Source organism: Chrysemys picta, chromosome 2 (genome assembly GCF_011386835.1).
Source record: "Chrysemys picta bellii isolate R12L10 chromosome 2, ASM1138683v2, whole genome shotgun sequence".
Classification (NCBI taxonomy): Eukaryota; Metazoa; Chordata; order Testudines; family Emydidae; genus Chrysemys; species Chrysemys picta.
Window position 1 is genome coordinate 80,973,855 of NC_088792.1, and position 956,925 is coordinate 81,930,779.

General features: G+C 42.9%; 10 protein-coding genes, 4 long non-coding RNA genes and 1 pseudogene across 35 annotated transcripts; 11 read left to right on the plus strand and 4 right to left on the minus strand.

Annotated features, from left to right (window-relative positions):
- The first annotated feature begins 16,505 nt into the window (after positions 1 to 16,505).
- Positions 16,506 to 20,608, plus strand: LOC135981376 (uncharacterized). The gene is made up of 2 exons (XM_065583604.1): positions 16,506 to 18,801; positions 19,984 to 20,608. The coding sequence occupies exons 1-2, from the start codon at positions 18,306 to 18,308 to the stop codon at positions 20,511 to 20,513; spliced, it is 1,026 nt and encodes a 341-aa protein (XP_065439676.1). The 5' UTR covers positions 16,506 to 18,305; the 3' UTR covers positions 20,514 to 20,608.
- Positions 20,609 to 27,822: 7,214 nt separating this feature from the next.
- LOC101939949 (collagen alpha-6(VI) chain-like) lies at positions 27,823 to 109,445 on the plus strand (annotated as a pseudogene).
- Positions 109,446 to 118,307: 8,862 nt separating this feature from the next.
- LOC135981196 (collagen alpha-6(VI) chain-like) lies at positions 118,308 to 135,593 on the plus strand. Its single transcript, XM_065582447.1, has 3 exons — positions 118,308 to 118,518; positions 134,037 to 134,594; positions 135,050 to 135,593. The coding sequence occupies exons 1-3, from the start codon at positions 118,308 to 118,310 to the stop codon at positions 135,544 to 135,546; spliced, it is 1,266 nt and encodes a 421-aa protein (XP_065438519.1). The 3' UTR covers positions 135,547 to 135,593.
- A 6,990-nt stretch (positions 135,594 to 142,583) lies between these two features.
- LOC112061707 (collagen alpha-4(VI) chain-like) lies at positions 142,584 to 186,159 on the plus strand. Its single transcript, XM_065582448.1, has 24 exons — positions 142,584 to 142,945; positions 145,389 to 145,467; positions 147,502 to 147,647; positions 147,738 to 147,830; positions 150,338 to 150,391; positions 153,128 to 153,199; positions 153,707 to 153,733; positions 156,842 to 156,886; positions 156,974 to 157,027; positions 157,315 to 157,377; positions 159,354 to 159,419; positions 160,757 to 160,810; positions 161,778 to 161,813; positions 171,058 to 171,120; positions 171,305 to 171,367; positions 172,274 to 172,336; positions 173,552 to 173,614; positions 174,348 to 174,398; positions 178,147 to 178,182; positions 178,299 to 178,361; positions 178,739 to 178,801; positions 182,278 to 182,313; positions 183,546 to 183,582; positions 186,140 to 186,159. The coding sequence occupies exons 1-24, from the start codon at positions 142,640 to 142,642 to the stop codon at positions 186,157 to 186,159; spliced, it is 1,653 nt and encodes a 550-aa protein (XP_065438520.1). The 5' UTR covers positions 142,584 to 142,639.
- A 75-nt stretch (positions 186,160 to 186,234) lies between these two features.
- Positions 186,235 to 221,792, plus strand: LOC135981374 (collagen alpha-6(VI) chain-like). The gene is made up of 6 exons (XM_065583602.1): positions 186,235 to 186,740; positions 205,640 to 205,730; positions 206,383 to 207,054; positions 215,413 to 215,506; positions 215,741 to 216,003; positions 218,107 to 221,792. The coding sequence occupies exons 1-6, from the start codon at positions 186,297 to 186,299 to the stop codon at positions 218,277 to 218,279; spliced, it is 1,737 nt and encodes a 578-aa protein (XP_065439674.1). The 5' UTR covers positions 186,235 to 186,296; the 3' UTR covers positions 218,280 to 221,792.
- A 78,704-nt stretch (positions 221,793 to 300,496) lies between these two features.
- LOC101953593 (collagen alpha-6(VI) chain-like) lies at positions 300,497 to 569,384 on the plus strand. Of its 8 annotated transcripts, none has more exons than XM_065583594.1 (39): positions 308,493 to 308,781; positions 317,852 to 318,049; positions 323,068 to 323,163; positions 325,028 to 325,636; positions 326,218 to 326,823; positions 328,839 to 329,399; positions 330,733 to 331,293; positions 333,501 to 334,076; positions 336,930 to 337,496; positions 340,432 to 340,781; positions 340,885 to 340,963; positions 341,955 to 342,100; positions 342,653 to 342,745; positions 349,447 to 349,500; positions 351,772 to 351,843; positions 351,942 to 351,968; positions 354,671 to 354,715; positions 354,802 to 354,855; positions 358,123 to 358,185; positions 362,242 to 362,307; positions 364,012 to 364,065; positions 365,281 to 365,316; positions 367,025 to 367,087; positions 369,588 to 369,650; positions 371,441 to 371,503; positions 372,664 to 372,726; positions 372,928 to 372,978; positions 374,580 to 374,615; positions 377,665 to 377,727; positions 383,648 to 383,710; positions 384,853 to 384,888; positions 384,994 to 385,030; positions 386,352 to 386,363; positions 390,220 to 390,713; positions 398,687 to 398,783; positions 400,888 to 401,559; positions 403,271 to 403,346; positions 404,128 to 404,169; positions 565,290 to 569,384. In XM_065583594.1, exons 3-39 carry the CDS (start codon positions 323,097 to 323,099, stop codon positions 565,477 to 565,479), a joined length of 6,807 nt encoding a protein of 2,268 aa, XP_065439666.1. In that variant the 5' UTR covers positions 308,493 to 308,781; positions 317,852 to 318,049; positions 323,068 to 323,096; the 3' UTR covers positions 565,480 to 569,384. The 8 variants fall into 8 exon arrangements, with proteins under 8 accessions (XP_065439668.1, XP_065439666.1, XP_065439667.1 ...); XM_065583592.1 differs by lacking the exon at positions 308,493 to 308,781 and adding an exon at positions 308,788 to 309,082; XM_065583598.1 differs by lacking the exons at positions 308,493 to 308,781; positions 317,852 to 318,049 and adding an exon at positions 308,788 to 309,082 and having other exon boundaries at positions 565,290 to 565,464; positions 567,189 to 569,384.
- On the plus strand, positions 314,579 to 317,217 carry LOC135981377 (SRRM2 protein homolog rsr-2-like). Its single transcript, XM_065583605.1, has 2 exons — positions 314,579 to 315,651; positions 316,593 to 317,217. The coding sequence occupies exons 1-2, from the start codon at positions 315,261 to 315,263 to the stop codon at positions 317,120 to 317,122; spliced, it is 921 nt and encodes a 306-aa protein (XP_065439677.1). The 5' UTR covers positions 314,579 to 315,260; the 3' UTR covers positions 317,123 to 317,217.
- On the minus strand, positions 395,893 to 398,645 carry LOC135981375 (uncharacterized). The gene is made up of 2 exons (XM_065583603.1): positions 397,363 to 398,645; positions 395,893 to 396,535 (listed from the first exon to the last, which is right to left on the minus strand). Exons 1-2 carry the CDS (start codon positions 397,898 to 397,900, stop codon positions 396,033 to 396,035), a joined length of 1,041 nt encoding a protein of 346 aa, XP_065439675.1. The 5' UTR covers positions 397,901 to 398,645; the 3' UTR covers positions 395,893 to 396,032.
- On the plus strand, positions 452,469 to 750,667 carry LOC101953884 (collagen alpha-6(VI) chain). 2 transcript variants are annotated; one of them, XM_065583599.1, is made up of 36 exons: positions 653,693 to 653,865; positions 662,708 to 662,803; positions 664,525 to 665,130; positions 665,720 to 666,334; positions 669,680 to 670,240; positions 672,849 to 673,406; positions 675,634 to 676,209; positions 679,458 to 680,024; positions 684,151 to 684,500; positions 684,604 to 684,682; positions 685,686 to 685,831; positions 686,387 to 686,479; positions 689,188 to 689,241; positions 695,309 to 695,380; positions 695,479 to 695,505; positions 697,681 to 697,725; positions 697,812 to 697,865; positions 703,181 to 703,243; positions 708,857 to 708,922; positions 710,602 to 710,655; positions 711,866 to 711,901; positions 713,779 to 713,841; positions 716,695 to 716,757; positions 718,822 to 718,884; positions 720,089 to 720,151; positions 720,353 to 720,403; positions 721,996 to 722,031; positions 724,985 to 725,047; positions 730,880 to 730,942; positions 732,079 to 732,114; positions 732,220 to 732,256; positions 738,156 to 738,649; positions 741,534 to 741,630; positions 745,191 to 745,862; positions 747,561 to 747,654; positions 748,430 to 750,667. In XM_065583599.1, the coding sequence occupies exons 2-36, from the start codon at positions 662,737 to 662,739 to the stop codon at positions 748,647 to 748,649; spliced, it is 6,804 nt and encodes a 2,267-aa protein (XP_065439671.1). In that variant the 5' UTR covers positions 653,693 to 653,865; positions 662,708 to 662,736; the 3' UTR covers positions 748,650 to 750,667. The 2 variants fall into 2 exon arrangements, with proteins under 2 accessions (XP_065439672.1, XP_065439671.1); XM_065583600.1 differs by lacking the exons at positions 653,693 to 653,865; positions 662,708 to 662,803; positions 664,525 to 665,130; ... (31 more) ...; positions 747,561 to 747,654; positions 748,430 to 750,667 and adding exons at positions 452,469 to 452,614; positions 462,338 to 462,433; positions 464,485 to 465,093; ... (26 more) ...; positions 525,165 to 525,200; positions 525,306 to 525,428.
- Positions 570,035 to 572,118, minus strand: LOC135981379 (uncharacterized). Its single transcript, XR_010598370.1, has 2 exons — positions 571,859 to 572,118; positions 570,035 to 570,651 (listed from the first exon to the last, which is right to left on the minus strand). It is a non-coding gene; the product is annotated as an uncharacterized LOC135981379 (long non-coding RNA).
- Positions 611,107 to 615,347, plus strand: LOC135981378 (uncharacterized). The gene is made up of 4 exons (XR_010598369.1): positions 611,107 to 611,135; positions 614,058 to 614,102; positions 614,190 to 614,243; positions 615,304 to 615,347. It is a non-coding gene; the product is annotated as an uncharacterized LOC135981378 (long non-coding RNA).
- LOC135981380 (uncharacterized) lies at positions 650,050 to 651,409 on the minus strand. Its single transcript, XR_010598372.1, has 3 exons — positions 651,299 to 651,409; positions 650,535 to 650,632; positions 650,050 to 650,142 (listed from the first exon to the last, which is right to left on the minus strand). It is a non-coding gene; the product is annotated as an uncharacterized LOC135981380 (long non-coding RNA).
- A 516-nt stretch (positions 750,668 to 751,183) lies between the features above and the next one.
- PIK3R4 (phosphoinositide-3-kinase regulatory subunit 4) lies at positions 751,184 to 784,096 on the minus strand. The gene is made up of 20 exons (XM_005278661.5): positions 783,966 to 784,096; positions 781,973 to 782,745; positions 780,468 to 780,601; positions 779,746 to 780,328; positions 775,714 to 775,848; positions 772,812 to 773,033; positions 771,584 to 771,757; positions 770,380 to 770,525; positions 768,841 to 769,044; positions 767,696 to 767,897; positions 765,424 to 765,617; positions 764,026 to 764,236; positions 759,974 to 760,139; positions 758,964 to 759,128; positions 757,562 to 757,773; positions 756,846 to 756,977; positions 755,324 to 755,424; positions 753,655 to 753,743; positions 753,010 to 753,118; positions 751,184 to 751,798 (listed from the first exon to the last, which is right to left on the minus strand). Exons 2-20 carry the CDS (start codon positions 782,700 to 782,702, stop codon positions 751,628 to 751,630), a joined length of 4,080 nt encoding a protein of 1,359 aa, XP_005278718.1. The 5' UTR covers positions 782,703 to 782,745; positions 783,966 to 784,096; the 3' UTR covers positions 751,184 to 751,627.
- A 137-nt stretch (positions 784,097 to 784,233) lies between these two features.
- Positions 784,234 to 805,874, plus strand: LOC103306323 (uncharacterized). Of its 5 annotated transcripts, XR_010598366.1 has the most exons (5): positions 784,234 to 784,527; positions 784,952 to 785,233; positions 790,111 to 790,229; positions 791,756 to 791,818; positions 795,047 to 795,962. It is a non-coding gene; the product is annotated as an uncharacterized LOC103306323 (long non-coding RNA). The 5 variants fall into 5 exon arrangements; XR_010598367.1 differs by lacking the exons at positions 791,756 to 791,818; positions 795,047 to 795,962 and adding an exon at positions 802,512 to 805,874; XR_006172441.2 differs by having other exon boundaries at positions 790,111 to 791,818.
- A 17,367-nt stretch (positions 805,875 to 823,241) lies between these two features.
- ATP2C1 (ATPase secretory pathway Ca2+ transporting 1) lies at positions 823,242 to 949,587 on the plus strand. Of its 10 annotated transcripts, XM_065583608.1 has the most exons (30): positions 859,015 to 859,155; positions 859,670 to 859,817; positions 873,217 to 873,862; positions 874,457 to 874,680; positions 881,981 to 882,091; positions 885,813 to 885,929; positions 889,800 to 889,889; positions 894,627 to 894,662; positions 896,680 to 896,741; positions 897,438 to 897,546; positions 904,675 to 904,830; positions 906,981 to 907,049; positions 910,060 to 910,135; positions 910,738 to 910,804; positions 912,135 to 912,259; positions 913,963 to 914,060; positions 916,718 to 916,813; positions 916,907 to 916,996; positions 919,263 to 919,367; positions 922,314 to 922,470; positions 926,749 to 926,919; positions 928,229 to 928,326; positions 928,850 to 928,900; positions 930,146 to 930,312; positions 932,448 to 932,516; positions 934,074 to 934,190; positions 935,623 to 935,770; positions 940,258 to 940,353; positions 947,628 to 947,769; positions 948,751 to 949,587. In XM_065583608.1, the coding sequence occupies exons 4-30, from the start codon at positions 874,645 to 874,647 to the stop codon at positions 948,879 to 948,881; spliced, it is 2,790 nt and encodes a 929-aa protein (XP_065439680.1). In that variant the 5' UTR covers positions 859,015 to 859,155; positions 859,670 to 859,817; positions 873,217 to 873,862; positions 874,457 to 874,644; the 3' UTR covers positions 948,882 to 949,587. The 10 variants fall into 10 exon arrangements, with proteins under 10 accessions (XP_065439679.1, XP_065439683.1, XP_042697292.2 ...); XM_065583609.1 differs by lacking the exon at positions 874,457 to 874,680; XM_008171425.4 differs by lacking the exons at positions 873,217 to 873,862; positions 874,457 to 874,680 and having other exon boundaries at positions 858,913 to 859,155.
- The last annotated feature ends 7,338 nt before the right edge of the window (positions 949,588 to 956,925 follow it).

The window sequence follows — 956,925 nt, forward strand, 5'->3', positions numbered from 1 at the left end:
TTTGTTACAGACAATAATGAGCAACAGTTGCATTTTGTTTATACATAGGCCATCTTGATATCTCATTTCCTCACTTGTTTTGACTCTTGCCAACATACAATATTTTCTATACCTTATCTACACAAGGTCTTCTACACCTTATCTATACCAGGTCATAATGACTTCTTACACAGTTCTTTCTCACCCGTCTCACACAATCCTCGCTTCTACAAATCTCGCGTTATCAGGGTTACAGTTAGCCTGACTCTTGCTAACGAACTGTCATGTATTGCATCCCCTTCCTGTCAGTTCTTTCTCTGCTTCCACACTATGATGCCTACAAAAAATCAGCCAGTGAATGATGGTTTGTGCCCCAGTTGGGGATATCGGATTTCATTTAGTTAAAATAAATTAAGAATAAAAAACTAACAAAATACTTGTTGTGCAACAGCTCGCTTAAATACCTGTGATAGTTACCCTTGTCCTTCCTCTCTTGCTTTTGATTGTCATACTTGCAGTTACATCTTGTCTCAAAGTCATGTGTGTGTGTGTGTGTGTGTGTACTGTGCCTAGTATAATGGGGTCATTTGGGGCCTGGAGAAAATATTTCAATAGAGATAACAACAAAGAACTCACTACTAATATAGAGATTAAATGGTTGCTCCCAGTGTCAATTAATTTTTAGACGTTTTAATGCTGTTAGCCAAAAGGAAATGTTTTCACAGTCTCAGATAGCCATGCTGTTCACATTTGAACAACAAAGTAGGCAGGATCTTTCTACAAAATAAACTCATTAGCAAATATTTTGCTGTGGAGATAGAACAGCTGCTGTGGTCAGAAACTTAAAAGCCTGGAAGTGATTGTACTCTAACCATTAAATTGAGAACTTCTGCCTGTGCAGGGGAGTCAGGGAACACAGTTTCCTTCAACATCATAGCTTATGGGAAGTTCTGCTCTCCCTGTCATCCCCCAGTTCCTATTCCTGAAATTGATACTTAATTGGTTACCCTAGCAGAAGCTGCTGCATATAAATGAGCAGTGTGTCAGAGGGCACTTTCATAGAAGGAAAAGAAAGCTCAGTATCGGGTCACAAAAAGCAGAACTACTGGTGCAATGGGTCACTTGTCACTGTAAGTCCATAGCTCTTGAGGCTTCAAAGGCTATTTTATATCAGTTCTTCTGTCGTGCTCATCGCTATAGTATCTAAGTGCCTTCCAGTAGTGTATAGCACAACTTGACTGACATCTGTGCCATGTTGTTTGTTTTCTCATTCTCTCCTCAGTGGTAGAAGTGTGTGCAGGGAGTGTCTTGTTTTGGTAGGGTTTGGTTTGTTTGTTTTAACATACATGTTGCTATGTGTTTGTTAGAGAAGGCAAGGGCAAAGATAAGGGTCTTGCACTTGGAGCAGAAGTGGTGAGATCTGTGAGGTCCTTAGTTCCTGTGAGAGTTCATTCCACTGTCTCAGACCAGCCACTGAGAAAGTTCTGTCTCCTGCACAGATGAACTTTACCCACAATCCACTTTAGTTATCTAAAGTGTGAGAAGAGGTAGTTTTGCAGAATGAAAGTTAAATTTTGTCCTCTGTTTTATCTGTGTGGTTCGCATTGGTTTCAAATTTGGTGGTTTAGCTTAATGTGCATAAAAACTAAGAAAACATGTGAAAGTACATAAAACATGCACAAACAAGGTAGATGAACAAAATGTCATCCAAAAAACCCTCAAGTCTGTTTAGCCTTATCTATAAAGCAACTTGAGCATTTGTGTTGAGTTGTTCAATTCTTAGAATTACTATAAACTTTGAGATATTTTCTCTAGTTCAAGTAATTGTGGGTGGTCTGAGCTATTGGACTAATGGTGGTCACCATTAAACTCACGCATTCCCATTCCAATCAGTGCAATTGCATGGGTGTAAATGAGGACAGAATTTGGCCTTGGAGAGTAAAGCTGTAAGACGTATGTAAAACCTGTTGCTAAGTGAGATTTCGGATTCTGTTGTATTAATGGCATCAGAGAACATCAAGTTTGAAAATTACACAGCTCCACCCAGGTGCTTGATTTACTTTGGAAGCCTAAATAGACTTTTTTATTTAAATATTTTCTTAGGTGCTGTTTGTCCGAACTTCGGAAGTGAATGGCTTTGATTGCTTCACCCCTCCATGCAGAAGGGAAGGTAGGGCTGTAGGAGTGTCTCAGAGCTGCTATGTAAGAAGAACCACCTGCAGTCTGAAGTGGCGCCAGTGCCCTCTACCATTTACCTCCCAAACATAAAGAGAGATCATATCAGCTTTGCTAAATTGTCACCAAAGTTTGCCAACCCCAAATAAAAATGACTAGCTCAGCCTGTTGGATCCAGAAAACTTTAGTGAGGATTTTGCAAGGCTGCAGTTAGTCATCCATACTCTTCATGTCACTGCTGCCTGGCGAGGAGAAAAGGGGAGGCAGGGGAAGTGCTGGCGGTTGTGGGAGAGTTGCTGGCTGGTGGGGATACAGGAAGGAGATGGGGAGAAGGTGCTGGAGCTGCCTCAGAATGCACAATGCTCCTCATACAGGGGCTGGTTTCCGTGTTTTGGATCAATGGAAAGAGTCCCATTGATTTCAGCAGGCTGTGGATTAGGCTCCTATAGCAGTTCTGAGATCCTCGTACAGCCCACTTCCAGTATTCCCAATTCTAGCTATGTTTTGAGAGTCTCTCAATATTTGGTTTGGCTAATGGTTCTGATGAATTTCTGATTTACAGAACTGCCAGCCTTTGTGGGTCAAAAGTCATGAGTCAAGCTCCAAAAATTGTGAGGTTCTTTTTTTAATTGTGTGTTGGCTTTCCAATATTGGAACAGTGGGAGTGAACTTTTCTCCACGGCCATGAGGGCTAGAAACTCAGCTTTATTTTTTTAAGTGAGATTCTCATGCAATCATTTGATTACGTGATTAAAGCAGCTGCAGCTGGGACTTTAAGTCAAACAATAAATATTGTGAGACACACATTAATACAGCATTGCCAATTCTTGTGATTTCACCATGAGTAATATGATTTTTGGCTGTGGCTGGAGCCAGTCTCAATATGACAGGAGAAGGGGCAGCTTTCATGGAGTTTCCAGCTGGCTCAGGGGCAAAAACCCCTGTGATTGGCTGCCCTCCCCCAATCAGGGCTAGCACAGGAGGCTGGCAGAGCTGTCTTCCCTATCCTGGAGAGTAGACAGGAGATTTTTGGGGAGGGAAGCAGAAGAGGGAGCAGCTGATGATATTCTCATTGGGGTGGCCTGGGAGGAAGAGGGAACTGCTGGAGGTGCCCACCCTCCCCCCAGGATTGGGAAGCAGAGAAGGGGACCCTGCAGCAGCTGCACCACCCCCCTGCCTTGGAGAGGGACACGATGAACCACTAGAGGGACAAGAGATACATTGGGAGGGGCAAGGGGTAGATGTTGAGTTGGGGACCTAAAGTTGATGTAGGGGTTGCGGTTAGTATAATTAGTTGAGGGATGGACAGATGTGGGGCAGGGAACAGAGAAGAAAAATCAATGAGAAAATTGGTTTTGGGGGAAGAAACTAGAATCTCCGGACCATCAGGCAGTAACCAAAGCTTCGCATCAAAGGCCAATATCACCTTATGTGCTATGTTTGGGAGAGCTGGGATCACTATCTGTCACACAGAGTGATTCACAAGTCAAAAGACAGACCAAACAACACAACCTAATTTTTAAAAGAAGTCATGATTTTGGGCCTTGTTTAGAGTTGCCAACCCTCCAGGACTGTCCTGGAGTCTCCCAGAATTAAAGATTAATCATGTGATGAAACCTCCAGGAATACAGCCAGCCAAAATTGGCAACCCTAGCCTTGTTGGAATTAATTTTCCTAATAATTTTACTAAGGTTTACCATGACTCAGATTCCACACAAGCATTCCTTTGTTAGTCAAAGGCCACATGGTGTTGGTTACATCCAAAATATCAGCTTAAATATTTACACCCTTATATGCTATATCTATAGCAACAATACAGTTATAAGCATTGGCCAACAAACTTACAACAGGATCAGGAGGTGCCTTCCCATCATGGCATGACTTCAGAGCAGGTAAGAAAAGGCCTGACAAAGAATGGCTAGGATACCTTCCATTTTACACACTATAACAAACACGTGATGTCACTGCTGGTTATTGGACCTTATTTAAAGCCAGCTGAATCACTTTAGGGCTGCTCTCTTCAAGGTTTGTTTTTTTCCTTATCTCACTTTGCCATATTTCCCCCTAACTACTAGGCTAAGCATTTCTCTATAATAAATTAAACAAACAACCATATAACCAATTATTTACTGCACCTGGTGCCCAATTAACCATGTTTTCTCTATTTGTATTACTTCAGCTCAAACCTTCAATAAGATAATGCTGCTTTTCCAAAGAGTCACTATACGTTTAACACAAATAACCCTCCTTTCTCATGATTTCTTTTTGCTCACATGCTTTGGGCCTATTGCTCATGCTAATATCCAAACTCAATTTAAAACCATCGTTCACTCAGGCCTAACATGGGTCTATATTCCTACAGGCCCAGCTAATGATATTTTGGAGTCTAACTCTTGACTTTTTGAACTTTTGGGGTTGACAATACTGATAACATCACTCAAGTTAGCAACAGTGGATTTCTGCCTTCAGACCAGTGACATTTTGTCCTAATCCAAAATGGCCACCAACTCCAGTTGCTATCAGTGGGACTGACTGCCCTCAGCATGGTGGCTGCCATTTCCCTAAAGTCTTTACACATCAAAGCGATGCTGCCCCCATTAAAGATGGTCACAATCTCTGATTGTTTCCTAGGGGACTGAAGCCAGGTTCCCACAGGGAAGTCACGGTGACTCCTTAGTCACTATGTGGGGAACAGGCAGGGGACAAGAGAACATGAACAAGCTGGAAATGAGATTGTGGTGGTGGTGGCCATAGGTGAGTGTTAAGAAACTGTACAGGAAACTGAGGAGTCTGAGGGAGCAAGAGTAAGGCTAAGGAGATGCAGGAATATGTTTGGAATATGTGGAGACTGAGGGGGTGCAGAGGAGTGTAGAGAGCAGGCAGCAGATTGAAAGTGGGTTCAAGGCACTGAGGCAGATTGAGGGGGACCCAGCAGAGCATGAGGTCAGGCTAAAAGGTTCAGAGGTATGTGGGGGCAGGAGGAGCCTGAAGGGGGGGCAGGAGAAAGTGGCATGGCAGAGAAGGAGAATATGATGGGTAGGAGACTGAGAGGGGAAAGAGAAGAAATTAGTAGGTGTAGGGTATAGGTGGTGGACAGGAGACTGAGTGAAAGGTGAGCGTGAGTGAAGTGGCTGGCTATCCTGTCTAGTTAAGGAGGGAGACTGGCCTCCCAATTGTACCATATTTCATTGTAATTTTTGCCATGGGGTATTTAAGGCTCATGGTTGTGCTGCTACACCTAGGCTAGTGGTGTTCTGCGGCTGGTACAACAGTCAGCAGAAGCTAGTGAGAGAACAAGAGAAGACACCACCAAGCAGCACACGTCCTTGGATATGTGTGTGTGGTGAAATCACCACGAAGAGGACTCAGGCACATGCTGGCAGCACCTCTTCTCCTTGGGCGTGTGAGAGGAGCCGCTACGAGCCACTATCTGCTGCCGGCCCGTAGCCGGAGGCAAGAGGAACAGCAGAGCTGGGAGCACTCTGTGGAGCTGCCCTCCACAACCGCTGTCACTGCCTGAGGCAAGTCCACAGGCTGAGAGGAGGAGCAAGGAAGCCTGAAGAGGAACTGAGCTACCACTGCCTTTACTGTTGCTGCTGCTCCCTGGAGCATTTACAGGTAGTTTCCTGGCTCTTTTGGGGTTGGGAATGGAGAGCAAAAGTAAGGGAGTGGGGGAGAACAGGAGGCAACAACGGGCAGCAAGGGGAATAAAGGGGAAAATAGGACTGAGGAGGGGGGGCGGGGGGCAAAGGATACTGTTTGTGAGAAGGACATGGATAGAGCAAAGGGGCTCTTTGGTTGTGAATTGTGCCATAACTGATGGATTACAATGGTTCTTAAGTATAAAACATGTTTTGGGGGATGTTTTTTCACTGTTTGAGTCCAAATAAGCCAGTTTTGCAATTTAATTCAGCTATTGAGAAAAGAGCCCTAAAAATCAGGTTTTATGGTTAAAAGCCATTATAATCCGTCACTTGCAGCACAGCGGGCAAAAAAGCCCAGGTGTTTCACACATTGGTCATTTGTCATGTATTTTGACGGCTTGTGCCACATATTGGTGGGTGAGAGGTTTGCTTGCAGCCCTGGTCCTCCCTTTTTTGCATGACAGGGAAAAACTTCAGGAGGAGCTCAGAGGTGATAGTAGGGAACAACCTGCGCTCTGAGGCAGTTCCCAAGAGTGGTTGACACAGGGCTGCTCCAGGCTTCACTGCTCCCTGAGGCCTCCAAGCAGCCCTTGAGAGAGATGCACTGGATTTACCTCAAAGCAGCAAACAATACTGTTGGGAGATTAGCAATGAGAACCCTTCCCACACCAACCTCAGTGAACACTGAGAGAGCAGTAGGCTCTGAAGGACCAAAATAATTTCCTAATGCAAAATAGAGTTTAATAAAAAAAAAAATTTTGTGGGGAAAATGTAATTTAAATGACTGTATGGGAAGTTCTAAACAAAAGGACACTTTCCATTTAATTTTGAATTGAATTTTTTGTTATATTCAAACATGTTGGTTATTATTTGTGTTTTCCCCTCTTTGTCCCCTTTTCATTTTTGCCACTGAATGTAACAGAATGAATAATTTCCAGCGTGTGTATTCCCCACTTTTTTTCCTCCCGACTCTGTAAGTTTTCAAAATTTCTCCCAGCTTTGAAAAAGTTAAGAGTGGCAAAAGGAAAAATAAAACACTGTAAATCTGCCCCTCTGTAACATCTCCAAATGTCCTTACGTTTTAGTGGGAAAAGGAAAAAGAAAAAAAGAGAGGAAAAAAATTAACTAAGTAAAACAAACCTGTAGACAACATTCATTCATTTGATTGCATTCAGTGGCAAAAAAGAAGAAGGGCTGGAAAAGTGTGTGTGGGGAGTAAACATTTAAAATTTTCATATTAAAAACTAAATCAAAAACAAAATTTCTGACGTGAATCAAAACAGAAAATTCAATTAGAATCTAAACAAAACAAAAATTTTGATCTGAACCATTTTGAAAATTTCTCACAAAAGATTTAAAATAAAAAGTTTGTTTGAATTTTTTTACCACAGGAAGAACAGGGGTTTCTACCAGTTCCAGCTCAGTCCCCTTCCGTCCAAGTGCTGGTTACCTCTTCACCAGCATCATGCCCCTGCAAAGTGACAATTTCAAGTTATGGCAGCACAATTTGTTATTAAAAAAATAAAATAATCAAAAGAAAAATATCCAGAAGGTCCTACAATCCCATGACAGACTGCCTTAGCAGTAGGCTTGGCAGAATTTGATTTTCATTTTTTTTATAATTTTGACTTTCAGTGTTTATTTTTAAGTATTTGTTGATGTTTATCTATTTAAATATTCACAGTTGCACAAATACAGTAAAAGCTTTGTTATCCGGCATGTTGGGGGAATAGAGGGTGCCGGTTAGTCAAAAATTCCGGTTAACTATGAGTTATACTTACCAATGGGATACCAATTTTCAAAGAATTAGAATACAATAAAATGAATAAAGTATAAAATAGTATACAGGTACTCACCAATCCGGTAGTAGTACTGCACTGCAGAGTGGTTGGTTTCTTGAAGCACTTAGGTGTATACAGGTAAAGTTTGCTATACAGTAGGTTATCGTGTGACACTACATATCACTATGGGCAGCGCATGGCGTGCACCCACATCACTAAAAATACACTTAACACTAAAACTCTACTGAACATAATTTAATCTTTCTTTGGTGATTCAGAAGGCACTTCAGGATCTTGCAGTGCCTCAGGATCATCATTATCAACATCAATTATCATTGTAGGTGTAGAAGGTTGGATTGAATCTGTAATGACCCTATGACACACCCTGGAAGCTGCTGTTTTGAATAAATCCCTGATATCAGCTTGCCTACTTGTCTTCTGCCTCTTTTGCATAGAAGCAGAGTGCAGAATGGGCAATTGCATAACCTCCTGGGCAGTGTACTAGTTACTAGACTGAAGATTTGTATTAGTAGATGTCAGAAATGCCGGTTAATAGAGCTTTCTTATGGATAAAGTGCCAGTTAAGACAGCTTTTACTGTATATGGCTTCTAAGCATTTTTTTTAATGTGTATTGATTGAAATTTTCAGTTGCAGAAAATTAGGGGGGAGGGTCAGACAATTATTTAATGACAGTACATGTTGAAAAAAGTAAAACTTTATAACAGTTAAAATGCAATTTTTCAACACCATACATCAAAATATACAAAGTAAATAACCTTAAATCAAACTCTAAGTTCCCAAGCAGCATTTTTTCTTACTTTGCCTATCTGTGCATTTTGATTATTATCAGTGGAAATATTTTTTTGGGGTTTGTGTGTGTGCGTGCGATAAAATCAATGTTGAACAACAGCTACTGATTAAAAAAATCTCCTCTTTCCAAGCCTACTTATCAGCTTAGGGCACATTCACTTTCAAATAAACGTCTAATTTTGGCTTTTGTTATCCACTGTTGGCAACTAGTGTGTCACACTCTTCATCATAGATCTCCTCCTCCTCCTCCTAAATTCCAGCTTAGGTTTGGGGCACCAGAAGTATGTTGTAGCAGGGCAGTGTAGCTTACACTGCTGCTGCCCTTAGTGAACCTGTTTTGTGAATAAATGACTTCAGTCTCCCAGGGCTGCCAATTCCATACCTTTCAATAGCACTCAATTTAAAAATGCCATGCATGGGATGCAACTGTAAAGTATACTGCATTATCTATCTGTCTACCCACTTTTTAAATGGCCATTTCCTCACTCTATATGTGGGAAACTTTCTCTTTAAAATTATTATTACTAGAATACACAATAGATCATGGCTATCAGTTTCCGACAAATTTCTGTGGTCCAGCAGGATATACTGTTGTTTGTATAAGTTACAAATAAAAGCTGGAAGAAAGCTGGAAAGTGCTTTCCAGCTAATTATCCCTTTGTGAGCAGTCCAAAAAATGAGTGAGTCAGTTGGGGCAGAAAATTCACTTGGTACATCATTAAGCCTGTGTTTCTGCATCTTTGCAGCATTACTCCCTAAAGAGGGATGAGGGTCACCTCATTATCCTGGCAGTAAAAAGAACTTGTGATAAGAAGCATGGGAAGGGATTAATATAGATAAATTAAGAAAACATCAGCACCCTTTCTAAGAGCTGCTGAGAAAAAAACCTGCTACTCAGCCCTCAGCTGCAGCATTTACAGGAATGACTGATGCTCAAAATGAAAATCAGGTTAGTAAGAAACCCAGGAGAGTAATGAAGACCTGAGCTTCACCCTCACAGCTGCTGCTGCTGCTGCTGTTGCTGCTGCTGTTGCTGCTGCTGGAAGTGAACACTGAAGACCAACCTTCTTCACTGTGTGAGGAGAGGGGAGGAGATTATTTCTGGTGGTTTGGAAGCTTTTGAAATATACATATTTTAATTGTCATCTTGGGAGGGCTTTTTTGGCAAACTACTGACAGCAATGCTTTTAAAAGGGGTTCAGTCTTTCCTGAGCCACTTTGGAGGGTCTAAAGTTTTGAGCTGATAAACATCTTCCCTTTATGTGGTAAGTATCACAAGCTGTCTTCTGAGTTACAAGGAAAGCTACAAAATTACATTTCACTCTGTGGCAAGTTTTGCATTTAAATATACTGTTAGTCTGAAATTTTCACTCTGAAGTTTTGGTTATATACAGATTTTTCTCTAAAATCTCTTGAACTTTGATTTGTATATAGATCTATCAGTATAATCTTTTTCTCTCTCCCCTTATTTATATCATCATATATAGCTAATGTGTGTATATATATTTCAGTTTAACTTTTTAACTCTGAATTTCCTGAGTATGCAATGCTTTTTCGACTCTTAAATTACTGATACATTTGCGCAACCCTAATGGCAGATAAATGTTTTACTTTTTTTTTTTTTTTTGTGCACAACTATAGTAAAGGGGAAGGATGGTCCAGTGGCTGGGGCACTAGTGTAAGATGTAGGAGACCCTGCTTCAATTCCCTTTTCTGCCATTGACCTCCTGTGTGACCTTGGGCAAGTCACTTAGCCACTCTGTGTCTTGACATCCCCATGTGTAAAACTGGAATGATAACACTTCCTCAGAGGAGTCTCGTGGGGATAAATACATTCAAGACGGTGACATGTTTTGAGGTTTACAGATAAAAAGGGCTGTATAAGAAATAGGCATTATTATTATTAACACTCCATAAGGCATCCACTTCTTTCTCCATCAGATACTCATAAGCCATATGTGCTTCTTTAAACATACTCACACTCTTAACACAAAAATCAGCCTCTGCGATGGTAAGGTGGAATGATGTTACATGTATAGGCTGTATGAAAGTCAGATGTGCCAGTTTCTTGATACAAAAGTGTATGAGGTTGAAACTAAGATTTTGTGGCAGAGCACAAGTTTGCTAAAATTGGGGTACAAATGGCTTTTCAGTATTTGCTAGAGCTGGAAGTGAAAGAGTTATTGATGATGTTGAAGGGTATGAGAAAGTGGCAATGAATGCCAGAGGCTTTTCCCGTCATATCTTATTTCAATTATTTTAAAATTTTGGGTGAGTCTGACGTGTCCTGCTGCAATCTTAACTATGATGAAAGTTTCTGCTTGTGTTAATGTATTGTATATAAATCTATACATATACACACTGTACTTTTTGTATATTAAAAGATGCTGGTTTGCAAATGAAGGTATTCCATCCTTTGAAAATCTAATATTCCCAAAATAATTTCATTCTTATTCTGACCTGGATAGTACACAAAACTCCAGCATTTATTATTTTTTAATATTTTATTTCTACAAATCAGTTTAACATACAGATTCTGAAGAGTTCCCTGGGTTTGTCTTATTTATAATCACATTTTTTTCTATTTATGTTTTGACTTGAAGATATTGAGGCATGGTAGTAATTTATATTTGAGAAATTATTGCACTAGAACAGCGGTGGGCAAGCTGTGGCCCGCACACAGCGCGTCAGGGTAATCTGCTGGCGGGCCATGAGACAGTTTGTTTACATCGACCATCCACAGGCACGGTTGCCTGCAGCTCCCAGTGGCCACCGTTCACCATTCCCAGCCAGTGGGAAATGCGGGCAGCCGTGCCTGCGGACGGTCGATGTAAACAAACTATCTGGCAGCCCACCAGCAAATTACCCTGATGGGCCGCGTGTGGGCTGTAGGTTGCCCACTACTGTACTACAAATATATGCATCTAAAGGAAGGATTTTTTAACCTCCTCCAGTAAATGGATATATTAACCTGATGACTTTAAAGGCAGGGATTACTAGGTTCCTCAAAAATGCAATAACACTTGATATTAAAAAGTGACAAGTGTGTTTTGCTTTTCAGGTCTTGCTAGGTCAGTGGTTCTCAACCTTTCCAGACTACCGTATCCCTTTCAGGAGTCTGATTTGTTTTCCATGTTTCACCTCACTTTAAAACTACTTGCCTACAAAATCAGACATGAAAATACAAAAGGGTCTCAGCACACTTACTGAAATTGTAGTTTGTACTGACTTTGCTAGTGTTTATGTAGCCTGTTGTAAAACTAGGCAAATATCTAGATGAGTTGATGTACTTCCTGGAAGACCTCTGTGTATCCCCAGGGGTTGAAAACCACTGCTCTAGGTGATCCTAAAATTGCCGTGTTTACAAAGAGCTAGACTTTGTCCAGGACTGCATAACCACTCAGGGGAACACGATCTCCCTTATGCCTCTGTCTGGATCTGGGCATGGAAGGGGAAAGTGATAATGTGCTTGGTTTGCTCTCCCAGAGTTAGATGTGTGTAGAGAGCAGAAAGAAATACAGGCACGTTGGTGTGCCAGGCCAGGAGTATAATTTACCCGTGATTGTAGCTGAGTGGTAAAAAGCAGAATCCCCAATAGTATTGTTCAAGCATTTTGAAATAGTATTGAACATTTGCTATAACATTACATTGCCATCATCATTCAGTATAAAATGTAGTATTAGAAATTAACGATCAGCCCCCTTTCCTCCATTGCATTATCCCCTCTTCCCACTACCTGCCAGAAGCTCCTCCTTGGGTGTATTGCAAAGAATGGGCTCCGCAGGGGCTCACAGGGAGGGAGGTCCCTTTCAGGAGAAGGAGGGACCCATATTAGTGGCGTTGTTGCATACCTCTAGAGAAAATGCAGAAGTTTCCCAGAGGGGCAATTTCCTTCCATCACTTTCCTTGCCTCATCCACCTGGAGGCTTTTACTGCTCCAACTCCCCTTCCTGGAAACTTTTTCTACCCCTACCCTTCCATTGTCTTCCCGTTGAAAAAGTCTGCCATTACATCTGCCCCCAAAACCTAGGTCACCAAAGGTAGGCCCCAGGCAAGGTGCACTATGTGAGACTACATTGTTTGCACATTCCTAGGAGGAGCAGTTCTGCTCTCCTCCTGTGCAACTGCTTTCCCAGTAGGTATCTATGATTATAGTAACAGTTTCTTGAAACAGCGTTTACTTCCACTTCCTGCTTGAACCCCTGTGGTGAATGGTTTGTTGGTTAGTTGGCATGTTTATGTTTTGTTTCTTGTAGAGAAATGGCAGCCAATGGCAGCCTGGTTCCTGCAGAAGGAACGTTGCCACGGGGTGGAGGGCTGCCAGAGAAGCAGGACCAAGAAGCCACCCCTCTGTGGGATGGGAAGCTTACTTTTCCCTGTAGTTCAGGAGACTCTATGGGGCTGAGAGGCAGCACCCTTCCCTTCTTGATGGCTCTCCCGATCCCTCCAAGTGAGGGGACAATTCAAAGGTAACCTCCTTAGTTGAAGTTGAAATTTATTGGCCCCCCTCTCTCCCTTCACATGAGCATTTCTGGGGAATGTACACTTTGGCTCTTTGAGTGTAGATTTCCTGATGTGATAGACACAAGTAAAACCCTTGTCCTTACGGCTTTATCAATCTGTCGGTTGGCTCTCCCGTTTACTTGTGAATTTTATTTAATTTCTCCTGCTTCTCCTTGTGGAAACCATCAACAATCAGCAGAGTTATGTTATGGGGAGCAGAATTTAGCACTCTATAATGGAGATTGCTGCAGCAGATTGGCTACTCCCATTATGGGGTAGAATATCTCTTTTGCCTGATGTGACCTTAAATTAAAATATTTTCAACAGCAGAATCCATAATTGTGCCATGTGGAATGTGCCCTACTTAAGCCGTTCACAGACTCCTTTTTTTTTTTAGGAGCTCCATTAACTGTTTTATGAAGCATTTGCAGTACTATTTTTATACTGCAACAATGTTAAATCATAACTGTCCCAGAACCACAAAGCAGAAGTGATGGGAATGTATCCACCTATGATGCTATATTCCTGAATTCGGTACAATATTTTTTAACAGGAAAAGGCAGCGCATGGAGTTGGGGGAAACATTTCATAGATTGTTTTTCTTGGAGTTTTCCTGTAAAAAATATGAAACAGGCTTTGGCTAGTCACTTCCATTTTCAAAGAAATCTGAGTAATGTTTGGCAACAACATTTTAATTAAACAAGCCTTCACATCTGTCATAGTATCACACTTTGAAATTCATGATCAGTTTACTCTACAGCAAGATGTTTTGCATAGTTTCAAAATATCACATATATATAGATATAAAAAAAATCTGGATCATGGACCTATTTTCCCATATTTTGAAACTATGCATAACATCTTGCTGTAGAGTAAACTGATCAAAAATATTTAAAGAAATGGTATTCTATTATTAACAGTGCGATTAATTGCGATAAATTTTTTTAATCACCGTCAGGAGCAAGTTCAGGTAACTAGAATTTAATTAGGGCTGTCAAGTGATTAAAAAAATTAATCATGCAATTAATTGCACTGTTAAACAATAATAGAATACCATTTCTTTAAATATTTTTGGATGTTTTCTACATTTTCAAATATATTGATTTCAGTTACAATACAGAATACAAAGTGTACAGCACTCACTTTGTATTTATTTTTTATTACAAGTATTTGCACTGTAAAAACCCCCAAAATAAATAGTATTTTTCAGTTCACCTAATACAAGTCCTGTAGTGCAATCTCTTTATCATGAAAGTTGAACTTAGAAATGTTGAATTATGTAAAAAAAACTGCATTCAAAAATAAAACGTAAAATTTTAGAGCCTGCAAGTCTATTCAGTCCTACTTCTAGTTCAGCCAATTGCTCAGACAAACAAGTTTGTTTACATTTGCAGGAGATAATGCTCTCCGATTCTTGTTTACAATGTAACCTGAAATTTCGAACAGGTGTTCCCATGGTACTGTTGTAGTCGGCATCGCAAGATATTTATGTGCCAGATGTACTAAAGATTCATATGTCCCTTCATGTATCAACCAACATTCCATGCATCCATGCTGATGATGCATCCATGCTGATGATGGGTTCTGCTCGATAACGATCCAATGATTATCTGAGTCAGATGCCACCAGCAGAAGGTTGATTTTCTTTTTTGGTGGTTCGGGTTCTGTAGTTTCTGCATCGGAGTGTTGTTCTTTTAAGACTTCTGAAAGCATGCTCCACACCTCGTCCCTCTCAGATTTTGGAAGGCACTTCAGATTCTTAAACCTTGGGTCGAGTGCTGTAGCCATCTTTAGAAATCTCACATTGGTACTTTCTTTGCATTTTGTCAAATCTGCAGTGAAAGTGTTCTTAAAACGAAAAACATGTGCTGCCATGAAATATATGGCAGAATGGAGGCAAAATAGAGCAGGGGACATAGAATTGTACCCCAAGGAGTTCAGTCACAAATTTTAATTAACACATTTTTTTTTTAAACGAGAGTCATCAGCATGGAAACATGTCCTCTGCAATGGTGGCCAAAGCATGAAGGGCTATATGAATGTTTGGCATATCTGGCATGTAAACACCCTGCAGTGCCGGCTAGAAAAGTGCCATGCAAATGCCTGTTCTCACTTTCTGGTGACATTGTAAATAAGAAGTGGGCAGCATTATCTCCTGGAAATGTAAACAAACTTGTTTGTCTTAGTGATTGGCTGAACAAGAAGTAGGACTGAGTGAAGTTTTACATTGTTTTCTTTTTGAGTGCAGTTATGTTACAAAAAAAAATCTACATTTGTAAGTTGCACTTTCACAGCAAAGAGATTGCACAACAGCTGGGGTGGCGAACCTGAGCCTGAGAAGGAGCCAGAATTTACCAATGTACATTGCCAAAGAGCCACAGTAATATGTCAGCAGCCCCGCATCAGATCCCCTCCCCCGCTCTCCCAGTGCCTCCCACCCACTGGCAGCCCGGCCAATCAGCGCCTCCCAGGGCCAGTGCAAGGAAGTTTCACGCCCTAGGTGGAAGTTTCGCCCAGGCGAAACTTCCACCTTGCGCCACCTCCCCACCCAGCTAACCCCGCCACCCGCGCCCCCCCACCAGAAGAGAACACCCCGCCCCCGTGGCAGCTAACCCTGCCCGCCACCCGGGGAGCCCGCTCCACCGCAGCAGCTATCCCTCTCTGCAGCTAACCACACCCGCCACCCCCCCGCCCCTCCCCTCTGTGGTAGCTAACCCCGCCCGGGGATCCCCCCCCCACGGAAGCTAACCCCCCCCCCCCGTGAGCCCGCCCCAGCACACCTCCGCTCTGCCTCCTCTGCTGAACACGCTGGCCCTGCTCTAATTCTCCTCCCCTCCCAGGCTTGTGGCGCCGATTGGAGGAGAATTAGAGTGGGGCCTGTGTGCTCAGAGGAGGAGGCAGAGTGGAGGTGATCTGGGGCGGAGAGCGGTTCCCCTATGTGCCCCCAGGGCCGGTGCAACCACTTAGGCGACCAAGGCGGTCGCCTAGGGTGCTAGGATTTGGGGGGGTGCCATTTTCTTCGGCAGCAACCGTGGCGGCCGGATCTTCGGCCGCCCCAGTCGCCGCTGGCATTTAGGCGGAGGGAGCTGAGGCAGTGGAGCGTGGGGAGGGTCGCCTGCAGCAAGGGGGGGGGGTGGCACGCAGAGGAACTCCCCGCCCCAGCTCACCCCTGCCCCGCCTCCTCCCCGAGCACGCCGTGGCTGCTTCACTTCTCCCACCTCCCAGGCTTGCGGCGCCGACGGGGCAGGGGTGAGCTGGGGTGGGGGGGCGCCTCAGGGCGGGAGGTAGGAAGCTACTTCAGGGCAGGGGCTCAGGGACAGGGCGCAAGGTGGAAGTTTTGCCTAGGGCGCGAAACATCCTTCCACCGGCCCTGTGTGCGGCCCTCCCCGCGCCCCCTCACCCCAGCTCACCTCCACTCCACCTCTTCGCCTGAGTGAGCTTTTAGGCACCCTCAACCAGTAGGCGCCATAGGCGGCTGCCTAGTTCACCTAGTGGTTGCACCAGGCCTGGTGCCTCCCCCACCCCACCCCCAGAGCTGGAGGCTCTGGGGGTGGGGTGGGGGAGGAGCAAGGGCATAGCAGGCTCAGGGGAGGGGGCGGGAAGGGGTGGAGTGGGGGCAGGGCCTGTGACAGAGCCAGGGGTTGAGCAGTGAGCAGCCCCCCGGCACATTGGAAAGGTGGCATCTGTAACTCCAGCCCCGGAGTTGGTGCCTATACAAGGAGCCGCATATTAACTTCTGAAGAGCCACAGGTTGGCCACCCCTACACTACAGTATTTGTATTAGGTGAATTGAAAAATACTGTTTCTTTTGTTTATCATTTTTACAGTGCAAATATTTATAATAAAAAATAATCTACACTTTGATTTCAATTACAACACAGAATACAATATATATGAAAATGTAGAAAAACATCCAAAATATTTAATAAATTTCAATTGATATTCTATTGCTTAACAGTGTGATTAAAACTGCGATTAATCTTTTTAATCACGATTAATATTTTTGAGTTGATCGCATGAGTTAACTGCGATTAATCGACAGCCCTAAATTTAATACAATAAAACTGACGCTGGATTTGTAAAATGTCTCACAAATCACAAGATTGAAAAAAGTTATATCTAGCTTGCCTCCTATCCTGAAGCCTTTTCTTCTTATAAATGCAATCGGACGGTATTTGCATGTGCTGTGAAAATTTATATTGTCTGTCAAGCAGTAGATTCTGTCTGCTTTCCAAATGATTAGTATTCCATTTGCTATATTTTTCTACAGCCAAACATAGTTTTCAAGCCACTGACTGTGTGTAATTGGACTACATTTTTTCAGGTGTTACTTGCGACTGTTCTGATTATTTAAAGAAAGATGATAAAGTCAGAAAACAAAGAGTGGACTCTAAACTATGCTGGATAGTGTCGTTTTGATTGACCTTCATAGAATTGGCTTTGTCACACAGATTCCAAGCCTGAATTCATCTCTAGGATACTGATGCAGAGCCCTGCAATGGGACTAAGAAGGGAGGCAATGTGATTCCTCTTCCCTGGGGCTTCAAAGAGCTGATTAGTCCCCCAATACAGTTTAGGGAAGCCCTTAGTATTGGCTTAACTTGAACCCAGCTGACCATGGTCTGTATGGGTCTTCTGGCAGCTAGGAAATAGCTGTCAATAAGACTCTGTCTGCCACACATCCACCCAACCCCAAAATGCCCTGATACACTCCCTATGCTGGGGACTAACGTAACAGGGATGGGGGCATGCAGAGCTTGCTGAACCAACTCTCCGACTGTCAGAGAGGCTCCGTGAACCGAGCATATTCTTTGAGGGTCGTTACAGATGTTTTGCTTAGAGGTGTGGCCACAGGAGCAACTGTTCATTCTGTCATTGCCTCAGCCTGTTGGCCATTTGTCAGGGCTCCTTCTCTTGTACTGCCCTGCTCCTCATCTTGAGGCTGTCTGCTGGGCCCCATTCTCCAATGGGCAGGAAGGACGAGGATTTGTGTTAGGGCTGTTAAGTGTGTGGCAGTTGCAGGTATAGATCACAGTGGAGTTTTTTGGGTGTGCATAATGCAACTTCCCTTTACAGATCAGTTTATTCTATGGACTCAGTTCTGATTTTTCTTGCGAATTATACCTATAGGTCACGCACAGTTCGAGTCTAGGCTGAGGCACACGAACAAAGTCCACGACTGCAGAGTATTACAGAGATAGCAAGTTTATTACACTCGAGCGTGGTGCCCCCGCTGCTAATCAGGAGGGGGACCCAGATAGTCGGTTACACAAAGATTATATACCTTTTAGCAGTGCATGCTACCCTCGTGCATCGTAACTTTTGGCCAATGAATAAGTCGTTTACTTGTCTCTCACCTATCCTAACTAAGCATCTCCCTCGTGCTGGCTAGTGTTACAAGCCCCCGAGCTCATGCACAAGCCCCCTCTCCTCCTCCTCCTCCAGGCCATATTCTCTGAATTAGCTGGCATTCCTTCCTTTTCTAAAAGACGAAATGCTAAAACTTTTGAAAAAATCTCCAAGGGCATGATGGAGACAGGTCACAATAGGGACTCAGATCAGTGCCGCGTGAAAGTCAAGGAGCTTAGACAAGCCTATCAAAAAACAAAGGAGGCAAACGGTCGCTCTGGGTCAGAGCCACGGACATGCCGCTTCTACGCCGAGCTGCATGCAATTCTAGGGGGCGCCGCCACCACTACCCCACCTGTGACCGTGGATTCCGGGTCGGGGATAATCTCATCAGCTACACTTGAGGATTCTGCGGATGGGGAAGAGGAGGAGGAGGACGAGCTTGCAGAGAGCACCCAGCACTCCGTTCTCCCCAACAGCCAGGATCTTTTTCTCAGCCTGACTGAAGTACCCTCCCAACCCAGTATCCAAGACCACGACCCCATGGAGGGGACCTCAGGTGAGTTTACCTTTTAAAATATAAAACTTGTTTTAAAAGCAAGCGTTTTTTAATGATTACTTTGCCTTGAGGACTTGGGATGCATTCGCGGCCAGTACAGCTACTGGAAAAGTCTGTTAACGTGTCTGGGGATGGAGCGGAAATCCTCCAGGGACATCTCCATGAAGCTCTCCTGGAGGTACCCCAAAAGCCTTGCCACAAGGTTTCTGGGCAGTGCAGCCTTATTCCGTCCTCCATGGTAGGACACTTGACCACTCCATGCTTGCAGCAAGTAATCTGGTATCATTGCCTGACAAAGCTTGGCAGCGTATGGTCCCGGTGTTTGCTGGCATTCAAGCAACATCCGTTCTTTATCTTGCTGTGTAATCCTCAGAAGAGTGATATCGCTCATGGTAACCTGGTTGAAATACGGGAACTTAATTAAGGGGACAGAGGTGGCCGTTCCTACTGGGCTGTTTGCCTGTGGCTGAAAAGAAATCCTTCCCTGCAGTTAGCCAAGCGCAGGGGGGGTGGAATTGGCCCTGAGATTTTCGCGTTTGGCTAGCAGGGATCTTCCCTGTTACCAGCCACGCGGTGGGGGGAGGGGTACAGCGATCATCCCAGAGAATTCATGGTGGGAGGGGGGGCGGGGGGGTTAGTTTGGTTCCTGCAGGGATCTTCCCTGATACCAGCCATGCGGTGCGGGGAGGGGTACAGTGATCATCCCAGAGAATTCATGGCGGGAGGGGAGGGCGGGGGGGTTAGTTTGGTTCCTGCAGGGATCTTCCCTGATACCAGACACGCGGTGGGGGGAGGGATAAAGCAATCATCCAGAGAATTGGATGGGGGGTGGTGGTTAGTTTGTTTTCTCCTGCTGCTGAATGTTAACAGGAAAACCGCAGCACTCAACGGGCTTTACTTGGTATGTGGGAAAGGAGGGCGCAGAAGCCGAAAGACAATGGCTTACCGTGGCCGCATGCAAGCCGAATTCTGTTGCCCGGACCTGTGATCTCTAGCAGCAAAGCCACAGGCACTCAATATTAAGAGGCAAAATGCGACCTTGCACAGAAATCACATGTGCTATGTAATGTGAATAGTGTTGGTCACCGTGAAAGAGTATAAGCATTTTGCGGATATAGTATAAGCATTGTTCTGCAAAATGTATCTTTTTAAAAAATTCTCTCTTTTTTTCCCTCCCTACAGCAGCTGCAAATTCTTCAAGCCTCCCTCCTCCGTCCCAAAGGCTATCACAGATAAGGCGTCGGAAAAAGAAGACGCGAGACGAGATGTTTGCAGAAATCATGGAATCCACCCACAGTGACAGAGCTCATCTGAATGAGTGGAAGGACACGGTTTCAAAGTATAGGAAAGAAGCCAGTGAACGTGAGGACAGGAGGGACCAACGTGAGGACAGGAGGGACCAACGTGAGGAGAGGAGAGATGCTCGAGATGAGAGGTGGCGGCAGGAAGATCAGAGGAGGCAGGATGCAACGCTGGGGCTGCTGCGTGAGCAAACAGACATGCTCCAGCGTCTGGTGGAGCTTCAGGAACGGCAGCAGGAAAACAGAGTGCCGCTACAGCCCCTGTATAACCCCCCTCCTCCCTCCCCATGTTCCATATCCTCCTCACCAAGACGTGTAAGAACATGGGGGAGGGAGGCTCCGTACACCTTCCCATTCCACCCCAGTGGACAGCCCAAGCAAAAGGCTGTCATTTTTTTAACCTTTTTTTAGTGGCCTTTTCCTTCCCACCGATCCTCCTCCCAAACCCCACCCGGGTTCCCTCCCTCTTTTTATAATCTATTAATAAAGAATAAATGATTTTTAAACGATAGTGACTTTATTGGGTTTGAAAGCAAGCTGGGGGAAGGGGGAGGGTGGGTTCCTTATAGAGAATGAGTCAATAAAGGGGGCGGGTTTTCATGAAGGAGAAACAAACAGATATTTCACACTGTAGCCTGGCCAGTCATGAAACTGGTTTTCAAAGCTTCTCTGATGCACAGCGCTTCCTGGTGTGCTCTTCTAATCGCCCTGGTTTCTGGCTGCGTGTAATCAGCAGCCAGGCGATTTGCCTAAGCCTCCCACCCCACCATAAAAGTCTCCCCCTTACTTTCACAGAGATTGTGGAGCACACAGCAAGCAGAAATAACAATGGGGAGATTGGTTTGGCTGAGGTCTGAGCGAGTCAGTAACGATCGCCAGCGATCTTTTAAATGGCCAAATGCACATTCTACCACCATTTTGCACTTGCTCAGCCTGTAGTTGAACAGCTCCTGACTCCTGTCCAGGCTGCCTGTGTATGGCTTCATGAGCCATGGCATTAAGGGGTAGGCTGGGTCCCCAAGAATAACTATTGGCATTTCAACATCCCCAACGGTTATTTTCTGGTCCGGAAAGTAAGTCCCTTGCTGCAGCCCTTTAAAAAGAGTAGTGTTCCTGAAGATGCGAGCGTCATGAACCCTTCCCGGCCAGCCCACGTTGATGTTGGTGAAACGTCCCTTGTGATCCACAAGTGCTTGAAGCACCATTGAAAAGTACCCCTTGCGATTTATGTACTGGGTACCCTGGTGCTCCAGTGCCAAGATAGGGATGTGGGTTCCATCTATCGCCCCACCACAGTTAGGGAATCCCATTGCAGCAAAGCCATCCACTATGACCTGCACATTTCCCAGAGTCACTACCTTTCGTAGCAGCACCTGAGTGATTGCTTTGGCTACTTGCATCACAGCAGCCCCCACAGTAGATTTGCCCACTCCAAATTGATTCCCTACTGACCGGTAGCTGTCTGGCATTGCAAGCTTCCACAGGGCTATCGCCACGCGCTTCTCAACTGTGAGGGCTGCTCTCATCCTGGTATTCTGGCGTTTCAGGGCAGGGGACAGCAAGTCACAAAGTTCCATGAAAGTGCCCTTACGCATGCGAAAGTTCCGCAGCCACTGGGAATCATCGCACACCTGCAATACTATGCGGTCCCACCAGTCTGTGCTTGTTTCCCTTGCCCAGAATTGGCGTTCCATGGATAGAACCTGCCCCATTAACAACATGATCTCCAAAGCACCGAGGCCCGTGGTGTGACAGATTTCTGTGTCCGTGTCCGTGTCCATGTCCTCATCACGCTTGTTGCTGCGCTGCCGCCGCCGCTGCCTCCTCGCCTCATTTTTCTGGTCCTGGCTCAGCATAAACTCCACGAGAACGCGCGACGTGTTTACAATGTTCATGACTGCTGTCTTGAGCTGAGTGGGCTCCATGCTTGCCGTGGTATGGAGTCTGCAGTGTTCACACAAGAAAAAAGGCGCGAAATGGTTGTCTGCCGTCCGTTGCTTTCATGCAGGGAGGGAGGGAGGGGTGAGGCTGTACCCAGAACCACCCGCGACAATGTTTTTTGTCCCATCAGGCACTGGGATCTCAGCCCAGAATTCCAATGGGCGCAGAAGACTGCAGGATAGCTATGGGATAGCTACCCACAGTGCAACGCTCCAGAAATCGACGCTAGCCCCGGTACTTGGACGCACACCGCCGAATTAATGTGCTTAGTGTGGCCGCATACATTTGACTTTATACAATCTGTTTCCCAAATTCGAATTATATAAATTCGGATTAATCTCGTAGTGTAGACATACCCAAAGATGCAGGTCACACGTCACTGACAGTAGGCCAGCCTTATGTGGCTTGTCCCGCTCCCTCCACTATCCTCCAGTGGAGTGGAGGAACTTGAAGGGTGCAGACTGACATTCGATTCCAGTGCTTGTGGAAAGGAGGTGGGGGATGCAGATCATCCAGGCAAGGAATCTGCACCAACTGCATTTCCCAGCACCCCAGGAGCTCCCTGCATCACAAGGCAGAGAGCTTTTCTGTTAGGGATGATGGTTCCAAAACAAAGCAGATTCCCTGTGAGAGTGGCTGCAACTGGTGTACAGGTGATGTAGCTTTTAGTCTGCGGTAGTTGCTGCAAAGTGGTTCATAACCAATCTATGATCTGGGCAGAGGATTCCGTCTCCCATATGCTTCCTCTAGAGGGTAGTCCATTTACTCCCAACTGTGCAGTGGGTCCAGGATTTGGACATATATGCAGATTGTCATAGTAAGAGTAGCCACAGCAGACATTGATTAATACAGGAATAAGCTACAAACAAAACAAGCTGGCTTCCATCTGTTGTGGGACCAACTTGCAGGGACTTTCAGTACAGCACAGAGACATCTAGTGGGCAAATAACATACCTACAAGTAAATATCATGACACAGAAGTTAGTACTTCCATAGACAAGTCACTCAGCAACAAGTTGTTACGGACTCACAGGACTCATACTCTCTCTTGGCTCTGAACAGTCTCTGGGAGAAACCCCCCTTCAGTGCGACAGTCCTTTTCAGGAGTCCACTGTTTCTCGGGGGTTAAGCTGTAAGCTCCACCGCCTCCTGGGACCACACCTCTCTGAGCCTTCAGCACACCTGTCTCTCGCCATGGGCCCCCTCAGGGAGTCCACTCGCTCTGGATCCCTGGGGCCTCCACATCCAGTGGGAATAATGCAACCCTGATCTCTAGACTGCAGTGACTCTCAGCCAGCGTAAAACAGAAGGGTTTATTGAGCATCTGTAAAAAGCATAAGAGGCTCTCCGGGCTCTCGGGCCTAACATCCCTCAGTAAAGTACATCTAGGTCTCATGTCACAATGGCATGCAGAGAGCCATTTCATTGTACAGCTACCACTCTAAATCTTTATTCTCGTTTAGCTGTTTTTTTATTTGTTTAAATATTATGTTTTAATAACTATACAGAAGGGGCACATAAAAACACCCGTAAAACATGAACTCTTAGGAGTTTCTTTATATTAAACCTGAAATGCAGAGAAAATATGTAGTTGGAAGGGACAGTGGTAGCATTTTAAGCTGCCTTTCATCATTGCAGAGAGCCTGATGTGCAATAATAGTCATTATTATTTGTAGTGATCTTTAGTATTGCAGTGGTATTCAATTACATTATAAGGCAATGTCCAAATCTTGGCAGGCCAACAGATTCTCTCTATGGCTAAAGGGCTCTTCAGGGTTTGCTCTCTAGTAAAAGCCCAGCAATTACTGATTCCATATGAGGAGAGATTACTAAGATTGGGGCTTTTCAGCTTGGAAAAGAGACGGCTCAGGGGAGATATGATTGAGGTCTATAAAATCATGACTGGAGTAGAGAAAGTAGATAAGGAGGTGTTGTTTACTACTTCTCATAACAGAAGAACTAGGGGTCACCAAATAAAGTTAATAGACAGCAGGTTTAAAACAATTAAAAGGAAGTATTTCTTCACACAAATGCACAGTCAACCTGTGGAACTCCTTGCCAGAGGATGTTGTGAAGGCCAAGACCATAACAGGGTTCAAAAAGAAACTAGATAAATTCATGGAGGATAGGTCCAGCAATGGCTATTAACCAGGATGGGCAGGAATGGTGTTCCTAGGCTCTGATTGCCAGAAGCTTGGAATGAGCAAGAGGGGATGGATCACTTGATGATTACCTGTTCTGTTAATTCCCTCTGGGGCACCTGACACTGGCCACTGTTGGAAGACAGGATACTGGGCTAGATGGACCTTTGGTCTGACCCAGTGGGGCCATTCTTATGTTCTTATGCTTTATGTTGCACAGGCACCTGATTAAGCGCCTGATTGAAAGTGTACCCCTTTAAACTGAAATGTATCAACACAGCATAGCTCCAGCATAGCTCCATGTAAATGAAAAAGATTCTAAATGAAATACAGGTGAAGTCCATTTATCCAAATGACTTGGGGGATATCTGATACCTTTGGGCATTGGATTAAGGGAAATGCTATTTTTAGCTGTAGTTTCACAGTGAAATTTCATTCAGTCACTGGACCATGATGACAGACTGCGTTTGGAGTTGAAGTTCTGTACACAGCTGAACTGGAAATGTTTGATACTCACTCAAATAACCCAAAATCCTGATGATCTGAATCAGCGGTGTGTCCCCATGCTCATTTGGGTCATTAGGATTTTCAGTTCCCTGGAGCTGGGGAGGGAAAGGGGCCAAAGCCATGAATGAGGGTCTTCTGTTTGGCCCACTGGGCACCAGCTGTTCCTTCCTGCTCCCCCACTGGTGGCTCTGCAAAGGCAGCTCCACAAACTAGCTCACAAGCGCGCCCCAGGCTTCCAGCAGCTCTGGCCCTTGCATTGCCCTGCCAGGCCGGCCCCTTTCCCTCCCAGGCTGCAGAGTGTCCTCCAAACCAGCAGGTGCTGGGCTCGGGCAGGGCACTGGGAGGCAGGTCAGCATGGGGGATGCTGCAGCTGGACTGGGCAGCGGCTGGAGCTGCTGGGACCCTGCTGCCCAGGGCAGAGCTGGAGCCAGGTAGTAGGGGCATCCTAACATTAGAGCTCCCATCAGGGGAGCAGGATGGAACAGCTGATGCCCAGTGGGCCAGCGGGAAGGCCCCTCATAGGCCAGATCTGGGCCCCTAGGCAGGCCACCGATTGAAGAACACAGCAGTATTTCCTAATGACCCTCATCAAGGGTTAGGGCCCCCATTGTACTAGGCACTGTCCCCTACCCCAGAGAGGTTGCAATCTAGCAGTTAGAAAGTATGGGACAGGCGAATAAACTGACAAATGGGAGGGGCAGTGAGAGAAGGAAAAAACTAACAGTAGAGCCAAGGCCAATGGAGCTGCAGAGTTGGCGCGCGAGGTGGGGGGCAGCACGCGGAGCTTCCCTGATCACCCCTGCGCCAAGCGGGCCGCAGGGACATGCCAGCCACTTCCAGGAGCTGCGCAGAGCCAGGTCAGGCAGGGAGCCTGCCTTAGTCCTGCTGCACTGCCGACTGGGACTATTATGCCGACCAGAGCTGCCAGGGTCCCCCTTTCAACCAGGTGTTCCAGTCAAAAAACCAGATGCCTGGCAACCCTAAGCCAGGCACATTTGCATAACTCAGTGTGGTCTCGGTAACAGCTGTTTGCCAGCCTAATCAGTCCCAGGTGGCAATGGTTTGTAGGCTTGTATCTTTTAAAAAATAGGTTTCAAGGAGGAATCTCAGTGAGAATAAGGTGATGGCTTGTGAATGTTGTCAGAAGGTTCTTCCCCAGGCACATGGGATGGCATGGGAAAAAGCAGGAAGGCGCTTCTCTGACAAGCAGATAAATGAATGCTCAAGGGTATCACTGGCAGAGCGAAGGTGAGGGTCAGGGCCATAATAAGAAACTAGATTTGAAAGGTAAGGGGGCCGCTGATTCAGTGGAGAAGGGGAATCCAGTGGAGGGGGTACAAAAGGGGAAATGATGTCATCAAAATCACCTTGGAAACATTTTAAATAGCTATGAAGTGGGAAGGTTGGAGGCATCAGTTGCCACACAGGTGAGATTACAATAATTAATGTCTGCTTTTATGGTGTAGTGGGGGCAGTCACCCTACTCTGATTCAGAAAAGGTTAAATGCAAGCCCTTTGGAGAGGACTGGGGACTGGGAGCCAATCAGGAAAAGGCTGGGAGGGCAGCCAATCAGGGCCACCCTGAGCCCTATAAAAGGGCTACAGCCTTGGAGAGAGATGGATTTGGTGGCTGGATAGCGAAAAGGGTACCCTTGGACAGCACAGTGCTGAGGAAGGGCAGAAAAGAAGGAGCTGGGGGGAGCTCCAGCCTGGCAAACCTCCAGGCAGAGGGCCCTTGCTGTCAGGACCGGAGGAGGTATTAGGGGCTGTGGGGAGGCAGCCAGGGAAGGAAGAGGCAGCAGGTCCAACCCCCCTGGCTGATGATGAGTGGCCACTCAGACTAACAGTTTGCCCCTGAGGGAAGGGGCTAGATGAAGACTGGCAGTGGGTCATTGAGGCGAGGTGGGCTTAGGGGGATTGGGGTTCCCCGGGGAGGGGAAGGACCCCGAGTGTGTGGGCACTGCTGAGGGGGCAGTACCCCAGGAGAAGGGACACTATGGGCTGGGAGGGACACAGCGCCCTGAATTACAGTCGTGGAGATTGATAATGATAAGACAAAAAGCGACAGCAGGAGGTGATCTGATGCTGGAATGAGCTAATTCCTGAGGTAACCAGCAGGAGGCGCCGCTGGTGAGTGTATGCCATATTACACATGGATAAAGAAGACGACAATGTATCGTTTACCATTTTCCTGTTATCTATAGCGCTTTAGGTTCTTATAACAGCATATTGGGATTGGACTACATCTTTCCCAACCCTATAAGTTTCCTTATACTAGTGCATTATGCAGTCATGTTCCAGGGCCCTTGTGATACTTGATATATGGGATTTTTATTTTATTTTTTCCAGAATTAAAGCTTGGAACGTTCATTCATAATATGAGATGATGCTGCTGACTTTGTTCCTCTTCCCTTATTGGGAGTCAAACTTCAGTAACTCAGACACCTGGTATTTCAGTATCCTTTGTATTCTGTTGTATTATGTGATGTTTTTTCTTTTAAAATACAATATTTAGTCCCCAGTTTTTCCCAATAAAAATTGAGGTGAAGCCTGAGACTCTTGAGTCAGGATCTCTATACCTTATGAGATTTTGTATAATAGACTGAAACTGTGTTTGGATAATGGAGATGGACATTAGATTTACATATTAGGTTGATCAGTGTTATCGTAAACCTTGACAGACTTATATAGATTAGGGCCAAATTCAGAGGTGAAAATGCAGATAGCGTATAAATGAAAGCCCACACATGTAATTTAGTTATTTTCAAGTGGGTACCTGGGATTTAATTACTCAGTGTGTGCAAAAGGAGGATCCATTCTGCTCCCTACTCACATGAGTTCTGTTGGGGTCACTGGGGATTCTATATGTAAATTCTGCAGAACTGGGTCCTTAGTATAAATCCCAGGCACAGCGAGAGCTAAATTGTGGCATTGTATGTGGTGTAAGTTAGGGCAGAATTTGGCCGTGGAAGGGGCCAGATCAATGTGACTGATAGGGTAGACGTGTTGCATAATTTAGAAAAGTTGTCAGTAGGAAAGTTGCTCAGGAGGAAAGTGAGGCCCAATGCTGCACGTTCTTCTGAGAAAAACTGAGGGCTTTCAACTCCTATTGACTTCAGTGGAGGTTAAGGATGATTAGCAACTTGCTGGAGGCAACCAGCACTTGTGACAGGCAGGTAACTAAGCACAGAGGAATCAAGGCAGAAAGAAAAAGCAACTTTTGCCACTTTGTGGAATAGAACACAATGAGACTCTGAAGAGGGTTGCACCACTTAGTCCACAGTTGCCATAGGATTCCATATGGGAGAGAATATTCATTCTCAGGAACGTGACAAATGTCCTCTACTGTGGTGTAGGTGTAAATTAAAGTAGGAGGAAGGGTGCTTTATTTTTAACCCTTCTGTTAGTCACTTAAGGCTGTCTGGATCACTGACATACCCTTGAGATCTACTGTGTTAAGGTAAAATATGACTGTGCCAGTGAAGAGTACAGGGATGAGAGGAGAAGGTGACATTTCCCCCCATCCAAACTGGAGTAAGCATGTAAAACTGCGGCTCCTCTTCTCTCACCCCAATACCTTGACTCCTCCATAAGAGGTAGTCATAAGTAGTTGTCTCAGCTCTTCTTAGCTAGTAGCACTGGGGAGTTGGGGGCCAAAGGATAAGGATCTGCCTAAATGTGGATTTTGGGCTCCACCTCCATCCCAGCCCTCTGCAGTAGAGTTAGTATGGAGATTCTTTTTGCAGTGCACAATTCCTTGTAATTCCCTGAGCCTAAGTGGTTCAGGGGACTTTGCATGGATCCTCCACACTAAGGGTGAACTACACTGTGCCATGTGCTGAACTGAATGTTAGCAAAAATAAACCAGAGTGCATTGTGCCTGTAGTCACCACCCCCATAGTCACAAACATGTGAAAGAAGTTAGCACTTAGAGATATTTCTCTAACTGGAAACACTAGATAACGTGTGTCCTATTCAGTAGAAATTAAAAAATATATATTTTAAACCCTCAAAAAGGAAGCAGGCATCCAATCCTGAGAAGCACTGAATAGCTACATCTCCTGGGAAGTCCTAGGGACCAAACAGATGCTGAGCACCTGTAACTTCCTATCTTTGTAATCTTTCATGATAATAAAATAAGCTTAAAATATAAGAGAGAATTCTTGGGCTTAGAAGGATATTTTTCAGCTTTTGGACATTTTATTTCTGGATATCTCTGGATAAATTCTTCTGTGAAGCATTGCTTGTATCATCAGAGTATTGTGGAGATAAAGGTAAGAAATATGTAATAACATTTAACTTTCTGATTTTTGCAGCCTCTAACATCTGCAGATATTGTCCTTTTGGTTGACAGCTCTAATAGCCTGGGAAACAAGGCGTTCCCCTCTATGAAGTCTTTTATTAGCAAAATGATCAGTCATTTAACAGCGACTCCTAACCAATACCGTATCGCACTTGCCCAGTACAGTGATGATTTGCACGTTGAATTTCAGCTGGACGTCTATAAAGCAAAGAACCCAATGCTGAATTATGTAAAAAAAAATGTTGTATTCAAGGGTGGTTCAGTAAAAACTGGCAATGCCCCTTCGAAAAGTTCACAGGACCTTTTTCAAAGGACCAGTTAGTGGAAGAGACAAAGAACGAATTCTGGTAGTCTTGACTTCAGGGGCATCAGAGGATGCTGTAGTAGAGCCTGCCACGATCTTGAAAAGTGATGGGGTAAAAAATCATAGCCATGGGGACTCAGGATGTTTCTCCTCAAGAATTGCAGTCAATGGCTACATCTCAATTTTCTTATAAGTTTCGCACAGTGACGGGATTCTCAGTATGTCTTCTCAAAACCTGACCAAGATCATCGAGGATGTTATTCAAACAGATATTAATGGCATAATACCAACAGATATAACAGTTCCTGAGAGAGACGGTAAGGAATTCAAGGCTATGAAAAAATTGTGATCATATTGGTTGGAAGAAGTAATTCAGTGTTAGAAAGAAAGACACCTTGAACAAGACACCTTGAACATTTTGGGCTAAATTTTCAAAATATTAAATGACATGCATATTTTAAAACAATGAAGAGAACAGACATGTCCGTGACCAGGTACCTGTGTATACAGAGAGGCATGTAATCCTGACTTTTTGAAAACCAGTGCCTATCTGATCATGACTTTATGCATGACTAACTCCGGACTCCACAAAAGTGAATGGAGAGTGGGTGGAGTGAAGCTGTAACTATTCTTGCAGATTTGGTAATTTTCAAGAGAAAATAGCTCTTGTTGTTGGTTTATGCCCTGAACAACTAATTAATGGCATTTTCCTTTGGGCTTCCTCTGATGTGGGTGGTATTGACCACTGCTGGAGACAGGATGCTGGAGTTAGGTAGGCTGCTAATTTGATTCAGTATGGCAATTTCTGTGTTTCTAGATAAATCTGAATGAGGGAAACTATTTTAGAAGAGTGTTCCATGGATTGGCCAAGAAATAGACAATTAATATTGTGTTCTTTTCCTCTCTCTTCCCACTGCAGTTTGTAAGAGTGATTCCGTTGCTGATATTGTGTTCATAGTAGATGAGGGTGTTTCAAAACCAAAAGCTGAAGATATTAAAAAGTTCCTGCAAGATACAGTTTCCTTTCTTGATGTGAGGAAGGATTGTACAAAGATTGGCCTAGTGACATACAGCAGTGAGTCACATGTTTTATCTTTATTAAGCGAAGAAACAAACAAAACTGCTATTCTGCAGAAAATACAGGACTTTTCTCCAAGGGAAGGGAAGGCCAACACCGGTGCTGCCATTAATGCTACAAGGCAAAGAGTCTTCTCTGGAAGCAGAAGGGCCCAAGGGATAGAGCAAATAGCCATTCTGATCACCCACAGACCCTCTGAAGACAACGTAAGTGAGGCAGCTCATGGTCTTTGGAGAGCTGGCGTGACAGTATTCACCATAGGCACTGAAAATGCTGATTACACCCAGTTAACCCAGATAGCATCATATCCTCAACAGCAATATGTTACTAAGCTGACGGCATTTTCTGACCTGCCAAAAGAAGCCAAAACTTTACAAAAGAAACTCTTAAATCAAATTCAGGACAAGCTGTATGTCCAGTCTGAAAGAAAAGAACTACTTAAAGCAGGTAAACCTTTCCCAGTAATCATATTTCTATCTTTTCTCTAGGTGGAAGATTTTTAAGTAGAGATGGTCCTGAACCAAAACCTGGATCCAACCCCCCATGAACTTTTGATCTAGTTCCAAACTTTAGCCTTTGAGGAAGTGCAGTTCCGAAGCTGAATCTGGATCCAAACTGTAGCTCGGACCCATCGTTTTAACATATTGACTGGTTCATATTATTTTATTGAATTCATGCAAAGATCCTGCATCACGGTCTCCTAGTGGAGCAATTGATGTCTTTATGGAGTCCTCTTGGTGTCAGTGGGACTCTGCATAGGTGTAAAGGAGGGTCCATGATAACAGAGCCCCGTATAGGATTGGGGCCTAAGTTATTTTCATTGGGTTAGCAAGGCAGGCTTTTTTTTCTTTTTCTTCTCTCCCCCCCACTCCCCTTAGTCCAAGCAAGCACATCCTGGACAAGCAAGTTTTTACAGCTCCAACCCCACAGAGTTTTGTCATCATACTGGTTGAAAAGCAGAGGCTGTGTACCTGGGGTTCCCTTCATCCCCTCCCCACCCATGAAGAAAACTACAGATGCCCTGAATGGGGTTAGAGAGCTCACCTGGATAAACATGTGGCTCCAGGCTCTTGTACCCAGGAAGAATCCAAGCTAAACATCAACCTCCTGACACTGTGGGCAGCGCCTGAGGCTTAAAAAAGATTCCTGCCGCTCATCTGTACCCTGCATTGTCAAGTCACATCTAACATGGCTACAGTACACTATATATAAAAAAACAGGAATAGGGAGGTCCACCTTCCTTTGCACAGAAGCAGTCGGTCTCTGCAGTTGTTGGCCAGAAGAGTAGGTGAGCTTAGGGCCCTTAAGGTGGACCCTCCTACACAGTCTTCCAAAAGGATAAGGTTTCTTTGAGGTTACACCCCGTATTCATTCCAAATGTTCTCTCTGAATATCATTTAAATCAGATCATATACCTAGCTATCTTCCACCCAAAACACTATGCCACCAAAAAAGACAGGGAGCACCATTCTCTGGATGTTATTGAGCCTGAGCATTCTACCTGCAGATGACAGAACTCTTCAGGGAATCTCCTAATCTATTTTTCTCCTTTGCTTCCCCTTTCACACATTTGAGATTTTCTAAATGGATTTCAAGTTGCATCAAGCTGTGAGTTGACGGTGACCCCTCCCACACAAGGTGTTCAGGTTACATCAGTGGCTTTGCTTCATGGAGTTCCCCTTCTGGAGATCTGTAGAGTGGCAACATGGAGCTCTATGCAGTTTTACTAGGCATTATGCCCTAGAATGAGTTTCTTCAGCAGATGTATCCTTTCAGATTGCAGGATCACACTGCCAAACACCTCAGGGTTCCCTGCACCCTCCTCATTGACTACTGCTTGTGAGCCACCTTGCATGGAACACACCAAGGGACTGTCATTTGAAGAAATTCTGGTTACTTACCTTACAGTAACTGGTGTTCTTCAAGATGTGTGGTCCCGATCTGTATTCCACTTCCCACCCTCCTTCCACTCTCCTTGTGATCCCTTCCTTGGGTTATTCATGGTAGAAAAGGAACAGAAGAGGTGGTCAGTCCATGTGGTCCCTTATGCCCTCGACTTGGAACACAAGGAGGTAATGGGCAGAGATTCAGACCAAGAGACACTGCTGTTGAAAAATCTTCTGGTCTTAGGCACATGGAGTGCATGTGCACCTTGAGTGGCATACAGATAGGGATCACATAACCTGAACTCCAGTTATCATAAGATAAATAACCAGCAATTCTCAGACATTGTTACTTTACATTGAGGTTACAGCCACTTTGCACCATAATAACCTCACTCTCTGGCAGATTTTCGGCCGCTGTGGAACTCCACCTGGGTTTGTGTCATTGTATAAATACTGGTTGACTCTGGGCACTAATTACAAGTCTATATGCTTTGATGCTTCTCTCAGTGTTTCTCGCTTTACATTTTCTTCTCACACTAATGCTGTATACAATTTATTTTTCCATGTAGGATGTGTGGACACAGAGGAAGCTGATATTTATGTCCTCATTGATGGCTCAACAAGCATTGATGCTGCTCCCTTCGGAGACATCAAAAATTTTTTGAAGGAAGTGATTAAGATGTTTAACATAGGGCCGAATAAAGTTCGCTTTGGAGCTGTGCAGTTCTCAAATGAGACAAGACTGGAGTTTGAAATTGATGAATACAGCAAAACAAATGATTTAGAGATGGCCTTTGACAACATTAGGCAAATATATGGGGATACCTGTATTGGAGAAGCTTTGACTTTCATGCAGCCACTGTTTAAAAAGGCAAGGGAGCAGAGAGCTGGCAGGGTGCCTTGTTACCTCATTGTCCTAACAGATGGGGAGTCACATGACAGTGTGAAGGAGCCTGCTGAGAGACTGAGGAATGAGAAGGTTAATATTTATGCCATTGGTGTAAAAGGTGCAAATGAATCACAGCTCCATGAGATTGCAGGGTCAAAGAGCAGGACTTTCTTTGTGCAAGAGTTTGACTTCTTGAAAAACATAAAAAATGAAATTGTTCAAAAGATCTGTTCTGGAGAAGGTAAGGGAAAATTTTGATTTTTGCCCTTTGAACTCAGAGCGCTAATTGAATGCGGAGCGTCCTCTTGTATAACAAACAATTTTAAGTTTAAAACATGATAATCCTATTACTCCAGCCTGAATAACTGAAATGTATAAATATACTCTGGGCACATTTTGAACTGAGATGGCTGACTGCAAGCCAATTATAAATAATGCAGTTTTCTTTCTTTTTAAAAAAAATCTATGATGTGTATGTTCAACATATGCTTTAAAAAAGCAAGGGTATTTTTATTTGGTTTTAGTCAATGCATCAAAGCACTCCTTTTCCTGCCTCCTTTCCCCCTCCCCCCCCAGCTCTGCAACAAACAAGGTGGCTTCTCAACTGAAGAGGGTAGTCCTACATCAAGTAGTGTGTTTTCCAACTTATCATGTTGTGTTGCTATTGTCCCAGTGTAAATACCTGTGTCATGAATTGTTCAGGTGCCCACAGAGCACTAACCCTACCATCAGGCTGCAGTCAGGCAGGGTGGCATTTAAGATCATTGTCTTTGTAAGACTGTGATGCTCAGTAGCCTTCAAACCCCTCCCCCCCCACACGCAAAGAATAAAAGGAAAACAAATGCAAGCTACATTCTCTAGCAGTGAGCTATGTCAAGTTGGTGTTTGTGATTAACAGATACATTATTAGAATGCTAGTGTCATATGCTTATACACCGCTGTAAACCTCTGAATCTTTTGTGCCTGTATTGATTTATGGGACACTGAATCTTTTTCTGTTCAGAAATGGAAGTGGCTCAGATAACCCACCACAAGCTATATCTCTCCTGTGTGTGTAAATGCATGTGCCTAGCAAACCTCTCCTTAGTAACCCTACTAAACTTATAACAGTGCTGTCCAGTGTCAAGCAACTCATGTGACACTCACACAAGCAGCTGCCCTGTCATACCTGCGCTCAGCCCATCCGGATCCTCATGCACCCAGTTAGGCTGCAGGGACAGCTCTGCAGTTGATTCTCCTGGAAGCTGCTGTGACACTCGGGTGACCTCTCTGCCTCACTTCTAGCTGCTCCCTAGTAGATTCTAATGCATAGCAGCAACCGGAGGAGGGGGCAGTAGCAGCATGTGAGGGAGGGCCCAATATTGGCCCCAGGCTCCCCGACTCAGCTATTCTCCAGACAGCACCCCGCATCCATCCACCTACCTCACTATTCCCACACTTACCCAGCACAGCCAGAAATCTTAGCACCCACCCTCTATCCCAGACCATCCTGCCCCAGTTAAGTCTATTAACTTATTTTTAATGTACAGGGCTATACTAATATAAATCTGTTTTCTTCTATAGCCTGCAAAGAAATGACAGCTGACATCATGTTTCTAGTGGACAGTTCTGGAAGCATAGGACCAGATAACTTTTTGAAAATGAAAAACTTTATGAGAGAACTGGTGAACAAATCTGACATCAGTGCAAACCGAGTGCAGGTTGGGGTCGTCCAGTTCAGTGGCAAACAACACGAAGAGTTCCAGCTTGACCGATACTCTTCAAAAAGTGACATTTTCAGTGCTATTGATAATATGTTTCCTATAGGGGAAAATACACTAACAGGAAGCGCATTGACATTTGTGTCTGATTATTTCAAGCCTCTCAAAGGTGCACGTCCGGCTGTCAAAAAGTTTCTTATCCTGATTACAGATGGGGAAGCACAGGATGAAGTAAAAAGTCCAGCAACAGCCTTACGTGATCAAGGTGTTATTATCTACTCTGTTGGGGTGTTTAATGCAAATAAACCTCAGCTGGAAGAGATTAGTGGGAAGCCTGAGCTGGTTTTTTACGTCGAGGAGTTTGATATTCTGAAGCACATAGAAGATGAGATCATCTTTGGAATATGCAGGCCTCATGAGGGTAAGTAAGTACTGCAGTTTTCAATAACTCATGTCAGTCTGTGACTGTGTAGGAATTTTGCTCTGTCCAGATAGTTGAGTATTGTAATAAAGTAAATAAACAGGCGTGCTTTCTCCTTGCAATGCCATCTTCTCCAGGAAATGCCTACAGGGATGAAAAGTGTGTGAGAAAATGAAGGTAGAATTTGGCTCACGGTACCAGGGGCCTGTCCTACTAGCTTTCAAAGATGCTATATTCTCTCAAACAAATAATATAAATTTCATAATATTTTAAAAGTACAATATGTATGCTAATGTGTGTAAGAAAAGACTAAATCTCACTTCTTCTAAGGCTCCACTGTGGTGCTCTGGCAGTGTAAAACATCCTTGGGGACTGATTCTTGTTTACACTAATGGCCTCGTTCTGCCCTCATTTACAAGGGGTCATAGAAATTGTACACATGTAAATGCGGGCAGAAATGGGCTCTATAGGTTGTATTTACCCGATAGACTTTAGTAGTAGTTATTTACACAGGAACCCTGAATGACCTAGATAGATAGGTACACACACACACACATGCGCGCACAGAGTCTGGCCCCTATCTGTGTTGCCAGCAATACAGCACCGGAAACTAGTTTTGTTGGAACCGTATTTACAAGTTTCAATTTGGGTTCCAGATGTGGTTCAAACCCAATGTAGCCAAGGCTTTTTAAGAAAATGTATTGACAGAAGCATTTAAATAGGTGCAAAAGAGGCATAAAATTGTGTACAGATGAAGATGGTAGTCACCATATTTGGGGGGCCCAGTCCAGGAACTAAGGCCTCTCCACCTTCCACTCCAAGTGCAAGGTGTTTTCCTTTGACCTTGCCTGATCTACATAAATATATGGGGAGTGGGGTGACATTCAAAACAACTCACTACACACACTTTTGCCCCTGGGGAGAAGATGAGAGGAAACACACACTGCTTAATACATGGCTGGATGGCACACAGGTATATTAAGGTGATGATTTCAGTATAAGAACCTATGTAGAATAACCATCTGTGCAAACACTTCCCTGCAGAGACTGCTATCCAAACATTGCACAGCTTGCTGTTGCATAAGAACCTGAAAAATGGAATAGCCCAGGGCCAGGTTATACCTGGCTCCATACATGGTTGCGCAATAAGGCTGGGGAGAGCACAAGGAGTCTCCTTCCTCTTTGCACACTGCATGTGCCATTTCAGGGGCTTACGGGACTGAGATCTGTGTCTCTCTTGCACTCATTTATCCAATTGCAGAAAACACATTTTTGCTGTTGCAAAGTGAGAACAGATCAAACCTGCCACTGTGTTATGCCCTGAAATGTAAATATTTTGTTCCAGGTTTAGGAGCTACAATGTCCTCCTTAGTAAACTGTTAATCAGGTATTGACTTCCCATCTCCTCGTCATAAACGTTGATCTTTAGTTTAGGAGTAGTTTTAATGGGTTTCACAAAAGTCCCGTTCAGCCCTTGTTGGTCACTGCAACAGAGGGCCTTGGGGGCTGTGCAGGGATGGCAAGGCTTCAGTCTCCAAACTGAACATCTTTCTTTCACAAAGAAGAAAATTTTGCAATAGATCCAAAGCACAACATAAATTCTGCTATCATTGATGCCTGGTGGGTCTCCATGCATTTCAGTGTGGTTGCATAGATGCAAATGGCAGCAGAATTTGGCTCATTTCCATTATTAGACAGTACCTAAAACTGTGTATGATGACTCTGTAAAACAAGGATCACAGAAATTTGACTTAACTCCAAAAATGAAAATCTTAAAATATGTTTTTTGGGGGGGGAACAAAAGCTTTTAATTGGTGTTTGTATTCTATTAGAATACAGATTCATAGATTTTTTTAAAAAAATTTTATTTTTTAGGCCAGAAGAGGCCATTATGATCATGTAGCCTGATCCCATTCTGTGTTACTATTCATTTCTTTCTCCTCGTCCCTCTGGATTTTAGATTAAGTTGAAACTCTCAGTTATTTTAGGATTAGTGGTTAGGCCCTTCTGTTGTGGACTGATGGATTTTCCCAAAACATGCCTAACATAGGATGTTCAGTTGTGTTACTGCCTCCAAAAAGTGATCCAAATTCACAAGCTTTGCTTGAATACAAGGGGACTAGTAAGAAAGATTCAGTAAGAGTCTGTACTTACTTACGTGTTTGGGTTTTTTGTTTTGTCATTTGTTCTTTTACAGAATGCAAAAGGATAGAAAGATTAGATGTTGTGTTTGTGATAGATGAATCTGGGAGCATAAGTCCCTTACAGTACCAGGCCATGCAAGACTTCATGATTGATTTGGTGAAAAAATCTGATGTTGCTCCAGATAGAGTTCAGTTTGGAGCTGTAAAATATTCTGATGAACCGGAAACGTTTTTCTACCTTAATACGTTCACAACAAAATCCAAGATTGTTGAGGCTATCCAGAATGATAGCACTATAGGAGGTTCAACGTACACAGCCAAGGCAGTTGGCTATTCGGAAGCTCTGTTTGCTCAGGAGCATGGCGGCCGCAAAAGCAAGGGGGTTCCACAGATTCTTATAGTGATAACAGACGGTGACTCCCGTGATGCAGAACAGCTCAATGACACAGCCAAGAGATTAAGAGACAAGGGAATTATTATCTATGCTGTTGGGATAAAAGGAGCAAAACCTGATGAGCTTTTGGCCATGGCTGGATCAGAAGACAAATATTACTACGTGGATACATTTGAAGGACTCAAAAACACATCTGTAGCAATATTAGAAAAAATATGTGATGATTCAAAACCAGGTAAGTGTTTGTTTTACTAGTCTATACCATTTAAAGTTTCCTCATCATTTTATTTAAAAAATTGGCAAAGATGGGGAGACACATCTCTAACATTTCAAAGCAACGTGTATGGCTTCATTTGTTTATCTAGCTTCCTGTGTTGTTGTTTTGTTTTGTTTTTCTCTTTAGCAAGCCAAACTATAGGCAAAAAGTGAAGTTGCTTAAAGCTTATCCTTGATCCTACAACTGAGGATTTTCATTGCTTAAATGGTTGATATTATTGTTAGTCTGTGCAGGTTCAAAACTTCCATAAAGGTGAAATTAGGGCACTAACCTTTCACTTTAAGAGGCCTGAGTTCAGGTTTCACTTTGATTAGACTAGTTGTTGTGGGGATAGGCATTTATCTACATTACAAAAGCACCACATGATTTGGCCTGGTTGATGAGCTCTGCTGAGGAAATAGGTGAGAACAGGCAGCTGGGGACTATTGCAAGTGCCAATCAAAATGCAGTGGCAATTATGAGGAAACTTACACCATGCAAACTGCACAGTGGCATCCTGTAGTCCAGTGGTGGGCAACCTGCAGCCTCTCAGGGTAATCTGCTGGCAGGCCGCGAGACTGTGTGTTTACACTGATCGTCCACAGGGACAGCTGCCCGCAGCTCCCAGTGGCTGCAGTTCACCATTCCCGCCAATGGCAGATGCAGGACGCGGAGGCCAACACATCCCTGTGGCCCGTGGCTTTCTGCAGCTCCCATTGTTTGGGAACAGCCAACCACAGCCACTGGGAGCTGCAGACGGTCGATGTAAACAAACTGTCTCGCGGCCCACCAGCGGATTACCCTAACAGGCCACAGGTTGCCCACCAGTGCTCTAGTCCCATACAGCTACACATAGGTTTACACTTCCAAACCCCTGTGCTGTATAAAAAGACACATTTGAATGACCAACCAGTCAGATTCATCCTCATTTGCCTGTCCATGCTCCTGTCTATTTGCCCACAGGCCATAGGAGGGATCACAGAGATCTTTGCACCCCAGAGTAGTCACTTGCATCTAGGCAAAGAGACTGTAAAATGCTACTCCTACTAGTGAGGAAATCCAGTTTGGTAGGGTTTTATGCCCACTTTATGCTTGTGTACTGCAGCGTGTAATGTGGAAGACAGTGGAGAATCAGGCCGCACAATTTCTATTTTTCCTTATGCCCTTCTCTGTCCCTTGTTAAAAATCAGTACTTTAGGTGCACTTTCTAGGTTGCTGGTCTGTGCAGCTAGTTGAATGATTTGTTGCAAATAAATTGTCAAATTTGGTCCTTTTTAGTGTTTGAAACTGTTTGCAAATAAATCCAGATTTCTAGCATATAATCCTAAATGTTCACTGAATAGCCTCTGGCACTGGAACAGGATGGTTGGCTTCATGTGCTGGATAGCCTGGGGCTAAGCCAGCCCTGATTGCACGATGAACCACACCTGGGTTGAATCAGGAGCTGGCAGGATAAAAAGAGCAGGAAGGTTCAGGAGGGTGGGAGAGAAAGTTGCAAATAGTTTTATAGATTACAGGAGCCCTTTTCTGCCATCTGTGTAAAGGCCCTCAGTCAACAGGGAAAAAAGCTGAAGTTGGAGGAAAGTCTCTAGGCAGTGAGGTCTGGGAGAGACCCTGAACAAGAAGGAAAGAGACTGTAAAGGCCAGCTGGGATGAAGACTGTGAGTTTGTGTTTTGTGTGTTAATCTGGAGAGGGACCTTGAACTGCCTGGGGCCTACAGGGCCAGTATGTGTCAGAGGACTCAATCCCCCCAAGACATCCTGTTTATTATTGGAACCCCTTCTGAACTATGAGTTCTAAAGGGCCCTGAAAGGGGGATAACAGAGCCAGGGTGCTGCAGAATGATCTCTGGCTGCAAGGGGGTTGCCTGGGGGGGCAGTAAGAAGCCCCTGTGCTACAGTGACCCTATGGACTTTTTGCTAACTGGTCACTTCTTTTCTATTCATTATTTGCACTGTTAGTTGGCCAATGTAAATCACATGATGTTTCTGTTCCCCAATTGGATGAGTGTAACTCTTTTTTTTTTTTTTTTTTTTTTTAACAGGTGAATAAAGAATAACAAGTAATAATGTATTTCTGGTATAAATTTGCTGATGAGCATTCAAATTAAAATTTGTGGCACTCCTGTGACTCCCTCAGTTTTCTCACTTGTCCGGAAGCTGTCGGAATACTTGAAAACCATGAATAACATGATTCCATGGATGCCATCAATGTGAATGTATTTATTCACAAGAATACTTACAAATTGCTGTTTGTATTGACCAGTTCCCTGGGTCAGAGTGGACTGTAATCAACCTCCCCTCCTGGGGCTACTGGAGTGCTATTGTCCACCAAACTTTATTGGGGGGGCTTCCATGCTAGCATCCAGTTGTTGCACAGACTGCTTTCCCTGTTGTGAGAATTAGGCTGCCCCACATGCCCTGTTTTTATGTATGCTGAATACAGGGGAGCTTGGAGGTAGTTCCAGAAGCAGAAACCATCCAAAGTATTGGGAAAGGGACAGGCATATAGGCAATGTCCTTTGCCTGAATCTCTGCTCTTCCCCACAGGTTCTGTGTGAGCCTGTAATAGCCCACTGTTGCTCCAGTCTCAAAAACCTCACCCCATGGAGCTCTGCTCCCACAGTGAGGAACAGAAATCCCCATCCCATGCCGGATCCAACCAGGAGATGCCTGGGAACATGAGCTCATAGCCACATCTCCCTGACCACTTAGAAAAACAGCAGGAGGCACTTTGGAGTGTTCTTAAAGTCTCTGGAGCTGGAGCTTTTCTCCTTCCTCCAGCAGCAGAGCAGGGAAGAGGTGGGAAGTGCCTTCACTCACCCACAGTCGGTGTCCTCATGTTATCAGAAGTTTTGTCCTCTAAAATACAAACTCTGATCTGCCTTTACATTTACTGATTGCCCAACTGATTTGCTCTTTGTCCTAATCTCCTTCCATCTCTCTTCAACTACCACACTCATCCTGCTGTAGGATGTCAGCCTGCCTCCATCCCCCTTTCCTTCTTTTTCCTTCTGAGCTTTCCTCTTCCCCTCCCCATCTTTCCCTCTCCAAACTCCCTCATGCTCATTCTCTCCCCAAAGTTATCTTAAAAAACCCCAAATAGGATTGTGAGTATTTACATGTAATAAAAATGTACATGAAGTGAATCAACAGGATATGTGCAGAACCACCAAAGCAATCAGAGTCTTGTACTTGTAAGCTTTGTTCTGCTTTCACCTTCCTCACTTCCTTTGTATTTTTCTGCACTTGTTTTGTCCTGTCTCTGTTTAGACTGAAAACTTTGAGGGCAAGGATCCTGGCTTTTATTTGTCTGTGAAGAGCCCAGCACATTATGAGCACTATATAAATAATAAGCTAATTTTCCTTTTTTCCATTTCAGAGTGTGAAATTCAAGTAGATCTTGTTTTCTTGATTGATGGTTCCAATACTATATACCAAGATGACTTCACCACAATGAAGAATTTCTTGAAAGATATAATAGATCAGATTGATTATGATGACAATGTTCAAATTGGCATTGCCCAGTACAGTGACAGGTATAAAAGAGAATTCAGCCTGGGTGCTTATCAGAACAAGTCAGAACTGAAGAGTCAAATTCAGAACATTAAGCAGATGACAGGAACTAGTACTTTAATTGGAGCTGCACTTAGGAAGGTGAAGGAATTCTTTGCACCAGCACGCAGCAGAAGAGTAACAAGAAACGTCCAACCAGTTTTGCTGGTAGTCACTGATGGGGACTCGCATGATGATGTTGCTGAACCAGCAGAAGATCTGAGAAGGGAAGGTGTTCATATATATGCTATAGGAGTTGGGAAAATTGATCACTTGCAGCTCACGCAAATAGCTGGCGTCCCGGAAAGGAAGTACACTGTTAATGATTTCAATGAACTGAAGATTATTAAAAAAAGACTAGTTGGTGACCTATGCAAACGTGATGTTCCTACAAGTAAGTATAAATGGATATTTATTGAACCCCCTTCACATTTCAGTCCTGACTTCTTGCCTCTGTCCCACCTCTAGAGGTATCTTTCTTCAAATGTGTATTGTTGTTGACCATCACTGAGGACTAATAAAAGTAACTTGAAAATTCAAACCTGGCAGCATTTATAAATTACTCTGGTCAAAATTACTGATTGGAACATGCAGGAAAAATGCTTTGTTTACATAAATGGCTGCACCTGTTTTGCTCCTACTTTCAAAATAAACTAGGGGGTCGCACACTTTGTTGCTTCCGTAGGTTAAGCTCATTGCACGCACCGGGGGCTCCTTGCATTCATCTGTTCCTTCCCACAAACTGTGTGTGCTGCACTAGGGTTACTATCTGTCTGGGTTTCCCCGGACATGTCCGGCTTTTTTAGCTTTAAATGGCCGTCCGGGGGGGGGGATTTCTAATGTCTGGGATTTCCCCCTTCCCCTCATGCAGAGTACCGTGCTGCTGATTGGATGGCTGTGCCTGATTGAAAGCCGTTCGCAGCCACTGAGGCCTGTAGCAGCCAGAGTCCCTCCCCCTCCCCCGCTCCCTCCTCCCCCGCAGAGCAGCGCCTTATTTGTTTGGCTGCACGTGGAGCCTGCAGCTCTCCCTCGGCCTGGTGGGGGGGCAGGCAAGGGACAGGGGGAGTTAGATTGGTCGGGGGTTTGGGGGAGGGGCTGTCAGGAGAAGGGGGTATAGAGAGCGGTTGGGGCAGTCAGGGGACAGGGAGCAGGGAGACTTAGATAGGGGGTGGGGTCCTGGGGGCAGTTAGGGTGGGGGGGACAGGTAGGGGGATTCTGAGGGGGCGGGGCTAGGGCGGCACCCCATGTCCTCGTTTTTGATTGTTGAAATATGGTAACCCTATGTGTGCTCTTCTCCCATCCCCTTCTATTTCAGGGATTCTCTGCAACCTGATCCTCATGGCAGGGGCTCTGTCGCCCCCACATGCAACTTCTGCCCCCCCCCCAGCTTCCTCTTCTCCCCTCACCGTTCTTTTCTTTCAGTCTGAGAGAGAAGTAATTAGAGACTTGGTTGAAGCTGCCTTCTTAGCAGATGCCAGTTCAAAAGTTATTGTATTTCATCCAAACAGACCGAGGACTGCCATCAAGTTGACTGTAGGTTCCTCGCTATGCCCAGCGAATAGAAATTCACCTTTGGGCTGAGTCAAAGCATGCTGGGATAGCTCCATGCTCCGAAGCCTTAACAAGCTCCCTGGTGGCCACTCCTCCTTTCTTGTACTGAGCAGATCTTGGCAGAAGGCAGAATCTGGCCAACTAACACCTCCACTGCCTTGAAAACAGCTTCTGATCCTTTACAATCACTTTCCTTCAGATTATATTCCTTTATGTCAAGGTTCCCCCCACACCCACCCCTGTGCTTTTTCCCTTTGCTTGTAGGGTAGCTAGATTCCTGTGCTATTCTGATTTTTAGCCTGCAAGTCATTGACTCAGAGGAGCCTCCTTTTTACTTTCCCATTGAAGAAAGGAGTTTATTTTCCTTTGCCTCACCTGATATTTTACTCTTCACTTCCTTTTTTGGGCTGTGTGACAATGCGGTTCTGGCGGAACCTAACTGAGAGTGCCAACTCAGGACAAATTGCTCAAACAGGGCAGTTACAGCCCAAGGCTGGGGGTTTTCCACCTCTAAGGCAAACCAAACCAGTCAGACTAAGAGGACTTCGGTCTCACCCCACTGGCTAACTGCAAGTCTCACAAGCAATTTCCTTTGACACTCCAGTTTCCCAGTATCACCACCAGTGCTGCTCGTTATGGGGACAAATGGTTATGAAAACCAATACCCAAATAAAAGAAAAAAGGTTCTCCTGATCCCAAAGGACCAAGCCCCAGACCCAGGTCAATATAAAAATCAGATCTTACCCACAAATCACGCTGTTGCTAATCCTTTAGAATCTAAAATCTAAAGGTTTATTCATAAAAGGAAAACGATAGAGAAGAAAATTAGAATTGGCTAAATGGAATCAATTACATACAGTAATGGCAAAGTTCTTGGTTCAGGTTTGTAGCAGTGATGGAATAAACTGCAGGTTCAAATCAAGTCTCTGGAATACATCCCCCGTTGGGATGGGTCCTCAGTCCTTTGTTCAGAGCTTCAGTTTGTAGCAAAGTTCCTCCAGAGATAAGAAGCAGGATTGAAGACAAGATGGAGATGAGGCATCAGCCATATATAGTCTTTTCCAGGTATAAGAACACCTCTTTGTTCTTACTGTGGAAAATTACAGCAAAATGGAGTCTGGAGTCACATGGGCAAGTTCCTGCATACTTTGCTGAGTCTGAAGGCATATTTGCCTTCTCTCAATGAGTCCATTGTATAGCTGATGGTCCTTAATTGGCCATCAAGCAGGCTAGGCAGAGCTAATCTCAGCTTGTCTGGGATGTCACCCAGAAGCATAGCATAAGTTTGCCATACAGACAGTATAGAGCCAATATTCATAATTTCAACTACAAAACTGATACACACATATAGACAGCATAATCATAACCAGTAAACCATAACCTTGTCTTAGACACCCCATTTGACCCCCTTTATACAAGATTTGCGTGCCACTACAGGACCTTGGTTGCAACAATGATCTATATGGTCCCAGTTTATGTCAATAACGTCACAGGCTGGCAATTTCTCTGCCCTCACAGCCATTGTCAGAGCACTGAGCTGCTCTCTCCTTTCTTTCACTAGAGCCTGGTCCTAGAGCTTGAGATTAGTGAAAACAAATCTTCTCCGGCTTGGGGAAGAGTGTCACTTGCTTCCTTTTCCCTGTCTGCCTTTGTCCTCTTTCTCTGGTGTAGGGGTGCAGCTGCTCTAACACTGTCATGTAGTAGCATTGCCAGTAGCAAGAACATAGGAAGATGTAATTGGTGGCAAAAGTAACGAGTGATTTGGTCACAAGGTGAAGACCTACCATAATTTATTCTTTTTAAAAAATATATATCAATTTGAATATTTGATTTTAACCTTTTCAGTTGAATCATATTTTATTCACACATTGCAAATTCTTTACTTTCTTCCTACTTCATAGCTTTAAATTCCTAAAGTGGATATTTTATACTTATTTCTCAAATTAGTTTCCTAACTATTGGAATTTGAGCTTTTACACAGACTTTTTTCAATTGAGAGATTTCACTCTTAAAATACTCATTTATGCAGAAAATGATAATTCCAGTTCCCCATTAACCCTTACTGTGAGAACGACACAAACTAGATGCGCTATATTTACAACACCACAATCTTGGATATATTGAACTTCCATAAGTCAAGAAACTGACATGCTTTGCCCAGGCTGTACTCCTCCATCAGCGGTTGCAGTTGGGAGCCATTGGGACTTGTGTTCTTTATGTGGTCTCGAAAAATCTCTTCGATCCTTAAGCTCATATTTAGTAATTAACCTTAGGATATTTTTTTAACAAATGGGCCATTTGTATAAATAAAAGTTCATAACTGTTAATGTACTGAAAGTCTAAACTTCTCAGTGTTAATGCAGAAGCTGCTTTGCTCTGAAATGACAGACTGTCACAAAGTATTTCATAAAACTACAAGCACTCATGCATATATTTAAAAGAGTAGCCTCATTGTCTATTCAGATGAGTAAAGTTAGATACCTGCTTAGATGCCTGCACAATTAGGGCTTTAATTTTCAATACTTTTCTTTTGCCTATAGCAGTTTTGTAAAACTCAAATAAAATACCCCACCAGTACCGGCATTTAAAAAAGGAGCATTTATAATGAAGTGCATTATAAATATTCTTCTAAAGTTGCAATAGCACAAAATTTCAAATTAATTTTATAAAGGCTTAAAATAAATCAATATTTTTTAAAAAAAGTTAAGTCACTTAAAATCATGATTTAAATCACTTTGATTTAAGGTGTTCCACCCTATTTGTTAGTATTGACCTACATGTGAAACAGAATTGTCAGTATGTCAGGTGTATTGAATAGACTATTAGTACAGAATCATTAACTCTTAAAGTACCTTCCAACACAGTGCACTATTAAAAAAAAAAAAAAAAAGTTTGTCTGTTTAACTATTGTTGGGGATGGGAAATAATATGAAACTGAGCCAAGTTCTGCTCCCATTGAAGTAAACAGCAAAACTCACATTGACATCAATGAGAGTAAAATTTGTTAAATAGTTCAAATGAAAAAATAATTGTAACTTCAAAATACTTTTTCAGTTAATTACAATTACTGTTTGAAAGTATTTCCCTTTTCTTTTCAGCAGAAGTACATCTATTGAGGCAAGTTCATCCCTGGAATAACCCTACTGGTGTAAAAGATTAATTAAGGGTGAATTTGGCTCAGATATGGATTAAAGACATTAAGGACCTCGCTATACATATTCTATCCACCAGCTATTGTCTTGTTTTCCTGTCCGTATCTGACTGATTTCTACAATTACCATGATTCTTTAGCTTAAACTCTGTCCCCCTCTTTCTCTCTGTTCCTCCACCTAAATTTGTTTGTGCATTAATTTGTGATATTTTGTTTATTCTTCCCTACTATAGCTTGTTTTGTGGATATTGTTATGGGATTTGATATCTCTTCACAAAAGAGAGATGACAGTTTATTCCATGGACAGTACCAGCTGAAAGCATATCTTCCTGACATTCTAAAAGCCCTCACATCCCTAAGCAGTCTGAGTTGCAATGTGGGGACAAAGACACAGAGCAGCGTGGCAGTTTACCTGAACAACACCGTTACACCCGTGTCTTCAAAGTTCCAATTTGACAGTGAGAAAATATGGATCAGCCTGAGAGAGATCCTGATCGACAAACCATCTCGTCTTAATGTCAACTTCCTGGAGTCACTCTGGAAAACGTTTCCTAGCAAAGCTGATGATAAAAATCGAAGGAAGGTAACCTAGTCTCTTACACTGAGACTTTGGTCCAAAAATAAGTTCTTTTGTTTTAATTCTGCTTTTGACTTCCTGTGACTTCAAACTTTCTATCTTTCTTTAGGTTTTACTGGTATTTTCAGATGGTTTGGATGAAGATGTAGAAGAACTAGAACAAAAGTCAGAAGAACTTAAAAAAAAAGGTATCTTAAAGCGGACAAATATTTATATTAAATTACTCAACCCAAAGCTCTTTAGCTGAAGAAAGGCAGGTGAAAAAGGGACAGAAGAAAAACTAATGCCTTCCCTTTTAGCAGCCAGGATATGGAGATAGTGAGAGCCACTAATTCAGAGTGTTATGTCCTAACATTGCTTTTTGTTTGCCTTGTCATGAAGCTTCCATGCATGATGATGTGGTGTGATAACCCACAATCACCACCAAGTGGTACAAGGTCATGAAATAAATATAGGAAAAGCACCAAATTTGCTCAGCACCTGTCACTGGGAACAGATTTTCAAAAGGGCTGAGCGTCTCAGATTGTGGTGCTGATGGCTTGATTCTCAAAAGTGTTCACATGGACACAATGTGCTGAGCTTTTGTGAAAATCTGGCCACTTATTTTGGTGCATATACGGGAGCTGAGTTTTTTTTAAATATCTAGTCCTAAATGTGGGTGCTGAGCTCTTTTGGAAATTCTGGCCATAAAGTTGGGATAATTGTTTTCAGTCTATTGTATTCCATTTTTGGATTTACCTCAGTGGATGATCTAGCCCAATGTGTGTGTGTTTTCTTCAGCTTTAAACTCAATTTCAGTACAAGGCAGTGTTATTTTGAAAATTAAAAACTTGCTTTCAGGTGAAAGGATAAACTATTCTGGAAATAATTGTGCTGACAGCCACAGCGGTCACATGTTCTTTGATGCTCAAGCTTCACTCAGAGAATTCATTCCACGGTTGCTACTGATTCCGGATTGCCGCTGGCCCATTTATTTTCTATAAATTAATTATGGACTCTTAAAAACAAAATGTGAAGATAAATCATGATTTTCATCCTTTAATCTATAATCTTTATTTTTACCCATATAATAATCTGAATTCCTACACACAAGGATCCCATCAACTAAATAATTGTCTAAAATTTTCATTTGGATAAATGTTTTATGTTTTGCTCATTTATGGTCAATGTTTTAAACAGGATTGGATGCATTGATGACTGTTGTTCTGGAAGGAGCCTCTAAATTTGATGAGCTTCAGTTCATTGAGTTTGGAAAGGGATTCGACTACATGACTCAATTAACTATTGGCATGAGCAATATCGCCAAAGCACTGTCCAAGTATGTGGTAAGTCATTCAGAGAAGCTCCAGTGTGTCTAATTAGAGTTTTGATGAAGGCCCTAGTCATTTTCTTAAAGAACTGAACAAGGCTCACAACTGAACTGAGAAGAGTACAATAGTCATGGAGGGCAAGATTCTCTGGTATGCTCGGGCTGCTTTGTACCACCACTGGTGGCCTAGAGTCAACTTGCTCAGTCCACTGAAGTTTCCCATTGTGTGAGAGAATCTTCTCATGGTACTGGAGCAGCCCGCTTAGCTTGGCAGCTGTTGGTGCAAGGAGTGTGGCTGGGGAAGGGGCCAGGAGGAAGGAGTGAGGCTGCTCTAATTTAGCCTGGGACCAGCCCTGGTTGCCAGATAGCCCCAGGATCAGGGTGCTGCAAAGGCCTGCTGCACTGGGTGCTGCTCGGCCACAGCTGAGGATCTAGCCTGTAGAATACAAGGCACAATCCTGCTCCTCCTGAATTCAATGCAAAACTCTCAATGTCTTAAATGTGCTCAGGATCAGGGAAGTGTGAATGAAAAATGAAGTTTCACAGGTTGTTTCTTCCTCTTTTCAAGACTAACGTTGCTGAAAGGACGTGCTGTGCTGTTTTTTGCAAGTGCATTGGGGAGGAAGGTGGAATTGGACCCCGAGGGAATGAAGGAAATGAAGTAAGAATGTTTTTGTGATACTTCATCTGCATTGTAATTATACAGGGGCCAGCCAAGTCCAGGAAAATGGAAGTGTTGGAGCTTTATAGGAAGACTGTTTTATTGCCTTTGGTGTATCTATTCTCAGGGCTTGTCTACACTTAAAATCCTGCAGCTCTGGTGCTCCAGTATAGATACTGCCTATTCTGACAGGAGGGATTATGCCATCGGTGTAGGTAATCCATTCCCCGAGAGGCAGTAGCTAGGTAGACCAAACAACATGATCTATTAAAAAAAATCAAAATAAACTCCAAAGTTGAATTGGCTCCTAAGGCATTATAAAAAAATCTGAGATGAACAAACACAAAATACTCACAGCATAAATAGACCCTGTGTATACCACTGACTGGCACAACCATGCTGAAAAAATATACTCTAGTACAGGGGTGGGCAAACTGTGGACTGAGCTATTTTAAGCTGGCTCGCGAGCCACACCATGTGGCTCTGCCTGCTCCAGTGGGGCGCTGGGTCGGGGGCCGCACCACACGGCTCCCAGAAGCCACAGCATGGCCCCACTCCAGTTCCTATGCGCTCCAATGGGAGCTGCAGGGGCAGAGTGCAGAGCTTCCTGGCCACACCTCTGCATTGGAGCTGAAGAAGGGACATGCCACTGCTTCTGGGAGCCACTTGAGGTAAGCACTGCTCAGAGCCTGCACCCCCAAGCCTCTCCCTGCACCCCAACCCTCTGCCCCAGTTGTGATTCCCCTCCCACTCTCCAAACCCCTCAATCCCAGCCCAGAGCACCCTCCTACAACTCAGAACTCACATCCCCTCCTGCACCTAGGGTGACCAGACAGCAAATGTGAAAAATCGGGACAGGGGGTGGGGGGTAATAGGAGCGTATATAAGAAAAAGACCCAAAAATCAGGACTGTCCCTATAAAATCAGGACATCTGGTCACCCTACCTGTACCACAACCCCAATTTTGTGAGCATTCATGGCCCGCCATATAATTTCTATTCCCCGATGTGGCCCTGGGCCCAAAAAGCTCTATTAAGTCTAGCTGTATAAAATCAAACCGGTTGTAAAGCCTAAAGAAGATAGTGATTTTTCTCCTGTTGCTTTATTTGACTTTTTAAAAATTTGTCATTTGAAAAAAACCTGTCCAGATTCCACACTGCTCTACAGCCAAAATGCTTCTGAAATAAATGTAGTCAAACTTTACTAATTCAGGGTCACTGAGAATGAAAATGATGCTTAAAATTGTTGATTGGCTCTAGTTTTCAAGATATGCTATTGGGTCAGTATATATGACTCTTAACTTGGGAATGGTGGAGGATAAGTGAGTTATAAAGGGAAGGGATCTCAATTTAAACCAGAAATGACTAAAATACATCTTTGACTGGATCTATGAATAAATCTATGACTGGGTTTGGACAATACTTGCTTTTTAGGCAAAACATCGAAGACAAGTCTTAAAGCTGTTTTACTGCATAATGGCAATGTTTTGCCATCAATTCCAGTTGGTCATGCAGTCCATATGAAGGAAACCTATGACAACATGAAACAACTTTTGAGGTGCATAAACCACGACCAACATAAGTGGCAGCTTTGTGGCGATTTGAAGGTTGTTGCTCTCTTGCTTGGTCTGCAGACTGGATACACAAAGTACTGCTGTTTTCTCTGCGAATGGGATAGTTGTGCAAGAGATTCCCACTACATCAAGAAAGATTGGCCACTCCGACAGTCATTGGAGCCGGGGAGGAAAAGTGTTCAGCATCCACCACTTGTTGAATCAAGGAAGACTTTGTTACCACCCTTACACATCAAGCTGGGTCTGTTGAAGAACTTTGTCAAGGCCATTGACAAAACACAAGCAGCTTTCAAGTACCTCCATGGAAAATTTCCAAGGTTAAGTGAAGCTGAGATAAAGGAAGGTGTCTTTGTTGGTCCTCAGATTCGTGAACTTCTTCGAGATGATGCATTTGACCATGCACTGCGTGGCAAGGAAAAGACGGCATGGAAAGCCTTCCAGTTAGTGGCAATACATTTTCTCGGAAACAACAAGGCAGACAACTACAGGTTGTTGGTGGAAAACCTCCTCAAGGCATACAAAAGCCTTGGTTGCAACATATCACTAAAGATACATTTTTTTAACTCTCATCTAGATTTTTTTTTTCCACCGAACTGCAGAGCAGTGAGCGACGAGCACGGCAAGTGATTTCACCAGGACATTGCAACAATGGAGAAACGCTATCAGGGCAAATGGAGCCCATCAATGCTTGCAGACTATTGCTGGACAGTGACAGGAGATGCTCCATTTAATGAATACAAGAGACAAGCCAAGAAGCGCCGAGTAGACACTGAATAGGACTAAACTATGTACATAATAGTTTTGTGCCTTTTTGTTTCATAATAAATTTTATTTATATAACCCTTTTGCTGATTTTTAAAGTGTTACATAAACAGGACAGGTGAAATATTATCATGTAAAGCAACCACAAACACATGAAAAGACCTAGGTTTACAATTTATGATTAAAACTCTATCTACACAATATACATAGACATAAAATGTAAAAACTTAAATATCTTAGAAACAGTAGCCAATCAGTTGTTTTAATTGTCATATTTGAATTCAGCACATCAAAATACATAATAAATAGCACATTTTATCTCTGAAGCAGACGACTTCTCAAAAATTGTAGACCAGTGTAATGTTTAGGGATAGCTCAGTGGTTTGAGCATTGACCTGTTAAATCCAAGGTTGTAAGTTCAATTCTTGAGGGCAAAGATCTGGGGCAAAAATCTGTCCAGGGATTGGTCCTGCTTTGAGCAGGGGGTTGGACTAATGATCTCCTGAGGTCCCTTCCAACCCTGATATTCAATGACTCTCTTTTAGATGATTCTTTTATAATTCCTAAAACAGTGGTTCTCAAACTTTTTTTTCTTTTTGTGCACCACTTGAAAATTGCTGGGGGTCTCAGCAGACCACTTAATGATCTTTCCAAATGTTCTTTGTACCGTGATATAACTATTGTAAAGCGCTTTGGATAAAAGCTCTATATTTAAAAATTCTTTATCGTTTTTTGTTCTACAAATAAAAGTACACAACTCATATTTTAATATCAGTAGTCTTACCTTTCTAATGCAATTGATGTTTCCTCTCTCCTTCGCCGTGGCAGCCCCCAAGTTGGGGCTGGGCAGGAGGGGGGGGGGGGTCTCCCCTGCTGCGGCAGCCCCCAAGTTGGGGAAAGTTGCCTTTTTCGCAGGCCACCGCAGCCTTGCATGTCCCAAATTACCCCCACCCCCTCTTCGCACCCCACTGCCTCCTACCCCCTATTCCCTCCCCAAGGCCACCACCTCCACTAATTAGGTGGGTGGCTCTTCATTCTCTTGTGTGCGGCTGCCCAGCACACACCTTAGAGAGAACTCTCCACGGACCACCTGAATGGAGCTCATGGATCACTGATGTTCCATGAGAGAATCTCTGTCCTAAAAAGTTGAGATATTAAGAAATTAAAAGGATTCCTCCCTGCAGGTTATCCATTTATTCTGCTTTGCTGAACCCATTTCTCCATTTTTTTTTTAAGAGTGCTTTGAATACAGTTGACAAAGGAATGAAATGTGCAATGTACAAAATAAAACTGCCTTTGGCAAAATTTTAGCCATTCCTAAATAAAGTACTGTGTCAGGACAATCCTTAATAGTTTCACCTTTTTAAGCGAAGAGAATTTTAGTATTAATCTTTAGTTTTTCCGTCTGAATTTCAGGGACCTAAAGGTATAAAAGGCACTCGAGGACACTTAGGAGAAGAGGGAGAGCCGGTAAGTTATAACGTTTGATTACATTTTACTAAGAAAAAAATACTTCAAAACTAAGTGCCCATAAAGACTTTTTTTTTGGGGGGGGGGTAAGTATTTAAAAAATGTAATAACCTGATGGGGAAGGGGGGATTTCCTAATCTTGATACCAAAGAAATCATTCTGATAAAATAAAATGGTCATAGCTTTTTTTTAAAAAAACTGTCAAGATTCAGCACTTTGTCAATGTTTAATACTCTAGAATTGTAGGTAATTTAGAGTTCCTTCTCTTTTTTAATTTCTAAAAGAACTTGGGGATCTCTTGGAGAAACTTTTACATAAATTGTTAATTAAAATCCTGTTGGTCTACATGAGAATTCTAGGCTTACATTTTTTCCAAATATTAAGAAATTAAAATAATTCCTTCCTTGGTTCCTGCCTCAGTGCAGGGGCTGGACTTCTTGACTTCTCAAAGTACCTTCCAGGCCTAAATTTCTAAGATTCAATAAACAAAGGGAAAAAAGAAACTTAATTTTCAGCAAGTATGCAGGCAAGTATTTGCATGTGAACCAGGGCCGGCTCTGGCTTTTTTGCTGCCCCAGGCAAAAAAGCCTCCCGCCGTCCCCGGACCCCCCGGCGGGGAGCACGGCAGGGGAGGGCGGCGAGCCCGCCGCGGCTCCGCTCTCCCCAGCCGTCCGGAGCACCCCCCCCCTCCAGGTGCGCCCAAAGCACGTGCTTGGTCGGCTGGTGCCTGGAGCCGGCCCTCATGTGAACTAAATACTTACATGCAAAGTATGTGTACAAACTGGTGCACATACATTCCTATATAGGTGCCTATTTAGTTCGGAACTTATCTAGCCGTGTGTGTAAATAATATCCCCAATAGTATGCAAAGTAGGCACGGATTTGCATGCACATTCACTATTGGACTATGTAATCTTTGCTGTCTGCAAGCTGCTGAGACTGAGTACATGGCACAAGAAAGACATTAGGAAACTAATGTGCACCACTCCATTTATAAATCATTGGGTTTCATGCCTTCTGTGTTTCCATATACATGGCTTGATTCATCATTCGATTACTCCAGTGTGTAACCCATGGAGTTACATGGGTGTAAAACTGAGTAACCTGGTGGTGATTCAGGCCCAATAAAAGGAAACAGTATGTTCAGTTCTGACTATTTGTTTCAGATTAAGAAACACAACAGATAGGACGGATTATATTTCTGCTTTTTTCCACTCCCTTAAATAATACCTGTTAATGGTGTGGCTCCTGGGTTACTGCTTGTAGCGGAATGTACTTGGGTGCACTCAGACAGAAAATAACAGCACAGCGCATGAATGTAGTCTGACAAGTAAAACAAATCTAATTTGGAGTCACGATACTATGGAGCAGATTCACGGCCCCACTTGCTTTGCACTGCTCAGGTGGGGCAAAGGGAGTAGACTCTGCCCTCATCTCCCCTTGGAGAGTCCCATGAGGGTGTAGAGCCAGCATGGCTCCTGCACCACACCAGACTCCTGTGTAACTGAGAGCAGAATTCGGCCTTTGGATTGTGCTCACTGAAAAAAAACATGGATTGATTATTTTTCTTGCCCACTGAGCCTAGGCCTTCATTGCAGCAACACCCTCTTCCTCCTCTGGCCCTCCCCTCCCGCCGCACCGTCTCTTCTCTTCCCACCCACCACCCTCCCAGCAGGAACTCTCTAATAGAGTAGTATTAAGAGCAGAATGAAGGAAAGTGCCCCACTGCTATCTGTAATGGAGGTGAGCAACAATAATTGTCTATTTGCTTTTTCAATTCAGAACTTTCTTTTGCATTATGCAAAGTGATTACACTTGGTATGAAACTCTTATATAACGATCAGAAGCTTGTAATGTTTTGTAAGCACTCTGGAGCGAAACTACAGCAGTTTTAACTGCACAAGCACTTAGCTCAATCTGAGTCTGCTCAGGCTTCTGAAACATGTAGTTTATGCGGGGGCTTTCTCAGAGATTTACCATATTCATTAACATACACGCTCCCTTTCTAGTATTACATCTCATGAATATAGTCATCCCCTGATCAAACACGTGATCACTCTCCTTACAAACTTCATATTTCATTTACTAGGCAGGATATACTGAGATGTGTTTTTCATTCTCTCTCTTTCAGGGTTCAAGAGGACTGCGTGGAACAAGGGGAGAGCAAGGGAATAAGGGATGTGATGGTAGTAGAGGTCCTAAAGTAAGAATCTACTGACTTTACTTTAGCTCAGCAAAATGTCTTTGCATTTATTTTTTGTTTACCTCATTCAAACAAATATTTGTTGTAATTCTTTTCAGGGATTCCAAGGAATATCTGGTGAAAAGGTACAGTACTGATGCACTTATTTTCTGAAAAACTTTGTGTTGATTTGACTACAAATCAGGTGAGATGGCTGAAAGCATAAATAAGAAATAAAAGTGCATTAAAGGAGGAGGGAGAAGAGAAAAGGTATACCCTCACCTTCATATAGACACATTGTCTTAATTCATCTTCCCGTGTAAGTATCCTTAAGTTTGAAGATCTTTGGGATGAGCCTGATGCTGTTCAAAAGCTCAATCCTGTGGTCTTTACCCAGGAGTAGTTTTGTTGACTCTCAAGAGAATAGAATCCGATGCTAAGTGATTCTTGGATTTATCACACTGCAAATTATTTTTGTTTAATTCAGGGTTTAAGGATTAACTTTTGCTTTCTGCAGGAAGATTGTAAAAACTTACTGTGACCCCTGGTGCCTAGGCAGCCCTCACTGGAAATGCCAAGGTCAGGGCAGGCTGCAAAAAGGAGAGCAGATTCTCCCAAAGACTGGTCGTTAACACTGAAATAAACTCACCAACCAGTCACAAACTGTGCTTCTGATCTTCCCCCACTGGTTATCAAGAAGCAAAAAAAAAAAAAAAAAAAAGAAAGAAATCACACAGCCCCTTTATTGCATTCCAGTTCTCTGGCTCCCAGTCAGCACCTAGGTCCAGTCCAGTGAGTTATTTTAAAACTCTGGTCACATATACAAAATGTTCCTCTGACCCCAAAGGGCCAACCATGTTACTGGGTCAGGTATAGGTTTGGATCTTACCCTAAATACCATGCTGCCAGGCAGTCTTTTAGTGTGTCAAACTAAAGATTTATTACAAAGAGAAAAGAACAAGAAGAGAGTTGTAAAATGGTGAAGCAATCAAATACATACAGAGACTTCAACGTCCATATATTGGGTTCTTAGCAGTATTGGTAAGTTTGCTGTCTTGAAAGTCCCTCTGGAACACATCCACAGCTTGGATGGGTCATTCAGTCCTTTGTTCAGAGCCTCAGTTATAGAAAAGTTACTGCAGAGACCAGAAGCAAGATTGAAGACAAGAAGCAGGATTGAAGACAAAATGGAGATGATGATGCAGCCAGCTGCCTTTTAAATTTCTTTAGCCATGTGGCTTGTACTACTTTTGTTCCAAACACAAGTTGTCCAGCACAGGCCATGGAAAAACCTTAGTTCTGTCCATAGGCATGCCCCTATAGGCCTTGCTAAGTCATAAGGTGTCTTCCCTGGTTCCTTTCAGTGGGTTCATTGTACAGTCAATGGACGTTGATGGGCCATCAAACAGGCTAGGCAGTGCTGATGCCAATCTGTCTCGGGTGTCACCCATAAAAACAGCACAAGTTTGGAAATAGAGATGCCTTCATATCTATATAACTCACAATACAAAGGTGATACAAACATATAAATAAGATTATTATACTTGGCAAATTGTAACGCATTTGCAGAAACCTCACATGTCATGTCTGGTCAGATTCATTGTATTTTATAATATTGGTGTCAACAATATCATAGTGTCCCACATAATCCATACAGCGTCTCACTTGCATTGAATTATAGAAATATTCACGTTACTGAAAATATAATTTGACGTGACTATTGCCACATGGAGCCAGTACCCTATTAGCAATTATGCAGGGCCATTATGTATTGCTTTTGTTTAAGACACCAGTTTTACAGTCAAGAAAAAACAAGTCATTAAAAACAAAATACATGTCCCTGTTAAGGCTTCCATGTGACATAAAGAAAAAGAAATGTACTGGAATGACATAAAAGTTGAGTATCATTTTGACTTTCAGCTTATATTTATCTTACTGGTCTTTTTATTGGTAAATACTGTTCATGTTGGTCTCTTCCTCCTCATTCATTGTAGTGGTCACTTTAACTTTGGAAGTCTATCTGGACCCTTAAAGTTGACCAATAGCCTGGAGCATCAAAGGAAAATAAATGTGCAGATGTACTATTTTACAGCCTCATTCTGCTCCTGTTCAAGTCCATGACAGCCAGGGGACGTCAGTGAGTGTACTACTGGGGTTTTAATCCCTTTTAGCCTGTTTTGAGGGTTGGACATGGTGTCTATTCTACTGTTGTACTTAGGGCAGATGTGAGAAATGAGATATTAAGCATTAATTTGTATATTTTTAAAATCTGGATGGCTTTGGCTTCCATGGTCAGCTATGGGAGTTCACATGGACACCATCTTTGCTGGACTGAGAGCACATAGTGGTTATTTAGATCACTGGGTCTTATATAATCCCTATCACTTTTGCTACCTCAGGGAGATGACGGGGACAACGGGATTGATGGAATTAATGGAGAGCAGGTAAATAGTTTTGCTTCTCATTTTCTGTTGACATCAATGAATGTTTTTTAAAATATGAAAACATTACTACTTTTTTTTTTTCATTAAGGGATCACTTGGGTATCCAGGAAAGATGGGAGAAAAGGGTGACCCAGGCTACATGGTAATGATTTTTATTATCTTATTTGGGCAGATTTGAATTTGAGAGCAATCAGATAGGTATCTCATGAGGCTGTCCCAGTGAAAAAAACTTTAACTAAATACCTGGAGAGGGGAATGGTTTGATACATCAGTAAATTTGTGGTATTTCAGCTTATTAGAACTGGCATCAGAACACTAGTCATAATTTGTGTTGCATTAGAAATGGGGTGATCCATCTCTGCATAATCTCTAAGGTATTGTTTTGCTTGAAAATGTCCATTGTAAAGTTGTTCCATACAAAATGTTTCTACTTCAGAGGTGTTAGAACAAATGTAGAATCTGAAAATGTCGACACCAAAAAGCTCCCCTTTAGGGCCAGAATTGATCTATATTTAGTGGCAAAAACTCCATTAATGCAGAGTTAAGGTTATTTGGTGGTATGTCGTCCCTTGCAGAGTGTTGAGCTGAGCAAAACTCAAACGTCTGAAAAGAGGGAAATGCAGAGTTGAGGTTGCATGGGCAACCTTATTCAGCATTGTGCCCCATAACAAACACCACTTCATTCTGCCAGCCTGATAGTCCACCTCCTTTTACAACCCATACACTCTCATTTAACTCTGCATTAATGGAGTTTTTTGCTATTTAATTTCCTAGTTTTTTTTTAATCAGGAAAAATGTCAGTAGTCATTTGGGCAGTTGTACATACCAGGTCCTGCAATCAGTCGGCAATCCTCATGCCATGATGTACTCCTTGCTCTACAACAAACTCCTGCAACCTCGTGATCCAGGTATGTTGGCAACCCTGGCAGTGCACATAGTGGTCAAGGTACCTGTGCTGTGAGTTTCAAACCTCTGCACTGTCTGTCTTTGAAAACCCCATGGTATTCTGCCCTAAGATCAGGAAGTGGCCACTGGCACCCCCACTGGCAAGTGAAATGCAGACTTTTTTTTTTTTCCCAAGCAACAATCCAAGGTTTGGCTACCACCCATCCTCATTACCCAACCCATCTGCAAATGCAACCTCTTCCTCTCCCTCCCACCTCACCTACACAGTCCTCTGCTTCCATCTTCTCCCCATCCAATATAACACAAATTTTGGTTAGACCGACTGCTGATTATCCTGTTGTGTTCACAGTAAGCCTTCCCATAAAATAAAGTCCTGTATTATAACAGAGAACTTGTAGCAAGCAACATGAGTTATTTAATTCTTTATTGCACAGCTGTACAAAGGTTCAGACTAGAAATATCAGTGATGGGGTGTTCACCAGGGCAGTGGCATTGGCACATTCCCTCAAACTACTCAGGCATCCATAAAATGGCTGCATAGAAACCCTCTCACAGTTTTTTCGTTATTGGCTGTAATCCTGCCATACTGCATGTCTGGAAGCAAAGAAGTGAATGTGTTCTTAAATACCATTCACAATTTGGGTCCCCCAAAGACTTAATGGGAGCCATGCACTACCTTGGGTAAAAAATGACCAATGGAGACCATTTTGACCTGCATCACTGCAATAGTTTGATCTCTAGCTCTGCATAAAAACAACCCACCTAGAAACTTTGGAAAAATGGCTGTTTTCCTCAGGGCATATACCTCTAGAACCCCAGGCTCAAATGACCCCAAATGTGGGTCACTCCCACAAGTTCTAGCAAATTGCAAGAATATCCATGCGAACATTCAGACTTCAGAGCACTTAGACGCCTCAGCTTTAAACTAGGGTAGTGGGATGATGGCAGGAAAGGGGTCCCCTGCACATCCCTCTGCAGCGTAGGAGGCTCTGAAAGGTGTGAAGTGGCTCAGTCCTGTCAGTGTAAAGCTCTCGGCTAGACGAGAACACCCCATGGAGGTGAGTGCCACCTGAAACAGCTGTGTGTGTCAATGGCTCCATTCACCGTAGTGGGTGTTCCCATCCCGCTCCTGAGTGCTTTCCAGCCTGTGATATGCATGAAGTAGACTTGTTCTCAGCTTCCCAATCAAAGGGGCAGGACTTCCCCAGATACTGGTTCATGTGGGGTGCAGGAAAGAGGACTCATTCACTTCTAAAAGGGCAACCCCCCCTCCCAAACCTGGCTTACATGATGCTGGGGGGAGGGAAGATCCAACCCTCATAGATTAGTACAGGGCCCTCAGATCCTGGCACACATGGAGGGAGCAGCAAGAGGGGCTCAGGCACCCAGAGGGGCATGGCATCTAAATCCCAGATCATAAGAGGAGGGGCTTAGATCTCCCCTAGAGGGGTAAGAGCCCTCTAACCCTTGGCATACAGATAGGGGGAGAATGTGGGGCTGATAAGTGCCACTGCTCCTCTTGTCCCCTAGATCCTGCCACACACCCTCACATCCCCCTTCCTAGTGCCTGATCCCTTCACTCCCCCCAAGCCTCCCTCAGCTGAGACCCCAGCCTCTCTCCCCCGCATTCCAGTTTATCCTCCTCCCCATAACACCCCTCCCTTGCTGCAGCCCCAAACTCCTCACCCGCTAATCTCCCACTGTTCTGCCCCCTGCTTTCCCCCTCACTGCCCAGGAAGTCTTCACGTGTCTGATTTTTCTCCCAAAGACTTTGGGCAGGGGAGTGTGGGGGGATGGTGTGCAGTGGCAGAGCTGGGGCTCAAGGGGTTGGGTGCATTGGGTGAGCTGTGGAGTACACAGGGGTTGGGTGCCGTGGTAAAGCTGGGGCTGCAGGAGAGTCGGGGTGCTCTGGCATAGCTGGGGCTTGGCATGCCTTCCTCACCTGAGTCTCCAACATCCCCTGCCTGCCCTACCATCCACCCCTCATTGCAGCCCCAAACCCCTATTCTTCCTCTTCTCCACTCCTAATACACTTCCACACCCAGGACCAGATGACTGGAGGGTAGCTAATGCAAGGCCGATTTTATTTATTTATTTTTAAGAAAGGCTCCAGAGGCGATGCTGGCAATTACAGGCCAGCAAGCCTAACTTCAGTACCAGGCAACTTGGTTGAAACTATAGTAAAGAACAGAATGATCAGGCACCTAGATGGACATGATTTGTTGTACAACGTGGCTTTTGTAAAAGGAAATAAAAAATACTTTTCAAAGCAGGCAAAGCCTGTCACAGGGCTGAGAAATAGAACCCTCAGCTGCAACTGGCTCAGGTGCCTACACAGCTGAGCTGCACCCGCTACTACAGAGCGTACACTGATTGATGTGGCCAGGTTTCCATTTCTCACTATGCAGGATTTGGGCTAATGGAGCTATGTAAACTTATAAACCAATGGCTGTGGCCCCAGTTCAATCCCTTCTTACATGGGGTTCTCTACAAGCAGGTTCCTCTGGAATTGAATGTTAGTCTGCTGAAACCAATGTCAAGATTTGATCAGTTCAATATAGTTTCACCTCAGGCTGGTTCTGAGAGTTCACTATGATTAACTGAAGCGGGTACTCACTGTTTTTAGGGAAACTGATAATGTGCAGAGCATACAGTTATTCATCATAACCACCTTGCAAAGTGCTGATTTTTACAGCCTTCTAAATGCAGTTTTATTTATTTATTGATTGAGCACCTCACTGTGTGTGACATTGTGCTAAACACAAGCTTGATAAATCTTCCACTGGCTGGAGTGGATCTCACACTTAGACTAATTAACTGAAAAGCAAAAGCATTTAATGGTATAAAATGTTGGGGTGGGGAGGAGAAAGGGGGCTTGTGTAACTCAGTGAACATAATTATAAAAGCAAAACTGGGTTTAAAAAAAAACAGATTCTGTACTGTGCTTGTTGAGGAACAGATTCTGCTCCTCTTAAATTAATTACTTTACTCTGCAAGTGACTCCAATGGGATTAATTGGATTAAGGTACAACTCACGGTGAATAAAGTATGGCAATATCTGGTCCATGACATGTACTTACTCTGAGGGCACTTGCTAAATTATTAGTGTTACTACCAAGGGATCTCACAATACTGGGTGTTTGGGCAACAAAATGGCAGATGAAATTCAAGACTGATATGCACAAAGTAATGCACATTGTAAAAAAATAATTGCAACTACACATATCACCCTGGGTAGTTATCTGAAAACTTCAGCTCATTGTGCAGCAGTGGTCAAAAAGGCTATCAGGAAAGGTTTAAAAAAAAAAGTCTGAAAAGATCATAATGCCATTATATAAACCTGTGGTGCACCTTCCTCCCTTGAATCCTATGTCCAGTTCTGGTCACCCCTTCTCAAAAAGGATAGAGTGGAGCTGGAAAAGATTCAGAGAAGGGCAACAAAGATGATTAAAGGTATGGAATGGCCTTCATATGAGGAGAGACCAAAGGGTACGTCTTCAATACCCGCCAGATGGGCGGGTAGTGATTGATCTATTGGGGATCGATTTTATCGCATCTAGTGTAGACACGATAAATCGATCCCCGATTGCTCTGCCGTCGACTCCGGAATTCCACCGCGGTGAGAGGCGGAAGCGGAGTCAACGGGGTAGCGGCGGCAGTCGATCCTGCACCGTGAGGATGCGAGGTAAGCCGAACTAAGATGCATCGACTTCAGCTACGCTATTCTCATAGCTGAAGTTGTGTATCTTCAGTGGATTTTCCTCCCCCGTCCTCGGAGGTGTTCCGAATCAACTCCACAGTCTGGAACTGTATTTTGTGAAGTCCGGTGACTTGATAATCGATTAAACAAAATCCTGGATGCAAACAACCCTGAACCTGGGGAGTTTCAAAATCTGTTTTAAAATGCTGGGACTTGTTCCTGTCTCTTGTTTTGTTAACATCAGCAGGAAAATGATTGTTCAGATTCTCACTCAGCCATTTTATGATTTCAGGGCAGTCCAGGGCCAAGAGGACTCCCTGGTGAGCGTGGTGAGAGGGGCTTACGAGGAGATCATGTAAGTTTTCCTAGGTGCAAATCTATTCTATATTACACATGTATGACTCTGTGGGGTTCACCCAGAGCAGTAAGGGAGGGAGGGGTTGTGTCACCCTGGGTGCTTCTGTGCTGTGCAGCTTTGGCTCAAAGCCCTGGCACCAGCAGCCTGCTCACAACACAATGGCCTCACCCTGGCTGCCACCAGCCTGGTTACTCTTTGCAGTGTGACGCCAACAGCCCTTCCAGTCCTGAGTCTCCCCAAAACCATCTCCCCTGCAGTGTCCAGATCTTCTCACTGGATTCTCACACAACTATCAGGTTTGCTGCCTCCAAAGAGCAGAACACATATGAGCCTGGTAGTTTGGCTGAGGGATTTTAACCTTCAGTTTAATACAGAGCGCTGAGATGGTTTTGTAATAAAACAAGAATAAGTTGATTAACAAAGAACAGAGCTTTAAGTGATAATAAGTAAGACTAGAAGAGACAAGTTTAGTGACAAATCAAACAAAACAAAACCTGCTTTCTAATGACTACAACTTAATTTCAGCAAGTTGCAATCATTGTTTAAGCAGGTTTCTCACCTGTAGTCAGTTTCCAGCTACTCTTTCCTCCTGGGCGAAGAGGTTCCACTTTTCATGCTGCTCCCCCTTGTCTCCTAGGTGATGGATACCCCAAAGTCTTTAGCAGTTGCTTATATCCTCAAAGTTTATCTTTGTTTTCAAAGTCAGGAAGCCCAAATGATCTTCCTGTGATACTTCAGGCAAATGATTAGCCCGTTGTTCTTGGTCACACCTGTCTTGATTTGCAACTGAGCCCAAGAGGAATTGGTCATTCTTCTTTGTCTGGAAAAAACCTGTTTTGCCTTGTTCGTCTGTTGACCGATTCTAAAATATAATATCAGAGAGTATCTATAATTTCACATACAGTGTTATTACTTACATTTCACAGTGGTATTAATCATCAGTGTGGTGTTTTCAAATGATATGTTACAAGACACTTTTTAGACAAATATTGTGTGTGAGGTGCAGAGAGCTGGCCAGGCCAATTGACTCCTAGTCCTATACCACAGGGCCCCTTGGCATTGGGGTGCTCTTAGGATCACAACATTAAGGATGTGAATCTAATCTCAGAACCTCACTTATGGTGCACAAGAAAGTGAATAAACTTGCATGGAGTAAAAGCATCTGTTCAGATCTGCATGGGAATATGATATTCTTTCAAAGGTATGTTAGGACAGACGTGCGTGACTATTGTACTGTAATCCCAACGATGAGGATAATAGATCACATAAACCTAGCAGATCTTAGCCTTTCACAATAATTATTTTCACATTCCTTATCTGAGACTAGTACATCTGGGACATTTCATGAGCCCAAGATATCCCATATGCTATACTTTCTGGAACAAAAAATGCACATGATCCTCCTTAAATGCCTAATCTCAACACCATGAATTTGTCTATATGTGGCTATGCAGATCTGTCAGTTGCCTGAGAGACCTACAAGAAAAATCCAGTACTATGGGACATCCTGTGGCTTTATGATACTCTCTTTGTGGGGATTTTGTATCCATTCACTAGTGAATGAATTATGCTTATTCCTACACCAGTATGGAATTGTATTGCCCTAGGTAAAGATACCATGATGATAAGCAGTGTATAAAGGTAATCTTTGTCAGACATGACATAGGGCTAAATCCTGCAGTCTTTTCCATTCTTCTTTCAGGGCCCAGTGCTGAAAGGTGCTGAGCATCCACTATGAGATATGACGTGCTGTCAATTCCCATTGAGAGTAAATGGGAGTGGGGCGCACTTACCTCTATTCCTCCTGCGTGCTGGTACTTTTTTGAATCAGGACCATTGTAGGATTTAGCCTTTGGATGGTGATCTTGTACTGTTGAATGATTACTTATAAAACAGAAGAAAAATGTACAGCTCAGGATGAGGTTTGTTTTTTAAATAAACCAGAATATTCCTCTGTTTCAGAACATAATATTTAGGAGAACATTGATGAATGGAAATTACATAATGTGTGAAAAGGGACTGCAGTGTTTTCTTATGTTTATGGTAGCGTGCCTCTCAGGGAATTGAAAGAGTTCTCACTCCACTCCTTGAGTGGCATACCCTGAGGGCGTGACCTGTCATAGTCCACAGGCCAGCTTGTGAGAGTCTGACTTCACTGAAAGGTGTGTCATATATCAGGAAATGCTACAACCCTAGCTGCTAATCATTGTTGTACTTATTGGTCAGGTATAGCATTGCTGGGCTAGGTGAAAATTAGAAATGTAACCATCACAAATAGAATATGAGAAATGGAGGGGAAATATTACAAATACATTGTATTTCCTGTTTGTTCATATCTTGAATTAGCTCCCGGACTCTGCGGATTCATCTGAAGATAATGTATTTCTCATATAATTCCAATCAGTTGTTTGTCATTGTTATAATTATTACTATTCGTTTATAGTAGCACCCACAATTTGCTAAGGACTTCTCTGACATTCTAATAGAGGTTGTCCCTGCTCCAAGGAGCTCACAGTCAAAGGCTAGAGGCAGACTGGCAGGCAGAAGTTAGGGGAATGGGAAAGGAAACAACGAACAGTGATGTCTTTAAATTCAAGTCAGTTAGATGCACTGTAAACAGCTTGGCAAAAGTGGGACTTTAAGGGGGAAAGAGGAACAAGGTAGAAGGCTTGCCAATGGTCTCATGGAGGTTGCATAGGGGCTTCCTGGAAAAAGGCGCTGAGGTGGTTGTGTGAGAAGCTGACAGATGAGCAAACAAGTGGGATAGGGGTGAGGGCAGGACACATTGACAAGCTTGAATAAATATGGAGATGCAGAATTCTAGGATGCCAAAGTGGATGGGGAGCCAGTGAGGGGAGTGACCTCATCAAATCAGTAGGGAAAGAAGATGCATTCTGTCTGGTGTGACCAGGAGCGGCTCCAGGCACCAGCACGCCAAGCACGTGCCTGGGGCGGCAAGCCCTGGGGGCGGCCTGCTGTTCGCCACGAGGATGGTAGTCAGGCTGCCTTCGGCGGCATGCCTGCGAGAGGTCCGTCGGTCCCGTGGTTTCAGCGGCAATTCGGCAGCAGGTACGCTGAAGCCGCGGGACCGGGGACCTCCCGCAGGCATGCCGCCGAAGGCAGCCTGCCTACCGTGCTTGGGGCGGCAAAATACATAGAGCCACCCCTGGGTGTGATGAGGGCCTGACCGAGCAACATCGCTGTGGAAATCACTATAAAAGGACAGATGTTGTAGTTGGTGAGGAGGAGAAAACACCAGGAGATGGCGGCAGGGCTGCCCTGTACTTCCAGTGTGTTCAAAGAGCTCAGTGTCACCTGTGACATTTCTAATACTTGAGTTTTTTTAGTTTTTTCATGTTTTTTTAAGGGTGCCCTTGTGGTTAAAGTTTGCCCCACCACCAAGACTAAGGCTACATCTACACTACGGGGGGGGGGGGTCGATTTAAGATACGCAAATTCAGCTACGCGAATAGCATAGCTGAATTCGACGTATCGCAGCCGACTTACCCCGCTGTAGGGACGGCGGCAAAATCGACCTCTGCGGCTTCCCGTCGACGGCGCTTACTCCCACCTCCGCTGGTGGAGTAAGAGTGTCGATTTGGGGATCGATTGTCGCGTCCCAACGGGACGCGACAATCTATCCCCGAGAGGTCGATTTCTACCCGCCGATTCAGGCGGGTAGTGTAGACCCAGCCTCAGTGCCATATGCTCCCTTCGAGCTGCAGTGCCCACAAAGGACTTCCACTGAATCAAGTGGGAATTCTGTCTAGTCCTGAGAGTAGAATAATGATTCTTAATGTCCCTTTTGTCTACCCAGCGTATCCTAGATTCTGTGAAGTGTCACAACACTGTGATTTCATAAAAACAACAACTACAAATATTTTATCAATATTGTGTAAAGTCTGATATGTCTAACAAAGATTAATAGCCTAACAAACGGTTAACTCCAGCCGCGTTTTCCCATTCTTTTTTCAGGGCCCCATGCCGCAAGGTGCTGAGCATCTACTGTGAGATATTAAGTGCCATCAGCTCCCATGGGAAATAAATGTACTTAACTTTGTGTCTTTGTTTAGGGTAACCCTGGATTGGACAATGACATAAAAGGGTCGAAAGGTTCAAAAGGAGAACAGGGAAGACAGGTAACTATTTAGAAATATGTGACTTTGCTTACTGTACATTGTTTCAAATACTAACCTACAATCCTTTAAAATATAGCTCTATAGAGCAAATTAAAATTAATCCATTGATAACCAAGGCTGTTAAAAATAGTATGACAATTCTATCGTTCCTAATTTTATACCACACAATACATCAGAAATCAACAAGATGACATTCAATAAAGACAAGTGCAAAGTACCACACTTAGGAAGGAGAAGTCAAATGCACCACTATAAAATAGGGAATAACTAGCTAGGTAGTAGCACTGCTGAACAGGTTCTGGGGTTATAGTGGATCACAAATTGAACATGAATCAATAACATGATGCAGCTGCAAAAAAGGCTAATATTCTGGGATGTATTTACAGGAGAGTTGTATGTAAGTCACTGGAGGTAATTGTTCCTTTCTACTCAGCCTTGGCGAGGCCTCAACTCAAGTACTCTGTTCCTTTCTAGGTAGAAAGATATGGATGAATTGGAGGGAGTCCAGATGAGGGCAACAAAAATGATGAAAGGTTCCGAAAACCTGACCTACAAGGAAAGGTTAAACAACCTGGGCATATTTAGTCTTGAGAAAAGAAGACTGAGGGAGAGACCTGATAAGTCTTCAAATATGTTAAGGGCTGTTGTAAACAGGATGACCATCAGTTGTTCTCCAGGTCCACTGAAGATAGGACACAAAATAATGGGCTTAATCTGTAGCAAGGGAGGTTTAGGTGGGATCTCAGGAAAAACTTTGCAACTGTAAAGGCAGCTAAGCTCTGGCATAGGCTTCCAAGGGAGGTTGTGGAATCTGCATCACTGGAGGCTACTTGTCATGGATGGTCTAAGTTTACTTTGTCCTGCCTCAGCACAGGGGGCTGGATTTGATGATCTGCTGAAGTCGCTTCCAGTCCTACATTTCTATGGTTCTCTGATTCTAGCCTTATGGGTGATTTGAGATCCATGAATCTGCACTCTGCAGTCCAGCTTTGGAAGTGGTCTTACATTTTTTAAAGAGATGAAAAATAACTAAGGTGTGGATATATGATGAATAATCGTACCTACTGTCATCTGTGGCATACCTATTATTATTATTATTATTGTTTTTAAAACATTTCTTGTAGTAAATTAATGAACTTCCACAGAAAATCTTCCAAAGTGTGTGTGCGGGGAAAGTACTTAGAACTATTTATGGGCCCAATATTACACAGTGCCCAGCACCCCCCAGAAGGTGCCAATCCCCCCTGAACTTCAATTGATTTCACTATAGAGCAGTTATGGAGCACCAGTACAAGACTTGGATTATCTGCACAGTATGCAGGAGATCAGTGTTGATACACAAAACAGAATGGTAACTATAATGACAAACATGCAGCACCTTCCAGACAAATATAATTTGAGGGCAACATCAGTGATTATTTTGATGGCACTACTTTATGAAATGTACCGTAACACAATGGCATTTCTTTGACAATGTTGCATAGTTGTGCAATTAAAATACTATGTTTCTGTTCTTAATTCTGACAGGGGTAAGCAGTTGCAGATGTTGTGTGCCCAAGTGTTATGAAAAGAATTTTTTCCCATTGGTTTGCATGTCCATTGTTCATGACTAGATGGCTTAATAATCTGGAAAAATATAAAACGTTTGGAATTTGAGTGACAATTGAGATAACCTGAAATTAAATTTCTCTTTTCCAGGGTGAAAGAGGACCAATGGGCTCACCAGGGTCACCAGGCTCTCAGAGAACCACAGTAAGAACCCATATAGACAAGGAGACTAAATATGCAAAGGAAATGCTTGTAATTAATCCAAGGTAGAAAGAATGATCTCAGAGTCCATAAATTTAACCTTGATCGATCGATCGCTCGGTCAGCCTCCATTCACTGCAGGAAGATGAGATAAATAAATCTCTGATAGATTGCCCTGAAAAAATTAACACTAGCAAGAGCCTCTGATTCCAGGCAAACTCTTTCCTCCTGAATAGGGCTATCCAACACAACTGACTGACTATCAGAGACAAAATAGCTTCCTCATTTCTTTCAAATTTGGAACCTACTGCAATACTGCCCAGTTTCTGTCCCCCAATGCTTGCTGATGACTTCACTTCTCTGCTTCCAAAGAAAAAGAAATTCTGCAAAGATAAGGATTTGCATTAACGTACTCTTTCTTCTGGTGTGGCAGTGTAGCAGGATCACCAGGCTCCTACCTCTATCCCTGTCTACAAACTACTCAGAGATCCTTGTGCTGGTTCAACACCTTGTGCAGTTTATTTACAAATGGATTCCCACCACCTTCATAATACATACAGCTCTTGTAACAAGCAGGGCAGCACAATCTCTCTCTCTGCTTGCTTCCCCCTTTCCGCTTCCTTTCTGTACCTATTTGTGGGCTCTGCCTAAGGGCTTAATTAGCCTTTCTGCCCTTCCCCACCCACAAATTAGGCACAGCTGTGCTTAATCAGCTCCATTCTGCCTTGCTTGTGTAACCCTTCTGCCCATCTAAGTTGGCAGCAACAAGGGCCGGGTTCTGTATCTAGGGGTTCCGTTTCAATAACGCAATGCAAAACCGTCTCGAGCCCCCACCCAGTGACCTGGGACAATTACATACCACCCCCTGGGCGCCTCTAGGAGGCAATACTTCCCCTCTCGCAAGCACGGAGTCTGAGTTTAACAGAAAATGTTTAATAACATGAGGTAAACGACATCAGCATTAAATTGGAAAAACAACACAAACAGGCTTCATGAGCAAAAAACCCACCCCAGCAAATTGGGCTGTGTCCTTTCCCTTTGGTTCTTGAAACCAGCAACCCAAGAATCACCAAGGTCCCAAAAGTCCAACAACCCCCCAAAGTCTCTGTCCCTGGTCAGTGCAGCCCCAGAGTTCAAGCGGGGGGGGGGGGGGGAGGAGGCACGCAGGGTGTTAAGGGGCACCTTACGTGATCCGAGGCAGACTGGCTGCCTCTCCGTGGGGTTCCGCCGCAGCCTTCTCCACGAGCCGCTCCACTCCACTCCACCAGCTGTCCCATGAGCCGCTCCCGCCGTCCACGAACTGCTCTGGCAGCTGCTCCGCTCTGCTCACCGACCTGTGAGCCGCTCAGCTCTGCTCCACTTCAGCTGTTCCTTGGGCCGCTCCCACAAGGCTCTGCTCTGCTCGCTGCTTCTCCAGCCGCTCCGCCCTGCTCACCGACCTGTGAGTCGCTCAGCTCCACTCTACTAGCTGCTCCGCCAGCCACTTAGCAATATAGCTTCAGGCTCCCCCACTAGTTAACACAGTCTCAGTGATCTCAGTTCTTAATAACTTTAGCTCTTTTGTGATTTCAGCTCTTAGCGTATAGTAGGGGAGCCCCAGTGCTAGTGCACCATTGGCCCAAAGTGAATTCAGCTCAGCAGTCTGTAACTAGACTCCTAATGGAATCAAAGTTAGCTCTGACATTCAACAGTGGAGAGAGGAGGTAGTGCAATTGGTGTTTCAAACCCTCAAAGAGGGCCCATACCATCAGATATAAATACCTAACCCCATCCTCTCTCAATTCACTGGGTTTTGTAACCCATGCCCCTTGTCAAGCAAGTGCTACTTAGGTAATGGTGAAGGACTCACTCAGTCCTTCTTTCATACAACAGTTCCACTGGCCTTGATTCACAGAATCAGGTAACAAAACTTTATTCTTCCTGCCCCAATAACAGAGAAACTGGGGATCCCACACCAGCCAAAGTAACCACTTTGAGTTGCTGTTGTTTCATGCCAGGCGAGTGGGTGTGCCTATGCAAACCAGATCAGCCCCTGGAGTTCTTTTCCACACTCGCCATAATTCACCACCAGATGTCAGGGTAGAGCTCATCCTGACTCTGCTTACACTTGATTGGAGCTGCTGTGAACAGAGTGCTGACTCTGCCTTTCTTGCCTAGCACTCTGTCATAGACAGTTACCAATAAGAACAGACTAAAGAGGTGGGAACCTTTCTCTCTGCTTGGTGGGAAATGTCTTTAAGCTCTACTGCCAAAACCAATGTTATAAACACATCTGTTTTGCCAGGGTGGACAGGGCATGAATGTTTTAGTCCTTCTCTTGGCACAGCAGGACTGAAGCGTGTGAGCAGTAAGCAAAAGTGATAGCAAAGTAATATCCTGACACATCCATAATAACTTTCGCATTTGCTTTGCTCTCAATCACTGTTCTAGCATGTACAGTAACTTGAGCACGTAGTAAAGCATTGTGTGAACATCAAATTATCTGGAAAAAAAATTGACAGTTGCCACAGCTTCTCTACTGTTTGCCATTTAGTTGAGAGATATAACTAGGGTCTAACAGATGTCTAACAAACATCTATCTTGTCTTGTGTCAGGGAGCAAAAGGTCGAAGAGGAACACCAGGTCCACAGGTAGGTTTCCTTAATTTCCCATATCTACAGTAGAACTAACATGGGAGCTTTCCTGCCTTCTAAAATATTTGCAGAGAGAGTCCAATATTTATCTTAAATTTGTTATAGCATATAACATAAAGGACAAATCCTGCTTGCCTTACTCATGCAATTAATCTCAGTTTGTTCAGTGGTACTACTTGTGGGTCCTAGTTCAGCAATGTGTATGCTGCACAAGTCCCATTGAAGAACTAGTCCCATTCATGAGAACCCATGCTGAAAGCCCATGCTGTTGCCTCAGTGTAATCCATAGTCGTCTGTGTGGGTTTAAAAAAAAAAAAAAAAAAGGCCCAAAATGGCTGGGAACTTCAAGACTGAATGGTAACAGACTGCCAATCCCAGTGATGATTGAACCTGGTGCTAGTATAAACAAAAGGAGCTTTCAGCCATACCTGTACTTGTTTTCATCTCTTCACACTGAGTGTACAGACATTCTAGGCTTCAGAGTGACACACAAGAGTGACAGTCGTGGAATGTCATTGTACTGAGTAAGCCTGTGCTGAGATACTTTGCTGAATAGACTTGGACTATTGAATCTAGGCTTGCAAGTATGAGGTGAGCGGGATCGGGCCCTCATACTATAACGAGCACCATAAAAATCCAAATTGTACAAAATATGGCACAGTAGAGAATTAATAGTGAAAGATCATGGATGCATAATCTTTTATTTGAAGGACATTGTCAAGTCAAACTTGAATCTAAATGAGATCTTGTGACAAGAAGATTTTACAAAACCTGAGAGCAATAAAAAAGTTTCCATAATTTTCCATCGCAACAAAAATAATCATTTCCCTGCAGTGGTTTCAGTTCAATCAGCACTGAGACACTAAAAGTGAAACTGAGATTTTTGTTGTCAAAGGCAGAGAAATGAAAAACTGAAAATAAACCAGAATAAATATTTTCAGTTTTAATCATCTGAGATATTAGAAGTGTGTTTGTTTCAAAAAGATTTTTAACCTGGTAACATTCCTTTACAAAATACTTTTTGCTCTTTAAACAAAGATCAAGACACATTATGTTGCACAGTACCTAGTACTGGATTGCATTGTATAGGCACTGCCCCATGTTAGAAGCAGTATGGTATAGAAGCCAGAAGACATGCACATTCTGCTTGCTTCTTTGAGGTCTATAGATGTGGTAGCCTCACCGAGTCCTTGGGCTGAGGTGAGTGCAGAGTTGTAATTGTGATGTGCCCCTAAAGGGTAAAACGTGGGCAGGAGGCTCCTTGCACTCTCCCTCAGTTATGCACAATTGTATGGCAAGGTACTGTCCAACTGCTAAACTGAAAAACCATGTCTCAAAAACCATGTTTCAGGCATTTTGTCTTATAACAGCTGCCTTGGTTATAAGCTCAGCCTGCTTTGTGGCAATAAATGAGCTTCACTTAATTTCTGGATTTTAAAAACAATTTTTTAAATCCATGCGTTGCAACGACCAACTTTATCAGCATATCCTACCATATTTTTAATAGTCTGTGAAGACACTATGCTAAAAAAATTAATTTGATCTAAATGCTGACTCTTTAGAGAAACGTCACTTAATGAAAAGAAAAAAGGAGTTCAAATGCCAAATAAATGGTATTAGAAATTGAAAATATCATACTGTTCTCCAGGCAGATCAGTCACTGTTATGATCACTTGAAAAAATTGTTACAAGATTCTGTCTCTTAATACAGGGGGAGAAAGGAGCTCCTGGTTTGACGGGCTTTCCAGGAGAACCAGGATTTCCAGGATCCCAGGTGAATATTAACATTCATCTAGGTCAGGAGTTCTCAAACTTCATTGCACTGTGAGCCACCCCCTTCTGACAACAAAAATTACTACACGACCCTAGGAGGGGGGATTGAAGCCTGAGCCCACATGAGCCCCACTGCCCTAGGTGTGGGGGCCAATGCCAAAGCCTGGTGGGGGCAAAACTGAAGCCCTTGGACTTCTGCCCTAGGCGGGGGGCCTATAACCTGGGCCCTGCCACCCAGGGCTGCAGTCCTCAGGCTTTGGCTTTGACCCCGGGTGGTGGGCTTTGGGCTTTGGCCCTGGGCAATGGGGCTTTGGCCCCAGGCCCCGGCAAGTCTAATACCAGCCCTGGTGACCCCAGGCCTAGTCTTCACTTACCGGCTGGTCCGGCGGCACGCCATCGATGTTCTGTGATCGATTTATCGCGTCTGGTTAAGACGCGATAAATCGATCCCGGATCGATCCCGGAAGTGCTCACAGTCGGCGCCGGTACTCCAGCTCGCCGAGAGGAGTACGCGGCGTCGACGGGGGGAGACTTCCTGCCGCGTCTGGACCGCGGTAAGTCCGGACTAAGGTACTTCGAATTCAGCTACGTTATTAACGTAGCTGAATTTGCGTACCTTAGTCCGAAGTCCGGACTAAGTGGGGACCAGGCCCCAGAGTTTGAGAACCGCTGATCTAGGTATTTTCGAGAAGGAGGACTTGAAATACAAAGGAGAAATGAAATAGTCTATGTCCAAAAATCATATAACCCAGTGTCCATACTCACACAAAGCTTAGTCCTGCCTTGAGTGCAGGGAACTGGACTAAATAACCTCTCGCGGTCCCTACCAGTTCTATGATTCTCTAAAGCACAGTCAACATGTGAGTGAATATATTGTTGGTGGCTGTGAAGCACTGGCAGCATTGGTTTGAGTTGGGCATAGGATAGTAAGGCAGACACAGTGCAAACTTCCCCGCACAGCTCTGCCTTTCGTGGCTTGCAACACCTCTGATGTTCCAGTCCTGCCCTTCTGTTGAGCAAATACTGCCCAAGTATGCCTCCTATCTCGATCTGGACTTCTGACCACAGTTTTCTGTGGCCCAGATTGGAAGCCTCTTCCTCATGTTGATGAGTAATCCAGTGAAATAGCTTGTGGAACCAGAGTGAGTAAGGGATTCACAATCTGGCCCCGTGTGATTTTAGACATGTTTTAGATCCCTGTATTGTAAATATGGATATAGATTCATTCTTGGAGGCTGCAAATTGAAGAAACTATATTGGGGATTTCCTTGAAGCTAACACCTGGGGGGGCGGCCGCACCAGAGGGCCATCCCATGGGTGCAAATCCACATCCTTCTCAGCAAGCCTCTCGCATCCTGTGGCAAGGCTACGACTCACCAGCGCAGTGCCTCCTGCTGGTTGTCCAGGGAATTAGCTTTTCCAGCTTTGGAGCGCCCTCTGCCAGCCGCTATCCCACGTGCCTCAGGCCCCCATGTCCCTCCTGGTGTCCCTTTACCTTGGGTGCTGCTCCCTGGCAGTACCCCCAGTCTCTGGGTCTCTCCATCCCAGGGAACCCCCAACCATCTATCTCCACCTTGCCTCAGGGGCTACTGCCAATCACCATCTATCCCCCGCTCACTGGGACGGACTGCAGTCTGTGAACCACTCATTATCAGCAAGGGGGGATTTGGACCTGCTGCCTTTGCCTACCCCTGGGCTGCCCCTCTGCAACCCCAGAACCTGCTTCAGGCCTTCAGCAAGGCCTGCAGGCTGTGGGGTTTTCCAGCCTGGAGCTCCCCAGCTTCTCTAGCCTTTCCCCAGCCCTGCTCCACTCCAGGTACCCTGCTGAGCTCCCAAGCAGCCAGGCCCATCTCTCTCCACAGCTAGAGAGGCTGCCTGAGCTCCTGGCCCACAGACTTTTATAGGGCCAGCTGTGGCCTGATTTGGGTGTGGCCCCAGCTGTGGCTGCCTTCCCCATCAGCCTAGTCTTTGGCTCACAGCCCCCGCCCTCTCCCAGGTCTGACTGTAACCCTTTCAGGGCCGGAGCAGGTGACCACCCCGCTACACATCCCCTCCAAATTGCCCCATCTTCTGACTGCCAGATGCTGGGACTGGATGTCAGGGGATGGATCACTTGATCTTTGCCTTGTTCTGCTCATTCCCTTTGGGGCGTCTGGTATTGGCCACTGTTGGACGACAGAATACTGGGCTGGATGGACCATTGGTCTGACCCAGCATGGCCCTTCTTATGTTCTTGCGTGCACCTGGACCTCTTCAGCAGAAAGGAACTGGGGGCAGCTGAACTCCTGTTCTTGGCTGACTGTCTGCTATGGGAACCCAGTGTCTGTAGCTGTGTGTGCTAGAACTCACTGATTACTTTTTCTTTACATTTTTAATGCTTTGTGTTTTGCATTGGTGGGGGGTCCTGGTGCCATCAGAGACCTTTGCTGACATCTTAGCAGCCTCCCTTGAGTGTATCTTACCATCTGGACAGGATTCCTCCCATCCTTCCCCCTACAGATCTCCCTAGTCCTCCCTGCTCCATCTCCCCCCCTCCCCCAGCCCCACCTATGCAGCTGGAGAGTAGCTGTGCCCCTGAATCTTTGTTTCCCCGTATGTAAAATGGGGAGAATACCCATCACATAGTGATGATATAAGGATGTATCAGGTGTTGTTTTAAGAGCACTTTCAAGACATAACACCTATATAAAGGGCTACGTGGTGTTATTTCTTAAGACAGGGTATTTAATATTTCTGTTTGTAATATATGCATTTGTGTATTAACTGGATTTTCTGTCATCTAACATACCTTCTAGGGACAAAAAGGAATTAAAGGTGTGAAAGGAGAGAAAGGAAGTGAAGGAAATAAAGGTCTTCAGGTAAAAATATTGTGTGAAGTTCACTTAGTGTTCTACTCACTGTGTGTGTAACCAGTGGGAGACTTCATTTTTACTGCTGTTTTACTGCATTCTTTGTTTCAAAATTCCTGTGCAGTGTATCATGATACCCTGTCAGAGAGAAATGTATTCGTAAGGGGCTAAAGGAATTTTAAACATCTCAGAGCAATGCTAAACTGTTTTACATTCTAAGAAAAAAAATCTGCAATAGCTATATAACAATTTGTTTATATTCTAACATGACCCACCAGTTTATTTAAGGGTACAGGAGCGTGTGTATGTGTGTTTGCATAAATATTGCAAAACATAGATTAAAATAATGGTTTTAAGCTTGTAAAATGAACTACTCAAGAGTTAGAAAATAACACAACTTTTGCTTTATGATAGTGTTTAATTAAATGACATACAGCTTCCTGAGTCTCATAGTTGTAGCTGGTACCTTGACAGTCACAGAAACTGCACCACTGAGTCTGAACCACGGTACAGCCACCGAATCTGGACCTATCTATTAGATAATTTAACAAGAAAGCTATCCAAATCTTCTTCCTGCTCTCCATTTGGCAAGCGGAGCAATTATCAGTTTGATTTTTCTAGGCTGGGTTTTTCAAACGTTGAGGGGGAAATTCCCATTGAAATCAATGGGATGAGATGTAGGCCAGTGCTGAGTCCTTTTAAAATCTCACCTAACATTTATATTTGCTTATTTGCCGTACTTGCCTTTCTCTTGGCAGTACTGTCTAAAAGAAATGGCTGATGATTCTGTTGCTCTCTTTGCTTTTTTGTATTTGGCACTTTGCATCTTAACTGTGCAGCTATATTTTGCATGTTTCCAAAGTATTTACAGTCAATTTACCATACAGAGAGGCTAGATCCCTAATTTCTTCCAGGATAGTCTTTATTTCTGACAAGTTGCCACCTTTCTTGTGACCAGAGTCTCTGGAAAACCATTGCACTGAAAGAGCTAGACACACCGAGTTTCAACAATAGAAGAAACTGTATTAGGGAGTTTCCTGAAGCTAACAATGGGTCTTCTCCTGATTCTCTCGTGTAAACTTCCTTCAAGCCATATATGTTGTTTGGGTAGATTTGTGTTCGGAAGATGTGGCCACTGTGACAAAATAAAAAAGTGAGACAAAATTCTGCTTCTGTTTATGATGGGAGTGGGGAACTCCCATTGAAATCAATATGATCCATATAAACCTGATACAAAGCAGTGGAGATTGTATCCATGTAACTAAAGACCGAATTAGGCCTTTTTGTTTATATATGACTAATATGGAGACACTGTGGATGAGAAGCCAGTAGTAACTTTGTCTGGATTATTTTTTTATGAACGAAGAATAGGTTTTAAGTCTACAGTATAATCACTTTATAGACAGGTCTCTATTTGTCTGGAATTGAGAAAGCAACGTTTGATGGATACTGAAAAAATGTTCTATACCAGTCAAACTAGTGAATGGCCTTCATCTTGTACAATGTTGCTGCCATGCTGGTAGGAAAATAAACGTTTGGTCTAGACTTGAAGCAATGAATCTAAGCATTATTGATGTTGACTGCTTTTGCTGCCTGCCAGATGTCTACGGGAAAAACACAGGTGGCACAGTTGAGACTAGATTCTTGTCATTCTACATGAAGTGCTAATGTGGTGGTGTTTGTTGAAGCTGAGCCATTGAACATCATTATATGGTTGTTACAAGTTGCAAAAAGAAGCAAAGTGATTTGTTTGGGTTTTTTTCCAAATTCTCACTAGATATCTTATGTTCATTTAATTTCAGTGTGAACTGGGAGCTGCGGGTCCAAAAGGGAGTCCTGGCAGTCCTGGGATGAGAGGAAATAAAGTAGGTTTCATTCCTTTAACTACTGTTGTTGTTTTAAACGTTAATTTGTTTGTTCCCACCTGAAGATCTTGCCTTTGAGCCTGCTCCTGAAAAAATCATTCAGGCAAAAGTCAATGGCAGTTTTTTTTTTTTTTTTTTTTTTTTTTTTTTTTTAATGACTATAGGTCTTAGATCTGAGTGGCAGCTGTATGCACAGTCCAAGGGCAGTGCATAATCATAAGTATGGCTACGTTTCAGTCATGGGTATTTTTAGTAAAAGTCATGGACAGGTCATGGGCAGTAAACAAAAATTCACAGCCCGTGACCTGTCCATGACTTTTACTATACACTCCTAACTAAAACTTGCTCCGGGGGTGCCCTGGCGCTCTGGGGGGCGGGCTGGGGAGTCTGGGGGTGCTGGGATGGGGGTGGCCCGGCTCCCCCGCTGGAGCTGTGGGGGACATGGGTGGTGGTGGTGGCACACGGCCCAGGACCGCTGCTGGTGTTGTGGGAGGTGGAGGCGCACAGCCCGGGACCCCCATTAGTGCTGGGGGGGAAAGAGGGGAGGCGGGCAGCGGTGCGTGGCCTGTGATCCCCACTGGCACTGGAGGAGAGGGTTGGCCACGCTGTAGGCTCCCTGCCTGGCTCTGACAGGCAGCTCCCTGCAACTCGTAGGGGGAGGGGCGGCCAGGCAGGCTCTATGCGCTGCTCCCGCCACAAGCGCTAGCTCCACAGCTCCCATTGGCTGGGAACCACAGCCAATGGGAGCTGCTGGGGCAGTGCCTGCGGGCATGGGCAGCATGTGGAGCCCCCATGTCCCTCTGCCTAGAAGCTGCAGGGACATGCTGGTGAGAGCCAGGGAGCCCCCCCACGCCGAAGTAAGCACCACCCCACATCCCAACCCCCTGCCCCAGCCTGAGCCCCTTCCCACACACCCCTGAGCCAGCTGCACTGTCTACTGCAGAAGTCACAGAGGTCACAGAAAGTCATGGTATCTGACTTCCGTGATCTCCATGACAGACATGCAGCCTTAATCGTAAGTAATTAAGTGAGATTTACTGTTTATCTTTATTAAACCTTTGGATTGTAGCTTCTACAGTATTCTTAAAATCAGCTGGATAGAAAGCTTAATCAGGCTCTGTGGGTTTAAAAGATATTACTTACAAGTCTCAGCTCATATTAATTGCATTTAACAGGGAGAATATGGTGATCCTGGAGAGAAAGGACAGAGAGGGCCACCAGGTCAACGGGGAATTCAGGTTTGTGTTTTATTCTCTCCATGGGCAGTGTGTGGCCAAAAGCTAGTTCTTAATTTATAAATTGCCAATCCTGTCGCTTCTCTCTGTCCTCCTCATATTTGGGTTGCTACATAGACACTTAGAATTAATATAGACATTAATAGCTGGAGTAAAGCACTGACGGAAAAAACAGATGATTTAAATATAATGCTCTATTTACAGGGAGACAATGGTGCTGATAGATATGGTGAACCAGGAAAGAAAGGAGCAAAGGTAAATATGAAAAAGGAAAAAGAAATGGAAACTCTTAACTTGTTTTTACATTATTTTAGTGAGAGCGAAAACTGCAGGGGAAAAAAAAAAGTTGTTCCATTATCATTTCTGACTGTAAATCCTGCAATCTGGTCCACAGAAGCAGACTTCTGCACCCATTGACTTCGCAGGGGCTCCGTAAAAATCCACCGTACAGATCATATTGTAAGATTAGGGCCATAGGTTGTAAAGTCATTGGGTGAGGTGGGGGGGGATTGTTGTTTTTATTTGTCTATCAATTGCCATGTGTGCCTATGGCAACGTATAAACATTAGAAAATAAGTTATAAACTCTTAAAATTAGAGTAAAAGATAAAAATATAATAGTAATAATAACCCTAATTATTTATTGGAGCATTCTTTTAATATTGTTGTTGTTATTGTAACAATATTTTAATGCTGTCCACACTCAGGAAGATATTGTTCCTGCCCTGAAGGGCTTCCAGTCTAAAAAGACAAGCAACACCTGAAGGGTGCAGGAGAGGGATAGAATCAGATTATATGTCCTTCCATAGATATATTTTATATAGCTTAGATACATCTTACAGTTAAATAAGTTCACATTTACATATATCATTATTTACAAACCTTCTTTTGAAATGAGAGAAAAAATTCTGCCGCACTAAAACTAATCAGAGAATAGTTCTGATTTATTCCAAGAAATGCTTCCAGTCCCCTCTACTCTGAACTGTGAGGTCTAATATTTTGATATATCTAATCTTTCTGTCATAGCCACAGATGCCAGACAGCCTAGCCAGTGCCCGTTCACTGTACAGTTTCTGTCTGTGTTTAGGAAAAACTAGTAAAGTTATCCTGGAGTATTTCATCTTTACATAGTCACTTCCTTTTAATTTATCAATGCAATTAGGAGCACATGACTAGCCCAGTAAAGTACAGTGCTTCTTTATATATATTTTAAATGATATACGTCTGAATAAAATAAAGGAGAACAAAACGCTTTTGTCCTGGGTAACTACTGCCAGACTCCCTGAACTTCTCCATCCATGTCTTTTAACCCTATTAATGCAAACCTCACCTTAAACTCCCTTCTTCTGGCAAGCCTATCCTACTTTAGTAACATGCTGTCACACCCCTACTGTGCCTCTTGCCATTCCCCCTCCCCAAATACTTCATGTGTTCTAAGGACTTAATCCAGAAAGGTGCTCCCATTGGGAATTTAGGGTAACCAGCACATAGCAGGATTGGGCTCTAAACTTCCTGGTCTGCAGATGTATTTTGGGTGCAATCCAACTCCCATTAAAATCAACGGCTGTCTTTTCATTGACTCAAACAGGAGTTGGATCTGGCCCTTTATGCATCAATTGTATCATTCCGCTTAAATTATAAGCTTCTTGCATCAGGGCAGTGTCGTCTTCTGCATTTTGTACAATCCATGTTAGCACCTCAAAAAATAATAGATAGCAACAATAATACTGTTTTCCAGCACATTGCCAGTTTCACTGCTTATTATTTATTGGGTTATGTGTCTGATTCTGAAAAGTCAAATATAGTAGAAAAAACTGAGTAGAAATATCAATGTGATGATGATTTTATCTTATTTACTGTAAATAACAGGGACAAAAAGGATTCACCGGAGATATTGGACAGAAGGTATCGTACTTCACATTAATGTTGTAGCTTTCTGATCAATAGACTTGAGTCTCCCCTCCATTACACCACTTTTGCACCAACAGAACTCTGCTGCAGTTAACAATTATATTGGCATAAAATCAAGATAAAAGAGTGGAGACTTTAAGGATGGAAATAAGTTTCAATGGTAGAATAAAAGAAACATTCTTGATGTTTCATGGGAAGAAAGTTCTGATTTATCTGTCAACATCTGAAATTCTTTGATACTAAAGGGTTAAAAAAATTCTTGTCTGCTCACCTTACTGCTTGGAAATTTTAAACAGTTTTTTAAATGTTATCAATTTTAATTAGTGTGTCATTTCTAAGATTGTTGGTGAAGTCAAATCTGACATTTAGAGATGTGCTTAAACCACAAGTTGAGGACTTCAATAGCTCAGACATAGGTCAGGGGTTTGTTACAGGAGTGGGTGGGTGAGATTCTGTGGCCTGCGTTGTGCAGGAGGTCAGACTAGAAGATCATAATGGTCCCTTCTGACTTTAAAGTCTATGAGCCTCTGGGACATGATTCTCTAAATATAGGAATAGCTATGTGTTGTGCCTGCTGGTTTAGGAGTCTGTGTCCCACTTCTTCCTGTCAGTAACGTGGAGCAGGTAACAGATAGTGTCAGCGGTTACAAAGCACAGTTATCCAAAGTGCCAGAAAAAATCCCCAGATAATATCTTGCACAGCCTTAGTCACACTTCTGCATTTTGTCTTGTAGTGTTGTATATGAAGCTGTGTGTGATATACATAGTCTATTAAAGCTATGTGTATGAAAAATACACTATTAACTAGACTTTTGTGCTGTGCATTACATATGAAGTATGACATCAATGTGTTGCGTAAGTGATGGTGAAAATATGCTGATATCTACATATAGACCAACTAAATTCATTGCCTCATCTCCTGAATTACACAAACATTATTTTTCAACCTGTAATTTATAGTAGTACATGGCTGATTAAATTATCAAAATTACACATTTTGGGGAGAAATTACCCATTTTGACATATTAAAAGGCTCCAGTTTTTTTAAACGTCAGCCCTAAAAGCAAGTCTGACATGCTCATCCTTAACTATTAGCAGTTGTTTGCAATTGTAAAACCAAACACCAAAAGTCATGTACTGCTGATGTAGCTTCTTTGAGGGAGAATATATAAAACCAGAAAGAATACATGGGGAACCTGTAGGCCTAACTAGTCACTTTAAGGTAAAAAGACAAGTTGTTTCTTCCATTCTTTTGTTTTCACTGCAGAATGTGTTTCTGTTGATATTTTAATTGCTCTAGAGTTGAATCAGGGTGAGGAAAGATGACTTTATGCCACCTTTCTACTCTTCTGATCAGTTGTGTCCGAAGGTACCTAGGAGCAGGCTAAGGGCTACTCTAACGTCTCAATCCTTCTCCCGTTGACTTCAGTGGTGCCAGATTGTTTTATCCTCTGCTGCACTGACAGGAATAATCTCCTCCGACAGAGATCACCAGAACATGACCATACTCCACCATACATCTTGCGCTCCCCTGACAAACACCCTGTCCTGAGGGAAGTAGCTGATATATTGCCAGTTACTTCCACTTTATACCACCAGGGGACTCTCCTGCACTAGGGTTATTGTCCAACAGCCCTATTAGGATAGCTCTCCAGCCAGTTGGTTCTCTTTTGAGCTGCTCAAAGTAGCCAGAGAGGGCTGAGTGTCTGGTGCTGGGAGTCTAAATGTAGTAAGGAGATATTTGGTCCACACCAATAATCTTGCACAACTGGGAATTAACACAGTAAAATATTCAGCACGGTGTGCTGTACTTTATAAACTTTCTCACAGGTAGATGCCAAAATAAACCTGGCACAAAGAGCATTTTGATATCTTCTTTTTAATTTTAGCAGTGCAAAACAGTTTTCAGTGGAAGGACCAATGAAAAATAATGTTAAAAAAGATAAAAAGTTCTTACATCTCCTCTATGACTCTTATACAGTAATAATATGCAACGTTGATCAGTTGCTTCATTTAATTAAAACTTGTGGAAGCAGAGAAAGAACTGACAGGAAGGGGATGCAATGCATGACCGTTCTTTCTCTGCTTCCACAACCTTAACTAAAATAAAGATGGTATTGGGACAACATCCAATTAAATTATAGAAGGGCCTGAGCTGAAAAATTCAAAACAGGATCTCAGGTTTTGGTTCAGCCCATAGTAGAGATAGAGACCAGCTGTGAAATTTGGATCCTTATCTGCGTTTGCATTGTGAACTTGTCTCCTCAAAGTTCAGACATGTTTCAGATCCAGACTTTTGTTTGGGTCCATCTCTAAAAAAATCAATATATTTCCAAAGCAATTAGGTTAGGGACAAATCACCCCTTGCATTGCTGCGGGCACAGAGGCTGTGACCACAGCCAGACCAACAAGGTTTCACTGCACAGGGGCTGTGACAGGATCTGAGCAGTGTATGCTGAGGTCTGCATCCCAATACTGAGAAGTCCCTAATAAGTTCTCAAGCAGCAATTTTCTTACTTTGCCTATCTGTAAATTTCTGTTATTGATGGAAATATGTTTTTAGTCAGTTTGTGTATGTACAGAGAAATTAACATTTACCAACATTTACGTATATAAATCGAATCCTTCCAAGTTATGGAGCTGGTATTTGGGGTGAAGGTAGGCTGGGGGGGGGAGGGCACAGAGGGTCTGCGTTTAGGACCATTATATGTTAACAAAAACCATCAGCAGTAGAGTGTTAGCATATTAAATAGACAAACACTTCCATATGGAAAGAATAAGAACTTAAATATTCCCCATTGACTCAGCAAAATGTGTATTTTCTGAAAGAATTATTTTGGCGGGGGGGGGGGGGGGAGAGACCACACACAGTGCTACTTGTGTATATTTTTGTATATTCCTATTTCATATCAGTCTTTGCGCTCTGAAAAGCGAGATGTATGAATGGAGGAATAAACAGCAAGAACCATTCCTTGAGTTATTCACACTTTTGTTTTAATGAATATCCATTTTCACATTTTAATTTTGCTGTATCCAATTAATTAGGGTGAAATTGGAGAAACAGGATTTCCAGGAGAACTTGGACCAATAGGAATCAAAGGACAAAGGGCAAGCACCTTTTTATGAATATTGATTTGTCTTGAGATTGGCTTGTTGTTAATGCAGAAATCACATGTAATTTTTCCTGCCCAGGTGATAGAAATCTGTTTTAAATGGATATCTTTTAACATGCTGAATTTATGTGTATTACATCTGTTGTAAGCACAATAGTCCAGATCCCGCACTCAGTTGCAGTTGCTTTGTACACCACTAGCAAGTCTAAAACTGGTGTAGCCGGCTATGGAAGATCAACCTAGTGCAAGAGGCGGCCTCCAGTGGCCTATAGCTGGATGACATGTCTGTCTCTTCTTACCAGTGTAATGGGCCACTACCTTACAATATGTGCTAACTACTTATGCTGAACAATCTGTTCCACCATGCAATTTCTGTGACACTGAGAGTAGCTTTCCCAGACCTGAAGAAGAGCTCTGTGTGGCTTGAAAGCCCGTCTCTCTCACCAAGAGAAGTTGGTCCAGTAAAAGATATTACCTCGCCCACCTTCTCTGTCTTTGGACATAGAACTAGATAAATTCATGGAGCATAAGTCTATCAATGGCTATTAGCCAGGATTGGCAGGAATTATGTCTCTAGCCTCCGTTTGCCAGAAGCTGGGAATGGGAGATGGGATGAATCACTTGATAATTACCTGTTCTGTTCATTCCCTCTGGGGCACCTGGCATTGGCCACTGCCAGAAGTCCCAATACTGGGCTAGATGGACCATTGGCCTGACCCAGTGTAGCCGTTTTCTTGTTCTTATGACCAATGGCAACCTGAATAATTTACACTGGAAGACTGGTGTAGCACAGAGCTGGCTCTAAATCAGGGAAACACAACGTCTAATTATTTTATAGAAATCCTGTGGAGGGCTGATGTTATGGGGAAGTTGGTGAAGTGGGCGGGGGCATATTTTGTTGCTGTTTTTACTGGCTGAAACATTAACATTTCTTATTGTATTATGCTCCTTTTCAATAGTAAGTTTAATTTTTTCAGGGTTGCTAGAGCTTATATAAGTGATTTTTATATTTTAAATTGTAATTATAAATGAGTTACTTCAGAGTTACTAGTTTGAAAGAATCTGATAGATGGCTAAGTCTTCTTCATTTAATAGGCCAACATAAACAAAACACTTCTTTTGGGGCAATTGTTTCCTATTTAACTGTGTTTTCAGCTCCTCTGACAAAGGAAGGGCAAAGTTGTAGTAGTAGTTTTGTATTATAAGTTAGCCATGCAAATTGCTAACCTTTTTCAACTCTTGTTTTTGTAGTTATCACACTATGACTTGTTTTTTTTCCTCACTTCAGGCTGATCTTGCTCCCTCTGAAATCAGAGACTTTTGCCTTTAACTTCAATGGGAGCTGGATTGGGTCCTCGTCGTCGTCGTCGTCTTTTTTTTTTTTTTTTTTTTGTACATGTAAAATGTTATTGGTTAGATATTACACGTGACATGGTGCCCATTATCCATTAATTTCTAACACAGGGTAAATTTTTCAAAAGCACCTTAGTGATTTAGGAACCTCAGTTCCATTGAAAGTGAGTGAAACCTTATACCCCCAAAGAACTTAGAGCCTTATGACAATTTTGCCAACAGACGTTAATAAACCAGGAGAGGCAGCATGCCATTGGGGTTATAAATGTATACGTTGTGCTACGGTAGTTTAATTGGTAGCACTCTCACTTCTGGACCAGAAGAAGCTTTTCTGAAATACAGTCAGTTCCCTTGCCAAGGGTCAGGTCCTTGGTCATGCTAAGGTCACTGTCCGCTGCTGGAGCTATGCAATATGACCTTAAAATGGTATTACAATGGTGTGCCAGCATGGGAGGAGAACCTTGGACCAACATAGCTAAGAACATAAGAATGGCCATACTGGGTCAGACCAAAGGTCCATCCAGCCCAGCATCCTCTCTACCGACAGTGGCCAATGCCAGGTGCCCCAGAGGGGGTGAATCTAACAGGCAATGATCAAGTGATCTCTCTCCTGCCATCCATCTCCACCCTCTGACAAACAGAGGCTAGAGACACCATTCCTTACCCATTCTGGCTAATAGCCATTAATGGACTTAACCTCTATGAATTTATCTAGTTCTCTTTTAAATCCTGTTGTAGTCCTAGCCTTCACAACCTCCTTAGGCAAGGAGTTCCACAGGTTGACCGTGCGCTGTATGAAGAAGAACTTCCTTTTATTTGTTTTAAACCTGCTGCCCATTAATTTCATTTGGTGGCTCCTAGTTCTTATATTATGGGAACAAGTAAATAACTTTTTCCTTATTCACTTTCTCCAAACCACTCATGATTTTATATACCTCTATCATATCCCCCCTTAGTCTCCACCTCTTTTTCCAAGCTGAAAAGTCCTTGCCTCTTTAATCTGTCCTCATATGGGACCCGTTCCAAAGCCCTAATCATTTTAGTTCCTCTTTTCTGAACTTTTTTTTAATGCCAGTATATCTTTTTTGAGATGAGACGACCACATCTGTACGCAGTATTTAAGATGTGGGCGTACCATGGATTTATAGAAGGGAAATCCATCTTATTCTCTATCCCTTTTTTAATGATTCCTAACATCCTGTTTGCTTTTTTGACTGTCACTGCACACTGCGTGGATGTCTTCAGAGAACTATCCACGATAACTCCAAGATCTGTTTCCTGATTAGTTGTAGCTAAATTAGCCCCCATCATATTGTATGTATAGTTGGGGTTATTTTTTCAAATGTGCATTACTTAACATTTATCCACATTAAATTTCATTTGCCATTTTATTGCCTAATCACTTCGTTTTGTGAGATCTTTTTGAAGTTCTTCAGTCTGCTTTGGTCTTAACTATCTTGAGCAGTTTAGTATCGTCTGCAAACTTTGCCACCTCACTGTTTGCCCCTTTCTCCAGATCATTTATGAATAAGTTGAATAGGATTGGTCCTAGGACTGATCCTTGGGGAACACCACTAGTTACCCCTCTCCATTCTGAAAATTTACCATTTATTCCTGCCCTTTGTTCCCTGTCTTTTTAACCAGTTCTCAATCCATGAAAAGATCTTCCTTCTTATCCGATGACAACTTAATTTACGTAAGAGCCTTTGGTGAGGGACCTTTCTGGAAATCTAAGTACACTATGTCCACCTGATCCCTCTTGTCCACATGTTTGTTGACCCCTTCAAAGAACTCTAATAGATTAGTAAGACATGATTTCCCTTTACAGAAACCATATTGACTTTTACCCAACAAGTTATGTTCTTCTATGTGTCTGACAATTTTATTCTTTACTATTGTTTCAACTAATTTGCCTGGTACTGACATTAGACTTACCGATCTGTAATTGCTGGGATCACCTCTAGAGCCCTTCTAAAATATTGGCGTTACATTAGCTATCTTAAAGTCACTGGCTACAGAAGCCGATTTAAAGGACAGGTTACAAACCATAGTTAATAATTCCACAATTTCACATTTGAGTTCTTTCAGAACTCTTGGGTGAATGCCATCTGGTCCTGGGGACTTATTACTGTTAAGTTTATCAATTAATTCCAAAACCACCTTTAGTGACACTTCAATCTGTGACAGTTCCTCAGATTTGTCACCTACAAAGGACAGGTCAGGTTTGGGAATCTCCCTATCATCCTCAGCCGTGAAGATTGAAGCAAAGAATTCATTTAGTTTCTCTGCAATGACTTTATTGTCTTTAAGTGCTCCTTTTGTATCTCGATTGTCCAGGGGCCCCACTGGTTGTTTAGCAGGTTTCCTGCTTCTGATGTAATTAAAAAACATTTTGTTATTATCTTTTGAGTTTTTAGCTAACTGTTCTTCAAACTCCTTTTTGGAATTTCTTATTACATTTTTACACTTAATTTGGCAGTGTTTATGCTCCTTTCTATTTACCTCAGTAGGATTTGACTTCCACTTTTTAGAAGATGCCTTTTTATCTCTCTCTGCTTCTTTTACATGGTTGTTAAGCCACGGTGGCTCTTTTTATTTAGTTCTTTTACAGCGTTTTTTAATTTGGGGTATACATTTAAGTTGGGCCTCTATTATGGTGTCTTTGAAATCCCTGAAAGCTGCATGGACACTTTTTACTCTAGTCACTGTACCTTTTTAATTTCTGTTTAACTAACCTCCTCATTTTTGCATACTTCCCCTTTCTGAAATTAAATGCCATGGTATTGGGCTGTTAAGGTGTTCTTCCCACCACAGGAAGGTTAAATGTTATTATATTATGGTCACTATTTCCAAGCGGTCCTGTTATAGTGGCCTCTTGGATCAGATTCTGCGCTCCACTCAGGACTAAATCAAGAATTGCCTCTTCCCTTGTGGGTTCCTGTACCAGCTGCTCCAAGAAGCGGTCATTTAAAGTATCGAGAAAATTTGTCTCTGCATTTCTTCCTGAGGTGACATGTACCCAGTCAATATGGGGATAATTGAAATCCCCCACTATTATTGAGTTTTTTATTTTGATACCCTCTCTAATGTCCCGTAGCATTTCATCATCACTATCACTGTCCTGGTCAGGTGGTCGATAAGAATATAACTGTAGGGATCTATAGTATTAGAACATGGAATTACTATCCATAGAGATTCTATGGAACATGTGGATTCATTTAAGATTTTTACTTCATTTGATTCTACATTTTCTTTCACATATAATGCCACTCCTTCCTCCCCTCCCCCAACCTGCTCTGTCCTTCCGATATATTTCGTACCCCAGAATGATTTTGTCCCATTGATTGATTGTCCCCACTCCACCAGGTTTCTGTGATGTCTATTATATCAATATCCTCCTTTAACACAAGGCATTCTAGTTCACCCATCTTATTATTTAGACTTCTGGCATTTCTGTACAAGCACTTGAAAAACGTGTCACTGTTTATTTGTCTGCCCTTTTCTGATGTCAGATTCTTTTTTTATTTGACTGTTTCTCGTCTGATCTGGCCCATACTTTATCCTCTTCCATCCTCTCCTCCTGACTAGAACCTAGAGAATCTCTATCAATAGACTCTCCTCTAAGAGAAGTCTCTGTCCGATCCACGTGCTCTGCTGCAGCAATCGGCTTTCCCCCGTCTCTTAGTTTAAAAGCTGCTTTGCAACCTTTTCAATGTTAAGTGCCAGCAATTTGGATCCACCTTGGTTTAGATGGAGCCCATCCTTCCTGTATAGGCTCCCCCTATCCCCAAAGTTTCCCCAGTTCCTAATAAATCTGAACCCCTCCTCTCTACACCATCGTCTCAGCCACACATTGAGACTCTGAAGCTGGCTTTACTTCCGCTGCACTCGCCCCCCTGGTGCAGAGGTTGTGTCAGGGATGGTTGAAATTGTTTAGGGGTGCATAGCTAGGGATCAAGGGAGTGGGACACTTATGTAGCACTTCCTATCCAAGGATATCAAAGCACTTTACAAATCTGAATGAATTTAGCCTCAGTGTCTTTGTGAGGTGCAGGCAGGCAAGTGTTGTTGTTCCCATTTTACCATGAGGAAACTGAGTCACAGAGAAGTTAAGTGACTTTCCCAAGGTTACACAAAGAGTCCACAGTAGAGGTGGGAGTAGAATCCCTGTCTCCTGAGTCACTGTGGAGGAAGCATTGCTAGCATTCAGCTGAACCACCCAAAGAGAAAGCAGTAGTATGCTGCCATCCTATTTTTTTTTCTTTTAAAAATGGTTATATGTGAAAATACATAGGGCCTGATTCTCTTCTCACCCAGCTATAAATCAGGAGTATATCCATTGAATTGAATGGAGTTAAACTGGTGTAAAACTGGCATTAATGAAATGGAGAACTGGGCCCTAGAGTAGAGAAGTATGCAATACTATCATAACTGCTGTATATACCATTTGTAGATTGTCTGCCTGTCTAATTTATGCCAATGTTTCCAGGGTCCTCCAGGTCCTCCTGGTCCAGAGGGATTTCCAGGGGACAAGGGATTTCCAGGACCCAGGGTATGAATTGACCACGTAAAGTGTATGTAATTTTATTTGCATGAAAAGGTACTCCCTTTAAATTTGAAGGTGAGGAGAAGTGATTTTTTTCCTGTCTCGGGCTACAGTATGTTTTCAATAGTCTAAATCATTAAGACACTCACATTTTGGGGTGCCGGAGGTAGGTATATTGTAATCTGCTTGGTGATGTCACTTAGAAAATGCTAATTCTGTATTTTCACCAGCAATATGACAATAGGTTTGTGTGTTTGTTTGTATATCAAATTATGTTACAGTATTTGAACTAAAATTCTAAGGGTCAGATTTTAGGGAAAAAAAAAGACCCAAAGTCTATGCATGTAACTGTGTGTCTAAATTCTCACTCTACTGCAACTGAGAGCACAAATTGGGTATTTGCATGTGCAAATCACTATTTAGATGCCCAAATCTAATTTTTGCATGCAAATCTAGACAACTCTTTAAATGCCTAATTGTACTTAAAATGTAGCTGCAACCTTTTCATTTGGACCTTGGGCCTCGCCTGAAAACTGGCAATTAAAGAACAACACATGTGTCGCAATATTTTTTAAAAATTAGGAACGTATATCTGGCTTTTGGAATTTTTTCTAGCCATGTCTGAAGTTTGCAGCTTACCACTGTTTTCTGATAGTTTTGTAATATCAGGCTGGAATTAAAAGATCCCAATAAAAGTGAGCTGAGATTTCACTCATCTCAGAAATTGAATCTGGTCTCCACTCAAATCTAATTTTTGTTTGTAATCAGTACTTGGGCATAAGCAGCAGTAATGTCACACAAAGATATATTGGACTGATGCTTAGGGGCAGCAACATTACACCTGATTTTCAAAGGTGCTAAGAACTTGGATTCCCATATATATTAATTATTAATTCTTCTATCTCTCCCCAAAGCCCATTAAAATAAAATAACTCTGTTTCTGTTTGGGTATCATGATCCCACCATTCTGGAACTTCAATTGCCACCACAGCACAATACATATTAAATGAAAAGAGAGAAAATATAGCAGAACTTGATTGTACTATATGATTGTCTCGTTGTACAAGACATTCTTGCAATTTAATAATTATAATTATCCAGGCAGTTGATAGCTTTAAATGATCTAGTAATCTACAATCTTGTTCTTATAGGGCGCTAAAGGAACAATGGGACTGCACCCTTTTCCCGTATGTATCTCTGGCATGTTTCTATATTCAGTATACATTTAGAAATAAACCACTTCATCAGCTAAGAATTCCTTTCTTTCTCCTTGTTTTGTTTCTGTTCTGCAGCCATGTGAAGTCATTGACTATGTGCGCAGACACAGTCGTAAGTACATCATTTTGCTTTATAAAATTGTATCACCCAAAGGGTCAGCACTTGAAGTGATATTTTAGGGAAAGAAAATCAAGTTCTAGCGACCACTTCTTTTTCAGTTTACAGACTTAAAGGCCATTTACATGCAAAAGAGAGAGTAATTGCTTGACAAGTAAAGAGCCTTCATTTCAGAGAGAGTATTTTTAGCTCACAGTAGATCCTTTTTATGATGCTGTTTTAGCTGTGTTTGTACCATGCACTAAGTGAATCAGTAAATGTCTATTGATTCTAGTAATCAGTCGGTAATTCTGCATGATCATTTCTAACATGCTTCTCTGATTTCCTTTGAAAGTTCACAAATTACAAAACAAACAAAAACCCCTCTTTTGAAATATGACTATTTTAAATGGCAATAGCTGTTATAGGGATCCGTGTTCCCTTTGTTGTGTATAAAGTAGCCTTCATGGAAATTAGGTGCTTGGGGCACTTGGAAAGGACTAGTGTCCATATGAATAATGAAGATGCCCCAAGTGTCCTTAAGGGAAGATCAGTAAGTAAATTACATTATTTTATGTAAATCAATCTTAAATACAGATTATGGACCCTTACTCATGTGACTAATCTTGATCCACAGTGAAAGTTCAGCTGAGCTGGGCTAAGCAGAGAATATTTATTTGAGAAAACATTAGAATGTTTCAGTCCAGTGTCTCGAACCATGGAATTTTCTAAAACAAATTCAGGAGTCTGGATAATTTGCTGAGTTATATCTATTTCTCTAAATTCTGTTAGAAACCAGGGACCATAGACATCCACAATAAGAACATGCAATGCAAATTAAGGGACAGAAACTGAACTCCTTGTTCACTTAACAACTTCCATTGAAACCAATGAGTGTTTTGCATGCACAGGGAATGCTGTAAAATTATAGGTGTGCAATCCATGACACTACAAAAACAACAAGGGAGTCTGGTGGCGACTTAAAGACTAACAGATTTATTTGGACATAAGCTTTTGTGGGTCAAAAACCCACTTCTTCAGATGCGTGGAGTGAAAATTACAGATAGAGGCATAAATATATATTAGCACGTGAAGAGAAGGAAGTTAACTTGCAAGTGGAGAACCGATGTTGAAGGTCAATTTAGTCAGGGTGGATGTGGTCCACTCCCAATAATTGATGAGGAGGTGTCAATACCAAGAGAGGGAAAATTGCTTTTGTAGTGAGCCAGTCACTCCCAGTCCCTATTCCCATGACATTACATGTTTTCTTTTTTTTAAAGAGATTTTAGGATTTATTTTAAAACATGCTATATAATATTTTTTCCCTTTTTTTGTTTAGCTTGTTGGCAGGGTGAGTATTGTTTATTATTATATTGTTGTAACTAAAATCTTAATGTATCAATGTGTCTGGGAAGATGGTTTAGGTAAAGACCTCACTTTTGATCTGGAGTTTCACTTCTTTAAGTTCCCCACCTGCTGATAGATCAGCCACTGTTTGTCTCTGCTTAACTAAGCAAAACAACTGTAGTTCTGCAATTCTGTAAAGAGAGCATGCCCCTCATTCCCTGCCCATCATATCACTACTTCTTAATTTGTCAGACTTCTCTTCCAATAGGCACCCGTCCCTTTCTGCTTTATTTCCTCATTGATAGCTTGCCCCTGAGCATGCTCTACTGATGCACATTTTAAAATAAATATTCACCCTGCTTTACCTCTTTTTGAGAACTTCAGGTCAGCTAGTTCTGGCTATGTGAATCCCCATTACCTAATATTGTATCTGCAGAGTTCAGTGACTAGATAAGACAACGTAAACTAGAGTTCAGTTGATCCCTATCTTGCTTTTCAGCTACAGCTAGAAAAAAACAAGAAACTAACACTTAGCTCCTGGCCCTGTGTCCTTCTGAGTTATTCTAGTTCCTTTGTGACCTGATTTTAAGAGGTTCTGAACATCTGCATTTCCATTCAATGCAGTGGGAGATGTGGATGATCAGCACCTCTGAAATTTAGGCCATTACCGTAAAGATACTTATGGTGCATCTCTCTGGATTACTTGCCTTTTAACCACTAAAACTGCAAATTATGTCACTTACCCTGCAGCCCTCACATGAGTAACTTTTGTGCAGAGATAAAATAAAGGTTTTACCTCTATGGCTCTTTGAGATTTACTCACGTTTGTGGGAATTACAGGATGATTTGGCCTTAAAACGTCATTCGTCCTCCTCAATATCTGATGAAGTACCTAGCAGCTGAGGCAACTTTGCAAATAAATATACTTTGAGGGGAGATCCCTTGGGAAAACCTACCCTGTTTTCTTCTCCTCTCACTCTCAAAAGTTCTCATTGACCTTCTCAGAGTGCTACTTTTATACTCTCAATTTTCAAGACCCTGCACTGAGTCCTCCACTGTGGGATAAAGAGGATTGGACATGTGATCAGAAAGGGGCCATCAGTGCTTCTCTTTAACTCATCAGAGTGATTGTTGTGTGTTGTGATTGCTGCATCCACAGCAGGAATGAGAAACCAGTATTCTTCCTTTAATTAAGAATTTCTTCACATTGAGTGTCAGCCTTGACAACTATTCACACTTACACGTTTGCTGTCGTCACAGTCTGCATTTTCAGATGTACTGAAGTTGGTAGGATCATGCACTGAAGCAAAAAGAAGGATATATTCTTCTTTTAGTTTAATTTCCACAAATCTTTTAAGTTTACGGTCCAGCCCATCACTGATTCCCATTGTATGAATATTTTCAGCTTATATTCTCATGGCCTTTTCTTGTATGTTTCTGATTTGCTTCTTGGTGTATTAGCATCCTCAATCCCTTGCATCATTTGTCTTTGATATTGGTAAAGCCCCCATAGAGCTAATCTCCTGGAATGTTACTATTACCAATTCCAAAGCATTCCTGGGACTGGAGAAGGGGTCCTGTCCTACTAAGTTTGGTCAGTTAGACTGTTGAAAGCATATGATGAGAAACTTTGCTTGAATTTGATATAGTTTAAGTGAGGCAGCAGTAGCATTTGAACTTTATTTTCTTGTGACCGTTTCTGATTTTTATGCCTCATTTCTTGTATTCACTTAAAATCTCTCTTTGTAGTTAATAAACTTGTTTTATTGTTTTATTTAATCCTGTGTTTTAAATGCCATTTGGGATGGCAAGTTAAGTGCATATTATTTCTATTAAAGCAATAATAGACTTTAAAAGTTTAATACATAAACTTCTATTGTGCAGGAGGGGGCTGGGCAATACAGGACATACATTTCCAGGAAAAAAAAGTCTAGGACTGGGGGTGTTTGGGGATCACCCTGCAGTATAACTAAGGCTGGTAAGAGCCAAGGTGTGGCTGGCTGCAACACACACAGACATAGCTGGTTGTCTTACATATGACACTCCTGTTAATATATCCCAGAATATTAGCCTTTTTTGCAACTGCATCACATTGTTGACTCATTCAATTTGTGATCCACTATCACCCCCATATCCTTTTCAGTAGTACCACCTCTGAGCCAATGATTTCCCATTTTGTAACTGTGCATTTTATTTATTCTAAGCGTAGTACTTTGCACTTGTCTTTAGTGTATTTCATCTTGTTGATTTCAGACCAATTCTCCAATTTCTCAAGGTCATTTTGAATTCTAATCCTGTCCTCCAAAGTGCTTGCAACCCCTCCCAGCTTGGTGTCATCTGCAAATTTTATAAGTATAACCTTCACTCCATTGTCCAAGTCATTTAATGAAAATGTTGAATAGTGCTGGACCTAGGTCAGACCTCTGCATGACCCCACTAGATAAGTCTCCCCACTTTGACGGTGGACCATAGACTCTATTCAAAGACCAGTTATCATTCAACTAGTTGGGTACCCACCTTTTAATAATTTTATTTAAATCCTATTTCCCTAGCTTGTTTATGAGAATGTCATGTGGGACTGTGTCAAAAGCCCTACTAAAATCAAGATCCATCTCGTTTACTGCTTCCGGCCTATCCATTAGTCCAGTAACCCTGTCAAATAAGATTAGGTCAGTTAGGCATGATTTGTTCTTGACAAATCTATGTTGGCTATGATTTATAATCCTGTAATCCTCTAGGTGCTTACAAATTGATTGTTTTATAATTTGTTCCAGTATCTTTCCTGATATTGAAATTAGGTCTATAATTCCCTGGGTCCTCTTTGTTCCCCTTTTTAATAAGTGCAATATTTGCCCTTCTCTGGCCCTCTGGGACCTCACCCAACTTCCATGAGTTCTTAAAGATAATCACTAATGGTTCCAAGATGCCTTCAGCCTACTTCTTTAAGTACCAGAGGGTGAATTTTATCAGGTCCTGATGACTCGAATACATTTTACTTATCTAAATATTCTTTAACTTGTTCTTCGCCCTATTTTGGCTTGTGTTCCTTCCCCCTTGTTGTTAATATTAATTGTGTTAAGTATCTGGTCAGTTTACCTTTTTAGAGAAGACTGAAGCAAAACAGGCCTTCTTGATGCCATCCAGTTACTAGCTATTTTTCACAGCTAACTAAAGGACCTACACTTTCCTTCATCTTTCTTTTCTCCTAATGTATTTTTAGAATCGCTTGTTATTGCCTTTTATGTCCCTTGTACATTTTGTGCCAGAGCCTTTCTGATTTTGTCCCTACGTGCTTGTGCTATTCTTTTGTATTCATCCTTAGTACTTTGTCCATGTTTCCACTCTTTGTAGGATTCCTTTTTGATTGTCAGGTTATTAAAGAGCTCCTCATGGAGCCATATTGTCCTCTTATTATTCTCCCCATCTTTCCTTTGCATCAAGATAGTTTGCTGTTGCGCCTTCAATACCGTCTCTTTGAGAAACTTCTGCTTCACACCGCTCATGTAAACTCCTTTAGCCCTTAGATTTTCTTCCCACGGGACCTTACCTACCAGTTATCTTAATTTGTTAAAGTCAGTTTGGTGTTCCTCTTTTCTCAGAGTTTTCTTTTATAACAACCTTTGGGTACCATCGTGGTCGTCTTTATGGCGTACCATGAGTTTAGATTACCATTTCCTTTCCATTCACTAGCTTTATTTTCAGCTGTCTTGTGCCTCTACTACCATTTGGAGTCACTAAACACATTGAAATGTATCTAAACATAGAAATACCCCCTGCTTTTCCACAGCTTAGTGTTGCATTTAAGTAAAGTGCAATAGACATGGTAGGCTGCATTGTGCCTGATGAGCATGGAGCTGGGGCCAGTACAGAACCACATTACCACAGAGAGAGCTCCAGGCGTGATTGTGCCTCAGGAAACGCAATCCCTCCTGGACCTTCCAGACAGGAAGGGAAGTGCTCCATAATCCCCCTCTGCACCCAGCCAGTTTTGCAGACCTGCATGTGGCATGGAAGGGGGCAAGACTATGACTTTGGCTTCTCCCTGCCTTCGCCTCCCTTCCCCCCTACTCGAAGGAGTACAGGGACTGCAGTTGTGTCCAGCACCTGCACTCCTCAGTGCCGTGTCTGAAAAAGTCTCATTGCATTCCTGAACTATGCCCCAGCATGACTTGCCCTTGTATCAATTTCTATAGAGTGAGTCCCTAGATAGCAGGCAGCATTGTATCAGGCTATCTAGGGAAAGCAAAATTAAGTAGTTATTAATCACTTTTTAAAATAGCTTGCATTTTTTATCCTGTGTGATTTGTATAACAACTGTTTTTTATTGTCTAGAAAAACCAGAATGCCCAGTATATCCAACGGAACTAGTGTTTGCTTTGGACATATCCCAGGATGTGTCATCCCAGTTATTTGAAAGAATGAGAGAGATTGTAATATCAGTAGTGAATGCCACCAAAATTAGAGACAGCAACTGTCCAGTGGGAGCTAGAGTCGCTGTTGTGTCCTACAATTCCAACACTCATTATCTGATCCGCTTCTCCGAGTTCTACAACAAGAATCAGCTCCTCAAAAAACTTAATAATCTGACTTATGAGAGATCCTCAAGCGAACGGGATATTGCCAGAGCAATGGGATTCGTTGCCAGGAATGTTTTCAAGCGAACTCGCCAAGGTCCTAATGTGAGAAAAGTAGCAGTGTTTTTCAGCAATGGGCCGTCCTCAGATGAATTTTCTATTAACACAGCAGTTCTGGAGTACACTGCATTTGATATTGTTCCAGTAGTTATCGCTTTTAATGATGTTCCCCTCCTCAGTCGTGCTTTTGCGGTAAGACATCCACTAACGTTTTCTTGTTGATGTTCAGTAACAAGACGTTGTATTTCACAGCCTTCAAAACACAGTGGGCCACATTCATCCTTTGGTGTAACTCCATTATCTTCAGTGGAGTTACACCCAAGACAGATGTGGCCCATTGTATTGGTTATTTGTGATTATATCTGGGGTCAAATCCTGCAACACTTACATGAATAGTCCTTATTAATGCTAGTGATTCCATTCAAGTCAGTAGAACTACTTGTATAAGGATTATGCATCTGATGAACATTGTAGGACTTGGTGCTTAATCAGAGTATTTAATACATTCAAGAAAACCTGGCCTGATTCTCCACTGCCTTACACCTTACATTGTCTGTCATTTACCCCTGTGGTAAGTGAGTGCAGACTAGCAGTAAAACAGTACCAAACCCGAACAGTGGTATTTTCCACTCACTCTGCCTGAGGGGTAAATGACTACACAAGGGGCAAGGCAGTGGAGAATCAAACCCAATGTGTTTGAAAACTGTAGAGTTCACTACCAAAGCAATGTGGTTGTGGGACTATTAGCATTTGTGACAAGGAAATCCTTTAAATAACAGTGGTAGAGAGAGCAGGGCATCTTATGAAGAAAAACAGCCAGATTCTTAATTATCTGGTGTCTTGCAGAGGTATCACTGATTACATAATCTAAAGATAACAGGGTTGCATAGTTGTAGCTGAGGGAATAATTCAGCCTGCAGAACCGTTATTAGCATTGACGGTGTGTGAAATGGGAACAACCCAAGTTGACTGTCAATAGCTAAGCTGAGTTGGTGAGGAGTAAGACAAAGTATTTTCTTGCAAACTGTGCAGATTTGGTATGGAAATCACGGCGGCCCACTGAATATAGAGACCCACACTTCAGTCATTGTTGGGGTAGCAGAGCAATTTCTGAGCTGGATTTAGCAACAGCAACAAATCAAAGAGCAGATCTATGCAATGTGGCTAAGTTGCATAGCTGTAGGAACAGTATGTTTGGATTTCTATATATATATTTTTTTTTATTTTAACAGTCAGTGCAACTTTAATGTTTCTCTAACACAGTTTGGCGCATCTAATGTTACATACAGTTCCTGTTCAGCTAACTTGTTCTGTGATGACCTTTCCAGTTACCACAGTACGATTATAGGATAACACTGTCTTAGGCCAAATGCTGATCACATGAGCAAGATGAGCAGGACTCGAACCCTTACAGCACTCATTACTCAGTGTCTAAAAGTGTGTTCTGTGCATAGTAGTGCTGCAGGACGTTTTCTGAAGATTGTTCTTTTGCAGCATTTTTTGCTGGAAAGGAGAAAATCAGTTGGAATTTTACAGCTTAAACATTCTTTACAATACAGCATGTTGTCATGGATTTCCTTGGGAACTCTGTAATCTCTTTCAAGGAGAAAGACTAGAAGCTAAACAAAGATCTAGTTGAAGACACTATTAAGAGAAATCAGTTTAACAAAGGGATGTGGAGTAGGACGGCCCCCACTCAGGGAGCCCTTCTGCAGCACCCTGCTGCAGCTACCTCAGTTTCTCCTTGGACTCCATTTGTGCATAGGAACATTCTCTCAGCAGCAAATTCAAACCCTTTATATTAATAAAAGGGTCACAGTCCACAGATCCCTCATAGTAAAACAGTTCTTCTCAAACCCCCAAAGTTAAACAAGGTTACAACACAGCAACTCGTCAATCCCATGCAAAGGTCACCGTTCCCTAGTCACCCAGCCAAGAGTCACTAACCACTCTGTGCCAGTTCCTTTAGCCCCTGTTCCAGGGCATCTACCTGAGTGTTCCAAGACCCGCAACTCTTTTCCCATAGCCCCAAGGCAGGTCTCCTGGGACAGAACTCTCCAGTGTTCCACTGAGCCAGGCTTCCCTTCTGAGAGTCCTACCCCTGCTCAGGGAACATCCCTCCAGGACAGCTCCTTTGTTTTGGGCTCTGCTTCCTGCAGCCCTCCACTCAGGCTTGCTGCAAGGGGGCTTCCCCTTGTGTTCTACTCTCACAGGCCTCTCTGCCTGTGACCTCTACCCCTGGGATCCACCCTCCAGCATCAACCCTTCTTGCTTTGGGCTCAGCTTCTCCCAACCAGCAGGTTTTTCCCCTTCTTCACAGGGGCTTCTGCATGAGCTCTCCTTTAGCGCCACAGGATTCCCCAGCTCTGCCCCTTTTCCCCTCTCCCTTTACATAATAACTCCTAGCTTGTGTTACATTACATCAGTGGAAAGAGAACCATTTCAGAATAGAATAAGATGCCTGGTGTCACTGATTCCCAGTTTCAGCCTGCAGTCCTTGACCCCCTCCATTGAAGTCAATGGGAATTCTGTTCAAGCAGACACTGAAGGACAGGGCCCATCACTTTGTAAGGAGTAGCTAGTGTTTGGAAACACTAAATGTAGCATTTTTGTTTTGAGAATTATTCTCAATCTGTACTTCTGCTTGGAAAAACTAGAGTGCCTTGTTTTTGGACACGCATTTAAAGTCTCACCGGTTTTCTACTGAACTAACTGTGTGTCAAATGAAATGCTCCAAATCACACAAGCTGGCTGACTCTGAGATTTGGAACACTCCAGCCCCTAATAGAGGGCAAAACTTCAGTGTGGAGGTGCCAAGTCAGAGCCCAGCGCAAAGACAGCCAGAACCCAAGTTCATTGCTGAAGGGTAGTTGAGAAATTGGAGGTTTCTGTGGAGGTTTTCAGGGTCACTGAAGTTAGTCACGCTGGAGAATGTACAAAATTGCTGTTGGTTGTGGGTGGCTTAGGGGTTGAATGTCTGACACTTAGGAATGAATGTAATTCTCTCTGAATGCCTGCCGTGAACACAATTCTACAGTATTCAAAGAAACTGTTTTAAGGTAAAACTCACCACTTGCCTTCTGCACTAAATCTTTTTATTATTGTTCTGTCTAGATGGACGATACTGGATTCTTCCAGGTAATAAATATTAATCAAGAGGATGACTATGAGCCATTCTTGGAAACATTTCAGCGCTGCACTCTTTGTTATGGTAAGATCCATCTGTATTAGAGAAAAAACACTATTTAGTGCTGCCTGGCAAAAAGCATGAGAGAGACTGGCAAAAGCATTTAGACAGACATTGGTGTTTCAAATAACCACAGCTGAATTTTCTGGCTTTATTTCTTCTTCACAAGTTAACCCCTAAAAGGAGGGAACTTTCCAATGAGTAGCATGTTGATCATGATTTACAACCAACTGCTTATCTCCACTATCTGTGCTGCCAAGTTTTTCTTAGGAGGAAATGTACTCGAATGCATAAAAATGAGGGCTGTCGATTAATCGCAGTTAACTCATGTAATTAACTCAAACAAATTAATCGCGATTAATCACAACAATAGAATACCAATTGAAATTCATTAAATATTTTGGATGTTTTTCTACATTTTTAAATATTTGATTTCAATTTACAGTACAGAAGATGGTGTATAGTGCTCACTTTATATTATTATTACAAATATTTGCACTGTAAAAATGATAAGAAATAGTATTTCTCAATTCACCTCATACAAGTACTATAGTGTAATCTCTATTGCAAAAGTACAACTTACAAAATGTAGATTTTTTTTTGTTACATAACTGCACTAAAAAACAAAACAATGTAAAAGGAGAGAATGCTGCCCTCTTCTTATTTACAATGTCACCTGAAAGTGAGAACAGATGTTCGCATGTCACTGTTGTAGGTGGCATTGCAAGGTATTCACGTGCCAGATATGCTAAACATTCGTATGCACCTTCATGCTTTGGCCACCATTTTAGAAGACATGTTTCCATACTGATGATATACCATACCATGCTGATGATGGGTTCTGCTCAATAACAATCCAAAACAGTGCGGGCCATGCATGTTCATTTTCTATTATCTGAGTCAGATGCCACCAGCAGAAGGTTGATTTTCTTTTTTGGTGGTTCGAGTTCTGTAGTTTCCACATCGAAGTGTTGCTCTTTTAAGACATCTGAAAGCATGCTCCATACCTTGTTCCTCTCAGATTTTGGAAGGCACTTCAGATTCTTAAACCTTGGGTCGAGTGCTGTAGCTATCTTTAGAAATCTCACATTGGTACCTTCTTTGCGTTTTGTGAAATCTGCAGTGAAAGTGTTCTTAAAATGAATAACATGTGCTGGGTCATCATCCAAGACTGCTATTACATGAAATACATAGCAGAATGTGGGTAAAACAGAGCAGGAGACATACAGTCCCCCCCTCCCCCAAGAAGTTCAGTCACAAATTTAATTAACAAAATTGTTTTTTTAAACGAGCGTCATCAGCATGGAAGCATGTCCTCTGGAATGGTGGCCGAAGCATGAAGGTGCATAAAAATGTTTAGCATATCTGGCACGTAAATACCTTGCAACACCAGCTACAACAGTGCCATGAGAACGCATGTTCTCACTTTCAGTTGATATTGTAAATAAGAAGAGGGCAGCATTCTCTCCTGTAAATGTAAACAAACTTGTTTGTCTTAGCGATTGTCTGAACAAGAAGTAGGACTGAGTGGACTTGTAGGCTCTGAAGTTTTACATTTGTTTTTGAGTGCAGTTATGTAACCAAAAAATCTACATTTGTAAGTTGCACTTTAATAACAGAGATTGTACTACAGTACTTGAATGAGGTAAACTGAAAAATACTATTTCATTTATCATTTTTACAGTGCAAATATTTGTAATCAACAATAATATACACGGATTTAAAATATAACACAAAATACAATATATGAAAATGTAGAAAAACATCCACAATATTTAATAAATTTCAATTGATATTCTATTGTTTAACAGTGCGACTAAAACTGCGATTAATCGCAATTAATTTTTTTGGAGGCCACCGCATGAGTTAACTCTGATTAATCAACAATCCTAGTAATAAGGGCTACTCTTGTGAGGAGCGGATTATTTCACAGGATCAGTCCCTTAGCTTTCTGATTTTAATTATACATAACTTTCACAGATGTAGAAGATGGTTGTTAATACTTTAAGTTTAGGCTCTTTAATCCTCTCCGGAACTGAGAGTTTCGATGCCGTTTCTTTTGTCACACTTTCAGTTTCTTAAAGAAAGAAGTACAAACTAATTTTCCGTTTATTTGCAGACAAATGTAAACCAGATGAGTTTTGTGAACGCCGCAGATTCCGATCACCACCGGTATATGTGGATGCTGCTTTCATTTTGGATAGCTCACAGAAAATGAGTAGTGCCGAATTTGAGAACGTGAAAAACTTCTTGAGCAGAGTACTTGATAACTTTGACATTTCCTCTGAGCCAGAGACTTCTTCCACAGGTGATAGGGTGGCTGTGGTGAGCCATGCTCCCCCAGGTTTCAAACCTCAAAAGGGGCAGAACCCTGTAAAGAAAGAATTTGACTTCTTCACCTACAAGAAGAGACAGTTAATGAAAAGACATATCCAAGAATCTGTTCGACAGCTGAATGGAGCAGCTGCTCTTGGCCATGCCATACAGTGGACAATTGATAATGTTTTCTTAACTGCACCCCACTCCAGACAACACAAGGCTATTATTGTTATATCTGCTGGAGAAACAAGTCAGTGGGACAAAGACACATTAAAGGAGGCATCTCTGAGAGCCAAGTGCCAAGGATATGCTCTGTTTGTAATTTCATTAGGACATGTATATAACGACAAGGAATTGGAAGAGATGGCTAGTATTCCCCTGGAACATCATTTGATTCAGCTGGGCAGAGTTCACAAGCCTGAACTTGAATACGTAGTGAGGTTTATGAAACCATTTGTGCATCTCCTCAGGCGTAAGTTATTATATTAATGCTGTTTCATTGTTCTTCAGTGACTGTCCAGCAACTCATGAAAGAGGTTAGGTTGATAACCTTGGACATTAGTCTTCCGTAGATTCACAAATGTGTTTTAGCCTGGAGTTTTCAATGCAGGTTTCCCATTCCAAAGTCCCTTAGTTCTGTCCTTAGTAGATCAAGTTAAATACTTAAGGGGTAAAAGAGTGGTTTAAGTCCATGCTTGATAGTCTTATTAGACAGCCCTAGGAACGAACAACACCGGTGATCTCAATAGGTTTTATGATGGGAAATCTCTCTACTAGGAATTGAACTAAGGCCACCAACCTTATTTCACATAGACCACCTAAGATGCCACTTTAGGTCACTTCTAGCTTCTGCCACAGATTGGATCAATGATCTAGGCTGAGGGCTTGATACCCATTATCAGTTCCCTGGGCCTTCCATTTATTCAATAAACAGAAAAAATGCTGACCTAGTAGTAGATCAACACAGTGATATGTCAGAAAGGTTGTTGTGTTCTTGGATCACTTGACTACACATCAGAAGAACCTGCAGATGGGGGATGTATTTAGTACAATCTATGCTGCTTACACATCGCAGCAGCCCTTGCAGACTCATTGATGGAATGATACTGGAGGAGACTACAGAGCATAATTGGACTATCATCCTGACATCCTCACCTTAACATAGACACATTTGAATTATTTTTAGATCCCTAGGCAAAAGTAAGTCTTTGAGAAGGACTGAATTGTAAGGGAGAGAGAACAAATGTACTATAAACTAATTATAGCTTGTAATAGCCTTATGGTGTGAATGTGTCTAAAAAATGGTGCCTATGCATAAAGAAACAGAAGGTATTTAAAATGAGTTTGCCAATAGGCCTGTTCTCTTCTCTTATCGAACCAGTGAACTATAAGAAATGTTGTAATTTAATGTACCAACATTACTTTTAAAGCTTAAGCATACTAGAGAGTTGCACACTTGTTATTTCTGTAGGCCAAGCACATTACCCACACCAGGAGCTTCTTGCATTCCTCTACCCTCCACACAGAATCCCTATGTGCCACCATCCCATTTCCTATTTCAGAAACTCCCTGCAATCCCCCTCCTTTATACGAGGAGCTCTCATCTCAGGGGCTGCATGTGCCCCCATGCCACTGTTCTGATTCTACTTCTCTCTCTCTCTCTCTCTCTCTCTCTCTCGTCAGCATTTTAAAACTGTATTGGGAGGATGGGCGGAGCTGAGATGGGGGGAGGGGGTGTTGTTATAATAGAAACATTAATGGCAGCCATCAAGTAGTTCTTTGATTTGTACACAATTACAGAGGTGCTTGAAGCTGCTAGGTCTACAATCAGATGCCAGGGGCTACACACGTCCGTCCCCCCCCCCCACCCCTTTCAGATTTTTCCCCCTTCCAATTTTCACCAAAATCAGTAGGATTCTGCCCATTGAAGCCTAGATAAATCCATGGAGGATAGGTCCATCAATGGCTATTAGCCAGGATGAGCAGGGATGGTGTCCCTAGCCTCTGTTTGCCAGAGGCTGGGAGTGGGCTGCAGGGAATGGATCACTGGGTGATTGCTCTATTCATTCCCTCTGGGGAGCCTGGCGTTGACCACTGTTGGAAGACAGGATACTGGGCTAGATGGACCTATGGTCTGACCCGGTATGGCTGTTCTTATGAACATAAGAATGGCCATACCGGGTCAGACTAAAGGTCCATCTAGCCCAGTATCCTGTCTACCGACAGTGGCCAATGCCAGGTGCCCCAGAGGGAGCGGACCAACAGGCAATGATCAAGTGATCTCTCTCCTGCCATCCCTCTCCACCCTCTGACAGACAGAGGCTAGGGACACCATTCTTTACCCATCCTGGCTAATAGCCATTAATGGACTTAACCTCCATGAATTTATCCAGTTCTCTTTTAAACACTGTTATAGTCCTAGCCTTCACAACCTCCTCAGGAAAGGAGTTCCACAAGTTGACTGTGCTCTGCGTGAAGAAGAACTTCCTTGTATTTGTTTTAAACCTGCTGCCTATGAATTTCATTTGGTGACCCATAGTTCTTGTATTATGGGAATAAGTACATAACTTTTCCTTATCCACTTTTTCCACATCACTCTTGATTTTATATACCTCTATCATATCCCCCCTTAGTCTCCTCTTTTCCAAGCTGAAGAGTCTTAGCCTCTTTAATCTCTCCTCATATGGGACCTGTTCCAAACCCCTAATCATTTTAGTTGCCCTTTTCTGAACCTTTTCCAGTGCCATTATATCTTTTTTTAGATGAGGAGACCACGTCTGTACGCAGTATTTGAGATGTGGGCGTACCATCGATTTATATAAGGGCAATAATATATTCAGTCTTATTCTCTATCCCCTTTTTAATGATCCTTAACATCCTGTTTGCTTTTTTGACCGCCTCTGCACACTGCGCAGACATCTTCAGAGAACTATCCACAGCGACTCCAAGATCTTTTTCCTGACTTGTTGTAGCTAAATTAGCCCCCATCATATTGTATGTATAGTTGGGGTTATTTTTTCCAATGTGCATACTTTATATTGATCCACATTAAATTTCATTTGCCATTTTGTTGCCCAATCACTTAGTTTTGTGAGATCTTTTTGAAGTTCATCACAGTCTGCTTTGGTCTTAACTATCTTGAGCAGTTTAGTATCATCTGCAAACTTTGCCACCTCACTGTTTACCCCTTTCTCCTGATCTTTTATAAATAAGTTGAATAGGATTGGTCTGAGGACTGACCCTTGGGGAACACCACTAGTTACCCCTCTCCATTCTGAGAATTTACCATTAATTCCTACCCTTTGTTCCCGGTCTTTTAACCAGTTCTCAGTCTGTGAAAGGACCTTCCCTTTTATCCCACGACAACTTACTTTACTTAAGAGCCTTTGGTGAGGGACCTTGTCAAAGGCTTTCTGGAAATCAAAGTACACTGTGTCCACTGGGTCCCCCTTGTCCACATGTTTGTTGACCCCTTATGTTCTTATGTCTAGACCATTCTCTGAGATTTTATAATCACTTGACTGTGACATCCAAAAGTTATTGTGTTCCATCCAAACAGAAATACATCAAGCTGAGTATAAGCCCTTGCAAGCTCTGCCAGTAATTTGTCTTACTGCTTTCAGTATTTAGTACAACCCTGCTGGGTGAATGAAGATACGTGGGGGCAGAAGAGGAAAAGTTGAGTGAAAACTGTTTCAAATTGCATTGAGTTGGTACATTTTGTTACTATGTCTTGTTTTCTTGACAGGTGCAAGGAACAAATATCCACCAGTAGAGCTCAAGAGAATTTGTACCAGAGCTCGCTCTCAGAAACCAGAATATGCACTAAGGGGCCAACCACATGTGTGAGTCCAGACACTTATTTTATTATGACTTGTTGTTACATATGGGTAAATTGATGAGAGCGCCTAGTTCTCCTGGGTAGGGATTCCTATCAAAGGCCCTGAACCTGCAAACGCTCACAGATGTGCTTCACTTTATGCACGTGAGTAGTTGTGTTGGGCAGTAATTTCATGTTCTGCCATCAAAATTATCAGTCGTTTAAAACAAAATTGAAAATTATAGAATTGCAACAAAGATTTAAAAACGTTTTCATTAAAACCAGATACAAAATTCTCCTCCTGCCTGATTTCTGGTTGTCCTGCAGAGCTCATTTGTGCAAAGCACCACCTGCCCCAACACCAGTGGTTGATTGTTTTGGTGGTACGTATTGTTCCAGATCTTAGGGCTTGTCCACATGAATGTTTAGTTTGCAGCAGGCTGTGGTGTAAATCTGACCTTCACTAGCCCGCTATTCACTGACTGTGTAGACCTTGCTGATGCACACTAACAGTTCCTTAGCGTGCTTTTAGCTACTCTCTAAGTGCACTAGCGAACTGTTAGTGCACAGCAGCAGGGTCTACACAGATACCTACTGCAGGGCAGGGTAGATTCACACCCCAGCTTGCTACAAATGGTGAAGATGAGCCTTATTGAAATCTGAATATCTCTTCCCTGAGATGTTCAAGTCTTAACTCAACCTAAGGAAAAGGGCAGACATTGAAACAGAGGAAGTTAGCTAATACCAGCTATTTTTGAGTCGTCCTGCCAGGCCAAAATGTTTCCTGTTTTTTTATCCCCAGAGCTATCATAGATGACAGTTGGTCAGGAGGTGATGCCATAGCTGATGCTGAATACGCTGTTTCTGGGCATGCAACACTAATGTTCCAGGATGACGTAAGCAATGGTCCTCTAAACACCAACGGTTTTGCCAGCAGTACACATCAATCCTTGGTAACTACCGACATAATGGAGAATGCTACCAAAACACACGGAAGGAAAGATAACGTGAGTTATGTCTGATGTAAGGAAAGGAAGGGGAATGTCTGCTTAAACCTCACTGAGCAGGATGGACAATTTAACCTTTGGAACCCTATGGATGACTTCACACTTCCTTAGAAAATTGAGCTGAGGGAAAGGAGCCAAATATACCAGCTCTTCTCTGTCTCCTCCTCCTCTTCCTGTCATCAACCTAACCTCTTCTCTGCCCTCTGTAGACTCACTGATTCAGCACCAGCATGACAGGAAAAGGGCTCCTACACAAGCAGGCAGAATTTCCTGTTGCCACTTACCTTCTCCGTCAGTTAGCCGCCAAGCACAGAGCTGTTTCAAGGCTCCAGGCCCATTCTAAGCTACCTTTAGCTACACATGATCCTCTTAGTCGCCCTCCTGTGGCTGTTTCCCAACATGAGGTGGGACAGCCTCTTATGTGGTTCGACCATGGCCTCCTCTTACCCCAAACCCAAATATTCTCACTGAAACAAGCACTCTCAGTAAAATCTTAAGACCTGGTCCACCTGAACTGTTGTGACCCTTCAAAATGAACTAATATTAAGGATGTGAACACGATCGTGTTCAAATAATACTAAGCAAGAATGCCTAGGCTCATGTATTATAAACACAATTAGGATTTTGGTTGGATCTGCAGCCACTACAGTTTACTGGTCATCAGCACATTCTGTTCTCAGAATGCTGTGAAGGGAGCTGCATACAAAGGCTCATGGATAAATATCATGGCAGTTAGAAGAAGTGGAAATAAAAATATTCTTGTAAAATATCTAGCAAATTGAAAAGCAAATGGCTAGCATTCACTACTGCTTTCCAGCTCCCTTCACTACAATGCTTAGCACTTACACAGCACGTGTCATCTGCGGACCTAAAATGCTCTATAGGAGCAAAGACTGTGATCTCCTGTTAATGGATGGGGAAACAGAAGCCCAAAGAGGTTAAGGCTCCCACTTGGCTGCCTGAAGTTAAGCACATAAATAAGTGACCTAATTTTCAGAGGTACTGCGCAGCCACTGCTCTGATTGACGTGTTTCTGAAATATTTTTGTTTCCTTTATGGCCCTTGCATATCCTTTGAAAATAGCTGTAGAGATTTCCGTGGAGTGTAGTGTCAGGTACTGTTGTGATGGGGATTGAATGGATGCTCATTTGCAACTGCATCTCTACTATGTAGCACACATGCATCATCTTTCTCTGAACATATTAGTTTTATAGACTCCTTTGTTGTGTAGCGCTTGTTCACATCCTCAGACATCTCCTCCTCCCCTATCCCCATGATGGATATAGTCCATTGGTTTTGTTCTCAGAGGTGGAAAGCCTACCCATAATTACACTGCTTCCGCAGTTGGCAGAAATGTGGATGTAGTTTGGGGACTGGGGGGATTGGGCTAAGTCTGAGGGAGAAGTGAGGGCACTAATAGAGCCACTGCATCTGGCCATCTTGCCGCTCCTCCTGGCAGATGAAAGACTGGCTTCATCAGCTGGCTAGAGACTTCTTCCCATCCTGGCCCTTTTTGAGAGGCGCCATAGCACGTGCTCAGGCTGTGGCAAGAGCCAAGATTTGGCCATCACTCACTGTTTTGAAAAGATATACTCTACCTTAATACAATGCTTATAGGAAAAAGAGAAAAGCAACGGTATTGAAAACAAGGCTTTTTAATCCTCTGTATGGACAGTCTCATCCTAAAGAGAAGGCCCTTTTTGTTTTTGTTTTATAGATGGCTGGAACCAAAACGTTTTAAACAATGAAATGGTTAAATATGGCACTGGGCTGAAGAAACTAACTATGCTGCATGGTTCTGACCTATAAAAATTCCCATTGCTGCCTCCTACAATGGTTTATTGGTGGAAATCATGGAAGAAATGTGGACATGATCTGTGAGATACAGAATCATTTTATTCCTTTAAGAAATGGACAAGACTGTATTTTAAAAAACTTGAATATCTCTATCCCTATGCACATAGGGTCTGCTCCTGTATAGTACTGAATGTGCTCAACTCCCATTCACTTCAGAGGGAGGTGAGGACACTTGGAAATTAACAGGGTCAGGCCCTTAAGGAACTGTCTAGTCTCCAGGTCAGTTGTGCTTTGTTGGAGTTGGCTGGCAAGACGTGAGGCATGAATGTGTGTAACACTCTCCTCTTTCAATGAGTAAACTGCAGTGCAAATTCTTTTCAGTGAAACTTTACTTTCCATAGTCCTTCTACAGGTGTAAGTTGCATTGTCTAAAGATAGGAAGAAGGCTTATTAGTCACTGCTGTGCTTTTCCAGATAGAGTAACTATGCAATTGGTGACTGAATTACTTCTTTTAGATCAAGGAGAACTCTAAAAGAACAGTGTGTCTTTAACATGGAGCATCTCGTCTGCCTTAAAACAAAACAAAACACCAAAGTCATAAGCATAGGGCTTGTAAAAAATACTTTCCAATGTACGTGTTTTTTCCATCAAAAAATGTTGAGTCCATGGAATTGAAGCATTCTACAGGAATGTCTCTATTCCATCATAAGTTTTGATGAAAACCAAGCAGATTGGCTCCCGACGGTCTGGCCAGTGTGCCAGTCTAGAAGTTTTCAAAAAGTCTATTCCACAGAAAACTTTGTATTTCCAACTGCTTGTTCTAATTTGGAACAACAAAAAAATTCAGAATTGCAGGTTTCGTGGGACAGAACTTGTACAACTCTACTTGTCTTCATAGTTACATGGACCCTATTCAATTTTACAGTCTCAATATTAAAAAGTGGCTAAATGGAATTTAGTTTCATATGCCACAATATATCAAGTTTCAGACTGATGTGATGTCAAATAGTCACCAAAAATATTGCAACATCCAGGTTTGTTGTACATTTACAAAGCTTCATTTCAGTGTTAGTACACAAATATTTAAAAATGGACAGCATACGTATACAGTAGCTCATTGCATTTTAACTGGTACGTTAAGTACTTTGAGCAGTTAGTGAGCCCATCAATCTTTCCTTCCCATATTACTGTAGAGTTGTTAGTTTCTCTTGGAGTAAACTCTTGAACCTAGAATTATGTTGTGCCAATTGTGGAAAAGAAGAGAGATTGGTTATATGTATTTTTTTCTGTGTATCTTTATTCCAAAAAGGAAAATTTAAACAAAATTACTACTGAAGTCTCTGGGGGTATAAACCACTGGCTTTTGTGGGATCAGGCTTTGAATATCAGTGCACTCCAAGGAACAAAAGTCCCATTTCTCAAACTCTTATGACCCAGCCTAGGTGACTCTTCACAGTAGTAAGCATGCCTGATAGTCATTGTTCAAAGCTTCAGACCCCAAATTCTTTCAAATAAAAATGTTCACAATTTAGACCAGTTTTTTGGTCTAGAGAGTAGTATAAGAAAATATTTTATTTTTCTGACTTTTAAGAAGACACCTGAGAATTACATTTTTTGTGGGAAAAAGATACTGCTGAGTGAGTGAGTGCACAAATAACAGTACCTTGATATTAGGAATTGAAAAGAGATTTGCTGAAATTGTCAGTGTTGTCTGCCAACACAAATCTGTTGAGGATCTGAATTTGGCTCACCACTATGTCCCTCCAACTAGCACTGTTGAAGTTAACAAAACTTCTCATAAAAGTATGAAACACATAATTTGGGGCTACAGTACAAAATACTATGCATTATTTCTGAGAGCCACGTGCACATATTGAATTGTATACAGGGTTCAGATCTGGTTAATGGTTTCACCCTTCTAGTTTTGAAGTTGCCATGCTTGTCTCAGTTTTTTTTTTAAATGTATCTGTAACCTCTAATTGGTGAAAGACATTTAAAAACTGTGTGGGGACAGTTGTAAAATGTACTCTCTGTTACGATGCTGGCATCATACTGAGCTTTTTAATGCAGTTTATGCAACATGTCATGGTACCAATTAAACAGTCTACCTGAAAATTCAGGTGGTGTCTTGTTTCATGTGATCATACTAGCTAAAACTAATACTCAGTGCTATTCCCATCAAATCTTCTGTGTTAAGAACAAGAGAAGATGCAGTGATCATGATGGCAACAAGGAGTCTGGTGGCACCTTAAAGACCTAACAGATTTATTTGTTAGTCTTTAAGGTGCCACCAGACTCCTTGTTGTTTTTGTAGATACAGACTAACACGGCTACCCCCCTAATACTTGATCATGATGGGAGAGCCTTGTTTCTTTACAAGTCATTACTTACATACAAGAGACAAAATTGTCTGCTCATGATGTACCTAAAAACTCCCTGCTGCCTGGATATAAAATCATCTCTGTTTTGTGCAAGAAAAAGACATGTATAATGGAATAAGAAAACATTACCCATCACTCAGTCTGTGCTTTACACGTTCATTAGAGCAGGAGAGAGTGGGGGGGAGTAGCAAGAAGTGCTTTAAAAGTATTTTTCCCCCTGCACAATACCATTGGGCTGTCAATCCTCTCTTATACAACATGCTCAAATAAATATGACATTGGCCTGCAAGTGTGACACAGTAAGGCAGAAGCCTGGCAGGTTTCAAGGTTCAGCACACCATAGACGTAAAGGGACAACAGATATTGCAGACAAAAGCTACTGTACAAGTAAGCTCCAATGGAGTTTATTCTCTAGTATTAACTGTATATTTATCAGAGTATACATGGACATTAGTGCAACAAATTCTTTCACTCTTCTTCCAGACTCAATGTAAAAAAAGTCAGACTTCATAAATACTGTCTATGTAAGGGTCAGCAGCTTTCATTATGTTTATAATCTGCAACATGAGATTTCATAAACTATTTTCTTATAGGTTCCTGAAGAATAGTATGGTTACCACGAGGCTAAATACATTTTCTTCATAAACTGCTTCTGCTTGTTACTTTCAGAAAGTGTTACAGAAACCAAGCAGCTGTAATAAAATAATTCAAAGGGTCTTTAAACAAGCTGTAATAACCATAGTGATTGATGTATGGTCACTTTCATAGTCTTCAAAATCAGTAATAATGCTATTCTTTGTTACAAATATATACATACTATATATTAGTGCAACTTTTACTTCCACACTTTAACAATTCCATCCTCTTGATGCAGTTACTATAATCCCTTGAGTAGTCTGGAAAGTAGCAATATCTGATGATATCATGGTGTCCGACTGGTAGAGACTCTGGTCCGCGATGAGGGGTCTCATCTGTGGGGCCCATCTTCTGCTTATTTTGAATTTCCTGTTTGAGAGTGGAAGTATTAAAATAAAACAAGTCTCCAAAATTACATAAATTTAAAAGATGATGTTTCATACTCTGGCAAACTAGAACGACCATTAAAAAAATCAACATAAGTTGTCTTTTGCCAGAAGTTCTCCTCCTATTACTGAAGAGGGTGGAGGTAAGAGCCCTTTTCATTCAAAATCTAGCTTCTTGAGTCTGCACTGGAGTCATAATTCTGTATTAGTGATAAGGACATAACACTGGTGTGCCAAATTCAATATTACAACTTCAGTAAAAGAAAAGCTAAAAAGAGAAAATGTATGCTTAGTCATCCTCATGGAAAAATCCTATAGAAAAGATTAGTTCATCTAGAATGTTTAAACTAACAGTTCTGTAGCAGGGATATCATTTATCTTAAACTTTATAGAAAGGATATATTAAAATTCTACAGATTTTTATAATAATCTCCAGGGAATCCAACCAGTTTTGTCCCAATGGTATAGCACTTTTTTCCAAAAGGGAAAACTTTCTCAAAATTCACTTACAGGGATGAAATTCTACAAAAAAAAAAAAAAAAAAAAAAAAAAAATTCGCAACTGATTTTACATATTAAGGAAATATGTAAAAATGCCTCCTTAGTAGAAGTTTCTGAAATAGCATTTATTCAGTTATTTAAATATGGCTTTGTAATGTTTTTTATTATCAGTAAAGCTGCAAGTGCCAGAGGTCACTTTGAGGGACACATTAATCGCAGCAGAATTCTGAAATGAAAACTTTCCTGTACTTTTCTGATGTGGTTTAAGTTGTGCTCCAACTGTTTTTAATTATCCCATAAGGAATAAATAGTGTACTTACAGCATTGCATAAATAACTGATACAGTACTCAACTTCTAACTGCAGGACAAATCCCACACTACCTGGGTAACAGCCTGCAGTGGAAATGCCTCCGTGACCAGCAAGCCAAAATATTAATTGTTAAATCTCTAAGTTTCAGGATCACAAAAGTCATCCCAAGATATCAGGTGGCATTGTTTGTCAAAAGCAAGCACTTTTTGTTTTTAAACATTATTACTGCCTCTAAAATGTAACTCGCTGAGAGACTGAAATCCTCGATCCAGAGAAGAGGTAAGGCACAGGTGCTAGCAATGAAAGCTTCCCTACTGTGATACTGGTGTAACTGAACTCTGGCCTGGAGCGGTCATAGAAACAAAACCAAAAGAGAACAGGATACCTGAACCACCTCTGTGCATTCAATTATCTTCCTGTTGTAGGATACAGATGAGTAAGTAGCATTTCGTACATTGTTGCAGTATCTCTCAGGGTAAGCCATTTCCCAAAACCTAAGAGAGAGAGGAAAAAACAAACAAAACCAAAACACACACAACCCAAAAAATCCAAACAAACATGATGATCAATGCTTAACGCTGCTCAATACAATTGTGTAAGAGCCTTCTTGCCCTTAAGGTAAAATTCAGTTAGCCCAGACTTTACAGAAACTGAATGGAAGAGTTTTAGGTTATAAATATGGAAAATCAAAGTTCATATCACATTTGCTCATAGGGCATCACTAACTGCTGCTTCCAGCACAGCATATCAAACACTTACAAAAGGTGGGTATTATTTCAGTTTTGCAGATGGGAAAAGTGGGATGTGGGAAGTTAAAAACACTGGCCTGAAATAACAGGCAGCAGCAATGAGGACTAGAACAGAGAGCACAGATCTCTTGACTCCATGGAAAAAGCTAACGTTCAACTGCACAAACGTCTAACCTTGCACTAGGAGGGGGTGCTTTAGTAGTAGTGGTACCTGCCAGACTGCCGGTCCTGAGTAGAAGGGCCTAGAGGTGCAATGGGGTCAGAGGGGAAGTAAGTGACCCAGGGAAGGCTGAAGGCAAGGAGAGAGAAGGAGGGCTGAGAGGCTGCTGTTAGAGGGTCCCTGGGTCGGGACCCAGAGTAGCGGGCAGCCCTGGGTCCCCCCCGTCCCTCTTCTCCCTTGTGCTGCACCGGGCCGTGGAGCAGTGGCCAAGTCAGGCTGCAGCCTGCCCCCTGACGTAAGAGGGGCTAGACTTGGGGGTTGTGGCAGGCCGCTGAGGCCAGTGTAAAGACTCCTGTTTCCTCACCTCCCACCCCCGGAAAGGGGTGTGGAGGGACTAAGGGGCACTGCCGGAGGGCAGTGGTCCAGAAGAGGATGCCACAAGGCAGAGAGCGACGCGGGTCCACATGCCAAACGAGGGCGAGACAATGGATGGGACACCACCAGGAGGGGGCGCTCCACTGGACAGAGCTAATTCCTGAGACAACCAGTAGGAGGCGCCGGAGGTCAGTCCCAACCCCGTCACACTCCATATTAAGGTATATTTTCCCTATTTAATACTAACTGCTAAACACAGTAGTGGGTTTACTCTGTAAAGGGAAAGTGCAATAGAACAGAGGTATTGTGATCACAGAAACAACATTTAAAGGTCATTAAGTTATGAACAGACCCAAACACAACACTACGAATTTGCTATTTTGGGAAAGATCTTTACAGTTAAATCACAGCACAGATGGTTGCTTAGTTTGTTTTGTGAGAAAACTAGGGTGACCAAGCATACCAGTGGGTGAATTAAATATCATTAACTCCTCCTCTACAATAGAAAGCTGCAAGGGGAATCAGCAACATACCCTACTCCAAACTACCTGGTCCAATTCCCTGATACCAAGGTCACTTCACAAACGCACTACAGCTACACAAAGGGGTCCAACCCTAGCTACTGAATCTAAAGTTTAATAAGGAAGAAATATCTAAGCCCTTAACTAAAAAATCCAGACAATTAAAATCAATAAATTCCTTGGAGCCTGCAGTTGCCTTATATTGTATCTTTCATTTCTGCAGGATCCTAGACCTTTTTGGAAAGTTGATTTCATTTTGACAGCAAAACATGATTAATTTTCCCAACATGAGCACATGCTGAAAAACTACAGAAACAAAAGGTAGGAACCAAACAGACAGGCAAAAATACCGAAGTGCTGTTTGGAGGCTGAGAAAATTCTAAAGAGAACTATAAATCACAGTAATGGGAAAGGAAAAAGGAAGCCAGACCTGTAATTCTGAAAGAGGAGGTGCGCTGCTGGCCCACAAAGTGAAGCGCCTGTCTCTGGTTTCCATATCCCACATGGAGACTTCATTATTGCCTTGAACAGCTACAGGAGACATTGCCAACACGGGTACAACTAAACCAGATGGCTTGGCTTTCTATTGACAGAGGCTAAGTGTATAATTCATGGTATAACAAGATACCTTTAATAGATTTGATGCTAATGTTATAGTTAATATTAAATATTGGGATAAATTTAATGTTAATAAGTACACATCCCTCGGCTCGCGCTGCTTCCCGCAGCCTCCATTGGCCTAGAACGGCAAACCGGGGGCAGTGGGAGCCGTGATTGGCCGAACCTGTGGACGCAACAAGTAAACAAACCGGCCCGGCCTGCCAGGGGGCTTACCCTGGCAGTCCGCATTCCAAAGGTTGCCGATCCCTGACTTACATTATGGAAGGAATGTGCATTTTTCCCAGGATATGTGCAGTGTATATTGTAGAAGGGGTAAAAGAAATGCAAACATACCATGCTACTTAATTAAAATCCTATTAAGGCTCCAAAGAAAGCCACAATAGGTTGGGTTTTCTTTTTCAGATCACTGTGTGTTTTGGAAGCAGGAGCTGAAAGAAAAAAGTAATCAAAACTCTGGTGAAAGTTGATTGTGTCCCTTTTAAGACCGAGTCTCTGAGCTGCTGATGGCTTTGGATCCAAAAGCAAACCAAAAAGCGTCTGTGTTAATGCAAATGACCTAACTCATGGAGAAAGGAGAGATCTGCCCATACATGACAGCACAAAGGAGCTGCAGATAAAGGACATACCTGGTCAGCAAGCAAACTACCTGAAACCAAAATCAAATTATAACCCTCCAGAGAAAGGTGGAAAAAGGAGTCAAACCTAAGAATAAGGAAGGGACAGGTTAACCCCAAGTAGAAAAATGCAGTGTGCAGTGCTGAAATCTGAAGACAGGTACAAAAGGTGTCTGCTTATATGCATGACACCCCTACCAAAACCCCAAGAATATAATTCATGGTATAACAAGATACCTTTGGGATAAATTTAATGTTAATAAGTACACCTGTAACAATGTACAGTGTGTATAAATTTGAGGGGAAAAAAACCCTTTAAGGTCACATGGTAATGATGCTTCTCAGCTATTACCTGTAAATAAACTTAAAGCTTCGCACAGCAGAAAAAACATTATAAACTTGGTCAGCTGTAAAAGAAGGGAAACTGAGGTACACCACCTCATTAATTTAATGACTGAACAGTGGGATAATTTCCCCTAAACCCTTAAAAGGTAGAAGCCATTGAAACCTGGCCTGCCTATAAAAGAAAAACACATATACACCCCAAAAGGGGTAGAAACAATCTATTTTAATAAATACATTCTAAATCAAAGCATTATGTATTTTATAATTATGATTTAATATGCCCTGCTAGCCACCCTTTTTGATTTCAAGGCAGGAATAGACCAGAATAGTTCTTATGGCTGATTATGGTCACCATTTGTTTTAGGATAAGATTTCATCATAGTATTTGCTATAAGGTCTTGCTTCTTGAATGCATTGCAAATTAAGTTTTGTGTTCCTTGTCTGCACTGCAAACTAAGTTGTGTAAGGTTCTTATGTAATCCTGTTAGTAACCATATAATCCTTTCCAAAATGTTATCCTGTCTGAAAGTCTCTGTAAAATTGTTTGGTGCGAGTGAGGAATGTGTGCATAGTTAAAAATAAGTGAAAAGCCCATCACAAATGTCCAGATGGTCAAGAAAAAGTGAGAGACTTGGAAACACCAGGAGACAATCAGAAAACATCCGTTGTATCCGATGCTAAACATGTTAGCAGCATTGACGACCTCAGAGGTGAGACAGGCACCCCCGAAGGCGAGACAACAAATAGGAGATAACGATGGGAAGACCAACAATAACCATCAAATGAGAACAGCAGAAACCCCCAAGATTAACACCACTTAAGGACTAACGATTACAGAATGACACTGCAAAATCCATAGACTAAAGTGGGAATTTAAAAGTATAAAGCCGGGGTTCTTTGCCATAGACCTCTGGGTTCAGTCCTGCAAAGCCTTGGAGCATCTGATTGCGACCAACAGAACCCAGCTCCTCACTCGTGCTCAATCTAACTGGCCATTAGATTGACTTGAGCTATGACAGACTGGTAACTATAAAACCATCTGCAGGACCTGTGTGTGTGAGATTGATTGTATATGCTAACTGTAGGGTGACCAGCTGTCCCAATTTTAGCAGTCCTGATTTTGGGGTCTTTTTCTTATATAGGATCCTATTACCCCCCCATAGCCCCTGTCCTGATTTTTCACATTTGCTAACTGTTATATTTTCAATAAACGTGTTGTATTGCCTTTCCCCCAAAAAAGATCCCATGTGCTTTTTCTAAGCATAACATCTGGTTCCCATATCCCACATAAAGACTTCATTATTGCCTTGAACAGGAATGACATTGCCAACACAGTTACAACTTATTTGGGCATAAGCTTTCATGGGTAAAAAAAAATCACTTCTTCCATGCATCTGAAGTGAGGTTTTTTACCCATAAAAGTTTATGCCCAAATAAATCTGTTAGTCTTTAAGGTGCCACCGGACTCCTTGTTGTTTTTGTGGATACAGACTAACACGGCTACCCCCTGATACTTGACACCATGTCATATACATGTCAGACTTTCCCCACACAGCCCTTTAATGTTAGTATATGAGAAATTAATACAAAAATTAGTAAATAGACTTTTAATTTGGTGCATTTGACAGAGGCAGTGTGGAATCACGTGAATCTCCTGGGTTTTTTTTAAAGAAGGAAAAACATATGTCAAACTGTCAAGGAAAACAATTTATGGCTATCATTAAAAAAGTATTGCAAGTGATACTGAGGGAGTTAAAACTGGAAAGATAAAACAAAAATGTTTAAATGACTTTGAGGTTATGCACGATAGAGTCCTGCCAAAAAAAAAAAATTCAGCTAATATTTTCCTTTGATGGATATTCGGTTTAGTGTTTCTTGCACAGATAATGTAGGCCCTAGTGCTGCAGTGCAAACACCTGTGTTTAACTTTATGCATGTGAATAAACCTATTGAGTTCAGTGGGACAGCTCAAATGCATAAAATTAAGCAGATGCATGTTTGCACGATTGGATCACAGATTTTAGCTGCGATTACAGATTTCAAATATCTTTCAAGCACTATATGTAAGTGTAGCAATATACACACATTTAGTTTTGACACTTATTAGCAATGTGAAATTTTAAATAACGCATCAAAAGCTAAACTGATTTATTTTTACTTGAACATTCAAAAAATATACTTAAAACTCAGTGTTATAAAGTATCCAAATCCTCCCCAGTGAGTCACCATCTTTTGACATATTTCTTCTGAATTCCATTCACATGGAGATGTGTTGCTTCTAGCAGGAGACAGCTATGAGATTTAATTATTCAAGAGCAAGTCTAACCTATAATCATTTACCTACTGTGTGAAATAACCAGTCATAAACGCCCTATAATAAATACCATTAAGGCCCCTTAAGCACAGATTTCATTGCAGGATCAAAGCCTAAATCTGCACTTCAATGGCAGAAGTTATTGACATCAGGGCGCAGAGGGGCTAGACTTAAAATGACCATGTTTGATACATCAGTATGATTCTGCCACTAAGAGAAAAATAGTCCCAAATGTACCAGTGCTACAGTATATCCTCTCTGATCCACTCAGTAACATTGAAGCAGTCTGTTACAAGGTTATTATTAATTTATGAAGCAGCATTTGCTATTTTCAAACTAATATGCAACATATCAAAAAAATTGCAACTCAAATAGCACAAGACAATTAACAAAATTAAAAACAAAAAACCTATGAAATTAATAGCATTTCATCACCTGGTGATCTATAGGAGCTACAGTGTCAGTAAGTAATCAATATCTCAATTCATCTAACTGCTTGCATTTTCCATTTTAAAAGGATGTTAGCAACTTGAATTTCATATTTGTAGGGAAAAATTGCATCTACTATGATTACAAGCAGCAGTTCAAGTTAAAAGTTTTAATAATTGTTCGTTTAATTTGTGTATTTGAGAGCACTATACAATCAGTATGACCTCAACTCTACAATTGTTTGCACCAGCAGGGCTGGCTCCAGGCACCAGCCGAGCAAGCTTGTGCTTGGGGCGGCAGATTCTAAGGGGCGACATTCCCACGGTCACCCTTTTTTTTTTTTTTGGTTCACCGCTCCGGGTGCCCTGTAGGGGGCAGCGGCATGGAGGAGGGGAGTGTCCTGCTGGGAGTGGGCTGCGCGCTCCGTCTGCCCCAGCTGGTGCCAGGTCTAGAGCAAGCCCGGGAGCCCACGTCCTTCCCTCCCCGCCAACCTTCAATTCACCTGCAGGTGGGAGTGGCGTGGAGCCCTCCCAGCAGGCGGCGAGGTGGGAGGGGCCAAGTGATGAGTGCCCTGGCTGAAGGAAGCCCTGGCCACCCCGCTTCTCTCTCTCTCTCTCCCCCGCTCCCTACCTCTCCCTCCCCTCCCCCCGCTAGCCGGTGCACGCACTCCACTGTCCGGGGCACGTCTGCAGCGCAGGGAGTCCCGTTGGCCAGAGTGCAGCCGCCGCCCGCCCAGAGGCTTGCCAGCACATCCGGGGGAGGCAGCCGCGAGCCGCCAAGTAAGTGGCACTGAAAGTTTGCCCCCTGTTTCTTTTTTTTCTTTTTTTTTTTTTGCTTCACCGCTCTGGCCGCCCTGCACAGTTTTTAAATTTTTTTTTTTTTGCTTGGGGTGGCAAAAAAGCCAGAGCTGGCCCTGTGCACCAGGCCAGACCGCTGCAATGGTGTGGAACACCACAGAAGATCACTGATTGCACTGCACTGGCTGCATCTTTGCTTCCATGCAGATACACAATCAGCTGCAGGACTACAGTCATATCTATTTGGGTGACATTTCTTAGCTGCATAGACTAGAATGGACCATTGTGATCAGCTAGTCTGACCTCTTGAATAGCACAGGCCATAGCACAGAACTTCCCCCAATTAATTTCAAGCACATATCTTTTAGGAAAACGTTGTCTGGATTGTATTGTTTACGCTGACCATTGCCCTTCCACCTAGTTGCAACAAATTAAAAAGTCTCTCTCCTGTAAGTGGCTATGGTTAGCTCCCTCCCTGCTCAGAGAAGTGTATGTCTCCTTGTCCGTTGCCCCACCCCCCACCGAGATACTCCAGCCCCCTCCCCCAGTCATGCTTGCCCCATCTGCCCCAATCATTGTTCCATGGAGGTGAGCCAGTAGTTGAGAGACAATCAAAATCGAGGAGTCCAGACTGTGGTCTGGATGCACCTTTCCTGAGCAGGGCAGTTGTCTAGGATGCATCATAACAGGCTGCCCTCAAGCATGTTTAGACTTTAGTTCAGCACTAGCTAGAGGCTGGCACACTTCATTGCTTCTGTACGCCAACCTGATTGGGTTCCTTGAATCCCTCCATTCTCCCCCACAAGCTCTCAGTGCTATTCCTCTCTATTTCTAACCTCTTGCAAACCCCCCGCCCCAAATCAGGGACTCTGTGTCCTCTTATTTACCCCATTCACCATGTCAGGGGCTCTGTATCTCTCCCATGTCCCTCACCCTAGGGGCTCTGTATAGGTCCTGCAGGTCCCTCTCCTCCCATATTGTTGTCCTCCCATCACTCCATTTCCCCCTATTCCAGGGGCTACCCCTCCATCACATGCCACTGTGCCTCATTCTTCCCCAGGCCAGGTACACGGTGTGTCTCCCATTCTTCCTCCCTATGCCAGGGCCTCCGTGTGCCTCAACATTTCCCCACCGCCTGTTCTTATTTCTTGGCTTTCTACCTGGGAAACAACTCACTCAGGCTGCCCACATTGCAAACACCATTGAGACCCCGGGCAGAGGGGGAAAGCCGTTCAGTTGATTGCAGGGGCCTCACTCAGCTGAGCCAAAAATGGAGCTCGGAATTGGATGGGGCACCTCCCCCTGCCCCAGAGACAACCTCGGCTGATATTGGTAAAGGAAACGTCCCCCAGCAGCGCTGCTGGCACCAGGGCCGGCTCCACGGTTTTGGCCGCCCCAAGCAGCCAAAAAAAACCAAAAACAAAGCTGCGATCGCGAGCTGCGGTGACAATTCGGCGGGAGGTCCTTCGCTCTGAGCCAGAATAAGGGACCATCCGCCGAATTGCCACCGAATACCTGGACATGCCGCCCCTCTCAGAGTGGCCGCCCCAAGCACCTGCTTGACAAGCTGGTGCCTGGAGCCGGCCCTGGCTGGCACAGGGCAGGTTTCTTGTGCTTGGCACAACTCACCACAGGAACGGCTGGTAAAAACTGTTAGGGGAGAAGGGGGGGCGGGGACCAAAGCTCTGAAAACCCCTTAGGCAGCAACGCGCAGGTTAAGAACCATGGCCAAGCTCAGATCTCTCTCACTCCCTGCAAAAGACTCTTCCACCCTCAGGCGACAGGGAACTGCCAGAGGCAGTTTCTAAGCAGCCTTTTATAAGACAAACGGAACAACCACAGACCAGCTGCCGAGCGAGCCACCACCTTGTTCTCCTTGGGGAACGTATCAGCCTCAATCTATTAGTAAGTTCTAGTTCTGAACATATTTTGTTGTTTTCATCTCTACAGTGGTTAAAAAGGAACCTAAACCTCCCTTTAAGGTAGTTTTCCCACAAGTGAAAGGCTTTACAAAGAGATGTTTAGAATCCAGATGTCATCACCCATTAAAATAAAATAGGTGACATTTAAGGAGTAAGTTTACTTAAACTCTGAACCCCAAATTTAAAAATATTTTAATTTGCACTGGGTGAAAGAAACTTTAAATTTGGGGGAAAGACAGAGTTTCCAAATGACTCTCCCATAAACGTATGTTTAAACTATTTGGTGGTGACAGCAACTAGACCTAAACTGGTATAAGCTTAGCGGGTGATCTCATGCAGGTCCCCACATCTGTACCCTAAAGTTCAGATTGGGGGGTGCAACCTATGACAGCTCCTAGCTTGTGCAGTGGAAGCTAGAGTCTGTTAGGGGAGGGAAAATTGTGGGAAGGAAAGGCCCAGCTTGAGTCTTCTCCAGCTAGAGATATCTAGTCACAAATCTCTAATCTGTGTTTGAGATTTCAAACCTCAACCACATTCCACTCAGAAAAGCAAGCCAAGATGAGATAAATGTTTGTGACAAATAATTATTAATCATGTTTCATTACCCTCAGATTTGCATTAATATTTCAGCACTCACTGCAGAAGCATAAATAAACTCCCTTGTAAAAACAAAACAAAAACCTCCTATAGAAACCCTGCCAGCTCCTAGCACAGATCATGGCCATGAATATATTTCTTCTTGGAACTTTAAAAAGCCTGTATACATGGATTTTATTTCACACTATGGGCTCATTTGATCTGATAAACTCAGAGGCTTCCTGTGCTTTGCAGCTCTAATCCTTTGGGGGACCCTTAGCTTAAATTACAGAGGAGACTAATTCTAATATACTCTGCTTACATTGCCACCTTCAACAAAGGCAAAACAAATAATCTCCTGCTAGCACCAAATCAAACCACATTCTGGCATTGGAAGAATTCTTTGTGGTGCCTTGAAGTTTGCCACACTTCAAGGAATATTGCACACATTATTATTATTCGTGGTAGTAATATTACAGTAACATCTAGATGTACCAACTGAGATTGGAGCCCTGTTGTGCTAGGCACAGTAGAAACATAAGGTAAGAGACACAACCTGTGCCCTGAGGAGTTTACAATTTATATAGACAAAGGGTGAGAGAGAAATAAAGTCACTTCTCCACTTCTTGTCATACTGAAGGTGACATGGCAGGTCAGTGCCAGAGCCAGGAACAGAACCAGATCTCCTGGGTCCTAGTGCAATACCTTATCCACTAGATCATGGTGGAATTTCACCAGAGGTAGGGAAATAGTCCCAACCTTCTTTCCAGTTGCTAGAATTCTAAAATGGGCTTCCTAAGAGCTCCTTCCAGCCAATCACTGGAGCAGGGCCAACTTGCAATTATCCTAAACAGAGCTCAAGTAAGGGAAGGAGAACTCCTATGTGAAAAAACACAGGTTTCCTCAACCATGGGTCAAATTTAAAACACCGTAAAGTGCATATTGCTTATTCCCCTCTGTATTTAGACTAAAATTCATCCCCTTCTGGTTTTGCTTAGCATATGATTATGGCAATATTAGGGACCAGTTCTTCCTGATATGATCCTGAGCTTCACTGGGGAGGGAGAAGTGGTGACTTGCTTGAGTGGTGTTATCAAGATGCACCAAGCCTTTGAAATACAAAAGTCTACCAGGCACGGGGGAGGGGCATACCATAGCATACATAGCAGAGGGGCATTGCTGGCACATGATGGCATATATCACATTGGTAGATGAGCAGGTGAATGAGCCCTTGATGGTGTGGCTGATGTGGTTGGGTCCTATGATGGTGTCCCTTGAATAGATATGCGGACAGAGTTGGCAACGGGGTTTGTTACATGGGTTGGTTCCTGGGTTAGTGTTTCTGTGGTGTATAGTTGTTAGTGAGTATTTGCTTCAGGTTGGGGGGGGGGGGCTGTCTGTAAGCGAGGACTGGCCTAACTCCCAAGGTCTGTGAGAGTGAGGGATCATCCATCAGTATAGGTTGTAGATCCTTGATGATGCGCTGGAGAGGTTTTAGTTAGGGGCTGTAGATGATGGCTAGTGGCGTCCTGTTACTTTCTTTCTTGGACCTGTCCTGTAGTAGGTGACTTCTGGGTCCTTTCTGGCTAGCAATGCCCCCCTGCCATGTACATTGGCCAAACTGGACAGTCTCTACACAAAAGAATAAATGGACATAAATCAGACCTCAAGAATTGTAACATTCAAAACAAGTAGGAGAGCACTTCAGTCTCCCTGGACACTCAATAACAGACTTAAAAGTTGCCATTCTTCAACAAAAATAACTTCAAAAACAGACTTCAATGAGAAACTGCAGAACTGGAATTAATTTGCAAACTTGACACCATCAAATTAGGCCTGAATAAAGACTGGGAGTGGCTGGGTCACTACAAAAAATAATTTCCCCTCTGTTGATATTCACCCTTCTTGTCAACTGCTGGGAATGGGCCACATCCACCCTAATTGAATTGGTCTTGTTAGCACTGACCTCCACTTGGTAAGGCAATTCCCATCTTTTCATGTGCTGTATATTTATACCTGCTTACTGTATTTTTCACTCCATGCATCTGATGAAGTGGGTTATATACCATGAAAGCTTATGCCCAGATAAATTTGGTAGTCTCTAAGGTGCCATAAGGACTTCACATTGTTTTTACTGATACAGACTAACACGGCTACTCCTCTGAAATCTGTCACAATTTACTAAGACTCAATTCTATTTAAACCATGTTTCATTGACACCTTTATCCTGGCGTGTACTGTGTAAGAAGAGCTCTTCACTGTGTGAGATCAAACCTCCTTAAACAGTTGTTTTGAGGTTTGGTTTGTTCCTGATGTTCCTAGAGTGTTTTCTGTGGTCAAGTTTTTGCATTATTTAGTGCGATGTGATCTTCAAGTGGCTTGTGAGGAGGCATCCACTGGTCACGTCTCCCTGGCTGAGGGGGAAAGAAAAGCAGAATTCTTCAGTTGCTAAGTCCCAGGGGGAGCCAGGGTAGGCTAGGGAAAGAGCACCGCGCTGGCTCCTGTTACATAAATTTAGATGGAACATATGGGCCCCAAAGAGTCAAAGATGTTAACGTAACCCTGCAACTGTCCAACATTAAAATGTGTTAAACAAGGTTACAGAGACTTTGGTCTCCTTTGTACCCTGGAAAATACATCATTAAACAACCTTTTAAACCTTTTATTAAAGACACAGAAAGGAAGGAAGAACAGTTAAAACATTTGGAATGTAAAATATTAAGTAAGGCTTTCCTTTTAACAACCTCTCTTGTTTCCTTTAGCTGCAGAGAGTCTTTAGAAGGAAAAACCCCTCATCGATGGTATTACAGATGGTGATAACTGTCCTTTTGGGGAAAAGAGAAGTTAGTTGAGTTGGGCAGGAGCTGTCATTGCTGTTGTTGTTAAACTCTGATCCCGTTTCCTAGAAGACAAAACAAAACAAAACAAACACACAAATGGTGAAAGAAAAGAAGAAAAAGACAGAAGATGTAGCTTCTGTTTCTGGCGTTGACTTTCGCTTGCAACCTTACTGCTGGAAAAACACAGGCCCGGCACACAGTCTCATCAGCCACTGCGAGACCTGGCAAAATTGTATTGGCATCGGGCTGTTTAGGGCACTGCATTTAACTGCCTCCCTGCCCACAAGCGTACAGCAGTGTTGTAAAATATGTGGTCTTGGGCAGCTAAGCCAGACTCTTTTTAAACAGCAGGAAAAAGGAGAGGGATAGGAAAAAGGAAATAAGACAGGGAAGGAAAAGGATGCATGAGGGGAGAGAGACAAAGTCTTACATCCCAAATGGTGCTTTGGATTTAACTGGTGGAGGTGGTGGTGTTATCTGGATTTCTCTCTCTGGTCCAGTCTGCTCAGGACATCTCTCAGGATTAGGATGAAGAAGGCACAATGGTGTGATGGTGGATCCCGGGGTCCCAGGAGATGGTGCAGGTGGCAGTTATGATGGTTAAGTTTGCTCCGTCCCCTTCTTTCACTCAGCCAGCATAGCTGTAGCCAGATTTCCCCCAAAAAGTGTCTCCTTTTTTTAAAACAACAAGGAGTCTGGTGGCACCTTAAAGACTAACAGATTTATTTGGGCATAAGCTTTCATGGGTTAAAAACCTCACTTCTTTGGATGCATCCTTTTTAAAGGATCCCAAAAGGGAGAGAGGGACACCAGTTTTGGTTCATTGGTTTCCAGTCTCAAACTGTTCTTGTTTACTCGGCATGCTCTTAACACAGTGTTTGAATTATATTGATAGGCCTGTTTGTTTGGACTAATTCAGTCTTTCTGTCTTTTTTTTTTTTTTTTTTTTTTTTGCACTGTTTCCCATGAACATTTGTTGTTATAGATTACTGTGACTTTTTTTTTGGAACTTTCACTTTTTCATTTGAGGTCATGATTGGGATAAATTTGTAGGCCCAGTTATTACAACACTTCCTACAGTCCTCCTACTGCTGCAGCTACTCCTCGCCCATGCCTGCCCTAGCCCCTACCCCCAATCCTAGCCATACTGAGCTCTTTCCTCTTCCCTCCATTTATGTTGCACTCAATAGAGAAAGCCGCACTTCTTGAAGGTGAGGAATCAGCTTCACAGTCTCCTGTAGTACCACTGGTAAGTAGAGAAAGGGAGAATAGAAAGCTTAACACCCTTTAACTGTATCCAAAACAAACCCCTCAGCCAGCAGCCAGATCCCCACCAATAGCTCCAAAACCTGCCCCCCACTCCATCCAGAACCAGTAACAACATGACCCATACACTTAGCACTCTCCACTATTCTTTGCTTCCCTTTTACAGCACCATTTATACCCCACAAGCAGCACCAGCAGCATCCAAAAGTCATGCATAGTTTCTTGCCAAGACCTCAATCCCACAATCCTTTATAGCCACAAAGGATTATGGGATTTGGCAAGAAGCTGCAGGTAGTTTTGGAGTTCTAGGTGGGGAAAAAGTTGAGAGCCTCTCTTCTAAATGAAGCAGAAGGCACATATAATTGTGACGGGATCGGTCACAGAGATCCCCTTCGGACTGTTACCTGATGTGCTGAAATTACCTCTGAGCCTGTTTTCCCTGCCAGCCTTGGACTCCAGAACCCTGCCTTGTTGAGCCAGACACTTTAGCCTGGTGCAACACAGACCGAGGGTCTTGGCCATGTCCCAAAGCTGCAGATTTTAACTAAAAACATCTTGGCAGGTTACCTGTCTCCAGCAACCAGACACCCAGCTCCCAATGGGATCCAAAACCCGAATAAATCCGATTTACTCTGTATAAAGCTTATACAGGGTAAATTCATAAATTGTTCGCCCTCTATATCACTCATAGATGTGCACAGCTGCTTGCTACCGTAAGTATTAATCACTTACTCTGGGTTTATTAATAAACAAAAGTGATTTTATTAAGTGTAAAAAGTAGGGTTTACGTGGTTTCAAGTAATAACAGACAGAACAAAGTAAGTCACCAAGCAAAATAAAGCAAAAACGCACAAGTCTAAGTCTAATACATTAAGAAACTGATTACTGGTAATATCTCACCCTCAGAGATGTTCCAATAAGCTTCTTTCACAGACTAGAATCCTTCCTAGTCTGGGCCCAATCCTTTCCTCTGGAACAGTGTGGGGTCCCAGGCGGAGCGGATAAAGCACACGACCAATGTGGTTGCAAGCTGAATCCGAATCCTGTTTATTGCAAGCTTTCTTTTATAGTTTTTCTCTACATTACATAACACAATTAGGCTATAATCACACATCTACGGATTGGACAAGAAGGAGAATCATGTGTTTATCACATGTATAGCCCCACACCGATTGGTTCAACAGTTCCTTACATAAGGCCATGATTTATTACCTTGTTTACCTCATCTTATATAATTCCTAGACCACCAGGGGGCCTTACATAAGGCCATGATCATCTTATATAATCCTAGACCACCAGGGGGTCTTACATAAGGCCATGATCATCTTATATAATCCTAGACCACCAGGGGGCCTTACATAAGGCCATGATTTGTTTACCTGGCAAGTGTCCCATCGTGACCCTTACCTCCTCATGGAACTTTCCATTAGGTTGGTGTAGGGATGATACATCCCCACACCTCCCCCCTTTTTCTTAAATAAGGCCTATAGGAGGGTCCAACTAACATTAGGACAATTACTAGCCACCTGACTACTTTTTTTGAACCTATAAAACTGACGACAGGTGACATTTAACAACTGGGAAATATATGGAGAACTATTAAAAAACATAATATTACATAAATACCCACGAAAACCATTGGGGATCCGATGGGGTGGCCATGAACAAGCAAAAAGGGCTTTTTGGCCAGTTTGGTTTGCCCAGGTGACCCAAACATTTTGTTGTGGGTTAACAAAAGGTACAGAGTTTGGACATACAAAGACCCCTGCTCCTATAATAAGGAGTCCGAACAAACAGAAGCACAGCATTATCAGGTGTCTAGGTTGTAGCAAACAACAAGTGCAAGTCCGGTGCCGCGGGGTCGTCATTTGGCTTCTGCATGGTGGCATGGTGTTCGGGTAGCATGTGCCGGAGGGATCTTATCCGGTGGTTTTTTCCTATATGTCCTTTTAAAGTTAGATAAGCCTGGCTCCGCCATTCTTTTTAACCTATTCTGCAACTGCTCACCCTGCCCCGGGAACTCCGCCCGGAACTCTGGGGTACAAACATCATTGGTGACAGGAAAGCCGGGCTGGTTCAGGGCTCGCAATGTGTGGGACTGCGGGGGATGGCTCTTACCGGCCAAATGGGACAACTGATTCAGCATGTCCTGTAGCTGAAGGCCCTGTTTGTACATTCCCGCGTTTCTGCCCCCATTTCAACAAACGGGACAACGCGTCAGAGGGAAGCTTCTCTCCCCGCTTTTTAGCGATGCGTAATAAAAAATCATGCACCGTCTCCTCCTCTGCAGACAAAGCAGAGCCCATTTTATTAAATGCAGCCGCTCACCTGTGAGCTCACGAACGTCTCTCTCGGACGACCAGGAGCCGGTATCCTCCGGTACCTCCTGCCGCGGCTGCCACCTCCGCCTTTTCTCACCGAACGCTTCAGTCGGCTGTGAGCTCACGAACGTCTCTCTTGGACGACCAGGAGCCGGAATCCTCCGGTACCTCCTGCCTCGGCTGCCACCTCCGCCTTTTCTCACCGAACGCTTCAGTCGGCTGTGAGCTCATGAACGTCTCTCTCGGACGACCAGGAGCCGGTATCCTCCGGTACCTCCTGCCTCGGCTGCCACCTCCGCCTTTTCTCACCGAACGCTTCAGTCGGCTGTGAGCTCACGAACGTCTCTCTCGGACGGCCAGGAGCCGGTATCCTCCGGTACCTCCTGCCGGGGCTGCCACCTCCGCCTTTTCTCACCGAACGCTTCAGTCGGCTGCCTCGATGTCCAAGCCGAATCACGTCGGGGTCACCATTTGTGGGGTTCCATATGGAGCAGATAAAGCACACGACCAATGTGGTTGCAAGCTGAATCCGAATCCTGTTTATTGCAAGCTTTCTTTTATAGTTTTTCTCTACATTACATAACACAATTAGGCTATAATCACACATCTACGGATTGGACAAGAAGGAGAATCATGTGTTTATCACATGTATAGCCCCACACCAATTGGTTCAACCGTTCCTTACATAAGGCCATGATTTATTACCTTGTTTACCTCATCTTATATAATTCCTAGACCACCAGGGGGCCTTACATAAGGCCATAATCATCTTATATAATCCTAGACCACCAGGGGGTCTTACATAAGGCCATGATCATCTTATATAATCCTAGACCACCAGGGGGCCTTACATAAGGCCATGATTTGTTTACCTGGCAAGTGTCCCATCGTGACCCTTACCTCCTCATGGAACTTTCCATTAGGTTGGTGTAGGGATGATACATCCCCACAGAACAGTCCTTGTTAGTTCCAGCAGACATCTCAGGTGGTGATCAGGGGCTTTCCCATGACTGGCAGCCCTCTTTGTCCTGCTCCACCCTCTTTTATAGCTTTGGCACAGGGTGGGAATCATTTGTTTGTGCTTGTCCCCACCCCCGCCTCATCACTGGAAAAGTACAAGGATTAAGATGGATTCCAGTATCAAGTGACATGGTCATATGTCACTGTAAGACTCCTAGTCTCCATTCTTCCTGGGTTGCCCCCCACCCACACACACAGAAAAGCATGCAGGTAAATAAACCATTTACAACCAATTGTCCTAGTCAATGGGAGCCATCAAGATTCTAAACCACCATTAATGGCCCACCCTTTGCATAGTTACAATAGGACCTCAAAGTTATACTTCATATTTCTAGCTTCAGATACAAGAATGATACATGCATACAAATAGGAAGAACATATTCAGTAAGTTATAACCTTTGTTATGATACCTTACAAGAGATCTTTTGCATAAAGCATATTCCAGTTACATCATATTCACACTCATAAGCATATTTCCATAAAACATACAGAGTGCAACATCACAATAATATTTAGCAAGAACTCAGGAGTAGAATGGTGTGAATAAATATTTTTTTTTGGCTAGATGGCAGTTCCAAAAAATTTAAAAAAATAATTTTGGGTCAAACAAAATGTTTTGTTTGATCTGAAATGAGAAGTTTGGTTTTGACTTAAAACTGGTTTTAAGATTTTTAATTGCATTTTTTATAAATAATATCAAAGGAAATCAAATCAAATCAAAGTTGTTTCAAATCAAAACATTTCATTTAAAAACGTTGAAACAAAATGTTTCATTTTAGGGGGGATTTTTTTGTTTTGGTTTGTTTTTTGTCCGAAACAATTTAAATTTGACATGAATTTGCAAAATGTTTCAGTCAAACTAAATCTGCATTTCCTCTCTTACCCCGCAAAAAAAGTTCTGATAGAAAAATTTCACCCCATTCATGTCAGGAGACAAGAATGTCAGGAGGGAAGGCCCAGCACTTTGATTAGCTGCATGAGCACTACATTACAGTTATGTTGGTACAACATACATCTCTCAGGGGTGTGATTAAACCATCCCTGAGCAACATAAGTTGCACCAATCTAAGCACCGGTGTGGACATCGCTATGTCGTCAGGAGAGCTTCTCCCGCTGACATAGCTACTGCCTCTTGCGGAGGTGCTCTTACTATGCTGATGGGAAAGCTCTCTCGCATCGGCATAGAGTGTCTTCACCAGATGCTTCTAGTGTAGATTAGCCCTGAGTCTGCTCAGGCATCTAAAACAGCAAATTCACAGTGTGTGCATGCTCAGCATGTATTAGCATAGAATAACATGATACCTACAGGATGCTTACAGAGCATATTCCATCTAATGTACTATAGCATCTGTGACATTGTCTAATTAAAATAAGAACATAAGACTGGGCATGCTGGGTCAGACCAAAGGTCCATCCAGCCCAGTATCCTGTCTACCGACAGTGACCAATGCCAGGTGTCTCAGAGGTAGTGAACCTAAAAAGTAATGATCAAGTGATCTCTCTCCTGCCATCCATCTCCACCCTCTGACAAACAGAGGCGAGGGACACCATTCCTTACCCATCCTGGCTAATAGCCATTAATGGAATTAACCTCCATGAATTTATCTAGTTCTCTTTTAAACCCTGTTAAATTCCTAGCCTTACAACCTCAGGCAAGGAGTTCCATAGCTTAACTGTACGTTGTATGAAGAAGAACTTCCTTTTATTTGTTTTAAACCTGCTGCCCATTAATTTCTTTTGGTGGCCCCTAGTTCTTATATTATGGGAACAAGTAAATAACTTTTCCTTATTCACTTTCTCTACACCACTCATGATTTTATATACCTCTCTCAAATCCCCCCTTAGTCTCCTCTTTTCCAAGCTGAAAAGTCCTAGCCTCTTTAATCTCTTCTCATATGGGACCCATTCCAAACCCCAAATCATTTTAGTTGCCCTTCTCTGAACCTTTTCTAATGCCAGTATATCTTTTTTGAGATGAGGAGACCACATCTGTATGCAGCATTCAAGATGTGGGCGTACCATGGATTTATATAAGGGCAATAAGATATTCTCCGTCTTATTCTCCATCCCTTTTTTAATGATTCCTAACATTGTTTGCTTTTTTGACTGCTGCTGCACACTGCGTGGACGTCTTCAAAGAACTATCCACAATGACTCCAAGATCTCTTTCCTGATTAGTTGTAATTAAATTAGACCCCATCATATTGTATGTATAGTTGGGGTTATTTTTTCCAATGTGCATTGCTATACGTTTTTTCCAATGTGCATTGCTATACACATTAAATTTCATTTGCCATTTTGTTGCACAATCTCTTAGTTTTGTGAGATCTTTTTGAAGTTCTTCACAGTCTGCTTTGGTCTTAACTATCTTGAGCAGTTTAGTATAATCTACAAACTTTGCCACCTCACTGTTTACCCCTTTCTCCAAGTCATTTATGAATAAGTTGAAATATACCCATGCAAATCATTATTTCTACCACTGTTGTATAATTGCAACAAATGCAACACATGGCCAGAAAGGGTTGAACAGTTTGCAGGCCAACTAACTCAAAGCCAACCGTTAGAGGCATGTTAGAAAGTATGCGGATGGTAATTAGGGCCATTCGATGTTAGATTGGCTAGAACTTTGAAATGCAAACATGTATTTGTTAGAGAATTAGAAGTGATACTAATTGCATGTATCTTAGGTGCTAGCCATGTAAACAGACAGTTTCTATCTGTCGCTATAACTATTAATTCAGAGATCAAAAGGGAATATTAACATTTAGATGACTCTTGGGTGAAATAATGGCATTGTCTATATGTCAGTTTGTGATAGACTGCCTAATTGATAAATTGCCCTATGTTAATTTGTGTAACTAATTACTGGTGGGGTTTAGGAAACAGAAGGTTACATCAAAAGCCTATTGTTTACCCAGGACTGCATGGTCAAGTGAATGCTAGAAAACTGCATAAAAGACCGTTGGGTCCCAATCCTTTTTATCCCAGATCTGCTTAAGCTTCATCAGGGGAAGTTTGAGTCACAAAATTGAGATCCCAGTTCTGACTGGACCATCCTGAAATATAAACATTGGACTATAACCTATGGACTATTTCTGAAAGAACTGTTTGCAACTACAAAGCTCACCATCTCTGCTATGAATCTGATCTCAGAAACTGTACTCATGTCTGTATGTATATTGATCTTTTAACCATATTCTCTCTCTTTTGATTTTAAATAATTTTTAATTTAGTTAATCAGAATTGGCTGTAAGCATGTATTTTGGTAAGATCTGGAATATTCATTAACCTGGGAGATAATGTGTCTGATCCTTTGGGATTGGTAGAACATTTTTTTATATGATGAAATAAGATTTTCATTAATCCTCATCATATCTGTGAGTGACCCAGGATTGTATGAAGATCCTGACAGAAAAAGCCTGGAAGAATTGTGCTCACAGAGGGGGCTGTCTTTTAAGAAAAAAGCCCCAGAGAAAGAACTGAAAAATCTGTTAATGACTAGTGGTCAGGAAGGGTAACTAACCATCAGGAACAAAGAGCAGTCCCCCACTCTGAATTGCCTATAATTTAATGCTAGTCTATTTGAGATCCTAAACATACGCACATTTTCAGCACTGTTGGTACAGTCCAGAACAATGTGTGACTGTAGTGCAAGGCTCTTCTAAAGGAGATAGATTAAGGCTCTGATTTTGGATCCCCAAGTCTGAGCATGAGCAGATGAGTTTGTCAAAAAAATGAAGTACTCATTTTAGGGCCACATTACTGACCTTATCCAGAGCGGCTGTGGATCAAGGGCAGTGTATAAACCTTACGGTGCCGCATTCTGAGATGGGGGAAGGAGACTGTGTAACAAGATGTGGTTACATATTTATACATCAGTGGAGTTCAAACTCAGTATCTTCAGAACCAGAACATAAATCCTTACTATTTAGACTTTAACAGTAACTGTTAGCTGTTAGTAAACAGCAGCCTTTTATTTTCCTTGAGGTCTGCTATGGAAGACACAATTTTCTGTGTAGTTTTCAGTCTGAGTGGTTGGCAAATACATTCAGGAGGAGATTCAGAATTTTGTTTTCTCTTTTCTTTTCTTTCCCAGGCAATAAGAATACGAAAGCCGACATTATTTTGCTGGTCGACAGCTCTGAGAGTATCCGCCCTGTTGATTTTCAGAAGATGAAGGATTTCATGCAGCTGATTGTGAACAGGTCTGATATTGGGGCTGATAAAGTTCAGATTGGGTTGTTGCAGTTCAGTTCAGAGCCCCAAGAGGAGTTCCAGCTCAACCGATACGGCAGCAAGGCTGACCTAAGGAGAGCCATTTCGGGGATCAGGCAGATTAAATCCGGAACGATGACCGGGAAAGCCCTAACTTTTGCCTCCTCTTACTTTGATGGACCCAAAGGAGGGCGACCCAGAGTAAAACAGTATCTCATAGTGATCACAGATGGGGAGGCCCAAGGTATTGTGAGAGAGCCTGCTGAGACCATTAGGAACAAAGGTATCACCATCTATGCAATTGGTGTTCTCTATGCAAACAACTCCCAACTTGTGGACATTGCCGGCAGTCAAGACAAAGTGTTCTTCGAGGATAACTTTGATTCCCTTACCTTTCTGGAAAAGGAGATTCTCTTTGAAATTTGCAATCCGGGGGATTGTAAGTGATAGTAGTAACCTGTTGGGTCTTTCTAATTCTTCTTTATTTTGTTGTGTTTACTATTAATCCTTTATAAGGTTTGATTCCTCCCCACCCACATATTTCTAGTAGAGATCTTCAGCTTTTCTTCCATTGTGATATTAAGGAACGATAGTAAAGTGAAATGCAATAGCAGAAAATAAGATCACTCTCTTTACAGACCAGAATCTCATGCTTTTCCTCAGGAGCCGTATTTTATTTCCTTTCAGGCAGGTGTATATTTTTCTTTTGGACAAAAAGAAATGCCCACAGCCCTCCTTTTTTGTTTTTCTTTGTATCTTGCTTTTCGGAATGTCCCTGCACTTTCTGGTTTCAGTTAGCAGTTGGATCGAAAGAACTACTCTGGGAGGGAGCAAGGAGGAGAGAGACCTGATCATAACATTACAGCTTTGTTTCCTTTGTTTTGTTAACAACAGCATGCAAAAGGACTGAAGTTGCAGACATCATATTTGTGGTGCATGGATCAAGAAGCATCACAGACTTGCAGTTCCAGGGCATTCAGAGGATCCTGGAGGCTGTGGTGAATGACTCAGTGGTTGGAAAAGACAATGTTCAGTTTGGGGCTGTGGTCTATAGCACTAATCCTCAGGATCATTTCTCACTGAATATGTACTCGGCTAAATCGCAGGTCAGAGAAGCAATCTCTAACTTGACAACTATGCCAGGGCTAACCTTCACAGCAAGGGCTTTGAACTTTGCCAGGGAGAGATTTGGTATGGCTTATGGTGGTCGTACATCATCTCTTAGTGTCACCCGGATTCTTGTGCTTATTACTGATCAGCCAACTTCACCCTCGGATAGACCCAACCTTCCAGCAGCAGCAAAATCTTTGAAGCAAGATGGTATCAATGTCTTTGCTGTTGGAGTGGATGAAGCCAGTAGAACAGAGCTTGAAGAAATTGTGGGAGAGTGAGAGAGATTGTGCAGAGCTATAATGAACTGCAAAGCTTACACGAAAACCTCACTCATACAGTATGTGATGAGGCAAAGCCAGGTAAGTGAGACCTTTAAATTTAGTTGTTGTTTTTTTTCTTATATGTTTTCTGCCATTTATCCAGATTATCTAGGTTGTCACAGGCAATGTCAGTCACAGGCAATATCCATTTTTAAAATGTTCTATTGAGACAAGGTTAAGGGGTGGTTGGAAATAGCGTAGAGACAATTTCCAGTATGGACAGCAGCACATGTCAAAATGAGATCCCCTCACCATCATTTTCTTATGCACTTTTCCAGCAAAGCACGTTCTTTACTTTAAGCACATGATTAATCCCTTGATGTTTATGGGAACATTCATGTGCTTCAAGTGTTTTTGCTGGATCAGGGCTTTTGTTTCCCTTTTGTCTCATACCAGCGTCCCCCCTTTCCTCCTCCTTCTCCTCCTGCCAGCAGTTCTGTGTGCTCTCCATCCCCCTTCTCTCTATACCAGCACCCCCCATGTCCCTCTCCCCATGCCAGGGATTCTGTGTATCCCTGTATTCTCCCTTCACCCCATGCCAGGGCCCCCCTTTCTCCCTCCCCATGCCAGGCGTCCTATGTGCACCCCCATGCCCTCTCCCTGCATTATTTCTTATTTATTTGTCACAGACAGACAGAGGTATGCCATGAAAGTGAGGTAAAGGGCCTCATTTCACTCAGCCAATAAAAATGTATAAAGCATAAAAACCCTTGTACTTGCAGAGATAAGGTAAGCACCAATTGCCTGGGTTAGCTTAAACTTCCCTTATAGGCACCTTACTCCATAATTGTCCTATATAAGGCTTCCTTGAAATGAACGATCTGGTCCCAATTGTTCTTAGTTACCCTTGGTCTGAACCATTGAGAGGAAGATTGTCACTGAAATCTGTGAATTGGAAGATCGTCCTAGCCAGGTAAGTCATAGAAATCTTTTATTGTGTATATCTATCTACAGATTCACTGTGTCCCACACTCGGGTGCAGACTAACTCATAAGAAACACAAAGCTCCTATTTTCATGCAAGAGTTGGAAATTTTGTTCCATGGGAAATTCTTTTTTTTTTTTTTAAATCATTCAGTTTTGGAATGAAAAGTAAAAGTTTTAGAAACTTCCTGTGGAAGGGAAAATCTGAAACAAAAATTCTTTAGGAATGATTGAAACGTTTCGTTTAGAAAACTTTTGAAATGAAATAGAGCCCATGCTCTCACGCTCACAACTCAGCCATGGCTTTCAGAGCTTCTAGACTCCCAGCTCCTTGTCAGGCCTAGAAGACTGACACAGAATCAGGCACCTTGCTCTGAGCACCACAGCTGATTTGGGAGACTTGCAGCTTGGAGGCTGGGTCAGTGGGGCATGACCAGTGCATCCACAACTATGCAGACAGTGGCTAAAGCAGGGGTGTGCAAACTACGGCCCGCTGGCCAGAACCGGCCCATCAGGGCTTTGGATCCGGCCAACAAGATTGCCAGCCCCGTGGCGCCATGGCTAAGGCAGGGTCCCTGCCTGACCTGGCTCCACGCCGCTCCCAGAAGCGGCCAGCATCACGTCCCTGCGGCCCCTGGGGCGGGAGGAGGCAGAGGGCTCCATGCGCTGTCATCGTCTGCAGGCACCGCCCCCCGCAGCTCCCATTGGCTGGGAACGGGGAACCACAGCCAATGAGAGCTTCAGGGGAGGTACCCACAGGTGAGGGCAGCACGCGAAGCCCTGCCCCTTTCCTCCAGGGACGTGGTGCCAGACGCTTCTGGGAGTGGTGCTTCCAGGAGCAGCGCATCCGGGACGCTGCCTTAACACCGCTGTGCGCCACTGCCACCCCAGAGCCACTCAAGGTAAGTGGCGTTGGACCGGAGCCTGCACCCCGAACCCCTCCTGCACCCTGAACCCCAACCCCCTGCCTTGTACCCCTCCTGCACCCAAACCCCCTGCCCTGAACCCCCTCTTGCACCCTGCACCCCTCCTGCACCCCAACCCCCTGCCCTGAGCCCCCTCCCACACCTCCTCCCACACACCACACTCCCTCCCACACCCGAACCCCCTGCCCCAGTCCTATATTCATGCCCCTGCATGCAATTTCCCCACCCAGATGTGGCCCTCGGGCCAAAAATTTTGCCCACCCCTGGGCTAAAGCCTTGCATGATGTGGGGTGCGCAAGGACAATACCTAGATGCTTAACAGATCGGTGCTGAAATAAAAGCTGCCCCCACCAGAGTCTAATATTACTGCTGTGGAAATGGAGCATGTTCACATCAGGGAGATAATGTCTAATGCAGCAGCACCTCCTGGTGTTCCTTCACCAGAGAGCAGTGAGCTTCACCAGCAGAGAGCCACATAGTAAATACATTATAAAAATGCAAACTCTCTTAGGGCAGGTCTACACTAACCCCCCAATTCGAACTAAGGTACGCAACTTCAGCTACGTGAATAACGTAGCTGAAGTTCGAAGTACCTTAGTTCGAACTTACCTCGGTCCAGACGCGGCAGGCAGGCTCCCCCGTCGACTTCGCGGTACTCCTCTCGCCGAGCTGGAGTACCGCAGTCGACGGCGAGCACTTCCGGGTTCGACTTATCTCGTCCAGACAAGACGCGATAAGTCGAACCCAGAAATTCGATTTGCTTGCCGCCGAACTACCGGGTAGTGTAGACCTACCCTTAGAGGCGAGAGAGAAGAAAATATTTGATCTCACTGTTTTGTGACAACAGCAACAACAAAAAACCAACCCAAACACACCAACCAAACAACCACCCCAAAACAATTTGAGATATTTGTGTCATATAGCAGCTACCTGTTTCTATTTGATAAGCTAATTTTATCTTGACCTCTGTCATCTTCTATTTTCCCTGATCTTTTTTCCTTTAAATCTTTTTTGCTGACATAAATCTATTTTTTTCTCCACACTCAGACTGACCAAAACCTTGCATTTCTACTCTTTTGCAATATTTTTTTGTATATAAACATACTGAGGGCACTCATGCTACGGTGATAGGGGGTCAAGATAGAAATCTGGATGCATGAACAGATAGGTTAAAAAAACTATTTCACAAAGCATTTTTACATGCAAATGAATACCTCTACATGTGCTGCAGATTCACATATGCATTTTGCAGCACAATATGGATAATGATTTTTGAAAATGTACATAATGCAGTGCTAAATTAACCTTTGGTATAGAGAATTCAGTTACACCAGGTATAGTTAATTCAGTTACACCAGGGATGAATCTAGCCCACAGTTACAGCTATAAAATGTGTGTGTTCTGTGAGTGTATGTGAGATATAGACACACATGTATAAAATTATTCTACAGACACATTAATATCTATGTATATATTTAATTGAACTGGGAAAAGGTGACACAGGTAGCAACACTTCTAACAATTTTGCCCTTAATCTTTCTGTGCCTCCGTTCTCCGTGTGTAAAACGGAGGTAATAGTATCACCTCCCACCTCAAGGGTGTTGTAAAGATAATTTCATTAATGTTTGTAAAGCACTAAGATACTATCATAAGTGCATTATAGAAATGCCCATGAGGAAATTAATAATGCTCCGTGCAGTGCAGGGTTTGGATGGAGTGCAGTAAATAAGACCTGGGGGCACACAATTAAATGATGAGGATAAAAAGAAATATTCAATAACTTCCCACCTAGTGAGTACCATCCGTTGTGTGTACTGAATGAGGCATGGGTCCTGTGGAAAAAATAGCATGTGATCATGTAATTATCATGCATCATAATGCATATGCACAAGAGGGCTGAATTAAGGTTGCACAGGCAACCTTTGTTCTGGCATTTCCACACTTTTGAGTGCTTCACTTGCACTCGAGTGAACCTTATCGTAAGTTTCTTCTGATGTAATATATACTATATTTGAATGTGTGTTTGTGTCTTTTTCTTCTTTTCTCATATATATTTGAATATATATGAAAAATAAGAAAAGAAAATGGATATATTCTCTGTCTGTCTGAGTTAACCATAAATATATGTAAACAAAACAATGCAACGTAATACTTATGTTCTCAATTATTGGTACAGCAAATAGAGGAAAGGCACAGGTTACCAGATTTCCTTTCTCGATACTATGGTTCTATTTCTCTATACTGCTCTGACAGCAGAATAGTGTTAAGAGGAGCTGAGCACCATGGAGGCAGCCTTGTCTATACACAACAGTTATGTTGCTTTAACTATTCTGGTATTGTTTAAAGTGGTATAACCCTCCTGGTGTGGATGCAGTTATACTGCTGGCCTTGTCTACAATAGAAAGAGTTTGCTGATTTAGCTATACTGGCATAGCTGTACCCATAAACCCTCCTAATGTAGATTCAGCTTACACTGACAAAAGACTTATTTTGCCAGTATAATTTATACCAGTTCCTAGAATGAAATAAGTTATTCCGGCAAAAGGCCTTTTTTGCCAGTATAACTGTGTCTATAGATGGACACAGCTATGCGGGTATAAGTTTTAAATGTAGACCAGGCCATATAAAGGTGCTTATTCTGGTATAGCTTATTCCCACGTGAGAAGGGGGATAAGGAGGATAAGCTATAGCTGTTTAAGGCACCTTTATACTGGTATAGTTGTGCCCACATTAGGAGTTTGACTGGCATAGCTAGTTCGGTAAAAAAATCCAACCCTTGACCCTCTTCATTATGCTGATAAAAAATTGTGTGTAGGCCAGGCCTTAGGAACCTCATCAGGAAGGAAGGGGTAGCTAAAATACTCCACTGTGCTTCACATTGTCACTTACTGTTAGTGGGCACTTTGGGAGCTACTTTTCACTTCAGTCATGAAAATTCAGTCTTCATGTCTTCATTGAATGAATTCAGTCAAGCCACTTTACCTCTCCGTACTGTTTCCCTACCAGTAAAATACTTGTCAACCTCTCATGAGTCTGGTGAAGATTAACTGATGTCTGTAACATGCCTTGCCATCCTTGGACCCAAGTACAAAGATGCCCTCAGATACATGTGCTCAGTTTCCGTGGACTTCCCATTGACATCAACAAGCGCTGCCTGGGCATGGTGTAAATTGTTATTGAAATACATTGGGCTATGCTAGTTTACACCAACTGAGGATCTGCCCCCTGAATTCTTTTCAAGTAGTGTGGTCCAAGTTCAGGTCAGGCCTCAGAAAAAAGCTCCTGATGAAAACATGCATCCTGTATTCTAGGAAGGACCACATACTAGAATCAGACACGTGACCTGTTCATGGAAACATTTGATCAGAAACATTTTATGGAAGTACAAAATCACAGTTCTATGGCCTTGTGCTGATCTCTGGCACACAAGTGTACTGTAAATCTAGCGTTCTTCATTGATATTGGGACTGTAATTCCAGAATCTGAGTTAGTGTGTGTGTATTTAGCTGTTTTGGAGAAAGTTGTTTTTTCATTGCCAGAAAAACAAATGCAGCAGTAAATTATGTCACAGAGAAAGAGTTTTACAGGCTTGAGTGCTGGTGCTATTTCCTAGCTTTTAAAACTCTGTGATTCAGCATGTGTAGCCAAAAGATTGTAATTCAGCTTAGTAACAAATAGTTTCCTCCAGAGGGCATTTTGTACTGTAAAAGGAAGTACTGAACTTTAACAGTTAAAAGGATGATAGCCAAGTGGCGTGAAATCACCAGAAGCCTGCAATCTATTTTGTTAACTATAGGCTATGTGCACCTCAGTATTATGAGAGTGAGGAAGTTAGTATCAATGACGAGGCAACAGTTTGCTGGAGCATCTATGCCAGTATAATTGACTTACTTTTTAAAGTGACAAGTGACACAGCACAAACTCAACTTTCTGGTGCCTGGCTTTCTGTATCGGTGATGAGTAAAGACTAGCTGAATGCCTCAACCCAAACATTCTTAATTTCTATTCTATTCTCTGTACTCTGACATCCCCAACCACCTCATTATCCCATCTCCGCAGTTTCTTTCACAAATGAGTGAAAGTGTAGGAGAAAAGGGAACGTGAAGGAGCAGAGAAAGGATTAAATGGAACAATTATAGTTAATGACTTTAGCCATCAGGATGCATTCATAGCAAACTAGGCAACTGCATTGTCCTCTAAAAACATTTCAGAGAGTCACAATTGGAGAGGAAACAAAAGAAATAGGGTGTTTTGTTTTAAAGATATAATTGCATCAGGCAGAAATTGTTGACAAGTGGGCTACAGTGGAAACTTAACTACAGGTGGATAGTGTGGTCAGGAGAGACAGAACAAACTTCAATATAGGGATCAAGGGATTAACAAGATACAAAGAACAATACGTCAGGTGGTATGGCTGGGAAAAAGTAGCCAGATCACAAAATATTGGCCATTTTTTATCACACTTTGTAGGAACTCTTCCATAACCAGTATATGCCATACTTTACAGTACTAATCACTCACCTTCGAGATGTATTTCCCATGTCCTCCCTTCCCTCTTCCTCTCCCACCTTCTGAGTGTTTCTCTTACTCACTGTTTGATGTCTAATGTATAATTCGATTCTGTGAATAATTACTGCCAACCACATTGCATTGGAGCCAATTGCACTACTCACAGCAGGAAGCCCAACGCTCAGTGGTAAGTGTTTGCAGGATCAGGCCCTTAAATTCTAATCTTTTGGGAGCTGAGACAATCTCTATCATTTGTTCTGTTAAGTGCCCCTCATGTTTAGGGTACTAAATACTTAATAGTGATGATCAATCCATTTTTTTAGCTATGCTTTTGGTGACGCAAAAGTTACATCCAGTTAGAGGTGTGTGTGTGTGTGTGTGTGTGTGTGTGTGTGTGTGTGTGTGAGATAGTTTCTCTCTCTCTCTCTCTCTATGTGCAGTAATATAAGCCAGCTCCTCAGCTGGGATAAATTGACATAGCCCCGTGCAAGTCAATGGAGTGACACCAATTTACACCAGTTGAAGATCTGGCTCTCTAATTCTTCTAATTTTAAATTGAGCATGTTTTGTCACTGGTGCAGATAGAAAACAAGATCATAAAATAGTGCTTGGATTTGATGACTGATTTTCTTCCTTGCCCCCTTCTCAGATTGCAACATAGATGTTTCTGTAGGAATTGATATTTCGAGGCGCATGAAGTTTATATCTGCACTGAACGAGAAGCAGAAACTGCAAAAGTACCTGCCCAAACTTCTGCACCGAATGGAGTCCTTGACTAAAATCAGTTGTACTGTTGAGTCTCAAATCAACACCAGGTTCAAGTACCAAGTGTTTACACAGAACGGCCAGTCCTTGTTTGACTCCGATTTTGAAGCCTATGACGAAGAGATCCTCCAGAAATTCTTAGTTGTTCAGACCATTGTAGACACCTATCTGAATGCAGACTTCTTACAGTCATTTTGGGAGAAATCCCTCAGACTGGCCTCTGCTAAAGTGAAGGTAAATAAAACGGAATAAATTATATTGTTTCAAAGTATATTAAGTCTAGTGCTGGTGAACATTGCATGGGAAATAAAGACTTCATGAATGTTCTTGTAGATAAATCCTTGGATTCATTTTGACAGCATTCATGGCCCCTTGCTGCAAACAATTGTGTAAGTGAATTTTTGTTCCTGGAATTCAAATACTTGGGCAAATCCATATGCTCACAAGTATTTACATGGGAAATTTTCACATGTCCATCTTGGAAGCAGTTAGTAGGTTAAGGAGCAGAACAGTATTCTGTAATAGATGGCTAATCACACAACCCGAGTAGTAATGACTCAAAGCAAACATCATCGCAAATGTTTCATGGCAGAAACATATTCACAGAAATCACTCATTAAATAATTTCAAATAACAAATGAGTAAAGTCGAGGTCTGTCCGTGGATAATTTACGAACAGAGAAAAGTGGCTATATTTGTAGACTAACATGTCCACTGCAAATAGTTCATCCAGGTTGAAATGAGACCAAGAGAAAGCAAAGATCTAAAGGGCTGATCCAATCCCTATTGAAGTCAAAGGGAACCTTTCCATTGACTTGAATAGAAATTAGACACCTCTTAGGATTTCAGATTCAGTGCCTTTTATGTTTTTTTCTGATAAAAAACCAGTTCTGGAAAGACTTTTTACATACTAAGGCACTGATTCAGAAAAACATCCCTCTAAGATATAAACTGTATCTTCCAGAGAGAGCTTATTTTAATTCTTACAAAGTATTGGTAGTTTAGAATGGTCTTAATTTAGAGTGCTCACTGAAAAGTGTATTCTCACTTCCATTCTGAGGAGCAGACACAAATCCCCTTGCTGGCAGGTAAGAATATAAACTCCATATTCAGCATTTGTAGAATTCTTTCTTCTCAACATAGGTACATGGAGTGGTGCATATCTAATGTTTTTTTTTCTTTTCTTTTTCTGTTAAAATCTGTAAAGTGCAGGTCTTCTCTGAATGATGACTATAAAATGGCATCATGAGGGCCCACTTGTAATGCATCTCAATGATTTCTGAACAAATTTGCTCAGTTTACATATAAAAATGTTATTTTTCTAACTGCCAACTCTACTAATGCAATGTGGAATCTGAGAGTTGAGATGAGTTCTTCCCTCCTAATGCATCATCACTAGTAACAAAGATTCTGCAGATCTAATGCTGCTCTTAGCTACATCTGTACAATTCCACTGCCATCACCATTCTAGGAATTGGAAGGTAGCTCAAACTTCATACCCATTTAATTCTTGGCCACACTGCTGAGATAGCCTGTTATTACCCTTTGTTCTGGCACTTGTGTGCGTGATGTAAACATCTGACTAGTTACTTAGAACAGGACTGAGATCATGAATTCATTTTTCATAGGTCACTGAACAGCAACACATTTTTGCTCATCAGTTGGATGAGACACAAAGATTCTGGTTCTTTGTGGTTTGCCGTTCATCTGTTGTTGGTTGTTATGTTTGAGTATGGAATGCTGAACCCAATCTTGAAGCCATTAACTGAACAAGACTCGGATTTATTCCAATCAAAAACTGATCCCACCATGCTTAGAGTGGGAACAGAAAGGTACTTTCCAACACTTCGTGATCGATTATTTGCACAGCAGAGGCTCAATTTGCCACTGCATCTGAGCTCCACTAGGGCAGATGGGGGGACCTAATCTAACTTATGCCACTGGAGACTTTATACCACTGGAGGATGGGGTAGTGAAGCTTTGCTTCACCATACCCCCTGTCTTGGTGTCAACATGCCCCCTCTCTCCTCCTACCCTGGGGCTGTGGAGTGGCTGGCACAGGAGCTGACTTAGCCGCATATGCCAGCCTTACACCAGTGGAGAGTTCCCGTGTGCTAGGGGAATTCTCTGCTGTCCACCTATGGCTGAATCAAGCATCAAGTGGGCAGAATGGACCAGGGAACCCAGCCCAGCATTGTTATGTTGTTAGTCTGACAGTTCCAGTCCTGGACTGCCATCATCCAAAGGAAAAACACTGCTTGCTCTAAATTCTCTCAGTTACACCAGGGTCAATCTGGAGAACTCCACTGACTTCAGTGAAAGTCCTTCAACTTGTAAACAAGAATAGAATTGGCCCCTAGCCCAGCACACCTGGGTACTTAGCTGAACTGGTTGTACTAATAAAAGTTGCAGTCTACAAGGTAAATCCTTCCAAATGGAGCCACTGTCAAACTAGAGATATTTTGGGGCTTAATTACCACGACTCTGTCCTTTTAAAGCTACATTGTCACCAATTTTCAATACTAAATTGTAATTTTTAAGTTAACCTGGAATATAAACTCATCAAGGATTGCACAGCACTTTGAGAACTACCAGGGAAAGCGGTGGGTGGTATTATTATGGTTGTTTTTTCATATTTTCTGCAGACCACCTTGGTAATTCAGTGTTTTGTTCATAGGTTCTCTTAGTGTTTACAGATGGGCTGGATGATACTATAGAAATGCTCAGAACAACAGCAGACTCCCTTCGCATTAAAGGTATGGCCTGTTATGACAGTCCAGCATTGCATTGCACCAGGAGATAAAACTACAATGCGAAAAGAGCCTCACAAGCATTGAGTCTCAGAGCCTGGGTCAACTGACTCAGGCCCACATAATGGGGCCAAAAATAGCAGTGTAGACGTTCTCGCTTAGGCTCTGAGACCCACACCTTTTGCTGGGTTTCAGAGGCTGAGCTCCAGCCCAAAAGGAAATGTTTACATTGCTATTTTTACCTCTGCAAGCTTGAGTAAGTCAACCTGGACTCTGAGATTTGCTGCCGTGGGTTTTTTGGTTTATTTTGCAATGTAGACATACCCAAAGAGTGCTACATTCCTCTCCCACTGCAGACCTTCCACATACTCATGCTGATCTGCCCGAGAATTCTTGGTAAGCATCCTCCCTTCTCTGGGTGAGCCAGGGCTCTCAATTCCCTGAATGATTCATAGACTTTACCTCTCCCAGTATGATCATGAGGGTTTCCGCCACCAGCTCCATTTTCACTCTAGGATAATAATTGTTAGAGAGCTTATTCCTTCACTCTCCCACTTCCCTGGTCCTTCTCGCATGAACAGAGAGCAACAATACCCGAAGTCTGAAGGTGCAAACAATTCAATGTTTATTGGGATGAACTTCCAGCAAGCTTAAGTCCAAGTCCCTTTTTCCTTATTTTCGAATCCCAACTTACTTCCGGTTTGCCCCTAATTTATATAGTAATATTCACAGCTATACCTTAACCAATCATTCTACTGAAATTTACCTAACCAATCCTAACATATTGTAACACGATTAGCTAACCAATTATATCCCACCACCTTAATTAGTTTACACCCAGCAAAATTAATTATACAGCAGACAGAAACAATCACAGAACCAGACAGAGACCGTGCAAATAAACATAGCAAAGTGGGAACTATAATGCCAAAACAATACAGAAGTGAGGATTTTACAACTACATCTATACAGACATAAGGGTTTCCCAGCTGTGTCTATTGATAAGTGAGTTCTTACCAGACAGAAAACTATGAAACTAAATTTCCTTTTACATCTTCTAGGCTTTTCCCTTTCTCTGGAGGTGATAGATCAGATCACCTTCCTAACAGCCCCAGATTGCCTTATTTCAATATGGCTAGTTTGGAATGTGAGAATGTGACCGCACGCTTCCCAGTTTATGGCTGCCTCTTAGCCAAAGGTATTGGCCTAAGAACAGGGCCTCAGACTGTCACAGTGAGAGAAGGCCCTTACACAGATTCTTTCTTTCATACCTCTATAAGTAGCTAAATGATAAACATAGACCTAAATTCTTAAAGTATAGGCCTTTACAGACAGGCTTGAATATCTATATCCTAACAATAATCCTTTTATTAAACCAAGAGGGCTGACTGTTTTTGTTTCTGCCACTTTTAGTGTGATTTAAATGTCCAGATTCCTCTATTTTCCTTTCTAAGTCTAAGAGCAGAGACTGTATGATGATCTCCCACCTTGCTGTAATAGCAAGGAGTAGATGTAAGCACAGAGTAAATAGATGGCTGCCTAAGACACTGCATTTCAGGAGGCAACATAACTTTGGAAGGAATTTTACTCCAGAAAGTAGCTGTCTGATCTCAAAAATATTCACCAACTGAAAAGTTGACATTTTTCATTGCAGGTCAGATGAAACCTTTTGAAAAGTTTCATTTTGGTTTCGACCTTCTTTCTTTTTTAATCTTCAGTTAGCTCAAATTTTGGAACAAAAAGTCATTATGAACAGGAAAAGCAGCATTTTTCATTTTGAAAATATCAAAATGAAACTGACATTTTCAAAATCCTTTCCTCGACATGTTTTTGAGTCGGTAAATTTGTCGAACCCAACCCTGTTCTGCAAATGGTTTCGGTTTTGACGAATCCACATTTTTTTGACAAAACAGATTAATTGAAAAATTCCTGACCAGCTCTATTTATGGGTCACTTCAAAAACCAAATCATTTACGGTCATTATTCTAATTATTAAAGCAGATCAGATAAACAACAGTTTTAACATATTTCTTTTTAAAGGCCTTGATGCGCTTTTAATGGTTGGCCTGGAAAATATGCAGGATTTGAACGAACTTCAGGAAATAGGGTTTGGCAGAGGATTTGGATACAAGCAACCTCTGAGCATTGGATTTCCAGAACTTCCAAACATCTTACGGAAAGAACTTGTAAGTCCCTTTGTGACATGAACAAAGACAAAACCCATCACATTTTGACAATCTGATAGATAAGCTAGTATATCACGAATTATTTTGCAGGACATGGTTGCTGAAAGAAAATGCTGCAATGTTCTTGCTAAGTGTGTTGGCGAACATGGTTTTCGTGGTGTAACTGGACCTCCTGGGAGGAAGGTAAGTGTACAAAAGTGTCTACTGGTTAGTTATTTTGTTTTGCCAGTCTTTTTTTAAAGTAGTTCAGTGCTACACACATAAAACACCTGCAAATCTTGCCAGTACAACAGGAAACAAAAGCTTGATCATTTCTCTAGTGTAAATTTTATTCTAGTATAAGTTTTTCTTATACAAATATAGACCAGTAAAACACACAGAAAAACAGGTGGCCTTGGTGACTTTTGACACTAATGACCATTGGACACATTCCTTGGGCCAATTCAGTAATCGGAAATAACCCTGTCCCTTCCTCACTTGACCATGACAATTATGGCTAATTGCCTTTGGTAGCTTACTGCTGCTGTATTAGCAATTTGAACGCTAGCTGCCTTCCCACCAGCCACCAACATCACCCCTCTCTTGTGCTTTCTCGTTCTTCTTTCTCATCCCACCTCTGCATCCATGTGCAGGAATTGCCACACCTGGCATCGTACTGTCCTTCCAAAACTCCCTGTTTAAAAAAATCTTGTTACTCACGTTGCTTTCTCGGATATTTTCCTGAAATCCATCAGATCGGGTTATGGGGGGCTCTATTGGTTGAAGTTTTCCCACTTGGAATGGTGCTATAACATGGAGCATGCCAGCTACCCCACACAGATACTGGTTTATAGAACAAACTGTAGCCATTTTTCTTGTATAATATTTAATAATAATACTTTGAGTTGCTATAGTGCCATTTATTTGAGACTTGTTATTAATTAAATAAATAAATTAAGCTTTGCTTTGTAACACCCCTATATTGTTGTTCTAACCATTTTACATATGAGTAAACTGAGGCCCAGAGAATAAGTTCCAGATATTTCAGCTCTGGCCTCCTTTCTTTTTCTTGTCACAGAGCATGGCAGGATCTGGCCCTCTCCATTCTATCTGCTTCTTTAATAAAACGCAGAGTGAAAAATATGTCTCACTTAGAAGAGAGACAAAAAATTGATTATAATATACTATTGCTGAATGAATATGGACTGGAGAGGAGGGAGGGGGAAGTATTTGCAAACATTGATTCAAACAAGGACCATGAATTATCTTTGACATTCACAACCCTTTTCTTTCATTCTAGGCTAACATTCATAGCATCATTCTTTTAGTTACAAGTATATTCTTAGAAACCAAAGACTTTTGTGCAAATCTGTGCACTGGTCAAGCGGTTTGATCTGGATTTGTTTTCCCTTTTGCTGTTTATAAAAAATTGTCATCCACTCAGCAAGGCGAAACTTTATCATGTGATTAGAGTGAATTGTCTGACATCACAAATAATGAATAGTTGAAGCAAATAATTTGTAAATAACCCATATGTTGGAACATGCTCCTGTATAATGGTCAAACAATTTCCAGTAGCAGACAAAATTAGCCTGTTCGTGGATAATTTGCCATCCAAAGAGGCTTAATTAACTATTTCCTATAAAGAAGTCATCATCTTGACAGTGTAGACTTTGTAGGAAGGAAAGGAAAGACAGGTGTAAAAACCACTCTTTTATGGCAAACAGACAGGGTTTCTGAAAGACAGTTTCTCGGGTTATTTTTAATAGTCACAGAAAATTTAAACACCCTCTTCAGATATCTGTTCACTTATCATATCCCCTCTTAGTCCTCACTTAGGCAATATGTATATACGCAGTTCTTATTTTTCCTCATAAATCACTCCTGTCAGCTCCTTGCTTATTTTTGCTGCTCTTCTATGAATCCCTCCATTTTGTCAATTTCTTTCTAGCAATATGGTGCCCAAATGATAAAAGCAATATGCAAGACACAGTTTCAGCAGGCCTGTGTAGACATTCCTTGTCCTGTGACATGTAGCCTTTGAAACTGCAGCCGACAATCATTCAAGCAAACTTTGGTGCTGTATTATATTGAGAATTCATGACTAATTGCCTGTCCACTGCCATTCCTAGTTCTTTTTCAACATTTTGGTTTTCCAGGCTTCTCCTGCACACTGAATGTTGGCATTTTGGGTTATTTTTCCCAAGAGACGATGAGTTTTTCATCATTCCAAATCAAATATAAATTGAGTCTTTGCATATATCTTTAATATCTCTAGGTCTCTTTGTAATATATTATTTCTCTGTTCTCAATAGTATTTAACTCCTTACAATATAGTACCCTCTGTGAACTTTGTTAGCATGCTTATTATTTCCTATTCCAGATGATTAATGAAGATATTGAATAAAATGAAACCTACCATTGACCTCTCTGGTGACAACCAGAAAACACACCAAAGGCTTATCCTGAAACTGTATACTGAACACTGTTCTAATTATTATTTCTCAAGTTTAAATGACTTTTAGTAGTGGAAATGTCCAAGATGCAGCTTTTTTTCTCCCCTTTATAATTGACTCTGGTTTGAAAGGTATGTTTTCTATCTGCACATGCAGAGTTCTGCAGCCACCCTCCTGTAATCAAATGTGAAGGAGCACTCTGTTGAGGAAAAGGAAATCTGAGACAGTTTTATCTTATTCATTTGTTTCTTTCAGGGAGGTGTAGGCTTCAGGGGATCTCCTGGCCACCCTGGTGAGGAAGGTGGAATTGTAAGTAAACATTTTGCCTGCCTTCATTTTAAGGGGGATGTTGGGAACCCCCCACAGACCTTGGAAAATGTACCACCACTGCTTGTACACAGAAAGGGGATTGCCTACGACTTCTACTGCACGTAGTTTTTGGTGAATGTAGCACCAAATGATTTGCCAACATCACAGAGTGGCTGTTGTGGAACTCGGAGTAGAACTCAGATCTCCTGATTTACAGTCATGTGCCTCTCACACAAGCCCTCTTGTCCCTCTCAGCATAAGCCAGCATATCATAAGAAAAGCCAATCATAAGTATAGCAGCATAAGATTATTATTTTTGGTGCATTTACTAATGGCTTTGCAATGAGTTATTTATTACTGCTGTAGACTTCAGCATAACACACACAAGGCTGGAAATGTTCTCCCCCCCCCCAACCTTTTAAAATCATAAATTCTGTCGAGACATCACCCAGAGAAGGCCAACAAAAATTAATTTCTTTACCAGTATAAACACAGAACTAGTTTTATAATGTTGCAGCCCTGTCACTTGGACATAAAGACTTTTATTGATGGCAGGAAGGCTGCACACCAAAAACCCATTCTGAGATAACTATATAGAAGCATGCAAGCCCCATTGGAGTAATTTCTGCTCTCGGCGTGTGCTTGGCTAGCTTGATCTTGCCACTGGAGATGCTGTCTGGGGCTGGCCAGAAGACAGCCCGGGTGGAGCCGGCAGTGAAAGAGAATGCCTCCGAACTGGGATTGTGGAGAAAGCACTCTCTGTTGCTGTGCCCTCCAACCCCAGAGGCCATGACTCACGTTAAGCAGCAGATAGATGGAAGAAATCAACTTTCCCAAATTTCAGGTCACCTCCATCCCTGCCCAGAAGGGGGAGAGAAAAAGGAGAACCATCGATTCCCCATTGTCTTGTGGATGCTATAACCTAAAAGCAACTCCCATGCCCCCACTTTCCCCTATTAGCTGCTAAGCCCTCCAGCTTTTCCTGACTTCAATATAAAAATCTGCAGCACACTGAGAATTTGAGGAAGCCAAAACAATTGAATGTAATAAAATAACGAACACAAGGTATACTGTGCTGATTATACTGTATTGGACTGAGGTGGGTGGTGCATTGAGGAAGGGAGAACTTGAAGGGCAGTACCACATAACTACAGGCTCCCTGCTTTATTATTCCATGATACCCAGCTCAAAATTTAGGTGTAATGTGTCAAATAGGACACGGGGCTATGCGTAAGGCCCAGAATGCAGCTGCATTATTGCCCTTGCACTTGTTGTGGAAAATAGACCACACGGTTGATTTTGGATCAGACAGCCTGAGGCTCCTTTATTGATCAATTAAACATGCATGCATGGGGGAGTCAACTAAGGCAGCTGAACACCCGCCTGACAGATAAAATACGAGAGCTTATATAGGATAAAACCACAATTAGTAATACATACTTTCTTATCAACATTATTGCCATATTTGAAATACAATATCCTTAAAAGGGAATATAGCATAATAAGCTTTCCTGTTATTCTTAGTTTGCCCTTTGTGGTTACATGCTTCCCTAAAAACTAACAGTGGGCAGTTATGAATCACCAGCCTTGTGATTACAGGTAGTTCCTCTTCTGTACTTTTCCTTCACCCTGCTTTCAAAAATCCCCTTTTCTTCAAAAACCCTCTTTCTTTCTGTTAACTTGACTAATGTTCAGGCCCAAGCCAAAATATAGGCCTACCTGATCCAATCTAAGTTTAGGCCCAGAAATCTTTCTACAACACACTTTTATATAGTGTTGTGCCACTATATCACTATTTTATACTTGGAACCAGATTCTGATCCCATTTGCACTAGTGTAAATCTGGAGTAATTACACTGGTAGAGAAGAGGGTCCAGGGATTGCACAAGAGGTACAAGGCTCCTTGTGCCTTCCTCCTCCCTTATATGTCTTTGCAACTGTCTCTCACAATCAGACCCAAAATGATCTCTCTCTCTCTCACACCCTGAATTTGATTTTTTATTAATACAATATTCTAAAGAGTCTTGGTGGAAGATTTTGCTACTGTCTTTGGCGGCTGCTCCTGGCTGCTCCTGAAGTTGTCTCCATTTTTTTCAAAGATTGCGGATGTGATCTCTCAGACAAGATTGTTGCTAAAGATTCTTCCACCTTGTATTTAGTTGTGACACTCTGAGTTTCTTTCCCAGACCTGAAGAAGAGCTCTGTGTAAGCTTAAAAGCTTGTCTCTTTCACCAACAGAAGTTGGTCCAATACAAGATATTATCTCACTCACCTAGTCTCTCTAATATCCTGGGCCCAACACGGCTACAACAACACTGCAATCAAAATATCTGTGTCTTTTCAGTCTACATGTCATCCCTAAGAGACCCGTAGAATAATCCTTCCAGGATTAGATGTCCATATGAGAGGAAAGGGGTATTCAGTTCAGGACAAGTTATAAAAAGAATCAATCTTCCAATATCAAGATTTCAGAGTCAGGAAGTTTTTTCTGTGTGGTGGTGTGGGGACAAAACATAACATGACAGTAAATGCTTAGAACAGTGATACAGCCCAAACTTTGCAGGGACTGACTCAAAGCCCTTTGGCTTCCCATTGACTTCAGTGGGCCCTAGTCAGGTCCCTAATGCAGTGGATGGTGATAGTTAAAGAACCCTGGCTTGCTTTAACTGTAGATTTTTAAATAACCAGTGACCAATTTTTAATGCATGAATTTTAACACTCTGCCTTGCTTTGTAGGGGGAGAGAGGTCGAATGGGCTTCAATGGAACTCAAGGAGAAGGAGGATGCCCAGGCATTAGAGGTCCTAAGGCAAGTGTTAGAAGCATTATTTACCCCCCCCCTTTTATTTTTACTTTCCATATATCTATTTTGCACCTAGAAGAATTCCCTTCTGTGCATTCTTTAAGGACTTGTGGACGGCTATGCCCTGTTTTCAGAATACCAGAGTGACCCTCTAGCTTCTGGGTGTGCTGGGCTTGTATCTAGTCTTAGTGGCTCTGGCCAGGACAAGAGCATTGCAATGGTGGTTGGAGAGTCTGCTGATTCAGCAGTTCTCCAATGAATTTCCCACCTGCGGAGCTGCTACAGAGCCCTAGTGAGGAGTTAAAGTTGAACCAACCTGATTGCTAGGACAGGAACAGAAATGTCAATCTGCCCTGGGGCACCAAGGAGCTTTCATGGTGTAGATTCTGAAACTCGATCCCTCTTTGGCATCAATTCAGCAAGCTGCTTCTTGCTCCTGCACCAGCTCTAGAAAACACTTCTGCTGCTTTTTGGTATAGTTTAAATTTTAACACAACTTATTTTTAATTTCAGGGAGCAAGAGGCTATCGAGGAAGCCGGGTATGTGTTCTTTCTCTAGTTTCTTCCAGCAAAACCGCTCTTGGTTATACACAGTCCTGTCATCTTTACTTCATGAGGTAGGATGAAAGTATGAAAGCTAGCTAAAGACCAAGGCAAAGGGTATCAAAAATTGAGTTTAAAAACATTGTGTGGATATATAATGTATGCTGGGTTGGGAACTGCTCCTAGACTATTAAGAGACAATGGACATGTGATTCATTTGAACTGAACGACTGCAGAAATTTGACCTAAATTGCTCACAGTGAAAAAGTCAGCACTAGTTACCAATAAAAAGCAACAAAGAGTCCTGTGGCACCTTATAGACTAACAGAGGTATTGGAATATAAGCTTTCGTGGGTGAATACCCACTTCGTCAGACGCATGTGATGAAGTGGGTATTCACCCATGAAAGCTTAAGCTCCAGTACGTCTGTTAGTCCATAAGGTGCCACAGGACTCTTTGTTGCTTTTTACAGATCCAGACTAACATGGCTACCCCTCTGATACTAGTTACCAATGTAACACTATTGGGGGCACAAGAGAGGGTTGCCAGAACTTCCCCTAGCTCTGGTTAGCTGGTTCTAGGAGGTAATGCAAAGGTGCCAGGAGTGGGTAAGTCTGTTTCCTGAATTCCTTTACCTCTCTCTTTTTCTAAAGATCTAAAACCCATGACAGTAAAAGAAGAGTCAATTCAGCCTTGATGATTGATTTAAAAACCATTGCTCATTTTGGCTCAAATAAATTGAAATCTAAGGTGGGATTTTCAGAAGAGCCTAGTGGAGTTACGTATCCAAATCACACTGAAATTCAATGATAGTAGAGTGCCTAATTGCCTTAGGAAAATGTCAGCCTTAATGTGTGCTCCGTAGACAAAGTGCAGTCTAAAAACTAGTGCAGTCCTTGAATCAAAGCCCACCCTGTTGATATACAAAGACTACTTCACCTTTTTGGGCTACCATTACGCAACTTCATTTGGAGAGCATATATCTTTCATTGCTAACATTATCTTCTGGAAAAAGAAGAACAGGAGTACTTGTGGCACCTTAGAGACTAACAAATTTATTAGAGCATAAGCTTTCGTGGACTACAGCCCACTTCTTCGGATGCATATAGAATGGACTTTCATGAGGTTGATGGATTTCCATTCCATACGGCTAAATGCAGTGCCTTGCATAATGACAGGTTTCAGAGTATCTTCTGGGATGTGCATCTTCAACTCAGCCATAACACATGCTTCAGTCACTCTGCTCATTGTGTCCACTTAAGTTATTTAAAAATGAAACTCTCCACTCCAAAGAAAGGATTCAATACTGGTAACTCAGTAAGCTCAAGAGAATCAGAACTTTGGTCTCATGCAAGCCATTTAGAGACAGTTATTCAGAAACAGCTGTACTTAGTATATGATACTATAAACTTGGGCTCAGATCTGTTAACACGGGAAAGAAAAATAAAAAAAATGCAAAAACAAAAGTGGTGATCTCTTAGGATGTGGTTGTGGAATATTTATACAGTAAACACTGATTTGTGAACTAATAGATTTGGAACAGTCTACTTTTTTCTCCTTCACTAACTAATGCAATTTGCCTCATAAGCATGTAATATATAGTGTTAATTACTGCCAAGACCAAGCTAACAACCATTTACGAAGATATTAAAGCTATCAGATTATGAGTCCCATTGACTTCAGTGGTCTTTAGAAGAGGCCCTTAAAGTCACTTTCAAGGTATTTGTGTATTACCCATTTCAATTCTCAAGGTAACAAAACAATGTATGGTCCCTTTTCATCTCTTTCTTTATTCCAACTGAGCATCAGAGTAAATTCCTTCTTTTTGTAAAGGGTAAACAAAAGGAAAAGACGAGCACTCCAAGTACCATTTAGTTTTCAATTAAAAGAAAACTATTTGGGCAATTCTAAAACATTTCAGGAGTTCCCTCACTGAAGTAAATTTCTTGTAGATGTAAATCTTCAGGACAATTACATTCAAAAGTCACATTCTTCATCTGAACAGCAAATTCACATTACAAGCTTCTGAGATTTGGGTTGCTATTTTATAAGACATTATCTTCCAGAAATGGCTGATATTTTTTCTGATTTTTTTAGTGATAAGATCTCAGCTGCAATACAAAAAGGTGACTGTAGATGGTGTAATGTATTAGTCCTACCACTTCTGTAAAAAAAAACCCAAAACAAAACCCAAAAACCTGGTTGAAGAATTTCAGTTATGAAGGACTGAATGGACTACTTTCAGATCCCATTAACCCTTTTTCTAGATCAACCAGAGAAATCATTGGCTTTCCCCTGGAGCTGACTAGGTCACCCTCTCAGAGCTCTTAGCTCTTGCTACCTGGGAAAGGAGTAATCAAAAGCAGGTGTCTCAACACTAATTACGCACCCATCAGATTGGCTCTAAGAATGTTTGGATAAATGACATCTTTAACACAACATGGAGGTATTCACAGTTTTGAGTGAAGCTGGTTTAGAGTCAAAGTATCAAAATCCACCCTGATGCCAATAAGCACAATTCTATTAAAACAATCCATTAAAATAATGGTTCTGTGCCTTTATTTGTCCCAAAGTCTACAAAACTCTTACATAGTTACTTCTACTTCCAGTAAAGCGATGTTTTTCTAAGAGAGATGCTCTAGGAATTATTTTTGGGAAGTTTCCTAGTCTGTGTTATACAGGAGGTCAGCCTAGGTTCTTTCTGGCCTTTGAATCCATAAATCTATGAATTATTACCAGCTGTTAAGTATAACAACCACAATATAAAATGCCCTAAAAGAACCCAGTACACTGTAAATAAGTAAAATAATTGAGCACCAAAAATACAAGAGAACCTAAATGCTAGATCAAATGCGAACTGATTATATCCTGGAAGCTGAGAGATTTTAAGGATGCTGCCGATGGTAAAGGAGATGTGAAAAAATGACTGATGGCAAAGTAAAGAGAGTTCTTATTCTTGAAGTTCATATTTTTAATAACTATTATTCTTACTTTTGAAAGTATTCAAAAGCATGTTAGGTGTTTTGCTGTACATATAGAAAGACAGATTCCTTGCCCCAAAATGCTCACTAGTGTGCTAATGTGGATTTTTATTTCTACCAACAGGGTGAAGACGGTGAAAATGGAATTGATGGGATTGATGGAGCAGAGGTAACCTTTATTCACATGTACTGAATTAAATTAATGAGGTTCACCTGAAAGAAAGAATATTATTTATTTGTATTTGTATTTTTCTAGGGAAAACAAGGATCTCCTGGATCTTCTGGAGAAAAAGGCAGCGCAGGAAGACGGGTAAAGTGTATTTAGCCCTGATGGAAGCTTCTGTCACCTTTCCGACTTTACTGCCAAACTGCAACCTCTGTGACCTCTTAACAGCTGCACATTCTCGAATTATTTGATATAAACTGGGTAGATATATTTAAAGTGTAAAAGCCGGATTCTCAGCTGGTGTAAATCAGCATAGCTCCATTGACTTAATAGAGTTATGCAAATTTATGGCAGTGAGGATCTGGCCCTAAAGCTCTAACGATGACATTAATACAGTATTCTAATTGTATGTGCTTTCTTCATGACTTAAGGGTAGAAAAGGACCTAGAGGAGAACTGGGTGAGCGTGGAGAGCCTGGTCTAAGAGGAAACCATGTAAGTAAAGTCTATGGTATCTTTTAACTTTTGACAGACTGAAAAGACTTTCAGTGAAGTGAATAGCAATAGAGCTTTTAATCTTCATCTTTGAGTCCAGATTTGTCATATAATGTCCAGATTTTGTGATGAAGTTGCCTCAAATGTCAATTTTGTTGTAATGTTTGAGGGCATCCTAATAATCCTGGACCATGCACTACCCTGCCGAGGAAATCGGGAATAGAACTGGTCAGGAATTTTTATGATTAAATGGCTTCTGGTTGGAAAATGCCAGTTTGATAAAACTGAACCATTTTGTGGAAATGTATCAGTTTCTCAGGTCTAGAGTGGAATTTCTGGTCAAAGAGAGAAATCCCCATGCCAGAATTTCCAACAGACCTGTGGTTAGGGAACTCAGTTGGGATGCGGAAGACGCAGGTTTAGTTCCTTGCTATAACTCAGACAGAGCAGGGACTTCTGGCTATTCCAGGGAGGGAGGGAGGGTCTCTCTTTCTCTCTCCGATGGGATTTTTACTGGATGGGAAAACTATTTCCTGCCTGTCTCTGAAAGGGAATTTTGAGTCTCTCATTAATGGCTGGAGGTTTGGCACCTGAAATCTATGGATGTCCCAAGATACATACCCATCTTAATAATACCAGAGAGGGGCAGCAGCACAGGCCTCACTGCTTCCTTATCCATGGTAACACAGCCCCTTCTGGAACCATTCTGGCATGCAGTCCCTACTGCTGGCTGAACTGAACCCCATCCTCTAAAAAGATTTGCAGCCATCTGGAGGAGTTACTGCTGATTCCATTAGAAGAAACTTGGGGGCTGATGTCTGGTTGGAAATGGACAACGATGGAGAGAGCAGCTGCTTTTTGACTCCACCCCTCCTTGTGATGAACTGCAGAGCCCTAATCTTATGGCGGGGCTTCAGCAGCGTCTGAGGACTAGAAGTTAGAATGCAGAGGAGGCTCTGCTCTCTCCACACCATTGGTTAAGGACCTTTTCAGGTGCATTTTGCAGCCCTTTTCTCCAAATAGCAAAGGGTATCATGTGGCTCCTGCTAGTTTCTAATGCTCAGTTAACACTGTCAGGTGTCCTAGTAACAATCAGGTGTCCTGGCCCCATTGAAGCAAATAAGAATTTAGCCATTGTCATGAGTTCAGTGGGTCAGGATTTCATCCCTGAGTCCAACTGCATTGTATTCAAAGAGGACAATATCCATGTATAATTCAATTAATTTCAGGATAAAATCTTGCTGAAGATCACTGATTATGTTCTTACCAGCACATGTAAACCCCTGCTTTTGCATGGGTTTAGCTGTTGGGCCAGTTAATCCACCATCTGAGCAGTCTCCCATATGGTAACCAATGAAACTGTTGCATCCAAATTAGCTGTAGGGAAATGGTAAGATTGGTTGAGTTACCTCTTATATCACAATGGTCTGGAACTCTTGGCATGTCATAGACACTGAGCTACTGTAGCTATACACTGCACAGGTGTTGTTTGTAAAGGCACAATGGCTGAAAACTTACCACACAATTTGTAACAGACCATAAATCCCAGTGATGAATGAACATGGTGATATTCTTAACAAAAAAGAGCTCTCAGCCATGCACGTAGCTATTTCCATCACTTCCCACTGACTCAATAGGCATTTTAGGCTTCAGAGTGAGACACAGAGTGACAATCCTGGAATCTTATTATATAAACCCTGGGTAATTATACCTAAACAGACAAATCAACCATTTAATTACAAGCTTGAATTCATTGCCCATCCAGATACTTTCTTTTCATCTCTTTGGGCAAAGAGCTCTTAGTTTCTGATTGTGGAACTGCATCTGCAGAGGCCTCTTGCCACCATCATCTTCTGAATTCATCCTTTTTATTATTATTATTATTACTCTGCTCCTATTTCCATATCCTGCCTTTGCAGCTACACTAGCAAAGAAGAAATTACCAAAAATGGTTAACGTCGTCTTGACTTTTTCAGGGGGATCCTGGAATTAACAATAATGTCTCTGGTCCAGAGGGTGAAAAAGGAAAGCCAGGGCAGCAGGTAAACACAGCTGTGCACTGTTAAGGGCTAACAGGGCTATGTGGGGAGGAAAATGGTGTGTTTCTTAGAGGGTTGAGTTCTATCAGTTTTTGGGGGTGAGCTGCTATTTAATTTTATATTTTGCTTTATAACCTGCGTCTGCAGCACGTAAGGCTTTGGAGAGGTGTGCCCCTTTTTTCTTATTGTATCAATCCATAGAAATGCCATGCTGTGCCTACAGCTGGTAATATTTTTGTGCTTGCCGATGGATGTCGAATGCAGTTTGACCAGAAGGAAGATCATTTGTAATTTGTTACCTGGATTTAGCATGAATATATTTCTACAGAAGACTTCTCAGGGTGGATTGAGACCACCAACTTCATTTCTCATAGGCCTCTAATCAGTGAAATACCACATTGCTTAGAAAAAAAATAAATCCAGCATTCTGAATACCAAAAACATCCTTGTCAGCTTGCAAAAAATTATTTATTCCTTAAGAGTAGACTGAACTCCTTTCTGACCTGTCTCTTCAGATTTGGATACATGCTTACAAAATGTCTTCTGAATCCTTTCTGGTTAAATTAGATTTGCTGTAAGTGGATGGGGCAGGAACTTGAAACTTAGTATATGTGTGTACAGTGGAGCTGATCCTGGTCGGCAGTGATGCAGTACAAATAAAATAACCAAAGGAGCTCTGCCCATATTTCCTCGTTTCTTGATTTCCAAGTTGTAAGGAAGGGTTTATCTACATTCTACTCAAATACCAAAGTTAGAGTACAGTGGGTATAGGCATATCCATATGAAATCTGGTCACATCTCAAAAACTCCTTTGTCTACAGGAAGCTGATTGACTGACTGTGTAAAAATATATCTAGGTTCTAATCCAAATACCATTAAAGTCAATGGAAATCCCCCTGTTAACTTCAGTGGGTTTTGGATCAGGCCCCAGACCTTAAGAAGTTGCCCTTTTTGCATAATTGCTTTTCAGAGAAAAGCTGGACTTTAATGAATTTCTGGCAACAAAAGTCACTGCTTTCTGATTAATCTTTCCTCAGAATCCCCACCATCTGCTTTCTTTGGAAGACAGAGACAGAAAAAAGATCCCACAAAAGCCTTTATCTAATCTCAGATGGTTATGGTTGAAGGGTTGGAACCCAAAAGCAGACCAGTTCCTTCTGGCTAGATACTTTTAATTAAACACACTTCTCACAGAACTAGGTCTAACACATGCTGTGGTTCGAATGATTACAATGCAATTAGAAGAAAACATTTTCCAGGAAAAATATCAAAGAAGGGCTATAAAAAGAAACACGTGTACTTGATATCTTTTAAAAAAAGGCTGACTTTTCGTTTTGCAGGGAGAACCGGGAACAGATGGAGTGCCAGGAGAGTCGGGTGCAGAGGGCACTGATGTAAGAGCAGTTATCCTTATGGAAGTAGCTGATCTATAGCTGAGGATGCAATGATGTTCCCATTTATAAGTCCAATTTTGCTCCCCACTTTTTTATCCCCACAAAAAATCTACACCAAAGGTATATTGGCCTCAAGTTTGGAAGGGTCGGTCTGTGATGGAGATAACTGTTTTCTACCAAATTTTAAATATATCATACAAGGAATTTCTGATTTATGACCACCCTTGAGCCTTGTGCTCAGTGGGGACCTTGGACCCTCCATGAGCCTTAGAAACTTGGGAAAGTCACCAAAGACAAGCCTAATCCCTCCTTGCCAACCCATAAGCCTTAGTAAGCTTCTTACTCCCCCCACAAGCCTATATAAGCTCACTGGGTGCTGACTAGCCTATTTTGACTCATTGGAGTCAGAGGAGCCTATTAAGGCTGAGGGGATATTTGCTGAACCTCCTTCGTCTCCAAGGAAATGAAGGCAATGGCCCTGCTAATGCTCAGGAATGGGCTGCTTACTGGTCCCTCCTATCCTGGACTTGGGTTAGCTCCCAAAAGGCCTCCATGATGTTTAACAGTGTCACTATGGTCATGAAGGAAGCTAGGGAGAGCAGAGTACTTAGGGGAGTAACACAGTCCCCACTGCCTAACATGCATGGAACCAGGACTCTCCTTCTGCTGACCTTAGCAGTGGGGATGGGGAATGGGAAAGTCATCCTGGAGAAGGCAGTTTAGATACCTTCCTTCTGAATTTCCTACCATTCTAATGACTGTATTTTGATAAATGTAATACTCTTGTAAAGTTTCTACTCTTAATTTACTGATACGAACACTCAACCTCAATTTCACCTTGACCAAGGTATTTTGTCTGGGAATAGCCATTTCCTCCCCATTAATGTACCATGTTTGGCTCCAGGGCCATTATTTTTCATTTACTGGTCATAGTTCTGGATAAATTGCACTTGTCTTTCCCTCTTAGGGTGCAGGAGGTCGGCAAGGCCCCCAGGGATTAAAGGTCAGTGATGATTACTAGTATATGCTGTGTGTACATAGCTCTCTCTCAAGTCTGAGCTTTTGCCTGTCTTAGAGGGGATATTTTCAGTGTGATCACAGAAACTGAACACAAGTATTTAAGAATCAGGAAGTCCATTGCAAGCCTACTCAGCCTTTAGGTCCCAGGAAACACCCGACCAGAGGTCTTTTTGATTTGGAGGGGCCAAAAATGTAAAGGAGAATCTTAGCTTTCCCTGAAATAAAAGTCTGTTTCTAGCTCATTTTTTTGCGACGGTAGCCTTGTCAAACTGACATCAGCTGAGGTAAGTCAATCACTTAGGTTATAAGGAATGAGCAGCTGGGCTCATTCCTGCAACACAAGGCTGAGGGACCTGATGATTTTCTCTCCAGTCCTTACCTGGGAAAACACAGACTTCTACGTAAAATGACCTCATTAAATGTGGGGTATGTCCAAAGAATCCTTACGCCAGCCCTGTGTATAGCGATGTGATAACAGAGAACTGGGATTGGTCATGTTTGGTGTAAAGCAACAAAATGCCATCTTGCAGGCTTGCTTAACAAAGGTTTCAGAATCAAACCAGAAGGTAGATGTCCAAATTTCCCACTGGGATATGCAAGTGGAACTTCCATTTGAACTGATGAAATTTGCATATGGATAGCCAAAGTCAGAATTTTGCCTCTGGTGCTAAGCCAAGGGACTCGTGCCATTGCTATCAGATAATGGGGCTATAATCACTGCTAGATAAGAATGTGAGAATTGTCTAGCCTCTAAGGCTTACACATATTTTTCAACCATTTAAAAATTAAAAAGTTAGTGAAGGGCAAGAGCTGACCACTGAGAAGAAGGGAGGCAGGCTGGTGCAGATCCACTATATTAAGCCTCCTTAAAACCAACACAAAACTCGGCTGAAGGTTTGTAAATATCTGCACTACAGTTGACAAGGCAAGACAGAGGTCAATGATTCCTTCAAGCCTTCTACGTCTGCCAGGTGTATGTGTGTGTGTGTGTGTGTGTGTGTGTGTGTGTGTGTGTGTGTGTGTATGCGTACACACACACACACAACCAGAGCTCCCTCTTCTTCCACTACAGGGATACCAACAATGAGACCTGATTGGAAATTTTCCAAATTTTGTTGCAAAATGGCAATGAGTCAAACCTGAGAAGTTTTGTGACAACACTTTAGGTTAAATGAAGTTTCATTGAGTCACAAGCACAGTTCCAACAGAACCCTGTTATTTCCTTGCCAGCTCACCTAGTGGGCTGTTGGGGACAGTCTGCCCCGGGCCAGGGACCCCAAGGCTTCCCAGCTCCCAGTATCAGAATGTGGAGCCTGGAAACCCTGGGAGCCTTGGTTCTGACTATGGCTTGTCTTCTAGCTCTGTGGCCTGGAAGTCCTGAAAATAGACTCATAGACTTTAAGGTCAGAAGGGACCATTATGATCATCTAGTCTGACCTCCCGCATGATGCAGGCCACAAAAGCTGACCCACCCCCTTTCCCTTGACTCAGCTGTTGAAGTCCCCAAATCCTGTGATTTAAAGACTTCAAGTCACAGAGAATCCTCCAGCTAGCGACCCCCGCCCCATGCTGCGGAGGAAGGCGAAAAACCTCCAGGGCCTCTGCCAATCTACCCTGGAGGAAAATTCCTTCCCGACCCCAAATATGGCGATCAGTAGAACCCCGAGCATGCAGCAAGATTCTCCAGCCAGACCCTCATTGACCATTGATACTATTTACCAGCGATGGCACGCTGTTGATTAATTGACTAAAATCACGTTATCCCATCAAACCATTCCCTCCATAAACTTATCTAGCTTACTCTTAAAGCCAGAGAGGTCTCAGATCTCAGGACATCCAGACTCTCTCCTGCTGAGCTGGGAGCCTGAAAGCCCTGCGAGCCCTGGCTCCGAGCTTAGTGTGGGTTCCAGGTTCCTGCCACTGGAACCAGGAGTGTAGCAGCCCAGGGAGCCTTGTGAGCCCCAGCTCAAGCCCTGGCTCTCAGGGTCTAGGTGCCTGGCATTGCATCAGGGAGCCTGGAAGCAGTAAGAGGCCTGACTCGAGTTGTGGCTCTCAGGGTTCCAGACTCCCAGCCACAGAGCAAGACACCTGGGCCAGCTGGTTCCCCAGGCTGCCTGACTCTCGGGTCAGCTTGCTGCCCAAGCTGCGGAAGTTGGGCAGACAGCTGGCCTGGGAGTTTGGAATCCTGCTGGGCCCTGTGGTCTGCCCTGGAGCTGGGGGACAGTGGAATCTGGGGAGCATATTTGATTTTGGAAAGACTCTGTTTCCAAAATGGAGAAGTTTGGACTCTCCAGTTTGCAGGAAATTTTGAAATGGCAGAATTTCCCCATGAACTGGGAATTCCAAATTTCATCCAGCTCTAGCACCAGCAACACATGAACTGCTTCTGGTGCTCACAAAAATAACACACAGGATTGTAGTCGGCCCAGGAAGAGAAATTCCAAGTGCTGGAACGATGATGGTCTTGATTAGGGTTAGTAGATATGCATCTGAGACACAGAAATATAGGATGGGAATGGACCACCTGGGTCACTGAGTCCAGTCCACTGCTATCACAGGTGACCCATCATACAATCCCATTTGTAAATTTATCAAGCTTCATCTTAAAGCTAGGTAGGTTGGTTGACCCCACTACTTCTATTGGAAGATTGTTCCAGAACCTCATTCCTCTGATGGTTAGAAACCTTTTTCTGATTTCCAGCCTAAATTGATTCAGGGCAAGTTTATAATAATTTATTCTTCAAACTGGTTGTTAGTTTTTAAGGCAGCTTCATTTAAAACTAACAAACAAACAAAAGAATCCCCTGACCCCAAAACCAACAGCTATGTTCTGATTGCAAACAGACCTAGCAAATCAGCTCCAAGATATTAAAATATAGAATTCTGTGAATTACAACAGAAAGAGAATTCCAGAACTAGTGGAATTGATGGGAAAAATTAACTTCCAAACTATTGGGCCCAGACATGTTACAGGAATAGATTGAACACAATTGTACCACAGTAATTACTACTGATTGGAGGTGCCGGGAAAGAACCGCACTGTTTAACCCCTGCAATGCAACAAAGAAGAGAAACACTGTAGAGAGGTTTAACTGATGAAGATGTTTCTGTCTCCATTTTATCGCTGGTTAAGTTTTAGGTAGTGTACCGGAAAAAGAATTGTTTGTCTCAGGAGTCACTTCAACAATGCAGTTACCAAAGAAAATCTAAAAGCAGATGGATCCAATAATGAGCTGGCAAAAGTAAGATAACATTGAAGAAATTCAAGACGGTTCTGTGATTTTTAAAAGCAGGGAAACAAATCCTCTCCCTTGTACCTTAAGAAAATATGGCGGGCCTGTGATGATGTTTATAAACCAGGACTTTGCTTATTCTGCTTGCGTGTTATATCCCTTTACCCTACCCGTCTTCTGTCTTGTCTGCTTAGGTTTTATGTTCTTAAGGGCAGACATCATATTACTCTGTAGAGCACCTAGCACAGTAAGGTCCCGTTCTTGGTTGACCTCTAGGTGCTCCGTCAGTACAAATAATGATGTTGGTGATGTATGATCACTTGGAAAAATATAGTGTCTCAATAAGCATGTCTTGATGTTTCTGATTCTTCATATGTTTTGGATAATAATTTTTCTGATTTTTCATTTCTCCTTTTACTAGTCTGCATCTTTCTCTAGATCTCATCAAGCAATTTCCCAGAGCTGTTCACTTGTTTGTCTTAACAAAAATTAAATGTAGAGAAGCTTTGCGCTTTTGCCTCTGGCTCTATGGTACTATCTTCAGGCTAAGATTGTGCCTTTAGGGCCCTGCCCTACACTGCGGGAGAGAGCAGAGCTCCACCACCTTATTGAATACATGATGCTATACATGGCTGTATCTCTTACAAAATGGTAAGAGCCAGGTTCTTTCCTGATTTACTCTCTGGGCAATCCCCTTCATTCCAATTCATGCAGCTGTGGTTCCAGTGATTGGGAACTGCCTGGGGGTGGGTTTGGTATGCGGGGGCAGTTAGCACACTTCCAGCCGCTGGGCTCAAATAGCAATTGTGGTACAGCTGTTCCACAGCACTGTAGCTTTTCTTCAGGTTGTGTGTGAGTGTGTGTGTGGAGTTAGCCCCTCAAAAATCCATTGCAGTTCACCTGGAAATAGCTGCTGAGTTGTACATGAGTTTGTCACATTTTCCCCCATGTGCACATGATATGCACTGAAATGCTTACTTGCTTCTTATTCTGGCAGCAATTCCATTAGGGAGCATGATAAAGGACTAACGGCTGCAGGGTTTCTCCAACACAAGGAAAAGAATGCTATGAATAAATGTAAATGGACTGCCAAGCACAAAGAGAAACTTAATAAACAACAATAGCATCCAAAATTGAATAAAACATTAATTTACGCAAACAAAATGTAGGCTACAGAAGAGTCTCTTCAATGGCATATCACTTTCTTCAGCCAACCAGTCTTTGAATAGATATACAGTCCTATTGAGTTTTTGTCCTTCTGCACTTCCCAGTAGCTTATGGGGTCTCTTTGTTGGTGGAGATGGATCTCACGCTCTGCATTGATCTTTGGCTTGCTATGACCTATTGGGAGGCATCACGAGTTTGTGACATCCGGGGCTGTCTGATTCAAATTCAGTATCCAATGGAAAATGACAGCTACAGTCTGGTCTCCAGTGAAGCCCTCAGATAGTGCCTTTGTCACATTCACAACATGCATTGTGAGTTTATATCTAAATACGAAACCTCTGCCTCATTGGCTCCCTGGCCAGGGACCTCAGAGCTGGAATCCGTTATAAGCATTTTGACCTTTTATGCTGTGTGGCAATGGTCCCCAAGAGACTGTATGCCAACTGAGGGTAGCCAGAGTGCAGCATCCCTCACCCTCAGCCTGTACCCCCTACAGGGTAGGTTGGAGGGAGTGGCACAGGAACGGATTATGGGAGCTGATGTATGCCAGGGATCCAATTCCAGATCCAGCCACTGTCCAGCCCTTTTTCACTACCAGGGCTGAATCTGATCCTATGTGTTTGTGACAGTTCTTGGGGCACCCAGAACGGTGAGACACCTTGATAGCCCTCGCCTCTGGCATGAGGGAGTCTTTCTTGTGCCTGGCTGGATGTCAGCTCTGTAACACCACCAGCCCTTCAGCCACTTGAGAGCTATCCTCTGGGCTATGACAGCTCTGTCTGCACTTTGTAGGTTAAAAGTAAGTGCACCCCAGTCCCTAAGTCCCTTTGAATCGTTCCCCTGGATATCCAGCCTCTGACACTAGCTACTCACAGAAATCCCAGATCTTCTGCTCCCAAAGGCAGTGTCCCCAGTTTACCAGTGTTACCTTAAATTACAGCTCCTGTAAACTACACAGTACTTTTGAGCACTTATAATGAAACAAAAATAGGTCTATTTAAGAAAGGTAAAGACTTAACTAGAAATGAGAGACAGTGATGGAAATGGCTACAATACAAAACAAAATCATAAAATGCAAACCTGACTCTTCCCTTATTAATTGTTACCTTTCCTATCCCCTGCCCCGTCTCCCAAAGTTCAATCTGTTGCAGAGCGGGCTGGTTCCACAAAAAGCAGGCCCCAAACATTCACGAAAACATCCCAGCTCCACATGGGTGAATGGATAAAGACTGCTTCTCCCTCCCGTGTTACACTGAAAACAGCCTTTTGATTCTATTCACAGACAGGGCAAAGCCATGTCTTGTTATAATATATTTTTTTTTACCGTTAAGTGGTTTTGATGCTTAGCCTCTGATGATTTCACATTGCAAGTCTTAGTGTTGCGAAAGGCTAAACAATAGAGCTTTGCATTACATCACCAGCTAAACAGGATGGGATGACAGTCCCAATGGGGCCATCACTCAGCCACATTATCCCCTGGTGACCAACTTTTGCTCCAAGTCTCTAAAGCATATTTTCAATATAAATACAGTATTCCTTAAATATTACCCGTACACACATCTTGCAATGATTATAAATCTTGAAAAGTTACAAACCATCTGTATCAGAGGGGTAGCCGTGTTAGTCTGGATCTGTAAAAAGCACCATATAGACTTGACTTAGACATATTGGAGCATAAGCTTTCATGGGTGAATACCCACTTCGTCAGACACGTGTAGTGAAAGCCTTCTGTAGATACCTTACATGTTATGCTTTATGGATAAATATCCTGTAAGATGTGCTTGGTGTAGTGAGTTTGTCAGCTCTGAGGTGAGAGTTGTTTGCTAAGAACAGGGGACTCTTTGCCAAGGGGTCTTTGTGCCACAGTATTCCCTTTTTTTCATTTTCAGGGTCAATTTTTTGCTCTACATTACTCTTTTTTTTTCTCCTGGATTCTGGGGTCCCCTATCTTTTCCGGCTTCTAAGCCCTTTTCCCTTGTTGTGTTTAAGGCTCCTCTCTCTCTGTCTTTCATGACCTTTCCACTGTACCTACTGATATGGTCACTTACCTACCTACAATGCATCCTGAGGCTGCTCACTTAATCAGTTCTACCTTTCATTGCTGTCACTGGTCTTTGCTACTGCTCCTGCCACCACCCCTCATCTGAGTTCGTTCATTTGCATTTTCTATTTCCATCCATCTTGTCTGCCTACCCGCTTAGACTACGTCTACACTGATTGCCACATGGGCAGATATACCTGAGCTAGCTTTGATCTGAATAAGATGGGCAGCAGTACAGGCTGTACAAACCCACTCAGGATCCTGGGATGTACTTGAGTGGCTAGCCCATGCCACTGCGGCTTCACTGCTATTGTTCAAGCTAGGGCAGGTATGTCTACTTGTAGGGTGGGGGTGGTGTCACTGCAGAAATCTAAGTGATTTAGGACTGCATCTTGCTCTAGGGCTTCAGCCAAAAAGTAGTAATTGATGATCTGTGAGATTAACAGGACAGTTTTAAGACCATTACACATCACAGCTCTGGAGAATGTTGGGGCGGGGAGTCAGGGGAGTTGTCATTTGTCTGGCTGTACTATGTGGTATGTGGTGCTAGTAAGCAATGGAGTTCTGAGGTGGTTGTCAGAGAAAATGTTGACCTTCCTTCATAAAATCATTGGGTGCAGAAACGGACAAGTCCTTTTAGGGCAGTGGTCATCTCTTCAGAAAGTCAGGGGGCAAAGCTGGGCTCACAACTGAAAACTTTCCACACAAATTACAATGGCATAAATTCCTCTTAATTATTTACATCCCAGCTTTTCAAAATAGAATAGCCATCTGTGTGAATTAATGGGCATTCAGGGCTAAGGCCTCTGCCCGGACTCAGCTTCCAGCAACAGTGGAGATGCTCCTTGCTCGCCATTGCAACTGTAGGGTAGCAGCAGCCCTCTGACTGCTGCTCTCCTCCGCAGCAGGTTTGGTGCTGGTTCTATGTAGTCATAGATCCACTGGCCTCGTCTCACCCCAGACACCATCTATGTGCCGGGATGCAGAGCACACAGCTCCACCGCACACTAGTGCTGGGGGCCCACATGCTGTCCTCCCTACACAGCAAGCAGAACTGCCTGGCCTCCTCTGCATCTAGTGTCTTCAGCAGCCCTTCTTTAGACCACAGGATCTGGCTCCTACTAGATCAGGCAGCCTGGAGGATTTTGTGTTTAAAACAAACAAAAAACCAATGCCGTTCAAATGAAGACAGATATTAGTGTTTTGTGATCAGGGCTGACAAAGAACTTCTGATGTCTTTTAATTGCACAGAGAGGGCCAAAACTCACTAATGTCCATGCAGTTTTACTATTTTTAATGGCTTATAGAAGGTGCTAACCTGACAACACTAGAGTTAAAGTGGTACAAAAAAAATAAAGTACTTTGCCATGCAGCAGCAACATGGCACTTTTTTTTTTCTATTTTCTGAAAAGGAAAATGTTTTGGAGTTTCACCTCCAATCAGCTTCTGTGTTCCATGAAAACAAAAAAGGCAGACTTTAAATACTCTGTGACAATGACTTTTTGATTACAAGAAGTACAAAAGGCAGCCATTCTGAGACAGGGGTAACCACTGGGCAGAAAGACTGCTAGAGCCTAGGAGAAGTGTGTATTGTACACATGAACAACACTACTAGTTTTAGGTAGGGTTGCAAAGGAAAAGAGAAAGTGGTAAGGAAGAAAAGAGAAATAAAGAAAAAAGGGAAACACATAAGAAAAAGAGAGAATTATCTCTGGGCCTGATCCAAAGCCCATTGAAGTCAGAGAAAGCCTCCCATTGATTTCAATGGGTTTTGGGTCCAACTCCAATGTGCCTTTTCTCATACAAGGCAGCCTTGTATGAGAAAATCACATATACTGCAAAATATAGAGGGACATACATTTTTCTACAGCTGGCATTGTAACAGATGTCCAATGTTGCAGTATCTTAACTTTGGCTACCACTAGGTTTGTTCAAATCCATGTGTGTTTTTTCTTTTTCTTTTCATTTGATTTCTGTCCCAGTTCAATCATAGTACGAAGAGGGTAGAATTCTTCAGAACTGCGGAATATAGTGTTTTAAATCCAATTTTCCCCATGGCTTTGTTTTTTGGAATTGCCTGAGTTCCAAAGAATCCTTGGACATATGTTTATAATTTCCCCAATGAAAGAACATCCCCAGTGTTCCCCAGAACTGCTTAGAGCTAATTCATACATTTGACTCAGTCCAACAGAGACAATATGAAGAGATCTTTCTCACGGATGTCAGTTGAACTGACTCATGTGCAGATGACAGCTTTGTGTGAGTGATACTCCGCTGCTGATCTTAAAAACTAACAACTTAATTTTTCCACAAAGATTTGGGGTGCAGTTTTCTGAGCAGCTGGAATTAAAATGGGAGGCATATATCGGTGTCCACCTCTGGGAAAACTCTCAGTGCTGGGCTAGATTATGAGCAGTCTGATATAGGTGTGCATGTGGAGAGGGAAGAAGGCTCAAGAAACTCTCCACTCCCACCACCCTTGTCGCCTCTATACTGTGGCTAGTTATAATTCTTGCACTGACTGAGTGGGCTGCACTAGATTAGTGCTGACATTGACACTGTTGAAATGAATTCATCACCATGTGAAGCAAATACAACTAGCCTTTCCCACTCCCTTTCCTCCATCCATCTCAGACCCCCAAACAGCTGATGTTTCTTCAGTGGTGGTTGATGCTTGCAAATCACTGTAGCCTTCTGAAAACGTCAGTAATATTGCTTGATCAGTTTATTTGTAGATGTAAACGTGTCATGAAGTAAAGTGATTTTTTTTCCTCACTTTCTGGCAGGGTGGGCAAGGAGATCGTGGTGAACCCGGTTATCCAGGAGATCCTGGCCTACAAGGATCACAGGTAGCAGAAAGAAAGGCTGAGTTATTTTACATGACATGTATGGAGAAAGCATGCCGTTAGGTTCAATTTTCTATTTTCCTTTTGGAATATTTTGTTCACACCAATTTCAAATATCCTGGGTGAAATTCTGCCCTGGCACATTAACAACATTATACATTTTTTTAAAATGTCCTTTATCTACCAGGGTCTAAGAGGACCACAAGGGGTCAGAGGCCCTCCAGGACCACAAGGAATACCAGGCCCTCAGGTTAGTTTTAAAGAATATATCCTTATTTTGCACCTTTTGCTTGTCAACTTCTCGACAGTGTGGTTTTTCAAAATTATATTTGGACCTTTGTAAATAAGGTCTATGTAAGTGGAGGATTTTTTTGCTATAACACCTAGTAATGAACATTCAAATGAGAGCGTTACACTAGTCATTTTAGACCATGGTGCCAAAATAATGGACTTGAAAAGCAAATGTTGGTTTGTAAATCAGGAGAGAAGAGAAACTTTGTGTTACTGAGCTCTTTCATGGTTACAGTGAAAACACTTACGTCCAGATTCTGCTCTCCATTATACTGGTGTATACTGGAGTAACTCCATTGCTTGCTCTGGGCATACACCAGTGTAACTAAAGGCAGAATCTGACCCTTAGTTAGTAAGAGTTTTCATTTGGGAGTGGCTATAGGGACTTGCCCATGAGATTCAAGCCTGAAATCTGGTGAAAGACTAGGGGCTATTAGATGCCGTGGGCTGAATTCTGTTCTCGCTTACACTGGTGTAACACCGTTGACTTCAACAGTGTTACTGTGGAGTTACACCAGTGAAACTCAGTCAGGATCTGGAGCAATATATCAAGATTTAGGCATAAACTTCAATTGTGTGATGAGACTCGTGCTTTCAGTTCCAGTTACTTTGTGGATGTATAGCCTCTATGATGCTTTAACAAATAATATCTTAGGAGTATTGGAAATCTCAAAGTGTTTACATGGAAAAGAGAAAAGAATTTGCATGGTTGTCTTTTGCACATCACTATTACTGTGGTTCCTGAAAGCTTTGAAAAATGCCACTAGATGGGCCAAATGTAATGAATACTTCTAGAGCCATTCCAAGCTCTGGTGAACATTAGCTTTTCTCTAATGCACCCTTTAATTTGTGTTTCTGATTGTAGGTTAATCCAGGAGCACCAGGTGCAGCAGGCTCTCCTGGGAATCCAGGGCCTAGAGGACCAAAGGTAAGCATTTTAAGAAATACATTGCACTTCTGCAGCACCTTTCATTCAGTGATCTCATTGAACTTACAAACACAAAACCCCTCTGATAAAGGTAAGTATTATTATAGTTTACATATGGATAAATATGGGCAGCGAAGCTTAGGCCTAGTGTATTTAGGCACTTAACTTTCTGATTTCAATGGGAGTTAGGTACCTAAATGTCTTTGAGGATCAGGGCCTAAGTGACTTATTCTAGGTTCCCCAATCAGTGGCAGAGCCACAGTAGGATGATACATGTGGAACCTGACTTCCCATTTCTTGTTCTAATTACTAGATACCTTGGTTCCCATCCTGGCCTGGGTCACTCACAAAAAGCTCCTGCGTGCTGGGGTGCAGGTGTAACCCATAGATGAGTGTGTTACAGTTCCCCCTCTGTGCCCAATCAAGCAAGACAGTGGCCATCACATTGGAATCCACCAAGCATGCGTACTGTGGGGATGATTAGGTCAAGCGGATATTAGACCAAATGGGTTGAAATCCACATTTTTGATCTGATATCACATTAGGAGGTTTTGATTTATGATTTGTTTCTTTGTAAGACTTTTTAGTTCCTCCTTTTCTTTCATTGAATTACCTGTGGTAGTATCTTTGATATGTAGTCTAAATCTATTAAAGAAAAGCAACTGTATCATTTATACATGGTGTTTCATCCAAGGATTTCAAAGTGCTTTACCAGTATTACTTAACTCAGCCTCTCAACTTCTCTGAAGTAGGTACTGTTAAACTCAATGTGTACAGAGGTAGACTAAGGTAAAGATAGTGGAAGTGAGAAGACCAAAGCTGGGAATAAAACCTAGAAATTTTAACTCCCTGTCTCCAGCCTGTAGCCACCAGATAATGCTGCTTCCTACTGGAATAAGTCACCATCTAAGAAGTGCTGTGCCACACTCAGTCTCCTCAGTTTGGTAACAATGGGAATTTTGCCAGAGTAAGGCCTGTGGGATTTGGCTGCACGTGTGCACACAGCATTGCCTTCCAGTTACTATGAGACGAAGCCCCTGTAAAAGCTTTGAGTCTGGTCTGCAATTGAACTTTTATGACTTGCATCTTTTAATCTGCAGAAAATGCAAGCACAACTCTTACCTCAGTGACCGAACCCCTTGTACTAAAAACAAAATGCTCCCTGGTAAGCCAAATATAAAAAGTGTAATATCTTTTGTATTTAAATTATAATAGGGTGAACCTGGAGATCCTGGTGAGACGGGTCTGCTGGGACCCACTGGCCCAAGAGGCACGCCTGTAAGTTTTGCTCTTCCGATTCGGGTTCTCTGTGTTAACTGCTGGGAGTTGTGAGGCCTTGCAGTTCATCTCATTTTCTTTTTCATTCTATTTTTGTCCATTTGGGATATTTTCAAATCTTTTTGCTCAGTTTTCAGTCTTCACACTAACATCACCGCCCTCTTGGCTGTGTTATGCTGGAGGTCGGACTAGATGATCATCAGTGGTGTGTTCTGGTCTTAGTGTCTATATATCTTTAGTTTGTTGCAAGGAAGACACTTGTGCTTTTTCAGCCACCCATCAGACAGAAGAGCAGAACAACTTATTCTCACCTTCAAGTCACTATCTTACAATCATATTTATTTGTTATGGAGTCCAGGCAAATGAATATACCAGTCAGGATGCCGTCTCCATACAGGACCCATCCTCTTCTCCTTTCAAGAGCTCCAGGGGAAATTTCTTTCGTCATGGATTGGAGAGAAGAATTTTGCCCTCGGACCCCTGGAGGAAGAGAGAAAATATAAGTGAGGTGCCCTGTAGATTGGAGAAGAGGATATTGGCTTTAGGCTGTATCCTCTCTTGATGGCTTTTGCCATAGCTGCTAGACTGTGTCTGTGACACCCTCCGCTACATAATCAGCCATAGCTGCTAAGGGGCCAAAATCATGAGCGCTCCTTTAGGCCAGTGGAGTATTGAATGTACAGCTAATTCTACATTTGAAACTAACTGACAGTATCTTTTCCAACCCATGCAGGGCCCAGATGGCAATGATGGCTATGGTCCTGCAGGACGCAAAGGAGCAAAGGTGAGATCAAGCAGAGGTCTCAGTCATGGAATGTCACGCCTAATAAGATACCAGTCAGATTTGTTTGTCGTGACCAAGGAAATTTCAGACACTGTCAGAGTCCCTCCCCAGAATGTGAGAGGCTAATCCCATCCCTGGTTGTGTGTACCTGTGTATCAGGCTTTCTGAATTTGGAGCTGCAGTAGTGGTAGTGACCTCCAGTTCTGGCTCAGTGGCTCCTGGGACATTGCCCGGGTGCAGACACCATTCACAGACTCCAGCAGTCAGTAAGGGTTGGAAGGAGAGCTGTCTCTCAGCCCCAAGTAAGTGGTGGCATGTATCTGTGTCCCTGCAGGAGGAGTCCTGGGAGGGAACTGTTGCTCAAAGAGGTACCATTCCTTCCTTGTTGTGGAGGTAAAGTGGGGGATTCAGTTTATTGTACTGACTTTGGGGATACAGCTTATTTCCCCTCCCCCGAGTGCACCCAACCAGCTACTCTAGCTGATATGTGGAGGGCAGAGCCAAAGGTCTTCCCATTTCCTGCCCCATCCAACCGATTTGTTCATTGAGGGAAGTACTGGTCAAGCTGCTTCCCTGTCTGTGGTGGCTGGAGAGCAGTAGCTATCTGAGGAGCCATTACTTGGTTGAGCAAGGGTATCCGAGCAGAGAGGGAGTGGGAACTTGCATCCCCATGCGCTTATGCTCAGCAAGGAAGAGTAGGGACCATCTAGCCCTAAGTTAATATTTATTTACAAAAATAATTAAATAATCTCTTCTAAAAATATAGAAACCAGTTACAATAAAAGATCCAAAGTAAAGGCCAGGTCCAAAGTTGGTATAATTCTGTGCAGCTCCATTGGAATCAATGGATAACTCCTCTGCGCTAAGAACAGGAGTACTTGTGGCACCTTACAAACTAACAAATGAATTAGAGCATAAGCTTACGTGGACTACAGCCCATTTCTTTGGATGCATATATGCCACAAGTACTCCTGTTCTTTTTGCGGATACAGACTAACACGGCTGCTACTCTGAATCCTCTGCACTAGTTGAGGATCTGGCCCTCTAATCTGTGAACTTTTCCCCAGATATTTGTATTTAGTTGTTGTTTTTTTGTTTTGTTTTGGGTATGGACACAGGAAGGGGGAAATTTGAGCAAAAACAGCTTGTGATGCTCTCGCTCAATTCCCTTTCCTGAGTAAACAGAGATAGCATTGATTTGCTAACAAAAAATGTGTAACACATTGCAAGGAACCACTTGAAAAATAATCCAACCATAAAATTTTACAACAATAATAATTCAAAAATCCCATAATATTCATCCCAATCATTTTGAATATTTATCACTCGGAATAAAGAGAAAACCCTGCATACAACAAATGATCATAAAAGATTTCTGGACACCATCCACTGAAAACTGGATTTAAGAAATAAGAGAGTCTATCAACAGACAATACTATAAAAATCTTTTCCAAAAATAAATCTGAGGGGAATAGATGAGTGTCAATCTCAGAACTTGCTCCACTGCATCTGCTGTCTTCTGTGTAAAAATTTTCTCTAGTTAATCCCCAACAACTGTTCTATTTAAAGGTCATAAGCAAAAAAGAGACAAAAGGAAGGACAAATGGAAGGAAGTTTTTCAAAAATATAGAAAGAACCTGCAAGCATACCCACGTTAGCTGTTAATATTGATATTTACCTGTTTTTACCAGACTGCTGCAGTTAGCCTGAGCTCTCTTAAGGGTGATAATGGCAGCTTCAATAGAAATTGCTCCCTGGATGTTCTGAATACATTTCTATTGGTTAAATCACTTAACCCCTTGATAGCTACCTTGGGCCTTGTCTATATGAGAATCTCTCTTATTGAACTTAAATCTGTTTTAGAAAGATTTAAACTGGTTCAAAACCTTATGTGGACATGCTTATTGCAATTTAGCTTCAGTCAGTAATATAGCAACCTGCTTGGAGGGAGGAGCACAGTTTGCAGGAGGGAAAGTTTGGAGGAGGCACTGGAAGTCAGTTGCTGTGCTCATGGCTAGAATTCTAGCTGCAGTTGCAATATCACTGTAAACAGTTCTCTTAATAAAGAGCCAGTGTAGTTTTTACAAGCATGGAATCCTTTCATGTTATGACCCAGCATGCTGTACATGAAACAAGGAATAGAGGAATTGCCAGACTGGATCAGACCCAAGGTCCATCTAGTCCAATGTCCTATCCCTGACTGTGACCAGCACCAAATGCTCCATAGGAAAGTTTTTCCAAATTTTCTCAAACTGGGGGTCAGGACCCCTCAGGGGGTCACGAGGGTATTAAATGGGGGGCTCGCAACCTGTCAGCATCTACTCCAAACCCCGCTTTGCCTCCAGCATTTATAATGGTGTTAAATATATAAAAATGTAATTTATAGGGGGGGGTCACACTCAGAGGTTTGCTATGTGAAATGGGTCACCAGTAAAAAAGTTTGAGAACCACTGGTTTAAGCCCTGCAGTAGGCAGAAGTGAGGTAATCTGCCCATACATCATATCCTTTTCTCTAAGCACTAGAGATTAGTTCTGAAGCATGAGGTTTAATATCCCTTGCAAAAATGTTATTAAATATGTTAACTCCGGATATTCTTGTTGCCAGTGTAAATATCCAGTCCCTTTTTGAACAGTTCTTGCCCTCAACAACTTCCTGTGGCCATGAGTTCCACAGCAGAAGGGGGAGCCAGGGCTCCATCCACTCCCTACCCTTTCCCACCCTTTGGGAGAGTGAATGGATAGCAATCTGCCTAATTGCTAGGTGAGCTTGGCCACTTCTAAGCCTTATGTGAGCCATACAAGGTTCCTTATTTCCCTTCTCCCTCACAATGTGCCTGGCCAAAGCTGAGGCAGAATCTAATCCAAAAAAGGTTGGGATCCTCCTAACAACAAAGGGAACAACCTTAAATATAGTCATCTACAAAAGGTTAGTATAAATTGTATAGGTTCACTAGCTAACTTACACTTCATTAAATGCAATGTCCTAGGAAAACAAGCCTACCATGCAAATGGAAATAAATCATTATGGTAGAATCATGTTTGAAAGATCTCTTGTTCTCACACAATCTCATTTTGATGGTTGTGTGAGAACAATCACTATGTTCAGATTCAGAAGAGTGAGCTTCCTAAATCAGACACATGCATGGGACAATCTTACAAAGACACAGAGCGAATTCTGCTAGTTTCTTTGTCGGGAAAGGATGTACTTTAGCTCTGACTGGTACCCATGGAAGCTCTTAACATTTCTTACCTGCAGCCAAATAGCACACAAAAGATTGTGAAATAATTTCCTTCCTTTGAAAAAACATAAACACGACAACAACACAACCCTACTTCCGATCTAACACTTGAACCTGAATGCCCCATTGATTGAGATAAGGGAGGGGCCAACACATCGGTACCATTAGGAAACAACTCCTGGAAAGTGAGCTTTGAACCATATACTATGGTCACATGATCACTAAAATAGAATTCCACTTTATTTCACTAAAAAGGAAACAAATTTAATAAAATAGTAATTAGAAGAAAAATAACAACTGTTGGAAATATTTAAATTGCTGTAGCTTTAAATGGGCAGAATGGAATGGTGCCATTTGAGGCTGAGAAATGGCTGCTGTAACTTAAATTGACTGTAACTAAGAAATCCTTACATTTTTTCTGATTAAAAACAAAATATCTTTTTCGAATAAGGAGCAGTGAAAAGATTAATAAAATTTTAAGGTCTATTTCTCTTTTTCCCCAATACCAGGGAGAATCTGGATTACCAGCATACCCTGGTCCACAGGTACAATAAAATGGATATTTTCTGCTTTTGGTATATATTGCTTTGCACTGTGTGTGTCTATATTTTTTGTGTGCGTGTCCTTCACTACAGAGATTCTGGTTTTGATTAACTTGTAGGGAGAAGATGGTGATCCAGGTAGTCAAGGAGATAGAGGGTCCAAAGGAATTAGAGGACAAAGGGTAAGAATAATAAACACTCTTACTCTTTCTGATAAGTACATGTGAAGGGGGCCTTGAATAAAGTTTCTAGAGTTTAGTCCCTAGTCAGAAAGGGAATGAAAATCAGTCTCATTACTTTATTGCTTCAAGGTCTAAGAGGTATGATGATCTCAGTCATTAATGTTCTTCAATGATTTCTATGACTTATGAGGGCTGTTCTATATTGTATATTACTCTATCTTTATTTAAATTGCAGTAGCCAGCTCCTCAACTGGAGTTCAATGAAGCTATGGAGATTTTCATCAGTGATGGATCTGCTTCCATGTCTGTCCTTATAAACACTGAATCAAAAAACTGAAAATTTAACTTGGTAACTATTCTTGAGTTTCTATTTTTAGGGCAATGCTGGCTTTCCAGGTTCAAAGGGAAATCCAGGGGACCGAGGGCCACCAGGACCACAGGTACCACATTTAAAAACTGAATATTAATCTTGGGATTTGGGATTAATCATGCATTTGACAATGCTGCTTACAATAAAATGTAGTTCACTAATCAGGCATGCATAGACAGATGTATCCTGCCCTCAGCTATGCCAAAGAAAACCTGGAATGGCATGGGTTTAACTGAGGAGAGAATTGTACCTTCCCCATTCTTTTCTCTCCCAGGGAAGATAAAAATTGATTTAAAAAATTTCAAAATTGTATTTTTATTTAATTTAAATACATTTTTCTTTTTAAAAACAAACCTGTTTAAAATTAAACTTGAAATTATGACAACTTGTGTTAAGGCCAAAATTTACTATAGTCTATTGAAATTGTTTAAATAAATACATACAATGTGGCATCAATGAGGCCACCTCAAATATTAGAGTGCTGCTTTTTAAATTATCTACACAATTGGGGGGAATATCATTTATTTCAATGGGAGTTAGGTACTTAATTAGCTCTTTACCGTCTGTAATATTTTATGAATATTATAATCTGCTTAGATGTCTAGTGGGATTTTCAAAAGTGACTGCATCTTTAAGCACCTAAATACCTTTGAAAATCTGGTCTGTGATAACCCAAAACAATCTGTGAATTTACTGACTAAATTAATACGACCTTTGTGTAATAACTCTATTAGTTTACATGTAAAATATTTTAATAAGTATAAAAAGTAGGATTTGAGTGGTTTAAAGTAATAACAGACAGAACAAAGTAAGTTACCAAGCAAAATAAAAGAAAACATGCAAGTTTAAGTCTAATACATTAAAGAAACTGAATACAGGTAAATCTCACCCTCAGAGATGTTCCAATAAGCGTCTTTCACAGACTAGACTCCTTCTTAGTCTGGGCCAAATCCTTTTCCCTGGTACAGTTCTTATTAGTTCCAGCTCAGGTAGTACCTAGTGGATTTCTCATGACTGACAGCCCCCTTTGTTCTGTTCCTCCCCCTTTTATAGCTTTGGCACACGGCAGGAATCTTTTGTCTCTCTGGGTCCCCACCCCTCCTTCTAAATGGAAAAGCACCAGGTTTAAGATGGATTCCAGTACCAGGTGACATGGTCACATGTCCTGTGAGACCTTAAGCCTCCATTCTTTCCAGCCTGGCTTACAGGGACACAGGAAGGCTTACAAGTAAACAGAGCCATTTACAACCAATTGTTCTAGTTAATGGGAGCCATCAAGATCCTAAGCCACCATTAATGGCCCACACGTTGCATAATTACAATAGGACCTCAGAGTAATATTTCATATTTTTTGTTTTAGATACAAGAATGATACATTCATACAAAGAGGATGAACACATTCAGTAGATTATAAGCTTTGTAATGATACCTTACAAGAGGCCTTTTGCATAAAGCATATTCCAGTTACATCCTATTCATACTCATAAGCATATTTCCATAAAACATATGAAGTGCAACATCACAGAGGGGACTGAGACCTGGAGGTCACCCAGCAAGAAGAGTTTCTGAGCTAGGAATAGAAAAAGGTTTCTTGAGTCCTAGTCTAGTGCTCTCGTCACTACCCCACACTGCCTCCCTAAAGAAAGAATTAACTTACTTTAGGAACTAAGAATTCTATCATTCACCATTTTAAAAAATAATGAGAAATGCAAAAATTAAAGATCTGAATAAATGTATGTTAATCAGTATAATTGCTTAAAAATGTGTGTAGCGATTGTGTATCCTCCTGGTGAGCAAATGGAAGTACCAAATGTAGTGTAAAGGCTATCCTGAGTTGCAAAGCAACATGTTGTAATGGTTACCAACCAACTAAATGAACCTTTCTTTAAATACAGTTGCAAATCCAGTTTGCTTTAAATCAGTTATTTAAGTTAAGGTTTCCTCCAATATGATTTCAGATGATTAAAATTGGTGACTTAAATCACTTTCATTTCAATCAGTCCTCCCTGCTTTGTCCTTAAGGGAGTCTGCTGCCTCACACTGGAGCAGGATCCTTGTGGGGACCCAGGACAGGGGGGTCCCTCTATGAAGGAAGGGAGCTGCCTGAAATATTTTCTGAATATTATATGTTCCATCTGCTAGTTTTATAGTTCCTATGCAGTGTTTCTCAAACTGCAGTCACCGCTCGTGTAGGGAAAGTCCCTGGTGGGCCAGGCCAGTTTGTTTACCTGCTGCATCTGCAGGTCCGGCCGATCTCAGCTCCCACTGGCCGCAGTTCGCCGCTGTAGGCCAATGGGAGCTGCTGGAAGCAGCAGCCAATATGTCCCTCGGCCTGCGCCGCTTCCAGCAGCCCCCATTGGCCTGGAGCAGCGAACCACGGCCAGTGGGAGCTGCCATCGGCCGGACCTGCCGACACAGCAGGTAAACAAACCGGCCCGGCCCACCAGGGGCTTTTCCTACACAAGCGGCGACCCCAGTTTGAGAAACACTGTCCTATGGTGTTTGCTATATAATTACTTATGGGTAAATTGAGGCATGGGTTAGTTTGCATGTAGACAGGAAAGTGGGCAAACATTGCTGATAGCTACACATTCGCTGATACCTAGAGACAATACAGGTGTTGATCCCTTTAAAGATTATTTCTGACATGCTGGGTTCAACACTCTTGGCTTGACACAGAGGAGGGGGAATTCCATTCAGATGTTGAAACAAAGAACTTCAGAATGGAGAAAAACATGAGCCCCTGAAAATGAGGAGAAAGAGAGGCAGAGACTGCAGGGGTACAGACTGTCCACCCAGTCCCAGAGATAGGAATGTTTGGATATGTAGGCCTGCCTACACTTTAGGTAAGACAGAAGCATGCAGACTGTTCTGTTAAATCCTTTTTCTTATTATGCTGCGTTCCTACAGATAAGATTAAACAATGCTTTGTTTTGAAAAGGCTGTTTGGGTCCCTATTTCACACACTAGTCAGAGTTCCCTAAGGGGAGTCTTGCAGGGCAGCAAAATACAGTTGGGCCTGCTGAACAATCAGGATTGGTACACAAGGTGCTGTACCCTGGCACCCGGTCTGAGAAGGGGAGAATCATGGGATTCCACCCCAGAGAGGCGAAGGCAAGAGGTCTGTCACCTGGCGGGGTTGCACTCGGATACCAAGAGGGGTCGAATGTGCAGATATATCTAAACTGTGACACCCTCTTCTAGCAAGAACTTTGGAAATTAATATAATCCTGAGTGATGCCACTTCACAGCAGCAGCAAATGCTGAATTTAGGTAACATGCAGGAAAAACTCTTTGGAGAAAGTACGTCAAAGTGTCAGTCTTCATCTCAACTATGCAACAGTCTACAGACATCCATTTCGGGAAATAGTCTGGACAATCACATTGGAAAGTCATCAATAGTTGTCAAGAAAACAACACGTGTGCACTAACGCAGAAATGCCTGATTTTTTTTCTATGGCTTTTGTCATCATTAAATATATATTAAATATGTTCCTGCTCTTAACATGACGGTGATTTTCTAACTCGCTGTTAAATTTGTTCCAGGGCACCAAAGGACCAACGGGCACCATAGCCATGGTGGTATGTAATCATCTCATTTCTAAAACTAAGTGCATGCTACATGTCGTTAACAGTTTCAGTTTTTTCCATTTAAGAAGCATTGACTGTACAGAGTTTTCTAATAGCCATAGAAGGAAAGCTTCCTTCATGTATTTGTTGCAGTAGAACAATTACATAACAAAGGACTTAGAAACATTTTTTAAAAACCAGGCAAAAGTTTTGCAAACAATTTAAACATTAAAACTCTTTTCTCAGTTATGTGATTTGGACTATTTACAGAACCTCAAAAGGGACTTAGGGCTAGACCCTGCCCTCTTATATGGGTGTGCTAGAGTGAGGAAAGAGGGTAAAAGGAGCCTTGACCCAAACACCCACTTTTCCAGGGTAAACAGCAAAGTAACTTGGGAGGAGAGAAATGCAAATTCTCCCCTCCCTTTGCATTTCCTTCCTCCCAAGTACTGGCTAGAAAATTGACCTCACACATATTATTCCCCCAAAGCCCTTTGACATTCCTAATACTTTCCAGAGATTGCACTAGTCAGTCTCCTGGAGCAGTTACATACAATTTCACAACAACACATACACAATTACCTTTTTAATACAATGGACCCTCAAATTATTAAACTTAAATCAATAATGTTTATCTTAACCTGGACAAAGCTTATGGAATTATTGTAGGTCTGTCACAAGTCTGTGACACATTCACATGCCCAACTCAGGCAAGGTCACTCAGCAGTCAATAGCATGACCTAACTAGAGGCATCTGCTGCTCCTTTTCCAAGGTGCAGAAATATGCCCCTCACAGAATAGTGCTCTCCTCATCTTGTAGAATCCTGCCGAGACTATCAGGTTTCCCCCTTGGCACCCTCTCCATTCCTCCAGCAGCACTGGCCAGGCCAATGACTGTCCCATGATCTTATAGATCTTACTGCACAGATACATTATACAAAATGAACAGTTCAGAATGTATCTATTTCAGACATTTGAGAAAGGTTAAGTGTCCAATGAAACATAGGCAACTTCTACTATAGTGTTAGGGTAAGATCCTGCTGTCAAGTACACCAGTGTACATCCTGAGTAACTGCACGGACTATAAGATTGTTACTTTGGATTTATGCAGGATTAAGTTAGCTCAGGACTTGGGACCTGATCCAGTTCCCACGGGAGTCAATGGAAAGAGTCCCATGGATTTTCCAGTGGGAGCTGGCTCTGGCTCTTGGCCCTTAACCATCTTTTCATTTTTCCCTCCGCAGCCTTGTAGACTTGTTAATTTCACACGAGAAAACTGCCGTAAGTACTGGGTTTATTTCTTTTCCCCGTTGGAATTTGCGTAGCCATATTTTTTAAATGGAAACATACTGGGCAACTCAATGGCTCTAGGTGGCTGGTATCAGTCTGGCACAAGCTGGTAGTGACTGAAAGTTGTTACCTCTGGTGGCTATTCAGCAACGTCTGAGAAACAAATTTGTACTCCCTGTTTATTTTTTCCGTGTCTGAATCATTAACCACGGTCACAGTCCTCGTTAAGGAGCAACCTTGTTGGTAACCTCAGCACAGAGGCCATGGACTGAATACTCTGTGGAAACTGAGCTACCATCTCCCCCAGAGAGTTGACCCTCCCAGGTACAGGCTGGGTCGCCTTGATGGACAGTTCAGGGAATCTTGCACTGCCACTGCCTGTGCTGTACCCATTCCATGGATAAATACAATGTGTTAGTCTCCAGAGCTACCTTGCACTTGCATGTACTATACTCATTTTAAAAATATAAATGAGATACACACAGCGTCAATATAGATTTCAGCCCAACCGTTTTACATTTGATAACACTGTCAAACTCATCAGGGAAAAAGTAAAGCTATAGAAATGTATCATTTCAACTATGCCTTTGAAAAAATATATACTTTTGAAACTGGGAATTGGCAACATGGGATAGTTCTCTGTTCATTCCCCCTGGGGCACCTGGCCTTGGCCACTGTTGGAAGACAGGATACTGGGCTAGATAGACCTTTGGTCTGACCCAGTATGGCTGTTCTTATGTTCAATTTTACCTGCAAGCCCAACATTCATTTCCTTTGTATAAAAACCAAACCCCCACTCTCACTAGCGGTCACCGCTACGCTTATGTTAGTGGTAGTGGCAGGTGATCACCCCTCTACAGTGGCTGAACTTTTGACTTTGCAAGCTGGACTGGCTTGAAAGCACAAGCTGTCCCTTAACTGGCTCTCATTAATATTTCCTTCCTCTTTGTGTGTCTATCATTTGGGCTAACCTGCTCTCCAAAGCACCTTGCCCAAGTAACTCAACTGGGTACTGAGAAACTCTGTGCTGGAGAGGGGAAAGTACCTTCCTATCACCTGCCCCTCAGCCATGGAGCCCCCACCCTCCTGTGCAATAGAACACACACAACCTCCACACCTCTGGGCTCCGGGCCACGTAGGAGGTAAATACCCTAAGCATGGCCTCCTTAAATTCTACTCAGCAGAACTGCACCCGTTTGACTGCTGTAGGGTCCTCTGCACCAGTGGACAGGAGAAGAACAGGTACAATTTCCCCCTTGATGACAGAAGCAAATAATATAGATTCTGGGACTCATCCAAAGGTTCAAGCAGCTTTGAATCAGGCGCTTTATTCAAAGCAAGAGTAGCACATAGAATCATAGAAATATAGGGCTGGAAGGGACCTCAAGAAGTCATCCAGTCCAGTCTGCTGTGCTGCAGCAGGACCAAGTAAACCTAGAGCATCCCTGACCAGCTTGTCCAGTTTGTTTTTAAAAGCTTCCAATGATGGAAGGAAATATTAATGAGAGCCCGTTAAGGGACAGCTTGTGCTTTCAAGCCAGTACAGCTATGATCTATGACCTCACTTGGAAGCTATTCCAGAGCTTAACTACTCTTATAGGTTGAAAGTTTTTCCTAATATCTAACCTAAATCTCCCTTGCTGCAGATTGAGCCCGTTACTTGTCCTACCTTCACTGGCCATGGATAACAATTGATCACTGTCCTCTTTGTAACAGCCCTTACCATATTGGAAGGCTGTTCTCAGGTCCCCCCTCAGTCTTCTTTTCTCAAGACTAAACATGCCCAGTTTTTTAAACTTTTCCTCATAGGGCAGGTTTTCTAAGCTTTTTATCATTTTTGTTGCTCTTCTCTGGACTCTTTCCAATTTGTCCACATCTTTCTAAGATAAATTGTGGCACCCAGAATTGGACACAGTACTCCAGCTGGGGCCTCAGCAGTGCCAAATAGAGCGGGACAATTACCTCCTGTGTCTTACATACAACACTCCTGTTAATACACTCCAGAATCATATGAGTCTTTTTTTGCAGCTGTATCACATTGACGACACATTCAGTCTGTAGTCCACTATAACCCCCAGGTTCCTCTTCAGCAGTACTACCACCTAGATAATTATTCCCCATTTTGTAGTTGTGCATTTGATTTTTCCCCCTAACTGTAGTACTTTGCACTTGTCTTTATTGAATTTCATCTTGTTGATTTCATATCAATTCTCCAATTTGTCAAGGTCATTTTGAATTTTAAAGCTGCCCTCCAAAGTGCTTGCAACCCCTCCCAGCCTGGTATCATATACAAATTTTATAAGCATACACTCTACTCCATTATCCAAGTCATTAATGAAAATATTAAATAGCTCTGGACTGACCCTTGCAGGATGCCTAGATATGTCCTCCCAATGTGACAGCAAATCATTGATAACTATTCTTCAACCAGTTGTGCACCCACCTTATAGTAATTTCATGCCACTGTATGAATGGATACAATTGAATCAAGGTAATTGTAAAATAAAATAATTCTCTTTTTTTTCCCTCTCCCATCGCTCCCTTCTAGCTTGCTCATCAGGTAAATAGCTTTATATTCAGTTTCTTCCTTAGACTGTAGAAACTATGACAACATTGGTTTATGGATACCCTTTCACACAGTACGTTTATTTCAAGGTACAGCCAAATGTCCAGTATATCCCACTGAATTGGTGTTTGCCCTCGATATGTCTGAAGATGTTACCCTAGCAGCATTTGAAAGAATGAGGGGTATTATGATATCTTTGCTGCGGGTCATCAAGCTCAGCGAAAGCAACTGTCCGACTGGTGCCCGCATCTCCATAGTTTCATACAATACCAACACAAGGTACCTCATCCGATTTTCGGAATTCCAGAGGCACAACTTGCTGCTGGAAGCAGTCCAGAGAATACCGCTGGAGAGGTCCTCAGGCAGACGCAATATTGGAGCGGCCATGAGATTCATTGCAAGGAATGTGTTCAAGCGGGTTCGTCAGGGTGTTCTCGTAAGAAAAGTTGCCATATTTTTCACCAGTGGCCCATCACAAGATGCTACCTCCATCAACACAGCAGTGCTGGAGTTCGGTGCCTTGGATATCACTCCTGTGGTGATTGCCTTCAGTGAAGTCCCTAATGTCAGACGTGCCTTCTCGGTAAGCTGGCTGCCTACAGCAAATGGGAAATCTCAGTGAGAAGTGATCATCCTTTTGATTAACAGTTGCTTTACTAATTCATGAGAATATTTATGCACTCAAGTTAATAACTTATAAAAGGAAGGTTTAGATCAGGGGTTCTCAAACTTCATTGCACTGTGACTCCCTTTGGGCAATAAAAATTACTACGCGACCCCAGGAGGGGGGACAAAATCCTGAGCCAGCCTGAGCTCCTAGTGAATGGGGAGGGGGCAAAGTTGAAGCCCAAGGGCCTCAGCCCCAGGCAGTAGGCCTATAACCTGAATCCCACTGCCCACTGCTGAAGCCTCCGGGCTTTGGTCCCCGGGCCCAGCAAGTCTAAGCCAGTTGTGGCGACCCCATTAAAATGTGGTCCCGACCCACTTTGGGGTCCCGACCCACAGTTTGAGAACCGCTGGTTTAGATCATAACAGCTTTTAAAAAGGGAATATTTTAGTGACAGCTGAATTAAAATTAATCCTGATTTATTTCATGACCATGAATAACAAACAACTGACTCACTTCTTTTATTGTCTGTCATGGTGTAAATACAGATTACACCATGCTCCTTTCACTTGCTGTTTCATAGAATGTTCCATTCTAACGCTGATATTTGATAAGCATTTGTCAGGGAACACATACAGCTTGGTTTATGTACAAACCTGGGGCCATATTTTCTGGAGAATTCAAATGCAGAAGACTTCGGAAAAAACACTCTATTTTCCCCAAAGAAAACTGAATTCAGTGAAACATTTTAATAAATGCATTGCCATTAGCTACAACAGAGAAGAAAGCTTTTGTCTTAAAAGATGATTTTAGACTGAAGGACAGTAAATAGAAAAATAAATATTGCATACCATATGTTACCAAACCTTAAAGGAAACATTTCAGGGGTTGTTTAAAGTTTTTGGTTCTGCTCTGCAAAGAAACCCTCCACAAATGGGACCAGGGGTTCCATATTCCTTATCTGTGAATAATTTCTATATCAACTGTGCTCAGTTTTAAGTTAAACAAAAAAGTTTTTTCTTGTTGCCAGCCCTTCAAATTCAACCTAAGATGCAAGCTGAGTTCTCTCCTCCTTCTGTATCATCAGCAATAGCAGGCTTTGAGGCTAAATGCTGCCTTAGCTACTGTCACAGTTTCAGGGTAACTGCACCTCTATCCCCCCCTCTGTGGTCGACTCCAGAAATGCCCAGTTGGGTCCCAGCTCTCCAGCCATCACTTGACCCTGCTGAAGTTCTGACCAGGGGTTTTTAAAGCCGCACAGCTCCCTGCCACATACTGTGATATCCCCAGCAAGCCAATCTGCCTAGTGGCCTGTGCCTGCCTGTGTGTTGCTTTCTCTTCGAGGGCTATGAAGAGTGTATTGCCAGGAGTTACAAATTACCACACAGCAATTTCTAGACAGGCATATTTATTCTTAAGCTCAAAGCATTCCGAAAACATATTAAAAACAAATTAAACAGATTTAAACACAACTAACCATACCAGCAGTCACCCACCAGTATTATGGGGCTCTAGTAGGCCAAAGTCTCAAACTCAAAGGCCAGAAGGGGACCATCATGATCATCTAGTCTGACCTCCTGCACACTGCAGGCCACAGAACTCCATCCACCCACTCCGGTAGTAGAGGACCCATAACCTCTAAACTGAGTTACTGAAGTCCTCAAATCATGCTTTCAAGACTTGATTTAAAGTTACAGAGACTCCACTATTTATTTATTCTTGTTCAAACCAGTAAATGACCCTGTGCCCCACCTTGCAGAGGAAGGCAAAACAACAAAAACCTAGAGTCTCTGACCTGGGGAAAAATTCCATCCCGATCCCAAACATGGCAATCAGTTAGACCCGGAGCAGCTCAGGAAGACCCACCAGCCAGACACCTGGAAAAGAATTCTCTGTAGTAACTCAGAGTCCTCCCCATCTAATGTCCCATCACCAGTTGTTAGAGATATTTGCTAATAGCAGTCGCGGATAGGCCAGATACCATTCTAGGCAATCTCATCATGCCATCCTCCTCCATAAATTATCAAGCTCAGTCTTTAAACAAGTTAGGTCTTTTTGCCACCACTACTCCCCTTGGAAGGCTGTTCCAGAACTTCACACCTTGGATGGTTAGAAACCTTTATCTAATTTCAAGCTTAAACTTATTGATGGCCAGTTTATATTCATTTGTTCTTGTGCCAAAATTGGCCCTTAACTTAAATAACTCCTCTTCCTTCCAGGTGTTTATCCTTCTGACGTATTTATAAAGAGCAATCATATCTCCCTTCAGCCTTTGTATTTGTTAGGCTAAGCAAGCCAAGCTCTGTAAGTCTTGTAAGGTAGGTTTGTCATTTATCTGATCATCCTAGTAGCCCTTCTCTGCACCTGTTCCAATTTGGATTAATCTTTCTTAAACAAGGGAGACCAGAATTGCATACAGTGTTCCAGATGAGATCTTACCAGTGCCTTGTATAATGGTAATAATACTTCCCTATCTCTACTGGAAATTTCTTGCCTCATGCATCCTAGATTTGCATTAGTTTTTTTGATGGCCTCATCATGTTGGCGGTTCATAGTTATCGTGTGATCGACCTATACGCCCAGATCTGTCTCCTCCTCTGTTGCTTCCAGCTGATACATCCATAATTTATTGCAAAATTCTTGTTGTTAGTCCTTAAATCTATGACACTACACTTAGCACTATTAAATTTCATCCCATTTCCATTACTCCAGTTTTCAAGGTTGTCCAAACCTTCTTGTATGGTATTCCGGTCCTCCTCCATATTGGGAATATCTTCCAACTTTGTGTCATCTGCAGATTTTATTAGCACACTCCCACTTTTTGTGCGGTCATTAAATAAGACTGGTCTTTGAGGAGCTGCATTAGTAACCTCCCTCCAGCTTGCCAGTTCACCTTTCAGTATGACCCTCTGTAGTCTCCCCTTTAACCAGTTCCATACCAACCTTTCAATTCTCTTATTCATCCCCCTCTTCTCCAATTTAACTAATAATTTCCCATGTGGAACTGTATCAAATGCTTTACTGAAATCCAGGTATGTTAGATCTAATGCATTTCCTTTGTTTAAAAAATTGGTTATCTTCTCAAAGAAAGATCAGGTTGGTCTGGCATGATCAACCTTTTGTAAAACCATGTTGTATTTTATCCCAATTACCATTTATCTTGATATCTTTAACTACTCTCTCTTTCAAAATTTGTTTTAAGACCTTTGATTCACTTGTGGTCAAACTAACGGGTCTGCAGTTTCCCAGATCTCTTTTATTTCTTTCTTAAATATAGGTACTCGATATGCGCAATTCTCCTTTCCTAGGTTACAACCCCTGAGTCCACAGATTAATGAAAATCACTCACTATTGGGCTTGCAATTTCATGTGCCAGTTCCTTTAATATTCTTGGATAAAGATTAGCTAGGACCCCTGATTTATCCCATTAAAATGTTTGAGTCTGGCTTCCACCTTAGATGTGGCAGTTTCTACTTCCATATCCTTGTTCCCATTAGCCACCCTGCTACTGCCCCCAACCTCCTCATTGAAAGCTGAGGCAAAGTATTCATTGAGGTGTTAGTCCATACCTAGATTATCTTTAATCTCCACCTCAACCTCAATGCTTAGTGGTTCCACTTCTTCTCTCCTCGTTTTCTTCTTATTTTTATAGCTAAAGAAAATGGACCAAATTCTCCAGTTGCACCTGTGCAACCCCTGAGAGGAGAATTAGGCCTTGTGTCTTTATCAGTTTTCTTTTATATTACATGGATATAAAAAAAAATAAACAGGACAACCTGAGATTTGTTTCTAGTCTATAAATTCCCAGAACTGGCTCAAGTACTGTGACTCTGAAATCACTCTGGCCCCAACTTGGAGAGGTGCAAAGTGAAACAACCAATTAGTGCTCAGATACCAGAGTAATACATGTAGCATAAGAACCTGAATAGAATAAATCATCAATTTGCAGTAATTAGAAAATAATATTAACCAGGGCTCCTCATCTTCTTTCCTCTCAACTAGAATGTATAGGGCCAAATCTTGCATTCTTTACTCAAGCAAAAGTCCTACTGGTGTCATAAACACAGATTCAACATAAAATTGATAAATAAAATATAGATTCAAAATAAGACTGTAGGGTTTATCCCACTGTTGCTTCAATTTATGCAAGGGGAAAAAAAAACAGAAGCACAGATATCTACCTTCTGGCATAAGCAGTTTGTGTACCCTAGCACTGTAAGGCCTGGTCTACACTCCGAGTTTAGGTCGAAATTAGCAGCGTTAAATTGAATTAAGCCTGGACATGTTCACACGGCTAAGTCCCTTTTTTCGACTTAAAGGGCCCTTTAAACCGGTTTCTTTACTCCACCTCTGACGAGGGGATTAGCGATAAAATCGGCCTTTGCGGGTCGGAATTGGGGTAGTGTGAATGGAATTTGACGTTATTGGCCTCCGGGAGCTATCCCACAGTGCTTCGTTGTGACTGCTCTGGACAGCACTCTCAACTCAGATGCATTGACCAGGTAGACAGGAAAAGCCCCGCGAATGTTTGAATTTCATTTCCTGTTTGCCCAGTGTGGAGAGCACAGGTGACCACGCAGAGCTCATCAGCACAGGTAACCGTGATGGAGTCCCAGGATTGCAAAAGAGCTCCATCATGGACCGAACGGGAGGTACGGGATCTGCTCGCCATATGGGGAGATGAATCAGTGCTAGCTGAACTCCGTAGCAGTAAACGAAATGGCAAAATATTAGAAAAGGTCTCCAAGGCCATGAAGGACCGAGGCCATAACAGGGACGCACAGCAATGCCGCGTGAAAATTAAGGAGCTAAGGCGAGCCTACCACAAAGCCAGAGAGGCAAACGGAAGGTCCGGGGCAGAGCCGCAAACATGCCGCTTCTACCGGAGCTGCATGCCATGCTAGGGGGTGCAGCCACCACTACCCCAACCATGTGCTTTGACTCCTTCAATGGAGAAACACACAGGGAAGCGGGTTCGGGGTACGAGGAAGATGAGAATGAAGATAATGTAGATAGCTTACAGCAGCAAGGAAGCGGAGAAACCGGTTTCCCCAACAGCCAGGATATGTTTGTCACCCTGGACCTGGAACCAGTAACCCCCGAACTCACCCAAGGCATGCTCCCAGACCCTGAGGGCACACAGGGGACCTCTGGTGAGTGTACCTTTGTAAATATTACACATGGTTTAAAAGCAAGCGTGTTTAATGATTAATGATTAATTTGCCCTGGCAATCGCGGCCAGTACAGCTACTGGAAAAGTCTGTTAATGTGTATGGGGATGGAATGGAAATCCTCCAGGGACATCTCCAGAAAGCTCTCCTTCATCTACTCCCAAAGCCTTTGCAAAAGGTTTCTGGGGAGGGCTGCCTTATCCCGTCCGCCATGGTAGGACACTTTACCACGCCAGGCCAGTAGCACGTAGTCTGGAATCATTGCATAACAAAGCATGGCAGCGTATGGTCCCAGTGTTTGCTGGCATGCAGACAACATCCATTCCTTATCGCTCTTTGTTATCCTCAGGAGAGTGATATCATTCATGGTCACCTGGTTGAAATGGGGCGATTTTATTAAAGGGACATTCAGAGGTGCCCGTTCCTGTTTTGCTGAACAGAAATGTTCCCCGCTGTGAGCCACGTGGTGGGTGGGAGGGATGAAGTGATCATCCCTGAGAATTGGGTGTGTGGGGGGAGGGGGGTTAGTTGGGTTTGTGCTGCATGTTAACCCGGAAACCGCAGCCCCTCCTTTTACATTGCAAATCCATTTTAAATGGCCAACCCAATGGGTGCTTGGTATGGGAAATGAGGGCGCTACTGTTTGAAACCATTCCCACATGTTAAGAAGGTTAAAAAAGCCAAAAGACTGTGGCTTACCATGGCTGCCTGCAAGCCGAAATCTGTTGCCTGGCACTGCGTGAGTGATCTCTCACACCAAACCGGCAGGCCCTCAATATAAGAGGAAAAATGTGACCTTGTAACGAAAGCACATGTGCTGTGTAATGTGATCAGCAAAATTTAACGTGAAAGAGTGTACCCATTGTTCTCTAAAATGTGTCTTTTTTTAACCACCTCTCCCTTCTCCTCCACCAGCTGCAAATGTTTCTCCCTCACAGAGGCTAGTGAAGATTAGAAGGAGAAAACGGCAGTCTCGGGATGACATATTCACGGAGCTCCAGATGTCCTCCCATGCTGACAGAGCACAGCAGAATGCGTGGAGGCAGTCAATGTCAGACTACAGAAAAGCACAATATGAATGAGAGGAGAGGTGGCGGGCTGAATCGCGGGATGAACAGAGCAAGTGGCGGGCTGAAGATGATAGGTGGCATCAGCTTGCAGATAGAAGGCAAGAGTCAATGCTCCGGCTGCTGGAGCATCAAACTGACATGCTCCAACGTATGGTTGAGCTGCAGGAAAGGCAGCAGGAGCAGAGACCGCCACTACAGCCCCTGTGTAACCAACAGCCCTCCTCCCCAAGTTCCATAGCCTCCTCACCCAGACGCCCAAGAACATGGTGGGGGGGCCTCCGGCCACCCAGTCACTCCACCCCAGATGATTGCCCGAGCATCAGAAGGCTGGCCTTCAATAAGAGTTAAAGTTTTAAACTGCAGTGTGTCCTTTTCCTTCCCTCCTCCCCCACCCATCCCGGGCTACCTTGGCAATTATCCCCCTAGTTGTGTGATGAATTAATAAAGAATGCATGAATGTGAAGTAACAGTGACTTTATTGCCTCTTCAAGTGGTGCTCGTGGCGGGGAGGGGAGCGTGGGGTGGTTGGTTTATAGGGAAGTAGAGTGAACCGGGTGGGGGGGGGGCGGAGGGTTCATCAAGGAGAAACAAACAGAACTTTCACACTGTAGCCTGGCCAGTCACAAAACTCGTTTTCAAAGCTTCTCTGATGCGCACCGTGCCCTGCTGTGCTCTTCTAACCGCCCTGATGTCTGGCTGCACGTAATCAGCGGCCAGGCGATTTGCCTCAACCTCCCACCCTGCCATAAATGTCTCCCCCTTACTCTCACAGATATTGTGGAGCGCACAGCAAGCAGCAATAACAACGGGGATATTCTTTTCGCTGAAGTCTGAGCGAGTCAGTAAGCTGTGCCAGCACGCTTTTAAACGTCCAAATGCACATTCCACCACCATTCGGCACTTGCTCAGCCTGTAGTTGAACAGGTCCTGACTACTGTCCAGGCTGCCTGTGTACGGCTTCATGAGCCATGGCATTATGGGGTAGGCTGGGTCCCCAAGGATCACGATAAGCATTTCAACATCCCCAACAGTTATTTTCTGGTCCGGGAAGAAAGTCCCTTCCTCCAGCTTTTGAAACAGACCAGAGTGCCTGAAGACGCGAGCATCCTGTACCTTTCCCGGCCATCCCACGTTGATGTTAGTGAAATGTCCCTTGTGATCCACCAGGGCTTGCAGCAGCATTGAAAAGTACCCCTTGCGGTTTATGTACTCGGTGGCTTGGTGCTCCGGTGACAAGATAGGGATATGGGTTCCGTCTATCGCCCCACCACAGTTTGGGAATCCCATTGCAGCAAAGCCATCCACTATGGCCTGCACGTTTCCCAGAGTCACTACCCTTGATATCAGCAGATCTTTGATTGCCCTGGCAACTTGGATCACAGCAGCCCCCACAGTAGATTTGCCCACTCCAAATTGATTCCCGACTGACCGGTAGCTGTCTGGCGTTGCAAGCTTCCACAGGGCTATCGCCACTCGCTTCTCAACTGTGAGGGCTGCTCTCATCCTGGTATTCTGGCGCTTCAGGGCAGGGGAAAGCAAGTCACAAAGTTCCATGAAAGTGCCCTTACGCATGCGAAAGTTTTGCAGCCACTGGGAATCGTCCCACACCTGCAACACGATGCGGTCCCACCAGTCTGTGCTTGTTTCCCAGGCCCAGAATCGGCATTCCACAGCATGAACCTGCCCCAGTAACACCATGATTTGCACATTGCTGGGGCCTGTGCCTTGTGAGAGGTCTATGTCCATGTCAATTTCCTCATCACTCTCGTCGGCGTGCTGCAATCGCCTCCTCGGCTGGTCCTGGTTTTGCTTTGGCGTGTCTTGGCTCTGCATATACTCCAGGACAATGCGCGTGGTGTTCATAGTGCTCATAATTGCCGCAGTGATCTGAGCGGGCTCCATTATCCCAGTGCTATGGCGTCTGGTCTGAAAAAACATGCGAAACTAGTATCTGACGGACGGAGGGAGGGAGGGAGGTGCGAGTGACGACATGGCGTACAGGTAGAGGGAATTAAAATCAACAAAGGTGGCTGTGCATCAGGGAGAAACACAAACAACTGTCACACAGAATGGCCCCCCCAAAGATTGAACTCAAAACCCTGGGTTTAGCAGGCCTTTGATTTCACGGAGGGAGGGGGAAGCAAATGAATACAGAACAAATCTATTTTTTACATCTTAAGCTGGCAGACGAAGGTGCAGCATGACTGATAGCCCTCGGCATCTTCTGGGTGCTTGGCAGAAAATAGCATACTACAACTGATAGCCATCATCGTCATTGGGAAGACAGTGACTGGGGGACATACGGAGTTTCATCCACTGCAGTACGACGACGACGGATACCAGTCGTAATACACCATCTTCTACCAAAAAGTAAGGGGCTGCTGCTGTGTGCAATGCAGCCCCACATCTACCAGCCCCACGTCTGCCAGCACCCAGATCGCCGATGAAGGCTACCAGTCATACTGCACTGTCTACTGCCAAAAGGCAATTAGCTGCTGCTGTGTAGCAATGCAGTACCACGTCTGCCAGCACCCAGATGACATATGGTGACGGTGAGCTGAGCTGAGCAGAGCGGGCTCCATGCTTGGCGTGGTATGTTGTCTGCACAGGTAACCCAGGTAAAAAGGTGTGAATCGACTGTCTGCCGTTGCTCTGATGGAGGGGGAGGTGCCTGACGACATGTACCCAGAACCCCCCGCGACACTGTTTTGCATCATTCAGGCATTGGGATCTCAACCCAGAATTCCAATGGGTGGCGGAGACTGCGGGAATTGTGGGATAGCTACCCATAGTGCAACGCTCCGGAAGTCGATGCTAGCCTCGGTACTGTGGACGCGGTCCGCCGACTTAATGCACTTAGAGCATTTTATGTGGGGACACACACAATCAGCTGTATACAACCGATTTCTATAAAACCGGCTTCTATAAATTCGACCTAATTTCGTAGTGTAGACATACCCTAAGTGAAGTTAACAACACCAGATAACTGCAGTAACAAAAATCTCATAATGAACACCATGTTACATGTTTTCACAGTACATTTTAAGAGGCAGTCCTTATTACCACCAGCGCCACAAGGAATTTTGCCTTTAGGAAATTAAGGGTCAGATTCTGTTTTCCATTGTTAAACACAGCTAATCAGCCTGCTATGTAGCAATATATTAAAATCAACGGGATGAATAAAAGCCATATGTCTGGCCACCACAGAGGAAGGTTGCACTGGCAAGCTAAAGCAATACATTTCAGGACCATATATTTTATTCTTGCTCTAACAAATGCTTTCCAAAGGGCAAGACCATACAGAACTGTAATCCAAACAAAATAAGATTATTGTGAAGCCTCAGATTTACTTTAATTTATTGTCTACATTTCAGTCTTGTTGTTTATTCCCCAGGTTGCAAATTCATTTTCTTGCCTGGAGGGTTCTTGACATTTCTTGAAAGTTCAAACAAGAGGCGACTGGTAAGTGCTGATAGTGGGGGGCGGGGAGGGCACAATTTAAAGGTGCTGATGGTATGCAGCAGCATTTAGGGCAAGTACTCAAGAGACAAAGGAATTATGATTTCTAGAGCTGCTTTTGATGTCATATTTTATGATACTATGTAATAGCACATAGAGATTGTTCTAAAAGAGAGCTACACATGAAAAAGCTCTCGATTGCACTGATGTATGTCATCAGATGCCTCCGGTGTGGTTCTCTGCTCTGTTCAATGTTGATAACAGTCTGATTGCGTGTGTTCCCTTTGTTTACACAATTGTAGTTACTGTGTAACTTAATTTCTTTACCAATTTGTTTTTTTCCTGGCCTTCATGTTGTTTGCCGCCATTCATTTGTTGATTTTTACCTGTGTGTTGGTTAAACAGTTTAGCAAAGTTATGCACATTGTAAATGTTGTACAGCAATAATACAATACAGCAATAGTACAGTGATAATATAGTAGCGCAGCAATAATGCAGTTGTTTTTACATAGTAACCAAGTTGAAATTAAATGACAGTTTATCCTGGTCCAGCTGGTCTAGTGGTTTTTAGCTGAATGTTAAATTAATTGTCCATATAGGGTAGATAGAAGTGTATTTGACCAGTCTCTTATTTATGCAACACTTCATTTTTCTTTTCTTGATGCTTCGGGATTTCTTCACTGTATACAGATATCTTCTGGTGTCTTTGTTCTTAAGTTAGTTAATATAATAAAGTTTTTGTTTGTTTTTACATTTCTCTTGTTTTTAGTAACCCAAATGTAATACACAGATTAATTTAGTGTTTACAATGTAATACACACCAAGTCTTTTATACACAAGCTATACTTTTGCAATTGTTGTACAGACATTCATTTTCACTTGAGGTGCATTACTAATATTTTATACTAAATGTAATGCTTAATGGCTAAAATAGATGCTCACAATCTTCCATGAGAAAGTGTATTGCTTTCCCTTGCTGAACACTTTGTTTCAGCAATAGAGTTAGTAACATAATTTTAACAAGCTTTTTAGAGTTACTTTGCTTGTGATACCAACTTCACTCTTGTTAACTGTTTAGAAGCACAAACTTTAACAACCACTGCTTCCCATTAACATAACATAATAGAAGAAAAGTGTATAAAATTAAACCAACTATAAAATTAAACCAAAATACATTTTAAATACAGGTCCATGAAAATACTTTGAGGGTATTAAACTTTCATGATGCTTTGTTATGTTTGGGAGCCGAAGGTGAAAACCGGTTGAAAACATGGAAACCTGTTGAAATTGTTTGGTTAGCTTTATGCATAAATTGTTATTTTTAAACATTTTTGCTATCGCATTCTTATAACTATATTTAAAAGTGCAAACAAGTTTTTTAAAAAAACCCAAACTAGTTTATAAAAACCCAAACAAGAAATTGACATTTTGTAAGTATTACCTTTACCTTAATGTTGAGGTTTTCCCTTACATTTTTTCTTTGAATAAAAAATAAAACAAAACTTTAAAAAACAAAACAAAACTGTGATTAATAAAAGAGAATTATTTTTGTTTGCAATTTCATTATTTGTTGAGGCAGAAATATAGGTACATATATTTATAACTGAGACCTTGTTGAACGTTGGGGGAAAATGGTATTAATAATAATATGATGGTTATACACCAACCATAATATTAAAATAGTGTGGTACCACATAAAAAGGGTATAAAATTGACTTTTGTTGCAACAAAATAAAAATAATAAATAGTCATGTGACACACACAACATACAACACAGGACAACACACATGACATACAGGACAAACTTACAATTAAAAACAAATGGCGCCAGAATTCTATTCATAACTATACAAAATAAGACAAGCAAAAACAAAAAATTAAAAGGGTTAAACATTTGAATGAACAAGTTATTACCTTATTTAAAACTTTTAACAAAAATTGATTAAATATATTAATATTTGCCAAATTTATTGTATTAATTTGGTAACAAGGAATTTTGCATTATTTTATATTTAACATTATTTCAAAACTCTGCTATATGGAAAAAAGAAAAGCCCATGTTTCAAATATTAGTTAGTGGTTAGAATTAGAAGCAGAGTGTGCATTTCTGTTGCTTGGCAACCATATCTTCAAGAAAGTTAGGAATAATCCCAGCTGTTGCATTCCTAAAGGTTAAAATAATTAATTTCCTGGATTTATTTAAAGTTTTTACCTTGTTTTCTTTTAGTTTGTTTTGTTCTGTTTTCAATTACTTTATCTTTTGGAGGTTTCTGAAAAAACTATAACATTTAACTTTTAAACAAAGAGAGAGAGCCAAAGTCAGGAGAGGCGGGGGAAAAAGTGGGGGGTGAAGAGCAACTAGGAAGGTAGTGAGACCTGAGCCAAGACAGATTAACTCTATCAAAGTATTTGAAAGTACGGGCAGCAGCGGCGGCGAGTTTAGCAAACTGAGAAAGCATATAAAGGAAAAAACTTAACCAGCATGGAAAAATATTTGAGAAAGCAGGTTATATTTTTAGATAAGAGTGCGGAGTGTGGTTCCATGGGTCAAAGCAGTTGGGAACCTGCACGGTTGGGAACTGCGCTCCTAGTTTTTATCCTGGCTTTGAGAGGAGAGTGGGGGTAGTTACCTGCTCTTGTAAGACCTGAATTTGTTCCTCCAGTGCCTGTTGCTTTTGTCTGCATGCCAAACAGATTGAAGGAATGCCCTTTTTTTGCTGCAATTAACTGTTTTTGGGCAACTCCATGTGTTACTACATCAATTCTAGGTGTTAACCTGCTTAATTTTGTTTTTTTTTTCTTTGAAATTCCTTTTTATTCACACCCCTGTGATCGAGTCGCAGCTCCTGTCTCCTAATGTGCTCTGTGAACTGTTCCATATTTCCCTTCATTTGATTTACCAATTCAGTGAAAGTATTGTGTGCTACTTTTTCCATTTGTGTACTTACTTGTCCCATTCTGACAGGCACCAGTCTAGGTTGTACCAGAACCTGGCTTTTATCATAAGGTAGTGGTTGCACTGCAGTGGACCCCGTTTCATCTTTTAATTTTACTAGGGCCACCTTTTTCCACTTCTGTCCCCATTCTTCATGTAGCTACCTGAAGCCTGTTGTTGACCACAAATGTTTATAACAGGGGACGGCACATATATTTTTTGTAGGTTCCTTGCAGCTATTTCCAATGTTTTATTCTGGTCCTGTGCTGGTTGTCTCTGGGCTGCTTGCCTCCCTGGAAGGGGGGTGGGAGCATTCCAGGGCTTTGTAGCTTCTTTTGATTCTTGTAACTCTTTCTTTGTTACTGTTACTTGCCCTGCCAATTTTGTGGCGTGCTGCTTTAACCATTTAACAGCCATGGTTATAGTTTGCAATATTTTACATTTTAAGGCTACAGTCTCTGCCCTGGCCTTACAAATTACATTACATGTTTCTTCCCCATTATATTTTTTAAACTCTGTGGGGATTTGCAGGAAAGGATTAAGGGGGTTCCCTAGCTCGTGGTTTTCTTTCATGTTAGATCATGATTCCTACAGTGGACAGCTCGCTTACTCACCAGATCAGCGGTCGGGGTCACCAATGTCGTCAGATGTCACCGGTGTGGTGCTCTGCTCTGTTCAATGTTGATAACAGTCGGCTGCGTATGTGTGTTCCCTCTGTGTGCTGCCCTGGCTCTGCAGATAGCTGACACAGCAGACCCCGAGAGAATCCCCAATGACCACAGACTCTGTTAAGGTACAAAGGCACCCGGCCAGGTTTACTGTCAAACGAAACAGTCTCTAGCTCCCCAGATCAGATGTCTACAGTTCTGCTAGTACACATGTGCGCCCTGACAATGTACTGGCTCAGTCAGTCGCAGGATTTGCCACTGCCTCCTAGGCCAGACAAAGACGTCCACTCAGGGATGCATTCTTATACCCAGGTACAAACAGGTTATGCATCATTGAAGGCACTGAGGTACAGCCCTTCTATGCATTAGAGTGTTGCCTTTCTCCTGGTACAGGTTGGTTTGACCAAATAAGTCTATTCATCATGCTGTCTATCCATTGTATCGTCCTTTCATATTGTCTATCCATCGTATTGTCCTTTCTTATTGCCTATCCATCATATTACCCTTTTATACTGTCTTTAGGCTGGGTCTTCCTGTTCCTTGTTATCTGTGTGGGAAGTGTTCATACCAGGCTGTTCTGATGCCATCCTGGCACACGTTCATCTTATTATTGCTTATATGTGTATATGTGCTTTTAGCAGCCTTCCTCTTGCCAACTTCTGTGAGCAGGGCCTGCCTCTGGCTCACAGCCTAACTTTGCTTTATGTTAGCAATGCCTTGACTATTACTTCAGTTCAGGCCTCATACCGGGCCTCTGATACCAAGGGTTTATGTCTCAGGGCCTCTTCTTACTACAATGTATTTTATCAATTGGAAGCAGTGGTTCTCAACCAGGGATACACGTACTCCTGGATGTACGTAGAGGTCTTCCATGGGATAGACAATCTAGATATTTGCCTAGTTTTCAACCCATCTAGATATTTGCCTAGTTTTACAACAGGCTATGTAAAAAGCACTAGCAAAATCAGTACAAACTGTAATTTCATACAGACATTGATGTGTTTATACTGCTCTATATACTAGATTGGTATTTCTCAATCTGGGTGTTGGTGACCCCCATGGGATTGTGGGATGGGTTTGAGTGGGAAAGTTGCAAGTGCAGGGCCAGCATTAGGGGGTGGCAAGCAGGGTCCCTGCGAAGCTAAGATATGCATGCTGAAGTCAAAGCCTGGGCCCTGCCACTTGGGGCTGAAATCATACTCCTGAAAGGGGTAAAGTTGTCTGGAAAGGTTGAGAACCACTGATATGAAGAACAGAGATATTTGTAAACCAATCCTTTGATGTGATCTTTTAAAGCTCTTTTGATAATATCAGCACCCAATAATTAAGTCAGGAATCAGTTCTAGTGTAACCATATACAATTATTTTCCCTCGCCATTTAAATCTGCTCTCTCTTCTGGGTTTACAAGGAGACACATTGGCTCTCTTGGGCACCACAAGTACCAGAAATCTCATGCTAACCCTCCTGGTGGCTATAAGGTCTCATCTGACATCTGACTCTTCTGGTATCTGTAGTATCACAGAATGATGAATATGGGGCATCATTAGCAAACCTGTAAAAACAGATTTCATGGCAGGAGTGTAGTGATTTGAAAGAATTTTTGGAAAGTAAATTAAAACGGATTTCTGTGCTCAATCTCCTGTGCCCAGCCCAGTTAGCAGGGATGGTCAAGTCACATTTCTCAGCTTGCCTGCCATTCCCTTTTCTCTTTACAGTTCACTTTTAACTAGAGATGGACCCAAAACTAGGACACAGAATCCAAACAACTCAGAAACATGAGGAAGATCAGATCTAGGTCCAGATTTCACCTTCACAGCTCAAGTTTATTTTTATGAATGGCCAGTTCAGAATTCCAAATCCCAATACTCTTGTGATGTGGCTTGGGTTTGGATCTGAAGTTTAGAAACTTGAATTTGGATGGAAGCCTCACAACTGTCCCACTTTTGCTATTAACATTATAAAGTTTAATAGTGTGACTTTCCAGTTCTGATTAAATATATTCTGTCATTGAGGCCCCAATCCAGCAAACTCTTAATCATATGCTCACTTATAAGCATCTGAGTAGTCCCACTGAAATCAGTGCAACTGCTCAAGTGCTTGAATTTAAGCATGTTTAAGTACTATGCTAGAGTAGGGCGTCTAGAAAAAATGAAATAAAATATTATTGTCACAGTTTCAGGGGAACTGCTCTTGTATTCCACCCATCTCCCCACAACCCTCAGCTCCCCTGGTCCATGCTGCCTCCTCCAAAGCTGACTGCAAAGAGTTACAACGGGATCTCACAGAATTGGGTGACTGGGGAACAAAATCGCTCCATCACAAAAAAGATCTATTAGAACTGGAACAGCTACTGAGAAGGCGGGGGGGGGGGGAAGGAATATTGGGGCATGGAACAGCCTTTGTATGAGGAGACATGAAAAAGACTGGGACTTTTCAGCTTGGAAAAGAGACGACTCAGAGAGATATCATAGAAGTACATAAAATCGTGACTGGTGTAGAGAAAGTGAATATGGAAAGTGTTATTTACTCCTTCAGATAAACACAAGAACCAGGGGTCACCCAATAAAATTAATACGCAGCAGGTGTAAAAACACACAATACAATGGAACTCATTGTCGGGATGTTGTGAAGGCCAAAACTGTAACAGGGTTAAAAAAAGAACTAATGGAGGTTAGGTCCATCAATGGCCATTGGCCAAGATGCAAGATGATCAGGGATGCAACCCTATGTTCTGAGTATCCCTAGCCTCTGATTGCCAGAAGCTGGGAGTGGACAACAGGGGATGGATCACTCGATGATTGCCTGTCCCTAGGAAGCACCTAGCATTGGCCAGCATTGGAAGACAGGATACTGGGCTAGATGGACCATTGGTCTGACCCAGTATGGCCGTTCTTATGTCCAGATTTTTAGTGTCTAGGAAAGTTATGAATTTAAGCACTTAGGCTCATCTTTTAAAAGTGTTGTGCAGGTTCCTTTGAGGATGAGGACAGATAGGTCAGATATAGAGTGATTGCTTTCTGAAAAGTGTTCACCCATAGGTAATAGGTTGTTTTTATCTATCATTTTCCTGTGTGAGTTCATTTGAGAGCATAGCGAGGGTCAGGTTTCACCCACATATTTGTTATTGGGGCATTTAGTGCACTGGATCAGACATACCACATGTTGTGATAGGCCTGCGTACGATCCATGGATCTTGAAAGGTGTGTTGTGTGGGGTGTTGCTCATTGTAGCAGTGGAGATATGTCTGCAGGTTTTGCATCTGTTGTTCTGGCAGGGTCTGGTGCCACTTTGAGTTGGTGTGTCCTGGTCTGTGGAGAGCTTGCTCCTGATGATGAGCTTGTGATGTTGGGGGGGACTTGTTGAAGGTCAGGATTGGGAGGTTCAGGAAAGATTGTTTTAAGGATGGGGTCCCAATTGAGTTGGGTGGTAGTTTGATATCCCGTATGAGTTCCAGTGTGGGGTGGTAGGTGACAGCTATGGGTGTGCAGTCAGAGGGGGGGTTTATTTCTGTATTGAAGCAGGTTCTCTTGGGGACATTTGGGCGGCAGGTTTCATGACACAATCTACTTCTCTGGTGCAGTGTCCTTGTTTGGCAAAGGCAATTTTAAGTGTATTAAACTATATATCCTGAACTTTCTCCTTGGAGCGTATTCTGTGGTATCTGAGTGCCTGGCTGTAGATAACAGATTTATTGGTGTGTTTGCGGTGGTTACTGGATCTATGAAGAGTAGGTGTGGTGATCTGGGGGTTTCTTGTACATGGTTGTCTATAAGGTTCCATTGTTGAAATGGATTGTGGTGTCCAGGAAGTTGATGCTAGCATGGGAGTGTTCCAGAGAGAGTTTAATGGATGGGTGGTGGCTGTTGAAGTTTTGGTGAAAATCTATTAGGGAGTTTAAGCTGTCTGTCCAGAGGATGAAAAATATCATTGATGTATTATTGGTTTCATAGTGCATTGGTCCAGCAATTCTTCTTCAAAGGTGGCCCATGAAGAGATTGGCATATTGGGGAGCCATCATAGTACCCATGGCTGTTCCCATGGTTTGAACAAAATGTTTGTTATTGAATGCAAAATTGTTATGAGTGAGGATGAAATGGATGAGTTTGATGATGTGTTTGGAGTGGATATCTGAGGATTTTCCATTGTCTTGTAAATATTTCAGGTAGGCAACTATGCCATCATTGTGAGGGATGTTGGTGTATAAGGAATTAACATCCATGGTGGCGAGGCTGGTGTTCTGAGGGAGGCTGTTAATGTTGCGAACTTTGTGGAGGAAGTCAGTTGTGTCCTGGATGAAGCTGGCCCTTTGTGTGATGAATGATTTGAGGATGGGTTTTCTGAGTCCCGATATTCCTTCACTAAGGGTGCTGTGGCCAGATATGATGGGTCTTCCTGGGTTCCCTTGTTTGTGTATCTTGGAAGCATGTAAAAGGTTGCTTGGGTGGGTGGGTGAGATTGTGGAGTTTCTCTTGGAGTTGTATGGAGAAGGATTTGATGGTATCCTTAAATTCCTGAGTAAATTGTGGTGTGGGGTCTTTACAGTAGGTGGTGTAGGAGAGTTGTCAGTTGACCTCATGGTTGAGGACTACAATGGCGCACTTTTTGTTTGCCAGTTTGATCACTATCTGGTGCTCAGATTTTGGATACTATATGGCTGTTCTTTTGGTGGGTGGAGAGATTATGGTGGATGTGATGTTTGTCAAGGATTTTGCAGTTAATTTTTTTCCTGAAGCAATCACTGTAATGATCAAGAGTGTGGGTTTCTGCACTCTGAGCTATCCAGTCAGAAGATTCTTTTTTCTTAAATTGTCGGTGAGGACATGGCAATTGTGAGTGGTGTCATCATTCTTGTGAAAGAATTCTTTGAGGTGGAGACAGTGCAAGAATTCTTTTAGTTCTCCACAAGTTAGCATGGTATCAGGTTCTTTGGTGTTTAACTATGTTATTTGTTTGCAGTAGCACCTAACAGTCCCAACCAGGATCTGAAGCCTGTTTTGCCTAGTGCTCTGCAAATGCAGAGTGAGAAGTCAGTACCTGACCTAAAGATCTAGACAAGGCAGACAAAATGTTAGAGAAATGAAGCATTATTATCTCCATTTTGCAGACAGGAACTTAGCACAGAGAGGTTTAGCAACTTGCCTAAAGTCACATAGAACGACTGTGGCAGAGCCAGAACTGAAAGCTTATCTTGAATCTTAGTACAACACTTTACCTACAAGACCTTCCTACTTGGATCCAGTATTTATATAAAGTTTTATTTCAGATGTACTTTATTAGAGTGGGGGTTGATTTTTGTTATTTTTTGCTAACTTTTCCTTCCATTCTGAGTGTTTTGTCTCCTCCAGATGTTAATTGTCCTAATTATGGACAGCAACTGCAGGGGCTTATGGGCAACTGGCACAGCACCCAAGAAGTTATGCAATTTCTCGCTTGGGCCTGTTCAGTGTTATAACCATTAACCCGTTCAGTTATGGATGGCGTTTGTTGCAGCAGAGAAATACCCTTAGTTCAGAAAAATCTTTGAGTGCAGTTCTTCTTGTTTAAGCTACTTACATGTTTGCTTTAAAACAGATGGATGACACTAGAAGATTTCAACTGCTTATTTGGGAAAGGCAGCAGGATGAGCGCTTGGAAAGCATCACATATTGCACACTCTGCTATGGTAAGGCTGCTCATTTCACTTAACCAAAATCAGTGCTAGTTGTGCCTGTTGTTGTATCCATGCGCTGATGTTCACAGCAACAAATCCTCCGGATATTAGTGCAATAATTTTCTAGCCAAGATAGACAGTAAAAATTAGAGATAAGAAGAAAAATGCTGTTTAGTTGTCCTCTACGTGGTGAAAGAAATGATTAAATTTGGCATTTTCCTTCTAGTGGAAGTTACTCAAAATAGAGTTATGCTTCTGGGAAAGGAGGCTCGTTTACTGTAACTTCCACATTTCCAGCAGGGAGAAGGAAGAGGGAGTTGATGGACAGATATATTTAGGCATGACAGCCAACAATCAGGTTAAAAAATAGAGTTTGTTCCAGTATTGTTTATTTTGTTAGGCTTCAAGGAAAGAAAAAACAGATGAGCTCTTCAACACATGTTGGCTATTTTCTTTTACCACTGCTGTGTTATGTCCCATGAGATCTCAGAACATAATTTAGAGGGAGTCCGTCAATATAGTTTATCAGACCAACTTATAAGAGCTTTCAAAGTAATTTTTAAGACAAACTTTTTAAATGAAAAAAAATAGTCTCACTTCAGTTTTAAAGTGATTGCTTTTGTTTCACTGTAAAATAGCTTACAGTTCAATGCTTCCTGCCTAGATAAATGCAAACCAGATACAAACTGTGAAGTGACCGTTCCCCCACCAGTCATGGTGAACATGGACATCACTTATGTCATGGACAGCTCTGACAGCATTGACAGTGATGAGTTTGAGAGAGCCAAAGACTTTGTGAGTACCATGCTCGATCATTTTGTTATCACCTCACAGCCGAGGGGATCGAATGAAGGGGCGAGGGTGGCACTGGTGCAGCAGGCTCCTCGAAGCTTTATCTCCAACAGAAACACAAGTCCAGTGAACAAAGAGTTTGATCTGATCACGTACAGTGGTAAAAATTTGATGAAGAGACATATCCAAGAGTCTGCTCACCAGCTGGAAGGGCCATCTGCCATTGGTCATGCTCTGCAATGGACAATTGACAATATATTTTTCAAAGCCCCCAATCCGAGACAACACAGGGTCATATTTACAATACTTGGAAGTAAGACGAGTTCGTGGGACAGACAGAAACTGAGAGAGGTCTCACTGCAAGCCAAGTGCCAAGGATTCATCATGTTCACCCTAGCACTTGGAAACGATATTACCAGCAGCGAGCTGACAGAGCTTTCGAGCTTCCCAGCAGAACAACATCTAGTGCAGCTGGGCAGGGTTCTGAAACTTGAAATGGCATACGCTCAGAAGTTTAGTCGTGTCTTCCTAAACCTCCTAAAACGTAAGTAGCACACAATTCAACTTACTTCTGTTACTGAAGCAGTGAGAAATGCTTCACCATTAGTCATGCACATTCACCATCAGTCATGAGAAGTGCAAGAATTTCTAGTAAAAGAAGTTTTTGAGCTTTTATAATGTCATGCTTAGTGTCATCAGACATCACAGTGTGGTGCTCTGCTCTGTTCAATGATGATAACAGTCGGCTGCGTATGTGTGTTCCCTCTGTGTGCTGTCCTGGCTCTGCGCAGATAGCTGACACAGCAGATATGAGAGAACCCCAATGACCACAGACTCTGATAAGGTACGAAGGCACCCAGCCAGGTTTATTGTCAAATGAAGCACAGTAATAGTTTCCCGCAGATTCTACAGGACATACTACGAATATGTGCCCCCGACAATGGACCGGCTCAGTCAGTGGCGGGACTCTCCACTGCCCCCTAGGCCAGACAAAGATATCCACTCAGAGATGCATTCTTATACACAGGTACAAACAAGTTATACATCACTCCTGATGCATCGAGGTACAACCCCTTTGCGTTTTGGGGTGCTCCCTCTCTCCTGGTACATGTTGGTTCGAACAAACAACTCTATCCATCATATTATCCTTTGGACCCTGTCTTTAGGATGGGTCAGCCTGTTCCTCATTATCTCTGTGGAATGTGTTCGTACCAGAATGTTCTGGTGCCATCCTGGCACATGTTCATCCTACTAGTACTTGATACCTTTTAGATATGTGTATACGTGCAATTAGCAGCCTTCTTCTTGCCAACTTCTGTGAGCAGGGCCTGCCTCTGGCTCACAGCTTAACTTTGCTTTACATTAGCAAAGTCTTGACCATTACTTTAGTTCAGGCCTCAGGTCTCATACCAGGCCTCTGATACAAGGGTATATGTTTCAGGGCCTTATCTTACTACATTCCCCCACTTTTTGTCTTTTTATGGGGAGGATGTTTACCCATCGTCCCAGAAAAGCATAATGCATGGACTCAGGATAACCCAGTGGGCTAAACACTGTTATGTGGTTACCTTATTTTACCATCCATACACTTATGCCCCACCTGTCTTTAGACTGCACATTCCCTCATATCACTGATGGACAGATTTTATTTTCCAATTGATTGTAGTCCCTTATAATGGGCATGGGAATGTTAGGCCCGAGACCATGACTGAGGAATGTAGTATTATGATTGAGCCTTAGAGGCAATTCCAAATAATTAATATATATGAATAATATGGATATGGCATATATATTTGTAGCATATATGGGTATATATGTGTAGTATGTATGCGTACATATGACACCACCTTATATCCAAGGATAACCATGTTTTTCCAGTCTGGTGTTGTACTCTATCCCTTTTACTTTGGTGACACAGATAGAAACACACTCCTATTAGGGTAATTGCAGTTATCACCTGTATCATCATTAGTAGTAGGCTAGGGTAACCAGACAGTAAATGTGAAAAATCAGGACGGGGGTGGGAGGGTAATAGGAGCCTATATAAGAAAAAGACCCAAAAATCAGGACTGTCCCTATAAAATCGGGATATCTGGTCACCCTATAGTAGGCTGAGTGTTTTTGAAATAGGCATTGTTATAGTGTGTTCCACAGTATTATGTATATGAGAAGTAAAACAGAAATTTGGAGTTGTGACACTACAAATGAGGCCTTTATATATAAATGTCCTGTAATTAGTTTCTACCCAGTACTGTGCATTCATATTATGGGTTTAACTTACTGCTGGTTGTCACCCTCTGGTAAGCTTTGCTGGGCAGGAAACAGGAATGGCTAGCTTCTCTGTTCCACGGATTGCATTGCCCTGTGGTACACCAGTAGTTGACGTAGATCCAGTTATTTTTGTTTTTCAGAAAACCTACTGAGTGGACAATAACCAATTTCTCAAATATTGCTGTGTCAGGATGTAGTATTGGTACCCAGACACTGAACAAAATTGTTTTGAATAACATGTGCCTCAGTTAGGATGCAGTGTTGCTGATCCCAAATTGTGACCAGTACTAACAGGGAATTTTATATACCTCATTTGTAGTTACTGTGTAACAATTTTTTTTAACCAATTTGTTTCTCCTGGCCTTCATGTTGTTTGCTGCCATTCCTTTGTTGAGTTTTACCTGTGGGTTGGTTCAACAGTTTAGCAAGGTTATGCACATTGTAAATGTTGTACAGCAATAATACAACAGTACAACGATATTATAGTTGTTTTTACCCAGTAACCAAGTTGAAATTAAATGACAGTTTATCCTGGTCCAGCAAGTGGTTTTTAGCTGATTGTTAACTTAATTGTTCATATATGGTAGACAGAGGTGTATTTGACCAGTCTCTTACTTATGCAGCACTTCATTTTTCTTTTCTTGATGCTTGGGGGTTTCTTCACTGTATACAGATATCTTCTGGTGTCTTCAGGGTGTGATATTTTCTGGTGTCTTTGGTCTATGGGATGCAACAACTTTTGTTAGTTAACATAAAGTTTTTTGTTTGTTTTTGTTTTCAGTAACCCAAACTTAATACAAAGTTTAACTTTGTCCATATTACATTGTAAACAAACTATGTAATAGGGACTAGTTTATAAACTAGTTTATAAAAACCCAAACAGGACCATGCAAATACTTTGAGGATATTAAACTTTCATGATGCTTGTTGTGTTTAGAAGCCAAAGGTGGAAACCTCTTGAAAATGTGGAAACCTGTTGAAATTGTTTGGTTAGCTTTATGCATAAATTGTTATTTTTAAACATTTTTGCTATCACATTCTTATAACTATATTTAAAAGTGCAAACAAGTTTATAAAAACCCAAACAAGAAATTGACATTTTGTTAATATTATCTTTACCCTAATGTTGAGGTTTCCCCTTCATTTTTTCTTTGAATAACAAATAAAAAAAACTTTAAAAACAAAACAAAAATGTGATTAATAAAATAATTATTTTTGTTTGCAATTGCATTATTTGTTGAGGCAGAAATATATGTACATATATTTGTAACTGAAACCTTTTTGAAATTTGCAAAAAACAATTGGTGTTAACAATACTATGATTATACCCCAACCATGATCTTAAAATAGTGTAGTACTGCATATACATATATTTTTTAAATGGAATAAAATTGACTTTTGTTGCAACAAAATAAAAATAAAAAAAATCACGTGACACACACATACAACACAGGAGAACACACATGATATACAGGAAAAACTTACAATTAAAAACAAATGGCGCCAGAATTCTATTCATAACTATACAAAATAAGGCAAACAAAAATAAAAATGGTTAAACATTTGAATAAACAAGTTATTACTTCATTTAAAACTTTTAACAAAAACTGATAAAAATATATTAATATTTGCCAAATGTATTGTATTAATTTGGTAACAAGGAATTTTGCATTACTTTATATTTAACATTATTTTAAAACTCTGCCATATGGAAATAAGAAAAGCCCATGTTTCAAATATTAGTGAGTGGCTAGGATTAGAAGCAATGTCCATTTCTGTTGCTTGGCAACCATATCTTCAAGAAAGTTAGGAATAATTCCAGCTATTGCATTCCTGAAGGGTTAAAATAATTAATTTACTGGATTTATTTAAAGTTTTTATCTTGTTTTCTTTGTAGTTCCTGTTTTCTTCTGTTGTAAGTTGCTTTTTCTTTTCGAGGTTTCTGTAAAAACTATAACTTTTAACACAAAGAGTCGAAGTAAGAAGAGGCAGGGAAAAGAGGGGGTGGAAGGGTGAAGAGCTACCTAGGAAGGTAGTGAGACTTGAGCCAACAGAGATTAACTCTTAAGGTACAGGCAGCAGCAGCAAGTATAGCAAACTGATAAAGGATATAAAAGAAAACATACTGATATGTAAAAATATTTGAGAAAGGAGGTTATAGTTTTAGCTGAGTGTGGAGTGTGGTGCCATGTGTGAAAGCAGTTGGGAAACTGCACTTTGGCTTTTTATCCTGGCTCTGAGATGAGAGTGAGGGTAATTATCTGCTCTTGTAAAACCTGAATTTGTTCCCCCAGTGGCTGTTAATTTTGTCTGCATGCCAAACAGATTGAAGGAATGCCCTTTTTTTCCTGCAGTTAACTGTTGTTGGGCAACTCCATATGTTAATGCATCAATTTTAGGTGTTAACCTGCTCAATTTTAGTTTTTGACTTTGAAATTCCTTTTTATTCACTCCCCTGCGAGTGAGTCGCAGCTCCTGTCTTGTAATGTGCTCTGTGAACTGTTCCATTTTTTCCTTCATTTGATTTACCAATTCAGTGAAAGTATTGTGTGCTACTTTTTCCATTTGTGCACGAGTCTAGGTCCCGGTTTATGTTTTACCAGACCCTGGCTTTTATCATAAGATAGTGGTTGTACTGCAGTGGGCCCTGTTTCATCTTTTAATTTTACTAGGGCCACCTTTTTCCACTTCTTTCCCCATTCTTCAGGCACAGAGTAGCTATCTGAAGCCTGCTGTTTACCATCAATATTTATAACAGGGGACGGCACATGTATTTTTTGTAGGTTCCTTGCAGCTATTTCCAATGTTTTATTCTGTTTCTGTGCTGGTTGTCTCTGGGCTGCTTGCCTCCCTGCAAGGGGGGTGGGAGCATTCCAGGGCTTTGTTGCTTCTTTTGATTCTTGTAACTCTTTCTTTGTTACTTTTACTTGCCCCACCAATTTTGTGGCGTGCTGCTTTAACCATTTAACAGCCATGGTTATAGTTTGCAATATTTTATATTTTGAGGCTACAGTCTCTGCCCTGGCCTTACAACTTACATGACATGTTTCTTCCCCATTATATTTTTTAAACTCTGTGGGGATTTGCAGGGAGGGATTAAGGGGGCTCCCTAGCTTGTGGTTAGATCACGATTCCCACAGCGGACAACTCGCTTACTCACCAGATCAGCGGTCGGGGTCACCAATGTTGTCAGACGTCACCGGGGTGGTGCTCTGCTCTGTTCAATGTTGATAACAGTCGGCTGCGTGTGTGTGTTCCCTCTGTGTGCTTTCCTGGCTCTGCGCAGATAGCTGACAGAGCAGACCTGAGAGAACCCCCAATGACCACAAACTCTGATAAGGTACGAAGGCACCCAGCCAGGTTTATTGTCAAATGAAGCACAGTAATAGTTTCCCGCAGACTCTACAGGACATACTACGAATATGTGCCCCCGACAATGGACCGGCTCAGTCAGTGGCGGGACTCTCCACTGCCCCCTATGCCAGACAAAGATATCCACTCAGGGATGCATTCTTATACACAGGTACAAACAAGTTATACATCACTCCTGATGCATCGAGGTACAACCCCTCTGCGTGTTGGGGTGCTGCCTCTCTCCTGGTACATGTTGGTTCGAACAAACAACTCTATCCATCATATTGTCCTTTGGACCCTGTCTTTAGGATGGGTCAGCCTGTTCCTCATTATCTCTGTGGAATGTGTTCGTACCAGAATGTTCTGGTGCCATCCTAGCACATGTTCATCCTACTAGTACTTGATACCTTTTAGATATGTGTATACGTGCAATTAGCAGCCTTCCTATTGCCAACTTCTGTGAGCAGGGCCTTACTCTGGCTCACAGCTTAACTTTGCTTTACATTAGCAAAGTCTTGACCATTACTTTCGTTCAGGCCTCAGGCCTCTGATACAAGGGTTTATGCCTCATCTTACTACACTTATGTAACCCCCAAGGAGATTACCTAGATTCCTGGGGCTCTGTCTGCTGGCAGCTCAGGGAAAGGCACTCTGTCCCTGGTAGGGAGGGGAAGCCAAGGCAAACTCAGAGTCTTCCCGGCAACCAATAGGGAGTGAGATGTCCCTCCCAGGGAGTTCAGGAAAGGGAAGAAGCCATTTTTGAGTCAGTCTGCAGCCAGCCAGGGCAAGGGCAGGACTGACTGTGTGGGGAACTAGTAAGTCTAGGGTGACCAGATGCTAAGTGGAAAATATCGGGACCGCTGTGGGGCCGGGGGCACCTTTTTAATTGTTACACTCACCTGTCCGGGTCTTTGGCGGTAATTCGGCAGAGGGTCCTTCAGTTGCTGACGGTCTTGGGTGGCATTTCGGCGGCGAGTAATAAGCCACCAAAGACAGAAGCCCCCGCCGCCGAAATGCTGCTGAAGACCGTCAGTGACTGAAGGACCCTCCACCGAATTGCCGCCGGACGGGTGAGTGTAAAAAAACAAAAACAACCCCGAAACAAAATATCGTGACAAATGGCATCCCTACCATACTTCGGTCGGGACGTGGGACAAACACCTCAAAATTGGGACAGTCCCGATTTTATCGGGGCGTCTGGTCACCCTAAGTAAGTCCTAGGCCTACATACAGGGTTCCCCCTGAGAACTGGCCTCTGGGGACCTGAAAGTAAGATCCCGGCTTTTCCTTCTCCACTGATGTTTCCCAGTTTGTAGAGTTTTACTGGGAAACTTCCCCAGCCAGGCTGACTTAGCCCTCCAGCTCCCTAGGTGAGACCAGTCACCACATGGTCAGCTCTGTTCTGTCTGCTAGTTCAGGACTGTTGCTTGCTGTGTGTGTGTCTGGATACTGGGCTAGGAGACTACAGTTTGGATTTTAGTACGGTTGTGTAATCTGCACCTTGAGCCCTGCACCTCTTTGTGGTGAGGGGAAATCCTGGGACCGAAGCAGCCTGATTCCTGCCTGAAGAGGATCCCTGCCAGCAGAGATCAGCCTCTCTGCAGTGACTGAGGAGTCCAGAGTCATCTCTGAACCTGAGGATTATTCATGGAGTTTGTGAGTGCACCATCTTTGAGTTAGTCAGTCAGGGAATTTGTTTTGGGAACTCCCTACTCCCTGAACTGTGTCCTCAAGCCAGGGAGTGAGGGTTTGGGGATTTTATAACCTGCTGCATATTAAACCTGTGGATGGATTTACCACCTTCTCCCCTTTGTGAGTCCTTTGGGCTGTACTGAACCCAGTCAGCCACACTGCTAAACCACTGCAGAGAAGAATTTTGTGGTCATAGGTCATCAAGGTCCCCAACAAAGTACGCGTACCAATGGGACACTGAGCTTACATTTGCTACATCAAGTCATGTGACTGCGGAAAGTCCCAGGTATTAGCAGCATGGGCACTGGTGAACCTAACAATAGTGTTTTAACCTGTTATGTTATATTTGTCTCCTGTTTAATTATTGTGTTGAATATATTCTATGTGTTCGTGTTATTTCTTGTTTCAGAGTAGCAGCCGTGTTAGTCTGTATCCGCAAAAAGAACAGGAGTACTTGTGACACCTTAGAGACTAACAAATTTATTAGAGCATAAACTTTCGTGGACTACAGCCCACTTCTTCGGATGGATCTGAAGAAGTGGGCTGTAGTCCACGAAAGTTTATGCTCTAATAAATTTGTTAGTCTCTAAGGTGCCACAAGTACTCCTGTTCTTTTTGTGTTATTTCTTGGAAGTCTTCAGCTATCTGGCAAGTAAGTGGGAATTACCCTGTGGTTAGAATTTTCCTCCCAAGCTGCCCTGGTGACCTGCCAGGAAGGAACAAGAGGTTTGGAGGCACTGCCAAATAAATTCATAGGAAAAAACAAAGAAGATACACTCTGCTGAGTGGGTGGCGAGATCAAAAAGAACCCAGACCTGTCCATCAAAACCTGTAAACAGATTGGCATTAAAGAAGGTAACTGGATGGAGAAGGGGCACTACACTTAGTATACAAAAGAAGGTAAACTCCATTCTGATACTATAGTGATGAGCACCATAGAAATACCTATAATACAAAACATTACATTCTAATGATGTCTTGGGTCAAATTCTGAGGTACATTTTTACACATGCAATCCCCTTGACTTCCCTCTTCCCTAAAGAAGAGGATCAGGTGTGCAGTCAAGGAAGAACTAAGTTCTATTCCTGGTTTTACCACAGACTTCCTCTGTGACTATTGGCAAATCACTTACTCTCTATCTCATTTCCTCCTCACCTCTGTGAAGTGGGGATAATACTTCCCGATTTTCACAGATATGAGGAATAATTTATTAATGTTCATAAGCATTTTGAGATAAGCAATATAGAAGCACCAAGTATAATTTTTGAACCTGTCATTGATTTCAAGCCACACCACGAATACATTTAATAGAAGCTCCAGCTTCTATAAAAAGATATTCAGTATATTAGAGAATCAGATGCATCTACACAAGGTGAATCTGGAGTCTCCTGAGCCTCTGTTATTGGACAGGCTATATGGGTGATCTCCAGTGCTATTTTCTGTGGACTTATTTCCTGTTTGTCCTGTTTCTTGGTTGCAGTCTCTCTAGGTGTGCTATGCTTATTTATTGGAAGGTGCTTACTTGAATTCACAAGAATAATTTCATGCATTTCCTTAGATTTTGCTACCTCTGATCTTCCAACAGGGGGACTGAACAGTTATCCTTCTCCAGAACTGCAAGAAGAGTGTGAAACCTTAAATCGAGGAGATGCACAACAGCAAGTAGCTGTTCTGGAGAGGTAGTGTAACTCCTTCTGAATTGTTGCAGTGGTGTGGGGAGTACAATTGCATATGTACAGCCTGTTCTCCTAATAAAGGACCTGTCCCCTTGAAGGCAATGGCAAAATTCCCTTTAGCTTTCATGGAAACAGATTCAGGCCCAAAGTTCTCCATTAGCAATAACTTGAGTGAATGAGCCTTTTGCACCTTCTTCACATACAAACTATTGCTAAAGTGGGGTATTTCCCCCGCAGGATGCCTTTCCCTGAATTTGGTGGAATTGACGGTGGTGGGAATTTGGAAGAGCTAATGAAAAGCAGAGTGATAGAAGAAATTACAGAAGCCACTCAGGAACCAGTGGATGTCAGACAAGAAGAAAAATATGATTTTGAGGAGGAGTATTTCACAGAGGACAATGCTGAAGAGGCCAAGCTAGAGGAATATGGAGAAGCCCCAGAAAAGAATGAAGAAAACTTAGAGGAGACAATAGAAACTGGAGCTGCGTATGCCAACTATGGTATGGTTTCTAGGTCCTGAGGCAAAGCCCTTTGAAGTCAGTGGAAAGACTGCTGTTGCTTGCAATGGGCTTTGGCTCAGACTCATAGTATTTAGTCAGTTCCCTGGCTTCTTAAGCTTTTTGTTGGCCAAACTAATGAAATACAGCCTAATTTGCTTTGTGCAATTTCCATGTGTGTAACAGAGGGCAAAACTGCTGCTGTCGTTAAGTCTTTAACTTGGATCTAGAATGTTTTATTAGAGAAATAAAGCTGCAGTTCTAGTTAAACAAAATAAACTGGCAGCTAATTGTTGTCAGTCCAGATTAAACTGAATCCTCAAAGCCTGCTAGGATATTGACACTCTCAGCAAATTGCTCTATTATTAGTGAGCTAACAGGGCCGCTTCTGCTGAACACTAACCTTTCCTGGGATGACGGGCCTTAACACGGGGGACAGTACATCTGTGATTCCACTATCGCCCGTTCTTGCACAAGGGACTGAGTCATCCATCAGGTATGTCCCCATCCAAACAGAGGCTCATCATACCCTGCCAATGATAACCTTTCACTTTCCATCTAGCTGTGTGTATTTCATTGCAGATTTTCTTTATATTATGCAATAGGCTGGAAGTTAAAGATCTGATTACTAGATATATTGTCACAAAAATTCCACCAGAGTTACCCACATTTAATTTAGTGGCTCCCCCTCACCTGTTTGAAAATCTACAACCCAATAGAATTCCTGTTGACAAAGGGCAGATGCATGGGTGTGGGGAGTGTTTGTATGTTGCTCGAGTGCTGCAATGCAAATAGAATATAATTTACATGCTGCAGCTTATGGTTCTCCAGTTAATTCATTGATAGTGATATAAACTTCTCAAAAGACTTGTATAATCTAGCAGTTCCCAAACTTCATTGGTTCACTTACCACCTACTTAAAAAAAAATGTTTCATCAATTCACTGCATACACTTACCACAGTTTGGGATTCCCTGCTGTAAGGAGCTGTACCTGGCACTGATTTGCAATTCAGCATGTCCATGCTGATGAGGAAGAAAGGTAAGATGGAGAGTATGAGATAAAGGGCTGGTCCACTCTGGGGCGGGGGATCGATCTAGGAAACGCAACTTCAGCTATGAGAATAGCGTAGCTGAAGTCGACGTTTCCTAGATCTAACTCAGTTTACTTACTGCGGGTCCACGCGGCGCAGGCAAGCTCCCCCGTCGACAGCGCTTCCTCCTCTCGGAGAGCAGGAGTTCCGCAGTCGACGGGGGAGCGCTTCTGCGATCAATTTATCGCGTCCAGATGAAACGTGATAAATCGATCCCAGAAGATCGATCTCTACCTGCCGAATCGGGCGGGTAGTGTGGACCTACCCAAAGTTATTGTCCCACACTATTTTACATCCTCCTGTTTGCTTTCCTCATACCTGGCTTTCCTGCTGTGCCAGATTCTGATTTCATACACTTGTGAAAATTTGGAGTCACTCCTTTGACTTCAGCTGAGTGAGTCTGAATTTACACTGGTGTAAATGTGATCAAAATCTGGCCTGCTGCATACCAAATTGCTGCAGGTTACACTACTTATACCTATTTTCTGAAAAGCATATACCCAATCTAACTTATCACCACTGAACTTGGATCAGAGACTTTCATGGATTTCTCCTGTTAAGCATAGCCTTTAGTGTCATTTTCTGGAAGGAAGATGTGTTGCTAACACCTCTTTATGAACACATCTACAAGAGGTTAAATTAAGAACAGTTTTTACATAGTTAAGACAGTTCATGCTAACATGATTTGCCTGATCACTATAGACCGGTATAACTGTTTTATAAACCAGCCTAGACACTAAAACCATATGGCCTTACTTTTCTCCCTTCACTTCTGTTTTCCTAGCTCCGCTCATTTCAAAACCTCGTTAGTTGAAGTCAGAGTAGAATCATGTCCCCTCCAACCAACCATGTTCTAGACAGACAACATGTTCTCTAGTAAGACCTGAGAAAGCTTACTAATTCTTTTGTCTGCCAGCTTGAATAGAATATTCTTTGCCTCTGAAATACCAGCTTTGATGATTTTGGTTCTCTCCCTCACAAACTTTAACCATAACCTTTATTTGCCTTTTTTAGATGCTTGTGCAGTGGATCATGATGGAGGAGAGTGTCAAGATTACGATCTGAAGTGGTATTATGACAAAGAGCAGAAAGTCTGCAGTCCATTCTGGTATGGCGGCTGTGGAGGCAACAAGAACAGATTTGAAACTCAAGAGGAATGTGAAGCCTTGTGCATAGCATCTTCCTAGAGTGGAGACAGTCAAACCACTTCACTTCAACTATGCTGTAAGGACAATGGGGGAAAAGAGATTAAAAGAAAAAGCTCTAAGTTAACAATACTGCTTCTAAATTTCAGGTAAAACAAATACATCCTTATTAAAATCCATGTGGCAAGAGGGCATTTTTACTTGTTTCTTACCTGCTAACTGAATAATGAAAATGGAGTTACAAAAATTGTTCAGTTGGCCTGATTTAGGAAGAACTGATCTAGGAAATATTATTTTCTTAGCCAACAGTGCATTATTTAAAAGGGTAAGGTAAAAATTAATACTAACACTTGATATTGCTCCATATCACCAAAATGTGCACTTTTAAAATGTACTGAAGAAAATAAATCAATACTTCAGACATTTTTATAAAATAATATTGGAGGTGAGATGTTGATGTCAAAGTGTTTTGGTTCATTGGTATGAATTTATCTTACTTAAAGAATGGACCAAAACAACATTTTAGCTCTCAAAAGATGTAGAACTATGACAGGTCCCTCTGGTCTGTGTCTAATGTAGCCTTTTTTTAAAGAAGCCAATATGAATAAATTCATTCTGCCTAAAATATTAAGGTGTGTGCCACTGTGTTTGTTAAAATTGATTTTGACAGCCTTGTAGATTGGCTTCTCAGCACATATAAATCAGTATAGCTCAAATTCCTTTCACTGAGGGATCAATACACAGATGAAATGCCAATGATTGTGTAGGACAAGTACAGAAGAGTTAAGTCATTAGTGTTTGGTACTGCTGTGAAAGCCATGTATTTTTCTTTAAAGTACAAAGAATTTCAGGTTGGGTTTGTTTTTGGTTTTTAAGTGCACATGCTACGACTTTTAGAGCCTGTTCATGATGTTACCTGGCACTGAGTTTTATTGCCCAGTGGAACCATGTGGCTTTGTAGCTATAGGTGCTAGATGCACAAAGGGATTTATGTGCCTAACTGCCATTTTAGCCTCCTAAATCCAAAATTTAGGTCCTCAAAACCCTAACTCATTAGACACCTTCAAGGACAGATGACAAAGTCCTTAGGCACCTTAAATGTTGCCATTCAGCATGCACACAGTGCCACTGTCCAGACACCTGGCCACCCAGCTCATACCTAAGGCCCAGCAGGATGCTCAGACTGGGTATTCCCCGTCAGGCTCACCTGTGGGGCCTAATCAGGTCGGTGTTCTCAGAGGACACCTAACAGATCAGGCCATGCACAAAATATCAGAGGAAGATATGGTTCCCTTATGACCTTTAATGCAGGGGGTAGAGCACTCCCCAGAATGTGGGAGCCCCAGGTTCAAATCATCCCTTTGCCTGATTTGGTGCAGGGATTGGAATCCCTATCTCCCACCTGGCAGGAGTGTGCCCTAACCACTGGGCTATGGAAAATTCTGAGGAGGGGCTCTTCCAATCCCTCCTGCTCAAGTGGTGCCATGTTGTGTAAATAATTAAATAAATGGTCATTGGAACAGGGATTTGAGTCTCTGACATCCCAGGCGAGCACCCTAGCCATTGGGCTATAGAGTCACTCGCACTCTTTTTCTGGCCCAATGGATATTTAATTACTTACACAAAGTGGAACAGCTTCAATGGGACAGACAGAGAGAGATCTGACCCAGAATACCCTCTATCCTAGTGGTATTGGCACTCTCTGGAGAGGTGGGTTCCAATCCTTGCTCCATATCAGGCAGAAGGGGATCTGCACCTTGATTTCCCATATCCTCAGTGAGTGCTCTAGCCACCGGGCTAAAGGTTAAGGGGTGGGGAGAGGCAGTGGCAATACCACCTCCATTTTTTGCAAGAAAGGGCTTAGGCGCCCAACTCTAGGAGAGGAATCAGGACTTTGAGGGGCTGGGCGTAGGCCACACTCCTCTGCTCAGCATTTCCTCTTGGCTAGCTTAGGTGACTCCCCACTCAGCATGCATCCTATTCTTCGGTGCCTAACTCTCCCCTTGCAGTGTATTGGGAGCCTGGGCGCTCAGCTTGAGGCTGACTTTCATTAGGCAGCAAGGCACCTGCAAGAAAGTGAGGCAACACAAAGCCTAAATCCACTTTTTGTGGCTCTTGCCCATAGCATCCTATTTGAGACAGTATGCAGCTTGCCCCACATCAGTGGTGGCCATATAGCACTTACTATGCAATCTAGTCTCCCTCCTGGAGGAGGTGGCAGAGTGATATCACCCACCAAATGGTATCCATTTGTCTGCAGCTGGAGAGTATTGGATTGTGGGATTGGATTGTGTGTGGGAGGAGGGGGCCTGATACTCCGTGTTGATTAAGAAATCAACAAACTATTTCTCTATTTAAAAACCTGATGCAAACATGTTCTAAAGCCTACCCCGCTGAAAGATTCAGGCCTATCTTAAAGCCTCAAGGCCTCCTGATCTTCTATGGTGAAAGTCAGTAAGGCCACTGAAATGGGTCAGGGTTGCAGCAGGATATTCATAGAGTTCAAGGCGAGAAGGGAACAGTAGATCATCTAGTCTGACCGTCTGTATATCACAGGCCATTCACTTTCACCCAGACTACCCTGTATTAAGCCCAGTAATTGTGTATAACTGAATCCCTATCTTGTTTGGTTAAAGCAGACCTTCCAGTAAGGCAACCAGAAATCCATGGTAGCAAACGCCAAGCAAGGATTGGGGTCTAAAGAGCCTGATTTCACCCCTGAAAACGGTGTGAGTCAGATGTATGTGCATTAATGTCAAAGGAGTTACCCCATGTAGTCTTGGAAAGATTTGATTTTAAATTAGTAAATGTCAATTTCAACATGCACACAAACAGATGAAAAAAATATTTCCACTGGTAATAATTAAAGTTTACAGGTAAGCAAGAAAAATGCTACTTGAGAACTAGAGTTTGATTTAAGGATATTTACTTTGTATATCTTGATAGGTGGTGTTGACCATGTTTTAACAGGTGTGCAGCTTTGACTTTTTGAATCTCAATGTCTCATTAAATAATTGCCTGACCCCACCCCATTTATTATGAACATTTAAATAAAAAATTGGGAAAAAATGCTTAGACAGATCCATCATATTACAGAACAATACAGACTGAATTCTGCCAAGACTACCCTTATAAAAGTGACAGGTTTCAGAGTAGCAGCCGTGTTAGTCTGTATCCGCAAAAAGAACAGGAGTACTTGTGGCACCTTAGAGACTAACAAATTTATTAGAGCATAAGCTTTCGTGGACTACAGCCCACTTCTTCGGATGCATATAGAGTGAAACATATATTGAGGAGATATATATATACACTCATACAGAGAGCATGAACAGGTGGGAGTTGTCTTACCAACTCTGAGAGGCCAATTAAGTAAGAGAAAAAAACTTTTGAAGTGATAATCAAGCTAGCCCAGTACAGACAGTTTGATAAGAAGTGTGAGAATACTTACAAGGGGAGATAGATTCAATGTTTGTAATGGCTCAGCCATTTCCAGTCCTTATTCAATCCTGAGTTGATTGTATCTAGTTTGCATATCAATTCCAGCTCAGCAGTCTCTCCTTGGAGTCTGTTTTTGAAGTTTTTCTGTTGTAAAATAGCCACCCGCAGGTCTGTCTTAGAATGACCAGACAGGTTAAAGTGTTCTCCCACTGGTTTTTGAGTATTATGATTCCTGATGACAGATTTGTGTCCATTAATTCTTTTGCGGAGAGACTGTCCGGTTTGGCCAATGTACATGGCAGAGGGGCATTGCCAAACCGGACAGTCTCTCCGCAAAAGAATTAATGGACACAAGTCTCTAAGGTGCCACAAGTACTCCTGTTCTTATAAAAGTGGGATCAGCATCAAACCCTCAGTGAAAGATTTTACTATTAAATATTACTTACTATTAAACGTTAATAGTACAGATGGGAGCCTGAAACCACTACAAATGTTCATTTGCAGAACTGGAATTTAGTTTGTAGAATAAAAATAAATGTGCATGTGTTACCAAGCTGTCCAAGCACAAAGAAGCCACACAATCTTTCTGTTTCCTTTGACTGTGAGAACTGAAGTAGATATTTTAACAATCCTTTTTATTTAATTAATGTAATACTTGTGATATGTACCAAACTGACAGATTGGGAAATTAAGTTCTCTATCCATTACAAGAAATGCCAGTGTAAACAGTCATACGTGGTACTCCCTGTTATGCTAAGAATCAGTTTCTGGAGTTACCTTGTGAGGTAAAAAGGCAGCTAAATCACCCCTGGGCCTTTCTGAGACTGTCAGTTTGGTGGTGGTAGGGGTTACATAGGCATTATCAACCTATGACTAACATCTCACATACATAGATTTATACATTTTTTTTAGCATAAATTGGCTGACGGGATCAAACAGTGTCAGAAACATGATATAGTTTAGGAGCCAAATTAGACACTAGCATAAAAGAATGCAACTCAGTTGATTCAAATTGGGTTCATGGGTTGGTTTCGGTAGAGTTTAATTCCAGAGATTGCTGTCATGTCCACTGAACTCAAAATAGTTGTTTGCTTATGATGGCAAATAAATTGGCCATGTGTGTCTCTCTGCTTAACAATCCTCAGAAGTATTCGGTTTGCTGGCTCTTTCCCCCATCTTAAAATCAGCAATAACAGTTTCAGTATAGTATCAGAGGGGTAGCCGTGTTAGTCTGAATCTGTAAAAAGCAACAGAGGGTCCTGTGGCACCTTTAAGACTAAGGCCTGGTCTATACTACCCGCCTGAATCGGCGGGTAGAAATCGACCTCTCGGAGATCGATTTATCGCGTCCCATCGGGACGCGACAATCGATCCCCGAATCGGCGCTCTAACTCCACCAGCGGAGGTGGTAGTAAGCGCCGCCGACAAAAAGCGGCAGAAGTCGATTTTGCCGCCGTCCTCACAACGGGGTAAGTCGGCTGTAATACGTCGAATTCAGCTACGCTATTCATGTAGCTGAATTTGCGTATCTTAAATCGACTCCCCGCTGTAGTGTGATGTACCCTAACAGAAGTATTGGGAGCATAAGCTTTCGTGGGTGGCTTGCATCTGAAGAAGTGAGGTTCTTACCCACGAAAGCTTATGCTCCCAATACTTCTGTTAGTCTTAAAGGTGCCACAGGACCCTCAGTTTCAGTATAAAAACACTGCCACTTGAAAGCTTGAAATGTAGGTGATGAGAGAAGGAGACAAATCAGACAGTTTCCTCCACGTTATATATTTACATGCAATGTCTACAGATATATTTAAACTGGAAAACTTTGGTGCAAGTTCTCTTAGAAGATTCTGGCAGTGTTATGTGCAGTTCCTCAGTTAATATCAGGGTGCCAGCATTCTCTTTGAATTGGCTATTATCCTTTTGTGCTTAGATTTGACTAAATCTGGTTAACACACCGAGCCAAACTCTGATATCAGTTACTTAAGTGCAACTGCACTGAAACAGATGGGCTCAGATAATACAGCAACTGATATGGCATAGGAACTTGAATATAAAAGAAACAGTAGAATTGTATTGATATAACTGATAGCAGAAAATGTCTTGAAGTGTAACAACCAGGAAAATATACCAACACCTTCCTAAAAATAAAGAATAAAAAAAAACCCTTATATTATTCTCCTCTATTGTTACTGAACAGCAATCTACTATATTTACTGTGAGCTTGATCCCACTGATTTCTCCAGATTTGGTCCTGACACAGGTTCTAACAGAGTTTACAAAATGCACGCTCACAATTTGCCATGTTATTACCTCTGATAGCTAAAGACACTTTGTTCTAGTTTCCAAATTCATTGGAAACAATTCTATGTATACTGACTGATGGGATAGAGGTGCTCATATGCAACATATGGATAGAACACCACACAATACAATATGTGACTGTTGTGAGGTACATACAAGCCAGAAGAGGCAAAGTTTTCAAAAGTGCCTAAGGCGGTTGGGCACCAAACTTTAAGACACATGAAAGATCTCACCCTAGTTGCATAGCTAGGCATAATACCAAATTCAAGTGACATCAGCACCATCAGCAGGGTGTCCCACTGCAAACCCTAGAGTATCATTCAATTAGAAAACAGCATAATAACCTACTCTGACTCTGTAAAAAGTAACCCAAGAAGTTCCACGCTGTGTGGCTGTTGTCCTGTAATCACAAGACCATATTCTAAGTCCTTTGTTTAAACGCCCATTGACATCAATGGAACACTTAAAGAAATGTTCTGTAGCTATTCTACCTATTTTATATGCAACCACTAGGATTCTATATAAGCTATTTTTAGACCTATAGTGAAATAACCTTTCCACAATATTTTTATGATATTAACATTCTTAATCAAAAGACTCATCTTTCAGAGAGAACATTGTTCTGGAAATTCAAACCTTATGTCTGCAAGAGGCTCCTAAAGGAGAGACTTCCTCACATCCAGCTACAGGCCAGCCTTCTCTTGCAGCAATGGCAGGGGTTCTGAGGACGTTTTCCAACCCGTGTGCCATCGGCCCGAACAGGTTGCTGCAGAATTTTTTGGAAAAACTCCATGTGAGCACAAAACTCTTCCTTTGTTTTAATTAGTATCAGAGCTGGATCGCAGTCTGTACTTTTGCTCTCCTGGACGAGGCCCCTTTCAAATATTATACATGTGTCACATTCCATTCCCTAAAGCGAGGTTCAGAGAGCAAATCTGAGTCCTGCAGAATGGGGACAGGGGAGGAGGAAGCTGCATTCTGATTGGTCATCTGGCTCACTGCTCTGCCTCCTCCTGTTACACTAATAAAATAATACCAACAGGATCCTATAAGAGGGATGAGGCAAAATGCCAGGTTTATTGTAAATACAGAGAAAGAGAGAAATCAGGATATGCAGTTCAATATTATTTCACTACCACTCCTTATTCATTCACACACTCATTCATACAAGTTCTGCAGAGTTGTTATAGTTACCAGCCTAGAGGTTGCTCGTGGCAGAGTACTGGCCAGGTAGCCTGCACACGAGGGTGGAGCCGAGTCCTTGTCAGATGCACATCCGATGCTCCTGGAGGGTGGTTGCAGAACCAGACTCAAAGTCCCTGAGTTTTTGGTTCTGTTCTTATAGGATTTTATCCTTATACAAGTCTATGGGAATCACTTCATCATGCTGATGTTTGTTTGAAGTGATTATCAATCAGCAGGTGGCACATCCCTGACGGCTGAGTGTTATCTTGTTCTTCGGAGTCTTCAGCCCTCCATTGGGGGGGGGGGAGGGGCACTTGGGTGGATTCCGACTTGCCCTGCGGGGTTATCCGGTTATCTCCATGCTACACATTCTTCGGCCATAGGAGATCACAGTTATGACTCTGAGGCTGGCACCTTTGATTTGCTAATTATTTATTTGCATCACACGCATTAATTCACATTCATTCTTTATCTTTAAGTCACATCTTGCACTTATGTTTTACTACCTCCTCTTCCTGACATCCTTATTTTACAATTCTGTTCTCCAGATGTGACAGATTTTCTTCGATCTATTTAGCTTCTTTGATACAATAGGAGAAAACAATCAGGATAATAAATGAAGGGGGTAAGGGATTTCTGCAAGACCAATTCCAGAGCAGAGTTGTTTTTACAAAGCCTTATCACTCTTTGTAAAGACTTTCTGTCTTAGGATGTGTTAACACAATTAGCAGTTTCTATTTGCATGTTTCTTACAGAGAGGGAGAGACACAGAAATGAAAAAGAGGCCTGTTCTGTTACCAATATCTTGAAGTTTAAGCTGTAGGGAATTCAATCATACCCCTTGTCTCTGTTGGCCTCGGACTTGTTATACACATATACTTTATGGTTCTAATACAGAAATTCCCTGATATGGTCCAACACTCCAGGGCAGAGCAACCAATTAGAGCTCAATCTCCTTCTTCTCCTCCCCTTCTGTGAGCAACAAGTTGGCTGCTGTGCCACGCACCTCACCTGTAGCCACTGGCCAGAGGCAGGGGGAAGAGCTGGAAGGGAACAGGGACCCTGCTGCAGTACTCCCAGAATTGGGGGGGGAACCCTAGAAGAAGCAGAGGTGAGGTGGGGGGAGGGGAGTTGGGGGAGTAGAATTGGTGAGAGATTGGACTGGTGGATGGTGAGGACAGAACTGATTGGAGCTGGGAGTAGAACTGATTTGGAGACTAGGAGCACAGAATTGATCTGGAGAATTACAGGCCAGTCAGCCTCACCTCAGTCCCTGGAAAAATCATGGAGCAGGTCCTCAAGGAATCAATTCTGAAGCACTTAGAGGAGAGGAAAGTGATCAGGAACAGTCAGCATGGATTCAAAAAGGGCAAGTCATGCCTGACTAACCTAATTGCCTTCTATGAGGAGATAACTGGGTCTGTGGATGAGGGGAAAGCAGTGGATGTGTTATTCCTTGACTTTAGCAAAGCTTTTGATACGGTCTCCCACAGTATTCTTGCCAGTAAGTTAAAGTATGGGCTGGATGAATGGACTGTAAGGTGGATATAAAGCTGGCTAGATCGTCGGACTCAACGGGTAGTGATCAATGGCTCCATGTCTAGTTGGCAGCCGGTATCAAGCGGAGTGCCCCAAGGATCGGTCCTGGGGCCGGTTTTGTTCAATATCTTCATTAATGATCTGGAGGATGGCATAGACTGCACTCTCAGCAAGTTTGCGGATGACACGAAACTGGGAGGAGTGGTAGATACGCTGGAGGGTAGGGATAGGATACAGAGGGACCTAGACAAATTAGAGGATTGGGCCAAAAGAAACCTGATGAGGTTCAACAAGGACAAGTGCAGAGTCCTGCACTTAGGACGAAAGAATCCCATTCACTGTTACAGACTAGGGACCGAATCGCTAGGACCTAGGGGTTACAGTGGACGAGAAGCTGGCTATGAGTCAACAGTGTGCCCTGGTTGCCAAAAAGGCTAACGGCATTTTGGGCTGTATAAGTAGGGGCATTGCCAGCAGATCGGTTCCAAAGAGGATGGATCTAGACTGTTCTCAGTGAAACCAGGTGACAGAACAAGGAGTAATGGTCTCAAGTTGCAGTGGGGGAGGTTTAGGTTGGATATTAGGAAAAACTTTTTCACTAGGAGGGTGGTGAAGCACTGGAATGGGTTACCTAGGGATGTGGTGGAATCTCTTTCCTTAGAGGTTTTTAAGGTCAGGCTTGACAAATCCCTGGCTGGGATGATTTAGTTGGGAATTGATCCTGCTTTGAGCAGGAGGTTGGACTAAATGACCTCCTGAGGTCCCTTCCAACCCTGATATTCTATGATTCTCTAATTTGGAGCTTGGGGGCAGAATTCATTGCTGTGCAAGGGATGGGCAGATGTGAGGCTGAGAACTCCTGCAGCAGAGGGTCAAAATCCTCATACCCAGTACTTTGGGAGCCTGGGCAGCACTAACACTCTCTCTCTCTGGGCAGAGGCACTTCACCAATCATGTGTGTAAATAACCACATATTTTGGTACCTAAGCTCCTGATCTGTTGGGTCGGACTCATTTGTTGATCTTTTGAGGTTGGCAAGACTCTGAGTGGGACAATTATATTGCATTTAAAAAAAAGTTACCCACATTTGGGAAGACTATTTTGTCAATGAGAAGAAATTATTTCTTCTTCTTCTTCTTCTTCTTCTCAGGTGCGTCACTTTCTCCACTGAGCATGCTTTTGTCCAGAATTCTTATATTTAGCTTTAATGTTAGTTTCCACTGTTGAAAATGTTAATTCTGGCACAAGACAGATCACAATCTAATGTTAGCCTCCACGGTTGTTTTGATTTTAACCCTACTAGCCTCATTCTTGATTGGCTCATGAATATTCATGAGTACATTTGGAGACAATATTGTGGCATGCCTCAAAATAATTCAAGGTATCAAGGTGTGCTGTGGCAGAGAAAAGGTTGGGAACCACTGCTCTTGTCCCTGCAGTACCTCGCTCAGTGTGCCCCCACCTTATTCTTAAAGGGGCAGGTCCATTTCTATTATAATGTATATCACCATTAACAAATATATACAATAACAAACCACTCTTCAAAATTATTACTAAATAGAAAGAATATGAAGCTACTTCTAAAACATCTATTCTAGGGACCTCACACTATCCTAGGGGTCGGCACGCGTGCCAAAGGTGGCACGCAAACCGATTTTTACTGGCATGCTTCTGCCAGCTGGGATCCCGGCTGCCGGTCCTGCTCAGCCCGCTGCCGACTTGGGTGAATGGAACCCCTGGCCGGCAGCAGGCTGAGTGGGGCAGGGAGCCGGGACTCTGGCTGGCAGAAGCCGGCAGCCGGAACCGCAGACCAGCAGCAGGCTGAGCGGGGCCGGCGGCCAGCACCCTGGCTGGCAGGAGCCGGCGGACGGAACCCCAGACCGGCAGTGGGCTGAGCCACTTAGCCTGCTGCCGGTCTGGGGTTCCGGCTGCCGGTCCCTTGCCAGCTGGGCTCCTGGCCATCGGCCCCACTCAGCCTGCTGCTGGCCCGGGATACCAGCCTCCGACCCCACTCAACTCGCTGCTGGTCTGGGGTTCCAGCCACCCAGCCCCCTGCCATCTGGGGTCTGGGCCTCCGGCCCTGCTCAGCCCTCCTGCCAGCCTGGGGTACTGGCAGCCAGCCCAGGGTCTGCTCCTGGCCTGGTCCCAGCGCTCTGCAGCCCTTATAAAAAATTACACTACAATTATCTTTAAAACTTTAAAACTTTGTATATTAGCGTAATCGTTAAAACATGTATAATGTTAATAAATACATAGGTTTGATGAAACAAAATAGTTGTATTTATGTTGCTTAATTTGTGTCTTCGATGATTTACCTTCTAAAAAAATGTGGCATGTCTTACACTCCCAGAAAGGGCACCTCTCACCCCCAGGGAGTTTGTGCACCCCAGGTTAAGAACCACTTGCACTAAACTGATAAGATCTGCATTTTAATTTAATTTTAAATGAAGCTTCTTAAACATTTTAAAAACCTTGTTTACTTTACATACAACAATAGTTAGTTCTTTAATATAGACATAGAGAGAGACCTTCTAAAAGCGTAAAAAATGTATTATTGGCACGCGAAACCTTAAATTAGAGTGAATAAATAATGACTTGGCACACCACTTCTGAAAGGTTGCCGACCCTGGCATTATCTTATTGAATTTAATTGTTAAGTATCTGCAATAGAAAGGTTAGTATTCTCTATTAAGTGTGTGGGGGGGGGGGCTAAGTCACAATATTGATGCAAAATGATTAATAAATGATATATTGTGGTAATTTTAGATTATAAAAATCCTTTGCTTTCACTGAATTTTATAAGAATTACTGTCATACATGTGGGACTTGGAGAATAACAGCTCCTTTGCTAATTTTTTGGTTATTTATTTTATTAAATGAAATATTCAAGCCAATAAAAAACTTCCAAGAGATTTCTGCTTTCTCCCAATAAGTGCTAGAGATTTCTATCTATCCATAAATCTTTACCAATTATGTCCAGCTCCAATTGCAGACTCTGGAATAGACTTTTATAACTTCTATTTTGTTATATTCTATATAGGTTATTTTATGTGATGTTAAGAGTTATTGAATAGTTATTGTGATTTTTTTAATCGAGTATTTGACTGAAGTTTTTAATTGTGAATTTGGGGTGAAGCTACTGTAGGTTGTAAGCTTGGGAACTGGTTACAAGGCAAACACCCAACAGGAGTGGCTTCTTAAAGAACAAGACACTTGTCCCCTGATAAGAAATACAAAAATATTTTTCTAGGATTACAAAAAGAAGCAATGTGTAGCACTTGGGTTATCAAGGCCACAAAAGCTAGGCCAGGCGCCTCTTATCACCCCTCCATCCACCACAAGAATGTAAAACATTCATTTAAAACCACATAAGAAATTCCAGAATTATCACCAATGAAGTTTGTTTCTTTATAAAAACATTCTAAAGCCTTGATTTAACTTTAAGGAAAACATGTATAATTGGGAAAAGTTTTGTAGAAAACCTTTTATCTCTTAGATGCTTAAAATGTCTTAAAGCTTCTTTTGAAATGTTTATGTGCAAATGTTTTATATCTAAATACAAGTCTTCATATAAACTTCCTGATACACATTTTACTAGCCACGACAATGTAATGTTCGCCTATAGCAAGGTCATTTGCTATTGTAACTGGTTACTAGTATAAAAAGCCATTGTAAATACAGAATGTTTATATGAACTGGGGAATTGACTAGGGTTCTGGCAGTGCTTACGCAATTTCATTGATAAATTCAAAAAACAGACAAGAACCAGCTCTCCAAGAGTTGTTAAAGAAGGCATTGTCTCCTTACTGAGGACTAATTAAGTTAAAAAATTTACATGATTTAAAGAGATTCTTTTTAAAAAGACCATTTTAAAGCTAAAAGACCTGTATAGAAGGTAAGTGTGTTTAAAAACAGAATTTCAGCTCCTCTTAAAGCCTAATGGAACCAAAAGGCTATTTCAGAAAAAAGTTAAAACTAACTTTAAAGATGCTCTGAGAAGTTCAAACCACGTGAACAAAGAATTAGAACATTACTGTCCGTCAAGTAGTAAATTACATATTCATGAACGAAGGTGTTACTAAGGTCTTGTCTACATGGGGAAGAAATTGTGAATTTAAAGCACACGTTGGGACGTGGATTAAGGTAAACCACAAAAAGGCGTTCTTAGTGCAGATTAAAAGTGTCCATGGAAAGCTACTGTGGAATTTGCTATTCCAGACTATTTCCTATGTAGACATGCCCTTGTGTCAACCTTTGAAGGCACTGAGCCAATAAAACAATGACAGCAGTCAATTTTTAATCTAGCCAAGTCCTGAAATAGGTGTGCCTTCCGCCTTCAAAAGCTCCGTAGCAGGGATGGCCAAACTGCAGCTCTTTTACAGTTGAAGTGTGGCTTACAGAGCCACCTACATCTCCCCATTCTCTGCCTACCAGACTTGGAGGTGGGAGGGGTGGGGGGAGCTTGGGGCTTCTGCCCTGCAGCGGGGTGGTGGGGAAAGGGGCTTCTGCCAGAGACAACTGGTGCCTGAGAGCAGGGGGGGCACAATTTAAAGGTTCAGCCCCACCTTATCCTCAGTGGCTCCTCCCTGCAGCTCCCAGCTGTTTGCTGCTGCCTCGCCTCACCGCCACAGCTCACAGCTGGCTGGGCCCAGCAGCACCATGTGATTGAGTGGGGCCAGCAAACCCTGGCAAAAATCTGGGGGGACGTGTGACCCCATGTGCCTCCCCCAGGCATCGCCTCTGGCAGTGTGTGGGGGGGTCTCAGGGCTTCAGCCCCAGGGGGTGTGCCTGCTGGAGCTCAGGGCTGAAGCCCCAAACCCCAGCAGGTGCACCCCCACTCTTGAACTTTTAAGATTGTCCTATGTGGCTCAGAGGGTCAGTAAGTTTGGCCACCCCAAGCTGTAGGAAGGAAGGGGTATAAAACTCTCTGAATTAAGAGAGCAATAAGCAAACCCTCTGCTCACATCTCGGCTTTGGCAGGCAACACTTATCAGTAGCTTAATCCATGCAACACTTTCAGCTCAGCTTTTTAAGACACCTGTGCAAGCATCCAACAACAGCACAGCTAAGAAGAAAGAAGCCGTGAAACAGCATCAAGAAGCAATTTTCCAGTTCAGCACAATTTGTTCAGCCCTATGGGGAGAGGAAATCTGCCAAAGAATTCGATTTAAATTATTCCTGTAATGATTTTAATGGGATATTGACCTGCTATTATAATTTAAGATAGTAATAGCATCTCTTGTTAAACACCAGACTGTTTAAGTTATTCCTGGAAAGAAAACAATCTAACATTGGTAAACCAAGAAACAAAAAAGCCCATTGAATTTGAATTTAAGATTCTGAATATTCATTAGTTTGCCTGTCTCAGACAGCTCCTTGAATGCCTTCTTATAAGTAACTGAACATAAAATATTCCTTCGTTTCATAAGACTTAGTTAAAATCACACACTTTTGCCAGTTTATAGAGTGTTTAGGTTATCCATGATGTACCAAATAGGATTCACCTATCCTTATGCAAACTGTTTTAGTGGTGATACACTAAAAAAGATTCAGTTAGTTTCAGAAATTATGTAATTTGGATTTAATATACCTAAAAGGAAAAAATGGTGCCCCACCAAGTATAATCTCAGTTAAAAGATCTCTACAGTGAGGCATGCAGAAAAAATGCAACAGATGTAGCTGTCATTCATTGTTTTTGTTTTGTTTTTAATTGTCTTTGTTAATAATTTTGTTTGTCTTAATTTTGGTGTCCTATAAGGGATAAAAAGTGGGCATCCCATCTCAAAATTAGCATTAAGAACAACAATTATTAAGAATTGGCTATTACTTATTTCTCTAGACTACAAGTTTTAGCTCTGGTCTACACTATGAGTTTAGGTCGAATTTAGCAGCGTTAAATCGATTTAACTCTGCCCCCGTCCACACAACGAAGCCATTTTTGTTGACTTAAAGGGCTCTTAAAATCGATTTCTGTACTCCTCCCCGATGAGGGGATTAGCACTGAAATCGACCCTACTGGGTCGAATTTGGGGTAGTGAGGATGCAATTCGATGGTATTGGCCTCCGGGAGCTATCCCAGAGTGCTCCATTGTGACCACTCTGGCCACCACTCTCAACTCAGATGCACTGGCCAGGTAGACAGGAAAAGCCCCGTGAACTTTTGAATTTCATTTCCTGTTTGGCCAGTGTAGCGAGCTGATCAGCACAGGTGACCATGCAGAGCTCATTAGCACAGGTGACCATGGAGTCCCAGAATCGCAAAAGAGCTCCAGCATGGACCAAATGGGAGGTACTGCATCTGATCGCTGTATGGAGAGATGAATCTGTGCTATCCGAACTTCGTTCCAAAAGACGAAATGCCGGAATATTTGAAAATGTTGAGGTTATAACAGGGACCCGCAGCAGTGCCGCGTGAAGCCTACCAAAGAACCAGAGAGGCAAACCGTCAGTCCAGATCAGAGCCCCAGGCATGCTGCTTCTATGATGAGCTGCATGCCATTCTAGGGGGTGCCCCTACAACTACCCCACCCCTGTGCTTCCCTCCTCCCCATCCCTCCCGGGCTACCTTGGCAGTTATCCCCCCATTTGTGTGACAAATTAATAAAGAATGCATGAATTTGAAACAACAATGACTTTATTGCCTCTGCAAGCAGAGCTCAAAGAGGGGAGGGGAGGGTGGTTGGCTTACAGGGAAGTAGAGTGAACCAAGGGGGTGGGTTTTCATCAAGGAGAAACAAACACAACTGTCACACCATAGCCTGGCCAGTCTGAAACTGGTTTTCAAAGCTTCTCTGATGCACAGCGTGCCCTGCTGTGCTCTTCTAACTGCCCTGGTGTCTGGCTGCGCGTAATCAGCGGCCAGGCGATTTGCTTCAACCTCCCACCCCACCATAAATGTCTCCCCCTTACTCTCACAGATATTGTGGAGCACACAGTAAGTAGTAATAACAATGGGAATATTGGTTTAGCTGAGGTCTAACCGAGTCAGTAAACTGCGCCAGCGAGCTTTTAAATGTCCAAAGGCACATTTTACCACCATTATGTACTTACTTAGCCTATAGTTGAACTGCTCCTTACTACTGTCCCGGCTTCATGAGCCATGGGACAAGGGGTAGGCTGGGGTAGGTGCGACCGTGCGGTGCTGCTGACTGGGAGAGCAGCCTGAGGCAGAAGCCTCCAGCTGACATGATATTCCAGGCAGGACTGAATCTCCATTAGACGAAACTTAAAGAAGAGAATGACATGGAGTCATGCCCATTTTTGCCCAGGCACCCCCGACCGACCTCATCGAGGCCGGCCAGGAGCACCCATGGGACGACGACAATGGCTAGCAGTCGTATTGTACCGTCTGCCGTTCGCAAGGCAAGGCAAGGGGATGCTGCTGTGTAGCACTGCAGTACCACGTCTGCCAGCAGCGCCCAGGAGACATACAGTGACAGTGAGCTGAGCAGGCTCCATACTTGCCGTGGTATGTCGTCTGCATGGGTAACCCAGGAAAAAAGGCGAGAAATGATTTTTTGCCATTGCTCTCACGGAGGGAAGGGGGTCCGACGACATGTACCCAGCACTATTTGCTACAATGTTTTTTCACCATCAGGCATTGGGAGCTTTGTACAATGGATTGGAATTTGAGCCAGATTTCTCACTAAAATATGCTCATTTTCTAGATACATACAGTAAAATAGGAAACTAAATATATTCCCGGTAGAGAGTATGAGAAAGAGAGACTGTGCTTGGCGGGGGAAGAGGGTCCTTATTTTTTTCCCCTTATATTTTCTCTCATCTTAGTTAACATTAGGGGCAATTATACAAATTGGACAGATTTCTCTACAAAGCTATTTTAAAAATAATAAAGACATTCTAAGGTCTGTTAGTAATCAAAACATTTTTGAGCAAAGAGTCGGGGGGGGAGGGGCAGGGAGGTCATTTTCTCTGTTCAATTTTAGTTCTGATATCATTTGGGTCCCGATCCTTCAGTGTGATCCACACAGGCTTGAGACTCTAACTACACATTTGGGACCTTCGAGCAGGTTTTATTAAAGTGTCATTCTTTCAGGTCTGGCTATATGTATCTCTGACAATACTGACTTATGGGTTACGCCTGGCTCAGGAACTCCACAGCAATCATCCCGCCACCTGGAGCTGTTTCAGCAGGTAGACTGAAAACATAAGGCATTTTCTGGGTCCTAACAACTGTTCGCTGTCATTACGAATTGTCACCATGAATAGGGGGGCAGAGGGAAGAGAGGGACTATATCCTGGTGTTTAAGGCACTGTTCACCAGGGTCTGCAGTAACAGTCAATAACTTAACATCAGTAATCAATGATTTAATGATAAAGACAAGATGGGGGAGAGAATATCTTTTATTGGACCAACTTTTGTTGGTGAAAGAGAAAGGCCTTCAGAAGTCTCTCTCACCAACAGAAGTTGGTCCAATAAAAGATATATCACCCGCTTTGTCTCTCTAATATCTTGGGACTGACATGGCTACAACTACACTGCACACAATGGATTTAATGACGGATATTTATATGTCGGTCTTATCTAATTAGTGATGTTTGATTGGTTCAAATTTATTAAACACAGACCTCAGATAAGTCAGCTTGACTGGATTTATTAAACAATTATTAATTAACATCTGTTAATCAGTGCATAACAGGAAGGGAGATATGTTACCTTAGTCTGTGAGAATCAACCCTTGCAGCTGGTAGCAGCTGAATTTGGTTCTGCCTGGTTTTAAACTGATTTACAACATGGCTTACTATTATACTCAGGTTCTTTTGTTATTCCGTTATTTCCTTAGCACGTTAAATAGCATAGTAGAAAAGCTTCAAGAGGGGAGTCCCAGATCAGCATAGTCCAGTGTACTCATTTTGCAATGTGGGAACCTCAAGTTGAAATCCTCTCTCCACATTAGGAGGAAATGAATCTGGGTCTCCCACATCCCAGTTGAGTGCCCTCGCCATCGGGCCAGAAGCTTTATAAGCATAGCAGCTGCACTGCTTCATTTCAACATTTTTGAAACATTTTGATTTTTTCAGTTCAGTCAAAGCTATTCCGCAAACTTGACACAAATGAGCAAACACCTAGTTTTGGTTGAGTTCACTTCAGCCCATCTGGTCAGATAAAAGCTACAATTTTCTTGTTCGATTTGCACACTGAATTAAATTTCAAACTGAAGATAGTCTGAATGCCTTAGTGTCCAAGCAAGAGAGGTTCCCAAGAAAATGCAAATAGTGACACGTACCTAGCTACCAAAATTTAGTAAGGTAATTTTTTTAAGTACATCTTCTTGGAAGTAATTGATTTTTACAGTGTCAATATTCAACTAAGATTTGACCAGAGCGGTTACACAATTATTCAAAATCTTGAAACTTACATTTGGAGTTATGAAACAAGTGTGAGGTCAGTTTACTGAAAGACCATTGAAAATTGTAACAGATGAAGCTGAATAATCAGTCAGATCATGACTGAAATTGGAACCATGCACCTGAAGCATATGTTGAAGTCAGTTCAGAAATGTGTCACAGTTTGCACAGCCAAACAAAACATCAGCTGTTTGCCAAAGTGGTGAAACAGATGATTTTGGTAGTACCAGAAACTAATGCTGTAACTGAATGCAGTTTAAGTGCTCTACATTGTATTAGAACATGGCTTTGATCCATAATGGGATGGTCACAGCTCAACTGGTGTATGATTTCACATGTACACAAGGACAAAACTGATCACTTACAGATGTAGCAGAAGAATTCAGTTCAAGAAAACCAGGGTGAAGATCATTGTACGGAACCTTTTCAAGATTTGTAAGTCATTCCGTTTACTCAGGTTTAAAAAGTGATCTCTAATGAGTAGTTTTGTACCATGACTGAATGTGTACACCTTTAATAAAGTGAGAAACAAGCTTCTGTTCCAAAATCAGTGTTTCCTTGATTAAGGCAACCCTTCATATTTTTGGGGGTGAGGCCCTAAGGCACCCCCCCACCTCTCCAATTTTGTATACCCATGTTTTTTGTGCAGTTGCAACTTCATATCAACTTCTAGCTCCACTCTCCCTTTCCTCATCTGAGGGAGCGTTGAGACACTAACTTTCTGGTCCATGGCCTCTCAAGGCGCTCCCTCTGCCTTCCACCACAGCAGCAGCAATGTCCTGCAAGCAACTTTTCAGGAGCCTCAAAGGCAAGCTGTAATATGCTGCCATAAGCCACTAACCCTTGCTGCGCCGGGGCCTTGGGCTTTGAGTTGGACAGGCACATAGCGTTACACTCTTCTGCCTCCTTGAAGCTGCAATTCCACTGGGGGGCGGGGAACACACACACACAATCAAGAGCATGAGGATTCCCAAGGAGATGAGAACGCTTCACAGCCTGCCTGTTCAGGGATAAGACTTGTGAACTCCAGAGGCTCTGGGTCCCAAACAGCTAAAAGCAGGCAGTCCCGTCTCAAGGGAGTAATTCATACCATTCAGGAGCAGGTGGTGTTAAAAAGCAACAACAACACTTGTTTGAGTAGAGGCAGGTGAATTTTTTTGAATAGTTTGTTGAAGAGCAGTTTCAGTTGACTTAACTATACAAATTGAACACTAGTAGTTTTGGATATTTACAAAACGGTGAGCAGGAGCATCACCACCACTTCCCCCTCTAGCACCACCATTCTGATTATCACCCTTAGCCCAGTGGTTAAGGCACACACACATACCTCTCCTGGGGGAGACCCAAGTTTGAATCCTGACCCAAAGCAGATTCTGAACCGCCTATAGTTAACAGCCTGGATATCCAAAAAAGAAGTGTAGTTCGGCAGGAGTCCTCTGCTGGCCTAAGTGAGGCATTTTGGTATCAGGAGAACTCAGCTGGAAAACTTCATTCTTCGATCCGGTCAAAAGGTTAATTTCTGGTATGAGGGGAAACAGCAAGCTCTTCTGAGCAGGCACTGCCTTTATGTTTGTATAAAGCCTAGCACAATGGGGGCTTGGCCTCTAGATGCTACCATAATGCAGAGTTCTGTCAATCTTAGCTGTGCTAGATTTTCTCCTGGATGGTTCTACAACCAGCCTTACCATTGTTCCCTACGCAGGCACCCTGGTCTCCCCGTCTGAGTATTATCAGGTGTCAATTCATAAGAAGGGCCATATTAGACATTCCTATGACTGACTTTTCTAACTACCATTATCTCTGAAAGACAGGTTTTGTAATTAGTACCGCTGTGTGTGTGCATATATATATATATATATATATATATATATATATGGTTCATATATATGAAATACCGCTGTGTGTGTGCATATATATATATATGCACACACACAGCGGTATTTCATATATATGAACCATACTGCTCTGCTTGGGAGGAAAAAGTTATCCTTTTAGGTCCAGAAATCCTTAGCACTCCTTTGGATGGTTGTGGCATAAACAGGCATTCCTAATACTCTAAAGCAGTGGTTCTCAACCTTTTTTCATTTGTGGACCCTTAAAATTTGAAACGGAGGTATGGATCCTTTTGGAAATCTTAAACAGGTTAAGAACCACTGCTCTAAAGATATATCTCAAGCAGATTGTGTACACACATCAGTTGTACCCTATTCATCTCTTGCTATGAGAAATGCCAGGGCCTTATGTCTTTAAAGTTGCTGTAGGCAAGATGTTAAAATCCTGTACCAGTTGGCATGTTAGGCATCTGGAAAATATTTATGAAGGAGGCAATGCTCCTTCTGCAAGGACCCTAGTGGTATTGTGGGCAAAAGCATATTAGCCTCATCTGAGAAGATTTATAAAGTAAACTTAAAAATTCATCCTGGAATAAGAAGCATATTTGAAATATGAAACCTTGGTAAATTACGTTTGGGGACATATATGTGGGCCTGTCTAAATGCAGAAGTTACGCCAGTTTAAAAAAAAAAACTATTTAAAAGCCATTTTAGGTAAAGCAATCCCACCCCTGTGTAAATACTCTGAGGTTTAAACCCACAAAAGTTTATCTTTAATTTAATCCATGCAAAAGTGTGTGTAGAGCAGGCCTATGCCAATGTGGTCATGTAAACCCAAATTTCGATATTCATCTATGATTAGGACCAGTGAACTTGTGAAGCATCTTTCTCTGGAAGTGAACAATTACAGCTAGAATCAAAGCACTGTAACCAGGCGCCGCTGACCGAAAGAGAACAAGTTAAATGTTCTGGATTAAAAAGAAACGTGGAAACATAAACAAGTCACATATTCCTGGATTAAGAGGCATGTCACTAAGGGCATGGCTACACTGGAAACTTCAAAGTTCTCCCGCGGGAACGCTCCGCGGCAGCACTTTGAAGTGCAAGTGTGGTCATGCGCGAGCGCTGGGAGAGAGCTCTCCCAGTGCTCCCAGTAATTCACCTCCACGAGGGGATTAGCTCCCAGCACTCGGAGCCTGTTTACACTAGCACTTTAAAGTGCTCAGACTTGCTGCGCTAAAGGGGGTGATTTTTCACACCCCTGAGCCAGCAAGTTAGAGCGCTATAAAATGTAAGTGTAGACAAGCCCTAAATAATGGGGTCATTAAAGTAAATTATACGTATCCCATTAATTTTAATGAGGCCAGAATGGAGGGAATAGCATTGTACAGTTGCGGGGTAGAACATGTCAGGCTGACTGACCCATGTGTGTTTTCCGGACTTTGTTTCAGTTTCTGTCTCCATAACCCAAGTTTGACAAACATTTTAATGACAAAGGAACCCTGCTCATCAAAATGTTACTCCGAGGGTGAAATTCAACCCATGCACAAGGCCTAGGCATCATTTAAACCCTTTTTTGAGTGGCGCATAGATCTCATGCTCTTTCTCTGCACTGGAGTGAATTGCCAATATATTGGGCTGGCTGAAGATGAAAAATAGCCAAGGAGAGTTCACATTTGAATAGGGGAGGTTAGGTCTTACTAGAAAAAATATCATCATTACTAAATATTTTGCTATGGAGATCAAACAGATGCTGTGGTCAGAAACAAGTGGACTGGCAGCGGTCATGGCTTGTCTATACTGTCTGCAGTTTGGAATATGGAGGTGTGAGTAGCAATGCACACCAGAGTGCTGCACTGGAACTCCCCCGTGAGGAAACCTGAGGGCATGAACTAAAGGGTTCCTAGTTCATGTTAACTTAGTCCTCTTCAAACTGCAGGGCAATGTAGACATAGCCTTAGTTTAATGAACAGAGAGCCTGTGCCTGACATTTAGGAAACACATTTTCCTTCAACCTGATGGCTCGTGATTATTTCCCTTGTCACACATCCCTTCTCTGTCCCCTGTTGATTCTTTTCCTGCTGCCACTTTGATAGCCTTAAAGGGTGTTACACTTAATCAATAAATCAGAGGAGAGCCTCATATCAAGAAATGAACCAAAACTGGACTTCAAGACTGGCACTGGTTGCCTGTTTTCAGGATTGAATTTAAGGTGTTAATGTTGGCCTATAAAGCACTCAAGGGCTTGAGACCTTCCTATTTAGAAGACAGCCTCTCGTTATGCCACACGGTCACAGTTGCACACAGAGGCGACACTTCAGCTGTATCCCAAGCACTTTAAAGGCAAGATGGCTGGTGATAGAGCAATCTCCTTTCAGAGCCCTGTGCTCTGAAACAAGCTTCACCACTTGGCCTCAAATAGCCCTGAGCTGTTGGCCTTCCGGGCTTGCTGCAAGGTCAGGTGTATCTATTTAAGTGGGTTAAATCTGTATGGGGGAGGGGAATATCTTGGTTTGGGTTTTGAAGGAGATTCAGTTCTGTTGGGGTAAGATGCTGTTTAATTTTTATTTTTATAACTTGTCAGGGTGCAGAGAGTTCGTTCCCTTCAGAACCTTTTCTCTAATATTTTGCCTTGTTTGTGTCTCAAGTCACTAGAAACTTAGAGGTAGTCAAAATTAGTTTATAATCTACAATCCAAAGTTTGAGAGAGAGACGGAACATCATAGACTTACAGGGTAAATTCTCCCTATCCAATTTGCATTGATTTTAGAATGTGATCCTTTATCTCCTGTACAGGAGGCCAATATAAGGCCTACTATCTAAGCCCTTTAAATAGGGCTGCATTCATATAAGAGTCCAAGATGAAAGACATAAAGCTATATGAAATGTGCTTGAACAAGGTAGTTGAATGAAGTGTCATCCAGAAAAGAACAAACTGTTTAGACTCCTAAAGCACATTGAGCACTTGGGTGGAGTTGTTTTTTCAGAATGACTATAAACTTCCTGCTGTTTGCCTTATTTAGCACAACAAAGTCTCAAACCTCACTTTTCAACAGGTTCTGCCTGTTCCTTAAAGTTTATCCTTCCCAGGGCAAATTATGCTCTTGGTTAGACCAATATAATTCCACTATTAGAAGTGGGATCAGTGTTTTCCCCAGGAATTGAAATTGAGGAGTGGAGTGGGGTGGGGGGAGGAAGTGTTGGAATATTCAGGGGAGGGTGAGGGCCGATGAGGATTGAGACCATGAGGGCAAAGGTGGGCTGTATGGCACCATAGTAAAAACTGAAAAATGTTTCATGACCATTTTATTAGATTTAACTCATGTTTTAAATCATCACAAAAATTAAAGTCGGCTACTCAAGCCTACTATGAAGCACCACATCTACATCCTTCTTGGTTTCTTGTAATTTTACACTCTTTGGTGTTTTCTTGTGTGTCCATTACTTCCAGTCCTTCATGATATGCTCATGATCAGGCAGAAGGCAACTTCTTTCAGATCACAAAATTCTATGCAATGAGGAAAAAGAACGCTCAACTGTATCTGTTGTGACTGGGAGTAGCAAGAGATGAATTCCTACTTCTTTCATCCCGGGAAACATTGCAAAAAGATTGGGTCGAACCACTAGTGATGATTAAGAAGTTGAAGTTAAATCTTCATTCGTTCGTCGTCTGATATTCCACTCTGTGTTCAAAATTCTCTACTCTGTCCTGATCACATAGCAGCCCTGTTGCTGATAGTGCCTCACTCCACTCAACTATAGGTGTTTTATAAGACAGGCATCTGTGAAAGCTACGTGGAGGTTGAGCAGAATCCAGAAATAGCTATTGTAGATTTGTAAGAATCAAGTCTGTATTTTTTTAGCTGGATTAACAAACACTTCTTGTCCTCCTCACTTAAGGAGTCAATATAAGTGCTTTCAGTAGTCAACTTCTGGACTGAAGTCTTTGCTTCTTCCAGTACATTTTCAATGGATATCTCTGATTGATTCAAGGGTAGCTTCTATTGCTGGAAAAAGATCTTCTACTGTTGCAGCAGATGCCTGGATGACATTGTTTAATGACCCAAGTGGTTTCAACAGTAGCTGGGAATGAATGACAGGGGATGGATCACTCAATGATTCCCTGTTCTGCTCATTCCCTCTGGAGCACCTGGAATAGTCACTGTCAGAAGACAGGTAACTGGGATAGATGTACCATTGGTCTGATCCAATATGGCCGTTCTTACATTAAAATAATTATAATAAAAAAAAGTTTAGTAAAGAAACTCCCCAAGTTAATGACCTCTTGAGGTAGCGATAATGTGAGATAATGACCTTGGCAAATAATGCATTTTAAAAATCTTGGCCTACTAGGAAACATATATTTATATAATTTCCCAGTCACAAATCTAGCATTCTGTAGCGAAGTCACTAAAACATAGTCCAATGCTCTGACCGCTGTTGTTTGTCATGCCACCGTTCACTCTACCGCTCCGTCCCCAATGGCCCTGCACTGTCACCTTCTGCTGCCACCTGCCACTGTGACCTCTGCGAGTCGGTCTCTCGAGGTTCCACCCAGCTCTCAGTGATTTCAGTTCTCAATTGGGGAACCTCGGTGCTAGTGCAGACTGGGCTGTCTCTTCCACAGAAACACTGTCCCACAGCAGGTCTAAGCACTTAGGTCTGATTATCAGTGATTTCAGCTCTAGTGGTCATTTAAAAAAAAAAAAAGACTCTCTATGGAGCCTAATCAGCTCTATCTCTAAACAAGAGAGAGGGGCAGGTCTCATAGGCAGAGCCCACACCACCAAGCAAAATACCTGTGCCCCACCCTCTTTCTCTCTTTTCACTAGGATATGGCATCCAAACCTCCTGCTTAGGGAGCGCAGTTCAGTTGCAGGTGACTAGTGCTTAATTTGTAATGAAAGAGGTGCCCTCCTATCTTCACCTATATTCCACTGCATGTGGTTGATTTAAATTAATTGCTTTCCAGCAACATTTTTTTATTTTTAGGCTCACAATATGTATTTACTTAGGGCTATTCCAAGCCTCTTGAAAACTGAAGCACTTGTCACTGCCTATCAGGTCCTACTGCAGTTGCGAAGCCAAGTAATCCCTGTTTTTCACAGTCACAAAGCTAAAACATATCTGTTTATCACAAGAGGTTGAAATAACCTTCCATTACATTTGTTTTACATATTTCTATTTTTTAGTGAAATAGTTGCCCAGGTTTTCATTACCACCAGGTCTCAAGTAGTAAGCATAAATATTACAAAGCATAGAATATAAAAAATAATCTTAATGGATATTTTTCATCTCCTATGTTAAGTCAATTTGTTAAAAAAATAAATTCTAAATGCTGCAGCTTGTGAAATATCAGGCAGATCAAGTCTTTGTGTATGTGTCTATATATTACCTTCATTTGCAGACCATCACCTCTTGATATTCTGAATGGATAGTGTATATGTCTGTGTATACATGTATTTGTATGTGGGTGTTCTCAATTACACTTGTGTACATGTATGCATTGCATAATACAGAGAGGGAAGGATAAAAACCAAACCAGTCCAATAGACTTTAGAGAAAAATTAGTATCACACAAACCCTGCAGCTTATAGCCGGGTAGCAACCCCTGGCAAGGTTTTGCTCTCAGTGACTTTTAGGAAGGGTGCTGATGTTTTTCTCTCTTGTCTGTATTAATTCCTTCACATGCTTCTAATCATCAGTTTTTTCAATGCTGTTCTGAGTGACAGATCGATTAGCTGGCCCAATGGCAAGGACTCTGTGAAGGTGATTTGGGGACGTAAATGGGCTGCTTGTTTGATGGTGCAGAGATGCAGGGGCTCAGATTGCATTATTAACTATGTGATTTTTTTCTAGCCCTATGCTCATCATTCTTGGACCGCTCTTTCATTCCTTTCCCTTATGCAAATCTAATTTCTTGCAAACCAACGGCCACACTTACTGCGTTTGCTACCAATTGTCAGAGAAAAGAAACGAGTTTCCCACCAAAGCACTCAGGAAATGGCCATTTGAAAGAGGGTTCTATTGTAGGGAATACATTACAGTACCACCTACGTACTGGAATGCTTTCTAAATGTTGGGCCTGATTTATCCCTACGTAACTCCAGTATTGCAACTTACTTTTCTCCTATGGAAAAATGCTCCAGCTCCAACATATAAAATATACCTCTGCTTCCCAGCACTTCCACCTTAATCTTATGCCAGAGATAAATGAGTTGTTTCATTCTCCTCTCAACAATTTGCAACATGATTAATTAGCTCCTAAAACTTTCATTTATAAACAATGTAATGGGACCACATTAGAAGATACTGTAGGTTGATACTGTGCTGTACATAATTAATGTTTTAAATTGGAATGAGGAAAGCCATGAAATCACCTGGAATTATTTTTAGGGACCACACCACAGACTGCAGTGAATGTCCTTCAGGCCTGATAATTGGGAATTACATATATGGGGGTAAGTAGATTTTATTTTTTAAAGTAAATTATTTGATTTTTCTCTACAAAAAATAGTAGCTATGTATCATCCTGTAAGACTGCACTGCTACCTATGGAAAGGCTAAAACACCGATACATCAACACTGTGGTGTGATGAGGTAAGATCCCAACACGACTAGCCTTGCAAGAGGGGAATTGGGCCAGGTGGGCCCACTCAGTTAATTAGGCTGCAATTAGAGGAGCTTTTGGCTGGAGGCAGCTACTTACAGAAAGGCTCAGCTGTGCAGGAACAGGTGGGGCAAGCTGGCTATAGACTGGGGCTCCTAGGAAAGGCTGCAGGAAGTAGCAGTAGTCATTCTTTGGGAAGAGGGAGGAGTGTTTGGGGCTGCAGGGAGATAGTTACTCCCTGGGAGAAAGGAGTTGGTTAGGAGCTGGTATAACCAGAGAAAGAAGGGGAAGCAAAGATTATGAAGCAGTCCAGGTAAGGAGCAGTGAAGGAAGAAAGAGGAAACCCAGAACTGCTGAGATCAAGGTCCCTGGACTTAGGGTGACCAGACAGCAAATGTGAAAAATTGGAACAGGGGTGGGGGGTAATAGGAGCCTCTATAAGAAAAAGTCCCAAAAATTGGGACTGTCCCTGTAAAATCAGGACATCTGGTCACCCTACCTGGACTGGAACCTGGAGTAGAGGGCAGGCCTGGGTTTCCTGGCTGGCCAATGGGGGAGTGGCACTGGGGCAGTGAATGGCAAACTGCCTATGGCTGCTGATGGACTGAACCCCAGAAGGGGGAACAGTGAGTGACTTAGCCAGTGTGCTAAGTTATGAAGAGAATGCTGCGGGTCCTGGAGCAAGAGGAGCTGTAGACCAGAGGGAGAGTGACCAGGAGGAGGTGCCAGCCCAGCTGTGAGTGGAACTCCCCAGGACATGTGGGATCAGTAATATTTTATTCTGTTTTCTGTGTGGTCTGAACTTTGTTCTTTTATGAGTTTGAAAATTATGTTTTATTTGGTACTGTGTCTGCACAGATGCAGATTGTTTAGTTTTAAAAGTTTCCTGTCACAGATTGGTAATTTTGTTGTAGTAAACCTATATGAGAAACTGTAAGAAATAATTACAACAAATGCTCCCCATGTAGACTGATTTTTTTTTCTTCATTTTATTCTTCGAAAAAATACAAAAGCTGAATTCTCACCGAAAGTTGCCCCCAACTTCCTATCAAATCCAAAGGGCTGATCATGCAATATGTAATAGAAGGTTATTTCAACCTCCTGTGACAAACAGATATGTTTTAGCTCTGTGAATGTGAAAAACAGGGATGACTTGGCTTCTCAACTGCAGTAGGACCTGATAGGCAGTGACAAGTGCTTCAGTTTTCAAGATGCTTGGAGTAGCCCTAAGTAAATACATATTGTGAGCCTAAAAATAAAAAATGTTGCTGGAAAGCAATTAATTTAGATCAACCACATGCAGTGAAATGCATTTACTGTAAGATGCAGGCAAAAGAACGTGTTTACTGTGACAAGTTGGGTGAGATCTTTTATTGGACCAACTTCTGTTGGTGAGAGAGACAAGCTTTTGAGCTACACAGAGCTCTGCTTCAGGTCTGGGAAAGGTACTAAGAGTGTCACAGCTAAATATAAGGTGGAATCGATTGTTTAGCATAAGTAGTTAACACGTATATTTCAAGGGACCATTCGAGCTGAAGTGGCCTGTTAACACCCCTCCAGTCATAGGGAGGAAAGGATAGCTGGGGGGTAGGGTAGTTAGTGGGATATAGATTGTTGTAATAAGCCATAAATCCAGTGTCTCTAGTCAGTCCACAGAATACAATCCACAAAAGCCAGCATGCTAGGCGACTTCCTGCATAAAGTAGTCAATGGAAGATGCTGATAAAAGGGCTGTGTTATAAGTCCTGCTCCCTTTGCAGAGCTAGGCACCTATCTGTGCTTGAGATCCATGAACCAGGTGAAGATAGGTGTTCGCCTGCCTCTCTTGCCTGTAGGGCTTGATTTGGTAGGTGTGCACAGAGCTGGACACAGTATTCTAGTAGCAATCTTACCAAAGATAAGATCATTTCCTTACATTTGGTTGATATTCCCCTTTTATATATCCAGGGAGCGCATTAGCCCTTCTTGCCACTGCATTGCACTGAGAGCTCATGTTGAGGTGGTTCTCCATGACGACTCTTAAGTCCTTTCCTGAGTCATTATTTTCCAAGACAGAGGCTCCCATCCTGTAGAGTCTAGCCTGCACGGTGCCCACATGTACTACCTTGCATGTGGCTGTATTAAATTGTATTTTATTGCAGTGTGACCATTTAAACAGGTGATTCAAATAAATCTATAACAGTATCCTGTCCTCCTTTTTACTTACTGCCCCACTAATCTTGGTGTCATCTGCAGACTGTGCCAGCAAAGAATGCATATTATCATCTAGATCACTGATAAAAATATTAAATAACTAATTTATTGCAGCTATTTATGCTCCCTGGTCATTTTATAGGCATGGTGCCTGACCAATTGCTGCCTGACTCCTACCTGGGTGGGAAGCAGAGAAACAGCATGGCAGGATTAGCATTTGTCAGATGATGGGTTCCCCTTTCCATGTGAGTCACCAGGATCTGTAAATAGGTACACCCTTGCCTCCACCAGAGCCTGTCTAATCCCCCCCCCCCCCCGGAGGAAGTAGTAGGGGACAATTTGAACATAAACCCCAGAGGAGAAGTGTGTAAAGTTTACTGCTCCTCTATCCTGTTTGTCAGAATTCAAGAGTAGCTGTGGATCACAGACTCATAAGTCCAGTGAAGGAAAGAGCAGAAAATAAGAAATCCATTCATAGATAGAAAAACTTTAAGGTCCCATAGGAAGCATGGTAGTTTAAACTGCAGAATTATAATCCCCCCATTAATGGCAGGAAGGCTTCTGACTGCTATCCTTATTATTTACCCACTTAAGACCGGAGTAAGCACTTTTCCTAGAACAAGGCTTCCAGGCTGGAGTGGGCATCTGAGCTACACCATGCTCCCAGGTTACATTGGCCTCCTGAGCTATATTAAACTCCCGACATGGAATAAATTCATCAGGGCTGAAGCAAGCCTGAGCTCCCAAAATGGAGGAAACCCCCCTAAGCTGAGCCAGACCTCTGCCTAGACTGAGTCAGCTGTGAAGACCTCACTCCTCAAATCAGCAGCAGTGAAGGCTGGCCCTGCACCCAGAGCCCTGATTGGCTGGGGATGGGCAGGCAGGAGAAGCTGGTTTCTCCTGCCTCCTCTTTCCCCTGAGACTTGGTTGGCCAGAGGAGGAAAACCTGATCCTGCTGCCTACACTCCAGCCAGCCCAAATGGAGCTTAAGTTCAGGTCTGTGGGTTAGGCCCAGGGAGTAGCCAGAGTGTACAATCCCAATGACCCTGCAACACAAGTAAGAACCAGTCACTTCCCAAAACGCTGTTTGTGACCAATGGGGGTAGAGTTTCTTTTAGGCATTTGGAATTTATGTCAAACTCCCATTGACTATACTTTGCCATGATGCTGGTGTTCTGCACATGACACTAAAGGTGCTGTGAGAGATCTGTGTTGGAGTGATTCCTTTCTGAAATCTCCCCCTCCCCCCCCCCCCAGCAAAAGAATAGGGTCCCCCTGCCCACAGGCTTTATAGTTCCTTATTCCCACCCCTTAATAGTTAGTGGCCAATCAGCCCCCTCCAGTGACTCAAAATGGAGTTTTGTAGCCAACAGCCTGTCCCAGCTCTAAGAACACCCTGCAAACATATTTCCCCAAGATAAAAATATTTAAATATTTGTGGTTTCAAAAGAACGATAGATGGGAAGAGGAAAGAAGAAACCTTTCTTGCAAGTACACACCCTGCTGTTGGTTTCTACTTTGCCACCTCTTTGGACTCAGCAGAGAATGTTTAAGCAAATAACTAGCTACCCATTTAAGTTTTTCATAAACCAGCCCCCTTAGACTCCATGCTGTCTGTGATGGACTGCTCTATTGCAGTTTCACAGGGGTGTTTTGGGGGAAGGGTACAGCTTGACCTTCTGAATATGGCTATTACATGTACAAGCAAAGTACTGTTCTTGTGGCAAAATCACAGGGTCTCCATATTGCCTGTGGATCTCATTTCCTCCCTCGGTCACTGTGGAGTCCCCAGCACCCAGCTGAGATATGTTGTGGAGAGGATTTGCCCCAATGAGTGGAGTTTGGTGGTCTGTCTATAAGGTTACTGTTGTACATCAGTTACTCGCCTGAAGGGGTAGAATATCCCTTCAACCTGGCCTTAATTTCCTGACATTTCTTTTTAACTGTAAGTGGAGATGCAAGGAATTAAAATATTTCTTTCTTGAGCAGTAAACGTGGTCCTTTGACAGTTCTGTTGGGCATAGAATATCTGCAGAAGCCCACATTTCAAATCTGGTTGGAAGACTTCAGCCTTGTTAAATTATTAACAGGATGAGAGGATGTACAGTGCATTTCCAGGAACATACAGCATGAATCTTAGGGTTTTGGGGTTTGGGAGGGGTGGTGGTGGGAAAGGACATTTAAAAGAAAAGTATTCAAAATTTGTTTTCTGGAAACTGGCTTTAGTAATTTATTTTCTTTTCAAATAAATCTGCTTGGCACGCGAACTTGAATTCAATCATTCTCTCCATCTGCCACTGTGTTATACTGATTATATTACAGTGACATCTGGAATTAAGACCGGCTGTATAAGAAATCAAGATATTGTAGAAGTTTTGTAACACATAAAAACTGGGTCTGAGTGTGATCCAGCTGTTACTTCATGATTTCTAAAACAAGAAAATGATAAGCTATGAAGTGAGCACTTCACAGCACGTTCAGGAAAATAGAATTTAGTTCAGTGAAAACCATTCTGAAATTAAAAAACAGTTCACAAATAATAAGACTGAGAAAACCTTCTATGACTTGCTTTGTCTGCTAAAGCTTTTCTCTTCTTTTAAATCCAATGGGGAAGTATTTGCATGTGCTGTTGATATAACCTCTGTGGTCCAAATCCTATTCTTGAAGCTAGCGGTGTGAATGAATTTACCCCAGTGAAACACAGCAGCATTTAATTGGTTATAAGGGAGAAGAAGAATGCTAAAGCACTACAGATGACAAGAAAAATGAAAAGAGGATTTTCATTTAAAAAATCCACAGTTACCACACAGTAATGTATGAGATACCAAACTTATTTCCTGTTCTTACTCTCACAGGTACCATTGTGGGAGAACTGTTGAATTTTAAACAAAAATGTGAGAGCAATCACTTATCCTCTCAGATGAGATACAATTTGAAATTTTTTTCAGGCTATTATATTTGCAATACGTTATTGAACTTCCAAAGTGTTTTATGAAACCTTGAAAACACTCTGTGAGGGTGGAATGCATATTTCAATCCAGGGCACTTGCTGTAAACTAATTAGCAGCATTCTACAGAAAGCTGGAACCCTGGTACTGAGGTACAGTCCTGTACCCCCAGAGAATCAAAATAAAACCAGCTTCTTTAATCTGTACCTTTCTATGGTCCAGGCCATGCAGCGAGTTCTAGTTTTTCAGTCTCTGGGGAGGAGAGTCCCTGGGTGAGCCAGTTTGGCGTGAGTATTGATCAATCAGGTAGAATCTGCTAACTCTAAATGAGAGACGAACATCAGAAGAACATATAATAGGCAAAGTGTGGGCTCAGTGTAGCAAAAGAAATTAAACAGGGACAAGGGGAACAGATATTTAAAATCTCAAAAAGTCTAAAAAGCAATAAGAGTATGCGGAATCCCAGCTGAGAGTGAAGGCATCAACCCCACTGAATTTATGAAGAAAGTGATTCGGAAAGCGATCTATCTAAAGCCAGAGATGATCCCTTGTACAAGAGTAGTATTAGCATCATCATTGTTCAGGGTTAAAATAGTACCAAAAAAAGGGGGGAGGAGGGGCAATAAACAAGGGCTCCAAAACAAAAATATTTTTCTTACTGGATTTCAGCCCCACTGAATTTGGGGGGGGGGGGGGGAGGGGTTAGGGAGAGAGCTGCTCACAGTAAAACTGTTATCCAGTGTACTATGTTTTATCCTGTAAATATGACAAGAAAACCAGCACTATTTGTTTTGGGATTAAGAATCAGTTGAAGAAGATTGACAGGAGAACAGCGGAAATAATTTAGAGGAAAAAGATTCACACTATCAGTTCTATTCAGACTTTTTCTTCAGCACTTGTTAAAAATAGTAGCCTTTTTCTTTCCAGTTCATTGGTGTTAAACTAAGCAGGGTGCAATCATTTGATGATGTAAATATTACCCTCAAAGTGGAATGCATACTTGGGACAGCCGTGGTTTACAAATCTACAGGGCATCCAGTCAAATGTGCTGCCCTCACAGCAAAATCTTTGAGCCAAGTGTAAATCAGAAACAGCTCCACTGAAGTCAGTGTTGTTTCACTAGCAGGAAAGCAGTGCTAGCAACATCAGAATAGACCCTCTGAGCCAAGCTCTTTCTCTTACATATGACCTGCACCCATTCAGTGAATTTGTAATGGGGCAAATTTTTATGAAGTGTTTTTTTTGGTACCAGTTTAAGACATGTTTGTCAGGAAAGGCCATAAATATACCTATTGTCCTGTCATGGGCATGAGACCTAGTATGTCACATAGAAAATGAGAGGGTTATACCTACACCAACAAAACAATAATTGTGCCTCAGTGCTGTATCCAGTTGCACCAATTTTGATTTTTTTGGGGGTGAACTAACTTTTCTGATTGGAAATATTTATACAATAAAAAACAATTTAGCCAGGCTCTGCTCCTCCTCCCCCTCCCCAGCCACAGTATACCTCTGCCATCCCCTGAGGGGACACTGGAAGACCTCCCAGAGGAGACAGTGACTGATAGAGATGCCCTCGCTGACAATGCTGGGGGAGACCATGTGTAAACCTCAGGGAAGGAGGGACACTTCATGCACGGGCCAAACTCAGGTGGGGACAGGACATTTTGAGGTCCCTGTCCCCCTGCCCCCATGTCACTGCCTGGGCCTGTTGGCAGAACCCATTGGCAGGGGGAGAGGGCTCCCTGTAGGTGGAAGGCATTGCTGCTGTCAGAAGTGGGACTATAGTGCTCCCACCTGCTGCATGCTTGCTGTCTGTGTGGACCCTGTTGCTAAGCGCTAAAAGTCCCCAAGTGTGCTTTGATGTACTGCTGTTTGAAACGCTGAAGTGTTTCAGGCCCCCCCTGTGAGGACATTGGCTATTAGTGTGTATCACTAGTCTAGGATGGACCCAGTTTCATACAGACAGTGGGCCTAAGTGGGAATTAAGGGATGCATAGGCCTTGCCCCAGGCCTCTGTGCTGGGGTGTGAATGTCACTGTTATATGACATCTCTTACATGTGCCTTTGTATCACTTGGGCCTTGTCCTCACGAGAACAAAGTATATGTTCTTATTATGTGTTATCTAAGACATGGTAACTAACGGGTGGTGAAAACTTAGTGAAGCTGAGATAGTGCCTACCTTTCACCTAAGTTAGCAGGCTGAGGTGAAGCCTATGGGAGAACCTAGCATTTACCTTGATTTAACTAATTTCAAACTATAAACTGCCTTGTTTTCAGTGGAAGTTAGGAGACTAAATAGGATTTAGGTAGTGCAAACCAAAGGGGGTAGGAAAAGGCAAAGCCAAAGGGCTATCGTGCAGAACACCCTAAGGCAGCCCCCTACCCTTTCTACTGACAGGCCTCCAGCCTGAGCACCTCTGCTGACAGCAGTTGTGGCAATATTGCACTAGAAGCGAAGCTACAAGAAAGCTTGATTTAAGTGAGTGTGTTGGGTGTGGGAGAGGGTGCGCCTTTCCCCCAACAGTGTATTCTCAGAGAAGATGGCCATAAAGCTGCTGCAGTGTGCTTCCTTCCTGAGCCACAGCCCTGTGTGGGGCTGTGGAGATTGCACCATATACCTTGTATACAAGTGTGTAAGTGTATAAAATTCCTGATGCTGTGCATGCTTCTCCCTGGTCCCAGGAGACACTATGCCTTGCACAGGTGCAATGCTTTTCTCCACACTGCACGGGCATTAAAGGAATTTCCTTCCATGCATTCCACTTGCTCTCAAAGCCATAATTTGGGGCTTGGTGCCTGTATGTATTACTGAGTAGATATTTAGCTATTTAATCACCTTGCCCCTCTGCTTAACACAATGGGTGGCTTGAAATGAAAAGTTCATTTCAGTGGTGACTGTTGGAGTCAGAAGGAAAGCAGAGCTGCATAATAACAGGGGGAGACAGCACCTCAACTGCTAAAAAAAAAAAAGGGAGATGTAATGATTGGGTTTTGGATTACTTGGTCATTTGGGTTCGGGAATTTAAAATTACTTTTAAGGGGTAGCTACATTTAGCTACTAAAAACTTGTTTTTTGTGTCTGTGTGCAGTGAATTGTACTTTTCCCACTCTATATCACAGCTACATTCATAGAACAATGGGGAAGTTAATAATGAAATACATGCACCTAGCAGAACCCACTCAGCAAGCCAAGAAAAAGTCATATAAAAGCATGTGAGCAATGGACTCAGCCTGCCTTCCAAAAGCTTCATAATCATTTCACATAATAATTTTTCTACAGCTGAACATAGCTTGCAGGTTGTTGACAGTGTCTAATTGGGCTACATTTATTTTCAAATGGTGATTATTTAAAGGGGGGGAAAAACATAATCAGAAAACAAAGGCAAGGTTTTAAAATAGACAGGATAGTGTCATTTGATTGACCTGAATAAAAAGTCTTTAGTTCAGTTTTCTAAGCTTTTGCTATTTTTATACTCTATTGTTACGAGATTTCTTTAGTGATATCCAAGCACTTTTGAAAAACAGAGAATCCTTATGAAAAAGAAAAACAAACAAGTATAGCTTTTTAGAGAGCAGAGGGTATCTGGCCTTCAATTATTTGTCTCCTATGCCTCATCTCTTCCAAAATGAAAATCCCTGATTAGATGGAACAAACAAACCTTCCAGCTAAGGAAGGATGAACTGTACTCCCTCCAGAGCCACTGATGCCGCTCCTAAGCTAGTCTCAGGAAGTCTCTCAAGAATAAAGAAAGATGGTACCCGCCTCTGGCAGCAAATAAAAATATATATAATGTTGTTTTTTCAGAGCCCCAGGTCTTATTAGGGCACTCTGAATATTGATACACTTTTTTAAATGTAGATTCTGCATGGTGGTTTGTCTGATCGTTCAACTTGCTGCTTGACTTGTTTTAGTAGAGTTATCCTGGTGTTCAACAAATTGATGGATCTTTCTAATTTTCTTAGCTTTTGGCAAGGAGAAAAATAGCAGAGATGGGAAAACAAAGCCAACAAAACAAATCTCATGGATGCCAACTACTCTGTGAACAATCTCAGTTTCAGCTCACTTTCCATCAACTGCTGAGGCAGCAGTCAATACAAATTCAAGGCAAAGAGGTAGAGAGGGTTATGAGAGTAAATAGACTATATTGATACAGCAGCATTGTTTTTAATAATTTTATATAAAAGTGGAGAGCTTTGAACATATCAGATGATACATGATGACGCTATGAACACACCTCATTCCTGTGGGCATCTTATCCATATCATCACAACATCTAAATAATTATATGGCCAAAGGGACAGGTTGAAAACAACGTACTTGTTTTCTTTGTGAACGGTTTCAAATTTGACCTTGCTTCTTCAGCAATGAATGGTGGTATGTTTAATAACTATGTAATAATTTGACATCTCAGTAACTTCCAGTAAGTTTTATCCTAGGTAGTCATTTGGGGAAGAGAAAACTAATCTCTCTCTGTTAGAAATTGTATAAAGTATAATTTGCCTATGTAATGATCACATCCATGGCTTAAAACCTTGTTAATTATATTCCTGCTGTAAATGATATTCAGTGAACAGATGGTGAAAGTGGATCATGACTGTATGACTGAACTTTCTTCAAAGACTTTTGTATAAACACTGTAAATGATTGAATAGCTATGAAATATAGTGCATGAAGCCATATGTCTGCAATTACCCTGGTGAACATTTACATGATCACAATGTTTTCTTTCATCTGAAAGAATGATCTATGTATTGTAAAGTTCTTCCTTTCTTTTGGCAGTAAAATTATTTGATTTAAGGATAGTTTACTTTGCTGTCTACATTCTTGGTTTTAACATTTATATTTGTATTGTTTTGACAAATATTAAAAAGTACATCACACAGACAAAGTAATACAGAATAAGACTGTGTGCATCACTTCAGTCCAGGTTATTTTAGCTGTTTTATAGAGCACTATTATAAATGGGTCTATTACATGAGCTTTTCAAACATGTTCTCAGTATTTGTTTACTTGTTTAGCATTTGTTTAGGCAGTGATATTTATATTTAATCTGGGTCCCTTGGCTAGCTGCACATACAAGCCCTGATCCTGCACACACTTCAGTATGCATGGAGTTTTATTCATGTGAATGAAGTTACATAGGTGCTTATGTGTTTGCAGGATCAGAACCAAAATACAGACCACTTAAATCACAGAGTAGCCTTTGACCTCGCCAGACTATAGACTCATAGACTTTAAGGTCAGAAGGGACCATTATGATCATCTGGTCTGACCCCCTGCATGCTGCAGGCCATAAAACCGTCCCTACCCCTTCCCTGGACTCTGCTGTTGAAGTCCCCAATCCTGTTTTTAGTGACTGCAATCGGCAGAGACCCTCCTGCTAGAGATCCCTGCCCCATGCTGCGGAGGAAGGCGAAAAACCTCCAGAGGCTCAGCCAATCTGCCCTGGAGGAAAATTCCTTCCCGACCCCAAATATGGCGATCAGTAAGACCCCGAGCATATAGGCAAGAGTCTCCAGCCCGACCCCGTTAGCCATTATACTATTTACCCACCATTGCTTGGCTTTCCTTGACTACTATGTTTTACCATTAAACCATTCCCTCCATAAACTTATCTAACTTTATCTTAAAACCAGACAGGTCCGTCGCCCCCACCGTTTCCCTCGGTAGGCCGTTCCAATATTTCACCCCTCTGACGGTCAGAAGCCTTCGTCTAATTTCAAGTCTGAACTTCCCCACGGCCAGTTTGTATCCATTCGTTCTGGTATCCACGTTAGTACTAAGCTGGAATAATTCTTCTCCCTCCCTTGTATTAATCCCTCTAATATATTTAAAGATAGCAATCATATCCCCTCTCAGCCTTCGCTTTGTCAGACTAAACAACCCAAGCTCCTCTAGTCTCCTTTCGTACGACAGCTTTTCCATTCCTCTGATCATCCTAGTGGCCCTTCTCTGCACCCGTTCCAGTTTGAGTTCATCTTTTTTAAACATGGGAGACCAGAACTGCACACAGTACTCCAAATGAGGTCTCACCAGCGCCTTGTACAACGGAAGCAGGACCTCCTTATCCCTACTAGATATACCTCGCCTAATGCATCCCAAGACAGCATTGGCTTTTTTCACCGCCACGTCACATTGTCGACTCATAGTCATCCTGCGGTCTACAAGAACCCCTAGGTCCTTCTCCTCTTCCGTTACTTCTAACCAATGCGTCCCCATCTTGTAACTAAAATTGTTATTAGTCATCCCCAAATGCATCACCTTACACTTTTCACTATTAAATTTCATCTTATTTCTGATACTCCAATTCACAAGCTCATTCAAGTCTCCCTGCAGGATATCCCTGTCCTCCTCCGAATTTACAACGCCTCCCACCTTCGTATCATCCGCAAATTTTATCAGCCCTATGGGCCATTGCAACAAAAAGGTCTTGCTTTTCAGTTTTGATTACCTAATTCATCCATTCTTTGCATTAATTTTCTCCTTATTCTATTTCACTGAAAACCTGTTGATGTTGTTTGAGTAAAAAAATGATTGATAGTCCAATCCTCCTGTGTTACCTGTAGTCTATAATTCAGACAGAAACCTGACATTCACACTGATTAGGAAACAGTGAAATGTGTCTGGCTCTAAATAGAAAGTAAATTGATCTCTGACATTGAAGCTTCCTATAAAGTTAGTATTTTAAAAGAAATTAGTCAAGATTATTATTTCAAGTGAAGTGCTGCAAAAATCTTTTTATGGCTTTTTTGCACCCTCTCCAATTTTTCAACATGCTTTTTAAAATGTGGACACCAGAACTGTATTCAGTATTTTAGTATCTGTCTCACCAATGCCATCTATAGAAGTCTTACTCACTACTCTGCTGTTTATATGTTCAAGGATCACATTAGCTCTTTTTGCCACAGCATTACACTGGCCGCTCGTGTTCACTTGTTTGTCCACTCTGACCCCCAACTCCCTTTCAATATCACTGCTTTCCAGGATACAGTCCGTCCCCCCGCATTCTGTATGCTCTGTATTCTTTATTCCTTGATATGTAACTTTGCATTTGACTGTATAAATACAGTTTATTTGACTGGGCCCAGTTTACCAAGTGATCCAGATTGCTCTGTATGACTGCCCTCTCCTCATCATTATTTACCATCCCACCAATGTTTGTGTCACCCACACATTTTATCAGCTGCAATGTGCATTTTATCAAATTAAGATCTAAACTTTTCCACTGTCTAAAGATCAGTGAATCCAGAGTTTTGGTTTGGACCCATCTGTAGTGATCACATTGCCAGTAATGACATGCCTAACCTGGAGATTTATTGTGGGCAAGAGGCAACGGACTGTCCAGTATGTGTGTGCAATCTCAAATTGCTGTCTATGCCTCTGTCTTCTCTAGTGCTAATGATCCTGGCTTCCAGTAAGTTTGCAGTTGAAAATATTATCAACTAAATACATTTAGCTTTCTGGGATGACACAGTTTAGAATGATCCAAATTTTAAAAAATTCCTCTGTTGTAGTGATTGTAAGCATTGTGGGATGGATTTATTGTCGTGGCTAGGCAGTTTACATTTAACACTTTGAGTAGGAGAATAACCATTAACAAACAGTGACTGATTAACATTGTCCCATCAGAATTTTCAGGCAAATAGCTATTTGTGCTTAAATTCATGAAACTCAAACTCCTGATTCACAAACATTTTCAAAAGTTGAATGAATTTTAGCACAAAAGACAATTAGTCTGAAAATTCATACTGGAAGCATGTACTCATTATTTGTTCTTGGTTAATAATTGTTAGTGGAAACCAAGAAGTGTCGAGTATCCCAACATACGGGACTTTTGGCAGCTACACAATACCTTTCTGAATAGAACTGGCCTCCTAGATTCACATTTTTCTGCTGTTTGTGTCGACCTTATCCAACATCTGCTAATGTTAATCAGATCAGCGGATTTGTGTACCAATCCATTTTCATTACCTCCTTAACTGTGAAACACTTTCCGGATTTTCTTAGGTGAAACAGACTTCTCCATATTGCAGAAGGGATTATAGTTCCCACGTCTACTTGGGCAATGATATGTGCATTCGTGTTATGCTATTTCAGTTTGTTCTGTAGATACGTACTAGCCATGCCATAAAAACAAAAAAGATGCACACACGCATTCTAATAGAAGAACCAAATATTAGAATAGGAAAAACGTCTGTCACATTTTTTTAGCATGAATGTAGTGCTTGTACAAGGTTTTCTGAAGATAGAAAACTTCTTTTCCATAGAACAGGTACAGAAAAGACGATTTCCCCATACTATCTCCCTGAGATACCACCTCCTCCTCCTCCTCCTCCTCCTCATTCTGGAAGGCTTGCCGGAAGGGTTGAGAAGGATCGTTCACTCTCCATGCCTCTCTGATAGAAGGCTTGTCCTGTTAGTGCCACTTGTGCTGGTGATTTTTTGGGAACTGTAACATACTGGGGTACAGTCCAGACCAGTGGGGGACTGTGTCACCCTGGAGCTCTAACCTGCCAGTTACCCCCTGGCTCTCACCAGCCTTAGGTATATTACAGGATGACCCCAATGTACTCCCAGTCCTGGACTTTCCACCAGAAATGTATGTTTTATACTGCCCATCCCTCTCCTGAACTGTCCAAATATATTAAGTCTATTATTCTTTTAATGGAATAATATACCAGCTTTATGACATTAATTAGAGTTATGCAGCCACTTTAAATACACTGGATTAGATAAAACAATTAACTACAAAGAGAGAGATTTTAAGTGAGTACAAGTAATGAGGCATAAAAGTCAGAAACGGTTACAAGAACTATAAAGATAAAAGCCTTTCTAGTGCCCAACAACAAACTATATAAGATTCAAGCAAAAATTCTCACTACATGCTTCCAGCAAGATTACTGACAAAACTCTTGAGGTCAGAACCCCTCCCCCAGCTGTTTCCTTTGTCGTCTCAGGTGCAGATAATGCAATGGGCAGGGAGAGAGAAAGGTCCCTTGCTGGGTTTGCCCATCCTTTTAATAGTTACAGTCCCCATCTTGAAAAACCTTTTCCAGCTGAGAACCAGAAGACAAAGAGTCTATGTGAAAGGATATTCCCTGCTGGGTTTTTTCCACCTGTTTTATCTTCTCTTGTTTTCCCTTCCTGCATGATGAGTCCATTTTGTGCTTAAATGCAAATTAAAGCAAGCGCACATTCCTTTGTTTAGGACAGACCTGTTTGCCGACTTCTACCTGGGCAGGGCTGTGGGGTTTGGAACAAGTGGATATCATAAGATTCCCCTGTATAATAACTTCACATACAATGTTGCTACACATATTTTATCAGGACAATACTGACCAGAAAATGAGTTTTCAAATGATACCTTACACGTCATACCATGTACAAAGATTATTACAGTAGAGCGCAGGGTGTGAATACAGGCATGTATTCCATCACAGACATTTGTCTAGTAGGAACTGGATTGAGACTGCCAATTTATTTCATATAAGCTACTAAAAAGTCATCATTTGAATGTCACTCATCTTGGCTGGATTCAAAACAGATCCTTGAGGTAAAAAGGATCCCCACGTGTTATTAGTCCTCTTACCCACCCGATTTCCCCACCCCTGAAAAAAGAAAACAATTAAAACAAAAAAGCCCATAGTACCAGTTTGACTCATACTTCACAGATTATGGAAACTGTAATGTCCTCTACCTGACATAGTAACAAGTCTTGGAATTCAAAGTAATGTGACTAGAAATATTGTTATTCACTAACACTTGTGAATCTCTATCTGGTGCAAAAAAAAAAAAAAAGCATAGTCTTCTGAAAGAGAGCCATTATTATGGTCTTGGTTGTTATCCTTCCCACAGATCAGATGCTGCTAGCATAATATATCTGAATAATGCACAAATAGAAATGGTTCAAAGACATTTAAACACCCACTATTGGAGATGGACTTCAAGATTAAAGACATAATACATTTAAACACAATGCTGTTTCTGTAGTTGAGGTGTTATCAGAGCCTCCTGATGTGGCTTGTATTGCATTAACAAACAGAGCTTTGGAAGATCACATGAATAGGCATAGCACAGCTGGTAGAATAGCAGTGGCCCTGATTTGGATGAGTTGCACTCAGTGATGCAGGGAGGGGGCAAAAGTGGATCAATGCCACTTTTCATCCCAACCCAATCCTCTGGCCTGCCTGGGGCCAATTTGTTCCCTTGCTAGCAAGGGTAGCCTTGAGGTCTGCTGCACCAATTGAGGACTGTAAGGCTGCAGTTGCGCTCTGGAAACACTGCCTCCTCTGACGCCATCCCTAGCCTATCCCCTGATGGTTGGTGGGGTGTGTTAAACAGTGGCCAGGAAAGGGAAGCCAAGCTGCCCCTAAGCAACATGATGATTTCCCCATGTCAGGGGAAATTCACAGCTGCCAAATTGGGTTAGTCTTTACCACTTTATTATCCCTTTCTACCACCAGAATAGTTAAAAGGGATTGTACCAGGGCTGAGGATCTGACAAGTGCCAGACATTCCGGTCAGGCTAATTAATCATAACTCAGCAGCAGCACTGAAATGTATGAGTCTGGAAAAAATGGGCTCTTCCTTCAAGAGAAGATAAAAGGCAAAGCCAACTGATCATTACAATGCTGGAAAGGACTGTCTCTAAGGGGCTGGATGAAGTTGCCATGATTTTGTACAAGGGGTGTGCTTAACAGCTGGCTGACTGCTTGTAGAAATAGATATGATCTCTTTTGCTTTTTAAGGATGATTTTCACTTCCACATTTTACCAACATTCTTGTGCTGTATGGCGGATGCATGTGATAAGAGGGCTAGAAAAATTGTTTTGAAAATATGTTTTCGGCTTGAATAAATTCGGTCCCTTTGAAGGCCAGTTGGCACCACTAACCGCCCATAGTTTAGAAAAGAGGAAGTCAGGCTTAGGAACAGACCAATTGTAGTCTATTTAAAAAAGGAAAAATTAAACTGATGTGCTTTGGGTGTGTCACAGATCCACAGGTCCGGTGCTCTTGCACAGCTCTGGAATTGTCCCCTGGGAGGACCCTTTCAGTGTGTCAACCCCCTTAGGGTCACACTATCTCACTGGGTTAAGCCCCTTGGCTTCACCACCTCCTGCGACCAAACTTTGGAGCCTTCAGCATCCGTGCTTCATGCCATGAGTTCCCTTCAGCACATCCGCTTGAACTGGACACCTGAGAGAGACTTACACACCCAAAGGGAACAATGCACCCCGGAGTCTGGAGTGACTCTCAGCCAGCCTTGTAAAAGCAGGAGGGTTTATTAGATGTCTGGAACATAGCGTAGAAAGTCCTTAGTTAACATAGAGAATGAAAAGTTACAGCAAAATCCATCTGGGTCGGTCCAGAGCTCTCTCTGACCCCTCTGTAGGCCCAGTCCAGAAACTTCTCCTCCCTCCAACAGCCCACACTTCACAACCCTCAGGGGCCCCTCCTTAGTCCTTTGTTCTTGTTCCCGGGAAACCTGGTCACCTGGCCATCCTCTTTAGCTCTTTGTACTCCACCTGGTCGCACCTGGCTTGCTTCCTGTGGAGGGTGGGCCATCCATGGTTGTTAGTTGCTAGGTACGAAATGTCTGGGTAATTGGCATGGACTTTATCTTCTGGGACTTTCCATGGGCATGGACCCTAGACAGCTAGGCATCAGTCACCCCTGGATCTCTGGGTCTCTGCAAAGAGTAAGCAACCTTTTCCCCACACCTACTTAACTATGCACCACATCAGGGAAACTGACACACACACAATTTTCATCCAAAATATTATAAAAAGTTCCCACTCTGTCACAGGGGATACTCTAATCCCTTCCACTTCTCTATGGAGAAGACACACTCCTTGCTGAGTTGCTTAATTCCTCAATTTCTACTGATCTCGTTGAGAGCTGTGTGTGCTCAGCACTGTGCAAGAGACACTCAGCAACTTACAGAGCTGTGTCATGGGCAGGGATGAGAGCAGCTGCAACAGCAGGAGAGAGCAGTAGAGGTTGCCTGAAGACACTGCTTCCAGTAGGAGAAATGGTAGTCATAAAAAGATTTGCAGTGGAGGGGTACACAGGTTAATAGAAAGATAGCTGGCAAGACTGACTGGCCCAATGTGGTTCACAGGGAGGGTTGCTGGCAGCCCCAGAATGTGAGAAAACTGAACCAACTGGGCCTAAACCCCATCCCACTTTACCTCCTAGTGAGCAGAGAAGGGGACATGCTGCATTCCATGTCCCACCACTTCCCACCACCTACTGTGTGCACACATACAAATTCTACTAGGGTTAAAAATTAAAAAATTGTATATATAGCTACATCTACTTATGTGAAAATCAGAGGAACAGTGCTCCATTCCCTTTTTCCACCCTTTCACGTCATACAGTTGAAACAATCCTGTTCACCAAGGGCATTAGCAATGACCTCGAGAGCACTAGTTCATTTCCATGAGCCGTCCCTATTAGAATGTCCTGAAAATGAGGTTGTTTTCCAGACCCTAAACATTCCCACTTTCCGGCAGGTATAGGGCCCAGCATTTCCTTTGGCAGTGATGCTTTCAGTTGCATAGTCTATTGTTCAAAAGAGACTCGTTTTCCCTTTTGGTATGAATAGCATATCAAATGTGTGCTTAAATAAACTAAGAGCCCAGACTTATGTCTACGGAAGGGAATGAGACTTTTGCCATTCACATCAATAACTACTCCCCGCTCCCACTCACATGAATTCCCATGAATTAATTAATTTAAAAAACCTTCCTAGGAGCTAATAAGATTTCACTATAGCATGTCTGACCTTTCTGATATCATAGCAGCCTCCATTTATTGAGGTTCAATAACAGTGCAAAAGATACCATGATAAATGATTGTCTTAGTAATCACTGGTATTTAAGTAACATTCAGTAACTGCTATTAAAATTGTAATATATATAGCTAAATATATCTAAATTGAAGTTAACATTAAATTAATAGTGTTTATGCCCTCTGTATATCAATTTAGCTGCAAATAGAAGTACACTCTCTCCAGCAGACTCAGTCCTGCTCTTAAAGGTGATGCAAGTTTATGTATCACTCTGATTGGCCATTCGGAGCACATCCTGCCTCCTCTTCTGGTGTGGAAGGTTTTGAAGGCAGTGGAAGCAGTGTGATTCTAGTGTGTGTGGAGAGGGGAGGGAAGATGCAGATACCCCGTACATGGGATCTGGACCAACTGCATACCATATGGTGCACACAGAAGCTTCCTGCATCGTAGCATGGAGAGATTTTAGGGGCTAGGAGGGGGTAGAGAAGGGCTGGCCCTAAATGAAGTGGGTACACTTGACATAGTGGATAAGCATGGATGCAGCAGGTGCAGGGGCCAGTGTAGCTTTCAATCTGTGGCTGGAAATGGGTTCCAGTTTGTGTAGTCCAGTCCTTCTCCATCTACCCTGACGGGCCTTCCACAGCATATACTCCACTTACTAGACTTTGCACTATGTCTAGGATGTGGGCCTCTGTGCAGACAAGAGTATTCTCATAGAAGAGAAATTAATTGGAACCTGTGAATTACACAGAATGAATCACCTAACAGGGCACCACAATCTATACCTGTGAAAGTAATGTTTACATTATATTTTAATGTTTAAACTTCAATAATGTCCTTACAGAATGGACACACACACACACACACACAAATGCCCATAGAATAAAATCTTTGAGGAGCCAGCACCTGTAGGCCAGATCCTCAAATGGTATAAATCAGTGTTGCCAGTTTACACCAAATGAGGATTTGACCTCATTATGTTAAAGCGGGTATGAGCAATATGCAGTCAGAAGGAATGCTGGAGGTATTAAATTGTTCTTGCCCACTGAAGAAAGCTTGATAAGTAATGACATGGTAAATTAATGCCTGAATTCATGGCTGAAGAAGGCAAAGTACCCTTTATAGATTTCCTGCATTTATTCTAAAGCATGTTCCAATGTCCTTCTTATACTTGATATGTGGAATTTTTCCCTCCCCCAGAACTGAAGCTTGGAACTTTGCTGCTGACGTTGTCTGTCATCATTACTGGGATCCACACTTCGGTGATTCAGAACCCAGGTAATTCAGTATCTTTTTTATACACTGTTATATTATGAACAGAGATTTTGTTATCACCAGTTTTCCCTTTAAAAATTCATCAGAAGCTTGAGAGTCTAGAGTTGGAACTCATATGCATTCATGCCTCTATGTGCTGTAGGCTGAAGTTGAGTTTGGACAATGGCTATAGACACTAGATACTACAGTATTGGGCTCTATAGCAAACCCTAAGATGTGGGGCCAAGTTCAGAAGTGGAGATGCAAGTTAGTCGTTGTCAAGGGTGCAGTTCCAAACTGGGATTTAGTGGTGAAAAACGTAACAGCCCTGCAGCCCTTCCTCTCATGTGTAGTCCCAGCGAAGACTGGGGCGGGGGGGGATCTGGAACTCCACTGTTGGCTCACAGCCTAATCACATACACCTAGGAAAGGTGAGTGCAAAAAAGCCACCAAATCAAAATTAATACCATGCAAAGGGACCCTAAAAACGGTCACACACATGGGCCCAGGGGAATTCAGTTATATATCTATTGTAGGGTTTTATATTGCCTACACAGCATCTGAGACACCACAGCATCTGAGACCTAGATTTTCAAAGGTTTTTAGGCACTGCTCTGCTCAGAGTTGCAACACCTAATTGATTTAGGCTCCTAAGTCTCAGTTTCAAAACTGACGTAGGCTTTTAGAAGCTAAAATCCTTCCTGACTTGACAAGATTGAGAAGGGTGTGTGTGTGTGTGTGTGTGTGTGTGTTTGTGTAAATATATATACACACATCCACAGCCGGATAACATATATCGATGAATAAGCATAGGAGGCTTTGATGGACTCCATTTATGTTAAAGCTGGATGGTGTGACAGGACAGAGAGAGCTTCTGCTCTTCAATCTGTGTGTACATGTGCACACAATCCAAGGGACTAGTTGACTGGTTTCCAGAATATAAACTGAAATCCCTCAATTATTTTGCCTGTGTATTTTGTCTATACTGATGGAGGTTCTGGTGGAGGTACAGTTGTTACATGCACACCCTATTTCTTATTGGATGAGCACACTAATTCATACGCACAATCAATATGATCATTTATAGTTCTTTGTGTAGGTCTATAGACTTCCAAGTGCTTTCTGTAGGTTGGACATTCCATAAGTGCTCTCTCGGGCAACTATTTTATGCTGGCTCCCAAACCACAACTGAAATCTCCCTGTGATTTCTGTTTGTGGGGATAAAGGATAATCCTGGAGTGGCTAAATCACGGGGAATTAGGCGATCTGAATTTTATTTCCAGCCCAGTGACATAACAAAGTGCCAGAGGGTCCTAGTTGGGGCAGCTCCAGGCACCAGCGCAGCAAGCGTGTCCCTGGGGAGGCAAGCCGCAGGGGGTAGCCTGCTGGTCGCTGTAAGGGTGGCTTCGGTGGCAATTCAGCGGCGGGTATGCCAAGGGCGCGGGACCAGCAGATCACCCGCAGAAATGCCACCAAATCCGCGTGACCAGTGGACTGTCTGCAGGCATGCCGCCAAAGGCGGCCTGACTGCCATGCTTAGGGCAGCAAAAAACATAGAGCCGCCCCGGTCCTAGTGCAAGAACAGGATAGGGGACCCTTTCCTGATTCTTAAATCCAGCCCCCCTCACACTCCCAGAGGACACTGAAAGCAATCTGTGGCCCTAGGCAACACTTTAGTGTGCCATCCCCACACCACTTAAATATGGCCCGGCTGCTCCTCTCTCAGGACTGGTGGATGGCCAGGTCAAATCTGCTGGCCAGAAATCTGCTTCCATAGGCATCTGCCTAGCTTCCCTGTAGCTAGAGTGGCCTCAGACCACCCTCTCACCAGCTCCCCCACAGCTCCAATCCAGCTCCAGCCTAGTTTTCCTCCAGCTCCCTCACAGCCCTTCGACAGCCACTCTCATTTGGCCAGTCTCTTTAGCATGTCCCATTGTATTTCTAGGGCAAAGTTATTCCATGTTAACACCTTCTTGATTGTCTTGTAGCTCAGTAGTCCTCGAGCTTTTTTTTTGTGGGTCACTTGAAAATTGCTGAGGGTCTCGGCAGACCACTTAATGATCTTTCCAAATGTTGTTTGTATTTTTAGCTAACTATTGTAAAGCACTTTGGATAAAAGCACTATATAAAAAACCCCTTAATAATCATTAATGTTTTTTGTTCTACAAATAAAAGCACACAACTCATATTTTAATATCAGTAGACTTACCTTTCTAATGTGATGGATGTGTCCTCTCTCCCCCACTGTGCCAGCCCCCGAGCTGGGGTTGAGAAGGAGGGGGGTCTCTCCCCCGCCACGCCAGCCCCCAAGCTGGGGAAAGTTGCCTCTTTCTCAGGCCACCACAGGCCACCTGCACGTCCCAAATTGCCTGCACCCCCTCTTCTCACCCCACTGCCTCCTCCCACCTACCCCCTATTCCCCACAAGGCCGCCACCTCACCTTACATGTGTGTCATCTCCAGGGTCCAGGCACCTAATTAGTGAAACCACCTCTGCGCGACTCCATTAATTAGGTGGGTGGCCCTTCATTCTCTCGTGTGCGGTCGCCCAGGTGCGCACCTTAGAGGGAACTATCTGTGGACCACCTGAATGGAGCTCGCAGACCACTGGTGGTCCACAGACCACAGTTTGAGAACCTCTACTGTAGCTGCTTCCAAACAATGGCTGATTTAATACATACTGAGGGTTAGAGCTATAAACAAAGCTCATAAAATCAATCAGAATTCATAAATTGTTGTAGACGTGTTTGTCCCTGGATATTTGAGAACAAGGTGGGTGAGGTAGTATCTTTTATTGGACCAACTTCTGTTGATGAAAGAGACAACTTTTGAGCTCTTCTGTAAGCTCAAAAGCTTGTCTCTTTCACCAACAGAAGTTGGTCCAGTAAAAGATATTACCTCAGTCGCCTTGTCTCTAAGTTGTACATAGACAGATTTCCCCAAACAGTCATATCAATCAATGAGGTTACACTGGTGTAAGTGGGAATAAATCAGGGCCTCTATTTTGACTTTTCAACAACATGATAGGGGTTCGTACTTATTTCGTTTACTCAAAAAAACAAAATTGTAGAACCTTTTACTGAATTGAAGGCTGCAGCTTTACTCCCAGATTCCATTTCAAAAAAATGCTTTCCTAAAAGATGTGAGTGAGGCCAGATATCCCTGTGTAGATCTTTAACACCCTCTGACTTTGCCTTTTGTTAGGCTATATTTTTCTATATTCCATTGACTTCACTGGAGTTACTCCTGACTTACATTGATGCACAGATTAGAATTGGGGCCCAATTGTCCCTTCTGAGGAAACAATAAACCACTATTGGCTTCAATGAAAGCTACTCATATTTAGTGGTGGCTAACAATCTAGCTTGCACAAGCTGAGGATCGGGCTCATTATATAAAAAATATTATTGTATTTATTATCTCTAGATACAGTTGTTAAGAAAAGAAATACACTCCAAGGAAACTCTCTCACATAATCCTCCTTCACAAATATTTATTCATTTCTTAGATCAATTTTATCACATTATCTGGCCTGCTAAAATAACCAATACGGTATCAGCAAAAAAAAATCTAAATATAGAGTTTCCACCACCATTATTTTAAGTATCTTGTACACATTCTCTGACAGTTTGGTGATATATTTTAATGTGTATTATTCAGCTTGTCCTTTATAAGTTGCCAACATTGATTGAAAGCCAGTTGTGACACATCTTTTAGTTTAAAAACAAAAAATCTGTTCTTAAAACTGATTAGCTAATTCATCACAGATATGGCCAAGGAGAAGACAATTAATATCGCATTCATCTTCCCTTCATTCCCACTGCAGTGTGTGAGGGTGATTCAGTTGCTGAAATTGTGTTTGAAGTGGATGAGAGTGTTTCAAAAGCAAACTTTGACAACATTTAAACATTCCTGCAAGATACAGTCTCCTCTCTTGCTGTGAAGGTAACTGCATAAGGACTGGCCTGGTGATGTATAGCAGTCAGCCAAAAGTGATATCTTTCCTGAACACAGAAACAAATAAAACTGATATTCTGGAGAAAATAGAGAGCCTTTCTCCCGGGGCCAAAAAGGCCAACACCGTGCTACCACTAATGCTACAAGGAAAAGAGTCTTCTCTGTACGCACTGGAAATAGAAAGACCCAAAGGGTAGAACAAATAGCCATTCTGATCATCCACAGGCCCTCTGAAGACAACCTGCGTGGCATAGCTAGTCTCCTTAGGAGAGCCAGTGTGACTGTGTTCACCATAAGGATTGAAGGTGCTAATAACAACTAGTTAACATAGGTAGCATCCTATCCTCAACAACAGTATGTTAAGTATGACATGCGTCTGACGAAGTGGGTATTCACCCACAAATGCTTATACACAAATGCTTTTGATACGGTCTCCCACAGTATTCTTGCCGCCAAGTTAAAGAAGTATGGGCTGGATGAATGGACTGTAAGGTGGATAGAAAGCTGGCTAGATCATCGGGCTCAACAGGTAGTGATCAATGGCTCCATGTCTAGTTGGCAGCCGGTTTCAAGCGGAGTGCCCCAAGGGTCGGTCCTGGGGCCGGTTTTGTTTAATATCTTTATTAATGATCTGGAGGATGGTGTGGACTGCACTCTCAGCAAGTTTGCAGATGACACTAAACTAGGAGGCGTGGTAGATACACTAGAGGGTAGGGATCGGATACAGAGGGATCTAGACAAATTAGAAGATTGGGCCGAAAAAAACCTGATGAGGTTCAACAAGGACAAGTGCAGAGTCCTGCACTTAGGACGGAAGAATCCCATGCACTGCTACAGACTAGGGACCGAATGGCTAGGTAGCAGTTCTGCAGAAAAGGACCTAGGGGTCACAGTGGACGAGAAACTGGATATGAGTCAACAGTGTGCTCTTGTTGCCAAGAAGGCTAACAGCATTTTGGGCTGTATAAGTAGGGGCATTGCCAGCAGATCGAGGGACGTGATCGTTCCCCTTTATTTGACATTGGTGAGGCCTCATCTGGAATACTGTGTCCAGTTTTGGGCCCCACACTACAAGAAAGATGTGGAAAAATTGGAAAGAGTCCAGCGGAGGGCAACAAAAATGATTAGGGGTCTGGAGCACATGACTTATGAGGAGAGGCTGAGGGAACTGGGATTGTTTAGTCTCCAGAAGAGAAGAATGAGGGGGGATTTGATAGCAGCCTTCAACTACCTGAAGGGGGGTTCCAAAGAGGATGGAGCTCGGCTGTTCTCAGTGGTGGCAGACGACAGAACAAGGAGCAATGGTCTCAAGTTGCAGTGGGGGAGGTCCAGGTTGGATATCAGGAAAAGCTATTTCACTAGGAGGGTGGTGAAACACTGGAATGCGTTACCTAGGGAGGTGGTGGAGTCTCCTTCCTTGGAGGTTTTTAAGGCCCGGCTTGACAAAGCCCTGGCTGGGATGATTTAGCTGGGAATTGGTCCTGCTTTGAGCAGGGGGTTGGACTAGATGACCTCTTGAGGTCCCTTCCAACTCTGATATTCTATGATTCTATGATTCAATACATCTGTTAGTCTTAAAGGTGCCACAGGACTCTCTGTTGCTTTTAACAGTATGTTACTAATCTACAGGCATTTTCTGACCTGCTAAATCAAAGCAAGATTTTTCAAAAGAAACTCTTGAATCAAATACAGAACAAACTCTTTGTCCGCATTGGAAGAAGAGAACTTCTCAAAACAGGCAAATTTTCCACGGTAACTGCACTTCTATTCTCCTTTAGGGGAAGGGTTTTAATTAGCAACAGTCTGAATCAGAACTCGGTATCCCAGATCTGATGGACTTTGAATCCATACCCAGATCCACACTTCACACTTGGCCATTTTCTCTACAATGGACATTGGGGCAGTTCAGCTTTGGCATGAGACCTAGACCCAGACTTTATTTTTAACATATTGCCCATTTCATATTATTTAACTGAGATGACACAAAAATGTATATCCCCACTCTGCACTGGGATCTGTTAGCGCAGGTCCTTGGTGGCATCTCGCTGACTTCAGTGGGACCCTATGTGGATGTAAGAGTCCAAGCTAGGAGATACCAATACAAGATGAGTGCCTACATTATTTGATTTAGTTGGCTTAGTAGGTGGTTTTGAGTTGGTTTTTTTTTTTTTTTTAACCTTTTCTTATGTATAATTATTTGTATATCCCCATAAATGGGCAGTGGATGTACAGAATCTATCTGGGAACACTTCAATTTGTTTTTACATTACTGAAACATTTTACAGTGCCAACTTCCAAAACCAAATCATCCATTTTACTGGGACAAGCCCCAATCCTGCAAACAACTATGGACGTGCTTAACTTCAAACACGTGGGCAGTCCCACTGACTAAATGTATGGTGAGATGGGAATCTGGATTATAAAACTGGGTGAAACAATACAACAGCAGTTTTGGGATGTGAGAGGAGTTAGGCTTTAAATCTTGTTTCATTTAGAATGTACACTTTCTTTAAAAACCAATGTGAGAGGGAGGTGAGTGGGTCCATTGTTAACTCAATGCTAATGAGTGCCAAAGCATCTCCTTTATTACTGTGGCGGCAGTGGCATCAGATCCTCAATGGGGATTGAAGGCCTTTTGTTTGCAAGTCAGCACTGAAAATCTGAGCCGTTGGCCATCATCTGATTGATGAGCAGGAAAGATCGGCAGATGGCTTGGGTAAGATGAGGGATAGCATAAGAAGGATTATGTCCAGAACGGAGTAAGTTTTCTCCCAACTAGTCATTTTGTACTGCTATGTTCCTTAATTAAGGATTGTACAAATGCCCACAGTGCACTAGCTCTAGTCTCAGGTGGCAATCTGGTGATCTGGCTATTAACATTATTATTTGTGTAAGATTGCAAGTTGCCAACAACCCCATAAGGTGGGAAGAAAATGAATGCAGTGAAGATCAAGCTAACCCCTGCAGCAATATGCAGCGTGAAGCAGGAGTTTGTGATCAACAGGCACATATTAAGAGTACTATAGTCATATTGCTTGTTTGCCCTGCAAACTCCTGAATCCTTTTGGTAAACTGGGGAAACAAACAGGACACGTCCTTCCTGTGCATGTGTCCATACAGGCTGTGCAAAAGATCCTTCAATATCTCTCTACAATTAAAGGGAAACTGTCAAGGTAGAAAACAGCCAAATTCTGATCAGCTGTGTAGGTTTTTAATTTCTTTTTTCAAAGTACCACATTACTTTTCAAACAGTTCTTCACTCTTGTCATTGTTGTTGTTTGTTTTTAAACTGCAGCTAAAATATCTGTATAGTAGAGTTTCCCTTCATAAAATTTCCCAATCAAATTCCCACTGAAGACATTAACAGAGTCCCATAAATCCTAGAATTTGGATCTGTGGAAGTAATAGATTTGGAGAACTCCAGTGATTGGTCAGTAGTGAAGCTTTATTGAACATTCACAGCAAATTTTCATGAAGAAAATTTCATGATAACTTTTTAGCATGCAGATTGATGGAGTGAGTAAATAGAAGTGGCAAAAAAAATCAGTATTTATTTGGTTTGGGGAATTTAGCTCACACCTTAAAATTTACATTTGTTGTTTGTCTCCTTTCTGATGAATTGAGAGACATATTCCTGCCTCAGTTATGTCCATTTATTTTTACTTTTAAAATGTGCAGCCTGCGTTGTTTTATACCAATTTCGTCCTTCTGTAGCCTGCAGAGAAATCAAAGTTGACTTCATGTTTCTAGTGGCCAGTTCTGGGAGCATAGGACCAGATAACTTTGTGAAAATGAAAAATGTCATGAGAGAACTGGTGAACAAATCTGATACTGGCACAGAAAAAGTGCACGTTGGGGTCGTCCAATTCAGTCACATAAATAAGCACCACATGATTTGGCCTAATGGATGATTGCTGCTCAGGAACTAGCTAAGCACAGACATGTCAGGGGTGTTGCAAGTGGTGACTGAGATGCAGTGGCAGAGTTCTGAGGAAATGTAGAGCAGCAACATGATCTGCATAGGGGCCCATACTTCCAGTCCTGTGCTTGCATAAACACACATTTTCTCTTGACATGGTTGATTAACTAGTTAGCCAGCAGCATCTCCAGTTCCTTGTCCATGGTCCTGTCTGTCTCATGTGCCACAGGCCACTGGAAAGTTTATAGACCTGTGTCTCCATTGCCTTGCACCTTGGGTAGTCATTGGTACCTGTGCAAAGTGATTATAAAATGCTCCCACTTGTGTAAGTGTGTAAAAATATTCTATTACACCCACTTGGCCCTCACTACATAGGTGTAAATGACTATGTAAAGCACAAGATAGTGGAGAATCAGAATCATATTTCTTACATTCCTTAAAGCACATTCCTGCTTCACACGAAAACCTGTACTTTTAGGTGCACTTTCTGTCCTGGTAGTCTGTACAGGTGTTTGAATTATTTGTTGCAAATAAATTATCTGATAAATTTAGCCCTTTCAGATTAACTGAGCCAGGATGATGTTAAAGATCCAAAGTTTGTGCTGAAGTGTGATGTTGGTTGCTAAATCCACTATATAGAGTCCCACACGAAGCTATAGAGGAAATAAAACTTCTCAGCACTGCAACAATCAGACATCGATAGCTTTTCTGTCTTTTGTAGGCACTTTGTCAAGGAACGTTATCTGCTCTCTCCTGTTCTTGTCTTCCAAGTTTCTTCTCTCCCCTTTTTTCTGATCTGTATAATGCTGTATATTGTTCCTTTATGGCATTCAGCATCTCAGGTGGATTATAAATATTTCCCAGGACTGTCAAGAGGTTTTACCACTTCTTTCCCATTCTTTGTCATCTCTCCGCAACTGCTTTCTCATTTAGCTTTTTTATTGAATCTCATTACATCCTCAGGTCCTCTCCAACATACTATGGAGTTGCTTAGGTTTCTCAAATGTGTCTCTAACAGTTACTTCACTATTTTGTACGCATTCTTCTGACCCATTATGCAGCGGAATCATCTCTCATAGCACATATAAGGACATTATTTGGTATTCTCCACTCTCATTGACGAATCCTGATGCAACACAAAACTTCTTTAAATGATCTTTCTGACTTGCCCCCCACACTGATATATCAAAAAATGAAAACTTTATAGGGACATGATATGAAACTCCATTGCCCTTAAGGAAACTTCTGATCCTTTACAAACTCTTTCCTTTTTCTCCAATACTTTTGAGGCAGCTTTTTTTCTCACTGCTCCTGTGGATCCCCACTCTCTTTCTGTTCTCTTTCTGGACCTTTTGCTGTAGCAGCTCTGGTTTTGACGTGCAATCCATTGACTCACTAGAACCTCCATTTTACCTCTCCCCCGCCATCCCTGTGGGAAGATGTTTATTTTTAGAGCAGGTTGGGAAATTTCCATTGAAACAGTTTTCTGGTGAAAAATGCTGTTTTAACAAACTGAATTTTTTCTCAAAAATTTTATTTTGATGCAATTTTCTTTTGAAAAAAAAAATGGAAAAAACTTTCAAAAATGTCAATACATCCCACTTCAGCATTTTGGGAATGAAAAGTTTTGATTATTTTTTTTAAGGCTGTTGAAGCATGAAGGGGCATATGGATATTTCGCATATCTAGCATGTGTATACCATGCAACGCCAGCTACAAAATTGCCATGCGAATGCCTGTTCCCACTTTCAGGTGACATTGTAAATAAGAAGTGGGCAGCATTATCTCCTGCAAAGGTAAGCAAACTTGTTTGTCTTAGTGATTGACTCAACAAGAAGTAGGACTGAGTGGACTTATAAGCTCTAAAGTTTTACATTGTTTTGTAAAAAAATAATAATCTACATTTGTAAATTGCACTTTCATGATAAAGAGATTGAATTACAGTACTTGTATGAAATGAATTGAAAAACACGATTTCTTTTGTTTTTTACAGTGCACATCAGTGTAATCAAAAATAATATAAAGTGAACACTATACACTTTGTATTCTGTGTTGTAATTGAAATTAATATATTTGAAAATGTAGAAAAACATCCAAATATATTTATAATACATTTAAATTGGTATTCTATTATTGTTTAACAGTGCGATTGAAACTGATTAATTGTGACTATATTTGTAATTGAGTTAATTTGCTTTGTGTTAATTGCATGCATTAACTGCAGTTAATTGATGGGCCTATAATAAGTCTTTAGTTAGTTTACTAAATTGGCCATCAATGTTGTCTTTGGTGAGATCTGGAGTATATATTTACTTGGGGTAACTGACTGGCCCTTTGGGGTTAAAAGTAACCTAATGTGATGGTTTTTGGTTTTAATAACCTTTCATCATAAAGTCCAATTTGGATGCTAAAAAAGGGGCTAGAGAGCTAAGGGTACTGTGACTCCATGGTGAGGCTAGTATAGTAATCCAAGAGTGCACTTTTGTTAATGACTGGGTGAAATCTAATTATAGAATATACCACCAGTTTTGGATGTCTGCCCTATTTTCTGACAGTCTGCCCTGAGTTTTGCTCTCTCAGTTACAGCCACATACCAGGCAGCATGACAGGACCTGTAGTTGTTAGTCTGAAAACTATTAACTCTCTGATGTCATCTTTCTATTTAGATTTACTCTAGAACAGTTAAAATAATTTTATTTTCTTTGCAGATAAGAATGGGGCTAGCGCTTTGCACCTTTGCAGCAGATTTCATCCAACGTTTATAATACACTTTACAAAATTGAGGAAAATACTGTTACCTCACTTTATATATTGGAAGGCACAGAGGAGTTAAATGACTTACCTAGGGTTCACAGCAAGTCATGGGCAGAGTTGAAAATAGACCTTGAACTAACAATGACCTACCCTAATCAAGAGACATTTACGCTGTGAATATTTTGTTTGTTACAATAGGATGCTGATTTGAGTCTTGTGGAGTTGAGCCTCATTTCCATGCTGAGCCTTGGTATGTGATCCAGGCATCTTTAAAGAGGAACTCATGGTTCAAATAAAGCTAAATTACCATTCCTAAAAGAGTTGCAAACACACTGTTGCATCAAATTTGGGTCAAAATGTAGACATTTTTAAAAAGTGTTTACAAAATCTGAGTCCAGAAGAAACAGTGAAAATATTTTAAATGAAGATTTAAACACCCTGTTGCAATTTTTGTAACCTAAATGTTGAAGCGTTATATTAGTGCTGGGGCATCAGACCTAGGAAGTGAAATTGTCTATAAACCCAACTATAAACAAAAGATGAACTGACTAGCCAAAGCTAAGAGAAATAGCATCTGTGATGAAAGTAAATAAGGTGTTTAAATTCTTGCCTTTTAATATTATAGGATGGTAAGGACATTTTTAAAATGAATAATGTAATTACTATTAATATTTATACAGAGGCATAGATGTGCATGTCTTTTTGTAGATACAACAAAATTATATGGGTCAGATCCTTGAGTTCAGCCTTTGTGCACCTGATGCAGCTCAGGATGGGTGGCTTTAAGCCACTTTTGCTCTCCTAAAGTTCTGGGGCACCTGGCTGGTCCCATAAGATCATGCCGGGTACCCTGAAGGTTATACTTCAGCTATGTGTTCTTTCCTTTGGCCATGTTTGTTGTTTCTGGGCAGGAGGTGGGTAATATGGGAATTGCTACAGCTGCCTGGAGATTCCCCTATAAAAGGGAAATCTTCAAGTACCCCTTCAAGTTGGATTTATTTGGCCCAGGATCTGCCCCATGATTTTTAACTGAAGAGTATCCCTTGAATATATCAAATGTTTACACGCATTTGACCTGACAGTGGAAAAGTTTTGCTCCTTGGTTTGAAAAACAACAACAACTTTTATTGGCCATAATTTCAACCTGCAGAGCACTGAGTTATTGATGTATTTATTGATTGCTACAAATCCTAGTTTCAGTCTGTGTTTGGATAATATATTTGCCTGTGCATGGATATTGTGCCCGTGTTTCAGATTCCTACTACTGGGCCCAGTTCTCACTTGCAGCAATTTTATACTGGTGTATTCCTTGTTGGAATTCTGGATTTACACCTGAGTAAGTGATATAAGAATCAGGCCAAGTGTGTTTGACGTTATTTTTCACAAATCAGAGACTGTTTAATTTCCTTTTACAGGGAGAACCTGGTGATCCTGGAGAGGGCAGAGAGGGCTACCTGGGCAACGAGGAGTGCAGGTTTGGGTTTTTATTTTCATGTTTATGTTTCATATTTTGGTTACAGAAGATAATGCTTTTTAATGTAGGGAAACTCATCTAGGGAGGAAGAAGTGTGACTCCAGACAAGTTTGGACATCTGAGTCAGTTGAGACCAGATATAAAATACATTTGTTGCACTTGATTCCCAGAGAAGGAAGACTTTAAACCAACTTGTTTCTGGGCTATTTCTTACCAACAGACAGACAAATTCTGCTCTCATTTACACTTAGGATAAATTTGGAATAGCTCATTAACATATGCGTGGAATTTTTCTGAATACACACAGGTGTGAATGAGAACAAAGAGGGGCCTAGGTCCTCTGGTGAGACCTGTTGTAAGAATACCCTTGCTGATACTAGTCCTTGGGCTGAACGCAATCCAAGATAGTCAATGGAGGATGGTCAGGTAGATCAGGTTTTGATTTTGATAAAACCAAAGCCCAAGTGCCTTGGATCAAGGTCCCATTTATCCCATTTGAGGGGTGGGATTAGATAGAGGTTTTGTCCTATCTCGAATAGTAGTTATTATTTAGGGCTAGATTTTTCCTGTGTGTGCTGTGAGGCGTGATGGTGCAGAGCCCTGCAGGGCAGTCAGAATCCCCAGGACGGATTTTGGCTGACTCAGATTTCCTTCTTGGAATGCCCAGGTAGTATGCTCTGCTATGCTGGACTGTAAGCCTTGGAGACGGTGCAGGCTATATTCCTCTTTCCACACCTAGACAGCTCTGCTGGTTGATGCAGAGGTGATGTCAAAGCCAGGGTCTAGCACTCACCCTACCCCTCTGTGACCTCTTTCAAGGTCCCAGTTCCCACAGATGGCCGGCATTATACTCCCCATCAGAACTCTGGATAGGTCCTACTGAGGAGCACCAGGTGTGTATGATGAGGGGAGTTCCTTGCACCCCTACATTAGGTTGTCTGTAATTTCTGCCCTCCTGTGCTCTTGGGTTGCTGCACTGGCAACTAACATAAAATAGAAACAATAATAAAGGACAACACACTCAGAAAAGGCAGGTGATTTAACTAAAACGATCTATTCATAGGGAGAAGCTGGCACTGCTGGATATGGTGGACCAGGAAATAAAGGAGCAGAGGTAAACAGGAAAAAGGAACCATCAGTGAAAACTAAGTTCTTTACCTATTTTAGATTTTTTTTTACAGAAAAAGTGAAAGCTGAAAAAATAGTAAACAAGGTGTCCTAGATATTTAGCCTTAATTCTAAAGAACCCCCACATCCTCCTGTCTTTTATCATCTTCCCTCACTCAACCTAATTCAGGCCCCAATCCTGAAATCTGCTCTGTGTGCAGACCCTGACCCCAAATGAAATCAGTGGGGTTTGGCATTGGTTCAGGGTCTGTCCATGTAGTTCTCACTGCAGGACTGGGGCCTTAGACTGTACGCTCCTGGAGGCAGGGGCCTGTCATTTTACTTGTTTGTGAAGCACCAGACATACATATGGCATTGTATAAATAATACAAATAAACCCTTTTGCTAAGAGTAAGATGTAAGACATTGGTAAGTATTGCTGTTTATTTCACTAGCATCGACCATGTGCTAGGCACTGTGAACACACACTCAAGAACGGACTGTCCCTGTCCTCAAAAGCATCCACTCTAAGAAGCCAAACTATATGCGAAGGGTGGAGGAAATTGCTACAACAATTTTTATATACACTTTGATATTAAGTAAAAAAAGGCCTGCTATGCCTGACTGCCCGTCAGTGTTTACAAATCCCCATTGGAAAGAGGAAAATACTTTTCTGTCTCATTGAAGCTGATAGAATAGTTACACTTATTCAGAACATGCTTTTAATATTTCCATGTGCTAGTGTCAGTCCCCCGTTGCTCCCAGCACATTGGCAGATGCACTGTTTTTATTGGGTTCTGTGATTCAGAAAAACCCAAGATAAATAGGGTCAATAACCTGAAGAGAAACACCAGAAAGACATTTGACAACTGTGTCTGTTCTTCTGTAAATTACAGGGACAAGAAGAGGAGGGAGATTTTGGACTGAAAGGTATCTGACTTCACATTAGTGTTGTTACTTTCAAATGAATGGGCTTATGTATCCTACTCTGTTACATGCTCATGTAACTGCAGTTAACAAAATTATACTAGTTTACCCCTAGTGTAAATCTGGTTCAATAGCTCTTTAAAGATGGAAACAAATTTCAAGGGCAGATTTTGGATGACAGACCCCTTCCTTATATTGTATGAGAAGAATACAAAGAGATATTGTAAAAATAGGAATCATCCTTTTTTGTTCATCCATGTTAGCAGAGCAAAAGGGGAAGCTTTTGAGCATGATGCACTTATTGCCTGTCATTCTAAAGGGAGCTGGCATCCTGGCCTTCCCCCATCCTGCCCTCCAACACTAGGGACAGAGGGACTAGAATTGGGACATGGTTTGCCAGAGGGAATCGTGTGGTGATGGCTGCTGGGGGAAGAAGAGGACATAGAATGGGGGACAAGCCATGGGATACCATATTGAAATTATCTGTGGGGGACTATCCATTAATTGTTAAACCCAACATCTCCACCAACATACTCACCTTACTGACCTTGCCCCTTATCCAGTAATGTAAGGGAGCTTTGAACTTCAAAGTCCACATTGGCCATGTAAACACTATTATCATCATCATCACCAGGCAGTTAGTTTTACTCTTTCCCCTATATCCTGATGGCTGGCGCATAGGTGGGCGGAGCGATGGCTTCTCCCACTTCCCAGTCTTCTAACCAATTTGCTTACAGGAGGGAGCATGGGGTGTGCAGCCTCTGCTCCCCCTCACAGCCCAGTACCTTGAGCCACAGTCCAGGCAGCATTAACATGGTGTGGCCATGTTAAACCAGGGGCATAATCTAGCCTTGTATTGTTATAATATAGAACTTTAGAGAGAATTTAGAGAATTTATCATATAAAAAGTCCAAAATATTCAGATTTTTGGAAGTCAGGAAACAGAAATCTGACCGAGTGCTTAACTTTGCAACCACAATAGTCTGTTAACATCAAGTTTTAGCAGGAAAATATGTAAAACCAGAATCAATCAATAGAAAAACTGTGATTGGTAATTATAATATAAAATATCACAAGTTGTTATTCCTTTTTGTTTTCTGTATTTGATTCTGTTGCCACTTTACATTCAAGTGGGTGAATCAAATTCCAGACTAAATCTGGGTGTCTTAATCAAGTAAACAGATGTTTGTCATACAACAGCAATTTTGCCAGAATTAGTGTAATACAACATTCCACTCGGTATTCTGTAATTCATAGATTTTTCTGGCATGTAAATGCCAAAATCTAGCCAGGAGAATTCTTTGCTGACTTTTTCAATATTTTAGCAATGCAAATAAAAAAAATCATTTTGATGGAAAATGTCCAAGTAGCTCTAAAAGTAATTACAATGCTGGGTCAACATTCAAATAAATGAATGGAGGATTTGAGCTACAAAATTCAGACCAGAAGCTGGGGTTAGCCGAGAGCAGAGATAGAGACCAGCTGTAAAATGTGGATCGGTATCTGGGGTTCAGTTCTGAACCTGTCCCCTGACCTCCCCTTCAAAGTTCAGAGATGTTCAGATGTACAGTAGCTCAATAGGCCCACAAACAGTAGATATAAAAATTAAATCTTGTCCCTTAGCTAGGAAGCCGCCCAGGGACAGTAGAAGTGTGGGAGTTGCTGCTAGCAGAAAAGAAGTTATTGGGTAAGAAATTTCTCAATTTGTAGCCCAGTGTCTCCCACAACGCTGATGTGTATATGAAGTAGCGAGCCATCAACAGAAGTAGGGAGGGCTAAAGAAGCAGAATGAGTTAAGGAAAATTTCCCATCCTGAAACTAACTGCCAAAATGGCAAGCTATTTCTGGATTGCTACATACTGCACCTTCCTCCCAACAGAGGCCTCTGTAATCCCCCAGACAGTATTTAATAAAAGTGTTAATAGAGGACCCTGTTGCTACCCTACAGATCTCTTAAGTGGAAAAGAGACAAACAAGGAGCTCTATCTTCTTGTTGATTCGTTGTGCTTCATATATACACCCCACCTCGATACAACGCTGTCCTCGGGAGCCAAAAATCTTACCGCGTTATAGGTGAAACTGCGTTATAGATTCATAGATTCATAGATTCTAGGACTGGAAGGGACCTCGAGAGGTCATTGAGTCCAGTCCCCTGCCCGCATGGCAAGACCAAATACTATCTAGACCATCCCTGATAGACATTTATCTAACCTATCTTAAATATCTCCAGAGATGGAGATTCCACAACCTCCCTAGGCAACTTGCTTTGATCTGGCGGAGTGCGCAGCCCTGCCCCCCCGGAGCACTGCTTTACCGCATTGTATCCAAATTCGTGTTATATCGGGTCGCGTTAAATCAGAGTAGCGGTGTATATAGATATAGATATACATTATATTTAGTGCTCTATGAACATCCAGATGATGACACCTCTTTTCTGTAGGATGCTGTGGCTTTGGACATAATGACAGGATGATGACCTCCTGTGAGGAATGGAGACATGAGTTTGCCTTTGACAAGAAAGATTCTGGAGTTGGTAACACTATTTTGTCATCATGAAACACACAGTGAAGTTCTTGCATGGATAAAGCTGCCAACCCTCAGACTCATCTAGCAGACATGATAGCTGTCAAGAAACAGGTATTGATGATATGTAGAATGGGATGACCAATATCAGTGGTTCAATGGGGGAGGATGGTTCAGGCTTTCAGCCCCAGTGGTAGGGGTAGGTCCCATTGAGAAAAGATTGGTCTGACCACAGGTCTAGGCAGTCTGAGTGCTCTGAGAAATCTAGATACGTGAGGATGCTCTGCCAAGGAATCCACAGACTCTGCATGAAGAGGAATACTCCTCAGATTGCTTATATTTCCCCTTTATTTTTTTTTTCAATTGGGTGGGAGGGAATCTTTTCATCTATTTTTGCAGGCTGTGCCTAGATGGCTGCTCTTGAGGCTCTATCTCATACCTTGAGTTCCTCTGGATATATCTCCCTACATGTCCTCCCCATCATGGTTCCCTACGTCCAGCCTGGGGGAATGTGGTCTTATTGCCAGAGTCCCTGAATTTGTGCTGAGAAGAAGGGGAAGCTGTGTAGGAGCTTTGTTTCTTTCTGAAGGGAATTGAGGACCCACTTCAGTTTCTTGGGGGACAGAGAGGACATGGTGCCCCTTAAGGGTTTTTTCTTTTTGGTCCAGGTCTCCCCAGGGACTTGATCACCAGAACTGGCCAGATGGTGTCCTCCTCAGCCTTGAATTCTCTCATTGATATGCTCTGCATCTCCTGATCGGGTTTTTCTGTGTTGGAGTTGCAACTCCTTAGGGAAGGAGGGACCTGACATGCCTATCTGACTAAATCCCTTATTTTGGCAGTGCAAGGTTTAGCTGGCTGTGAACATGCAGGGCTTAATTCATCCTCTGAAGAGCTTGTAAATGCTGCCTTATATGGGACATCACTTTGATTTAGCGCGCCGTTGGCAGTACAGCTCTGCCATGCCTGAGATGGGTCAGAGAGTCCAGCAGAGAGGTGCTGTTGTGCCAGATCTGGGTGGCTTACACAACCACACTGCTCTTTACCCAATCTGGCAGGGAGGGGAAGGCAAAAGGGAGAGTAAAAGTTGCTTGCTTCTACCTGAAAAGCTGGCAAAGAAATGGACCAGCGCAAAGTGAGCTGTTACTGAACTGCTGGAGGCAGAAGGGAGCAAGACCAGCAGGAGCTGTGTCACAGCACTGAACTTCTGTCAAACTGCAGACAGGAAGGGAATAGCCCATATGTATCAGAATATGAGATGCTGGCCTGCAGAAACTGTAAGTATGCCTTCAATAAGTGTTTGTATCTTTAAAAAAGACATCATTTACAGTGGCTGAATCAAGGAATACATTAGAGGAAGGTACTTTGGGGGGAAAATAGTATGAAAATTATGTAGCAGAATTGGCTGTTGCCAACTGCCAACATGTTCTGAAGACAGTGGGATTGCACAATGTATCCTAGGACACTGCTCTTTGGTTTGCTGAACCTCTGTACTGGGAGTGATGTGTGAGGCTGAAAGGACCCAGCTTGACTGTTAGAGCCGAGGGTGAATTTGCCGAGCTGATCGTTACAAAAATATTTGAAAACTGAGGAAAATCTGATACGGAAGTCAGTAAGGTACAGTGTGTATGTGACCCCACAGTATTTTTTGCAAAGTCACTTTTTGAGGTAGAATTACAGCCTAAGTACAGTTGGTCAAAATTTGGACATTCTGTTCCATGGGAAATTTTGACACTTTAAGAAACTTTAAAAAATAAATAAAATCTTTCTGAATCATAACAAAGTCAAAACTTTGTAATTTCCTGAAAAATGACATAAAATAATTAATTTCAGATGAATCAGAATGTTTTATTTTGACTTTTTTATTTTTGTTTTTTATATTTCACATTTAATTTTATATTAAAATTCAGGTTTAATAATTTAAATTGTAATATAAAATGTATTAGAAAATTAATTACTGGTTTTATATTACAATGTTTTCATTAATTGATTTGGTAATTGGTATTTTAATTGATATGATATAAGGATTATTTTAAAAACAAAGTAATTTTGAAATGAAAAATTGAAATATTCTGTTCCAATAAGGTCAAAACACTACTTTTCATTTTTTTAACTTAATGAAAATATCTTTGAAATCAACACCGCAAACCCCTCCTCCCAACCCCCAGCCAGAGCCCTCATCCCTCCCCACATCCTAAATCTCTGCCCCAGCCGTGAGTCCCCTCTTGCACCATGAACCCCTCATCTCCGGCCCAACCCCACAGCCCTCACCCCTCCACCCAAACCCTCTGCCTGAGCCCGTCCCACACCCCAAAACCCTCATCACCAGCCCCATCCCAGATCCCTCACATTATTTTAAAATATATATATCGGCTTACAAGGCAAGTGTAGGGGGGCAGGATTGGACCCGTTCTGGGCACCACCAAAAATTATACAAACCTGCCACCCCTGGTCAGAATGACATAGATGGCACTACTTGCCTGAGTTAAGTAACCACGCTGTGACGCCTTATATCACTTATATTACATAGCGTTCTAAAAATTAACTTTCATTTTAGTTATTCTATGGTACAGTTTCTGAAGAAATCGTTCTTTTTGGCCTCATTTGCTGAAAAGGAGAAATGTCAGTGGGGATTTCATAGCTTTAGCATTCTGACTTTTTATCTCTCTATAAAAATATATCTACAATAACATGATTTCTGTATCCAGTTATGAATTTCTTAGGAAATTATGTAAGCTTGTGAAAAGAAGGGCTGGAATCCAATTACACAAAAGTAATGAAGAAATTCTTAGGAAACAGTCGTTTTAACAAAGGCATGCAGAAAAAAACAAGCAATAACTGCAGCATTTGGTTTTAGAGTAAATCAGGAAATAGGTAGTTGAGTGATACGTGGAAGGGTTCTACATTAAATATATCCAAATCCATGTTTCTGCTATACCAGTGTTGGCCTAAAATAAAAATAGACTGTAGGAATAATAATAGTACCCCCAAGTTTTTATGTAGCACTGAAGGAAGTGTGCTTGACATTCTAAAGTATGACCCTTTTTCCCATCCACCCCATTACAATTAAAAACTAGTTTGTGTTATTCTGAATTTTTGGAAGCAATGTCTCCTGATTTTTTTGGCCAGCAATACACCTCTACCCCGATATAATGCTGTCCTTGGGAGCCAAAAAATCTTACTGCGTTATAGGTGAAACCGCATTATATCGAACTTGCTTTGATCCGCTGGAGTGCGTAGTCCTGCCTCCTCCCCGAGTGCTGCTTTACTGTGTTATATCAAAATTCGTATTATATCGGGTCGCGTAATATCGTAATTAAATTGTTACTGACTCTGGTGACACTCACAGAACAAATTCAGACCTGCTTTACTCTCACTCTAGATCATAAGCCTTTTGTGTATCCATAACGTAAACCTTTGTCTTTCTTTTCTACCGTTTCTACAAATAGGAGCTATTTTGTTAAGTTGTCAAACAGTTGGAAAGGGTCTCAGGCTAAAAATGTCATCTCTAAATGTAGTGGGCCATATTTATCCAGGACATAACTGAAGTACACAGAAGTCTGTTTGGATGAATTTGGCCCGCTATATTTTGGTTTGGCTTGTATTTGTAATACACGGCTTGTAAGGCGATTAGATAACAAATGTGTCTGGGACAGAGATTATCAAACCGAATTGAGACTGAGCATGAGACTGTATCAGGTGTAATATGTTGTATGTTTTCCTGTGAAAACACTCAAGGGTGTTTTTCCCCACTAGCAATGGATTATTCCATCCTACTCATGCTATCCCCTGCTATCGTCTCTGCTGCAGCTGTTATAGAAATCTAGTTACAGTGTAGGCCTCTTGTGGCTGTTAGAATCCAGCAGTGTCTGACCTGCAGTCTCTTGAAGAATTTATTCTCCTCTAAAAAGATCTTTGTCCAGTTGGACTTAATAAAGATACTGACTAATTCAGCAAATCTCTTATGTAACCCTTCTGTTAGTCGAGTTGGCAGTAACAAGGGCCGGTTCAGTGTCTAGGGGTTCCTTTTCAACAATACAATACAAATCGGCTCGAGCCCCCACCCAGTGACCAGGGACAATTACATACCACTCCCTGGGCGCCTCTAAGAGGCAATACTTCCCCTCTCGCAAGCACAGAGTCTGAGTGTAGCAAAAAAACTTTTAATAAGAGGAAGGAAATAAAGCAGCATTAATTTGGGAAACCACCGCAAACAGGGTATATAAACATAAATAATGAACAAAAGACCCACCACCAAGTAAGTTGGGCAGTGTCCTTTTCCCCTCAGATTCTTAAGTCCATTAACCCAGAAGTCCCTTTAACCTGCCCATCCCTTCTCTGCACCAGGGCTGGCTCCAGGCAACCAAGCACATGCTTGGGGCAGCACCTGGTAAGGGGCGGCCAATCTTGGGGCGGTGGGGGGCAGCACGGCGTGGCGCTTGGCCGGGGGGGGGTCCGGCGGCACAGCGCTCAGTGGAGGGTGTTCGGCGGCGCGGCGCTCCGCGGGGAGGGTGTTCAGCAGCGCGGCGCTCGGCGGGGGGTGTTTGATGGTGCTCCGTATGTGGGGGGAGTTTTGGCAGTGCGGCACTCCGGCAGGGGGTGGTTGGCGGTGCGGCACTCGGCGGAGGACGGGGGGATATTCGGCGGCGTGGCGCTCGGCGGGGGGTGTTTGGCGGTGCTCCACGTGGGGGGGGGCTTCAGCAGTGTGGCGCTCCGTGAGGGGTAGAGGTGTTCGGCGGCGCAGTGCTCAGTGGGGGTTTCAGCAGTGTGGCGCTTGGCGGGGGGCGGGGGTGTTCGGCAGTGCAGCACTCGGTGGGGGGTGTTTGGCAGCGCGGCAGAGAGGCAGGGGTTTCGGCGGTGCGGCGCTCCGCGTGGGGGGGGGAATTTTCGGCAGCACAGCGCTCGGTGCAGGGTGTTCAGTGGCACGGGGGGCGGTGTTCGGCAGCGCGGCGCTCGGTGGGGAGGTGTTCGGCGGCGCTCCGTGTGGGGGAGTTCAACAGCGCGGCGCTCGGCGGGAGGGGTGTTTCAGCAGGGTGGCACTCGGTGGGGGGGTGTTACGGCGGGGCGGTGCTTTTTTTTGCTGCTTGGGGCAGCAAAAAAGTTAGAGCCGGCCCTGCTCTGAACCCCACTCACAGTTGCTGTCTTTGCACAGTGCAGACCCAGAGTTCAGAGGTGCATCTGCAGAGTTCACCTCCCACCCTGGGTGGAGGGGGAGTAAGGAGACACCTTACTCGTTCTGCTGTGGTATTTATTTGCCACCGCTCTCTGTGGGGCTTTGCTCCTGTACTCTTGGCCAGCTTCCCTGCTGGCCACTCACCATACCTCTCTACCAGCCGCCCTGTTGGCTGCTTGCCGCACCTCTCTACCAGCCGCCCTGTTGGCTGCGCTTCTCTGCCAGCTGCCCTGCTGGCTGCTGGTCACGCCTCTCCACCAGCCAGGTCTTTCCACCAGCTGCCCTGATGGCTGCACCAAGATGTCTTCAGGGCTCCCCACTTAACATAGCTCTCAGTGATTTCAGCTGTTAGTGGGGGAGCCTCACTACTGGTGCACACTGAGCAGTCTCTTACAACAGAGACATTGTACCAAAGCAGGTCTGATACTTAGACATAGGTATCAGTGATTTCTGCTCTGCAGCATGTAAGAAGACTCTCAATAAGTCTAAATTAGCTCTATTACACAGTGGAGACAGACAGGGTGGGGTCCTTGGGAAAGGCAAACCACCAGGTACAAGTATATATCCCGATCCTCTCTCTACTCACGAGGCTTTGGAACCCATGTCCCCTGCCTAATGAATGCTGTTTAGTCGAGAATCAGTCCTTCAATCGGGAAATGCCAAGTAAAGTTCTGCTACCCTTGATTCACATAGCAAGGATAACAACCCTTTATTACTCCTGCCCCAATAACAAGGAGACTGTGGATCCCACACCAGCCAAAAATGGCAAGCAATCCCATCATGCTGAGCACCTAGGCAGGGTGGGTGTGCCCATGCAAATGAGAGCAACTCCTGAAGTCCTTTTCTACAGCTCACCACTAGATGTCAACGGAGAGCTCATTCAGACCCTACTTACATCTACAGCCCAGAGATAGACAAAGGGAGCTGATCCCAACCCCCTTGCCAATGATGAGTGGTTTATAGACTGCAGTCTTTCCCAGTGAGCGGGGGCTAGATGGTGACTGGCAGTAGCCACTGAGGCAAGGTGGGGATAGGGAGTTGGGGGTTCCCTGGGGAGGGGAGACCCAGTGAGACTGCGAGTTACTGCAGGGAGAAGAACCCCGAGAGAAGAGGTACTGGGGTCCGGGAGGGACACCAGGGCCAGCGGCAAGCGAGACATCTGCCAGCAGAGGACACTCTGGAGCTGGAAAAGAGCTAATTCCCTGGACGACCATCAGGAGGCGCCGCGCCAGTGAGTCTCAACCCCGCCAATGAGTCCCAACCCCGCCACAGGCCCTCAACTTAGAGATGGCATACTTCCACATAGCCATCCACCTGTCCCACATGAAGCATCTGAGATTCACAATAATTCAACCAATATCAATAGAAGATATTGCCTTTCAGATTTTCCATGGCACCAAGGGTCTTCACAAAATACCTACGCAAGGTGACACATCTGAAGATAATTGCATCCACAGCTACTTTATCTCTAGAGACTGCAAAACTTCAGAGTTGATGTGCCAAGTCAGACATAGATCTAGAGGGGCCTCCAGTTATCATATGAAATAAAGGACGGTAGTCACTCCAGAGAGAGGGGTTGCTGCAGGAATAGGGGGATTGCAGGATCACCAGGATTTGTCAGTGTGAAAGTGGATTCGTCAGTGTGGAAGCCATATAAAATTGTCATTGGCTATGTATGACTCATATTTGAACGTTTATGGGACCAACTTCTGTTGGTGAAAGAGACAAACTCTTGAGCTACACCCATCTTTTCTTCAGGACTCGGTAGAACTTCTGGCATTTTTGTCATAGGAGTTAATGTGTGTCTCTCTGAATGCCTGAAACATGATTTTATATTATATCAGGAAGTGTTTAGGTTACAAGTGTATGTGTGTAAATGCTAGGGTATTTTCAAATCACATACCAGATTCAAAGACCAACCACACACAGTCATTCCTCTGAGTGTGGCCTCTGATTTTCATCAAAAAGTTTCTCTGAACACTGTAGGGGGATGGGGGTGGACGGGTGCGGGTGCGCGTGTGTGGTTAAAAAAAAATCCCTACACAACAAAAAAGCAAAACTCACCATTTGTCCACTAATAAATAATCCACTAAAGCCTTCTCTTGTTGTTTCTAGATGGATGATTTTGGATTCTTTCAAGTAATAAATATTCCTCAAGAGGGAAATGATAAATCAGTCTTTAAAAAATTCAGTTCTGCACTCTTTTATAGTAAGATCCATATTCTGTGTAAAATAATAATGCTAGATAAACAATTAGAGGACAACCACTATTGTTTGGAGGTGCCCAGCAAAGAGATAGACACACTGGTAAAAGTTAGACAAAACATTGAGGGCTTCCTGGGATTTTTAAATACCCATAACTGGATTATCTGGTCCTGTTTTGTTCTTACGTGTTTTCCAAGGAATACAGCGCTTTGACATGATTTATGGGCAACCTCTCATCTCCATTATCTATGTTGCCAAGTTTTTTTTATTAGGAAATATGTTTAAAATTATAAAAAAATGTTTGAAATTCTCTTTTATCTGGCATCCCTGCTTGACGGTCTGCTCAGCACATCTGGGGATAGGGAAAGCAAAAGTGGCTTTAAACCACAATCCCCAGGGTTGCTGGAGTTCACTCCTGCCTCTAGTGCAACACAGAGCAGCCCAGAGATGCTCTTAATTACGTTGGCTTTTAACCCCCTATAGGCTTTTACACCAGCTGCAGATTGTTGGAGCTGGTACCTTGTGCCACGGTAGGAGGAGGACATAGTGTCACCCCAGCAATGCTTTGTCACCTGATTCCACCCCTTTGTCTTCTGAAACATTTTTGTGAAGCCAGTCTTTTAAATAATGTTTCGGGTCCTTTTCCAGAGCAGAAATTAGCTGTAAAACTTCCATGATCAGCATGAATGCTTCACAGCTAATTCTCTGTGTATTGTGTTGCTGATTTACCCTTGTATTTACCTTACAGGATATACAGAAAAATGTGCCCATGAGTAGAGCGGATCAGAATTAAAAAAAAAAAAAGCAAACAGTTTTCATCAGAAAATGTTGATTTGTTGAAATCTAAACTTCTTGCAGGAATGCATCAGTTTGACAAAAATTTTGCCGGGAAGGTATTTCATGTCCAGGACAGAACTGAGAGAAAGTATGTGAGTGTTTGAGAGAGAGAGAGAGAGGGAAGCCACCCACCCGACTCCAGAATAGCCACATGGTTAGAACACTCATGTGGGAGATCCTGCGCTGGAATTTGAACCTAGGTTCCCCCCATCCCAGGTAAGTGCCCTAACTGCCTGCCTATTCTGGGGTGGGGTCTTGTTCTGATTTTCTGTGAAAAAATTATAAAGGTCTAGTTTTTGCCCCTCCCCCTGCCTATGAACGGGAAAAAAATTTAATATCTTGAAAATGGAAAATCCTTTGCACACCCAGCTCTACACAAAATGGGCCACAAAATACAGAAGATGCAATAACATAAAATAAGAGGAAAAAAGATGTCCACCTGACAGTGGACTGTGATACCCCCACCAAACTCTTATCTTTGCTTCGCACACCTGTTTGCACGTAAACCGAGCTGGTGAGCAGAGCTGCCCAGCTTTCTGCAGCTCCACGGCTGATATTTCACACTGATGCAAAGAAGTTACGAATGTGCCCCCATCTCCTCCTCGTTCTGTGATCAGTGAGAGCAAGTGTGAGGGAGGTAGGACCAGGGCCGGCCCACAACATTTTGGCACTTGAGGCAAGGAGCTCAAATGATGCCCCCATGCCTCCTCGCTTTGGCCAAAACTTTGAAAGGTCTCAATTCTGCCTTCTTCCTGGTCTACTCCTCTCATGGTACTGCCCTGCAACCTACCCCAATAAAGGAGAACTAGCAACTTAAAATGCCTTGTTCAAAAATAATACTTAACTTTCAAACACCTGAACAGCAAATGTAACTTTTCTTTTCTGAATAGTAAACACTGGCATTTTTATCTGTTTGAATAATCAAAGCAGTGCTTTCCGTGCCTTCTTGGTTGCAAAGATTTGAACTGCTTCCTGAAGGTCCACAGTCTGGGCCAGCTCATGCTCTATTGAGATGGTTGTAAGGCTGACCAGCCTCTCCTGTGTCATTGTGGAGCGAAGATGTGTTTTTATTAAGTTCAGCTTGCAGAAGCTGCGTTCTCCACTGGCAATGGTTACAGGAAGTGTTAAGTATGCACTGAGCAACAAAAGGATTTGGAAAGAGGGTGATCATCTTATTTGTGCACGTATATTCCAGAACAGCCTTTGGAGTTGATCCTGCTGAAATGTAGCTTGAAAGGGTTTCAGTTCATCTCCTAAATCACTCGCATCAATATTGCACATGTCATCATGTGTCAACACTGTCTCCAGTGCCCTGCATTGCTGGTGTAGGTCTTCTTCAGGTATAGTTAAGGAGTTTTGGAATATCATACAACATCCCAAATATACTGCTGTGTTCCTTGAGCTGCATGAAACGTTCTTCAACTGACTGTATCACACAATCTAGCACCTGGTTAAAGAATTCAACTTTGAATTGTTGTTTGGGGTCTCTTATGGGATTATCCCGTGCCTCATAATCAAAATGTCTTTTTCTTCGATGACTTTTGTATTCTTGAATGGGTGGGAAAATAGCTTCAGTGTGAAGTTCCTCTGCCAATTTCTGTGCACTCTTCAGAATGTTTTGAAATCCCTCATATGACTTTGCTTTGGCCAGTTGTTCCATTGCTCCAGATATATCAAGGTCAACACCTTGGAGTCTCTTGCTTACAACATTTATTTCAAACAGTATGTCATGCCACAACACTAAGCTACACAGAAGTTGTGTGTGTTTCTGATGATTCCATTTCCCTCTGCCACTGTTCTCCCACAAACAGTTCCTGCCATAGCATTATCCTCCATAATGGCAACTATGGCATCATCTATCTTCCCAATTTGGTGTTTGATAGGCTTTATCGCATCCACTCGACTTTCCCATTGTGTGGCACTCAGTGGTTTCAATGTCAGAGAGGATGTTCCCAGATGTTGCTTCAAAATTTGCCATTTATGAGTTGATGAAGAGAAAAATACGTAGATGCTTTGAATTGCATTAAAAAACTCAGCAGCCTCACTAGAAGCTGATGCTGCATCACTGACCATCAAGTTCAATGAATGAGAATTGCATGGGATAAAAAAAGCTCGAGGATTTAACTCTCGGATCCGTGTCTGCGCTTCTCTGTTCTTGTTCCTCTGTGCATGGTTACATTCATTTGAGATGGAGATATGGATGCTGCAGTAGCTGCCAGGTCACTTGCACTCTGACTAACTGGAAGATCAGGCATCTCCTCTCCACTCACATCCTCACTGGGGACGGAAGGCTCACCGTGAACATTTGTGTCTATGTATCTCAGGAGAGCTCCTTCCTGCTTAGATAGAAAAGCTTCCTTTGCTTGCTTGCTTTTTCTAAATGCTGCCCCAGAGGGGCGTTTTCTTCTTTCACTCATGACTGCTGTTCTGTGCCAGCTATAGTGGCTCTCAACACTCAGTTGAAGGGGGCAAATAAGCAGGCTGGTAGCAGGGCCTGAGTGAGGGAAGATATCAGTGTCTTACGGGCCTAACTGGCTCCTACTACTTCAGTTGACTGCCTATTCTCCTCAAGTGGGTTCAGGGAAGCAGCAGGAAATAGGAAGCTCCCTGAGAAGCTGATGTTAATCAGTCCAGGCTCCTGGGGGTGCTAGAGAGGTACATAAGAGGCTCCTCTTCCTCTCTCTCCCTGCAGCTCCTGCTGCTTTCTGTTATTCCCTCTCACCTTTTCTCCTGCCTGCCTATTATGTCTCTTGTGCCCTCCTTCCTCCAGCACAGCACTCCACCATCTCTGTGCATCTAGAGCAGAGAGAATACATATGCACCAGCAGCAGACACAATTTTCTACACTCTGCGTCCTAGTGTTGCCCCCTGTTCCCCAAAGTCTGTCACCTGAGGCGGTGGCCTTAGTTCGCCTCATGGTAAGGGCAGCCCTGGGCAGGATCCTTTTCATCCCAAACCTCAGATGTAAGAAGGGCTTGGGGACAAACTAGGGCAGTTGGAGGGAGACTGGGGAAGCTAGCAGGGACCAGGATATTGGAGGAAGTCAAGAGCCACTGTGGCATGTTGCTGCGGGGTGGGAGGTGCGGGGGGAGAGACTCTGTAAGAGGGATTGGTGGGGAAAGAACCTGGAGGGTAGTGGAAGCCTGAGAACTGTTGGGCTGTGGGGAAACCTGAGATAGTTACCCTAATTCTGCCTATTAGCCTTTTCAGTCCTGCCCCCTTACTCTCTCCCTTTTCTTTCCCTACCCTGCCACTGCTTCATCCCGGGGGCTCCAGATGTTATGGCCCCAGCAGGAGGAGCAGGAAGAAGGGAGGCAGAGAGAACATTGGCTACATGAAGCCAGTCACTATAGCAGCACTTAGGGGTTAGGACAAACAATGGTCTTGTCTGCCTGCAGCCCAGCCCGGTTGAATGTGTCACATCTCAGCTGAGATGCAGTCAGACATGAGAGATCTGTCAGATATATGTGTGTCATGTGAGATGTGTGACACTTGGCAGGCCTGGATAGACTGGCCCAGCCGAAGTGTGAAGTAAAGGTAGGAGTTCTGGCAAATTAGGATAGGGCAGAGGTTAAAGAACTCCATTGGCAAGGGTCAGGAAGGGTTACTGCTTAAGAAGGTGGACACAGTAAGACGACGGTAGCAGAGAGCATGGATTTTACTCCAGGTCACTGTACAGCTGCACATGCAGTCTTTCTGTAACACAAAGCAGCTGATTTTAAGGGCTCAGTGCTATAGGGTTACAGTTCCTCTTATAGCAGCCGGAAGCCACCAGCACAGCTGCTGAGCTTTGTTCCTCGTAATCCAATATATAAACTGAGAGGAGCGGGTGCTTCTGGCTTTTGGGCCAGGAAGAACAATATGCTAATATATCACAATACGCAGTTGTCTGCAATGTTTATAGTTTTCCAAAACACTCTCAGCTACACTTCTGTATTTGTGGCTGTGCTTCATGGCTGCTCCTGCTCTCGATTTCTTCTAAGGGCATGTCTACACTGTGAAATTAATTCAATTTGATAGAAGTCGATCTTTAGTAACCGATTTTATACAGTCGATTGTGCATGTCCCTACTAAGCACATTAGGTCTTCAGCGTGTGTCCTCAGTACCGTGGCTAGCATCGACTCAGAGTGGTGCACTGTGGGTAGCTATCCTGCAGTCCCCGCTGCCCATTGGAATTCTGGATTAAGCTCCCAATGCCTGATCGGGCAAAAACATTGTCGCGGGTGGTTTTGGGTACATGTCGTCAGTCCCCCTCCCTCCAACCCTCCCTTCCTGAAAGCAAACGCAAATAATCATTTCACACCTTTTTTCCTGGGTTATCCATGCAGACGCCATAGCATGGCAAGCATGGAGCCCGCTCAGTTGCACACTGCATTTGTGAGCATTGTAAACACCTTGCGCATTATCTTGCAGTATGTGCAGAGCCTAGCTAGGAGCCGCCAGTACAAGAAAGATTGTGAGGAGAACATGAACACAGATGTTCCTGAAAGCATGGGATGTAGCAATTGGGATATCATGGCGGCATTGGGGCATGTTGATACAGTGGAACGCCAATTCTGGGCCCTGAAAACAAGCACAGGCTGGTGGGACTGCATAGTGTTGCAGGTATGGAATGATTCCCAGTGGCTGCGAAACTTTTGCATGCATAAGGCCACTTCCATGGAACTTTGTGAATTGCTTTCCCCCACCCTGAAGCACAGGAATACCAAGATGAGACCTGCCCTGACAGTTGAGAGGCGAGTGGTGATAGCCCTGTGGAAGCTTGCAACACCCGACTACTACCGGTCAGTTGGGAATCAATTTGGAGTGGGCAAATCTACCATGGGGGATGCTGTGATCCAAGTAGCCAGGACAATCAATAATCTTCTGCTAACAAGGGTAGTGACTCTGGGAAATGTGCAGGTCAGAGTGGATGGCTTTGCTGCAATGGGGTTTCCTAACTGTGGTGGGGCGATAGACGGAACACATATCCCTATCTTGGCACTGGACCACCTTGCCAAAGAGTACATAAACTACAAGGAGTACTTCTCAGTGGTGTTGCAAGCACTGGTGGATCACAAGGGCCATTTCACCAACATCAAGTGGGATGGTCGGGAAAGCTGCAAGAAGGGACTTTCTTCCCAGACCAGAAAATTACTGTTGGAGATGTTGAAATGCCAATAGTTATCCTTGGGGACCCAGCCTACCCCTTGCTCCCATGGCTCATGAAGCCGGACACAGGCAGCCTGGACAGCAGTAAGGAGCAATTCAAGTACAGGCAGAGCAAGTGCAGAATGGTGGTAGAATGTGCTTTTGGATGTTTAAGGGGCGCTGGTGCAGTTTACTGAGTAGGTTAGACCTCAGCAAAAGCAATATTCCCATTGTTATTGCTACTTGCTGTGTGCTCCATAATATCTGTGAGAGTAAGGGGGAGACATTTATGGTGGGGTGGGAAGTTGCGGCAAATCCCCTGACAGCTAATTTTGAACAGCCAGACACCAGGGCAATTGGAAGAGCACACTGAGGTGCGCTGCACATCAGAAAGGCTTTGAAAAACAGTTTCATGACTGACCAGACTACGGTGTGACAGTTGTGTATGTTTGTCTTTGATGCAAAGCTGCCCCCTTTGGTGAATGTACTTCCCTGTAAGCCAATCCCCCTCCCTAACTTCAACCACAGCTGGCACAGGAAATAAAGTCCCTATTGTTTTTAATCCATTCATTCTTTATTTATTTAAAAAATCTTGAGATCACTGGCAACACTGATTAGTAAAAGGTAGCCCAGGTGGGGTGGGGGAGGAGGGAAGGACAAGGCCACATTGCTTGTTGTAGCCACACTACAAATCAAAGCTGTTTGAATGACAGCCTTCTGTTGCTTGGGCCATTCTCTGGAGTTGAGTGGCTGGGTGCCCAGAGCCTTCCCCCGCCCCTCACCTCCCCCCCGCGTTCCTGGGCATCTGGGTGAGGAGGATATGAAACTTGGCAAGGAGGGCAGGCAGTTACACAATGGATGCAGCAGTGGTCTGTACTCTAGCTGCCTTTCTTGCAGCTCCACCAGACACCACATCATATCTGTTTGCTCCCCCATTAGCCTCAGCATCTACTCCTGCATGTTCCGATCTCGCTCACTGTATGCTTTACTGGCCTCTGCCACCGAATGCCTCCATGCATTCAGCTGTGCCCTATCAGTGCAGAAGGACTGCATGAGCTCTGAAAACATGTCATCGCGAGTGCGGTTTTTTTCGCCTTCTAATCTGTGATAACCTCGGGGATGCAGTTGATACGGGGAGCACAGAAACATTTGCAGCTGCAGGGGGGAAAAGGGAGGGTAGAATTTAAGAAGATACATTTCTGAGAACAAAAGGGAGACTCTTTCACAGTGAAACAAGCAATTCACAGCAGACAGCATATGTGTTTTAGATACAAGGTCATATTTTGCCTTTTATATTGAGCTGCTGCGGTATGATGACACATCACACTCAGCTGGACAACAGAATTCGGTTTCCAGGCAGCCATGGTAAGCCAAAGGGTATGCGGGATTGGCATCTTCTGTGTTTATAACATGTGGGAATGGTTTCAAACTGCAGCGCCCTCCTTTCCCATAGCAACCAATGCCAGTTGGTTTTGCCATTTAAAAGGAAGGCCTGCGGTTGCCTTTTAAAAGGAGGGGCTGTGGGTTTCGAAGTGGATGTGCAGTACACCCTCCCCCCTGGGCATGGCCATTCTCCAGGATAATCCCTTTTAGCTAAGCGCAAACTGCCCAGCATGACTGGGGTCTAATGTGCCAGGGATCACCAAACAAAGGGTATTACTGTTCCCTTACAAAAATTCCCCTATTTCAACCAGGTGACCATGAATGATATCACTCTCCTGAGGCTGACACTGAAAGATAAAGACTGAATGTTGCATGAATGCGACCAAAACCCAGGACCATTCGCTGCCATGCTTTGTGCTTCAATGATTCCAGACCACTTGCTACTGGCTTGGCGTGGTAAAGTGTCCTACCGTGGAGGACGAAATAAGGCAGCCCACCCCAGAAACCTTCTGCAAAGGCTTTCAGAGTACCCCCAGGAGAGCGTCATGCCCCCCCCATTGTGCCGGTTCCTGAGTGTGTGTATACTATATATAACAGAATACTGTGGAAGATCGATAAAGAGGTGCACATACATTACATTGTTATATAATTGATAAATTGTAATAATTAACCTTGTATATGGTCAGAGCATCAGTTTAACAATTTATAATACTTCTGATTTTGAAGCAAGAGAAGAATAGGAGCTGTGTGCTCATCATGATTGTTAGCAGTAGAGTCTTGTCCATTTATCATGCTATGAGCAGGGAAAAGGTGAGTATAGTGGAAAGTGAGAAGTTACACGCAATTCAATCAGTGGCTTAAGAGCTCTTTGCAACCACAGAAGAGTAGATGACCAACAGTGAGGTGCTTAAGGAGTAATTTCTGTTCTGCACAATACCATCTTGCTTTCAGTTCTTTTTTAATACACTAGTCAAATAAATAAAGTGACTACTGATCAGATTTGGTCCAGTTGTATATTGAGAGTCAGTCAACTCAAACAGCCACAGGACGCTGCCAGAATTGACACACAAGGTAGAAACTTGGTTGTTGATGAGACCTCCTGAGACAATGATCGAAGTTTCAGCTCTTATGTGATAAACATCATCCCATAAAAGTTGTAATGATTTCAGTTAAGGGTGTGGACTTAATACCTCACATAACCCTGCAAAGACTTTTCCTCGAAATTCGTTGCACATCAGTTAGAATTAGGGAAAAACTGGATTCTACCCAAGGCTCTAAATCACTTAAACCAGAATTCTCAAGAGTGGACATTAATGGTGTGTTCCTCGCTTTCTGGCCACTCAGCTAGAGACACACAAAGCTTGATTTTTTTTCAGAGGTGCTGACCATGCTCAGTTTCTTGCTGCTTTTCCTCAGCTTTGACCACAAGGACGACAGACCTGGTGCTGAAGACAGAGCACAAGCAAAAACTTGGCTCCAGGCACCACTGCAGATCATATGGTAACGAAGAACCTAAACACCAGTTTTCCAGAGAGAAACCCTCCAAATTGTCTGTGTCAACTACTAGAGATAGAAGTTTAACTGCCAATGTAGCACAGAGAAAGGGTGGCAAGATGTCAACCTTGACAATGACACTGTCAGCCTTACATGTGTCAATGCAAGCACAGATGTTTGAACCCACCATGGTTCCACAATATATACTGGCTGAAAAAGTCTGTATCCTCACCAGAGACATCCTCCACACCAAGACCACACCTGGCACCACTTCCCTCAGCACTGAGGTCTTGCTACCCTAGAGAAACACCATTTGAAGAAATATACTCTTCATTGCCCTCACCGAGACTCTTGTTGTCACCAACATGAAGCCAAGATTCATCCACCTGTGGTCAGGAGGGAACACCACTGGAGGCTTCTTGTTCAGGGTCTCATCACAGGCAAGGCTCAGGTGACAGTGAGTTGGCCAAAACCTAAACAGCATGTCACTGTTGGCCCTATTGGCAATACTGGGGACTACCATCACACATGCCTCAGTACAAATCCCCCTCCCACCTGTCATGGAAGAGGAAGAGATCTCGCTCCCTAGCAGCATCGCTAGCCAGGCCTCCCACGCCAGACCCAAGATCAGGCATGGGAGGCCTGGCTAGCGATGCTGCAAATAAATTGAGGCAACACTGGAGGAACCTCAGCAACCTCCTTGTCTGTTGACAGTCTTCATCTTCATCAGATGAAGCAGTGGTACTGGCACCTGATAACATAAGTGTTCCAAGACCTTTTGACCCAGATCACTGAGACCATGGACATTGGTGAACCAGGGGAAGTCCCATGAGCTCGCCAATATCCTGAGATCATCAACCCTAGATAGGGCTGCCCAAACAGGTAATCTAGGACTGCATCAAAAAGGGTATACTCGAGCCAGTGAAGGGACTTTGGCAAACCACAACCACTCTTCCTCATCTTCAGCTCTCATCCACAAGGTTTGAAAAAAGGCCCTGTTTGCAAAAATATATTTTTTTTCATATGGGAGAGAGTGGCTGCCTTTCTACCAAAACTCCCACAGGATAGTAGAGAGGAACTGAGAGATGTCATAAAGGTGGACCTGATGGTCAAAAAAACTCCTTTTACAAGTGGCCATGGATGCACTGGATGTGGTTGCCATGTTGCTGGCCACAGCCATCATCATGAGACAGGCCTTGTGGCTTCAAGCGCTGGAATCCCTACAACACACTATAGAGGACCTGCCATTGGGAGAGCTGGAGCCAAACAGATGAAGTGCTCCTCTCTCAAAGATTCTAAGCTCACACAGCAATCACTAAGGATTTATACACCATAGCCCTACCCATACAAATACCAGCCCCAGCAGAGGAAGAGAGCTCCCTTCTAGTACCAGATTCAAGAGCTGGAGCACTCTCTCAGAAAAAGACCCAGTACTGTGGGATGTGACAATCATCCCCCTCTCTTGCAAAAATGGCACCCTCTCAGAGGCAACAGGTTTGATGGGACTGTTGGGAGCCACGCCAGAGCAAACCTAGGCCTTCCCAACAGCTTTTGGAAGCTGCCTTGCACTCTTTCTTTGGGCGTGGTCTACAATCATGGCCAACAAATGGTCACCGCACATCCCCCATGGCTACCCCATCCATTTCCGCTCCTTTCCCCTTATCCAGCTCCCACCCTTTCCCATCCTTCTTCATGGACCCTTCTTACAAGAGCTACTGCCAACATAAGTGGCCTCATTGCTTTAGCTAGGAGCCATAGAAAATTACCGGAGGAGTACAAGAGAAGAGGCTTCCATTTCCAATATTTCCTTATTCTGAAGAAAAAAGAGGGTCTCTCTACTATCCTAGACCCGAGAATAGTGAATTACATAGGCTGCCTTAGAATCAGGATGGTAATGCTTGCTCCATCATTCAGGCCCAGCAACAGCAATTCCGGACCCCAGGACCAGGGCCGTCCCTAGATGGGTGCAGGGCCTGGGATGGAAGTGACAAATCAATCACTTCTGGGACCAACCGCGCTGGCCAATCACACCTCCCAAAGTGCAGGGCCCGAAGCAATTGTGTGTGCCTAGGAGCCCTGTGGACAACCCAGGCAATTTAAAAGGGGTCCAACAGCCTCATTTGACCTGAAGATTTGCCTTATTCACTGTCCATCCTGTGCAGTGAATGGTTCTGTGGAAAATATAGCATATGCTCATATAATCAGTAGTTTCACTTAATTCAATAAATTCACTAGAAACAACATATCCAGCATGATGTACAGAGGCTTACTTTGGAATATAACACCCGTAAAACAGAGTTGATTATATTACAGCATAAAGTTTCCAAAAGGCAAAACAAAAAAGTTCAATACTGTAAAGATTATTGTTTTATCTCAGATATTTACATGGTAATGATTTGCAAACCTGTTAAAACTTCCTAAATAAAAAAGAGTGAGTTATTTAAAAAAATAAAGTAGTACTGGACTGAATCCTGGGTTCATTGAAGTCAACCTTTGAAATCAAGTCTCTCATTGACTGCACTGGGGCCAGGATGTACTGGAAGAAATAATGCTGCAAGAGACAGGAGGTCAGGCAGCTTGACCCATGTCTTTTTTCTGGCTCTGACTATAGTATTTGGCTCTGTAACCCAAATTTACATAAAATCTCTAATGGTAAAAAAAATGTATTCATCAAAATGTTAGCCTACTGAGTATCATTTCCTTTCTGCATCTCTTCTGGCTATTCAGTTTGTTAGATATATTGGCCAGATTTAATACACACATGTAGATTTCTCTTATAAGAAAAAAAGACAGTTATGCAAGTCCACTTGGCTCTTAGAATCAGCTTCTTAACTCATCTGTCTCCCCACATCATTCCCCACTTTTTTTCTGTTTTACTATATGAAGTTCATACTTCTTGCCCTCACTCTTAAGGTGTCTCACAGCTCTACCTCGCCCTACCTCTCCGGCTCCTTTTCTTTCTTATCTTGTCATCTCCTGCCTCTCCCACTCTGCCAACAATGCAAACCTCATCTTTCTATTTGTCAGTTTTTCCACAGCCATCCCTGTACCTTCTTCCGTGGCACCACTTGCAAAGAGAACCCCTTCCTGGATTAATTCCTACTGCCACTACTCTCCCCTCCTTCAAATTCTTCTCACAACCTATCCTTGCTATGATGCCTACAAAAAATCAGCCAGTGAATGATGGTTTGTGCCCCAGTTGGGGATATAGGATTTCATTTAGTTAAAATAAATTAAGCATAAAAAACTAACAAAATACTTGTTGTGCAACAGCTCGCTTAAATACCTGTGATAGTTACCCTTGTCCTTCCTCTCTTGCTTTTGATTGTCATACTTGCAGTTACATCTTGTCTCAAAGTCGTGTGTGTGTGTACTGTGCCTAGTATAATGCGGTCATTTGGGGCCTGGAGAAAATATTTCAATAGAGATAACAACAAAGAACTCACTACTAATATAGAAATTAAATGGTTGCTCCCAGTGTCAATTAATTTTTAGACGTTTTAATGCTGTTAGCCAAAAGGAAATGTTTTCACAGTCTCGGATAGCCATGCTGTCCACATTTGAACAACAAATTAGGCAGGATCTTTCTACAAAATAAACTCATTAGCAAATATTTTGCTGTGGAGATAGAACAGCTGCTGTGGTCACAAACTTAAAAGCCTGGAAGTGATTGTACTCTAACCATTAAACTGAGAACTTCTGCCTGTGCAGGGGAGTCAGGGAACACAGTTTCCTTCAACATCATAGCTTATGGGAAGTTCTGCTCTCCCTGTCATCCCCCGGTTCCTATTCCTGAAATTGATACTTCATTGGCTGCCCTAGCAGAAGCTGCTGCATATAAATGAGCAACGTGTCAGAGGGCACTTTCATATCAGGAAAAGAAAGCTCAGTATCGGGTCACAAAAAGCAGAACTACTGGTGCAATGGGTCACTTGTCACTGTAAGTCCATAGCTCTTGAGGCTTCAAAGGCTATTTTATATCGGTTCTTCTGTCGTGCTCATCGCTATAGTATCTAAGTGCCTTCCAGTAGTGTATAGCACAACTTGACTGACATCTGTGCCATGTTGTTTGTTTTCTCATTCTCTCCTCAGCGGTAGAAGTGTGTGCAGGGAGTGTCTTGTTTTGGTAGGGTTTGGTTTGTTTGTTTTAACATACATGTTGCTATGTGCTTGTAAGAGAAGGCAAGGGCAAAGATAAGGGTCTTGCGCTTGGAGCAGAAGTGGTGAGATCTGTGAGGTCCTTAGTTCCTGTGAGAGTTCATTCCACTGTCTCAGACCAGCCACTGAGAAAGTTCTGTCTCCTGCACAGATGAGCTTTACCCACAATCCACTTTAGTTATCTAAAGTGTGAGAAGAGGTAGTTTTGCAGAATGAAAGTTAAATTTTGTCCTCTGTTTTATCTGTGTGGTTCGCATTGGTTTCAAATTTGGTGGTTTAGCTTAATGTGCATAAAAACTAAGAAAACATGTGAAAGTACATAAAACATGCACAAACAAGGTAGATGAACAAAATGTCATCCAAAAAACCCTCAAGTCTGTTTAGCCTTATTTATAAAGCAAATTGAGCATTTGTGTTGAGTTGTGCAATTCTTAGAATTAATATAAACTTTGAGATATTTTCTCTAGTTCAAGTAATTGTGGGTGGTCTGAGCTATTGGACCAATGGTGGTCACCACTAAACTCATGCATTCCCATTCCAATCAGTGCAATTGCATGGGTGTAAATGAGGACAGAATTTGGCCTTGGAGAGTAAAGCTGTAAGACGTATGTAAAACCTGTTGCTAAGTGAGATTTCGGATTCTGTTGTATTAATGGCATCAGAGAACATCAAGTTTGAAAATTACACAGCTCCACCCAGGTGCTTGATTTACTTTGGAAGCCTAAATAGACTTTTTTATTTAAATATTTTCTTAGGTGCTGTTTGTCCGAACTTCGGAAGTGAGTGCCTTTGATTGCTTCACCCCTCCATGCAGAAGGGAAGGTAGGGCTGTAGGAGTGTCTCAGAGCTGCTATGTAAGAAGAACCACCTGCAGTCTGAAGTGGCGCCAGTGCCCTCTACCATTTACCTCCCAAACATAAAGAGAGATCATATCAGCTTTGCTAAATTGTCACCAAAGTTTCCCAACCCCAAATAAAAATGACTAGTTCAGCCTGTTGGATCCAGAAAACTTTAGTGAGGATTTTGCAAGGCTGCAGTTAGTCATCCATACTCTTCATGTCACTGCTGCCTGGCGAGGAGAAAAGGGGAGGCAGGGGAAGTGCTGGCGGTTGTGGGAGAGTTGCTGGCTGGTGGGGATACAGGAAGGAGATGGGGAGAAGGTGCTGGAGCTGCCTCAGAATGCACAATGCTCCTCATACAGGGGCTGGTTTCCGTGTTTTGGATCAATGGAAAGAGTCCCATTGACTTCAGCAGGCTGTGGATTAGGCTCCTATAGCAGTTCTGAGATCCTCGTACAGCCCACCTCCAGTATTCCCAATTCTAGCTATGTTTTGAGAGTCTCTCAATATTTGGTTTGGCTAATGGTTCTGATGAATTTCTGATTTACAGAACTACCAGCCTTTGTGGGTCAAAAGTCATGAGTCAAGCTCCAAAAATTGTGAGGTTCTTTTTTTAATTGTGTGTTGGCTTTCCAATATTGGAACAGTGGGAGTGAACTTTTCTCCACGGCCATGAGGGCTAGAAACTCAGCTTTATTTTTTTAAGTGAGATTCTCGTGCAATCATTTGATTACGTGATTAAAGCAGCTGCAGCTGGGACTTTAAGTCAAAAAATAAATATTGAGAGACACACATTAATACAGCATTGCCAATTCTTGTGATTTCACCACGAGTAATATGATTTTTGGCTGTGGCTGGAGCCAGTCTCAATATGACAGGAGAAGGGACAGCTTTCATGGAGTTTCCAGCTGGCTCAGGGGCAAAAACCCCTCTGATTGGCTGCCCTCCCCCAATCAGGGCTAGCACAGGAGGCTGGCAGAGCTGTCTTCCCTATCCTGGAGAGTAGACAGGAGATTTTTGGGGAGGGAAGCAGAAGAGGGAGCAGCTGATGATATTCTCATTGCGGTGGCCTGGGAGGAAGAGGGAACTGCTGGAGGTGCCCACCCTCCCCCGAGGATTGGGAAGCAGAGAAGGGAACCCTGCAGCAGCTGCACCACGCCCCTGCCTCGGAGAGGGACACGATGAACCACTAGAGGGACAAGAGATACATTGGGAGGGGCAAGGGGTAGATGTTGAGTTGGGGACCTAAAGTTGATGTAGGGGTTGCGGTTAGTATAATTAGTTGAGGGATGGACAGATGTGGGGCAGGGAACAGAGAAGAAAAATCAATGAGAAAATTGGTTTTGGGGGAAGAAACTAGAATCTCCGGACCATCAGGCAGTAGCCAAAGCTTCACATCAAAGGCCAATATCACCTTATGTGCTATGTTTGGGAGAGCTGGGATCACTAACTGTCACACAGAGTGATTCACAAGTCAAAAGACAGACCAAACAACACAACCTAATTTTTAAAAGAAGTCATGATTTTGGGCCTTGTTCAGAGTTGCCAACCCTCCAGGACTGTCCTGGAGTCTCCCAGAATTAAAGATTAATCATGTGATGAAACCTCCAGGAATACAGCCAGCCAAAATTGGCAACCCTAGCCTTGTTGGAATTAATTTTCCTAATAATTTTACTAAGGTTTACCATGACTCAGATTCCACACAAGCATTCCTTTGTTAGTCAAAGGCCACATGGTGTTGGTTACATCCAAAATATCAGCTTAAATATTTACACCCTTATATGCTATATCTATAGCAACAATACAGTTATAAGCTTCTGCCAACAAACTTACAACAGGATCAGGAGGTGCCTTCCCATCATGGCATGACTTTAGAGCAGGTAAGAAAAGGCCTGACAAAGAATGGCTAGGATACCTTCCATTTTACACACTATAACAAACACGTGATGTCACTGCTGGTTATTGGACCTTATTTAAAGCCAGCTGAATCACTTTAGGGCTGCACTCTGCTCTCTTCAAGGTTTGTTTTTTTCCTTATCTCACTTTGCCATATTTCCCCCTAATTACTAGGCTAAGCATTTCTCTATAATAAATTAAACAAACAACCATATAACCAATTATTTACTGCACCTGGTGCCCAATTAACCATGTTTTCTTTATTTGTATTACTTCATCTCAAACCTTCAATAAGATAATGCTGCTTTTCCAAAGAGTCACTATACGTTTAACACAAATAACCCTCCTTTCTCATGATTTCTTTTTGCTCACATGCTTTGGGCCTATTGCTCATGCTAATATCCAAACTCAATTTAAAACCATCATTCACTCAGGCCTAACATGGGTCTATATTCCTACAGGCCCAGCTAATGATATTTTGGAGTCTAACTCTTGACTTTTTGAACTTTTGGGGTTGACAATACTGATAACATCACTCAAGTTAGCAACAGTGGATTTCTGCCTTCAGACCAGTGACATTTTGTCCTAATCCAAAATGGCCACCAACTCCAGTTGCTATCAGTGGGACTGACTGCCCTCAGCATGGTGGCTGCCATTTCCCTAAAGCCTTTACACATCAAAGCGATGCTGCCCCCATTAAAGATGGTCACCATCTCTGATTGTTTCCTAGGGGACTGAAGCCAGGTTCCCACAGGGAAGTCACGGTGACTCCTTAGTCACTATGTGGGGAACAGGCAGGGGACAAGAGAACATGAACAAGCTGGAAATGAGATTGTGGTGGTGGTGGCCATAGGTGAGTGTTAAGAAACTGTACAGGAAACTGAGGAGTCTGAGGGAGCAAGAATAAGGCTAAGGAGATGCAGGAATATGTTTGGAATATGTGGAGACTGAGGGGGTGCAGAGGAGTGTAGAGAGCAGGCAGCAGATTGAAAGTGGGTTCAAGGCACTGAGGCAGATTGAGGGGGACCCAGCAGAGCATGGGGTCAGGCTAAAAGGTTCAGAGGTATGTGGGGGCAGGAGGAGCCTGAAGGGGGGGCAGGAGAAAGTGGCATGGCAGAGAAGGAGAATATGATGGGTAGGAGACTGAGAGGGGAAAGAGAAGAAATTAGTAGGTGTAGGGTATAGGTGGTGGACAGGAGACTGAGTGAAAGGTGAGCGTGAGTGAAGTGGCTGGCTATCCTGTCTAGTTAAGGAGGGAGACTGGCCTCCCAATTGTACCATATTTCATTGTAATTTTTGCCGTGGGGTATTTAAGGCTCATGGTTGTGCTGCTACACCTAGGCTAGTGGTGTTCTGCGGCTGGTACAACAGTCAGCAGAAGCTAGTGAGAGAACAAGAGAAGACACCACCAAGCAGCACACGTCCTTGGATATGTGTGTGTGGTGAAATCACCATGAAGAGGACTCAGGCACATGCTGGTAGCACCTCTTCTCCTTGGGCGTGTGAGAGGAGCCGCTACGAGCCACTATCTGCTGCCGGCTCGTAGCCGGAGGCAAGAGGAACAGCAGAGCTGGGAGCACTCTGTGGAGCTGCCCTCCACAACCACTGTCACTGCCTGAGGCAAGTCCACAGGCTGAGAGGAGCAGCAAGGAAGCCTGAAGAGGAACTGAGCTACCACTGCCTTTACTGTTGCTGCTGCTCCCTGAAGGATTTGCAGGTAGTTTCCTGGCTCTTTTGGGGTCGGGAATGGAGAGCAAAAGTAAGAGAGTGGGGGGAACAGGAGGCAACAACGGGCAGCAAGGGGAATAAAGGGGAAAATAGGACTGGGGAGAGGGGGGGGCGGGGTGCAAAGGATACTGTTTGTGAGAAGGACATGGATAGAGCAAAGGGGTTCTTTGGTTGTGAATTGTGCCATAACTGATGGATTTCAATGGTTCTTAAGTATAAAACATGTTTTGGGGGATGTTTTTTCACTGTTTGAGTCCAAATAAGCCAGTTTTGCAATTTAATTCAGCTATTGAGAAAAGAGCCCTAAAAATCAGGTTTTATGGTTAAAAGCCATTATAATCCGTCACTTGCAGCACAGCGGGCAAAAAAGCCCAGGTGTTTCACACATTGGTCATTTGTCATGTATTTTGATGGCTTGTGCCACATATTGGCAGGTTGAGAGGTTTGCTTGCAGCCCTGGCCCTCCCTTTTTTGCATGACAGGGAAAAACTCCAGGAGGAGCTCAGAGGTGATAGCAGGGAACAACCTGCGCTCTGAGGCAGTTCCCAAGAGTGGTTGACACAGGGCTGCTCCAGGCTGCACTGCTCCCTGAGGCCTCCAAGCAGCCCTTGAGAGAGATGCACTGGATTTAGCTCAAAGCAGCAAACAATACTGTTGGGAGATTAGCAATGAGAACCCTTCCCACACCAACCTCAGTGAACACTGAGAGAGCAGTAGGCTCTGAAGGACCAAAATAATTTCCTAATGCAAAATAGAGTTTAATAAAAAAAACATTTTTTTGTGGGGAAAATGTAATTTAAATGACTGTATGGGAAGTTTCTAAACAAAAGGACACTTTGCATGTAATTTTGAATTGAATTTTTTGTTATATTCAAACATGTTGGTTATTATTTGTGTTGTCCCCTCTTTGTCCCCTTTTCATTTTTGCCACTGAATGTAACAGAATGAATAATTTCCAGCGTGTGTATTCCCCACTTTTTTTCCTCCCGACTCTGTAAGTTTTCAAAATTTCTCCCAGCTTTGAAAAAGTTAAGAGTGGCAAAAGGAAAAATAAAACACTGTAAATCTGCCCCTCTGTAACATCTCCAAATGTCCTTAAGTTTTAGTGGGAAAAGGAAAAAGAAAAAAAAGAAAGGAAAAAAAATTAATTAAGTAAAACAAACCTGTAGACAACATTCATTCATTTGATTGCATTCAGTGGCAAAAAAGAAGAAGGGCTGGAAAAGTGTGTGTGGGGAGTAAACATTTAAAATTTTCATATTAAAAACTAAATCAAAAACAAAATGTCTGACGTGAATCAAAACAAAAAAATCAATTAGAATCTAAACAAAACAAAAATTTTGATCTGAACCATTTTGAAAATTTCTCACAAAAGAGTTAAAATAAAAAGTTTGTTTGAATTTTTTTACCACAGGAAGAACAGGGGTTTCTACCAGTTCCAGCTCAGTCCCCTTCCGTCCAAGTGCTGGTTACCTCTTCACCAGCATCATGCCCCTGCAAAGTGACAATTTCAAGTTATGGCAGCACAATTTGTTATTAAAAAAATAAAATAATCAAAAGAAAAATATCCAGAAGGTCCTACAATCCCATGACAGACTGCCTTAGCAGTAGGCTTGGCAGAATTTGATTTTCATTTTTTTTATAATTTTGACTTTCAGTGTTTATTTTTAAGTATTTGTTGATGTTTATCTATTTAAATATTCACAGTTGCACAAATACAGTAAAAGCTTTGTTATCCGGCATGTTGGGGGAATAGAGGGTGCCGGTTAGTCAAAAATTCCAGTTAACTATGAGTTATACTTACCAATGGGATACCAATTTTCAAAGAATTAGAATACAATAAAATGAATAAAGTATAAAATAGTATACAGGTACTCACCAATCCAGTAGTAGTACTGCACTGCAGAGTGGTTGGTTTCTTGAAGCACTTAGGTGTATACAGGTAAAGTTTGCTATACAGTAGGTTATCGTGTGACACTACATATCACTATGGGCAGCGCATGGCGTGCACCCACATCACTAAAAATACACTTAACACTAAAACTCTACTGAACATAATTTAATCTTTCTTTGGTGATTCAGAAGGCACTTCAGGATCTTGCAGTGCCTCAGGATCATCATTATCAACATCAATTATCATTGTAGGTGTAGAAGGTTGGATTGAATCTGTAATGACCCTATGACACACCCTGGAAGCTGCTGTTTTGAATAAATCCCTGATATCAGCTTGCCTACTTGTCTTCTGCCTCTTTTGCATAAAAGCAGAGTGCAGAATGGGCAATTGCATAACCTCCTTGGCAGTATACTAGTCCCTGTTACTAGACTGAAGATTTGTATTAGTAGATGTCAGAAATGCCGGTTAATAGAGCTTTCTGATGGATAAAGTGCCAGTTAAGACAGCTTTTACTGTATATGGCTTCTAAGCATTTTTTTTAATGTGTATTGATTGAAATTTTCAGTTGCAGAAAATTAGGGGGGAGGGTCAGACAATTATTTAATGACAGTACATGTTGAAAAAAGGAAAACGTTATAACAGTTAAAATGCAATTTTTCAACACCATACATCAAAATATACAAAGTAAATAACCTTAAATCAAACTCTAAGTTCCCAAGCAGCATTTTTTCTTACTTTGCCTATCTGTGCATTTTGATTATTATCAGTGGAAATATTTTTTTGGGGTTTGTGTGTGTGCGTGCGATAAAATCAATGTTGAACAACAGTTACTGATTAAAAAAATCTCCTCTTTCCAAGCCTACTTATCAGCTTAGGGCACATTCACTTTCAAATAAACGTCTAGTTTTGGCTTTTGTTATCCACTGTTGGCAACTAGTGTGTCACACTCTTCATCATAGATCTCCTCCTCCTCCTCCTCCTCCTAAATTCCAGCTTAGGTTTGGGGCACCAGAAGTATGTTGTAGCAGGGCAGTGTAGCTTACACTGCTGCTGCCCTTAGTGAACCTGTTTTGTGAATAAATGACTTCAGTCTCCCAGGGCTGCCAATTCCATACCCTTCAATAGCACTCAATTTAAAAATGCCATGCATGGGATGCAACTGTAAAGTATACTGCATTATCTATCTGTCTACCCACTTTTTAAATGGCCATTTCCTCACTCTATATGTGGGAAACTTTCTCTTTAAAATTATTATTACTAGAATACACAATAGATCATGGCTATCAGTTTCCGACGAATTTCTGTGGTCCAGCAGGATATACTGTTGTTTGTATAAGTTACAAATAAAAGCTGGAAGAAAGCTGGAAAGTGCTTTCCAGCTAATTATCCCTTTGTGAGCAGTCCAAAAAATGAGTGAGTCAGTTGGGGCAGAAAATTCACTTGGTACATCATTAAGCCAGTGTTTCTGCATCTTTGCAGCATTACTCCCTAAAGAGGGATGAGGGTCACCTCATTATCCTGGCAGTAAAAAGAACTTGTGATAAGAAGCATGGGAAGGGATTACTACAGATAAATTAAGAAAACATCAGCACCCTTTCTAAGAGCTGCTGAGAAAAAAACCTGCTACTCAGCCCTCAGCTGCAGCATTTACAGGAATGACTGATGCTCAAAGTGAAAATCAGGTTAGTAAGAAACCCAGGAGAGTAATGAAGACCTGAGCTTCACCCTCACAGCTGCTGCTGCTGCTGCTGCTGTTGCTGGAAGTGAACACTGAAGACCAACCTTCTTCACTGTGTGAGGAGAGGGGAGGAGATTATTTCTGGTGGTTTGGAAGCTTTTGAAATATACATATTTTAATTGTCATCATGGGAGGGCTTTTTTGGCAAACTACTGACAGCAATGCTTTTAAAAGGGGTTCAGTCTTTCCTGAGCCACCTTGGAGGGTCTAAAGTTTTGAGCTGATAAACATCTTCCCTTTATGTGGTAAGTATCACAAGCTGTCTTCTGAGTTACAAGGAAAGCTACAAAATTACATTTCACTCTGTGGCAAGTTTTGCATTTAAATATACTGTTAGTCTGAAATTTTCACTCTGAAGTTTTAGTTATATACAGATTTTTCTCTAAAATCTCTTGAACTTTGATTTGTATATAGATCTATCAGTATAATCTTTTTCTCTCTCCCCTTATTTATATCATCATATATAGCCAATGTGTATATATATTTCAGTTTAACTTTTTAACTCTGAATTTCCTGAGTATGCAATGCTTGTTTTTAAGATAATTACAACATTCTTGTAATGTTTTCGACTCTTAAATTACTGATACATTTGCGCAACCCTAATGCCAGATAAATGTTTTACTTTTTTTTTTTTTTTGTCCACAACTATAGTAAAGGGGAAGGATGGTCCAGTGGCTGGGGCACTAGCGTAAGATGTAGGAGACCCTGCTTCAATTCCCTTTTCTGCCATTGACCTCCTGTGTGACCTTGGGCAAGTCACTTATCCCCTCTGTGTCTTGACATCCCCATGTGTAAAACTGGAATGATAACACTTCCTCAGAGGAGTCTTGTGGGGATAAATACATTCAAGACGGTGACATATTTTGAGGTTTACAGATAAAAAGGGCTGTATAAGAAATAGGCATTATTATTAACACTCCATAAGGCATCCACTTCTTTCTCCATCAGATACTCATAAGCCATATGTGCTTCTTTAAACATACTCACACTCTTAACACAAAAATCAGCCTCTGCGATGGTAAGGTGGAATGATGTTACATGTATACGGCTGTATGAAAGTCAGATGTGCCAGTTTCTTGATACAAAAGTGTATGAGGTTGAAACTAAGATTTTGTGGCAGAGCACAAGTTTGCTAAAATTGGGGTACAAATGGCTTTTCAGTATCTGCTAGAGCTGGAAGTGAAAGAGTTATTGATGATGTTGAAGGGTATGAGAAAGTGGCAATGAATGCCAGAGGCTTTTCCCGTCATATCTTATTTCAATGATTTTAAAATTTTGGGTGAGTCTGACGTGTCCTGCTGCAATCTTAACTATGATGAAAGTTTCTGCTTGTGTTAATGTATTGTATATAAATCTATACATATACACACTGTACTTTTTGTATATTAAAAGATGCTGGTTTGCAAATGAAGGTATTCTATCCTTTGAAAATCTAATATTCCCAAGATAATTTCATTCTTATTCTAACCTGGATATTACACAAAACTCGAGCATTTATTATTTTTTAATATTTTACTTCTACAAATCAATTTAACATACAGATTATGAAGAGTTCCCTAGGTTTGTCTTATTTATAATCACATTTTTTTCTATTTATGTTTTGACTTGAAGATATTGAGGCATGGTAGTAATTTATATTTGAGAAATTATTGCACTAGAACAGCGGTGGGCAAGCTGTGGCCCGCACACAGCGCGTCAGGGTAATCTGCTGGCGGGCCATGAGACAGTTTGTTTACATCGACCATCCACAGGCACGGTTGCCTGCAGCTCCCAGTGGCCGCCGTTCACCATTCCCGGCCAGTGGGAACTGCGGGCAGCCGTGCCTGCGGACGGTCGATGTAAACAAACTATCTGGTAGCCCACCAGCAAATTACCCTGATGGGCCGCGTGTGGGCCGTAGGTTGCCCACTACTGTACTAGAAATATATGCATCTAAAGGAAGGATTTTTTAACCTCCTCCAGTAAATGGATATATTAACCTGATGACTTTAAAGGCAGGGATTACTAGGTTCCTCAAAAATGCAATAAGACTTGATATTAAAAAGTGACAAGTGTGTTTTGCTTTTCAGGTCTTGCTAGGTCAGTGGTTCTCAACCTTTCCAGACTACCGTATCCCTTTCAGGAGTCTGATTTGTTTTCCATGTTTCACCTCACTTTAAAACTACTTGCCTACAAAATCAGACATGAAAATACAAAAGGGTCTCAGCACACTTACTGAAATTGTAGTTTGTACTGACTTTGCTAGTGTTTATGTAGCCTGTTGTAAAACTAGGCAAATATCTAGATGAGTTGATGTACTTCCTGGAAGACCTCTGTGTATCCCCAGGGGTTGAAAACCACTGCTCTAGGTGATCCTAAAATTGCCGTGTTTACAAAGAGCTAGACTTTGTCCAGGACTGCATAACCACTCAGGGGAACACGATTTCCCTTATGCCTCTGTCTGGATCTGGGCATGGAAGGGGAAAGTGATAATGTGCTTGGTTTGCTCTCCCAGAGTTAGATGTGTGTAGAGAGCAGAAAGAAATACAGGCACGTTGGTGTGCCAGGCCAGGAGTATAATTTACCCGTGATTGTAGCTGAGTGGTAAAAAGCAGAATCCCCAATAGTATTGTTCAAGCATTTTGAAATAGTATTGAATGTTTGCTATAACATTACATTGCCATCATCATTCAGTATAAAATGTAGTATTAGAAATTAACGACCAGCCCCCTTTCCTCCATTGCATTATCCCCCCTTCCCACTACCTGCCAGAAGCTCCTCCTTGGGTGTATTGCGAAGAATGGGCACCGCAGGGGCTCACGGGGAGGGAGGTCCCATTCAGGAGAAGGAGGGACCCATATTAGTGGCGTCGTTGCATACCTCTAGAGAAAATGCAGAAGTTTCCCAGAGGGGCAATTTCCTTCCATCACTTTCCTTGCCTCATCCACCTGGAGGCTTTTACTGCTCCAACTCCCCTTCCTGGAAACTTTTTTCTACCCCTACCCTTCCATTGTCTTCCTGTTGAAAAAGTCTGCCATTACATCTGCCCCCAAAACCTAGGTCACCAAAGGTAGGCCCCAGGCAACGTGCACTATGTGAGACTGCATTGTTTGCACATTCCTAGGAGGAGCAGTTCTGCTCTCCTGCTGTGCAACTGCTTTCCCAGTAGGTATCTATGATTATAGTAACAGTTTCTTGAAACAGCATTTACTTCCACTTCCTGCTTGAACCCCTGTGGTGAATGGTTTGTTGGTTAGTTGGCATGTTTATGTTTTGTTTCTTGTAGAGATGTGCATGCGTGGCCAATGGCAGCCTGGTTCCTGCAGAAGGAACGTTGCCACGGGGTGGAGGGCTGCCAGAGAAGCAGGACCAAGAAGCCACCCCTCTGTGGGATGGGAAGCTTACTTTTCCCTGTAGTTCAGGAGACTCTCTGGGGCTGAGAGGCAGCACCCTTCCCTTCTTGATGGCTCTCCCGATCCCTCCAAGTGAGGGGACAATTCAAAGGTTGCCCTGAGTTGAAGTTGAAATTTATTGGCCCCCCTCTCTCCCTTCACATGAGCATTTCTGGGGAGTGTACACTTTGGCTCTTTGAGTGTAGATTTCCTGATGTGATAGATACAAGTAAAACCTTTGTCCTTACGGCTTTATCAATCTGTCGTTTGGCTCTCCCATTTACCTGTGAATTTTATTTAATTTCTCCTGCTTCTCCTTGTGGAAACCATCAACAATCAGCAGAGTTATGTTGTGGGGAGCAAAATTTAGCACTCTGTGATGGAGATTGCTGCAGCAGATTGGCTACTCCCATTATGGGGTAGAATATCTCTTTTGCCTGATGTGACCTTAAATTAAAATATTTTCAACAGCAGAATCCATAATTGTGCCATGTGGAATGTGCCCTACTTAAGCCGTTCACAGACTCCTTTTTTTTTTTTAGGAGCTCCATTAACTGTTTTATGAAGCATTTGCAGTACTATTTTTATACTGCAACAATGTTAAATCATAACTGTCCCAGAACCACAAAGCAGAAGTGATGGGAATGAATCCACCTATGATGCTATATTCCTGAATTCGGTACAATATTTTTTAACAGGAAAAGGCAGCGCATGGAGTTGGGGGAAACATTTCATAGATTGTTTTTCTTGGAGTTTTCCTGTAAAAAAAAATATGAAACAGGCTTTGGCTAGTCACTTCCATTTTCAAAGAAATCTGAGTAATGTTTGGCAACAAAATTTTAATTAAACAAGCCTTCACATCTGTCATAGTATCACACTTTGAAATTCATGATCAGTTTACTCTACAGCAAGATGTTTTGCATAGTTTCAAAATATCACATAGATAGATAGATAGATAGATATAAAAAAAATCTGGATCATGGACCTATTTTCACACATTTTGAAACTATGCATAACATCTTGCTGTAGAGTAAACTGATCAAAAAATATTTAAAGAAATGGTATTCTATTATTAACAGTGCGATTAATTGCATGATTAATTGCAATTAATTTTTTTAATCACGGTCAGGAGCAAGTTCAGGTAACTAGAATTTAATTAGGGCTGTCGAGTGATTAAAAAAATTAATCATGATTAATCATGCAATTAATTGCACTGTTAAACAATAATAGAATACCATTTCTTTAAATATTTTTGGATGTTTTCTACATTTTCAAATATATTGATTTCAGTTACAATACAGAATACAAAGTGTACAGCACTCACTTTGTATTTATTTTTTATTACAAGTATTTGCACTGTAAAAACCCCCAAAAGAAATAGTATTTTTCAATTCACCTAATACAAGTCCTGTAGTGCAATCTCTTTATCATGAAAGTTGAACTTAGAAATGTTGAATTATGTAAAAAAAACTGCATTCAAAAATAAAACGTAAAATTTTAGAGCCTGCAAGTCTATTCAGTCCTACTTCTAGTTCAGCCAATTGCTCAGACAAACAAGTTTGTTTACATTTGCAGGAGCTAATGCTCTCCGATTCTTGTTTACAATGTAACCTGAAATTTCGAACAGGTGTTCCCATGGTACTGTTGTAGCCGTCATCGCAAGATATCTATGTGCCAGATGTACTAAAGATTCATATGTCCCTTCATGTATCAACCAACATTCCAGGGGACATGCATCCATGCTGATGATGGGTTCTGCTCGATAACGATCCAACGATTATCTGAGTCAGATGCCACCAGCAGAAGGTTGATTTTCTTTTTTGGTGGTTCGGGTTCTGTAGTTTCAGCATTGGAGTGTTGTTCTTTTAAGACTTCTGAAAGCATGCTCCACACCTCGTCCCTCTCAGATTTTGGAAGGCACTTCAGATTCTTAAATCTTGGGTCGAGTGCTGTAGCCATCTTTAGAAATCTCACATTGGTACTTTCTTTGTATTTTGTCAAATCTGCAGTGAAAGTGTTCTTAAAACGAAAAACATGTGCTGCCATGAAATATATGGCAGAATGGAGGCAAAATAGAGCAGGGGACATACAATTGTACCCCAAGGAGTTCAGTCACAAATTTTAATTAACACATTTTTTTTTTAAACGAGAGTCATCAGCATGGAAACATGTCCTCTGCAATGGTGGCCAAAGCATGAAGGGCTATATGAATGTTTGGCATATCTGGCATGTAAACACCCTGCAGTGCCGGCTAGAAAAGTGCCATGCAAATGCCTGTTCTCACTTTCTGGTGACATTGTAAATAAGAAGTGGGCAGCATTATCTCCTGGAAATGTAATCAAACTTGTTTGTCTTAGTGATTGGCTGAACAAGAAGTAGGACTGAGTGAAGTTTTACATTGTTTTCTTTTTGAGTGCAGTTATGTTACAAAAAAAATCTACATTTGTAAGTTGCACTTTCACAGCAAAGAGATTGCACAACAGCTGGGGTGGCGAACCTGAGCCTGAGAAGGAGCCAGAATTTACCAATGTACATTGCCAAAGAGCCACAGTAATATGTCAGCAGCCCCGCATCAGATCCCCTCCCCCGCTCTCCCAGTGCCTCCCACCCACTGGCAGCCCGGCCAATCAGCGCCTCCCAGGGCCAGTGCAAGGAAGTTTCACGCCCTAGGTGGAAGTTTCGCCTAGGCGAAACTTCCACCTTGCGCCACCCCCCCTACCCAGCTAAGCCCGCCACCCACGCCCCCCCACCAGAAGAGACCCCCCCCCGCGGCAGCTAACCCTATCCGCCACCCGGGGAGCCCGCTCCCCCGCAGCAGCTATCCCTCTCTGAGCTAACCCCGTCCGGGGAGCCCCCCTCCACGGCAGCTAACCCCACCACAGATAGCTCATCAGCACAGGTAACCAGGCAGGCCGATAATCGAAAAAGAGCACCAGCATGGACCATACGGGAGGTACTGGATCTGATCGCTATATGGGGAGAGGATTCAGTGCTAGCAGAACTTCGTTCTAAAAGTCGAAATGCTAAAACTTTTGAAAAAATCTCCAAGGGCATGATGGAGAGAGGTCACAATAGGGACTCAGATCAGTGCCGCGTGAAAGTCAAGGAGCTCAGACAAGCCTATCAAAAAACAAAGGAGACAAATGGTTGCTCTGGGTCAGAGCCACGGACATGCCGCTTCTACGCCGAGCTGCATGCAATTCTAGGGGGGGCCGCCACCACTACCCCACCTGTGACCGTGGATTCCGGGTCGGGCATAGTCTCATCAGCTACACTTGAGGATTCTGCGGATGGGGAAGAGGAGGAGGAGGACGAGCTTGCAGAGAGCACCCAGCACTCCGTTCTCCCCAACAGCCAGGATCTTTTTCTCAGCCTGACTGAAGTACCCTCCCAACCCTCCCAAGCCAGTATCCAAGACCATGACCCCATGGAAGGGACCTCAGGTGAGTTTACCTTTTAAAATATAAAATTTGTTTTAAAAGCAAACGGTTTTTAATGATTACTTTTCCCTGAGGACTTGGGATGCATTCGCGGTCAGTTCAGCTACTGGAAAAGTCTGTTAACGTGTCTGGGGATGGAGCGGAAATCTCCAGGGACATCTCCATGAAGCTCTCCTGGAGGTACTCCAAAAGCCTTGCCACAAGGTTTCTGGGCAGTACATCCTTATTCCGTCCTCCATGGTAGGACACTTGACCACGCCATGCTTGCAGCAAGTAATCTGGTATCATTGCCTGACAAAGCCTGGCAGCGTATGGTCCCGGTGTTTGCTGGCATTCAAGCAACATCCGTTCTTTATCTTGCTGTGTAATCCTCAGGAGAGTGATATTGCTCATGGTAACCTGGTTGAAATACGGGAACTTAATTAAGGGGACAGAGGTGGCCGTTCCTACTGGTCTGTTTGCCTGTGGCTGAAAAATCCTTCCCTGCAGTTAGCCAAGCGCAAGGGGGGGAATTGGCCCTGAGCTTTTCGCGTTTGGCAAGCAGGAATCTTCCCTGATACCAGCCACGCGGTGGGGGGAGGGATAAAGCGATCATCCAGAGAATTGGATGGGGGGGTGGTTAGTTTGTTTTCTGCTGCTGCTGAATGTTAACAGGAAAACCGCAGCACTCTACGGGCTTTACTTGGTATGTGGGAAAGGAGGGCGCAGAAGCCAAAAGACAATGGCTTACCATGGCCGCATGCAAGCCGAATTCTGTTGCCCGGACCTGTGATCTCTAGCAGCAAAGCCACAGGCACTCAATATTAAGAGGCAAAATGCGACCTTGCACAGAAATCACATGTGCTATGTAATGTGAATAGTGTTGATCACCGTGAAAGAGTATAAGCATTGTTCTGCAAAATGTATCTTTTTAAAAAATTCTCTCTTTTTTTCCCTCCCTACAGCAGCTGCAAATTCTTCAAGCCTCCCTCCTCCGTCCCGAAGGCTATCACAGATAAGGCGTCGGAAAAAGAAGACGCGAGACGAGATGTTTGCAGAAATCATGGAATCCACCCGCAGTGACAGAGCTCATCTGAATGAGTGGAAGGACACGGTTTCAAAGTATAGGAAAGAAGCCAGTGAACGTGAGGACAGGAGGGACCAACGTGAGGACAGGATGGACCAACGTGAGGACAGGAGAGACGCTCGAGATCAGAGGTGGTGGCAGGAAGATCAGAGGAGGCAGGATGCAACGCTGGGGCTGCTGCGTGAGCAAACAGACATGCTCCAGCGTCTGGTGGAGCTTCAGGAACAGCAGCAGGAAAACAGAGTGCCGCTACAGCCCCTGTATAACCCTCCTCCCCCCTCCCCATGTTCCATATCCTCCTCACCCAGACGTGTAAGAACGCGGGGGAGGGAGGCTCCGTACACCTTCCCATTCCACCCCAGTGGACAGCCCAAGCAAAAGGCTGTCATTTTTTTAACCTTTTTTTAGTGGCCTTTTCCTTCCCACCGATCCTCCTCCCAAACCCCACCCGGGTTCCCTCCCTCTTTTTATAATCTATTAATAAAGAATAAATGATTTTTAAATGATAGTGACTTTATTTGGTTTGAGAGCAAGCTGGGGGAAGGGGGAGGGTGGGTTCCTTACAGAGAATGAGTCAATAAAGGGAGCGGGTTTTCATGAAGGAGAAACAAAGATATTTCACACTGTAGCCTGGCCAGTCATGAAACTGGTTGCAGCACCATTGAAAAGTACCCCTTGCGGTTTATGTACTGGGTACCCTGGTGCTCCGGTGCCAAGATACGGATATGGGTTCCATCTATCGCCCCACCACAGTTAGGGAATCCCATTGCAGCAAAGCCATCCACTATGACCTGCACGTTTCCCAGAGTCACTACCTTTCGTAGCAGCAGCTCAGTGATTGCTTTGGCTACTTGCATCACAGCAGCCCCCACAGTAGATTTGCCCACTCCAAATTGATTCCCGACTGACCGGTAGCTGTCTGGCATTGCAAGCTTCCACAGGGCTATCGCCACGCGCTTCTCACCTGTGAGGGCTGCTCTCATCTTGGTATTCTGGCGTTTCAGGGCAGGGGACAGCAAGTCACAAAGTTCCATGAAAGTGCCCTTACGCATGCGAAAGTTCTGCAGCCACTGGGAATCATCCCACACCTGCAACACTATGCGGTCCCACCAGTCTGTGCTTGTTTCCCTTGCCCAGAATCGACGTTCCATGGATAGAACCCGCCCCATTAACAACATGATCTCCAAAGCACCGGGGCCCGCGGTTTGACAGAATTCTGTGTCCGTGTCCATGTCCATGTCCTCATCACGCTTGTCACTGCGCTGCTGCCGCCGCTGCCTCCTCGCCTCGTTTTTCTGGTCCTGGCTCAGCATAAACTCCACGAGAACGCGCGAGGTATTTACAATGTTCATGACTGCTGTCTTGAGCTGAGCGGACTCCATGCTTGCCGTGGTATGGAGTCTGCAGTGTTCACCCAGGAAAAAAGGCGCGAAATGGTTGTCTGCCATCCGTTGCTTTCATGCAGGGAGGAAGGGAGGGGTGAGGCTGTACCCAGAACCACCTGCGACAATGTTTTTTGTCCCATCAGGCACTGGGATCTCAACCCAGAATTCCAATGGGCGCGGGAGACTGCGGGATAGCTATGGGATAGCTACCCACAGTGCAACGCTCCAGAAATCGACGCTAGCCCCGGTACTTGGACGCAAACCGCCGAATTAATGTGCTTAGTGTGGCCGCATACATTCGACTTTATACAATCTGTTTCCCAAATTCGAATTATATAAATTCGGATTAATCTCGTAGTGTAGACATACCCAAAGATGCAGGTCACACATCACTGACAGTAGGCCAGCCTTATGTGGCTTGTCCCGCTCCCTCCACTATCGTCCAGTGGAGTGGAGGAACTTGAAGGGTGCAGACTGACATTCGATTCCAGTTCTTGTGGAAAGGAGGTGGGGGATGCAGATCATCCAGGCAAGGAATCTGCACCAACTGCATTTCCCAGCACCCCAGGAGCTCCCTGCATCACAAGGCAGAGAGCTTTTCTGTTAGGGATGGTGGTTCCAAAACAAAGCAGATTCCCTGTGAGAGTGGCTGCAACTGGTGTACAGGTGATGTAGCTTTTAGTCTGCGGTAGTTGCTGCAAAGTGGTTCATAACCAATCTGTGATCTGGGCAGAGGATTTCGTCTCCCATATGCTTTCTCTAGAGGGTAGTCCATTTACTCCCAACTGTGCAGTGGGTCCAGGATTTGGACATATGTGCAGATTGTCATAGTAAGAGTAGCCACAGCCCTTACAAAGCAGACATTGATTAATACAGGAATAAGCTACAAACAAAACAAGCTGGCTTCCATCTGTTGTGGGACCAACTTGCAGGGACTTTCAGTACAGCACAGAGACATCTAGTGGCCAAATAACATACCTACAAGTAAATATCATGACACAGAAGTTAGTATTTCCATAGACAAGTCACTCAGCAACAAGTTGTTACGGACTCACAGGACTCATACTCTCTCTCGGCTCCGAACGGTCCCTGGGAGGAACCCCCTTCAGTCTGACAGTCCTTTTCAGGAGTCCACTGTTTCTCAGGGGTTAAGCTGTAGGCTCCACCGCCTCCTGGGACCACACCTCTCTAAGCATTCAGCACACCTGTCTCTCACCATGGGCCCCCTCAGGGAGTCCACTTGCTCTGGATCCCTGGGGCCTCCACATCCAGTGGGAATAATGCAACCCTGATCTCTAGACTGCAGAGACTCTCAGCCAGCGTAAAACAGAAGGGTTTATTGAGCATCTGTAAAAAGCATAAGAGGCTCTCAGGGCTCTCGGGCCTAACATCCCTCAGCAAAGTACATCTAGGTCTCATGTCACAATGGCATGCAGAGAGCCATTTCATTGTACAGCTACCACTCTAAATCCTTATTCTCATTTAGCTGTTTTTTATTTGTTTAAATATTATGTTTTAATAACTATACAGAAGGGGCACATAAAAACACCCGTAAAACATGAACTCTTAGGAGTTTCTTTATATTAAACCTGAAATGCAGAGAAATATGTAGTTGGAAGGGACAGTGGTAACATTTTAAGCTGCCTTCCATCATTGCAGAGAGCCTGATGTGCAATAATAGTCATTATTATTTGTAGTGATCTTTAGTATTGCAGTGGTATTCAATTACATTATAAGGCAATGTCCAAATCTTGGCAGGCCAACAGATTCTCTCTATGGCTAAAGGGCTCTTCAGGGTTTGCTCTCTAGTAAAAGCACAGCAATTACTGATTCCATATGAGGAGAGATTACTAAGATTGGGGCTTTTCAGCTTGGAAAAGAGACAGCTCAGGGGAGATAGGATTGAGGTCTATACAATCATGACTGGTGTAGAGAAAGTAGATAAGGAGGTGTTGTTTACTACTTCTCATAACAGAAGAACTAGGGGTCACCAAATAAAGTTAATAGGCAGCAGGTTTAAAACAAATAAAAGGAAGTATTTCTTCACACAATGCACAGTCAACCTGTGGAACTCCTTGCCAGAGGATGTTGTGAAGGCCAAGACCATAACAGGGTTCAAAAAAGAACTAGATAAATTCATGGAGGATAGGTCCAGCAATGGCTATTAACCAGGATGGGCAGGAATGGTGTCCCGAGGCTCTGTTTGCCAGAAGCTGGGAATGAGCAAGAGGGGATGGATCACTTGATGATTACCTGTTCTGTTCATTCCCTCTGGGGTACCTGACACTGGCCACTGTCGGAAGACAGGATACTGGGCTAGATGGACCTTTGGTCTGACCCAGTGGGGTCATTCTTATGTTCTTATGCTTTATGTTGCACAGGCACCTGATTAAGCGCCTGATTGAAAGTGTACCCCTTTAAACTGAAATGTATCAACACAGCATAGCTCCAGCATAGCTCCATGTAAATGAAAAAGATTCTAAATGAAATACAGGTGAAGTCCATTTATCCAAATGACTTGGGGGATATCTGATACCTTTGGGCATTGGGATTAAGGGAAATGCTATTTTTAGCTGTAATTTCACAGTGAAATTTCATTCAGTCACTGACCATGATGACAGACTGCGTTTGGAGTCGAAGTTCTGTACACACTGAACTGGAAATGTTTGATACTCACTCAAATAACCAAAATCCTGATGATCTGAATCAGCGGTGTGTCCCCATGCTCATTCGGGTCATTAGGATTTTCAGTTCCCTGGACCTGGGGAGGGAAAGGGGCCAAAGCCATGAATGAGGGTCTTCTGTTTGGTCCACTGGGCACCAGCTGTTCCTTCCTGCTCCCGCACTGGTGGCTCTGCAAAGGAAGCTCCACACACTGGCTCAAGAGTGCCCCAGGCTTCCAGCAGCTCTGGCCCTTGCATTGCCCTGCCAGGCGGTCCCTTTCCCTCCCAGGCTGCAGAGTGTCCTCCAAACCAGCAGGTGCTGGGCTCGGGCAGGGCACTGGGAGGCAGGTCAGCATGGGGACACTGCAGCTGGACTGGGCAGCGGCTGGAGCTGCTGGGAGCCTGCTGCCCAGGGCAGAGCTGGAGCCAGGTAGTGAGGGGGTCCTAACATTAGAGCTCCCAGCAGCGAGCAGGATGGAACAGCTGATGGCCAGCGGGAAGGCCCTCATAGGCCAGATCTGGGCCCCAGGCAGGCCACTGATTGAAGAACACTGCAGTATTTCCTAATGACCCTCATCAAGGGTTAGGGCCCCATTGTACTAGGCACTGTCCCTACCCCAGAGAGGTTGCAATCTAGCAGTTAGAAAGTATGGGACAGGCGAATAAACTGACAAATGGGAGGGGCAGTGAGAGAAGGAAAAACTAACAGTAGAGCCAAGGCCAATGGGAGCTGCAGAGTCGGCGCGCGAGGTGGGGGCAGCACGCGGAGCTTCCCTGATCACCCCTGCGCCAAGCGGCCGCAGGGACATGCCAGCCACTTCCAGGAGCTGCGCAGAGCCAGGTCAGGCAGGGAGCCTGCCTTAGTCCTGCTGCACTGCCGACTGACTATTATGCCGACCAGAGCTGCCAGGGTCCCCTTTCAACCAGGTGTTCCAGTCAAAAACTAGATGCCTGGCAACCCTAAGCCAGGCACATTTGCATAACTCAGCGTGGTCTCAGTAACAGCTGGTTGCCAGCCTAATCAGTCCCAGGTGGCAATGGTTTGTAGGCTTGTATCTTTTAAAAATAGGTTTCAAGGAGGCATCTCAGTGAGAATAAGGTGACGGCTTGTGAATGTTGTCAGAAGGTTCTTCCCCAGCACATGGGAGGGCATGGGAAAAAGCAGGAAGGCGCTTCTCTGACAAGCAGATAAATGAATGCTCAAGGGTATCACTGGCAGAGCGAAGGTGAGGGTCAGGGCCATAATAAGAAACTAGATTTGAAAGGTAAGGGGCCGCTGATTCAGTGGAGAAGGGGAATCCAGTGGAGGGGTACAAAGGGGAAATGATGTCATCAAAATCACCTTGGAAACAATTTAAATAGCTATGAAGTGGGAAGGTTGGAGGCATCAGTGCCACACAGGTGAGATTACAATAATTAATGTCTGCTTTTATGGTGTAGTGGGGCAGTCACCCTGCTCTGATTCAGAAAGGATTAAATGCAAACCCTTGGAGAGGACTGGGACTGGGAGCCAATCAGGAAAAGGCTGGGAGGCAGCCAGTCAGGGCCACCCTGAGCCCTATAAAAGGGCTACAGCCTTGGAGAGAGATGGATTTGGTGGCTGGATAGCGAAAAGGGTACCTTGGACAGCACAGTGCTGAGGAAGGGCAGGAAGAGGAGCTGGGGGAGCTCCAGCCTGGCAAACCCCCAGGCAGAGGCCTTGCTGTCAGGACCGGAGGAGGTATTAGGGTTGTGGGGAGGCAGCCAGGGAAGGAAGAGGCAGCAGGTCCAACCCCCTGGCTGATGATGAGTGGCCACTCAGACTACAGTTTGCCCCTGAGGGAAGGCGCTAGATGAAGACTGGCAGTGGGTCATTGAGGCGAGGTGGGCTTAGGGGATTGGGGTTCCCCGGGGAGGGAAGGACCCCGAGTGTGTGGGCACTGCTGAGGGGCAGTATCCAGGAGAAGGGACACTATGGGCTGGGAGGGACACAGCGCCTGAATTACAGTGGTGAAGATTGATAATGATAAGACAAAAAGCAACAGCAGGAGGTGCTCTGTTGCTGGGATGAGCTAATTCCTGAGGTAACCAGCAGGAGGCGCCGCTGGTGAGTGTATGCCATATTACACATGGATAAAGAAGAAGACAATGTATCCTTTACCATTTTCCTGTTATCTATAGCGCTTTAGGTTCTTATAACAGCATATTGGGATTGGACTACATCTTTCCCAACCCTATAAGTTTCCTTATACTAGTGCATTATGCAGTCATGTTCCAGGGCCCTTGTGATACTTGATATATGGGATTTTTATTTTATTTTTTCCAGAATTAAAGCTTGGAACGTTCATTCATAATATGAAGATGCTGCTGACTTTGTTCCTCTTCCTTATTGGGAGTCAAACTTCAGTAACTCAGACACCTGGTATTTCAGTATCCTTTGTATTCTGTTGTATTATGTGATTTTTTTTCTTTTAAATACAATATTTAGTCCCCAGTTTTCCCAATAAAAATTGAGGTGAAGCCTGAGACTCTTGAGTCAGGATCTCTATACCTTATGAGACTTTGTATAATAGACTGAAACTGTGTTTGGATAATGGAGATGGACATTAGATTTACATATTAGGTTGATCAGTGTTATCGTAAACCTTGACAGACTTATATAGATTAGGGCCAAATTCAGAGGTGAAAATGCAGATAGCGTATAAATGAAGCCCACACATGTAATTTAGTTATTTTCAGGTGGCTACCTGGTATTGAATTACTCAGCGTGTGCAAAAGGAGGATCCATCCTGCTCCCTACTCACATGGGTTCTGTTGGGGTCACTGAGATTCTATATGTAAATTCTGCAGAACTGGGTCCTTAGTATAAATCCCAGGCACAGCGAGAGCTAAATTGTGGCATTGTATGTGGTGTAAGTTAGGGCAGAATTTGGCCGTGGAGGGGGCCAGATCAATGTGACTGATAGGGTAGGCGTGTTGCACAATTTAGAGAAGTTGTCAATAGGAAAGTTGCTCAGGAGGAAAGTGAGGCCCAAAGTTGCAAGTTCCTCTGAGAAAAACTGAGGGCTTTCAACTCCTATTGACTTCAGTGGAGGTTAAGGATGATTAGCAACTTGCTGGAGGCAACCAGCACTTGTGACAGGCAGGTAACTAAGCACAGAGGAATCAAGACAGAAAGAAAAAGCAACTTTTGCCACTTTGTGGCATACAACACAATGAGACTCTGAAGAGGGTTGCACACTTAGTCCACAATTGCCATAGGATTCCATATGGGAGAGAATATTCATTCTCAGGAACGTGACAAATGTCCTCTACTGTAGTGTAGGTGTAAATTAAAGTAGGAGGAAGGGTGCTTTATTTTAACCCTTCTGTTAATCACTTAAGGCCGTCTGGATCACTGACATACCCTTGAGATCTACTGTGTTAAGGTAAAATATGACTGTGCCAGTGAAGAGTACAGGGATGAGAGGAGAAGGTGACATTTCTCCCCATCCAAACTGGAGTAAGCATGTAAAACTGCAGCTCCTCTTCTCTCACCCCAATACCTTGACTCCTCCATAAGAGGTAGTCATAAGTAGTTGTCTCAGCTCTTCTTAGCTACTAGCACTGGGAGTTGGGGCCAAAGGATAAGGATCTGCCTAAATGTGGATTTAGGGCTCCACCTCCATCCCAGCCCTCTGCAGTGGAGTTAGTATGGAGATTCTTTTTGCAGTGCACAATTCCTTGTAATTCCTGAGCCTAAGTGGTTCAGGGGACTTTGCATGGATCCTCCACACTAAGGGTGAACTACACTGTGCCATGTGCTGAACTGAATGTTAGCAAAAATAAACCAGAGTGCATTGTGCATTGTGCCTGTAGTCACCACCCCATAGTCACAAACATGTGAAAGAAGTTAGCACTTAGAGATATTTCTCTAACTGGAAACACTAGATAATGTGTGTCCTATTCAGTAGAAATTAAAAAATATATATTTAAACTTCAAAAAGGAAGCAAGCATCCAATCCCGAGACGCACTGAATAGCTACATTTCCTGGGAAGTCCTCGGGACCAAACAGATGCTGAGCACCTGTAATTTCCTATCTTTGTAATCTTTCATGATAATAAAATAAGCTTAAAATATAAGAGAGAATTCTTGGGCTTAGAAGGATATTTTTCAGCTTTTGGACATTTTATTTCTGGATATCTCTGGATAAATTCTTCTGTGAAGCATTGCTTGTATCATCAGAGTATTGTGGAGATAAAGGGTAAGAAATAAGTAATAACATTTAACTTTCTGATTTTTGCAGCCCCTACATCTGCAGATATTGTCCTTTTGGTTGACAGCTCTAATAGCCTGGGAAACAAGGCGTTCCCCTCTATGAAGTCTTTTATTAGCAAAATGATCAGTCATTTAACAGCGACTCCTAACCAATACCGTATCGCACTTGCCCAGTACAGTGATGATTTGCACGTTGAATTTCAGCTGGACGTCTATAAAGCAAAGAACCCAATGCTGAATTATGTAAAAAAAAATGTTGTATTCAAGGGTGGTTCAGTAAAAACTGGCAATGCCCTTCGAGAAGTTCACAAGACCTTTTTCAAAGGACCAGGTAGTGGAAGAGACAAAGAACGAATTCTGGTAGTCTTGACTTCAGGGGCATCAGAGGATGCTGTAGTAGAGCCTGCCACGATCTTGAAAAGTGACGGGATAAAAATCATAGCCATGGGGATTCAGGATGTTTCTCCTCAAGAACTGCAGTCAATGGCTACATCTCAATTTTCTTATAAGTTTCGCACAGTGAGGGATCTCAGTATGTCTTCTCAAAACCTGACCAAGATCATCGAGGATGTTATTCAAACAGATATTAATGTCATAATACCAACAGATATAATTGCAAGTGCTCCTGAGAGAGAAGGTAAGGAATGCAAGGCTGTGAAAAAATTGTGATCATATTGGTTGGAAGAAGTAATTCAGTGTTGGAAAGAAAGACACCTTGAACATTTTGGGCTAAATTTTCAAAATATTAAATGACATGCATATTTTAAAATAAGGAAGAGAACAGACATGTCCATGACCAGGTACCTGTGTATACAGAGAGGCATGTAATCCTGACATTTTGAAAACCAGTGCCTATCTAATGCATGACTAACTCCGAACTCCACAAAAGTGAATGGAGAGTGGGTGGAGTGAAGCTGTAACTATTTTTGCAGAGTTGGTAATTTTCAAGAGAAAATAGCTCTTGTTGTTGGTTTATGCCCTGAAACAACTAATTAATGGGCATTTTCCTTTGGGCTTCCTCTGACGTGGCTGGTATTGACCACTGCTGGAGACAAGATATTGGAGTTAGGTGGCTGGCTAATTTGATTCAGTATGGCAATTCCTGTGTTTCTAGATAAATCTGAATGAGGGAAACTATTTTAGAAGACTGTTCCATGGATTGGCCAAGAAATAGACAATTAATATTGTGTTCTTTTCCTCTCTCTCTTCCCTCTGCAGTTTGTAAGAATGATTCCGTTGCTGATGTTGTGTTCATAGTAGATGAGGGTGTTTCAAAACCAAAATCTGAACATATTAAAAAGTTCCTGCAAGATACAATCTCCTTTCTTGATGTGAGGAAGGATTGTACAAAGATTGGCCTAGTGACATATAGCAGTGAGCCACATGTGTTATCTTTATTGAGCGAAGAAACAAACAAAACTGCTATTCTGCAGAAAATACAGGACTTTTCTCCGAGGGAAGGGAAGGCCAACACCGGTGCTGCCATTAAGGCTACAAGGCAAAGAGTCTTCTCTAGAAGCAGAAAGGCCCAAGGGATAGAGCAAATAGCCATTCTGATCACCCACAGACCCTCTGAAGACAACGTAAGTGAGGCAGCTCATGATCTTCGGAGAGCTGGCGTGACAGTATTCACCATAGGCATTGAAAATGCTGATTACACCCAGTTAACCCAGATAGCATCACATCCTCAACAGCAATACATTACTACGCTGACGGCATTTTCTGACCTGCCAAAAAAAGCCGGAACTTTACAAAAGAAACTCTTGAATCAAATTCAGGACAAGCTGTATGTCCAGTCTGAAAGAAGAGAACTACTTAAAGCAGGTAAACCTTCCCAGTAATTGTATTTCTATCTTTTCTCTAGGTGGAAGATTTTTAAGTAGAGATGGTCTTGAACCAAAACCTGGATCCAACCCCCCCTGAACTTTTGATCTAGTTCCAAGCTTTAGCCTTTGAGGAAGTGCAGTTCCGAAGCTGAATCTGGATCCAAACTGTAGCTCGGACCCATCTTTTTACATATTGACTAGTTCATATTTTTTTATTGAATTCATGCAAATATCCTGCATCACGGTCTCCTAGTGGAGCAATTGATGTCTTTATGGAGTCCTCTTGGTGTCAGTGGGACTCTGCATAGGTGTAAAGGTGGGTACATGATAACAGAGCCCCGTATAGGATTGGTGCCTAAGTTATTTTCATTGGGTTAGCAAGGTAGGCTTTTTTTTTTCTTCTCTCCTCCCCTCCCCCCCGTCCTTAGTCCAAGGAAACACAGCCTGGACAAGCAAGTTTTTACAGCTCCAACCCCACAGAGTTTTGTCATCATACTGGTTGAAAAGCAGAGGCTGTGTACCTGGGGGTTCCCTTCATCCCCTCCCCACCCATGAAGAAAACTACAGATGCCTCTGAATGGGGTTAGAGAGCTCACCTGGATAAACATGTGGCTCCAGGCTCTTGTACCCAGGAAGAATCCAAGCTAAACATCAACCTCCTGACACTATCGGCAGCGCATGAGGCCTAAAAATGATTCCTGCCACTCATTTGTACCCTGCATTGTCAAGTCATATCTAACATGGCTACAGTACACGATATATAAAAAAAAAAAACAGGAATAGGGAGGTCCACCTTCCTTTGCACAGAAGCAGTCGGTCTCTGCAGTTGTTGGCCAGAAGAGTAGGTGAGCTTGGGGCCCTTAAGGTGGACCCTCCTACACAGTCTTCCATAAGGATAAGGTTTCTTTGAGGTTACACCCCGTATTCATTCCAAATGTTCCCTCTGAATATCATTTAAATCAGGTCATATATCTAGCTATCTTCCACCCAAAATACTATGCCACCAAAAAAGACAGGGAGCACCATTCTCTGGATGTTTATTGAGCCTGAGCATTCTACCTGCAGATGACAGAACCCTTCAGGGAATCTCCTAATCTAGTTGTCTCCTTTGCTTTCCCTTTCACACATTTGAGATTTTCTAAATGGATTTCAAGTTGCATCAAGCTATGAGTTGATGGTAACCCCTCCCACACAAGGTGTACAGGTTACATCAGTGGCTTTGCTTCATGGAGTTCCCCTTCTGGACATCTGTAGAGTGGCAACATGCAGCTGTATGCACATTTTTACTAGGCATTATGCCCTAGAATGAGTTTCTTCAGCAGATGTATCCTTTCAGATTGCAGGATCACACTGCCAAACACATCAGGGTTCCCCGCACCCTCCTCATTGAGTAGTGCTTGTGAGCCACTTTGAATGGAACACACCTAGGGACCGTCATTTGAAGAAATTCTGGTTACTTACCTTACAGTAACTGGTGTTCTTCAAGATGTGTGGTCCCAATCTGTATTCCACTTCCCACCCTCCTTCCACTCTCCTTCTGATCCCTTCCTTGGGTTATTCATGGTAGAAAAGGAACAGGAGAGGTGGTCAGTCCATGTGGTCCCTTATGCCCTGAATTGGAGCACAAGGAGGTAATGGGCACAGATGCAGACCAAGAGACACAGCTGTTGAAAAATCTTCTGGTCTTAGGCACATGGAGTGCATGTGCACCTTGAGTGGCATACAGATAGGGATCACATAACCTGAACTCCAGTTATCATAAGATAAATAATCAGCATTTCTCAGACATTGTTACTTTACTTTGAGGTTACAGCCACTTTGCACCATAATAACCTCACTCTCTGGCAGATTTTCGGCCACTGTGGAACTCCACCTGGATTTGTGTCATTGTATAAATACTGGTTGACTCTGGGCCCTAATTACAAGTCTATATGCTTTGTTGCTTCTCTCAGTGTTTCTCGCTTTACATTTTCTTCTCACACTAATGCTGTATGCAATTTTTTTTCCATGTAGGATGTGTGGACACAGAGGAAGCTGATATTTATGTGCTCATTGATGGCTCAACAAGCATTTCTCCTGTTGCCTTCGGAGACATCAAAATTTTTTTGAAGGAAGTGATTAAGATGTTTAACATAGGGCCGAATAAAGTTCGCTTTGGAGCTGTGCAGTTCTCACATTTCAACAAAACGGAGTTTAAACTTAATGCATACAGCAACACAAATGATTTAGAAAGGGCCATCGACAACATTAGGCAAATATACGGGGATACCCATATTGGAGAAGCGTTGACTTCCATGCAGGAACTGTTTAAAAATGCAACGCAGGAGAGAGCTGGCAAGGTGCCTTGTTACCTCATTGTCCTAACAGATGGGGTGTCACATGACAGTGTGAAGGAGCCTGCTGAGAGACTGAGGAATGAGAAGGTTAATATTTATGCCATTGGTGTAAAAGATGCAAATGAAGCACAGCTCCATGAGATTGCAGGGTCAAAGAGCAGGACTTTCTTTGTGCAAGACTTTGACTCCTTGAAAAACATAAAATATGAAATTGTTCAAGGGATCTGTTCTGGAGAAGGTAAGGGAAAATTTTGATTTTTGCCCTTTGAACTCAGAGCACTAATTGAATGCAGAGCCTCCTCTTGTATAACAAACAATTTTAAGTATAAAACATGATAATCCTATTACTCCAGCCTGAATAACTGAAATGTATAAATATACTTTGGGCACATTTTGAACTGAGATGGCTGTCTGCAAGTCAATTATAAATAATGCAGTTTTCTTTCTTTTTTTAAAAAATCTATGATGTATATGTTCAACATATGCTTTAAAAAAGCAAGGGTATTTTTATTTGGTTTCAGTCAGAGCATCAAAGCACTCCTTTTCCTGCCTCCTTTCCTCCCCCCCCCCCCCCCCGAGCTCTGTAACAAACAAGGTGGCTTCTCAACTGAAGAGGGTAGTCCTACATCAAGTAGTTTTCCAACTTGTCATGTTGTGTTGCTATTGTCCCAGTGTAAATACCTGTGTCATGAATTGTTCAGGTGCCCACAGAGCACAAACCCTATCATCAGGCTGCAGTCAGGCAGGGTGGCATTTAAGATCATTGTCTTTGTAAGACTGTGATGCTCAGTAGCCTTCAAACCCCTCCCTCCCCCCCACACACGCAAAGAATAAAAGGAAAACAAATGCAAGCTACATTCTCTAGCAGTGAGCTATGTCAAGTTGGTGTCTGTGATTAACAGGTACATTATTAGAATGCTAGTGTCATATGCTTATACACTGCTGTAAACCCCTGAATCTTTTGTGCCTGTATTGATTTATGAGACACTGAATCTTTTTCTGTTCAGAAATGGAAGTGGCTCAGACAACCCACCACAAGCTATATCTCTCCTGTGTGTGTAAATGCATGTGCCTAGCAAACCTCTCCTTAGCAACCCTACTAAACTTATAGCAGTGCTGTCCAGTGTTATGCAACTCGTGTGGCACTCACACAAGCAGCAGCCCTGTCATACCCGCGCTCGGCCCATCCGGATCCTCATGCACCCGGTTAGGCTGCAGGGACAGCTCTGCAGTTGATTCTCCTGGTAGCTGCTGTGACACTCGGGTGACCTCTCTGCCTCACTTCTAGCTGCTCCCTAGTAGATTCTAATGCATAGCAGCAACTGGAGGAGGGGGCAGTAGCAGCATGTGAGAGAGGGCCCAGTACTGGCCCCAGGCTCCCCGACCCAGCTATTCTCCAGACAGCACCCCCCATCCATCCACCTACCTCACTATTCCCACACTTACCCAGCACAGCCAGAAATCTTAGCACCCACCCTCTATCCCAGACCATCCTGCCCCAGTTAAGTCTATTAACTTATTTTTAATGTACAGCCTGGGCTATACTAATATAAATATGTTTTCTTCTATAGCCTGCAAAGAAATGACAGCTGACATCATGTTTCTAGTGGACAGTTCTGGAAGCATAGGACAAGAGAACTTTTTGAAAATGAAAAACTTTATGAGAGAACTGGTGAACAAATCTGACATCAGCGCAGACCGAGTGCAGGTTGGAGTCGTCCAGTTCAGTGGCACACAACACGAAGAGTTCCAGCTTGACCGATACTCTTCAAAAACTGACATTTTCAGTGCTATTGATAAGATGTCTCTTATAGGGGAAAATACACTTACAGGAAGCGCATTGACATTTGTAGCTGATTATTTCAAGCCTCCCAAAGGTGCACGTCTGGCTGTCAAAAAGTTTCTTATTCTGATTACAGATGGGGAAGCACAGGATGAAGTAAAAAGTCCAGCAACAGCCTTACGTGATCAAGGTGTTATTATCTACTCTGTTGGGGTGTTTAATGCAAATAAACCTCAGCTGGAAGAGATTAGTGGGAAGCCTGAGCTGGTTTTTTACGTTGAGGAGTTTGATATTCTGAAGCACATAGAAGATGAGATCATCTTTGGAATATGCAGGCCTCATGAGGAAAGTAAGTACTGCAGTTTTCAATAACTCATGTCAGTCTGTGACTGTGTAGGAATTTCGCTCTGTCCAGATAGTTGAGTATTGTAATAAAGTAAATAAACAGGCGTGCTTTCTCCTTGCAATGCCATCTTCTCCAGGAAATGTCTACAGGGATTAAAAGTGTGTGAGAAAATGAAGGTAGAATTTGGCTCACGGTACCAGCAGGCCTGTCCTACTAGCTTTCAAAGATGCTATATTCTCTCAAACAAATAATATAAATTTCATAATATTTTAAAAGTACAATATGTATGCTAATGTGTGTAAGAAAAGACTAAATCTGATTCTCACTTCTACTAAGGCTCCATTGTGGTGCTCTGGCAGTGTAAAACATCCTTGGGGACTGATTCTTGTTTACACTAATGGCCTAGTTCTGCCCTCATTTACAAGGGTGCAACTTCTATTGAAGTCATAGAAATTGTACATATGTAAATGAGGGCAAAAATGGGCCCTATAGGTTGTATTTACCCGATAGACTTTAGTAGTACTCATTTACACAGAAACCCTGAATGGCCTAGAAGATAGATAGGTACAGCAATACAGCACTGGAAACTAGTTTTGTTGGAACCGTATTTACAAGTTTCAGTTTGGGTTCCAGATGTGGTTCAAACCCAATGTAGCCAAGACTTTTAAGAAAGTGCAAAAGAGGCATAAAACTGTGAAAATGGTAGTGAGTACCGTATGCTACTCATTTTGGGGGGGCCCAGTCCAGGACTATGTGAAATGAACTCTCACAGGAACTAAGGACCATCACAAACCTCTCTACCGACCACTCCAAGTGTAAGGTGTTTTCCATTGACCTTGCCTTCTCTAACATCAATATATGGGGAGTGGGGTTGACATTCAAAACAACTCACTAAACACACTTTTGCCCCTGGGGAGAAGATGAGAGGAAAAAACACACACTGCTTAATACATGGCTGGAAGGCCCACAGGTCTATGAAGGTGATAATTGCAGTATAAGAACCTATATAGAATAAAATAGAATGATAACCATCTGTGCAAACACTTCCCTGCAGAGGCTGCTATCCAAACATTGCACTTGCTGTTGCATAAGAACCTGAAAAATGGAATAGCCCAGGGCCAGGTCATGCCTGGCCCCATACATGGTTGCTCAATGGGGCTGGGGAGAGCACACGGAGTCTCTCTCCTCTTTGCACATTGCATGTTCCATTTCAGGGGCTTACAGGACTGAGATCTGGGTCTCTCTTGCACTCACTTATCCAATTGCAGAAAACACATTTTTGCTGTTGCAAAGTGAGAACAGATCAAACCTGCCACTGTGTTATGCCCTGAAATGTAAATATTTTGTTCCAGGTTTAGGAGCTACAATGTCCTCCTTAGTAAACTGTTAATCAAGTATTGACTTCCCATCTCCTCATCATAAACGTTGATCTTTAGTTTAGGAGTAGTTTTAATAGGTTTCACAAAAGTCCTGTTCACCCCTTGTTGGTCACTGCAACAGAGGGCCTTGGGGGCTGTGCAGGGATGGTGCAGCTTCAGTCTCCAAATTGAACATCTTTCTTACACAAAGAAGAAAATATTGCAATAGATCCAAAGCACAACATAAATTCTGCTGTCATTGATGCCTGGTGGGTCTCCATGCATTTCAGTGTGGTTGCATAGATGCAAATGGCAGCAGAATTTGGCTCATTTCCATTATTAGACAGTACATAAAACTGTGTATGATGACTCTGTAAAACAAGGATCACAGAAATTTGACTTAACTCCAAAAATGAAAATCTTAAAATATGTTTTTTTTTGGGGGGGGGGGGAACAAAAGCTTTTAATTGGTGTTTGTATTCTATTAGAATACAGATTCATAGATTTTTTTTAATTTTTTTATTTTTTAGGCCAGAAGAGGCCATTATGATCATGTAGCATGATCCCATTCTGTGTTACTATTCATTTCTTTCTCCTCGTCCCTCTGGATTTTAGATTAAGTTGAAACTCTCCGTTATTTTAGGATTAGTGGTTAGGCCCTTCTGTTGTGGACTGATGGATTTTCCCAAAACATGCCTAACATAGGATGTTCAGTTGTGTTACGGCCTCCAAAAAGTGATCCAAATTCACAAGCTTTGCTTGAATACAAGGGGACTAGTAAGAAAGATTCAGTAATAGGCTGTACTTACTTACCTGTTTGGGTTTTTTGTTTTGTCATTTGTTCTTTTACAGAATGTAAGAGGATAGAAAGATTAGATGTTGTGTTTGTGATAGATGGATCTGGGAGCATAAGTCCCGAACAATACCAGACCATGAAAGACTTCATGATTGATTTGGTGAACAAATCTGATGTCGCTCCAGATAGAGTTCAGTTTGGAGCTGTAAAATATTCTGATGAACCGGAAATGTTTTTCTACCTTAACCAGTACCCAACAAAATCCGAGATTGTTGAGGCTATTCAGAATGATAGAACTATAGAAGGTTTAACGTTCACAGCCAAGGCAGTTGGCTATTCGGAAGCTCTGTTTGCTCAGGAGCATGGCGGCCGCAAAAGTAAGGGAGTTCCACAGATTCTTATAGTGATAACAGACGGTGAGTCCCATGATGCAGCACAGCTCGGTGACACAGCCAAGAGATTAAGAGACAATGGAATTATTATCTATGCTGTTGGGATAGAAGGAGCAAAACCTGATGAGCTTTTGGCCATGGCTGGATCAGAAGACAAATGTTACTATGTGGATACATTTGAAGGACTCAAAAACACATCTGTAGCAATATCAGAAAAAGTATGTGATGATTCAAAACCAGGTAAGTGTTTGTTTTACTAGTCTATACTGTTTAAACTTTCCTCATCATTTTATTTAAAAATTGGCAAAGACAGGGAGACACATCTCTAAAGCAGTGTGTATGGCTTCATGGTGGGCCATGAGAGTGTGTGTTTACATTGACCGTCCGCAGGCATGGCCGCCCACAGCTCCCAGGGACCGCGGTTCGCCGTTCCCAGCCAACGGGAGCCTCAGGAAGCGGCGGCCAGCACATCCCTGCAGCCCGCGGCTTCCCGCAGCTCCCATTGGTCTGGAACAGCGAACCACGGTCACTGGGAGCTGCGGATGGTCAATGTAAACAAACTATCTTGTGGCCCACCAGCGGATTACCCTGACGGGCCGCAGGTAGTCCACCACTGCTCTAGTTCCATACAGTTACACATAGGTCTACACTTCTAAACCCCTGTGCTGTATAAAAACACACATTTGAATGACCAACCAGTCAGATTCATCTTCATTTGCCTGTCCATGCTCCTATCTATTTACCCACAGGCCATAGGAGGGATCACAGAGATCTTTGCACCCGAGAGGAGTCACTTGCATCTTTGCAAAGAGACTGTAAAATGCTACTCCTACTAGTGAGGAAATCCAGTTTGGTAGGGTTTTATGCCCACTTTATGCTTGTGTACCGGAGCGTGTAATGTGGAAGACAGTGGAGAATCAGGCCCCACAATTTCTATTTTTCCTAATGCCCTTCTCTGTCCCTTGTTAAAAATTAGTACTTTAGGTGCACTTTCTAGGTTGCTGGTCTGTGCAGCTAGTTGAATGATTTGTTGCAAATAAATTGTTAAATTTGGTCCTTTTTAGTGTTTGAAACTGTTTTCAAATCCAGATTTCTGGCGCATACTCCTAAATGTTCACTGAATAGCCTCTGTCATTGGAACAGGGTGGTTGGCCCCATGTGCTGGATAGCCTGGGGCTAAGCCAGCCCTGATTGCAGGATGAACCATACCTGGGTTGAATCAGGAGCTGGCAGGATAAAATGAGCAGGAAGCATTAGGGGGGTGGGAGAAAAAGTTGCAAATAGGTTTACAGGAGACTCTTTTGTGCCCTCCTTGTAAAGGCCCTGAGTTAATAGGGAAAAAAGCTGAAGTTGGAGGAAAGTCTCTAGGCAGTGAGGCCTGGGAGAGAGACCCTGAACAAGAAAGAAAGAGACTGTAAAGGCCAGCTGGGATGAAGACTGAGTTTGTGTTTTGTGTGTTAATCTGGAGAGGGACTTTGAACTGCCTAGGGCCTACAGGGCCAGTATGTGTCAGAGGACTCAATCCCCCCAAGACATCCTGTTTATTATTGGAACCCCTTCTGAACTATGAGTCCTAAAGGGCCCTGAAAAGGGGATAACAGAGCCAGGGTGCTGCAGAATGATCTCTGGCTGCAAGGGGTTGCCTGGGGGGCAGTAAGAAGCCCCTGTGCTACAGTGACCCTATGGGCTTTTTGCTAACTGGTCAATTCTTTTCTATTCATTATTTGCACTGTTAGCTGGCCAATGTAAGTCACATGATGTTTCTGCTCCCCAGTTGGATGAGTGTAACTTTTTTTTTAACAGGTGAATAAAGAATAACAAGTGACAATGTATTTCTGGTATAAATTTGCTGACGAGCATTCAAATTAAAATTTGTGGCACTCCTGTGACTCCCTCAGTTTTCTCACTTGCCTGGAAGCTGTCGGAATACTTGCAAACAATGAATAACATGATTCCATGGATACCATCAATGTGAATGTATTTATTCACAAGAATACTTACAAATTACTGTTTGGATTGACCAGTGCCCTGGGTCAGAGTGGACTGTAATCAACCTCCCCTCCTGGGGCTACTGGAGTGCTATCGTCCACCAAACTTTATGGCGGGGGGGCGTCCATGCTAGCATCCAGTTGTTGCAGACTGCTTTCCCTGTTGTGAGAATTAGGCTGCCCCACATGCCCTGTTTTTATGTATGCTGAATGGAGCGTGGAGGTGGTTCCAGAAGCAGAAACCATCCAAAGTATTTGTAAAGGGACAGGCATATAGGCAATGTCCTTCGCCTGAATCTCTGCTCTTCCCCATGGGTTCTGTGTGAGCCTGTAATAGCCCACTGTTGCTCCAGTCTCAAAAACCTCAACCCATGGAGCTCTGCTCCCACCAGTGAGGAACAGAAATCCCCATCCCATGCCAGATCCAACCAGGAGGTACCTGGGAACATGAGCTCATAGCCACATCTCCCTGACCACTAAGAAAAACAGCAGGAGGAACTTTGGAGTGTTCTTAAAGTCTCTGGAGCTGGAGTTTTTCTCATTCCTCCAGCAGCAGAGCAGGGAAGAGGTGGGAAGTGCCTTCACTCACCCACAATCGGTGTCCTCATGTTATCAGAAGTTTTGTCCTCTAAAATACAAACTCTGATCTGCCTTTACACTTGCTGATTGCCCAACTGATTTGCTGTTTGTCCTAATCTCCTTCCATCTCTCTTCAACTACCACACTCATCCTGCTGTAGGATGTCAGCCTGCCTCCATCCCTCTTTCCTTCTCTTTTTCCTTCTGAGCTTTCCTCTTCCCCTCCCCATCTTTCCCTCTCCACACTCCCTCATGCTCAGTCTCTCCCCAAAGTTATCTTAAAAAAACCCAATTGGGATTACTTCCATGTAATAAAAATATTAAAAAAACAAAGCAATCTCAGTGTTGTACTTGTAAGCCTTGTCCTGCTCTCACCTTGCCCACTTCCTTTGTGTTTGTCTGCACTTGTTTTGTCTTGTCTCTGTTTAGACTGAAAACTCTTTGAGGGCAGGGACCCAGTCTTTTCTTTGTCTGTTATGAGCACTATATAAATAATAAGCTAATTTGCCTTTTGTTTTCCATTTCAGAGTGTGAAATTCAAGCAGACCTTGTTTTCTTGATTGATGGTTCCAAAAGTATAAAGGCAGATTCCTTCAGCCTGGTGAAGTCTTTCTTGAAAGTTATAATAGATCAGATTCATTCTGATCACAATGTTCAAATTGGCATTGCCCAGTACAGTGACAGGTATAAAAGAGAATTCAGCCTGGGTGCTTTTCAGAACAAATCAGAACTGAACATTCAAATTCAGAAAATTAAGCAGATGAAAGGAAATAGAACTTTAATTGGAGATGCACTTAAGCGGGTGAGGGAATTCTTTGCACCAGCATGCAGCAGAAGAGTAACAAGAAACGTCCAACCAGTTTTGCTGGTAGTCACTGACGGGAAGTCACGTGATGATGTTGCTGAACCAGCAGAAGATCTGAGGAGGGAAGGTGTTCATATATATGCTATAGGAGTTGGGAAAATTGATCACTCGCAGCTCATGCAAATAGCTGGCGTCCCGGAAAGGAAGTACACTGTTAATGATTCCAATGAGCTGAAGATTATTAAAAAAAGACTCGTTGATGATCTATGCAAATCTGATGTTCCTACAAGTAAGTATAAATGAATCGGGGGGGGGGGGGAATTCAGATTTCAATCCTGACTTCTTGCCTCTGTCCCACTTCTAGAGGTATCTTTCTTCAAACTTGTATTATTTCTGACTATCACTGAGGACTAATAAAAGCCAGGTTTGAATTTTCTAGCGACAGCGTTTATAAATTACTGATTGGAACATACAGGGGAAAATGCTTTGTTTACATACTCCTGTAACACACAAATGGCTGCACCTGTTTTGCTCCTACTTTCAAAATAAACTAGGGGGTCGCACACTTTGTTGCTTCCATAGGTCAAGCTCATTGCACACACTGGGGGCTCCTTGCATTCATCGGTTCCTTCCCACAAACTCTGTGTACTCCTCTCCCATCCCCCTCTATTTCAGGGATTCACTGCAACCCGATCCTCTTGGCAGGGGCTCTGTGTCGTCCCCCCCTCCCGGTCTCTTCCCCCTTACCCCCCAGGTTCCTCTTCTCCCCTCACTGTTCTTTTTTCTTTCAGTCTGAGAGAGAAGTAATTAGAGACTTGGTTGAAGCTGCCTTCTTAGCAGATGACAGTTCAAAAGTTATTGTATTTCATCCAAACAGACCGAGGAATGCCATCAAGTTGACTGTAGGCTCCTCGCTATGCCCAGCCAATAGAAATTCACCTTTGGGCTGAGTCAAAGCATGCTGGGATAGCTCCATGCTGAGAAGCCTTAACAAGCTCCCTGATGGCCACTCCTCCTTTCTTGTCCTGAGCAGATCTTGGCAGAAGGCAGAAACTGACCAACTAACCTCCACTGCCTTAAAACCCGAACTTCTGATCCTTACAATCACTTTCCTTCGGCTTATATGCCTTTATGTCAAGGTTCCCCGCCACCCACCCCTTTGCTTCTAGGGTATCTGGATCCCCGTGCTACAGCTGTTCTGATTTTTAGCCTGCAAGTCTTTGACTCAGAGGAGCCTCCTTTTTACTTTCCCATTGAAGAAAGGAGGTGATTTTCCTTTGCCTTGCCTGATATTTGACTCTTCACCTCCTCTTTGGGCTGGCACTTTCTCTGCCTTCACAGCCATTGTCAGAGCACTGAGCTGCCCTCTCCTTTCTTTCACTAGAGCCTGGTCCTAGAGCTTGAGACTAATGAAAACAAATCTTCTCTGGCTTGGGGAAGAGTGTCACTTGCTTCCTTTTCCCTGTCTGCCTTTGTCCTCTTTCTCTGGTGTGGGGGTGCAGCTGCTCTGACACTGTCATGTAGTAGCACTGCCAGTAGCAAGAGCATAGGAAGATGTAATTGGTGGCAAAAGAAATCATTTCTTTGTTCACAAAGTGAAGACCTACCATAATTTATTTTTTTAAAAATAATCTAAATTTCAATCTTTCAATTTAACCTTTTAAATTGAATCATATATTTTGTTTACACATTGCAAATTCTTTACTTTCTTTCTACTTCATAGCTTTAAATTGCTAAAGTGGATGTTTTATACTTATTTTATACTGTTTTAAATAACTGTTTCCTAACTGTTGGAATTTGAGGTTTTACACAGACTTTTTTCAATTGAGAGATTTCACTCTTAAAATACTCATTTATGCAGAAAATGATAATTCCAGTTCCCCATTAACCCTTACTGTGAGAACAACATAAACTCGATGTGCTATATTTACAACAACACAATCTTGTATATATTGAACTTCCATAAGTCAAGAAACTGAAATGCTTTGACCAGGCTGTGATCCTCCATCAGCTGTTGCAGTTGGGAGCCCTTGGGACTTGTGTTCTTTATGTGGTCTTGAAAATCTCTTTGATCCTTAAGCTCATATTTAGGTAATTAACCTTAGGATATTTTTTTTAAATGGCCCATTTGTATAAATAAAAGTTCTTAATAACTGTGTTAATGTACTGAAAGTCTAAATAATTCTGAGTGTTAACACAGAAGCTGTTTTGCTCTGAAGTGATAAAGATTGTCACGAAGAAGTGTTTCATAAAAATACAAGTGCTCATGCATATATTTAAATTTAAAAGAGTAGCCACATTGTCTATTCAGATGAGTAAAGTTAGATACCTGCTTAGATGCCTGCACAATCAGGGCTTTAAATTTCAATACTTTTATTTTGCCTATAGCAGTTTTGTAAAACTCAAATAAGATACCCCACCAGTACCGGCATTTAAAAAAAGAGCATTTATAATTAAGTGCATTATACATTTTATTCTAAAGTTGCAATAGCACAAAATTTCAAATTAATTTTATAAAGGCTTAACCTAACTTACATCATTTATTTTTTTAAAGTTGTCATTTTAAATTATCTTGGTTTAAGGTGTTCCACCCTATTTGTTAGTATTGACCTACATGTGAAACAGAATTGTCAGTATGACTTCTAGGTGTATTGAATAGGCTATTAGTACAGCATCATTAACTCTTAAAGCATCTTCCAACACAGTGCACTATTAAAAAAAAAAAAAAAAGTTTGTCTGTTTAACTATTGTTGGGGATGGGAAATAATATGAAACTGAGCCAAGTTCTGCTCCCATTGAAGTAAACAGCAAAACTCACATTGACATCAATGAGAGTAAAATTTGTTAAATAGTTCAAATGAAAAAATAATTGTAACTTCAAAATACTTTTTCAGTTAATTACAATTACTGTTTGAAAGTATTTCCCTTTTCTTTTCAGCAGAAGTACATCTATTGAGGCAAGTTCATCCCTGGAATAACCCTACTGGTGTAAAAGATTAATTAAGGGTGAATTTGGCTCAGATATGGATTAAAGACATTAAGGACCTCGCTATACATATTCTATCCACCAGCTATTGTCTTGTTTTCCTGTCCGTATCTGACTGATTTCTACAATTACCATGATTCTTTAGCTTAAACTCTGTCCCCCTCTTTCTCTCTGTTCCTCCACCTAAATTTGTTTGTGCATTAATTTGTGATATTTTGTTTATTCTTCCCTACTATAGCTTGTTTTGTGGATATTGTTATGGGATTTGATATCTCTTCACAAAAGAGAGATGACAGTTTATTCCATGGACAGTACCAGCTGAAAGCATATCTTCCTGACATTCTAAAAGCCCTCACATCCCTAAGCAGTCTGAGTTGCAATGTGGGGACAAAGACACAGAGCAGCGTGGCAGTTTACCTGAACAACACCGTTACACCCGTGTCTTCAAAGTTCCAATTTGACAGTGAGAAAATATGGAACAGCTTGAGAGAGATCCTGATCAACAAACCATCTCGTCTTAATGTCAACTTCCTGGAGTCACTCTGGAAAACGTTTCCTAGCAAAGCTGATGATCAAAATCGAAGGAAGGTAACCTAGTCTCTTACACTGAGACTTTGGTCCAAAAATAAGTTCTTTTGTTTTAATTCTGCTTTTGACTTCCTGTGACTTCAAACTTTCTATCTTTCTTTAGGTTTTACTGGTATTTTCAGATGGTTTGGATGAAGATGTAGAAGAACTAGAACAAAAGTCAGAAGAACTTAGAAAAAAAGGTATCTTAAAGCGGACAAATATTTATATTAAATTACTCAACCCAAAGCTCTTTAGCTGAAGAAAGGCAGGTGAAAAAGGGACAGAAGAAAAACTAATGCCTTCCCTTTTAGCAGCCAGGATATGGAGATAGTGAGAGCCACTAATTCAGAGTGTTATGTCCTAACATTGCTTTTTGTTTGCCTTGTCATGAAGCTTCCATGCATGATGATGTGGTGTGATAACCCACAATCACCACCAAGTGGTACAAGGTCATGAAATAAATATAGGAAAAGCACCAAATTTGCTCAGCACCTGTCACTGGGAACAGATTTTCAAAAGGGCTGAGCGTCTCAGATTGTGGTGCTGATGGCTTGATTCTCAAAAGTGTTCACATGGACACAATGTGCTGAGCTTTTGTGAAAATCTGGCCACTTATTTTGGTGCATATACGGGAGCTGAGTTTTTTTTAAATATCTAGTCCTAAATGTGGGTGCTGAGCTCTTTTGGAAATTCTGGCCATAAAGTTGGGATAATTGTTTTCAGTCTATTGTATTCCATTTTTGGATTTACCTCAGTGGATGATCTAGCCCAATGTGTGTATGTTTTCTTCAGCTTTAAACTCAATTTCAGTACAAGGCAGTGTTATTTTGAAAATTAAAAACTTGCTTTCAGGTGAAAGGATAAACTATTCTGGAAATAATTGTGCTGACAGCCACAGCGGTCACATGTTCTTTGATGCTCAAGCTTCACTCAGAGAATTCATTCCACGGTTGCTACTGATTCCGGATTGCCGCTGGCCCATTTATTTTCTATAAATTAATTATGGACTCTTAAAAACAAAATGTGAAGATAAATCATGATTTTCATCCTTTAATCTATAATCTTTATTTTTACCCATATAATAATCTGAATTCCTACACACAAGGATCCCATCAACTAAATAATTGTCTAAAATTTTCATTTGGATAAATGTTTTATGTTTTGCTCATTTATGGTCAATGTTTTAAACAGGATTGGATGCATTGATGACTGTTGTTCTGGAAGGAGCCTCTAAATTTGATGAGCTTCAGTTCATTGAGTTTGGAAAGGGATTCGACTACATGACTCAATTAACTATTGGCATGAGCAATATCGCCAAAGCACTGTCCAAGTATGTGGTAAGTCATTCAGAGAAGCTCCAGTGTGTCTAATTAGAGTTTTGATGAAGGCCCTAGTCATTTTCTTAAAGAACTGAACAAGGCTCACAACTGAACTGAGAAGAGTACAATAGTCATGGAGGGCAAGATTCTCTGGTATGCTCGGGCTGCTTTGTGCCACCACTGGTGGCCTAGAGTCAACTTGCTCAGTCCACTGAAGTTTCCCATTGTGTGAGAGAATCTTCTCATGGTACTGGAGCAGCCCGCTTAGCTTGGCAGCTGTTGGTGCAAGGAGTGTGGCTGGGGAAGGGGCCAGGAGGAAGGAGTGAGGCTGCTCTAATTTAGCCTGGGACCAGCCCTGGTTGCCAGATAGCCCCAGGATCAGGGTGCTGCAAAGGCCTGCTGCACTGGGTGCTGCTCGGCCACAGCTGAGGATCTAGCCTGTAGAATACAAGGCACAATCCTGCTCCTCCTGAATTCAATGCAAAACTCTCAGTGTCTTAAATGTGCTCAGGATCAGGGAAGTGTGAATGAAAAATGAAGTTTCACAGGTTGTTTCTTCCTCTTTTCAAGACTAACGTTGCTGAAAGGACGTGCTGTGCTGTTTTTTGCAAGTGCATTGGGGAGGAAGGTGGAATTGGACCCCGAGGGAATGAAGGAAATGAAGTAAGAATGTTTTTGTGATACTTCATCTGCATTGTAATTATACAGGGGCCAGCCAAGTCCAGGAAAATGGAAGTGTTGGAGCTTTATAGGAAGACTGTTTTATTGCCTTTGGTGTATCTATTCTCAGGGCTTGTCTACACTTAAAATCCTGCAGCTCTGGTGCTCCAGTATAGATACTGCCTACTCTGACAGGAGGGATTATGCCATCGGTGTAGGTAATCCATTCCCCGAGAGGCAGTAGCTAGGTAGACCAAACAACATGATCTATTAAAAAAAATAAAAATAAACTCCAAAGTTGAATTGGCTCCTAAGGCATTATAAAAAAATCTGAGATGAACAAACACAAAATACTCACAGCATAAATAGACCCTGTGTATACCACTAACTGGCACAACCATGCTGAAAAAATATACTCTAGTACAGGGGTGGGCAAACTGTGGACTGAGCTATTTTAAGCTGGCTCGCGAGCCACACCATGTGGCTCTGCCTGCTCCAGTGGGGCGCTGGGTCGGGGGCCGCACCACACGGCTCCCAGAAGCCACAGCATGGCCCCACTCCAGTTCCTATGCGCTCCAATGGGAGCTGCAGGGGCAGAGTGCAGAGCTTCCTGGCCACACCTCTGCATTGGAGCTGAAGAAGGGACATGCCACTGCTTCTGGGAGCCACTTGAGGTAAGCACTGCTCAGAGCCTGCACCCCCAAGCCTCTCCCTGCACCCCAACCCTCTGCCCCAGTTGTGATTCCCCTCCCACTCTCCAAACCCCTCAATCCCAGCCCAGAGCACCCTCCTACAACCCAGAACTCACATCCCCTCCTGCACCTAGGGTGACCAGACAGCAAATGTGAAAAATCGGGACAGGGGGTGGGGGGTAATAGGAGCGTATATAAGAAAAAGACCCAAAAATCAGGACTGTCCCTATAAAATCAGGACATCTGGTCACCCTACCTGTACCACAACCCCAATTTTGTGAGCATTCATGGCCCGCCATATAATTTCTATTCCCCGATGTGGCCCTGGGCCCAAAAAGCTCTATTAAGTCTAGCTGTATAAAATCAAACCGGTTGTAAAGCCTAAAGAAGATAGTGATTTTTCTCCTGTTGCTTTATTTGACTTTTTAAAAATTTGTCATTTGAAAAAAACCTGTCCAGATTCCACACTGCTCTACAGCCAAAATGCTTCTGAAATAAATGTAGTCAAACTTTACTAATTCAGGGTCACTGAGAATGAAAATGATGCTTAAAATTGTTGATTGGCTCTAGTTTTCAAGATATGCTATTGGGTCAGTATATATGACTCTTAACTTGGGAATGGTGGAGGATAAGTGAGTTATAAAGGGAAGGGATCTCAATTTAAACCAGAAATGACTAAAATACATCTTTGACTGGATCTATGAATAAATCTATGACTGGGTTTGGACAATACTTGCTTTTTAGGCAAAACAATGAATGATGTAATCTGAAGCTGGTATTGCGTCATACATGATATGAATTGCATCATGTTATTCCTAGAAGTCATGGATGATGCAATCATAACGAAGCTTACATCACTCTGCTGAACAAATTGCCCTATATCAGCTCTAGAAATCATACAGTGTCATGCTCTCTTATTTGTCAGTGTTTGATTTTGCAAAGGGACACATTTCTGTTTAGCCAAAGTGAGCAGAGATGCCTCGTACTTGTGTGAACAGTGCAGATAACTTCTGCTACGTTTGTGGTGAATTGACTTTTGCATCACAAAAGCTCAGTATAACCACTATGGTTAAGAAAGCCTATCACCTTTATTTTGGCTGCAAAATTGGAGATCGGGACAAGAGGTGGGCCCCACACATATGCTGCAACACTTGTGCAACAAATCTTCGCCAGTGGTTGAACAGGAAAAGGAAATCTATGCCTTTTGCAGTGCCAATGATTTGGAGAGCGCCAACAGATCATACCAGCAATTGTTACTTCTGAATGATGCCTCCAGTTGGGAAAGGTGTGTCAAAGAAGAAAAAGTGGACTGTGCATTATCCAAACATTCCATCAGCTATACGCCCAGTACCGCACGGAAAAGGACTGCCAGTTCCTGATGCACCAGAATCATTCTCACTTGAGTCAGACGAGGAAGAGGATGAAACTTCTGGTCCTGAACGATCAATGTCACAGGACCCACATTTTCTCCCATCCTCCTCCTCTGAACCACACCTCATAACACAAGGTGAACTGAATGACCTTGTCAGGGATTTGGAACTATCCAAGAGTAAGGCAGAGCTGTTGGGCTCCAGACTACAGCAGTGGAATATCCTGGCAGGTGATGTTAGGGTTTCCATGTTCCATGACCGTCAAAAGGATCTTGTCCCATCCTTCTTCATGGAAAGTGATCTTGTAGCCTGCAACAACATCGATGGTGTGATGGCAGCCCTCAACATCGTTCACAATCCAGATGAGTGGAGATTGTTCATTGATTCATCGAAGACAAGTCTTAAAGCTGTTTTTACTGCATAATGGCAATGTTTTGCCATCAATTCCAGTTGGTCATGCAGTCCATATGAAGGAAACCTATGACAACATGAAACAACTTTTGAGGTGCATAAACTATGACCAACATCAGTGGCAGCTTTGTGGCGATTTGAAGGTTGTTGCTCTCTTGCTTGATCTGCAGACTGGATACACAAAGTACTGCTGTTTTCTCTGCGAATGGGATAGTCGTGCAAGAGATTCCCACTACATCAAGAAAGATTGGCCACTCCGACAGTCATTGGAGCCTGGGAGGAAAAGTGTTCAGCATCCACCACTTGTTGAATCAAGGAAGATTTTGGTACCACCCTTACACATCAAGCTGGGTCTGATGAAGAACTTTGTCAAGGCCATTGACAAAACACAAGCAGCTTTCAAGTACCTCCATGGAAAATTTCCAAGGTTAAGTGAAGCTAAGATAAAGGAAGGTGTCTTTGTTGGTGTTAAGGCTGCATTTCCACTTTGAACTTTAGGGTACAAATGTAGGGGCCTGCATGAAAACTTCTAAGCTTAACTACCAGCTTAGCCCTGGTCCGCTGCCACCATTTCCAATGGATTCCCTCCCTGGGAAGCCTTGAAAAACCTTCACCAATTCCCTGGTGAATACAGATCCAACCCCCTTGGATCTAAAACAAGGAGAAATTAACCATTCCCCTCCTTCCTCTCACCAACTCCTGGTGAATCAAGATCCAAACTCCTTGGATCTTAAAACAAGGAAAAATCAATCAGATTCTTAAAAGAAGGCTTTTAATTAAAGAAAAAGGTAAAAATCATCTCTGTAAAATCAGTATGGAAATTAACCTTACAGGGTAATCAAACTTAAAGAGCTCAGAGGACTCCCCTCTAGTCTTAGGTTCAAAATACAGCAAACAAAGATAAACACTCTAGTAAAAGGTACATTTACAAGTTGAGAAAACAAAGGAAACTAACACGCCTTGCCTGGCTATTTACTTACAAGTTTGAAATAGGAGAGACTTGTTTAGAAAGATGTGGAGAACCTGGATTGATGTCTGGTCCCTCTCAGTCCCGTGAGCGAACGCATTCCCAAACAAAGAACACAAACAAAAGCCTTTCCGCCCCCAAGATTTGAAAGTATCTTGTCCCCTTATTGGTCCTTTGGGTCAGATGCCAGTCAGGTTACCTGAGCTTCTTAACCCTTTACAGGGCAAAGGATTTTGGAGTCTCTGGCCAGGAGGGATTTTATAGTACTGTACACAGGACAGCTGTTACCCTTCCCTTTATAGTTATGACACGCCCCCCAAATCACAGATAGTGTTGGACGTTCGGTTCCACACTGGCTGTGATTTCTTCCTGGAGTTCTAGGAGAAAACAGAGTTAATAAGACACATGTACCTTTAGACATACTACTGATTATATAAGAACTAACAATATGTTTCATTCCAAGAACAATTGTTAACCAGTTAACTCTGGGAAACTTTCCCGGGAGAGTGATCAGCCACTTTGTTAGAAGCTTCCGAAATGTGTTGTATTTCAAAATCAAAATTTTGGAGAGCTAAACTCCACCGAAGAAGTTTTTTGTTATTTCCCTTGGCGGTATGAAGCCACTGTAGCGCCGCATGGTCTGTTTGTAGTTGGAAACGCCGTCCCCAAACATATGGGCGTAGCTTTTTCAGCGCGTACACAATGGCATAGCATTCCTTTTCACTGATTGACCAATGGCTTTTCCTCTCAGACAGTTTTTTACTGAGAAACACGACAGGATGGAATTTTTGATCCGGTTCTTCCTGCATTAAAACTGCTCCCACGCCTTGCTCAGACGCATCTGTGGTTACTTGGAATGGTTTGTTAAAGTCTGGGGCCCTTAGCACAGGGTCAGACATGAGTGTTGCCTTAAGCTGGTTAAAGGCCTTTTGACACTCATCAGTCCACTGAACTGCATTTGGCTGTTTCTTTCTGGTTAGGTCTGTTAGCGGGGCGGCGATTTGGCTGTAGTGGGGTACAAATCGCCTATAATATCCAGCCAAGCCTAAGAAGGATTGGACCTGTTTCTTAGACTTTGGAACCGGCCACTTTTGGATAGCATCCACTTTGGCCTGTAGGGGAGTTATAGTTCCTTTATCTTTTTGTTTAATTAAAAGCCTTCTTTTAAGAACCTGATTGATGTCTGGTCCCTCTCAGTCCCAAGAGCGAACGCACTCCCAAACAAAGAACACAAACAAAAGGCTTCCCCCCCCCCAAGATTTGAAAGTATCTTGTCCCCTTATTGGTCCTTTGGGTCAGATGCCAGTCAGGTTACCTGAGCTTCTTAACCCTTTACAGGGCAAAGGATTTTGGAGTCTCTGGCCAGGAGGGATTTTATAGTACTGTACACAGGACAGCTGTTACCCTTCCCTTTATAGTTATGACAGTTGGTCTCAGCTTCGTGAACTTCTTCGAGATGATGCATTTGACCATGCACTGCGTGGCAAGGAAAAGACGGCATGGAAAGCCTTCCAGTTAGTGGCAATAAATTTTCTCGGAAACAACAAGGCAGACAACTACAGGTTGTTGGTGGAAAACCTCCTCAAGGCATACAAAAGCCTTGGTTGCAACATGTCACTAAAGATACATTTTTTGCACTCTCATCTAGATTTTTTTTTTCCACCGAACTGCGGAGCAGTGAGCGACGAGCACGGCGAGCGATTTTTCACCAGGACATTGCAACAATGGAGAAACGCTATCAGGGCAAATGGAGTCCATCAATGCTTGCAGACTATTCCTGGACAGTGACAAGAGATGCTCCATTTAATGAATACAAGAGACAAGCCAAGAAGCGCCGACTAGACACTGAATAGGACTAAACTATGTATATAATAGTTTTTTTGCCTTTTGTTTCATAATAAATTTTATTTATATAACCCTTTTGCTGATTTTTAAAGTGTTACATAAACAGGACAGGTGAAATATTATCATGTAAAGCAACCATAAACACATGAAAAGACCTAGGTTTACAATTTATGATTAAAACTCTACCATCTACACGATATACATAGACATAAAATGTAAAAACTTAAATATCTTAGAAACAGTAGCCAATCAGTTGTTTTAATTGTCATATTTGAATTCAGCACATCAAAATACATAGTAAATAGCACATTTTATCTCTGAAGCAGACGACTTCTAAAAAATTGTAGACCAGTGTAATGTTTAGGGATAGCTCAGTGGTTTGAGCATTGACCTGTTAAATCCAAGGTTGTGAGTTCAATTCTTGAGGGGGCCATTTCAAGATCTGGGGCAAAAATCTGTCTAGGGATTGGTCCTGCTTTGAGCAGGGGGTTGGACTAATGACCTCCTGAGGTCCCTCCCAATCCTGATATTCAATGACTCTTTTAGATGATTCTTTTATAATACCTAAAACAATGGTTCTCAAACTTTTTTCTTTTTGTGCACCACTTGAAAATTGCTGGGGGTCTCAGCAGACCACTTAATGATCTTTCCAAATGTTATTTGTACCATGATATAACTATTGTAAAGCGCTTTGGATAAAAGCTCTATATTTAAAAATTCTTTATCGTTTTTTGTTCTACAAATAAAAGCACACAACTCATATTTTAATATCAGTAGTCTTACCTTTCTAATGCAATGGATGTTTCCTCTCTCCTTCGTCGTGGCAGCCCCCAAGTTGGGGCTGGGCAAGAGGGGGGGTCTCCCCTGCTGCGGCAGCCCCCAAGTTGGGGAAAGTTGCCTCTTTCGCAGGCCACCGCAGCCTTGCATGTCCCAAATTCCCCCAACCCCCCCTCCTCACCCCACTGCCTCCTCCCACCTACCCCCTATTCCCTTCCCAAGGCCACCACCTCCACTAATTAGGTGGGTGGCTCTTCATTCTCTTGTGTGTGGCTGCCTTGGCACATACTTAAGAGGGAACTCTCCACGGACCACCTGAATGGAGCTCGTGGATCACTGATGTTCCACGAGAGAATCTCTGTCCTAAAAAGATGAGATATTAAGAAATTAAAAGGATTCCTCCCTGCAGGTTATCCATTTATTCTGCTTTGCTGAACCCATTTCTCCAATTTTTTTTGTTGTTGAGTGCTTTGAATACAGTCGACAAAGGAATGAAATGTGCAATGTACAAAATAAAACTGCCTTTGGCAAAATTTTAGCCGTTCCTAAATAAAGTACTGTCAGGACAATCCTTAATAGTTTCACCTTTTTAAGCAAAGAGAATTTTAGTATTAATCTTTACTTTTTCCGTCTGAATTTCAGGGACCTAAAGGTATAAAAGGCACTCGAGGACACTTAGGAGAAGAGGGAGAGCCGGTAAGTTTATAACATTTGATTACATTTTACTAAGAAAAAAATACTTCAAAACTAAGTGCCCATAAAGACTTTTTTTGGGGGGGTCAGTATTTAAAAAAATGTAATAACCTGATGGGGAAGGGGGGATTTCCTAATCTTGATACCAAAGAAATCATTCTGAAAAAATAAAATGGTCATAGCTTTTTTAAAAAAAACTGTCAAGATTCAGCACTTTGTCAATGTTTAATACTCTAGAATTGTAGGTAATTTAGAGTTCCTTCTCTTTTTTAATTTCTAAAAGAACTTGGGGATCTCTTGGAGAAACTTTTACATAAATTGTTGATTAAAATCCTGTTGGTCTACATGAGAATTCTAGGCTTACATTTTTTCCAAATATTAAGAAATTAAAATAATTCCTCCCTTGGTTCCTGCCTCAGTGGAGGGGCTGGACTTCTTGACTTCTCCAGGTACCTTCCAGGCCTATATTTCTAAGATTCAATAAACAAAGGGAAAAGAGAAACCTAATTTTCAGCAAGTAAGCAGGCAAGTATTTGCATGTGAACCAGGGCTGGCTCTGGCTTTTTTGCTGCCCCAGGCAAAAAAGCCTCCCCCCGGCGGGGAGCGCAGCAGGGGAAGGCGCCAAGCCCAGCCGCGGCCCCACTCTCCCCGGCCGGCTGGGGCACCGGGGGGAGGGCGGCGAGCCCGGCCGGGGCCCCGCTCTCCCCGGCCGGCCGGAGCGCCGCCCCCCTCCAGGTGCCGCCCCAAGCACGTGCTTGGTCGGCTGGTGCCTGGAGCCAGCCCTGATGTGAACTAAATACTTACATGCAAAGTATGTGCACAAACTGGTGCACACACATTCCTATATAGGTGCCTATTTAGTTCGGAACTTATCTAGCCGTGTGTGTAAATAATATCCCCAATAGTATGCAAAGTAGGCACGGATTTGCATGCACATTCACTATTGGCCCCATAGTATGTAGTTATGTAATCTTTGCTGTCTGCAAGCTGCTGAGACGGAGTACATGGCACAAGAAAGACATTAGGAAACTAATGTGCACCACTCCATTTATAAATCATTGGGTTTCATGCCTTCTGTGTTTCCATATACACGGCTTGATTCATCATTCGATTACTCCAGTATGTAACCCATGGAGTTACATGGGCATAAAACTGAGTAACCTAGTGGTGATTCAGGCCCAATAAAAGTAAACAGTATTTTCAATTCTGACTATTTGTTTCAGATTAAGAAACACAACAGATAGGACGGATTATATTTGTGCTTTTTTGCACTCCCTTAAACCATACCTGTTAATGATGTGGCTCCTGGGTTATCGCCTGTAGCGGAATGTGCTTGGGTGCACTCAGACAGAAAATACCAGCACAGCGCATGAATGTAGTCTGACAAGTAAAACACAAATAGAACTGCATGAGTAGCAACATGAAAAGTATACCAGAGACACTGTTCTAGCACTTGATAAGAGGCGAGTTAGATTGCATTTAATGTCTAATTTGGGGTTACGATACTATGGAGCAGATTCACGGCCCCACTTGCTTTGCACTGCTCAGGTGGGGCAAAGGGAGTAGACTCTCCCCTCCTCTCCCCTTGGAGAGTCCCACGAGGGTGTAGAGCCAGCATGGCTCCTGCACCACACCAGACTCCTGTGTAACTGAGAGCAGAATTCGGACTTTGGATTGTGCTCGCTGAAAAAAACATGGATTGATTATTTTTCTTGTCCACTGGGCCTAGGCCTTCATTACAGCAACACCCTCTTCCTCCTCTGGCCCTCCCCTCTCGCCGCACCGTCTCTTCCCTCCCACCCCCCACCCTCCCAGCAGGAACTCTCTAAGTAGAGTAGTATTAAGAGTAGGATGAAGGAAAGTGCCCCACTGCTATCTGTAGTGGAGGTGAGCAACATTAATTGTCAATTTGCTTTTTCAATTCAGAACTTTCTTTTGCATTATGCAAAGTGATTACACTTGGTATGAAACTCTTATATAACGATCAGAAGCTTGTAATGTTTTGTAAGCACTCCGAAGAGAAACTACAGCGGTTTTAACTGCACAAGCACTTAGCTCAATCCGAGTCTGCTCAGGCTTCTGAAACATGTAGCTTATGCGGGACTTTCTCAGAGATTTACCATATTCATTAACATACACGCTCCCTTTCTAATATTACATCTCATGAATATAGTCGTCCCCTGATCGAACACTTGATCACTCTCCTTACAAACTTCATATTTCATTTACTAGGCAGGATATACTGAGATGTGTTTTTCATTCTCTCTCTTTCAGGGTTCAAGAGGATCGCTTGGACCAACGGGAGAGCCAGGGAATAAGGGATGTGATGGTAGTACAGGTCCTAAAGTAAGAATCTACTGACTTTATTTTAGCTCAGCAAAATGTCTTTGCATTTATTTTTTGTTTACCTCATTCAAACAAATATTTGTTGTAATTCTTTTCAGGGATTCCAAGGAATATCTGGTGAAAAGGTACAGTACTGATGCACTTATTTCCTGAATAACTTTGTGTTGATTTGACTACAAATCAGGTGAGATGGCTGAAAGCATAAATAAGAAATGAAAGTGCATTAAAGGAGGAGGGAGAAGAGAAAAGGTATACCCTCACCTTCATATAGACACGTTGTCTTAATTCATCTTCCCGTGTAAGTATCCTTAAGTTTGAAGATCTTTGGGATGAGCCTGATGCTGTTTAAAGGCTCGATCCTGTGATCTATACCTAGGAGTTGACTCCCAAGAGAATAGAATCCGATGCTAAGTGATTCTTGGATTCATCACGCTGCAAATTATTTTTGTTTAATTCAGGGCTTAAGGATTAACTTTTGCTTTCTGCAGGAAGATTGTTGAAACTTACTGTGACCCTGGTATGTAAGGCAGCCCTCACTGGAAATGCCAAGGTCAGGGCAGGCTGTAAAAAGGAGAGCAGATTCTCCCAAAGACTGGTCAGTAACACTGAAATAAACTCACTAACCAGTCACAAACTGTGCTTCTGATCCTCCCCCACTGGTTATCAAGAAGCAAAAAAAAAAAAAGAAAAAAAAAAAGAAATCCCACAGCCCCTTTATTGCATTCCAGTTCTCTGGCTCCCAGTCAGCACCTAGGTCCAGTCCAGTGAGTTATTTTAAAACTCTGCTCACATATACAAAATGTTCCTCTGATCCCAAAGGGCCAGCCATGTTACTGGGTCAGGTATAGGTTTGGATCTAACCCTAAATACCATGCTGCAGGCAGTCTTTTAGTGTGTCAAACTAAAGATTTATTACAAAGAGAAAAGAACAAGAAGAGAGTTGTAAAATGGTGAAGCAATCAAATACATACAGAGACTTCAACGTCCATATATTGGGTTCTTAGCAGTATTGGTAAGTTTGCTGCCTTGAAAGTCCCTCTGGAATACATCCACAGCTTGGATGGGTCATTCAGTCCTTTGTTCAGAGCCTCAGTTATAGAAAAGTTACTGCAGAGGCCAGAAGCAGGATTGAAGACAAAATGGAGATGATGATGATGCAGCCAGCTGCCTATTAAATTTCTTTTGCCACGTGGCTTGTACTACTTTTGTTCCAAACACAAGTTGTCCAGCACAGGCCATGGAAAAACCTTAGCCTTGCTAAGTCATAAGGTGTCTTCCCTGGTTCCTTTCAATGGGTTCATTGTACAGTCAGTGGATGTTGATGGGCCATCAAACAGGCTAGGTCAGGGGTCAGCAACCTTTCAGAAGTGGTGTGCCGAGTCTTCATTTATTCACTCTGATTTAAGGTTTCGTGTGCCAGTAATACATTTTAATGTTTTTAGAAGGTCCCTTTCTATAAGTCTATAATATATAACTAAGGCTTGGTCTACACTAAACCCCCAAATCGAACTAAGGTACGCAACTTCAGCTACGTGAATAACGTAGCTGAAGTCGACGTACCTTAGTTCGAACTTACCGCGGTCCAGACCCAGCAGGCAGGCTCCCCCGTCGACTCCACGTACTCCTCGCGGCGAGCAGGATTACCAGAGTCGACGGGGAGCACTTCTGAGTTCGATTTATCGTGTCCAGACAAGACGCGATAAATCGAACCCAGTAGTTGGATTGCCTGCCGCCGAACCAGCGTGGTAAGTATAGACAAGCCCTAAACTATTGGTGTCTTCCCTGGTTCCTTTCAGTGGGTTCATTGTACAGTCAATGGACGTTGATGGGCCATCAAACAGGCTAGGCAGTGCTGATGCCAATCTGTCTGGGGTGTCACCCATAAAAACAGCACAAGTTTGGAAATAGAGATGCCTTCATATCTATATAACTCACAATACAAAGGTGATACAAACATATAAATAAGATTATTATACTTGGCAAATTGTAACGCATTTGCAGAAACCTCACATGTCATGTCTGGTGAGATTCATTGTATTTTATAATATTGGTGTCAACAATATCATAGTGTCCCACATAATCCATACAGCACCTCACTTGCATTGAATTATAGAAATATTCACCTTGCTGAAAATATAATTTGACGTGACTATTGCCACATGGAGCCAGTGCCCTATTAGCAATTATTCAGGGTGATTATGTATTGCTTGTGTTTAAGACACCAGTTTTACAGTCAAGAAGAAACAAGTCATTAAAAACAAAATACATGTCCCTGTTAAGGCTTCCATGTGACATAAAGAAAAAGAAATGTACTGAAATGACATAAAAGTTGGGTATCATTTTGACTTTCAGCTTATATTTATCTTGCTGGTCTTATTGGTAAATACTGTTCATGTTGGTCTCTTCCTCCTCATTCATTGTAGTGGTCACTTTAACTTTGGAAGTCTATCTGGACCCTTAAAGTTGACCAATAGCCTGGCGCATCAAAGGAAAATAAATGTGCAGATGCACTATTTTACAGCCTCATTCTGCTCCTGTTCAAGTCCATGACAGCTAGGAGCTTCAGTGAGTGTACTATTTGGGTTTTAATCCCTTTTAGCCTGTTTTGAGGGTTGGACATAGTGTCTATTCTACTGTTGTACTTAGGGCAGATGTAAGAAATGAGATATTAAGCATTAATTTGTATATTTTTAAAATCTGGATGGCTTTGGCTTCCATGATCAGCTATGGGAGTTCACATGGACACCATCTTTGCTGGACTGAGAGCACATAGTGGTTATTTAGATCACTGGGTCTTATATAATCCCTATCACTTTTGCTACCTCAGGGAGATGACGGGGACAACGGGATTGATGGAATTAATGGAGAGCAGGTAAATAGTTTTGCTTCTCATTTTCTGTTGACATCAATGAATGTTTTTTAAAATATGAAAACATTACTACTTTTTTTTTCATTAAGGGATCACTTGGGTATCCAGGAAAGATGGGAGAAAAGGGTGACCCAGGCTACATGGTAATGATTTTTATTATCTTATTTGGGCAGGTTTGAATTTGAGAGCAATCAGATAGGTATCTCATGAGGCTGTCCCAGTGAAAAAAACTTTAACTAAATACCTGGAGAGGGGAAGGGTTTGATACATCAGTAAATTTGTGGTATTTCAGCTTATTAGAACTGGCATCAGAACACTAGTCATAATTTGTGTTGCATTAGAAATGGGGTGATCTATCTCTGCATAATCTCTAAGGTATTGTTTTGCCTGAAAATGTCCATTGTAAAGTTGTTCCATACAAAGAGTTTCTACTTCAGAGGTGTTAGAACAAATGTAGAATCTGAAAATATCGACACCAAAAAGCTCCCCTTTAGGGCCAGAATTGATCTATATTTAGTGGCAAAAACTCCATTAATGCAGAGTTAAGGTTATTTGGTGGTATGTCGTCCCTTGCAGAGTGTTGAGCTGAGCAAAACTCAAACGTCTGAAAAGAGGGAAATGCAGAGTTGAGGTTGCATGGGCAACCTTATTCAGCATTGTGCCCCATAACAAACACCGCTTCATTCTGCCAGCCTGATAGTCCACCTCCTTTTACAACCCATACACTCTCATTTAACACTGCATTAATGGAGTTTTTTGCTATTTAATTTCCTAGTTTTTTTTTAATCAGGAAAAATGTCAGTAGTCATTTGGGCAGTTGTACATACCAGCTCCTGCAATCAGTCAGCAATCCCCCAGATAGGGGGAGAATGTGGGGCTGACAAGTGCCGCTGCTCCTCTTGTCCCCTAGATCCTGCCACGCACCCTCACATCCCCCTTCCTAGTGCCTGATCCCTTCACTCCCCCAAGCCTCCCTCAGCTGAGACCCCAGCCTCTCTCCCCTGCATTCCAGTTTATCCTCCTCCCCATAACACCCCTCCCTTGCTGCAGCCCCAAACTCCTCACCCGCTAATCTCCCACTGTTCTGCCCCCTGCTTTCCCCCTCACTGCCCAGGAAGCCTTCACGTGTCTGATTTTTCTCCCAAAGACTTTGGGCAGGGGAGTGTGGGGGGATGGTGTGCAGTGGCAGAGCTGGGGCTCAAGGGGTTGGGTGCATTGGGTGAGCTGTGGAGTACACAGGGGTTGGGTGCTCTGGTAAAGCTGGGGCTGCAGGAGAGTTGGTGTGCTCTGGCATAGCTGGGGCGTGGCATGCCTTCCTCACCTGAGTCTCCAACATCCCCTGCCTGCCCTACCATCCACCCCTCATTGCAGCCCCAAGCCCCTATTCTTCCTCTTCTCCACTCCTAATACACTTCCACACCCAGGACCAGATGACTGGAGGGTAGCTAATGCAAGGCCGATTTTATTTATTTATTTTTAAGAAAGGCTCCAGAGGCGATGCTGGCAATTACAGGTCAGCAAGCCTAACTTCAGTACCAGGCAACTTGGTTGAAACTATAGTAAAGAACAGAATTTTCAGACCCCTAGATGGACATGATTTGTTGTACAACGTGGGTTTTGTAAAAGGAAATAAAAAATACTTTTCAAAGCAGGCAAAGCCTGTCACAGGGCTGAGAAATAGAACCCTCAGCTGCAACTGGCTCAGCTGCCTACACAGCTGAGCTGCACCCGCTACTACAGAGCGTGCACTGATTGATGTGGCCAGGTTTCCATTTCTCACTATGCAGGATTTGGGCTCATGGAGCTATGTAAACTTATAAACCAATGGCTGTGGCCCCAGTTCAATCCCTTCTTACATGGGGTTCTCTACAAGCAGGTTCCTCTGGAATTGAATGTTAGTCTGCTGAAAGCAATGTCAAGATTTGATCAGTTCAATATAGTTTCACCTCAGGCTGGTTCTGAGAGTTAACTGAAGCGGGTACTCACTGTTTTTAGGGAAACCGATAATGTGCAGAGCATACAGTTATTCATCGTAACCACCTTGCAAAGTGCTGATTTTTACAGCCTTCTAAATGCAGTTTTATTTATTTATTGATTGAGCACCTCAGTGTGTGTGACATTGTGCAAAACACAAGCTTGATAAATCTTCCACTGGCTGGAGTGTGTCTCACACTTAGACTAATTAACTGAAAAGCAAAAGCATTTAATGGTATAAAATGTTGGGGTGGGGAGGAGAGAGGGGGCTTTTGTAACTCAGTGAACATAATTATAAAAGCAAAACTGGGTTTAAAAAAAAACAGATTCTGTACTGTGCTTGTTGAGGAACAGATTTTGCTCCTCTTAAATTAATTACTTTACTCTGCAAGTGACTCCAATGGGATTAATTGGATTAAGGTACAACTCACGGTGAATAAAGTATGGCAATATCTGGTCCATGACATGTACTTACTCTGAGGGCACTTGCTAAATTATTAGTTACTACCAAGGGATCTCACAATACTGGGTGTTTGGGCAACAAAATGGCAGATGAAATTCAAGACTGATATGCACAAAGTAATGCACATTGTAAAAAAATAATTGCAGCTACACATATACAGTGATGGGTTCCAAATTAACTGTTACCACTCAAGAAAGAGATCTTGAAATCACCCTGGGTAGTTATCTGAAAACTTCAGCTCATTGTGCAGCAGTGGTCAAAAAGGCTATCAGGAAAGGTTTAAAAAAAAAAGTCTGAAAAGATCATAATGCCATTATATAAACCTGTGGTGCACCCTCCTCCCTTGAATCCTATGTCCAGTTCTGGTCACCCCTTCTCAAAAAGGATAGAGTGGAGCTGGAAAAGATTCAGAGAAGGGCAACAAAGATGATTAAAGGTATGGAATGGCCTTCATATGAGGAGAGACCAAAGGGTACGTCTTCAATACCCGCCAGATCGGCGGGTAGTGATTTATCTATTGGGGATCGATTTTATCGCATCTAGTGTAGACATGATAAATCGATCCCCGATTGCTCTGCCGTCGACTCCAGAATTCCACGGCGGTGAGAGGCGGAAGCGGAGTCGACGGGGGAGCGGTGGCAGTCGATCCTGCACCGTGAGGATGCGAGGTAAGCCGAACTAAGATGCATCGACTTCAGCTACGCTATTCTCATATCTTCAGTGTATCTTCAGTGGATTTTCCTCCCCCCGTCCTCAGAGGTGTTCTGAATCAACTCCACAGTCTGGAACTGTATTTTGTGAAGTCCAGTGACTTGATAATCGATTAAACAAAATCCTGGATGCAAACAACCCTGAACCTGGGGAGTTTCAAAATCTGTATTAAAATGCTGGGACTTGTTCCTGTCTCTTGTTTTGTTAACATCAGCGGGAAAATGATTGTTCAGATTCTCACTCAGCCATTTTATGATTTCAGGGCAGTCCAGGGCCAAGAGGACTCCCTGGTGAGCGTGGTGAGAGGGGCTTACGAGGAGATCATGTAAGTTTTCCTAGGTGCAAATCTATTCTATATTACACATGTATGACTCTGTGGGGTTCACCCAGAGCAGTAAGGGAAGGAGGGGTTGTGTCACCCTGGGTGCTTCTGTGCTGTGCAGCTTTGGCTCAAAGCCCTGGCACCAGCAGCCTGCTCACAACACAATGGCCTCACCCTGGCTGCCACCAGCCTGGTTACTCTTTGCAGTGTGACGCCAACAGCCCTTCCAGTCCTGAGTCTCCCCAAAACCATCTCCCCTGCAGTGTCCAGATCTTCTCACTGGATCCTCACACAACTATCAGGTTTGTTGCCTCCAAAGACCAGAACACATACCAGTAGTTTGGCTGAGGGATTTTAACCTTCAGTTTAATACAGAGCACTGAGATGGTTTTGTAATAAGACAAGAATAAGTTGATTAACAAAGAACAGAGCTTTAAGTGATAATAAGTAAGACTAGAAGAGACAAGTTTAGTGACAAATCAAACAAAACAAAACCTGCTTTCTAATGACTACAACTTAATTTCAGCAAGTTGCAATCATTGTCTAAGCAGGTTTCTCCCCTGTAGTCAGTTTCCAGATACTCTTTCCTCCTGGGCCAAGAGGTTCCACTTTTCATGCTGCTCCCCCTTGTCTCCTAGGTGATGGATACCCCAAAGTCTTTAGCAGTTGCTTATATCCTCAAAGTTTATCTTTGTTTTCAAAGTCAGGAAGCCCAAATGATCTTCCTGTGATCCTTCATGCAAATGATTAGCCCGTTGTTCTTGGCCACACCTGTCTTGATTTGCAATTGAGCCCAAGAGGAATTGGTCATTCTTCTTTGTCTGGAAAAAAACTGTTTTGCCTTGTTCATCTGTTGACCGATTCTAAAATATAATATCAGAGAGTATCTATAATTTCACATACAGTATTATTACTTACATTTCACAGTGATATTAATCATCAGTGTGGTGTTTTCAAATGATATGTTACAAGACACTTTTTAGACAAATATTGTGTCTGAGGTGCAGAGAGCTGGCCAGGCCAATTGACTCCTAGTCCTATACCACAGGGCCCCTTGGCATTGGGATGCTCTTAGGATCACAACATTAAGGATGTGAATCTAATCTTAGAACCTCACTTATGGTGCACAAGAAAGTGAATAAACTTGCAGGGAGTAAAAGCATCTGTTCAGATCTGCATGGGAATATGATATTCTTTCAAAGGTATGTTAGGACAGACGTGTGTGACTATTGTACTGTAATCCCAACGATGAGGATAATAGATCAGATAAACCTAGCAGATCTTAGCCTTTCACAATAATTATTTTCACATTACTTATCTGAGACTAGTACATCTGGGACATTTCATGAGCCCAAGATATCCCATATGCTATACTTTCTGGAACAAAAAATGCACATGATCCTCCTTAAATGCCTAATCTCAACACCATGAATTTGTCTACATGTGGCTATGCAGATCTGTCAGTTGCCTGAGAGACCTACAAGAAAAATCCAGTACTATGGGACATCCTGTGCATTTATGATACTCTCTTTGTGGGGATTTTGTATCCATTCACTAGTGAATGAATTATGCTTATTCCTACACCAGTATGTAATGGTATTGCCCTAGGTAAAGATACCATGATGATAAGCAGTGTGTAAAGGCTGGTAGGCTATTAATCTTTGTCAGACATAACATAAGGCTAAATCCTGCAGACTTTTCCATTCTTCTTTCAGGGCCCAGTGCTGAAAGGTGCTGAGCATCCACTGTGAGATATGAAGTGCCACAAATTCCCATTGAGAGTAAATGGGAGTGGGGAGCACTTACCTCTATTCCTCCTGCGTGCTGGTACTTTTTTGAATCAGGACCATTGTAGGATTTAGCCTTTGGATGGTGATCTTGTACTGTTGAATGATTACTTATAAAACAGAAGAAAAATGTACAGCTCAGGATGAGGTTTGTTTTTTAAATAAACCAGAATATTCCTCTGTTTCAGAACATAATATTTAGGAGAACATTGATGAATGGAAATTACATAATGTTTGAAAAGGGACTGCAGTGTTTTCTTATGTTTATGGTAGCGTGCCTCTCAGGGAATTGAAACTCCACTCCTTGAGTGGCATACCCTGAGGGCGTGACCTGTCATAGTCCACAGGCCAGCTTGTGAGAGTCTGACTTCACTGAAAGGTGTGTCATATGTCATGAAATGCTGCAGCCCTAGCTGCTAATCATTGTTGTACTTTTTGGTCAGGTATAGCATTGCTGGGCCAGGTGAAAATTAGGAATGTAACCATCACAAATAGAATATGAGAAATGGAGGGGAAATATTACAAATACGTTGTATTTCCTGTTTGTTCATATCTTGAATTAGCTCCCGGACTCTGCGGATTCAGCTGAAGATAATGTATTTCTCATATAATTCCAATCAGTTGTTTGTCGTTGTTATAAATATTACTATTAGTTTATAGTAGCACCCACAATTTGCTAAGGACTTCTCTGACATTCTAATAGGGGTGGTCCCTGCTCCAAGGAGCTCACAGTCAAAGGCTAGAGGCAGACTGGCAGGCAGAAGTTAGGGGAATGGGAAAGGAAACAACGAACAGTGATGTCTTTAAATTCAAGTCAGTTAGATGCACTGTAAACAGCTTGGCAAAAGTGGGACTTTAAGGGGGAAAGAGGAACAAGGTAGAAGGCTTGCCAATGGTCTCATGGAGGTTGCATAGGGGCTTCATGGAAAAAGGCACTGAGGTGGTTGTGTGAGAAGCTGACAGATGAGCAAACAAGTGGGATGGGGTGAGGGCAGGACACATTGACAAGCTTGAATAAATATGGAGATGCAGAATTCTAGGATGCCAAAGTGGATGGGGAGCCAGTGAGGGGAGTGACCTCATCAAATCAGTAGGGAATGAAGATGCATTCTGTCTGGTGTGACCAGGGGCAGCTCCAGGCACCAGCACGCCAAGCACGTGCCTGGGGCGGCAAGCCCTGGGGGCGGCCTGCTGGTCGCCACGAGGATGGTAGTCAGGCTGCCTTCGGCGGCATGCCTGCGAGAGGTCCGTCGGTCCCGTGGTTTCAGCGGCAATTCGGTGGCAGGTACGCTGAAGCCGCGGGACCGGGGACCTCCCGCAGGCATGCCGCCGAAGGCAGCCTGCCTACCGTGCTTGGGGCAGCAAAATACATAGAGCCACCCCTGGGTGTGATGAGGGCCTGACCGAGCAACATCGCTGTGGAAATCACTATAAAAGGACAGATGTTGTAGTTGGTGAGGAGGAGAAAACACCAGGAGAAGGCGGCAGGGCTGCCCTGTACTTCCAGTGTGTTCAAAGAGTGCAGTGTCACCTGTGACATTTCTAATACTTGAGTTTTTAGTTTTTTCATGTTTTTTTAAGGGTGCCCTTGTGGTTAAAGTTTGCCCCACCACCAAGACTAAGGCTACATCTACACTACGGGGGGGGGGTCGATATAAGATACGCAAATAGCGTAGCTGAATTCGACATATCGCAGCCGACTTACCCCGCTGTAGGGACGGCGGCAAAATCGACCTCTGCGGCTTCCCGTCGATGGCGCTTACTCCCACCTCCGCTGGTGGAGTAAGAGCGTCGATTCGGGGATTGATTGTTGCGTCCTGACGGGACGCGATAAATCGATCCCCGAGAGGTCGATTTCTACCCGCCGATTCAGGCAGGTAGTGTAGACCCAGCCTCAGTGCCATATGCTCCCTTCGAACTGCAGTGCCCACAAAGGACTTCCACTGAATCAAGTGGGAATTCTGTCTAGTCCTGAGAGTAGAATAATGATTCTTAATGTCCCTTTTGTCTACCCAGCGTATCCTAGATTCTGTGAAGTGTCACAACACTGTGATTTCATAAAAACAACAACTACAAATATTTTATCAATATTGTGTAAAGTCTGATATGTCTAACAAAGATTAATAGCCTAACAAACGGTTAACTCCAGCCGCGTTTTCCCATTCTTTTTTCAGGGCCCCATGCCGCAAGGTGCTGAGCATCTACTGTGAGATATTAAGTGCCATCAGCTCCCATGGGAAATAAATTTACTTAACTTTGTGTCTTTGTTTAGGGTAACCCTGGATTGGACAATGACATAAAAGGGTCCAAAGGTTCAAAAGGAGAACAGGGAAGACAGGTAACTATTTAGAAATACGTGACTTTGCTTACTGTACATTGTTTCAAATACTAACCTACAATCCTTTAAAATATAGCTATATAGAGCAAATTAAAATTAATCAATTGATAACCAAGGCTGTTAAAAATAGTATGATAATTCTGTCGTTCCTAATTTTATACCACACAATATATCAGAAATCAACAAGATGACATTCAATAAAGGCAAGTGCAAAGTACCACACTTAAGAAGGAGAAGTCAAACGCACCACTATAAAATAGGGAATAATTGGCTAGGTAGTAGCACTGCTGAAAAGGTTCTGGGGTTATAGCGGATCACAAACTGAATATGAATCAACAATGTGATGGCGCTGCAAAAAAGGCTAATATTCTGGGATGTATTTACAGGAGACTTGTATGGAAGACACCGGAGGTAATTGTTCCTTTCTACTCAGCCTTGGCGAGGCCTCAACTCAAGTACTATGTTCCTTTCTAGGTAGAAAGATATGGATGAATTGGAGGGAGTCCAGATGAGGGCAACAAAAGTGATGAAAGGTTCCGAAAACCTGACCTACAAGGAAAGGTTAAACAACCTGGGCATATTTAGTCTTGAGAAAAGAAGACTGAGGGAGGGACCTGATAAGTCTTCAAATATGTTAAGGGCTGTTGTAAACAGGATGACCATCAGTTGTTCTCCAGGTCCACTGAAGATAGGACACGAAATAATGGGCTTAATCTGTAGCAAGGGAGGTTTAGGTGGGATCTCAGGAAAAACTTTGCAACTGTAAAGGCAGCTAAGGTCTGGCATAGGCTTCCAAGGGAGGTTGTGGAATCTGCATCACTGGAGGCTACTTGTCATGGATGGTCTAGGTTTACTTTGTCCTACCTCAGCACAGGGGGCTGGATTTGATGATCTGCTGAAGTCGCTTCCAGTCCTACATTTCTATGGTTCTCTGATTCTAGCCTTATGGGTGATTTGAGATCCATGAATCTGCACTCTGCGGTCCAGCTTTGGAAGTGGTCTTACATTTTTTAAAGAGATAAAAAATAACTAAGGTGTGGATATATGATGAATAATCATACCTACTGTCATCTGTGGCATACCTATTATTATTATTATTGTTGTTTTTAAAACATTTCTTGTAGTAAATTAAAGAACTTCCACAGAAAATCTTCCAAAGTGTGTGTGCGGGGAAAGTACTTAGAACTATTTATGGGCCCAATATTACACAGTGCCCAGCACCCCCCAGAAGGTGCCAATCCCCCCTGAACTTCAATTGATTTCACTATAGAGCAGTTATGGAGCACCAGTACAAGACTTGGATTATCTGCACAGTATGCAGGAGATCGGTGTTGATACACAAAACAGAATGGTAACTGTAATGACAAACATGCAGCACCTTCCAGACAAATATAATTTGAGGGCAACATCAGTGATTATTTTGATGGCACTACTTTATGAAATGTACCGTAACACAATGGCATTTCTTTGCACAACTTCATCTATGCAACATTGTCAATTAAAATACTATGTTTCTGTTCTTAATTCTGACAGGGGTAAGCAGTTGCAGATGTTGTGTGCCCAAGTGTTATGAAAAGAATTTTTTCCCATTGGTTTGCATGTCCATTGTTCATGACTAGATGGCTTAATAATCTGGAAAAATATAAAACGTTTGGAATTTGAGTGACAATTGAGATAACATGAAATTAAATTTCTCATTTCCAGGGTGAAAGAGGACCAATGGGCCCACCAGGGTCACCAGGCTCTCGGAGAACCACAGTAAGAACCCATATAGACAAGGAGACTAAATATGCAAAGGAAATGCTTGTAATTAATCCAAGGTAGAAAGAATGATCTCAGAGTCCATAAATTTAACCTTTATCGATCGATCGCTCGTTCAGCCTCCATTCACTGCAGGAAGATGAGATAAATAAATTTCTGATAGATTGCCCTGAAAAAATTAACACTAGCAAGAGCCTCTGATTCCAGGCAAACTCTTTCCTCCTGAATAGGACTATCCAACACAACTGACTGACTATCAGAGACAAAATAGCTTCCTCATTTCTTTCAAATTTGGAACCTATTGCAATACTGCCCAGTTTCTGTCCCCCAAAGCTTGCTGATGACTTCACTTCTCTGCTTCTAAAGAAAAAGAAATTCTGCAAAGATAAGGATTTGCATTAACGTACTCTTTCTTCTGGTGTGGCAGTGTAGCAGGATCACCAGGCTCCTGCCTCTGTCCCTGTCTACAAACTACTCAGAGATCCTTGTGTTGGTTCAACACCTTGTGCAGTTTATTTACAAATGGATTCCCACCACCTTCATAATACATACAGCTCTTGTAACAAGCAGGGGAGCACAATCTCTCTCTCTGCTTGCTTTCCCCTTTGCACTTCCTTTCTGTACCTATTTGTGGGCTCTGCCTAAGGGCTCAATTAGCCTTTCTGCCCTTCCCCACCCACAAATTAGGCACAGCTGTGCTTTATCAGCTCCTTTCTGCCTTGCTTGATTGGAGCTGCTGTGAACAGAGTGCTGACTCGGCCTTTCTTGCCTAGCACTCTGTCATAAGCAGTTACCAATCAGAACAGACTAAAGAGGTGGGAACCTTTCTCTCTGCTTGGTGGGAAATGTCTTTAAGCTCTACTGCCAAAACCAATGTTATAAACACATCTGTTTTGCCAGGGTGGACAGGGCATGAATGTTTTAGTCCTTCTCTTGGCACAGCAGGACTGAAGCGTGTGAGCAGTAAGCAAAAGTGATAGCAAAGTAATATCCTGACACATCCATAATAACTTTCACATTTGCTTTGCTCTCAATCACTGTTTTAGCATGTACAGTAACTTGAGCACATAGTAAAGCATTGTGTGAACGTCAAATTATCTGGAAAAAAAATTGACATAGTTGCCACAGCTTCTCTACTGTTTGTCATTTAGTTGAGAGATATAACTGGGGTCTAACAGATGTCTAACAAACATCTATCTTGTCTTGTGTCAGGGAGCAAAAGGTCGAAGAGGAACACCAGGTCCACAGGTAGGTTTCCTTAATTTCCCATATCTACAGTAGAACTAACGTGGGAGCTTTCCTGCCTTCTAAAATATTTGCAGAGAGAGTCCAATATTTATTTTAAATTTGTTATAGCATATAACATAAAGGACAAATCCTGCTTGCCTTACTCATGCAATTAATCTCAGTTTGTTCAGTGGTACTACTTGTGGGTCCTAGTTCAGCAATGTGTATGCTTCACAATTCCCATTGAAGAACTAGTCCCATTCATGAGAACCCATGCTGAAAGCCCATGCTGTTGCCTCAGTGTAATCCATAGTCGTCTGTGTGGGTTTAAAAAAAAAAAAAAAAGGGCCCAAAATGGCTGGGAACTTCAAGATAGAATGGTAACAGACTGCCAATCCCAGTGATGATTGAACCTGGTGCTAGTATAAACAAAAGGAGCTTTCAGCCATACCTGTACTTGTTTTCATCTCTTCACACTGAGTGTACAGACATTCTAGGCTTCAGAGTGACACACAAGAGGGACAATTGTGGAATGTCATTGTACTGAGTAAGCCTGTGCTGAGATACTTTGCTGAATAGACTTGGACTATTGAATCTAGGCTTGCAAGTATGAGGTGAGCGGGATCGGGCCCTCATACTATAGTGAGCACCATAAAAATCCAAATTGTACAAAATATGGCACTGTAGAGAATTAATAGTGAAAGATCATGGATGCATAATATTTTATTTGAACGACATTGTCAAGTCAAACTTGAATCTAAATGAGATCTTGTGACAAGAAGTTTTTACAAAACCTGAGAGCAATAAAAAAGTTCCCATAACTTTCCATCGCAACAAAAATAATCATTTCCCTGCAGTGTTTTCAGTTCAATCAGCACTGAGACACTAAAAATGAAACTGAGATTTTTGTTGTCAAAGGCAGAGAAATGAAAAACTGAAAATAAACCAGAATAAATATTTTCAGTTTTAATCATCTGAGATATTAGAAGTGTGTTTGTTTCAAGAAGATTTTTAACCTGGTAACATTCCTTTACAAAATACTTTTTGCTCTTTAAACAAAGATCAAGACACATTATGTTGCACAGTACCTAGTACTGGATTGCATTGTATAGGCACTGCCCCATGTTAGAAGCAGTATGGGATAGAATCCAGAAGACATGCACATTCTGCTTGCCTCTTTGATGTCTATAGATGTGGTAGCCTCACCGAGTCCTTGGGCTGAGGTGAGTGCAGAGTTGTAATTGTGATGTGCCCCTAAAGGGTAAAACGTGGGCAGGAGGTTCCTTGCACTCTCCCTCAGTTATGCACAATTGTATGTCAAGGTACTGTCCAACTGCTAAACTGAAAAACCAAGTCTCAAAAACCAAGTTTCTGGCATTTTGTCTTATAACAGCTGCCTTGGTTATAAGCTCAGCCGGCTTTGTGGCAATAAATGAGTTTCACTTAATTTCTGGATTTTAAAAACAATTTTTTAAATCCATGCATTGCAATGACCAACTTTATCAGCATATCCTACCATATTTTTAGTAGTCTGTTAAGACACTATGTTAAAAAATGTAATTTGATCTAAATGCTGACTCTTTAGAGAAACGTCACTTAATGAAAAGAGGTGTTCAAATGCCAAATAAATGGTATTAGAAATTGAAAATATCATACTGTTCTCCCGGCAGATCAGTCACTGTTATGATCACTTGAAAAAATTGTTACAAGATTCTGTCTCTTAATACAGGGGGAGAAAGGAGCTCCTGGTTTGACAGGCTTTCCAGGAGAACCAGGATTTCCAGGATCCCAGGTGAATATTAACATTCATCTAGGTCAGGAGTTCTCAAACTTCATTGCACTGTGAGCCCCCCCCCCACCCCCCTTCTGACAACAAAAATTACTACACGACCCTAGGAGGGGGGATTGAAGCCTGAGCCCACATGAGCCCCACTGCCCTAGGCGTGGGGGCCAATGCCAAAGCCTGGTGGGGGCAAAACTGAAGCCCTTGGACTTCTGCCCTAGGCGGGGGGCCTATAACCTGGGCCCTGCCACCCAAGGCTGCAGCCCTCAGGCTTTGGCTTTGGCCCTGGGCAATGGGGCTTTGGCCCCAGGCCCTGGCAAGTCTAATACCAGCCCTGGCAAGTCTAATGCCAGCCCTGGCGACCCCCAGAGTTTGAGAACCGCTGATCTAGGTATTTTCGAGAAGGAGAACTTGAAATACAAAGGAGAAATGAAATAGTCTATGTCCAAAAATCGTATGGCCCAGTGTCCATACTCACACAAAGCTTAGTCCTGTCTTGAGTGCAGGGAACTGGACTAAATAACTTCTCACGGTCCCTACCAGTTCTATGATTCTCTAAAGCACAGTCAACATGTGAGTGAATATATTGTTGGTGGCTGTGAAGCACTGGCAGCATTGGCTTGAATCAGTCATAGCATAGTAAGGCAGACACAGTGCAAACTTCCCCACACAGCTCTGCCTTTCGTGGCTTGCAACACCTCTGATGTTCCAGTCCTGCCCTTCTGTTGAGAAAATACTGCCCAAGTACGCCTCCTAACTAGATCTGGACTTCTGACCACAGTTTTCTGTGGCCCAGATTGGAAGCCTCTTCCTCATGTTGATGAGTAATCCAGTGAAATAGCTTGTGGAACCAGAGTGAGTAAGGGATTCACAATCTGGCCCCGTGTGATTTTAGACATGTTTTAGATCCCTGTATTGTAAATATGGATATAGATTCATTCTTGCAGGCTGCAAATTGAAGAAACTGTATTGGGGATTTCCTTGAAGCTAACACCTGGGGGGGCAGCCACACCAGAGTGCCATCCCATGGGTGTGAATCTGCATCCTTCTCAGCAAGCCTCTTGCATCCTGTGGCAAGGCGACGACTCACCAGCGCAGTGCCTCCTGCTCGTTGTCCAGGGAATTAGCTTTTCCAGCTTTGGAGCGCCCTCTGCCAGCCGCTATCCCACGTGCCTCAGGCCCCCGTGTCCCTCCCGGTGCCCCTTTACCTTGGGTGCTGCTCCCTGGCAGTACCCCCAGTCTCTGGGTCTCTCCATCCCAGGGAACCCCCAACCATCTATCCCCACCTTGCCTCAGTGGCTACTGCCAATCACCATCTAGCCCCCGCTCACAGGGACGGACTGCAGTCTGTGAACCACTCATTATCAGCAAGGGGGGATTTGGACCTGCTGCCTTTGCCTACCCCGGGCTGCCCCTCTGCAACCCCAGAACCTGCTTCAGGCCTTCAGCAAGGCCTGCAGGCTGTGGGGTTTTCCAGCCTGGAGCTCCCCAGCTTCTCTAGCCTTTCCCCAGCCCTGCTCCACTCCAGGTACCCTGCTGAGCTCCCAAGCAGCCAGGCCCATCTCTCTCCACAGCTAGAGAGACTGCCTGAGCTCCTGGCCCACAGACTTTTATAGGGCCAGCTGTGGCCTGATTTGGGTGTGGCCCCAGCTGTGGCTGCCTTCCCCATCAGCCTAGTCTTTGGCTCGCAGCCCCCGCCCTCTCCCAGGTCTGACTGTAACCCCTTCAGGGCCGGAGCAGGTGACCACTCCGCTACACATCCCCTCCAAATTGCCCCATCTTCTGACTGCCAGATGCTGGGACTGGATGTCAGGGGATGGATCACTTGATCTTTGCCTTGTTCTGCTCATTCCCTTTGGGGCATCTGGTATTGGCCACTGTTGGACGACAGAATACTGGGCTGGATGGACCATTGGTCTGACCCAGCATGGCCCTTCTTATGTTCTTGCGTGCACCTGGACCTCTTCAGCAGAAAGGAACTGGGGGCAGCTGAACTCCTGTTCTTGGCTGACTGACTGCTATGGGAACCCAGTGTCTGTAGCTGTGTGTGCTAGAACTCACTGATTACTTTTTCTTTACATTTTTAATGCTTTGTGTTTTGCATTGGTGGGGGGTCCTGGTGCCATCAGAGACCTTTGCTGACATCTTAGCAGCGTCCCTTGAGTGTATCTTGCCATCTGGACAGGATTCCTCCCATCCTTCCCCCTACAGATCTCCCTAGTCCTCCCTGCTCCATCTCCCCCCCCCTGCCCCCACCCCACCTATGCAGCTGGAGAGTAGCTGTGCCCCTGAATCTTTGTTTCCCCATATGTAAAATGGGGAGAATACCCATCACACAGTGATGATATAAGGATGAATCAGGTGTTGTTTTAATAGTACTGTCAAGACATAACACCTATATAAAGGGCTATGTGGTGTTATTTCTTAAGACAGGGTATTTAATATTTCTGTTTGTAATATATGCATTTGTGTATTAACTGGATTTTCTGTCATCTAACATACCTTCTAGGGACAAAAAGGAATTGCAGGTGTGAAAGGAGAGAAAGGAAGTGAAGGAAATAAAGGTCTTCAGGTAAAAGTACTGTGTGAAGTTCACTTAGTGTTCTACTCACTGTGTGTGTAACCAGTGGGAGACTTCATTTTTACTACTGTTTTATTGCATTTTTTGTTTTAAAATTCCTGTGCAGTGTATCATGCTATTCTGTCAGAGAGAAATGTATTCGTAAGGGGCTAAAGGAATTTTAAACATCTCAGAGCAATGCTAAACTGTTTTACATTCTAAGGAAAAAAATCTGCAATGGGTATATAAAAATTGGTTTATATTCTGTCATGACCCACCAGTTTATTTAAGGGTACAGGAGCGTGTGTGTGTTTGCATAAATATTGCAAAACATAGATTAAAATAATGGTTTTAAGCTTGTAAAATGAACTACTCAAGAGTTAGAAAATAACAGAACTTTTGCTTTATGATACTGTTTAATTAAATGACATACAGCTTCCTGAGTCTCATAGTTGTAACTGGTACCTTGACAGTCACAGAAACTGCACCACTGAGTCCAAACCACGGTACATCCACCGATTCTGGACCCATCTACTAGATAATTTAACAAGGAAAGCTATCCAAATCTTCTTCCTGCTCTCCATTTGGTAGGCGGAGCAATTATCAGTTTGATTTTTCTAGGCTGGGTTTTTCAAACGTTGGGGGGGAAAATCCCATTGAAATCAATGGGATGAGATGTAGGGCGGTGCTGAGTACTTTTGAAATCTCACCTAACACTTATATTTGCTTAGTTGTCGTACTTTCCTTTCTCTTGGCAGTACTGTGTAAAAGAAATGGCTGATGATTCTGTTGCTCTCTTTGCTTTTTTGTATTTGGCACTTTGCATCTTAACTGAGCAGCTATATTTTGCATGTTTCCAAAGTATTTACGGTCAATTTACCATACAGAGAGGCTAGATCCCTAATTTCTTCCAGGATTGTCTTTATTTCTGACAAGTTGCCACCTTTCTTGTGACCAGAGTCTCTGGAAAACCGTTGCACTGAAAGAGCTAGACACACCGAGTTTCAACAACAGAAGAAACTGTATTAGGGAGTTTCCTGAAGCTAACAATGGGTCTTCTCCTGATTCTCTCGTGTAAACTTCCTTCAAGCCATATATGTTGTTTGGGTAGATTTGTGTTCGAAAGATGTGGCCACTGTGACAAAATAAAAAAGTGAGACAAAATTCTGCTTCTGTTTATGATGGGAGTGGGGAACTCCCATTGAAATCAATATGATCCATATAACCCTGCTACAAAGCTGTGGAGATTGTATCCACGTAACTAAAGACAGAATTAGACCGTTTTGTTTATATATGACTAATATGGAGACTGTGTGGATGAGAAGCCAGTAGCAACTTTGTCTGGATTATTTTTTTATGAACGAAGAATAGGTTTTAAGTCTACAGTATAATCACTTTATAGACATGTCTCTATTTGTCTGGAATTGAGAAAGCAATGTTTGATGGATACTGAAAAAATGTTCTATACCAGTCAAACTAGAGAATGGCCTTCATCTTGTACAATGTTGCTGCCATGCTGGTAGGAAAATAAACGTTTGGTCTAGACTTGAAGCAATGAATCTAAGCATTATTGATGTTGACTGCTTTTCCTGCCTGCCAGATGTCTACGGGAAAAACACAGGTGGAACAGTTGAGACTAGATTCTTGTCATTCTACATGAAGTGCTAATGTGGTGGTGTTTGTTGAAGCTGAGCCATTGAACATCATTATATGGTTGTTACAAGTTGCAAAAAGAAGCAAAGTGATTTGTTTGGGTTTTTTTCCAAATTCTCACTAGGTATTGTATGTTCATTTAATTTCAGTGTGAACTGGGAACTGCGGGTCCAAAAGGGAGTCCTGGCAGTCCTGGGATGAGAGGAAATAAAGTAGGTTTCATTCCTTTAACTACTGTTGTTGTTGTTTTAAACATTATTTTGTTTGTTCCCACCTGAAGATCTTGCCTTTGAGACTGCTCCTGAAAAAATCATTCAGGCAAAAGTCAATGGCAGTTTTTTTTTTTTTTTTTAATGACTATAGGTCTTTGATCTGAGTGGCAGCTGTATGCACAGTCCAAGGGCAGTGCATAATCATAAGTATGGCTACGTTTCAGTCATGGGTATTTTTAGTAAAAGTCATGGACAGGTCATGGGCAGTAAACAAAAATTCACAGCCCGTGACCTGTTCATGACTTACTATACACTCGTAACTAAAACTTGCTCCGGGGGTGCCCCGGCGCTCTGGGGGGCGGGCTGGGGGGGGGGCTGTGAGTGCTGGGATGGGGGTGGCCCGGCTCCCCCGCTGGAGCTGAGGGAGACACGGGTGGTGGTGGTGGCACACGGCCCAGGACCGCTGCTGGTGTTGTGGGAGGTGGAGGCGCACAGCCCGGGACCCCCATTAGTGCTGGGGGGGAAAAAGGGGGAGGCGGGCGGCGGTGCGTGGCCTGTGATCCTCACTGGCACTGGGGGAGAGGGTTGGCCACGCTGTAGGCTCCCTGCCTGGCTCTGACAGGCAGCTCCCTCCAACTCGTAGTGGGAGGGGCGGCCAGGCAGGCTCTATGTGCTGCTCCCGCCACAAGCGCTGGCTCCACAGCTCCCATTGGCTGGGAACCACAGCCAATGGGAGCTGCTGGGGCAGTGCCTGCGGGCATGGGCAGCATGTGGAGCCCCCATGTCCCTCTGCCTAGAAGCTGCAGGGACATGCTGGTGAGAGCCAGGGAGCCCCCCCCACGCCAAAGTAAGCGCCACCCCAACCCCCTGCCCCAGCCTGAGCCCCTTCCCACACACCCCTGAGCCAGCTGCACTGGCTACTGCAGAAGTCACAGAGGTCACAGAAAGTCATGGTATCTGTGACTTCCGTGACCTCCATGACAGACACGCAGCCTTAATCGTAAGTAATTAAGTGAGATTTACTGTTTATCTTTATTAAACCTTTGGATTGTAGCTTCTACAGTATTCTTAAAATCAGTTGGATAGAAAGCTTAATCAGGCTCTGTGGGTTTAAAAGATATTACTTACAAGTCTCAGCTCATATTAATTGCATTTAACAGGGAGAATATGGTGATCCTGGAGAGAAAGGACAGAGAGGGCCACCAGGTCAACGGGGAATTCAGGTTTGTGTTTTATTCTCTCCATGGGCAGTGTGTGGCCAAAAGCTAGTTAGTAATTTATAAATTGCCAATCCTGTCGCTTCTCTCTGTCCTCCTCATATTTGGGTTGCTACATAGACACTTAGAATTAATATAGACATTAATAGCTGGAGTAAAGCACTGACGGAAAAAACAGATGATTTAAATATAATGCTCTATTTACAGGGAGACAATGGTGCTGATAGATATGGTGAACCAGGAAAGAAAGGAGCAAAGGTAAATATGAAAAAGGAAAAAGAAATGGAAACTCTTAACTTGTTTTTACATTATTTTAATGAGAGCGAAAACTGCAGGGGAAAAAAAAAAGTTGTTCCATTATCATTTCTGACTGTAAATCCTGCAATCTGAAGCAGACTTCTGCACCCATTGACTTCGCAGGAGCTCCATAAAAATCCACCGTATAGATCATATTGTAAGATTAGGGCCATAGGTTGTAAAGTCATTGGGTGGGGGTTGAGGGGATTGTTGTTTTTATTTGTCTATCAATTGCCATGTGTGCCTATGGCAACGTATAAACATTAGAAAATAAGTTATAAACTCTTAAAATTAGAGTAAAAGATAAAAATATAATAGTAATAATAACCCTAATTATTTATTGGAGCATTGTTTTAATATTGTTGTTGTTATTGTAACAATATTTTAATGCTGTTCACACTCAGGAAGATATTGTTCCTGCCCTGAAGGGCTTCCAGTCTAAAAAGACAAGCAACACCTGAAGGGTGCAGGAGAGGGATAGAATCAGATTATATGTCCTTCCGTAGATATATTTTATATAGCTTAGATACATCTTACAGTTACATAAGTTCACATTTACATATATCATTATTTACAAACCTTCTTTTGAAATGGGAGAAAAAATTCTGCCGCACTAAAACTAATCAGAGAATAGTTCAAATTTATTCCAAGAAATGCTTCCAGTCCCCTCTACTCTGAACTGTGAGGTCTAATATTTTGATATATCAAATCTTTCTGTCATAGCCACAGATGCCAGACAGCCTAGCCAGTGCCCGTTAACTGTACAGTTTCTGTCTGTGTTTAGGAAAAACTAGTAAAGTTATCCTGGAGTATTTCATCTTTACATAGTCACTTCCTTTTAATTTATCAATGCAATTAGGAGCACATGAATAGCCCAGTAAAGTACAGTGCTTCTTTATATATATTTTAAATGATATACGTCTGAATAAAATAAAGGAGAACAGAACGCTTTTGTCCTGGTTAACTACTGCCAGACTCCCTGAACTTCTCCATCCATGTCTTTTAACCCTATTAATGCAAACCTCACCTTAAACTCCCTTCTTCTGGCAAGCTTATCCCACTTTAGTAACATGCTGTCACACCCCTACTGTGCCTCTTGCCATTCCCCCTCCCCAAATACTTCATGTGTTCTAAGGACTTAATCCAGAAAGGTGCTCCCATTGGGAATTTAGGGTAACCAGCACATAGCAGGATTGGGCTCTAAACTTCCTGGTCTGCAGATGTATTTTGGGTGCAATCCAACTCCCATTAAAATCAACGGCAGTCTTTTCATTGACTCAAACAGGAGTTGGATCTGGCCCTTTATGCATCAATTGCATCATTCAGCTTAAATTATAAGCTTCTTGCATCAGGGCAGTGTCGTCTTCTGCATTTTGTACAATCCATGTTAGCACCTCAAAAAATAATAGATAGCAACAATAATACTGTTTTCCAGCACATTGCCAGTTTCACTGCCTATTACTGGGTTATGTGTCTGATTCTGAAAAGTCAAATATAGTAGAAAAAACTGAGTAGAAATATCAATGTGATGATGATTTTATCTTATTTACTCTAAATAACAGGGACAAAAAGGATTCACCGGAGATATTGGACAGAAGGTATCGTACTTCACATTAATGTTGTAGCTTTCTGATCAATAGACTTGAGTCTCCCCTCCATTACACCACTTTTGCACCAACAGAACTCTGCTGCAGTTAACAGTTATGTTGGCATAAGATCAAGATAAAAGAGTGGAGACTTTAAGGATGGAAATAAGTTTCAATGGTAGAATAAAAGAAACATTCTTGATGTTTCATAGGAAGAAAGTTCTGATTTATCTGTCAACATCTGAAATTCTTTGATACTAAAGGGTTAAAAAAATTCTTGTCTGCTCACCTTATTGCTTGGAAATTTTAAACCGCTTTTTAAATGTTATCAATTTTAATTAGTGTGTCATTTCTAAGATTGTTGGTGAAGTCAAATCTTATATTTAGAGATGTGCTTAAACCACAAGTTGAGGACTTCAATAGCTCAGACATAGGTCAGGGGTTTGTTACAGGAGTGGGTGGGTGAGATTCTGTGGCCTGCATTGTGCAAGAGGTCAGACTAGAAGATCATAATGGTCCCTTCTGACCTTAAAGTCTATGAGCCTCTGGGACATGATTCTCTAAATATAGGAATAGCTATGTGTTGTGCCTGCTGGTTTAGGGGTCTGTGTCCCACTTCTTCCTGTCAGTAACATGGAGCAGGTAACAGATAGTGTCAGTGGTTACAAAGCACAGTTATCCAAACAAAGTGCCAGAAAAAATCCCCAGATAATATCTTGCACAGCCTTAGTCACACTTCTGCATTTTGTCTTGTAGTGTTGTATATGAAGCTGTGTGTGATATACATAGTCTATTAAAGCTATGTGTATGAAAAATACACTATTAACTAGACTTTTGTGCTGTGCATTACATATGAAGTATGACATCAATGTGTTGCGTAAGTGATGGTGAAAATATGCTGATATCTACGTATAGACCAACTAAATTCATTGCCTCATCTCCTGAATTACACAAACATTATTTTTCAACCTGTAATTTATAGTAGTACACGGCTGATTAAATTATCAAAATTACACATTTTGGGAAGAAATTAGCCATTTTGACATATTAAAAGGCTCCAGTTTTTTTAAATGTCAGCCCTAAAAGCAAGTCTGACATGCTCATCCTCAACTATTAGCAGTTGTTTGCAATTGTAAAACCAAACACCAAAAGTCATGTACTGCTGATGTAGCTTCTTTGAGGGAGAATATATAAAACCAGAAAGAATACATGGGGAACCTGTAGGCCTAACTAGTCACTTTAAGGTAAAAAGACAAGTTGTTTCTTCCATTCTTTTGTTTTCACTGCAGAATGTGTTTCTGTTGATATTTTAATTGCTCTAGAGTTGAATCAGGGTGAGGAAAGATGACTTTATGCCACCTTTCTACTCTTCTGATCAGTTGTGTCCGAAGATAACTAGGAGCAGGCTAAGGGCTACTCTAAGGTCTCAATCCTTCTCCCGTTGACGTCAATGGTGCCAGATTGTTTTATCCTCTGCTGCACTGACAGAAATAATCTCCTCTGACAGAGATCACCAGAACATGACCATACTCCACCGTACATCTTGCGCTCCCCTGACAAACACCCTGTCCTGAGGGAAGTAGCTGATATATTGCCAGTTACTTCCACTTTATACCACCAGGGGACTCTCCTGCACTAGGGTTATCGTCCAACAGCCCTATTAGGATAGCTCTCCAGCTAGTTGGTTCTCTTTTGAGCTGCTCAAAGGAGCCAGAGAGGGCTGAGTATCTGGTACTGGGAGTCTAAATGTAGTAAGGAGATATTTGGTCCACACCAATAATCTTGCACAACTGGGAATTAACACAGTAAAATATTCAGCGCGGTGTGCTGTACTTTATAAACTTTCTCACAGGTAGATGCCAAAATAAACCTGGCAGAAAGAGCATTTTGATATCTTCTTTTTAATTTTAGCAGTGCAAAACAGTTTTCAGTGGAAGGACCAATGAAAAATAATGTTAAAAAAGATAAAAAGTTCTTACATCTCCTCTATGACTCTTATACAGTAATAATATGCAATGTTGATCAGTTGCTTCATTTAATTAAAACTCGTGGAAGCAGAGAAAGAACTGACAGGAAGGGGATGCAATGCATGACAGTTCTTTCTCTGTTTCCACAACCTTAACTAAAATAAAGATGGTATTGGGACAACATCCAATTAAATTATAGAAGGGCCTGAGCTGAAAAATTCAAAACAGGATCTCAGGTTTTGGTTCAGCCCATAGTAGAGATAGAGACCAGCTGTGAAATTTGGATCCTTATCTGGGTTTGGACTGTGAACTTGTCTGAACTTTGAGGAGACATGTTTCAGATCCAGACTTTAGTTTGGGTCCATCTCTAAAAAAATCAATATATTTCCAAAGCAATTAGGTTAGGGACAAATCACCCCTTGCATTGCTGCGGGCACAGAAGCTGTGACCACAGCCAGACCAATAAGGTTTCACTGCACAGGGGCTGTGACAGGATCTGAGCAGTGTATGCTGAGGTCTGCATCCCAATACTGAGAAGTCCCTAATAAGTTCTCAAGCAGCAATTTTCTTACTTTGCCTATCTGTAAATGTCTGTTATTGATGGAAATATGTTTTTAGTCAGTTTGTGTATGTACAGAGAAATTAACATTTACCAACATTTACGTATATAAATCGAATCCTTCCAAGTTATGGAGCTGGTATTTGGGGTGAAGGTAGGCTGCGGGGGAGGGCACAGAGGGTCTGCGTTTAGGATCATTATATGTTAACAAAAACCATCAGCAGTAGAGTGTTAGCATATTAAATAGACATACACTTCCATATGGAAAAAATAAGAACTTAAATATTCCCCATTGACTCAGCAAAATGTGTATTTTCTGAAAGAATTATTTTGGCGGGTGGGGGGGAGAGACCACACACAGTGCTACTTGTGTATATTTTTGTATATTCCTATTTCATATCAGTCTTTGCGCTCTGAAAAGCGAGATGTATGAATGGAGGAATAAACAGCAAGAACCATTTCTTGAGTTATTCACACCTTTGTTTTAATGAATATCCATTTTCACATTTTAATTTTGCTGTATCCAATTAATTAGGGTGAAATTGGAGAAACAGGATTTCCAGGAGAACTTGGACCAATAGGAATCAAAGGACAAAGGGCAAGCACCTTTTTATGAATATTGATTTGTCTTGAGATTGGCTTGTTGTTAATGCAGAAATCACATGTAATTTTTCCTGCCCAGGTGATAGAAATCTGTTTTAAATGGATATCTTTTAACATGCTGAATTTATGTGTATTACATCTGTTGTAAGCACAATAGTCCAGATCCCGCACTCTGTTGCAGTTGCTTTGTACACCACTAGCAAGTCTAAAACTGGTGTAGCCAGTTATGGAAGATCAACCTAGTGCAAGAGGCGGCCTCCAGTGGCCTATAGCTGGATGACATGTCTGTCTCTTCTTACCAGTGTAATGGGCCACTACCTTACAATATGTGCTAACTACTTATGCTGAACAATCTGTTCCACCATGCAATTTCTGTGACACTGAGAATAGCTTTCCCAGACCTGAAGAAGAGTTCTGTGTGGCTTGAAAGCTCGTCTCTCTCACCAAGAGAAGTTGGTCCAGTAAAAGATATTACCTCGCCCACCTTCTCTGTCTTTGGACATAGAACTAGATAAATTCATGGAGCATAAGTCTATCAATGGCTATTAGCCAGGATTGGCAGGAATTATGTCTCTAGCCTCCGTTTGCCAGAAGCTGGGAATGGGGGATGGGATGAATCACTTGATAATTACCTGTTCTGTTCATTCCCTCTGGGGCACCTGGCATTGGCCACTGCCAGAAGTCCCAATACTGGGCTAGATGGACCATTGGCCTGACCCAGTGTAGCTGTTTTCTTGTTCTTATGACCAATGGCAACCTGAATAATTTACACTGGAAGACTGGTGTAGCACAGAGCTGGCTCCAAATCAGGGAAACACAACGTCTAATTATTTTATAGAAATCCTGTGGAGGGCTAATGTTATGGGGAAGTCGGTGAAGTGGGCGGGGGCATATTTTGTTGCTGTTTTTACTTGCTGAAATATTAACATTTCTTATTGTATTATGCTCCTTTTCAATAGTAAGTTTAATTTTTTCAGGGTTGCTAGAGCTCATATAAGTGATTTTTATATTTTAAATTGTAATTATAAATGAGTTACTTCAGAGTTACTAGTTTGAAAGAATCTGATAGATGGCTAAGTCTTCTTCATTTAATAGGCCAACATAAATCAGTACTTGGTCCTGCTAGTGAAGGCGGGGGCTGGACTCGATGACCTTTCAAGGTCCCTTCCAGTTCTAGGAGATGGGATATCTCCATTAATAAAAATAAATAAAATAAACAAAACACTTCTTTTGGGGCAATTGTTTCCTGTTTAACTGTGTTTTCAGCTCCTCTGACAAAGGAAGGGCAAAGTCGTAGTAGTAGTTTTGTATTATAAGTTAGCCATGCAAATTGCTAACCTTTTCCAACTCTTGTTTTCGTAGTTATCACACTATGACTTGTTTTTTTTCCTCACTTCAGGCTGATCTTGCTCCCTCTGAAATCAGAGACTTTTGCCTTTAACTTCAATGGGAGCTGGATTGGGTCGTCGTCGGCTTTTTTTTTTTTTTTTTTTGTACATGTAAAATGTTATTGGTTAGATATTACACGTGACATGGTGCCCATTATCCATTAATTTCTAACACAGGGTAAATTTTTCAAAAGCACCTGAGTGATTTAGGAACCTCAGTTCCATTGAAAGTGAGTGAAACCTTATACAAAGAACTTAGAGCCTTATGACAATTTTGCCAACAGACGTTAATAAACCAGGAGAGGCAGCATGCCATTGGGGTTATAAATGTATACGTTGTGCTACGGTAGTTTAATTGGTAGCACTCTCACTTCTGGACCAGAAGAAGCTTTTCTGAAATACAGTCAGTTCCCTTGCCAAGGGTCAGGTCCTTGGTCATGCTAAGGTCACTGTCCGCTGCTGGAGCTATGCAATATGACCTTAAAATGGTATTACAATGGTGTGCCAGCATGGGAGGAGAACCTTGGACCAACATAGCTAAGAACATAAGAATGGCCATACTGGGTCAGACCAAAGGTCCATCCAGCCCAGCATCCTCTCTACCGACAGTGGCCAATGCCAGGTGCCCCAGAGGGGGTGAACCTAACAGGCAATGATCAAGTGATCTCTCTCCTGCCATCCATCTCCACCCTCTGACAAACAGAGACTAGAGACACCATTCCTTACCCATTCTGGCTAATAGCCATTAATGGACTTAACCTCTATGAATTTATCTAGTTCTCTTTTAAATCCTGTTGTAGTCCTAGCCTTCACAACCTCCTCAGGCAAGGAGTTCCACAGGTTGACTGTGCGCTGTGTGAAGAAGAACTTCCTTTTATTTGTTTTAAACCTGCTGCCCATTAATTTCATTTGGTGGCTCCTAGTTCTTATATTATGGGAACAAGTAAATAACTTTTTCCTTATTCACTTTCTCCACACCACTCATGATTTTATATACCTCTATCATATCCCCCCTTAGTCTCCTCCTCTTTTTCCAAGCTGAAAAGTCCTTGCCTCTTTAATCTGTCCTCATATGGGACCCGTTCCAAAGCCCTAATCATTTTAGTTGCCCTTTTCTGAACTTTTTTTTAATGCCAGTATATCTTTTTTGAGATGAGGAGACCACATCTGTACGCAGTATTTAAGATGTGGGCGTACCATGGATTTATAGAAGGGAAATCCATCTTATTCTCTATCCCTTTTTTAATGATTCCTAACATCCTGTTTGCTTTTTTGACTGTCACTGCACACTGTGTGGATGTCTTCAGAGAACTATTCACGATAACGCCAAGATCTGTTTCCTGATTAGTTGTAGCTAAATTAGCCCCCATCATATTGTATGTATAGTTGGGGTTATTTTTTCAAATGTGCATTACTTAACATTTATCCACATTAAATTTAATTTGCCATTTTGTTGCCCAATCACTTCGTTTTGTGAGATCTTTTTGAAGTTCTTCACAGTCTGCTTTGGTCTTAACTATCTTGAGCAGTTTAGTATCGTCTGCAAACTTTGCCACCTCACTGTTTACCCCTTTCTCCAGATCATTTATGAATAAGTTGAATAGGATTGGTCCTAGGACTGATCCTTGGGGAACACCACTAGTTACCCCTCTCCATTCTGAAAATTTACCATTTATTCCTGCCCTTTGTTCCCTGTCTTTTTAACCAGTTCTCAATCCATGAAAAGATCTTCCTTCTTATCCGATGACAACTTAATTTATGTAAGAGCCTTTGGTGAGGGACCTTTCTGGAAATCTAAGTACACTATGTCCACTGGATCCCTCTTGTCCACATGTTTGTTGACTCCTTCAAAGAACTCTAATAGATTAGTAAGACATGATTTCCCTTTACAGAAACCATATTGACTTTTACCCAACAAGTTATGTTCTTCTATGTGTCTGACAATTTTATTCTTTACTATTGTTTCAACTAATTTGCCTGGTACTGACATTAGACTTACCGGTCTGTAATTGCTGGGATCACCTCTAGAGCCCTTTTTAAATATTGGCGTTACATTAGCTATCTACCAGTCACTGGCTACAGAAGCCGATTTAAAGGACAGGTTACAAACCATAGTTAATAATTCCGCAATTTCACATTTGAGTTCTTTCAGAACTCTTGGGTGAATGCCATCTGGTCCTGGGGACTTATTACTGTTAAGTTTATCAATTAATTCCAAAACCACCTCTAGTGACACTTCAATCTGTGACAGTTCCTCAGATTTGTCACCTACAAAGGACAGGTCAGGTTTGGGAATCTCCCTAACATCCTCAGCCGTGAAGATTGAAGCAAAGAATTCATTTAGTTTCTCTGCAATGACTTTATTGTCTTTAAGTGCTCCTTTTGTATCTCGATTGTCCAGGGGCCCCACTGGTTGTTTAGCAGGTTTCCTGCTTCTGATGTAATTAAAAAACATTTTGTTATTATCTTTTGAGTTTTTAGCTAGCTGTTCTTCAAACTCCTTTTTGGAATTTATTACATTTTTACACTTAATTTGGCAGTGTTTATGCTCCTTTCTATTTACCTCAGTAGGATTTGACTTCCACTTTTTAGAAGATGCCTTTTTATCTCTCGCTGCTTCTTTTACATGGTTGTTAAGCCACGGTGGCTCTTTTTATTTAGTTCTTTTATGGCATTTTTTAATTTGGGGTATACATTTAAGTTGGGCCTCTATTATGGTGTCTTTGAAAACCCTGAAAGCTGCATGGACACTTTTTACTCTAGTCACTGTACCTTTTTAATTTCTGTTTAACTAGCCTCCTCATTTTTGCATATTTCCCCTTTCTGAAATTAAATGCCATGGTATTGGGCTGTTAAGGTGTTCTTCCCACCACAGGAAGGTTAAATGTTATTATATTATGGTCACTATTTCCAAGCGGTCCTGTTATAGTGGCCTCTTGGACCAGATTCTGCGCTCCACTCAGGACTAAATCGAGAATTGCCTCTTCCCTTGTGGGTTCCTGTACCAGCTGCTCCAAGAAGCGGTCATTTAAAGTATCGAGAAAATTTGTCTTTGCATTTCTTCCTGAGGTGACATGTACCCAGTCAATATGGGGATAATTGAAATCCCCCACTATTATTGAGTTTTTTATTTTGATACCCTCTCTAATGTCCCGTAGCATTTCATCATCACTATCACTGTCCTGGTCAGGTGGTCGATAAGAATATAACAGTAGGGATCTATAGTATTAGAGCATGGAATTACTATCCATAGAGAGTCTATGGAACATGTGGATTCATTTAAGATTTTTACTTCATTTGATTCTACATTTTCTTTCACATATAATGCCACTCCTTCCCCCCCCCCAACCTGCTCTGTCCTTCCGATATATTTTGTCCCATTGATTGATTGTCCCCACTCCACCAGGTTTCTGTGATGTCTAGTATATCAATATCCTCCTTTAACACAAGGCATTCTAGTTCACCCATCTTATTATTTAGACTTCTGGCATTTCTGTACAAGCACTTGAAAAACTTGTCACTGTTTATTTGTCTGCCCTTTTCTGATGTCAGATTCTTTTTTTATGTGAATGTTTCTTGTCTGATCTGGCCCATACTTTATCCTCTTCCATCCTCTCCTCCTGACTAGAACCTAGAGAATCTCTATCAATAGACTCTCCTCTAAGAGAAGTCTCTGTCCGATCCACATGCTCCGCTGCAGCAATCGGCTTTCCCCCATCTCTTAGTTTAAAAGCTGCTCTGCAACCTTTTCAATGTTAAGTGCCAGCAATCTGGATCCACCTTGGTTTAGATGGAGCCCATCCTTCCTGTATAGGCTCCCCCTATCCCCAAAGTTTCCCCAGTTCCTAATAAATCTGAACCTCTCCTCTCTACACCATCGTCTCAGCCACACATTGAGACTCTGAAGCTGGCTTTACTTCCACTGCACTCGCCCCCCCGGTGCAGAGGTTGTGTCAGGGATGGTTGAAATTGTTTAGGGTGCATAGCTAGGGATCGAGGGAGTGGGACACTTATGTAGCACTTCCTATCCAAGCATATCAAAGCACTTTACAAATCTGAATGAATTTAGCCTCCGTGTCTTTGTGAGGTGCAGGCAGGCAAGTGGTGTTGTTCCCATTTTACCATGAGGAAACTGAGTCACAGAGAAGTTAAGTGACTTTCCCAAGGTTACACAAAGAGTCCACAGTAGAGGTGGGAGTAGAATCCCTGTCTCCTGAGTCACTGTGGAGGAAGCATTGCTAGCATTCAGCTGAACCACCCAAAGAGAAAGCAGTAGTATGCTGCCATCCTATTTTTTTTCTTTTAAAAATGGTTATATGTGAAAATACATAGGGCCTGATTCTCTTCTCACCAAGCTATAAATCAGGAGTATATCCATTGAATTGAATGGAGTTAAACTGGTGTAAAACTGGCATTAATGAAATGGAGAACTGGGCCCTAGAGTAGAGAAGTATCCAATAGTATCATAACTGCTGTATATACCATTTGTAGATTGTCTGCCTGTCTAATTTATGCCAATGTTTCCAGGGTCCTCCAGGTCCTCCTGGTCCAGAGGGATTTCCAGGGGACAAGGGATTTCCAGGACCCAGGGTATGAATTGACCACGTAAAGTGTATGTAATTTTATTTGCATGAAAAGGTACTCCCTTTAAATTTGAAGGTGAGGAGAGGTGATTTTTTTCCTGTCTCGGGCTACAGTATGTATTCAATAGTCTAAATCATTAAGACACTTACATTTTGGGGTGCCGGAGGTAGGTATATTGTAATCTGCTTGGTGATGTCACTTAGAAAATGCTAATTCTGTATTTTCGCCAGCAATATGACAATAGGTTTATGTGTTTGTTTGTATATCAAATTATGTTACAGTATTTGAACTAAAATTCTAAGGGTCAGATTTTAGGAAAAAAAGAGACCCAAAGTCTATGCATGTAACTGTGTGTCTAAATTCTCACTCTACTGCAACTGAGAGCACAAATTGGGTATTTGCATGTGCAAATCACTATTTAGATGCCCAAATCTAATTTTTGCATGCAAATCTAGACAACTCTTTAAATGCCTAATTGTACTTAAAATGTAGCTGCAACCTTTTCATTTGGACCTTAGGCCTCGCCTGAAAACTGGCAATTAAAGAACAACACATGTGTTGCAATATTTTTTAAAAATTAGGAACGTATATCTGGTTTTTGGAATTTTTTCTAGCCATGTCTGAAGTTTGCAGCTTACCACTGTTTTCTGATAGTTTTGTAATATCAGGCTGGAATTAAAAGATCCCAATAAAAGTGAGCTGAGATTTCACTCATCTCAGAAATTGAATCTGGTCTCCACTCAAATCTAATTTTTGTTTGTAATCAGTACTTGGGCATAAGCAGCAGTAATGTCACACAAAGATATATTGGACTGATGCTTAGAGGCAGCAACATTACACCTGATTTTCAAAGGTGCTAAGAACTTGGATTCCCATATATATTAATTATTAATTCTTCTCTCTCTCCCCAAAGCCCATTAAAATAAAATAACTCTGTTTCTGTTTGGGTATCATGATCCCACCATTCTGGAACTTCAATTGCCACCACAGCACAATACATATTAAATGAAAAGAGAAAATATAGCAGAACTTGATTGTACTATATGATTGTCTCGTTGTACAAGACATTCTTGCAATTTAATAATTATAATTATCCAGGCAGTTGATAGCTTTAAATGATCTAGTAATCTACAATCTTGTTCTTATAGGGCGCTAAAGGAACAATGGGACTGCACCCTTTTCCCGTATGTATCTCTGGCGTGTTTCTATATTCAGTATACATTTAGAAATAAACCACTTCATCAGCTAAGAATTCCTTTCTTTCTCCTTGCTTCGTTTCTGTTCTGCAGCCATGTGAAGTCATTGAATATGTGCGCAGACACAGCCGTAAGTACATCATTTTGCTTTATAAAATTGCATCACCCAAAGGGTCAGCACTTGATGTGATATTTTAGAGAAAGAAAATCAAGTTCTAGCGACCACTTCTTTTTCAATTTACAGACTTAAAGGCCATTTACATGCAAAAGAGAGAGTTACTGCTTGACAAGTAAAGAGCTTTCATTTCAGAGAGAGTATTTTTAGCTCACAGTAGATCCTTTTTATGATGCTGTTTTTAGCTGTGTTTGTACCATGCACTAAGTGAATCAGTAAATGTCTATTGATTCTAGTAATCAGTAACTCTGCATGATCATTTCTAACATGCTTCTCTGATTTCCTTTGAAAGTTCACAAATTACAAAACAAACAAAAAACCCTCTTTTGAAATATAAGACTATTTTAAATGGCAATAGCTGTTATAGGGATCCGTGTTCCCTTTGTTGTGTATAAAATAGCCTTCATGGAAATTAGGTGCTTGGGACACTTGGAAAGGGCTAGTGTCCATATGAATAATGAAGATGCCCCAAGTGTCCTTAAGGGAAGATCAGGAGGTAAATTACATTATTTTATGTAAATCAATCTTAAATACAGATTATGGACCCTTACTCATGTGACTAATCTTGATCCACAGTGAAAGTTCAGCTGAGCTGGGCTAAGCAGAGAATATTTATTTGAGAAAACATTAGAATGTTTCAGTCCAGTGTCTCGAACCATGGAATTTGCCAAAACAAATTCAGGAGTCTGGATAATTTGCTGAGTTATATCTATTTCTCTAAATTCTGTTAGAAACCAGGGACCATAGACATCCACAATAAGAACATGCAATGCAAATTAAGGGACAGAAGCTGAACTCCTTGTTCACTTAACAACTTCCATTGAAACCAATGAGTGTTTTGCATGCACAGGGAATGCTGTAAAATTATAGGTGTGCAATCCATGACACTACAAAAACAACAAGGGAGTCTGGTGGCACCTTAAAGATTAACAGATTTATTTGGACATAAGCTTTTGTGGGTCAAAAACCCACTTCTTCAGATGTGTGGAGTGAAAATTACAGATAGAGGCATAAATATATATTAGCACGTGAAGAGAAGGAAGTTAACTTACAAGTGGAGAACCGATGTTGAAGGTCAATTTAGTCAGGGTGGATGTGGTCCACTCCCAATAATTGAGGAGGAGGTGTCAATACCAAGAGAGGGAAAATTGCTTTTGTAGTGAGCCAGCCACTCCAAGTCCCTATTCCCATGACATTACATGTTTTCTTTTTTAAAGAGATTTTAGGATTGTTTTTAAAACATGCTATATAATATTTTTTCCCTTTTTTTGTTTAGCTTGTTGGCAGGGTGAGTACTGTTTATTATTATATTGTTGTAACTAAAATCTTAAAATATATCAATGTGTCTGGGAAGATGGTTTAGGTAAAGACCTCACTTGTGATCTGGAGTTTCACTCCTTTAAGCTCCCCACCTGCTGATAGATCAGCCACTTTTTGTCTCTGGCTAGCTAAGCAAAACAACTGTAGTTCTGCAATTCTGTAAAGAGAGCATGCCCCTCATTCCCTGCCCATCATATCACTACTTCTTAATTTGTCAGACTTCTCTTCCAATAGGCACCCGTCCCTTTCTGCTTTATTTCCTCATTGATAGCTTGCCCCTGAGCATGCTCTACTGATACAGATTTTAAAATAAATATTCACTCTGCTTTACCTTTTTTTTTTTTTTTTTGAGAACTTCAGGTCAGCTAGTTCTGGCTATGTGACTCCCCATTACCTAATATTGTATCTGCAGAGTTCAGTGACTAGATAAGACAACGTAAACTAGAGTTCAGTTGATCCCTATCTTGCTTTTCAGCTACAGCTAGAAAAAAACAAGAAACTAACACTTAGCTCCTGGCCCTGTGTCCTTCTGAGTTATTCTAGTTCCTTTGTGACCTGATTTTAAGAGGTGCTGAACATCTGCATTTCCATTCAATGCAGTGGGAGATGTGGATGATCAGCACCTCTGAAGTTTAGGCCATTACTGTAAAGATACTTATGGTGCATCTCTCTGGATTACTTGCCTTTTAACCACTAAAACTGTGAATTATGTCACTTAGCCTGCAGCCCTCACATGAGTAACTTTTGTGCAGAGATAAAAGAAAGGTTTTACCTCTATAGTTCTTTGAGGTTTACTCACGTTTGTGGGAATTGCAGGATGATTTGGCCTTAAAACGTCATTCGGCCTCCTCAATAGCTGATGAAGTACCTAGCATCTGAGGCGACTTTGCAAATAAATATGCTTTGAGGGGAGATCCCTTGGGAAAACCTACCCTATTGTTTTCTTCTCCTCTCACTCTCAGAAGTTCTCATTGACCTTCTCAGAGTGCTACTTTTATACTCTCAATTTTCAAGGCCCTGCATTGAGTCCTCCACTATGGGATAAAGAGGATTGGACATGTGATCAGAAAGGGGCCATCAGTGCTTCTCTTTAACTCGTCAGAGTGATTGTTGTGTGTTGTGATTGCTGCATCCACAGCAGGAATGAGAAACCAGTATTCTTCCTTTAATTAAGAATTCCTTCACATTGAGTGTCAGCCTTGACAACTATTCACACTTACGCGTTTGCTGTTGTCACAGTCTGCATATATTTGCATTTTGCGATGTACTGACGTTGGTAGGATCATGCACTGAACCAAAAAGGATATATTCTTCTTTTAGTTTAATTTCCACAAATCTTTTAAGTTTACGGTCCACCCCATCACTGATTCCCATTGTATGAATATTTTCAGCTTATATTCTCATGGCCTTTTCTTGTATGTTTCTGATTTGCTTCTTGGTGTATTAGCATCCTCAATCCTTTGCATCATTTGTCTTTGATATTGGTAAAGCCCCCATAGAGCTAATCTCCTGGAATATTACTATTACCAATTCAAAGCATTCCTGGGACTGGAGAAGGGGTCCTGACCTACTAAGTTTGGTCAGTTAGACTGTTGAAAGCGTATGATGAGAAACTTTGAATTTGATATAGTTTAAGTGAGGCAGCAGTAGCATTTGAACTTCATTTTCTTGTGACTATTTCTGATTTTTATGCCTCATTTCTTGTATTCACTTAAAATCTCTCTTTGTAGTTAATAAACTTGTTTTATTTAATCCTATGTTTTAAATGCCATTTGGGATGGCAAGTTAAGTGCATATTATTTCTATTAAAGCAATAATAGACTATACATAAACTTCTATTATGCAGGAGGGGGCTGGGCAGTACAGGACATACATTTCCAGGAAAAAAGTCTAGGACTGGGGGTGTTTGGGGATCACCCTGCAGTATAACTAAGGCTGGTAAGAGCCAAGTTGTGGCTCGCTGCAACACACACAGACATAGCTGGTTGTCTTACATATGACACTCCTGTTAATATATCCCAGAATATTAGCCTTTTTTGCAACTGCATCACATTGTTGACTCATTCAATTTGTGATCCACTATCACCCCCATATCCTTTTCAGTAGTACCACCTCTGAGCCAGTGATTTCCCATTTTGTAACTGTGCATTTTATTTATTCTAAGCATAGGACTTTGCACTTGTCTTTATTGTATTTCATCTTGTTGATTTCAGACCAATTCTCCAATTTCTCAAGGTCATTTTGAATTCTAATACTGTCCTCCAAAGTGCTTGCAACCCCTCCCAGCTTGGTGTAATCTGCAAAATTTATAAGTATAACTTATAAGTATAACTCCATTGTCCAAGTCATTTAATGAAAATGTTGAATAGTGCTGGACCTAGGTCAGACCTCTGCATGACCCCACTAGATAAGTCTCCCCACTTTGACAGTGGACCATAGACTCTATTCAAAGACTAGTTATCATTCAACTAGTTGGGTACCCACCTTTTAATAATTTTATTTAAATCATATTTTGGCTTGTGTTCCTTCTCCCTTGTTGTTAATATTAATTGTGTTAAGCATCTGGTCACAGTTTACCTTTTTAGAGAAGACTGAAGCAAAACAGGCCTTCTTGATGCCATCCAGTTACTGCTATTTTTCACAGCTAACTAAAGGACCTACACTTTCCTTTATCTTTCTCTTCTCCTAATGTATTTTTAGAATCGCTTGTTATTGCCTTTTATGTCCCTTGTACATTTTGTGCCAGAGCCTTTCTGATTTTGTCCCTACGTGCTTGTGCTATTCTTTTGTATTCATCCTTAGTAATTTGTCCATGTTTCCACTCTTTGTAGGATTCCTTTTTGATTGTCAGGTTATTAACGAGCTCCTCATGGAGCCATATTGTCCTCTTATTATTCTCCCCATCTTTTCTTTGCATCAGGATAGTTTGCTGTTGCGCCTTCGATACCGTCTCTTTGAGAAACTTCTGCTTCACACCGCTCATGTAAACACCTTTAGCCCTTAAATTTTCTTCCCACGGGACATTACCTACCAGTTCTCTTAGTTTGTTAGTCATTTTGGTGTTCCTCTTTTTCTCAGAGTTTTCTTTTATAACAACCTTTGGGTACCATCGTGGTCGTCTTTATGGCCCGTACCATGAGCTTAGATTACCATTTCCTTTCCATTCACTAGCTTTATTTTCAGCTGTCTTTCCTAATGTCATGTGCCTCTACTACCATTTGGAGTCACTAAACACATTTCTATGTTTAAATACATTTCAGTACCCCATGCTTTTCCACAGCTTAGTGTTGCATTTAAGTAAAGTACAATAGACATGGTAGGCCCCATTGTGCCTGATGAGCATGGAGCTGGGGCCAGTACAGAAGCACATTACCACAGAGAGAGCTCCAGGAGTGATTGTGCCTCAGGAAACGCAATCGCTCCTAGACCTTCCAGACAGGAAGGGAAGTGCTCCATAATCCCCCTCTGCACCCAGCCAGTTTCGCAGACCTGTATGTGGCATGGAAGGGGGCAAGACTATGACTTTGGCTTCTCCCTGCCTTCGCCTCCCTTCCCCCCTACTCGAAGGAGTACAGGGGCTGCAGTTGTGTCCAGCACACACACTCCTCAGTGCAGTGTCTGAAAAAGTCTCATTGAATTCCTGAACTATGCCCCAGCATGACTTGCCCTTGTATCATTTTCTGTAGAGTGAGTCCCTAGATAGCCTGATACTGTGCTGCCTGCTATCTCGGGAAAGCAAAATTAAGTAGTTATTAATCACTTTTTAAATTAGCTTGCATTTTTTATCCTGTGTGATTTGTATAACAACTGTTTTTATCGTCTAGAAAAACCGGAATGCCCAGTATATCCAACGGAACTAGTGTTTGCTTTGGACATATCCCAGGATGTCACATCCCAGTTATTTGAAAGAATGAGAGAGATTGTAATATCAGTAGTGAATGCCACCAAAATTAGAGACAGCAACTGCCCAGTGGGAGCTAGAGTCGCTGTTGTGTCCTACAATTCCAACACTCATTATCTGATCCGCTTCTCCGAGTTCTACAGCAAGAATCAGCTCCTCAAAAAACTTAATAATCTGGCTTATGAGAGATCCTCAAGCAAACGGGATATTGTGAGAGCAATGGGATTTGTTGCCAGGAATGTTTTCAAGCGAACTCGCCAAGGTCCTAATGTGAGAAAAGTAGCAGTGTTTTTCAGCAATGGGCCGTCTGCAGATGAATTTTCTATTAACACAGCAGTTCTGGAGTACACTGCATTTGATATTGTTCCAGTAGTTATCGCTTTTAATGATGTTCCCCTCATCAGTCGTGCTTTTGCGGTAAGACATCCACTAACGTTTTCTTTTTGATGTTCAGTAACAAGACTTTGTATTTCACAGCCTTCAAAACACAGTGGGCCACATTCATCCTTTGGTGTAACTCCATTATCTTCAGTGGAGTTACACCCAAGACAGATCTGGCCCATTGAATTGGTTATTTGTGATTATATCTGGGGTCAAATCCTGTAACACTTACCTGAATAGTCCTTATTAATGCTAGTGATTCCATTCAAGTCAGTAGAACTACTTGTATAAGGATTATGCATCTGATGAACATTGTAGGACTTGGTGCTTAATCAGAGTATTTAATACATTCAAGAAAACCCGGCCTGATTCTCCACTGCCTTACACCTTACATTGTCTGTCATTTACCCCTGTGGAAAGGTGAGTGCAGACTAGCAGTAAAACAGTACCAAACCTGAACAGTGGTGTTTTCCACTCACTCTGCCTGGGGGGTAAATGACTACACAAGGGGCAAGGCAGTGGAGAATCAAACCCAATGTGCTTGAAAACTGTAGAGTTCACTACCAAAGCAATGTGTTTGTGGGACTACTAGCATTTGTGACAAGGAAATCCTTTAAATAACAGTAGTAGAGAGAGCAGGGCATCTTATGAAGAAAAACAGCGTGATTCTTAATTATCTGGTGGCTTGCAGAGGTATCACTGATTACATAATCTAAAGATAACAGGGTTGCATAGTTGAAGCTGAGGGAATAATTCAGCCTGCAGAACCGTTATTAGTATTGATGGTGTGTGAAATGGGAACAACCCAAGTTGACTGTCAATAGCTAAGCTGAGTTGGTGAGGAGCAAGACAAAAAACGTATTTTCTTGCAAACTGTGCAGATTTGGTATGGAAATCACGGCGGCCCACTGAATATAGAGACCCACACTTCAGTCATTGTTTTGGGGTAGCAGAGCAATTTCTGAGCTGGATTTAGCAACAGGAACAAATCAAAGAGCAGATCTGTGCAATGTGGCTAAGTTGCATAGCTGTAGGAACAGTATGTTTGGATTTCTATATATATATTTTTTTCTTATTTTAACAGTCAGTGCAACTTTAATGTTTCTCTAACACAGTTTGGCGCATCTAATGTTACATACAGTTCCTGTTCAGCTAACTTGTTCTGGGATGACCTTTCCAGTTACCACAGTACGATTATAGGCTAACACTGTCTTGGGCCAAATGCTGATCACATGAGCAAGATGAGCAGGACTTGAGCCCTTACAGCACTCATTACTCAGTGTCTAAAAGTGTGTTCTGTGCATAGTTGTGCTGCAGTACGTTCTCCAAAGAGATTGTTCTTTTGCAGCATTTTTTGCTGGAAAGGAGAAAAATCAGTTGGAATTTACAGCTTAAACATTTTATGTTTTTGATGTTGTAAAAATTACTTTACAATACAGCATGTTGTCATGGATTTCCTTGGGAACTCTAATCTCTTTCAAGGAGAGACTAGAAGCTAAACAAAGATCTAGTTGAAGACGCTATTAAGAGAAATCAGTTTAACAAAGGGATGTGGAGTAGGACGGCCCCCACTCAGGGAGCCCTTCTGCAGCACAGTGCTGCACCTACCTCAGTTTCTCCTTGGACTCCATTTGTGCATAGGAACATTCTCTCTCAGCAGCAAATTCAAACCCTTTATATTAATAAAAGGGTCACAGTCCACAGATCCCTCATACTAAAACAGTTCTTCTCAAACCCCCAAAGTTGAACAAGGTTACAACGCAGCAGCTCCTCAATCCCATGCAAAGGTCACCGTTCCCCAGTCACCCAGCCGAGAGTCACTAACCACTCTGTCCAGTTCCTTTAGCCCCTGTTCCAGGGCCCCACACTCCAGGGTATCTACCTGAGTGTTCCAAGACCCGCAACTCTTTTCCCATAGCCCCAAGGCAGGTCTCCTGGGACAGAACTCTCCAGTGTTCCACTGAGCCAGGCTTCCCTTTTGAGAGTCCTACCCCTGCTCAGGGAACATCCCTCCAGGACAGCCACCTTGTTTTGGGCTCTGCTTCCTGCAGCCCTCCACTCAGGCTTACTGCAAGGGGGCTTCCCCTAGTGTTCTACTCTCACAGGCCTCTCTGCCTGTGACCTCTACCCCTGGGATCCACCCTCCAGCATCAACCCTTCTTGCTTTGGGCTCAGCTTCTCCCAACCAGCAGGTTTTTCCCCTTCTTCACAGGGGCTTCTGCATGAGCTCTCCTTTAGCGCCACAGGATTCCCCAGCTCTGCCCCTTTTCCCCTCTCCCTTTACATAATAACTCCTAGCTTGTGTTACATTACATCAGTGGAAAGAGAACCATTTCAGAATAGAATAAGATGCCTGGTGTCACTGATTCCCAGTTTCAGCATGCGGTCCTTGACCCCCTCCATTGAAGTCAATGGGAATTCTGTTCAAGAAGACACTGAAGGACAGGGCCCATCACTTTGTAAGGAGTAGCTAGTGTTTGGAAACACTCAATGTAGCATTTTTGTTTTGAGAATTATTCTCAATCCGTACTTCTGCTTGGAAAAACTAGAGTATGCAGTGCCTTGTTTTTGGACACGCATTTAAAGTCACACCAGTTTTCTACTGAACCAACTATGGGTATGTCTACACTACGAAATTAGTTCGAATTTATAGAAGCAGGTTTTATTGAAATCGGTTGTATACAGCCGATTGTGTGTGTCCCCACATAAAATGCTCTAGGTGCTCTAGTCGGCGGACCGCGTCCACAGTACAAGGCTAGCGTCGACTTCCGGAGCATTGCACTATGGGTAGCTATCCCACAGCTATCCCACAGTTCCCGCAGTCTCCGCCGCCCCTTGGAATTCTGGGTTGAGATCCCAATGCCTGGATGATGCAAAAACAGTGTCGCGGGCGGTTCTGGGTACATGTCGTCAGGCCCCTCCCCCCCCGTCACAGCAACGGCAGACAATAGATTCGCGCCTTTTTACCTGGGTTACCTGTGCAGACAACATACCACGGCAAGCATGGAGCCCGCTCAGCTCAGCTGAGCTCACCGTCACCATATGTCCTCTGGGTGCCGGCAGACGTGGGACTGCATTGCTACACAGCAGCAGCTGCTAACTGCCTTTTGGCGGTAGACGGTGTAGCATGAGTGATAGCCGTGGGGCTGGCAGCCGTGGGGCTGCATTGCACCAGCCCCTTGCCCTTTGGTAGGCGATGGTATATTATGACTGGTACCCATCGTCGTCGTACTGGAGTGGCTGTCAATCATGGCCACCTGGGCAGACATGCTCCTGTTTCGATGATGATGGCTACCAGTCGTAGTATACTATTTTCTGCCAATTGCCCAGTATTGTCTGCTAAGCACCCAGAAGAGGCCGAGGGCGATGCTGGGTGCTGGCGGACGTGGGGCTGCATTGCTACACAGCAGCAGCCCCTTGCCTTTTGGCAGACGATGGTATATTATGATTGCTATCCGTCATCATCGTACTGGAGAGGCTATCACTCATGCTGCACCGTCAGCTGCCAGCTTAAGATGTAAAAAATAGATTTGTTCTGTATTCATTTGCTTCCCCTTCCTCCGTGAAATCAACGGCCTGCGAAGCCCAGGGTTTTCAGTTTAATCTTTGGGGGGACCATTCTGTGTGACAGTTGTTTGTGTTTCTCCCTGATGCACAGCCACCGTTATTGATTTTAATTCCCTGTTCCTGTACGCCATGTCGTCACTCGGCCCTCCCTCCTTCTCCTGGTCCATCAGATACTAGTTTTGCGCCTTTTTTCTGACCAGGCGCCATAGCTAGCACTGGGATCATGGAGCCCGCTCAGATCACCGCGGCAATTATGAGCACTATAAACACCACGCGCATTGTCCTGGAGTATATGCAGAGCCAGGACATGCCAAGGCGAAACCCGGACCAGCCGAGGAGGCGATTGCAGCGCGGCGAAGAGAGTGATGAGGAAATTGACATGGACATAGACTTCTCACAAGGCACAGGCCCCAGCAATGTGGAAATCATGGTGTCACTGGGGCAGGGTCATGCCGTGGAACGCCGATTCTGGGCCCGGGAAACAAGCACAGACTGGTGGGACCGCATCGTGCTGCAGGTATGGGACGATTCCCAGTGGCTGCAAAACTTTCGCATGCGTAAGGGCACTTTCATGGAACTTTGTGACTTGCTTTCCCCTGCCCTGAAACGCCAGGATACCAAGATGAGAGCAGCCCTCACAGTTGAGAAGCGACTGGCGATAGCCCTGTGGAAGCTTGCAACGCCAGACAGCTACCGGTCAGTCGTGAATCAATTTGGAGTGGGCAAATCTACGGTGGGGGCTGCTGTGATCCAATTTGCCAGGGCAATGAAAGACCTGGTGATATCAAGGGTAGTGACTCTGGGAAACATGCAGTCAATAGTGGATGGTTTTGCTGAAATGGGATTCCCAAACTGTGGCGGGGCCATAGACGGAACCCATATCCCTATCTTGTCACCGGAGCACCAAGCCACCGACTACGTAAACCGCAAGGGGTACTTTTCAATGCTGCTGCAAGCCCTGGTGGATCAAAAGGGACGTTTCACCAACATCAACGTGGGATGGCCGGGAAAGGTACATGATGCTCGCGTCTTCAGGAACTCTGCTCTGTTTTGAAAGCTGGAGGAAGGGACTTTCTTCCCGGACCAGAAAGTAACCGTCGGGGATGTTGAAATGCCTATCGTGATCCTTGGGGACCCAGCCTACCCCTTAATGCTCATGAAGCCGTACACAGGCAGCCTGGACAGGAGTCAGGACCTGTTCAACTACAGGCTGAGCAAGTGCCGAATGGTGGTGGAATGTGCATTTGGACGTTTAAAAGCACACTGGCGCAGCTTACTGACTCGCTCAGACCTCAGCGAAAAGAATATCCCCATTGTTGTTGCTGCTTGCTGTGCGCTCCACAATATCTGTGAGAGTAAGGGGGAGACCTTTATGGCAGGGTGGGAGGTTGAGGCAACTCGCCTGGCCGCTGATTACGCGCAGCCAGACACCAGGGCGGTTAGAGGAGCACAGCAGGGCGCGGTGCGCATCAGAGAAGCTTTGAAAATGAGTTTTGTGACTGGCCAGGCTACTGTGTGAAACTTCTGTTTGTTTCTCCTTGATGAACCCTCCAAACCCCCCCCCCCCCCGACCCGGTTCACTCTACTTCCCTGTAAACCAACCACCCCACCCCACCTCACCCTCCCCTCCCCAATTCGAGCACCGCTTGCAGAGGCAATAAAGTCATTGTTTTTTCACATTCATGCATTCTTTATTAGTTCCTCACAGAAGTAGGGGGATAATTGCCAAGGTAGCCTGGGATGGGTGGGGGAGGAGGGATGAAAAAGGACACCCTGCATTTTAAAACTTTAAGTCTTATTCAAGGCCAGCCTTCTGATGCTTGGGCGATCATCTGGGGTGGAGTGACTGGGTGGACGGAGGCCCCCGCACCGTGTTCTTGGGCGTCTTGGTGAGGAGGCTATGGAACTTGGGGAGGAGGGCTGTTGGTTAAACAGGGGCTGTAGCGGCGGTCTCTGCTCCTGCTGCCTTTCCTGCAGCTCAATCATACGCTCGAGCATATCTGTTTGATGCTCCAGCAGACGGAGCATTGACTCTTGCCGTCTGTCTGCAAGCTGACGCCACCTATCGTCTTCAGCCCGCCACTTGCTCTTTTCATCCCGCCATTCAGCCCGCCACCTCTCCTCTCGTTCATATTGTGTTTTTCTGTAGTCCGACATTGACTGCCTCCACGCATTCTGCAGTGCTCTATCAGCGTGGGAGGACATCTGCAGCTCTGTGAACATATCGTCCCTCGTCCTACGTTTTCTCTTTCTAATGTTCACTAGCCTCTGCGAAGGAGAAACATTTGCAGCTGGTGGAGGAGAAGGGAGAGGTGGTTAAAAAAGACACATTTTAGAGAACAATGGGTACACTCTTTCATTACAAGGTCGCATATTTTGGCTTGCAGGCAGCCATGGTAGGCCACAGTGTTTTGGCTTTTTTAACCTTCTTAACATGCAGGAAAGGTTGCAAACAGCAGCGCATTTCCCATATCAAGGATGAATTGGGTTGTCCATTTAAAATGGGTTTTCAATGTAAAAGGAGGGGCTGCGGTTTCCCGGTTAACATGCGGCACAAACCCAAGTAAACCACACCCTCCCCCCCACACACACACGATTCTCTGGGATGATCACTTCACCCCTCCCCTCCACCGCGTGGTTAACAGCGGGGAACATTTCTGTTCAGAAGAGCAGGAACGGGCGCCTCTGAATGTCCCCTTAATAAAATCACCCCATTTCAACCAGGTGACCGTGAATGATATCACTCTCCTGAGCATAACAAAGAGAGATAAGGAATGGATATTGTCTGCATGCCAGCAAACACCAGGACCATACGCTGCCATGCTTTGTTATGCAATGATTCCAGACTACGTGCTACTGGCCTGGCGTGGTAAAGTGTCCTACCATGGCGGACGGGATAAGGCAGCCCTCCCCAGAAACCTTTTGCAAACGCTTTGGGAGTACATAAAGGAGAGCTTTCTGGATATGTCCCTGGAGGATTTCCGCTCCATCCCCATACACGTTAACAGACTTTTCCAGTAGATGTACTGGCCGCGATTGCCAGGGCAAATTAATCATTAAACACGCTTGCTTTTAAACCATGTGTAATGTTTACAAATATTTACAAAGGTACACTCACCAGAGGTCTCCTGTGTGCCCTGAGGGTCTTGGGTGAGTTCGGGGGTTACTGGTTCCAGGTCCAGGGTAACAAACATATCCTGGCTGTTGGGGAAACCGGTTTCTCCGCTTCCTTGCTGCTGTGAGCTACCTACAGTACCTCCATCCTCATCTTCCTCGTTCCCCGAACCGTCTTCCCTGTGTGTTTCTCCAGTGAGCGAGTCATAGCACACGGTTGGGGTAGTGGTGGCTGCACCCCCTAGGATCGCATGCAGCTCCGCGTAGTAGCGGCAAGTTTGCGGCTCTGCCCCGGACCTTCCGTTTGCTTCTCTGGCTTTGTGGTAAGCTTGCCGTAGCTCCTTAATTTTCACGCGGCACTGCTGTGTGTCCCTGTTATGGCCTCGGTCCTTCATGGCCTTGGAGATCTTTTCTAATACTTTTCCATTTCTTTTACTGCTACGGAGTTCAGCTATCACTGCTTCATCTCCCCATATGGCGAGCAGATCCCGTACCTCCCGTTCGGTCCATGCTGGAGCTCTTTTGCGATCCTGGGACTCCATCACGGTTACCTGTGCTGATGAGCTCTGCGTGGTCACCTGTCCTCTCCACGCTAAGCAAACAGGAAATGAAATTCAAACATTCGCGGGTCTTTTCCTGTCTACCTGGTCAGTGCATCTGAGTTGAGAGTGCTGTCCAGAGCGGTCACAATGAAGCACTGTGGGATAGCTCCCGGAGGCCAATAATGTCGAATTCCGTCCACACTACCCCAATTCCGACCCGCAAAGGCCGGTTTTATCGCTAATCCCCTTGTCGGAGGTGGTGTAAAGAAACCGTTTTAAAGGACCCTTTAAGTCGAAAGAAAGGGCTTCGTCGTGTGGACGTGTCCAGGCTTAATTCGATTTAACGCTGCTAAAGTCGACCTAAACCCGTAGTGTAGACCAGGCCTAAGTGTCAAATGAAATGCTCCAAATCACACAAGCTGGCTGACTCTGAGATTTGGAACACTCCAGCCCCTAATAGAGGGCAAAATTTCAGTGTGGAGGTGCCAAGTCAGACCCCAGCGCAAAGACAGCCGGAACCCAAGTTCATCGCTGAAGGGTAGTTGAGAAATTGGAGGTTTCTGTGGAGGTTTTCAGGGTCACTGAAGTTTGTCACGCTGGAGAATGTACAAAATTGCTGTTGGTTGTGGGTGGCTTAGGGGTTGAATGTCTGACACTTAGGAATGAATGTAATTCTCTCTAAATGCCTGCCGTGAACACAATTCTACAGTATTCAAAGAAACTGTTTTAAGGTAAAACTCACCACTTGCCTTCTGCACTAAATCCATTTATTATTGTTCTGTCTAGATGGACGATACTGGATTCTTCCAGGTAATAAATATTAATCAAGAGGATGACTATGAGCCATTCTTGGAAACATTTCGGCGCTGCACTCTTTGTTATGGTAAGATCCATCTGTATTAGAGAAAAAACACTATTTAGTGCTGCCTGGCAAAAAGCATGAGAGAGACTGGCAAAAGCATTTAGACAGACATTTGTGTTTCAAATAACCAAAGCTGTATTTTCTGGCTTTATTTCTTCTTCACAAGTTAATCCCTAAAAGGAGGGAACTTTCCAATGACTAGCATGTTGATCATGATTCACAACCAACTGCTTATCTCCACTATCTGTGCTGCCAAATTTTTCTTAGGAGGAAATGTACTCGAATGCATAAAAATTAGGGCTGTCAATTAATCGCAGTTAACTCACGTAATTAACTCAAACAAATTAATCGCGATTAATCACAACAATAGAATACCAATTGATATTCCTTAAATATTTTGGATGTTTTTCTACATTTTTAAATATTTGATTTCAATTTACAATACAGAAGATAGTGTATAGTGCTCACTTTATATTATTATTACAAATATTTGCACTGTAAAAATGATAAAAGAAATAGTATTTTTCAATTCACCTCATACAAGTACTATAGTGTAATCTCTATTGCAAAAGTACAACTTACAAAATGTAGATTTTTTTTTTTGTTACATAACTGCACTCAAAAACAAAACAATGTAAAAGGAGAGAATGCTGCCCTCTTCTTATTTACAATGTCACCTGAAAGTGAGAACAGGTGTTCACATGTCACTGTTGTAGCTGGCATTGCAAGGTATTCACGTGCCAGATAAGCTAAACATTTGTATGCACCTTCATGCTTTGGCCACCATTTTAGAAGACATGTTTCCATACTGATAATATACCATACCATGCTGATGATGGGTTCTGCTCGATAACAATCAAAAACAGTGCGGGCCAACGCATGTTCATTTTCTATTATCTGAGTCAGATGCCACCAGCAGAAGGTTGATTTTCTTTTTTGGTGGTTCGAGTTCTGTAGTTTCCACATGGAAGTGTTGCTCTTTTAAGACATCTGAAAGCATGCTCCATACCTTGTTCCTCTCAGATTTTGGAAGGCACTTCAGATTCTTAAACCTTGGGTCGAGTGCTGTAGCTATCTTTAGAAATCTCACATTGGTACCTTCTTTGCGTTTTGTGAAATCTGCAGTGAAAGTGTTCTTAAAATGAATAACATGTGCTGGGTCATCATCCAAGACTGCTATTACATGAAATACATAGCAGAATGTGGGTAAAACAGAGCAGGAGACATACAGTTCCCCCCTCCCCCAAGAAGTTCAGTCACAAATTTAATTAACAAAATTGTTTTTTTTAAACGAGCGTCATCAGCATGGAAGCATGTCCTCTGGAATGGTGGCCGAAGCATAAAGGGGCATACAAATGTTTAGCATATCTGGCACGTAAATACCTTGCAACACCAGCTACAACAGTGCCATGAGAACGCATGTTCTCACTTTCAGTTGACATTGTAAATAAGAAGAGGGCAGCATTCTCTCCTGTAAATGTAAACAAACTTGTTTGTCTTAGCGATTGTCTGAACAAGAAGTAGGACTGAGTGGACTTGTAGGCTCTGAAGTTTTACATTTGTTTTTGAGTGCAGTTATGTAACCAAAAAAATCTACATTTGTAAGTTGCACTTTAATAACAAAGAGATTGCACTACAGTACTCGAATGAGGTAAACTGAAAAATACTATTTCATTTATCATTTTTACAGTGCAAATATTTGTAATCAACAATAATATACACGGATTTAAAATATAACACAAAATACAATATATGAAAATGTAGAAAAACATCCACAATATTTAATAAATTTCAATTGATATTCTATTGTTTGACAGTGCGACTAAAACTGCGATTAATCGCGATTAATTTTTTTTTAAGCAACCGCGTGAGTTAACTCTGATTAATCAACAATCCTAGTAATAAGGGCTACTCTTGTGAGGAGCGGATTATTTCACAGGATCAGTCCCTTAGCTTTCTGATTTTAATTATACATAACTTTCACAGATGTAGAAGATGGTTGTTAATACTTTAAGTTTAGGCTCTTTAATCCTCTCCGGAACTGAGAGTTCCGACGCCGTTTCTTTTGTCATACTTTCAGTTTCTTAAAGAAAGAAGTACAAACTAATTTTCCGTTTATTTGCAGACAAATGTAAACCAGATGAGTTTTGTGAACGCCGCAGATTCCGATCACCACCGGCATATGTGGATGCTGCTTTCGTTTTGGATAGCTCACAGAAAATGAGTAGTGCCGAATTTGAGAACGTGAAAAACTTCTTGAGCAGAGTACTTGATAACTTTGACATTTCCTCTGAGCCAGAGACTTCTTCCACAGGTGATAGGGTGGCTGTGGTGAGCCATGCTCCACCAGGTTTCAAACCCCGAATGGGGCGGAACCCTGTAAAGAAAGAATTTGACTTTGTCACCTACAAGAAGAGACAGTTAATGAAAAGACATATCCAAGAATCTGTTCGACAGCTGAATGGAGCAGCTGCTCTTGGCCATGCCATACAGTGGACAATTGATAATGTTTTCTTAACTGCACCCCACTCCAGACAACACAAGGCTATTATTGTTATATCTGCTGGAGAAACAAGTCAGTGGGACAAAGACATATTAAAGAAGGCATCTCTGAGAGCCAAGTGCCAAGGATATGCTCTGTTTGTAATTTCATTAGGACATGTATATAACGACATGGAATTGGAAGAGATGGCTAGTATTCCCATGGAACATCATTTGATTCAGCTGGGCAGAGTTCATAAGCCTGAACTTGAATATGTAGTGAGGTTTATGAAACCATTTGTGCATCTCCTCAGGCGTAAGTTATTATATTAATGCTGTTTCATTGTTCTTCAGTGAATGTCCAGCAACTCATGAAAGAGGTTAGGTTGATAACCTTGGACATTAGTCTTCCATAGATTCACAAATGTGTTTAGCATGGAGTTTTCAATGCAGGTTTCCCATTCCAAAGTCCCTTAGTTCTGTCCTTAGTAGATCAAGTTAAATACTTAAGGGGTAAAAGAGTGGTTTAAGTCCATGCTTGATAGTCTTAGTTCCATGCTAGGAACGAACAACACTGGTGATCTCAATAGGTTTTATGATGGGAAATCTCTCTACTAGGAATTGAACTAAGGCCACCAACCTTATTTCACATAGACCACCTAACAACTATCAGATGGCAGTGACTTTAGGTCACTTCTAGCTTTTGCCACAGATTGGACCAGTGACCTAGGTTGAGAGCTTGATATCCTATTATCAGTTCCCTGGGCCTTCCATTTATTCAATAAACAGAAAAAATGCTGACCTAGTAGTAGATCAACACAGTGATATGTCAGAAAAGTTGTTGTGATCTTGGATCACTTGACTACACATCAGAAGAACCTGCAGATGGGGGATGTATTTAGTACAATCTATGCTGCTTACACATCGCAGCAGCCCTTGCAGACCTGCAGATGGAATGATACTGGAGGAGACTACAGAGCATAATTGGACTATCATCCTGAAGTCCTCACCTTAACATAGACACATTTGAATTATTTTTAGATCCCTAGGCAAAAGTAAGCCTTTGAGAACGGCTGAATTGCAAGGGTGAGAGAACTAATGTACTATAAACTAATCATAGCTTCTAATGGCCTTATGGTGTGAATGTGTCTCAAAAATGGTGCCTATGCATAAAGAAACAGAAGGTATTTAAACTGAGTTTGCCAATAGGCTCTCATCTCAGGGGCTGCATGTGCCCCCATGCCACTCTTCTGATTCTACCTCTCTCTCTCTCTCTCTCTCTCTCTTTCAAGTCAGCATTTTAAAACTGTACTGGGAGGATGGGCAGAGCGGAGATGAGGGGGTGTTGTTATGATAGAAAGCGTTAATGGCAGCCATCAAAGAGTTCTTTGATTTGTACACAATTACAGAGGCGCTTGAAGCTGCTAGGTCTACAACTAGATGCCAGGGGCTACATGTCATTCCCCCCATCCCCCTTCTGATTTTTTCCCCTTCTGATTTTCACCAAAATCAGTAGGACTCTGCCCATTGTTGCCTTGATAAATCCATGGAGGATAGGTCCATCAATGGTTATTAGCCAGGATGAGCAGGGATGGTGTCCCTAGCCTCTGTTTACCAGAGGCTGGGAGTGGGTGGCAGGGAATGGATCACTTGATGATTACCTGTTCTGTTCATTCCCTCTGGGGCACCTGGCATTGGCCACTGCTGGAAGATAGGATACTGGGCTAGATAGACCTTTGGTCTGACCCAGTATGGCCGTTCTTATGTTTAGACCATTTCCTGAGATTTTGGAATCGCTTGGCTGTGACATCCAAAAGTTTGTGTTCCATCCAAACAGAAATACCATCAAGCTGAGTATAAGCCCTTGCAAGCTCTGCCAGTAATTTGTCTTACTGCTTTCAGTATTTAGTACAACCCTGCTGGGTGAATGAAGATACGTGGGGGCAGAAGAGGAAAAGTTGAGTGAAAACTGTTTCAAATTCCACTGAGTTGGTACATTTTGTTACTACATCTTGTTTTCTTGACAGGTGCAAGCAACAAATATCCACCAGTAGAGCTCAAGAGAATTTGTACCAGAGCTCGCTCTCAGAAAGGCCAACATGTGTGAGTCCAGACACTTATTTTATTATGACTTGTTTTTACATATGGGCAAATTGATGAGTTCTCCTGGGTAGGGATTCCTATCAAAGGTTCTGAACCTGCAAACGCTCACAGATGTGCTTCACTTTGTGCATGTGAGTAGTTGTTTGGAGCAGTAATTTCATGTTCTGCCATCAAAATTATCGGTCGTTTAAAACAAAATTGAAAACTATAGAACTGCAACAAAGATTTTAAAACGTTTTCATTAAAACCAGATACAAAATTCTCCTCCTGCCTGATTTCCGCTTGTCCTGCAGAGCTCATTTGTGCAAAGCACCACCTGCCCCAACACCAGTGGTTGATTGTTTGGGGGGTACGTATTGTTCCAGATCTTAGGGCTTGTCCACATGAACTTTTAGTTTGCAGCAGGCTGTGGTGTAAATCTGACCTTCACTAGCCCGCTATTCACTGTCTGTGTAGACCTTGCTGATGCACACTAACAGTTCCTTAGCGTGCTTTTAGCTACTCTAAGTGCTACTCTCTAAGTGCACTAGCGAACTGTTAGTGCACAGCAGCAGGGTCTACACAGATACCTACTGCAGGGCAGGGTAGATTCATACCCCAGCTTGCTACAAATGGTGAAGACGAGCCCTTATTGAAATCTGAATACCTCTTCCCTGAGATGTTCAAGTCTTAACTCAACCTAAGGAAAAGGGCAGACATTGAAACAGAGGAAGTTAGCTAATACCAGCTATTTTTGAGTCGTCCTGCCAGGCCAAAATGTTTCCTGTTCTTTTATCCCCAGTGCTATCCTAGATGAGGATTGGTCAGGAGGTGATGCCATAGCTGATGCTGAATATGCTGTTTCTGGGCATGCAACACTAATGTTCCAGGATGACATAAGCGATGGTCCTCTAAACACCAACAGTTTTGCCAGCAATACACATCAATCCTTGGTAACTACCGACATAATGGAGAATGCTGCCAAAACACACGGAAGGGAAGATAACGTAAGTGTGAGGGTTTAACCCCAGCGTCACAAGGCAGCACGGCCTAGCGGCCAGAGTCCATAGAACTGCCCCTGGTTACTGCTGGCTCAGCGGGGGGGTCCTACCGAAACACGCTGAGGCTTACCGGGGTCAAGGTACCAGTCCATCACCCCCCCTTCGGCTGCCAGCCCAGACTGAGCAGAGTTCTCTCCTTTTATACTCACTGAGCATTTGGAGCATGCCCAGTATGGGTGGGGCGGGACTTCCTCTGTCAGAGCTACTTGTCTGCCGCTGCCGGGGCTAGTGCGGGGCGGGGCTGCCCCGTCACAGTGAGTTATGTCTGATGTAAGGAAAGGAAGGGGGATGTCTGCTTAAACCTCACTGAGCAGGGTGGAAGGTTTAACCTTTGGAACCCTATGGATGACTTCACACCTTCTAAGAAAATTGAGCTGAGGTAAAGGAGCCAAATATACCAGCTCTTCTCTGTCTCCTCCTCCTCTTCCTGCCATCAACCTAACCTCTTTTCTGCCCTCTGTAGAATCACTGATTCAGCACCAGCATGACAGGAAAAGGGCTCCTACACAAGCAGGCAGAATTTCCTGTTGCCACTTACCTTCTCCGTCAGTTAGCCTCCAAGCACAGAGCTGTTTCATGGCTCCAGGCCCATTCTAAGCTACCTTTAGCTACACATGATCCTCTTAGTCGCCCTCCTGTGGCTGTTTCCCAACATGAGGTGGGACAGCCTCTTATGTGGTTCGACCATGGCCTCCTCTTACCCCAAACCCAAATATTCTCACTGAAACAAGCACCCTCAGTGAAATCTTAAGACCTGTTCCACCTGAACTGTTGTGACCCTTCAGAATGAACTAATATTGAGGATGTGAACACGATCGTGTTCAGATAATAATACTAAGCAAGAATGCCTAGGCTCATGTATTATAAACACAATTAGGATTTTGGCTGGATCTGCAGCCACTACAGTTTACTGGTCATCCGCACATTCTGTTCTCAGAATGCTGTGAAGGGAGCTGCATACAAAGGCTCATGGATCAATATTATGGCAGTTAGAAGTGGAAATAAAAATATTCTTGTAAAATATCTAGCAAATTGAAAAGCAAATGGCTAGCATTCACTACTGCTTTCCAGCTCCCTTCACTACAATGCTTAGCACTTACACAGCACGTGTCATCTGCGTGTCTAAAATTCTCTACAGGAGCAAAAACTGTGATCTCCTGTTAATGGATGGGGAAACAGCCCGAAGAGGTTAAGGCTCCCACTTTCAAACTTGGCTGCCTGAAGTTAAGCACATAAATAAGTGACCTAATTTTCAGAGGTATTGCACATCCACTGCTCTGATTGACGTGTTTCTGAAATATTTTTGTTTCCTTCATGGCCCTTGCATATCCTTTGAAAATAGCTGTAGGAGATTTCCCTGGAGTGTAGTGTCAGGTACTGTTGTGATGGGGATTGAATGGATGCTCATTTGCAACTGCATCTCTACTATGTAGCACACATGCATCATCTTTCTCTGAACGTATTAATTTTATAGACTCCTTTGTTGTGTAGCGCTTGTTCACATCCTCAGACATCTCCTCCTCCCCTATCCCCATGATGGATATAGTCCATTGGTTTTGTTCTCAGAGGTGGAAAGCCTACCATAATTCCACATTTTTGCCAACTGCAGAAGCAGTGTATGTAGTTTGGGGACTGGGGGGATTGGGCTCAGTCTGAGGGAGAAGACTAATAGAGCCACTGCATCTGGCCATCTTGCCGCTCCTCCTGGCAGAGGAAAGACTGGCTTCATCAGCTGGCTAGAGACTTCTTCCCATCCTAGCCCTTTTTGAGAGGCACCATAGCACATGCTCAGGCTGTGGCAAGAGCCAAGATTTGGCCATCACTCACTGTTTTGAAAAGATATACTCTACCTTAATACAATGCTTATAGGAAAAAGAGAAAAGCAATGGTATTGAAAACAAGCCTTTTCAATCCTCTGTATGGACAGTCTCATCCTAAAGAGAAGGCTCTTTTTGTTTTTGTTTTATAGATGGCTGGAACCAAAGTGTTTTAAACAATGAAATGGTTAAATATGGCATTGGGCTGAAGAAACTAACTATGCTGCATGGTTCTGACCTATAAAAATTCCCGTCTCTGCCTCCTACAATGGTTTATTGGTGGAAATCATGGAAGAAATGTGGACATGATCTGTGAGATACAGAATAATTTTATTCCTTTAAGAAATGGACAAGACTGTATTTTAAAAAACTTGAATATCTCTATCCCTATGCACGTAGGGTCTGCTCCTGTATAGTACTGAATGTGGGAGGTGAGGACTTCGGAGGGAGGTGAGGACACTTGGAAATTAACAGGGTCAGGCCCTTAAGGAACTGTCTAGTCTCCAGGTCAGTTGTGCTTTGTTGGAGTTGGCTGGCAAGATGTGAGGCATGAATGTGTGTAACACTCTCCTCTTTCAATGAGTAAACTGCAGTGCAAATTCTTTTCAGTGAAACTTTACTTTCCATAGTCCTTCTACAGGTGTAAGTTGCATTGTGTAAAGATAGGAAGAAGGCTTATTAGTCACTGCTGTGCTTTTCCAGATAGAGTAACTATGCAATTGGTGACTGAATTACTTCTTTTAGATCAAGGAGAACTCTAAAAGAACAGTCTGTCTTTAACATGGAGCATCTCGTCTGCCTTAAAACAAAACAAAACACCAAAGTCATAAGCATAGGGCTTGTAAAAAATACGTTCCAATGTATGTGTTTTTTCCATCAAAAAATGTTGAGTCCATGGAATTGAAGCATTCTACAGGAATGTCTCTATTCCATCATAAGTTTTGATGAAAACCAAGCAGATTGGCTCCCGACGGTCTGGCCAGTGTGCCAGTCTAGAAGTTTTCAAAAAGTCTATTCCACAGAAAACTTTGTATTTCCAACTGCTTGTTCTGATTTGGAACAACAACAAAATTCAGAATTGCAGGTTTCATGGGACAGAACTTGTACAACTCTACTTGTCTTCATAGCTACATGGACCCTATTCAATTTTACAGTCTCAATATTAAAAAGTGGCTAAATGGAATTTGGTTTCATATGCCACAATATACCAAGTTTCAGACTGATGTGATGTCAAATAGTCACCAAAAATATTGCAACATCCAGGTTTGTTGTACATTTACAAAGCTTCATTTCAGTGTTAGTACACAGATGTGTAAAAATAGACAGCATACATATATAGTAGCTCATTACATTTTAACTGGTACGTTAAGTACTTTGAACAGGTAGTGAGCCCATTAAACTATCCTTCCCATATTACAGTAGAGTTGTTAGTTATGCTTGGAGTAAACTCTCAAACCTAGAATTATGTTGTGCCAATTGGGGAAAAGAAGAGATATTGGTTAAATGTATTTTTTTCTATGTATCTTTATTCCAAAAAGGAAAATTTAAACCAAATTACTACTGAAGTCCCTGGGGATATAAACCACTGGCTTTAGTGGGATCAGGCTTTGAATATCAGTGCACTATAACGAACAAAAGTCCCATTTCTCAAACTCTTATGATCAGGCACAGGTGTCTCTTCACAGTAGTAAGCATGCCTGATAGTCATTGTTCAAAGCTTCAGACCCCAAATTCTTTCAAATAAAAATGTTCACAGATTAGACCAGTTTTTTGGTCTAGAGAGTAGTATAAGAAAATTTTATTTTTCTGACTTTTTTTAAAAAAAAGTATTTAATTTCTAATTGGTGAAAGACATTTAAAAACTGTATGGGGACAATTGTAAAATGTACCCTTTGTCACTATGCTGGCATCATACTGAGCTTTTTAATGCAGGTTATGCAACATGTCATGGTACTAATTAAACTATCTGCCTGAAACTTCAGATGGTGTCTTGTTTCATGTGATCATAATAGCTAAAACTAATACTCAGTGCTATTCCCATCAAATCTTCTGTGTTAAGAACAAGACAAGATATAGTGATCATGATGGGAGATCCTTGTTCCTTTACAAGTCATTACTTACACACAAGAGACAAAATTGTCTGCTCATGATGTACCTAAAAACTCCCTGCTGCCTGGATATAAACATCGTATCTCTCTTTTGTGCAAGAAAAATAAGTGTATAATGGAATAAGAAAACATTATGCAATCACTCACTCTGTGATTTACACATTCATTACAGCAGGAGAGAGTGAGTGAGGGAGGCAACCTAGTGACAGAGGATGTGGAAAAAGCTAATGTACTCAATACTTTTTTTTGCCTCTGTCTTCACGAACAAGGTCAGCTCCCAGACTACTGCACTAGGCAGTACAGCATGGGGAGACGACCAGTCCTCTGTGGAGAAAGAAGTGATTCAGGACTATTTAGAAAAGCTGGACGAGCACAAGTCCACGGGGCCGGATGCGCTGCATCTGAGGTTGCTAAAGGAGTTGGCGGATGTGATTGCAGAGCCATTGGCCATTATCTTTGAAAACTCATGGCAATCGGGGGAGGTCCCAGATGACTCGAAAAAGGCTAATGTAGTGCCCATCTTTAAAAAAGGGAAGAAAGAGGATCTGGGGAACTACGGGCCAGTCAGCCTCACCTCAGTCCCTGGAAAAATCATGGAGCAGGTCTTCAAGAATCAAATTCTGAAGCACATCCCTCGCCCGCGCTGCTTCCCGCCACCCCCATTGGCCTGGGACGGCGAACCGCGGCGAGTGGGGGCCGCGATCGGCCGAACCTGCCGTGTCAGCAGGTAAATAAACTGGCCCGGCCCGCTAGGGTGCTTACCCTGGCGAGCCGCGTGCCAAATGTTGCCGACCCCTGTTATAGAGTAACAGATATTTTGGAGCATAAGCTTTCGTGGGTGAATACTCACTTAGTCAGATGCTTATGCTCCAAAACGTCTGTTAGTCTGTAAGGTGCCACAGGACTCTGTCACTTTTCACAGATCCAGACTAACACGGCTACCCCTCTGATTCTTCATTAATGATGTAGAGGATGGCATGGACTGCACCCTCATCAAGTTTGCAGATGACACTAAACTGGGAGGAGTGGTAGATACGCTGGAGGGTAGGGATAGCATACAGAGGGACCTAGACAAATTAGAGGATTGGGACAAAAGAAATCTGATGAGGTTCAACAAGGACAAGTGCAGAGTCCTGCACTTAGGACGGAAGAATTCCATGCACTACTACAGACTAGGGACCGAATGGCTAGGCTGCAGTTCTGCAGAAGAGGACCTAGGGGTTACAGTGGACGAGAAGCTAGATACGAGTCGACAGTGTGCCCTTGTTGCCAAGAAGGCTAATGGCATTTTGGGCTGCATAAATAGGGGCATTGCCAGCAGATCGAGGGACGTGATCATTCCCCTCTATTCGACATTGGTGAGACCTCATCCGGAGTACTGGGTCCAGTTTTGGGCCCCACACTACAAGGAGGATGTGGAAAAATTGGAAAGAGTCCAGCAGAGGGCAACAAAAATGATTAAGGGGCTGGAGTACATGACTTATGAAGAGAGGCTGAGGGAACTGGGATTGTTTAGTCTGCAGAAGAGAAGAATGAGGGGAGATTTGATAGCTGCTTTCAATTACCTGACAGGGGGATCCAAAGAGGATGAATCTGGACTGTTCTCAGTGGTAGCAGATGACAGGACAAGGAGTAATGGTCTCAAGTTGCAGTGGGGGAGGTTTAGGTTGGATATTAGGAAAAACTTTTTCACTAGGAGGGTGGTGAAGCACTGGAATAGGTTACCTAGGGGTGGTGGTGGAATTTCCTTCCTTAGGAGGTTTTTAAAGTCAGGTTTGACAAAGCCCTGGCTGGGATGATTTAGTTGGGAAATTGGTCCTGTTTGAGCAGGGGGTTGGACTAGATGGCCTAAGGTTCCCTTCCAACCCTGATATTTTATGATTCTATTTTATTCTATTCTATTCAGGCTGTTGAATTTTTTAATGTAATTCAAAGCATCTATGTATATTTCTCTGCATCAACTCATCAATGGCAAATTTTGAAGCAACATCCTCTGACCCTGAAACCACTGAGTGCCACACGATGGGAAAGTTGAGTGGAGGCAATAAAGCCTATCAAACACCAAATTGGGAAGATAGATGATGCCATAGTTGCCATTATGGAGGATAATGCCATGACAGGAACTGTTCGTGGGAGAACAATGGCAGAGGGAAATGGAATCACCAGAAACATACATAATTTCAAATTTCTGTGTGGCTTAGTGTTGTGGCATAGCATACTGTTTGAAATAAATGTTGTAAGCAAGAGACTCCAAGGTATTGACCTTGATATATCTGGAGCAATGGAACAACTGGACAAAGCAAAGTCATATCTACAGTCTTACCGGTCAGATGAGGGATTGCAAAACGTTCTGAAGAGTGCACAGAAGTTGGCAGAGGAACTTCACACTGAAGCTATTTTCCCACCCATTCAAGAATACAAAAGTCACTGAAGAAGACGACATTTTGATTAGGAGGCACGGGATAATCCCGTAAGAGACCCCAAACAACAATTCAAAGTTGAATTCTTTAACCAGGTGCTAGACTGTGCAATACAGTCAGTTGAAGAACGTTTCATGCAGCTCAAGGAACACAGCAGTATATTTGGGATGTTGTATGATATTTCAAAACTCCTCACTATACCTGAAGACGACCTACACCAGCAATGCAGGGCACTAGAGACCACATTGACACATGATGACATGCGTTATATTGATGCGAGCGATTTAGGTGATTAATTGAAAGCCCTTTCAAGATACATTTCAGCAGGATCAACTCCAAAGGCTGTTCTGGCATGTATGTGCACAAATAAGATGACCACCCTCTTTCCAAATGCTTTTGTTGCTCTGTGCATACTTCTAACACTTCCTGTAACAGTTGCCAGTGGAGAATGCAGCTTTTCCAAGCTGAAGTTAATAAAAACATATTTACACTCCACAATGACACAGGACAGGCTGGTCGGCCTTGCAACCATCTCAATAGAGCACGAGCTGGCCCAGACTGTGGACCTTCAGGAAGCAGTTCAAATCTTTGCAACCAAAAAAGCACAGAAAGCACCACTTTGATTATTCAAAACAGATAAAAATGCCAGTGTTTACTATGCAGACAAGAAAAGTTACATTTGCTGTTGAGGCGTTTGAAAGTTAAGTGTTACTTAAAATTTTTGAAGAAGGCATTTTAAGTTGTTAGTTCTCCTTTATTGGGGTAGGTTGCAGAGGAGTAGACCAGGAAGAGGGTTGAATGGAGACCTTTCAAAGTTTTGGCCCAAGTGAGGGGGCATAGGGGCATCCATTTGAGCTCCCCGCCTCAGGTGCCAAAATGTTGTGGGCTGGCCCTGCCCCCCCATTCCTTTACCCCATCTCCACAGGGCTCGGGACGGAGGGAGCTTGCTGCCAGCAGCTGCTGTCTCAACTTGCTGATCTACTGAAAAAAGCAATGTACTTAGAGTGGGCTCAGTATACTTAAAGGGGCAATGCGTGTCTCTTGCTCACACACACGGTGTGTGTCCGTCTCTCTCTGCCATGCTGTCTCCCCTCCCTCCATTTGTGCTGCCTTGTAGAGTATGAGGCTACATTAACAACAATGTGTTAACCCTTGAGGTCTAGGGAAATCCTTGAGTGGGATTGCATGAGGGAATCCATCTGTGGATTAGAAGAATCTACAGTCTGACCACTGTTCAGAAATGCTGCAAAAGCTTCCTGTTAAAGCTTGCCCACTGAAAACAGAATGTCACTCACAACATTAACTGCACCCTCCCCTTCTCCCCAAGCCTCCCAGCCCTTGATAAAAACCAGCCTGCTCCAAACAGTGATTTCTGTAACCCAGAAAGGGAAGAGAGCTGTCGACTCCATGAAGACCACTGAGGACTTTAACTAGATCTGAAATAGCAATGTGGAAGATGCTCCGATACTCTAGCAATGGGCGGGGGCGGGAGTGGTGGTGTACTAAACTGAGAGAAGACAGTCTAATAGAGGGCACAACTATCCCAACAATGAGAATGCCCACAATCACGTGGAATGAAAGAGTGTTCTCTATCTAAATCAGGAAAGTGGTTTCATACACAATCATTTGAAATTTGTGAGATTTTTGGAGTAAAATATGCTGCACGAAGTCTACTTGGCAATGTCTGCCTCATACATTATCCTTCCAGTGAAAAATGCAGAAAGTGAAAAATGTCAAGGATAAGCCAAAATGGGTATCTAAACAGACTACAGTGATTGTCATTACAAAAGCTAAGCAATTCACCTGCACCTGTACAGTGAATGCTAATCAATATTTGTTTCTAGCATCTCAAACACCTTTAATTTGTGCATTTGTTTATAAAACTGTAAAACATGCCCATCAAACTGGATGCACACGTACATTCTGGGATAAATAAATGTGAACCAAGTTGAGCTGCAACAGCAGAGCTTACTGCCGTTCAAGAAAGAGGATGCAAGAGTCTGACCCTTCGAGTTATCCAGTGCTTGAAGAAGGAGGTTAATGCTATTGCCGGTAGGTAGTGGAGTTCCATAGGTAGTGCTGCTTTGTTTTAGTCCCCAAAATGCCAAGTTAAAGACATAGGTGGGATGGACTTCTTGCAAGTTTTAAAAACAAAAAACAAAAATTAGTGAAAAAAGTGAGTTGGCTTTGCCATTTTTATAGTCCCATCCCAATCTGCCAGAAGTGGGAGAATTGGGTCGTGTGTTGCCTAATCCTCCAATCTGACTAGCAGTGGGGGATATTGGGCAGACATGCATTAATTTACATATTCACCAAAAGCACAGCACAACAAGCAGTCACTTTTGTGTAATAAGCTTCTACTTGAAGGCCAACTGCACCAAGGCCCAAGGTTCTTCTGGTAAATTGTCCTATTAAATGGTGTTGCACCCTACAGGGAGTTAATTGATTCCTGCTGAGTCTCTGTAGAAGCTGCAATGTTTTAAATCCATGGCATTGTTTCTAATAATCTGGAGAAATTCTATTTTCAGACTCAGTGCAAAAATATTACCAGAAATCTTGGCTTCACTGACTTACAGAAACATCCTACTTATATTTGTGCTTTACACAAAAAATAATGCAGCTTTGTTCATACACTTGCTTGAAAAACAAAAAATTGTGTGTGAAAGATATTCATATTTGATTTTCTGGCTATCAGTTACTAAAGAAAGAGAGAAGAGAAATAAATTACCCATCTCACATGTATGGTGATGATACACATATGATAAATTGCAATTAACATGCACATTTGACTTCCTCACTTCCCTTCTGCTCATGAATCCTGTGACATTGCACCCCATAATGCTTTATAGAAATAACTGGAATAAGTTATATGCTAGATATGACATGTAATATATCTTTGCAAAGGTTATTATCTACTGAATATATTCATCCTATTTGTATTATGTATTATTTTTATATTTGATGTTATGAGCATTGGCTCTATGCTTGTATTTAAAGTGTTTGCTGTAGGAAGAACATAAGGCAGATTTGGTCAACTTGGTGGGAAGGGGTTATTCAAGTAATTGGGAGTACTTAACTAACAATGGACATTGAGAGATGCCAATCCACATCCGAGCTTTCCTGGGAATGTTCAAACTAACATGTAAACAATGGTGTCGGCCTGCAAAAAGCTGAATTATTCATCGACATGTGACTTGCCCAGATGGCTAGAGACCCCATCTTGTGGCTGTGATGTTGCACAAGAGAAGAACTTTATAAGGCCCTGAAACCTCTCCATTTTGTGTTCAGCTGGCTCAAAAGATAATCTCTCCCCCCCAAAGAGATGCCAAAAAGAAGCTGGAACAAAGAACAGCAACTACAGGAGTGAGAGTGATTGCTGGACCCAGACTAGGAGGAAGTCTAGTCTGTAAAAGAAGCTTATTGGAACATCTCTGAAGGTAAGGTTTACCTGCATTTAATTTCTTACTGGATTAGGCTTAGACTTTGCGTGTTTTATTTTATTTTGCTTGGTAACTTACTTCATTTTGTCTGTTATTACTTGGAGAACCACTTAAATCTACTTTTTATATTTAATAATCACTTTACATATTAATTAACCCACATCAAGTAATTAATTCCTGGGGGAGCAAACAACTGTGCATCTCTCTCTATCAGTGGTACAGAGGGTGAACAATTTAGGAGTTTACCCTGTATAAGCTTTATACAGAATATAACAGATTTATTTGGGGTTTGGATCCCATTGGGAACTGGGTATCTGGGTGTTGGAGACAGGAGCACTTCTTAAGCTGTTTTCAGTTAAGCCTGCAGTTTTGGGGGGGAACGTGGTTCAGACCTGGGCATGTATTTGTAGCAGGATAGTGTGTCTGGCTCAACAAGACAGGGTACTGAAGTCCCAAGTTGCCAGGGAAAACGGGCTCAGAGGTAGTCCCAGCACATCAGATGGCAGTCCCCAGGGGGTTTCTGTGACCCAACCCATCACAAATCGATCTTCCATTCTGCTCATGAATCTAGGACTGCTTATAACAACATTTAAGACATGTTAACAATTTTCAAACATCTGCCTTTAAAATAACAAATCTTTCTTCTCTCCCTATAAATGTGGAATTTCTTTCTACAAGTATACCAACCCAAAGGGCTGATCATACAATACTGAGTCCTTTATCACTGACAAGTTTAAAGTCAAATATTTCACAACTCATCATGGTTGGAAGTGAGGACTTTATACTGTTACAATGCCAGAGATCTCCACTAAGCAGGGTGCTGTAACAGATTACAATGGAAGTGGGGGGGGCAACTTTCAGTGGGAATCCAGTTTTTGTATTTTTTTTTAAGAATAACATGTAAAAAAAAAATCAGTCTGTGGGGAGCATTTGTTGTAATTATTTCCTACACTTTCTCATATAGGTTTACTACAACAAAATTACCAACCCATGACAAACAGGCAACTTTTAAAACTAAACAATCTGCATCTGTGCAAACACAGTACCAAATAAAACATTTTTAAACTCTTAAAACAACAAACTTCAGACCACACAGGAAACAGAATAAAATATTACTGATCCCACATGTCCTGGGGTGTTCCACTTACCGCTCTGGCACCTCTTCCTGGTCGGTCTCTCTCTCTCTCTGGTCTGCAGGTCCTCTTGCTCCAGAACCCACAGCATTCTCTTCATAACTTAGCACACAGGCTAAGTCACTCAGTATTCCCCCTTCTGGGGTTCAGTCTATCAACAGCCCTAGGCAGTTTTCCTATTTGCTACCCCAGTGCAACTCACCCAGTGGCCAGCAGGGGGACCCAGGCCTGCCCTCTACTCCAGGTTCCAGTCCAGGGACCCTGCTTTCAGCAGTTCTGGGTTTCCTCTCTCTACCTTCCCTGGACTACTTCCTAATCTCTGGTTCTCCCTTTCTCTCTCTGGTTGTACCACCTCCTAACCAACTCCCTCCTCCCAGGGAGACTATCTTCCTGCAACACCTAAACACTCCTCCCTCTTCCCAGAGGGTGACTGCTGCCTGCCTTCCTGCAGCCTTTCTTAGTAACTCCAGTCTGTAGCCAACTTACCCCACCTGTTCCTGCACAGATGAGCCTCTCTGTAGGAAGCAGCCTCCAGCCAAAAGCTCCTCTGTTTGCAGCCTAATTAGCTGAGTGGGCCCACCTGGCCCAATTCCCCTCTTGCAAGGCTAGTGTGGGCCTCTTATCTCATCACACCACAGTGTTGATGTTTCCGTGTTTTAGCCTTTCCATAGGTAGCAGTGCAGTCTGACAGGATGATACATAGCTACTATTTTTTTTGTAGAGAAAAATCAAATAATTTACTTTAAAAAAATAAAATCTACTTACCCCCGTATATGTAATTCCCAATTATCAGGCCTGAAGGACATTCACTGCAGTCTGTGGTGTGGTCCCTAAAAATAATTCCAGGTGATTTCATGGCTTTCCTCATTCCAATTTAAAACATTAATTATGTACAGCACAGTATCAACCTACAGTATCTTCTAATGTGGTCCCATTACATTGTTTATAAATGAAAGTTTTAGTAGCTAATTAATCATGTTGCAAATTGTTGAGAGGAGAATGAAACAACTCATTTATCACTGGCATAAGATTAAGGTGGAAGTGCTGGGAAGCAGATATATATTTTTATATGTTGGAGCTGGAGCATTTTTCCATAGGAGACAAGTAAGTTCCAATACTGGAATTACGTAGGGATAAATCAGGCCCAACATTTAGAAAGCATTCCAGTACGTAGGTGGTACTGTAATGTATTCCCCACAATAGAACCCTCTTCAAATGGCCATTTCCTGAGTGCTTTGGTGGGAAACTCATTTCTTTTCTCTGACTATTGGTAACATACGCAGTAAGTTTGGCTATTGGTTTGCAAGAAATTAGATTTGCATAAGGGAAAGGAATGAAAGAGCAGTCCAAGAATGATGGGCAGCTGGACTAGAAAAAAAAAATCACATAGGTAATAATGCAATCTGAGCCCCTGCATCTCTGCACCATCAAATAAGCAGCCCGTTTATGTCCCCAAATCACCTTCACAGAGTCCTTGCCATTGGGCCAGCTAATTGATCTGTCACTCAGAACAGCACTGAAAAAACTGATGATTAGAAGCATGTGAAGGAATTAATACAGACAAGAGAGAAAAACATCAGCACCCTTCCTAAAATCCGCGGAGAGCAAAACCTTACCAGGGGTTGCTAACCGGCTATAAGCTGCAGAGTTTGTGTGATACTAATTTTTTTCTAAAGTCTATTGGACTGGTTTGGCTTTTATCCTTCTCTCTCTGTATTATGCAATGCATACATGTACACAAGTGTAATTGAGAACACCCACACACAAATACATGTATACACAGACCTATATACTATCCATTCAGAATATCAAAAGATGATGGTTTGCAAATGAAGGTGTTATGTCCTTTGTGCTATAATATATAGACACATATACAAAGACTTGATCTGCCTGATATTTCACAAGCTGCAGCATTTAGAATTTATTTTTTTAACAAATTGACTTAACATAGGAGATGAAAATACCCATAAAGATTGTTTTATTTTTTATATTCTATGCTTTTTAATATTTATGCTTACTACTTGAGACCCGGTGGAATGAAAACCTGGGCAACTATTTCACTAAAAAATAGAAATATGTAAAACAAATGTAATGGAAGGTTATTTCAACCTCTTGTGATAAACAGATATGTTTTAGCTTTGTGACTGTGAAAAACAGGCATTACTTGGCTTCTCAACTGCAGTAGGACCTGATAGGCAGTGACAAGTGCTTCAGTTTTCAAGATGCTTGGAGTAGCCCTAATTAATACATATTGTGAGCCTAACAATAAAAAATGTTGCTGGAAAACCATTAATTTAGAACAACCACATGCAGTGAAATGCATTTACTGTAAGATGCAGGCAAAAGAACGTGTTTACTGTGACAAGTTGGGTGAGATCTTTTATTGGACCAACTTCTGTTGGTGAGAGAGACACACTTTTGAGCTACACAGAGCTCTGCTTCAGATCTGGGAAAGGTACTAAGAGTGTCACAGCTAAATATAAGGTGGAATAGATTGTTTAGCATAAGTAGTTGGCACATATATTTCAAGGGACCATTCAAGCTGAAGTGGCCTGTTAACACCCCTCCAGTCATAGGGAGGAAAGGATAGCTGGGGGCGGGGTAGTTAGTGGAATATAGATTGTTGTATTAAGCCATAAATCCAGTGTCTCTAGTCAGTCCATTATTTTTAGTGTCTAGCAAAGTTATGAATTTAAGCTTCCAGGCTCATCTTTTGAAAGTATTGTGCATGTTTCCTTTGAAGATGAGGACAGATAGGTAAGACATAGAATGATTGTTTTGTGAAAAGTATTCACCCACAGATGATTTTTGTCTTTTATAATTTTCCTGTGTGAGTTCATTCAAGAGCATAGTGATTGTTTGGTTTCACCCACATAGTTGCTATTGGGGCATTTAGTGCACTGGAGGAGGTACACACACATGTACAGGACCCATAGATCTTGAAAAGTATGTTCTGGTGCTGCTCATTGTGGCAGTGGAGATGCATCTGCAGGGTTCGCATCTGTTGTTCTGGCAGGGTCTGGTGCCACTTTGAGTTGGTGCGTCCTGATCTGTGGGGAACTGCTTCTCCTGATGAGCTCGGAGAGGTTGGGGGGCTGTTTGAAGGCCAGAAGGAGGAGTTCAGGAAATATTTCTTTCAGGATGGAGTTCCCATCGAGTATGGGTTGTAGATGTTTGATACCCCTTATGGGTTCCACTATGGAGTGGTGGGTGACAACTAATATCCCGAGAGAACCTGCTTCAATACAGAAATAAAACCCCTTCTGACCACACATCCCTAGTTGTTGTTGTGGAGCTGTTACCTACCGCCCTACACTGAGACCCATACAGAGTATCATCAAACCACAATCCATACTCAATGGGGAGCCCATCCTGAAAAGTAGTTGTGATGTCACAATTAGAGGACTGTGTCATCTCGGGAAGAATAAGTAGCAGGAACAGATCAACTCTTACCTTCCTATTTTTCCATAAATGCCCTGTATGGTATAAAGAACAAGGGAAGTATTTTTTTAAACCCCTCATAACTATAAACAGAACTTTGGGATATCAGAATCTTAAACAAATACACTTGTGAGGAACATCAGTTTTCCAGCACCCTGATTATCATCTCACACTGGTGTAAACCTGAAGTCACTCCCTTGACTTCAGTGAAGTTACCCTGGATTTACTCTCCTGCATCAGACAGCACAATTTGGTTCAGGACCTTTAATATGCAAAGCAATTGGTGAACTAGGACTATACCAGGCCCATTTCTTTTAAGCAGATGTCCCCATTGATTTTAAGTGGCAAATTATGCTTCAATATAGATGGAATGATAGTATCAGGAAGGAGAACAAATGCAATTTACACTTAACTCTTCCAGACATTACCTCCGCCTTCATTGCTCGGACAATATGTACCTAGAATATTTCCACAGCAAGAAGGTCTGGGCCAGACTGTGTTCTCTGTTACACTAGTGTAACGATGAGATTGTTGAAGTTTCAATAGACTTTTGCCCTGTATATGTTCTAAGTTCTTTATTTCAAGACTAAAGTGATCGTTTGTGCTATTGTGTCACCTGTTAGCAAACTGAAGTGGATGTAAACGATGAGAAGAGCAAGTTCCATAAAACACAAAATCCTCAATTCTACTGTAGAAATATTTGTAAGTAGCAGCAAAGGTTTGATATTGCATTACAGACCAACATTTGCAAACCTAACATTAGGCTTTGAAAAACATATTTCAGCACCTTTATAAAAATGCCTGACTTCCAAAGGTCCTGGGCAGCTGCAGCTCCCATTGATTTCAGTGGGATTTGTCAACATAGTGTTTTCAAAAGGCCATCAGTGTTTAGTGTAAAGTCTTATTAGAAAATGATGTTCAGGCCCCTTCTCCTTAGGGATGCAGAATAGCTCAATTGCACTACACTGCAGAAGGCACTTCCTTGGGATCACAATCAGGAGGCGGAGGAGCCATGAACTTACATATTTTTAGAGAGAGTGCAAAAATTGCTTAGGCTCCATTTCCTTAATTAATCCTCCCAGGCTCCTCCTTCTCCCTCTCCCCTTTGGGAGACTTTCACTGCTTACTCCTTAGAAGCTACTTAGGCCTGGAGCCACAAAGGGACTTACGTGCTGCAATGCTGAGCGTCACATTGCTTATATTTGCCTAGTTGTTAGGTGCCTAGAAAATCACAGGAGCAACCCTGCGATCCACCCTGCCTGAGTTAGGCACTTAGTGAATGGGTAAAGGTAGGCACCTTAGAATACAATCCACAAAAGCCAGCATGCTAGGCGACTCCCTGCATAAGGTAGTCAATGAAAGATACTGATAAAAGGGCTGTGTCATAAGTTTCATTCCTTTCTGCAGAGCTAGGCACCTATCTGTGCTTGTGATCCATGAACCAGGTGAAGATAAGTGTTCGCCTGCCTCTCTTGCCTGTAGGGCCAAATTCGGTAGGTGTGCACAGAGCTGGACACAGTATTCTAGTAGCAATCTTACCAAAGATAAGATCATTTCCTTACATTTGCTTGATAGTCCCCTTTTATATATCCAAGGAGCGCATTAGCCCTTCTTGCCACTGCATTGCACTGAGAGCTCATGTTGAGGTGGTTCTCCATGACGACTCCTAAGTCCTTTCCTGAGTCATTATTTTCCAAGACAGAGGTTCCCATCCTGTAGAGTCTACCTTGCATGTGGCTGTTTAAATTGTATTTTATTGCATTGTGACCATCTAAACAGGTGATTCAAATAATTCTATAACAGTATCCTGTCCTCCTTTGTACTTACTGCCCCACTAATCTTTGTGTCATCTGCAAACTGTGCCAGCAAAGAACGTGTATTTTCATCTAGATTGGGGCGGGCAAACTTTTTGGCCTGAGGGCCACATCGGGTTTCGTAAATTGTATGGAGGGCCAGTTAGGGGAGGGGGTCGTGGCCCGGCCCCCACCTCCTCTCTGTCCTCCCCCCCGGGACTCCTGCCCCATCCAACCCCCCCCCCCCCCCGTTCCCTGACAGCCCCTCTGGGACCCCTGTCCCCTGACTGCCCCCGGAACCCCTGCCGCCTCATCCAACCCCCACTCCTTCCTGACTGCCCCCCCGACCCCTTCCCCCATTCAACCCCCTGTTCCCCACCCTGACCCCTATCCACACCCCCGCCGCCTGACCACCACCCCGAACACCCCTGTCCTCTATCCAAACCCCCCTACTCTGTGCCCCCTTAACGTGCTGCCTGGAGCACCAGTGGCTGGCGGTGCTGGAGTTGGGCCACGCCGCCGCCAGGCCACGCCGCCGCCACCATGCAGCACAGAGCACCGGGTCAGGCCAGGCTCTGCAGTTGTGCTGCCCCAGGAGCTCACAGCCCCGCCGCCCAGAGCATTGTGCCAGTGGTGGAGCGAGTGAGCTGAGGCTGCGGGGGAAGGAGGACAGCAAGGCAGGGGCCGGGGCGAGCCTCCCGGGTCAGGAGCTCGGGGGCTGGACAGGATGGCCCCACAGGCTGGGTGTGACCCACGGGCTGTAGTTTGCCCACCTCTGATCTAGATCACTGATAAAAATATTAAATAACATTGGCTCATAGCGGTGACTAACGTAGTGCTGTATGGCATCTATTTATGTTCCCTGATCATTTTATAGGAATGGTGCCTAGCCAGTTGCTGCCTGACTCAGTCACCAGGATCTGTAAATAGGTAGGTTGCACCCCTGCCTCCACCAGAGCCTGTCTAATCCCCCCCCCCCCCCCCCCGGAGGAAGTAGTAGGGGACAATTTAAACATAAACCCCAGAGGAGAAGTGTGTAAAGTTTACTGCTCCTCTATCCTGTTTGTCAGAATTCAAGAGTAGCTGTGGATCACAGATTCATAAATCCAGTGAAGGAAAGAGCAGAAAGTAATAATTCCATTAATATATAGAAAAACTTTAAGGTCCCATAGGAAGCATGGTAGTTTAAACTGCGGAATTATACGTCCCCCCATTATAAGTCCCCTCATTAAGGGCAGGAAGGCTTCTGACTGCTATCCTTATTATTTACCCACTCAAGACTGGAGTAAGTGCTTTTCCTAGAACAAGGCTTCCAGGCTGGAGTGGACATCTGAGCTACACCATGCTCCCAGGTTACATTGGCCTCCTGAGCTATATTAAACTCCCGACATGGAATAAGTTCATCAGGGCTGAAGCAAGCCTGAGCTCCCAAAATGGAGGAAACCCCCCTAAGCTGAGCCAGATCTCTGTCTAGACTGAGTCTGCTGTGAAGGCCTCACTCCTCAAATCAGTAGCAGTGAAGGCTGGCCCTGCACCCAGAGCCCTGATTGCCTGGGGATGGGCAGGCAGGAGAAGCTGGTCTCTCCCTCCTCCCCCCTGAGATTTGGTTGGCCAGAGGAGGAAAACCTGATCCTGCTGCCTACTTTCTTTCCATTTGAGAAGGGACGCATGGGATGCAAGAGCACAGCCAGTCCAAATGCATCTGTGGGTTAGGCCCAGGGAGTAGCCAGAACACGCAACCTCAATCAGCCACTGCCCAAAACACTGTTTGGGGGTAGAGTTTCTTTTAGGCATCTGGAATTTATGTCAAACTCCCATTGACTATACTTTGCCATGATGCTGGCGTTCTGCACATGGCACTAAAGGTGCTGTGAGAGATCTGTGTTAGTGATTCCTTGCTAAAATCTTCCCCCCCCCCAGCAAAAGAAGAGGGTCCCCCTACCCAGAGGCTTTATAGTTCCTTATCCCCACCCCTTAATAGTTAGTGGCCAATCAGCCCTCTCCAGTGACTCAAAATGGAGTTTTGTAGCCAACAGCCTGTCCCAGCTCTAAGAACACTCCAAATTATTTCCCCAAGGTAAAAATATTTAAATATTTGTGGTTTCAAAAGAAAGATAGCTGGGAAGAGGAAAGCAGAAACTTTTCTTGCAAGTACACATCCTGCTGTTGGTTTCTACTTTGCCACCTCTTTGGACTCAGCAGAGAATTTTAAAGCAAATAACTAGCTACCCATTTAAGTTTTTCATAAATCAGCCCCCTTAGACTCTATGCTGTCTGTTATGGACTGCTCTATTGCAGTTTCACAGGGGTATTTTGGGGGAAAGGTACAGCTTGACCTTCTGAATGTGGCTATTAAATGTACAAGCAAAGTACTGTTCTTGTGGCAAAATCACAGGGTCTCCATATTGCCTGTGGATCTCATTTCCTACCCCCATTCACTGTGGAGTCCCCAGCACCCAGCTGAGATATGCTGTGGAGAGGATTTGCCCCAATGAGCAGAGTTCAGTGGTCTGTCTATAAGGTTACTGTTGTACATCAGTTACTCGCCTGAAGGGGTAGAATATCCCTTCAACCTGGCCTTAATTTAAAAAGAAATTTGAAATGTCAGGAACTGTAAGTGGGGATCCAAGGAATTAAAAATATTCCCTTCTTGAGCAGTAAACATGGTCCTTTGACAGTTCTTTTGGGCATAGAATATCTGCAGAAGCCCACATTTCACATCTGGTGGGAAAACTTCAGCCTTGTTAACTTGTTGACAGGATGAGAGGATGTACACTAGTATACAGTGCATTTCCAGGATCAGACAGCATGACTCTTTTTAGGGGGGGAATTTAAAAGAAAAGTTACTCAAAATTTGTTTTCTGGAAATTGGCTTTAGTAAATTTACTTTCATTGTCAAATAAATCAGCAGCTTGGCAAGCGAACTTAAATTCAGTAATCCTCTCCATCTATCACTGTGTTATATGGATTATATTAGTGACATCTGGAATCAAGACCAGCTGTATAAGAAATCAAGATGTTGTAGAAAACTGGGTCTGAGTGTGATCCAGCTGTTACTGAATGATTTCTAAAACAAGAAAATGATAAGCTATGAAGTGAGCACTTAGCAGCAGATTCAGGAAAATATAATTTAGTTCAGTGAAAAATTATTCTGAAATTAAAAAACAGTTCACAGATAATAAGACTGAAAAAAACCCACCTATGACTTGCTTTGTCTCCTAAAGCTTTTCTCTTCTTTTAAATCCAATGGAGAAGTATTTGCATGTGCTGTTGATATAACCTCTGTTGTCCAAATCCTATTGTTGAAGCTAGCGGTGTGAATGAATTTACCCCAATGAAACACAGCAGCATTTGATCGGTTATAAGGGAGAAGGAGAATGCTAAAGCACTACAGATGACAAGAAAAATGAAAAGTAGATTTTTCATTTAAAAATCCACAGTTACCACACAGTAATGTATGAGATACCAAACTTATTTCCTGTTCCTACTCCCACAGTGGTATCTGTGAGAGAACTGTTGAATTTTAAACAAAAATGTGAGAGCAATCACTTATCCTCTCAGATGAGATACAATTTGAAGTTTTTTTCAGGCTATTATATTTGCAATACGTTATTGAACTTCCAAAGTGTTTTATGAAACCTTGAAAACACTCTGTGAGGGTGGAATGCATATTAAAATCTGGTTCTGACATTTCCCAGGACATTTGCTGTAAAGTAATTAGCAGCATTCTACAGAAAGCTGGAAGCCTGGTACTGAGGTACTTTCAGTCCTGTACCCCCAAAGAATCAAAATAAAACCAGCTTCTTTAATCTGTACCTTTCTATGGTCCAGGCTGTGCAGCAAGTTCTAGTTTTGCAGTCTCTGGGGAGGAGAGTCCCTGGGTGAGCCAGTTTGTAGACAAAGCGTGGGCTCAGTATAGGTATGCAGCCAATAGGATTCTATATAAGCTATTCTTAGACCTATAGTGAATAACCTTTGCATAAATATTAACATTCTTAATCAAAGGCTCAGCTTTCAGAGAGAACACTGAATTTCCAGAACAAACAAACCTTTTGTCTGCAAGAGGCTCCTAAAGGAGAAACTTCCTCACCATCCAGCTACAGGCCAGCCTTCTCTTGCGGCAGTGGCGGACGTTCTGAGGATGCGCTAGTCCAGTGTTTCCCAACCAGTGTGCCACAGCATAGGGGTGTGTCAGGCCCGAACAGGTTGCTGCGGAATTTTTTGGAAAAACTCCATGTGAGCACAAAAACCCTTCCTTTGTTTTTAATTAGTATCAGAGCCGGATCGCAGTCTGTACTTTTTGCTCTCCTGGACGAGGCCCTTTCAAATATTATATGTGTCACATTCCATTCCCTAAAGCGAGGTTCAGAGAGCAAATCTGAGTCCTGCAGAATGGGGACAGAGGAGGAGGAAGTTGCCTTCTGATTGGTCATCTGGCTCACTGTTCCGCCTCCTCCAGGGCAGAGCAACCAATCAAAGCTCAATCTCCTTCTCTGCCCTCCCATTGTGAGCAACAAAGTGGCTCCTCTGCCCGTGTCCCATGGGCCGTGTCCCGCAGCCGTTGGCCAGAGGCAGGGGGAAAAGCACCTAGAGGTGCCCCTCCCCAACCTGGAAGGGAGCAGGGATCCTGCTGCAGTACTCCCAGAGTTGGGAGAGGGGAAAACCCACAGAGAAAGGGGGGTGGGTGGGCGGGGTGGGGGCAGAATTGGTGTGAGACTGGACTGGTGGATGGTGAGAACAGAACTGATTTGGAGTCTAGGGGCACAGAATTGATTTGGAGCTTGGGGGCAGAATTCATTGCTGTGCAGGGAATGGGCAGATGTGAGGGTGAGAACTCCTGCAGCAGAGGGTCAAAATCTTCATACCCAGTACATTTGGGAGCATGGGCAGCACTAACACACTCTCTCTCTCTCTCTCTCTCTCTCTGGACAGAGGCACTTCACCAATCAGACAGATTGAAAAAACATCTTTGTAAATAACCACATATTTTGGGACCTAAGCTCCTGATCTATTAGGTCGGACTCATTTGTTGATCTTTTGAGGTTGGCAAGACTCTGAGTGGGACAATTATATTGCATTTAAAAAAAAGTTACACGCATTTGGGAAGACTATTTTGTCAATGAGAAGAAATGATCTATTATTATTATTATTATTATTATCAGGTGCGTCACTTTCACCACTGAGCATGCTTTTGTCCATACTTCTTATATTTAGCTTTAATGTTAGTTTCCACTGTTGAAAATGTTAATTCTGGCACAAGACAGATCACAATGTAATGTTAGCCTCCACGGTTGTTTTGATTTTAACCCTACTAGCCTCATTCTGGATTGGCTCATGAATATTCATGAGTACATTTGGAGACAATATTGTGGCATGCCTCGAAATAATTAAAGATATCAAGGTGTGCTGTGGCAGAGGAAAGGTTGGGAACCACTGCTCTAGCCCCTGCAGTACCTCACTCAGTGTGCCCCCACCTTATTCTTAAAGGGGCAAGTCCATTTCTATTATATAATTTATATCACCATTAACAAATATATACAAAAACAAACCACTCTTCAAAATTACTACTAAATAGAAACAATATGAAGCTACTTCTAAAACATCTATTCTAGGGACCTCACACTATCCTATGGAATTTAATTGAGAAGTATCTGCTATAGAAAGATTACTATTCTCTATTAAGTGTGTGTGTGGGGCGGGGGCTAAGTTACATTATTGATGCAAAAATTATTAATAAATGATACATTGTGATAATTTTAGATTAGAAAATCCTTTGCTTTTACTGAATTTTATAAGAATTACTGGCATACATGTGAGACTTGGAGAATAAGAGCTCCTATGCTAATTTTTTGGTTACTTATTTTATTAAATGAAATATTCAAGCCAATAAAAAACTTCTGGGAGAAAGCAGAAATCTCCTAATAAGTAACTTGCATAATGCTTCAAAGAGACTTCTATCTCCACCTTGTCCATAAATCTGTACCAATTACATTCAGCTCCAATTGCAGACTCTGGAATAGACTTTTATAATTTCTATTTTGTTATATTCTATAGGTTATTTTATGTGATAAGAGTTATTGAATAGTAGTTACTGTGATTTTTTTGTATTGAGTATTTGATTGAAGTTTTTAATTGTGAATTTTGGCTGAAGCTACTGTAGGTTGTAATCTTGGGAACTGGTTAAAAGGCAAACGCCCAACAGGAGTGTCTTCTCAAAGAACAAGATGGGGGGGAGGGATAACTCAGTGGTTTGAGCATTGGCCTGCTAAACCCAGGGTTGTGAGTTCAATCCTTGAGGGGGGCCACTTAGGGATCTGGGGCAAAATCAGTCCTACTAGTGAAGGCAGGGGTTTGGACTCAATGACCAAGGTCCCTTCCAGTTCTAGGAGATAGGATATCTCCATTAATTTAATTTATTTAAATTTTAATTTAACAAGACACTTGTCCCTTGATAAGAAATACAAAAATATTTTTCTAGGATTACAAAAAAGAAGCAATGTGTAGCACTTGATTAATCAGGGCCACAAAAGCTAGGCCAGGCGCCTCTTATCACCCCCTCCATCCAAGAATGTAAAACATCCATTTAAAACCACATAAGAAATTCCAGAATGATCCCTAATGAAGTTTGTTTCTTCTATAAACATTCTAAAGCCTTGATTTAACTTTAAGGAAAACATGTATAATTGGGAAGAGTTTTGTTGAAAACCTTTTATCCCTTAGATGCTTAAAATGGCTTAAAACTTCTTTTGAAATGTTTGTGCAAATGTTTTATATCTAAATACAAGTCTTCATATAAACTTCCTGATACACATTTTACTAGCCACAATAACATCATGGCAAGATCATTTGCTATTGTAACTGGTGTGATACAGGCGGGGGGGGGGGGGGGGGGGGGGGGGGGGGGGGGGGAGAGAGATATATAAGCCCTAGGCTAATTAAGGCATAGTTCACTGTAGACTAGAGAGGGTTGCTACAGGTTAATTGGAGCACTTGTAGTCAACGAAGGCCCTGTCAGGAACCTAATAAAATCCCCTGCTTTAGGCAGTTAGGGTGTATGAGGAAGGAGAGAGGACTGGAGTTTGGAGGTATGTTGCTGAGACTTGAGAGACCAGAGAACCGAAGGAAGGGAGATCCTGCCCCAGCAGGGCAGGGAGACTCCCAGGGTCAAGGACTGAGGGTAACCTTACCCAAGGGGGAAGAGGGTAAGAATCCTGCAGGGGTTGAGAGGGGCTGGGGCTCAGAGTGAGGAGCAAACCCAGACCCCTCCCCTGCTTCCCAGGCCACTAATGGGGCCCTCGGGGCCTCAAGAGCATGGGCAAGGGGTGGTGTCTTAGCCCCTCACCAAAAAAAACGCGGGATGCACCATACCAACATCGGCCATTTTGTCACATTGGTTACTAGTATAAAAAGCCATTATGAATACAGAACGTTGATATGAACTGGGGAATTAACTAGGTATCTGGCAGTGCTCATGCTATTTTGTTGCTAAAGTCAAAACAGACCAGAACCAGCTCTCCAAGAGTTGTTGAAGGCATTGTCTCCTTACTGAGGACTAATTAAATTAAAGAATTCTTTAAATCATGTAAGTTTTTCTTAATACCATTTTAAAGCTAAGAGACCTGTATAGAAGGTAAGTGTGTTTAAAAACAGAATTTCAGCTCCTCTTAAACCCTAATGGAACCAAAAGGTATTTCAGAAAAAATGTTAAAACTAACTTTATAGATGCTCTGAGAAATTCAAACCACGTGAACAAGGAATTAGAACATTACTGCCTGTCAAGTAGCAAATTACATATTCATGAACGAAGGTGTTAAGGTCTTGTCTACATGGGGAAGAAATTGTGATTTTTTTTTCTTTTCTTTTTTAAAGTACATGTTGGGAAGTGGATAAGGTAAACCACACAAAAAAATTAGCTATTCCAGACTATTTCTTATGGAGACATGCCCTTGGGTCAACCTTTGAAGGCACTGAGCCAATAAACAATGACAGCAGTCAATTTTTAATCTAGCCAGGTCCTGAAATAGGTGTGCCTTCCGCCTTCAAAAGCTCCATAGCAGGGCTGGCCAAACTGCAGCTCTTTTACAGTTAAACTGTGGCTTACAGAGCCACCTACATCTCCCCATTCTCTGCCTACCAGACTTGGGAGCGGGGAGCCTGGGACTTCTGCCCCGCAGGCATGGGGTGGGGGGTGGGGTGAGGGGCTTCTGCCAGAGACAACTGGGCAGATAACCCTGCTGGGGGGGGCACAATTTAAAGGTTCAGCCCCACCTTACCTTCAGTGGCTCCTCCCTGCAGCTCCCAGCTCTTGGAGAGGCAGCAGCTAAAGGAACAGCTCTCCCTGCAGCTCCAAGCTGTTTGCTGCTGCCTCGCCACAGCTCCCAGCTTGCCGGGCCAAGCAGCACCATGTGACTGGGGCCAGCAAACCCTGGCAAATATCTGGGGGGACATGTGACCCTATGTGCCTCCACCAGGTATCGCCTCTGGCAGAGGGGAGGGGGGTCTCGGGGCTTCAGCCCTGGGGGTGTACCTGCTGGAGCTCAGGGCTGAAGCCCCAAACCCCAGCAGGTGCACCCCCACACTTGAACTTTTAAGATTGTCCAATGTGGCTCAGAGGGTCAGTAAGTTTGGCCACCCCAAGCTGTAGGAAGGAAGGGGTATAAAACTCTCTGAATTAAGAGAGCAATAAGCAAACCCTCTCCTCACATCTCCGCTTTGGCAGGCAACACTCATCAGTAGCTTAATCCATGCAACACTTTCAGCTCAGCTTTTTAAGACACTTGTGCAAGCATCTAACAGTACAGCTAAGAAGAAAGAAGCCATGAAACAGCATCAAGAAGCAACTTTCCAGTTCAGCACTGTTTGTTCAGCCCAATGGTGAGAGAAAATCTGCCAAAAAAATTGATTTAAATTATTCCTGTAATGATTTTAATGGGATATTGAACTGCTATTGTAATTTAAGATAGTAATAGCAGCTCTTGTTAAACACCAGATTGTTTTCTTTCCAGGAATACCTTAAACAATCTAATATTGGTAAACAAAAAAAAACCCCATTAAATTTGAATTTAAGATTCTGAATATTCATTAATTCGCCTGTCTCAGACAGCACCTTGAATGCCTTCTTTTAAGTAACTGAACTTTAATACTCCTTGGTTTCATAAAACTTAGTTAAAAATCACCCACTTTTGCCTGTTTATAAACTGTTTAGGTTATCCATGATGTACCAAACAGGATTCACCTACCCTTATACAAAATGCCTTGCCCATCTATAAACTGTTTTAGTGGTGATGCACTAAAAGAGATTCACTACTTAGTTTCAGAAATTATGTAATTTGGCTTTAATATACCTAAAAGGGGAAAAAAATGGTGGCCCCACCAAGATATACTTAAAAGTGAGTCTAATCCCTGTTAAAGGATCTATATGGTGAGGCATGCAGAAAAAAAATGCAACAGAAGTAGCTGTCATTCATTGTTTTGTTTTTAATTGTCTTTGTTAAATTAAGACAAGCAAAGTTATGGCCATCCCATCTCTACATTGGCATTAAGAACAACAATTATTAAGAACTGGCCTACTAATTTCTCTAGACTACAAGTTTTAGTAATGTTTGGAATAAAATTACTTTGCACCCTTTTCTATCCCCAAAATTCTACAGGATATTTCCATAAGAATTTTTCTCTTAGGATTAAGTAAGTAGCTTGAGATTTGTACAATGGATTGGAATTTGAGCCAGATTTCTCACTAAAATATGCTCATTTTCTAAATACATACAGTAAAAAAAGAACCTAAATATATTCCTGGTAGAGAGTATGAGAAAGAGAGAATGTGCTTGGAGGGGGAAGAGGGTCCTTACTTTTTTTCCCCCTTATATTTTATCTCATCTTAGTTGACATTAGGGGCAATTATGCAAGTTGGACATATTCCTCTACAAATCTATTTTAAAAATAAAGACATTCTAAGGTCTGTTAGTAATCAAAACAAACATTTTTGAGCAAAAGTGGGGGTGTGGGTGTCATTTTCCCTGTTCAGTTTTAGTGCTGATATCATTTGGGTCCTGATCCTTCAGTGTGATCCACACAGGCTTGAGACTCTAACTACACATTTGGGACCTACGAGCAGGTTTTGTTAAAGTGTCATTCTTTCAGGTCTGGCTACATGTATCTCTGACAATACTGACATGGGTTACGCCTGGCTCAGGAACGCCACAGCAATCATCCCACCACCTGGGGCTGTTTCAGCAGGTAGACTGAAATCATAAGGCATTTTCTGGGTCCTAACAACTGTTCACTGTCATGTTATGAATTGTCACCATGAATAGGGGGGCAGAGGGAAGAGAGGGACTGTATCCTGGTGATTAAGGCATTGTTCACCAGGGTCTGCAGTAACAGTCAATAACCTAACATCAGTAATCTATGATTTAATGACAGAGACAAGATGCAGGAGAGAATATCTTTTATTGGACCAACTTTTGTTGGTGAAAGAGAAAGGCTTTTGACGAGTCTCTCTCACCAAACAGGAGTTGGTCCAATAAAAGATATTATCGCACCCACTTTGTCTCTCTAATATCTTGGGACTGACATGGCTACACTGCACACAATGGATTTAATGACGGATATTTATATGTCTGTATTCTAAAATTAGTGATGTTTGATTAGTTCAAATGTGTTAAACAGAGACCTCAGATAAGTCAGCTTGACTGGATTTATTAAACAATTATTAATTAACATCGGTTAATCAGTGCATAACAGAAAGGGATACATGTTACCTTAGTCTGTGAGAATCAACCCTTGCAGCTGGTAGCAGTTGACCTTGGTTCTGTCCGGTTTTAAAATTTGACTTACAACATGACTTACTATTATACTCAGGTTCTTCTGTTATCCTGTTATTTCCTTAGCATGTTAAATCGCACATTTAATAGGTTTGAGAATGCAATTAAACATCTGTTGCCAACTCATTCTTTACCATTAGCAGGTTATATTGGTATATTTCTGTTAAGTCTGTAGTTAATACAGTGCTTACCAACACATTTGACAATAGATAGTTTTAGTTTTTTTGCAAAGCAATTCCTATGTCAAAGATTACCATCTTCTTAAAATGGTATTCTCTCTTTGCCTTAGCATGACTGCAGAGGATTATGGGGAATTTGTTCATAAAACCAGTCCAAAGGCCTTATGAAAATATGGGTTATATGTCACCTAGGATGTGGGAGACCTAAGTTCAAGTCTCTACTCCAATGACTTATGTATAGAAAATAGTAGAAAAAACTTCACCAGGAGAGTCCCAGATCAGCAAAGCCCAGTGTACTCATTTTGCAATGTGGGAACCTCAAGTTGAAATCCTCTCTCCACATTAGGAGGAAATGAATCTGGGTCTCCCACATCCCAGTTGAGTGCCCTAGCCATCGGGCCAGAAGTGTTATAAGCATAGCAGCTGCACTGGTTCATTTCAACATTTTTGAAACATTTTGATTTTTTTCAGTTCAGTCAAAGCTAATTCCGCAAACTTGACACAAATTAGCGAACACCTAGTTTTGGTTGACTTCACTTCAGCCCATCTGGTCAGATAAAAGCTAAAATTTTCTTGTTAGATTTGCACACTGAACTAAGTTTCAGACTGAAGATAGTCTTAATGCCTTAGCTTCCAAGAAAGAGAGGTTCCCAAGAAAATGCAAATAGTGACGTGTGCCTAGCTACCAAAATTTAGCAAGGTAATTTTTTTAAAGTACATCTTCTTGGAAGTAATTGATTTTTAAAGTGTCAGTATTCAACCAAAATTTGACCAGAGCAGTTGTACAATTATTCAAAACTTTCATAACTCCAAATGTAACAAGTGTGAGGTCAGTTTACTGAAAGATCATTGAAAATTGACTTGTAACAGACGAAGCTGAATAATCAGTCAATCATGACTGAAATTGGAACCATGCACCTGAGGCGTATGTTGAAGACAGTTCAGAAATATGTCACAGTTTGCATAGCCAAACAAAACATGAGCTGTTTGTGAAAGTGGTGAAACAGATGATTCTGGTAGTACCAGAAAATAATGCTGTAAGTGAGTGCAGTTTAAGTGCTCTACATGATATTAGAACATGGCTTTGATCCATAATGGGATGGTCACAGCTCAACTGGTGTATGATTTTTATATGTACACAAGGACAAAACTGCAACAGAGGGTCTTGTGGCACCTTTAAGACTAACGGATGTATTGGAGCATAAGCTTTCGTGGATGAATGCCCACTTCGTCGGATGTCATGCAGAGTTCAGGCAACCTCAGCTATGCTAGATTTTCACCTGGATGGTTGTTTGGGGTTCTACAATCAGCCTTACCATTGTTCCCTACGCAGGCACCCTAGTCTCCCCATCTGAGTATTATCAGTGTCAATTAATCAGAAGGGCCATATTAGACATTCCTATGACTGACTTTTCTAACTACCATTATCTCTGAAAGACAGGTTCTGTAATTAGTACCACTATGTGTATATATATATAAATAAGAACCATACTGCTCTGCTTGGGAGGAAAAAAAAATCCTTTTAGGTCCAGAAATCCTTAGCACTCTCTTGGATGGTTGTGGCTTAAACAGGCATTCCTACTACTCTAAAGCAGTGGTTCTCAACCTTTTTTCATTTGTGGACCTTTAAAATTTGAACCGGAGGTACAGACCCTTTTGGAAATCTTAGACCGGTTAAGAACCACTGCTCTAAAGATATATCTCAAGCTGATGGTGTACACACATCACTTGTACCCTGTTCATGTGGCTTTAAAATTGCTGTAGGCAAGATGTTAAAATCCTGTACTAGTTGGCATGTTAGCATCTGAAAAATATTTATGAAGGAGGCAATGCTCCCTCTGCAAGGACCCTAGTGACATTGTGGCAAAAGCATATTAAGCCTCATCTGAGGAAGATTTATAAAATAAACTTAAAAATTCATGCTGGAATAAGAAGCATATTTGAAATACAAAACTTTGGTAAGTTACGTTTGGGGACATATATTTGGGTCTGTCTAAATGCAGAAGTTACACCAGTTTAAAAAAAAAACTATTTAAAAGCCACTTTAGGTAAACTAATCCAACCCCTGTGTAAATACTCTGAGGTTTAAACCCACAAAAGTTTACCTTTAGTTCAGTGTGTAGACCAGGCCTATGCCAATGTGATCATGTGAGCCCAAATGTAGATATTCATCTAACTATGATTAGGACCAGTGAACTTGTGAAGCACCTTTCTCTGGAAGTAAGTGAACAATTACAACTAGAACCAAAGCACTGTAACCAGGCTTCACTGACCGAAAGAGAACAAGTTAAATGTTCTGGATTAAAAGGAAATGTGGAAACAAACAAGTGACATATTCCTGGATTAAGAGGCACATCACTAAATAACGGGGTCATTAAAGTAAATTATACATATCCCATTAATTTTAATGAGGCCAGAATGGAGGGAATAGCACTGCACGGCTGGGGGGTGGGAAGGGGTAAGAACATGTGTGTTTTCTGGCCTTTGTTTCAGTATGTGGCTCCATAACCCAAGTTTGACAAAAGTTTTAATGACAAAGGAACCCTACTCATCAAAATGTTACTCCGAGGGTGAAATTCAACCCATGCATAAGGCCTAGGCATCATTTAAGCCTATTTTGAGTGGTGCGTAGCTCTCATGAGCTTCCTCTACACTGGAGTGAATTGCCGATATATTGAGCTGGCTGAAGATGAAAAATAGCCAAGGAGAGTTCACATTTGAATAGGGGAGGTTAGGTCTTACTAGAAAAAAATATCATTACTAAATATTTTGCTATGGAGATCAAACAGATGCTGTGGTCAGAAACAAGTGGACTGGCAGCGGTCATGACTTGTCTATACTGTCTGCAGTTTGGAATATGGACGTGTGAGTAGCAATGCACACCAGAGTGCTGCACTGGAACTCCCCCGTGAGGAAACTGAGGACATGAACTAAAGGGTTCCTAGTTCATGTTAACTTAGTCCTCTTCAAACTGCAGGGCAATGTAGACATAGCCTTAGTTTAATGAACAGAGAGCCTGTGCCCAACATTCAGGAAACATTTTCCTTCAACCAGATGGCTCGTGATTATTTCCCTTGTCGCACATCCCTTCTCTGTCCCCTGTTGATTCTTTTCCTGCTGCCACTTTGATAGCCTTAAAGGGTGTTACACTTAATCAATAAATCAGAGGAGAGCCTCATATCAAGAAATGAACCAAAACTGGACTTCAAGACTGGCACTGGTTGCCTGTTTTCAGGATTGAATTTAAGGTGTTAATGTTGGCCTATAAAGCACTCAAGGGCTTGAGACCTTCCTATTTAGAAGACAGCCTCTCATTATGCCACACAGTCACAGTTGCACACAGAGGCGACACTTCAACTGTATCCCAAGCACTTTAAAGGAGAGACGGCTGGTGATAGAGCAATCTCCTTTCAGAGCCCTGTGCTCTGAAACAAGCTTCACCACTTGGCCTCAAATAGCCCTGAGCTGTTGGCCTTCCGGGCTTGCTGCAAGGTCAGGTGTATCTATTTAAGTGGGTTCAATCTGTATGGGGGAGGGGAATATCTTGGTTTGCGTTTTGAAGGAGATTCAGTTCCGTTGGGGTAAGATGCTGTTTAATTTTTGTTTTTATAGCTTGTCAGGGTGCAGAGAGCTCGTTCCCTTCAGAACCTTTTCTCTAATATTTTGCCTTGTTTGTGTATCAAGTCGCTAGGAACTTAGAGGTAGTCAAAATTAATTTATACTCTATAATTCAAAGTTTGAGAGTCAGAAGGAACATCAGATTTACAGGATAAATTCTCCCTATCCAATTTGCATTGATTTTAAAATGTGATCCTTTATCTCCTGTACAGGAGGCCAATAGAAGGCCTACTATCTAAGCCCTTTAAATATGGCTGCATTCATATAAGAGTCCAAGATGAAAGACATAAAGCTATATGAAATGTGCTTGAACAAGGTAGTTGAATGAAGTGTCATCCAGAAAAGAACAAACTATTTAGACTCCCAAAGCACATTGAGCACTTGGGTGGAGTTGTTTTTTCAGAATGACTATAAACTTCCTGCTGTTTGCCTTATTTAGCACAACAAAGTCTCAAAACTCACTTTTCACCAGGTTCTGCCTGTTCCTTAAAGTTTATCCTTCCCAGGGCAAATTATGCCCTTGGTTAGACCAATATAATTCCACTATTAGAAGTGGGATCAGTGTTTTCCCCAGGAATTGAAATTGGGGGGTGAGGTGGGGGGGAGGAAGTGTTGGAATATTCAGGGGAGGGTGAGGGCCGATGAGGATTGAGACCATGAGGGCAAAGGTGGGCTGTATGGCACCATAGTAAAAACTGAAAAATGTTTCATGACCATTTTATTAGATTTAACTCATGTTTTAAAATCATCACAAAAATTTAAGTTGGCTACTCAAGACTACTATGAAGCACCACATCTACATCCTTCATGGTTTCTTGTAATTTTGCACTCTTTGGTGTCTTCTTGTGGGTCCGTTACTTCCAGTCCTTCATGATATGCTCATGATCAGGCAGAAGGCAACTTCTTTCAGATCACAAAATTCTATGCAATGAGGAAAAAGAACGCTCAACTGTAGCTGTTGTGACTGGGAGTAGGAAGAGATGAATTCCTACTTCTTCCATCCCAGGAAACATAGCACAAAGATTGGGTCAAACCATTAGTGATGATAAAGAAGTTGAAGTTAAATCCTCATTCGTTCGTCATCTGATATTCCACTCTGTGTTCAAAAGTCTCTATTCTGTCCTGATCACATAGCAGCCCTGTTGCTGATAGTGCCTCACTTCACTCAACTATAGCTGTTTTATAAGACAGGCATCTGTGAAAGCTACATGGAGGTTGAGCAGAATCCAGAAATCACTATTGTAGATTTGTAAAAATCAGGTCTGTGTATTTTGTTTTTAGCTGGCTTAACAAACCCTTCTTGTCTTCTTCACTTAAGGAGTCAATACAAGTACCTTCATTAGTCAACTTCTGGGCTGAAGCCTTTGCTTCTTCCAGTACATTTTCAATGGATATCTCTGATTGATCCAAGGGTAGCTTCTATTGCTGGACAAAGATCTATTACTGTTGTAGCAGATGCCTGCATGACATTGTTTAATAACCCAAGTGGTTTCAACAGTAGACTTACAAGAGAGAGAATGGTGATAGTCTTCTCTGAACTTAGTAACAAAAGTAGTCCACCAGCCTCACTACTTAGATCTGTCCTATTTTGGTGGATACTTTCCAAAGCCAGTAATAACAGCTACAATTTTAAGACAGCAGCCACGAATCACACATGAGAAAGCCAGCAGGTTTTCCCAGGTTGGACTAATTTGAACTTCAATCCCCATGTATCTTCTATTGGTTTCCAAGATGTTCAGTCCTTTTGGACTCTTGCTGGAAAAAAGTATAAAAAAGCCATTAAATGTATGGCTTTTCAATGTCTTTTGAAGATTCTGCAGCTTGTACTAATGCTACCTGGAATAAATGGCCTCTGCAGTGTGTATTAGAGAGATTAGGGTTACACTTCTCTCTGAGCAAAGCTTGTACTCCACTGTTTTTTCTAGAGAAGTTTGTAGCTCCATCAAATGCACAAGCAGCCATCTGTTTGGGGTTTAATTTACAAACATTTAACTCTAAGATGTCACAGACGCAGTTGATGTGTCTTCTATAACCTGAACATCTAGACTGAATCTATTGGCCTACCACAGACATCATGATAACATATGCAATGACTTAATACTTAGTGCCAAGCTCCTCCACTTTTACTATATAAATCCATGGTACTCCCACACCTTGAATACTGCGTGCAGTTCTGGTCACCCCATCTCAAAAAAGATATATTGGAAAAGGTACAGAGAAGGGCAACAAAAAATGATTAGGGGTATGGAACAGATTCCAAAGGAGGAGAGATTAAAAAGACTGGGACTTTTCAGCTTGGAAAAGAGATGACAAAGAAGGGATATGATAGAGGCTTAGAAAATCTTGATTGGTGTGGAGAAAAAGAATAACAACGTGTTATTTACCTCTTCACATAACACAAGAACCAGGGGTCACCCAATGGAATTAATAGGCAGCAAGTTTAAAACAAACAAAAGGAAATATTTCTTCACACAACACACAGTCACCCGTGGACCTTTGTGCCAGGGATGTTGTGAAAGCCAAAATTATAACAGGGTTCAACAAGGAACTAGATAAGTTCATGGAGGTTAGATCCATCAATGGCTATTATCCAGGATGGGCAGGGATGAAACACCATGCTCTGAGTGTCCCTAGCCTCTGTTCACCAGAAGCTGGGAGTGAATGACAGGGGATGGATCACGCAGTGATTCCCTCTTCTGTTCATTCCCGCTGGAGCATCTGGAATAGTCACTGTCGGAAGACAGGTAACTGGGATAGATGGATCATTGGTCTGATCCAATATGGCCGATCTTACATAAAATTATAATAAAAGTTTAGTGCAGAAACTCCCCAAGATAATGACCTCGACATAGCAATGATAGGAGAGAATGACCTTGGCAAATAATGCATTTTAAAAATGTTGGCCTCCTAGGAAACATATAAGTTTCCCAGTCACAAATCTTGCATTCTATAGCAAAGTCCCTAAAACATAGTTCGATGCTCTGGCTGCTGTTGTTTGTCGTGCCACCGTTCACTCTACCGCTCCGTCCCCAATGGCCCTGCACTGTCACCTTCTGCTGCCACTTGCAACTGTGACCTCTGCGAGTCGGTCTCTTGAGGTTCCGCCCAGCTCAGTGATTTCAGCTCTCAGTGGGGGAACCTCGCTGCTAGTGCAGACTGGACTATCTCTTCCAGAGAAACACTGTCCCACAGCAGGTCTAAGCACTTAGACCTGATTATCAGTGATTTCAGCTCTAGTGGTCACTTAAAAAAACCAGAAGACTCTCTATGGAGTCTAATCAGCTCTATCTCTAAACAGGAGAGAGCAGCAGGTCAAATAGTGCCTGTGACTCATAGGCAGAGCCCACACCACCAAGCAAAATACTTGTCTCCCACCCTCTCTCTCTCTCCCTTTTCACTAGGATATGGCATCCAAACCTCCTGCTTAGTGAGTGCAGTTCAGTTGCAGGTAACCACGGCTTAATTTGTAATGAAAGAGGTGCCGGGGCTCAAGCAAGTTTGTTACTTTCATAACTGATGGGACAAGCCCAGGGGTCCCAGAGCTATGAACTGCCAAGCCTAGAGGTGCTGTGACTCAGCCCTGGCAAGCCCTAGCACAAATTAAGCACTGAGGGAGACCCCCCCCTCATTCAGTCAGGCTAAGCACAGTTCTGCTGCCCTTTACTCATACAATAAGAATAACAACATTTCATGACCCCCACATTTAATACTTAAGTGATTTGTAACCAACACCAGCCAAAATTGATCACCACAGCTCTCTCTGCTGGATACCTAAGCAGAGTAGTTGTGTTCATGTAAATGCAGTCTGGTCCTGAAGCCTTTCCACCCACCACTGGCTCATCACTAGCTGTCAGGGGAGAGCTCATTCAGACCTTGCTTATAAATAATAATTTGAAATTATTAGGTGCGCCAATATAGCTGAAACAAATGTGCCGACATTGTCATAAATAACAGCTGTATGAGGAAGCTAGTCTTTGTTCATACTTTTCAAACCCTTTGTGCTTTTTCATGTACAAGTATTTTCTCATACACTTTAAAAGCATGCACAGTGTGTACAGTAACTCCTCACTTAATGTCGTTCTGGTTAACATTGTTATGTTGCTGATCAATTAGAGAACATGCTTGTTTAAAGTTGAACAATGCTCCCTTATAACATTGTTTGGCAGCTGCCTGCTTTGTCCACTGCTTGCAGAAAGAGCAGCCTGTTGGAGCTAGCTGGGGGAGAGGAGGGCTTGGAACCAGGGTGGACCTGCAGCCCCCCTATCAGCTCCCCTAAGTTCCCTGTGTGGCAGCTGCCCAGCAGGCTATCAATTGCCGGCAGTTCAGCTGTCCCTCCCCCCACTGCCGTGTGCTGCTTCTGCCCTCTGCCTTGGAGCTGCTCCCGGGAGCTTCCTTTACAAGGCAGGGTGGGGGGAAAAGAGGAGTGCTAATGTCAGAGTCTCCCCATCCCCCCAATCCTGCCCCCCCACTCCTTTACCCCATCTCCATAGGACACAGGACAGAGGGTACTTGCTGGCAGAAGCTGCTGTCTCAACTTGCTGATCTATTTAAAAAGGAAGTCTACTTACAGTGGCGTCAGCGTGATTAAAGGGGCAATGCACATCTCTCTCTCTCACACACACAGTGTGTGTCTGTCTCTCTCTGCCCTCTCCTCTCTCTCTCTCCTGACCACCCCCGGACCCCCCGCTGCTCCATCCAACCCCTTCTCTCATTCCTGATGCCTCCCCTCTCCTCCCCTCCCCGGGTTGTTTTATACCAATTTTTTTCCTTCTGTAGCCTGCAGAGAAATGAAAGCTGACTTCATGTTCCTAGTGAACAGTTCTGGAGCATAGGACCAAATAACTTTATGAAAATGAAAAATGTCATGAGAGAACTGGTGAACAAATCTGATACTGGCACAGAAAAAGTGCACGTTGGGGTCGTCCAATTCAGTCACGCAAACAAGCACCACATGATTTGGCCTAATGGATGATCTCTGCTCAGGAACTAGCTAAGCACAGACATGGCAGGGGTGTTGCAAGTGGTGCCTGAGGTGCCGTAGCAGAGTTCGGAGGAAATGTAGAGCAGCAACATGATCTGCATAGGGGCCCATACTTCCAGTCCTGTGCTTGCATAAACACACACATTTTCTCTTGACATGGTTGATTAACTAGTTAGGCAGCAGCAGCTGAAGTTCCTTGTCCATGGTCCTGTCTGTCTCATGTGCCACAGGCCACTGGAAAGTTTTTAGACCAGTGTCACCATTTTCTTGCACCTTGGGTAGTCATTGGTACCTGTGCAAAGTGATTATAAAATGCTCCCACTTGTGTAAGTGTGTAATAATATTCTGTTACACCCACTTGGCCCTCACTACATAGGTGTAAATGACTATGTAAAGCACAAGATAGTGGAGAATCAGATTCATATTGTTTACATTCCTTAAAGCACATGCCTGCTTCACACAGGAAATCTGTAGTTTTAAGTGCACTTTCTGTCCTGGTAGTCTGTACAGGTGTTTGAATTATTTGTTGCAAATAAATTATCTGATAAGTTTATCCCTTTTGCTGTTTGTGAACTGTTTGCATATCAATCCTGATTTCTGCCAATATATTCATTATTGATAAATATTTGCTGAATAGCTTACATGAACAAATTTCTGTGTGTGGGTTGTTCATGAACTGTTCACTAAGGCTACTTTCTATTGTTAATAAGGCTGCATGATGGGACGCCTTAGGCTCAGGTTCTTGAGGAACCACGGTCTGTCTCATTCTTCAGTTCAGTTGGGCTTCTTGCTGGTCAGTAAGAAGTGTGGAACAAGCTCTTTGTGTAACACTTTTATTTCAATTACTAAACTGTGCTGCAAGAATTGTGTGTGTTTCAATGAGACTTTACTTTCCATACTGCTTTTGCAGATATAAACTATGCTGTGTAAAGATAGTAAGAAGGGGTTTTTGCTCCCTGTCATGCTTTTCCATACACACAGAAACCATATAATGCGTTTCTGAAGGTAGTTTCCCTTAACCTAAAATAATAAGTATAAAACAAACTAATGTCTTTATCAAAGAGCACAGTGTGTGTCTCTCCTCTTTAACATACATTGTCAATTCTTCCTCATGAAATGGCAGATGTCCTTGCAGATGGGCATACTCCTAAAAATGTAAACGTACATTACAAAAAACAAAATCTTAAGTTTCAGAGCTACATCAATCCCACTAATCCAATAATTGGATTTTAATACAACTCTGTTATGAAAAATAACTGAATGAGATTTTTATATACCACACTATATTAAATTTCTTACTAATGCAATTGAAAATGGTCATGAAAAAGAGAAAATACTACACACATCCAGGTTTATTATACATGTACAACACTTCAGAAGAGGGCTGGTGCATAGAGAAAATATGTAACAAGAAGTGGGCATGTGCCATTATGTCATTTTAACCACAAAGCTAAAGAACTTGAGGGAGTGGTGAGCCCATCAAAATACCATTCTACTGTACCGTTGTTCACATTGCCGAAAACTCCCTGGATTAAACTCTTGAACCTGGAATTATGTTGTTCCCAATGTAGCATGCAAAAAGGGCTTGTAAAAATGTTTATTTTTTATCTGTATGTTTGCTTCAAAAGGAAAATTAAATTTTACCAGAATTACCACTGAAGTTAGCGGGAGTTTAAACCATTGGCTTCAGTGGGATCAGGCTTTGATCTTCAGTACACTTTAAGAATAGGGCTACCATTCCTGCACACCTTACCCTTGTGAGTAGCCCCTTTGAAGTCAGAGACTTTTTACATGAGTAAGGTAGGTAGGATTTGGGCCAACATTGTGTGTGTGAGAATGTGTGTAGGGGCGTGTGCAAAAATTGAAATTTGACTGATTTTGGAGGGGCACATTTATCATGCTATGAGCAGGGAAAAGGTGAGTATACTAGAAAGTGAGAAGTTACCTCACATAACCCCACAAAGACTTTTCCTCTAAATTCTTTGCACATCAGTTAGAATTAGGGAAAAACTGGATTCTATCCAAGGTGTGTTGGATATGGTGTGTTCCTCGCTTTTTGAGCACTCAGCTAGAGACATGTAAAGCCTGATTTTTCAGAGGTGCTAAGCATCCATTGTCTTACACTGGGAAATTTTAGTGTAAGTGACTTGCCCAACATCGCACATGAAGTCTGTAGCAGAGCCAGAGAGAGGTTTGCCTGAGTCCCAGTTCAGTGCCTTAACACTACTGTTCTTTTTCTTGTAGCCCTCTCACTCACTTGCACACATACCTTACAATTTCTACACTGAGTAATGCAGGGGTCCAAGAGTTTCATTTGACATGCAGACCTGACTTATTCACTGTCCATCCTGTGCAGTGAATGCTGCAAGGATTCTGTAGAAAATATAACATATGCTCATATAATCAGTACTTTCACTCAATTCAATAAATTCACTAGAAACAACATATCCAACACGATGTACAGAGGCTCACTTTGTAATATAACACCTGTAAAACAGAGTTGATTGTATTACAGCGTAAAGTTTCCAAAAGGCAAAACAAAAAAGTTCAATATTGTAAAGATTATTGTTTTATCTCAGATATTTACATGGTAATGATTTGCAAACTGGTTAAAACTTCCTAAATAAAAAAGAGTGAGTTATTTAAAAATAAATAAAGTAGTACTGGACTGAATCCTGGGTTCATTGAAGTCAACCTTTGAAATCAAGTCTCTCATTGACTGCACTGGGGCCAGGATGTACTGGAAGGAATAATGCTGCAAGAGACAGGAGGTCAGGCAGCTTGACCCATGTGTTTTTTCTGACTCTGACTATAGTATTTGGCTCTGTAACCCAAATTTACATAAAATCTCTAAAGGTAAAGGAACTCTATTCATCAAAAGGTTAGCCTACTGAGTATCATTTCCTTTCTGCATCTCTTCTGGCCATTCAGTTTGCCAGATATATTGGCCAGCTTTAATACACTGGCCAATATATTGTATATTTAATACAAATCTAATACATGTAGATTTCTCTTATAAGAAAAAAAGACAGCTATGCAAGTCCACTTAGCTCTTAGAATCAGCTTCTTAACTCATCTGTCTCCCCACATCACTCCCCACTTTCTTTCTGTTTTACTACATGAAGTTCATGCTTCTTGCCCTCACTCTTAAGGTGTCTCACAGCTCTACCTCGCCCTACCTATCCTGCTCTTTTTCTCTCTTATCTTGTCGTCTCCTGCCTCTCCCACTCTGCCAACAATGCAAACCTCATCTTTCTGTTTGTCAGTTTTTCCACAGCCATCCCTGTACCTTCTTCCACGGCACCACTAGCAAAGAGAACTCCTTCCTGAATTAATTCCTACTGCCACTACTCTCCCCTCCTTCAAATTCTTCTCACAACCTATCCCTGCTACGATGCCTACAAAAAATCAGCCAGTGACGATGGTTTGTGCGCCAGTTGGGAATATAGGATTTTATTTAGTTAAAATAAATTAAGAATAAAAAAACTAACAAAATACTTGTTGTGCAACAGCTCGCTTAAATACCTGTGATAGTTATTCTTGTCCTTCCTCTCTTGCTTTTGGTTGTCATACTTGCAGTTACATCTTGTCTCAAACTCGTGTGTGTGTGTGTGTACTGTGCCTAGTATAATGGGGTCATTTGGGGCCTGCAGGAAATATTTCAATAGAGATAACAACAAAGAACTCATTACTAATATAGAGATTAAATGGTTGCTCCCAGTGCCAATGAACTTTTAGAGGTCTTAATGCTGTTAGCCAAAAGGAGATGTTTTCACAGTCTCAGATAGCCATGCTGTTCACATTTGAACAACAAAGCAGGCAGGATCTTTCTACAAAATAAACTCACTAACAGATATTTTGCTGTGGAGATAGAACAGTTGCTGTGGTCAGAAACTTAAAAGCCTGGAAGTGATTGTACTCTAAACGTTAAATTGAGAACTTCTGCCTGTGCAGGGGAGTCAGGGAACACAGTTTCCTTCAACATCATAGCTTATGGGAAGTTCTGCTCTCCCCGTCATCCCCCCAGTTCCTATTCCTGAAATTGATACTTCATTGGCTGCCCTAGCAGAAGCTGCTGCATATAAATGAGCAGTGTGTCAGAGGGCACTTTCATATCAGGAAAAGAAAGCTCAGTATCAGGTCACAAAAAGCAGAACTACTGGTGCAATGGGTCACTTGTCACTGTAAGTCCATAGCTCTTTAGGCTTCAAAGGCTATTTTATATCAGTTCTTCTGTCGTGCTCATCGCTATAGTATCTAAGTGCCTTCCAGTAGTGTATAGCACAACTTGACTAACATCTGTGCCATGTTGTTTGTTTTCTCATTCTCTCCTCCGCGGTAGAAGTGTGTGCAGGGAGTGTCTTGTTTTGGTAGGGTTTGGTTTGTTTGTTTGTTTTAACATACATGTTATGTGTTTGTTAAAGAAGGCAAGGGCAAAGATAAGGGTCTTGCGCTTGGAGCAGAAGTGGTGAGATCTGTGAGGTCCTTAGTTCCTGTGAGAGTTCATTCCACTGTCTCAGACCAGCCACTGAGAAAGTTCTGTCTCCTGCACAGATGAGCTTTACCCACAATCCACTTTAGTTATCTAAAGTGTGAGAAGAGGCAGTTTTGCAGAATGAAAGTTAAATTTTGTCCTCTGCTTTATCTGTGTAGTTCGCATTGGTTTCAAATTTGGTGGTTTAGCTTAATTTGCATAAAAACTAAGAAAACATGTGAAAGTACATTTAAAAAAAAAAAGTAAAGTACACACACACACACACACACACACACACACACAAAGGGAAGGTAGGGCTGTGAGAGGGTCTCAGAGTTGCTATGTAAGAAGAACCACCTGCAGTCTGAAGTGGCGCCAGTGCCCTCTACCATTTACCTCCCAAACATAAAGAGAGATCATATCAGCTTTGCTAAATTGTCACCAAAGTTTGCCAACCCCAAATAAAAATGACTAGCTCCGCCTGTTTGATCCAGAAAACTTTAGTGAGGATTTTGCAAGGCTGCAGTTAGTCATCCATACTCTTCACGTCACAGCTGCCTGGCGAGGAGAAAAGGGGAGGCAGGGGAAGTGCTGGCGATTGTGGGAGAGTTGCTGGCTGGTGGGGATACAGGAAGGAGATGGGAGAAGGTGCTGGAGCTGCCTCAGAATGCACAATGCTCCTCATACAGGGGCTGGTTTCCGTGTTTTGGATCAATGGAAAGAGTCCCATTGATTTCAGCAGGCTGTGGATTAGGCTCCTATAGCAGTTCTGAGATCCTCGTACAGCCCACCTCCAGTATTCCCAATTCTAGCTATGTTTTGAGAGTCTCTCAATATTTGGTTTTGCTAATGGTTCTGATGAATTTCTGATTTACAGAACTGCCAGCCTTTGTGGGTCAAAAGTCATGAGTCAAGCTCCAAAAATTGTGAGGTTCTTTTTTAATTTTATGTATTGTCTTTCCAATATTGGAGCAGCGGCAGTGAACTTTTCTCCACGGCCATGAGGGCTAGAAACTCAGCTTTATTTTTTTTTTAAGTGAGATTCTCATGCAATCATTTGATTACGTGATTAAAGCAGCTGGGACTTTAAGTCAAACAATAAATATTGTGAGACACACATTAATACAGGATTGCCAATTCTTGTGATTTCACTATGAGTAATATGATTTTTGTCTGTTGCTGGAGCCAGTCTCAATATGACAGGAGAAGGAGCAGCTCTCATGGGGTTTCCAGCTGGCTCCGGGGCAAAATCCCCTCTGATTGGCTGCCCTCCCCCAATCAGGGCTAGCACAGGAGGCTGGCAGAGCTGTCTTCCCTATCCTGGAGAGTAGCCAGGAGATTTTTGGGGAGGGAAGCAGAAGAGGGAGCAGCTGATGATATTCTCATTGGGGTGGCCTGGGAGGAGGAGAGAACTGCTGGAGGTGCCCACCCTCCCCCCAGGATTGGGAAGCAGAGAAGGGGACCCTGCAGCAGCTGCACCACGCCCCTGCCTTGGAGAGGGACACGATGAACCACTAGAGGGACAAGAGATACATTGGGAGAGGCAAGAGGCAGATGTGGCATTGGGGACCTAAAGTTGATGTAGGGGTTGCGGGGAGTATAATTAGTTGAGGGATGGACAGATGTGGGGCAGGGAACAGAGAAGAAAAATCAATGAGAATGTTGGTTTTTGGGGAAGAAACTAGAAGCTCCGCACCATCAGGCAGCAGCTAAAGCTTCACATCAGAGGCCAATATCACCTTATGTGCTATGTTTGGGAGAGCTGGGATCACTAACTGTCACACAGAGTGATTCACAAGTCAAAAGACAGACTAAACAACACAACCTAATCTTTAAAAGAAGTCATGATTTTGGGCCTTGTTCAGAGTTGCCAACCCTCCAGGACTGTCCTGGAGTCTCCCAGAATTAAAGATTAATCATGTGATGAAACCTCCAGGAATACAGACAGCCAAAATTGGCAACCCTAGTCTTGTTGGAAATAATTTTCCTAATAATTGTATTAAAGTTTACCATGACTCAGATTCCACACAAGCATTCCTTTGTTAGTCAAAGGCCACATGGTGTTGGTTACATCCAAAATATCAGCTTAAGTATTTACACCTTTATATTCTATATCCATAGCAACAATACAGTTATAAGCATTGGCCAACATATTTACAACAGGATCAGGAGGTACCTTCCCATCATGGCATAACTCTAGAGCAGGTAAGAAAAGGCCTGACAAAGAATGGCTAGGATACCTTCCATTTTACACACAATAACAAACATGTGATGTCACTGCTGGTTATTGGACCTTATTTAAAGCCAGCTGAATCACGTTAGGGCTGCACTCTGCTCTCTTCAAGGTTTGTTTTTTTCCTTATCTCACTTTGCCATATTTCCCCCTAACTACTATGCTATGCCTTTCTCTATAATAAATTAAACAAACAAACATATAACCAATTATTTACTGCACCTGGTGCCCAATTAACCATGTTTTCTTTATTTGTATTACTTCAGCTCAAACCTTCAATAAGATAATGCTGCTTTTCCAAAGAGTCACTATACGTTTAACACAAATAACCCTCCTTTCTCATGATTTCTTTTTTCTTTTTGCTCACATGCTTCGGGCCTATTGTTCATGCTAATATCCAAACTCAATTTAAGACCATCGTTCACTCAGGCCTAACATGGGTCTATATTCCTACAGGCCCAGCTAATGGTATTTTGGAGTCTAATTCCTAACTTTTTGAACTTTTGCGGTTGACAATACTGATAACATCACTCAAGTTAGCAACAGTGTATTTCTGCCTTCAGACCAGTGACATTTTGTCCTAATCCAAAATGGCCACTAACTCCAATTGCTATCAGTGGGACTGACTGCCCTCAGCATGGTGGCTGCCATTTTCCTACAGCCTTTACACATCAAAGTGATGTTGCCCCCATTAAAGATGGCCACCATCTCTGATTGTTTCCCAGGGGACTGAATCCAGGTTTCCCTCAGGGAAGTCACGGTGACTCCTTAGTCACCATGTGGGGACCAGGTAGGGACAAGAGAACATGAAGGAGCTGGAAATGAGATTGTGGTGGTGGTGGCCATGGGTGAGTGTTAGGAAACTATGAGGAGTCTGATGGAGCTGCCCTCCACAACCACTGTCGCTGCCTGAGGCAAGCCCACAGGCTGAGAGGAGGAGCAAGGAAGTCTGAAGAGGAACTGAGCGACTGCTGCCTTTACTGTTGCTGCTGCTCCCTGGAGCATTTCCAGGTAGTTTCCTGGCTCTTTTAGGGGTTGGTGATGGAGAGCAAAAGTAAGGGAGTGGGGGAGAACAGGAGGCAACAACAGGCAACAAGGAGAACAAAGGGAAAAATAGGACTGGGGAGAGGAGGGGGGCGGGAGGCAAAGGATACTGTTTGTGAGAAGGACATGGATAGAGTAAAGGGGCTCTTTGGTTGTGAATTGTGCTATAACTGATGGATTACAATGGTTCTTAAGTATAAAACCTGTTTTGGGGGATGTTTTTTCACTGTCTGAGTCCAAATAAGCCAGTTTTGCAATTTAATTCAGCTAATGAGAAAAGATCCCTAAAAATCAGGTTTTATGGCTAAAAGACATTATAATCCATCACTTGCTGCACAGTGGGCAAAAAAGCCCAGGTGTTCCACACGTTGGTCATTTGTCATGTATTTTGATGGCTTGTGCCAAATATTGGCGGCTTGAGAGGTTTGCTTGCAGCCCTGGCCCTCCCTTTTTTGCATGACAGGGAAAAACTCCAGGAGGAGCTCAGAGGTGATAGCAGGGAACAACCTGCGCTCTGAGGCAGCTCCCAAGAGTGGTTGACACAGGGCTGCTCCAGGCTGTACTTCTCCCTGAGGCCTCCAAGCAGCCCTTGAGAGAGATGCACTGGATTTACCTCAAATTGTTTACAGCAAACAATACTGTTGGGAGAGAACCCTTCCCACACCAACCTCAGTGAACAGTGAGAGAGCAGCCAGTTCTGAAGGACCAAAAGAATTTCCTGACACAAAATAGTTTAGTCAAAAAACCATTTTTTGGTGGGGAAAATTTAATTTAAATGACTGTATGGGAAGTTTCTAAACAAAAGGACACTTTCCATGTAATTTTGAATTGAATTTTTTGTTGTATTCAAATATGTGTTTGTTTTCCCTCTTTGCCCCCTTTTCATTTTTGCCACTGAATGCAATAGAATGAATAATTTCCAGCATGTGTATTCCCCACTTTTTCCACCCCTTTCTTTAATTCAGTGATTATCAAACTTTTGTACTGGTGACCACTTTCACATAGCAAGCCTCTGAGTGTGAACCCCCTTATAAATTAAAAGCATGTTTTTATATATTTAACACCATTATAAATGCTGGCGGCAAAGTGGGGTTTGGTGTGGAGGCTGACGGCTCGCGACTCCCCACATAATAACCTCACGACCCCTAGTTTGAGAACCTCTGTGTGTAATTTTTCAAAAATTCTCCCAGCTTTGAAAAAGTTAAGAGTGGCAAAAGGAAAAATAAAACACTGTAAATCTGCCCCTCTGTAACATCTCCAAATTTCCTTACGTTTTAGTGGAAAAAGGAAAAAAAAAAAAAAGAGAGGGGAAAAAATTAATAAAGCAAAACAAACCCCTAGACAACATTCATTCATTTCATTGCATTCAGTGGCAAAAAAGAAGAAGGGCTGGAAAAGTGTGTGTGGGGGGGTAAACATTTAAAATTTTCATATAAAAAAATTATTTAAAACAAAATTTCTGACGTGAATCAAAACAAAAAGTTCAATTAGAATCTAAACAAAACAGAAATTTTGATCTGAACCATTTTGAAAATTTCTCACAAAAGATTTAAAATTAAAAGTTTGTTTGAATTTTTTTTCCACAGGAAGAACAGGGGTTTCTACCAGTTCTAGCTCAGTCCCCTTCCGTCCAAGTGCTGGTTACCTCTTCACCAACATCGTGCCCCTGCAAAGTGACAATTTCAAGTTATGGCTGCACGATTTGTTATTAAAAAAAAATAAAATAATCAAAAGAAAAATATCCAGAAGGTCCTACAATCCCATGACAGACTGCCTCAGCAGTAGGCTTGGTAGAATTTGATTTTCATTTTTTTTATAATTTTGACTGATAGTGTTTATTTTTAAGTATGTTTTTATGTTTGTTTATTTAAATGTTCACAGTTGCGCAAATACAGTAAAAGCTTTGTTATCCGGCATGTTGGGGGAATAGAGGGTGCCGGTTAGTCAAAAATTCCGGTTAACTATGAGTTATACTTACCAATGGGATACCAATTTTCAAAGAATTAGAATACAATACAATGAATAAAGTATAAAACAGTATACAGGTACTCACCAATCCGGTAGTAGTACTGCACTGCAGAGTGGTTGGTTTCTTGAAGCAGTTAGGTGTATGCAGGTAAAGTTTGCTATACAGTAGGTTATCGTGTGACACTACATATCACTATGGGCAGCGCATGGCGTGCACCCACATCACTAAAAATACACTTAACACTAAAACTCTACTGAACATAATTTAATCTTTCTTTGGTGATTCAGAAGGCACTTCAGGCTCTTTCAGTGCCTCAGGATCATCATCAACAACATCAATTATCATGTAGAAGGTGTAGGAGATTGGATTGAATCTGTAATGACCCTATGACACACCCTGGAAGCTGCTTTTTTGAATAAATCCCTGATATCAGCTTGCTTACTTGTCTTCTGCCTCTTTTGCTTAAAAGCAGAGTGCAGAATGGGCAATTGCATAACCTCCTGGGCAGTGTACTAGTTACTAGACTGAAGATTTGTATTGGGGAATATCAGAAATGCCGGTTAATAGAACTTTCTGGTTGATAAAGCGCCAGTTAACAGAGCTTTTACTATATATGGCTTTTAAGCATTTTTTTTTCAGTGTGTATTGATTTAAATTTTCACAGTTGCAGAAAATTAGGGGGGAGGGTAAGACAGTGGGAGGGGTCAGACAATTATTTAACGACAGTACATCTTGAAAAAATTAAAGCTTTATAACCATTAAAATGCAAATTTTCAACACCATATGTCAAAATATACAAGTAAATAACCTTAAATCAAACTCTAAGAAGTTCTCAAGCAGCATTTTTCTTACTTTGCCTATCTGTGCATTTTGATTATTATCAGTGGAAATATTTTTTGTGGGTTTGTGTGTGTGTGTGTGCGATAAATTCAATGTTGAACAAGTTACTGATTAAAAAATCTCCTCTTTCCAAGCCTATTTATCAACTTAGGGCACATTCACTTTTAAATAAACGTCTAGTTTTGGCTTTTGTTATCCACTGTTGTCAACTAGTGCGTCACACTCCGCCTCGTCCTAAATTCCAGCTTAGGTTTGGGGCACCAGAAGTATGTTGTAGCAGGGCGGTGTAGCTTACACTGCTGCTGCCCTTAGTTAACCTGTTTTGTGAATAAATGATTTCAGTCTCCCAGGGCTGCCAATTCCATACCTTTCAATAGCACTCAATTTAAAAATGCCATGCATGGGATGCAACTGTAAAGTATACTGCATTATCTATCTGTCTACCCACTTTTTAAATGGCCATTTCCTCACTCTATATGTGGGAAACTTTCTCTTTAAAATTATTATTACTAGAATATACAATAGATCATGGCTATCAGTTTCCAAGGAATTTCTGTGGTCCAGCAGGATGGACTGTTGTTTATATAAGTTACAAATAAAAGTTGGAAGAAAGCAGGAAAGTGCTTTCCAGCTAATTAGCCCTTTGTGAGCAGTCCAAAAAATGAGTGAGTCAGCTGGGGCAGAAAATTCACTTGGTACATCGTTAAGCCTGTTTCAGAGTGGTAGCCGTGTTAGTCTGTATCAGCAAAAACAACGAGGAGTTCCTTGTGGTACCTTAGAGACTAACATTGATTTGGTTATAAGCTTTCGTGGGCTAGAACCCAATTCATCAGATGCATGAAGTGAAAAATAAAGGAGCAGGTATAAATACATGAAAGGATGGGGGTTGCTTTACCAAGTGTGAGATCAGTCTAATGAGATAAATCAATTAACAGCAGGATACCAAGGGAGGAAAAATAACTTTTCAAGTGGTAAGAGAGTGGCCCATTACAGACAGTTGACAAGAAGGTCTGAATAACAGTAGGGAGAAATTAGTAATGGGGAAATTAAGTTTAGGTTTTGTAATGACCCAACCACTCCCAGTCTTTATTCAGGTCTAATCTGATGGTATCCAGTTTGCAAATTAATTCCAGTGCTGCAGCTCCATGTTGGAGTCTATTTTTGAAGTTTTTTTTGTTGAAGAATTGCCACTTTTAGGTCTGTTACTGAGTGACCAGAGAGATTGAAGTGTTCTCCTACTGGTTTTTGAATGTTATGATTCCTGATGTCAGATTTGTGTCCATTTATTCTTTTGCATAGAGACTGTCCGGTTCGGCCAATGTACATGGCAGAGGGGCATTTCTGGCACATGATGGCATATATCACATTGGTAGATGTGTAAGCCTGTGTTTCTGCATCTTTGCAGCATTACTCCCTAAAGAGGGATGAGGGTCACCTCATTATCCTGGCAGTAAAAAGAACTTGTGATAGGAAGCATGGGAAGCAATTAATATAGATAAATTAAGAAAACATCAGCACCCTTTCTAAAAGCTTCTGAGAAAAAAAAACCTTGCCCAAGGCTGCTACCCAGCCCTCAGCTGCAGAATTTACAGGAATGACTGATGCTCAAAGTGAAAATCAGTTTAGTAAGAAACCAGGAGAGTGACGAAGCCCTTGAACTTCACCCTCACAGCTGCTGCTGCTGCTGGCAGTAAACTCAGCACTGAAGACCAACCTTCTTCACTGTGTGAGGAGAGGGGAGGGGATTATTTCTGGTGGTTTGGAAGCCTTATAAAGATACATATTTTAATTGTCATCATGGGAGGGCTTTTTTGGCAAACTACTGATAGAGTTGCTTTTAAAAGGGGTTCAGTCTTTCCTGAGCCACTTTGGAGGGTCTAAAGTTTTGAGCTGATAAACATCTTCCCTTTATGTGGTAAGTATCACAAGCTGTTTTCTGCATTACCAAGGAAAGCTACAAAATTACATTTCACTCTGTGGCAGGTTTTGCATTTAAATATACTGTTAGTCTGAAATTTTCACTCTGAAGTTTTGGTAATATATAGATTTTTCTCTAAAATCTCTTCTATATATATATATCTCAGTATAATCTTTTTCTCTCTGCCCCCTTATTTATATCATTATATATAGCCAATGCGTGTATAGATATTTAAGTTTAACTTTTTAATTCTGAATTTCCTGAGTATTCAATGCTTGTTTTTAAGATAATTACAACGTTCTTGTAATGTTTTAGACTCTTAAATTACTGATACATTTGCACAACCCTAATGCCAGATAAATGTTTTACTTTTTTTTTTTTTGTCCACAACTATACTAAAGGGGAAGGATGGTCCAGTGGCTCGGGCACTAGCGTAAGATGTAGGAGACCCTGCTTCAATTTCCTTCTCTGCCGTGCACCTCCTGTGTGACCTTGGGCAAGGCACTTAGCTCCTCTGTGTCTCACATTCCCATCTGTAAAACTGGGGTGATAACACTTCATCATAGGGGTGTTGTGGAGATAAATATATTCAAGACGGTGACATGCTTTGAGCTTTACAGATAAGTGCTCTATAAGAAATAGTCATTATTATTAACACTCCATAAGGTATCCACTTCTTTCTCAATCAAATACCAATAAGTCATATGTACCCCCTTAGTCATTCTCACACTCTTAACACAAAAATCAACCTGTGCGATGCTAAGGTGGAATGATGTTACATGTATACGGACTGTATGAAAGTCAGATGTGCCAGTTTCTTGATATAAAAGTGTATGAGGTTGAAACTAAGATTTTGTGGCAGAGCACAAGTTTGCTAAAATTGGGGTACAAATGGCTTTTCAGTATTTACTACAGCTGGAAGTGAAAGAGTTACTGATGATGTTGAAGGGTATGAGAAAGTGGCAATGAATGCCAGAGGCTTTTCCCTTCATATCTTATTTCAATGTTCTTAAAATTTTGGAAAAAAACAACAAGGAGTCTGGTGGCACCTTAAAGACTAAGAGATTTATTTGGGCATAAGCTTTCGTGAGTAAAACCCTCGTTTCTTCAGATGCATAGTGAAAGTTACAGATGCAGGCATTATATACTGACACATGGAGACCAGGGAGTTACTTCGCAAGTGGAGAACCAGTGTTGACAAGGCCAACTCAATCAGGGTAGATGTAGTCCACTCCCAATAATAGATGAGGAGGTGTCAATTCCAGGAGAGGAAAAGCTGCTTCTGTAATGAGCCAGCCATTCCCAGTCCCTGTTCAAGCCCAGATTAATGGTGTTAAATTTGCAAATGAATTTTAGTTCTGCTGTTTCTCTTTGAAGTCTGTTTCTGAAGTTTTTTTGTTCAATGATAGTGACTTTTAAATCTGTAATAGAATGACCAGGGAGATTGAAGTGTTCACTTACCGGCTTATGTATGTTACCATTCCTGATGTCCGATTTGTGTCTATTTATTCTTTTGCGGAGGGACTGTCCGGTTTGGCCAATGTACATGGCAGAGGGGCATTGCTGGCACATGATGGCATATATAACATTAGTGGATGTGCAGGTGAATGAGCCCTTGATGGTGTGGCTGATGTGGTTGGGTCCTGTGATGGTGTCGCCAGAGTAGATATGGGGACAGAGTAGGCAACGAGGTTTGCTACAGGGATTGGTTCCTGGGTTGGTGTTTCTGTGGTGTGGTGTGTAGTTGCTAGTGAATATTTGCTTCAGGTTGCGGGGTTGTCTGTAAGCGAGGACTGGCCTGCCTCCCAAGGTCTGTGAGAGTGAGGGATCATCCAGCGCATTATCCAGCGCATTACCTATCCTGGTAAATGATCCCTCACTCTCACAGACCTTGGGAGGCAGCCCAGTCCTCGCTTATAGACAACCCCCCCCCCCACACTGTACTTTTTGTATATTAAAAGATGCTGGTTTGCAAATGAAGGTATTCCATCCTTTGCAAATCTAATATCCCCAAGATAATTTCATTCTTATTCTGACCTGGATATTACACAAACCTCCAGCATTTATTATTTTTTAATATTTTACTTCTACAAATCAACTTAACATACAGCTTATGAAGAATTCCCTAGGTTTGTCTTATTTATAATCACATCGTTTTTCTATTTATGCTCTCACTTGAAGATACTGAGGCATAGTAGTAATTTATATTTGAGAAATTACTGCACTAGAACAGTGGTGGGCAACCTGCAGTTTTAATCACGGTCGGCAGCAAGTTCAGGAAAATAGAATTTAATTAGGGCTGTCAAGCGCTTAAAAAAATTAATCGTGATTAATCATGTAATTAATTGCATTGTTAAACAATAATAGAATACCATTTATTTAAATATTTTTGGATGTTTTCTACATTTTCAAATATATTGATTTCAATTACAACACAGAATACAAAGTGTACAGCGCTCACTTTATATTTATTTTTTATTACACATATTTGCACTGTAAAAAAAAACAAAAAAAATATTTTTCAATTCAAGTAATACAAGTCCTGTAGTGCAATCTCTTTATCATGAAAGTTGAACTTATAAATGTTGAATTATGTACAAAAAACTGCATTCAAAAATAAAACGTAAAATTTTAGAGCCTGCAAGTCTATTCAGTCCTACTTCTTGTTCAGCCAAAAGCTCAGACAAACAAGTTTGTTTACAGCAACAGAGGGTCTTGTGGCACTTTAGAGACTAACAGAAGTATTGGGAGCATAAGCTTTCGTGGGTAAGAACCTCACTTCTTCAGATGCAAGTAATGGAAATCTCCAGAGGCAGGTATAAATCAGTATGGAGATAACGAGGTTAGTTCAATCAGGGAGGGTGAGGTGCTCTGCTAGCAGTTGAGGTGTGAACACCAAGGGAGGAGAAACTGCTTCTGTAGTTGGACAGCCATTCACAGTCTTTGTTTAATCCTGATCTGATGGTGTCAAATTTGCAAATGAACTGGAGCTCAGCAGTTTCTCTTTGGAGTCTGGTCCTGAAGTTTTTTTGTTGTAAAAAAACTTTACATCTGCTATTGTGTGGCCAGAGAGGTTGAAGTGTTCTCCTACAGGTTTTTGTATATTGCCATTCCTGATATCTGACTTGTGTCCATTTATCCTCTTGCGTAGTGACTGTCCAGTTTGGCCAGTGTACATAGCAGAGGGGCATTGCTGGCATATGATGGCATATATAACATTGGTGGACGTGCAGGTGAATGAGCCGGTGATGTTGTAGTTGATCTGGTTAGGTCCTTTGATGGTGTTGCTGGTGTAGATATGTGGGCAGAGTTGGCATCGAGATTTGTTGCATGGGTTGGTTCCTGAGTTAGAGTTGTTATGGTGCGGTGCGTGGTTGCTGGTGAGAATATGCTTAAGGTTGGCAGGTTGTCTGTGGGCGAGGACTGGCCTGCCTCCCAAGGTCTGTGAAAGTGAGGGATCATTGTCCAGGATAGGTTGTAGATCACTGATGATGCGTTGGAGAGGTTTAAGCTGAGGACTGTAAGTGATGGCCAGTGGAGTTCTGTTGGTTTCTCTTCTGGGCCTGCCTCTGGAGATTTCCATTACTTGCATCTGAAGAAGTGAGGCTCTTACCCACGAAAGCTTATGCTCCCAATACTTCTGTTAGTCTCTAAGGTGCCACAGGACCCTCTGTTGCTTTTTACAGATTCAGACTAACACGGCTACCCCTCTGAAGTTTGTTTACATTTGCAGGAGATAATGCTCTCCTGATTCTTCTTTACAGTGTCACCAGAAATTTCAAACGGGTGTTCTCATGGTATTGTTGTAATATCACAAGATATTTACATGCCAGATGCGCTAAAGATTCATATGTCCCTTTATGTTTCAACCAACATTCCGGGGGACATGCATCCATGCTGATGATGGGTTCTGCTCGATAATGATCCAAAGTACTGTGGGCTAATGCATGTTCATTTTCATTATCTGAGTCAGATGCCACCAGCAGAAGGTTGATTTTCTTTTTTGGTGGTTCGGGTTCTGTAGTTTCTGCATCGGAGTGTTGCTCTTTAAGACTTCTGAAAGCAATCCCCACACCCCATCCCGATCAGATTTTGGAAGGCACTTCAGCTTCTTTAACCTTGAGTCGAGTGCTGTAGCTATCTTTAGAAAACTCACATTGATACTTTCTTTGTGTTTTGTCAAATCTGCAGCGAAAGCGTTCTTAAACGAACAACATCCTGGGTCATCATCCGAGACTGCTATAACATGAAACATATGGCAGAATGGAGGCAAAACAGAGCAGGGGACATAAAATTATACCCCAAGGAGTTCAGTCACAAATTTTAATTAACACATTTTTTTTTTAAACGAGCGTCATCAGTATGGAAGCATGTCCTCTGGAATGGTGGCCAAAGCATGAAGGGCTATATGAATGTTTGGCATATCTGGCACGTAAACACCCTGCAGTGCCGTCTAGAAAAGTGCCATGCAAATACCTGTTCGCACTTTCTGATGACTATGTAAATAAGAAAAGGGCAGCATTATCTCCTGTAAATGTAAATGAACTTGTTTGTCTTTGCGACTGGTTGAACAAGAAGTAGGACTGAGTGAATTTGTAGGCTCTGAAGTTTTATATTGTTTTCTTTTTGAGTGCAGTTACGTTACAAAAAAAATCTACATTTGTAAGTTGCACTTTCAGGACAAAGAGATTGCACTACAGTATTGGTATGCGATGAATTGAAAAATACTGTTTCTTTTGTTTATCATTTTTACAGTGCAAATATTTATAATAAAAATAATATACACTTTGATTTCAATTACAACACAGAATACAATATATATGACAATTTAGAAAAATATCCAAAATATGTAATAAATTTCAATTGGTATTCTATTGCTTAACAGTGCAATTAAAACTGCAATTAATCTTTTTAATCACGATTACTTTGTGAGTTAACTGCGATTAATCGACAGCCCTAAATTTAATACAATGAAACTGACGCTGGATTTGTAAAATGTCTCACAAATCGCAAGATTGAAAAAAGTTATATCTAGCTTGCCTCCTATCCTAAAGCCTTTTCTTCTTATAAATGCAATCGGTCGGTATTTGCATGTGCTGTGAAAATTTATATTGTCTGTCAAGCAATCGATTCTGTCTGCTTTCCAAAAGATTAGTATTCCATTTGCTATATTTTTCTACAGCCAAACATAGTTTTCAAGCCACTGACAGTGTGTAATTGGACTACATTTTTTCAGGTGTTACTTGCGACTGTTCTGATTATTTAAAGAAAAATAATAAAGTCAGAAAACAAAGTGTGGACTCTAAACTATGCTGGATAGTGTTGTTTTGATTGACCTTCATAGAAATTGGCTTTGTCAAACAGATTCCAAAGATTCTAAGCCTGAATTCATCTCTACAATACTGATGCAGAGCCCTGCAATGGGACTAAGAAGGGAGGCAATGTGATTCCTCTTCCCTGGGGCTTCAAAGAGCCCGTTAGACCCCCCAAATACAGCTTAGGGAAGCCCTTAGCATTGGCTTAACTTGTACCCAGCTGACCATGGTCTGTATGGGTCTTCTGGCAGCTAGGAAATAGCTGTCAATAAGACTGTCTCTGCCACACGTCCACCCAACCCCAAAATGCCCTGGTACACTCCCTATGCTGGGGATTTATGTACCAGGGATGGGGGCATGCAGAGCTTGCTGAACCAACTCTCCAACTGTCAGAGAGGCTCCGTGAACACAGCATATTCTTTGACGGTCATAACAGATGTTTTGCTTAGAGGTGTGGCCACAGGAGCAACTGTTCATTCTGTCATTGCCTCAGCCTGTTGGCCATTTGTCAGGGCTCCTTCTGCTTGTACTACCCTGCTCCTCATCTTGAGGCTGCCTGTTGGGTCCCATTCTCCAATGGGCAGGAAGGACGAGGATTTGGGTTAGGGCTGTTAAGTGTGAGACAGTTGCAGGTATAGATCAGAGTGGAGTTTTTTGGGTGTGCATACACCCATAATGCAACTTCCCTTTACAGATCAGTTTAGTCTATGGACTCAGTTCTGATTTTAAAGATGCAGGTCACACATCACTGACAGTAGGGCCAGCCTTATGTGGCCTGTCCCATTCCCTCCACTATCCTCCAGTGGAGTGGAGGAATTTGAAGGGTACAGACTGACATTCGATTCCAGTGCTTGTGGAAAGGAGGTGGGGGATGCAGATTGTCCAGGCAAGGAATCTGCACCAATTGCATTTCCCAGCACCCCAGGAACTCCCTGCAACACAAGGCAGAGAGCTTTTCTGCTAGGGATGGTGGTTCCAAAACAAAGCAGATTCACTGGGTAATATTCCCTGTGAGAGTGGCTGCAACTGGTGTACAGGTGATGTAGCCTTTAGTCTGCGGTAGTTGCTGCAAAGTGGTTCATAACCAATCTATGATCTGGGCAGAGGATTTCGCTTAGAGGGTAGTCCATTTACTCCCAACTGTGCAGTGGGTCCAGGATTTGGACATATGTGCAGATTGTCATAGTAAGTGTAGCCACAGCCCTCACAAAGCAGACATTGATTAATACAGGAATAAGCTACAAACAAAACAAGTTGGCTTCCATCTGTTGTGAGACCAGAGACCGCACCCTTGCTGGAACTTTCAGTATAGCACAGAGACATCTAGTGGCCAAATAACATTCCTACAAGTAAATATCATGACACAGAAGTTAGTACTTCCATAGACAAGTCGCTCAGCAACAACTTGTTACGGACACACAGGACTCATACCCTCTCTCGGCTCCGAACGGTCCCTGGGAGGAACCCCCTTCAGTGTGACAGTCGTTTTCAGGATCCCACTCTCTCTCGGGGGTTAAGCTGTAGGCTCCACCGCCTCCTGGGACCGCACCTCTCTGAGCCTTCGGTACACCTGTCTCTCGTCATGGGCACGCTCAGGGAGTCCACTCGCTCTGGATCCCCGGGGCCTCCACATCCACAGGGAATAATGCAACCCCGATCTCTAAACTGCAGTGAGACTCAGTCAGCGTAAAACAGAAGGGTTTATTGAGCATCTGTAAAAAGCATAAGAGGCTCTCAGGGCTCTCGGGTCTAACATCCCTCAGCAAAGTACTTCTAGTCTTATGTCACAATGGCATGCAGAGAGCCATTTCATTGTACAGTTACCACTCTAAATCCTTATTCTCGTTTAGCTGTTTTTTATTTGTTTAAATATTATGTTTTAATAGCTATACACAAGGGGCACATAAAAACACTTGTAAAACATGAACTCTTAGGAGTTTCTTTATATTAAACCTGAAATGCAGAGAAATATGTAGTTAGAAGGGACAGTTGTAGCATTTTAAGCTGCCTTTCATCATTGCAGAGAGCCTGATGTGCAATAATAGTCATTATTATTTGTAGTGATCTTTAGTATTGCAGTGGTATTCAATTACATTATAAGGCAATGTCCAAATCTTGGCAGGCCAACAGGTTCTCCAGGGCCTGGCACTTGCTGGCTCAGAGGATGCTCTGGAGCAGGGGAGGGAAAGGGACCAAAGCCATGAATGAGGGTCTTTTGTTTGGCCCACTGGGCACCAGCTGTTCCTTCCTGCTCCCCACTGGTGGCTCTGCAAAGGCAGCTCCACACACTGGCTCAAGCGCGCCCCAGGCTTCCAGCAGCTCTGGCCCTTGCATTGCCCTGCCAGGCGGCCCCTTTCCCTCCCAGGCTGCAGAGTGTCCTCCAAACCAGCAGGTGCTGGGCCCGGGCAGGGCACTGGGAGGCAGGTCAGCATGGGGATGCTGCAGCTGGACTGGGCAGCGGCTGGAGCTGCTGGGAGCCCGCTGCCCAGGGCAGAGCTGGAGCCAGGTAGTTGGAGCGTCCTTACAGTAGAGCTCCCAGCAGGGAGCAGGATGGAACAGCTGATGCCCAGTGGGTCAGCGGGAAGGCCCTCATAGGCCAGATCTAGGCCCCAGGCAGGCCACCGATTGAAGAACACAGCAGTATTTCCTAATGACCCTCATCAAGGGTTAGGGCCCCATTGTACTAGGCACTGTCCCTACCCCAGAGAGGTTGCAATCTAGCAGTTAGAAAGTATGGGACAGGCGAATAAACTGACAAATGGGAGGGACAGTGAGAGAAGGAGAAACTAACAATAGAGCCAAGGCCAATGGGAGCTGCAGAGTCAGCGCGCGAGGTGGGGGCAGCACGCGGAGCTTCCCTGATCACCCCTGCGCTAAGCGGCCGCAGGGACATGCCAGCCACTTCCAGGAGCTGCACGGAGCCAGGGCAGTCAGGGAGCCTGCCTTAGTCCTGCTGCACCGCCGTCCGGACTATTACGCCGACCAGAGCTGCCAGGGTCCCCTTTCAACCAGGTGTTCCAGTAGAAAACCAGATGCCTGGCAACCCTAAGCCAGGCACATTTGCATAACTCAGCGTGGTCTCAGTAACAGCTGGCTGCCAGCCTAATCAGTCCCAGATGGCAATGGTTTGTAGGTTTGTATCTTTTAAAAGTAGGTTTCAAGGAGGAATCTCAGTGAGAATAAGGTGACGGCTTGTGAATGTTGTCAGAAGGTTCTTCCCCAGCACATGTGGTGGCATGGGAAAAAGCAGAAAGGTGCTTCTGTGACAAGCAGATAAATGGATGCTCAAGGGTGTCATTGACAGAGCGAAGGTGAGGGTCAGGGCCATAATAAAAAACTAGATTTGAAAGGTAAGGGGCCGCTGATTCAGTGGAGAAGGGGAAGCCAGTGGAGGGGTACAAAGGGGAAATGATGTCATCAAAATCACCTTGGAAACATTTTAAATAGCTATGAAGCAGGAAGGTTGTAGGCATCAGTGCCACACGGATGAGATTACAATAATTAATGTATGATTTTATGGTGTAGTGGGGCGGTCACCCCGCTCTGGTTCAGAAAGGGTTAAAAGCCAGCCCTTTGAGAGGGCTGGGGCTGGGAGCCAATCAGGAAAAGGCTGAGAGGTAGCTTATAAGGGCTAGTCTGGGCCCTATAAAAGGGCTGCAGGGCCAGAGGCCAGTCAATCTCTTTCCAGACTTGGACAGAGATGGACCTGGTGGCCGGATAGCAAAAAGGGTACCTTGGACAGTGCAGTGCTGGGGAAGGGCTGGGGGAGCTCCAGCCTGGCAAACCCCCAGGCAGAGGCCATGCTGTCAGGGCCAGAGGAGGTATTAGGGCTTTGAGGAGGCAGCCAAGGAAGGTAGAGGCAGAAGGCCCCCTGTCCGATGATGAGTGGCCACTTCAGACTGCAGTTTGCCCCTGAGGGAAGGGGCTAGATGAAGACTGGCAGTGGGTCATTGAGGTGAGATGGGCTTAGAGGATTGGGGTTCCCTGGGGAGTGGAGGACCCTGAGTGTGTGGGCACTGCTGAGGGGCAGTAGCCAGGAGAAGGGGCACTACGGGCTGAGAAGGACGCAGCGCCTGAATTACAGTGGTAGAGATTGATAATGATAAAACAAAAAGCGACAGCAGGAGATGCTTTGATGCTGGGATGAGCTAATTCCCGAGGTAACCAGCAGGAGGCGCCGTGGCGGTGAGTACATGCCATGTGACACATGGATAAAGAAGACCATGTATACTTCACCGTTTTCCTGTTTCTTTATCTATAGCGCTTTAGGTTCTTATAACAGCATATTGGGATTGGACTACATATTTCCTACCCCTATAAGTTTCCTTATACTAGTGCATTATGCAGTCATGTTCCAGGGTCCTTGTGATACTTGATATATGGAATTTTTATTTTATTTTTCCAGAATTAAAGCTTGGAACGTTCATTCATAATATGAAGATGCTGCTGACTTTGTTCCTCTTCCTTATTGGGAGTCAAACTTCAGTAACTCAGATGCCTGGTATTTCATATCCTTTGTACTCTGTTGTATTATGTGATTTGATTTTTTTTAAATACAATATTTAGTCCCCAATTTCCCCCCAAAAAATTTGAGGTGATGCCTGAGACTCTTGAGTCAGGATCTCTATACCTTATGAGACTTTGTATAATAGACTGAAACTGTGTTTGAATAATGGAGATGGACATTAGATTTACATATTAGGTTGATCAGTGCTATCGTAAACTGTGACAGATTTATATAGATTAGGGCCAAATTCAGAGGTAAAAATGCAGATAGTGTATAAATGAAGGCCACTCATGGAATTTAGTTATTTTCAAGTGGGTACCTGGGATTTAATTACTCAGTATGTGCAAAAGGAGGATCCAGTCCTGCTCCCTACTCACATGAGTTCTGTTGGGGTCACTGGGATTCTACATGTAAATTCTGCAGAACTGGGTCCTTGGTATAAATCCCAGGCACAGTGAGAGCTAAATTGTGGCATTGTATGTGGTGTAAGTTAGGGCAGAATTTGGCCGTGGAAGGGGCCAGATCAATGTGACTGATAGGGTAGGCGTGTTGCACAATTTAGAGAAGTTGTCAATAGGAAAGTTGCTCAGGAGGAAAGTGAGGCCCAAAGTTGCAAGTTCTTCTGAGAAAAACTGAGGGCTTTCAACTCCTATTGACTTCAGTGGAGGTTAAGGATGATTAGCAACTTGCTGGAGGCAACCAGCACTTGTGACAGGCAGGTAACTAAGCACAGAGGAATCAAGGCAGAAAGAAAAAGCAACTTTTGCCACTTTGTGGCATACAACACAATGAGACTCTGAAGAGGGTTGCACACTTAGTCCACAGTTGCCATAGGATTCCATATGGGAGAGAATATTCATTCTCAGGAACGTGACAAATGTCCTCTACTGTGGTGTAGGTGTAAATTAAAGTAGGAGGAAGGGTGCTTTATTTTAACCCTTCTGTTAGTCACTTAAGGCTGTCTGGATCACTGACATACCCTTGAGATCTACTGTGTTAAGGTAAAATATGACCGTGCCAGTGAAGAGTAAAGGGATAAGAGGAGAAGGTGACATTTCCCCCCATCCAAACTGGAGTAAGCATGTAAAACTGCAGCTCCTCTTCTCTCACCCCAATACCTTGACTCCTCCATAAGAGGTAGTCATAAGTAGTTGTCTCAGCTCTTCTTAGCTAGTAGCGCTGGGAGTTGGGGCCAAAGGATAAGGATCTGCCTAAATGTGGATTTCGGACTCCACCTCCATCCCAGCCCTCTGCAGTAGAGTTAGTATGGAGATTCTTTTTGCAGTGCACAATTCCTTGTAATTCCTGAGCCTAAGTGGTTCAGGGGACTTTGCATGGATCCTCCACACTAAGGGTGAACTACACTGTGCCATGTACTGAACTGAATGTTAGCAAAAATAATCCAGAGTGCATTGTGCATTGTGCCTGTAGTCACCACCCCATAGTCACAAACATGTGAAAGAAGTTAGCACTTGGAGATATTTCTCTAACTGGAAACTCTAGATAATGTGTCAAGTATCAGAGGGGTAGCCATGTTAGTCTGAATCTGTAAAAAGCAACAGAGGGTCCTGTGGCACCTTTAAGGCTAACAGAAGTATTGGGAGCATAAGCTTTCGTGGGTAAGAACCTCACTTTTTCCCAATACTTCTGTTAGTCTTAAAGGTGCCACAGGACCCTCTGTTGCTAGATAATGTGTGTTCTATTCAGTAGAAATTTAAAAAAATAATAATTTAAACCTCAAAAAGGAAGCAGGCATCCAATCCTGAGAAGCACTGAATAGCTACATCTCCTGGGAAGTCCTAGGGACCAAACAGATGCTGAGCACGTGTAACTTCCTATCTTTGTAATCTTTCATGATAATAAAATAAGCTTAAAATATAAGAGAGAATTCTTGGGCTTAGAAGGATATTTTTCAGCTTTTGGACATTTTATTTCTGGATATCTCTGGATAAATTCTTCTGTGAAGCATTGCTTGTATCATCAGAGTATTGTAGAGATAAAGGGTAAGAAATATGTAATAACATTTAACTTTCTGATTTTTGCAGCCCCTACATCTGCAGATATTGTCCTTTTGGTTGACAGCTCTAATAGCCTGGGAAACAAGGCGTTCCCCTCTATGAAGTCTTTTATTAGCAAAATGATCAGTCATCTAACAGCAACTCCTAACCAATACCGTATCGCGCTTGCCCAGTACAGTGATGATTTGCACGTTGAATTTCTGCTGGACACCTATAAAGCAAAGAACCCAATGCTGAATTATGTAAAAAAAAATGTTGTATTCAAGGGTGGTTCAGTAAAAACTGGCAATGCCCTTCGAGAAGTTCACAGGACCTATTTCAAAGGACCAGCTAGTGGAAGAGACAAAGAACGAATTCTGGTAGTCTTGACTTCAGGGGCATCAGAGGATGCTGTAGTAGAACCTGCCAAGATCTTGAAAAGTGATGGGGTAAAAATCATAGCCGTGGGGATTCAGGATGTTTCTCCTCAAGAATTGCAGTCAATGGCTACACCTCAATTTTCTTATAAGTTTCGCACAGTGAGGGATCTCAGTATGTCTTCTCAAAACCTGACCAAGATCATTGAGGATGTTATTCAAACAGATATTAATGTCATAATACCAACAGATATAATTGCAAGAGCTCCTGAGAGAGACGGTAAGGAATTCAAGGCTATGAAAAAATTGTGATCATATTGGTTGGAAGAAGTAATTCAGTGTTGGAAAGAAAGACACCTTGAACATTTTGGCTAAATTTTCAAAATATTAAATGACATGTATATTTTAAAACAATGAAGAGAACAGACATGTCCATGACCAGGTAGCTGTGTATACAGAGAGGCATGTAATCCTGACATTTTGAAAACCAGTGCCTATCTGTTCATGGCTTTATGCATGACTAACTCTGGACTCCACAAAAGTGAATGGAGAGTGGGTGGAGTGAAGCTGTAACTATTCTTGCAGATTTGGTAATTTTCAAGAGAAAATAGCTCTTGTTGTTGGTTTATGCCCTGAACAACTAATTAATGGGCATTTTCCTTTGGGCTTCCTCTGACGTGGCTGGTATTGACCACTGCTGGAGACAGGATGCTGGAGTTAGGTGGGCTGCTAATTTGATTCAGTATGGCAATTTCTGTGTTTCTAGATAAATCTGAATGAGGGAAACTATTTTAGAAGAGTTTTCCATGGATTGGCCAAGAAATAGATAATTAATATTGTATTCTTTTCCCCTCTCTTCCCCTGCAGTTTGTAAGAGTGATTCTGTTGCTGATGTTGTGTTTATAGTAGATGAGGGTGTTTCAAAACCAAAAGCTGAAGATATTAAAAATTTCCTGCAAAATACAGTCTCCTTTCTTGATGTGAAAAAGAATCGTACAAAGATTGGCCTAGTGACATATAGCAGTGAGTCACACGTGTTATCGTTATTGAGCGAAGAAACACACAAAACTACTATTCTGCAGAAAATACAGGACTTTTCTCCGAGGGAAGGGAAGGCCAACACCGGTGCTGCCATTAAGGCTACAAGGCAAAGAGTCTTCTCTGGAAGCAGAAAGGCCCAAGGGATAGAGCAAATAGCCATTCTGATCACCCACCGACCCTCTGAAGACAACATAAGTGAGGCAGCTCAGGATCTTCGGAGAGCTGGTGTGACTGTATTCACCATAGGCATTGAAAATGCTGATTACACCCAGTTAACCCAGATAGCATCATATCCTCCACAGCAATATGTTACTAAGCTGACGGCATTTTCTGACCTGCCAAAAGAAGCCAAAACTTTACAAAAGAAACTCTTAAATCAAATTCAGGACAAGCTGTATGTCCAGTCTATAAGAAGAGAACTACTTAAAGCAGGTAAACCTTCCCAGTAATTATATTTCTATCTTTTCTCTAGGTGGAAGATTTTTAAGTAGAGATGGTCCTGAACCAAAACCTGGATCCAAGCCCCCTGAACTTTTGATCTAGTTCCAAACTTTAGCCTTTGAGGAAGTGCAGTTCCGAAGCTGAATCTGGATCCAAACTGTAGCTCGGACCCATCTTTTTAACATATTGACTGGTTCATGTTATTTTATTGAATTAGTGCAAAGATCCTGCATCACGGTCTCCTAGTGGAGCAATTTATGTCTTTATGGAGTCCTCTTGGTGTCATTGGGACTCTGCATAGGTGTAAGGGAGGGTCCATGATAACAAAGCCCAGTATAGGATTGGTGCCTAAATTATTTTCATTGGGTTAGCAAGGCAGGCTTTTTTTTTTTTCTCTTTCTTTCTTAGTCCAAGCAAACACAGCTTGGACAAGCAAGTTTTTACAACTCCAACCCCACAGAGTTTTGTCATTATACTGGTTGAAAAATAGAGGCTGTGTACCTGGGGGGTTCCCTTCATCCCCTCCCCACCCATGAAGAAAACTACAGATGCCTCTGAATGGGGTTAGAGAGCTCACTTGGATAAACATGCGTCTCCAGGCTCTTGTACCCAGGAAGAATCCAAGCTAAACATCAACCCCTGACAATGTGGGCAGTGCATGAGGCCTGAAAAAGATTCCTGCCACTCATCCATACCCTGCATTGTCAAGTCACATCTAACATGACTACAGTACACTATATCAAAAAACAGGAATAGGGAGGTCCACCCTTCTTTGCACAGAAGCAGTCGGTCTCTGCAGTTGTTGGCCAGAAGAGTAGGTGAGCTTGGGGCCCTTAGGGTGGACCCTCCTACACAGTCTTCAATAAGGATAAGGTTTCTTTGAGGTTACACCCCGTATTCATTCCAAATGTTCCCTCTGAATACCATTTAAATCAGGTCATATACCTAGCTATCTTCCACCCAACATATTATGCCACCAGAAAAGACAGGGAGCACCATTCTCTGGATGTTTATTGAGCCTGAGCATTCTACCTGCAGATGACAGAACCCTTCAGGGAAACTCCTAATCTAGTTGTCTCCTTTGCTTCCCCTTTCACACATTTGAGATTTTCTAAATGGATTTGAAGTTGCATCAAGCTGTGAGCTGACGGTGAACCCTCCCACACAAGGTGTACAGGTTACATCAGTGGCTTTGCTTCATGGAGTTCCCCTTCTGGAGATCTGTAGAGTGGCAACATGGAGCTGTATGCACATTTTTACTAGGCATTATGCCCTAGAATGAGTTTCTTCAGCAGATGTATCCTTTCAGATTGCAGGATCACACTGCCAAACACATCAGCGTTCCTTGCGCCCTTCTCATTGAGTACTGCTTGTAAGCCACCTTGCATGGAACACACCTAGGGACCGTCATTTGAAGAAATCCTGGTTACTTACCTTACAGTAACTGGTGTTCTTCAAGATGTGTGGTCCCAATCTGTATTCCACTTCCCACCCTCCTTCCACTCTCCTTCTGATCCCTTCCTTGGGTTATTCATGGTAGAAAAGGAACTGGAGAGGTAGTCAATCCATGTGGTCCCTTATGCCTTGAATTGGAGCACAAGGAAGTGATGGGCACAGATACAGACCAAGAAACACTGCTGTTGAAAAATCTTCTGGTCTTAGGCACATGAAGTGCATGCACATCTCAGGTGGCATACAGATAGGGATCATAACCTGAACTCCAGTTATCATAAGATAAATAACCAGCATTTCTCAGACATTGTTACTTTACATTAAGGTTACAGCCAATTTGCATCATGATAACCTCACTCTCTGGCAGATTTTCGGCCGCTGTGGAACTCCACCTGGGTTTGTGTCATTGTATAAATACTGGTTGACTCTGGGCCCTAATTACAAGTCTATATGCTTTGGTGCTTCTCTCAGTGTTTCTCGCTTTACATTTTCTTCTCACACTAATGCTGTATACAATTTATTTTTCCATGTAGGATGTGTGGACACAGAGGCAGCTGATATTTATGTCCTCATTGATGGCTCAACAAGCATTTCTCCTGCTCCCTTCGGAGACATCAAAAAATTTTTGAAGGAAGTGATTAAGATGTTTAACATAGGACCAAATAAAGTTCGCTTTGGAGCTGTGCAGTTCTCACATCACAAAAGACTGGAGTTTGAACTTGATGAATACAGCAACACAAATGATTTAGAAAGGGCCATCGACAACATTAGGCAAATATATGGGGATACCCATATTGGAGAAGCTTTGACTTTCATGCAGCCACTATTTAAAAGGGCAAGGGAGCAGAGAGCTGGCAGGGTGGCTTGTTACCTCATTGTTCTAACAGATGGGGAGTCACATGACAGTGTGAAGGAGCCTGCTGAGAGACTGAGGAATGAGAAGGTTAATATTTATGCCATTGGTATAAAAGGTGCAAATGAAGCACAGCTCCATGAGATTGCAGGGTCAAAGAGCAGGACTTTCTTTGTTCAAGAGTTTGACTCCTTGAAAAACATAAAAAATGAAATTGTTCAAAAGATCTGTTCTAAAGAAGGTAAGGGAAAATTTTGATTTTTGCCCTTTGAACTCAGAGCGCTAATTGAATGCGGAGCCTCCTCTTGTATAATAAATAATTTTAAGTTTAAAACATGATAAGCGTATTACTCCAGCCTGAATAACTGAAATGTATAAATATACTTTGGGCACATTTTGAACTGAGATGGCTGTCTGCAAGCCAATTATAAATAATGCAGTTTTCTTTCTTTCTTTTTTAAATCTATTCTGTGTATGTTCAACATTTGCTTTAAAAAAGCAAGGGTATTTTTATTTGGTTTCAGTCAGAGCATCAAAGCACTGCTTTTCCTTCCTCTTTTATTTTTCTCAGCTCTGTAACGAACAAGATGGCTTTTCAACTGAAGAGGGTAGTCCTACATCAAGTAGTGTGCTTTCCAACTTGTCATGTTGTGTTGCTATTGTCCCAATGTAAATATCTGTATCGTGAATTGTTCAGATGCCCACAGAGCACTAACCCTACCGTCAGGCTGCAGTCAGGCAAGGTGAAATTTAAGATCATTGTCTTTGTAAGACTGTGATGCTCAGTAGCCTTCAAACCCCCCCCCCCCCCACACACACACACACACACACAAAGAGTAAGAGGAAAACAAATGCAAGCTAAATTCTCTGGCAGTGAGCTATGTCAAGTTGGTGTTTGTGATTAACAGGTACATTATTAGAATGCTAGTGTCATATGCTTATACACAGCTGTAAACCCCTGAATCTTTTGTGCCTGTATTGATTGGCGGGAAGTCTGAAAAGAAGCAGGGGCAGGTGGGAGGCCACAGGTAAGCTGGGGCGGGGGGGCGCAAGGAGGAGAGCTCCGGGGAGGCGCGGATTTGGCCGAGCGGCGCCCGGCGGCCCCAGCAGCTCCGGCCCAGCTCGGGCCCCAGTGCGGCGGCCCCAGTTCCGGCCGAGTGCGCCAGCCCGGTGCCGGCCGAGCACCCCCGGCCCAGCCCGGCTCGGGCCCCAGCAGCGCCGGCCCTGGCTCCGGCGGCTCCAGCCCAGTTCCAGCCGAGCGCGCCGGCTCGGCTCCAAGCCCCGCAACCCCAGGCGGAGCTCCCGCCAGAGCGCAGCCCGATTCCTGGGCTCTTTAAAGTCGGCCCTGGTCAGGGGACAAGGAAGGAGGGTTGGATGGGTCCGGAGTTCGGGTGGGGAGGGGGGGCTGTCAGGGGGGCAGGGGTGTGGAGAGGGATTGGGACAGTCAGGGACAGGGAGCAGGGGGGGTTAGATGGGTTTGGGGTTCTTGAGGGGTTGTCAGGGGGCAGAGGTGTGGAGAGGGGTCGAGGCAGGCAGGGAGCAGAGGGGGTTGGATGGGTTGGGAGTTCTGGGGGTCCTGTCAGGGGGCGGGGAGCAGTTGGATAAGGCATGGGAGTCCCGGGGGGGGTCTGTCTGGGGGCGGGGGTGTGAATATGGGGTGGGAGTGTGGATAAGGGTTGGGGCAGTCAGGGGAGAGGTAGGGTCGTAGGGGGGCAGTGAGGGTGGGGGGTTCTCAGGAGGGGGCAGTCAGGGGACAAGAAGCAGGGCAGCTTAGATAGGGGGTGGGATCCTAAGGGGCAGTTAGTGTTAGGGGTCCCAGGAGGGGGCAGTCAGGGGACAAGGAGCGGGGGGGGTTGGGGTTTCTGAGGGGGGCAATCAGGGGGTGGGAAGTGCGAGGGAGTGGATGGGGGCGGGGCAGGGGTGGGGCTCCTCCCCCCGGTGTCCTCTTTTTTGCTTGTGGAAATATGGTAACCCTATTCTAATGCATAGCAGCAACTGGAGGAGGAGGCAGTAACAGAATGTGAGAGAGGGCCCAGTATTGGCCCCAGGCTCCTCATCCCAGCTATTCTCCAGACAGCACCCATCCACCTAGCTCACTATTCCCCCATTTACCCAGCACAGCCAGAAATCTTAGCACCCACCTTCTATCCCAGATCATCCTGCCCCAGTTAAGTCTATTTACTTATTTTTAATGTACAGCCTGGGTTATACTAATATAAATGTTTTCTTCTATAGCCTGCAAAGAAATGACAGCTGACATCATTTTTCTAGTGGACAGTTCTGGAAGCATAGAACAAGAGAACTTTTTGAAAATGAAAAACTTTATGAGAGAACTGGTGAACAAATCTGACATCAGCACAGACCGAGTGCAGGTTGGGGTCGTCCAGTTCAGTGGCACACAACACGAAGAGTTCCAGCTTGACCGATACTCTTCAAAAAGTGACATTTTCAGTGCTATTGATAATATGTCTCTTATAGGGGAAAATACACTAACAGGAGGCGCTTTGACATTTGTAGGTGATTATTTCAAGCCTCCCAAAGGTGCACGTCCGACTGTCAAAAAGATTCTTATCCTGATTACAGATGGGGAAGCGCAGGATGAAGTAAAAGTTCCAGCAAAAACCCTACGTGATCAAGATGTTATTATCTACTCTGTTGGGGTGTTTAATGCAAATAAAACTCAGCTGGAAGAGATTAGTGGGAAGTGTGAGCTGGTTTTTTACATTGAGAAATTTGATACTCTGAAGCACATAGAAGATGAGATCATCTTTGGAATATGCACACTTCATGAGGGTAAGCACTGCCGTTTTCAATAACTCATGTCAATCTGTGTCTGTGTAGGAATTTTGCTCTGTCCAGATAGTTGAGTATTGTAATAAAGTAAATAAACAGGCATGCTTTCTACTTGCAATGTCATCTTCTTTTGGAGATGCCTACAGGGATGAGAAGTGTGCGAGAAAATGAAGGTAGAATTTGGCTCACGGTACCAGGAGGCCTGTCCTACTAGCTTTCAAAGATGCTATATTCTCTCAAATGGGTGTAAGAAAAGACTAAGAATCTGATTCTCACTTCTACTAAGGCTCCTTTGTGGTGTTCTGGCAGTGTAAAACATCCTTGGGGACTGATTCTTGTTCACACTAATGGCCTCGTTCTGCCCTCATTTACAAGGGTGCAACTTCTGTTGAAGTCATAGAAATTGTACACCATGTAAATAAGGGCAGAAATGGGCTCTATAGGTTGTATTTACCTGATAGACTTTAGTAGTACTCATTTACACAGGAACCCTGAATGGCCTAGAAGATAGATAGGTGCATGCGCACAGACACACACACACACACACACACACACACAGCGAGAGAGAGAGAGTGAGAGAGAGTCTGGCCTCCATCCGTGTTGCCAGCAATACAGCACCAGAAACTAGTTTTGTTGGAACCGTATTTACAAGTTTCAGTTTGGGTTCCAGATGTGGTTCAAACCCAATGTAGCCAAGTCTTTTAAGAAAATGTGTTGACAGAAGCATTTAAATAAGTGCAAAAGAGGCATAAAACTGTGTACAGATAGATGAAAATGGTAGTGACCACATGCTACTCATGTTTGGGGGGTCCCAGTCCAGGACTGTGTGAAATGAACTCTCACAGGAACTAAGGTCTGTCACAAACCTCTCCACCTTCCACTCCAAGTGCAAGGTGTTTTCCTTTGACCTTGCCTTCTCTAACATAAATATATGGGGAGTGAAGGTGCCATTCAAAACAACTCACTAAACACACTTTTGCCCCTGGGGAGAGGATGAGAGAAAAAAACTCACTGCTCAGTACATGGTTGGAAGGCCCACAGGTATATTAAGGTGATGATTGCAGTATAAGAACCTATATAGAATAAAATAGAATGATAACCATCTGTGCAAACACTTCCCTGCAGAGGCTGCTATCCAAACATTGCACTTGCTGTTGCATAAGAACCTGAAAAATGGAATAGCCCAGGGCCAGGTCATGCCTGGCCCCATACATGGTTGCTCAATGGGGCTGGGGAGAGCACAAGGAGTCTCTCTCCTCTTTGCACATTGCATATTCCATTTCAGGGGTTTACAGGACTGAGTTCTGGGTCTCTCTTGCACTCACTAATCCAATTGTAGAAAACACATTTTTGCTGTTGCAAAGTGAGAACAGATCCAAACCTGCCCTGAAAGGTATATATTTTGTTCCTTGTTTAGGAGCTACAATGTCCTCCTTACTAAACTGTTAATTCAGTATTGACTTCCCATCTCCTCGTCATAAATGCTGATCTTTAGTTTAGGAGTAGTTTTAATGGGTTTCACAAAAGTCCCTTTCAGCCCTTTTTGGTCACTACAACAGAGGGCCTTGGGGGCTGTGCAGGGATGGCAGGGCTTCAGTCTCCAAATTGAACATCTTTCTTACACAAAGAAGAAAAAATTGCAATAGATCCAAAGCAGAAAATAAATTCTGCTATCATTGATGCCTGGTGGGTCTCCATGCATTTCAGTGTGGTTGCATAGATGCAAATGGCAGCAGAATTTGGCTCATTTCCATTAGTAAACAGTACATAAAACTGTGTGTACTGTGTCTCTGTAGAACAAGGGTCACTGAAATTTGACATAACTCCAGAAATTAAAATACAAGCTTTTAATTGGTGTTTGTATTCTAATAGAATACAGATTCATAGAATTTTAAGGCCTGAAGAAGCCATTCTGATCATCTAGTCTGATCCCATTCTGTTGTGTTACTATTCATTTCTTCACCCCACCCCCGTCCCTCTGGATTTTAGATTAATTTGAAACTCTCCGTTATTTTAGAATTAGTGGTTAGGCTCTTTTGTTGTGTTACTGCCTCCAAAAAGTGATCCAAATTCACAAGCTTGTCTTGAATACAAGGGGGCTAGTAAGAAAGATTCAGTAAGAGTCTGTACTGACTTACCTGTTTGGGTTTTTTTGTTTTGTCATTTGTTCTTTTACAGAATGCAAAAGGATAGAAAGAGTAGATGTTGTGTTTGTGATAGATGAATCTGGGAGCATAAATTCCTCACAATACCAGACCATGAAAGACTTCATGATTGACTTAGTGAAAAAATCTGATGTTGCTCCAGATAGAGTTCAGTTTGGAGCTGTAAAATATTCTGATGAACCGAAAACGTTTTTCTACCTTAACCAGTACCCAACAAAATCCGAGATTGTTGAGGCTATCCAGAATGATAGAACTATAGGAGGTTCAACGTACACAGCCAAGGCAGTTGACTATTCGGAAGCTCTGTTTGCTCAGGAGCATGGTGGCCGCAAAAGTAAGGGAGTTCCACAGATTCTTATAGTGATAACAGACGGTGACTCCCATGATGCAAAATACCTCAATGACACAGCCAAGAGATTAAGAGACAAGGGAATTATTATCTATGCTGTTGGGATAAAAGGAGCAAAACCTGATGAGCTTTTGGCCATGGCTGGATCAGAAGACAAATATTACTATGTGGATACATTTGAAGGACTCAAAAACACATCTGTAGCAATATCAGAAAAAATATGTGATGATTCAAAACCAGGTAAGTGTTTGTTTTACTAGTCTATACTGTTTAAACTTTCCTCATCATTTTATTTAAAAATTGGCAAAGATGGGGAGACACATCTCTAAAATTTCAAAGCAATGTTTATGGCTTCATTTGTATATCTAGCTTCCTGTGTTGTTGTTGTTGTTTTTCTCTTTAGCAAGCCCAGCTATAGGCAAAAAGGGAAGTTGCTTAAAGCTTATCCTTGATCCTACAACTGAGGATTTTCATTGCTTAAATGGTTGATATTATTGTTAGTCTGTGCAGGTTCAAAACTTTCATAAAGGTAAAATTAGGGCACTAACCTTTCACTTAAAGAGGCCTGAGTTCAGGGTTCAGTTTGATTAGACTAGTTGTGGGGATAGGCATTTATCTACATCACGAAAGCACCACATGATTTGGCCTGGTTGATGAGCTCTGCTGAGGAAATAGGTGAAAACAGGCAGATGGGGACTATTGCAAGTGGCAATCAAAATGCAGTGGCAATTATGAGGAAACTTACACCATGCAAACTGTACAGTGGCATCCTGTAGTCCAGTGGTGGGCAACCTGCAGCCTCTCAGGGTAATCCGCTGGCAGGCCGCGAGACTGTGTGTTTACATTGATCGTCCACAGGGACAGCTGCCCGCAGCTCCCAGTGGCTGCAGTTCACCATTCCCGCCAATGGCAGATGCAGGACGCGGAGGCCAACACATCCCTGTGGCCCGTGGCTTTCTGCAGCTCCCATTGTTCGGGAACAGCGAACCACAGCCACTGGGAGCTGCAGATGGTCGATGTAAACAAACTGTCTCAAGGCCCACCAGCGAATTACCCTAACAGGCCACAGGTTGCCCACCAGTGCTCTAGTCCCATACAGCTACACATAGGTCTACACTTCCAAACCCCTGTGCTGTATAAAATGACACATTTGAATGACCAACTAGTCAGATTCATCCTCATTTGCCTGTCCATGTTCCTGTCTATTTGCCCGCAGGCCATAGGAGGGATCACAGAGATCTTTGCACCCCAGAGTAGTCACTTGCAGAGACTGTAAAATGCTACTCCTACTAGTGAGGAAATCCAGTTTGGTAGGGTTTTATGCCCTCTTCATGCTTGTGTACTGGAGCGTGTAATGTGGAGAATCAGGCCCCACAATTTCTACTTTTCCTAATGCCCTTCTCTGTCCCTTGTTAAAAATTAGTACTTTAGGTGCACTTTCTAGGTTGCTGGTCTGTGCAGCTAGTTGAATGATTTGTTGCAAATAAATTGTCAGATTTGGTCCTTTTTAGTGTTTGAAACCGTTTTCAAATAAATCCAGATTTCTGGCACATACTCCTAAATGTAGGGTTACCATCCGTCCGTATTTCCCCGGACATGTCCGGCTTTTGCATCTCTAAATAGCCGTCCGGGAGGAATTGGTAACAAGGTTAAAATGTCCGGGGAGGTTTTCTCCCTCGCCTCCCTCCCTCCCTCCCTTCCATGCAGAGTGTGGCTGCTGATTGGGCGGCTAGGCCGATTGACCCACTCCCATTGGCCTCCAGCAGCCAGAGCCCTCCCCTGCTCCCCCTCCCTCTCTCTGTAGTCCTGTGTAACACACAAACCGACCCACGTGGAGCCAGAATGGTAAGAGGAGTCGCGGGGGGGGGGGGAGGGCAGTCAGGGAGCGGGGGAGTGTTGGATGGGTCCCCAGCCTCCACCTGCCATCCCCCCTCTGCGCATCCTCCCCTCCGTGGGTCCCCCTCCCTGTCTGCCTCTCCCTTGTCTGCGTGTACTGCCAGAGCCAGCAGCAACTGCTGTCTGCTGCCCCCGGGTCCTAGTGCCCCCATCCACTAATGGGAAGACAGGCTGCCCTTACCCTGCCCTTCCACCCTAGCCCTGAGCCTCTCCAACACCCCAAACCCCCCAGCCCCAGCCCTCATCCCCACACACCCTAATCCTCTGCTCCATCCCTGAGCCTCCTCCTGCATCATGAACCCCTCATCCCCAGACCCACAGCCCTCACCCCTGCATCCCCTCCTATCCCCAAACTCCCTCCCAATCCCCCTCCCCCTTCCCACACACCCCCTCCTGCCCTCAAACTTCCTCCCAAAGCCTGCACCCCCTCCCTTTGCACCGCCTCTCACCCCCAAACTCCATCCCAGAGCCTGCACCCCTCACCCCCTCCTGCACACCCACCCCCTGCCCCAGCCCGGAGCCTGCACCAAGCACCCAAACTCTATCCCAGAACCTGCACCCCTCCTGCACCCTAATCCCCAGCCCAGGACCTGCACCCCAGACCTCCTCCCCCCACCCAACTCCCCTCCCAGAGCCTTAGGCAGGTGGGGTGGGGGGTTCTGGGCACCACCAAAATTTCTACAACTCTGACACCCATGTGAGTGGATAAGGGTCAGGGCAGTCAGGGGACAGGTAGGGTCCTGGGGGGGCAGTTAGGGTAGGGGGTTCTCAGCAGGAGGCAGTCAGGGGACAAGAAGCAGGGGGGGTTGGGGTTCTGAGGGGAGCAGTCAGGGGGTGGGAAGTGGGAGGGAGTGGATGGGGTGGGGCGGGGCTAGGGCGGGGCTTCCCCCCCCCAGTGTCCTCTTTTTTTGTTTGTGGAAATATGGTAACCCTACCTAAATGTTCACTGAATAGCCTCTGTCATTGGAACAGGGTGGTTGGCCCCATGTGCTGGATAGCCTGGGGCTAAGCCAGCCCTGATTGCAGAATGAACCACACCTGGGTTGAATTAGGAGCTGGCAAAATAAAAAGAGCAGGAAGTATCAGAGGGGTGGGAGAGAAAGTTGCAAATAGGTTTACAGGAGACCTTTTTGTGCCCTCCCTGTAAAGGCCCTGAATTAATAGGGAAAAAAAGCTGAAGTTGGAGGAAAGTCTATAGGCAGTGAGGTCTGGGAGAGACCCTGAACAAGAAGGAAAGAGACTGTAAAGGCCAGCTGGGATGAAGACTGTGAGTTTGTGTTTTGTGTGTTAATCTGGAGAGGGACCTTAAACTGCCTGGGGCCTACAGGGCCAGTATGTGTCAGAGGACTCAATCCCCCCAAGACATCCTGTTTATTATTGGAACCCCTTCTGAACTATGAGTTCTAAAGGGCCCTGAAAAGGGGATAACCGAGCCAGGGTGCAGCAGAATGATCTCTGGCTGCAAGGGGTTGCCTGGGGGGGCAGTAAGAAGCCCCTGTGCTACAGTGACCCTATGGACTTTTTGCTAACAGGTCACTTCTTTTCTATTCATTATTTGCACTGTTAGCTGGCCAATGTAAGTCACATGATGTTTCTGCTCCCCAACTGGATGAGTGTAACTCTTCTTATTTTTTTTAAACAGGTGAATAAAGAATAACAAGTGACAATGTATTTCTGGTATAAATTTGCTGACGAGCATTCAAATTAAAATTTGTGGCACTCCTGTGACTCCCTCAGTTTTCTCACTTGTCCGGAAGCTGTCGGAATACTTGCAAACAATGAATAACATGATTCCATGGATGCCATCAATGTGAATGTATTTATTCACAAGAATACTTACAAATTGCTGTTTGTATTGACCAGTGCCTGGGTCAGAGTGGACTGTAATCAACCTCCCCTCCTGGGGCTACTGGAGTGTTATTGTCCAACAAACTTTATTGGGGAGGCTTCCATGCTAGCATCCAGTTGTTGCACAGACTGCTTCCCCTGTTGTGAGAATTAGGCTGCCCCACATGCCCTGTTTTTATGTATGCTGAATACAGGGGAGCTTGGAGGTGGTTCCAGAAGCAGAAACCATCCAAAGTATTGGGAAAAGAACAGGCATACAGGCAATGTCCTTTGCCTGAATCTCTGCTCCTCCCCACAGGTTCTGTGTGAGCCTGTAATAGCCCACTGTTGCTCCAGTCTCAAAAACCTCAACCCATGGAGCTCTGCTCCCACAGTGAGGAACAGAAATCCCCATCCCATGCTGGATCTAACTAGGAGATGCCTGGGAACATGAGCTCATAGCCACATCTCCCTGACCACTTAGAAAAACAGCAGGAGGCGCTTTGGAGTGTTCTTAAAGTCTCCGGAGCTGGAGCTTTTCTCCTTCCTCCAGCAGCAGAGCAGGGAACAGGTGCCTTCACTCACCCACAATCGGTGTCCTCATGTTATCAGAAGTTTTGTCCTCTAAAATACAAACTCTGATCTGCCTTTACACTTGCTGATTGCCCAACTGATTTGCTGTTTGTCCTAATCTCCTTCCATCTCTCTTCAACTACCACACTCATCCTGCTGTAGGATGTCAGCCTGCCTCCATCCCTCTTTCCTTCTCTTTTTCCTTGAGCTTTCCTCTTCCCCTCCCCATCTTTCCCTCTCCACACTCCCTCATGCTCAGTCTCTCCCCAAAGTGAGCTTAAAAAAAACCAATTGGGATTACTTCCATGTAATAAAAATATACATAAAGTGAATCAAGAGGATGTGTGCAGAACCACCAAAGCAATCACACAGTCTTGTACTTGTAAGCCTTGTCCTGCTTTCACCTTCCCCACTTCATTTGTGTTTGTCTGCACTTGTTTTGTCTTGTCTCTGTTTAGACTGAAAACTCTTTGAGGGCAGGGACCCTGTCTTTTAATTATTTGTCTGTGAAGAGCCCAGCACGTTATGAGCACTATATAAATAAGCTAATTTTCCTTTTTTTTTCTTTCATTTCAGAGTGTGAAATTCAAGCAGACCTTGTTTTCTTGATTGATGGTTCCAATAGTATAAAGCCAAATGACTTCACCGGGATGAAGGATTTCTTGAAAGTTATACTAGATCAGATTGATTATGATCGCAATGTTCAAATTGGCATTGCCCAGTACAGTGACAGGTATAAAAGAGAATTCAGCCTGGGTGCTTTTCAGAACAAATCAGAACTGGACATTCAAATTCAGAACATTAAGCAGATGACAGGAACTACTACTTTAATTGGAGCTGCACTTAAGCAGGTGAAGGAATTCTTTGCACCAGTACGCAGCAGAAGAGTAACAAGAAACGTCCAACCAGTTTTGCTGGTAGTCACTGATGGGGAGTCGCATGATGATGTTGCTGAACCAGCAGAAGATCTGAGAAGGGAAGGTGTTCATATATATGCTATAGGAGTTGGGAATATTAGTCACGTGCAGCTCACGCAAATAGCTGGCGTCCCGGAAAGGAAGTACACTGTTAATGATTTCAATGAGCTGAAGATTATTAAAAAAAGACTAGTTGGTGACCTATGCAAACCTGATGTTCCTACAAGTAAGTATAAATGGATACGGGGGAAATTCACATTTCAATCCTGACTTCTTGCCTCTGTCCCACCTCTAGAGGTATCTTTCTTCAAATGTGTATTGTTGTTGACCATCACTGAGGACTAATAAAAGCCAGGTTTGAATTTTCAAGTGACAGCATTTATAAATTACTCTGGTCAAAATTACTGATTGGAACATGCAGGAAAAATGCTTTGTTTACATAAATGGCTGCACCTGTTTTGCTCCTACTTTCAAAATAAACTAGGGGGTTGCACACTTTGTTGCTTCCGTAGGTCAAGCTCATTGCATGCACCAGGGGCTCCTTGCATTCATCTGTTCCTTCCCACAAAGTCTGTGTACTCCTCTCCTATCCCCCTCTATTTCAGGGATTCACTGCAACCCGATCCTCATGGCAGGGGCTCTGTGTCCGCCCCCTCCCCCCAGCTTCCTCTTCTCCCCTCGCTGTTCTTTTCTTTCAGTCTGAGAGAGAAGTAATTAGAGACTTGGTTGAAGCTGCCTTCTTAGCAGATGCCAGTTCAAAAGTTATTGTATTTCATCCAAACAGACCGAGGACTGCCATCAGGTTGACTGTAGGCTCCTTGCTATGCCCAGCCAATAGAAATTCACCTTTGGGCTTAGTCAAAGCATGCTGGGATAGCTCCATGCTGAGAAGCCTTAACAAGCTCCCTGGTGGCCACTCCTCCTTTCTTGTACTGAGCAGATCTTGGCAGAAGGCAGAAACTGGCCAACTAACCTCCACTGCCTTGAAAACCGAGCTTCTGATCCTTTACAATCACTTTCCTTCAGCTTATATGCCTTTATGTCAAGGTTCCCCCCACACCCACCCCTGTGCTTCTTCCCTTTGCTTCTAGGCTATCTGGATTCCCCGTGCTACAGCTATTCTGATTTTTAGCCTGCAAGTCATTGACTCAGAGGAGCCTCCTTTTTACTTTCCCATTGAAGAAAGGAGTTGATTTTCCTTTGCCTTGCCTGATATTTGACTCTTCACCTCCTCTTTGGGCTGTCTCTGCCCTCACAGCCATTGTCAGAGCACTGAGCTGCTCTCTCCTTTCTTTCACTAGAGCCTGGTTCTAGAGCTTGAGACTAATGAAAACAAATCTTCTCCGGCTTGGGGAAGAGTGTCACTTGCTTCCTTTTCCCTGTCTGCCTTTGTCCTCTTTCTTTGGTGTGGGGGTGCAGCTGCTCTAACACTGACATATAGTAGTACTGCCAGTAGCAAGAGCATAGGAAGATGTAATTGGTGGCAAAAGAAATAATTTCTTTGTTCACAAAGTGAAGACCTACCATAATTTTTTTTTTTTAAATAATCTAAATTTGAATATTTCAATTTAACCTTTTAAATTGAATCATATATTTTATTTACACATTGCAAATTCTTTACTTTCTTTCTACTTCATAGCTTTAAATTGCTAAAGTGGATGTTTTATACTTATTTTATACTGTTTTAAATAACTGTTTCCTAACTGTTGGAATTTGAGGTTTTACACAGACTTTTTCCAATTGAGAGATTTCACTCTTAAAATACTCATTTATGCAGAAAATGGTAATTCCAGTTCCCCATTAACCCTTACTGTGAGAAAAACACAAACTAGATGTGCTATATTTACAACAACACAATCTTGGATATATTGAACTTCCATAAGTCAAGAAACTGAAATGCTTTGACCAGGCTGTGATCCTCCATCAGCTGTTGCAGTTGGGAGCCCTTGGGACTTGTGTTCTTTATGTGGTCTTGAAAATCTCTTTGATCCTTAAGCTCATATTTAGGTAATTAACCTTAGGATATTTTTTTTAATGACCCATTTGTATAAATAAAAGTTCATAATAACTGTGTTAATGTACTGAAAGTCTAAATAACTTCTCAGTGTTAACAAAGAAGCTGTTTTGTTCTGAAGTGATAAAGATTGTCACGAAGTGTTTCATAAAAATACAAATGCTCATGCATATATTTAAATTTAAAAGAGTAGCCTCGTTGTCTATTCAGATGAGTAAAGTTAGATACCTGCTTAGATGCCTGCACAATCAGGGCTTTAATTTTCAATACTTTTATTTTTGCCTATAGCAGTTTTGTAAAACTTAAATAAGATACCCCACCAGTCCTGGCATTTAAAAAAGCAGCATTTATAGTCAAGTGCATTATAAATTTTATTCTAAAGTTGCAATAGCACAAAATTTCAAATTAATTTTATAAAGGCTTAACCTAACTTACATCATTTATTTTTTAAAAAGTTGTCATTTTAAATCATCTTGGTTTAAGGTGTTCCACCCTATTTGTTAGTATTGACCTACATGTGAAACAAAATTGTCAGTATGATTTCTAGGTGTATTGAATAGGCTATTAGTACAGCATCATTAACTCTTAAAGCATCTTCCAACACAGTGCACTATTAAAAAAAAAAAAAAAAAAGTTTGTCTGTTTAACTATTGTTGGGGATGGGAAATAATATGAAACTGAACCAAGTTCTGCTCCCATTGAAGTAAACAGCAAAACTCACATTGACATCAATGAGAGTAAAATTTGTTAAATGGTTCAAATGAAAAAATAATTGTAACTTCAAAATACTTTTTCAGTTAATTACAATTACTGTTAGAAAGTGTTTCCTTTTCTTTTCAGCAGAAGTACATCTATTGAGGCAAGTTCATCCCTGGAATAACCCTGCTGGTGTAAAAGATTGATTCAGGGTGAATTTGGCTCAGATATGGATTAAAGACATTAAGGACCTCGCTATACATATTCTATCCACCAGCTATTGTCTTGTTTTCCTGTCCGTATCTGACTGATTTCTACAACTACCATGATTCTTTAGCTTAAACTCTGTCCCCCTCTTTCTCTCTGTTCCTCCACCTAAATTTGTTTGTGCATTAATTTGTGATATTTTGTTTATTCTTCCCGACTGTAGCTTGTTTTGTGGATATTGTTATGGGATTTGACATCTCTTCACAAAAGAGAGGTGACCGTTTATTCCATGGACACTACCAGCTGGAAGCATATCTTCCTGACATTCTAAAAGCCCTCACATCCCTAAGCAGTCTGAGTTGCAATGTGGGGACAAAGACACAGAGCAGCGTGGCAGTTTACCTGAACAACACAGTTACACCCGTGTCTTCAAAGTTCCAATTTGACAGTGAGAAAATATGGAACAGCTTGAGAGAGATCCTGATTGACAAACCATCTCGTCTTAATGGCAACTTCCTGGAGTCACTCTGGAAAACATTTCCAAGCAAAGCTGATGATCAAAATCGAAGGAAGGTAACCTAATCTCTTACACCGAGACTTTGGACCAAAAATAAGTTCTTTTGTTTTAATTCTGCTTTTGACTTCCTGTGACTTCAAACTTTCTATCTTTCTTTAGGTTTTACTTGTATTTTCAGATGGTTTGGATGAAGATGTAGAAGAACTAGAACAAAAGTCAGAAGAACTTAGAAAAAAAGGTATCTGAAAGCGGACAAATATTTAAATTAAATTACTTTGGTTTGAATTAAATTACTCAACCCAAAGCTCTTTAGCTGAAGAAAGGCAAGTGAAAAAGGGACAGAAGAAAAACAAATGCCTTCCCTTTTAGCAGCCAGGATATGGAGATAGAGAGAGCCACTAATTCAGTGTTATGTCCTAACATTGCTTTTTGTTTGCCTTGTCATGAAGCTTCCATGCATGATGATGTGGTGTGATAACCCACAATCACCACCAAGTGGTACAAGGTCATGAAATAAATATAGGAAAAGCACCAAATTTGCTCAGCACCTGTCACTGGGAACAGACTTTCAAAAGGGCTGAGCAGGCAATGCCTCGGATTGTGGTGCTGATGGTTTGATTCTCAGAAGTGTTCACATGGACCCAATGTGCTGAGCTTTTGTGAAAATCTGGCCACTTATTTTGGTGCATATATGGGAGCTGAGTGTTTTTTAAATATCTAGTCCTAAATGTGGGTGCTGAGCTCTTTTGAAAATTCTGACCATAATGTTGGGATATTTGTTTTCAGTCTATTGTATTCCATTTTGGGATTTACCTCAGTGGATGATCTAGCCCAGTGTGTGTATGTTGTCTTCAGCTTTAAACTCAATTTCAGTACAAAGCAGTGTTATTTTGAAAATTTAAAAACTTGCTTTCAGGTGAAAGGATAAAATATTCTGGAAATAATTGTGCTGACAGCCACAGCGGTCACATGTTCTTTGATGCTCAAGCTTCACTCAGAGAATTCATTCCACGGTTGCTACTGATTCCGGATTGCCACTGGCCCATTTATTTTCTATAAATTAATTATGGACTCTTAAAAACAAAATGTGAAGATAAATCATGATTTTCATCCTTTAATCTTTATTTTTACCCATATAATAATCTGAATTCCTACACGCAAGGATCCCATCAATTAAATAATTGTCTAAGATTTTCATTTGGATAAATGTTTTATGTTTTGCTCATTTATGGTCAATGTTTTAAACAGGATTGGATGCACTGATGACCGTTGTTCTGGAAGGAGCCTCCAAATTTAATGAGCTTCAGTACATTGAGTTTGGAAAGGGATTCGACTACATGACTCAATTAACTATTGGCATGAGAAATGTCGCCAAAGCACTGTCCAAGTATGTGGTAAGTCATTCAGAGAAGCTCCAGTGTGTCTAGTTAGAGTTTTGATGAATGCCCTAGTCATTTTCTTAAAGACCTGAACAAGGCTCACAACTGAACTGAGAAGAGTACAATAGTCACGGAGGGCAAGATTCTCTGGTATGCTCGGGCTGCTTTGTGCCACCACTAGTGGCACAAAACAGGCCTAGAGTCAACTTGCTCAGTCCTCTGAAGTTTCCCACTGTGTAAGAGAATCTTCTCATGGTACTGGAGCAGCCTGCTTAGCTTGGCAGCTGTTGGTGCAAGGAGTGTGGCTGGGGAGGGTGGCGGGAGGAAGGAGTGAGGTTGCTCTAATTTAACCTGGGACCAGCCCTGGTTGCCAGATAGCCCCAGGATGAGGGTGCTGCAAAGGCCTGCTGCACTGAGTGCTGCTCGGCCACAGCTGAGGATCTAGCCTGTAGAATACAAGGCACAATCCTGCTCCTCCTGAATTCAATGCAAAACTCTCAATGTCTTAAATGTGCTCAGGATCAGGGAAGTGTGAATGAAAAATGAAGTTTCACAGGTTTTCTTCCTCTTTTCAAGACTAACGTTGCTGAAAGGACGTGCTGTGCTGTTTTTTGCAAGTGCATTGGGGAGGAAGGTGGAATTGGACCCCGAGGGAATGAAGGAAATGAAGTAAGAATGTTTTTGTGATACTTCATCTGCATTGTAATTATACAGGGGCCGGCCAAGTCCAGGAAAATGGAAGTGTTGGAGCTTTATAGGAAGACTTTTTTTATTGCCTTTGGTGTATCCATTCTCAGGGCTTGTCTACACTAAAATCCTGCAGCTGTGGTGCTCCAGTATAGATACTGCCTACTCTGACAGGAGGGATTATGCCATCGGTGTAGGTAATCCATTCCCCGAGAGGCAATAGCTAGGTAAACCAAACAACATGAGATCTATTTAAAAATAAATAAATAAATACAAAAACTCCAAAGTTGAATTGGCTCCTAAGGCATTTTAAAAAAAAATCTGAGATGAACAAACACAAAATACTCACAGCATAAATGGACCCTGTGTATACCACTGACTGACACAACCATGCTGAAAAAATATACTAGTACAGGGGTGGGCAAACTGTGGACTGAGCCATTTTAAGCCGGCCCGCGAGCCGCACCATGCGGCTGTGCCCTGCTCCAGTGGGGTGCTGGGTTGGGGGCCGCACCACATGGCTCCCAGAAGCCACAGCATGGCCCCACTCCAGTTCCTATGTGCTCCAATGGGAGCTGTTGCAGAGCTTCCTGGCCGCGCCTCTGCATTGGAGCTGGAGAAGGGACATGCCACTGCTTCCGGGAGCCACTTGAGGTAAGCACTGCTCAGAGCCTGCACCCCCGAGCCTCTCCCCACACCCCAACCGCCTGCCCCAGCTGTGATCCCCCTCCCACTCTCCAAACCCCTTGATCCCAGCCCAGAGCATCCTCCTACACCCCAGGGCCACATCGGGGAATAGAAATTATATGGCGGGCCATGAATACTCACAAAATTGGGGTTGTGGTACAGGAGGGGGTGTGGGCTCTATCCTCTGATCCCACTGAGGTTTGGGGTCTATCCTCTGATCCCACTGAGGAATACCAAAAGAAACTATGCCATCTGCTCAAGAAATTCCCAACTACAGTATGGGAACAAATCTACATGGACACAGGTCGGATTATGAACAGGAGGCTGCCAGGCAACTCTCAGAGACCACATTCTACAGGCCACTATCCTCTGATCCCACTGAGGAATACCAAAAGAAACTACACCATCTGCTCAAGAAATTCCCAGCTACAGTACGGGAACAAAGCTACATAGACACACCCCCAAAACCCCGACCAGGGGTATTCTATCTGCTACCCAAGATCCGGAAACCCTGGACGCCCCATCATCTCAGGCAATGGCATTCTTACAGCAGGATTATCTGGCTATTTGGACTCTCTCTCCTCAGACCCTACACTATCAGCACTCCCAGCTATCTTCGAGACACTACCGACTTCCTGAGGAAACTACAATGTATTGATGTTCTTCCTGAAAACACCATCCTGGCCAACATGGATGTAGAAGCACTTTACACCAATATTCCACATGAGGATGGACTACAAGCTGTCAGGAACAGTATCCCTGATGAGGCCACAGCACGTCTGGTGGCTGAGCTTTGTGACTTTGTCCTCACCCACAACCACTTCAGATTTGGGGACAACTTATACCTTCAAGTCAGTGGCACTGCTATGGGTACCCGCATGGCCCCACAGTATGCCAACATTTTTATGGCTGACTTAGAACAACGCTTCCTCAGCTCTCGTCCCCTACTGCCCCTCCTCTACTTGCGCTACATTGATGACATCTTCATCATATGGACCCACGGAAAGGAGGCCCTTGAAGTATTCCACCTGGACTCCAACAATTTCCACCCCACCATCAACCTCAGCCTGGACCAGTCCACACAAGAGATCAACTTCCTGGACACTACAGTGCAAATAAGTGATGGTCACATAAACACCACCCTATACCGGAAACCTACTGACCGCTATACGTACCTACATGTCTCCAGCTTCCATCCAAGACACATCACACGATCCATTGTCTACAGCCAAGCCCTAAGATGCAACCGAATTTGCTCCAACCCCTCAGACAGAGACAAACACCTACAAGAGCTTTATCAAGCATTCATAAAACTACGATACCCACCTGGGGAAGTGAGGAAACAGATTGACAGAGCAAGACGGGTACCCAGAAATCACCTACTACAGGACAGGCCCAACAAGGACAATAACAGAACACCACTGGCCATTACATACAGCCCCCAGCTAAAACCTCTCCAGCGCATTATCCACGATCTACAACCCATCCTGGAAAATGATCCCTCACTCTCACAGACCTTGGGAGGCAGGCCAGTCCTCGCTTACAGACAACCTCCTAACCTGAAGCAAATACTCACCAGCAACTACACACCACACCACAGAAACACCAATCCAGGAACCAATCCCTGTAGCAAACCTCATTGCCTACTCTGTCCCCATATCTACTCTGGCAACACCATCAGAGGACCCAACCACATCAGCCACACCATCAAGGGCTCATTCACCTGCACGTCCACTAATGTTATATATGCCATCATGTGCCAGCAATGCCCCTCTGCCATGTACATTGGCCAAACCGGACAGTCCCTCCGCAAAAGAATAAATGGACACAAATCGGACATCAGGAATGGTAACAGATAAGCCAGTAAGTGAACACTTCAATCTCCCTGGTCATTCTAGTACAGATTTAAAAGTCACTATCATTGAACAAAAAAACTTCAGAAACAGACTTCAAAGAGAAACAGCAGAACTAAAATTCATTTGCAAATTTAACACCATTAATCTGGGCTTGAATAGGGACTGGGAGTGGCTGGCTCATTACAGAAGCAGCTTTTCCTCTCCTGGAATTGACACCTTCTCATCTATTATTGGGAGTGGACTACATCCACCCTGATTGAATTGGCCCTGTCAACACCGGTTCTCCATTTGCGAAGTAACTTCCTGCTCTCCATCTGTCAGTGTATATAGTGCCTGCATCTGTAACTTTCACTCTATGCATCTAAAGAAGTGAGGTTTTTACCCCCGAAAGCTTATGCCCAAATAAATCTGTTAGTCTTTAAGGTGCCACCAGACGACTCCTTGTTTTTGTAGATACAGACTAACACGGCTACCCCCTGATATATGATTCAATGACTCTTTTAGGTGACTTAGGGCAGGTCTTCACTACGGCGGGGGTCGATTTAAGAATAGCGTAGCTGAATTCGACCTATCGGAGCCAACTTACCCTGCTGTGAGGACGGCGGCAAAATCAACCTCTGCGGCTCCCCGTCGACGGCGCTTACTCCCACCTCCACTGGTAGAGTAAGAGCGTCGATTCGGGGGTCGATTGTCGCGTCCCGACGAGACACGATAATTCAATCCCCGAGAGATCTTTTCTACCCGCCGATTCAGGGGGGTAGTGTAGACCTAGCCTTAGAGGATTCTTTTATAATTCCTAAAACAATGGTTCTCAAACTTTTTTCTTTATGTGGACAACTTGAAAATTGCTGAGCGTCTCAGCAGATCACTTAATGATCTTTCCAAATGTTGTTTGTACCGTTAGCTAACTATTGTAAAGCGCTTTGGATAAAAGCTCTATATTAAAAAAAATCTTAATTATCGATTTTTGTTCCACAAATAAAAGCACACAACTCATATTTTAATATCAGTAATCTTACCTTTCTAATTCAATGGATGTTTCCTCTCTCCTTCGCCGTGGCAGCCCCCAAGTTGGGGGCTGCCGCGGCAGGGGGGACCCCCCCTCCTGCCCAGCCCCAAGTTGGGGAAAGTTGCCTATTTCTCAGGCCACCGCAGCCTTGCATGTCCCAAATTCCCCCCATCCCCTCTTCTCACCCCACTGCCTCCTACCCCCTATTCCCTCCCCAAGGCCACCACCTTCACTAATTAGGTGTGTGGCCCTTCATTCTCTTGTGTGCGGTTGCCCAGGCACACACCTTAGAGGGAACTATCCACGGACCACCTGAATGGAGCTCGTGGACCACTGGTGTTCTGCGGACCACAGTTTGAGAATCTCTGTCCTAAAAGAAGTTGAGATATTAAGAAATTAAAATGATTCCTCCCTGTAGGTTATCCATTTATCCTTCTTTGCTGAACCCATTTCTCCAATTTTTTTTTTAAGAGTGCTTTGAGTACAGTCGACAAAGGAATGAAATTTGCAATGTACAAAATAAAACTGCCTTTTGCAAAATTTTAGCCGTTCCTAAATAAAGTACTGTCAGGACAATCCTTAATAGTTTCACCTTTTTAAGCGAAGAGAATTTTAGTATTAATCTTTACTTTTTTCTGTCTGAATTTCAGGGACCTAAAGGTATAAAAGGCACTCGAGGACACTTAGGAGAAGAGGGAGAGCCGGTAAGTTATAACATTTGACTACATTTTACAGAGAAAAAAATACTTCAAAACTTAGTGCCCATAAAGACCTTTTTGGGGGTCAGTATTTAAAAAAATGTAACAACCTGATGGGGAAGGGGGGATTTCCTAATCTTGATACCAAAGAAATCATTCTGATAAAATGGTCACTTTTTTTTTTTTTTTTTTTTTGAATCTATGAAGATTCAGCACTTTGTCAATGTTTAATACTCCTGAATTGTAGGTAATTTAGAGTTCCTTCTCTTTTAGAAATTAAAAAAAAAACTTGGGGATCTCTTGGAGAAATTTTACATAAATTCTTGATTAAAATCCTGTTGGTCTACATGAGAATTCTAGGCTTATATTTTTTCCAAATATTAAGAAATTAAAATAATTCCTCCCTTGATTCCTGCCTCAGTGCAGGGGCTGGACTTCTTGACTTCTCCAGGTACCTTCCAGGCCTATATTTCTAAGATTCAATAAGCAAAGGGAAAAGAGAAACCTAATTTTCAGCAAGTAGGCAGGCAAGTATTTGCATGTGAACTAAATACTTAAATGCAAAGTATGTTTACAAACTGGTGCACACACATTCCTATATAAGTGCCTATTTAGTTCGGAATTTATCTAGCCGTGTGTGTAAATAATATCCCCAATAGTATGCAAAGTAGGCACGGATTTGCATGCACATTCACTATTGGACCCATAGTATGCAGTTATGTAATCTTTGCTGTCTGCAAGCTGCTGAGACTGAGTACATGGCACAAGAAAGACATTAGGAAACTAATGTTCACCACTCCCATTTATAAATCATTGGGTTTCATGCCTTCTGTGTTTCCATATACACGGCTTGATTCATCATTCAATTACTCCACTCTGTAACCCATGGAGTTACATGGGCATAAAACTGAGTAACCTAGTGGTGATTCAGGCCCAATAAAAGGAAACAGTATTTTCAATTCTGACGATTTGTTTCAGATTAAGAAACACAACAGATAGGATGGATTATATTTGTGCTTTTTTCCACTCTCTTAAACCACACCTGTTAATGGTGTGGCTCCTGAATTATCACTTATAGCGGAATGTGCTTGGTTGCACTAAGACAGAAAATACCAGCATAGCGCATGAATGTGGTCTGACAAGTAAAACACTAGTAGAACTGCTTGAGTAGCAACATGAGAAGTACACCAGAGACACTGTTCTAGCACTTGATAAGAGGCGAGTTAGATTGTATTTAATGTCTAATTTGGGATCATGATACTATGGAGCAGATTCACGGCCCCACTTGCTTTGCACTGCTCAGGTGGGGCAAAGGGAGTAGACTCTCCCCTCCTCTCCCCTTGGAGAGTCCCACAAGGGTGTAGAGCCAGCATAGCTTCTGAACTGCACCACACTCCTGTGTAACTGAGAGCAGAATTTGGCCTTTGGACTGTGCTCACTGAAAAAAACATGGATTGATTATTTTTCTTGCCCACTGGGCCTAGGCCTTCATTGCAGCAACACCCTCTTCCTCCTCTGGCCCTCTCCTCCTGCCGCACCTTCTCTTCTCTTCCCACCCCTCCAGCAGGAACTCTCTAAGTAGAGTAGTATTAAGAGCAGAATGAAGGAAAGTGCCCCACTGCTATCTATAGTGGAGGTGAGCAACATTAATTGTCAATTTGCCTTTTCAATTCAGAACTTTCTTTTGCATTATGCAAAGTGATTACACTTGGTATGAAACTCTTATATAACGATCAGAAGCTTGTAATGTTTTGTAAGCACTCTGGAGAGAAACTACAGCGGTTTTAACTGCACAAGCACTTAGCTCAATCTGAGTCTGCTCAGGCTTCTGAAACATGTAGTTTATGCGGGGGCTTTCTCAGAGATTTACCATATTCATTAACCTACACGCTCCCTTTCTAGTATTACATCATCTCATGAATATAGTCATCCCCTGATCAAACATGTGATCACTCTCCTTACAAACTTCATATTTCATTTACTAGGCAGGATATACTGAGATGTGTTTTTCATTCTCTCTCTTTCAGGGTTCAAGAGGACTGCCTGGACCAATGGGAGAGCCAGGGAATAAGGGATGTGATGGTAGTACAGGTCCTAAAGTAAGAATCTACTGACTTTATTTTAACTCAGCAAAATGTCTCTGCATTTATTTTTTGTTTACCTCATTCAAACAAATATTTGTTGTAATTCTTTTCAGGGATTCCAAGGAATATCTGGTGAAAAGGTACAGTACTGATGCACTTATTTTCTGAAAAACTTTGTGTTGATTTGACGACAAATCAGGTGAGATGGCTGAAAGCATAAATAAGAAATAAAAGTGCATTAAAGGAGGAGGGAGAAGAGAAAAGGTATACCCTCACCTTCATATAGACACATTGTCTTAATTCATCTTCCCGTGTAAGTATCCTTAAGTTTGAAGATCTTTGGGATGAGCCTGATGCTGTTTAAAGGCTCGATCTTGTGATCTTTACCCAGGAGTAGTTTTGTTGACTCCCAAGAGAATAGAATCCGATGCTAAGTGATTCTGGGATTTATCACACTGCAAATTATTTTTGTTTAATTCAGGGCTTAGGGATTCACTTTTGCTTCCTGCAGTAAGATTGTAAAAACTTACTGTGACCCCTGGTGCCTAGGCAGCCCTCACTGGAAATGCCAAAGTCAGGGCAGGCTGCAAAAAGGAGAGCAGATTCTCCCAAAGACTGGTCATTAACACTGAAATAAACTCACCAACCAGTCACAAAGTGAGCTTCTGATCTTCCCCCACTGGTTATCAAGAAGCAAAAAAAAAAGAAATCCCGCAGCCCCTTTATTGCATTCCAGTTCTCTGGCTCCCAGTCAGCACCTAGGTCCAGTCCAGTGAGTTATTTTAAAACTCTGCTCACATATACAGAATGTTCCTCTGACCCCAAAGGGCCAGCCATGTTACTGGGTCAGTATAGGTTTGGATCTTACCCAAAATACCATGCTGCCAGCCAATCTTTTAGTGTGTCAAACTAAAGATTTATTATAAAAAAAAAAAAAAAAAAAAAAAACAAGAAGAGAGTTGTAAAATGGTGAAGCAATCAAATACATACAGAGACTTCAATGTCCATATATCGGGTTCTTAGCAGTATTGGTAAGTTTGCTGCCTTGAAAGTCCCTCTGGAACACATCCACAGCTTGGATGGGTCATTCAGTCCTTTGTTCAGAGCCTCAGTTATAGAAAAGTTACTGCAGAGGCCAGAAGCAGGATTGAAGACAAAATGCAGATGATGATGATGCAGCCAGCTGCCTTTTAAATTTCTTTTGCCACGTGGCTTGTACTACTTTTGTTCCAAACACAAGTTGTCCAGCACAGGCCATGGAAAAACCTTAGTTCTGTCCATAGGCATGCCCCTATATGCCTTGCTCAGTCATAATCTGTCTTCCCTGGTTCCTTTCAATGGGTTCATTGTACAGTCAATGGACGTTGATGGGCCATCAAACAGGCTAGGCAGTGCTGATGCCAATCTGTCTGGGATGTCACCCATAAAAACAGCACAAGTTTGGAAATAGAGATATGCCTTCATATCTATAACTCACAATACAAAGTTGATACAAACATATAAATAAGATTATCATACTTGGCAAATCATAACACATTTGCAGAAACCTCACACGTCATGTCTGGTCAGATTCCTTGCATTTTATAATATTGGTGTCAACTATATCATAGTGTCCCACATAATCCATACAGCATCTCACTTGCATTGAATTATAGAAATATTCATGTTACTGAAAATATAATTTGACGTGACTATTGCCACATGGAGCCAGCACCCTATTAGCAATTATGCAGGGCCATTATGTATTGCTTGTGTTTAAGACACCAGTTTTACAGTCAAGAAAAAACAAGTCATTAAAAACAAAATACATGTCCCTGTTAAGGCTTCCATGTGACATAAAGAAAAAGAAATGTACTGGAATGACATAAAAGTTGGGTATCATTTTGACTTTCAGCTTATATTTATCTTGCTGGTCTTATTATTGGTAAATACTGTTCATGTTGGTCTCTTCCTCCTCATTCATTGTAGTGGTCACTTTCACTTTGGAAGTCTATCTGGACCCTTAAAGTTGACCAATAGCCTGGAGCATCAAAGGAAAATAAATGTGCAGATGCACTATTTTAGGGCCTCATTCTGCTCCTGTTCAAGTCCATGACAGCCAGGGACTGCAGTGAGTGTACTATTGGGGTTTTAATCCCTTTTAGCCTGTTTTGAGGGTTGGACATGGTGTCTATTCTACTGTTGTACTTAGGGCAGATGTAAGAAATGAGATATTAAGCATTAATTTGTATATTTTAAAATCTGGATGGCTTTGGCTTCCATGGTCAGCTACGGGAGTTCACACGGACACCATCTTTGCTGGACTGAGAACACATACTGGTTATTTAGATCACTGGGTCTTATATAATCCCTATCACTTTTGTTACCTCAGGGAGACAACGGGGAAAACGGGATTGATGGAATTAATGGAGAGCAGGTAAATAGTTTTGCTTCTCATTTTCTGTTGACCTCAATGAATGTTTTTTAAAACATGAAAACATTACTACTTTTTCTTTTCATTAAGGGATCACTTGGGTATCCAGGAAAGATGGGAGAAAAGGGTGACCCAGGCTACATGGTAATGATTTTTATTATCTTATTTGGGCAGGGTTTGAATTTTGAGAGCAATCAGATAGGTATCTCATGAGGCTGTCCCAGTGAAAAAAACTTTAACTAAATACTTGGAGAGGGGAATGGTTTGATACATCAGTAAATTTGTGGTATTTCAGCTTATTAGAACTGGCACCAGAACACTAGTCATAATTTGTGTTGCATTAGAAATGGGGCGATCCATCTCTGCATAATCTCTAAGGTATTGTTTTGCTTGAAAATGTCCATTGTAAAGTTGTTCCATACAAAGAGTTTCTACTTCAGAGGTGTTAGAACAAATGTAGAATCTGAAAATATCATTTCTTGACACCAAAAAGCTCCCCTTTAGGGCCATAACTGATCTATATTTAGTGGCAAAAACTCCATTAATGCAGAGTTAAGGTTATTTGGTGGTATGTCGTCCCTTGCAGAGTGTTGAGCTGAGCAAAACTCAAACATCTGAAAAGAGGGAAATGCAGAGTTGAGGTTGCATGGGCAACCTTATTCAGCATTGTGCCCCATTAACACACAGCTTCATTCTGCCAGCCTGATAGTCCACCTCCTTTTACAACCCATTCACTCTCATTTACCTCTGCATTAATGGAGTTTTTTGCTATTTAATTTCCTAGTTTTTTTAATCAGGAAAAATGTCAGTAGTCATTTGAGCAGTTGTACGTACCAGCTCCTGCAATCAGTCGGCAATCCTCATGCCATGATGTACTCCTTGCTCTACAACAAACTCCTGCAACCTCGTGATCCAGGTTTGTTGGCAAGCCTGGCAGTGCACATATATTTCTTTTCCCTCAGTGCTGTGAGTTTCTAACCTCTGCACTGTCTGTCTTTGAAAACCCCAGGGTATTCTGCCCTAAGATCAGGAAGCAGCCACTGGCACCCCCACTGGCAAGTGAAATACAGATTTTTTTTTTTTTTCCCCTCAAGCAACAATCCAAGCTTTGGCTACCACCCATCCTCATTACCAAACCCATCTGCAAATGCACCTCTTCCTCTCTCCCTCCCACCTCACCTACACACAGTCCTCTGCTTCCATCTTCTCCCCATCCAATATAACACAAATTTTGGTTAGACCGACTGCTGATTATCCTGTTGTGTTCATAGTAAGCCTTCCCATAAAATAAAGTCATGTATTATAACAGAGAACTTGTAGCAAGCAACATGAGTTATTTAATTCTTTATTGCACAGCTGTACAAAGGTTCAGACTAGAAATATCAGTGACGGGGTGTTCACCAGGGCAATGGCATTGGCACATTCCCTCAAACTACTCAGGCATCCATAAAATGGCTGCATAGAAACCCTCTCACAGTTTTTTCGTTATTGGCTGTAATCCTGCCATACGGCATGTCTGCGGAAGCAAAGAAGTGAATGTGTTCTTAAATACCATTCACAATTTGGGTTCCCCAAAGACTTAATGGGAGCCATGCACTACCTTGGGTAAAAAATGACCAATGGAGACCATTTTGACCTGCATCACTGCAATAGTTTGATCTCTAGCTCTGCATAAAAACAACCCACCTAGAAACTTTGGAAAAATGGCTCTTTTCCTCAGGGCATATACCTCCAGAACCCCAGGCTCAAATGGCCCCAAATGTGGGTCACTCCCACAAGCTCTAGCAAATTGCAAGAATATCCATGCGAACATTCAGACTTCAGAGCACTTAGAAGCCTCAGCTTTAAACAAGGGTAGTGGGATGATGGCAGGAAAGGGGTCCCCTGCACATCCCTCTGCAGCGTAGGAGGCTCTGAAAGGTGTGAAGTGGCCCAGTCCTGTCAGTGTGAAGCTCTCGGCTAAACGAGAACACCCCATGGAGGTGAGTGCCACCTGAAACAGCTGTGTGTGTCAATGGCTCCATTCACCTTAGTGGGTGTTCCTATCCCCCTCCTGAGTGCTTTCCAGCCTGTGATATGCATGAAGTAGACTTGTTCTCAGCTCCCCAGTCAAAAGGGCAGGACTTCCCCAGATACTGGTTCATGTGGGGTGCAGGAAAGAGGACTCATTCACTTCTAAAAGGGCAACCCCCCCCCAAAAAAACCTGGCTTACATGATGCTGGGGGGAGGGAAGATCCAACCCTCATAGATTAGTACAGGGCCCTCAGATCCTGGCACACATAAGGGGGCAGCAAGAGGGGCTCAGGCATCCAGAGGGGCTTGGCATCTAAAACCCAGATCATAAGAGTGGGGCTTAGATCTCCCCTAGAGGGGTAAGAGCCCTCTAGCCCTGGGCATACAGATAGGGGGAGAATGTGGGGCTGACAAGTGCCGCTGCTCCTCTTGTCCCCTAGATCCTGCCACGCACCCTCACATCCCCCTTCCTAGTGCCTGATCCCTTCACTCCCCCAAGCCTCCCTCAGCTGAGACCCCAGCCTCTCTCCCCTGCATTCCAGTTTATCCTCCTCCCCATAACACCCCTTCCTTGCTGCAGCCCCAAACTCCTCACCCACTAATCTCCCACTGTTCTGCCCCCTGATTTCCCCCTCACTGCCCAGGAAGCCTTCACGTGTCTGATTTTTCTCCCAAAGACTTTGGGCAGGGGAGTGTGGGGGGATGGTGTGCAGTGGCAGAGCTGGGGCTCAAGGGGTTGGGTGCATTGGGTGAGCTGTGGAGTACACAGGAGTTGGGTGCCCTGGTAAAGCTGGGGCTCCAGGAGAGTTGGGGTGCTCTGCCATAGCTGGGGCCTGCCATGCCTTCCTCACCTGAGTCACCAACGTCCCCCGCCTGCCCTACCATCCACCCCTCATTGCAGCCCCAAACCCCTATTCTTCCTCTTCTCCACTCCTAATACACCTCCACACCCAGGACCAGATGACTGGAGGGTAGCTAATGCAAGGCCGATTTTATTTATTTATTTTTAAGAAAGGCTCCAGAGGCACTGCTGGCAATTACAGGCCAGCAAGCCTAACTTTAGTACCAGGCAACTTGGTTGAAACTATAGTAAAGAACAGAATTTTCAGACACCTAGATGGACATGATTTGTTGTACAACGTGGCTTTTGTAAAAGGAAATAAAAAATACTTTTCAAACCAGGCAAAGCCTGTCACAGGGCTGAGAAATAGAACCCTCAGCTGCAACTGGCTCAGCTGCCTACACAACTGAGCTGCACCTGCTACTACAGAGTGTACACTGATTGATGTGGCCAGGTTTCCATTTCTCACTATGCAGGATTTGGGCTAATGGAGCTATGTAAACTTATAAACCAATGGCTGTGCCCCCAGTTCAATCCCTTCTTACATGGGGTTCTCTACAAGCAGGTTCCTCTGGAATTGAATGTTAGTCTGCTGAAAGCAATGTCAAGATTTGATCAGTTCAATATAGTTTCACCTCAGGCTGGTTCTGAGAGTTCACTATGATTAACTGAAGCGGGTACTCACTGTTTTTAGGGAAACTGATAATGTGCAGAGCATACAGTTATTCATTGTAACCACCTTGCAGAGTGCTGATTTTTACAGCCTTCTAAATGCAGTTTTATTTATTTATTTATTGATGGAGCACCTCAGTGTGTGTGTGACATTGTGCTAAACACAAGCTTGATAAATCTTCCACTGGCTGGAGTGTGTCTCTCACTTAGATTTATTAACTGAAAAGCAAAAGCATTTAGTGGTATAAAATGTTTGGGAGGCTTGTGTAACTCAGTGAAAATAATTATAAAAGCAAAACTGGGATTACAAAAAAAACAGATTCCTACTGTGCTTGTTGAGGAACAGATTCTGTTACTCTTAAATTAATTACTTTACTCTGCAAGTGACTCCAATGGGACTAATTGGATTAAGGTACATCTGATGGTAAATAAAGATGGCAGTATCTGGCCATGACATGTACTTACTCTGAAGTCACTTGCTAAATTATTAGAGTTACTACCAAGGGATCTCACAATACTGGGTGTTTGGGCAACAAAATGGCAGATGAAATTCAAGACTGATATGCACAAAGTAATGCACATTGTAAAAAAATAATTGCAACTACACATATACAATGATGGGTTCCAAATTAACTGTTACCACTCAAGAAAGAGATCTTGGAATCACCCTGAGTAGTTCTCTGAAAACTTCAGCTCATTGTGCAGCAGTGGTCAAAAAGGCTATCAGGAAAGGTTTTTAAAAAAAAAAAAAAGTCTGAAAAGATCATAATGCCATTATATAAGCCTGTGGTGCACCCTCCTCCCTTGAATCCTATGTCCAGTTCTGCTCACCAGTTTTCAAAAAGGATAGAGTGGAGCTGGAAAAGATTCAGAGAAGGGCAACAAAGACGATTAAGGGAATGGAATGGCCTTCATATGAGGAGAGACCAAAGGGTACGTTTTCACTACCCGCCAGATCGGCGGGTAGTGATCAATCTATTGGGGATCAATTTTATCGCATCTAGTGTTGACACGATAAATATATCCCCGATTGCTCTGCCGTCGACTCCAGAATTCCACCGCGGTGAGAGGCGGAAGCGGAGTCGACGGGGGAGCGGCGGCAGTCGATCCTGCACCGTGAGAATGCGAAGTAAGCCGAACTAAGATGCATCGACTTCAGCTACGCTATTCTCGTAGCTGAAGTTGTGTATCTTCGGCTGATTTCTCCCCCCCACCCCCGCCCCCTCAGTGCAGACCAGGCTGAAGAGACTAGGGCTGCTCAGTTTAGAAAACAAACAACTAAGAGGGATGTAATAGAGGTCTATAACAGCATGAATTGTGTGGGAAAAGTGAATAGAAAAGTGTTATTTACTCTTTCATACAATACAAAAATCAGGAGTCATAAAATGAAATTAAAAGGCAGAAGGCTTAATATAAACAAGAGGCAATACTTTTTCACACGATGCACAATTAACCTGTGAAACTCATTGCTGTGTGAAGTTGTGATGGCCAAAAGTATAACTGGGTTCAAAAAAGAACTGGATCAGTTCATGGAGGATAGGTCAATCAATGGCTATTAGCCAAGATAGTCAGGGTGCAACCCCCTGCTCAGGGTAACCCTAAACCTCTGACTAGTGAGAGACAGGGTGGATCACTCCAACTACCGTGTTCTGTACACTCCCCCTGAATCACTGGTACTAGCCACTGTCAGAGACGGGATACAAGGCTAGATGGACCATTGGTCTGACCCAATAGGATAGTTCTTATGTTCTTAAATAAACGTCATTAGCATGTGGTAACATTTTCTTTTCATTTTGAATAACAAAACATAAAATTGAAATGTATTTTCTCATGCAAACATTTAATGCTGGGGAATCTGGCAGCTGAAGATCATCCATTTTTAGAACTTATTTACTGACCATGGTTAATTACAACTGTAGTAATTGCTTTAAGTTTAATAAATTGCAGTTTGAATTTTCTTTTGGCATAAAGGAAAAAAAGCTGAGAACTTGTTGCTGTTTTGTTTACGTGTGAGCCTGAACCAACATTAAGAGCCAAGCTTGTCCAAAGTTGGAGGTGTTCCAAATCAACTCCACAGTCTGGAACTGTATTTTGTGAAGTCCGGTGACTTGATGATAGATTAAACAAAATCCTGGATGCAAACAACCCTGAACCTGGGGAGTTTCAAAATCTGTATTAAAATGTTGGGACTTGTTCCTGTCTCTTGTTTTGTTAACATCAGCAGGAAAATGATTGTTCAGATTCTCACTCAGCCATTTTATGATTTCAGGGCAGTCCAGGGCCAAGAGGACTCCCTGGTGAGCGTGGTGAGAGGGGCTTACGAGGAGATCAAGTAAGTTTTCCTAGGTGCAAATCTATTCTATATTACACATGTATGACTCTGTGGGGTTCACCCAGAGCAGTAAGGGAGGGAGGGGTTGTCACCCTGGGTGCTTCTGTGCTGTGCAGCTTTGGCTCAAAGCCCTGGCACCAGCAGCCTGCTCACAGCACAATGGCCTCACCCTGGCTGCCACCAGCCTGGTTACTCCTTGCAGTGTGATGCCAACAGCCCTTCCAGTCCTGAGTCTCCCCAAAACCATCTCCCCTGCAGTGTCCAGATCTTTTCACTGGATCCTCACACAACTATCAGGTTTGCTGCCTCCAAAGAGCAGAACACATACCAGCCTGGTAGTTTGGCTGAGGGATTTTAACCTTCAGTTTAATACAGAGCGCTGAGATGGTTTTGTAATAAGACAAGAATAAGTTGATTAACAAAGAACAGAGCTTTAAGTGATAATAAGTAAGACTAGAAGAGACAAGTTTAGTGACAAGTCAAACAAAACAAAACCTGCTTTCTAATGACTACAACTTAATTTCAGCAAGTTGCAATCATTGTCTAAGCAGGTTTCTCCCCTGTAGTCAGTTTCCAGCTACTCTTTCCTCCTGGGCGAAGAGGTTCCACTTTTCATGCTGCTACCCCTTGTCCCCTAGGTGATGGATATCCCAAAGTCTTTAGCAGTTGCTTATATCCTCAAAGTTTATCTTTGTTTTCAAAGTCAGGAAGCCCAAATGATCTTCCTGTGATCCTTCATGCAAATGATTAGCCCGTTGTTCTTGGTCACACCTGTCTTGATTTGCAACTGAGCCCAAGAGGAATTGGTCATTCTTCTTTGTCTGGAAAAAACCTGTTTTGCCTTGTTCGTCTGTTGACCAATTCTAAAATATAATATCAAAGAGTATCCATAATTTCACATACAGCGTTATTACTTACTTTTCACAGTGGTATTAATCACCAGCATGGTGTTTTCAAATGATATGTTACAAGACACTTTTTAGACAAATATTGTGTCTGAGGTGTAGAGAGCTGGCCAGGCCAACTGACTCCTAGTCCTATGCCACAGGGCCCCTTGGCATTGGGATGCTCTTAGGATCACAACATTAAGGATGTGAATCTAATCTCAAAACCTCACTTATGGTGCACAAGAAAGTGAATAAACTTGCAGGGAGTAAAAGCATCTGTTCAGATCTGCATGGGAATATGATATCCTTTCAAAGGTATGTTAGGACAGACGTGCGTGACTATTGTACTGTAATCCCAACGATGAGGATAATAGATCAGATAAACCTAGCAGATCTTAGTCTTTCACAATAATTATTTTCACATTACTTATCTGAGACGAGTACATCTGGGACATTTCATGAGCCCAAGATATCCCATATGCTATACTTTCTGGAACAAAAAATGCACATGACCCTCCTTAAATGCCTAATCTCAACACCATGAATTTGTCTACATGTGGCTATGCAGATCTGTCAGTTGCCTGAGAGACCTACAAGAAGAATCCAGTACTATGGGACATCCTGTGGATTTATGATACTCTCTTTGTGGGGATTTTGTATCCATTCACTAGTGAATGAATTATGCTTATTCCTACACCAGTATGTAATGGTATTGCCCTAGGCAAAGATACCATGATGATAAGCAGTGTGTAAAGGCTGGTAGGCTATTAATCTTTGTCAGACATGACATGGGGCTAAATCCTGCAGACTTTTCCATTCTTCTTTCAGGGCCCAGTGTTGAAAGGTGCTGAGCATCCACTGTGAGATATGAAGTGCCGTCAATTCCCATTGAGAGTAAATGGGAGTGGGGAGCACTTACCTCTATTCCTCCTGCGTGCTGGTACTTTTTTGAATCAGGACCATTGTAGGATTTAGCCCTTGGATGGTGATCTTGTACTGTTGAATGATTACTTATAAAACAGAAGAAAAAAGTACAGCTCAGGATGAGGTTTGTTTTTTAAATAATATTCAGACAGAATATTCCTCTGTTTCAGAACATGATATTTAGGAGAACATTGATGAATGGAAATTACATAATGTGTGAAAAGGGACTGCAATGTTTTCTTATGTTTATGGTAGCGTGCCTCTCAGGGAATTGAAAGAGCTCTCTCTCCACTCCTTGAGTGGCATACCCTGAGAGTGTGGCCTGTCATAGTTGACAGGCCAGCTTGTGAGAGTCTGACTTCACTGAAAGGTGTGTCATATGTCATGAAATGCTGCAGCCCTAGCTGCTAATCCTTGTAGTACTTATTGGTCAGGTATAGCATTGCTGGGCTAGGTGTAAATGAGGAATGCAACCATCACAAATAGAATATGAGAAATGGAGGGAAAATATTACAAATACCTTATATTTCCTGTTCATTCATATCTTAAATTAGCTCCCTGGATTCTGTGGATTCAGCTGAAGATAATGTATTTCTCATATAATTCCTATCAGTTGTTTGTCGTTGTTATAATTATTCCTATTAGTTTATAGTAGTAACCACAATTTGCTAAGGACTTCTCAGACATTCTAATAGGGGTGGTCCCTGCTCCAAGGAGCTCACAGTCAAAGGCTAGAGGCAGACTGGCAGGCAGAAATTAGGGGAATGGGAAAGGAAACAACGAATAGGGATTTCTTTAAATTCAAGTCAGTTAGATGCACTGTAAACAGCTTGGCAAAAGTAGGACTTCAAGGGGGAAAGAGGAACAAAGTAGAAGGCTTGCCACTGGTCTCATGGAGGTTGCATAGGGGCTTCCTGGAAAAAGGCACTGGGGTGGTTGTGTGAGAAGCTGACAGATGAGCAAACAAGGTTGAGGACATTAGTGGGATGGGGTGAGGGCAGGACACATTGATAAGCCTGAATAAATATGGAGACACAGAATTCTAGGATGCCAAAATGGATGGGGAGCCAGTGAGGGGTGTGACATCATCAAATCAGTAGGGAATGAAGATGCATTCTGTCTGGTGTGACGAGGGCCTGACCAAGCAAGATGGCTGGGGAAATCACTATAAAAGGACAGATGATGTAGTTGGTGAGGAGGAGAAAACACCAGGAGAAGGTGGCAGGGCTGCACTGTACTTCCAGTGTGTTCAAAGAGTGCAGTGTCACCTGTGACATTTCTAATACTTGGGATTTTTCATGTTTTTTTAAGGGTGCCTTTGTGGTTAAAGTTTGCCCCACCGCCAAGACTTAGTGCCATATACTCCCTTCGATCTCCAGTGCCCACACAGGACTTCCACTGATTCAAGAGGGAATTCTGTCTAGTCCTGAGAGTAGAATAATGACTCTTAATGTCCCTTTTGTCTACCCAGCGTATCCTAGATTCTGTGAAGTGTCACAACACTGTGATTTCATAAAAACAAAAACTACAAATATTTTATCAATATTGTGTAAAGTCTGATATGTCTAACAAAGATTAATAACCTAACAAACGGTTAACTCCAGCCGCGTTTTCCCATTCTTTTTTCAGGGCCCCATGCCGCAAGGTGCTGAGCATCTACTGTGAGATATTAAGCGCCATCAGCTCCCATGGGAAATAAATGTACTTAACTTTGTGTCTTTGTTTAGGGTAACCCTGGATTGGACAATGACATAAAAGGGTCGAAAGGTTCAAAAGGAGAACAGGGAAGACAGGTAACTATTTAGAAATATGTGACTTTGCTTACTGAACATTGTTTCAAATACTAACCTACAATCCTTTAAAATATAGCTCTATAGAACAAATTAAAATTAATCCATTGATAACCAAGGCTGTTAAAAATAGTATGACAATTCTATCATTCCTAATTTTATACCACACAATACATCAGAAATCAACAAGATGACATTCAATAAAGACAAGTGCAAAGTACCACACTTAGGAAGGAGAAGTCAAACGCACCACTATAAAATAGGGAATAACTAGCTAGGTAGTAATACTGCTGAAAAGGTTCTGGGGTTATAGTGGATCACAAATTGAACATGAATCAATAACGTGATGCAGCTGCAAAAAAGGCTAATATTCTGGGATGTATTTACAGGAGAGTTGTATGGAAGACACCGGAGGTAATTGTTCCTTTCTACTCAGCCTTGGCGAGGCCTCAACTCAAGTACTCTGTTCCTTTCTAGGTAGAAAGATATGGATGAATTGGAGGGAGTCCAGATGAGGGCAACAAAAATGATGAAAGGTTCCGAAAACCTGACCAAGGAAAGGTTAAACAACCTGGGCATATTTAGTCTTGAGAAAAGAAGACTGAGGGAGGGACCTGATAAGTCTTCAAATATGTTAAGGGCTGTTGTAAACAGGATGACCATCAGTTGTTCTCCAGGTCCACTGAAGATAGGACACGAAATAATGGGCTTAATCTGTAGCAAGGGAGGTTTAGGTCAGATAGCAGGAAAAACTTTGCAACTGTAAAGGCAGCTAAGCTCTGGCATAGGCTTCCAAGGGAGGTTGTGGAATCTGCATCACTGGAGGTAACCTGTCATGGATGGTCTAGGTTTACTTTGTCCTGCCTCAGCACAGGGGGCTGGATTTGATGATCTCCTGAAGTCCCTTCCAATCCTACATTTCTATGGTTCTCTGATTCTAGCCTTATGGGTGATTTGCGATCCATGAATCTGCACTCTGCAGTCCAGCTTTGGAAGTGGTCTTACATTTTTTTTAAAGAGATGAAAAATAACCAAGGCGTGGATATATGATGAATAATCATACCTACTGTCATCTGTGGCATACCTATTATTATTTATTATTATTTAAAAAATTATTGTAGTAAATGAATGAACTTCCACAGAAAATCTTCAAAAGTGTGAGTGGGGGAAAGTACTTACAGCTATTTATGGGCACAATATTACACAGTGCCCAGCACCCCCCAGAAGGTGACAAGCCCCCCTGAACTTCCATTGATCTCACTGTAGAGCAGTTATAGAGCACCAGTACAAGACTTGGATTATCTGCACAGGATGCATGAGATCAATGTTGACACACAAAACAAAATGGTAACTGTAATGACAAACATGCAGCACCTTCCAGACGAATATAATTTGAGGGCAACATCAGTGATTATTTTGATGTTACTGCTTTATGAAATGTACCATAACACAATGGCATTTCTTTGACATTATTTGACAATGTTCCATAGATGAAGTCGTGCAATTAAAAACTGTTTCTGTTCTTAATTCTGACAGATAGGTTACAGAGGTTGTGTGCTCAAGTGTTATGAAAAAAAAATTTTCCCGTTGCTTTGCATGTCCACTGTTTATTAAGCCATCTAGTCATGATATGGACAAATATAAAACGTTTGGAATTTGAGTGACAATTGAGATAACAAGAAATTAAATTTCTCATTTCCAGGGTGAAAGAGGACCAATGGGCCCACCAGGGTCACCAGGCTCTCGGAGAACCACAGTAAGAACCCATATAGATAAGGAGACTAAATATGCAAAGGAAATGCTTGAAATTAATCCAAGGTAGAAAGAATGATCTGAGTCCATACATTTAACCTTGATCGATTGCTCCTTTAGCCTCCATTCACTGCAGGAAGATGAGATAAATAAATCTGATAGATTGCCCTGAAAAAATTAACACTAGCAAGAGCCTCTAATTCCAGGCAAACACTTTCCTCCGGAATAGGACTATCCAACACAACTGACTGACTATCAGAGACAAAATAGCTTCCTCATTTCTTTCAAATTTGGAACCTACTGCAATACTGCCCAGTTTCTGTCCCGCAATGCCTGCTGATGACTTCACTTCTCTGCTTCTTTTTTCTCCTTCCAAAGAAAGAGAAATTCTGCAAAGATAAGGATTTGCATTAACATACTCTTTCTTCTGGTGTGGCAGTGTAGCGGGGCCACCAGGCTCCTGCCTCTGTCCCAGCCTAGAAACTACTCAGAGATCCTTGTGCTGGTTCAACACCTTGTGCAGTTTATTTACAAATGGATTCCCACCACCTTCATAATACATACAGCTCTTGTAACAAGCAGGGGAGTGCAATCTCTCTCTGCTTGCTTCCCCCTTTCCACTTCCTTTCTGTACCTATTTGTGGGCTCTGCCTAAGGGCTTAATTAGCCTTTCTGCCCTTCCTCACCCACAAATTAGGCACAGCTCTGCTTAATCAGCTCCATTCTGCCTTGCTTGATTGGAGCTGCTGTGAACAGAGTGCTAACTCGGCCTTTCTTGCCTAGCACTCTGTCATAGGCAGTTACCAATAAGAACAGACTAAAGAGGTGGGAACCTTTCTCTCTGCTTGGTGGGAAATGTCTTTAAGCTCTACTGCCAAAACCAATGTTATAAACACATCTGTTTTGCCAGGGCGGACAGGGCATGAATGTTTTAGTCCTTCTCTTGGCACAGCAGGACTGAAGCGTGTGAGCAGTAAGCAAAAGTGATAGCAAAATAATATCCTGACACATCCATAATAACTTTCGCATTTGCTTTGCTCTCAATCACTGTTCTAGCATGTACAGTAACTTGAGCACGTAGTAAAGCATTGTGTGAACGTCAGATTATCTGGGGGAAAAATTGACATAGTTGCCACAGCTTCTCTAGTGTTTGTCATTTAATTGAGAGATATAACTGAGGTCTAATAGATGTCTAACAAACAACTATCTTGTCTTGTGTCAGGGAACAAAAGGTCGAAGAGGAATACCAGGTCCACAGGTAGGTTTCCTTAATTTTCCATATCTACAGTAGGAGTAACGTGGGAGCTTTCCTGCCTTCTAAAATATTTGCACAGAGAGTCCAATATTTATTTTAAATTTGTTATAGCATATAGGATAACGGATAAATCCTGCTTGCCTTACTCAAGCAATTAATCAGTGAGTTCAGTGATACTACTTACGGGTCCTAGTTCAGCAATGCGTATGCTGCACAAGTCCCATTGAAGAACTAGTCCCATTCATGAGAACCCATGCTGAAAGCCCATGCTGTTGTCTGTGTAATCCATAAAGTCGTGTGTGTATTTAAAAAAAAAAAAGGCCAAAAATGGCTGAGAACTTCAAGATTGAATGATAACAGACTGTCAATCCCAGTGATGATTGAACCTGGTGCTAGTATAAACAAAAGGAGCTTTCAGCCATACCTGTACTTGTTTTCATCTCTTCACACTGAGTGTACAGACATTCTAGGCTTCAGAGTGACACACAAGAGTGACAATTGTGGAATGTCATTGTACTGAGTAAGCCTGTGCTGAGATACTTTGCTGAATAGACTTGGACTATTGAATCTAGGCTTGCAAGTATGAGGTGAGCAGGATCAGGCCCTCAAACTACAACGAGCACCATAAAAATCCAAATTGTACAAAATATGGCACTGTAGAGCATTAATAGTGAAATAATTTGGATGTATAATATTTTATTTGAAGGACACTATCAAATCAAACTTGAGTCTAAATGAGATCTTGTGACAAGAAGCTTTTACAAAACTTGAGAGCAATAAAAAAGTTTCCGTAACTTTCCATGGCAACAAAAATAATCATTTCCCTGCAGTGTTTTCAGTTCAATCAGCACTGAGACACTAAAAGTGAAACTGAGATTTTTGTTGTCAAAGGCAGAGAAATGAAAAACTGAAAATAAACCAGAATAAATATTTTCAGTTTTAATCATCTGAAATATTAGAAGTGTGTTTGTTTTGAGAAGATTTTTGATCTGGTAACATTCCTTTAGAAAATACTTTTTTGCTCTTTAAACAAAGATCAAGACACATTATGTTGCATAGTACCTAGTACTGGATTGCATTGTATAGGCACTGCCCCATGTTAGGAGCAGTATGGGATAGAATCCAGAAGACATGCACATTCTGCTTGCCTCTTTGAGGTCTATAGATGTGGTAGCCTCACCGAGTCCTTGGGCTGAGGTGAGTGCAGAATTGTAATTGTGATGTGCCTCTCAAGAGGGGTAAAACGGGGCAGGAGGCTCCTTGCACTCTCCCTCAGTTATGCACAATTGTATGGCAGGGTATTGTCCAACTGCTAAACTGAAAAACCATGTCTCAAAAACCATGTTTCAGGCATTTTGTCTTATAACAGCTGCCTTGGTTATAAGTTCAGCCTGCTTTGTGGCAATAAATGAGCTTCTCTTAATTTCTGGATTTTAAAAACAATTTTTTTAAATCCATGCGTTGCAACGACCAACTTTATTAAAAATATGGTAGGATATGCTGATAGTCTGTGAAGACACTATGCTAAGAAATGTAATTTGATCTAAATGCTGACTCTTTAGAGAACCGTCACTTAATGAAAAGAAAAGAGGTGTTCAAATGCCAAATAAATGGTATTAGAAATTGAAAATATCATACTGTTCTCCAGGCAGATCAGTCACTGTTATGATCACTTGAGAAAATTGTTACAAGATTCTGTCTCTTAATACAGGGGGAGAAAGGAGCTCCTGGTTTGACGGGCTTTCCAGGAGAACCAGGATTTCCAGGATCCCAGGTGAATATTAACATTCATCTAGGTCAGGAGTTCTCAAACTTCATTGCACTGTGACCCCCTTCTGACAACAAAAATTACTACGTGACCCTAGGAGGGGGGATTGAAGCCTGAGCCCACATGAGCCCCACTGCCCTAGGCGTGGGGGCCAATGCCAAAGCCTGGTGGGGCCAAAAGTGAAACCCTTGGGCTTCTGCCCTAGGCGGGGGGCCTATAACCTGAGCCCTGCCACCCAGGGCTGAAGCCCTCAGGCTTTGGCTTTGACCCCAGGTGGTGGGCTTTGGGCTTTGGCCCTGGGCAATGGGGCTTTGGCCCCAGGCCCCGGCAAGTCTAATACCAGCCCTGGTGACCCCCAGAGTTTGAGAACCGCTGATCTAGGTATTTTCAAGAAGGAGGACTTGAAATACAAAGGAGAAATGAAATAGTCTATGTCCAAAAATCGTATGGCCCTGTGTCCATACTCACACAAAGCTCAGTCCTGCCTTGAGTGCAGGGAACTGGACTAAATTACCTCTCGAGGTCCCTACCAGTTCTATGATTCTATAAAGCACAGCCAACATGTGAGTGAATATATTGTTGGTGGCTGTGAAGCACTGGCAGCATTGGCTTGAGTCGGGCATAGGATAGTAAGGCAGACACAGTGCAACCCTCCCCTCACAGCTCTGCCTTTTGTGGCTTGCAACACCTCTGATGTTCCAGTCCTGCCCTTCTGTTGAGCAAATACTGCCCAAGTATGCCTCCTATCTAGATCTGGACTTCTGACCACAGTTTTCTGTGGCCCAGATTGGAAGCCTCTTCCTCACGTTGATGAGTAATCCAGTGAAATAGCTTGTGGAACCAGAGCAAGTAAGGGATTCACAATTTGGCCCCGTGTGATTTTTAGACGTATGTTAGATCCCTGCATGGTAAATATGGATATAGATTCACTCTTGCAGGTACAAGGGCTGCAAATTGAAGAAACTGTATTGGGGATTTCCTTGAAGCTAACAGCTGGGGAGACAGCTGCACCAGAGGGCCATCCCATGGGTGCGAATCCACATCCTTCTCAGCAAACCTATCTCATCCCCTCCAAATTGCCCCATCTTCTGACTGCCAGATGCTGGGACTGGACGTCAGGGGATGGATCGCTTGATAATTGCCCTGTTCTGTTTATTCCCTTCATGACATCTGGTATTGGCCACTGTCGGAAGACAGGATACTGGGCTGGATGGACCATTGGTCTGACCCAGCATGGCCCTTCTTATGTTCTTGCGTGCACCTGGACCTTTTCAGCAGGAAGGGACTTGGGGGTAGCTGAACTCCTGTTCTTGACTGACTGTTTGCTATGGGAACCCAGTGTCTGTAGCTGTGTGTGCTAGAACTCACTGATTACTTTTTCTTTACATTTGTAATGCTTTGTGTTTTGCTTTGGTGGGGGGTCCTGGTACCACCGGGGACCTTTGCTGACATCTTAGTAGCCTCCATTGAGGGTATCTTGCCATCTGGACAGGATTCCTCCCATCCTTCCCCCTACAGATCTCCCTAGTCCTCCCTGCTCTTCCTCCCCCCTCACCCCCCGTATGCAGCTGGAGAGTAGCTGTGCCCTTGAATCTTTGTTTCCCTGTATGCAAAATGGGGAGAATACCTCACACTGTGATGATATAAGGATGAATCAGGTGTTGTTTTAAGAGCACTTTCAAGACATAAAGCCTATATAAAGGGCTAATCGGTGTTATTTCATAAGACAGGGTATTTAATATATGCATTTGTGTGTTAACTGGATTTTCTGTCATGTAACATACCTTCTAGGGAGAAAGAAGAATTGCAGGTGTGAAAGGAGAGAAAGGAAGTGAAGGAAATAAAGGTCTTCAGGTAAAAATACTGTGTGAACTTCATTTAGTGTTCTACTCACTGTGTGTGTAAACAGTAGGAGACTTCCATTTTTACTGCTGTTTTACTGCATTCTTTGTTTCAAAATTCCTGTGCAGTGTATCATGCTATTCTGTCAGAGAGAAATGTATTCGTAAGAGGCTAAAGGAATTTTAAACATCTCAGAGCAATGCTAAACTGTTTTACATTATAAGGAAAAAAATCTGCAATAGCTATATAAAAATTCGTTTATATTCTGTCATGACCCACCAGTTTATTTAAGGGTACAGGAGCATGTGTGTGTTTGCATAAATATTGCTAAACATAGATTAAAATAATGGTTTTAAGATTGTAAAATGAACTACTCAAGAGTTAGAAAATAACAGAACTTTTGCTTTATGATAGTGTTTAATTAAATGACATACAACTATGAGACTCGGGAAGCTGTAACTGGTACCTTGAGAGCCACAGAAACTGCACCACTGAGTCTGAACCACGGTACAGCCACCCAATCTGGACCCATCTACTAGATAATTTAACATGAAAGCTATCCAAATCTTCTTCCTGCTCTCCATTTGGCAGGCGGAGCAATTATCAGTTTGATTTTTCTAGACTGGGTTTTTCAAACGTTGGGGGGAAATTCCCATTGAAATCAATGGGATGAGATGTAGGCCAGTGCTGAATACTTTTAAAATCTCACCTAACATTTATATTTGCTTAGTTGCCGTACTTGCCTTTCTCTTGGCAGTACTGTCTAAAAGAAATGGCTGATGATTCTGTTGCTCTCTTTGCTTTTTTGTATTTGGCACTTTGCATCTTAACTGAGCAGCTATATTTTGCATGTTTCCAAAGTATTTACAGTCAATTTACCATACAGAGAGGCTAGATCCCTAATTTCTTCCAGGATTGTCTTTATTTCTGACAAGTTGCCACCTTTCTTGTGACCAGAGTCTCTGGAAAACCGTTGCACTGAAAGAGGTAGACACACCGAGTTTCAACAACAGAAGAAACTGTGTTAGGGAGTTCCCTGAAGCTAACAATGGGTCTTCTCCTGATTCTCTCGTGTAAACTTCCTTCAAGCCATATATGTTGTTTGGGTAGATTTGTGTTCGAAAGATATGGCCACTGTGACAAAATAAAAAAGTGAGACAAAATTCTGTTTGTTTATGATGGGAGTGGGGAACTCCCATTGAAATCAATATGATCCATATAAACCTGCTACAAAGCAGTGGAGATTGTGTCCACGTAACTAAAGACAGAATTAGACCTTTTTGTTTATATATGACTAATATGGAGACTGTGTGGATGAGAAGCCAGTAGTAACTTTGTCTCGATTATTTTTTTTATGAATGAAGAATAGGTTTTAAGTCTACAGTATAATCACTTTATAGACACGTCTCTATTTGTCTGGAATTGAGAAAGCAACGTTTGATGGATACTGAAAAAATGTTCTGTACCAGTCAAACTAGTGAATGGCCTTCATCTTGTACAATCTTGCTGCCATGCTGGTAGGAAAATAAATGTTTGGTCTAGACTTGAAGCAAAGAATCTAAATATTATTGATATTGACTGCTTTTGCTGCCTGCCAGATGTCTATGGGAAAAGCACAGGTGGCACAGTTGAGACTAGATTCTTGTCATTCTACATGAAGTGCTAATGTGGTGGTGTTTGTTGAATCTGGGCCATTGAACATCATTATATGGTTGTTACAAGTTGCAAAAAGAAGCAAAGTGATTTGTTTGGGTTTTTCCCCAAATTCTCACTAAGTATCATATGTTCATTTAATTTCAGGGTGAACTGGGAGCTGCAGGTCCAAAAGGGAGTCCTGGTAGTCCTGGAATGAGAGGAAATAAAGTAGGTTTCATTCCTTTAACTACTTTTGTTGTTGTTTTGAAAGTTAATTTGTTTGTTCCCACCTGAAGATCTTGCCTTTGAGCCTGCTCCTGAAACAATCATTCAGGCAAAAGTCAATGGAAGTTTGTTTTTTTTTTGAACGACTACAGGTCTTTGACGTCAGTGGCAGCTGTATGCACAGTTCAAGAGCAGTGCATAATCATAAGTATGGCTACGTTTCAGTCATGGGTATTTTTAGTAAAAGTCATGGACAGGTCACAGGCAGTAAACAAAAATTCTCAGCCCGTGACCTGTCCATGACTTTTACTATATACTCCTAACTAAATCTTTGTCTGGGGGTGCTTCGGGCGCTCTGGGGGGGGGGTGAGCTGTGAGGGGGCCACAGGTGCTGGGAGGGGGGTGGCCAGGCTACCCCACTGGTGCTGAGGGGGATACGGGCGGTGGTGGCAGCACACGGCTCAGGACCCCCGCTGGTGTTGTGGGGAAGGTGGGTGGTGGCGGCGCACAGCCCGGGACCCCCACTGGTGTTGGGGGTGGGGGGGAGGTGGTGCATGGCCTGTGATTCCCTCTGGCACTGGGGGAGGGGGTTGGCCAGGCTGTAGGCTCCCTACCTGGCTCTGACAGGCAGGCCCTTGCAGCTCCTAGGGGGAGGGACGTCCAGGCAGGCTCCGTGTGCTGCCCCTGCCACAAGCGCTGGATCCACAGCTCCCATTAGCTGGAAATAGCAGCCAATGGGAGCTGCTGGGGGCGAGTTAAATGGGCTCATGGTGCCCGGGCTCCAGCAATATTCAGGGCTCAGGAGCCCAGCTACCAATGTTCAGGGCCGGGTCTGTCCCCTGGCCCCGCCTGCCACCCCCACGCGCCTCCCCCGAGTGTCCCCTGGCACCTACTTGCTGCCCCCGCTCACCTTCCCAGGTCCCTGGAGCAGATCATCCCTGTCTCTCCCTGCAGCTACATGCCGCCACAGAGTCCTAGTGCCCCCCAACCAATATAGCCATGGCAGGCTGACCCTGAGCCTGCCCTTCCCCCTCAGACCCTTTCATTTTCCAATGAGACCCTCCACAGCACAGGGGGGCCCCCTGCCCACAGTCACTGCTCCTGCCCCACGCTGGACATGGGGCAGACCCAACCCCACTGAGGTTACAGTGAGGGGCAGCAGCAGGGGAGGAGGCGCACATGTGATAGCAGCCCTCGCCCTCGCCCTCCCCGGCACCCACCACCGGGGAGACAAGGGGGCTTCCTGTACCTGAGAGGGGCGCTAGGAGCACATGCAGTGACAGTGGTGCAAGGTGAGTGTGGTGCAGAGGGGAAGTGTGCGGGGGGGCCTCACCCGGAGCTCGCTTCTGCCTGTGGCGAGAGGGCTCTCTGGCCCTTGCCCCAGGGCAGCCTGTCTGCACCCCAAACTCCTCATCCCCAGCCCTGTCCCACCCCAGAGCCCTCACCCCCTGCACCTCAACCCTCTGCCCCAGCCCTGAGCCCCTCCCACACCCCAAACCCCTCATCCACAGCCCTCACCCCTGCACCCCAGCCCTCTGCCTGAGCCCCTCCCACACCCCAAACCCCTCATCACCAGCCCCACCCCAGAGCCCTCACATTTTTACATTATTTTAAAAAAATATACAGTAACTCCTCACTTAATGTTGTAGTTAGGGTGACCAGACGTCCCAATATTATCAGGACAGTCCCAATTTTAACACGTTTGTCCCGCCTTCCAACCGCACATTGGTCGGGATGCCCTTTGTCCCGATATCAGGGACCGCTCACCATCACTGCCAAAGTCCCGGGGCTGGCGTAGCGGTGCTTCCTGGGGCAGCTCCCGGTGGCGCACCCGCTGGCAGCCCCTAGGCACAGAGGCAGAGTGCTGCACCAGCTCCCACCTGCCCAATCAGAGCTGCGGGGGTGGGGCTTGCAGGCGCTGGTAGCGGGCAGAGAGCCCTCCACCCACCCGACCTGACCCAACCTTACCCTAGGAGCCAGAGGGACCTGCCGGATGCTTCCTAGGAGCCACCCCAGGTAAGCACCGCCAGGATTCCCCAGCAGGTCCCTCTGGCTCTTAGGGTCGAGGCTATATGCGCGGCGCAGAGCGCCGGAGAACGCCACCCTGGGCACCTGCCATCCCGGGAAGTGCAGCGAGCCGGCGTAGCTGCGAGCTGGGGGAGAAGCCTGCCCCGAAGTGGTGGTGCAGCGCCACTGAGGGAGCTGCCGCCGCCTGGCTCCGGGTGGCTGGAGGGGGCCCCGGCACCGCCCTACCCCGCAGACCACGTAGCTCCGCTCCCCACTCACCACGCGGACTCTGTTCAGTGCTGGACTCTGTGCACGCCAACGGAGTAAATATCTCTCCTGCCCCCGCCACGCTGCCCCCATGCGGCCGCCATGCCCGGGCCGCTGCCCGACAGCAGCCATGACCCAACGAGGGCATTTGGCCGGGGATTGCAGCTTGCAGCAGCTGGAGGCGGAGAGGGCACCGAGGGGTCCATAGCAGAGAGCAGGGGCCTTGATGTGGGGCAGTTTCCCATGTGCCCCCCAACTATCTCCCGCAGCGGGGGTGGGAGTGGTTATAATGCCAGGTGGGAGAGTCAGTGGCCATTCTGGGTGAGTGTGCACCGCAGTTTAAGCGCAGGATTAGTGGGATTTGAGTCAGCTGAGCTGTGTTAGGGAGCCCTGGGCTTAGGGTGACCGAAGGTCTTATATAGGCAATTATTCCCCTATATTAATCACCACCCCCCACCCCAAAAAAAAAAGTGTCCTGATTTTTTTACACTTGCTATCTGGTCACCCTAGTTGTAGTTATGTTCCTGAAAAATGCTACTTTAAGTGAAACTATGTTAAGCGAATCCAATTTCCCCATAAGAATTAATGTAAATGGGGGGTTAGGTTCCAGGGATTTATTTTTTGCCAGACAAAAGACTGTATTTTATTTATATATATATACTCAGTATAAGTGTTAAACAAACAATTTAATACTGTACACAGCAATGATGATTGGGAAGCTTGGTTTAGGTGGAAGTCGGGTGGTGGGCTGTTTTCCAAGATATGCCTTACTGCTAAATGATGAACTAGCACTTGGCTGAGCCCTCAAGGGTTAACACATTTGTTGTTAATGCAGCCTCACACTCTATAAGGCAGCAGGAATGGAGGGGGAGGGAGGAAGACAGCAAGGCAGAGAGAGAGAGACTGTGTGTGTGTGTGTGTGTGTGTGTGTGTGAGAGAGAGAGAGAGAGAAATTTTGAGACCGCTGCTGCTGCCAGCAAGCTCTGTGGAGATGGGGGGGGGTAGGAACGGGGGAGGGGGACACACTGACAACAGCACCCCTCTTCCCCCTCCCCTGCGCATAGGGTGACCAGACAGCAAGTGTGAAAAATCAGGACAGGGGGTGAGGGGTAATAGGAGCCTATATATGAAAAAGACCTCAAAATCAGGACTGTCCCTATAAAATCGAGACATCTGGTCACCCTACCTGCACAGCAAGCAGGAGGCTCCCGGAGCAGCTCCAAGGCAGAGGGCAGGAACAGCACAGGGCAGTGGATGGGAGGGACACCTGAACTGCCCAGCAATTGATAGCCTGCTGGGCGGCAGCTGCACAGGGAACTTAGGGGAGCTGATAAGGGGGTCTGTTGGCCCACCCTGGTTCCAACCTCCCACCTGCTAGCTTCAATGGGTTGCTCTTTCTGCAAGCAGTGGACAAAGCAGGCGGCTGCCAAACAACACTATAAGGGAGCATTGGGCAACTTTTAAATGAGCATTTTCTCTAATTCAGAGGTTCTCAAACAGTGGTCCATGGAACACCGGTGGTCCGCGAGCTCCATTCAGGTGGTCCACGGATAGGTCCCTCTAAGGTGCACTCCTGGGCGGCCGCACATGAGAGAATGAAGGGCCACCCACCTAATTAGTGGAGCCACGCAGGCGTGGCTCCTCTAATTAGATGCCTGGACCCTGGAGAAGATGCACGTGTAAGGTGAGGTGGTGGTCTTGGGGGGGAATAGAGAGTAGGTAGGAGGGGGCAGTGGTGTGAGAAGAGGGGGTGGGAGGAATTTGGGATGTGCAGGGCTACGGTGGCCAGAGAAAGAGGCTCAGGGCTGCAGCTGCAGGGGAGAGACCCCCTTCCTTCCCAGCTTCAGCTCTGTGGCTGCTGTGGCAGGGGAGAGACCCCATGTCCTTTCCAGCCTGAGCTCAGGGGCTGCTGTGGTGGGGGAGAAAGGGAGAGGCCCACCCTTCTTCCCAATCCCAGCTTGCAGGCTGCTGTGGCAGGAGGGAGAGGGCACATCCATCACATTAGAAAGATTAAGACTACTGATATTAAAATATGAGTTGTGTGCTTTTATGTGTAGAACAAAAAAAGTTAATTATTATTTGGGAGGGGGGTTATATAGCACTTTTATCTTTACAATAGTTAGCTTTACAAAAGCACTTTACAATAGTTAGCTAATGGTACATACATCATTTGGAAAGATCATTAAGTGGTCTGCCAAGACCCTCAGCAATTTTCAAGTGGTCTGTGGAAAAAAAAGTTTGAGAGCCACTGCTCTAATTGATCAGCAACGTAACAACAAAACAACGTTAACTGGGACGACTTTAAGTAAGGAGTTAAGTGAGGTGTTAGATTGGCTTACAAGGCAGGTGTGGGGGGGTGGGGGCGGGGGTGATATGGGACTTGGACCTGTACTGGGCACCACCAAAAATTATACAAACCTGCCACCCCTGCGGGCAGCGCGCAGAGCCCCCTGGTCCTTCTGCCTAGAAGCTGCAGGGACATGCCAGTGGGAGCCGGGGAGCCCCCCCACACTGAGGTAAGTGCCACCCACACCCCAACCCCCTGCCCCAGCCCTGAGCCCCTTCCCACACACCCAAACTGCTGCTGCTGGTGGCCCAGGGGCTGCCCTGAGCCAGCCACACTGTCTACTGCAGAAGTTACAGAGGTCACGGAAAGTCATGGTATCTAACTTCCATGACCTTCATGACAGACACGCACCCTTAATCATAAGTAATTAAGTGAGATTTACTGTTTATATTTATATTATATTTATATTTAGGACTGTAGCTTCTACAGTATTCTTAAAATCAGTTGGATAGAAGATTAATCAGGCTCTGTGGGTTTAAAAGATATTACTTACAAGTCTGAGATCATATTAATTGCATTTAACAGGGAGAATATGGTGATCCTGGAGCGACGGGACCGAGAGGGCCACCAGGTCAATGGGGAATTCAGGTTTGTGTTTTATTCTCTCCATGGGCAGTGTGTGGCCAAAATCTAGTCCTTAATTTATAAATTGCCAATCCTGTCACTTCTCTCTGCCCTCCTGACATTTGGGTTGCTACACAGAGACTTAATATAGACATTAATAGCTGGAGTAAAGCACAGACAGAAAAAACAGATGATTTAAATATAACGGTCTATTCACAGGGAGAAGATGGTGCTGCTGGTTATGGTGGACCAGGAAAGAAAGGAGCAAAGGTAAACATGGAAAAAGGAAAAAGAAATGGAAACTCTTAACTTGTTTTTACATTATTTTAGTGAGAGTGAAAACCGCAGGGGGAAAAAAGTTGTTTCATTATCATCTCTAATGTAAATCCTGCAATCTGATCCACACAGACAGACTTCTGCACTCACTGACTTCGCAGGGGCTCCATAAAAATCCACCGTATGGATCATATTGTAAGATTAGGGACATAGGTTGTAAAGTCATTGGGTGTGTGTGTGTGTGGGGGGGGATTGTTGTTTTTATTGTCTAGCAATTGCCATGTGTGTCTATGGCAACGTTTAAACATTAGAAAATAAGTTATAAACTCTTAAAATTAGAGTAAAAGGTAAAAATATAATAGTAATAATAACCCTAATTATTTATTGGAGCATTATTTTAATATTGTTGTTGTTATTGTAACAATATTTTAATGCTGTCCACACTCCAGAAGATATTGTTCCTGCCCTGAAGGGCTTCCAGTCTGAAAAGACAAGCAACACCTGAAGGGTGCAGGAGAGGGATAGAATCAGATTATATATCATTCCGTAGATCTATTTTATATAGCTTAGATACATCTTACAGTTAAATAAGTTCACATTTACATTTATCATTATTTACAAAACCTCTTTTGAAATGAGAGAAAAAATTCTGCCACACTAAAACTAATCAGAGAATAGTTCTAATTTACTCCAAAAAATGCTTCCAGTCCCCTCTACTCTGAACTGTGAGGTCTAATATTTTGATATATCAAATCTTTCTGTCATAGCCACAGATGCCTGACCGCCTAGTCAGTGCCTGTTCACTGTACAGTTTGTCTGTGTTTAGGAAAAACTAGTAAAGTTATCCTGGAGTATTTCATCTTTACATAGTCACTTCCTTTTAACTTATCAATGCAATTAGGAGCACATGAATAGCCCAGTAAAGTACAGTGCTTCTTTATATATATTTTAAATGATATACGTCTGAATAAAATAAAGGAGAACGGAACACTTTTTTGTCCTGGGTAATTACTGCCAGACTCCCTGAACTTCTCATCCATGTCTTTTAACCCTATTAATGCAAACCTCACCTTAAACTCCCTTCTTCTGGCAAGCTTATCCCACTTTAGTAACATGCTGTCACACCCCTACTGTGCCTCTTGCCATTCCCCCTCCCCAAATACTTCATGTGTTCTAAGGACTTAATCCAGAAAGGTGCTCCCATTGGGAATTTAGGATAACCAGCACATTGCAGGATTGGGCTCTAAATTTCCTGGTCTGCAGATGTATTTTGGGTGCAATCCAACTCCCATTAAAATCAACGGCAGTCTTTTCATTGACTCAAACAGGAGTTGGATCTGGCCCTTTATGCATCAATTGTATCATTCCGCTTAAATTATAAGCTTCTTGCATCAGGGCAGTGTCGTCTTCTGCATTTTGTATAATCCATGTTAGCACCTCAAAAAATAATAAATAGCAACAATAATACTGTTTTCCAGCACATTGCCAGTTTCACTGCTTATTATTGGGTTATGTGTCTGATTCTGAAAAGTCAAATATAGTAGAAAAAACTGAGTAGAAATATCAATGTGATGATAATTTTATCTTATTTACTGTAAATAACAGGGACAAGGAGGATTCACCGGAGATATTGGACAGAAGGTATCGTACTTCACATTAATGTTGTAGCTTTCTGATCAATAGACTTGAGTCTCCCCTCCATTACACCACTTTTGCACCAACAGAACTCTGCTGCAGTTAACAGTTATGTTGGCATAAGATCAAGATAAAAGAGTGGAGACTTTAAGGATGGAAATAAGTTTCAATGGTAGAATAAAAGAAACATTCTTGATGTTTCATAGGAAGAAAGTTCTGATTTATCTGTCAACATCTGAAATTCTTTGATACTAAAGGGTTAAAAAAATTCTTGTCTGGTCACCTTACTGCTTGGAAATTTTAAACAGTTTTTTAAATGTTATCAATTTTAATTAGTGTGTCATTTCTAAGATTGTTGGTGAAGTCAAATCTTACATTTAGAGATGTGCTTAAACCACAAGGTGAGGACTTCAATAGCTCAGACATAGGTCAGGGGTTTGTTACAGGAGTGGGTGGGTGAGATTCTGTGGCCTGCGTTGTGCAGGAGGTCAGACTAGAAGATCATAATGGTCCCTTCTGACCTTAAAGTCTATGAGCCTCTGGGACATGATTCTCTAAATATAGGAATAGCTATGTGTTGTGCCTGCTGGTTTAGGAGTCTGTGTCCCACTTCTTCCTGTCAGTAACATGGAGCAGGTAGCAGATCATGTCAGCGGTTACAAAGCACAGTTATCCAAACAAAGTGCCAGAAAAAATCCCCAGATAATATCTTGCACAGCCTTAGATGCACTTTTGCATTTTGTCTTGTAGTGTTGTATATGAAACTGTGTGTGATATACATAGTCTATTGAAGCTATGTGTATGAAAAATACACTATTAACTAGACTTTTTTGTTTTCTGCTGTGCGTTACATATGAAGTATGACATCAATGTGTTGCGTAAGTGATGGTGGAAAATATGCTGATGTCTACATATAGACCAACTAAATTCATTGCCTCATCTCCTGAATTACACATAAATTACAGATTGAAAAATAATGTATAGTAGTACATGGCTGATTAAATTATCAAAATTACACATTTTGGGGAGAAATTAGCCATTCTGACATATTAAAAGGCTCCAGTTTTTTTAAACGTCAGCCCTAAAAGCAAGTCTGACATGCTCATCCTTAACTATTAGCAGTTGTTTGCAATTGTAAAACCAAACACCAAAAGTCATGTACTGCTGATGTAGCTTCTTTGAGGGAGAATATATAAAACCAGAAAGAATACATGGGGAACCTGTAGGCCTAACTAGTCACTTTAAGGTAAAAAGACAAGTTGTTTCTTCCATTCTTTTGTTTTCACTGCAGAATGTGTTTCTGTTGATACTTTAATTGCTCTAGAGTTGAATCAGGGTGAGGAAAGATGACTTTATGCCACCTTTCTACTCTTCTGATCAGTTGTGTCCGAAGGTAACTAGGAGCAAGCTAAGGGCTACTCTAGGGTCTCAATCCTTCTCCCGTTGACTTCAATGGTGCCAGATTGTTTTATCCTCTGCCGCACTGACAGGAATAATCTCCTCCGACAGAGATCACCAGAACATGACCATACTCCACCGTACATCTTATGCTCCCCTGACAAACACCATGTCCTGGAGTACTTGTGGCACCTTAGAGACTAACAAATTTATTAGAGCATAAGCTTTCGTGGACTACAGCCCACTTCTTCGGATGTCCTGAGGGAAGTAGCTGATATATTGCCAGTTACTTCCACTTTATACCACCAGGGGACTCTCCTGCTCTAGGGTTATCGTCCAACAGCCCTATTAGGATAGCTCTCCAGCTAGTTGGTTCTCTTTTGAGCTGCTCAAAGTAGCCAGAGAGGGCTGAGTGTCTGGTGCTGGGAGTCTAAATATAGTAAGGAGATATTTGGTCCACACCAATAATCTTGCACAACTGGGAATTAACATAGTAAAATATTCAGCGCGGTGTGCTGTACTTTATAAACTTTCTCACAGGTAGATGCCAAAATAAACCTGGCACAAAGAGCATTTTGATATCTTCTTTTTAATTTTAGCAGTGCAAAACAGTTTTCAGTGGAAGGACCAATGAAAAATAATGTTAAAAAAGTTAAAAAGTTCTTACATCTCCTCTATGACTCTTATACAGTAATAATATGCAATGTTGATCAATTGCTTCATTTAATTAAAACTTAACTAAAATAAAGACGGTATTGGGCTAACATTCAATTAAATTATAGAAGGCCTGAGCTGAAAAATTCAAAACAGGATCTCAGGTTTTGGTTCAGCCCATAGTAGAGAGAGAGACCAGCTGTGAAATTTGGATCCTTATCTGGGTTTGCATTGTGAACTTGTCTCCTCAAAGTTCAGACATGTTTCAGATCCAGACTTTAGTTTGGGTCCATCTCTAAAAAAATCAATATATTTCCAAAGCAATTAGGTTAGGGACAAATCACCCCTTGCATTGCTGCGGGCACAGAGGTTGTGACCACAGCCAGACCAACAAGGTTTCACTGCACAGGGGCTGTGACAGGATATGAGGAGTGTATGCTGAGGTCTGCATCCCAATACTGAGAAGTCCCTAATAAGTTCTCAAGCAGCAATTTTCTTACTTTGCCTATCTGTAAATTTCTGTTATTGATGGAAATATTTTTTTTAGTCAGTTTGTGTATGTACAGAGAAATTAACATTTACATGTATTAATCGAATCCTTCCAAGTTATGAAGCTGGTATTTGGGGTGAAGGTAGGCTGGGGCGGAGGGCACAGAGGGTCTGCGTTTAGGACCATTATATGTTAACAAAAAACATCAGCAGTAGAGTGTTAGCATATTAAATAGATAAACACTTCCATATGGAAAGAATAAGAACTTAAATATTCCCCATTGACTCAGCAAAATGTGTATTTTCTGAAAGAATCATTTTGGTGCGGGGGGGTGGGGGGTGGGAGGGAGAGACCACACACAGTGCTACTTGTATATATTTTTGTATATTCCTATTTCATATCAGTCTTTGCGCTCTGAAAAGCGAGATGTATGAATGGAAGAATAAACAGCAAGAACCATTTCTTGAGTTATTCACACTTTTGTTTTAATGAATATCTATTTTCACATTTTAATTTTGCTGTATCCAATTAATTAGGGTGAAATTGGAGAAACAGGATTTCCAGGAGAACTTGGACCAATAGGAATCAAAGGACAAAGGGTAAGCACCTTTTTATGAATATTGATTTGTCTTGAGATTGGCTTGTTGTTAATGCAGAAATCACATGTAATTTTTCCTGCCCAGGTGATAGAAATCTGTTTTAAATGGATATCTTTTAACATGCTGAATTTATGTGTATTACATCTGTTGTAAGCACAATAGTCCAGATCCCGCACTCTGTTGCAGTTGCTTTGTACACCACTAGGAAGTCTAAAACTGGTGTAGCCAGCTATGGAAGATCAACCTAGTGCAAGAGGCGGCCTCCAGTGGCCTATAGCTGGATGACATGTTTGTCTCTTCTTACCAGTGTAATGGGCCACTACCTTACAATATGTGCCAACTACTTATGCTGAACAATCTGTTCCACCATGCAATTTCTGTGACACTGAGAGTAGCTTTCCCAGACTTGAAGAAGAGCTCTGTGTGGCTTGAAAGCTTATCTCTCTCACCAAGAGAAGTTGGTCCAGTAAAAGTCTGTCTTTGGACCTAGAACTAGATAAATTCATGGAGCATAGGTCCATCAATGGCTATTAGCCAGGATGGGCAGGAATTAAGTCTCTAGCCTCCGTTTGCCAGAAACTGGGAATGGGGGATGGGATGAATCACTTGATAATTACCTGTTCTGTTCATTCCCTCTGGGGCACCTGGCATTGGCCACTGCCAGAAGATCCAATACTGGGCTAGATGGACCATTGACCTGACCCAGTGTGGCTGTTCTCTTGTTCTTATGACTAATGGCAACCTTAATAATTTACACTGGAAGACTGGTGTAGCACAGAGCTGGCTCCAAATCAGGGAAACACAACGTCTAATTATTTTATAGAAATCCTGTGGAGGGCTGATGTTATGGGGAAGTCGGTAGAGTGGGCGGGGGCATATTTTGTTGCTGTTTTTACTGGCTGAAACATTAACATTTCTTATTGTATTATGCTCCTTATCAATAGTAAGTTTAATTTTTTCAGGGTTGCTAGAGCTCGTATAAGTGGTTTTTATATTTTAAATTGTAATGATACATGAGTTACTTCAGTTACTATTTTGAAAGAATCTGATAGATGGCTAAGTCTTCTTCATTTAATAGGCCAAGGTAAACAAAACACTTCTTTTGGGGCAACTGTTTCCTGTTTAACTGTGTTTTCAGCTCCTCTGACAAAGGAAGGGCAAAGTCGTAGTAGTAGTTTTGTATTATAAGTTAGCCATGCAAATTGCTAACCTTTTTCAACTCGTTTTTGTAATTATCACACTATGACTTGGTTTTTTTCCTCACTTCAGACTGATCTTGCTCCCTCTGAAATCAGAGACTTTTGATTTTAAGGTCAATGGGAGCCTGATTGGGTCCTTGACGTCGTCGTCGTCGTCTTTTTTTTTTTTTTTATACATGTAAAATGTTATTGGTTAGATATTACACGTGACATGGTGCCCATTATCCATTAACTTCTAACACAGGGTAAATTTTTCAAAAGCACCTGAGTGATTTAGGAACCTCAGTTCCATTGAAAGTGGGTGAAACCTTATACCCCCAAAGAATTTAGAGCCTTATAACAATTTTGCCAACAGATGTTAATAAACCAGGAGAGGCAGCATGCCATTGGGGTTATAAATGTATACGTTGTGCTACGGTAGTTTAATTAGTAGCACACTCACTTCTGGGCCAGAAGAAGCTTTTCTGAAATATAGTCAGTTCCCTTGCCAAGGGTCAGGTCCTTGGTCATGCTAAGGTCATGGTCCGCTGCTGGAGCTGTGCAATATGACCTTAAAATGGTGTGCCAGCATGGGAGGAGAACCTTGGACCAGCAGAGCTGGCTATACTTCCGCTGCACTCACCCCTCTGGTGCAGAGGTTGTGTCAGGGATGTCTGAAATTGTTTAGGGGTGCATGGTTAGGAAACGAGGGGGTAGGACACTTTTATGTAGCACTTCCTATCCCAGGATATCAAAGCATTTTACAAATATGAATTAATTTAGCCTCAGTGTCTTTGTGAGGTGTAGGGAAGCAGGCAGGCAAGTGTTGCTCCCATTTTACCATGAGGAAACTGAGTCACAGAGAAGTTAAGTGACTTTCCCAAGGTTATACAGAGTCCATAGTAGAGGTGGGAGTAGAATCCCTATCTCCTGAGTGACTGTGCAGTAAGCATTGCTAGCATTCAGCTGAACCACCCAAAGAAAAGCAGTAGTATGCTGCCATCCTATTTTTCTTCTTTTAAAAATGGTTATATGTGAAAATATATAGGGCCTGATTCTCTTCTCACCCAGCTATAAATCAGGAGTATATCCGTCAAACCGAATGAGTTAAAGTGGTGTAAAACTTGCATTAATGAAATGGAGAACTGGGCCCTAGAGTAGAGAAGTATGCAATAGTATCATAACTGCTGTATATACCATTTGTAGAGTGTCTGTCTGTCTAATTTATGCCAATGTTTCCAGGGTCCTCCAGGTCCTCCTGGTCCAGAGGGATTTCCAGGGGACAAGGGATTTCCAGGACCCAGGGTATGAATTGACCACGTAAAGTGTATGTAATTTTATTTGCATGAAAAGGTACTCCCTTTAAATTTGAAGGTGAGGAGAGGTGATTTTTTTCCCTGTCTCCGGCTACAGTATGTATTCAATAGTCTAAATCATTAAGACACTCACATTTTGGGGTGCCGGAGGTAGGTATATTGTAAGCTGCTTGGTTATGTCACTTTAAAAATGCTAATTCTGTGTTTTCACCAGCAATATGACAATAGGTTTGTGTGTTTGTATATCAGATTATGTTACAATACTTTGAACTAAAATTCTAAGGGTCAGATTTTCAGAAAAAAGAGACCCAAAGTCTATGCATGTAACTGTGTGTCCAAATTTTCACTCTACTGCAACTGAGAGCACAAATCAGGTATTTGCATGTGCAAATGACTATTTAGATACCCAAATCTAATTTTGCATGCAAATCTAGACAACTATTTAAATGCCTAATTGTACTTAAAATGTAGTTGCAACCTTTTTTCATTTGGACCTTGGGCCTCTCGTGAAAACTGGCAATTAAAGAACAACACGTGTTGCAACGTTTTTAAAAAATTAGGAACATATATCTTGTTTTTGGAATCTTTTCTATCCAGGTCTGAAGTTTGCAGCCTATGGCTGTTTTCAGAGAATTTTGTAATCAAAGACTGGAGTTAAAAGATCTCAATAAAAGTGAGCTGAGATTTCACTCATCTCAGAAATTGAATCTGGACTCCACTCAAATCTAATTTTTGTTTGTAATCAGTACTTGGGCATAAGCAGCAGTAATGTTACACAAAGATATATTGGACTGATGCTTAGGGGCAGCAACATTACACCTGATTTTCAAAGGTGCTAAGAACATGGATTCCCATATATATAAATTATTAATTCTTCTATCTCTCCCCAAAGCCCATTAAAATAAAATAACTCTGTTTCTGTTTGGGTATCATGATCCCATCATTCTGGAACTTAAATTGGCACCATAGCATAATACATATTAAATGAAAAGAGAGAAAATACATAGTACAGTCAGGTTCTGCTATGATTGTCTTGTTGTACAAGAAATTCTTGCAGTTGAATTGTTATAATTATCCAGGCAGTTTAAAGCTTTGAATTATCTAGTAATCTACAATCTTGTTCTTATAGGGCGCTAAAGGAACAATGGGACTGCACCCTTCTCCCGTATGTATCTCTGGCATGTTTCTATATTCAGTATACATTTAGAAATAAACCACTTCATTAGCTAAGAATTCCTTTCTTTCTCCTTGTTTTGTTTCTGTTCTGCAGCCATGTGAAATCATTGACTTTGTGCGCAGACACAGCCGTAAGTACTACATCATTTTGCTTTATAAAATTACATCACCCAAAGGGTCAGCACTTGAAGTGATATTTTAGGGAAAGAAAATCAAGTTCTAGCGACCACTTCTTTTTCAATTTACAGACTTAACGGCCATTTACATGCAAAAGAGAGAGTAATTGCTTGACAAGTAAAGAGCCTTCATTTCAGAGAGAGTATTTTTAGCTCACAGTAGATCCTTTTTACGATGCTGTTTTAGCTGTGTTTGTACCATGCACTAAGTGAATCAGTAAATGTCTATTGATTCTAGTAATCAGTAACTCTGCATGATCATTTCTAACATGCTTCTCTGATTTCCTTTGGAAGTTCGCAAATTACAAAACAAACAAAAAACCCTCTTTTGAAATATAAGACTATTTTAAATGGCAATAGCTGTTATAGGGATCTGTGTTCCCTTTGTTGTGTATAAAATAGCCTTCATGGAAATTAGGTGCTTGGGGCACTTGGAAAGGGCTAGTGTCCATATGAATAATGAAGATGCCCCAAGTGTCCTTAAGGGAAGATCAGGAAGTAAATTACATTATTTTATGTTTATCGATCTTAAATACAGATTATGGACCCTTACTCATGTGACTAATCTTGATCCACAGTGAAAGTTCAGCTGAGCTGGGCTAAGCAGAGAATATTTGAGAAAACATTAGAATGTTTCAGTCCAGGGTCTCGAACCATGGAATTTGCCAAAACAAATTCAGGAGTTGGGATAATTTGCTGAGTTACATCTATTTCTCTAAACTCTGTTAGAAACCAGGGACCATAGACATCCACAATAAGAACATGCAATGCAAATTAAGGGACAGAAGCTGAACTCCCTGTGCACTTAACAACTTCCATTGAAACCAATGAGTGTTTTGCATGCACAGGGAATGCTGTAAAATTATAGGTGTGCAATCCATGACACTACAAGTTTTCTTTTTTAAAGAGATTTTAGGATTGTTTTAAAAATATGCTGTATAATATTTTTTCCCTTTTTTTTGTTTAGCTTGTTGGCAGGGTGAGTACTGTTTATTATTATATTGTTGTAACTAAAATCTTAAAATGTATCAATGTGTCTGGGAAGATGGTTTGGTAAAGACCTCACTTGTGATCTGGAGTTTCACTTCTTTAAGCTCCCCACCTGCTGATAGATCAGCCTCTGTTTGTCTCTGGCTAACTAAGCGTAACAACTGTAGTTCTGCAATTCTGTAAAGAGAGCATGCCCCTCATTCCCTGCCCATCATATCACTACTTCTTAATTTGTCAGACTTCTCTTCCAATAGGCATACCCTTTCTGCTTTATTTCCTCATTGATAGCTTGCCCCGAGCATGTTCTACTGATGCAGATTTTAAAATAAATATTCACCCTGCTTTACCTCTTTTTTTTTTTTTGAGAACGTCAGGTCAGCTAGTTCTGGCTATGTGAATCCCCATTACCTAATATTGTATCTGCAGAGTTCAGTGACTAGATAAGACAACGTAAACTAGAGTTCAGTTGATCCCTATCTTGCTTTTCAGCTACAGCTAGAAAAAAAACAAGAAACTAACACTTAGCTCCTGGCCCTGTGTCCTTCTGAGTTATTCTAGTTCCTTTGTGACCTGATTTTAAGAGGTTCTGAACATCTGCATTTCCATTCAATGCAGTGGGAGATGTGGATGATCAGCACCTCTGAAGCTTAGGCCATTACTGTAAAGATACTTATGGTGCATCTCTCTGGATTACTTGCCTTTTAACCACTAAAACTGTGAATTATGTCACTTAGCCTGCAGCCCTCACATGAGTAACTTTTGTGCAGAGATAAAATAAAGGTTTTACCTCTATGGCTCTTTGAGGTTTACTCATGTTTGTGGGAATTGCAGGATGATTTGGCCTTAAAACTTCATTTGTCCTCCTCAATATCTGATGAAGTACCTAGCATCTGAGGCAACTTTGCAAATAAATATACTTTGAGGGAAAATCCCTTGGGAAAACCTGCCCCATTGTTTTCTTCTCCTCTCTCGCCCAGAAGTTCTCATTGACTTTCTCAGAGTGCTACTTTTATACTCTCAATTTTCAAGGCCCTGTATTGAGTCCTCCACTGTGGGATAAAGAGGATTGGACATGTGATCAGAAAGGGGCCATCAGTGTTTCTCTTTAACTAGTCAGAGTGATTGTTATGTGTTTTGATATCACCAACGCCCTGAGATTGCTCCACAGCAGGAGTGAGAAACCAGTATTCTTCCTTTAATCAAGAATTTCTTCACATTGAGTGTCAGCCTTGACAACTACTCACACTTATGAGTTTTTTGTCTTCACAGTCTGCATATATTTGCAGTTTCAGGTGTATTGGAGTTGTTAGGATCATGCACTGAAGCAAAAAGAAGGATATATTCTTCTTTTAGTTTAATTGCCACAAATCTTTTAAGTTTACGATCCAATCCATCATTGATTCCTATTGTCTGAATATTTTCAGTTTATATGCTCATGGCCTTTCCTTGTATATTTCTGATTTTGCTTCTTGGTGTATTAGTATCCTCAATCCTTTGCATCATTTGTCTTTGATATTGGTAAAGCCCCCATAGAGCTAATCTCCTGGAATGTTACTATTACCAATTACAAAAGAAGACTATATACTGCTTTGGATCTTTTCTTTCTCTTATATCTTTGTCTTGTTGCTTATCCTGTGGTGTTCTCTCTCCTTTTTTTATTTTTCTGGTCTCTCTTAGGGACACAGACCGGGCTCCACTCCCTACACATTCCAGTGTTGCCTCACTTCTTCAAACTGATGATGAATTTTGTTCTCTGACTCTGTGACATATGCAGGGTACAATCCAGACAAACAAGTAGCTGTGTCACCCCTGCCCTCTAACCTGGGATGCCCTTTACAATGTTTTACTGCTCTAGCGCCAGCCTGGTCTGCTCACAAACAGCCTCCAGCATGGAAGCCACTCCCAGCTATGTCTGTGTGTGTTGCTGCCAGCCACACCTTGGCTCTTACCAGCCTTAGTTATACTGCAGGGTGATCCCCAAACACCCCCAGTCTTAGACTTTTCCCCTTGAAATGTATGTCCTGTACTGCCTAGCTGACTCCTACAGAATAGAAGTTTATGTATAGTCTGTTAAATAAAACAATAAAACAAGTGTATTAACTACAAAGAGAGAGATTTTAAGTGAATACAAATAATGAGGCATAAAAATCAGAAATGGTCACAAGAAAATAAAGTTCAAATGCTACTACTGCCTAACTTAACAAATTATATCAAATTCAAGCAAAGTTTCTCATCATATGCTTTCAACAGTCTTATTGACCAAACTTAGTAGGTCAAGACCCCTTCTCCAGTCCCACAAATGCTTCTTTTGTTGCTTCTGGTGCCAGGAATGTGTCTTGGGGTGTTTGTTCCTCTTTTTTATATTGTTAGTCCCATTCTTGAAAAACATTTCCAGCTGAGATTCAGGAGACAGAGCCTATGAGGAAGGATGTTCCCTGCTGCATTTTCCTCACCTTTCTGATCACCCTATGTTTCCCTTCCTGCTCAATGACTCTGATTACTGCTTAAATGCAAATTAAGCAGAGCACACATTACTTTGTTTGAGACAGACCTGTATGCCATCCTCAGTTTGGAACATATGTTGTTAATGCCATATAGTGGAATCTTATAACTTCACATACAATGTTGCTGCACACATTTTATCGGGATAATAATAACCAGCAAATTGTGAGTTTTCAAATGATACCTCACAAGGCATACTTCATACAAAGATTATTACAATACAGTATAGGGTGTGGACAAAGGGCTATATTCTGTCATATTCTACTTCTCCAGCCCTCCATATTTGTTCTTATCTTCATCCCCTTCCACTCCTCTTTGCGGCTTTACATCCCACTCCCCAAAAAACACATCCCCGAATCTTACCAAACTATAGTTTCTCCCTCAATGTTCTGATCTTGATTTGCTTTTCTACTTTTGCCTGCCCTCAAGATCTATTTCAGTTCCATGATTTTATGGCCTGACCTCCAAATCTCTGATGCACTCCATTCCTGATCCACACCCCATTAAAAAGGTAGCTTGCTTTCTACAGTTAATTGACTCACTGTTCCAGCCAAGTTACCTCATTACTCATTGGTGACAGATTAATCATAGAAATGTTGTACTGGAAGGGACCTTGAAAGGTCATCTAGTCCAGCCTCCTGCACTTAGGCAAGACCATCCCTGACAGGTGTTTGTCTAATCTGTTCTGAAAATCCTTCAATGATGGGGATTCCACAACCTCAACTATCCTTATAGTTAGAAAGTTTTTTCTAATATCTAACCTAAATCTCCCTTACTGCAGATTAAGCCCATTATTTATTGTCCTACCTTCAGTGGACATGGAGAATAAGCGATCACCATCCTCTTTATAACAACCCTTATATTTGCCCAATATATCTTAAGACTGTTACCAGGTCCCCCATCAGCCTTCTTTTCTCAAAACTAAACATATCCAGTTTTTTTAACCTTTCCTCACAGGTCAGCTTTTCTAAACCTTTTATCAGTTGTGTTGCTCTTCTCTGGGCACTCTCTAATTTGTCTACATCTTTCTTAAACCATGGTGCCTAGACCTGGATACAGTACTCCTGCTGAGGCTTCACCAGAGCCAAGTAGAGCAGGACAATTACCTTGTGTGTCTTACATATGACACTCCTGTTAATATATCCCAGAATATTAGCCTTTTTTGCAACTGCATCACATTGTTGACTCATTCAATTTGTGATCCACTACCACCCCAGATCCTTTTCAGTAGTACCACCACCTAGCCAGCTATTTCCCATTTTGTAACTGTACATTTTATTTATCCTAAGTATAGTACTTTTCACTTGTCTTTATTGTATTTCATATTGTGGATTTCAGACCAATTCTCCAATTTAGCAAGGTCATTTTGAATTCTAATCCTGTCTTCCAAAGTGCTTTCAACCCCTCCCAGCTTGGTGTCATCTGCAAATTTTATAAGTATAACCTTCACTCCATTGTCCAAGTCATTTAATGAAAATGTTGAATAGTGCTGGACCTAGGTCAGACCTCTGCATGACCCCACTAGATAAGTCTCCCCACTTTGACAGTGGACCATTGATAACTATTCTTTGAATAGAGTCTTTCAACTAGTTGTGTACTCACCTTATAATAATTTTATTTAAACCATATTTCCTTAGCTTGTTTATGAGAATGTCATGTGGGACTGTGTCAAAAGTATATCTTGTCTACTGCTTCCCACCTATCCACTAGGCCAGTAATCCTGCCAAAGAAGAAAATTAGGTAGGTTTGCTATGATTTGTTTTTGAGAAATCTATGTTGGCTATGATTTATAATCCTGTTATTCTCTAGGTGCTTACAAATTGATTGATTGATAATTTGTTCCAGTATCTTTCCTGATATTGAAATCTGGTCTATAATTCCCTGAGTCCTCTTTGTTCCCCTTTTTAAAGATAAGTGCAATGTTTGCCCTTCTGCAGCCCTCTGGAACCTCACCCAACTTCCATGACTTCTTAAAGATAGTCACTAATGGTTCCAAGATGCCTTCAGCCTAGTTCCTTAAGTACCAGAGGGTGAATTTCATCAGGCCCTGCTGACTTGAATACGTCTTACTTATCTAAATATTCTTTAACTTGTTCTTCCCCTATTTTGGCTTGTGTTCCTTCCCCTTTGTTGTTAATATTAATTGTGTTAAGCATCTGGTCTCAGTTTACCTTTTTAGAGAAGACTGAAGCAAAACGGGCATTAAACACCTCAGCCTTCTTGATGCCATCCAGTTCCTAGCTTTTTTTCACAGCTAAGTAAAGGACCTACACTTTCCTTCATCTTTCTCTTCTCCTAATATATTGTTAGAACCTCTTGTTATTGCCTTCTATGTCCCTTGTACATTTTGTGCCTTAGCCTTTTTGATTTTGTCCCTACATACTTGTGCTATTCTTTTGTATTAATCCTTAATAATTTGCCCACTCTTTGTGGGATTCCTTTTTGATTGTCAGGCTATTAAAGAGCTCCTCATGGAGCCATATTGTCCTCTTATTATTCTTCCTATCTTTCCTTTGCATCAAGATAGTTTGCTGTTGCACCTTCAATACCGTCTCTTTGAGAAACTTCTGTTTCACAGCTCTCCTGTGAACTCCTTTAGTCTTTAGATTTTCTTCCCACGGGATGTTATCTACCAGTTCTCTTTGTTTGTTAAAGTCATTTTGGTGTTTCTCTTTCCTCAGAGTTTTCTCTTATGTTATAACAAACTTTGGGTACCATCATGGTCCATGAGGTTAGAGTACCATTTCCTTTCCGTTCATTAGATTTATTTTCAGCTGTCTTTCCTAACATCATGTGCCTCTACTACCCTTTGGAGTCACCAAAAACACTGAAATGTATTTAATCATAGAAGTACCCCCATGCTTTTCCACAGCTTAGTGTTGCATTTAAGTAAAGAACAATAGACATGGTAGGCCCCATTGTGCCTGATGAGCATGGAGCTGGGGCCAGTACAGAACCGCGTTACCACAGAGAGCGCTCCAGGAGTGATTGTGCCTCAGGAAACGCAATCCCTTCTGAATCTTCCAGACAGGAAGGGAAGAGCTCCATAATCCACCTCTCCACCCAGCCACTTTTGCAAGCATATATGTGGCATGGGAGGGGGCAAGACTATGACTTTGGCTTCCCCCTGCTCTTCCCTCCCCCCCCGTTTGAAGGAATACAGGGACTGCAGTTGTGTCCAGCACACACACACTCCTCAGTGCAGTGTCTGAAAAAGTCTCATTGCATTCCTGAACTGCACCCCAGTCCAACCTGCCCTTGTATCATTTTCTGAATAGTGAGTCCCTAGATAGCCTGATATAATGCTGCCTGCTATCTCGGGAAAGCAAAATTAAGTATTAAGTTATTAATCACTTCAAAATAGCTTGCATTTTTTATCCTGTGAGATTTGTATAACAACTGTTTTTATCTTCTAGAAAAACCGGAATGCCCAGTATATCCAACGGAACTAGTGTTTGCTTTGGACATATCCCAGGATGTCACATCCCAGTTATTTGAAAGAATGAGAGAGATTGTAATATCAGTAGTGAATGCCACCAAAATTAGAGACAGCAACTGCCCAGTGGGAGCTAGAGTCGCTGTTGTGTCCTACAATTCCAACACTCATTACCTGATCCGCTTCTCCGAGTTCTACAACAAGAATCAGCTCCTCAACAAACTTAATAATCTGGCTTATGAGAGATCCTCAAGCGAACGGGATATTGTCAGAGCGATGGGATTTGTTGCCAGGAATGTTTTCAAGCGAACTCGCCAAGGTCCTAATGTGAGAAAAGTAGCCGTGTTTTTCAGCAATGGGCTGTCTGCAGATAAATTTTCTATTTATACGGCAGTTCTGGAGTATGCTGCATTTGATATTGTTCCAGTAGTTATCGCTTTGAATGATGTTCCCCTCCTCAGTCATTCTTTCGCGGTAAGACATCCACTAATGTTTTCTTTTTGATGTTCAGTAACAAGACTTTGTATTTCACAGCCTTCAAAACACAGTGGGCCACATTCATCCTTTGGTGTAACTCCATTATCTTCAGTGGAGTTACACCCAAGACAGATCTGGACCATTATATTGATTATTTGTGATTATATCTGGGGTCAAATCCTGCAACACTTACATGAATAGTCCTTATTAATGCTAGTGATTCCATTCAAGTCAGTAGAACTACTTGTATAAGGACTATGCATCCTGTAAAAACTGTAGGACTTGGTGCTTAATCAGAGTATTTAAGAAATTCAAGAAAACCCGGCCTGATTCTCCACTGCCTTACACCTTACATTGTCTGTCATTTACCCCTGTGGAAAGTGAGTGCAGAATAGCAGTAAAACAGTACCAAACCTGAACAGTGGTGTTTTCCACTCACTCTGCCTGGGGGTAAATGACTACACAAGGGGCAAGGCAGTGGGGAATCAAACCCAATGTGCTTGAAAACTGTAGAGTTCACTACCAAAGCAATGTGTTTGTGGGACTATTAGCATTTGTGACAAGGAAATCCTTTAAATAACAGTGGTAGAGAGAGCAGGGCACCTTATGAAGAAAAACAGCGTGATTCTTAATTATCTGGTGGCTTGCAGAGGTATCACTGATTACATAATCTAAATATAACAGGGTTGCATAGTTGTAGCTGAGAGAATAATTCAGCCTGCAGAACCTTTATTAGCATTGACGGTGTGTGAAATGGGAACAACCTAAGTTGACTGTCAATAGCTAAGCTGAGTTGGTGAGGGGCCAGACAGAAAAAGTATTTTCTTGCAAACTGTGCAGATTTGGTATGGAAATCACTGAGGCACACTGAATATGGAGACCCACACTTCAGTCATTGTTTTAGGGTAACAGAGCAATTTCTGCTCTGGATTTAGCAACAACAACAAATCAAAGAGCAGATCTGTGCAATGTGGCTAAGTTTGCATAGCTGTAGGAACAATATGTTTGGATTTCTATTTTTTTTTTTTTATTTTAAGTCAGTGCAACTTTAATGTTTCTCTAACACAATTTGGCACATCTAACGTTACATACAGTTCCTGTTCAGCTAACTTGTTCTGTGATGACATTTCCAGTTACCACAGTATGATTATAGGATACCAGTAGGGTGACCAGATCACCCAGGTCAAATATCGGGATGCGGGGGGGAGAGTGGGGCGGGGGGGCAGAGGAAAGAAAATGGCGGCAGAGGAACCCCTCCTCCCTCTGCAAGTGCTGCAGGGAGGCCCAGGAGCGCGGGGTTGGGGTGAGTGTGAGTCCGGCCTGGCCCCGAGCAGGCAGGACTTGGGCGCGGTACCTGGAGGGAGAGTAGGGGAGCGGCCCGTGGGGCCAGGCGGCGGCTGTTCTCCCCACCTAGGCGGCGGGACTCGGGAGCAGCCGCTGCTGCAGCTCCCACTGCAGCGGGGGGAGGAAGCAGCTGCTGGCCAAGAACGTGGTGCTCAGTGGCTGCGTCTCTGGCCCCCGCGAACCCCCCGAGCCCAGCCCCTGGCCAGTTGCGTCTCGGCTGGCTGCCCAGCTGGTGCAATCTCGTGGGTGGCCCCGGAGTGGGGGCAGCAGGTCTCAGCCCCCGCATCCCGCTAGGGACCCACAGGGGAACGAACTGGGCTGCTGATGTCTCCACCCCGGGGCCGCCACGGGATAGCACCAGCTCGGCAGCAGCCCAGATGCGATTGGCCAGGGGCAGGGCGCAGCGTGCGCGCTGCTGGATCCCCGCAGCAGGCCGGGGCTCGCGGGGGTTCGGGCCTGGGCGCCAGAGCCGCAGCCGCCGAGCGCCACGTGCTTGGCCGCTGTCCCGACCTAACATTGGTCAGGACGCAGGACAAACAAGCAAATTTCGGGACAGTCCCGATAAAATTGGGACGTCTGGTCACCCTAGATAACACTGTCTTGGGCCAAATGCTGATCACATGAGCAAGATGAGCAGGACTCGAGCCCTTAAAGCACTCATTACTCAGGGTATGTTTACACTACGAGAGTAGTTCGATTTTACTTAAATCGAATATGAGGAATCGATATTACAAAGTCGAACGTGTGTATCCACACTAAGGACAGTAATTCGACTTTGTGAGTCCACACTAATGGGGCAAACGTCGACATTGGAAGCGGTGCACTGTGGGCAGCTATCCCACAGTTCCCGCAGTCCCCGCTGCCCATTGGAATTCTGGGTCGAGTCCCCAATGCCTTCTGGGGAAAAAAATGTGTCGAGGGTGGTTTTTGGTAACTGTCGTCATCCAACCGTCACTCCCGCCCTCCCTCCCTGAAAGCACCGGCGGGCAATCAGTTTGCGCACTTTTCTGGTGAGTGACAGCGCGGACGCCACAGCACTGCGAGCATGGAGCCCACTGCGACCATCGCTGCAGTTATGGCCCTTGTCAACACCTCGCACCTTATCATCCACCTTTTCCAGAGGCAGATGCTGAGAAATTGGGCGAGGAGGCTACGGCAGCGCGGTGAAGACATGAAGTCTGAGATTGGCACAGACCTGTCACAAAGCATGGGACCCCGCACCATGGACATCATGGTGGCAATGGGTCACGTTGATGCTGTGGAACGGTGATTCTGGGCCCGGGAAACAAGCACGGACTGGTGGGACCGCATAGTGCTGCAGGTCTGGGATGAATCACAGTGGCTGTGAAACTTTCGCATGAGGAAGGTAACTTTCCTGGAACTTTGTGAGTTGCTGTCCCCTGCCCTGAAGTGCAAGGACACCCGGATGCGAGCAGCCCTGAGTGTCCAGAAGTGAGTAGCCATAGCCCTCTGGAAGCTTGCAATGCCAGACAGCTACCGGTCAGTCGCAAACCACTTTGGCGTGGGCAAATCTACCGTGGGGGTTGTTGTAGCCAACGCAATCGTTGAGGTACTGCTGTCAAAGGTAGTGACCCTGGGAAACGTGGAGGTCATCATAGATGGCTTTGCCGCGATGGGATTCTCAAACTGCAGTGGGGCTATAGATGGAACTCACATCCCTATCCTGGGACCGGACCACCAGACCAGCCAGTACATTAACCAAAAGGGCTTATTTTCAATGGTGCTGCAAGCACTGGTGGACCATAGGGGACGTTTTACAATCATCAACGTCAGATGGCTGGGCAAGGTTCATGACGCTCGTGTTTTCAGGAACTCTGGTCTGTTTAGACGGCTGCAGGAGGGTACTTACTTCCCGGACCACAAAATAACTGTTGGGGATGTGGAGATGCCTATGGTGATCCTCGGGGATCCAGCCTACCCGCTAATGCCCTGGCTCATGAAGCCCTATACAGGCACCCTGGACACTGAAAAAGAACTACCGGCTGAGCAAGTGCAGAATGGTGGTGGAGTGTGCTTTTGGACGTCTCAAGGGGAGATGGAGAAGCTTACTGACTCGCTCTGATCTCAGCGAAACCAATATCCCCATTGTTATTGCAGCTTGCTGTGTGCTCCACAATCTCTGTGAGAGCAAGGGGGAGACTTTTATGGTGGGGTGGGAGGTTGAGGCAAATAGCCTGGCTGCTGATTACGCCCAGCCAGACAGCTGTGCGACTAGAAGAGCCCAGTGGGACGCGCTGTGTATCCGGGAGGCTTTGAAAGCTAGGTTCCTGAGTGAGCAGGGTAACCTGTGACTATTAAGTTTGTTTACAGAGAAGCTGAACCTGTCCCCGTTTCTTTACCCAGCGAATGTTCACTATCCTCTCCAGTTACATACCCCGTTCACCCCCCTTCCAACACACATTTAAAAATAAAATCACTGGAAATTTGTAAATGAACACCGTTTTCTTTATTACTGTTTTCGCGGTAAAGTGTTGAAACTGGGACGCAGACTGTAGTGGGGAGCGGGTGTAGTGTAGTGATGCAAAGGACGCTTCTACACTCGAGGAATGACAGGCTCCTGCTCCTAGAGCGGTCCGCACTGGTGGACTGGTTGTTTCAACGGAGCCTGCCACCCCTCCTGTTCGGGACTCTGTGTGTGGGGGCTATGTGACTTTGTGGCAGGGGGAGGACGGTTACAGATCCCCTGCTGCGTGGCTTTGTGATCCAGGATAAGGACCGCTGCATAAGATCTCTAACCACCCTCCCCCGCCACAAAGTCACATAGCCTCCCTCCCCCCACACAGAACATGAAAACCACCTCCCAGACTGACCAGGGTCCCTAGTGACTGCAATGTGTGTGTGACCTGGTAAAGGTGACTGTCCTGTCCAATTACCAACCCCCTTCCCCCCCTTCAAACAGACTCTCCTCTAAAAGAACATGATGGAAACAGTAATTAACAGAAACGTATTTTTTATTAGCAACTACACACTTAGGGGATGAAACTGGGACGGGGGCTTCGGTGATGCGGGAAGAAAAGGACTTATCAAATTTTGGGGAATGACAACCTTCTGCTACTTGAGCAGTCTGCAGGGGTGGAGTGAGAGTTTTCACGGACTCTGCCGCCCCTCCATCTTGGGACTTTGTGGCGGGGGAGGGCGGTTACAGATAGACTGCAGCGGGGCTCTGTCCTCCTGCCTCCGGTCCTGCAGAACATCCACAAGGCGCCGGAGCATGTCCGTTTGCTCCCTCATTAGTCCAAGCAGCATTTGAGTCGCCTGCTGGTCTTCCTGCCACCACCTCTCCTCCCGTTCAATGTGTGATCGATGGATTTGGGACAAGTTCTCCCTCCACTGGGTCTGCTGGGCTGCCTGGGCTCAGGAGCAGCCCATAAGTTCCGAGAACATGTCCTCCCGTGTCCTTTTCTTTCTACGCCTAATCTGCGCTAGCCTCTGGGAGTGTGGTGCCAGGGTAGGTCGGGAAACAGTCGCAGCTGTGGGATGGGAAAAAGGGAGTGAATTCCTCAGAAAGATAAATTTTGTTGTGAACAAAGAACCTAGTCTTTCTCTGTGAACAAGACCATCCACAGCACCTATCACATGCGCACTCAGGACAAGGTCGAATTTTCGGCCTTCGCATTCAGTGCCTGGGGTCTTGCAGTGCAGATCAGACAAGCTGGGCAGGACAGCGGAATTTGGGTAGCAGGCTGACATGGTAAGCTGTAGACTTGTGGCTGCTTAAAACTTTAATAATAGCACTGGCCTCCTTTCACGTTCAAAGCAATGCTCCTAGCGTTGGCCAGTTCCTGCTGCCAGCAATCCGGCAAGCATGAACTCTGCCCCTGTAACACCCCCTCGCGGCTGTCCCAGGGAAAGATCCCTGTATGTTGCCCCTCTCCCGCCTCCACCGCGTGGCTGTAAACCACCGGTTACAGTTCTGTAAAGGAACAGGCAAGCAGTCCCAATACTAACATTCCCCTACCTAATTCAAAGCAGGTCACCATGAGCGACATCACTCTGATGAGGATTTCAGAGACCGAGAAAGAACGGATGCTTCGGGAAAGCCTGCAAAGACCAGGGCCGTATGCCGCCATGCTCTGCAAGGCAATGATCCCAGAGTACTTGCTGATCTCCTGGCACGGAAACATTTCCTACTACGGAGGACACAATAAGGCCGCTCTCCCAAGGAACCTCATGCAAAGGCTTTCCAATTACCTCCAGGAGAGCTTCATGGAGATGTCCCATGAGGATTTCAGCTCTATCCCCGGACATGTAGACCAAATTTTACTGTAGCTGCACTGGCAAGGACTAAACAGTAGAGCGCCTAGGGCAAACAAATCATGAAAAACCCACTGTTAATATTAATGTTCTGTTCAAAATAAATGTTTACATGTTTAAAACACTTACCGACTGATCCTTCCCCTGATTCTGGGTCCGGGTTAACGCCTGGGGACGGTTGGTAGGGGATCTCTGTGAGGGTGATGAAGAGATCCTGGCTGTCGGGGAAATCAGTGTTGTAAGTGCTGTCGACTGCCTCGTCCTCCTCATCTCCTTCCTCATCTTCCCCATCCACTAACATCTCCGAGGAACCGGCTGTCGACAATATCCCATCCTCAGAGTCCACGGTCAGTGGTGGGGTAGTGGTGGCGGCTGCACCTCGGATGGAATGCAGTGCCTCGTAGAAACGGCATGTCTGGGGCTGGGATCCGGAGCGTCCGTTTGCCTTTTGGTCTTCTGGTAGCCTTGTCTCAGCTCCTTGATTTTCACGCGGCACTGCATTGCATCCCGACTGTATCCTCTCTCTGTCATTGCTTTTGAGATCTTCTCATAGATCTTTGCGTTCCGTCTTTTCGAGTGCGCTCCGAAAGCACGGACTCATCCCCCACACAGCGATCAGATCCAAGACTTCCCAATCAGTCCATGCTGGGGCCCTCTTTCTATTCTGGGATTGCATGGTCACCTCTGCTGGAGAGCTCTGCATCGTTGCCAGTGCTGCTGAGCTCACCGCAATGTCCAAACAGGAAATGAGATTCAAACTGCCCAGACAGGAAAAGGAATTCAAATTTTCCCAGGGCTTTTCCAGTGTGGCTGGTCAGAGCATCCAAGCTCGGACTGCTGTCCAGAGCGTCAACAGAGTGGTGCACTGCGGGATAACTCCCGGCGCTATCACCGTCGATTTCCATCCACACCTAGCCTAATTCGACATGGCCATGTCGAATTTAGCGCTACTCCCCTCGTTGGGGAGGAGTACAGAAGTCGAATTTAAGAGACCTCTATTTTGAACTAAATAGCTTTGTTGTATGGACGGGTGCAGAGTTAATTCGATTTAACGCTGCTAAATTCGACATAACCTCCTAGTGTAGACCATGCCTCAGTGTCTAAAAGTGTGTTCTGTGCATAGTTGTGCTGCAGTACGTTCTCCGAAGAGATTGTTCTTTTGCAGCATTTTTTGCTGGAAAGGAGAAAAATCAGTTGGAATTTTACAGCTTCAACATTTTGTTTTTGATAATATTGTAAAAATTACTTTACAATACAGCGTGTCATAGATTTTTGTGGAAACCCTGTAATCTCTTTCAAGGAGAAAGACTAGAAGCTAAATAAAGATATAGTTGAAGACACTATTAAGAGAAATCAGTTTAACAAAGGGATGTGGAGTAGGACGGCCCCCACTCAGGGAGCCCTTCTGCAGCAGGGTGCTGCACCTACCTCAGTTTCCCCTTGGAATCCATTTGTGCATAGGAACATTGTCTCTCAGCAGCAAATTCAAACCCTTTATATTAATAAAAGGGTCACAGTCCACAGATCCCTCATAGTAAAACAGTTCTTCTCAAACCCCCAAAGTTATACAAGGTTATAACGCAGCAGCTCGTCAATCCCGTGCAAAGGTCACCGTTCCCCAGTCACCCAGCCGAGAGTCACTAACCACTCTGTCCAGTTCCTTTAGCCCCTGTTCCAGGGCCCCACTCTCCAGGGCATCTACCTGAGTGTTCCAAGACCCGCAACTCTTTTCCCATAGCCGCAAGGCAGGTCTCCTGGGACAGAACTCTCCAGTGTTCCACTGAGCCAGGCTTCCCTTCTGAGAGTCCTACCCCTGCTCAGGGAACGTCCCTCCAGGACAACCCCCTTGTTTTGGGCTCTGCTTCCTGCAGCCCTCCACTTAGGCTTGCTGCAAGGGGCTTCCCCTAGTGTTCTCCTCACACAGGCCTCTCTGCCTGTGACCTCTACCCCTGGGATCCACCCTCCAGCATCAGCCCTTCTTGCTTTGGGCTCAGCTGCTCCCAACCAGCCAGGTTTTTCCCCTTCTTCATGGTGGCTTCTGCATGAGTTCTCCCTTAGCTCCACAGGATTCCCCAGCCCTGGCTAGGCCGCACCACAGACCTCTTCCTCTTTCCAGTGTCTCTCTGTGCAGCTTTCCATTGCTGCTGTTTCTTCCGGTCTCTCTCCTCTGCTCTTCGGGCAGCTCACACCTGCCCGTCTCTGTCCTTTTCAGTCAGTGCTCTTGAGCAGCTCTGACTCACTAGGTCTCTCTCCCCTCTAAGGCCAAAGCTGAGCTGCCCTCTTTTAAGCCTAATTGGGGATCAACTGACCAGTCATAGGTGCATTGGCCTCACTCTCTTAAAGGGCCAGTGTCACCCTGTGAGAGTATTTTTTTTAAGGGCTTCAGGTTTGGGCTTTACAGTAATTTAAAGTCCTGTTTAAAGGGTGAGAGATGGAAGCATGGAGTAAGAAATTTGGAAATAGGTAGTTGAGGGATACATGGCATGTTTCTTAAATATATCAGACCCAATAGTCTGCCAAATCAGTGTTGGCTAAGAATAAAAATTCCTAAGCAAGCCCAGAAAGTGGGCATAGAATTTTTCTGCGTCACTCACTTCTGCTCCTTTTCCCCTCTCCCTTTACATAACTCCTAGCTTGTGTTACATTACATCAGTGGAAAGAGAACCATTTCAGAATAGAATAAGATGCCTGGTGTCACTGATGCCCAGTTTCAGCATGCAGTCCTTGAACCCCTCCATTGACGTCAATGGGAAGTCTGTTCAAGGAGACACTGAAGGAGAGGGCCTGTCACTTTGTAAGGAGTAGCTAGTGTTTGGAAACACTCAATGTAGCATTTTTGTTTTGAGAATTATTCTCAATCCGTACTTCTGCTTGGAAAACTAGAGTATGCAGTGCCTTGTTTTTGGACACGCATTTAAGGTCTCACCAGTTTTCTACTGAATTAACTGTGTGTCAAATGAAATGCTCCAGATCACACAAGCTGGCTGACTCTGAGATTTGGAACATCCCAGCCCCCAATAGAGGGCAAAACTTCAGTGTGGAGGTGCCAAGTCAGAGCCCAGCACAAAGACAGCCAGAACCCAAGTTCATCGCTGAAGGGTAGTTGGGAAACTGGAGGTTTCTCTGGAGGTTTTCAGGGTCACTGAAGTTTGTCACGCTGGAGAATATACAAAATTGCTGTTGGTTGTGGGTGGCTTAGGGGTTGAATGTCTGACACTTAGGAATGAATGTAATTCTCTCTGAATGCCTGACGTGAACACAATTGTACAGTATTCAAAGAAACTGTTTTAAGGTAAAACTCACCACTTGCCTTCTGCACTAAATCCTTTTATTATTGTTCTGTCTAGATGGACGATACTGGATTTTTCCAGGTAATAAATATTAATCAAGAGGATGACTATGAGCCATTCTTGGAAACATTTCGGCGCTGCACTCTTTGTTATGGTAAGATCCATATGTATTAGAGAAAAAACACTATTATTTAGTGCTGTCTGGCAAAAAGCCCGAGAGAGACTGGCAAAAGCATTTAGACAAAGACATTGGTGTTTCAAATAACCACAGCTGAATTTTCTGGCTTTATTTCTTCTTCACAAGTTAATCCCTAAAAGGAGGGAACTTTCCAATGAGTAGCATGTTGATCATGATTTACAACCAACTGCTTATCTCCACTATCTGTGCTGCCAAGTTTTTCTTAGGAAGAAATGTACTCAAATGCATAAAAATTAGGGCTGTCGATTAATCTCAGTTAACTGACGCAATTAACTAAAAAAAAATTAATCACAATTAATCGCAGTTTTAATCGTACTGTTAAACAATACAATACCAATTGAAATTTATTAAATATTTGGATGTTTTTCTACATTTTCAAATATTTAATTTCTATTTACAACACAGAAGACAGTGTATAGTGCTCACTTTATATTATTATTACAAATATTTTCCCTGTAAAAATGATAAACAAAAGAAATTGTATTTTTCAATTCACCTCATACAAGTACTATAGTGCAATCTCTATCACAAAAGTGCAACTTACAAATATAGATTTTTTTTGTTGTTACATAACTTCAGTCAAAAACAAAACAATGTAAAACTTTAGAGCCTAGAAGTCCACTCAGTCCTACTTCTTGTTCAGCCAATCGCTAAGACAAACAAGTTTGTTTACTTTTACGGGAGATAATGCTGCCTGCTTTTTATTTACAATGTCACCTGAAAATGAGAACAGGTGTTCACATGGCACTGTTGTAGCTGGCATTGCAAGGTAATTACATGCCAGATATGCTCGACATTTGTATGCACCTTCATGCTTTGGCCACCATTCCAGAGGACATGCTTTCATTCCGATGACACTCGTTTAAAAAAAAAATGCATTAATTAAATTTGTGACTGAATTTCTTGGGGGAGAATTGTATGTCTCCTCCTCTGTTTTACCTGCACTCTGCCATATATTTCATGTTATAGCAGTCTTGGATGATGACCCAGCACATGTTGTTCGATTTAAGAACACTTTTTTACGAAAATTTGACAAAATGCAAAGAAGGTACCTATGTGAGATTACTAAAGATGGCTACAGCACTTGACCCAAGGTTTAAGAATCTGAAGTACCTTCCAGAATCTGAGAGGAACAAGGTGTGGAGCATGTTTTCAGGTGTCTTAAAAGAGCAACACTCCGATGCGGAAACTACAGAACCTGAACCACCAAAAAAGAAAATCAACCTTCTATTGTTGGCATCTGACTCAGATAACGAAATGTCAGTCCGCACTGCTTTGGATTGTTATTGAGCAGAACCGTTCATTAGCATGGAAGCATGTATTCTGGAATGGTGGGCGAAGCATGTTGAGACGTATGAATCTTTACCACAACTGGCACGTAAATATCTTGCGACACTGGCTACAACAGTGCCATGAGAATGCCTAGTCTCACTTTCAGGTGATATTGTAAACAAGAAGCGGTTTAGGTTGGACATTAGGAAAAACTTCCTGTCAGAGTGATTAAGCACTGGAATAAATTGCCTAGGGAGGTTGTGGAATCTCCATCATTGGGGATTTTTAAGAGCAGGTTGGACAAACACCTATCAGGGATGGTCTAGGCCTGCACAACTCATAAAGCGGCGATGGCCATATTGCTCCAAAGAAAACAGCGGAGGGCCGAACCCCCCCCCACAGTGCTGCCGAAACACCCCCCCAACCCCCCCGAAACACAACACCCCTCCCCCCCTGCACATCGGTACATTGAGGGGCAAATCCCAACGAGTCTTTATAGACCCCGGGGGCCAGCCTGCCCAGGGGCTGCTCCCCAGACCAGGTTCCCCCCTCCCCGCCTCCTGAACTCCTCTGGAGGGTGCACAGCCCCTCCCCCCCCCCCCGCGAGCCCTCCCTACCCCATTCCAGCAGCCCCCGCCCCAAGTCCGCTCACTGGCTTTGCCAGGCTTGGGCCGCTGCAGCAGCTCGGCAGGGAGGAGCTGCCATCCGAAGGCACCAGAGCCGGCGCGGTGCAGGGGAGCAGCAGCCCTGCAAAGGCGGTGGCACGGCTAGCAGGGAGCAGCCATGCCCCCCACCCCTCCTGCCCAAGCTGCAGCCCGGCGCCCCCGCCGGGGGCTCCTGCAAGCTGCAGCGGATGCATGCGGGCACCGGTCCCCCATGGGCCCCCCCGGCTGCCCCTCGCCGCGCTTGGGCTCTGCAGCTCCCGGGAGTGTGAGCCACCACTGCCGCTGCCCCTCCCGGAGCAGGCTCAGGGCCCCGCGCCGCGGCAGCTCACATGCCCAGGAGCCACAAAGTCCGAGCATGGCGAGGGGGGAGCTGGGGGGCGCACGGGGGCTGCCGACCGCATGCATCTGCCGCAGCCTGCAGGACCCCGCGGGGGGGGGGCGCCAGGCCACAGCCTGGGTAGGAGGGACGGGGAGCGTGGCTGCTCCCCGATAGCGGTGCCGCCGCCTTTGCAGGGCTGCTGACCCCCTGTGCCACGCCGGCTCCTCCATGGCTGGGGCTCCCGGCACCAATCTTCATCTCGGCGCCGGTCGTACTCGAAGCCCAGATCTTCCTCCTGGCACCAGTCTACTTCTCAGCACCGACCTGAGCATCGGTACTGGTTGGAGTCCAGACGCAGTTCCAGGCACGGGTATGAGCGCCACTCCTGTTTGCAAGGCCGCTCCCGGCACCGAGTCTACAGACGGTCTTTGTCTTCGCAATCCAGATCTGGATCCTGGTACCGCCATGGCCATCGGCACCGTTCTCAATCCCGGTACCGCTCACCGGCACCGCGCAGAGACCGCTCGCCTGTGGACTGGCACCGCTCGGCACCGTACCAGGACGAGCCCCTGCAACCACACTCGGCACCACCCTGGCCCTCAAGATCGGTGTCTCGCTCATCGGAAGGAGCTTCCCGATCAGCATACCCTGCTCAGGGTCAGGCGGCAGACGACTTGGGTCATTGGCAGGAGGATGCAGGGGACCCTAGACAGGACCCTGCATATTGGTCTTTCTGGACCCCATGGGCATATCATCAAGCTCAAGGGGCTCCACCAGCGACCTCTCGCTTGGCACACTCTGAGCCCAGGGTTCCTGAGGCCACCATCTCCCGTCCTCCCCCAGGGGGCATGGAGACTCCAGTGCCGACTCCCACGCAGGCCCCAGACCCCGGTGCAGGGGATCCTGCACATCAGGGACCCTTGGAGCCGGACCCTCATATGGATCCTTTACCCACTGAGGCGTCCTCCTCATCCTCCCCAGATGAGGCGGTGGCGGGTACAACATCCTCAGGCCCACCTCCAATAGACCTCCATGCCCACCAAGACTTGTTGCGTAGGGTGGCACGGAACATGGACCTATAGGCTGAGGAGATAGTGGAGGTGGAGGACCCAGTGGTGAGCATCCTCTCAGCTGATGCCCCAACCAGGGTGGCGTTGCCCATCATTCGTACGATCCAGGCTAACGCTAATGCCATATGGCAAACCCCAGCCTCCATCCCTCCCACTGCCAGAGGTGTAGAGAGGAAGTACTTTGTCCCCTCTAAAGACCATGAGTACCTCTATACACACCCTCTGCCGTGTTCACTGGTAGTCTCCTCAGTGAACGCAAGAGAGCGTCATGGTCAGCAGGCGGCAGCGCCCAAATTGAAGTATGCCAAATGCTTCGATTTGTTTGGGCGCAAGGTTTACTCAGCGGGGGGTCTGCAGCTCAGAGCCGCGAACCAACAGGCGCTCTTGAGTCGGTACAATTACAACTCCTGGAATTCCATGGGTAAATTTAAAGAGCTGGTCCCCCAGGACTCGAGGGAAGAGTTTGGGGCCCTAGTGGAGGAAGGTAAAAAGGTGGCTAGGACCTCCTTGCAGGCCTCCCTGGACATAGCAGACTCTGCCGCCAGGACACTAGCATCTGGGATAGCCATGAGACGTGTCTCCTGGCTCCAGGTTTCGGGGTTACTGCCAGAACTGCAGCAGACCCTGCAAGATCTGCCGTTCGAGGGCCAGGGGTTGTTCTCGGACAAGACGGACTCTCGGTTGCAGATCCTCAAGGACTCCAGAACCATCATGCGCTCCCTGGGGATGCATGTCCCAGGTCCCCAGCGCAGGCCCTTTAGGCCCCAGCCACAAAGGTTCTAGCCTCCTCCTCCTCATCCAAGACAGGACTTCCCCAGAAGGCGGGGCCGAGGTGGTAGACGGAGGTCAACCGGCCCCCAACCCGGTCAGAACCAAGGCACTCCTAGACCACCATCAGGACCTAGGAAAATTTTTGAAGGTGCGCTCGAGGACGGCGTGCCAGCCACTACCCAGGATCCATTTCCTTTCTTTCGGGATCGCCTCTCCTGTTTCCACCGTGCTTGGTCCCTTATAACCTCAGACCGTTGGGTCCTTCGCACGGTGGAGAGGGGATACGCTCTCCAGTTTTCTTCGTTTTCCCCCCCCCACCTCCCACCCCGTCCCTCTTCAGGGATCCTTCTCACGAGCATCTCCTTACACAGGAGGTTTTTGGGCTCCTCTCTATGGGGGCCATAGAGGAGGTTCCACCAGAGTTAAGGGGCAGGGGGTTTTACTCCCGCTACTTCCTGATCCCCAAAGCAAAAGGGGGTCTGCGACCCATTTTAGACTTACGCGGACTCAACAAATTCATAGTAAAGTTGAAGTTCCACATGGTCTCTTTAGGGACTATCATTCCCTCCTTGGATCCTGGAGACTGGTACGCCACCCTCGACGTGAAGGACGCGTATTTTCATATAGCAATCTACCTCCCACACAGGCGCTTCCTTCGATTTGTAGTAAACAATGTGCACTACCAATTTGCCGTCCTTCCCTTCGGCTTGTCTGCGGCTCTGAGAGTGTTCACAAAATGTACGGCTGTCGTTGCAGCATACCTTCATCGGCAAAGGATACAGGTGTTCCCGTATCTAGATGACTGGCTGGTGCGCGGCCGCACCAGGGATCAAGTTCAAGCTCATGTCCAGATAATACTACAAACATTCCACGAGTTAGGCATTCTACTCAACAAAGAAAAGTCCACTCTGGAGCCAACCCAGAGAATAGAGTTTATCGGGGCAGTCTTAGATTCCAGACTCACCCGAGCTCTTCTGCCAGACACTCGGTTTCACACCATCACAAACGTCATCCACGGACTCCAGGTCTTCCCGATCACCACAATAAGGACGTGCCTCGGCCTGTTGGGACACATGGCCTCTTGCACTTACATAACCAGGCATGCCAGACTTCAGCTTTGCCCACTTCAGGCCTGGGTATCGTCGGTGTACCGTCCTTATCGGGACAACCTGAACATGGTGGTCACGGTTCCGAACTCGGTCTTGACCTCTCTCACCTGGTGGCTGGATCACAAGGCGGTTTGCGCAGGAGTGCCATTTCACGCCCCACAACCCTCCCTGCACCTGGTCACGGACGCTTCATCTCTAGGTTGGGGCACTCACCTCGGGGAGCACCATACCCAGGGCCTGTGGACCGCATCCCAACTAGCTCTGCACATCTATGTTCGAGAGCTGATGGCGGTGCGCCTAGCCTGTCAGGCATTTCTCGGTCTCCTACATGGCCGTTGCGTGTCAGTCCTCACAGACAACACCACGACCATGTTCTACATCAACAAGCAAGGAGGAGCCCGGTCGTCTCTCCTATGCCAAGAGGCCATTCGCCTGTGGGAGTTCTGCATTGCCCACTCGATACATCTCATGGCATCGTTCCTCCCTGGAGTCCAGAACACTCTAGCGGACCATCTCAGCAGATCCTTCCAGACGCACGAGAGGTCAATTCACCCGGATATCATCCTCTCCATCTTCCAGAGGTGGGGATTTCCCCAGGTCGACCTGTTCGCCTCACAAGCTAACAGGAAGTGCCACATGTTCTGCTCCCTCCAAGGGCGATCTCCGGGCTCCCTGTCAGACGCTTCCCTCCTATCGTAGAGAGACCAGCTGTTCTACACTTTCCCTCCATTCCTACTGGTCCACAGGTTGCTCCTCAAGCTACGCAGAGACAAGGCACATATGATTCTAGTTGCTCCAGCTTGGCCAAGACAGCACTGGTATACCATGCTTCTGGAGCTATCGGTACAAACTCCGATCATGCTTCCCTTGTGCCCAGACTTGATCTCTCAGGACCACGGCCGACTCTGTCACCCTGACCTGCAATCGCTCCACCTTACAGCGTGGATGCTCCATGGCTGAATCGGACAGAGCTATGATGCTCACATCCCGTGCAACAGATTCTGCTGGGAAGTAGAAAGCCCTCTACACGGACCACTTACTTAGCCAAGTGGAAACATTTCTCCTGTTGGTGCGAGCAGCGGGCCACGCCCCCCTTGCAGGCGTCTATTCCTCTTATACTTGAATATTTCCTATCCCTAAAACAGCAGGGCTTGGCAATATCTTCAGTCAGTGTTCACCTGGCCGCTATATCAGCGTTCCACCCAGGAGAACACGCTTTCTCGGTCTTCTCTAACTCGATGGTCGTCAGATTCCTCAAGGGCTTAGACTGGCTATACCCACACCAACGCCAACCTGTTCCGGCGTGGGATCTTAACCTGGTTCTCTCCAAGCTCACAGGGCCCCCATTCGAGCCATTGGCTACCTGTTCGCTCCTTTACCTATCTTGGAAGACAGCCTTCCTTGTAGCCTTCACTTCAGCAAGGCATGTTTCTGAAATCAGGGTGCTCACGTCTGAGCCTCCATACACAGTCTTCCATAAAGACAAGGTGCAGCTTCGCCCCCCACCCTGCCTTTCTTCCCAAGGTGGTATCAGCTTTTCATGTGAACCAAGATATATTTCTCCCGGTCTTCCATCCGAAGCCGCACACCACCCATCAAGACCAGCGTATGCACTCCTTGGACGTAGGCAGGGCCCTTGCTTTCTATATTGAGCGTACAAAACCATTTAGGAAGACGACGCAACTCTTTGCTGCAGTGGCCGACCGGATGAAAGGCTTACCGGTCTCCTCGCAACGCCTCTCCTCTTGGATCACGTCCTGCATTCGTGCTTGCTACGACCTGGCTGGTGCCCCAACGCCACGCCTTACCACCCACTCCACGAGGGCCCAAGCCTCCTCAACTGCCTTCCTGGCTCACATCCCGATCCAGAACATTTGTAGAGCGGCCATTTGGTTATCGGTCCACACCTTCGCCGCTCACTATGCACTGGTACAGCAGTCCAGAGACGATGCTGCATTCGGATCAGCGGTTTTGCACGCAGCGATGTCTCACTCCGACCCCACCGCCTAGGTAAGGCTTGGTAGTCACCTAATTGGAATCGATATGAGCGAGCACTTGAAGAAGAAAAAACAGTTACTCACCTTTGTAACTGTTGTTCTTCGAGATGTGTTGCTCATATCCATTCCAAACCCGCCCCCCTTCCCCACTGTCGGAGTAGCCGGCAAGAAGGAACTGAGGGGGCACTGGGTCGGCTGGGGTATATATCCAGTGCCATGAAGGCGCCACTCCAGGGGGCTCCACAGCCGACCCACCGGGTGTTGGTAGGGTAGAAAATTCTCCGACGATCATGCACGCGGCACGCGCACACCTAATTGGAATGGATATGAGCAACACATTTCGAAGAACAACAGTTACAAAGGCGAGTAACCGTTTTTTATCTCCTTCAAATGTAAACAAACTTGTTTGTCTAAGCGATTCGCTGAAGGAGTAGGACTGAGTGGACTTGTAGGCTCTAAAGTTTTACATTGTTTTGTTTTTGAGTGCAGTTATTTTTTGTACACAGTTCTACATTTGTAAGTTCAACTTTCATGATAAAGCAATACAGTACTAGTATTAGATTAATTGAAAAATACTTTTTTTTACACTGCAAATATTTGTAATCAAAAATAAATATAAAGTAAGCACTGTACACTTTGCATTCCGTGTTGTAATTGAAATCAATATATTTGAAAATGTAGAAAACATCCAAAAATATTTAAATAAATGGTATTCTATTATTAACAGAGCGATTAATCACATGATTAATTTTTTTAATCACTTGACAGCCCTAATAAAAATGTTTAAATCCATCAAATGCTTCATCTGTTATATTGCTAACCTGAAAGTAATTTTGCGGTTTAATAACCTAGTGAATATTTCTGTCCATGTAAGAGGCTGTTTTGCTATTTGGGATCCAGGGTCAATGTCTAGTTTGGTAAATAAAAATAAAATTTAGTTCATTTAATTTTCCTGTTAACTCGGGTCGGTTAATTTAATTGAAACAAGCAATGTTTCCAGCTTCCAGAGGACACATCCAGGCTGGGCAGCTCTTCCAGTGCTCCATACTGTGTAAAGAGCAACAGAGGGTCCTGTGGCACCTTTAAGAGTAACAGATGTATTGGAGCATAAGCTTTCATGGGTGAATGCCCACTTCTTCAGGGGCTTCTTCATTCACCCATGAAAGCTTATGCTCCAATACATCTGTTACTCTTAAAGGTGCCACAGGACCCTCTGTTGATTTTTACAGATCCAGACTAACAGGGCTACCCCTCTGATACTTGACACCATACTGTGTAGTGCAACTTCCTCTAGGAGGTTCCAAAGTAGTCTCTAGAGAACTTCAAGGGAGGGGGCCTGCATTGAATTGAAAAACCTGTGAGCTACACTAAAAGACTGAGCTAGGGTGACCAGATCACTCAAGTCAAATATCGGGAGGCTGGGGGCGGGGGGGGCGTGACGTGGGAGAGCGTGGTGGGGGGGCGGGGCAAAAAACCCCCAAAAAACCACCCTTCCTCCACAAGTGCTGGAGGGAGGCCCGGGAGACGCAGGGGAAGCGCGGTGCCTGGGTGAGTGAGAGTCCGGCCTGGCCCCGAGCAGGCAGGACTCAGTCAGGCAGTAGGGAGAGTAGGGGGGCAGCCTGCGGGGCCAGGCGGCAGCTGTTCTCCCCCCCCGGGCAGCGGGACTCGGGAGCAGCCGCTGCTGCAGCTCCCACTGCCGCGGGGGGAGGAAGCGGCCAATGGCCAAGCTCGGCGGCTGCGACTCTGGCGCCCGGGCCCGAACCCCCAGAGCCCGGGCCTGCTGCGGGGACCCAGCAGCGCACACGCTGCGTCCAGCCCCTGGTCAGTCGCGTCTGGGCTGCTGCCCAGCTCGTGCTATCCCGCGGCGGCCCCGGAGTGGGGGCAGCAGGCCCCAGCCCCCCCGTCCCACTCGGGTTCCGCAGGTGAACGAACGGGGCTGGGCTGCCGATGCCTCCGCCCTGGGGCCGCCGCGGGATTGCACCAGCTGAGCAGCAGCCCAGATGCGACTGGCCAGGGTCTGGGCGCAGCGTGCACGCTGCTGGGTCCCCGCAGCAGGCCCGGGTTCGGGCCAGAGCCGCAGCCGCCGAGCTTGGCCATCGGCCGCTTCCTCCCCCCCGCGGCAGTGGGAGCTGCAGCAGCGGCTGCTCCCAAGTCCCGCTGCCCAGGGGGGAGAACAGCCGCTGCCTGGCTCCACGGGCCGCCCCCTACTCTCCCTACTGCCTGACTGAGTCCTGCCCTGCCTGCACTGGGGCCAGGCCAGACTCTTACTCACCCCGGCCCCGCGCTACCCCTGTGTCTCCCGGGCCTCCCTCCAGCGCTTGTGGAGGGAGAAGGAATGGTGAGCCTGGGGAAGAGGCGGGGATTCGGGTAGGGAGCCAATGGGGGGAGGAAGGGGCGGAGTCGGGGCGGGGGGTGGGGCGCGAGCACTTCCGGGCTCCAGAGCATTTCCTTGTTTGTCCAGAGTCCTGACCACACATCGGTCGGGACGCAGGACAAACAAGGAAATATCGGGACAGTCCCGATAAAATTGGGACCCTAGACTGAGCGGCACTTTTAAAATTTACCCTTAATAGGAGTGCATAAGCAACTAAGGAAGGTTGCAGCATTTGCTAAACTTCTGATAAAATTGCATGTGCTTGGATCCTCACAGGGGGCAATGCATATCCTCCCAGAGGGAGCTCAGTGGTGGTTTTGACCTCAGGAGCTAGAGTACTGCATTGCTGGAGGCCACTAATCCCCTTGATAGACAGAGCTCCCCAGGCAGAAGGGCAAGTGTGCAAATTGTACCATCCCTTGGAATCAGGCAGCCTGCCCAATCAGGCACGGATAGGAAGTGGGGCCATGGCCCTGACTCCTCCTTACCCCTCTCCACCACTTTTGGGCTGATTTGCAACTTTGGGGATGCATGGAGAGAGCATTCCCTGAATGCAGTGATCATGATTGGCCCTGGACCTTGCATAGGATGCTCCCTGTGCCTTCCACAATCTATGTATTGACATTAGGGCTAAGGACAATCTGGTCCTAAAATGGTCCTTGGGAAATGTAAAGTGCATGAAATATCAGCAGAGCAGACACACATGACTCAGTGTGACTCAAGCAACACACCTGCCTTCACACACAATGTGGTATTTTATAATACTTTTCTATAGTGAATAAAGACATTGTAAGAGGTGTGTTACAGCAGTTTTCAATGTACATGTCTTGTCAGTGGGATGACTTATTATTCCATTGGAAAGAAGACAGGTTTCTTGGTGGTTTGGAATTTGGTATATAATTCTGGAAGGTACTGAGCACCTTTAAGCCTTTAGGGGTGGTGTGCAGCATCCAGCATGATCGAAATGTGGAACTCTAAATAGAACCTTGCACCCAGAGTGCTGATCGGAATACGCGGAGTGGTATTCTTTCAACAAAGACATTTCTCCTTTTAGTTATTTCTCATTCAATGCCATTAAATACACATTTTCCCAAAAAAGAATTCAGTGATAATTGCTAGTAGAATTCCAATGTATATTTGGTCATTGTAACATCTGAACAGTTCCTTACATATTTCTCAGTGCTGCAATAAATGTTATTTTTAGAGTATTGTGTTTTAGGGATATTTATATGTATTACAAAGTTGCTTCTGGCTCTAAATTTGCATCAAAGTAAATAATGACACAAATGTCCTAGAACAAGTGAATAGGGGGGAATTTTAATGTAATAATTAGGCGTGTCAAGCGATTAAAAAAATTATTCGCGACTAATCACACTGTTGAACAATAATAGAATACCATTTAATTACATATTTTTGGATGTTTTCTACATTTTTCAAATATATTGATTTCAATTACAACACAGAATACAAAGCTCACTTTATATTTATTTTTGATTACAAGTATTTGCACTGTAAAAACCGCCAAAAGAAATAGTATTTTTCAATTCACAAGTACTCTAGTGCAATCTCTTTATCATGAAAGTTGAACTTACAAATGTAGAATTATGTAAAAAAATTAATGCATTCAAAAATAAAACAATGTAAAATTTTAGAGCCTGCAAGTCCACTCAGTCCTACTGTGACGGGACAGCCCCGCCCCGCACTAGGCCCAGTGACATCAGGCCAGTAGCTCTGACGGAGGAAGTCCCGCTCCGTTCATACTGGGCATGCTCCAAGTGCTCAGGGAGTATAAAGGGAGGGAATTCAGCTCAGTGTAGTCTGGTGGCCACAGGGGGAGGACCTAACTGGGAAGCTCCTGCAGAAGACCAGCCGACGCTCTTGAAGGTGCCAGGAACAGAGGCTTCTACAGACCGGCACGATCCCCTACTGCGGGAGGAACCAGGGGAGGCAACGGACCCGGAGACCCGCGGAGAACCCTGGGATCCGTGGGAGACCCCAACTCCCAAGCCGGTAGGAAGCAACCCGGAGTAGGTGACAGACTGGTACCTTGCCCCCGGTAAGCCTCAGCGTGTTTTGGTAGGACACCCCCGCTGAGCCAGTAGTAAGGTCCTACAGCCCTGTAACGAGGGCTTGTTCCATGGACTCTGGCCACTAGGCTGGGCTGCCCTGCAACCAGGGGCAATTTTATGGACTCTGGCCACTAGGCCGTGCTGCCCTGCAACCAGGGTCGGTTATATGGACTCTGCCCACTAGGCCGTGCTACCCTGTAATGAGGGGCTTAAACCCTCACACGTGGTGGAGAATGTGGGCAGCAATCTGGGCCTGCTGAAAGGTCTGTGGGAACAGGGTTTAACTGTGGGAACTCCATTAAACCCCAAGACGGAGACGGAGAAGCTCCTAAAGTGGATGCTGGAACGGCAGCAAGAGCAGGTGGCCCAACAGCAGCAGCAGCAACAGGTACAGATGACGTAGCAGATGGCCAGCCAGCAGCAGCTGCTGATATCCCAGCATCAAGAGCACCAGCTGCATCTCCTCTGGGAATTAGCGGTCCAACAGCAGGCGCAACAAGAATGCCTGGTTCAGCAGATGGCCACCCTATTACACCCGGCAGGAACCACAGCCACCGTACCTGCTGGGGCCAGACCCAGGGAGAATGTAGGGGAGTTGTCGGTATGCCTCACTAAGATGGGGCCAGAGGACGACCCGGAGGCGTTTCTGGTGACCTTCGAACGGGTGGCGACCACCACCACGTGGCCCCCCGAGCACTGGGCCACCTTACTAGCCCCCTATCTGACATGACAGGTCCAGGCCGCCTACCGTAACCTCGACCCTTGGGAGGCCCTGGAATACCCCCGGGTGAAGGCGGCCATATTGGACCACACCGGCATTAGCCCAGAGACCTATCGCCAACGTCTCCGCAAAGAACAGTACCCTCCTGGGGCCTGGCCCCAGGCTGTGGCCCAACGGATACGGGACCATTGTTGGAGGTGGTTGAACCCAGAAGGCTTAACCGGACCCCAGGTAGTGGAGATGGTGGCGCTGGAGCAGTTCACCCAGATCCTGCCCCCGGGAGGAAGGGCCTGGGTACGCCAACATCGTCCAGCAACCCTCTCAGCGGCAGTGACCTTGATGGAAGACTACTTGTCCGCTGAGGGGACCGAGACGACACCCCGGGCAACAGGAAGCTCCAGACAAAGGGGCGGACTGGGCAAAGGAAATCCCCAGGGATCGGGGGCTTGGGAGCCACCATCCAACGCTCGCCCCGTGACCCGGAAGCTCCCCAGTCCAGAGCCCAGACACAGGGCAGCCCAGGTACTGACCCACAGGGACCCGCTCCCACGAGAGAGAGGAAGCCCACCGGGTGGAGGCCCAGGTCCCACCACCGCCCGAGAGGGGTGCTGGGAGTGCGGACAAGAGGGGCATTTTCGGCAGGATTGCCCGTTTATGGACTGCAATTATAGACAAGCCTGGGTTGCCGGAAGAAGGGCCCGTAAGAGAGGACTGGGAAAGCTCGTGGACTCGGGGTGCAGCCAGACCCTCATACAGGGGGGGCTGGTCCCAAACCTCAAACTCTCTGACACCCATATCCACCTTCCGTGTGTACGTAGGGACATCCGCCCTTACCCTTCAGCCTGGGCGAAGATAGAGGTCTGCCGCCGGGAGGGGGGCCTTTGCGTGGCATAGCCCCCAGATTGGCCTACCTAGTAGTATTGGGACGAGACTGGCTGGGCTTCGGGGAGATTCTCCGGAGGTACCAACCGCCCGACCCACGAACTGACAGGTTGAGGCCCCCGCGAGTGGGGCTGCTCGGACGCATGCCACAGGATGACCCCGGAGAAGGGACATTGGCACTGGGAGAGACCTCTGCGAACAACCCCCCTGTAAGGCCCTGGTCAGTCGAGGATGCTCAAATGGAACTGGAACGGGATGTGGACTTTGTACAAGAACAGAGAGAGGACCTGACCCTAAGTAGGTCCTGGGAACAGGCCACCAGCCTGGGTCCCGACGAAGGCTCGACCCCTGGTCCCCCACAGGCTCCACGCTTTGAGATATGGTAAGATCGCCTGTATCGGGTAGTGCAGGAACTGCAGGCCCAGGAGACCTTCCGTCAGCTATTGGTCCCTCGGAGGCTGCGACAAAGCCTCCTCCGACTAGCCCACAGTAACCCCTGGGCTGGGCACTTGGGGCGGGAGAAGACCCTCCAGAGGATAGCTCGTCGGTTCTTCTGGCCTGGCATATACCAGGAGGTCCGGGACTACTGCGCGTCTGGCCTGGAATGCCAACTGGCGGGACCAAAAGGTGTGTCCCGGGTACCCCTGATCTCTATGCCAGTCGTTGGCATACCCTTTGAAAGAAGAAAGACAGGAAACCGCTTCATCCTAGTACTAGTGGACTACGCGACGCGTTACCCCGAAGCTGTACCCCTTCAGACAGCCACAGCGCCGGCGATCGCTACCGAACTAGTAAAGGTTTTTGCTAGAGTTGGGATACCGGCGGAAATCCTAACGGACATGGGCACGAACGTGTCCTCTAAACTGATAGCGGAATTGTGCCACCTCCTCCATATACGAACCCTCCGGACATCAGTCTATCATCCCCAGACCGATGGCCTGGTGGAACGTTTCAATGGTACACTCAAATCCATGTTAAGGAAGTTCGTGGAGGAGGACCCTACGCATTGGGACACCTGGTTGCCAGCCCTGCTGTTCGCCATCAGGGAGGTACCCGAGGCATCGACGGGGTTTTCACCCTTTGAACTCCTGTACGGCAGGCAGCCCCGGGGGATCCTGGACCTCCTGAAGGAGGAGTGGAAAGCCCAGGAGACCCGAGTCCTCGGGACCATCCAATACGTGTTGCAACTGTGAGAACGGCTACGAACGCTAGGTGATTTCACCCGGGGAAAACTTGATACAGGCACAAGTGAACCAAGAATGCCTCTATAACCGAAGAACTAGGGGACAGAGTTTTGGCCCCAGGAATCGGGTGTTGCTTTTGTTGCCAGCGGCCGAATCGAAACTCCTAGCCAAATGGCAGGGACCCTACAAGGTAATCCGGAGGATTGGACCAGTAGATTACGAAGTCCGGCTACCGGGGCGATGGGGGGAGATGCGCATATACCATGTAAATCTTCTGAAGGCCTGGAAGCCCTGCTCGTTGGCCCTTCCACCCTGGAATCTGAACTCGGACCCCTAGTAGGGGACCCCCTGGACCCGAGGCCGGTGACGTTAGGGGCGGGCCTCGCCCCCGTACAGCGAGAGCAAATACAGCAATTGATAGGGGAGTTTCCCAATGTCTTATCCGCCTGCCCAGGATGAACTGTCCTACAAGTCATCATATCGCAACCACTCCTGGTCAGAAGGTAAGAGACCACCACCGGCCGTTACCTCGGAAAATGTGGGACACAGTCCAAAAGGAGCTGGAGACAATGCTGGAGATGGGGGTCGTGGAGGAATCAAAGAGCGAGTGGAGCAGCCCCATTGTCTTAGTCCCAAAGCCTGACGGGACTACCTGTTTTTGTATTGACTTTCGAAAGGTCAGTGCCATCTCCCGCTTCGACGCATACCCAGTGCCGCGGGTGGACGAATTGTTGGAGCGGCTCGGGGGAGCGAGGTACTTGTCAACCTTAGACCTAACCAAGGGATACTGGCAGATCCCCCTCACACCAAACTCCCAGGAGAAGACTGCCTTCTCAACACCGTTCGGCCTCTTCCAATTTATAATGATGCCATTCGGGCTACACGGAGCCATGGCTACATTCCAGCGGTTGATGAATAAGGTCTTACAACCCCACGACCAATATGCGGCGGTGTATATAGACGACGACGTAGTCTATAGCGACAACTAGGAGGACCACCTATGCCATCTGGCTGGGGTGTTGCAGGCCCTTAGATCAGCCAGCCTTACAGCCAACCCAGCGAAGTGCCATCTCAGGAAAGAGGAGGTAACCTACCTTGGATATACGGGGGGGGGGGGGAACTGACGCCCCTAATCAGCAAAGTGCAAGCCCTCAGAGATGTACCCGTCCCCAAGACGAAGAAGCAAGTATGCCAGTTTTTGGGCCTAGCTGGATATTACCACCGCTTTGTGCCAGACTTCGCATCTATAGCCGCCCCTCTGTCGGACCTGACAAAGAACTTGCAGCCTCGACAAGTGCAGTGGTCAGAAGAGTGCAACGAAGCCTTCGAAGCTCTGAAAGAACGACTCACACATGAGCCGGTCCTGCGACACCCAGACTTTTCAAAAGAATTTATACTTCAGACAGATGCCTCGGAAGTAGGCCTGGGGGCCGTACCCTCCCAGAAATTGGACGGGGAAGAACACCCGATACTGTATTTAAGCCGTAAGCTGTTCCCCCGGGAGCAACGGTACTCCACAATAGAGAAAGAGGCCCTGGCGGTGAGATGGGCCATCGACGCCCTACGTTATTATCTGTTGGGGAATAACTTCAGGCTGATCGCAGACCATGCCCCCTTATGATGGATAAATAGTATGAAGGACGCGAACCCCCGGATACTACATTGGTACCTCTCACTTCAACCCTATGACTTCCGCGTATTTCATTGCCCGGGTAAAGTGCACGCTAACGCGGATTTCTTTTCCAGACTGGGAGGAGGGGGCGGACCAACCCGAGGGATCCCTCTTAAGCGGAAGGGTGTGTGACGGGGCAGCCCCGCCCTGCACTAGCCCCAGCGACATCATGCCAGTAGCTCTGATGGAGGAAGTCCCGCCCTGTTCGTACTGGGCATGCTCCAAGTGCTCAGGGAGTATAAAGGGAGGGAATTCAGCTCAGTCTAGGCTGGTGGCCACAGGGGAAGGACCTAACTGGGAAGCTCCTGCAGAGGACCAGCCGACGCTCTTGAAGGTGCCGGGAACAGAGGCTTCTACAGACCGGCACGAACCCCTACTGCAGGAGGAACCAGGGGAGGCAACGGACCCGGAGACCCGCGGAGAACCCTGGGATCCGTGGGAGACCCCAACTCCCAAGCTGGTAGGAAGCGACCCGGGGGAGGTGACGGACTGGTACCTTGCCCCCGGTAAGCCTCAGCGTGTTTTGGTAGGACCCCCCCGCTGGGCCAGTAGTAAAGTCCTACAGCCCTGTAACGAGGGCTTGTTCCATGGACTCTGGCCACTAGGCCGGGCTGCCCTGCAACCAGGGGCAATTCTATGGACTCTGGCCACTAGGCTGTGCTGCCCTGCAACCAGGGGCGGTTATATGGACTCTAGCTGCTAGACCGTGCTACCCTGTAACGAGGGGCGTAAACCCTCACACCTACTTCTTGTTCAGCCAATCGCTCAGACAAACAAGTTTGTTTACATTTGCAGGAGATGATGCTGCCCGCTTCTTGTTTACAATGTCACCTGAAAGTGAGAACAGGCGTTCGCATGGCACTGTTGTAGCTGGTGGTGCAAGATATTTACGTGCCAGATGCACTAACGATTCATATGTCCCTTCATGCTTCAAACACCATTCCAGAGGACATGGGTCCATGCTGATGATGGGTTCTGCTCGATAATTATCCAAAGCAGTGTGGACCAACGCATGTTCATTTTCATTATCTGAGTCAGATGCCACCAGCAGAAGGTTGATTTTCTTTTTTGGTGGTTCGAGTTCTGTAGTTTCCGCATCAGGGTGTTGCATCTGAAAGCATGTGCCATGCCTTGTCCCTCTCAGATTTTGGAAGCCACTTCAATTCTTAAACCTTGGGTCGAATGCTGTAACTATCTTTAGAAATCTCACATTGGTACCTTCTTTGCGTTTTGTGAAATCTGCAGTGAAACTGTTCTTAAAATGAACCACATGTGCTGGGTCATCATCCGAGACTGCTATAACATGAAATATATGGCAGAATGCGGGTAAAATAGAGCAGGAGACAAACAGTCCCCCCCACCCAAGAAGTTCAGTCACAAATAGGGCCGGCTCCAGGGTTTTGGCCGCCCCAAGCAGCCCAAAAAAAAAAAGCCGCAATCGCGATCTGTGGCGGCAATTCGGCGGAAGGTCCTTCACTCCGAGCGGGAGTAAGGGACCGTACGCCGAATTGCCTCCGAATAGTTGGACCTGCCGCCCCTCTCTGGAGTGGCCACCCCAAGCACCTGCTTGGCAAACTGGTGCCTGGAGTTGGTCCTGGTCACAAATTTAATTAACAGATTTGTTGTTGTTTTTAACGAGCGTCATCGGAATGGAAGCATGTCCTCTGGAATAGTGGCCAAAGCATGAAGGTGCATACGAATGTTGAGGATATCTGGTATGTAAATACCTTGCAATGCCAGCTACAACAGTGCCATGTGAACACGTGTTCTCATTTTCAGGTGACATTGTAAATAAAAAGCAGGCAGCGTTATCTCCCGTAAAAGTAAACAAACTTGTTTGTCTTAGTGACTGGCTGAACAAGAAGTAGGACTGAGTGGACTTGTAGGCTCTGAAGTTTTACATTGTTTTTGAGTGCAATTATGTAACAAAAAAAATCTACATTTGTAAGTTGCACTTCCATAACAAAGAGATTGCACTACAGTACTTGAATGAGGTAAACTGAAAAATACTATTTCTTTCATTTATCATTTTTACAGTGCAAATATTTGTAATAAAAAATAATATACACTGATTTCAATTATAACACAATACAATATATATGAAAATGTAGAAAAACATCCACAATATTTAATACATTTCAATTAATATTCTATTGTTTAACAGTGCGATTAAAACTGATTAATAGCGTGAGTTAACTGTGATTAATCAACAACCCTAGTAATAAGGGCTAATCTTGGGAGGAGCGGATTATTTCACAGTCCCTTAGCTTTCTGATTTTAATTATACATAATTTTCACAGATGTAGAAGATGGTTGTTAATACTTTAAGTTTAGGCTCTTTAATCCTCTCCGGAACTGAGACCTCAGATGCCATTTCTCTTGTCACACTTTGTTTCTTAAAGAGAGAAGTACAAACTAATTTTCTGTTAATTTGCAGACAAATGTAAACCAGATGAGTTTTGTGAACGCCGCAGATCCCGATCACCACCGGCATATGTGGATGCTGCTTTCGTTTTGGATAGCTCACGGAAAATGAGTGGTGCCGAATTTGAGAAAGTGAAAAACTTCTTGAGCAGAGTACTTGATAACTTTGACATTTCCTCTGAGCCAGAGACTTCTTCCACAGGTGATAGGGTGGCTGTGGTGAGCCATGCTCCACCAGGTTTCAAACCCCGAATGGGGCGGAACCCTGTAAAGAAAGAATTTGACTTTGTCACCTACAAGAAGAGACAGTTAATGAAAAGACATATCCAAGAATCTGTTCAACAGCTGAATGGAGCAGCTGCTCTTGGCCATGCCATACAGTGGACAATTGATAATGTTTTCTTAACTGCACCCCACTCCAGACAACACAAGGCTATTATTGTTATATCTGCTGGAGAAACAAGTCAGTGGGACAAAGACATATTAAAGGAGGCATCTCTGAGAGCCAAGTGCCAAGGATATGCTCTGTTTGTAATTTCATTAGGACATGTATATAACGACATGGAATTGGAAGAGATGGCTAGTATTCCCCTGGAACAACATTTGATTCAGCTGGGCAGAGTTCATAAGCCTGAACTTGAATACGTAGTGAGGTTTATGAAACCATTTGTGCATCTCCTCAGGCGTAAGTTATTATATTAATGCTGTTTCATTGTTCTTCAGTGACTGTCCAGCAACTCATGAAAGAGGTTAGGTTGATAACCTTGGACATTAGTCTTCCATAGATTCACAAATGTGTTTAGCATGGAGACTTCAATGCAAGTTTCCCATTCCAGAGTTCCTCAGTGGATCAACTTAAATACTTAAGGGGTGAAAGAGTGGTTCAATTCCATGCTTGTTCGTTCCTAGGGCTGTCTAATAAGACAGTCAACACTGGTGATGTCAATAGGTTTTGTGATGGGAAATCTCTCCATTAGGAATTGAACTAAGGCCACCAACCTTATTTCACATAGACCACCTAAGATGCCACTTTAGGTCACTTCTAGCTTCTTCCACAGATTGGACCAGTGACCTAGGTTGAGTGCTTGATACCCTATTATAAGTTCCCTGGGCCTTCCATTTATTCAATAAACAGAAAAAATGCTGACCTAGTAGTAGATCAACACAGTGATATGTCAGAAAAGTTGTTGTGATCTTGGATCACTTGACTACACATCAGAAGAACCTGCAGATGGGGGATGTATTTAGTACAATCTATGCTGCTTACGCATCGCAGCAGCCCTTGCAGACTCATTGATGGAATGATACTGGAGGAGACTATAGAGCATAATTGGACTATGATCCTGAAGTCCTCAGCTTAACATAGACACATTTGAATTATTTTTAGATCCCTAAGCAAACGTAAGCCTTTGAGAAGGACTGAATTGCAAGGGTGAGAGAACAAATGTACTATAAACTAATCATAGCTTCTAATAGCCTTATGGTGTGAATGTGTCTAAAAAATGGTGCCTATGCATAAAGAAACAGATGGTATTTAAACTGAGTTTGCCAATAGGCCTGTTCTCTTCTCTTATCAAACCAGTGAACTATAAGAAATGTTGTAATTTAATGTACCAACATTACTTTTAAAGCTTAAGCATACTAGAGAGTTGCACACTTGTTATTTCTGTAGGCCAAGCACATTACCCACACCAGGAGCTTCTTGCATTCCTCTACCCTCCACACAGAATCCCTATGTGCCACCATCCCATTTCCTATTTCAGAAACTCCCTGCAATCCCCCTCCTTTATACGAGGAGCTCTCATCTCAGGGGCTGCATGTGCCCCCATGCCACTGTTCTGATTCTACTTCTCTCTCTCTCTCTCTCTCTCTCTCTCTCTCGTCAGCATTTTAAAACTGTATTGGGAGGATAGGCAGAGCTGAGATGAGGGTGGGGGGTGTTGTTATAATAGAAAGCATTAATGGCAGCCATCAAGTAGTTCTTTGATTTGTACACAATTACAGAGGTGCTTGAAGCTGCTAGGTCTACAATCAGATGCCAGGGGCTACACACGTTTCCCCCCCCCCCCCCCCGCCGCCCCTTTCAGATTTTTTCCCCCTTCCAATTTTCACCAAAATTAGTAGGATTCTGCCCATTGAAGCCTAGATAAATCCATGGTGATTAAGTCCATCAATGGCTATTAGCCAGGATGAGCAGGGATGGTGTCCTTAGCCTCTGTTTGCCAGAGGCTGGGAGTGGGCTGCAGGGAATGGATCACTTGGTGATTGTCCGTTCTGTTCATTCCCTCTGGGGAACCTGGCACTGGCCACTATTGGAAGACAGGATACTGGGCTAGATGGACCTATGGTCTGACCCGGTATGGCTGTTCTTATGAACATAAGAACGGCCATACCGGGTCAGACCAAAGGTCCATCTAGCCCAGTATCCTGTCTACCGACAGTGGCCAATGCCAGGTGCCCCAGAGGGAGCGGACCAACAGGCAATGATCAAGTGATCTCTCTCCTGCCATCCATCTCCACCCTCTGACAAACAGAGGCTAGGGACACCATTCCTTACCCATCCTGGCTAATAGCCATTAATGGACTTAACCACCATGAATTTATCCAGTTCTCTTTTAAACGCTGTTATAGTCCTAGCCTTCACAACCTCCTCAGGTAAGGAGTTCCACAAGTTGACTGTGCGCTGCGTGAAGAAGAACTTCCTTGTATTTGTTTTAAACCTGCTGCCTATTAATTTCATTTGGTGACCCATAGTTCTTGTATTATGGGAATAAGTACATAACTTTTCCTTATCCATTTTTTCCACATCACTCATGATTTTATATACCTCTATCATATCCCCCCTTAGTCTCCTCTTTTCCAAGCTGAAGAGTCCTAGCCTCTTTAATCTCTCCTCATATGGGACCCGTTCCAAACCCCTAATCATTTTAGTTGCCCTTTTCTGAACCTTTCCCAGTGCCAGTATATCTTTTTTTTAGATGAGGAGACCACATCTGTACGCAGTATTTGAGATGTGGGCATACCATCGATTTATATAAGGGCAATAATATATTCAGTCTTATTCTCTATCCCCTTTTTAATGATCCCTAACATCCTGTTTACTTTTTTGACCGCCTCTGCAGACTGCACGGACATCTTCAGAGAACTATCCACAGCGACTCCAAGATCTTTTTCCTGACTTGTTGTAGCTAAATTAGCCCCCATCATATTGTATGTATAGTTGGGGTTATTTTTTCCAATGTGCATACTTTATATTTATCCACATTAAATTTCATTTGCCATTTTGTTGCCCAATCACTTAGTTTTGTGAGATCTTTTTGAAGTTCATCACAGTCTGCTTTGGTCTTAACTATCTTGAGCAGTTTAGTATCATCTGCAAACTTTGCCACCTCACTATTTACCCCTTTCTCCTGATCTTTTATAAATAAGTTGAATAGGATCGGTCTGAGGACTGACCCTTGGGGAACACCACTAGTTACCACTCTCCATTCTGAGAATTTACCATTAATTCCTACCCTTTGTTCCCGGTCTTTTAACCAGTTCTCAATCCATGAAAGGACCTTCCCTTTTATCCCACGACAACTTACTTTACTTAAGAGCCTTTGGTGAGGGACCTTGTCAAAGGCTTTCTGGAAATCTAAGTACACTGGGTCCCCCTTGTCCACATGTTTGTTGACCCCTTATGTTCTTATGTCTAGACCATTCCCTGAGATTTTATAATCACTTGACTGTGACATCCAAAAGTTATTGTGTTCCATCCAAACAGAAATACATCACACTGAGTATAAGCCCTTGCAAGCTCTGCCAGTAATTTGTGTTACTGCTTTCAGTATTTAGTACAACCGTGCTGGGTGAATGAAGATACGTGGGGGCAGAAGAGGAAAAGTTGTGTGAAAACTGTTTCAAATTGCATTGAGTTGGTACATTTTGTTACTATGTCTTGTTTTCTTGACAGGTGCAAGCAACAAATATCCACCAGTAGAGCTCAGGAGAATTTGTACCAGAGCTCGCTCTCAGAAACCAGAATATGCACTAAGGGACCAACCACATGTGTGAGTCCAGACACTTATTTTATTATGACTTGTTGTTACATATGGGTAAATTGATGAGAGCGCCTAGTTCTCCTGGGTAGGGATTCCTATCAAAGGCCCTGAACCTGCAAACTCTCACAGATGTGCTTCACTTTATGCACATGAGTAGTTGTGTTGAGCAGTAATTTCATGTTCTGCCATCAAAATTATCAGTCGTTTACAAAAAAAATTGAAAACTATAGAATTGCAACAAAGATTTTAAAACGTTTTCATTAAAACCAGATACAAAATTCTCCTCCTGCCTGATTTCCGCTTGTCCTGCAGAGCTCATTTGTGCAAAGCATCACCTGCCCCAACACCAGTGGTTGATTGTTTGGGGGGTACGTATTGTTCCAGATCTTAGGGCTTGTCCACATGAACGTTTAGTTTGCAGCAGGCTGTGGTGTAAATCTGACCTTCGCTAGCCCGCTATTCACTGTCTGTGTAGACCTTGCTGATGCACACTAACAGTTCCTTAGCGTGCTTTTAGCTACTCTCTCAGTGCACTAGCGAACTGTTAGTGCACAGCAGCAGGGTCTACACAGATACCTACTGCAGGGCAGGGTAGATTCATACCCTGCTTGCTACAAATGGTGAAGACGAGCCCTTATTGAAATCTGAATACCTCTTCCCTGAGATGTTCAAGTCTTAACTCAACCTAAGGAAAAGGGCAGACATTGAAACAGAGGACATTAGCTAATACCAGCTATTTTTGAGTCGTCCTGCCAGGCCAAAATGTTTCCTGTTTTTTTATCCCCAGAGCTATCATAGATGACAGTTGGTCAGGAGTTGATGCCATAGCTGATGCTGAATACGCTGTTTCTGGGCATGCAACACTGATGTTCCAGGATGACGTAAGCAATGGTCCTCTAAACACCAACGGTTTTGCCAGCAGTACACATCAGTCCTTGGTAACTACTGACATAATGGAGAATGCTACCAAAACACACGGAAGGAAAGATAACGTGAGTTATGTCTGATGTAAGGAAAGGAAGGGGAATGTCTGCTTAAACCTCACTGAGCAGGATGGACAGTTTAACCTTTGGAACCCTATGGATGACTTCACACCTTATAAGAAATTTGAGCTGAGGGAAAGGAGCCAAATATACCAGCTCTTCTCGGTCTCCTCCTCCTCTTCCTGCCATCAACCTAACCTCTTCTCTGCCCTCTGTAAACTCACTGATTCAGCACCAGCATGACAGGAAAAGGGCTCCTACACAAGCAGGCAGAATTTCCTGTTGCCACTTACCTTCTCAGTCAGTTAGCCTCCAAGCACAGAGCTGTTTCAAGGCTCCAGGCCCATTCTAAGCTACCTTCAGCTACACATGATCCTCTTAGTCGCCCTCCTGTGGCTGTTTCCCAACATGAGGTGGGACAGCCTCTTATGTGGTTCGACCATGGCCTCCTCTTACCCCAAACCCAAATATTCTCATTGAAACAAGCACTCTCAGTAAAATCTTAAGACCTGGTCCACCTGAACTGTTGTGACCCTTCAAAATGAACTAATATTAAGGATGTGAACACGATAGTGTTCAAATAATACTAAGCAAGAATGCCTACGCTCATGTATTATAAACACAATTAGGATTTTGGCTGGATCTGCAGCCACTACAGTTTACTGGTCATCAGCACATTCTGTTCTCAGAATGCTGTGAAGGGAGCTGCATACAAAGGCTCATGGATAAATATTATGGCAGTTAGAAGAAGTGGAAATAAAAATATTCTTGTAAAATATCTAGCAAATTGAAAAGCAAATGGCTAGCATTCACTACTGCTTTCCAGCTCACTGCACTACAATGCTTAGCACTTACACAGCACGTTTCATCTGCGGGCCTAAAATGCTCTACAGGAGCAAAGACTGTGATCTCCTGTTAATGGATGGGGAAACAGAAGCCCAAAGAGGTTAAGGCTCCCGCTTTCAAACTTGGCTGCCTGAAGTTAAGCACATAAATAAGTGACCTAATTTTCAGAGGTATTGCACATCCACTGCTCTGATTGACGTGTTTCTGAAATATTTTTGTTTCCTTCATGGCCCTTGCATATCCTTTGAAAATAGCTGTAGAGATTTCCGTGGAGTGTAGTGTCAGGTACTGTTGTGATGGGGATTGAATGGATGCTCATTTGCAACTGCATCTCTACTATGTAGCACACATGCATCATCTTTCTCTGACCTTATTAGTTTTATAGACTCCTTTGTTGTGTAGCGCTTGTTCACATCCTCAGACATCTCCTCCTCCCCATCCCCATGATGGATATAGTTCATTGGTTTTGTTCTCAGAGGTGGAAAGCCTACCCATAATTCCACATTTCTGCCAACTGCGGAAGTAGTGTATGTAGTTTGGGGACTGGGGGGATTGGGCTCAGTCTCAGGGAGAAGTGAGGGCACTAATAGAGCCACTGCATCTGGCCATCTTGCCGCTCCTCCTAGCAGAGGAAAGACTGGCTTCATCAGCTGGCTAGAGACTTCTTCCCATCCTGGCCCTTTTTGAGAGGCGCCATAGCACATGCTCAGGCTGTGGCAAGAGCCAAGATTTGGCCATCACTCACTGTTTTGAAAAGATATACTCTACCTTAATACAATGCTTATAGGAAAAAGAGAAAAGCAACGGTATTGAAAACAAGGCTTTTTAATCCTCTGTATGGACAGTCTCATCCTAAAGAGAAGGCTCTTTTTGTTTTTGTTTTATAGATGGCTTGAACCAAAGCATTTTAAACAATGAAATGGTTAAATATGGCACTGGGCTGAAGAAACTGACTATGCTGCATGGTTCTGACCTATAAAAATTCCCATCGCTGCCTCCTACAATAGTTTATTGGTGGAAATCATGGAAGAAATGTGGACATGATCTGTCAGATACAGAATCATTTTATTCCTTTAAAAATGGACAAGACTGTATTTTTAAAAACTTGAATATCTCTATCCCTATGCACGTAGGGTCTGCTCCTGTATAGTACTGAATGTGCTCAACTCCCATTCACTTCAGTGGAAGGTGAGGACACTTGGAAATTAACAGGGTCAGGCCCTTAAGGAACTGTCTAGTCTCCAGGTCAGTTGTGCTTTGTTGGAGTTGGCTGGCAAGATGTGAGGCATGAATGTGTGTAACACTCTCCTCTTTCAATGAGTAAACTGCAGTGCAAATTCTTTTCAGTGAAACTTTACTTTCCATACTCCTTCTACAGGTGTACGTTGTATTGTGTAAAGATAGGAAGAAGGCTTATTAGTCACTGCTGTGCTTTTCCAGATAGAGTAACTATGCAATTGGTGACTGAATTACTTCTTTTAGATCAAGGAGAACTCTAAAAGAACAGTGTGTCTTTAACATGGAGCATCTCGTCTGCCTTAAAACAAACAAAACACCAAAGTCATAAGCATAGGGCTTGTAAAATATACTTTCCAATGTACATGTTTTTTCCATCAAAAAATGTTGAGTCCATGGAATTGAAGCATTCTACAGGAATGTCTCTATTCCATCATAAGTTTTGATGAAAACCAAGCAGATTGGCTCCCGACGGTCTGGCCAGTGTGCCAGTCTAGAAGTTTTCAAAAAGTCTATTCCACAGAAAACTTTGTATTTCCAACTGCTTGTTCTGATTTGGAACAACAACAAAATTCAGAATTGCAGGTTTCATGGGACAGAACTTGTACAACTCTACTTGTCTTCATAGCTACATGGACCCTATTCAATTTTACAGTCTCAATATTAAAAAGTGGCTAAATGGAATTTAGTTTCATATGCCACAATATATCAAGTTTCAGACTGATGTGATGTCAAATAGTCACCAAAAATATTGTAACATCCAGGTTTGTTGTACATTTACAAAGCTTCATTTCAGTGTTAGTACACAAATATTTAAAAATGGGCAGCATACGTATACAGTAGCTCATTGCATTTTAACTGGTACGTTAAGTACTTTGAGCAGTTAGTGAGACCATCAATCTATCCTTCCCATATTACTGTATAGTTGTTAGTTTCTCTTGGAGTAAACTCTTGAACCTAGAATTATGTTGTGCCAATTGTGGAAAAGAAGAGAGATTGGTTATATGTATTCTGTGTATCTTTGTTCCAAAAAGGAAAATTTAAACAAAATTACTACTGAAGTCTCTGGGGGTATAAACCACTGGCTTTAGTGGGATCAGGCTTTGAATATCAGTGCACTCCAAGGAACAAAAGTCCCATTTCTCAAACTCTTATGACCCGGCCTAGGTGACTCTTCACAGTAGTAAGCATGCCTGATAGTCATTGTTCAAAGCTTCAGACCCCAAATTCTTTCAAATAAAAATGTTCACAATTTAGACCAGTTTTTTGGTCTAGAGAGTAGTATAAGAAAATATTTTATTTTTCTGACTTAAGAAGACACCTGAGAATTACATTTTTTGTAGGAAAAAGGTACTGGTGAGTGAGTGAGTGAGTGCACAAATAACAGTACCTTGATATTAGGAATTGAAAAGAGATTTGCTGAAATTGTCAGTGTTGTCTGCCAACACATCTGTTGAGGATCTGAATTTTGGCTCACCACTATGTCCCTCCAACTAGCACTGTTGAAGTTAACAAAACTTCTCATAAAAGTATAAAACACATAATTTGGGGCTACAGTACAAAATACTATGCATTATTTCTGAGAGCCACATGCACATATTGAATTGTATACAGGGTTCAGATCTGGTTAATGGTTTCACCCTTCTAGTTTTGAAGTTGCCATGCTTGTCTCAGTTTTTTTTTTTTAAATGTATCTGTAACCTCTAATTGGTGAAAGACATTTAAAAACTGTATGGGGACAGTTGTAAAATGTACTCTCTGTTACGATGCTGGCATCATACTGAGCTTTTTAATGCAGGTTATGCAACATGTCATGGTACCAATTAAACAATCTACCTGAAAATTCAGATGGTGTCTTGTTTCATGTGATCATACTAGCTAAAACTAATACTCAGTGCTATTCCCATCAAATCTTCTGTGTTAAGAACAAGAGAAGATGCAGTGATCATGATGGCAACAAGGAGTCTGGTGGCACCTTAAAGACCTAACAGATTTATTTGTTAGTCTTCAAGGTGCCACCAGACTCCTTGTTGTTTTTGTAGATACAGACTAACACGGCTACCCCCCTGATATTTGATCATGATGGGAGAGCCTTGTTTCTTTACAAGTCATTACTTACATACAAGAGACAAAATTGTCTGCTCATGATGTACCTAAAAACTCCCGGCTGCCTGGATATAAAATCATCTCTGTTTTGTGCAAGAAAAAGACATGTATAATGGAATAAGAAAACATTACCCATCACTCAGTCTGTGCTTTACACGTTCATTAGAGCAGGAGAGAGTGGGGGGGAGTAGCAAGAAGTGCTTTAAAAGTATTTTTCCCCCTGCACAATACCATTGGGCTGTCAATCCTCTCTTATACAACATGCTCAAATAAATATGACATTGGCCTGCAAGTGTGACACAGTAAAGCAGAAGCCTGGCAGGTTTCAAGGTTCAGCACACCATAGACGTAAAGGGACAACAGATATTGCAGACAAAAGCTACTGTACAAGTAAGCTCAAATGGAGTTTATTCTCTAGTATTAACTGTATATTTATCAGAGTATACATGGACATTAGTGCAACAAATTCTTTCACTCTTCTTCCAGACTCAATGTAAAAAAAAGTCAGACTTCATAAATACTGTCTATGTAGGGGTCAGCAGCTTTCATTATATTTATAATCTGCAACATGAGATTTCATAAACTATTTTCTTATAGGTTCCTGAAGAATAGTATGGTTACCACGAGGCTAAATACATTTTCTTCATAAACTGCTTCTGCTTGTTACTTTCAGAAAGTGTTACAGAAACCAAGCAGCTGTAATAAAATAATTCAAAGGGTCTTTAAACAAGCTTTAATAACCATAGTGATTGATGTATGGTCACTTTCATAGTCTTCAAAATCAGTAATAATGCTATTCTTTGTTACAAATATATACATACTATATATTAGTGCAACTTTTACTTCCACACTTTAAAAATTCCATATCTTGATGCAGTTACTATAAACCCTTGAGTAGTCTGGAAAGTAGCAATATCTGATGATATCATGGTGTCCGACTGGTAGAGACTCTGGTCCACGACGAGGGGTCTCATCTGTGGGGCCCATCTTCTGCTTATTTTGAATTTCCTGTTTGAGAGTGGAAGTATTAAAATAAAACAAGTCTCCAAAATTACATAAATTTAAAAGATGATGTTTCATACTCTGGCAAACTAGAACGACCATTAAAAAAACCAACATAAGTTGTCTTTTGCCAGAAGTTCTCCTCCTATTACTGAAGAGGGTGGAGGTAAGAGCCCTTTTCATTCAAAATCTAGCTTCTTGAGTCTGCACTGGAGTCATAATTCTGTATTAGTGATAAGGACATAACACTGGTGTGCCAAATTCAATATTACAACTTCAGTAAAAGAAAAGCTAAAAAGAGAAAATGTATGCTTAGTCATCCTCATGGAAAAATCCTATAGAAAAGATTAGTTCATCTAGAATGTTTAAACTAACAGTTCTGTAGCAGGGATATCATTTATATTAAACTTTATAGAAAGGATATATTAAAATTCTACAGATTTTTATAATAATCTCTAGGGAATCCAACCAGTTTTGTCCTAATGGTATAGCACTTTTTTCCATAAGGGAAAACTTTCTCAAAATTCACTTACAGGGATGAAATTCTACAAAAAAATAAAATAAAAAAAATTCGCAACTGATTTTACATATTAAGGAAATATGTAAAAATGCCTCCTTAGTAGAAGTTTCTGAAATAGCATTTATTCAGTTAATAAAAAAACATTACAAAGCCATATTTAAATATCAGTAAAGCTGCAAGTGCCAGAGGTCACTTTGAGGGACACATTAATCGCAGCAGTATTCTGAAATGAAAACCACATCAGAAAAGTACAGGAAAGTTTAAGTTGTGCTCCAATTGTTTTTAATTATCCCATAAGGAATAAATAGTGTACTTACAGCATTGCATAAATAACTGATACTGTACTCAACTTCTAACTGCAGGACAAATCCCACACTACCTGGGTAACAGCCTGCAGTGGAAATGCCTCAGTGACCAGCAAGCCAAAATATTAATTGTTAAATCTCTGAGTTTCAGGATCACAAAAGTCATCCCAAGATATCAGGCGGCATTGTTTGTCAAAAGCAAGCACTTTTTGTTTTTAAACATTATTACTGCCTCTAAAATGTAACTCGCTGAGAGACTGAAATCCTCGATCCAGAGAAGAGGTAAGGCACAGGTGCTAGCAATGAAAGCTTCCCTACTGTCATACTGGTGTAACTGAACTCTGGCCTGGAGGGGCCATAGAAACAAAACCAAAACAGAACAGGATACCTAAACCACCTCTGTGCATTTAATTATCTTCCTGTTGTAGGATACAGATGGGCAAGTAGCACTTCCTGCAACAATGTACGATCTCTCAGGGTAAGCCATTTCCCAAAACCTAAGAGAGAGAGGAAAAAACAAACAAAACCAAAACACACACAACCCAAAAAATCCAAACAAACATGATGATAAATGCTTAACGCTGCTCAATACAATTGTGTAAGAGCCTTCTTGCCATTAAGGTAAAATTCAGTTAGCCCAGACTTTACAGAAACTGAATGGAAGAGTTTTAGGTTATAAATATGGAAAATCAAAGTTCATATCACATTTGCTCACAGGGCATCACTAACTGCTGCTTCCAGCACAGCATATCAAATACTTACAAAAGGTGGGTATTATTTCAGTTTTGCAGATGGGAAAAGTGAGATGCAGGAAGTTAAAAACACTGGCCTGATATAACAGGCAGCAGCAATGAGGAATAGAACAGAGAGCACGGATCTCTTGACTCCATGGAAAAAGCTAACGTTCAACTGCACAAACGTCTAACCTTGCACTAGGAGGGGGTACTTTAGTAGTAATGGTACCTGCCAGACTGCCGGTCCTGAGTAGAAGGGCCTAGAGGTGCAATGGGGTCAGAGGGGAAGTAAGTGACCCAGGGAAGGCTGAAGGCAAGGGGAGAGAAGGAGGGCCGAGAGGCTGCTGTTAGAGGGTCCCTGGGTCGGGACCCAGAGTAGCAGGCAACCCTGGGTCCCCCGCCCTCCCTTCTCCCTTGTGCTGCACCGGGCCGTGGAGCAGTGGCTGAGTCAGGCTGCAACCTGCCCCCTGACGTAAGAGGGGCTAGACTTGGGGGTTGTGGCAGGCCACTAAGGCCAGTGTAAAGACTCCTGTTACCTCCCCCCTCCCCCCCCCCGGAAAGGGGTGTGGAGGGACTAAGGGGCACTGCCGGAGGGCAGTGGTCCAGAAGAGGATGCCACAAGGCGGAGAGCGACGTGGGTCCACATGCCTAATGAGGGCGAGACAACAGATGGGACACCACCAGGAGGGGGCGCTCCACTGGACAGAGCTAATTCCTGAGACAACCAGTAGGAGGCGCCAGGGGGTGAGTCCCAACACCGTCACACTCCATATTAAGGTATATTTTCCCTATTTAATACTAACTGCTAAACACAGTAGTGGGTTTACTCTATAAAGGGAAAATACAATAGAACACAGGTATGGTGATCACAGAAACAACATTTAAAGGTCATTAAGTTATGAACAGACCCAAACACAACACTATGAATTTGCTATTTTGGGAAAGATCTTTACAGTTAAATCACAGCACAGATGGTTGCTTAGTTTGTTTTGTGAGAAAACTAGGGTGACCAAGCATACCAGTGGGTGAGTTAAATATCATTAACTCCTCCTCTACAATAGATGAAGCTGCAAGGGGAATCGGCAACATACCCTACTCCAAACTACCTGGTCCAATTCCCTGATACCAAGGTCACTTCACAAACGCACTACAGCTACACAAAGGGGTCCAACCCTAGCTACTGAATCTAAAGTTTAATAAGGAAGAAATATCTAAGCCCTTAACTAAAAAATCCAGACAATTAAAATCAATAAATTCCTTGGAGCCTGCAGTTGCCTTATATTGTATCTTTCATTTCTGCAGGATCCTAGACCTTTTTGGAAAGTTGATTTCATTTTGACAGCAAAACATGATTAATTTTCCCAACATGAGCACATGCTGAGAAACTACAGAAACAAAAGGTAGGAACCAAACAGACAGGCAAAAATACCGAAGTGCTGTTTGGAGGCTGAGAAAATTCTAAAGAGAACTATATATCACAGTAATGGGAAAGGAAAAAGGAAGCCAGACCTGTAATTCTGAAAGAGGAGGTGCGCTGCTGGCCCACAAAGTGAAGCGCCTGTCTCCGGTTTCCATATCCCACATGGAGACTTCATTATTGCCTTGAACAGCTACAGGAGACATTGCCAACACGGGTACAACTAAACCAGATGGCTTGGCTTTCTATTGACAGAGGCTAAGTGTATAATTCATGGTATAACAAGATACCTTTAATAGATTTGATGCTAATGTTATAGTTAATATTAAATATTGGGATAAATTTAATGTTAATAAGTACACATCCCTCGGCTCGCGCTGCTTCCCGCAGCCTCCATTGGCCTGGAACGGCAAACCGGGGGCAGTGGGAGCCGTGATTGGCCGAACCTGTGGACGCAACAAGTAAACAAACCGGCCCGGCCTGCCAGGGGGCTTACCCTGGCAGTCTGCATTCCAAAGGTTGCCGATCCCTGACTTACATTATGGAAGGAATGTGCATTTTTCCCAGGATATGTTCAGTGTATATTGTAGAAGCGGTAAAAGAAATGCAAACATACCATGCTACTTAATTAAAATCCTATTAAGGCTCCAAAGAAAGCCACAATAGGTTGGGTTTTCTTTTTCAGATCACTGTGTGTTTTGGAAGCAGGAGTTGAAAGAAAAAAGTAATCAAAACTTTGGTGAAAGTTGATTGTGTCCCTTTTAAGACCGAGTCTCTGAGCTGCTGATGGCTTTGGATCCAAAAGCAAACCAAAAAGCGTCTGTGTTAATGCAAATGACCTAACTCATGGAGAAAGGAGAGATCTGCCCATAAATGACAGCACAAAGGAGCGGCAGATAAAGGACATACCTGGTCAGCAAGCAAACTACCTGAAACCAAAAGGTTCAAATTATAACCCTCCAGAGAAAGGTGGAAAAAGGAGTCAAACCTAAGAATAAGGAAGGGACAGGTTAACCCTGAGTAGAAAAATGCAGTATGCAGTGCTGAAATCTGAAGACAGGTACAAAAGGTGTCTGCTTATATACATGACACCCCTACCAAAACCCAAGAATATAATTCATGGTATAACAAGATACCTTTGGGATAAATTTAATGTTAATAAGTACACCTGTAACAATGTACAGTGTGTATAATTTTGAGGGGAAAAAACCCTTTAAGGTCACATGGTAATGATGCTTCTCAGCTATTACCTGTAAATAAACTTAAAGCTTAGCACAGCAGAAAAAACATTATAAACTTGGTCAGCTGTAAAAGAAGGGAAACTGAGGTACACTACCTCATTAATTTAATGACTGAACAGTGAGATAATTTCCCCTAAACCCTTAAAAGGCAGAAGCCATTGAAACCTGGCCTGCCTATAAAAGAAAAACACATATACACCCAAAAAGGGGTAGAAACAGTCTATTTTAATAAATACATTCTAAATCAAAGCATTATGTATTTTATAATTATGATTTAATATGCCCTGCTAGCCACCCTTTTTGATTTCAAGGCAGGAATAGACCAGAATAGTCCTTATGGCTGATTATGGTCACCATTTGTTTTAGGATAAGATTTCATCACAGTATTTGCTATAAGGTCTTGCTTCTTGAATGTATTGCAAATTAAGTTGTGTTCCTTGTCTGCATTGCAAACTAAGTTGTGTAAGGTTCTTATGTAATCCTGTTAGTAACCATATAATCCTTTCCAAAATGTTATCCTGTCTGAAAGTCTCTGTAAAATTGTTTGGTGCGAGTGAGGAATGTGTGCATAGTTAAAAATAAGTGAAAAGCCCATCACAAATGTCCAGATGGTCAAGAAAAAGTGAGAGACTTGGGGCTTGTCTATACTTACCGCGCTGGTTCGGCGGCAGGCAATCGAACTTCTGGGTTCGATTTATCGTGTCTTGTCTGGACGCGATAAATCGAACTCAGAAGTGCTCCCCGTCGACTCCGGTAATCCTGCTCGCCGTGAGGAGTACGCGGAGTCGACGGAGGAGCCTGCCTGCCGGGTCTGGACCGCGGTAAGTTCGAACTAAGGTATGTCGACTTCAGCTACGTTATTCACGTAGTGTATTAGTGTAGACCAAGCCTTGGAAACACCAGGAGACAATCAGAAAACATCCGTTGTATCCGATGCTAAACATGTTAGCAGCATTGACGACCTCAGAGGTGAGACAGGCACCCCCGAAGGCGAGACAACAAATAGGAGATAACGATGGGAAGACCAACAATAACCATCAAATGATAACAGCAGAAAACCCCAAGATTAACACCACTTCAGGACTAACGATTACAGAATGACACTGCAAAATCCATAGACTAAAGTGGGAATTTAAAAGTATAAAGCCGGGGTTTTTTGCCATAGACCTCTGGGTTCAGTCCTGCAAAGCCTTGGAGCATCGGATTGCGACCAACAGAACCCAGCTCCTCACTCGTGCTCAATCTAACTGGCCATTAGATTGACTTGAGCTATGACAGACTGGTAACTATAAAACCATCTGCAGGACCTGTGTGTGTGAGATTGATTGTATATACTAACTGTAGGGTGACCAGCTGTCCCAATTTTAGAGGGACAGTCCAGATTTTGGGATCTTTTTCTTATATAGGATCCTATTACCCCCCCATACCCCTTGTCCCGATTTTTCACATTTGCTAACTGTTATATTTTCAATAAACGTGTCGTATTGCCTTTTCCCCCGAAAAGATCCCATGTGCTTTTTCTAAGCATAACATCTGGTTCCCATATCCCACATAGAGACTTCATTATTGCCTTGAACAGGAACGACATTGCCAACACAGTTACAACGAAACCAGATGGCTTGGCTTTCTATTGACAGAGGCTAAGGGCTTGGCTACACGTGCAATCGTAGAGCATTGGGAGTTAAACCAGCTTTCAGAGACCACAGCAGGGAAAACGCTGCCATGTGTTTACACTGTCAGCTGCAAGTGCACTGGCGTGGCCACATTAGCAGTTCTTGCAATGCTACAAAGACCAGTGTATTGTGGTAGCTATCCCAGTGTGCAAGTGGCTGCAGCGTGCTTTTCAAAGGGGGGGTGAAGTGTGACAGGGAGTGTGTTGTGTGTATGTGGGGGGAGAGAGAGTGGGTTATTGGGGGGCTGAGACCATGTCAGCATGCTGTCTTGTAAGTTCAGACAGCCGCAGACCCCCTCCCCCCCCCCCCCTCTCACAGACACTCACAGCAGCAGCATTCCACAGTAATGGTTTGCTTTGTTCCGGAGCAGAGACTGTCGGCTGTCAAATGGAGCTTTGAAAGGACATATCCACATGCCTGCAGCCGAATTCAAAACAATGACAAGAGTGGCCACTTAACTTCAGGGGATTATGGGATGTTTCCAGAGGCCAATCAGAATGCAGTAATGCAACACATCATACACACTGACACGATGTTTCAGCTGGGGTGTAGCAAGCTTTATGCTTCTCATAGAGGTGGATTACCAGGAGCACTCCAGCTGCAGAGTCCAGGCGCTCTAAGTGCCTTGCCAGTGTGGACACTTCAGGAATTAGGGCGCCCAGGGCTGATTTAATGCGCTCTAACTTGCAAGTGTAGCCAACCCCCTAGAAACTGATTATAGACTAGCATTGCAGTGTTAGAACTGAACTTGCTTAAAGGAGAAAAATGTGGTTGGAATAACTAAAGTTGAAAGTGGGAGGGATAATTGCAGTATCAAATGACGGAATGAATGGAAACAATAAACATGTCCTATACATAAACAGCAAGGAGTCCGGTGGCACCTTAAAGACTAACAGATTTATTTGGACATAAGCTTTCATGGGTAAAAAAACCTCACTTCTTCCATGCATCTGAAGTGAGGTTTTTTACCCATAAAAGCTTATGCCCAAATAAATCTGTTAGTCTTTAAGGTGCCACCGGACTCCTTGTTGTTTTTGTGGATACAGACTAACACGGCTACCCCCTGATACTTGACACTTGACATGTCATATACATGTCAGACTTTCCCCACACAGCCCTTTAATGTTAGTATATGAGAAATTAATACAAAAATTAGTAAATAGACTTTTAATTTGGTGCATTTGACAGGCAGTGTGGAATCACGTGAATCTCCTGTTTTTTTTTTAAAGAAGGAAAAACGTATGTCAAACTGTCAAGGAAAACAATTTATGGCTATTATTAAAAAAGTATTGCAAGTGATATTGAGGGAGTTAAAACTGGAAAGATAAAACAAAAATGTTTAAATGACTTTGAGGTTATGCACGATAGAGTCCTGCAAAAAAAAAAAAATTCAGCTAACATTTTCCTTTGATGGATATTCGGTTTAGTGTTTCTTGCACAGATAATGTAGGCCCTAGTGCTGCAGTGCAAACACCTGTGTTTAACTTTATGCATGTGAATAAACCTATTGAGTTCAGTGGGACAGCTCAAATGCATAAAATTAAGCAGATGCATGTTTGCACGATTGGATCACAGATTTTAGCTGCGATTACAGATTTCAAATATCTTTCAAGCACTATATGTAGGTGTAGCAATATACACACATTTAGTTTTGACACTTATTAGCAATGTGAAATTTTAAATAACGCGGCAAAAGCTAAACTGATTTATTTTTACTTGAACATTCAAAAAAAATATAGTTAAAACTCAGTGTTATAAAGTATCCAAATCCTCCCCAGTGAGTCACCATCTTTTGACATATTTCTTCTGAATTCCATTCACATGGAGATGTGTTGCTTCTAGCAGGAGACAGCTATGAGATTTAATTATTCAAGAGCAAGTCTAACCTATAATCATTTACCTACTGTGTGAAATAACCAGTCATAAACGCCCTATAATAAATACCATTAAGGCCCCCTAAGCACAGATTTCATTGCAGGATCAAAGCCTAAATCTGCACTTCAATGGCAGAAGTTATTGACATCAGGGCGCAGAGGGGCTAGACTTAAAATGACCATGTTTGATACATCAGTATGATTCTGCCACTAAGAGAAAAATAGTCCCAAATGTACCAGTGCTACAGTATATCATCTCTGATCCACTCAGTGACATTGAAGCAGTCTGTTACAAGGTTATTATTAATTTATGAAGCAGCATTTGCTATTTTCAAACTAATATGCAACATAGCCAAAAAAATTGCAACTCAAATAGCACAAGACAATTAACAAAATTAAAAACAAAAAACCTATGAAATTAATAGCATTTCATCACCTGGAGATCTATAGGAGCTGCAGTGTCAGTAAGTAATCAATATCTCAATTCATCTAACTGCTTGCATTTTCCATTTTAAAAGGATGTTAGCAACTTGAATTTCATATTTGTAGGGAAAAATTGCATCTACTATGATTACAAGCAGCAGTTCAAGTTAAAAGTTTTAATAATTGCTCGTTTAATTTGTGTATTTGAGAGCACTATACAATCAGTATGACCTCAACTCTACAATTGTTTGCACCAGCAGGGCTGGCTCCAGGCACCAGCCGAGCAAGCTCGTGCTTGGGGCGGCAGATTCTAAGGGGTGACATTCCCACGGCCGCCCTTTTTTTTTTTTTTGGTTCACCGCTCTGGGTGCCCTGTAGGGGGCAGCGGCACGGAGGAGGGGAGAGTCCTGCTGGGAGTGGGCTGCGCGCTCCGTCTGCCCCAGCTGGTGCCAGGTCTAGAGCAAGCCCGGCAGCCCACGCCCTTCCCTCCCCGCCAACCTTCAATTCACCTGCAGGTGGGAGTGGCGCGGAGCCCTCCCAGCAGGCGGCGCGGTGGGAGGGACCAAGTGATGAGTGCCCTGGCTGAAGGAAGCCCTGGCCACCCCCTTCTCTCTCTGCCGCCCCGCTCCCTCCCCTCCCCCCGCTAGCCGGGGCACGCACTCCGCTGTCCGGGGCACGTCTGCAGCGCAGGGAGTCCCGCTAGCCAGAGTGCAGCTGCCGCCCGCCCAGAGGCTTGCCAGCACATCTGGGGGAGGCAGCCACGAGCTGCCAAGTAAGTGGCACTGAAAGTTTGCACCCTGTTTCTTTTTTTTTTTTTTTTTTTTGCTTCACTGCTCTGGCTGCCCTACACAGTTTGTTTGTTTATTTATTTTTGCTTCGCCGCTCTGGCCGCCCTGTGCGGTTTTTAAATTATTATTTTTTTTTGCTTGGGATGGCAAAAAAGCCAGAGCTGACCCTGTGCACCAGGCCAGACCGCTGCAATGGTGTGGAACGCCACAGAAGATCACTGTGTATCTGCATGGAAGCAAAGATGCAGCCAGTGCAATGCAATCAATCAGCTGCAGGATTACAGTCATATCTATTTGCGTGACATTTCTTAGCTGCATAGACTAGAATGGACCATTGTGATCAACTAGTCTGACCTCTTGAACTTCCCCCAATTAATTTCAAGCACATATTTTTTAGGAAAACATTGTCTGGATTGTATTGTTTACGCTGACCATTGCCCTTCCACCTAGTTGCAACAAATTAAAAAGTCTCTCTCCTGTAAGTGGCTATGGTTAGCCCCCTCCCTGCTCAGAGAAGTGTATGTCTCCTTGTCCTTTGCCCCACCCCCCCGAGATACTCCAGCCCCCTCCCCCAGTCATGCTTGCCCCGTCTGCCCCAACCCGGGCAGAAAAATCATTGTTCCATGGAGGTGAGCCAGTAGTTGAGAGACAATCAAAATCAAGGAGTCCAGACTGTGGTCTGGATGCACCTTTCCTGAGCAGGGCAGTTGTCTAGGATGTATCATAACAGGCTGCCCTCAGGCATGTTTAGACTTTAGTTCAGCACTAGCTAGAGGCTGGCACATGTCATTGCTTCTGTAAGCCAACCTGATTGGGTTCCTTGAATCCCTCCATTCTCCCCCACAAGCTCTCAGTGCTATTCCTCTCTATTTCTAACCTCTTGCACACACCCCGCCCCAAATCAGGGACTCTGTGTCCTCTTATTTACCCCATTCACCATGTCAGGGGCTCTGTATCTCTCCCATGTCCCTCACCCTAGGGGCTCTGTATAGGTCCTGCAGGTCCCTCTCCTCCCATATTGTTGTCCTCCCATCACTCCATTTCCCCCTATTCCAGGGGCTACCCCTCCATCACATGCCACTGTGCCTCATTCTTCCCCAGGCCAGGTACACGGTGTGTCCCCCATTCTTCCTCCCTATGCCAGGGCCTCCGTGTGCCTTCCCATTTCCCCACCGCCTGTTCTTATTTCTTGGCTTTCTACCTGGGAAACAAGTCACTCAGGCTGCCCACATTGCAAATACCATTGAGACCCCGGGCAGAGGGGGAAAGCCGTTCAGTTGACTGCAGGGGCCTCACTCAGCTGAGCCAAAAATGGAGCTCGGAATTGGATGGGGCACCTCCCCCTGCCCCAGAGACAACCTCAGCTGATATTGGCAAAGGAAATGTCCCCCAGCAGCACTGCTGATACCAGGGCCAGCTCCAGGGTTTTGGCCGCCCCAAGCAGCCAAAACAAAAACAAAAACAAAGCTGCGATCACGATCTGCGGTGACAATTCGGTGGGAGGTCCTTCGCTCTGAGCCGGAATAAGGGACCATCCGCCGAATTGCCACCAAATACCTGGACATGCCGCCCCTCTCTGAGTGGCCGCCCCAAGCACCTGCTTGACAAGCTGGTGCCTGGAGCCGGCCCTGGCTGGCACAGGGCGGGTTTCTTGTACTTGGCACAACTCACCACGGGAACAGCTGGTAAAAACTGTTAGGGGAGAAGTGGGGGCGGGGACCAAAGCTCTGAAAACCCCTTAGGCAGCAACGCGCGGGGCGTTAAGAACCATGGCCAAGCTCAGATCTCTCTCACTCCCTGCAAAAGACCCTTCCACCCTCAGGCGACAGGGAACTGCCAGAGGCAGTTTCTAAGCAGCCTTTTATAAGACAAACGGAACAACCACAGACCAGCCGCCGAGCGAGCCACCACCTTGTTCTCCTCGGGGAACGTATAAGCCTCAATCTACTAGTAAGTTCTAGTTCTGAACATATTTTGTTGTTTTCATCTCTACAGTGGTTAAAAAGGAACCTAAACCTCCCTTTAAGGTAGTTTTCCCACAAGTGAAAGGCTTTACAAAGAGATGTTTAGAATCCAGATGTCATCACCCATTAAAATAAAATAGGTGACATTTAAGGAGTAAGTTTACTTAAACTCTGAACCCCAAATTTAAAAATATTTTAATTTGCACTGGGTGAAAGAAACTTTAAATTTGGGGGAAAGACAGAGTTTCCAAATGACTCTCCCATAAACGTGTGTTTAAACTATTTGGTGGTGGCAGCAACTAGACCTAAACTGGTATAAGCTTAGGGGGTGATCTCATGCAGGTTCCCACATCTGTACCCTAAAGTTCAGATTGGGGGGTGCAACCTATGACAGCTCCTAGCTTGTGAAGTGGAAGCTAGAGTCTGTTAGGGGAGGGAAAATTGTGGGAAGGAAAGGCCCAGCTTGAGTCTTCTCCAACTAGAGATATCTAGTCACAAATCTCTAATCTGTGTTTGAGATTTCAAACCTCAACCACATTCCACTCAGAAAAGCAAGCCAAGATGAGATAAATGTTTGTGACAAATAATTGTTAATCATGTTTCATTACCCTCAGATTTGCATTAATATTTCAGCACTCACTGCAGAAGCATAAATAAACTCCCTTGTAAAAACAAAACAAAAACCTCCTGTAGAAACCCTGCCAGCTCCTAGCACAGATCATGGCCATGAATATATTTCTTCTTGGAACTTTAAAAAGCCTGTGTACATGGATTTTATTTCACACTATGGGCTCATTTGATCTGATAAACTCAGAGGCTTCCTGTGCTTTGCAGCTCTAATCCTTTGGGGGACCCTTAGCTTAAATTACAGAGGAGACTAATTCTAATATACTCTGCTTACATTGCCACCTTCAACAAAGGCAAAACAAATAATCTCCTGCTAGCACCAAATCAAACCACATTCTGGCATTGGAAGAATTCTTTGTGGTGCCTTGAAGTTTGCCACACTTCAAGGAATATTGCACATATGGTCACCATTATTATTATTCGTGGTAGTAATATTACAGTAACATCTAGATGTACCAACTGAGATTGGAGCCCTGTTGTGCTAGGCACAGTAGAAACCTAAGGTAAGAGACACAACCTGTGCCCTGAGGAGTTTACAATTTATATAGACAAAGGGTGAGAGAGAAATAAAGTCACTTCTCCACTTTTTGTCATACTGAAAGTGACATGGCAGGTCAGTGCCAGAGCCAGGAACAGAACCAGATCTCCTGGGTCCTAGTGCAATACCTTATCCACTAGATCATGGTGGAATTTCACCAGAGGCAGGGAAATAGTCCCAACCTTCTTTCCAGTTGCTAGAATTCTAAAATGGGCTTCCTAAGAGCTCCTTCCAGCCAATCACTGGAGCAGGGCCAACTTGCAATTATCCTAAACAGGGCTCAAGTAAAGGAAGGAGAACTCCTATGTGAAGAAACACAGGTTTCCTCAACCATGGGTCAAATTTAAAACACCGTAAAGTGCATATTGCTTATTCCCCTCTGTATTTAGACTAAAATTCATCCCCTTCTGGTTTTGCTTAGCATATGATTATGGCAATATTAGGGACCAGTTCTTCCTGATATGATCCTGAGCTTCACTGGGGAGGGAGAAGTGGTGACTTGCTTGAGTGGTGTTGTCAAGATGCACCAAGCCTTTGAAATACAAAAGTCTACCAGGCACGGGGGAGGGGCATACCATAGCATACATAGCAGATGGGGCATTGCTGGCACATGATGGCATATATCACATTGGTAGATGAGCAGGTGAATGAGCCCTTGATGGTGTGGCTGATGTGGTTGGGTCCTATGATGGTGTCCCTTGAATAGATATGCGGACAGAGTTGGCAACGGGGTTTGTTACATGGGTTGGTTCCTGGGTTAGTGTTTCTGTGGTGTGTAGTTGTTAGTGAGTATTTGCTTCAGGTTGGGGGAGGGGGGCTGTCTGTAAGCGAGGACTGGCCTAACTCCCAAGGTCTGTGAGAGTGAGGGATCATCCATCAGTATAGGTTGTAGATCCTTGATGATGCGCTAGAGAGGTTTTAGTTAGGGGCTGTAGATGATGGCTAGTGGCGTCCTGTTACTTTCTTTCTTGGACCTGTCCTGTAGTAGGTGACTTCTGGGTCCTTTCTGGCTAGCAATGCCCCCCTGCCATGTACATTGGCCAAACTGGACAGTCTCTACACAAAAGAATAAATGGACATAAATCAGACCTCAAGAATTGTAACATTCAAAACAAGTAGGAGAGCACTTCAGTCTCCCTGGACACTCAATAACAGACTTAAAAGTCGCCATTCTTCAACAAAAATAACTTCAAAAACAGACTTCAATGAGAAACTGCAGAACTGGAATTAATTTGCAAACTTGACACCATCAAATTAGGCCTGAATAAAGACTGGGAGTGGCTGGGTCACTACAAAAAATAATTTCCCCTCTGTTGATATTCACCCTTCTTGTCAACTGCTGGAAATGGGCCACATCCACCCTAATTGAATTGGTCTTGTTAGCACTGACCTCCACTTGGTAAGGCAATTCCCATCTTTTCATGTGCTGTATATTTATACCTGCTTACTGTATTTTTCACTCCATGCATCTGATGAAGTGGGTTATATACCATGAAAGCTTATGCCCAAATAAATTTGGTAGTCTCTAAGGTGCCATAAGGACTTCACATTGTTTTTACTGATACAGACTAACACGGCTACTCCTCTGAAATCTGTCACAATTTACTAAGACTCAATTCTATTTAAACCATGTTTCATTGACACCTTTATCCTGGCGTGTACTGTATAAGAAGAGCTCTTCACTGTTTGAGATCAAACCTCCTTAAACAGTTGTTTTGAGGTTTGGTTTGTTCCTGATGTTCCTAGAGTGTTTTCTGTGGTCAAGTTTTTGCATTATTTAGTGCGATGTGATCTTCAAGTGGCTTGTGAGGAGGCATCCACTGGTCACATCTCCCTGGCTGAGGGGGAAAGAAAAGCAGAATTCTTCAGTTGCTAAGTCCCAGGGGGAGCCAGGGTAGGCTAGGGAAAGAGCACCGCGCTGGCTCCTGTTACATAAATTTAGATGGAACATATGGGCCCCAAAGAGTCAAAGATGTTAACGTAACCCTGCAACTGTCCAACATTAAAATGTGTTAAACAAGGTTACAGAGACTTTGGTCTCCTTTGTACCCTGGAAAATACATCATTAAACAACCTTTTAAACCTTTTATTAAAGACACAGAAAGGAAGGAAGAACAGTTAAAACATTTGGAATGTAAAATATTAAGTAAGGCTTTCCTTTTAACAACCTCTCTTGTTTCCTTTAGCTGTAGAGAGTCTTTAGAAGGAAAAACCCCTCATCGATGGTATTACAGATGGTGATAACTGTCCTTTTGGGGAAAAGAGAAGTTAGTTGAGTTGGGCAGGAGCTGTCATTGCTGTTGTTGTTAAACTCTGATCCCGTTTCCTAGAAGACAAAACAAAACAAAACAAACACACAAATGGTGAAAGAAAAGAAGAAAAAGACAGAAGATGTAGCTTCTGTTTCTGGCGTTGACTTTCGCTTGCAACCTTACTGCTGGAAAAACACAGGCCCGGCACACAGTCTCATCAGCCACTGCGAGACCTGGCAAAATTGTATTGGCATCGGGCTGTTTAGGGCACTGCATTTAACTGCCTCCCTGCCCACAAGCTTACAGCAGTGTTGTAAAATATGTGGTCTTGGGCAGCTAAGCCAGACTCTTTTTAAACAGCAGGAAAAAGGAGAGGGATAGGAAAAAGGAAATAAGATAGGGAAGGGAAAGGATGCATGAGGGGAGAGAGACAAAGTCTCACATCCCAAATGGTGCTTGGGATTTAACTGGTGGAGGTGGTGGTGTTATCTGGATTTCTCTCTCTGGTCCAGTCTGCTCAGGACATCTCTCAGATTAGGATGAAGAAGGCACAATGGTGTCATGGTGGATCCCGGGGTCCCAGGAGATGGTGCAGGTGGCAGTTATGATGGTTAAGTTTGCTCCGTCCCCTTCTTTCACTCAACCAGCATAGCTGTAGCCAGATATCCCCCCAAAGGTGTCTCCTTTTTTTAAAACAACAAGGAGTCTGGTGGCAGTCTGTTAAAGACTAACAGATTTATTTGGGCATAAGCTTTCGTGGGTAAAAACCTCACTTCTTCGGATGCGTCCTTTTAAAGGATCCCAAAAGGGAGAGAGGGACACCAGTTTTGGTTCATTGGTTTCCAATCTCAAACTGTTCTTGTTTACCCAGCATGCTCTTAACACAGTGTTTGAATTATATCGATAGGCCTGTTTGTTTGGACTAATTCAGTCCTGTCTTTTTTTTTTTTTTTGCACTGTTTCCCATAAACATTTGTTGTTAAAGATTATTGTGACTTTTTTTTGGAACTTTCACTTTTTGCATTTGAGGTCTTGATTGGGATAAATTTGTAGGCCCAGTTATTACAACACTTCCTACAGTCCTCCTACTGCTTCAGCTACTCCTCGCCCATGCCTGCCCTAGCCCCTACCCCCAATCCTAGACATACTGAGCTCTTTCCTCTTCCCTCCATTTATGTTGCACTCAATAGAGAAAGCCGCACTTCTTGAAGGTGAGGAATCAGCTTCACAGTCTCCTGTAGTACCACTGGTAAGTAGAGAAAGGGAGAATAGAAAGCTTAACACCCTTTAACTGTATCCAAAACAAACCCCTCAGCCAGCAGCCAGATCCCCACCAATAGCTCCAAAACCTGCCCCCCACTCCATCCAGAACCAGTAACAACATGACCCATACACTCAGCACTCTTCACTATTCCTTGCTTCCCTTTTACAGCACCCATTTATACCCCACAAGCAGCACCAGCAGCATCCAAAAGTCATGCATAGTTTCTTGCCAAGACCTCAATCCCACAATCCTTTATAGCTACAAAGGATTATGGGATTTGGCAAGAAGCTGCAGGTAGTTTTGGAGTTCTAGGTGGGGAAAAAGTTGAGAGCCTCTCTTCTAAATGAAGCAGAAGGCACATATAATTGTGACGGGATCGGTCACAGAGATCCCCTTCGGACTGTTACCTGATGTGCTGAAATTACCTCTGAGCCTGTTTTCCCTGCCAGCCTTGGACTCCAGAACGTTGCCTTGTTGAGCCAGACACTTTAGCCTGCTGCAACACAGACCGAGGGTCTTGGCCACGTCCCAAAGCTGCAGATTTTAACTAAAAACATCTCGGCAGGTTACCTGTCTCCAGCAACCAGACACCCAGCTCCCAATGGGATCCAAAACCCGAATAAATCCGATTTACTCTGTATAAAGCTTATACAGGGTAAATTCATAAATTGTTCGCCCTCTATATCACTCACAGATGTGCACAGCTGCTTGCTACCCTAAGTATTAATCACTTACTCTGGGTTTATTAATAAACAAAAGTGATTTTATTAAGTGTAAAAAGTAGGGTTTACGTGGTTTCAAGTAATAACAGACAGAACAAAGTAAGTCACCAAGCAAAATAAAGCAAAAATGCACAAGTCTAAGTCTAATACATTAAGAAACTGATTACTGGTAATATCTCACCCTCAGAGATGTTCCAATAAGCTTCTTTCACAGACTAGAATCCTTCCTAGTCTGGGCCCAATCCTTTCCTCTGGAACAGTCCTTGTTAGTTCCAGCAGACATCTCAGGTGGTGATCAGGGGCTTTCCCATGACTGGCAGCCCTCTTTGTCCTGCTCCACCCTCTTTTATAGCTTTGGCACAGGGTGGGAATCGTTTGTTTGTGCTTGTCCCCACCCCCACCTCATCACTGGAAAAGTACAAGGATTAAGATGAATTCCAGTATCAAGTGACATGGTCATATGTCACTGTAAGACCCCTAGTCTCCATTCTTCCTGGGTTGCCCCCCACCCACACACACAGAAAAGCATGCAGGTAAATAAACCATTTACAACCAATTGTCCTAGTCAATGGGACCCATCAAGATTCTAAACCACCATTAATGGCCCACCCTTTGCATAGTTACAATAGGACCTCAAAGTTATACTTCGTATTTCTGTTTGTGCTTGTCCCCACCCCCACCTCATCACTGGAAAAGTACAAGGATTAAGATGAATTCCAGTATCAAGTGACATGGTCATATGTCACTGTAAGACCCCTAGTCTCCATTCTTCCTGGGTTGCCCCCCACCCACACACACAGAAAAGCATGCAGGTAAATAAACCATTTACAACCAATTGTCCTAGTCAATGGGACCCATCAAGATTCTAAACCACCATTAATGGCCCACCCTTTGCATAGTTACAATAGGACCTCAAAGTTATACTTCGTATTTCTAGCTTCAGATACAAGAATGATACATGCATACAAATAGGAAGAACATATTCAGTAGGTTATAACCTTTGTTATGATACCTTACAAGAGGCCTTTTGCATAAAGCATATTCCAGTTACATCATATTCACACTCATAAGCATATTTCCATAAAACATACAGAGTGCAACATCACAATAATATTTAGCAAGAACTCAGGAGTAGAGTGGTGTGAATAAATATTTTTTTTTGGCTAGATGGCAGTTCCAAAAAATTTAAAAAAATAATTTTGGGTCAAACAAAATGTTTTGTTTGATCTGAAATGAGAAGTTTTGTTTTGACTTAAAACTGGTTTTAAGATTTTTAATTGCATTTTTTATAAATAAAATCAAAGGAAATCAAATCAAATCAAAGTTGTTTCAAATCAAAACATTTCATTTAAAAACGTTGAAACAAAATGTTTCATTTTAGGGGGATTTTTTTGTTTTGGTTTGTTTTTTGTTCGAAACAATTTAAATTTGACATGAATTTGCAAAATGTTTCAGTCAAACTAAATCTGCATTTCCTCTCTTCCCCCGCAAAAAAAGTTCTGATAGAAAAATTTCACCCCATTCATGTCAGGAGACAAGAATGTCAGGAGGGAAGGCCCAGCACTTTGATTAGCTGCATGAGCACTATGCTCAGATTGAGGGCTTGTCTACATTACAGTTATGTTGGTGTGAATAAACCACCCCTGAGTGACATAAGTTGCACCAACCTAAGCACCGGTGTGGACAGCGCTATGTCGTCAGGAGAGCTTCTCCCGCCGACATAGCTACTGCCTCTTGTGGAGGTGCTCTTACTATGCTGATGGGAAAGCTCTCTCGCATCGGCATAGAGTGTCTTCACCAGATGCTTCTAGTGTAGATTAGCCCTGAGTCTGCTCAGGCATCTAAAACAGAAAATTCACAGTGTGTGCATGCTCAGAGGGTTAACCATGTATTAGCATAGAGTAACATGATACCTACAGGATGCTTACAGAGCATATTCCATCTAATGTATTATAGCATCTGTGATGTTGTCTAATTGAAATAAGAACATAAGACTGGGCATGCTGGGTCAGACCAAAGGTCCATCCAGCCCAGTATCCTGTCTACCGACAGTGACCAATGCCAGGAGTCCCAGAGGTAGTGAACCTAAAAGGTAATGATCAAGTGATCTCTCTCCTGCCATCCATCTCCACCCTCTGACAAACAGAGGCTAGGGACACCATTCCTTACCCATCCTGGCTAATAGCCATTAATGGAATTAACCTCCATGAATTTATCTAGTTCTCTTTTAAACCCTGTTAAATTCCTAGCCTTACAACCTCAGGCAAGGAGTTCCACAGTTTGACTGTACGTTGTATGAAGAAGAACTTCCTTTTATTTGTTTTAAACCTGCTGCCCATTAATTTCTTTTGGTGGCCCCTAGTTCTTATATTATGGGAACAAGTAAATAACTTTTCCTTATTCACTTTCTCTACACCACTCATGATTTTATATACCTCTCTCAAATCCCCCCTTAGTCTCCTCTTTTCCAAGCTGAAAAGTCCTAGCCTCTTTAATCTCCTCTCATATGGGACCCGTTCCAAACCCCAAATCATTTTAGTTGCCCTTCTCTGAACCTTTTCTAATGCCAGTATATCTTTTTTGAGATGAGGAGACCACATCTGTATGCAGTATTCAAGATGTGGGCGTACTATGGATTTATATAAGGGCAATAAGATATTCTCCGTCTTATTCTCCATCCCTTTTTTTAATGATTCCTAACATTGTTTGCTTTTTTGACTGCCACTGCACACTGCATGGACGTCTTCAAAGAACTATCCACAATGACTCCAAGATCTCTTTCCTGATTAGTTGTAATTAAATTAGACCCCATCATATTGTATGTATAGTTGAGGTTATTTTTTCCAATGTGCATTGTTATACATTTATCCACATTAAATTTCATTTGCCATTTTGTTGCACAATCACTTAGTTTTGTGAGATCTTTTTGAAGTTCTTCACAGTCTGCTTTGGTCTTAACTATCTTGAGCAGTGTAGTATAATCTACAAACTTTGCCACCTCACTGTTTACCCCTTTCTCCAGATCATTTATGAATAAGTTGAAATATACCCATGCAAATCATTATTTCTACCACTGTTGTATAATTGCAACAAATGCAACACATGGCCAGAAAGGGTTGAACAGTTTGCAGGCCAACTAACCCAAAGCCAACTGTTAGAGGCATGTTAGAAAGTATGCGGATGGTAATTAGGGCCATTCAATATTAGATTGGCTAGAACTTTGAAATGCAAACATGTATTTGTTAGAGAATTAGAAGTGATACTAATTGCATGTATCTTAGGTGCTAGCCATGCAAACAGACAGTTTCTATCTGTTGCTATAACTATTAATTCAGAGATCAAAAGGGAATATTAACATTTAGATGACTCTTGGGTGAAATAATGGCATTGTCTATATGTCAGTTTGTGATAGACTGCCTAATTGATAAATTGCCCTATGTTAATTTGTGTAACTAATTACTGGTGGGGTTTAGGAAACAGAAGGTTACATCAAAAGCCTATTGTTTACCCAGGACTGCATGGTCAAGTGAATGCTAGAAAACTGCATAAAAGACCGTTGGGTCCCAATCCTTTTTATCTCAGATCTGCTTAAGCTTCATCAGGGGAAGTTTGAGACACAAAATTGAGATCCCAGTTCTGACTGGACCGCCCTGAAATATAAACATTGGACTATAACCTATGGACTATTTCTGAAAGAACTCTTTGAAACTACAAAGCTCACCATCTCTGCTATGAATCTGATCTCAGAAACTGTACTCATGTCTGTATGTATATTGATCTTTTAACCATATTCTCTCTCTTTTGATTTTAAATAATTTTTAATTTAGTTAATCAGAATTGGCTGTAAGCATGTATTTTGGTAAGGTCTGGAATATTCATTAACCTGGGAGATAATGTGTCTGATCCTTTGGGATTGGTAGAACCTTTTTTTATATGATGAAATAAGATTTTCATTAATCCTCATCATATCTGTGAGTGACCCAGGATCGTATGAAGATCCTGACAGAAAAAGCCTGGAAGATTTGTGCTCACAGAGGGGGCTGTCTTTTAAGAAAAAAGCCCCAGAGCAAGAACTGAAAAATCTACTAATGACTAGTGGTCAGGAAGGGTAACTAACCATCAGGAACAAAGAGCAGTCCCCCACTCTGAATTGCCTATAATTTAATGCTAGGCTATTTGAGATCCTAAACATATGCACATTTTCAGCACTGTTGGTACAGTCCAGAACAACGTGTGACTGTAGTGCATTGCTCTTCTAAAGGAGATAGATTAAGGCTCTGATTTTGGATCCCCAAGTCTGAGCATGAGCAGATGAGTTTGTCAAAAAAATGAAGTACTCATTTTAGGGCCACATTAATGACCTTATCCAGAGCGGCTGTGCATCAAGGGCAGTGTATAAACCTTGAGATGGGGGAAGGAGACTGTGTAACAAGATGTGGTTACATATTTATACATCAGTGGAGTTCAAACTCAGTATCTTCAGCACCAGAACATAAATCCTTACTATTTAGACTTCGACAGTAACTGTTAGCTGTTAGTAAACAGCAGCCTTTTATTTTCCTTGAGGTCTGCTACGGAAGACACGATTTTCTGTGTAGTTTTCAGTCTGAGTAGTTGGCAAATACATTCAGGAGGAGATTCAGAATTTTGTTTTCTCTTTTCATTTCTTTCCCAGCCTGTAAGAATATGAAAGCCGACATTATTTTGTTGGTCGACAGCTCTGAGAGTATCTGCCCTGTTGATTTTCAGAAGATGAAGGATTTCATGCAGCTGATTGTGAACAGGTCTGATATTGGGGCTGATAAAGTTCAGATTGGGTTGTTGCAGTTCAGTTCAGAGCCCCAAGAGGAGTTCCAGCTCAACCGATACGGCAGCAAGGCTGACCTAAGGAGAGCCATTTTGGGGATCAGGCAGATTAAATCCGGAATGATGACCGGGAAAGCCCTAACTTTTGCCTCCTCTTACTTTGATGAACCCAAAGGAGGGCGACCCAGAGTAAAACAGTATCTCATAGTGATAAAAGATGGGGAGGCCCAAGATATTCTGAGAGAGCCTGCTGAGACCATTAGGAACAGAGGTATCACCATCTATGCCATTGGTGTTCTCCACGCAAACAACTCCCAACTTGTGGACATTGCTGGCAGTCAAGACAAAGTGTTCTTCGAGGATAATTTTGATTCCCTTACCTTTCTGGAAAAGGAGATTCTCTTTGAAATTTGCAACCCGGGGGATTGTAAGTGATAGTAGTAACCTGTTGGGTCTTTCTAATTCTTCTTTATTTTGTTGTGTTTACTGTTAATCTTTATAAGGTTTGATTCCTCCCCACCCACATATTTCTAGTAGAGATCTTCAGCTTTTCTTCCATTGTGATATTAAGCAATGATAGTAAAGTGAAATGCAATAGCAGAAAATAAGATCACTCTCTTTACAGACTAGAGTCTCATGCTTTTCCTCAGGAGCCGTATTTTATTTCCTTTCAGGCAGGTGTATATTTTTCTTTTGGACAAAAAGAAATGCCCACAGCCCTCCTTTTTTGTTTTTCTTTGAATCTTGCTTTTCGGAATGTCCCTGCACTTTCTGGTTTCAGTTAGCAGTTGGATCGAAAGAACTACTTGGGAGGGAGCAAGGAGGAGAGAGACCTGATCATAACATTACAGCTTTGTTTCCTTTGTTTTGTTAACAACAGCATGCAAAAGGACTGAAGTTGCAGACATCATATTTGTGGTACATGGATCAAGAAGCATCACAGACTTGCAGTTCCAGGGCATTCAGAGGATCATGGAAGCTGTGGTGAATGACTCAGTGGTTGGAAAAGATAATGTTCAGTTTGGGGCTGTGGTCTATAGCACTAATCCTCAGGATCGTTTCTCACTGAATACGTACTCAGCTAAATCACAGGTCAGAGAAGCAATCTCTAACTTGACAACTATGCTGTGGCTAACCTTCACAGCAAGGGCTTTGAACTTTGCCAGGGATAGATTTGGTATGGCTTATGGTGGTCGTACATCATCTCTTAGTTTCACCCAGATTCTTGTGCTTATTACTGATCAGCCAACTTCACCCTCGGATAGACCCAACCTTCCAGCAGCACCAAAATCTTTGAAGCAAGATGATATCAATGACTTTGCTGTTGGAGTGGATGAAGCCAGTAGAACAGAGCTTGAAGAAATTGTGGGAGAGCGAGAGAGATTGTTCTTTGTGCAGAGCTATAATGAACTGGAAAGCTTACATGAAAACCTCACTCATACAGTATGTGATGAGGCAAAGCCAGGTAAGTGAGACCTTTAAATTGAGCTGTTGGTTTTTTTCTTATATGTTTTCTGCCATTTATCCAGATTATCTAGGTTGTCACAGGCAATGTCAGTCACAGGCAATATCCATTTTTAAAATGTTCTATTGAGACAAGGTTAAGGGGTGGTTGGAAATAGCGTAGAGACAATTTCCAGTATGGAAAGCAACACATGTCAAAATCAGATCCCTTCACCATCATTTTCTTATGCACTTTTCCAGCAAAGCACGCTCTTTACTTTAAGCACATGATTAATCCCATTCACATTTATGGGAACATTCGTGTGCTTCAAGTGCTTTTGCTGGATCAGGGCTTTTGTTTCCCTTTTCTCTCATACCAGCGTCCCCCCTTTCCTCCTCCTCCTCCTCCTGCCAGCAGTTCTGTGTGCTCTCCATCCCCCTTTACTCTATACCAGGACCCCCCATGTCCCTCTCCCCATGCCAGGGATTCTGTGTATCCCTCTATTCTCCCTTCACCCCATGCCAGGGCCCCCTTTCTCCCTCTCCATGCCAGGTGCCCTATGTGCACCCCCATGCCCTCTCCCTGCATTATTTCTTATTTATTTGTCACAGACAGACAGAGGTATGCCATGAAAGTGAGGTAAAGGGCCTCATTTCTCTCAACCAATAAAAATGTATAAAGCATAAAAACCCTTGTACTTGCAGAGATAAGGTAAGCACCAATTGCCTGGGTTAGCTTAAACTTCCCTTATAGGCACCTTACTCCATAATTGTCCTATATAAGGCTTCCTTGAAATGAACGATCTGGTCCCAATTGTTGTTAGTTACCCTTGGTCTGAACCATTGAGAGGAAGATTGTCACTGAAATCAGTGAATTGGAAGATCGTCCTAGCCAGGTAAGTCATAGAAATCTTTTATTGTGTATATCTATCTACAGATTCACTGTGTCCCACACTCGGGTGCAGACTAACTCATAAGAAACACAAAGCTCCTATTTTCATGCAAGAGTTGAAAGTTTTGTTCCATGGGAAATTCTTTTTTTAAAAAAAATCATTCAGTTTTGGAATGAAAAGTAAAAGTTTTAGAAACTTCCTGTGAAAGGGAAAATCTGAAACAAAAATTCTTTAGGAATGATTGAAACGTTTCGTTTAGAAAACTTTTGAAATGAAATAGAGCCCATGCTCTCACGCTCACAACTCAGCCATGGCTTTCAGAGCTTCTAGACTCCCAGCTCCTTGTCAGGCCTAGAACACTGACCCAGAATCAGGCACCTTGCTCTGAGCACCACAGCTGATTTGGGAGACTTGCAGCTTGGAGGCTGGGTCAGTGGGGCATGACCAGTGCATCCACAACTATGCAGACAGTGGCTAAAGCAGGGGTGTGCAAACTACGGCCCGCTGGCCAGAACCGGCCCATCAGGGCTTTGGATCCGGCCAACGAGATTGCCAGCCCCGAGGCGCCATGGCTAAGGCAGGGTCCCTGCCTGACCTGGCTCCACGCCGCTCCCAGAAGCGGCCAGCATCATGTCCCTGCGGCCCCTGGAGCGGGAGGAGGCAGAGGGCTCCGTGCACTGCTGTCGTCTGCAGGCACCGCCCCCCGCAGCTCCCATTGGCTGGGAACGGGGAACCACAGCCAATGAGAGCTTCAGGGGAGGTACCCACAGGTGAGGGCAGCACGCGAAGCCCTCTGTCCCTTTCCTCCAGGGACGTGGTGCCGGACGCTTCTGGGAGCGGTGCTTCCGGGAGCAGCACATCCGGGACGCTGCCTTAACACCGCTGTGCGCCACTGCCACCCCAGAGCCACTCAAGGTAAGTGGCGTTGGACCGGAGCCTGCACCCCGAACCCCTCCTGCACCCTGAACCCCAACCCCCTGCCTTGTACCCCTCCTGCACCCAAACCCCCTGCCCTGAGCCCCCTCTTGCACCCTGCACCCCTCCTGCACCCCAACCCCCTGCCTTGAGCCCCCTCCCACACTCTGCACCCCCTCCCACACACCGCACTCCCTCCCACACCCGAACCCCCTGCCCCAGTCCTATATTCATGCCCCTGCATGCAATTTCCCCCACCCAGATGTGGCCCTTGGGCCAAAAATTTTGCCCACCCCTGGGCTAAAGCCTTGCATGGTGTGGGGTGCACAAGGACAATACCTAGATGCTTAACAGATCAGTGCTGAAATAAAAACTGCCCCCACCAGAGTCCAATATTACTGCTGTGGAAATGGAGCATGTTCACATCAGGGAGATGATGTCTAATGCAGCAGCACCTCCTGGTGTTCCTTCACCAGAGAGCAGTGAGCTTCACCAGCAGAGAGCCACATAGTAAATACATTATAAAAATGCAAACTCTCTTAGAGGCAAGAGAGAAGAAAATATTTGATCTCACTGTTTTGTAACAACAGCCACAACAAAAAAACAACCCAAACACACCAACCAACCAACCACCCAAAAACAATTTGAGATATTTGTGTCATACAGCAGCTACCTGTTTCTATTTGATAAGCTAATTTTATCTTGACCTCTGTCATCTTCTATTTTCTCTGATTTTTTTTCCTTTAAATCTTTTTTGCTGACATAAATCTAATTTTTTCTCCACACTCAGACTGACCAAAACTTTGCATTTCCATTCTTTTGCAATATTTTTTTGTATATAAACATACTGAGGGCACTCATGCTACGGTGATAGGGGGTCAAGATAGAAATCTGGATGCATGAACAGATAGGTTAAAAAAACTATTTCACAAAGCAAGCATTTTTACATGCAAATGAATACCTCTACATGTGCTGCAGATTCACATATGCATTTTGCAGCACAATATGGATAATGATTTTTGAAAATGTACATAATGCAGTGCTAAATTAACCTTTGGTATAGAGAATTCAGTTACCAGGTATAATTAATTCAGTTACACCAGGGATAAATCTGGCCCACAGTTACAGCTATAAAATGTGTGTGTTCTGTGAGTGTATGTGAGATATAGACACACATGTATAAAATTATTCTACAGACACACTAATATCTATGTATATATTTAATTGAACTGGGAAAAGGTGACACAGGTAGCAACACTTCTAACAATTTTGCCCTTAATCTTTCTGTGCCTCCGTTCTCCGTGTGTAAAACGGAGGTAATAGTATCACCTCCCACCTCAAGGGTGTTGTAAAGATAATTTCATTAATGTTTGTAAAGCACTAAGATACTATCATAAGTGCATTATAGAAATGCCCATGAGGAAATTAATAATGCTGCGTGCCTTGCAGGGTTTGGATGGAGTGCAGTAAATAAGACATGGGAGCACACAATTAAATGATGAGGATAAAAAGAAATATTCAATAACTTCCCACCTAGTGAGCACCACCCGTTGTGTGTACTGAATGAGGCATGGGTCCTGTGGAAAAAATAGCATGTGATCATGTAATTATCATGCATCATAATGCATATGCACAAGAGGGCTGAATTAAGATTGCACAGGCAACCTTTGTTCTGGCATTTCCAAACTTTTGAGTGCTTCACTTGCACTCGAGTGAACCTTATTGTAAATTTCTTCTGATGTAATATATACTATAACTGAATGTGTGTTTGTGTCTTTTTCTTCTTTTCTCATATATATTTGAATATATATGAAAAATAAAATAAGAAAAGAAAATGGATATATTCTCTGTCTGTCTGAGTTAACCATAAATATATGTAAACAAAACAATGCAACGTAATACTTATGTTCTCAATTATTGGTACAGCAAATAGAGGAAAGGCACAGGTTACCAGATTTCCTTTCTCGATACTATGGTTCTGTTTCTCTATACTGCTCTGACAGCAGAATAGTGTTAAGAGGAGCTGAGCACCATGGAGGCAGCCTTGTCTATACACAACAGTTACGTTGCTTTAACTATTCTGGTATTGTTTAAAGTGGTATAACCCGCCTGACGTGGATGCAGTTATACTGCTGGCCTTGTCTACAATAGAAAGAGTTTGCTGATTTAGCTATACTGGCATAGCTGTACCCATAAACCCTCCTAATGTAGATTCAGCTTACACTGACAAAAGACTTATTTTGCCAGTATAATTTATACCAGTTCCTAGAATGAAATAAGTTATTCCTGCAAAAGGCCTTTTTTTGCCAGTATAACTGTGTCTATAGATGGACACAGCTATGCGGGTATAAGTTTTAAATGTAGACCAGGCCATATAAAGGTGCTTATTCTGGTATAGCTTATTCCCACGTGAGAATGGGGATAAGGAGAATAAGCTATAGCTGTTTAAGGCACCTTTATACTGGTATACTTGTGCCCACATTAGGAGTTTGACTGGCATAGCTAGTTGGGTAAAAAAAATCCAACCCTTGACCCTCTTCATTATTCTGGTAAAAAACTATGTGTAGGCCAGGCCTTAGGAACCTCATCAGGAAGGAAGGGGTAGCTAAAATACTCCACTGTGCTTCACATTGTCACTTACTGTTAGTGGGCACTTTGGGAGCTACTTTTCACTTCAGTCATGAAAATTCAGTCTTCATGTCTTCATTGTATGAACTCAGTCAAGCCACTTTACCTCTCCGTACTGTTTTCCTACCAGTAAAATACTTGTCAACCTCTCATGAGTCTGGTGAAGATTAACTGATGTCTGTAACATGCCTTGCCATCCTTGGACCCAAGGACAAAGATGCCCTCAGATACATGTGCTCAGTTTCCCTGGACTTCCCATTGACATCAACAAGCGCTGCCTGGGCATGGTGTAAATTGTTATTGAAATACATTGGGCTATGCTAGTTTACACCAACTGAGGATCTGCCCCCTGAATTCTTTTCAAGTAGTGTGGTCCAAGTTCAGGTCAGGCCTCAGAAAAAAGCTCCTGATGAAAACATGCATCCTGTATTCTCGGAAGGACCACATACTAGAATCAGACACGTGATCTGTTCATGGAAACATTTAATCAGAAACATTTTATGGAAGTACTAAATCACAGTTCTATGGCCTTGTGCTGATCTCTGGCACACAAGTGTACTGTAAATCTAGCGTTCTTCATTGATATTGGGACTGTAATTTCAGAATCTGAGTTAGTGTGTGTGTATTTAGCTGTTTTGGAGAAAGTTGTTTTTTCATTGCCAGAAAAACAAATGCAGCAGTAAATTATGTCACAGAGAAATAGTTTTACAGGCTTGAGTGCTGGTGCTATTTCCTAGCTTTTAAAACTCTGTGATTCAGCATGTGTAGCCAAAAGATTGTAATTCAGCTTAGTAACAAATAGTTTCCTCCAGAGGGCATTTTGTACTGTAAAAGGAAGTACTGAACTTTAATGGTATAAAGGATGATAGCCAAGTGGCGTGAAATCACCAGAAGCCTGCAATCTATTTTGTTAACTATAGGCTATGTGCACCTCAGTATTATGAGAGTGAGGAAGTTAGTATCAATTGGCAATCAATAAAATTATTATTAATCCTTAAAAGGATGAGGCAACAGTTTGCTGGAGCATCTACCCCAGTATAATTGATTTACTTTTTTAAGTGACAAGTGACACAGCACAAACACCTTTCTGGTGCCTGCCTTTCTGTATCGGTGGTGAGTAAAGACTAGCTGAATGCCTCAACCCAAACATTCTTAATTTCTATTCTATTCTCTGTACTCTGACATCCCCAACCACCTCATTATCCCATCTCCGCAGTTTCTCACACAAATGAGTGAAAGTGTAGGAGAAACGGGAACATGAAGGAGCAGAGAAAGGATTAAATGGAACAATTATAGTTAATGACTTTAGCCCATCATGATGCATTCATAGCAAACTAGGCAACCGCATTGTCCTCTAAAAACATTTCAGAGAGTCACAAGTGGAGAGGAAACAAAAGAAATAGGGTGTTTTGTTTTAAAGGTATCGTTGCATCAGGCGGAAATTGTTGACAAGTGCGCTACAATGGAAAGTTAACTGCAGGTGGATAGTGTGGTCAGGAGAGACAGAACAAACTTCAGTATAGGGATCAAGGGATCAACAAGATACAAAGAATGATACATCAGGTGGTTTAGTTGAGTCAGCATGGCTGGGAAAAAGTAGCCAAATCACAAAATAATGGCCATTTTTTTATCACACTTTGTAGGAACTCTTCCATAACCAGTATACTCCATATTTTACAGTACTAATCACTCACCTTGGAGATGTATTTCCCATGTCCTCCCTTCCCTCTTCCTCTCCCACCTTCTGAGTGTTTCTCTTACTCACTGTTTGATGTCTAATGTATAATTCGATTCTGTGAATAATTACTGCCAACCACATTGCATTGGAGCCAATTGCACTACTCACAGCAGGAAGCCCAACGCTCAGTGGTAAGTGTTTACAGGATCAGGCCCTTAAATTCTAATCTTTTGGGAGCTGAGACAATCTCTATCATTTGTTCTGTTAAGTGCCCCTCATGTTTAGGGTACTAAATACATAATATTGATGATCAATTCATTTTTTTAGCTATGCTTTTGGTGACGCAAACGTTACATCCAGTTAGAGGGGTGGGTGTGTGTGTGTGTGTGTGAGAGAGAGAGAGAGAGAGAGAGAGAGAGAGAGAGAAACTATGAGCAGTAATAAAAGCCAGCTCCTCAGCTGGGATAAATTGACGTAGCCCCGTGCAAGTCAATGGAGTGACACCAATTTACACCAGTTGAAGATCTGGCTCTCTAATTCTTCTAATTTTAAATTGAGCATGTTTTGTCACTGGTGCAGATAGAAAACAAGATCATAAAATAGTGCTTGGATTTGATGACTGATTTTCTTCCCTGACCCCTTCTCAGATTGCAACATAGATGTTTCTGTAGGAATTGATATTTCGAGGCGCATGAAGTCTATATCTGCACTGAACGAGAAGCAGAAACTGCAAAAGTACCTGCCCAAACTTCTGCACCGAATGGAGTCCTTGACTAAAATCAGTTGTACTGTTGAGTCTCAAATCAACACCAGGTTCAAGTACCAAGTGTTTACACAGAACGGCCAGTCCTTGTTTGACTCCGATTTTGAAGCCTATGACGAAGAGATCCTCCAGAAATTCTTAGTTGTACAGACCATTGTAGACACCTATCTGAATGCAGACTTCTTACAGTCATTTTGGGAGAAATCCCTCAGACTGGCCTCTGCTAAAGTGAAGATAAATAAAACGGAATAAATTATATTGATTCAAAGTATATTAAGTCTAGTGCTGGTGAACATTGCATGGGAAATAAAGACTTCATGAATGTTCTTTTAGATAAATCCTTGGATTCATTTTGACAGCATTCATGGCCCCTTGCTGCAAACAATTGTGTAAGTGAATTTTTGCTCCTGGAATTCAAATACTTGGGCAAATCCATGTGCTCACAAGTATTTACATGGGAAGTTTTCACATGTTCATCTTGGAAGCAGTTAGTAGGCTAAGGAGCAGAACAATATCCTCTAATAGATGGCTAATCACACAACCCGAGTAGTAATGACTCAAAGCAAACATCATTGCAAATGTTTCTTGGCAGAAACATATTCACAGAAACCACTCATTAAATAATTTCAAATAACAAATGAGTAAAGTCAAGGTCTGTCCGTGGATAATTTACTAACAGAGAAAAGTGGCTATATTTGTAGACTGACATGTCCACTGCAAATGGTTCATCCAGATTGAAATGAGACCAAGAGAAAGCAAAGATCTAAAGGGCTGATCCAATCCCTATTGAAGTCAAGGGGAACCTTTCCATTGACTTGAATAGAAATTAGACACCTCCTACGATTTCAGATTCAATGCCTTTTATGTTTTTTTCTGATTAAGAAACTAGTTCTGGAAAGAATTTTTACATACTAAGGCACTGATTCAGAAAAAACATCCCTATTCAGGAAAGTCCCGTTAGCCCCTCTAAGATATAAAATGTATCTTCCAGAGAGAGCTTATTTTAATTCTTACAAGGTATTGGTAGTTTAGAATGGTCTTAGTTTAATTTAGAGTGCTCACTGAAAAGTGTATTCTCACTTCCATTCTGAGGAGCAGACACAAATCCCCATGCTGGCAGGTAAGAATATAAACTCCATATTCAGCATTTGTAGAATTCTTTCTTCTCAACATAGGTGCATGGAGTGGTGCATATCTAATGTTTTGGGTTTTTTTTCTTTTTCTGTTAAAATCTGTAAAGTGCAGATCTCTGAATGATGACTGTAAAATGGCATCATCAGGGCTGTGACATTGAGCAGTCTATATGGTTTTATAAAAACATGATAATAAGTGAATATAATGTAACTGGAATATGCTTCATGCAAAAGGTCTCTTGTAAGGTATCATTACAAAGCTTATAATCTACTGAGTGTGATCATCCTATTTGTATAAATGTACCACTCTTGTATCTAAAACTGGAAATATAAAATATAACTCTGATGGCCTATTGTAATTATGCAAAGTGTGGGCCATTAATGGTGGTTTGGAATCTTGATGACTCCCATTAACCAGGACCATTGTCTGCAGATGGCTGTGATTTACCTGTGAGTCTTTCTGTATATGTGTGTGCTGGCAAGTGGGTAATGAAGTCTTGCAGTGACATGTGATCATGTCACCTGAACTGGAATCCATCTTTAACCTGGTGCTTTTCCAGTGGGGGGGGGGACCCAGAGGGACAAAGGGTTCCCGCCTTATGCAAAAGATATATAAAGGGGTGGAAGAGAACAAAGGGAGGAGAGAAGCCATCATGAGGAATCCCCTAGCTACCACCTAAGCTGGAACAAGGGCTGTACCAGGGGAAAGAATTGTGCCCAGGCCTGGAAGGTGTCCAGTCTGAGGAAAAAACTTACTGAAGCATCTCTAAGGGTGAGATTATCTGTATTTCGTTTGATTAGACATAGATTTGCGCATTTTATTTTATTTTGCTTGGTAACTTACTTTGTTCTGTCTGTTACTACTTGGAACCAGTTAAATCCTACTTTCTGATTTAATGAAATCACTTTTTACTTATTAATTAACTCAGAGTATGTATTAATACCTGGGGGAGCAAACAACTGTGCATATCTCTCTATCAGTGTTATGGAGGGCGAACAATATATGAGTTTACCCTGCATAAGCTTTATACAGGGTAAAACAGATTTATTTGGGTTTAGACCCCATTGTGAGTTGGGCATCTGAGTGCTAAAGACAAGCACACTTCTGAGAGCTGTTTTCAGGTAAACCTGCAGCTTTGGGGCAAGTAATTCAGACCCTGTGTCTGTGTTGGAGCAGATGGGAGTGTCTGGCTCAGCAAGATAGGGTGCTGGTGTCCTGAGCTGGCAGGGAAAACAGGAGCAGAGGTAGTCTTGGTACATTGGTTGGCAGCTCCCAGGGGGGTTTCTGTGATCCAACCCATCACAAGGGCCCACTTGCATTGTGTCTCAATGATTTCTGAACAAATTTGCTTAGTTTACATATAAAAATGTTATTTTTCTAACTGCTAACTCTACTAATGCAATGTGGAATCTGAGAGTTGAACTGAGTTCTTCCCTCCTTGTGCATCATCACCAGTAACAAAGATTCTGCAGATCTAATACTGCTCTTACCTACATCTGTACAACTCCACGGCCGTCACCATTCTAGGAATTGGAAGGTAGCTCAAACTTTGTATCCATTTAATTCTTGGCCACACTGCTGGCACTTGTGTGCGTGACATAAACATCTTACTATTTTCTTAGAACAGGACTGAGATCATGAATTCATTTTTCATAGGTCACTGAACAGCAACACATTTTTGTTCATCAGTTGGATGAGACACAAAGATTCTGGTTCTTTGTGGTTTGCCGTTCATCTGTTGTTGGTTGTTATGTTTGAGTATGGAATGCTGAACCCAATCTTGAAGCCATTAACTGAACAAGACTCGGATTTATTCCAATCAAAAACTGATCCCACCATGCTTAGAGTGGGAACAGAAAGGTACTTTCCAACACTTCGTGATCGATTATTTGCACAGCAGAGGCTCAATTTGCCACTGCATCTGAGCTCCACTAGGGCAGTGGGGGGGTCTGATCTAACTTATGCCACTGGAGACTTTATACCACTGGAGGATGGGGTAGTGAAGCTTTGCTTCACCATACCCCCTGTCTTGGTGTCAACATGCCCCCTCTCTCCTCCTACCCTGGGGCTGTGGAGTGGCTGGCACAGGAGCTGACTTAGCCGCATATGCCAGCCTTACACCAGTGGAGAGTTCCCGTGTGCTAGGGGAATTCTCTGCTGTCCACCTATGGCTGAATCAAGCATCAAGTGGGCAGAATGGACCAGGGAACCCAACCCAGCATTGTTATGTTGTTAGTCTGACAGTTCCAGTCCTGGACTGCCATCACCCAAAGGAAAAACACTGCTTGCTCTAAATTCTCTCAGTTACACCAGGGTCAACCTGGAAAACTCCACTGACTTCAGTGGAAGTCCTTCAAATTGTAAACAAGAATAGAATTGGCCCCTAGCCCAGCACACCTGGGTACTTAACTGAACTGGTTGTACTAATAAAAGTTGCAGTCTACAAGGTAAATCCTTCCAAATGGAGCCACTGTCAAACTAGAGATATTTTGGGGCTTAATTACCACGACTCTGTCCCTTTTAAGCTACATTGTCACCAATTTTCAATACTAAATTGTAATTTTTAAGTTAACCTGGAATATAAACTCATCAAGGATTGCACAGCACTTTGAGAACTACCAGGGAAAGCGGTGGGTGGTATTTTTATGGTTGTTTTTTCATATTTTCTGCCAACCACCTTGGTAATTCAGTGTTTTGTTCATAGGTTCTCTTAGTGTTTACAGATGGGCTGGATGATACTATAGAAATGCTCAGAACAACCTTGTTCACATTAAAGGTATGGCCTGTTATGACAGTCCAGCATTGCATTGCACCAGAAGATAAATCTACAATGTGAAAAGAGCCTCACAAGCATTGAATCTCAGAGCCTGGGTCAACTGACTCAGGTTCACATAATGGGGCCAAAAATAGCAGTGTAGACGTTCTCACTTAGGCTCTGAGACGCACACCTTTTGCTGGGTTTCAGAGGCTGAGCTCCAGCCCAAAAGGAAATGTTTACCCTCCTATTTTTACCTCTGCAAGCTTGAGTAAGTCAACCTGGACTCTGAGATTTGCTGCCGTGAGTTTTTTGGTTTATTTTGCAATGTAGACATACCCGAAGAGTGCTACATTCCTCTCCCACTGCAGACCTTCCACATACTCATGCTGATCTGCCCGAGAATTCTTGGTGAGCACCCTCCCTTCTCTGGGTGAGCCAGGGCTCTCAATTCCCTGAATGATTTGTAGACTTTACCTCTCCCAGTATGATCATGAGGGTTTCCGCCACCAGCTCCATTTACACTCTAGGATAATAATCTTTTTATTAAACCGAGAGGGCTGTTTTTGTTTCTGCCGCTTTTAGTTGATTTAAATTTCCAGATTCCTCTATTTTCCTTTCTAAGTCTAAGAGCAGAGACTGTATGATGATCTCTCACCTTGCTGTAATAGCAAGGAGTAGATGTAAGCACAGAGTAAATAGATGGCTGCCTAAGACACTGCATTTCAGGAGGCAACATAACTTTGGAAGGAATTTTACTCCAGAAAGTAGCTGTCTGGTCTTGAAAATATTCATCAACTGAAAAGTCAACATTTTTAATTTCAGGTCAGATGAAACCTTTTGAAATGTTTCATTTTGGTTTCGACCTTCTTTCTTTTTTAACCTCCAGTTAGCTCAAATTTTGAAACAAAAAGTCATTATGAACAGGAAAAGCAGCACTTTTCATTTTGAAAATATCAAAATGAAACTGACATTTTCAAAATCCTTTCCTCAACATTTTTTTGAGTCGGTAAATTTGTCGAACCCAACCCTGTTCTGCAAATGGTTTCGGTTTTGATGAATCCACATTTTTTTGACAAAACAGATTGAAAAATTCCTGACCAGCTCTATTTATGGGTCACTTCAAAAACCAAATAATTTACGGTCATTATTCTAATTATTAAAGCAGATCATGTAAACAACAGTTTTAACATATTTCTTTTTTAAGGCTTTGATGCACTTTTTATGGTTGGCCTGGAAAATATGCAGAAGTTGAATGAACTTCAGGAAATAGAGTTTGGCAGAGGATTTGGATACAAGCAACCTCTGAGCATTGGATTTCCAGAACTTCCAAACTTCTTACGGAAAGAACTTGTAAGTCCATTTGTGATATGAACAAAGACAAAACCCATCACATTTTGACAATCTGATAGATAAGCTAGTATATCACGAATTGTTTTGCAGGACATGGTTGCTGAAAGAAAATGCTGCAATGTTCTTGCTAAGTGTGTTGGCAAACATGGTTTTTGTGGTGTAACTGGACCTCCTGGGAGGAAGGTAAGTGTACAAAAGTGTCTACTGGTTAGTTATTTTGTTTTGCCAGTCTTTTTTTAAAGTAGTTCAGTGCTACACACATAAAACACCTGCAAATCTTGCCAGTACAACAGGAAACAAAAGCTTGATCATTTCTCTAGTGTAAATTTTATCCTAGTATAAGTTTTTCTTATACAAATATAGACCAGTAAAACACACAGAAAAACAGGGGCCTTGGTGACTTCTGACACTAATGGCCATTGGACACATTCCTTGGGCCAATTCAGTAATCGGAAATAACCCTGTCCCTTCCTCACTTGACCATGACAATTATGGCTAATTGCCTTTGGTAGCTTACTGCTGCTGTATTAGCAATTTGAACGCTAGCCGCCTTCCTACCAGCCACCAACATCACCCCTCTCTTGTGCTTTCTTGCTCTTCTTTTTCATCCCACCTCTACATCCACGTGCAAGAGTTGCCACACCTGGCATCGTACTGTCCTTCCAAAATGTCCTATTTAAAAAAATCTTGTTACTCACGTTGCTTTCTCGGATATTTTCCTGAAATCCATCAGATCAGGTTATGGGGGGCTCTACTGGTTGAAGTTTTCCCACTTGGAATGGTGCTATAACATGGAGCATGCCAGCTACCCCACACAGATGCTGGTTTATAAAACAAACTGTAGCCATTTTTCTTGTATAATATTTAATAATAATACTTTGAGTTGCTATAGCGCCATTTATTTGAGAGACTTGTTATTAATTAATTAATTTAATTAAACTTTGCTTTGTAACACCCCTGTATTGTTGTTCTAAACATTTTACATATGAGTAAACTGAGGCGCAGAGATTAAGTTCCAGATATTTCAGCTCTGGCCTCCTTTCTTTTTCTGGTCACAGAGCATGGCAGGATCTGGCCCTCTCCATTCTATCTGCTTCTTTAATAAAACGCAGAGTGAAAAATATGTCTCACTTAGAAGAGAGACAAAAAATGATTATAATACACTATTGCTAAATGAATATGAGTTGGAGAGGAGGGAGGGGAAGTATTTGCAAACACTGATTCAACAAGGGCCATGAATTCCCTTTGACATTCCCGACCCTTTTCTTTCATTCTAGGCTAACATTCATAGCATCATTCTTTTAGTTACAAGTATATTCTCAGAAACCAAAGACTTTTGTGCAGATTTGTGCACTGGTCAATCTGTTTGATCTGGTTTTGTTTTCCGTTTTGCTCTTTATAAAAAATTGTCATCCACTCAGGAAGGTGAAACTTTATCATGTGATTAGAGTGAATTGTCTGACATCACAAATAATGAATAGTTGAAGCAAATAATTTGTAAATAACCCATAGGTTGGAATATGTTCCTGTATAATGGTCAAACAATTTCCAGTAGCAGAAAAAATTAGCCTGTTCATGGATAATTTGCCATTCAAAGAGGTTTAGTTAACTATTTCCTATAAATAAGTCATCATCTTGACAGTGTATGCTTTGTAGGAAGGAAAGGAAAGACAGATATAAAAACCACTCTTTTATGGCAAACAGCCAGGGATTCTGAAAGACAGTTTCTCAGGTTATTTTTAATAGTCACAGAAAATTTAAACATCCTCTTCAGATATCTGTTCACTGTTATCATATCCCCTCTTAGTCCTCACTTAGGCAATATGTATATACACAGTTCTTATATTTCCTCATAAATCAATCCCGTCAACTCCTTGCTTATTTTTGCTGCTCTTCTATGATCCTCTCTATTTTGTCCATTTCTTTCTAGCAATATGGTGCCCAGATGATAAAAGCAATATGCAAGATGCAGTTTCAGGAGGCCTGTGTAGAGAAAAACTGTTAACTCCTTGTCCTCTGACATGAAGCCTTTGCAACTGCAGCCCGCAATCATTCAAGCAAACTTTGCTGCTGTATTATATTGAGAATTCATGACTAATTGCCTGTCCACTGCCATTCCTAGTTCTTTTTCAGCATTTTGGTTTTCCAGGCTTCTCCTGCACACTGAATGTTTGCATTTTGGGTTATTTTTCCCAAGAATGGATGAGTTTTTCATCATTCCAAATCAAATATAAATTGAGTCTTTGCATATATCTTTAATATCTCTAGGTCTCTTTGTAATATATTATTTCTCTTTTCTCAATAGTATTTATCTCCTTACAATATAGTACCCTCTGTGAATTTTGTTAGCATGTCTATTATTTCCTATTCCAGATCATCAATGAAGATATTGAATAAAATCAAACCTACCCATTGATCTCTCTGGTGACAGTCAGAGAGCACACCAAAGGCTTATCCTGAAACTGTATACTGAACACTGTTCTAATTATTATTTCTCAAGTTTAAATGACTTTTAGTAGTGGAAATGTCCAAGATGCAGCTTTTTTTCTCCCCTTTATAATTGACTCTGGTTTGAAAGGTATGTTTTCTATCTGCACATGCAGAGTTCTGCAGCCATTAAAGGAGAACTCTGTTGAGGAAAAGGAAATCTGAGACAGTTTTATCTTATTCATTTGTTTCTTTCAGGGAGGTGTAGGCTTCTGGGGATCTCCTGGCCATCCTGGTGAGGAAGGTGGAATTGCAAGTAAACATTTTACCTTCCTTCATTTTAAGGGGGATGTTGGGAACCCCCCACAGACCTTGGAAAATGTACCACCACTGCTTGTACACAGAAAGAGGATTGCCTACGACTTCTACTGCACGTAGTTTTTGGTGAATGTAGCACCAAATGATTTGCCAACATCACAGGGTGGTTGTTGCGGAACTCGGAGTAGAACTCAGATCTCCTGATTTACAGTCATGTGCCTCTCACACAAGCCCTCTTGTCCCTCTCAGCATAAGCCAGCATATCATAAGAAAAGCCAATCGTAAGTATAAAGCAGCATAAGATTATTATTTTTGGTGCATTTACCACCGGCTTTGCAATAAGTTATTTATTACTGCTGTAGACTTCAGCATAACACACACAAAAGGCTAGAAATGTTTTTTCCCCCTTTTAAAATCATAAATTCTGTCGAGACATCACCCAGAGAAGGCCAACAAAAATTAATCTCTTTACCTGTATAAACACAGAACTAGTTTTATAGTGTTGCAGCCACGTCACTTGAACATCTCTCCTAAAAGACTTTATTGATGGCAGGAAGGCTGCACACCAAAAAGCAATGCTGCAATAACTATATGCAAGCATGCAAGCCCCATGGGAGTAATTTCTGCGCTCGGCGTGTGCTTGGCTAGCTTCACCTTGCCGCTGGAGATGCTGCCTGGGGCTGGCCAGAAGACAGCCCGGGTGAAGCCAGCAGTGGGAGAGAATGCCTCCGAACTGGGATTGTGGAGAAAGCACTCTTTGTTGCTGTGCCCTCCAACCCCAGAGGCCATGACTCACCTTAAGCAGCAGATAGATGGAAGAAATCAACTTTCCCAAATTTCAGGTCACCTCCTTCCCTGCCCAGAAGGGGGAGAGAAAGAGGAGATCCATCGATTCCTCATTGTCTTGTGGATGCTATAACCTAAAAGCAACACCCATGTCCCCACTTTCCCCTATCAGCTGCTAAGCCCTCCAGCTTTTCCTGACTTCAATATAAAAATCAGCAGCACATTGAGAATTTGAGGAAGCCAAAACAATTGAATGTAATAAAATAACGAACACAAGGTATACTGTGCTGATTATACTGTATTGGACTGAGGTGGGTGGTGCATTGAGGAGGAGAGAACTTGAAGGGTCAGTACCACATAACTACAGGCTCCCTGCTTTATTATTCCATGATACCCAGCTCATAATTTAGGTCTAATGTTTCCAATAGGACACCGGGCTATGCGTAAGGGCCAGAATGCAGCTGCATTATTGCCCTTGCACTTTTGTATAGTGTTGTGCCAGTATATCACTATTTTATACCTGGAACCAGATTCTGATCCCATTTGCACTAGTGTAAATCTGGAGTAATTACACTGGTAGAGAAGAGAGCCCAGGGACTGCACAAGAGGTACAAGGCTCCTTGTGCACTCCTCCTCCCTTGTATGTCTTTGCAAAGGTCTTTCACAATCAGACCCAAAATGATCTGTCTCTCTCTCTTACCCTGAATTTGATTTTTTATTAATACAATATTCTAAAGAGTCTTTGTGAAAGATTTTGCTGCTGTCTTTGGGAGCCGCTCCTGGATGCTCCTAAAGTTGTCTCCAGTCTTTTCAAATTTTGCAGATGTGATCTCTGAGACAAGATTGTTGCTAAAGATTCTTCCACATTGTATTTAGTTGTGACACTCTGAGTTTCTGTCCCAGACCTGAAGAACTCTGTGTAAGCTTAAAAGCTTGTCTCTTTTACCAACAGAGGTTGGTTCAATACAAGATATTATCTCACTCACCTAGTCTCTCTAATATCCTGGTACCAACATGGCTACAACAACACTGCAAACAAAATATCTGTGTCTTTTCAGTCTACCTGACATCCCTAAGAGACCCATAGAATAATCCTTCCAAGACTAGATGTCCATATGAGAGGAAAGGGGTATTCAGTTCAGGACAAGTTTTAAAAAGAATCAATCTTCCAATATCAAGATTTCAGTGTCAGGAAGTTTTTTGTGTGTGGTGGGGGGAACAAAACATAACATGACAGTAAGTGCTTAGAACAGTGATACAGCCCAAACTTTGCAGGGACTGACTCAAAGCCTTTTGATGTCAATATGAGGATTCCCATGGACTTCAGTGGGCCCTAGTCATGTCCCTAGTGCAGTGGATGGTGATAGTTAAAGAACCCTGGCTTGCTTTAATTGTAGTTTTTAAATAACCAGTGACCAATTTTTAATGCATGAATTTTAACATTCTGCCTTGCTTTGTAAAGGGAGAGAGGTTGAATGGGCTTCAATGGAACTCAAGGAGAAGGCGGATGCCCAGGCGTTAGAGGTCCTAAGGCAAGTGTTAGAAGAATTCTTTATCCCCCCCCCGCCTTTTATTTTTACTTTCCATATACCTATTTTGCACCTAGAAGAATTCCCTTCTGTGCATTCTTTAAGGACTTGTGGACGGCTATGCCCTGTTTTCAGAATACAAGAGTGACCCTGTAGCTTCTGGGTGTGCTGGGCTTGTATCTAGTCTTAGGTTTCAGAGTAGCAGCCGTGTTTGTATCCGCAAAAAGAACAGGAGTACTTGTGGCACCTTAGAGACTAAAAAATTTATTAGAGCATAGCCCACGAAAGCTTATGCTCTAATAAATTTGTTAGTCTCTAAGGTGCCACAAGTACTCCTGTTCTTTTTATCTAGTCTTAGTGACTCTGGCCAGGGCAAGAGCATTGCAATGGTGGTTGGAGAGTCTGCTGATTCAGCAGTTCTCCAATGAATTTCCCACCCGCGGAGCTGCTACAGAGCCCTAGTGAGGAGTTAAAGTCGAACCAACCTGATTGCTAGGACAGGAACAGAAATGTGAATCTGCCCTGGGGCACCAAGGAGCTTTCATGGTGTAGATTCTGAAACTCGATCCCTCATTGGCATCTGCCTGTGATCAATTCAGCAAGCTGCTTCTTGCTCCTGCACCAGCTCTAGAAAACACCTCCGCTGCTTTTTGGTATAGTTTAAATTTTAACACAACTTATTTTTAATTTCAGGGAGCAAGAGGCTATCGAGGAAGTCGGGTATGTGTTCTTTCTATAGTTTCTTCCAGCAAAACCGCTCTTGGTTATACACAGTCCTGTCATCTTTACTTCATGTTGTAGGATGAAAGTATGAAAGCTAGCTAAAGAGCAAGGCAAAGGGTATCAAAAATTGAGTTTAAAAACATTGTGTGGATATATAATGTATGCTGGGTTGGGAACTGCTCCTAGACTATTAAGAGACAATGGACATGTGATTCATTTGAACTGAACGACTGCAGAAATTTGACCTAAATTGCTCACAGTGAAAAAGTCAGCACTAGTTACCAATAAAAAGCAACGAAGAGTCCTGTGGCACCTTATAGACTAACAGAGGTATTGGAATATAACCCACTTCGTCAGACGCATGTGATGAAGTGGGTATTCACCCACGAAAGCTTATGCTCCAATACGTCTGTTAGTCCATAAGGTGCCACAGGACTCTTAGTCTGGATCTGTAAAAAGCAACAAACATGGCTACCCCTCTGATACTAGTTACCAATGTGACACTATTCCAAGGGCCAAATTATGGCTATTGGGGGCACAAGAGAGAGTTGCCAGAACTTCCCCTAGCTCTGGTTAGCTGGTTCTAGGAGGTAATGCAAAGGTGCCAGGAGTGGGTAAGTCTGTTTCCTGAATTCCTTTACCTTTCTCCTTTTCTAAAGATCTAAAACCCATGACAGTAAAAGGAGGGTCAATTCAGCCCTGATGATTGATTTAAAAACCATTGCTCATTTTGGTTCAAATAGATTTAAATCTAAAGTGGGATTTTCGGAAGAGCCTAGTGGAGTTAGGTGTCCAAATCACTCTGAAATCCAATGACAGTAGAGTGTCTAATTGCCTTAGGAAAATGTCAGCTTTAATGTGTGCTCCGTAGACAAAGTGCAGTCTAAAAACTAGTGCAGTCCTTGAATCAAAGCCCACCCTGTTGATATTCAAAGACTCCTTCACCTTTTTGGGCTTCCATTACGAAACTTCATTTGGAGAGCATATATCTTTCATTGCTAACATTGTCTTCTGGGATGTGCATCTCTCACTCAGCCATAACACGTGCTTCAGTCACTCTGCTCATTGTGTCCACTTAAGTTATTTAAAAATGAAACTCTCCACTTCAAAGAAAGGATTCAATACTGGTAACTCAGTAAGATCGAGAGAATCAGAACTTTGGTCTCATGCAAACCATTTAGAGACAGTTATTCAGAAACAGCTGTACTTAATATATGATACTATAAACCACGGCTCAGATCTGTTAACATGGGAAAGAAAAATCAAAAAAATGCAAAAGCAAAAGTGGTGATCTCTTAGGATGTGGTTGTGGAATATTTATACAGTAAACACTGATTTGTGAACTAATAGATTTGGAACAGTCTACTTTTCTCTCCTTCACTAACTAATGCAATTTGCCTCATAAGCGTGTAATATATAGTGTTAATTACGGCCAAGACCAAGCTAACAACCATTTACAAAGATATTAAAGCTATCAGATTATGAGTCCCATTGACTTCAGTGGTCTTTAGAAGAGGCCCTTAAAGTCACTTTCAAGGTATTTGGGCATTACCCATTTCAATTCTCAAGGTAACAAAACAATGTATGGTCCCTTTTCATCTCTTTCTTTATTCCAGCTGAGCATCAGAGCAAATTCCTTCTTTTTGTAAAGGGTAAACAAAAGGAAAAGACGAGCACTCCAAGTACCATTTAGTTTTCAATTAAAAGAAAACAATTTGGGCAATCCTAAAACATTTCAGGAGTTCCCTCACTGAAAGTAATGTCTTGTAGCTGTAAATCTTCAGGACAATTACATTCAAAAGTCACATTCTTCATCTGAACAGCAAATTCACATTACAAGCTTCTGAGATTTGGGTTGCTATTTTATAAGACATTGTCTTCCAGAAATGGCTGATATTTTTTTCTGTTTTTTTTAGTGATATGATCTCAGCTGCAATACAAAAAGGTGACTCTTGATTGTGTAATGTATTAGTCCTACCAGTTCTGAAAAAAAAAAAGAAAAAAAACCTTCCTGGTTGAAGAATTTCAGTTATGAAAGACTGAATGGACTACTTTCAGATCCCATTAACTCTTTTTCTAGATCAACCAGAGAAATCATTGGCTTTCCCCTGGAGCTGACTAGGTCACCCTCTCAGAGCTCTTAGCTCTTGCTACCCTGGGAAAGGAGTAATCAAAAGCAGGTGTCTCAACACTAATTACACACCCATCAGATTGGCTCTAAGAATGTTTGGATAAATGACATCTTTAACACAACATGGAGGTATTCACAGTTTTGAGTGAAGCTGGTTTAGAGTCAAAGTATCAAAATCCACCCTGCCAATAAGCACAATTCTATTAAAACAATCCATTAAAATAATGGTTCTGTGCCTTTATTTGTCCCAAAGTCTACAAAACTCTTACATAGTTATTTATACTTCCGGTAAAGCGATGTTTTTCTAAGAGAGATGCTCTAGGAATTATTTTTGGGAAGTTTCCTAGTCTGTGTTATACAGGAGGTCAGCCTAGGTTCTTTCTGGCCTTTGAATCCATAAATCTATGAATTATTACCAGCTGTTAAGTATAACAACCACAATATAAAATGCCCTAAAACGAACCCAGTACACTGTAAATAAGAAACAATTGAGCACCAAAAATACATGAGAACCTAAATGCTAGATCAAATGCAAACTGATTATATACTGGAAGCTGCTGATATTTTAAGGATGCTGCCAGTGGCGAAGGAGATGTGAAAAAATGACTGATGGCAAAGTAAAGAGAGTTCTTATTCTTGAAGAAGTTCATATTTTTAATAACTATTATTCTTACTTTTCGAAGTATTCAAAAGCAAGTTAGGTGCTTTACGGTACATATAGAAAGACAGGTTCCTTGCCCCAAAATGCTCAGTAGTGTGCTAATGTGGATTTTTATTTCTACCAACAGGGTGAAGACGGTGAAAATGGAATTGATGGGATTGATGGAGCAGAGGTAACCTTTATTCACATGTACTGAATTAAATTAATGAGGTTCACCTGAAAGAAAGAACATTGTTTGTTTGTATTTTTATTTTTCTAGGGAAAACAAGGATCTCCTGGATCTTCTGGAGAAAAAGGCAGCGCAGGAAGACGGGTAAAGTGTATTTAGCCCTGATGGAAGCTTCTGTCACCTTTCCGACTTTACTGCCAAACTGCAACCTCTGTGACCTCTTAACAGCTGCACATTCTCGAATTATTTGACATAAATGGGTAGATATATTTTAAGTGGGGAGAGGGATAGCCCAGGGTTGTGAGTTCAATCCCTGAGAAGGCCATTTAGGGATCTGGGGCAAGAAAAAAAACCTGTCAGGGACAGTACTTGGTCCTGCTAGTGAAGGCAGGGGACTGGACTTGATGACTTTTCAAGGTCCCTTCCAGTTCTATGAGATAGGTCTCTCTCTCTCTCTCTCTGTATATATATATATAGTAACTCCTCACTTAAAGTCGTCCTGCTTAATGTTGTTTCATTGTTACGTTGCTGATCAATTAGGGAGCATACTCATTTAAAGTTGTGCAATGCTCCACTCTTACGTTGTTTGGCTGCCTGCTTTCACCACAGCTGGCAGCCTCCCCACGGCCCCCTCCTGCCTGCTGGCTTTGGATCAGTGCCTTCCCCTTCCTCCCACCTTCCTCCTGCTCCTGCCCAGGGCAATCAGCTGGCTTGCGGCATTTTGGAGGCAGGAGGGACGGAGAAGGAACGAGGACTCCCCCTGCCTCCTGAACACCACAAGCCAGCTGATGACAGGAGGAACCTGCGCCCCGAGTCCTCGCTCCTCCCCCCTCCTTCCTGCCCCAGCTGCCCTGGAACCTAATCCCCCCCCCCCCCCATTTACATTAATTCTTATGGGGAAATTGGATTTGCTTAACATCGTTTCACTTAAAGTCGCATTTCTCAGGAACATAACTGCAACATTAAGTGAGGAGTTACTGTATATATATATATATATATATATATATATATATATATATATATATATATATATAAGTGTAAAAGCCAGATTCCCAGCTGGTGTAAATCAGCATAGCTCCATTGACTTAATAGAGTTATGCAAATTTACGGCAGTGAGGATCTGGCCCTACAGCTCTAAGGATGACATAAATACTGTAGCTCTCTACTTGTATTCTAATTGTATGTGCTTTCTTCATGACTTAAGGGTAGAAAAGGACCTAGAGGAGAATTGGGTGAGCATGGAGAGCCTGGTCTAAGAGGAGACCATGTAAGCAAAGTCTATGGTCTCTCTTAACTTTTGACAGACTGAAAAGACTTTCAGTGAAGTGAATAGCAATAGAGCTTTATAATCTTCATCTCTGAGTCCAGATTTGCCATGTAATGTCCAGATTTTGTGATGACATTGCCTCAATGGCAATTTTGTTGTAACTTTTGAGGGCATCCTGATAATCCTGGACCATGCACTACCCTGCCGAGGAAATTGGGAATAGAACTGGTCAGGAATTTTTATGATTAAATGGCTTCTGGCTGGAAAATGCCAGTTTGATAAAACAAACATTTTGTGGAAATGTATCAGTTTCTCAGGTCTAGGGCGGAATTTCTGGTCAGAGAGAGAAATCCCCATGCCAGAATTTCCAACAGACCTGTGGTTGGGAACTCAGTTGGGATGCGGAAGATGCAGATTTAGTTCCTTGCTGTGACTCAGCAGAGCGGAGACTTCTGGCTATTCCAGGGAGGGGGAAGGTCTCTCTCTTTCTCTCTCTCTGATGGGATTTTTGCTGGATAGGAAAACTATTTCCTGCCTGTCTCTGAAAGGGAATTTTGAGAGTTCCCCTCTCATTAATAGCTGGAGGTTTGGCACCTGAAATCTATGGATGTCCCAAGATACATACCCATCTTAATAATACCAGAGAGGGGCAGCAGCACAGGCCTCACTGCTCCCTTAACCATGGTAACACAGCCCCTTCTGGAACCATTCTGGCATTCAATCCCTACTGCTGGCTGAACTGAACCCCATCCTCTAAAAAGATTTGCAGCCATCTGGAGGAGTTACTGCTGATTCCATTAGAAGAAACTTGGGGGCTGATGTCTGGTTGGAAATGGACAACGATGGAGAGGGCAGCTACTTTGGGTCAGGATTTCATTCCCTGAGTCCAACTGTATTGTATTCAAAGAGGACAATATCCATGCATAATTCAATTCATTTCAGGATAAAATCTTGCTGAAGATAATTGATTATGTTCTTACCAGCAAATGTAAACCCCCTGCTTTTGCATGGGTTTGGCTGTTGGGCCAGTTAATCCACCATCTGAGCAGTCTCCCTTATGCAACCAATGAAACTGTTGCATCCAAATTAGCTGTAGGGTAATGGTAAGATTGGTTGAGTTACCTCTTATATCACAATGGTCTGGGACTCTTGGCATGTCATAGACACTGAGCTACTGTATCTGTACACTGCACAGGTGTTGTTTGTAAAGGCAAAATGGCTGAGAACTTACAAATTGTGTGGTAACAGACCGTGAATCCCAGTGATTAATGAACATGGTGATATTCTTAACAAAAAAGAGCTCTCAGCCATGCACGTAGCTGTTTCCATCACTTCCCACTGACTCAATAGGCATTTTAGGCTTCAGAGTGACACACAGAGTGACAATCCTGGAATCTTATTATATAGACCCTGGGTAATGATACCTAAACAGACAGATCAACCATTTAATTACAAGCTTGAATTCATTACCCATCCAGATACTTTCTTTTCATCTCTTTGGGCAAAGAGCTCTTAGTTTTTGATTGTGGAACTGCATCTTCAGAGGCCTCTTGCCACCATCATCTTCTGAATTAATCCTTTTTATTATTATTATTACTCTGCTCCTATTTCCATATCCTGCCTTTGCAGCTACACTAGCAAAGAAGAAATTACCAAAAATGGTTAACGTCATCTTGACTTTTTCAGGGGATCCTGGAATTAACAATAATGTCTCTGGTCCAGAGGGTGAAAAAGGGCTTATGTGGGGAGGAAAAGGGTGTGTTTCTTAGAGGGTTGAGTTCTATCAGTTTTTGGGGGTGAGCTGTTATTTAATTTTATATTTTGCTTTATAACCTGCGTCTGCAGCACGTAAGGCTTTGGAGAGGTGTGCCCCTTTTTTCTTCTTGTATCAATCCATAGAAATGCCATGCTGTGCCTTCAGCTGGTAATATTTTTGTGCTTGCCGATGGATGTCGAATGCAGTTTGACCAGAAGGAAGATCATTTGTCATTTGTTACCTGGATTTAGCATGAATATATTTCTACAGAAGACTTCTCAGGGTGGATTGAGACCACCAACTTCATTTCTCCTAGGCCTCTAATCAGTGAAATACCACATTGCTTAGAAAAAAAATAAATCCAGCATTCTGAATACCAAAAACAAACTTGTCAGCTTGCAAAAAATTATTTATTCCTTAAGAGTAGTCTGAACTCCTTTCTGACCTGTCTCTTCAGATTTGGATACATGCTTACAAAATGTCTTCTTAATCCTTCCTGGTTAAATTAGATTTGCTGTAAGCGCATGGGGCAGGAACTTGAAACTTAATATATGTGTGTACTCATAGACTCATAGACTTTAAGGTCAGAAGGGACCATTATGATCATCTGGTCTGACCCCCTGCATGCTGCAGGCCATAAAACCGTCCCTACCCCTTCCCTGGACTCTGCTGTTGAAGTCCCCAATCCTGTTTTTAGTGACTTCAATTGGCAGAGACCCTCCTGCTAGTGATCCCTGCCCCATGCTGCGGAGGAAGGCGAAAAACCTCCAGAGGCTCAGCCAATCTACCCTGGAGGAAAATTCCTTCCCGACCCCAAATATGGTGATCAGTAAGACCCCGAGCATATAGGCAAGAGTCTCTAGCCTGACCCCTGTTAGCCATTATACTATTTACCTACCATTGCTTGGTTTTCCTTGACTACTATGTTTTACCATTAAACCATTCCCTCCATAAACTTATCTAACTTAATCTTAAAACCAGACAGGTCCGTCGCCCCCACCGTTTCCCTCGGAAGGCCGTTCCAATATTTCACCCCTCTGACGGTCAGAAACCTTCGTCTAATTTCAAGCCTGAACTTCCCCACGGCCAGTTTATATCCATTCGTTCTCGTGTCCACATTAGTACTAAGCTGGAATAATTCCTCTCCCTCCCTTGTATTAATCCCTCTAATATATTTAAAGATAGCAATCATATCCCCCCTCAGCCTTCGCTTTGTCAGACTAAACAACCCAAGCTCCTCTAGTCTCCTTTCATACGACAGGTTTTCCATTCCTCTGATCATCCTAGTGGCCCTTCTCTGCACCCGTTCCAGTTTGAGTTCATCTTTTTTAAACATGGGAGACCAGAACTGCACACAGTACTCCAAATGAGGTCTCACCAGCGCCTTGTACAACGGAAGCAGGACCTCCTTATCTCTACTAGATATACCTCACCTAATGCATCCCAAGACAGCATTGGCTTTTTTCACCGCCACGTCACATTGTCGACTCATAGTCATCCTGCGGTCTACAAGGACCCCTAGGTCCTTCTCCTCTTCCGTTACTTCTAACCAATGCGTCCCCATCTTGTAACTAAAATTGTTATTAGTCATCCCCAAATGCATCACCTTACACTTTTCACTATTAAATTTCATCCTATTTCTGATACTCCAATTCACAAGCTCATTCAAGTCTCCCTGCAGAATATCCCTATCCTCCTCCGAATTTACAACGCCTCCCACCTTCGTATCATCCGCAAACTTTATCAGCCCACTCCTGCAATCGGTTCCGAGGTCAGTTATAAATAGATTAAATAAAATGGGTCCCAAAACCGAACCTTGAGGCACTCCACTAGTAACCTCCCTCCAACCTGACAGTTCACCCTTTAATACGACCCGCTGCATTCTCCCCATTAACCAATTCCTTATCCACCTCTGGATTTTCATATCGATCCCCATGTTTTTCAGTTTAACCAATAATTCCTCATGGGGTACAGTATCAAACGCTTTACTGAAATCCAGGTATATTAGGTCCACCGCATTTCCCTTATCTAATAAGTCCGTTACTTTCTCAAAGAAAGAGATCAGATTCGTTTGGCACGATCTGCCCTTCGTAAAACCATGTTGTAATTTATCGCAATTGCCATTAACCTCCAGGTCCTCAACTAGTTTCTCTTTCAGAATTTTCTCTAACACCTTGCACACTACAGATGTTAAACTAACAGGCCTGTAGTTACCCGGATCACTTTTTTTCCCTTTCTTGAAAATAGGAACCACATTAGCTATTCTCCAGTCTAACGGGACCACCCCCGAGTTTACAGATTCATTAAATATTATCGCTAATGGGCCTGCTACTTCCCGCGCCAATTCCTTCAATATTCTCGGATGAAGATCATCCGGTCCTCCCGACTTAGCCCCATTAAGGTGTTCAAGTTTTGTTTCTACCTCGGATACGGTAATCCCCCATCCTGAATGCCCCTCTGTAGTGGTGCTAGTATCCCTAATACCTTCATTGGCCTCATTAAACACTGATGCAAAATATTCATTGAGATATTGCGCCATGCCTAGATTGTCTTTAATCTCCTCTCCGGCAATAGTCTTCAGTGGTCCCACTTCTTCTTTCTTTGCTTTCTTCCTATTTATGTGGCTGTAAAACCTCTTACTATTGCTTTTAATTCCCCTCGCTAGGTCCAACTCTACACGGCCTTTGGCCTTTCTCACTCTATCTCTACATTCTCTGACTTCACTTAGGTACATTTCCTTACTGATCCCTCCCCTCTTCCACTCTTTGTACGCTTTCTGTTTTTTCCTAATCGCCCCTTTGAGTCGGTCGCTCATCCAGCTCGGTCTAAATCTCTTGCTTAGCAATCTTTTTCCCTTTTTTGTGTACAGTGGAGCTGATCCTGATCGGCAGTGATGCAGTACAAATAAAATAACCAAAGGAGCTCTGCCCATATTTCCTCATTTCTTGATTTCCAAGCTGTAAGGAAGGGTTTATCTACGTTCTACTCAAATACCAAAGTTAGAGTACAGTGGGTATAGGCATATCCATATGAAATCTGGTCACATCTCAAAAACTCCTTTGTCTACAGGAAGCTGATTCACTGTGTGAAAATATATCTAGGATCTAATCCAAAGACCATTAAAGTCAATGGGAACCCCCCTGTTGACTTCAGTGGGTTTTGGATCAGGCCCCAGACCTTAAGAAGTTGCCCTTTTTGCATAATTGCTTTTTGGACTTTAATGAATTTCTGGCAACAAAAGTCACTGCTTTCTGGTTAATCTTTCCTCAGAATCCCCACCATCTGCTTTCTTTGGAAGACAGAGACAGAAAAAAGATCCCACGAAAGCCTTTATCTAATCTCAGGTGGTTATGGTTGAAGGGTTGGAACCCAAAAGCAGACCAGTTCCTTCTGGCTAGATACTTTTAATTAAATACACTTTTCACAGAACTAGGTCTAACACATGCTGTGGTTCGAGTGATTACAATGCAATTAGAAGAAAACATTTTCCGGGAAAAATATCAAAGAAGAGCTATAAAAAGAAACACGTGTACTTGATATATTTTTTTAAAAGGCTGACTTTTCGTTTTGCAGGGAGAACCGGGAACAGATGGAGTGCCAGGAGAGTCAGGTGCAGAGGGCACTGATGTAAGAGCAGTTATCCTTATGGACTGGAAGTAGCTGATCTATAGCTGAGGATGCAATGATGTTCCCATTTATAAGCCCAATTTTGCTCCCCACTTTTTTATCCCCACAAAAAATCTACACCAAAGGAATATTGGCCTCAGGTTTGGAAGGGTCGGTCTGTGATGGAGGTAACAGTTTTCTACCAAGTTTTAAATATATCATACAAGGAATTTCTGATTTATGACCACCCTTGAGCCTTGTGCTCAGTGGGGACCTTGGACCCTCCATGAGCCTTAGAAACTTGGGAAAGTCACCAAAGACAAGTCTAATCCCTCCTCGCCAACCCATAAGCCTTAGTAAGCTTCTTACTCCCCCCACAAGCCTATATAAGCTCACTGGGTGCTGACAAGCCTATTTTGACTCATTGGAGTCGGAGGAGCCTATTAAGGCTGAGGGGACATTTGCTGAACCTCCTTCGTCTCCCAGGAAATGAAGGCAACGGCCCTGCTAATGCTCAGGAATGGACTGCTTACTGGTCCCTCCTATCCTGGATTTGGGTTAGCTCCCAAAAGGCCTCCATGATGTTTAACAGTGTCACTATGGTCACGAAGGAGGCTAGGGAGAGCAGAGTACTTAGGGGAGTGTCAAGGCTGTATCCCCACTTTGAACTTTAGGGTACAAAATGTGGGGGCCTGCATGAAGACTTCTAAGCTTAACTACCAGCTTAGCTCTGGTCCGCTGCCACCATCTCAAGCTAATTCCCTTCCCTGGGAAGCCTTGAGAAACCTTTCACCAATTCCCTGGTGAATACAGATCCAAACCCCTTGGATCTTAAAACAAGGAGAAATTAACCATTCCCCTCCTTCCTCCCACCAACTCCTGGCGAATACAGATCCAACCCCCTTGGATCTAAAAACAAGGAAAAATCAATCAGGTTCTTAAAAAGAAGGCTTTTAATTAAAGAAAAAGGTAAAAATCATCTCTGTAAAATCAGTATGGAAAATAACTTTACAAGGTAATCAAACTTAAAGAGCTCAGAGGACTCCCCTCTAGTCTTAGGTTCAAAGTACAGCAAACAAAGATAAACACTCTAGTAAAAGGTACATTTACAAGTTGAGAAAACAAAGGAAAACTAAGACACCTTGCATGGCTATTTACTTACAAGTTTGAAATAGGAGAGACTTGTTTAGAAAGATGTGGAGAACCTGGATTGATGTCTGGTCCCTCTCAGTCCCAAGAGCGAACGAACACCCAAACAAAGAGCACAAACAAAAGTCTTCCCCCCCAAGATTTGAAAGTATCTTGTCCCCTTATTGGTCCTTTGGGTCAGATGCCAGCCAGGTTACCTGAGCTTCTTAACCCTTTACAGGGAAAAGGATTTTGGAGTCTCTGGCCAGGAGGGATTTTATAGTACTGTACACAGGACAGCTGTTACCCTTCCCTTTATAGTTATGACAGGAAGTAACACAGTCCCCACTGCCTAACATGCATGGAACCAGGACTCTCCTTCTGCTGACCTTAGCAGTGGGGACGGGGAATGGGAAAGTCATCCTGGAGAAGGCAGTTTAGATACCTTCCTTCTGAATTTCCTACCATTCTAATGACTGTGTTTTGATAAATGTAATACTCTTGTAAAGTTTCTACCCTTAATTTACTGATATGAACACTCAACCTCAATTTCACCTTAACCAAGGTTTTTTGTCTGGGAATAGCCATTTTCTCCCCATTAATGTACCATGTTTGGCTCCAGGGCCATTATTTTTCATTTACTGGTCATAGTTCTGGATAAATTGCACTTGTCTTTCCCTCTTAGGATGCAGGAGGTTGGAGGCCTCCAGGCATTAAAGGTCAGTGATGATTACCAGTATATGCTGTGTACACATAGTTCTCTCTCCAGTCTGAGCTTTTGCCTGTCTTAGAGGGGATATTTTCAGTGTGATCACAGAAACTGAACACAAGTATGTAATAATCAGGAAGTCCATTGCAAGCCTACTCAGCCTTTAAGTCCCAGGAAACACCCGACCAGAGGTCTTTTTGATTTGGAGGGGCCAAAAATGTAAAGGAGAATCTTAGCTTTCCCTGAAATAAAAGTCTGTTTCTAGCTCATTTTTTGGCGACGGTAGCCTTGTCAAACTGACATCAGCTGAGGTAAGTCAATCACTTAGGTTATAAGGAATGAGCAGCTGGGTTCATTCCTGCAACACAAGGCTGAGGGACCTGATGATTTTCTCTCCAGTCCTCATCTGAAAACACAGACTTCTACGTAAAATGACCTCATTAAATGTGGGGTATGTCCAAAGAATCCTTACGCCAGCCCTGTGTATAGCAATGTGATAACAGAGAACTGGGATTGGTCATGTTTGGTGTAAAGCAACAAAATGCAGGCTTGCTTAACAAATGCTTAGGTTGGCTCTGGTTTCAGAATCAAATCCAGAAAGTAGATGTCCAAATTTCCCACTGGGATATGCAAGTGGAACTTCCATTTGAACTGATGAAATTTGCATATGGATAGCCAAAGTCAGAATTTTGCCTCTGGTGCTAAGCCAAAGGACTCGTGCCATTGCTATCAGATAATGGGGCTATAATCACTGCTAGATAAGAATGTGAGAATTGTCTAGCCTCTAAGGCTTACACATATTTTTCAACCATTTAAAAATTAAAAAGTTAGTGAAGGGCAAGAGCTGACCACTGAGAAGAAGGGAGGCAGGCTGGTGCAGATCCACTATATTAAGCCTCCTTAAAAGCAACACAAAACTCGGCTGAAGGTTCATAAATATCTGCACTACAGTTGACAAGGCAAGACAGAGGTGAATGATTCCTTCAAGCCTTCTACGTCTCTCTCTCTCTGTGTGTGTACACAGACACACACACACACACACCCCTACCTCTCTCCCTCTTCTTCCACTACAGGGATACCAACAATGAGACCTGATTGGAAATTTTCCAACAGAACAGAGTTTTGTTGCAAAATGGCAATGAGTCAAACCTGAGAAGTTTTGTGACAACACTTTAGGTTAAATGAAGTTTCATTGAGTCACAAGCAGAGTTCCAACAGAACCCTGTTATTTCCTTGCCAGCTCACCTAGTGGGCTGTTGGGGACAGTCTGCCCCGGGCCAGGGACACCAAGGCTTCCCGGCTCCCAGTATCAGAATGAGGAGCCTGGAAACCCTGGGAGCCTTGGTTCTGACTGTGGCTTGTCTTCTAGCTCTGTGGCCTGGAAGTCCTGAAAATGTCAGCTCTCAGGACATCCAGGCTCTCTCCTGCTGAGCTGGAAGTCTGAAAGCCCTGGGAGCCCTGGCTCCAAGCTTAGTGTGGGTTCCAGGTTCCTGCCACTGGAACCAGGAGTGTAGCAGCCCAGGGAGCTTTGTGAGCCCCAGCTCAAGCCCTGGCTCTCAGGGTCTAGGTGCCTGGCATTACATCAGGGAGCCTGGAAGCAGTAAGAGGCCTGACTCGAGTTGTGGCTCTCAGGGTTCCAGACTCCCAGCCACAGAGCAAGACACCTGGGCCAGCTGGTTCCCCAGGCTGCCTGACTCTCGGGTCAGCTTGCTGCCCAAGCTGCGGAAGTTGGGCAGACAGCTGGCCTGGGAGTTTGGAAGCCCGCTGGGCCCTGTGGTCTGCCCTGGAGCTGGGGGACAGTGGAATCTGGGGAGCATATTTGATTTTGGAAAGACTGTGTTTCCAGAATGGAAAAGTTTGGACTCTCCAGTTTGCAGGAAATTTTGAAATGGCAGAATTTCCCCATGAACTGGGAATTCCAAATTTCATCCAGCTCTAGCACCAGCAACACATGAACTGCTTCTGGTGCTCACAAAAAAACCACACAGGATTGTAGTCGGCCCAGGAAGAGAAATTCCAAGTGCTGGAATGCTGATGGTCTTGATTAGGGTTAGTAGATATGCATCTGAGACACAGAAATATAGGACGGGAATGGACCACTTGGGTCACTGATTCCAGTCCCCTGCTATCACAGGTGTCCCATCATACAATCCCATTTGTAAATTTATCAAGCTTCATCTTAAAGCTAGGTAGGTTGTTTGACCCCACTACTTCTATTGGAAGGTTGTTCCAGAACCTCATTCCTCTGATGGTTAGAAACCTTTTTCTGATTTCCAGCCTAAATTGATTCAGGGCAAGTTTATAATAGTTTGTTCTTCAAACCGGTTGTTAGTTTTAAATGAAGCTGCCTTAAAAACTAACAAACAAACAAAAATATCCCCTGCCCCCAAAATCAACAGCTGTGTTCTGATTGCAAACAGAACTAGCAAATCAGCTCCAAGATATTAAAATATAGAATTCTGTGAATTACAACAGACAGAGAATTCCAGAACTAGTGGAATTTATAGGAAAAATTAACTTCCAAACTATTGGGCCCAGACACGTTACAGGAATAGATGGAACACAATTGTACCACAGTAATTACTACTGATTGGAGGTGCCGGGAAAGAACCGCACTGTTTAACCCCTGTGATGCAACAAAGAAGAGAAACACTGTAGAGAGATTTAACTGATGAAGATGTTTCTGTCTCCATTTTAATCGCTGGTTAAGTTTTAGGTAGTGTACCGGAAAAAGAATTGTTTGTCTCAGGAGTCACTTCAACAATGCAGTTACCAAAGAAAATCTAAAAGCAGATGGATCCAATAATGAGCTGGCAAAAGTAAAATAACATTGAAGAAATTCAAGACGGTTCTGTGATTTTTAAAAGCAGGGAAACAAACCCTCTCCCTTGTACCTTAAGAAAATATGGCGGGCCTGTGATGATGTTTATAAACCAGGACTTTGCTTATTCTGCTTGCGTGTTATATTTCTTTACCCTACCCGTCTTCTGTCTTGTCTGCTTAGGTTTTATGCTCTTAAGGGCAGACATCATATTACTCTGTAGAGCACCTAGCACAGTAAGGTCCCGTTCTTGGTTGACCTTTAGGTGCTCCTTCAGTACAAATAATGATGTTGGTGATGTATGACCACTCGGTAAAATATAGTGCCTCAATAAGCATGTCTTGATGTGTTCTGATTCTTCATATGTTTTGGATAATAATTTTTCTGATTTTTCATTTCTCCTTTTACTAGTCTGCATCTTTCTCTAGATCTCACCAAGCAATTTCCCAGAGCTGTTCGCTTGTTTGTCTTAACAAAAATTAAATGTAGAGAAGCTTTGCGCTTTTGCCTCTGGCTCTATGGTACTATCTTCAGGCTAAGATTGTGCCTTTAGGGCCCTGCCCTACACTGCGGGAGAGAGCAGAGCTCCACCACCTTATTGAATACATGATGCTATCCATGGCTGCTATCTCTTACAAAATGGTAAGAGCCAGGTTCTTTCCTGATTTACTCTCTGGGCAATCCCCTTCATTCCAATTCATGCAGATAGTGCCTTTGTCACATTCACAACATGCAGTGTGAGTTTATATCTAAATACGAAACCTCTGCCTCATTGGCTTCCTGGCCAGGAACCCCAGAGCTGGAATAAGTTATAAGCATTTTGACCTTTTATGCTGTGTGGCAATGGTCCCCAAGAGACTGTATGCCAACTGAGGGTAGCCAGAGTGCAGCATCCCTCACCCTCAGCCCGTACCCCCTACAGGGTAGGTTGGAGGGAGTGGCACAGGAGCATGGGAGCTGATGTATGCCAGGGATCCAATTCCAGATCCAGCCACTGTCCAGCCCTTTTTCACTACCAGGGCTGAATCTGATCCTATGTGTTTGACAGTTCTTGGGGCACCCAGAACGGTGAGACACCTTGATAGCCCTCGCCTCCAGCATGAGGGAGTCATTCTTGTGCCTGGCTGGATGTCAGCCAGCCAGCCAGCCAGGCACAAGAACGGCTGGCTGGATGTCAGCTCTGTAACACCACCAGCCCTTCAGCCACTTGAGAGCTATCCTCTGGGCTATGCCAGCTCTGTCTTCACTTTGTAGGTTAAAAGTAAGTGCACCCCAGTCCCTAAGTCCCTTTGAATCGTTCCCCTGGATATCCAGCCTCTGACACTAGCTACTCACAGAAATCCCAGATCTTCTGCTCCCAAAGGCAGTGTCCCCAGTTTACCAGTGTTACCTTAAATTACAGCTCCTGTAAACTACACAGCACTTTTGAGCACTTATAATGAAACAAAAATAGGTCTATTTAAGAAGGGTAAAGACTTAACTAGAAATGAGAGACAGTGACGGAAATGGCTACAATACAAAACAAAATCATAAAACGCAAACCTGACTCTACCCTTATTAATTGTTACCTTTCCTATCCCCTGCCCCGTCTCCCAAAGTTCAATCTGTTGCAGAGCTGGCTGGTTCCACAAAAAGCAGGCCCCAAACATTCACGAAAACATCCCAGCTCCACATGGGGTTGTCCTCAGTGAATGGATAAAGACTGCTTCTCCCTCCCCGTGTTACACTGAAAACAGCCTTTTGATTCTATTAACAGACAGGGCAAAGCCATGTCTTGTTATAATGGTTTTTTTTTTTTACCGTTAAGTGGTTTTTGATGCTTTACCTCTGATGATTTCACATTGCAAGTCTTAGTATTGCGAAAGGCTAAACAATAGATCTTTGCATTACATCACCAGCTAAACAGGATGGGATGACAGCCCCAATGGGGCCATCACTCAGCCACATTATCCCCTGGTGACCAACTTTTACTCCAAGTCTCTAAAGCATATTTTCAATATAAATACAGTATTCCTTAAATATTACCCATACATACATCTTGCAATGATTATAAATCTTGACAAGTTACAAGCCTTCTGTAGAACCCTTACATGTTATGCTTTATGGATAAATATCCTGTAAGATGTGCTTGGTGTAGTGAGTTTGTCAGCTCTTAGGTGAGAGTTGTAAAAAGCAACAGAGGGTCCTGTGGCACCTTTAAGACTAACAGAAGTATTGGGAGCATAAGCTTTCGGGGGTAAGAACCTCACTTCTTCAGATGCAAGTAATGGAAATCTCCAGAGGCAGGTATAAATCAGTATGGAGATAACTAGGTTAGTTCAATCAGGGAGGGTGAGGTGCTCTGCTAGCAGCTGAGGTGTGAACACTAAGGGAGGAGAAACTGCTTCTGTAGTTGGACAGCCATTCACAGTCTTTGTTTAATCCTGATCTGATGGTGTCAAATTTGCAAATGAACTGGAGCTCAGCAGTTTCTCTTTGGAGTCTGGGCCTGAAGTTTTTTTGCTGTAAGATGGCTACCTTAACATCTGCTATTGTGTGGCCAGGGAGGTTGAAGTGTTCTCCTACAGGTTTTTGTATATTGCCATTCCTGATATCTGACTTGTGTCCATTTATCCTCTTGTGTAGTGACTGTCCAGTTTGGCCAATGTACATAGCAGAGGGGCATTGCTGGCATATATAACATTGGTGGACGTGCAGGTGAATGAGCCGGTGATGTTGTAGCTGATCTGGTTAGGTCCTGTGATGGTGTTGCTGGTGTAGAGATGTGGACAGAGTTGGCATCGAGGTTTGTTGCATGGGATGGTTCCTGAGTTAGAGTTGTTATGGTGCGGTGCGTGGTTGCTGGTGAGAATATGCTTGAGGTTGGCGGGTTGTCTATGGGCGAGGACTGGCCTGCCTCCCAAGGTCTGTGAAAGTGAGAGATCATTGTCCAGGATGGGTTATAGATCACTGATGATGCCTTGGAGAGGTTTAAGCGGAGGACTGTAGGTGATGGCCAGTGGAGTTCTGTTGGTTTCTTTTTTGGGCCTGTCTTGTAGCAGGAGGTTTCTGGGTACATGTCTGGCTCTGTTGATTTGTTTCTTTATTTTCTTGTGTGGGTATCCTAGTTTTGAGAATGCTTGGTGAAGATCTTGAAAGATCCTTCCTTTGAAAAAACAAACATGACAACAACACAACCCTACTTCCAATCTAACACTTGAACCTGAATGCCCCATTGATTGAGATAAGGGAGGGGCCAACACATTGGTACCATTAGGAAACAACTCCTGGAAAGTGAGCTTTGAACCATATACTATGGTCACATGATCACTAAAATAGAATTCCACTTTATTTCACTAAAAAGGAAACAAAAATTTAATAAAATAGTAATTAGAAGAGAAATAAAAACTGTTGGAAATATTTAAATTGCTGTAGCTTTAAATGGGCAGAATGGAATGGTGCCATTTGAGGCTGAGAAATGGCTGCTGTAACTTAAATTGACTGTAACTAAGAAATCCTTACACTTTTTCTGATTAAAAACAAAATATCTTCTTCAAATAAGGAGCAGTGAAAAGGTTAATAAAATTTTAAGGTCCTGTTTCTCTTTTTCCCCAATACCAGGGAGAATCTGGATTACCAGCATACCCTGGTCCACAGGTACAATAAAATGGATATTTTCTGCTTTTGGTATATATTGCTTTGCACTGTGTGTGTCTATATTTTTTGTGTGCGTGTCCTTCACTACAGAGATTCTGGTTTTGATTAACTTGTAGGGAGAAGATGGTGATCCAGGTAGTCAAGGAGATAGAGGGTCCAAAGGAATTAGAGGACAAAGGGTAAGAATAATAAACACTCTTACTCTTTCTGATAAGTACATGTGAAGGGGGCCTTGAATAAAGTTTCTAGAGTTTAGTCCCTAGTCAGAAAAGGATTGAAAATCATTCTCATTACTTTATTGCTTCAAGGTCTCAGAGGTATGATGATCTCAGTCATTAATGTTCTTCACTGATTTCCATTACGTATGAGGGCTGTTCTATATTGTATATTACTCTATCTTTATTTAAATTGCAGTAGCCAGCTCCTCAACTGGAGTTCAATGAAGCTATGGAGATTTTCGTCAGTGATGGATCTGCTCCCATGTCTTATAAACACTGAATCAAAAAACTGAAAATTTAACTTGGTAACTATTCTTGAGTTTCTATTTTTAGGGCAATGCTGGCTTTCCAGGTTCAGAGGGAAATTCAGGGGACTGAGGGCCACCAGGACCACAGGTACCACATTTAAAAACTGAATATTAACCTTGGGATTAATCCTGCATTTGACAATGCTGCTTACAATAAAATGTAGTTCACTAATCAGGCATGCATAGACAGATGTATCCTGCCCTCAGCTATGCCCAAGAAAACCTGGAATGGCATGGGTTTAACTGAGGAGAGAATTGTACCTTCCCCATTCTTTTCTCTCCCAGGGAAGATAAAAATTGATTTAAAAATTTAAAACTTGGATTTTTATTTAATTTAAATACATTTTTCTTTTTAAAAACAAAAATGTTTAAAATTAAATTTGAAATTCTGACAACTTGTGTTAAGGCCAAAATTTACTATAGTCTATTTAAATCGTTCAAATAAATACATACAATGCGGCATCAAAGAGGCCACCTCAAATATTAAAGCGTGCTGCTTTTTTAATTATCTACACAACTCGGGGGGGGGGGGGAATATCATTTTTTTAAATGGGAGTTAGGCACTTAATTAAGCTCTTTACTGTCTAATATTTTATGAATATTAATCTGCTTAGGTGTCTAGTGGGATTTTCAAAAGTGACTATCTGCATCTTTAAGCACATAAATACCTTTGAAAATCTGGTCTGTGATAACCCAAAACAGTCTGTGAATTTACTGACTAAATTAATACCACCTTTGTGTAATAACTATTAGTTTACATGTGAAATATTTTGATAAATGTACTTCTATTTCTTATGTTCCCAACACATAAGGTAGTTTTAGTTAATAAATAAAAATAGTGCTTTTTTGGTATATTTTTAATTGAATTCCTATTTCCATCTAAATACAGTTTGACCCAAATCCCAAGTGAAAAAGTGAACCATGTATTAGCCAATAAACATGTTTCAGTGATTATACCAACTGCCGAGAAGAATAGCTAGCTCTTAGATCGCACTTTTCATCCATAGATTTCAAAACACTTTATAAGGAGGTAAGCATCATTATATCTCCATTTTACAAATGGGGTGTGTGACGGGTTCGGTCACAGAGACCACCTTGGGACTGTTACCTGATGTGCTGAAACTACCTCTGAGCCCGTTTTCCCTGTCAGCTTGGAACTCCAGAATCCTGCCCTGTTGAGCCAGGCACGCTAGTCTGCTGCAACACAGACTCAGGTCTGGTCCAAAGCTGTAGACTTTAACCAAAAACTGATCAGCAAGTCACCTATCTCCAGCACCCAGACACCCAATTCCCAATGGCTCCAAACCCCAAATAAATGTGCTTTACTCTGTATAAAGCTTATGCAGGGTAACTCATAAATTGTCCACCCTCTATAACACGGATAGAGAGATGCACCGCTGTTTGCTCCCCCAGGTATTAATCACTTACTGTGGGTTAATTAATAAACAAAAGTGATTTTATTAAGTCTAAAAAGTAGGATTTAAGTGGTTTCAAGTAATAACAGACAGAACAAAGTAAGTTACCAAGCAAAATAAAAGAAAACATGCAAGTCTAAGCCTAATACATTAAAGAAACTGAATACTGGTAAATCTCACCCTCAGAGATGTTCCAATAAGCTTCTTACACAGACTAGACTCCTTAGTCTGGACCCAATCCTTTCCCCTGGTACAGTTCTTATTAGTTCCAGCTCAGGTGGTACCTAGGGGATTTCTCATGATGGCAGCCCCCTTTGTTCTGTTCCACCCCCTTTTATAGCTTTGGCACATGGCAGGAATCTTTTGTTTCTCTGGGTCCCCACCTCCTTTTAAATGGAAAAGCACCAGGTTTAAGATGGATTCCAGTACCAGGTGACATGGTCACATGTCCTGTGAGACCCCAAGCCTCCATTCTTTCGGGCCTGGCTTACAGGGACACAGAAAGGCTTACAAGTAAACAGAGCCATTTACAACCAATTGTTCTAGTTAATAGGAGCCATCAAGATCCTAAGCCACCATTAATGGCCCACACATTGCATAATTATAATAGGACCTCAGAGTAATACTTCATATTTCTAGTTTTAGATACAAGAATGATACATTCATACAAATAGGATGAACACACTCAGTAGATTATAAGCTTTGTAATGATACCTTACAAGAGATCTTTTGCATAAAGCATATTCCAGTTACATCCTATTCACACTCATAAGCATGTTTCCATAAAACATATGGAGTGCAACGTCACAGATGGGACTGAGACATGGAGGTCATGCAGCAGGACCAGTTGCTGAGCTAGGAATAGAACACAGGTTTCTTGAGTCCTAGTCTAGTGTTCTCATCACTACCCCACACTGCCTCCCTAAAGAAAGAATTAACTTACTTTAGGAAATAAGAATTATATCCTTCACCATTTTAAAAAAATAATGAGAAATGCAAAAATTAAAGATCTGAATAAATGTATATTAATCCATATAACTGCTTACAAATATGCCTAACGATTGTGTATCCTCCTGGTTATCAAAGAGAAGTACCAAATTTAGTGTAAAGGCTATCCTGAGTTGCAAAACAACATGTTGTAATGGTTACCAACCAACTAGATGAACTTTTCTTTAAATACAGTTGCAAACCCAGATTAAAATCAGTTATTTAAGTTAAGGTTTCTCCTTGATGATTTTAGATAATGATTAAAATTGGTGACTTAAATCACTTTTATTTCAATCAATCCTCCCTGTTCTTCTTCGAGTGATTGCTCCTGTGTATTCCACTATAGGTGTGCATGCTTGCCACATGCACCAGTACCGGAAGTTTTTCCCTTAGCAGTATCCGTAGTGGGGGAGCACCACTGCGACCCCTGGAGTGGCGCCTGTATATCGTGCCATTAAGGGGGCTGTGTGCTCCCCCCACCCTCAGTTCCTTCTTGCCGCCAGTGAAGGTAGTCGGAACTTGCTCCAGCTTAGCTTAGCTGCAGCGTTTCTAGCTTAGTGGTATCCAGTTTCACTGAACTTTCTTTCGCGAGTGCCTGGCTTGGGGCAGGCCCTGTGGCCCAGGCTTAAAGTTGTGCGACTCCTGTCGCAACTCCATGCCCAGAAGCGATCCACACAATCTGTGTCTTCGCTGTCTGGGCGAGTCTCACATTAGTGAGAAGTGCAAGATCTGTCGCTCCTTCAAGCCACGGCCGAAGAAGGAGCGTGAGTTCCGACTCCAAGCTGTTTTAATGGAGTCGGCATTGGCCCTGGCACCAGCGCGTTGAGCTGACACCACGCCGGGCTCCGCATCTTCGGCACGTGGCGAAGCGCCTCCGGTGCGCCGTTCCGAGTCAGCACCCGGTACCGTGTCCTCGGCGTGCAGCGAGGTGCCGTCGACGTCCCAGCACCACTCCCCCGCTGAGAAGCCAGGGAAGTCTCAGCGGCGCCGAGAGAAGGACACGGGTGAGGCCAGACCCGAGTTGGGCAGCCCGCGATCCCCATCGGGACAGAGACCTCCGACTAGGGCTGAGCGGAGTAGTCCAGTCCCGTCCGCACGAGCCTCACTGGAGGTACGCATGCCTTTGACACCAGAGGCAGCTCAGGCCACACGTGACATCTTAATACTTCCAGTGCCGGGAGTGCTGCCTCAGTCGGGCTCCTGGTCCCATGGGAAGCTGCCCTTGGGCGCCCATCAGCCCTCCCCGGAGGTGTCGGAGGTAGAGGCACCTTCCCAGGTTGAGGTGCCGAGCAGAGCCCCACGACGCACGTCGACTCCGCGTCCGGGCTCTTCGATGAGCGGATCCCACTCCTCCGGTCTCGATCGCCGTCGAGGAGGTGGCAAGAGGCGGCGCCGTGCCTCTTCCAGCGAGTCCAGGAGGAACAGGTCGCGACGCCGTTGGCACCGACGCTCATACTCAAGCGCCCACTGTCACAAGAGCCATGCTTGCGGCGTGTCCCGAGAGACCCCAGCACCAAGGCGCCATGATGATAGGCGCTGCAAGGAGTCAAGGGACAGCTCCTCGGACATATATCTCTCGACCTCCTCCAGGTTGAAGTCTCGGGGCAGGAGCCGTGACGATCAAGATCGCTCCAGCCGTTCTTACGGCACCGTGTGCTCCTCCTGGACGTTGGCGTCGGCGCGCAGTCGTCTCTCCCAGGGCCACACTGCACCGCAGGACCAACCTGCCCCGCCGGCGCCTGATGCGCCTCTGCTCCAGGCCATGCCCTGGCAGGGACAATGGTGCCAATGGGCACTGTGGCCTCAGGCACCTGCGCAGCCAGGACCTCGCTCCGTGGCGGGAGCCTCTCAGGGCCGATCCGTGTCGCCTCCCCGGCACTGGGATCAGGCTGTGGGCGCCGAACCCCCGGCACTGACTCAGGCACCGAACCCGGACGTGGAACCCACGATACCATTGGCCGCTGAAGGCACCGCACCTTCCGCCTCTTCGACACAGGGCAATTCCGTCGCGGTACTGCCTCCCTCTTCCCAAGAGGACTTTAAAGCACATCAAGAGCTGCTTCGGAGGGTGGCAGCCAATCTCGAGCTCCGGGCCGAGGAGATGGAGGAGCCCTCCGATACTCTCTTTAATGTCCTCACCTCCTCGGTACCGGGCATTGTGGCACTCCCTTTCCATCAGGGAGTCGCCAATATCACCACTGGCCTTTGGCAGACCCTGGCCTCTCTTGCGCCTATTTCCAAGAAGGCTGAGAGGAAGTACTTCGACCCCACGAGGGGTCTTGTGTACCTTTATACCCACCCAGCTCTAAACTCACTGGTGGTAGAGTCGGTCCACCACCACGAGCGTAATGGCCAGCCCACGCCAAAGGACAAGACTGCTCATAGACTTGATACCTTTGGAAAAAAGGTGTATTCGTCAGTGAGTTTCCAGCTCAGAGTGGCCAACCATCAGGCGCTTCTGAGCCGTTACGAGTTCAATCTCTGGGGATCCCTCCCCAAGTTTGAGCCCCTCATTCCTGACAAGGATGCGAAGTAGTTCCGGGCGCTGATTGAGGAGGGTGTGACCCCTGCCAAAGCAGCTCTCCAGGTGGCTTCGGATGCTGCGGACACAGCCTGCTCGTTCGATGGCCTCCGCGGTCTCCATGCGACGTGCGTCATGGCTCTCGCTTTCGGGGCTGTCGTCAGAATCCCAGTCCATAATGCAGGACCTGCCGTTTGATGGCAAGGCCCTTTTCGCGGACCAGACAGACACCCGTCTGCATGGGATGAAGGACTCCCGCACCACCCTGCAGACGCTAGGCCTATACGTCCCGCCTGCCCAGGACAAGCCCAGGCCTCAACCCTCTGCTTTGCAAACTAGGGGCAGATATGAACCCCCACCTAAGCGACAGAGGGATCAGAGACGTCGGTCCCAACGCCAATTCCGCTCGGCCCACAGCTTGGGGCCTCGAAGTCTAAACGTCAGGGAAAACGGCGTTTTTGACTCGTTGAGGGGGGTCACTGGGCCTGTTGCCAGTGTACCCCCCACCCAGTTAATAAAGTTACCTTTTCTAAACCGTTTATCGGACTTCTGACTGCAGTGGTCCCATATCACGTCGTACCAATGGGTCCTCAGCACCATCTCCCAAGGGTACAGGCTACAGTTTGTTTCGACCCCTCCCAATTGTCCCCTGTCTGGGCAGCCAGCCGGGGCCCCGGAGCATGCCCTCCTCCTCGACCAGGAGGTAGAGCACCTCCTCTCTCTGGGAGCGGTGGAAACGGTGGTACCACGGGAATACCAGGGCAAGGGTTTTTACTCCAGGTATTTCCTCATCCCCAAGGCGAAGGGCAGGCTTCGGCCCATCCTCGACCTGCAGAATCTCAACCAGTTTCTGATGCGTTGCAAATTCTGCATGGTGTCCCTGGCCTCTATTATTCCATCCCTAGACCAGGGGGATTGGTTTACGACGCTGGACCTCCAGGATGCATACTTTCACATCCACATTTTCAAGGGTCACAGGCACTTCCTCTGTTTCCTGGTGGGTCAGGACCACTTCCAATTTACGGTCCTCCCCTTTGGCCTTTCTACTGCCCCCCAGGGTATTTATGAAATGTATGGCGGTGGTGGCAGCCCACCTCAGGAGGAAAGGGCTGCAGATCTTCCCCTACCTCAATGACTGGCTGCTCAAGGGCTGGTCTCACGCTCTGGTGCAGCAGCAGATGAGCTTCCTGCTAGACACCTGCGGGGCCCTAGGTCTACTGGTAAACAAGGAGAAATCCACATTAATTCCGGTTCAGCACATAAACCTTATAGAGGAACTGTTAGATTCCCGGGTAGCCATTGCCTCCCTCCCACGGGACAGATTTGAGACACTCAAAGCTCTCATCGCCTCGGTCACGGCCTTTTCGGTAACCACGGCACGGGTGTGCCTTCAAATCCTAGGCCACATGGCAGCCTGCACCTATGTGGTGAGACATGCCAAACTTTGGATGTGGCCCCTTCAGCTCTGGCTGGCCTCCCAGTAGTCCCAGGCCAGGGACGGCCTGGACAAGGTGGTCACGGTGCCGCCCAAGGTGGTGGCAGACCTCCAATGGTGGTCCTTCCTGAGCAACATGCTTCAGGGTATTCCCTTCTGAGAGCCCTCTCCCTCACTAGATCTAGTGTCGGACGCCTCGGACCTGGGCTGGGGAGCCCACGTGGGGGATTTCAGGACCCAGGATAGGTGGTCTCCCAAGGAACTCACCCTGCACATCAATGTCAGGGAGCTCAGCGCCGTACACCTGGCGTGTGTGGCTTTTTGCCAGCACATTCAAGGGAGGGTGGTCAGAGTCCTTACGGACAACACGACCGCCATGTATTATGTCAACGAACAGGGGGGCATGTGCTCCCGGGCCTTATGCCAGGAAGCCCAGCTCCTGTGGGAGTTTTGTATAGCTCACAATATACTCCTGCGGGCTTTTTACCTGCCCGGCAAGAGCAACATGCTCGTGGACCGCCTGAGCAGGGTGTTCTCCCACCAGCACAAGTGGTCCCTGCACAAGGAGGTGGCCAGGTGGATCTTCCTACAGTGGGGTACTCCCCAGGTAGACCTGTTCGCCACCGCCCAGAATCGACAGTGTCCTCGATTCTGCTCCAGAGCGGGACAGGGCGATGGGGTGCTATCAGATGCGCTCCTGCTCCCATGGTTGGGGCCCCTGTTGTACGCCTTCCCGCCCTTCCCCTTAATAGACAGGGTCCTACAGAAGGTGAAGTCAGATGGGGAGAGGATTATCCTCATAGCCCCAGATTGGGCCCGTCAACATTGGTACGGGTCCCTGCTGCAACTCTTAGCGGACCCTCCTTGCAGGCTGCCACTATGCCTGGACCTCCTCTCCCAGGAGGAAGGTCGTCTCCTCCATCCCAACCTAGCCATGCTCCATCTGACAGCATGGCTGCTTCATGGTTAAATGAGGAGGAGGCCATTTCAGCTTCCCATCTCCCTGTGCAGGACCTGTCTGTTTTCACATCACATGACAGCCCGGTTTCTGAAAGGGTTAGATCAGGCATTCCCTTACGCCAGACCCCTGGTCCCGCTCCGGGACCTAAACCTGGTACTCTCCTGCCTCACAGGGCCTCCCTTTGAGCCGTTAGCCACGTGTTCGTGGTCCCACCTGTTGTGGAAGGTGGCGTTCTTAGTGGCTATCACCTCAGCCCGCCGGGTCTCCGAGCTCAGGACCCTGACCTCTGAACCACCGTATACGGTCTTTCATAAGGACAAGGTTCAGCTCCGCCCTCACCCTGCCTTTTTGCCGAAGGTAGTCTCGGCTTTCCACATGGATCAGGATAAGCCCCATTCCTCTAATGTATCCTTTTAGGTCCAGAAATCCTTAGCACTCCTTTGGATGGTTGTGGCTTAAACAGGCATTCCTAATACTCTAAAGCAGTGGTTCTCAACCTTTTTTCATTTGTGGACCCTTAAAATTTGAATCGGAGGTATGGGCCCTTTTGGAAATCTTAGGTTAAGAACCACTGCTCTAAAGGTATATCTCAAGCAACGTCAATTGTACCCTGTTCATCTCATGCTATGAGAAATGCCAGGGCCTTATGGCTTTAAAGTTGCTGTAGGCAAGACGTTAAAATCCTGTACCAGTTGGCATGTTAGGCATCTGGAAAATATTTATGAAGGAGGCAATGCTCCTTCTACAAGGACCCTAGTGGCATTGTGGGCAAAAGCATATTAGCCTCATCTGAGGAAGATTTATAAAGTAAACTTTAAAATTCATGCTGGAATAAGAAGGATATTTGAAATATGAAACCTTGGTAAGTTATGTTTGGGGACATATATGTGGGCGTGTCTAAATGCAGAAGTTACACCAGTTTAAAAAAACAACAACCCTATTTAAAAGCCACTTTAGTTAAACCAATCCCACCCCTGTGTAAATACTCTGAGGTTTAAACCCACAAAAGTTTACCTTTAGTTTAATCCATGCAAAAGTGTGTGTAGAGCAGGCCTATGCCAATGTGGTCATGTGAACCCAAATTTCGATATTCATCTAACTATGATTAGGACCAGTGAACTTGTAAGCACCTTTCTCTGGAAGTATGTGAACAATTACAACTCGAGCTAAAGCACTGTAACCAGTTAAATGTTCTGGATTAAAAGGAAATGGTGGAAACACAAACAAGTCACATATTTTTGGATTAAAAGCCATGTCACTAAATAACAGGGCATTAAGGTAAATTATACATATCCCGTTAACTTTAATGAGGCCAGAATGGAGGCACTAGCACTGCATAGTGTGTGTGTATGTGTGTGTGTGGGGGGGCGGGGTAGAACATGTCAGGCTGACTGACCCCTTGTGTTTTCTGGCCTTTGTTTCAGTATATGGTTCCATAACCCAAGTATAACAAACAAACAAAAAAATGACAAAGGAACGCTGCTCATCAAAATGTTACTCCGAGGGTGAAACTCAACCCATGCACAAGACCTAGGCGTCATTTAAGCCCTATTTTGAGTGGTGCATAGATCTCATGAGCTTCCTCTGCACTGGTGTGAATTGCCGATATATTGGGCTGGATGAAGATGAAAAATAGCCAAGGAGAGTTCACATTTGAATAGGGCAGGTTAGGTCTTACTAGAAAAAAATATCATTACTAAATATTTTGCTATGGAGATCAAACAGATGCTGTGGTCAGAAACAAGTGGACTGGCAGCAGTCATGGCTTGTCTATACTGTCTGGTGTGCACTGCTACTCACGCCTCTATAGTCCAAACTGCAAAGTGCTGCGCTGGAACTCCCCTGTGTGGACACTGCGGGCACAAACTAAAGGGTACCTAGTTCATGTTAGTTTAGTCCCCTTAAAACTGCAGGGCAGTGAACAGGGAGCTGGTGCCCGACATTCAGGAAACACATTTTCCTTCAACCTGATGGCTCGTGATTATTGCCCGTCACACATCCCTTCTCTGTCCCCTGTTGATTCTTTTCCACTTTGATAGCCTTAAAGGGTGTTACACTTAATCAATAAATCAGAGGAGAGCCTCATATCAAGAAATGAACCAAAACTGGACTTCAAGACTGGCACTGGTTACCTGTTTTCAGGATTGAATTTACGGTGTTAATGGTGGCCTATAAACCACTCAATGGCTTGAGACCTGGAAGACAGCCTCTCATTATGCCACACGGTCACAGTTGCACACAGAGGCGACACTTCAGCTGTATCCCAAGCACGTTAAAGGAGAGACAGCTAGTGATAGAGCCCTCTGCTCTGAAACAGGCTTCACCATTTGGCTTCAAATAGCCCTGAGCTGTTGCAAGGTCAGGTGTATCTATTTAAGTGGGGTGCCGCATTTGGTGGGGTTCAATCTGTATAGGGGAGGGGAGTATCTTGGTTTGGGTTTTGAAGGAGATTCAGTTCCATTGGGCTGTCCCTCCTGCCATCGCCATGTGCTCCCGGGAGCCTCCTGCTTGCTGTGCGGGGAGGAGGGGATGAAAGAAGAGGGATGCTAATGTCAGGGTCTCCCCTTCCCCCTGCTCCTTTACTAGGGTTACCATCCGTCCGGGTTTCCCCGGACATGTCCGGCTTTTTCAGCGTTAAATGGCTGGCCGGGGGAGATTTCTAATCAAGTAGAAATATCCAGGATTTCCCCCTTCCCCTCATGCAGAGTGCAGCTCGGCTGATTGGATGGTGGGGCCTGATTGAAAGCCGCTCGCAGCCACTGGGGCCTCTAGCAGCCAGAGTCCCTCCCTCCGTCTCCCCCTCCTCCCCTGCAGAACAGTGTTTGAGTCCACGTGGCGCCCACAGCTCTCCCTCTGCCGGGTGAGCAGGGCAGGCGGAGGGGGGGGTGCAGAGGCTGCAGGGCGAGGAGGAGCAGGGCGGGCAGAGGCATAGAAGCTGCAGGGCAGGCAGGGGGCGCAGAGACTGCAGGGTGAGTGGAGAGCGGGGGGCACAGAGGCTGCAGGGCAGGGGGGTGCAGGGCAGGCGGGGGGGTGCAGGGACTGCAGGGCGAGTGGGGAGCAGAGAAGCACTTAGCAACCCCCAACCAAGATCAGAGCGGGAGGGAGGAGGGGAAATGCGGGGTGCTCAGAGGAGGGGGCAGAGTTGGGGCAGGGACTTTGGGGAAGGGGTTGGAGAAGGGGCAGGGCTGGGGGCGGGACCGGGGCCCCGTGGAGTGTCCTCTTTTTTAAATGTTTGAATATGGTAACCCTACCTTTACCCCATCTCCACAGGGCTCAGGATGAAGGGAGCTTGCTGTCTCAACTTGTTGATCTACTTAACAAGGCAGTGTACTTAGAGTGGGGTCAGCGTACTTCAAGGGGAAATGTGCGTCTCTCTCTCTCTCCCACATGGTGTGTATCTCGGTCTCTCTCTGCCATGCTGTCTCCACTCCCTGTATTCGTGCTTCCTTCTAGAGTGTGAGGTCATCTAGTCCAACCCCCTGCTCAAAGCAGGACCAATCCCCAAATAAGTCATCCCAACCACATCCTTCTTGTAGTGTGGGGCCTAAAACTGGACACAGTTCTCCAGATGAGGCCTCACCAATGTCGAATAGAGGGGAATGATAATGTCCCTCGATCTGCTGGCAATGCTCCTACATATACACCCCAAAATGCCATTAGCCTTCTTGGCAACAAGAGCACACTGTTGACACACATCCAGCTTCTCATCCACTGTAACCCCTAGGTCCTTTTCTGCAGAACTGCTGCCTAGCCCTTTGGTCCCTAGTCTGTAGCAGTGCATGGAATTCTTCCGTCCTAAGTGCAGGACTCTGCACCTGTCCTTGTTGAGCCTCATCAGATTTCCTTCTGGCCCAATCCAATTTCTCTAGGTCCCTCTGTATGCTATCCCTACCCTCCAGCGTATCTACCACTCTTCCCAGTTTAGTGTCTTCTGCAAACTTGCTGAGGTGCAATACACACCATCCTCCAGATCATTAACGCTCTTAAAGATGATGCAAGTTTACGTATCACTCTGATTGGCCATTTGGAGCACATCCTGCCCCCTCTTCTGGTGCGGAGGGTTTGGAAGGCAGCAGAACCAGTGTGATTCTAGTGTGTGTGGAGATGGGAGGGAAGATGCAGATACCCCATACATGGGATCTGGGCCAACTGCATTCTGTCCGGGGGATAGCGCAGGGGTTTGAGCATTGGCCTGCTAAACCCAGGGTTGTGAATTCAATCCTTGAGGGAGCCATTTAGGGATCTGGGGCAAAAATCTGTCTGGGGATTGATCCTGCTTTGTGCAGGGGGTTGGACTAGATGATCTCCTGAGGTCCCTTCCAACCCTGATATTCTATGTGGTACACACAGATGCTCCCAGCATGAAGAGATTTTAGGGGTTGGAAGGGGGAAGAGGCAGGCTGGTCTCACATGAAGCAGATACACTGGACATCACATTGATATAGTAGATAAGCATGGATGCAGCAGGTTCAGGGGCCAGTGTAGCTTTCAATCTGTGGCTGGAAATGGGTTCCATACCAATCTACAATTTGGGCGGTCCAGTCCTCCTCCATCTACCCCCACTGGCCTTCCACTCCACTTACTAGACTTTGCACTATGTCCAGGATTTGGGCCTCTGTGCCAACAAGAGTATTCTCATGGAAGAGAAATTAATTGGCACCTGTGAATTACACAGAATGAATCATCTAACTGTCTGAGCACTGCAATCCATGCCTGTGAAAGTAATGTTTACATTATGTTTAAACTTCAATAATATCCTTACAGAATGCACACACACACCCATAGAATAAAATCTTTGAGGAGCCAGCACCAACTGGCAAATCAGTGTTGCCAGTTTACACCAAATGAGGATTTGACCCCATTCCTCTTATGTTAAAGCAGGTATACAGAGCAACATGCAGTCAGAAGGAATGCTGGAGGTATTAAATTGTCTTTGCCCACTGAAGAGAGCTTGATAAGTAATGACACAGTAAATTAATGCCTGAATTCATGGCTGAAGAAGGCAACGTACCCTTTATAGATTTCCTGCATTTATTATAAAGCATGTTCCAATGTCCTTCTTACACTTGTATATGGAATTTTTCCCTCCCCCAGAACTGAAGCTTGGAACTTTGCTGCTGACGTTGTCTGTCATCATTACTGAGATTCACACTTCGGTGACTCAGAATCCAGGTAATTCAGTATCTTTATACACTATTATATTATGAAAAGATTTTGTTATCACCAATTTTCCCTCTAAAAATTCATCAGAAGCTTGAGAGTCTAGAGTTGGAACTCGTGTGCATTCATGCCTCCATGTGCTGTAGGCTGAAGTTGAGTTTGGACAATGGCTATAGACACTAGATACTACAGTAATGGGCTCTTTAGCAAACCCTAAGATATGGGGCCAAGTTCAGCAGTGGAGATGCAAGTTAGTCGTTGTCAAGGGTGCAGTTCCAAACCGGGATTTAGTGGTGAAAAACATAACGAAGAAGGGCCCAGCCCTGCAGCCCTTCCTCTTGTCACAATCCAATGCCCCGCCCCCCCCCCAGGGAGGCAGCATTGTATGTTGCTAACACCGGTGCAGGCATTGCAAAGCATTTCGGGAAGGGTCAAAGGTGTGAAGGGGGAGTGAAAGGTTTTTTTGCAGGTTACAAGAGGCCGAAGAGAGAGAACGGGTTAACTCCACACTTCTGCTCCCAAGATAAGACGCTGGCCCCAGTCCAAGGCCATGGGCTTGACAAGGAGTCTACAGCTGTATTCACATCTTACCCAAACCCCTCCCCTGCCAGCTGTGAGAAGAGGAAAACTAAGTTGAGCAGAGCTGCAGTGAAAACAGTAAAAGCGAATGAGACGGCGAAGGCCAACAGAAGGGAAAACAAATTCTTCAGAGCCGATGTGTTTTGGGCAGCCAAGAAAGCCACAGCGAGCTGATTGGGACTGGTACAAAGAGCACCAGGCACAGAGGGCCGTGGACAACAATGCCCCCAAAGGAACCCAGGGTTTAAAACCCTCCCGAGAGCCAAAGCAAGGCAGAGATCAACAGCGAACCTCGGGCAGCCTGGGCCTAGGACAGAACTCCCGTCCACCCTTCCCCCTCTTCTTCTTACGTTACACCCAGACTTGGCCAATGGTGGATAGAGCGTGTGAGAGTATGAAAGTGGGTTAGGGCTTGGGGCACTAACGCTTTCTTCCTTCCTCTGAGTGACGTGGGGAGCACCCAACACTCTCCACTGTTATTTTATTAATGAAGCTTTAAAATTTAGAACTTGGTGTGCTCCTTCATCTCCTCCCTTAAAGATCCTGTGGCCTCAGCTTGATCACCTGATGCCCCAGCCAGATTGACAGATTTCTGTTACCACAGTTTTGGTGGAGAATTGTGGAGGGGGCGGAGAGCCCTGCGGAGCGCACCAACTGTTCTGCGCTTGGTAATTCATGTTTGCTCTGTCTGGCACGGTTGGTCTTTCATGTTGAGGATTTTATGATTAAAGATGAACCCCACCCTCAGTCATACTACGACTGAGAAATGGAGGGAGGCTTAACGTTCCTCTCTCCACCCTTGTTGGCGGGCGAAGGGTGGAGGTAGGTCTACCCCCGGTCATAGCAGTACCGGACAATAGGAGGCAGACTTAGAGATTCTCACTCCAAGTGGACAATCCTCGGTGCATACCTCCTCAGTAGTAGTAGGACTGAGTAGAAGAGGAGAGCTTTGGGTTTCTCGCTCAGGCTGAGCGGGGCATTTGGTGTGTGGACCTTCGGTGAGAGTGGACCGAGAAATATGGAGAGAGATTTAGCGTCTCTCCCTCCAGCGCGGAAAGGTTGAGTATTGTTAGCCCTGGTGCAGGCATGGGCAACTGAAATCTCAAGTGATTAAAAGACCTTAAGAGTTGTACTAACAAATTGTGACATGTTCAGGAAACAAAAGGGTACAGTTACGGACTCGAGAGTCCCGCAGTTGTGGGCGATGGCATCACCGATGGGTTCAAGCCTGGACGTACAGGCGTTAGGGAGTGCAGACATGGTAGTCCCGCTGCCCAGTCACCTGGCATCATAGGAGGCAGGGGGACCAGATTCCCGAGCCATGGGAGAGGCAGCAAAGAGAGACAGGACCCTGCTGCCTCTTTCAAAGGGAGGGGTGAGGACCTCTCCCAGCTGGAGAGGGCTCTCATCAAGGTGGGATACAATCCCTGGGATTCCATAGCAGAGCTTCAGAAAAGAGGGCAGACTTGGCAGGATTTGTTAGCCCTGTATGCGGAGTATGAAAAGCTGAAGGGGAAAAATCTAGGGGCAGCTGTAGGATTAATTTGGACTGCAGCAGCCAGGTGGTATTAAATATTGTCAGGACAGAAAGAGGAGTTGGGGAGAAGGGAAGAGGTGTATACCTGACAGCTGGTGGAAATTGAGCAACTGAAAGCACAGATCACTAACCAGGCAGCAACCTCAGCCTATGCCCAGGACAAGTTGCAGGCCTTGAGACAGAACTTCCAGGTGGAAAAAGCAGAAGGCACCCGCCTGGAAGCACTGGCTAAGCAAGTACCGGTCCTTCAGGGACTAATCAAAGACTTGACTATTCATGCTCAGCGTCCTCTGCAACGGCAGTGTGCTCGTCATGAAAGAGAGATTGACCAGTTAAAACGTCAGTTGGCCGTGCGTTCGGTCCAGGTGGCGAGCCTCACGGAGGATGATTCAGGTGACCCTCATGAGGGCTTTGATTTCTCCCTTTGCGAGGATCCACAAGGATGGGTGGAACCTTGCTGTGCCCCTATAGCTGCCCTCATTAAGAGGGAGGAAAGGTCCAGCGGGTGAAGGTCGTATGTACAGCACCCCCAACTACGAGGAGAGCACCCTGTGGGGTGATTAGGAAGAGTAAAGGGACCAGGAGGGTTGGTGGCTAGTTGAGGAGCCCATCCTCCTTGCTAAATTGGTAATGAAACAAAGCCTGTGCCCATGGAAAGGGACAAGTCAGCGAAAAAAGCAGGCTCGGGCCCAGCCAAGCATGCAGGCAGCAGACAAAGAAATTGGAAGACAGGTTAGAAGCCCTGAGTGCATAGTGGCAGGAGTAAGGAAAGGGAATGAGAAGTTAACTGCAGAGCCTGGAGGGAAATGAAGCAGTTAAATGCTGTAACAGTGTTAAAAAGGAAAAGTGTTATAGAAAGAGAATTCTTGGTTTCTTTGCAGCCATTCTGAAGGAAAAATGAGCCTTTTCCAAAGGAATGTCTGTGAATGATCCAGGCAAAGAGACTGTCCAATTGAAGTCATTTGACTATGGACAATTTAGCCAAATTTGCTAAAAGAACAAGGGATTCTATTAAAATTTAACTGCCCCAAGTGTATAAAAAGAATGTAATCTATATACAGCTATGTATAAACAGAGCAGTGTAGAAGCAATGTGCATTTTCCCCAGGACATGGGCAGTGTATATTGTAGAAGGGGTAAAAGAAATGTAAACCTACCAGGCTACGTAATTAAAATCCTATGAGGGCTCCAAAAGGGAGCCACAATAGGTTGGGTTTTCCTTTTCAAATCACTGTGTGTTTTGGAAGCAGGAGTTAAAAGTAATCAAAAAACGCTGGTAAAAGTTGATTGTGTCCCTTTTAAGACAGTCTGAGCTGCTGATGGCTTTGAATCTAAAAGCAAACCAGAAAGTGTCTGTTAATGCAAGTGACCTAACTGATAAAGGTAGAAGCCATTGAAACCTGGCCTGCCTATAGATCAAACACAGAAAAATATGGGGGTAATTCCTCTGCTTTGCCTGCAATCAGCAAGGGTATTTGTAAAAAAAAAATAAAATAAATCATATATAAGCAATAATCTGCCACCGCCAAAGGTTAAGGCACTGAACTGGGACTCAGGCAAACCTCTCTCTGGCTCTGCTACAGACTTTGTGTGCAATGTTGGGCAAGTCACTTATACTAAATTTTTCCAGTATAAGACAATGGGAGGGACAGATGCTTAGCACCTCTGCTCAACTTAGTTTTCCTCTTCTCACAGCTGGCGGGAGAGTCTCAAGTAAAGTCTCATTGAAACACACACACAATTCTTGCAGTACAGTTTAGTAATTGAAATAAAAGTGTAACACAAAGTGCTCGTGTCACACTTCTTACCGACCAGCAAGAAGCCCAACGGAACTGAAGACTGAGACAGAACATGGTTCCTCAAGAACCTGATCCTAAGGCACTTACCACTTTGCAAGACCAGACCTTGAGTGCATCTTCAAGTTTTTGAAAACAATGGAATTCTTGTGTTCTTTTTCTTGTAGCCCTCTCAGTCACTTGCACACACATCTTACAATTTCTGCACTGAGTAATGCAGGGGTCCAACAGTCTCATTTGACATGCAGACTCGCCTTATTCACTGTTCATCCTGTGCAGTGAATGCTGCAAGGATTCTGTAGAAAATATAGCATATACTCATATAATCAGTACTTTCACTCAATTCAATAAATTCACTAGAAACAACATATCCAACACGATGTACAGAGGCTCACTTTGTAATATAACACCTGTAAAACAGAGTTGATTATATTACAGCGTAAAGTTTCCAAAAGCCAAAACAAAGAAGTTCACTATAATGATTGTTTTATCTCAGATATTTACATGGTAATGATTTGCAAACTGGTTAAAACTTCTTAAATAAAAAAGTGTGTTATTTAAAAATAAATAAAGTAGTACTGGTCTGAATCCTGGGTTCATTGAAGTCAACCTTTGACATCAAGTCTCTCATTGACTGCACTGGGGCCAGGATGTACTGGAAGGAATAATGCTGCAAGAGACAGGAGGTCAGGCAGCTTGACCCAGGTGTTTTTTCTGGCTCTGACTATAGTATTTGGCTCTGTAACCCAAGTTCACATAAAATCTCTAAAGGTAAAGGAACTCTATTCATCAAAAGGTTAGCCTACTGAGTATCATTTCCTTTCTGCATCTCTTCTGGCCATTCAGTTTGCCAGATATATTGACCAGCTTTAATACACACATGTAGATTTCTCTTATAAGAAAAAAAACAAAAACAAAAACAAAAAAACCCACAGCTATGCAAGTCCACTTAGCTCTTAGAATCAGCTTCTTAACTCCTCTGTCTGCCCACATCACTCCCTACTTCCTTTCTGTTTTACTACATGAAGTTCATGCTTCTTGCCCTCACTCTTAAGGTGTCTCACAGCTCTACCTCTCCCTACCTATCCTGTTCTTTTTCTGGCACCCCACTGCCCATGCAGGTTTGGTCCTGTGGCCCTCGATCATGACAGTGGGGTCAAACCTGAGCAGTGCTGCGACCCCCCCCCCCATGCATCAGGTCACAATGCCACTCATAGTTCTGGTACTGCTGTCAGAATGGAGGGGCCGCTAGGGCTAAAGCTGAGTGGGCAGTGGGGATGCCATCACTGCATCTTCTTGATGCTACCATGGTGCCGGCTCCTGCACCAAGACTCCCCCCAGGGCCCTGCCCAGCCTCACCATGCTTCCAGCAGCCCATGTGCCCTCTGCTCTGTCCTTAGGACTTGCTCAGTGACAGCCTCAAGACCTGCTACAAGTACAGGGAACTGCAGTGAGAGCCCACATTGTGGAAGAGGGGCAGTGGGGAGCCCCGGGATGTACCATGTGTAAAACTTCTGGGGATGCCCCAGATTATACAACACTATCATTCACAAGAAATTTATAAGAATGACACATAGCATGGACACTTCTTCTGCCCCCAAACCCTATCAGCCACATAAAAAGAGGAAATTAATAAAATAAAGGAAAAAGCAGAAAGAGGACAATGGGGAGGGGGAATCAAGTAGAGTTTTGTCACTGAAAAGGAAGATTTGCCAAAGACTTCACAGAGTCCACTAGGGATTTCACTGGTGCTATTAATATGATGTGAAGGCACCCAATACTATGGTGAGGCACACCAATAATAGAACCTTAAGGTAAAATAGATTGGAACCAGAAGGGGAGGATTGCAGTGATGGATGCAGATCTGCAATTCTAATCTGAACCCATTCAAATATCCTATGGGTACAGATTCAAGTTCTGTTTCTGCCTAATCTCTAGTAAAAGGACATGCTTACTTGGGACCAGGCTGTCTTCTATGGCAGCGTTTCTCAAACTTGGAGCAGAAGTGGTGAGATCTGTGAGGTCCTTAGTTCCTGTGAGAGTTCATTCCACTGGCTCAGACCAGCCACTGAGAAAGTTCTGTCTCCTGCACAGATGACCTTTACCCACAATCCACTTTACCTAAAGTGTGAGGAGAGGTAGTTTTGCAGAATGAAAGTTAAATTCTGTCCTGTTTTATCTGTGTAGTTCACATTGGTTTCAAATTTGGTGGTTTAGCCTAATTTGCATAAAAACTAAGAAAACATGTGAAAGTACATAAAACATGCACAAACAAGGCAGATGAACAAAATGTCATCCAAAAAACCCTCGAGTCTGTTTAGCCTTATTTATAAAGCAAACTGAGCATTTGTATTGAGTTGTGCAATTCTTAGCATTAATATAAATTATAAGATATTTTCTCTAGTTCTAGTAATTGTGGGTGGTCTGAGCTATTGGACCAATGGTGGCCACCATTAAACTCATGCATTTCCATTCCAATGAGTGCAGTTGCATGGGTGTAAATGAGGACAGAATTTGGCCTTGGAGAGTAAAGCTGTAAGACGTATGTAAAACCTGTTGCGAAGTGAGATTTCGGATTCTGATGTATTAATGGCATCAGAGAGCATCAATTTTCCAAGTTACACAGCTCCACCCAGGTGCTTGATTTACTTTGGAAGCCTAAAAAGACTTATTTAAATATTTTCTTAGGTGCTGTTTGTGTGAACTTCGGAAGCGAGTACCTTTGATAGCTTCACCCCTCCATGCAGAAGGGAAGGTAGGGCTGTAAGAGTGTCTCAGAGCTGCTATGTAAGAACCACCTGCATTCTGAAGTGGCTCCAGTGCCCTCTACCATTTGCCTCCCAAACATAAAGAGAGATCATATCAGCTTTGCTAAATTGTTACCAAAGTTCGCCAACTCCCAAATAAAAATGACTAGCTCCGCCTGTTTGATCACTTGCGGCACGGCGGGCAAAAAAGCCCAGGTGTTCCACACGTTAGTCATTTGTCATGTATGTTGATGGCTTGTGCCACATATTGGCGGGTTGAGAGGTTTGTCTGCAGCCCTGGCCCTCCCTTTTTTGCATGACAGGGAAAAACTCCAGGAGGAGCTCAGAGGTGATAGCAGGGAACAACCTGTGCTCTGAGGCAGCTCCCAAGAGTGGTTGACACAGGGCTGCTCCAGGCTGTACTTCTCCCTGAGGCCTCCAAGCAGCCCTTGAGAGAGATGCACTGGATTTACCTCAAAGCAGCAAACAATACTGTTGGGAGAGAACCCTTCCCACACCAACCTCAGTGAACAGTGAGAGAGCAGCCAGTTCTGAAGGACCAAAAGAATTTCCTGACACAAAATAGAGTGTCATCAAAAAAACATTTTTTGTGGGGAAAATTTAATTTAAATGACTGTATGGGAAGTTTCTAAACAAAAGGACACTTTCCATGTAATTTTGAATTGAAATTTGTTGTATTCAAACATGTGTTGGTTATTATTTGTGTTTTCCCTCTTTACCCCCTTTTCATTTTTGCCACTGAATGCAAATAGAATGAATAATTTCCAGCATGTGTATTCCCCACGTTTTCCACCCCTTTCTTTAATTCAGTGATTCTCAAACTTTTGTACTGGTGACCCCTTTCAAATAGCAAGCCTCTGAGTGTGAACCCCCTTATAAATTAAAAATGTGTTTTTATATATTTAACACCATTATAATGGGTGGAGGCTGACGGCTCACGACCCCCCACATAATAACCTCACAACCCCTAGTTTGAGAACCTCTGTGTATAATTTTTCAAAATTTCTCCCAGCTTTGAAAAAGTTAAGAGTGGCAAAAGGAAAAATAAAATACTGTAAATCTTCCCCTCTGTAACATCTCCAAATGTCCTTAAGTTTTAGTGGAAAAGAGAGGGAAAAAATTAATAAAGCATAAACCTGTAGACAACATTCATTCGATTGCATTCAGTGGCAAAAAAGAAGAAGGGCTGGAAAAGTGTGTGTGTGGGGGGGTAAACATTTAAAATTTTCATATGAAAAACTAAATCAAAACAAAATTTCTGAAGTGAATCAAAACAAAAAACTCAATTCAATTTGAAAATTTCTCACAAAAGATTTAAAATTAAAAGTTTGTTTGAATTTTTTCCCCCCCACATGGGAAGAACAGGGGTTTCTACCAGTTCTAGCTCAGTCCCCTTCCATCCAAGGGCTGGTTACCTCTTCATCAGCATCATGCCCCTGCAAAGGACAATTTCAAGTTATGGCAGCACGATTTGTTATTAAAAAATAAAATAATCAAAAGAAAAATATCCAGAAGGTCCTACAATCCTATGACAGACTGCCTTAGCAGTAGGCTTGGTAGAATTTGATTTTCATTTTTTTTTTTTATATATAATTTTGACTGATAGTGTTTATTTTTAAGTATGTTTTTATGTTTGTTTATTTAAATGTTCACAGTTGCACAAATACAGTAAAAGCTGTGTTATCCAGCATGTTGGGGGAAATAAGGGATGCCAGTTAGTCAAAAATTCCAGTTAACTAAGAGTTATACTTACCAATGGAATACCAATTTTCAAAGAATTAGAATACAATAAAATGAATAAAGTATAAAATAGTATACAGGTACTCACCAATCCAGTAGTAGTATACAGGTAAAGTTTTCTATACAGTAGGTTATCGTATGACACCAGATATCACTATGGGCAGCGCAAGGCGTACACCTAGATCACTAAAAATACACAACACTAAAACTCTACTGAACATAATTTAATCTTTCTTTGGTGATTCAGAAGGCACTTCAGGATCTTTCAGTGCCTCTGGATCATCAACATCAATTATCATTGTAAAGGTAGAAGGTGTAGGAGATTGGATTGAATCTGTAATTACCCTATGACACACCCTGGAAGCTGCTCTTTTGAATAAATCCCTGATGTCCGCTTGCTTACTTGTCTTCTGCCACTTTTGCATAAAAGCAGAGTGCAGAATGGGCAACTGCATAACCTCCTGGGTAGTATACTAGTTACTAGATTGAAGATTTGTATTGGGGAGTATCAGAAATGCCGGTTGCTGGTTAATAGAGATTTCTGGTTGTGTGACAAAGTTTCTCCTCTACCTTGGCAGATTTGTTTGCCTCACGGATTCACCATGTGGGTCAGGAAACAGCCCAGAGACCTTCCCCTCTGGTAGAAGCCACAGTCCAGGTCAATTCCTCCTGTGTCTGATCAGGAGTTGGGAGGTTTGGGGGAGAATCCCGGCCCACCCTCTACTGTGGGTTCCAGCCCAAGGTCCTGTGGACTGCAGCTGTCTAGAGTGCCTCCTGGTACAGCTAAGCAACAGCTACAACTCCCTGGGCTACTTCCCCATGGCCTCCTCCCAACACATTCTTTATCCTCACCATAGGACCTTTCTCCTGGTGTTTGATGATGCTTGTACTCCTCAGTCTTCCAGCAGTATGTCTTCTCACTCTCAGCTCCTCATGCTTCTTACTTCCAGCTCCTTACATGCATGCTACAAACTGAAGTGAGGTCCTTTTTAAACTCAGGTGCCCTGATTAGCTAGCCTGTCCTAGTTGATTCTAGCAGTTTCTTAATTGGCTCCAGGTGTCTTAATTATCCTGCCTGTCTTCATTGGTTCTAGCAGGTTCCTGATTACTCTAGTGCAGCCCTTGCTCTGGTCACTCAGGGAACAGAAAACTACTCATACAGTGACCAGTATATTTGCCCTCTACCAGGCTCCTGTACCCCACTGGTCTGGGTCTGTCACAATTGATAAAGTGCCAGTTAACAGAGCTTTTCCTGTATATGGCTTTTAAGCATTTTTTTTTCAATGTGTATTGATTTAAATTTTCACAAGTGCAGAAAATTAGGGGGGGAGGGTCAGACAGTGGGAGGGGTCAGACAATTATTTAATGACAGTACATCTTGAAAAAATTAAAGCTTTTTTCAACACCATATGTCAAAATGTACAAGTAAATAACCTTAAGTCAAACTCTAAGAAGTTCTCAAGCAGCATTTTTCTCACTTTGCCTATCTGTGCATTTTGATTATTATCAGTGGAAATATTTTTTGTGGGTTTGTGTGTGTGCGTGCGATAAAATCAATGTTGAACAACTGTTACTGATTTAAAAATCTCCTCTTTCCAAGCCTACTTATCAGCTATGGGCACATTCACTTTCAAATAAATATCTAGTTTTGGCTTTTGTTATCCACTGTTGTCAACTAGTGTGTCATATTCTTCATCATAGATCTCCTCCTCCTCCTCCTCCTAAATTCCAGCTTAGGTTTGGGGCACCAGAAGTATGTTGTAACTGGGCGGTGTAGATTACACTGCTGCTGCCCTTAGTGAACCTGTTTTGTGAATAAATGACTTCAGTCTCCCAGGGCTGCCAATTCCATACCTTTTAATAGCACTCAATTTAAAAATGCCATGTATGGGATGCAACTGTAAAGTATACTGCATTATCTATCTAGCTACCCACTTTTTATATGGCCATTTCCTCACTCTATATGTGGGAAACTTTCTCTTTAAAATTATTATTACTAGAATACACAATAGATCATGACTGCCAGTTTCCAAGGAATTTCTGTGGTCCAGCAGGATGTACTGTTGTTTATATAAGTTAAAAATAAAAGTTGGAAGAAAGCAGGAAAGTGCTTTCCAGCTAATTATCCCTTTGTGAGCAGTCCAAAAAATGAGTGTGTCAGCTGGGGCAGAAAATTCACTTGGTACATCGTTAAACCTGTTTCAGAGTAGTAGCCGTGTTAGTCTGTATCAGCAAAAACAATGCAGAGTCCTTGTGGCACCTTAGAGACTAACAAATTTATTTGGGCATAAGCTTTCATGGGTAGAGTCCACTTCATCAGATGCATGAAGTGAAAAATACAGGAGCAGATATAAATACATGAAAGGATGGGGGTTGCTTTACCAAGTGTGAGGTCAGTCTAACGAGATAAATCAATTAACAGCAGGATACCAAGGGAGGAAAAATAACTTTTGAAGTGGTAAGAGAGTGGCCCATTACAGACAGTTGACAAGAAGGTGTGAGTAACAGTAGGGAGAAATTAGTAATGGGGAAATTAAGTTTAGGTTTTGTAATGACCCAACCACTCCCAGTCTTTATTCAGACCTAATATGATGGTATCCAGTTTGCAAATTAATTCCAGTTCTGCAGCTTCATGTTGGAGTCTGTTTTTGAAGTTTTTTTTGTTGAAGAATTGCCACTTTTAGGTCTGTTATTGAGTGTTTAGGTCTGTTATTGAGTGACCAGAGAGATTGAAGTGTTCTCCTACTGTTTTTTGAATGTTAGGATTCCTGATGTCAGATTTATGTCCATTTATTCTTTTACGTAGAGACTGTCCGGTTTGGCCAATGTACATGGCAGAGGGGCATTGCTGGCACATGATGGCATATATCACATTGGTAGGTGTGTAAGCCTGTGTTTCTGCATCTTTGCAGCATTACTCCCTAAAGAGGGATGAGGGTCACCTCATTATCCTGGCAATAAAAAGAACTTGTGATAAGAAGCATGGGAAGGGATTAATGCAGATAAATTAAGAAAACATCAGCACCCTTTAAAAAGCTGCTGAGAAAAACAAAAACAAAAAACAAGGCTGCTATCCAGCCCTCAGCTGCAGAATTTACAGGAATGACTGATGCTAAATGTGAAAATCAGGTTAGTAAGAAACCCAGGAGAGTGATGAAGCCCTGAGCTTCACCCTCACAGCTGCTGCTGCTGGCAGTGAACTCAGCACTGAAGACCAACCTTCTTCACTGTGTGAGGAGAGGGGAGGAGATTATTTCTGGTGGTTTGGAAGCCTTTGAAATATACATATTTTAATTGTCATCATGGGAGGGCTTTTTTGGCAAACTACTGATAGAGTTGCTTTTAAAAGGGGTTCAGTCTTTCCTGAGCCCCTTTGGAGGTCTAAAGTTTTGAGCTGATAAACATCTTCCCTTTATGTGGTAAGTATCACAAGCTGTTTTCTGCATTACCAAAGAAAGCTACAAAATTACATTTCACTCTGTGGCAGGTTTTGCATTTAAATATACTGTTAGTCTGCAATTTTCACTCTGAAGTTTTGGTAATATATAGATTTTTCTCTAAAATCTCTTCTATATATATCTCTCAGTATAAACTTTTTCTCTCTGCCCCCTTATTTATATCATTATATATAACCAATGTGTGTATAGATATTTAAGTTTAACTTTTTAATTCTGAATTTCCTGAGTATGCAATGCTTGTTTTTAAGATAATTACAACGTTCTTGTAATGTTTTAGACTCTTAAATTACTGATACATTTGCACAACCCTAATGCTGATTAATGTTTTACTTTTTTTTGTCCACAACTATAGTAAAGGGGAAGGATGGTCCAGTGGCTAGGGCACTAGCTTAAGATGTAGGAGACCCTGCTTCAATTCCCTTCTCTGTCGTGGACCTCCTTTGCGACCTTGGGCAAGTCACTTAGCCCCTCTGTGTCTCACATTCCCATCTGTAAATCTGGGGTGATAACACTTCCTCATAGGGGTGTTGTGGAGATAAATACATTCAAAATGGTGACATGCTTTGAGCTTTATAGATAAGAAGTGCTATATAAGAAATAGGCATTATTATTAACACTCCATAAGGTATCCACTTCTTTCTTCATCAGATACCGATAAGTCATATGTACCCCCTAAGTCATACTCACACTCTTAACACAAAAATCAACCTCTGTGATGGTAAGGTGGAATGATGTTACATGTATACGGACTGTATGAAAGTCAGATGTGCCAGTTTCTTGATATAAAAATGTATGAGGTTGAAACTAAGATTTTGTGTCAGAGCACAAGTTCGCTAAAATTGGGGTACAAATGACTTTTCAGTATCTGCTAGAGCTGGAAGTGAAAGAGTTATTGATGATGTTGAAGGGTATGAGAAAGTGGCAATGAATACCAGAGGGTTTTCCCTTCATATCTTATTTCAATATTCTGAAAATTTTTGGTGAGTCTGACGTGTCCTGCTGCAATCTTAACTATGATGAAAGTTTCTGCTTGTGTTAATGTATATAAATCTATACATATACACACTGTACTTTTTGTGTATTAAAAGATGCTGGTTTGCAAATGAAGGTATTCCATCCTTTGAAAATCTAATATCCCCAAGATAATTTCATTCTTATTCTGACCTGGATATTATACAAAACTTATACAAGCATTTATTATTTTTTAATATTTTACTTCTACAAATCAACTTAACATACAGATTATGAAGAATTCCCTCGGTTTGTCTTATTTATAATCACGTCTTTTTTCTATTTATGCTTTCAAGTGAAGATATTGAGGCATGGTAGTAATTTATATTTGAGAAATTATTGCACTAGAACAGTGGTGGGCAACCTGCGGTTTTAATCACGGTCAGCAGCAAGTTCAGGAAAATAGAATTTAATTAAGGCTGTCAAGCGATTAAAAAAATTAATAATGATTAATCATGCAATTAATCACAGTTAAACAATAACAGAATACCATTTATTTAAATATTTTTGGATGTTTTCTACATTTTCAAATATATTAATTTCAATTACAACACAGAATATAAAGTGTACAACTCTCACTTTATATTTATTTTTTATTACACGTATTTGCACTGTAACAAAACCCAAAAGAAATAGTATTTTTCAATTCACCTAATACAAGTACTGTAGTGCAATCTCTTTATCATGAAAGTCGAACTTACAAATGTTGAATTATGTAACAAAAACTGCAATCAAAAATAAAACAATGTAAATTTTAGAGCCTGCAAGTCTACTTAGTCCTACTTCTTGTTCAGCCAATCGCTCAGACAAACAAGTTTGTTTACATTTGCAGGAGATAATGCTCCCCTGATTCTTCTTTACAGTGTCACCAGAAATTTCAAACAGGTGTTCTCATAGTATTGTTGTAATATCGCAAGATATTTATGTGCCAGATGCAATAAAGATTCATATGTCCCTTCATGTTTCAACCAACATTCCAGGGGACATGCATCCATGCTGATGATGGGTTCTGCTCAATAACGATCCAAAGTAGTGTGGGCTGATGCATGTTCATTTTCATTATCTGAGTCAGATGCCACCAACAGAAGGTTGATTTTCTTTTTTGGTGGTTCGGGTTCTGTAGTTTCTGCATCGGAGTGTTGCTCTTTTAAGACTTCTGAAAGCAATCCCCACACCCCATCCCGATCAGATTTTGGAAGGCACTTCAGATTCTTAAACCTTGGGTCGAGTGCTGTAGCTATCTTTAGAAATCTCACATTGGTACTTTCTTCATGTTTTATCAAATCTGCAGCGAAAGTGTTCTTAAAACGAACAACATGCTGGGTCATCATCCGAGACTACTATAACATGAAATATATGGCAGAATGGAGGCAAAACAGAGCAGGGGACGTACAATTCTGAGTGAATTTGTAGGCTCTGAAGTTTGACATTGTTTTCTTTTTGAGGGCAGTTAAGTTACAAAAAAAATCTACATTTGTAAGTTTCAGTTTCAGGACAAAGAGACTGCACTACAGTATTTGTATGAGATGAATTGAAAAATACTGTTTCTTTTGTTTATCATTTTTACAGTGCAAATATTTATAATAAAAAATAATATACACTTTGATTTCAATTACAACACAGAATACAATATATATGAAAATGTAGAAAAACATCCAAAATATTTAATAAATTTCAATTGGTATTCTATTGCTTAACAGTGCAATTAAAACTGTGATTAATCTTTTTAATCACGATAAATTTTTTTGCATTAATCGCGTGAGTTAACTGTGATTAATCGACAGCCCTAAATTTAATACAATGAAACCAGCCTTGGATTTGTAAAATGTCTCACAAATCGCAAGATTGAAAGAAGTTATATCTAGCTTGCCTCCTATCCTAAAGCCTTTTCTTCTTATAAATGCAATCGGACAGTATTTGGATGTGCTGTGAAAATTTATATTGTCTGTCAAGCAGTAGATTCTGTCTGCTTTCCAAATGATTAGTATTCCATTTGCTATATTTTTCTACAGCCAAACATAGTTTTCAAGCCACTTACAGTGTGTAATTGGACTACATTTTCTTCAGGTGTTACTTGCGACTGTTCTGATTATTTAAAGAAAGATGATAAAGTCAGAAAACAAAGTGTGGAATCTAACTATGCTGGACAGTGTAGTTTTGATTGACCTTCATAGAAATTGGCTTTGTCACACAGATTCCAGAGTTTCCAAGCCTGAATTCATCTCTAGGATACTGATGCAGAGCCCTGCAATGGGACTAAGAAGGGAGGCAATGTGATTCCTCTTCCCTGGGGGTTCAAAGAGCTGGTTAGTCCCCCAATACAGTTTAGGGAAGCCCTTAGCATTGGCTTAACTTGAACCCAGCTGACCATGGTCCGTATGGGTCTTCTGGCAGCTAGGAAATAGCTGTCAATAAAACTGTCTCTGCCACACATCCACCCACCCCCAAAATGCCCTAATAAGTCCCCAGCATAGGGAGTGTACGTAACAGGGATGGGGGCATGCAGAGCTTGCTGAACCAACTCTCCGACTGTCAGAGAGGCTCCGTGAACTGAGCATATTCTTTGAGGGTCGTTACAGATGTTTTGCTTAGAGGTGTGGCCACAGGAGCAACTGTTCATTCTGTCATTGCCTCAGCCTGTTGGCCATTTGTCAGGGCTCCTTCTGCTTGTACTGCCCTGCTCCTCATCTTGAGGCTGCCTGCTGGGCCCCATTCTCCAATGGGCAGGAAGGACGAGGATTTGTGTTAGGGCTGTTAAGTGTGCGGCAGTTGCAGGTATAGATCAGAGTGGAGTTTTTTGGGTGTGCATACACCCATAATGCAACTTCCCTTTACAGATCAGTTTATTCTATGGACTCAGTTCTGATTTTAAAGATGCAGGTCACACATCACTGACAGTAGGGCCAGCCTTATGCGGCTTGTCCCATTCCTTCCACTACCCTCCACTGGAGTGGAGGAACTTGAAGGGTGCAGACTGACGTTCGATTCCAGTGCTTGTGGAAAGAAGGTGGGGGATGCAGATCGTCCAGGCAAGGAATCTGCACCAATTGCATTTCCCAGCACTCCAGGAGCTCCCTGCATCACAAGGCAGAGAGCTTTTCTGTTAGGGATGGTGGTTCCAAAACAAAGCAGATTCACTGGGTAATATTCCCTGTGAGAGTGGCTGCAACTGGTGATGATGTAGCTTTTAGTCTGCGGTAGTTGCTGCAAAGTGGTTCATAACCAATCTATGATCTGGGCAGAGGATTCCGTCTCCCATATGCTTCCTCTAGAGGGTAGTCCATTTACTCCCAACTGTGCAGTGGGTCCAGGATTTGGACATATATGCAGATTGTCATAGTAAGAGTAGCCACAGCCCTTACAAAGCAGACATTGATTAATACAGGAATAAGCTACAAACAAAACAAGTTGGCTTCCATCTGTTGTGGGACCAGAGACCGCACCCTTGCTGGAACTTTCAGTATAGCACAGAGACATCTAGTGGCCAAATAACATACCTACAAGTAAATATCATGACACAGAAGTTAGTACTTCCATAGACAAGTCACTCAGCAACAAGTTGTTATGGACTCACAGGACTCATACTCTCTCTCGGCTCCGAACGGTCCCTGGGAGGAACCCCCTTCAGTGTGACAGTCCTTTTCAGGAGTCCACTCTCTCTCAGGGGTTAAGCTGTAGGCTCCACCGCCTCCTGGGACCGGCACCTCTCTGAGCCTTCAGCACACCTGTCTCTCGTCATGGGCCCCCTCAAGGAGTCCACTCGCTCTGGATCCCCGGGGCCTCCACATCCAGAGGGAATAATGCAACCCCGATCTCTAAACTGCAGTGACTCTCAGTCAGCGTAAAACAGAAGGGTTTATTGAGTGTCTGTAAAAAGCATAAGAGGCTCTCGGGGCTCTCAGGTCTAACATCCCTCAGCAAAGTACATCTAGGTCTCATGTCACAATGGCATGCAGAGAGCCATTTCATTGTACAGCTACCACTCTAAATCCTTATTCTCATTTAGCTGTTTTTTATTTGTTTAAATATTATTTTAATAGCTATACACAAGGGGCACATAAAAACATTCATAAAACATGAACTCTTAGGAGTTTCTTTATATTAAACCTGAAATGCAGAGAAATATGTAGTTGGAAGGAACAGTGGTAGCATTTTAAGCTGCCTTTCATCATTGCAGAGAGCCTGATGTGCAATAATAGTCATTATTATTTGTAGTGATCTTTAGTATTGCAGTGGTATTCCATTACATTATAAGGCAATGTCCAAATCTTGGCAGGCCAAAGGTTCTCTCTAGGGCCAAAGGGCTCTTTAGGGTTTGCTCTCTAGTAAAAGCACAGCAATTACTGATTCCATATGAGGAAAGATTAACAAGACTGGGACTTTTCAGCTTGGAAAAGAGACGGCTCAGGGGAGATATGATTGAGGTCTATAAAATCATGACTGATTTAGAGAAAGTAGATAAGGAAGTGTTGTTTACTATTTCCAATAACACACGAACTAGGGGTCACCAAATGAAGTTAATAGGCAGCAAGTTTAAAACAAATAAAAGGAAGAATTTCTTCACACAACGCACAGTCAACCTGTGGAACTCCTTGCCAGAGGATGTTGTGAAGGCCAAGACCATAACAGGGTTCAAAAAAGAACTAGATAAATTCATGGAGGATAGGGCCAGCAATGGCTATTAGCCAGGATGGGCAGGAATGGTGTCCCTAGGCTCTGTTTGCCAGAAGCTGGGAATGAGCGAGAGGGGATGGATCACTTGATGATTACCTGTTCTGTTCATACCCTCTGGGGCACCTGGCATTGGCCACTGCTGGAAGACAGGATACTGGGCTAGATGGACCTTTGGTCTGACCCAGTGGGGCCGTTCTTATGTTCTTATGCTTTGTGTTGCATAGGAACCTGATTAAGCGCCTGATTGAAAGTGTACCCCTTTAAATTTAAATATATCAACACAGCCTAGCTCCAGTGTGTTTAAATGGAAATGAAAAAGAGTCTAAATGAAATACATGTGAAGTCTGTTTTTCCAAATGACTTGGGGGATGTCTGATACCTTTGGGCATTGGGATTAAGGGAAATGCTATTTTTAGCTGTAGTTTCACAGTGAAATTTCAATCAGTCACTGACCATGATGACAGATTGTGGAGGGAGTTGACGTTCTGTACACAGCTGAAGTTGAAATGTTTGATACTCACTCAAATAACCCAAAATCCTGATGATCTGAATCAGCGGTGTGTCCCCATGCTCATTCGGGTAATTAGGATTTTCAGTTCCCGAAGGTGGGGGGGAGAGAGACAGGGAGTAGTTGCAGGAGACAGGAACCTACTTAGTACTCCTTGAGTGAGGGGAGCTGGGAGGAAGATGGGGGCAGTAGATGCCCAGGGAAGCAGGATATGACAGCCCCCAGTGCCTGTCTTGTCCCTGCTTCCTCCTGTCTGTGCCCAGCTCCTGCTCCCAGCTGGGGCCTCTTGTGCAAGTTTGGCCCCATGACTCATCTCTGACTCTGACTCTGGGTCTACCCTGTGCTCCTGGGAGCTCCGACCCCCATGCTCCCCTGCTTGGCCCTGGCTGCCATGTGCCTGTGCTGAGCCATCTCTGAGCGCCCCCGGTCTCCTCCACCAGGGCCTGGAACTTGCCGGCTCAGAGGATGCTCTGGAGCTGGGGAGGGAAAGGGGCCAAAGCCATGAACGACGGTCTTTTGTTTGGCCCACTGGGCACCAGCTGTTCCTTCCTGCTCCCCACTGGTGGCTCTGCAAAGGCAGCTCCACAAACTGGCTCAAGCGCTCCCCAGGCTTCCAGCAGCTCTGGCCCTTGCATTCCCCTGACAGGCGGCCCCTTTCCCTCCCAGGCTGCAGAGTGTCCTCCAAACCAGCGGGTGCTGGGCCCGGGCAGGGCACTCATAGGCAGATCAGCACGGGGACGCTGCAGCTGGACTGGGCAGTGGCTGGAGCTGCTGGGAGCCCGCTGCCCAGGGCAGAGCTGGAACCAGGTAGTTGGAGCGTCCTTACAGTAGAGCTCCCAGCAGGGAGCAGAATGGAACAGCTGATGCCCAGTGGGCCAGCGGGAAGGCCCTCATAGGCCAGATCTGGGCCCCAGGCAGGCCACCAATTGAAGAACACTGCAGTATTTCCTAATGACCCTCATCAAGGGTTAGGGCCCCATTGTACTAGGCACTGTCCCTACCCCAGAGAGGTTGTAATCTAGCAGTTAGAAAGTACAGGACAGGTGAATAAACTGGCAAATGGGAGGAGCAGTGAGAGAAGGAAAAACTAACAATAGAGCCAGGGAGAATGGGAGCTGCAGAGTCGACGCTTGAGGCGGGGGCAGCCCAGCGGCCGCCGGGACATGCCGGCCACTTCCAGGAGCTGCACGGAGCCAGGGCAGGCAGGGAGCCTGCCTTAGTCCTGCTGCACCACCAACCGGACTATTACGCCGACCTGAGCTGCCAGGGTCCCCTTTCAACCATGTGTTCCAGTCGAACACCAGATGCCTGGCAACCCTAAGCCAGGCACATTTGCATAACTCAGCGTGGTCTCAGTAACAGCTGGTTGCCAGCCTAATCAGTCCCAGATGGCAATGGTTTGTAGGTTTGTATCTTTTAAAAGTAGGTTTCAAGGAGGAATCTCAGTGAGAATAAGGTGATGGCTTGTGAATGTTGTCAGAACATTCTTGCCCAGCACATGGTGTGGCATGGGAAGGTGCTTCTGTGACAAGCAGATAAATGGATGCTCAAGTGTATCACTGGCAGAGTGAAGGAGAGGGTCAGGGCCATAATAAGAAACTAGACTTGAAAGGTAAGGGGCCGCTGATTCAGTGGAGAAGGGGAAGCCAGTGGAGGGGTACAAAGGGGAAATGATGTCATCAAAATCACCTTGGAAACATTTTAAATAGCTATGAAGCAGGAAGGTTGTAGGCATCAGTGCCACACAGGTGAGATTACAATAATTAATGTCTGATTTTATGGTGTAGTGGGGTGGTCACCCTGCTCTGGTTCAGAAAGGGTTAAATGCTAGCCCCTGGAGAGGGCTGGGAGCCAATCAGGAAAAGGCTGGTAGGAAGCCAATCAGGGCCAGCCTGAGCCCTATAAAAGGGCTACAGCCTTGGAGAGAGATGGATTTGGTGGCTGGATAGCGAAAAGGGTACCTTGGACAGCACAGTGCTGGGGAAAGGCAGGAGAAGGCACTGGGGGAGCTCCAGCCTGGCAAACTCCCAGGCAGAGGCCTTGCTGTCAGGGCCGGAGGAGATATTAGGGCTGTGGGAAGGCAGCCAGGGAAGGAAGAGGCAGCAGGTCCAACGCCCTGGCTGATGATGAGTGGCCACTTCAGACTGCAGTTTGCCCCTGAGGGAAAGGGCTAGATGAAGACTGGCAGTGAATCATTGGGGCGAGGTGGGCTTAGGGGATTGGGGTTCCCCGGGGAGGGAAGACCCCACGTTTGTGGGCACTGCTGAGGGGCAGTACCCAGGAGAAGGGGCACTACAGGCTGGGAGGGACGCAGCGCCTGAATTACAGTGGTGGAGATTGATAATGATAAGATAAAGCAACAGCAGGAGATGCTCCGATGCTGGGATGAGCTAATTCCCGAGGTAACCAGCAGGAGGCGCCACGGCAGTGAGTGTATTCCATATTACACATGGATAAAGAAGAAGACCATGTATCCTTTACGTTTTCCTGTTTCTTTATCTATCGTGCTTTCCCAAATTATAAGTTTCCTTATACTAGTGCATTATATGCAGTCATGTTCCAGGGTCCTTGTGATACTTGATATATGGGATTTTTATTTTATTTTTCCAGAACTAAAGCTTGGAACGTTCATTCATAATATGAAGATGCTGCTGACTTTGTTCCTCTTCCTTATTGGGAGTCAAACTTCAGTAACTCAGACGCCTGGTATTTCAGTATCCTTTGTATTCTGTTGTATTACATGATTTGATTTTTTTTTAATACAATATTTAGTCCCCAATTTCCCCCCCCCCCAAAAAAAATTGAGTTAGGATCTCTATACCTTATGAGACTTTGTATAATAGACTGAAACTGTGTTTGGATAATGGAGATGGACATTAGATTTACATATTTGGTTGATTAGTGCTATCGTAAACCGTGACAGACTTACATAGATTAGGGCCAAATTCAGAGGTGAAAATGCAGATAGCGTATAAATGAAGCGCACACATGGAATTTAGTTATTTTCAAGTGGGTACCTGGGATTGAATTACTCAGCATGTGCAAAAGGAGGATCCAGTCCTGCTCCCTACTCACTTGGGTTCTGTTGGGGTCACTGGGATTCTACATGTAAATTCTGCAGAACTGGGTCCTTGGTGTAAATCCCAGGCACAGCGAGAGCTAAATTGTGGCATTGTAAGTTAGGGCAGAATTTGGCCGTGGAGGGGGCCAGATCAATGTGACTGATAGGGTAGACGTGTTGCACAATTTAGAAAAGTTGTCAATAGGAAAGTTGCTCAGGAGGAAAGTGAGGCCCAACACTGCACATTCTTCCGAGAAAAACTGAGGGCTTTCAACTCCTATTGACTTCAGTGGAGGTTAAGGATGATTAGCAACTTGCTGGAGGCAACCAGCACTTGTGACAGGCAGGTAACTAAGCACAGAGGAATAAAGGCAGAAAGAAAAAGCAACTTTTGCCACTTTGTGGCATACAACACAATGAGACTCTGAAGAGGGTTGCACACTTAGTCCACAGTTGCCATAGGATTCCATATGGGAGAGAAGGCTGTCTGGATCACTGACATACCCTTGACATCTACTGTGTTAAGGTAAAATATGACCGTGCCAGTGAAAAGTACAGGGATGACAGGAGAAGGTGAAATTTCCCCCCATCCAAACTGGAGTAAGCATGTAAAACTGCAGCTCCGCTTCTTTCACCCCAGTACCTTGACTCCTCCATAAGAGGTAGTCATAAGTAGTTGTCTCAGCTCTTCTTATCTACTAGCACTGGGAGTTGGGGCCAAAGGATAAGGATCTGCCTAAATGTGGATTTTGGGCTCCATCCCAGCCCTCTGCAGTACAGTTAGTATGGAGATCCTTTTTGCAGTGCACAATTCCTTGTAATTCCTGAGCCTAAGTGGTTCAGGGGACTTTGCATGGATCCTCCACACTAAGGGTGAACTACACTGTGCCATGTGCTGAACTGAATGTTAGCAAAAATAAACCAGCGTGCATTGTGCCTGTAGTCACCACCCCATAGTCACAAACATGTGAAAGAAGTTAGCACTTAGAGATATTTCTCTAACTGGAAACACTAGATAATGTGTGTCCTATTCAGTAGAAATAAAAAAAAATAATTTAAACCTCAAAAAGGAAGCAAGCATCCAATCCTGAGAAGTGCTGAATAGCTACATCTCCTGGGAAGTCCTAGGGACCAAACAGATGCTGAGCACCTGTAACTTCCTATCTTTGTAATCTTTCATGATAATAAAATAAGCTTAAAATATGAGAGAATTCTTGGGCTTAGAAGGATATTTTTCAGCTTTTGGACATTTTGTTTATGGATAAATTCTTCTGTGAAGCATTGCTTTTATCATCTGAGTATTGTAGAGCTAAAGGTAAGAAATATGTAATAACATTTAATTTTCTGATTTTTTTTTTTTGTTCAGCCCCTACATCTGCAGATATTGTCCTTTTGGTTGACAGCTCTAATAGCCTGGGAAACAAGGCGTTCCCCTCTATGAAGTCTTTTATTAGCAAACTGATCAGTCATCTAACGGCAACTCCTAACCAATATCGTATCGCGCTTGCCCAGTACAGTGATGATTTGCACGTTGAATTTCTGCTAGACGCCTATACAGCAAAGAACCCAATGCTGAATTATGTCAGAAAGAAATTTGTATTCAAGGGTGGTTCAGTAAAAACTGGCAATGCCCTTCGAAAAGTTCATGGGACCTATTTCAAAGGACCAACTAGTGGAAGAGACAAAGAACGAATTCTGGTAGTCTTGACTTCAGGGGCATCAGAGGATGCTGTAGTAGAACCTGCCAACATCTTGAAAAGTGATGGGGTGAAAATCATAGCCATGGGGATTCAGGATGTTTCTCCTCAAGAATTGCAGTCAATGGCTACACCTCAATTTTCTTATAAGTTTCGCACAGTGAGGGATCTCAGTATGTCTTCTCAAATGACCAAGATCATCGAGGATGTTATTCAAACAGATATTAATGGTATAATACCAACAGATATAATTGCAAGTGCTCCTGAGAGAGAAGGTAAGGAATGCAAGGCTATGAAAAAATTGTGATCATATTGGTTGGAAGAAATAATTCAGTGTTAGAAAGAAAGACACCTTGAACATTTTGGGCTAAATTTTCAAAATATTAAATGACATGCATATTTTAAAATAAAGAAGAGAGCAGACATGTACATGACCTGGTACCTGTGTACACAGAGAGGCATGTAATCTTGACATTTTGAAAACCAGTGCCTATCTGTTCATGACTTTATGCATGACTAACTCCGGACTCCACAAAAGTGAATGGAGAGTGGGTGGAGTGAAGCTTTAACTATTCTTGCAGAGTTGGTAATTTTCAAGAGAATAGAGCTCGTGTTGTTGGTTTATGCCCTGAAACAACTAATTAATGGGCATTTTCCTTTGGGCTTCCTCTGACATGGCTGGTATTGACCACTGCTGGAGACAAGATATTGGAGTTAGGTGGCGGCTAATTTGATTCAGTATGGCAATTCCTGTGTTTCTAGATAAATCTGAATGAGGGAAACTATTTTAGAAGACTGTTCCATGGATTGGCCAAGAAATAGACAATTAATATTGTGTTCTTTTCCTCTCTCTTCCCCTTGCAGTTTGTAAGAATGATTCCGTTGCTGATGTTGTGTTCATAGTAGATGAGGGTGTTTCAAAACCAAAATCTGAACATATTAAAAAGTTCCTGCAAGATACAGTCTCCTTTCTTGATGTGAGGAAGAATTGTATAAAGATTGGCCTAGTGACATACAGCAGTGAGCCACATGTGTTATCTTTATTGAGCGAAGAAACAAACAAAACTGCTATTCTGCAGAAAATACAGGGCTTTTCTCCAAGGGAAGGGAAGGCCAACACCGGTGCTGCCATTAATGCTACAAGGAAAAACATCTTCCGTGTAAAATTTGGAAGCAGAAAGGCCCAAGGGATAGAGCAAATAGCCATTCTGATCACCCACAGACCCTCTGAAGATAACGTAAGAAAGGCAGCTCGTGGTCTTCGGAGAGCTGGTGTGACTGTATTCACCATAGGCATTGAAAATGCTGATAACACCCAGTTAACCCAGATAGCATCATATCCTCAACAGCAATATGTTACTAAGCTGACCGCATTTTCTGACCTGCCAGAACAAGCTGGAACTTTACAAAAGAAACTCTTGAATCAAATTCAGGACAAGCTGTATGTCCAGTCTAAAAGAAGAGAACTACTTAAAGCAGGTAAACCTTCCCAGTAATTATATTTCTATCTTTTCTCTAGGTGGAAGATTTTTAAGTAGAGATGGTCCTGAACCGAAACCCCCTGAACTTTTGATCTAGTTCCAAACTTTAGCCTTTGAGGAAGTGCAGGTCCAAAGCTGAATCTGGATCCAAACTGTAGCTCGGACCCATCGTTTTAACATATTGACTGGTTCATGTTATTTTATTGAATTCATGCAAAGATCCTGCATCACGGTCTCCTAGCAGAGCAATTGATGTCTTTATGGAGTCCTCTTGGTGTTAGTGGGACTCTGCATAGGTGTAAAGGAGGGTCCTTCATAACAGAGCCCAATATAGGATTGGTGCCTAAATTATTTTAGGCAGTGGACAGTTTTTATAGTCCAAGCAAACACAGCCTGGACAAGCAAGTCTGATGTCCCCACAGAGCTTTGTCGTTATACTGCTTGAAAAACAGAGGCTGTGTGCTGGGGGGGTTCCCTTCAGCCCCTCCCCACCCTAGAAGAAGATAATTACAGATGCCCCTGAATGGGGTTAGGGAGTTCACTTGGATAAACATGTGGCTTAAGGCTCTTGGACCCAGGAAGAATCCAAGCTAAACCTCAATCTCCTGATACTGTGGGCAGTGCATGAAGCCTGAAAAAGATTCCTGCCGCTCCTCTGTACCATGCATGTTCAAGTCACATCTAACATGGCTACAGTACACTATATCAAAAACAGGAATAGGGAGGTCCACCCTCCTTTGCAGAGTCGGCCTCTGCAGTTGTTGGCCAGAAGAGTAGGTGAACTTGGGGCCCTTAAGGTGGACCCTCCTGCACAGTCTTCCATAAGGATAAGGTTTCTTTGAGGTTACAGCCCATATTCATTTCAAATGTTCCCTCTGAATACCATTTAAATCAGGTCATATAACTAGCTATCTTCCACCCAAAATATTATACCACCAGAAAAGACAGGGAGCACCATTCTCTGGATGTTTACTGAGCCTGAGCATTCTACCTGCAGATGACAGAACCCTTCAGGGAATCTCCTAATCTAGTTGTCTCCTTTGTCAAATGTATGAAAGGGGAAGCAATCTCCTCAGAGATTTTCTAAATGGATTTCAAGTTGCATCAAGCTGTGAGTTGATGGTGACCCCTCCCACACAAGGTGTACAGGTTACATCAGTGGCTTTGCTTCATGGAGTTCCCCTTCTGGAGATCTGTAGAGTGGCAACATGGAGCTCTGTGCAGTTTTACTAGGCATTATGCCTTAGAATGAGTCTCTTCAGCAGATGTATCCTTTCAGATTGCAGGATCACGCTGCCAAACACCTCAGGGTTCCCTGCACCCTCCTCATTGAGTACTGCTTGTGAGCTACCTTGAATTGAATACACATAGGGACCGTCATTTGAAGAAATTCTGGTTACTTACCTTACAGTAACTGGTGTTCTTCAAGATGTGTGGTCCCAATCTGTATTCCACTTCCCAGCCTCCTTCCACTCTCCTTGTGATCCCTTCCTTGGGTTATTCATGAAAAGGAACAGAAGAGGTGGTCAGTCCATGTGGTCCCTCATGCCCTTGACTTGGAGCACAAGGAGGTGATGGGCAGAGATGCGGACCAAGAGATACTGCTGTTGAAAAATCTTCTGGTCTTAGGCACATGGAGTGCATGCGCACCTCGAGTAGCATACAGATAGGGATCACATAACCTGAACTCCAGTTATCATAAGTTAAATAACCAGCATTTCTCAGACATTGTTACTTTACATTGAGGTTACAGCCAATTTGCACCATGATAACCTCACTCTCTGGCAGATTTTTCTGCCGCTGTGGAACTCCAAATGGAAGGAGGAGGAGGATCCGGGGAACTACAGGCCAGTCAGCCTCACCTCAGTCCCTGGAAAAATCATGGAGCAGGTCCTCAAGGAATCAATTATGAAACACTTAGAAGAGAGGAAAGTGATCGGGAACAGTCAGCATGGATTCACCAAGGGGAAGTCGTGCCTGACTAACCTAATTGCCTTCTATGAGGAGATAACTGGCTCTGTGGATGAGGGGAAAGCAGTGGATGTGTTATTCCTTGACTTTAGCAAAGCTTTTGATACGGTCTCCCACAGTATTCTTGCCGCCAAGTTAAAGAAGTATGGGCTGGATGAATGGACTGTAAGGTGGATAGAAAGCTGGCTAGATCGTCGGGCTCAATGGGTAGTGATCAATGGCTCCCATGTCTAGTTGGCAGCCAGTTTCAAGCGGAGTGCCCCAAGGGTCGGTCCTGGGGCCGGTTTTGTTTAATATCTTTATTAATGATCTGGAGGATGGTGTGGACTGCACTCTCAGCAAGTTTGCAGATGACACTAAACTGGGAGGCGTGGTAGATACGCTGGAGGGTAGGGATCAGATACAGAGGGACCTAGACAAATTGGAGGATTGGGCCAAAAGAAACCTGATGAGGTTCAACAAGGACAAGTGCAGAGTCCTGCACTTAGGACAGAAGAATCCCATGCACTGTTACAGACTAGGGACCGAAGGGCTAGGCAGCAGTTCTGCAGAAAAGGACCAAAGGGTCACAGTGGACGAGAAGCTGGATATGAGTCAACAGTGTGCTCTTGTTGCCAAGAAGGCTAATGGCATTTTGGGCTGTATAAGTAGGGGCATTGCCAGCAGATCGAGGGACGTGATCGTTCCCCTTTATGTGACATTGGTGAGGCCTCATCTGGAGTACTGTGTCCAGTTTTGGGCCCCACACTACAAGAAGGATGTGGAAATATTGGAAAGAGTCCAGCGGAGGGCAACAAAAATGATTAGGGGTCTGGAGCACATCACTTATGAGGAGAGGCTGAGGGAACTGGGATTGTTTAGTCTGCAGAAGAGAAGAATGAGGGGGGATTTGATAGCTGCTTTCAACTACCTGAGAGGGAGTTCCAAAGAGGATGGAGCTCGGCTGTTCTCAGTGGTGGCAGATGATAGAACAAGGAGCAATGGTCTCAAGTTGCAGTGGGGGAGGTCTAGATTGGATATTAGGATACACTATTTCACTAGGAGGGTGGTGAAGCGTTGGAATGCTTTACCTAGGGAGGTGGTGGAATCTCCTTCCTTGGAGGTTTTTAAGGCCTGGCTTGACAAAGCCTTGGCTGGGATGATTTAGTTGAGAATTGGTCCTGCTTTGAGCAGGGGGTTGGACTAGATGACCTCCTGAGGTCCCTTCCAACCCTGATATTCTATGATTCCACCTGGGTTTGTGTCATTGTACAAATACTGGTTGACTCTGGGCCCTAATTACAAGTCAGTATGCTTTGGTGCTTCTTTCAGTGTTTCTCTCTTTACATTTTGTTCTTGCACTAATGCTGTATAAATTTTTTTTTCCATGTAGGATGTGTGGACACAGAGGAAGCTGATATTTATGTGCTCATTGATGGTTCAACAAGCATTCTTCATGATGATTTCGGAGACATCAAAACATTTTTGAAGGAAGTGATTAAGATGTTTAACATAGGGCCGAATAAAGTTCGCTTTGGAGCTGTGCAGTTCTCACATTTCAACAAAACGGAGTTTGAACTTAATGAATACAACAACACAAATGATTTAGAAAGGGCTATCGACAACATTAGGCAAATATGCGGGGATACCCGTATTGGAGAAGCTTTGACTTTCATGCAGCCACTGTTTAAAAATGCAACGCAGCAGAGAGCTGGCAGGGTGCCTTGTTACCTCATTGTCCTAACAGATGGGGAGTCACAGGACAGTGTGAAGGAGCCTGCTGAGAGACTGAGGAATGAGAAGGTTAATATTTATGCCATTGGTGTAAAAGATGCAAATGAAGCACAGCTCCATGAAATTGCAGGATCAAAGAGCAGGTCTTTCTTTGTGCAAGAGTTTGACTCTTTGAAAAAGATAAAAAATGAAATTGTTCAAAAGATCTGTTCTAAAGAAGGTAAGGGAAAATTTTGATTTTTGCCCTTTGAACTCAGAGCACTAATTGAACGCGGCACCTCCTCTTATATAACAAACAATTTCAAGTTCAAAACATTACTCCAGCCTGAATAACTGAAATGTATAAATATACTTTGGGCACATTTTGAACTGAGATGGCTGTCTGCAAGCCAATTATAAATAATGCAGTTTTCTTTCTTAAATCTATGTGTATGTTCAACGTATGCTTTAAAAAAGCAAGGGTATTTTTATTTGGTTTCATTCAGAGCATCAAAGCACTCCTTTTCCTTCCTCCTTTTTTCCCCTCAACTCTGTGTAAGCGGGGGAATGGTCCCGCTATTGTGGGGAACTTTCCTGGCTTCTGCACTACCCGGGTGAAGTGGGCTAGCGAAAGGATCTGAGTCCTCGCTCCCACTCCCTTTACCCAGAGGCCTCCCTGCCCTTGAGGACTCCCCTTCCACTCTCCTGTCTGGCAGAGTCCTCGTAACCCCAACAAGGCTGGGCCCAGGATTCCTGGGGGACTCGACCCCCAACCCTGCTGTGGTCACCCAGGACAGGGGCTAGGGTGTCCCCACTCCGGGGTACTCTCTCTGCACTGGGCACCTCCCTGACCCACTGATCATTTCATACAATTCAAAGCAAATACAAGTTGTTTAATTAACAATTAATTTTAAAAAAAGAATAAGGAAAAATGGGAAAGGTTAAAGGAAAACACATCACCCCGCTCTGTGGCAGGGAACATCACAAACAGTATCTCTGGAATGTCAGGGCAGTTCACAGTCTGTTCCTCGTAGGTCCCAGGCTCCTTCTCAGGCCCTGGCTGTGCTGCTGTGGGTTGGACACTTGCTCTGACGGTGGCCACACGCCCTCAGGCTCTAGGTGGCAGGACTCTTCTTCCCAGCGTTGTCCCCGCCCTGACAGTGTTACCATCCCCCTCCAAGTCTGGCCTGCAGAGCCTCTTGGCTGAGGTGTCTCCCTGCGCTGGGCCCACTGCCCAGGGTCCCCCTTCTCTCCCCAGCTGCTCGCCGCATCCAGCTCCGGACTGCTCCAGCCCCGGCTCCAGCTCCACTCTGCCTCAGCACGGCTGCTGCTGCTGCTCTGCCTCCAGCTCCCTGGGCTGCTTCTCTGGCCTCTCTGGCTCTGGTTGCTACAGCTCTGCCCCTAGGACAGGTTGGCTCTGCAGGCTGCTTCTGTGACTCTGCTCCCAGCTCTGACCTGTTTCCTGGCTGCTGATCTGACCCCTCTGGCTCTGGTCACTGCAGCTCTCTTCTCAGGGCAGGTCTGCTCTCTCTGGGCTGTGCTCTGGCTTTGGGGCTGCAGCTCTGCTCCCCGCAACTTAGCTCAGGCCCCTGCTCTCTCCTTAGCTCAGCTCCACACTGTCTGACCCAGGCAATTCCAGTTCACACAGAGGACGGGACCCCCCTGGCCTCCTGACTCTCTGATTAGCCTGCCCACCCTGTCAATCAGGCTGATCTGGAGCATTGGCCTCTCCCCATTGTTCCTGGGGACTGTCAGTCTCAGGCTCCTGATTTGCCATCGACCCTTCCCCTTTTAGTGCTGGGAGCTAGCCAACCAAAACACCCCCACTGAGTGTTAGTAAGGGGGCAACAGTCCCCTTACATCTGTAACAAACAAGATGGCTTTTCAACTGAAGAGGATAGTCCTACATCAAGTAGTGTGTTTTCCAGCTTGTCATGTTGTGTTGCTATTGTCCCAATGTAAATACCTGTGTCATGAATTGTTTGGGTGCCCACAGAGCACTAACCCTACCGTCAGGCTGCAGTCAGGCAGGGTGGCATTTAAGATCATTGTCTTTGTAAGACTGATGCTCAGCAGCCTCCCCACCCCACCCTACCCCCGCACCCCACACATACAGTAAGAGGAAAACAAATGCAAACTAAATTCTCTAGCAGTAGCTATGTCAAGTTGGTGTTTGTGATTAACAGGTACATCACTAGAATGCTACTTTCATATGCTTATACACAGCTGTAAACCCCTGAATCTTTTGTGCCTGTATTGATTTGTGAACCACAGAATCTTTTTCTGTTCAGAAATGGAAGTGGCTCAGACAACCAAGCACATCTCTCCTGTGTGTGTAAATGCATGTGCCTAGCAAACCTCTCCTTAGCAACCCTACTAAACTTATAGCAGTGCTGTCCAGTGTTATGCAACTCGTGTGGCACTCACACAAGCAGCAGCCCTGTCATACCTGCACTCAGCCCATCCAGATCCGCATGCACCCGGTTAGGCTGCAGGGACAGCTCTGCAGTTGATTCTCCTGGAAGCTGCTGTGACACTCGGGTGACCTCTCTGCCTCACTTCTAGCTGCTCCCTAGTAGATTCTAATACATAGCAGCAACTGGAGGAGGAGGCAGTAACAGCATGTGAGAGAGGGCCCAATACTGGCCCCAGGCTCCCTGACCCAGGTATTTTCAAGACAGCACCCACGAAGCCATCCACCTACCTCACTATTCCCACACTTACCCAGCACAGCCAGAAATCTTAGCACCCACCATCTATCCCAGACCATCCTGCCCCAGTTAAATCTATTAACTTATTTTTAATGTACAGCCTGGGCTATACTAATATAAATCTGTTTTCTTCAATAGCCTGCAAAGAAATGACAGCTGACATCATGTTTCTAGTGGACAGTTCTGGAAGCATAGGACCAGAGAACTTTTTGAAAATGAAAAACTTTATGAGAGAACTGGTGAACAAATCTGACATCAGTGCAAACCGAGTGCAGGTTGGAGTCATCCAGTTCAGTGGCACACAACACGAAGAGTTCCAGCTTGACCGATACTCTTCAAAAAGTGACATTTTCAGTGCTATTGATAATATGTCTCTTATAGGGGAAAATACACTAACAGGAAGCGCATTGACATTTGTGTCTGATTATTTCAAGCCTCCCAAAGGTGCACGTCCGGCTGTCAAAAAGTTTCTTATCCTGATTACAGATGGGGAAGCACAGGATGAAGTAAAAAGTCCAGCAACAGCCTTACGTGATCAAGGTGTTATTATCTACTCTGTTGGGGTGTTTAATGCAAATAAACCTCAGCTGGAAGAGATTAGTGGGAAGCCTGAGCTGGTTTTTTACGTCAAGGAGTTTGATATTCTGAAGCACATAGAAGATGAGATCATCTTTGGAATATGCAGGCCTCATGATGGTAAGTAAGTACTGCAGTTTTCAATAACTCATGTCAATCTGTGACTGTGTAGGAATTTTGCTCTGTCCAGATAGTTGAGTATTGTAATAAAGTAAATAAACAGGCATGCTTTCTCCTTGCAATGCCATCTTCTCCAGGAGATGCCTACAGGGATGAAAAGTGTGTTAGAAAATGAAAGTAGAATTTGGCTCATGGTACCAGGGGCCTGTCCTACTAGCTTTCAAAGATGCTATATTCTCTCAAACAAATAATATAAATTTCATAATATTTTAAAAGTACAATATGTATGCTAATGTGTGTAAGAAAAGACTAAATCTGATTCTCACTTATACTAAGGCTCCTTTGTGGTGTTCTGGCAGCGTAAAACATCCTTGGGGACTGATTCTTGTTTACACTAATGGCCTCGTTTTGTCCTCATTTACAAGGGTGCAACTTCTATTGAAGCCATAGAAATTGTACACATGTAAATGAGGGCAAAAATGGGCTCTATAGGTTGTATTTGCCTGATAGACTTAAGTAGTACTCATTTACACAGGAACCCTGAATGGCCTAGAAGATAGATAGGTACAGCAATACAGCACCGGAAATTAGTTTTGTTGGAACCGTATTTACAAGTTTCAGTTTGGGTTCCAGATGTGGTTCAAACCCAATGTAGACAAGACTTTAACGAAAATGTGTTGACAGACACATTTATATAGGTGCAAAAGAGGCATAAAACTGTGAAAATGGTAGTGAGTACCATATGCTACTCATTTTGGGGGGGCTCAGTCCTATGTGAAATGAACTCTCATAGGAACTAAGGACCATCACAAACCTCTCTACCTACCACTCCAAGTGTAAGGTGTTTTCCATTGACCTTGCCTTCTCTAACATAAATATATGGGGAGTGGGGGTGACACTCAAAATAACTCACTAAACACAGTTTTGCCCCTGGGGAGCAGATGAGAGGAAAAAACGCACACTGCTTAATACATGGTTGGAAGGCCCACAGGTCTATGAAGGTGATGATTGCAGTATAAGAACCTATATAGAATAAAATAGAATGATAACCATCTGTGCAAACACTTCCCTGCAGAGGCTGCTATCCAAACATGGCACTTGCTGTTGCATAAGAACCTGAAAAATGGAATAGCCCAGGGCCAGGTCATGCCTGGCCCCATACATGGTTGCTCAATGGGGGTGGGGAGAGCACACGGAGTCTCTCTCCTCTTTGCACATTGCATGTTCCATTTCAGGGGCTTACAGGACTGAGATCTGGGTCTCACTTGCACTCACTTATCCAATTGCAGAAAACACATTTTTGCTGTTGCAAAGTGAGAACAGATCAAACCTGCCACTGTGTTATGCCCTGAAATGTAAATATTTTGTTCCAGGTTTAGGAGCTACAATGTCCTCCTTAGTAAACTGTTAATCAGGTATTGACTTCCCATCTCCTCGTCATAAACGTTGATCTTTAGTTTAGGAGTAGTTTTAATGGGTTTCACAAAAGTCCCGTTCAGCCCTTGTTGGTCACTGCAACAGAGGGCCTTGGGGGCTGTGCAGGGATGGCAAGGCTTCAGTCTCCAAATCGAACATCTTTCTTTCACAAAGAAGAAAATATTGCAATAGATCCAAAGCACAATATAAATTCTGCTGTCATTGATGCCTGGTGGGTCTCCATGCATTTCAGTGTGGTTGCATAGATGCAAATGGCAGCAGAATTTGGCTCATTTCCATTATTAGACAGTACATAAAACTGTGTATGATGACTCTGTAAAACAAGGATCACAGAAATTTGACTTAACTCCAAAAATGAAAATCTTAAAATATGTTTTTTTGGGGGGGAACAAAAGCTTTTAATTAGTGTTTGTATTCTATTAGAATACAGATTCATAGATTTTTTTTTTATTTTTTTTTATTTTTTAGGCCAGAAGAGGCCATTATGATCATGTAGCCTGATCCCATTCTGTGTCACTATTCATTTCTTTCTCCTCATCCCTCTGGATTTTAGATTAAGTTGAAACTCTCAGTTATTTTAGGATTAGTGGTTAGGCCCTTCTGTTGTGGACTGATGGATTTTCCCAAAACATGCCTAACATAGGATGTTCAGTTGTGTTACTGCCTCCAAAAAGTGATCCAAATTCACAAGCTTTGCTTGAATACAAGGGGACTAGTAAGAAAGATTCAGTAAGAGTCTGTACTTACTTACGTGTTTGGGTTTTTTGTTTTGTCATTTGTTCTTTTACAGAATGCAAGAGGATAGAAAGATTAGATGTTGTGTTTGTGATAGATGGATCTGGGAGCATAAGTTCTGAACAATACCAGACCATGAAAGACTTCATGATTGATTTGGTGAAAAAATCTGATGTCGCTCCAGATAGAGTTCAGTTTGGAGCTGTAAAATATTCTGATGAACCGGAAACGTTTTTCTACCTTAATACGAACAGAACAAAATCCGAGATTGTTGAGGCTATCCAGAATGATAGCACTATAGGAGGTTCAACGTACACAGCCAAGGCAATTGGCTATTCGGAAGCTCTGTTTGCTCAGGAGCATGGCGGCCGCAAAAGCAAGGGAGTTCCACAGATTCTTATAGTGATAACAGACGGTGAGTCCCATGATGCAGCACAGCTCGGTGACACAGCCAAGAGATTAAGAGACAATGGAATTATTATCTATGCTGTTGGGATAGAAGGAGCAAAACCTGATGAGCTTTTGGCCATGGCTGGATCAAAAGACAAATATTACTATGTGGATACATTTGAAGGACTCAAAAACACATCTGTAGCAATATCAGAAAAAATATGTGGTGATTCAAAACCAGGTAAGTGTTTGTTTTACTAGTCTATACTGTTTAAACTTTCCTCATCATTTTATTTAAAAATTGACAAAGATGGGAAGACACATCTCTAAAGCAATGTGTACGGCTTCATTTGTATATCTAGCTTCCTGTGGTATTCTTTTCTCTTTAGCAAGCCCAGCGATAGGCAAACAGGGAAGTTTCTTAAACTTTATCCTTACTTGATCCTACAGTTGAGGATTTTCATTGCTTAAGTGGTTGATATTATTGTTAGTCTGTGTGGGTTCAAAACTTTCATAAAGGTAAAATTAGGGCACTAACCTTTCACTTTAAAAGGCCCGAGTTCACGTTTCACTTTGATTAGACTAGTTGTTGTGGGGATAGGCATTTATCTACATCACATGATTTGGCCTGGTTGATGAGCTCTGCTGAGGGAAATAAGCAAGAACAGGCAGATGGGGACTATTGCAAGTGGCAATCAAAATGCAGTGGCAATTATGAGGAAACTTACACCATGCAAACTGCACAGTGGCATTCTCTAGTCCAGTGGTGGGCAACCTGCAGCCTCTCACGGTAATCCACTGGCGGGCCATGAGAGTGTGTGTTTACATTGACCGTCCGCAGGCACGGCCACCCACAGCTCCCAGGGGCCGTGGTTCGCCGTTCCCGGCCAACGGGAGCCTCAGGAAGCAGCGGCCAGCACATCCCTGCAGCCCGCGGTCGGGAACAGCGAACCACAGCCACTGGGAGCTGCTGACGGTCAATATAAACAAACTATCTTGTGGCCCACCAGCGGATTACCCTGATGGGCCGCAGGTTGTCCACCACTGCTCTAGTTCCATACAGTTACACATAGGTCTACACTTCCAAACCCCTGTGCTGTATAAAAACACACATTTGAATGACCAACTAGTCAGATTCATCCTCATTTGCCCGTCCATGCTCCTGTCTATTTGCCCACAGGCCATAGGAGGGATCACAGAGATCTTTGCACCCCAGAGGAGTCACTTACATCTTTGCAAAGAGACTGTAAAATGCTACTCCTACTAGTGAGGAAATCCAGTTTGGTAGGGTTTTATGCCCACTTTATGCTTGTGTACCGGAGCGTGTAATGTGGAAGACAGTGGAGAATCAGGCCCCACAATTTCTATTTTTCCTAATGCCCTTCTCTGTCCCTTGTTAAAAATTAGTACTTTAGGTACACTTTCTAGGTTGCTGGTCTGTGCAGCTAGTTGAATGATTTGTTGCAAATAAATTGTCAAATTTGGTCCTTTTTAGTGTTTGAAACTGTTTTCAAATCCAGATTTCTGGCGCATACTCCTAAATGTTCACTGATTAGCCTCTGTCATTGGAACAGGGTGGTTGGCCCCATGTGCTGGATAGCCTGGGGCTAAGCGAGCCCTGATTGCAGGATGAACCACACCTGGGTTGAGCTGGCAGGATAAAAAGAGCAGGAAGCCCCAGAGAGGTGGGAGAGAAAGTTGCAATTAGGTTTACCGACTGCAGGGAGGGAGCAAGCAGGAAGGCTCCTGTAAAGGCCCTGAGTCAGTAGGGAAAAAGCTGAAGTTGGAGGAAGGTCTCTAGGCAGTAAGATCTGGGAGAGACCCTGAACAAGCAGGAGAGAGACTGGAAAGGCTAGCTGGGATGAAGACCGTGTGAGTTTGTGTTGTGTGTTAATCTGGAGAGGGACCTTGAACTGCCTGGGGCCTACAGGGCCAGTATGTGTCAGAGGACTCAATAAATGGGATGTCTTGGGGGGATTCTTGGAACCAGTTCTGAACTATGAGTTCTAAAGGGCCCTGAAAAGGGGATAACAGAGCCAGGGTGCGGCAGAATGATCTCTGGCTGCAAGGGGGTTGCCCAGGGGGCAGTAAGCAGCCCCTGTGCTACAGTGACCCTATGGGCTTTTTGCTAACTGGTCACTTATTTTCTATTCATTATTTGCACCGTTAGCTGGCTAACATAAGTCACATGTTTCTGCTCCCTGATTGGATGAGTGTCTTTATTCATGTGTGTTGGGGAATGGTATAAATTTTCAGATGAGTGTTCAAATTAAAATTCATGGCACTCCTGTTTTCTCACTTGTCTGGAAGTTGTCAGAATACTTTCAAACCTTGAATAACATGATTCCATGGATACCCCTCAGTGTGAATGTGTTTATTCACAAGAATAGTTACAAATTGCTGTTTGAATTATTTGACCAGTGCCCTGGGTCAGAGTGGACTGTAATCAACCTCCCCTCCTGGGGCTACTGGAGTGCTATTGTCCACCAAACTTCTTTAGATAGTCAGTAGTGTGACAGCTATGCTGCACCTCAGAGGCAAACACTATAGGGGCTAGGTCCTGTATGGCTCCCAGGAAGCACTTGGAGACATGACTGTGTGAATGAATAGTTGACTACGGCTGGGAGAAAGGTCATGCATACTCTTATTACGCCTTAGGCTAGATCTACAGTGACAGTGGGGTGCAGAGTACATATACCGCATGCCCCTCTACCACAGGTATTAAGAGCTTGCGACAGAGAGGCTCTGCTTAGGTAAATAAAGACATGCCAGAACCTTAGGGCATGTATCCTAGACTCACTTCATGCCCAAGTCGTGCCTCCCCTGTCTACACTATTTTTAGCAGTATAGTGTCCTGGTTGCGAGAAAAGACTCTAGCAAGCATCAGGCAGTGAGGAAAGGCTCTGGCAGCTCCCTATTGCCCAAGCCTTTCCCCTCCGTGAGAGACTTTCACTGATGTGTAGCTACCCAGTACAGTTTTCGTGCAGCCTGCTTTTCACCATGGTGTGTAGCTACACAAATCCTACACACCGCCCCCAGTGTAGACAAGGCTTTTGTCAGTTACAACAATGACAATTATTAACTTGGCCATACGGGGAAAGTCCAGTAAAGGGTTAGGGCTCTTGAAGCCTAGTAGTTGAGGTTCTTCTAGTCCATTCTGTTATCTGAGGACAATAGCAGAACTCCTGCTGGAAATGTATAAGGTCTGCAGTTCACTGGCTTATTGGGGGGGGCCCTTCCATGCTAGCATCCAGTTGTTGCACAGACTGCTTTCCCTGTTGTGAGAATTAGGCTGCCCCACATGCCCTGTTTTTATGTATGCTGAATACAGGGGAGCTTGGAGGTGGTTCCAGAAGCAGAAACCATCCAAAGTATTTGCCTGTACGCCTGTCCCTTTACAATGTCCTTTGCCTGAATCTCTGCTCCTCCCCAAGCACGTTGTGAGCACTATATAAATAATAAGCTAATTTTCCTTTGATTCCATTTCAGAGTGTGAAATTCAAGCAGACCTTGTTTTCTTGATTGACGGTTCCAATAGTATAAAGCCAGCTAACTTCACCAGGATGAAGGATTTCTTGAAAGTTATACTAGATCAGATTGATTATGATCAGAATGTTCAAATTGGCATTGCCCAGTACAGTGGCAGGTATAAAAAAGAATTCAGCCTGGGTGCTTATCAGAACAAATCAGAACTGAACATTCAAATTCAGAACATTAAACAGATGACAGGAACTAGAACTTTAATTGGAGCTGCACTTAGGAAGGTGAAGGAATTCTTTGCACCAGCACGCAGCAGAAGAGTAACAAGAAACGTTCAACCAGTTTTGCTGGTAGTCGCTGACGGGAAGTCACATGATGATGTTGCTGAACCAGCAGAAGATCTGAGAAGGGAAGGTGTTCATATATATGCTATAGGAGTTGGGAAAATTGATCACTCGCAGCTCATGCAAATAGCTGGCGTCCCGGAAAGGAAGTACACTGTTAATGATTTCAATGAACTGAAGATTATTAAAAAAAGACTCGTTGATGATCTATGCAAACCTGATGTTCCTACAAGTAAGTATAAATGAATCGTGGGGGGGGGGATTCAGATTTCAATCCTGACTTCTTGCCTCTGTCCCACCTCTAGAGGTATCTTTCTTCAAACTTGTATTATTTCTGACCATCACTGAAGACTAATAAAAGCCAGGTTTGAATTTTCTAGCGACAGCGTTTATAAATTACTCTGGCCAAAATTACTGATTGGAACATGCAGGGAAAATGGTTTGTTTACATACTCCTGTAACACACAAATGGCTGCACCTGTTTTGCTCATACTTTCAAAATAAACTAGGGGGTTGCACACTTTGTTGCTTCCATAGGTCAAGCTCACTGCACGCACTGGGGGCTCCTTGCATTCATCTGTTCCTTCCCACAAACTCTGTTTGCTCCTCTCCTATCCCCCTCTATTTCAGGGATTCACTGCAACCCGATCCTCATGGCAGGGGCTCTGTGTCCGCCCCCTCCCCCCAGCTTCCTCTTCTCCCCTCGCTGTTCTTTTCTTTCAGTCTGAGAGAGAAGTAATTAGAGACTTGGTTGAAGCTGCCTTCTTAGCAGATGCCAGTTCAAAAGTTATTGTATTTCATCCAAACAGACCGAGGAATGCCATCAGGTTGACTGTAGGCTCCTCGCTATGCCCAGCCAATAGAAATTCACCTTTGGGCTGAGTCAAAGCATGCTGGGATAGCTCCATGCTCAGAAGTCCTAACAAGCTCCCTGGTGGCCACTCCTCCTTTCTTGTACTGAGCAGATCTTGGCAGAAGGCAGAAACTGGCCGACTAACCTCCACTGCCTTGAAAACAGCTTCTGATCCTTTACAATCACTTTCCTTCGGCTTATATGCCTTTATGTCAAGGTTCCCCGCCACCCACCCCTGTGCTTCTTCCCTTTGCTTCCAGGGTATCTAGATCCCCTTGTTACAGCTGTTCTGATTTTTAGCCTGCAAGTCATTGACTCAGAGGAGCCTCCTTTTTACATTCCCATTGAAGAAAGGAGTTGATTTTCCTTTGCCTCGCCTGATATTTTACTCTTCACCTCCTCTTTGGGCTGGCACTTTCTCTGCCCTCACAGCCATTGTCAGAGCACTGAGCTGCTCTCTCCTTTCTTTCACTAGAGCAGGGATAGGCAACCTTTCAGAAGTGGTGTGCCGAGTCTTCATTTATTCACTTTAATTTAAGGTTTCGCGTGCCGGTAATACATGTTAACGTTTTTTAGAAGGTCTCTCTCTATAAGTCTATATTATATAACTAAACTATTATTGTATGTAAAGTAAACAATGTTTTCAAAATGTTTAATAAGCTTCCTTTAAAATTAAATTAAAATGCTGATCTTACGCCGCCAGCCTGCTCAGACCACTTCCAGCCTGGGGTTCCGTTCACCTAGGCCTGCAGCGGGCTGAGCGGGGCGACTCGAGGTCAAGGCAGAGGGCTGGGGTGTGTGTGTGGGGGGGGGGTGCAGGGCAGAAGGCTGGGGGTGTGGAGGTGCAGGGCAGAGGGCTGGGGGGGGTGTGGAGGTGCAGGGCAGAGGGCTGGGTGTGTGGAGGTGCAGGGCAGAGGGCTGGGGTGCTCGGCTCCTGGGGGTGCTCCCAGCCCCCTGCCCTGAGTGGCTCATGGCAGGGGGCTGGGAGGGATATGCCCTGTTCCACCCCCTTCCCCAAGGCCCGTCCCTACCTCTCTCTGCCTGCTCTATGGAGCAGCAAACACACTGCCGCTCGGCTCGGCTCGGCTCGGCTCTGCTCTGCTCTGTCGCCAGCAGGGAGAGGGGGGAGGAGGAGGGGCTGGAATGCACCACGTTGTGGGAAGAAACGGGGGGGGAGCATGGCTGCCGCAGGACCAAGCTTCTGCCTCCTGCCCCCGCAGGGGAGAGCGGTGGGCGGGGGGGGGGCTGAGTGGGGCGGGGGGTGGGGGCCGGGACCCCCCCCCTGCACCGCTCTCCCCTGCAGGGGCAGGAAGCAGAAACTTGCTCCTGCGGCAGCCAAGCTTCCCTCCTCCCTCTTCTTCCCCCAGCGTGGCGCTTTCTGGCCCCTCCGCCCCTCATCCTCCGCCTCCTCTCACCGGGCAGGCAGCGTGCCACTCAAAATCGGCTCACGTGCCGTGTTTGTCACGCGTGCCGTAGGTTGCCGACCCCTGCACTAGAGCCTGGTCCTAGAGCTTGAGAGTAATGAAAACAAATCTTCTCCGGCTTGGGGAAGAGTGTCACTTGCTTCCTTTTCCCTGTCTGCCTTTGTCCTCTTTCTCTGGTGGGGGGTGCAGCTGCTCTAACACTGTCATGTAGTAGCACTGCCAGTAGCAAGAACTTAGGAAGATGTATTTGGTGGCAAAAGAAATAAGTGATTTGTTCACAAGGCAAAGACCTACCATAATTTATTCTTTTTTTTTAATGTAACCCAACAGAGAACCTATGGATCCCACAGCAGCCAAAGTGACCATTTGGGGCTGCTGTGGGCTCAGGCTAGGTGGGGTGGGTGTGCCTATTCAAACAAGATCAGCCCTGGAGTTCTTTTCCACACTCGCCATAATTCACCACCAGATGTCAGGGTAGAGCTCATCCTGACTCTGCTTACATTAAAAAGAATCTAAATTTGAATATTTCAATTTAAAAGGTTAAAATTAATCATATTTTATTTACACATTGCAAATTCTTTACTTTATTCCTACTTCATAGCTTTAAATTGCTAAAGTCGATGTTTAATACTTATTTCTCCAATTAGTTTCCTAACTGTTGGAATTTGAGCTTTTACAGATTTTTTTTTTCAATTGAGAGATTTCACTCTTGCAATACTCATTTATGCAGAAAATGATCATTCCAGTTTCCCATTAACCCTTACTGTGAGAATGACACAAACTAGACACAAAGTAGATGAGCTATATTTACAACCAACATAATCTTGGATATATTGAACTTCCATGAGTCAAGAAACTGAAATGCTTTGATCAGGCCGTATTCCTCCATCAGTGGTTGCAGTTGGGAGCCATTGGAACTTGTGTTCTTTATGTGGTCTCGAAAATCTCTTCGATCTTTAAGCTCATATTTAGGTAATTAGCCTTAGGATTTTTTTTAAATGGCCCATTTGTATAAATAAAAGTTCATAACTGTGTTAATGTACTGAAAGTCTAAATGACTTCTCGGTGTTAACACAGAAGCTGTTTTGCTCTGAAGTGATAAAGACTGTCACTAAGATGTGTTCATGCATATATTTAAAAGAGTAGCCTCATTGTCTATTCATATGAGTAAAGTTAGATACCTGCTTAGATGCCTGCACAATCAGGGCTTTAATTTTCAATACTTTTCTTTTGCCTATAGCAGTTTTGTAAAACTCAAATAAGATACCCCACCAGTACCGGCATTTAAAAAAGCAGCACTTATTATCAAGTGTATTATAAATTTTATTCTAAAGTTGCAATAGCACAAAATTTCAAATTAATTTTATAAAGGCTTAACCTAACTTCCATCTTTTTTTTTAAAGTTGTCTTTTAACATCATGATTTAAATCATCTTGATTTAAGGTGTTCCACCCCATTTGTTAGTATTGACCTACACGTGAAACAGAATTGTCGGTATGACTTCTAGGTGTATTGAATAGACCATTAGTACAGCATCATTAACTCTTGAAGCATCTTCCAACACAGTGCACTATAAAGAAAGTTAAGTTTCAGTCTGTTTAACTATTGTTGGGGATGGGGAATAATATGAAATTGAGCCCAGTTCTGCTTCCATTGAAGTAAAGCACAAAACTCACATTAATATCAATGATAGTAGAATTTGTTAAATGGTTCAGATGAAAAAATAATTGTTACTTCAAAATACTTTTTCAGTTAATTACAATTACTATGTTTGAAAGTATTTCCCTTTTCTTTTCAGCAGAAGTACATCTATTGAGGCAAGTTCATCCCTGGAATAACCCTGCTGGTGTAAAAGATGAATTCAGGGTGAATTTAGCCCCAATATGGATTAAAGACATTAAGGACCTCTCTCTACATATTCTATCCACCAGCTATTGTCTTGTTTTCCTGTCCATATCTGACAGATTTCTACAATTACCATGATTCTTTAGCTTACTCTGTCCCCCTCTTTCTCTCTGTTCCTTCACCTAAATTTGTGCATTAATTTGTGATACTTTGTTTTTTATTCTTCCCGACTGTAGCTTGTTTTGTGGATATTGTTATGGGATTTGACATCTCTTCACAAAAGAGAGATGACCGTTTATTCCATGGACAGTACCAGCTGGAAGCATATCTTCCTGACATTCTAAAAGCCCTCACATCCCTAAGCAGTCTGAGTTGCAATGTGGGGACAAAGACACAGAGCAGCGTGGCAGTTTACTTGAACAACACAGTTACACCCGTGTCTTCAAAGTTCCAGTTTGACAGTGAGAAAATATGGAACAGCCTGAGAGAGATCCTGATCGACAAACCATCTCGTCTCAATGGCAACCTCCTGGAGTCACTCTGGAAAACGTTTCCAAGCAAAGCTGATGATCAAAATCGAAGGAAGGTAACCTAATCTCTTACACCGAGACTTTGGACCAAAAATAAGTTCTTTTGTTTTAAATCTGCTGTTGACTTCCTGTGATTTCAAACTTTCTATCTTTCTTTAGGTTTTACTTGTATTTTCAGATGGTTTGGATGAAGATGTAGAAGAACTTGAACAAAAGTCAGAAGACCTCAGGAAAAAAGGTTTCTTAAAGCGGACAAATATTTAAATTAAATTACTTTGAGAGGGTCTGTAAGAGTGTTACTCAACCCAAAGCTCTTTAGCCAAAGAACGGCAGGTGAAAAAGGGACAGAAGAAAAACGAATGCCTTCCCTTTTAGCAGCCAGGATATGGAGATAGAGAGAGCCACTAATTCAGAGTGTTATGTCCTAACATTGCTTTTTGTTTGCCTTGTCATGAAGCTTCCATGCATCATGATGTGGTGTGATAACCCACAATCATCACCAAGTGGTACAAGGTCATGAAATAATAATAGGAAAAGCACCAGATTTGCTCAGGACCTGTCACTGGGAACAGATTTTCAAAAGGGCTGAGCAGGCAATGCCTCGGATTGTGGTGCTGATGGTTTGATTCTCAGAAGTGTTCACATGGACCCAATGTGCTGAGCTTTTGTGAAAATTTGGCCACTTATTTTGGTGTATATACAGGAGCTGAGTTTTTTTTAAATATCTAGTCCTAAATGTGAGTGCTGAACTCTTTTGAAAATTCTGGCTATAATACTGGGATATTTGTTTTCAATCTACTGTATTCCATTTTTGGATTTACCTCAGCTGATGATCTAGCCCAGTGTGTTTCTTCTCTTCAGCTTTAAACTCAATTTCAGTACAAGGCAGTGTTATTTTGAAAATTAAAAACTTGCTTTCAGGTGAAAGGATAAAATATTCTGGAAAAAATTGTGCTGACAGCCACAGTGGTCACATGTTCTTTGATGCTCAAGCTTCACTCAGAGAATTCATTCCACAGTTGCTTCTGATTCCACTGGCCCATTTATTTTCTATTAATTATGGACTCTTAAAAATAAAATGTGAAGATAAATCATGATTTTCATTCTCTAATCTATAATCTTTATTTTTACCCTTATAATAATCTGAATTCCTACACGCAAGGATCACATCAACTAAATAATTGTCTAAGATTTTCATTTGGATAAATGTTTTGCTCATTTATGGTCAATGTTTTAAATAGGATTGGATGCACTGATGACCGTTGTTCTGGAAGGAGCCTCCAAATTTAACGAGCTTCAGTACATTGAGTTTGGAAAAGGATTTGAATACATGACTCAATTAACTATTGGCATGAGCAATATCGCCAAAGCACTGTCCAAGTATGTGGTAAGTCATTCAGAGAAGCTCCAGTGTGTCTAGTTAGAGTTTTGATGAAGGCCCTAGTCATTTTCTTAAAGAACTGAATAAGGCTCACAACTGAACTGAGAGGAGTGACGGAGGGCAAGATTCTCTGGTATGCTCGGGCTGCTTTGTGCCACCACTAGTGGCACAAAACAGGCCTAGAGTCAACTTGCTCAGTCCTCTGAAGTTTCCCACTGTGTAAGAGAATCTTCTCATGGTACTGGAGCAGCCTGCTTAGCTTGGCAGCTGTTGGTGCAAGGAGTGTGGCTGGGGAGGGGGGCAGGAGGAAGGAGTGAGACTGCTCTAATTTAGCCTGGGACCAGCCCTGGTTGCCAGATAGCCCCAGGATCAGGGTGCTGCAAAGGCCTGCTGCACTGGGTGCTGCTCGGCCACAGCTGAGGATCTAGCCTGTAGAATGCAAGGCACAATCCTGCTCCTCCTGAATTCAATGCAAAACTCTCAATGTCTTAAATGTGCTCAGGATCAGGGAAGTATGAATGAAAAATGAAGTTTCACAGGTTGTTTGTTCCTCTTTTCAAGACTAACGTTGCTGAAAGGACGTGCTGTGCTGTTTTTTGCAAGTGCATTGGGGAGGAAGGTGGAATTGGACGCCAAGGGAAAGGAGGAGATAAAGTAAGAATGTTTTTGTGACACTTCATCTGGATTGTAATTATACGGGGGCCAGCCAAGTCCAGGAAAATGGAAATGTTGGAGCTTTATAGGAAGACTTTTATTGCCTTTGGTGTATCTATTCTCAGGGCTTGTCTACACTTAAAATCCTGCAGCTGTGCTGCTGTGGTGCTCCAGTATAGATACTCCCTACTCTGACAGGAGGGATTGTGCCGTCGGTGTAGGTAATCCACCTCCCTGAGAGGCAGTAGCTAGGTAAACCAAACAACATGAGATCTATAAATGAATAAATAAATAAAAATAAATTCCAAAGTTGAATTGGGTCCTAAGGCATTTAAAAAAAAATATGAGCTGAACAAACACAAAATACTCACAGCATAAATAGACCCTGTGTATACCACTGACTGGCACAACCATGCTGAAAAAAATATACTCTAGTACAGGGGTGGGCAAACTGTGGACTGAGCTGTTTTAAGCTGGCCCGCGAGCCGCACCATGCGGCTGTGCCCTGCTCCAGTGGGGTGCTGGGTCGGGGGCCGCACCACACGGCTCCCGGAAGCCGCAGCATGGCCCCACTCCAGTTCCTATGCGCTCCAATGGGAGCTGCAGGGGCGGTGCCTGCAGATGGGGCAGCGTGCAGAGCTTCCTGGCCGCACCTCTGCATTGGAGCTAGAGAAGGGACATGCCACTGCTTCCGGGAGCCACTTGAGGTAAGCCCTGCTCAGAGCCTGCATCCCCGAGCCTCTCCCCACACCCAACCGCCTGCCCCAGCTGTGATTCCCCTCCACTCTCCAAACCCCTCGATCCCAGCCCAGAGCACCCTCCTTTACCCCAAACCTTTCATCCCCAGAGCCCACACCCCCTCCTGTACCACAACCCCAATTTTGTGAGCATTCATTGCCCGCCATATAATTTCTATTCCCCGATGTGGCCCTCGGGCCAAAAAGTTTGCCCACCCCACTCTAGTAAGTCTAGCTGTATAAAATCAAACCAGTTGGAAAGCCTAAAGAAGATTAGTGATTTTTCTCCTGTTGCTTTATTTGAATTTTTAAAAATTTGTCATTTGAAAAAAACCTGTCCATATATCACAATTTATGTTAATGTTTAACACTCTTTTAGGTGACTTAGATGATTCTTTTATAATTCCTAAAACAAGGGTTCTCAAACTTTTTTCTTTTCATGGACCACTTGAAAATTGCTGAGGGTCTCAGCAGACCACTTAATGATCTTTCCAAATGTTGTTTGTACCGTTAGCTAACTATTGTAAAGCGCTTTGGATAAAAGCTCTATATTAAAAAAAATCTTAATGATCGTTTTTTGTTCCACAAATAAAAGCACACAACTCATATTTTAATATCAGTAGTCTTACCTTTCTAATGCAATGGATGTGCCCTCTTTCCTTCGCTGTGGCAGCCCCCAAGTTGGGGAAAGTTGCCTCTTTCTTTTTCAGGCCACCGCAGTCCTGCATGTCCCAAATTCCCCCCACCCCCTCTTCTCACCCCACTGCCTCCTCCCACCTGCCCCCTATTCCCTCCCCAAGGCCACCACCTCCCCTTACATGTGTGTCTTCTCCAGGGTCCAGGCTAATTAGTGCTGCCACACCTGAGCAGCTCCACTAATTAGGTGTGTGGCCCTTCATTCTCTTGTGTGCGGCTGCCCAGGCACACACCTTAGAGGGAACTATCCACAGACCACCTGAATGGAGCTCGTGGACCACTGGTGGTCTGCAAACCACAGTTTGAGAATCTCTGTCCTAAAAGAAGCTGAGATATTAGGAAATTAAAATGATTCCTCCCTGCAGGTTATCAATTTATCCTGCTTTGCTGAACCCATTTCTCCAAAGTTGTGTTTTTTTTTTTTTTTAAGAGTGCTTTGAATACTGTGACAGACCCAGACCAGTGGGGTACAGGAGTCAGGTAGAGGGCAAATATACTGGTCACTGGATGAGTAGTTTTCTGTTCCCTGAGTGACCAGAGCAAGGGCTGCACTAGAGTAATCAGGAACCTGCTAGAACCAGTTAAGGCAGGCAGGCTAATTAGGACACCTGGAGCCAATTAAGAAGAAGCTTCTAGAATCAATTAAGGCAGGCTAATCAGGGCACCTGGGTTTTAAAAAGGAGCTCACTTCAGTTTGTGGTGGGAGTGTGAGGAGCTGGGAGCAAGAGGCGCAAGGAGCTGAGGGTGTGCTGCTGGAGAACCGAGGAGCACAAGCGTTATCAGACACCCGGAGGAAGGTCCTGTGGTGAGAATAAGGAAGGTGTTTGGAGGAGGCCATGGGGAAGTAGCCCAGGGAGTTGTAGCTGTCATGCAGCTGTTATAGGAGGCACTATAGACAGCTGCAGTCCAAGGGCCCTGGGCTGGAACCCGGAGTAGAGGGCAGGCCCGGGTTCCCCCCAAACCTCCCAATTGACCTGGACTGTGGGTTCTTCCAGAGGGGAAGGTCTCTGGGCTGTTCCCCAACCCACATGGTGAATCTCTGAGGCAAGAATATCCACCAATAAGCGCAGGACCCACCAAGATAGAGGAGGAACTTTGTCACAATACACAGTCAACAAAGGAATGAAATTTGCAATGTACAAAATAAAACTGCCTTTTGCAAAATTTTAGCCATTCCTAAATAAAGTACTGTGTCAGGACAATCCTTAATAGTTTCACCTTTTTAAGCAAAGATAATTTTAGTATTAATCTTTACTTTTACTGTCTGAATTTCAGGGACCTAAAGGTATAAAAGGCACTCGAGGACACTTAGGAGAAGAGGGAGAGCCGGTAAGTAATAACATTTGACTACATTTTACTAAGAAAAAAATACTTCAAAACTAAGTGCCCATAAAGACTTTTGGGGGGCTCAGTATTTAAAAAAAAATGTAATAACCTGATGGGGAAGGGGGGATTTCCTAATCTTGATACCAAAGAAATCATTCTGATAAAATAAAATGGTCATAGCTTTTTTAAAAAAACTGTCAAGATTCAGCAGTTTGTCAATGTTTAATACTCTAGAATTGTAGGTAATTTAGAGTTCCTTCTCGATCTTTAATTTCTAAAAGAACTTGGGGATCTCTCGGAGAAACTTTTACATAAATTCTTGATTAAAATCCTGTTGGGATGATGATGATGATGATGATGATGCGTCCGAAGATGACTGATCAGTCCGATTCGGGCGTGGAACGTCCTGTCACACGTCGGGCAAACATGTAATGGCACTGTCGATGATGTACGAGCAGCTCTGGACTTGGGCAGCTCACGCTTTTTTTCAGCCTCAGCAATACGCCTCGCCTCAGAGGTATTACTGCCTGTGTGAATGAGGCTGTGTCATGCTGAACAGTTCAGTTCAGTGCGAAGGTTTCCCATGTGACGGTGTTGATCTCGAAGGACTTCAAAGAGGTCTTCAGCGTGTCCTTGAATTGCTTCTTTTGTCCTCCATGGGAGCGCTTTCCCTGAGTGAGTTCTCCGTAGAAGAGCTGTTTAGGAATGCGTTCATCTGACATTCTCACAACATGTCTGGCCCACCTGGTCTGGGCTCTCCTCAGCAATGTGTGAACTGACAGCAGACTGGCTCTAGTAAGGACATCAGTATCGGGCACTTTGTCCTGCCATCTGATTTTTAGAAGCTTTCGCAGACAGGAAATGTGGAAGTGATTGAGCCTTCGTGCATGACTCCGATAGATAGTCCACATCTCGCAGGCTTACAGCAGAGTTGGAAGCACCACTGCTCGGTAGACCTTCAGCTTCGTTGATAGGCTGAACCCTCGACGTTCCCAAACATTGAAGTGCAATCGGCCAAATACAGAGCTGGCTTTAGCAGTTCTGCAGTTTACTTCATCATCGATTGACACTGCTCAGGAAAGAGTACTGCCCAGGTACGTGAAGTGGTCCACTGTCTGAAGTCTCTGTCCATTTACAGTGATGGACGGTTCTGAGTACGGAGCGTGGGGAGCTGGCTGGTGCATGACCTCAGTCTTCTTGATGTTAATAGTGAGACCGAAGTTATTGCAAGCAGTTGAAAACTTGTCCATACTGGCTTGCATTTCTGGCTCTGTACTAGCATTCAGAGCACAATCGTCGGCAAAGAGAGAGTCTCGAAGTACAGTTTCCTTCACCTTGGTGATGGCACGCAGTCGCCTCAGATTGAATAATTTCCCATCAGTTCTATACTTCAGGCCTACTCCTTCAGTGCAGTGTTGAAAGGGATCAGTCAGAGTGGCAGAGAATATCATGCTGAACAAAGTGGGTGCTAAAACACACCCTTGCTTGACGCCGTTGGTGACTGGGAAGGCCTCACATGTTTCACCGTCATCCAGGACACGAGCCATCATACCATGATGAAATTGATGTACCATTCATATAAATCTGTCTGGACAGCCAGATTTCGACATGATCCTCCACAGGCCTTGGCGACTGACAGAGTCAAATGCTTTCGTGAGGTCCACAAAAGTTGTGTAGAGTTCACGATTCTGCTCTTGACATTTCTCCTGTAGCTGACGCACAGCAAAGATCATGTCAATAGTCCCACGACCTTTGCGGAAGCCACACTGTGATTCTGGCAGTAAGCCTTTCTCCAGGTGAGTAATCAATCGGTTCAACAGAACCCGTGCAAGAACTTTCCCCACTGTAGAAAGCAGAGAGATTCCACAGTGATTGTCGCATACCTGGCGATTGCCCTTCCTCTTATAGAGGTGCAAGATGGACGTGTCTCTAAATTCCTGTGTAATGGTTCCCTGCCCCCAGAAGGACTGAAACAGCTCAGTGAGTTTCCGTAGCAGCACGGGTCCACCGACTTTGTACACCTCTGCTGGTATGGCATCTGACCCTGGGGCTTTGCCACTTGACAGCTAATTGATAGCTTTCTTCACTTCGTCCTCTTCTTGTGAAGCATCCATGGAGTCATTGACTGCAACTTGGGGCATCTTGTCAATGGCCTCATCATTGATGACTGAGGGGCGATTGAGAATTGCTTCAAAGTGTTCAGCCCATCTCTGGAGAATCTGCGTCTTCTCTGTAAGGAGCACAGTACCATCAGAGTTCAGGAGGAGAAAGCTCCCAGAAGACTGTGGACCATAGAGTGTGTTAAGGGCTTCATAAAACTGCTTATAGTCGTTCCTGTCCGCATATGCCTGTATTTCATCTGCTTTGGCGCTCAGCCACAAGTCCCGCATTTTGCGCAATCGGTTCTGTACTGTTCTGCGAACGTTGATAAAGGCGGTCTTCTTTGCCGCCGAGGATGCATCGTTTTGATATGCACGATGCAGGCGGTGCTTCTCAGCAAGTAAGGCCTGGATTTCTGCATCATTTTCGTCAAACCAGTCTTGCTGCCTGCATGTGGAGGGCCCCAATACCTTCGATGCAGCTGTATGGACAGTGTTGCGGAATCGCTCCCAGTCTTTCTCAGCATCATCCTCAATACGAAGATCAAGCTCATTCTCTAGGTCTTCCACTAGATTTTCAGTGATGCGGCTGTTCTTCAGCTTCGACACATTGATCCTTTTGAGAGCCTTACAGCCTTGTGGTCGTCTCTTCGGCATGATACGGAGTTTCATTTTGGATACTATGAGCCTATGAACCGTCCAACAGTCAGCGCCACACATAGCTTTTGTAACCCTGACATCTTGTCTGTCCCTTCTCCTGATGATGACATAATCGATCAAATGCCAGTGCTTGGAACGGGGATGCATCCACGAAGTCCTGTTGTGGGTAGGAAGGCGGAAGACCGTATTGCTGATCAGAAGGCCATGTGCTGCACAAGTTTTCAGCAGTAACAGGCCATTGCTGTTGCACTTTCCCACTCCATTTTTCCTGATGACTTCTTCCCAGGCTGCGGCATCGCATCCAACTCTTGAGTTAAAATCGCCAAGCAGAATCAGCTTGTCTATGCGGTGCACTGACGATAGCAGAGTATCTAGTTCTTCGTAGAATTTTTCCTTCACATCCTCTGAGTTGGTCATTGTAGGAGCATATGCACTGATCAAAGTAGCTTGTTTTCCTTTTTGAAGCGGAAGCTGCATTGTCATGAGCCAGTCATTCATACCCTTCGGGGACCTGGCAAGTTTCCGAACACGATGATTCTTGATGGCGAAGCCAACTCCAGATTCGCGACACTCATCACTGCTGCGGCCACTCCAGAAGAATGTATAGCTGACTTTGATAGCTGTCCTTCATTAGCAAGGCGAGTTTCGCTAAGGGCTGCAATGTCAATGTTGTAGCGTGCGAGCTCTCTAGCGACAAGTGCTGTTCTTCCTGGTCTGGCTGCTGTGATGTTGTCCAGTAACGTGTGCACATTCCATGTGCCAATAGTGATCGGTGTCACTCTAAGTTTTGTTTTTGTTCGACCGCTTTTATGGGGTCCCCGCCAGCTGCGGTATGCTGGCCAGGGTAAGGTGAAGCAGGCAATGTTTAGGGCACCTTTTCTAGCCCCCTCCTTGTTCTACGGAGGTGAGCAGTGCAATCCTGAATAGGGCTGCTCAGTCGCTCAAGAAGATCCCGAGCTCCACTGCTGCTTCGGTCAGTGAGGAACAACCATTATGCCTGAGCTGCCTATGTGCAGGTCTGCGGCTACAGCTCCCAGTGTATCCACACCTGCTGCTTTGTCGCTCGCCCATCGCCACAGGACTTGATATGATATGATGTCGAGACTGGCGCGTGAATTGGATTAAAGTGAGGGAGAGCTGCGCAATGTCAGCCTCATCTCTCTTCCCAGTTCCTATCTGTATCCAGTGGCAGGATAGAAGTCGAGACGGCTGGAGATAGGACAGGGCGCAGTGGATGACCAGGACGCCTACGTGTCTTGTCGTGCTCTTAAGCGTTCCACAATGCTTGCTGTCACTGCCTTCCTGACCATTGAACCAGGTTGCCTCAGTCAGCCGGATCCAACCTTCGCATGCAATGGGTAGACAGGCCCTGACTCACCGAGAGTCTCATACTCATTGGCTACCCTCACCTGGTTTAGCCCGCTAGTCGAGACTGTCTCCGGGGTGTGGCCGCTGTCGCATGCTGACAGCTACTTGGAGCCACAGGTGAGAGCTGGGTGTCAAGTGGGGGCCAAAGTGGATGAGCTACTCCTAGGAGTACGACTGCTCCCCCATCAGAGGTACTACCCCTCCCTGACAACCCCATACACCCCTGTTTGGTCTACATGAGAATTCAAGGCTTATATTTTTTCCGAATATTAAGAAATTAAAATAATTCCTCCCTTGGTTCCTGCCTCAGTGCAGGGGCTGGACTTCTTGACTTCTCAAGGTACCTTCCAGGCCTATATTTCTAAGATTCAATAAACAAAGGGAAAAGAGAGAGACCTGATTTTCAGCAAGTAGGCAGGCAAGTATTTGCATGTGAACTAAATACGTACATGCAAAGTATGTGTACAAACTGGTGCACACACATTCCTATATAGGTGCCTATTTAGTTCGGAACTTATCTAGCCATGTGTGTAAATAATATCCCCAATAGTATGCAAAGTAGGCATGTATTTGCATGCAAGTGGATGCTGACACATTCACTATTGGACCCATAGTATGCAGTTATGGAATCTTTGCTGTCTGCAAGCTGCTGAGACGGAGTACATGGCACAAGAAAGAGACTAGGAAACGTTTTCTACTAATGTGCACCACTCCATTTATAAATAATTGGGTTTCATGCCTTCTGTGTTTCCATATACACGGCTTGATTCATCATTCGATTACTCCAGTGTGTAACCCATGGAGTTACATGGGCATAAAACTGAGTAACCTAGTGGTGATTCAGGCCAGTAAAGGAAACAGTATTTTCAATTCTGACTATTTGTTTCAGATTAAGAAACACAACAGATAAGCACCAATATAATCCATCCTATTTTCCACTCCCTTAAACCACACCTGTTAATGGTGTGGCTCCTGGGTTATCGCTTGTAGCGGAATGTGCTTGGATGCACTGAAACAGAAAATACCAGCATAGCGCATGAATGTGGTCTGACAAGTAAAACACAAGTAGAACTGCATGAGTAGCAACATGAGAAGTACACCAGAGACACTGTTCTAGCACTTGATAAGAGGCGAGTTAGATTGTATTTAATGTCTAATTTTAGGGTCACGATACTATGGAGCAGATTTGTGGCCCCACTTGCTTTGCACTGCTCAGGTGGGGCAAAGGGAGTAGTCTCTGCCCTCATCTCCCCTTGGAGAGTCCCACGAGGGTGTAGAGCCAGCATGGCTCCTGCACCACACCAGACTCCTGTGTAACTGAGAACAGAATTCTGCCTTTGGACTGTGCTCACTGAAAAAAACATGGATTGATTATTTTTCTTGGCCACTGGGCCTAGGCCTTCATTACAGCAACACCCTCTTCCTCCTCTGGCCCTCCCCTCCCGCCGCACCGTCTCTTCTCTTCCCACCCACCACCCTCCCAGCAGGAACTCTCTAAGTAAGGTAGTATTAAGAGCAGAATGAAGGAAAGTGCCCCACTGCTATCTGTAATGGAGGTGAGCAACATTAATTGTCAATTTGCCTTTTCAATTCAGAACTTTCTTTTGCATTATGCAAAGTGATTACACTTGGTATGAAACTCTTATATAACGATCAGAAGCTTGTAATATTTTGTAAGCACTTCGAAGAGAAACTACAGCAGTTTTAACTGCACAAGCACTTATCTCAATCTGAGTCTGCTCAGGCTTCTGAAACATGTAGCTTATGTGGGGCTTTCTCAGAGATTTACCATATTCATTAACATACACGCTCCCTTTCTAGTATTACATCTCATGAATATAGTCATCCCCTGATCAAACATGTGATCACTCTCCTAACAAACTTCATATTTCATTTACTAGGCAGGATATACTGAGATGTGTTTTTCATTCTCTCTCTTTCAGGGTTCAAGAGGACTGCCTGGACCAATGGGAGAGCCAGGGAATAAGGGATGTGATGGTAGTACAGGTCCTAAAGTAAGAATCTACTGACTTTATTTTAACTCAGCAAAATGTCTTTGCATTTATTTTTTGTTTACCTCATTCAAACAAATATTTGTTGTAATTCTTTTCAGGGATTCCAAGGAATATCTGGTGAAAAGGTACAGTACTGATGCACTTATTTCCTGAATAACTTTGTGTTGATTTGACTACAAATCAGGTGAGATGGCTGAAAGCATAAATAAGAAATGAAAGTGCATTAAAGGAGGAGAGAGAAGAGAAAAGGTATACCCTCACCTTCATATAGACACGTTGTCTTAATTCATCTTCCCGTGTAAGTATCCTTAAGTTTGAAGATCTTTGGGATGAGCCTGATGCTGTTTAAAGGCTCGATCCTGTGATCTGTACCTAGGAGTTGACTCCCAAGAGAATAGAATCTGATGCTAAGTGATTCTTGGATTCATCACACTGCAAATTATTTTTGTTTAATTCAGGGCTTAGGGATTCACTTTTGCTTTCTGCAGGAAGATTGTAAAAACTTACTGTGACCCTGGTATCTAAGGCAGGCTGCAAAAAGGAGAGCAGATTCCCAAAGACTGGTCGTTAACACTGAAATAAACTCACCAACCAGTCACAAACTGTGCTTCTGATCCTCCCCCACTGGTTATCAAGAAGCAAAAAAAAGAAATCCCACAGCCCCTTTATTGCATTCCAGTTCTCTGGCTCCCAGTCAGCACCTAGGTCCAGTCCAGTGAGTTATTTTAAAACTCTGGGGTCAGAAGAACATTTTGTATATGTGAGCAAAGGGCCAGCCACATTATCGGTCAAACTAAAGGTTTGGATCTTACCCAAAATACCATGCTGCCAGCCAGTCTTTTAGTGTGTCAAACTAAACGTTTATTACAAAGAAAAAAGAACAAGAAGAGAGTTGTAAAATGGTGAAGCAATCAAATACATACTGAGACTCTTCAATGTCCATATAACGGGTTCTTAGCAGTATTGGTAAGTTTGCTGCCTTGAAAGTCCCTCTGGAACACATCCACAGCTTGGATGGGTCATTCAGTCCTTTGTTCAGAGCCTCAGTTATAGAAAAGTTACTGCAGAGGCCAGAAGCAGGATTGAAGACAAAATGGAGATGATGATGCAGCCAGCTGCCTTTTAAATTTCTTTTGCCACGTGGCTTGTACTACTTTTGTTCCAAACACAAGTTGTCCAGCATAGGCCATGGATAAACCTTAGTTCTGTCCATAGGCATGCCCCTATATGCCTTGCTAAGTCATAAGGTGTCTTTCCTGGTTCCTTTCAATGGGTTCATTGTACAGTCAATGGACGTTGATGGGCCATCAAACAGTGCTGATGCCAATCTGTTTGGGGTGTCACCCATAAAAACAGCACAAGTTTGGAAATAGAGATATGCCTTCAGATCTATAACTCCCACAATACAAAGGTGATACAAACATATAAATAAGATTATTATACTTGGCAAATCATAACCCATTTGCAGAAACCTCACACGTCATGTCTAGTCAGATTCCTTGTATTTTATAATATTGGTGTCAACAATATCATAGTGTCCCACATAATCCATACAGCATCTCACTTGCATTGAATTATAGAAATATTCACGTTACTGAAAATACAATTTGACGTGACTATTGCCACATGGAGCCAGCCCCCTATTAGCAATTATTCAGGGCGATTATGTATTGCTTGTGTTTAAGACACCAGTTTTACAGTCAAGAAGAAACAAGAGTCATTAAAAACAAAATACATGTCCCTGTTAAGGCTTCCATGTGACATAAAGAAAAAGAAATGTACTGGAATGACATAAAAGTTGGGTATCATTTTGACTTTCAGCTTATATTTATCTTGCTGGTCTTTTTATTGGTAAATACTGTTCACGTTGGTCTCTTCTTCCTCATTCATTGTAGTGGTCACTTTCACTTTGGAAGTCTATCTGGACCCTTAAAGTTGACCAATAGCCTGGAGCATCAAAGGAAAATAAATGTGCAGATGCACTATTTTAGGGCCTCATTCTGCTCCTGTTCAAGTCCATGACAGCCAGGGGACTTCAGTGAGTGTACTATTGGGGTTTTAATCCCTTTTAGCCTGTTTTGAGGGTTGGACATAGTGTCTATTCTACTGTTGTACTTAGGGCAGATGTAAGAAATGAGATATTAAGCATTAATTTGTATATTTTTAAAATCTGGATGGCTTTGGCTTCCATGGTCAGCTACAGGAGTTCACATGGACACCATCTTTGCTGGACTGAGAGCACATCCTGGATATTTAGATCACTGGGTCTTATATAATCCCTATCACTTTTGCTACCTCAGGGAGACGACGGGGACAACGGGATTGATGGACTTAATGGAGAGCAGGTAATAGTTTTGTTTCTCATTTTCTGTTGACATCAATGAATGTTTTTTAAAATATGAAAACATTACTACTTTTTCTTTTCATTAAGGGATCACTTGGGTATCCAGGAAAGATGGGAGAAAAGGGTGACCCAGGCTACATGGTAATGATTTTTATTATCTTATTTGGGCAGGGTTTGAATTTGAGAGAGCAATCTCATGAGGCTGTCCCAGTGAAAAAAACTTCAACTAAATACCTGGAGAGGGGAAATGGTTTGATACATCAGTAAATTTGTGGTATTTCAGCTTATTAGAACTGGCATCAGAACACTAGTCATAATTCGTGTTGCATTAGAAATGGGGCGATCCATCTCTGCATAATCTCTAAGGTATTGTTTTGCTTGAAAATGTCCATTGTAAAGTTGTTCCATACAAAGTGTTTCTACTTCAGAGGTGTTAGAACAAATGTAGAATCTGAAAATATCATTTCTTGACACCAAAAAGCTCCCCTTTAGGGCCAGAACTGATCTATATTTAGTTGCAAAAACTCCATTAATGCAGAGTTAAGGTTATTTGGTGGTATGTCGTCCCTTGCAGAGTGTTGAGTTGAGCAAAACTCAAACATCTGAAAAGAGGGAAATGCAGAGTTGAGGTTGCATGAGCAACCTTATTCAGCATTGTGCCCCATTAACACACAGCTTCATTCTGCCAGCCTGATAGTCCACCTCCTTTTACAACCCATTCACTCTCATTTAACTCTGCATTAAGGGAGTTTTTTGCTATTTAATTTCCTAGTTTTTTTAATCAGGAAAAATGTCAGTAGTCATTTGGGCAGTTGTACATACCAGGTCCTGCAATCAGTTGGTAATCCTCATGCCATTATGTACTCCTTGCTCTACAACAAACTCCTGCAACCTTGTGATCCAGGTATGTTGGCAACCCTGGCAGTGCACGTATATTTCTTTTCCCTCAGTGGTCAAGGTACCTGTGCTGTGAGTTTCAAACCTCTGCACTGTCTGTCTTTGAAAACCCCATGGTATTCTGCCCTAAGATCAGGAAGTGGCCACTGGCACCCCCACTGGCAAGTGAAATGCAGACTTTTTTTTTTTCCAAGCAACAATCCAAGGTTTGGCTACCACCCATCCTCATTACCCAACCCATCTTCAAATGCAACCTCTTCCTCTCTCCCTCCCACCTCACCTACACACAGTCCTCTGCTTCCATCTTCTCCCCATCCAATATAACACAAATTTTGGTTAGACCGACTGCTGATTATTCTGTTGTGTTCACAGTAAGCCTTCCCATAAAATAAAGACATGTATTATAACAGAGAACTTGTAGCAAGCAACATGAGTTGTTTAATTCTTTATTGCACAGCTGTACAAAGGTTCAGACTAGAAATATCGGTGACAGGGTGTTCATCAGGGCAATGGCATTGGCACATGCCCTCAAACTACTCAGGCATCCATAAAATGGCTGCATAGAAACCCTCTCTGTTTTTTCATTATTGGCTGTAATCCTGCCATACTGCATGTCTGCGGAAGCAAAAAAGTGAACGTGTTCTTAAATACCATTCACAATTTGGGTTCCCCAAAGACTTAGTGGGGGCCATGCACTACCTTGGGTAAAAAATGACCAATGGAGACCATTTTAACCTGCATCACAGCAATAGTTTGATCTCTAGCTCTGCATAAAAACAACCCACCTAGAAACTTTGGAAAAATGGCTGTTTTCCTCAGGGCATATACCTCTAGAACCCCAGGCTCAAATGGCCCCAAACGTGGGTCACTTCCGCAAGTCCTAGCAAACTGCAAGAATATCTATGCGAACATTCAGGCTTAAGAGCGCTTAGAAGCCTCAGCTTTAAACAAGGGTAGTGGGATGATGGCAGGAAAGGGGTCCCCTGCACATCCCTCTGCAGTGTAGGAGGCTCTGAAAGGTGTGAAGAGGCCCAGTCCTGTCAGTGTGAAGCTCTCGGCTAAACGAGAACACCCCATGGAGGTGAGTGCCACCTGAAACAGCTGTGTGTGTCAATGGCTCCATTCACCTTAGTGGGTGTTCCCATCCCGCTCCTGAGTGCTTTCCAGCCTGTGATATGCATGAAGTAGACTTGTTCTCAGCTCCCTAATCAAAGGGGCAGGACTTCCCCAGATACTGGTTCATGTGGGGTGCAGGAAAGAGGACTCATTCACTTCTAAAAGGGCAACCCCCCTAAACCTGGCTTACATGATGCTGGGGGGAGGGGCGATCCAACCCTCATAGATTAGTACAGGGCTCTCAGATCCTGGCACACATGGAGGGGGCAGCAAGAGGGGCTCAGGCACCCAGAGGGGCATGGCATCTAAATCCCAGATCATAAGAGGGGGGCAAGGAGGGGGGCTTAGATCTCCCCTAGAGGGGAAAGAGCTCTCCAGCCCTGGACATACAAATAGGGGGAGAAAGTGGGGCTGACAAGTGCCACTGCTCCTATTGTCCCCTAGTTCCCTGCCACACACCCTCACATCCCCCTTCCTAGTGCCTGATCCCCTCACTCCCCCAAGCCTCCCTCAGCTGAGACCCCAGCCTCTCTCCCCCCCATTCCAGTTTATCCCCCTCCCCATAACACCCCTCTCTTGCTGCAGCCCCAAACTCTTCACCCCCTAATCTCCCACTGTTCTGCCCCCGGCTTTCCCCCTCAGTGCCCAAGAAGCCTTCACTTGTCTGATTTTTCTCCCAAAGACTTTGGGCGGGGGAGTGTGGGGGGATGGTGTGCACTAGCAGAGCTAGGGCTCCAGGGGTTGGGTGCATTGGGTGAGTTGTGGAGTACACAGGAGTTGGGTGCCCTGGTAAAGCTGGGGTGTGCCATGCCTTCTTCACCTGAGTCTCCAACATCCCCTGCCTGCCCTACCATCCACCCCTCATTGCAGCCCCAAGCCCCTATTCCTCTTCTTCTCCACTCCTAATACACCTCCACACCCAGGACCAGATGACTGGAGGGTAGCTAATGCAAGGCCGATTTTATTTATTTATTTTTAAGAAAGGCTCCAGAGGCGATGCTGGCAATTACAGGCCAGCAAGCCTAACTTCAGTACCAGGCAACTTGGTTGAAACTATAGTAAAGAACAGAATGATCAGGCACCTAGATGGACATGATTTGTTGTACAAGTTGGCTTTTGTAAAAGGAAATAAAAAATACTTTTCAAACCAGGCAAAGCCTGTCACAGGGCTGAGAAATAGAACCCTCAGCTGCAACTGGCTCAGCTGCCTACATAGCTGAGCTGCACCCGCTACTACAGAGCGTACACTGATTGATGTGGCCAGGTTTCCATTTCTCACTATGCAGGATTTGGGCTAATGGAGCTATGTAAACTTATAAACCAATGGCTGTGGCCCCAGTTCAATCCCTTCTTACATGGGGTTCTCTACAAGCAGGTTCCTCTGGAATTGAATGTTAGTCTGCTGAAAGCAATGTCAAGATTTGATCAGTTCAATATAGTTTCACCTCAGGCTGGTTCTGAGAGTTCACTATGATAAACTGAAGCGGGTACTCACTGTTTTTAGGGAAACCGATAACGTGCAGAGCAGACAGTTATTCATCGTAACCACCATGCAAAGTGCTGATTTTTACAGCCTTCTAAATGCAGTTTTATTGTTTTTATTTATTTCTTTATTGAGCACCTCAGTGTGTGACGTTGTGCTAAATACAAGCTTGATAAATCTTCACACTTAGACTGATTAACTGAAAAGCAAAAGCATTTAGTGGTATAAAATGTTTGGGAGGCTTGTGTAACTCAGTGAACATAATTATAAAAGCAAAACTGGGTTTAAAAAAAAACATTCTGTACTGTGCTTGTTGAGGAACAGATTCTGCTACTCTTAAATTACTTTACTCTGCAAGTGAATCTAATGGGACTAATTGGATTAAGGTACAACTCAAGGTGAATAAAGATGGCAGTATCTGGTCCATGACATGTAGATTGAGGAAGGGCTTACTTACTCTGAAGGCACTTGCTAAAGTATTAGTTACTACCAAGGGATCTCACAATACTGAGTGTTTGGGCAACAAAATGGCAGATGAAATTCAAGACTGATATGCACAAAGTAATGCACACTGGAAAAAATAATTGCAGCTACACATATACAGTGATGGGTTCCAAATTAACTGTTACCACTCAAGAAAGAGATCTTGGAATCACCCTGGGTAGTTCTCTGAAAACTTCAGCTCATTGTGCAGCAGTGGTCAAAAAGGCTATCAGGAAAGGTTTTAAAAAAAAAAAAGTCAAAAAGATCATAATGCCATTATATAAAGCTGTGGTGCACCTTCTTCCCTTGAATCCTCTGTCCAGTTCTGGTCACCCCTTCTCAAAAAGGATAGAGTGGAGCTGGAAAAGATTCAGAAAAGGGCAAAAAGATAATTAAGGGTGTGGAATGGCCTTCATATGAGGAGAGACCGAAGAAACTAGCGCTGCTCAGTTTAGAAAAGAAACAAGTAAGGGGGATGTAATAGAGTTATATAAGAGCATGAATTGTGTGGAAAAAGTGAATAGAAAAGTGTTATTTACTCTTTCATACAATACAAAAATCGGGAGTCATAAGATTAAATTAATAGGCAGAAGGTTTAATATAAACAAGAGGCAATACTTTTTCACACAATGCACAATTAACCAGTGAAACTCATTGCTGTGGGAAGTTGTGATGTCCAAAAGTATAACTGGGTTCAAAAAAAGAACTGGATCAGTTCATGGAGGATAGGTCAATCAATGATTATAAGCCAAGACAGTCAGGGTGTAACCCCCTGCTCAGGGTAACCCTAAACCTCTGACTAGTGAGAGACAGGGTGGATCACTCCAACTACCCTGTTCTGTACACTCCCCCTGAATCACTGGTACTAGCCACTGTTGGAGACAGGATACAAGGCTAGATGGACCATTGGTCTGACCCAATATGGTAGTTCTTTTGTTCTTAAATAAACATAATTAGCATATGGTAACATTTTTTTCATTTTGAATAAGAGTTCCAAGCTCTTGATTGAAAAACAAAACATAAAATTGAAATGTATTTTCTCACGCAAATGTTAATGCTGGGAAATCTGGCAGCTGAAGAGCATCCATTTTTAGAATGTATTTACTGACCATGGTTAATTAGAACTTTAGTAATTGCTTTAAGTTTAATAAATTGCAGTTAGCTTTTTTCCTTTGTGCCAAAAGAAAATTCAGAGAACTTGTTGCTGTTTGGTTTACATATGAGCCTGAACCAACATTAAGAGCCAAGCTCGGCCAAAGTTGGAGGTGTTCCGAATCAACTCCACGGTCTGGAACTGTATTTTGTGAAGGCCTGTGACTTGATAATAGATTAAACAAAATCCTGGATGCAAACAACCCTGAACCTGGGGAGTTTCAAAATCTGTATTAAAATGTTGGGACTTGTTCCTATCTTGTTTTGTTACAATCAGCAGGAAAATGATTGTTCAGATTCTCACTCAGCCATTTTATGATTTCAGGGCAGTCCAGGGCCAAGAGGACTCCCTGGTGAGCGTGGTGAGAGGGGCTTACGAGGAGATCGTGTAAGTTTTCCTAGGTGCAAATCTATTCTGTATTACATATTTGTAACCCTTCTACCCATCTGAGTTGGCAGCAACAAGGGCCGGGTTCTGTATCTAGGGGTTCCATTTCAATAACGCAATGCAAAACCAGCTCGAGCCCCCACCTAGTGACCTGGGACAATTACATACCACCCCCTGGGCGCCTCTAAGAGGCAATACTTCCCCTCTCGCAAGCACGGAGTCTGAGTGTAGGAGAAAATGTTTAATTAGATGAGGTAAACGACATCAGCATTAAATTGGAAAAACACCACAAACAGGATTCATAACACAAACCATGAGCAAAAGAACCACCCCAGCAAATTGGGCCGTGTCCTTCCCCTTTGGTTCTTGAATCCAGCAACCCAAAAATCACCCAGAGTCCAACACCCCAAAAGTCTGTTGAGTCCAGTAACCCAAGAATCCCAAAAGTTCAGCAACCCAAAAGTCTTTGCCCCAGTCAGTGCATCCCCAGAGTTCAAAAGTTTATGTGCAGGGTTTTACGCCCCCAGCCTTGGTGGAAGAGGACAGGCAGGGTGTTAAGGGGTACCTTACGTGGTCCGAGGCCGACTGCCCACCTCTCCGTGGGGTTCCGCTGCAGCCTTCACCACGAGCCGAGCCGCTCCACTCCACTCCACCAGCTGTCCTGTGAGCCGCTCCTGCCACCCCACAAACTGCTCCACTCCATTCTGCTCTGCTCTGCTCCTCCAGCCATCCCCACAAACTGCACCATGTCGCTCCGCTCACTGTTCCGTGGGCTACTCCAACCATCCCACAGACTGCTCCTCCCTGCTCGCAATTTAGCAATATAGCTTTAGGCTTCCCCACTGATTAACACAGCACTCAGTGATCTCAGCTCTTAGTAACTTTAGCTCTTTAGTGATTTCAGCTTGTAGTAGGGGAGCCCCACTGCTGGTGCACTATTGGCCCAAAGTGAATTCCACATAGCAGCCTGTAATTAGACTCTCCATAGAATTAAAATTAGCTCTGCTATTCAACAGTGGAGAGAGGAGATGGTGCAATTGGTGTTTCAGTCCCTCAAAGGGGGCCTAAACCACCAGGCACAAATATCTATCCCCATTCTCTCAAGTCACTGGGTTTTGGAACCCATGTCCCTTGTCTAGTGAGTGCTACTTAGGTGATGGTGAGACCTTCTGTCATAAAGCAGTTTCATTGTCCTTGATTTAAATAATCAGGGTAACAACACTTTATTCCTCCTGCCCCAATAACAGAGAAACTGGGGATCCCACAGCAGCCAAAGTGACCATTTTGGGCTGCCGTGGGCTCATGCTAGGCGGAGTGTGTGTGCCTATGCAAACAAGATCAGCCCCTGGAGTTCTTTTCCACACTCGCCATAATTCACCACCAGATGTCAGGGTAGAGCTCATCCTGACTCTGCTTACACATGTATGACTCTGTGGGGTTCATCCAGAGCAGTAAGGGAGGGAGGGGTTGTGTCACCCTGGGTGCTTCTGTGCTGTGCAGCTTTGGCGCAGAGCCCTGGCACCAGCAGCCTGCTCACAGCACAATGGCCTCACCCTGGCTACCACCAGCCTGGTTACTCCTTGCAGTGTGACGCCAACAGCCCTTCCAGTCCTGAGTCTCCCCAAAACCATCTACCCTGCAGTGTCCAGACCCTCTCAAAGGATCCTCCCACAAGTATCAAGTGTGCTGCCTCCAAAGAGCAGAACACATACCAGCCTGGTAATTTGGCTGAGGGATTTCATCCTTCAGTTTAATGCAGAGCGCTGAGATGGTTTTGTAATAAAACAAGAATAAGTTGATTAACAAAGAACAGAGCTTTAAGTGATAATAAGTAAGACTAGAAGAGACAAGTTTAGTGACAAGTCAAACAAAACACAACCTGCTTTCTAATGACTACAACTTAATTTCAGCAAGTTGCAATCATTGTCTAAGCAGGTTTCTCCCCTGTAGTCAGTTTCCTACTACTCTTGCCTCGCGGGCCAAGGGGATCCACCTTTCATGAACTCAAAGGGTGCTGCTCCCCTTTGTCCCCTAGGTGATGGATACCCCAAAGTCTTTAGCAGTTGCTTATATCCTCAAAGTTTATCTTTGTTTTCAAAGTCAGGAAGCCCAAATGATCTTCCTGTGATCCTTCCTGCAAATGATTAGCCCGTTGTTCTTGGCCACACCTGTCTTGATTTGCAATTAAGCCCAAGAGGAATTGACCATTCTTCTTTGTCTGGAAAAAACTTGTTTTGCCTTGTTGGTCTGTTTCCCGTTTCTAAAACGTAATATCAGAGAGTATCCATAATTTCACATGCAGCGTTATTACTTACATTTCACAGTGATAGTAATCACCAGCATGGTGTTTTCAAATGATATGTTACAAGACACCTTTTAGATAAATATTGTGTGTGTGAGGTGTAGAGAGCTGGCCAGGCGAACTGACCCTTAGTTCTATACCATGGGGCCACTGGGCATTGGGGTGCTCTCAAGATTACAACATTAAGGATGCGAATCTAATCTCGGAACCTCACTTATGGTGCACTAGAAAGTGAATAAACTTGCAGGAAGTAAAAACCTCGGTTCAGATATGCATGGGGATATGATATTCTTTCAAAGGTATGTTAGGACAGACGTGCGTGACTATTGTACTGTAATCCCAACAATGAGGATAATAGATCAGATAAATCTAGCAGACCTTAACCTTTCCCAATAATTATTTTCACATTCCTTATCTGAGACTAGTATATCTGGGACATTTCATGAGCCCAAGATATCCCATATGCTATACTTTCTGGAACAAAAAATGCACATGACCCTCTGTAGTGGGGTGGTTACCCCACCACTGCCTGAGGGGATTTAAAACAGCCCTGGCAGAGGGCTGGGACAAAGGGAAAAGCTACTGGGCTGATTGGGGAAGTAGCCACAGCTGGGCCATACCCCAATCAGGCCCCAGCTGGCCTGTATAAGAAGGCTGGGAGCCAAGCGCTCAGCAGTCTCTCTTTGCACTCAGAGAGAGAATGGTTGGGCTGCAGGGAGCTAGACAAATAGTACCTGAGTGGAGCAGGGCTGGGGAAAGGCTGGGGAGCTCCAGCCTGGAAAGCCCTAGGCTGCGGCCTAGTATTAGGCCAAGGGATACTGGGGGTTGCAGAGGGCAGCCCAGGACTAGGCCAAGGCAGCAGGTCCAAACCTGCCTTGCCAGTGATGAGTGGCCTATACTGCAGTCTGCCCCATGGAGCAGGGGATAGTTGGTGACTGGCAGTGGCCTAGTGCTGAGGCAAGGTGGGGATAGTGGGTAGGGGTTCCCCAGGGAGAGGAGACCCAGATCTGTGGGGTACTGCCAGGTGGCAGCATCCCAGTAATAGGGGCACTGGGTCTTGGGAGGGACCTGGGTGCCAGAAGAGGACAGTTGGATCACTGGCCTGCAGAGGGTGCTCTAGAGGCTGGTGAGCTAATTCCCTGGATGACTAGCAGGAGGCACCACAGGGGTAAATCTGGACCTCCTACACCCTCCTTAAATCCCCAATCTCAAGACAACGAATTTGTCTACATGTGGCTATGTGGATCTGTCAGTTGCCTGAGAGACCTACAAGAAAAATCCAGTACTATGGGACATCCTGTGGATTTATGATACTCTCTGTGTGGGGACTTTGTATCCATTCACTAATGAATGAATTATGCTTATTCCTACACCAGTATGTAATGGTATTGCCCTAAGCAAAGATACCATGATGATAAGCAGTGTATAAAGGCTGGTAGGTTATTAATCTTTGTCAGACATGACATAGGGCTAAATCCTGCAGACTTTTCCATTCTTCTTTCAGGGCCCAGTGCTGAAAGGTGCTGAGCATCCACTGTGAGATATGATGTGCCACAAATTCCCATTGAAAGTAAATGGGAGTGGGGAGCACTTACCTCTATTCCTCCTGCGTGCTGGTACTTTTTTGAATCAGGACCATTGTAGGATTTAGCTTTTGGATGTTGATCTTGTACTGTTGAATGATTACTTATAAAACAGAAGAAAAAAGTACAGCTCAGGATGAGGTTTGTTTTTTAAATAAACCAGAATATTCCTCTGTTTCAGAACATGATATTTAGAAGAACATTGATGAATGGAAATTACATAATGTGTGAAAAGGGACTGCAGTGTTTTCTTATGTTTATGGTAGCGTGCCTCTCAGGGAATTGAAAGAGTTCTCACTCCACTCCTTGAGTGGCATACCCTGAGGGTGTGGCCTGTCATAGTCCACAGGCCAGCTTGTGAGAGTCTGACTTCACTGAAAGGTGTGTCATATGTCATGAAATGCTGCAGCCCTAGCTGCTAATCATTGTTGTACTTATTGGTCAGGTATAGCATTGCTGGGCTAGGGGTAAATTAGGAATGCAACCATCACAAATAGAATATGAGAAATGGAGGGGAAATATTACAAATATGTTGTATTTCCTGTTCGTTCATATCTTGAATTAGCTCCCAGGACTCTGCGGATTCAGCTGAAGATAATGTATTTCTTACATAATTCCAATCAGTTGTTTGTCGTTGTTATAATTATTTCTATTAGTTTATAGTAGTACCCACATTTTGCTAAGGACTTTAGACATTCTAATAGGGGTGGTCCCTGCTCCAAGGAGCTCACAGTCAAAGGCTAGAGGCAGACTGGCAGGCAGAAGCTAGGGGAATGGGAAAGGAAACAACAAATAGGGATGTTTTTAAATTCAAGTCAGTTAGATGCACTGTAAACAGCTTGGCACAAGTGGGACTTTAAGGGGGAAAGAGGAACAAGGTAGAAGGCTTGCCAATGGTCTCATGGAGGTTGCATAGGGGCTTCATGGAAAAAGGCACTGAGGTGGTTGTGTGAGAAGCTGACAGATGAGCAAACAAGGTTGAGGACATTAGTGGGATGGGGTGAGGGCAGGACACATCGACAAGCTTGAATAAATATGGAGACGCAGAATTCTATGATGCCAAAATGGATGGGGACCCAGTGAGGGGTGTGACATCATCAAATCAGTAGGGAATGAAGATGCATTCTGTCTGGTGTGACGAGGGCCTGACCAAGCAACATGGCTGTGGAAATCACTATAAAAGGACAGATGTTGTAGTTAGTGAGGAGGAGAAAATACCAGGAGAAGGCGGCAGGGCTGCACTGTACTTCCAGTGTGTTCAAAGAGTGCAGTGTCACCTGTGACATTTCTAATACTTGGGTTTTTTCATGTTTTTTTTAAGGGTGCCCTTGTGGTTAAAGTTTGCACCACCGCCAAGACTTAGTGCCATATACTCCCTTCGATCTGCAGTGCCCACACAGGACTTCCACTGATTCGAGTGGGAATTCTATCTAGTCCTCCGAGTAGAATAATGACTCTTAATGTCCCTTTTGTCTACCCAGCGTATCCTAGATTGTGTCACAACATTGATATTTCATAAAAACAAACTACAAATATTTTATCAATATTGTGTAAAGGCTGATAGGCTATTCATCTTTGTTAGACATAACAAACAGTTAACTCCAGCCGTGTTTTCCCATTCTTTTTTCAGGGCCCCATGCTGAAAGGTGCTGAGCAGCTACTGTGAGATATTAAGCGCCATCAGCTCCCATGAGAAATAAATGTACTTAACTTTGTGTCTTTGTTTAGGGTAACCCTGGATTGGACAATGACCTAAAAGGGTCCATAGGTTCAAAAGGAGAACAGGGAAGACAGGTAACTATTTAGAAATATGTGACTTTGTTTACAGTACATTGTTTCAAATACTAACCTACAATCCTTTAAAATATAGCTCTATAGAGCAAATTAAAATTAATCCATTGATAACCAAGGCTGTTAAAAATAGTATGACAATTCTATCGTTCCTAATTTTATACCACACAATACATCAGAAATCAACAAGATGACATTCAATAAAGACAAGTGCAAAGTACCACACTTAGGAAGGAGAAGTCAAATGCACCACTATAAAATAGGGAATAACTGGCTAGGTAGTAGTACTGCTGAAAAGGTTCTGGGATTATAGTGGATCACAAATTGAACATGAATCAATAACGTGATGCAGCTGCAAAAAAGGCTAATATTCTGGGATGTATTTACAGGAGAGTTGTATGTAAGTCACTGGAGGTAATTGTTCCTTTCTACTCGGCCTTGGCGAGGCCTCAACTCAAGTACTGCATCCAGTTCTAGGTAGAAAGATGTGGATGAATTGGAAGGAGTCCAGATGAGGGCAACAAAAATGATGAAAGGTTCTGAAAACCTGACCTACAAGGAAAGGTTAAACAACCTAGACATATTTAGTCTTGAGAAAAGAAGACTCAGAGAAGGACCTGATAAGCCTTCAAATATGTTAAGGGCTGTTGTAGCAACTGATGGTCATCCTGTTTCTCCAGGTCCGCTGAATGTAGGACACGAAATAATGGGCTTAATCTGTAGCAAGGGAGGTTTAGGTCAGATAGGAAAAACTTTCCAATTGTAAAGGCAGTTAAGCTCTGGCATAGGCTTCCAAGGGAGGTTGTGGAATCCGCATCACTGGAGGCTACTTGTCATGGATGGTCTAAGTTTAATTTGTCCTGCCTCAGCACAGGGGGCTGGTTTTGATGATCTGCTGAAGTCGCTTCCAGTCCTACATTTCTATGGTTCTCTGATTCTATCCTTATGGGTGATTTGAGATCCATGAATTTGCACTCTGCGGTCCAGCTTTGGAAGTGGTCTCACATTTTTTTAAAGAGATGAAAAATAACTAAGGTGTGGATATATGATGAATAATCATACCTACTGTCATCTGTGACATACCTATTATTATTAGTAGTAGTTGTCTTTAAAACATTTGTTGTAGTAAATTAATGAACTTCCACAGAAAATCTTTCAAAGTGTGTGTGCGGGGAAAGTACTTAGATCTATATATGGGCCCAATACTACACAGTGCTAAGCCCCCCTGAACTTCGATTGATTTCACTGTAGAGCAGTTATGGAGCACCAGTACAAGACATGGATTATCTGCACAGTCTGCTGAAGATCAGTGTTGATACACAAAACAGAATGGTGACTGTAATAACAAACATGCAGCACCTTCCAGACAAATATAATTTGAGGGCAACATCAATGATTATTTTGATGGTACTTTATGAAATGTACCATAACACAATGGCATTTCTTTGACAATGTTGCATAGATGAAGTCATGCAATTAAAATACTATGTTTCTGTTCTTAACTCTGACAGGGGTAAGCAGTCACAGATGATATGTGCCCAAGTGTTATGAAAATAATTTTTTCCCATTGGTTTGCATGTCCATTGTTCATGACTAGATGTCTTAATAATCTGGAAAAATATAAAACATTTGGAATTTGAGTGACAATTGAGATAACATGAAATTAAATTTCTCATTTCCAGGGTGAAAGAGGACCAATGGGCCCACCAGGGTCACCAGGCTCTCAGAGAACCACAGTAAGAACCCATATAGACAAGGAGACTAAATATGCAAAGGAAATGTTTGAAATTAATCCAAGGTAGAAAGAATGATCTCAGAGTCCATAAATTTAACCTTGATCGATTGCTCCTTTAGCCTCCATTCACTGCAGGAAGAGGAGATAAATAAATCTGATAGACTGCCCTGAAAAAATTAACCGTAGCAATAGCCTCTGATTCCAGGCAAACTCTTTCCTCCTGAATAGGACTATCCAACACAACAGACTGACTATCAGAGACAAAATAGCTTCCTCATTTCTTTCAAATTTGGAACCTACTGCAATACTGCCCAGTTTCTGTCCCCCAATGCTTGCTGATGACTTCACTTCTCTGCTTCTTTTTTCTCCTTCCAAACAAAGAGAAATTCTGCAAAGATAAGGATTTGCATTAAGAAAGGTTTCAGAGTAGCAGCCGTGTGTGGCAGTGTAGCGGGGCCACCAGGCTCCTGCCTCTGTCCCAGTCTAGAAACTACTCAGAGATCCTTGTGCAGTTTATTTACAAAGGGATTCCCACCACCTTCATAATACATACAGCTCTTGTAACAAGCAGGGGAGCGCAATCTCTCTCTCTGCTTGCTTCCCCCTTTCCACTTCCTTTCTGTACCTATTTGTGGGCTCTGCCTAAGGGCTTAATTAGCCTTTCTGCCCTTCCCCACCCACAAATTAGGCACAGCTGTGCTTAATCAGCTCCATTCTGCCTTGCTTGATTGGAGCTGCTGTGAACAGAATGCTAACTCGGCCTTTCTTGCCTAGCGCTCTGTCATAGGCAGTTACCAATAAGAACAGACTAAAGAGGTGGGAACCTTTCTCGCTGCTTGGTGGGAAATGTCTTTAAGCTCTACTGCCAAAACCAATGTTATAAACACATCTGTTTTGCCAGGGCGGACAGGGCATGAATGTTTTAGTCCTTCTCTTGGCACAGCAGGACTGAAGTGTGTGAGCAGTAAGCAAAAGTGATAGCAAAGTAATGTCCTGACACATTCATAATAACTTTCACATTTGCTTTGCTCTCAATCACTGTTCTAGCATGTACAGTAACTTGAGCACGTAGTAAAGCATTGTGTGAACGTCAAATTATCTGGGGAAAAAATTGACAGTTGCCACAGCTTCTCTACTGTTTGTCATTTAATTGAGAGAGATAACTGGGGTCTAATAGATGTCTAACAAACATCTATCTTGTCTTGTGTCAGGGAGCAAAAGGTCGAAGAGGAACACCAGGTCCACAGGTAGGTTTCCTTAATTTCCCATATCTACAGTAGGAGTAACGTGGGAGCTTTCCTGCCTTCTAAAATATTTGCAGAGAGAGTCCAATATTTATTTAAAATTTATTATAGCATATAGGATAACGGATAAATCCTGCTTCAGTGGTACTACCTGTGGGTCCTAGTTCAGCAATGTGTATGCTGCACAAGTCCCATTGAAGAACTAGTCCCATTCATGAGAACTAGAGTGCTGTTTCCTCGCTGTAATCCATAAAGTCGTGTGTGTTGTGTGGTTTTTTTGGTTTATTTTTTTTTTAAGGCCAAAAATGGCTGAAAACTTCAAGATTGAATGGTAACAGACTGCCAATCCCAGTGATGATTGAACCTGGTGCTAAACAAAAGGAGCTTTCAGCCATGCCTGTAGTTGTTTTCATCTCTTCACACTGAGTGTACAGACATTCTAGGCTTCAGAGTGACACACAAGAGGGACAATCGTGGAATGTCATTGTACTGAGTAAGCCTGTGCTGAGATACTTTGCTGAATAGACTTGAACTATTGCATCTGGGTTGCAAGTATGAGGTGAGCGGGATCGGGCCCTCATACTATAGTGAGCACCATAAAAATCCAAATTGTACAAAATATGGCACTGTAGAGCATTAATAGTGAAAGATCATGGATGCATAATATTTTATTTGAAGGACATTGTCAAGTCAAACATGAATCTAAATGAGATCTTGTGACAAGAAGCTTTTACAAAACGTGAGAGCAATAAAAAACTTTCCATAACTTTCCATCGCAACAAAAATAATCATTTCCCTGCAGTGTCTTCAGTTCAAACAGCACTGAGACACTAAAAGTGAAACTGAGATTTTCGTTGTCAAAGGCAGAGAAATGAAAAACTGAAAATAAACCAGAATAAATATTTACAGTTTTAATCATCTGAGATTAGAAGTGTGTTTGTTTTGAGAAGATTTTTAACCTGGTAACATTCCTTTACAAAATACTTTTTGCTCTTTAAACAAAGATCAAGACACATTATGTTGCACAGCACATAGTACTGGATTGCATTGTATAGGCACTGCCCCATGTTAGGAGCAGTATGGGATAGAATCCAGAAGACATGCACATTCTGCTTGCCTCTTTGAGGTCTATAGATGTTGTGGCCTCACCTAGTCCTTGGGCTGAGGTGAGTGCAGAGTTGTAATTGTGATGTGCCTCTAAAGAGGGGTAAAACGGGGCAGGAGGCTCCTTGCACTCTCCCTCAGTTATGCACAATTGCATGGCAAGCATCGGTGGCTCCAGGCACCAGCGTTCCAAGCGCGTGCCTGGGGAGGCAAGCCGCAGGGTGCACCCTGCCGGTCCCTGCGAGGGCGGCAGTCAGGCAGCCTTCGGCAGCCTGCCTGCAGGAGGTCCGCCGGTCCTGCAGCTTCAGCAGCGGGTGCCCTGCCTGCCATGCTTGGGGCGGCAAAATAGAGCTGCCCCTGATGGCAAGGTACTGTCCAGCTGCTAAACTGAAAAACCATGTCTCAAATCACGTTTCAGGCATTTTGTCTTATAACAGCTGCCTTGGTTATAAGCTCAACCTGCTTTGTGGCAATAAATAAGCTTCACTTAATTTCTGGATTTTAAAAACAATTTTTTAAATCCATGTGTTGCAACGACCAACTTTATTAAAAATATGGTAGGATATGCTGATAGTCTGTGAAGACACTATGCTAAAAAATGTAATTTGATCTAAATGCTGATTCTTTAGAGAAATGTCACTTAATGAAGAGAAGAGGTGTTCAAATGCCAAATAAATGGTATTAGAAATTGAAAATATCATACTGTTCTCCAGGCAGATCAGTCACTGTTATGATCACTTGAGAAAATTGTTACAAGATTCTGTCTCTTAATACAGGGGGAGAAAGGAGCTCCTGGTTTGACGGGCTTTCCAGGAGAACCAGGATTTCCAGGATCCCAGGTGAATATTAACATTCATCTAGATCAGGGGTTCTCAAACTTCATTGCACCGTGACCCCTTTCTGACAACAAAAATTACTACGTGACCCTAGGAGGGGGGATTGAAGCCTGAGCCCACATAAGCCCCACTGCCCTAGGCGTGAGGGCCAATACCAAAGCCTGGTGGGGCCAAAACTGAAGCCTTTGGGCTTCTGCCCTAGGTGGGGGGCCTGTAACCTGAGCCCTGCCACCCAGGGCTGAAGCCCTCAGGCTTTGGCTTTGACCCTGGGTGGTGGGATTTGGGCTTTGGCCCTGGGCGATGGGGCTTTGGCCCCAGGCCCCAGCAAGTCTAATGCCAGCCCTGGTGACCCCCACAGTTTGAGAACCGCTGATCTAGGTATTTTTGAGGAGAAGGACTTGAAATACAAAGGAGAAATGAAATAGTCTATGTCCAAAAATCATATGGCCCAGTGTCCATACTCACACAAAGCTTAGTCCTGCCTTGAGTGCAGGGAACTGGGCTAAATAACCTCTCGCGGTCCCTACCAGTTCTATGATTCTATAAAGCACAGTCAACATGTGAGTGAATATATTGTTGGTGGCTGTGAAGCACTGGCAGCATTGGCTTGAATCAGGCATAGCATAGTAAGGCAGACACAGTGCAAACTTCCCTGCACAGCTCTGGCTTGCAACTCCTCTGATGTTCCAGTCCTGCCCTTCTGTTGAGCAAATACTGCCCAAGTACGCCTCCTATCTAGATCTGGACTTCTGACCACAGTTTTCTGTGGCCCAGATTGGAAGCCTCTTCCTCATATTGGATTACTCATCAACGAAATAGCTTGTGGAACCAGAGTGAGTAAGGGATTCACAATCTGGCCCTGTGTGATTTTAGATGTATTTTAGGTCCCTGTATTGTAAATATGGATATAGATTCATTCTTGCAGGTACAAGGGCTGCAAATTGAAGAAATTGTATTGGGGATTTCCTTGAAGCTAACACCTGGGGAGGCAGCCGCACCAGAGGGCCATTCCATGGGTGCAAATCCACATCCTTCTCAGCAAGCCTATCTCATCCTGCCTCCTGCTGGTTGTCCAGGAAACTAGCTTTTCCAGCTTTGGAGCGCCTTCTGCCGGCTGCTATCCTGTGTGCCTCAGGCCCCCGTGTCCCTCCCAGATCCCCCGGACCTCAGTACCCCTTTGCCTTGGGTGTTGCCTCCTGGCAATACCCCCAGTCTCTGGATCTCTCCACCCCAGGGAACCTTCAACCCTCTATCCCCACCTTGCCTCAGTGGCTACTGCCAATCACCATCTAGCCCCTGCTCACAGGGACGGACTGCAGTCTGTGAACCACTCATTATCAGAAAGGCGGGGTTTGGACCTGCTGCCTTTGCCTACCCCGGGCTGCCCCTCTGCAACCCCAGAACCTGCTTCAGGCCTTCAGCAAGGCCTGCAGGCTGTGGAGTTTTCCAGCCTGGAGCTCCCCAGCTTCTCTGGCCTTTCCCCAGCCCTGCTCCACGCCAGGTACCCTGCTGAGCTCCCAAGCAGCCAGGCTCATCTCTCTCCACAGCTAGAGAGACTGCCTGAGCTCCTGGCTCACAGCCTTTTATAGGGACAGCTGTGGCCTGATTGGGGAAGCAGCCACAGCTGGGGCCATGCCCCAGTCAGCCTAGTCTTTGGCTCGCAGCCCCAGCCCTCTCCCAGGTCTGGCTGTAACCCTTTCAGGGCCGGAGCGGGTGACCACTCCGCTACACATCCCCTCCAAATTGCCCCATCTTCTGACTGCCAGATGCTGGGACTGGACATCAGGGGATGGATCACTTGATCATTGCCTTGTTCTGCTCATTCCCTTTGGGGCATCTGGTATTGGCCACTGTTGGAGGACAGAATACTGGGCTGGATGGCCCATTGGTCTGACCCAGCATGGCCCTTCTTATGTTCTTGCATGCACCTGGACCTCTTCAGCAGAAAGGAACTTGGGGGCAGCTGAACTCTCATTCTTGGCTGGCTGACTGCTATGGGAACCCAGTGTCTGTAGCTGTGTCTCTAGCTGTGTGTGCTAGCACTCACTGATTACTTTTTCTTTACATTTTTAATGCTTTGTGTTTTGCATTGGTGGGGGGTCCTGGTGCCACCGGGGACCTTTGCTGACATTTTAGCAGCCTCCCTTGAGCAGAGCCATAACTAGGGATTTTTGCACCTGAAGCAAGGGACGGGGCGGCACGTCTGGCTCTTCGGCGGCGGGTCCCTCTTGGAGGGAAGGACCTGCCGCTGAATTACTGCTGTTCTTCGGCGGCAATTTGGCAGCAAGTCCTTCCCTCCGAGAGGCACTGAGGGACCCACTGCTGAAGAGCCGGATGTGCCGCCCCTCTCCCTTGCCGACGACCAGCGGCAATTCAGTGGCGGGTCCCTCAGTCACTCTCAGAAGGAAGGACTTGCCGCCAAATTGCCGCCAAAGGAGAGACTTTCTGCACCCCTCACCTTCCACACCTGAGGCAACTGCCTCACTTGCCTTGCCCTCGTTATGGCACTGCCCTTGAGGGTATCTTGCCATCTGGACAGGATTCCTCCCATCCTTCCCCCTACAGATCTCCCTAGTCCTCCCCTGCTTCCCCCCCCCCCCCCACAGACCTATGCAGCTGGAGAGTAGCTGTGCCCCTGAATCTTTGTTTCCCCATATGTAAAATGGGGAGAATACCCATCACATAGTGATGATATAAGGATGAATCAGGTGTTGTTTTAAGAGCACTTTCAAGACATAAAGCCTATATAAAGGGCTAAGTGGTGTTATTTCTTAAGACAGGGTATTTAATATTTCTGTTTGTAATATATGCATTTGTGTGTTAACTGAATTTTCTGTCATCTAACATACCTTCTAGGGACAAAAAGGGATTAAAGGTGTGAAAGGAGAGAAAGGAAGTGAAGGAAATAAAGGGCTTCAGGTAAAAATACTGTGTGAAGTTCACTTAGTGTTCTACTCACTGTGTGTGTAACCAATGGGAGACTTCATTTTTACTGCTGTTTTACTGCATTCTTTGTTTCAAAATTCCTGTGCAGTGTATCATGATACCCTGTCAGAGAGAAATGTATTCGTAAGAGGCTAAACATCTCAGAGCAATGCTAAACTGTTTTACATTATAAGGAAAAAAATCTGCAATAGGTATATAAAAATTCATTTATATTCTGTCATGACCCACCAGTTTATTTAAGGGTACAGGAGCATGTGTGTGTTTGCATAAATATTGCAAAACATAGATTAAAATAATGGTTTTAAGCTTGTAAAATGAACTACTCAAGAGTTAGAAAATAACAGAACTTTTGCTTTATGATAATGTTTAATTAAATGACATACAGCTTCCTGAGTCTCATAGTTGTAACTGGTACCTTGAGAGCCACAGAAACTGCACCACTGAGTCTGAACCACGGTACAGCCACCGAATCTGGACCCATCTACTAGATAATTTAACAAGGAAAGCTATCCAAATCTTCTTCCTGCTCTCCATTTGGCAGGCGGAGCAATTATCAGTTTGATTTTTCTAGGCTGGGTTTTTCAAACGTTGGGGGGAAATTCCCATTGAAATCAATGGGATGAGATGTAGGCCAGTGCTGAGTACTTTTGAAATCTCACCTAACATTTATATTTGCTTAGTTGCCGTACTTTCCTTTCTCTTGGCAGTACTGTCTAAAAGAAATGTCTGATTCTGTTGCTCTCTTTGCTTTTTTGTATTTGGCACTTTGCATCTTAACTGAGCAGCTATATTTTGCATGTTTCCAAAGTATTTACGGTCAGTTTACCATACACAGAGGCTAGATCCCTAATTGCTTCCAGGATTGTCTTTATTTCTGACAAGTTGCCACCTTTCTTGTGACCAGAGTCTCTGGAAAACCGTTACACTTGAAGAGCTAGACACACCGAGTTTCAACAATAGAAGAAACTGTGTTAGGGAGTTCCCTGAAGCTAACAATGGGTCTTCTCCTGATTCTCTCGTGTAAATTTCCTTCAAGCCATATATGTTGTTTGGGTAGATTTGTGTTCGAAAGATGTGGCCACTGTGACAAAATAAAAAAGTGAGACAAAATTCTGTTTCTGTTTATGATGGGAGTGGGGAACTCCCATTGAAATCAATATGATCCATATAAACCTGCTACAAAGCAGTGGAGATTGTATCCATATAATTAAAGGCCTGGTCCACACTAACCCCCCACTTCGGACTAAGGTACGCAAATTCAGCTATGTTAATAACGTAGCTGAATTCGAAGTACCTTAGTCTGAACTTACCGCGGGTCCAGACGCGGCAGGCAGGCTCCCCCGTCGATGCCGCGTACTCCTCTCGCCGAGCTGGAGTACCGGCGTCGACGGCGAGCACTTCCGGGATCGATTTATTGCGTCTAGACCAGACACGATAAATCGATCCCAGAACATCGATTGCCTGCCGCCGGACCCGGAGGTAAGTGTAGATGTACCCAAAGACCAAATTAGGCCTTTTTGTTTATATATGACTAATATGGAGACTGTGTGGATGAGAAGCCAGTAGTAACTTTGTCTGGATTTTTTTTTTTTATGAATGAAGAATAGGTATTAAGTCTACAGTATAATCACTTTATGAACATGTCTCTATTTGTCTGGAATTGAGAAAGCAACGTTTGATGGATACTGAAAAAAGTTCTGTACCAGTCAAACTAGTGAATGGCCTTCATCTTGTACAATCTTGCTGCCATGCTGGTAGGAAAATAAATGTTTGGTCTAGACTTGAAGCAATGAATCTAAGCATTATTGATGTTGACTGCTTTTGCTGCCTGCCAGATATCTACAGGAAAAGCACAGGTGGCACAGTTGCGACTAGATTCTTGTCATTCTACATGAAGTGCTAATGTGGTGGTGTTTGTTGAAGCTGAGCCATTGAACATCATTATATGGTTGTTACAAGTTGCAAAAAGAAGCAAAGTGATTTGTTTGGGTTTTTTTCCAAATTCTCACGAAGTATCATATGTTCATTTAATTTCAGTGTGACCTGGGAGCTGCGGGTCCAAAAGGGAGTCCTGGCAGTCCTGGAATGAGAGGAAATAAAGTAGGTTTCATTCCTTTAACTACTTTTGATGTTGTTGTTGTTTTAAACGTTAATTTGTTTGTTCCCACCTGAAGGTTTTGCTTTTGAGCCTGCTCCTGAAACAATCATTCAGGCAAAAGTCAATGGAAGTGGTGTGTGTGTGTGTGTGTGTGTGTGTGTGTGTGTGTGTGTTTTTGTTTTGTTTTTTAATGACTACAGGTCTTTGATCTCAGTGTCAGCTGTATGCATAATTATAAGTAAGGCTACGTTTCAGTCATGGGTATTTTTAGTAAGTCATGGGCAGTAAACAAAAATTCACAGCCTGTGACCTGTCCATGACTTTTACTATACACTCCTAACTAAAACTTGGTCCGGGGTGCCCCGGCGCTCTGGGGGGCGGGCTGTGGGGGGGGGGGGGGCGTGGGTGCTGGGAGGGGGGTGTCCCGGCTCCCCCGCTGGAGCTGAGGGGGACATGGGCAGTAATGGCAGCACACGGCCCAGGACCACTGCTGGTGTTATGGGAGGTGGTGGCGCACAGCCCGGGACCCCCCACTAGTGCTGGGAGGAGGGAGGCGGGCGGCGGTGCATGGCCTGTGATCCCCACTGGCACTGGGGGAGAGGGTTGGCCATGCTGTAGGCTCCCTGCCTGGCTCTGACAGGCAGGTCCCTGCAACTCCTAGGGGGAGGGGTGGCCAGGCGGGCTTCATGCGCTGCTCCCGCCACAAGTGCTGGCTCCACAGCTCCCTGGGAACCACAGCCAATGGGAGCTGCTGGGGCAGTGCCTGTGGGCATGGGCAGCATGTGGAGCCCCCTGGTCCCTCTGCCTAGAAGCTGCAGGGACATGCTGGTGAGAGCCAGCGAGCCCCCCCTATACCGAAATAAGTGCCACCCCAACCCCCTGCCCCAGCCCTGAGCCCCTTCCCACACACCCAAGCTGCTGCTGCTGGCTCAGGGGCTACCCGGCTAGGGTAGCCCCTGAGCCAGCTGCACTGTCTACTGCAGAAGTCACAGAGGTCACAGAAAGTTATGGTATCTGTGACTTCCATGACAGACACGCAGCCTTAATCGTAAGTAATTAAGTGAGATTTACTGTTTATTTTTATTATACCTTTGGATTGTAGTTTCAACGGTATTCTTAAAATCAGTTGGATAGAAAGATTAATTAAGGTCTGTGGGTTTAAAAGAGATTACTTAAGTCTCAGCTCATATTAATTGCATTTGACAGGGAGAATATGGTGATCCTGGAGAGACAGGACCGAGAGGGCCACCAGGTCAACGGGGAATTCAGGTTTGTGTTTTATTCTCTCCATGGGCAGTGTGTGGCCAAAAGCTAGTTCTTAATTTATAAATTGCCAATCCTGTCGCTTCTCTCTGTCCTCCTCATATTTGGGTTGCTACATAGACACTTAGAATTAATATAGACATTAATAGCTGGAGTAAAGCACAGACAGAAAAAACAGATGATTTAAATATAATGCTCTATTTACAGGGAGACAATGGTGCTGATAGATATGGTGAATCAGGAAACAAAGGAGCAAAGGTAAACATGAAAAAGGAAAAAAAATGGAAACTCTTAACTTGTTTTTACATTATTTTAGTGAGAGTGAAAACTGCAGGGGGAAAAAAGAGTTGTTCCATTATCATTTCTGACTGTAAATCCTGCAATCTGATCCACAGACAGACTTCTGCACTCCCTGACTTCGCAGGGGCTCCATAAAAATCCACTGTATGGATCATGTTGTAAGATTAGGGCCATAGGTTGTAAAGTCATTGGGTGGGGGGGGGGATTGTTGTTTTTATTTGTCTATCAATTGCCGTGTGTGCCTATGGCAACGTAGAAACATTAGAAAATAAGTTATAAATTCTTAAAATTAGAGTAAAAGGTAAAAATATAATAGTAGTAATAACCCTAATTATTTATTGGAGCATTATTTTAATGTTGTTGTTGTAACAATATTTTAATGCTGTCCACACTCAGGAAGATATTGTTCCTGCCCTGAAGGGCTTCCAGTCTAAAAAGACAAGCAACACCTGAAGGGTGAAGGAGCGGGATAGAATCAGATTATATGTCCTTCCGTAGATATATTTTATATAGCTTAGATACATCTTACAGTTAAATAAGTTCACATTTACATATATCATTATTTACAAACCTTCTTTTGAAATGAGAGAAAAATTTCTGCCGCACTAAAACTAATCGGAGAATAGTTTTAATTTATTCCAAGAAATGCTTCCAGTCCCCTCTACTCTGAACTGTGAGGTCTAATATTTTGATATATCAAATCTTTCTGTCATAGCCACAGATGCCTGACAGCCTAGCCAGTGCCCGTTCACTGTACAGTTTCTGTCGGTGTTTAGGAAAAACGAGTAAAGTTATCCTGGAGTATTTCATCTTTGCATTGATAAATTAAAAGGAAGTGACTATGTAATTAGGAGCACATGAATAGCCCAGTAAAGTACAGTGCTTCTTTATATATATTTTAAATGATATACGTCTGAATAAAATAAGGGAGAACAGAACGCTTTTGTCCTGGGTAACTACTGCCAGACTCCCTGAACTTCTCCATCCATGTCTTTTAACCCTATTAATGCAAACCTCACCTTAAACTCCCTTCTTCTGGCAAGCCTATCCCACTTTAGTAACATGCTGTCACACCCTTACTGTGCCTCTTGCCATTCCTCCTCCCCAAATACTTCGTGTTCTAAGGACTTAATCCAGAAAGGTGCTCCCATTGGGAATGTAGGGTAACCCGCACATAGCAGGATTGGGCTCTAAACTTCCTGGTCTGCAGATGTATTTTGGGTGCAATCCAACTCCCATTAAAATCAACGGCTGTCTTTTCATTGACTCAAACAGGAGTTGGATCTGGCCCTTTATGCATCAATTGTATCATTCCGCTTAAATTATAAGCTTCTTGCATCAGGGCAGTGTCATCTTCTGCATTTTGTACAATCCATGTTAGCACCTCAAAAAATAATAGATAGCAACAATAATACTGTTTTCCAGCACATTGCCAGTTTCACTGCCTATTATTGGGTTGTGTCTGATTCTGAAAAGTCAAATATAGTAGAAAAAACTGAGTAGAAATATCAATGTGATGATGATTTTATCTTATTTACTGTAAATAACAGGGACAAAAAGGATTCACTGGAGATATTGGACAGAAGGTATCGTACTTCACATTAATGTTGTAGCTTTCTGATCAATAACCTTGAGTCTCCCCTCCATTACACCACTTTTGCACCAACAGAACTCTGCTGCAGTTAAGTTATGTTGGCATAAAATCAAGATAAGAGTGGAGACTTTAGAGATGGAAATAAGTTTCAATGGTAGAATAAAAGAAACATTCTTGATGTTTCATGGGAAGAAAGTTCTGATTTATCTGTCAACATCTGAAATTCTTTGATACTAAAGGGTTAAAACAATTCTTGTCTGCTCACCTTATTGCTTGGAAATTTTAAACAGTTTTTTTAATTTATCAATTTTAATTATAGTGTGTCATTTCTGAGATTGTTGAAGTCAAATCTTACATTTAGAGATGTGCTTAAACCACAAGTTGAGGACTTCAATAGCTCAGACATAGGTCAGGGGTTTGGGTGGGTAAGATTCTGTGGCCTGCGTTGTGCAGGAGGTCAGACTAGAAGATCATAATGGTCCCTTCTGACCTTAAAGTCTATGAGCCTCTGGGACATGATTTCCTAAATATAGGAATAGCTATGTGTTGTGCCTGCTGGTTTAGGAGTCTGTGTCCCACTTCTTCCTGTCAGTAACATGGAGCAGGTAGCAGATAGTGTCGGCGGTTACAAAGCACAGTTATCCAAAGAAAGTGCTGGAAAAAATCCCCAGATAATATCTTGCACAGCCTTAGGCGCACTCTTGCGTTTTGTTTTGTAGTGTTGTATATGAAGCTGTGTGTGATATACATAGTCTATTGAAGCTATGTGTATGAAAAATACACTATTAACTAGACTTTTTTTGTTTTGTGCTGTGCATTACATATGAAGTATGACATCAATGTGTTGCGTAAGTGATGGTGGAAAATATGCTGATATCTACATATAGACTAACTAAATTCATTGCCTCATCTCCTGAATTACACAAACATTATTTTTCAACCGGTAATTTATAGTAGTACATGGCTGATTAAATTATTAAAAGTACACATTTTGGGGAGATTACCCATTTTGACATATTAAAAGGCTCCAGTTTTTTTAAACGTCAGCCCTAAAAGCAAGTCTGACATGCTCATCCTTAACTATTAGCAGTTCTTTGCAATTGTAAAACCAAACACCCAAAAGACATGTACTGCTGACGTAGCTTCTTTGAGGGAGAATATGTAAAATCAGAAAGAATACATGGGGGAACCTGTAGGCCTAACTAGTCACTTTAAGGTAAAAAGACAAGTTGTTTCTTCCATTCTTTTGTTTTCACTGCAGAATGTGTTTCTGTTGATACTTTAATTGCTCTAGAGTTGAATCAGGGTGAGGAAAGATGACTTTATGCCACCTTTCTACTCTTCTGATCAGTTGTGTCCGAAGGTAACTAGGAGCAGGCTAAGGGCTACTCTAACGTCTCAATCCTTCTCCCATTGACTTCAGTGGTTCCAGATTGGTGTTATCCTCTGCTGCACTGACAGGAATAATCTCCTCCGACAGAGATCACCAGAACATGACCATAATCCACCGTACATCTCGTGCTCCCCTGACAAACACCCTGTCCTGAAGGACGTAGCTGATATATTGCCAGTTACTTCCACTTTATACCACCAGGGGATTGTCCTGCACTAGGGTTATTGTCCAACAGCCCTATTAGGATAGCTCTCCAGCTAGTTGGTTCTCTTTTGAGCTGCTCAAAGTAGCCAGGAAAGGGCTGAGTGTCTGGTGCTGGGAGTCTAAATGTAGTAAGGAGATATTTGGTCCACACCAATAATTTTGCACAACTGGGAATTAACACAGTAAAATATTCAGCCTGGTGTGCTGTACTTTATAAACTTTCTCACAGGTAGATGCCAAAATAAACCTGGCACAAAGAGCATTTTGATATATATATTTTTTTAATTTTAGCAGTGCAAAACAGTTTTCAGTGGAAGGACCAATGAAAAATACTGTTAAAGATAAAAAGTTCTTACATCTCCTCTGATTCTTATACAGTAATAATATGCAATATGGATCAATTGCTTCATTTAATTAAAACTTAACTAAAATAAAGACGGTATTGGGCCAACATCCAATTGTTATAGAAGGGCCTGAGCTGAAAAATTCAAAACAGGATCTCAGGTTTTGGTTCAGCCCATAGTAGAGATAGAGACCAGCTGTGAAATTTGGATCCTTATCTGGGTTTGGACTATGAACTTGTCTCCTCAAAGTTCAGACATGTTTCAGATCCAGACTTTAGTTTGAGTCCATCTTTAAAAATCAATATATTTCCAAAGCAATTAGGTTAGGGGCAAATTGCCCCTTGCTTTTCTGCAGGCAGAGAGGCTGTGACCACAGCCAGACCAATAAGGTTTCACTGCACAGGGGCTGTGATAGGATATGAACAGTGAATGCTGAGGTCTGCATCCCAATACTGAGAAGTCCCTAATAAGTTCTCAAGCAGCATTTTTCTTACTTTGCCTATCTGTAAATGTCTGTTATTGATGGAAATACTTTTTTAATCAGTTTGTGTATGTACAGAGAAATTGACATTTACATATAAAAATCTAATCCTTCCAAGTTATGGAATTGGTATTTGACGTGGAAGGTAGACTGGGAAGGGGGTGTGGAGGGTCAGTGTTTAGGACCATTATATGTTAACAAAAACCATCAGTGGTGGAGTATTAGCATCCTAAATAGACAAGCACTTCCATATGGAAAGAATAAGAATTTAAATATTCCCCATTGACTTAGCAAAATGTGTATTTTCTGAAAGAATCTTTTGGGGGGGGGGGAGCGAGACCACACACAGTGCTACTTGTATATATTTATGTATATACCTATTTCATATCCGTCTTTGCACTCTTAAAAGTGAGATGTATGAATGGAAGAATAAACAGCAAGCACCATTTCTTGAGTTATTCACATTTTTGTTTTAATGAATATCCATTTTCACATTTTAATTTTGCTGTATCTAATTAATTAGGGTGAAATTGGAGATCCAGGAGTTCCAGGAGAACCTGGACCAAAAGGAATCAGAGGACAAATGGCAAGCACCCTTTTATGAATATTGATTTGTCTTGAGATTGGCTTGTTAATGCAGAAATCACATGTAATTTTTTCTTGCCCGGGTGATAGAAATCTGTTTTAAATGGATATCTTTTAACATGCTGAATGTATGTGTATTACATCTGTTGTAAGCACAATAGTCCAGATCCCGCACTCTGTTGCAGTTGCTTTGTACACCACTAGCACGTCTAAAACTGGTGTAGCCAGCTATGGAAGATCAACCTAGTGCAAGAGGCGGCCTCCAGTGGCCTATAGCTGGATGCCATGTCTGTCTCTTCGGACCAGTGTAATGGGCCACTACCTTGAATGGTCCCTTACAATCTGTGCTAACTACTTATGCTGAACAATCTGTTCCGCCTTGCCTTTTGCTGTGACGCTGGGAGTACCTTTCCCAGACCTGAAAAAGAGCTCAGTGTGGCTTTAAAGCTTGTCTCTCACCAAGAAAATTTGGTCCAATAAAAGATATTCCCTTGCCCACCTTGTCTGTCTTTGGACCTAGAACTAAATAAGCTCATAGACGAGAGGTCCATCAATGGCTATTAGCCAGGATGGGCAGGAATGGTATCCCTAGCCTCTGTTTGCCAGAAGCTGGGAATGGGAGATGGGATGAATTACCCGTTCTGCTCATTCCCTCTGGGGCATTTGGCATTGGCCACTGCCAGAAGACCCAGTACTGGGCTAGATGGACCATTTGCCTGACCCCATGTGGCCGTTCTTTTGTTCTTATGACCAATGGCAACGTGAATAATTTACACTGGAAGACTGGTGTAGCACAGAGCTGGCTCCAAATCAGGGAAACACAACGTCTAATTATTTTATAGAAATCCTGTGGAGGGCTAATGGTATGGGGACGTCAGAGTGGGCGGGGGCATATTTTGTTGCTGTTTTTATTGGCTGAGACATTAACATTTCTTATTGTATTATGCTCCTTATGAATAGTTAAGTTTAATTGTTTCAGGGTTGCTAGAGCTCATATAAGTGATTTTTTATATTTTAAATTGTAATTATAAATGAGTTACTTCAGAGTTACTAGTTTGAAAGAGTCTGATAGATGGCCAAGTCTTCTTCATTTAATAGGCCAAGGTAAACAAAACACTTCTTTTGGGGTAATTGTTTCCTGTTTAACTGTGTTTTCAGCTCCTCTGACAAAGGAAGGGCAAAGTCGTAGTAGTACTTTTGCATTATAAGTTACCCATGCAAATTGCTAACCTTTTTCAATGCTTGTTTTTGTAGTTATCACACTATATGACTTATTTTTTTCCCTCACTTCAGACTGATCTTGCTCCCTCTGAAATCAGACTTTTGCCTTTTAACTTCAATGGGAGCTGGATTGGGTGCTTGACTTCATTTTGGGGGGGGGGGGGATTGGTAAATGTAAATTGTTATTGGTTAAATATTACACATGACATGGTGCCCATTATCCATTAATTTCTAACACAGGGTAAAATTTTCAAAAGCACCTGAGTGATTTAGGAACCTCAGTTCTATTGAACGTCAGTGAAACCTTATACCCCAAAAGAACTTAGAGCCTTATGAAAATTTTGCCAACAGATGTTAGTAAACCAGTAGAGGCAGCATGCCATTGGGGTTATAAATGTATACGTTGTGCTACGGTAGTTTAATTGGTAGCACTTCTGGGCCAGAAGAAGCTTTTCTGAAATACAGTCAGTTCCCTTTTCAAGAGCCAGGTCCTTGGTCATGCTAAGGTCACTGTCTGCTGCTGGAGCTGTGCAATATGACCTTAAAATGGTGTTCAAATGGTGTGCCAGCATGGGAGGAGAACCTTGGACCAACATAGCTAAGAACATAAGAATGGCCATACTGGGTCAGACCAAAGGTCCATCCTATCTACCAACAGTGACCAATGCCAGGTGCCCCAGAGGGAGTGAACCTAACAGGCAATGATCAAGTGATCGATCTCTCTCTCTCTCCTGCCATCCATCTCCACCCTCTGACAAACAGAGGCTAGGGACACCATTCCTTACCCATCCTGGTTAATAGCTATTAATGGATTTAACTTCCATGAATTTATCTAGTTCTCTTTTAAACCCTGTTATAGTCCTAGCCTTCACAACCTCCTCAGGCAAGGAGTTCCACAGGTTGACTATGTGCTGCATGAAGAAGAACTTCCTTTTATTTGTTTTAAATCTGCTGCCCATTAATTTCATTTGGTGGCCCCTAGTTCTTGTATTATGGGAACAAGGAAATAACTTTTCCTTATCCACTTTCTCCACACCACTCATGATTTTATATACCTCTATCATATCCCCCCTTAGTCTCCTCCTCTTTTTCCAAGCTGAAAAGTCCTAGCCTCTTTAATCTCCTCATATGGGACCTGTTCCAAACCCCTAATCATTTCATTTGCCCTTTTCTGAACTTTTTTTAAATGCCAGTATATCTTTTTTGAGATGAGGAGACCACATCTGTACGCAGTATTCAAGATGTGAGCGTATCATGGATTTATATAAGGGCGATAAGATATTCTCCATCTTATTCTCTATCCCTTTTTTAATGATTCTTAACATCCTGTATGCTTTTTTGACTGCCGCTGCACACTGCGTGGATGTCTTCAGAGAACTATCCACGATAACTCCAAGATCTGTTTCCTGATTAGTTGTAGCTAAATTAGCCCCCATCATATTGTATGTATAGTTGGGGTTATTTTTTCAAATGTGCATTACTTAACATTTATCCACATCAAATTTCATTTGCCATTTTGTTGCCCAATCACTTAGTTTTGTGAGATCTTTTTGAAGTTCTTCACAGTCTGCTTTGGTCTTAACTATCTTGAGCAGTTTAGTATCATCTGCAAACTTTGCCACCTCACTGTTTACCCCTTTCTTCAGATCATTTATGAATAAGTTGAATGGCATTGGTCCTAGAACTGATCCTTGGGGAACACCACTAGTTACCCCTCTCCATTCTGAAAATTTACCATTTATTCCTGCCCTTTGTTCCCTGTCTTTTTAACCAGTTCTCAATCCATGAAAGGATCTTCCCTCTTATCCCATGACAACTTAATTTACGTAAGAGCCTTTGGTGAGGGACCTTTCTGGAAATCTAAGTACACTATGTCCACTGGATCCCTCTTGTCCACATGTGTGTTGACCCCTTCAAAGAACTCTAATAGATTAGTAAGACATGATTTCTCTTTACAGAAACCATATTAACTTGTTGGGTAAAAGTCATGTTCTTCTATGTGTCTGACAATTTTATTCTTTACTATTGTTTCCACTAATTGCCCAGTACTGACGTTAGACTTACTGGTCTGTAATTGCTGGGATCACCTCTTGAGCCCTTTTTAAATATTGGCGTTACATTAGGTATCTTCCAGTCACTGGGTACAGAAGCTGATTTAAAGGACAGGTTACAAACGATAGTTAATAGTTCCGCAATTTCACATTTGAATTCTTTCAGAACTCTTGGGTGAATGCCATCTGGTCCTGGGGACTTGTTACTGTCAAGTTTATCAATTAATTCCAAAACCACCTCTAGTGACACTTCAATCTGTGATAGTTCCTCAGATTTGTCACCTACAAAGGACAGGTCAGGTTTGGGAAATTCCCTAACATCCTCAGCCATGAAGATTAAAGCAAAGAATTCATTTAGTTTCTCTGCAATGACTTTATTGTCTTTAAGTGCTCCTTTTGTATCTCGATTGTCCAGGGGCCCCACTGGTTGTTTAGCAGGTTTCCTGCTTCTGATGTAATTAAACATTTTATTATTATCTTTTGAGTTTTTAGCTAACTGTTCTTCAAACTCCTTTTTGGCATTTCTTATTACATTTTTACACTTAATTTGGCAGTGTTTATGCTCCTTGCTATTTACCTCAGTAGGATTTGACTTCCACTTTTTAGAAGATGCCTTTTTATTTCACTGCTTCTTTTATATGGCTGTTAAGCCACGGTGGCTTTTTTTTTTTTTTTTTAGTTCTTTTACTGTGTTTTTTTAATTTGGGGTATACATTTAAGTTGGGCCTCTATTATGGCGTCTTTAAAAAGTGTCCATGCAGCTTTCAGGGATTTCACTCTAGTCACTGTACTTTTTTAATTTCTGTTTAACTAACCTCCTCATTTTTGCATATTTCCCCTTTCTGAAATTAAATGCCACAGTGTTAGGCTGTTAAGGTGTTCTTCCCACCACAGGAAGGTTAAATGTTATTATATTATGGTCACTATTTCCAAGCGGTCCTGTTATAGTTGCCTCTTGGATCAGATCCTGCGCTCCACTCAGGACTAAATCGAGAATTGCCTCTCCCCTTGTGGGTTCCTGTACCAGCTGCTCCAAGAAGCAGTCATTTAAAGTATCGAGAAAATTTGTCTCTGCATTTCTTCCTGAGGTGACATGTACCCAGTCAATATGGGGATAATTGAAATCCCCCACGATTATTGAGTTTTTTATTGTGATACCCTCTCTAAGGTCCCTTAGCATTTCATCATCACTATCATTGTCCTGGTCAGGTGGTCGATAAGAATATAACAGTAGGGATCTATATTAGAGCATGGAATTACTATCCATAGAGATTCTATGGAACATGTGGATTCATTTAAGATTTTTACTTCATTTGATTCTACATTTTCTTTCACATATAATGCCACTTCTTCTGCCCCCCTCTCCCCAACCTGCTCTGTCCTTCCGATATATTTTGTACCCCGGGATGATTGTGTCCCATTGATTGTCCCCACTCCACCAGGTTTCTGTGATGCCTATTATATCAATATCCTCCTTTTAACACGAGGCACTCTAGTTCACCCATCTTATTATTTAGACTTCTAGCATTTGTGTACAAGCACTTTAAAAACTTGTCACTGTTTATTTGTCTGCCCTTTTCTGATGTCAGATTCTTTTTTTATTTGAATGTTTCTCATCTGATCTGGCCCATACTTTATCCTCTTCCATCCTCTCCTCCTGACTAGAACCTAGAGAATCTCTATCAATAGACTCTCGTCTAAGAGAAGTCTCTGTCCGATCCACATGCTCTGCTGCAGCAATCGGCTTTCCCCCGTCTCTTAGTTTAAAAGCTGCTCTGCAACCTTTTCAATGTTAAGTGCCAGCAATCTGGATCCACCTTGGTTTAGATGGAGCCCATCCTTCCTGTATAGGCTCCCCCTATCCCCAAAGTTTCCCCAGTTCCTAATAAATCTGAACCCCTCCTCTCTACACCATCGTCTCAGCCACACATTGAGACTCTGAAGCTGGCTTTACTTCCGCTGCACTCGTTCCCCGATGCAGAGGTTGTGTCAGGGATGGCTGAAATTGTTTAGGGGTGCATAGCTAGGGATCAAGGGAGTGGGACACTTGTGTAGCACTTCCTATCCAAGGATATCAAAGCACTTTACAAATCTGAATGAATTTAGCCTCCGTGTCTTTGTGAGGTGCAGGCAGGCAAGTGGTGGTGTTCCCATTTTACCATGAGGAAACTGAGTCACAGAGAAGCTAACTGACTTTCCCAAGGTTACACAGAGTCCATAGTAGAGGTGGGAGTAGAATCCCTGTCTCCTGAGTGACTGTGCAGGAAGCATTGCTAGCATTCAGCTGAACCACCCAAAGAAAAGCAGTAGTATGCTGCCATCCTATTTTTCTTCTTTTAAAAATGGTTATATGTGAAAATATATAGGGCCTGCTTCTCTTCTCACCCAGCTATAAATCAGGAGTATATCCATCGAACTGAATGGAGTTAAACTGGTGTAAAACTGGCATTAATGAAATGGAGAACGGGGCCCTAGAGTAGAAAAGTATGCAATAGTATCATAACTGCTGTATATACCATTTGTAGAGTGTCTGTCTGTCTAATTTATGCCAATGTTTCCAGGGTCCTCCAGGTCCTCCTGGTCCAGAGGGATTTCCAGGGGACAAGGGATTTCCAGGACCCAGGGTATGAATTGACCACGTAAAGTGTATGTAATTTTATTTGCATGAAAAGGTACTCCCTTTAAATTTGAAGTTGAGGAGAGGTGATTTTTTTTCCCTTTCTCGGGCTACAGTATGTATTCAATAGTCTAAATCATTAAGACACTCCCATTTTGGGGTGCCGGAGGTAGGTATATTGTAAGCTGCTTGGTGATGTCACTTTGAAAATGCTAATTCTGTGTTTTCACCAGCAATATGACAATAGGTTTGTGTGTTTATTTGTATATCAAATTATGTTACAATATTTGAACTAAAATTCTAAGGGTCAGATTTTAGAAAAAAAGAGACCCAAAGTCTATGCATGTAATTGTGTGACTGAATTTTCACACTATTGCAACTGAAAGCACAAATTGGGTATTTGCATGTGCAAATCACTATTTAGATGCCCAAATCTAATTTTGCATGCAAATCTAGACAACTATTTAAATGCCTAATTGTACTTAAAATGTAGGTGCAACCTTTTTACCTTTGGAGCTTGGGCCTCGACTGAAAACTGGCAATGAAAGAAAACACGTGTTGCAATATTTTTTAAAAATTAGGAACATATATCTGGTTTTTGGAATTTTTTCTAGCCATGTCTGAAGTTTGCAGCTTATGGCTGTTTTCTGATAGTTTTGTAATATCAGTCTGGAATTAAAAGATCCCAATAAAAGTGAGCTGAGATTTCACTCATCTCAAAAATTGAATCTGGACTCCACTCAAATCTAATTTTTGTTTGTAATCATTACTTGGGCATAAGCAGTGGTAATGTCACACAAAGATATATTGGACTGATGCTTAGGGGCAGCAACATTACACCTGATTTTCAAAGGTGCTAAGAACTTGGATTCCCATATATATAAATTATTAATTCTTCTCTCTCCCCAAAGCCCATTTAAAATAAAATGTTTCTGTTTGGGTATCATGATCCCAGCATTCTGGAACTTCAATTGCCACCATAGCATAACACAAATATTAAATGAAAAGAGAAAATATAGCAGAACTTGATTGTACTATATGATTGTCTTGTTGTACAAGAAATTCTTGCAGTTGAATTTTTAAAATTATCCAGGCAGTTGAAAGCTTTGAATTATCTAGTAATCTACAATCTTGTTCTTATAGGGCGCTAAAGGAACAATGGGACTGCGCCCTCCTCCCGTATGTATCTCTGGCGTGTTTCTATATTCATTATACATTTAGAAATAAACCACTTCATCAGCTAAGAATTCCTTTCTTTCTCCTTGTTTTGTTTCTGTTCTGCAGCCATGTGAAGTCATTGACTATGTGCGTAGACACAGCCGTAAGTACTACATCTTGCTTATAAAATTGCATCACCCAAAGGGTCAGCACTTGAAGTGATATTTTAGGGAAAGAAAATCAAGTTCTAGCGACCACTTCTTTTTCAATTTACAGACTTAACGGCCATTTACATGCAAAAGAGAGAGTTACTGCTTGACAAGTAAAGAGCCTTCATTTCAGAGAGAGTATTTTTAGCTCACAGTAGATCCTTTTTATGATGCTGTTTTAGCTGTGTTTGTACCATGCACTAAGTGAATCGGTGAATGTCTATCGATTCTAGTAATCAGTCGGTAACTCTGCATGATCATTTCTAACATACTTCTCTGATTTTCTTTGAAAGCTCACAAATTACGAAACAAACAAAAAACCCTCTTTTGAAATATAAGACTATTTTAAATGGCAATAGCTGTTATAGGGATCTGTGTTCCCTTTGTTGTGCATAAAATAGCCTTCATGGAAATTAGGTGCTTGGGGCACTTGGAAAGGACTAGTGTCCATATGAATAATGAAGATGCCCCAAGTGTCCTTAAGGGAAGATCAGGAAGTAAATTACATTATTTTATGTTTATCAATCTTAAATACAGATTACTCATATGACTAATCTTGATCTTCAGTGAAAGTTCAGCTGAGCTGGGCTAAGCAGAGAATATTTGAGAAAACATTAGAATGTTTCAGTCCAATGTCTCAAACCATGGAATTTGCCAAAACAAATTCAGGAGTTTGGATAATTTGCTGAGTTGTATCTATTTCTCTGAACTCTGTTAGAAACCAAGGACCATAGACATCCACAATAAGAACATGCAATGCAAATTAAGGGACAGAAGCTGAACTCCCTGTGCACTTAACAACTTCCATTGAAACCACTGAGTGTTTTGCATACACAGGGTATGCTGTAAAATTATAGGTGTGCAATCCATGACACCACAAAAACAACAAGGTGTCTGGTGGCGACTTAGACTAGCAGATTTATTTAGGCATACACTTTTGTGGTTCAAAAACCCACTTCAGATGCATGGAGTGAAAATTACAGATAGAGGCATAAATATATATTAGCACGTGAAGAGAAGGAAGTTACCTTGCAAGTGGAGAACCGATGTTGAAGGCCAATTTAGTCAGGGTGGATGTGGTCCACTCCCAATAATTGAGGAGGAGGTGTCAATACCAAGAGAGGGAAAATTGCTTTTGTAGTGAGCCAGCCACTCCCAGTCCCTATTCCCAGGACACTACATGTTTTCTTTTTTAAAGAGATTTTAAGATTTTTTTTTTTTTAAACATGCTGTATAATATTTTTTCCCCTTCTTCTTTAGCTTGTTGGCAGGGTGAGTACTGTTTATTATTATATTGTTCTAACTAAAATCTTAAAATGTATCAATGTGTCTGGGAAGATGGTTTAGGTAAAGACCTCACTTGTGATCTGGAGTTTCACTCCTTTAAGCTCCCCACCTGCTGATAGATCAGCCACTGTTTGTCTCTGACTAACTAAGCAAAACAACTGTAGTTCTGCAATTCTGTAAAGAGAGCATGCCCCTCATTCCCTGCCCATCAGATCACTACTACTTAATTTGTCAGACTTCTCTTCCAATAGGCACCCGTCCCTTTCTGCTTTATTTCCTCATTGATAGCTTGCCCCTGAGCATGCTCTACTGATGCACATTTTAAAATAAATATTCACTCTGCTTTACCTTTTTTTTTTTTTTTTTTTTTTTTTTTTTTGAGAACTTCAGGTCAGCTAGTTCTGGCTATGTGAATCCCCATTACCTAATATTGTATCTGCAGTGTTCAGTGACTAGATAAGACAACGTAAACTAGAGTTCAGTTGATCCCTATCTTGCTTTTCAGCTACAGCTAGAAAAAAACAAGAAAATAACACTTAGCTCCTGGCCCTGTGTCCTTCTGAGTTATTCTAGTTCCTTTGTGACCTGATGTTAAGAGGTTCTGAACATCTGCATTTCCATTCAATGCAGTGGGAGATGTGGATGATCAGCAGCTCTGAAATTTAGGCCATTACCATAAAGATACTTATGGTGCATCTCTCTGGATTACTTGCCTTTTAAGCACTAAAACTGTGAATTATGTCACTTAGCCTGCAGCCCTCACATGAGTAACTTTTGTGCAGAGATAAAATAAAGGTTTTACCTCTATGGTTCTTTGAGGTTTTCTCACGTTTGTGGGAATTGCAGGATGATTTGGCCTTAAAACGTCGTTCGTCCTCCTCAATATCTGATGAAGTACCTAGCATCTGAGGCAACTTTGCAAATAAATATACTTTGAGGGGAGATCCCTTGGGAAAACCTACCCTATTTTCTTCTCCTCTCACTCTCAGAAGTTCTCATTGACCTTCTCAGAGTGCTACTTTTATACTCTCAATTTTCAAGGTCCTGCTTTGAGTCCTCCACTATGGGATAAAGAGGATTGGACATGTGATTAGAAAGGGGCCATCAGTGCTTCTCTTTAACTGGTCAGAGTGATTGTTGTGTGTGATTGCTGCATCCACAGCAGGAATGAGAAACCAGTATTCTTCCTTTAATCAAGAATTTCTTCACATTGAGTATCAGAGGGGTAGCCGTGTTAGCCTGAATCTGTAAAAAGCAACAGAGGCTCCTGTGGCACCTTTAAGACTAAACAGAAGTATTGGAGCATAAGCTTTTGTGGGGGAATGCCCACTTCATCGGACGCCTGATGCGTCTGATGAAGTGGGCATTCACCCACGAAAGCTTATGCTCCCAATACTTCTGTTTAGTCTTAAAGGTGCCACAGGACCCTCTGTTGCTTTTCACATTGAGTGTCAGCCTTGACAACTATTCACACTTACGAGTTTGCTGTTGTCACAGTCTGCATATATTTGCATTTTCAGATGTACTGAAGTTGGTAGGATCATGCACTGAACCAAAAAGGAGGATATATTCTTCTTTTAGTTTAATTTCCACAAATCTTTTAAGTTTACGGTCCAGCCCATCACTGATTCCCATTGTATGAATATTTTCAGCTTATATTCTCATGGCCTTTTCTTGTATGTTTCTGATTTGCTTCTTGGTGTATTAGCATACTCAATTGTTTGCATCGTTTGTCTTTGACATTGGTAAAGCCCCCATAGAGCTAATCTCCTGGAATGTTACTATTACCAATTCCAAAGCATTCCTGGGACTGGAGAAGGGGTCCTGACCTACTACGTTTGGTCAGTTAGACTGTTGAAAGCGTATGATGAGAAACTTTGCTTGAATTTGATATAGTTTAAGTGAGGCAGCAGTAGCATTTGAACTTTACTTTCTTGTGATAATTTCTGATTCTTATGCTTCATTTCTTGTATTGACTTAAAATCTCTCTTTGTAGTTAATAAACTTGTTTTATTGTTTTTATTTAATCCTGTGTTCTGATGCAAAGGAAAGATGGGAAGGATAATAAGAGGACAATATGGCTCCATGAGGAGCTCTTTAATAACCTGTCAATCAAAAAGGAATCCTACAAAGAGTGGAAACATGGACAATTACAAAAGAATAGCGCAAGCACGTAGGGACAAAATCAGAAAGGCTAAGGCACAAAATGTACAAAGGACATAAAAGGCAATAACAAGCGGTTCTAAAAATACATTAGGAGAAGAGAAAGATGAAGGAAAGTGTAGGAAAGTTGTGAAAAATAGCTAGGAACTGGACGGCATGAAGAAGGCTGCAGTGTTTAATGCCTGTTTTGCTTCAGTTTTTTCTAAAAAGGTAAACTGTGACCAGATGCTTAACACAATTAATATTAACAAGGGGGAAGGAACACAAGCCAAAATAGGGGGAAGAACAAGCTAAAGAATATTTAGGTATGTAAGATGTATTCAAGTCAGCAGGCCCTGATGAAATTCACCCTCTGGTACTTAAGGAACTAGGCTGAAGGCATCTTGGAACCATTAGTGATTAGCTTTCAGAAGTCATGGAAGTTGGGTGAGGTCCCAGAGGGCTGCAGAAGGGCAAACATAGCACTTATCTTTACAAAGGGGAACAAAGAGGACCCAGGGAATTATAGACCTAATTTCAATATCAGGAAAGATACTGGAACAAATTATAAAACAATCAATTTGTAAGCACCTAGAGGATAACAGGATTATAAACATAGCCAACATATATTTGTCAAGAACAAATCATGCCTAACCGACCTAATATTCTTCTTTGACAGGGTTACTGGACTAGTGGATAGGCCGGAAGCAGTAAACGAGATAGATCTTGATTTTAGTAGGGCTTTTGACACAGTCCCACATGACATTCTCATAAACAAGTTAGGGAAATATGATTTAAATAAAATAATTAAACTAGTTGAATGATAACTAGTCTTTGAATAGAGTCTATGGTCCACTGTCAAAGTGGGGAGACTTATCTAGTGGGGTCATGCAGAGGTCTGACCTAGGTCCAGCACTATTCAACATTTTCATTAAATGACTTGGACAATGGAGTGAAGGTTATACTTATAAAATTTGCAGATGACACCAAGCTGGGAGGGGTTGCAAGCACTTTGGAAGACAGGATTAGAATTCAAAATGACCTTGAGAAATTGGAGAATTGGTCTGAAATCAACAAGATGAAATACAATAAATACAAGTGCAAAGTATTACATTTAGAATAAATAAAAATGCACAGTTACAAAATGGGAAATCGCTGGCTAGGTGGTGGCGCTACTGAAAAGGATATGGGGGTGATAGTGGATCACAAATTGAATGAGTCGTCAATGTGATGCAGTTGCAAAAAAGGCTAATATTCTGGGATATATTAACAGGAGTGTCATATGTAAGACACCCAGTTATGTCTGTGTGTGTTGCAGCCAGCCACACCTTGGCTCTTACCAGCCTTAGTTATACTGCAGGGTGATCCCCAGACACCCCCAGTCATAGACTTTTTTTTTCCCTGGAAATGTATGTCCTGTACAGCCCAGCCCCCTCCTGCACAATAGAAGTATATGTATAGTCTATTATTGCTTTAATAGAAATAATATGCACTTAACTTGCCATCCCAAATGGCATTTAAGATAGTTTGCTGTTGCGCCTTCAATACCGTCTCTTTGAGAAACTTCTGCTTCACACCGCTCAAGTAAACTCCTTTAGCCCTTAGATTTTCTTCCCACGGGACCTTATCTACCAGTTCTCTTAGTTTTGTTAAAATCATTTTGGTGTTCCTCTTTTCTCAGAGTTTTCTCTTACAACAACCTTTGGGTACCATCGTGGTCGTCTTTATGGCCCGTACCATGAGCTTAGATTACTATTTCCTTTCCATTCACTAGCTTTATTTTCAGCTGTCTTTCCTAATGTCATATGCCTCTACTACCATTTGGAGTCACTAAACACATTGAAATCTATTTAAACATAGAAGTACCCCATGCTTTTCCACAGCTTAGTGTTGCATTTAAGTAAAGTACAATAGACATGGTAGGCCCCATTGTGCCTGATGAGCATGGAGCTGGGGCCAGTACAGAACCACGTTACCACAGAGAGAGCTCCAGGAGTGATTGTGCCTCAGGAAATGCAATCCCTCCTGGACCTTCCAGACAGGAAGGGAAGTGCTCCATAATCCGCCCTCTGCACCCAGCCAGTTTCGCAAACCTTTTTGTGGCATGGAAGGGGGCAAAACTATGACTTTGGCTTCTCCCTGCCTTTGCCTCCCTTCCCCCCTACTCGAAGGAGTACAGGGACTGCAGTTGTGTCCAGCACCTGCACTCCTCAGTGCAGTGTCTGAAAGTCTCATTGCATTCCTGAACTATGCCCCAGCATGACTTGCCCTTGTATCATTTTCTGGAGAGAGTCCCTAGATAGCCTGATACAATGCTGCCTGCTATCTCGGGAAAGCAAAATTAAGTAGTTATTAATCACTTTTTAAATTAGCTTGTATTTTTTATCCTGTGTGATTTGTATAACAACTGTTTTTATCGTCTAGAAAAACCGGAATGCCCAGTATATCCAACGGAACTAGTGTTTGCTTTGGACATATCCCAGGATGTCACATCCCAGTTATTTGAAAGAATGAGAGAGATTGTAATATCAGTAGTGAATGCCACCAAAATTAGAGACAGCAACTGCCCAGTGGGAGCTAGAGTCGCTGTTGTGTCCTACAATTCCAACACTCATTATCTGATCCGCTTCTCCGAGTTCTACAACAAGAATCAGCTCCTCAACAAACTTAATAATCTGGCTTATGAGAGATCCTCAAGCAAACGGGATATTGCCAGAGCAATGGGATTTGTTGCCAGGAATATTTTCAAGCGAACTCGCCAAGGTCCTAATGTGAGAAAAGTAGCAGTGTTTTTCAGCAATGGGCCGTCTGCAGATGAATTTTCTATTAACACAGCAGTTCTGGAGTACACTGCATTTGATATTGTTCCAGTAGTTATCGCTTTTAATGATGTTCCCCTCATCAGTCGTGCTTTTGCGGTAAGACATCCACTAACGTTTTCTTTTTGATGTTCAGTAACAAGACTTTGTATTTCACAGCCTTCAAAACAGAGTGGGCCACATTCATCCTTTGGTGTAACTCCATTATCTTCAGTGGAGTTACACCCAAGACAGATCTGGCCCATTGTATTGGTTATTTGTGATTATATCTGGGGTCAAATCCTGCAACACTTACATGAATAGTCCTTATTAATGCTAGTGATTCCATTCAAGTCAGTAGAACTACTTTTATAGGGATTATGCATCTGATGAACATTGTAGGACTTGGTGCTTAATCAGAGTTTTTAATACATTCAAGAAAACCCGGCCTGATTCTCCACTGCCTTACACCTTACATTGTCTGTCATTTACCCCTGTGGAAAGGTGAGTGCAGACTAGCAGTAAAACAGTACCAAACCCGAACAGTGGTGTTTTCCACTCACTCTGCCTGGGGGGTAAATGACTACACCAGGGGCAAGGCAGTGGAGAATCAAACCCAATGTGCTTGAAAACTGTAGCGTTCACTACCAAAGCAATGTGTTTGTGGGACTATTAGCATTTGTGACAAGGAAATCTAAAGATAACAGGGTTGCATAGTTGTAGCTGAGGGAATAATTCAGCCTGCAGAACCGTTATTAGTATTGATGGTGTGTGAAATGGGAACAACCCAAGTTGACTGTCAATAGCTAAGCTGAGTTGGTGAGGAGCAAGACAAAAAAAGTATTTTCTTGCAAACTGTGCAGATTTGGTATGGAAATCACGGTGGCACACTGAATATAAAGACCCACACTTCAGTCATTGTTTTGGGGTAGCAGAGCAATTTCTGAGCTGGATTTAGCAACAGGAACAAATCAAAGAGCAGATCTGTGCAATGTGGCTAAGTTGCATAGCTGTAGGAACAGTATGTTTGGATTTCTATATATATATTTTTTTTTCTTATTTTAACAGTCAGTGCAACTTTAATGTTTCTCTAACACAGTTTGGCACATCTAATGTTACATACAGTTCCTGTTCAGCTAACTTGTTCTGGGATGACCTTTCCAGTTACCACAGTACGATTATAGGATAACACTGTCTTGGGCCAAATGCTGATCACATGAGCAAGATGAGCAGGACTCGAACCCTTACAGCACTCATTACTCAGTGTCTAAAAGTGTGTTCTGTGCATAGTTGTGCTGCAGTTACATTCTCCGAAGAGATTGTTCTTTGGCAGCATTTTTTGCTGGAAAGGAGAAAAATCAGTTGGAATTTTACAGCTTAAATATTCTGTGTTTTTGATGTTGTTGTTGTAAAAATTACTTTACAATACAGCATGTTGTCATGGATTTCCTTGGGAACTCTGTAATCTCTTTCAAGGAGAGAGAGTAGAAGCTAAATAAAGATATAGTTGAAGACCCTATTAAGAGAAATCAGTTTAACAAAGGGATGTGGAGTAGGACGGCCCCCACTCAGGGAGCCCTTCTGCAGCAGGGTGCTGCAGCTACCTCAGTTTCTCCTTGGAATCCATTTGTGCATAGGAACATTGTCTCTCAGCAGCAAATTCAAACCCTTTATATTAATAAAAGGGTCACAGTCCACAGATCCCTCATAGTAAAACAGTTCTTCTCAAACCCCCAAAGTTAAACAAGGTTACAACGCAGCAGCTCCTCAATCCCATGCAAAGGTCACCGTTCCCCAGTCACCCAGCCAAGAGTCACTAACCACTCTGTGCCAGTTCCTTTAGCCCCTGTTCCAGGGCCCCACTCTCCAGGGCATCTACCAGAGTGTTCCAAGACCCGCAACTCTTTTCCCATAGCCCCAAGGCAGGTGGTCTGGGACAGAACTCTCCAGTGTTCCACTGAGCCAGGCTTCCCTTCTGAGAGTCCTACCCCTGCTCAGGGAACGTCCCTCCAGGACAACCCCCTTGTTTTGGGCTCTGCTTCCTGCAGCCCTCCACTCAGGCTTGCTGCAAGGGGGCTTCCCCTAGTATTCTACTCTCACAGGCCTCTCTGCCTGTGACCTCTACCCCTGGGATCCACCCTCCAGCATCAACCCTTCTTGCTTTGGGCTCAGTTCTCCCAACCAGCAGGTTTTCCCCCTTCTTCGCAGGGGCTTCTGCATGAGCTCTCCTTTAGCGCCACAGAATTCCCCAGCTCTGCCCCTTTTCCCCTCTCCCTTTACATAATAACTCCTAGCTTGTGTTACATTACATCAGTGGAAAGAGAACCATTTCAGAATAGAATAAGATGCCTGGTGTCACTGATTCCCAGTTTCAGCATGCAGTCCTTGACCCCCTCCATTGAAGTCAATGGGAATTCTGTTCAAGCAGACACTGAAGGACAGGGCCCATCACTTTGTAAGGAGTAGCTAGTGTTTGGAAACACTCAATGTAGCATTTTTGTTTTGAGAATTATTCTCAATCCGTACTTCTGCTTGGAAAAACTAGAGTATGCAGTGCCTTGTTTTTGGACACGCATTTGAAGTCTCACCGGTTTTCTACTGAATTAACTGTGTGTCAAATGAAATGCTCCAGATCACACAAGCTGGCTGACTCTGAGATTTGGAACACTCCAGCCCCTAATAGAGGGCAAAACTTCAGTGTGGAGGTGCCAAGTCAGAGCCCAGCGCAAAGACAGCCAGAACCCAAGTTCATCGCTGAAGTTGGGAAATTGGAGGTTTCTGTGGAGGTTTTCAGGGTCACTGAGGTTTGTCACGCTGGAGAATGTACAAAATTGCTGTTGGTTGTGGGTGGCTTAGGGGTCGAATGTCTGACACTTGGGAATGAATGTAATTTTCTCTGAATTCCTGACGTGAACACAATTGTACAGTATTCAAAGAAACTGTTTTAAGGTAAAACTCACCACTTGCCTTCTGCACTAAATCCTTTTATTATTGTTCTGTCTAGATGGACGATACTGGATTCTTCCAGATATTAAATATTAATCAAGAGGATGACTATGAGCCATTCTTAGAAACATTTCGGCGCTGCACTCTTTGTTATGGTAAGATCCATCTGTATTAGAGAAAAAAACACTATTTAGTGCTGCCTGGCAAAAAGCATGAGAGACTGGCAAAAGCATTTAGACAGACATTTGTGTTTCAAATAACCACAGCTGAATTTTCTGGCTTTATTTCTTCTTCACAAGTTAATCCCTAAAAGGAGGGAACTTTCCAATGAGTAGCATGTTGATCATGATTTACAACCAACTGCTTATCTCCACTATCTGTGCTGCCAAGTTTTTCTTAGGAGGAAATGTACTCGAATGCATAAAAATGAGGGCTGTCGATTAATTGCAGTTAACTCACGTAATTAACTCAAAAAAATTAATTGCGATTAATCACAACAATAGAATACCAATTGAAATTCATTAAATATTTTGGATGTTTTTCTACATTTTAAAATATTTGATTTCAATTTACAATACAGAAGACGGTGTATAGTGCTCACTTTATATTATTATTACAAATATTTGCACTGTAAAAATGATAAAAGAAATAGTATTTCTTAATTCACCTCATACAAGTACTATAGTGCAATCTTTATCGCAAAAGTACAACTTTCAAATGTAGGTGTCTGTTTTTTTTGATTGTTTGTTTTGTTTTTTGTTACATAACTGCACTCAAAAACAAAACCATGTAAAAGGAGAGAATGCTTCCCTCTTATTTACAATGTCACCTGGAAGTGAGAACAGATGTTCGCATGTCACTGTTGTAGCTGGCATTGCAAGGTATTCACGTGCCCGATATGCTAAACATTCGTATGCACCTTCATGCTTTGGCCACCATTCCAGAAGACATGCTTCCATACTGATAATATACCATACCATGCTGATGATGGGTTCTGCTCGATAACAATCCAAAGCAGTGCCGGCCAACGCATGTTCATTTTCATGATCTGAGGCAGATGCCACCAGCAGAAGGTTGATTTTCTTTTTTGGTGGTTCGAGTTCTGTAGTTTCCGCAACAAAGCGTTGCTCTTTTAAGACATCTGAAAGCATGCTCCATACCTTGTTCCTCTCAGATTTTGGAAGGCACTTCAGATTCTTAAACCTTGGGTCGAGTGCTGTAGCTATTGTCTATCTAAATACCTGCAGGTTTTCGGACCATAATGTACGTACATGAAATAAGCTGGGGTACCCTTAGGGGGTGAAAGGGAAGACTTAGACTGTCCCCCACCCATTTTCCAATCACACACTCAAAAAGGGGAAGGATGCCCTGTCCGTGCTAGCGGCTCATAAACTAAGGATCTCTCCCTACAGGGTATTCACACAGGAGAGACTAACGAGGATATCCATGACCTCCTACACCTCTCTTCAGCAAAGAGCGTCGGCTAATCTCAGAGAGAAAGCGCCGCTTACTCTGTTGCATCCAGTGAGATGGTCAGACTGTCAGTGGCTCACACAGAGAGGAAAAGGGGAGGGAAGATGGGTTCACACACTCCTAGACCCAGGTAGCCTCCTCACCGGACGATGCCAGGCCGAGTCAACCTACGTGGGTCGGATCCCCTAAAAGATCCTCTAGTTACCGGGCTTGCGTTAGAGTAGTTCTGGTCACGAGCCAAAAGACTTCGCAGAGTACTCTGGGCGTCTTCCGGTAACACTCAATTCACACTGTGCACACACACATACAGACCACACACACACCAAGGCCTTATACCAGGTACTATTCCCAAGTACCTCGATGCATCACTTGAGGCGGTAAAAACCCCTCTTGAGGCAGTAACAACCCCTCAACACAGGTGCAAACCCTATGCACCTAGCATATGCTTACAGGGGGCGGCAAACAATTCCCCTATTACGCCGCTCAGCATCTGACCTTGCTGCACAGTCAATAAGTTCGGATGGCGTGAGCCCAGCAGGGGCAGACGGCCCCACGGACAGTCCTCCTCCGACACCCCAATAGAGATTTCAAAAGGTCTCTTACCTCTATTGTGGCGCCATGGGGTTCGAAGGGGAACGATCCGTAGCAGCTGCCGTTGCCTCAGTGGGCGTTGCCATCCCGGACGAGCCCCCAAATTGTCGGAGAAAAACTGAGTTCTCACTATTTTGTTTAGGTACAGCAAGTCAGAAGCTTTATTAACTCTCACAATGTGCAGAGGAGAGAGCTAAGCAGGTCTCTCCCTGGCAACTAATTACATGCAAGCATTTATACCTTTCATTCACAGAAATAATGGGGGACAGACAGCTGCATTTAATCTCTTTGACATCACATCTCTCAATTGTTTTGACTCCTGCCAACATGCAATATTTTCTATACCTTATCTTTACAAGGTCTCCTACACCTTATCTATACATACCAGGTCATGATGACTTATTACACAGTTCTTCCTCACCCTCCTCACACATTCCTCGCTTCTATAAATCTCGCGTTATCAGGGTTATCAGGGTCACAGCTAGCTTGACTCTTGCTAACAAAGACTGTCTCTTGCTAACGAGGCCTGACTCTTGCTAACAACCGTCATGCATTGCAGTTCCCTTCTGTCAGTTCTTTTCTCTGCTTCCACACTATCTTTAGAAATCTCACATTGGTACCTTCTTTGCGTTTTTTGTGAAATCTGCAGTGAAAGTGTTGTTAAAATGAATAACATGTGCTGGGTCATCATCCGAGACTGCTATTACATGAAATACATAGCAGAATGTGGGTAAAACAGAGCAGGAGACATACAGTTCCCCCCCCCACACACACACAAGAAGTTCAGTCACAAATTTAATTAACAAATTGGTTTTTTTAATGAGTGTCATCAGCATGGAAGCATGTCCTCTAGAATGGTGGCCGAAGCATGAAGGGGCATACAAATGTTTAGCATATCTGGCACGTAAATACCTTGCAACACCAGCTACAACAGTGCCATGAGAACGCATGTTCACTTTCAGTTGACATTGTAAATAAGAAGAGGGCAGCATTCTCTCCTGTAAATGTAAACAAACTTGTTTGTCTTAGCGATTGTCTGAACAAGAAGTAGGACTGAGTGGACTTGTAGGCTCTGAAGTTTTACATTGTTTTTGAGTGCAGTTATGTAACCAAAAAAATCTACATTTGTTAGTTGCACTTTAATAACAAAGAGATTGCACTACAGTACTTGAACGAGGTAAACTGAAAAATACTATTTCATTTATCATTTTTACAGTGCAAATATTTGTAAACAACTAATATACACCGATTTAAATTATAACACAAAATACAATATATATGAAAATATAGAAAAACATCCACAATATTTAATAAATTTCAATTGATATTCTATTGTTTAACAGTGCGACTAAAACTGCGATTAATCGCGATTAATTTTTTTTGAGTCAATCTCATGAGTTAACTGTGATTAATCAACAGCCCTAGTAATAAGGGCTAATCTTGGAAGGAGAGGATTATTTCACAGGATCAGACCCTTAGCATTCTGATTTTAATTATACATAACTTTCACAGATGTAGAAGATTGTTGTTAATACTTTAAGTTTAGGCTCTTTAATCCTCTCCGGAACTGAGAGTTCAGACGCCGTTTCTTTTGTCACACTTTCAGTTTCTTAGAGAGAGAAGTATAAACTAATTTTCTGTTAATTTGCAGACAAATGTAAACCAGATGAGTTTTGTGAACGCCGCGGATTCCGATCACCACCGGCATATGTGGATGCTGCTTTCATTTTGGATAGTTCACAGAAAATGAGTGGTGCCGAATTTGAGAACGTGAAAAACTTCTTGAGCAGAGTACTTGATAACTTTAACATTTCCTCTGAGCCAGAGACTTCTTCCGCAGGTGATAGGGTGGCTGTGGTGAGCCATGCTCCACCAGGTTTCAAACCCCGAATGGGGCGGAACCCTGTAAAGAAAGAATTTGACTTTGTCACCTACAAGAAGAGACAGTTAATGAAAAGACATATCCAAGAATCTGTTCGACAGCTGAATGGAGCAGCTGCTCTTGGCCATGCCATACAGTGGACAATTGATAATGTTTTCTTAACTGCACCCCACTCCAGACAACACAAGGCTATTATTGTTATATCTGCTGGAGAAACAAGTCAGTGGGACAAAGACACATTAAAGGAGGCATCTCTGAGAGCCAAGTGCCAAGGATATGCTCTGTTTGTAATTTCATTAGGACATGTATATAACGACATGGAATTGGAAGAGATGGCTAGTATTCCCCTGGAACAACATTTGATTCAGCTGGGCAGAGTTCATAAGCCTGAACTTGAATATGTAGTGAGGTTTATGAAACCATTTGTGCATCTCCTCAGGCGTAAGTTATTATATTAATGCTGTTTCATTGTTCTTCAGTGAACGTCCAGCAACTTATGAAAGAGGTTAGGTTGATAACCTTGGACGCTAGTCTTCCATAGATTCACAAATGTGTTTAGCATGGAGTTTTCAATGCAGGTTTCCCATTCCAAAGTCCCTTAGTTCTGTCCTTAGTAGATCAAGTTAAATACTTAAGGGGTAAAAGAGTGGTTTAAGTCCATGCTTGTTCGTTCCTAGGGCTGTCTAATAAGACTATCAACACCGGTGATCTCAATAGGTTTTATGATGGGAAATCTCTCTACTAGGAATTGAACTAAGGCCACCAACCTTATTTCACATAGACCACCTAACAACTATCAGATGGCAGTGACTTTAGGTCACTTCTAGCTTTTGCCACAGATTGGACCAGTGACCTAGGTTGAGAGCTTGATATCCTATTATCAGTTCCCTGGGCCTTCCATTTATTCAATAAACAGAAAAAATGCTGACCTAGTAGTAGATCAACACAGTGATATGTCAGAAAAGTTGTTGTGATCTTGGATCACTTGACTACACATCAGAAGAACCTGCAGATGGGGGATGTATTTAGTACAATCTATGCTGCTTACGCATCGCAGCAGCCCTTGCAGACTCATTGATGGAATGATACTGGAGGAGACTACAGAGCATAATTGGACTATCATCGTGAAGTCATCACCTTAACATAGACACATTTGAATTATTTTTAGATCCCTAGGCAAAAGTAAGCCTTTGAGAACGGCTGAATTGCAAGGGTGAGAGAACTAATGTACTATAAACTAATCATAGCTTCTAATGGCCTTATGGTGTGAATGTGTCTAAAAAATGGTGCCTATGCAAAAAGAAACAGAAGGTATTTAAAATGAGTTTGCCAATAGGCTCTCATCTCAGGGGCTGCATGTGCCCCCATGCCACTCTTCTGATTCTACTTCTCTCTCTCTTTCAAGTCAGCATTTTAAAACTGTACGGGGAGGATGGGCAGAGCTGAGATGAGGAGGTGTTATGATAGAAAGCGTTAATGGCAGCCATCAAATAGTCCTTTGATTTGTACACAATTACAGAGGCGCTTGAAGCTGCTAGGTCTACAACTAGATGCCAGGGGCTACATGTCATTCCCCCCATCCCCCTTCTGATTTTTTCCCCTTTCTGATTTTCACCAAAATCAGTAGGACTCTGCCCATTGTTGCCTTGATAAATCCATGGAGGATAGGTCCATCAATGGCTATTAGCCAGGATGAGCAGGGATGGTGTCCCTAGCCTCTGTTTACCAGAGGCTGGGAGTGGGTGGCAGGGAATGGATCACTTGATGATTACCTGTTCTGTTCATTCCCCCTGGGGCACCTGGCATTGGCCACTGCTGGAAGATAGGATACTGGGCTAGATAGACCTTTGGTCTGACCCAGTATGGCCGTTCTTATGTCTAGACCATTTCCTGAGATTTTTGGAATCGCTTGGCTGTGACATCCAAAAGTTTGTGTTCCATCCAAACAGAAATACCATCAAGCTGAGTATAAGCCCTTGCAAGCTCTGCCAGTAATTTGTCTTACTGCTTTCAGTATTTAGTACAACCCTGCTGGGTGAATGAAGATACGTGGGGGCAGAAGAGGAAAAGTTGAGTGAAAACTATTTCAAATTGCATTGAGTTGGTACATTTTGTTACTATGTCTTGTTTTCTTGACAGGTGCAAGCAACAAATATCCACCAGTAGAGCTCAAGAGAATTTGTACTGGAGCTCGCTCTCAGAAACCAGAATTTGCACTAAGGGGCCAACATGTGTGAGTCCAGACACTTATTTTATCATGACTTGTTTTGACATGTGGGCAAACTGATGAGAGCGCCTAGTTCTCCTGGGTAGGGATTCCTATCAAAGGCCCTGAACCTGCAAACGCTCACAGACATGCTTCACTTTATGCATGTGAGTAGTTGTGTTGGGCAGTAATTTCATGTTCTGCCATCAAAATTATCAGTCGTTTAAAAAAAATTAAACTATAGAATTGCAACAAAGATTTAAAAACGTTTTCATTAAAACCAGATACAAAATTCTCCTCCTGCCTGATTTCCGCTTGTCCTGCAGAGCTCATTTGTGCAAAGCACCACCTGCCCCAACACCGGTGGTTGATTGTTTGGGGAGTACGTATTGTTCCAGATCTTAGGGCTTGTCCACATGAACTTTTAGTTTGCAGCAGGCTGTGGTGTAAATCTGACCTTCACTAGCCCGCTATTCACTGTCTGTGTAGACCTTGCTGATGCACACTAACAGTTCCTTAGCGTGCTTTTAGCTACTCTTTCAGTGCACTAGCGAACTGTTAGTACACAGCAGCAGGGTCTACACAGATACCTACTGCAGGGCAGGGTAGATTCATACCCCTGCTTGCTACAAATGGTGAAGACGAGCCCTTATTGAAATCTGAATACCTCTTCCCTGAGATGTTCAAGTCTTAACTCAACCTAAGGAAAAGGGCAGACATTGAAACAGAGGACGTTAGCTAATACTAGCTATTTTTGAGTCGTCCTGCCAGGCCAAAATGTTTCCTGTTCTTTTATCCCCAGTGCTATCCTAGATGAGGATTGGTCAGGAGGTGATGCCAGAGCTGAAGCTGAATACGCTGTTTCTGGGCATGCAACACTAATGTTCCAGGATGACATAAGCAATGGTCCTCTAAACACCAATGGTTTTGCCAGCAGTACACATCAATCCTTGGTAACTACCGACATAATGGAGAATGCTACCAAAACACACGGAAGGAAAGATAACGTGCGTGATGCCTGATGTAAGGAAAGGAAGGGGGATGTCTGCTTAAACCTCACTGAGCAGGGTGGACAGTTTAACCTTTGGAACCCTATGGATGACTTCACACCTCCTTAGAAAATTGAGCTGAGGGAAAGGAGCCAAATATACCAGCCCTTCTCAGTCTCCTCCTCCTCCTCTTCCTGCCATCAACCTAACCTCTTCTCTGCCCTCTGTAGAATCACTGATTCAGCACCAGCATGACAGGAAGAGGGCTCCTACACAAGCAGGCAGAATTTCCTGTTGCCACTTACCTTCTCCGTCAGTTAGCCTCCAAGCACAGAGCTGTTTCAAGGCTCCAGGCCCATTCTAAGCTACCTTCAGCTACACATGATCCTCTTAGTCGACCTCCTGTGGCTGTTTCCCAACATGAGGTGGGACAGCCTCTTATGTGGTTCGACCATGGCCTCCTCTTACCCCAAACCCAAATATTCTCTGAAACAAGCACCCTCAGTAAAATATTAAGACCTGGTCCACCTGAACTGTTGTGACCCTTCAGAATGAACTAATATTAAGGATGTGAACATGATCGTGTTCAAATAATACTATGCAAGAATGCCTACGCTCATGTATTATAAACACAATTAGGAATTTGGTTGGATCTGCAGCCACTACAGTTTACTGGTCATCCGCACATTCTGTTCTCAGAATTCTGCGAAGGGAGTGGCATACAAAGGCTCATGGATAAATATTATGGTAGTTAAAAGAAGTGGAAATAAAAATAGTCTTGTAAAATATCTAGCAAATTGAAAAGCAAATGGCTAGCATTCACTACTGCTTTCCAGTTCCCTTCACTACAATGTTTAGCACTTACACAGCATGTTTCATCTGCAGGCCTAAAATGTTCTAGAGGAGTAAAGACTGTGATCTCCTGTTAATGGATAGGGAAACAGAAGCCCAAAGAGGTTAAGGCTCCCACTTTCAAACTTGGCTGCCTGAAGTTAAGCACATAAATAAGCTTCATTTCAGTGTTAGTACACAGATGTGTAAAAATGAACAGCATATGTATACAGTGGCTCATTGCATTTTAACTGGTATGTTAAGTACTTTGAGCAGGTAGTGAGCCTATCAAACTATCCTTCCCATACTATAGCATTGTTAGTTACGCATGGAGTAAACTCTTGAACCTAGAATTATGATGTGTCAATTGTGGAAAAGAAGAGATATTGGTTAAATGTATCTTTTTATTCCAAAAAGGAAAATTTAAACCAAATTACTACTGAAGTCTCTAGGGATATAAACCACTGGCTTTAGTGGGATCAGGCTTTGAATATCAGTGCACTCCAAGGAACAAAAGTCCCATTTCTCAAACTCTTATGACCCGGCCTAAGTGACTCTTCACAGTAGTAAGCATGCCTGATTATCATTGTTCAAAGCTTCAGACCTCAAATTCTTTCAAATAAAAATGTTCACAATTTAGACCAGTTTTTTGGTTCACAGAGTAGTATAAAAAATTTATTTTTCTGACTTTTAAGACGACACCTGAGAATTACATTTTTGTAGGAAAAAGGTACTGCTGCGTGAGTGAGTTGAGTGCACAAACAACTGTACCTTGAGATTAGGAATTGAAATGAGATTTGCTGAAATTGTCAGTGTTGTCTGGCAACACAAATCTGTTAGATGAGCCAAGATTCAGATCCTCATGTCCCACCGACTAGCACTGTTGAAGTCAACAAAACTTCTCATAAAAGTATGAAACGCATAATTTGGGGCTACAGTACAAAATACCATACATTATTTCTGAGAGCAACATGCACATATTGTATATAGGGTTCAGATCTGCTTAGTGGTTTCACCCTTCTAGTTTTGAAGTTGCCATGCTTGCCTCACATTTTGTTTTGTTTTTAAATGTCTTTCACCAATTAGAGGTTACAGCTAGTTTTTAAAAGTATGGGGACAGTTGTAAAATGTACCTTCTATCACTATGCTGGCATCATACTGAGCTTTTTAATGCAGGTTATGCAACATGTCATGGTACCAATTAAACTATCTGCCTGAAACTTCAGATGATGTCTTGTTTCATGTGATCATACTAGCTAAAACTAATACTCAGTGCTATTCCCATCAAATCTTCTGTATTAAGAACAAGACAGGATGCAGTGATCATGACGGGAGATCCTTGTTCCTTTACAAGTCATTAGTTACATGCAAGAGACAAAATTGTCTGCTCATGATGTACCAAAAACTCCCTGCTGCCGGGATATAAAAATCATCTGTTTTGAGCAAGAAAAATACATGTATAATGGAATAAGAAAACATTACCCATCACTCATTTACACGTTCATTAGAGCAGGAGAGAGTGGGGGGGGGAGTAGCAAGAAGTGCTTTAAAAGTATTTTCCCCCCCTGCACAGTACCATTGGGCTTTCAATCCTCTCTTATACAACATGCTCAAATAAATATGACATTGGCCTGCAAGTGTGACACAGTAAAGCAGAAGCCTGGCAGGTTTCAAGGTTCAGCACACCATAGACGTAAAGGGACAACAGATATTGCAGACAAAAGCTACTGTACAAGTAAGCTCAAATGGAGTTTATTCTCTAGTATTAACTGTATATTTATCAGAGTATACATGGACATTAGTGCAACAAATTCTTTCACTCTTCTTCCAGACTCAATGTAAAAAAAGTCAGACTTCATAAATACTGTCTATGTAGGGGTCAGCAGCTTTCATTATGTTTATAATCCGCAACATAATATTTCAAACTATTTTCTTACAGGTTCCCGAAGAATAGTATGGTTACCATGAGGCTAAATACAATTTCTTCATAAACTGCTTCTGCGTGTTACTTTCAGAAAGTGCTACAGAAACCAAGCAGCTGTAATAAAATAACTCAAAGGGCCTTTAAACAAGCTTTAATAACCATAGTGATTGATGTATGGTCACCTTCATATTCTTCAAAATCAGTATAATACTATTTTTTGTTACAAATATATACATACTATATATTAGTGCAACTTTTACTTCCACACTTTAACAATTCCATCTCTTGATGCAGTTACTATAAACCCTTGAGTAGTCTGGAAAGTAGCAATATCTGTGATGATATCATGGTGTCCGACTGGTAGAGACTCTGGTCCGCGACGAGGGGTCTCATCTGTGGGGCCCATCTTCTGCTTATTTTGAATTTCCTGTTTGAGAGTGGAAGTATTAAAATAAAACAAGTCTCCAAAATTACATAAATTTAAAAGATGATGTTTCATACTCTGGCAAACTAGAACGACCATTAAAAAAACCAACATAAGTTGTCTTTTGCCAGAAGTTCTCCTCCTATTCTAAAGAGGGTGGAGGTAAGAGCCCTTTTCACTCAAAATCTAGCTTCTTGAGTCTGCACTGGAGTCATAATTCTGTATTAGTGATAAGGACATAACACTGGTGTGCCAAATTCAATATTACAACTTCAGTAAAGGAAAAGCTAAAAAGAGAAAATATATGCATAGTTGTCCTCATGGAAAAATCCTATAGAAAAGATTAGTTCATCTAGAATGTTTAAACTAACAGTTCTGTAGCAGGGATATCATTTATGTTAAACTTTATAGAAAGGATATATTAAAATTCTACAGATTTTTATAATAATCTCCAGGGAATCCAACCAGTTTTGTCCTAATTGTATAGGACTTTTTCATAAGGGAAAACTCTACCAAAAAAACAAAAACAAAAAAAAAACAAAAAAAAACCACCCTTGGCAACTGATTTTACATATTAAGGAAATATGTAAAAATGCCTCCTTAGTAGAAGTTTCTGAAATAGCATTTATTCAGTTAAATAATCAATAAAAAACATTACAAAGTCATATTTAAACATCAGTAAAGCTGCAAGTGCCAGAGGTCACTTTGAGGGACACATTAATCGCAGCAGAATTCTGAAATGAAAACATTCCTGTACTTTTCTGATGTGATTTAAGTTGTGCTCCAACTGTTTTTAATTATCCCATAAGGAATAAATAGTGTACTTACAGCATTGCATAAATAACTGATACAGTACTCAACTTCTAACTACAGGACAAATCCCACACTACCTGGGTAACAGCCTGCAGTGGAAATGCCTCAGTGACCAGCAAGCCAAAATTGTTAAATCTCTGAGTTTCAGGATCACAAAAGTCATCCCAAGGTATCAGGGTCCCCCTACTGAATACTATTAGGCGGCATTGTTTGTCAAAAGCAAGCACTTTTTGTTTTTAAACATTATTTAAATGTAACTTGCTAAGAGACTGAAATTCTTGATCCAGAGAAGAGGTAAGGCACAGGTGCCAGCAATGAAAGCTTCCCTACCATCATACTGGTGTAATTTGAACTCTGGCCTAGAGGAGCCAGAGAAACAAAAACAAAACAGAGCAGGATACCTGAACCACCTCTGTGCCTTCAATTATCTTCCTGTTGTAGGATACAGATGGGCAAGTAGCACTTCCTGCAACAATGTACGATCTCTCAGGGTAAGCCATTTCCCAAAACCTAAGAGACAGAGGAAAAAACAAACAAAAACAAAACACACACAACCCAAAAAATCCAAACAAACATGATGATAAATGCTTAATGCTGCTTAAACCTCAATGCGATTGTGTAAGAGCCTTCTTGCCCTTAAGGTAAAATTCAGTTAGCCCAGACTTTACAGAAGCATTGAACGGAAGAGTTATAGGTTATAAATATGGAAAATCAAAGTTAATATCACATTTGCTCACAAGGCATCGCTAACTGCTGCTTCCAGCACAGCATATCAAACACTTACAAAAGGTGGGTAATTATTTCAGTTTTCAGATGGGAAAAGTGAGATGCGGGAAGTTAAAAACACTGTCCTGATATAACAGGCAGCAGCAATGAGGAATAGAACAGAGAGCACAGACCTCTTGACTCCATGGAAAAAGCTAGCATTCAATTGCACAAATGTCTAACCTTCCACTATGCGGGGGTGCTTTAGTAGTAGGGGTTTTACTCATTAGATTTTTTAAAACCCATCACATCTTTAAAGAGATTCCTCAGACTATTCTTACCTTATTTTCATGTCTGAACCTGCAGTCAGTAAAATGGGATTTCCATCTGCAGGACTACAGTATATTCCATGAACACTGTGAGGCGAAGGCTAATGGGGGAAGATGCAAACATGTTACTATCTCCAAAAACATTCTTGTACTAAATTACTAATTTATGTTGCCATGCTTCACAAAACAAGACGGGCATCCTGTACAATAGTGACTCAATTACTAACAGGCACCTTATTTGTAAAAAGTTGGCTTTTGTTTCATGACAAGCATGAAGTGTGGTGTTTTGGTGTCTTGGTAAGTGGTCAAATCTTAAATATATAGAGGTAAAAGTCATTTGTCTTTTTGTTCCTGTTCACAAAGCAATGCAAGAGAATCTAACGCTTCCTACACTTCAAATGAGAGATGACAAAAAATTCTCTGACATTTCCATAGGGACGTTCTCAGCTAAGTAAAATTAGAGTAATTATCTCTTACAGAATTGGGTAAAATTGGGTAAAAGTTGAAAAGCACAAAGATACACACATAAAGCCTTGATGTCCTGGCAAGGTTACAGGAACCAGCACAACAGACTGCCAGTTAACTGAATCACAAAAGTCTCAGTTATGAAAAGCTATAATTACATAGGAGATACAAGGTGGATGAAGTAATATCTTTTATTGGACCACCTTGTCGCTCAAATTATCCTGGGATCAACATGGCTACAACAACACTGCAAAAACATCATTACACAGGGGTATTTCAGAGCCCAACAGCGAAGGTAACCTAGGATTTTTATTCAGGGGAGATAGGTCATTTAACCAAGTACAGCGTATATTGCAATATGAATGTTTAACATTTATTGGGGGGCTTAGTGATATTTTTTACTTGAAGGGTTTTATTTTGTTTCTTCTGCACTCACTGCTAGATATGGATGTGCCTCTGACTTATGAGCAACAGTGGAAAAAGCACATGTGTATTGCTCCATATGAAGGTATATTTTCCCTATTTAATACTAACTGCTAAACAGTGGTGGGTTTACTCTGTAAAGGGAAAGTGCAATAGAACAGAGGTATTGTGATCACAGGAATAACATTTAAAGGTCATTAAGTTATGAACAGACCCAAACACAATACTATGAATTTGCTATTTGGGGAAAGATCTTTACAGTTAAATCACAGCACAGATGGTTGCTTAGTTTGTTTTGTGAAAAAATAGGGTGACCAAGCATACCAGTGGGTGTGTTAAGTATCATTAACTCCTCCTCTACAATAGATGAAGCAGCAAGGGGAATCGGCAACATACCCTACTCCAAACTACCTGGTCCCAAGGTCACTTCGCAAAACGCACTACAGCTACACAAAGGGGTCCAATCCCAGCTACTGAATCTAAGAAGTTTAATAAGGAAGAAACCCTTAACTAAAAATCCAGACAATTGAAATCAACTAATTCCCTGGAGCCCGCAGTTGCCTTATATTGTATCTTTCGTTTCTGCAGGATCCTAGCCTTTTTTTGAAAGTTGATTTCATTTGACAGCAAAACACGATTTAAGTTGCCCAAGCTGAGCACATGCTGAGAAACTACAGAAACAAAGGCAGGAACCAAACACACAGGCAAAAATACTGAAGTGCTGTTTGGAGGCTGAGGAAATTCTAAGGAAAACGATAAAGACAGTAATGGGAAAGGAAAAAGGAAGCCAGACCTGTAATTCTGAAAGAGGAGGTGCGCTGCTGGCCCACAAAGTGAAGCGCCTGTCTCCGGTTTCCATATCCCACATGGAGACTTCATTATTGCCTTGAACAGCTACAGGAAAGACATTGCCAACACGGTTACAACTAAACCAGATGACTTGGCTTTCTATTGACAGAGGCTAAGTGTACAATACATTTGGCTTGTTCTCCTTGGAGAACATGTCAGCCTCACTCTATTAGTAAGTTCTGAACATATTTTGTTGTTTTCATCTCTACAGTGGCGGCTCCACTATGGTTAAAAAGGACCCTAAACCTCACTTTAAGGTAGTTTTGTTTTAAACTCTCCGTTATTTCCTATATCCTCTTGAAAACATATAATCGTATCACTTACTTCCTGGGACTGTAAATGGTAGTTTGCCTACACAGGTATCAGAGGCAGTTCAGCACTCTGGCTAGGGAACTCAGAGCACATCCTTCCCTTCCACTTGTCAGATGAATTCTAAGTCTATAGAAATTCTTGTAGACTATTATGGCCCTGATCCAGCAAAGCACTCATGACATACTTTACTTTAAGCATGTGAATACCTCTGTTTAAATTCAAGGGATCTACTCCCATACTTAAAAGGCAAGCACATGAATGAATCCTTTGCTGGATCAGAGTCCACCAGGACAAACTTAGCTATTTCTGTACCTCCCAGGGGGGAGGACTTGCACTGTTTGTGCATGTTTCCCACAAGTGAAAGGCTTTCAAAGAGATGTTTAAAATCCAGATATCATCCATTAACATAAAATAGGTGACATTTAAGGAGTAAGTTTACTTAAACTCTGAACCCCAAATTTAAAAATATTTTAATTTGCACTGGGTGAAAGAAACTTTAAATTTTATTCTCACTATACTGCAACCCTGTATGCTCTGTTACTGCACAGTATTTTAAGCATAAAAAAAAATCTCATTACAGGAATGGGCTGCTGCACCATTACTTAAAATATTTGCAGTATTATTGCAGAGTACTACAATTCTGTGTATATAAGAATAAAACAACTGCAAGTGTTTGCAGTAAGTGTCTTGGGAGATTTGCAAAGGCACAAATGAGTTTAGTTCAACGGGATTTGGACACTGGACTATCCTTCATACCTCTGAAAATCTTCCCTAATCTGGGACAACTCCTGACCCCAATGAAGCCAATAGCAAAACTCCCACGGTCTTTAATGGGGTCAGGATTTCACCTCCTGTCTTTTAAGCAAATTCCCCCTAAGCAACAATATGTGGCAAGCAGTGTGCTGGGCTCGTAACCTCTTGAGAGTTGGACTATCCAGGAACACAAAAGTCTAGAGATTATAGTTTTCATCAGCGGATAACACTGTATTTTTTTTTAAGTCATTACAAGGCACAGAGGCAGAATCCAACTATGACCCTCACCTGCTGAGCAGAAGCAAGTCTGCAGAATCAAGCATTCAGTGCAACAGAAAGTGAAGAACAAGCCTTAATCACAATCTTCAGCAATAAGGTGGTAAGTAAGATATCTGTTTTACCTGCAATTACCCATGACTGAGAGAGGGGATGCATCAGCAGGCGTCTGATACGAGCCCTGGAAGGATGGCAATGGCTGGAGATGGGTAACTGGAACCTCATGTCCCAGCATGCCATGGTACCATTGCTTGTACCTGGTGAGAGAGATTTATTTGTTGTCAGAGGGACTGTTGCACCAGTTTTTTAATCTACAGCCTTTCTTTCTGTTCCTAAGGGCTGGTCCACACTAACCCCCCAGTTCGAACTAAGATACGCAATTTCAGCTACGTAAATAACGTAGCTGCAGTCGAAGTACCTTAGTTCGAACTACAAGGTGCTTACCGCGGGTCCACACGCGGCAGGCAGGCTCCCCCGTCGACTCCGCGTACTCCTCTCGCGGAGCAGGAGTACCGGCGTCGACGGCGAGCGCTTCCATGATTGATTTATCGCGTCTAGACAAGACGCGATAAATCAATTCCAGAAGATTGATTGCTTACCGCCGAACCCGGAGGTAAGTATAGACATACCCTAAGGCAAAGGGACTGCAGTCTTGATTAAGTATACAATAGAATACTTACTGCAAAGAAATCTGCTCTTTAAAAGTTCTCTTTCCCCTTTTGGAAGCAAGAGTATCTGGAGCCATGCACTCTATAAGGGACAGCTTTAATTACATAGTTATTTTAAAGGAACTTCACTAAGTCTAACCAATACAATGAGAATGAATAATAATTAAACTTACCAATACATAGCCAGCACTGGTGTATGTCCACAGCAAATGAGGTTATGAGACCTAGCCTCAAATCATGTTTTAATGTCCAAGCATTACTAGTGGATCGCAGGTCCCATCCAACTAGGGAACCATTCACAGTGGCATAAGCCAGCACTGACTGTGCTCCCGAATTGAAGTGATGCATATCTACCACACACCCATCATCCTTCTGGTCTAGCAACCTGGATAAATAAAGCAAATCAGAAACAAGACCAATATTATCCATCTAAATGTTTCTTTAACACTCCCCCAGACTGAAGATACTTTACTGCCATCCTCATGTTTTCATTCACACTGCCTCCTGAGTCCTGACCTTTCTGCAATGAACATCTTCCCTATTTCTCCTCCAAATTCACTTCTCCTGCAAGGCCTACATATCTTAATCAGCCCAATAAAATGCTCTCAGCACATCTTTAAAAATCACAACTACAGCACTGACTTATGGGTCTCCCAGCATGTCTGATATTTGTTCAGATTGTGAGGGCAGGAACTGTACATGTCTTTGTTTTTTGTACAGTATTATTACAGTGCTGACAGCATAACTGATAGTCATCTAGAGCTTATGCAAATAAGCATGTATTTCATACAGAGATGCAATATATACAAGGATGAAAATTAATCTCTAATTTATAAAAGATGGAACATTGATCACACTTGGGTTATTTTATTTATTAAATTAATCCCAATTCAGAGGTTGACATTTGAGACACAACGTTGAGTTTACAGATCAGACAAAAAACTACATTCAGTGAATTTTTAACCTGGACTGCTAGAATTTAGGAGACGCAACCTAATGTGGGACTTGTAGTCACCCCTCATCTAAGGATCAGAAGTAACAGAATCATAAATAATATGAAGCAATACTAAATATTTAAGACAAACTCTCTCATATGGCAGAGATGTAGCAAAGGCCAAAATCACCTCCCACCCTTCCACAGTTTACACACCCTATTCATCCCTACACCCAAGTAAAAGCCTGGAAGAATCACTTATAGGTCTGCAGCAAAACCACATGGCATATATTTGCAAACACGATGTAAAACTTTAAAAGCTTTATAAATTGTAATGTTTTCCAATATTCCTTCCATAAAGACCTGAAATAACTTTATGAGAAAAGTAAATGTCATTACCATTTTGCACAGAGGGAAATAGGAATAGGAAGTTTGGTGAAGAACTCACGATCAAAAGCATGTTAGTGACAGTGCTGGGTATATAACCCATATCTCCCAACTTTCTCCTGTGCTAGAATCATTGACCTGTGCATCCTTTCAAGCACTCTTTACTCAAGAGGGAGGGGATTACTGTTAAGTGCATGCTAGTACCTGATAGTACATGAATTCTCCAGTATGAAACAGACACTGTTGACATGTACCTGCTTTGTATTGGATGAATTTTAGGAGATTTCGGAAGCTTTGATGCTTCAATCCCAAGAAGCTGGATCCCACCATTATCTGAAGCTACAGCCAGGTAGTGTGAGCCCTGGCAAAAAGTAAGTGTCTTGACACTTCCTCCAATCCGAGAATATGTCAAAATTGATCTAAGGGGGAGGAGGGGAAGAGATAGGAAGCAGTTTCAAGTAGTGGCCCAATGTCTTAGCAAGCTCAAAAAAACAATTTAATATAATTTCACCTCTCCCACCACCTTAAAACAACAACTCTGCATTAAGACAATATTAAGGTTGCACAGTTAAGTGCTCCAAAATCAGGAAATCTCAAAGTCTAAGTTGCCCGCATAACCTTAATTCTCCCCCTTTGTGATATGCATTATGATACTCTTCAATTTCACGATCATTCTGTGCTACAGGTACAGAATAATAAAACTCCTAGAATCTTATATACATATACGTAGCTTTTTTACAATACCTTAATCTGTCTATGAACATACATACTCTAATTTCATTATCATTATGGTCCTGTGCATCTTTACTACCTTCATTTTTTTTTTGTATTAATAGGACTTCTTTTCTCTGTAAGATATGCATTTCAATAAATTATGTACCATGCATTTTCTCTTCAACCAACAGTACAAACTTCCTGAAGTGCATATCAGGGAATGAGGCAGTTAACTATGAAGCTCATTTAGCTGTAAATGTAGGTGATCTTAAGGTATCAGTACCCGCATATATTTCACCCATACATCAGAAGGATTTGCAATTACTTTGCCTATGCAATATTCCCTTGTAGTTTCAATTAGATAGAAGGGAACAAAGATTCCTAGAAAATGAAGCATAAAATGTTATAGTTGCACACTTACATGTTCCATTTGAATATTTAAGATCTTCAGTATACTGTAGGAGTGGTTCAAGCTTAACTCTGACAGTGTATTTAAATATTTTTGGGGAAAAAAAAAAAATCCTACATATTCCAAGGAATTGTAAGTTACCTGGTCGTAGTGGTTTTTCCTTCCATTTTTTGACTGTTCCAGATTTTCACCGTGCCATCATTAGAGCATGTGGCAAAAATGGAATGTTCATCCGAGACTCGAATACGGTTCACTGCAGACTTGTGTTCATGAAGGTGAGCAACTAACAGCCCTTTAGGACGCCATCCTATGGAAAGAGCAATAGGAAATCAACCCCCAAAACCTAACACAAAGGAAATATGAAAATTCCCATCCCCATCCAAGTGATAAATTGTGAGAGGTTGCAGGCACGACACTAAAAAGATACTAGGCAGACTGCACATCGACACACCAGATTTAGGCACTCTTTACTGGTGCCAAAGAGAATGTTTTTAGGAGACCCAAAAGTAAGAGCAGCATTATTTTATTTATTTATCTTACACACATTCAAACAGATAGTCATTGGGACTGATCTGTGATGCTGGACCCAAAGGATCCTAGTGTGGGATTCCATACAATAGAAGCACATAGATGGGATTTAAAATATTTTGTGGGTCAACAACCTCTTCTCTCAAACCACTGCTCCCCTCCCCATTTAATTCATGGGTGCGATGTTTAAAACCGATCAATGATTGTGGGCTTTCAGACCTCTGAGATCTAAACTGACACTACTCCACTGGCATTTAGAACAGCAGCGATGTGGAGTGCTATTCTCACATTTTCATTACTTGACACAGTGGAATAGAGGAAATGGTAGCAACTTCTGACAACAAGGCTCTTAAGCTGTTCTGCTGAGAGCCTGCTCCAATAAAGCAAAGTGAAATACTCCCAAGCCCAGTGGGGAGGGAATGCTTCGCAAGGAAGCAAAGAGACAAAAGACAGCTGCTTACAGGCAACTCTAAAATTGATGGTGGGGCTGCTGCTAGCAGGAAGCTTGAAGAAGGGAAAACTGACTGTTAGCAGCAGTAGCTTAAAGCACATTAAAGAGACTAACCCAACCCTATTTCTATCAGAGGTTAATGCATCCTTCCTGCCTCTCATCTTAGAAAGAGCAGTACCCTGCCCTCTTGCTTCCAGTCATGTGTGGGCTGGGTCCCTGCTGCCTGGACTCAGCAAGATGGAGGGCTGAGAGAATCACACCCTCTTCCCCTCCCTTCTCCCCCCGCCCCCCATTATTGCTAGAACCTAGCAGGAGGGATTTACTTTTCCTTTGTAACAGACACCTGGCATAGTAACTGAAATCCTTATTATCAGCAACAGCATCTCTGTGTGAGTCCTTATTGCTATCTCCTCCTGCCTAATGTAGCATTATTAGCCCCTCCCAAATGTGGCTGGCAATCAGGAAGTGAGAGCAGGTTCCATAAAACTGAGAAGTATATCTAAAACTAAACTGGGACTTTTTAAAAACAAAACACAGATTCAGAGTTATTACTAATAGGTTTTAGCAATATGCCAAATTACAGGGGAAGGGTATAATTAAAGCAACCCCCCCCCGATTCTACAATAAAGCAAATTTACCAGAGTTTGGATGACTGGAAGGCTCTTTCAGAGATGTGACCTATGCACTAAATAACATTACACAAAGCCAGTCAAAGCACAGGAATATTGTAAAGTTATTGATCCACAACTGTAACACGAATCCCCTGTTCACCAGTTGGCAGCAGAGAATCTGATTTGCAATAACTATAGAGTATTCAAATTACAATACTGCAATTGGCAACTGTCCTCAGAATGCCATAAAAGAGATAGGAGATGCAACATGGCCCAGTTAATTTAGCCTGAGCAACCTGAACTCCTGGGACTAACTGACTTAAGAGTGGTTGATCTTGCAGCTTTAATGTTGTATTAACAACTAGGTTTTCTGCACTATTTAGATATTTGATAAAACGCATGACAACTCTTCTAAAGCCATCTGAAACCCGGTAAAATCCTTCAAAAAAGGGGGGGGGGGGAGGTGGAGTTATCAGAGCTTCAATTCAAGCACTCTTTTCCTAAATGAATGCAATTCATCACATAAATATTAGCTTCTTCTCAAAAAGAGCTAACCAAAAGTATCTGAATCAACCTCTTACACATGTTTGTTGTGAATCTTTCCTTGAAACAAACAACAAATTTGACATGTGAACGTTGTTTGGTGCTCTTGATCTCTCTGAGAGAAACAGCTCAGCTGTGTCATGGGATGCATTATGCATTTCACAGGTCGCACAATTCTTTTCAAATGAAAAACATATGGCTGCACAGACAATATTTCTCTCAAAGGAGAAATCAATTTATACACCTCTACCCTGATATAATGCTGTCCGCGGGATCCAAAAAAATCTTACCGCGTTATAGGTGAAACTGCGTTATAATTGAACTTGCTTTGATCCACCAGAGTGCGCAACCCTGCCCCCCCGGAGCACTGCTTTACCGCGTTATATCCGAATTCGTGTTATATCGGGGTAGAGGTGTATATCAATCAAGATCACCAAGATTTAAATATCATTTGATGGCTCATTTCTTGGTAAAATACCATTGCAGCTACTATTTTACACAGTAATATAAGAACAGTGGGCAGACATTAAATCCTTTACTTACAATGCACAAGAGGAAAAAACTCAAAATACCTCTACCCAAACTTGACTATAATATTTAAATTGTTGTAAAATTTTAGCTCTGTTGTTTAAGTTTCTGAAGATTTTACACATAAAAGCTTTCTAAAAGTAGAGTGAAATTGTTAAATTACCTAATCAACTACTTGGGCAAGGACTGTATCTTTCTATACATTTATATACTGCCTAGAACAATAAAGCCCTGATCTGGATTGGGGCCTTTGGTCACTAACACTACACAAATAAATAAAATGTTATCGCTAATATGGCAATGGACATATCCAAATGATGTTAAAACAGTAGAGTCATTAGGGAGACTAGCAGAGTCAGGAGGGCCACATATTTTACAAATTCAGTCAATTGGCCATGGTTTCTCCAGCAGAGAGATTACCATTGTAAACATGCTTTGAAAAAAAATCACGTTTTGTATTGTGAACCTCACCACAGCACAGGGTCTAACCTGAAACAAAACTAAAATTTTAGTAGTTCCAAGATGGTGCTGAACTGTAGATTTAAAAATTAAAATGACTGTTTTATCTGCTGCATCAGTGTCAGTCAGTCAGTGTCCTTATGCAATAGGATGCCCTTTAGAAATAAATATCAGATGCCACAATAAAACTAACTGCCTCCTCAGTACAGATAGCCTCACTCAAAATGCTAAACCAGGGGTCGGCAATCTTTGGCACGTGGCTCGCCAGGGTAAGCACCCTGGTGGGCCGGGCCGGTTTGTTTACCTGCCGCGTCTGCAGGTTCGGCAGATCACGGCTCCCGCTGGCTGCGGTTCGCAGTCCCAGGCAAACGGGGGCGGCGGGAAGCGGCACGGGATGTGCTGGCCGCCACTTCCCGCCACCCCCATTGGCCTGGGACTGCGAACTGCGGCCAGCGGGAGCCGCGATCAGCCTAACCTGCGGACGCGGCAGGTAAACAAACCGGCCCGGCCCACCAGGGTGCTTACCCTGGCGAGCCGCGTGCCAAAGGTTGCCGATCCCTGTTCTAAACTGACCCTGTTCTCAATGTTAAAGGTGAACTGAAAAGCTTGCTGATCAGAGTTCAAATCTCTTTCCCAGCAACAGTTACTGACAAATCAACTACACTGATGGACAACTGCATTCTCTGCACTGCTCGAAGTATTAGCAAGGTCATCTGTGATTGCAAGAGAACTGATGACTAGGTCTTGGCAGGTAGCTGAAGAAACTGATTTTAAATGAGCATTTATAATTTGCATGTCTACACATCCAGTGACATGGAATATAAAAAGGGTTTCTCTTTTTAAAAGTTTTAAAAATAAGACTTTTTAGGTGACCTTTAGGGAAAAGGTTCTGTTTTGACAGTGGAAATATTAAAAATACTAAACCAGTCCAGATCAGCTTCTTAAAATCGCAGGATTTCCTAACCCAGTAATTTCCTGTGTTCCTGGCATTTCAAATTTTCCCTTATGGTGAATGTAATTCGATCCAAGAGGTTTTACCTGTGGTCTAATGACACCTTAGTCCTGATCTTTACCTGTAGGAGGTGGTTTGCTCTCCCATTCAGCATTCTCCATCATCTGTTTGGCCATTCGTTCTGCATTGCACTGTTCTCGCTTCTGTTGGACTAACTGCTGAAGTTCAGTTTTGCAAGTAGTGATGCGTAACTGGTACGTGGAAGGTGAAGCTGTACTGCTTAAAACCTGTATGGTTGGTTTCCTGGTCTGGACAACTGTTCCATCAGTTGCCTGTACGCCATAAACAATTTAAACAAATGTTCACAGCTAAATCAGTCATGTGATTAGCATGTCACGCTGACAAGAGCATGGAAGAATCATTTATCCTTTAATCTGTTAGTGATGAGTAAACATACAAATTCAAAATTAAGAACTGAATATTTGTACAAGTGAGTAACTGAATGCAGACACACAATTCGCCACAAGCCAAACTGCAACCACATTTAATGAAAGGGTTCCAAAGCCACCATAGAAAGTGGAGTCAATGTCTTAATTGCATAACAACTTTAAATACAAATTACTATTCAAAACACAGCACACAATTGTCTATTCGCTGTACACATTTTCGTGAAGAAAATATTTACTAATATTTCCTCAAGCAACTGTTGTAGGAGCAGTTACTGCAAATATACCTGTAGTCACTATTGCCAACAAAGTGACAAAATTAGCTAACCATTATTTGTTTACATAAAACCAAAAAATGTTGACAAACTCCCATCAGAGTTCCAGAATGAATACTGATGTCACAGCTAGTTAGTAAGGCCCTAATCCTGCAAGGTGATCCATCCAGGCAGCCCCTAGCACCCATACCAATTTTGGAAATCCTACAAACACATGCTCCAGAATACAAATCAATCTGTAATGAGGGATGGGAAAAAGTTTCCCTATGAACAGGTTATTCCATCCATGTTTACGGCAGGGTTTCTTGCACCTTCCTCTGCATCTGGTACTAACCACTACTGGGTACAGTATTCTTTACCGTAGACAGACCACTGCTATGATCTGGTATGGTAACTGCTGCATTCCACTGAAGTCACAAACAAAAGGGGTACACCCAAAAGGAGATTACAGGGCCTAAATTCTTGAATTCTCAAAGGGTTTCCAAGAGCTTTACGGTCAGCATAATTTATTTAATGCATTGGCTAGTCTCCCCCAACACATCCCTTAGAGATTCACTTTGGGATCATGCTGTTCATAGAACTTATTTTTTCCCATTTTTTTAAACTTTAAGCCCCAATATTCTGTTGAACAATAGAGCCAAAAGGGCAAAGAAACACTACATAAAATGGCTAAAAAAAAAAATCCCTCTTTACACTGGTCCCAACACTATGTTCAGTGAGTAGATATTAAAGTGCTTGCTGCTATTTATATGTTCAAATTAGATAAAAAATGCAAAAAAGTGAGGTCTTCAGAAATACCTGTGGAGAGGATGACAAATTGGCACAGATGCCAGCAGCGGACTCGGAACGAAGAGGTTTTCCAGTCTGTGCTGCTTCTTGATCAGCACTTTGCCCTTTAGGTATTGGCTGGGAGATGTTAGAAGGTTCCAAAGACCCAAACATACTTTTCCATTCTTCATTTACATTTGCTTCTTGTTTTACATTTTTTCTAGCTATAAGAAACAGACCAAAAAAGAAAGAATTAACACAAGATTTAATTCATTACAACAATCATTCAAATTGGTCATGACTTTAGCACTAAGTGTAACCCAATACATGCAGATTTATTATGGAATTACTTTAATCAAAGAAAAAATGCATTATTGGGTTATTTAAAATCAGCTGGTAGGGATGTTAGAAGAAAGAGAGATTTAGACCCCTAACAACTGGAAAATTCCTACTTAGCATTAGAAGAGCTGTATTGAAATAACATAATATTCTATTTGCATATTCTTAATCCTAAAGCTGACCCATTCATATAACTCATGCAAATCAGAGAGAATTTTTTTAATGTAGAAGGGAAGTAGGATCAAGTCATAAATAATGAAGTTCTTCCTACGAAAGTTAATCCAGTATTGGCACAGGAGAGAGACTAGTTCAGTGGTTCTTAACCTGGGGTACGTGCACCCCTGGGGGTACACAGAAGTCTTCTACGGAGTACATCATCTAGATATTTGCCTAGTTACATAAAAAGCACCAGCAAAGTCAGTACAAACTAAAATTTCATACAATGACTTGTTTATACTACTCTATATACTATAAACTGAAATGTAAATACAATATTTATATTATTTATAATTATATGGTAAAAATGAGAAAATAAGCAATTTTTCAATAATAGCGTGCTGTGATACTTTTGTAATCTTATGTCTGATTTTGTAAGCAAGTACTGTAATTTTTAAGTGAGGGGGTACGCAAGACAAATCAGACTCCTGAATGGAATACAGTAGTCTGGAAAGGTAGAGAACCACTGGACTAGTTTATCATATGACACTAGGCAGATTACTGCTGGCATCAAATACTGTCATTTTCCAGCAAGGTAGCAGCCACCTCCAGATGGCTCAAGAATGTAATTAAGAAATGTATTTTGAAAATTCCTTTTTGGGTCACTTAAAACTAAAAAAGAAGTAGAAACATGGGGCAAATTAACCCCAGACTAAGCCAATGCATAACGACTAAAGGCAAGATGCCTAATATCAATCAGTTTAAGGGAGAGAATTTATTAAAAGCATTGACTCCGCATATTAACTTGTAAACCCTCTCTATGACTGACTCCACAGGACCCAAAATTTGTGCTTATGTTTCCCCCCACCCAAATTTATGCGTATATTATATATTTTTTATAATATACCACAAGGAGTTGACAGGCATTGTGCTTTTAAATGTCAAAGTCAGAAATCTTGAGATTCCCAAGGTGTAATAAAAATGCAGGCATGTGTGAGAGAGAGGGGAGCTGACGTGTTTGCTGTAGGGCAAGTTGGAGTAGTGAGCTTTGGGGGATTTGTAGTAAGCAGAGTTCCAAGTAAAAAACAGACACAAATAGGAGAAGTGGCGGGAAGGTTGCAGCATCAGGGAGGAGTTGCACACACATGGGGGCATGATACAGTCAGAAGAATGGGAAAGAAATGGAAGCAATAGAAGACAGCAAGGTGTTGGAGTAGGTGTTTGGATGGGGGAGCTGAACAGTGTTGATGCAGAAAGCATTTGATGAGACATACCGAAAAACACTCCTAGAAACAACTCTTTTCCCCAGAGTTCGACCCTTTAAAAACACCTCGGACAAGTGGCCAACATATTCAAAGTGAAAAAAACTGGTCATCCCACTAAGGGACAGTAGAGGAAGTAGGGAGAAGAAAAGTGATGAAAAAAAGGTCATCTGTGACACTGAAAACCTGACCATTTATTTTTAATATAAACACTACTGATAGTCCATCTCACTTCACACAACCTTTGCTCATTACTGCCCCAGAGTTGTATAGAGTTAAATCCAGTTAGTTAGAAGTGAAAGACTCCACAGGCTACTATTAATTCATTGGAGCCAGCCAATCCCCCAGTTTCTGACATTTCAAGTGACACCCCCTGTTTAGTGAAGTTTTGCTGGCTTTATTATTACTATCATTATGAGTCCAGTGTTATTGCAAACAATTGTTTAAGTTGAAATACTCAGAACGTTTACTGAATATGTTCAAGAGTCAACTGCCCAACCCTCCTGAAAATAAAACAAAGAGATAAAACATGAGAATATACCAACCACGTTTGTCATCAGGCTCCTGCTTTGTTTTAACAAGATCAACTTGTCTTCCAGTTATTCCCAGAGTTGCCAAGTCAATAACCCCTTTTTGAGTGCTGTCATGCAGGTGGCTCTGGTCCACTATATTGGCCTTGGCTTTATTGGATTTTAACATAAAGTCCTTTAATGCTAACAGTTTGTCTTCTTCCTCCTCAGTCATACCCTACAACAAAACACATGGAGACAATTTTAAACAGAACTTCCATCAAGATATGGAGATACAGAAGTGGGATACATTAATGGTTCTTAATGAAGGGAGAGAACTCAAGACAGACGTCTATCATTTCAAACACATTTTGGGGAAGTTGCTACATTGTAAGGACAGTATTTTACACCCCCCACCCCTCCACACACCCCCCCCCACAAGTTTGGATAGGGAGAAGGGATACAAAACTGCTAAAGGACAGAACTACTAACTGATATATCTGGCTTGTGGCCTATCACCAGGGATTTGAAGTCAGTGCACACTAGGAAAGAACTGACATAGGCTGAGTCTTCTCTACAGTTTCCATCTCTGTAGATGGGAGGTTCTCAAGGCCAGCCATTTCCATAAGGAGGATTACAGTGCTCCATCATTAGCCAGTCTCCTCCCCAATTATCTACCTGGAGGTACAATAAAGGAAATGGGCTCAAGGGCCTGTATCCCACAGCTGGGAGGAAAGGGATTTAAAAACGGACTTTATACTCCTTGTCCATTCAGTACTGCAAAGCCAGCCTACTTCACCTCACGCCGTCTCTCTGGTCAGGTGGAGGAGCACACCTCTGGGGCCTTGGAGTGGTTATGTCCTCTTTGTAAAGCTCTTTCCCTTCTCCTTTTTTACATGCAAGCCTATAAACACCATAGCTCCCTCTTACCCTAGCCTGGTTGTCTCTCTCTATGGCAGACTTTTTTTAAAATGCCTCATTACCTTCTCAAGGCCTTCATTCTGCAAACTCAAGCACTGAAATCAATGGGACTTTTTGAGCAGTTTTTGGTATGATCAGAACCTTGAATTGTGAGCTCCTTGGGACAGGGACTGTATCTACCTGTGTGTCTGTACAAAACCTATCACACCAGAGCCTCACTGGCGTGTACTACTGCAGTACAAATAAAGAATAATAATTACTTGGGAAAGTAGCTTCTTTAGCAGCTGTGCTATGGCTGGGTCCTCAGGGGGAGGACAATCAGGGCGAGTGCCATTCCTTTTCTTCTGACGCATATGAAGATGTCTGAAAAGGCTTGCGATGTCCTTTGATCTTAAAGCATAATCGAATATGGACCGACTTACTGGCTCCTTAAGGACACTCAACAGGACTATTTCTTTATCTATCTGCAATTCAGAAAAAGGGAACAATCAACAAGGAATGCATCATATATCTGTAGAAATACAAGACTTGTCCAATAGCTTTTGGCTATCAAAGGAGGAACAAGTTGCGACAATGTCTGTCTGGTTATAAGAAAAGCAACTTTTAAAAAGAATGAAGTGTTTTTATATATTTAAATCTTACTTAATACCATTATTTGTTGTAGTTACCCTTTCATGAGCCATAGATGTCTTTTACAGCATAAAATATTATTTCTATGTATTATAATGTAACAGGAAGTGAAAGATTATAAATCAGAATACTTCTCATTTTAAGATATACACAACAATATAAAACTTCTTTAAAAAGGCATTGCTTAAAATAATATTTTAGCAATAAGTTTCCTTACAGTCTTAACACCACCACAGTTTGTTAAAACAAAGAATGTTAAGAATCAAATGTACTTTCAGAATACATGTTGTGATTATGTTTGGATTTCTCTTTGCTCAGACAATTGGGGCAAGCATTCAAAAAGAAACCTACAGTATTGTGCAAAAAGATGTGCCACTGCACACCATTTGGGCAGGCAATTATTGCAAACAGGATGATCTGCAACTGCTTCATCCTGCAAGGTGCTGACTACGCTGGCCCTGATCTAGCACAGCACTTAAGCATGTGAGTAGTCCCACTGAAGTCCCAAGTGCATTGATGACTAGCTAGCTGAAGTCAACAGGACTACTACTGTACTTAAAGTTAAGCATATATTTTAATGCTTTTCTGGATCAGGGCCAGAATGCTCAGCATCTTACTGGACTGAGACCCAAGTGCACATAGCTATATGCACACAATAGACCTTGTTTGCACTTTTGCACATGAATAGTGCACATAGCTATATGCACACAATAGACCTTGCTTGCACTTTTGCACATGAATCACTGGTCTTAAAAAAAAAAATTACCCATAGCAGTTTTTATGGGCAGTTTATAATCACTTTCAGGTTCCTATGCACTAGCACAATGCTACAGTAACTTGGCTGCAAACACTGCAAGGAAATGCTTTGTTCAAAAATGATTCTATCGATCTGAGATATTGTAAAAACTTCTATTATTTGGATGAAGTTTGAAGTGATATTGTCCTTTAAAAATTTTAAAAGTTTCAATTCAGTTTTCAGATTAGGAAACTAATCAGATGCTCAGTTAGGAGCAGTTCAATTTTCTGACCTCTTGTAGCAGATGTTGATAGACTGGCAATGGAGTGAACATGAAACTTTTTTTTTTTTTTTAAAAACAGATATTATTGCAAAGACAGATCTAAATTTATGAACATACAGTATATATTCATGTCATTATGTAATCAATTACCTGTATTATCGGCTGAGTGATAAAAGGATGGAGATAAGGCATTAGCTTGCAGTAGACATCAGCAATATTTAAGTGCTGTGCTACCACAGTGATAAATCCTACTGCCCCATAACGTATCCAAAGGTTTGGATGGCATAGGAAGGGCGCTGGGGGAGAAAAAAAAAAAGTTAAAAAATGTATCATTTCAAATTGAAGAGACAGGACTATTCTGTATTTGCCAGATGGAGATCCTCATTTCCCCTCCCCAAGTTCAGTCCCTCCTCCTCCAAAGTACCAAAGATTTCACAGATGGGGCCTGAAGTCAATGAGCTTCAGAACAGGCACTCGGGCCCAAATCCTCAAAGGCACGTAACTCCCTCTGATTTTAACTTAGGTGTCCTAAATAGCTTTGAGGATCAAGGCCCTCACTAAGGACCAACATCCTATGCTGGAAGAGCACTAGTGACAGACTCGAGAAGGGAGTCAGCTCCAGAATAATAGAGGGAAAATAAATGAAAAAAATTGGGGGAAATTCTGCATGCACTCTTAAAAAATAAGATGGGGGAACATCACCACAATTGTTTGGGAAGTATGAGCCTCTGAGTCATGTAACCTAGTCCCCTGAATCATGGCAAGACAGACAGTCCTCTCTAAAGTTTCCCCAAATATTTCAGTTACAGCCTTAAACATTTCTAATGATTGTGCAAATCTAACAATTATAAATTTCAAATTATTCTAGAACCTTCTTTGGCAGCTTATTCCCTTGTATAATCCAGTTTTTACTAAATATTTCACATAAATGTTCTTTGCTGTAGCCAACATGTTATTTCTTATTTAATCATCTGAAACTGACAGTTAAAGTTTCAGGTTGGTAAATTTATTTAAGCAGAAAGTGAGTCCTGACCTTAATTTTGGCAGCACTTCTACTGGAAGTATTGATTAAAAACAAAATTCTAATCCAAGTGAATCTGGATTTTAATTGATATTTTACACCCTAATATCCACTTCAGATTATTTGTTTAATCAAAGTGGTTATTTTAGAATTCTAAGCAACTTGTTATTGCATTAGCAACAGCTTATTAAAAGTTAGGAAAATAATTCCCACCAGAACCTAAAGAAATTTAGGGTAGGGTCATATAATGGATAACTAAGCTAATAGTGAAACTACAGAATTAAGATTTTCTGTAGAAAAACCAAGATATTTTGAGCATTTTTTTAAACTTACCTATATCACAAGCAAATTCATAGATGTGTGGTTTCTGCAACAGCCCTAACTGGCACATACAGGTAAGAGCATTGAGGGCCTTAAAAATGACAAATTCTTCAGCATCACTGAGACCTTGCTGGAGTAGAGGTTTTAAAATTGATGAACTTTGCCAGCCAACATAAGCAGCAACACCTAAAAGCCATAAAGTGTTATTGTAATGGGCAAGGTAACACCCCCAAAACGCTAAGACAGCTGGGTAACAAACACTATATACAAAGGCAGTCCACATCTTCCTGGAAGTGATTTGATCATTTGTGTGGGGGCGGGGGCAGAACACCACAAATTCAAACACAAAAATGATAAGCTCATGCTATATTTGCAAAAGGCAAAGGCAAAACTCACAATAACTTCAATGGTGCAACATCAGGGCCATACTGAACCTCCACAAAATCAAGAAAGCTGAAATGCTTCATACTTCAGGCTACTCTCCTCCATCAGTGTTTGCAGTTGGAAGCCAAAGAAACTTGTGCCCTTAAAATTACTTAGGCTCTTAAACACATACCTAGGCACCTAACTTGCAGTCCCTATTTTTGAACATTTGGGTCTGTGTGTATAACAAAGTTGGCAATAACTTTGTTAATGTACGGAAAGACTAAATAACTTTTAACTGTTAACAAGGAACCAATTTTGTTTTGAAATGAGAGATTTTATGCCACTCAGAAAAGTTTAATAAAAATACAATTTTAGCCCGCTGGTGCTGCAAACACATTTAAGCACATGAATAATCCTATTGAAGTGAATGGGATTATTCATGCAAATAAAGCTCTGTATCTGCTTAACCCAATTTTTTGGGGGGAGGGAGCTAACAGTTTTGTGTAATTCAAATACGATACTTTTTAAAAAGAAACAAAACAGCATTTACAGTTAAGTTCATTATAAATTTTAATCTAAAGTTGCAGCTGCACAAATTTTCATATTAGTTTTACACAGCCTCGACCTCACCTAAATCAATTTTTTTATTCAACAGATTTAAAAGGTCTTGATTTAAATCACTCCATCCTGCTACCAAGAAGAAATAAAAAGACATGCATGAGCATTAAATTGCTTGCCTCTATGTCAGAGTTACTAAAATCTCTACAGGAGAAGCCCTCTTCTGTGACTGTAAAAATCTGTATGAACCTGCAGCAGTGTATTCAATTAACTGATTACATCTAAGCATGTTTCAGCCAAGAAACCGAGTACTTACCAACTATGCTGTCAAAGAAAGCTCCCCGAAGATGCCAGTCATTCTTATCATTCAGGAAGGTGATCATATGAGATAGGAGGACATCATTGGCTTTTTGACGTCCAAAGAAGACACAGAGACGTGTTATTCCATTTTCCATTAGCGTCTGTTTCACAATGTTTTCTGGGTCACTCAGCAGAGTAACAACTTTTTGCTGGACCATTTCATGCAAAGCCTGAAGCTCTGCAAGAGACACACAATAGAAAATTGAGTCAACATGAAACAAAACGTGTATTTGTCAGCCACCATAAAATTAATTAAAATAATATGCAATTCTGAAGGACAGCTGACTCGGTGAAACAGTAATGCAACAGAATGACTAGGATTCTGAAGCCATGCTTATAAATGGATTCATACTCAGGCTCTGAATTGATAGAACTGGGGAAGCCATAGAAGCGTATTTCAGGGATATGGATAAAAACATACCCCAAACAGTCTAGTCTGTGCTTCCATTGAGGTGATCCACTTATCGCACTTATGGCTGAAGTAAGGACGTGGGAAAGCATCAAAATGAGTCAATTAGAGTATGTCTACACAGACAAAAAAAACCTGCGGTTGGCCTGTGTCAGTTGACTCCGGCTCATGGGGCTCAGGCTGCGGCGCTGTTTCATTGCTGCGTGGTTTTCCAGACTCAGGCTGAAGCCCAGACTCTAGGACCATGAGGGGTGGAAGAGTCTCAGAGCTTGGGCTCCAGCCTGAGCCCAGAAGTCTACATGGCAATGAAACAGCCCTGCAAGCCCGAGTCGGCTGGCATGGGCCAGCCGTGGGTTTTTCTTTGCTGTGTAGACATACCCTTAGGGCAGGTCTACACTTACCTCTGTAGCGATTGATCCAGCAGGGGGTCGATTTATCGTGTCTAGTGAAGACGCGATATATCGACCGCCAAGCACTCTCCCATCGACTCCAGTACGCCACCAGAGCAAGAAGCGTAGGCGAAGTCGACAGGGGAGCGTCAGCAGTTGACCTACCTCAGCGAAGAAACTGTGGTAAGTAGCTCTAAGTACGACAACTTCAGCTACACTATTTTCATAGCTGAAGTTGTGTAACTTAGGCCAAAGTAGCCCCCCCACTCCAGTGTAGACCAGGCCTTAGAGACAACGGTTCAACAGCAAACACAAAATGCTTTGTGGTAACAGAGTAATTGAAAATTCACTTGCTTGTCAGTAGCTTCACCTTTCCTAAACTGATGGCAGAGTTGAGGTTGTGTATTTTTAACAATCTGGACAGATGATCTTTTAGGAATATGGAGATAAATAAGCAGCATTGAAAGAAATCAGAGATTTCCAATTTCATTAAATAAGTGAGCAATTATCCCCAAGCTACAAAGAGTGCTCTACAATGGTAAACCACTGTAACCATTCATTGCCAAGTCATGTGCTTGGGTATTTCTAGTCCATGGTTTAAATAAAAGTGTAATTTTACAAAGAATTTCTAACTATTAGATGGAACTTGATAATACAGGGCCAAGCCCCAAGAGATAATGAGTAAGGCTATGATTTGGTCGTGGAAGTCACAGAATCCATGACTTCCAGGGACCTACGTGACTTCAGCCTATGTGGTCGGGAGCTGCAGGATGCCCCACCACCCCGGGTGAACCCCGCAGCACCTAGAACGAGTCCAAGTCCCGCTGCCCCCCACACACCTGTCTTGTAACCCGATATATATCTTTTAAAATAATGTAAAACTGTGAGGGCTCTGGGGTGGGGCTGAGGATGAGGGTTTGGGGTGTGGGAGGGGCTTGGGCAGAGGGGTAGGGTGAAGGATGAGGGGTTCATGGTGCAGGAGGGCTAAGGCAGAGGGTTGGAGTGCAGGGGGGATGAGGGTCTGGCTGGGGGTGCGGGCTCTGGGGTGGGGTAGGGCCACGGATGAGGAGTTTGGGGTGCACGCAACCCCCCCAACCCTCTCCCCTCCGGCAGCACACTCACCTCGCACCATTGTCACCGCACATGCTCCTAGGACCCCTCTCAGGTGCAGGAAGCCCCCTTGCCTCCCTCTGTGGTGGATGCGGGGGCAGGACTGCCATCAAGTGTGCGAATCCTCCTACCGCTGCCCCTCACTATAGACTCACTGGGGGTGGGGAATGGGGCTGCCCTTGCCCAGCGTGAGGCAGGAGTGGTGACTGTGGGTGCGGGAGCTCCTGTGCTAGTGGAGGGTCCGTCCGAGGCGGAAGGGCAGGATTAGGGTCAGGGTCAGCCTGCCCTAGCACTAGTGGTTGGGGGGGGGGGCACTAGGACCCTGCAGCAGCAACTGATGCCAGGAGCCAGCAGAGCGGAGTGCAGTGTGGAGCTGCAGGGGGCAGCCACCCACTTCCCAGGGCGCAGGCAGGGACACTCAGTGGAGGCACGCAGGCGTGGGGGAGAGACCTGGCCCCGAACATTAGTGGAGCCGGGCCCCCGCGCCCTGAATATTGTTGGAGCCTGGGCCCATATAGCTTGCCACCCTGCCCGCAGCTCCTGGCCGCCGCAGCTCCTGGCTGACATGGGAGGCGGGGGCCCCCCACAGCTCTTGGCCCCACAGGCAGCGGGGGAACCCTGGGGCTGCAGTCAGCAGGAGTGCCCCGCAGCCCCCAACTGCTGCAGGCAGCTCCTAGCCCCTGCGCAGCTGCCCCGCTTGTGGCAGTGTGGGGACCCCAGAGATCCTCATTTTGTCACTGATATTTTTAGTAAAGTCACAGACAGATCAGAGCTTCCATGAATTTTTCTTTTTTTGCCCGTGACCTGTCTGTGATTTTTACTAAAAATCTCTGTAACAAAATCTTAGCCTTAATAATGAGCACCCAGAATTGAAATCAACAGAAAATGTAAGAACTCAGCACTACAGGCTTTGACCCATAAGTAAGCAACCCATACATAAGTTACATTACCTGTGTCATAGTTTTCACTGGGATGTGACACTTCATCCATTTCTTCACTGGTCGGCTCATTTTCCATGTTCAGATTTTTCAGCTGTACTAATTCCAGAAATCTCAGAGCCGTTTCTGCTAATAGTGCTATGTTTTCTGTAATGATAAACATTTACAACCATAATTTTTTTTTCATTTTAAATCTGGTGCTTGCAAATGGAAAGAATTACTACTACTGACAAGAACCAGGCACTGTGGGCAAATGCTATACTACATGCTCTGTCAACACAATGTGACCTGGTACATTCCTGCAATTGTAGCTCCAGTAAAACTACCAGGTGAATCAAACTGTGCGGTACTTTAGTGATCTGAGAAGTTGGAGAAGAAATGAAGAAGTTAAAACGAAACCAGGTTCATTGATAACATAAGCAGAACTATTTTTACAGAACGAAAAAGCTAATAGACTAGCCCAACAGGTCACCCAACCTCAGGCTAATGATTAATAACCTGATAGAATTAAATGCCATTAAATTCAAATTAACCAACAGGATAGTAAGTGCTTGCATCACAACAAATTTGTTCAGGGACATGAATGTTTGTGGGTAAAACACAAACCTTTGTAGAATGTCTAGACTAGCATTTACTATCAGCTTGGTTAACTCGAGTTAATTGACAATCAGTTAACTCACCTTTAAAAACAAGACCACAAAGCCTGGGTATGGCAGAAGAGTGCAGCAGGCCCTGCTTACCCACCCAGATACAGCCTGACTGTTGGGGTAAGTACTGAGAACTTCCCTTGTTACCATTCCTGCCTCTCTGGGGAAAGAGGGGTTCACTGTTGCTGCCTCTAGTGCTTCCAAAGGTCCTTGTTGCCACTCTGAGGTGGTGGGGGGGCCTTGCCTCTCCTGCCACAAGGAGCCCTGTGCTGTAGTGTTCCTAGGGCCTCAATCCAGCTCTGGCAAAGGAATACTGACATTACCAATATGCAACATTCTACAAGCTGCTTTATTAGAAAACATTATATGGCTTTGCATGTACAACTGAAATAAAAGAGTAGTTTCTACCAAAAAGTTATGTCACCTAAAGTAGTGAGCACTGATAGTGCTGCTGACAAACTTTTACAATTAAAAGCATGAAACTCCCACTAAAATCAACAGCAACTTCATTTATGAACATAAGAACAGCCATACTGGATCAGACCAAAGGTCCATCTTGCCCAGGATCCTGTCTTCTGGCAGTGACCAATGCCAGGTGCCCCAGAGGGAATGAACAGAACAGGTAATCATCAAGTGATCTATCCCGTCGCCCATTCCCAGCTTCTGGCAAACAGAAGTTAGGGACACCATCTCTGCCCATCCTGGATAATAGCCATTGATGGACCTATCCTCCATGATTGTATCTAGTTCTTTTTTGAAACCTGTATAGTCTTGGTCTTCACAACATAAGGTTGACTTTGCGTTCTGTGAAGAAATATTTTCTTTTGTTTGTTTTAAACGTACTGCCTATTCATTTCATTTGGTGACTCCTAGTTCTTGTTATGAGAGAGTAAATAACACTTCCTTATTTACTTTCTCCACACCAGTCATTATTTTATAGACCTCTATCATATCCCCCTTTAGTCATCTCTTTTACAAACTGAAAAGTCCCAGTCTTATTAATCAATCCTCGTATGGAAGCTGTTCTATACCCCTAATCATTTTGTTGCCCTTTTTTGAACCTTTCCCAATTCCAATATAATCTTTTTTGAGATGGGGCAACCACATCTGCACGCCGGATTCAAGATGTGGGCGTACCATGGATTTATATAGCGGCAATGTGATATTTTCTGTCTTATTATCTATCCCTTTCTTAATAATACCCAACATTCTATTAGCTTTTTTGACTGCCTCTGCACATTATGGATACTTCTCTGAAAACATCCACTCAATGATGCCAAGATCTCTCTCTTGAGCAGTAACAGCTCATTTAGATCCCATCATTTTATATATATAGTTGGGACTGTTTTTCAATGTGCATTACTTTGCATTTATCAACATTGAATTGCCATTTTGTTGCCTAGTCACTCAGTTTTGTGAGATCCCTCTTCACAGTCTGCTTTGAACTTAACTATCTTGAATAGTTTTGTATCATCAGCAAATTTTGCCACGTCACTGTTTACCCCTTTTTCCAGATCATTTATGAATATATTGAACAGTACTGGTCCCATTACAGACCCCTGGGGGACACCACTATTTACCACTCTCCATTCTGAAAACTGACCATTTATTCCTACTCTTTGTTTCCTATCTTTTAACCAGTTATCAATCCATGAGAGAACCTTCCCTTTCATCCCATGACAGCTTACTTAAGAGCCTATGGTGCGAGACCTTCTCAAAGGCTTTCTGAAAATCTAAGTATACTATATCCATTGGATCCCCCTTGTCCACATTTGTTGATCCCTCAAATAATTCTAGTAGTTTGATGAGGCATGATTTCCCTTTACTCAAAAACCATGTTGACTCTTCCCCAACAAATTATGTTCATCTATGTGTCTGACAATTCTGTTCTTTACTAGAATTTCAACCAGCTTGCCCGGTACTGAAGTCAGGCTTACTGGCCTGTAATTACCAGGCTCATCTCTGGAGCCCTTTTTAAAAATTGGTGTCACAATAGCTATCCTCCAGTCATTTAGTAGAGAAGCTGATTTAAATGATAGGTTACAAACCGCAGTTAGTAGTTCTGAAGGAACTCAAATGTGAAATTGCAGAGCTCTTGGGTGAATACCATCTAGTCCTGGTGACTTATTACTCTTTAGAGTAGCAGCCGTGTTAGTCTGTATCCGCAAAAAGAAGAACAGGAGGACTTGTGGCACCTTAGAGACTAACAAATTTATTAGAGCATAAGCTTTCGTGGACTACAGCCCACTTCTTCGGATGCATCCGAAGAAGTGGGCTGTAGTCCACGAAAGCTTATGCTCTAATAAATTTGTTAGTCTCTAAGGTGCCACAAGTCCTCCTGTTCTTCTTATTACTCTTTAGTTTATCAATTTGTTCCAAAACCTTCTCTAATGCATCTGGGCCAGTTCCTCATATCTGTCACTTAAAAAGAATGGCTCAGGTTTGGGAATCTCCCTCACGTCATCAGCCGTGAAGACCGAAGCAAAGAATTCATTTAGTTTCTCCACAATGGCCTTATCGTCCTTGGGTGCTCCTTTAGTATCTCCATCATCCAGTGGCCCCACTGGTTGTTTAGGCATCCTGCTTCTAATATACTTAAAGAATTTTTTGCTATTATTTTTTGAGTCTTTGGCTAGTTGTTCTTCAAATTCTTTTTTGGCCTTCCTAATTATATTTTTACACTTCACTTGACAGAGTTTATATTCCTTTCTATTTTCCTCACTAGGATTTAACTTCCTTTTTAAAGGATACCTTTTTGCCTCTCACTGCTTCTTTTATTTGTTGGTTAGCAACAGTGGCACGTTTTTGATTCTCTTACTATGTTTTTGAATTTGGGGTATACATTTAAAGTTGAGCCTCTATTATGGTATCTTTAAAAAGTTTCTGTGCAGCTTACAGGGATTTCACTTTTGGCACTGTACTTTTTAATTTTTATTTAACTTCCTCATTTTTGTGTAGCTCCCCTTTCTGAAATTAAATGCTACTGTGTTAGGCTGCTGTGGTGTTTTTCCTGCCACAGAGATGTTAAATTTAATTATATTATGGTCACTATTACCAAGCGGTCCAGCTATATTCACCTCTTGGACCAGATCCTGTGCTCCACTTAGGACTAAATCAAGAATTGCCTCTCCTCTTGTGGGTTCCAGGACTAGCTGCTCCAAGAAGCAGTCTTTTAAGGTGTCAAGAAACTATCTCGGCATCCCATCCTGAGGTGACATGTACCCAGTCAATATGGGATAGCTGAAATCCTCTTTTTTTTTTTTTTTTTTTTTTTTTTTTTTATAGCCTCTAATCTCCCTGAGCATTTCACATGACACCACGTGGTCTAAAGCTTTCAAGACAATGGAGAATATATAAGTGGGGAACAAGAAAAACTGAAGGTATGTTTCCCTCTTACCAGCATATGCCAGTCTGACAATAGTGGCTTCATCTTGGGCTAAATGTGCTATGCCTGGCAAAATGTATTCTGGGTAAATATTGATATCATTGCGTGGCACCTCCTTGACAAGAGCAAGAACTTTAGTCAGTGTCCTCACAGCTTCTGCCCTCACCCTAGGCACAGAGTCATTGCTGAAATGTAATAGATAAGGCATAATACGATCCAGCAGAATCTCCACACTTAATCTTGGTGCTAAATGCAGAATCAGTTCCAAAGCAGCCAGTTTTGAATCACAGTATTTGAGAGTCTGTAAACAGGAAGTTATCACAGACACTAGAACAACTAGCCCATTCTCTTTTGTCTCTCCCTCTGCTTTCTCTGTTCGATCATGTCCACAGAGATTATGAATAATGTTATCCAGATCTTTACGTATGACAAGTATACGCTCATCTGCTGATAGGAATGTTTCCTTGGCAAACTGTGCCATGTAAGGCTGGAGAAAGGTGTAAAATATTTCAGGAAATGCATTGTTACGTTGTTGTTTTAAGTAATCATCTGCTCCTAAACGTTTATCTGGCTCACAGTGGATCATCTGAGTGACCTGCAGAGAGGTAGTGGGTGGAGGGAGAGTGGGAGAAAAAGATTACAAGGTTTAGAAATGAATGATAAGTTATCCCCAAAACAGTCAAAACCAAAAGCAGAAGAAATAAGAGGGCTCTACAGAATGCAGTGTTATTTACCAGTTCTCTGATACTGCGATCTTCAATTTTGTTCAGGACTTGATCAGGGGAGAAAAGACCATTTCTATAGGCCAAAAGCTGAGATAAGTCAAACAGTGGTACACCTTCTGTGAAGAGCTCTGCTATTACACAGCCTGCAAAATATCAAATATGATGTCTGAGCATTACAAAATAGATACTCCTCCTTTGCTGTCAATGCAAAAACAAAAATAAGTTTTACACGATTCAACTGATTACAAAAATCTAAAGGGATAAAAGAGTGTGTCCAAAGAGCTATTTTAAGTTTAATATCTCTGTATCAAGAAAACCCCCACAGTTGCTTTAAAACATGATCCCTACATTTCAAGAGTACAACGTCTTAGAAGTATATTTCATATATTTCAACAGCCATAGGGTGGTAGCATGAAGCAACATAAAGCACTTGCATTTTTTAGCTGGCAGGTGCTTGAAGCAAGACCAGAAAAGGAAACCACATCACTGTCATGTGGCAGAGTAACTAATCAACCAACCAAGAAAGCACAGAGTAACCAGCCCTCCTCAGGAAGTGACTGAAGGACCTCTGCTTCTGTGGTGATGCTCAGTGATGGTGTTTGTCAACTATGGGTATGTCTACACTGCAGCTAGACACCAGTGGCTGGCCTGTGCCAGCAGACTTGGGCTCCCCAGGCTCGGGCTGTTTAATTGCAGTGTAGATGTCCAGACTTGGGCTGGGACCAGGCTCTAAGATCCTCTGAGATAGGAGGGTCTCCCAGCTCGAGCTGCAGCCAGGGCTGGAATGCCTACATCAGAGTTAAATAACCCCGCAGCCTGAAACCTGCGAGCCCGAAACCTGCGAGCCCGAGCCAGGCCAGCCACTGGTGTCTAATTGCAGCGTAGATGTACAACCTTACTTATTTTAGGATATTTTGAGCAGTAACATTAAGATTGGGGCAGAAACCACCCAAGATTGCCAAATAAACACAATTATTAGGTCATGTTGCGTACACAGAACTACAAAAGTATTCTTTTCAAAGACTTGAATACCAATCCTGCAACTTAATCCACTTGGGCAGAATCCCACTAGAGTCAATAGGGCTCCACAGATATCTGCCCATGTGGATCACACTGCAGGATTAGGGCCATAGATTTTTAAATTCAGATCCCTAGTTACACAAAAAAAGAAAAACGAACAGAGACTAAACCTTTCCAGGTGGTCTCTCGAGACCATAGTTGAAGCACATTAGCGTGGCAATTTGCAGATCCACTGCTCAGATACATCACCACGGTATCAGAGTGCCTTTGTAAGGTTTTATATTGCACAAAAATATATAGATTTTGTACAGTACTTATCCTGTGACTAGAAGGCTCTGGGGTCAATACTAAAGTTGGGGTGGGGGGGGTTGTTTTGTTCCCCCCGCCTCCCTCCAATCTCCCTAAATTCTTTAAGCTTCTTCTTATAAAAAATCCCTACCCAGTTGATGCAAAACTATAAATGATGTATAGTTCTCGATTGATCACCCCAATACCTGCAGAAAAGATATCCATTGCACGTTTCAATTCTCCTCTGGTTCGCTGATTGCTGTTTGCCAAGTCTACCAGTGGCATTGAAGGATCTTTCATATTCTCCAACTCTGTAGAAAACATACTGCCGTCAACAAAGCGCTCAGGGGCAATATAACAAGTCCTTCTACGCGACGTGTCAAAGAAATAATTGAAGTCAGCAGGATTGTCCTCAGGAAGATAAGTTGGTTTAAAACTGGCAAAGTCAGTTAGAAGCACCCAGTTCCAGCTAGTCACCATAACGTTTTCAGTTTTGATGTCCCCATGACGGACTCCAGACTTGTGTGCTTGGTCCACAGCAGTCAAGATCTGGAAGGCTATCCACCTCTTTTCAATGTTATTTAGGAATGGCCTAGTACTGATTCGATCATAAAGGTTGTCCCTCACATACTGTCTGAAGAGCATAGCTGCTTTTTCAGACAAAGTGGCCTTCTGAAAGGGAAGACAGTTCTGTGCAGAGTGTAGCCTTATCTTCAACTCCTCTAGCTCTTGCTTGTAGCTAGTTAGTGGTAAAGTTGGATCCTGAATTGCAAATACCTTCACAACCACCAGGCCTTCCCTGTGCTTGGCCCGAGCAACTTTAAAAAACCGAGTACTCCCCAGGCTTTTGTCATATTCAAAGTCATGGATGTCTGAGAAATAGCTGTCCACAGACAGGATCTGAGACGGGGCAATGCCAGCCAGCTGATTCCCCATGATGGCACCTCCTATTGTAGGAGTCAGCACTTCACAACTGCACCTAGAAAACAATTCAAATAATATCTTATATTTCTATAGTGTCTTTCACCTCAAAGTATCCAAATATTATTTACAAAAGGTAGAGTCATGTAGAAATCATTTCAAATGACACACAAATGCAGCCATTTCTACTCTGGAGTGGAATGTGGCAGCTATTTAATAGCTCCTAGGACTGAAAGCTGTTCCTTGACTTTTTATTCATAGTTCATACTCCTGTAGTACTGTACTTGTTTTCTTTGTGTGTTTCCCATTATTTTTGAGAAACACTTAATACAGCTCCACCCTCATTGCTCCCTTTGATGAGCCCAGGATTTGGCCTTTCCTTGTGCAATGAAACCAGAGTTTGGTTGATAGCTATGCTGGACCAAGTTCTGCCCTGGCATGAGCAAGTGTATCTCCCACTGAAGTAAAAAACCACTTATTCCAGGAGCAAATGTGGCCTAGACTCTCCAGGGACAATACTGGCAACTGCACTGATGTGTCTGGAAAGCCCTAGGGTCTAAAGGTATCAACATTCCTACCCACATCCGACAGCTACTCCCTCAGTCAGTGAATTAGAGATTAATCTACAGAAGGAAGCTTCATCCTTTGGGACATTTGCAACAAGCCAGGCACAAAGAATGAGGGAACAAAGGGAGCCCATTGGAACATTCATGGTCAATCCTGCCTGAAGAAGCAGGGCTGGAATGTGTGCCAGACTAAACAAGGTTTAGTGTCTCTATTAGATTTGATTTCCAGAGTCACCTCCTCCCCCTCACCCTGTGCTCATATCAGGCATGACCTACACTCCTCTCCCATGCGACACCCCACCCAAGTCTCACCTGATCCACTCCCCAATACTCTCCTCTGGCAACAACCCCCCTACTCCCCATCTCAGCCAGCGCCTACCAGACCCAGCTCTGGCAGCATCCCCACCCAGCTCCCCATCACCCAGCTCCCACCTGACCCCCTCCCCCGTGGCAGCATCTCCACCCCACCCAGCTCCTCACCCTGCTCTCACCTGACCCCCTCCCCCGTGGCAGCATCTCCACCCCACCCAGCTCCTCACCCTGCTCTCACCTGATCTCCCTCCCCAATACTCCCTGCCCCCCGTGGCAGTATCCCCACCCCCACTATTGCCTTCACTGCTGCTGCTACAGCCCCCCCGACACACATCCCCCCCCAGCGGTAAGTGGAACAGGAACCCGCGAAAACACCAGCCGACCCCTCCCCGTCACTCACCTGGGGGCCGCCCCCGCCGGGCCTGAGGGGACCCGGGAGCCCCCGGCTGCGGGGTGGAGGGAGCCGGGGCCGGGACGCCTCTGGGGAACCACTCTGCTACGCGGAACCGGCAACCATGACGCAGGGGGGCAGGGCGGCGCTGTGAGCTCACATCCGGCTGGGCTCCGTCACCGCCCCTCAGGCCTGCGGGGGGGCTCCGGCTACAGGGACCCAGCCAGGCTGCGGCCCCCGGCCAAAGCCCCGCCCCCGGCCAGCCTGTGGCGCGCGGGACACCCAGCCCGCGGGGGCGGGACTGGCGAGCTAGAGCAGGCGGCCCCATGACATACACCCCCCCACACAGCTCCTCTGGAGGCGGGATTAGCCCCTTCCCCGAACCGAACCCCTGGGAAAGCCGGGGGGTGTTGCCAGCTCGCCTGCCCTGGCCCCCTGTGGGGTCGTTCTGAACGCCCCGGCTCCTGGAGTCCTGTGATGAGGGAAGGCTCTCAGCTTTCATTGCAAAAAGGGGTCTGGCCCTGGGGGCGGCTGAGACAAGCTGGGGAAGGTGACCCTTGAAAGCTCAAAAGTGAGACACTAAGTTATTTGTTTCACTTATAGCATGTTTGTTGTTTTGTTTTGTTTGTTTTAAATCTCATTATTTTAGAGCCTAACGTAAGTGTGAAGAGGTGGGATATAAGGTCACGCTAAAGTGTATGGTACTGTTCGGCCGTTAGGCGTCACATACCTGATTTCAGCTCTCCTCAGCCCAGAGCTGCCAGAGCAGTACAACAGTGAACTCATCTGGTGTCTAGCTCTCTGTGAGACAGAAGCGCTATAGTCAGTCTATAGCTGATACAGGAGCTGGGCCTGCTAGTAGCAACCCTATCACCTGCCATGTGGAAGTGTATGACCGGGAGCATGACTAGTGATTTTTGAACACGTGGGATTGGCAATGTTGCAGAGAGAGACTGTAACACACCCTTCAAAGTCCTTGTTCTTCTTTCTCCTAGGGGGAGAGGATGGAGCAGAGAGATTACAACGCACCTAACAACGTCCTTCCGCCAGCCTTGGGAGGGACTGTAACGCTAACAATACTTCTCCCCAGTCCCCAGCAAGACAGGATGAAGAGACTTTAACAGTCAGCAAAATTTCCCTTCTCTCTGGGGATTGAGGATTCTGTAACTCTCTTTTACTCCTTTTTTCCCTCTCAGAGTGCCCCTTCTGCTTCTGCTAGTCTTTGCAATGAGGAACAAAAAAGCAGCAGCGACTGGTCTCCACAGCACCATTTATAAGTAAGGGCTAGTCAAAATGTTTTGAATGCAAAGCTTTTTCAGCAAAAAAAATAGAAATATTTTGGGAAAGCATGTCAATATTTTGAAATGTTTGTTTTATCAAAAAATCACTTTCAAAACTTTTCCCAGTATTGTTTAATTTGCCACACTGTAACTTTTGATTGGTGCATTTAGTCACATATGGGTATCTTGTTTTCTTGAGTGGATGGGTATAATCATAAATACTTGGACAGCATGTAATTAAGTCATTTGAACTATGCCTTCCAGAAGACAAGCTGATTGGTTGGCTCCCTCACAAAGAAGCCAGAATAATCAACAAGGCCAGGCTATATGATGAGACTGACCTGTTAGTGGTTACAGGGCTGTTGGTCCCCCCCACGCCCCTAAAAAAAATCTTTATAGGAGCAGGCAGTGGTGGTACGTTTCCTGTAGGAAACTCACAATTTTTGTTGGGCTTTTTTTTGCTTTTAACTCCTCTACTTTCAACTTAAGAGGAAGGACTGCAGCAGTGAGGTGCAATACAGCACATTCTCCTCTCCTGCAGTTGATGCTGAAGTTACTGGGATCAGGATGAGGTGATAGGCATCTTCAGCATCCCTTAATGCCTGTCATGGGTGCATCTGTGCTCTTCTAGGTCAACCAAATGGGGAATTAGCTAGCCCATTCCTTCTCCCCATGTCCAGGTTTAGATGTTAAAGAAGAAATGATCTAGTAGAAAGGCCTATGCTTTTACTTGAGTCCTGGTGGATTTCCAGTAGGTTTGTCCTACTTACTCCTCTGTGAGGCTTAGAGAAGAATTTATTTTCATACGTTTGAGATATAAGGAAGAGTCTCTTCAGGTGGCTTTTGGTTATTTTGGGGAATTGTCCTGAGACTTGTTTCTTTTTAAGAACTGTTCTGAATATAAAAATCTCCATTCTATATTTTTAAAACTGAGAAATGGGATTAATTCCTTCCTTGATACTTTTCTTCTTTCATGGCATGGCTCTTCTTGATGAATTTTCTCAAACCTAGAATGAAATAGAAAGTAATCTTGGTTACCATTTTAGTTTGAAAATGAATGTGAACAGCAAGAAGCCTGGGATAGGATTAGGGAAACTGTTTTCTGTTTTTGTTGGATTCTTCCTTCAGCTGCCTGTTGGTTTCATGTATCAGAGGGGTAGCAGTGTTAGTCTGAATCTGTAAAAAGCAACAGAGGGTCCTGTGGCACCTTGCACCTGAAGAAGTGAGGTTCTTACCCACGAAAGCTTATGCTCCCAATACTTCTGTTCGTCTTAACGGTGCCACAGGACCCTCTGTTGTTGGTTTCATGGTATAGTGCTCAGTCCTCTGGACTACCATTTATAGTCCAGGTTTTAGTATGGTCTGATAGGTAGAGCAGGGAATGTGGAGCCAGGTCTCTTGGGTTCTGTTTTCAGCTTTGAGATCAAGTGTGATCCAACAGATCCAAACTTCCTGCTCTGATCTCTCTTGCCTCTAATGCAGGGGTGGGCAAACTACGGCCCGCGGGCCAGATCTGGCCCACCAGCCGTTTTAATCGGCCCCCGAACTCCTGCTGGGGAGTGGAGTCTGGGGCTTTCCCTGCTCTGGAGCTCCAGCCGGGGAGCAGGGTCAGCGGCCACTCCATGTGGCTCCCGGAAGCAGTAGCATGGCCCTGCTCCAGCCAGGGGGAGCAGGGTCGGGGGCCGCTCCACGCGGCTCCCGGAAGCTGCGGCGTGGCCCCCTCTGGCCAAGCAGCTCTGCATGCTGCCCCCACCCCAAGCGTCGCCCCTGCATCGCCCATTGTCCGGGAATCTCAGCCATTGGGAGCTGCAGGGGCGGTGCCTACGGACGGGACAGCGTACAGAGCCGCCTGGCTGCACCGCCATGTAGGAGCCAGAGAAGGGACATGCTGCTGCTTCTGGGAGCCATTTGAGGTAAGCACCGCCCGGCCTGCACCCTTGAGCCTCTCCCTGTGCCCCAACTCCCTGCCCCAGCCCTGATCCCCTTCCTGCCCTCCAAACCCCTCGATCCCAGCCCAGAGTACCCTCCTGCACCCCAAACCCCTCATCCGCAGCCCCATCCCAGAGCCTGCACCCCCAGCCGGAGCCCTCACCCCACTCCAATCCCCTGCCCTCCGCACTCCAATCCCCCGCCCTAGCCCGGAGCCCTCTCCCGCACCCTGAATTCCTCATTTCTGGCCCTACCCCAGAGCCCGCACCCCCAACCAGAGCCCCTGCCCACTCCTGCACCCCAACCCCAACTTTGTGAGTATTCATGGCCCACCATACAATTTCTATTCCCAGACGTGGCCCCCAGGCCAAAAAGTTTGCCCACCCCTGCTCTAATGTCATGAATCTGTTTTCTTGTTTAGGTCACTATTCGTACTCATATGGCTTAACATGTTGTATTTGAAATGGAAACAGCTGATTTGGGATAGTACTACGTAGGGAATGATGATGGACATGGGCCTGTCTGGCAAATCTTCAGTTTTTGTTCCTTCCTTGCCCCTTAAAACATTTTAACATAACTGGAATGATGATGCTTGTACTTGTTGTGAAGTTAGAGGGTGGTAAATCCAGTGGTTTAATAATCTTCTTTGTTTTAAAACAAAGCAAAGTGTCAAATGGCCTAGAAATACAATAGATACAGGTAAATAATGTTAAGTGGCATATGTGACGGGTTGGATCACAGAAACCCCCTTGGGAGCTGCCACCCGATGTGCAAAGACTACCCCTGCTTCTGTTTTCCCTGCCAGCTCAGGACTCCAGCACCCTGTCTTGCTGAGCCAGACACTCCCGTCTGGCTCCAGACACAGATCCAGGGTCTGAATCTCCTGTCCCAAAGCTGCAAGTTTACCTGAAAACAGCTCGCAGTAGTGTGCTTGTCTTTAGCACTCAGATGCCCAACTCCCAATGGGGTCTAAACCCAAATAAATCCGTTTTGTCCTGCATAAAGTTTATGCAGGGCAAACTCATAAATTGTTCGCCCTCTATAACACTGATAGAGAGATATGCACAGTTGTTTGCTCCCCCAGGTATTAATACATACTCTGAGTAAATTACTAAATAGAAAGTGATTTTATTAAATACAGACAGTAGGATTTAAGTGGTTCAAAGTAGTAACAGACAGAACAAAGTAAGTCACCAAGCAAAATAAAATAAAATGCGCAAATCTATGCCTAATCAAACTAAATACAGATAATCTCACCCTCAGAGATGTTTCAGGAAGTTTTTCTCAGACTGGACACCTTCCAGGCCTGGGCACAATTCTTTCCCCTGGTACAGCTCTTGTTGCAGCTCAGGTGGTAGCTAGGGGATTCTTCATGATGGCTTCTCTCCCTCTCTGTTCTCTTCCCCCCCTTTATATATCTTTTGCATAAGGCGGGAACTCTTTGTCTCTCTGGGTTTCCACCCCCCCTCACTGGAAAAGCACCAGGTTAAAGATGGATTCCAGTTCAGGTGACATGATCATATGTCACTGCAAGACTTCCTTACTCACTTGCCAGCACACACATATACAGGAAGACTCACAGGTAAATACAGCCATCTGCAGACAATGGGAGTCATCAAGATTCCAAACCATCATTAATGGTCCACACTTTACACAATTACAATAGGCCCTCAGAGTTACATTTTATATTTCTAGTTTCAGATACAAGAGTGGTACATTTATACAAATCAGATGATCACACTCAGTAGATTATAAGCTTTGTAATGATACCTTACAAGAGACCTTTTGCATGAGGCATATCCCAGTTACTTACATTCACTTATTACCGTATTTTCTCTAAAACTATCTCAGTTACATTATATTGACTTATTATCAAGTTTTTATAAAACCATAGACTGCACAACGTCACAGCATAGATATTGTTCTGTAGCCTGAATGACCTTCATTTCTTAATTTTTAACGTCACTAGCTGAAGAGTAGCTGCCAGAATTTTGTTTGTCCCATTGTATAGACAGCCTATTGGTATTTGAGAACAAAGGTACTTATCAATTAAATCAGATGCATGAAGCCTATTTGAAAATGCAAATTTGTACATGTAGGCTATCAGAAGAAAATAATGCTGTTTAGAACACTGAAATCACCATGGTAACTATTTAATCATCTTTTAGTATTTAATATCCCTAGATCATTCTTTTCCCAAACCAATTAAATCATGATAGTCTGAAAGAAATATCCTTTTGTAGTTAAAGAACAGGATTAGGATCCAGGATTCCCAATTCTATTCCCTGTTCTGATCCTGACTTCTTGTCTGGCCTTGGGCAAGTCATTTCTCCTTTTAACATCAGTTTCCCCAACTGTGAAATAGAGTTAATGATACTTACCTACCTGGTGCCTCGGGAGGACTAATTCAATACAGTTAGTAGCTGGCTTTTAAGGTCTTTGGATGGAAAGTGCCGGATAAGGGGTAAAGTATTTAATAAAGAAGCTTGGTAAGCAATTGGAAGCAAAATGTTGGATTCTGGAACCTGCTTTGAAATCACCATCTTTAAGCCACCGTTTCAAGTCTGCGCCTTCTATCCTAGAGTGTTTCTGTCTCCTAAGGAGACCAAGCAGATGCTGCATGACAGGGAATGTTGTGAAGCCCAAAACTATAAATGGGTTCAAAAAGAACTAGCTACGTTCATGGAGGATAGGTCCATCAAAGGCTATTAGCCAAGATGGTCGGGGATGCAACCCCATGCTCTGGGTGTCCTTAGCCTCTGTTTGCCAGAAAGTGGGAGTGGATGACAGGGGATGGATCACTTGATGATTGCCTGTTCTGTTCTATTCCTCTGAAGCAATTTGCATTGGCCACTTTTGGAAGACAGGATACTGGGCTAGATGGACCATTGGCGTGACCCAAAATAACTGTTCTTATGATTTCTGTTCTTTTCATCCTTGAACAGCTCTTGTACAACCTGTATTGTCTGACATCTGAATGAAAATAAGATCTACAGCTTCAGAATGTGGAGAAGGGTGCAGTTTCCCTGGCATGAAATATCTGATACATTTTCAGAGAGACAAGGTGGGTGAGGTAATGTCATTTATTGAACCAACTTCCAATATTACTTCTTTAGTATTCTGGGACCAACACAGCTACAGCAAATTTTCAGAGGGTCATTTTGCCCCTTTTTCCCTTATTTTAACTGTTTAACATAACAGTGAAAGACGTATTTTTCATACTAGTTCTCTTTCTGGCTTTATTCGATATTTATTAATCTCTTCTTCCTGGGTGTTGTAGGTCTGAAACGCCTAAACCATGTTTTCAGCCACAATAGAGATAAGAATAGTCATAGTATATAACAACTAAAGTCATACAAGGACACTACACGCTCTAGGATATAAATACCGGGAAACCCCAGAGAGTTGCAGCCTTGGCCAGCAAGTAATTCTAGGACTCTTTCTTTGGGAAATGTTTCTTTGATGCATACCAATGGCACAGTTCTTTGCTCTTTAGAAGTACCATGACAAGGCAGGAAAAGCTCTCTTGAGTCAGGATGCCTCCTCACTGGGAACTGCTATATCCCCATCTTTTCTTTGCTTCTAAAGATGCTTCAGCGTTTAGAAGAAATACATTCACTCCAGTCTCTCAAGCTTTTCCAGTTTGTTAGAAATTCATTTAGACTTATTCCTTTTTCTCATTTAGCTCAAGTGATCGAGATCCTGGATTTCTGAGCAGTAGATCTAAGTTCTGTCCCCACTGAGCTTTATATTGTCCCATCATTGATCATGATGAACCTTTTTTTCTGTTCCAGCAGAATGGGAGACTCAGGCCATGTCTACACTATACATTTTTGTTAGTATAGCTGTGTTGGTTGGTGTGTGCAGAGGTGTGATTCCTGACCCTCTTAGTTGAAGACTCTCTTTAGCCTCCAAGATTAAGCTGTATTTCATCCCTCCCATCCTATTATCTCTTCACTAGAGATCATGAGAAGTGGTCTTTATGCCGGTGACGGGCTGACGGACTCCAGAGAGCTGACTTCAGGCTTGCGTATCATGCAGAATCATCTGAACATTTTATGTGTGACTTGTTTTATACAGTATTGTTATTTAGACTCCCAGTTTAATTCGAGGCACATAAACAAAATAGTTCTCTTCGGGGATGCATCACTTGATCTGTGAGTGAATATTGCAGGATAGCACAGAAACATTTTGGCTGGGTTTTTATCTAAAAACAGCACTTCTGTGCTAAATGAACTAGGACTGATAAGCTTCACTTAGGGAGAAGGAGCCACCTGAAACTTGTTTTAAACAGACTGGTTGCCTTTCATACAGTCAACTTTCTCTATTCATTACAGGAGAAAACGGCGCTTCATAGCCTCTAGGTGGCAGTGGTTCTTTCCCATTACTAATCATTACCAGGAACAGAAGTGCTTATCCATATTGTCTCTCCCTCCCTGAGAAGTGTTGTCATGATATGCTCTAGGGCTAATCTACACTACCCGCCCGGATCGGCGGGTAGAAATCGATCTCTCGGGGATCGATTTATCGCGTCTCATCTAGACGGATGAATCGATCCCCAAATTGATGCATGTACTCCCACCTTGTCAGGAGGAGAAAGCGCTGTCGACGGGGGAGCCGTGGCGGTCGATTTGCCGCCATCCTCACAGCGGGGTAAGTCGAATAGGTTGAAATTTGCGTAGCTGAATTTGCGTATCTTAAATCGATTTCCCCCTCCCCCCCCCAGTGTAGACCTAGCCCTAGTGTTACCAGCCTTACCAGACAGCTATATTTGGAAATGCCTCATAGCTCCCCAGAAGGCCAAAATCTAAAAATTTAAGTTCCATGCTTGTTTGAAGAGATGTAGGATGAAATGTATTGCTGTGAACAGAGAACCAAACCTTCAATTCCTGTATTCCTAATTAGCATTTGGAAAGGATGAATTCAATTACTGGCATCTCCTCAAAATTTGGTTAGAGAATGCTTTCCACAAGCTCTATACCCTTCCAAAACATGAATAATTCACCAGTTCCTGTGGTTTTGGCTCAATTTTCCTTCCTAGGATGGAATGAGTCGCTGTCTCAGTAAGGAATCACTTCTACTGTCAGTACTACTGGTAGGTGGTATAAACTGTTCTAGTGCCTAACTATGAAAGTCGTATTGGGAAAAGGATGAAAAATCCCTTGTCAAATGCATGAGCGCATGCTGATTCAATTAATTACCCAGGATTGAAATTCTGTTGGAGAGAGAAAGAGATGAATTAGTTACCAGTTAACCTGAGGTAGCAGGTGTTGCTAAATACATGACTCAATGCTGGTAGATGGGCGTTGGCTGGTGGCTGTAAAGCTTGAGCCAAAGTAATGGTAATCCCTTGGACAGAAGATCGATGTATGAGCTGTTTAGGGATAAGCACAGGTTGGAGAAGGGCTATGAGATAGCAGCAAGGTAGCCAAGTTTAACTGATTTACTGCCTCAAATCCTATGCATCAAAGCAAACTTAGAACAGCAACATTTGAATACAAACTTCAAACACCACCCTCTTTCCTGCCCCCCCCCCTCCAAAAAAAGTTTCAGTGTCCAAATCTAGAGTCTTGGTTCAGCCTATCATAGAGGCCAGACACAAAATTTGGCTCCAAACCCAAGTCTGAATTCCAAACCCAACACCACCAAAGTTTATGGATGTTCAGGTTTGGGAGGACAGGGGCTGGTTCAGGCCCACCTCTAGGATAACTGTTGATGGTCTGCCATTGGATCCCTGGGAGACCCCGTGCAAGAGAGAGCTAGTCACCTGGGATGCCTGTTTGCCTTGGGGATGTTGCTTCTTGACTTGTTATATTGATATAGAAGCCCATATTTTGATCCTAATTTCCATAACTTTCTGCCAATAAACAAGGGGTTTTTTAAGCAGAAATTTACATGCAATTTCACCTCCCACACAGTCCAGTCACCCCACCTGCTTCATCTTGTGCAGTAACTAATAAAAGAACAGCTGCCATGGCTACTGTCGCTATATAAACTCAGGGGAAAGCTCTTCAGATTTTAAGGCGTGCCTAGAGCAGATGATTAAACAATATTTTATTTATTACAGAGAAGCCATAAATTAGAGCAGAAACATACCATGCCTCTGTGTGGGTTTCAGGTTTACAAGTATGTACTTCAAAAATAATTGAAATATGGGTAAAACAGCAAAGGAGTGAGAGAATAAGCAGGGTAGAACTCTGGGTGGAACCCTCATTATTAAATCTAGTTATAATTAATCTAGTAACGGCCGCATGTAGTTTTCTATGTAATAGTACACTGGTCAGAGATGACGTGTTTAGAGAACCTTTTCAACCCATTCCCAGGCATTCTCATTTCCAGTAGTCTCATCAGCATTCCAAGGAAATATCCTCTAGAAAGGCAGATTTGCAATAGTGGTGATGGTGTTTGCTGTAGCAGCCAAACATCAAGGTCATCGGAAAGATTCTACAGACCTACTAAAGTGTTGACCTTTTGTCTTGAAAACGGTTGACTTTTAGAATTGTTATGGTGTATATCTCTTGCAATTCTTTATGCATCTGAAAAATACATTTTTATTGTTCTGCAGAGCTCCCAGTCACATATTGGGTTATTGTTTTAAATGCTGAGTAAATAACATTCCTTTGCTTTTGCATTATTCTCCTCCGGCTGCTTTCCTACCCCCACCGCCTTCCATAAAATGCCTGATCCCATGCTCTCTAAATTCAGTGGAAATATGCTGGTTGGCTTTAATGGCAGACAGGTTAGGTCCAAGGTAAGCATTAAGGATTTCACCTCTCTTTAATTATTGCTTCCCCAGTCTAGAGAAGTGTCACCAGCATTTCATTCCTGCCACTTCCACTTGCTAAAAAATCAATGGTTTCAGAGTAGCAGCCGTGTTAGTCTGTATCCACAAAAAGAACAGGAGTACTTGTGGCATCTTAGAGACTAACAAATTTATTAGAGCATAAGCTCTATATGCATCCGAAGAAGTGGGCTGTAGTCCGCGAAAGCTTATGCTCTAATAAATTTGATAGTCTCTAAGGTGCCACAAGTACTCCTGTTCTTTTTAAAGAATCAATGAAATTCTATTGAGACATGACAACATAATAGCTTCTAAGACTTTTAAGGCCAGAATCACCTGTGATCATCTAGTCTGGCCTCCTGTATAGAACTTCACTCAGTAATTCCTGCAGCAAACCCATAATTTCTACAGTACATCTCTTACTCGCACCATGGAAATCTTGCAGCCAAATAATCCAGCCTCCTGTGTCTCAGTAATGAAACTTCTTGGATACTGTCACTTGGAAAGCTGTTGGCATTGGGTTTTTCTTTTCTTACCCTAAAAGCAGACACAAAAGAGTGTGTCTACACACTGCATCCATGGGTCTGATTTGCAGCTCATGTAGATATACTGAAGTGAGTATGTACCCCAGGGGTCTGGTGGGCTTGTGCAGCCAATACCAAAGCCCATGCTGCAGCATCTTCACTAGCTGTACACAGTTACATCTACGTGAACTGCCATTCATACAGCCAGCTGTAACATAGATGTACCCTGAGGGTATGTCAACACTACGAAATTAGCTTGATTTAATAGAAGTCTATTTTTTTAGAAATCAATTTGATACAGTCGATTGTGTGTGTCCCCACTAAGTGCAATAAGTTGGCAGTGTGCGTCCACAGTACCGAGGCTAGCATCGAATTTTGGAGCATTGCACTGTGGTAGCTTTCCCGCAGTCTCCGCCACCCACTGGAATTCTGGGTTGAGGTCCCAGTGCCTGATGGGGCAAAAACATTGTTACAGGTGGTTCTGTCGTCAGGCCCCCTTCCCTCCCTCCCTCCCTCCCTCCCTCTGTGAAAGCAATGGCAAAAAATCGTTTCTCGTCTTTTTTCCTGGGTTACCAGTGCAGACGACATACCACGGCAAGCATGGAGCTCGCTCAGCGCACTGTCACCGTATATCTCCTGGGTGCTGCTGGCAGACGCGGTACTGCAGTGCTACACAGCAGCATCCCCTTGCCTTGCCTTGTGGATGGCAGATGGTACAATACAACTGCTAGCCGTCATCGTCGTCCTGTGGGTGCTCCTGGCCGACCTCAGTTAGGTTGGTCGGGGGCGCCTGGGCAGACATGGGTGCTCCTGGCCGGCCTTAGTGAGGTCGGTTGGGGGCTCCTGGACAAAAATGGGAATGACTCCAGGTCATTCTCTTCTTTAAGTATCATCTAATGGAGATTCAGTCCTGCCTGGAATATCATGCCAGCTGGAGGCTTCTGCCTCAGGCTGCTCTCCTAGTCGGCAGCACCGCGCAGTCGCACATACCCCAGCCTACCCTTTGCTCCCATGGCTCATGAAGCCTGGACAGTAAGGAGCAGTTCAACTATAGGCTGAGCAAGTGCAGAATGGTGGTAGAATGTGCCTTTGGACGTTTAAAAGCTCGCTGGCGCAGTTTACTGACTCGGTTAGACCTCAGCGAAACTAACATTCCCATTGTTATTACTGCTTGCTGTGTGCTCCACAATATCTGTGAGAGTAAGGGGGAAATGTTTATGGCAGGGTGGGAAGTTGAGGCAAATCGCCTGGCCGCTGATTACGCGCAGCCAGACACCAGGGCGGTTAGAAGAGCACAGCAGGGTGCGCTGTGCATCAGAGAAGCTTTGAAAACCAGTTTCATGACTGGCCAGACTACAGTGTGAAAGTTGTTTGTTTATCCTTGATGAAAACCCGCCCCCTTGGTTCCCTCTACTTCCCTGTAAGCCAACCACCCTCTCCTCCCCCCTTTGATCTCCGCTTGCAGAGGCAATAAAGTCATTGTTGTTTCAAATTCATGCATTCTTTATTAATTCATCACACAAATGGGGGTATAACTGCCAAGGTAGCCCAGGAGGGGTGGGGGAGGAGGGAAGCACAGGGGTGGGGTAGTTGTAGGGGCACCCCCTAGAATGGCATGTAGCTCATCATAGAAGCGGCATGTCTGGGGCTCTGACCTGAAGCGGCCGTTTGCCTCTCTGGTTCTTTGGTAGGCGTCACGCGGCACTGCTGCGGGTCCCTGTTATAACCTCTGTCCTTCATGCCCTTGGAGATTTTTTTTTCAGGAGACTCTGAAGTTTGAACTGTTTCTGATTGCTCTGAGAGGACTATCCTTTCTTCAAATTGCTATGAAATTAGTTCTGGAACTGCAGCTTCACTTTCCTTGTGCTTGTGCTATTGTTCGTATCTTTTAAGTATCTAGAGTTTCAGGCTAAGCCAGGGGTAGGCAACCTATGGCACGGGTGCCAAAGGCGGCATGCAAGCTGATTTTCAGTGGCACTCACACTGCCCAGGTCCTGGCCACCGGTCTGGGGGGCTCTGCATTTTAATTTAATTTTAAATGAAGCTTCTTAAACATTTTTAAAGCCTTATTTACTTTGCAACAGTAGTTTAGTTATATATTATAGACTTATAGAAAGAGACCTTCTAAAAACGTTAAAATGTATTACTGGCACGTGAAACCTTAAATTACAGTGAATAAATGAAGACTCAGCAAACCACTTCTGAAAGGCTGCTGACCCCTGGGCTAAGTATTGCGTTAAATCAGAATCAATATCTGGCTGAGTTACTTGGGTTTCTTTTTGGCATTCTGTTTCTGAATCCCTGTTTGGCCTTTGTTGAGGATGGGATACTTTTTGTTGTTTGTTTGTTTGTTTTTCCCTAGCAGATTTCATAGTGGCTTTTTCTTTATTGTTATATTTTGCTTTAATTACAAATAGTGGAAGCCAGAAATGACTTGGTTCATCTAGTCCAGCCTCTTGCCTTGTATAGGTCTCCTGAATACTTCATTTCCAGGTCTGGTGCCTTAAACCTCCCTTGTTTCTTTGAGTTTTGGTTTGGGGGTTTTTTGTGTGTGTGTGTGTGTGTGTGTGTGTGTGTGTGTGTGTTTTTTTTGTTTGTTTGTTTTGTTCCTGCCTCCCTCAATCCACTTGTTTCTTAATGTCCAGCCTACAATTCCCTAGCTTCAGCTATTATTACATGATGATTTTTTTTAAACAAATAAAGGGTATGACCCTGGAAACTCTTAGTCACAAGGTTGTCTCTACCCATGTCAGATGTCCTGTTGACTTCAATGGTCCTATTTCCATAAAGATTGGTTGTCTGAGAGAGTGTGCAGGATCAGGCCCTAATACCCTTCCATTAAAGTCTTTACAGAACACGGTTCGACTATGTTCTCCCACTCCAGCCATCAGACTTGCCCCTGCCCTCCCGCCAGACTACATACATTCTGGGCCTGATCTTAAGATATACCTAAGCCTTGCTTAGCCCAAAACCCCAGAAGGGGAGGAGGTAAAGGTTGCTGATTCCCTCAGGTAGCCAGAAACTGAGGTGGTGCCTGTCGTAATTTAGAGCATGGATCTAGCAATATCAGGTTCTGTCCCATGACACATCCTGAGTGCAAGCTCTGTAACTGATGGAGACCCCGGCTGCCTGTTTAGGGTAGTTTTACAGAGCCTTTGCACCATGGGAGTGGTGCAAAGAGGCCTCCTTGTGGGGCAACATCTGGCCTTCTGCTTCCATCCTCAAATGTATAACCTCCGATTCATGTATCGGCTTTAATGCCCTTCTCTGTAGTCCCTTTATCTCTGCTGAATGCTGGGGGAGGGAAACCAGAACTTCTCCACAATATTTCAGGTGCTCAGATAGCAACGAATGTGAAATAATAATTGTCAGCTCTTTAGCCAATAAAATTAAGTTAAAAACGTTCCCCACAGTAATTTAGCCAGGCTTGGGAAGGTTAGCTAGTCCGATGCAGCTCTGTGTTATGTTAGATGGGTTGCTGTTACAAACACTGGAGGGCAGCAGAACAAATGCAGCTAAGGATTTAAGCACCAAACAATAGAAATGAGCTGGATTCTGAATTACCATAGCATCCTCCCACAGTAAAGTCAATACAGTGACTTAGGAAAAATATCACATGTCAAAGTACCTCTTTCTGTAAAAAGCATAGGTGCTGGAACTAGGGGTACTGGCTTGAAGTAGCAATAACAACCTAAATACATGGTTTCTGCCTTCAGCACCCCCACTATGAAAATTGTTCCAGCACCACTGGTAAAAAAATAAATTCAGTGAGTAAGAATTGCTTTCCCAACCTGTAATAAACCTTTAAAAAGAACTGTCCGCTTACCTCCTCTTGCAAGAGAGTTCATTCAATTCACAAGTCCTATTGTTTTCTTGATGGTGAAAATACACTAGAAATAACCACTTTGCAAGTTATCTCAGATTTGAACAATTAACAAAGGTACCTTTTGTAATGAAGAGTTACAGCCCCAGCCAGGTGCAAGGAGGATGAAAGTGAGTCTGTCGCTGGGTTCTTCAAGTCTGGCTATTTGCAAATGGGGGAAAGATTGCAAAAATCCCTCCTCTGTTGTGCACAGACACAATCACACACACAGACTCACACAGTCGTTGTACTCTTTGGCCTGGTCCCCACTAAGCCCCCACTTCGGACTAAGGTACGCAAATTCAGCTACGTTAATAACGTAGCTGAATTCGAAGTACCTTAGTCCGAACTTACCGCGGGTCCAGACACGGCAGGGAGGCTCCCCCGTCGATGCCGCGTACTCCTCTCGCCGAGCTGGAGTACCGGCGTCGACGGCGAGCACTTCCGGGATCGATTTATCGCGTCTTAACCAGACGCGATAAATCGATCCCAGAACATCGATTGCCTGCTGCCGGACCCTCCGGTAAGTGTAGACATACCCCTAGAGTGCAAGGATAGCTTCTGCCAAGCAGTGCAAAAGGAGGCAGGGAGGAGCAGTGTTGGGGCAAGTTCCCCTCTTCATCCCAGCTGGGCTCCGTGAGGAGAGCACATGCTGCTCCTTGACAACACATGCCAGAGATGTTGCTCTAGCATCCATTGCATTGGGAGTCCGGGAGGACTTTTTAATTTTAGCTGTAAATATACATATATAAAGAGTGAGTTCATGGAGGATAGGTCCAGCAATGGCTATTATCTGCGATGGACAGTGATGGTGTCCCTAACCTCTGTTTGCCAGAAGCTGGGAATGAGCAACTGGGAATGGATCACCTGATGGTTACATGTTCTGTTCATTCCCTTTGGGGCACCTGGCATTGGCCACTGTCAGAAGACAGGATACTGGGCTAGATGGACCTTTGGTCTGACCCAGTACGGCCGTTTTTATGTTCAGTATACTTTTAAAGCTGGATTCCTCTTTGCAGACAGGCAGAGGCACCCAGTTTCCAGCTACTGGAAAACATCCTAAGCCAGCATTGCAGTGAACCCATTTGTCAAGGCTGATTCCTAATTCTGGCACTTTGAGTTCAGAAGAGGGGGGCGCAAGGACCCTAAAAATTAATACTGGCCACTTCAGGCTTGGATTAAACTCCCAAGGTTACAGCTTTTCTCTGACCTTGGATGGGTAGATGCTGCCACCACCCAAAACCCCTTTGAGAACCCAGGAAGGCGCAATTGGGAATTCCTTCCGGTTGGGTAGCCTCAAGCCCTTTCAACCCCCTCCGGGGAAGAGCTGATAAAGAAAACCAGCTAATTAAACAACATGTGCACAAACCTCTTAGGACATAAAATCCAATCCTGTTCTTAAAAAGGTTAATTTTATTAAAAACAAAAAGAAAGAAAATACATTTGAAAACTTAGGCCATTGTTAGATTTTAAAAGAGCAAATACAAAAATTAAGAATCAAAATAGCTTTCTTGAGGCCCAGCTTAAAAGTTACAAGCAAAACAAAAACATTTGGGGTTAGCACAGAGGGGTCCACAAGCCATAAAGAAATAAACAAGATAAACGTAATTGCCTCTTCCTAGACATTTCCCGATCTACTTACATATCTGGGGGTTTCAAGTGAGTAGTTTCTAGGTATGATCTGATGACTTTTCATACCTGACCCAAGCTTCCTACAGTATAGCTGCTCTGTCCCTTCTCTCCAGGAGAGCAACACAGACAGACAAAGGGGAAGTTTTTTCCCAATTTTAAAAAGTTTTAGCTTTCCCATTGGCTCTTTTGGTCAGGTGCCCACTCCTTTCCTTTTACCTATGCAAGGAGACTTTTTAACCCTTTACAGGTAAAGCAAGTAGAGAACAACTACTAAGAGGGATTTTATAGCTAACTGGCTTGGCTGGGTGTTCATAAAAGGGAGCTACACTCCCCCCCAACCTCCGCCCCCGTTCATTTATCACACCATTTATATAAAAATTGCCTCGTTACTGAGACTACTACTAGTAGTCTCAAGCATGGAAGGGATGGAGACTAAGTTATCTTTTCAGTCTTAGAGGTGGCCCTTCCAGAACATGATACACACAAATCTGAAGAAACTTGTACTGTGGTTGTCCAGGCCGTGTGTGTGCTATGAATAAATAGAGGCATGCAGTTTACTAAGGCTGCTGAGTTAGAACTTTCACAAGAAATGAATTCACTGTAGAAAATATTAGTTATAATTGTATAACTTCCCAATCATTGGGAATTAGCCTGTGCAATACAGTATATGTAAGCAGATATTGCTATATAGTACTAAATGTACATACAGTATCGTTTAGAAATCATCCCCACAAAATGGGGGGAGAGTGGGAGGAGCTATGACATAGCTCGCCATTTATCATTTTCAATGGAAAATGGTTTGGCAACTTTCATTGTCCAGGCAAATTTAGACAGATGAAAGGATCGACTAAGCAATTCAAATTGCTTAGTCGACCCTTTATATGTGTGAATATATGTAATTACTGAAAGCTTTCATGTTTTATCTGTTAAAATGCTTCTATGACTTTGGCTTAAAGGAAGGAAGAGCTTTAGAAGGATCAGAAGAGAGTGTCCTGTGGGAATAAAATTACCCATGGAAATAACAATTTGTTTTTTGAACTTCACAGAGAAACAAAGGTTTGCTACAAATGCAATAACCATCTCTGCAATAGGGTTTTTAATAACCAAAGGCAGAGGAGTTGTGACTTTGCATGTAATGGCAACATTTGGATCGTTCATTACTTTTTCCCACAAGAGGTTTATTTCAAACAGCAGTAACCTACCAATGCTATTCTAAGCAGAACTAGTTAATAGTTTCCTGCTAGCAAAACACAAATGGTGGTGTGTGAGGGTTGATTTCTTCATATTCTAGAAAAAAGCTAAACTGTGTTATCTATTTTCTGATTTGTGAGGGTTCCCCCTCCCCTAATATCCATTTAAACCAAGCAGTGTCGTTAGAAGTCTCTTTCTTTTTCCAGTGTTTGGCCAAATATCACTTCATTGCTCTCAGGAAGTGTGAAATTAGTCCAGAGCATTTGATAGGTAGGGACTCCAGAATTTAGAGGGGCAGTCTGTATACACCCATCTCAAAGATAAAGTAGAAGACTTGCACAGAAGTCGGCCACCTCTGGGCATTCCTATCAGATATGAAGGGAAAATGCTGCTGCTTCTACATTCCTTCCAGAAAGCATGTAAATAATCAACAGATTTTTTAAAAAAACAGGAAATGAAATAATGTATCAGTGGATCATCATGTAGCTGAGTTCCATTACATCAAGTACCTGGGCAAAAAACTCGCCTACACGCTTTTGAAAACTTAACCCACAGGGAGCATGTATGTGTAGTTCTAAAGTACTATTTATACTGTCAGCTCTCTGATCATAAACACACTTTGAAGTTAGAGGACATCTTTCACAAGCATTAAATTCAGTCCCATGTTCGGAAACTAGTAAGCGCTGGCAGTGGGCTCTCCCCACACACATTCCCAAATTGTGTTTAAATTGGAATTTCAGTACAAATATAAAATGAACAACATGTTATCGGCAAATGCAGGTGTCAATTAAAATGAGAGCTTACCCATATAAATCTGAGTGGGAGAACAGTCTGGGCATTTGGGAATGCATAAGTGTCCATGACATCCAAAAGGGGACGCCAAGTACCTGGCCTTGTCAGAGTTAATAGATTATTTTTTCCATTTAGGCATAAACACCATGTTTCTTGTTCAATCCAATAATCAAGAGTCATCATATTAACTATCTGCATAACAACTCAGCATGTTTATACATTGAGCTTAAGCCAATATTTTAAGGGTTTCTAAGCAGTTTCTTTTAAGGATTCCATAACTGATACACTGTACTTTTCTCTTCTTATTCTGCTAATATGTTTCCATATTTTTTTTGTATTGCAGGTAATTCTCACATTACAGGGCAAGCTGATGTTTCTGCTGTATGGCATTTGGGACATTTAAACATAGCTATTCTGGTGTATAATTTAGGACAAATCAATCCTTTGTGTTCCTCATGCAGTTGTTATGGGGGTTATTTTGTTACAGGTGGATGCTTTATACATGTTGGATGTGACCTGGTTCAATTCTTCAGCGGTAATTTCAATTTACTTTTCATTTTGCAGTTTCCCCATACCACTGAGGCAATATGTTGGATAATCATCTCTTAGTAGTTTATAACATCTGCTAGTCAATTTAGAAGTGATGGAGCTGCACAGCATTGTTTCTTCAACGAGTGAGAAGTGATTGGTTTTCCTTTTTTGGTAAAGATGCAGTGATGGGAAGGCAATGCAGACTGCCGTGATGAGGAGGCATTGCAATGATTCAATCTCTAGTGCACCCGTCCAGGAAGATGTGTAGAGCAGAGAAGATAAGCTCTGTCTGTCTTGTATCAATTAGATGGGATTTGGGCTTGACACGAGGGCCTTGCAGGCAAGGTCTGGGGCATGGTTAAAATGGAGATATTTATATGCACTATGTACTCTACAGACATACAATTCAGTCCCTGACCCAAAGATCTTATAGTCTAAGGATGATTAAGTTTATGCATGTCCAGGGCCGGCTCTAGGTTTTTTGCTGCCCCAAGCAAAAAAAATTTTGGCTGCCCCCCCACCCCAGCCCTGGTCTCCCCCTGCTGCCCCAGCCCTGGGTTCTCACCACCACCACCACCCACACCCCCTGCCACCCAAGCACTGGGCTCCCTCCTTTCCCCCCTACCAGTGCCCTCCCCCCATCCCCCTGCAGCCCCAGCCCTGGGCTCTCACCCCAACCTGCACCCTCCTGCTGTCCCAGCCCTGGGTCACTGGTAACTCGCTCCCAGGGTGGGTCATTCAGCAGGAATTTTGGATGTGCACAGAACACAGACAGGTTTGGTTCCCACATGGTTACAGAACTGCAGTAAAGTAGAACAATTTTCAGCTTGTGTGTTTGGACGATATCTGGATGCATATTATAAGACTGTCCTGCATAAATGAGGAAAAGTTGAAGTGCCTTTATTATTCTTTTGTTCCATTCTTTGTTTCTATGGGGAATTTGCCAATGCAATATCACTGTCTTCCTTTTAAACAAATAAAACTAAAAAAAAAAAAAAAAAAGGCAATGGCTGTTGAAAATAGCAATTCCAGTCCTAAAAACCACTGGGAAGCATTTCTTGCTCAATTTTAACCTACTTTTTCTACAGCAAGTTACAGTGGATCAGTATATTTGATTTGGGAGAAATGAAGTAACAGCTGCCCGAACTGAGCTTGAGCACTCCTGAATTTTGAGGTGTTCAAATCTGGAAGGCAGGTGCTAGATTCCCTTTCTGAATATTAGCTATATCTGGAAAGGAAAAGTCAATTTCTGCTTCCATGGCTCAGAAGTGGAAATCCTCCTAAGTGCCTGGTACTGTATCTAAAGCTTCCCAGGTCCAGAGCCTCCCCTCCCTTACTTTTCATTTTAAATTCTAGTGGGATCCACGTACCTCCCTTGCTAGGCTTCAGATAGAGAGGGGCACTGTCCATTTAGTCCACCCAATTCCTTCTTTGGGGGCTGCAAGGTGAGTTCACACCAGTATCCCTAATCCAGTCTGGAGAAGTCTTCTGAAGGGGATATCTGGGCCAAAGCCTACTCCTTGGGCACACTTGTTCCCCATTCATAGTGCCACCCCATTTGACTCACAGCAAGCTGCAGCATGGCTCAGCTACCTCACTCCCTACCCCTCCCTTTCCTGTTGATAGCTGCCTAGGGAATACTGGGAAATGTTGTTCTTTCCCTGCTCCAGGGCTGGCTCTATAGGCAGGGAGCTAGGCAAGGAACTACAGCTCCCAGGGTCCTGTGGGTTCTCAGCTCCCATGCTGGATCCCCAGCTGCTCCATGGCTCTGCTTCTGAAGGGTTGTGAGAGGGGAAAAAGTGAGTGTGTAAAAAAAAAAAAAAAAAAAAGGATGGCCCGAATGCCGTCCCCTGCAAATGTGCCGCCCCAAGCACCTGCTTGTTTTGCTGGTGCCTAGAGCCAGCCCTGTGCAAGTCAGTAGTCCCACTGCACATGGGGCCTAATGAAGACAGGACAGAACAAGGAAAGACAAGCGAAGAGTAAGGCACAGAGGTTACTCATACAAGCCCATGGACTAGATCCTATGCTGTACCCCAGCTGTTTTGGAGCTCTGGAACAAAGTAACCTCATTCTCTCCCCTGAAAGAAGCACCTCCTTGATCTGCTTCTAAAAAATCCTGCTGGGATTTAACAGACAATAAAAAGCCATTCTCTGGTTGGATAAGGACTCCACTAGGAATACCACTAGATGAGGTGTTGTGGGGCTGCAGCCCCTCCAGGGCACATCAAAGACCTGTACTCCCCATCACAAGGTGGGAAAATAAAGTTTTGTGTACCCCCATGAGAAGAAAGTGATTGCACATCATCATAAGAATGGCTTAGCCTCCAAGAACAGAAAAATGCAGTCTCTGGTGAGAGAAGAAAGGTCAAAGATCTGTCAACTTAAACAGGCACAAAATGATCTACTGGGTGACATTTCTTTTTCCTTTTCCTCATGGCCATGTGGCTCTTTTCTCATTCTCAATGAGTGTCACAGTCTGACATCTACCCCCCACAAATCAAAAGCTGCATTAATAAATATAGTTTCAGCTGGCTACTTCTATGCACATAAAAAGCATTAATAATGGTAAATGGGTTCCATCTCAGTTACTTTGTCATTACAGGTTCGTTAGATGTATCCAGAACAGAAATGGCAGCACAGTTCTGCTACTTTAAGAGTGACAAGAACTACAAGGGTAGTGGTTTTTAACCCTTGAGAATTAGCGTTACACTGGGGAATGCGGAGGACTTCTAAGGCAGGCAAAATACCTCCACGGGCACCGGCAGGGAGAGCTATGGTCAGGAGCAACTCCTCTGCCTCCTTTTTAGAGCAGCAGAATGTACTCCTCCATTCCCAGCCTCAGGCTGCCCCAAGGGGCTGGGACTTGGACATACACCCTCCCCCACACAACCATTTGGGATTGCAATTTTCTGGTCACACAAACAGTCCTTCTCCCCCAACATTCATTGGTGCAAGAGCTAGAATGTTGGCTGTCTTTGCACAAGTGCCTAAGGGAGGTTAAGCAGCTTCCTGTGTTTCTCATTCCTTGGAAATTTGCATAGAAGCTGCCCTTATGCATTGATATTTACGCTTATGGCAGCTATTTTCCTACAGTTAATTTATTGTTCTCTTAATTTTTTCTCCATAGACATCTTTTCCAGTGTTTTTGCAACTTCAAGGTGCCCTGTGTAGGTAAATGGAATTTGGGTTTGTGCCCTATTTATGTTCTGATTTTGAGTGGCAATGTATAACCAAAAAGGATCAGTCCCCGGTTCTAGGCACCTTGCGTCTTTACTGAAAGGTTCTGGGTTTTTTAATTTCTTTTCCTGTATATGTTTGACCTTAGAAAGTGTATTTACCGCCTTCTTGTAAACCTGCTTAATGTAATCATTAAAAAGTTAATGAATTTGGACAAACCACGGAGAGAGAGAGAGAGAGAGTTCTTTTTCCAGTGATCTCGTAAGTTTGATTGAAATTTGAAAGAAGACAAAGTGTATGATCAATTACAGTAGGGAAGGCATAAAGTCTGCAATGTTCTCTAACCTTTTGCTTTAGCTTATGCTCTTCAGCACGTAAATGTCTCTTTTTTAATGGAGAGAACTGCAGAAACGCCACACCAGGGCCATCTAATTAACTAAACCTAGGCAAACTGAATGTTAATTCAGTTGACTCCTCTTAGCAGGTGAACAGCCAATTCATTCAATTAAACAGTTATTCTGATAGAGAATGACTTATAATGACAGAAAATACTGAACAGAGTAAAAATGCAGTAATAAAAATTATATTTGTTGCAGTTCATCTTTATTTGATCTTTATTTCTTATGGTTTTTTATTTAGAAATTTCTTCATGAAAAAACTGGAGTTTGGCATTTCAGATTTATTTAATCTCTTGTTAAACATCACTTAACTTGTTGTGTCTCTGGATGAATATACCCCTATTAAGCAGTTTCATTATCATTAAGTACAATTATGCTAAACTAGCACCGTGGGAGATGTCCTGCTTAAGAATGTCCTAGTTAAGTGGCGTGTACAGTGCCTGTAATTCTTTGTCCCAGATCTCACATTTGCACTTGGTTAGCATTTTCCTTCCATATATTTTGAGTTGCTTGCTTGAATTTTCATCACATATGATCCTAATTACAAAGATGTGAAGGTTAAACAATAAACACACCAGAATGCAGTAATGCTGTGGGATACTACCACACCCTGCTGTGCTTATTATGCAAAAGTCCATTAATATAGGTCTAATACTTGGTGTGACTATACTATAAAATGACCCATTTGGGTATTAAATTATTCATAAATATGATCTTTAAATAAAAAATGAGTTTTTGTCCCTTTTATATTATGTATAAAGAAGACATGTTTTTTTAAAGGAGTGGGGATTGTTTCTGCTTGTATTTTGCCTTAGAAATTTAGGTCTTGCCTATTGAGTTTTTCATAGAAGACTCTATGGACAACTGGAGAACTTTTATGGTTATGATATCAAAAGTGTCAAGGTGAAATCTGAGCAGCTGAGAGAAGAAGGATTTTTAGTCAAACTGCTATACTATTTTCTATTGTTTTTTCTGAACACCTGTTTAATACAAGAGCCTAATAAACAGTTTGCTGAAAAAATGTCTTTGTTAAAGATTCGCCACCCTCTCTTCCTTTATTTAAAGGCTGTGGGAGCTCTTATTCCAGCTCTCTGGTCCATCAGCGAAACCTTCAGCAAAATCAGGGAAGACTTGATAATCCTATCTCTAGTTATGGTACAGAACAAAGAATCTTTAAATACTGTATTTCCGAATGTGCAATTGTGCATGATTTTGTTTAGAAGGCTATTTTAGGTAGCAATGTATCTCTGGAGCTAAAAGCTACTATTCAGGGTGAAAGAACTATGAGATGTGTCATCATTAACAAGATACTAATTGGGTAACTTGGTGAGACTGAAAAGTCAGTTGGTCAGAAGTATCGCTCTGAACCCTTCAAGGCTCAAATGCAATGGCAAATACACAAAGGTCCCAGTCGTGCCAGGTGCTGAGGACTTCCTTCCAGAGCTGATGCTCCCACTTCCAGTCAAGTGTCTATGTTGGTTGTATGCCACCGTAAGATACCGCTGCACAAGGAGGCTCCTCAGCTGGTTACTTAAGCAGCCATAACGAGGCCAAGAATCCAGCCCTATGTCTATCTGCTCTATTCTTTGCTAACTATTTGTTTATTCTGCACCATTACAAGATTTCACTCACTGGTAAAATTTGTGCCTTATTTCTAATTTGAATTTGTCTGTCTTCAGCTTCCAGTCACTGGTTCTGGTAATACCTTTTTCCAGGAGATTAAAGAGCCCTTTATCTGGTATTTTCTCCCTGGGAAGTTACTTATACATTATAATCAATTCACGTCTCAGTCTTCTTTTTGATAAGCTAAACAGATTGAGCTCTCTAAGTCTCTCACGGTGAGGCAATTTCTCCAGCTCTAGACTAATTTTTGTGTTTCATGTCTGCACCCTCTCCAGTTTTTCAACATCTGTTTAAAAATGTGGATAGCAGAACTGTACGCAGTATTCCAGTACTGGTCTCACCAATGCTCTGTACAGAGGTAAAATCCTTTCCCTAGTCCTACTTCCCTATTTATACATCCAAGGATTGCTTTAGCCCTGTTTGTGACAGGATCGCACTGGGAGCTCATGTTGTTGCTATTATTTTATTTATATTATTGTAGTAGAATTGCTTATCCACTTTGACCCCTAGAACATTTACAGAATTGCTCTTTTCCATGATATAGCCCATCCCCCTCCCTCCGCCGCCTGTTCTGTAGGTATGGCCTGTATTCCTTGTTCCTAGCTATGTGACTTTGCATTTGGCTGTATTAAAATGTGTTTTGTTTGAATGGGAGAAGCTTACCAAGCAATCCTGAACACTCTGTATGACTGCCCTGTCGTCATTATTTCTCCTTCCACCAACCTTTATGTCATCCACAAATTTTAGCAGCAGTGATTTTATATTTATTTCCAGGTAAGTGAAGAAAAGTTTTCCCTGACACCATCCCAATACAGTAACTCCACATTTAACATTGTCCCACTTAATGTTACAGAGAGTCCTGTGGCACCTTTAAGACTAACAGATGTATTGGAGCATAAGCTTAACGTTGTTTCAATGTTACATCCCTGCTCAATTAGGGAACATGCTTGTTTAAAGTTGTGCAATGCTCCTTTATAACGTTGTTTGGCTGCCTGCTTGTAAGATTCTGTGGAAGAGCATCAACTTTACAAGGGACCATTGCACAAGTTCCGCTTCGCCGCCTCCTCCCCCTCCCTCCCAGCGCTTCCCCCACCACCCAACAGCGCTTAGGACTTTGGGGGGGAGGTGTGGCGTGCTCCTGAGAGGAGGTGGAGTGGGGGTGGGAAGAGGTGGGCCTGGAGTGGAGCGGGGACAGGAAGAGGCAGGCCTGGAGCATTCCTGGCAAAATCTGAGCCTGTTCTCCAGGGAAGCTGCCGCCGCTGCTGCTGCTGCTACAAAGGTGCTTCCTAGCGTCCTTGCCTGCAGTGGGCTGTGCCTGTGTGGGGTAAGCCAGGGGCACTTCCCAACCACAGTACAGTACTGTACAGTATAATGCCTTTTGTCTGCCCCCCAAAAAATGTCCTTGGAACCTAACCCCCGCATTTACATTAAATCTTATGGGACAATTGGATTCATTTAACATTGTTTCACTTAAAATTGCATTTTTCAGGAACGTAACTACAACATTAAGTGAGGAGTTACTGTATCCCAAACAGCTATATAATGGTGAAGGGAGCACAATATGGAATTGACTTCTCAGGGGGAAGTTTTCACACATTAACAGTTCTTGCAAGAGGGAACATTGTGCTGTTTTTTTTTTTCTTTTAAGCATTTAAAACTGAGTGAGTAAACTTGTTTAGCTTGCCCCATATTGCTTTGACTACAGACCTTTGCCTAATATAGATGTGGGGGTCTTAGCCTGTGGCTTGGCAAGCATCCTAAGTTTTTGTCTGAGAGGCCTTCTTCCTGGATGGAAATCGCATGTGATGTGCTTTTTCTCCTGCTTCCAGTGAGCACTGTGCTCAAGAACAATGTCTGCCATACAAATCCTACCCCAAAGCGCCCTTGTAGGAATTAGGGTTGGACAAGGAGCCTTATGAGTTGTCATACTTAATTTCTAATTAGCCCAAGGTATCAAAGCTGACATAATCATTGTTTAGGCCACACCTTCTTGTGAGGAGAGAGGAATAATTTAAAGCAGGGGTTCTCAAACTTCATTGCACCGTGACCCACTTCTGACAACAAAAATTACTACATGACCCCAGCAGCCAGGACTGAAGCCTAAGCCCACCTGAGCCCCGCTGCCCTGGGCGAGGCAATTCCAAAGCCTGGTGGGGCCAAAACTGGAACTCAAGGGCTTCTGCCGTAGACGGAGGTCTGTAACCTGAACCTGCCACCCAGGGCTGAAGCCCTCAGGCTTTGGCTTTTACCCCAGGTGGTGGGACTTGGGCTTTGGCCCTGAGCGATGGGGCTTGGGCTTTGACCTCAGGCCTCAGCAAGTCTAAGTCAGCCCTGGCAACCCCATTGAAACAGGGTCGCAACCCACTTTGGGGTCCCAACCCACAGTTTGAGAACCGCTGATTTAAAGTAATCATTAGGAGCTGCTTGATCATGAAAACAAAACTCTCTTTCTCTTTATTCATAGCCCAGACAATTGCATTACATTTAGGGCTTGTTCCTGCAGTTATTATACAGACGAAACCAGGGCCGCCCAGAGTGGGAGGGGGCAAGTGGGGCAATTTGCCCCAGGACCCGGGCCCCGCAGGGGCCCCCACCAGTTTTTCGGGGACCCTGGAGCGGGGTCCTTCACTCGCTCCGGGGGCCCCGGAGCTTCTTCCGCTCTGGGTCTTCAGCGGCGGGGGGGTCCTTCCGCTCCGGGACCCACCGCCGAAGTGCCCTGAAGACCCGTGGTGGGGGGTCCTTCCGCCCCAGGACCCGCCTCCGAAGTGCCCTGAAGACCCGCAGTGGTGGGGTCCTTCCGCCCCGGGACCCGCCGCCGAAGTGCCCTGAAGACCCACGGCGGGGGTCCTTCCGCCCTGGGACCTGCCGCCAAAGCGCCAGGTCTTCGGCGGCAATTCGGGAGCGGGGGTCCCCGCTGCCAAAGATCCCAGGCCCCCTGAATCCTCTGGGTGGCCCTGGACGAAACACATGTTGATTTCAATGCTGTGCAGTACACATTATCACCTTGATTGTCAGAATATAATGCCAGCCAATGAACAATTTCATGTAGCCGATGTTTTGATAATTGAGGGAATTTTTAGGTGTAATTAATAGACATTGGGAGCCAAGAACCCATTTTGGAGAAGAGGAAGTTTTAGTTAATTGAATTTCAGAAAATCAAGGTTACACTGTATGCATATCTCTTTAACTCAGTCTCATAAGGCTAGAACTGAAGCTTTATTAAAATTCAAAGGACTCTTAACTGTCCTTAACTGCTAATCATTTGATCGTGTCTCGTTTTATTTCCAGAAAGTCATGTTGACAGAACGTTTTCTTGCTTATGTATGCAAAGGGAAAGAAGAGGGGATGAGAGCTGTGTCTTATCACCTAAAACTACCCAGACACTGGAAACTTCACATGACAAGTCATCACTTATACTGACAGAGAAAAATGTTTTAATTTTAGTTGTACTGTGGGGGGGGGGGTGATTGTGGGGTTTTGTTTTGTTTTATTTTCTTCCCCAACATGATTTTGAAGAGTTTCAATATGAATTGTAAATATATAGAAAAACCTTTTTGAGACCGCTCTGCCATTGTCTATCTTCAGCATTTCATACTCTTTTTATTTATTCTATTGCAATGTTTCCTAAAGGCTGGTCTACACACAAACTTTCACTGAAATATCTAAATCAGTTGTAACTGAGACTTCTTGTTATTTTGGTACCATCCTGTGAGTGGACATCCTTATTTTGGTATAAGCGTGCCTGCATTGATTTAGCTTATATTGGTATTTTAGTGACTTCAGCTAACTTGAAGTAGGACACTTTAATTCTGAAATACACAGACTTCCACCAAAGCAACAAAATGTGTCAATTACAACTGATTGAGGCTATGTCTACGCTACCATTTATGTTGGTATAACTTGTATCATGGGGGCAGGTGGGTAGTCAAGCCGATGGAAGAGCTCTACACTAGAGAGCTGACTATACAGTTGTGCCACTGCAGCGTGTGTGGTGAAAATGCTCTATGCCGACAGGCGAGAGCTCTCCTGTTGGCATAAAAAAACCACCTCTGTGAGAGGCGGTAACTATGTCTGCAGGAGAAGCTCTCCTGCCGATGTAGCGCTGCCCACACTGGCGCTTAGATCGGTGTAACTTATGTCGCTCAGTGGGGTTGGTTTATTCACACCCCTGAGAGACATAAGTTATGTCAACATAGGCTGTAGTGTAGACATAGCCTGAGTTATTTTGGTGCAAGTTTATATGAGAACGAGGCTTAAATTTTCTCTAGCCGTATTAGAATCTTTGGCCTACCTGCACCATAAAATACCTTCTAGATGAATTTTGTTTTCTTTTACTTGTCTTATAGAATCGAATTTTCCTTCCAGGGGCAGACTTTTTGTTTTGTTTTTAAATTTGTGAATAAATTGATGAGAGACTAATACCACCAGCGTGAGCCAGGCGTGGCCCAGGAAGGTGCTATGCATATTTCCACAGAGAGACAATACAGGATGCATTTCCTTATGTAGTGAGAAAGGGCAGAGAAGGCAAAGACTCTCAAAAATCTAGCATATAACTATGCTGGAGCAAGTGAACATCCAGTCATCAGGAAAAAATCTAGTAACCAACAGTGGCCATTAAAGATTGCTAAATACTGGGTAGACTTGTTTGGGAATGATGAGGAGCAGTGTGCTGCTGTAAATGGGACAGCATCTAGAGCAGGAGCTAGTGATGCCCAGCCCTGTGCAGCAAGCTTTGCCAAGCCCATCGCAATCTGAAATGAAGTAATTGATGTCATTATTTCTAAGTAGCACCTCGGAGCTTAGAAATCCAGAGAAGCTAGAGTGCTGGTAGTGAAGTTCCATGGCAAAGCTATTTTGGCTGTAGCATAAAGATATTTTTGAGCTCAGACCAGGGGCATGCAGGAGTCCACCACAAGATCCTCAGAATGTCAGACAGCAGATTATTTTCAGAGGACAGCTAGGTTAATTAATGTTCATGTATGAAATGTGCTCAGAACATAGTCCATGGATTAGAAACAATGCATCCACCTCCTCACCACAATCACCTGCCTCAGGCCAAACCCAGGAAAAGATATGGCCATTTAAGTTTTGCCTAAAAGTCAACACATTTGGATTTTGTTAGACCAGAAAAGCAAATTCCAGGATGAGGCCCCATCACTGACACCGCCCCTTTCCAGCCACTTAGACATTCAAATCTAGGGACTGCATCCAAGAGCCCTACAGCTGACCTTGACTGTAATGCCAGGAGGAGAGAGAGAGAGAGTTTCTCAGATAACCAGCAGGCAAGCCACTTACCACACAAAGACGTGGATTTCTCTTGTTAGCAAATAACTGCTGCCCGGAGAAGCAATCATTCCTGCTAACTTTTCTGTATTAAGTTGTATTGTTTCTCCAAAGAATCATACCAGTGTGCAGCAAATTTGGGTTTTTCCTGACTCCTCCTATGTTTCCACAGACCACCCCCTATTTGTGCTTTTTGGAGACACTTGCTTTGGAGCATTTTACTGCTGTAAGTTGGTATGACATGATACCAAGTAGGAAGTTTGGGCTTGTGCTCAGAGGTCAAAGGCAGGTTTTATAGTATGTTCCTATGGTTTTTAATGTGCCAGTCGTGGGAGCATGTGCCCCAAATTCCTGACCTACAATAGCCATTCTATTCCAATTCTGGGCTTTTTCTGAACAGACACAGCATGCTGTGCCTAACACCATGGGCATTTTCTCTGACATGCACAAATGGGGAGTAGGATAAGACCATCAAGCATATTTTCAGAGGTGAAAGGCCAGTATAATCATACCACATCCCCCTTTGCATGTATTTGATCTCATTCTGTTTCCTGGTACTACAAAGTTTCCTTGAGCCTTTCTGGTCATTTTGAATAATTTCAGTTGAGTAGTTTCAAAAATGCATCAGTGACTTAGGAACCTAAGTTCTATTGACTTTCAATGCTTTGACCTTTTATAGTTAGTTTTTTCTCATCTGTTCTTGATCATTCTCTCTGTAAACGGATGTTCTTTTTCAGAAAGGATTTTTAAAAAATATTTATTACGGCTGCACATATTCTGTAAGTTATCGCCTTCCTTTTGCTTTCCTAATGAAACTTATTGATGAATAAATCACTATGGGCTGGATTCTGAACTCCTTTTTGTATATTGACTACCACCTTACTCCATGAGCAGTCCCATTGATTTCAGTGGAGTAAGGTTCTATTCAACATGAGTGAGGATATTAGAATCTGACCCTGAGCCATGGCGTATTCTGCGAGTTCTCATTTACCTCTTTTGTTTCTGATAAAAGCCCCTGGCTAACAAAATAATATCTAATCTGTTTCAAGACCAGCCTGGATGATTACTGCATCCTAGTTAATATTTCATGATATTTGTGACCTTTGAGTTGTTTTTGTCAGCCTCTTTTTCCAGCACTAATAAATAGATAATAAAGCTGTCAGAGGAACTTTCCATTCATATATTGAACCCAATTTGTCCATCTTGTCTATTCTGTACTTCTGTTGTCTAGAAAGAGTTTAATATTTTGCCTTTTAAACTAGAAATAGAATGTTTAAATGGGTTCAGAAGAATCCAGGTGCTTCTCAGGTGAGGACTGGAGCTCTGATATTAGTGCCTCATCTTGCCGTCATTTAAATCAATCGACATTTTGCTTCAATGGGAGCAAGATCAGCCCCTTAATGCAGTCATTTTGATACCCAAGCACTAGTCCTTATAATAGCCTGTCTGCTCTTCTGGGGCCAGATCCTCACCTGATGCCTTCTGATGCTGTTGCCATCCCATTAGAAATGGACATCAAAAGTGGTAATCTCTAGAATAATGTTGCAATGTCTGAAATAAAGACTGAGTAGGAAATCCTGACTCCATGGAAGTCAATGAGAGTCTTTCCATGGATGTCAATAAAGGCAGGATTTCACCCTATTTATGAAGAAATGTAATTTCAGAATCATAGCTCTGAAAATGACTGTATCTCTTTGTTTTAGCCACTAAAGTCCTGGTATTTTATGGGATTTTCCAGTGTCTTAGGAATGTCTGTTTTTCATTTCATCAATCAAAATTATTGGGCTTACATATATTTGTATTTATATGAGAGAGAGAGAGAGAGAGAGAGAGAGAGAGAGTGTATCTCTTTTCCATGCAGAATATGAAGCATTCACCACTGCCTTCCATCTTTCCCAGTCTCCTGCTGCAGTCTTAGCATCTTCCCAGGTCATTTTGATTGCTTTTGATTCTGCTTTTAGTGTGCATTTACACACACACACACACACACACACAATATTTGTTCAGCACCCATTGCTATATAAAGTAGAGTTTGCTCTGTTTTCCAGACACAAACAGACCACTGTAATGAACACTCAGTGCGATGAATGATGTTTGGAGTATACAGAAAAGTCAAATAAGTGTAAACACGATCAAAGCTGTTCTTGTTCCGCGTTTCATGATAGATTTATTCAGAACATTAAGGCACTGAAAGAAATTCTCCACACTGAGAAATATGCACATCGTTGTTTGAGTCAGAAGCCGGAAGTAGTGACACCAACATGCATTATTTTAAAGTGCTACTTTGTCTTCTGTATGAATATTTCATTACCTTAAAAATGTTGTCACAAAGTGAACCACTCTTTGATTTTGAATATATAGCTACCCTAGGAAATGGTGTTATGTTATGACTTTTGTGAGAGGGTGTCTTGGTATCCATGAGTGTAGCGCATGTCTAGATATTGGTTCATTGCTAAGATGTTTACATCCGACTTAACGTGGAATTGTGCCAGAATATCTGCAGTAGACAAAAAAATCTTTTTTGGTATAAGAAATCTAAATTACTGATGTAAAAGCATAACATATGGTTCCATTTTTCAATCTCATTAACTCATCAACAATCAGCACAATCCATTCCCAAAGGTTCAGAAGCCTCTTTTCACATTCTTCTTAGTGTTAGTGCTACACTGTGTCCATTACATTAATATAGCACAGGCAAGTATCTATTTACTCTACCAATCCCAGAACATCCTGCAGGGTTTCTATGTCAGCTGGACTGGTCCATTTCCTGATCTTTGTGAGGAGGTTGCAGGGCACTGTTCTGTCAGGGAGATGGGAAGACAATGGGGAATTGAGAATCCAAATAGGGATTCTCTGTACTCCATGCCAAGGATGTGTTGCTCAAACTACTCATTGCCCAACTCTTTCAGTAGGTAAAAGACCATTTCTCTGCATCACAGATTTGAAACTAGCTTAGGTTTATAGTGGCCAGAAGTTCTCAGTTTGTGATGGCAATACCATGACCTCTATGAAACGAGTTGATAGTGATATAATCCAGTTCCTAGTAGTCCAGTGTTCACATAATTGCAAGCATCATCACAAGTGGCATCACCTGACAGCCAAAGACTGAATGGGCCTCAAGACTAAAGAATCCTCTCACTTTAGAAGCAGGGTTTGGGAGCAGTGATGTGGGGAGATCTGCACTTGCAGCTGTTCACACTGTATCAGTTCTGTGGAAAAGGGACTTTCACGATTGGGGATGGGACCCTGGCATGTTCACCATTACAAATTTGTTTTCAAAATACATACAAGCAACCCACGACCATACAAATGTGTGAACTATCATGCTGTCTGGAGTGGCTCACAACCGAAAGTGCCAACCTCAGAGCAGACTTCCAAGAAGCAGGGCAAAGACCCCAAACTGGTTGTGTGTTCTGTAATTAGATTTCACCAAGCCAGTAACAATTGTGAACTCCTAACACACTATAACAGTCTTACCATGGAGTGCCAGACAGGCCCCCTGAGCATTCCAATCTAGCTTGTTTTCCAGGCAAGCAGGACTTAGTGACAGATGGTTGCTATACACCAAAGATCAGAAAATATTTAGGTTACTCCCAGTCCCAAAGGACCAGTCACTTACCCCAGATCAATTTGTACCTTAGATCTCACACCAAAGACAATGCTTGTAGATAGTAAACTATCTAAGGATTTATTAACTAAGAAAAAAATGAGAGCGTTATTACAAGATTAAAACAGGCCAACATATATACACAAATGAGTTACAGTTATGGTTTGAAAAGGTGACAGAGGTGTAGAAATCCGTCAGCTCTGAATGCCTTTTAGTTCTAACCCAGGTTGACTGTGGGGATCTCTGCTTCTGTTTCGTAGCTCCAGCCATGTGAGAGTCCAAACAGTAAAAAAGATGAACAATTTTCTTGTCAGCTATTTGTATTTCCTTCTTCCAGAATTCAAGCTAATAGACTGTGCCCTTTTGCACAAAGCTTGTTCGTGAGTGTAAGGGGGCAATTAACAAAGTCTTTGCATTGAGATGTCCCACAATGGACCATTTAGTTTTGATAGGCCTTTTTGATGGGCAGGAGATGGGCACTGGATTCACAGTTTCAGAGCAAACTTTTTTACAGTTACAAAGGGCTTGTCTACACATACAGCGCAGCATGTCTGGTGAAGATGTGTGATGCCAATGGGAGAGAGCTCTCCTGTCAGCATAATAAAACCACCTCTGCAAGAGGCAGTAGCTATGTCAGTGGGAGAAGCTCTCCTGCCAACATAGCGCTGTCCACACCGCACTTATGTCGGGGTAACTTATGTCGCTCAAGGGGTGATTTAGACACACCCCTGAGTGACATAAGTTACACCAATATAAGATGTAATTTAGACATAGCCAAAGCAAAAGCATAAATATTACCTCATAGCATGTGATAAAGAAAGTATCAGTGAGATCAATGCAGGCAGCAATTTACCAGCATTCCGTAAAGTCTAAATACTAAATATATTGTTATATGTCCAATACCCATCTTAACCATAGTAACATACAGGTGAAACACACTGGTTTCCAGAAATGAATTTGTCAACACTCAGCTGAGGCCTAAAGCCTTGGCAAGAACTGGCACCTGGTCTGCCAGCATCACATAAACCATACACAAATATTGCAGTTACCATTAAAACAGGGACTTTAAAAACAGGATTCCTTGACATTTATTTTCCCATTAATGTGCTCATACAATTCCTGTTACTGGGAGTTGTGTGTGAACATCAAGAGAAACTATACCTCCGACTTTTCACTCCTTTAATACAGGATATAGTAAAAATAAATACAGATGTTTCAAATCTTCTGACTACCCAGAGGATAATTCACAGATTAAGAAAGTGTTATTTTCCTGAACTATTAATAAATCATTATTAAGATTGTGCTAGTACATTTATGTACAAAATCTAACATGTCTTGATAGCAGGGAATACAGTGTGGGGTTTTTAAAAGTCAGCTTGAAGATTACTATTTAAAACAGACTCAAAGGCTTAGGGAGAAGATATGGATTTAGCTCCCTGAAGATGATAAGGAAAAATTGCATTGAGAAAACAGAGCAAGAGGTTAGTTTACTGCACTCTGGAAATGGCTGATATGAAAAGCAAAAGAATAGTAGTAAATCATAAGGTAATGGAAGCGAAAAGTCATTCAGTGAAATGCCCTGGAAAATTAAATGGAAGGAGGAAAGTCGTGTTCTATACACAGGCATTGTGAGTGTCCCCAGTGATAGACTAGTGTGCTGGCAAAAGGGCTTTAAGCAGAAGCAGAACATACTGGCCCTTCACATGCCCCTCAACCTGCCAACTTGCCACCACCCTGCATCCTGTGCTGCTGGATTCTGGGGAGCTATTACAAGCGGCACACCCTAAATTTTCACATGCTAAAATGAGGATAGGCTTAATTCTTCACCCTCAAAAAAAATAATAAACATCATAACAGCTGAAGATCATTTAACAAGTCAGCTGTTCTGTGGCACAGAAATCCTTAAAGTGACTCTTCTAAAAATGAAATGACAGCGTGAGTTTGGAATGAGGTCTTGTTCTCTACCATTACTATAAAGAAAGAGGAATTACTGTGTGCTCCTAGCATCTGCCTCCTGCATCAGAAGGGGGAGTGGGCATCTAACAACCCTCTGAAGAGGTCCTTTGCAAGCATAGGGGAGTGGGAATTCTGCCCCTGAAGAGGAAAGCTGTTTCGGGAGGTATGTGAAATAGTTGGTGGGGGGAAAGTTTTGGTTCTAGGGATCATGCTAGTTCTTACAGTATACAGACTAGTCTGTCCATCCATCATTTATAGCTCCCTGAAGAATTAGGTCAAAGGAGGGGGGTCTTTGAAAAGCTTCTGTGAAAGCATAATCTAAAAGGGATGAGAAATATTTAGTTTATGGCAAGTTTCACAAAACAAGTTGTGACCAGTGCATAACAACACTACATTTTAATCCACAGTATGTCCATTCCCATTGCAGACAGGGCCGGCACCAGGGTTTTTGCCACCCCAAGCAGCCACCCCCGCAAAACAAAAAAAACAAACAAACAAAAAAGCCGCAATCGCGATCTGCGGCACTTCAGCAGGAGGTCCTTCGCTCCGAGCGGGAGTGAGGGACCCACTGCCGAATTGCCGCTGAAGAGCCGGACGTGCCGCCCCTCTCTGGTGTGACCGCCCCAAGCACCTGCTTGGTAAGCTGGTGCCTGGAGCCAGCCCTGATTGCAGATATATTGGGAAATCAAAATGCAACAACAAGAAAACCCCTATATTATGGTAGCAACTAAGACATGTTATTGTTGCCCTTGAAATATTGGTTTATCTCATCACTACAACAATAGTTGTTTTTTTAATTCTCCCTGTGGACTTGGGAGTTGCTCAATTTTTTATGAACTACTACATTTATATCTTGATTAACACCGAAATAGCTGGTTTGTAAACTGAGCTTTTTTCAGACATATCCATATTACAATACTTTCTGATTAACATACACCATAATGTATTCTCCCATGCAAACACTGTTGTGTATAGAAATGAAAGGGTTCTAACTGGGGCATTTGTGCATGTTTATTGTAACATATTAATCATAAATGGGAGGCAGCCAAGAGAAGGCCTTCTCCAGTGACACAGGAGATTACAATGATGATTATTGTCAATGATAAGGAGCACTGACTGTGTGATTAATCTTCTCATTTATTCTCTGAAGATATTTCCTTCCAACATAATTTCTACTGATATTATGCAATTTACTGCCCTTTTTTATTTAATCAAAAATTTGGCTACCAAGGCTCATTATGACCCAGGACTGAAAAAGAAAAAGAAAAAAGGAAAAGCAATTTGATGCTCCAACCCAGAGAGGGCAGCCACTCCATCATACCACTCCTTAAACTTCCTTTATGTTCGAATCTTCAAGCCAGGAGCTTTGTGTTTCCATGAGAAGACAATCAAGTGAAATCATTCAAAGCACCTGACCGTACTTAGAGATGGTGGATCAAATTCTGCCCTCAGCTTCACCTATGGCTCTAATAATAACATAGTTACACTGTGGTAGCATTTTTTATTGGAGACTCTCAACATCTTCACAGAGTGGCTAATAATTATTATCCCCATTTTATAGATGAAGAAAATTAGATACAGAAAGATTAAATGACTTGCTTAAGGCGACACAGTAAGTCAGTGGCAGAGTCAGGAATAGACCTTAAGTCTCTTGACTCCCACTCTCTTGCTTTTAAAGCTGGACAATGCTACCTCCATTCACTGGGTGTGGATGAGGACAGACTTGGGCCTACTATGCCGATTAGTTGAACTATTAAATGGGAAAGACAATGCTAAAAAACCCATATGAATAATTATGGATAAAGGAGAACAGTTTCCTAAACAGCTCTTTTCTAGAAGCTTGGGACAACATTAATAGAAACATCAACGATTCCATCATATTTGATTACACACTATCAAATATTTCATAGGTCCTGCATGATCCTGTTAAGATTTCACAAAGATACGCCGCTGAGGATTAAAGGAGGGGCTGTAAGATTGAAGGTTGTGATTCTAAGTAGACATGATTGGGGCATCCCAAAGTCTGGGAATTTGTGCACATGCCTGCTCCATACATTCTGGGAATAATGGTATAATCGAGCCTGTCATAAATCTTGCTAGGGATCCATTGAAAAATGCACCTCCATTTAGGAATTTTTCTTGACTTCTCTATGGACAAATATGGGCCCCAATCCTACAGTGGGGCATGTCTGTGCAAAGCTCCTTGCAGGATGGAGGTCAGAATGGAAAAGTCCATACATTCCAGCAGTCACCAGATTTTTTGTCAAACTATGGGATGGTTCATAGTTTGAAAAAAGTTAAAGAATATGGAGTACTGTGCCATTGGAATCTGCTCATTCAACATGCCTCATGACTGGCAAAGGAATACCTGCCAAAATCCGTGTATATTCTTTCTTTTCTTCCTTCCTTCTAAGAGAATTTTAGTCTCAATGAAAGTTATCAGATTAACTGCCCTGACAAATGATGCCCTTTACCCACAGAACAGATAGTTCAAGATGCATCACACTGTTCGGTCAATGTGTGTCAATGCTTTGGGGAAAGGACCTTCTCTTAATAAGAAAATCCACTGTATGAACATTCGGTCCTTGGCTGCTCTGTGGAGACTGTGAACAAAGGTCCCAGCTACTGTCAATTGTGCATGATGTGGAGTTATGTGCACTGAAACCACTGGCTTATTTCACCCAGCACTTCAGATGGTAATGACTTTCAGTTACCACCTACTGGAGCTGGATTTGAGCCAGTGACCTACAGTTGTAAGGTTCTGTATTGCATTACTAACCCCTCTGCTATAAGAATTATTCAGCCTATAGTACTAGAATGTTTAACGATGTATCATTAGAATCTGCTCCCTGATGTGGTACTCTGATTCTTTTTGTTTTAATATAAAACCCTTTCATTCATTGACTCACAGTCTTCCTGCCACAAATAAATTTCCTGTCTTTCTTTCTAACTGTGGTGTCTTCACTACGGTCAACTATTTGGAACTCTGATTCCCTGCCTCTACATTTTAAAATTTCCCATCATGTTACATCTCATCTCAAAACCACTCTTTTAATGATACATCTAATGAAATGATGTCCCTTTTCTTGCCTTTTTAAAAACCATTATTTTGTTCACTTAAATACGATCAAATGTTGATTCACCTATTTCTTTTGTAAATTGGATAGTGTTATCTTTGATGACTGTATCCTCCTGTTTTCCTTCCCCAGCACTTTGAATTCAAGGCACTGTATGTATGTACATATAGGCTAGGTCTACACTACCCGCCTGAATCGGCGGGTAGAAATCGACCTCTCCGGGATCGATTTATCGCGTCCCATCAGGATGCGACAATCGATCCCCGAATCGACGCTCTTACTCCACCAGCGGAGGTGGGAGTAAGCGCCGTCGACAGGAAGCCGCAGAGGTCGATTTTGCCACCGTCCTCACAGCGGGGTAAGTCGGCTGCGATACGTCGAATTCAGCTACGCTATTCACGTAGCTGAATTTGCGTATCTTAAATTGACTCCCCCCTGTAGTGTAGATGTAGCCTTAAAAAAGAAGAAACCCCAGAATGGGCAATTGTGAAATAGCTGCCCATAAATGAAGTTTCTTTCTAATCCTCTCAGTTGGCTGTTGGCCTGTGCCCTAAAGCATGAATATTTCTATCCCTGACATAAAAAATTGTGTCCTAGCTAATGTAAAACATGGATGTTCTTAATAGCTATGTAAATGTCCAGTCCTTTGTTATTGTTTTATGAAAGTGGCTTATTAAGAGCCTACATTTTCCTTTGTCTATTTTGTATGCCATTTTCCCTTTCCCTTATTATTCAACTCCTCTCTAAACTAAACATTCCCAGTCCTTTAATCTTTCTTCATATGGAAGTCTTTCTATGTCTCTGATCATCCATCCCTCAACTCCTTGTATTTCTGCTATTTCTTTTTTAAGATAGAATGTCCAATCCCAGAGTAATTTTTGTAGGTGCTCTAAAAGAGAGAAAGAACAGCTGAATATGCAGATAGACACATAATCTTAGCTCAAAGAAACAGTGGGTAGTTAGAAAAATCCTTTTTTGATTTATAAAAAGAGCGAGAAAAATTTTTCACAATAAGTTTTCTGAGCTGTACTGTACTTTAAAACATCACTCTTCTAGTCAAACTTTCCCCAATTAATATTATGAAATTCAGGGGCCTGTTAGCAAAGCCTTTCTTCTGTTTATCTCTCTGGACTAGTATGCTGCTTCCCCTCTCTGCTTTATGAAGTTTTCTTACTGATTTTCCCCCTTCTCTGATCTGAAGGGAAATTAGCTTGAGAGGTAGGTGTGTAAAAGGCTAAGTCATGTACCAAGTAGCACCTGATTTGCAGAGGTGCTGGGCCCCCTCAGGTACTATTGTTCAGCTGGACTTTTGCATGCTCAGCCCTTCTGAAAATCAGACCCTTAATACCTGGTCGTTGGTAGCTGGCTCTTAATGAGATGCACTCTTTCCAATTACACATTTGCTTCCAATTAGCTCCCATGTATCCCATCATTAATTGAACACACTCTGGCTAACACAGGATAAAGTCTCTTTGGTGGATTTACATTATTTCTTTTCTTGGTTTGTTTATCTCAAGCTGTCTCAAACCTAAAGGTTTCCAAAAAGAAAAGGAAAAAATAATGATGTCTAGCAATCTTTTCCCTAACCTACAGGTCCTGCTATTTCCCTTTAAGTGGCAGTCAGACTAGCCCAATCTGACCTTTTATAAAGGCAGCATTGCAACATCTTTTCTGCTGTGTCAGCAGTCTTGTCAAAGGCCATGGTTTCAGGGGAAAATCTGAAGGGGCTGCTTCTCCTTCGGAGAAGGAAGAGAGGAAGTAAGGTTGATGAGCAAGAGAAAATGGGAGAAGAGGTTAGTGATTTTTTTTGTTCTTCGCTTCATTTAATTTGGTGGCCAGTGGCAAAAACTTTCTCATAGTTTCTAGGCTATGAGAAAACTTGCCAGGGACCTTCTTCAAACAAGCAAGGTAGCTTGAGGGCTGCTAGAAGGTCACATTTCTATTCTTGTGAATTTTAAAGTCTGCCCTTCTGAAGAAAGGGGAGAAAGCAAAGGAAAACAACATAAATCTTGCAGATTACAGATCAGAAACCCTTGTAGGCTTTTCATTTCATTCAAATATATCTCTTGGAGCACTGTATTCCTGCTATTGTGCCATGGAGCAAATAGTCAAGAGCTCAAGAGCCACAGCAGGGGCTAGGCTTGAAAACAAGCCCAGCTCCTGTTAAGGCACTAAACAACAAGAGCCAGATTTTCAAAAGTATTCCACACTTGGTATCTCCCACTGTAACACTGATGGCCAGACTATCAAATGAGCTTAGGGCCAGATTTTTAAAGGCATTTAGGTGCCTAAAGAGGCAGATAAGCATCTAGTGGGATCTTCCGAAGTCCCCAGATGCCTATCACCCAGTGATTTCAATGAGTATTAGGCACCTTGGTGCTTTTGAAAATCCCACTAGGTGCTTATTTACATTTTTAGGCCTTGAAACACTTCAACAAATCTGTCCATTTGTGCCCATGATGCAGCGTTCTTTTGACAATCTGGCCTATTATTTTGGTTCCTAAATGAGAGCTGAACTCCTCGAAAATCTGGCCTCTTGTGTTTCTTATTGTTCTCCCTGTAGTCTGGCTTTCTGCAGGTCCCGTTCCCTGCTTTGGTAAGTAGAGCCTCTGCTAAAGGCAAATGGTCCAGTTTTTTTGTCTACTGTATGCAAATATCTCCTATTGAAGTCAGAATTGCTGTAAAATTGTGGGTAGGGTGACCAGACTCTCTCAGTGAAGAACCACATCAGTTTTGGGAGGGTACTGTGCAGGCAGTGGGTAGGAATTTGAAGGGGATTGGTAGCTGGGGAGTTGGGCAAAAGGGGGATAAAAGTCTCCACTCTGTTCTCACCCAAACAATGTTCTTCCCTGACATCCTTCCATGGGCTGTTTACAACACTTTGAGTCAGTATGTCTGATTTCATGTATAGGGCAGGCTGGCTTGAGGACTTGAGTGGAACAATGACTTGCTGAGAAGTTTGAGTTGGGTAGAAATGGGCATTGTAACAACACAGGACCGAGTTTAGAGGCGTCCTAGAGATGCACAAAAGCTAAGATAGCTGTCAATTTCACATGTGTGTGGAGAGGGGACCCAGCTCTATCAGGGTGTGAAGATACACATACCCTGTTCTCAGGGAAATAATTAGATGTTTTCTTTCCTCTTCAGAAAAGACTAATAGACTTTGGCCTATTTTATAGGTTTGGTAAACAAAGAAAAGACCATGGATTTGCTTTATCTAGCTCTAGTGTGGTTTTTCATGCTTTAAAAATGGAAAGCTACAAAAACACATCTCTGGTTCGGAATACTGTCATGTGAATCCAGAAGTGGTTGGATCATAATCTAGGCATAATTTATTAACAGTAAACCATCAAAATGGGGAGAGTAATATCAGCTGAGATCTACAGGGTTTGGTATGGGTGCTAATTAACAAATTAATTGTTTAATGGAAATGCTAATCTGGAGGATAAAATAAATTATACATTGATCAGATTTGTAGAGGCTTGGCTGAAGCTACAGAATAATTGATCTGGAGATCTTCACATAAGAGGCACATCTAAATAGAGTGAGATTTTAATTTAGATAAATGTTAAACAATACACTGGGGGATGACTCTTAATACAAGTATAAAATGTAGGCTGCTGATTATAGAGCAATACTACAGTAAAGATAGTGGATAAAGAATGGGACACAGAACTGCCAGCTACTATGAAACGGTAAAAAGGGAAATGGTCATCTTGATTACATACAAGTGACAGCCTTTTACTGTGTACAACAATGGTGGCCATAATACTACTTCTACGTGCCATAGCAAGGCTGTAGATAGTTTAACGCTTTTATAGGAAAGGACTAGAACATAAAGTAGAATCTGAAGATGAGTGACAAATGACTTCAATCTCTCCTCACCTGCCATATTTAAAGACATATGTACAAGTGAGCGACAAAACAAAGGAAGCTATGATAACTGTCAAACTTTTATTTATTTGGTGACTACAAAGAAGGGTTTGTTTCTGGTGGTAATATTTAGAATGTTGGTACATAATATAATAAAGCGCTTCACTTATCTGGGAACTTACAATGGTGGGGGAGATCATGCATTTGAACACCTCTCAGATATTTTTAAAACAGAATAACAAGCTCTTCCTTCCCAGCTTTTGGGGGAAGGGGAGAGGGAAGGTGTGAAGAAAATGAGTCTTGAGTTTAGTTCTGAAAATAGTGAGGTCCATTGGTGGTTATTCTTGTCTCTTGTAGGAGTGAGTTCATAGACAAGTCCTGGGAAAGTTTAGTCTCCCTTACACTTGAACCACTCCTCTTGGTCAACATGTTCCCCTGGGATAGTGAATTTGATTGTCTTTGGAGGAGAAGTTGGGTATCTCGTAGCAGCACTGTATCTATAGCAGTCATGGGGACAGTGGTGCTGCCAAATAGTATCATGCTAGCCATTTGCAATTAGATACATATACTGTGCATGTTATTTCTGGAAGGGCACCGGTGAGTGCCCTGACATACATATGTATGTGCTCAGAGCATTTAGGCTTGAAATTAGATGAATGTTTCTAACCATCAGAGGAGTGAAGTTCTGGAACAGCCTTCTAAGGGGAGCAGTGGGGACAAAAAGCTAATTGGCTTCAAGATTGAACTTGATAAGCGTATGGTGGGGATGGTATGATGAGACTGCCTACAATGGCATGTAACTGATCTGTGACTGCTAGTAGCAAATATTTCTAATGGCTGGTGATGGAACATTAGATGGGGAGGGCTCTGAGTTACTACAGAAAACTTTCCCAGGTATCTGTCTCTTGGATCTTGCCCACAGGCTCAGGGTCTAACTGATGGCCATATTTGGGGTTGGGAAGGAACTTTCCCCTGGGTCAGATTGGCAGAGATCCTGTGGGTTTTTTCACCTTCCTCTGCAGCATAGGGCACAGGTCACTTGCAGGCTTAAATTTGTGTAAATTTGTGTGGATTCTCTGTAGCCTGGAGTCTTTAAACCAGGGGTCTCAAACACACGGCCTGCATGCGGCCCGTGGGGTTCTTTCATGGGGCCTGCCAAGCTCCCCCTGCCCGTGCGCCCCCCTGCCCACCCTGGTGCGCCGCGAGCCTCACACCACTCCCTGAAGTGGCTGGAACTATGTCCCTGCAGCCCTGGGCAGAGGGGAGTAGAGAGCTCTGTGCTCTCGCTTCCAGGCACTGCCCCCCGCAGCTCCCACTGCCTGAAAATGGGGAACTGGGGCCAATGGGAGCTTTGGGGGAGGTACCTGGAGGAGCAAGAGCAGCACATGGCGCTGTTCCTCCCCCCCCCCAGCGGTGCTGCCACCGCAGAGCTGCTCTAGGTAAGCGGCGTCGGGCCGGAGTCCACACCCCAACCCCCTGTCTGGAGCCCCCTGTCACACCCTGCACCCCAACCCCCTCCTGCACCCCACACCCCAACTCCCTGCCCTGAGCCCCCTGCTGTACCCCAACCCCCTGCTGCACCCCTCCTGCACCCCAATTCCCTGCCCTGAGCCCCCTGCTGTACCCTGCACACCTCCTGCACCTCAACTCCCTGCCCTCAGCCCCCATCACACCCTGCACCCCTCCTGCCCCCCCTGGGGGCAGGGAGGGGGCAGAGTTGGGGTGAGGACTTCGGGGAAGAGGTTGGAAAGGGCGGGAAGAGGCGGGGCTGGGGTGGGGACTCATAGAAGGGGTGGAGTGGGGCGAGGCCGGGGGCAGCAAGGGGTAGGTGTCAGTGATGCGGCCAATGCACTAGTCCTCATGGAGCCCTTGTGGTCATTTGAGTTTGAGACCCCTGCTTTAAACCATGATTTGAGGACTTCTGAAATAGACCCCTAACTTCTGGCTGAGTTACTGAAGTGGGTGGGTGAGGTTCTATAGCCTGCAATGAGTAGTAAGTCAGACTGCATGATCATAATGGTCCCTTCTGATCTTAAAGTTTATAAAGAAGCATTCTGAAAACTCAGATGTTGCTTTTCAGTGATTGTAATGTCTCTTTCAGTAAAAGTAAATTTTAATTTACACTTTTAAGTATATCCATAAGTTTAGGATGAAGTTTCTACCTTTCAAAAGTAAACAGGAAGTAGACTGGGGTTTAACCAGATTCAAACAAATCATGCTGATAGGAACAGGAAATATGTTAAACCCTACACTAACATTCCGTACTAGAACACATGTCATTTTAATGAAAGCAATATATGAGAAGGAAATTATCTGCAAACCATACTTCTTACACTCTAGGTCTGGGGACTGTTGTGTCCTGTACTATTTGTTGTTTGCACTATAGTTGTGCCTAACAGAACCAATCAAAGATCAGAGTCTGTTGCACTAGGCATTCTGCAGCCTTAGTTTTAATAATAATAATAATTAATAAAAAAAATTCTAGTCCCAAAGTTACGATCTAGGTTGTTACAACCTGAATTGTGAGGATGAGACAAACACGGTGGGCAGGAGAAGATAAAGCAAGGAACAGCCCACTACCATTGCTAGTATTGTTCTATAGGTACTGTGGCAGAAGTGAATCTTTGTATGTTACTCATTTCCTTACCTTGTAAGATCCCTGTGGTAGGGACAGTGTCTCTAGGTTTGTAGTTACAATTTATTTTATTTACATTTCTAGAAAGGCCCTAAAAAGAAGTGCCTGTCCTTCCACAATGGGGTCTTGATCCTGATTGGGGCCTCTGGCTGCTATTGCAATATAAACATTTGAATGACCATAATAAACTTCAACTTGCAGCACTCTTTAAATGTTGAGAAACTAGTTCCACAGTCTGGACCTTGACTTGTACTGTGCTAGCGGAACAAAATGGAAGAATGTTACTCTTGATGATAGTGGATGTCAGCCCATTCTGGGACTGATGGGTTTATTCTGCATTATTTGCTGTTGTCTGAACCAAATCATGGATCAATATTTCAGTAAACTCACTGATTTCTGCTGCCCCCCCCCCCACCCCCAGTCAAGATGAATGTAAGTTTATTATAATTTCTTTTAACTATATTGTAGGGCTTGAGGCCACTGGATAACAATGAGAAGATCTTATTGAACAGCTACAAGTAACTGGTTTTCAGATGATCTAATCTAGTTTGCCAGAAAAATACTAAAGGAGAACAGAGCCTTTCACCAAAAACTCTTGCATTAATGCATTGTGACAGTGATATATGTTAAAAACTTGTCTTTGCTTTCCTTTTGGTTAAAGAAAAAACAGTAATAAAATATGCATCACTAGTTTATTCATGTGAATTGTACTTGCCAAGAAAGCTAAGAAACACTGCATAATTTCATCTTTTATACATTGCTTAAGTATCTAAGCGGCTATTAAGAAAAATTGTAGAACTGTGATCCTGGCTATCCAGCAATAAGATGACACTGCTTCCTATGCTTTCAGAGCTCCAGCCATCTGGGTTACTGCAGATGACTCCCCTTGTGCTCAATAAATACCCATCTGTATCATACACAGAAACTGGCACACCTGGCTTACAAAGGATTAATGTAGGCATGTCCTGAAACAAGTCCACACACAGGAGACCCATCACTCTTGGAGGAAAGCATATTGGCTTGTTAAGGTATTTCATGGCTTTGAAATCAGGCATTTGTTGGTTCTGGATCATGGTATATTAGTCTATGTATTTCTGTCCATTCAATAATACTACTGCTCCTTTGGCTCTTACAGGAGCTAGGTGACAGTAAAGAGGTTGCATGGAACCGTTGTGTGCAAAGTCTGTTTTCACCCCTTGTGGAAGAGCAATGTTGAAGCAAGCTTGGGGGGTGCCTAATTCTCAGACTGAGGGCACCACTTGTGTTGATGGCTTTATTATTCTTACTCTGAATATGAGCCATGGGCTTACCACTGCAGAATACCTATAACAATGACTCTTATGCTCTGACATACCAGTATTAATACACTTCCTCTGGGTTTGCAGCAACATCTGTATTTGGCAACCAAGTAATTACTAATCCAGTTTTCCTTTTCTTTACCGTTCAGGTGGGCAGGCTAGTCACACAAATGACTGATCGGCTGGGCCACTGGCAGGCAGGAGGTGCTGGGGGCAGAGGGAGGAGCTGATGGGGGGGGGGGGGGGGGGGCTGCTGAAAGGTGCAGAGCACCCACTGTTTTCTTTTCTGTAGGTGTTCCACCCATGGAGTCTGTGCCTATGGCTGGATTAACCTTGAAAACAAACTACAATATTCTGTAGCTAGCACAGTTTGATCCTGGTCCATGACTGGTGATTCTAGGTGCTATGGCAATGCTAATAATAGAAAAATCTAACTATATAACCTAATAAAGAGAAGACCTTCCAGGAAGGCCTGCCTAGGGTATGTCTATGTTGAATTGTACACCCGGACTCAGATTTAAGCCCAAATCCCTCTAGTGTCAATCAGGAGCGGCGCCAGGGTTTTTGGTGCCCTAGGCAGGGGTCCTGCTGCACTCCCGGTCGTCATCGGCAATTCTGCGGTGGGGGGGGGGGTCCTTCCGCGCTCCCGGTCTTCGGGGCACTTCGACGGCGGGTCCCAGTGCGAGTGAAGTACCCACCACAGAATTGTTGCCGAAGACCCGGAGCGTGGAAGGACCCCCCACTGCCGAATTGCTACCAATGGCAGCAAAAGTCTCCCCCTCTCCCCCCCCCCCCCCAAATCCTGGTGCCCTAGGCCACCGCCTAGGTCGCCTAAATGGAAGCGCTGGCCCTGCTGTACATATACACATCTGCCTCACTCAGATCAGCAAGCACTCAGGACCTAGGTTCTATGATCCACCTAGAGGGGTGTCTGAGCCCAAGTCCCACTCAGATTGTGGTCCAAATGCTGTCATTTTGCAGTGTGGAAGCAGATCAAGCCACAGCTCTAAGTCAGAAGGTCTGTGTAGTGCAGTATGGATGCACTAGCATGATTTGTGAGACCTGGATCCAGCATTTGTAAGCCCAGGTTTACAATGCAGTGTGGATGCTCATGCGTGGGCTTGGAAACACTTGGAGTCCACAGGCAGAATCCCCCAGACCTGGATTTACGGGGGTGGTGTAGACATAGCCATAGAAATAGCAAAATATTTCTGTCAAATGGATCAATTTCTACTGAGAGTCACACAATAAAGGAATCAGTTCTTATATTCTGTAACCGTCCTTCAGTGTGCAGAAGGCCTAATATTTCTGGTTAATTAGTCCTTGGTTGCTGTATTGCTACTGCCCAAATCCTAGTCTTTACTTGAAGCCCAAGGAATTATCAAAGCTTACTTGAATAAGGACTAAAAGGATTTTGCCCAGTAAATTCCCATTGACTGTAGTGTGTTCTGAGTAAAGACTACAGGTTTTAATTAGCACCTAACCCCTCCCTTTGGCATTACAAGGATTTTGTCTCTTCTAGCAGAAATCGTCTGTAATTCTAAAAGCAGAGAATTCTATTTAAGATATTCAACTGAAAAATCTTTCACTGTTTTTGACATTCCCATAAAAGCCAGAAGAATGCTGCTACTCATCTGATCAAATTTATATATTTGAAGGGTTTGGGAGGAAGGTGAATACAGTAACTCGAAAGAAAATATGATTGCAAGTTTTACTCAAAGTGAAGGTGCTAGTTGCAGCCTAAGCTTTATATGAGTTTAAATTGTTATGCATTATAACCAGCATTTGTGACATCCAGCAGTTCCATATTAGAAAATGGCGACTAAAGTAACACGTGTGGATTTTGAGACCGATAAATAACCAGATTCTCTGAGGAACAAAAGTGAAATCAGACCTTGCAGTTGATGAAATGCAGCTAGGGGGGAGGAGGGGATATGCTAGAAACAGCCAACTATTTACTGGAGCTAAACAAGCTTTAAAAGGAATTAAGATTTAACTTCTGTAGTGAGGGGGATGGGAAAGTCACCAGCTATCTAATAGCTGCAGCAGAATAGTCTTACTAGAAATAGAATCGTCAGATCACTGCCGGAGAAGTGACTTGCATTCTGCGTGACTGCCCTGCTCCTGCTGTCCTTGTGGCATTTTAACACTGGTCATTTGTTGTAGACACTGCATTTGATCTTCCGGTTAACGCCAGTTGCACTGCAGAACAGGGTGTGCACAAGACTAAGGACTACCATTCTTTACAAGAAGATAGAAAAGATGCATTCACACTTCAAATTCCAGCCTGGGGAGCTTATTTAACAGTGCCCTAAAGAGAAGAATTGTCTAGCTCACTTTAATTATGGATAATCTAGTGCATAAATATCACTTCTCCTATTTCTCAGAGCTTCCTCTCAATGCAATTGGGAAACTTATATTAGAACTAAAAGAAAAGAGGACTCAAGAAAAGGTAAAAAGAAAAACCTCTTCAGCTGTAACCTCATAGATAGATCAACTAGTTTGTGGGAATGTGAAGTTTAGGTGTAATGATTTCTAAAGTCATTGTTCCTTTATGGCAGTTGTGTTTTATAGCTTCACAGGAACGATGTAGCTTTTTGTCAGGGGAAAATTGACCACTTAAGCCAATAATGTGTAGCTTTAAGGTAACTACTGAACACTTACAGCAGTTAGGGCCTGAGTCCATAGAGCTTTCTAACAAGTCATTGCCCATCTAGTAAGGATTGTGCAAAAAAACCAAACCCCATGCATCATTGCTGTATTGAGCCATATTTATAGCTATTTCAGTTCCTGAATCACTACCTCAATTCAAGGTAGCTGAATGAATGGTTTGATTCATATTTTGGATAGTTTTGAATCTACTTGCTATGCTAATAGAAGCATATTTAGATATCTGAAATTATTTGTGTGTGAGACATATATGGAGAGAAAGATGTTTGTCATAACTTTTGCAACTGGCAACAAGCTTGCTTATTTGCTGTCTTAATGTTGTAAGCAAATTGAGCAATCAGTAAAGATAATGTGCACATCTGATAATTTCAGACCAATGTTTAGTCCCCACTTTGAAGCAGACTTCTGCCAAAAAAAAATGGTGGGATTCTCCGCAGTAGGTTTATAACCTAATTCACTAAGCCTTCTGGTGTGAAAGTTACATGATTTGCATTGCTCTACACTTTTTTTTAAATTTTTGTTTAGAAACTGATTTTATAAATGTAAACCTGTTCATCAACTCTACTGCTAGTTGAAGGATGGGAAAGGTGTTGGGGGAGGGGCGGGGGGGAAAGAGATGGGGTGAATGTGGAGTTGAAACTACTCTGACTTGAGTGTCATTATTCAATATATGACCAATATCAAGGTACATGATCAGCATTCATGAGATGCCGGTAACAAGCTGAAATCTTTCATTCCTGTTAAAACCTATTCTTTGTAAAACACTGCTAGTCATAGCACTCTTGACTTAATGAAAGGGATGCATCATTTTTGTCTGCTGACCTTTCAACATATTTTGGACAAAAATACCAATGCTATCATTTGGAAGAGAAGAAACTACTTTTGACAGGTGATGTTTTCCCCTCTCACTAATGGTTTTTACAATAGCTAAAAATCCCAACTATGCACAGAAAAAGAATAGCTTGAGTTTTCTGATTGGTTTAGTCCCCATGTTTGTGGTGATAGTCAGTAAAGGAAGGTTTCCTTTAATTTACTCTAAAAACACTAACTGTTGAGTGGAATGCTGGTTGTGCTGTATGGATTGCCACGCACCGTGTTTAGGACAAGTTTTTGCTTCTGAAGGCCCCATTCCTTTTTCTAGCAGAGTAAATACTTAGGATCTGTTTGCTTAGGAGAGCTTTTTGGGAACAAGCCCATTCTTTCATAAATATTACCAGTGGTTTCCTAATCCCACTTTTTTAAACTTGCTGGCAGTTGTTTTACTCATTCTGATCTCAACTTAATTAAAACTGCAGATCAGAATGGCTGATAAATTCCTGCTACCTGGGCTTTTTTATGTTCAGATCTGGAGATTCCTGTTCTACTAGTAGGGTACTCTTCATACACTTGTGAAAGTGGAATGGAAGCATGTATGCTGGATTGTAGACTCGTTAACTATTCACTTTGAATCATTCAGAGAAGGTTTTGCCTGAACACTGAACTTGACTGTAGCTGTTTTCTACATAATTCCAGAGTCTCAAATGACCAGATTGCAGTTTGCCTTCATGCCAGTCAATCAATGGATAACTTATAGTTGAATTTCATAATGAAGCTTGTTTGTAGATCTGAAATATTGAAATAAGTCTTTTAGATGCAATATACTTTTGGCACTGCACTTCCAAACAGTGGGGGGACTTTTCCATTCCAATGAAAGAAGCATTCACACAGTCTTATTCAATTTTTTAAATCCCAGTTATGAAGCTGTATTTATGTAAAATAATATAAATTGCTGTTCATGGCCCTTTTTTTTTATATTGTCCTGCATTATGTTGTATGACTGCTGCCCACTGGGATGTCAAGAAAAGATGTATATTCAAAGACCCTCTTCTATGGATTTAACACTTTGATAAATCTATTTTAATGCTATATTTCATTTAATTTCTGTCTGAACTTAGCTTTACATGATTACGGTACTGAGATACTCCTCAAAGGTTGCCTGAAAACTTTAGGGAAACTATTTCCTTTTGATCACACTAAAGCTGTTTTAGTACCAGTGATGGAATTAGATCTGAACCACTTCAGTAAAAATAAAGCTATAAAATCTATATTGTCTAGAGAGAACACGATAGCCTGTGGAACTCATGGCTTCAATTACATTTTGTAGCAAAGAGCTTAATGGGATTATAAAAAACACTTATGGACAAGAACTTGAGGCTGGAAGAGATGGACACTCATGCTTCAAGGTATAGGCTATTCTCCAACAGAGTTAGGAAGAGCTTTTTCCACATGGCAGTTATTTATACCCTGCCCTACTGCAGGTTTTCTTGCCTGCTTCTCTGAAGCATCTAGTACTGAACAATGCAAGACACAGGATAGTCGACTGCATGAAGTCCTGATCTGATCCAGTGTCTCAATTATTCTGTTCCTGGTCTTCAATAATCCATCCATTCTCTTGCTGCCCAATTGCCTAATGTATTTAAATACATCAGGACTGTTTCTCATAATCCTAGCTTTGACTAACCAAATAGCATTAGCATTTTCTACATAGGTAACTAAGAAATTCATGAATGAATTTGGTTGCTGCTTTCTTATTTAAACTGTTAAATGCTGTCATGCATAATAAATCAACAAGGTCTGTTGATGGACTTGGTAGAAAATGCATGAAAACATGCATATTATGGGTACATATCAGAGGTTCTTTGAGAATTTACTTCTGTTTGCAGTTGTGATTAGGACATAATGCTATTTAAATAAGCCTTTTATCCACTCTGATACAAAGCAATTGTTGTTTCTTGTACAAATATCTTAAAGAACACTTCTTATTTTGTTACACACTGAATTCTTAAAGAATGACTGAGATTAGATTCCTTGGAAAGTGAGGTTCGTTACTACTATTGATGGTTGCAATACTGTTCAAACTGATCCTGCACTGGTTCCTGGCATGCCAAACCAGCCTCTGACAGTCCAAATAATGTATTATAATACACAGGGCCGGCTCCAGCATTTCTGCTGCCCAAAGCGCAAAAAAAAAGCCACGGCAGGTCCTTCGCTCCTAGAGGGAGTGAGGGACCTGCCTCCCCAGAATTGCCGCAGGTGCCACCCCTCTTCCTTAGCCGCCCCAAGCACCTGCTTGTTAAGCTGGTGCCTGGAGCCGGCCCTGATAATACAAGTTAATTCTTCCTCAGCAGTTTTTTATTTTTTTTAATCAGTAAGGAGTGCATATAATCTATGTTGGAAATCTGAAGATCCCAGGGGAAAGACTATAAACTTTAGGGGAAACATATGCACCCAAATGTGGGTATGGAGACCACTTGGTATAAGAAACTGTGACTTTAGCTTCAGGGATAACTGTTAGTAGTCCCAAAATAGCATCTGAAAACCACCATGAACCACTTTTCTGCAGTGAATAAGCAGAATCTACAGATGTGTGGTTTTAATAATATTGTAGGCTAATCTTGTTCCAACCCAGTTTCTAAGTAGGTAAATTAGAAAAATTCATTTTGCCCCTGCTAATAGTCACAATATATCTATAAACTAGACAATTTTTTCTTGTCAGGCTTATAAAACCTTAAATTTGAGGTGCTGTTTAAAAACCTCCATACTCTTGAACAAATACAATGGAAATAATTTATGCCATTTTACTTCATGGGGTATTTGCAGGGTTTTTAATGTGCTCTTCTCAAATAACTAATTTTTCAATTTATCTAGCAAGATAAAATATTACCTCATTGCTGGTTTGATTTTATCCAGCCCTATAAATTAGCATTTAAGAAAACGACTCTTGAAGAGTATTCCAAGGTTATCCGTTTCCAAAACGTTGCTGTAAATTTATACTTCCTGTTGTAGAAGCCAGATAAAACACTGTCACAGGAGGAAACCACAGGCTTTTTTCCCTAGCTAACATCAGCTTGAAAAGAGCATCTGACTTCCATTAAGGAAAATGGGAGAACTATTATGTGTTGAAAACTGCTAATGCAGGTAACTAGTAATTACATGTAGAGTAAATGAGATATTTATAAATTAAAATTGAATGGAAACCCACATAAATTAATGGAGAGATCCTATCTCCTAGAACTAGAAGGGACCTTGAAAGGTCATAGAGTCCAGCCCCCTGCCTTCACTAGCAGGACCAAATACTGATTTTGCCCCAGATACCTAAGTGGCCCCCTCAAGGATTGAACTCATAACCCTGGGTTTAGCAGGCCAATGCTCAAACCATTTTTTTACTCAGGAAAGAGTCCAGAGCTCAGTTCTGACTGGGGATTACTGTAAGGATGAAGCCAAGGAGTCTGACTGGGACGCATGGTCTAAAGTGGGAATCTCCTGGCAGACAGTGTGGAAATAGCTGTCAGCCAGGAGTTGAGATCAAATCTCATTGAAATGAACTCCCACCTTCTCCCCCCTCCCCAGCAAGCCTCTAGCTGGAAATGATGACTTGAGCAGAAAGCCCAGAAGCCACAGTTCTGTTCTCATCTTCTATGGCTATTAATGTATGTTGGGAGGAGGGTGCTGGCCCCATATTGTTGCTCTTAAATTAATAGCTGAGCACTGTAAAATCAAATCTGTTATCCTCAGCAACATGACAGTAGTGGTAAAAGCATGCAAGACCATCTGACCAACAATCCAAAGTACCACCAATGACAATCAAATAAAATAAGAGGGGTTAAAACCTTGGACTTTCTCGGTCTTTAGTCTGCAGAAGAACAAAGACAAGGCTGTCTGTACTAGAGGTTTTTTCTTTTAGTGCAGTTAAATGCTCTACAAAGCAACAGTTACTACAAGTGACTTATTCCTTTATTAGGAATGCATTAAGAAAACTATACAGTTCAATGAAAAGGTCTCTTATATTTCACAGAGAACACCAGCATCAAACTAAGCTTATTTAAAAAATGCTAATGCAGTTACCAGTATTTGCTTGTAAACTCTGCAAAAATGACATTTTAAGAAGGGCTGTCAAGTGATTAAAAAAAATTAACTGCGATTAATCACACTGTTAAACAATAGAATATAATTTATTTAAATATTTGTGGATGTTGTCTACATTTTCAAATATATTGATTTCAATTACAATACAGAATACAAAGTGAGCACTGCACACTTCGTATTTATTTTTGTTTACAAGTATTTGCACTGTAAAAAAAAGAGTGTTTTTCAATTCACCTAATACAAGTACTGAAGTGCAATCTCTATCATAAAAGTTGAACTTACAAATGTAGAATTACATTTAAAATAAAACAATGTAAAATTGTAGAGCCTGGAAGTCCACTCAGTCCTACTTCTTGTTCAGCCAATCGCTCAGACAAACAAGTTTGTTTACATTTGCAGGAGATAATGCTGCCCACTTCTTGTTTACAATGTCACCTGAAAGTGAGAACACGTGTGCTCATGGTGCTGTTGTAGCTGGTGTTGCAAGATATTTATGTGCCAGATGAACTAACGACTCGTATGTCCCTTCATGCTTCAAACACCATTCCAGGGGACATGCGTCCATGCTGATGATGGGTTCTGCTTGATAACAATCCAAACCAGTGCAACCGATGCATGTTCATTTTCATGATCTGAGTCGGATACCACCAGCAGAAGGTTGATTTTCTTTTTTGGTGGTTCAAGTTCTGTAGTTTCTGCATCAGAGTGTTGCTCTTTGAAGATTTCTGAAAGCATGCACCATACTTTGTTCCCCTCAGATTTTGGAAGGCACTTCAGATTCTTAAACCTTGGGTCGAGTGCTGTAGCTATCTTTAGAAATCTCACATTGGTACCTTCTTTGCATTTTGTCAAATCTGCAGCGAAAGTGTTCTTAAAATGAATATGTGCTGGGCCATCATCCGAGACTGCTATAACATGAACTATATAGCAGAATGTGGGTAAAACAGAACAGGAGACCTACAATTCTCCCACAAGGAGTTCAGTCACAAATTTAATTAACACATTCTTTTTTTAATGAGTGTCATCAGCATGGAAGCATGTCCTCTGGAATGGTGGCTTAAGTATGAAGGGGCATATGAACGTTTAGCTTATCTGGCACTTAAATACCTTGCAATGCCAGCTACAAAACTACCATGCAAATACCTGTTCTCACTTTCTGATGATGTAAATAAGAGGACAGAATTATCTCCTGTCAATGTAAACAAACTTGTTTGGCTGAACAAGTAGGACTGAGTAGACTTGTAGGCTCTGAAGTTTTGCATTGTTTTGTTTTTGAGTGCAGTTACATAACACACAAAAAATCTACATTTGTAAATTGCATTTTCACAACAGATTGCACTACAGTACTTTTATGAGGTGCATTGAAATACTATTTCATCATTTTTACAGTGCAAATATTTGTAATAAAAATATACACTTTGATTTTAATTACAACACAGAATACAATGTATATGAAAATGTAGAGAAAATCCAAAATATTGAATTTCAATTGGTATTCTATTGTTTAACAGTGAGATTAAAATTTTTTTGAATTAATTGCATGAGTTAACTGTGATTAATCGACAGCACTCCATTTTAAGTGACCTCTTGAAAGTGCTGCCTGCTGTGTGTAATAGTTACCAAGACTTTGTTTCAAACAGAAGTTTGCCTCATGTCTCAAGCTAAAACTTTCTCTATTCCCCTCCCTTCATTGCTGTGAAGCATGATATGCACTAATTGGTTGCTGTCCTTTATCCAATATATGGCTGCATTTCCCTGTGGTATCAGTGCTTTGGGACTGAAGGCATATTATATTTTCATTTAGAATCATTTTGAGACCTATGGTAATTTTTGCCTTAACTGAGTTGTTTGCTGCTCACTGAATTTCCTTAGAAAATATGTATCTGCCAATAGGGAGTGGTAGTCCAGGTGTTCCATCAGTCACGTTATGCTAATTCCAAATTTATTCAGATAGTTTGAGTTGTAATCCCTCAGTTACGTGAATTGTAGTGCTTCAGAAGCTAAATTACCTGAAACTGCAGTAAATATGGAGTTCTGCATTTAATAGATAGTATAAAAATATTATGGTACAACAGAGGTGCCTCAGGATCAGGGCCCCATTGTACCAAGTGCTGTATAAAACATATGAAGATATGTATTCTTGCCCCAAATTTATTTCCTTCTGGAATTGTGCTCACTGGTATCCAATAAATCTTAATTTGTTTTCCATCTAGGATAAATTCTTTTGCTGATTCATCTTCCTGTGTATTAGAAGTCGAAATTCAAGCCACAGCTCAAATGCCTTACAGTAAGCACAACATGCTAGCCCTTCAAGCACACATTTTAAGTGTACAAATTAAGGACCACTTCCAGCATTCCTGTCAGGAAATGGGGAATAAATGACCAGCTTGTGGGGGGGGGGGGGGGAGGGGCAGGGGAGAGTTGTGAAGCTCAATAGGAGCCTAATCCTGAGGTATTTGAGCACCTGCAATCCCCAGTGAAGTAAATAAATTGAGGATGTTCAGCATCTCTAAGGATTAGACTGCCATCCAAAACTACTGGCAAGTGAAGCTTGTTTAGCATCCTCAAATATTTGCAAAGGTGTTTGCTGTTCAAATCCCTGCATTTGTCCAAATAAGTCAGCAAATTCTTTGTCATAAAACAATGCACTACACTAAATTGGACAGTAATTCTAGGGGTACTGCCTTTTCCAGCAGCCTGGGGGATTTGAGACCATGACTAACCAAATCTTATGCTTCAGGGCTTTAGCAAGTCACCTGCAGGGGTCAGAAAGGAATCTTTTTTCCTAGATGTACAATTGATTAACACATAACTTGTGCATGGGGTCTTAGCACCACTCAGGTTGGGAAACCCTCTGAGGCCCCCCCAATGAATTGGCCCTAGGCACATTCCTAATCTGGCCCTGCTCTGAAGTGGTACAGAGAATCCTGTTTCTAGAATGTCTGGCTGGGGTTTCTTGCTCAAATGCTCAAGGTCATGCTAATTGCTTGATTTGGGGTTGGGAAGGAATTTCCCCCAGGTCACATTGCTAGAGACCTTGGTTTTTTTTCACCTTCCTCTGTATGGGGCATAGTTTGCCTGCTGGGATCACCTAGGCAAATGTCACCATTGCAGGGACCTCATACATGAGTGTAGTACCTTGGTCTTTCCTGTTCTCTGCCTATGGCACACCAGTTTAGTCTTCTGGGACTGAAATGCTTTGGTCTAACTGAAGCCTTTGGGGTTCATATCAGATTGTGGTGAAACTTAGTGGCGTATGATAGACACAAGGTCAGATTTGATTATCCCTTCTGACCTTTAACTCTATGAAACAGAAGTACAGAGTTTGTAAATTGACATGGTGCATGATAGAATTCTAGTCAAGTTTAGATTGAAAACAGAAAATTGCATATTCCCTGTATACATGTTTTTTCTTTTAGGCACTTGACAATACTGATGACAGTTGCATCATTGATGAGATGTCATTGTCATGTCATTCACTTAAGTCAGTATCACTAAAGTCATGGCTGAATGTGACTGTAGCAATGACAGCAAAACTGATTACTGAAGCAATTTCTTAAGTAGTTTTCTTCTTTTGCAAAATTTTAAGAAGTTAAATAGGCAACAGTAACACGAAACTTAATGAAGTCAATTTACCCAAATAATACTAAGTCTATGTAGATGACTGGTATATTAACATAATTATACAAATATTGGGTGTACAAAAAAGACTGCAAATGAGAAAAGCTGTTAAGATTTCAAAACATAAAAAACCCTGTTGCCTTAATCTGTAATAGCACACTTGCTTCTCTACTAGATATCCATGATGTACACACTTTGACTTGTAGCTAGTTTATCCATCCACATTATAATACATCTTAATCTAAGATTTCCCCCCCACACACCCCCACACAATAAAAAGTTGCTAGATAAAACCAGGGGGATTCACTTTGTGGAGACCTATCTCAAGAACTTGTTACAAATATTATGAAAGCCAATCAAAAAGCACTAAAATTAAGCTAAAACCAGGAGTTGGAGTGAAACTGTCCAAGAGCTGTAACCAGCATTAAGTGAGTTTACCCCAGCACTACTCATTAAATGTTCAGCTGTTGCTACCAAGCTATTTTGATCACAAACCTCAGATGTACAACATATTTTCCTCTTGATTCTACAGAAGAAAATGTAGTCTTCTAGCAATTTGCACAGTGCCTAGCACAATAACGCCACAATTCCAGTTGGGCTACTGGAGTTCTACTGCAATATAAACAAATAACTAGGCAGCAGAAAATGTTCAATTAAACTGAACTTGTCTACTAATCTTAGTGATAAATTCCTACCAAACAAGATAGATACATGCTGGAGTTTCTAGCATTGCCAATTCCAAGAACTCAAAAATCATGAGACTTGGAAAAAGAAATTTGGGTTTCTTTTTATTTGCAGCCTGGTTCTTGAGCCTTTACAGTTCACATTTTCAAGCTTTTCTCCCAGGTACTAGGGCTAGAATTCTATAATGAACACTGAGATTTCCCCACCCCCTCCCAATAACAAGTCCATGAACTGGCTCTTTCAGAAATATACCAATTATTGCAAGACTTAAGATTAAAATGTCAAGAGTTGGCAATGCTGCTATTAGTGCAGTCTTTCCATAAGAACAGGGCTGTCCCACTATCTCCCATGCACATGTTATACTAGATCTCTTCTCCACCTCCTCATCCCCATTCTGTGGATGCAAAGCAGTGGAACTTCTTATAGTTCTACACATTAAGACACACTCTCATGGGTTGGGGTGACCTACAAGCCTGGGTAAGCTCATGTTAGCAGAGCTCAAGCTATGGCACTAAAAATACCAGTGTGCATGTTGCAGCTCAAGCCTAAGGGATTGGGTGGGTTTGAGATCCTGAACTCAAGCCCAATGTCCATAGTGAGTCAGTGTACTTGGGTTAAGTATCAGAGGGGTAGCTGTGTTAGTCTGAATCTGTAAAAAGCTACAGAGAGTCCTGTGGCACCTTTGAGACTAACAGAAGTATTGGGAGCATAAGCTTTCGTGGGTAAGAACCTCACTTCTTCAGATGCAAGTAATGGAAATCTCCAGAGGCAGGTATAAATCAGTATGGAGATAACAAGGTTAGTTCAATCAGGGAGGGTGAGGTGCTCAGCTAGCAGTTGAGGTGTGAACACCAAGGGAGGAGAAACTGCTTCTGTAGTTGGATAGCCATTCACAGTCTGTTTAATCCTGATCTGATGGTGTCAAATTTGCCAATGAACTGGAGCTCAGCAGTTTCTCTTTGGAGTCTGGTCCTGAAGTTTTTTTTGCTGTAAGATGGCTACCTTTACATCTGCTATTGTGTGGCCAGGGAGGTTGAAGTGTTCTCCTACAGGTTTTTGTACATTGCCATTCCTGATATGCCTCTCTGCTATGTACATTGGCCAAACTGGACTGTCACTACGCAAGAGGATAAATGAACACAAGTCAGCTATCAGATAAACAAAGACTGTGAATGGCTATCTAACTACAGAAGCAGTTTCTCCTCCCTTGGTGTTCACACCTCAACTGCTAGCTGAGCACCTCACCCTCCCTGATTGAACTAACCTTGTTATCTCCATACTGATTTATACCTGCCTCTGGAGATTTCCATTACTTGCATCTGAAGAAGCGTGGGTAAGAACCTCAAAAGCTTATGCTCCCAATACTTCTGTTAGTCTCAAAGGTGCCACAGGACCCTCTGCTGCTTTGTACTTGGGTTGAGAGGCTCACTCCCAGTTGCAGTGTAGACCTACCCTGAGAGGCCAGTCAACTGGTAGTGGTAGTCTTATGCTATAGCTATATTAGGTCTTCCACCAGGTGTGTATGTTATCACTGCAACTCATTTAAGGGAGTCAGAAGGTTAATTAGTTTTCCAACAGAAATATCAATAAACTCTTGTTAATTCAAAGTCAAACTAAATCTGATAAATCGTTAGCTTTCCATTGTTCCAGAAATAAACACTTGACTCAAAGCACTATGAATCTAAAATACATGAGGTACTTGATACAATTTAAATTCAAGATAAATAAGACATTTGATCCCTTGTTACTAACTATGAGTATTTGTGACATTACCCAGTGTCTGGACTGTTGAATAGCTGTGTCCTCTTAATTCTGTAACCTGGGGTGCCTTTTACACTTTTTTGCTGTCAGAACATCCACTCCTGACCTGCTCACACAGCCTTCGGCATGCAAATTCACTCCAAGCAAAGTACATGAGCACTCTGACCAGTCACTCATGAATTTAGCTGCAGGATGACACCCGCAAATTTTTAATTCCAGCTTTGTCTATCAGAAATGTGCATTTTTGTACTGTTCAGCATGCTACTGAACAATGCAAGCTCACAAAGTCCATTTCATCAAAGGAAAATGATATATACACCATCTTTGCAATCCCAAATAGTTTCCCATACAACTTAAAACAATAAGAAAAGTAGATGTTTGGATTATCTTAACAACAGAAAGAACTTAAGTGATTACAAGTATTGATGCATAAGTCAGGATTGGTTACAAAGAAAATTAAGAGGTATTAGCTTGCATATTACTAACTTAAACTAAGTGAACTTAAAAGATGTCATGAGCAGAGAGATGGGAGGAGGAGAGGTGAAATCAAGTGTTTTCCTCCCTTTTTATAATTCAATTTCTTGTGCTAAAACATCCTTGCTCAGTCATGGTGACAGTCTGTTGTGGACATGAGGTTTGAATCATCCTTGTAATGAAATGTAAATTTCTTGTCTATACCTTCCTTTGGCTGGAGGATGGCTGCTTAAGTAGGTGATTGCCCATTAACACCTGTCTGGAGTGCTAGTGTGTCCTTGTCTCTGAAAAACTACTTTCTGGGTGTTGTAATTCTGGGTAACATATTTAAGTAACCTAGACTTATAGACCTTAAGGCCAGAAGGGACCATCATGATCATCTAGTCTGACCTCCTGCACACTGCAGGCCACAGAACCTCACCTGCTCCTGAAATAACCTCTGGCTGGGTTACTGAAGTCCTCAAATTGTGATTTAAAGACTTCAAGTTACAGAGAACTAACCATTTATACTACTTTAAACCTGTGAGTGATCCATGCCCCATGCTGCAGAGGAAGGTGAGAAACCCCCAGAGTCTCAGCCAATCTAACCTGGTGGAAAATTCCTTCTGGACCCCAAATATGATCATCAGCTAGACCCTGAGCATATGGGCAAGACCCATTAGACCGATATCTGGGAAGGAATTCTATGTTGTAACTCAGAACCCTGCCCATTTAGTGTCCCATCTCCAGCATTTGGGATATTTGCTACTGGAAGTTATCAATGGTCCATGTGCCATTGTAGGCAATCTAGTCATACCATCCCCTCCATAAACTTACCAAGCTCTGTCTCGAAGCCAGTTGTGTTTTGCCCCCACTGTTTCCCTTAGCAAGCTGTTCCAGAACTTCACTCTTCTGATCTCATCCAATTTTGAGCCTAACTTGTTGATGGCCAGTTTATGGCCACTTGTTCTTGTGTCCACATTGGTACTTAACTTAACTCTTCTCCCTCCCTGGTATTTATCCCCCTGATGTATTTATGAAGAGCAGTCCTATCTCCCCTCAGCCACCTTTTGGCTAGGCTAAACAAACCAAGCTCCTTAGTTCTCCTTTCATAAAATAGGTTTTCCATTCCTTGGATCATCTTAGTAGCTCTTCTCTGCACTTGTTCCAGTTTGAATTCATCTTCCTTTTTCACAGCCGCATCAAACTGACAGCTCATAGTCCTCCTGTGATCAACCAACACACGCAGGTCTTTCTCCTCCCATGTACCTTCCAACTGATACATCCCCAGCTTACAGCAAAAATTCTTGTTGTTGGTCCCTAAATCCATAACTTTGCACTATTAAATTTCATCCCCATTCTATTACTCCAGTTTACAAGGTCATCCAGATCTTCTTGTATAATATTCCAGTCCTCCAACTTTGTCATCTGCAAACTTGATTAGCACACTCACTTTTTGTGCCAAGGTCAGTAATAAAAATGTTAAATAAGATTGGTCCCAAGACTGATCCTTGAGGAACTCCACTAGTAACCTATCTTCAGCCTGTTAGTTCACCTTTCAGTATGACCCGTTGTAGTCACCTCTTTAACCAGGTCCTTATCCATCTTTCAATTCTCATATTAATCGCCATCTTCTCCAATTTAACTAGTAATTTCCCATGTGGAACTGTATCAAATGCCTTACTGAAATCCAGGTAGATTAGATTTATTGCACTTCCTTTGTCTAAAAAGTCAGTTATCTTCTCAAATAAGACCAGGTTGGTCTGGCATGATCCAAGTTTTGTAAAATTATATTGTATTTTGTCCCAATTACTGTTGACCTCTGTCCTTGACTACTTTCTCTTTCAAAATTGGTTCCAAGACTTTTTGCATACAGTTGAGGTTAAACTAATAGGCCTGTAGTTTCCTGGATCACTTTTCCCCCTTACTTAACAATAGGAACTATATTAGCAATTCTCCAGTCAGAGGGTCTGACCCCTGAGTTTAGATTTTTAAAAATCCTTGCTATTGGGCTTGCAATTTCATGTTCCAATTTCTTTAATATTCTTGGATAGAGGTTCTTTGCCCCCCCCTCCCCAATTTAGTCCCATTAAGCTGTTTGCGTTTGACTTAGATGTGGTAATTTCTACTTCTATATCCTACAGTAGAATCTTATAACTTCACATATAGTGTGGCTACACATTTTAACGGGATAATGATATTCAGCAGATTATGAATTTTCAAATGATAGCTCATAAGACCTACTTTCTATAAAATTTATCAGTCTTGTGAAAATGGTGACCATAATAGTATAGCCTGTTACAGTACTCATTAATTAAATACAACTTTAATTTTTTCCCTCATATTGCATTGGTCAAAATTTCTTTATCACAGGTCTATATGCTTCAAGCCCAGAGCTACAGTGACTTGAAAATAGGCTCACTGATGACATCAGAGCTTGTCTTGCTGCAAACCCAGCTTTCTCATGAGAAACTCTAACATGACTCTCCATTACAATAAAATGGACCTTCTCATAAGAACAGTAAACAGCTCTATGGATAGTAGATTCTTAATCCTCACATCTCTTCAATGATCAAGTAAGAAAAGACTTAAATAATTGTATGGGGGTCATGGAAGGACTTGTAACAATCATGGATTTCAACTAATTTAAAGAGCCAAGACAAGACAACACAACACAACTAAACTGCAAAATTTTAAAAGCCCTGAAACTTTTACAAACTGTTAACACACTGGGCCTACTGGAAGTTTCTTCAGAGTGAAATGGAAGTCCTATCCTACAACTTTAGGAAACTACATCAGGGATTTTGACATCTGCATATGCACAGTGTGCATCTTGTAACTAACCCAAGTCACTGCTCTGTGTTGGGGCTCATCAAGATTCTGGGAGAGTTCTGACTCTTCCCTAGATTGCTGACTTTCCATATAGCACAGACAACTGCAAAAACTAGACATGTTTAACATTCTGCATGTTGGTATTTCCTACTTCAGCCAATCAAATGAGTGACCATTTTTGTAGGGGTACTACAAAAACACTCAATGCCAGAAATGAGCTTCTGAAATCTGAACATAAATCTGTAAATTGACCAGAACCTATCAATATTATCTCAGATTTGGATGACTTTAAAAGTTTAACTGCAAACATAAAAAGAAACAAGCTTCTTCCAGATTTGTACATTTATTGCCAATTTTTGAAATCTAGAAACAGACACCTTTTAATTCTGATTTAAGGGACCTCACCTAGTCCTGGTTTATAACCAACAATGGGACATTGATGAATATGTTGCTGAAAAAGAAACTTCTTCTTTCAGAATAGGCAGTTGAAATTATGAATTTGTATAGAATGTCCCCACTACCAGATGGTAGGGAGGATTCAAATTCACTTGTAATTAAGCACGAGTTTTAACTCCTTGAAATGAAATTAAATTACCCCCCCACACCTCCCCACACTTTCTGGTTTGCTGAAGATATGCAAGAATGTGACTGATAACACGGATTGCAGTATGTAACCTTGTATCTGCCACAAATACATGCTAGAATATTTTCAGTAAACCAGGAGAGCTAGCAGACTTCAAAAGAAGGGTGGGTGTAGACATAATAGCCTTATTCCTTGCCCTCTCCCTGGCCAAACTCCATAGCCATATTAGCAGAGATTAAGAATAAAAACTTGTTCTCATCCACTTTCACTTCAGCATTTCATGTTATCTTAAAGCTACTGGTCTTTCATTCTAGAGTGTGTATTTTCTATAGAAACAAAGACAATAGCAAGATGCTGCAGCAATCGCTTAATCTCTACCCACCTTAAAATCAGACTTTAAATAGATCTTTTCTAAAAGGGGTGGAAGAACCTCTAAGGGAAGAATAGATTTCTATTTCAGTGCAAGTAGTAATTCCTTTTTGTAATAGAATGTGAATTGTCCTAGAAGACACAAGTTTAGAATAAATCTTTTGCCAAGAAAACTATAGCATGCTTCTACTAGATTAAAATGTTGGCTCAGTCTGAATGAATTTATAGAAACAAACCGTCACCTCTAAGAACTCATTGCTGAAATTAGCTTATTTTTGCCCGGAGCTGAAATCTTACAAGTAGGTAAAGATCTATTCATTAACTTATATAAATCCTCCTCACCCCAATTTTCAAGATCAGAACAGGAATCCTGTAAATTCCTAAGTGTTGAGACAGGTTTTTTTTTCAATATATGCAACATAAGTAAAAATCTTGGCATGTTGGCTTGGAATTGATTGAAACAAAGCTGCTCTACCACCACTAATTATTTTCATCTTGCTTCATAGCCTTATTGCTGGAATGTGTTTACGCTCTACCACTGACACTTCAATACTGTACCTGAAACCTTTTAATAACACTCTGTGCTGGAGTGCTCTTCTCCTTTATATTTTTGTTTTAAATTCAAGGAACAATCATAGTTTTCCTCTGAGCCATAGAACATCTTGCTCCACTATGGAACTGGTAGTCATCTTCCATCCCAGCACTAGTACTACATCATGGCTTAAAGCCATGGTTGGTGTTGAACGGATGTGGTTGAAATGCTGTAGCAGGAGCCTCAAGAAGGCATTGTGGCTGTCTCAGCTGGGCATCCTGCTTGGCATATGGTGCAATTGAAGCTTCTGTCCCAGGATGGTGTATAACATGCACTTTTTCTTCCTGGCCTGGCTAGCTCTGTTGGCTATTTCTGTGAGCAGGGCCATGGCACTCCACTAGTGTGTGTGAACAGGGGTGCCATCATGGGTGTTAGAGCCCTATGTACAATAGGGAGACTCGCCTTCTGTGAAGAGTCTGCACTTGAGAACCCAACTTGAACAGGGGCAGCTGAGAACATACTAGCGACAGTAGAAGAGCCTCACTTGTGTTAATGTAGGGGAAGAGCAGGCTGTCTGGAAAACCTGCACCTGAGTCTTTGACCTAATCCAAAATACAAGCTGCTCAAGGAGAGGATTAGCTGGGGTGTGCTCTGTATGAAGTCTTCAGGAGAAACAGAAGATGCTAGGGGGAAAGAATGTGAGAGCGTGAAATATTATGAATATGGAAGAAGATTAGACCTCTTTCCTGATTACAAAGTTGGAAAATGAATTAATCTAGTCTTGCTGACAGATAATTGAGAGGCTAGAGTCTGAAACATTTATAATTATGCTACAGGAGGAAAAGATGTTTCAACAGTCTAATGGTTAAAGAAACATTAAGCATTTTAGTGTTGGTCTCAGATTACATGAAATGAATCATAAGCAAGACTGGTGCAACCATTAGGCGAACTAGGCAGCCGCCTAGGGCACCAAGTGGTTGGGGACACGCTCAGGGGAGGAGGTGGAGTGGAGGTGAGCTTGGGCAGGAGGATGTGGGGAGGGCCACCTGCAGCAAGTGGGGGGCATGCAGGGGAACCACTCCCCACCCCAGCTCACCTCTGATCTGCCTTCTCCCCTGAGCACGCTGCCCCCGCTCTAATTCTCCTCTCCTCCCAGGCTTGCTGTGCCAAACAGCTGATTGGCGCCACAAGCCTGGGAGGCGGGAGGAGTGGAGCGGTGCAGATGTGCTCAGGGGAGAAGGCGGAGCAGAGGTGAGCTGGGGTGGGGAGCTGCTGTGGTGGGGAGGGGGTGCCACAGGGGGGCTCCCCAGGCAGAGGGGGGGGTGAGGAGCTGCTGCTGGGGGAGGGGCTCCCCCCTCCCCCTCCTCCTCCCTCCTATTCCCCTGGCCCACTCCCCTGAAGACTGCAGTCAGGCCTAACTGTGCACTCACCACATGATAAGCGGAAGGACCCGGCCCCAGCCTGCTCTGCTCCCCTGGCTCCTAGCTGCGCTGCTGGCGAGTGCTGGGAGGTGGTTCCCTCCCCCCCTCCCCAAGCCTGGGAGCCAGGGAAGCAGAGCAGGCTGGGGAGCAGCAGGGGGGGCTGGTCCCAGGGCTCTGTGGGGGAGGGGGGATGGCTACTTCCTGTGGGAAGTGGAGTGACCCAACCCCAGCCTGCTCCGCTCCCCTGGCTCCCAGGCAGTGGGGAACCGCCCCCCCTGCACTCGGCGGCGGCATGGCAGGGAGCCAGGGGAGCGGAGTAGGATGGGGCCGGGTCATTCTAGTAGAGGCCTGGGGCTAGCGCGCCCCCCTCCTCCAGTAGAGGCCTGGGGCCCCACACAGCGCTCCCCTTGGAGGCCTGGGGCCCCACACAGCGTGCCCCCCCCGTGGGGGGGCTGCATAGGGCACCAAAATAGTTAGGGACGGCCCTGGCTCCCCAGGCTGGAGGGGGGGTCGCAAGGTGGCAGTTTCGCCTAGGGTGTGAAATATCCTTGCACTGGCCCTGATCATAAGTATATGGTTACTGCATTGTCATTATAGGGGAGAACTAAGGTTGTTTGGGTACCTCAGTTGTGCATTTCTTACATTAAGGTTTCACTTATAAATCCCCTCCCACCCCCCCAAAAAAAATCCATAATTAAGGTTTCACTTAAAATAACACTTTGTGAAATTTTTAAAACATCACTGGAACCTTTTTACTCTTAACTTGCTGGTACATATACTCAAACTTAACTCCATCTTAGTACACTTTTCTGTTCTGGGAATTCTATGCACCAGGGGTTCTCAAACTCAGGGTCATGACCCTTCAGGGTGTTGAGGTTATTACATGGGGGTCATGAACTGTCCACCTCTGCCCGTAAAGCCCACTTCTCCTCCAGCATTTATAATAGAATTAAATATAAAAAATGTGTGTTAATGTATAAAGGGGCAGGGGTTGCACTCAGAGGCTTGCTATGTGAAAGGGATCACCAATACAAAAGTTTGAGAACCACTGCTATACACAGAGCTGAAGTGGCTGCCTCATTAACTGTCAAATACTATGATGGGTCGGGAGTGGGGGGAACTCTACAAATGATACAAGCCACTTACAAAATGTGCATTGCTATAAATGGAGATCTGCAGCACCAACCTTTCTCTACCTTTGGGTATGTCTACACTACGGGATTAATCTGAATTTATATAATTCGAATTTGGGAAACGGATTGTATAAAGTCGAATGTATGCGGCCACACTAAGCACATTAATTCGGCGGTGTGCGTCCATGTTCCAGGGCTAGCGTCGCTTTCTGGAGCGTTGCACTGTGGGTAGCTATCCCATAGTTCCCGCAGTCTCCCCCGCCCATTGGAATTCTGGGTTGAGATCCCAGTGCCTGATGGAACAAAAAACATTGTCGCAGGTGGTTCTGGGTACAGCCTCACCCCTCCCTCCCTGCATGAAAGCAATGGACAGCAGACAATCATTTCGCGCCTCTTTTGCTGGGTGAACACTGCAGACTCCATACCACGACAAGCATGGAGCCCGCTCAGCTCAAGACAGCAGTCATGAACATTGTAAACACCTCGCGCGTTCTCGGGGAGTTTATGCTGAGCCAGGACCAGAAAAACGAGGCGAGGAGGCAGCGGCGGCGGCAGCGCAGCGACAAGCGTGATGAGGACATGGACACAGACACAGAATTCTGTCAAACCGCAGGCCCCAGTGCTTTGGAGATCATGTTGTTAATGGGGCAGGTTCTATCCATGGAACGCCCATTCTGGGCAAGGGAAACAAGCACAGACTGGTGGGACCGCATAGTGTTGCAGGTGTGGGATGATTCCCAGTGGCTGCGGAACTTTCGCATGCGTAAGGGCACTTTCATGGAACTTGCTGTCCCCTGCCCTGAAACGCCAGAATACCAAGATGAGAGCAGCCCTCACAGTTGAGACGCGAGTGGCAATAGCCCTGTGGAAGCTTGCAACGCCAGACAGCTACCGGTCAGTCGGGAATGAATTTGGAGTGGGCAAATCTACTGTGGGGGCTGCTGTGATGCAAGTAGCCAAAGCAATCACTCAGGTGCTGCTACGAAAGGTAGTGACTCCGGGAAATGTGCAGGTCATAGTGGATGGCTTTGCTGCAATGGGATTCCCTAACTGTGGTGGGGCGATAGATGGAACCCATATCCCTATCTTGGCACCGGAGCACCAGGGTACCCAGTACATAAACCGCAAGGGGTACTTTTTCAATGGTGCTGCAAGCACTTGTGGATCACAAGGGACGTTTCACCAACATCAACATGGGCTGGCCGGGAAGGGTTCATGACGCTCGCGTCTTCAGGAACACTACTCTGTTTAAAGGGCTGCAGCAAGGGACTTACTTTCCGGACCAGAAAATAACCGTTGGGGATGTTGAAATGCCAATAGTTATTCTTGGGGACCCAGCCTACCCCTTAATGCCATGGCTCATGAAGCCATACACAGGCAGCCTGGACAGGAGTCAGGAGCTGTTCAACTACAGGCTGAGCAAGTGCAGAATGGTGGTAGAATGTGCATTTGGCCGTTTAAAAGGCCGCTGGAGATCATTATTGACTCGCTCTGACCTCAGCCAAAGAAATATCCCCATTGTTATTTCTGCTTGCTGTGTGCTCCACAATCTCTGTGAAAGTAAGGGGGAGACCTTTATAGCGGGGTGGGAGGCTGAGGCAAATTGCCTGGCTGCTGATTACAGGCAGCCAGACACCAGGGCGATTAGAAGAGCACCCCAGGAAGCGCTGTGCATCAGAGAAGCTTTGAAAACCAGTTTCATGACTGGCCAGGCTACAGTGTGAAATATCTGCTTTTCTCCTTCATGAAAACCCGCCCCCTTTATTGACTCATCCTCTGTAAGGAACCCACCCTCCCCCTTCCCCCAGCTTGCTTTCAAACCAAATAAAGTCACTATTGTTTAAAAATCATTTATTCTTTATTAATAGATTATAAAAAGAGGGAGGGAACCTGGGTGGGGTTTGGGAGGAGGATCGGCGGGAAGGAAAAGGCCACTAAAAAAAGGTTTAAAAAAAATGACAGCCTTTTGCTTGGGCTGTCCACTGAGGTGGAATGGGAAGGTGTACGGAGCATCCCCCCCCCCGCGTTCTTACACGTCTGGGTGAGGAGGATATGGAACATAGGGAGAGGGGTTATACAGGGGCTGTAGTGGCACTCTGTTATCCTGCTGCCGTTCCTGAAGCCCCACCAGATGCCGGAGCATGTCTGTTTGCTCATGCAGCAGCCCCAGCATTGCATCCTGCCTCCTCTGATCTTCCTGCCGCCACCTCTCATCTCGAGCGTCCCTCCTGTCCTCACGTTCACTGGCTTCTTTCCTATACTTTGAAACCGTGTCCTTCCACTCATTCAGATGAGTTCTGTCACTGCGGGTGGATTCCATGATTTCTGCGAACATCTCGTGTCGCGTCGTCTTTTTCCGACGCCTTATCTGTGATAGCCTTCGGGATGGAGGAGGGAGGCTTGAAGAATTTGCAGCTGCTGGAGGGAGGGGAAAAAAGGAGAGAATTTTTTAAAAAGATACATTTTGCAGAACAATGCTTATACGGTGACCAACACTATTCACATTACATAGCGCATGTGATTTCTGTGCAAGGTCGCATTTTGCCTCTTAATATTGAGTGCCTGTGGCTTTGCTGCTAGAGATCACAGACGCAGGTCTGGGCAACAGAATTCGGCTTGCATGCGGCCATGGTAAGCCATTGTCTTTCGGCTTCTGCGCCGTCCTTTCCCACATACCAAGCAAAGCCCGTTGAGTGCTGCGGTTTTCCTGTTAACATTCAGCAGCAGAAAACAAACTAACCACCCCCCACACCCATCCAATTCTCCGGATGATCGCTTTATCCTTCCCCCCACCACGTGGCTGGTATCAGGGAAGATCCCTGCTAGCCAAACGCGAAAAGCTCTGGGCCAATTCCTCCCCCCCACCACCCTCCGTGCTTGGCTAACTGCAGGGAAGGATTTCTTTTCAGCCACAGGCAAACAGCCCAGTAGGAACTGCCACCTCTGTCCCCTTAATTAAATTCCTGTATTTCAACCAGGTTACCATGAGCGATATCACTCTCCTGAGGATTACGCAGCAAGATAAAGAACGGATGTTGCTTGAATGCCAGCAAACACCGGGACCATATGCTGCCAGGCTTTGTCATGCAGTGATACCAGATTACTTGCTGCAAGCATGGCGCGGTCGAGTGTCCTATCATGGAGAACTGAATAAGGCTGCACTGCCCAGAAACCTTATGGCATGGCTTTTGGAGTACCTCCGGGAGAGCTTCATGGAGATGTCCTTGGAGGATTTCCGCTCCATCCCCAGACACGTTAACAGACTTTTCCAGTAGCTGTACTGGCTGCGAATGCATCCCAAGTCCTCAGGGCAAAGTAATCATTAAAAACCCTTGCTTTTAAAACAAGTTTTATATTTTAAAAGGTAAATATAAACCTGAGGTCCCCTCCATGGGGTCGTGGTCTTGGATACTGGGTTGGGAGTGTACTTCAGTCAGGCTGAGAAAAAGATCCTGCCCGTTGGGGAGAACGGAGTGCTGGGTGCTCTCTGCAAGCTCGTCGTCGTCGTCCTCCTCCTCTTCCCTGTCCGCAGAATCCTCAGGTGTAGCTGATGAGATTATCCCCGCCTCAGAATCCATGGTCAGAGGTGGGGTAGTGGTGGCGGCCCCCCCTAGAACTGCATGCAGCTCGTCGTAGAAGCAGCATGTCCGCGGCTCTGACCCGGAGCGACCATTTGCCTCCTTTGTTTTTTTGATAGGCTTGTCTGAGCTCCTTGACTTTCACGTGGCACTGATCTGAGTCCCTATTGCGGCCTCTCTCCATCATGCCCTTGGAGATTTTTTTTTTCAAAAGTTTTTGCATTTCGTCTTTTAGAACGAAGTTCTGCTAGCACTAATCCTCTCCCCATATAGCGATCAGATCCAGTACCTCCCGTACAGTCCATGCTGGTGCTCTTTTTCGATTATCGGCCTGCATGGTTACCTGTGCTGATGAGCTATCTGTGGTCACCTGTGCTCTCCATGCTGGGCAAACAGGAAATGAAATTCAAATGTTCGCGGGGCTTTTCCTGTCTACCTGGCCAGTGCATCTGAGTTCAGATTGCTGTCCAGAGCGGTCACAATGGTGCACTGTGGGATAGCTCCTGGAGGCCAATACCATCGAATTGCGGCCACGCTAACCCTAATTCGAAATGATAAAATCAATTTTGGTGCTATTCTACTCGTCGGGGTGGAGTACAGAAATCGATTTAAAGAGCCCTTTATTTCAAATTAAATGGCGTCGTTGTGTGGACGGGTGCAGGATTAGATTTAACGCTGCTAAATCCGAATTAAAGTTATAGTGTAGACCAGGCCTAACTGTAGTAGCATAAGCACTTTGATTTTACTCTCCTCTACAATGTGGGAGAGGTAAGAAACTGGATTTTCACTTTCTTCAATTCCTTCCACCAGAAAGAAATTACCTTGTTATGAGGGAACATTTTCCTCCAGAAAAAGCCAGTTTATGAAGTAGGAGGGAACAGGGTGCTTGGGGAGGCTGAATTATCATACTTAGAGTAAAGAAGTAAACCTTTAAAATTCATTTTTAAAAGAGGGAGGACCCAATGACATTCCCTTCGTTTCCCCAAATTGGATACCATTGTCTCAGAATTTGGCTTCTCTTGGCATCTCTTAGTTATGGACCATTTAAAAAATCCAGGGATGTTTTAGAGTATAGAATTAATAGTTTTTATAACCAGAAATTTTCCAGAATTTTAAAATATCTGTACACTTTAACTTCTTATGAGTAAAACAAAGTCCTGGGCAAGCTTTATTTTAGTAACTTATCAATGTCAATAATATTTAAACAAATCCATCTTTAAAAGGATGTTTCTGTGTGGGGGTGTGTGGGGGTGTGTGTGTGGGGGTGGGGGTTGGATTTTTACCTAAAAGGAAAGGGGAAAGTGTTTCAGAATATATTAATCAAAATGTAAGTGAGATGGGAATTTTTTGAAATGCAATATCAATATAAACTACCCCAGAATTTTATTTCAATCAATGTTCTGATTCTACGGATCAAAGATTTTTCAAATACCCATTGGTGTTTATGTATTTTTTGCAAGTGTTTTAGGCCTTGGCTACACTCGCGGATTCACAGCGCTGCCGCGGCAGCGCTGTGAAGCGTAAGTGTAGTCACGCCGCCAGCGCTGCGAGAGCTCTCTCGCAGTGCTGCAAGCAGGGCCGGCTCCAGGGTTTTGGCTGCCCCAAGCAGCCACACACACAAAAAAAAGCCGCGATCGCTATCTGCGGCGGCAATTCGGCAGAAGGTCCTTCACTCCTAGCGGGAGTGAGGGACCGTCTGCCGAATAGCTGGACCTGCCGCCCCTGTCCGGAGTGGCCGCCCCAAGCACCAGCTTGCCAAGCTGGTGCCTGGAGCCGGCCCTGGCTGCAAGTACTCCACCTCTCCGAGGGGAATAGCTTGCAGCGCTGCGAGCGAGCGTGCAGCACTGCAGGCGCTGATTACACTGGTGCTTTACAGTGCTGCACTCGCTGTGCTCGGGGGGGTGTTTTTTCACACTCCTGAGCGCAGCAAGTGCAGCGCTGTGAATTGCCAGTGTAGCCAAGGCCTTAGTTGTGGAGCTTGAATATCTTGTGGTTCTGCCTTTTATATTCCAATTAGAAGTTAATCACCTTCATTCTCCTTCTAATGATTCTGTTGGAATTGAAACAAAATAGAAAATGTTATTCCTTTGATTTGCAGACTAGTATTCTATTACATTGTGAGACTCCTGAGTAGTAGTTGCATATCACTGACCACAAATCTAAAAATATTTTTAGAAGAGAACTAACTTCCATTTTTAATTCTGATTTCTGGTATTTATCTTCAGGCTTTTAAAAATCTATTCTAACAATGTCCTGTTTGCCAAATAGCTCCTGCTAAAACCAAAGCTTTCCAGTGGAACCTGAAACTAATAAGGCTATCTTGACACTTTGGTTTTTGTATCAGGCTCATGTTAGGATCAGAACATTTCTAAAAACTGCTGCAGTGGATGGAGATACACTAGTATTATATAGGATTTTTTTTAATAAGCAGAACTCTGCAGATAGGAGTAGGGATGTTGGAAACAGAACTAGTCACAATTTCTTTTAAGGAATGCTTCTAATTCAGATGATATCACCAAATAATAATAGATACTTTAGGTCAGAGACTGAAGTTGTTTAGGCCCAAACGCTGAAGTCCTATGGTTTACAAATGTAAACACTGTTTTTTGTAGTGTCCTATTGGAAATCAAGTGTAAGTGGCATGTGGCTGTAAATATTAGCAAGAACTAAAGGGCTTGCACTGACTTTCCTTGCTAAAGAAAAAATGTTAATTGCTATAAACTTGCATACTGTGACTTAAAATAGCAATTGGAGTAGCTTTCACAAATTAAATGACAGGTTGTCCACTAAATGAGTCCTTATGCTGCTGCATTAATTTACTTGGTAAATTGAATTATCCTAGTTAGTTTTTCCCATTTATGCTAGCTCCATGTTCTTCTTCGGTCTAGCTCATTGTGGCTCCTTGACTACTGCTGATCATAGCAATGAGAAGAGATAAATATGGAGGTGCACACATGCAAAAAGACTAAGAATGGGCAGGATATCTTTAGTTGTGTTGCTATTCTTGCACCTTTTCCAACTGGAACTAAGTGGGACACAATTTTACAGATAAATCACTAAAATCTACATATTGGTGACCTACTGTTACAATGGTAGTCTTTTGGGATACTTTGCAGTGGCATCCCTAAACTCTATAGGCTCACTTTCAGACAGCATGGACCACCATCTGTCATGGCAACTATTTGGGCAGAGCCTGAAATCATACATTATATCTCTTTGGAACAACTAACTTACCTGTTCTCCTCCTCCCCTGAAAGCAGATATTTTCTATTTTTTAATATACTCAAATATTCCTCTTTCTGGTGGTTGGAAGCATATTAATCTAGGAAAGCTAGCTAGCCTATATGATATGCTAAAGCATCAGTTCAGTGTGTGATATTAGCCTTCATAAAAGGTGTGACTGACAGTCTTAGTGAACATCATAAAAGTAGCAGAGGAGAATTAGTTGGGATTGAGTCTCACAGGGAGGAATGATATTGATTTGTGGAGGCACTGGGCTAGGATTAAAATATTGGTTTGTTGATAAATTGCATAGTCAATTGCTTGACTACACTTTGGATTGTTATGAAATATACTCAAGACCAAATAACCAGTGTCAGTCAGGTGTATGAATAGGGTACAGGAAAAAGGTTTATATGATGCTAGTCTCTAAAAAGCAGTCCCATGTGCATGGTACATTAACCTTTTGCAGAAGGTATGCTCACCAAATTACACACCTTGTCTAAGGTCACTTAATCTGTGCCTCTAAAATAAGGCTAATGATGCTTACCTTCTCTGTATAATGTTATGTAGTACTTTTTAATCAATAGGTCTCAAAATATGAATATATTACAATCTGTTTGGAATAGGGACTGTCATCAAGTCCCACTGATTTTGCCTTAGATCCCTATGTGACCCCTTCAAGGCTTGAACTCATAACCCTGGGTTTAGCAGGCCAATGTTCAAACCACTGAGCTCTCCCTCCCCCTTGCCTTATCTACTGTCACATGAATGCTCTAATGCCAGCTTCAAGAACCAGCATCTCTGATATCAAAACACAGTAGCAAGGAGAGCTAAGGCCCAATCAGCCTGTTGGAATCAGGCCTGGTCTTGGGGTGCTGTGATGCCCCTGGCTCCAGGGGAAGGCTACTGAGAAAGGCAGGTTTCTCAGGCCTTGGCTACACTCGTGGATTTACAGCGCTGCCACGGCGAGTGTAGTCGCGCCGCCAGCGCTGCGAGTACTCCACCTCTCCGAGGGGAATAGCTTGCAGCGCTGCGAGAGAGCACTGATTACACTGGCGCTTTACAGCGCTGCACTAGCTGCGCTCAGGGGGGTGTTTTTTCACACCCCTGAGTGCGGCAAGTGCAGCGCTGTGAAGTGCCAGTGTAGCCAAGGCCTCAGGTAGAAGGAGGTTAGCAAGAGCACTAAGAAGGCAAGGGGAGGTGGTAGAGCATGCAGAAGGGGGGGGGGGGGAGGGTTACTCAGGGACGGGTGTCTGTGGAACCTGGCACAGGGGCTGTGCGGGCAGGGATGCGAGGTGGCTCACGGTGGCTGGGGATGTGCAAGCAGCTGGGTTGGGGACACTGAGGGGTGTGGGGAGAGGGGTGGGCAGTGGAGCGTGGAGATGCTCAGTGCGATGGTAGGGGAGGGGCTATGGGGCACGATTGACAGGAACGCTTACTTGGTAGGGCGGGGATCTGTGGCCGCTAGGGGGCAGCCGCGGGGGGGTCGGTCTCGGGTCAGGGAGGGCGGAGACGGTCAAAAGGGGATGCGGGGGCTATAAGCGGGCTGCGGGGAAGTGGGTCACTGAGGCTGGGGGGCTCCAGGTGGGCGGGCGCTGGAGCGTGCAGCACACGGATTCCCGGTGCGCGCGGGGGCTCCCTAACCGTTGGCTGCGGAAGGGTCGGTGAGCCCAGCAGCCCCGTGAGGGGAGGCAGTCTCTGCTCCTGAGACAGGGAGTGGCAGAGGCGCGCACGCGCGCGCTCGCTCCCGACTTTGGGCCGCGCGCCTAGGGGAGCAGGAGAAGGCGGCGGCGGCAGCAGCTCCGAGGCGCATGCGCACCTCCAACTCCGTCTTCACAACCGGCCCTTCCGTTCCCGGCCCCACGGGTAGCGGAAGTGGATCGAGCGCTCGGGGAGCGGGGATGCGTCTGTGCCGCCGCACGGAGCCCGAGCAGTGAGAAGTGCCGGGCGGCGGAGGAACCGCCGCCTGCGCCAGAGGCGTCTCGGGTGAGCGGTGGGGAGGGGGAGCGGGGGAGAAGCCGGTGGTGGGAGGGGGTCGGGGCAATAAGAAGCTGCGCGGGGGGGCGGCGGGGGGTATCGGGGGAGCTCCGGGGATGGTGGCGACCGAGGCCCTCACTGCGGGCAGGGAACGAGGGTGGTCACCGGGTCAGAGCCCCCGTCCAGCTGCCGCGCCGGCGTGGGGAGCGGTTCTCGGTGGCTGGGTACGGGGCGGCAGGATGATTTGGGGGCTTGGAGCTGCCGGAGCCTGGTGTAGGAAACGCGTCCTGCGCTCTTTGCTGGGGCGGTTTCTGTGCTGGCTTCGTTACTGATCTCCCTGTTTGGTGTGGCTGCTGGGTAACTAATCCTCCCGTGGCAGCTGCCTGCCAGCCAGCTCACCCCGTGTGTGTGTGTGTGTGTGTGTGTGTGTGTGTGTGTGTGTGTGTTAGTGTGTACAAGAGTGAACGAGCGAAGGGACCCGGAGATCCGCTTTTACTTTTGCTAGCGCCCGTTTCTCTTGCAGATGTTGCTGCAGGTGGGGGCAATGGGAGCTGTGTAACTGCCTGGGATCTGGGGCGGCTCCCCCTTCTCCTCTGTGCCAGCTCCAGTGCTGCTGTTTCTAAAGTCTTTGTAACTAACAACCCAAGTTGCAGTTTCGATGGAAAATGAAGGTAAAGCTCTCATCAGAGTCACTGACTTCATTGGAGCCCAGAGGGGGTGGTGGTAGGTCATACAGCTGTTTGTACACCACTCTAGGTTTACATGTTCATCTAGTAGCTGAGGGTTTTATGAGTTGCTGGGTCTTATTCTGCAATCATACCGTATGCATCATAGAGCTATCATCTTTGTGGCAACATCTGTTGAACATAATTGTGCTGCAAGCGTTTTGTTTTGTTCTGTTCATCCTCTGCAAAATATAGTGAAATAAATTCTCCTCCAGAATGTCTTAACAGTAAGTAGATCTTTGTGGTCTTATTGACCTTAGTTGCTTTGAAAATAATGAATTAAATAGGTGTAGTAAAACTAGTGAATTCTTTTCAATATTAGTTCTCTCTCCAACTAAGGAACAGGTAATCCAAATAACCACCAATGAAAGAACGAGAGAACTAATATTGAAAATTGGAAATACCTTTTTCCCCTTTAAATTGCATAATTGTAGTTCTGTTTTACGTAGAGGAAACCTGTTTTAACTCTGTATTGTGAATAAGTCATTACAATGGTCTTTAAACTCTGTTTTTTCCTAATTGAGTAACAGATGTTATGGTGTTCTGATGATTATGAAAATGCAGCACTGAGGAATCTCATGTTCGTAGTATCTTGAAACATTCATAACTATATAATTTTGTCAATCTAAAAACAGGCTGCTTTGTTGCCATGCTACTTCCTTTTAGGTAGGATATCTAGGTATTCCAGTAATAAACTACTAATAGTTCATAGATGTCGTCATAGTCCAGTGATGACCCCACACCCCCGCCTTTCCTATAGTTTGAACCCCCCACGCACATTTGTACATAGGCCATCTTAGAATCTGTAGAGCAGTGGTCTTCAACTCCCCCTCCCCCCCCCCCCCTTCCCCGGTGACCCAGTTGAAGAAAATTGTGGATGCCTGCGACCCAAAGGAGCTGGGGATGAGGGGTGGGGGTGAGGGCCGCAGGGTGCGGCCAGGAATGAGGAATTCAGAGTGTGGAAGGGGGCTCTGGGCTGGAGTGCAGGTATGGGGGTGGCCAGGGATGATGGGTGCAGGAGGGGGTTCCAGGTTTGAAGGGGCTCAGGGCTCGGGCAGGAGATTGGATTGTGGGGTTGGGGCATGGACTTACCTCTGGTGGTTCCCGGTCAGTGGTGCAGCTGGGGTACAGAGGCAGGCTTCCCGCCTGTCCTGGCACTGTGGACCGCGCTGCGCCCCGGAAGCAGCTCGCAGCAGGTCCAGCTCCTAGGAGGAGGTGCACAAGCAGCTCCATGTGGCTCTTGCTCACGGGCACCACCCCTCCGCCCCCCCAGCTCCCATTGGCAGGGAATTAGCCAATGGGAGTGCAGAGCTGCTGCTCGGGATGGGGGCAGCAAGTGAAGCCTCATGGCCCCCTGACTAGGAGCCAGACCTGCTGTTGCGCTGCACCCCGGAAGCGGCCAGTGTCGGAACAGGCAGGAACTAGCCTGCCTTAGCCCGGCAGCACCGCTGATGGGGGTTTTTAGCGGCCTGGTTGGCAGTGCTGACCAGTACTGGGTCGTGACCCACAGTTTGAAAACCACTGCCCTAGAGCAGTATGGTTGTGGTCCCTGAAACACTGACACCTTCCCTCACCCTGGGCTGAGAATCCCTGTTATAGTTCATGACAAAGTTAGTGTGTCAAAATTTGTCAGTTATGTTTGGATCCTCTGCAGATTTTTGGATAGGTATGTTTGTGGCTTTGGAGTTTCCTTCAGCTTCAGCTGAACTTAGACTTTTTTTTTTTCTTTTTTTCTTCTGACTCCTATAGGTTGTGATTCGGGAGCAACTTCTATTTAAAGCTAAGAAAATAGTGCTAAATCCAATATCAAGATGAATTCTACTCACAATGGAATGGGTTCATGAGACTGTTATGATAGACAGTTTTTAGTCTCTAAATTGACAGGAGTGCTGTTTTTCTTCCTCATTTTGTGTCTGAACTGTGTGTAGTTAGTTTCTCTTGATTGTGTGGGTCTTTCAGCAGCAACGGGAGAAATTACTTTAAAAACAGGGTAGTGATTGTAGAACCACAGAAATTTGCAGTGGCACTTGAGCCACTTGTAGATTTTAGCCTGTACAAAGTTAGTTTTTTTTTTTTTTTAAAGAAAGTTCATTACTTTGAAAACCTGAGAGTTCTACTTTGCCACTCTGATATTGTTAATGAGTTTCTTATATGGAATTTAACATTTTAACTGTCTTCTAAAGGAGTACTGTACTCTTATTGAAGAGCATTAATGTGGAACAGCAGGGAATGTATACTAGAGAACATCTCATAGTAGGACATAGACTACCCATTTGGAACCCTGGTTAGCTTGTTGCATTGATTTTCTTCAGTAATCTGCATTTAAAACATTTTTATTGATAAGAAATACCTAATTTGTTTAAAAATTGAGTCTATTGGAGCCTGAGTGTAAAAAAGATGAAAATAACATGTTATCAGTTGAATGCAGGTCAGCGTAAAAAAGTGTTTATCGAGCCTGAATCCTGTATGCTAGAAATCTATACAAAAATTATAAGCCTTATTTTTGTTCTCTATTATACTGTAGAGGACTAGTCTAGTCCAACTCTTCTGAACGTCAGTTGCATGAGAAGGGGATTTCTTAGTCAATTCACAGTGAGGAAAATATCTATAGGAATAAATTAGTAAAACATGTAAGCTTAATGATAAAGCTACATTTTGAAGTGGAAGTAACTTCTGGAAAAAAGGAAGCATCTTAAAAGATGAACAGCTTCAACCCTGTTAAATTTGGATAGCTAACACTTGCTGTGTTAATACACACTTTCTGTGTGCCATCAGCTCTGATTTATTTTCTGAATTAATTTAAGAAATGCCAAACCTGTTTTGTTCTTGCTGCCAAGATATCTCATAAGCAATTGCGCTACTGAACTAGTAACTAATACAATACAGTCTGTCTTCGTGAAGACCGATGCATTAAAAATAGTGTAGTGCTTTGAAATTAGGGTGTCCAGATGTCCCAATTTTTCTAGGGACAGTTTTGATATTCAGGGCTTTGTCAAGCGCTATATAAGAGGTAGATGGTGGTATTATAGTATGAATGATGCTACACCTATCTCATCTGCCTTAGGGTTAGTGAGAAACTGAGGTGCAGGCAGGGGAAATGAGTGACATACCTGAGATAAAAGGAAGTCTGATCCAGAAAGATATGTACTGTTCATTCTAAGTGATTTTATAATATCAGTTTTTTAAATTAAACTGTAATTCTTTGTAAGTGCAGGTCACATCTTAACATCTATGTTGTGAATTGTGAATGGGGAAGCAAGCGTTCAGGGATTGAAGTAATTGAGTAAGCCATGGTATTTATGGAAATGGGACAGTACACAGAGGTAACATTTTTAATATTTTATTGTCATGTTCCTGTTCCTCCTTTCACTTTTCAGTCTTTGAATTAGCTCTTCCAGAGGTTTAAGTGGTTCTGTTAATAAGCATATATTTTCTTGTTTGCACATCTGCTGTTCTGTCCCTTTCCCTCCCCACTCTTCCTTTTGCTGTTTTGAGCTCTTATCTTCCTTCTCTATCCTGGTCAATACTTTTTACAGCTAGATACTAGGAGCTTTCATTTTAACAGCTCTTCTAGTTATCCCGTCTGAAGTAGCACTTAATATTTTTTCTAGGAGAGAAATGTGAGTAAAGATTGCAGTTAGAACTAAAACCTTAGTTTCACATTTTGGAAAAAGGATATTAAATTCGTTTTAATAAGCTCTTGCTCTGAAACACTACTACTTTGGGTCTTGAGAGTGGGTTTTATTAGTCAGAGCAATGAGTTTAAATGATTCACCTTGAAAGTGAAAACATTGTTCTAATTGACATTAGCCTCTGCAAACTCAGTTTTGGTAAGCAGTGATGTGTTAACATAAAGGTATTTAATGTTGTCTTCCCGGAAGCATACATTTCCCCATTTATAATTCCCTAACGGAGTCAAAGTGAATGAGAAATCCAGTATTCCCAGAAGCTGGGATTCCCACCAGTGTTGTCCCAGGACCTTGCTTGTGCCTCCACCTCTTGTATTGAGGTTGACAAACTAGGAATGTTTAAGGTGAGGCTTGAGAAGAAGCTCCAGATGTTTCCTGGTTCCTTGACAGATAAGGGACACTAATCTCCTACAGCTTTTATCCAGTTCAAGAAAAACACTTCCACCCCCCCAACCCCGATCAGGGAGGTGATGAAAACTCAAAAATAAAAATCATGGAACACAGAACATAATAAGATTCACTTCATAAGCAAATACTTATTCCTTAGTCATATGCTGTTCAAAATAAAAAGCTTGCAATTCCATATGTAGAACACAAATGGAGTTCTCAGCCTATGAACTAGTCAGGCTTAACTTTCTTGTACCTGCCCTTAGATACAGATGCACTTTTACCAACATGTATAATAATTCTTTTTTGCCATCTATCTTGTTATAGGATTTTGACCAAACTAATCTGAATATGCTAACATTCTGGATTGTTGCTAAACTAGAGAGAAAGGAATGCAGGTTTCTGAAAACTAAACATTCTGATTCATCTCTCTAGTCTTTGACTTTATTCGCACAATTTTTCACCATTCTGCAACAAATTGTGACACCTTTTTTGGCAGACATAGGCGTGGTGTAGAAATCTGGATATACAACTAAATGTTAGGAAAGAAGAAAAGAACCCAGGGTTATTGTTCAGTTACCCCAGTTGAACCTCTTCATCCGGTTCTGAGGTCAAGCTATAATCTCTATTTGGGAATCAGTCATGCTGACAAGTGATGCTCTCCGACTTACGCAAGCATTCCATAAACCCATATGATAACCCAGATTGTTTTTCTGCCCCCCTTCCATCCCAGTTGTGTGGTGTCCCTCCCTCTCCTCCCCCCCCCTTGCTCAGACACCCCTTTCCCCTCCCCAGAGCCCAGGGATCAGGAGGGTGAGCATCAGGCTATTTCTGTCCCAGGCTTGCACAGAGTTTTCTATGTACCGCCCTCTCCTTCCCTTGGGGTATGCTGGGAACTACAGCTACCAGGAACCCTCTAGCTCCCTCTCCCTTCCCCCAGTAGTGTCTTCTATGGGCAAGCTGGGCTCTGCCAAGTCCAGTGCCCCCTAGTGGCTAGCAGCACTGCAGCCCATTTCTGTGAGGGAAAGGAAATTGTGTGAATGTTAATTTCTGCAAAATTCTTCATTGCACAGTGGCACAGAATTCCCCTAGGAGTAAAATAGGGCTGAAATACAGCGGACTAAGGATATAGAATAGAAATATAATTAGTCTGCCATTCTATCTGCACTGCTACAAGATTCCTAATTTAACTGGTTCACTAATCAGTCATTTACATTTAATGATAGCCATGTTAACAAATTACAGAAATTATAGCAAAAACTATGAATTTTGTCTTAGTTTGTATACTACAAGACAACATAAAGGCAGTGGTGAGAGTGTGGTTGCTTGGTATACCAGGATAAGGAAGGCATTTTGTGCATAGCAGGAAGTAATTGTTAAACAAGTGGTGAAATAGGAGAGGGTGGAGGTGATTTGTAAATATGACCCTAAGTTGTGGGGAAGAACACAAGCTAAAATTATACACGTAGACCAGAATGGAATGCTGCAGGAACTTGAAGCTGAAGATAAATAGATTTTTGTTTTCAGTAGGACAGGGTGAGCTGGTAGTGGAATTCAGAGATGGTGACATGATCACATCATGTGAATATAAAGTAGGTGGTGTGGGGGGAACACTTAGTAATTGTGGATTGGTATCTGGGGCTATGTCTACACTACAGTTTATGTCCGCATAAGTTATGTCCCTAAGGGTTGTGAATAAACAACCTCCCTGAGTGACATAAGTTAAACCAACGTAAGCGCTCGTATGCATAGTGCTGTGTCAGTGGGAGAGCATCTCCTGCTGACATAGCGTCGGTTTGCGGCGTTAGTTTTATTATGCCAATAGGAGAGCTCTCTTCCATCGGCATAGACCATCTTCACCAGACATGCTGCATCGGTACAGCTGCAGCACCGTGTGTGTAGATGTGTCCTTGGAGAGAAGAGAAGCCTCAGCAATGAAGGCATAAACTTGGGGGGAAATCAATATATACCTCGTTTATGACCTGTTTTGTAAACCATATTAAAAGGGAAATTTTACTGCTCTTCCATATTCAGCATTCAACTCTCAGAAGACTATTGAATACACTAACTTTTTAGCTCAACATCTGCAGGAAAACTTGTTACCATAAGCAGGCTAATTTTGCAGCAAACTAATGTTAAAAGAAAGAATGTCCCTGAGTTCAGTGTCCTGAAAATTTATTCCTAGGCATTGTAAGCTGCAATAAAAAGTTGCTTGAGTACTGTATATACTCATTCATAAGCCGAATATTTTTGGTAAAAAAGTGATGCATGAAAGAGCAGGGGTCGGCGTATAAACGGGTCTACACCAAAATTTGATTATTTTAAACTCTATGGAATCATTGAATTGAATATCTAATACATTGTCATTTTGTTTACCTGGAGCGTCTGCAGGCACGGAGCCCCTCAGCTCCCTTTGCCGCGGTTCGCCGTTCCCAGTCTCCACTTCCCGCGGCTTCCATTGGCTGGGAACAGCGAACCTGCAGACTCTCCAAGTAAACAAAGTCCCACCAGCAGCTTACCCTGACAGGCCGGGATCCAAAGTTTGCCAACCCATTTATTGATGTCGAGACTTCAGCCTTTTAAAGTTGCAAAGGCTTTGTTTAGTGGACTACATTGGCTTGAAAGGAATACTAAAAGAGCTGTGCTGCAGATCTGCATGACGTTTGATCCATGTATTTCACAAAATGCTATGCCTTACAAGCCAATCAGAAAAATACAATGAACGATAGTACTATAGCACTGGTGTCAATCTGCTACTGTGTAATTTGATCTCTTCATACATTTCTACCAATATGAAAATATAATGTGCAGAATCAATGGAATCTCTAATAAAATTTAAATAGCCTGTTATCCCTACAGACATGCCAATCTACAGGGCTGCTTTGAAATAGACAAAGAACAATAATAATTTGACAGTGATAAAGCAGGTGACATTCCTATATAAAGTCCTACAAAATCTAGAACTACAATAATCTATTTTCATACTAGTATTTAAAATGAACAGTGAAATCAAAAGAAAAGTCTTATCATGCAGTGTTCAAACTTAAAGTTGTTGAATATGCAGAAGCAAACAATTGCACCGCTGCTTGTGAATTCTGTATCAATGAGAAGCAAATAAGAGAATGGCGAAAAAATAAAACACTAAGACATGCCAAGAAGCAAGAAAAAATGTCCAACCAGGTGCGCTTCATTTCCTGAGCTAGAGAAAGATCTCAGTAATTGGGTTGTTGAATGTCGACAAAATGGGTACATTGTCACTGGAACTGGAATTCGTCTGCATGCTCTGCAAATGTTGAAAGACGACAAATACAAGTCAATAAAGTCTTCAATGTTTGTCGCATCAGCGGGTTGGTGTACTCGCTTCATGAACCGTCATGTCTGTCTTCGTCAGCGAACAAAGATGGCTCAAAAGCTGTCTAGAGATCTGGAAGAGAAAAATCGAATCTTTCCAAAGGTTTATTATAAAATATCGAAAGTAATATGCATTTGAATTGTCACAAATAGGAAATATGGACAAAATACCAATGACATTCGATCTCCTGAGCGACAGAACAGTAACCGGGGTTGGTGGGAAAAAAGTTTTTTAATTAAAAACCATTGGCCATGAAAAAATCTTTTTTTACTATGGTTTTATCATGTTTGGTAAATGGATCAGAGCTCCCTCCTGTTTTTTAAAAGAAAAACCTTGCCTAAAAACATGAAATTTCCTGTTGGTGTCATCGTACGGGCACACGAAAAGGGATGGATGGATGAAAGTGGGACTATTGAATGGCTGGAAAAAGTGTGGAATAAGAGACCAGGAGCACTTTTCAAGAAACCTGCTATACTCGTTTGGGACATGTTCAGGGCACACAAGATGGATGAGGTGAAAAATGTGGCCAAATATATGAAAACTACTTTGGCTGTAATACCTGGAGGCTTAACTTCAGTTCTACAACCACTTGATGTCTGCCTGAACAAACCCTTTAAAGACAGGCTACGCAAAATGTGGTCTGAATGGATGTGCTCAGGCATGGCGAAGTTGACAAAAGACGGGAATCTTATGAAGTCTGAAATTAGTCTGGTCGCCCAGTGGATCAAGGACGCGTGGGTGTCCATTCCCTCGGCAATGGTAGAAAATTCATTTAGGAAATGCTGTATCAGCAATGCACTCAACATATCATCAAATTATGGCATCATCTTCTGACCCAACAAAGGCTGCTTATAAGGAGTCTGAAGACGACACTGCCGACATCTACGATGACAACGCAGGTGCAGCTGTCACTGAAGCAGAGTTTAATGAACTGTTTGATGAATCAGAGACTGATTCAGGCTTCAAAGGATTTTAAGACTTTTTAGAGTCTCATATTATTCTAAGTTACTTGTTCTAAATATCCATTTACTGATTTTAAATATTGACTAATTTTGAAGGTGAATATTAAGTTATAACCGTTTTTTCGTGGATTACATTAAAATAATTCTAGCAAAACTTTTTTGAGTGTTTCTTGTGATGCCAAACTTCGGCTTATGAAAGGATCATACAGTTTTTGCTATTTTTACCTAACCATCTTAGGAGGTTGGTTTATGAACGAGTATATATGGTATATTGTTTTTAGTATATATTAAAAGAAATTGAAGCTGTGTGGTTGTCAAGGGTACAGCTGATTGTTTAGCAATATTCACTCATGTTCCATGAGCTAATAACAAGGTCTTCTACCTACTTTCTAGTTACCACAGTAGTAGTCATTCATTGTTTGCAAGCCATTCAGTTTTACATTAACAGTAATTTTTTCTTCAATTAATCCTTTGGCTTAAACTGAATTGCACACATGGTAATATATAAACTCATTTCTGTTTGCAAGCTTTCTAGTTCTAATACAATTTTATGTACTGCAGTTCAAGCTTACACATTTGTAAAACATATGTGGGATGTAGAGGCTTAATGTTTGTACTTACAGTGGCACCTTGCATCTGAGAAACTCAAATTGCTGCTTTATAAAGTGTGTGTTTAGGAAGAGACCATAGGGAGCCACAAAAAATATTCTTTCTTGGTCTGATCATCTCCTCCAAAGATCACTGCACAGCAAGTGATAACTAGCTCCCAGTGATTCAAGAGAACTGACTAAAATATTTTAATCCTCTGTACTTCCAAAATGTCCTAAGTGAATTGTAACTAGCCACAGACACATACCACTGACAATCTAGTAGAAAAGTACCATCAACTGCACTCTTCTCTCAATGTTCTGTCCCCAAAATGTCACCTCTACTTTCACCATTTCTCAATCTTGGTTTCTGGCAGAATATTTGACATCTTCCAGATCTTTCAACATGTACTTAGTGCACTGTTTCTTGTTCTTGGTTCCTGTCTTTGTCTTTCAGTGTGTTTGAGTAGTAGCTTGATTGTTCCACATGTTGCTTCTCTAAACCCCCAAAATGACAAACAATGGGAAAGAACCATGGCTGGCTTGGTCGTTCAGTCTGTGCTCAGGTATACTGGCATCCAGTAAAGCCTTTCAGTGAGCACCTCCATGCATTCTCAGCTGCTCTGATGCCAACTTTCAACCTTGAAGAGCAAGCTTTAAAGGTACCATAGTAGACGTCTTCCTGTGTGCTAAAAGATCTTAGACAATGACCTGTGATACCAGTCCATTGACAGCTTGAATGTTTTGAAATCTTCAAAAGATTCAGCTGTATTCCACACATGAAGGCCCTCAGAACAGATGTGGAGGATGAGGTTGTTTAAATGTATCTGTCACTCTTATTCTTTACTATGCCCGTGACTCCATATTTGTATTAAGGCATCTTTATTTGGGAGATGTTTGCTTTCCTTGCTGGCGCGCACAAACTCCTCATTCAGGAGATTTGCAAAGTAGCCACATAATACGGAACCCAGGGAATAATGTTTTGTGTATTTCAGTGGTTTGTCTTACCTATACTAGAGAATCTGTTCTTGAACTGAGTGCACAACTTTTCCACTCTTTATAAGAATGTCCTTGCATGCTCATGTTCTGCTTTAGGGTAAGTCTTCTCCTTCTCCTCCTCCTCCCCCCCCTCCCCTTCCACCTTGCAGGGTGGATAAAAAAACAATTATTTTTTTACAAAATCAAAAAACTCAGATTTATTAGTTTTTTTTCCTCAAAGCATTTTATAAAAAAAAATCCAATCTAAAGATGGTTTTAATTAAGATACATTATAGCTCAAAGATCTCATCATGGAATGGGGGTTATAAATTCTAATTCTATAGTATGAGACAATATATTCATGTAATGATTTAAAAACACGTTTTGTAAATGGGTCCCTAATCCATGAACTATTGGAACTCAATCTTATGGGGTTCCAGGGTCTTCTGTATAGATTTAGGTTAATCTTTCTATCTACCCAATGGGACTCAGTGCTCAGTCTAGAAGATGCCATCAGAGATGCTTAATTTTGCAGTTCTCAAACTGTGGATTTGTCTCTCCAGAGATAACATGCTTGTTAACAGCAAAAATGTTTTTAAATAATATATAGAGGTGAGAAATAACAGACCTCAACCCTGTTGTCCCTCTGCAAATTTGTGTACCCAGAGTCAATCCCTTACCTCGCTAAAAGTGCAAAGTTTCAAAAAGTTCAATGAATAGGAGATTGTTGGGGGTGGAATAGATCTGGACAAGGAGAAGAAGTCTGGAGATAAATGTGAGAAGGGAGGGACAGGCAATAGAAACAAAGGTGAAACGGTTTGAGCAGCATGTTCCAGAAGTCTTGAGGTCTTTCCGAGTGTAGCCTTCATAATTTGAGATCTACCATACCATTCTTTCACTAGAAGGGAAAACCTATAATGGCAGCAGGACGTAAAAGAGACCCAGTTTGGGAATAAGAGCTATTCAAGAAATATGTTTGATGTTTTAAAGAGTCACATCAGTGAACTGGTGGAAGTCACTTAAGCACTTGGATTCAGAGACTGTTGAAGTGATGATCTCTCTTTTAACAGCAGTAGCTTCTTCCGCCGGTGTAGAAAGAGAATACTTCTTCATTTGGACTAATTCATTCCAAATTGAGAGTGTTTGGGACCTGAAAAAGCAGGAAAGCTTGTTTTTTCTTTTCCAGATTCTGAGCAAACAGGAAAATGAAGGTGAAGATGACTGAGTTAGCTGCAGAAGCCAATATTTTCAGTTTCTCATGTTGACCTGGCTAACATAGTCAATTTAATTTTTTTAATATTTCATAACTATTTTAGCTAAACAATTTTAACAAACAAACCTGATTTTAAAAAACGTGAATGTTTAACTAAATTCAAAAATTCATATGCTTGTTTTGTTAAAATACATGTTTGCTGTTTTTTTGGGGGGGAATCCAGAATACATAACACTGCTGTTTTAGTTCAATAAAGCAATTTAAATATCTGGTGATTTTCACCTCCTAAGGGCTAGTCTACACTGGCAACGCTAAAGCGCTGCAGTGGCAGTGCTTTAATGTAGTTAGTGTGGTCACGGCGCTGGGGGAGAGCTGCTTTTTTTTTTTCCCCCCCCCCCCCCTTAAAACCCACCTCCACGAGGGGCGTAGCTTCCAGTGCTAGGAGTGTGACTTGCTGCGTTCAGGGGGTATTTTTTCACACCCTTGAGCGAGAAAGTTGCAGTGCTGTAAATTGCCAGTGTAGACAAGCCATAATACAGCATAGCAAGAAAATCCTCCAAATATTAACAATTAACCTGTTGAATTGGAGATGGTTCCCTTCCCAATGACTTCATAAATATCTGCTTTAATTACCTTTTGATAAATGAAATAACCAAACAATCATTCATTTTCTGATATAGCTGTAAAGCTAATCTGAAAAGTTTTCAAAATAAATCACTTTGAAAATGTATAGTGTGTACCTTCTAAAAATGAAACCTACATCTATCTCTGAGTTGTGAAGAATGTGTATTAAGGTTATAACAACCAACCAAAATACACTTTTATGTAGAAATCCATGATTAAATAGTCTTCCTGACTAGTGATTTAAATCATGATTTAATCAAATCCACAGTCACCTTGATTTCAGACTTCTCCAAGAAATCTCTCTCCGCTATATGCAGTGCATCTTTGGTATAGTAGACATCCTTTGAACTTTTGTAGATTCCAAGAACATGGAACTTCTAAAGTTGAATGCAAGATGAAAACCTCTCATTTGTTCTTTGAGGTTGTGTATGGTTACAACAGATTATGCTCTCATCCTACTCGTATTCTGAGTTGGGGAATGGATGGTGGAGAATTATTTTTAGTGTCTTTATTGATTTACAAATAATGTGAGGGGCTTATGACTGTCAGGGCTACTAGTTTATGGCTGGCATGCAAATGCCTGCTATTGGCTGGTGTCCAGAGAACTCTGAACAAAGCACATGGTTCTATCACTCCATGCCCTTATAACAAGAAATAAAGAATTAAATTACTTAATTTGTCTTGAAGTAGAGGATTAAATTGCCAATATATCTAGTAATTGTAGTCTCTTGCTAGAACTCGTGTGAACTGGGTGTATATATGCAGTGTAGTTGTAGCTATGTCTGTCCCAGGATATTAGAGACAAGGTTTTCTGAGGCTACTGCAGGAAACTGCCATATCTGTACAGAAGGTACTTGCACTGTAATCAAGCCATCTGTCTTTTTTTCATAAACAGATCGAGCTCTGTAAATTGCTTTCTGTAAGGCATTTTCTCTAAAGCTTGAATCATTTTTGACTTTTTTCTGTACCTTCCAATTTTTCAACCTTTTTTTTTTTTTTTTTTAACGTGGACACCAGAACTGTATGCAGTATTTGTCTCCCCAATGCCACATGCAGTGGTAAAAATCAGCTATATGATACCAGTGTCCTCCTCACTGCTCCTCTGTTCATACATTCAAGGACCACATTAGCCTTTTTTGCCATAATATTGCACTGGGAGTTCATGTTCACTTGCATGTCTGCTATGGTCCCTAATTTTAACTTTTAAACTTATGTGGTAATAGAAAACTCGAGGATGCGACTAGAAAAATAACCTTCTTTAGTTTGTGAAATAAAATGTAATGTTGAATGAAACTAACAATAAAATAAACCACGTAGGGAGAAAGCTGGCATCTTACAGATTCTTCCCTGCAATTTAAGTAAAACTACATGCTGTATCTTGTAAAATCCAGCACATCATTGGCTATTGCCAAGTCCTGACTGTCAGAATCCCTTTTGTTCCCAAATAAGTTGATAAACAAACTAACCAAAATTAGTCTTGTTTAATACTATGTACTTTTAAACAGATGTGGAGACTTGACTTGCATTTCTGATTTTTTTTTTTCTCCGACTAGTAAAGTACAAGACTCCTTATGTGTGTCTGTGATGCTAGATTGTGAAGTTCTAATTGGTCTGTACAGCTTATTGTCATTGTTACTGAGTTCACTACGCAAGAGGATAAATGGACACAAGTCAGATATCAGGAATGGCAATATACAAAAACCTGTAGGAGAACACTTCAACCTCCCTGGCCACACAACAGCAGATGTAAAGGTTGCCATCTTACAGCAAAAAAACTTCAGGACCAGACTCCAAAGAGAAACTGCTGAGCTCCAGTTCATTTGCAAATTTGACACCATCAGATCAGGATTAAACAAAGACTGTGAATGGCTATCCAACTACAGAAACAGTTTCTCCTCCCTTGGTGTTCACACATCAACTGCTAGCAGAGCACCTCACCCTCCCTGATTGAACTAACCTCGTTATCTCCACACTGATATATACCTGCCTCTAGAGATTTCCATTACTTGCATCTGAAGAAGTGAGGTTCTTACCCACGAAAGCTTATGCTCCCAATACTTCTGTTAGTCTCAAAGGTGCCACAGGACCCTCTGTTGCTTGTTACTGAGTTGTTACTCTGAAAATTGCTGTACCATTAGATTTCTCTGTGTAAATCCACCATGGGCTGCCAGGAGTTACAGCACTTCCCTGCTAGAAAAGGTAACTGTTCTCCATTGTCTCTAAATGACTGTATTCTGACTATATAATGGGTATGCTGAAGAGGTTGCCTGAAGCCAGGAGAACCAGTTTTCTCCAACCCCTCAACAGGTGTCTGTCACTTTAGAGCCGTGGAAAATCCCCAACAACATAACAAGGGAATCGGATGGTGGTGGTAGGGCATATAAATTCTAGGGACTCAGACACAAGAAGTTCTAGGCAGGTGGAGAGGAGCATATGTTTTTGTAGTGTGGGAGAGATGCTTTAGCTATGGGACCAATCAAGGTGAGAGAAAGCAAGCCTGCCTAGAGCTGGGGGAGAGGCTCTGAGTCAGAAGTCAAACCATGAGCTGTAGCAGAAGGTTCCTGGACATCCCCCAGAGAACCCCTGCCAAAATAATGCTCCAGAGTGGTGATGAAACGGAGGCAGAGAGATGCATGTAGGATTTATCTTTTTGTACAGATCTCAGCATTTCTTGTGCCACTGAAGAAAGAGCAATGGTGTCTTAAACTTTGCATAGACTTCTTGTATATGTTATGTGCTACACCTGTCATGTCCCTGAAAAGGTAAAACTAAACCAGATGCTCTTGTTTTCAGGTGGAGTGCTAAGAAATGGGGTTGTCTCAGGAGGTCAGTACTAGTTCCAAGGACTGGGCAGTTGGCGCATGAGGTCTCAGCTCTCAAAAAAGGGGGCTAGATAGAGGATCTGCACCCTGCAAGTGTGCCTAGGAACCCCAAGATGGGCAATACCTGCATTCTGTTCAGATTCTGGAGGCTTAAAGCACATGGGATCCAGAAGTTGTTTCTCTCATAGCAAGCTGGTGGGTGCCTGAAAGAGGGTATTTGACTAAATCTGTGACATTCGTAGAGTAAATTTTCTAGAGGGGCAAGATCTCCTTTTGTTCTGAACAGCACACGGACTTCTGATTTGGTGTGAAATTGTCTCTATTGAAACTTTTTTTTTTTTTTTTTTTTTTTTTTGCCATTAACTTCAGTAAACCCATGGTTTCACGCTGGGGTCTACATCTACATGCAACTATATAACTTATCTTTTAAAATAACAAAGTATTGTTGGGAGACTTTTGCCCATGCCTCCTCTTAATTCCCTTTTGCTAAATCTTTCTCTGCTGATTACCATCCCTGGTAATCAAAAGGACAAGTATCTTAAAGCTAATGCGTCTTGTTTGAGAATCTCTTGTGATGCTTATGTAAAGTTCATCTGAGAGTTGGGGGAGAAAATAGTGAACCCCCTCAATCAAGTTGACAGCTGCATAGTCTTCTAAATAGTTGCTTTGTTGTTTTGAATAACCATCTGTCTTTTTCCCCCCCCCCCCCCCACATCATTTTTGCTACTCATGACCTCTTCAGTATTCACCCTGGGCAATTGATTAAAGTCCTTTTAATACTGGTTTGGTATAACACTGGTATTTATTGTGGGAAATTAATACAGTAAAAGCTGTGTTATCTGGCACTTTACCAACCAGAAAGCTCTAGAAACTGGCATTTCTGATCTCCATTAAAAGTCTGGCTACCTGGCTCTGTGTGGTTCCCTGGAAGGGGGAACATGTCCCTATCGCTCTAAGGTGGAGGAATGGCCACTGGGGCTCTGTGCACTGTCCCTACCCCGGCCTGAGTGCTGGGAACCGCGGCCAATGGGAGCTGCAGGGGCACGCCTGGGGGCAGAGGCAGCGAATAGAGTGGCCTGGCCATGCTTCCGTCTAGGAGCAGCAGGGATATGTCGCCGCTTGCAGGGAGCCGCCCGAAGTGAGTGCTGCCTGGATCCGGCACCCTGAAACCCCTCCCATGCCTGAGCCCCCTCTCACACCCAAACTCCCTCCCTCCATTGGTAAGTATAAATCTTAGTTAACTGGAATTTTTGACTAACCAGCATCCCCCATTCCTGCAACATGCCGGATAACAAAACTTGTCTTCATAAAACAAATTTCCTCCCCCCGCCCCGCACAGAATGACTCTCCTTTGGAAATGGGCTTTTAGAATTTTTATATTTAACTCTTGGTCTCCATGAAGCCCTCTTTACTCACCTTTCTGTCATGCATGTGTGAAAGTTAAAAACCATTCTTTCCCTCTTATTTGTCTGAGGCAGTTTTTTCAAATGTATATTGGGTTGTGCTTGGCTCAAAATTTGTTCCTTAAGAGTGTATGCTAGGGAAGCACTTAGCTTTCATCTTGGCAGACACATCTCTTGTAAGTCTGAATGAAGTTCCTTTTCATTTTTCTAATGTTAGGACACTATCATTGTCTAGCACAGAAGAATATTCACGTACCACAAACAAGATTAAGATATTTCCCTCCAGCTCCTAAATACTTAATCACAGTGAAACTGCCTAGTAGCAACATGATAGGGAGGGGGCTGGTTTCATAGTGATTCAGCCTGAAGGTGTATCTACACTTAAATCACTACAGCACAGCTGGAGTGCTTCAGTGTAGGCACTGCCTGTTCCAATGGGAGGAGTTCTCCCATTGGTGTTGGTAATCCATTTCCCTGAGAGGTGGTAGCTAGGTTGATAGAAAAATTCTTCCATTGACTTAGTGCTGTCTACCTGGTAACTTAGGTTGGTGTAACTACGCCACTCGGAAGTGGATTTTTCATGTCCCTGAGCAGCAGTTATGCCAACTTAATGTTCTAATGTAAACCAGGCCTGAGTCTTGAAAATGCTACACTGATAAGCATTATGTAAGGCCCCCACTCAGTGACTTCAGTGGGCACTCAGACACTTAAGTTAAATCATATATTTAAGTGCTTTTCTGGTAATGCTTATAATTAAGTAACCTAACAAAGCTCCAGCATAATGCACCCAATGTACTGGAATTGTCTGGTGTTTTTAAACAGAAGGTCGATTTATCTGTACAAACCGACTCTGAGCTGAAGTAATGGATAGTTTTACATACAAAAACACTTAAAGTTGAGGTTGCAAGGTCAAGCATTCAAAGGTTAGGAAATGCCAGATATAAGCTTTCTACTGCACAGCCTCTCTTCTCATTTGTAATTACCATGTAATGCGTCTGACCTGTGGAGTTCAGAGGTGGGCCAGCTTTGCTTGGTCCTCCAGGACTAAGCCTTGCACTTCAGGCACCAGAGTTTCTGCCGCCCGTGGTGGAACAAATTGGCAATTCAGTTTCTCTCAATCACTTTTGTATTATACCTAACTTCAGGTTTCAGAGTAGCAGCCGTGTTAGTCTGTATCCGCAAAAAGAAGAACAGGAGGACTTGTGGCACCGTAGAGACTAACAAATTTATTAGAGCATAAGCTTTCGTGGACTACAGCCCGATATATGCATCCGAAGAAGTGGGCTGTAGTCCACGAAAGCTTATGCTCTAATAAATTTGTTAGTCTCTACGGTGCCACAAGTACTCCTGTTCTTCTTTTTACCTAACTTCAGCGTTTTCAACTTCTAGCTGCACTGTCCCTCACTTCAACTGAGCACTCATTAGAGCATTAAGGCTCTAATCCTCTGGTTCCTCCAGTAGATCACTCTAGCAAGCCCTCTGTACCTCTCCACAGCAGCAGAGAAGCTCTGTAAACATCAAGCCAAGTCCAAGAGCAGGTTTTCCAGAGCCTGAGGGCAAGCTGTGTCCTGCTGCTGCAAGTCAGTGACCCTTGTTGTGCCAAGATGTGAGTTTTGAGTTGGGCACTATGCAGGGGCCTCGCCAGAAGCTGACTATGCGAGGGTTTGACCAAGAGCCTCTCTCAGCCTGCATACTTGGGTAATGCTTGGAAACTCTAGTGGCTCTGGGTCCTCAAAAGACACAAGCATTCCCTTAAGAAATTGGCAGAACTTGTGAATGTCTTACAGCCTCAAGCACCTCTGTAATTGTCTATAGATCAGACAACTGGTTGATAGCATCCTGGAAACTGTTAACGGATGCCACATTTCATCTAGTTTATCCTTCCAATAGATTATAACATATCCACACCCTGAATGACCACTCTCCCAGACAGAAGGAAGAGTGGTGGTGGAAGAAGAGCGAAGTCTGAGGCCCCCAAGGGCTTATCTGCACTTAACATATTTCTGTATAACTTAGATCGCTCAGGAGTGTGAATAATCCATATGCCTGAGCAGCTTAAGTTGTACCAACCTAAGCACCGGTGTAGACAATGGCTTCTCCCCCCCCTATATAACTACCACCTCTCTGAGGCAGAGTTGTTATACCAATGGGAGAGCTCTCTCCATTGGCTTAGAGCATCTTCACCGCTCTCTAGTGTAGACTCCCTTAGTATGGGGGGAGAAATGGGGCACAGAGAGCCCCAGCCATGGGCCAAAGGAGGGGCATCAGGAAGGGGAAGATGTTAGTCTTTTCCATAGGACCCCAAGGGCTCACACAGGTCCCTTGTCATGGGGACTCTATATGGGAAAGGGAGAATAGGGGTGCACACAGAACTCCTGATATGGGTCAAGTGGAGTTATACCAAACCCCTGGCGGTGGGAGTTTGGGGAACCCTCATGGGGGAAGAAGACAATGGAGGACACACAGAGCCACTGCCATGGAGGAAAGAGACTGTTGGTGTATGCGGGGCTGCTGGTGTGGGAGAATGGGGGATCGTGATCTGGGAGGAGGGCAGGAATGGGGGTTGCACAGAACCTTGGATGGGGGAGATCGGGAGAGTTGCAGGGAGCCCATAAAAAGGAGGGGAACGGACGGGTGGCACTCAAGGGCTGGGGATGTGAAAAGCCTCTCGTGTACACATTGTGTTGGGCCTACATAAGATACAAAGTGTGCAGACCCCCGCCCCCAGCTTATACTGTTAATGAGCAAGTGATCTAAAAATCGGGCTTTGAACCCTTTCTCCTTGGCCTTCCACACTGAAGGAGTGTTTACTGGGGCTTCTCTCCTCACTGTGACTCCCTCACCGTGCTCTATATCAGGCTCATTACTCTTTTCCCTACTCCCCTAAATGGCCACATGTTTGTGTGTGCAGAGAAGTCTTGTCTCAGGTAGCTGTGGAGTGAGAATTGTGGATGTCAGCCTGTGGACCCTGTTAAGGAGCACTTAATGCAGTCTGTGCTTGGAACAGAAGCTCAGCTATGCCATAATGGGACTTCCTGGGGTGAGTGAGAAATCAACCCCCTTTCCATGTTAAAATGGCTCTTGACTTTACTAAAGCCCTAAAATACTCAGTGTTAAGGCTTTCAGTTCCCCCTTCCACTCTCCCCAAAAGAGAATGCAATAACTTTTCAGGAAAGGAAAGTAGTTGTTCAAGCATTTTTAGAATCAGGATTTTTCCTGCACATACAGGCTTTGAAGACATAAGATCAAAATGGGTACTTCTGGTTAAAACCAAATGTTAAACTAAAATGTTACATTTAAAAACAACTAAGTTGGGAGATTCCTAAATCTGAAGGTGGGTGCAGCTGCTGCTCCACTATTGAGATGCAGCCATACCTTGAGAAGGGGACTTCCTTCCAAAAGATCCCATACAAATGAGGACACTACATAGAAACCTCAAAATCTTGACTGAAGCCATTCAAACCAAGTATTTCCTATCCTCCTAGGGAAAAGCTACTTGGTGGAAAGCAAGTGGCTCGTTATCTAGCAGTATGATCCTTGCTTTGAGCACGAAAATGAAGGGAGGCATCAACCCTCATTATCAAATGTAGCATAGGAATCTGTACCAACACCAAGGTTATTCTAGATGGGACTGTTCCCCTAGCATGGGGGGGAAAAATCTACAACAGAAACTCCCAAGGAAGTCCTAGAATATATTTTCTTCCCAAATTGCAGGAGCCAACAAAATCCTCAGCGTGACAGACAAGCATCTATATAAGAGTTTGCTATTCCTGTATGAGACTCTTCCTTTTGATCTACCCTCTTCATACAGAGTCTGAAACAATGCTTGGTAGTAGTCCTAGCCAGCCTCACCTTGTACATTATGCAGCTCTACCTATTGATGGACAATATGCCAATATGTCATGTTCAGAGAAACAGAGCCACTCCCAATTATCCAGGTGTTGAAAATGATTAACCCATCAGTTGAAAACAAACTTTCTGAACCCAACGGAGAATGTTCAACTCGCTGTCAAAATAGGCATGTCTGTGGCCATCACTTCACCACCTTAGTAAGACTTAAAAGCCACAGCAGCTCCTGGTGACTTTAAAAAGCCTACAGGAAGGTATGCCTTGGATTGGGAGTAGGACTCAAGGTATGGAACCTTGGGGGAAGCTGGGAAGGCTGGGGAGTAGATGACAAATGACTTGGGAAGCTGCTTGGGGCAGGGGAAGGTTTGCTGGTACTAACTGGGCCAAGGAAAGCGTGTGTTGCTTTAGAAATCTCTACAGGCACCCTGACTTGGGGTAGTGGAAAAGTCCTACGGGCAATGAAAATTCCAATCCAGTTGACAACTTCTTATTGCTTTTGGCAACTGTATCCTTTTAATTAATCACTTGTACACTTGATAGCGCATCATAAATCCAAGGTCACTCTAATCTTTTATTTTCTGCAAAGAAGTAGCTTTGTAATGCTACCTATGAAAGTCATGGATTCCATGAGTCTCCAGCTCTTCCTGTGACATTTTTTTCTGCCTCCATCTTGTTGGTGGAAGACTTAGTCTGCATTCCTGCAAAGAAGGTGGTGCTGATAAAGATATTACTGCCATTCCCAGGAGGACAACTGAAAATCAAACCTCCCCCTGTAGAGGAGAGGTTTTTAAATTAATCCACTAGAGAGGTACAGTGGCCTCTGTAACCTGCTGCCTAGAGGGATCACCATTGAGACAAGGTTGCTGTTGGTAGAAGGATGCCTCTGAACAAGTGTCCTCATTTGGCAGGTGGGGTGGAAGAGACATTAATCACTTCATAGATGCTTATTGGGACTTAGAAATGCTTTAAGGGCTATGTCGAAGGGGAGTAGTGGATGCAGAATTGACTTTGGTGCTATGGATGGTATGTTGAGGATTGCTCCTTGCAACACTGCTGCTGGCACAGAGAGCAGATATGAGGGGAAATGAAGATGTCACTGTGGGATCTCTTCTCTGGGTGGAAGGGAGAGGTGAAGATGTTTCCATAAGTTCAAATATCTGCTTTAGGCAACTGTCAACCATAACTGTATAGAACGGCTACTTCCTGTACATAAAGGAATCTAGGTGTTGTGTGCCTTTTTAGAAGTGTGTATAATGCATACATTTGTAAATACGTAATTTGCAATCTTGAATTTCTTGATATTGAGAAATTGCTAAACTGGCATTAGCAATTTAAGTGGTTGTCAACTAAGGCCTGAATTCTTAATTTGGGAGGAGGAAACTGCTTTGGTGGGGGGGGGGGGGGGGGGGGGGGGAGGTTGGGAAGGGGAGGTGGGAGGGTGGCAGGAAATGCTTTCAGTCCTTAATAGATAATTTACCTTCTCTGCAATTCCATTAAATATCCTTGCCAGCAGAAAGAAGAATCTTCAGTACAGTGCTGACCCACACTACTGATATTTCACAATGCTAAACATCTTACTGCTCTGCACAGTTTATGAATTATGATATGAGACACTTACCGCACCTGACTCTGATTAGAATACTGGCTGATGTAGGCTTTTTGCATATTATAACTGTTCATTTACAAAAACTTTTTAAATTTTCTCAGTACCCTGCTTTAAAGAACAGGCAACATATGGGATACGTTTCATGAATTAGCCAGCAGGGGACATAGAGCATGGAGTGAAATCCATCAGGGAGTTGTCTGAATGACTTCGGTTTTGCTCAACCATTAAGAATAGTGAGCTAAAGGATTATACATACATGTAATCATTAGGATTTACTCAGTGGAACATTGCCACTTGTTGTTTAATGGCATGAAAATGACATCTTCTGACAGTCATGCACTTAATCTTTTATATTGCACTGTCACTGCATTAAGCTCTGAATTTTTGAATGTGCTTTCTCAAAGTTAATACAACTATTTGTTTGAGTTGCATTTTTATAGTACAATATTGTATAGTTACTGGACGCCTCACTTAAGTGAAAAAATGAGTGCTCCATTGACTGTTGAAATGGAGAGATTTTTTCACTTGACCAGAGCTCAGAGAGCCGGGAAGCGATATCCTGAAGTTAGCCAGATTTGATCACACTGGAGTGTAATTATTGAAACCAATATTAACAGTTGCGCTTTTTGTATCGTAGGTTGCAGGTTTTCAACAAATACCTAATGGTGACAATGAGACAATGATTCCTGTACTGACTTCAAAAAAAGCAAGTGAATTGCCTGTAAGTGAAGTTGCAAGCATTCTTCAAGTAAGTCTTGTTTTTAACGATTTACTTACTACAACACTGCTATAGTAGCAACTATTTAAGAGGCTATTCAAGGACAGATTTAATATACTCTTGTATGCAAATAGATACAAACATTGGCCTTCAGCTTGATTTCAACTATTAGCTATTTTGAATGCAAGCCTGTTTGGTTTTGTTTTTTAAATTGGCAGTTGAAACTCTGTTTTGAGAAACCTTTCATTAAAATTTCAAGCACCATTTCCAAATAAAGTAGACATTATGAGCAAGTGTCTCATACAGTAGCTTAAATATTTTTTAAAATTTCATAATGAAAGTACTCTGCCATCTAAAAATCAAGTCCCATGAAAGAAAAAGCAGGTACCTTTATCACTGCCTTTGAGAATATTTTAAAAAATAAACAGAATTGCTCGGTTCTTTTTACAGACTGCTCAGACTAGGCTTTCTGACTTAATAAGATGTTAAAGGCTTTAAAAATATTTTTCCTTTATGGCTTTTCTTAAATATTTTTATTAAAATTACTTTGTAGACGTTATTCTTGAAGCAGGCATCTATCAGTCAGGTTTGGCAGTGACTTAAATCTGCAGTTATTTGTGAATAAGATTATAAATTTGACTTTTTTAGTTTAAAAAGGCAAATATTTTGCATTGGAAGTGCCAATTGCTTGTGAGACCTCACTTTGTTTGTATTCTCCTACCAAGAAATGTTTTTCTCCTCCTCCTTGGAAGCACTGGCAAAATGTCTATTTGTACACATGCTCTTGAAATGAAATATATTTTGTAGCAACTTGACTACATTTGACAGTTTAGTTTGACATCGAATAGCAGTTGTGTTAACTTGATCAGTTTTTTTAAATAATTTAAAAATCCAGCATGTGTTGGACTTGTTCAACTGTAAAGTGTTCTGAGTTGTGCAAGTGCTGTAAGGCCATGAATATTGGCTCTGTATTGACAGGAAAGGTTGGCCTTTTTTTTGTGTGTGTGTGAAACACCATATTTTCTGCACCAGTTTCCTGCACCACTTTTTTTCCTTCACCTATCCCCCAAATATCCTTTAAAACACTTTAGCAGCCCTCAGGATGGGTGGAACATTATCACAGTGTTCTGAACCATCCTCCAGCTACCACTTGTTCAGAGCTGGATGATCTGGCAGTCACTGCGGTTCTGGATCCAGACATTTGTACCAATGCACCAACATTGGATGAAGTAAAGTGTGCCATCTCTAAACTGAAAAATGGATGCGCAGCCAGTGCTGATGGCATCCCCTCACAGCTGCTAAAATGTACCATTGATCCTGTAGCAGAATCACTTCTGGCCATCTTTCATCCGGTGTGGAGAACTGGAACCCTGCCAACCGCCTGGAAGGATGGTATTGTGATCTCACTCTATAAGGGCAAGGGACCATGCAGTGAATGTAAGAGCTACAGGCTGATCACCTTGCTCTCCGTTGCAGGGAAGGTGTTCATGCATGTTTTTCTGGCACACCTGGAGCCTCTTTGCTACATCAGCAGTATCATCCCAACAGTCAGGCTTTACGAGGAACAGGTCCACGTTAGATGCCATTTTGGCCCTTTGCTTGTTGTTGGAGATGCATCATGAGTTCAGGAAGCCCCTGCAGGTAGCATATGTTGATCTGAAAGGCTGCATTTGATTCAGTAGACAGTGTCACGTTACAGAAAGCCTTAAAGGGCATAGATGTCCCTACCACTCTGCTGGGCTTGATTAGAGAGCTGTATAATAGAATCACTGTCTGTGTTCATCTGGGGAACTGGATGACAGCGCCTTTTAAATCAGTATCTGGTGTTAGGCAAGGTTGCATTTTGGCCCCTGCAAATGGGGCAATGGATTTCATCGGGCAATGGATTTTTATCGGGCAATGGATTTCATAATGCAGCATTCCGTCAGGTCCTTGACTACGCCGATGACGCTGCTCAGACTGGACAAAGCTGTAGGCTTTCCACACAATGCCAACATTTGTATATTGGGCTGTCAAGGCTGTATCCCCACTTTGAACTTTAGGGTACAAATGTAGGGGCCTGCATGAAAACTTCTAAGCTTAACTACCAGCTTAGCCCTGGTCCGCTGCCACCATTTCCAATGGATTCCCACCCTGGGAAGCCTTGAAAAACCTTCACCAATTCCCTGGTGAATACAGATCCAACCCCCTTGGATCTAAAACAAGGAGAAATTAACCCCCCCCCCCTCCTTCCTCCCACCAACTCCTGGTGAATCAAGATCCAAACCCCTTGGATCTTAAAACAAGGAAAAATCAATCAGGTTCTTAAAAAGAAGGCTTTTAATTAAAGAAAAAGGTAAAAATCATCTCTGTAAAATCAGTATGGAAATAACCTTACAGGGTAATCAAACTTAAAGAGCTCAGAGGACTCCCCTCTAGTCTTAGGTTCAAAGTACAGCAAACAAAGATAAACACTCTAGTAAAAGGTACATTTACAAGTTGAGAAAACAAAGGAAAACTAACACGCCTTGCCTGGCTATTTACTTACAAGTTTGAAATAGGAGAGACTTGTTTAGAAAGATGTGGAGAACCTGGATTGATGTCCGGTCCTTCTCAGTCCCGAGAGCGACCGCTCTCCCAAACAAAGAACACAAACAAAAGCCTTCTCACCCCCCCCCAAGATTTGAAAGTATCTTGTCCCCTTATTGGTCCTTTAGGTCAGATGCCAGCCAGGTTACCTGAGCTTCTTAACCCTTTACAGGAAAAAGGATTTTGGAGTCTCTGGCCAGGAGGGATTTTATAGTACTGTACACAGGACAGCTGTTACCCTTCCCTTTATAGTTATGACATGGGCATAAAGTGGAATGACTTCATCTGTATTACAAATGTTTATAGTTGCTCGGGCCTACAGGCTATAGAGACCATTGTCTGCAGGTTGAGCCTTATACTTTTCAGACATGTCACAAGGATGCCACAAGACATCCTGGAGAACAGCGTTCACTGGGGTGGCTTGTAACATCCAGGATAAAATTCCACCCACCAAGGGGTGGAGGCAGCACAAAGGCAGACCCCCTATTACACGGGTTCATCAAGTCTGTTCCAGTGTTGGACTCTCAGGCTGTCAAGCCTTTGCGGTTGTGCAGGAACGGATCGAACCGAATGGCAAACGATCACTATGGCTGACTGGCTAAGCATTGAAGAATAAAAGGAGGAGTGGAGGAAGGAGGACTGGGAAAACAGCATGAGGTTGAAGCAGTCTCCTAATTCCTTATTCAGGGTGCTAACTCTGACCAGGTTTTTGTGTCTGTAAATCTTGGGTCAACTTTCAGGGTACATGGTCTTTTGCTGCTGCTTTGATCCCAAAGGTGCACATGCTCTCTTGGTTAATATGAAATGGATGGAGTTTTTGGCCAGTAAGGGACCAGTACTTTCAGAATATGATCACTCTCAAATTGTTGACAAGCTGAGTCACTGAGCCCCTGACATAATCCTCAAGAGCCTGAATGCCGAATACATTTTGGCAACCCATCTGGGTGTGATGGGGTGGGGGGGGGTGGGAGGGTTCTGTAGAGAAGAGGTATAATCTGTTATGGATGTGGAGCAGCATCCTGTACTATAGTGTTTGTGGGCTCTTTTGTGTATATACCATCCCTGTGTAATCTGAAGAGTTTAACTTTTTTGCTGCTGCTTGTAACCCGCCAATTTTTTTATCTTATCACCAGTATGTGCTGTGTGGAGTCAGTAATTGCACATTCTCTCCATGTTCCAATAGGCTGATCTTCAGAATGGCTTAAAAAACTGTGAAGTTTGTCATAGGCGGACGTTCCATGGATGGAATGAGTTTGATATCAGTGAGGATGAGCCACTATGGAAAAAATACATTTCTCAGGTGAGTTTGTGGCAGTTCTCACTGACTGTCACCTTGTTACCCCCCTGACCTCAGTCAGAGGGAGTCTTGCCTGTACCTGGTGGCACCCAGCCAGCCTTTCAGTCACTCAAGCACGCTCCTCTGGGCTATGTCTGCCCTGTCTTTGCCTTGCAGGTTAACAATAGCTACACCCCAATTCTTGAGTCCCTTTGAATTGCTCCCCTGTAATATCCAGCCCCTGACACTGGTTGCTTGCAGAAATCCCAGATCCTCTACACCCAAAGGTATAGGTTACCAGTTTTGCCTTAAATCACCACTCCTGTAAACTACACATCACTTGTGAACACTCATAGTAAAACAAGAGTAGGTTTATTTAAGAGAGAATAAAGATTTGACTAGAAACAAGAGTGTGGTGGATACAAATGGCTACAATAAAAATCACAAAGTAAACCTTGTTCTATGTTTATTTATATAGTTACTTTTTCTATCTCAAAGTAGGTCCCTCTCCTCTCCTTCTCCTGACCACCCCCCCCCCCCCAATTATTCAGAGACGGCCGGTTTCCCAAGAACCAGGATCCAAACATGAATTAAAACACCCCTGCTCTACAAAGGGTTTCTTAGTGAATACATTGAGTGTTTCTCCTTCCTTCCTCTGTGCTATACTGAAATCGGTCTTTTGATTCTATTCATAAACAGGGTAAACCCTTGTCTTGTTTTATAGTTCCTTTTGTTTATCTTAAAATGGTTTTGATTTCAAGCAGATACAACTGCAAACAAAGTTTTAGTGTTGTGCAAGGCTAAACAATTGAGCCTTGCATTGCATCACTGGCTAAACAGGGCAGGGTGACACCCAAAATGAGCCATCACAAAGACAGATTATGCTGGTGACTAATTTAATTCAAAGTCCATAAAGCATATTTTCAATATAAATACATTATTCCTTAAATATTACCCATGTATACATCTCACAATAATTATGAATCTTGACCAGTAATGAGCTTTCTTTAGATACCTTATGCATTATTCTTTATGGATAAATATCCTGTATCGTGTATTTGGTATAGTGAGTTTATCAGATCTAAAGTGCGAGTTGTTTGCAAAGAACACCTTTGCTTAGAAGCCTTTGTCAGTTGTTCCCTCCACTGGGTTTTAATTTTTAGTACTTTGCTCTCCAGTCTTCAGTTCTCCGCTTTCATGGCCTTACTCTGATACAAACATAGAAATGGGTACTTAGTACAGTGATCAGTTGGGAATCCTGTAGTGTAAAATAGCTGGTTTATATATTGTAAGGCCTTTTATTATTTAGCAATACACAAAGGTCTTAGTCTGTTTCTGAATCTCACATTCATGAATGAGTAGTCTAACGAAACTGGAGCTGAAATAATTAAGAGTTCTCTGGAGGCTAAAATGTGAACATAAATCACCCCCTCTAGGTGATCCTATATAATTCCATATATGTCTCTGAGACTGTTGGGTAGATTTTCATGCCCTGTGTAAAGTACGGACCCCAAAGTAGATAAGACAAAGACAATTAAAAAAAAAAAAAATTACAAGAGGCAAGCCCTCCTCCCCTGAGTGTGCCGCATTCCCGCTTCTCTTCTCTCCCCTCCCACAGCTTGTTACACCGTGAAACAGCTGTTTTGCGGCAGCAAGCGCTGGGAGGAGAAGCAGGGATGCAGCGCACTCAGGGGAGGAGGTGGTGAGGTGAGCTGGGGCGGTGTGGGGACCTTGGCTGCTGGTGGGTGCAGAGCACCCCCCAATTTTTCCCTGTGGGTGCTCCAGCCCCAGAGCACCCACGGAATTGGCTCCTATAGATCTGAAGCGAGCATGATGCGTATCTAACAAGAAATCTGTATGTACAATAAAATAAGAGAACATGAATTAAAAATTAAATGCATATTTCTGCCTTGACACCGCAAAGTATGGGAACCAAGTTTGTCTGTATCCGCAAAAGGAACAGGAGTACTTGTGGCACCTTAGGCTTGGTCTACACTAACCCCCTAATTCGAACTAAGGTACGGAACTTCAGCTACGTGAATAACGTAGCTGAAGTTCGAAGTACCTTAGTTCGAACTTACCTTGGTCCACACTCGGCAGGCAGGCTCCCCCGTCGACTCCGCGGTACTCCTCTCGCCGAGCTGGAGTACCGCAGTCGACTGCGAGCACTTCCGGGTTCGACTTATCGCGTCCAGACTAGACGTGATAAGTCGAACCCAGAAGTTCGATCGCTCGCCGCCGAACTACCGGGTAAGTGTAGCCAAGGCCTTAGAGACTAACCAATTTATTTGAGCGTAAGCTTTTGTGGGCTACAGCCCACTTCTTCGGATGCATAGAATGGAACATCTATTGAGATATTTATACACATACAGAGAGCATGAAAAAGTGGGAGTTGTCTTACCAACTCTGAGAGGCCAATTAAGTAAACCCAGTACAGGCAGTTTGATAGTAAGTGTGAGAATACTTACATGGGGAGATGGAGTCAATATTTGTAATGGCTCAGCCATTCCCAGTCTCTATTCAAGCCTAAGTTGATTTTTATCTAGTTTGCATATCAATTGAAGTTCAGCAGTTTCTCGTTGGAGTCTGTTTTTGAAGCTTTTCTGTTGCAAAATTGCCACCCTCAGGTCTCTTACTGAGTGACCAGACAGGTTAAAGTGTTCTCCTACTGGTTTTTGAATTTTATGATTCCTGATGTCAGATTTGTGTCAGTTTATTCTTTTGCGTAGAGACTGTCCAGTCTGGCCAATGTACATGGCAAAGGAGCATTTCTGGCATATGATGGCATATATCACATTGGTAGAGGTGCAGGTGAACGAACCCCTGATGGCATGGCTGATGTGACTAGGTCCTATGATGATGATGTCACTTGAATAGATATGTGGACAGAGTTGGCATCGGGCTTTGTTGCAAGGATAGGTTCCTGGATCAGTGTTTTTGTTCAGTGGTGTGTGGTTGCTGGTGAGTATTTGCTTCAAGTTTGGGGGTTGTCTGTGTAAGCGAGGACACGTCTGTCTCCCAAGATCTGTGAGTGAGGGATCATCTTTCAGGATAGGCTGTAGATCTTTGATGTGCTGGAGAGGTTTTAGTTGGGGGCTGAAGGTGACAGCTAGTGGTGTTCTGTTACTTTCTTTGTTGGGCCTGTCTTGTAGGAGGTGACTTCTGGGTACTCATCTGGCTCTGTCAATCTGTTTTTTCACTTCAGCAGGTGGGTATTGTAGTTTTAAGAATGCTTGATAGAGATCTTGTAGGTGCTTGTCTCTGTCTGAGGGATTGGAGCAAATGCGGTTGTATCTTAGAGCTTGGCTGTAGACAGTGGATCGTGTAGTGTGTCGTGGATGGAAGCTGGAGGCATGTAGGGAAGTATAGTGGTCAGTAGGTTTCTGGGATAGGGTGGTATTTATGTGACCACCTTTTCATGGTGTGTGTATGCGCATACACACGCACCTCCTCAATATATGTTCCACTCTATGCATCTGAAGAAGTGGGCTGTAGCCCACGAAAGCTTTTGCTCAAATAAATTTGTTAGTCTCTACGGTGCCACAAGTACTCCTGTTCTTTTTGCAGATACAAAAAAATTACACTCATCCTGGGAAGATGGAAATTAAGAGATCTCCATATCCAAATCTACTGTTGTCTTTCATACTGTTAAGAATTTCTGTATTCCCCAAAGAGCCATTCAGGTCGCTTCAGAGATTAAAGAAGATCACACTTGTTTTAGTAAAATCTCTACCATTTGAAGACCTGTTTCTAAATCACTCACCTAAACAGAAACTTGGTTCAGTTAGTTCAACTTGACCCAAAGGCAACATCTCAAACTTGCTGCAAGAGGGAGTGTTTGTAGTTATTCTTCCAGAGTGTTGCTGAATTACTTTTTCCTTTTTTTACTTTCAGTTTAAAAATCCTCTTATTATGCTTCTCCTGGCTTCTGCGGTCATCAGTATTGTAATGCATCAGTTTGATGATGCTGTCAGTATCACAGTGGTAAGAAACTGAAATTTGCCTTGTCTTTGGGTTTCACTTTTAAAAAATGGGTATTAGGTTCCAGTAAACTGGCATTTAGCTTGGAAAACACTGGAATATTAAAGTTAATGTGCACTGTATCACTCCTTTCTAACTTATAAGACAAGTTACATGCTGCTGTTCAGTAACAGCCTATTCTTAATTGCAAATGGAAAATCTTTTCCACAATGTACAGTTGTTAAAACTAGATCTTGCATTTGTTAAAATGTGTTTGACGAATATATTGACTAGCTCTCAAAGTATATGAACAACATTTACTAAATTAAAACAAATGCCAGATGAACTAAAAATACTGAAGGTGTTTGTTTGCAACTGTCAAGGTAGCAATAAAACAGGTCAATCTGTCCAGTATTTCTCTTTGATAGGATATATGTTCCAAATCTCTTACTGGCCTTTAATCCTAAATTGTGGCTGCATTAGACAATTGAACCATACTTCCTATCAATGACCTATTAAGAGACTCCTTGTTGGTATGTTAATTAAGTTCTTTGAAAGAGGCAATCTAGAGTCATCAGCATCATAAAAGTACATTTCAATTATTTTTTTCTCATTTTCATCTAGCCAGAAAGAGCTGAAGATGCTACCTGGAATTTTTTTTTGTAGAAGTCTGTAGATAAGTGTGAAATAAGCAATACACTAGTGGGCCAATAAAATATTGCTAATTATTTGTCTGTCTGCAGTAAGGAGGAAATTGTCACTTCTAGTGACTTCAAAAAAGTGGTGTCCTAAGTGTGTTGTAAATTGTGATATAAGGTGGGTGAAGTGGTTTAAAAAAAAGTATTTTTATTGGATCAGTGTGTTGGTGAGGAGCAGTGGTGGCACCAGCGCGCCAGGCACATGCCTGGGGCGGCAAGCTGCGGGGGGCGCCCCGCCGGTCCCTGCGAGGGCAGCAGGCAGGCTGCCTTCGGCGGCTTGCCTGCAGGAGGTCCACCGGATTCGGCGGCGGGTATGCCGAATCCGTGGGACCGGGACCTCCCGCAGGCATGCCGCCGAAGGCAGCCTGCCTGCCATAATTTGGGCAGCAAAAAAGCTAGAGCCGCCCCTGGTGAGGAGACAAGCTTGAGTCCTCTCAGAGCTCTTCTTCAGGTCTGGGAAAGGAACTCCATGTCGCAGCAAAGATAATGGCCCATTAACACCTCTGCAGTCATAAGACACAAAGAGGGGGTTAGTGGTTACAAGTTGGATTTATGGCTTATTACAATAGTGTCTCTGTTCAGTCCATGACTTTTTTGGTGTCTAGCAGAATATTAAGCTCCAAGGCCTGTCTTTTGAAAATGTTGTGCAGGTTTCTTTTCAGGATCAGGACTGAAAGGTCAGATATGTGGTGTTTGCTTTGTGTAAAGTGTTCACGCTCAAGTGTTTAATCTTATTTTCCTGTGTTGGTTCATTCAAGAGTATGTGGGTGAAACTAGACAATCACTACAATTGTTAGGTCATTTAGTGCACTGGATGAGGTGCACCACGTATTGTGATAGACGTGTAGGATCCATGGGTCTTGTAAGGTGTATTGTGGGGCGGGGGGGTGTTGACCATTGTAGCAGTGGAGATATGTCTGCAGGTTTTGCATCTTTTCTGGTAGCGTCTGGTGCCACTTTGAGTTGTTGTGTCCTGGTCTGTGGGGAGTTTGCTTCTGATGGAGAGGTTGGGGGGTTGTTTGAAGGCCAGATGTGGGGGTTCAGGAAAGATTTCTTTCAGGATGGGGTTCCCATTGAACCTGGGTTTCAATGTGGATTGGTAGGTGTGCAGTCAGGTGTGTTTTGAAGCAGGTTCTCTTGGTGTATTTGGGTGGCTTGTTTCATGATGTGGCCTACTTCTCTGGTGGTATCCTTGTTTGGCAAAGGTGATTTTTAAGTGTGTCAAGGTGTATATACTGGACTTTCTCCTTGGTGCATATTCTGTGATAGCTGAGTGCCTGGCTGTAGATAACAGATTTATTTGAGTTTCAGGTGGCTACTGGAACTACAAAGATAAGTGTGGTGATCTGTGGATTTCTTGTTTGTGGTTGTCTGTAGGGTTCCATTGTTAAAGCCGATTGTGGTGTCCAGGAAGTTGATGCTAGTGTAGGAGTGATCCAGAGAGAGGTTAGTAGACAGGTAGTGGTGGTTGAAGTTGTGGTGGAAGTCTGAGGAAGTTTGACATCTGTCCAGAGGATGAAAATATCATTGATGTATCTTTGGTGTGTCACTGTTTTTGTGGTGAATTTGTGCAGAACTACTACTTCAAAGGTGGCTGGCATATTGGGGAGCCATCCTAGCACCTATGACTGTTTCCATGGTTTTGGACAAAGCTTACTGTTGAATGTAAAATTGTTATGGGTGAGGATGAAATGGATGAGTTTGGGGTGGATATCTGAGGGTTGTCCATGTTGCAAATATTTGAAGCAGGCAATAATGCCATCATTGTGAAGGATGTTGCTGTATAAAGAAGACCTCTATGGTGGCAAGGATGGTGTTTTGAAGGAGGTTTTTAATATTGTGGCGTTTGAGCAGGAAATCAGTTGTTGTAGAGGAAGTTGGCCCCCCTTTTTTTTTTGAGTGGTTTAAGAATGGTTTCTGTGAGTTTCAGTATTTCTTTAGTAAGAGTGCTGTGGTCCGATATGATGGGTCTGCCTGGGTTCCCTTGTTTGTGTATCTTGGGAAGCATGTAGAAGGTCACTGGGATGGGTTTGTGGGGGATGAGTTTGTAGAGTCTTTCTTAGCATTGTTTGGGGAAGGATTTTGTATCTTTAAGTTCCTGGGTAAATTGTGGTGTGGAGTGGTTTTCGGGTTCTTTCTAGTAAGTGGTATAGGAGAGTTGTTGGATGGCCTGGCTAACATAGTCGTCATGGTTGAGGACTATAATGGTGTCTTTTGTCTGCTGGTTTGATCACTATCTGGTGGTTAGATTTCAGGAACTGTATGGCTGTCCTCAGTGGTGGAGAGATCATGGTGGATCTGATTAAGGATTTTGCAGTCCAGTTTTTTCTCAAGCAATCAATGTAATGATCAAGAGTGCGGTTTCATCCGCTCTGTGGTGTCCAGTCAGGTGATTCTTTTTTCTTTGATTGTTGGTGGGGATGTGGTAATTGTAGGTGGTGGTGTCATTGTGGAAGAATTCTTCTTCTGCCCCACCACAGAACTTGATACCATACTAACATGGAGACCAAGAAGTTCAGTCCCTTATACTAAGCAGTCTGTTCCACCTTGCATTTTGCTGTTTCCTAGACCTGAAGAAGAGCTTTGTTTCTTGAAAACTTGTCTCCCTCACCAACAGAAGTTGGCCCAATAAAAGATATTACCTCACCCACCTTGTTTCTCCTAATAACTTGGGACCAACATGGCAATGAGTACATTTCAGACAACAATGGTAAATTGCGGTGTCCTTTATATCAGAGATCAACAGGTGGCAGGTACAAAATTGAGCTGGTTTTAGGCTGACCACCTGCCTTTTTCTCATAAGAAATGTTACTTCTAGTGTTAACTCTGGCAGGTTAGATAGAAAGATGCAGCTTTAGGTGTTAAAAATCTGACTACTTCTACGTGAAGATGACAAACTATGCAATTCTGTAGTTTAAGCATAGTGCTCACTTGGGATGTTCTATAGTATCTAATGCTCTACATGGACATCTAATTCTGTTATCTACCAATAAGTTATGTGTACTTAATCAAAGTTCAATTAGGCTTGACCAGTCTCCTTGGGATTTTAATGGATGGTGTTAGTGTATCTGTCCCCTTGAGCAAGGTAAAGGAAAAGGGAACGGAGGTGGCTGTAGTCTCTGCACTACAGCATCAGAAATGTACCTGTGGCTATCAGTGGGTGAACATGGGGGCTGAATTACCTAAGGATACAGAGAACAATTGCAGCTAAATTACATCTCCTCATAATTGTTTTTCTGTTGTCTGGCTCCTCCTAGTTAATCCACCTCTTAATCTTGTTGCTAAAATATATCTTCTGGAAGCTGTTAGAGGGGCTTTGTAATAACTTTTTAGATGAAAGTGCAGAAAAATCTGTCCAGCCCCTTAGCTTTGAGTAACTGGTCTATAATAGTACAAAGAACCTCAACAAGAAAATCAATACTTCTGGAGAGTAACCATGCTATGGAGGGGTGTAGAACATATACATTTCACACTAAAATACACAATGCTTTGTTTACAAAAGTATACTAATATCTCAAAAGGGAGGCTTAAATATATTCCTTAGAGTAATTAAATAGCATTTCTGGTTGCAAAGCTGTAAGTATCTTGGTTGGTTCTTTTTTCCAGTAGTTATAGTACATAACTCCAGCACTTCTGTAATCATCTCTTCATTCATATAGATATAGGTATAAGTGAAAAGAACATGACCAGTATACCAGTTGGATTATGTACCTCTCAGGTACCTTTGTGTACATCTGCCTGTTGCCACCTTTTAGAAATGTAGTGCAAACAGCAATTTTTTTCTAAATGCTGAATCTCCTTGTTCAAAACATGTATCTGCCATGTGTTTGAAATTCACATTGAAATTGTTTCTCTGTAAGCCAATTGCATGAAGGTTTTAGATGTTCCCCAACATAATGATAAAACTGGTATAAGTTGCCCTGTTTTTTTAAATAATGGATCTGTTTCAGGTAGTATAGCTTTACGTGTACTGGCAAATATAACTAAGCTAGAGCTAATATGACTGTTTACTCTACCTGATATTTGGAATTTCAAAAAATGAACTGCTTTTATTTCTGTTCAGGCAATACTCATTGTTGTTACCGTTGCCTTTGTTCAGGTAAGAACTCTATTTTGCTAACTTAAATCACATTAGTACTTCATATAAATTCTTCTATGTAAGCAATTGCTGTAGTTTTCCTAGAGATATTGCACAATTGTGAATGGCAGAGAAGATTGTCCATGCTTAATTTTTTTCATAACAAGCGTAGATCTATAAACAAACCACTTTAATCAGTGTAATTATAGTTAGAGTGGTACACTTACACAGGAATAGCTGTGTCCACGCTATGGGGGTTGTACTGCTTTAACTACATTGGCAAAAAATCACAACACTAATGGATATAGCAGTACAAAAAATAGACTTTTGACTACATAGTTTTTCTTTATTTTTTGAGTGACCACAATAGGTTTGTCTTAACAGACTGCTTAACTCCCAAGTATGGACTTCCCTGGCTGTTTCAGTGCAAGTTTGTTTTTCACTGAGCAGATACCATACTGATTCAGACACTTTATTCTCAATTTATGCGGACATCATGTGCAGAGCAGTCTTCGTTTTTTTTAATCTTGAAAAAGTTGACTGGGAAAAAATCATACTTCACAAAGTGTATTTCTCATTGAAAGTTACGTACAAAATACAAACTTGAGTTTTTGAAGCATCTGATCTTCAAAAATGTAAACTGTCTATTATTGTAATGATAGAAAATGGACTAGTTTTCAACACTGTAATTCAAACACAAGAGTAGTTCCAAAAATAGCATCTGAGCTGAGAACCATCATGAAAAATTTCAACTCAAAGTTTTTCAGTTTAAACCACTGAAAACAGTCCTTTCATTGTAAACTCATATCTCAGTAGTAATTTAATCTTGCTGGAAGCATTGCTCTAATAAGAGCAAAGTACTAAAGGATAAAGGAAGGAACCTACAGGATTCTTTAGCAATATATTACGATTGTGAGCTTGTCAAGGCTTGCAGTATATTTTTGTCTTTTACTTCTGGGAGAATTCTGTGCCTAAAAATTCTGAGACAAAAAATTAAAAATTCTGTAAAATTCTGCATATTTTATTTGTCAAAATAATACAATATAACCACACCAGTTTCAATTATTTTGGTAACTTTTGAAAAAGGTGACCACTATTCAGCATTTCCTGAACATGAGAAAGTTAAGTTACAAATACTTGGTAGCCAATACCCTGCATTCCAGTTATAATCCTGGTTGGCTACTTTGGGAAGTACTTGATTCTGTTTGTCCTGATGTTTTGACTGCTTAATAAACATTTTATTTGCCCTCAGTCTTTCTCTTTTATTTATTTATTTATTTTTAAATGGGTAATTGTGCCACTCTGGCACAGGAAAAAAGCGAGAAGGCACATAGCTTTTCCTAGCTGAGGATTCCCTTACTGTCATTTACAATAATACTCCTTTACACCCCTCTGGCAATGTAAAGGAGTCTTAAAACTTTTACATTTTATACTGCTGGGGGAATTGACTAAGAATGGAACATTAACAACTATGAGGGCAGGTTGCTACATTTTTGCTCTGCCTCAGGGGACAGAGCCTGCCTCATGCTTACCTCCAAACAGCCCAAAGCCCTACCCCTCCACTCCTGGCGAGGCACAATAGCAAGTGAGGGGGCAGAGTCTCTATCGCTCCTTTGCACGCACACCCATTCTCCTCCCCGCCCCCATTCACCACTGTGACTTACACTCTGCTAGCTGCTCTGGGTGCTTGAACAGACTCCCCAGGCTGCCAGGGAAGGAGCTCGTATTCCCCTCAGATTTTTGTTTCCCAATTTTTTTTTTCTGCGGGGGATCAAAGAAATCTGCAGACTATATGAATTCTACGCCCCCTGCAGTAGTGCAGAATCCCCCCAGGAGTAGTCCTTTGCAACACCTAGCATCTCTGGGCCTGATTGGGTTCTCTGAGTACTACCTTTAATACATAAGGCTGGCTTAAGTAGTAGGTACAGTTTTTTTATAGAAAACAAAAAACCTGTTGACTAGTAATTTTTTTCTCACATTATTTGTGGTCAGTTTCAAAGGCTTTCTCTCCTCTAATTGCATCTTTATTTCACTGCAGGAGTACCGCTCAGAAAAATCTCTCGAAGAGCTTAGTAAACTTGTACCTCCCGAATGCCACTGGTATGGCACCTTCTACTGTTTCAGACTTAAATTTAAGTGACAAAGCTGGTTAAGCATTAAACTTAATCTGCTATGAATGTAAAGGCACTTCAGGGGAAAAGCTTACTGTAATTTACATAACCCTATGATTCCGCATTAGCATGTCAAATTGTTACACTATTATAGAGCATGTTAAAGGAAAAGCTTTCCAACTATAAGGATAGTTAAGCATTGGAATAGGCTCCCAAGGAAGGCTGTGGAATCCTCATGATTGGAAGTTTTTAAAGAACACATTGGACAAACACCTGTCAGGAATGGTGTAAGTTGGATTCAGGGGGCTGGACTTGATGACCCCTCGATGTCCTTTCCAGCCTTACATTTCTATAATTCAATGGATCTGACCTTAAAAATAGTGAATTTTTAAAGCTTTTTAACTTGAGCATAAAATATCACCATGTTTCAAGACACTTAGAATAGTGCAAATCAGGATACGTTTCACACCATAGTAATACAAGGATAATCTTGTTCTCAGTGTCATTGTTTGAAACTAAAGTCTTTGGTTGCAATGTAGAGCTAATCTACTTAAAATCAGTTTTTTATCCTGCCTGTAGTACTATGTAATAGGGATTTCTGCCCCAAACAAAATGCAGGGAAGTAATTCTTAAATTGATAATGCACTTCCACTTTTGATTGACTATATATTTGTGTTCTCCACAGTGTACGTGAAGGTAGGGTGGAACACACACTTGCCAGAGACTTGGTTCCAGGTGATACAGTCTGCCTGTCAGTGGGAGACAAAGTCCCTGCTGATCTACGCTTGTTTGAGGTATGTGTTTAGAAAATTGTCTTTTAAAATTGGTTTGGTTTGGAGGGGGAAGGAGGCAGGAGGGACAGGAAAGGTAAATGAAAACTTCTATACAGGAACAAAGATTATTATAGTCTAGTGGCTAAAATACTTGGTTATAGAGAATGCTAGTGTTTTGCTTCCAAGATTTAGATTTTTGGGCAGTGTGTGATACACATACATATAGGTGGCTACTAATTTTCCTGTAATATTTGTGGAGCAATTGGGAGGAACTGATTCTAAAGACCCTTTCAATTTTTACTCCAATTTACTGACTTAATTTATTAGTCAGTTAAGTACTTTCCCTAAATACATGAAATACAGCAGGCTGTGAAATGATCACTTTGTTTTGCCAGTCTGAATCATCAACCCTCTATCTGGCAGTTGTCTGCAGCTGATTTTGATTTTTTGTTGACTCTTTCCTTATATTAATCTTATTGGATATAACTTAAATGTTCCAATTTGTTCATAATTCTATATTTAAGACATTATAGATGCTTATGTAGTTGTGCCATTCTATTTTATATCCTTTGCCTCAGAAATGGAATATATAAAATTGTCTAGTTTACTAAATATCTGACTTCTAACATGAGTATGAGTACCAGTGTCTAGGTGTTAGCAATAACACTGATCATATACACCTCTACCCCGATATAACACTGTCCTCGGGAGCCTAAAAATCTTATTGTGTTATAGGTGAAACCGCGTTATATTGAACTTGCTTTGATCTGCCAGAGTGCGCAGTCCTGCCCCCCTGGAGCGCTGCTTTACTGCGTTATATCTGAATTCGTGTTATATCGGGTTGCGTTATATCGGGGTAGAGGTGTATATAAATCCTCCAAACACAGCAAAAAGTGGGAATATATATTTATTTTGCTTTCTGTGATCCTTACTTCCCTTGAAGCTGAAAGTTTTATGTTCTTAATATTGGTCTCCTCTGTGATGTTAGGCATTTTCAGGGCTCTCACATTAATATTTTCAGGACTCTTGTTGAATTGATTGGAAAAGTCTTGGAAGCACTTGCTGTTTGTTAATGCAGGTTTTTCTATGCAGTGTCCCAACTAGTTCCCTTTTGAGACTTTTTTTGGAAAAACTAATAACTATATTTGATACTAATCTACAATGCACTTTTTCATTGCTCCTGTCTTATATCTGTCATTAGCTCCCTCTGACACTATCAAGCCATGGCTGCTTTTGCGTTCCTAATGCTCTGTTATGCAGCATCTCTGTCCTAATGCTCTGTTATGCAGCATCATTTTCTACAGAAGTGACATAAAAATATTTGTGTTTTGTTTTTGTTATACACTTGCATTGCTTTTGTTGTCTCACTCATAAAATTTACAGCATGTTGTGGTAATGCTACTTGTCACAGCACCTTTTCTGTCCTCCGTCTTGAAGGTGCAACCATACATAGCAATAGGCCGGATCAGTGCTTACCACATTGAGCTTCATAATTACTGATGCTCTTATTTTGCAATGGTTTTCAAATTACAGCCATTCTCCTCCATCTACCATTATAACACCTTAACCCTCTCTCTTTCCAACATGGTTGTGGGGTTGTGTGTATATGTATGTCCTCTCCCGATTCCTACTTGATGGGTTCTAAATGTCCCTTCTTAGAAACTTGAAGGCCAATTTAGGTTTTTTGTGGGATGGCTGAGGAGGTTAGTTTATATCCTGACGGTACACTTGACTTGGACTCTAGTTCTGAACTGTATCTTTTATGTTCCTGATGTGGCAGAGTATAGTAGTTATGCTCAGTTAGCATAGGTACAAAGGCATGATGGCTGTAAGCTACTATAGGTATTGCCTGTTCCAGCAGTGCTAAGGGGTTGGATGGGAAAGGGGAGCCTTGTAGGATCAAGTCTACATCTCTCACTCATCTTTTGGTCTGTGTATGGAGAACTCCAGGGAGAAGCACCAAGAGAAGTCAGAGGAAAACAACTAGATTAAAACTTTTGAATTTTGTACAAAGTTGAGAATTTTTTCTTTAGATTCAGTGATATCTGTGTTTAAGCATTTCCATTTTAAAGGGTCTCTTCAAATACTTCTAACTTTATCAAACTTCTAATTTTGGGCTGAGATTTTGTTCCTCATTTTCATTCTGAAAGCAAAATTTTTGGCTATTTTGCACATGAAAAGTTAAGCCCTTTGGGTTTTTGATTTTTTTTTTGTAAGTTTTTTACCATTCTAGTGCTTACGCAATTTGAGGTGGAAAATTGAAATTTGATAAGAACCCCTAGGTAAGACCCTTCAATGGTTTTGTGAAAATCTGTTCTGACTGGGCTACGGTAAAGGATATTAAAATATGAATTTGCCATGTGCACTGGTTTTTATTATGACTTTACTAGTTTCCCAATGTTCCATTGGCATAGAGCATGTGTGGATAAGAAAACTGTATGGGGGTGAGGGGAGGCTAGGAAATTCCAAACAATCTTTCAAAGAGCATAAAGATTTCAAAGTGAAGACTCAAAACCAGTGAATGTCCAAGATAAGGTTAACCATGTCAACTTAAGTCTGCCCCCTCTTCTGTATCTGTCCCTGTTTGATCTTCAGTTATGTTATCACAGATTTTTTTTCCCCCTTATGAGACCCCCCTGCCTCATTTTTCATTCAGGTTGAACAGTGAATGAAATAAGGTTACATTGTGAATGAGGCAGAGGTCCTGCAGAAAATGTGAAGATGTAACTAAAGGCTGTGGGCCAGATTCTGTGCTGTCCAGAAGTGCTGTACCTAGTAGGGAAGAGCAAAAGTGATTTTGGGTTATCTGTGCTCTTGGGATTCTGGGTCACTGAAGGGACCAAAATGGAGAATTTAGGCATCCATATTGGCTGCCCTAAGGAATAGCAGCTTCCCGAGGGCTACCTGTGGCCTGCAGCACAAGCTAGAATGGCTGTAGCTGTGTGCAGTGCAGGTTTGGATCTTTCCACCCCGACTCTGTATCCCTACTCTGAGGCTTTTGAGGTGCTTAGAATCTCCTATGGAAACTCAATGCAGTGCCTGTGCCACAGGTATTAGTCTACAAGAAACTGTGGGAGACTTACAGCCCATTTTCACTGCTGAGGTCGCAAGATGGAGGCAGCAAGGTGCAGAATCCCTGTTTTCTAGACACATGCTCTTGTGTGCTAACGGTCTGTCAGATGTCCTAGGGTCTAAAATTGGGCTGAAATATCCAAAGGAATCATGATTAGAGGCAGACCATGTAGAAAAGATTAGATTTATTGCCCTTTGTACAGATCACCCACCAACTAGGTCCTCCAAAAACAATTAAGTTTGTAAGTATACTATTCATCATGCTTAGGATAAAGTGAGAAATGCACTGTTTGGTTTTTTTTTTTAGTGCATGTTGGTTTGACAGCTTCCAAAAATAATTAGCAGGTGGGTAAATTACATGATCTGGGTAGTTGAATCCCAGATGGTGTCTGGCTGGATTCCAATTTAGGAAATATCTTCTTAATTGGTATCAGCATTATGGATTTTACAAGTGTGTAAATCCAAGCTATCTGAATTTCTGTTGAATAGGAAGAAACACTTAACCGATTCTCTTCAATTTCCTTAAAAATGAAATGGACAACTTTAACAGCCTGCAGACATTGTCAAAGGTGGTTTGCTGTTTGTTTTCTTTGCATGCACTCATGTATATTCACACATACTAAAATATTACATCTCTCTTTAGAGGGATTGTAGACTGCTTCTGATCTGCTATATTCCGTTACGTAGAAAATGGAAACATAACTACAGCAGTGTGTACTTTACTGCATTGGTTTTAAATCATTTGTTTCGTCTAGCTTCTGTGTCTGAAACTTGGTGTTAGATTCTTTATTCTCTATCAAGACGGTCATTTTTTTCCTAGCTGCCTTGAACCAATGGAAGTAATTTACTGTTAAGCTTCATAAGCTATTTCTGGAGAAACAAAAGACTACATTTATTTGCATTGCATGACAATTTTTTAAAAAAAGCTTTGCAAATACTTGGAGTGTAAATAGTTTAAAAGCATATTCTTGAGAGTTCCAATATTCCTACCATGATCTTTTAACAGAGGTTGCAGTTGTACATGAACATGTTGAGGTAAGGGCTTTTTGGGATATGATCAAATCTGCTTGACCTTAATGACCTCCCTTACATGTATTTAGATCTCATTGAGAATGAGGCTTATTTTATTAGATGCTTAAGGCTTCCACTAAAGGTATTCATATGTATGAGTTTATTCTTAGCCCTTTGTGTCTACAGGATTTGACTTGTTTCATTTATAAAAGGCATTGCATTGTTTGTATCTTAGTAGACCTTTTTCTTGTCTTGTGCTTTTTTAGGTTGGTTTGTGATGAGCAGAGAAATGAAGTTTAATCCAATTTGTTTATTACTTGACTATTGGCAGATCCTCTCTTATAGAAGAGAATTCTAGCTAGTCTCCTAGGTCTGTATGGGCCTATGCTTTCACTTCTGTTCTTAATCAGTGATGGATGTGTGTTTTTCTTTATAAAAATAAAACAAAAAAAACACAGTAACTGGTTATTTTACTGTTTAAAACCCTGGGAAAACTCACTTTGAGGACACATCAGTGTTCATCTGCAGAGCAAAGTAGGCCAGTATAAAAATGTGTGGGATTTGAAGATGCAATGTAAACATGTAGTCGACTTCATAATATCTTAGCGTTATTAGAGAAACCTCTGCGAAGGTGTGAATGCTTCAAGAGGTTTCTTTGATGCCCTGGGATTTAAAGACCAAATTAAATGAAAAGCCCACAGTAAGAATCCACATTAGATGAATGTTGCTTTGCAACTTATTTGTAGGGAAGTGACAAACACAAGTGATCTAATATATTAGAAGGGTCCTAGAACAAAATACATAGTTTCTTGCTTGATCATATATGTACATACATGGACATAGATAATTGTTATAGTTTTCTTTTTATTTATAGTTATTCAAATGAAATTGTTTGCTTTGACAAAACTCAATAAGTTTAGCCTGAATGAGGAATATAGCTTTAGTGAACTACCTGTTTTTTAGGTGATTGGAATTGAGTAGGTTTTAGAATACTAGTCAGAGGGGGAGTAGGAATAGGACAGTTGGAAAAACGAATGTTTGTTTAAATATTCTGAAACAAACTTCTAAATCTTCAGTCTAATCTTCTAGTTGATGACTATTTTAGTAAACTGCAGAAATTAGAGTTAAGCAGTGTTTGTACTTTAAAGCATTTCATGTATAAGGAAAAAGGAAAAATCTTTACTGAACTAACTCCCACAGCATATGCTGAAAATCTTATTTTTCTAAAACATGAAATTTGAAACTTCTTCCAACCTTTCTAATCTCTATATACTAATGAGCTATCCATGTATTCTGCTAATCCTCTCCGAAATCAGAATGTAACCCTGACAAATTAAAATATTGCATATTACAATTCAGGCTTCAGACAAAATATCTCTTGGGAGTGATTATTTAGATGTTTCAAAGTCTCTCTCTTTTTTTTTTTTTTTTTTTTTTTTAAAGCTGAACAAGGAGACCAAAGTAATTTGTTTTTTAATTCCATAGATTTGTGGTACTGTACTGTTTACATAAAAAGTAGCACTTTCTGTAGCTGTTCAATCATAATCAATAAAAATCTATGTAGAATTGAAAGATTAATTGCAGTTTTTGACCAGTGTCCCTTTTCCTTTATTGATACAGCACCAGCATTTTAAAAATGGGCACTGCCCTGGTAACTATTTGAGAGAATAGCAGGAAATAGAAGGGGTATGGCTGATCACAAAGCGCTTTAGTAAAGGTACTATCCTTTTTTAATGTTAACTACATTATTTTTATTTAGTGATCTATATTCATCTTGCTGTCCAGCACTGATAAAGAATACCCAGTACATCAAAAATAAAATGTTGCCTTTTTAAAAAAATCTGGAAATACCTGAACTGCTGTGATCTACCACAGCGTTAGTCCAATTGGTCCATCTTTACTTTTTGAAAGACATCCTTTCGAAGAGATTAAGTATTTTAGTGATGGATCTTCCCATCTGTCCTTAAACTTTTTTTTTTCCCTTCAGGTAGCTGGCTAAAAGTGTAGATTGATTAGATTACAATTAAATGGTGTTCCCTATTTAATCAACATCCCTTTACAGAGTGATTACATTCAGGAGAAGACTAGAGTAGTCCCTTGTGATTGACTTCTGGCTCATTCAAGAGGCCAAAATAACTCCCATTAAAGACCATGGGAAAGACTTTAAGGGGAGTGGGATTTGACCCCAAGACCATTTTAGGTGATATATTTTAAGTCTTCTATTTTTTGTTTTGCACTACTTTTATTTCTTTACCCCATGTCTTAACCTGTCTTATTTTTCTTAATACTAATTCTTCCTCTTTCTGCCAGACTCATTCCTGGGCGGTTCTGCTGATTAAGGGAATCTAGATTAAAGAAACACATTTTCATCTATGCAATCATATCTCCTGAACAACAAGGCCGCCTTGACTATTGGCAGGGAATGGTGGTTTTTTTTCTTTTCTTTTTTTTCCCCCCCCAAGAATTTAAGTGTGAACAAGCACTTTAGGGAACAGGATTCTTGTTAGGAGTTGCCGAAGAATGAAGCTAAGAATTGTGTCATAGGTGAGAGTGAAAGGATGCAGCGGTGCATATGTACTTGCAATCCTAATTAACCCTTTTGGTCAGTGGTTGAATGGTCACAATAGCAGCCCTTCTTCGGGTGGATCTATAGAGAAATTAGGGTTTTGGGATCCCGTTGGTGGTGGTTTTAATAAAGGCAAGTGAATTGCATCCTCACTTATAGTCAGTACTGTTTTTTCCAAGCCATTAGGGTATCTTTCTTGTTCTTCTCAAGCTTTCCTTTGGTTTAATACCCAAAGACTTTTGCATTTATTGAACTGGAGGATATAGCCTGTACAACAGCTTGTTCATTTAGTTAGTTTTCAACTCACTTCATTGATTATAAGAGCATGCTTAGTTAACGTGTATAATTTCCTAACACACATGCAATACATTTTGTTGCTAAGAAGGGAATCTGAGGGAGAATTTAACAACTGTCTCAGCATTCTGAATACTTTGAAAAACTCAATACTGTACAGATGGACATGAAGTTTTTTACTTAGTCAGTATGTTTTGTTCCCAAAGGCTGTGGATCTTTCTATTGATGAATCTAGTCTGACAGGCGAGACTGCTCCGTGCTCTAAATCGACTGCTCCTCAGCCAGCTGCTACCAATGGAGACCTCACCTCCAGAAGCAATATTGCTTTCATGGGTACACTGGTTAGATGTGGAAAGGCAAAGGTAATATCATATTGATAGAGAAGAATGTACTGCATGTCTTAATTATTTCTAAGCTGCCAGATCTACTTTAAAGTTCATCCATCTGTTGACAATGTAGCTTAATAGCTGTACAATATTTACATTTTTCTTAGACCAATATTTAAAATGCGTGACCTTTTGCTATTAATATAGAAATGTTTAACTACCTGATGTACTATAGCAGAACTTTTTTTTTTTTTTTTTTTTTTGTAGCTTACTTCAATTACTTGGTTCCAAGGACCCCTGAGGGGGCTGAAAGTACTAACAGGGGAGTGTGTGTTTGCGGGGGTGGGATTGGCCTATGAACACCACAAGGTCGGCCCATCTACAAAATCCCAGGTCTTTCACTTCTGGGAACCATTCCTTTTAACTGCACTGGAGACCAACCACTGGGGGTGCCAGCAACTAGCTTGGCCATACCCCACCCACACTGCCTGGCATCAAAACTCCTACTGATCCATTCCCTCACATTCAAGAGCCAGATGTCTTCCCTCAGCATCATCCCTGAAAAACTCAGGCCAATTATAACAGGTGTCCCGATGCTCAACCTCTGAACAACCAGTCTTCATGGATATCCTGGTAACCTCATGGTTCACATTCTTCTGGGCCTAATCCACAGGAGTCAGTTCATCAGGTCTCTGTCAAACCACTTTCTGACCAGACCATTCTTATGTCTGGCCACAATTACTTGATCAACCCAACATCCCTTTGAATTCAACCCCTCCAGTTGACTCTAGTGCAGGCCCCAAGATAATTTTTCTCCAAGGTGAATAACCAGGACTTTAGGTGGGTGCTTGTTATTCATTAGTGAATGCAGAAAAGGCATGAGCTGATCCCACAGCATGCCTCTCCTGCTGAACCACTGAATGTGTAAAGATTTAGCCTTGAAACTCAGCTGCAAATCACCTGGCCACCTTCTTGTGGGCCCAGTGCACTATAGAGAGCTGGCAAATCCAAACATTAACCATGTTTTGGATGTGCCCTGGAATCTGAAACAGAGCAGGTTATTTACTTATTGCCTGTCCTAATAACCTCTCCCCTAGGGTGGACATAAACCTTTAACAATTCAATTTCCAGTGCCCGATAGCCTGAACCTTTTGAGCCAAAAACCTGTGATGCTGCTGTGCTCCTGAAAGAATGTGTACCAAAGTTAGCCAGGTGAAGACAAAAGTAGGCAAACACTTTTTACATAACTCCAGCAAACAGCTTCCTCACAAGATATCAATCACCCTTGTACAAGTATCAGGCCTGGCTCCTGATTATATATTGCTAGGAAAGTTCTAACTGCTCTTACGGGACACTGGTATTCATTCACACATTCCCGTAACACCAAGACCCCTTTCTTGTTTTGGTCTGTTTTTGAATACCCTAAGCTCAGTGACGCTGCTCTAGGTGACGGCCATATGTCCAGTAATTCCAATACCTGCTTGGGCCTGTCTGCAGCTGCTTGAGGCAGCTCACTTACTGTGAACGCAGCTGGAATGAGGCTTCACATGGCCCAGACTAGAGTTTAAATTAATGAAAGGGGAGGGTGAGGGAACAATTGACTTTCTCCTCTGCTGGCCAATGAATGGATAGAGCAGTAGTCCCCAAATTGTGAGGCCCCCCTAGGGGGTGCAGAGGAATGTTCAGGGGGGTATGACAGGGTCCAGGCCAGCCCCCATGGGGGGTGGGCAGGGAGCGCCACCTAGCCTTGCTCTGTCCCTGGCCCCCTGCCGCAGCTGAGGGGGGAGGTGCAGACAGATGTAAGAGGGAGCAAGAGGTAAAAAATTTGGGGACCACTGGGGTAGAGCCTCTAGAAGGGAAGGGGCCACCCCTGCATCCCTAGTGAATGCTATCCTTCTTTCTATCAGGGCTGTCCCAATCACTGCTGGTCCTATCAACTTTTTCTATCGGATGAGGCAGATGAGTGGCATTGTATAGATATTATCTGAGAAGTTACTGAATACTTCAGAGTGTATAAAAGCTTTGCAAAATTGCTTATCTGACTTGTCTAGAGCATTGATAAAGCTTAAAAACCAATTCAGTACAGCCAACTAGTCACTGTTTGATCCATAGACTGTAAACAAATTGTCAAGAACCATTAACAGTTTGATATAAAGTCTCAAATTGGAATGAATTTTATTTTGTAGGGGATAGTGATTGGAACTGGAGAAAACTCAGAGTTTGGGGAGGTTTTTAAAATGATGCAAGCAGAAGAAGTAAGTATTAATACTTCAAGCACAGTACACTTTTTGTAAATGTAAATACTTTTCTGCCAAAAATTTTGTTAGTGGAGCTTGTATTGGTATTTTAGCATAGAAATTTGGAAACTAACCTTTTTTCTTATTGGTGTCACTGTCTTTTATTTTTCTTTTCTCCTACACAAGAAGTCTGAACTCAGAGCATGAAAGCAGTAATTAAATTCAGATCAGCAAGCTAATCAAAATTGATGTAAAAATGTGAAGATAATTCAAATAAGATTCTGAACTTGTTAAAGATTCATTTCTATGCTAGAACAGTTCTTAGAAAAATATGTGGAAATTCATTCTCTGGGAATTGTTTCCATTTACATTAAATTGTCCTGATGCTCATCATATAGGAGTTTTATTGGTGTGTCTAAAACATAACTAATTTAACTTGACTAACTGAACACTAACTTTGTTATTTAGAACACATGTAATGGTTTCATAACTTGCTGAACAAAGGTTTTTCCAGAGAAATGACCAAAAATGTCAGATACGGTGATCAGAATTTATTTAATCCCTTTTGGCTAAAGGGTCATTGTCAAGACTGACTGCTACAAAATTTATGTATCTTTAAATTCCTTTTAAAGCAATTTTTCTTCAGAGAAAAATTACTTTCAAAAGTCAGCTTGTCAAAACAAGGGGCTTCAAAAGAGAAACATTAGTGTGTGTGTGTGGTGTTTTTTAAAATCTGGGCAACCTGCCAGAAACACAACAGTGTTTGCAAGGTTTCTCCAGATTAAAGCATTATTGTCCTTGTGGTCTGCTTGCCACTTGGTAGGCCCAGGATATTCATGTGGGGTTGAGGAGGAGGAGGAGGAAATGCCTTGTATTGAAACACACAAACAAAATCCTGTATTCACAAAACTTCAGAAAGGAGTATTTCATAAGTGGTGTTTTTGCACTTATCTCTTTTCTTTCAATTTAGAAAAACAAGCCTCCATACACAGGCTCTGAACACACCCTACCACTTAAAATCACACAATTAAATATATATTTCAATGTAGTGTTACAATTAATTAGCATGTTTCCATATTTGAATGCAAAACAATCAACTACAAATGTTAACCCCCTGCCTCCAACCAAAATAAATGTAGCTAATTATTAAAGTCTAAGTTCTGTAGGTGGAGGAGGAAAAAGCTTGGCTCAATGCACTTGTATAACATTTTAATGAGTAGCTAGCATATGTGCTGGAAAAGAGTTTTGTGAAACAGAAGAAATTGATATCAAACAAGTCAAATCATAAACTACATCTTTAACAAACTATCTCCATATCAAGGAGAAATAAATTCCATAGTGAATAAATGTCTATTAAAATAATGGTGCTTTTTGAAAGTTGGATTTTACCTTGGTCATTTTCTGTACTTTGCTTACCTAAATTCTCTCTGCAGTTTTAATTGGCTATGGTATTCATCACTTCCTTTTCTAAACTGTTGTACAATATTGTTGCTGTCCACTATTTTAAGCAATTAAAACTATTGGGTTTCACTTATGTAATTGAAGTGACCCTAGTGCTTTTTTATGTTTAGTTTGTATGGAAACTATACAAAGTTAACTTCAGAAGGTGTTCCATGCTGTATTGTCTGTATTTTATGACAATTTAGTTAAGACATCAGTTGTAATGGTTCTCAGTTAATGAAATGGTGAAGTCTGTTAATAAATTCTCTCAAAATAGTTCATTTTCTATGACTATTGAGCAAATGGTACTCAAGAATGAGATAGAAGGGTTCTTAAGTTAGTCTGTAATGCATTTATGGGCCCACTTTTTTTTTTTAATCCTCAGAAGTATTTGTCCTTCTTGCAGTCTTCTTATTGCTATATGTTCAGTCAGATATGGGAGAATTAGGAGGATCTACAGTAGGGAGCCTTATTTGGTGCTGCACCAAAATAATGTGATAATTAAGGCAGTTCCCTGTTTGCTGTCAGCAGAGACGTGAGGTTTCGCTCTTCTCTTCCTGATAACAGAACATTTCCTAAATGTCAATTGACACTGCAAAGTTCTCAATTATACCTTGGATATTAGGAAGTCAGAACACCTATCCTTCTACTTCCTGGGCTAGACATGATTGCGTCCCTGAGCTCCCAGATCTAATATTCTGGTTTGTTAAGCGTCTTTGGGGAAAATACTGAATAGTACTTTGATTCATTCCTAACTCCAACACAATGGGAAGTAATCTGAAGTACAAAGTCAACTTGGTTTTTCTCTGTACAGTTGTATCCATAGGATTCTGACTCTTTGCTTTTACTCTAGTTTTTTGAAAGCTTTTCTTACTACTTAATAGAGCATTCAGTATCTGCCATATGTATTTTTCATACTATAGTTTAACTTGTGTTACTGTGTAGATGAGCATCTGGACATCTAATGTAAGTGTCTGCTTTCCTGTCTCCTCCTTTATGGTTTTTTTAACTTGCTTTCTAAAGAAGCTGGTTTTGTATGCAGTTTTCTGTTTTTTTGGCATTAGGTGTTGTGTATCTTTCTATGGAATGACCAGTTCTGAAACTCTTCCAGATGACCAGCAAATCCCCTGGGATATATGGTGGTCTTTCATGACTGATACTTGTTTAGACCTTGGGGGTAAAAAGTCTCACTTGCCCCTCTGTTACCTGGAGCCAGGGAATTTTTAAGAACTACAGGGCTTCAAATCCACTTTGCCTACTTGTAAATACTCAAGATAAAAAACTTGGTACATTCAAAGCACTAGGAAGCTGCTAAAGAATTATCATCTTCACTCTAATGAATTATTCATTGAGGCTTGACTTCTACTTCTCACAAGAATGGAACAGAGCACTAGATTATGCATAGTGCATGGATATTTCTACAACCTGAATGTGGTCCATAATTCTACATTTTGGTGGTGTGAACTTTGACAGTATCCATTACATTTTTAGAAACTTAGTGTCATAATTTGTATTGTAGTATTGCTTTCCTTTTTTGTTTAAACAATAATGATTCAGTTGTCACCCTGAACTCTCACATTTCATCAAGGCTCCAAAGACACCTCTGCAGAAGAGCATGGACCTTTTAGGAAAACAGCTTTCCTTATATTCCTTTGGTATAATAGGTAAGAACATATCTGTATCTGCATTTGAGCTTTTTAGGAACATTCATAATTCATTCCTGCTAGACACTTACGTAGCTGTAAATTAAAAAATGTTGGTCTTGGAAAATTTTGGGATTTAAAAACACTTTACTTTTCTGCTTGCTTTTAATTGTATTGGCCTGTGCTAAGTGGTATGGAATAGCAATTGATTGCTTTCATACTTGTAGATCTTTATTTGTTGCCTATGTCCTTCTGGCTGCTACAGCTCTCCCCCCCCCCCCCCCACTGTCTCATTTTTCTGATGCTTTTCTACTCTAAATCCTCCTTTCTTTTTAGATGGTCATTTGTGCCTCCTTTTTTAGTTCTGAGTCTCAGTGCCAATGCTGTTCAGTGGTTTAGCTGACAGAAATTTTATTTCACTTTTGATGCTGAAGGGAATCGCCATGTTAACAGACCCGCATCACACTGCCTAAGGAAACGAAGCTGTACAATGCACTAAGCGTGGGTTCTAGAGCTGCAATATATAGCACAAATTACAAGTTTACATGTGCTTAATGTTTGATAATCCTGAAGCTTCTACATTGTTTTATATTTAAATACACCCTGCTTTGTTCTGTTCGTAGGTATTATTATGCTGGTTGGCTGGTTGCAAGGAAAGCATATCCTTGATATGTTTACTATTGGTGTGAGGTGAGAATTTCATATCAAAGTGAAAAATATTCTTATTTGAACACTAAAGCAAACACATTGAAAATCAGTTGCCATATGTATTATGGTATGTCTGTAGAATACATGCTGTGCTTTTAAGCCACTTACATTTCAAATAAATGAAAGACTGAATGCCATATAAACTGAAAACAGATATTCTGCTGACATGAGAATGGTCAGTCACTTCCATTTTTATGCTAAAATGGTATGTATACTGTGCTTGACTTATTTAAATCCATAAATCTCTGGCCTAATCTCTAGATGTAGTTGCAAATTAAAATGCAACTAACATCTCTATAAATACTGTAATAGCCAGAAGTTTAGATTCCATATAATATAACCACTAGAACTCAAATTTAAACCCAAAAGAATAAAATTCACTAACTTGGTGGACTCCGGCGAACACTTGAGTAAATAAATGTCTTGCTTTGTGTCCTAAGACTGTCTCACTCCCTCTACCACTCTGAGGGAGGGAAAGTTCCCCAGAAAGAGAGTCCTTCTGCGAAGAATGACCCTTATGTTACGTGTCCCAACAATCTACTCTAGGAAATCTGCCTCAGCATACCAACTTTGGTAGTGCAGAGGAAAAAAGGTGATCTTTTTGGCAAAAGTACTCAAACCATATAGAGCTTTATATGTCAAACCAGCACTTTGAATTGCATCTGTGCGCAACTAGGAAGTGCTAAGTACCCTCTGCACCAGCTGACTTTTTTTCAAACATCCATGTAAGATGCACTTAAATATAGTGTATTGTATCCCAAACTAGAGGTGACAGTGATGGATCATTGGTGCAGCCTGCATTAGAGAGGAAGTTTGACGTTTTCCTAGAGGGATATATATGGAAAAGTTCATGATGTGCTGAATTACCCTTCTTATCTGCTAATTTGATGTGATTTATGCACAATTCAGATTGTATTAGTTAAGATTTGAGGGTCTTAGGTGGGGAGGACACTTTAAAATTGATCTTCCATCCTTATTTTCACACCATTTTGCTTAAGTATCAAAGCACATCTGAGTTCATACATCTGAACAGTGAACTCTGAAATCATGGCATATTGGTTCATCTACACAGGGTGCCACATTTTTCCAGACTAAATGACCTGTGATTAGAGCAAAGTAGCAGCTGTTTTGTGTGTGTGTGTGTGTGTGTGTGTGTGTGTGTGTGTGTGTGTGTGTGTGTGCGTACGCACGCGCGCTGGTTTTTTGTTGGTGTATCCATAAAACACTGTCTCTAAATTGATTGATTATGCTTTTTTTTTAGTCAGTACATTGACTTCTAAGCCAGTGTGTTTTGTTTACATTTTTATTGCAGTTTGGCTGTAGCTGCAATCCCTGAAGGACTACCTATTGTGGTAACAGTGACATTGGCTCTTGGTGTGATGAGAATGGTCAAGAAAAGGGCTATTGTAAAAAAGCTACCTATTGTTGAAACTTTAGGTATGACTAAACCAAATAATAAAGAATATTGTGGTATTAATGTTAGAGTTAACCAAAAAAAGTTTTAAGTCTGTTCAACTACGATGTTAGCAACAATTTTACCAAAAACATGGTAGTACTTTAAAGCATTTTTAAAAAAAAATTATTATACTATTGAATTTACTTCAGGACCTGTGATGCATTTTTTCCAGGTTCTTGAGCCTAGCATCAGAGCCTAACATACAGAATTCATTGGTCTATGTCATTATCAGGGCTGTAGTTTCACAGGTGAAATAGTATGGAGGAAAACGGTTCACCAGTTACAACACTTATTCTCTTTTCTGTGCTTAGTTAAATAAAATATTGATACTTTTAAAATTGGCAGGTTGCCATGTATGTAGGAATAGTACCATTGAGATATTTGTGAACAACTCTAAGTTTATCAGTACTAGAAAATTGCATGGTGTATCATCAGGAAGTCTACATACCACTTTTCAAGTATGTATGTTTTTAATGTCATACATGAAGCTGTATTTTAGATATTAAACAAGGACTCGCATCTATATCCTATCTGGGACCTCAGTGCGTTGATACTAATGAACGTGCAGAGTGCTTCAATGCTGCAAGGTTCTCTTAAGCCTTAGCTACACTGGCAATTCACAGCGCTGCACTTGCTGCGCTCAGGGGTGTGAAAAAACACGCCCCCTGAGCGCAGCGAGTGCAGCGCTGTAAAGCACCAGTGTAATCAGCGCCTGCAGCGCTGCACGCTTGCTCGCAGCGCTGCAAGCTATTCCCCTCGGAGAGGTGGAGTACTTGCAGTGCTGCGAGAGAGCTCTCACAGCGCTGGCGGCGCGACTACACTCGCGCTTCACAGTGCTGCCGCAGCAGCGCTGTGAATCCGCGAGTGTAGCCAAGGCCTTAGAGTTCCCGAAATGTCAAAGGCATTGAGACGCACTATCTCTAGATGCTATTTTTCTTGCATTGTACGGTTAATAAATCTCACATTGCAAAAATCTCTGCCATCCAATTAAACATTCAGATTTAGAATAGTTTAAATAAAAGAAGACACTAATGCAACTTTGACTTAAATTTTAAATGCTCAAGTTAGGAAATTCATGTAGAGGCATTATCTTTGCTAGAGTAGTAATAAACATTATTTGTTAAATATAAGTAAGAACTTGTGGTTACTATGGAAATAAGAGCGTTGAACTTTTTTACTGTTCACAACAATTTCTGACACTTCCTTAATATAGTTGTTCAGTAAACAGGAAGAAAAACATTTTGGAAAATTATAGTTCTTAGCTGCATTTATAACTCCTTGCATAGTTTTGTTGAACTACCTATTGACAATTTTGTGGTGAATCCTTTGAGTCAGTTTATAAGTAACTAGAAATTTTTTGCCTTTGTGCTTAAACAAAAAACCTGCATTGGATTTGATAAAATCCAAAAAATGGAATTGTAACCTAGGCAATTAGTGTTGTATGCCAAAAAATAAGAGTTCTGAAGGAGATGGTAAGAAATTAAAACATAAGTGAAAACTGTAACTGGCTAGATATATTAACACCCTCCTTCTAATGAAGTTCTGTAACATGTACATCTTATCTCAAGTTCCAAAGCACTTGGAAATAAATTTGTCTTCACTGAGGTTTGTTTGCTCATAAGCTACTCATCTTTCAAAGAAGACTTCCTGTCGTATGTTTAGTTTAATTGTTTTTTTTTTCCAGGTTGCTGTAATGTGATTTGTTCAGATAAAACTGGAACTCTGACCAAGAATGAAATGACTGTTACTCATATTTTTACTTCAGATGGACAGTATGCTGAGGTATGTGGTAGGAATATATTTTTAAACTTTTTCTCTAGTGATTTTTTGGTGCAGATGAAAGGTGTCAGACTGAAATATATTAATTACAGCAAATTCAGAGCTGTCTGAGGTAGTGTAACCTTCTCCATGCCATTGTGCTGTGCCTCAGTACTGTTCTGGAGGGACCACATCTAGAGGGAAAGCTAGTTCTGTCCCCATGCCTATTCAGTGTATTGAGATTTCTGGGCCACATCCCAGTTGCTCTGTCTATAGGGAGTTTCCATAAAAATAGATAGGGAGATCTGGCTCTTTGAGCATGCTGACAGCATATTATGTTGGCTTTGGTTAAAAAAAGAAAATTGAGAGGTTGTTTTTGCTGTCCCTATTGAAAACAAGATTATGGTGGCTACTTGCTGTAGCATGTGAATAAAAATGAAATCTAGTTGTAGTAGACTTCAGAGCTGGGGTATCAAACATATATCACTACCCTCATGGTTGCAAAGAAAAAAATTTGGTTAAGACTTGTAAGTTAATTGATAGTGATGTCTTAATGAATGGGAGATGAGTTGAAATGTGGACTTCACCACCATGCTAATGTCTTTAGAGTTGACTCTTCAATGATGACACCTTGGTGTTGAGTAACTGTTTCATTGCTGATCATTTTAATGAATGGAATGCAGAAGGGTGTGGCAGTGAAGGCATGGTGAGGACTGAATTGCTGCCAGGAGGGAAATGCACAAGGAGATATAAAGATCAAGAAGGGGACAACAAGAGGGTGGGAAAAGAAAAGACAAATAAGTGCTCCTCTTAAAACCACATTTTCTCACTATGGGCATGCGGCAGCGCTTTAATATAGCTTGTGTAGTCGCGGCATAGCACTGGGAGAGAGCACCAGGTACACATATCAACTTACTCTGGTTGGCTCCTGCATTCAGGATTTCCAGCTGCTTACTATCTGTAACAATGGTTGCCGAAGTGTCACTCCCTTCAGCTGAAGCAGAAAACTTTGCTACTTTTTTTCTTTCATGCCCATTTTATAAAGAATAGGAAGAACTGAAAACTTAAACCAGTCTCAAAATGTCTTTGACTACTTTCAGGTCTGATTTTGTACCCATTGATGGCAATGGGTATCTTTTCTTTGACTTGAGTAGAAGTAGGATGATGGGCCCTCTTGTGGTTTTTTTTTTTTTTTTTTAAATCACTGTTACCTACATTCCTTCTTCTCTCTGTTTTGACAACCACAATCTTGTGTTTACATTGGGAGAAACATATAGTGCCTCTCTTCTGTTTTGAGTTTTGAAACACAGCATAAGAAAAAGTATATTGCAGTTATTCTGGGGAGAAGAGCCTTACTGAATTGAAGGGAAAAGAAGAAAATAAACACAAAGATGAGAGGAATGAAAGTGGCAAAAATTAATTTTCAAAACAATGTGCTGGTCAGCAGTTTGGTAACTTGCTTAGTTTCTTGTCTTCTAATTTTTACATTTTTAATTTAAAATATCTGTGTGGAAACTTGGAGGGGCTCTATATATCCCTCCAATTACTATATCCAGAGTTAAGGTTCAGTAACTTCAGTTGAGCAGGCGTGCCCCAAAGGAGGGAAATGAGTGAAAAGGATTCTGAATTTTAGTTTTAAACTCTGTATATTGCTAAATGGGGTTTAAACTAAAACTGCCACAATCGTTCAGACCAGTGGTTCATCTAATTAGATCTCCTTTTTCTGATAGTGACCAGCACCAGATGCTTTTGGAAGGAACTTTAATCCTAAACCTGGACACACAAACCAAATACCCACACTGCTAACCTAAGGGATTATTGTAGGGCCCTTGATTGGGGCCTCTAGGTGCTACTGCAATACAGATATTTAATAAATATAAATTAATAACTGTCTTCAGAGTCTAATCTCCCCCAGGCCTCATCTGCTTTGCTGTTCTTCAGGCAGCCCACTTCCTGTAGCTACACTTCTGGCTCTCATTACTTGACCCAGCAGTTGGTATGCATTGTAATCCAATTAACAGCCTTGCTCTCATTCACCATCCCCCAAAGGCAATCTCTACACTAGAAACCTTACAGTGGCACAGTTGTACCCATGCAGCTGTGCCGCTGTAAGGTCTCCCGTGTAGTTGCTCCATGCTGCCAGGAGAGAGCTCTCCCATTGGCATAATTAAAACACTCCCAATGAGCGGCGGTAGCTATATCGGCAGGAGAGACTCTCCCTCCGACATAGCACTGTCCACACTTGCACTTCTGGCAATGTAACTTATCTCACAAAAGTGCTAATGTAGACATAGCCTCAGAGACCACTATTCGCGGGTCCTGAGTGGCAGGAAAACCAATATCCTAAGCTTTTCTTATCGCTGATGAACAGTAAGAATACAGCAGTTGAAGAATACTGAATTAATTCTGAATTTGAATTACAGATTTGGAAGTTGTGGTCTGATATTTATCAAAATATTAAACTGTTCAGATTGAGTTAAATACTCTTTAACTTAAACCCTCTGCATTAGAAGCTGATTAGGAAATGTGTGTGCACCTTTCACTTGGTATAATTGTTCCATTTTTAAATTACTCATATTCCATTATCTGTGTGGGAGATTTTGAATTTATGAAATTAATTTGTAATCTTGCTTTTCAATCTTCCATTTTATGCTGTATTTGGCTGTTTTTGTGTCTTACAGGTTACTGGAGTAGGCTATAACAGGTTTGGAGAAGTCATACTTGATGGTGATGTTATTCATGGGTATAACAACCCCTCTGTTAGCAGAATTGTTGAGGTAAGATCTCAACACAGTAAGCAGTCTGTTTTCATTGAATTAGTACAGGAATTGTATATTGCCTTGACCTCTGTTTTATTTGTGTCTTTTTAGGCAGGTTGTGTGTGCAATGATGCCATAATTAGAAACAGCACTCTAATGGGAAAACCAACAGAAGGGGCCTTACTTGCACTTGCTATGAAGGTGTGTACCTAATTCATGGTGGTTTTTCTCGTCATGTCTAACATTAAGTTCATAGGAATGAGTGTTTAACTATAGCACTAATGTTTTCATTGGAAAAAAAAACAACCCTTTCCTCCATATAAAGAATCTTTTATTATGAAAAATTACTGGGCATCCTGACAATTTAGATAATGAATAGGAGATGAAAATGGAACTGAAGGAAAATGATGATGTTTGGATCTGATTTTTTTTGATAACTTGTCTATTTTTTACTTTGAATTTTTGACTGTTTACAGTTTACAGTTGTCATTTAATTTGGTGCTAACCCATTTGTCAAGTAATCAGCATCTGTTCTGAAGCTGGAGAGGATTAGAAAAGATAAAATAGTGGCACATGAGCAATTGATTATTTACTGGCACTTAAATAGCACCTTTCAGAGTTGCAGCATTTAAAGTGTTGGATACAGGGACTTTCAGTTGAGTAACTTTTGGTTAAACAAGATTTCCTCTGTATGCTGTGACAATGAACTAAGACTACTTGGACAGGTAACAGTGAACCCCGGTACCTAATCTTTCTATGACTGGGCGTAGCTTTGTATCTATGTTGTGTAATGCAGTGATGTTCAGTGTTTTTCCCCCATCTGGGACTCAGAATCCACTCACAGCTTCTTGCAGAGACCCATTTAAAACCCCACACTCTTGTGACTCCACAAGGATTATGGGATTGATTGTATGAAAACTGGCAGGTGGACTACAACTGCTTCTTGCCATCCCTGCAGTGCACTTTGCTGTGGGCAGGGGGAGTGGGGCCATTTTAAGATGTGAATCAAGTAGATTCTAGAGAGTAGTGGGGTTTAGCAGGTAGGTGATACTGTATTATTTTTAATCAGCGTATTTTCCCCCAGAGTTGAGTGGGGTTGGGAATGGAGTTAGAGTTGCAATCAGGGTTTTGGTAGGAAAAACAGCAGACACATTGAATTTTCCCCCAAGCTTCACTGAGTCCTGGAAGTCACAAATTTTCAGATGAACTTTTTACTGTGGTGGAGATTTTGTTGTGATGCACCTTAAGGTTGCCTCCTGCAATTTGAAAACCCCTGATCTTAGTTTTACTGAGGAGATATGAGTTCTCCTATTTAAATCTCTGCTGTGGTCTTGCTTTATAATTTTGGGCAAGTCTCTTATTGCACTGGTTCTCAAACTTATTTGATCAGGCCCCCCTTCTTTGTGTCTGTAGTCATTTATGCCACCCCCGGGCCCAAGTACATGTACCACCACCCAACTCTGAAGGCAGGGTGGAGAGCAGCAGCTGCTGGCTGGGCAACCAGCTCTGAAGGCAGCGCTGCACCAGCAGCAGCAGCACAGAAGTAAGGGTGGGAATGTGAAAAGTGAGATTGGTCAACATCACTTTTCACAGCAATTTAGTGCCACCTTGCAACCTTCTGTACTGCTGCTGCCACCCTGAGGCTGACAGGCGGAGCCCCACTGCCTCGGGGGGGGGGGGGGGGGGAGAGGAGAGCCTGAGCCTAGGGCTACCTCCTGATGAGGCATGTGGGGGGGAGGAGAGCCCGAGCCTGGGTGGTGGGGCTTCAGCTGTCCTCTTTATTCCCGCTTCCCAGGTGTGCATGACCCTTCTACACGAGCCCCAGCCACCTCGGGCTGACAGCCAGAGCTTTTTTTTTTTTAACAAAATCTCTACACAGTTCTTGTCTCCTGTGACACATTCCCATGCCTCCCTTGGGAGGCCCACCCCATAATTTGAGAACCGCTGACTTAACATGTCTGCCTCTCTTTCCCAGCAATGCAATAGAGGTAACATCTGCTTATCTCAGTGGTTTACAAGCTTGAGTCATTAAAGTGCTTTTTAAAACCTGGAGAAGGGGCTGTAGAATACTAAAGTATCTGCTCTAGAAGTTGGATATGTTTTAATGAGCAGTGTGCAACAGCAAGATCTGTTTGCACCTAGGTATAACTGAGATCTTTGGATGAAAGGCAGAATATTGTATAAGAACAAAGTAGATGTGATTTTGAAAATGTAAAAAATATACTGTTGGTGACTGCCATTGAAACATAAAAAGGTGTGGGTTTGCTCATTGGTGTTTATCTATCAAAGCTTATATCTAAGCTGGACTAGTGTGACTTGCTTTTAGTTTTAATAGGGAAATAAAAACTGAATGGGTTTATAAATAACTAAGAATGAAAATGAGCCATTTGAACTTGTGACTTGAAAGGCTAGTAGCCTGGCTAAATGAATAAAAATGGTTTTGATATTATGGTTACATTTTACACAGATGGGTCTAGATGGACTCCAGCAGGACTATATTAGAAAAGCAGAGTATCCCTTCAGCTCAGAGCAAAAATGGATGGCTGTTAAATGTGTGCACAGGACACAACAGGTAGGCCTTTTCCATGGCTATTTCCTCACTCAGTGATGTTAACTAACTTCCTACAGCACAGGAAATGGTGTACAAGCTATCTCTGTTTAACTTCAGAAGTTGTGTACAGGAAGGGAGTAGCAAGCCATCAGCATAGCGCTACACCTGAGAGTGTGAAGGAGAAAGTTTGATAGTGAAACTAGTTTAATTTTCTGTCTCTGAAGTGGTGGTTGAAAACCACAGGGCGTTTGTGGAAGTATACAGTGAAATTAAACATTTAAAATTCTAAATTTGAGCTCCTCCATAGAAATCTCATGAGATTCTGTTAATGTTCTGCTGTTTTCTTGGCAATGTAGTTACATGGCAAGAAGGAATATACCAGTTTAACAGAGAAAGGAATTGCATTATGTGAAATAACTATTTCATTTGGAATAATGGGGGAGATGAACTTTCTCCATAACATATATCTGTATGTTTACCTCCTCTTCCTTCCTTCCCTCCCTCCTCCCTCCCCCCCCCCCCCAAAAAAAAGTGTGTGGCAAGTGGAATATTTCAGTGCGAGTGAAAGTAAGAATCGCTGTTAAGTCTGACCAGCATGTGTCATGGAAGGCAATGGATCCTGGATTTATGGAATATCCCTCTAGTGCTTATGGCAAAAAAGTTAGCTTGTTGTTAAAGCTTCAAAATAGCACCAGAAACTCTCTAGTTGTGGAGATGGAAGGTTCTAATTCATGGCCTGTCCACTTTCCATGCTGCACTGCTTCAAATTCTCAGAGCATTAAGTCATCAGCTTTAGGATAGAGTTTGCAGAAGAACTAAGGAGAGCTTAGCAGCCTAGATTTGATTTTTTTTTTTTTAAATTACCTTGGGAGCCAAGAGGATGAAAGGATTCTCTAGCATATACTGCAGGTAATCTCTTCCCCTACCCTCAGTATTTTGATGTTCTTAAGTTTGAACCTTTTCACTACTCCCCCTGTTGATCTTTGAAACAAAGGTCAATTGGGGAAAATTACCGTACAAACAACCTGACTACCTACAACAACTTAAAATATCCTGGCTTCACCAAGACCTGAACAATTGTGTAATGTATAGAGGATTTTAACATACAGATATTTCTTTGACCGGGTAGCTGGCCTTCTAATTTAAGGCCTTGGATGTGGGCTCAGGAGATCTCAGGCTACCTCTACACTGCAAATGGGGTTTGTACAATTTGCAGCTTGTATGGATATACCTGTGCTAGCTTTAATCTAGTGAGGCCACAGTGGCATGAGCTGCGTGAGCCTGCCTGACTCCCTGGGTAGGCCATACTGAAGCCTATGCCACCATGTTCTCCTTGCTATTTTTAGCAAACTAGCTAGATTTAAAGCTAGCACAGGTACATGCACCCATGCTGCAAATTCTACTCAGTCGCAGTGTAGATATAGTCTGTGTTCTGTTCCAGATTTTGCCACAGGCTGCTTTCTGTGCTGCAGTTTCCCATCTGTTTGCCATTAGTGCCAGTCAAAATGTTTTTTGGAAACTAGGTCTCAAACCTGATCTCATTCTTTAAGATTACAAATTTGATGAAAGTAACTGCATAAATCTAAAATATTTAGACTTTGTACTGCACAACTTGCTGATTAATAATATTGTGTAGTCAGAATTTTTTAGAGTACGCATTAAATGGATCAAGAACGGACCTTTCAAAAAGTAGTCCTCAATGGGAATCATCAGTGAATGGGGATGTTTCTGGTTGGAGTTACACAGAGCTTGGAACTAGACTTGATGCTATTGAACATTTTAATCAATGATCTGAAAGTAAATATAAAATCACTGCTGATAATTTGCAGATGATACAAATGCAAAGTTATAAATCTAGGAATGAGGAATGCAGACTATATTTACAGACTAGGGGATTGTATTCTGGAAAGCAGTGACTGTGAAAAAGACTTAGGGATCATAGTGGACATACAACTGAACATGAGCTCCCAGTGTGGTACTGTGGCAAAAAGGACTAATGCAATCTTTGGATGTAAAAACGGGAGTAGTGAGTAGAAGTAGGGAGATTTCACCTGTATATGTGGCATTGGTGAGACTCATACTGTGTATAGTTCTTGTCCACAATTTAAAGAGGATGTTGAAAAATTGGAGAGGGTGCAGAAATGAGCCACAAAACATGATTTGAGAGCTGGAGAAAATACCATTCAGTGAGAGACTTACAGATTCTATGAATCTGTAAACTGAGGTTTCCTTTCCACCTTTTGTCTTGTCTATTTAGGACAGGTCTATCTACAGACCTATATCAGAATAACTGTTCAGGGATGTGAAAAATCCACCCCCCGAGCGACATAATTACACTGATCTAACCCCCTGTGGAGATAGCACTATATTGACAGAGCCTCTCCCGCCAACATAGGTACCATCTCTCGGAGAGGTAGATGAACTACACCAAGGGAGAAACTCTTCGTTAAAGTGCTACCGATGCAGCTGCGCTGCTGTCAAGCTGCCCATGCAGACAAGCCCTACTGCGCTGTACATGGAGACTAGCCCTACTACACATTAGCTTTTCAGGACATGAACTGTCTAATGTGTATTCACATTGCCTAATAAAATGCCCTAATTTCAAGAGGGCTTTCTAGATGCTACTGTAATACTACTAATTTATAGACACCTCTACCCTGATATAACGCTGTCCTCAGGAGCCAAAAAATCTCACCGTGTTATAGGTGAAACGGCGTTATATTGAACTTTGATCTGCTGGAGCACGCAGCCCCACCCCCCCCGAAGCGCTGTTTTACCGCGTTATATCTGAATTAGTGTTATATCATGTCGCATTATATCAGGGTAGAGGTGTATTATGTATTTAGAATTGCACTGTTACGAAAATAGATTTTCGCTTTAAATGAATGAGTTAACTCTTACATTGCAGAATGTATGATATAGGTTAGACGACTCTAATTACTCGTGTGAATATTTTTTTTTCCTTAGGACAAACCAGAGATTTGCTTTATGAAGGGAGCTTATGAACAGGTGATTAGATACTGTACAACATATAACAGCAAAGGGCAGACCCTGCCTCTCACCCAACAACAGAGAGAACAGTATCAGCAAGAGACTATATCTATGGGCTCTGCAGGACTTAGGGGTAAGGCCGCTCTAGTGTACCATCTCTACAGGTTGTTAAACCGCTTAAATGTGTTGCTTGACAATTTTGGAGACCTTAAAACTCTAAACTCAACCTTTTCTAGTTTTGTTATGTTCACCAATTTCTTCAAATTAGGACTGGGTGTGAAACTGGCACTTTAGTTTAAGGGTTAAGTAATAACATGACTATCTGTGGATGTGGACATATTGTACCTCAGGTTTCAGTTTCTTCTCCTGTGAGAAGAGATAAGACTCATCACCACTTATCTGTCATCTTTTTCTGCAGGAATTGGTTTATGGGTTTTTGGGGTAATCCCAGGTTCTCCCCTGTTTTCTTTTTTGTTTCATCTCATATGATTCGACCTATGAATATGTGGGTTAGAGAGACCCTTATTTGAGCCACAGGTTTGTGTGACACTTGCCTGAACTAGTCAGCATGACTAAATATTGGTCAGAGCAGGTTGCTAGAGTTACTGCTGCAGTCAGAGTGCTCACAAGGAATGGACACTACTTCTTCGGGTGATGGTTCCTATGTGTATTACACATGTGGGCACGCATGCACACCATGCACTTAGGTCTGGAATTCCTTCAGTGCAGTGTCTGTTGACCCACACATGCTCAGTAGCTCTTCACATGCTCCTGACCGAGGGTATAAGAAGCAGCGTCCTCTTCAGTTCTTTCTTACTGTTGCATGGCCTGAGTTGGACTCGTGTCCTCCTTTGCTATTGCAGAACCTGTAAAAATTTAATTGTAAATGTATGTTTTAGCTTAAGAATTCTAGTTAGTATATAGTTTAGTACAGAATAGAATTACTCTTCTTCCTCTTCGCCCCCACCCCCTAGCTGGGTGAAAATTCTTGAATTCCAGGACCCTGGGCATAGTCCTGGAACCAGGAGAACTGTCTCTCCTGCCCTCGATCCTTCTCCATCAGCAACAAGCATCACCGGTGCATGTTCTGTCTGGGTGAGGCACATGTCTCTAAGTGCAGTATGTGTAAAACCTTCCTACCCAAAACTAGAGAGGCCTGAGAGCTCTGACTGAAAGTTCCTGATGGAAGAGGCTATGAGGCCCTGCATGGACCTGGGAGACCCTTCCCATCCCCCGTACGTCAGCCTCAGCTGACCAACAGTGCCCCTCCAAGCACGAACCTCAGAGTGGCGCGCTTAACATTGAAGCCCAAGGAGTTGTCACATAGGGCCCCCCATGAGAGTAAGACACTTGCATGAGCATAAGGGCAGCTCCTCAAGCGGACTGTCCAAAAGAAATGCGTTTTCTCCCCGAGCTGGTCCTGATTGGATGAGATGTGTACAGAACTGGCTCTGCTGAAGACCCCCATGCGGAAGGGTAAGACATGGAAGAAAAGAGATGTCTGTTCTGATGGAGACTGCAGGGGAGAGTGGAGAGAGACTCATCAGTCCCATCCACGAGTGCAGGTCTGGATTCATCATCGGTACTGCCTGCTTAGCCATTGATCATCCAGCTGTGTCATCAGAACTGGTCCATCAGGAGTATCTATTAGCCTCCAGCATTACTAAGGTCTCTGTACAGCCCAGAGTACGAGAGTTCTATCTTCCTCCCCTACCTGCAGTCTCCACTCTGTTCAGGCCCTGCCCTCCTGAGAGACGTCCTTATCCTGGAGGAGGAACTGATACCATTGTCTCAGAGGCCCCATCTCCATCCATGGAGCTGGAGAGCCTCCGTATCCATGGTACCACTGTTACAAACGGAACCATCCTCTGACTTGGAGGAGTCGGAGGAGATGGCTGCACCAGTATTTCCGTGAAGGCACAGGAGTCCTGGCAGACAGGTGAGACTTTACTATTCCTCCAGCTATGACCCAACCAGGGACAACTAGTATCAAATCCTGTGGGGACTACTGTGACCGATAGATCTACAAATCCCAGTACAGGAGGTCCAGGACCCTCACCATCGACTCCTGGGCATTTTACAACCACAGGTAGTGACCAGGTGGCTATCCCAATCAAGGAGGCCATATCTGAACCGGCCAGAGCAATTTGGCAAACACCGGCATCTTGAGCCCCTACACCTTGCTATGTCAAGAGCTTGGCCACACTACCAAAATTCTACTTTTGCAGACAAAGGGTCAGAGAGACTAGATCTCCTGGTTGGGAAGGTTTTCTCCTCTGCAGGCCTCCGATTTTTGTATTGCTAATTGCCAGGCCTTATTAGCAACATATGATTTTAACACCGGGTTTGCGGACTTTAAAAACAAGCTGCCCATGGAAGACCGAGCCCATTTCCAGTCCTTTCTGGACGAAGGAAGATTGATATCAAAGGTGGCTCCCCAGGCTGTGGGAGATGCCGCAGATACAACATCCAGATCTTTAGCCACAGGACTAGTCATGTGAAGGCTTCAATCATTGGACTTCCCTAGAGAGGTCCAAAATACTATGCAAGACCGCCCCTTTGAGTCCAACCTTCTTAATGAAAAGACAGACGAGCCTCTACATTCTGTAAAGGACTCAAAGATCCACCCTGTGGTACCTGGAGATTTACACCTGTACTTGCCAGCATCGCCTATGGAGCTTTTTTAAAAAGTGATATCACATTAGCTATCTTCAGTCATCTGGTACAGAAGCTGATTTATATGGTAGGTTATATACCACAGTTAGAGGGGGGGAAAAATACAGTAGTTCTTCAATTTCACATTTGAGTTCCTTCAGAATTCTTGTGTTAATACCATCTGATCAGGTTGACTTATTACTGTTGAATTTATCAATTTATTCCAAAACCTCTTCTAACACCACCTCAATCTGGAACAGTTCCTCAGATTTGTCACTTAAAAAGAGTGGCTCAGGTTTGGAAGTCTCCCTCACATCCTCAGCTGTGAATATCACAGCAAAGAATTAATTGTTACTGTAATTGGAGGCTCCTAGAGGTGTGTGGTCCCTATCTATATTCCACTATCCACCCTCCCTCCCCTCTGCTTCAGATCCAGTTGGATTGCAGTAGGAGGAGGAACTGGAGAGGTGTTGACGTGCGCTGCCTCTTATAGCCTTGGTTGGGAGCACAAGAAGAGCTACTGAGTGAGTGTGTGTGGGTGAATGGACCCTACTTTGAAGAAATTCTGGACTCAGGCGCGTGGTGCACATACATACCCATGTATGGAATACAGATAGGGACCACACATCTTGAACCTCCAGTACAGTAAGTCAGCTCCATTTTTTCTGTAGGCCTCTAAATTGTCTGAGAAGACACAATATTTAAATATGGCTGCTTGTTATTTTTAACATTAATGTTGATAAAAAGGGGAGAGGTGTTACACAGGAAACTTGCGGGCTGACACTCCATCCATGACAGCCTTTCATTCGCCTTTGCAAAGGGTCATGGACATGGTATACTGACCTTTACTTTGTTTCACAGATTTAGTTTTAGCTTGCTTACAACCTTATTTTTAAAAAATATTTGTGGATTGAAATCACTTACCCTCTTTATATAAGCTGACAATATTTAGCCTCTACTGGTGGGCCAATTTATCCTATATTGGTGCACTTAGCCTCCTATTCATATTAATATTATGAAAAACAGTAATTGTGTGCAATAATCAGATCCTGATATACCTTTCTCTAAACACCAAAAGCAATTATTTTTTCATGTGGTAATGACTTCCAAAGCTGGGAAAGGGGTGTCTGTTCTCCCCCCCACCCCCAACACTCCTTGGAGAGGCAAGGCACCAAAAAGCAAACCAGAATATATCTAACAGCAGTTCCCATTCAGAGAATTGTGACCCGAGGGTGCTAGCACTATCTCACTTTCTGCTGTAGCCTACCTACTGAATGAGGCCCCTGTCCTGCAAATATTCACATAATACACCTCTACCCCGATATAATGCGACCCAATATAACATGAATTCGGATAAAACGTGGTAAAGCAGTGTTCCGGGGGGGCAGGGCTGCGCACTCCATGGGTCAAAGCAAGTTTGATATAACGCAGTTTCACCTATAACACGGTAAGATTTTTTTTGGCTCCCGAGGACAGCATTCTATCGAGGTAGAGGTGTAGTTGCATTGATTTCAATGCATAAAGTTATTCATATGTATGAGTGTGTTTTGCAGCATTGGGCCCACAGTCTGTAAGCACCAATCATCCAGTTTTTTTTAAATAAAAATTTATTTGAATTATATCCTTTTTAGAAAATATATAGGGTGTGTGGTTGAAATACTTATTTTGGAAAGGGGGTCTGTTAATGTACTACGCTGGTTAGTTATTAAATTGTTTAGTTTTAAAAGATTAACTTATTTTTCTTGTTTTCTTAAAGTTCTGACCCTAGCCTCTGGTCCTGAGCTGGGACAGCTTACCTTTTTGGGGCTGGTGGGAATAATTGATCCTCCAAGGACTGGAGTAAAAGAATCTGTCGCTACACTTATCACTTCAGGAGTAGCAATAAAAATGATTACCGGAGATTCACAGGAGACTGCAATTGCTATTGGTATGAATACACCTCTTCCTCTCAGTTTGACTTGTCGGATGCCATTAACAATTTTATTAATTGTTACTCTAAAAAGGTTTATGTGGTGCAAATAAAAAATAGAAGTAAGATTTTGTGAAATTTACAAATCTATAGACTCTATACAGTTTGTATTTTTAGTAGACATAAGATTGTCAAATGTGATGTAACAGGAAAGAGTGTAGTTTAAACTGAGTATCCCTTTAAACTATATCTGTCTGAAAATTGTTTTTATACCTAAGATTTGCTGTAATTGAGACAATTTTGGTTTAGTTGAGTGTGGTTTTTTTCCCCCCTATCTAGCAGTAGTGGATGCTCAATCAATTTAAGAGTTCATTTTTATATAGTTTTTTCCCCTGTCTGTGGGGGGCCTTTCACATAGCAGCAAGGGAGAAACAAACACTTAGGAAAACTGGCCCAGGTTACTCAGAGCAGGTATGGTACCAGAAATTATTTCAAACTCTTTTGTATATGTGACTGGATTTCAAGTTGAAAGTGGCTTGTTTGTGTTTTAACTTTGAACAAATTACCTAGTTGACTTCTGTACGTTATTGGTTTACGGAGGAGTTTGTCACAGAGGGGAATTCTTTGTGTGGGCTGATGATGAAGCTTTGTAAAGGGAGTTAAATTAGATTGAAATTTCACTTTTGTCTGAGGCTTCTCTTCTCACTTCCCATTTTATGACTCCATCCTTTCTCTACCTGTTCATATCCATTTGCTAATTTCCTATTCCTTTTTTGGATTGTAAGCTCTTTGGGACAGGGACTGTCACTTTTTGCTATGTTTGTACAGCACCTAATACAATGGGGCACTGACCTGCTTGAAGCCTCTAAATGTTAATGCAAATATAAACATGTAATCAGAATAGACTTCACGACACATTTGTTATTTCTCAAGAGTTCAGGTAACTACTCCAGTCTACTGATTCAATATCCATTTGCTAATTTCCTATTCCTTTTTTGGATTGTAAGCTCTTTGGGACAGGGACTGTCACTTTTTGCTATGTTTGTACAGCACCTAATACAATGGGGCACTGACCTGCTTGAAGCCTCTAAATGTTAATGCAAATATAAACATGTAATCAGAATAGACTTCACGACACATTTGTTATTTCTCAAGAGTTCAGGTAACTACTCCAGTCTACTGATTCAATAATGAGTTATGAAACTACTGGAGTAAACCTACATGTAGCAAACGTTAAGGCAGAATAGAGGCACAAAATCTTGTATTCCTTATACTAGAAAAACTGGTAGTCTGTTAAATCACTATCTTTTTTTAAATTTCTTTCCAGCTAGTCGCCTTGGGTTCTATTCCAAAAATTCACAGTCCTTCTCAGGAGAAGAAATGGATGCTTTGGATATTCAACAGCTTTCACAAATAGTACCAAAGGTTAGTAGAACACCTCCCTCTTCTATCTCCCCCCTTTTTAGTCTCTCCTTTAGAAAAATTTTCCATGCTTTTAATTTTTAATCAATCCTTGAATTCCCTCTAACAAACCAGTTATTTGCAAAGGATTGTTAACTTGCTTGACAGATGAATAACCTCATTCATTTTGCAATTTTGGCAGTTGTGAATGTTCAGTTACTAAAATTGAGACAAAATTAACTTGAGGCTCAAACTTGACTCTTCCACAGCGTTGGTTCCAAAATATTGTTTTATTTACAAAAGAATGCCAGCCTACAAAAATGAGGACTGCAACATTCTTAATCTGTGACCTTTATTGAAATATGGCTAACATGTAATCTGATTACTATAAACCTAACTCCCTAAATACTCCTGCTTGAAAGCTAATTATATGGGGATATAGTTTGGCATTCAAAGTATTGTTGTATCATCTAATCTTGCAGTATAAATTTCAGCTCTTAATTTCTCAAGTTTTCAATGTTCATTCTTTATGTTCTTCCTTTGATAGATTGCAGTGTTTTACAGAGCCAGTCCCAGACATAAATTGAAAATCATAAAGGTATGTTTCTCCAGAAGTAGAAGTGCAGGATAACTGCTGGAGACCTTATTTTATAATATATTTACTAAAATTGTAACAGGTTAAGATATGTCAGAATGAAATAGGTTTGAAATGTATTTGGTTGTGAAACAGAAATTTATTTGAAAAGAAGACAAGTTGGGAAACCTCACAATGCCCAGTAGAGAGACTACATGCAGCTGCTGTTGGACAGCATAACCCTTTCAGATGCCAGAGGGTCAACTGAGATTCAGGCCTTGGCGCTGTACAGCACTGCAACTTGCTGCGCTCAGGGGTGTGAAAACGCCCCCCTCAGAGTGCAGCGCTGTAAAGCGCCAGTGTATTCAGCGCTGCACGCTCGCTCGCAGTGCTGCAAGCTATTCCCCTCAGAGAGGTGGAGTACTTGCAGCGCTGCGAGGGGAATAGCTTGCAGCGCTGCGAGGGGAATAGCTTGCAGCGCTGCGAGGGGAATAGCTTGCAGCGCTGCGAGGGGAATAGCTTGCAGCGCTGCGAGGGGAATAGCTTGCAGCGCTGCGAGGGGAATAGCTTGCAGCGCTGCGAGGGGAATAGCTTGCAGCGCTGCGAGGGGAATAGCTTGCAGCGCTGTGAGGGCTGTGAATCCCCAAGTGTAGCCAAGGCCTAAGTGTCACATTGCAGTTGAATTGACTAGGAACTTATGGGAATCCATGTTTCTGCTGCATCCCAAAGCAGAATGAAAAGGCATGAATTTCAAGCCAATTCTGTGATAATGCTTCAATTCTGAAGCTAAGAAAATGTCTAAAGTGATATAGAAATATTAGAAAAAGAAAAGTAAATAAAGCGTGACTACAAAGAGATGTTCTCAAGATAACAATTAGCACAAGCAAAAGAGCAAAGATAATGAAGAAATCAAACATTAAGCAACAGTTGGAATGTAATTGAGAGAAATATAGGAAACAATGGTAAATATAAACTCATGGACTTTTTGCTCTTCTTGATGATTTCTTAAATACAACTTGTGAGCAAGCTCACTTCTCTACAAGCATAGGTTTTTAGCTGGGCTTCCTGGGAAGGAGTACAGTAACTTTAGATTGAGGTGTGGTGGCTTTTTTTTAAAAGAGAAATCACATGTAAGAGCTCACTTAAATGGAATTGTAATACCATTTTTATAATTAGATGACATGATTGTAGATAGACTGTTGTCAGGATAGTGGTGTGGATCAGATTGCTCTGATCATTGCCTTAAACAAATTCTTTCCTTTTTTGTAGTCCTTACAAAATAATGGTGCGGTAGTAGCTATGACAGGAGATGGAGTGAATGATGCTGTAGCTCTGAAGGCTGCAGATATTGGAGTGGCAATGGGGCAGACTGGAACAGATGTTTGTAAGGAAGCAGCTGATATGATCTTAGTGGATGATGATTTTCAGACAATAATGTAAGTTTCTGATTTCTGCAAGTATTCAACAAGTCTTAAATAAAAAAAGTGTTAGGAAATCACTTCCCTCCCCCCAACTATACTTTGCAAAAGGATACTTCCTCCTTGTACATTTAGCTGCAGTTAACTTACAAATTCCTATGCATATCCTAAGAAAATTGATCTTTAGTGCTGATTAGTTTGTACTGCAGTCTAAAAAAACCATTAATGCCTTTATTCAAACCATTATTTTCATGGGTTCTAAATAAGCTTTTTATATTATCTGGTTACCTTTCATAAGCACTTGGGCAGGTTGTCAGCAAGAGTATGCAGATTTCTATGGAGGGAGTTGTAGGGGGAGAATGGAGTCTGTTCTTAGATGCACATTGGTATTAAAACTATTTAAGCCTTTAGGCCTAGTCTACACTGAACTTTTTCCCCCCTTAACACTTTCTGCTGGTATTAGTGGTGGTAATTGAGTGCAGTGCAGAAAGGACATCCATATGTTAACCGTTGTAATAGGAACTGCTCAGAGCAAGGTTAGACCACGGAGTTGTATATGTTTTAAAAAACACAGGTGTCTTCTATGTAGTACTATTATGACAACAAGTGGAGCTGGAGTGATGGGAAATTGAAAGAGAAGCCTAGCATAGGCACAGTTAGCTTATATTTAAGCTATGTTTCAACTTTTTATGTTCAGATAAATCAAGGTGTACCTGCTGCTGATGCAGTCGTTCCTCCTAGAAGGAACAAAAATCTCATAGTAAAAGTTGTTTTGAAAGCTGCAGCTGACCACTTTGATTTGGGTTACTGTTCATTGTTTTGTAGTCATTCCTACAAAACTTTGTTAGCTGAAAAAACAGCAGTGGTATTTTGGCTTAAACCAGAATAAATACAAGATAGATGGATGAGTCTCCAGCCCCATGCAAATTGAGCATGGGGATGTTTTGACATCTCCTCTTGAAAGAAATTACTCGAACACATCTATCCTTAATATAGCAGGAGTACACTCGGTTGCACTACATTAGTATTGTTTCTGTCATTGCCTGCCAAACTTTACCTTCCAGCTGGCAAAATGAATTTTCATCCTCCCTATTCCTAGTCTGTGCTTCTGATTTCCACCTTCTCACCCACCTTTACCTTTTCTTTAAGATTAAGCTATTTGTGAAACTGAATTTGTTTTTCATTAAGTCTGTGGAAAATAGAACAGGAGAATTTCAGAACACTACTCCTGGGCTTTAGCCAACTTTTGCATAAATGATGCACTTCAGCACTTACAAGTGTTTTCATATTCATAGATTCCAAGGCCAGAAGGAACCATTGTGATCATCTGGTCTAACCTCCTGTACAACACAGGCAATCAAACTTTGCCAAAATAGTTCCTAGAGCATCTTTTAGGAAAAGTCCAATATTAAGGATTTTAATCTTGATTTTATTTCTGAGAAGAAAAACAAACTATTGAAATGTCTACAGATAAAAGTATTTGCAGGCATGATCAGCTCCTTCTGTGAACTAATTGATTAATTATCCTTTTTGTGTTTCTGCTTGCTTGTATTCATTAAGATAAGAATTACGATATTATTGTCTTATTTAGATAAGAACCCTGGAGTAAAACACAGCCATCTAATCTGCAGTATATATTAACTCCTCAACTAGCCTTATAAATTTCAGATAGGTTAACTTGGTTATGCTCTAACCCTTAAATTCTGAAACTAACCCCTCTGAAACTCTTCAAGATGATTATTCCCTAAAAGAATATATTGTGATATAGCTGCATAGCATTGGGAAATTCCAGTTCCTTGTGCAAATGGTTTAAAGGTGGCTCTTCAAGATCAAGTAGTAAGGTCACCTGTAAATGATCTCTTTTTAAATTGTATCCTCTTATTTTGAAAGTCAAGTTGTAGTAGAGCTGGAATGAGAAACTTAATATGATTAAATTAGTAATAATAGAAAAGCTGAGTAAGCATGATTATAATTGCCTGAGTGGAATAGAAGGCTCCTTAACACATTTTGTGAAATTTGACACTATTTAAAATATAATCAAAACTGCTGAAATTCACTTTTCTCAGAATAGCTTATTATTTTAAGCTTTTTTTTTTTTACATTCCCTCCTTTGGTCTGTGTAAGTATTGTTTTGTTTTTGTTTTTAATTGCAGGTCTGCAATTGAAGAGGGTAAAGGAATTTATAATAACATAAAAAATTTTGTTAGATTTCAGCTAAGCACGTAAGTTTGCAACATCATTGCCAATGTCAGAAGCTTCCAATTACATTGTAAATGAGTTAAATTTCATACTGCACAGAACCAAACGTGATAAATATTGGTGTAGTCTACAAGCATTGGTGGAGGTATCCACTAGGTTAGAAAACACATTGACCATTATTGTGAAAGTTTCCTAATCATTGCTTTTTTTTTCTTTCCATTTTCTATTTTGCTATTCGTATTTACTTAGTATGACTTTGGTCAGTTTTTAAAAACAGCAAAATAACCAATCTTCTGATACCTTGACAACCCCCCTCTAAGATGGAAAGAAACTACTTAGCCATTCTCCTGCCAGTCTGATCACCCTATAGGGTCATGGTTGGAGAGGTGCATTCCCCTCTGGAACAATGCCCCTTCCTTTCTCCCTGCCTGGATCGCACACATCAATCATGTAGGGGGGCTAAGATTGGAACAGACCTCAGCCTCCCCTAGCCATCCACATCCAATTTGGGAGGGAGGATGCATTAGTTGGCTGCCACCAGCCAGCCCCATTCACCTTGAAGTATAAGCATTACTGGACACACACCAATGATTCTTGGTGCTGTATAGGTGGTGTAGTTATCAGAGCTTTGTTTCCAGGCTTGCTGTGGGCCTAACCCATCGTCTTCTGGGTTCAAGAATTTTTTTTCCCCACTGGGAAAGATTGGCGAACTGTCCAGTGGGTTTTTTACCTACCTCACAGCATTCTGCAGGCTTGGTAGGTGAGGATAATAAGGACGAGTGTGGTTGGTTTTTTGTTGGTTTTTTGTTCCTTAAAAGAGGCAGGGTGTGCAGAGGAGAGAAGTCAATAAATATTATTGCAACTTGTGGCTATACCTGGGGTATACTTGAGCACAAGACCCAGGAGGGACCAGTGAACTCAACCTTCAGTATTAATAAAATTAGAGCCTGCCTCTTTGATTCCATTCAGCTGTCTGTGTTTTCCTGTGTCCTGATCAATATGTAGAGGGAAGTGTCCCCATTCCTAAGTAGAATTTCTCTTTTTAGGAAGCCTGGGTAGTATTTCACTTGGTTGATTAAGGTTATTAGTCTCTCAAACTAGCAGTTCCACCAAAAAAAAAAAAAAAAAATCTAGTGGTCTGCATTCCAAGGAACATAATTAAAAGTTCAGCTTTCTACACCCTTTTGCCCAAACCAACACAACAAAATATGCAAATTAATTACCTGTTGCAAAATAGATTATTGTTGGGTGTAGACCAATGATATCTTTAAAAGATTATCTGGAAGTTTGGCAGTCATTTTAGGACTAAAAGACAAACTCTGATATTTGTGTGTGTGTGTTGCATTAATATAAAGTACAAAACTTCCATATTTTAAACAAAATCTGTTTTGACAGATTTATTTAAGTGGTCCCAATGCTTTGCCTTGCAAAGTTAGGGTTAGTCTTAGTACTTAATTTAAAAGCGATCTAAACATAACATACCTAACTTTCAGCACTTGAAGTGTTGAGTAAAAGTATTATCAACTAATCTTCAGGAATGTGCCATGCTGACAATTTTATAAAATGGCTTCTCTCAACAGGAGTATAGCTGCATTGACTTTAATCTCACTGGCTACTTTAATGAATTTACCTAATCCTCTCAATGCCATGCAGATCTTGTGGATCAATATTATTATGGATGGACCTCCAGCTCAAAGGTAAAATACTATTTTTACCCCTTGATGGAGTCTGCTTTCAGCAAAATAAACAAATACCATGATCTTTTCAGAAAAGAGCAACTTCCTATGTATGTAACTTGAGAACAGTCTTAAACTTCTTTAAAGTGACCTTTTAATGGGTAATTCTAAAAACTGGGGGGACATTTTACTTGTGCAACATTGCTACCTATTGTGATGTTTGTAGCATAGCTCTGTATTGTTATCCCTTTTGTTCAATGTGTATAAAGAATAAGGAAGACTGACACTCCAAACTGCAGTGTCTCCTGTATGCTGATGACACTTGGCTTTATTTCCTTCCCAACAAACCCAGATTCTGTTGCTCCACTGCTTTCCGCATATCTGGTTGAGGGGGGATCAGGATAAAAATGAGCTGGCCATAACTTCTCCTTGATAAGGGAGAAGTAAATCTTTCTCCAAAAGAATCAGGAGCAATATGAATACTCTTCTTTATCCTACTAGAGTTTGGTGGTCTCCACCATATAAAGCTCATCCTTTATTTTAGTCTGATTCTTATCTAATGAGTGATCTATTAAGGTTCTAGTAACAATAGTTTAGAGTTCTGTCTGTGACTGCCCTAATTAAGAAATAGAATAATGCTTCAGGTACCATACAGATAGATGTATCACTTCAGAGAAGAGGGATTTTTGTTGTCAGAAGGACATGGATCCTTCCTACTGAACAAGGGTGATAGCACCTTCCTAGACAGGGCCTGGACTTTGGCAGGGGGACAGGCTTTCCTAAGTGGTGGCAGTGAGCCTTCTATTGTAATTCTCCTGAGGTTGGATGTAGCATTCCATGGGCTACTTGCCAGACCTAGTTTTTTTAAGGGATCTCAGAAGAGTTCTGCATGATGATCAAAAGGTTTGAGTTTACAGCTTATAGTACTTCTAAAAGTGTGTGCCAGGAAAGAATCCGGTGAAGGGTGACTACTCTGAGGAGGCACTTTGAACCAAGTTCCTCTTCGATTGAGTAAACAGTCTCCCTATGTGTGGGAGAGAAGAGTACATCCATTAGTTCCAGATTAGGGGAGTTTAGACATTAGATACACAGGTTAAGAGCAAACCTTTTTCTGCTACTGCATATGTGTGGCCTATATTTTAGATTTTTTAGAAAGTACCTAGGAGCTATAGTAATGGGACTATAGAAATCTAAGATGCACGTGATGCAGGGAAATACTACATTAAGTGACAATGCAACCCTACAGCTCTAATACTGCATAGCACTTCATGTGGAATAATAAGTACTTGTATTCTTGAGAGGACTCTTGTTTACAGATGGATGCTTTTCTGAATAGAAGGAATATTCAAAGCTCATTCTCTTTCTGAATTATTCACTATTGATTTGAAATTTTATATTTTGGTGATAAATCTGGTATTCTAAAATGTCTTTCTTTCTTTCTTTTTTTTTAAAGCCTGGGCGTGGAACCTGTGGATAAAGATGTTATTCGGAGTCCCCCAAGGAACTTGAAGGACAGCATTTTGACCAAAAACTTGATAGTTAAAATACTAGTTTCATCAACAATTATTGTGTTTGGAACACTGTTTGTCTTCTGGAGGGAGGTATGAAAAATGGACAAGTGTTAAAGCAATAAGTGAAACTTCATTTATAGCGCAAATCCCATTAATATTAGCAATTAAATTAAGAATGTGCATAAATTTGAATTTTTAGTTATAGGAAACAGTTTCATCCCAAACTGTAGCCAGATTGTAGGGAAGACTGTATGGAAGAATTTCAAAGAGGTTGTTGAAAGGGAGAGCTATAATAGTAATAGGTGTGGTATTAAAAATAGACCCTCTTTGGGCAGGCACCCTGTGGGTGCTCCACTTCAGGCGCACATGCACCTCTCGAGCCTTTAATTAGAGATTTTCCATTAGCAGTGTCTGTTCGGCCTGCACATGCATCCTATACCACCTCATGCTATGCGCCAAGCCTAAATAGGAATGTATGGGCAAATTACCCTCAGTTCCTTCTCAACTACCTTGGCCTGAGACAGGGCTTACACTCAAGGTGATAAGTGAAACTTTGCTATCTTGTGTACTGTTACCTATGGTGGTTTTTGTGTAGCATTAGCTTAGTGCAGAATCCACCCAGCCCCTTTTCACCCTGAGCCGTGTTCTTGGCTCCTAGCCCCAGTCTGGCTCCGCTCCTGGCCCCGCCTCCAGTCTTGGCTGCTGGCCGCGGCTCCATTCCCAGGCTGGGGCTGGGAGCAGAGCTGCACTTGGCCACGGGCCTCGCTGTGGCGCCACTTCTGCTCTCGCCCCCAACCACAGTCCCTGGCTGCAGCCCCACTCCCAGCCTTGCCCCCTTATCCCTGTCCATGCATCTCAGCCCCGGGGTAGGGAGTGCGACCCTCAAAAGTTTGGGGATTAGTGTGCTTAGTTCTTAATGATATAGTCATAAGAGGACTGATGGGACTCTTCTTCCTCCCTTCTGGGAGCCTTATTTTCCTGGCAGGGTATTCATGTCTCGCCAGGTTTTAAACACTGCCTCTCCTGGCTATACCAGTTAGTGATGGCCACTCTGTGTGGCCAATGCTTGTGGAGTCGCACATTTCCAAGAAGTGCAATTTCTGCCTGGCCCTCTAATCCAGGGCAAGGAAGGATGGGGAGACTAAATTGAAGTGGCTGATGGATTGCTCCCTTAGACTGATATCTGAGTCAGGAGACTTCCCCCAAATCATCCGTCACCAAACAGATTTGGCACCCCTTCAACATTAGCATGTTTCCCCGAAGAAAGGGAAGGCTATGGAGGTTTCCAAGGAGAGGAGTGTGGCCACTCACCTTAAGGAGCCAGCTCCTAAAAGGCCCCAGTTCTCTGAGAGATTCATAGTCTTGGCAGCCTTGACTTCTCAGCTTGATACTGTAGAAGTGGAAAAACACATCCTCTGGTACCAACAGGGCTGGAAAGCCCCATAGCTTGAAGGAGAAACACTGCTCCTACAGGGCCTCAGTACAGCGTACAAGGGACAAGGAGAGAAAGTATAAGCACTTTGGACTGGTACCATCTGGCATAGCCCTGCTGTCGGTGCCTACCAATTCAGCACCCTCAGTACCGAGCAAACAGTGGCACCAGAGACCATCAGCACCTGCATCTGTATGATCCCAATTGATGTACTGTGTCTTTGGCTGCCATGTTGTCCCCTACTCACCACCACATTAATTCATGTACTCTAAGGATCTGTCTGATGGGTACTACTGCTCATGGGTACTGAGCATCTCTCAGTAGTGAGACCCTCCAGATTACCATGGCCCTTTGGTACTGCAGAATTCTCCACACTTTTCTGAGGGTGCCCCCACATTAAAGGATATTGAGGAGGATGAAGGAGACTTTGAAGAGACTGACTTGGTTCTCCTATATGGATATGTAGTAACCCAGTCTTTGACTGTCATAGGAAGATCCTTGTGCTCAATGACAAAGATGGTGGAACCATCCTCACTCCTGTATAGGACCCCCCCCTCAGTGGCCATGTTGGGATCACTGAGCTACCAGCAGCCGTTTGCCAAACCACTGGCACAGTCTCATAAGGAGGCTAGAGTTGTACAATCCTCTCTCCTCTCTAACCAGTCCTCCCCAAAAGAGGAGAGATGTTTGAGGAACAGGAGGCTCAGGTGGATAGAGAGGACACCCCTCAAAAACATTCATCTTTTGTCTCCAGACGAGGCAGTTATGCCTCTTCCGCTTTCCATGGCCGACGATTTCTGGCACTTTCAGGATCTTACAAATTGGGCAGTTGGCACTCTTCTGATACTACTTGAAGAGGTCAAGAACTCGTGGCACAAACTGCTGGACATCCTGCAGTCAGCAATGCCGTCCAGGGTGATGTTACCCAGTATAGAGGCACTCCTGGATCCAGCTAAGACTGTGTGGCAGACATCTGATATTCTTCCGCCAATGTGTAAATAAGTAGATAAGAAATATATTCCCCTAAGAACTCAGAATTTTTGTGTTCTCGCTCCTCCAACTAACTCCCTGGTGGAGGATGCTGTAAATGAATGGGGTAAGCAATGCTAATCCAAGTCTACAAGGACCTGTATGACTAGCATCAAAAGAAAGTAACCTTTTTTGGATGGAAGTCCTATTCATCAGCAGCCAGGCAATTTCAGATTAAGTATCAGGTGATCACAGACGAATATAATTTTATAAACTACAATAGATTTATGGCCTTTATTGAATATCTGCTGCAGGAACATAAAGAACAATTGTAGTCCATTATTTCAGAGGGCAATTTATGCTCTCTTCAAGCATCCTTGAATGCTGCTGCCAGGTCCGTCTCCATGGCACTATTATGTGCAAGGCATCTGGGCTCCAATTCTCAGGGTTTCTGAGAAAGGTCCAAAACACTGAGAATTTCCCCTTTGATGGTCTAAAGCTGCTACTGGAGATCACATACGAGTCTGTGCACATGCTAAAGGACTTCAGGGCCACTTTATGACCCTAACGTATGAATAAGAGAAGATTTAGTAGGTCAGACTGCCCAGAGATGGTGTTCTGCTCAGTTCTCTTGGTTTCATAAATTCTCTGACCCTCCCAGGAAAAGACATAGAGGGCTGCTCACCCGCCCTCCACAAGTACTCAGTTGTCTGCAAAAGCAACAGTTTTGACAGGTTGATTTGAGGGTTCAAATCCTCCCACACCTCTAGTTTTACAGCTGGAAACCATTCACCCACCTCCCCTGCTTTGACCGCTTTTCCCATTTCCAGCATGCTTGGAGATGGATCACAAACAAGTGGGCTATAGGGGTCATAATGTCAGCCTACACCATCCACTTTAAGTACCTCTTCCCTTCCCTCCTCCTTCCCCGTCTTTCTTCAGGTATCCCTCTCACGAGCTTATATAGAGACAAGACGTCGTCTCTCTCCTTCAATTAGGAAATCCCACCTCCTCACAAGGATAAAGGGTTTTACGTGAAATATTTTCTTGTGCCAAAGGAGAATGGAGGGTGATGATTGATCTTAGATCTAAGACTTCTAACAAATTCGTAAAATCCCAGTTCGGGATTGTGAGTGATAACTATAACTCATTTACTAGAGGAATGGCATTGACTTTTGGCTCTTGACCTACAATAAAATAGCCATGCTTCACTATAGGCCAGGATCATTTGTAATACTGAGTATTTCCCTTCGGCCTTTCTTGCACCCTAAGGCTGTCAAAGGTCCTAGTGGCAGTGGCTGTTTACCTCCAACATGAAGCAATCCTAGTCTTCCCATACCTCAACTGCTGGCTACTCAAAGGCCATTCCTATGAAACAGTGCCACCTGAAGAGGACCGTCCATAACACTACTCGAAGAGGCTACTCACCTTGCGCAGTAACTGTGGTTCTTCAAGACATGTGTCCCTGTGGGTGCTTCACTACCCGTCCTCCTTCCCCTGCTTCCGACTGTTCTCTGTGGGATGTTCAGGTGGAGAAGGAACTGAGGGCAGTTCCCCTGCACATCCCTGGATAGCCTGTGTGTGTTGCCCAAGGAGGCACAGGATGTTTGCGTGGGCTGACTGGCTGCTGCTAATGAAAATTTCTGATCCAGGGCTCAAGAACTGCATGTGCACTTGAAATGAGCACCCATAGGGGGACATCTTGGAAAAACCACAGTTACTGCACAAGTTGAGTAACTTCATTTCAAAGTATTCCCCATTTCCTCCCCCCCCCCCCCCACACACACACTCCGCAAACACGCTTTTCAAATAAGTTTTCTGTGAGCATTCCCCCCCACCCAGGCTATTCTAAAATGACCACCTAACTTAGTATTCTTAAAGGAGGGAAATATCTAATCCTGTTTGTAATGTATTATAGAGTTGTGCATAAATGTTTGCAAAATCACACCATTAATTTTTAATCACGACCTGAAATAAAGAGTACTACTTAATGAGATTAGTTATAACCATGTGTGTAAGTACTTGCTTGAAGACTTGCTAAATCTGCTTGTTGCAAAGCAGAGTTTTTGTTATTTCCAAATATTAGAACAAAACTTCCTTAAAATAAATGCTTTGAATGTTTGCTCATTTATGAGGTTACATACACTAAAGCCATTTTCTTGCTTTCTTCTGTTAGTTACGAGATAATGTCATAACACCTCGAGATACAACGATGACCTTCACCTGTTTTGTATTTTTTGATATGTTCAATGCTTTGAGTTCCAGATCTCAGGTATGCAATCCTATATCTAACATAAGTACCCTGAGATTTTTTTGACCCTGTATATAGTAACTACACTTTTTTTTTCTGTTGAAACTGTGCTCATTTCATTTCTGGGTTTCAGAATTTTTCTTAAATATACTTTCTCATCATGTGAGAAAGTGACGTCTCACAGCTCTGTGTGCAAACAAGCTTAGCAGCTCCACAAGCCGAACAGGCTAGCATTTGAATTCACACGTCAATGATAAGGTTTTAATTTGGGTAATTGATGCATGAAATCCCCAAAACATTGGGCTAGCAATGCTGACCTAAACTCACAGGAGTAAGAAAACTTAATTAAAAGCTCAAAAGCTAGTCTCTCTGTATTGCTGCATGTATGTATTTAATCATTCTTCCGTTACAGTATACCAGTTAATATCTTCAGTTCTTCAAGTGATTGCTCATGTGTATTCCACAATAGGTGTGCGTGCTCGCCACGTGCACCGGTGACGGAAGTTTTCCCCCTAGCAGTACACGTAGTGGGGGAGTGCCCCAAAAACCCCTGGAGTGGTGCCTCCATGACGTGCTATAAGGGGAGCTGTGCGCTCCCCCCACCCTCATTTTCTTCTTGCCACCAGTAAATGTGGATCGGAACTACTCTGCTCTAGCTTTGCTGTAGCTCGTCCCCAGAACTCTTGTTCGTTCAGTGTTAGTACCTGTAGTTAGTTAGCTGTTCAGTTAGAGAGCCCGGGCCGGGGCATGCCCAGGGCCCGGGTTTTAAGTCGTGAGACACCTGTAGGCGATCTGTGCCAAGGAGTGACCCACATGTGGACTGTTCATGCTGTTTGGGAGAAGCCCATATCAGCGATCGTTGCAAGATTTGCAAGTTGTTCAAACCTCGGACCAAGAGGGAAAGAGACATTAGGCTTCGGGCCATTCTGATGGAGTCGGTGCTGACCCCGATTCCAGCGCGCCGCTCCGAGTCGGCACTGCGGTGTTGGTGCGTGGCAACCTTCTGGAGCCTTTGACCAGTCGGCACCACTCTCCATCCACAGGGCACAAGAAGGCAAAAAGATTCCTTCACAGCAGCAGCACAGAGGAAAACCCGGGGCAGAGGCTAGACCCATGTTGGGCAAGCCTCGATCCCCTCCGGCCTCTAGGCTTCCGACTCACGTAGAGCAGAGTAGCCGTCCGCTTCAGACCAGGTATCCCCGGATGTCTGGATGCCCTTCACGCCGGAGGCCCTGCAGGCAGCCTTGGACGTCATGTCCATGCCAGTACCAGGCGTGCTGCCGATGTTAGTCCCGTGCTCTGGGGCAAGCCACCGCTGGGACCTCCACAGTCGCCCCCGGCTTGGTACTGGTCTCGGTCCAGGGAACATTCCCGACACCATTTGCCGCCCAGCGACCGTTCAGGGCAAAGTCCACGTGGATTGCCCTCGACTCCCGCAAGACTGTCTGGTTGGGTGCCATCCGACCGAGACTCTTGGCACCGCTTCGCTTCAAGGAGTGAGTACAGATGGGACCGAGGCACACGTCGCCAAAGGTCCTCGTCTCGGAGGGGTTACCACAGCCAGTCATGGCATGGACGTCGACGCTGTTCCCACTCGGAATCCCACTCCAAGACCCTGCCAAGGCATTGCCTCTGCAGCCCTGGGCGTTGATTGCAGTCGTCTCACTGTTGCGGGTCCGCCCATCGGAGCTGATCGCAGAGCAGCTGCTACCGACAGTACTGGTCCTCCATGTTGGGATCGTGGTCCCGCGGTCGGCATTGCTCCCGGCACCGCTGCTCCTCCTGGTCCCGGGACAGCAGCAGGTCATTCGTCAGCCCAGCCTCCACTCGTAGTCGTCCTTCCGTGGGCCAGGTCAGCCAGGCCGAGCAACCGGTGCTGAAGCAAGTGCAGTGGCTCCGGACCCTGTGGCCGGCCCAGTGATACCAGTGGGCACTGTGGCCCCCGACGCAGTTCCCGGTGGGGGCTCGCTCCGTAGCCGAAGTCTCAGAGGCAACATCGGCTTCTTTCTCCAGACCTCCAAGGAAGGAGTTGGTGGGATGTACATCCGCTGCACTGTGCCCGGAGACCGACCAAGTGGTGGACCCTCCGGTGCCGGCGGCCACCCAAAGTACCGCACTGGTCTCCTTGCCCTCCCCGGATGAGGCGATTATGGCCCCGCCTCCCTCAGTCCTGCAGGAGGACTTTAGGGCCCACCAGGAACTCCTAAAAAGGGTTGCATTAAGCCTCCACCTCCAGGCAGAGGAGATGGAGGAGCCCTTGGACTCCCTGTTTTAATGTGCTGTCCTCTTCAGCACCGGGCAGGGTAGCCTTGCCTCTCCATGAAGGGGTGGCAAAAATTTCAAATGCCCTCTGGCAAACGCTGGCCTCCATTGGCCCCCATCTCCAAGAGGGCGGAACGCAAGTACTTTGTACCTGCCAAGGGACACAAGTACCTATACACCCACCCGGCACCCAAATCCCTGGTGGTCGAGTCGGCCAACCACAGGGAACGGCAGGGCCAGCCAGCTCCTACCCCGAAAAATAAAGCTTCACGAAGGTTGGACTCTTTTGGAAGAAAAGTTTATTCGTCCTTGAGCTTCCAGTTACGAGTGGCAAACCGCCAGACTCTCCTGGGCCGGTATGAGTTCAGTCTGGGGGGGGCCCCTGCCCAAGTTCGAGGACTCCCTCCAGGAACGTGATAGGAAGGAGTTCAAGGCACTGGTGGAGGAGGGTACAGCGGACACGGCCGCGCAGTCCATGGCCTCCGCGGTGTCCATGAGAAGGGCGTCGTGGCTCCTGCTGTACGGGCTGCCCAGTGAGGCACAGGCCGCCATGCAGGATCTCCCATTTGACGGCAAAGCTCTGTTTGCGGAACAAATGGATACAAAGCTGCATGGTATAAAGAACTCCCGCACAACCCTCCAGACTCTGGGTCTCTGTCCCGGCTCCGGCTAAATCTAAGTTTAAGCCGCAGCAGATTCCCACTCAGGCCTCCCACCCGAAATACAAGGCCGCCTATAAGAAGGCGCAGAACTATAAAAGGCGCCCTCGGAAGCAGTCAAGGCCGGCCCCACAACCTGGGTCCTCCAAAGGCAAACTGGTGGGGAAAAGACTATTTTGACGGGACAGTTGGGGGCGCCCTGCCAGCCCTCCTCAGGGATCCACCCTCAATAAAGCTCCAATTTACTTCCTCCCTGCCCAACCATCCCCAGCCCCTGTCCCTCCTGGGGGACCCCTCGCACAAAGCCCTGCTTGAGCAGGAGGTGGGGTGGCTCCGGGGCCTAGGAGCGGTGGGGTGTTCAAAGGCAAGGGGTTCTACTCTGGCTATTTCCGTGTCCAGAAGGCCAAAGGGGGACTCAGGCCCATCCTGGACCTGCGAGATCTGAACCAGTTAATAATGAAGCTGAAGTTCCGCATGGTCTCCCTGGCCTCTATCATCGCGTCCCTGGATCCTGGGGACTCGTACGTTGCCCTCGATCTGCAGGACCCATACTTCCGCATTCACATATTCGAGGGGCACAGACACTTCCTCTGTTCATGGTGTGGCAAAATCACTATCAATTTACGATCCTCCCGTTCGGCCTGACCACTGCCCCCCAGGGTATTTACAAAATGTATGTCGGTGGTAGTGGTCTCCCTCAGGCACTGGGGGGGTCCAGATTTTTCCCTATATGGACAATTGGCTGGTCAAGGGCAGCTCCTGGTTGCAAGTGAGGGATCATGTGATGCTCCTCCTGTCCACGTGCACCGCCTTGGGCCTGTTGGTAAACGGCACCAAGTCCACATTAGTCCCAGTTCAACGCATGGAGTTTATTGGGGCGCTCCTGGACGCCTCGTCAGCCACAGCTTCCCTCCCACCGGACAGGTTTGAGACCCTGATGGGGGCCTATCGACACGGTCACAGGGTTCCCAGTGACAACAGCCAGAGCATGCCTCCAGCTCTTGGGTCACATGTCGGCATGCACGTATGTGGTCCGCCACGCCAGACTCCAAATGAGGTCCCTCCAGCTCTGGCTGGCCTTGGAGTTCTCCCAGGCCAGGGACAGGATGGACAAGGTCCTCACCATGCCCGACTTGGTGATCGCCTCCCTACAGCAGTGGTCCGCCCAAGCAACATGCTCCAAGGGGTCCCGTTCAGGGACAGGGCCCCGCGTTGCTGAAGCTGGTGTCGGACTTGGCTTGGGGGGCTCATGTGAGGAATGTTCAGACCCACGGTCTGTGGTCAGCTCAGGATCTGACCCTACATATAACGTCAAAACTCACGGTGGTACGCCTGGCATGCGTGGCCTTCCGGTTGCACCTGGAGGGCAAGGTGGTCAGGGTCCTCACCGAAAACATGGCCTTGATGTTCTATATCAACAGGCAAGGCAGGGCCCGGTAATCTGCCCTCTGCCGCGAAGCCCTCAGGTTGTGGGATTTCTGTATAGCCCATGACATCTGCCTAAAGGCCTTCCATCTACTGGGCGCCTGGAAAGCGCGGGCAGATCACTTGAGCAGGGACTTCTCCTCTCAACACAAGTGGTCTCTCCACCTTGAAGTGGCTCACGGGCTTTTCCAAGTGTGGGAAACTCCCCAGGTGGACCTGTTCACGACTCTGCAGAACCGGCGCTGTCCCCGGTTCTGCTCCAGGGGGGACTGGGAAGGGGCACTTTTTCCGATTCTCCGATGCCTTCCTCCTGTCCTGGTCAGGCCAGTTTCTTTATGCTTTTCCCCCATTCCCACAGATCAGCAAGGTCCTGGAAAAGATTAAGATGGCCTGGGTCCTCCTGATTGCCCCGGCGTGGCCCAGGCAACATTGGTACGGGACCCTTGCGGGCCTGGCGGTTGCTCTGCTGTGGCCGTTGCTGTCCCGTCCGGACCTGCTCTCCCAGGACCAGGGCTGCTTCCTCCACCCCAGCCTAGTGGCTCTCCACCTCACTGTGTGGCTGCTCAGTGGGGAGGAGAGGACGTGTTCAGAAGGGGTTCAACGCGTTGTCCTAGAAAGCAGGCGGCCCTCCACGCGCCGTGCCTACTTGGTGAAGTGGTTCCGGTTCTCTAGATGGGCAGTTGAAAGGGGGGTGTTTCCCTGGTGGCCGCCCTGATCCAGCTCATCCTTGACCACCATAGAACCCAGGGCCTGGCGCCTTCGTCAGTCAAGGTGCACCTGGCAGCCATATCAGCCTTCCATTCACTGGTGCAGGATCACATGATATTCTCCCATGCTATGACTGGCCAGTTTCTTAAGGGCTTGGACCGTCTTTTTTCCGTATGCTTGGCCCCCGGTCCCGCAGTGGGACCTGAACCTGGTGTTGGCCTGTCTCATGGGGCCCTCGTTTGAGCCACATGCTCCTGGTGCCACCTCTCATGGAAGGTGGCCTTCTTGGTCACAATCATGTCGGTCAGGTGGGTCTTGGAGCTCGGGGCCCCGACCTCCAAGCCTCCATACACAGTTTTTCATAAAGACAGGGTCCAGCTCCGCCCACGCCCTGCGTTCCTCCCAAAGGTGGTCTCCACCTGTCACATGGGTCAGGATATTTTTCTGCCGGTCCTCGGCCCCAAGCCCCATGTGTCCAGGGGAGCGCTGTGTCCAGGGGAGCGCTGTCTCCACACGCACAATGTGTGACTGGCTCTGGCTTTCTACCTCGAGCAGACCAAGCTGTTCAGAAAGCCCTCGCAACTGTTCGTCGCCTCGGCTGAGCGCAAGAGGGGTAGGTCGATCTCCACTCAGCAGCTTTCCAACCAGATCACTTCATGCATCCATACCTGTTATGTGCTGGCGGGTATCCCCCCGCCACAGATTGTGAGGGCACACTCAACTCAAGCGCAGGCCTTGTCGGCTGCCTCCTTGGCCCATGTCCCCATCCAGGACATTTGTAAGGCCGCCACGTGGTCTTCAGTTCACATGTTCAGCTCGCACTATGCGAGCATCTCCCAAACCAGGGATGACGCCGGGTTGGGCAGGGCAGTCCTCCATCCTGAGAACTTGTGAACTCCTACCCACCGCTAACAGATATAGCTTGTAATCACCTACTGTGGAATACACATGAGCAATCACTCGAAGAAAAGACAGTTACCTTTTCCGTAACTGGTGTTCTTCGAGATGTGTTGCTCATGTCTATTCCACATCCCGCCCTCCTTCCCCTCTGTCGGAGTTGTCTGGCAAGAAGGAACTGAAGGTGGGGGGAGCGCGCAGCTCCCCTTATAGCGCGCCATGGAGGCGCCACTCCAGGGGTCACTGGGGTGCTCCCCCCCCCCACAGGTACTGCTAGGGGAAATACTTCCGGTGCATGTGGCGAGCACGCACACCTATTGTGGAATAGACATGAGCAACACATCTTGAACACCAGTTATGGAAAAGGTAACTGTCTTGTTTAGGGACCTTTACAAAATAAAATCCCTCTACTTAACTTTCTATCCACAAAAAGCAAGGACAATTTGTTATGCTAGTCCTTGTTATGAAAATAAATCTGTGTAAATTACACGTTTAAAAAAACAAAAAAAAACCTGTTGCAGTGTGAGAGAATAGACCCTTAACTGGCCAGCTATATTTTCATGATACATTCTTGCATGAATCTGTTGCACTGACAATAGATGTCCATTAATACTTATTGTACATGTGCAGAAGCAAATTCCCTCATTTTATTTTGTTAGCCTAGGGCCAGACTTATGAAGGTGTAGTTAGGTATTTAAAGATGCGGATAGGTGCCTAGTAGGATATCCAATAGTGCCAAAGTGAGCTAGGCACTTAACTCCCATTGATTTCAATGGGAGTTAAGTAGGTTAAATGCTTAGGTGCTTTTGTGAATCCCATGAGGTGACCATCTGCCTCTTTAGGTACCTCAATAACCTTGTAAATCTGACCCCTAGTTCTTAATGGATTAATGAGAGCATGTTAAGTTAAAGATCACTAACTTTAAAATATTTCTTCAGTTTGTTTTTTAAATTGCCTTTCTGATAGGCCACGTTTCTACCTACAACAAGTATATTCAGTAATGCTGAATCTTTCTGTACTGTTATTGGTGGGTGTCCCTGTCATATTGCCTCTCTCTTCATTTTGAAGGATCCCTATCCTTAAACGGAAAACAGCTGAATCTTGAGACATGCAATTCATTAAGTATAGAAGTCGCATAGTTATCAAATAAAATGAGATCATCCTATCTTTTGAGAATTTGTTCTGGATCGTCCCAAATTTGTCACTGAGTTTTTGACTGTTGAGATAAAAACAAATGATAGGGAAAGAAGTTTGAATTGTATAACTGGTTGCAAATAACTAAGGCACAGAAGATCATAGAATTAAAACTACAGGTATAATGTAATTCACTATTTTATTTCGCAGACTAAATCTGTATTTGAGATTGGACTTTGCAGTAACAAAATGTTTTGTTATGCGGTTCTTGGATCTATAATGGGGCAATTATTGGTCATTTACTTTCCTCCGCTTCAGAAGGTTTTCCAGACTGAGAGCTTGAGTGTACTAGGTAAGAAAAGTTATTCCTTTTCCACTTAGCTCTGTTTTAGGCATTGATGATCAATCCCCAAATCCTATGATGGAAGGTTATAGAACATATTTTACCCTTTATACATAGATGAAATGCAAATGGTGCAGAGCCTCATCTTATACAAGGTCCTGTTAAAGTTTGCTTAGAACAATGATTAAATGTATATGAAAAGCACAAAACAAATGGATCAGTAATTCCAAGATCCATAAATACTTCATATGCAGAGAATTCTTTTCTAATGTAAATTCTGATGTATGCAAAAGTGAAGTACTGATCAGTTTTTATTCTCTTGTAAAGTTCTGTTTTTGTTTTTTAAATCACTAAATTTTAAAAACAAGTGTTTTTTTTTAAACAGACATTCTCTGGTTAATATCAAATAGAAATTCCATGTCATTAGGATTGTTTTCATTAAAATGTCAGTCAGGATTTTGAGAAGTTGCCATTTTACACAGTTGCCATCACTTTAAGAATCTTTACGTTATTGTTGGCTTGATAAAGTTATGATGGCGATTTTCTACTGAGATTTCCTGGATATAATTAATTTTCATCTCCTATACAAGTATTTCTCATTGTACAATATCACTCCTTCTCTTTTCTGTGGTTTCATTTCCAAAAAGCAGGCTATTCCGAATAAGATCTAGTTATATTGTTTATAGTAATATGCTAGACATTCTTTCTTTAACAAATGTTAATAAAAATAGCTAAAATATAGAATATGAAACATTTCAATTTAAATTTCCTGTCAATCCCAAGGATTCGGAGTAGCATACATGCATTAACTTTTATCCTGTAAAAACTGACTCTTAAAATGTGCATATATCCAACAATTAGAATGCCAATTAGAAAGAAATATCTTAATTTGTTCTGAATTATAGGACATCCATGTATGACTTAGGTTGTAGAAAGACTAGCAAAAGCACAAGAAACAAAGTTTAAAATCAACCCAATTGTCTCTTCTAGATTTGTTGTTTCTTCTGGGCCTCACCTCTTCTGTCTGCATAGTGGCAGAGATCATGAAGGTTGTTGAGAGAAGCAAGGAAAAGATACACAAACATGGAAGTTCTTCTTCGTCATCTTTTCTTGATGTATGATGCATATTGCATTCTTTTATTTGCAAACTAGGAATTGCAGTCTGAGGATGTAGGAGAAAGCAAAACAAAGAATTTGAAGGATAAAGAAATCCTGAGGGCTTTTGTCAAGTTCTTTGTGTTTCACTGACTAAAGATGAACATTGATATTTCAGGACTGTTGAGATTTAAAACTTCCAGCTGTGGGAGTAACAAATGAAATTATGCAACTTTGGTAACATTTTCCCTCAAATTTAAATTCACTTTTGAGATTGAGTTCACTTTTGAGATTAAGTGGAACTTTGTAAAGTGTGTCGGAGGGTACTTTAAAGAGAAATGTCAAAGCCTGAGTCCCACCTTCTGCACTTCGGAGGTATACCTGTATAAAAACCATCTTAGATATAAATATTTTCGTTTGTTTTTATTTAATTGTTTTCCTTTACTTTTATGGTGGTGGGACTTTGTAACTAATGCAAGGATAAACTTAAACATTTCAGAGGCATTCCTTTTGGTTTAGAATCTGAGGCACCTGTGCCATATTTCAGCTACTGTATTTATTTACTTTATCCTGCAATGTGTAAATGGCTCAAGTACCTTGTGCTACTATTTTTTGTATATCCTAAGTTTTTTTGCACAGGATGTGACCACTGTCTGATCACTTTTTTTTTTTTTTTTTTTGTGATTGAAAAGCCTATACTGCAATCTGAAGTAAATGTTTGCTTTTCTCAAAGTACGTGTGAATGTCTAACTTGGTGTGTTCAATGAAACTGGCACTTACACCAGATAATCATGCTTGGTTTTTTTGGCATTCCTGCAGATACCAATTTTGTGTTTCACTATCAACATTTTTATTATTTTAATGTACAAACACTACATTATCATTCAAGTGTATTCCACACACTTCTTAAGAACAGCCATACTGGGTCAGACCAAAGGGCCATCTAGCCCAGTATCTTGTCTTCCAGCAGTGGCCAATGCCAGGTGCCCCAGAGGGAATGAACAGAACAGGTAATCACCAAGTGATCCATCCTCTGTCACCCATTCCCAGCTTCTGGCAAACAGTGTCTAGGGACACCATCCCTACCCATCCTAGGTAATAACTATTGATGGACCTATCCTCCATGAATTTATCTAGCTCTTTTTTTAAAATCCTGTTAGTCTTGGCCTTCACAACACCCTCAGTCAACCTGTGGAACACTTTTGACAGTGTGTTGTGTGAAGAAATACTTCCTTTTGTTTTTAAACCTGCCTATTTCATTTGGTGACACCTAGTTCTTGTGTTATGAGAAGGAGTAAATAACACTTCCTTATTCACTTTCTCCACACCAGTCATGATTTTATAGACCTCTAGCATATCCCCCCCTTAGTAGTTTTTTTTCCCCCCAAGAAATGTTTTGGTAAGGCAGTTTACAGTAGCTTGTTTCATTGAAAACAAGTGCACTGTAATTCTCTTTGGCAGTATGAAATCATTTCCTCCCCAAAGAAGCTTAATTCCATCTATTATCTTTGCTGCTTTTGTTCCCCTGCCCTGCAAAGAAAACTCCATACTCTTTGCTTTTACAGTTTGACTTAGTGTAAATTTCAAGCTTTTCTGGAAGAAAACTTTTCAGGAAACGGGGTCTTAACAGGTTTTAAACCTGTTTTAAACTTAGTCTAGAAACTCTGAGAAACTACAGTAGAACCTCGGATACGAAACCTCGGGAATGGAGGTCGTTCATAACTCTGAAACGTTTGTAATGCTGAACAAAATGTTATGCTTGTTCTTTCAAAAGCTTACAATTGACCATTGACTTAATACAGCTTTGAAACGTTACAAGAAAAATGCTGCTTTCCCTTTTTTTAAGTAGTTTAACACAGTACTGTACTGTATTTCTTTTTGGTCTCTGCTGCTGCCTGATTGTGTATTTCCGATTCCAAATGAGGTGTGTGATTGACTGGTCAGTTTGTAACTCTGGTGTTCGTAACTCTGAGGTTCTACTGTAGGTCAGTGGGACTTGTATTTTAAAATCTCTAGTACATGCTATGGGGTAAATTTGAACAGTAGTAAATGACAAAGTAATGTCCTTGAAACCTCAGGCCCTGCATATCTTACAGCTTGCATCCTATAGATAATGTATTAACATGTATTGTTGAACATCTATATTTAATGAGTAGTAGCTGGATATTAATGTTTTTACCATTCCCATGATGCATATAGGGATTGACATTTAGTGTCAATCTTTTTCAAAAGCATCTTGTATCTTAAAACCCCAGAAAATTGGGTTACTAGCTATCACAGACTTAAAACGCTGGTCATATTGCTCTTTGGTAGAGTAATGAGTTAATAATTTTCCTTAGAGTGTTTGTTTTGCAGAAATAGAAACCATTTCCTGCTCTGTAGTGCATGAGCTGATTTTAATTTTCAGATGTTTCCATGTTGTAAAAACAAAATTATGGAAAATTATAGTGACATTGACATACTAAACTATTTGGTTTCTGCTGAGTCCCAAATCCTCACTGGTGCCAACAGAAATCAGATTTTAATTTATTTTTGAAGTTATTTATATTTTCAAGCACGTTATTTGTGAGTTTTAGGTGAGCCTATTGCCAGTCATGGCACCCAGTTCAATTAAGGATAGAGGAAGTGTTTTGTTTCAGAAACACACTAATGTAGTAGATGTGAATAACTCTAAAAGTATTTTGCTCTCCTTATGTTCTCTCTCACTGTTGTGATCATGGGAAGTGCACTTGTCATGCATAATGTTGAGTAGGAAAATGTTCCTGTTGCAGGGTCCCGGGACACTTCCTTATCAGCCAGGAGTACTCTTTAGTTGGGGAGGGTAAATGACTTTAGGGAGAAAACTGGTAGCCTTTATATTAAGGCTTCAGGAAAGAAAACAATCCATCCACTGCCACAGATCCGATCTGTTTCTGTAAGCTTGACTGTTCTGATGGGGAGATGTTTTAAGAAGAGTAAGTTCACAGCAAAGCCAACAAATCTAGATGAGGCTGAAGTTTGAACAGCTGGGAAGTATGGAAATGTGTTCTAGAACTCAAAGAAATGCATACTGTAGAACTTAGAAGTGACTAGAAGCTACAAATTCACCAGATACATATAAATGAAATCTGAGCATTAAATCCTCAAAATGCAGAAGAAATAACTGCATAAAGAAGAAGAAATCAAATGGCATTGCAGTAATGTTATGGGAGGGACAGGAAGGGGAGGAAAAACCCTTAATTCATGAGTGCTGGACACCAGTCTAAACCTGAGATCAAGTTTTTCAATTATAGGAACTTAAATGTAGGCTCCTAAATTCATACTTAGGCACCTAAGTAAATGACCTGTTCTTCAAAACTGAGTGTCCAACAGCTCCAATTGTGGACAACTTGGGTGACAAGGTTTCTCTTACCGGACGTCCAACTTGTGTGACAGTCTGAGGATCGGCCTACAGCAGCTCCCAGGGTCACAGATTAGCATCAGTGATTTTTAAAATGGGTCTTAACCCTCAGCAATGTGAATCACACTGCCTTTCTGCTGCTGGGCAGTGCACTTCCAGTGGCTAGAGTGCAGCAGTGGAAAATACCTAATAGGCACCTGTTTAAACCCAAAATGCCACCTGCACTTATGCACAATTGGTTAATGTCTTTCTAAATCAGTTAAAGCTACATGTTCCCATTTGCTCTTTTTCTAGCCCCAGTTACTTCAGGGAATGCAGACTTGCCTCACCTTGCATTTTAGGAACCTCCTCCTGGTTATGGTAACCTGGCACTCTCCCCTCAAAATTCTTCCCATCTTACTATGGAACATCATTAAACAAGTCTCTGAATTGGCCTGGTGACAGAGCTTCAGGAGCCTTGTAGAAAGGAAGCACTTTCGGGGGTTGCACAAGTACCCACTTTCAGCACAGAACATTTAGAATTCCCAGGTTCCAAAAGGGCTGTGCTGCCTCAGTTCCTTCCTTTGTTTCCATAGCTAGCTGAGAGTTTTGGACGTTCTCGTCAAGCCCAGAGCAATCTTGAGCTTTTAATCCAGTATTTCTTATTACAGTTAGATGCCATTTAACTTCCTACTGTATCAAAATGTTCAGCACTTGACAGAATAAATTCTGAGCATCAATGTACTGAAATGTATTACACATTTCAATATAATAAAACATAGTACGTGGGTAAGTCATTAGAAAATGTTTGGAAGGTGATCTTAATTACAGATGTTTCCTTTTATGTAAAAGTAAAATAAATACGTACTATTTCCCACCGTAAATACAAACTTTGGATATCTGAGTCTGCAGGATTAAAAATTCATATTAGCCACTCTAAAAGTGACTAATCTGACAACTTTAAAGGCTTTTATACCTTTTCCTTGATGCATATGTAACCTGATTTCCTCTAACTTCCAATACATATGCATTTTTAAATTGCTTGATTTTTCTCTAACCTTTAAATAAGTGACTTATTACATTTATCCTAAATAGTAGAATGTTAAATCCTACCTTAACTTTGGAACAAATTTGTTTTGCATATCCAAATTTAGTTAAAAATAATAATTTAAAAATGCAAATTTAAAATACATTAGCCCTGTCAAAATTAAAATACTTTACTCTTATCTTTTCTCTAAACTGTACATTAAACTCCATTTAAAAAAAATTATACATCTAAAAGAAACATTTCTCTTTCTGTCCAAATTGTCAAGCAGATAGACCAGTTTAAAGCTATGGATGTTTACTACTATCTCACTGCATTGATACTATCTTCCATCTCTTCACTTCTTAAGATGAGCTTTGAATACACTACTTCTTGGGGACAAATCCTGAAGTCATTTCCTTACTTTTTACCGAGTCAAAACTGGCAACCGTTTCAATGATAACATTGCCTGATAAAGGACTTTTAGTTTTATCCCATCTAACTTCAATGAAAGTGAGAGGGGCTACATATTTAAGTTTGTGTCGTTGTCAATCGATGCTAATATGGCTTGGCAGTCTGCTGTTAGGAAAATGAAAGTTCTTCAGAAAGGAGTCTTAAAGTAACTTGCTGTAGGACGGCATTTGGGTACCATCTGCAGATAAAAATTAATAAACACTAACAAACGTAATCCTTCTGGAATGTTTCATAACTGATTGTCAGACTATCATACAAGTAGCACTTCCAGAAATCTAAAACAAAACGATAGATCTATTTAAGAAGAAATTTCACTACTTATTGTCAGCAATCAGGTTTCAGAGTAGCAGCCGTGTTAGTCTGTATCCGCAAAAAGAACAGGAGTACTTGTGGCACCTTAGAGACTAACAAATTTATTAGAACATAAGCTTTCGTGGACTACAGCCCATCTGACTAAGTGGGCTGTAGTCCACGAAAGCTTATGCTCTAATAAATTTGTTAGTCTCTAAGGTGCCACAAGTACTCCTGTTCTTATTGTCAGCAATGTAATATTTGCAATCCTGTCCTCCCTCCTCCCCCCCCAATCAGTTACATCTTTTGGGTTAAACACTTAATGCTAAACTTATTGTGATCCACATAATGAACTCAGGGCACATCAGGCTTTCCAGTTCTACTCACATTTCTCTAATATATACTTTTTTGGAGGGGGGGGCTGTCTTCAAGCTTTTTCAAAATTCACAAGTTTGAATTTGAGCAAAACTGGTTTTTGAAGATTGAGAAATATTCCCTCAAGCAAATGTGTAAAATTGCATCAGTCTTGTGAAAGTTTAATGAATTCTAAAATAGGAAAATTTTGTCAATGTTCATTTTGCCTACTTTGGTGTGTCCCTAGTATATTTAATATCCCTACAGAACTTGTACTTCTTGAGCCAATCTTGAAAATATTCAAAGATGCTGAAATTTTTAACTGCAAGTGTGTGCTTCTGAAGAAGCAATACTACCGTAATTGGGGCTGCTACTCTATACAACTTCCTTCTTGAAGACCAATCCTGTGTGTGTGAGATCGATCTCTCTTCCTGTGTGTGTGTGTGTGGGGGGGGGGAGGGGCGGGCTTACTGGATAAATTAGTTGGAAGTTACCAGTGCGGTTAGGCAGTGAACAGGTCTCAGTCCATTAGAATGAAATAGTTGTGACTCTCTCTTTAACCAACTTATTGATAAACTCTCTATGTATGCAGCACTTTTCCAATCTCATCACCTTTTACAGAGGGAAACCCCCCAATCATTTAACAAAATAACCAACATAGCTGCCATCTTGGGCTTTTACAAAATAAACATCTGCACCAACTTGCTCACTTACTACCATGAGGCTTTCCTGTGATAGCCTGCAGCTAAAACCTTGCTTCTTGAGACCTTCTTACTTGTTGCCTTCCACTGAAATTCTTTATTCTATACAGGTCTTTATACCATGCTCATCACCATAGTATATGAGTACCTAAGACTACTGTAGGCAATCCTGAAGACTGGTGACTATCCAGGGGTGGTTCATTGAATCTGTCAAACTCTAAAATACTATGTGGAAATAGATATGAAGTACAAAATTTCACTAAATAGAAGCAAGAATCACAGGTATAAAATGAATGGCCAAGCAAAGGCATCCTAGAAAGTTTGACAACTGAAAGTAGTAAAATTAACTCTTAGGTATTAAACTAATTGTGTATTTTGGAAAATAACTTTAGTTTTGACCATCTCCTCGCTTTGATGGGAGAAGATCTATCTAGAAAAATATTTAGATCAGGGTAGGCAACCTATGGCACGCAAGCTAATTTTCAGTGGCACTCACACTGCCCGGGTACTGGCCACCAGTCCAGGGGCTCTGCATTTTAATTTAATTTTAAATGAAGCTTCTTAAGCATTTTAAAAACTTTACTTTACATACAATAGTTTAGTTGTATATTATAGACTTTTATAGAAAGAGACCTTCTAAAAACGTTAAAATGTATTACTGGCATGCGAAACCTTAAATCAGAGTGAATAAATGAAGACTCGGCACACCACTTCTGAAAGGTTGCCAACCCCTGATTTGCATCGTTCTGACAAATCACCTTTACTTCAGATATTTTTGTCATCTGTGAGAAATAGTCTACAAGACACAGGATTGAAAGGTAAGCATAGCCAAAGATGATGCAGAAATCAAATATAGATATCCTTACATTTTTCTAGTGTTTGTCCACACCAATTGCATATCTGCCACAGATCGGATTCTTTTGAATAGCTGTGTCCATGGGGGCTCTGCCTGCACTTTGAGAGCCTTCCAAACAGAAGCCAAAAGGTATAAGGGGTGGGATGGCCTCAATTGCCTCTCATTCCTTATTTCCCATAGCTGTGAGACTGAACCCCACTGTGTGTACATCTCTTCACATACAGAGACAGTAGTTAAATCTGCTGATAAGCTTAGTTTACCCAGTAGTAGTAGTACTCTGGTCAAGTGAAAAATTCTCTAAGTTCTGCTGAGGGCACTGGTAGGATTGCTACCCACCACCACCCCTGTATGAGAGCTAGAGCACACTGTACCTAGGCCTAAAATAGCCAAAAGTCAAGTCTCCAGGAGTCAAGACTTGCCCATCCTGCTGTACAGCAATTTTTTTTTTTTTTTTTTTTTTTTTGCAGGCGCTTGGGATGCCTCTTATGCCTAGGACGAGTGCCTGAAGGCTGCCTGGTGTGCAAGTCTCGCTCAAGGACATGATGAAAGCTAGAGAAGGTAGACTGAAGCTGCATTTTCTAGAGTAATTGATGTGGGCATCTTCACTTCCTGACAAACAACCAGAAAGACCGCCTCCACCTGATTGGTCATACTCCTAATGCCTCATTAAATCTTGTCACCCCAAGCTCAATGGACACTTGGCAAGCCCACTCTTCTGGCATTGACCTAGGAGAGGGGCCACCAAGAACAGCACTTCAGAGCCCAGGGAAGGCACAAATTTCCTCTAGTCAGCAGCCAGACAAAAGTCCCACCCCAGTATTCCAACATCCTAGAGCCTCAGGCTAAACCTTGCTCAAATCCATTTAAAGCGAAATCAACACATCACACAGTGCTCCTTGTGAAAAGTGAGTGTCTCCATTACTACTTGGATGGATAGGCCCCTCTCTGGCACCATGAGTATCGGCACTGGATGGCTCCACACTGGCTGAGAACCTGTGGTGTGCACATCTGC

Coding starts and splice junctions, on each gene's coding strand:
- LOC135981376 (XM_065583604.1), top strand. CDS start 18,306: ATGCACAAGCCCCCTCTCCTCCTCCTCCTCCAGGCCATATTCTCTGAA. Junction 18,802..19,983: donor CCCCATGGAGGGGACCTCAG/GTGAGTTTACCT, acceptor CCCTCCCTACAG/CAGCTGCAAATTCTTCAAGC.
- LOC135981196 (XM_065582447.1), top strand. CDS start 118,308: ATGGATATTCGGTTTAGTGTTTCTTGCACAGATAATGTAGGCCCTAGT. Junction 118,519..134,036: donor ATATCTTTCAAGCACTATAT/GTAAGTGTAGCA, acceptor TTTCTTTCCCAG/GCAATAAGAATACGAAAGCC. Junction 134,595..135,049: donor AATTTGCAATCCGGGGGATT/GTAAGTGATAGT, acceptor TGTTAACAACAG/CATGCAAAAGGACTGAAGTT.
- LOC101953593 (XM_065583596.1), top strand. CDS start 323,097: ATGAAGATGCTGCTGACTTTGTTCCTCTTCCTTATTGGGAGTCAAACT. Junction 362,308..364,011: donor AAGGAGAACAGGGAAGACAG/GTAACTATTTAG, acceptor TCTCATTTCCAG/GGTGAAAGAGGACCAATGGG. Junction 372,727..372,927: donor CAGGTCAACGGGGAATTCAG/GTTTGTGTTTTA, acceptor CTCTATTTACAG/GGAGACAATGGTGCTGATAG.
- ATP2C1 (XM_042841358.2), top strand. CDS start 831,750: ATGGATAATCTAGTGCATAAATATCACTTCTCCTATTTCTCAGAGCTT. Junction 904,831..906,980: donor TTAGATGTGGAAAGGCAAAG/GTAATATCATAT, acceptor TTTATTTTGTAG/GGGATAGTGATTGGAACTGG. Junction 910,805..912,134: donor ATGTTTACTATTGGTGTGAG/GTGAGAATTTCA, acceptor TTTTTATTGCAG/TTTGGCTGTAGCTGCAATCC.
- PIK3R4 (XM_005278661.5), bottom strand. CDS start 782,702: ATGGGGAATCAGCTGGCTGGCATTGCCCCGTCTCAGATCCTGTCTGTG. Junction 767,898..768,840: donor TAAAGAAGCTACTTTCCCAA/GTAATTATTATT, acceptor GTTTTGTTGTAG/GGTATGACTGAGGAGGAAGA. Junction 755,425..756,845: donor TCAGTCATGGGTAATTGCAG/GTAAAACAGATA, acceptor TCTTTCCTGTAG/CTGTTCAAGGCAATAATGAA.
- LOC135981375 (XM_065583603.1), bottom strand. CDS start 397,900: ATGGAGTCCCAGGATCGCAAAAGAGCTCCAGCATGGACCGAACGGGAG. Junction 396,536..397,362: donor GGGCACACAGGAGACCTCTG/GTGAGTGTACCT, acceptor CTCCTCCACCAG/CTGCAAATGTTTCTCCTTCG.
- LOC112061707 (XM_065582448.1), top strand. CDS start 142,640: ATGAAGTTTATATCTGCACTGAACGAGAAGCAGAAACTGCAAAAGTAC. Junction 142,946..145,388: donor TGGCCTCTGCTAAAGTGAAG/GTAAATAAAACG, acceptor TTTTGTTCATAG/GTTCTCTTAGTGTTTACAGA. Junction 174,399..178,146: donor CAGGACGCAAAGGAGCAAAG/GTGAGATCAAGC, acceptor CCCCAATACCAG/GGAGAATCTGGATTACCAGC.
- LOC135981374 (XM_065583602.1), top strand. CDS start 186,297: ATGTCTGAAGATGTTACCCTAGCAGCATTTGAAAGAATGAGGGGTATT. Junction 215,507..215,740: donor CAAGTAGCTGTTCTGGAGAG/GTAGTGTAACTC, acceptor TTTCCCCCGCAG/GATGCCTTTCCCTGAATTTG. Junction 216,004..218,106: donor AGCTGCGTATGCCAACTATG/GTATGGTTTCTA, acceptor TGCCTTTTTTAG/ATGCTTGTGCAGTGGATCAT.
- LOC135981377 (XM_065583605.1), top strand. CDS start 315,261: ATGATGGAGAGAGGTCACAATAGGGACTCAGATCAGTGCCGCGTGAAA. Junction 315,652..316,592: donor CCCCATGGAAGGGACCTCAG/GTGAGTTTACCT, acceptor CCCTCCCTACAG/CAGCTGCAAATTCTTCAAGC.
- LOC101953884 (XM_065583599.1), top strand. CDS start 662,737: ATGAAGATGCTGCTGACTTTGTTCCTCTTCCTTATTGGGAGTCAAACT. Junction 666,335..669,679: donor AAGAGAACTACTTAAAGCAG/GTAAACCTTCCC, acceptor TTTTCCATGTAG/GATGTGTGGACACAGAGGAA. Junction 720,152..720,352: donor CAGGTCAACGGGGAATTCAG/GTTTGTGTTTTA, acceptor CTCTATTTACAG/GGAGACAATGGTGCTGATAG.